This window comes from Dermochelys coriacea, chromosome 2, assembly GCF_009764565.3.
Source record: "Dermochelys coriacea isolate rDerCor1 chromosome 2, rDerCor1.pri.v4, whole genome shotgun sequence".
Taxonomy (NCBI): Eukaryota; Metazoa; Chordata; order Testudines; family Dermochelyidae; genus Dermochelys; species Dermochelys coriacea.
The window spans coordinates 226,112,055-227,265,487 of NC_050069.1; the positions used below are offsets into that span (position 1 = coordinate 226,112,055).

A 1,153,433-nucleotide genomic window follows, 5' to 3' on the forward strand; every position below is an offset into this window, starting at 1 on the left:
GACTCTAGCGCCTTTGCAGGCTGACTGGCAAACCTTTTTCTGTACTTTACACAGAAAATCAACTTTGCAGAATACTGGAGCGACAGGGGACTGTTCTTAGTCTGACTTTGCTGTGGTTTACCATGAGGCTTTAGACACTTGAGGCTAGATAGTCAAAATCTTGCACCTAAAAACTTGCATTTCAGTACATAAGTGTATTTCTGAGATCCCATGAAAATGTTTAGACACAGGGTGAATTTCACTCCTTATTCCATAATACATGTTAAAGGGAAAGAGAGACTGTGCACATGTAAGGGTTTATACATGCACAAAGCACACACAAACTTGGTGTGTGAAGGGAACTAAGCAGAAATTGAAGATTGGAATCTACTGTCATAACTTGTATGTGGGGTCCCCAAGGCTGCAGTATAACCTTTGGGGAAGAAAGCTACCAGAGCTTTCCCTGGGATAATGCTTGGGGATATGCTACAGACCCCAGAATCTAATTTGGATATGGCTAGAAACCTTTTCAATGTTTTTATTGAAATAAACACTACTGGGAATTGTGTGATTATGGGAGACTAACTTCCCAGATACAGATTGGAGGAAAAGTACAATAATAGTGGTAGTAGTGGATGTGATAGCTGACAGATTTCTTCACCAAATAGTTGCTGATCCAATGAGAGATGATGGCATTTTAGATTTGGTATTGGTGAGTAGTGAGGACCTCATAGAAGAACTGGTTGTAGGGGACAATCTTTGTTCAAGAGATCATGAGCTAATTCAGTTTAAACTAAATGGAAGGATAAATAAAAATAGACCTGGAACTAGGGTCCTTGATTTCAAAACGGCAAATGTTAAAAATTAAAGGGAATTAATTACGGAAGTGGAGTGGATTGAAGAACTCAAGAATCTGAATGTGGAGGAGGCTTGGAGTTAGTTTCTGCAACTTTGACAAAGTATCTGAAGCCTGCATCCTGAGCAAGGGGAAAAAGTCATAGGGAAGGATTGCAGACTAAGTATCTCAAAACAGGTAATTAAGAGAAAGCATAACACCTACAAGAAATGGAAGATGGGATGGATCAGCAAGGAAAGCTACTACCTCTTTGAGGTCAGAAAGAGTACAGAGCCAAGCAGAATGGACCTTGCAAAGGAAATTAAAACCAGTAGTAAAATGTTCTATAGCCATATAAATAAAAATAAAACAAGGAAAGAAGATGTGGGACCACTAAGCACTGAGGCTGGGGTGGAGATTAAAGATAATCAAGGCATGACCCAACACTTAAACAAATACATTGCCTCAGTTTTTAATGAGGTTAATAAAGAGTTTAGCTAATGGGAACTAAGATATGGAAGTAGAAATTACCACCTCAGATGTGGTAGTCAAACTCAAACATCTTAATGGGTCTAAATCGGGGGGCCCAGATCATCTCCATCCAAGAATATTAAAGGAACAGGCACATGAAATTGCAAGCCCAATAGCAGGGATTTTTAAGGAATATGTAAACCTGGAGGTTGTACCCAATGATTGGAGAATTGCTATTTTTAGGAAAGGGGAAAAAAGATGACCCGGAAACTACAGGCCTGTTAGTTTGACCTCAATAGTGTGCAAGTCTTTGGAACAAATTTTAAAAGTGAAAGTAGTTAAGGACATAGAGGAAAATGGTAATTGGGATAAAATACAACATAGTTTTACAAAAGGTGGATCATGCCCAACCAAACTCATCTCTTTATTTGAAAAGTTAACTGATCTTTTTAGACAAAGGAGATGCAGTAGATATAATCTACCTGGATTTCAGTAAAGCATTTGATACAGTTCCACATGGAAATTATTAGTTAAATTGGAGAAGATGGGGATTAATATGAGACTTGAAAGGTGGATAAGGAACTGGTTAAAGGGAAGACTGCAACAGATCATACTGAAAGATGATCTATCAGGTTGGAGTGAGGTTACTAGTGGAGTTCCTCAGGGATAGATCTTGGGGCCAATATTATTTAACATTTTTATTACTGACCTTGGCACAAAAAGTGGGAGTGTGCTAATAAAATTTACAGATGACACGAAACTGGCAGATATTGCCAATATGAAGGAGACTGGAATATCATACTGGAATATCTGGGCAACTCTGGAATAATAGAAATGGGATGAAATTTAATAGTGCAAAGTGCAAGATCATGCACGTAGGGACTAACAACTAGAATTTTTGCTATCAGCTGAGGATGTATCAATTGGAAGCGATAGAGGAGAAGAAAGACATGTTTGTATTGGTGGATCACAGGATGACCATGACCTTCAATGTGATGCAGTTGTGAAAAAGGCTAATGTAGTCCTAGGATGCATCAGGTGAGGTATTTCCTGTAGAGAGAGGGATGTGTTAGTAGTGTTATACAAGGGACTGGTGAGACCTCATCTGGAATACTGTGTGCAGTGTTGGTGTCCCATGTTTAAGAAAGATTAATTCAAACTAGAACAGGTGCGGAAAAGGGCCACTAGGATGATCAGAGCAATGGAAAAGCTACCTTATGAGAGGAGCCTCAAAAAGTGTGGCTTGTTTAGCCTAATCAAAAGAAGGTCGAGGAGAGATATGATTGCTCTCTACAAATACATCAGAGGGATAAAAACCAGGGAGGGAGAGGAGTTATTAAGTTAAGTGCCAATGTGGACACAAAGAACAAATGGATATAAACTGGCCATCAACAAATTTAGGCTTGAGAGGAACCATCAGAGGAATGAAGTTCTGGAAAAAGCCTTCCAAGGAGAGTGGGGTGGGGGGGACAAAAAACCGAACTGGCTTCAAGATTGAGTCTGATAAGTTTATGGAGGGGCCGGTATGATGGGACTGTCTACAAGGGCATGTGACCCATCAGCGACTGTCAGTAGCAAAAATCCCCAGTGGTTGGAGATGTGTCACTAGATGAGGAGGGCTCTGAGTTATGACAGAGAATTCTTTCATAGGTGTCTAGCTGGTAGGTCTTTCCCACATCCTCAGGGTTCAACTGATTGCCATATTTGTGATTGGGAAGGAATTTCCCCCCAGGTCAGATTGGCAGAGACACTGGGTTGTTGGTTTTTTTTGCTTTCTCTGCTGCATGGGGCACGGGTCACTTGCAGGTTTAAACTAGTGTAAAGGACAGAGTAGCTGTAACTTGAAGTCTTTAAATCGTGATTTGAGGACTTCAGTAACTCAGCCAGAGTTTAGGGGTCTATTACAGGAGTAGGTGGGGCGAGGTTCTGTGGCAATGTGCAGGAAGTCAGACTAGATAATCATGATCAATGTTCCCTCTAATTTTTGACAGGCTGTGTGCGCAAAAAATTTCTTCTGTGCAAATTGTTGTGCTTCTGTGCAAATTTTTGTGCACGAGGTGTTTTGCCGTGTGTGCGGGGTTTAGGATCTGTGTGTGCATGCACACGCGCACAGCTTAGAGGGAATAGTGATCATGATGGTCCCTTCTGACCTTGGAGCGTATGAGTCTGTTTATGAATCTAGATGGATGCAAATTAATAAAATGCAGCGGGAGGATTTCAGCCATGTAGGTTACTTGCTAAAATGCTACTTGGGGCAGGATTAGCAGAAGGAGAACTCTTACAAGAGTCTAGGAGGAGGTACTCTTCAATTGGGGAAATAGACCCACTGGGATCAAGAATGTGTTTAGGATGAGTTAGCTAAGGGAATCCATTAGCTAATTTATCCTAAATACATTTTTGATCCCAGTAAGCACATTGGAGGGCTCAAACATACAGGAACCACACTTAACTGTTATACAGAAAAAGTCACAACGATATTATAATTCTAAATTTTAGGGTTTTGAGCACAACAGTAATTTTTATTTCACAAAAAACCCTATTGCTATATGACAGGTTTCAGAGTAGCAGCCATGTTAGTCTGTATCCGCAAAAAGAAAAGGAGTACTTATGCTCAAATAAATTTGTTAGTCTCTAAGGTGCCACAAGTACTCCTTTCCTATTGTTATAGCAAATCCAGCACACATTACATTTCATTTTTTGTCTGTACATGAAAAATTAGTTTCCTGTTAAGCAAAACTACAAGAGTAACATAGCCATGTCACATTACTTGCTAGTCACTCATGTTATTGTGGACAATTATAGGGATATTGATTATACATCCAACATATGACATTTTAAAATGACATCTTAAAGAAGGGCCCAATCCTGTGAAATGGTTAGAGTCTCCCACAAATCTTTGGTTAAGGAATAGAGAATGATTATCATAGGGATACTGGTACATTATTATCAGAATAATGCAAGTGATGTATACCATAAGCAACAGTCACAAGTGCAATGTGTGTCTGTATTGCAGTGTTAGTGTATACAGTAGTTGTATTTCGGATAGTGGAGATTAGGGAACTGCATAGTTGTTTCTTATGGTGAGGGTTATAGGGTCCAATTCACCATTAGGTCATTTCCTTCTGGCTGCTCTGGGGATTAGATCTTTCCAGGTTCAACACCCCCTTCTACTGCTTCTTGCATGCCCTGCTGCCTCTCCCTCTCTCTCTTACACATTCACTCCATGGGTGCTCTCCCTTTGTGGCTTGGCCTTCTGGACAGGTGTCAAGGCTGATTCTCCACTCTGGCACTTTGAGTGCAGAAGGTGGGGGCCTGCAAGGATTTTAAAAATTAATACTGGCCACTCCAGGCTTGTATTAAACTCTCAAGGCTACAGCTTCTCTCTGACCTTGGATTGGTAGATGCTGCCACCATGCAAGTACAGAACCCCTTAGAGAGCCCAGGAAGGCGCACTTGGGAATTCCTTCCTGTGGGGTACCCTCACGCCCTTTCACCCCCACACTGGGAAAGAGCTGAGAAAGGAAAACAAAGAAATTAGCTGTTGCCACCAGCTAATTAAAAAAGTGCACAAACCTCTTAAGACACAAACATCCAAATCCTGTTTTTAAAAAAGGGTAAATTTTATTAAAAACAAAAAGAAAGCAAATACATCTGGATCTTAGGCTTTTAATAGATTTAAAAATCCACCTTACAAAAATTAAACATCAAGAATAACCTTCTTGAGGTCCAACTTAAAGGTTACAAGCAAAACAAAAGCTCAGAGGAGTCCACAAGCCAATAAGAAATAAACAGAAAAAAAATTAATTGCATCTTTCTAGACATTTTCTGATTTATGAGTAGGTTTTAGGTATGATCTGATGACTTCCATACCTGCCAAAAAGCTTTTTACAGCATAGTCCCAGCCATGTCTCTGCTCTGTCCCCTCTCTCTGGAGAACAACAGAACAGATAGGGAAGTTTTCACCAACTGTAAAAAGTTCTAGCTGTCCAATTGGCTCTTTTGGTCAGGTGCCCACACCTTTTTTACCTGTGGACTTTTTAACCCTTTACAGATAAAGCAGGTAGAGAACAACTCCTAAGAGGGATTTTATAGCTAATTGGCTCACCCTCTACTCTGAGTTCCATTCAAGGGACCCTATATCTAGCAACTGTGGTCTGCTTTCCCCCAGGCTTTATTGCTATTTCCCTGGATTCCTTCCTACCTCTTCTGGCTCCCCCTCTCTGGCTTTACCAGCCCAAACTCCCTCCTCCCAGGAAGTAACTGCAGACTGCTTAACTTCAAAGCCCCAAACACACCTCCTGTCTCCTATAAAAGTGACTGTAGACTATTTTCCAAGCAGTCCTCTCTGCTGCCAACTTCCTGGCTTTATACCAATCCTCCTCTGATTCCTTTTGAGCTGGGCTCCATCATCAATCAGTCTTTCAAGCCCTGGTTTTCTCCCAGGTGTAGCCTATCAGGTTAATTAACCTAATTTAACATTCTCTGTCTTGTGTGGGGTGGACACTCCCATCAGAGTCAGTATGAGAACATTGATGTCCTACTATTGATATCCATAGATATACATACATCTGGATAACTTCACTTGGGGCCCGATCCTGAATTCTTTATACAGCCAAAAATCTCATTGAGGTCAACAGGCATTTTAGGTACCAAAAGAATTCAGGACTGTGGCACTGCTGAACATTTAGGCCCTAATCCTGCAAGTTATCCCATACAGGCAGACCCTGCACCAGTGTGGAGCCCCATTAACTTTAGTGGGGCTCTGTGTGGCCTCAGGACTCCAACTGCACAGACAACCTACAGGATCAGGGCCTTTGGTTGTTTAGAAAATAATGCAATGCTCATGCACAGTTCACTATTTCCACTACAACTTTTCTCTCTCAACAAATTTCCTCCCCAAAATTAGCAAAGCACACATTCCTTACAGAGGTCTCGCAGAGATGCCAAATCTGAAGTTTTAAAGCCAAACCATTCTGGAGTTATCGCAATGCCAAAAAGCATCTGAACAATTTTCCAGCAGAAAATCCTCATTCTGTTTTATTCCTTGTATAACTAAAAAAAGGACAGCATGTTCTTCAAACATCATAAATAAATAAATAAATGTGGATTGTAAACAAGCACAAAGAAATTCAGGTGAAAGGTAGTTTTTGGGGAAAGATATAAAGCACTGAAAACAGGGCCTTGAGGAGAAAATTCTATCTTAACCATAATTGTAGTCACAACTGCAATACTGATACAACACAGTATTATTCAGCTGAAAATTGGTAGATTGTATTAAAAGTTCAATTAGCACTTACGTTCCTAAGTGATAAGAAGGTTCATTCAAGGATTTCTCTTACTGCTGAAGTCTCTACACAAGGACTATTCAAGCAAAACTCCCATTGACATGAGGAAAGAACTACAGGATACATGACCCATTGAGACTATCTTGTGTATGGAGTATGAATAAGAGAGACATTAATGAACAATTATTTGCCTCTTAAATCATACAAGAAGATTAACATCTTGAAGACTAAAATAAAAATAGAGCAGTCAAGAACATTTTCATGGTCTGTTTTTGAAGTAGAAATTCAGCCTGAACATTGTATGTGAACAAGCTGCATGGAAACTATTTAAAACAACCATAATAGAGGCTCAAACTGAACATATACCACAAATGAAAAAGAAAAACAGTAAGAGGACCAAAAGTACCACCATGGCTAAACAGAGAAAAAGAGCTGGCTAGAGGCAAAAACAAATCCTTTAAAAATTGGAAGTCAAGTCCTATTGAGGAAACTAGAAAGGAGCATAAACTTTGGCAAGCCACATGTAAAAACATAATTAGGCAGGACAAAAAAGAATTTGAAAAACATCTAGCAAAAAGACACAAAAACAAACAGCATTTTTTAAAAAAGTATATCAGAAGCAGGAAGCCTGCTAAATAATCAGTGAGACCATTGGATGATTAAGATGCTAAAGGGGCACTCAAGGAAGACAAGGCCATTGCTAAATGAATTTTTTTCATCAGTCTTCACTGCAGAGAATGTAAAGGAGATTCCCACACCTAAGCCATTCTTTTTAGATGACAAATCTGAGGTGTCAGTAGAGGAGGTTTTGGAGCAAATTGATAAATTAATTCTGTACTAATGTCACCAGGACCAGATGGAGTTCTGAAGGAACTCAAATATAAAATTGCAGAACTACTGCCTGTTGCATGTATCACTTAAATCAGCCTCTATACTAGATGACTGGTGGATAGCTAATGAAATGCTGATTTTTAAAAACTCAGGCGATCCTGGCAATTATAGGCCCGTAAGCCTAACTTCAGTACCAGGCAAATTGGTTGAAACTAAAGTAAAGAACAGAATGATCAGACACATAGATGAACATGATATGCAGGGGAAGAGTTAACATGGCTTTTTAAAAGAGAAATCATGCCTCACCAATCTACTAGAATTATTTGAGGGAGCTCAAATATTTAAACAGAGGTGATCCAGTGGATATAGAGTGTTGGGATTTTCAGAAAGTCTTTGACAAGATCCATCTCTAAAGGCTCTTAAGAAAAGTAAGCAGTCATGGGATAAGAGGGAAGGTCCTCTCATGGACCAGTAACTGGTTAAGAGACAAAGGAATAAGTGGTCAGTTTTCCCAGTGGAGAGAGGTAAACAGTGGGGTCTTCCAAAGATCTGTACTGGGACCAATGCCATTCAACATATTTGTTAATGATCTGGAAAAGGGAATAAACCATGAGGTGGCAAAGTCTGCAGATGATACAAAATTCCTTAGGAAAATTAAGTCCAAAGCTGATGGCAAAGAGTTATAAAGGCATCTAACAAAACGGGGTGATGGGGCAAGAAAATTCCAGTTGAAATTCAGTGTTGATAAATGCAAAGTAATGCACATTGGAAAGCATAATCCCAACTCTATATACAAAATGATGGGTTCTAAGTTAGCTGTTATCACTCAAGAAAGAGATCTTGTAGTCATAGACAGTTCTCTGAAAACGTCTACTCAATGTGCAGCAGCAGTCCAAAAAGCTAACAATGTTAGGAACCATTACAAAAGGGATGGATAGAAAAATATCATAATGCCACTATATAAATCCATGGTACACCCACACCTTGAATATTGCATGCAGTTCTGGTTGCTCCATCTCAGAAAAGATATTAGAATTGGAAAAAGTACAGAGCAGGTCAATAAAAGTGATTGGGGTATAGAACAGCTTCTATATGAGAAGAGATTAAAAAGACTGGGACTGTTCATCTTAGAAAAGAGATGACTGTGGAGGTTATGATAGAAGTCTATACAATCATGAATGGTGTGGAGAAAGTGACTAAGGAAGTGTTATTTATCTCTTCACATTATACAAAAACTAGGGGTCACCTAGTGACGTTACTAGGCAGCAGGTTTAAAACAAACAAAAGAAAGTACTTCTTCACACAATGCACAGTCAATTGGTCGAACTCATTGCCAGGGATTGTTGTGAAGGCCAAAAGTATAACTGGGTTCAAAAAAGAATTAGAAAAAAGTTTATGGAGGATAGGTCCATTGATGGCTATTAGTCAAGATGGTCGGGTATGCAACCCCATGCTCTGGGTGTCCCTAAACCTCCAAATGCCAGAAGCTGGGACGGATCATGCGATAACGGGATGGATCATGCGATAATTGCCCTGTTCTGTTAATTCCTTCTGAAGCATCTGGCACTGGTCACTGTCAGAAGACAGGATAGGGGGCTAGATGGATCTGACCCAGTATGACCATTCTTATTTTCTTAACAGAAAGTTACCTTTTCACTTCTAAAATCATGGTGTTTGCATACCTACTGTATGGAAACAACTTTTTTTCTGTCTGCAAAATGCACATTTTCCAGCTTAATTGATGAATATGTAATTGCTGTAAATTCATAGACTCTTCTTCAGGAATGAGCTTGTCTGCAGATGGTCAGTACATATGTCTAGAAATCTAACCAAAAAATAATCTATTTAAACTAGCTGAAATGGGAATTAACAAACAAACAAACAAAAGTTTCAGCCAGCTTCTGTTAGTGATCTGGAAAGAAAGCTCTGTTAGATCAGTAGGGCTCAGTTCTGCTAACTGAGCATATGCTTCCACTGATATTTTATGTTAATGGTGGTGGTTTTTAATTCTGAATGAGAATAAACAATGGTGTAAACATGCTTTTTCATGCATTTTAATTCTTCATGGATTCACTACTGGTTTACTGTACTTTACTTATTCTTCCGGTAGAATAAATAAGATCTGGTTTGTTCTGTTTGCAAAGCACTAATTACTCCTGGGGGAATTTTGTGCCAAAAAATTAAAAATTCCGCACACATTTTAAAATTCTGCAAAATTCTGTGTATTTTATTTGTCAAAATAATAGAATATAATCACACCAGTTTTAATTATTTGGTAATTTATTTCAAAATACCTATCTGCAAGTATTTCAGTAACAATACAGGCAACAAAAAGATTCAGGAAATGTTTTCTGACAAATAGATTCCCCACTAGACATATTAACACAGAACCATATTTCTTGCACCCCTCAGAAGCACTGCAAAAGCTTGGGACAGTCAGTGATAATGGAGGTGCTGAGGGAGAGGGAAGTAATTGCTGGGAAGGAGTCTGGATATGAACATGAAGGGTTTTGGGGTATGAGCAGGAAAAGTATGACACAGGTTTTTTTGGGGGCAAGGAGGAATTGTTAGGGAGCATCCCCATGCAGACACTGGCTGACCCCTAGCCTCTCCCATTCAGTCAGGTACATCGGCCCTGTCCCTATGTGTCTCTGTGTCCCCACTCAGCCATCCCCCTTTCCCTCGGGCCCTGCACCTCCCTCCCCCTGTGGCTCTGCACCTCCACTCCCATTCTGACACTGCCCCACTCTGCCCTCCCCCATTAGCCCCGTCTGACACTGCAGCAGTCCCATGCTGTCTGTCTCCCCATAGCCCCTGTCTTCTGATCTGGTCGGACAAATGCTGTGAAGAAGACAGGCTCTTTGTCTTCCCTATCCTGATTGGGGCTTGCCAGGAGCAGCTGCTGTGTTCTAGTGCCACAGCACCCTCTGGTGGGAAAAAGGTGGAATTGCAGAAGTTATTTTCTGCAGGGAGCTGCTGCTCTGTTCTAGTGACACAGCACCCTCTGGAGGATAAAAGGTGGAACTGCAGCAACTTTTGCACTGAAGCTATTTTCTGGAAAAAAAATTAAAAATATGCAGGGCCCATGAAATATGCACAAGTGCAGTGGTGCAGAATTCCCCCAGGAATAACTAATGTATGATATCCATAACCTTGGTTGGTTCCACCTAGGGATAGTCACCTGATTTGAGCTATTAAATTTTACACCACTAGTTCTGTGTACATCAAGATAGCTGCCCCATTAAAAGCTGGTATAGGTTTGAAGTCTGAGATGCTACACTGAATTAGAAAAAGGAACTCATTAGTTTCCTTTACTCATCTCAGAAGCATGAGAAGGATAGAATCTCTGTGACAAAATAAAACTCATCCACTGTGCAATGAACCATAGCTACATCCTCATAGATATGCCACGGTTGCCAGAACAGCTCTGATCTTAAAAACCTATTTAAGCTACCAGAGCATTCCTCATGCTAATTTGTTATAGACACTGTGGCCAGGAACTAGAGGTGACATGGTGAAAGACACTGTTAGTATCTGCTTCTGTTTGTTCCACATTTCATGGAAAGAAGCATTGGTTTCTTTGTATTTAAAGTTTGCAATGTTTATTATTATCGGACTAATGTGATCCATATTATGAGACCGAATAGAGACTCAGCAGAAAAAAATTCTTGAAGTTAAAATAAATTCTGCCTCTGTGTATAGAGAACTTTTCCTCAGCATGTGTTTGTGTAGGGATCATCTTCTTATTGGGGATATTTTATAAGGTCACAATTCTCACTTCGGTGTAAAATGGAAAGGTGAATCTGAGGTCAGAATTGGGTCAGAAGGGCTTGATCCTGGACAGGGACTGACCACATTCAACTTCCACTTTGGAGGCATTCAATATTGTGAAGAATTGACATCTAAGCCTTCACTGGGAGAATTATATTTTCTCAAAAAATGTCATCTCAACATCCCTTTGCAATGTAAAGTATTAGGATTTAATATTAAATTAGGATTACTGAAGAGGAGATATTACTTTTATTAGATTTTATATTTAGTATTTCAAGATGCATTTTTCTTTGTGCACAGTGTTTTGGGAGACAGTTTGCATGACAGATAAGATAAAGTGGTATAATATTGTGCTCCTATTCCTTGTGGTAAGATCACTTCTCCCTCCTTTCTTCCATATGCCCCTCAGGAATTAGTGCCGATGGTAGTCAACAGCAAGTGTGCATGTGACGGGGAAAGGAAGAAATAATAAAAACATCATCAATCCAAACCTTTGTAAATCTATTCTGGGAAATGGGCGAGTTCCACTGGTACCAAGGAAAAGTGTACTGCACGCTGAAAAAAAAATTTGTCAGGCTCTGATTAGATAACGTTCACTTAAAAAAAACAATCCAAACCAAAGCCTCCACAGAGCTTGTTAAATCAATGCATGAATCCAGCTAACAACCATTGGAACGTAATGGGGATTAAACCAGTTGGTGTGATAGAAATTAGATAGGTTTCTTATTCAGCTTACTCTGAAACCTACAGATTTTAATACAGAATGCTATTTTTTAAAGTATCCCATAGAAGTTAATCTCTTCTATAGGTTGATTTAAAAGCTCTGTAGAAAGGTTCTCATTCTTTATTAGATTCTGTAGGACTTTTCCATAAGGTTATATTCATGCTTTTTAATGTGGAAAACCAAGCAATATTTTAAACCAAGCTATATTTCAAACCAAAGCATGCATTCTAATAGAGTTAAAACCTGGAGTGCATTAGATGTGAAAATCAATCTTCAGGTCAGTCTAGTGGCCTGGTATATTGCTTTATTTCTAAGGCAGTAAGAAAACTTCAGGCAGTGATTTTGTTGTGGAAGCAGCAACTGTCAGCACTCACTGAAACTTTTTATACTTGCCACAAATGTGAGTGATGTTGCAACCCCATGTAACTCTCTCAAATTTGGCCTGGCCACCCCTTTGTCGTGTTGGAGAATCTGAGTGAGTAGCATTACAACCTGATGCATGGGGATGCAATGCCACTCAGATTTGGCCCAGCCTCCCCTCCATCATGACCCAGTGGGGGACAGTGGTGGAGGCAGACAAGGAAGAGTACAGGGCCGGGGACCCAAGTTGGTTGGGATCAGGTTCCCCAGTAGGCTCATACTGCTCGCTGTTCTGGTCTAAGCACCACACCCTGCACTCAGCCCTGCTGCGACTGGCCTCGCAATTTGCACAGGTGCAGTTGTGCCTCCTCCAAAGCATCAGCAATCCTGAGCAACCGTGAGGACTTTGCCTTCAGCAGCTGCTTGACCGCACGTGGGGTTGGGTTTGGGAGTCCCTGGTAAATGGGGACAGGCAAGGGCTTGGGTTTATGCCTCCTGCGAGGTTCAAGTCTGAGATAGGGGTCCAAGTGGTGCCAGACCCCCACAAGGCCAAGGTGTCTCTGAGCTGGAGCTGGCTGTAGAGTGCAGGGCCCACTCCCCCCTCCCCAAAGGCCTGGAGGGAGGGTATACATCCCCTGTTGGAGAGCAAGGGACACAGCTGCCAATGAGACACCTAGTTAGAAAACTAAGAATTTAGGTTCCTGCACCCCCACATCCATGTCCTGAAGTACCCCTCCCACCCCACTACACCTCTGCATTGAGAGCACCTCTATACATACCTGCCAAGCATGATGGAGGGGCAGTTGAGCCAAGTTTTGAGTGGTATTGTGACCCTATGTGCCAGTATACTGTACCAAAACTTAACAGACTATCTTTCAGAGTAGCAGCCGTGTTAGTCTGTATTCGCAAAAAGAAAAGGAGTGCTTGTGGCACCTTAGAGACTAACAAATTTATTAGAGCATAAGCTTTCGTGAGCTACAGCTCACTTCATCGGATGCATTTGGTGGAAAAATGCACCACCAAATGCATCCGATGAAGTGAGCTGTAGCTCACGAAAGTTTATGCTCTAATAAATTTGTTAGTCTCTAAGGTGCCACAAGTACTCCTTTTCTTTTAACAGACTATAGTTGCAACTTCTTTGTGTGTGCGTGTGTGTGTGTGTGCTGGTGAAATCACAGCTTAATTTTTTTTTTTTAAATCAGCCTTATTTATTTTTGAAATCAGGAATTGCAAATGATGTTGGGGTTTGCTGGGACTGGGAGTATCATAAAGGTGATGGTTTCCAGTCTCTCAGCAGATGCAGGTGGGAGAGAAGGGATTAGTGCAATTCATAATTACATTTTTGTTTAACTGTATAGCTTTACTGTTCGCTTAGCTGGAGAGGGCAATGAAGATATAGTACAAAATTTCTATTACTCCAATATGAGGGAGTGGCTAGAGACCAGGAGCCTCCATTACTCAACAGCTGTCTTGACTCCCTGCTCCCTTGGGTTAAGTTGAGCAACTTTGTACCCGGATAGCTGTGGTTAGAGCCGATACTGAAACACCACTGCACAACATCCAATTCATTGTTAATATGTAATTAACCAGGAAACTCTTATGATCGGATAAAGAAAACTCTATTGTATGTGATTATGGCTTTGTCAGATATAAAGGGCCATATGAAAAAAAAATACTACAGGTTGAACAACAAAGCACAGCTTGTATTTGAACTTGCCTGTGGTGAATTAAAATGAATTCCCCAAGTCCCTTCACTCATGGTAGTTTTACATTTTGTAGCATTTTCTAACCCTCTTGCTCCTTCAGGGTCAAGAGTGATTAATTTTGTTGACTTAATCTCAACCTGACATTTTTACTGCCAATCCTTCCCAAATTTTAATGATATAATTTCACTTTAAATGATTTAAATTTGTAATTCACCTTTTTCATAGACAAAATGCTGAGTTTTTATTTTGCATTTTTAAAAATGCATTTCTTTTCTGTGCATCATTCAAACTGAATCAATAACAACATATGCTCTTCAGAAACTGGGAACATTTGTATGTTTGTGACATTCATATTGACCACTGAAGTCTGCACAGTTGCTTTTTTTGTCCTTAGTTTATGATTGTATAATTAAATAAGTCTGCAAGCAATTTTAGCCTTATCCTTAATAAGGATATGTAGCAAAGAATTAATAAGAGTGGCCAAAATTTAATATTTGAGCAAAATTCTTCTTTGTGAGCTGCACTACAGATAGTTATTGTATATTCTGCACTCATTCTGCATGCTGAGCCCTTACTGATGTTAATGAAAGTTCAGCGCACATGATGGGACTATTCAGTAGAGATCTGCAGTGTAAATAAGGGCTCCACAGCCTGGCCTGGAGAGAAGAACCCTACCCTAAATGTATAGTTTTGGAAGATCAAGTATAATTTTATACTAGACCAACCAAGGAATTTTGCATTATACCTAAACGTTTACAGAAACATAACTGCAATCCAGTGTAGCTAGATAAGAGAATACCATAGCCAAGTTATTGTGGGTCAAATTTCCAAAGTGACCTGAAGCTGACATCTGTTTGCATATGCCTTAAATGTGCAGTTTTTGAAAGCTACCACTTATGCACACAATTGCGTTTACACACACACAACTATTTGTGTTCTATTCATGGTTGGTTTAGTATACACATCAGCTGTTGCTGAGGCTCCTCTGTGTGCTGTGCATTGTGTGTCAGCATGTGTGTCAGACCAGACCCACTCAGACAAACCACGAGAAACAAGGTTTTAGGCTGTAAAGAACAGGATTACAGTCCTGCAGCCTCCTCTCTGCTTGCCTGCTACGTGTTCCCAGCTCAGTCAGTGCTGAGACCTCCTGCTGGGAGGGGCAGAGGGGACTTTATATAACACGACCTCTTACAGACATGTCCTAACTCCCACAATAACTAAACCACAAAACAAACAAGCCCATGTTCTCCATTTGTTTCATTTACACTCCTCTCAGGTTCCTCTCTAGGCCAGGAGCGGCAGAAGCTCCCTAACAGTGTGTGTGGGATCACCGGCTCCCAAACTGGCTATGCCACCCTTATCCCCGAGGCTCAGCCCCCCAAGCTGCTCCTTGCCCCAGAGGCCACCCCCACTCATCTTCACCCTCTCCCCACCATCTCTTGCCCTTATGTCCGGTAAAAAGTGGGAGGCATAACTGTGATTCGGTGTAGCTAGTATAAGAGAATACTATAGTCAGGTTATTGTGGGTCAAATGACCAGAGTGACCTACATCTGACATCTGTTTGCACATGCGGTAGCTTTCAAAAACTGCACATTTAAGGCATGTGCACACAAATAATTGCATTTACACACACAGGACCCTTTAGAGCAGCGTTTCTGAAACTGCGCTCCGCGGACCACTGTGGATCCTCGAGGGGGTCCTTGTACCCTGCTGAGAAACTTCTCCCCCTCCCTTCCAGCAAGCTGCGGAACAGGCTTGCTACCTACCCTTGCTCTGCGCCGCTCCCAGAAGTGGCCAACATGTCCCTGCGGCCCCTGGGGTGGGGGCCGAGAAGTCTCCACACATTACCTTCGCCCCGAGCCCTGACACCGCAGCTCCCATTGTCCAGGAGCTGTGGCCAATGGGAGCTGCAGAGGTGGTTCCTGCAGGCAGGGGCAGCACATGGAGACCCCCTGGCCCATGCACCTAGGAGCTGCTTCCAGAGGGATGTGCTGGTTGCTTCTGGGAGCCGCCCGAGGTAAGGGCTGCCTGGTCAGAGCCTGCACCCCTCACCCCCTTCCTCACCCTAGGGCCCTGCCCCAGCCCAAAGCCTGCACCCTGCACCCAAACTCCCTCCCAGAGCCTGCACCCGCACCCCCTCCCGCACCCAAACTCCCTCCTAGAGCTCACACCCTGCACCCCAACCCCCTGCTCCAGCCTGATGAAAATGAGTGAGAGTGGGGGAGAGCGAGCGACGGAGGGAGTGGGGCTGGAGTGAGAGAGGGAGTGGCCTCAGAGAAGGGGTGGGGACTCAGGGCGGGGAAGGGGGTGAGGCAAGGGGACCTTGGGGGGTCCCCGAAAATTTTTAAATCAAAAGGGGGGTCCTCGAGTTGCTAAAGTTTGAGAATTGCTGCCTTAGAGTATGCAATGAGCTCAACCTACAGAAACAAAGTGTGCAACCCTCTAGTGTATTCATGAACAAAACAAACAGAAGTCATAGCTTTAAATATTAAAACCCTAAGTTGTAAAAGGGGTCTAACTCACTTAATCATTTCCCTGCTACTGCAGGGAACTGGTGCACCACAGTCCATGCTATTCTCTGCCTGAGGCACATAAAAGTCTACTCTTCTGTAGGCTGTAACACTTTGGTCTTTATGACATGATCATCTAGTTATAAAATGATTTTGCAATTATTTGCACCTGGAAAATTGCTGCTGTTACTTACAAGCACTTAAATGGGAGGCTGCTTCTGGGGGAAAAAAAAGTAAATAAAAAAAGACCCAACCTGGGCATAGATTCATAGATACTAAGGTCAAAAGGGACCATTCTGATCATCTAGTCCAACCTCCTGCACAATGCATGCCACAGAATCTCACCCACCCACTCCTACGAAAAACCTCACCTATGTCTGAGCTATTGAAGTCCTCAAATAGTGGTTTAAAGACTTCAAGGAGCAGAAAATCCTCCCTCAAGTGACCCATGCCCCATGCTACAGAGGAAGGCGAAAAACCTCCAGGGCCTCTTCCAATCTGCCCTGGAGGAAAATTCCTTCCCGACCCCAAATATGGCGGTCAGTTAAACCCTGAGCATATGGGCAAGATTCACCAGCCAGATACTACAGAAAATTCTTTCCTGGGTAACTCAGATCCCATCCATCTAATATCCCATCTCAGGGGATTAGGCCTATTTACTCTGAATATTTAAAGGTCAATTAATTACCAAAATCACATTATCCCATCATACCATCTCCTCCATAAACTTATTGAGTAGAATCTTAAAACCAGATAGGTCTTTTGCCCCCACTGCTTCCCTTGGAAGGCTATTCCAAAACTTCACTCCTCTGATGGTTAGAAACCTTCGTCTAATTTCAAGTCTAAACTTCCTGGTGGCCAGTTTATACCCATTTGTTCTTGTGTCCACATTGGTGCTGAGCTGAAATAATTCCTCTCCCTCTCCTGTATTTATCCCTCTGATATATTTATAGAGAGCAATCATATCTCCCCTCAACCTTCTTTTAGTTAGGCTAAACAAGCCAAGCTCCTTGAGTCTCCTTTCATAAGACAAGTTTTCCATTCCTCGGATCATCCTAGTAGCCCTTCTTTGTACCTGCTCCAGTTTGAATTCATCCTTTTTAAACATGGGAGACCAGAACTGCACACAGTATTCCAGGTGAGGTCTCACCAGTGCCTTGTATAATGGTACTAAAACCTCCTTATCCCTACTGGAAATACCTCTCCTGATGCATCCCAAAACATTTTTGTTTGAATTTAGTAAAGTAAGTATCTTTGCTATTAAAAACCTGTCAGTTTAAATATTTTTTATGTATGAAGAACATACATTTGGTACTCTTTGCTTTCTGTAAGTGGCTAATGACTTGCTAATTCTCAAGAAATGCCTACCAATGTGGTTTTTCGGGGTTTTTTTTTTTTTAGAAGAAACAAGGTCATATATAAATGTAAGGAGAAGATAATCTGTTATAGGGACCTAGCATAGAACCAACTACATCTCACAGGTAGTTAGGTAAAAGATTAACTGAAGTATGGTTATGATCAGACAAGAGCCTATTGTCTCAACATAATTTCTGCCTGTGGGGCATATTTTCAAATTAAGTTAAAGTTTTTGTGAGCCCAGTTAGGCACCCAAAATTCTGACGTGCAAGATTATGGCACTGTACCTAGAACCTGGCTTGTTATATTTCTAAATTTCTCAATGTTTGTGTTTGTATGACATCTTGTATCTGCAAAGTTGAGCATCCAAACACTTGAGATTCAGAACTGGAAGATTAGCTGAAGGCCTCTGAAAATGTAACTGTATCTTCAAGTCCTCTCTACTTATAGAGTGCTAACAAAAACCATGTTCACTACTGTCATACTACAGCACCCAAACAGCTACTCCAAAAAGAAAAGGAAGCTGGATTTTATTCGGTTTCAGACATTATCAGAATAGTCAGTGAGGTTTAAACTGTAGAACTTTATTACTTGTGAAGATGTAGGATACAGAAAATACCAGGCTGACTTAGCAAGGCTGCCAAGTTAGAACAAAAATATCTTTTCCCTGCAGTTTTGTGGGCCAGCTAGAATCTGTTGTTATGATACAATCAGGTGCTCTGTTGTTGAGTGTGCATCAGGGCATAATATGGCAAATATTCTCGGCTCCTGTGGAGGGGTGGGGGGGGGGAGGAGGAGTGACACTATATATGAAAGATAATGTAGAATCAAATGAAATAAAAAAATCTTAAATGAATCCACAAGTTGCATAGAATCTCTATGGATAGTAATTCCATGCTCTAATAAGAATATAATAGTAGGATCTATTTATCGACCACCTGAATAGAACAGTGATAGTGACGATGAAATGCTAAGGGAGATTAGAGAGGCTATCAAAATAAAGAACTCAATAATAGTGGGGGATTTCAATTATCCCCATATTGACTGGGTACATGTCACCTCAGAATGAAATGCAGAGACAAAATTTCTTGATACTTTAAATGACTGCTTCTTGCAGCAGCTGGTACAGGAACCCACAAGGGGAGGCAACTCTAGAGTTAGTCCCAAGTGAAGTGCAGGATCTGGTCCAAGACTGCTTGGAAATAGTGACCATAATATAATAACATTTAACGTTCCTGTGGTGGGAAGAACACCTCAACAGCCCAACACTGTGGCATTTAATTTCAGAGAGGGGAACTATGCAAAAATGAAGAGGTTAATTAAACAGAAATTAAAAGGTACAGTGACTAGAGTGAAATCCCTGCAAGCTGCATGGACACTTTTCAAAGACACCATAATAGAGGCTCAACTTAAATGTATACCCCAAATTAAAAAACCCAGTAAAAGAACTAAAAAAGAGCCACCGTGGCTTAACAACTATGTGTAACCCTTCTGCCCGACAGAGTTGGCAGCAACAAGGGCTGGGTTCAGTATCTAGGGGTTCCATTTAAATAATACAATGCAAAACCGGCTCAAGCCCCCACCCAGTGACCTGGGACACTTATATACCACCCCCCTGAGCACTTCTAAGAGGCAATACTTCCCCTCTCGCAAGCACAGAGTCTGAGTGTAGCAAAAGCCTTTTAATAAAGGAAGGAAACAATGCGGCATTATGTTGGGGAAACACCACAAACAGGATTCATAACACCAACCATGAGCAAAAGACCCACCCCCAAGTAAGTTCCTTTTCCTCTCAGGGTCTTAAGTCCAGCAACCCAATAGTCACCCCCCACCCCACAGTTTCTGTCCTTGGTCAGTGCAGCCTCCCCAGAGTTCAGAAGTTAATCTGCAGAGTTTACCTCCCAGCCTGGGTGGAAGTGGAGGGAGGTATGTGGGGCATCTTACATGCTCTGCTTCTTGGGTCGACAGCTGAGCACCACACCTCTCCATGGGGTTCTGCTGCAATCTTCACCGCCAGCCATCCTTCTGGCCGCTCCTTTCTGCCAGCCACCCTGCTATCCGCTCTGCTCCACTCTCCGTGCCTCTCCGCTAGCCATCCTACTGGCCACTCCTCTCTACCAGCCACCTGGCTATCCGCTGTGCTCTGCTCTCTGTGCTAGCCATCCTGCTGTCCACTCACCAACTTGTCTTCAGCACCCTCCCCCACTTAATGCAGCTCTCAGTGATCTCAGCTCTTAGTAACTTCAGTTCTCAGTGATTTTTAGCTGGTAGTAGGGGCCTCGGTGCTGGTGTACCACTAGCCGAAAGTAGATCTAATGCTTAGACCTAGGTATTAGTGATTTCATCTCTGCAGCATGTAACAAGTCTCCTAAAGAAGCTAAAATTAGCTCTGTTATTACAAGTAGAGAGGAGAGGGGTTGGGTTAAAGTAGTGTTTCAGGCCCTCAGAAGAGGCCCACACTACCAGATACACATACCTACCCCCAGCCTCTCACAATTCACTGGCTTTTGGAACCCATGTCCCTTGGCTAGCTAGTGCTACTTAGTGGAGGGCGAGTCCCTCCGTCATAAAATGCCAAGTACAGTTCTACTATCCTTGATTCACATAACCAGGATAACAACCCCTTATTACTCCTGCCCCAATAACAAAGAGACTGGGGATCCCATAGCAGCCAAAGTGACCATTTGGGCAAGCAGTCCATCATGCTAGGCAGGGTGGGTGTGCCCGTGCAAATGAGATCAGCCCCTGCAGTCCTTTTCCACAGCTTACCACCACATGTCAGGATAGAGCTCATTCTGACTCTGCTTACACATGTAAAAGAAGCCATGAGAGATAAAAAGGCATTTTTTTAAAAGTGGAAGTCAAATCCTAGTGTGGTAAATAGAAAGGAGCATAAACACTGCCAAATTTAATGTAAAAATGTAATAAGAAAAGCCAAAAAGGAGTTTGAAGAACAGCTAGCTAAAAACTCAAAATGCAATAGCAAAATGTTTTTTAAGTACATCAGAAGCAAAAAGCCTACTAAACAACTAGTGGGGCCCCTGGACGATTGAGATACAAAAGGAGCACTTAAAGATGATAAAGTCATTGCAGAGAAACTAAATGAATTCTTTGCTTCAGTCTTCATGGCTGAGGATGTTGGGGAGAGTCCCAAACCTGAGCCATCTTTTGTAGGTGACAAATCTGAGGAATTGTCACAGATTGAAGTGTCACTTGAGGAGGTTTTAGAATTAATTGAGGAACTTAACAGTAATTAGTGACTTGTTACTGGGACCAGATGGCATTCACCCAAGAGTTCTGAAAGTTCTCAGATGTGTAATTGCAGAAACTGTGGAACTATTAACTTTTGCAAACCTCTGGCCACTCAGTAAAAGATTTAAGAGTGGCAATTTTGCAACAGAAAAGCTTCAAAAACAGACTCCAACGAGAAACTGCCAAGCTTGAGTTAATATGCAATCTAGATACCATTAACTTGGGTTTGAATAGAGACTGGGAGTGCCTGGGTCATTACACATTGTGACAACGTTCCTGCTCTACCTTGATGGGTCTTGCGCTTATTGGTGGATTTGCTCGCCTTGGAGCTTCACGGCAGCCCTCAACTTGGCCGTTTTTCTGAACCCACAGTCCAGGTCAACTCCTCCTGTGTCTGACCAGGAGTTGGGAGGATTTGGGGGGAACCCGGGCCCGCCCTCTACTCTGGGTTCCAGCCCAGAGCCCTGTGGAATGCAGCTGTCTAGAGTGCCTCCTGGAACAGCTATGTGACAGCTACAACTCCCTTGGCTACTTCCCCATGGCCTCCTCCCAACACCTTCTTTATCCTCACCATAGGACCTTCCTCCTGGTATCTGATAATGCTTGTACACCTCAATCCTCCAACAGTCGGCCTTCTCACACTCAGCTTTTAGTGCCTCTTGCTCCCAGCTCCTCACACGCACACCACAAACTAAAGCGAGCTCCTTTTTAAAACCCAGGTGCCCTGATTAACCTTCCTTAATTGATTCTAGCAGCTTCTTGATTGGCTGCAGGTGTTCTAATCAGCCTGTCTTAATTGTCTCCAGAAGGTTCCTGATTGTTCTGGAACCTTCCCTGTTACCTTACCCAGGGAAAAGGGACCTACTTAGCCTGGGGCTAATATATCTGCCTTCTATTACTCTCCTATAGCCATCTGGCCCGACCCTGTCACATATCCCACCCCCGCTCAACACTACGGGGTTGGGCAACTTGGGACATCAGGCAGTGTACTCATGACAAGCCATCTGCATTTCCATGGTGGCTTCCAGCCTGGTGTTGTATGGTGAATTGAAAAGGTTGTAGGGACAGGAACCATCTGGTCACCCTTGCGTTCTTCTCTTTATTTTGCTGCATCCACTGGAGGGGTGCATGCTTGGTCACAAGGATAAACAGTCATCCCAGAAGGTAATAACGTAGTGTTTCCATGGCCCATTTCACAGCTAGGCACTCTCTTTCAACCACAGCATACTTCTGCTCTCTGGAGGAGTTTCCTGCTGAGGTAGAGGATTGGGTGGTCTTCATCTCCGACCATCTGTGATAGGACAGCTCCCAATCCTACCTTAGATGCATCTGTTTGTAAAATGAATTCCTTGTTGAAGTCTGGGGCTATAAGCACGGGGATACTGCAGAGAGCTGTCCGTAGATCCATGAATGCTTTATCTGTGGCATCTGTCCACTTCACCATGTCTGGACCCCGGGCTTTTATCAGGTCTATCAGGGGACTCGCTCTGGTAGCAAAATGGGGAATAAATCATCGGTAGTACCCCACCACACCCAGGAATGCCCAAACTTGCTTTTTCGATTCGGCCGGGGCCAATTTTGGATAGCCTCTAGTTTGTTTAGTTGGGGCTTGATCATGCCCCTTCCTACAATGTAGCCAAGGTATTTAGCCTCGGCTAGCCCTATAGCACACTTAACTGGGTTGGCTGTGAGGCCAGCCTGTCTTAACGTGTCCAGAACTGCTTCCCCCCTTTCCTAAGTGGGTTTCCCAGTCAGGGCTATGAATAATCACATCATCCAGGTATGCCGCTGCATAACTGGTATGGGGCCGTAGAAGCTTGTCCATAAGATGCTGGAAGGTGGCAGGTGCCCCATTTGGAAGGTGTCCAAAAGGAAGAACGGTGTATTGAAACAGACCCTCTGGTGTAGAGAATGCCGTCTTTTCTTTCGCATCTTTGTCAAGGGGAATCTGCCAGTATCCCTTTGTTAAATCAAGGGTGGTCAAAAATCGGGCATTGCCCAGGCAGTCAACTAACTCATCGATACAGGGTATGGGGTATGCATCGAATTTGGATATCTCATTCAGCCGGTGAAAGTCATTACAAAACCTAGTGGTGCCATCAGGTTTGGGCATCAACACAATCGGGCTTGACCACTGACTGTGGGACTCTTCGATGACTCCCAGCTCCAACATCCTTTTTACCTCTGCCTTGATCTCCTCCCTTTTTGCTGCTGGGACCCGATAGGGCCTTAAAGTTACCTTTGCCCCAGAGTCTGTGATAATGTGGTGATATGCTTCAGTGGTCCAGCCTGGTTTGGTTGAAAACATGTCCTGGTATCGGTTGATCATCTCAGTTACCTCCTTCTTCTGGTTTGGTGTCAGATCAGTGGATATCCTGATCTACTCCTGCATATTATTTCCCTGGATTGGGGTCTCTTGGGCCGCTACACACACCTCTCGTTGGTGCCAAGGTTTAAGAGGTTAATGTGATAAATTTGTTCTTGTTTCTGGCATCCTGGCTGCCGCACCTTCTAGGTTTCTTCCCCACGGGTTCAACCACCTCATAGGGCCCCTGCCATTGAGCCAAAAGCTTGCTTTCTGCTGTGGGTACCAACACCATCACCCGATCCCCTGGTTGGAACTGTCAGACTTTTGCCTGGCAGTTGTAATGGTTTTGCTGGGTCTCCTGTGCCTTTTCCAAATGTTCCCATACAATAGGGTTGACCCGGGCTATCCGTTCTTGCATCTGCAACACATGGTCAATTATATTTCTCCCATCATTGGGTTCCTCTTCCCAGATTTCTTTTGCAATATCTAGTATGCCATGGGGGTGGCGTCCGTATAATAATTCAAAGGGGAAAAACCCAGTTGAGGCCTGAGGTACCTCCCGGATTGCAAACATAAGGTAGGGTATTAGGGTGTCCCAATCCTTCCCGTCTCGACTTACCACTTTCCTCATCATTGCCTTGAGGGTTTGGTTAAACCTTTCTACCAGCCCATCGGTCTGCGGATGATAGACTGAAGTTCTCAGGGTATGTATATGGAGCAGTGTACAGAGGTCCTTCATTAGCTTCAACATAAATGGGGTACCTTGGTCTGTTAATATCTCCTTTGGTAGCCCCATTTGGGCAAAGATCCCCACCAACTCTTTAGCTATCGGTTTAGAGGCCATGTTCTGCAGGGGGACAGCTTCTGGGTAGCAAGTAGCATAATCCAGAATGACAAATATATATTGGTGGCCCCGGGCTGTCTTCTCCAGTGGTCCCACTAGATCCATGGCTATTCGCTCGAAGGGGACCTCTATGATGGGAAGGGGTACTAAAGGTGCCCTCAAGTGGGGACGGAGACTGTGCAGCTGACACTCCGGGCAGGATGCACAGTACTTCCGCACTTCTTCATGTACTCTGGGCCAGAAGAATCATCGTAGGACCCGTGCCAATGTCTTCTCTACACTCAAATGCCCCCCAGAAAGATGACTATGGGCCAGACTTAATACAGCATTCTGGTGTTTTTGAGGTACTAGGATCTGCTGTACCTTCTGCCCCTGTACTGGTGTAACCCGGTATAAGAGATTCTTCTTCATTATGAAGTAGGGTCCTGGTCCCTGGGTTTTCCCTTCCACGGGGACCCCATCTATTTCGGTCACCTTCTTTCTAATGTTGTCGTACTTTGGGTCTTCAGCCTAGTCCCATCCAAAATTTCCTCTCCTGGGGCTAATCTGCCCGAGATCTAGGGGGCCAGTCTCTGTTGCCTCTACTGGTTCAGAGGTGTTAAGGTGTGGGTCAGACTCGGGTGCTTCTCCCTCCTGGGTGGCCTCCTTTTCAGCTGCTCTGGTCCGCCTACCTATGAGAGCGACCCTCTGGCTTTGGGCCAGTATTCGGGTTCCCAAGGCCTTAGCTGCCCTTCTTTCCCTTTTCGTCTTTCTACGCTGTCTGGGAGTGGAGAACAAATCTGGGGATATTTCAGAGAAGGTTGGGGGTTGACAGTCTACTGTGGATGCCTCTCTACTTTCAGGGCTTCTCCCTTTCTCCAATTCCCCTACTGGGAGTAAGTCTCCAAACCCTGGGAAGTCCCTTCCTATGAGCACTGGGTATGGGAGTTTAGGAACTACCCCTGCTGCTACCTCAGTAGTGTTCCCCTGAATCTCAATTTTTACTCGGATGGTGGGGTAATACCCAACTGTCCCTTGGACACATGTTATCCCCGTATGCTTAGCCCACAGCAGCTGACTATGCTTCATGAGCTTCCCCGAGACAAGCGTGATAGCACTCTCCGAATCAACTAGTGCTGTGGTCTCTACCCCATTTAGCTTCACTGATCTAGTCTGCATATGTGGGGTTAGTGAGACCCCCACAAGGTGGATTAGAGAACATGGGTCTGCCCAGTTCCCCAGGTTACACTGCATAGGCTCCTCGGCATTGGGACACTGTGCAGCTATGTGTCCCCACTCCCTGCTGGTGTAACATCTGTATGGATTTATGTAGGCATTCCCCGATCTCTTGGTTTGGGTAGTCTAACATCACAATCCTCTTCCCCCTCAGTGCTCTGACTCTTTGTGGCTTCTGGTGGGCCTTCAGCCCCTCTCTTTTTCCACCTGGGTTCTCCTGGTGGCCCAGTCACCCGAGCCCTAGGGCTTGGTGCTGCTAGTTTAACCCAGGGTGCTTCTTCCTTAACTGGTCAGGTCAGCTCCCTCGCCATCCTTCGCCTTTCTACCAGTACGACAACCTCGTCGTGGGTGGAGGGTTCATTCTGGCTTACCCAGGTGCGAAGGTCTGGTGGTAGTCCTCTCATGTACTGGTCGATAACCAGAACCTCTAGTATCTCCTCCGGACTCCGGGACTCAGTTCATAACCACTTTCGTGCGAGATGGATGAGGTCATATAATTGGGACCGCGGGGTTTTGTTTTCCTGGTACCTCCACTCATGATATCGCTCGGCCCGCACTGCGGTTGTTACCCCAGATCCGGCCAGGATCTCTGCTTTCAGCTGGAGGTAGTCTGCCGCAGCCTCTTCAGGCAAATCATAGTAGGCCTTCTGGGCCTCCACACACAGGGAATGGAGCGAGGATGCCAGACCACTGTTCTTGGGACCAAGCCTCCCACATGACAGGATTTGGAAAGATTACTAATATTCACCAACAGATTAAGTCAGAGGGATTTCTGCATGATTCAGTACTGCACAATTTGGCCCATAAATTTTATTAAGATAAAGAGCAATACAAGATGGAATTTTATCCCTGCTAAGTGTTAGTTGTTACAAAACTAAGGTTTTTCAGCCCTTTATAATGTGCATAGATATCAGTTTGGATCACTTAATCCCTCTCAGTTTATCGCAGCTTCCTCAAAGGCACTAACCTCCATGATCTTTATGTCACCATCTCAGATGACTCCAATTATTCTGCTGTGAGCTCTGATGCTTTCATGCAGTCTATCCTTAGCTTAAAAAAAATTGAGGGGAGTGGATTGAGGTGGAAAATTGAGGTGGAATGAAAGCAATATCACATGTCCTAACCACACTTTATACCCTATGAGATAGGCAACAAAAATCTTAGGGTGATGGAGAGGGAATTTTTCTTCCAAATCTGTAGATATTAAGAGGAACAGAATTCCACAACACTGAGGTCAGCTGTGTGAAAGCACTATATTTTGGCTTAGCCAACTTGAAAACTGAGGGGGAGAGTAGATAAATGAGCCACAGAAAGTAGGTTATGAGAGGAAACAAATGTGGCTGAGGTTATCCAAGTACACAGGGGTTGAGGCTTGAAGGAACTTGAAAGATAACAGTAAAATTCTGAATTTAAACCTGAGTTTCAGAGAGAGACAATACAGTTGCTTGAACCAAGGGGTAATGTGGAGACAGCAGGGATGATTAAAGGTGAGCCGAAATGCTCTTATACAAAACACCCATAAGCTACGCAAGCCCCCAAATAAGTAACCTGTTCATGCTGAGATTGGGGTCTGATCTAGGTTGCACTGACGTTAATTGCAAAGGTTCATTGACTACAACTGGACAAGGATAGGCCCTTAAAAACTAAAAACCAAGTTGTAAATCATTTTTTTCTCCACTCACCCTCCAGTGCTTAGATTCAAGGTTCTCTGTTTCTAAAATGCTAACCCTAACCCATTAAGCAATATAAGGAATGAAAGTATTCACCCCCTCCTCTGATTTAGATGTTGCTTGAATTAGTGATGGCTCCAGTCACAATAGGAAGAAGCCAGACCCCTGAACTAAGGTTTTGGCTAGAGTCGGGTGGGAAATGATTTCCCCATCCCACAAGAATTTGATCTTTCAAAAAATTTTCCCTTCCCACATCAGGGCAAAAAGTAAAAATCTTGGAAGTTTTCTTGAACCACAAATCGTCCCCGCACCCCCAAAAGTTTCAGATCAGGTCAAATGAAATGTTTAATTTTGATAATTTTGAAGTGTTTTGTTTCAATGTTGATCTTATCAGTTTTGAAACTTTTTAAAACTACGATTATCTTAAATTTTGAAACACAGTCATTTGAAAACAAAAATGGAAATTTTCATTTAGAAAGTGTCAAAACAGGATGTTTCAAAAATTTAGAATTGTTCACAAATTTTGAAAATGGGAAATTAATCAAAACTAACCCTTTCCCATAAAAAGTTTCAGTTAAATGAACTGGAATTTTCCGATAAAAAAATGTTTTGCTGACAAATTCCTGACCAGCTCTAGTCTTGGAAGGCAAAAACCTTTCAGCCCATCTTACAATGAGCAGCAGAATTTTGGATCGACTTTAGATTGATATTGAAAGATGGAGGAGTGCATCTTAGAGATGTAAACATTGTACCAAATGGACACTCATTTTTTGGTGTGAATTAAAGGTGAATTGCACTGCATTCTGCCACACATAAACAGTCATTGCCCCCTGCAAGAACATATGTTAATCTTGCCTTTCATAAGCAGCATAATTAATAACCATTATTGCTAAAGAATTTACAAATTCTAAATGTCAGAAGTAATATAAGCAACTGTCACCATCCTATGTGAGTGTATACTGTTCTATTTTCCATTCCTTTGTCTATCAACCTTTACTTCAAATGAATGATACAAAAAATGGTTACATTTTATTTAGGCTAATTAGTGTCTAATCTGTATTATTTTCCCATTTTAATTCAGACTACATTATATAGACATGGATATTTATACAAAATAGTAATAGTAAATAGTAAAATAGTAAAACAAAATATCTGTTGCCAGACAGTGGCTGGCATTGCGCCGATACACGGGGGAAGGGAGAGAAGATACAAGGAACAGCTCACTGCTATATTACTAGCAAAGGCATGTAATGGCACTAACCTCAGAAGAAGCAGATTGAGGATTGGAAGCTCCCCATTTTGTTGGTGAGGGCAGAGAGGAACACATTTGGTATCTTCTCCTAGAATTCCTGGCCAGAATGTCTCCTGGATATTTTCATTGCCGCCTGGTACCTCTTCATAACCTGGGATCTGGGCCATGTTTTTAAGCCACAATTTAGATTATTGCTATTATTTAATAGCACTCTCAGGTATCAGTCTGAATTGGAGACCCATTCTGCTAGGTGATTCCTAATAGAGGTAAAAATGGCCGCTCCTACGAGCTAACACTAAGGATGAAATCCTGACCCCACTGGAGTCAATAGGAGTTTTACCATTGACTTTCGTGAAGGGCAGGATTTCACTTTAAGAAAGGATACATAGTTTATATATACGTACTAATTTTAATTTTGTTTTGTATTACATATGTAAGTATCAAGTTTCCCCAGCTGCCCGTCTGTCTAGCTATCAAACTTCAATACTGGATAAATTGGTTGAAAATAGTTAGACGGAATTAAAAAACTACCAAAAAGGACCTGAGAGAGTCAAACCATCACAGCTTTTGAAAAAGATAATCATACCCCTCTATTAGAATTCTTTGGGATTGTCAACAAAATAGTGGATGAAGGAGAAAGAAGTGATATGATTTATTTGGATTTTCAGATGCCTTTTATGCTCTCTCACACAAGGAGGAAATAAGGAAACTAAATCATAGGGTGAGAGGTAAAGTACTATTATGCTACTGTTATGCAATATAATGATAGTAACTGAAGTGTTATGAACTCAGAAGTCATGTGTGGGGGAGAGAAGGAAGGCAGATCCTTCCTTCTCTCCCACACACATCACTCATGCATGGGCTAAGAGTTACAATAATGGATCTATTCATTATTCTTTTTCACTGGCATTTCCACTGACCAAGAAATCAGTGATTACAAAACACTTAAGTGAAAAGATAAACTCTATGTATTTTCATTCACTGAGACTAACACAAACTTCTCAAACATTTTTCCAATTTCAACCCGCCCTCACACTATTTTGGATCTGAGTCAGACCCAAATTGGAAATGACATTTTCTTGATTCAGAGGTGGCCAATATTTCAAAATAAAAGTTTGCTCTCAAGATATATGTATACACACACCAAAGGCAGTGGAATCCTGCATGAATAATTAATCTCAGTGATATCTGCAATTTGGGACAAGATTTTTAGAAAAATAGTTTGGGAGATTTCAATACAATGGAATCCACACCTGCAACCTAACTTGATTCAGTATAAAACCTAATTTCATAGAATCATAGACTTTAAGATCAGAAGGGACCATTATGATCATTCAGTCTGACCTGCACAACGCAGGCCACAGAATCTCATCCACCCACTCCTGTAACAAACTCCTATGTATGTGCTATTGAAGTCCCCAAATCATGGTTTAAAGACTTGAAGGTGCAGAGAATCCTCCAACAAGTGATCCATGCCCCACGCCGCAGAGGAAGGGGAAACCCCCCCAGGGCCTCTGCCAATCTGCCCTGGAGGAAAATTCCTTCCTGACCCCAAATATGGCGATCAGTTAGACCCTGAGCATGTGGGCAAGACTCACCAGCCAGACACCCAGGAAAGAATTCTCTGTAGTAACTCGGATCCCACCCCATCCAACATCCCAACACAGGCCATTAGGCATATCTACCGTTAATAGTTGTTCTATCCCATCATATCATCCCTTCCATAAATTTATCAAGCTTAGTCTTGAAGCCAGATATGTCTTTTGCCCCCACTGCTTCCCTTGGAAGGCTGCTCCAAAACTTCACTCCTCTGATGGTTAGAAACCTTTGTCTAATTTCAAGTCTAAACTTCCTGATGGCCACTTTATATATTTATATATATATTTATTTAACATAATCCAGATTCAAACACAATGATCACAGTGACTAATTTTTACATGTTCACTTTTAGAAATGAACAAAGTTATGATATTTTGGAAACTTTTCATTAGATTCCTATCCACCCCCAGCAACTGGAGGCACAAGTGAAGTTAGTTTGGTTTGAGGGGTTTATACCCTTTGAGATTTGAACTTCAAAACTCAGAGTGAAACATCTGAAATGGTTGAGTTTCACCTGTGTTCCATAGTTTACAACCAAACAACTTATTCCGGAGTCTCTTGAAAGTTGGCCTAGTTCCATTCACTCTCTTCCCCTCTCCCCATAGACTGCCTAAAACATTCTCAAACTCTGGCCTCAGTTTTGGGTTTGGAACAGAACCCCAAACAAGGTGAGTTTGTCTTGGTTTAGTGATTTATTTTGATAGTTTTACAAAGCATCAGGTGGTATATACTAGAATGAAGGCATGCATCAGCAAATTACAGCTGGATTTTCCAGCATCAGTAAATATTGTTTATCTTTGTTTGCAAATAATGGTGACTGCCCTATGAATAACAATGAGGCAAGATACAAAGGAAAAGTAAATTTGCACATTTATTGCAGCTTCTTGTTTTAAGTGCTTAATGCCTATTAATTCAGATGCCACATTTTCCCTTTATTCTTCATGATCATTTTGACTTCCCCAGCTTAGGAAAAACATTCTGAGGAAATCAGAGTCTTTTTTTGTGTGTGACTTATCTATAGACTCACTAATTCCATTCTCTTTTGAGTCCTTTCATGCTGATAACTTCTTTTCAACAAAAATTGTTTAATGACTTTTTTTGTGTGAAAATTTTCTTTGTTGATTTTACTCTCCTTTCCCCTCCCCAAAAAGAGGCCATATTTTAAACAGAAGAATAATTAACTCTTTGTGTAACCATTTACTTATATGGAAGCTTGCCATACGGACTAAGAGCAAACCAAAAGCTGTCCCTCATTTTACTTGGCCACACAGAGGAATAAGGGGTAGTTACTCCCCCCCCCACCACCCACATTTACTGCCCTTGTTCATTTGAGGAAGGTGGATGAGGCTCCGGCTGCAGGGGAAGATAGTAAGGGCTGCTCATGAAGTATGCTCTCCTGTGTGAGCAAATGAGTAGAGAAAGGAGCAAAGGGGGTGAGGAACAGGAGGAGCTTTGACTCCTCTCCTCGTATTTATTAGCCAGATTAGCTGACAGGAGACAAGCTTGAAGAATCAGCTGATCACTTAGGTGTTAGGACGGAGTTTATTTCCCCCGTAGAGTGTAGTGTAAGTAGATATTATTTATTTATTTACACACACTTTGGCCTGGCAGGCATAGGTCATTGCAGTAGGCAGGATCCTGTACACTGGTATACAAGTGTTATGCTTCTGTTGCTAATTACTATTTGATTGTGAACCACCCAGCACATTTTAAGGCACTAACACATAAGACAACATGATCCCTCCTTGCCTTAAAGAATTTATATTCCAAGACCTCATTCTTGCAAACATGTGCATGCTCAGTTTCTCAAACCATGGGTAGCCCCAAAGATGATGCAAGGTGAACTGTCAGGCTGGAGGGAGGTTACCAGTGGAGTTCCTCAGGGATCAGTTTTGGGACCAATCTTATTTAATCTTTTTATTACTGACCTCGGCACAAAAAGTGGGAGTGTGCTAATAAAGTTTGCAGATGATACAAAGTTGAGAGGTATTGCCAATGTAGAGAAGAACCGGGATATCATACAGGAGGATCTGGATGACCTTGTAAACTGGAGTAATAGTAATAGGATGAAATTTAATAGTGAGAAGTGTAAGGTTATGCATTTAGGGATTAATAACAAGAATTTTAGTTATAAGCTGGGGACGCATCAATTAGAAGTAACGGAGGAGGAGAAGGACCTTGGAGTATTGGTTGATCATAGGATGACTATGAGCTGCCAATGTGATATGGCCGTGAAAAAAGCTAATGCAGTTTTGGGATGCATCAGGTGAGGTATTTCCATTAGAGATCAGGAGGTTTTAATACTGTTATACAAGGCACTGGTGAGACCTCACCTGGAATACTGTGTGCAGTTCTGGTCTCCCATGTTTAAGAAGGATGAATTCAAACTGGAACAGGTACAGAGAAGGGCTACTAGGATTATCCGAGGAATGGAAAACTTGTCTTATGAAAGGAGACTCAAGGAGGTTGCCTTGTTTAGCCTAACTAAAAGACGGGTGAGGGGAGATATGATTGCTCTCTATAAATATATCAGAGGGATAAATACCAGAGAGGGAGAGGAATTATTTAAGCTCAGTACCAATGTGGACACAAAAACAAATGGATATAAACTGGTCATTGGGAAGTTTAGACTTGAAATTAGACGAAGGTTTCTAACCATCAGAGGAGTGAAGTTTTGGGAAGGGAAGCAGTGGGGGCAAAAGACCTATCTGGCTTGAAGATTAAACTCCATACGTTTATGGAGGAGATGGTATGATGGGATAACATGATTTTGGTAATTAATTGATCTTTAAATATTCATGGTAAATAGGCCTAATGCCCTGTGACGGGATGTTAGATGGGGTGGGATCTGAGTTACTACAGAAAATTCTTTCCTGGGTATCTGGCTGGTGAATCTTGCCCATATGCTCAGGGTTTAGCTGATCGCCATATTTGGGGTCAGGAAGGAATTTTCCTCCAGGGCAGATTGGAAGAGGCCCTGGAGGTTTTTCGCCTTCCTCTGTAGCATTGGGCATGGGACACTTGCTGGAGGATTCTCTGCTCCTTGAAGTCTTTAAACCATGATTGAGGACTTCAATAGCTCAGACATATATGAGAGGTTTTTCGCAGGAGTGGATGGGTGAGATTCTGTGGCCTGCGTTGTGTAGGAGGTCGGACTAGATGATCATAATGGTCCCTTCTGACCTTAGTATCTATGAATCTATATTGTGTGAAGTTAAGCACAGCAAGAACATTTCTGTTTACTCTTTTTGCTGTTTACAGTTTTTTTTTAAAATTGTGTCACTTTGCCATTGCCCATTTTATATTTATTAGTCTTTGCTTTTTAGTTGCTTCACCCATGACCATTTCCCTTTGATTTCTGGGTCATTTATAGCCTTTATTTAAAGTTCAATATTTCCCCCATTCTTGTTATGATGTTCCAGAACCTTTTCAATTTTCCACTTTTTAAGAGCATCGGTACAAACGAAAATTAAGAAAAATAAACTTAGGCATGTCTTGCTAACTCTGTGGGGGCCTGATCCTACAAGCCTTATTCCCATGAGTTATCCATACACAGTCATCCTATTTACTTAAGTGGTGCTTCTCCCATGAGAGAGGACTGCTCACATGAGTCTGTGAAATCAAGACCTGCAAGACAAAGTACACTGAAATTTGCAATATGAAAGGCATTTTCTTTTTTGAACATATTTCCAAAGACTAAATGGCTGATAGTCATATGAAGTTATTGGGCCAAATTAATTTCTGGTGTAACTCCATGGAAGACAATAATTACACGAGGGATGAATTTGGATCACAGGTCTGAGATTTCAGTTTCACTCCACCGAGTTGTAAATTGCTGTGGTCTCACATAAGCAAATATGGAAACACTAATAATTTTAAACTAAATGTATATTGTTGTATTCAAGGGGTATTCACTGCTTTACTTACTTTTTTGTGATTATTTATTTTAAAGTGTCTAAGCAGAAGAACGAGGCCATGCCGTATACCTGGAAATGCATAAATAATGAGCAAACCCAGAATGATTTAGTGCAGATCACCTCATAGACATATATGCACATTTGCAGTTTAAACACTGCCATGTTGTCTGCAAGCTTGGGAGAGTAATTCTGTGAGCAATCACAGTGCAGTCAGAATCAAAAGCTTAGTAAAGTAATATTACTTTGGAATAGCAATTAAAGTACCTGACCTTACAACTCTCATTCAGTGGATGACTAGTCCTGTGTCTAAGAATTATTCGTATTATTAATATTACAGTAGGGCCCAGAGGCCCCAGCCAAGATTAGGGCCCCATTGTGTTACACATGATACAAGCACATAGCAAGAAACAATTCATCCTGAAGAAGTTATTTTTAATTTACATAGACAAGGAAGACAAAGAGTGGAAGGGGAAACAGGCAGAGAGAGATGATGTAACTTAAGGTCACAGAGCAGATTACTGGCTGAGCCAAGGCCAGAACCCAGGTTCCTTGACTCACAGTCCAGTGCCACACTATCTTACTTACATTCTGCCTGCCTTACTCATGTCAGTAAAGGTATGGGATCGGGCCTCCAAAGCTTAATTCTTATACATGTGGAACAATAACGTCATATATGGCATATGTTATTTTAAATACATTAGTCTAACTTTGCACCTTTTTGTTTAAAATTTATCATTTTTGGTACCTTAAATCCCACAATAACCATTTAGTTTCTATTATACACAGTATGAATGCCTATTACATGGAGAGCATATAGAGACTTAAGCCTGGAGCGGAAGGATCCACCACAATTATTCTATGATATTACTGGCACTGACAGCTTTGCTGGGTTTAATGTAGCATTGCCAGTTTTGGTTGGACATATTCCTGGAGATTTAATCGCATGTCATGATCTTTAATTAAAGATTAATCTTTAATTCCTGGAGACTCCCGGCCAATCCTGGAGGGTTGGCAACCCCAGTTCAATGGCATACTGATGGATTAAACCTCTGCCTCAAATAATTGAAACCATTCCCAGGACATCTAAAAAAGTGGTCATGCTCTCAGCCTAGTTAAAGTATCTTTCCACTGCAAGTAACAATGCAGCAAAAGCCATGTCACATGACTTTAACAGAAGCTTTTAGTGTTTTTACTGACAGAATCTAAAGCATGTGGTTATAAAGTGTGAAATACTCATTAAAATTCCTTGAGGAAAATCAGTTGAATAAACACCAGTAATTGTTACAGTGCCTCCCTTACTGTAGTTTTATGACATAGTAATTCTTATCACTGCTCTGTTTTACTCTCATAGCAAATAAAAATCTCAGATGCTTGTTCAGAAATTTATTTCCTTCTGGGGTAATTTTAATATTTGTAACTCTAAAGTTTAAAAAGTACATTATACTAACTCTGGGCCAGATCATGTCCCTGTGTTTTGCATGCTGCTTTAGAATCTTGGGGACAGTGTGTGCATGCATGTACCCCCTCCACAGAACCATTCCCCTTTTACCAGACCCCACACAGGATGTTCTAGAAGGCATTTGGGACCTCTATGTGGGAACTGGTGGAAACTGGGCAGGCTGGAGTGTGGAGTTAGCTGGGAGTCGGGACCACTAGGTGATCATTGGTTTCAGAGTGGTAGCCGTGTTAGTCTGTATCAGCAAAAAGAACAAGGAGTCCTTGTGGCACCTTGTTAGTCTCTAAGGTGCTACAAGTACTCCTCGTTCTTTTAGATGGTCATTGAGTTGGGGCACATGTCACCCGAGGCCCCTTTTGTGGTGGGCATCCTCCTCTACAGGAGGAGGAATTCTGGGAGAAGCAACCATAGCCAGGGTTATGGAACTGTGCTGCCAGGGAACAAGTACGGAGGACACTGAGCTGTTGCAGACGCACAAGACCTGTGTGTGACCCTGGCCTCATGGGGAACTCCTGGGGATAGGCAGGTTTTGAAGGCAAGCTCCAAATCTCATTCAGGGAGATAGGCAAACTCTGACCCCAGATAGAACAATATTAGAGAAACTCCATGAGGGGATTTTTGTGGAGTTTTCTATCCCCATTGGCCATTGATTTTAGCATAGGAGTGGGCAATATAGCCCTATCTTTGCCTTGTCTCCCTCACTCATGAGGCAGCAGTGCTGGGGGAATCCTTCAAATGTCCATGACTCAACAGATACACTCTACTTCTCTGGTGCTGCTGTGTCCAATCACCAGGGAGCTCAGGCAGCAGTGCCGGGGGTCTTTTCTGGGGCACATGCCTCTGTGGAAAGTACTATACTCCCCACCACCCCAGACCACCCACACAGTCCCATTTCTCCCCACATTTTCCCCGCACATAAACTTCTTCTTCCACAGGCTTAATCAACTTTTCCAAGCCCCCTGAAGCCCTGGTCACCACCTGTAGTCTCACTCTCCCTGCAACCCATGCCTTCTTCTCCACCCCTTCCCAATCCCAATAGATTGGTGCCTGGTGCACCTTGGAGCTGAGATAGCAGCCAGAATCCCTGTTTCACTTGCCCCCCTTTGCACTTTCCCTTCAGCCCTCATGCCCTCTCAGAGCCCTCTTCCCCCATGCCTCCCTTTAAGCTGCTCAGTCTGCCTAGACTCCAAAGTCTCTGTTTTGAGTAGAGATGGCTAACACAACTGAACAAAGGAAGTAACCAGTGGAACTTGACACATCTATTAACTTTTCTTTGTGGGGAACAAATAGGTTCTATTGAATAAGGGGCATGGCTCTCATTTTTGTTACACTAGAAAATATTTAAAAATCTTTCCTATCCCTGAGCTGTTGTGAAAAGGTCTGTGTACACAACATTTGTAGTTTGTAGGCACTCTGGGTTTTAAGCTAGGAGAAGCCAATCACAACTGAGGCTCTCAGGAAAAAATCACAAAGGTCTAATTTTAAAAAAATTGCCTCTGCTGAAGTTATTACATATTTAAACAAGGAAATATTATAGAACATTCAGCTGGTCTGCAAAAGACACTTAAAACTGGAGAATAATTCCAATAATTAGTATGTGAAATAGAGAAAACTTCAACACAACTTTAACTATGGAGCTACAAAGGCATGTCTATAGTCCAGTCTATAAAACATGAAGCTCAAGTAGTAGAATATTTACTGTAAGCAAACAGATTACCTGAAGAAGTGATTTGAAATGTGAATATTGCCTATATTCCCTTTAGCTGATCTTGGAGGCCAAATGTCATACCAGAGAGCTATTCAGAGCAAAACCATTACTTTTTCTTCACAATTCAACCTCAAGGTGGCATCATATCATATCTTTTGCAGGAGTACCATTATGTTTCCCCCTCTACCAAAAAGATTGATGTCTTACAAAACACTAAGCTAGGCTTTCTTGGTGTGATAGATACAGTGAATCATTATTAATGCACTATGTTCCATCCAGATATTGAGGGGGTGTTTTTCTCTAGCTGCTCTTACTTGCTGACGTGTTGGATACACACAATTCTTTCATTGATCCAGGTCTTTAATCAAAATAATATAAACTTTATCTAGTCTCCTACCAAAATATTTACTATTACAAAATGTCAAGTATCAGAGGGGTAGCTGTGTTAGTCTGGATCTGTAAAAGAGGCAAAGAGGCCTGTGGCATCTTATAGACTAACAGATGTATTGGAGCATAAGCTTTTGTGGGTGAATACCCACTTCATCAGATGCTATTATAAAATGCTATTTCAATTCTCAAATATTAAGCCTTTCAGGGACTATATTTAATAAAGAGGCAAAATTATTTTCTTTTACAATGAATTGGTCGCAGCCAGATGGGGCTGTGCTGGGTAGTGCTCAAACCTCTCTCAGCTGGACACTGAAGTCAAATCCTAGCTTAGGATGTAGACAGAGCTAGATTAAATTCCAGAGGTCAAATTTTTATTTAATTTACCCCTCTGCAGCTCTATTGAAGCCAATAAGGGGGTACATAGAGATTGGAGAAATTTTTCAATTGAAACTTTTTTGACACCCCCCCCACAAATACAGACTTGGTGACACCAAAACATTTTGTGAATTTATGTCAATTTTTCTGAATTGTTTTGTTCTGAAAACAACAATAACTACTAACTCCTTCTACACTTCCAAATCAATAAAATAGACATGATTCATTTTGACATTTTTGATGTGAACTGAATTTTGATTTGAAACACCTTTTCCTTTTCAAATTTCTTTTAATTTTATTTTAAAAAACGGATGTAAAAATGCTCAGAATCAACACATTTCATTTTGGGTTGAACTGAAAGTTTTGTTTGACCCAAAACAGTTTTAACTTTTTGATTTGCTAAAAAGTTTGAAAAAGTTATTTTTGGTTTGAACCAAAACAATCCCCCCCTCAATTTTTTGGAATTGCAAGTGAACCAAAATATTCATTATTGATCCAGTTCTAGTGGTACAGGTGAATGAGAACAGCATTTTTATATTTCATATACCCGGTGAAATTTTGCACAGCTAACTTTTTCGTCCCTCTGACACCTAACAAGAAGACTATTGCAAGACACTTTGTTAACCCAAAGAGCGCAGGGACTTTCATAACAAGCAAGGTAGGAACTCAAGTTGTTTATTTACAAAAATACATTTTTAGTACATATAAAAATGGTGGTTTAGCAGACCTAAATACTGAAATTCTCTAATAATCTACACACCAAGATCATAAACTGTGCAGCAAACTTCCTTGCAGTATACTTAACTCTAATGAAGAGGATTGTATCAAAAAAAGTATCACTTTCTTTGCCCATTCATAATTTGCCTTTACCATGGCTGCTGACCAAGGACTCAATTAGTGCCAGTTACAGTGGTGCTTTATGTGATGTGGACATCTACCTGTCCACTAGGAACTGCACTAGACCATCAAACAGGGTGAGAATTTCCAAACATTACTGATGTGCAGTGCTGCCCAGAGGATTCAGGAGGCCTGGGGCAAAGCAATTTCGGGGGCCCCTTCCATAAAAAAAAGTTAGTTTTGCCGCCTCAAGTGGCGAAGAAAAAAAAAAAAAAGAAAAACCCAAGTCGTGCCTCTGAAGAAAGAAGAGGACAGGAGGACCCACCACCAAATTGCTGCAGAAGACTGAAGCGATTGAGCTGCCGCCCAAGTGCCGCTGCCGAGGAAGAGAGGGACTGAAAGACCTGCTGCCGAATTTGCCCCGCCCTGTCTGTGGGGCCCCACTTGCCCCTCTGGGCGGCCCTGCTAATGTGTGCTGATCTGAACCAGCACCCTGGATGTGAAAGGTCTATTAATAAAGATATGTTCTACTCCAACAGCTCCCAAACTTATTGATTCATGTGCTACCTTCTTAAAAAAATAGTTGTGAAGTGAACTGAGGCTAGGGCCTCACAAAATGTTTTGCTGAGCACACAGGGTTGCTTCCCAGTGGGAAAAGCAGTCTTCATTCCCAAAACACTGATTTTCATTAATTAATTCATTAATACAGACTGTTCAGATCAGAACTTTTTGTGATGCAGTGGAAATGATGAAGACAAAATTTTCTAGCATTGTTTTGAGTAGAAACCTGTTAGAGAATTATAGATGAAAATAAAATAAGTTGAGCAGTTTTATCCTGGTCACACAACTATTGCTACATTTGCATTGCATGAAAAAATGCAGCTTAGTTTAAGTTGATGAGAAAACAAGTGTCCATGTGACATAATGGCTAGTATATACACATAGGGCCAAGTTCTGCTGACAGCAGTCATGCAAACCCATTGAATGTAATGGAGAGCAGAATCCAGCTCATAGGCTGATGTGTAAACCTGTGTTTAAAGGTTTGATTTACTAATAACTTCACTCAACAGAGAATGCTATCAAAGGCACCATTCTCGTGCACAGTCATTTTATACTGCAGAAGTGTGAAGCACAAGTTCTTCAGCAAATAAAGTTTTGTAAGCTAGTGTCAAATAGACTGTTCATGAGTTGATTCCTCAGTACAGATGTGAAATGTGAGTAAAGTTCTGTAAGCTGGTCTTAAAACCTGTTTATATCTGAAGCTTCTGGTCAGGAGAGCTCCTGACATGGGAGGGTGGGAGGTTGTAGGTGAGGACATGGGAGCACTGTAACATAACTGTATAACAGGAGCTTGCAAAACACCTGTCTTCAGCATGACTGATTCTAGCCAGTGCTATTAAACCTTCATAAGGAACAATTTGACCCTTCACGTTTTAAAGGTGAATATCTAGTGCTGCATGATAATTTATTTCCCTAGTCTGTTCTTTTAGACATATGTTAGCTGGTCAACATTGCAATACCACTAACAATAAGTAGCAAAGGGCATATCATACAATGCATAAGCTTTATGATCGTCTTTGGTATACGAGGTTGCAACCTGTGTCAGCAAGAATTTTTGCATCTAAATGGGGATTCATCCTGGGGTGAATAACTTTGATTAGCCAACGAGGCTTCCTGTGATTATGTTGAATCAGCCCACTCCCTGAGAGCCTTAGCCATGTCCTCCTACACCACCAGCATTGCCCACCTTGGGGGCTCCACTGGCTAGCTCTGGGTATGCAGGCACATCAGTTTGTGATCTTTCTGCCACTGATGTATCCCAGGACTGAGACAAACTTTCTATCTATATTCTAGAGGATATTACGAGTAGCTAGCCAAGCCCTTTCAATTTCTAATTATAAATGATACAGAAGGTCAAGAAACAAATGAGAAACCATGTTGAAGCAATACTGAACTGATTTTTCCTCACTGATTTTTTTTGAAGGGTGTTTGCTTGGCTAGTAATATTTTGGGACATACAGACAGAAAACAGTTAACAGAAATGCCTGTAAACATATTTATTTGGCATTTTGTTTCACTGAGCATAGAAGTCATCTGTCCAATCTTAATTTTTTTTTTTCCTAAGGAAGCAACACAAAAAGACCCTGTAAGACAAAGAAAAAAAAAAACAACAATCTGCAAATGCTTCCTTGAAACGTGGTCTTTCCCCTGGTTACAAAGTGACCGATACACAGCTGCAGATTTGTTGACCTATGCATGAGATTGAATTGGTAATATGAAAAATGAAATTCCCTGAAGATAGATTTTTTTCCTCTTAGATGCAGCTAGTGGGAACAATATAATGACTGGAAGGATCTGCAGACCTCTATATAATGTTAGAGAATGTCATGTTGAGAAAGGGCATATGTTCTCTACATCAACACTCCTTAATCTTCTCAGATTTTCACAAAGAAATCATATTAATCAAATCTGCTTTCAGCTATATGAAAAGTATAGTCTGAATGGTTCATAGCTTACAAGGAAATTGAATATAGAAGAAAACCTAGATAGAAAGAAGCCTAGAAGTTTAAATAACCTAGTGTTTTCAGTATCTCAGTTTGTGGTCTTCAATAGCTATGTCAATTATGCATCAGAGAGCTCTCAGACTACCCCATACTGTGGCTATGGAGTGATCCATGAAGGCAACACAGGAGAATAGGAATTGCCACATCAAGTCAGACCAGTGAGCCATCTGCCACTGCCTTATAAAACAAAAATCCAAAGCAAACCTAAACACCCACCACCAGACAGATCAACACAGGGCTAGATTTTCTCTGGCCCTTGAACCGGTACAGCACCTTTCCACCCTATTTGGATAGCCTATGTAGGGGCCAGGTGCAATTACAAGCCCTGTGCTCAGGGTGTACAGGGATTGTTTTAGTCTTACTTCCCTAGTACTTCCTGTTACTCCAGATAGGGAGGAGATAGGTTGGCAGAAGGCAGGACCCTGGCTTTAGTCCCTACACACCAGCCAGTTGAGGGCGACTGGTATACAGTACAGAGCAGGAGGTACACCATAAAGGGGTGTAGTGGATAGGCTCTCCCTGCATTCCAGGAAGCTCTGGGAGCCATTGTACCTTCCTGATACAATAGCTCACTGGGGTGGTGCTGTTCAGCACTGTCCCTTATTATGGGCTGTGCCTTAAAGGCATTGTAACCTATTGAGACCTGTTTTATTATAGGTAACCCCCAGTAAATCATGCAACACTTTAAGCTATTTCCATATTGCTATTAGTGTTTAATATTTGTTCAATACAGATATGGTGTATGGGACTTTATGGAACGTAGAAAGATATGGTCCTTGAATTTGATTTCCTAAGACCCCAGTCTTCCTTCTGGCAACATGCTGGCAGTGTCAAGGGCTTGGTCCTTATTTTATTGGATTCTCTTCAGTTTTGGCTCAAGCCCCTACCTAGTAATCTGGGAACCTATAACCATTCTGGGTGCCTTTATTAGGCAAACCTGTACCCACTCAAGCACAGAGGTTTAAACAAATGAACTTTGGTAGTAGGGGGAGATAAGGGAAAGAACAGGTTGAACTAGGACATATTTACAATTTTACACTTTCCATCATCATTTACCTCAAGCTGCATAAGTCACAGTCCCAAGCAAAGTGAACCCTGAATGGCTGATACAATTTGTTCTGCTTCCCAATCTCAGTTTGTGGGTCCCCAAATTCCTCACTCACAGTTTGTGCTTTCAGGAATCCAAGAAAATCAGGATTGCTATGATTTCTTCTGCTCTAACTCTGCTGCTCACCTGTTGGAAGCTATGGCCTGTGGGTGAATCCAACTGCCACTTTCCTCTTCTCTGCTGTCTCTCTGCTTTGCTCTGCCTTCTGGGTGCTGTGGCTAGGCTCAACTGCTGCTGCCTGCTGCCTTTTTCTGGTACTCAGGTGACCAGAACTGCAGTTGGGCTCTGTTTGCCACTGGCTAGACAACTGGAACCTCTAGTGGCCGCTGCCTACATAAAGCAATTACAGCTCTGTGATGGGGTATACAAACCCCACACTGGGCAACAAGGGTTTAAGGATCAGCTCTGGGCTCAGCCAGCCCTCTCCTCCCTGCCCTGCCCCGCCTGAAAAAGATGCACAGACTGGGGGAGGAGTTAAAGGGAGCAGAACAACTTACTTGGTTGTGGACCAAACACACAGCTCCCAAGGAAAGGCAGGATCTATCCCCACAACAACTAGCTGAAGGTCCCTCTCTGAGGGTAGGGAGGACCTGCTTCAGATACACCCTGAGGCATTTTCTCCTTTCTCATCTGAACTCACTTTGTGTTAATTCCCCTGGTGTTGTTTATGGATTACCCTGGCAGGGGAGAGACTTTGAACTGACCTGGCCAGAAGGTCCAGTCACAGGAAGTGCCAGCGGCTGCCCCAAGAGAGACAGAGAGCTGCCATGCCAAGCATGGCCATGAGGAGGTGCCCAGTGGTAAGCTGACCTCCTTAACATCTCCTTGCCACAGACTGCAAACTTTGGACAATAGTTGGGTGGTAGGAAGTGGCCAAGGGAGGGCAGCCTTAAGGTACTCCTGGGCGTCAGACCTTTGATAGTTCTCATGGGGGCCTTGGGCTAGAGCCTGGTGAAGTGGGAGGGCCCGGCCTCTCCTACCAAATGTCTCCCTTCATGTTGAAAGGCCTAAGCCCTGACCACTACACAATGCTCCCCACAAGTGCAAACCATCACAAGCTCTTAGGTCAGGTCTTTCAGATACAAGGGAATCTGGGGTCTTAGAAACTCGTCAGAGTCCCTGCCACCCAGAGAAATATTCCTGGTAACAAACAACAAATAAGAAGTCCCCCTCCCCTTGCCCTCTAGCTCTGTCCAGGGCCTCTTACCCCACCTAGGCAAACATCAGTTTTAATCAGGATGGTGCCATACCTAGTTGTGGTCCAGCCAGGTTCTTAACAGGGTACTCAAAAATAGGGGCCCCAGGTAGAAACTTTGTTAAATTATACCCCAATGTCCCCACCTACTTGCAGTTAATATGCAAATAAGGTACTGCCTTACTCAGTTGACTCCCCTTGCTCTCCTGCAGATGCTATCAGGGAGTACACTCAATTACCTCCCTTGTTTAATAAGCTTCAGGGTTTAAACTCCCATTGAAGGAAATCAGAGGTGCTGAAACTAGGAGTGCTGGGGGTGAGGCAGCGCCCACAGGCATGAAGTGGTTTCCATTACAGTTTTGTCCAATGGCTTTCAGAACCCCCACTACAAAAATTGTTTCAATGCCATTGAAGGAAATAGGATTTTTGCCATTGTTTTTAAAAAGAGCAGATTGGACTTGAAACAAGAGACCACAGCTCAGACACAAGTTGATCACATCTCAGGATCAGGCCCTATCATTATCTCACCTATTATAGTACAGCAACTGTTGGTAAATGGTGACTACTGTAAATGTCACAAAACATTCCAGATTCTTCAGAAGATAGCCAGTGAATCTGCAGTTCTTTTGTCAGATAAAAATGATGGATTCCAGTACGGGGGAAAATACAATTTTAGGCACTGAACTCAAGTCTGGGGACAAAGTCTTATTTTTCTTTGGATAAACTCCTGATGTGCAGGTAATTGTTTTAGTTAAAGCATTCTTGGCTTTGCAGCAATCATACAGAACTAAGCAATTCACTTTTGGGATATAGAGTGACTCTGACAGAAATAGCTTTTTCTGCCTAACAGCCTCAAATTGAAAAAGTAGTGACAGCTTTCCATTAGAGTAATAAGGCAGTTGAGAGGAACTTCTTGTTTGAGCTTGTTCAATATTAACATGTCTATTTAACAATTCCAGTAAATAGCTGTGATTTTTTTTGTTGATGTAAGAAGTTAAAGAAGTTTGGTTGTATAAAGAGCCAGACTTGTTAGTGAGCTAAAAGAGGTGGCTAGAAGTGAAGAGTGGTAGGATCATGACAAATCAGGAATAGGCTTTTTACCTTCAGCCCTGTCAGGTGGTGGGTAGGGGAATTCAGCCCCACCTTCTCTGCTAGGTACCATGGAGTGCAATGTAACCGTCTTCCTGGATCACTTCCTACCAGCCTCCCTGCACAAGGCATAAAAAAAACAAAAACTAGCAAACAAAATAATTCTGAGAAGAAACCTTCAACCTTGCATATGTCCAGAGTCTTTTTCCCTAGGAAAATCAAGGGTGGCTGAGCCACTCACAGAGTTCCCTTTGCAGCACCTCAGAGTATAAGTAAATCTGATCAACTTCACTAACTATGTGTAAGAGAGCTACTCTCTCCCCCTTTTAACTCCTCCTCCAGCCTGCACATGTACTGCAGGTGTGTTAGAGTGGAGCTGTCTGGGCATCCCATCACATGGAGTTATTGAAATTGAGCACAAAGTCAATGAATTTGGTGCCAATGATTTCTGAGGGTTTTTAGTGTTTGCTTCCCAATTTGCTCTTTGCCCATATATGTGATCTGCAATCAGAGCTGATTCTCTTTGATGTGTCACTGGTCACATTACAGTTTGCTGGCATTAGAAGATGAAGACTTACCTCATCCAGTCCCCAAATCCTTCCAAGCTCCTTGCTCATAAGAAGGGTGGGTACGAGTGGAGTTTGGATGGTTCCAATTCCAAGTGTAACATAGCATATGTATAGTTTCCCCAAATTCTTGGGTGTTTTTTTCTAGGAAAGGATTGGTCAAAGTGATTTCGCTCTCCCCCCAGCTGTCAAGCATTATAAAACTGACATGCATTATAAAATTGAGTTACTACATTGTCTGATTCATTGATCCACACATTGCCTGAGGATTTGGCAAAACAAATAAAGTAGGAGTTTGCTAAGAGAAAATTCTGTACACCAGGTGTTTCAGTCATGTCTGTTAGCTCAGGACAATTTTATGCAGTGATGGATGAATCTCATAATGTTTAGAGGTTCACTTAGAAGAAATACCTAAAAGTTCAGTTGCTTCTTTGAAATCAAACTTTCAACTCTGAGCTCAGCTTGCAACTGTAACATGGTATAGGACACAAGGCTGTGTTGGTCAGAGGACATAGGGCTGTCTAAGGACAGTAGGTGGGACTAACTTAAGTCAGGAGGAGAAGAAGGCAGGATGACTTGACATGTTTCCCCCTCCACCACAGACTAGTGCCAATAACAAAAGGGAGGTTCCCAAGACCCTTCTGCTCAGAGACTTCCCCCTCAACCTTAAAGGCTGAGCAGTGGGAGAGATGGAGGAACTCCAGGGCCTGGACTCCTTCCCACTAAGATGCTCCTTCTGCAGGGTTGGGGGCAGCCTCTTCCCAAAGGTTGCTCCTGTTACTGGAAGTGTGTGCCTGCTCTTTACAGATAAGATGTAGGACACAAGTGAAAGCATCTCAATTTTTGTACTAAAAATGTGACTTTTACAACAGGCTCCTGTTTGATGCTGACATGGTTTTTCCAGCAGCTGAAGTTTGAGAATCACTGAACTAAACCTTTTCAGGTCTCCCTTTTCTAATCCTTTGCCTGCCTAATCTCCTGTCCTCCATATAACCAAGCCAAGAAGATCCTTTTCCCCCTCTCTCCCTAACTCTCTCCTCTAACACCCCTGCTCCCTCTTTGTCTCAAACAGACCTCTGAATTTCAAGTTGGTTTTCTTGCCTCAGCAAGCCTCTCTACTTTGGCTGATACCATATTTGGGTTTTTTACACTCTTTGGCTCAACCAGAACAAGAACCAGAGTCTTTCTGGCTCCTGACCCTTTCATATAACTACTAAACCACATGGTATCCTTAGTACATGTTTTCCCTGCATTCTGTAGCCTATAAAAATGGTAGTATGATATACTACCCTAAACTCTTCAATGTGCTGTAGTTTGAACTACTGGTCATTCTTCCCCATTGACAGATCTGACAACCTGTGACAAAGAGGAAGTAAAAGGAATGTAAACCAGTCACATTATTGACTATTGAAAAGATAAGCTAATGCACTGTTCTGCTCTTTCATAGAATGGTTGAGTGATTAAAAACATAATTTATCTAAGAAATGTTGCACTAGAAACTGAAAATCACAGACAAAAATCATGCAGTTCAGAGGAGGTACTTGTACCAGGTCAGATAATTAAATGTGGGGACTAGAACTTGTTGAGAAATTATTTTTTTTTTCTTGTGGAAAAATTTTGACTTTTAGATGAAAAATTGAAAACCAAAAGTTTTTGGGCCAAACCCCAAAATTGCTGACTGCAATCTTTCATCTGAGAAATGATAAATGTTGATTAGGAAATGCTGGGGAGGTACTTCATAAATGTTTGATAGCATCATGTCTCTGCCTCTATGGGCCGGGCTCCCTGGTTGGACTATATGCACCATAATGCATCACACCACCGTGTATCATGGGAGATGTGATCTGCTGGGGAACCAGACCCATAAAGGAGAATGGGGGCACAAGACACCTGAATTATAACTTCTATAAAGGTATCTTGGTGGCATTTCCAAACCAAAGTTTCAGTTTTTGGCTGACTTTTCTTTTTTTAAATGAAAAGTCAAAATTTTCCATAGGAAGCAGATAGTTTTCATGGAAAAACTTCATTTAGCGGAAAACCCAATTATCAGAGAAAATCCAGCTCAGATGGAAGCTTTTCAATGAGCCCTAATTGGGACCAGTCTTTTACAATTTTAATAATGTATTTTGTGATTTTTTTTAATACCTCTCATACTTGTCCAGGAACGCTGAAGAAAACATAAAAGGGAGTACGGGGGATGGGTAAGAAACACTCTTCATCCATGATGCCATCAGTCCATTGCTAGCTGTTTCCTGTAGCAATAAAACTGGAGAATATAATTAAATTGCTCGAAGCTTCTTAAATCAGACATTAAATTAGCATCAGGACTGGCACTTTTAGAATGATCTGATGTTTCTGATTCTGGGTCCTATTGCCTTCTCTTACTTCATTTATTGTTAGTAACTATTATTATGTTTGCTAATAAGTGTTTAGTGAGTCATGGGAATTCCTGTCTGTAGAAAAGTTTACCAGAATTAAGAATACCAATGGGTGTGGAATATGCTGAAATTTGGTACCCATTTATCAAGTATATGCAAGACACAAGAAACCTCTCTCTTTATAGTTTAATTTATGAACTATTTAGCATAATAATGTTTTCCACATCAGAGAAGCACTAACAATGGGACTCAAGAGATCTGGGGTCTAATCCTACCTCTGCCATAGACTTTGCGTGACCTTAGGCAGGTCACTTATGTCAATCTTTTCAGAAGTCTATGCTATCCAAGTGTCCTGTTGGGCATGCAAACAACAGTGCAATTAATTTTTGGGAACTCAGGTGATTTTAAGAACAGGGGTTTAGTCATGCCCAATTCCTCTGAACAGTCTAGATTCTGAGTGCTTCAACAGTGCAGGTCCCAGGTGTAGTTAAAGAGCTTGCCAATCGGTTAGTATGAAAAGAGTTTAGAGGCCTTCACATACCCAGCTGGATGCTCCCAACTTTGCCATATCAGAGGCACTGGTGAAGCCATTCATTCACCAGCTACTCTTTGGCTGCTCGACACACCTCACACCACTGTACCCACTGCAAACTGATTAAAAAATTCCAGACACACTGGAGAAAGGGAGAGGGGGAGAGAGAGAGAGAGAGATTCTCAGACAGGCATTGTGCAAGTGAGCAATAACTAAGAGGCTCGGGGATTAGGGCAGAGCCAGAAGGGAGGGGATGGGGCGGGGAAAGAAAGGCAGGAAAAGAAAGCTGAAGGGGACAGGCAGGTTCATCAAGGGATAAGCAATTCACGGTGAAGCGCTATAACAGCCAATAGTTACAGCTCAACTCCCAGCCATGCTATGATGGTACTGGTATATTTTGAGGTAACTGATGAAAAGGAGGGGGGCCAGGCTGAGTCTGGCTCAGAGGTAGAGAAGACACCATTATTCTATAAATAGAATGTATGTGTAGTATCTTACAGATGAGCAGTCAAGCTGAATTCTTCATTATAAATAGCAATGAGGTAACAAAACTTTCAGCTACTTGGTGTAGCTGTAGCCTGCAACTGCCTTGTCCTGGGCTGCTTTGTTTCTGCCCAGCAGGGAGTATGGCACTGGAAAGTAAAGAAGGCATAGAGTGTACAGAAGTGTGGCATCTTCACACTTCTGGAGGACTTACTCTATAGCATGCAATGAACCATGAAAGGTCTTCCATGACTTCACATAAATGCATATCATCCAGAGATACAGCCTCATCAGAGCCATCATACCCCTTGATGAAGTGGAATCTTGATAGGTTGACCAACAGGACCCAAGCCCTTTTAGTGCCAGTCTGGTCACCACAGCACTAGGAATATCTTAGGAGACACAATGGGAATTGGTCAGTCAGCTGCCTCCCACTGCCCTGAGGATGTCTTCAACACCACTGAGAAAAGGGCAATTGCATATACCAACTTCCCCATGGAAAAAAAATAAAGGAATTCTAAATCATACAGAACTTCTATGAAATAAATAACTGTCCCTCAGTAAAAGGCAAATGAAATGGGTTATGAATGGTATGATAAAATGGCACGCTACCTCACCCTATGTTATCTCAGTGGGACATGTCTCACAACTTCCTGCATTACCCAGAGGAACAGGCTGCCTGGTGTTCCCTGCCTGTGGTAAGGGGTGGGACACGAATAATTGCAGGACACTTCCTTTCCCCCCAATCTGCTTAGGATGGCGATGCCAGTAGGGCCTTGCCTACTGGGCCCCCAAAACACTCTGGAATTGGATTTAAGGCTGAAACTCAATTACACTCTCTCTTGAGGGACCATCACAGCTGCTCGTGAGAGCCTGGGACTGAGTCTGAACACTGAAGACTATGATGAGGGAGCTTCCAAATTACCTCATCCTCCCAACATAGTACTTCCTCCCCAGATGCACCTCTCACCTGCTCAATGAAGGAGATCAGGTTGGTCTGTCATGATCTACCTTTTGTATCTCCCCCCAGAGGACAGAAGTTACACTTTGTCAGGCATGGCAGATCTCAAATGTGAGCCCACAGGACTGCCAAGAAAGATCCTTACCTTGTGTATCACCATGCTGCATAGTCAAGTGGAGGAACTGCCACTAATGCCCCACCATTAGAGATTGCACCTGCTATCTCAGTAGGGTAAGGTGACTAGCAAAGGGCTTCTGGTTGGGTATAAAGTTTCCTGTTCCTGTCCTTCTCTGAGCAGCTAGTTCAGTGGTTCTCAACTTGTGGCCCATGTGACATCCTCAGGGCTATACAGGCAGTATTGGATGCAGCCCACAATGGTAAATAGGTTAAGAACCACTTAGCTAGTTGCTCAGCATATTGCTGCCTAAATCCCTGAGACTCTGCCATTTTTTTTAGTTCCTTCTCCTTTTTCCTGGATCTTGCTACTTCATCTGGATCCTGTTATCATGCCTTGTCCTTGCTCCTGGTACCACCTCCTGCTCCTTGTTTGTTGTTCCTGGTTCCTCGCCATGACTCCTGACTGCTGACTCCATCCTTGACCCTTGGCATGACTTCTGACTCTGGCTTTGTCCTTGACATGGCTCTGGCTTTGACCCTGACCCTTGATGTGGCTTCTGGCTCTGACTTTGCTTCTGACCACCAGGTTAAACTGCCCTGTTATGGGTCCTGACAGTCTCTCAAAATGTGGCTTCTCACCCAAACTGAGAAAACTGAAGTATAATCCCAGCCCAAGTATAATAGTACTCTCAGGTCAAGAATGGTCAATACTGCAGAGATTTGGCACCTTCAGAATGTCTGCACCAGATTAACAGTACATTCCAGTATGTCATAGATACTAAGGTCAGAAGGGACCATTCTGATCATCTAGTCCGAACTCCTGCACAGCGCAGGCCACAGAACCTCACCCACCCACTCCTTTGAAAAACCTCACCCATGTCTGAGCTATTGAAGTCCTTAAATCGTGGTTCAAAGACTTCAAGGAGCAGAGAAGCCTCCCTCAAGTCAACCATGCCCCATGCTACAGAGGAAGGCGAAAAACCTCCAGGGCCTCTCCAATCTGCCCTGGAGGAAAATTGCTTCCCGACCCCAAATATGGCGATCAGCTAAACCCTGAGCATATGGGCAAGATTCACCAGCCAGATACTACAGAAAATTCTTTCCTGGGTAACTCAGATCCCATCCATCTAATATCCCATCTCAGGGGATTTGGCCTATTTACCCTGAATATTTAAAGATCAATTACTTACCAAAATCCCATCATACCATCTCCTCCATAAACTTATCAAGTAGAATCTTAAAACCAGATAAATCTTTTGCCCCCACTGCTTCCCTTGGAAGGCTATTCCAAAACGTCACTCCTCTGATGGTGAGAAACCTTCATCTGATTTCAAGTCTAAACTTCCTGGTGGCCAGTTTATACCCATTTGTTCTTGTGTCCACATTGGTGCTGAGCTGAAATAATTCCTCTCCCTCTCCTGTATTTATCCCTCTGATATATTTATAGAGAGCAATCATATCTCCCCTCAACCTTCTTTTAGTTAGGCTAAACAAGCCAAGCTCCTTGAGTCTCCTTTCATAAGACAAGTTTTCCATTCCTTGGATCATCCTAGTAGCCCTTCTCTGTACCTGCTCCAGCTTGAATTCATACTTTTTGAACATGGGAGACAGAACTGCACACAGTATTCCAGGTGAGTCTCACCAGTGCCTTGTATAATGGTACTAAAACCTCCTTATCCCTACTGGAAATGCCTCTCCTGATGCATCCCAAAACCACATTAGCTTTTTTCACAGCCATATCACATTGGCAGCTCATAGTCATCCTATGATCAACCAATACTCCAAGGTCCTTCTCCTCTTCTGTTACTTCTAATGATGCGTCCCCAGCTTATAACTAAAATTCTTGTTATTAATCCCTAAATGCATAACCTTACACTTCTCACTATTAAATTTCATCCTATTACTCCAGTTTACAAGGTCATCCAGATCCTCCTGAATAATATCCCAATCCTTCTCCGAATTGGCAATACCTCCCAGCTTTGTATCGTCTGCAAACTTTATTAGCACACTCCTACTTTTTGTGCCAAGATCAGTAATAAAAAGAACAAACAAGATTGGTCCCAAAACCGATCCCTGAGGAACTCCACTGGTAACCTCCCTCCAACCTGACAGTTCGCCTTTCAGTAGGACCCGTTGCAGTCTCCCCTTTAACCAATTCCTTATCCACCTTTTGATGTTCATATTGATCCCCATCTTCTCCAATTTAACTAATAATTCCCCATGTGGCATGGTATCAAATGCCTTACTGAAATCTAGGTAAATTAGATCAACTGCATTTCCTTTATCTAAAATATCTGTTACCTTTTCAAAAAAGAGGAGATTAGGTTGGTTTGGCATGATCTACCTTTTGTAAAACCATGTTGTATTTTGTCCCATTTACCATTGACTTCAATGTCCTTAACTAATTTCTCCTTCAAAATTTTTTCCAGGACCTTGCATACTACAGATGTCAAACTAACTGGCCTGTAGTTACCCGGATCACTTTTTTTTCCTTTCTTAAAAATAGGAACTATATTAGCAATTCTCCAATCATTCGGTACAACTCCTGAGTTTACAGATTCATTAAAAATTCTTGCTAATGGGCTTGCAATTTCCAGTGCCAATTCCTTTAATATTCTTGGATGAAGATTATCTGGGCCCCCCCCGATTTAGTCCCATTAAGCTGTTTCAGTTTCGCTTCTACCTCAGATATGGTAATATCTACCTCCATATCCTCATTCCCATTTGTCATGCTACCATTATCCCCAAGATCCTCTTTAGCCTTATTAAAGACTTGAGGCAAACTGTCTGTTTAGATATTGGGCCATGCCTAGATTATCTTTAACCTCCACTCCATCCTCAGTGTTAAGCGGCCCCACTTCTTCTTTCTTAGTTTTCTTCTTATTTATATGGCTATAGAACCTTTAACTATTGGTTTTAATTCCCTTTGCAAGGTCCAACTTTACTCGACTTTTAGCCTGTCTCACTTTATCCCTACATGTTCTGACCTCAATTAGGTAGCTTTCCTTGCTGATCCCTCCCATCTTCCACTCCCTGTATGCTTTCTGCTTCTTCTTAATCACCTCTCTAAGATGCTTGCTCATCCAGCTTGGTCTACAACTCCTTCCTATGAATTTTCCCCCCTTTCTTGGGATACAGGCTTCTGATAGCTTCTGCAGCTTTGATTTAAAGTAATCCCAGGCCTCCTCTACCTTTAGATCCATAAGTTCTTCAGTCCAATCCACTTCCCTAACTAATTTCCTTAATTTTTGAAAGTCAGCCCTTTTGAAATCAAAAACCCTAGTTGCAGATTTATTTTTGTTAATCCTTCCATTTAGTTTGAACTGAATTAGCTCATGATCACTTGAGCCAAGATAGTCCCCTACAACCATTTGTTCTATGAGGTCCTGCTACTCACCAAAATTAAATCTAAAATGGAATCCCCTCTAGTCGGTCAGCAACTACTTGATGAAGGAATCCATCAGCTATCGCATCTAGGAAAATCTGAGCCCTATTATTACTAGCACTGGTCCTCCAGTCTATATCTGGGAAGTTAAAGTCTCCCATGATCACGCAGTTTCCATTAGTATTTACTTTATTAAAGACATTAAAAAGGGCTCTATCCATATCCAAATTAGATCCCGGAGGTCTATAGCACACCCCAAGCACTATCGTAGGAGAGGCTTTACTAGTTTTCTTCCCCAATGTAATTTTTGCCCAGACGGACTCTGTCTTATCCATTGCATCGCTTCTTATTTCTTTACATTCTACCTCATCATTGATATACAGTGCTACTCCACCACCTTTACCTTTGTTTCTGTCTTTCCTAAAGAGCACATACCCTTCAATACCTGTAGTCCAGTCATGACTACTATTCCACCATGTTTCTGTTATCCCTATAATATCTGGTTTCACTTCTTGCACCAATAGCTCTAGTTCCTCCATTTTGTTACCTAGGCTCCTCGCATTGGTGTACAAACATCTTAATTTTTGCTGTTTGGCCTCGCTCACATTTTGTACCCTATTAGGCACAGTCATTCTACAGCCAGTATAACCTATTAGACTAGTATCCACACCGCCCTCGCTCCTTATATACATTCTCCTACCCACGGCTGTATCCTTTCTTGCTTCGTCTTCTTCCCTCTCAATGCTAAAATCTGGCGTGGAGATTTCCTGGACATCTCCCATCCATCTCCCCTTAATTCCTAGTTTAAAGCTCTCTTTATCAGTTGTGCCAGCCTCGATCCTAGAAGTCTATTTCCTTCCCTACTCAGATGAAGTCCATCCCGAGAGAACTGTCCTCTGTCCGTGAATGCCTCCCAGTGGCCATACATTCCAAAGCCCTCCTTATAGCACCACTGCCTAAGCCATCTGTTGACAGTCATAATCTTGTCACACCTTTGTTGCCCTTCTCTAGGAACAGGAAGGATCCTGCTAAAGATCACCTGAGCCTCAGTTTCCTTAAGTGTCTTCCCCAGCCTAGCATAGTCTCCCTTAATACAGCGAGAATCTAGCTGTATCATTTGTTCCCACATGAAGGATAATTAGGGGATTCTTTCCTGCTCCCTTTAGGATCCTTTTCAACCTCAGGTCTACATCCCGTATCTTAGCACCCGGAAGACAGCACACCCTTCTATTCTCTGGATCAGCTCTAGTTACAGGCCTGTATTCTTCTCAATAAAGAGTCCCCGATCACATAGACCTGCCTTTTCCTGGTGACGGTGCTGTTCTCCAGTCTCTCCCCTGTTCCCTCTGGCTGCAAGTTCTTTCCATTCCTATTTTCCCTTATAATCCTCTTCAACCCATCCTGTATCCTCCTGGGGCTCATATTTGGTGTAGTCTCCCTTGACTCTTCCGCTTTTCCTATAGGACTAGCCTCTCCTCTCTTCTTCCTTACCCTTCCACCTTCAACAAGTACCTGCTGAGCCCCTTCTTCATTTTCCAACTCTGCAAACCTATTCCTAAGCTCTATTTCTCCTTCACTAGCCCATCTTTTCCTCTGCCTGGTTCTTTTAGTCACACATTTCCACTGACCACTTTCCTCACCCAGTCTCCCCTCAAAATTCCCCAGCCCTGCTTCCATCCGTGAGTCTGAGCTTTTCCCTTCAGATACCTCATATCTTTGCTCCATCATCTGCTCAAACCCCTTCCTAAACTCAACAAGACTTTCCACCTGCCTCTCCAAACCTCGGATCTTTCCCCCCCCCATCAGCTCTATCAGATGGCATATCATGCAGAAAAAACTCTTACTGGTTCCCCCCTCCAGGATCATGTACATACCACAGCTTCCACATCCAGTCATCCTCAATGTGTCTTCCACTACAGGAGTCACTCCCACAGCTGCCTCTGTATCTGTCATCGCCTTCCCACCTAAATCCTGTTAATCTGGGAAACACAAGGCACACCAAAAAGACTACCCCGCAAAAGCAAACCACAATACAAACTCCCACTCAAACTCCCCTGTTTAGAGCTCTGTTTGCTAGCTCCTGTGCCACTGCAGCTGTCTGTGCTGCTGCCTGACTGGCTGGCTACCTTTATAGGACCCCTAGTCAGAAGCCCCACCCCCTAAGCAGGGCTCAGCTGCTCTCCCAGCACAAAGCCCCACCCCCTAATCAGGGCTCAACTGCTCTCCCAGCACAAAGCCCCTACACACACACAAATACTAAAAATACAAAACCAAGTACAATTACCTTCTCCTCAAACAGAACTCCCACTCAAACTCCCCTGTTTAGAGCTCTGTTTGCTAGCTCCTGTCCTTGAAAAAGTTAACAGGATATTTCAGGTAAGTTTCATGCTCCACGATATTGTTGAATACCTTTGCTGGAGAGAGCTGACATTCCTGATGTCATTAACGATGCAGATGAGGAGGTTCTATGGAAGAAGAGAAACAAGAAGGATTTGACAGCAGGGGCGGGGGGAGCAACGACAGCAGCCACTTTCACCAGACTCCAGGACTGTCAGGTTGAACGGCTTCCTGCTGAGTACTTGAGGCTCAGATCACGACCAGGGTGCTCTGATATTTAGGAACAAGTGGTCACAGTAATGGGTGGGTACTATAGACTTTTTTGATATTTAGCTTCTAATCCTCCCTGTGGCTGAGTACAAAACTAAGCAGAGCAAGGGACGAATTTTCAAAAATTCAGCAGCAGCATCTTCAGTTTTGAAAATTTCCCAGATTTCCAGCATACCCTGAACTGAGCCCTTAAATCTCTGCTTCATGCCCAGACTGCTGCTTGGAAATTCTACATGTTAGTTTCTCAGTGCCTCAGTTCCTCATCAGTAAAATGGGAATAATAGTCATTCCCACCTCTCAGGTGCGCTGTGTGGGTACATGGAGCACTCTGATGATATGATGTGTGTGCTACAGAAAAGCAAATAAATAAGATACATAAATTTTGGACTAAATTACTTCCTAGCTACTTAAAAACATTGGGATCACATGTTCTACATAAGCAGTGTAGGTCTATTTTTTCAAAGATGTATGGAATGTCTTTGAACAACCAAGGTATTGTACAGATTTTATTTTTTCTCATATTCTCTATTTGCTTCCCTAAAAGCAATTTATTGAAAAAGAGACTTGCAGCTGAGATTTCAAATATGTCGTAGTCAAAAAGCTCTCTGTACTTCCCAGTGACTGAAATGGTTTCATACAAACAAAATCAAGTCACAATTTAAAATTTATTATATCATTCAACTAGTCCATAACTAAATGCTGGCCTCCTGATTTACTAATCTGTAATGTGAAGGAGGCTGTGTCAGGCATAGGGAGCATGAAAAAAAGACATGAAGACAAGGGATGGCAAATAAGAGGAAGGATTCAGGGAGGCGGAAGCCATTAGCAGAGTGTATAGTTCATGAGGAGGGATGCCAGATGGAATAACGGCAGATTGGCAGTACTGTGCAGAACCCAGAAAGTCAGAATGAAGACCTTAAACTTGATGCAAAATAAAAAAGGAAGTCAGAGAAGGGATTTGGGCGGGAGGGGAGTGCAGATGAAGTAATATTAGTGGCAGGGGGATTTTAGATGCAATATGTACGATGTATAGTCCGATTTAGGAGCTGCTTAGTAATTTATGGATGACAGAAAGCTTCCCCTCTCCATGCGGTCAGTCAGACCACCCTAATGCCCTGATATCCTGTGCAAATTATGGGGATTGCTTGTTGGTGAATACTGAATAATTGCCCTTGTCACTGGAGAGAGTAATCACATAAAAATTAAGCCTATGTAAATCCAATCTTGCTTATTAGGCTTTTAGTGTTTTGCTTAACTGTTAGAAAAACAGCACAGTATGTACTGTATTATCAGTATTATAAAAGTTGAGTTTGACATGAATTCCAGCATTAAAAGTAATCCTATATAAAGCACGCTCCAGGAACTAATCTATTGCCAGTTCCTGTTTATATAAATAGAGTGACCATAATGAAATAATAAAAATACAAGGCAATTCTTGATGAGCTATCTAGCTAATGAAACACATACTCCTGATACTTTTGTTAAACTAATACTACTAGCACATAAAACATACTGCCTTTGCATACTGGCTCAAATTTTCAGAAGTGGCCTCTAATTTTGGGTGCCCAATTTTAGTTACAAAGGGCCTGATTTTCAGAGGCCTTGAGCACCCGCAGTTAGTGGGAGCTACAGGTACTCAACAACTCAGAAAACCGGGCTCCATCTGGGTCAAGTTAGGTTCCAACCCATTGAGCTACCCCAAATTAGATGGGGTATCAGTGGATGCCTGATTTGGCAATCTCATTGTGTTTTCATGGCATGTTCTATTAGCTCCCTATGGGTAGTTCAGAGGGGGCACACGCCATCCACATGCCTATCAGGGAATGCTCCGGGTTTAGGTAGCCTCATTGGCAAATGTAGAGCCAGCTTTCCCAGTGCTATGACTCCCTCTCACCAGCAAGAACCCCCAGTGCAGCGAGTCCATGGGGGAAGGGAGGAATATGACTGAGAAGTTCCTATGCTCTGGCTATTTGCCAGCTGTTACAGAGCCCGTAGGGGCCATGATAGCTGCAATGCAAACTAGGGTAGCTCTAAGGGACACCCTAATCTGCTCTGTATGCCCCAGTCAGAGGATGTAAAAGCTGTCTCCCCTTGGTCTCTGTGCTGGGCCCTGCACTAGCGTAGGGATGAATCAGGTTCTAAGAGAGGCTGTCTGTGTTAATAGTAATTCTATTATGTATCATAGAATAATAGAAGATTAGGGTTGGAAGAGATCTCAGGAGGTCATCTAGTCCAATCCCCTGCTCAAAGCAGGACCAACACCAACTAAATCATCCCAGCCAGGGCTTTGTCAAGCTGGGCCTTAAAAACCTCTAAGGATGGAGATTCCACCACCTCCCTAGGTAACCCATTCCAGTGCTTCACCACCTCCTAGTGAAATAGTGTTTCCTAATATCCAACCTAGACCTCCCCCATTGCAACTTGAGACCATTGCTTCTTGTTCTGTCATCTTCCACCACAGAGAACAGCCTAACTCCATCCTCTTTGGAACCTCCCTTCAAGTAGTTGAAGGCTGCTTTCAAATCCCCCCTCACTCTTCTCTTCTGCAGACTAAATAACCCCAGTTCCCTCAGCCTCTCCTTGTAAGTCAAGTGCCCCAGCCCCCTAATAATTTTAATTGCCCTCCGCTGGATTCTCTCCAATTTGTGCACATCCCTTCTGTAGTAGGGGGACTAACACTGGACACAATAATCCAAGTGTGGCCTCACCAGTGCCGAATAGAGGGGAATAATCACTTCCCTTGATCTGCTGGCAATGCTCCTATTAATACAGCCCAATCTGCCATTGGCCTTCTTGGCAACAAGGGCACACTGCTGACTCATATCCAGCTTCTCATCCACTGTAGTCCCCAGGTCCTTTTCTGCAGAACTGCTGCTTAGCCAGTGGGTGCCCAGCCTGTAGCGATGCATGGGATTCTTCCGTCCTAAGTGCAGGACTCTGCACTTGTCCTTGTTGAACCTCATCAGATTTCTTGAGAAGCTCCCCCTGGGCATTTTATAATGAATGGCCTAGTGCTTTTCCTGGGCTTTTTCATTAAAATCCCACAGGATGGCTGTAAAATGGCGCAGTCCCTGTAAGATACCTGTTTAGCACTTGATGTTGGCATTAGTGCCATCTACATTTCACTATTGACAATGTGTTCCTTGGGAATGAAGCAGGAGTTAAGTATTTGTAGAATGGGATAGGAGATTGAATCAGAAGCACAGGAAAAAATTTGCAGAATAATATGAAAGACATTAAATGAGGTGGTGGTTAGGGATTAGGGTTTCCTCCTGTCCTGGGTTGTCCAGGGTCATCGCTTTTTAAGGCAGCTGTCCCAGGAAATCTGTAAATCTTCCTGGCACATTAAAATTTTTTTTGGTCAGTCATACTCCTGTTGGCTCCCCCAGCCCCTAGTAGCAGTAGTGGAGCAGTGATGCTTCCACAGAGGGAACTCTGGCTCTGGAGTATCCAGGAGCCTTAGGGACAGGGTGGCTCAGGAGCAAAGAGCAGGACAGAGAGCTTGGGGCCAGCAGTGCCCAATCACCACTGCACCCTGTACTGACTCTGGGGGTCATTGCCAGGTGGGAGCAGGGTGGATCCAGCTGGCGCTGAATCCTGTTTGACAAGATTGGTGACTGGGGCAGTCCCAGGAGATGGAGCCTGTGGATACAGGTGCCCTTGCCCAAGGTGGAATGGGAAGACAGTGCCCTAGTTGTGGGGGCAGTTGGTACTCAGAGGTGTATGTGGTGGGATATAAGGGGCAGGCAGAATTTTTTGTACCTCAAGAGGGCAGATGTCCTGGGTTTTTTTGTACCTCTGAGGTGGCAACCCTAGTAGAGATGGATATGGGCTATGAGCCAGAGGATGTAGGAGAAAAACAATTGGAGCAGTGGATCCAGCAAATTGCCTAAAAAATGTACTGATGGGCTGTAAGTGTAAAGCATGAAGCAAGCCAGCCTGAGGATCATGGCCAGCTCAAGTTTACTTCAGAACTGAAAGCAGCCCCATCCTTACAGGCCAGCACACTGATGATTATCTTCAGGCAGCACCTGAATGAGATGAGGCTCAGCATGGGAAGAAATTGGACAGTGGTGACTTGGGGACAATCACTTCCAGGGTCTTCTCATTCTTACTTGAGGGAAGGATTGGGTGCAGCCAGCAGGGGCTGTTACTACCACCTGCATTCAATGTATGCTGCATGCAGGAGACCTACACTTGCCTTCCATCCACTTCTCCACTCTCCCTCTCACTGGTTCATTCCCTTTTCCAAGCAACTTTCCCTCCTTTTATCCTAAGTTAGCATTCCTTCCCTTTCCTTCCTTCTCCCTTCTGCTGCTGGCACCTCCCTTCTCTTACCCCTGACCCCATCCACCCCAGGCAGTTACCTTTCCACTCTCTTCCCAGTTAGCTCACATCCTTCCTTTTTATGGATACCCTTTCTTTTTACTGTGCAATTCCCATTCTCTGGTAAACAAGAGGTGAGGGTTATAAATGCAAAGGACAACTGGATAACAGCAAGCCCCTCACCCCCTTTTTCCTAACTATGGCTGTGCACACCTCTCAATGCCACCCAGTATGTTCATTTAGACACACTAATATCTTTGTAAAATCAAAACCAATTGTTTTCAAGCTAAGTAAAGTGCATGCTTCAAAAACGACTATGTTGCAGACAAGTTTCAAGCTTCAGCTCCTTTTGCTGAAGCTTTCTTAAAAATATATATTTGTTTTTGTACAAAGGGAAAAGTGTATATTTTTTCACTCATGTAACCCCAAAATGAATAAAGGGATTTGGCTCAAACTTTAAATAAATATTAGTACGGGAAGGGACTAACCATGGAGAAAGTCAACTCAAACGGTGATTAAATATAAGTCTGTGAAACAGGGTATTTATAAAGAGGATTGTTTTGATATCTTAACCATGGTATGGCACAGGGGCAACTGGAAAAAAGTGGTTCTTTACTTAACATTATTAAAGTTCAGTTGCCAAACACTTACCTAATCTCCAGGAAAAATTTGCCAGGACATAATACGTTCTTGGATTTTAAAGGGCAAGCTTCTAAAGGAAATACGTGATACCAAGAAACTAAACCTAGAGGACCAAATACAACTCTGGTGTAATCCCACTGACTTCAGTGGGCTTTCTCTAAGAATAAGTTTGGCCTAGAAAGTTTTCCAAGAACCAGCTATCCATTTAATTTCTTTCACAAGTGCCACGGTTGATTCATCAGAACTTGCTGTAAAAAGCAGGGGTGTTATAAAAACATTTACATTCCTAATTAATAATGAAAGGGCACCATTACAATGGATTTACTTTTATGCCCCAAATTACAAAACAACTGCTTAGGTTATTAATTACAAGTCAAAAAGGAAAGGCAATTTTTCCATCTTGAAAGTTTTGAACTAGGCCAAGTACCATTTGGCTTTATCATTGAGTGCTATGAAATTGTTACTAAATACAAATGCCAGGAAGAAAAGGGAACTCAGCAAAAGCATTTGAGAATACATGCATTACACAATGGTTTTTCCAGAGACTTATTTTTGCAAAAGCTATTCTTAGTGTTCCAAAATGATAGGTATCTGCCAGTTCAAATGATAAAGGTTAGATTTTTATTTATGGTTTCATTCCAGAAGAGTGGGGATTTTGAGCTCAGTAATGTCCTTGTTTTTGTTTAAGACTAGCCAGAAATGAATGTCACAATAGCTTGTGCATTTTATATGATGAAGGGTAGTCATTTTCAAAGGGCCTCTTAAACTGCACTGGTTAATGTTGCATTCGATGTAAACACATGAACAGGCAATTATGTGCACAAAACAGGTAACAGTAAATACAGGTTTGTGAAAGAAAATACAGATTTTTGAACATGCAAGTGGATGGAACTACTAAAAAATATTTGGGCACAAATTCGGAGGAGGCTACTGGAAAGTTTGAACAAAAATATTCTTGAGTTGGAGTGACAAGAAGGTATAAACGGGGTGTGTACGTACACAGACGCTTTTCTCCAAACTTCAAAAATGAACTTGGTACCGTATAAACAAGCTGTTCACCAGACGGGTCACATTTTAAATTAAAAGTTTCAATGTTGTGACAAAATTGTTGCAAAATGTGGCTTAATTTAATATTAAAAAATATATATATATCGGCAGCGGTGCAGAGCTACAAATTGTAAGGGAGATTGCAGTCATGTCTGCTACAGCACCTCACATTCCTGCTATTCCTGTCTGTCAAAAAATTCTTTTATGTCCATGGGTATTTGGATGTAATGTAGAGCTGCTTTCAGGGTGGAATCAGACCAGTTTCTGGCTGGTCCCAGACTCCAGGATGACAAAAGTGGCAGAGAGTTGCATTTGTCACAACCCTCCTAATCTGTACGGAGTACAATTCAGCTCCAGCTCAGAATCTGGGCCAATATCTTTATTTTCTGAATATAAACAACTGCAGTCTTTCCATAGAATCTATTGACTCTAACCTCTAAAGCCATATCAAGTAACAGTTATAAAATGAAAATTCCTTTATGGCAATTGTGCACTTGCTGCATATGGCATATTGAGCACTCCTACCAGTATCCTTTTTTCCCTTTGAGCAGAACATAAGATTCAACATGTGCCTTTTCAGGAGACATTTAAATGCTGTTGAAAGCAGCAGGCTGTTTATTCTACAGGATGGTTAAAATATGGTAATGGTCATTATAACCCCACCTTTTATTATAAAGCATATGATGTGGTAAGACAAAGATGATGAATTTATTTTATAGGAAGTAAAAAATAAAATGATGGTCTGGGGAGGTTGATTGGACTGTTCCCGTCTTTCCCCTTTACCTCATACATTTAGTTTGAGATTTGAAGGTAAGTTTGAGTTTTGTCCCCAGAGAAGAGTTTCCTGACTCATAGTCACAGCACATAGTTCTTACAGGATACAGGATGGCGATTGCTTTCCCACCCTTCCCAACAGTAGTGTCTTCAGATCAGGAAAGGAAATCTTAGAGATGCAGCAGGGAAAGCTCTTTGCTGCTTAATCATGAGAACTGAAGTTCATGATGAAAGAATTTCTGATCTGGTGGCCTGAAACTCTGGTCACCCAAAATGTGAAAAACATTTCAGAAGCAGAACAGGTAATTTGCTTGAAAGCAATGTCAAAATATTTAGCAATGAAAACATTAAAGGTTGGATTTTTGCCCTAAAAGGGAATTGATGGTACTTTGTTCTGTTTATTCGGTTAGTTCTCTTTCTGTCACTCGGCTCACTTTTCCGTTATTTGTTTTTGGATGACTCTCGCAGTTTGGATGTCATCCCAATGTTTGTTACTATATTCATTAAATAATTTGAATTTGTAGAAAACGATTTACTAGCCCTAGGAAGTTATTTCTACATTCTATGGTGTTTTCTGTTGTACTAATTTTGTTCTGTCTCTCACAGGGGCCGTTTTCACCCCTGTGAGCATTGACAAATTTGTGAGTACTCTAGTAAGTTGACAGGTTTCAGAGTGGTAGCTGTGTTAGTCTGTATCAGCAAAAACAATGAGGAGTACTTGTGGTGCCTTAGAGACTAACAAATTTATCTGGGCATAAGCTTTCATGGGCTAAAAGCCACTTCATCAGATGCATGGAGTGGAAAATACAGTAGGAAGATATATATACAGAGTACATGAAAAGATGTGGGTTGCCTTACCAATTCTAATGGGACAATTCAATTAAAGTGGGCTATCAGCAGGAGGAAAAATCACTTTTGTAGTGGTAATCAGGGTGGCCCATTTCAAACAGTTGACAAGAAGGTGTGAGTAACAGTAGGGGAAAAATTAGCATGGGGAAATAATTTTTAATTTTCGTAATGACCCATCCACTCCCAGTCTTTATTCAGGCCTAATCTCATGGTGTCCAGTTTGCAAATTAATTCCAGTTCTGCAGTTTCTTGTTGGAGTCTGTTTTTGAAGTTTTTTTGTTGAAGAATTGCCACTTTTAAATCTGTAATTTAGTGTCCAGGGAGGTTGAAGTGTTCTCCGACTGGTTTTTGAATGTTATAATTCTTGATGTCTGATTTGTGTCCATTTATTCTTTTGCATAGAGACTGTCTTGTTTGGCCAATGTACATGGCAGAGGGGCATTGTTGGCACATGATGGCACAGATCACATTGGTAGACGTGCAGGTGAACAAGCCCCTGATGGTGTGGCTGATGTGATTAGGTCTTATGATGGTGTCCCTTGAATAGATATGTAGACAGAGTTGGCAATACAGACAGAGTTGGGGTTTGTTGCAAGGATAGATTCCTGGGTTGGTGTTTTTGTTGTGTGGTGTGTAGTTGCTGGTGAGTATTTGCTTCAGGTTGGGGGGCTGTCTGTAAGCAAGGACTGGCCTGTCTCCCAAGATCTGTGAGAGTGAGGGATAATAATAATAGTCCCGGTTTCTGCCACGATTACAAGTCAGTGGGAATTCCAAATTCAGATTGACTGCAGGATTAGTATTAGTGCAAAACACTACTGTTCAACTCCTCATTCATGCAAGGAAACAGGAACACATCAACCAGCATCCTCAGCAATCCTGCTTGACTTCTTATTCTTTTCAAACTATAGGACATAATCTCCATTCGAGGGCCAAAGTCTACTTGCATTAGAGCAACTCCACCAAAGGCAATTTAGTTACACTGGTGTAACAGATAACATGATTACATTCAATGGGCCAATTTCTCATTTACAATTCTTTACACTGCCAGAGTGGTGTAAAGTTGCATTAGTGTAAATGAGAATAATGTCCAAAGTATTCAAGACCTTTTATGAACTTGGTCCCAGATGTCTTTGCAAACTTCTGTTAAACTGCTCTCCAACCCATTCCTTGTACTCCCCAAATGCAGAGTTTGTCCATCACCTCTGTCAGGCACACATACAAAGAAATGAAAAAATATATTGCTCCAACACTTTTTTTATTCTATGTGTGTGAGAGTAATATGAACTACCTTCAATAACTGCTGACAAATCTGAAAAGTATACATCAATAGTTTGACCGGAGCCTTGACCATTTAGTGCCAAGATTTTTTTCCCAAGTAGGCATACAAAAACGATCAATTCTGTATCTTCTCGGGGCTGGCTAGAAGAATGGTGTTTATGACTCCTAATCTACTTAAGTTATTATCTAAGGCAGTCATGAGAGAACACTTAACATATTGAATTGATTCTTGCATGCTTTATTAGCTCGTCATATCTTAACTGTACAAAATAAGACCCAATTTTGTCATAGCTCCATCAATGGAATTCCCATTGAAGTCAATGATAGGGTTCAATGTAGACTGATTGTAAAACAGTAACTGGGACCAATTTTGCCTTCAACTTCATCCTCTGAAACATCATTGGTTTCAGTGACTTGTTTGAGTTGAGGTGTTAGTGAAAGCTGAATTTGGTTTAGTCTTCTGGAATTTATTCAGATAAGTTCCTTGAAGAGCCAGAGGTTTCTCATTTATTTTTATTTTTTTGAGTGAATGTTCTAAATTATAAAATATAGTGCAATTAGGGCCCAATCCAGAGTCTTTTGTTTCCTTTGAAAAGCCATTTCTTTTTGGCTAAACAAAAATCTTTACCAGCTCTAATGAATGCAGCTGTGCTGTGGGCAGGCAATATACAAATTCAGATCTGCATGTGCAGAGCATCAGATGGAGGACTATGTATATATTCTGAGGGCTTAAGTGGGACTTCAGTAGGACTTAGGCCTTGTACTGGACCTCAGCAGAAGAGGTAATTTGCCTTAAATGCATATTAAACATCCCTGTCATTTCAGTCCAAGGCCTTTGCTAAGCACCAACTGCCAATCATGCCAAATTGTTTGGTGGTATCAGATGTTATCTAGTCAGAACCTAAATTCAAACCAAACATTTTTTTACTTGAGATTGAACATAGATTAGAGCTCAGCTCTTCTGAGAGGAAAAACTAATTCATTAACCTTTTGTACCACCCACGCACACAATTAAGACCACTTAATTTTCATATGCAGGATCTAATTGTTTAGACTGTTCGGGTACCTCTTAACTGCACTTAACTCAGGCTTTTAACTGGTGTTGTCCCAACCCCCATCCCATTCACACTTATAACCTTTCACCTCAAGGTTAGTGGTGCTTTCAAACTGGGCTAGCTGGCCTAACTGGGGGTGTAGCTTAGAGTTCAGGTGCCACTTTCCCTGGGCTGGTAACCTGTGTACTTTCCAGTGAGTATGCAGGCTAAATCACTGAAATGCTGATAGTCTTCCAATGCCTTCCAACAATTCCCTCCATGTGCTCAGAAGGACAGACAAGTTGTCCCACAATTCACTGGGAAAGTACCATTGCGGTAGCTCAGTATATTTCAGCATAGAGAACCAGAAGTCCTAGCAACACACACACACACAGGTGAATTCATCACTAGTGAGGACACAGTAACTCAGGTATGACTTTCTGGGATGATCTGGACTAACCCAGGTGCAAATCACCCAAGTTAATTTTGAAGTGAATACATATCATTAATATTAACACATCTCTTACAAAAGTGCTAGTTTAGACCTAGCCTAAGTAATCACATTACACTGACCTGTGAGCTATTGTTATAATGGTGCCCACAGGTCAGTGTAATATGATTACTTAGGCTAGGTCAACATTAGCACTTTTATTGGTATTATGTATGTCACTCAGGGGTGTGAAAAAACCATCATCCTGAGCGACATAAGTTATATCGAAAGAAGTGCCGGTGTGGACGGTACTATGTTGGCAGGAGATGCTGCTTCAGCCAGTTCTACCCACCAGAGATTCCTCCTACACAGAGGGAATTCTCCCCTAGGAGTCTGTGCTTGGTTTAAGAGCTCTTTGCGTTTCTCTGGAGCTGAGAATCCAGGCCTAAACCTTTGTTCATGATCCCGTGGTACAGATTCACTGAGAAGAGCCAATACATATACTCTACTGTAATTAGCCAATATTATTTACACAGATGTGGGCCAGTTATGTTCAGGGTGGACGCAGCTTCTGCTCAAGTCAATGCCAGTTGCACCCAAATATGTAAGGGTAGCCTGAGTTTCACATCCTCATAGTTTATAGCTTGTCTACTTGAAAATTAATTTGATTAAGGTATGATGTGAATTTAAAGTGAAGTAGTACTCCAGAATTGTGTAAACAAGCCCTTTAAGCAGCCTGTGGGCTGCTGTAATTTGTGACACCCAAAGGTCATCCACCAGTGGGTGATAGCTGAAGCATCATGCAATCTGGGCATGCCACCTCCATAGTGCAGAACCTTGGGGCACCCAACTAGCAATCTTTCGCCAAGCTGAAAATGTACCGTTCATTTCTACTCTTTAATTTCTCTTTTAGCCAGATTCTTATGCATGACAATACTTTACCTCTCACACCAGGCCTATTTAGTTTCCTTAATGGACTCTTGGGAGGGACTTTGTCAAAAGCTTTTTGAAATTCCAAATAATTATATAAGACATTTTTCTTTAATCTATTCTTATGTTGACATGCTCAAAGAATTCTCCTAGATTAGAGTGGGAAACTGGTATCATGAACTGAATGTGAGTTAGCAGTATCACAGAACAACACCTTTCAGAGTGTTTATTTTATGCAGTATTTTGTATTTCATTAATCAATAATAAAATAATCGTTTGTACCTTTTCCAGTTTGGTGTCTTGTGGAAAGAAGAATAATGGCAATATTGGGTTGGCATTTTCCTTGAAATGAGTCAGATATGAACGACTTATTGGAATGAAAAAGTGTGAAATATACATTTAAAAAAAAATCAAAGGTCAACAGCAATTTTATTTTCCCCCAGTAAAAATCTTCATCTAATGACATCTTTATTAATTTTCTTTCTTCTAATCCATTCTTTCCTTCCTATTTTTTGGGGGGGGAGAGGGGTAGGGAGCACAGAGCCCAGGCCTCTTGAATATGAAAAAGATAATGGTTTACAATCAATGCTCACAGACCAGACAGCTAATCTGAATTTAACCAAAAAGTCAATATTTAGCTGTTCCTTATCAGTGAAGAAATGTCAAGCACAGAGGAAGACATGGACAAATTTCCAATGGATTTCTCTTTTTTATGCTTCGGTGTTCAAAGCTATATGGAAGAGTTTCAATATCAGATAAGACAAAACTGCCTTTGGAAAAAAACATAACAAATGACAAACTTGCTGCTGCATAGACTAAAGTTTATTTAATGAAAATACACGTCAAAAATTCATTCTAATCTCCTCTCACACATTCCAGCGGTCACCTTCCAGTCTGTGTGATGCTAGCAGTTGATAGTAAATGCTGCAGGCAGGCTTTCAGAGATAGCAACAGGAAATGTTTTCTTGCTGAGTGAAGTCGTAATTTGTTGCCACCAAAAACAATTGACATAAATCATTTGGATTCTAAAATTGCTAAGGGCTTTAATGCACGAGTGAGGCGCTGACTTGGAATAGCATGGTTGTGCAAGGTGGGTTCCCAAAGTAAACTTGACTTTTGGGATTAAACCCTAGTCTTTAAAGCTATGCAAACTTTTCATTTATCAAACCCATCATGAATGCTCCTTCTGCAAAGATTGCAGTTCATTCAGCTTTTGTCTGCTGGGTAGATTTTTTCATTAAAGATCAGTTAATTGCATTTTTCCATTACAGATCAGTTAAAGGGATGAATTTAACCCAGTGGTTGGCAATTAGAACTTCTAGGTTTGTTCCCAACTCTGTCATTTACTTCTTTTTGGATCCTATGGCCTGATTTTCAGAAGAAATAACCCACCGCTCCCCAGCTGCGTCACTGGGCTTTGTACCGGGGTGAAAGTAATATTAATCTCTTACCAGTACGGGGGCCAGCTCCGGGCCCCCGGAAGGGGTGGGGCTTTGGATGGAAGAGGCAGGGCTGGCAGCCTCCTGCAGCCAGCCCATCCGCTCTGCCTGGTCCGTGCCACCCTGGGCTCTGAGTGTGATTTAAAAGGACCCAGGGCTCTGGCTGCTGCTGGTAGTAGCGGCTGCAACTGGCAGCCCCAGGCCCTTTTAAATCGCCGGTCCTGGGGCAGCTGCCCCTTTTGCCCCCCCATCGGCGGCCCTGCCAGTATAGTCTCTAGTCTCCCCTGATCTCCACAGGATGTATGTAATCATGGTTTCAGCATCTCTGCCCCCATGCTTCCTATGTCCTCAAAATCCATTTTGTGCTTGGGACCATGGAACCCCTGTGGAGCTGGTCCCAAGTATGCAGACTCTTGTTCCTCCTTGTTCTGCCCAGCAGGACTACCCCAGTTCCACTGTTGTAAAGGCCCTCTCTGCCTCTGGGAGAGGAAGGGGCATGATTTGCACCTCAGTGGGAATTCTGTGAAGTAAATATAACCCTTCTGCCAGGTGGATCTGGGAGTAACCAGGGCCAGCCTCAATATTTAGGGATTCTTTTTCAACAGCACAACACAGAACTATGTCGAGCCCCCAACAGTAACCTGAGAAAATTACACACCACACCTGGGCACCTCTAAGAGTCAATACTTCCCCATTTGCAAGCACAGCATCTGAATGTAGAAAAGAAACTTTTAATGAAAGGAGGGAAGTCACCTGACATTAATTAGGGAAAATGCGACAAGCAGGATTCATAAACCTAAAACTGTGAGCAGGATACCCACCCCAGAGTGCATGGGACAATGCCTTCCACCTCAATTCCTTGTGTTCTACAACCAACAGTTCCTTTTCTGTGCCCCTCTCTGCTCCCTCACCATACCCCATTCACAGTGGTTGTTCTTGGTCAGTGAGGACCCAGGATTCAGAGGTGCATCTGTGTGAATTCACCTCCTACCTTGCTTGTTCCGCCATCTGAGCACTTGCTCTGGCTGGCTGTCGTGCCAGCTGTGGTTCCTCTCTGCTGGCCGCCCTGCCAGCCGCTCGTTCCACTCCCGCTGGCTGCTTGTTTGCTGCTCCTGCCGGCTGACTGCTCACTACTCCCACTGTCTGCTCCTGCCGGACAACCCCTGGCTGCTCCTGCCAGATGACTGCTGGCTGCTCCCACCGGCCGACTGTCAGTTACCTTCTGCTGACACCTGCCTCTCTGCTGTGACCTCTGCAAGTCAGTCTCTTAGTGATTGTCAGCTCTTAGTGATTTTCAGCTTTTAGCAGTGTGGCAAAATACCTTGTTCGCCTCAGTAGGCTCAGTCCTTTTTAGGCTCAGTCCTTGGAGACTCAGGTTTGGGGCAAGGCGAATCGTTACAGGTGGCACAGGGTTCTGCTACTCCTCTCCTCAGTCAGTCCCTTGTGCTTGTTTTCCTTCCCTTCTGGGGAGTGAGTTCAGCCTCCCTATTGAGAAGGTCTGGTGTCTTGCTGCAAACAGCCTACTGGCAACTTCCCTGCTCCTCACTCTTCCCCTCCTACCACCCAGGGGAGGGTTTAAAAAGGTCCCAAGTAGATGGAGTTAGCTGAACCTAATTGGTTCCATAGAAACCCCTTTTTCAGTTGAACCTTATTGCCCCCTGGTTCTCTCTCCTCAGTGGCTAGGGAGGGGCCTTTTAAACCCCTGGGACTAATTACTACCCCCCCTTTTGTAGTTGTTTGTCCTGGGTTTACCACATATCCCCTCCCCCGCCCTGCTCAACACTACGGGATTGGGCTACTTGGGTCGGCAAACTGTGCACTCTTGACAGGCCATCCGCATTGCCATGTTGGATTCCAGACCTATGTTGTACTCTGAAGTGGAAGGGTTGAAGCGACAGGAACCATCTCATCACTCTGGCATTTTTGTCTTTATTTTGGTGCATCCACTGCAGAGGGGCATGGTCCATGACAAAGGTAAACATCCGTCCCAGTAGATAGTAGCGGAGGCTTTCTACTGCCCATTTTACCGCCAGGCATTCTTTTTCGACAACGGTGTATTTCCGTTCCCTAGGCAGGAGCTTCCTACTGAGGAAGAGTACGGGGTGTTCGTCATTCCCGACCATTTGTGAAAAGTACCTCCCCCAACCCTACATCAGAGGCGTCGGTTTGTAGGATAAACTCCTTCCCCCAGTATGGGGCCATGAGTATGTGGTCAGTGCAGAGGGTCATCTGTAGATCTGAAAAAGTGTCTTCAACCGCGGTCATCCATCTTACTATGTCTGGGCCCCGAGCTATTGTTAGGTCCTTAATGGGCATGCCCTGGTGGCAAAGTGGGGAATGAACCATATATAGTACCCCACTAGTCCCAGGAATGCTCTGACCTGTTTTTTTCAGTGGTCGGGGCCACTTATGTATAGCTTCTAACTTGTTGAGTTGGGGCCTCACCAGTCCCCTTCCCACTATATACCTGAGGTATTTTGCTTCAGCTAGCCCGAGCAAACACTTGGAGGGATTTGCCATCAGCCCCGCCTCCCTCAGGGTATCCAGCACTGCCGCCACCTTCTCCAAGTCTCTCTCCCAGTCAGGGCTATATTTGATAACGTCGTCGAGATAGGCTGCTGCGTACTTGCCATGTGGTCGCAACAGTTTGTCCATGAGCTTTTGGAAAGTAGTGGGCACCCCATGCAACCCAAAGGGGAGGACGGTGTACTGATATAGTCCCTCTGGAGTTGCAAAGGCAGTCTTCTCTTTGTTGGCCTTGGCCAGGAGGATCTGCCAATAGCCCTTGGTCAGGTCAAGGGTAGACATAAACTGTGCTTTTCCCAATCTGTCAATTAGCTCATCTATCCGGGTTCTGGGGTACGCATCAAACTGGGACACCTCATTCAGCTTTCGGAAGTCGTTACAGAACCTCATGCTGCCATTCGGCTTAGGCACTAAAACCACTGGACTTGACCATTGGCTATGAGATTCTTCAATGACTCCTAAGGCCAGCATTTTCCTGACCTCTGTCGTGATCTCCTCTCTTTTGGCCTCCGAGATCCGGTATAGCTTGATGTTCACCTTCACTTCAGGCCCTGTGAGGATGTGAGGGTGAACCACAGTAGTCCTGCCTGGCTTTTCTGAGAACACATCCTGGTTGCATTTAATCAGGCTGATCACTTCAGATCATTGCTCCGGAGTCAACTCCGGATATATTCCCACTTGGTCAGGCTGGTTGCTTTTAGGGGATGGTGCCCCTAGCGCAACCACATGCGCTTCTCTATCCTGCCATGGTTTCAGCAGGTTTATATGGTAGATCTGCTCCAGCTTCCGGCGACCCGGCTGTTGGACCTTATAGTTGACTTTTCCTATGGCTTCTATTATTTCAGATGGCCCCTGCCACCTGGCCAGGAGCTTGCTCTCTGCTGTGGGTCTGAGCACCATTACCCAGTCTCCCACCTGGAACTTCCGGGTCGTTGCTTGGTGATTATAGTATATCCGTTGGGCCCCTTGGGCTTTCTCCAGGTGTTCGCGCACAAGGGGGGCGACTTGGGCTATCCTATCTTTCATTTGCAATACATGTTCAACGATGTTTCTCCCAGTGTTCGGCTGTTCTTCTCAGCCCTCTTTGGCCATGTCCAAAATGCCCCTGGGGTGGTGACCATATAACAGTTCGAATGGGGAGAATCCAGTGGAAGCTTGGGGAACCTCCCGTACAGCAAACAGCAAGTAAGGCAGCAGGGCGTCCCAGTCCTTCCCATCACAACTAACCACTTTCCGTAGCATGTTCTTCAATGTTCTATTGAAGCGTTCAACAAGACCATCAGTCTGGGGATGATAGACTGACGTCCTGAGGGTCCGTATATGGAGCATTGCATAAAGGTCCTTCATTAACTTAGACACAAAGGGGGTCCCTTGGTACGTCAGGATCTCTTTAGGTATCCCTACTCTGGAAAAAATCCAGACTAATTCTTTGGCTATGGTCTTGGACATGGTGTTCCGTAGGGGTACGGCCTCAGGATATCGGGTGGCATAATCTAGTACTATCAGAATGTACTGATGACCCCAGGCTGACTTTTCCAGTGGCCCTACTAGATCCATAGCTATTCGCTCGAATGGGATTTTAATAATTGGTAGAGGTACCAAAGGGGCCCTTAGGTGTGATCGGGGCCCATGTAACTGACATTCTGGACAGGAGGTACAATATCGCCAGACAGCCGCATAAATGCCAGCCCAATAAACCTCTGCAGAATCCGATCAAGGGTCTTATCTACTCCTAGATGGCCCCCAAACAGATGGCTATGGGCCAGGTCCATCACTCCCCTTGATGCTTCTGTGGGACCAAGAGTTGTTCTATCACTTGCTCTTGGACTGGACTACTCTGTATAGCAGATCACCTTTAATTACATAATGTGGCCCTGGGCCATTGACTCTCCCCTCCACGGGGACCCCATTTACCTTGACTACTTCTTTGTGAATATTGCTGTATATTGGATCATTGGCCTGATCCTGACCAAAATTCCCGAGTGAGGTCCCCATTTGTCCAAACTCAGGGGGATCTACTTCTGTCTACCCCTTGAGGGAAAACCCCTGGGAAACAAGGTCCGGCTATTGGGTCATTGATCTCCTGCCCCACCCCACTGTCTGTTGATCCACCTCTTTCCCCTACAAGCTTAGATTTCTGGTACTGAGTCAAGATCCTCGTTCCCCTCCTTTTGTCCGCCCTCCATTTCTTCTGAGTCTTCCGGGGCTTTCCCGGTGCGAAGAACAAATCCTGGCCAAATTCATGGAAGGCCAGATGGGGGTTATCTATCTGGGCCACCCCCTGGGTCCTGGGTTCATTATTTTCTTCCACCTTCTCCCCAGGGAATAGGCTATCAAACCCCAGGAAGTCTCATCCATAAGAACTGGGTAGGGGAGTTTTGGAACTACTCCCATCTTTACCTTACTGGGATTTACGAGAACTTCTATTTTTACGGGGATGGTCGGGTAGTAACTGACATCCCCATGCACACAGGATATTCCTGAGCGTTTGGCCTGGGATAGTTGGTCCTGCCCGACCAGCTTTCCCGAGACCAGCGTGATTGCACTTCCCGAGTCTACTAACATGGTGGTCTCTATACCATTCATCTTAACGGGTCTAGTGTATCTATGAGGGACCATCACAACCCCTACTAGACTTATTAGATCACATGGTCCCTCTATATCTCCCACTTTGCATTGCATGGGCTCTTCTAGATTTGGGCATTGGGCAGCGATATGCCCCAATTCACCACATGCATAACATCGGTACCCTGCTCGGGGCAGCCCCTGATTTTTTGGGCTACTGGGCTTTATCCCCTTTCTCCCCCCAATCTCAAGACTCTCCGGGACCTCTGGCTGCTCTTCGGCCTCCTTAGTTCGGCTTGTGTTAGGGCAAATCGGGGTCTCGACACAGAGACTTGTCTCTGATTCTGGCCACTTCCTTCCCCAGTGGTCCGCAAAAGTTCTTGGGCTGCTAGGTGTCTCTCTATGAGGGCAACCAGTTCATCATAGGAGGAAGGATCATTTTGGCGGACCCACCCCCGAATGTCTGGCGGCAACACCCTCATGTACCTGTCCAACACGAGGTTTCCACTATCTTCTCCGGCCCATGGGTCCTGGGGCAGAGCCACTTCTGGGTGAGGTGGATTAAATCGAATAGCTGGGACTTGGTGTTTTGCTATCCCGGTATTTCCAGTCATGGAAGTGCTGGGCCCGTATGGTTGACGTCACACCTGACCTTGCCAGGATTTCCACCTTCAGCTGGGGGTAATCCATAGCTGTCTCTGTGGTCATGTCAAAATAGGCCTTCTGGGGCTCCCCACACAGAAATGGAGTCAGGATACCTGCCCACTGGTCGAGGCCAGGCCTCCCACAATGCCATCCTCTCGAAGGCGAGGAGATATGTCTCTATATCGTCATCCATAGTCATCTTCTGTAAATAGTTGCTTGCCTGCAGCGGCCGAATCCCCTGGGGCCCGTGCGTCAGCGTGGTCAGGGCTTTTAACTGGTTCACTACTTCATTCAGGGTGGCTCGATCTTGGGCCGCCTGGTTCATCAGTAATTGGTTCGTCTCCTGTTGGACGCATACTGACTCTTGCTGGGCAATCATCTGCACCCTGGCAGCCTCCCTTGTTGGGCCGCAGTGGCCTGTACCAATGCCTTCATTACATCCTCCATTTTTTTTTGTGTGTGTGTGATTTACCCTGCCCTGAGATGGCTTGCCACGGAGCCTTACTCACTCACCACATCCCACTTCTAACACCACGTGTGGCAAAATACCTTGTTCGCTTCAGTAGGCTCAGTCTTTTTTAGCCTTGGAGACTCAGGTTTGGGGCAAGGTGAATCCTTATAGGTGACACTGGGTCCTGCTACTCCTCTCCTCAGTCAGTCCCTTGTCTTCCTTCCCTTCTGGGGAGCGAGTGCAGCCTCCCTACTGGGAAGGTCTGGTGTCTTGCTGCAAAAAGCCTACTGGCAACTTCCCTGCTTCTCTCACTCCCTCACTCTTTTCCTCCTACCACCTAGGGAAGGGTTTAAAAAGATCCCAAGTAGTTGGAGTCAGCTGAACTTAATTGGTTCCCTAGCAACCCCTTTTCCAGCTGAACCTTATTGCCCGGTGGTTCTCTCTCCTCAGTGGATAGGGAGAAGCCTTTTAAATCCCGGGACTAATTACTACCCCCCTTTTGGAGTTGTTTGTCCTGGGTTTACCACAGCAGGATGGGCAGAAATTCTGTCCCGCCAAAGGTGGCCCCACAAAGTCACGGGACCTCCTTGTCAACCTCCTCCTAGCACTGGTCAAAGAAGCAATCTATAAGACCAAGAAGAGGAGGTTGGTTGAAGGGATTTCCTGTGACTGTGGGGCCTATTTCCGATCCCGCCTTCACTCACATATCCGGGCAGAGTTCCTCTGGATGGCGTCTGCTGGCTCCCTTGACAACTCTGAGGAGCAGTGGGCGCTGTCCAGGGTTCTCTGCTCGGTGTCCCCTTCAGGTCTCCTTCATTTGACCCTTTGACCCTGGAGTGGGAAAGTTGCCCCACTCCAAGGTAAAAGGGATTAAGAGCAGCTGGTGAGGTAGTTGGCCCCAGGTGTGGCTGACTTAATAGGCCACAGCTGGCCTGGATAAAAGGGCTGTGGGTTCAGGAGACAGAGAGTCTTACTCCAGCCCTGGAGTGAGAAAGGTCTAGCTGCCTGGGAGCACAAGGGTACCTGAAGCAGAGCAGTGCTGGGGAAGGGCAAAAGGAGCTGGGGAGCTCCAGCCTGGCAACTCCCCAGACTGAGGCCTTGGAAAAGGCCTAAGCCGGCACTAGGAATGCAGAGGTGCAGCCTGGGGATAGGCAAAGGCAGCAGGTCCAACCCCCTTGCCAGTGATGAGTGGCCATTACAGACTGCAGTCTGCCCAAGAGAAAGGGGGCTAGATGATGACTGGCAGTAGCCACTGAGGCAAGGTGGGCATAGCCCTGGTCGACACTAGGCGTTGAGGTCGAATTTAGCAGCGTTAAATCGATGTAACCCTGCACCCGTCCACATGATGAAGCCCTTTTTTGACTTAAAGGGCTCTTAAAATCAGTTTCCTTACTCCACCCCCAACAAGGGGATTAGCGCTGAAATTGGTTTTGCTGGGTTGAATCTGGGGTACCATGGACGCAATTAGATGGTATTGGCCTCCGGGAGCTATCCCAGAGTGCTCCATTGTGACTGCTCTGGACAGCACTCTCAACTCAGATGCACTGACCAGGTAGACAGGAAAAGGCCCGTGAACTTTTGAATTTCAATTTCCTGTTTGGCCAGTGTGGCAAGCTGCAGGTGACCATGCAGAGTCATCATCAGCAGAGGTGACCATGATGGAGTCCCAGAATCGCAAAAGAGCTCCAGCATGGACCGAATGGGAGGTATGGGATCTGATCGCTGTATGGGTAGAGGAATCCGTGCTATCAGAACTACGTTCCAGTTTTCAAAATGCCAAAACATTTGTCAAAATCTCCCAGGGCATGAAGGACAGAGGCCATAACAGGGACCTGAAGTAGTGCCGTGTGAAACTAAAGGAGCTGAGGCAAGCCTACCAGAAAACCAGAGAGGCGAACGGCCGCTCCGGGTCAGAGCGCCCCAAACATGCTGCTTCTATGATGAGCTACATGCCATTTTATGGGGTTCAGCCACCACTACCCCAACCATGTTGTTTGACTCCTTCAATGGAGATGGAGGCAACACAGAAGCAGGTTTTGGGGACGAGGAAGATGATGATGATGAGGTTGTAGATAGCTCACAGCAAACAAGCGGAGAAACTGGTTTTCCCAACAGCCAGGAACTGTTTCTCACCCTGGACCTGGAGCCAGTACTCCCTGAACCCACCCAAGGCTGCCTTCCAGACCCACCAGGCGGAGAAGAGACCTCTGGTGAGTGTACCTTTTAAAATATTATACAAGGTTTAAAAGCCAGCATGTTTAATGATTAATTTGCCCTGACATTCGTGGCTCTCCTGAATATACTCCCAAAGCCTTTGCAAAAGGTTTCTGGGGAGGGCAGCGTTATTCCATCCACCACAGTAGGACACTTTACCACTCCAGGCCAGTAGCACGTACTCGGGAATCATTGTAGAACAAAGCATTGCAGTGTATGTTTGCTGGCATTCAAACAACATCCGTTCTTTATCTTTCTGTATTATCCTCAGGAGAGTGATATCATTCATCACCTGGTTGAAATAGGGTGCTTTTCTTAAGGGGACATTCATAGGTGCCTGTTCCTGCTGGGTTGTTTGCCTATGGCTGAACAGAAATTTTCCCTGCTGTTAGCCATGTGGTGCGGGGGAGGCAAAATGTGACCTTGTAACAAAAGCACATGTGCTATGTATGTAATGTTAACAGCAAGGTTTACCGTGAAAGAGTGTACCTATTGTTCTATAAAATGTATCTTTTCAAATACCACTGTCCCTTTTTTTTCCTCCACCAGCTGAAGGTGTTTCAAGGATCACAGGATCTTCTCCATCTCAGAGGCTAGTGAAGATTAGAAGGCGAAAAAAACACACTCGCGATTAAATGTTCTCTGAGCTCATACGGTCCTCCCACACTGACAGAGCACAGATGAATGCATGGAGGCAGACAATGTCAGAGTGCAGAAAAGCACAAAATAACCGGGAGGAGAGGTGGCAGGCTGAAGAGAGTAAGTGGCAGGCTGAAGAGAGGGCTGAAGCTGAAAGGTGGCGGCAGCGTGATGATAGGAGGCAGGATTCAATGCTGAGGCAGCTGGAGGATCAAACTAATATGCTCCAGCTTATGGTTGAACTGCAGGAAAGGCAGCAGGAGCACAGACCGCCGCTACAGCCCTTGTGTAACCAACTGCCCTCCTCCCCAAGTTCCATAGCCTCATCACCCAGATGCCCAGGAATGTGGTAGGGGGGGCCTCCGGCCACCCAGCCACTTCACCCCAGAGGATTGCCCAATTAACAGAAGGCTGGCATTCAATAAGTTTTAAACTTTTAAAGTGCTGTGTGGCCCTGTCCTTCCCTCCTCCACCACCCCTCCTGGGCTACCTTGGTAATTATCCCTCTATTTGTGTGATGAATTAATAAAGAATGCATGAATGTGAAGCAACAATGACTTTATTGCCTCTGCAAGTGGTGATCAAAGGGAGGTGGGGAGAGTGATTAGCTTACAGGACAGTAGAGTGAACCAAGGGGCAGGGGGTTTCGTCAAGGAGAAACAAACAGAACTTTCACACCGTAGCCTGGCCAGTCATGAAACTGGTTTTCAAAGCTTCTCTGATGCGCACTGCACCCTCCTGTGCTCTTCTAACTGCCCTGGTGTCTGGCTGTGCGTAATCAGCAGCCAGGCGATTTGCCTCAACCTCCCACCCTGCCATAAAAGTCTCCCCCTTACTCTCACAGATATTGTGGAGTGCACAGCAAGCAGTAATAACAGTGGGAATATTGGTTTCGCTGAGGTCTAACCGAGTCAGTAAGCTGCGCCAGCGTGCTTTTAAATGTCCAAATGCACATTCTACCACCATTCTGCACTTGCTCAGCCTGTAGTTGAACAGCTCCTGACTACTCTCCAGGCTGCCTATGTATGGCTTCATGAGCCATGGCATTAAGGGGCAGGCTGGGTCCCCAAGGATAACTATAGACATTTCAACATCCCCAACGGTTATTTTCTGGTCTGGGAAGAAAGCCCCTTCCTGCAGCTTTTGAAACAGACTAGAGTTCCTGAAGATGTGAGTGTCATGTACCTTTCCCGGCCATCCCACGTTGATGTTGGTGAAACGTCCCTTGTGATCCACCAGTGCTTGCAGCACTATTGAAAAGTACCCCTTGCGGTTTATGTACTCGCTGGCTTGGTGCTCCAGTGCCAAGATAGGGATATGGGTTCCGTCTATGGCCCCACCACAGTTAGGAAATCCCATTGCAGCAAAGCCATCCACTATGACCTGCACATTTCCCAGGGTCACTACCCTTGATATCAGCAGATCTTTGATTGCGTTGGCTACTTGCATCACAGCAGCCCCCACAGTAGATTTGCCCACTCCTGACCAGTAGCTATCTGGCGTTGCAAGCTTCCACAGTGCTATTGCCACTCGCTTCTCAACTGTGAGGGCTGCTCTCATCTTGGTATTCTTGTGCCTCAGGGCAGGGGACAGCAAGTCACAAAGTTCCATGAAAGTTGCCCTTACACATGCAAAAGTTTCGCAGCCACTGGGAATTGTCCCAGACCTGCAACACTATGTGGTCCCACCAATCTGTGCTCGTTTCCCGGGCCCAGAATCGGCGTTCCACCGCATGAGTCTGCCCCATTAGCACCATGATGCCCACATTGCCAGGGCACGTGCTTTGAGAGAAGTCTGTGTCCATGTCCTTATCACTCTCGTAACCACGCTGACGTCGCCTACTCACCCAGTTTCACTTTGCCAGGTTCTGGTGCTGCATATACTGCTGGATAATGCGTGTGGTGTTTAATATGCTCTTAATTTCTAAAGTGATCTGAGCGGGCTCCATGCTTGCCATGGTATGGCGTCTGCACAGAAAAAAGGCATGGAACGATTGTCTGCTGTCGCCCTGATGGAGGGAGGGGTGACTGACGACATGGCTTACAGGGTTGGCTTACAGGAAATTAAAATCAACAAAGGGGGTGGCTTTGCGAGAAACTGAATGGCCGCCTCAAGGATAGAACTCAAAACCTCAAGGATAGAACTCAAAACTGGGTTTAGCAGGCCATTGATTTCACAGAGGGAGGAGAAAATGAATACAAAACAAATCTGGTCTATTTCTTGTTTTGAGCCACTTCATCTATCTTTATACATCTTGCTGGCAGCAGACTGTGCAGTACAACCGCTGGCCATCGTCACCTCCTGGGTGCTCGGCAGAAGACGGTGCAGTATGACTACTGGCCATCGTCTTCTGCTAGCTGCAGGTTAAAAGACAGTGCACTGCCGGTAGGACTCAATCGCCATGAGACGAAACAAGGGAAATGACCTGGCTGAGTCACTCCCATGTTTGCCCAGGTGCCAGGTTAAAAGAGCAACCAGGACTACGTCGACGACGGCTACCAGTCATACTGCACTGTCTGTTGCCAAAAGGCAATAAACTGCTGCTGTGTAGCAATGCAGTACCACGTCTGCCAGCACCCAGGAGACATACGGTGATGGTTAGTTAAGCGGGCTCCATGCTTGCCATGGTATGGCGTCTGCCCAGGTAACTCAAGAAAAAAGGAGCAAAACGATTGTCTGCCCTTGCTTTTACGGAGGGAGGGAGGGAACGGGGGCCTGACGATATGTACCCAGAGCCACCCGTGACAATGTTTTAGCCCCATCAGGTACCGGGATTTCTACCCAGAATTCAAATGGGTGGTGGAGACTGCGGGAACTGTGGGATAGCTACTCACAGTGCAAAGCTCTGGAAATCGATGGTTGCCTCGGTATTGTGGACACAGTCCGCCGACTACATGCACTTAGAGCATTTGTGTGGGGACACACACAATCGACTGTATAAAAACGCTTTCTACAAAACCGACTTCTATAAATTTGATCTAATTTCGTCGTGTAGACATACCCATAGAGGGTTGGGGGGGTTCCCCTGGGAGGGGACACTCAGAGTGTGGGGGTTCTGCTGGGGGCAGAACCCCAAGGTAAAGGGCACCAGGGTGTGGGAGAGACACCGGGGCCTGAGGCAGGCAAGACACCGACCAGCAGGGGGTGCTCTGAGGCTGGAACTGAGCTAATTCCCGAGGCAACCAGCAGGAGGCACCACACCAGTGAGTCCACGACCTGCTACAGACCTTCACACCTGTCTCTGTTACATTTTTGGTTGTCCCCTGTAATTATTTGAGTTCCTGAACCTTTTGGATTCTTCCCACAGGCTGGGGGAGGTCCTTTAGCAGTGGGTGGACTTGTGCCCGCCCACTTCCTGGGATCCAATATGACAAGTGATTTCAGTTCTCATTTAAGCACATAAAATGACAAGGCTCCTAATGGAACCTATTTAGCTCTGTCTTTGAACAGTGGGGAGGAACAGGTTAAACCAGACCAGCGACCCTTAGGGAGAGTGCACATCTCCTGGCTGGGCTTTGGCATTCGATCCCCTGGTTTAACAAGGTCCTTTCAGCTGAGGGTGACCCTCTCATTTGGGACAGGTTAGGCATAGTTCTGCTCCCCTTTATTCAAACAATAAAGACAACAACATTGATAAAAGAATTTCACGACCCCTGCATTCAGTACTATAGTGGTTTGTAACCCACACCAACCAAAGTTGATTACTTTGAGCAACACTGTTCTATGTGCTGGATATCTTGGCAGAGTAGGTGTGTTCGTGTAAATACAGTTTGCTCCTGAAGTCTCTCCCACTCCCAGCTAGCTGTCAGGGTAGAACTCATTGACTTCAATAGCTCAGACATAGGTGAGGTTTTTCATAGGAGTGGGTGGGTGAGATTCTGTGGCCTGCGCTGTGCAGGAGGTCAGACTAGATGATCAGAATGGTCCCTTCTGACCTTAGTATCTATGAATCTATGAATCATTCAGACCCTGCTTACATAACCAAACAAACAAGCAAACTCTACAACAGAAAGGCCTTTCTTTTCACCAGCATTTTGACTCCCTAATTTTCTGAAATACTTCACTAGTTAACCCATTTCTCTTGTTACTTGTGAAACCAGATGAGCATTGTGAGTGGTTTAACAAAGAAGCATCTTGGAAGCTCAGTCATATTACTTACCTCTATTCCTTTACCATCTCTCAAAATCTATTTGACCAAGAACTTCCGATCTACACACATAGTGCACATCGCAGAGCCAGAAAATGGGACTGTGTTCATGTTGAACATACGCATAAGTAATAGAAGAATAAACTAACCATGGCATTCTCCCACAGAATGGTTCTCAATGTTAGAATATGCAATAGTAAATGAATTATTAATAAATAATTAATAATCTTTTCATCCCAACCATTTCAAAGTGCTTGACATACACAAATTGTCAACACTCCCCTGTAAATGAATATGCCTTTTTTTGTGTTCTGCACCTTTAAATTTCTACCAATTGCGTGAGGTGCTTGCTGCAGAGAAGATATACCCGTGCTTTTTTATGGGGGCTTTGCTTTTGTTATATTCTTGTCTGGCTATTTGCTTCTTATAAAATAAATGCCCCTCTAACTGACAGTATATAGCTGCTCTTTGCATATGGGAAAATATTACAGTCATCTAAATCACATGGTATGGTTTCTGTCTTCTGATTGGATAACTTAGCTCCTAAAAACAGGAGCAGTGGCCGAAGAACTCATTAGGGCTCTGTCACCGACTCTTGGCATGATCTTTTAAGGGGTCTCTGCAGCTTCTCCTTAGTTTGTCCTCAATCAGGGCAGTTCTTGGACCTTCACCTCTAATTAAGTCTGATGGTCTGCTTTAGTCTCTTGGCTGTGTTCATGGAGGCAGGCTGGTCCAGAGGTGTCACTCCTTTGCTATCCCAGGCCTTTCTGCCTCCCTTTTCTTCTCTATACTCTCTCCTTTATAGCAGGCCTTGTTTCCTCTATTGGCTGCAGCTGTGGATGCCTGCCTCCGTGACTGGCAGCTCTGGCAGCTGCATGGGGGTGTGGTCAAGTCGCTTGCTTGTAAACTGGAAAGGTTCTCCTCCCCATTCTGCCTATGTTCTGTATGGGTTAGTAGACCCCATTAGAGGCTCTGATTCTATCAAGGGAATGGTGGGGAGATTTTGGGGAGAGAGGTTCTGGAAATATGCAGGCCAAAGAAATTTTAAATTTATATATTTATGTGTCCCCCACATTTAAAAATATGTGGATTTCTTCCTGACCCGAAGACAGAAGCTAAGTTTGCTGGCAGCTCAACATATTTGACACAATTTTTTCTTTTTTCACTTTAACATAAAATAATTACTGTGGTTCCTTGCTGTCTCCCTGCATTAAGATAAAGATTGGCGTTTTCCCCACTTCTCCATTTTTCCCTGATGCCAGCAGTGGGGTTCCTCCTCTTCACCTTGCAAATGTTAGTGTGGCTGCTAGAGAATATTTTAGCCCTATGTTGAGTGTAGAGGTAGTTCCACAGAGAAATTATCCCTGGCCACTGTTTCTACCCTTCTTTCTCTACCTATATATCTGGTTACATTGAATTTACTTTGCTACATGTTCAAAAGGTCCAAGAAAGAGGCCAGTCATTATTATTATTTTTATTTGTATTAATAAGGGCCCTGTTGTGCTAGATGCTGTACAAACACAGAACAAAAAGACAAAGAGTTTACAATCTAAGCTGCCCCTGCCCCAAAGAGTTTACAATCTAAGCATAATATAAGAGATAACAGATGAATACAGACAGATAGGCTGGAGAGTACAAGGAAACAATGGGACTGTATTGGTCAGCATGATAGGCAGTGATCTCATCACACCAGCAGCCCAACTGTTGTCAAGTTTTTTGTAGCTATCAAGGCAAAGAAGAGTTTTAAGGTGGGATTTGAAGTTGGGTAATGCATTAATTTTGCAGAGGTTCACAGGGCACAACTCCCAAGCATGAAGGTCAGCCTAGGAGGAAAGCACAAAGGTGATTGTGGCATCATGGAGCAGGAGTCAACCTTTTGATACCAAATGACAGATGATAGGTAAGGTGGGGATAGGTTGTGAAGGGGCTTGAAAGTGAAGACAAACAGCTTATGTTTGATGCCATGGAGAAGGGGGAGCCAATGGAGGGATGCCAAGAGAGGTGTGAAATGGTCAAACCAACTGTCTAGGGAAATGATTTTTGCAGTAGCAATCTGATGGAAATGAGTGGGTGAGATTGCCATGGTCAAAGTCAGAGAAAAGTATGTTGCAGTAATTGACACATGAGATGATGAGATCCTGGACAAGAGTAGATGAGTAGGAAAGGCCATATTTTGGAGATAAAAAGAAAAGGAGTACTTGTGGCACCTTAGAGACTAACAAAGTTATTTGATCATAAGCTTTTGTGAGCTACAGCTCACTTCATCGGATGCATTCAGTGGAAAACTGAATGCATCCGATGAAGTGAACTATAGCTCATGAAAGCTTATGCTCAAATAAATTTGTTAGTCTCTAAGGTGCCACAAGTACTCCTTTTCTTTTTGCGAATACAGACTAACACGGCTGCTACTCTATAACCTGTCATTTTGGAGATAGAATCTCAAAGATTTAGACATAGCTTTGATGTGAGGACCTCGAGAGAGGTCTGAGTCAAAGAGAACACCCAGATTATGGGCCCCAGTGACAGGCAGGATGCTGGTGTTTTCCACAGTGTTTGAGAAAGAAGGTGGGGAAGGGAGAGGGTTTGTGGGGAAAGATTAAGTGCTCTGCTTTTGTCACACTGAACTTGAGCTGATGGCTCCTTGATCTTGAGATGTCAGAGAGAGTTTAATTTGGAAAGAAGGATACAGGTCTGGAGTAGGGAAGTAGATCTGTCAGTCATTGGCATAGAGATGGTAGTTGAATTTGTGTTTGCAGATGAGATTACCCAGAGATTATGTGTAGATTAAATCCGCTGCTTGATCATCTTCCCTCAATTCCGTTTATACTCTCTACACCTCACTAACATTCATTGTCTTCTATTCTTCTCTTGTGTCCTTATAGCCCAAGGTGACATGCAAATTTTAAAAAGTATATATTTCTTTTCATTTTGAAAATACAACTATAGGCACCATCCAGTGCTCTGGGTGCCTGTCCCATACATTGAACATGAACATAAAGAAAGGACTGCCTATATATATACCCATCTCAACCTATCCCCCAACAGTGTTAGAGAAGATTAAACAGATGGGCTTTGCAATATGCTCAGAAAATTAACAGATCTGGGCTCTGGTGGTCAAAGAGGAAGAGTGAGTTCCAAAGCCCAGGGCCCCCTCAGAGGGCGCATTGGCCCAGCAGATCCCTCACGTCTGTACTAAGGGAGCTTCGGCTCAGGTGCCTCTGATGGATTTCAATTGCAGCAATGTGTCGGGGCAAAGCAGCAATCTCTCAGGTAGCCAAGTCCCAAACTATATAGGGCTTTATAGGTTAAAACCAACACATTGAATTCCACCCAGAAGGTAATTGGAAGCCAGTGCAGATCACAGAGCATTTGTTTAATGTGCTCCCAATATGCAGCTCCACTTAATAAGTGATAAAATGATATTTGCACCAATCAAAGCTCCTCAGAAATAATGTGTCCAAGCAAAATCATGCTGCATGAATATGAACAGAAAAGCGAGCAGAAAAATGCAGTATCACCAATCACAAGTGTTCAGCTATTGTGTCAGAAACAAAAACCTCATGAGATTGCCTTAAAAATCATGATATTTTAAAAAAAAATACATTCTGAGTTCTTTTTATTTGTCTTCCGGTTCCTGAGCCTTACATTTAGTTCAAGCTTTTCTCTGCATCCACAAGGGCTAGAAACTTATGTTGTTTTGTTTTTAAATGAAAGCTCAGATTCTTATTCAATCTCTTGAGTCCAGCAATTGGGGATTTAAGAAACCCACAAAAAATCATGATACTTGCAACAAAATCATGAGAGTTTGCAACATTGGAAATGCATGACCCCATGCAGGGGGAAAAAAAATCACAATTTGCAATTGAAAAACATTTGTGAATTATTTTTCCCGCTGTAGCCCAATTCTATTTTTAACTGAAGTTTTGTATGTGCTGTAGGTGTCCCCTTGTTAAATACTTGTTTTAAAAAATGACTAAATGTAGGATTCAAACTAAAGGGGAAGTTTTCGATTTGAACAGATTTTTTCTTATGTGATATGTGCTCTTAACTGCGTGTCTGGATAATAGAAATTGGCATTAAAGAGCTAACTAGTTCACAAAACAAACAAAAGAAAACTGATGTTTCTAGCAGTTCCCTCAGAGAAAAAGCTGGGGAAGAGTGAATGTTTTTTGCCAGATTCTGGATCCAGTCAAACTGTGGATTCACAAGTTTGACTCCAACTAGAAAATTATTTGGTTTGCATTCCACTTAAAAGATCTGGAAAAGAGGCCAGAGAGGAAAAATCCAGTGCAATACAGGGTAAAATATGGAACAGAGAATGGGTAGAGTGAAAAGCAAATACAGAGAGATGGACAATTGAGTTGTAAAGGGGATAAAAGAAAAGTTCTAATTAAAAATATCCATTAATTTATTTTTATGTCTAATATATAATGTTATCGTCTTGGTTCAGCCTCACACTTGGGGCCGAGGGGAGGATATAATAAATCAATATTAAAAGATTCCCTATAGATAGGATTTTTAAAAGTGATTCACTCCAAACCCATGGGTTTTAATTAAAGGAATAAAGGTTCACAAACTTTAACTAGTTTTGTGAACCCTCTGAAACCAAAACAATAGGTTGCATAGGTCACCCATGTCCAGACAAAACATCTCTGCTACAACTGATGGCTCAGATAAAAGGTGAGTAATTGCTGGTTCACTGTAATCAGCACTTCCTGACTGTAATTACAAATGACATTAACATTCTGCTTGCCCTGAAGGAATCATCTGTTAAATTTAACAGTGAATGAACACACTGTTCACCTTGTTATTTGGGGCAAACTTCCACATGAAGTTGGCAGCCATACTGTGTATTGTGTGCATATATTGAAGAAGGAGATAAACTAGCTTCAGGAGCCACCAATTTTCCCTGGCTTCCTGTTCTGGTGAACCTCATGCCTACAGTGAAGGAGTTGTACTGCGGAAAGAGTGAAGGTCATTTGCTACACAAACACCTGAATCCATTGCTGAGCCAGGGCATCTGGTTTTGGACTACTGCTGTTGTTTCCATCAGAATGGACTGGTCCTATGAAGAGGGCAAGATGTCGGTTTGCCTTTTGTCTGGCCTCAGTAAAACTAGGTCAAACATAGCAAGATCAGACCAGGCTTTCTGACGGCAGTGAATTGAAAAGCCCACCTGCTGCGTTTGTAGAGTTGTGATTACTTCTTCCAAGGGCACCATTGAGTGGAGTTCAGATGTATGGAATATTGTAAAGGATATTCATTGGCCAGCAGTTTTGACTGTTAGCTGAAAAGCTGGTAGTCTGAGGCAACCCCAGGATGCTGGCAAACAGCTTTTAGGGCCTAAACGTGATGGTGCTTGAAGTGGCAGAAATGTGTATGTGCAATGGATGCACTTCAAAAGTTGTTTTGGTTCTTTGACTAGCTGTTTCTGTCCCGCTTTTAATTCTGTTAAATGTTGTTTCTGTAATCTGCAGTATGAATAAAAGAAATGAAAGCAATTTTCCTGATATTCCACAAGTGTTTCAAAGATTCAAAGATTTTAAGGCCAAAAGGCATCATAAGATCATCTAGTCTGATGTCCAGTATAACACAGCATGTAGAATTTTACTCACTTACTCCAGTATTGAGACCAGTAACTTGTGTTTGACTAAAGTGTATCTTCCAGAAAAGCACCCAAACTTCAAGAGATGGAGAATCCATCACTTTCCTTGGTAGTTTGTTCGAGTAGCTAATCACCCACTCTGTTAAAAATTTGTGCCTTGTTTCTGATTTAAATTTGTCTGGCTTTAACCTCCAGCCATTAGTTCCTTTTATTCTTTTCTCTGCTGGTTAAAGAGACCTTTATTACTCTAATAACATTAATTTTTTCAGGATAGATGTAAATATAGTAACATAAGCATACAGGTCTAAACAAAATGTTTTAATATATACTCTATGTCACATCCTCTGCTCATTTGAAAAAATAAATGAAAGGCCTTCTGTGAATGTGTTATAAACATGTGACTTGAGATTGTGCAATTTTTGGGGTACAATGTGGTAAAATGAGGAATGGAAGCCTAAACCCCACATGTTCTTGCTATAATCCTTTTTGTTTTAACCTTAACATAAAAGTAATTCATACCATATATATATAATATATATATAGTCTCCATTTTTTGTTTTGCATTATTCAACTGCCTGAATTAATATGCTCTAGGCCAGGTCATGCATATATCATTTCTGTGTAAGAGAAAGTTCAGTTTGGGATGAAATAAAATAACCTCTACTTATCACTAAAAAGAATAATTGTGTGGAACAATTGTCTGGAAGAATAATTGTCTGCTTTTTGGCCCACACTTGTGTGCTGCAAATGAATTATTGTGCTACAGTTACAATAAGCAGAAAAGTTTCTGGGTGACAAAACAAACAATGTAACCTATAGATAGTGTGAAATTCCATGTCAGCTCATCATGCTTATCATTAGTCACTGCAGACGATATGAGATGATCAATCATTGATAAGTGTTTATGCTGGTATAACTGAAAATGGTCTTAAAATGCATTTCTTGAAAGTGTTTCATATTGCATGACACTGGCTCCCAGATTGCTTTATGCATGTTTTGTATTATTTGTTGAATTAGAGCCGGTTATGAAATATAGGAAAAGGCATGACAAATTTGATTTTGACAGATGATGTCTTTTCCCCTGTTCAGACACCATCAATCAGGAAATGCAGGGAGTTTTCATCATTGCCACACTGGACTGAATGAATTAATGCACACAATTCGTGGAAACTGCAGTTGCTTTCTGAAAACTGTCTTGCTTCTTCTCCTATTTTGCACATTTTCAAGGGCTTTTATGAATATTTACACCCAGCAAATGACCTTTTTTCCTCATTTAGTATTATCTGAGAACACATTCTTTCTTCACTGATATGTTTTTTTAAAAAACATAATCTTCAATGCTGTTTTTTTAATGATCTGATGCCAAATGCATGACTAAGTCTAAGGAGGAAATAAAAGATATTTGGCATTAGACTTCTTGTTACAAAAATCCAGCTGTTTCCTATATTTGGTAGAAAAGATGGTTGAAACTTATTTGTGAACTTTGCATGATTCTAAACAAAATTTTGCTTCAACTGTGTTTACAACTCATTTTAATTCATTGTGAATGTTTGTTGAAGTGAAGTTTTATTTATACTGATAGTGGAAAAATATGTTTGAGAAACATCATTATGGAATCTGTAGTTCAAATTAATCTAGTAACAAAACAGAATTTGTTTTGGGATGAAACAAAGCTAATTTTGGCAGAAGCAGAAGTAATTTATAAATTAGGTTAGGTCACCCCAAAATGCAAAAATTATTTGTTCAACAATTGCGACAAGTGAACACATTCAAAAGAGTAATGAACAATCTGTGAGCAGGGGCCAGGTGGGAAAGGCTAAATTCTCAAAATAAATTGTTGAGAATTGTTTTCTTAGCTCTATTTGGATGACTTTGTTGTTTTGAACGGAGATCAATATGAACTAAAACATCAGATGTAAACAACGACAACCACTAAGCCTAACTTGTGATGAATTTTTTTCTCCATAGTGGACCAAACCAAAACCATGGATCCAAATATCCCAGATGTTAGGGGAACTTCAGGCCTGGATCAGAATTTTGTGGCTTGAGCCTGTCTCCATTAGCAAATACATGTTATTTACACTGGTTATGCCTTTCAATACACAAGAACAACCATATAATTATATTAGAGAAAGACAAAACGAAAAAGAATAAAAGTAAGCTATTCATGAGAAAGTGCAGGTTGTATGTGTCTCCTTTGTAGCAGGTTGCATGTGAATAGTATCCGTAGCTCCCTCTGCAGCATGGAGGTGGATTTATCTTCATTTTAAGGTGCAGTACACAGTAAATAGGTCATAATGGAATTTTATGACTCAGATACAAGTTGGTCCCTCTGCAAAAATAGCTGTGTGTGAGGTCTTTCACAAATTGCATGGGGGTAATTAAAATAATGAGGAAACTAGTCAAAAAGGCTCTAATGTCAAAAATAAGGACATTAACCTGCCCAATGGGGGGGGTAGCTTCAATCTGGACACTTTTTAAGCAGACCATCTCAAATGTCACAGAAGACATTTTTACCCCTAAACAAAGAAGGAAGCATGAAGACAAGAAAAAATCAGTACAATGAAATGGCAAGGCCCAAGAGGTTACTCAAGTCAAGCAGCTATCCTTCAGAAAATGAAAATCTAGTCCAGGGAAGACCAATGGAACAGAGTGCAAATTATGGCACATAAAATGTCAACTGGAGATTGGTATAGTTACGTCTCTCAGGGCTGTGAAAAATCAACACCTCTGACAGATATATCTGTACCAACCTAACCCCCTGCATAGAAAGTGCTAGGTCAATGGAAGAATTCTTCTGTTGATCTACCTACTGCCCCTGGGGCAGGTGGATTTTCTGCATCAATGGGAGACCCCTCCCTTTGGTAGGTCATGTCTACACTGAAGCTATGTCTCTGTAGCGTTTTAACTGTAGACAAGCACAAAGTCCTCGTGGAGAGATCATTAAAAACCTCTGCTCAGTATGTGATGGTGGTCAAATAACCCCAAATTGTTAGGTTAGGTCAGTAATTGGAAAGAAAATAACTGTGAAAACATCCCTAATTTCATTATATACATTAATGGTAATCCTCATGTGTTCAGTTCAGGTCATCCTGTCTCAAAAAAAGTTATAGAAGAAATAGAAGGGGGTAAGAAGCAGGTGATGAAAATTATTAGCAGCATGGCAATATCTCCATATAAATAGAGAATGAAAAAAACTGGCCTATTTAGAGAGGAAACAGTTGGACTGTGTAAGGATCTGTAAGACTAGAAGCCAGATCTATAGCACTTAGGGCAGCAGATATTCCTACATTACCACTTAGGAGGCCATGTAGAGCCATCTCCAAGGAATCCTGAAGAGGTCAGCATGAGAGCACCCTGGAGTCCTCTGATTGGCTCGTGCTTACTACTCAACCCAGGAGGCTGCCCCAGAAAGTTGTCTGGGCAACGGTACAGATGTTTGGCTTGCATGTGCTGCAGACCTGGCCTCAGAACCCTACTTGCTGACCACTGACTCATGGCTACCTCTTGACTCTGTGGCACCAGCCCAGAGTAACTACTGGGACTGACTGTCTGGATTGCTTAGCCAGGAAACAGATAGAAGCACACAAAAATTATTAATATAAAGAAGGCAGTCAAAACACAAGGATAATGGGGGATTCAATAAAATTGAAAGCTAGCAAATTTAAAACATTTAAAAGGATGTACTTCCATACCATCGAACAAGACACCTGTGGAACTGTCTGTCACTAGCTATAATTGAAGATAAGAAAGTAGAAGACTTTTAAACGTAAAATACATTTATATGTATAATGTGAATATTCACAATTACATTACATGTGATTAAAAACCATGTAGGTTTATAAAAGCTCATACTTTATGGCAAAGCCAGCCATTAGTTGATGAGGTTTAGGAAGTAACTTCCTCTATGTACAGATGATTCATCATTGTCCATTACAGCTGGGATTGTGAAAGGAATGTAAGGGAATTAGGCATGCAGCTCCTGTGGATTAGCAATAGGAGATGTTATACTTTGAAAATATCCCCCACAAAGATTTTTGCACTTTGCATCTGGTACTGGTAACTGTCAGAGTCAGGATACGGGGCGAGGTGCACCACTGGTCTGATCTGTCATGATAATCCTATTCCTATTATATATTTAGAAAAACGGGATTTGGCAGCTTTAGACCTGTGGTGTGTGTTGTGCATGTTGAACCCTTGAGGTAACATCTGAGAGCGGTATCAATGTGTTAACGCCACGGAGGTTTGGAGCTATACATTCTCCTTTCAAGTTTGGGTCATGCTGACAGACCAATGGGTAAGGAAGGTGGCAAATGCAAAAAGGGAAAGAGAGCCAGCACAGTGGGGTCCCCAAACATGCAGGGGCCCTATGCAGATGAAGTTTGGCACAAACCTAAAACCAGTCCTGTATTAAAAGTAAATCTGAGAGTTCTTTCCTTGAGCCATAAAATCAGCATGGTGTTTATTTCATTATTTTAACTGGTATGGCCCAGGAATATCCCAGCAAGGAGAAACAAAGCCTATCGATGCTGAACTCATACAAGCCTCAAATTAAAAAATGGATCTAACATTTGGAAAACTTGCAGACATCTGAAACCACAAGCAACAATCCTCAGATTCCATTGAGTCTGACATACTGGACAAAGCCCTTGAAAACATAATGTAGGGATAAGGAGACAATCCTGAATTGGCAGCAGGATAGACAAGATGACCTAATATGTCTTTTCCATCTCTAATTTCTATGATCCTATGATCCTATAAACCCCCAACTGCAAGTAAATTTATAGGTAATGCTGAAACACCATCCGCAACTTGCCCTTTGTGTCTTGGCATCGCTACTTACTCATCCTATTCTGAGACCTCTGCAGTACAGACTGAGTTAAGTACATGTGGACATCTTTAACTCTTATTTTAATCTAGACCCCCATGTTATGTGAACACTTTTTTATGGTTTCATTCCCTACAGACCTTTGTATCAGATTAGTGTTAAAAATAAAATAAAAAAGGAAATAAGCCTGTCACACATGTAGATCAGTTTAAAAGAGTTTATCAGAGCCAACCCATTGTTTATGGTATTTTACAATTTGATATACAACAAGATTCATCTATTAAGTAACATAAACTTTTAGAATAACAATTTCTTGGTTAATTAATGGTAATTTATCAGGGAATGTTCAAAATACATGTTATTTGTATTCAGTGGGAACCATGGTCTAATAAATGGGCAGTGGAGTATTTTGTAGAAATGTGCGCGTTTGATTTGATATGAAGTAATTTTGGGGGCATTGTTATGTGGACATGTTTTTTTATCAACCACAGGGGCATTATTTTAGAATACACACACATATAGGTAGATGTTAAAACAGAAAGACTCACAGAATAAGGTACTGCAACTCCTTAGAGTACAGGTATCACACTAATGATGAGATTTGGGCCAAAACCACTGGCAATATTTTCAAGACCCTAGATGTGTAATGTATCCATTTTTAGTGGAAACAGATCTTGGATAATCCTCTTCCTATATTGTACTGGTAGTTCAGTGCTGTGAATATGTCTGAAAACTAAGTCCTTGACCAAAATTACACAAAGTCCCATATCTATCTTTAATTTTTAAGGCCAAATGTTCTGTTTCAGCCATTGTCCAGATTTGTGGACATCATGTCTTCTTCATGCAAAAGAAAAGTTTCTTCCACTTTATTAAAATCACAAATGTATTTGGTACTAGAAGTAAAGCATTAGTCAGATCCAGACAGAAAGAGAGACCAATCCAAGATCTGCTTCTATGTTTTCAAGAATGTATTCTTTACCAAGTTTACTGCATACAACATCCTGAATTTTAGACCAAAAATTACTGATAATTAGGCAGGAACAAATAATATGTTCAAAGTTTCTGATCTGGCCACATCCTCCCTGACCTGTATGGTGGCTCCCACAAAAATGTGGAGTATTTGGTAAGAAATGCCACACAGTTACTATAATTATTTCCTACTGTAAATATAGGGGAAAGCTGGGGTATCTCAGATACCATTCCATGGTGACTGTTGGTAGATGATACTTTTAAATGGGAAACTGTGTATGCAGAATATAATTGTGATTTTGTTAAGTGTACCTTGTGTAGCATATCTTCTGTACAGCTGACCTCTTAATCTTTGACACAATAATTTTTGATAGAAATCCATGGTAAGAGTTCCATATCTGAGTGCATGGACTAAGAAATGCTGGTGTAAATGTGTGTATTACTTTGATAATACATTTTTGTATATTACCATGTATGTGCATTGCATTCATGCAAAAATAAATAAATCAATAAATCTCAGATTGACTAATTTATTTTCTTTTTTTGCACTCCAGTGTAGCCAGATGGATTTGGAAACAATTCCCAATGAAAAATTCTATATACATAGCATCTTATCATACCAAGACATCTTAGCACCATATCATGCCAAGAAGTACAATTAATAGTTCAGTAACACAGGTCAGATGCTCCCATCTACTGTGCTGTGAGGAGGGAACAAAAAATAATTCAGGTGTGCTATGAATACCTAGAAAGATAGAATACTTGCTAAATTTGCTATTAAAACAAATTTATCCTCATAATGCCTCATTATCTTCCCCAATTTAAGGATGTGGAAGCTGAGAGCTTGCTCATTTGCTTTTTTTTAACCAATGTAGCTACACTGACAAAGTTGCCCCACTACAGCTACATCCGTGTAGATAGACCTGAGAAAAAAACAACCTCCTCCTCAACCCACCAAACCCACCTCCAGTATAGACAGACCCTAAGGTGGCGATGTGAAATGACTTGCCCCGAATTGCATAGAAGGGAGTGGCAGGGACATCTTTGGGACTCAGGACTTCCTGCTATGGGCACTCCTCTTGACCACATCATTTCAAGGAGTAAAAAGCTTGTAGTAGTGGAATTGGAGTTGTTCATATTCATTCCCTTTCCCTGAGCCCATAGACACTTTCCCTTGTGATATGCATTTGGGACTCTGCAGGTTTTTAGGGGGAAAATGTGTCTGGAACACTGTTAGAGGGGAGCCACTCTGCATAGCCTCCCCTACTAGCCCTACTGGAATCCAGGAAGACTACCAAAGGATCTCCCTCCCACCCCGAGCCTAAGAAGGGGGTCCACAGGAGCTGGAAACCAAATAAGTATGGGGCACAACTAATGAAATAACAGGGACAGGAGAGCGGTCAGAGGGTCAAATGAAGGGAATCCCCTACTAGCAGCTGGTGGATTAGCATGCCTCTCCAAAGTGTAAGAGGAGGAAAGAATTTGCTGCTCAGATTCAGAGCATTGCTAGTGCGTTGGTGTGCCCTACCTGTGAACAGGACTGTCGCTTGTGCAGCAGACTCAGCAGCCATCAAAGAATCATCGGTGAATACACCATGCTCTGTGAAGAGTGACAGTGCCATTGATCCCAAAGCTTTGAGGTAGTAAGCAGTCATGACAGGAAGCCAATGGTACTTATTGGTCCTACATGAGTTCTGCTACTTAAAGAGATGGGGAATGTGAGGATCAGTGAGGTAAAGCTCACTTCCCTGTAGACCTCTGAGATCAATGAGGATGGAACCAAATTTTCCCAGAGATTCTTGGGCTCCAGGTAGCCACAAGATCAGATCATGCACCTTCTCATTTCTACACTTCTCTATGGTGCCAGTTCATATTTGCAGAGTTTCAGAGAAATTTTTTTCCTTCCATTGTTTTTTCTGTAGGGCTATGAGACTTGGAAGAATTTTGTTCATAAACTGCCTCAAAGCAAAGGGGAAGACAAGGCAAGGCTTCATTCTGTTTTGGTGTAATAAAAAATAAGAGGGCAGTATCATGGTGGTCTCTAGGCTGAGTTCCAGAGAGAATATACTGAATTAAACCATGGCTGCTGGCTGTGCTGTGTTTAACTGCTGTGAGCATTGATGGCTCCGGGCTGAGTCCTTTTATGGTGAGTTTTAGCCAAAGCGAATTTTCACAGTAACTGTTCAATTCACAGTAACAGTGCTGAATAATGTGAAGGAAATTTTGTCAGGCCATTAATGATAGCCAAGCTAGTAGGTCCCACAACGTCACCACTAAGTTTGTGGTAAGAGCAGTTATTTTGTTGTTCGCATTTAAAGTCTTTGCATGTAAATCTGCGTTGGCTCTCCACTTGGTCACAAGCAGCTTAATAAGATGCAGATGGTGCTGCACAAGTGGTCACAGGGATATACAATTCTCTTCAAACATGCAAGAAGAGCTCCCATTTCTGGCACAACATCATAAACCTGAAATCCCAGATCTCTTTTTTGACGTTGGTTTTAATTCACATCTAGATCGTAATTACACAGGAAATCTAAATTAATAGGTATGTAGCAGACAAAGGTACTTTTTCTTGTTCCAAAAAATTTCACAATTCCATGGGTGGTCAGGTAAAACTGAAAATACCCACAAATGGCACAGGGCTGCATCAGTCTGACTCTATACAACCACATAGAATCTTACAATTCTGTGGCACCCTTCAGATAAAAACTCCAGGGTGCCCTGCAATTGCTAGAAGGTAAAACTGGCACAGAAACACACCACATTCCTAAAAGGATCTTATGTGAAACAATATTAAACAGAATAAATAACAGGTAAATCTGGATTATAGTGGTCCCACCAGTCAGTGCCCTAACCCTCATTTCAACTGGCAATGAAATCCAAAGCTGGAAAGTCACAAAGGCCTCTGATGATATTGCTTTAGAGTCATAGTAATTTTATATATTTCTGGGAGGGGAAAAGCAGAAGTTCTCTATAAGTCTCAATGTATGACCAGGAATACAGCTAAACCTGTATTCAGGAGCATATAAACCTCTGTTTGCCGATTGTTAGGCTACCCAAAATTTGTATCTATCTCTTTAGATTGGAAATTCATACAGAAAGGAAATGCTGTTTATCTAAAACTTTGATTATCCAAAGGTTTAGGTTGCCTCTCAGACAGTCAGATATTCAGAATTTACCACTGAAGTGTGGATAGAAATGGATAGAAAATGGATAGAAAAGTGACTAAATAAAAATGACAGCTTCTTATTTAATAGACATGATCTCTGGGCATCTATGGTATATCTGCTTGTTTGACTGACAAAAATGTGTTTTCAGTGTTGAAAGCACAGCAGAGTCAACAAAGCTACAGAACACTAACTGGATTCTAACTTGAACATAACTAATAGAATTGTCAGTCATGTTCTGATCGCAGAATCTTTATTATCCAATCAAAATCTATCTCTGTCAGGGGTTTTTTCTAATGTCTATCACAATATCTCTTAAGTGCTTACTGCTGGTGTGGATTCAAGCTAAAAATTGTGATCAGATTCTCCAAAATTGTAAGTCCGTCTGCTCTCTCTTACCAGCTCATTTTCCTAATGGGTACTTTCTTCCTCTCCCTCCCCACACAATGGATTCTTGTCTTCCTTTCACTCTTGCCTCCTTCGTCTTTCAGCCAAGTGAGACAGCTGAGCCCAGCCCACCAGGTGGCTGGCTGGCTCTGGCACCATTCACCTGCTGCTCTGTCTCACTGCTGCATCTGGACTGCCTCTGATCATAAATCCTGGACCCCAAGAAGGCTTTCCTTAACCACCCTAGTTAATTATGATGCAGGAGGCAGAACTGCAGCTTGCTTTTCTGATGCAAGAGAGAATTTGCAGCACTGGCAGCTATAAAAGTAATCTTTTGCCTAGTAAACTGAATAGATTTGATTCAGAAGTCACTGAAAGAATAAACAGAGAATCTGCATGAAATGGCATTGTTTCAGAGTCACTAATAACTTCACTCAAACCATTAAATAAAGACAAAGCGGTGCAATGATTTGAAATCAGTTCCATGCTGTTATTATATTATGTTGTCATGCTAGCAGCACTATAAATTAAAGTCCTTTATTATCAATAACTTATGGCTATCATCCACACATAAAAGTGGCAAGGACTCTTTGCCGCTTTTAGAGATCCAGTCTAACACGCCTATCCCTCTGATACTTGACATCCACACATAAAATACTCACTGGGATGATGAAATACTCAACCCAAAGATGTTATTTTTCCCATCTCAAATTCTAACTAAATTTGATTTAGCCACTTTTGAGATATCTGAGCATTAACAACTGTGGGTCCAATAATCCCTATGCAAGGTTATTACAGCAGTGAAGATGTGTCACACTGCAAGTTTTCATTCAGTTTCCTGCTTTTGCTTCCCATGGGTGGGATACAGAGTTTATCTGTGGAAGTGGCAATGAGATCAGCTCCTGAAATCCCTGGATTCTCCTAGAAATGTGCAGCTCCTCGAGTCCTCAGCACCTCCACGCTGCCATTAGCCTCCCCCTGCCAATGTCCCTAGCTCCAGGCATCATGGCCAGCAGAACTATACTGCCAAGAACTTTGCCACATGCTAGTATCCCTGCAACTCAAGTCCATTCCTGCTCTGTGTGTGTTTGAGGGTTGGAGAGGAGTGAAGGGGGTGTAGAGGGAGAACATTAACTTATGCCTGTTTTCCTTGTGCTTTTGGGGTTGAAAACTAGCTTGGAAGATCAGCTGTCCCTCCAGACCTGACATTTCCTACCTGCATCAAAACTGCAGATGTCAGTTTCCATGGAGGGGGTGTCAGAGGGGCAGGAAAGAAGTGAAGAGTATGCTGTGCATCTGGCACTCTCCTTCTGTGTCAGATCTTCTGGGTGCTGTTACCCTGTGCTCCTTGAGATAGAAGGTAGCAATGAGCCCTGTGTTTTCTCACTAATTAAGAAGATTTTCAGATGCTTTATTTGTGCCTAGGTAATAAAAATGGCTTCTTATGAAAATGCCATAGTTGCCATGCTTTGGGCCACCCTCAGCTTTTGGAAGCACACTGAAGTAGGTTGATTTACTCCCGGGCTGAATTTGGCCTTTCATTCTTAAAGATGCTTTTGACATGTTTAAAAAATATTTTCATATAATTAAAAGTTATAAGTGTTTGAAATGCAGATGCTTCTCATACACAGTATACAGTATTTTACTAGATTTTTAAAGTATATAGCAAGTTGCAAAGGTCTAGGCAGTAAAACTGGGAAAGATGGAAACTCAGTTCTACCCTCCTGTACTGTTGTGCAATGCTTGATTTTGCTGATGACAGAATTTTAGATTATTACTACCAATGAATAATGTTATTGTGTTTAGTCGTATTTAATTTAGTATGTTTGCCTAAGGTATTGATAGACTGCCAAGCACTGTAATATCTCGGTGCTGAAATACAATAAAAGAGAGGGCAGAATGTGTAGTTAAAGTGGGTCCACTCTTGCCTTCCTAGGCTTGTCCTTTTAAAAAAATTACTTTAGAATTATTTGGGAGCCACCATTTGAGTTACTTGGCAACTATAGAAAGACTCAGGGACTAATGTTCTTTCTAATTGCAGCCAGCCAATAGAAGCCAATGTGCGTGTGCGTATGCAGTCTTGCACAGCTTGATGCAGCTCCCACTGAAGTCAAAGTAAATGGCAGTAGTTCTTTGACTTCAATGGAAGTTTTATCAGGCTTATAGTGGCCAATCATGACCTCACTGATGTCAGTGGCAAAAATGCCCATTGGCAACAACAAAATTGGGGTTGGGCCTAAAATGATCCACAATAAAAACTGTTAATAACTTTGGTTAATTGTCTTGAAAGTAGGCCGTTTTGCAGGCCGAATCAGTAAGCCCTAAGCCAAAGTTATATAGGGATCTGGAATAGGGCTTTAAAAAGGAAACTGTCTTTAACCTTAACTATGGAACAACCAAAGCGTCTCCAGGGAACAATCCTCAATATGCAGGAGATGGTTCCATATGACCTGGTTTATTGTGTCTCTAATTTGTAATAATCTATTCACCATTTAATAAAACCATCAAACAACAAACTTTTGCTAGTTTCACTTTATATGTTAGGTCAAATTTATCATGCAGCTCTAATGCTGATCTCCTGCTGTGTTTTGCACAGCAATCTGAACCACAATGTTAATCTTGGCTTAGAGTTGTGACATGATGCAGGAGGATGGCACACTGAGGCTTTGGGTTCTGAATGTCATGGCACAGGTCAGTCAGCCAACATACAGGTTGGAACATAAAGCTGTTACAAACTGCAATTTGTTAGCTGGTATTTTATTTATCTTGTCAGTCAATGCTGATAATAAAAACTTTGCCAAAATGTCATTCCAGTTTCCATAAAATTATTTCATTTTGAAGCTATGCTTCATTAAAGGCTATTTTGCTATTAGCATTAAGATTCTCTGCATCTATAAATTGACTATGGCTTCAGGTTGGTCACAGACAATTTAATAAGATTCAGATGGCGTACAAGCTATCAGAGGGATATAAAATTCTTCTGACATGCAATAACAGCGCCTGTTCCTGGCACACTATAATATCAGCAAACTCCAGTTCCGCTTTCTGTTTACTGTAGATGGTTTTGATTCACAGCTAAATTGAAATTACACAGGAAATCAAAATATTCCAACTTAAAGGTATGTGACAGAGAGTCTCTTTCACTCTTCCAAGAGCGTTTTATATATCAGTGGAATGAAGGAGTTTTGCAGCTGTGTATAGCACATTAAAAATTCCAGAGAAAGAAAAATATATGGTAGGAAAAGAAGCCAACAAAAAAAAAAAGAAAAAGAGAGAGAGAGAGAGAGACTAATTCCCATTGACAACTCCTATTCAGAAAATAAGTGTATTTAGCATAAAGACCCATAATTGAACATACTCTGATTGCCTATTGTTTAACATGTTCTGAAAATGGAGAAATAAAACAATAGTGGATGGAACTCTTTGCTTTCTTAACCATTTTGTCAATAACTCTATTGAAACTTTTACTGGAATTTCCACATACAAATGCAATTTCTGATCCCTAAAGTTAGGAAATGTAGATTTCCATGTTGGTATGTGTGCGTGATGTGAGTATATATCCATACACATGTACGTAGGTCTGTGTATGTATTTGAAACATGCAAAGTGTAATTAAAAAATTAGGTTCTTGGGAATATACTCATCATACTCTGTTTTGCTGTCTACAGAGGATGTGATTCTTTTGGCTTGAATATCTGGCATGGTGACAATAAATTTGCAGACTGGACATCAGCCAGCTTTACCATCTATTATATTTTCTATTTTCTATTAGTTTGCTCAGCGTTATTGGCAAATGGCTTCAACATACCGCCATCCCTTCATTCTCAAGAGTATTTGAAAACTTAAAATATATGAATATGTTTTGTGTGAAATTTAGATAGCTGTCAGAATGATAAAAGCTCCAACCACACCTAAACAAAACAAATAAATGCTGGCAGAAAGTAAATGTTCTCTCAGCTATGTTTTTTGGATCATCGTGATTGCAAATGAATTATTTGCTGATGAATATATGGATGCTGTAAAAAGATTTTACAAAGACAGGCTACCCTCTAACTAAGCTCACTGTCTCTGCAGTTGGTAAATGCTCCATGTCCTATTTTCTGAGCTGTTCTCAAACTCACTAATTAATTCGACAACTCATATTCAGTAATTACCATTATCATATTTTTTAAACAGCAGAAGGGTTTAAATTCCTCTGAAACCTGTCTCTCTCTCTCTCTCCAAACAGTGAAAAGCTGTTGAATAAGCACAATCTATTTCTTATCTTTCAGGAGCTCCGGCTGGTTCACAATATAAGCAGCTAAGCTGAAAGATTTAATTCATCTTGTTCATTAAAATTCGAATACTTATAAAGCCACAGATGTTAACTTTTCTGTTATTACAATACAGCTGGCAAATAGAGACCATTGCACCAGTTGGGAGAGTTAAAACCTCATCTCTGGCGGTCAGATAATTTTATTTAACAGTTTAGCAGACATTTTAATCAATACTTCTGAGAAATCTCCTTTATAAAATTATTATAATGAATAATTGATTTATATATGCTTTTTGTGAGTCTCAAAATATGTAACAAGATTATATACTACATTCAGATAGGGATCAATTCAAACGTTTGTAGGTCTGGTTCTTACATTCTTTTAAAGTGCTAGGCACAATTCAGCATCGAAAGGAATATGCACTTCAGACATGAATCTGTGATGCTTCTGGTGAGTAGCACTTACTTATGTAAATAGTCCCAATGGCTTCAATGGGAGTGCTTGAATGAGCAATACTCTCAGTGGACCAGCGTTGCAGAACTGGACCTATAACATCTGCTGAGACGTTTTCAGTTTCTTCTCTTACTTTTCACTCTATTTAAACCCCATTGAAACTTCTTTTCTCGCCACTTGCACTTTGTTACATGGCTCAAGATTCAGAGTTTTTCTGGAATAAGCACTGAAAAGGTCAAGTGTATAATTACATGGCTTGTAGCTGTCTACCTTGAAAATGAAATGTTTTCACAAAGGAATTTGCTTAATAGCACCTGCCATGGCTGCCAGTCAGAAACATTCTGACCAGGCAATAATTTCTAGTCACAAAATGAATGTCTGTCCTATGGGAGGTTTCAGAGTAGCAGCCGTGTTAGTCTGTATTCGCAAAAGGAAAAGTACTTGTGGCATCTTAGAGATTAACAAATTTATTTGAGCATAAGCTTTCGTGAGCTACAGCTCACTTCATCGGATTCATTTGGTGGAAAATACAGAGGGGAGATTTATATACACACAGAGAGAACATGAAACAATGGGTTTTATCATACACACTGTAAGGAGAGTGATCACTTAAGATGAGCCATCACCAGCAGCGGGGGGGGGGGAAGGAGGAAAACCTTTCAGGGTGACAAGCAAGGTAGGCTATTTCCAGCAGCTAACAAGAACATCTGAAGAACAGTGGGGGATGGGGTGGGGGGGAGAAATAACATGGGGAAATAGTTTTACTTTGTGTAATGACTCATCCATTCCAAGTCTCTATTCAAGCCTAAGTTAATTGTATCCAGTTTGCAAATTAATTCCAATTCAGCAGTCTCTCATTGGAGTCTGTTTTTGAAGTTTTTTTGTTGAAGATTACACCCTCAGGTCTGTAATCGAGTGACCGGAGAGATTGAAGTATTCTCTGATTGGTTTTTGAATAATATAATTCTTGACGTCTGATTTGTGTCCATTCATTCTTTTACGTAGAGACTGTCCAGTTTGACCAATGTACATGGCAGAGGGGCATTGCTGGCACATGATGGCATATATCACATTGGTAGATGCGCAGGTGAACGAGCCTCTGATAGTGTGGCTGATGTGATTAGGCCCTATGATGGTGTCCCCTGAATAGATATGTGGACAGAGTTGGCAATGGGCTTTGTTGCAAGGATAGGTTCCTGGGTTAGTGGTTCTGTTGCGTGGTGTGTGGTTGCTGGTGAGTATTTGCTTCAGATTGGGGGGCTGTCTGTAAGCAAGGACTGGCCTGTCTCTCAAGATCTGTGAGAGTGATGGGTCGACCTTCAGGATAGGTTGTAGATCCTTGATGATGCATTGGAGAGGTTGTTGTTGGGGGCTGAAAGTGATGGCTAGTGGCGTTCTGTTATTTTCTTTGTTGGGCCTGTCCTGTAGTATGTGACTTCTGGGTACTCCTCTGGCTCTGTCAATCTGTTTCTTCACTTCAGCAGGTGGGTATTGTAGTTGTCCTATGGGAGACTCCCATTAACTTCAATGGGCTTCAAAAAGCCCTATCTGCATTTCAACATACAGGGAATGTAGTCTTGGCTGATTTTTTAAATTAACAAAACACTTTTGCTTTAGGTGTATGCCAGAAAACGGACCCAAGTACTTTGAAGACTTTACAGGCAAGTGTGAAACAGTAGGACAAAGGAAGGCCTTGTGTTTGTAACTCTGTCAGTCTTGTCCCTTTTACAAGCAATACATTCACACTGAAATTATAGTTGAAAAAAAATCTGATTGACCACTACATGTCACCATTGCGCCACACAGACACATCCCATTTCAGAATCATGTGTTGTTTGGTACAGTATTTTGTGTGGTGGTAGGGAATGAATCTTTTAAAAAGGCCTTTTGGACAAAAGAGCTCAGATGGTCTGGCAACCTTAAATGCTTCCCTTTGGTCAGAAATACTAGTAATGCTGCTAGAATGAAATAGTATTGTCTGATTCCACCACCAGGAACCCTGAGAGAAATTCTGCTATGTTAATTAACAGTTGAAGGGGCCTATTCTTATTGCATGGGTGTAACTCCAATGCACAAGAGCATAAGGAAAGCATATGCTGTCAAGAAAATCAGAAATTTCTAGTGTCACCTTTGTGCCACCCTTAAACAAATAGTTCTCCTCTAACGCTTTATATTAACTGATTAGAAAGGGTTAAATAAGCAAGATTGCCATGAAAATTTATTAGTCATTAACGTTTTCTACTTACTTTTTTTCTGCTATATTGAATGCCCTTGCAATAGAAAGAACAAACATCAAAAGTACCTTTTAACTTCACAATTCTTTCTAAATTTCTTTAAAATTATAGGCTATACTGCCGGCTTTCAAACTTCAAAGCATGCAGAGGGATCAGGGTCAGATTGAAATATTATTTCTTACACTTTAATAAAATATGCATGTGAATTGTATGACCTGGCAGATAAATTATTTGTGTTAATGTAACATTGTAACATTAATTACACACTTTAATTTTTTTCTTTGTTGCTTCTTTACTAGTAAGTACTGTACAAGTGCTAAAATTTGCTTTGAAACATATGGTACATTTTACTAAAGCTTAAATTGTTTCCCGATTGAATTGTTGTTTGATGAAAATAACACCACCTTTTTTGTGGAATTTGGAAGGGGGAAGGTAACTGAGTGCTGTTGCCTTTAATTCAGAGGATTAATGACGGATCTCTTTCCAATTTTCAAAATTTTATAAGTCTTGTGTGTGTGGCGTACATGTGTATTGATTATTCCACATATGCCTACTGCAAATGAATCATGAAACATCTGGGTCTAGCTATTGTTGGAGACAAGATACTGGATCAAATGGATTATTCATCGGATCCACTATGGCAATTCCTATGTTCCTATATATATACACACAGTACACATACTAACACACAGAAAAATATTGAAATTTACAGTAGTGTCCTGTAGCCAGATATTATTCATATAAAGATCTAATCCGTTATAGAAATGTTCTATTTTTAGAACAAAAGTTATTTGCTCCAACAAAGGATAGGTTCCTGGGTTAGTGGTTCTATTGTGTGGTGTGTGATTGCTGGTGAGTATTGCTTCAGGTTGGGGGGCTGTCTGTAAGCAAGGACTGGCCTGTCTCCCAAGATCTGTGAGAGTGATGGTCGTCCTTCAGGATAGGTTGTAGATCCTTGATGATGTGTTGGAAAGGTTTTAGTTGGGGGCTGAAAGTGATGGCTAGTGGCGTTCTGTTATTTTCTTTGTTGGGCCTGTCCTAACCCAGGACCCTATCCTTGCAACAAAGCCCGTTGCCAACTATGTCCACATATCTATTCAGAGGACATCATCATAGGGCCTAATCACATCAGCCACAATATCAGAGGCTCGTTGTGCCAGCAATGCCCCTCTGCCATGTACATTGGTCAAACTGGACAGTCTCTACTAAAAGAATAAATGGACACAAAGCAGACGTCAAGAATTATAACATTCAAAAACCAGTCGGAGAACACTTCAATCTCTCTGGTCACTCGATTACAGACCTAAAAGTGGAAATACTTCAACAAAAAAACTTCAAAAATAGACTCCAACAAGAGACTGCTGAATTGGAATTAATTTGCAAACTGGATACAATTAACTTAGGCTTGAATAGAGACTGGGAATGGATGGGTTATTACACAAAGTAAAACTATTTCCCCATGTTTATGCCCCCCCACCCCACTGTTCCTCAGATGTTCTTGTCGACTGCTGGAAATGGCCCACCTTGATTATCACTACAAAAGGTTCCCCTCATCCCCCGCTCTCCTGCTGGTAATAGCTCATCTTAAGTGACCACTCTGGTTACAGTGTGTATGGTAACACCCATTGTTTCATGTTCTCTATGTATATAAATCTCCCCACTTGTATTTTCCACTGAATGCAGCCAATGAAGTGAGCTATAGCTCACGAAAGCTTATGCTCAAATAAATTTGTTAGTCTCTAAGGTGCCACAAGTACTCCTTTTCTGTTTAGTTTTATGTTTTCTTACACTTCAACATTTCTTGCAGTCCTCTGGGACTAGAAGCAGAACTACAAAATTTCCACAGGTGTTTATGCGGTATTAGTACCCTGAAGGAAGTCAGGAAACATTGGAAGTCCTCGGAGAGCCTTTTGTTATGAGATTTCCCACCCAATTTCTAGAAAGTTTTGGAAAAGTTCTATGAGCTTTGGGTAAATGTCCAGATTTTAGGATGCTTGTCTGAAAAGAACTGAACTGCCAAATCTTTTCAGGTTCAGTAATTGCAATAACGACTCCCAGATAAGATAACTCCATTCATTGTCAATTGTACTTTTGTGACATTTCAGCACCTTCACTTACCAAAGGTCTGGATTTGACTGCTTGGTATTATACGCTATTACCTTGTCTTAAATGAGTGTTTAAAACTATCTTCATGTGGTTTCTGGTTCAAGGAGATGTAGTGTGTCCTGGAGCACTAAGCATAGAGTGGGCAGACTGGAAGTCCTGTGTTCTAATCCTAGCTCTGCCACTGACTTTCTGCATGGCCTTGGGTAAGTCACTTTAGCTTCCTGCCTTGGTTTCCCCATCATTAACATACAAAATGATAATGCTTGTGAGGTTTAGTCAATATTTGTACAGTGCTTTGAATGTGCAAAGGGATATACAAATTTTAAATATTATTAATTTTTTTAAGTCTCATTCTCTTCTCCTTCTGGCAGAGAACCCTTAGGGGTGGAAAGTCTGCCAGACTTGGAAGAGAGTTGTGGCATAAGGTACCTACAACCTTAGTTCTACCAGGGCATTTCTAGGTGATGAGGACAATTCAAAAAGTAGTTATTGCTGACTGGTGAGGGGAGTAACCAGGACACACGCTGATTCAGCATATTCCATTGGTGGCCTTCACTAGCAGGGCTCTTGTAAAGCCTTAAGTGTGAACTATAACTGTCTTTAACTGGCAGAACCTGTGGGCTGGGTGGTAGTGAAAACATCACCCATGCTCCCTGGGAGTGAGGCCCCTTGAAGTGCAAGGAGTCAGGCTGGTGCCAAGAGATGCAGCTTGCACCGCCTGAACCATTACGGTGAATTTAACCTATACTGACAGGTTTCAGAGTAGCAGCTGTGTTAGTCTGTATACGCAAAAAGAAAAGGAGTACTTGTGGCACCTTAGAGACTAACAAATTTATTAGAGAATAAGCTTTCGTGAAGTGAGCTGTAGAAAGCTTATGCTCTAATAAATTTGTTAGTCTCTAAGGTGCCACAAGTACTCCTTTTCTTTTAACCCATACTGTTTACTAGATAATTGCTATTTTGATGTTACCTTGGTTTCAGTGTAACAACCAAAAATGTTCTTCTCCTTTTTTGCTTTTCACTCTCAGAATCTCTTAGAAATACAGACTTCACATACTAACAACTGCCAAGCCCAATGAATAATGAAAAAACCCATATTTTATTTACTTAATTTCACTTTTCAAAACCCCTTTATTTTTTAAAAAATATGTTTTGTCAGCAGCAGAATTTGTGACTGATGATCAAAGATTAATAACATTAATAAACTGATAAAACTACATTATTTTTTCTTGCTATAGAAAAGTAGATTATTAGGTCCAAATTCTCAAAGGCATTTAGGCTCCCAACTTTCAATAGATGTTAGGGGAGTCTAAATACCTTTGAGAGTCTGGGCCTTAGTAACTAGGTAACAGCTGTGTTAATTTTCACATCTGGCAAACACTGGCCCACAGTGGATAGGGACTGATCTGATAGTCAGGAGACCTGGGTTCTTCTTCTTGTCAATGGCAGAACTAATAGGTGGGGGTGGAGGGACTGCCATCCCCAGCAGCCTTTTGTGTCTGTGAGGCACCTTTTTAAGCATACTATCCAGTTGACAAAAGGAGGTGTCCAACATGAATTTTCACACAGGGCTAGAGAATGAGTCCACCCTTCACTCACCTAGCAGTGGTCGCTCCTGTTCCATGGGGTTGGGCCCACCTCCCAACTCCAGGCATTATGACCTGGTGCTGCATAATGTTGCAATACCATTAACTCAAATTTGACCCGGTTGCCCCTCTGTCATGAGGGAGGACTGGCTGGGCCAATTGAATGTGCCAGATTGCAATGGGGAGCCAGGCATTTGTCTGATCCATGGAGTAGCATTAGCAGGTGGAATAAGTGAGAACTATGTCAAGCAGTCCTAGCTGTGGGACTGGGGATCCACTTATGACAATAGATGTGTATGGCATAATAATAATGATAACTGACTGGGATGAAGCAGCGAAACTGCTTGCCAGCATGGTAGGGGTTAAAGAGAGCCTTTGGGCCCAGCTAGTCTCACTAGGCTGCTACCAGGGACTAAGTGCTACCTCCATGGCCAAGGGAGACTAGGGAGGAGACCTAGGAGCCTCTTGTAATGAGGTAACAGGATAACTGAAGCCCAGAGACAATGTGGGACTCGGCCTCACCAAACTTGTGACTGCCCCTCAAAAGGAGCCTGGGACCATGGCAGGATGCTGCCCAAAGTCCATGAGGGGGCACTTGCAGGCAAGCCATCCCAGTGGTTTGGATTGTAGGGACCATGCCCCAAACTGAAAGGATAGTGGTAAGAAGTAGCCTGGGAAGTGCATTTAGACTCCCTGCTGGGAGGGTCCCCTGTTCAGGGGTTGGCTTGCACAGGGCCATGGGCCGGGACCTGGTGGAGAGGGAGGGGCTGGATCCCCCTACTCCACCACCTAAGAGATTGTGGCACCTCGACCAGGGAAACAAGAGGCTGGAAGTCAGGTGGGCCAACCACTAGACTGCCCGGCCCTCCAAGCACCCTATCACACTGACTTTTATATACTGCCCCTCCCGGGGTGAACTGCCCAGGAGAGGTGGAGGGTTTGGGATTCCCCACAGTGGCCTGGGCTCTCTGCGTGGCTCTTACCATAGTCCAGCTCCAGCTTCTGGCCTGGCCAGGGGGGGAGGGGGGAGAGGAGAAGCAGGGGGGGTGGGCCCTGTGGTGACTGCAGGGGCTAAGGCCCACCATAGCCACCTCATCAGGAAGAGGTTGATGCTGCTGGCAGTGGCTGTACTTCATGGCACCTTATCAGCTCCCTTGCTGTGAAGTGAAGCCCCTGTCATGCTGGCCTGAGGCTATTATGCCCATGTCATGGTCCTCCCACTTTTAAAAGTGTGTGTGTGGGGGCCCTGGCCTGACTAGCCCCCAGGTTCTGGCATCCCTGCTCCTGCTGTCAGCCCCAGGTGGGTGGAGCTCCAATTGACAGCCCCATGTATGGCAGGGCTCCGACTTTCATCCTTGTGCTTGGCGGGGCTCCCGCTGTCAGGCCTGTCCATGCTGCATGTGGGGCTGAAATCTGTGATTTCCACCAAAAGGAAGCATTTTGGTGGAAATAATAAATTCTGCAGTAAAAGATAGAATTCTGTGGGGAATATTAATTCTGCCCAAATTGTGCAAGTGGTGCAGAATTCCCCCAGGAGTAAATGGCATTGTATACTCACATAATGAAAAAAATGGGCTCTACCCCCCAAAATTATACAGTCAAAGTAATTTATCTTAGAATATCTCTACTCTTTTCACATTTAAATATGAAAATTGCCTATTGATATTCATCCTCAGACTTACATTTAGTAGTTACTGAACAAGAATGCTTAGGAATTAAAATAAGTTGGTCTTATTTCTGTAGCCTGGGGGAAGTGCTTGTGGAAATGAAACTCTTAATTCTATTCAGTTCCTTCTATTTTAAAAGCATGTCACTGGTCAGTGGCAACTCACTGCAATACCATGTGCAGGCTTGAAGATTCGAGTTCACAGTCCCATGCATCCTAATATAAAGGAAGCTGAGAATATTAGTGGAGGTGGCCCTTTGACTCTTCCTCTGGGTGACTGAAGGAGTAACCGTGATGGCTGTTAGAGAGAGCTGCATCCTGCTGTCTTCTCTGGGGAGAAGACTAGTGAGTTAAGACATATTTCAGAGCTCAACCACAGAGGGAAGAAAAAGACAAAACTTGGGTGATCCTAGAGAATGCCCCTTGAAGAAAATGTAAATGTTATTGTTGTTGTCTTATATTATTATTGACACACAATTTTATTTTTTCCCAAATGAGACATCAACTTGCATATTATCTTTCCCTGCACCCTGGTATCTTTGGGTTGGTTGATTAAAAACAATGGAAAACTTTTGATTTCACTCAAGTATATCAAAAAGAAAAGGAGTACTTGTGGCACCTTAGAGACTAACAAATTTATTAGAGCATAAGCTTTCGTGAGCTACAGCTCACTTCATCGGATGCATGTAGCGTAAGCTTATGTCTAATAAATTTGTTAGTCTCTAAGGTGCCACAAGTACTCCTTTTCTTTTTGCGAATACAGACTAACACGGCTGCTACTCTGAAACCTGTCAAGTATATCAAGTTAAGTACAGAAAAAAAAGTTTTAAGTCTTTTAGTTATTTTATTTCCAGTAATAAATTACTTTAGTTTCTGGCCAATAGCCTTGCCATAGAGCCATTTGATCAGCTGACTACTAAGATACGTGGCTGTTTTGCACATATGCTTCTGCACATATACTAGTGCTCAGTGCTTCCCTGGTCCCACATGTGACCTCTGTGTTGTTAAGGCAATTGATTTTTCTCAAAGATGTGTCTAGGAGAAGGGTTGAAAAGACAGAGCTTCAAAATGATGATGGGAGGGAAGGTGATAACTCATATGTTCATGAAATTTCACTGTGAATCATATTTATATAATCTGAACTGATATTCTTTTTAGCTAGAGATATTGATAATAAAATGTTGCACTTTTCCTCTATTAAAATAGCACACATGCACAAGGAACTCTAGAGATGGAAGTTATTTGAGTTTTTGAGCTCACAGACGAGGCCATAAAACAGGAAAAGCAGTCACAGCAGAAATATGGCATATTGAGTAGGAAACAGGAGAAATAAAACTATATCTAAAAAAGTAAAGGCATTTAACATTTCTGACAGGTGTAATTGGCAGCAGCAAGGGCCTGCCTCAGATGATGTCTATGAATTTCATTTAGAATCAATAAAACGTTCGGTTCAAGCCCCCACCTAAAACCTTACCTACTCCCTGATTTAGGAACTTAAAATTTAAAATCTATCTAGTCATCTATATAGGTGTTTCAGAACAAGTACTCAGGAATCCTTGGGAACATGGAACCACAAGTTTTATTTGGGAAAACAAGATAAACATATATTCAAATATTAAAATGAAATTAACAAACCTCTAACAGTGTAGGAGGGATATGGTCAACCCCACAGTCTCAGTTATTTATTGCCTAGCCTGCTGGGAGCCCAGAACTCCTATTGCAACTCAATCACCACCCAGTAAGCTTCACTTATGAATGCAAATTGGTTCAGATGTAGTGAAGTGGGTGTCAGGAGGTCACTTTCCTCAGCCAATCTGCTGCATTCTAGCAAAGTCTGTAGCACCAAGTCCTTCTCTGATCTCTGGCTACAAGGTCTCGTGGTTGTGCAAAGCCAGCTCCAGCAGGTATGATACTGTGAGATCCTGGCTTAGTGAATTTAGTGCTACCAGGCCTTCTACTGCCAGGTCCTGGAAACTGAACTTGACCAGTTTAGGTGCAGCATGGTATGATTCTACAAAGTCAACTCTGCTCCTATTAGGTCTGGTCCCATAAAGTCAGCTCCAGACAGGGATCCTGGATGAGTCTCTCCTACACAGTCCCTGCTTGAATTTGCGTTTATTACCCGCACAATCTACTACATACCTGTCAGATTAGGATGACCCACTTTCCCCAGATTATACCTTTCATAAATACACAACATGTATGAATTAATATAACTTTCAAAATCAACACAAACAAAATGATCAAGAACCGCAATGGGGCAAAATTATAATTTGTATAAATAAAGCTGCCTGCAATAATTAACTTTTCTCCTTTTTCCTACAGGAGAAACAGAGAGATTCTTTTTCTTTTACATCTTTTAGCTCTGGGGCGTACAGGGAGTAAAACAACATGGTTTAAGAAAAATAAAAGTCCGGTGTGTGCAAGCACACACATATGTACATTTCGTAAGTAGTGCTGAATGTTTACAATGGACATGTAACAAAGATGAGATACCAGAGATGAGAACAAATGTCTGTATAAGAAGATAAAAAATTGGTCAGATAAAGAGCATTCAGTGTAAAAGAAAGCTGGCAGTTCAACCTTGCTGAGGAGAGGTGTCAGCCCTGGATAATTTTCCTAATGGAGAAAAGACGGTGTGTAGTAGGGATGGGGGGAAATGATAAAGACCTGAATATATAAAGAAGCAAAACCCCATGCGAACCCTATTGAAGCTGAGGTTTTTGCTAACCCCAAGCCTTACCATTCACAAATTCATAAAAGGTTTCCAGTTTAAGACATATATGGATCAGATTCTCAGCTGGTGTGAAGTGGAATAGCTCCAGTGACTTCATTTTCACACCAATTTACCCCAGTTGAGGATCTGGCCAAAACTCACAATGGTGACTTGTTAGTGGAATCTTGGAAAATGAAAATATATTCTGATTCAGGGCTCATTGCTGTTAGCAAGATTCATGATTTAAGCTTTTGATTAAACAGAAAAAGATGGATAAAAGTGCTTCTTTGTCCACAGCAGCAAAGTGCACTGGCTCCGCTAATTGCATGCAAGCTGGACAGAGTGATATATATTCACTAGACGTTTCTTTTTCTGTGTGAGAGTCTGAGCACTTAAACAAGGAACACATTTTTCTTGTCAAATTCTGAAAATTCAACACCTCTATGTTACTCCCACAAACCCAAGTATTTATGTTTCCCATTAAAAAAATAAGCTGTTCAAGGTCTCAAACATTTTAGACAATCCCCTTCCCTTAGTTACCATTGCCCAGCACATGTAACTCAACCTCTTTCTTGGCCCACTGGGTTTTACTGGCTTTCAGGCAAGCAAGCGTCTAAGCTTCATATGTCAGAGAAGTGAAATCTTACTTCCAATCAGTTCTTGCATATAACCCATTTGTTTGTTTGTTTTATTAGGTTGAAGTGTTCTCACAATGACCTGCCTCACATAATAAGCCAGATTCTGCAAGATGCTGAGTGGCCTAAATTCCCAGTGAAATAAATCTATGGAAAATAGGAACTCTCAGCACTTTGCAGGAGGTATTCAGCATTGGGCATTATGTGACCATGAAGAGGTAATGAAGATGCAACCTTAATTAACAGGCTAGGTGTTAATTTTAAGGCTATTGTTGCGTTGCAAGCATTGCAATCTCTAATACAATTGAAACAGAGCAAAACAATGTAGGACTTTTTCTTCCTTCTCTCTGATAGATCATCTATATTTTCCTTTGGGATCTTTTAAATCCCAATAAATAAAATTTTTATTTAATGAAATTATGAGTAGCCAATAAGGTTGTCAGATTTCATTAGGGACAGCTGAGAAATATCATATTAACATATAAAATAACTTAATTGTTTCCACATTCAATGGGAAAAAAGTATTGTAACCAAAATAGAAACTAGTCACAATCCCCAATACTACATGTATGGGTTAAAAATAGAAAGGAAAATGATATGTTTTAACTTCAAGATAAATATTCCTACTTTATGAATGCTATTAAAGTGTATCCCCATCTGGAAAAATTGTACCAGATCTAAAAAACTGGCGTTTTTGCACTCCCTAAATCTTTTTGTTAAATTGACCCATATGTCATCATTTTTAACCTCCATGCAGTAATTAACCATTCTGCAAGTCACCACAAGTAAGCCAGAAATGAATCACACAGAGAAAAAAATACTGTAGCATCAATAGGATTTAATCCAAGGTAAGCAAACCTATGCTACTACCCTCTTGTGCTTGTCAAGCACAAATGTCATGAAATTTTCAGCAGCTTCCCATGTCCTGCATAACAATTTTGGTTGCAGAAGCTGTAAAACCTGAATCAAAAGGAGAGACTAAAATGAATAGAACTGCCCTTGAATTCACCTTAAATCGTTTATATTTGTTATCCATGCAAAGCAAAGCATACTTGCTGGCTTGAATGTGAAACTTTTTCCAGTGCCTTGCATAAAATGATGAGAAAATATGCAAATAAGATTAAACATCTTGCAATGCATTTGATCATATCTTCTAAGATCTTGGGGGTGGAAGAAATATGAGGAATGGTGTCATTCAGTTTTCCTTCTGTTTTTTGTTAACCGGCAGAATGTCTACATTCAGAAAAACAAGGTGGGTGAGATAATATCTTTTATTGGACCAACTTCTGTGGGTGAGAGAGACAAGTTGGTGCAATAAAAGATATTACATCACCAATCTTGTCTCTCTAATATTGCAGGACAGATGTGGCTACAACTACATTTCATACAGAGCTCCTTTCACTTATGCTGGTGCAAACTGGGTATAAATCTATCTAAGTCAACAGAATTATTCTAATATAAGGCCAATGTAAGTGAGAAAGTCAGTCCTGTACAATTTAAGCTGGTGAATATAGTTGTGTCTAGAACCTGTGTTCTAATCTTTGTCCCTCAGGCACAGTGCTCAGAGAGCTGGAGGGACACACATCTTATCAATGTACAGCTACAAATCTTTCAGTAAATCTATAGTAACCTAATAACTCCTGACTTAATATGTGCTTTGTTTAAAGGAATACACTGCAATATTTTCACCCACATGAGACCTATACCACCATTTAGGTTATTGCTGGGTTTGCCCTTGTGAGTTTCATGTAATTTTACCTCATTGCAATAAGGGAAGAATAAGCTACTCATTACTAAACATTCATTTATAAACAGCGATCTAAAAGAGGTTTGTATGTGTTTGTGTGTACATGTTTCTAAGTCTGGGCATAAATATATTATTGTAATTGGATTTGTTATAATCTTTTAGAAATCACAAGAAAATATATTAATATGAATAAACCTCTCAACCTACTGGAACCTAAATGTGCAACCCAATTTGGGAAGAGGTCACAGGATGTGAGAGACACTAAAACACAGTGCAGCTTTAAACAACCTAGAAATAATTTATTTAGAAAAAAATGTCTCTACTGAATATCTTTGAGTCAGTGATTATGAGGTAACAATTTAGTATGTTGAAAGTGAGATAGTACTAGGTTGGTGTGGGATGGAAATATTTTGGAGTCGGATTCTGAGCTTAATTACAGTAGAAATCAAGAATAATTCTATTGATCTGAATTAAATGAATCCAAAATAAATTATACAATAGTAATTAAAGTCAGATTTTGACCATGGCACTCTAATCTGAGGTGTGTGTCTCCCCTAACAAGGGACAGTTGAGAGGTATTTGAATATGAATTTTAATCAGAACAACCCCATGTAAATGCTATATGCTGATATGTATATAGTTATGGTCCATAAAGTAGTCCTCTACCTTGTGACTATGGAAACTAATTAGGAAACTCTTGTGTATGCATAAGCAGGTCATAAACCTGTGGAGAAAAATAAAAATTAAAGTTATCACAAAAGATTTTCTAAATAGAAGGAATATATCTCCACTCACTCTCTATAGGAGCTGAGTGAAGAGTCAGTGCTGTATTCCAAGATCTGTTGCACAGTTCTTCATAAGACCTTATTGTAGCCTTGGGCAATTAGTACAACATCTTCTTGTCCCAGAAACTGAACACTATACAGTATTTGTCAGCATTCTTTGGAAGAAAGAAAAGTATGTCTTAGCCAGTATGTGTGGGGCAAGTGATGTTAGCCATTGACTGGAGATTACGGAGAGCTAAATTTGCCACTTTTGAAAAGAAAGGGACATAAAACAGGAAAGGAGCACAGGACTAGCTGAAAAGAAAGCACATATGAGAGTCTCCCTCATTTTGACAGGTTTCAGAGTAGCAGCTGTGTTAGTCTGTATTCGCAAAAAGAAAAGGAGTACTTGTGGCACTTTAGAGACTAACAAATTTATCAGAGCATAAGCTTTCGTGAGCTACAGCTCACTTCATCGGATGCATCCGATGAAGTGAGCTGTAGCTCACGAAAGCTTATGCTCTGATAAATTTGTTAGTCTCTAAGGTGCCACAAGTACTCCTTTTCTTCCCTCATTTTGTTTTCTTTTTCCTTCTCCCTTTCCTCTCCCTTTCTTATCCTTGCCATTTTAATCCTTCTTTCTAACTTATTTTCTTCTCCCTCCTTTTACTCTCGCTTACCTTCTTTCCTCTTTCTAAATTTCCTTTCCACCTTCTAGGTTTCCATTATATTTCCTTTTCTATATTACCCTCTTTCTTAAAAAGAAAAGGCTATTGTTGAATCTAAGTATTCCTGTCACCTGTCTTGCTGCTACTGCTTGTCTTTTAGCCAGTTTTCATACTGAACTGGCACTTGCTGGAGGGAATGCTGTCTGCTGGGTACTGACAGGAAGTTCTGCTTCAGTGCACCTGTCCATTCAGTATAGTAGGATTAGGGGCAAAGGAGCAAAGGGGAAATACAGCAGCAAGAACAACCGTAGAAACAAAAAATGAGTTGGTCTCCTGAATTGATCTAGAGACAACGGATGGATGTGCAGCATCTCTAAGAGATGCAGTATAGAACTCACAGTCCAGCAAGCTAGGGCAGCTATAAGTCACCTGTGTGCCCTCCCAATTCTGGATTGCTCTGTGGTCCCCAGCTCTGTCTGTATTATAGCAGCCTGTTCTCAGGCTGCCCTGTGTGCTACTGCACTGTATACTGTGGCTTCACCCCCTGACAGGCCCTTCTTGCTCCCCAGCCTCACCCTGGTCAATCCCTATGCCAGGATGTGGAAAAGGGTATTGGAAGGCAGCCTTATGGCTGTCATCAGAGTTCTTACAGCAGGGGAATCCTTCCCAAGCCAGATCTGGGGCTTTCAGAGCTCCTTTATGCTGATCCAGCCCTTTTATCTGATGTTAAGGGGATGGAGCCGGGGTGAGAATCTCACCAAATGGAAGTGTCATAGTCATAAGGTCAGTTGCACTTTAGATCTTCTTGAGTGCACCCCTCAGGTGACGGACCTGGCTTCCTTCACCTCGCTCAAGGGTGGAAGCACTCCAGTTAACCACTCTGGGTTTTAACCCCGTCAACTCTGCTTCCCAACACAAGAGGCCTAACTGGGTTCTGCAATTGTAACTGTCCTTTTACTCTGGGAACCTGTGCCAATGGGTGAATAAAGGGACTCAAAAACCAGATTCTTCAGAACAAAGCATTATTTATTTCTTCACACACATAGCATGCCAAGCAAGGGGGTAAGATAACAAAAGGCCTGTACACATAATCTTACATTAATCTTTCCTTGCAAGCTTCTGTAAGTTCCCTTCTGCTGAGCTAACCTCTCTCTCTGGCCAGAAGAAGCAGACTGCTGTAGCTTTTTCTTCTCTCTGTGTGCCTCTGACAACCCTCTTACTCTTCTTCTTGCCTAGTCCAGCACCTTTAAGGTTTTAGTCTTCCCTCTGATCCTGAATTTAGGCCTGGGGAAAAGTAAATCTTTCTAGCCTGGTTGGAGCCAAGCCTGACAGCCTCCTTTGACTTATCCTGCCTGACTGCAAGGAGTTAATATCAAACAGATTAACTGAGGGGCATATGATATTTATAAAAATACATATAACTCCTTCATTCTCCACAGAAACCAATAACCTCTCTCATGTCTCAGCAGGGTGGAATGGCCTCTACAGAACTTTATTTTTCAGCATCCCTGGTCTGTCTCTGTTTCAAAGATGGCTTTATGAAACTAGTTGCCACTGCTGCTTTTCTAGCCTTGCTGACCCAATGCCTTCAGTCCTCTTTCAGTTCTGAAAGTCAAGGAAAAGCCAGCAGAAAAACAAGGGAAAGGTTTTTTTTGTCTTACAGCTTAAAATAATTGTTTCACTTAGACCTCAGCAACAACCTCAACCAGCAAATGATTTTGTTGTTATTTCTTTCAATCAAAATTTTTGCACACAAGTTCTGTAGGAAATGGTTCTATTTGTGACTCACCCAGCGACACTGAATGACCTTCTGTTATAGTGAATACTGAGTGTCTAGTGATGCATGGTGAATCATGCTGAGAAGGTCATGTAAACAGTGTTACTTATGGTGATAACAGCACCCAAACTTTCTCATAAACTTCACACATGTCTTTTATAATGGGAGTAGCTTAGAAATATTTTGCAGTATTTTGCAGTATTTTGAAGCTAACATGCTGTATAAGCCAAAACAAAACATGTGTGTGTGTTTGTGTGTGTGTGTGTGTGTGTGTCGGGAGGGGGGAAGGAAAATCACTCAAATGAAGCATGGGGCAGTTCTAACTCCCTTCACCCACCATGGATTTTAATTTTTCCAATCTTTAAATTTCCCTTTATCTTCCAATAAACGATTTCATTACAAATAAATCAGTGGCATAGCTAGGGCAGGTTAGAGTAGGCAACCCTCCCCATCCTCCAGGATCTGCCATACATACATAAGCTATGGAATAAAGAAAAAAAAGTCTATTAGTACAGTTTTTTAAAAAGTTGTGTCACAAATCCACAATGCAGTGAGAAGCTATATTTTCTGTCTTACATAATTATAGCATAGATATTATCCACTTGCTCATCTTGTAACCAATTCAATGTTGCTGGGATTGTCAACAACGTCAGCCAAGAAACAGGAGAAAGACTCTTGGACTCCCAGACGCCTATAGATAGAAAGAGAAAGCAATAGGATAGTTAGAAGCACCATACTGAGAGCTTAATATATAAACATATGCAAAGAATGGCAGCAGCTGAGAAAATGGAAAACCAATTGGTTATATGTGTGTCATCTCTTGGCCCTGATGTACTAGCTTTGTTTTCTGTGAGTCAAGCATATGAGCTGGGCATATATCAAAACCATTCTTTTTTCTGTGAATATTTGCTTCTGTAAAAATAGAATCCATCTGATCTGTATTCTTACTTCTTTTTGTGTTCACTTTTCACAGATATTCTAGCCAATAGCTTATATTTGTATTGTGGCAGTGCCTGAAGGCCACAACCATCTTGGGTCCTGTTGTGCTGTACACTGTATACACATATAATAAATGACAGTGCCTGTCTTAAGAGCTTACTGTCTAAAAAATAACATGTGATGGGTGAATGAGACAAACAAGCAAGCTGGTGTGGGGTGGGCTACGGTGAGGAAGACGGGGTAACAGCTATAATAGGATGTGCACAATTCTTAGCTGGTCTGTAGTAGTGATCACAGCTCTCTACATGCCCCCTCTGTGACATCCTGGCACAACTTTATTCACCACTGTCAAATAGTTAGGATATGTTTTGCACAAAGAAGGCCTTGTGAGTATCATTCTCATTGGATTGTGTGTGGTATCATAGTAGGTGAAGTTATGAAGTTTGGTTCTGTATGTGTTATTGAAACATGTTGTGAGGTTGAAAACACCCACAAGCAGCCTTTCAGGTACAAGAGTAAAAAGGGCAAACAATGTTAATGGCTTATTGAGGAAATGCACACAAGCACAAGGATTACCCCAGGAACTGTGTGTGATAGAAACCTCTCAGACCAGGGCAGGACGGTACTGCTCTGCGGTCCTAGGCTGGGAAGCTGGTGGCCTGCATGTATCTGCAGCTGGGTGTGTTCCTACCTGTGTGAATGCTGGTGAAAGTGCAAGCTTGGAGGGCTTTGCAGCTTGTCACAGCAGCACAGTGTGAGAGGGAGCCCAGGCTGGTGGGTCAAAGGGCTCTGTGGCACCCCAGGGGGAATCCATCACAGATCACCACATTGTACTTTATTCCATGTGCATTGGAAGAGGTGAGTTTTGAGGAGAGACTTGAGGGAAGGCAAGGTTACAGATTTTGACTGACAACTTTCTTCACTTTTAACAGGTGCCATGGGTATCATAAGCAAATATTAGAGAATATTTCTATTGTATACATTGTTAAAACTGGTAAGTGTGAATATATGCTCCAGCAGTGTGAATGGACACACTAAAAATACCATGTGATCTATGTGACCAGTCAAAACCAATGGACACAGCATGAATATCTGATACTTGCAATGAATTGCTTGTAAACAATATGAAAACTAAGAATTATTTGCAGAAATTATTTGGTGAATAATTTTGAATAATTAATATAATTAAGAAAACAGATGATAGAGAACTTCTGCCTTGAAAGAGAGGCTAAGTTCATTAAATAGAGGACTTCTTAGGAAATGTTTGCTCAGATCTAACTTCTTATATATTGGGATGTATCAAAATCACTTTTAAATAAATGACATGTTTGCAATCCAGTAAGAATTGATGGTTATCATGTACACATTACTCAGTGTGCTACTGTTAAGTAGTTAAAGTATTGGCTATGGATCTGTGCCCTGTAGGGAGGCTTGTTATCCTGATGCATTTCAGTAGGTCAGCCATTTAAGATCACAGATAACACCTAACTTTCCCCATAACATACAGTCAGAGTTGACATCCCATCATGTATTTTGAGTGATTTTTTTTCAGCACCCAGAGATAATATATCTTCCCTTTGAAATTTTTAATTACATTCCTGGTACATTCAGCATTTGAAGTGGTGGTTTGCAAGTATTCTCTGTAAATGGATGGACTAGAAGGAAAACATAATGTTGTGGATTTTTACTTTTTTATTACAGAGAAACAAAAGCTAGTGAAAGAGATTAGAGAAAGAGAGTGTCCAGCTTTTTGAACATGAGTCCCATAGACTGTGTTGTGGGTCTCAGAACAGTTCTTGAGCAGAATTGTAAAACTCTAAGGTAATACATTATTTCCAAGAGGTTTTCCATATCTAGATCTTTGATAGCTGCTTTAATTTCTGACTAAAACACTGTCATCTCCAGAGCCTCCTAATCTGCCAATTGCAAAGCAGGCATATCACACTATGACAGAAACGCATTAGCAGCATTTGGGTGAACTTCACACTCTGACGTGTTCAGCCTTTTATAAAATAAAGCTCAGATACCATATTAATATTAACAAGGTGAGTTAGAATTACTCTTAATGGCAGGAATTAACCTAGTCATGGTTTGCAGCTTTCGTCACAATACTAACAGTGTCCAGGCTTATCATTCTGTTCACTGTATTGTATCTTTATTTAGTGCAATGAATAACTGATTTGGTCTCATTCACAGCAGTGAAATCAACTTTCAGCGTTTCAGGAAAGTATGAATTTCTCCAGCAAACCATGGATCTGAGCCTTGAGATACTGTAGCTAATCAATTCTATTAATTTCTTATTGAAGCAGTACAAGAAATTTTATGACCATTTAAAGGAGTAATTGTGGCCCCTTAGAGACTAACAAATTTATTTGAGCATAAGCTTTCCTGAGCTACAGCTCACCGGATCATCGGATGCATTCAGTGGAAAATACAGTGGGGCATCCAGTGAAGTGAGCTGTAGCTCACGAAAGCTTATGTGCAAATAAATTTGTTAGTCTCTAAGGTGCCACAAGTACTCCTTTTCTTTTTGCGAATACAGACTAACACAGCTGCTACTCTGAAACCTATGATCATATAAGTATTTCTACATTCGTGAACCAATTTAGGAAAGCAGTGAGACCATTGATAGACACTTTTCCCCCTTAATTTGGAATTACATTACACATTATGATCTCAGTTGATAGAGATGTCCCAAATGTACGCAACTATAACTGAAAACAGAATCTGGCCCAAAAATTTTTGAGGTGGTGACTTGTTTTGGTAACAAAATTTTATATAAAAGGGCTAGATGCACCAGAGAACACAAAGCTAATCATATGACCATTCTACATAGTATATCCATTCAAGGAGCCCTCATGCCTGCTTGTGATGGGATGTACTAGGCCCTTTGAGGCCCGCTCCTAATACTTGCAGCCCCAGTAAAGGAGCTGTGAAGATGGGTCCTCCAGGCCTGCCTAGAAAGGCTGCAAGGAAGCAGCCAATCAGAGCGCAGAAGGCTCAGTTAAAAGGAACTACTGAAGGGGTCAGAAGGACTGGAAGGCTGTAAAACTCTACAGGTAAAGAGGCCTGGGAAAGATCCTGGTCAAACAGGGAAGAGACAGAGAACCCAAGAATCTGGTGGAACTGAGTGGAAAGCAGCTCAGGGAAAGCAGCAGTACCATTAAAGGAAAGTTGTCTATAGGGTCCTTGGGTTGGGACCTGGAATAGTGGATGGACCCAGATTCCCCCTTTCCCCACTGGAAAAGTGGCCTAAGCCCAAAGAAGAGACTAAGACTCTGTATTAAAAGCCCAAGAAAGGGGCTGGGAATTTCAAAGGCCCAGGGAGTGACCTGGCTGGACAGCTGGGACTCCAGGGAACTTCTAAAGGCAAAGAGTCTTGAGGGAGAGAACCCTGGGGGCACTGCTCTGACCAGGGCAGGCATAGACTTAAAGCTAGCCCAGAAGATGCTGAGAATTGAGCCCAGACACAGGGCTACAGACATTAACAAGGGCACAGGGACAGGCCCTGTTGGGCCTTTCATCCATTCACTTATTAACCAAATGACTTAGCTGGAGGGCTAAGCCACTGAAGACCCACCTGACGCAGGCTACAATCAACAGGGGCTACTGGGAGCAGAGAAAGGAAAGAGTGTGGGATCACACCCAGCCAACAGGAGGCACTTGTGAGAGGTGAGTGTGCACTGTCACACTCCTTCAAACTGTTAACAACATATTGCCATAGAACTTGGGTCACCAAACTTATTGACCCTGTGAGCAGCATACAACAATCTTCAGAAGTTTGAGAACTGGGGCACACCTGCAGGGGCTCAGAGCTTCAGCCCCATGGGAGGCGCCTGCTGGGGCTCGAGGCTTCAGCCCTGCTCCTGCTGAAGCCCTGAGCTCCTGCAGGCCTGCCTCATGGGGCTGAAGCCCTGAGACCCCCCCTCTCTGCTGGGCAGAAGTCCCTACCTCACCACCCTGCTGCAAGGCAGAGGTCCCAAGTTCCCCCCAGTTAGGTAGGTGGAGTATGGGGGTGGTGTAGGGGGCTGCACTTTTTATCTGTAAAAGAGCTCCATTCAGTTTGTGAGCCACGGTTTGGCCACCCCTGCCATAGAATAAGGTTGTAGAAAAAACATTAAGCCATTTTAGAGCATAAACAAGCTCATCTTGGAACTTCCCAGTAAAGTGAGCACATTCTTCCTGTTTTAAAGTGTTTTGTATATTGTAATTTTAGGTTCTTATCCAGAAAATCCTTCATTTCTTACTTAATGTCTAATTCCTGCTCCCACTGGAGTAAATGGTAAATTTCCATGGGAGTTGTGGATGCTCAGGACCTCTTAAAGTCAAAGTTGCTATTTTAAACAAACAATAATTAGAGAGGAAAACCTGTCAAAGAGAGAGATGGATCATAATGACTAATGCACTCTATGTAGAAAGCTAGGACAGCTAACAGTTTAGCACAATGACAACAGACATAGGAAGGTTTCAAGGATGGCTCAGTAGATTCACATCAAAGCCAGACAGAATCTGCATTCTGGGAGGAGTACTGCCCTTGTCTGGAGTCTCCCTGAAATGAACTTTTAAACACATTATTTCTTAACATCTGGGGAAACCACTCAGAGTTGCTGTTTTTGAAGCAAACACGAGCTGATGTATTTCAATGCATCCAGTAAGAACCTGTAAATATAAGTACATAGGAGATCAATACATCTTTCTGTAAAAGTGTGGTGAGAGAGTATATTCACCACATGGTGAATGATGGATGAGTAGCCAACGGAGTGCTGCGATTCCGGGAGATTCTCTGAGACTTCCTACTACAGATACAAACCTATCCATTGCTATGTCTGCTCGCTCTTTATGCTTGGAAGGTAAGTACTTGCATGTTTTCTATAACATAAGTTTTAGTCTATTTACATATTTTTATATTTGTGCTTTTCATATGTATCTTTCTACCTGTCATTTATGAATAATTTGTACATCCTGGGCAATTTTTCAAAAGGGAAGAAACCCAGGTCTGCACACTGGATGAGTCTCCAATTATGTGTCTAATTTGCATGTGTAATTTCTACAATTGTGAATGCAAATCATCTATTTGTGGATGCAGATGGCTAGCTAGACATTTATCTAGTTATTCTTATTCCAGATACCTCATATGTGCTCACATTTATGAGAATTTCACATATAAATTAGCCATACCATTGGACACACATTTTTACAAGGGCCTTGGGCTATTGCTCTTTCAAGAATTAGGATCAGTTAGTATTCTCATGCAGTTGGAGTCTGCACATCCAAATTAAATGTTTGGTCACAGTCAGTCATCTGGTGACAGGTTGGTGTAAATCAGGAGTAACTCCATTAAAGTCAATGCTGGTATACAACTGATGTGTCAGGAGAATCAGGCCCTGCACGTTCCATTTAATGAGCGTTGGTGGTGGCGGCAATCCCACGAGGCTGAGAACGATCTCTTTCACAGGTTTAATTTTTCATGGTCCTTTGGTGACAGAAGAGTCTGATTCTGGAGCCACAGGCTCATTGCCAGACATTGCAGGTGTTGTTGGAAGACAGGGTTGGACCACGATTGCTGCGTGACAAGTCTTCACCAGTTATCCCTATCCTGGGCTGTTGTCTCCCAGTGTGCGGTGTCGATGCCACATCTCTTGATGTTTATCTTGAGGGTGTCTTAAAGTGTTTCTTTTGGCTTCCTCGTTTCCTTTCTCCTTTTGTGAATTGGGCATACAGTAGTTGTTTTGGTAACCGTGCATCAGGAATGCGCACACAGTGCCTGCTCCACTTCAGCTGGTGCTGGATGATCAGGGCCTCAACAGTGAAGATGCTGGCCTTCGTGAGGACACTGACATTAGTGCGATGATCCTCCCACTTCATGTTGAGAATCTTCCAAAGTGCTGGTGCTGACGTTCCAGGTTTTTCAGGTGTTTTCTGAAGGTGACCTAAGTCTCACAGCCGCAGAGGAGAGTTGGGATTACCACCACTTTATAAACTAAAAGTTTAGTATGTGTTCTGATGTTGTGATTGTTGAACACCTGGCGAGACAGTTCGCCAAAGGCAAGGCTTGCACAGCGAATTCTGTGCTGAATCTCAATGTCTGTCTGCCCTCTATGAGAGATGGCTGCCAAGATAGGCAAAGTGTTCTACATTTTCCAGTTCTTCTTTGTTGATATAGCTCTTCGTTGCTGAGTCTGATGATTGTCCAGGGACTGGCTGATGGAGAAATTTTGTTTTGCCAATGATCAGAGTTAGCCCTAGACTTTGGTAAGTGTCAAAGAAGAAATTAAGAGCTGTTGAAGATCCTCCTTTGAGTGTGCAACTACAGGACAATCATCTGCGTACTGGAGTTCCGTTATTGTCGCTGATATTACTTTAGTTCTGGCACAGAGTCTAGAAAGGTTGAAGAGGTTGCCATCAGTCCAATATTGGATGCCAGTGCCTTGTGGGAGACAGTCTTCGGTTAGTGTTTTCATAGCTGCTAAGAAAATGGAGAAAAGGGTGGGTGCCAGTACACAACCTTGTTTTACGCCAGTTCGGATGACAAAGGTCTCAGAGGTAGAGCCACTGCACAGGATGGAGGCAGTCATCTAGTCACGGAGGAGTCTTACAATGGTGATAAATTTGCTTGGGTAGCCAAATTTTGACATGATATTTCACAGAGCCTCATGGTTGACAGAGTCAAAGGCTTTAGTCAGATCGATAAAGGCCATATACAGCTCCTGGTGGTGTTCTTGACATTTTTCCTGAATCTGCCTGGCTGTGAAAATCATGTTGGTGGTGCCTCATGATGGTCTGAAACCACACTGGGACTCAGGAAGTACTTCCTCTGCAAGAGAGAGCAGGCGATTCCGTTTGGTGCTCTTCCCTGTAGGTCTGGAGCAAAGCAAGGAAACCCAGGTCTGCCCCCTCCTCTGGATTGCAACCCAGGGACCCTATTTTAGGTGGATCAGACTCTTTCCATCTCTCTACTGCTCCTACTTTTGCTTTGCTTGGTGACGTCTTCACCAGGTCTCTAGACTCTGGATCTGTGTTTTTTTTCACAGTTTCTCCTTAGCCCCTTCATAGCTGGCTTTCTCAAAGACCACTCAGAGCCTTCTCTACAGCAGTAGGGCTGTATTGTGGGCAGTGTATTTGTCCTTTAAAGCAGTTGATATCTCCTTCCTCCAGACAGGAGTTCTCCTCACCCCAGCCCTCTCCCTGGTGCTAGTAGTTGTATCTTATGCTTCTTGCCTTAGAGAAATCTCTCTTCCCCTTCTTCAAGCAGGAGTTTCCCCCTCATTCCTCTCTCTGCAGCTGGGAGTTGTATCTCAGGCTTCTTGCCTTGGAATAGTCAGCTGCAAGGCTTTTGCTAACTTCCTTCAACTGAACACCATTTCCAGATAACCTTCCAGTCAAGAGTGTTCATCAAGCCAGTCTTCTCCTGTCCATGTCTCCTTGCTGTGAGGGAGGAGGCAGCTGGTCCCCTTCTCCAAACTCCTTCCCAGTTGATGGGGTGAGAGGAGACCCTTGTCCTTACAGGTACAGCATCAGGGTTCCTTCCTTAACCACCATTCATTTCCAGGATCCTTTAGTCTCCCCCTATCTGTTAAACCCTTCTGAACCCTATGACCTCCCATGGACCAAATCCCCCCCCGCCCCCCGCCCAAATCATAGGCCAGAATCCTTCTCCTCCTTCCCCGTTGCTGCCACCTCCTCCCCGCTCTGGGAGCACTAACTACCTGCAACAGCAGCCTCTGCCCTGGCATCTTAATCTGAATCCAGTGCAGAGGGAAGGGGAGGTCCCAGGGTGCGAGGGAGGCTTACCTTGCAATGGCTGCTCCTGACCCGTGGGGCTGGGCCAGGCTTCCCACTCCAGGCATTGTAACCTGGCACATAGGGTCAGGTTTGGCTCTGTGCCCTTCCATCATGATGCCTCTCTCCACCGGGCCAGGATTAGGGTTAGGTGCTGGTGTGGAGAGTGCTGCTGCCGGTTGTCTGAGAATGCAAAGGGGATGGTAAGCTGCAGAGGTACTCTCACCAGGATCTTGGGTCTCCAGGGTTTCTTCCAACAAAATCCACCCCAGTCTCAAGATTTCTTCAAAGGGGTTCTCAGTCTTGGCCTAGGATGACTGGATAAGCAAGCTATGGGGTCAGTCCTACCAGGAGAGACCTGCTGTGCCTCCCTCCTAGCTGGCAGGCTGAGCTGATAGTCTATGGTTTCACATCCCTGTGGATGCATTGTAAAAAAATTGTTTCCCCTGGGACCACCTCTGAGCTGATCGACAGGCTACACCCAGAGTCAACTAATCCAACCACTTCTGCCCCATTCACTTGCACAAGGGAATCAGCTAAGCTGGCAAGTGTGTGGGCCTGCATTTCTGCAGTGCACACCCATATGTACACCCAGTCTGTGGGGGTTGCCATATCACCTGCTCCTTTTTCTTCAGCCTCTACCAGATAAAGACCACTTGCCCCTGCTGGTGCTGCTATGGTATCTGCCGCAACAACCCTTGCCAATCATTGAGCCCTCTTGAAAATGGGTCCAGACATATCTGGCTTCTAGACTCCCCCTTGGACCTGTCAGTGGGGCAGGAATTATTTTTTTTGTCATGACCTTTGTCAGACCTGGAATGTCTTTCTGCGTTCTTCTCCGCTTGTAGCAAAGTAACTTACCAGCTGGTGTGCCACCTTATGGTTAGATGTGGTATCACAGCATATTTTCTCTGTAGTCCTGCCAACCAGGTCTCCCTTTTACCTTACGACTTGGTCCTTCCAGCTGGATCACATTAAATCTCATCCATTTCAGGGTAAACCAGCGTTTTCAGCCAGTATTCCCAGAACCTGACACCAAGTCAACACCACTGGTCCAAGCCCAATAGTCCTTCTGACCCCTTGTGTTTGGGCTCTTCCTGCTAGTCTTCCTGGTGAGATTGTAGGGGAACCCAGACCTTCCCTCTACCCCAAGTTCCAACCCAAGGACCCTGGGAGCAAGTGGTTAAGGTCTGTCTGGTCCGATCTTTCTTCTTCCATGAGGTACTTTCTACATTGCCCACTTTCTCCTCCGGGGACTTGTATTCTCAGAGGGCATGGATGTGGGCATAGGCGTGCGCATGCGTGTGCATGCACCCCGAGTCCAGTCCCTAGTCCTAGTTCTCAAGTCAACAAAGAAAAGGAAACTAAAAGAAATAAAGAGCTGCACCAGCTCCTCTATCCTATCACTCTGTGCTCACAGGCAACTAAAGATAGCTTGGCTCTCTGCTCTGCTCCTTTCTGGCTGCTGAGGACAAGAGGCTTGTCCACTGCCCCAGGCTGGGCCCTTTTGAACTGAGCTTTTCCTTTTTAAAAGCTTCTTCCCCAAGATTGGCATAACTCACAGGTACAGTGGGGCAGGGCTGCCTCAGCCCAAAGCTGCTTTCTAACCCCTTCTTGACTGATGCGGGGTGGCTACACTCTGTCACACCATCCTTATTTAGCAAAGCATATAGTACATGTTTAACATTACACATATGCTTAAGTCCCATTGACTTTAATAGTTAAGCATATGGGATGGACTTTACCATGTACTTAAGTGCTGTGCTGTGCCCTAGAGGTCTGCTTCTGCTTCTACTGAAATCAATGGCAAAGCTCCCATTGATTTTAATAGGGCAGAATCAAACCCCTAATGTAGTGTAAATATAGTTGTACATGAGAAATTATGAACATATGTGCATAAATACATGTATTTGTAGAAATAAAAGTTCTTCAAACACTTGGGCAAAAACTGATTTAATGAATGAATGTTTGTGGAAAAGTGGTGTGTATTATAAGTCAGCAAATATTTTCACAAATAACATTTCCATTCTTTGCCCATCTCTAGAGAACACTTGCTTATTCCAATGGAGAGATGATGCAAATGAATGCAGTGTACTTCAGGTAGCCTGTGAGTTGGTGAGGGGAGAGAACTAATCATAAAACAGATATGCATGTTGCAAAAATATAGATGAGCATTAATCGACGATCCTTTAAAATGCATCTCATTTCCTTGTTTTAAATGAGAGCAAATTATTTTATGTATTGAAAGAGAAAGTGACCAGAAAAATAGAAGGAATAGTAAAGAAAAGGAAAAATTCATGCTCTTTGAGGGCAAACATGCATTCCCACAAATCCTCCTCACAAGCAAACTGAACTAGTTTAGCGGAACTTCATCAAATGTCACATATTTTTCTATTTACATTGGAATGCTAATATTTTTGTGCATTGTAAAACCTTGCACTTTCTTGAAAATGTCATTCAGGAAAAAAAATCCTTATTCCCCTGTTTGGTAGAATCTCTATGACATCTCCTCTCCTCTCCTGTCATGCTTCTGTCTGTTTGAGGATAAATGCACTGCAACTGGAAAAGTGAGATAAATAGCATAAGGAGAAATCATTATAAACCTCAGTGCTTGAGCAGTACATCCTTGGAAATGCACAAGTCATAAAACCTGACCAGGCCTGAAAAATAAAAATCCCTCAAATAATAATATAGGATCCCCATGGACCATTTTTAATACCTCTTCCACAAGCATAGAGCATTAAAAGATTGAACTCTTTTCACTTCGTTTCATGCAGGCTGAAAAACCATATGACATACTCCCCATGCATTTATAACAATATAATGCAGAATAATGGAATTTTCCTTGTTGGGACAGGGCACAGACCAGAACTTGTCTCTGCAAACGGAAATACAATTAAAAGAAATATGGAGAAATCATATTATAATCAAAGCCTAAATATCCTTCCCTCCCCTCCTCTGACAGATAACAAGTAGGCCTGGTGAAAAGGAAACTTCGTCATGTCTTTAACTGCTGCCCTAAAATGGCGAACTCTACTTTATCCTAGACTGTAAGTTCCTTAAATCAGGGTCAATGTCTCCTTTTTTCTCTGAACACGACGAGCACTGTGTCAAAGCTCCCTAAAGCCAATGGCTCATCGAGCTGATGCAGTTAAGGCATTTCAGTTTCATACAGCCAGCATCACATCTGACTGCTTTGAGTGCCCTAATGGATGAGGTACCCATTTTGCAGCTGGGTGAACTGCAGGTGGCCTTTCAGTATGAGATTGAGCAAGACTTGAACTTTCACCCTTGAGGATTGTTATGTGCCTTAACCACTCAGCTAACAAATAAACAATTTGCAACTCTTTGGCCACCTAGGACTTGATAGTTGTTCTGCAGTACCCATGGCCTCTTGGATCTGAGATGTACTGGAACACAGTGAAACAGAGTTCCTCCTAATGATTGCTACAGGGCAAGTTACAGTATGTTCTTGTGTATTGTTCCTTCTTGTTGATAAAGTGAATTCAAGACTGGCTCTCTGTGTATGCCTTGTTACTGCAGTTATCTCCTCAAGAAAACCATTCCATGTAGTGTTTGATATGCTCATCCTGTTTCACACACGTCAGAATGCTATACCACTGACTTAACAAGACTGGTTTTTATATATGAGAAACATTGTTTAAGTTGAGAACCATATTCATCAGGTTACAAAGAAGAGACTATGGTATTCCTATTAAAAATGGGGACCTCTCTAATGGAAAAAACTTGTTTAGCTCACTTAGTGTTCTCTTTGCCAATTTAGTTTTGAATATCCCTAACAGACCACAACAATCTACCATTAATTATAGAAATGTGGGGCTGGAAGGGACCCCCGTGCTGAGGCAGGACCAACTATACCTAAACCATCTCTGACAGTTGTTTATCTAACCTCTTCTTAAGAACCTCAATGACAGGGATTCCACAACCTCCCTTGGATGCCTATTCCAGAGCTTAACTATCCTTACAGTTATAAAGTTTTTCCTAATATTTAACCTAAGTCTTCCTTGCTGCAGATTAAGCTGATTACTTCTTGTCCTATCTTTAGCAGACATGGAGATCACCCTTCTCTTTATACAGCCCTTAATGTATCAGGTCCCCCTTCAGTCTTATTTTCTCATGATTAAACCTGTCTAGTTTTTTTTTAACCTTTCCTCATAAGTCAGGTTTTCTATACCCTTCATCATTTTTCTGGTTTCCTCTGGACTCTTTCCAGTTTGTCCACATCTTTCCTAAAGTGTGGTGCTCAAAACTGGACACAGTATTCTGGCTGAGGCCTCACCTATGGCAAGTAGAGCAGGACAATTACCTCCTGTGTCTTACGTACAACACACCTGTTAATACACCTCAGAATTTTATTAGCTTTTTTGCAACTGCATCACATTCTTCACATATTCAAATCCACTACCACCTCCAAATCCTTTTCAGCAGTACTGCTGCCTAGCCAGTTATAGCCCATTTTGTAGTTGTGCATTTGAGTTTTCCTGCTTAAGTGTAGTACTTTGCACTGGTCTTTATTGAATTTCATCTTGTTGATTTCACACCAATTTTCTGTTTGGAGGACAGGATTAGAATTCAAAACTCCTTTGCCAAAGTGCTTGTAAACCAGCCCCTAACTTCAGCTTGGTGTCATCTGCAAATTTTGTAAGCAAACTCTACATTCCATTATTCAAGTCATTTATGAAAATATTGAACAGTACCACACCTAGGACAAACCCACTGTGGGACACTATGCTCTCCCTTTTTGATAGTCAACCATTGATAACTCTTCATTGATAACACTGAGTATGGTCTTTCAACTAACTTTGCACCCATTTTACAGTAATTTCATCAGACAATATTCTGTTAGTTTGCGTATGAGAATGTCATGTTAGGACTTTGTCAAAAGCCTTACTGGAATCAAGATATTTCATGTCTACAGCTTCCAGCCTATCCAGTAGGCCAATAACTCTGTCAAAGAAGGAAATCAGGTTGGTTTGACATGGTTTGTTCTTGACAAATCTTAGACTATCTTCAAGGTGCTTACAAATATAATATATTAATATAATTTGTTCCAGAATCTTTCCAGGGAATAAAGTTAGGCTGACTGATCTACTATTCCCCAGGTCCTCTTTATTCCTCTTTTAAAGATAGATACTATGTTTGCCATTCTCTAGCCCCCTGGGACCTCACTCATCCTCCATGAATTCTGAATGATAACTGCTAATAGTTCTGAGATTGCTCCAGTAGTTCCTTAAGTTCCCTAAGATGAATTTCATCAGACCCTGCCAAGTTGAATACATTTAACTTATATAAATATTCTTTAATGTGTTCTTTCCCTATATTGCTTGTGTTTCTTCCCCTAGTTGTAACTATTAATTGTGTTAAGTATCTGGTCACTATTTACCTTTTAATGAAGACAGAAGCAGCCTTCTTGATGTCATCCACTTTTAGCTCTCCTACCCTGTTAAGAAGGGGATCTACATATTCCTTCACCTTTCTGTTGCTCCTAATGTATTTATGAAACCTCTTCTTATTGCCTTTTATGCCCCTTGCTCGGTGTAACTCATTCTGTGCCAGAGCCTTTCTGATTTTTGTCCCTACACGCTTGTGCTGTTCTTTTGTACTCCTCCTTCACAGGTTGTCCATGATTCCACTCTTTGTAGGGTTCCTTTTTGATCTTCTGGTCATTAAAAGAACTTTTTCTTGATCCATAGTGGCCTCTCTCTTTTTCTTATCTTTCCTTTGCATTGAGATAGTTTGATGTTGCACTTTAATACTGTCTTTTTGAGAAACTGCTAGGTCTCTGCAGAACCAGGGCCGGCTCTAGGCATCAGCAAAACAAGCAGGTGCTTGGGGCAGCACATTTCTCCGGCTCCCCCCATTCCAACCCCCCACCCTCGCTTGCCGCCGCTCCGCCTGCTCCCCAGAATGCGTGGCCTCTCCCTCGCCGGAGAGGGAGGGGGGAGAAGCGGAGCGGCAGTGTGTTCAGGGGAGCAGTCGGAGCGGAGGTGAGCGAGGGCGGGGAGTTGCGGGGGGGAGCCACAGGAAGCAATGGGGGCGGGGGTGGGAAATGCGGCACGCCCGGGGGAAGAGGCGGGGCCGGGGATTTGGGGAAGGGGTTGTGAAGTGGCAGAGTTGGGGCGGAGCTGGGGGAAGGAAAAAAAGCGGGGGCGGCCAAAACATTTTTTTGCTTGGGGCGGCAAAAATCCTAGAGCCAGCCCTGTCCAGAACTCTTAGATTTTCTTCCCATGGGATCTTATCTACCAGTTCTCTGAGTTTGTTAAAGTCTGCTTTTTTTTTTAAAGTCCATGGTCCTTATTCTGCTGCTCTCACTCCTTCCTTTCCTTAGAATAATTAAATCTATCATTTCATGATCATTTTCATCTAAATTGCCTTCAATTTTCAGATTCATGACCAATGCCTCGCTGTTAGTTTGAATCAAATTGAAAATGGCTCCTCCCCCCCCCCGCCCCCTGGTTATTTTCTCCATCTTCTGAAACAAAAAGTTTATTCTTAATCAATTCCAAAAACGTATTGGGTATCTTGTGTTTTCCTGAATTATTTTTTTTATATTTTATATATAATTATATTTTAATTAAAGTGATCACTCTATATCTGATCTCAGTCCTCATCCTCAGAGGAACCCTGCACAACACATTCAAAAGGTGAGCCTGGGAGCTTAAATTCATAATTTGCTAGACACTAAAAATCATGGGCTGAATAGAGACACTGGATTTATAGTTTATTACAACGATCTATAATCTACTAACAACCCTCCCTCCCCCCGCTTCCTCCTACTCTTCCTTTCCTCCCTATGACTGGAAGGGTGCTATTGGGCCACTTCACCTTGAATGGTCCCTTGAAATATGTTAACTACTTATGCTAAACAATCTGTTCCACTTTGTATTTAGCTGTGACATTCTGCATGAAGTTCCCTGACCTAAAGAAGAGCTCTATGTAAGCTCAAAAGCTTGTCTCTCCTCAACAGAAGTTAGTCCAAGAAAAGTTATTACCTCAACTCAACAAATATGTCTCACTGTCAATCAGCATACAGAGCAGATTCTATGGTCTGGCTGAAATCCACTTAGTATAGGACTTGGGGAGCATGGGGTGGAAAGTAACTTGCACTCAGCTGCAACGCACCCCAATAATGTTCCAATCATGCACTTTTTTCCATCCCCATCCCCAGCCATGCCCTCTCTGTTTTGGCTAGCTCTGCATCACCTGAAGTTTCTTCTACATAGAAGAATTCCCAGCTGGTTGGGTAAGCCAGTTTTTCTACCTCCTGCAGCAAACCTAAGAGGGACTAAGATCTGGACATATGTATTTCTTCTATTAATTTTCAGCTCATAATTCCTAATTATATCTTCAATTGTCCTAAATATTTCTTCTTCTCCTTGCAGTTAATCCCTTGTCAGTTATGACAAATATATGTATGATTTGCGGTTCATGACCACTTTATTACTTTCCAGACTTTCCTCCTTCCCACTGAGTGTATGTTTTATTATTAGTTATTGGTATTGTGGTAGGATCCTAAAGCCCTGTCAGGGCCATTGTGCTAAGCCCTGTGTAAATACATAAGAAAACATGGTCCCTGTATTGGAGAGATTAGATAATCTACCAACTATGTTTTTACTTTAATGTCTCCTCATGCATTAGTGAGGAAATTTTCAAAGCTGAATAATTTATTATTTTCCCCTCATGTTTCTAATCAGTTTCCTTTGCGTTATTTCTCTTTCCTCATTGGTATTTGTAACTCATGTACTAGTCCCTGTGAATTTATTAATATGGTACTTTCACCATCACCAGATCTATAATAAAACATTAAATAATAAGAGAGGCGATATACTGATCCCTCTGGCATGCCACTTGTCATAACCCCAGCAGAAACATTGCTATTGATTTATTAACCTTTCTTTGTGGTCCTTCAGCCGGTTTTCAGTCCACATGACAGTGTTCCTACCCAAACCAATTTGTTTTTATTTTGTAAATAAGATTGTGAGACACTTTATCAAATCCAAATGTATAACAGCTACCACTTTTTATCTATTCATTTTATTTTATTTAAATAAAAAAAGCAGTGAAATTACATTCCAGCGGAGGTCACTAGTACATGTGCACCCACATACATTGTTCATTGCACCATACTTTCTTGATCTTTTTGGTTCTCATCAGTTCCACAAACACCAGTAGGTGGTTAACAATTTTGCTCCATAGTGCTGGAAGCTCAGTTCTTTTCCACCACTCACTCAGCTATCTATGCTGATCATACACTATTGGACTTTCTGAAGTTTCCTTTGAGACACTCAAAGACTTTTTCAAATCAATGTTTCCCAAGTAAAGTATGTTCCCTTTCTAAATACTTGAAGGATAGAGTGTAGCATTGTTTATTTAAAGGCTGTCAAATGTTCCTCTGAAACTGGAGGTGAAGAGGATGGTGTATTGATTTGCTGACTGATCACTAATCTGTCAGCAAATCTCTTTTAGACAGAGCAGGGGAATTATTCTTCCTCAGTTTACAGGAAATGTAAAATTGTGCTCAGGTCTAAGTAGCATTAAACAGTATTTGATATGTTTCTCCTTAAGTAATGTGGTAAAGAATATTAGGGTACTTAACATTTAGCTCTGATTGTGACTCAAATCTGAGACACACAAAGGTCACTCAATAAGTCTCCCCCTGCCCCCCGCCCCCCACAAAAAACCCCGGCCCTGTTTATTCACCCAGGTGAAAAATTGCTTTGTTCCTGAATATTGTAGCCTTTGTAGACCTCAGAGAGCTGGACTAAATTGTTTTAAAAACTTCTGCCAAAAATAGAATCTTGTAAACATTATGGACTGTGATGGGGTGGTTAAACCCCACACTGCATAAACAACTCTGGGCCTGGGAAGCCCTGCCCCAACAAGCCCGCTGGGCATGCTCCAGTTGGAGGAGAGGCTTAAAAGGAAGTCTCTTCAGCACAGCAGGGTGGCAGGCAGAGAGAGACTGACCTGCAGTCACTGCTATGCAGGGGTTATGCCAGGAGACTACTCCCAGGAAGAGGACTGCTTAACAAAGCCAGCATTCCCCAGCCTGCGGAGGACCGTGGGCTGTGTTGCAAGGCAAAACCACAAGCCATGAGGGATAGTGAGGTAGGAAGAGACCCAGAGAAGAGTGTTAGTGGGACCTCAGGTAGTGGATGCCTTCTTTACAGCACCCAAGAGGGCCCTTGGATCAGAACCTGGTGGAACAAGAGAGCCTGGGCTCCCCTACCCCATACTGGTAGGTGGGGCTGCCACCGTGGACTCTTATCCCTAGACAGGGCTGCTGCCACAAACTCTTAACTGCTAACTGGGGACCTGCCCTTGCTCACAATTCATGGAGAATGTGGGCATGACAGCCCAGTCCTTCTGATGGACGTAAGGAAGGCCAGCAGAGAGAGAAACACACAAAGGCAATGTGGATATGGAGAAGTTGCTGAAGTGGGTAGTGGCACGCCAACAACAGGTAACCCAGATGCAGCAGCAAGAGAGTCAATTACTGGCAGCTGGCAGCCCAACACCAGCAGCAAAGCAGCCCAATAGCAAAAGCAATTAATTAGAGAGCTGACCACACAACACCTGGTCCAGCAAATGGTGGCGCTCCGGTAATGCCCAGAAACTTCCATTAAACCAGGGCCAGAGTGCTCTGTGAGGTTGCTGATGCCAGGGATCCGAGTCAAGCTGAGAAATATGGACCTGAAGAATGCATATGAAACTGTCTTGGTGACATTTGAACATGTGGCTATTGTGACAGCATGGATACTGGATCATTGAGTTATGCTCCTGACACCAAACCTAACTGGGCCGGGCCAGGCAATCTATAGGGCACTAGATTCCATGGCTATCCAACACTACCATAAAGTCAAAACTGCCATTTTAGACTATTTTGATATCTCCCTAGAGGCACACTGTGAGCACTTTGGGAGGAAAATACCCTCTGGGGTCTGCCCCCGGGTAGTGGCCCAGTGCCTCAAGGAGTACTGCTGGAGGTGGCTAATCCCAGATAGGCAAACTGGGATGCACATGGCAGAGGATATTGTGGTTGAGCAATTCAGTCACGTTCTCTTGGTTGGGGGATGGGAGTCGGTGCAGAGGCATCAGCCAGGCACATTTTCAGAGGTGGTAGGCTTCATGGAAAAGTACCTGTCAGCTGAAGAGGCATTTCAGAGGCTACACCATCACTGAGCATGGCGGAGCACCGGGACATAAGAGACCACTGGCTGAGGTGAGGCCTGAGTCCTTTCTCCAGCAGAGAATTGGAGGCTGAGCTAGAATGCCCCAGGATGCACAGAGGCTTAGGGAGCCAGGCAGCATTGAAGCTAAGGTTTCTACAGTCATGACATTCCCAATCAAGGGGGGAAGAAGGGTGGAAGATGGTGGGCATTTGCTTTGAGTATGGGCATCGTGGCCATTTTCAACATTTCCAGAGAAAGTTTAATGGACTGGTGGTGGTGAATAAAGTTGCAATGGAAATCAGAGGGAGTTTAAGTTGTTTGTCCAGAGGATGAAAATATCATCAATTTATATCACTGCTTTCCATTACACTCTTTGTGGAACACTCCCACCCCAGCATCAACTTCCTGGACACCAGAACAATGGAACCCTACAGACAACTATATACAAGAAACGCACAGATCACCACACCTACCTTCATAGATCCAGTAACAACCCAAAACACACCAAGAAATCTGTTATCGAGAGTCAGGCATTTGGGCACCACAGAATATGCTCCGTGGAGACATTCCAGGATATATATCTTAAGACGCTCAAAACCACCTTCATCTAAGAGGGAACTCTACCAGAGAAGTAGATTGCATCATGGAACAGGCCACCTAAATACCCTGAAAGAACCTGCTTCAATATAGAAATAAAACCCCCTCTAAGTGCACAAGCCTATTTGTCATGTATCACCCCACACTGGAACCCATACAGAGTATCCTCAAACAACTACAACCCATACTCTATGGGTACCCCATCCCAAAAAATCTTTCCTGAATCCCCTCTCCAGGCCTTCAAACAACCCCCCCAACCTCTCCAAGCTCATCAGCAGAAGCAAGCTCCCATAGACCAGGACACACCAAGTGGCACAAGACCCTACCAGAACAGATGCAAAACCTGCACTCATATCTCCACAGCTACAATGATCAACACTCCCCCCACACCTTTCAAGATCCATGGGTCCTACATGTGCTTGTCACAACATGTAGCATATCTCATCCAGTGCACTAACAGCCCCAACAAACGATTGTGTGTGAAACCAGACAATCATTACGCTCTCAGATTAATTCACACAGAAAAATGATGAAAAAAACAAAAACATCACATCACTTGTGGGTGAACACTTTTTTTTCTATAAAGTGATCACTCTATATCTGATCTCAGTCCTCATCCTCAGAGGAACCCTGCACAACACATTCAAAAGGTGAGCCTGGGAGCTTAAATTCATAATTTGCTAGACACTAAAAATCATGGGCTGAATAGAGACACTGGATTTATAGTTTATTACAACGATCTATAATCTACTAACAACCCTCCCTCCCCCCGCTTCCTCCTACTCTTCCTTTCCTCCCTATGACTGGAAGGGTGCTATTGGGCCACTTCACCTTGAATGGTCCCTTGAAATATGTTAACTACTTATGCTAAACAATCTGTTCCACTTTGTATTTAGCTGTGACATTCTGCATGAAGTTCCCTGACCTAAAGAAGAGCTCTATGTAAGATCAAAAGCTTGTCTCTCCTCAACAGAAGTTAGTCCAAGAAAAGTTATTACCTCAACTCGCCTTGTCTCTCTAAGCAGGCCTGTGGTATGCAATGAGTGGTAAATGTTTACTTGATGTCTACATGGTGTGCTTTAAACTGAGATAAAGGCCTACTCTTTATAATTGACATTGTTCTTCCTGTCCTGTGTAAGACAATCTGGTGGCACAGCCCTTTTAATGCAGCATGTTTTGTTGCTGTAAGCTTTAAGAACTTTCTGGGCCTTGCTTTGCTTTTTCCTGCAAGCAAATGGTAGCTTGCTCTTGTCCAGACACCTATTATTCATCACAATAAACTCATTCCTTGTCTGACCAAAAGCTCTAATCATTTTGGCCATGGAGCACACCTAGTGTATCTGAGTTCTTAGCTATTAGACTTAGAATGAAAATCTCAAGGACTTTTTCTTTACTTATATTCTGTGTCTTGAAGATAAACACTCTGATCTGACAGTGAGTTTAAGAGGATTTATCAGCATTTTGTGCACCTGTAAGGTTACACCTAAAGCTTGTCTTCATTAAAACTAACCATGCTTATGTGAACAATATGAAATGGTGGTAGCTGTAAACAAGAAAGACACTATTAGGCTGAAGATTTAAGCTCATTTTAGAAGGGATGAACTCATTCTATCTGACCTTTCCAGCTGTGCAAACAGCAGTACAGAGTGAGCTGTAGTTAACTTTACTAATACATAGAGACTAGAACAGAGCCTGTGCTACATATAAATGATGTCTCTGTTTATGAAGTACTTGAATGCTAAACAGAGGTAAGAAAGGAACTACAGTGGTGACACAAGCTTTTTTCACCAGCAGTCATGAAATGAGATTGAATTCTCTGCACGTCCCCAGCATTAATTCTTTTGGTTGCCAGTGGCTTCTACCTTCCTGAGACAGCATTACATGGTGTGAAAAACTCCACAAGTTATCAGACTGTTAGGAAAGATAACAACATGGGTCACCACATTCACATTTCTCTCCCTAAATCCTGAACCAGTGAACACCAAAATTCCAGTGATATGTTTTAGTTTAACCAAGAATTACTCAGATTGTACTCTTAATACACAGCAAAGATGACTGAGGGGTAAAGATTACTTAGAGAAGTTAGATGTCTTCAAGTTGCCAGGGCCTGATGGAGTACAACCTAGAATACTCAAGGAGATATCTGAGCTATTAGCGATTGTCTTTGAAAACTCATGGAAGACAGGAGAGATTCCAGAGGACTGGAAGAGGGAAAATACAGTGCCAATCTATAAAAAGGGGAATAAGGACAACCCAGGGAATTACAAACCAGTCAATTTAACTTCAGTACCCATAAAGATAATGGAACAAATAATCAAGCAATCAATTTGCAAACACCTAGAAGACAATATGGTGACAAGTAACAGTCAGCATGGATTTGTCAAGAACAAATCATGTCAAGCCAACCTAAAAGCTTTCTTTAACAGGATAACAAGCCTAGTGGATAGCGGGGGGGGGGGAGCAATAGATGTGGTATATCTTGACTTTAGTAAGGCTTTTCATACTGTCTCACATGACCTTCTCATAAACAAACTAGGGAAATACAACCTAGATGGAGCTACTATAAAATGGGTGCATAACTAGTTGGGTGCATTCTCAGAGAGTAGTTATCATTGGTTCACAGTCAAGCTGGAAGGACATATTGAGTGGGGTCTCGCAGGGATCAGTTCTAGGTCTGGTTTTGTTCAATATCTTCATCAATGATTTAGATAAGGCATAGAGAGTACACTTATAAAATTTGTGGAAGATACCAAGGCGGGAGTAGTTGCAAATGCTTTGGAGAATAGGATTAAAATTCAAAATAATCTGGACAAATTGGAGAAATGGTCTAAAGAGTATAGGATGCAATTCAATAAGGACAAATGCAAGTTCTCCATTTAGGAAGGAACAATCAATTGCACACATACAAAATGGGAAATGACTGCTTAGGAAGGAGTACTGCGGAAAGGGATCTTGGGATTATAGTGAACCACATGCTTAATATGAGTCAACAGTGTAACACTGTTGCAAAACCGCGCCCCCCCCCCCGAACATCATTCTGGGATGCATTAACAGGAGTGTTGTAAGTAAGACACGAGAAGTAATTCTTCCACTCTACTCTATGCTGATAAGTATTGTGTCCAGAGTATTATGTCCAGTTCTGGGCATCACGTTTCAGGACACATGTGGACAAATTGGAGAAAGTCCAGAGGAGAGCAACAAAAATGATTAAAGGTCTAGAAAACATGACCTATGAGGAAAGATTAAAAAAATTGGGTTTGTTTAATCTGGAGAAGAGAAGACTGAGGGAGGACATAACAGTTTTCAAGTACATAAAAGGTTGTTTCAAGGAGGAAGGAGAAAAATTGTTCTTGTTAACCTCTGAGAGTAGGACAAGAAGCAATGGGCTTAAATTGCAGGAAGAGCAGTTTAGGTTGGACATGAGGAAAAACTTCCTAACTGTCAGGGTGGTTAAGCTCTGGAATAATTTGCCTAGGGAGGTTGTGGAATCTCCATCATTTGGAGGTTTTTAAAAGCAGATTAGTTAAACAACTGTCAAGGTTAGTCTAGATAATATTTAGTCCTGCTTTGAGTGCAGGGGACTGTACTAGAAGATCTCCTGAGGTCTCTTCCATTCCAATACCTCTATGCTTCTATCTCTTAATTAGTTTGCAGCAACTTCTAATCAGACTCTTGTGACTCAGGTTACTGCTTCATGAATGTCAAGGGTGATGGGTCTCAAGCCCAAGTCCATAGGGCTCTTTGGAATCAGTATATTCAACCCATTTGTGATGGGGCACTTGCCCCACACTGGGCTCTAAGGGTTAATGCTGACTTAGTTAAGGCTGTGTGGAAGGCAGCCAATCAGGGCTGGGCAGGCCCATATAAAAAGGGCTGCAAAGCAGAACAGCTTCAGTCACTCCCTGGAGCTTGATGAGGGAAGAGCCTGCCTGCCTGCCTTGCAGGCTGAAGGCAGCAAGCACCCTGCACAGAGCATTACTGCAAGCAGAGATCTGGGGAGCTGAAGGCAGCTCCTGGTGGGCTGCAGGGATCTGCAAGCTGAGGCCCTGAAGCAAGGGCAAGAGAGTGCTGGAGCTGCAGGTTAGAGACCCAGGGAGATCTCCTGAGGAGTTAGAGGGGATGCAGCTAGTAGCAGCCATTTACAGGGTCTCTGGGCTGGGACCTGGAGTAGTGGGCAGGCCTGGGTACTCTCCCCTCACTTGCCACTGAGGAAGTTGCCAAACATTGGGTTGCAGTTGCCACTGAAGGAAGTGGCTAGATGGCTGACTGCAGGTTGCCTGGAAGGCAGGGAGCACAGAGTGCGGCACAACCAGAGGGCTGTGTCACCGGAGAGGACACCGCGATCCTTGGACTAACGTGGGTTCTGGAGCAGTAGTGATTGTGGCGAGAGGCTCACCAGAAGAGCGTGCACTGGCTAGCAGAGCTGATACCTAGGACATCCAGCAGGGGGTGCTGCAGTGGTGAGTTGTACCCCAACACACCACTACTCAGTGACCTGTTAACAACTGCCAGAACGCAAAGCTCAACTCTGACAGAGGCTTCCAGTTTTGGGATCTGACTGGTGGAATTCCAGAGGTCCTGACTGGTTCCTTGTGTAGGGATTGGGGTAGGGGCAGTCATGCCTAATGGTTAGTCAGGTGTCTGGAATTGGAGCTGGGGTCAGAGCCGGAGATGGATGCAGGAGTCTAGCCAGGGTTTGAAGCTGGAATCAGTGTCAGGGGTAGGGTGTAGGGGCAGGGATCTGAAGCAAGGCAGGAAAGCAGGAACTGGGAGCAGACAGATGAGGAGGACAAGAACTGGCTGGGAAGCAAAGTTCAGGAGTCAGGCAAGTAGGCAAGGTCTGTAGTCTCAGCTATCCTGAGATTCAGTTAGCTGCTTCACCTCTTTCTAGTTTAAATAGTGCATCCCAGCCACTTGGTGGGACTGGATGTCTCCCCCAGGAGCTTTGTAGGCAGGGTCCTTTGTGAACTAGAGCTTCACTGGCCCATTTCTTCACTGGTTCAGGTGAACTGCTGGGCGGTGACCAAGGTCTGAGCAGTACCTGTGGGCCTAGATTCTAGGCTCACAATTTCTCACACCTTGCTTCTAAGTAAACTATTCAGAGGAACAGGAAATAATCCACGCAACTGGGTTTCCCCTGCTTAGGAGTATGTCCTTTGTGCTACCTGTTCCTTTTCCCTGACTCTGATCTCCTGGTAACCTGACTCTGCCTACCTCCTGACACTGGACTCTTGGTCTGATCTTCTGGGATCCTGACCTGCTTTAGCTTCCTATTCTGACCACTAAGCGTGATTCCTGTTCTGACCACTAGGCATGACTGCTCCCATCCTGGTCAAAATAATGAAATATTGAAGAATCACTGAAACACTATTTTCCACTGTACACATCCGAAGAAGTGAGCTGTAGCTCACAAAAGCTTATGCTCAAATAAATTTGTTAGTCTCTAAGTTGCCACAAGTACTCCTATTCTTCTCCTGTAAACCAGTTGCGAAAACCATAGTCACATTATTTTCAGGTACAGTTTGCTCAACAAATGACTGTAGTTCATATATGTGTATTTGTGCTTAGCCACTATTGTAACAATTCTGATGTGTCACAAAAGGCTTACAACAAAATAGAAATACAGTCTACTTCAGTTGCAGTGACAGACATTACAAACAAATGTCAAAAAGAAATACCAGTGTCTCACTTGAAAACTTTCAGACTAAAGACTGGAATAGTAGACATGAAGCCTGCCATGTCACATAGATTTTCCTTTTTCTACAAAGCTAGCATGCTGTTCAAGACTAGTTAATTCACCCAACTGTGACTATACTGTACCAACATGTATAGCTAACCTTTGTGCTCAGAAAGTATGCTTTATGAAAACATTCTCCTGTCCTCAAATTCAATCTCCTTCTTGCTGCTTATTTCCATCACACAACTTTTTCCCCTCTAGCTAGACATGTGGGAGACTTTTGGAGCTTATACCAATGCTGTGCTGTAGAAGCAGCAGGGGAATGTTACAAATATGGCCAGGCCTTTTCTCTTCATCCTTAGTAGCTGAAAGCTTTGTGTCCATTACAAGCAGTGCTTCCACTAACCTCTGTGACCTTGTCTGGACCCACAGATCTTTCAGTTTTTGGTGGAAGCCCAAAACTTGCTGGCATACCACCAAATCGACTCCTACTACTGAGTCATTATTTTCAGACAAGAGTTAGATAGTAAATTTACTATTGGCTTCCATAGTATCTCCTTTCTTTGCTATTCATTTTGGATTAATTTACTTTAAACAAATAGGAGAAATAATATCTGAATGCAAATCCATGTTCTAGGACTTATTCTAACATTCTTATCCTCTGAGCCACTTCAAGCTTAATTTAAAAAAAATCCTTTTTACTTCTTTGCCCCCCAAATGTAGCAGTCCCTTGTCCCATCCCCAAAAGACACCTAGTCAAGGTGGATAAAGGGGAAGATACACACTTGGGAGCTTTTCTATATCTAAAAACATCACAAATTTAACTCGTATTATTTCACAGCCCTGCTGGAGTAGAAATGGGAGATTTATATGATTGGTCAAGGAAATTTTCTAGCTTCCCAAAGAGACTCAACACTTGGTGTTAATCCTGGAAGGGCTATTCCCAATAAAATTATTAAATTTCTAAAAAAAACCTTTGAAAGTTCTGCTTTTCTTTTCTGTCACTCACATATCATATATAGAATACATGATGGTTTTGGATAAATAGGGCTGAAAGAAAATTTCCCATCAAAACTGTTTTTCAATGGAAAATTGGAATTTTGACTGATTTATTTTCATGAAAAAGTCTTACTGAGAAATTAATTTTTCCATCAAAAAATGAATGTTCAAACCCACAAGTTTTCAGTTTTCTGCTGAAAACCCAAATATTTTGATTTGGATATGCCTCTGGGATGCTTCGTGAGTTTTAGTTCCATTGTCTCATGTCCCCATTTTCCTCTATTGTCTGCGTTCTCTAGCCAGACTTCATATCTCTTGATATACTATTAGATTCCTATGACACATCATAGCCACTCACCAAGACGAGAGTATAGGTTGCATCATGGAAGATGTAGTCTGACAAGAGGTCTCAGCCGATAGAAGAGAATAGGAGCATGAAGTACCCAATATACAATTATCAAAAGACACTGTAGCAGCATTCTGGACTCAATATATTTCAGTTTTCATCTGCAATATTTCAGGAATCAATTTTTCACCAAAAAGTCAAAACTTTTAACAGAAAATTACCCGGTTTTCTGACCAGCTCTAATATAAAGGTTTAATAAACACTCTTCTAGGTTTCAGAGTAGCAGCCGTGTTAGTCTGTATCTGTAAAAAGAAAAGGAGTACTTGTGGCACTTAGAGACTAACAAATTTATTTGAGCATAAGCTTTCGTGAGCTACAGCTCAGTTCATCAGATGCATATCTAGGTTGACCTGCATAACTCATTCTTGGCTGCACACTTGTGAGTAATGTGGCAAACTCAAGTTGATAAAACCTTTATGCCACATCACACATCTATCTATCTGCATATTTGTATACATCACCATTATATCCTCTGAATAATAAATACTGTATTCCTAAATGAATGGATTTTGCGTGTTTCCCTGAGCAATTGATTTGAAAACGTCCTATAATGGCATCTAATGTTTGGGGTAGAAAGTGTCCAAGAGTCCAGGAATCTGGATGCTTTAAAGCAATTTCTGGATGAAAGTCTTTAAAAAGAACATCCCAAGCAGTTGGTTAGTCCAGGGAATTGGAAAACGGATAGGGCTTTTATATCTAGATCAGCAGGTAGGAATGGCTTTTACTATCAATCTGAAGGCTGCTTGGTGGTCTTAATTGACCTAATTGACCCAGGTCCACAGCACTGAAGCTACCATCCTACTGGACCTACTTGTTGGTAATCTTACCAGAAAAGCCAAGGAGTGAGTGGGCCTGGAGATGGAATCAGAACTCTTACCGGGTCAATGCTGAGACATATAGGTTTGAATAGCAGAAAGAAGCACCTTCACGATCTCTGATGTACTGTGCTGGTTCTGTGGATAATTAGAGCACTTCAATCTGCACAGCTGTCTATCTAGCACTTTCCATCAGGAAAACAAGTGTGTATTTATTTTTACATTTTAAAGTACGTAGTGTGACCCACTGGTTTCAATTTTGGCTCCTAATACAATTACCTAGTGAGTGGTTGCAGAATTTACATATCCTCTTGGATCAGCAATGCTAGTAAACAAGCTGAGGATCTGTACATCTTGACATACAAGAATGAGACAAAATTCCTCCCATTATCTACAAATAAGGAATTTTATCACAAAACTTTATTGAAACACATCCATTATGTTGGCACGTGTCCAAAATATAGGCAACGGTAAAGACTGTATATCTAAGAAGTATTTCCCCTGTCTTAGGGAAGAGGAAACAGCTCAACTGTCAGAAAAGGATATTTATTTTAGGATAGATTAATACAAAATAACAGTATGAATTATGTTCCATTAGGTTCCTGTCCTGTCCCACTAAACTCAATAGCAGTTTTGCCATTGATAATGCCCTAAGAACTTATTTGTGGTTGGGAATGGATGCATGTTCTACTAGTTCTAAAATAAGATTAGTTAAGAAGAGTGACATTTCACCAATCACATTTATTGCTTATGAGACAGTATCCTGTATTAGAAGATCATGGGAACATGCAGATTTAGGATCAGGTTCAGCCACTGTTTTTCACGTGGAGTGGTATCTTGCTGCTCAGGTAGCCTTATTGTTTCCATGGGACTACTCATAGAATAAATAACTACTCAGCAAGAGTAAGGGTGGTGGAGTCTGATGCTCAGTGACTTATTTTAGATACTCCACTGCTCTGTAATGATGACAATTGCTTGGTTTATTGAGCCCAGTTGTGCAAACTTAACTTTTTTGTAGTGTGGCTGAGTGGTGAATTGTACTCAACTCTGGAGCATCCCCTTGTCATCCTGTTGAAATGCTGCCATTCTTTTTGGCTACCAGAACCCCCTGTAGGCTCTCTACCTGTCTCTGTGGGTCTTCTATGACTTGGTACTCTAGCCATGTCACAAAGTCCAAAGCCCCTTTCGGAGTATAACAAACTCAAAAGATAGAAACAGATCCTTGCCTTTGAGGGCCAGTTATAAACGAAACAGCTTTCTGGGTTAAATTCCCTCTCCAGGATTGAAACAGAGGTTTCCTTCTCAGCCTGAAGAGTGGGATTGGGGTGTCAGTCTTGTTTGGGGGTAATGTCTCTTCCACATCGGGAGAAAAAGTCTGCATTCCCATATTGGGATCCCGGCTGGTGTCATATCATGAAATCATGGGGCTGTAACGCCAGTTACCATCATGTAATGCAGGGTTTGATATTTTTCATTGCCTTCATCCACTTTAAAGGAGGTGTGGTCCTTAATCAGCTCACCCTAAATTCCTAGCAGGTAATCTCACAGAGCCACTACTGTCACCATATTTCTAGGCTCTCTTCTTGTTGGAACTTATTGCTTAAACAGAACTGGTTGTTCTACTGCTTGGAAGTTTTGTGAAAGTACAACCCCTAAGCCTATTTTAGATGCATCTATGTGTGAGATAAATGGAAATGAAAAGTCTGAGCATCGAAGCACAGGTTGCTGTTCCAAGGTGTCCTTTATTCTTTAAAACGCATTTTGACACTTCAGAATCCACCACACCATTTTTGGTGCTGATATCTTCATGAGGTCCATTAATGGGGTAGCCCCTCTTGTAAAATGGAGTATGAAGCAACTGTAATAATTCATTAGGCCTAGAAAGGCCCACACTTGCTTTTTGGTCTTTGGTATTAGGATTTACCTCAGGGCCTCTGTTTTACCCAGAAGAGGAAGCATTTTCCCATTTCCTATAAGATATTTGGTCTCCTACGTACCAGATTTGCATTTCTCAGAATTTGCCATGAACCCAGCTTCTCCCAGTGACTGCAGTACCCATGCTGCATTGACAAGATGTCATTGCCAATCTGGACTGAAGATCACCACATCATAAAGATGGGCTGCTGCAAACTGTTGATGGTGACAAAGTATGTTGTCCATGAGGTATTGAAAGGTGGCTAGGGTTCCATGCAGACCGGAGGGAATGGTTGTAAACAACCCTAGCAGGCTGTCTTTTCTCTTGAATAAGAGAGTAAGGGGTATTTGCTAATACCCTTTTGTCAAATCTAACATTGTAATGTAGTTAGCTTTCCCAAGTCGGTCTGGGAACTTATTGACTAGGGGCATGGGGTAGGTACTGAGTTGTGAAACCTCATTCAGCCTTGGAAAATCCACACAAAATTGGGTTGTACCATCTGGCTTAGACACCAGCATGACTGGACTACAACAAGGACTTTTGGATATTACTTAATGACCCGACTTCTAACATTGTCCAAACCGCTTAATCCACAGCCCCTGGCAACATCTGTAGAATCCAGTAAGTTGATCCAGCAGTGAGGAAAACATAGTGCTAAAATACTCCAGTAAGTTCCTGGCCTTCCATTGCAGACATGGGGAAAAGTTCACCTTTATAGGTACATACGCAGGGCCTGTGGGAGACTGCAATTCAAGTAATCAGTTGATCTTGAGGGTCTATGAATAGGCCTTCCTGAGCTCTCCACAGCTTCATTAGGTTCACATGATAAATTTGTTTTTCCTTTTTCTTGTTGGGGCAATGGATTTCATAGTCCACTTCCCCAATCCTTTGTAGGACCTCATAAGAGTTCTGTCCCAAAGCTTTCTCTCAGTGCTGAGCAGTAATAATAGGACCTGGTCCCCTGGGTGGAAAATTCTTTCAGAAGCCCCTTTATTATAATATAGGGTCTGAGTTTGTTGGGCCCATTCCAGATTATCTTGAGCAAACCATGACATGCAGTCTAAGTGTTCACATATCTGCATAATGTATTGTAGCATGTTTTGGGAGAAGAAAAGATGTTCTTTGCATGTTTCTTTCAGTAAACTGAGAAATCCCTGTCAGTGCCGGCCATATAATAAAGGGAGAAAATCCCATTGAAACTTGCACTTCTTGTATAGCAAACAACAGGTATGGCAGTAGTTGGTCCCAGTTTCAAGGGTCTCACTCAAGGGTTTCCAAAATGGCTGCTCTTTTCTTCATAGATAACTGTTTCCTGGGAAGGGATGCAGCAGAGCACTGAGGCCTCCAGTAGGGGGCCATGAAGGCCTGATACATCCTATCATAGTCTGGCAAGACAAAGATGTAGCCATAAATCCCCCACCTTTGCACAATCGCTCCATATTTTTAATTGTGTGGCGAATGCAGCTGTCCAGCGGACCATGCACAAGAATGATGCCTCCCTCCGCAGTATAGGAGCTGAAGTCTCTCTCCCGTTTTGCTTTCCTAGGTCTCAGGAAACCTAATTTAGCCCTGGGATGTGTTCAGTGTAAAAGAGGTACTGTGCAAATAGAATACTTGGATGACATTCAAAATCTGCTGGAAATCTTGTTAGAAATAAAAATTGGAGCCCCCTTCTAAGTACAGTGGGTCTGCAGGATCCTTAGTTGCTAAATCGTTGAAAAGATGAAGAAATGAGAGATTCTTTGGAGGATAAACCTGTTTATTAATAAGGATTAAAATATATAAACTGATTCACTCAGTTGGGCATACCTACCAACACTGCATGTGTTCACGCCATGTCTGTTAACTATTTTTAGCTGTAGAAGATATATGTACTATATACAGACAGTGAGAATTTAATAGGTTTTTGTTTTAAAAATTTCATCCTCTGCTCCCACCTAACAGATCTCTTTCCCCTTGACCCTTTCCCCAGGTTTCTTCTCCTTTCCCCTCTTAGCCATCTCCATATAAGTCTTTTTTCTTGTCACCTGGAATCTTCTCCCACAGATCTTTTTTTCTCTGCTCCCACTTAGCTCTTTCCACAGACTTCTTTTCTACTCCACCTAAGCCACCTCTCTCCTGCCACAGTTTTTCTCCACATTCCCACATCATCTGTCTCCACAAGTTTTTCCTCCCCATTTTCCTCCTCTTCCTCAGGTATCATCCCCTTCTTCCCCCCGACAAGACGCTCTCTTCCCTCCCCTTTCCAGGACTGAGATGGGCTTGGGCAGTAAACCTGCTCACTGCCAGGGCATCAAAGATCTGAAGAGCTTCTTCCTGTTGAGACCAAGGTGACTGAAGACTGATAGGCTGGTCTGTCTGTCTAGATTTTATGACCCACTCATCTCCATAGTATCTGGGGGTCTGTTCTTCTCCATCAGCACTGTCATGGCTGCAGCAGTAGCTGCAGATCTGATTTAGTGTGTCTCAGCTGATCACAAATAACAGCCAGAAGGTGCAGGGCACAGAGGGGTGCCTAAAAGCACTGCAGGGTGAGCAGATGCCCCTGGAGTTTTACTGAAACCCAGCTGAAATCTCATTTTCAGTAAAACAAGGTGGGACACACTGTCCCAGTTTAAAGGAAAAGTTCTAATCCAAGTAAATGAGGATGTCTTGGCACCCTTCATGTTCTTGCTTAGAATAGATTTAGGAAAAAGATAAAGAGCCATTCTCTGCCTGGCATTTATGTGGGTGTGCACACGAGGATGAGAATAAGGAGCCTGCCCCTCTAATGGGAGGCTCATGTAAGGGACAATGTGGGGTGATGTGTCAATGCTACTGTGCCCTTCTGGCCAGGCAGAGCATTACACCAGAGTTCACTCCATCTGGTTGGGTGGTCAGTCAGTCCTTCTTGTCCAAGTCTTGCTGGGGTGTGTGGGTTTTCTCCGTAATTCCTGGCAGGGTCAGCTGGTCCTGGTGCCCAGGGTAGTCTGGAAACCCCTCAGTTCTTAAGACTCTCCAGGAGGTTGGCAGTGTTGCCCACACATTCTAGGGCACCCCCACCTTTACTCTTCTGTGGTCTCTAGGTATAATCCAGTTAATTTAGACACCCCCACCCTTTCCCAGTTCCTAAGGCTCCAGGTGAAAGGCACCCACCCGTACCTAGTTCCTAGGGCTCAGGGTGTAATCTTCTGCAGGTTTGTGGGGCCTTTTACCAGTGAAAGAGCCTTAAACAGTAATATTCTTAACCTCTATTTATTAACAATTAGCAAAACAGAATACACTTGCTAAGCATACAATGCTCACCTCTCCCAATAAGGCAGGTAAACTTTTCCTGGTGACCATTCAGGATCAGGTCATCCAGGGCTCCTCAGGCTTTTGCACGATATGGTTGGCAGGGTGTTGAGGTCTAGCAACTCTAATCTTGGGGCTGTGATCTGGGGTTAGGTTCCAAAGAATTTCCTTTTGGACCCCAGTTTAGATAGTTAAACTTGAATCCTGCTTAGCTATACTTTAACCAGTAATTTTAAACTAAAGTGCTAGAAGACAGTATTTTTCATCAATCCTTGCCCATTACGAAACAAATTCTTTAACCAATCAGACCTGACCACCTTAGTTGATTTAAATCTTGCAAAATTAGTTTTGCAACAGACAGAAACAATCAAAGAATCAGTGTGATGGGGCAGGTATGCCCTGCACTGGGACTGTGGGGGTTAACTCCTCATTGTGGGCTGAGGAAGCCACGCCCCCGCATCCCTACTGGGCATGCTCAAAGTGCAACACCATGTGGTGTTTAGATGCTGCTTGTTATTATTAGAACTGGGAGCACTGGCTTGTCATAAATATAAAGGAAAGGGTAACCACCTTTCTGTATACAGTGCTATAAAATCCCTCCTGGCCAGAGGCAAAATCCTTTCACCTGTAAAGGGTTAAGAAGCTAAGGTAACCCCGCTGGCACCTGATCCCAAATGGCCAATCAGGGGACAAGATTCTTTCAAATCTGGAGGGGGGGACAAAGGGTTTGGTCTGCATGTGTGATGCTTTTGCCGGGAACAGATCAGGAATGCAAGTCTTACAACTCCTGTAAAGTTAATAAGTAATCCAGCTAGAAAATGTGTTAGATTTTCTTTTGTTTAATGGCTTGTAAAATAAGCTGTGCTGGAGGGAATGTGTATTCCTGTTTTTGTGTCTTTTTGTAACTTAAGGTTTTGCCTAGAGGGATTCTCTATGTTTTGAATCTGATTACCCTGTAAAGTATTTACCATTCTGATTTTACAGAGGTGATTCTTTTACCTTTTCTTTAATTAAAATTCTTCTTTTAAGAACCTGATTGATTTTTCATTGTTCTTAAGATCCAAGGCTTTGGGTCTGTGCTCACTTGTACCAGCTGTTGAGGATTCTTATCAAGCCTTCCCCAGGAAAGGGGGTGTAGGGCTTTGGGAGGATATTTTTGGGGAAGACGTCTCCAAATGGTCTCTCTCTCTCCCTGTTCTTTGTTTAAAATGCTTGGTGGTGGCAGCATACTGTTTAAAGCCAAGGCAAAACTTATACCTTGGGGAAGTTTTTAACCTAAGCTGGTAAGAATAAGCTTAGGGGGTCTTTCATGTAGGTCCCCACATCTATACCCTAGAGTTCAGAGTGGGGAAGGAACCTTGACATGGCTGTTGGGAGTCTGAAAGGACAGGAAACAGGAAGGAAGGGGGGAAGTTGAGGAGGCGGAGTGAGAGCTACTGAGGGTGCAGCAGCAGCTTGGTAAAGAGGTTTCCACTTTAAAAATAAAGTCCTGTTGAAGTTAGTACCTTGCCTGGTTGCTACAACATTTTGACGATGTTGCTCACTAGTAAAGGACTGGGAAGAGCAGGATATTGTATTGCTAGATGGTCTGCAAGACTATTCTCTTTCAATTATGAACTGGAATCTTAGCCTGGAAACCAAAATGTGGTAGCTGATTGCCTTTCTCACCTGCCTTTGCCTTCACCAGATGGTCCACTGGAGGATGAAGATGTAGTAGTTGCGCTTATTACAAGCATTCTTACTGCAGTTACAAAAGAACAATTTCAAGCTGCTTGTTCAGCGTGTCCAATTCAACAAAAACTATGGGAATTTCTGACAGAGATGGCCCAATAACCCTAAAAACCTTGACCCAGTTTTGCTGCCTTATTTTAGGGTTCGGGTTGAACTTTCTTTGCTTGATGACTGTGTGCTACGAGGTACACACCGGCTACTTGTGCCAGAAGAATTACAATCAAAACTCATACACCTGGCACATGATACTCACTCACCAAGGAATTTTCAGAACCAAACAATGACTACGGGATCTGTATTGGTGGCCAGGGATAGACTCTCAAACTGAAGCACTCATAAAATTCTGCGTCACTTACCAAATGCATGATAAGTCAGCAGTGACATGTACCCCTCCATTACAGCCTGTTCCTCTTCCTGAATCTACATGGGAAAAAGTGGCAATTGACATTGTAGGACCCTTTTGATACTGCTCCAAGTGATTGCCGTTATGCCATCACTTTAATAGACTATTTCAGTAAATGGCCTGAGGTAGCGTTTACATCACAAATCTCTTCTGCTACAGTAATTAAGTTCCTCTCTTCAGTTTTTAGCAAGGAATATAACCCCAAAGAACTGGTTTCAAATAATGGTAGTCAATTTACTTCCCTGGAGTTTGAAACTTTTCTAGCAGAGAGGAACATTTTACACAGATGGTCATCCCTCTATTACTCTCAAGCCAATGGGGAAATTGAATGGTTTAACAGAAGGCTGAAAGAGTTTGCAAATGGCTAAACTGGAAGGTGATTGTGGATAACCTTCACTACTGATTTCTTGCAAGCCTACCGGGCTACACAACATGCCACAACACAAAGATCACCCACAGAGTTACTGCATGGGAAACAGATGAATACTAAACTGAACATTTCTGGATTGTTAAAGGCACGACCTGATGATCCAACTGAGGATGATGTGAGAAAAACAGTCGAACAGAACCAAGCAAAGTATAAGGCTTTCACAGACAAGGCGGGGTGCTAAGGAACCAAAGTCTGAGTGTGGTCCCTTCGTTAGAATATGAAAACCTGGAATTTTACACAAAGGGGACCATAAATTCCCTGCTCCTCTCAAAATCATAGAGAAGGAAGGACCTTACACCTATTGACTTTCTGATGGGTGGGTATGGAATACTTCTTATCTTGCACTTGCCTATGCACCAAGAGGAGATTATGCCAACACCCAGTCTGCATTGGATGACTTCACCATAGTATCAACACAACAAGACATTGCACTGGAACCGGGGCCTGAGAGACAGCCTGTCAGATCCAGATGACCACCTGTCTGGACTAGAGACTGTTATGTAGTATCTACAGTGTTTTCAGTGTGCTATTTCTGCCAACAGTATAGTGTCTTGTTTCATATTTGTTCCTGTAGTTAGAACAACAATGTTTGTTTTAATTGGGAGAGTTTCTTAAGAGAGGAGGGAATGTGGTGTTTAGATGCTGGTTGTAGTTATTAGAACTGGGAGCACTGGCTGCTGGGAGTCTGAAAGGACAGGAAACAGGAAGGAGGGGGGGAAGTTGAGGAGGCGGAGTGAGAGCTACCGAGGGTGCAGCAGCAGCTTGGTAAATAGGTTTCCACTTTAAAAATAAAGTCCTGTTGGAGTTTGTTAGTACCTTGCCTGGTTGCTTCAACACTCCAGTATAAGAGGGAGCAGCCTGGCTCAGTCTGGAGAAGGTGTGCTGCTGGCCCCTGCTGAAGGGCCACGGGCACTTCACGACGCGGAGGCCAGACAGCTGACAGCATCCCTCAACCCCCAGGCGCTGGACGCGACTGAGGGAGGAGGAACCGAGAGAACTAGGAAACCATGAGATTCAGAGAAGCAGGTAGGAAGTAACCCAGGGAGTCTTTGCAGGGAGTTGGTTGAACAAGCGGAGGCTAGCTCAGTGTGCTTTGGACGGATCCCCGCCAAGCTGGTGACAGGCAACCCTGCCACCGACAGGATCCTGGGTTGGGACCCGGTGGAGAGGGAGGGCCCGAGTTCCCCTATCCTGGCTGCCGTCCCCCTGAGTTGGCTGCCCATCCTGACACTGACTGACTCTGGCCGCTAGGTCACACAGCCCTGAGCCTGGGGGCAGCTATTGATTCTGGCCACTGGGCCGCACAGGCCCCAGCTTGAGGGCAACTATTGACTCTGGCCGCTAGGCCGCACAGTCCTGAGCCTGGGGGCAGTTATTGACTCTGACCACTCGACCACGCAGCCCTGCCTGGGGATGCGCAGGCGCGACCATGGGCCTGACCCTTGACAACCAGACAGAAAACATTCAGAAAAACAATAGAGAAGTAGGGCCCGTAAAGGCAAAACGATAAACAAGTATACATTTCACAATCACAACTGTTGATAAGTGGTTCCTTGCCAGACAGAATACTATCAAACAACATTTTCTTTAAACATCTTAAAATCTATTTCTCTATCTGGTGGTGTTGGGTACTATTACCCAAAACTAGACCCAGATGGTGGGTACTATTACTCAGACCTGACACCAGGGGTACCCAGGCCCGCCCACTCCCCTGGGTTCTAACTCAGGGCCCTTCAGCCAGGCAGACAGAATCAGGATTCAATAACTCTGGCTGGGCCCTGAGCTCCTTCCTATCTCCCCTGGCTTCTGTGGCTTTTCAGCCTGTTGGTCTGGTCATCTCAGGGTGTTGTCTCTGAGTAGCTTCTCAGCAGTTTGCTTCTTCAGCCTGCTTGTTTCTCTGACAGTCATCCAGCCTCTCGGCTTCTTGCTCTCTTATTGTCCCAGCTGCTGTGAAGCTGCCAGTCAGCATTGACCAGGGTCTGCATTAACCCTTTTGGTTGTTGGGCCAGCATGGGGTGTACAGTCCATGACAGACAGGTAGAATTTCAGTCCCTGTGCCCAGGGGAGTATAAAGGCACTCCTGTCTTATTCTCCAGGGAAACACAATAACCCAAAGGGGAAGGGAAGGCCAAGAAGGAGGCTGGGCTATGGCTTCACACCCGTCTGCCCAGGCACTGGCTATCATAACTGGCTGGGTATACAAAGGGGAATAAGCAGCACCCACAAAGGAGTGTTGTGGCAGTTTGCAGCCTCTGCACAGCCCGGCATGCCTGGTGAAGCATGGCTCCACACAATATCTTACAATGGGTAATTTGCACAGTCAATCCAATAGTAACTGAAAATATTAAAGCTAGAGGCCTGCTTTTGCTCTCACTTTAGTTTTGCACTGGTGTAACTCTACTGGGCCCTATTCACAGCGGCCCCAACACTCACCTTAGGGACAGGTGATCAGGGTGTTCACAGGTGATCTAGGGTGGAGTGGGTGGGAACGGATCAGGGGGACATACTGTTGCTTGGAAAGCATTGAAAACATTTGTCACCCTGGGTGGCCATGCACCAGGAATAGTCTTTTATGCAAGATTACATGAATGCAAAGTGGGTATAAACTCTGCCATTCCAATCTGATAATGTTTTACACCCATTTTGTTTGGTGTAAAGGTGTACATTACTGTACAAGGAATGGTAAATGGAGATTGTTAACTTCAATGAAGTTACTCCTGATTTACACCAGAATCAGCCCCTATATATTTTTTTAACAGTGATCAGAAAGCAACAGCCCATTTCACTCTGGAGGTGGATCTAAGACCCCGATTCAGGAAAGAATTTAAGCACATGCTTTACTTTCAGCATTGAATTAATGAGACTTAAGCACATGTTTAAAGTTAATCATGTGCTCAAGTACTTTCCTCAGTAGGAATGATTTTCTGAATGAAGGTCTAAGAGAAAATAATTGACTATAATGAACCTGCAAATAGGCCAAAGAGAAGAGGATTGTTAATGCTTTCAGGCTCAAAGATGACTAATGTTTAAATATCATGCTGCTACAATGAGATCTGAAAGCCTCTTACAGAAGTGTTAAATCAAATCAGGTCAATTTAATGTCATTATAGTTAATGAAACTCTATTTGGGCTCTATTCTTTGCTCAAGACAGGAAGTTGAACAGTCAGGTTATTCTGGAAATGAAATAAATTCCTCCTTTTGGACTTTAAGGTCAGAAGGGGCCATCATGATCATCTAGTCTGACCTCCTGAACATTGCAGGCCACAGAACCTCACCCACCCACGCCTGCAGTAGACCGTAACTTCTAGCTGAGTTACTGAAGTCCTCAAATCATGATTTAAAGACTTCAAGTTACAGAGACTTCCCTATTTACACTAGTTTAAACCTGCAAGTGACCCAAGTCCATGTTGCAGAGGAAGGCGAAGAAACCCCAGGGTTTCTGCCAATCTGACCAAAGGGAATATTCTGTCCCAACCCTATACAGTGATCAGTTAAACCGTCAGCATGTGGGCAAGACTCACCAGGCAGACACCTGTGAAAGAATTCTCAGCTCCCACCCACCCCACTCTACTGTCCCATCACCGGTCATTGGAGATATTTACTGTTAGCAGTCACAGATCGGCAGGCAGTCTCATCATACCATCCTCTCCATAAACTTATCAAGCTCAGTCTTGAAGACAATTAGATTTTTTGCCCCACTGCTCCCCTTGGAAGGCTATTCCAGAACAGTTCTCCTGCTAGGAAAATTCCATTTTCTGCTGAACTCTATAATGTAGGTCTCCAATCAACAATGAGCCTCTAAGTGTTGCAATATTTGGGAAAAATTTTGAAATTGTCGAGAGGGTGGCCATGAACTGTAACATAACAGAATTAAAACTGAATAATGAGGTTCTCTGAACCAGAACCATAGAAGTACCTGGAAGAAAAGTTCTTGCACAACTTCTGTTTTGTTGGCAATACTGTCAATAGCTGGGATGAAAACCCACGAAACTAAAAATCAGAACTTAAGCAAGTTTTTCCAACTGGTGCTATAATCAGGGTTTTTAGCAAAAAAGCCCACCCAACAATTTTTAATATTGCTCCTCCTCACACTACAAACCCATTTCTGCTGATGGAAAAAAAATCATTTGCTGGTTGTTTGCAGCCCCAGAGGGCAATTCCAAGATGCTGATTTAATTAGAGCATTTAATTAGACAATTTAATCTTAAACACAGGTGCTGCAAAGATCAGTTGTCAAAACAAGAAGAACATCAGGGAATCCTATCTCCAAATGTCAACAGTATTTAATATAATTACTTTATGATGCCTTAGCAATGATACTTTAATATGGTGCACCCAAGTTCTATGTGAAGGTTATTTGGAGGCAGTAGATGGCAGCTTTTATGCTTGTGAAAATATACAGTAAAATCATTTTTAGAAATGGGCCAAAACCAGAATCTTTTACCCTGAATCCTGTTGTAGTTCAGTAATATGGAGCCAGGATCTGAAACAGCCATAGATTTGGTTTTGAAACTCCAAAATGTAATTGATGAGATATTGCAGAAACTAAAACTTGCTGAGGAAGTATCCGAGCGTGTGTTTGCTGGGAGGGCAGGGAGAGAGCCTGAGTGAGTGTCTGATTGGCTGCTAGCCTGCAGGGGGCGGGCATTAGGGTGTCTGTGTGTTTGCGTCAGGGAAGCCTGGCTGTTTAAAAATAGCCAGAGCCTCGCGAACCAGCTGAGCAGCGGGGACAGCAGAGCAGCTCACAGCAGGAGTTTGCCTGGGAGTTCGCCTGGAGTGAGCCCAGTGAGGCTTACATCTTGCCAACGTCTCTGAGGAAGCTCATAGTAGGTAGGTGATATGGAAGGGGGGGGTTCAGCTGCTGTGACCTGCACTGGATGTGCCATGTTTGTCTTTCTTCCACAGGACAGAAGCGACTTTGTCTGTACAAAGTGCAAGCTGGTCTCCATATTGGAAGAGAAGATTGAAGGTCTGGAGCAACAGGTAACGACCCTGCGTTGTATACGAGAGACTGAGGATTTTCTGGACCAAACTCAGGATAGCCTTCTAGGGGCACAAAGCTCTAAAGATATAGAGCAGGTTGCACAGAGGAGCCAAGAGGCCAGTGAAGAAGCTTGGCAACATGTGACCTCCAGAAGAGGTAAGCGGAATGTCCGGGTTCCAGTAACACAGACACAGGTAACTAACCGCTTTCATGTTCTCTCCACAGGTACCAATGCGGAGAGTGGACCAGATGATATGTCTGGGGGGAGAAAGCGGAAGGAGACTCCGCTGGTTGGGAGGCATGAGATGCGATGTCCTGAGGTTGGGGGTTCCACGACCACCACTTCCAAGAGGAGAAGGCGGGTGGTGGTGGTCGGGGACTCTCTCCTCCGGGGGACTGAGTCATCTATCTGCCGCCCTGACCGGGAAAACCGAGAAGTCTGCTGCTTGCCAGGGGCTAAGATTCGTGATGTGACGGAGAGACTGCCGAGACTCATCAAGCCCTCGGATCGCTACCCCTTCCTGCTTCTCCACGTGGGCACCAATGATACTGCCAAGAATGACCTTGAGCGGATCACTGCGGACTACGTGGCTCTGGGAAGAAGGATAAAGGAGTTGGAGGCGCAAGTGGTGTTCTCGTCCATCCTCCCCGTGGAAGGAAAAGGCCTGGGTAGGGACCGTCGAATCGTGGAGGTCAACGAATGGCTACGCAGGTGGTGTCGGAGAGAAGGCTTTGGATTCTTTGACCATGGGATGGTGTTCCATGAAGGAGGAGTGCTGGGCAGAGACGGGCTCCATCTTACGAAGAGAGGGAAGAACATCTTTGCCAGCAGGCTGGCTAACCTAGTGAGGAGGGCTTTAAACTAGGTTCACCGGGGGAAGGAGACCAAAGCCCTGAGGTAAGTGGGAAAGCGGGATACCGGGAGGAAGCACAGGCAGGAATGTCTGTGAGGGGAGGGCTCCTGCCTCATACTGGGAATGAGGGGCGATCAACAGGTTATCTCAAGTGCTTATATACAAATGCACAAAGCCTTGGAAACAAGCAGGGAGAACTGGAGGTCCTGGTGATGTCAAGGAATTATGACGTGATTGGAATAACAGAGACTTGGTGGGATAACTCACATGACTGGAGTACAGTCATGGATGGTTATAAACTGTTCAGGAAGGACAGGCAGGGCAGAAAAGGTGGGGGAGTAGCACTGTATGTAAGGGAGCAGTATGACTGCTCAGAGCTCCGGTACGAAACTGTGGAAAAAACCTGAGTGTCTCTGGATTAAGTTTAGAAGTGTGTGCAACAAGAGTGATGTCATGGTGGGAGTCTGCTATAGACCACCGGACCAGGGGGATGAGGTGGATGAGGCTTTCTTCCGGCAACTCACGGAAGCTACTAGATCACATGCTCTGATTCTCATGGGTGACTTTAATTTTCCTGATATCTGCTGGGAGAGCAATACAGCGGTGCATAGACAATCCAGGAAGTTTTTGGAAAGCGTAGGGGACAATTTCCTGGTGCAAGTGCTAGGGGAGCCAACTAGGGGGAGCGCTTTTCTTGACCTGCTGCTCACAAACCGGGTAGAATTAGTGGGGGAAGCAAAAGTGGATGGGAATCTGGGAGGCAGTGACCATGAGTTGGTTGAGTTCAGGATCCTGACGCAGGGAAGAAAGGTAAGCAGCAGGATACGGACCCTGGACTTCAGGAAAGCAGACTTTGACTCCCTCAGGGAACAGATGGCCAGGATCCCCTGGGGGACTAACATGAAAGGGAAGGGAGTCCAGGAGAGCTGGCTGTATTTCAAGGAATCCCTGTTGAGGTTACAGGGACAAACCATCCCGATGAGTCGAAAGAATAGTAAATATGGCAGGCGACCAGCTTGGCTTAATGGTGAAATCCTAGCGGATCTTAAACATAAAAAAGAAGCTTACAAGAAGTGGAAGGTTGGACATATGACCAGGGAAGAGTATAAAAATATTGCTCGGGCATGTAGGAAAGATATCAGGAGGGCCAAATCGCACCTGGAGCTGCAGCTAGCAAGAGATGTCAAGAGTAACAAGAAGGGTTTCTTCAGGTATGTTGGCAACAAGAAGAAAGCCAAGGAAAGTGTGGGCCCCTTACTGAATGAGGGAGGCAAGCTAGTGACAGAGGATGTGGAAAAAGCTAATGTACTCAATGCTTTTTTTGCCTCTGTTTTCACTAACAAGGTCAGCTCCCAGACTGCTGTGCTGGGCAACACAAAATGGGGAAGAGATGGCCAGCCCTCTGTAGAGATAGAGGTGGTTAGGGACTATTTAGAAAAGCTGGACGTGCACAAGTCCATGGGGCCGGACGAATTGCATCCGAGAGTGCTGAAGGAATTGGCGGCTGTGATTGCAGAGCCCTTGGCCATTATCTTTGAAAACTCGTGGCGAACGGGGGAAGTCCCGGATGACTGGAAAAAGGCTAATGTAGTGCCCATCTTTAAAAAAGGGAAGAAGGAGGATCCTGGGAACTACAGGCCGGTCAGCCTCACCTCAGTCCCTGGAAAAATCATGGAGCAGGTCCTCAAAGAATCAATCCTGAAGCACTTAGAGGAGAGGAAAGTGATCAGGAACAGTCAGCATGGATTCACCAAGGGAAGGTCATGCCTGACTAATCTAATCGCCTTTTATGATGAGATTACTGGTTCTGTGGATGAAGGGAAAGCAGTGGATGTATTGTTTCTTGACTTTAGCAAAGCTTTTGACACGGTCTCCCACAGCATTCTTGTCAGCAAGTTAAGGAAGTATGGGCTGGATGAATGCACTTTAAGGTGGGTAGAAAGCTGGCTAGATTGTCGGGCTCAACGGGTAGTGATCAATGGCTCCATGTCTAGTTGGCAGCCGGTGTCAAGTGGAGTGCCCCAGGGGTCGGTCCTGGGGCCCGTTTTGTTCAATATCTTCATAAATGATCTGGAGGATGGTGTGGATTGCACTCTCAGCAAATTTGCGGATGATACTAAACTGGGAGGAGTGGTAGATACGCTGGAGGGGAGGGATAGGATACAGAAGGACCTAGACAAATTGGAGGATTGGGCCAAAAGAAATCTAATGAGGTTCAATAAGGATAAGTGCAGGGTCCTGCACTTAGGATGGAAGAATCCAATGCACCGCTACAGACTAGGGACCGAATGGCTCGGCAGCAGTTCTGCGGAAAAGGACCTAGGGGTGACAGTGGACGAGAAGCTGGATATGAGTCAGCAGTGTGCCCTTGTTGCCAAGAAGGCCAATGGCATTTTGGGATGTATAAGTAGGGGCATAGCGAGCAGATCGAGGGACGTGATCGTTCCCCTCTATTCGACACTGGTGAGGCCTCATCTGGAGTACTGTGTCCAGTTTTGGGCCCCACACTACAGGAAGGATGTGGATAAATTGGAAAGAGTACAACGAAGGGCAACAAAAATGATTAGGGGTCTAGAGCACATGACTTATGAGGAGAGGCTGAGGGAGCTGGGATTGTTTAGTCTGCAGAAGAGAAGAATGAGGGGGGATTTGATAGCTGCTTTCAACTACCTGAAAGGGGGTTTCAAAGAGGATGGCTCTAGACTGTTCTCAATGGTAGCAGATGACAGAACGAGGAGTAATGGTCTCAAGTTGCAATGGGGGAGGTTTAGATTGGATATTAGGAAAAACTTTTTCACTAAGAGGGTGGTGAAACACTGGAATGCGTTACCTAGGGAGGTGGTAGAATCTCCTTCCTTAGAGGTTTTTAAGGTCAGGCTTGACAAAGCCCTGGCTGGGATGATTTAACTGGGACTTGGTCCTGCTTTGAGCAGGGGGTTGGACTAGATGACCTTCTGGGGTCCCTTCCAACCCTGATATTCTATGATTCTATGATTCTAAAACACCTTTGCTTACCCCATAAAGAGATGGTGCTATACTGAAATATTTTATGCAACACCCAACCTCTCCTGACCTTTGGTGCGCCAAATCAAATGAAAAGTGGATTTGAATTACCCCAGATTTTAATTCCTGGCCTTTTGGGACATCTATAATTCCTATTGGTTCAATTTAAAGATTTTCTGGTTACCTTGGCTTAACTTACTGCAACAGATAGTGTCAAGACATGTATAATAAAAAGGTTAACTCAGATATATTAATAGCTAGACTGACACATTACAACAAACAAAACAAAACAAATAACTTTGCCACAGTCAAAGAATAGGACTTCAGAAGTTCTTATGTCATGACCATTTCAACATCTCTTACTAGCCTTCTATAAAAAGAAAAGGAGTACTTGTGGCACCTTAGAGACTAACAAATTTATTAGAGCATAAGCTTTCGTGAGCTACAGCTCACTTCATCGGATGCATTTGGTGGAAAAAACAGAGGAGAGATTTATATACACACACACACACACAGAGAACATGAAACAATGGGTTTATCATACCCATTGTTTCATGTTCTCTGTGTGTGTGTATATAAATCTCTCCTCTGTTTTTTCCACCAAATGCATCCGATGAAGTGAGCTGTGGCTCACGAAAGCTTATGCTCTAATAAATTTGTTAGTCTCTAAGGTGCCACAAGTACTCCTTTTCTTTTTGCGAATACAGACTACACGGCTGCTACTCTGAAACCTAGCCTTCTATAATATACCTGACATGATTTTGCAGAAAGGAAAGGTCATTTATTCATTTAGGAGGCATCATATCTGCAGTCAAGGACCAAAGATGGCTAGAATATTCTACTAGGCCATCAGGAGTTTTCCAGTGATTGGGTATCATGTGCCTTTGAGAGCTCTGAAACCAACAGGGCCCATAAAATTGGTACCCTATCCCAAAAAAGGCAGAGGTAAACTTTGTCCTCCATTTGAAAGATGGCTATGACCTGAGAATGATTAGGGAATAAACCTTCCACTCCCCAAACATAAATCTCCAATTCCAGACCCAAAACAGCATACAATATGTGACCATGTTTATTCAATGAGCCAGAAACCACCTGGGACATTTCCATATTTGTCAGGGTAGCCATGTGATCTTGGGCTAATGCTATCATCTACATTGTGCTAAAATCACCCTAGGCAAGAAGCTTTGGTGAGTCCCACATCAGGTTGGCTAAGATCTCAGGCTTGGTCTACACTTAAAAGTGTTGCTAGCAAAGCTATGGTGGTTAGGAGTGTAAATAAATCACACCCCTTGCAGACACAGCTATGCCAGCAAAAGCCATAGTCCAGATGCAGCAACACTGTCAAAATTATTTTGCTGGTATAGCTTATTCCATTCAGGGAACTGATTTAAGCTATAGTAGTAAAATAGCTCTTTTGCAGGTATAATGTACATCCCCACTAGAGATACCTCAACCACTTTTAATTATAGACAAGGCCTCAATTAAAAATTCAAAGAGAAAATCAGGATCTCATGGGCCAGCCTATGCATTACACTAGGACTCTCATGCAAGATGGACAAGCTCAAATGAATTTGCTTTTGGAGTGGAAGGCCTCCTACAGTTCAGGTCAGATACAACCAATACAGATACACCACTTCCCTGAGAATCCCTTTGCTCTTGCTGAAACGAGTACCTGCCATAAAACTATTGGGTTAACAGTTTTCCAGCCAGATCTTGGTGATTTAGCCAAAGATCAGAGGATCCACTGATGTTTCTCTGTTCCTTACTTGGGCAACACTGGCAGGTAATAAAGGGATTTTTAGGCTGGATCTGTACTAGCACTTTTGTCGGTATAACTGATGTCACTCAGGGGTGTGAAAAAACACCCTTCTTAGCGACATAAGTTACACTGACAAGCGTCGGTCTAGACAGCGCTATGTCAGTGGGAGACACTCTCTTGCCAACATAGCTACTGCTGCTCATTGGAACTGGTTTAATTATGTCGATGGGAGAGCTCTCTCCCATTGGCATAGAGTGGATACATGAGCAATCTTACAGCAGCATGGTTTAGCTGCGCCGCTATAAGCTTGATAGTGTAGATATTGCCATGATGATCTTATGAAAGAACAAACCGATACAGTGAAATCTCTCTTAAGTGGCCACTCAAGGGGCCAATACAAAGTTTGTTGAACAGTGATGATCATCTAATAGAGGCAGAGCATAGCTATTCCAAGAACACAGGGTGAGCCTTTGGTGGAAATGTCCTCAGAAAGAGTTTGTTCAAGGCAGATGGTCTGTTGCATAGATTTCACAATATAGCAATACAAACGAATGGAGCTTGAGAAGGAATATTATTGAAATGCAGACCTGCTGTTTTATGCAGACTTCAAGTCTGTTAGATATGCTTTTGACTTTCTTTTCTCTGAAGAACAAATATAACACAATCCTCCTTAAACACAAATGCAAACCAGTGTGGCAATTAACTACAAAGGTAATAACAAATGCTATTTAGAACGTGTAGTGTCTTTCCTGTCTATCTAATATTCTCTGAAGGTTGGGCTAAAGACAAAGGGTTTGCTTAAGGGATGATGTCAAATTAAAAATCACACTTCTTAATGCAAATGTTTCAGCTCTTTGAGGCCAAAATGGTCTTTTTTCTTAATGTGTGAATTAGGTACCTAGCACAAGGGGGCCCTGATTTCCCCTGCCCCACTGAGGGTTCTAGGTGCTCCCATGGTAATATTACAAATCTACTGCTGCTACAAGTGATAGCCAAGGTAACTATAATTGCAAGAAATTAGAGAAAAGTATTTTTCTCTATTTTTTCAGTTGTTTACTTTGTGATTTGGGCAGCAATGCTGTGTGAATATGACCAAGCATTTCAACAGAAGATAGCAGCAAAATTACATCCACTCAATGAGGAAAACCAGGGACTCATAAATGAAACTTTGACTGTATATAATATGCATAATGTTGAAACTGATTTTTTAAAAGTAAGGTATTATCTCAATGTGTTTTAATAATAATATCATGTGTAGTATGTGTGTGGGATAGTTCCTATATAAAGTAAAAGCAGCCTTAAGTGATATGAAGGAAGAAAACTTGCATTCTTATCACCACAGATAAGTTAAAAATTTAGCACAAGAGAGGTGACACTAGTTGGTGCATGGAAAGAAAATTGTCAAGAGTCCAATACCATGAAGTGAAATGTGAAACCAGATAAAAACAATCCCCATTTGTATGTAATGACTCCATGCCACTGTAGGTTGTGGACATAGGGTAAATGATAGGCTCCTCCACTTTTATCGCTCTCCGTTAGAAGAGCCAAAATTATTTTAAAGTAATAAATGAGGCAAATTCCCCAGAAACAGTGCATATTATCACTCAATAAATAGGATTAATTTAGATTTTAATATATTACAGCATCTACAATATTTGCTTTTGATGTAGATTACAGTTTGTTTTGCCCCCACAAGCTTAACTCAGATCAAGCAGGTTTTATTATTATTCATCCATCCTCTGAGAATTATTTAATCTTCTCAGTGTTTTCATCATGAAGTGAATGGTTTTACTTTTTAATTTATTTTATTTCTCTATTCGTGCAAAAAAAAGCATACAACTCTCTCGAATGGACAATATTTTCCCCGCTTTGGGAAATTTGGATTTAGCAATCAATCCATTAAAACGATTCAGATTCTTTAGGACACTTTACAAGCTTCAGCATTCCACATCTCTCAAAGTTAGGTAATAAATTGACTTTCTTCCCTTCCCCCAGACTAGATCAACCTGCCTTTTTCCCTTTTGGAAGAGACTACTGAACCTCTTTCAGAGGCATTGCACTCCTTGGCTTTGATTTCACTTCTTTGATTTTATTAATTCAGTGGGTCTTGCTTTAATCAACAATAATAACTAATTCTCATAAACCACCTTACATCTAGAGAGTTCCAAGTGCTTTACAAATGAGCTAAGTACAATGTAGTCCCATTTTACAAATGTGGAAGCTGTTTCACAGAGGTGAAGTGACCAGAGCCACGCGGTGGGCCAGAGTCTGAACCAGGAATAGAACAGGTCTAGATGTAAGTATAGCCCAAAGTAAAATGGGAGCTGTTAAAGCCGCATTTTCTCAGGAAGCACCAGAGGCACAGTGCATTCCAGTGCTCGCTGGTGTACTAGTGGGAGTAATGTGTGATACCTCATTTCATGGGCAGATTAGGAGTTTGTGGGGTCCTGGTTCAGAGCAAGTGCGCCCTCCCCGTACTCCTGCCGGGAGCTAGGTTGGAGCACGGGGCCATCCCCCGCACATCCAGCACCCCAGCTGGGAAGCGGGGTTGGAGCACGGGGCGCCCATTTTTCCAGGGGGCTTCCCAATTGGCTTGGGCTCCTGGGCACAGACCCTGTCGATCCAGTGGCTAATCCGCCACTGAGTGTAGCAATCTCCCCTTCCCTCCTTTCTTCCCATGCAACTGACCAGCAGATCAGAGCTGGCCGGTGCCTAATGATGTGGAGAGCCGAATCATAGACGATTAGGGTTGGAAGGGACCTCAGGAGATCATCTAGTCCAACCCCCAGCTCAAAGCAGGACCAACCCCAACTAAATCATCTTAGCCAGGGCTTTGTCAGCCAGGGCTTTGATGGAGGTCTCTGCCTATCCACACCTCTCCATTCCCAGTCACTCCCAGAGAGAAGCGTCTGGGGTTTTGACTCTAGGGGGATTTTAAATGGGGATAATCTAGTCCTTTGTGAATACAACTGACTTCAGTGTATGCACTGTTGCTGTAGCTGTGTTGGTCTCAGCATATTAGAGGGATCCAGTGAGTGAGGTAATATCTTTTATTGGACCAACTTCTACTGGTGAGAGAGACAAGTTTGGGGCTTACACAGAATTCTTTTTGAGGTCTGGGAAATGTACTCTGTATGTCTACACAGCAATATAACATGAGGCTCATGTGTGGGCTCAAGCCTACCCCCCCTTGCATCCACACACCATTTGTGTTAACCTAGGTCTCAAACCTAAGGTACCAGCACCCTTGCAGCGCTGGAGGGTCTGAGCCCATGTTAAGCTGTGACTTAGGGTCCAAACCCTATTGCTTTCCTATGTACATGTGGCCCCAGCTTGATTTGGGTCCTGGAAGTCCTCTGGATGTATCCCAGAGTTCCCTGGGGCAACTTCCTTAGTCTTCTCTATGCGGACAATCAGTGGTGCAGTGTATTGCACTCTATTGCAAATGGAAACCACACATTCCTTTGCAAACCCTCAGGTCTGTGTTAACACATTGTCTGCTGAACACTGGTCTGCAAGCACACTCTCAGAGAGCCTGCGGGGTTTTCAATTGAGACCAATCAGACAAAGTGTTTTGCAGAGAGAGCTGCTTCCTCATCACAAGAGCACAGCCAGATTTTGGTGCACGCAGCCCAAGGGCCCCTGCGTACGCAGCCCTGGGAGGGGGAGTGGTGGAGTTCCCAACTCAGCATGGCTGGGGAAGGAAAACTCCCAACATCCTAGATGCTCCCCCTCTCTGCAGGGCAGCTGCTTGGTCCCCGCTTCACTCTCTGACCCTTCACCCCACCTCGCCTCCCCTGGGGCTGATGTGCAGGGGCACCTGCGCAACCTGCACGCTCAGGGTGGTGAGCAGGAGCCAGCCTCAAAACCTCCCTGCAGCCTCCTGCGGTGGTGGCTCCACTGGTTGCACAGAGATTTCCCGGAGCAGGGAGCAAAGCTGACAGGTGGGAGGCGGCTCCCGGCTGCTAGGAAGTTTGGGGTCATCCCTTCTCCAGCTGTGCTGAACCAGGAGCTCTGCTGCTTCCCCTCCCTTCAGGGTAGCACTCGGTCCCCACTATGCTCTCTGGCTCTTGCTCCCAGGCCCCCTGTGTCCTCCCTGGGGCAGCATATGGAGAGGTGCCCAGGCTGCGTGCACAGTGAGGGTGATGAGTGGGAGCCAGCCCCAATGCTTCCCCACAGCCTCCCAGGGATCTCTTATCCTTGGATCCCAAGGTGTGGCAGGGGCAGGGATAAGGATCCCCGGGGGTGTGTGGAAGCACACTGCACCCCAGCCCCTGGGGATGCACTTCACCGCTCCATAGCCGGCAGACTTGGATGTGTGTGTGTGTGTTTTTCCTCTGAAACCTATATTTTATGTCAAATTTCAAAACAAACAACCAAACAAAAACACTTTCATTGAGCATCCCATTTTAAAAATTAAGAATTGCAAAATTTCATTTTAATAGTTTGACAGCCCTGGAGACTGATGTCCTAATTATCCTCAGAACAGGTGCACACGGGCATTTACCTGCGAATGTGACTCTGCCTCGCAGTAGAGAGCCCATTTCTCAGATTAGAAGGTAGTTCAGTGTAAAGCCTTCTCAAACTGCAGACATTCTAATGAGACAGCCACGAAAGGAGCTAATTATGCTGACTCAAGTCCCGCTAACCCTAGGTTTACATGGCTGGGTAGACATACCCAGTGTCACAGCTAAATACAAGGTGAAACAGATTGTTTAGCAGAAGTAGTTAACACAGTTCCGGGACCATTCAACACTTCTCCAGTCACAGGGATAGAAAAAGAAAAGCTGTGGGGAGCGGTTAGTGGGTTACAGATGGTTGTAATAAGCCATAAATCCAGTGTCTCTATTCAGTCCATGATTTTTAGCGTCTAGCAAAGTTATGAATTTAAACTCCCAGGCTTTTGAAGGTGTTGTGCAGGTTTCCTTTGAGGATGAGGATGGAGAGGTCAGATATAGGGTGATTGCTTTGTGAAAAGCAGTCATACTCAGGTGATGTGGTGTTTTTGTCTTTATCATTTTTTTGTGTGAGTTCATTTGAGAGCGTAGTGATTGCCTGGTTTCACCCACATAATTGCTATTGGGGCATTTAGTGCACTGGATGAAGCATATCACATATGTTGTGATAGGCATGTGTAGGACCTATGGATCTTGAAAGGTGTGTTGTGAGTGGTGTTGATCTCCACTGCTATGATAATATGTCGACAGGTTTTGCATCTGTTGTTCTGGCAGGGTCCAGTGCTGCTCTGAGTTGTTGTGTCCTGGTCTGTGGAGAGTTTGTTTCTGCTGATGAGCTTAAAGAGGTTGGGGGGTTGTTTGAAAGCCAGAAGAGTGGGTTCAGGAAAGATTTCTTTCAGGATGGGGTCTCCATCGAGCATGGGTTCTAATTGTTTGATGATACCCATATGGATTCCAGTGTGGGATGGTAGGTGACAACTAGGGGTGTGCGGTCAGAGGGGTTTTATTACTGTGTCAAAGCAGGTTTTCCTGGGGCATTTTAATGGCCTGTTCCATGATGCAATCTACTTCTCTGGTGAAGTGTCCTTGTTTGGTGAAGGCAGTTTTAAGTGTGTTAAGGTGTATGTCTTGGACTTTCTTCTTGGAATATATTCTGTGGTATCTGAGTGCCAGGATGTATATAACAGATTTCTTGGTGTGTTTGGGGTGGTTACTGGATCTGTGGTGGTAGGTGTGGTGATCCATGGGTGTCTTGTTTCACAAAACTATATACAATTTTTGTATTTATTTATAAATTCATATTGGCATCTATTCAATCTCCCCCCACCGTGTTTGAACAAAACATTCAAGCCTCCCAATGCCTGCCAATGACCTACCTGCCCCAAACAAAAGATCCATTCCCTATTTTGAATCAAACCTACAAACGTTCAATATTAAATAAGGTACTAATACTGCAAGCAGTATGGATGTGGATGGAGTCTAAGCTATACAAGTTGTGATATGAAGACAATCCCAGACCCAAAGAGTTTATAATTCAATAGACAAAAAAGATGGGCATTCTGGGAAGCCCAGAGGGAGAAATAATTTAGGCCCCAATTCAGCAAATCACTTACATGTACATTCTGTTTGGGATTTCACTCATAAGGCAATTTTTAACTTCCATTTCTTTGTTAACAATTTCACACAGTGTGTCAGTCTCTGTACCTGCTGTGCTGATCTACAACTGTCTTCTCTTGCTCTTTATAAATCTCTTTCCGTCTCTGCTTTCAAAATGTTATCTTAACTAGGATTAATAAAGATATACTGGGGACTGTCTTATCTCTTATAGGAATTATGTTTATAATAAAAAAGCTTTAATCTTGGAAGAGAGATGAAGGTGAAAAGGGAGCTAGAAAGAAAAATTAAAATGTAGGAGAATGGAGGAAGGAGATGAGGACAGGCCAGTGGTGGACACAGGTGGGCTTGAACCAAAACCCTTAGATCCTAACACCTCTGAACTTTGGGAACATTCAAATTCAGATCAAAACTTTTTCGTCTGGTCCCACCTCTCTTTTGTGAATTAGGGATGGATAAGCTGGTTCTGATAAAAGAACTATCCTGATGCTTTTTTGAAATTCAAAAGAATTCAGTTTTAGCTTTTAAATTAACGTCTGAGCAGCCTTCTCACATCTTGGGTTCAGACAGGAGAGGATGAGGAAATATCAAAATACAACATGAAAGACATGCCTGCCCAACCTGAATGAGGATGTACTGAAAATCTCATGGGGGAAATTGATCATCTGAGATTTCCAGAGCAAAGAGGTCTGGATATGCTTCAGATACATAGGCAATTAGCACCAGATAAATAGTACCAAGGTTCACCCACCCCCATTGTTTAGCTGGAATATTTATTCTAGGGATGTATGTAGGTTCTTGTACTTTGTAACCGAAGACCTCTGATGGTCTCCTCTACCCATGCTCAAGAAACTATCATTTGATGTTTGCGATCACATAAGCAACTGCCTTGACTCTGATCTCGCTGTTCTGGGAAAGGTTAATGAGAGCATGGGAGTGGTCACCTCCTGTGTCATCCGACTTTCTCTTTCGTGTGTGATTTTTCTGCATCCCCTCCAGCAAGGCTTCAGCACAACTGAAAGACAGTGCTTATAGAGGAACTCCTTATGTGCATGGAGAGAAGCTGAATGTCCATGCCAAATCTGTTTGGGCTACTGGTAGCCTTTGATATTGTTCATCATCAGGACCTGGCAAGAATGGATGGGTTATTTTAAACTGGGCTTGTTCCATCCTCTTACAAGGGCTTGTGAAGGGTAGCTATATATTCTTTCCTAAGGGTTCTTACCTGTGAAATCTGTCAGGGTCCCATATTGTTGCCTTTCTTGTTAACATACTGATAACATGTAAACTCATGTAACATGTAAACTCAAGAGTCAGGTCCCCTGTCAGTAATGATCTATACCATTATCACCTAAAATGTGTACTATTGCAATGTGCTATATATAGGACTGGCTCTGAAGGCCACCTGGAAACTAAAGCTGTTTCAACTTGCAGCAGCTCCTCTCTTAAGTAAGGCAGACCAGTGAGAGCATCACACAGCAGTTAGCATGGTAGCCAGTGAAGCTCAAATTCTTGGTCTTTAAAGCCCTACATGACATTGGACCCAGCCATCTCAGTGACCACCTGTCAGTGCAATGGGAATATTTCAGCTGACTGGCCATTGGCCAAAGTCCATGTATGGTAGGACACTCAAACTTGCTCCTGATGGAGGATAAGATGAGCTTTACCATTGCTACCTTCATGGCTCAAGGCAAGACCCATCTCTGTGGGCATGCTTTCCTCAAGAGAGGAATACAATAAAGGTGTATAATATCACAGAAATCATTAGGAGCTGCAAAATGAAATCTCTGCATAGCACTTTGAAAATGTAGAGGTGTAAACCTTTGGCATTTTTTGTCTTCTATTGGCATCTTTTTAAAAAAAGCTTCATTGTATGTCGTTAGGTTTGTCTGGAATTATGACTAGTGATGTTGAGATGCTGTTAAACTGACACTGTCAGGTAGAGTTTAAAAAGAAATTCTTTGCCTGTGTGATATATCAGATTATTATAACAGAAGATTTTAAAGAATGCAATATACTTTGCACAAGTTTAATTAACTACACAAGGTGCAAGGCAGTTAGATTTAGGCCCATTGTTTTAACCTAGGTAGTCTATTTCTCTCTCTCTCTTTCTCTGTCTTGTTATATAGTCTCCATCACTGTCGAATCTGACCACCCCCAAAGTATTTACAAACCAACAATCCCTTTCTTTCTTCTCTGGTTTCTGGAGAAATAACAGTTATTGGTTGGCAGATGTGTGTGAATGGGGGTGTTGTGTGACCATTTAAAGAATTTATTGAGGGAAAGTAAGATGAAGATATGAGTTTTGAATTTAGTTCTGAATTGAGTTCTGTGGTCATCCTTAGCTATTCTAGGGGTGAGTTCCATAGTGTATATCCTGCAGCTGTGAAAATTCTGTCTCCTGTACTCATGAGCATTCCCTTTTGGTCAATTGCTCCAACAGAGCAACTGGGAGGTTACAGCTGAAAATGAAAAGGTCTAATCCTGTGGAGGTCTTGGAATCAGAATGGAGACCTTGATTTGGACTTAGTGTTCATTGAGGACCCAATGCAGAATGCAGAGCACCTGGATGATGAGTTTGTGGTGAACTGTGTTGCTGTGCAGACAGAATGTTGCATTCTGTGACAGCTGAAGATTTTCAGGGTGTATCACTTCATTCTTTGATATAATAAATTGAAATAATCAAGGGCAGAGGTCATGAGTACAGGGGTCACCATTGCCAGATTTGAGCCCTGTAGGATGGAGTGCAATTTCCTAGCCAGCACCCAATGGAAGTGGGTGATTTTTTTCCCACCATATGTGTGCTATGCCTGTGTATGTGTGTAAATATTTGTTTTTGTGTGTAAGAGATGGAGAAATCTAAATTAAAAAAATACTGTTCCTTTATGAAGAAAATAGATTAGTCTTGCTTTGGTTGCATTGCTTGCATAGTTGCTAGTCTAATCTTTGTCATAACATTTTTTTAAAGATGTGTGGCAAACTGGAATGTAGGTAGAAATATTATATTTTGGTTACAGAGAAAAAAACTGGCGTGGCTTTAAAGGCACACATTTCATAACACCACATGTGCAAAGCATTAAAATAATTGTGCTGCGCATATTGGTAACAGACAGAGTGAACAATGAATATTAAAAACACATTCCTAAAGCTGGCCTAGTGGCTTGGCAGCAACATTTTGCATAGGAGACCTGTGCTGGAGTCCAAATGGAGGGGCGTTTGCTTCCAGAGCTGTCAGGGTTTGGCAGTAGTTGAGCTGAAGCTCTTTGGTGAAGGGTGAGAAGGGGTGGGGAAGAAATTAGAAGGGCGTTCCAGCTATTGCTGTTCCATTTGCCCTACTGGCTGAACCACAGATTGGTTTTAGAAGATATTCACTGAGGAAATTCGGCTTCATCCATTAGTGGCTGCAGTTGAAAGCTGTAGCAGTGCCAGAGTAAGGAGGAGGAGGGATGGGTATAGAAGAAAAACAATGCAGAGAACAAATGGCAATGCTGGGAACACCCAGCCTGTGTCTATGGTGAGAATACTAAAATGCTCTGTCAAGTAAGATATCCTGAAATATGTGCTTCTGGCCAAGATGGGGGAAAATAAGCACTCACATGCATGTGCATACAGACAGGATCTTGTGGCTCCCACAAAGTGATGATACATATACTTTCAATAACAGCCTATGCAACATATTAAAGAGTTAGTATGGGGTTGAGCAGTGGTTGACCAAGACATTCTGTGCCAAGCATTAAACCATCTCACAATGAACAATTTCTATTTTCATGAAGACTCTAGCCCAGGATGATTTTGAAGATTCTGATATATTTTCTTCAAGCAAAATAACATGAGTTCAGAAGCTACATGAAAAAGGAGTTGTTTTCATTTTACAGCAGCAGGAAACTTTTCATGAAAGGCCCAGCAGTGAAATGCCTTCCACAAGAGAGTGCGTGCTACACAGGAGATAAAAGCATCCAGCCACACCCTAAAAATGGGATAGAAGTCAAAGTATTCCAACTCTAAATTCAGGGGCTTCTGCCATATGACTACAGCTGTGAAAGCAATGCCCAAGATTTTATTAGGAACCATAGCCCAGTGAATATAGAACACTTGGTCTCAAGGCTCAAGTGGTAATAATTTAACAAGGAAATTCTCTTTCCATTTGGCCCTCCCCTCATGATATTTGACTCCTTCTTTTATTCATCTATTTTAGTCATTAGGACCATTTTCTTCAGTTCTCCCTCAATTTGAACCTTAGTTGCCCTTTGTTAAAATATCATTGTAAACATAAACATGAACTTGATTTAAAAACTGTTTTCTTTTTGATCTTTAGATCCTCATTAGCACCCAGTTACAGATTGATAGGGCACGTCTTCACTAGCAACATTAAAGTCCTGCCACAGCTTGTGTAGTTGTGTCATAGCGCTCGGAGAGAGCTCTCCCAGTGCTATAAAAAAACTACCTCCAGGAGGGGAATAGCTCCCAGCGCTGGGAGCGTGACTCCCAGCACTCGTGCACTGTCTACACTGGCACTTTACAGTGCTGAAACTTGCAGTGCTAGCTAGGGGTGTTTTCACACCCCTGAGCGAGCAAGTTGCAGCGCTGTAAAGAGCCAGTGAAGACAAGACTGTAGACCAAGAATCTTGCTCTTCAATGCTACTGACTATTAAAATGACAATAGGCATATCGAAATAAAGTCAGGCCTCTTGGTAACTATGAGTCCCGGTGTAGTGAAGGGGAGAGAACTCCTCTGAATTTTAAGCTATGTAAGGCCTTGCCTACACTACAACATTTTGTCGAGAAAAGTTATGTTGAGGACCAAAAAGCGCTATAATAATCTTGCTATTGCATGTTCACACTACACTCCCTCTGTCAGCAGAGTATGTCCACACTTGGTGCTCTAGTGTTGACAGTAGGAGCAGTGCACTGTGGGAAACTATCACACAGTGCTACTGTAACCCACACACCTTCTGGCTGTGGTGTTCTGTCCCATCTAGTGGCACCGAGACCACTTAGAGAGAGAGAGAAAGCAATTAATGAGTCTGCTCTACTGCCTTAGCTAACAGCCAATTGGCTTTTACCTCATGCAGTAGAGGCTCATGCGCTAAGCTCCAGAGGTCCCCAGTTCAATACTGCCCACCAATGACCAGGGTCTGTCGGCATTACATTACTCACCACCTTCTGCCACTAGGACTTGTGGGTTGTCATAATGGATCACAATGCATCATGGGTGCAGGATCAATGTCCCATGATGCATTGTTTTCCATCCCAGCATTTTATGCGCTTCTGACTGTAGTATGCAGCATTTTTCATTTACTGTGCACCTGCCACCTGTGTGAAAAGATGGATCCTGCAGTGTTCTCTACTGCTCTGTTAACTATCATGATCACATCATGGATTGCAGTGTAGTTAATCATGAGGTACTTATCTGAACAGGAATTAGAGTTGCCTGACCTGCTGTTTGCCGTGAATAGAAGCAACACCAGATTACTTTTAGTATTCATGGAACAGCTGCACACAGTGGACCATCACTTTTGGGCTTGGGAATCAAGCAGTGAGTGGTGGGATCACATCATTATGCAGCTCTGGGTTGATGAGCAGTGGCTGCAGAACTTTCAGATGCAGAAAACCACCTTCCTGGAACTGTGTGTGGAGCTCATACCCCAGCACTGCGGCACATGGACACCAAAATAAGAGCTGCCCTCTTGGTGGAGAAGCTCCTGATGATCGCTGTGTGAAAGTTGATGACTCCCGACTCCTAACTGTCAGTCGCAAATCAGTTCAGAGTTGAGAAGTTGACTGTTGGGGTTGCATTAATGCAAGTGTGCAGGGCCATTAATCACATCCTGCTGTGAAAGACTGTGACTCTTGGCAATATGCGTGAAATAGTGGATGGCTTTGCGGAAATGGGTTTCCCTAACTGTGGGGGGGCAATAGATGGCACACATATCCCAATGTTGGCACCGGACCACCTTGTCACAGAGTGCATCAGTAGAAAGGAGTACTTCATGGTGTTGCAGGCACTTGTCGATCACTGTTTCACTGACATTAACGCAGGATGGTCCAGGAAGATGCATGATGCACGCATCTTCAGTAACACTGATCTGTACAGAAAGCTGCAAGCTGGGACTTTCTTTTCAGACCAGAAGATTCCAATGGGAGATGTTGAAATGCCCATAGTGATCCTGGAAGACCCAGCATACCCTTTACTCCCATGGCTCATGAAGCCTTATATAGGAAACCTGAATAGGAGCACTTCAACAATAGGCTGAGTAGGTGCAGTACGACTGTAGAATGTGTGTTTGGCAGATTAAAGGCATGCTGATGATGCCTTTATGGCAGGTTAGTCCTCGGTGAGAAAAATATTTCCATGATCATAGCCACCTGTTGTAGGTTGCATAATATTTGTGAATCTAAGGGTGAAAGGTTTGCTCAGCACTCAGTTTGTGGAGCGCTGAGGCAGACCACTTGGCTGCTGATTTTGAGCATCTTGACTCCAGGGCTATTAGAGGGGGACAATGAGGGGTAATTAAAATCAGGGAGGCTTTGAGGCAATATCTTGAGAATGAAAGCCAGTAATATATATTTTTATGCTGCAATCTATCATGCTTCGTCAAATCAAGTTCTGTTAGGAAGCACTTGTGATGATTTGTGGACTAAGTTTTCAGTAAACAAATGATTAAACTGCCTGCATATGTTTTACTGCCAGCTGCTATCACAATTTGTAGGACACAAATAAAGATTAGTGATCTTTCAGATACTTTGTTTTTATTAAACACCAATTAACACACACACAAAGGAAAGCTCCCTTGGTGGGAAAGGAGGTTCCAGTGAAGGACAGACTGTCATAGCTGTGTGTAGGTGCAGCTATCATTTTGAAAGCTGTCCGAAGGTGTGGAGTGAATGGGAAACCAAGAAGTTCTGGAAAGTTGAAAGGAATGTGTGGGAGGATCTTAGGGAGGGCATGGAAAACACTTCTGGATGGGCTCAAGAGGGGCAGGTCAAGCATGATTAGGTACTTCAGCATCTCTGTTTGCTCCTCCATTACTCTTATCATTCACTCAGTGGCCTTTAGAACAATCTCCTGATTTTCTTTTCTGTCCCACCTTTCCATTCTCTCAATTCCCTGGGCTCCCTTTTTTTGGCATCAGAGAATTCCAGCACCTCTTGGAACCTTGCCCCACCTTGGTTGCTTTCTTATCTGGTGAAGGCACTCTGCCAGTGTACAGGAGGTTCCCCTGAAGTCCACATCTGCAGAAGCACAAGAAACAATACACAGAAACATGATTGTTAGTTACATAAGAACATAGGAATGGCCATATTGGGTCAGACCAAAGGTCCATCTAGCCCAGTATCCTGTCTTCCAACAGTGGCCAATGCCAAGTGCTTCAGAGGGAATGAACAGAACAGGCAATCATTCCCAGCTTCTGGCAAACAGAGACTAGGGATCCCATCCCTTTCTATCCTGGCTAATAGTCATTGATGGACCTATCCTCCATGAATTTATCTAGTTCTTTTTAGTTTACACACAGAATAGAATCATTACAGTAAAATATACCTCTTGTAACGCAAGCACTTTCTCACTAACCCCTGGCAAGTACACATCTTGGTGAACACCCTAAGCATAGTGAGATTAGTCAGGGTTTTGGGGGAGGGGTATTCTAGCTGTGGGAGTAAAGAGCAATGGTGGTGATTCAAGGGTCGTCGTGCAGGTAATTGGGAACAATATTGTAAATTCATCCACCATTTTCCACAGGCGGGGGGTCACTGAAGCAGATATCTCACTCCTGAGGGTAAGCAAGGGTGCATCTACTGCATACTTGAGGCTTCAAACCCAGTCCCGATGCTAGTTTCTTAGAGATCTCTCTGGAGGATTCCCGTGAAATCTCAGTGTGCATCAACACACTGTTCCATCACACTGCTTAGCTGCATAAGGGAATATGCAGTACACAGAAACACAACTAACTTTGTACATTTCTATCCCTTCACCCACTTCGCAATACATAAAGCAAAGGAAAGCTGGACATGATATGGCTGAGAAGCATCAATTCAAAAAAAATCACTTACCAAGGGGGTCTCTTCTCTTACTTCTTGCTCACTGGAGAGGGACTGCTGGGATTGGTTAGACATCTCTGGAGTTGAGAAGAGTTCCTGACTCATTACCCCACCTGGAGACCCTGCTGTGGGCTCCACATCGTCCTCTAAGTCCATCTCCTCATCCACAGCCTCGTCCTCTGAGTTAATCGACCACCTCCAGCCCCATCAAAGTATCCATGGGATTTTTGTCAGTAGAGATGGGGCCCCACCAAGGATAGTGTCCAGCTCCTTATAGAACTGGCACCAGAGTGATGGTTTGCCTCCCTTGCCTTCAGGTATGCTTGCCTCAGCTTCTTTATCTTTGCTCTGCACTGCACTGTGTCCTGATCGTAGCTCTTTTCACGCAATCCATGAGAAATCTGCCCATAGGTATTGAAATTCCTATGGCTGGAATACAGCTGGGACTGGACAGCCTCCTGTCCCCATATACAGAGCAGATACAACAGCTCTGCATTTCTCCAAGTGGGAGACCACTTGATACGTGAAGCTGCCATGGTTAGCTGGGAAGATGCGATGTAAGCTCTCTATGCCAAACAAACAGGAAGTGGAATTTCAAAAATTCCCAGGCCTTTAAAGTAGAAGGGGCATATGGTTGTTTATGGGCAGCGGAGTTCGAGAGCAGTCAGGATGGGCATTGTGGGACACCTCCTAGAGGCCATTTTCAGCTGCAAAAAGCCCTATGTCTCTCAGCAAGGTGGTTTTATTTTGTTGCCAAAACAGGACAGATTTATCACCAAAAGTTGCACTGCAGTGTGTACATGTCTACTATTTTGTTGAAAAATCCTGCCTTTTGCCAACAAAACTGTGTAGTGTAGATGAAGCCTAAGGAAAAAAATCAGTATTTCCATACTTGTAATGTTGGTAAAATATTGAAATTGGTTCTTCAAAATCATTGCCACAAAATAGCTTCAGTAATTGACTAGAACAATGGGTGAATATTTGCAAATCAGCAAGGGTTAGTTTAGATTCAACTTTAACAATGATTAGAGCCTCATTATTGTCAACCACAAGTATTCAAAATCATTAAATCAACCTCCTCCTCCCCAAATTATGATTGGCTTAAAAATTAAGAGGTTTTTTTTTAATGTTAAGGATTATTTTTATTTGCCTTCCCGATTTTGAGGTTTTAGGCTAGACACAGGTCACATTTTCAAGCTTCTCTCTGCATCAATGAGAGTGTGAGGGGGTCACTCACTGTCTGATGCCTCCTTGTGGCCAGGTGTGGCGTGGCAGCTCTTTCTTTCTCCTGGGATCTGCAGCCATCAGCAGCTCTACCTTTGCAGTGGCATACTTCGTCCTGTGTCTTGGCCCTCTGGCCAGGTCACTTCCAAGTCTCTCCCCTCCCAGGGTAGTCCATAATCACAAACAAGGGCAACACAAACAAAGTTTAGTGTGAGAGAGGGGGAAATGTGTCCCTCTCAGGGTGTAAGAGAATTAGGCCCTCTCTTCCCTCAGGGAGGCGCTTTCAGGCAGTGGTTGTTGGGAAAGAGTCAGCCTTCCCTTAGCCCCTTCCTCAGGAGCTGCAAGGAAAGGGTCTGTCCTCTCCCCTCTGAACTGTTCTGCTTCCCTTTTAACTCCTTTAAAACCAATTAACAATATTCAGAAAGTCCCCTGATATGAAGTTAAAGAAAAATATACATATTAGAAGAAAAATGAACATTGACTAAGCAACCCAGTAACGTTTCTGTTAACTGGCCATCTGTGGAGGTGGGCTGTGCATACATAACAGTCCTTGGTTTGAAGGAAAGGGATGTGTTGGTTTACACAATACGCATTACCGAATAGGCTCACAAAGGGTCTTTTTGCATTTGGAGTGTGAGTCACTTTCCTAATCCCTTGTATTCTGTTATGCCTGGTGGAGGAAAGAGGCACAGATGCCAGATATCCAACGTATGCGGTGGAAAGCAGCTTCCTGAGATGTTCCCCCCCCCAATATGTCTGGTGGTTTTAATGGGAGAGTGGGTCATTGTGCCATCCTATATAATATCTAGCCACAGAGCTTTCACCTGAAGTCTTCTGCTACTGCCAGGAAGGGAAACCCAGGAGACCACAGAAGTGTGGAATAGTCCTGGTTTGCAAGAGCAGGGCAAAGGTCAGAGGGACTCTGGGAAGGGAATTTAAAGAGGCAGATTTAGTGTTCCTCTTAACCAGGGCATCTGGAATGCTCCACACACAGCCGTATTCTTGTTAGGGGTTTCGCTTCACCTCAAAATGTACTGAGCATAAACCTGAAACAATAAAGCCGATGGGAAACATGCACGCTTGCAATAATAGCTATGTCAGCCCAGACATAATATATTAAGAATGAATAATTGCAATAAATGATACATTTAAATGAACAGTCATATCTCTGGAGACACATATAACAGTGGTTCAACTGTATCAAATACTGTTCCTTTAAGGAAGGAAAGGAAAAACAGGAATGTAGGCTTTGACATCAGTGCATACAATATGGTTATGTCAGAATAATGTGCTAGTGTTCATGGATCAGCAAATCCCAGAATGCCAACAGGTCTGTCTCCATTTTCATTAATATTATTACCAAAAAAAAAAAAGTTGCAACACTGAAGACATTTTCAATTTGAAAAAAATGGTTTAAAATGTCTAAGATGTTGTTAGTAACAGAGCTACGTGAGGAAAAGGCTTTAAAATAGAATTCCAAGGAAGTTTGTGTCTCTCTCAGCATAGCTGATTTCTTTGGAAGGTCAGATAATGAAATCTAGATATCTTCAATTGCTGCATAACCTTGAAACCACTTTTAAGATATGAGAGATGCATGCTAACACTGGCTAATCTCTCTGATTACAATTCTACACAGCAAGTTGTTTTAGTCTTAAAATATGAACATTTCCCTTCTTCAGCTGTAAAATTTAAAGTTATTAAACACTGTTGGGAATAGGTGAATAATACAGTAAATGAATTATTTACATATCTACTTAAAAATCTTCCAGTTCATGAAATCATATTAAAATAGTGTATCCATCATATACATCTTCATTGTTGTGTTTAGAGATGTAGGGTCTGATTCAGATCTCACTTACAGTGGCTTTACATGGTGGTATAATGTCATTGACTTCAGTGGAGTTACTCAATTTATACCAGTGTGGGATCAGAATCAAGCTCACAGAGTAGCTGAGATAAAGGGTAATGTTAGCATTTGGGATTTTAATTATTTGGCTTCTCGGAGCTTTTCAGTTTTAGGACTTCTCACATTTTTCAGATTACCTTCTGTCAAAAGAAACGGGGACTAGTAACAGAATTTCTAACTATAAATAAATAACCTACCATCTGAAAATTCAATTTGTCCATGAGTTGCAGGAAGGAATCCTATCATTAGTCAGTCAGATGGAAAACATGCAAACCACAGCATACAGTACCCAAGAAAAAAGAACCTAGTGCACTCATACAATAGTTGCTTACAGTTCAATGAATGTGCCCTCAGTATAGTATCAACATGACTATTATTTATGACTGTGGAATGTCTGGAAAACAAAACAATGGGATATACCAAAAGTCTGACACTGATGGGAAAAAGCAAACGGGACCAATAATGATTTTAGACTGTGATGTTAACCTTGTTGAGATGCTAATAAAGTATAAATAAATAAAGCTTTGAGCTGCAAAAGCATCTAGAAGAAAATACGTACACAACCACAGAATGCATGGTATTATTTCAAATAGATGGATACAATGCAGGGCACAATTTGACAAGGACCCCACGTTGGCAGACTAAAGGAAAAGCCATCCCGATGGCTGTGGAATGAACACAAGACTAAATTCACTCTCTGAATCCTGCCACCCAGCTAAGCACACAGTCACCAGAACCCCACGAGTGAATTACAGCCTGTGTGCACCTTGGGGCTGTCAATTATCTGATATATACCTCTGCCTGCTTGGCGCTTGGCTAGTGCCTACCTTTCTTTTTTCTTAAGGACTTTTGGATAGATAAGGCCAATTCCTCAGATACTCGGGCAGCAGCTAGTGACTGCCCCAGGAGGTGCATGCACATCCAAGGGTAGAATTTAGCCCAGAGGCATTAACTAATCAGAGCCTGAAACCCTTTTCCTCCAACCAGTCCTGTCCCAATCCACAATCAAGAAGTTTATTATTAAACACTCCATGCAATAATATTTAATGTTTGTTCCTTGAACTGCCCCTACAAACTTAATTATTTAAAAAATTAATACAATAAATTATTCCTTTGAAAACCACTCTTACTTCCTTTTTAAGCTTTCGTTTTAGCACTCACATTGCAGTGTGTGTTTGGGTTGGTTTATTATTTTTTCCCCCTCGGTAAATTTTCTTTCAGACAGCTGTGGAAAACCTCTCTCTGTCTGTACGTTATTCAATAATCATCCTGGCTTTGTCTGTGTTTATGGCGTGGCACGTTCCTATCAGATTATTGTCTAACTTGAAAAATTGTATATCCACCACAAGCACTCCATATGTTGCCCAATAAGGATTTATCATCCACTGATTTGCCCATTGACTTGGAACTATGATTGCAATAAAGAATTCTAACACGTGTTGTATGGTCTGATTCTTTCCAGATCGACCTTGGTTTCTTAGAGATGTCTTGTAAAGAAACTATGTCCTTGTATGGCTAACACCTTTGAGACCCCTCCTCCATCTTCTCTTTAAAATTCTTCTCTAGGCATGTGCGGCCAGAGTTGAAATTAAGAGAGAAGCTTCCTAACAGCTCAGAGAGCTGTCTCCTTTTTTGTTTTTTAAACATGTGATCCTTATTTTAGGCTCTCTGCCTATTTTAAACTTCTTTGATTCTTAGATTGTAAGCACTAAGAGGCAAGGCCCATTTCTTCATCTGTGTTTTTAAAACAGATAGCACAATAAGGCCTTGTAAAACTGCAGCTAGGAAATTAAATGGATTGGGTGAAGTCCCTCGCAAAAAAAGTTGTAATTGCAAGAAGAATAAATGCTTTGGGAGAGGTAAAATTCCCCCTTGTAAATTGCAGTAATTTACTATTGTAAAAGAAATTGCAATTGATTTTTGCTGCTGCCCTCCCTTGCTTTCCTGTCACAGATAATTCTCTTTATAAAGTGGAATTATTGCTTTGTTTCGTGCCTTCACAATGTAACGTTCACCTGTCAGTGAACCTTGGCTTAAGAGAGAAGAGACAGCGGTGACACAGTTATGGAAAAGGCAACTCAAATTTTAACAGCCACGACCTAGGAAATTATTATTATTTAATATTTATATTACAGAGGTGCTCAAAGGCCTTGTTGTGCTATGTGTTGTAAAAACATAGATGAAGAAATGGGCACTGGCGACTGTCAGAAGACAGGATACTGGGTTAGATGGACCATTGGTCTGACCCAGTATGGCCGTTCTTATGTTCTTATGAGATCCTTCTGCACTTCTCCCTTACCCCACACCTCCTGCGTGAAATTACAAGCACAGGTTAAGTTAACTGTGGTGGACATAGAAAAGGTTGATTTCAGGCTAGGTGTAAAGGGGACAAATTGAGCTGATACATGGAAATGGCACTTCTCTTGTGGTCCTGCATTTTTGTGTAGAATTTAAGCTTTCATTTTAAAAAACTTATGTTGGTACTCCTACTGAAATGAAATTTTCCTGAAATAAAGTGTCTAAGAGAGGTGCAAAGTCAATGAAGTGTTAAGTCTGAAATCTAATGATGACAATCTTAGGACTAATTTTTAAAGGTCTGAGGCCCAGCTTCCCTAGTTAGAGATTTGTGATGGCAATTGATTTTCAGGTGCTGTAATGGCTGCTGGTGGTCGTTTTAGCAGCAACATCTAGGTACTCTAGGGTGGTATTTCGGATTGTGGTGGGTGGAATCTGAATAGAGCATCTCTTCCTCCTCCCCAAATGTGGCCCTGGGGTTTGAGTTTTTATTTCAGGTTCAGATCAGTTCCTGTTTGTTTCTGAGCTGGCTCACCCATTTGAAGTAATTATTGCAACTAGCTATAGAAAAAAATACTGAGTAACATGCCAGGGCTGTATTTTACCATTGGACAACAGATTTTCAGTATCACTTACACCTAGAGTACTAAGGTAACTGATTATTTTTTAGAAGTTTAGAACTGCTGAAAAGAATTCACTCATATTGCTTCAGGCGGGTAACCATTTGCCTACAGGTGGGTGATGTTAGTTTAATATTTGGAATACATTTGGACTTGACTTTCTGGTTTTCTTGTTTCCCAGGTGATTGATCCTGGTGTTTTTAGAATCAATTACTGCATCCTGAACATTTTCTGTATATCTATGATAGGGAACATTTCAAGCCTCAGCCAAAGGCACAGGCTGTGTGATAGTTTGAACACATGTAACATTGCTTTATCATTTTAGCTCATGGCCTGTGCAAGCTGCCTGATATTTTGGAGTAGGAGAATAAATTAAAAGTCATTGATCAGCTCTTTCTTTCTAAACAACTTTCATCATTTGCAGAAAATTCATTAAACCCTACAAGAGGAAGACGGATAGAGAGCGCTAAATGGTATTGCCTGATACTGTCCAGTACAACCCTGTGAGTCAGGTATCTTGGAGCAGCAACATAGGAAACCATAAAAAAGGCCACACAGGAGGAATACATACATGAGAACCGCAGTTCCGATCTTCATTCCGATCTAATGAAATACAATGAACTGGGGAGGGAGGATATTTGAAGTAATGTCAGGAAGTAATAAAGCTTCTTTGAATAAGTCTTAAATAAGGGATCATGCCTTGAGATATCTATATGTATATCGATCGATCGATATGAAGTGTGTATGTGTATGATTATACGTAGTCCAAGATTCTTAAAAAAGGGGCTGCCATACAGTGTCTCCACCCTTCTGTGGCCGACCTCAGGGTAATCTGCATCAGTCTCCTCACAGGCTAGGGCTTCTGTACAGGAAATCCACCAGTCTTTAACTGTTCTTATGCCCAACTCAAGCTTCTTTATTAACACAATTTTACCTTCTTACTCCCAGAGTCACAGGAGTTCAACCCCCCAAAGTCCATATACAATAACTGGCTCTTCTTTGTCAGATGATCATTCTGAGCCACCCACTGCTTAGCTCCTCTTCCTTAAAGCCGTCTTAATGCAGTCAACAACTGTACATGCAGCCACCCTACACGAGGCGATGCCTTCCAGGGCTCTCTGGAGGCCAGCTTCTTCCCTAAGCCCAAGATCACTTTTCTTTCCCCAGTCCAAGAATTCTAGGTACCTCTCACCGACTGCCTCCCACCATGCTGAGCCTTCTAGTTTCTGCCTAGCCTCCTTTCTCTCTGTCACCTGGGCCCAATAAAAGGTGACCCCCTTCTAACCTTATTAAAAGGAAATTAGGTGGTTGCAGATGAACTAAGGCCAAAGCATCTTAAAGGCCCAGTGTCCTCTGTGAAGAATGCCTAAAGATTACCTCCTAACTCCTTATTCAGGCTCCTATACAAATGACACGTTCACAAGTGCTGAGCACACAACAGCTCCCATTGAAGTCAAACTTTAGGCATCTAATTTTTTAAAATCTTGGGCAGTACAGACATAGTGGGGAAGCAGTGGGGGCAAAAGATCTATCTGGCTTTAAGATTCTACTCGATAAGTTTATGGAGGAGATGGTATGATGGGATAATGTGATTTTGGTAATTAATTGATCTTTAAATATTCAGGGTAAATAGGATTAATCCCCTGAGATGGGATATTAGATGGGTGGGATTTGAGTTACCCAGGAAAGAATTTTCTGTAGTATCTGGCTGGTGAATCTTGCCCATATGCTCAGGGTTTAGCTGATTGCCATATTTGGGGTCGGGAAGGAATTTTCCTCCAGGGCAGATTGGAAGAGGCCCTGGAGGTTTTTCGCCTTCCTCTGTAGCATGGGGCACGGGTCACTTGAGGGGCGATTCTCTGCTCCTTGAAGTCTTTAAACCATGATTTGAGGACTTCAATAGCTCAGACATAGGTGAGGTTTTTCGTAGGAGTGGGTAGGTGAGATTCTGTGGCCTGCGTTGTGGAGGAGGTCAGACTAGATGATCATAGTGGTCCCTTCTGACTGTGGTGTCTATGAATCTATGACACATGCACGTTAATTACATGGACTGGCCATGTTTTTCTTACTGTAATTTGTTAAGATGTGAACTAAGCTGTGGAGTATCTTGGTGTATCTCCAACAGCATTATTGAAGTCTCTAGGCTGTGGGGTTGCAGGAGAGGAGGAGGAATGCGCTGGCAGGGTGGACATGCACACAAATTGAAATTAAACAAGCAGCATTAACCCAGTTCTTAGTGGCCATAAAGGAAACAAGTCAAGTTGTCTTCTTTCTTCTTACCCTGAACCATCTTTATGGAAATGGGAAGCGGTATAGTATCACCATTTATTCCTGTCCATGGCTTGTTCTTCCATTATACCCAGCCTGGTCATGCGCCCGTGTATGATGCCCCACCATCTAGTTGGTGATCAGCCTCTAGGTCTGACTGACCTTGGTTGAGTTTGCATTATTTTCTTTGTCATGCTATCATCTGTTTGTCCTCCATGGTGTCAACACCATTGTAGTATTTTTGATTGCAGCCTATCAAATTGACAAGCAGACCAGTTTCAAATGGAACTCTTTACTAAGAATGGAAACTATACACAGAAATAAGGGAATGTTATGAGCTGTGTGAAATATGGTTATGAGTTCTGTTAAAACTCCATTGTTATTGGTAAGTGTGAACTCATCCTTTAATTAACTCTACTGTAAGCATAAGCCCCACCTAAGACAAAGTTTTATGTGAACCCACCCAGGAGCTTTTGGCTGAATGTTGTTTTATGTAAGAGGGTTTTTTTTTGCGGGGGGAGAGCGATAACACAGATGGTAAGACAAGAGCAGACTCAGATAGAGGCAGCCTGAAGGAACATCTAAAAGCATGATGGCTGACCCTGAAAGAAACCTGGAAAGAGGTTTTTGGGACAGGGATGCAGGCTAAAAGAGTGCTCTTGGTGCTGTGAGCAAAAGAAGATGTTTCCTGCTATTTGATTCCTTCAGTGTTCAGAGACACAGGACTTAGTACATTCTTTGTAAATAAACAAAACTGAATGAAAGAAAATATCACTCTATCAATTTCTACTTCCAACTGGGACAACCTCCCTGAATCTTTGGCTCACCACTCAGGCCAAGAGGGGTAACTGTAACATAACTAACTTCTATTCTCTAGCTGTACCCTGCAACAATGGCCAATCCCATGCTCCTTTGTTTTGCTCTTACCGAGCATGCAATACCTCACAGGAAGATCAAGCAACTGCATCAAGAGTGTACAGAACGTGTGACATCTCTGCTCTTCCAAGAGGATTCATTGTATAGGACAGGTTTCAGAGTAGCAGCCATGTTAGTCTGTATTCGCAAAAAGAAAAGGAGTACCCATGGCACCTTAGAGACTAACAAATTTATTAGAGCATAAGCTTTCGTGAGCTACAGCTCACTTCATCGGATGCATTTGGTGGAAAAAGCAGAGGAGAGATTTATATACACACACACACACACACAGAGAACATGAAACAATGGGTTTATCATACACACTGTAAGGAGAGTGATCACTTAAGATAAACCATCACCAGCAGCAGGGGGGGGAAAAGGGGAACAAGCAAGGTAGGCTAATTCCAGCAGTTAACAAGAATATCAGAGGAACAGTGGGGGGTGGGGTGGGAGGGAGAAATACCATGGGGAAATAGTTTTACTTTGTGTAATGACTCATCCATTCCCAGTCTCTATTCAAGCCTAAGTTAATTGTATCCAGTTTGCAAATTAATTCCAATTCAGCAGTCTCTCGTTCAAGTCTGTTTTTGAAGCTTTTTTGTTGAAGTATAGCCACTCTTAGGTCTGTGATCGAGTGACCAGAGAGATTGAAGTGTTCTCCAACTGGTTTTTGAATGTTATAATTCTTGACGTCTGATTTGTGTCCATTCATTCTTTTACATAGAGACTGTCCAGTTTGGCCAATGTACATGGCAGAGGGGCATTGCTGGCACATGATGGCATATATCACATTGGTAGATGCGCAGGTGAATGAGCCTCTGATAGTGTGGCTGATGTGATTAGGCCCTATGATGGTATCCCCTGAATAGATATGTGGACAGAGTTGGCAACGGGCTTTGTTGCAAGGATAGATTCCTGGGTTAGTGGTTCTGTTGTGTGGTGTGTGGTTGCTGGTAAGTATTTGCTTCAGATTGGGGGGCTGTCTGTAAGCAAGGACTGGTCTGTCTCCCAAGATCTGTGAGAGTGATGGGTCGTCCTTCAGGATAGGTTGTAGATCCTTGATGATGCGTTGGAGAGGTTTTAGTTGGGGGCTGAAGGTGATGGCTAGTGGCGTTCTGTTGTTTTCTTTGTTGGGCCTGTCCTGTAGTAGGTGACTTCTGGGTACTCTTCTGGCTCTGTTAATCTGTTTCTTCACTTCAGCAGGTGGGTATTGTAGTTGTAGGAATGCATGATAGAGATCTTGTAGGTGTTTGTCTCTGTCTGAGGGGTTGGAGCAAATGCTGTTATATCGTAGAGCTTGGCGATAGACAATGGATCGTGTGGTATGATCTGGATGAAAGCTAGAGGCATGTAGGTAGGAATAGCGGTCAGTAGGTTTCCAATATAGGGTGGTGTTTATGTGACCATCGCTTATTAGCACCGTAGTGTCCAGGAAGTGGATCTCTTGTGTGGACTGGTCCAGGCTGAGGTTGATGGTGGGATGGAAATTGTTGAAATCATGGTGGAATTCCTCAAGAGCTTCTTTTCCATGGGTCCAGATGATGAAGATGTCATCAATGTAGCGCAAATAGAGTAGGGGCATTAGGGGACGAGAGCTGAGGAAGCGTTGTTCTAAGTCAGCCATAAAAATGTTGGCATACTGTGGGGCCATGCGGGTACCCATCGCAGTGCCGCTGATTTGAAGGTACACATTGTCACCAAATGTGAAATAGTTATGGGTCAGGACAAAGTCACAAAGTTCAGCCACCAGGTTAGCCGTGACAGTATCGGGGATACTGTTCCTGACGGCTTGTAGTCCATCTTTGTGTGGAATGTTGGTGTAGAGGGCTTCTACATCCATAGTGGCTAGGATGGTGTTTTTAGGAAGATCACCAATGGACTGTAGTTTCCTCAGGAAGTCAGTGGTGTCTCGAAGATAGCTGGGAGTGCTGGTAACGAAGGGTCTGAGGAGGGAGTCTACATAGCCAGACAATCCTGCTGTCAGGGTGCCAATGCCTGAGATGATGGGGCGTCCAGGATTTCCAGGTTTATGGATCTTGGGTAGCAGATAGAATACCCCAGGTCGGGGCTCCAGGGGTGTGTCTGTGCGGATTTGTTCTTGTGCTTTTTCAGGGAGTTTCTTGAGCAAATGCTGTAGTTTCTTTTGGTAACTCTCAGTGGGATCAGAGGGTAATGGCTTGTAGAAAGTGGTGTTGGAGAGCTTGCAACAAAGCCCGTTGCCAACTCTGTCCACATATCTATTCAGGGGATACCATCATAGGGCCTAATCACATCAGCCACACTATCAGAGGCTCGTTCACCTGCGCATCTACCAATGTGATATATGCCATCATGTGCCAGCAATGCCCCTCTGCCATGTACATTGGCCAAACTGGACAGTCTCTACGTAAAAGAATGAATGGACACAAATCAGACATCAAGAATTATAACATTCAAAAACCAGTTGGAGAACACTTCAATCTCTCTGGTCACTCGATCACAGACCTAAGAGTGGCTATACTTCAACAAAAAAGCTTCAAAAACAGACTCGAATGAGAGACTGCTGAATTGGAATTAATTTGCAAACTGGATACAATTAACTTAGGCTTGAATAGAGACTGGGAATGGATGAGTCATTACACAAAGTAAAACTATTTCCCCATGGTATTTCTCCCTCCCACCCCACCCCCCACTGTTCCTCTGATATTTTTGTTAACTGCTGGAATTAGCCTACCTTGCTTGTCACCATGAAAGGTTTTCCCCTTTTCCCCCCCCTGCTGCTGGTGATGGTTTATCTTAAGTGATCACTCTCCTTACAGTGTGTATTGTTTCATGTTCTGTGTGTGTGTGTGTGTGTGTGTATATAAATCTCTCCTCTGCTTTTTCCACCAAATGCATCCGATGAAGTGAGCTGTAGCTCACGAAAGCTTATGCTCTCATAAATTTGTTAGTCTCTAAGGTGCCACGGGTACTCCTTTTCTTTTATTGTATAGGACAGGTGCTGGAGGAGGCTGAGCTGGGTGTCAGGAATCTCAGGTTGGATCCAGATGAAAGCAAGGAAGCAGTGTCTGTTGTAGCAGTTCTGCCAACTAGTCTCACCTGGGCCAGTCTGAAGCTAACAGGGATTCTTTGGTCTGTCTTTTGGTATATTTTTAATGGCTTTTCCATTAGATGCCTGGAAGATTGCTATACTAAGCAATCATGTAATCAGAAAGGTTACATCCTACATCCATCCTTTGTGGAGCTGGCAATGGCTGCAATACTTGGTCACTTTGGAACAGATGCTGTCTACAAAGAACTCTATTTCTGATCCCCATTTGAAATATGATCCAGGAATCCTGTTTGCAAGTTACCATGTGCCCAGGTGAAGAGTTTCTCTTTTAACTGTCTACTCCTTGGACATGCAGAGCTCTGAATAGACAAGAGTTAATAACTTGCAGCACATGACTTATTTGACAAATTTATCCTCTTGCTCTTTTTCCATACACAGCAGGGTTTCCTTGAATTCAATCATTATTCAAATATATTCTAATAATAAATAGCCACAAACTCTGCATTGTCAGAGTTTGCCCTGGGCAGGCGATACATCTCTCTAAGGGCTTGTCTGACCATTCTGAACTTGAGGACATTTATGTGGAGAAAGTGTTGTGCTGTGGATCACATTTTCTGTGCTGTGACAGTGCTCGCTCCAGTGTGAGTGAGCTCCTCCTCCCTCCAGTTTGAAAGGCTGCACTGTATGGTGACACAGATTATATTTGGTTCTTGGTGTGGGGTGAGTCAAAGAATGTTATGCTAATCCAGAATTACAGGGTCTCCATGAGGACAAATAGTCTCACATTAAAGGTGTTATTCTCCACTCCTGTAGGAATTTTTGAAGAGGCCTGGGCTAGCACTGGGACCAAGGAACAAAGTTGTGGTTATTCCAGGGATACTGATATACCTACTGGTGAGTCTACACTGCCTAACCATCCAAGACTTCCACTCCTTTAGAACTGTCTGTCTGCATCACAGGTAATCTCCTGCCAAGCCATTGGGCCAGACTGAGTAGTAACTCTATGAGCCTTAGGCAAGCTGGTAAGTAGGCAAAACAGAGGTATCATATTGTAAACAGGAAGGATTGATCTGATCAAGGAGGTTACCACCGGTTGCTGGTGCTTTGCAAAGGGCCTCAGCATGCATGCAAACAGGTCAAAAGAAGCCAGCAACAGAAGCTTTTAGTAAGCATGTGGAACACTGACAAACTCTCTTCTTCCTGTCCTTGAAGCCAGCTTGATCTGTGAGCAAATACAAATTAAGGCAAAAGTGGCTCCACAAAAAAAGAATGAGCAGAGTGTTGGACTAAATGAATGAGCAGGGGGTTGAACTAGATGACCTCCTGAGATCTCTTCCACCCCTAATCTTCCATGATTCTATAAATGTAAATAAGACTGGGTAGAAAGATCTGGCAAGGCACATTGGAGGGTAAGATGCCTCCATCTGACTGCTTGCACAAGAAGCAGGAAACAGATTGACAGGTGAAAGGAGTTAGGATGAGAGTTAACATAGATGAGATCTGGAAAATGCTTGATCCCCATTATCTGCTACTGTGCTGTGGAAGCAAAGAAATGGACTATGCCTTAGTCTGCACAGGTGGAAACCAGCCTACAGAATTATACTGGAGTCACAGGTTTCAGAGTAGCAGCCGTGTTAGTCTGTATTCGCTAAAAGAAAAGGAGTACGTGTGGCACCTTAGAGACTAGTTAGTCTAACTAGTCTTAAGGTGCCATAAGTACTCCTTTTCTTACTGGAGTCACACTATCTTGTTTACCACTGTACTTTGTCCTCTACTCTATGATTTTGTTCTCAAACTTTGTACAAAACAAAGAAGTTTAAATAGGTGTGGAAAATTCCATGGTTAGAAGATGGGTGAAGTTCTGGAACGGCCTCTCAAGAGGAGAAGTGGGGGCTGTGACAGGGTGCTAAGCAGAAAACTGCCTAGCCAACCCTCTGTCACTCCAGCTCCAATTAAGGGTGATGAATTGAAGCTGGGTAGATCACCTGGCCCCGATTGGGGAAGCTGGAACAGCTGCTGCCTCATCAGGCTGGAGCTGGATAAGAGCCCCAGGGGAAGGAAGCCAGGGAAGGAGCTGGAAAGAGGGAAGTAGAGTGCAATAGCTTGCCCCCTCCCTCTTGCCAGTGGACTGTAAGAAGGGGACTATGTTTATAGTGGCAGGGTGGTGGGAGCACAGCCTGTAAATAAAAGCACCAGGTGAGCACTGCACCAAGGTCTCTGTGTGACTTTCTCAGCCCAGCTAAGATATTACTTACTCAGCCCAGGAGCCAGGAGGGCCCTGCAGGGACTCTGTTACAGGAGCAAAAACTTAATTAGTTTTAAGAGACAGATGGACAAATTTATGAATGTGATTGTATGACGGGTTGCTTGTGATGATAGAGGGTAGGGAAAGGTAGCTATGGGGGTCCTATCTTGTTCATGTCTGATTTTAAAATTTCATGTTTCAGTTGGTCTCCTGCAGTGGTCAGAAAGGGATTCCCTTCTACTGCAATATATTCTGTTTTTTCCCATCTTCCTCTGAAGCATCAGAAATGGCCATGGCTGGAGATGGGACACTGGGTGGTGGTCCAGGGGTCTGAGATGGCACTGAGCATTCTCTCTCTCAGGTGCCTGACATGCTCAAGGTCCAGCCAATTGCTAAATTTGGGATTGGGAGGGAGCTTTCTTCCAGGTCAGATTGTCAGTGACCTTGGGGGATTTCTTCCTCTGTTGGCTGGGAAGTAGGTCAATTGCTAGGATAATCTGGAATATCTTATTTAATTGTTTCCCTGCCATTCTGGGGGCCTCAGGCTCTGGTGCATCTCAGTCCCCCCTCTTCTGTGCCTATTGCACGTAACACTTTAGTTTCCTGATGTAATACTTTGGTCTAATTTTGATTGCTGAGTGGTGTTGGTGGCCTATGGTGTACAGGTCAGCCTACATGATCTGGTGGTCCCTTCTGGCCTTAAATGCTATAACTCCATTTTAAATGATAAAATCAATAGTTATATGTTTGAACATAAGCTGGGAGTTCTTTACCTTATGCTGTTGTGAAGGGAAATAAAGACACAACATCATGGATTGAATTTTGAAAAAAACTTCACATGCTATACAGAGGAACTATGGAAATTTTCCCTTTTATCAGTATTCTGTAATAAATTGCTCTCTCTCCCTAGCTAATGTAACCATAATCAAGCCCAGCTCTTTCGCTAGTGAAACCAAAAGCTGTGTATGACAGAGGGGAAGCAAATCAAAGCTCAGATTCAACTTGGCGCATCACTTGCTATCATTCAAATCATACCATGATGATAGCTGGTGCTCACTGCAGGCCTGATTCTCAGAACCATTGAGTACTCACAGCTTATATTGGCTATCACCGAGGTAGTTGCAGTTTCTTAGTGCCTCTCAGGATCAGGCATCAGGAAGGGCTGTGTAAATGCCAACAACAGAACAATGCTCTTATCTGAAGTCCAGTCATAAAGGAAAACTCCAGCGTAATATGAACATTTCACTAAATCAACCAGAAAGATGATCAAAATCAAGTAAAAAAAATCCTTCAGTGACATCTTGATCATGGACATCATTCTCCAGTACTGGAACTACTTCTCCTAACTACATTCCATCATTATGGCTTTCAGATGTATGATTGTGAAAATGTTTCCTCTACTGACTGAATCTGCTCTTCATATTCAACATGGAAAATGAGGGCTCCAGTAGAGGATATTTCTATATGGATTCTGCTCTTAGTGACCAGGAGTGGAGACATAAAAAGAACTATTCAATGTCTCTGGTTACAGAGATAAGTAAAAGAGTCATTGGCATTAACTCTGTAGTAATAGAAGCAATAAGTGCTGGGCATGATACTGGGGTGCCAGAATATTTATCAACCCATTAGGAGAGGCTGTGCCGAGCTGATAAGATGACTACAACTGATGAAGTCCACCTGAAGACTCTGATGATGCTGGGACAGATTTGCAGCCATAAACTGCGGATAGCAGGGAGTGCTGCCCATGTGAGCAGCATGTACTGTTCATCAGCAAAATTATACAATCTACCACCTGGGGCAAGCTTATGGAATCTTTAATAAACAGAGTTGGTGAAGATCCTGATATATAAGCTCCCCACTGATTAGGAGCCATACACAGAGTGGCCTGTCAAGCAACAATTTCACTGAGTTGGAGGCAGAGAGGAAGGAGGTGGGGGCAGGTAGGAAAAGGAATCAGTTTCAAGAGTTATTATCCCTGGGCTTCTTTTTAGGCTCTTGCTATATCAAACTGTGCCAGGCTTGTGACGGTTCTGTGCTTGGAAGATGAAATCACCCAATTTATATCACTTAGAGCCTCTTACTGTCATCAAATCAAAAGCAGGTTCAGTCATTTTGATTGGAACTAGAGCAGGAACAGATTTTTGTGCTATAATCAGATGTAAGCAGCATGAATAGGGAAGGATTTTTCTCTCTCTTTTTCATTTATAGTTTGCACCTGTATTGTATCCTGGGTAAGACTTGGTCCTCGTGTTTTATTTTAAATTGAGATGACTGAGTACCTTTCTCTCTTCAACCCTTTAATAGTTGTGAAAAGATTTTATAATCTGCCCTGTCCAGATTGCTTATCAGCTTTACAGTTAAAAAACTGAAGTAAACTTAGAGCACTCTAATAATTTGTTTTGTTTCCTCATATTCATTCTGGAAAAAGATGATTAAATCCCACTGGAACATAGAAACTATCATGGATTGGGGCCAGAATCAGGTAGTGTCCAAAGGCAGGTGGGATGTGTGGGTGGGTGTGTGTTTCTGTAAATGGTTAAAAGTTATAAAAAACTGAATAGGAGTAAATGAGCCAGCTAGATGCTTTAGACAGGAAACAGCAACAACATATTGAAGGCATATGGTGGTTTCATCATGTTATGAATGAGGATGTCAAGTGTCAGACCAATCAGCCTCCAATGTCTTCCCAAGTGATTCAGTGCTGACTCACATGGCTTGGCCATCTGCTCTGTATGCCAATGTCTATGACCATACCAGCTTGCCAGCTTTATTCATTCGATCCAACAAAAGCTGGATGGAGAAGACCTTGTGGACTCTCTCAAACACATTGGAAGGATGTTGTTGCTTTTGACTTTGCCTTCCTTAGCCTTAATATTGAGAAGGCCACAACACTAACAACAGACTGAGTTCTCTGGAAACAGGTGATCTGCAGTGTGCACTCTGTGCTCCCCAAGCAGGAGGATGAATCAATGAGCAGGAATATAAATGTTTTCCTTAAATACATAAAAACATTGTAAAGTATAAATTTACCCTCCCGGAATATTTTCAACACACATTTCCTCACTGACCTACTCCATGAGATCCAGTAAATGGAAAAGAGTAGACACTAACAGAAATGAAAGAGAAACTGAGAGAATTAGCCTGTTCTTATTGCCCAACTTGAAAGAAGTTCAAAAAAGTGAACAAACAGATTGAATAGATAAAAGTAAATTGGATTGTAAACCTCTTCTTGATTTAATCATCTAAAATATTAACACAGATACTTGTTTTTAAATATGATTTTAACTTGTATCCTTTTAACACATAAAATACATAATTCCATTTTTTTGCTTATTTTTATAAACCAATGCTTCAAATTTCCTTTAAACTGGAGAGTGACCGAACAAAAGTACATAACTTGCCACCTGATGACTCTTTCTATAGAGGAGGCACTAAGGAAGGCACCACTCTCTGGGCCTAATGTTTATCTAACATGAGCGCTTGCTGTGCATAGAGTGAAGAATATTAACTCTCTGTGTACTTGGTCTTTGTTTTAGTTACTGCCAAATGTCAAAGCAAGAAAATATTGTTTCTAAATAAATTCCTTTTCATCTTCCTTCCCCAAATGCAAAGTGTTAGGAATTGACAGCGATGTGAGACGTTTCCATTGGAGCTCATATACATATCTGCAGCTGGAGATAAAATATTAAATAGCACATACTCCCTAAAACATTAACACTGAATCCACAGATAATGCATTTTGCTGTAGGCTGTTTTTCAACTGTTGTTTTCACTTCCCACTCACAGAGTACGCTTTTCTGTAATTAAGTATCTCTGTTTAGGATTATAGCACAAATACAGTGGCCCAAAAGGTTTGGAATATACTTAGCTGTGCCAGCAATACAGGCCCTCGAGGCAACAAACCCTCTGTCTCAAGCAGAAAAAAAGACAACCACATAGCTGTCTAGACTCACTGGCTGCTTCAATGAGAAAATCATAATTCTGCAAGATTTATAAACAGAGATACTCACTTACTGCAAGTTACTCGTTAACTGAAAAAATAACTAACAAGAAGTTCTATGTTTTCAAAAATGACTGGGGTGGGTGCTCAGCACCTCTCAAAAATCAGGCCCCTTTATCTATCCATGGGCAAGTCTACACTACAGCGCTACACCGGTGCAGCTGCACTGCTGTAGTGCATCTGATGAAGATGTTCTTTGTCGGCAGGAAAGTGTCTCCTGCCAACATAGCACTGGTGTGGACAGTGTAAAACTTGCATTTCTTGGGGAGGGGGACTTTTTCACACTCCTGGGCAATGTAAATTAACCAGGAGTGCTGACTTGCCCTAGAAAGGGACTTATATAGCCTCATTACCGTAGTATCTGAGTACCTAATACTCTCTAATGCCTTTACCATCAGAACACCCCTGGGAGGTAAGCAGGTACTATTATCCTGTTAGGCAGATGGAGAACTGAGGCTGAGTGATTTGCACAAGGGCACACAGGAAGTCTGTGGGGAGCAGGGACTGGAACAGGGATCTCCCAAATCCAAGGCTGGTGTCCTAACCATAGGCGCCAACTTCTGCTGGCACTGGTGGGTGCTCAGGCTCACGGCCCCTGGGCCCGCCCTGACTCTATCCCTGCCCCTCCCCCATTCCAACCCCTTCCCAAAAGTCCACACTCCAACTCCACCCTCTCCCTTCCCCATTCCAACCCCTTCCCCAAATCCTCTCCCCAGCCCCGCCTCCTCCCCCGAACACGCCGCGTTCCTGCTCCTCTCCCCCTCCTTCCCAGAGCTTGTTATGCTGTGAAATAGCTGTTTTGCAGCAGCAAGCACTGGGAGGTAGGTGGAGAGGTGGGGACGCAGTGCCGTGGGAGGAGGCAGAGGTGAGGTGGGGTGGGAAGGAGGGATGGGGAGGGGATCTTGGCTGACGGTGGGTGCAGAGCACCCACAATTTTTTCCCCTTGGGTGCGCTAGCCCCAGAGCACCACGGAATCAGGGCATATGGCCCTAACCACTGGGACATCCTTTAAGGAGTCTCAGGTTGGGTATTTTCAAGATTTCAACACCTATTTATGCACCAAAAACAAGTGGCCAGGTTTTTAAAAAGAGTACAATATGTGCCACCTTGGGAGCTGATAGGTGCTGAGATTTGTGGATAACTGGGCTCTTGTTTTGATGCCTAAATGGGAAATGACTTTTACACTAATCTGGGCTCAATTGTGGGGGCTGAGCACTTCAAAATCTGAAAGCGTGCTCTTTCAATAACATGACCCATGGGCAAAGTTGACCTTTAAGCCTGGTCCCTGTGCACTGCTTCCTAAACCAGTAGAACGGTAAGCAGTGGGGGGACATACCTTACCTTTCAATAGCTGAGAATCTATTATATTGTGCTATATGAAGCCAATGTCCTTTGTGTTAATGTCCCCTTGTATAAGCAGCCTACTGTTATGCTGTAAATTTACCTTTCACGGCTGTGAAGTCAGAAATAAATGTTACACAATCAAAGAAAACAAAGTAAAGGGACCTGCAGAAAAGGTGATGAAACATTATTGAAACATTCTACCTTCTCAGTGTCAAACGCTGAAAATTCTCTCAAGTATTAGAGTTTTTTAACAATTTGAAATCACATTATAATCCCCTTGTTCAGAATCCTTATAATTTATACAGTTTAATGCCTAGACTCAAGTTACAGTGCTCCAGTCATTTTTTCAATTCTGTCAGACACAGTCTAGGATAATCAGAATATTTTAAATGCTAAAATGTGTTAAACACATTAAAACATTGCAATAGTTTTTATGTATTTTAGTTTGTGTTAGTCACTCAGTATTTTAATCTGACAGATCGATATGTAAAGTAATAACAACTCTAACAATGACTCAGAAAACAGAAATCAAACCAAGACTTTGATAAAAGTAATTGTGCTTTTCTCTCTGCCTGACTATGCCAGTTAATCAACTTTAGGGGTTACAGCAAAATTATATATCACTCTAAATGTAGGGGAAAATTTTCAAAAGCACAAATTACAATCAGTTATGCACCTAATAGCCATTTGTGCCTTTGAAAATTTTCCCCAAATATGGCAGGAACAAACCTGCCAAAGAGCATCTAGTATTCATATATCTCCTGGGATATAGGCTCCTCTTATTATATTAATTATTATTATTATTTATTTATTAGTACCATTATTAATTATTTTTATTGCAATAGTGCCTGGGAGCCCCAGCTATAGACCAGGGCCCCCATTGTGCTAGATGTACAAACACATCTGTACAAACACAGAACAAAAAGTTGGTCCCCTTACCAGGAGTCAGATGAGAAAAGAAAATGGAGTTATTCTTCTAAGCACCACCCATGACGCAAGCTCTGCTGCACTTAAGACACGAAAATGAGATGCTACTTTCAATAGTTTGTGTGTATTTTTGTAATCTTTCTTGCATGCTTTGATCCGGAAGTGAAATATTTCACAAAGTTTAAATTTAAATTGCCATCATTGGGCTTCAGAGTCAACAGTCCATTGAAATGAATCATAATCTCTCCAACCCATGGTCAACTACCTCTGCCCCCAATGTTTTAGAGAAAAGCTGGTCGTGGCAGTGTGTTTGGAAGGTTAACAGAGCTAAGTTCCATTGGACCATGAAGAAAACCTTCAAAGATGATGCCCTACCAGTATCTCTCTCTCTCTTTTATATCAAGGGACCTCCATCTTGAGTGCCTACACCAACCACAAGGAAAAAGGTGGTTACTCAGACAGCCTGGTTCCAAACCATTAAGGGGCTTTAAAGACAAAGCCAAGAGCTTACCTGTAAAAATGATATTATATGCATTTTACAGATGGATAAACTTAGTTCCAATTCAGAGATGGGCAATGAAAATGAGTAGACACCTAGAAGGACCCCTGTACAAAGAGAGATTGAGAAGATTGCAATTTATTGGTTTAAAGAGTCTATAAATGGTATATAGGAATAGAATTGGGTGTTTCTATTTATAATACAAGAACAAGGACACAGCTAATAAAATATAATGGCAATAAATTTAAAAGAGATTAAAGGAAATAATTGTTTGCACATATAATATTAACCTATGGAACTTGCTTCCATTAGATATCACTGAGGCCAAGAGCTAAGGTACATTCAGAAAATGGACTAGGGCCTAAATTTTCAAAAGTCACTAATGATTTTAGTTTTAGATTTTAGCTTCAGTTTTGCGTACCCAATTTGAGACACCTTAAAGAGACTTGATCTTTCCAAAAGTACTGAGCAACTGCTCTTTGAAAATCAGGTGCCTTTAAAGTGTCTCAAATTGGGCACCTGAAATCACTAGTCACTTGGGAAGATTTAGGCCTACACATTTATATGTATAGTGAGAAAGCCCACAGTTACATTAGGAAGACTAAAATATTTTTTCCCAAGAAATATAAATATATATATATATATATATATATATATATATATATATATATATATATCATAATAAATGTAAAACCTCATATTTCAGTGCATTAAGACAGCCACAAATTAACAGAGGTTAGGAATAAATGTCCTCAATAGGCAAATATAAATTGGAGTGAATACTTATGGGAAATTTTTCTCTATATTTGCTTTGTGCTACCATGGTTTCAAGAGGTAACAATGACTGGCTGAATAGTTACCATGAAAATGCTTTAATGAAACCACAGTATGAGATGATGTTTTGAGCTATATTCTCTGCCATGGATTCTTCTTCATGTTGCTTCATCTTCCCAGGAACTTACATCACATTGCATTCTGCCTGCAATTTGTCTTGTGATATTTCATTGCCCTAAAACTGTTGCATGATGATTGGCTGTGGAGATTTAATTGTCCCCTGTTGTATATGTGCAGCCCAGAGCCTCAGTGCATATGTACAGGGCCAGCTCGAGGATTTTTGCTGCCCCAAGCAAAAAAATTTTCAGCTGCCACCACTTTTTTTTCTTGTCCCCCTCGTCCCTGGCTCCGCCCCAACACCACTCCTTCCCAAACCCTTCCCCGGCTCCTCCCCTGAGTGTGCCGCTGCTCGACTTCTCCCTCCCTCCCTCCCTCCCTCCCAAGCTTGCTGCGCCAAACAGCTGTTTCACGCACGGCAAGCCTGGGAGGGAGGGGGAAAAGCCGAGCGGTGGCAGTGTGCTCAGGGGAGCAGGCAGAGGCAGAGCAGAGGCGAGCTGGGGCGGCGGGGCACATTTCTAGCGGCGGCATGGCCGGTATTGGAATGCTGCTTGTAGAAATGTGCCACCCCAAGTACCTGTTTGTTTTGCTGGTGCCTAGAGCCGGCCCTGCATATGTAATATTGGGTATGAAAGATCCATGACCAAACTTCCCTGAATAAACGTCAACACATTTTTGCATTACAAAATATCCCACCGTGAGATCTCACTGGAAGCAGATGTTCACAGTGAAAAGCATGCAGCAAGATGATGTGGATCCATTACTAAAATCCCCTTGAAAAGTCACCATCTTTTAGGCCAAATTCTGCTCAGATATATTCAGGCGACTCCAAAGTCTTTTGCTAGGATTTAAAAAAAAATTGTCAAGTGTCTGTATTTTCATGGCTTACAAGTGATTTATACATTCATTGATTTCCATTAGTTTGCAAGGGAATAGCTGAGAAGAGAATTTGGCGTACAGTAATGGAGCTTAAATGAATGGAACATATGCAATGCAAAGAATTATTGAATTATTCTTTTTTCCTGCAGAAATAAAGATAGCATCCTGATAATGTCAGTCCTCACTGATCGTTCCCATTAATATTTTATCAGCATAGTCTGCAGATCTATATCTTGTTAAGCAATATAAGCAATGTTTATTGAATCATTCCATCCTGTGTTAAGCACGGTCTTGTTGGTGCATGACAGCTACCTAATCTGCTTATGCAGTTAGGCTCCACCAGGTGAGTTAGACATAACAGTTCCTATTGGGCGGATTAGAATGTCTAACATTAGGTCACTCTTTAAATTGAAAGTCCCTGCTAATACAGACAAGAACAGGGCCACAAAAAGCACTGTAATCCCATGCCCCAGGCTGATGAAGGCTGAGCTAGTACCTCAGCTGCTCATTTAACCCCTTCAGGTCTTTAGACTTTAGCAACAAAAGGGCTATTTGCTGTGTTCTGCTGATACAAATGACACTCAGCAAAAAGCTATTGCCTGATCTGTCTGATGACAGAAAATAAATAGTTTTATTCCCCTGCTGCAGATCTCACAGGCATGTGAGTGGTTGACAAAAAGTCAGTAATATTAACTCTGGTGATGAAATAGAAAAATGAAAATTGTGTTGCAATTAGAATAGTTTTCCCTGGCTGTAGGGTATGGGGAGATGGGAGCACTGTGGAAGGGTGCAGTGTGCATTTCTGCTTCTCCTTGGTGCTGGGAAATGTGGATCTACAGCTACAAATTACATTCACTAGTAGCTGCCTTGGTGGGTCACAATGTGATGTCTAAGAAAAAAGCCAGTTATCTTACCTCTAGTTCCCTTTACTATTCCTACCTCATTTGGGAAGTATAGCACCACTGTCAGTGCTAGTCTGAAGTATTGCTCATGGTCAGAGAGTACAGAATTATAGTTGGGAACTCTCTCTCTCAACCAATTTCTAGTCACAATCCAGACCATACTATATTGAATCCTCATTGTTTTCCATCGAAATCTGGCTTTGCTAACTACCTGACAATCACCAAGAAATATTTGAAACATTTCTGCATTAGTTTCCCCACTCACTCTTCTTCCCCTTCCACCTGTTCACTTTGCTTTTAATTTTGGATCTTTGGAACACTTGCCTCCTTTTTTCCTTGGATTCTTTAAATACCTAAATAGGACCTATAATAGGAAATTAAACACTAAAGTAGATAGGTGCTTCATTGCACGTAACTTTAATAATATCAAAATATATGCATCATACAATGGTACAAACATGTTACAATAGGTTGGGCTCAAGAAATAAAAAAGTGGATTTTGTTTGTTTGTTGCATTTTAACGAATATATGGCATTTCTATTTCCAACTTTTGTAATTTTTAATTTTGAATAGCCCTAGTGTTAATTACTGAATTTTTATAGTCATATAAAACCAGCACAAACAATATGTAGATAACTCAACAGAAAAATTCAATATAAATGTAGTGCAGATTTTCCAGAAATAAAGAAATTTGGTAATGAGAAGAGCAATTAGGAATTCCCTTCAGAGTTTTTCAAGCAAGACATATTTGACAGTTATTACATGAATTCGATTTTAGACATAATGAAAACAAATCTTCCTAAAGTACTGGAAAAATGTTACATTTTGTTTCTAATCCAGCACTCTTTTTTTTTTTTGTTGCACATGTCTGTAAAGTCTTTACACCTTTAAAGGGATTACATAATGGTGATGCAGTACTTCACACTGTCTTAGAAATTTTTTTGTGAGGTTCTAAAAGCACTTTACAAACATTGGTGAATTAAGCCTGACAGCACCTCTGTGTAGTAGAGAGATATTATTAGCTCAATTTTACAGCTAGATAACCTGAAAAATACAGAGATAGGTAGAGTGATTTGCCTAGGCCAAACAGCAAGTCAGCAGCAGAGCCAATAATAGAACCCAGGACTTTCAAGAGCCAGGCCCTGCGATGAATACTAGGTAACATTCCCATCATTGCTACAGTATTAATTTCACTATTCAGTAGTATTAAGTTATTCTCTCTTTACTTGCTAGCATGATAAATGAATTCCAATGAAACCTTTCTATGCTCTGCCATAATTCCCTTTTTGAGTACCTCATGTGTATTGGTGGAAATCCATACATTTTTAACCTTAGCTCTTACGAAGATCACTTCTTCTTCTATTCAGACACCTGACTCTAAAGTGGGTGTGAGGAGGCAAATGAAGTCACAGAATTCTATAACATGGCCCACAGCTGGTATAATCATTAATACAGAGGGGTGGCTAGAGCATTCTACATGTTCCAACCTGCAACACTCCAACTGGAACAAAGCCACATATCCATACTGAAGATAAGTTCCATTACATGCATATTTAGCCATGGCTTTTGGACTGACAAGTTGCCAATATGGGTCTCAGTTGGGTGCCCTTCCTCTATATCAATACACCATAAACAGTTCTATTTTCAGTCTTTCTGATTTTAATAACTGCTGTATCAGTTCCTCCATTTCAGAATCAATCTTCTCAGGTCAGCACAAAGCCTAATTTGCAGACTCACACTGATGGCACTTCAGATGCATTGATGCATGTCATCCTGGGAGCTCAGGGCCCTATGTGGAAATCATATTCAGCGGGTGTGGTTTTGCTTAACTCCAAATTATCACTCCTTCCCCCCGTAGGAGCTGATTGTTTGAGGAAGATCTGAACCAAGTGGCACTGTTTTATGGATGGCAATTGTTAATATGTAAAACAAAGCCGCTTCTTTACACTTGAGTATCGGACAGTATCACATGCCAGTTTTTTAGGATTATAAAAGGAATGGTTTAGGTTAAAAATGAATCCAATAGAAACTATTGTAACACTTTAAAGACTATGACAGAGAGCCAGATATTATGCAATCTGTTTGACGCAGCTTCATGAGTTGTGGAATTAAATCTCTGTAACCACAGGCAAAAAACACTGCATGCAACTGGTTTCTCATGCTGCTTTTGCAATTGCCAATATGATTTAGAAATAACTAAAATCAGTGAAACTTTCAAGAACAGACTTAAATTTGTCCAGTTTTAAGTCCTCCCTCCCAAACAGAAGTTTAGGAATCCCTGCTCATTAATTTGCACTCATATGCTTTTCATACTGAAGGGCCAGGGAACACTAGTGCCAAAGTGATTTAACCATCTAACTGAATGCATTCCTTTCCTTAGGATTCACTAAACCCTAAAACCACTGTCTGTGGATTGTGTTGCTCAAGACAAGAATCCTGTCATGCCAAAAAGATAGAAGGAATAGGCTCCCCAAACCAGCACTTTTGCATTCTTTTTTACCTTTAAAGAAACTTTTCAAAATAAAAATGCGAAATGCAGTACTTCTAGGGTAGACATTACATTGAAAATATGCCCCTTAGGGTTTTGAATAGTAATATAATTTCTGAGACAAGGATGAGAGTGTGGGTTAGTAATTGAACCCAGAAGTGAAAACCAGAAATCCTAGGTTCTAGACCAAGTGTTGCCTCTAACTCATTCTATGAACTTGGGAAAGTCTTTTAGGGCAAAATTTTCAAAGATGGGTATTTAAAGTTCAATGTCTACCTTTTGGCACCCACGTTTGAAAAATTGGGCCTTTAATATCTTTGTGTTCCATTTTCTTCATCTGTAAAATGGGGATAATAAACTCACACATATCACAGGAATGTTGGGAAGCTTAATTGATAAATATATAACATTTTATGATCCTTGCAAGAAAGGCGCTATAGAATTGCAGAGTATTATCACTTGCAATTCTTCTAGTCAGTGAGGAATAATTAGCACAGAATTTCATATTAACAACTGATTGCACAATTTTGCTAGGTGTGAGCAAGTAGGCTAGACTGAGCCTTTAGCACCAGCTATGTGGTGTGAGAGCTGTGTGACCCCCCAGAAGAATCCTGGGTAGGATCTGTGACTTGGAGTCACAATTCCTCCCTGCTCCCACCTTGTTTCCAGGAGAAGACACTTAGGTCTACAGTATGTGGTTATTTCAGAATTAGCCAAGTTACCTCGAAATAAAACTGGTTCCGTCCACACGACCAAACCAGTTTTTTCTATTTAAAGGGTTCTTTACTCCAATTTCTGTACTCCACCTCGGCAAGTGGAGTAGCACTAAAATTGAGATCGCAGTTCTGGGTTACAGGTACTGTGGACACAATTCAACGATATTGGCCTCCGGGAGCTATCCCAGAATGCTCCCTTGTGACCGCTCTGGACAACACTCTGAACTCTGTTGCACTAGCCAGGTAGGCAGTACAAGCTCCGGGAACTTTTGAATTACCTGTTTGGTCACCATCAGCTCCGGTGACCATCAGCACAGTCCACCATCACAGGCAACCATGCAGAGTCCACCATTTCAAGAAACCATGCAGTCCTGGATTCGCAGACAAGCTCCAGCATGGGCTGAATGGAAGGTACTGGATCTCATTGCATGTTGGGGAGATGAATCTATTATGGCAGAACTATGTTCCAAAAAAAGGAATGCAAATACATACGCTAAGTCTCCAGGGCCATGACGGAAAGAGGCTACTCCAGGGACACAGAACAGTGTCGTACAAAAATCAAGGAGCTCAGGCAAGCATACCAAAAAGCTAGGGAGGTGAATGGCGCTCTGGGTCACAGCCCCATACATGCCGCTTCTCCCTTGAACTGCATGCAGTTATGGGGGGTGATGACACCACTACCCCACCACTGTCCGTGGACACCTGCAAGGGGGGAGTAGCACGGAGCGAGGAGGATGAGTCTTTGGAGGACGAAGAGGAGGAGGAGGAGGACAGTGCACAGGCAGCAAGTGGGGAATCTGTTTTCTCCCCTAGGCAGGAACTATTCTTAACACTGGAGCCAATAGCCTCCCCCTGCTCCCAAAGCATGCTCCCAGACCATGACCCTGGAGAAGGCACTTCTGGTGAGTGAGAGCTGGATCGGAGCCACGCAGTGGGAGATGGGGGGAAACCTAGCCATGCTGGGCTGTTCACATTTAGTTTAAAGGGCTCATCCCTGCTCAGAGCCACATGTATTGGCTTACTCATACCAAAGTGGCAGGCACTTCAGTATAAGAGGCAAAATGAGACCTTGTACAGAAAGAACATGTGCTGTGTACTATGAATTGCCTGTTTCACTGAGAAACAGTGTCCCCTTTGTTCTCTAAAATGTATCTTTTAAAATACTACCTTCCCTTTTTCTCCTCCTGCAGCAGGTGCAAGTGTTTCAATGCGACCCCTATCTACTCCATCCCAGAGGCTGGTCCAGATTAGAAGATGGAAAAAATGAACTCGGGATGACATGTTTGCCGAGCTCATGCAGTCCTCCCACACTGATAGGGCCCAGTTGAATGCATGGAGGCAAACAATTGCGGAGTCACGTAAAGTGTTTCATGAATATGAAGAGAGGAGGGACGTGCGCAATGAGAGTAGGCAGGATGCTGTGGTCAAGCTCATGCTCCGCTGTATGGTGGATCTAATGCGGGAAAGGCAGCAAGACCACAGACCACTGCAGCCCCTGAATAACCGCCTTCCCTCCTCCCCAAATTCCATAGCCTTCTCGCCCAGACACCCAAGAACACGGGTGCGGGGGGGAGGCTACGGGGACCCACACAGTCAACCCCAGAGGATTGCACAAGCAGTAGAAAGATGGCATATCCTAAATTTTGATTCGGTTTCTGAACTTGTCCTTCCCTCCTCCTCCACTCCACTAACCCAATACCCCCTCTCCCCCATCTAGCTTCTGATTTCTCTCAATTGTTTTGTGCAACAAATAATAAAGAATGGTTTTTAAACAATTGTGACTTTATTTCCTTTCATATATATGTAGGGGGTGGGTAACTTTAAGACAAACAAACACAACTCTCACACCGTACCCAGGCCAGTCATGAAACTGGCTTTCAAAGCTTCTCTGATGTGCAGCATGCACTCTTCTAATTGCCCTGTTCTCTGTCTGTGTGAAACTGGTTGCCAGGTGAGTTGTCTCAACCTCCCACCCTGCCATAAACATTTCCTCCTTACTCTCACAGATATTGTGGAGCACACAACAAGCAGCAATTACAATTGGAATATTGGTTGTGCTGAGATCTAACTGAGTCAGTAAACTGCGCCAGTGTGCTTTCAAATGTCCAAATGCATATTCTACCACCATTCTGCAGTTGCTCAGCCTATAGCTGAACTGCTCCTTACTACTGTCCAGGGGGCCTGTGTACGGCTTCATGAGCCATGGCATTAAGGGGTAGGCTGGATCCCTGAGGATAACTATAGGCATTACAACATCCCCAACAGTAATTTTCTGGTCTGGGAAGTAAGTTCCTTCCTGCAGCTGTTCAAACAGACCGGAGTTCCTGAAGATGTGAGAGTCATGCACCTTTTCCAGCCATCCCATGCTGATGTCAGTGAAACATCCCTTGTGATCCACCAGTGAGGCACCATGGAAGAGTACCCTTTGCGGTTTATGTACTCGCCGCCTCAGTGTTCCAGGGCCAAGATAGGGATATATATGTTCCGTCTATTGCCCCACCGCAGTTAGGAAACTCCAGCGCATTAAAGCCATCCACAATGGTCTGCACATTTCCCAAAGTCACTACCCTTGATATTAGCTGGTCAATGATTGCATTGGCTACTTGCAGCACAGCAGCCCCCACAGTAGATTTCCCCACTCCGAACTGACATTCCTGACTGACTGGTAGCTGTTGGGCATTGCAAGCTTCCACAGGGCTATGGCCACTTGCTTCTCAACTGTGAGGGGTGCTCTCATTTTGGTGTCTTTGCGCTTCAAGGCAGAGGACAGCAAGTCACAAAGTTCCATGAAAGTGGCCCTACGCATATGAAAGTTTCTCAGCCACTGAGAATCATCCCATACCTGCAACACTATGCAGTCCCACCAGTCTGTGCTTGTTTCCCGGGCCCAGAATCAGCATTCCACGGCATGAACCTGGCCCAACAGCACCATGATCTCCCAATTACCACATGCCATCCCATCTGTGTCCATATCTTCATCAGTATAGTAATCGCTCTGTCATCGCTTCCTCGCCCGGTTTTGCAGGTACTGCACATACTGCTGGATAATGCGCGAGATATTTACAATGGTCAAAACTGCAGCGGAGATCTGATCGGGCTCTATGGCTATGGCGCCTGCACAGGTAATTCTGGAAAAAGGGTGCAAAATGTAGGAGAGCAGAGTGGTAGTGGAAGCTGTGCTGTTTGGTTCACGGTAGCAGAACAAAGGCTGAAAATAGTTGTCTTCTGTGGCTTTCACAGAGGTGGGAGCCCAGGACAGATAACATGGAGAAGCTCGGAAGTGTGGCAATGGCGGGAGAGCAGAGTTGGCGGTGGAAGCTGTGCTGCTCGGTTCATGATGGCCAAGCAGAGTTGATTTGGAGAGGTGGATTCATAGTAGCAGGAGAGCAGCGGTGCACCATCTGCTGAAAGCAATATGGTGTCTGCACGCCAAAAAGGTGCAAAATGATTGTCCGCCGTAGCTTTCTGATGACACAAACCCAGAAACACCTGTGAGAATGTTTTTGCCCCATCATGCACTGAGACCTTAACCCAGAATTGCAATCGGAGGCGGGGACTGCGGGAACTGTGCGATAGCTACCCACAGTGCACCACTCTGACATTTGATGCTTGCCTTTGTACTGTGCATGCAATCTGCCAAATTCACTCGCTTTAGTGGGGACACAGAAGACTGAATGTATAAAATAGCTTCTGAAAATTCGAATAGAATAATTTTGAAATAATTTCGTACTTTAGATGTACTCTTACTGTAGCCCTATGCTGGGTGCAGATTACTTCCCTTGCTCATGCTGGGTCAGCTCTGCTGGCTTTCTGGCATGCTGCATGGAGATAGAGTCAGCTACTCCTTGCCCTGCATTTGCCCACCTGCTTGTGGGGATTAGTACTGAACTGCACATGAGGGGAATATTAATATGGTCATGCAGAGAGGTTGGAAGAAATCTTACTCTTCTTTACTCCCCTGATCTGCCACTTAGGGCTGGATCAAAAATCAGCCACATGGGAAGACACTATCTATTCCTGGAAAAGCTTACAATCTAATTATTACTACTATGTATCTTTTGTATTCTGGTAACACCCACAGAATGCTAGGCTCTGTCCATACAACTAGGAAGACAAGTCCCTAGATTGAAGCACTAACAATCCAAGGCTTTGTCTTTCCCGACTCAAATGTGTTTTTTTACAATGAGATAACTAATGCATGATAGTTCTTGTCCTGTGAAATCCTGTGCCAAGATAAAGCAATCCCAGTTTTTAGGTGAGGCAGCTAAACTTGCTCAGCACTACCCCTCATCCCCAAGGTTGGTCTTGCTTAATTTGTCTTGTGTTAAAACTACAGAACCCTGTATTCGCTATGTTTTTACAGTGAGATCGCTATTGCACATTAATTATCCTGCAGTTAAAAGCATACCTGTTCTGTGAGTGAAAACACAGCCTCAGTATCTACTGGTCTAATACATGTTTGCCTTGCTGTCCTAGCAGTTCTTACCACTCTAGCAGGTCCCTGAATAGCAGCAGTATCAGTATTATGAGAGACTGACTGGAAGTGAGGTACTGAAGAGGCGGGATGTGGCTAAGAGTATTGCTAAAAGTAAACAAATATCAGCAGGCTAGTTCATTTCTTTTTCTTTTGGGCTTTAAATAGTTACTGGTTTTGCTATCCAGATAGATAAACTCTATTTTGGTAGCCTTCAAAAAGCCCTTAAATGTCACTGGATATTTATTACAGTGCCATTTAGGTGATAGTGCCCTGTCTTTCTCATCATACTTTGGAATTGGGTTTCATTCTGGAGAGTTTAAAATAAATATGGCTCTGTGATTTTTGGGCTATGGGAGCAGAAACTCAGGGCCCCTATAGAAAATGAATTCCTTGTTATGTAATTAAAAACTGTTTTGCCACATGTGAGCCCCAGTGACACAGCAACCATAACACGTGAGTATTGTAGGGCTCAGTCCCACATTCCTTCTGCACCCAAAACTCTCACTGGGTGCTTTGGGCATGCAGAAAGGCAGGATCAGTCCCATGTGCTCAGGCAGGGGAGTAAAGGGCTGTGAATAACCCATACTTACCTTGTGCTTGCTTCCCATATCATGGGTAACAGTGTGGGGATGGGAGAGTACTTGCCCTCAGGTAGTTACTCTCCCTCCAGTTGAGGTAGCCAGAGAATGGCTGGTCAGAGGTGAAGTCTTGGCCAGCGCAGCTGAGCCAGGCCAGAAAGGAAAGTAAGATGTACCAAGAAAATGACTGGGATAACTTGCATCCCCTCTCTGGGTGAGGACCTTGCTCAGCTCCTATGTCAGTAACAATGTAACTACATACTGCCCCTTATTGGACAGTGAAATATGGGTCTGTACCACAGCTTTTGAAAATTTGGCCCATAAAGCTGTTTAAAGGAGAATTACCAAACTATTTTATCTTCATACAGTTCTGTTGGGTTTGATTTCCAGAAAAGATGCATGATAATCATCGATCTTTGGACTTGATCCTGTTCATAGCAAACCTCCGAATGACGTTAGCAGGAGTAGTAGTGGGAGCTTCATTTGTAAACCTGTTTGAATGATATTTTACAATATAAATTACTGACAATATATTAAATATTGAAAATCCTGAACCCCAGTAACTGCCATCTCAACTCACTGCAATAATATAACCATCAAATATACAGATAACCAAACATGTCAATACTGTTATTTATTATTATTATTTTATCACATTTACTATCATATTTTCTGAAGCAAAGCTGCTTCCTTTTTGTCATATTTAAATTAGATTAATTTCTATGTATTTAAAGAATTCTAGGTCCAGTCTGATTTATCTCTAATTCATAAAATACAAATACAGTAATTACAATATCCTGGAAGTCTGTTTTGCAAATAGAATATGTAACTAGTATGGTAGGAAAACTAGACATAAGGATATTGTGGCAATGAAGTAAAATTATACCTTCCATATTCTTCAGTGATGCAGGAGTAGTTCCAAAATAGGAAAGATCATTGCTTCTGCTAGACCACAAGGGTCTAGACAATTAGGAAGAGGGAAAGAGACATCTTGGGATACATGAGGTATTCTGTAACCATGTCATTTATTTCTATTTAGAGAAACCAAAGTCTACACTAGCACCAAAGGTGGAAGCTGCAAAGAGGGAACAAAGCAGCTTATTCAATTGATAAAAAGTGATCTCTTTTAGATCTAAGATAGCTATATATATTTGTAAGGATATCAGGCAAGGGTCAAGAGGTAATTAAGAAATTAAGAAGGATGGTCCTGTGGTTAAGATACTAGACTGAGAACCAAGAACTGGTTCAGTTACCAGCTCTGACCTTATCTAAGTCTCTTTTAGTGCCAGATTTTTAAAGGAATTTAAGCAGCTAAAGATTCAAGTAGGCACTACTGGGATTTTCAAAAGCATTTCAGTACCTATGTGTATCCTTATGCAGCCAAACAGCCTTAATCTCTCTGTGCCTCAGTTCTCCATAAGTAAAGTTGGGGATAATACTACTCTCTTTTTCTCATCCATTGCCTGTCTTGTCTGTTTAAATTGAAAACTGTGGGGCAGGGATGGTCTCACGCTATGTGGATGTGCAGCATCTCACACCAATCTCATTTGGGGGCAGCAGACATGGCTATACAGCTATTAATAATGTTTCCTGATTATACAATTTATAGAGACTAAGGCCAAACTGCTGCCTTCATTCTGCAACAAGAGTGGCCTCCAGCTCTCTACTTTAAAGTAATGGAATGTGCTCAAATGTGAGTAGCAATATTTTTGCTATATCTGTCCTTCATTTTGCAGGTGGATGCTCCTAGACTTCCATGCTGTTTTCCCTAATTTCTCAGACTGGCCAGTAATTTGTTCTTTGTAAGATGGAGACCCTAACTAACCGCTGACTTCACTTTAATCAGAGACAGCAAAAATAGCCCTATATCTTGTGGGGGTATTCATTCATTTATTTATTTATTTTTGAGGCATGGACACTCTCATTCCCAGAAGCCTGGAGTGAGAAATATCCCTTGTTCACACACCACTGACTCCATATATTTCTGCACTTCAAAGTGAATTCTTTTATTCATCTGAGTGTTTAACTATGTCAATGTGCCCTTGTTATCACATTTAATTGAGTAATTCTCCAAGGTAATATGCCTGTGCACACATCATATAGACAAATTTGTAGATGTATCTTTGGCTTGCAGTAGTTATGGCAACACTCTAATACACTGAGTTATTTAGAGAAAAAATAGTGTGTGTGTGTGTGTGTGAGAGAGAGAGAGAGCAAGAGCAAGAGAGAATATGTGAGTGAGCATATAAACACCTACAATAATATATCAAGACAATACATTGAGTTATACATTTTATCCTCACAGGATAATGGAAGGAAGAAGCTCCTGCGTCTCTGTCAAGAGAGAGGCACAGTACATGGCCTACCCTTTCACAGACACAAGAGGACCTTTTATGAAATATCTCGACTTTAGCTGAGAAATGCAGAGTGCCACTCATTGCTTGCTTCATTTTCCCTTTGCACATCATCTCAAGTTGTGATCCTATATACTCCCATCTGCTAAGGAGGGTCAGGCGAGCACTTGGAGTGGAAAGCTCTAGAGTTGATGTAGATGCTGATGGAAAGAATGTTGACAGCTGTTTCACCTCTGAGTACCCAGTGAACCAACGGCCAGCGTTAGAAGGCACTGTGCTGTCTTTTAAATGAAACATATAAGAGCCAACTTGTAGTCATTAAGGGTCTAATCCAAAGCCCATCAAAGACAATGGAAAAATTCCCATTGACTTCAGCTTTGATTCAGGCTCCAAAACGATGAAAATTTTTATCAGAAAAAGTGATGCTAAACCTGATGTCCAGGTCAAATTCTAATGTACATAATTACATTTTGCCTGCCAACAGTCCTCCTGTATTTTCAGTGAATATGTATTCTGTATGAGAGCTGGGCAAAGAGTACGTTTTTTCTGTATGCATTCTAAATCAAATCTGATTTTACAGTGCCTGCAACCTTCATAATTGACTTTCTATGAATATTTGTATAAGCCAGGTTTTGTTTGCACAAATGTTTGGGAGAATCTCATTTCTCCATGTAATTTATCTAATCTGTGGTGGCATATTTCCGTGATTTCTATCACCTGGGTATCTAGATGCTGAATATTTATTTATTTGAATGCTGTCTCCTATGAAGCTCTGAGCACCCTTGACATACATTTAAAAACACAATAGGCGATAACAGGTAAAAATCAATCAGAGCAGAGCATCCCAGGACACTGCTACTATGTGATCTTCCAAAAGCTGCTTGGGATCCAAAATTGAACATGATTAATAAATGGCAGGTATGCACCCACAATCAAAGGGGAGCATCAACATGTTTTCTGGTTGCTTCCCCCAACCTAACAGCATCACATCAGTCTTAAACAGGTTGAAGTTCATGCCAGTTAGTTCTATCCCATGCCCCACTCTCTCTTAGACACTGGGCTAAGCATTCAAAGGTATTGGCCGTATATGGTGAAATGGAGATCTAAGGCTGAGTGTCATCAGCATATTGAAGCCCTGGGATACAGCTCATGCCTCCTCACCTACTCTCTTAACAGCCTGTATGTGACCATATGCTTGTTTAAATACAAATTCATAAATTTGCATGAATACGTGTTCATGCAAGAGCACTGGTCTGCTGCAGAACTGCTTACAGGGTGAACTGGTGTGACAAACTTTGTTGGAACTGCATATTCCAACTTAATTGAAATGCTTTTGCAAAATCAGGTCAGTTTTGCTGGAATTTCATTTTGCAAAGAACTGGAAAAAAACATCCAACAATGTCAAGGCAGGACAGTTTTGGAATGAAATGTTTCAATTTTTCATGTTGAAAAGACCTTTTGTTTTGAAAGTTTTTGTATTATATTATACATTTTAATAATATATTAATATAATACAAAATAAAAAGTCAAAATAAAAATGAAACATTTCAATTGACAAAAAATAATTTTTAGAAATTTTTCCTTCATGAAGAATTTTGAAAGTTTGGTTTTCTTTCTGTTTCAGAATGAAGCCAGATTTCAAAATCTTGAAATCCTTTGCACAATGGAACTCCCTCCCTCTGCATAGATCTATTCATACCACCATTTTAGATTGAATCTGAGACAATTAGTCAGATAATATGGATAAGGATATGTGACCATATTCTTTGCAAATAGAACTATGCATGTATTTGCAAACACACTGATTGTTTGTGAAGGTGATAAAAGAAAATATTTAACGTAAAGCGTGCTGTAAACATACGACTCTTGTTTCTTGTGGTTTGTCAGCCATTTTCCCTCAATCAGGAAGGAACCCAGTTATTTTAAATCCTAGTGTCTATTTATGTAGCCAGAATATAATGTGCTTGTGGAAAAGGGGAAGGAAAATGTGTAGCTTTTCTTAGAATTCCCTATGCTTGCATATCTCTTGCTAAACTCGAAGGGCTCCCACTTTCTCCCTAGATATTAAAAGCTAAGAAATGTATTCCGTTTTTCCTACTATACATAAAGGGTACAACCATCCATTTTTTCTTTGTGCCGAGGCCCCAAGATCTGTTACAATGGGTACTGCAGCCTGCTTGCAACTTGGGGGCAGAATCAGACCTGTCACTCACTGGCAGTAGGGGAATGACCTACCTTTTGAAGTTCCCTTGCAGCAGCAGGCAGGCATATCCAGACCTCCCTGCTGCAGAGCTTTTCTGAGAATTCCAAACTTTACTTCAAATTTATAGAGTAATATTTTGGTTCAATTATTTGTCTGTCTAATTCCCAGCTATATCCCAGGGCTTCATTTGCTCCTTGTCCCAGCCCTATTCTTGCCTTTATGTAAAGTAGTATGTAATCAAGTAATTAAAGACTATCATAATGCATACACAAAAGTGGGGAGAATTAAAGGTGGACAGACAATCTAAATTCTGGCATTTTCGAACACCTGTGTACTTCACTTCGCAATCTTAATAATGCTCTTTTAACATAGTTTGTTTTGTGTGTGTGTGTGTGTGTGTGTGCATGCACGTACGTGCTATTTCCTAGATATTTAACAAAGCAAACTGAAAGAACAGATATTGCTTTATGTGGCATCATACTGACATCCACATGGGTCAGCAGCAGCTTTGCAACTAGAGTTTGTCAGAAATATTCAGACAGAACATTTTTTTAGTGAGAATTTGCTGATTTGTCAACATTAAAACATTTGGTGGAGTTGGTTAAATTTTGATGAAGATGGAAACCAGGTAGATCTCATGTCTGGTCTCCTGCCAGCTCACCCACATGGTTCCTCAACAATGTGCTAGGCAAGCTGATGTGGAGTCCCTTGCTAGCCTTCCTGGTGGTTTGATGGGGAGTCAAGAGCCTGGTAGCCAAAAGCTGGGGCACCTAGGCTTATGGATTCTTGTCAGTCCAAGCTCTCACAACTTCCACCTGGTGAGCTGCCCTGAAGCTGGGGCTCCACTCACTTTCATGGAGAATTTCAAAATCAAATTTCAAAATATCAAAATCCTCCACAAAATGGAATGACTTTTTTCTGCTCAGCACTAGTAGGAAACTTTAGATCATATAGACCTCTGCCACTTAAGCTAATGAGGTGAATGACTGCAACAGCAGGTTGTCATCCTCTTTGTGGACTAGCACTAGAGAGGAATGGGATGCTTTCCCTGTGGGTTTCACAGATGTTTGCTGACAGCAGAGGAATGGTGAGACTCAGGAATCTTGGGTTTCATTCCTGGCTGTGGAGTGGAGTGTGCTCTACTGGGCACAGACTCTTCTACCCATTCCCCACAAGCTTGACCCCTTCTGCTCCAAACTGTCCCAGTCCTCTCTCTTTCATACCCGTGGCTCCTTGTCCCAGCACTATTCTTCTAACCTAGCTAATCCCAGTCTCCATTCCTCAGTCTTTTCATCCCAGTTCCAGCCTTCTTGTCAAGCAGCTCCTAGTCTCCTGCTCAGGATTCCCTATCCCAGTATCCTACACACTTCAAGTCCCATTTTCCTTGCCCAGCCATTCTCAGTTCCCCCACACTCCCTCAGCTTCTTGTCCACAGTCTCCTTGCTTAGCCAGTCCCAGTTCATCCCCTTCTGGCTCCTCATCCAATATGTCTCTCTCCCTCACCCTGAGCTCCAGTTTCCCCCACATCTCCCATCTTTGTTCCTTATCCCCATTGGCTTCCAGACCCAACCTTACTCCCTGGATTCTTATCTCTCTCCCAACCCTGGCTCCCAAACCTAGTTTCTGCCCTGGCTCCCAGTCCCACTTTCCTTGCCCAGCCAGTCTGAATCTCCTCCACCAAATCCCAGTCCCCGTTTCCTTCTCATTCCCCTGCCAGTCTTCAGTCCCAGTCTCCCTGCCCAGGCTCCTTGTCCTAATCTACTTCCCCATTCCCCTCAGGTCTGGCTCATGTTACCTCTATAGTCAAATCAGTCACCTTTCTTGTCCATGTTGCCTGTGCCAAGCAGGGTGTCACTGAGAGACAGTCTCCCTGCTCTCAGTTCAGGTGCCTAGCCCCGGTCTGCAACAGCTCAGAGCCATGACTGCAAGGAAAGATCTGCTCAACCCTGGGCTAGACTTAGTGTGAACAGAATCTGTGGAAAATTTAGCTGCGAAGTTTTAGCAAATCCCTATTGAGCATGTGCAAACTAAAATTTTTCAAAGGCTTATAAATTAGACAAATCTGAGGGGATATTACTGGGGAGACAAAGGGTAACCCTAATATAAAGAATACTCCCCACCATATTAAGTCCCTGGTCCAAAGCCTCATGGGCTATAGAGCTTCTCAAAAAAAAAGGTCACCAGAATTTTTTAACATGAGCAAAACAATAATTTTTTCCCTAAACTTGTTTCAGAAATGGCTGACCAGTTTTGACAGAAGTTTTCCAAAAGTATTCAGCGTGAGGCAGACACCATGTGTGTATGGTGAAATTGATGTTTTTTGACATTTACTGATACAAATCTAATTCTTCCAAACTTAACTATAATGTTCTCATCATGTTCAGTAAAAGGAAGTTTTGTACAGATCCCAATATTAAATGCTTCCATCGAGCACCAACTTTATTGCAATCCCACAAGGTCACAGAGCACAACCTTGGGATCTCATTCTATTCTTTACAGATTGAAGCCCTACAGGAGCTACCATTATCCATTGGAGGAGGCCTCCTTAGGGCTACTCTCTCCAATCACATGAGTTTCTTATTTGACGTTGGAAGCTTTCTCTAAGGAGACATAGTATTGTACTTTTAATTCAGACATTCAGTCCTCACAACAGTCACTCCCTTAGTAAAATCAAAAAATAGTACTCCTCCTGTTAAGAATTAAAGTCCAGTCCTTAGCAGCACTGCCCATCTGAATGCAGAGCAGTCATTTCTCCTGTATTGAGATTTGTTAGATGGCCACAAGACCATCAATATATAAATTCACCAAGTTCTGGACATTGGTCATTCAGGATATTGGGAGGCAAGGTAGGTGAGGTAATATCTTTTATTGGACCCAGTTGTGATGGGTTTTATGCTTGAACGCTTGCCTCTCTCACCAGTAGAAGTTGGGCCAATAAAATATATTACCTCTCTCCCTTGTCTCCAAATATCCTGAGACCAACATGGCTACAACAACACTGCATTCGGGATATTGGTCATTCAGTTTTAGCCAATCATAATTCCTTTCTTTTTGGCAGAAGTCTTCTCCACACCTTAGTGCCTGGGGAAAATGGAAATTATTTATTTATAATCTATCTCATTTTGGGTGTCCACATTTAAAGATAATTCTGCATCCCACCATGGAGGCACATGGATACGAAACTCCCATTGTAGCAGATCTGTTGTCCTTAGTATGAAGAAGAATAGGAACATTATCTATGCTTAACTGAAAATTACCTTTCTCTCATAATAAGATCCATAGATGTGGTCCACCCTGGAGACAAATGGTTCTCTGCAGTAGGGCAAATTGCTGTGCTTTTCCCCCAAAGGTCTTTTAACTCAGTCTATAATTTAGGAAAGTGGAATTGAATTATCCTGGCTGTAGAAATTATCTCAAATGGAGGGAACTTCCAGAGGCAGGTCATTCCCTTGCTGCCAGTGACTCATAGACTTTAAGCTCAAAAGGGACCATTGTGATTATGTAGTCTGACCTCCTGAACATTGCGGGTCACTGATCTTCACCCACCCACTCCTTTAATAGACCCATAACCTCTGGCTGAGTTACTGAAGTCCTCAAATCATGATTTAAAGACTTCAAGTTGTAGAGAATCCACCATTTACTCTAGTTTAAACCTGCAATTGACCTGTGCCCATGCTGCAGAAGAAGCCAAAAATATCCCAGGGTCTCTGACAATCTGAGCTGGGGAAAAGTCCTTCCCAATTTTGTCTGTCAGTTGGACTCTAAGCATATGAGGGAGAGTCACCTGTAGGAACCTGCAGGACTGGAACCTGGGATCATGGGGGTTCTGTACTGCTGATGTTGCCACATCACCACAGGAAGCTTAGGCAAGGCTCCTACTGGAGGACCCCGGGATGTGGCCTTGGCAGGACATGCTGCCCAGCAGGACCTGAGTGGCAGCCCCTCGCAGCTCACTGATTGGCTGGTACCAGTATTAAACCAGGAAGCCATGATGGGAAGCTGTCTGAGCAACAATGCAGACTGCCTCCCTGTCTCTGCTTTAGACTCAGCTTGTGATAGAGCTTAAATTCCAGCTTCTGACCCTGGTTTGTCCTTGGCTTTGCTCTTCAATTGCTGTCTGTAACCTGGCACCTGACCCTGCCTGACATTTGACTCTCGGTTTGTACTCTGACCTCATGGTACCTGACTTGGCCTGGCTCCTGACTCCCACTCTGACTACTAGGTCTGACTGCCCTCATTCTGGTCATGACACCACCAACCAGACACCTGGGAAAGAATTATCTGTAGTAACTCAGAGCCTACCCCATCTAGTGTCCCATCTCTAGCCATAAGGGATATTTGCTACTAGGAGCTGCAGATGGGCCACAGGCCATTGTAGATAGTCTCATCACACGACCCTCTCCATAAATTTATCAAGCACAGTCTTCAAGCCAGTTAAGGATTTTTGTCCCCTTGGAGGCTATACCAGAATGTCCCTCCTCTGATGGTGAGATACCTTCCTCTAATTTCAAGCTTAAACTTATTGATCCATTTGTTTTTGTGTCCACACTGGTACTTAACTTAAATAAGTCCTCTCCCTCCCTGGTATTTATCCCTCTGATGTATTTATAGAGAGCAACTATATCTCCCCTTAGCCTTCTTTGGTTAGGCTAAACAAGCCAAGTGCTTGAGTCTCTTCTCATAAGGTAGGTTTTCCTTTCCTCTGATCATCCTAGTAGCCCTTCTCTGCACCTGTTTTAGTTTGAATTCATCTTTCTTAAACATGGGAGACCAAAGTTGCAATCACTATTCCAGATGAGGTCTCACCAGTGCCTTGTATAATGATACTAACACTTCACTATCTCTGCTGGAAATACCTTACTTGATGCATCCTAGGATTGTATTAGCCATATCACATTGACAGCTCATAGTCACCCTGTGATCAACAAATACACTAAGGTCTTTCTCCTCCTCTGTCACTTCCAACTGACAGGTCTGGTTTTGGCACCCAGCTGCAAGCAAGCTGAAGTACCCATTGTAAAGGACCTGTGGATCTTATTACTTGAAGAAAGGCAATTTTTAGGTAAGCACAATACATTTTGCTAATCAAGGAATAGAAACAATTCTAGGAGACTGATGTGATAGATTTCAAAACTTGAACATCTAGTATTCTTAGTGAACAGTTTGTGAACATTCCATGGGCTCAAATGTGCTTGTAGAAAATATTTGTTGAATGACAGTGAAAAAATAACAAATTTAAGGAGTGTTTCTAGACAACTTACATGCAGAAAAGGGGTAAATTATTTAATTGTTCACTACAAATAATTTGCCCCCCTCTACTCTGCACTAATTTGTTCTAAGCTGTTCAGTATTGTTGTTGTGCCATTTTCTGTTATCTATTTCCCAACTTTAAGCTTCACAATTTTATAACACTTGCTGTGAAGCTCAAGCTACAATTATATTAGAAGCAGGTCCAATATGCCATGTTCATTCTGCTGGCTGATCTTGTTTGTTAGGGATAAAAAGCATTTTCTCCATGTAGAGATGGACCCAAAGCACAAAATTCAGAACTAGAAATGGATTTCAAATAAGCCCAGTGTTCAGATATGCTTGGACTGTGAATTTCATTTTAACTTATAAAGAGAAGGACTATTTACAAAACTCGAATGTAGATCTGGGTTTGGATTTCAAATTCCCAAAACATTTAGGGGCACTTGGATGCAGAGTTTTGATTTGGGACCATTTCTTCTTTTCTGTGTGACTAATGAAGTGAGCTGTAGCTCACGAAAGCTTATGCTCTAATAAATTTGTTAGTCTCTAAGGTGCCACAAGTACTCCTTTTCTTTTTGCGAATACAGACTAACATGGCTGCTACTCTGAAACCTATAAGCAAAACTGTATTTAATTAACCTGTTTTGTATGCTGCACAAAATTTAAAAGTGGTGATGAATGGATTAATACCCAGAAATAAAACTGATCCCAATATCCATGGCATTAACCCACTTGATCCTCTAATGCAATCAGAGTTTAAAATGGAAGCACAACTAAACATCACCAACTTGTCATGTCTGCTCTACAGGACACACTAAGCACCACTAGTTCCTCAAAGGAGAAAATATTTTCCATCCTCCCAGAGGTTCAGCTTGAAATATTGATGAAATGTTGACAACAAATCCTGTTACCTCTAAAATAATCTGTCACCTGGAACAGGTCTTTTAATGCCTGATTTCAGAGTAGCAGCTGTGTTAGTCTGTATTCACAAAAAGAAAAGGAGTACTTGTGGCACCTTAGAGACTAACAAATTTATTTGAGCATAAGCTTTCATGAGCTACAGCTCACTTCATCAGAAAGCTTATGCTCAAATAAATTTGTTAATCTCTAAGGTGCCACAAGTTCTCCTTTTCTGTTTAATGCCTGAGTATCTTTACTTTCTGTCTAGTAAGCTAGTTTTCCAGGCATATCTATCCACATCAAAGAGACCAAAACAGCAGCATATATTACCAATTAAAGGGTTCACAGAGAGCCTTGATTGCATTACAATTCTCTGAAAATCAGTTTCTATGGTAGCTGTAGTTCAAGTGACTAAACTTCATAGACATTCAGCCAGTGCAAATCAAAATAGCTCCATCTGAAGTCGGTGGAGGTAGGTCAATTTATATCACCTGAGGACCTGGCCCCATGTGCTTTTTCTTAAAACATTAGATATTAGTAATCATAATTAGTTTTCATTTGCTTTATGTGATGTGCACTAAATAACCAATGATTTTAGGGTCAGGTTGGGAAGATAATGAATGGCAATAGGCTCCATGCAAAGTCTCATTGTCTGATCAGTAGAGATATGATAATATCTCTGCTCTTGCCAGTGTCTTAGGATAGTGGCTTTGGAGAGGCAGGCTTATCACCAGGGCATTACCCCTGAACCTCTGTAAGGCCCTCCCCACATTTATGTCTACTTCTGGCTAATAGCCTTAGTGCTCCAGCTAGTAGGTATCTGTTTTTTATTTTCAAAGTCTAGTGCAGCTCATGTGGAGGTAGTTCCTTCGATACCGGGTGCTCCAAGAGAGCCAACTTTAGTCACAAGGGCTTGAGACCTAACAATATTTATCAGCAGAAGTCAAAAACTCACACTTCAGAAATGTTTGTTAACAAAGTAAATAAAGACAAACTTATATTGATTTTAGGGCCAAAATGGACCATTAGGATGATCTCATCTGATCTCCTGCATAGCACAGGAATAGAATTACTACAGAATTTCATGATCAAGCCTATAGCTTCTGTTTGAGCTACAGCATGTATTGTAGAAAGACATTCAATCTTGATTTAAAGACTTCAAGTGACAGAGAATCCATGGCAAGTTGTTCCATTGGTTAATTACACTCACTGTTAAAAACTCACCTTATTTCCAGTCTTGTTTCTGCCTTTTTTCTTGAAAGATAGAGATTAAAAAAGAGAACAGTTCATCTGAGGATCTCACCAGGCTTGTTATATATTGTTCACTAGTATTTTATCCTTTCACCCTTCTTGTTTTCTCACCAGCTCAGAACTGAACTACAGCATTAGACGAGTCTCCCACATAGAGACAAAAACTCTTATCTTCTCCCTTTAAGCTGTAATAAATGAAGGAAAATGTCTTTCTACAGAATGACAAGCACAAGCAGAACCACAGTTATGGGGATAAAAAGAATTTCAAACATATTCAAACATAAGCATATTCTGTTCTATTCAGCACCCATCGTCATGGTATACGAGCACCTTTCAGTGCGGAAACACACAATATGGCTTATAGTGACACAGTAAAGTTAAGTTTCCTCTCCATTTTCCACAACAGTAACCTTTTTAATCCACAGGTAAGTGCTAGGAGGTTGGGAGCTGCTATGTGGGAAAGTAGGGACAAAAAGGTTACTTTTGCATTTGAAGCTGAGAGTGGCGAGATTTGCAGTCTCAGTTCTTTCAGTAAAGAATTCCAGTGTCTCATGTCAACTGCTGAGAAAGTTCTGTCTCCTGCATACGTGAGCATCTCCCCTGAAGAAGATAGTTTCGTTGTTCCAGAGGAGCACAGTATTTAGAGCAGTTGAGGTCCCAGAAGATGAAACAGGCCTCTAGGTATCTTGGGCCCAATCCCATTGAAAACAAGAACGGAGACCTTCAGCATAATTTACTATTCATTAGGGAGCCAGTGGGGCTAGCAGGGATGATATGCTCTCAGTAACCTGCATTGCTGAGGAGATGAGCTATCACATTCTGCCCCAGTTACAGCTCTGTCAGGCATGGTGGTACTTTTAGCCAAGGTATATTGTTTTGTGGTCTAGAGGCAACAGAAGGTGGCATTGACTGAGACCAATCTGTCATCTGAGAGAATGTGGCCCAGTCCCCTACCTAGACACAGATGGTAGAAAACATTTTTGGTGGCCAATGCTATGAAAGAGTTCATTGTCAGTGAGGAATCCAGAAGGGGCCCTAGACTGTGGGTATCATGGTTCATGTGCGGCAAATATCCTTGCCTAAAGGGAATATCAGGAAGGACTCTTGCAGCTAAAATAATGGAAAAAGTCAGACTAAACTGTGTTCTTTAGTGGATCCTTGGCCACTTCATTCTCCTGTTAGCACATCTCACTACTCCTTTGAGTGTTGGTATGGATAGCTAATAAAGATGGCCATGTTGTATTTTACCCCAAGTATAATCTGGGACCCTATTCACAGTTACCCTGCACATATTTAGTCATTCACACCAGTACAAAGTGAGCCCCAAACAAGTGCAAAATCCTATCAAAGCAGAATGAAAACATTTTATGCCTACCTTGCACCAGTTTAAATGACTCCAAAAGGTGTAGAGCAAAGACGAATCAGACCTTTGGTTGGCACTGGAGCCCAGACATCACAACAAAGCATCTAGAAATTCTAGGACTTCTGGAAATGGACTCCAACCCCATTCTCCATCACGAGGAGTCTAAATCAAGACTGGATATCATCTTGAAATGTATACTTTAGTTCAACCATAAGTTGCTGGGCTGGATATAGCAGGCTCTGGAGAAATGCTGTGTCAGGGGATCAGCCTAAATCATTATAGTGATCCCTGGCTTTAAAAACTATGACTCTAAATCTCAGTATTGCTCACTTGTAGGATTCAAAAAAGAGCTGGATAAATTCATGGAGGATAGGTCCATCAATGGCTATCAGCCAGGATGGGCAGGGATGGTGTCCCTAACCTCTGTTTGCCAGAAGCTGAGAATGAGCAACAGGGGATGGATCACTTGATGATTACCTGTTCTGTTCATTCCATCTGGGACACCTGGCATTGGCCACTGTTGGAAAACAGGAGACTGGGCTAGATGGAGTTTTGGTCTGACCCAGTATGGCTGTTCTTATGCATTCAGCAGAGGTTAGCTGCCTAATGCAGTGTAATTATGCAAATTCAGTTGTTCGACCAAAGGCCTATTCATCTGTCATTGGGGTTGCCAGCAATAATAACTAGCCTGACTTAACTGTATATTTTAACAACTGCTTTATATTACCACAGGTATCGTTCATTCATACCATAAGATACCTTTCTGCTAAATGTGTGTTCACAACTTTAAATCATTAAGCTATTGCAAAATGTCTGCTCTGTAAGAGAGGGAATGATGCAGTAAAAGGATCTTTGGGGGCAGGAACTGTCTTTTTCTAACGTGTGTACAGCACGTCGTACAATGGGACTTTGATCTTGACTGGCATAACTAGATGCTACAGTAATAGAAATAATACATTTAACAATAACAGTAATAATATAAGAAGTCTTTAATATGCTGTATTTAAATATGCAAAATGAAGAGACTCTGCTGCTGGTGCTGTAGCTGTATCTATATGCATGGAGGTGATATTTCATGTGATGAACTGTGAAACTCTCTGACAAAAACTGAAGGACCATGTGGTGAATGAATAAATACCCTGCATGTGGATGAGATATCTATGTGATTATGTGCAGAGCTGTGTGATAAACAGAGGACTGAAAGGAGAAAGCCTGTAGCTTTCTTTACACAAGAAAAAGTAAATAGAACAACATTTCTCTTAAATACAGAAAATAATCAAACCATGCTAGTCCCATCCCATTCGGCATAACATGTGGTCCCACCAATATGTGATAGAAGAACAGCCAAATGGATAACCTCATCCAATTTAATATTTATTGATGCGCTCCATTATCTTATAGAAGTTCAGATCCAATCCCTCCTTAAGAAGCCAAAACTCTTACAATGAAGATCATTCCAAAATGCCCCAAACTGGGATAATTCCTCAGTAATGCATTATGTGCACCAACACTTTTCACCAAGAGCAGTTGTCATGTGTCCTAATATGGACTGCACTACAATTACAGTATCTTATACCGTATATATATTTTTAATGGCCAGGAGTTTGGGACTGTACAAACTTTAGGGTTATAGATATTCTGAGTTGTAAGCAGCAGTTTCTTGCTCTTTTATTGTCTTGGAGAGAAATTTATTCAGACAGCCTTTTTACAAAGTCCTCTTCCAATATCCTCCCAATAAATAAATATTTGAGCACAGAATACTGTTGAAGTCCTAGCAATAATCTTTGAATTTGCTGTAAATACACTTCACAATGCATGCACTTTAGCAAGTTTAAACAGCAGTTTCTCATGTGTTTAATGCATTTGCGAATGTAGAGAATGGAGGGATGCATTCACAAATCAGGACTGTCCTGGAAGTTTTGGAGGTGACAATGTCATAGTTCAGGTCAACTGCACCTTTATTTCCCCTCGGGTACCCTTCTTGGGCCACAGTTTTTAGTCTTCTGGCTGATGGGAGCCCAGAGGGTGTGCCGTTGGTGGACCACGGTGGGGGTAATACAGGTGCAGTTGCCCTAAACTGTGACAGGCGAGTCCTAGTATATGCCCCAGAAGATTGTCCAAAGACAAATAGGATTGTGAGTCCTGTATACACTAGCCATAGACACTGAACCTCCCCATGAGAGCTTTCTGCAGACCCTCTTATTCCTCATCTGCAATAGTGCCAAGGTGGGGTTGTTGAATAGCACACCTGCTCCAGAGCTGCTAATTTTCAGGCTAACAGCTATCAATAGCTGACACAATACGAAAGACATCATAGTGAACTTTACGTTGCCCTGCAAACCTCCTGATCCTTCATCCTGTTCCTCATACCCCATGACTTCCACACCTGCTACTTGATTCCCCTCTATCTTACACCAGTTTTACATCAGAGTGATTCTGTTGAAGTCAATGGAGTTATACTGGCATAAAACTGGAGTAACACAGGGAGAATCAGGCCCTTAGTCTTGAGAACAATTTAAAAAATTTAAATGGAGCTATATACTTTCACACTGCATTACAAATGTGTGAACTCACTTTAGTCGTTTTAATGGTTGGCTAATACAGCAAAAAATAGCATAGCTGGAGACTTGCCATAAGTGGCTAAAATTGTATGCTTATCCATATTTCTGAAATAGCTTCCCCAAATAATCCCAGAAAAGTCTTTTCTCATAATGGTCTTCCTTGATTTAAAGACAATAAAGACTATAGGCTCGCAGGATAAGGGGTTGTTCCAGATCATAATCTTTATAGAATTCAATAGGATTTTTATAGGACATTTTTATAAGAGTGAAGGTGAAGCAGTTACTGTGTTAATGATCCTTGCTGAGTTTGATGATGAAAAGAACTGACTGGCAAGCGGATGCAAAAGACTGGGACATCTTGAAAGTCTTCCTTAGCCTCTTCCAAAGTAGCAGCTTGAGTCTCTTCTGTAGGAATTTAATAGCACTGGGGTGTTTCCTCTTCTGTCTTTTATCAGCCCTTTTTACTATTGCTATGAATGTTGGATCAGTGGTGTTCCATTGCTTCCACTTATCTGGAGATGGGTCCATGCTGCAAAATGTAGAGCCAGAATTCAAACCCTACGAAGTCTTGAGAGGAGTCAATCAATTTGAGAGGAGTCAAAGTCTTGAGAGGAGTCAAGTTTGGTCCTGCCCATTATGGATAGGGGCTCTGATGTTTACTGTTTTGAGGTGATTTGCCTCGTAATTTTTATTTTGATCCAGGCTTAGAGTCCAATCCCCTTCTCCTTCTCAAGTCTGTGGGAGCTGGATTCTGGGTTTTGGTTCAGGTACATTTTTGTATTCATCCAATGAAACCTTCAACCCAAGCTCACACCCACTCTTGTTTGTTGCCCCTTTTCAAAGACAAATATGCCTCCTTGCTGACACATGCCCTCTTGAAATTGTGACTCATGAGCAACCAGGAAGAAAAAATAGGGGAGGAGGGTGGAGCCATCAGGCTGCTTAGGAAACGCCCTACAGGAGTTGCACAAAATAGCAAGTCCAAACAGGTAACAGGAGAACTAGTTTTCCCCCCGAAGACCACAATTGTCGTAATTATAGTCATATAAATCAGTATGATGAAAGAAAAAAATCACATATTTCCAGATGCCCATAGTAAATCTTTTTACTGTAAATTAGAGCTGGAGTTAAGTATGTGGAAATCTCCTATAATTTGGGCCACAACTGCAAGAAAAGGTTCTAAACTGTGGCTTTGTTTTCATCACAGTATTTTGTTAGGCCCCTTCTTTTTGCTCTATCGAAAGAAAGTTTGGACGCAGCAACAGTCTCTTTACAATAGCCCTGTTATTCAGTTGGGAAAAAAAAGTACACTAAAAGAGTTGAATGATTACCTTTAATTACCACTTGCTCACTAGGCTATGTCAGATAGAAAGGTTTCTATATTAAAATGAATGCTTTTGAAAAATACATCAAGCACATTTCTGTGACTTGTCCTGCCAGTGGATTCCAATATTAATCCTACCACAGCAGCAATGCTGAGAACTGAGGTCTGTCCAGAATTTCAATAGCTGTCACTCTCTGGATCTAAATTATGAGTCTTTTGTGAAATAGCCTCGTTGTCTCATCTATTGTCTTTTGTTTAATAATAATAATCAAAGTAAAAGTGCATTGATCTTTTCAGAGTTCAGAATCCAGCAAATTATTTTATGATCATTGTCTTTATTCATTCAGATTTTAGAGCTGGGTAACTATTGATAAACATATAAGATTTTCACGAATGTTATTAAAAAATATTCACAGATTTTTTTTCTTCATCATTCACCCAGGGCCACAACCAATTCTTTGCTTTGGCAGTAAATTCTAATAATTCACCATTACAGTCCTCATTACAGTGCTGTCCTTTTTATTCGAAAGTTAGTGTGCAAATGGTTCAAATGTATTCATAAGATCCAAACAGAGGAGATATTCTACTGGGAAAATCCAGGACACTTTTTCCACATGCTTTCTATTTGTAGTCAGTTTTTTTAGTGCTCTTGAAAATCCGCAACTATTAGCTTGTTCCAGGCATACAGCTGTGCTAGAGTCTCCATACATCTCTGCAAATGTACCCAGTCCTGCCTCGCACCACCCTGCTGTTCCAGTCCTGAGCATTTCCTTCAGCACTAATTGTGCTGAACTGTTCCGAATGGAATGGAAGTTTGGCATTGCCCATTATGGCCTAGAATCTGCTTCTCATTGTTGTGGTAACACTTCCAGCTGACAGAAATCCACTAGAACCTGAGCCACAGTCACCTGGCTCAGCAGTGTGTGTGAGCTAATGTAGCTAATTTGCCCACCAGTGGTTTTGGTTTTTTTAATATAATACTTCACTGATTAATTGGTTTCAAACTGATTTTCTGCTCATTTTAAATTGTCGCCCTGGACTGCAGCTTGTGAACTGCACCAAGCAGACGCTATTGAAGAAAATTTGGTGTTAAAATGTAATTATAGAGCTGATTTAAATCCACAAATGGCAAACAAATTCACAGATAAAACTGGAGCAGTCCTTTATCAGTGGCTCTTCAGGCCAGTGTGGGATCTTACTTTCATTCTTTAACCCAGCCCTGGGTCTTGTTAAACAAACAGCAGCATCCCCAGATGCACTCCATGGCACAATCTGAAGCATCCGCTGGTGGAGTGCATGTTGCAATCTGCAGCCCCAGAGGGGAATCCTAAGGGGAGGCCAGATCCCTCAGAGGCACTCTTTGAAGCTGTACACAGCTCCAGGGGGTTTCTGGGAGCCTATCTGCTGTCCTGAAGAATGGGGATGGAGTCTGCAGTTCTGAGGGAGTCTATACTAGGTGACTTCCATGCAACATCCCACAACAGAACTCAGAGTGGGGGGGGGAAGGGTCTGAGCTTTTCACTTCCATGGCCTGTAGCTGTAGAACATTGTGCAAGTTTCTGTCACTTTCCTTGTTGCAGGTTCTGTTGAATAGTACCTTCTAATTCTTTAGAATTTGTGTTGCTGGGTTTTTTGCAAAAAGCGATGAAGAATCAGCTGAAATTATTTAAAATATTACTTTTGTTTTGCTTGTCTTTCACCAAAAAAAATTACATGAAGAATGCACAGCACATCATTTATTTGGAGAAGCAATCTGGTGAGGTTTTGTATCCTAAACTGAAACTGTATTCACAGCCATTGGTTTCAAGGGCACAGCACACAGAACTGTAGTTAATTCTGTTAGCTTTCATTATTTAGCATTCATACCAGATCAGGAGCATTAAAACTTTTGGAGTCAGCTTATGGAAAGCTGAATACTAAGGCCAAAATTTTCAAACTTTGGATACTTAATGAGAGGCATATAATTCTTTGTTCAGTTCTGTAGGATAGCTTTACAAACCTATTGAAAGTTTATCATTTTCCATTAAATTCTACAGGACTTGTCCATAAGGGCATATTTAGGCACCTGGGTAAATGGTGTGAGTTTCCAGAAGTGCTGAGTGAACACATCTCCTATTGATGTTAATGAAAAGGGCCCAATCCTGCTCTGATTGAAGGTTTTTCATTGATTTCTATGAGAGTTAGATTGGGGTCCACATTAGGCCATTACATTGGATGCCTAAATATGGATTATGTACCTACGTTTAGCTGTCCCTGTTAGAAAATGCAGGATCTAGAGAGATTTTAAAAAACAATAAAAAGTGTTAGCTGTTAATGATGTCAAGATTGCTGGGACCTGTATTATATATAGATGTCTATAATCTGCATTAGTATCTGGTTATATCTTGCAGTCTTCATTAGGGATCTGATCCTGCAGCTAGCGTTCAATGGAGATTATTCTCATGAGAAAATGGGGAAGGGGAAGGTCCTACATATTAATATGTATTATTATGTATTAATATGTATTATGGCCTTTATCATATATTATTGCTGTATTGTCTAATAGCTGAACATCAGTTATAGCCTGTATTGTCTTAGTACGTATGTCATAGACTGCACTGTGTCTGTTATACTGTTCTACTCTGTCATTAGAGCTCATATAATTATTCACCCAGAACAATTTGGTAGATTAATCTGGGTATCTTTCTTTGAATAAATGATTCATGAATAATTTTGCTCCAATATTTGACTTGGTTGGTCACATAATATTCAGAAAATAATGTATTGGATGATTTTTACTTCTACCCATTGTCAGATTTTTGCATTTCTGTCAGTCATCAGATAAGCAAATAATTTATCAGTTTTTCTTTATTCAAGGAGCTCTAGCTTTCTTACATTTATTACAGCAAAAGGGGGAAAAAAGAGAAAAAACATGATAAATAGAAGGAAAGGTAATGCCACTGTTTTCTCCTGTATTTATATGATGTACTATTTGTTGTCCTTTCTAACTCAATGGTTCTATAATTCTAAAGAAAAACTATTCCTACCATGGTTAAATCCCTAACTGTGCTTTGTTAGAATGAATATGCTCAGTCTTGAAGCACTGGACCTCATGCAATAATGGCCAAGCCAATTTACTACTGCATCAGATAAGAGTCACAAAAGCAAACTGAAGAGCTTCATATGAAATTTATAATGCATTTTAATATATATTTCTACATATTTTACAGGCTGTAGGAGATTAAAGTGGATTTAAGTTGTGCCACTAAAATAATTCAACTGTAAAGTTTAGAAAAGAGGTGTATGTAAGAACCATGAAACTATTCTGTGTTTTATAGCACCATTTACAAGGAAGATTATATTTACAGCTTTTCCTTTGAATACACATGAAAACGATAGTCAACAGAAGCAGGTAAAATAAAACCTTTAGTCTTTAGCTCTCCTGGTTCCGAGAGAGTTGGAAAAAAATTAGACTTAGCCTTAACAAAGCCTCAAAGGAGACATGGAATCATAGCTAATGATATCCTGTAATCTGATCCCAAGCAGACACTGACAGCTGTTCTCAGAGCCCTAATGAACCGTGCACATTTACAGATCACTGATTAGCAGAACCTGATACTGGTGGGCACAGACAAGTCCTAACACTATTGGAAATAGCTTTGGTGGTATTAAATAACAGATCTGTTATCATGCGATTACCTGTCTGTAAAATTCCCATTTTTTTTCATTATGCTGCTCCTTTCTCAGGAACAAAAAAAGAGGAAGATTTGTCATCCTTGATACTACACTTGCTGCTTTAACTCTTTAAGTTTCTTTGTCAGCCAAATGGATTCTCCTGTGTCAAGCTCTGAGTGGTGTGTCTGTGCTGTGAACAGCTATCTCATAGAATGAATGGTAAGGGAAGTTCTGGTAGTTGCCATGTTACTGTATACAGTAGCAAGAGGCATAGCAAAACATGGCATACTTGCACCCCGATGTCATTGCTTATTGACATACTTATGGCTGCATTTTATGGCTATCTGGTCATAGTAAATTGCACGGGTTCCCACAGAGGAAAAATGTGAGCTCTTAAGAAGTGGAGTCCAGGAAAATAACCATAGTAGGCAGGCAGTGTCAGTTTCAATTGGTCCATGTATTTTATTAAGAACAGGAGTGGCACAACTTCCCCCTGTAAGCACCTCCTAAGCTTTCTTCTGGGTCAACCCACATCTCTCTGAACCCCTTTTTAACAGTTAACATCACAAGAAAGAATGTAATACTTCATATTAGTTTTATTTCTAGAACTCATGCTGCTGAATTCAAATAAATCTGTTATATTTGTATTTGTTCAACTGAACTCCTATCATTCCTGATCTACTGTCCCAGCAGGCTCAGCAACTCAAATGACTTGTATCCGTACCTAAACCTACTGGGGGTAGAAGAGTGGGGAGTGGAATGTTGGGGGGCAGGAAGGGCAGGAACCAGAAGAAAGGCAAGGATCAGGCAAGGTGGGAGCAAGGTGGGATTTAGGAGGGAGGGCAGGGGTGAGGCAAGAGTCCAGGAGCAGGTGAGGAGCAGAGCAGGGATCAGGAATAGGGTTGGATGCAGATTTCAGGAGGCAGGCAAGAGCAGGTTCAGATGTGATGGTAGTGGCAGCAGCAGGGAATCGGCACAGTTGCTCAGATGGCCAACCCAGTTCATTTCCTGGTTCAGGTAGTAGGAGTGAACCAGGTGGCTTCTGGCCTTAGTGCCCCATAAGACTTCCAGGATTGGCGAAATGCTGCTTCACTCATCTCCCTTCGTGGTGGCTAAATATTGTCAGAGATCCAGGGTGCCCAGAGCCTGGGATCCTAACAGACTGTCCCATTGTGGACCCCATTCATCTGATCAGATGGACTGAAGTGAATAGTTCATTTTCAGAAGAGATTTTCCTTCTGTTGCTGAAATGTCTGACCCTTGCAGAGTTTTGGAAAGATTGTACACTGCGTTGGGGACTTTTTGACCTAGTTCTATACCAAAGAGGAAGTTCAGTTTTTTCATTTGAGCTACTTTGCCATCAATTTGAGCTCTCATTTCAGGATCTTTTCTTGCAACCTTCACAGTCTCTGAAGTTGCACATAGTGCAGTCTAGTTCTCAGAAACAGAAGCTAATGCTTCTGCACAAAGAGTCAGTCTTGTTGGACAGAGGACATGGATGCCTGCTGACTTCATATTTTATGTCCTGAAATACAGCATCTCGATTGGGAGACTTAATTTTGTGATTTAATTAACAGCTTCAAGAGTATCTCTTATGATACTTAAGATTTTTAATAACCCAGAGCATGGTTCCTCTTCTTACAGTCTGGTTGCTATATCTGGTATCATGCCTGCCATATTAGTGGCACCATCATAGGAATGTCTGTGATAGTTATTGATCCCCAGATTTAGATGCAATAATTACTGATACAATTACCGTACATGGAACAATCCAATGAACTTTTCATAAACATTCATGTCCTCATCCAGATATCACAGATATAAAACCATTTTCTCTTTGTTGGAGAAGTCTGGTTTCATCAACCATAATTATATATCACTTTCCAGAAATTGTCTCAAAAATATCCCTCAAAATCATAAGAGCCATGATTTCCATTATCTGATTTTGAATTATGGGACTTGTGAATTTTTCTTGAATCCTTGTTTAGCTACTTTGAAATATCATGAAGTGGGGGGATACACCTCCCCCAAGGGAATCCCCTCCATGTGCCCCCCCCCGTTCCTTGACTCCTCCACTGTCTCCTTTAGCCAGGGCCATGGACGTGTGATTGCGACGAGGTGAGGGTGCTGCCAGATCATTTAAAGCTGGGGCGCTGCCAGGAGATTTGAGAACAGTCCATGACATAGCTTGGAGGTCTCTTAAATAAAATAAAAATGTTAACGTGGGTCATGATTTAAAAAAGAGTGAGAAAATATGCTCTAGCTCAAACAGGAATTAATTCCTGGAAATCCTATAACCTGTTTTAGACAGGAGGTCAGACTAGAGGATCTCAGTGATCCCGTCTGTCTGTACAGTCTATGAATCTAAAAAGCACAGCCAAAGAATCATGGGTTCCATGCTATCTGGCCTCTGCTTTTCCTTTGTGAAAAGAACAGAGAACATTGAGGATGGATGTATAGAATATAAAATGTATACTTCATTTTGTATAGAAGTCTCAATCTTTGATATATATAAAATTGTTCCAATGGTTCCAGTTATTTATACACTTTCTGGACATGTCCTTCTGCGACACTGTAACCTGATTGTTAGACGTCAGTGCCTCCAGTGAAAGTCAATTGAAACTAAAAAAATGGTTTATTGTGGCTATAAAAATGATTTAGCTTCTGGTTTTGGAAGAAGAGAACTCTGTTGTAAACCTTCAGAACTGGCTTTATTTTGACTCGAACTTTTATTGATGTTGTAGCAACCATATGATTTCAAATGCAGAAATAAAAGAGCTGCAAAGTATCAAGTTAGGAAGTGATAACAAGAAACTGACATGTTCAGTGTATCCAATCAATAACACATTCTTTCTCACCAGGTCGAAAACAGTCTGCAGTTCCTTAGGCCAAAATTCTACTCTTGCTATAAGCAGGCCCATAGAGAGGGTTCAGCATGGAGCCGGCGTTTCAGATGGTTCCTGAGCTATCCTGCTGGTGCAGGGTTTGGGAAGCCATGCTTTTATCATTCCAAAGGGGAGAAGAATGTACTCATACACACCCTGTATTTGCTGCCAGCTTCAGTCTGTGCACAGGAGAGCCTGGGGCCTGGTCATGTCCCCAGACAAACAAATCCTGTCCCCTTTGAGCCATGGAACCCCAGAGGTCAGAGGAGCTAAGATTTCTTCTTAGTACACAAAGTAGAAGCAGAAGAAGCATGTCCTGCTCTGGTCTGGTGTGGGTGTGCTGAAAGACTGTCTGCAGCCTTCTCTCTCCCTGGTGCACCTGTCCAATATTGGGCTGAATTTAACCTTTGAAAACAAATAGCTCACTTTAGTTTATTGTATATTATGGGTTACATCCAAGGCAATATCTTTAGGTTGTTAGGAGCCTGACCTAAACAAAATATCTAATCTTGATGCCACACTATCAATTGGAAATCCAGTTAGTTCATTTTAAAGGGTGAATTCAAGTAGTTTCAAGTGTTGACCTATAACTCCTGACCAGATCTTAGGGTACAAGATTAAATTATATATCATGCTCGGACATATTAAAATGCTTTAAGATAGTTAAATAGAAGCTTTTAAAGCTGTAATACAAGATGTGTGAGTAGGGAAATATAAGAAATGGTATAATAACTAAGATAGGCTTGGCAATAAGCTGAGGTCTAGTAGGCCTGTTAGTAATTTTGATAATCTAAAGCAAAGAAATTAACATGACTGCTTAATCTCAGGATAGCAATAGATTTAGCAATATTTTACAATATGGAGTATGTAATGAACAACTTAACTCACTGTAAAAGAACAGTTTATGCTTAAAAATGGATTGGGGGGGGGGGATTTTTTAGTATATCTGACCATGGGGTTAACTGTATTAACATATTGGAAACAATGGAAAATGTATTGATGCAAATAGTTTGTCAACAATCTGAAACCCAAATATGGTTCCCCAGATAGCCACATATAGATATGGAATTGGGACTTAATCAGATATGGTCACTGATATATTAATATGTAAACAGAACGATATAAAAACTAATGTGTGTATGTTTTTCAATAGGGCATCAGTAAGATATAGTACGCAGCAGTCAAAACCGTCATCGCTATGTATGATGACCTCCACTTACTCTTCTTTCCATCTTCACATCTAATGGTGTCCTTGAGGTTGTAAGTATGCACAAAGTTGTAAGTATGTCACCACTGGGGGGATCGCTTTATCTTGTGCCATCCTAAGGCTGTAAGTATGCATGATCCAGGGGAGTTGTTTTGCACTCCAGGAGTTCTCAGCCTTTTTCTTTCTGAGGCCCCCAACATGCTATAAAAACTCCACTGCCCACCTGTGCCACAACAACTGTTTTTCTGCATACAAAAGCCAGGGACAGCGGGAGGTGGTAGCAAGCAGGGCAATTATGCCACGGGGGGGGGGGGGGAGGGGAGTCCTGCAAAGCTTAGTTGCTCAGGCTTTGGCGTCAGCCCCAGATGGCAGGGCTTGGGGCCCTGGGCTTCAGATACGTATGGCAGGGCTTCATCTTTCTGCCCTGGGCCCCAGCAAGTGTAATACCAGCCCTGCTTGGCAGACCCCCTGAAAACAGCTCACGGCCCCTCAGTGAACCCTGTACTCCTTGTTGAGAACCACTGTTGTACTCTACCTTATTTTCCTATTACTTCAATTATACTTATTTGTACTGACTCAAGATCATAAAGTCTCTGTGCTTCACCAATCTTAAACTCAATAAAATTTCTTACCCGGCCATCTGAGTAAAAGAACCTGTGACAAGCACACCCAAACTAATCCAAGGCTACACAAGTACTACACCTGCCTTGGGACCCTCACCTTCCTGCCCCCCCTGCCCTGCAAATAACTGAGTTTTTAAAATCACATTTCCCTGTGTTTTAAAAATGTTTCTCTCTCCCCTGTTGTGTGAAAGGCCCATGCCCTGTGTGAAAAGCAGATAGTAAATAGGTCCAATAAGTAATATTTGAATACTAAGGGCCAAATTAAGTCTTCTATAGGGGGCAGATGGGAAAAATGGAGGAGACATAGTGCCAGACCAGTGGCCCTGAAGCACTCAAAGGGTGTGGGATGGGGAAGCAACATTAGCTCTATACATGTATGATCAGATCCTCCGTCTCTGCTCTTGGCCATGGTGCAAAGGGGCCAGAAAGCTGCTTTATCTGAGCAGCTGGGATACCCCTCTCCCAAACACTTTCCCGTCTCCTGTGCAGGAGACATGTTGAAGACAGGAGAGCACATGGCTAGAGTGTGCTGCACTCCAGTGAGCCTTGTGAAGGTAAAAGCCCTAAGGGTCAGTTACAAGCTGGCACAGGTCAAACTGCTCTCATCTCTGATGGGGGCAAAAAAGACCATTTGATGTCCGAAAACCAGGGAATGGCTTTAGACCACCTTTGCAAATACTGCCTCCACAGGTGCACCCTGTGGAGTTCTGTCACAGCTGAGCAACCACACTGTGTATATGCTGCCAGCAAAACTGGCCCACCTTCTCCATGGCAATCCTGGGCACAAGAAGCCAAATTCTGGTTTCCTCCGATGTAGGAGCACAGGTGCAAGGAGAGAGTACCCATGTTGTTTGCTCCCTTTCAGGGAACCCATGCTAGAGTGGCCATAATCTGACTCTAAATTAAAAGCTACATTCTGCTTTTCAATTGATTCTGCTGTGGGTGATGGTTCTGGGGCCTTTGGGAGAATTCAGTCTGTAAATAATATAAATGAATATCTACCGTTCTATTTATTTTGTATGCCAAGATTTCTCTCATAACCTTTAGGACTTTACTATATGTTAACATTTTAAACTCAATGCACCATTGCCCAAGAAAGCTCTTCATTACAAACCCCACCACTCAGCCAATTTCACTATAAGATATATGAATCAACATGCTGGAAATATGTAATAAATAGTGTCTTTTTTTTAGTCACTTATCTATAAAGCCTGCATTACCAACTAGTGCCACTATGGTTTCAATCCACTTCCAACAAAGTTAATGGGAGCAGGAATGGGCCCTAAATACGTCTGCATATCTTAATGAAAACACAAATCACCCTATATTTGGCAACAGTCAGAGTCCTCTTCATCCTCAGACCTCTTGTAAGACCTTTGCAATATATCTGATCATGCTGCTTATGTTTACATAGGGGCACTCTATTGTTTTTCCCAACTGCAGACTTTCCATACTTGCCAGCTGTGTTTCCTGTTTCCCTTTATGGAACTCTGCAAAAGGTTTTGTTTCGCTTACAGTTAGATGGTATGTCATAAAGTAATGTGCAGCACACAGTGCAAGTAACATTTCTTTTCAGTTCTACATGTACAGAATGGAATCTGAAAGCTACCCATGTAATAATTATCTCCAGCTTGTGTACAGTTAATGTTAAACAAATTCTACATCTGGGGTCTCTCTTCTGAAAAACTCTCTTGGATATTTAGCCAGCTATAATGCAATACATCACTATAATAAGCAGAGCTAGATCCAACCTAAACCTCAAATCTTTACACCTGCAAATTTTTGGGAAATACAAAACTTTGAAGTTAACCCCTAAATCTGTAGGTCTCGATTTTGCTTTGCATCTTATGTAGTCTACTTATGGCCTACAAAATGAGAATGAACCACTACCATTATGATGTGGTAGCTTTTTACAACCATTTATACTCACCTTGCACTAGCTTACGTGACTATCCAAGATACAAAGTGAAGGAGAATCAGCTAAACCAAAATTGTGATCCCTCCCAAAAGGCACTGAACTTTGGAAGAACATAGAACCAGTGTCAGAACTAAATCCACATCCTAGTTTTGTGTTTCAGGCCCAAATGCTATCCTGAGTAATACTAATATTTAGCTCTCCACTAAGATGTGTATTCATATCTGAAAACAATTTGTATCCCAACATGACATATGTACTACTGATGAGCATGATTTTCCATGATAATAAAACCAAAATTCTCCAATGAAAGAGCATAAAAATCCATGTTTTTCAGTGATTAAAATAAAATCCTGAATTTTAGTTTCCCTAGCCACAATATATACAGGTATCAGTTGGACACAATGTTTTATTGATATATTTTAAATTTTTAAGCAAGTTTGAAGCCTACCAGTGCCATCAATCATTATAATGAAATACAATCAATAGAAATGTAATTTATATTTCTTACATATACCAAATACTTCTATGTATACTATATTAAGAAATTATTTCTTCATATTAAGAAATTATTTTAAATGCACAAAAATAAAGCAAAAATTGCTTGTATATTAACATTACTCACTTTCTGAATTTGTCCTGGTTTTTAGCATCTTTTCATAACTTTAATTATTCATGACGTGAAATTTGAGATGTATTAAACATGAATACTGATTTGCCATGAGTAACCTCTGTATGCTGGAAGCAGTTTATTGGAGTATGTTAAGCTATTGTGACAGGGTTGGGCCGGATGGCTACAGGAGAGTAATAGAAGGCAGATATATTAGCCACAGGTTAATTGGGTCCCTTTTCCCTGGATAAGGTAACAGGGAAGGTTCCAGAACAATCAGGAACCTTCTGGAGACAATTAAGACAGACAGACTGACTAGAACACCTGCAACCAATCAAGAAGCTGCTAGAATCAATTAAGGCAGGCTAATCAGGGTACCTGGGTTTAAAAAGGTTTGTGTAAGGAGCGGGGAGCAAGAGGTGCTAGGAGCTGAGAGTGAGAATGCATACTGTTGGAGGACTGAGGAGTACAAGAATTATGAGACACCAGGAGGAAGGTCCTATGGTGAGAATAAGGAAGGTATTGGGAGGAGGCCATGGGGAAGTAGCCCAGGGAGTTGTAGCTGTTGAACAGCTGTTCCAGGAGGCACTCTAGACAGCTGCATTCCACAGGGCCCTGGGCTGGAACCTGGAGTAGAGGGCGGGCCCAGGTTCCCCCCAAACCTCCCAACTCCTGGTCAGACACAGGAGGAGTTGACCTGGACTGTGGTTCATGAAAATGGCCAAGCTGAGGGCTGCCCTGAAGCTCCAAGGCGAGCAAATCCGCCAATAAACGCAAGACCCACCAAGACAGAGGAGGAACGTTGTCACACTATGTAAATTTAAAGCTCATTCAAAAATCAACCACAAAATCAACCAGTGGGAGGTGGCATGCATTGAATAAGTAACACTGGTACGTTCAGTAACATTTAGTTAATAGTTAATATATGTTTTTATTTTTTCACAAAATGTAAAAACTAAAGATTCCTTGGAAAAATGCAAATTCTGCGTTTTTCTGTGTCAAACAGATTTCTAGGATCCCTGCTGATGAGTGAATTTAAACAATGGATAAAGCATGATACATGTGTAACCAATACTTTTTTCTGCAAAGAGTATGTTGGCACCATTATTAGATACAATCTATAAAGGGAGATAAGACCGGTGTAGCCACTGCACCAGTGGGTAAATGGCAGCATAGCCTTTTCCAAAGTATTTAACGTACCGTGCCGAGCGTTTCCAGAACACATCTGGACTGGACCTGGGAAGATGTAACAGCATTGCCTCGTGTGCTGTGGATTACACATAACCTACTCTTTAACCACTGATCAACATGCAGTATCTGTGGTGATGTAAATACCATATCATGCCATAAATACTAAATGTCCTTCAATAGTCTTCTTCTGTGAACAATTTCTTTATGATTTGGATTAAGAATCTTTAGGAAAGATTATGCAAGAAGGAATATGGCAGTAGAGATTAGCAGCAGCCATCAATTATATTAATGGCAATATCAGTTCTCATCAATGCTTTTATTTCAAGTGTGTACAGGGAGGTTATTCATTTATTGTGTACCTACCTTTCATGTAGATTCTCACTTGCTTCAGACCAGATATTTGGGCAGAAGAAGACTTGTTTTGCTGTTTTCTATCTCAAAACAACAGCTAAACTCAGAAAATCATTCAGGTCTAGGTTATGCCTGCACCTTCTTGCTCCTTTTTAACTTTTTAGCTTCTGGTGCTCGTTGGATTCCACAAATAGTTTCCATTAGAGATGCTGTCTTCCTACTTAGGCCCTGTTCATAGCACTGCTGATGGGTATGCGTATGTGTCAAGTCCCCCCTGTGAGCCTGATCCACAGAGAATGTGAGTCAGTTAGAACCCCAATCAGAGAGCTTTAGTTCGAGCTGTAAGAAGCTCATGCTTTGAGCATGGGAGTGTGACGGACTGACAATATCCTGTAACATCCTGAACAAACCTTATGGAATTAAGATAAACTTTATCAAATTAGAGTTAATACCATTTTTGGTGCATTGTATTACCTCCTCTAGGAGCAGGGGGATTCTAATATACTTCCTCTGTTATCAGCCCTTTGAAGCCATTCCCCTGGAGAGCTATCCATATACTAGTTCAAACTGGATTAACCAGGGACCAGCAGACAAAGAAAGAGTATTTGGATAAATAACCTGGTTTTAAATTGGCTCAAAGCCTTCTTCATGAGCCAGCAAACAGCACCCCTAGTTCATGAAGGGTCCCAATTCTTAAGGTAGGGTTAGAAAGACTGGTTACTTGTGCTGAGGTGACCTGTAACCACAATTCTTAATCCAACCCCCCCTTAGATGTGGGTTGGAAGGACTGTGCCTGCCAGAATCCATGTGAGGGTTGGGTTTAATTCTGGTAAATTTATTCTCATGCATGTACTTTTATTGATTTTAATATGTTTTCTCTTTAATGTTTTTACCTTAACAATAAAGTAGGCTTGCATGATGTCCTGCGTGGCACCTTAAAACTGTAACAATTACATCTGTTAACCACCTCTGAAGAGAAATCAACCAGTTGTCCTTAGGCAAACTGTCTGTGCTGGGGATAACACAGTGTAGGCAGGGAACAATTTACCCTGTGAAAAAAAACCAATCCTGTATGAAGGATAGAGATGCGGGTCTCCTCCCAGAAAGGCGATGGCTGGGGATCTGGAAGTCTGAGAGTAGGTGTCCTTGCTGGATGCCTAAGGGGAAATACAGCTGCATTTGCCCTGAACAGTGACAGGGAAGCCCTCAGCTCAATCCACAGCCAAGATGGCAACCATCACATATCCATGAGGAAGTTTTGTGGCATTTCACCTCTAACACCCATCACTAGGCATCAGTCCTTCCTTCATTCACTAGTACTTTACATGCCAAATAGTGCAAATGGCCCTACAGATATTTTCTAGGTACACGAGGTGAGAGAGGAGGGAAAGCTTCAATGCTGCTGTCTCCTTTGGTTCCTCTCCTCATGGCACCTGTACTTGGTGAGGGAGTGACATTCCCTGACAATAATTGAGACTGAAATTGAGACACACATTTCAGAGTGACTTGTCAATGTGGGAACGCTACTTTTGTTGACTTATTTATTTTGCTTCTTGGTAGGCTTTGTGTATTGTTAGTGCCCTGACACTGACTACTACTCATCCAGCAAACATTCTTTCAGAATCTTTTCTTTCCTGAATCTATTCTTTTCTCTTTTTTTTCTTCCTTTGTGTAAAGGGTATGTACTGGCTTTGTGGAATCCCTGTAGCAAGTTGTGAATGATGTATGAACTGAAAAATCTTTGCCTGGTACACAGTAGGAATACAGAATGTGCTGTGCAGTCACTGCTGTGCTATGCTTTTTCTATATATACAGAATTCATCTCGTATTCATTTTGACAAGCCCTTCAAGTCCAGAAGTCTTCGGGATGCAATAGCTTGTGTGTAAGTGTACCACTGGCCTGTACTGGAATATATATCAAAGTGATTTCTGTGCATAATTGTTCCCTGTACTGGTGAGGGTAAGAGAGCTGTTTCTTTTAGCTCTAGCTAATATGTCAGCCTTTTTAAAGCTTTTGGTTCTGAATTTAAATTCCATGCAGCAGGTATACATTGGAATAATCTCTGGGGTGTCTGTTTGTTACAAGCTGTTTTTCAGCCAGGGACTTGAACCCTAGACACTGAGTTACTTGTTCTGAACTTGAGGACAAGCTCTTTTTAACTGGGGTGAATACTTCATATTTGCTGTTTACCACCTTTATGCCCTGTGATGGACTCAGTCCTTTCTCAAAAAGAAAAGGAGTACTTGTGGCACCTTAGAGACTAACAAATTTATTAGAGCATAAGCTTTCGTGAGCTACAGCTCACTTCATCGGATGCATTTTGAGCTGTAGCTCACGAAAGCTTATGCTCTAATAAATTTGTTAGTCTCTAAGGTGCCACAAGTACTCCTTTTCTTTTTGCGAATACAGACTAACACGGCTGCTACTCTGAAACCTGTGATTATGCAAGGCACTGAATTTAGCCGTATAGAGTGGAAATCTGTCAACTTCATTTTTGTGTTTTTTCCACCAAATGCATCCGATGAAGTGAGCTGTAGCTCACGAAAGCTTATGCTCTAATAAATTTGTTAGTCTCTAAGGTGCCACAAGTACTCCTTTTCTTTTTGCGAATACAGACTAACACGGCTGCTACTCTGAAATCAGTCCTTTCTGTTCCACTGGGCATAGACCTTTGATTTTGTTTCCAGTGAGTTTGTGTATGGCAGAAACACATGCTGTCTAGGTATGGAAGGAGCATAGGATGTTAAATAGAAATCCAAGAGTAGAATGGAGAGGAGAATTTTAATAACTACAAGATTCATGTTCCTTCTGAGATACCTATTGTTAACTTGCGAGGGCTTTAGACTTTTGATTTCCCATGCGTTGTATCTGAAAGGGACTCCCCTGTGCTCAAATATTTCAAGACAAGTGCCACGAAAGGAACTCTCATTTGATATCCCCCAATTATACTAAGAGGACCTCCTAAAGTGGAATGGAAGACTCCCTTTCTTCCTTCCTGTATGTTTCTGTAGCACATTGTTAATTGATTGGAGTAACTGAAGAGATTGCATACAGTAAGCCCAAAACTGTACATTTCTTCTGATGGTGGATGAGTAATGTTCTTGTCACACGTCCTTTTCTGTTCTTTTGTATTCAGCTCTTGAACCCTGGCATACAGCATGTGATGCTCAATATATCTCTCTACTCATGCTTAGGCAAATGAAGTTGATTCCCGAGACTGTAAATGTATTGTAAACATACCTCCATTTATTGCAACCTCAGTTTCATTAAGCTGGACCAAGGCTATATTTCTGAACATGCTTTAGCATAATTTTTGTTTTAACTGTGGAGCCTTGGCACTGCCTTGCCCCAATATTTCTTTGAGTAGGTGTGATGGGGTCCATAGGGTGCAACCTATAACTGTGGGACCACTGAACCCTCCAAACCCAGCAGCCTGGGCTTTCCCTCACAGTATGATGCTGCCACTGTCAAGCTACAAGCCTCTGGCAGGTACTGCATTTACACAGCCATCCACAGGCAGGGATACACCCAACTGAATTACATGAATGATCGCCCAGCAGCTCATGAACCATCAATTGGGAGGCTGCAGCCAATTTCCCCCAGCTCCCCAGCTTTGCACCCAGAACTGTACCATCTTGCACTGGTCAGAAGCCTGACCAGTGTAAGCTCATTGCTTAATTTGCTACTTCCTCAGAATAGAATGGACATAGACTAGCCTTTCAGAGTAGCAGCCGTGTTAGTCTGTATTCGCAAAACTTTGTAATCTGAGCTGAGATTCCCCAGGCACTTCAATCAAAGACGCATTGTTTTAGGAAAAATATAAAACAGATTTATTAACTGCAGAAAGCTAGACTAAGTGATTATAAGTAGTAGGTATAAAGATAAGAGCTGGTTGCGTAAGAAACAAAAATAAAAGTCTAAGTTCTAACTTAAATAGACTAAGCAGGATTTGACTCAAGCAGTGTCTCACCCTAACAGATGGTACAGTTCCTCAATACACAAACTGGATTCCCTTCCAGCCTGGGACCAATCTTCCCCAGTTCAAAGTATTTATCTTCCAGATGTTCTTCCAGGTGTTGAGATGGGGGGGGGCGGGGAGAGGCCAAGTGATGATGTCACTGCCTCTCTTTTATACTTCCAGCTTCTAGGAAGATCCTTGCTGTGATGTTGGGGTTAGGCAGTCCCCATTGGTCAAGCAGTCTCCATTGCATATATGCCTTCTCTAAGGAGCGTCTGGGATAGTGGATTCTTTTTTGATGGGCCATCAATGCCCATCTGGCCAGTGATGGGTGCTCCTTTCAGTAAGGACAAAATCTGGCTGTGGGCGTCTCCCAACCTCACAACATATTTCAATAGCACAGACAGCAATACTTCATAACTTCACATACCATGATAGTACATTAATATCCCATTGGATTGTATGTTCAAGACTTTTAAAAAATGATACTTCACAAGGTATACTTTGTACAAAACATGTCATAATTATATGACTGGTGAGGTTTCAGGATGCTACTTTGAGGTACAGAGTGTCACAGTCAGTTCTCCTGCTGCAACAGTTTAACATACAAAGAATGTCTCTGCATTTACTTGAGTCCAGAAGAAAATAGACAAAGAGAACTCCTATCTTCTGTTTCAGGAAGGTATATGGACATGAGTCCCCTGGGATGTGCCAGGAATTGGATTATCTGATTCTAGTTACACCAATACCACGATGTCAGAGACAGATCCCAAAATGAGTGACAATAAGGGAAAATAACCTCTGAAACAGGAGGCACAAGGAGGGACAACATTTGCTAGACATTGTCCCCTCCATCGCTCCCAAAATGTTCCCATTCTCTCCAGTGTCTCCCTCAACTGCTGCCAAAATTTTCTTCTTCCTTTCTTGGTGTGTCTCAGTCACCCCCAAACCTTGCATTTGACACATCTGGGTCTCTCCACTGCAACCCAAATGCCTTCTTCCCCTTTCATCTCCCTAGCTTGAAATTCACAGGTTTTCCCTCTCCATTGATCCCATAGATCCCAGGAAATGGGACACTTCCTGGCAGCCCCAGTGGTCACTTTGCAGCTCACAGTTTCTTTCTCAGGACTCTTCTGTGACACTCAGGGTCAAGACACCACAGGGGGAGAAGAGGGACCTGAACCCCAAAGAATAAGCAATTGAAGTAGCTGATTGTATACACTTTTATAGTACAATAAGGTTGTATCGAGTGAGATATATAAAAATTGGTGACACACTGGTTGTGAATCTCATTGTGTGATGTATGTACAGATTGTATATAAAGAGCTAGGTATGTGTTGGTAATAGATCCTTAAAATATGTTGTAGAGGCAGTGCATATATTGAGCCATCCTAGACAGAGGAATGTGGATTCCTCTGACTTGATTGCAACCAGAGGACAATGAAAGTACATTTACATATAAGGAAAACAAAGAAATCATGTTAACAAACAACAGAGGAAATAGCCTAGTGAGCTGAGCCTAGAGATCAGAGTCTGCTCCCCAGGAAGCCTTCCTGGCTCTTGTGGCAGAGATAATGGACTTTGGGTAATATAAGGGGAGCAAAAACCCATTGGAGTTAACCCATCACATAGGAGGCATAGGGTACAGCATCTTCTGAGCCTGTGAAAGTTTGACCTCCTAGTCAGGATGGCTAGAGGTGCTGGTAACTTGACGCAAGTATGAAAACAGCTTAGGTGAAGATTGTGACTTGCTAAAATTAAGTTTTAGTCACTGGAAAGTATGTTTTATTTTGTTTTGTTTGTAACCATACCTGTCTTTTTCCCTGGCTTAGTATCACTTAAATTTCTGTTTTTTATTAATAAAGAACAGAATAATATATTCTTGCTCTATGACAAAACCATCTCAGTGCTCTGACCTACAGTCAGTCAGGCAGAGCCGTAGGGAGTCTGTTCACCTGGGCCCTCAATCAGGGAGGGCCACAATCAGTTCAGGTAAGGGGCTCTGACCTGCTGTCAGGCAGAGCAACAATGCAGTCTAGGGGAGATTAACTCTCTGGTGGATGAGCCATTTGGTGCCCTAGTTCAGGTGGGGGCCAGATCAATGCAGGCGTCCTGACCACAAAGTGGGAAGGCTGCCACCCCTGACAGTGGCATGGCGGGGGTATGGGGACGCAGGCCCTTCTACTCTGCTGTGTCCCAGTCCAGGACCCTAACAGTGGCAGAGCAGTCTGCCACTGGGTCAGCGGGGATATCTGACCGAAACACGCTGGCTGGCTTGCAATCATTCACACAGCCGAACCCTAATCAGATCCCCTGGGCTCCTTTCTACACTCCCAGTCCAGGGGTACCTGGGTTCTGGGGTTGACATTGGTCTCACTCGGGTACACAGCAAGCGGCAGCCCCAACAGCAACACAGGGTCCCCAGTGCCTGACAGTTCTGGCAGTCCTTCCGGGTTTCTGGCACTGTAGCTGCCTCTGTCACGTTTGGGCTCCATTGTGGGAAAGAGACATTCTGCTCCTCTGGCAGCTCTGCCCCAACTGAGCTAGAGGGCTGGCCTTTTATAGTTCCTGTTCCTGATTATTACCTGAAAGATAAGGTTTAGACTGTCAGTCTCTCCAGGAGAGAGACTTGCTGGCAAGTCAGACAGGCTGGTGTGTCAGGGAGCTGACACATAGCTTAGCAACAGCAATACTCTCACTTACTGGGGCAGAGTAGTAACAGAATGGCTTACCATTTTGGGTGTCCTGAACAGAATGTCACACCTTCTCTTAGGTGATGGCCATAGCATGGTGTTGGACTGGCTCCTGCTTGGGAAGGGGGGGGGGGTATAAAGAGATGGGAAAAATGAGTCAGCAGCTGCAGACAGGCGGTCCAGACATTATGGTGGTGGTGGGTGGCAGAGGATAACAGGATGAGCTAAGAATGGAAGAAAAGCAAAGGCAGATAGCAAGGCTTAGAGCTGATGCTGCAAGAGGTTCCCATGCAGCTGCATGGGCTCTATTAATGGTGGCATGTGTACAAGTGGCCAGTAGGCAAAGGAGCCAAATAGAGGTCAGCTTATGAGTGTGGCAGGAGAGTGGTTTATGTTCCCAAACACCTTAAGAAATGTGTGATGATCTGCACACTGTGGGATGCTTTTGAAGTGCTCATGCCTTCACCCCCATATAAAATTTGATCAGCCTCACAGAAGGAGGCTATGCGGGCATTGAGAGAAGTCTGTGCCACCACATGAGAACACCGGGGCCTGCCCCTCAGTGATGTCATTAATGCAGTGATGCCCAAACGTGTTCTGCTGCTTGTGTGGGGAAAGCCCCTGGCGGGCCAGGCTGGTTTGTTTACCTGCTGCGTCCGCAGGTTCGGCCAATCACAGCTCCCAGTGGCCGTGGTTCTCTGCTCCAGGCCAATGGGAGCCGCTGGAAGTGGTGGGGGCCGAGGAACAAACTGGCCACCACTTCCAGCAGCTCCTATTGGCCTGGAGCAGCGAACCGCGGCCAGTGGGAGCCGCGATCGGCCGAACCTGCGGACGCAGCAGGTAAACAAACCGGCCCGGCCCACCTGGGGCTTTCCCTGCACAAGCGGCGGAACAAGTTTGGGAACCACTGCATTAATACATCCCTTAGGAAGCAAAGTGAAGCAAAAGGCTTGCAAAGTGATCATTTGGGAGATTTGATTTGAAAAACCATCAATAGAGCCCAATAATCTTGCTAGCTGCTTCGTGCTCCTTCCTGGGTAAGGTCATTGGGCAGCCCATCTTCATTAGCATCTAACTTCTGCCAGTATCCGGTACCCGTAACAGAGACTTTAAAGCTATCTATGGCACAGAGACAGTTCTGTTCTCACTGGTGTATGATCACAGCAATTTATCTCCTCATAGCCATGGTCCTATCTATTGCATAAGCACAGCCTGCCATGAGATACTACTAATGTCACTTCTGCCCTACTTTGATAGATTAACTCATAGTCCCTTTCTAGTCATCTGATGTCCACTGACCAATGATTAATAGCTAATATTCCAGTTATCAGTGATTATTAGCTGCTTTAAGCCATGAGAGAGAGAGATGGTCATTTCTTTTGGTTCTGCCACAGAATTTTATGTGCCCCAGTTTCCCTTCTGTAAAACAAAAATAATAATATTTAGCTACTTCACAAGGATGTTATGACATTTATTAACATGTGCAAAGTGCTATGTGATCTTTGGATGAGAGGTACTTTATAAATTCAGGTATTATAAAGTAGATACTGAGCTGGGCTACATTTGTAATGAGGTGTGTTTGTTAAAAGGTTTTGCACTGCTCATTCTAAGGCAGGAGTTCCCATACTGTGATCTGCAAAGAGCTAGTGGTCTGCAGAGAGCCTGTTGGCCAGTGTAGCAGGGTGCTGGTGCAAATGCACCTAATTAGCCCCTGCCCAGTCAGCTCCAATCAGGGGAAACAGATTGGGGCTGATGGAAAAGGCCTGATGCTGGCCTGAGGATTGGCAACACCTGCTGGTCTGACAAGCCAAGGGCTATAAAGGCTGGGAGGGAGCCAGAAAGCAGGGGTACAGCCAGGGAGAAGCCAGGCAGGGAACTGGTGATCTACCAGCAGAAATCTGGCTCCACCTGTAAAGTTGTATATAGATAGACACTGGTGGTGAGATAAGCTTTAGTAAATTGTAGCACTCCCTTCCACCCGGTTACCTTCTTTAATGCCAATCGGTTTACAGGTTTTGATGGACAGGTCTGGGTTCTTCTGGATCCTATCACCCAGTCAGCAGGGTGTATCTTCTTTATTTTTTCCTAAGAATTTATTTGGTGGTGCCTCCACCCCCCTCGCTCCTTCCTGGCAGAGTCACCAGGGCAGCTTGGGTGGAAAATTCTAACCTCGGGTAACCCCCCACTTACTTGCCACATAGTTGGAGACTTCCAAGAAATAACACAAACACATACAATATATTCAACACAATAATTGTAGTGAACAGGATGCAAATATAACATAACAGGGCAAAATACAATTCTTAGGGTCACCAATGCTGATAATACCCGTGACTTTCCCCAGTCACGTGACTTGATGTAACAAATGTAAGATTAGTGTCCCGTTGGTACGAGTACTTTGTTAGGGCCCTTGATGACCTATGACCACAAAATTCTTCTCTGCAGTGGTTTAGCAGTGTGGCTGACTGGGTTCAGTACAGCCCAAAGGACTCACAAGTGGGAGAAGCTGGTAAATCCTTCCACAGGTTTAATATGCAGCAGGTTATAAAATCCCCAAACCCTCACTCCCTGGCTTGAGGGCACAGTTCAGGGAATAGGGGGTCTCCAGAACAAATTCCCTGACTAACTAAAAGATGGTGCACTCACAAACTCTATGAATTGTCCTTGGGTTCAGAGATGACTCTGGACTCCTCAGTCACTGCAGAGGGGCTGATCTCTGTTGTCAGGGTTCCTCTTCAGGCAGGAATCAGGCTGTTTCGGTCCCAGGATTTCCCCTCACAAAAAAGGGGTGCACGGCTCAAGGTGCAGATTACACACCTGTACTAAAATCCAAACTGTCATCTCCTAACCCAGCATCCAGACACACTCACAGCAGGCAGCAGACCTGGACTAGCAGCCAGAGCAGAGCTGACCATGGGGTGACTGGTCCCACCGAGGGAGCTGGAGGGCAAACTCAGCCTGGCTGGGGAAGTTTCCCAGCAAAACTCTACAAACTGGGAATCATCAGTGGAGAAGGAAAAGCCCAGCTGAGGGATCTTGCTCTCAGGTCCATAGTGGCTAGTTCTAGGGGGAACCCTGCATGCAGGCCTGAGACTCACCGGCTCCCCGCACAGCCAATCCTGCCCTTGCCCTGGCTGGCTCCAGACTGACTCAAAAATGGCTTCTCCCCTTTCCTGAACTCTTTATTGGGAAGGACTCCCTCTTGGTTGCTGGGCAGGGAGGCCACCACCAGAGTAAAACCCCAGGCCGAGGAAAGAAGGGCCGAGGAAGATCAGGCCCGGCATCTGCTTAAGGGGGGAAGGTATGTAGCAGGGTGCTGTTGCAAAAGCACCTAATCAGCTCAAAGCAGGGGAAACAGATTAGGGTTGATGGAAAAGGCCTGATGCTGGCCTGAGGATTGGCAACACCTGCTGGCCTGACAAGCAAAGGGCTATAAAAGCTGGGAGGGAGCCAGAAGGCAGGAGGGCAGCTAGGGAGAAGTCAGTCATGACTGACTGAGCTTCATCATGTTGTTAGTTTATTTTTTTCTATCTCATATGCTTTCCCCCACCCAAGCCCCATTCCTTCATAACCTCTCTCCCCCCAAAAAATCATCAGTTGAAGGGTAACTGATCCAATGAAGGAAACGAAAACAGCCTATGCTGAAATGATGTGCTAAAGCAGATATGGATATAGATACAAAGCCATTTAGATATTTCAGCATTGGAAATTTACAAGCATACTATCAATGAGGGTTTCAGAGTAGCAGCTGTGTTAGTCTGTATTCGCACAAAGAAAAGGAGGACTTGTGGCACCTTAGAGACTAACAAATTTATTTAAGATAAGCTTTCGTGAGCTACAGCTCACTTCATCGAATGCATCTGATGAAGTGAGCTGTAGCTCACGAAAGTTTATGCTCAAATAAATTTGTTAGTCTCTAAGGTGCCATAAGTACTCCTTTTCTTTTTATCAGTGAGGGTGTCACTACTAATCCTAATCGTGTTCACTTTATTGTCTGAAACAACTCAATTAAACACATTTTAGACCTAAGTCTCCTGACTGTAGGAAAACAAAACATTCTTGCTGCAGAGAGGAAATGATCAAACAGAATTCTTAATAAAGTCATATTAGCAAAATAAATTGGCTTCAACAATAAAAAGCATATAAAAATAGTCCTTTGAGGCCACATTTAGGGTTACTTTATAGTATTTCTGATACAGCTGCAGTCAAGCCTTTCTGGGTGCATTAGGCTTATTAGAACATTCTTGACAGTGGATCATACAACATAGTCTGAGCTTTCTTCTTTCTAAGAATAGCATTACCACACAAAACAGTGTACTTTTACACCCAACAATATGGTGCACTTGGTTACAGTGCTTGGTGTTGTAAAGTACTCCCTAGCATCAGCCTTCAGTGATTACTTTAAGATATTTACTTTAGCACATGGCATATAAAACATTAAAAGCGTTTTGAAAATCCCTCAGTTTTTCTACTTCTGAAGGATTATTAACTTCAAAGTCTGAAGAAATGTCGGCCTTCTATGTGTGGAAATGCCAGCAGCCTTTGCATATCCCCACCACAGTACCCAGCAACCCCCAGCAGAGAGCAATGATTACTGCCTTGGTGGCATGAGGATGGCTTTTGATCTCCTAACGTATTGGAAATTACTTAAAGGTAAGCCATCTGCTAGCTGAGGAACAAAAATAGATTACATCACACCCTGCCAGAAAGATTGTGTTAAATCCTGTGTATCAAGGCTTTTAATAATTCTATATTAACTTAGCTAATAGGATTAGGTACACATTTTCCTTAGGCTTATTTCACCAACTATTAACAAAAAACTTTTTTCTGTGATGATCTGTAAAATTCCAGAGTGTTCCACTGAGAATAAAAAGAGTTCTTTCAAGAATGAAAAATTTCTTCAGATCACAGTTGCTCTCCAAAGGCACTTACAGTAGGAGTGCACTTTCAGGGTGGTGCATGGGGAGTGACAAGCACTAAACTCCTTTATTATTAATATATTAATATTAACCATTAATGGTGGATTGCTCGACTACAATGATGTTACGGTTACTATATACAGTAAAATGTGTCTAAACAGAATGTTCCAGGGATTGACAAAAATTAGCTTTTTCATGGAAGTGGCCTACTAATAAAAGTAGGGCAGAACCATATATATATGCTTGGGGTATACTTTGGTTGCTGTCTCTTAAGACTGGCTATTGTTTAATAATGATGAATTCTTATCTATGCTTCATTGTTTGTTACCATGATAGCAACTGCAGTCATGCACACATTCCTGATAAGCTGGTCATATAATAATGGTAAATAGTTTATTAGATACTCACCCTGCTCGTCAATTGCTGAGTAAATTATTAATGAACAAATTCCCCCCCCCCCCCCCATTCCCCTCTAGCTTTAAGGATGACTGAAAACATTTGTTAAATAAATTATTCATTATTTGTTTCTGTCAATCAACAAATAATTTATTTGTGAATACTTTTTTTTACACAGCTCAACCAGGCCTGTGCTTCATAACTAAAATGTCCTCCATATGGTCTGGCTGACAAATATTCATTCCATTAATTATGGTTCAGAGTTTAGCAAACATAGCTATGGTGAATAATATCTTCCTCCATGAGCAGTTCTATTGATTTCAATGGGACTACTGCAGTGTAAAGTACTACTCAGCATGAATGAGAGAGATATAATCTGCCCCATATTAGCAACACATCAGACTAAGGAGTCAGAGTATGTATTTTCTGAACGATGCAAAATGAAAAATCAAGATAACCATGGTTTCAGTCCAGAAAAAACACTTAAGCATGAGCTTAATTCTAAACACATGAGTAGTTTCACTGACTTGGAGTCTATGGGATTATTTATGTGCTTAAAGTAAAGCATGTGCCTAAGTGTTTTGTTGGATCAGAGTGCAAGGAACCATCACCAGTGTATGAACAGGAGTTGGAGTTTGCTGGGCTGCAGTTCAGTGGCGGCCCCAATTAGATGACAGCAAAACATTTATATTTTGCACAAAAGAAATCATTTCCCTTTCTGGCTTCAAATACACCATTGTGCAGCTGTTGGGAAATACCACAGAGAAGAGAGGTGTTAAGATATATGGGACTATATTACAACAAGAATAAATCCAGAATCATATTTCTAAATGTTGGAAGGCTAGTATTGCAGAGAGGTCAACTTATCAGTACTGAAGACGTCTCCTGGCTAGGGAGGAAGAAAGGCTTTATGTTTAATAAAAGGAGGGTAGGCTGATAGGAATGCGATGGGCTTCACTAACACAGCCCAAACTGGTTGGAAACATGTCAAGCTGCAACTCTAATGAACAAAGCACACTAGACCTGCTTTTCAGGGCAAAGGTTTAATGTGCAAACCCCAAATACTGCACAAATACCAGCTATATTCAGCTTATGGCTGAATATTGTTTCTATTTATATGCAGAACAGGTAAAGCTTAGACAGTTGCAGAACAAGCGTTACCCCAACTCTGCTAATGTGCCTGTACCCTGACTTGGAGGGATCTCACCCTGGGATGAAAAGATAGTTTCTTCTCCATGCCCATTCAGTCCTTGGTTCCTCTCTTGTGAAACTGTCAGTGGGGGCAATTTGCGAAGAGAAAAGAGACTAAGTTCATAATAAATGAATAAATTGTTCACTCTAAACAGTTCCTGTAGATTTGATCGGTCACCTTCTGACTTGGATTTAAAACAGAAAACTAGAGGTGAAAGGATGCTAATTTCTAATTTGAGCCAAATGTCTCCATCATCCTTCATTACTTGCTATGTTACATGAAGGAAAGCACCTTTTCCATTGGGGAAAAAAACCTCAGTGAATGTCCTAAAGCATGTCTGCACATTTACTTAAGTCTGCATGTCTAGAAGTGCATGAAGGGTCCAATTCAACTCTCATTGAAGTCTGCGGGAGTTGGACTGAGTGTCCGTACAGCACACTTATTTAGATATGGATTTAGGGCCTAGCTCTGCAACTCTTACACACTTATGTGAACACTTATTGAAATCAGAGCATGACTCATATGAATAAGTGATCACTAACATGAACAAGTGTTGCATGATCAGGGTAGATCAATAAGATTCAATATTTTATTTAAAGATAACCACTGAAGACTGCTATAAAAGATGATATCAGTGTGCTGTTATAACATGATATGATATTTATATAACCACTGGAAGTATAGATGACCTTCTGACAAGGACAAGCCCAAAGCCATACCACTTACTGAGCCACTGATTCAACAGATGCTATTTTACGCTTGAACGAATGGACCAGAATTGCAGCTAAGACATCAGTACCTCCAGGACTGACATAAGTAATTCTCTGGAACACATGCCAGCTTAACTGGTGAAAATCTGAATGCTAATATTCAGGAAGGTCTTCATTCAAATTTAAATGTCTCAATTTTTTTACATTCAGAAGTTGGTTGCAAGAAATATAGATGCCTTTTTATAATAAATTAGCTTTTCTTTTAGAGTTGTTTGTTGAGGTGGCCTTTTCAAATGGCCCTTACCTTTGTCACTTGACAAGCTTGAACTAGACAATGGTGGGCATTTAGCACCACATAATCTGCAGAATGGAAAATATTCCCACAAGATTTTTGGAAGAGAAAAGGTTGGCATGCTTTATTTATTTGTCCTAATTCTTCACTGAGGGAGGAATTAATACTATTTTTAACATAAATGTTATTGATTGTATGTATTTACAGCTCTCTCTACTGACAAAAAGCTCATAAAAACTGTAGCTAAGAACATTTAGTAGTTGTCTATTATTCTTTAAGTAATACAAATTACTTGTTTCAGAGTAGCAGCCGTGTTAGTCTGTATTCTCAAAAAGAAAAGGAGTACTTGTGGCACCTTAGAGACTAACAAATTTATTTGAGCATGAGCTTTCGTGAGCTACAGCTCACTTCATCGTATGCATCACAAAAGCTCATGCTCAAATAAATTTGTTAGTCTCTAAGGTGCCACAAGTACTCCTTTTCTTTTTACAAATTACTTGCTTTTCTCATTTTAATTTGCTGCTCTTGACAAATCAACATAGCTAGGGTCAAATTCTGCAGTCTGGCACATTGGGCCCTTCCTCATTCAAAACTCCGATTGATTTCAGTGGGCATTATGACGGAGTAAGGACTGCAAGATTTGGCTCCTAGTCAATAAATGTTGCTAAATTTTATTTAAATCAATGGCATGGTTTAGTCTCCTTCAGCAACAGGTACCACCTAGAAACAATCATCCAGTTTAAATTCTCTACAGGCCTGATCCTCCAAGGTTCTGAGCATCACCTGTGATGTGTTGATGAGGGAGTGGAGGGTGTTTCAAACCTCACAAGAAATAATGAACATCTTGCAGCATCATGCCCTAGATGAATATCTGGAGGAGGTACAGGTCTTTGCAAACTTATTAGAATTCTGGAAAATGTGATTCGTTTTGCATGACTGAAAAGTAACATTCTCAGTGGGTGGCATTTGTCAATATTTTGGTTATGGAGAATGCATCCATGTTAAACTTCACTGGGCTGATTGGTTTAGCTTTAATTCTTGATACACAGATAGAAACCTAAATCACAGTAATGTCTCAACCGCTTGCCCTGGATATGCTCCTTTATTAACCCTCATGTTCACCTTCTGTGAGATTTTAGCTTGAGATACCCTAAATCTCTAAACTTCTAAGAAATGGGCAGTGGCGTTAATTTTTTTAACTTTCTTTTCAAACTAAATGTATGTAGATATTTAAATCATATTGATACAAGCCACCACATCTAAGCAATTAGCAAACTGGCTACTACAGACTTTACCCCTCTAGAATATCATACCATACTTCCAGATTTTAATGACTAGCTGCATCTTTGCATCACTAAGTTCTGGATATGGCAAAACTTATAGAAGGATGTGTCAGTGTTTACCACAATCTACATTCTGTTGCTTCAATGTGCTTTGCTGTCCTTCCTGAGACAAAACAGCATGCAAACTGTTGAAGCTCCCATGACTTTTAACCTCAGCAAGCTTTGTTAGAGCATCTTATCTTTACACAATACCCACAAGCATGTATAGGACACTAGAATCAGTGTACCAGAAATTCACTGCAGTTTTGAGTCACAGTGCCATAGGCTAAGAAGATGTGACATATATTTCCATATCAAAACAGTAAAAACCTTTCTTTCCCCTCTTCACCAATGCATAATATCCCAAAAGGCAAGAATGGCCTTCAGCTAACACAGATCAATTTTCTTTCAGCTTCAATCACCATTTAATTACTGTTGGCTTCTTTAACCTTTTTCACTTCCTTTATAGATTAGGTTCCTTTATACTCTATTGCCATTTACTTTTTCTGTGACATAATCAAACTTGAAATGATATGATAAAATTTCACATTTTTCTTCCTTCCTGCTCTTTATGTTCAATTTACTTCAAAAACCAAATTATTTCTTGAAGGAAAATAGTATTTTTTAATGAATTGACTTTTAACTTTATCATCCTACAGTATCTGCACATCATTTGCTTAAACCAAGTAATTGCTCAGATGACTGGATGGTTTGCTGGATAAAAGGACTAGCTTTTCACCTCTTGGCTCTTTGGTTGAAAAAACAACATACCAATATGCTTTGGATGCAGTGAATTTTGTTGACTCAGCTCAGTCTTCAGCACCCAGTACACGTTTCAATGCCTCTACTGAACCTACGCCCAGATAAAATTCAGCACAATTAACATTTGTCATCAGGAGAAAGCTTTGCTCAGTGCACGTGGAAAATGAATCATCTCTGTGCATGACTGTAAAGAAATCAGGAAACTGTTCAGAGCACCCCTTCAATCAAACAGGGTATTGACACATCACAAGCAATCCATTGATATCACTGGGGTTGTGCAGGGTGTAAATTAGGAAAGACTATGGCACATTATAGCTATTAAATCATTCTACTTCCTTTCACTGGAAGTACAGGGCACAGTCTGCTTCTGGGGACACCAAAAGATTGCCTATTAACCCTTAGAATACAGCAGATGGGGTACCTGACATATACATGCAACTAACTATTAATATATGTACACCTAGCTAATATATTTAACATTGTTTTCCCATTTCTGTTACTCTTGTCTTCCTCCTTCCTTTCCCCTCTATTGTATTTCACATTCTCCTATCACATCTGTCTCTATTTGGCCCCCTTCCACCTAAACTCCTGGCACAGTTATCCACTCATACTGAGTAGTTTGTGTGACAGGGGCCTTAGGTTGTAAGTGGGAAAGGGAAGGGAAGGTCTTTTTCTTTGAGGATTATAGAGCAACCAGCACAGTGGGTGCATTGGGATCTTGTGCACAAATAATAATTAGCTGTTTGTGCTCCTCGGACCAAATTTTTCTTGTTCAATGTAAGCATCTATTTTTTCCATATTTGTCTGTGTATGTCACAATTCACCCAGAGTGACTTAGTTACAAGTGTCTTGAAACGGCAGATTCTAAAGAAAAAATGAGAATACTGCAAAATGTTTGAAATGGTAGAATAACATTTGGCAGTTGCTTTGATTCAATGTATTCTTTAGTCAACAAACATTGTTATAAAAACAGCTTTGTTTCAAGGAATCTCAACATTATAATCCAACAAACTATTTCTTTATTTTACCCTCTGTCCCTTGTGTAGTACATATTTACTCCTCTCTCTGTATATATCAGACTTGTTCAATCGGGTCAAGTTGAGGGCTAAACAGGAGACAGAAAAGTGCAAACTCGTATTTATTTTTGCCATACAATACTTACCTGCTTGTATGGGTAGTAATTAAACAATTAAATCTCATCTTACGTTAATTATATATTACAGCACAGAAGTAGGTAGAAATTAATTCACTGGAGAAATATATTTCATTTTTGGCTCAGGTTTCAGAGTAGCAGCCGTGTTAGTCTGTATTCGCAAAAAGAAAAGGAGTACTTGTGGCACCTTAGAGACTAACAAATTTATTTGAGCATAAGCTTAAATGCATCCGATGAAGTGAGCTGTAGCTCACGAAAGCTTATGCTCTAATAAATTTGTTAGTCTCTAAGGTGCCACAAGTACTCCTTTTTTTTTTTTTATTTTTGGCTCAATTACATTGAAGTATCCAAAATGGAGAAAACATTTTTAAATGAGCCATGTGGAAGGGAGAGCTCAGAGTATAAAAACAAATGAAAAAAAGAATACATTTCAACTGCTTTACTATGGTGTGGAGAACCACATCAATTAAAGATGAAAAAGCCCCTGTTGGTCATCTAATCTTTTCTTCCTATCAGTACAGAATTGTTCCTGATGGTATATTTTCTTGTAGTTTTTCCAGTCTAGCTTTAAAATTCTCCGGTGATGTGGCTTCTACTTAATTTATATTCTCCTAGTGGCTGGGACCTGGTCTTCTTTAGTTATTTGTAAAACACCACGCACAGCAATGGCATTCTATAGTTAGGCCATAATTTTCAAATATATATGCCTCAATTCAGGCACCTAGACAAAATGTAGATGCCTAAATATGGTTTTAAGTGCCTAACTTTAAACACCCAGGTTTGAAAGTTCTGACCATAATATATAAAAATAACTCAACCTAATAGTAACTACTGTAGATTTATATTCTATCAATGCTTTTTTTTTAAAAAGTCTTCAGTTTTAACTGAAGCAGTAAGGATATTTCCTATTGAACTACCAATATCATATTGAACTTGGATATAATTGTGGTGAGTCACTCGTTCCATTTATTTTACTCAGCCTTAATTGAGTTGTAGTATGTCACATTCATAACATCCATTGGGCTTGTCTACAACTGTAAACAGAGCAATACATGAAACCAACTGCCAGTTCCCAATCCTACCTGTATTTGTATGAAACTTAAAACCATATGGAAAGGGCATCTATTATCTGGATAATTAAGAAACACTTTTAAAGATTACTGCATTAGCTTAGTACAGGAAAATGTACAGTGCAGTACTATTTAGGCTCAACACCTTTTGTCCCCAATGTGTGTGGATTTAGTTTTAGATGCCTGCTAGGAATAAATATATAATGTATATCAAATATAAAAACCTGAGTATTTCAGATTTTTTTGTATCTAAATTGAGAGACCACTTTGATAGCTCAGGGGAAATGCTTTGACATTCAAAAGAGTTATATTACAATTTCCAACAACTGCATTCTATAAAATATTTTAAGGTCTTCCATGGTGAAAATTTTAACAGTAAATAAGTAAAATACAGTTAATCGAAGCTACAAGTAATGAAACAAAATTCCAAGCATCAGCTAATGCAAATGAATGGATATTTTTTGTGTTAATATAGCTCATAAAGCTAGCAAAAATTCAAAAAACATGACCGATTTCAAGAAGGATTAATACAAAGTCTAAATGTGCCTACTTAATATCTGCATGATGCATTCAATTCTCTGCTATTAGATCAGGCACTTAGTTGAGTGTAATTGGATGTTAAATGTAATTTATATCATAGCTACTAATATTTACAGCATAAATGATGTGAAGGGATTTTGTTTGACATCTGCAATATACACTACTTATTTTAAACTGTTACTGTAACTGAGCAAGGCCCGACGATTCAAATCCATTTACAAATTAAGCTTCTCTAGCCCTCGCACGTGAACAATAAGTATGGCTATGACTATCTGAATAGTATATGGGGGACATTTTCAAAGGCACTCAGGGGAGCTGGGTGCCTAACTGCCAGTGACTTTCCATGGGAGATGGAGGCCTAACTGCCCTTTGTGCCTTTGAATATATCCCCCATATTCATAGCACTATTAAAAAGCATCTGTACATTCTTCAGTGCTGTCATTTTTAAAGGAGGTGTATTCCAAAGGAATTCCAATTAACTACAGGAACTACCATTACATTAACATTACTACCATACAAAATGACAGTGGAATTGTATAGGCAAGATTAATTTAACTGGAGTCTTTGTGACTTCCCTATACCTAAGGCCAGATTATCCCTGTCTCTCAGATGGCTGCACAGGGAAGGGGCAAACTGCCTTTCTCACATTCATGCCCTGCACAAGGATCAGGGACAAGTGCAAGGGCATGAGGGCACACATCACTTCAAAGTAGGCAGAAAGTGACATGACCCTGTCCTCTCCTCTGGCTTCTGCAGGCAAGGTGCACTGGGGAACAGATTGCAACATTCCCCCCAAAGGATAGTGTGGCCTGTGTATCCCCTTAAGCACCAGAGAAGTCCGGAAGGGATCTCCTGATGCATCCCAAGACCGCAATAGCTTTTTTCACAGCCATATCACATTGGCAGCTCATAGTCATCCTATGATCAACCAATATTCCAAGGTCCTTCTCCTCCTCCATTACTTCTAAATGATGTGTCCCCAGCTTATAACTAAAATTCTTGTTATTAATCCCTAAATGCATAACCTTACACTTCTCACTATTAAATTTCATTCTATTACTATTACTCCAGTTACAAGGTCATCCAGATTCTCCTGTATGATATCCCAGTTCTTTTCTAAATTGGCAATACCCAAGATTAAGAACCTGTGTTCTTTGTCTGGTGACCATATGCAAACTTCATATATCTGCAGTGAATCTTGACACACACTACAACCACCAACACCCACCACACCTTCATTTTGAGAGGCAATGTGATCTAGTGCACAAAGTACTTGGTTGAAGGCAATATCCATTTTACTGATGGATAAACCACTGAGGTGATGAGGGCACATTTTCAGTTGGTTTTCAAAAAACATGCCTGCAAAATGTGCAAATGCTGCTTTCTGCTGCTTAATAAACATGAATGGGTCCACGTAATTTGTTTTTACTTGTGCAAATACATATTTTGTATGAAAACAGATACTCCCCAGTGGACACTATTTCTGTAATGGGTCAAATTTTGCATCTCAGATCCATCTCTAACTAAAAGTGGTGTTGTTTTCTGAGAAGGTCACTCCCAGTAGAGATTGTGGTTGTGTTGGATCAAGCAGAAGATCTATTTTATAATGCAGCATTTCTTTGTTCTTTCCTTTGGCACCATTCATACTCTCTTCCCAGACTAATGTCTGATGGTGACTAAAAAAATGTCTTCTTTTTATAAGATTTAATCACTAGTGTTTTAACCAAACACAAGCAGTTGCTAAAACCAAATCAAAAGGATGTGCCAAGTTTCAGTCAATATGGAGAATTTCCTTACACAGAACGGTATGAATCAAGTTTAGTACTTTAATTAGGACTTGGAGTTGAGGCGGGGAAAGGGAGAGGGATGATCTTTATTCTCTTTTCCCCTTTCATATAATGTAGCTTTGCCGTTTGTTGTTCTGGTTTTGTCTCTGTGTTTCTTAAGTAATCCTTAGCTATCACTTGAGGGTGCCATGTAAATATGTACAGTGTAATATAATGTAATATAGCTTCACAAAGCCCTAAATGAGTTTAGTTATTGGGTATTCTGTTTCATAGATAATTGATGTTATCCATGAGATTTGGTCAGTTGGAGTTCTTAAACTACTTACAGTAAGAGAAAGGGATTTAAATAATAAAATCAGAATTTTTATTCATTCAGTGTAAAGAACTCTAAGTCTGAATAGAAAAACAGCTGTACAGCCATTTTCAACTCTCGAAGTCTGGCACAAGGAAACTCTATTCTGCACCCAAATGTCTCTTTCACCATTTCTGTCATTAATTAAAATAAATAAAGCAACAGAAATATTAAAATTGTCCTGCAGTTTTGATCACAAGCAGAGCGTTTCCTCACATAAGTATTAGCTCAGATATTTCTGAAATAGAGTGATTATGTAAATCGGAACAGGAGAAAAACAGGAAAATGAGAGGGATGTTAGGGTTCTCAGTTTCCCCACCTGAAGGCAAAACAAGTGATAGGGCCCTAGGCGATGAAGCTTTGATGGCTTTAATATCTGGCATATCTAGTTTGGGAAGCCAGCAACAGAATAAAAGGAGCTTTGAAAAATTCTCTATACAGAGTGTAGTGGGGTGGTCACCCGCTCTTGCCCTGAAGGGCTGGAAAGCCAACCCTTGGCGATAGCTGGGGTTGTGAGCTAGAAGCTGGGCTGATTGGGGAAGTAGTCGCAGCTGGGCCATGTCCTATTAGGGCCCAGCTGGCCCTTATAAAGGCTGGAAGCCAGAATCTCAGGTAGACTCTCTTTGCTTGGGGGGAGAGAAGAAGATGAAAGGGCTTGGCTGCTGGGGGAAAGGCCAAGGGGGTATGGGTTTTTTTTTGGGCATGCATCACATCAAGGAAGTGTTTTAAGGAGGATGATGGCTTGATCCTGTAGCATTTATGCAGATCCACCTCCCAACTGTCTTGAAGTAAAGCTACCTATAACTACCTTAGACATGATTTATAAGCCCAAAATGGGAGTTTTATTTGCACAAGGACTGCAGGATCCAGCCCAATCTCAGGTGAAGGATGTTTGCATCCATTATTCTTTCCTTAGCTCTTGTAGTATTCCCATATTTTCTCTACTTTAATGCCCCCCCCTTGACTATTAATGTATAATGGATGCTGGCTGCAGAGTTCAGAACATGACAACACCTGAGAAACCCCATTGCAGTATATGTGTTTATAGGATTTCAGGTACCTCTGCATTTCCCGCAATTTCTGAGATTTTATAATTAAGAAAATAGTCTACCAGCACAGATTCAGATGGTGAGAGAAGCTCCAAAGTTCTGTTTGACCTATTTATGCCAGAATGCATTGTTAAACACTAAAAACCTATTTGTGGGGAGGGGAGTGTCAGAGATTTCATGTATTAATGCACAGAGCTATGGGAGGGACCTGAATAATTCATTAATTGTTTTTGTGCACCAGTCTGCACTGCTCTTTTATTTTATTTATTGTAAACTATGTGTAATTTGAGTCATTTAATCTCAGGTTAAGACTGCACAGACAGGTGAGTAATCCCCACAGTGTTTTCAGCTCTTCCTTGTATCTCTTGGTTCTTTTTTTTTTTTTAAATTCCAGCTGAAGCTGTGAATCCTATCTCACCTAGTGCCCAATGCTGGTGCCATACCTCTGATCTCTGAACTATGCTTATGGTCATTAAATGCATGTAGCAGGCAGCATGATCCCAGTGGATAGGAGAACTGGATTTTCTTCCAAGATCTGACCTGGAACAGATCCTGTCACCTCTTGTGTCTCCATGTCCTCGTGTGTAAAGGTAGGGGCATGGGGAGATCATGATATTCTTTGGAAAGTGCTTTGAGAGCTTTGGATGAATAATGCCATTTGAGTGAATTCCAACCCCAGTTTGGAAGGCCAGGCAAGAATCCCACTTAGGGGTCAGACAGCTGAATGACTACCTGGAGCTACTTCTGTATGCCCTGCAGGATGCAGAATCGGCCTTTATAGGTCTCTGGTACAGGTTACTTGGAAGGTGGTCTGGGAGGGCTGGCCATGGAAAGAGTAGAGGATTCATCCATTTATGTGGCCCCAATGCCCTGTACATCCAGCACAGAGGGGCTGGAGCTCCTATTCCATCCCATAGACTAGGATAGAAGCTGTGGGGGAGTTCAGGGCTGCAGCTCAACTCTATAATGGGAGAAGGAGGAACTCTCTGGAGTTCCTCTGGAACTTTACCTCTCTATAGTCCACCCACACAGAGTCCAATTACATTCAAGCTGGTGGACTGAATTTCACCACATAAGAGCCAAGTTTCCATATTCACCAGCTGGTTTATTTCTGTCCTTCATGACACAATATTGGTGGCCCCTTTAAGACTTCCATTTCATGTTTTCTAAGTAAATTAATGAGTTTGACTTTTTTCTACTTCTTAGCCCTCTAGAGTAGCTTGGGAGAGGTACTAATTTCCTTTTCATTTCAGACACTGCCACCAAAAATAGATGGAAGAATGTACAGTGTATGTCCAATGCTGTGGGTTTTGGCTAAGTCATTTAAATGAGGAAAAGTAGACCTTAAATAGCTGTTTTAGGCCTTACTAAGTTAGAATAATAGTAATAAAAGCTATTGCACAACTAAGCACAGTGTGGAAGCAGTAAAATCTAAATTTTTAAAATGTAGTTTGAATAGATTTCAAAATTGTGTTAAAACAGTAACTTTCTACTAGAACTGTAAAGTAAAGCTTCACTCCAGAAAATACTTCTTTCTGATTTGGGGATTATTTAATTATTTGTCAAACAATTTATTCATCAAATACACATCAGTGACAGCTTGTGTCTACAGGGCATTGAGACCCCCCCTCCGTCCCCAAAGTATGCAAAAGCACACATGGGATGGGTGGGTGGGTGTGTGACTAAATACAAATAACAAACACAGCACTCTATAACAGACTGCTGTTGATTTGCTGTGTTTGTGATTTGCATGCCTTAGGGTGTTCTACACTGCCCCTGTGGAGCATGTGCAAACTGCAGTGAGGGTCTGATAGGAGGCAAACAGTGGCAATTTTGAGTGCAGTTTGTCACACTGGTTTCACTGCCTAAGTCACAGGCTATGTATGGTGCTCTAATTGCTTCATGTAGACACAGGTGGCCCATTCTCTATGTACTTTTTAGAGCAGGCCAGCAGGGTCTACATGGAGCAGTTAGTGTTCTGTATAGTCACCACAACCTGTGGCTTAGGCAGTGAATTCAGTGACCCAAACCCAGCTGCAGCTGGCACTGTTGGCTGGGACCAGCAGCAGCACGACCAGCAGCTACAACAGCCTGCAGGAGGAGGAGTTCAGAGAGTTGTTCTTCAATGCTCACGCCTCTCTCTTCAGGAGGCCTGTAGGCAAAGCCAGGGCCAATTCACAGTTAGGTGCAACATCCCCTGTGAAGTTCTGTCCTGCCTTGGGAGCCTGGGCTCCTCTCCTCCCCAGCCCACCTACAGCATATGTTGCCAGGTTGGCGCTGCTGCTGGCTGAGTCTGGAGGAGTCCCAGATACTTGGGCTGAACCCTGACTTGACCTGCTTCCAGAAGTACAACAAGAGGGGAGGTGGGACAAGAGGCCCACCACACCCCTCCTTGGCTGCAGACAAGGAAAGTGGGAGAGATCCTGGATGGTCAGCATCACTCCAATGGGAAGGAGAGGAGGAACCCTATATACATACACCCCACTTTCTACACAGTTCACCAGCTGTCCCTGTACACAGTAGCCCTTTTTTGTGTTCACAAAGTATGCCAATGGGTGACCCTTTTTTTACAAATGTTTCCATTATTCAAAGTTGTTTGATGGTACTTTATGCACATATATTCTAATCATTTGTTGTGCAATTTGTAAACAATTATTTATCTGATTATTTGAAAATTCTTTAGCTTGTTATGTTTCTTTATTGATTGGGGGAAGCAGTCTGTACAACTTATGAATTCTGGTTGATATTATGAAATTGTGACTCTGAAAACTACTATATCATTGAATACCTCTATGTAAATGTGGAATCCATCATGAGCTGGCAGAGCTAGTAGCACATGCACAGCTGACCAGGGACAATGGAGAATAGACCACTTTAACAACTGTACTTTTACGTCACAATGGGTATGCTAAGGAGGTTGGTTGGTCAAAGCTAGGCGAACCAGTTTTCCCCCAACCCCTCAATAAAAGGCTGGGGTTTGGAGGGTGGAAAATTATCAGCAGTAGGATAACAAAACCCAGGTGTTCATGCTAGCCTTAAAAAGCACAATAGCTGTATAGGTTAAGGGAAGATCCAGAGAACCACACAGGGAGTTTTGAGCAGGAGAGGGAAAGATACAGACATGCTTTCCTAGGAGCAAGGCCTGGTTTAGCTGTGGGACCAACCCAGGTCAAAGTAAGCTGACCTAGAGAGAGAGGCTTGGTGGCTGAGAAGATAAGCCATATGCTACAGGAAAAGGACCCTGGATGGCCCCTGAGGACTCTGACCCCAACCCAAAAAAATGCTCTGGAGTGGTGAGGAAACTGACGCAGGGAAACGCATATAGAGGAGTTGTTTTTTGGTATAGTTGCATGTATTTTTCATATGATTAAGTAAAGAGTAATTGTGTTAACACACACAGGCTTTGCTCAGGATACTATGTGTTATGTGTATCATGTGCCATTGAAGAGTTTCACTGTGGACCCAGAGCACCAGCACAGCTGGAATTCTGGGAGAGGATATGTTTAAGCTGTAGGGGTTCTCAGTGGGGTTGGCATTAGTGCCAAGGACTATGGGTAGTTGGCCCATGGGCTCTAAGCTTTCAGGAGGGGGGTGCTAGCTAGACTGTGCCTAGGGACCCCAAGATAGGGGCTGTGCCTGTACTCTGTTCAGTCACCAGAGGCTTAATGCTTGTATGATCTAGTGGTTGTTCGGCTCACAGCAGACTGGTGGGTGACCAAACAGGGACATTCAGTTAGGTTGAGACAATTTCTTTCCCTTTATTGGACAGCCTAGCTTTTATAAATGTAAAAGATCTGTGAAGATATGACATAACACCTAGAATTTAGGTGTCCTTTGAAGTTTGAACTTTAAAACCACTCCAGAAATTTTGTAGCTCAGCCTGATGAGGAAACAGTCTAGCATCTGTTGGGGCTGAGATTGGGAGTGGTGCTTACAGGGTTGTTAGCAGCATTCATAGAAAAGCTGTTTGAAAGCCATAGTTCCTTTTGGGATTTCACCTCAATGGAACTCATCTATTTTACGTTTGCCATCATACACACTGCATTAGCTGTTCTGTCCAGTAGTGTGTGATTTCTAAGCAGGGATACCAACAGAAGTTCAGCATGATTTGGATGCTGTATTCCACCTTCTTTGCACAGCAGCCCAGGACTGGGAACAGGGTCAGCAGTCACACAACAGATGATGATTCTAGGGTATAATCTAAACCTGCTGGTGCAGGCAATGGTAGTTGGTGTGGAATCAAAGTCATTAATTCCACTCCTGCTAGCATTCCCATACAGAGAACCCTAGAGAAGGAGTTGTCTTGTGGCAGATTCATTCTCTCTCTCTCTCTCTTTATGTATATATAAATAAAAATTACAAGCACTTTCTGGGGAAGTCTGTCAGGGTGTGAGTAAACAATATCTCAAGTTAGGCAGAAATGTCTCTCCCTGATTCTTCCTAGGTAATTCAAAACAACCACAGCAAACGAAACAAAGAAAGAAGTGGACTGCTTTAGGTCTCCACACTATCTTTGGTACTTCATGATGATCTGCCTCATCAGAGGCCACTCTTAGAATGATGAAAGCAGGCTTATATTGTGTATAATTCTGCGTCTCCAAACGGGCATAGCTTTTCTCCCTCCCCCTGTCCCCAGCCCTCTCTGGAGCAGCAAGATCAGATAAATGTTGCCAGCTACCAACACCAATGTTTTCTCTGTTGGCTTCTACTAGCACACAAGCTCCCTCCACACTCTCTCCTTTAAAGTCATGCATTGAAGGATTGGGAATGAGGAGCACAAATGGAATGTCAGTTGAAACCAGAGGAGTTGTTACACAGTGATGCAAAAAGCTTCTTTCCCCTTGCTATGCCTGAACAATGTTCCTAGAGCCTGCAGTCCTGGCACCCTCACATATGCAGTAGCAACCACAATAGTGTTGCCATGACCTAGCTTTACAATCTTCTGGAATGTTAATTTGTCTCTTCAATAGAAAAACTAAATAAGTCACAAATAGAGAAGGCAGAAGAGAAATAACATACCTGAACTGAAATGAATTAACAACATTAAATGGGCTTTACAAGACAAAACGCTCTGTCACTCACTGCAGGATTAATGCATGAGCATGCACTAAGTATTCTACTGGAAGACCCAGTCACTATTACACAGTTGTTCAGTCTCAGTGATTATGTTCTTAATAATAAATTGACATTTATATAACACAAAATAATTGTCTACATTAATCTAAGTTAAATGACTGCTTCAGGCATGTAATTTACCATCTCTGGAAAGATAGTGCAAGCCATTCTGAGGACAAACACAAACAAAAAACACCCAAAAGAATTTTTAAAATGACCAAGAACCAGTTTATTATCAATTGCTATAGAGTACATTGATTTCCTGTGTTCCCTTATCTGAAGACAATTCTCAACAATTAAATCATTGTCCTCTTTTGTTGAATTTCCTATAATAATATGAATACATCTTACTATCACAGCTGGATCTTTTATAATATTATTTAGATGTCAAAGAAATCATTCAGATACTATTATGCAAGGCACAATATAAAAACCTAGATAGGTAGAAGTTACAGGTACAAGATGAAGAAACAAGTGTTACAAGGTATGCTTGGCTCAAGGGTTCAGTTTAGTTCAGATAAAAAGCTGTAAGTGTGAGCACTTGTCCAAATCTTATCTGACCTTCATGACAGGGCAATCTGCTCAAAAACTTTGTGAGCTCAGGAGCTTTCCAACATTTTGTTAAAAACTCTTGTGATAATGCCAGAATAGTCAACAGCCTCCCCTGTGCTCTTTCACTAATTCTGCTTCCAATGAAAAGCAGGAAACACAGAGGGGAACAAAAACAAAAGAAAAGAAAAATTAACATAACCATTTAACCTACTAAAATGTCTTTGGCTCCATTATAGCTTTAGAAGAAGGTCCCAGGAATTACTTATCTGAACCAGTTCACCCATTCTCAGTAATGGTGCAGAAAATCACATTTACAGGTGGGCCAGTAATGCGGTACTCCCCTACTCTCCATAATTCCCCTTGTCTCTCCCACCCACTTCCACACATTTCTGAGCTTTGGTTCCTTTAGGGCATAGGAAGTGGGTAGTATACATTTAACTAGTTTGTGGTCCTCACGATCTTCTGTGTTTTAGAAGTCATCTGATCTCTGCCAGCACAGCAGTGTGTATAAGTAGCTATGTCTTGTGTGTTATATGGATCTAGAACATGGTTATTTGGAATCCATGTGGTTCCTTCAATTTATGGTTGTTGTTTAAAGAGGAAAAGATACAATTGTTCTATGTACAGGTGACTGCCTAGGGAAGGTAGTGGAAGAAGATGTGTAACCGAAAGGCATACATGCCATCTGGAGGTATACATATTGGACCCCATCCTGGGCCACATTCTGTCTGCTATATACAAGTCCACTAGCACAAAGAAATCCAAAGTCTAGTAGATACAGGCCTCAAAGCATCTCACCTGTGGAGGGGAATCCTCGGGAGGCATAGAGCTGCAACAGTAGCTCTTACATCATCCCCTTCTCTGCTGCTGATGGAGGGGATATGGCTAAAGGAAGGGGCATTGGCAGGGCTTTCCTGGACCCCAGTGATCTCCAGCTCCCAAACCAGCCCCTTAGACCTGTGCTGGGAGACCAACCTGGGCAGAGTAGACCCCAGAGTTGAGCAGTGCAAAGGGCAACTTTGCACTCTCACTCCTCATCAGTTCCAAGTGCTCATTGGCTGAAGCTGGTAACCTGGTCCCGGGATGATATAACTTGTGACAACAAGGGGCCTTGTGGTACATCAGGAATTTCCCCTGTGGGCAGTGTAAGTAATTTCACTTTCTTATGTACTGGGTTGAGCAGGAAGAGGTCTCTCCCTTTTTCTATAAAGACTGTTGGCTGATTGGACATGGAGAGAGGCCTGGTGTCTGATACACATGGATTAGAATTATATGCTATGTATTTCTCTCTGGCCTTACAAGCCTTAGGACTCAAGATGGGGGAGTTCCAGGTAGAAAACTTAAAACAAATAAAGAAATAAGCTCTGGGAAATTCAGAACTCCATGTCCCCACCTTCCTAAATTTTTTTTTATTAATAATTTACATTCCATAATATGTTTTCAGACTTTATTCTTTTTCTGTTTGTTTATTTGTTATACACTGATCATCCCTATGTAAGCGTTGAATGGAATAATATAGGCAGGCTGTGATGCTCTATGACTGGAACATTTATATCATTGATATTGGCACTGTTAGACAATTGCAACAAATCTTATACGAAGTACGTCATGTATCAATGGAAAAGTTACAATATATCAAATATGATTATCCAGTTTGTATGCATGTATCATCTTTGTATCTCAAGTTATTAATATTGACTAGGTAAAGGTATTTCAAACATGTTTGCTCCTGGGGTAAGGCCCAAAAGAAAATTTACATCCAGTCTGGCCAGCACAGTGTGAATGAACTATTTGAGTTGATGGCCCATTAAAGAATACTTAGCTCTCACAATGGGTTATAGAAGAAGCCTGTCCCTGCCAAAATATGGATAATGGCTGCTCCTATGGGTCAAAGCATGCAAGGGCATGTGACTAGCTCATGTGGTCCTGGCCTCCATCTCGTGCCCATAATGTTCCACAAACTAAGACTGAGAGTAGTCCCTTCACATGAGAGAAGGTATAAAAGACCCTGGAAGCATCTACATTTTACCTCTTTCCTGCTCTGGACTATGGGTTTACACTAAAAGGAGCATCCCAATCAATGGACTGAGGACCTTCCAATCTTTTGGAAGTTATCAGAGACTGTACAAGCCAACAGTCTGTAATAGCACTGCTACAGACCTGATCCAAGAACTTTGCCATGATTATATGTATATGATTTCTTTGTGACCATTTTATCTCTCTCCTCTTTCTTTTCTCTGATAAATAAACCTTTAGATATTAGATACTAAAGGACTGGCAACAGCATGACTATTGGGTGAGATCTGAGTTATATATTGACCTGGCTATATGGCTGATCTCTTGGAATTAGAATGACCCTTTGTTTGATGAAACTGGTTTTCAGTAATCACTCATCATAAAGTCTAGTGTCTGGGTGGTGAAACAAGGGCTGGGATGCCTAAGGAGACTGCAGCTTGGACGTCTTGTTAACCAGTGTGGTGAGACAGAAGTTTACTTTTGTTTCTGGATTGGTATATCTAATAATAGAATAACCACCAGTTTGGAGTGAGTCTGCGCTGTTTCTCAGCAGTTCATCATGAATTTGGCATCTTCATCTGTGATCCACTGAGGCATGGTGACACAGGCTCAGCCAGGATTTTGATTCCCCTATACCAGAAGTATCACCATCTCTTTCCTGTCCTAATATTTGAAGCTCCATCCCCAAGACAATGAAAGGGCCAGAGTCACACTTAGGTAATACAAAATCTGAAATTGTTCATGAGATTTGACATGACACAACATTGTCGGTGAATAGGGCGACATCCACAGCTGGGAAATTAGGCATATCTCCATTGGACTGAATGGAGTTATTCTTATTGCACCAGGTGAGGATCTGGCCTATAGTATTTCAGAAGCATCACTGTGTCATATGGGAAATGTCACAAGATCTCTTACAAGATGTGCTGTAAAATCTTGCAATAACCATTTTCATCAATGGAATGAAATGATGCATTGGCAGAGTCTGTGACACTAGATTACATAGATCATTAGATCTGGCACTGTAATAGCACAACCACTGTGTCTTCTCTATAACCTTACAATAGTGGAGTCGCATTGTCTGCTGGTGAAAATAGTTAAAAGTCTATTGAATCCAATGGAGCTGATCCGCTGCCATTATACATATGTTCTGAAGGGGAGGAGGGACTCTAACATTTTCTCCCCCTCCAACTGAACTAATGTGAGTGAGCAAGATGAGGTAAATGCATTGTGAGATACAAACCGCACTAAGTTGGACTGAGGCTTCCTTTCATATATGGCATTACATGAATCAAAAATGGTGATGGAATATTAAGTTTGTAACATGGCATGTTACAACACTGTGTAGCTGACATACCAGTCAATGAAGCTTCCATTAACTTAAAAGCACAAAAGCATTTGCTGAAGTTGAGAGTAGCTTGCTGTATCAGCAGTCAGTTAGCATTAGTCTAGACAATTTTAAGATCATGAGAACAATTGAACCAGACAAAAGAGACATAACCAATTTGTTTAAATGTCCTGTCCAAATGTATCACATTTATGCTGAAATGTGAACCGTAAAGAAACTTTGGAATAGATCTCTCAGTGGAAAATGAAATCTTTTACTGTTATCCACTGTTACTAATCTGTAAAATCTTGCTAACTGCTATATGTGGCCTTGTTGCTAAGCAATAATGGGCCCTGCTTTTGCTTTTGGGTGATTATAATGATTAATTTGAATAAGACAAGGAAAGTATTTCGTTCATCTTAAAGGAATGAGATAACCAATCAACCCACAAGGAATAGCTGAAGTATATGTAGATACTTGCAAGATGTATGTAAATAAATAGTGACACACCATACAATTCCATCTAAATATCTAATTTTTCTTTGGTTTAAATAAGGATTTAGAATGCAGGAATACCTTGTATCGCATGACTGAGATTATTAAGCTAGATGGGTGTTTGTCTTGCTGACATATAAAATACATGGAGTATTACAATATTTTCGCTGATTTTCTGTCCTAAGGAAGACTTTTTAAATTTCATACTTCATCCACACTATAGCTTGGCACTCATCTTCTACTCCACAACCTGTTCCCTTCCCTGCCCCCACAACCTCCCAACCCCATGCCTCATAAAAGAATCCTTAGAATCTGCCTGCTAAATCCATGGTCTAAAGAGCATGCTCAGAAGAGGTCCAGCCCTTTCTTTGAAGGGGAAGGGGGCTTTCTGTGGCAGCAGGGTCTAAATCACAATGTGCTAAATTCTATTATGTGCCTCAAAGCTGACATTAGTGTGGCTCCATGGGTGTAATTAAGAACAGAATTTGGCCCAATGCCTGAAAAAAGAGAGAGGATAAGATAGTTCAGGTATATACTATTCTTGCTCAAACCAAAAAGAATATCCACCAGGCCAAAATAATTATTTTATAAAGAAGAAAAGAAAAAACATTGTCAGCTAAGACTATAAACAAGGCTGACTGTGAGTGGGAGGTTGGTTTGGGGGAATTGCTCCAGAAATGTTCTAATTTTTAATTATAAAATATCTGTGGGGTTGGATGGTTCAGGGGATATCTGCTCTCTCTCGCTCCCTCTCATACTTTTCGTGGTAGTCAGAGACGGCAATGATCCTTTGGTTGAGGTTGCCAAACACTGTCCATTATACGCCCTATTTTCAGTTACTTACAACTTTGCCAAATTTTACCATTTGGGCAGAGAACGTCTGTGCCAGGTGTTGGCCTCAGGCTCATTCTTTTTTAAAAAATTGTTTATTTTTATGTCAACAAAAAATAGTTCAACTGTTTCTGAGAATGAAGTAAGGGGAAATACATTGTTTTGCCTATGTCAAAAATTTCTTGTAACTTCTATTCAGAAGCTCTAGAAATGCCATGCTGTGGAGCGGGGCTTGAACTTTGGCAAGCGGGTCATCCTGGTGTCATAGAGTTGCCTTTTGGTATTCCCATGAATATTCACTCCAATTTAGTCAAATTATAAACCTCTGAAAAATCACCATTTGCACATGCTAAGTAGAAGTGTGTTTACAAAGTAGCAGTGAAATTCTCCCAACTTTGTTTGTAGTGGGCATGCTCCACCACCCCCACAGAGCTCACTGTGCATATTCCAGCCTGGAAACAGGACTTGTCCTCCACTGTTCCTTCAAATTACCATAGCTGAGAGAGAGGGAGACTGATTCTTCTGTGTTTTCAGTGCTCCCCACTCTAGTGCCCAGGCAGCCTGGAGGAAGAGGGAGCAGCTGGAATTGAATACAGAGCTATGAGGAGCAGGAATTCAGGATGGGTGATATAGGTTGGGATGGATGATATAGATTGGGATGGAAGTAGTGGAAGGGTAAACTGAAACAGGTTAGAAGAGGCAGGACTAGAGAAGGACAGGCTGGACCATAAGGAGATGGGAGAAGAAGGAGAAAGGAACAGCCATGGGGAAATAGGAGAAGAGGGGGACAGTGTAGTATGATAAGTGGGACTGGAGAAAGAGCGTCAGGTTTCAGGAGGGACCTGACTTGGTGTGACAGCAGGAGATTCAGTAATGTAATCTGTGATCAGACTGCTAGTTCTCAAATGTTAGAGCCCCAGCATGTAGCAGTATATTTTATAAAGAATTCCTTCCTAAAACTGGTGTTTAGCAGGGGGCTGCAGGAAGAGAGAGGATGGTCTCATGATTAGGGATGTTGAATGTCACCCTGGAAGACTGGATTCTGTCCTGGCCTCTGACACAGTGCTCCTGTGTGATGCTGGCCAAGTCACTTATGCCAGACTTTTCAGAGATGGCTATTAAATGGGTGTTTTTATTTTTGGGTGCTAAGCTTGAGTAACCTGGGCACAGATTCTCAAGTTTGGTGCCTAAGGATGGAGTTAGGCACCTAAATATCTTGGAGGATATGGTGCCTAATCTGCAAAAGTGATAAGTGCTCATAACTGCATCAAAAGTCAATAGGAGCTGTTCTGAAACATGTGAAGTGCTAAAATAATTCTATTTACTCTGACAAATCAAAATACATGAATGAATTTAACCAGTTTTGGCCTTAGCCTTTTGGTGCCTAAATTCCCCATCTGTAAAATGGGGATAACAACACCACCCATGCCACAGAGGGCTGTTGTGAACCAAATACATTCATGTTTGTGAATCACTCGGCTACTATGGTGATGAGTGTCATAGAAAAGCTTAAGAGGAAATTAACAATTCTGTACTTGGTGTAAGGTTTGAATGGTGTGTGGTAAATAAGGCAACATATCAGCTATTGACTGATGGGGATAAAAGGAAATATTGAATAGCTACCCATTCTATGACCACCATCCATCCTGTGCACTGAATGAGGGAGGCGCCTTCTGGGCAAAACAGTATGATCATGCCATTAAAGGCTGTATCATAATGCATATGCACAAAGGGGCTGAATTAAGATTACATCTTAATACTGGTACTTTTGAGTTCTTGACTTTGCAACCTTAATGCTCTTTTAATGTAGTTGTTTTGCAATGTAACATATATATATAATAAAATACATACACATATACTATTGTGACAGGCATTTTAGAGGTGTGTGTGAAAGGGCCATAATAAGAAACAGAACCCTATACCCTTTTGTTAATCACTCTTTCAAATTCAGCTCAGGACAATGACTGAAAGCCAATACTACCCGAAAGCTATTCAGCAGAAAATATGAAATAAATTGGTGGTCTCCATCCAGTTCTAGCAGACATTACAAAAAACACTGTCAAGATTGATACTAACTGTATCCCCCAGTTCCAGCAGAGGTCCAAAGACTAATTGGGCATAGAGACTGCACTAACCTCTCAACCCTACAGTGGTCCCTCTGATCAGGGCTGAGGGACATTAGTAGGGTAGAGAGGAAAACAAATTCTGCCCATGTTATACCTCTTGTTTGAAGAAATGGAAGGGTAGCTCTGGAAGATGAAGTCTTCTGGCACCTTTCACAAGTTCAATTAAATAAAAAAAAGATAACAGAGGGACTTTGGGAATCAGAAATAAATTACTATGACAGTATGGGGGCTGGGAAGGAGTGTTCATTAGACCTTTTCCTTTTAAGCGTCAACAGAGTTTGGACCTACATAGAAGAAGAAAATACCTTTCTAGGTATTAGTCAACAATGTTGCTGAAATTCAGGTAGTTCTCCCCTGGAGTTCAGTCTTTTACAGCTTCCTTGTATTATTACCATGGAACACAACCCCAACCCAGGCAGGAGCATCCATTGCTTCTACAGCCTGATTAACGATTTCCACAGAGTCACTTCCTCAAGTTAGGAAACATGTCTGTGAGCTACAATCTACTATTAAGGCAGATTGTGAAGTCTCCCAAACTTAAGAATGTGCCATGACATTTTTGTAGAAAACGTTCCCACCTTTCGTTCCTGAATCTGGGGCGGGAGGGCCACAAACACACACTGTAATTTCTTACTCTTTTTATATCTTGTTAACATAAAACAAATAGAATGAATACCCAATAAATACATGGAGTTCCCAATCAAGTAAAGAAAAAGGACAAGGATGACTGACCATGGGTATCTCGGTTATTTTCTTTGCTAGGGCTATACCTGGAGTTATAATAGCTTTCATTTAAGTATTACATTTTTATTATTTTATCACCTCTCTAGAGCTTAAGTAAAAGATCACAAAATCAGAAAGCTGTCAATAATTTTTTCTAATACTTTAACTTCAAGGTGAATTATTCCATTTTTAATTGGAATTTTTTTAGAAGCAATTAATATGCTTTTCTGGAAAAGCATATTGATTCCTATAGTTTTAATTCATCTGCAGCTGATATTCTCTTTAATCATAAATAGTGTACAGAATCAAAGAAAAAATACTGATTTATATTTTATTGGTCATGTTTTATCTTTCTTGCTCATTTTAAAGCTATTTTCTGCACTTGTAACAGCTCTTCATTTGAATATCTTAACACATATATTCATACACCTATGCCACATATACAAATTAAATATAATTACTCATGTAAAATATGCATATATGTATATTTATATACACAGAAATATTTAAGATATTTTTTTAAATACATCAATGGGAATCAAGACTATTATCCAGCAGCTGTGACCAGAACTATCTCTTTAACTTGCTGCATTTAATGCGACATTATGGTAGTGTCTCTCTCTCTCTCTCTCTCTCTCTCAAAAAAAAAAATCTACATTAAGATCAGTAAGGGAATTATGTAAATAAAATAGCCAGCCCTGATGAAACAGCAATTGTATATCTCTGCAGCTGTGTACTTCTGTTCATGATAGATGATTAACTAGAAAATTGTTTGCATATTTGTTTTATGGAGCATTTGGCAATTTAACTAGTTAACTACAGAGGTTTATCCAAAAGTCATTAAAATGTTTAGACTGGCAGAGATCACAGCTGGTGCTTGTAACAGGATGGCTCACCCCTTAAGGGCTGGAGCTAGCCAGCCCTGATTGCAGACTGGGTCACCATAGTGGGGGAGACCATGGTGATTTCCCTATAAAGAGCAGCTGAAGGGTACAAGAGGGGTGTCAGGAAATGATAAGGAGGCAGGATGAAAGATTTCTGTAGGGAAGAGCCAGAAACCAAAGGCGCTGCAGTGAGCAGGAAGCTCCTACTAGAGTCCCTGATTGAGAGATGGGTTTGGGGGCCTAGAAGCCAGAACCAGAGGGCTAGGCTCTAGCCAGGTAAGGCCTGGGAGTCCTAGGCCTAGCTCCTACTACAGATTAACTGGGAGAAGGGTTTGGGGGCCTAGAAGCCAGAGGGCTGAAAAAGACTGAGCTTCAGCCCAGGAAAGCCTGAGGGAGTTTGAACTGGGACCTAGTTCTGGGAAGAGGGGCTGGGGACTCTCTATGTCAGGGGGCCTCGAACTCAATTGACCTTAGGGTCAGCCGCCAGTGCGCAAATCCTCCCAGTGGGCCAGTAATGTCACCGAAGGTGGTGTTCAGAACAGAAAACGTTTCTATTGTATTTTTTTTTTTTATTTCCAATGGCTTAGAAATAATAAAACCGTCATACAACTTTATACCGTTCTTTGCCTGCCAGAGAGTGTTTTAGTGTTTGCCAGGCACCTGGCAACACTTCAGTTCTGTCAGTTTGTTGACGTTTGGCCTCAGCGACTGAGCAGTTGACACCTTCTGGATTGCAGCAAGGAGCGCATTGGATAGTTGTGTTTGGTATTTTGACTTGTTTATCTTCATTGTGGAAGAGCGTGAGGCTGACTCTGCCCGGCAACTAATGATGCTGCTTCCACTGCTGACTCTGCCTGGCGACTAGTGATGATAGCTCGGTGCCTCTCTCCCAGCCAATGGGAGCTGTGGAGGGCGGCGCCTGCAGCCAACATTGCCGGCAGCGTGTCTGCCTGCGTCTGTCCTCTGCGGGCTGCGGCGGGGAGGTGCTCGGGCCGCAGGTGGCCGGGACTTTGAGACGCCTGCGCTTTGTAAAGGGAGAGGGTGTCTGGCCTGGGGCTGAGGCTTGGCGGGCCAGTACGTAAGCACCTGTGGGGTGCTGAAAAGGGGAGGAATTGGTAGTTGGGTACCGCAGCGACCTATGGCTGTGAGGGGTTTCTTAGAGGGTTGCCTTGTTTCTGTGCTTTTTTCAGCAATCTTATAAAACACAACTGGCTTTAGAACCACCTAGCCAAGTGCTGCATTGCTTGTTCTGAGGATGATTTTTACAATGTATTTTTACTGAAGTGAGCCTGGGAGTCCATTTTAGAGCTTATATTATTTTCTGGTTTTGATTTAGATGCAAGGAGAAACTAAAGGAGACATCAATTTTGCTATTAAATTTGGGTGCTTCATTATTTGCATAAGGCAAAGCGATTCCATAAGGAAAGCGAACTTTTACATCCAGCTCTGTAAGAGGCAGCACATAACTGCCTGGCTGCAGAAGGAGTTCCAGGAAGAAATGGCAAATCAAGCATGTGTAGCTCCAGCTAAATCAATGAGAGTATGCCCATGTGTAAAGTTAATTATGCGTTATGTGATTTACTGGAGCAAGGTCAGAAGGCTCAGCACCTTGGCTGATCAACCCTGCTACTTCACCACTTTCAGGGTCCAGTTTACTCTGCTATTGTTCTACCTACTCCTTTCCTTCCTGCCCACTTTCTTGCAGAGAATACACTGTAGCTGAATTTTAAAAATTGTACTACAGTGAGTTACAATCTACACCCTGCTTTTATGCTGTCTAATTGGTTAAATAGACTTTGCAGGGGAGTTGTACCTTCCTTTGAAGTGAGACAGATGGGTTCTTGCCAAAAAGTTAACTCAATAGGCTAGATTGGCCACTAGTCTGACATAATCAGAGGACATATGCACAAGCAGAGGACTTTGAGAAGCCCCATGCTATAGTTTTTATCTTTTTAAAATATAATTATTTCATGTTAAATTGCTCTTTCCTAAAAAGAGGTTGTATAAAAAATTTCTCCTAGTTACTCTAGATCAGAGCTGCTGAGTCTGAGTTTTTAAAAAAAAAAAAAAAAAAAAAAAAAGCCTTGCAAATTCATCCTGGGATCTGAAAGTCAAGAAAAATTCTGTCCTGCTCCTGCATCACCATCAATAACAGACTGCAATCACTTGGGGCATAAGTACACAGTGGGGTAATGTGCTCTAAGGGGTATGATTTCTAAAGTGCACTCATGGGTTGCTCATTAATTGGTCCACATAGATCCTGCTTGTGCACGCTATAGGTTCCCTAGCGTGCTTTAACAGAGTTCTGATTCAAACAGAACTAAGTTGAAGCACACCAGCAGGGTCTGCACCGACCAATTAATGCATAGCAAATTAGTACACTTCTAGAAATCACACCCCCCCCATAGACAAGCCCTTAGTTAACAATTCTTTTGTGATGAGAGCCAGAATAAAATCCAGTTCACCCTCCTACAGCTGTGTTGGCTAATAAAGCTAACAGGAATAGAAACTAGTAAAAGCTTAATTTTGTCACTGAAGTAAACAGGTATGGTTCAGAACATGCAGCGAGAGCAGATCTATTGAGAACGAAGGTGCTATTTTTTTGCATGGTTCCTTTTCTGACTGCACCTGCACTTCTAATTTAGTTAACCAAACAACTATCCTCATTCAAATTTTAGCTCAATATAATTTCTTCCCAGAAACTTTCTGTGAAGATCTAATTGCTTAAACAAAATAGCTTAACTAGGTCCAGTTCCAACCAACAAGATTGGTGAGATGTTGTTGCCCTTTTTGACTTGAGCAGCTAGCCAAAAATCTGGGGTCTAGTAGATTGTTCCAGTTAGGAGGAGAAATTGATGGCAGTCAGATATTCTCTCCAGTTCAGTTTTGTTTATTTACAAAGAATGTGCAAAGTCCTGTGTCTCTGAACACAGAAAGAATCAAATAGCAGGAAACCACTTTTATTGCTTGTAGCACCAAGAACACTTTTTGCCCCCTCTACCCCTGACCAAAAATGACTGCTTCTTGGACCATCTAGTCCTGGAATGCAGAAGGGGAGAGGCAATTCTTGACTTCATCTTAAGTGGAGCACAGGATGTGGTCCAAGAGGCACATAGAGCTGAACCCAGGGCCATCTGTAGGCACCAGCTAAGCAAGCTGGTGCCTGGGGAGGCGCTGCTGAAGGGGCGGCAATCCGGCAGCAGCCCCGGCAGCAATTCGGCGGCAGCACCTCTCCCTTGTTTCCCTTGGTGGCAATTTGGCGGCAACTCTTCTGACTCGACTCTCGCCATCGGCGGCAATTCAGCAGCAGCTCCCTCTGATGTTCCTGTTCTCTCTGGCAGCGACGTATTCGGCAGGTTGTTTTTTTAGTTAGTTTGGTTTTTTTGCTGCTTGAGGTGGCAAAAAACGTAGAGCTGGCCCTGGCTGAACCACTTGTAATAGTGACCATAATATAATAAAATTTAACATCTTTGGTGGAGGGAAATACCAAAAAGTCCACTGCAGCAGCATTTCCCTTTAGGAAGGGGAACTATACAAAATGAGGAAGCTGGTTAAATGGAAATGAAAAGGAACAGTCACAAGTGAAATGCCTGCAAGCTGCATAGAAACTGTTTAAAAACACCATAATAGAGGTTGAAATTGAATGTATACCTTTTTTTTTTTAATTTGGGGATAAGGGGACAAAAAAAGCCACCATGGCTAAACAACAGAGTAAAAGAGGCCGTTAGAGGCAAAAAGGCATCTTTTAAAAATTGGAAGTCAAATTCTACTGAGGAAAATAGCATAAACTCTGGCAAATGAGGTGTAAAAATATAATTAGGCAGGCCAAAAAGGAATTTGAAGAGCATCTAGCAAAAGACTCAAAAACCAGCCGCAAAAATATTTTTTAGTATATCAAAAGCAGGAAACCTACAAAAGGATCAGTAAGGCCACTGGATGCTTGAGGTGCTAAAGGAGCACTCTAGGAAGACAAAGTCATTGCAGAGAAGCTAAATGAATTCTTTGCATTAGTCTTCACTGCAGAGGATTGAGGGAGATTCCCACGCTTGAACCATTCTTTTTAGGTGACAAAGCTGAGGAACTTTTCCAGATTGAGTTCTCAATAGGAAATATAAATCCGTGGTATGTCCATACCTTGAATAGAGCATGGAGTTCTGGCTGCCCAGTCTGAGAAAAAAAATATATTGGAAAAGGTACAGAAAAGGGCAACAAAAATGACTAGGGGTATGGAACAGCCTTCCATATGAGGAGAGATTAATAAGATTGGGACTTTTCAGCTTGGAGAAGAGACAACTAAGGGAGGGATATGATAGAAGTCTATAAAATCATGACTGATGCAGAGATGGTAAATAAGGAGTGTTATTTACTCCTTCTCATAACACGAGAACTAGGGGTCACCAAATGAAATTAATAGATAGCAGTTTTAAAACAAACAAAAGGAAGGTATTTCTTCACACAACCCACAGTCAACCTGTGGAACTCTTTGCCAGAGGATGTTGTGAAGGCCAAGACTATAACATGATTCAAAAAAGAACTAAATAAGTTAATGGAGGATAGGTCCATCAATGGCTATAGCCAGGATGGGAAGCGATGCTGTCCCTAGCCTCTGTTTGCCAAAAGCTGGGAATGGGTTACAGGGGATGGATCACTTGATTACCTGTTTTGTTCATTCCCTCTGGGGCACCAGGCATTGGTCACCTAGCTAGCGGGACCTTTGGTCTGAGCCAGTATCACCATTCTTATGTTCCTTAAATGTTTAAAAAATGTAAAAGCTGTTTACATGGAGGCAATGCAGGTCCCCCCAAATTGAAGTTCCATATGCTGTAAACTGCATTTTTGCCTAGTTATTATATTGATTACCAAAGAGAATGTTCAGACTGGGACACATCACAATGAAGTTAAAATGCCATTATGTAGGGTCTGAAAAATAGATGTTGCAGGTAAGAATGTACAAAGTCCTGTGTCCCTCTGAATGCAGAAGGAGTTAAATAGGAACTCCTATTTAACACAGCTGCTTCTGCTCACGTACCAGGAACTCTCTCTTCAGCCAGCACCCCTTGCCCAAAAACCTCCCCACAGGCTTCTTTCAGGGTCAGTCATCATGCTTTCAGCTGTCCCATCCAGGCTGTCTCTCTCCCTTTCTTCTTCTTCTGTCTTCCCTCACTGTCATCCCCCCCTCCATCCACAAAATCCAGAAACCCCTGAGTGAGCTCTGTTAGGCCTTGTTTTTTAGATGAGGACCCTTATGTGTTTCTTACAACCATCTTACATGAAGGGTGCATTCACACATCACTTTGAATGAGGTTTTAATTCAGCTTGTAACAAGATTTCACCCAGCTCATAATGGTATTGAATACATTCTTTAGCCACTCTGTGTAGGAAAACACACTCTCCAGGGCCAATATCCCCTTCCTTCTGTCCTCCACATACCTCCTGCCGCACCCCCCCCCCGCCAATACTGTACTATAGTCGGTCACTATTTCATTGTGTGTATAATAAATTTAGCTTGTAAACTACTTGAGGCAAGGCCTGTATGCACCTGAATGGCACTATATAAATAATAAACTAGACCAACTCTCATCAAGTGTCATAAGACAGATGATCAATTTGTCAAGACCATAGCTTGCTTCTGAGATAGATGATCCCAGAAGTTTATCCCAATTAGGTTTCTAGGACAAAATTATTGCTGTGGGGAGGGGGAAAGATGCACCTAGCACATACAGTGATGCTATCTTTTTTTATTCTCGACACTAAAAAAAACCCCAAACTCTATTTGAGTCTCCTGTGGGGCCTATCTGAATCTCATCAGGTGAGCTGAGTTGTTTGTCTTTATTGCTGTGGCCACCTAGGGATTGGAAAGCACTGTGGGATACTCTGCTGATATTTCAGAATTCAGAAAGGGCAAGGCAGGATCACACTTCTTTATTTCACTTATTTTTTTCTGATTCAGTGGGGAAAGTGCTGCTAACACCCTTGGGGAGGGTGCAAAAGGCAAGTTTGTTTAAAGAAGTATTTTCCTGGTTGGTAGATCAAAATGTGATTTACCTTGAACATTAAATTAGCCTGTTCTGAATGTTTTGCAACCAACTTGTAATACTTGTAGAGTTTTTTCATAGCTTGTGAGGCCAGAAGGGACTACTGTGACAGTGAGAAGTGCGCTTGTCCTATCTAATCCATCTAAATGAGCTTTGAAAAATTCCACTTGCTTCCTTGTCTTAGTGAGGAGTAAATTGTGACAGTGAATATAAACATTGCCAACAGCTTCTGCAGAACCCAAGCTTTCATTTTTTTTAAAAAAAGCAGGTTTTAGCCTTTTTATGGCAAACAAAACTTTAAAATGAATTAAGAATAAGTGCGGTGCTGCCAGAAGTGGACAGGAAAATGCTTCCCATCCTGTGAAACTTTATGCAAGTTCAAAATGCTTTCCTGTATTGAATCAGGCCAGAAAGTCAATCTCATATTTGCAAACTGAAAAACAGATTTTTTGGAGTGGGTGGGAGGAGAAGGGGTATTGGGTAATTTTGGGTTAATCTTAAAAACATTTTTGTTTTGACAGTTCTGAAATGTTTTGATTTGACTTCGATTTTTAAGGTTTTTTTTTCAGTCCAATTAGCTGAAATGTCAACATGAAAAGTCACTTGAAACAGGAATTTTTATTTTGAAACCATGTTTCTACAATTTTGAAACTCTTATGACATTGTGTTGGAAAAATTGTCTAAGCTTACCCTGTTTCATGAACTGTTTGTTTCAACAAATCAGCATTTTTCAACAACAAAAGTGGTCAAAATCCCTGACCAGCCCTGATTCTACAGCAGCTAGTCAGTGAAAGCTATTGCTTCTGTTACGCAGTTGGGCCTGTAGTATCATTAGCACATGTGTCAAGCAGGGCTGTGTCATTGCTTCAACACTCTTCTCTATTTACGTTGCTGTGATCCTGATTTTCATCCGTGACCACCTTCCTGATAGAATGGGGATGAGTATCGTATGGATGGTCAAGTCCTCAATCTCTGATGTTTCCAAACAAAATCTAAGATCACAAGAACTGGCATCACTAATCAATATGCAGATGACTGCATCATTCTCGCACACACAGAGGCTGACTTGCAAAGTACCCTAAACCTTTTCACAGATGCCTGTCATAGTCAGTCTCTCTCTCTCTCAGCATCGGGGAAAACCAAGGTACTCTACCAACCCTCACCTACACAAACTATTCTTCAGACTCCACAAATCACCATCAGCAGAGAACCCCTGGAAAATGTGGACCATTTTCCATACCTTGGCAGCCACCTCTCCCAAACAGTCAGCACTGACACACAAATTGAATACAGGATCTGCTGTGCCAGCACATCCTTTGGAAGACTACTCAAATGAGTCTTCAATGATGGAGATCTGCTAACGGGTACCAAGATCTTGGTTTACAAGGCAGTTGTCATCCCCATCCTTCTCTATGGGTGTGAGATCTGGGTAACCTATGGACAACATCTCAAGCAGCTGGGGTGGCTCCAACAGCGCTCCTCAGGAGGATTCTCAGGATCAGCTGGGAAGACCGACACACTAACACAAGCATTCTCTCTGCAGCCAACATTAGCAGTATAGAAGCGCAGGTCATGAAACACCAACTCTGCTGGGCTGGTCACTGTGTACATATGCCTGACACTCAGCTCACAAAGCAGGTACTCTTCTCTTAGGTAAGTCAGAGAAGACTTAAGGGCTCGCAGAGGGCAGTGGAAGCATTTCAAAGACATACCGAAAATACACCTTAAAAAGGGAGGCATCAACCTAACAAACTGGGAGGACTCGGCACAGAACAGAACACAGTGGTGCCACATCATACACCAAGCCACAGCTCACTTTGCGGAGAACAGACGTGCTTGTGAGTCAGAGAAGTGACGGAGGAAAGAAAGGGCACAACAGTCCAGCCAATAACTATGTCTCCTCCTAGATTACACCTGTCACTTCTATGGGAAAATCTGCAGGCCAAGAATTGTGCTCCTCAGCCACTTAAAAATCCACCAATGAACCGCCTTGGCAGACATCATCCTGACATCGAGGGATAGCCGAAGATGTAGAGGGAGCTCCTTCTATTCTGCCTATAAGTGACCAGCTATCCTGAAACTATGGTTAGGGCAATTAAGATCAGTAGCCTCTCTGGGCTCCCCTTCTCCTGGGTAAGGGCTACTTCCTGTTCACACCCCCAAGCTGGCAAAATCAGATCCTCCTCCTTGCCTTCCTCTGTCACCTTCTAGCCTCTTCCCATGGTCAACGCCAACCTCTTCTCCTCCCCATCCTGCCCAGTGCTAAGGAGTGGCCCAAAAGTATAATCCTCTCCCAGGGAGAGGCAAAGATCACAGCTGCTCCAGTAGTAGGTGGCTCTAGGCTGGGGAAAGGAAAGAGCAAAATCCTTGGCCTCTCCACATGGATGGTGAAGTGGTGCTCCAATGTGCAGCCAGGAGAGGTGAGGGATCTGCTATCAGATGCTGAGACAGCCCCTACAGCTTTGGGAAAGTTTGACTGGGAGATAGGGATAGAAGGAAGCTGTTGCAGATTTGAAGAGCCGCTGCTTGGGAGCATTGGATGTGGTGAGGTGGAGGAGAATAGTGAGTGATTGGGGGTGTTGTCCTGGTATGTGTGGAAAATAGGTGTGAAGTGTGTGATTCTGAGGGGGAGAGAAGCTAAAAGAGGTGTTCCCAAACTTTTTGTTGGCACAATCCCATTTTAATTAAGTCTTTCCTGTTGGGATCCCGACAGCATGGAGGATGCCATTTTGGAGAGCAAAATTGTGTCCTCTGCACAGTGTGACCTCACACATGCTGTACATTTGAGGTCACACTATGTAGAGTTAAATGGTAGGGATTGCAGCAGTGCCATCTGCTGATAGCATGACCCCATTTAGGGTTCTGACTTACAGTTTGGGAACCACTGATCTAAGGGCTTGTCTAATCATAGAGTTGCCCCTGATTAACTCCATTTGTGGACACTCTCAATAAGGAAAAACTCCATGTGTAGACAAGCCCTAACATGAAGTGTGTGTGTGTGCGCATGCAAGAGTCCAGAGTTGTTCTGAGTGGGGAGTATGTTGGTGTGGGAGTCTGAGGGGTTAGCGATTTCAGATAATGAAGTATTTACAGACCACTCATGAGTTCCCCAAATTTGTTCATGTATTTAAAACTTTTAACCCTTATGCAATGGGTTATTTAAACAATTCGATTATCTGTGAATTGAACTGATCATCTAATGGTCACCTAAGTCACGTGAATTGTTTCTGGTCATTTATTGCAAGACATACATCTTATAAACAGACATGCCTGAACAAATCATTGAGGCTTGGTAATTATTATTGTTTACGATTGTGGGTAGCATTTGGGGGGTGGGGGGAGAATGTCTTGTGTCACATTGACACTTAGTATGTACATTATCTTATTTGAGAAGGTTGTGGTCAGATCTTGGTACTTGGGCAATTAACTGAGACTCCGACCACGGGCTTTTGTGGGAGATGTTGTTTGTGTATGTCCTCATCTTATATACAACATACCATAGAATCATATACATGGCTCTATGAAGAGGTATTTTCATAGTGTAGCTATCCCCAAGTGCTGTTCCCTCCCACTTCATTGTCTGGTCACATTGCAGACACCTTGCTCCATATTGTGGGGCTGGGACAAGTTGAAAGTTCTCTAAGACCTTTCTCCTACCAGATCTTCCCCTCCTCTTCCTGATGCCAATGACTTATCATTCAGATTAGCTAGTTTCAATATTGCCAACCCCAAACATTCAAAAATAATGAGTTGGGCCCCAAAAAATCATGAGATGAATTTAAAAATATTGTTTTAAACAATTTTTTGAATGTTTTTATTTGCCTTCTGGCTTTTGAGCCTTTAGGTTGTTCTCTAGTCATATTTAAAGCTATTCTTTGCAACCATAAGAGCTAGAAACTTTTCTTTTTTTTTTTTTTTTAAAGGGGAGGGGAAAAAACCCTAAGATTTTAATGTCATTAATTGTCACCAGGAGTTGGGGCTTTTAGAAAAATATCAAAGATTGAAAGACTCATAATAAAATTGTGAGAGCTCTCAACACTTTAAATCACCATCTCTATCTCCTCTCTCTACCTAGTTTCTTTCTATCTCCTAACAGCTAATTCCTCGGTCTCAAATAACAAAGCATACGTGATGCCAGCCCAAACTCTGAATACAGAAACGGATTCAAATTTTGCACCTCAGGCCAATCTCTTCTCAAAGCCGGAAGAATTAAAATCCAGAGAATTAAGAGGAAAAAATAAGTTTCTCATTCTGCAAAATTCAATGACTTCTCTAAAGATTCAACTTTTATTTTGAAGGGGATGAGTCTCGATATTTGATGGAATGTGAGCATTCAGAAGTAACCACAATGTAGTATGGGCTATTGAGAGCAAGGGACTGAAGTCACCATTTTGGAATAAACTGAACTACAGCTGGCTGAACACTGCATTTGGGACCTCCAGCTGCTGCTGTATGAAAAATAGATAATTAGAGCTGGTTGGCTTTTTTTGATTAAAAGAGTTTATTGAAAATAAGTTTAAAATGAAAAAAATTGCTTTAGATAAAATATTTTTTTAATTGAAAAATCCACAACCCTAAAACTTCCAGTTTTTCACAACTGGACATTTTAGTTTAAGAAAACCCAAAATAATAAATTATACACAATAAATATAAGGAGTACATTTATTTATTTACTGTACAGTAGTGCCTTGGAACCACTAACCAAGGATCCGATTGTGCTACTCACCATAACAGAGAAGGACTGTCCCCACCCCACTGTGTTTACAGTTTAGGAGTCTGCTGGACAGCAGAAATGAATTATGGATGACGAGATAACAAAACAAGAGTTTAGCAGGAAAATAGAAGTCTCAGCTTGCTGTGACAGGATTGTGTAACTTATATTGCAGATCTGAATGTTTTGGGTGCACCTTGAAATAGATGTGTAATTTTTCAAAGGAAGCCTAGAAGCATACAGAAATTATTACAGTATCCCAAAGATACTGTGCCATGCAATAGTGGATACAGTACTTTTGAAGCTAGGGTTTTGGACATTCAGTCTAGACTTTCTTGGGAAATTACTGTCCTTGAGAAGATAGTCCTCATTATAGAAGTAACTGAATACAGTAAGTACAGTACCATAACACTTTGAAAGGATGGGGATCGACTTATTGTTTGACAAAGCTAAAGCAAGAATGGTAATCAATCCCTTGGCAATAGAAATTTTAAATTTAAAATAAGCTTCAGCAAAGCCTTTGAACCTTCAAACCCTTTATCCTTAAGAAATTAATGGGTCCCTGAAGAAGTCTTATTTTTTTTTCTTTCTGATACACAACACATACTCCAATTTTATTAATTGACAATGCAGCAAAATAATGCTACAGGCCAGCCTCATGGAAAAATCTCTACGTGCCTCTTTCCCTCAGCATCCACCTTTTCAGCATGTGGTTTGAAAAATTCTTTGGATATTGGAGACGACAAACTTTTGTTTTTAAAAAATTTGAATTATACTAGTTTTGGTTTGCACCCTACCCCCAAGTCATCCTCTCTGCAACAATTTCCATTGATTACAGCATCACCTACTAATTAAAGTAACACCATGTGAAAGGGTTCATTCAGCTGAACTTAGAACAGCACTGAGGAGTACTTCAGATGTTTTGCCTCTTTAAAGGCAATGGGAACTTTATGGAACATTCTTTTCCTACTTAGGAACAGTTACCATTGTGGTCCCCATGCCTCTGCCTTTGGGCAAAAAATTTTCAGCTTTCCCTACATCAAAACCTCCTAAAAGTGACCTTCTGTGTATAGATTGTAGCAGCCTTTATTGTGTCTACTCTTAAATCCCATCATAGTTTCAGTCTAGCTTGGCTTTTCCCAGACATAAAAAGAGACTTTGTGTGTGAACTGTTGACACCGTTTTCCTCTCTAGGTTCCTTTACGCTCCTTTGTAAACAGAAAGTCTAAAAATAGATGTCTCCTAGCTTCAGTCTTCTGTCTGGATTCTTCTTGCATTGTTTTGTAACTAGCTCATTTCCACCAGTGCGGCACCATTTTTCATTCTTGTGATGTTTAGCTGATCTTTCCTCTAGTACTACCAGGTAGCACCACTGTATAGAAGCTGAATGTATATTAGCGTTCCTACTATAAACTCCCAGCACTTATATAACTCGGTAGTAAGAATTTGGTTAGGGCTGAAACTTGTCAAGTCTCGGCCTAAAAGTAGATTTTTGTTTAATCTCATGTAAATAAAATTGATCTACTGTGGCAGTTATTTAAATAAAACAAGCACCCAAAGCATAAATAGTGAGCTTTTATAGATGCTGGGCTGAGTTATCTGCGTTGGCGGAAAGTTCACTGTGAAGGGGCTGTAGTGGCTCAGAGTTTCCTCCTCCTCCTGTGTGGCAAGGACTGCCATTAATAGCAGATAATGCGGATTAGGGAGATGAGCATAGCTAGGAGTGTAGGAAGTGAACTGATTCAACCCATCCCTTCAGCTTTTTCTGAGCTAGATCAGATTGTTCATCAACATGACGTGCATCTCTCCAGGTTCTTATAAGAGTGACCACTTCTATGTGTGGGTGTTCAGTGGAGATCCTGGAAGAGTTTAAAATTGGCCTTACTTGCAATCACAGCTTTCCCTCTGATGAATCACCCCTGGGTGCGCAGCAGGTCAAGCTGGCATTGGTAGGCACAACATGCCACTCTCTGAGTCAGCAAAAGTGTGTATGCCCTTTTGAGTCCGTACCCTCAAAATGTGTCTAAAACCAGCTGATGGGATGGAATGTCATTCTAATGGCTGAACACAGCTTTGAAACTGAACTTGTAACACCAACTTCAGCCCTGGCATAAGTGGGTCTGAGTGCTTTGACGGTCAATGCGTGATAGATTCCTCATGTACGCTAGATCTCAGTGTGGCCCAAAAAGCCATGTGCTGAGCATATGCAATATTTGAACATTTTTGAATTAACATTATGAAATAATTACATTCATAAATTCTGCTTTGCAAATACTTTGCATAATTTTACTTTGCAACTATGTTATTGTGTTTACAAACTGTACACGTGACTTACAAATAAGATGAGCAGGTTGAATGAGACAAATATACTCAGTGATGAATATATCTTGATATGTAAATATATTAAATCATGAACAAGACCATTAGAAAACATCACTTAACTAATTTTAAAATTTTTAAAACAACAACCAGCCTGATTTTTTTTTTAAATGAAGTCTCTGATATTTGCTTTCAAAGAAATAGCAGGAACAACTTTGTGGGTGCAGATAACTGAGTGTGTATTTACACAAAATAGATATTAATGGCCTGTAAATCCCAGCGCTCTGAAAGCTATAAAGTGCAGGTATTTGTGCTCATAAACTTTTGCAGATGCAACATTGGAAGACCAGTTGAGGCCTTCTTAAAAATCACAGCCAAAATGTATGACCTACCAGCAAAGGTTGGCAAATTCACAATGCTTCTGAAGTGTGGTCAGAAGGCACACCATATTGCCTGTTGTTCTGTTGGCTTTCCACAGTGTTTTATATATTTAACTGGAAAATTTCTCACGTTATTTCCCCCCCCTCTCTTCCACTATTTTAATGTAGTTCCCTGTCTGCTGTATAAATGTGTCCGCTATTGTCACATAAGCAGAGGGGGTTGTGGTCTGATGCTGAAAATAAATGCTTTCCTTAGCTAAGAGGTAACCACAGTCAACCCCCTAGATTATAAACAATTCAAGATCTTTAAGTGTCAGTTCAGATAATATACAACATTCAATAATACATTCAATAAGAAATGAAATGTTTAGCCCCTCTACAGTGTTATGGCCTGGTTCTGACCAGTGTAACTTGAGTGGAGAAATTTACACTTCTGTAAAAATCAGTTGAGGCAGATTGAGGTTTATTGAGGCCCTGGGCACAAAGAACTCTTAGGCCCCCCACAACCCCCTTGCCATGGGGCCCCACCCTGCTCCTCCTCTCCCCCGCCAAGGCCCAGCAGCCAGGCCAGGTGTTTGAGCCAGGCCGTAGTAAGAGCCATGCCACCCAGGGAGCCCAAGCCCCTCCCCTGCCCTGGGTACTCTGCCCCAGGGCTGGGGACATGGGCCAGGGGCTGCTCTTGGGCCCACTGACCAGGGCAGGTAGTGGGTCCAGGGCTCTCTGCAGTGACCTGAGCCTCCTGGGTGGCTCTTATCATGGGCCAGCTCCAGCTTCTGGCCTGGCCAGGGAACCAGGAAGAGGAAGAGGAGGGTCAGGGCCTCCGGGAAAGAGAAGGAGCAGATGGCAGGGCCAGTTTCAGTGCTGGTGGCCCCCTCACCTTCTACCCAGGTTTTGGCGCTCCCGCGGGGGTGACCAAATTGGCCAGGGCCCCTGGCCATGGTCATCTTTAATCCTTGCCTTAATCTGCCACTGAAAATCAGGAATGAGATCAGAATCAGGCCCTCTGTAAAAAGGTATATTTTCATAGCATGAGCTGATGGGAACAATAATTAGTAACAGGCCAAAATCCCAGTTCAGAACACTTCCCCATGTTTGCAAAATTTAGATTGGGTCTTCACTTCGTGGGCTAAATTCTCAGTCCGGCTGAGCGGTGCTCAATACAAAATCTGAGAGAAGGAAAAAGGTAGTTTTAAGCCACATTCCCAGTTATTCTATCCCTGTAAATAAAGGTGGAGGTTGCAGCTGTTGGGGGTGGGGGTCTCTTATTAGCAGACACAATACTTCACTTTCTTTTGAAGGGACATAATCTTGTTCTGCATTAGGACACCAGCTGCTGCCAAACCAACCAAACAGAAATCAAAACAAAATAAATTGCTGCTTTGCTACCAAACAAGGTAGTTTTAAAGCATATGTCTTGTGGGCTTTTTTGTTTTATTCCAAGCACATCTAGCGTTCTTGAAGTGGGAGAATAGGGTCCACTCATTCTCTTCACTGAGAAATATGTGAATGATATTTTAAAGGGTTTCTATTTAGTTCTGGAGGGGCACAATTTATATGGTATTCCATGCCATTCCAGGTATAAAGTTAAGAGGACTTAAATGGAAATCATTTCAGATAGTCATTTTCAGCTCTGATTAATAATGTTTTTCACAGAAATAATGTCTGGGTTCATAATTACAGGGGCAAGTTCCAGGCATCTGGAAAGTGAGTGTGAAGAGATTGAGCAAGTCATTCAAGCACTCAAGTGATGATGTAATTCTATACTAAGCTAACAAATTTCCCAATTTCTCTGTTAGCATGTGGAAAAGGGAATTTTGTGTCCTTTACTGATTTGGTCAGGAAAAAATCCCCCACACTACTTCATACAAAACACCAAAACAGCCAGAGACAATTTCTGTTAGTGTTGCTTTTTTTTCCTCAAAGCATCTACTCCTCACTAATGTAACTACCCTACATTAGTGTCTCCTTGTCGTGGATATGAATAAATCATTAACCTTATTTTATTAATGAGGCCAAGCTAACAATATTTCCGAACTGGCTCTGCACTCATATCTTTCAGCACTATACGTGCAAATGTCATCCTGTCGTTCCTAAATCAGGAAAGGTTAGACACTTCAGTGATGTGACTTGTGCAGCATCCAGAGTGTCATAATTGTCACCACATGAGACGTGTTATATGCAAGCCAGAGAGAAAGGGGTTAGTTGGTGCTAAAATTTGGCTTATTTTTAAACTGAAAGCTTTTTCCTATTTTTTCATTAATTATTTTTTACATTTACAGTATATAGCATCTCTTATCCTAAAGTACTTCACAAATATTACAGGAAATAACTTTCACAGCATTCCTGGGATTATTCTTCTACCCATTTTACAAAGGGACAAATTTTGGGAGGCAGTGTGATCTAGTTGGTAGAGCACTGGACTGAGACTCGGGTGACCTGTATGCTAATCCTGGCTCTGCCACTAATCTTTGTTGCGTGGAGCAAGTCACTTAACCTCCCTGTGACTCTGTTTCCCCTCTACTCTTCACCTGCCTTGGCTACTTAAGTCCTGTGGGGTAGAGCCAGTTTCATATTTTACCATGCCCATCACACAGTGGCTCTGATCTGTTTTCTCAGTGACTTCTAGATCAAATGTGTTCCGCACACACAAACCTTTTTCTTATGTGGGGCAGTTCCAACTACCAGCCCCATAAAGTCAACCTGCATTTCTACAGTCAAGATGGGCTCTTCTCCTTCTCAGTATCATCACCATTAATAAAGTCTCTGCAGGCTAGATTAGTGTCTCAGTTATACCATGCAATTCCACATTTTTCAAATTTTGCCTTCAGTGATGTGTACGTAACCCCTTTGTGCAACCACATTGCTTTCAGTGGGTTTGCAGAGGTGTCACTGATTAGAACTTTGTTTATCAGCAGAATTATTTACTAAAGGGTATAGAATCCACCTTACCATCTTTTAGCTGTGTTGGCTCTTCAGTGTTAATGGGTAAAAAGCAATAAAATGTTGGGTTTTTGTCACTAAACCTAGCACTACATATACACAGGAAGCCCATCAGCTTAGAAGGAGCTGAAATTGTATGTAGTCAATTGTCACAGTAGAACTGCATTCTAATGTTTTTATCTATTCTTAAATAATTGAGATTTTCATGGATCTCATGAGGGGAGTCTGCAGGAACAAAGAATGAGAGAAATAAAAAGGGAAAGGAGAGTGTGAAGTGGGAGATGGCAAAGAGATGGAAGAGCAAATAGGAAGGGAGACGAGAAGCCTGGGAGAGTTAGACAGGGACAAGAGGCGATCAGAACAAACAGCCAGTCAGCAAAAATAAAGTCTAGTGATTTAAGTTGGATAGTTCTGATGATAGACTGGTTGCAAAGGATGTGGAGTATGTGGTAAGGCTGTACTCCTGCCCTTGGTTCTTGCTTTTGAGGGTTCTTCCTTTGAACTCAGTGCTAAACATATCCTGGGCTATTAAACTTTGTCCTTTAATTTGCTGCAAATATCTGCACCACTTTATTCAGGAGAGAGTTGTTACCTTACAAATCAGGAGCATCATCTAGTCATCATGATGCTGATGAGACTGCCAAACAAACTCTATCAAGTCAGAAGATTCACCCGCTAACTTTGAATTTCCTATCTTTAATTCACAACACTTGGCATATTTTGGGGTTACGTTTTTTTGTTCTTTATTTTGTCTTGGTTTGTGTTATTAAAACTGCTCTACCTGGAGAATTTTTTTCTTTTTTAGTATGTTTTGGAAAATTGCAATCCATGGTGTTTACTGCAGCTATAGTGACTTACCCCAGCTGAGGATCTGGCATTAAATATCCCAACAACATATGTCCTATGCCAATAATCACAAAGGTTTCCTATCATCAGTGCATGTCCCTTTGCATTGTTTTATCTATGCATTAGGATACTACCATGAAAAGACAGAGAAATAAGCATGATATTGCTCTTCTCCATATGATGCTAGGAAAGAATCCAGGAAGTGTGCATTCCTCAGTAGTCTGTCTTTGTTTTTGTAATAAGTATTTTTTCTACCATATAAGCAAGTGAAGACAAGTGTTATCTGGTGCCAATGACCTATTGCACTTGATTAGAATACTTTAAAGTGCTATTGTTTTTAATATTTAAAGCTATAGGGTTGCTATGTAGCTGGGGGGATGGGGACTTTTTTGTGTCTAAATATTTAATGGTTTGTAGGAGTCCAACTAGAGAGAGAATTTCTTCAGTATGTTAACATTTCAGAGGCCCACCCTGGTTTGATAGTTTTTGTTAGCCGTGGAACTGTATTGCTGGAATTTGTTAAGCGTGACATTGTTCATTCTGAGACCATTCAGGACTAGGGAGTAACCTTTTTCTTTTCTCTTTTGCATAGTCCAATTGTAAGTTTTCCCTAAATGTTCTGAGTAAGAAAAAACTTTATTTGATGTGAGAGCTCTAGTCTAGTATTTTGTAATTGCCAAAAAAATATTTATCATCCCATATATGAAGATTTCTATGCTCCTAAAGCATAATAAAGGCTCAGATTTATTGTGCACACCAGCTATTTTGTGTCACTCCCATGATACGTGGCAGCTGAAATGCCAACTTAACTGATCTGAGTTTATGGTGCAAAGCAGCAGGAGCATACAGGTGAGTCTGGCCCCACATGTACAAATTGTATTTTGTTTTTGCATTAGCATGTATTTCTTTGGGAGTCAGTTGGCTGCACAGTATCTCTTTTATATACATGACTGTGGTGTATGTAACTGTGGTGATAAGTTTAAGCTACTGCAATCAGTGTCATGTCTTCAGGATATGATCAACCTGCCAGAGTTGGTCCTGATACAATAGCTTTGTAACTGGACATCCTGCAGGACAATTTTGTCATGTGGTGTTTCTTTGGAACCAGTAACTGAGTAATTTGATCCATGAGAGGACCTTTCCTCTTTCCCATGACTGCTTAGTTCCTAGCATAGTCTGCCACCCTCAACTTCTATCAGTGTGCTGCCTGCTATGGGTGTGAGCAGCTTTACAACCAATCAGCTGCTGCCTAATTACTTCAAATAAGTAGTTTTGGAACTTCAGGCCATACCTTCAGCTATGCCTCTAAATTGCATGTGTGCAAATCTGTATTTGTTTGCTCAAACCAGAGGCTTAGCTCTGCAATTTGTGCTAAAAAATTTGCTCTGCAGATGTGAGTTTATATGTGCTGAAGGATATGCATGAGACAAGTTGGTTGAGGTAACATATATTTTTGGGCCAATGTCTACTGGTGAGAGAAACTTTTGAGCTTGCATAGAGCTCTTCAGGGCACCTCTGTAAGTTTGGAAGCTTGTCTCATTACATTGCTCATCTGGTCTTTCTAATATGCTGGGGCTGACATGACTACAACAACACTGCATACAAAGGGTATATGTAACCCACACACTTCCTGGGTATGGTGTTCTGTACCATGTAGTGGCACTGAGACCACTTAGAGAGAGAGATTAATGAGTCTGCTCTACAGCCTTAGCTAAGAGGCATATGGCTTTTAGCTCATGCAGCAGAGCTTATGCACTAAGCTCCAGAGGTCCCAGGTTTGATTCCACCCACTGGCGACCAGTGTCTGGCATTACATATGCATGGAATTTTAAAGGACTCACAAAAATAAGAAAAGGAGTACTTGTGGCACCTTAGAGACTAAGGTGCCACAAGTACTCCTTTTCTTTTTGCGAATACAGACTAACACGGCTGCTACTCTGAAACCTGTCATCAACAAAAATAAGAGCTTATCTAGAAGTCTAATGTCATTTGTCATACAATTGACATGGCATGCACTTTTAGTATTTAGTTTCATTTCTCAGACCAAATGGCAGACTGCCTAGTGTGTGATTATTTGACTAAGGTGTTAAAATGCTATGGTGTAGCAAAACACACAAACAAAAGCCCAAAGTAAGCAAGAAAAACCAAGGATCTCAATGGTATGACTGCAGCTAGCAGATGTGTACTGCTGATATGTACATGAAAGGATAGTAAAATATGCTAATGTGCCCAAATTATGGCTTGAGCTTACACTAACTGCAAATGCAGTTATTTCTTATTGCACAAACCGCGAAACATGTAATTTGTTTCTTGGGATTCACTGGTAAGTATGAAACCCATACATTTTCCTGTCCCCCCCCCCCCACTTTAATCTCTTTTGAAGGCTCTTGAATTACTATCCAGAAGAAAATGGAATCTGATTGTTACTACTCTTTCAAGGGACAAGTTAGGCCAAACTTTAGGTTTTCTAAAACAAGCTATTACCAAACTTAACATCAGTAGATAGATTTCTGTGAATTTTGCAGGTTTAATTAAGACAGTTTATTTTTAAAGGAGAAAGCGTTCCCTGGCATTGTTTGCAGCTCAAACATAGTATCATCCCAGTAATGTGTGAGAGGCAGACCGGGAACTAGATTAGAAACTAGAGGTCATCAAAATTTTTCAGCTGCACGTTTTCCCAACAAAACTAAAATAAAATTTGAAATACAAAAATATCACAGGAAAATATCAATTTCAGCAAGTTTCCAATTTTTTTTAATAGGAAAATTTGAAGTGAGGCATAGTTTCAAAGCAACACTGACATTTGGAAGTATTGGAAATGGCAACCATTCTCAAAATTGAAATCAACATGTTGTGTTGTGAAACTAGAGATTTTGATCGAAAATGTAGACACTTTTTCAGAATTTTTCATTCCACAAATTTTTCTATATTGATTTTTTTGTCTTTTTCAGGATAAGACAAATGTTGAAATTGCAAAATTTCATGTGCAACAGAAATTAATCTATAAACAAATTGGACTAGTTTGCTTTTCAGTGAGACAGTCCTGACCCATCCTTCCTCTATGGCGCAGTCCAAATAGCTCAAATGGTCATGAGAGAACATGAAATGCTGTGGGAAGGGCCCTCCTTCCCCAGTGAACAACAGTTTTATAACTTTTACAACACCAAATGACCCCACCCCCCACAGGAGGGAGAGACTTCTTTTATTCACCTTTCCTCTACCAGAAATGGCAAGGTGGGGACTGAGGGGTGAGGGCAGGAATGGCAGGCCATAATTTTAGTGAGCTCTCCTTCTAATGATGCACTCCACAGTCAGAATATCTACACAAGGAACATTAGGCAGGGACATATTAGTTGGGATTGATTTTTTTTTTAACCAAAAATCGAGAAACCCAAAACAAGACTGACTCTTTATCACGGCAAAATAAAATATGTTGCTAATTGTGAAGCATGGGTCAGTTTTAAATTCCCTCTTTCCCCAGGATTATGGAGTAAAACAAAATCAGTAACTGCCTGTCATAAAAATAAAGGGAAGGGTAAATACCTTTTAAATCCCTCCTGGCCAGAGGAAAAAACCCTTTCACCTGTAAAGGGTTAAGAAGCTAGGATAACTTCGCTGGCACTTGAACACAATGACCAATGAGGAGACAAGATACTTTCAAAGCTGGAGGGAGAGAGAAACAAAGGGTCTGTCTGTCTGTCTGATGCTTTTGCCAGGGACAGAACAGGAATGGAGTCTTAGAACTTAGTAAGTAATCTAGCTAGATATGCGTTAGATTATGATTTCTTTAAATGGCTGAAAAAATAAACTGTGTTGAATAGAATGGATATTTCTGTCTTTGTGTAACTTAAGGTTTTGCCTAGAGGGATTCTCTATCTTTTGAATCTAATTACCCTGTAAGGTATTTACCATCCTGATTTTACAGAGGTGATTCTTTTTACCTTTTCTTATATTAAAATTCTTCTGGTAAGAAACTGAATGCTTTTTTCATTGTTCTTAAGATCCAAGGGTTTGGGTCTATGGTCACTATGCAAATTGGTGAGGATTTTTATCAAACCTTCCCCAGGAAGGGGGGTGCAAGGTTTTGGTGAGGATTTTGGCGGGAAAGACATTTCCAAACAACACTTTCTCAAAAATAAACCCAGTTAGACGTTTGGTAGTGGCAGTGGAAGTCCAAGGGCAAAAGGTAAAATAGTTTGTACCTTGGGGAAGTTTTAACCTAAGCTGGTAAAAGTAAGCTTAGGAAGTTTCCATGAAGGTCCCCACATCTGTACCCTAGAGTTCAGAGTGGGGGAGGAACCTTGACACTGCCTATCTATGCAAAGACGGATTAAACCAAATAGCATTTGTATGACCAGCAATAGTGATAATACAGAACTTGTCTCTTTTCTCCATTGCTAATAGAGAAAATGGAAACTTGCCTCTTCCAAATCTACTTGTAATTAGCCAACGGTGCTGTTCATTACATTGTGGAAGTGGAATATGTCATTTTGACCTAAGCTTTAGCACTTTATTGCATGTTTGCATCTCTGCAAAACAACTGTAAACTTAATGAAAATACCAGATAAAGAAACCATGTGGCACAGATCACCAAGCAAATACCTAGGGATCCATTTTAGATTTTGGTTTTCTTTCATTTACCTTTGAAATCAGGAAGGGTATGCTGATCCACCCTGGAGATGGGCTAAAGCTGATCCCTCACCATAACACCTATCAATAACAGTAAGCATAAAAACAAACTTCTCTTTCTTTCTCTAGGAAGCAGGCTTCAGGGCTGGGCTGTGTAGGCAGGGGGATCTTGGGTTTGGGACAGAGAGAACCTAGCATGAGTAGCCCTGAACTGGAAATCCTAGAAGGAATCAAGCCTGGGGAGAAGGTGACATCAACAACAGTTCCACACAGGGACCCAGGGTAGCCATTCAGGCAAGATACTATCATGTTAACTATAAAACTGCAGAATTGTACTAAGTGAAAATGAGCTATTTCTGACTTTCCCCCAGGATTTCCACTGGTAGAAACTTTAGGACATGAATATTTCCATGGTATGCAAACTGTCCTCAGTTTCTCTCTTTTGGGGCCTTCTCACACTTAGTCCTATACGGTGAGTCAAACACTTGCAAATAGTCTTACAATAATCAGCAGCATGATGCCAGAAACTGATTTGCCAGACCTCATTTATATGAAAGCTATCTCAATCTGGATACTGCAGCCGTGGCCCAAAACAAAGTAATTTTATATTCATGAATACATGCATTCATCTATTGTACATGTCTGTCTGAGGGCTAGGTACCAATAATTTGGTAAGTGACATGAACAGATGCTACCTCCAGAAGTTCAGCCTGTCTCTATAGTATATTAGCTTCAGTAATATAAAGTACACTGACTCTCTCTCCTGAGTAATATTATTTATGCATGATATGGAATAAAGCCTACCAGGAGCAATAAAAGGAAGAAAAGTGCAGTGAGCTACCATCTATATGATATCACCTTGTTAACATTTCAACACAGTGTAATCTTTTTGTGCGTTCAAGCAAGATAAATTAATGCATGCTGCTCTGAGACCCATCAGATCTGACAGATAGAAATGCATTTTAAAAACCCCGTTCAGTGACAAACACTTTATCATTAAGCAAAACTTATTATGGACCTGAGCAATAAAGATAAGCAATCCTATAGTAGCAATTAAAAAAAACCCTCCATGTATTCCTCTGAATATGTACAAATATCCTACAGCTGAGTTCACCTAGAATATTCCAAATGCAAAACATGCATTGTCACAAAGGATTCAAACTTAATCTGGGAATCATAAATATTAGTATGATAGCCTGTGAGTTGCTTATGAGTAAAAGGTAGCACTATCCACACCGAAAATGCACAAATAGAGCTGTTATAGCTGGTCTTGGACAAGGTTATAGCTAAAGCTTTGTGTATATTTAATGCAGAACCTCTCTTAGGGATAAACCTAAAAAGAATGACTGTGAATAGAGTGCATATTTATAAACACTGTCACAATATAAGCTTGCTGTATTTAGGACTTTGAGGTTTTGAAGACTTTTCTTCTTATGCTACAGTATAGTATATGTAAGTAAATGGGGAATTATTATGGGATGTCAAATGTGTGTTTTCTGACAGACAACCCTGCTAACTGATAGCTTAATCTACAGTATACAGACACCACAGTGCTGAGCACAGTACACATACCTAGAAAGATAAATGGATCAGCTTTTTTTCCAGCATGACTGCTGCACACACTATGGATTATCTTGCTAAGATTGAAGTCAATGGCAAAACTTTCACTGACTTCTATGCTAGCAAGGGCAAGATCAATACGTAACTTATGGGAAAGATAACGCTATTCTTTGGAACAGGAAAGTAGACTGCATTGTAGTTTTATTAGGTACCCTCTACCAAGATGTACTAATTTAATAGGAAATAAACCAAGTATTTGTGTAACATTCAAACTATCTCACAGATTCTCTAGGCCATGGCCAGCTATTGAATTCAATGTAGAACTTCATCAGCAACAATGACCTCTGTCTAGTTTTAGGATGAGCATAGTTTGATAAATCATTGTTCTAAAGTTGTTTATAATCTTCCCTCTTGTTTAGTTTCTTTCCTTTTACTGCCTAATCTAGATTTCCCATGTATTCTGCATCATAAAGAATAATTTGTTCATTCATCGCATCATCTACATTGTTCCTGAAATGATCACATAAAAAACGATATGGGGCCCTAACTAGTGTCCTGTTATGAACAGCTATATTAAGGTTGTTTTTTCTTATTTTTTTTTGTCAGCTAGGAACTGTTCTAAGGAGCTGAAGTGACATTTTGCCTTTTGAAGTCAGCTTTCAGACTCCCGAAGTCTTAAAAAAAAAATCTTATCGAACGAAGAGGTTTTGTGTGGGTATAACTCACCAAAAATAAATGGAAGGAAAACTGCAAAAAAAGTTTGTTCTCATAATAGATTTGTTTCATAGTAAGCGTCCTATCCAACCCCTCCAAGTCTTTCTGAAATAGAGAAAGATGGATGTGGAAGAGGAAAAAAAAGAAAGGGAAGAAAGGCACATGGTGTGCTACAGGCAATGCTTCTGCTATAAAACTACCAATATGCTGCCCTTGTATGTATTATTTTTCCTCTACATCATCAGAAATGGGCCTATGCAACAAAATTCAGATCTGGATATGAACTTTCTCAAATTTTGTGGGGTGCTTGGACCAAGGCTATGGTTTAGTTCCTTCACAGAGATTGGGGCCAGCTGCAGAATTCAGAAGCAGAGCTGAACTTTCCCAGAGTTCCTTGGTGTTTGGATCTGCAGTTTTGGCTCTGATTACTATAGAGTGGGTCAGCTACAAATTTGAATCCACATCTGAACTTTTGAAGAAACTGACAATGTTCTCAAGTTTCAAAGTAGCAGCTGTGTTAGTCTGTATTCGCAAGAAGAAATGGAGTACTTGTGGCACCTTAGAGACTAACAAATTTATTTGAGCATAAGCTTTCGTGAGCTACAGCTCACTTCATCGGATGCCTTTGTAGCTCATGAAAGCTTATGCTCAAATAAATTTGTTAGTCGCTAAGGTGCCACAAGTACTCCTTTTCTTTTTGAGGCTGTTCTGTTCCTAGATTTGTGTTTCTCTACTCTCTAGTTATGTAAAATCCTGACCCCATTGAAGTCAGTGGGAGTTTTCCCATGGACTGTGTTAGGGCCAGGATTTCACATTCTAGCAGAGAGACAAATATCTGAATAGTGCTTTTGGGCCACCATAATCTACATATTTAATAATAATTCTATGAATAAAGTAGGATACTATGAGAGGCTCATTACTGCCTTTTCCCAAAACTCTGAAAAACTTATAAATGAAAGACTAATTTAGCTCATTTATCAAACTCATCCAAAGATCATTACTCGGTCACCAAATCTATTAATGATTAATTCTTTTTTTAAGTGCTGTCCAGTGATAGATTCATGAGCTTAGAGAAAAGAAACACGTACCCCAACTCTCCAAACCCTTCCATGGCTCCTCTATGTCCTTTGTCCTCTTTCCAGAGTTCTTCTGCCTCTACTCCCACACTCCTTCTGCAGGTCTCCTCCTTTGTCTCCATTATCCACCCCCTCTGCCACTTAAGAATTTAAGAGCTCCTCTGCTTTTCCTTTACCAGCTTAACTAGCCCCAGTCATAGAAAACTTCTGCCTTCCCAGCTGTGCTTTTGACATTGAATGATACAAAATTGCAGGGTGTTTGGATCTGGTGTTGGAGTTCTGCCATTTATAGAGATGCCCAAATGATGAACTGTAGCTCTAGATCCAAAATATGAATTTTCCATGTACTTAGTAGCATTGGTCAGGACTCTTTTGACAAAATACTTCTCCACTGGAAAATCCTGATTCATTGATGTTCCTTCATTCCACTCCAAAGTACCCAATATCTGGGGGAGAGCTAGGTTCAAGTCCCTGCTCTTCCTGAATAGGAACTTACACCCACACAGCCCAGTGAGTGTCCCACCTATCAGGCAACACAGTCAGTCAATGGGTACATCTCCATTGCAAAAACAAATGTGGCAGCAAGTCGCTGAGCCCGAGTCAACCGACTCTGTTTGTGGGGCTCATGCTATGCTGCTAAAATAAAAGTTCCTGCACAGGGTGGAGGCTCTGAGACGCACCCCCCTGCCCGGGTTTCAGAGCCCAGGCTCCAGCCCAAGCAGGAATGTCTACACTTCTATGGTTAGCCTTGTAGCAGGAGCCTGAGTCAGCTGATCTACCAAGACTCTCTGCCGTGGGTTGGTTTTTTGTTTTTGTTTTTTTGCAATATAGACATACCCAATCTCTCCTGTTGGGGCTGTTCCACTTTCTATAAATTAATTAAATATCATTGGGCCAGAGAGAGAAAAAGAGAGACTGACTCTATATGCACCAAATCAGGTAGATCAAGATCTTGAACCTGGGTCTCCCACAGGCGAATGCTTTAACCACAAACTATTGGCTAGTCTGAGGTCTCTCTCTCTCTGTTGTTTTTTTTTTTCCTCCATGAAAAATGTTGGAAGATCTCATTTTCTTTCCAATGTAGACCAAAAACAAAGGTCGAAACCTCAATTTTTTTCACAAAACAGATTCCTTGTTTTCGATCCACCCCTACTAGTAGCATTGTTTTTAGTAGAGTTACCATGTCATTTAAATTTGGCAAAGCCCTACATTCTATTTCACAGCAACTCAGGAAATAGCCTGTGTTAGCAAAGCATGTCCTCTGCTTTTACTGGTTTTACTTAAGTAAATAACTGTCTCACAATGTCTTTCCTTGCTTATGGGATGAAATATTGATTCAAACCATCACCGCAGAGAAATATTAATATTCTCCCAGGCAATTCTGGAGTTTGGCTCTCAAAAAGTACTGGAAACAAACACTCAGATACAATTTATATTGAAGTCAGTTTCTAAGCTGCATATTGAGTCAATCATCAGAGTTCTCCTTTCAGAAGTGCCCAGAGATGTTAGTGCCAAGTCTCACCATTAATCAAAAGACATGAGTTTTGGTCTTTAATTTTGATTCTCTTATGAGTTTGCATTTTTTCCAAATCTAGCTTAATTCTTTTGACATCTGTCGTAAGAGATCAAAGTGTTCACATGCCATACAAATGTAAGTTTCCACACCTATTCCTGTTACCAACATGCTACATTTTAAGTTTTAAAAGACACATAACATGTGAAATCATTTTTCCCAGAGCCCCATAGTAACACAGTCACATTTCTACAGAATAATAATTCCCTTTACTGTAGGTCTCATGAATTCTTCCCCTTTCCCACCCCCACTTATTAAAGTCTACACTGTGTGACAAAGCTCTGTCCTTGCCTCCGTGGGTCCCGCGTTTCCTGGCGGATTTCGCTAGCCTCAGAGGCTCACTGTGACCCTCCACGTAACCCTTCTCTCTCTAGAGAGAGAATTGAGCCATTTTTATCATAAGCCAGCGAGGGAAGGTGAGGAGAAGTTATCCTTCCTTGCACAGTCTCTGTAGTCTCCCAGTCTCAGTGATTAATCAGGAGGCATGGAGGGGGAGCCCGGGCCCACCCTCTACTCTGGGCTCCAGCCCAGGGACCCTAATAGTATCAGCTATGGTAGCTGACCTTTTAGAAACATGACATGTACAATTCCCTGGGCTACTTCCCCCACAACATCCCTCACTTCCTCAAGCTCCACTTCACACTTACCTCAGGGCCTCCTTCCTTGTGCCTGATATGATGTGTACTACTCAGCCTCTCCAACAGCACAACTTCCTCCCACAGCTCCTGACATGCACACCCACCTGACTAACTGGGAGGCTTTTAATTAGTTTCAGCCAGCCCCTGATTGGCTTCAGGTGTCCCAATCAACCTAGCCTTCTCCCTGCCTTCTGGAAAGTTCTTAATTAGCCCCAGGTGTCTTAATTGACCTGGCGCAGCTGCCATTTCACTTATCCTGGTACCAGGGATTTGTTTAGCCTGGAGCTAATATATCTATCTCCCATTACCTTTCTATAGCCATCTGGCTTTGCCCTGTCATATATCACCCCCCTCTGCTCAACACCATAGAGTTGGGCAACTTGGGACACAAGGCAGTATGCTCGTGACCGACCATCAGTGTTGCCATGGTGGTATCCAGTCCTGTGCCATATGCAGAACTGGAATGGTTGGAGGGATAAGAACCACCCAGTGACCCTTGCATTATTTTCCTTATTCCGCTGCATCCACTGGAGGGGTGCATGGTCTGTCACAAGAGTAAATTGCTGGCCTAAGAGGTAATAACGCAGTGTCTCCATAGCCCCTTTGACAGCAAGGCATTTTCTCTCGACTACTGCGTATTTCTGTTCTCTTGAGAGAAGATTTCTGCTTATGTAGCGGATCGGGTGTTCCTCTTCTCCCACCATTTGCAACAGAACTGCCCCCAACCCCACCTTGGAAGCATCTGTTTGTAAAATAAATTCCCTGTTAAAGTCCGAGGCTATGAGTACGGGGTCATTACAGAGGGCTGTCCGAAGGTCTGTGAATGCCCCCTCTTCTGCATCAGTCCACTTTACCATGTCTGGACTTCGGACTTTCACCAGGTCCATTAGGGGACTTGCCCTATTGGCGAAGTGGGAAATAAAACGTCATTAGTAGCCTACAATGCCTAGGAACACATGGACTTGCTTCTTTCGGGTTGGCCGGGGCCAGTTTTGAATTGCCTCTAGCTTATTAGTTTGGGGCTTCATTATGCCCCTTCCCACAATATATCCCAGATACCTAGCCTCTGCTAGCCTATGGCGCATTTAGCGGGATTAGCAGTGAGGCCAGCCACCCTTAAGGTGTACAGTACTGCCTCAACTTTCTCCAAGTGGATTCCCAGTCTGGCATATGGATGATGACATCATCTAGGTATGCAGCTGCGTATCCATGAGGTGCTGGAATGTGGCTGGTGCCCCATGTAACCAAAAGGGAGGACGGTGGACTGGAATAACCCATCTGGGGTGGAGAATGCTGTCTTTTCTTTAGCTTCTTTGGTCAGAGGAATCTGCCACTACCCTTTTGTCAGATCCAGTGTAGTCAAGAATCGGGCACTACCCAGTCGGTCAACCAGATGGTCGATGCGTGGTATGGGGTATGCATCAAACTGGGCTATTTCATTCAGCCAGCGAAAGTCATTACAAAATCTCATGGTACCGTCAGGTTTAGGCACTAGAACAATTGGTCTGGACCACTGACTGTAAGACTCTTCAATAACCCCTAATTCTAACATTTTCTTTACTTCGGCCTTGATTTCTTCTCTTTTGGCTGCTGGGATTCGGTAGGGTCTCAATGTTACCGTGGCTCCAGGGATCGTGCAGATATGGTGATAGGTCTCAATCGTCCGCCCTGGTTTTGTAGAGAACACATCTTGGTTGTAATTAATCATGTCGGCTGCCTCGATCTTTTGGATCGCGTCAAGTCAGATGATATCCTCACTTGCTCATGTAATTTATCCTCCTGGGGAAGGGTCTCCTGCATGACTAAACATGCCTCTCAATCGTGCCAAGATTTTAGAAGATTGATGTGGTAAATTTGCTCTGATTTCCAGCGGCCTGGCTGCCGCACCTTATAGTTCACCTCTCCCACAGCTTCAATTACTTCGTAGGGTCCCTGCCACTGGGCCAACAGTTTACTTTCTGCTGTGGGCACCAGTACCATCACCTGATCCCCTGGTTGGAACCATCAAAGCTTCGCTTGGTGTTTATAATGGGTTCGTTGGGTCTCCTGTGCTCTCTCCAAGAGTTCCCATACAATGGGCATAACTCGGGCTATCCGATCTCTCATCTGCAGTACATGCTCAACTATGTTCCTTCCAGGATTTGGCTCCTCTTCCCAGGCTTCTCTGGCTATATCCAATATGCCCCGAGGGTGGCACCCATATAGTAGTTCGAATAGAGAGAAACCCGTGGAGGCTTGCGGAACCTCCCGGATGGTGAACATGAGGTAAGGCAATAGGGTATCCCAATCTTTCCCATCCCGGCTCACCACTTTCCTGATCATGGCTTTGAGGGTCCTATTGAACCTTTCCACAAGGCTATCTGTTTGCGGGTGGTATACAGAGGTCCGTAGGGCTTGTACATGGAGCAATGAACAGAGATCTTTCATCAACTTGGACACGACAGGTGTCCCTTGATCAGTCAATATCTCCTTGGGTAGCCTAACCCAAAGGTGAAAGGTCTGTACTAGCTCTTTAGCTATTGTCTTGAAAGGTGTGTTGCGTAGGGGAACAGCTTCCGGGTACCAGGTTGCATAGTCCAGTACAACAAGCACATGTTGGTGGCCCCGAGCTGTCTTCTCTAGGGGCCCTACCAGATCCATGGCTATCCATTCAAAAGGAACTTCTTTTATTGGAAGAGGTATCAAAGGAGCCCACAAGTGCAGGCGAGGGCTATGTAAGTGACACTCCAGATAAGAGGTGCAGTATCACTGGACATCTTCATGTACTCCTGGCCAGAAGAACCTCCGCAGGATCCGTGCCTGGGTTTTCTCCACCCTGAGGTGTCTCCAAACAGGTGACTGTGGGCAAGACTCAATATGGCTTTTTGATGTTTTCGTGGCACCAGAAGTTGTTGCATCTCTTGCTCCTGCATTTGCACTATGAGGTATAGGAGATCTTTCTTCACTATAAAGTAAGATCCGGGTCCCCAGACCTTCCCATCCACAGGTATCCCATCAATCTCAGCCACCTCTTTCCTGGCATTATCAATCTGGGGTCCTCTGCCTGGTGCCGCCCAAAAGTCTCTCTCCCAGGACTAACCTGCCCAAGGTCCCGGGGGCGGCTTCTGCTTCTTCCAATGGCTCGCTGCCGTCATGGCTGGGGGAAGCCTTTGGCTCACCTTCTGTGGTGGAAGTTTCTCTGTTGGCTGCTCATGTCCATCTGCCTACTAGGGAGATCTTCTGGCCCTGGGTCAGGATCCGAGTTCCCAAGGCCTTCGTGGCCTTCCTCTCTTTTTTTGTCTTCTGGGTCTTTCTGGGGGCTGAGAACAGATCCTGAGAAATCTCAGCGAACATCGGGGGTTGACATTCCCCAGGTGATGAATTGCTGTCCTCAGGGTCCCCACCTCCCTCCAGCCTCTCCAGGGGGAGTAAATTATCAAGCCCTGGATAGTCCCTCCCAATGAGTACAGGATATGGGACTTTAGAAACTACTCCCATGGGCACCTCAATGGGGTTTCTCTGAACCTCTGTCTCCACTGGGATGGTAGGGTAATGGCTCACAGCCCCATGCACGTATGTCACTCCTATGTGTTTGGCTTGTAGCAGCTGACTACTTTTTACCAGCTTACCCGATATAAGGGTGATAGCACTGCCAGAGTCCACAAGTGCTGTAGTCTCTGCTCCATTTATCCTCACTGGCCTGGTGTAATTATGCAGGGCTAATGCGACCCCTGCAAGGTGGATAAGGGAGCATGGGACCTCCCAATCCCCCAAGTTACATTGCATAGGCTCCTCGGTGCTGGGACACTGTGATGCTATGTGTCCCCACTCCCCACATGCATAACATCTATAATTGCTTTAAATCACTCCCCTATCCCAGGGGTTAGGGGGTTTGGTCCCGAGGTTCCCCCCACTCAGGCCAATCCCTTCCTTCTGGGGTCCCTGCTGGTTTTTGGGCCCCCCCTTCTTCCACCTAGGACTCTCCGGGGGTTTGGCTGCCCCACCTTCCAGGGTTGGGGTCGGGTGCTTGCTTCGAAAGGGGCCTTCCTTGTGTAGTTGGGTCAGTTCCCTGACTGTCATTTATCTTTCTACCAGTGTGATCATCTCGTCATACGTGGACGGATCGTTCTGGCCCACCCATTTGCAGAGATCTGGCGGCAGCCCCCACATGTAATGGTCTATGACCAGGGTCTCCAAAATCTCCTCCGGCCTGCACACCTCGGGCTGTAACCATTTCCACGTGAGGTGTATGAGGTCGAATAGCTGGGACCTCGGGGATTTGTTCTCCTGGTATTTCCACTCATGGAACCTCTGGGCCCTTACCACTGCCGTTACCCCTGATCGTGCTAGGATCTCTGCCTTCAGACGGGTATAGTCAATGGCATCCGTGGCAGGCAAGTCAAAGTAGGGATTCTGGGCCTCTCCACACAAAAAAGGGGTGAGAATGCTGGCCCACTGCTCCTGGGGCCACACCTCACGCTGAGCAGTCCTTTTGAATGAGAGCAAATATGCCTCTACATCATCTCCTGATGTCATCTTTGGCAGACAACCAGTGGCCCTCAAGGTTCACGTCCCGTCGGACCCCCGGGCCTGGGTGGTGAGGATCTTCAGCTGGTCCACTACTTCTCTCAAGAGGGCATGATCTTGGGTCACCTGGCTCATCAATAATTGATTGGTTTCCTGCTGTAGCTGCATAGACTCCTGTTGTGCCATTGCCTGAACCCAGGTGGCCTCCTGCTGGGCTGCCGTGGCTTGTACCAGAGCTCTTACCACCTCCTCCATTGTGGTACAAAGCAAACAAACAAACCAAAACAAAAAAAATCCAAAACCCCAGTGCACTTTTTAAAAAAAAAAAAAAAACACCTTCTTTCTTCTGCCACGCTGTGAACAAAGTCCCACTCCTGACACCAGTTGTGACAAAGCTCTGTCCTTGCCTCTGTGGGTCCCGCATTTCCTGGTGGATTTTACTAGCCTTAGAGGCTCACTGTGACCCTCCACGTAACCCTTCTCTCTTTAGAGAAAAGGGTCACAGTCTACTGAACCATTTTCATCATAAGCCAGCGAGAGAGGTGAGGAAAAGTTATCCTTCCTTGCACAGACTCTGTTGTCTCCCAGTCTCAGTGATTAATCAGGGGGCAAAGTGGGGGGAGCCCAGGCCCACCCTCTATTCCGGGCTCCAGCCCAGGGACCCTAATAGTATCAGCTATGGTAGCTGACCTTTTAGAAACATGACATGTACAATTCCCTGGGCTACTTCCCCCACAGCAGCCCTCACTTCCTAAAGCTCCACTTTACCCTTACCTCAGGGCCTCCTTCCTTATGCCTGATATGGTGTGTACTACTCAGTCTCTCCAACAGCACAACTTCCTCCCACAGCTCCTGACATGCACCCTCACCTGACTAACTGGGAGGCTTTTAACTAGTTTCAGCCAGCCCCTGATTGGCTTCAGGTGTCCCAATCAACCTAGCATTCTCCCTACCTTCTGGAAAGTTCTTAATTGGCCCCAGGTGTCTTAATTAACCTGGCGCAGCTGCCATTTCACTTATCCTGGTACAAGGGATTTGTTAGCCTGGAGCGAATCTCTCTCTCTACTACGACTCTCCCATAGCCTTCTAGCTTGGAGGGAGGTGGGAAGCTGCTACTCCTGCTGCTGCTAGGCCCTAAGCTCTCCCTGCTGCTCCAGCTGCTCCCCTGGCTGGGCCAGAAACCCCCACCCCGTTCTCTGCTACCTGCTTGCTGGACCCCCCACTCTTGGGTGCTGCTACTGCTCCAACTGCAGCCCCGGGGGGGCTGCTAGCCCACTCCCCAGAGAGAAGGAGTGAGGGACCCCAGCCACTGCTGTTGTGGATACCACCACCAGCACCACCACCTGAGAGGGGTCCATTCTGCCTGCCTGGACTACAACCTGGAGTTCCTGGAGCTGCTGCTGCTGCAGAGGCCGCTGCCTGGAGCTGCTGAAGCCCGAGAAGGAGAAGAGGATCATCTGCGAGTGGGGCAGCACCTAGAGACTTTGCAGACCACCGTGGAGGGGGCCCTAAGACTGAGTAATTTTCAAACTGTGCTCTTGTGATGGGGGTTTTGACTGTGTTTGTAGGGACACCGGGGGTGTGGCGTGGAGCTGCCCCCTGATCCATCTGTGTGTCCCCCCCAACCCCCACCACTATTACTACCACCGCTGCCCCCTCCACCACCCCCACTGGCTGTATACCATCTGCCTCAGCTCCTGCCTTTGGACTCAGCTGCTTGCTTGGCTTGCCACGCCATATTTCCACCCTTTGGGCCAGAAGCAGCAGCAAGCTAAAAAAGACTTATGCAAGTGCACATGGGCACATGTGCCCCCCCGGACTGCTTACCCCCCAGCTTTGCCCTTTACTACCTGCCCCATTTGCCACTTGCTTTGCCTCCTCTTTTGCTCCAGCCCCCCTTACTAGCTTCAGTTTGTTTGCCTGCCCCGCCCATTTCCTTCTGCAGCCTTGGTTTGTTTGCCCCGCCCCAGCCTCTGAAGCTAGCCTCTTGGTGTCCCTGTTCTACCCCCAGACCGCTTAGCCCCTCGCTCCATGTGCCCATGCCCCCTCCGATGCGCTTGTGCAACTCCCCATTTCAGTTGCAACCCTCTTCACTGCACCTTCAATGTTGTTGAATCCTGCCCCCCATAGTGCACCAAGAGGAGCCGGAATTTCCACCTTGTGTCGGTGACTGACCCCTAACCCCTGATTGCCCCCCGTCCAGCCCACCCCTTTTGGCGCCCTCCTCCCCTGCCTGCAGCCTAGCGGGGAGGAGTGGTCGACCTGCTTCTCCTCTCCCCTCCTCCTTTTGATATCCCCCTTTCCTCCTTGCTCATGATGGCGGGGGATGAGACGGGTGAGACCTCTCCAGTAGCCCGAGCTCCCCCTCCCCCGCCTGCCCCTCTGTCAACCCCCCAAGCTTCTACCTCTGCTGCCAAACCATCTACCATCGCCCCCGTTGGGGCACCAGCAGCGACGGGCACCGGGGTGACCTCCACTGCTGCCACGTCTATCACCCCCTCAGATTTGCGGGGAGTCCTCCCAGCCGGCGGGAAGGGCCAGGGGAAGAAGAAGGGGAAGGGCCCCGCTAAAAAGACCAGGCCCTCCATGGCAGGGGCTGTCCCCGATGCCCCGGCCCCATCTCCAGCTGGGGCGCCCCTCCCCGCTGTTCCCTCCACCAGCTCTGCAGGTGTCCCTCCCCCGGCCCCCAGAGCATACGCCCAGGTGGCGGCAGCCCCCCCGCCTGCCGCTACATCATTTCTCCAGCCCACCGCCTCCGCTACCATCTATAGCGGCCAGGGCCCCTTTCCCACCATGACCAGGAGCACGGCGTCCGTTGCCTCCTGGTGCCCGCCTCACCCCACGTGGAGACCTATGTGCGGGCGTTGGCGAGGGTGTTGGGGCCCACGGCCATTGTGGCGGCCTCCAAAATGTATGGCAAGGTCGTCTTCTTTCTAGCATCGGAGGCCGCCGCCCAGGAGGCGGTGGAGAAGGGCCTGGCGGTGGGGGGCGTGTTCGTCCCTTTAGAGCCGCTAGAGGACCTGGGCGTCCGCCTGGTCCTGACCTCCGTCCCTCCCTTTCTCCCCAATGCCGCCCTGTTACCCGCCCTTTCTACCTTGGGAAAGCCCATCTCTGTCATCAGCCCTCTCCCGTTGGGCTGCAAAGACCCCGCCCTCCGTCACGTCCTCTCCTTCCGCCGGCAAGTGCAGCTTCAACTGCTGCCGGCGGCGCGCGACGGAGAGGCACTCGAGGGGTCCTTCCTAGTCCCCTACCAGGGGGCCCGTTACCGGGTGCATTATTCCACGGGGGAGGCCCGGTGCTACCTCTGCCGGGCGATGGGGCACGTCCGGAGAGACTGCCCCCTGGCCCGGGAAGGAGGGGCATCCAGGACACCCGAGCCCCGGCAGGACACCGGCCCCGTCATCGCCGACGCCCCTGGCTGCCCGGCACCCGAAACTGCCCCTCCTCCTTCCCAGTCCACCATTGCTCCCGCTCGGGCCCAAGGGGTACCTCCCCCACTATACCCAAACCCACTATACCTCCCCCACTATACCCCTCCCCCGCTGTTTGCAATCTGGCGGGGCCTGTGGAGGAGGGTGCGGCAGGGACAGCGCCCTGCATGGGAGAGGACCCGCCCCAAGGGGAATCTTCCCTCCCTTGTGCTGCCCCACCGTTACCCCCTCGAGTCCCTGAGCCATCGCTTCTGCCCCCTGACACAACCCCTGCTAGCCAGCCCCCGGATGATGCCATGGAGGGCTGGGCCCTAGTCCAGGGGAAGCGGGGCAAGCGGAAGGCTCGAGCTCCGCTCCTCCCATCTGACGCGGAGGCCCCTCGGAAAACCAGGAAGGGGGGCACCGATGCCGAGCCTTCCGCTCTACCCACGGGTGTGTTCCACCCACCAGAGCCGGCTGGGGAAGACGTGGCAGCACTGGAAGACGGTATCTCCCCTCCACGGGAGTCCCTCCCCTCCAAGACCCCCGAGGCACCATTTGAAACCCCAGTGTGCCCCGAAGTAACCGTCGCGTCAGGTGCCGGCGGGGAGAATCCCGGGGTAGCGGAAAACAATTTCCCCTCTATATATGAGGAGATCGAGGCCCTGGGTCTGACCCCGGTCACCCAAGGGGAGGACGATCCTATGCCAGCGGGCCTCGATCTGGGCGACTTCTTTCCAGCCCCCTTTTCCCCATACTCCCTCCCCGTAACCGTTGCTTCTGCTCCCACCTCCGAGGAGCCCCTGGACTCCTCCATCAACCCTGCTGCAGAGGGCACCCTGCTGAGAGCCACCGAGCCAGTTGAGGCGACGGCCAGTGCCACGCGGCTGGAACCTGAGCCACCAGGGGCATCCCTTGCTGGTGAGGAGCATTCGACCTCCTTTCCGGGAGAGGACCCTACAGAAGAAAGTCCACCTCCTGATGCCGTGGCTGCCAAATCCACCAGACAGCTTGCGCCCGGCATCAGTGAGAGCCCTCTCCCGACCCAGACTCTCACCTCTACCCCTGCCCCTGCCCTTATCCCGCCCACCTCCCGAGATATTATTGCCACCCCGGAGACAGTCTCCTTCCCCTTTTCAACAGATGACTCCCAGGGAATGGCGTTTGTGTTTGCCCGTCCCGACCCACCAGGGGCTGCTATTCTCCCTTCGCCGCCCCCTATCGCCCCAGCATTCAGGTCAACCCATCAAGAGCCCCGTCGGGGGTCCGCACCCTGTCTGCCCATCTCGCTGGGCCAGGGGGCTATACCAAGGGCCCCATCGGGAAGCAACCAGACCATAACCCCAGCCCCCCATGCGCTGCGAGAGGAGTTGCGGGAGTTCCTAGAAGACGTCCGTGGCTCCCGCAACAAAGTCCAGCTTGCCCTCCAGCGATGGGGGGACTTTAATCAAATCCTCCGGGCCGCAAGGGCCCTCATGGGGGAGAGGAAAAGGACCGGGAGACAGGGCGCCGCGGCCTACCAGCGGGTCCGCCACTTCCGTGACTCCTTACTCACCTACGGGGTGGGTCACGGACTGCTGCGCGGCCCGCCGGGAGCCACGAGCATCCCTGCAGGCGAGGATCCCCCCCAGCCCTCCTCATGGCACCCTTTACCATCGCAACATTGAACACCCGTGGCTGTAAGATGGGTCTCCGCAGGTCCCAGGTGCTCTCCTTCCTTCGAGAGGGGAGGTACTCTGTGGTTTTCCTGCAGGAGACCCATACGGATCCGACCGCCGAAGACAGCTGGCGGCTGGATTGGGGGGACAGGGTCTACTTTAGCCACCTCACAGTTCACACGGGTGGAGTGGCGACCCTGTTCTCCCCCGACCTACGGCCCGAGGTGCTGGGGGTCGCCGAGGCTGTGCCGGGTTGCCTGCTGCACCTCCGGGTCCAAATGGAGGGGCTTGTAGTCAACCTCGTCAACATCTATGCCCCAGCAGCGAGCCCGGAGCGGCTGCAATTCTATCAGCAGGCATCCGCCTTCCTCGGCACCTTGGATCCTCAGGAGTGCCTGGTCCTGGGAGGGGACTTTAACATCACCCTTGAGGAACGGGACCGCTCGGGAACCGAGCAGAGCCCGGCCGCCATCGCCGTCCTCCAGGAGATAGACGAACACCACTCCCTGGTGGACGTCTGGCGCGACCACCACCCGGATGACACTTCCACGTTCACCTTTGTCCGGGTGGAGGCCCATCGGTCGCGCCACTCCCGGTTGGACCGCATTTATTTATCACGCTTTCATCTTACACGAGCCCACTCCTCCAGCATCCAGCCGGCCCCATTTTCTGACCATCACATAGCCACCGTGACAGCCTCCCTCTGCGCGGAGAGGCCGGGGCCGGCCTATTGGCATTTTAACAACAGCTTGCTGGAGGATGCGGGCTTCGTGGCGTCCTTCCGGGAGTTCTGGCTGGCCTGGCGAGGGCAGCGGCGTGCCTTTCCCTTGGCACGGCGGTGGTGGGACGTAGGGAAGGTGCGCGCCCGGCTCTTCTGCCGTGACTACACCCGGGGCACCAGCCGACGGAGGGATGCAGCGATAGAGCAGTTGGAACGGGAGGTCTTAGAGCTGGAGAGGCGTCTGGCCGCCAGCCCCGAGGATCCACCCCTCTGCGGAGCGTGCCGGGAGAAGCGGGAGGAGCTCCGGAGCCTCGAGGACCATCGGTCCCGGGGTGCCTTTGTTCGATCCCGCATCCGTCTCCTTCGGGAGATGGATTGCGGCTCCCGCTTCTTCTACGCCCTGGAAAAAAAGAGGGGGGCTAAGAAACATATCATCTGCCTACTGGCAGAAGATGGCACCCCCCTCACGGATCCGGTGGAGATGTGCGAGAGGGCGAGAGCCTTCTACGCAAGCCTTTTCTCCCTGGAGCCGACCGATCCTAACGCTTGCAGAGTGCTGTGGGAGGAGCTCCCGACGGTCAGCGTGGGCGACCGAGACCGGCTAGAGCTGCCTCTCACTCTGGCTGAGTTCTCGGAAGCCCTCCGTCGCATGCCCACCAATAAATCTCCGGGCATGGACGGGCTGACCGTGGAGTTCTACCGCGTGTTCTGGGACGTCCTGGGCCCAGACCTAGTCACCGTCTGGGCCGAGTCTTTGCAGAGCGGGGTCCTCCCTCTTTCGTGCAGGCGAGCCGTGCTCGCCTTATTGCCGAAGAAGGGGGACCTCCGCGATTTACGAAATTGGCGTCCCGTCTCGCTCCTCAGCACGGACTACAAAATCGTGGCAAAAGCCATCTCCCTGAGGCTAGGGTCCGTGCTGGCGGACGTGGTCCACCCAGACCAGACCTACACCGTCCCGTGCCGCAGCATCTTCGACAACCTATATCTGGTCCGGGACCTTTTGGAACTTGGGTGTAGGGATGGTCTGTCGTTCGCCCTCCTGTCCTTAGATCAGGAGAAGGCGTTCGACAGGATGGATCACGGGTATCTCCTGAGCACTCTGCAGGCATTTGGCTTCGGACCCAGGTTTGTGAACTTTCTCCGGGTGCTGTACGCTTCCGCAGAGTGTCTGGTAAGACTCAACTGGACCCTGACCGAACCGGTCAACTTCGGGCGAGGAGTACGGCAGGGGTGCCCCCTCTCAGGCCAGCTCTACGCTCTGGCGATCGAGCCCTTCCTCTGTCTCCTCCGAAGGAGGTTGACAGGGTTGGTGCTGAGGGAGCCGGAGCTGCGGCTGGTCCTGTCGGCGTACGCTGATGACGTGCTCCTCATGGTCCAGGACCCGGGCGACTTGGTGCGAGTGGAGGCTTGCCAGGCCATCTATTCAGCAGCCTCCTCTGCGCGGGTCAACTGGGTCAAGAGCTCTGGCTTGGTGGTAGGGGACTGGCGGCAGGCGAGCCCCCGCCCACCCGCGCTTCAAGCCATCCGGTGGAGCACGGGTCCGCTGCTCTATCTGGGCGTTTACCTTTCTGCCACGCATCCCTCTCCGCCGGAGAACTGGCAGAATTTAGAGGGCGGGGTGATAGAGCGGCTCCGGAAATGGACAGGACTGCTCCGGTGCCTCTCCCTTCGAGGGAGAGCGTTAGTGCTTAATCAACTAGTCCTGTCCATGCTTTGGTACCGGCTCAACACCCTGGTCCCAGCCCCGGCTTTTCTGACCAACCTGCGGACATCGATTCTGGAGTTCTTTTGGTCAGGACTGCACTGGGTCCCTGCAGGGGTTCTCCATCTACCTGTGGAGGAGGGAGGGCAGGGCCTCAAATGTCTGCTTACTCAGGTCCATGTCTTCCGCCTCCAGACCCTGCAGAGGCTCCTTTATGGTGCAGGTAGTCCGGCGTGGAGCATACTGGCGCACGCCTTCCTGCGCCGCTTCCGAGGGCTCCGATACGACCGGCAGCTCCTTTATCTCCATCCGAGAGGTCTTCCGCGAGACCTCTCCGGGCTGCCGGTCTTCTACCAGGACCTCCTCCGGACCTGGAAACTCTTTTCAACAACCAGGTCCGTGGCGGCCACCGAGGAGGCAGATCTCCTCGCGGAGCCCCTGCTACACAACCCCCAGCTCCGTTTGCAGGTGGCGGAGTCCCGCTCGGTGCGCCAGAGGTTGGTCCTGGCAGAGGTCACAAGAGTCGGAGACCTCCTGGACTATGACCGGGGAGACTGGCTGGATCCCCTAACCTTCGCTCAGCGCATGGGGCTTTCCAGACCTTGTACACCCCGACGCATACTTCAGGAGGTGAAGGCCGCTTTGCCGCCCGCTGCTCGGGTTTATCTCGACCGGGTCCTGCACGAGGGCATGCCCCGCCCACCCACTACCCCAGGCCCGCCGGACCTTTTAATTGGACCCCTCCCCCGTGGACCCAACCGATCCCTTCACCCCTTCACTAGAAGCCGGCTGCACGAGATGCAGCCGGTCTGTTTTCAAACCGCGCCAAGAAAACATCTCTACACGCTCGTGCTCCACACCCTTCACGCCCGCACCCTCGTGTCCCGCCCCGATACAAAATGGCGGGACCTCCTGCCACCTTTGGAGGGTGAGGAGCCCCGGTGGGCCAGCCTATATTCCATCTTAGTCCCAAAGCCCGCCGGGGATGTCAGTTGGCGGCTCCTTCACGGAGCCATGAGCACGGGCGTGTACTTGGCGCGGTTCACCACAATCCCAGACACCTGCCCCTTTTGCGGCGTGAGGGATACCCTGGCACATGTCTACCTGGAGTGTGCCAGGCTGCAGCCCCTATTCCGGCTCCTCACCAATATCTTATTACGTTTTTGGTTGCACTTCTCCCCTCACCTTCTCATTTATGCACTCCCTATCCGTGGCCCCACAAAGTCCCGGGATCTCCTGGTCAACCTCCTCCTGGCCCTAGCTAAAATGGCCATCTACAAAACCAGAGTGAGGAGGTTGGCCGATGGAGTCTCCTGTGACTGTAGGGCCTATTTCCGATCCTCGGTCCGTTCACGTATCCGGGCAGAGTTCCTCTGGGCAGCGTCTTCTGACTCCCTTGACGCCTTTGAGGAGCAGTGGGCGCTGTCCGGGGTTCTCTCCTCGGTGTCCCCGTCCGGTTCCCTTCTTTTGACCCTTTGACCGCACACCTGTCCCTGTTATTTTATTAGTTGTCCCCCAGAATTTTTTGGGCATCTAGGTCCTGTGGATCCCCCTTTTAGGCTGGGGGGGACCCTTTAGCAGTGGACGGGCTTCGCCCGCCCACTACCCGGATCCCAATAAGACTGCTCTCCCACTGCTCTCCCACAGCCTTCTAGCTTGGAGGGAGGTGGGAAGCTGCTACTCCTGCTGCTGCTAGGCCCTAAGCTCTCCCTGCTGCTCCAGCTGCTCCCCTGGCTGGGCCAGACACCCCCCCTTCTCTGCTACTTGGCTGCTGGACCCCCCACTCTCAGGTGCTGCTACTGCTGCAACTGCAGCCCCGGGATGGGGAGGGGGCTGCTAGCCCACTGCCCAGAGAGGAGGAGTGAGGGACCCCAGCAACTGCTGTTGTGGATACCACCACCACCACCACCACCTGAGAGAGGTCCATTCTGCCTGCCTGGACGACCACTTGGAGTTCCTGGAGCTGCTGCTGCTGCAGAGGCCGCTGCCTGGAGCTGCTGAAGCCCGAGGAGGAGAAGAAGAGGATCATCTGCCAGTGGGACAGCACCTAGAGACTTTGCAGACCACCGTGGAGGGGGCCCTAAGACTGAGTAATTTCCAAACTGTGCTCTTGTGGTGGGGGTTTTGACTGTGTTTGTAGGGACACAGAGGGTGTGGTGTGGAGCTGCCCCCCGATCCATCTGTGTGTCCCCCCCAACCCCCACCACTATTACCACCACCGCTGCCCCCTCCACTACCCCCACTGGCTGTATACCATCTGCCTCAGCTCCTGCCTCTGGACTCAGCTGCTTGCTTGGCTTGCCACGCCCTATTTCCACCCTTTGGGCCAGAAGCAGCAGCCAGCTAAAAAAGACTTGTGCAAGTGCACATGGGCACATGTGCCCCCCCGGACTGCCTAATCCCCAGCTTTGCCCTTTACTACCTGCCCCATTTGCCACTTGCTTTGCCTCCTCTTTTGCTCCAGCCCCCCTTACTAGCTTCAGTTTGTTTGCCTGCCCCGCCCATTTCCTTCTGCAGCCTTTGTTTGTTTGCCCCGCCCCAGCCTCTGAAGCTAGCCCCTTGGTTTCCCTGTTCTACCCCCAGACCGCTTAGCCCCTCGCTCCATGTGCCCATGCCCCCTCCCATGCGCTTGTGCAACTCCCCATTTCAGTTGCAACCCTCTTCACTGCACCTTCAATGTTGTTGAATCCTGCCCCCCCTAGTGCACCAAGAGGAGCCGGAATTTCCACCTTGTGTCGGTGACTGACCCCTAACCCCTGATTGCCCCCCGTCCAGCCCACCCCTTTTGGCGCCCTCCTCCCCTGCCTGCAGCCTAGCGGGGAGGAGTGGTCGACCTGCTTCCCCTCTCCCCTCCTCCTTTTGATGTCCTCCCTTTCCTCCTTGCTCATGATGGCGGGGGATGAGACGGGTGAGACCTCTCCAGTCGCCCGAGCTCCCCCTCCCCCGCCTGCCCCTCTGTCACCCCCCCAAGCTTCTACCTCTGCTGCCAAACCATCTACCATCGCCCCCGTTGGGGCACCAGCAGCGACGGGCACCGGGGTGACCTCCACTGCTGCCACGTCTATCACCCCCTCAGATTTGCGGGGAGTCCTCCCAGCCGGCGGGAAGGGCCAGGGGAAGAAGAAGGGGAAGGGCCCCGCTAAAAAGACCAGGCCCTCCATGGCAGGGGCTGTCCCCGATGCCCCGGCCCCATCTCCAGCTGGGGCGCCCCTCCCCGCTGTTCCCTCCACCAGCTCTGCAGGTGTCCCTCCCCCGGCCCCCAGAGCATACGCCCAGGTGGCGGCAGCCCCCCCGCCTGCCGCTACATCATTTCTCCAGCCCACCGCCTCCGCTACCATCTATAGCGGCCGGGGCCCCTTTCCCACCATGACCAGGAAGCACGGCGTCCGTTGCCTCCTGGTGCCCGCCTCACCCCACGTGGAGACCTATGTGCGGGCGTTGGCGAGGGTGTTGGGGCCCACGGCCATTGTGGCGGCCTCCAAAATGTATGGCAAGGTCGTCTTCTTCCTAGCATCGGAGGCTGCCGCCCAGGAGACGGTGGAGAAGGGCCTGGCGGTGGGGGGCGTGTTCGTCCCCTTAGAGCCGCTAGAGGACCTGGGCGTCCGCCTGGTCCTGACCTCCGTCCCTCCCTTTCTCCCCAATGCCGCCCTGTTACCCACCCTTTCTACCTTGGGAAAGCCCATCTCTGTCATCAGCCCTCTCCCGTTGGGCTGCAAAGACCCCGCCCTCCGTCACGTCCTCTCCTTCCGCCGGCAAGTGCAGCTTCAACTGCTGCCGGCGGCGCGCGACGGAGAGGCACTCGAGGGGTCTTCCTAGTCCCCTACCAGGGGGCCCGTTACAGGGTGCATTATTCCACCGGGGAGGCCCGGTGCTACCTCTGCCGGGCGATGGGGCACGTCCGGAGGAACTGCCCCCTGGCCCGGGAAGAAGGGCCATCCAGGATCCCCGAGCCCCGGCAGGGCACCGGCCCCGTCATCGCCAACGCCCCTGGCTGCCCGGCGCCCGAAACCGCCCCTCCTCCTTCCCAGTCCACCATTGCTCCCGCTCGGGCCCAAGGGGCACCTCCCCCACTATGCTCAGACGAGCGGGAGAACCCCGCCCCCGCTGTTTGCAATCTGGCAGGGCCTGTGGAGGAGGGTGCGGCAGGGACACCGCCAAGCATGGGAGAGGGCCCGCCCCCAGGGGAATCTTCCCTCCCTTGTGCTGCCCCACCGTTACCCCCTCGAGTCCCTGAGTCATCGCCTCTGCCCCCTGACACAACCCCTAATAGCCAGCCCCTGGATGATGCCATGGAGGGCTGGGCCCTAGTCCAGGGGAAGCGGGGCAAGCGGAAGGCTCGAGCTCCGCTCCTCCCATCAGACGCGGAGGCCCCCCGGAAGACCAGGAAGGGGGGCACCGATGCCGAGCCTTCCGCTCTACCCAGGGGTGTGTTCCACCCACCAGAGCCGGCTGGGGAAGACGTGGCAGCACTGGAAGGCGGTATCTCCCCTCCATGGGAGTCCCTCCCCTCCAAGACCCCCGAGGCACCATCTGAAACCCCAGTGTGCCCCGAAGTAACCGTCGCGTCAGGTGCCGGCGGGGAGAATCCCGGGGTAGCGGAAAACAATTTCCCCTCTATATATGAGGAGATCGAGGCCCTGGGTCTGACCCCGGTCACCCAGGGGGAGGACGATCCTATGCCAGCGGGCCTCGATCTGGGCGACTTCTTTCCAGCCCCCCTTTCCCCATACTCCCTCCCCCTAACCGTTGCTTCTGCTCCCACCTCCGAGGAGCCCCTGGACTCCTCCATCAACCCGGCTGCAGAGGGCACCCCGCTGAGAGCCGCCGAGCCAGTTGAGGCGACGGCCAGTGCCACGTGGCTGGAACCTGAGCCACCAGGGGCATCCCTCGCTGGTGAGGAGCACTCGACCTCCTTTCCGAGAGAGGACCCTACAGAAGAAAGTCCACCTCCTGATGCCGTGGCTGCCAAATCCACCAGAGAGCTTGCGCCCGGCATCAGTGAGAGCCCTCTCTCGACCCAGACTCTCACCTCTACCCCTGCCCCTGCCCTTATCCCGCCCACCTCCCGAGATATCATTGCCACCCCTGGGACTGTCTCCCTCCCCTTTCTCCGGGGGCTGGCTAGCGGGGGCTGGCTAGCAGGGGTTGTGTCATCCGGGTGGTGGTCGCGCCAGACGTCCACCAGGGAGTGGTGTTCGACTATCTCCTGGTGCCGGGGCTCGGGGGTCCTGGATGCCCCTTCTTCCCGGGCTAGGGGGCAGTCCCTCCACCGGGCCTCCCCCGTGGAATAATGCACCCTGTAATGGGTCCCCTGGTAGGGGACTAAGAAAGACCCCTCGAGTGCCTCTCCGTCGCGCGCCGCCGGCGGCAGTTGAAGCTGCACTTGCCGGCGGAAGGAGAGGACGTGACGGAGGGCGGGGTCTTTGCAGCCCAACGGGAGAGGGCTGATGACAGAGATGGGCTTTCCCAAGGCAGAAAGGGCGGGTAACAGGGCGGCATTGGGGAGAAAGGGAGGGACGGAGGTCAGGACCAGGCGGACGCCCAGGTCCTCTAGCGGCTCTAAGGGGACGAACACGCCCCCCACCGCCAGGCCCTTCTCCACCGCCTCCTGGGCAATGCACCGTCCCGGGCCGCAGCATCTTCGACAACCTCTATCTGGTCCGGGACCTTTTGGAACTTGGGTGTAGGGATGGTCTGTCGTTCGCCCTCCTGTCCTTAGATCAGGAGAAGGCGTTCGACAGGATGGATCACGGGTATCTCCTGAGCACTCTGCAGGCGTTTGGCTTCGGACCCAGGTTTGTGATTTTTCTCCGGGTGCTGTACGCTTCCGCAGAGTGTCTGGTAAGGCTCAACTGGACCCTGACCGAACCGGTCAACTTCGGGCGAGGAGTACGGCAGGGGTGCCCCCTCTCAGGCCAGCTATACGCTCTGGCGATCGAGCCCTTCCTCTGTCTCCTCCGAAGGAGGTTGACAGGGTTGGTGCTGAGGGAGCCGGAGCTGCGGCTGGTCCTGTCGGCGTACGCTGATGACGTGCTCCTCATGGTCCAGGACCCGGGCGACTTGGTGCGAGTGGAGGCTTGCCAGGCCATCTATTCAGCAGCCTCCTCTGCGCGGGTCAACTGGGTCAAGAGCTCTGGCTTGGTGGTAGGGGACTGGCGGCAGGCGAGCCCCCGCCCACCCGCGCTTCAAGCCATCCGGTGGAGCACGGGTCCGCTGCTCTATCTGGGCGTTTACCTTTCTGCCACGCATCCCTCTCCGCCGGAGAACTGGCAGAATTTAGAGGGCGGGGTGATAGAGCGGCTCCGGAAATGGACAGGACTACTCCGGTGCTTCTCCCTTTGAGGGAGAGCGTTAGTGCTTAATCAACTAGTCCTGTCCATGCTCTGGTACCGGCTCAACACCTTGGTCCCGGCCCCGGCTTTCCTGACCAATCTGCGGACATCGATTCTGGAGTTCTTTTGGTCAGGACTGCACTGGGTCCCTGCAGGGGTTCTCCATCTACCTGTGGAGGAGGGAGGGCAGGGCCTCAAATGTCTGCTTACTCAGGTCCATGTCTTCCGCCTCCAGACCCTGCAGAGGCTCCTTTATGGTGCAGGTAGTCCGGCGTGGAGCATACTGGCGCACGCCTTCCTGCGCCGCTTCCGAGGGCTCCGATACGACCGGCAGCTCCTTTATCTCCATCCGAGAGGTCTTCCGCGAGACCTCTCCGGGCTGCCGGTCTTCTACCAGGACCTCCTCCGGACCTGGAAACTCTTTACAACGAGCAGGTCCGTGGCGGCCACCGAGGGGGCAGATCTCCTCGCGGAGCCCCTGCTACACAACCCCCAGCTCCGTTTGCAGGTGGCGGAGTCCCGCTCGGTGCGCCAGAGGTTGGTCCTGGCAGAGGTCACAAGAGTCGGAGACCTCCTGGACTATGACTGGGGAGACTGGCTGGATCCCCTAACCTTCGCTCAGCGCATGGGGCTTTCCAGACCTTGTACTCCCCAACGCATACTTCAGGAGGTGAAGGCCGCTTTGCCGCCCGCTGCTCGGGTTTATCTCGACCGGGTCCTGCACGAGGGCACGCCCCGCCCACCCACTACCCCAGGCCCGCCGGACCTTTTAATTGGACCCCTGCCCCGTGGACCCAACCGATCCCTTCACCCCTTCACTAGAAGCCGGCTGCACGAGATGCAGCCGGTCTGTTTTCAAACCGCACCAAGAAAACATCTCTACACACTCGTGCTTCACACCCTTCACGCCCACACCCTCGTGTCCCGCCCCGATACAAAATGGCGGGACCTCCTGCCACCTTTGGAGGGTGAAGAGCCCCGGTGGGCCAGCCTATATTCCATCTTAGTCCCAAAGCCCGCCGGGGATGTCAGTTGGCGGCTCCTTCACAGAGCCGTGAGCATGGGCGTGTACTTGGCGCGGTTCACCACAATCCCAGACACCTGCCCCTTTTGCGGCGTGAGGGATACCCTGGCACATGTCTACTTGGAGTGTGCCAGGCTGCAGCCCCTATTCCGGCTCCTCACCAATATCTTATTACGTTTTTGGTTGCACTTCTCCCCTCACCTTCTCATTTATGCACTCCCTATCCGTGGCCCCACAAAGTCCCGGGATCTCCTGGTCAACCTCCTCCTGGCCCTAGCTAAAATGGCCATCTACAAAACCAGAGTGAGGAGGTTGGCCGATGGAGTCTCCTGTGACTGTAGGGCCTATTTCCGATCCTCGGTCCGTTCACGTATCCGGGCAGAGTTCCTCTGGGCGGCGTCCTCTGACTCCCTTGACGCCTTTGAGGAGCAGTGGGCTCTGTCCGGGGTTCTCTGCTCAGTGTCCCCGTCCGGTTCCCTTCTTTTGACCCTTTGACCGCACTCCTGTCCCTGTTATTTTATTAGTTGTCCCCCGGAATTTTTTGGGTATCTAGGTCCTGTGGATCCCCCTTTTAGGCTGGGGGGGACCCTTTAGCAGTTCCCGGATCTCAATAAGACTACTTTTCTATAGCCATCTGGCCTTGCCCCGTCACAACTGTGATTTCACTGGTCTGATGAGGTTTGCACAACATTGTATGGTTGTACTGCTTAGAGATTTTTCTTTGGAAAGCAAGAAGAAAACAAAAGGAAATTAGTAACAAACAAGTTTTTACTTTAAAAAAAACAAAACCCTCTGCCAAAACTGGCATTTTTTTCAAGTAACACTTCTGGATTTGCTGAGAAGAGTCTCATATCCTAATTCAACACTCTTCAAAGGGAGCCTACAAAAAGAGAACTGAAAACAATAAAATACACCACCATACATGAGTGAGCACTGTAAAAGGGAATACTTCTTAATATTTGGTAATTTGCTGATGAGGTATAGGCTGTGGCTATGCACTATATAAACATACAGTCCTGCTTTAGAAACACAGCAGTCAGGTGATCAAGTAGAAGAGAGAATCACCCTGTAATGTTTTCCTACACCCAAACCTCAGTTTAATCTAGACTGCTGTGCAACATAAATTGAAAAATAAATAGGATGCATTCGTTTACCCTTGGCAATGCAATAATCAAAGTGCTTTACTACCAAAAGGCCACCACACCCGTACAAAACAGCTAACTGTGAAACCACAAAATAATCATCTTGCAGCAGTGTCCAATTAAAAAAGAAGCAGGAAGACAATCAAAACTCAGAGCAACACATGCACAAAATTATAATTAATTTGAAAAGACCTTGCCAGCATTTTCCTCAATAAACAAAAAGCATCAGATGAGTTAATTAAACATTTCCCTGAACAGGACTTTAAGGACAGAAAGTTACTGAAAATGTCCACAGCACACATTAGATGTCTTAAAGGGTATATCTACACAGCATTTAGGAGCCCACAGGAGCTAGCCTCCAGCTTGGGTCGACAGAATAGGGTTCACACTAGCTCTTAAAAAATAGCTATATAGACAGCACTTTGGAGGTGAGACTTCGGCTGGAGCTGGCTTGCCTAGGGAGGGGAGAGCCAAGGAAGGGCTTCACAGATAAAATGTACCTTAAAATATCACCACCCTTCTGATCCAGTTAAATCTGTCTATTCTCCAAAATGATGGCTGCAATATTAAATATAATTATTTACTTTGCTAGGCAACACTAGAAGTGCCATTGGGTTTCTTTGTGAGCTTGAACAGGGTATGCACATCTGATGGAGCCCCTTCTCTCTGCCTGTTTGCTCCATCCAAGTGAGGTATTGAAGCGCACAACAATCTAATGCTCAAGCTCTGGAGACTAGAGCACAAGCAGAGCTGGTGGGGCAGCGCAACATGCTTACAAAGGAAATGCTCAAGATCACTGAAGGGAAAATATACTCAATGTAGTTCTTTTACAGATCCTTCCCATTTATAAATCTCAGTTGGATTCACTGATTATTCCTATTTCTGCATTCTCAAAACGTACTACAGCTGCATTTCTCTGATGGGTTGGGTCCTGGGATGGGAAGAAATAGATCTTGGCAAAACCACATGAGCACTTCTGAGGTGGAGGTCACCCACAGCCATGTTGGTATAATCAATTTTACGTTGAGGAATGATATAAGTGGGGCCTGGAAATGATACTCAAAATAAATGAAAGAACAAAAGTCTTGAGTCATTCTCATCCTTCTTCAACTCCCAACAGAACAGAAGCAAAGCTCCAAAATCTTCCAGCTAGGAAGTATGCTCTGAAACCATCCCCTAACTGCTCAACAGCCTGTTTTACATGGGGTTTCTGATCCTGTACAAAAGTTCTGCCCATATTTGTCCTTCTCTCAGTATCCCACAGCGCCATGTATTTGTTTTCACAAGATAAGAGGCCATCTTGTGTCACTCCACTGATTTTAATAAATTAGGCCAAAATGTACATAATAGGAAAACACTATTTATTATGTGGACTAAAGCTTTGAAATGAGGCAGAGTGGCAGCAATAGAAGTTTGTCAGCACTAAATATTTAAAGCACATTCAGTAAGATCTTGGGGAAACAACTTGCATATTTCTCAGCCAATGATCTTAAATAGACTTTCAGGACTGCAAAGCATTTCTGTGTGTCAAGGGTTCTGAACAGAAAGAAACTTGATAGGGGGTGGGTCTTGTATGAGGAAAGGGGCTTATGGCAGCGTTTGTTCTGAGCTAACTTTTTGGTTTGGGGCTTGTTAACTTTTACCTGCTGTTTGTCATAATTTTATGTCTAAAGAGCCTCAGGTTTTAAGATCGGTACTACTTTGTTTAACATTTTTATAAATAAAAAAAATAGATACCTGACCTACAATAAGACAAAATTATTAAATATTAAACTATCCTCATTCAAATGTGGATTTCCATTGTCAAAACTACCAGGTTGCTACCAAACCTGTGACAGGACTGTGATGCAGCCAGGCTCAACAAGGAACCGTGCTAATAGCACCATGTGCATTTCATTTAAAAGTCTGGACCAGAGATTTGGAACAATCAGATTTTTGAATTGCTCCGCTCTGGTACCAATAGTATCTGCTCCAACTCTGCTCCGACTCCACTCCGCGCTCTGACTCAAATTAATTTTTAACTAAATAAAAAAGTGTATACTGTAATTTTGAAAAAAAACTTATTTTTATTCAGACTTTTAAAACAATTTAAATGTCATCAACAATGATACAAACTAGAATCATTCATAATTCATTCTGTAAAAAATTACTGCAGCAATCAAGTCGTCTTTCATAGCCTGCCGCCAATCATTTAAAATTAACTTTAAAGCCAAAAACAGTCGCTCTACACTAGCTTGAGTTGTTGTCATGCTCAAAGCAATTCTACAGGCAGCCTGAATGCAGTGTGGGTAGCTGTGAATAGCCTCAAAAACAGACTTAGCGTACCAATAGACTCCATTGCCTCACCATCTTCCCAAAAGTTTCTCTCGAATAATGCTTTATTACAATTATGAATTGCAGAAACTCGCTGGCATCTTTCTTGTTTATCCAATTCCTTTTCGAAGGCGTCATCTTCTGAAAAATTGGTGCTTGAATTATGTCCACTTCCTTGTGATGGCTGAAGACATCTCAGGGATGGACGCTTGAAGAAGTTCAGAGTGGAGATGGAAGTTTGACAGCCTGCTATTTCTGAAGGATGTGAATGTTCCGAAACCTCAAATTCGATTGTTGATGACTCCTTTTGTTGTGTTTCATTTTCTTCAACCTCTTTCGCTGAGTTCAAATGTAGCAATAGATTTTGTGTTTTGAGTCATCGAGCAATATTAAGGAGCCCTTCCTTTGCCTTTGGTATTTTTCTTGAGGTAAGGAGAATCGGATACCATGGGTCAACATAAACTCCAGCAAGAAAATGAATATTGTCAAAAAGCTTCTCTTCACATTTCTGCATGGAAGATAGAATTCCTTCTGCAATTTGTCCACCATTTTCTTGCAAGAATTTTGACAGTTTTCGCCATTCCTTCATTAAAGCATCCAGGGTTACATCGACAGCTTGAAGATTCACGGTTGTTTGGTTTGGCTTTGCCAAGAGGTCTCGCAGGTTCTTCACTTCATCCCATTCAGCTTTTCTTAACTTGAGTTCTCTTGTTCCAGCAGCAGCCACTTGTTCACAGTAAGACTGAAAAACGAGAAGCCAATCAATCATCAAAAATGTTGAATCTCAGCGAGTCACAGTATCCAATGACTGAGTTACCCAATGTAGATCAAGCAGAACACTTCAAATACTTGGGGCTCAAAGTATGACAATGATTTGTTGCATTTTTGCAAGAAATTTCTTCTCATGTTCTTTGTTCAGTCCATCCCAGATTGCCAACTGAAGAATGTGAATACCACACCTCATCAGTTGAACTTTTGAGTTGTCCTCATGAAGCCATGTTGGAAGTATGACCCTAGGGTCATTAACCCATTGCTCAGCAGCATCCATGTTGAGTTCGATTTCATCCATTCCTTTAGTTCCTTCATCTGACAAAATAGCTTAGGTTCTGTCCACATCCCTGTTCTCAGAGGTATAAATGGTTTCATTATCCTCACTGAAATTTTTGACGGCACATGTCATGTTTGCTGCATTGTCAATGCAGATGTTCAGCACTTGCATTTCACTGATCCCAAATTTTTCTAAAATAGCTTTTACTTGACTTTTCACATATGAAGAATTGTGATGCCCTTCAGTGTCGATTATGTCCAAGGTTTTTACCACTTATTATTACCATTTATCTTTTCCTTCTTCGTAGAACTGAGCATTGATTGCAAAGAAATTTCTGTTTCCACGGGTTGCTGCATCCATTTTCAGGTAGCACAATTTTTGCTCCAAAGCTTTCTTGAGCTCTTTGTGACCAGACTCAACTGTGCTGACAACTAAATGATGAACCGCATCATGCCCCATCGAAACGCCAAGCTGCCAACCCATTTCACCTGCAATTTTTTGGAATCCTTTGTTCTTTAGTCTGAAGGTAGTGAGCAGTGTTGAACTCAAGCAAACCATTTCCATCAGCCCTTCACGGAAAGTATTGGCATCCATGGTGACTGTAACCTTTGAGGACTTCAAATATGAGTCAAGTTTTGTTTGCTCAATTTTGGGTTTCTTTTCAGATGAAGCGCCGCAAAAAATCTTTTCTCCAGGAGTTTTCAAAGAGCCAGATGAACATCGTTTAGCCATGTCAGCTTTCTGTTTTGCCTCATCTTCCTGGTCCTTTTTTGTAACCAGAGCCACATAGTTTTCAGGATGGTTACATTTTACATGCCACCAAAGGTTGAAACTTTTCATGGCACTTGTCTTGAAGCTACATGGTTTGAGCTCGCCATTCACTTTCTTTTCCACTTTGCACGTTGCCAATTTCTTCTTTACTTTTCCCAAAAGCCCAAATTTGGGCTTTTCAAATTCAAAAGTAGAGACGTCGTTGACATCCTTTTCCATAAATCGGCTATCAATCATGGGGGGCTGATTTGATTTTTTTGTTCAAACCATGGTCAAATCTTCTTGTGCTGCTACTGCATCCAAATGTTTCTTGTTATGATCTTCGAAAAGCAATGAACAAAAGCATTACATTTTTTATAATGACCTGCTTGTGATATCTTAACCACTTAAGGTACTTCAAATTTATTTTGAATTTTCTGGACAAAAATGATTGCATTTTCTTTTTACACAAAATTATTATTAAAGTATATTTTAATATTTTAACATGGTTCTTGCAGTTTTAGTGAAGTAAGAAGTATTTGTAATATACATAATTAATATAAAGTTTTATTTATAAATTGAAAGTTAGTTTTTTTAATGAAATTTTGTGGTAAAAATATTCAAACTATTTTCCAAGTTTTTAATTAATATCTCAAAAACGCTTTACTATAGATATATCAATGAAATTCGGTATGTGCCGTAGCATTAGTATGTGCTATCACTGTTTTATAACATTAATTGTTGGGAAGTAATGAGGCTACATGTCACAAAGTTGAACACAAACTTTAATGGGAAAGTGAATTCAAATTGCAAACACAGTCCTTTCAGTAAAGAGAGCAAATTTTTGAAAATATGTTTTTGATTCATCACCCTGAATAGATTATACAAGATAGAACCTGTTATTTGCTCTATCTTGTATAATGTTTCCAACCTGATGAAGGAAAAATATATTTCCGAAAATTTGCTCTCTTTACTAAAAGGACTGTGGTTGCAATTTGAACCCACTTTCCCATTAAAGTTTATTTCCAACATTCTATCATACAACATCATTCAAATAAAATTATTTAAACTATAGGCATTGTGAACTGGGGGACTGGGCCAATTTTATTTAATGTTTTTTAAATCTTCAACTATTTAACAGATACAACCCTGGAATATGATTTAATGCTAAAACATGCATTAAAATGGTACTCTTAATTTATTGATATATCCAGAGTGCTTGGAGAATGTCCAACACAACTTTGGGGGTGAATCCTTAGTTCATTTTAAGAAAAAAGTTTCTGTGAACACGTTCCTAAAATTCTTCCTAAGGGAGCTACAGTCCCTTCAAGGAGGTGATGAAAAGTTAATTTCTGATTAATATCTCAAAAACGTTAACCGTTTCCGAGAAAACTGTTTAAAATTTTTAATCTGCTTAGATGCTTAGAATGATACAAACAATTTTACTTATTACTTATTTTTCAACTTTGGAACCATAAATTTTAAACATAATAAATAATAACCAAATGGACGGCTATGGTTTAAATAATTTTGAATAATGTAATATGGTTGCACATACTAATGCTAAGACACAGACATAATTTCATTACTTTATATTAAAGCATTTTTGAGACGCTACCAAAAGACCATTGAACAGTTGACATACAAAATAAGTCCACCAGAGAGATACAGGAGCATGTACAAATGTACCGGGAACAGGAACCCATATGAGAAATGAGCTTAAGTCATTAATATCTCTTGCGATATCTTAATATATCAATAAACAAAAACATTATTTTTTTTGCAATATACCTGTTTGTGATATCTTAAATGTTGCATCTTGAGTCACACTTTTCCATAATTGCAGCACTCAGTACGTTTCACTGATCAACCCTTACAAAAGAAGTATGAACACATACTAATTTAACTATCTAACTAATCTACGCAAGTACATACTCGCCTAACCTTGGCACAAGGGTGGGAGCAGTCTGCAGTGTTGTCGGATGTCTGATAATTATCTGATTCTTTAATAAAACATATCTCCAAAAAACTTTGTAATTTTGTATATGTACATTAAATCTTGATTTCGGCCGAAGTGAAAATAACTGACATATTACGTAAAGTGGTAAAGTAGATGTCAATATCAATTGTTATACAATCTGAAACTTTTTGGCACCTTTAGGACTTTCTTGATAAATATCATTCATTTTGGATTGAAAAGGAAAAAAAAACTGGAGCAGTGGAGCAGTCAAGATTTTCTGTGCTCCGGCTCCACTCCAGCTCCGGGCAAAAACCTGCCACTCCACCGCTCCTCTCCAAAGCCCTGGTCTGGACAGCGATTCAATCAAAATGAATTTTGTCATCCTGGTCAGGACTGGATTCAGTCTGTGTGGGCAGCCATGAAAGGACACTCCACTATACATTTTTATAACAACGACTCATTCTGCTGCTATAATCTTTGATAGGTAGAGCACATTGCCGTTTCTTGCCTGTTTCTCTCCTTTCAACTGTAACTGTTGCTTCACTACTCACAAAACTCAGTGATTATCAGGATGCTGTTCTTGCCACTTGCTCTAGAGAATAGCTGTTTATATTCAAGGTTTTTCACATTCTTTCAGTTTTTCCCTCTAACTGTGACTCCTTTTCTCAAGTATAAAAATGTATCTCATCTTTCCCTTCCAGCTACAAGACAGAAAAGCAGTGACTATATCAGATCTGTCTGATATGGCCCTTCCTGACTGATTTGTCTGATGAAAAATGGATAAACAAGGAAAAAATATTATTATCCCAAAGCAATTCTTATACAAAGCATAACAACCTACTAACCCTAGCAGAAGCAGCAACTAACTGAGCTATGATATTTTCATTTTCAAGGGATTTACCTTCTGTCATTTGTTACATAGACTGGTTCTTATGTTTATTAAATTGAATGGGATCAAAAAGCCTTGGTGAAATCCTAGACTGAATGAAATAGTGAATTTCTTCATAACAAAATAAGGGAATAATAATAATTGGGAACAATATGCATACAAATTAACCTGCAGGTTGGAAACATTATACAAGATAGAACCTGTTATTTGCTCTATCTTGTATAATCTGTTCAGGCTGATGAAACAAAAACATATTTCCAAAAATTTGCTCTCTTTACTAAAAGGACTGTGCTTGCAATTTGAATCTGCTTTCCCGTTAAAGTTTATTTTCAACCTTGTACTGTGTAGCCTCGCTACTTCCCAACAATTAATGTTGTAGAACAGCAATAGCACATACTAACGCTATGGCACATACCAAATTTCATTGATATATCTATATTAAAGCATTTTTGAGATATTAATTAAAAACTTGGAAAATAGTTTGAATATTTTTACCACAAATTTTCATAAGAAAAACTAACTTGCAATTTATAAATAAAACTTTATATTAATTATGTATATTACAAATACTTCTTACTTCACTAAAACTGCAGGAAACATGTTAAAATATACTTTAATAATAATTTTGTTTAAAAAGAAAATGCGATCATTTTTGTCCAGAAAATCCAAAATAAATTTGAAGTACCTTAAGTAGTTAAGATATCACAAGTAGGTCATTATTAAAAAAATGTAATGCTTTTGTTCATTGCTTTTCAAGGGTCATATCAAGAAACATTTGGATGCAGTAGCAGCACAAGAAGATTTGACCATGGCTTGAACAAAAAAATCAAATCAGCCCCCCATGATTGATAGCCGATTTACGGAAAAGGATCTCAATGATATCTCTACTTTTGAATTTGAAAAGCCCAAATTTGGGCTTTTGGGAAAAGCAAGAAGAAATCGGCAACATGCAAGGTGGAAAAGAAAGTGAATGGCGAGCTCAAACCATGTAGCTTCAAGACAAGTGCCATGAAAAGTTTCAGCCTTTGGTGGCATGTAAAACGTAACCATCCTGAAAACTATGTGGCTCTGGTTACAAAAAAGGACCAGGAAGATGAGGCAAAACAGAAAGCTGACATGGCTAAACTACGTTCATCTGGCTCTTTGAAAACTCCTGGAGAAAAGATTTTTTGCGGCTCTTCATCTGAAAAGAAACCCAAAATTGAGCAAACAAAACTTGACTCATATTTGAAGTCCTCAAAGGTTACAGTCACCATGGATGCCAATACTTTCCGTGAAGGGCTGTTGGAAATGGTTTGCTTGAGTTCAACACTGCTCACTACCTTCAGACTAAAGAACAAAGGATTCCAAAAAATTGCAGGTGAAATGGGTTGGCAGCTTGGCGTTTCAATGGGGCATGATGCGGTTCATCATTTAGTTGTCAGCACAGCTGAGTCTGGTCGCCTTGATATTGCTCCATGACTCAAAAAAAAAATCTATTGCTTCATTTGAACTCAGCAAAAGAGGTTGAAGAAAATGAAACACAACAAAAGGAGTCATCAACAATCGAATCTGAGGTTTCGGAATGTTCACATCCTTCAGAAATAGCAGGCTGTTCTCAAACTTCCATCTCCACTCTGAACTTGTTCAAACGTCCATCCCTGAGATGTCTTCAATCATCACAGGGAAATGGAGATAATTCAAGCACCAATTCTTCAGAAGATGATGCCTTCGAAATGGAATTGGATAAACAAGAGAGACGCTGGTGAGTTTCTGCGATTCATAATTGTAATAAAACATTATTCGAGAGAAATTTCAGGAAGATGGTGAGGCGATGGAATCTATTGGTAGGCTAAAAGTTAAGTCTGTTTTTGAGGCTATTCACAGCTACCCACACCGCATTCAGGTTGCCTGGAGAATTGCTTCTAACATGCCAACAACTCAAGCTAGTGTACAGCGACTGTTTTCGGAATTAAAGTTAATTTTAAATGATTTGCGGCAGGCTATGAAAGACGACTTGATTACTGCAATAATTTTTTACAGAATGAATTATGAATGATTCTAGTTTGTATCATTGTTGATGACATTTAAATTGTTTTAAAAATCTGCATAAAAATAAGGTTTTTTTCAAAATTACAGTATGCACTTTTTTATTTAGTTAAAAATTAATTTGAGTTGGAGCGCAGAGTGGAGTCGCAGCAGAATTGGAGCAGTCACTATTGGTGCCAGAGCAGAGCTGGAGCAGAGCTATTCAAAAATTGGATTGCACCAAATCCCTGTATTAAATAACCATAAATGGTGGGATGGGGAGTACATATCAGTGCCAGGTTGGAGTCATTTAACGGTTTGATCCAATGCCTGTTAAAGTTACTGGAAGTAAGGAAGAAGGAAATAAACTTTATGTGGATACCATAATGAAGTAAAAATAATTGTAAAACAATTGTTCTATTTCTTTCACTTTTTTCTACTAAATCCCCACCACATTCTTCTCTCTGCCCCATACACAGGATTGGTGAGGTTGGAGGTTTGGTTCAGATCGCAATATGTAAATGATTATCCAAACCTTGCTAGAAATATCAAAATCTTATCAGGATGCAAATACTGTGTGTTTAATAAAATAACTAGTACCTTTTACTTCTAGCCAGGCCAAAGACCCCCATGCCAACGTGCTTTTCTCTTTTTTTAACAGTATCCCAGCACTGGCCAAAACCTAGAAGTGCAGAGGTGTGTGAAAGTTCAAAATATTTTTAAAGGTATCCAAAGTTGTTTGGGGCTTTTTTGCTTTGTTTGTTTGTTTGTTTTTGTTTTAAAACCTTTTGGGTTCACTTCCGGTTTGGGAGGAATAGACAACTCAGCTATGAAAACTCCATTGTGTGCACATGAGGGGTGGGATGGGGAGTACACATGCACAAGAAAAAAAATTAATTGAAAATCTATTTAAATTTGACAGCTGGCAATCTTAGTGTTACAATGTTACAGATCCAGTGCAATTGCCTATCTTTGTCTGTTAGCTCTTAGTTCTGAGCACTGTGAAATAGATCTGTATTATGTGTTCTGTGCTAGGAGGAGTTTATGACTAGATTATTTGAACTAAACAAACAGACTGAAGTACATGACTAGGTCACAGGCATTTGGAACCAATAATTCAGTGGTGCTGGAACAATTTTTATAGTGGGGATGCTGAAGGCAGAAACCATGCATTTGGGATGTTACTACTACTTCAATCCAGGGGATGCATCAGCACCCCTAGTTCTAGCACCTATGCTTTAATTGTAAACTCAGTGTATGTGCTGAACTAAACTAGCTTTCTAAATGGCCATAAAAACTAGAATCCTTCATCTGTCACTAACAGTTACTGAGGAAATGATCCAAATTAAGTATTGTTTTATGCATCTTGTAAGATCTGACCAAGAAAAGGTTTTTGGACAGAGTGCAGTAACCTTACTAATGACCCAGCAGGCTACAGCAATCGAACCTGACTAAATGGGGCTAATGTGTGTTAAAAATAAGTTTCTGATCTTTTTAAAAAAATTATACAACATTTTATTGAGGAAAACCAAACAGCGAGGCCAGGTTTTTATCTAACTTTTCTGTGTGTTTGCTGTGAACATAATAACATGGTTTGAAAATGCTTTGACTTCTCAAGGTTCCTTCCAGACCTACATTTCTGTGATTTCTATATATTGCACATGAGGATTCTTACTTTGCTGAGGGTAACTTACACATGGGGCAATAAAAATAAAGATTATAAATTACATATTTAGGACCATTGTAAACAAATTGAGAATAGTTTTCTCTTCGTGTAGATAGGAATGATGCATAACCACTGTGAATAAGATGGTCTCTGGTGCATTGTAAGGGTCATAGAGCAGCCTGTGTTGCAGTTTTCCTATCCAAAGAATATAAGATGCACTTTTCTAACATTAAATCCTCAGGCATACAGTATACGTGTGGATAGGAATAATTTCATCATTAGGCATTCATCTTATACAGAGTGTCTCATAAGCGTCTTTGGTATCTCAGAACTGGCTCTGGAGCTACAAGAGAGGCTCTCCTGTGAGAGTGTTGCCACCTTTATACATAAAAGTAGATCATAAAAAATAGGTGATAAAACTGATCACAGTAAACTGTTTGCATTTACAAATTGAGAGAACTAGTCTAAAAATTAGGTAATAAACATAGAAACCCTGATCCTGTTGGCTGCCTATCCCTTGATCAGGCCTACAACACACAAATATTGGCCATATGCAAGCCAGTGCTCAAAGAGGCCTTCTCTCCACTTAAATCACCCTTTTAAAAATTCCTGGGTATGTCTAGACTATGAAATTAGGTCGAATTTATAGAAGTCATTTTTTTAGAAATCGCTTTTATATAGTCGATTGTGTATGTCCACACACAAAATGCTCTAAGTGCATTAACTTGGTGGAGTGCTTCCACAGTACCGAGGCTAGCATCGACTTCCGGAGTGTTGCATTATGGATAGCTATCCCACAGTTCCCGCAGTCTCCGCTGCCCATTGGAATTTTGGGTTGAGATCCCAATGTCTGATGGGGCAAAAAACATTGTCACGGGTGGTTCTGGGTACGTCATCAGGCCCTCCCTCCCGCCGTGAAAGCAATGGCAGGCAATCATTTTGCGCCTTTTTTCCTGCGTTATCTGTGCAAACGCCATACCATGGCAAGCATGGAGCCCAGTCAGATCACTTTGGCAATTAGGAGCACATTAAACACCATGCGCATTATCCAGCAGTATATGCAGCACCAGAACCTGGCAAAGCGAAACCGGGCGAGTAGACGACGTCAGCGCGGTGACAAGAGTGATGAGGACATGGACACAGACTTCTCTCAAAGCACGGGCCCTGGCAATGCGGACATCATGGGGCTAGTGGGGCAGGTTCATGCGGTTCATGCTTGCAGCACTATTGAAAAGTACCCCTTGCGGTTTATGTACTCACCGGCTTGGTGCTCTGGTGCCAAGATGGGGATATGGGTTCTGTCTATGGCTCCACCACAGTTAGAGAATCCCATTGCAGCAAAGTCATCCACTATGACATGCTTATTTCCCAGGATCACTACCCTTGATATCAGCAGATCTTTGATTGCGTTGGCTACTTGCATCACAGCAGCCCCCATAGTAGATTTGCCCACTCCAAATTGATTCCTGACTGACCGTTAGCTGTCTGGCATTGCAAGCTTCCACAGAGCTATTGCCATTCACTTCTCAACTGTGAGGGCTGCTCTCATCTTGGCATTCGTGCGCTTCAGGGCAGGGGAAAGCAAGTCACAAAGTTCCATGAAAGTGCCCTTACACATGCGAAAGTTTCGCAGCCCCGGGGGAATCGTCCCAGACCTGCAACACTATGCGGTCCCACCAGTCTGTGCTTGTTTCCCAGGCCCAGAATCAGCGTTCCACTGCATGAACCTGCCCCATTAGTACCATGATGCCCGCATTGCCATGGCCTGTGCTTTGAGAGAAGTCTGTGTCCATGTACTCATCACTCTCGTCACCGTGCTGACATCGCCTACTCCCTCTACTTTGCCAGGTTCTGGTGCTGCATATACTGCTGGATAATGTGCATGGTGTTTAATGTGCTCCTAATTGCCAAAGTGATCTGACCGGGCTCCATGCTTGCCATGGTATGGCGTCTGCACAGAAAAAAGGCGTGGAACAATTGTCTGCTGTTGCCCTGATGGAGGGAGGGGCGACTGACGACATGGCTTACAGGGTTGGCTTACAGGGAATTAAAATCAACAAAGGGGGTGGCTTTACATCAAGGAGAAATGAAAACAACTGTCACACAGAATGGCCCCCTGAAGGATTGAACTCAAAACCCTGGGTTTAGCAGCCCAATGCTCAACCCACTAAGCTATCCCTCCCTTGGGTATTTCAGGCAGGACTGAATCTCTATTAAAGTTTTCAAGGTGCCCCTGACCAACCTCACCAAAACAATTGTCTGCCATTGATTTCACGAAGGGAGGGAGGGAGGGGGAGCAAATGAATACAAAACAAATCTGGTCTAATTCTTCTTTTGATCGACTCCAACTATCTTTTACATCTTTGGCTGGCAGCAGACGGTACCATAGGACTGCTAGCCATCCTCATCTCCCACCTGCTCACTATAAGATGGTACAATAGGACTGCCTGCAGGACTAAAGAGAATGACCTGGTCGAGTCACTCCTAATTTAGTCCCTGCACCCATGTCTGCCCAGGTGCTCCTGACCGACCTTACCGAGTCAGCTAAGAGCACCTCGGACATGATGAAGATGGTTTTTCAGGCCTAGTGCACCGTCTGCTGCCACAAGGCAATGGGTTGCTACTGCTGTGTAGCAATGCAGTACCAAGTCTGTCAGCACCCAGGAGACACAGAGTGACAGTGAGCTGAGCGGGCTCCATGCTTGCTGTGGTATGGCGTCTGCACAGGTAACTCAGGAAAAAAGGCGCAAAACGATTGTCTGCCGTTCCTTTCACGGAGGGAGGGCCTGATGACATGTACCCAGAACCACCTACAATGTTTTTTGCCCCATCAGACATTGGGATCTCAACCCAGAATTCCAGTGGGCGGCGGTGACTGTGGGAACTGTGGGATAGCTGCCCCAGTACAACGCTCTGGAAGTCAACACTAGCCTCGGTACTGTGGAAGCACTCCGCCGAGTTAATGCACTTAATGCACTTAGAGCATTTTGCATGGGGACACATACAATCGACTATATAAAAATTATTTCTAAAAAACCGACTTCTATAAATTCGACCTAATTTCATAGTGTAGACATACCCTTAATCAGAGAGGCACAACTCACCCTGACAAGGGAGCAGCCTGCTATCTGTTTATCGCTTCTGGAGTATAAGAATAAAAGTAGTGATTTGTTGCAACCTACCAGCAAGAGTAGTTTGTTTTTATGTAACATCTCTGGGTGTATGCTGTGAACATGACAATAACATGCTTTGAAAATTGCATTGTTAAGACCTCTCTGTCACAGTGCTTTTGTTCCCATGTAACTTCACTAGCTTCAGTGGAGTTACTCCCAATTTAAACCAATCTGCAAATCAGGCCCATAGACTAAGGGCTATTATCGATTGATTAATACAGATTTATGTAATAGATTATAAAGTACAGGTGGTCATAATTTTAAGGTTTTTTTTTTAAGGATAAGTATACTGGACTCTTTAAGTGCTTTGAAATGACTGATTAAAAAGTGTTATAAGGGCTATGTATATTTTTTTAAAGATTTTATGTTCTTTTTTTAACAGAAAAATTCAATTTTTTTTACATTGGGAAAAGGATATTTTGTTTGGGAAAAAAAGATTTCAAATTTTTGTCTCGCTTTCTCTCCTTCCCTTCTATTCCCACATTTTCCCATCTCAATAGTAAACAACAAGAGAAAGTGTGTGTGTGTGTGTGGTGGGGAACATTCTCACTTTTTGACTTTTTTCCCCAGTGGAAAAGTAAAGATAAGTTTAAAAAATGAGAGACAGTGTGTCATTTTCTCTCATTTTACATTTTTTTTCATACTTTCCCAAGGAAAAAAATCTTTAGAAGTACAAGAACATGTCTTCTCTCTCTCTGTTCCTTAAAAAAACCAACCAACTGAACAAAAAAAACCCCAAACACTTTTCTCCAATTATTTACAGTGGAAAAAGTAAGTAATTGAATGTTTTTTCCTCACTTTTTAACTTGTATCTTTATTACCAAAAGTATCTTTTCGAGAAATGTCTGCCAATAAGTTTGAAAGCTGAAAAATGAGTATTCAGTGAAAGCGAAATAGATAGGTCTTCCCAGAAAATAGGTGAAGGTGAATGATGTACACTGGAAAATGTACCCCAAGGAATAATCCTGAAATGGCAGGTCTTTTCCATGCTCAACTTCAGTGTTAAGAAAAAGAGTCAAGTGGATTTAACAGGCCTAGTTCTTTTCCACTAAGATCTAAATCTATATGATTAAATAACTGTGCGACACTGACAGCGTAGATCTGCTGACCCACTGGTACCTATTGTTTCTCCTGCAAAGCAGGCTGAAAAACTCAGTACTGGCTTCTTGTCTGATACTCAAAAATTGCTATGCATTTGTTTGTGTCAGTATGTTTTAAATATCTTATTAAAAGATTTACCCTGCAATTATCATATAATCCAATGTGATCATACCATGACACTTGACAGGATACAGCTGAAAATTCGAGCTGCCTTTCTGGATTAGTAGCACAACAAGGCTGATTTTACAGCTGTAAGTAGGAAGATGGTAGGGTCAGTGAAAAGGAGTTTGCACAGTTATGCAGACAGATGAAGCTGCTCCCAAATCATTGTCATTGCCATTCACTTTGTTGGTAGTTTCAGCAAACTGAATGGGTTGAATTATTCTTCTTTCCATGGAAGGGACTCTTCAGATCAGGTCAGTGGTGAGGTATGTGAATAAAGAAATGCAGTGAGTTTAGAAAAAAGAAAAGGAGTACTTGTGGCACCTTAGAGACTAACAAATTTATTAGAGCATAAGCTTTCGTGAGCTACAGCTCACTTCATCGGATGCATTTGGTGGAAAAAACAGAGGAGAGATTTATATACACCTGTATATATAAATGGTGTATATAAATCTCTCCTCTGTTTTTTCCACCAAATGCATCCGATGAAGTGAGCTGTAGCTCACGAAAGCTTATGCTCTAATAAATTTGTTAGTCTCTAAGGTGCCACAAGTACTCCTTTTCTTTTTGCGAATACAGACTAACACGGCTGCTACTCTGAAACCAGTGAGTTTAGAGAAAGGGTTTAGTGTGCTTTGGAGTTTCAAGTATATGTTGCACTCACTGGGGGACACCAACTTCAGGAAAATCAAATCAAAGTGCCATAGTAGAACCATCTTCAGAGAGTACACAAGCCAGTCTCCCTCCCCACAAGGAATTTCTCTTTAGGGATTCAAACAGGGACATAAAGAGAACTGCTCCAGGCTGTACTGTGGTCCTCGAACAACAGAAGAAGATGGCTTCTTTGGATACGGGGAAGACTTATGACACGCACAGTTACCAAGGTAGCAAAATAGGAAGTCAGAGCAGACAAAGACCCACTTTCACCCCCTGTCCCTTACTCCTGAGGTTTCTAGTCATTTAATTAGCCTCCATCCCATAATAAACAAGGGCAGAGAACAGTACTTCCTCAACCAATAATTTCATGGGTAGAAGACAGAGGAAGTAGGTCCCCTGACAATTTAAGAAAAGGAAAGGAGACAAAGTTACAGATCTTAGGATCATGGCAACAATTTGACAACTCTATTATTCAGTATTATTTGTATTTAAGGTGACCAGATAGCAAGTGTGAAAAATCGGGATGGGGGTGGGGGGTAATAGGTGCCTATATAAGAAAAAGCCCCAAAAATCAGGACATCTGGTCACCATATTTGTATTGTGGTAGCACATAGGAGCCTCAGTTCTGGACCAGCATTCCATTATTCTAGGCACTGTACAAACACAGAACAAAAAGATAGATTGTAAGCTTTTTGGGGTACTAAGGCCCAGCTCTTCAAATATTTAGGCATCTAACTCACATTGAAATCAGCAGGAGATAGGCTCAGATCCTGAAAGGTGATTGTTAGGTGGTACCTAAGTAATTAGTAAGACTAGCAAGAATTCGTTACATTTCCATTTGCACCATAGAACATAAATAAGAATAATATAAGAGGCATACAGCTAATTCTGTTTATTTCATTTCCTTTAGGCAAATTTCTTCAAAGAAAATGGAAGAAAGACAATTCAAGAGGCAGTCTTAGGGTACATCACAATCAAAGCTGTTTGAGAAATAGAAAAATGCATCACAGAAATTTTGGCTAATACAATTTCTGTTCCATTATTTTACAAAATAATTTGATTTTTCATTTTCTAAATTCTCCATCAAATTTTAAGACAATATTTTTGATATTTACTATTTAAGATATTTTAGAATTTTGAACAGAAAAATATTCCACCATGTGACTGAGTTGACAAAGCAAAACCAGAAATACAACCTGCCCTCCAAAAAACTGAAACAAAAAAAATCATAATCAGAAATACATTTTTGCCAAACAACCCAAAAGAGCTTAATAAATTATTTTTACATTTACATTTTTTTGAAACAAAAAGGACAAACTTTGACCAGCTATCGTCGTAATGAGTGGCGCTGCTCAAAGTGCAAAAAAAAAGACCAGAGTCGTTGTCATCCTTCCTTGGGCAACACTTTAACTGAAAGCAAAGGGTTTTTTTTGCAGTGGGAGAAAAATAAAACCAGTCATGCAGGCAGGAATACTGAAGAACTAGCAAGTGACATAATTAGGAAATATTAAATTTAAGCCATTAAAAATATACTTTTAACAGAATAGCCTCCCAGAAACAGGAAAGTAACAATCCTGCAAACAAGTTCACAGGTAGTTAGGCATGGAACTTGGTCTGGAATGCAGACTGCAGGGAATCTGACACATTGAGGTGAAAGTTCACAGTTTTGAACAGCAAAATAAACCAAACCACTGAAAGTTTTCTGTTTTCATTCGCTTTCAACTTGTCACTCAACATTTGTAAACATTTTTGTGTGGGTGGATTACTTTTCCTCCCTTTCTGCGTAACAGTCTGCACAGCTGCTTTATCTCTAGGAGGGACTGTTTGTGTTCCATACAGTGACATAATCAGTCTTGTTGTTAAAGGGAGAAAAAGAGAAATTATTTTCATTACAGTAACTCCTGGAGGCCTCAGTCAAGATTGGGGCCTGATGGTGCTTGTCATTGGTGTGAGACACTTTCCTTGCCTCTCTGTGGTGCTCAACTGGACAAGACAGACAAAGTGGGAGAGGAAACAGAGACAGAGAGGCAAAGTGACTTGACCAAGGTTACATGACAGGTCAGTGACAGAGGCAGGAATAAAACTAGTGACAGCACCAGTGCCAGAGCCAGATCCTCATCCCTGCTCTGTCCCCATAATACTGGGTTAAAGGGCTGGCAAGGCAAAAATGGCTCTAGAAATCCTGACAGGTTTCAGAGTAGCAGCCGTGTTAGTCTGTATTCGCAAAAAGAAAAGGAGTACTTGAGGCACCTTAGAGACTAACAAATTTATTAGAGCATAAGCTTTCGTGAGCTACAGCTCACTTCATCGGTTGCATTTGATGAGTGAGCTGTAGCTCACGAAAGCTTATGCTCTAATAAATTTGTTAGTCTCTAAGGTGCCACAAGTACTCCTTTTCTTTTTTCTAGAAATCCTATATCTAGCAGAAGGAGGAATCCTCTGATGCAGGAAAGAGGGAAGATGAATGTAGAGTATGTTCTTTGGAAGACTTGTCAATGTGAGGTGATGGGGTTTCAGTGAACCTCCACCATATCATGAAGGTTACCATTGAAGTGCTACTAAAATAGTCCGTGCTAGCTTTACAATTGTAATGTAGCTACTTGGTGCATTTTTGTTCGTGGAATTTACTCTCTTAGAACTCTTAGAACTCTATTACTACTACTGCTATTATTACTTCATGTAACTAAAGCAATTCATATCTTTGGACCACAGATACAATTATTAAATAAATAATGTTTATACAGAGAAGTCCGGGACTAGAACTCTTCTTCTTCTAGTCCTTGACACTTTAGCCTAAGGAAGAACATTTAGCTGGTAATAATAGCAGTAGTAGTAATAGAATCCATTGACTTCTCTGTGGGATAGCCACTAGAGGGCAACATCAGAAATGCATATATGCAAAAATCAGTACAGTACAATCATAGCGCCATAGGGTGACAAGGTACCCAAAGGGTCATCTAGTCTAACCCCCGTCAGGATTTCTTGTGTCTAAATCATCCAAGACAGATGGCTATCCAGCCTCCTTTTGAAAACCTCCAGTGACGGAGCTTTCACAACTTCCTTAGGCACAATCTCCTTTATGGCTCTCAACAAGCAGAGTAGTTCAAATTAATCCCTAAAGTAAAAGTCACACCAGGAATCAACTGAGCTGCTCTTTTGATTATCAAATTTCATATGTTTTCTTGGCTGTTCACACCCTTCCTTGTAGGGTAATGGTAGCAGCAAGGCAGCAATGTCAGCTACGGACAGTGCCAGACTTTATGCAGGACTGACAAAGAGAGGTTTTGTGACACTATATTCAATGATTTCACAGAAACCACATGACTTTTTAGAAGGCTTATTCTGCATTTGTGTGGCGCCATTGACCCTGACCCCTCTGCTAAAGTGGGGTGTGCTTTTATATCAACAGAACAGGAAACAATATTAATGAAATAAACAAAAATCCCACAAAAGACTCTGACTCACCCTGTTTTGGTGGCAACTTTAGAAAAGTTTCTATTTCAGCTACTGTTTTGGTTCTCCATTCCTCTGTCCCATTCACACCATATTCTTGAATATGCATATGGTCTTGCCTGTTCTTCCTACCTACAATCAAGCCATTTAGTAGTACATCTTAAAATATGGGCATCATGTCAGGTACACAAGCAGACTCCTTGTCCCACACTCTTGAGCTCCACTTTGAGTGTGTAACCCTGAAATGATTTAACTGAAGTAACCAGGAGTGGAAAATTATTCACCAGAATGCCCAATATAATTGTAATTGGACTTCTTTGCACTTTGCTTCAGGAGATGGCAGTGAAAAGATTCAGATCTGACATCACTGATGAATTGAGTAACTGACTTCAGTGGCTCCAATCAGCACTGTGGCACAAAGTAAACAGTTTAGCTGATGACTGACACACTGCAGCAGGCGCTTCAAATGTAAGAATTATAATTTACATTGACATTATTTGGAAAACCCTAGCCTAAGGTCCTCTATGAGAAGTTTGTTCCCGAAGCTAAACAATTAACTATAGCTGCTAATAAATTATATTGTGAAATTCCATATGCAGATTTGTTTCACAGACAGGCAGGTGAGGGTATGCTGAGCTGTGTGTGATGGGAGCAGTGAATTAAACAAACCTAATGACCTTGTTTCTTCCCAAATACTTGTCCAAATTTAGTTAGCTACAAAAAACACACTCGAGAAGTTATAAAATGCACACATAAGTGCAGTACAATTCAGCCTCAATTAGCAAAGGTGTCCACATCAGAATGTTGCCTGTGAAATAACCTCCTTTCCTTAATGCACTTCTAGCAGGCACTCCAATATTACTGTGATAAGTGTAGAACTAGAAGAAACTGAATAGAATAGTCAGATAAACGGAGATTAATATTGCCACCCAATTACGCTTTAGAAACTAGCTGCATCAGTTAGTTGGGCCAAAACTCTGAACCCCTTTGAATTCTGGGGACTGTTTGGAATTGAAACACCATATCTAAACCTGTCCCTTTGGTTTTTGTCTCAGGAAGAAGCCTGTTTTTCTTCTTTTGGTTATGATGTGGTGAAGTTCTCATGAGACCATTTTGTGAGATTTTGACCCAAGTTGGTGGCAATTTCATGAGAACAGCTGATCTGATGATACTGATGTCATCTGATGCTCTTGTGAGATTTCCACTCTTTCAGCAATTTGCAGGATTTCAGCACTATCAAATCTGTATCTGAACACTAACACTGATTCAGATTTGATTCATCCTAGTCCAAATCCAACCACCACTTCTAGAGCCCAAACCCAGTTTAAATGTCTGGGTGAGGTAGTTAGGGCACCTGAATTAGACTCAGGGGATCTGGGGTTAGATTCTGTACTGCAACTCTTCCAAAGGGCATTAAGCTAAAACAAACTGTCACTTTACTGCTGAATGACAGCGTCCATGCAGGAGTATAAAGCACTTTAACTCATGGGTGTTAAATTCATACCTTCAGTTATTTCCTCTTCACTTTCCTGAGTGTCCCCATGAAGCCTGGCCCTTAGAGCTCACAGTCTGGGCAGAGACAGGGAGTTAAAGTGGCTTTATACCACTTCCTGCCATCCTAATCTTGTGCTGCTCCAGGGATTGGCGATTCCCGAGCATAATTTAGACACCCTTCTAGGCCTGACTAACATATGGCAACCTCCCTGGGCTGCCCTATGAGCACCTGTACTGCCTGGAATCGCTGCATGCTACAACCCCAGGAAATTAAAAATATATTTAAGGTATGGTGCTCCTCACATCCCCTTTAATTATTCCCAAGACCGTTTCCTTTTCTTCCAGTCCTCTCTGCCTCCTGTACCAATACATTATAGAGTAACAAGCTGAAGTTTAGAGCTAAGCCCAGCTCCTGACTGAATGATGCTTCTGTCTAACAACTGCTATTAAATCACAAGCGCAACACATTCACCAAAAGCCTTGTAAAACAAAGGGCTGTGAACTCGTTGCAATGTAGTGGTTGATTTATCATGGAAACAACAGAAGGAATGGAATTTCTATTAGGGAGTCTGATCAACCTTTTCTACCAATGAAGATTTTGATGGATTATGTGAAATCGAGTCAAGCAAATGCACATGCCATTACATTAACACAGTAAAATGTTCTTTGGCAGCTTATCTCTAAGTACCTCTGCAGGACTATCGGGGTGTTAGCAGTATTGTCCAACTCTACAAAACTCATACTGCAGTATAATGGAGACATCTAAATCCTTAGGAGAAATAAGGTTTATTCTGAATGGAACACATCACCTAGGATGACCAGATGTCCCAATTTTATAGGGACAGTCCTGATTTTTGGGTCTTTTTCTTATATAGGTTCCTATTACCCCCTCCCACCCCCTCTCCTGATTTTTCACATTTGCTGTCTGGTCACCCTAACATCACCATCCAGGGAGATGGCTGTCCTTTGGTTACCGAAGTGTTTCTGTTGAGTGTAAGTCAGATAATCAGCATTATACTGAAAACTAGAAAAATGTATTCTTTCCAGAGAATTCTGCATTGCTAAGTTCCTTTCTGCAGCTAAAGTATAAAATGGGTGTAAACCTGACTGAGAAGGGTCGAGTTACACCCAAAAAGAGTAAAGATCAAAACAGGAATGATGCAGTCAGAAAGGCACAGGCAGCAGGGAGCGTGAGAAGATAAGCAGTCACATCTTCATTTCACCAGTAATTGCCTTGCATTTACCTTGCACTTCCTGTCTATTTGTTGTATTCACCTGTTGTCTCTTGTGGTGTACTTATTCTGTAAGCTCACAAGGGCAGAAACCATGTTTTTTTGTACAGTGTTTGGGCACAGCCTAGCAAAATGGGGCCTCAATCTTAGTTGGGGGCTATAGATCACCTCCGTTCTGTACATTGTGTGATTGCAAGCAGAGACGTGTTACTCTCTGTGGTAGCAAGGGGAATGCCCACAAAATAACATAGGCATTATCTACTGCTGAGAGGAAAAGAAAAGGCACAGTGTGTCCATCCCTCTAACAGGGTGATCTGCCCTTTTGATAACCAGGTGGCCTAGGACCAGCTGGCAAGGGGTCGACCTATAAGGGGCTGAGAGAGCTCACCTGGAGGAGAGCTACAGGAGCAAGGCAGGCTTTTGTGTGTGGTGCTGGAGCAGACACTGTATGTCTACACTGCAGTCAGACACCCACGCTGGCCCATGCCAGCTGACTCAGGCTCGCCGGGCTGTTTGATTGCAGTGTAGATGTTAAGGATTGGGCTGCAGCCTGAGCTCTCAGCCCCTTCCCCTCACTGGGTCATAGAACCTGGGCTCCAGTCTGAGCCTAACATCTAGGCTACAATTAAACAGCCTTGTGAGCCTGTGTCAGCTGGCAGGGACCAGCCATAGGTGTCTAATTGCAGTATAGACATACCTAGACAGACGCAGCATGAAAGGCCTCTGGCCTCCTGCAGCTCCTGTTGGCCGAGCAGCGTTGCTGTAAGTACTGATAAAAAGGACTTCAAAAGTGCCAAGTACACCATTACAGAAGTACTTATAAGTACACATACAAGTATCCTGTGGAAATAGTGCTTATGTACTTATAAGTAAGAACACAAATACAAGTATTTTCAACTCCCATAAACCCTGCAATTGTCAGGGCAATACATGGACAACTACCTAAATAATACAAGCATGCAGTGGAAGAGAAAGAAAAATAACAACTATGAAATTTTATTCATATACACAAATAAGCACTGAATAACAATAAAAAACAATTGCTTATACATGTAAACAAATTTAAAAATTTCCTTTCTCACATATATAAACATATACACAAAATTATGTACAGACAACATATCATAACATGAAAGGGGCATTTTTCTTCAGCAGCATAATATCAAACATTTCATCCTCAAGACAGTTCCTTTGTGTCGGAATCACTACTCAATAGTATTTTTATGCGAGCAGAGCTTGGCAGTGTGCTGTTACATTTGAGGAATAACCTAACAACTGCTGCCTATCTTTGCAGTTGATTCAGTTCATGCGATGGATCATGGAGGAGTTGCATCCCAACAATTTTTTAAGTTGGCATCATCTGCAGATGCCTTCTGGTTATCAAAGCCATAGAAATTAGTGGCAGCTTTGGATGTTGTAGCTTGATCTATATGCTTCAGTAGGTTGTCACAACAAACCAGATCTTGTTTAAAAAAAAAAAAAAGTTCCTATCCAAATTTTCTCTGATCCTGATTCTGCTGCCAGTGCAACTTAAAAAAATGGGTGTTATGCAGAAGCTGCGACAAATGACTTTGTACTTCTGTTATTCACAGTTGCATCAAAGGTCAAAATATGCATGAACCATCTTCAAAGTCCCTCCTTCAAATTATCTACCAATCAATAAAACACAGAAAAGCCCTGGCAGCCAGAACTCAGGGCCTGGAACTCTGAAGCCAGGACAGTGGGTTCTGGGAGCAAATCATGATCTGGGACAGTTGGGAAGGATGTGATTGTTTCAAAAAACTATTTTGAAAGTACTTGCAGATTTTTAAAAAGTTACTTGTTCTTTAAAAGGTACTTGAGCACAAGTACTGAGTACAGAATATTTAAAGTACTTACGTACAAGTCTGTACTTTAAAATACTTAAGTACATGGCTGTGGCTAAGGGAATAGCTTTGTTGAGAGGTTTGGGTTTTTTTTGTTTTTAATTAAGAAACTGTACCCTGAGGAAAGGGCCTGATTCAGACTCTGGATTCAGTCCTTCCTGATCCAGGGAGACAAGCCCAGCAGCCAGTAATCTATTATTGAACCTTTCAATGGTGGAGAGTCGTTTTTCCTGTTGCTGGGGCAGCTGTGGCCTTGTGTTTCAGTTTAGATGTAGAATGTTAAAGTGAGTCTGGTTGTTAAGTTTCTCTTTATCAGATCAGAAACTTATTTTTCTCTCCGTCTTTTGCTATTTTCCTTAACCTGAAACAAGTCATCTAGCCTGAGAGATACATGTTTACATTTTATATAACACATTCTGGCAAATATAATTAATAAATAAATCCCCCAGAAATCACTGATACATGATAGTACATCACTTGGTACACTGGTGCACCTATTTTTGACTTGTTTGACACTGCTTTATCTTAAAGGATTGTTACATGTTTCATCCACAAGATAGGTGTACACCTCTTTTGCATAAACCATGCCCACTCTCAGCTGGGCACACACCCCTATTGGCTTTATATCTAATTGCCCTCCTCAGAAGCCATGTCTCTCAATTTATATGCATTTTGCATAATTGCATAGATAACAGTAGATGGAGTCAAGGTGTAAGTGGCCTTCCCATCCTTTGGATGCCCTCTTACTCCACCAATGAATTAAGCCCAGGAAGGGATATTTTGGAATTATACCCATTGTATATGAATTTTTTCAGAAGATAAAACTCACTAATCTCTTTTTAAAGGACTGAATACATTTTTTAAATGGGCCTATATTTAACCATGGGCCAATTGAATGGCATCATCCAGTAATTCCACATTGATGTAATACATGATGACAATAAAGAACAAATAGACAGGGCCAAATTCTACCCTCAGTTAAACTTATAAGGTTGAATGGGTGTTCAGTGTAACAGGGCAGAGGTTTGGCCCATCCTTTCATGGGATATTAATAGTTAGGCTGAAATATGTGCATGGGGAATGTGTGTATTTACAGGGTCGGATTTAGGGGCAGGTGTCCCAGGCGACTGTCTAGGGTGCTGGGCTTGGGGGGCACCGCAAACAGGATGCTGTTTTTGTTGTTAGCACCAAAAGGGAAAATAGAATGTTTGAAATAAAATGTTTCAGGTATTCCGTATGTGGATTCATTTTTCACTAACCTCCTAGAATGTTCTGGACCTTTGTAGAATCTCATGGAACCTTCCAGACTTTGAGAACTACATTTTCCTTGAACCTCCTAAAATGTTTTCAGTCATGCCCTCGTGGGTATATAAGGGGTGAGGTGTCGCCATTCAGTCAGTGAGATATAAGAATGAAGTGAAGGAAGTGAAGTGAAGTGAAGTGAGGTCCCAACTGTGATATTGTGAACCTTACTTTATTGTGTAATCATGAAAGTGTCCTTGTATTTTAAGACTTGAAGAGTGTAAGTAGCAACTAATAAAGGATATATTTAATGAGATGCTAGCGATATCTATTAAACCCATATCAATGTAAAATATAAAAGAAATACTATTACTTCTGTTGCCATGCTTAACACATGCTGTCTGATCACTTTCTAAGACTGAGGAACATAGACTTTTGCTCTCCGTAATACTGTTTTCCCCGATAGAAAATAAAAGTCCGAAAAAGCCTTCAGGAGCTGAGTATAGGAAGCAAAAAGCTCAATTGCAATCTAGTTTGCAGCAAGGGGCAAATTTGGTGGGAAAATATCTGAAACAGAACAACAGAGACTGGGCTTTAGGCAGTAGTGATCATCCTAGTGCAGAAGAAATTGAGGAGCGAAGCATAAATGATGGAAGTCCTATTACTAAGGAATTAGCACATTTACCTGAAGATAAGGAATGGAAATGTGAGGAAAGTGATTGAGAATTGTCCAGTTTTCCTGGCTGCATAAAGGAGAGTGATGATAAAGAAGAATGTGTCTCCCAAGAAAAGGAGAGTAATGACAAAGAAAAATATGGTTTACATGAAAAGGAAAGAAACAATAAAGAAGAATCAGCCTGGCATAATGATAGAAACAGCAGTGAGAAAAATTGCACACCACAAATCGATATATCAGATCCTGCTTTATGGCCGGCCATCCTAAACTCTGCCAATATTGATCGGACAATTTTGAATGGGCTGGGCAAAATCGAGGTTAGAAAGTTTCCAGCAAATGAACAGAAGAGCCACTTCTCAAAGTCACACTGCGAAAGAGTGGTTGAGAATGGTGAAAAACTGAATCAACATTGGCTAGTTTACTCAAAATCAACTGACAAAGTGTTCTGTTTTTGTTGCAAAATATTTGTCAAGAATGCCAAATTGTTGCTTGCACTTGCCGGGTACAATTACTGGCATAACTTAGCTGATGCTCTGAAGCAACATGAAAATTCACCTGGCCGTTTTACAGTCTACTCCAAATGAATGGAGGTTGAGTCCAGGCTCAAGATGAATAAATGCACAGATGTAGAAAACCAGCACATTCTTAATGTAGAAACCCAGCATTGGAGGAATGTGCTTGAGTGTCTGATCTCAATTACCCTCTTCCTTGCAAAGAATAATTTGGCTTTCCAGGGCTAGTTGGATAAGTTGTTAACTGAACATAACAGTAATTTCCTCGGTTTGGTAGTTCTCCTTGGGAAATATGATGATGTCATACAAGATCAACCTACGTTGAGTAGTTCATAAAGAAGCTACGGACCATTACTGCAGCAAAACAATTAAAAATGAATTGATTGACCTCATGGTAAGGAAGGTGCTTTCTAACATAATGATGCAGCTGAGCAAAGCGAAGTATTATGCCATAATACTGGACTGCACTCCCGACATTAGTCACAGTGAAAAGATGACATTTACAGTAAAATTTGTTGACGACGAGGATGGCTGTATCCAAGGAACACTTCATGTGTTTCTTGTCTGTGGTCGACTCTACTGGAAAAGACCTAACAGAACTGTTTATGAACATTTTGAATGAGAGTAAAATGAAGCTTCAGGACTGCCGCAGCCAAGGCTATGACAAAGGCGTAAACATGAAGGGAAGAAACCATGGCATCTAGGCAAGGATCCTTGTGCTGAATCCAAGAGCTTTCTTCGTGCCTTGTGGCTGCCATTCCCTCAGCCTGGTTGTGTCAGATGCAGCAACATCTTTAGATTCAGTATCTCTCTTCAGAGTATTACAAAGGATATATGTCCTGTTTTCAGCATTAATTATCAGGAGGAAGATCCTCACATACTGTGTTTCAAATCTGACCAAGAAGTCACTGAGTGACAGTCATTGGGAGTGCCACATTGACAGCGACAGTGAGATAACAAGTGACTGAGGTTTCCGGCGCCCTGATGAAACTGGTGCAGTTGAGTAAAGCCGAGGCCAGAATCTGACACGAGGTGCAAAGCCTCTCAAACCAAATTACTGACTTCAAATTTCTGGTCTCATTTGAGGTTTGGCATAAAATCCTGTTCCAAGTAAACGTTATAAGCAAGGCCTTACAAACTCAGTCGCCTGACATTGCAACCACTACTGCTTTGATGAGAAGATGCCTTGATTTTGTTGTGGCCTACAGAGACAAAGGATTTGAAGATGCCATCACTGCTGCCAAAGAAATGGCAGAAAATTTAGTAGTTGAGCCTGTCTTCAAGGAAACTCGTATTCATTGGAAGAAGTTTGGTTACAAGGGCAGAGATGAGCTGATGGGAAGCTCGGAAGAAAAATTCAAGAGGGAGCTTTTTTACTCACTCATTGACACTGCTCGAATGTCCATTGAAGAAAAGTTTGGACAAATGAAGCATCCTGAAAAGAGCTGGCCTTCTCTAATAAAAACCAAAAACAGCACATCATACATCAATGCCAAGAATACAAACAAAACATTTCCACATGCAATTACCCCCCAAAAGAAGAGGGAGAGAAGAGAAAAACCACATATGACAGATGCTAGTCACATTACTTACTGAGCTATTGAAAGGCATTCAAACGTCACACTGATGCATGTAGCATAAGAACTTAAACAGAATAAAATAGAATACCCATTAGTAAATGACACGAGGATTAAAAGAAAATGCAGTGTCTTTCAACTCTAAATGACGGGTCAAATCCAGCTCAAGTTAGCAGTGACTGAAAGTCATTGTCATCTTAAGGCTTGATGCCCAATACAAAATTAGCTGCTGGGCCATGAGCCATTGCTTCAGAATCACTATCCAAGCTTATTACCAAGAGAATACAACACCATCTATAATAATGACAGCATAGTATAGTTTCTGTTTCTTTCAATAACCGTTTATAGTTTTGGTTACCTCAGTGTTGATTGCAATTTGATATTTTGATGTCTGGACCATACAGTATGGTCCAGATTCTCCATTACCTTGCACCTTGTGCAGTCCTTTATACCTGTACAGTGAGAGTGCCAAATAATGTACAATGGTACCATTTTGGTTCTGCAGCATTTTACACCCACTTTTCACTGGCATAAGTGATGACACAAGGTAGTGAAGAATCAGAGCCTATCTATAAAGTCAGTTCCTCAAATTATTTGTATTGTGAGTATTTCTAGTGAATTGCACTTTCTTTAATGAGCTCTAGAGTAATGTTACATCTTCATTAAAATGGACATGAATAGTTATGGAATTAAGGGTAAAATATTAAAAACAAGTTCTGCTTATACATTTCAGAGGACTAGTCACACAGTCTTCATTTTGAAAACTGGCATTTCACAAGGTGATTTTTTTCTGAATATCTAAAAAAATTGTGAAATTGTTTCCCGCAGTGCCTTGAAAAAGCCATAATACATTTCCAGTTACAAAAGGCTTTGCAGAGATTTCCTAAGAAGACTGGATAAAGATGGGTAGTTCAATTTTTTATGAGATTTTTTTAAAGCCCTCACTTTAAGCATCCAAGCTCTTGCTGGCTAGTACAATATTTGCAACTCTAAAGTTCAGGAAAGGTTACTGAGCTTTTCAAAAAGCAAATAAACTTAGATTTTTCTCTATCAATGTCGGGCATTCCAAGGATGGGCAATAGAGTGATGGCTCCAGAGCTTTTATAATTTCTCAGCAAGTGAAAGATGAACAGTTGAAATAATATTTACACTTTTGACAAGGAACTTGACAACCCATGTATGGTCCAGAAAAAGGCAGAGGCACTTGTTTAAGATTAGTGCACATTGCCAATCAAGCAGTGGTTTGGGGACGGGAAGGTGGATGGCTCAACTAAAAACTCATTTTTAATTGTAACCTGAGTCAGGATTTGAACTTGGGTGGCAAAAGATAAAAGACCAGTTCATTGGCTCATTACACACCTAGCCTCCCACAACCAGCCATCACTATAGTCTAGTGCTTAATTTGTAATGAAAGAGGTGCCAGGGCTCAAGCAATTTTTTTACATTCATAATGAATGCAGCAAGCCCAGAGGTGCTGCAACTAATAACTGTCAAGCCTAGAGGTGCCAGAGCTCAGCCCTGGGAAGCACTGGCACAAATTAAGCACTGCTATATTCTATTCTATTTTAGCTGCTCTGAGGCAATGGTATTGCGTTGCTCATAAACAGTGATTGACTCAATGACATTTTTTAAAAAAGTCTCCCGAGGCCTTACCTCAACTCAACTGTGAAGCCGAGTGTTGGTACCTCTAGAAAACAGTATTAGGTCTTTGCGTCCCATGCACAACTTTTTTACCGCCCCATCCTAAGTGAATAATAAGAACTGGATCATTCTGTTAGGACTAAATTCAGCCCCAGTGTAAGTGGGTGCAACTGCCATTGAATTCAGTAGGAGTTCTACCCATTGAATTCACCCTCAGAATGGGCTCTCCTTGCCTGACAGCATTTGAAGGCAGAGACAAAAACAGGTTAAAAGAGTTGATCACAGACAGAAAACTCCTGAAAAGATGAGGATCCTCTGGGCAGGATGCTAAATATTGGGTTTTTTAGAGATATTTTTATGTAATTTGGATTTAGGCTGCTGATCCCAATCCTCCAGCTACAACTACAGGGAGAAGATATTGAGCACATTATCATGAGCTTCATTGTGCTATCAGTTTTCTTAGCTAGACATTTTCTTTTTGTTCTGTTAAGACTCTCTGGGTTTTCCTCTCTGCACGTGCAAAAAACTGTTGTGACAACAAACAGGCAGGATGGTCAGGTACAGAACTGTGACTTGTCTCTGGGTTCTGTGCACAGCTCTCTCACAGACTTTTGGTGTGACTTCAAGCAAGTCCCTTCTCCTGTCTGTGCCTCCATTTCCATGCCTGTGAAAGGGAGGTAATTTCCCGACTTCTCCGGGGTGTACTGAGGCATAGATAATTAATGTTTGTAACATACCTGAGAATTACAAAAGATTATTATGTTTAATTAAATGGCACCTTTGATACCAAAGCTCCGAATCAAAACGACGTGGAAAATGCTTAAGTGTACAGCTCGCTATGCTGGTCACACCTGCCTACACACCAAATGTGTCAGCCTCTCTACTCTAATCCTGCATTCCATTTCTGCTATTTTAAAGTGACACTTTAAATAATCACTCAATCACTCAATAATCATTTCTGATTAGTCTACAGGCCAAGAGCTTAGCAGAAGTCAAAATAAAGATTTGACATTTTGATGGTTAGTGAAAACAACCATAGTTACATTAATTAGGACAAAAAAATTATAAGCCGAATGGCCCTTCATGCTTCAGGGTATAAGCTATTCCCTAAAGGTATGTCTACATTTTGAGCTCGGGGTGTGATTCCCAGCGTGAGGAGACAAATTCGTGCTAGCTATAATTGAGCTTTCACACTAAAAATAGAGAATAGCTGGGGCAGCATGAGTTGAAGGATGAGGTAGCTACCCTGAGTACATGCCCCAGGATATTTAATTAGGGTGTCTAGCCACTCTACTCCCCGCTTTCCACTCTACTCAGTGCTGATTAGGCCTCAACTGAACTATTGTGTCCAGTTCTGGGCACCACATTTTAAGAAAGATGTGACCAAATTGGAGAAAGGCCAGAGGAGAGCAACAAAAATGACTAAAGGTCTAGAAAACATGACCTATGAGGAAAAGATTCAAAAAAATTGGGTTTTTTTAAGTCTGGAGAAGAGTAGATTGAGGGCGGACATGGTAACAGTTTTCAAGTACATAAAAGGTTGTTACAAAAAAGGAGGTGAAAGGATAGGACAAGAAGCAATGGGCTTAAATTGCAGCAAGAGAGGTTTAGGTTGGACATTTAGTCGTAACTAGCACCAACCAGCCACAGCAGGAAGCAGGACATGGCCCGTTATATTCTCAGATTGCATATATTTGGCCGAATAAAAGATGCAAACTAGCATTATCAATATTCATGACCCCTTCTATCCTCTTCTTCTGAACATTCGTGCAAGAGAAATTTTATTTGTAAGACCAGTTGTTGAATGAGAAAAGTGTTCTGCCTATTAATGCAAACATGTATTTCCCAGTGGCTCTTCAAAAAGCTCTTTGGGGGATTGGGAGTCATCCATTCAGGGAACAGAGACAACATCATGGGCTAGATATTCAAAAGAGCTCAGCTTCCATATAGATTCCTAAATAAGGGGCAGATTTTCAGAAGAGCTCAGTACCTATAGTACACCCAATATGTGTAGTTCTTTTGAAAATACAGGCACATGTTTTGGTGCCTAAAACATGGAAATTGAGCTCTTGAAAAATCTGGTCCTGATTTTGGATAGTGAGCTATTTTGAAAATCTGGTGCCATGTATCTTAGAACAGAGGCCAATCACAAAGTACAAAGAATGAATTATGAATAGTGAATAGTCAGAGAAGTAGTCACAGGGAACTCTTCATGAGTGATGTCTAGCCATAAGCCAGTAAAATAATTTAAAACAAAAAGCAAGATAGCTCTAGATCAGAGAAAGGAGCTAAATTAATCACATTAATTATTCAAATCAAATAGTTTACCCCATCATAGTTCTGATGAAGTCTCAGTCTCATTGCTTTCTGGGTTGGGATAACTTCTAGTAATTTGGTAAGAGGGGAAACAGAACACTCAACATAGTAAACTTAGATAACATTATTATTTTAGGCAGGGCTGGTACCACTGCCTATTAATAAAGTTGTCCAGTACTTCCCATTTCAAGAGCCTCTTTTCAGTTTCTTCTGCTTGTAATGTCAATGCCCTTAGGTGGGTCATCAGCAGCAGGAACTGTATTTAAGACAGCTATATCTTAATACATGAATCTCTACTACATGAGTTAAAAGACCTACCATTCTAACCAAGGCAGTAGCAGACTCAATCTCTAGTTGATCCAGCTACCCCTAGAGGGGGACACTGCAGTATACTGAACAGAAACGGTTTACGCAACTTTGCAAATTTTAATCATCTGGGCTGAAATTTTCCATGTTCATTTGCCCTTGTTACCTTAACTCATCTTCCTTGTGAATATGTGTTATGATACAGGCTTTAATTACGGGATCACATACTATTTTCCCCCAGAACCCTGCTTTATTCAGTGCATAGGATGGACCTATCTGGGGCTCAGTCAGGGTTGTGTAATAAAGGAGACCTTTCTGTAGAACCCCTGTAGGTTGCATAGGCAGCTTTAATTCTGGCATTTTAAGTACTTCACTTTGGAACATTCATAATGTTCTGTTAGTGTAATTTTGAGAGTAATATTATGTATATCTTTATTATATAAATATATGCACTAAAATAATAGTTATCACTTTTGTAGCATCTTTCATTAGAGGCTTGAAAATAGCTTTAGAAACATTAAGCAACAAAACAGCTAATTAAGCATTGCAACTATTATTTTACAGATGGGGAATCTGCAGCATAGAGAGGGTAAGTGATGTGTCAAAGGTCACATAGGAAATCTATATTACAACTAAGAATAGAATTCAGATTACCCAACTGCCATTCCTATGTATTAACTAGCAGTTCCATCCTTTCCTACAAAACCAGAACACATATTCCCTTTCTGAGAGGAATTCCTTTAAAATATTTATCTAACACTGCCTGGTAGTCTGTCCTCCCAAAGGAAGTTCATAGTATGGCATATTTTAACTCTGCTTCTATATATGGCCAGAAGGAGGAAAAAATCCTACTTTTCACACATTGAAAGCCAAAGGAAAAAAGCATTCAGTCTCCAAACACAACTGTCCTCAAGTAGTTGCATGCTCAAAATTAAGACTCTGATGATTCTGGGTTTGATTTATAGATTTCCATCCTCTCTGTAACAGTGATCTGAAATATATGATTTACACTAAATAATTTTAAGCAATATATATTTGACATTCACATTGCCTAACGGGAGTTTCCCTGTCAGAAGATTTCATCATTATAACAACATTTTGAAATGTGTTAATTAGCTTATTCCTAAATCTGTCTACATCAGTGGTTAATTATAGACTTAAACTGGGAATATTATAATAAAGTGTTTCATTAATTATCATCTCTAAATGTGTATAGTGCAGCTACAAGGGTAAATTCAAGAACAGCCAATGACATGTCACAAGATATTTATTATCCTGTTCAAAGGGTTCTAGAGGTAATAACCAAGAATAATGTTAGTTTTTAAATGCTGTTTTAATGAAGTTGATATTTGCAATAGGTAGGATTCATGCAGCTCAAGGGTAAATTTATGTACAAACACAGGGCCAGAGCCTGAGAGCTTTTGCATAGTCATTGAAGAGCCAAATGGAATCTATGGGCCCAATTCTGACCTCCCATCAGTTTTACACTGGGGCAACCACAACGCCTTTAAATGCTCCTGCTTGACATCAGCATGACAGAGATCAGAAACCATTTCTGAGATTTTAATGGGAATTGGGTTTTCAAATTCCCTAGACAACTTTGCAAATCCCACCCTATATGTTTTCTTCCATACTGTGGTATAGAAAGCAGCAAAATATGCTGCTAGGACCCCTCATCTCTCTGCACATTTTGATGTGACAGCCATAGCAACTATCAACAGGGAGGAGGAGAGCAGGTATGTCACCGACAATCAAGGGAGTGGCCAGTGGGTCCACCTGGTCAAAATCCCACATAGGGGAGTAGTGGAGCAGCTCTGGAGCTCACCATCACACTCCCAGCAGTGGGGTGGCTATATGGGTGCCAGAAACCTGAAACATAATTGGGACTGAGGATCCCTTCCCTCAGCCTTCTTGTTTTGGAGCACATTTCCGGCATTGCTCCCCCAGCAATTGGGTATGAAGGCAAGGGCCTGAGAGCATTACTGCATGCAGCCAACTATCAAAGCAGCTTACTTCTCAACGCCATAGCAAAAAACACTTGATAAAGTCAAGATTCCTCTTTTCTGGCATAGTTGAACCTCTGAGACAGTACATCAGACACAACCTTTCTGAGGAACAGTGGCAACGGGTAGTATGGATCTATATTTTGGATTGATGGTACATTTCCTGGCAAATAGACAACTCATATCTGTATCCCCCAGTCTTGCCGGATTACTCCTGCATGCCCCATAGGACTACCATAAGAATCCTGTTACATCAGGTTAAATTATGGTCACGGGCAGTTTAACTTACATCATTACCACTGGGGCTTCTTGAGCGCCACATCCTGCCCCTGTGAAGCTCAAGAACAAACAACCTGCCATCTGGTTATAGACTGCCTTCTTTATTATCTAGATGATGTATGGATGTGTTTGATGTCTCTGGACAATGTTGCTGTGATTGAGTGTCTATATCACTTACCAACATCTAATTCATTGTTTGTGCCATCAGAAGCCATACACCAGAAGACGATTACATCAAACACAGACCTGATATATTTTGATAATGACAAAACTACACATCTGAAATCTGTATTCTGTATCTCCTGGGAAACCTAAAACCTGGGAGGGAGACAATTCAGGTAAATGTGGCTCAGAAGCTTTTCGGTTTTATCACATCTGATCCATATGCCTCAAATCAAAAGAGCACAACATTGCAGAGAATTACAGACTGGCCACCATAAAACTGACCTTATTTTGTTTTACTACAGTTTCTTGGCTCTATAGATTTCTAAATAAATATAAAGTCACTAGCAATCAAACAGGCAAGTAAGAAATGATAAGTGTTTTGACAGTGCTCATAACACTTTGAGGTATTTTTAGCATAGTTCTAAGTTGTATTAGCTTAACCTGTAATAGAATATAAATGAGCCCATATGGCAGAGATGTAATTATGTTCCATGTGAGAAATCCCTGTGGTAGATTTGGAGAAGAGGGGGAAAAAAAACCTCACCACATGTGCCTTCTGGAGGGCACGATTTACACATGATTACTTACTCATTTGCATTGAGAAGAATATGAAGTAACACAATGCTAACAACGCTGTAATGAAAAGGGCAAGCAAAAGACTTGACATCCCTGGGGGTGTTGATCCCTATGACTGACATCCAGCTAGGAACAGAGAATTTTTCCCCTTAGGGAGTACATTTTATGAAGCGATCTTTGATTATGTGGGCACAGTAATCATGAGTCTTAATTATTATTACTGCAAGAGAACGGGCTACAAATCTCTAGGGACCATCTCTGTCACAGATACTTGGCTGTTGAATGCTGAAAATGAATGTTTTCCCAAGGATCATTTTCATTCCAACCTGATATTTAGTTGAAATTTCTTTGACTACTAGTCATGAAACATTAAATATAGATTAGAGGCAGAGAGATGTTGAAAGTTAAAATTCACCGGAGGTGCACACCCGTGTACTTGAGAGACAACCCCAAATGTTGTCCAGATGTTGTAGCATCAAGGCTGACGGTTCCCAAGCTGCAGCACAGCCACAACAGAAGAGAAAGTGGATGTTTAGCATTCCACAGGCCTTCTGTTTAGTTTACTTGCAGTGTATTAATTTAGCAGAAAGTCCTAACAGCCTGTTAGTGGTAGATGTTACAAAGTCAGCACGACCCTGAAAGAATGAAGAAATTCATTTATAGCAGTAAAGGGAGTGTAATTCAAAGCACATAACTGATTTTCCACATTTTTGAACTGTGATAAGACTAAGCATTAGCAGCAGAAACATATGTCTGCAGTTTTGCCAATATTTCTCAATGAATTTAAAAAATTGCAGCCTCTAACTTACTGGTTAGATTGTTACTTGTTTGGGGCATTTCAATGGCTATTAAGACACTTGCCATAATAAAGTGATTTGGGAAATAGACTCAGGGATAAGGTGAAGAATCATTTTATGTAGCAGGATATGCCAAAAAAATGTAATGGCCATTCAAAATAATTCTCTACAAGAAGAAGCATGTTAGAAGAACACCATATCTTTCTCCTTAATTAATTGGTACTGTATTTACATGTTAGACACACGTACTTCTTCACCCCTTTCTATACCATGTGAAGAAACCAAGAGAGGAACATTGATTGCATGAAATGGTTTGTTACAAAGATAAGCAAAGGCTAAGCAAAGTATCTACAGAGTAACACTGTTTTTGACCATAATGTTGGTGCATCCACAAAATTGTTGTATCAGTGCATTCTGGGACTCCTGGTATACTTAGCCCATAATGTCCATCACTACTTCTAGGAGCAGGATCTTTTGGATAATTCACGAATATAAGGCAACACATTGCAGGGTGGAATTAGGAGAGTCAGATGAACAAGTGCAGCTGCAATTCATAGATACTTTTTTAAGGTCGAAGGAACCACTGTGATTGAGTCTGACATTCTATTTAAAATAAACCTTAGTAGTTCACCCAGTAATTCTTGCATCAAACCCAATAACTAACAGGAGAACTACAGCATATATTTTGGCTTGATTTCCAGACTCCAAGTGATGGAGAATTGGAGAATCCACCAAATTCTTGGTATGTTCATTCAATGGCTTACTGTTAAAAATGTGTGCTTATACCCAGCTTCCAGAAATGCCTGTGGCTTCCTGTTGACACTGGGAAGAAACCATTTTTGGTTGCATTGCTTCAGCTAGATCTGAGTGAAAGATCTGTACTCCTGTTGTTGTAACCAAACTTATAACCAATACTTATAAAAAGACCTGGAACATCTGTGGCACTGTACTAATGCTACAAGCTCAAAGTGTTACAAGCAGTGATTTCACCAGTACTTCTCACTTACTATAGATGTGCCCTTATACAGCCTTAGTTTTGCAGTATGTCATACAAGTTTGACAATTTTGGCCAGCTATTGGATTGGAAGTATACTTAGACTAGTAATAGAAGTAAAACCAATCCAGTCTGGTAGAACATTGTGTTGCCACTTTGAGGACCCACATTTATGAACAACCTGTGACTCTCATTCCATGAGTTGGAGGCACTTAAAGAATGATTCAGTAGACTGGAGCCAAGACCAAATATTCTAGCTAGAATTAGAGCCTAGATGCTCATGGAAAAAGAAGAGTAAATTGTGAACCCTCTTTCCCTCTTCCCCCTTTCCTACTCACTGATGACACAGGAAACCAAAAAACCCCCCTCTGAATTGGACTAGCATTCATGACTGATGGACTATTAAATATCAAGGTGAGCAGGCCATCAGGTGGGATCAGAAAGAAAATCCCCAGCATGTGCATCATTGGTATTTTCACAAGGACATTAAATATTTAATATAGAGCAGGCACTGTCAAACACAGGAGAACAAACTAGAGCGGACACTCATAGGAACCGTTACATTAGAACCTATGTTCTGATGCTAATTTTTTTCTATGTAGTTTGCCACACTGCAGCACCAAACAGGGGTGCTGGAACAATTTGTACAGTTGGGGTGCTGAGAGCCATTGAATCATACTGTAAACCCTGTATATGATGGAGACCACTTCAAGCTGGGGGGGGGGGGCAGCATGCCCAGCATCCCTAGTTCCAGCACCTATGTTGGTTACTGACAATCATTTCTCCTCCAGCCAGAAGGGGAGTCCCACATTCAATCAGAAATATCAAAAGAGATGAGGTACAAGCAGATTAAGATGGCAGTTGTTATACCAAAGGGGTGAGTAGGTAGCCTCAGGACCAAGGTCACTAATATCGCAAGACATGCACCTAAGAGAACTAAAATTTTGGCAAGCTTATTTTTTTGTGACTAGAAAGTTTTAATTAAGACTAGTTCTAAAAATTACATCAGAAGCCTATTAGAGTAGGAGGGAGGCACCAGCACCTACACAGCAAGTGGAGGTTTGCTACATTAGGCCTTTCTCAGCTTCCATTGAAGTCATTGCAAAACTGTCTTCAATTTCAATGCAATTGTGACTATAACACTGGTGTATTGCAAACAGGAATGTGGTGCTTCAGTTTGGAAACTCTTAGCATTCTGGTTGGGCCCTAAGGAAACTTAGCATTGCTTTTTTTGTGTGCTGGCTTTGCAAGTGAGCCAAAGGCCCTAGACTGCCTTGAGGAGCAAGATCTCTCTATCAGTCATGATAGCAAGTTAGTTGATTATTCATTAATCATATGTTAGGTAAAACACAATGTTGGATGCCATGTGGACTTCCAAAGCATCCCTCTGTTAAAGTTATTTTACCTGCCATTCATCAAATACTTATAACTACAGGCATATTTCCAATTTTAGTTCATTTCAATAGCTAGCCACTTTTATCAGAGGCAAGGATGAGGGTTATGGTGGAGGGGGCCTCTGTGTTTAGAAAGGGAAAGTAAAAGAGAAGTAGATGAGGTTCCTTCAGGAATGGTCTTGAGGGAAGGGAAAAGAGTTCAGGACTGGAAACAAGTCAGCTCATGTTCAGTCCCTCAGCAGAGCAGTGAGGACACGAATGTTCCCAGTATTTATAGGGTTAATGTAGTTTGCAGTAGGAGACTGAAGTTCAGGAGATTAATAATGGGGTACAGAGCCTCATTCAAATTTGCCCCAGAATGGTAGTGACTCAAAGCTGTCACCCATCCAATTACTATTTGGTGAAATGTGACAGGAGGTGATAGTCTCATACCCATGCCAAATGGACAGCGGCCCATATCACAGAAACCACCATCATAATTGGCTCCAGTCTGAGCAGTCTTATCAAAGAGACTAAGGAGACTGAGTGACACAGTTCAGATTTCATGCCTATCTTTCATTTGTAGAAGTGGTTCCACTAGAATCAGGATTTGAATGCTAAGTAGCACTTGCACTGCCATTGCTTTTGCTTCAACTGCTCTGAGAACAGAAACATTCATTTCTGGACCTCTAGAACATTTCATCAACAATAAGTTCATTTGTTTAAAAAAAAAAGAACAACCTTATGTGAAATGGGTCATAGGCAAACCTAACTTCTTTGGAGAATTAGTACCAGCTGTAGGGTCATATCAATGGAACTTAATGGCAAGTGAATGATCCTTTTTAAAAATAAGATTCAAAGACTTAAACAGAAGTGAATCCTTTCTGTTGTTTAATTTACCAACCTGGGGATATAGCCTGCGATATGAATAGTGAAAATGGCAGCCCAAGAAGTGAAAAAATAATTGATGGCTTGCCCCCTCTGACACCTCGTTTTCCTTCTAGGAAAGGGAATCAAGGTGAAAACAAAAGGGAGATCAGTATTATTTCTATAAGATGCTGAATAACTCCTAATAATGACCATGCTTGTTGGCATAATTATTCATGTTGATTTGTAACTTGTGTTGCCAACTCTCATGATTTGGTTATGAATCTAATTATTGTTTTCCTTAAAGCCCCAGCTCCTGGAGTTCAGTAGATATGTGATGATTTCAGCTTTCCTTCTTAAAGAAAAAGTAAGTTTCTAGCCCTCGTGGCTGTGGAGAAGCTTCCAAATGTGACAAACATCCCAGTGACTCAAAAAGCAGAAGGCAAATGAAAAGAACATCAAATCTATTCATTGTACATAATCTCGTGATTTTCAAGCCAATTGCATGATTTTTGGTGAGCCTGACTCAGGATTTTTGAACATTTGGGGTTGGCTACAGTCATACCCACAAAGCTCCTATGTGTGCTGTTGAAGTCAATGGGGTACTCAGCAACACACAGAACTTGGCCCTTAAGCATCCCAACGACTTTTCCTGGTTTCTGCACCTTGGCTGCTTAAGAACGTCACATAAACCCAGCCAGCATACCGCACCATTATTCAAATGGAAGAGCGATGGTCTTAAGTAATTTTCAGCCATTTTTTGTTTTGCTGTATTTCTAATTATGCTTAATTTAAAAAAGACTTGTGTATGTTTCCAGTCATGCAGTGACTGATTCAGCTCCCCTTGAAGACAGCAGCAAAACTCTTTCTGAGATTAATGAGACTGGGCTCTTCACACTGTATTTACACTAAGGGATGATAGGTTCCAGCACAACATTTGGGCAACACCTGCAGGCTGAATCAATTCCTGTGAATATTTTAAATGGGTGTCACCATGAGGAATTGATCCCACAAGTCATGTTGCCTTTATTACCTCTTGCAGGCTGTTTACACCTAGTTTCCAAACTGGTTTCAGGGAAGCAACATGTCTTGTTACTGACTGCAAAGCAAGGCTATTTGCAGAACTAGGAGGAGGTTGGGGCCTGGTGTGGATGGCATCAGCTTTGAAAGTGTGTACAATATACATTTTTTTAAAACACAGAACTGGAAAAAATATACAATGACAGAAGGACCCCTCTGCACATTCTGGTTATCAGTATGTTGTACAGGAACAAAAGTTGCCTCATTTTAAATATGTTGAACAGCTTTGCTTTAGAAAACTCTAACCCTGAAATAACTACCTTGTTACTACTGCTTGGGATGAACCTTTAACATGTACTACCACAGACAGAATTTCAGAGGAACTAATCTGAACTACATTTTTTGGTGGGGAGTGGGAGGAGAGAGGTACTGGAGATTCCCAGATTCTTAGATAAATTATCTGCCACTGGAAGACAACCATGTACTCTGAATAAATTGGACCTGGGTAACATTAGAGGTGCTTTTAGGGCTTAATGAAATGACCTGCCACTGGGATCTGTCTTCTCAGAAGTTTGTAAATTACCTTTGACTCTACCCATATCTTTTAAACTTAAAAATTCATTTTTGAAGCATTTTAAAAAGTTCTAGGTTGAAATCCTGACCCTATTGAAGTCAATGGGAGCTTTACGATTAACTTCAATAGGGCCTGGATTTCATCTTGATGTAAGAGATACTTACAACACTGGGCCCAATCGCCCACTCCTGTGGAAGAATCAACTGGAAACTCAGCCAAGCTCACCTCAGAGTTTCCTTCCCATTTTCTCTTGAGGGGAGCGGATTTCTAATCTCAGTGTGGAGAATGTGACATGGGGACCTCCGGGCACCGTGCTCTGTCGGAAAGCAGGCTGAAATTCTATATATCCTGGGATTGTAACGCAGCAAGAGCTGGCTTTTCCTAGTTCTCCTCACATTCCCCTCTCCCACCAGCTAAGAGAACTTTCTAGCTGACCATTGGCCTGTCCCCTTCCATGGGAGACCAGGAGGCATGAAGTGGGCATTAGTTATATGTAAGCCAGTATTAGCTACTGAGATATTTCCTCTGCTGTGCTCAGAAACAAAAATATCTCAAACAGGAGCTGCTCCTCGGGCTCTACCTTTTGCTAGACATGGGAACCCCAACACCACAGTTCCTTTGGGAGGCTTCTGCGGAGTGGACAAGCACATCGCTGAGCCCCTCTTCCCAATTCTGGTGAAGTGCTTTTTTTACCAGCGCAAGTGGAGCAGATCAGCTAGGCCTATGTTCTGAAGAAGGAAGGGTAAAGACCAAGGAGTTTTAAACAGGAACTTATTTGCCACTCCACAAATGTAGAGGCCTGAGCCTGCAAGATTGTGAGGACTTCATCCTTTCCTTGAGGGGTTAAGCACCCTTCCTATCTACAGAATTCAATAGACGGAAACAAACTTTGCTTCGACTTTTCAGAATTTAATTAATGTTTTTAACCCAAAACATTTAGAATAATAGAATATCAGGATTGGAAGGGACCTCAGGAGGTCATCTAGTCCAACCCCCTGCTCAAATCAGGACCAATCCCCAATTTTTGCCCCAGATCCCTAAATGGCTCCCTCAGGTATTGAACTCACAACCCTGGGTTTAGCAGGCCAATGCTCAAACCACTGAGTTATCCCTCCCTTAGAAGGTCATTTAGTCCATCTCCCTGCTCAAAGCAGGACCAATTCCCAGTTTTTGGCCCCAATTCCGAAATGGCCCCCTCAAGGATTGAACTCACAACCCTGGGTTTAGCAGGCCAATGCTCAAACCACTGAGCTATCCCTCCCCTCTGGTATTTCTCCCTCCCACCCCACCCCCCACTGTTCCTCTGATATTCTTGTTAACTGCTGGAATTAGCCTACCTGCTTGTCACCATGAAAGGTTTTCCTCCTTCCCCCCCCTGCTGTTGGTGATGGCTTATCTTAAGTGATCACTCTCCTTACAGTGGGTATGATAAACCCATTGTTTCATGTTCTCTGTGTGTGTGTATATAAATCTCTCCTCTGTTTTTTCCACCAAATGCATCCGATGAAGTGAGCTGTAGCTCACGAAAGCTTATGCTCTAATAAATTTGTTAGTCTCTAAGGTGCCACAAGTACTCCTTTTCTTTTTGCGAATACAGACTAACACGGCTGCTACTCTGAAACCCTCCCCTCTGTAAGATTTCAATAGATGGAAACAAACTTTGCTTTGACTTTTCAGAATTTAATTAATGTTTTTAACCCAAAACATTGCTTGAGATCTTAATTGAGTAAGGGCCTTACCTCCAATTGGCCTTTAGGGCCCTCAGCATCTCTCAGAATTGGGCCCAAATAGATGTACAGCTCTAAAATACAGATTAATGTATTTATAAGTAAACTAAGGGCCTGCCACAAAAAAATCTGAGTTTGTGGCTAGCTGTTGCTTATGCAACAGCCTGTGGTGTCATCAACACCAGTAACAGGAGCTGTATTTCTCAAGAGGGCTTATAGACCTGACACCATCTGTTCCTGTGGGAGAAATACAGATCCCTGAACACATATCCTTGCAGGTAAGTCAAAGAGGAATTATTTTCAAATATGTTTTTATATTGTATTTGTTTGAAAATTTACATCTACCAAAGTACATAGGATCTTGGACAATTCACTGTAGTTAGTAGAAATGCAGTTCAGTTTACCTTGAAGGGAAAGCAGGGTAGGATTTTCAAACCACCCTATCAATTTAGGAGCACAAGGCCCAGTGACTTTCAATGGGATTTTGCTCACAAATCACTTAGGCACTTTTGAAAAGCCAACCCATAGTCACTTTGGCCCAGATCCTCAAAGATAGTTAGGAGCCTAATTCCCATTGATTTCAATGGCAGTGCGACAGGCCCATTGATTTTAATGGGAATTAGGCTCCTAAATGTCTTAGAGGATCTGGGCCTTTGTTGCTTTATAGACCAAATACTCCCATGTTTCCCAAGGACACAATTTTATAGGGATACATTGACTTTTCTTCTTAATCTCAAATCAGCTACAGAGAGCTGTTTTATCAGTAATACCTAGTACTATTTGTGTCTGAGCAAGTGGCTAGTCCCTATTTGTTCATACTACACTGATTAGTATTAATGCAAGATCAGCTCTTTCTGGAAGGTATTTGTTTTTTAAAAATCAGATGACACGAGTGACAGGAGCGGTCAAACAATTTAATTTTTAGAGCAAAAGTCACTTATCTTTCATACTGGTTCGACTGGAGGTAGCAAACAGTTTCCCTTCTCCACAACTCACTTTCCCTCTATGGCTTTTCATGAACACTGCCAAATTACTCCACCTCCTGATGGATTACAAGGGCCATATTCTAATATTAGCTTCACTAGTGCGACCTCCAATGTAGTCAAAATGGGGGTTGCCTAGGTATATCTAATAGCAGAATTTAGGCTGCAGGCAGCTGAAAATCTGCCAGGGATGTTGTGGTCGTACAAATTTCCTGCAAATATCCTCTATGGAATGCAGGGCTTGCAAGCAGCCAAAACAGCCCTCCAACCTAGGTGAGAGGAGAAAAAACAGTGTGTCACTAAAGCAGCCAGGAAAATGCGCTAATTCAGTATATCCCCAGTATAGCTTCTACCTGTAGGACACTCATGGAGCTCTCAGAGGAATGTAAATATCACCTCTGGGGAAGGTGTCAGTCCTTCATTCCCCAGAATGCAACAGCACTCAATAAATCAATTATGTGGAAGGTGTCAGGGAGGATAGATCTGGTCTTGTCTGTCTAAACTAGACTGTAAACTCTAGGATATTAAACTGTCTTTTAGGTTTGTACAGCACCATGCACATTAGAGGAGGTAAATAAGTAATAACTTGTAACAAAACAACAATGCTCATTCATATGAACAAACCAACATAAAAAGTCAGTGGGGTGTTGTTACCGCTCAGTTATATTAGCCTCACTACATTAGTCTCACTAAGACGGTATTGTGACTAACATACAACGCATGCAATTTAGCATGTAAATAGTTATAAAGTACAACAGCCTAACTGTATGTGCTATTTTAAAAGCAAGAAATATGTAATAACAAAATATAAAGATCTACCAGGCTTAGGGATTTTGGCTACTTGAGTTCATCTTCTGACTTTGTCATCAGCAAACCCTTCAATAAAATTATATCCTTTTCTAAAATCTGCATTGTATAAGTATGGCTTATTTTAATAAAACTGTACTAAAGCTGGAAAAAACCCACAGACTGTTCTCAGTCACACCAAGAGATACTGACAACATCGTGGCAGCATGAGCAAAGCTCACATGATTTGTGATACTATTAAAATAAGGAGATACAGCCTTATTTGCCATTGCAGTTCATCATCATCAATATCACTATTTACTGGAGACAGTTAATTTTAGTTCCACTGCTTAGGGCTATCAGATTGATTAAATTGCCATAAAAGTTATGTTAGGTCTTCCACCATGAAATATCTTTCTTCCTAGTTGGCAATGGGAGTTTTTCTATATTAATTCTCTTCATATGCAAAGACAATTTTTAAATTATATTGTAATGATTATGACAAACATACACAAAGGGAAATCACAATAGCAGTTACACTATTATGTTGTTCACTTCCTCTTATTGCAACCAAACCTTAAAGTATTTTGGGAAAAAAACATCTGATTAGACGATGGTAACTAAATGCACATATTATGGGTTTTTTGAGTGCAAGTCTCAGTGATGACTGAATCGTCATAAAATGGCATTGCTTCCCTATATGTGATGTTGGTGTGTGTATGTGGGTCCTCAAAAGGGCTGTCTGACCAGAGTACAAGACTACAGTTTATTTACTCATACAGCTGATTTGAATGAAAACAGGAGCAAGCCCTGGTCTGTGGGAGAAGCCTTGCTGTGGTTGCACTGGAAAATTAATTTAAACATATGTCGAGGTCTGAAACAGGGAGATGTTCGTGGATTACAAAACGGCAATGTTTTTCTACTGTAGAATTAAAAATATTGGCTATAATGAAATGATCAAAATGTTGCTTTTTCTTTGTGAATTATTACCTTATTATATTAAAACCTGTTTTTACTAGTTTATTGAGATGTTTACTTGTAACATACAAATCTTGCTTATTAATAACCATACAAGTATTTTGCCACCTAACTTATAACTTGATAGCTTTTAAAGAAGATTTAACATTACCTCACCAACTGACACAGCTCTAAGTAAATGTACAGTGTAAATTTCAGTTTATAGTTGCATGAAATTAAGTGTTGATTTTTTTTCGTTGTTTACTTACAGGACACTCTTGTCAATTTATCCAGCTTGATTTGGTAGTTATTGGGCTAACCCCAAAGCATTTTGTGCACAAGATAAACATCAAGGCCCCAGTCTCTTGAAGTGCTAACCACCCTAAACTCCCACTGACTTCATAAATTGTTAGCGCCATTTTAATAAGATCTTTGATTAACAATGCCTCCACTTATTAAGTCACCAAGCTTTGTTTCCTTTATCTCTTTACTCATTTAAAAAACAACATTAACATGCTAAAACTGCTGAACTTTACAAAATGTGGAGTATTTGTGGCACCTTAGAGACTAACAAATGTATTTGGGCATAAGCTTTGTGGGCTAAAACCCACTTCATTGGATGCATGCAGTGGAAAATACAGTAGGAAGATATATATACACAGAGAAAATGTGTTACTGTCATCACTCTTCTGCACTGTAAACATTTTTAGAGCATCAGATGATTCAATGTTTGAAACAGAAAGAACTCTGTCCTTCCCTCTCTTGTGTGGATTATTGCATATCTTGCAAACTCAGCTGGTGACCTGTATGTCTGATAGATTTAAGATTAGGGGTGCTGCATGCCAGTACCAACATAGCAGAAGACAGAAGTCACAGGATCTAATGTACATAAGTGCTTGCAGGATAGAGGCTTTAAGACTGTGATCTTCTAGTAGCAGAGCCCATGCCTTTCTATGTTTGAAGAGTGCTCACCACAAAAGGGCCTTCCTTGATCTGGACTGAAGTTGCTGGATCTCATTATGGTACAAATAATAAATAGTATGAATCTAACTGGATCTTTAAAAACAGGATATTCATAGTTGAGGCTGAATTATGTTGTTACATGGGCCATAGGTACTGCAGAGATCTTAGCATGCTAGGTGATTGCCATCAAGAATATTGCAATTATATTATCTGGGCACTAGAGGGTGAATGGAGGATGAAATAACAGCCTTACCTCAGTTTCCAAGTCAAAAGGTCACACTATAAACTAAGTTTGTGAGGATTCTCTTCACCATTTACAAGGAAAGAATCTTTAACTGCACTTGTACATGATAACAGCTATTGAGCTAGAGATATACAGAAATGCACCCCCCCCCATGTTAAGGTAGAATTTAGGTCTATTAGAATGCAGTATTTCAGTTTTTAAAAAATAGCCTTTTAAAATATTCTTGTAAATTGGCAGTTTTGTGGATAATTTATGTGAACAAGTTAAAAGCCCTGAAAAAATAGGATTTGTTACAGAAACTACAGTGCAAGTGTGCTACTTTACAAATAGTGCTACTGTTACAGAAGGATGAACTCTGGTTCAGCATCCCCAGTTCTCCAGGCTATCACGATATTGTCCTCTATAGAGAATAGCTAGAGAAACATGTTTATTTATATATGCCTGCTCATTTTAGATCAGTGGCCTTCTAAATGAAAGAGCATAGCATTTGATTAAAGAATGCCTTTTACGAATATTCTTTAGTCTCTCAGTCAGTCAAACTTTGTCATATCAAGGCTTTTGTTATATTATCTTCTTTATGAGACACAAAGTAGAATTTTGCAACATTGTTTCTTTTTATACTACAATACAGTCTACTCATAAATATGGTATACCAATTATACATAGCATTGTCAGAAATCCTATGTCTATCTAAATATCCTTGAGCTATGGAACATTGGATATGTTTGGAGTATTTTACTATGGTGAAGCATAAACTATTTTAATATGCCCAAAAGAAGGCACCTTCATATTTGTTTAATCTACTTAGACTTGACTTTTACAAAAAGTCCTAAAAACCACGATAGGTGCATTTGAAATATGTAGACAAATAAAAGTATGCCAAAGAAAAATGCAAGAAGAAAGTTGTGCACTATGATAACGCTCCCTAATGACTATTGGAAATTACTGAATTTTGCAAATTAGCATGCAAATGAACAAACAACAAAAACAAGAATGATGCACAAATAAGATGTAGCTTGCTGCAACAATTTAATTTTATGATATACTGTAGTCTATTCTGTAAAAATAATGAAGACTGAGCAATGTGAAATTCCCTATATTTAAATCTTGGAAGTCCAAATTATAAAATGTGCAGACCCGAACTGCGTAGACTAGCAAAATGTTACTTTGTATAGAAATGACATTTCAATTATTAAATACAAAAATTGTTATAACCCTAACTCACTTTCTGCAATGCATAAATGAATAAACAAATATTCGGTTTCAAGGTAACTGGTCATAACATCTCTAATGTTGTAATTATTCACCTGATCACAAAGGACCTGCACTTCAAATGAAGCTGAATGGTTTGTGCTTTAGACCATTAGAGCTGAATGCTGAGCAGTACTACTTTAACTGCTAGAACAGAGAATTTTTTAAAAAAAAGACAATATTTAAGAAAATGGACAGTACATTTATGCTAAAATAAAAAGCCCTATGGTTAAATTCTACTCTCATGTCTATGAGGGCATATTTTTGCCTTGAATTTTTAAGTCTTGCTCCCTTCGTATTGCATGTTAATTTTTGCCTGATCTTTTTTATAAACAATTTATATCCCCTACAATTCTGTATAATGAAACACAGTGCTACCTTATAACAGTGGAAAGCATCAGAAACCCAAAAATCTCAATTATTCAAGTATGCCTACCAAAACCGAACCTCTGAAAAGGCACTTTGGAAGATAACAAAAATGTTTTGGAAAAAAGCTTAGAATGTATGTAGTTCTTCAAAAACCGAAATGGATATATTTTCATGTACATATTTTACAGCTCTGGTTTAACTAAACAGTCAAGATTCCAAGAAAACAAAAAAGGCTGCATACTAAAATATTCTTTGTTTATATTTTATAAACACAGCTTGAATGTGATTCTGGCAGTGAGAAACTGGCTAATTTTTTAATAGCAAATTTAGAAGGGCTTTTCCAACTTAACCTCTCCTTTGCCAAAAATAAAGAAATCTGCAAGCTTCTTTCTTCTCCTGCCATATAGCAGATCTCTTTTTGGATTTCACACCATCAACCATATCCTATCAAGGATCTTGAACAGTATACATTAGTTCTTTTGAAGATTAATCTGGACTGTCCTAGACATTAAAAAGAAGCTGCATAATGCATTCCTATGCTGAATTCTAGCTTGTACTGTGAACGCAGTTAAAAAAATCAATACAATACCCACACCTTGTAATATATGAAAATAATGAATACAGTATATATTGAGTTACTGTGAGGCATATGTAAAAGGACAAGATCATTTTGTACAAAACCTCAATTTATTTAAGAGAAATTAAAAATATGGTATTTAATATATATAAATTTCTATTCCTCTATAAATATAGATGATCTTGTGATAATGAAGAAATAAATGAATACCAAATTCAAATACCATTGCATTTCAGGATATGGTAGCCAGAGATAACATTTATGAACCTAAATACAGACGCTTGTTATATAAAAACTTTAAAAAAATACAATCAGGAGGGAGAAGCATTCTGCTGTTTTTCATACAGAGAACTAAATATTAAAATGCATCTGTGAAGAGTTACATTTGATGTGTCTTGTTTAAACCTCTTAAAAAAAAAACAGAAGCATACATTTTTTAAAGATAGCAGATATATTGCACACATGCTTCACAGTATGCAACGTAATTATGATACTAGAAAGGACATCAGAGTTTCCTTAAGGTCTCATATCCCATCAGACTATTTTGTTTCTTGGTGGTTGTTGTTGTTGTTTTTTAATAGTGGAATAAATCATCCCTCCCTCACAATGTGTACATAATCGAGCATTTTAATACAGGGGCATTTTAATGTTTTCCACTATTTCCAGATTGAAGAGTCAATTTTTAGATTTAATAAAAAAGCTGAATACTGCATGTCATTCCAACTAATCTCTTTTTACTGAGCTCATATTTTCTGACCCTGTTTATATTGAGCAGTCTATTAAAATAAGTAAATATCAAGTACCACAACACAACCTTCCAGGTAATTCTCCCTCAACTGTTTCATTGACAGAAGAAACAATGTTATACCACACACAAGCTGACCCATCAAGGAAGCAGATGGCCAAGAAACTGAGCACACAAAAATTAACATATATAACTATCCTCAGTTTTCCTTCCCTCCACACACACTGAAACTTTTGGGACAGCAACAGCCAATAACCCCATTTCTGATGAAAGGTTAGCCAGATCAATCACCTTCTAATCACTTCATTAGAAAAAGAAGTAAGTTTATTATACAGGTTAAAAGGAAAAGTTGCTATCTATGCCCTCTTATCTCTCTTAAGCCATCAAACATACTATAGGTGCAGCTGATATTAGACCTCCACTCCTGACCGCTGACAAAACAAACACATGGTACAGTTACATTTAAAAAAGCAGAAGGCAGTCAGTCCCCCCATCTAATGCTAAGTGTTGACAGGTTTAGTCTGCTGCTCTGCCTGATCAGACACCTCTGCGCAGGGCTCAGGACATTGTTTCCTCAATGGTTGGGTAGCTGGGATAAGATCTCCTTGGGTATATATGGCAAGGACTAGACATGTCTGGTACTGGGCAGCAAGGGTCAGACCATCTTCCCCTCCATCATCTATGGCGGAGCTCACAGAAGTGAGGTAAAGCTGCTTTTAAAAAAGCCCCATCCCCTCAGGATGCAGGCAGCAAGACTCCTCCATTATGCATCAGGTATATGGGGCAGGGATCAAGTCAGGTGTCTGTGCCCCTCCCCATTCCCACCCATCTTGTAGGCTGGCTGGGATCAGGACCCAGCCTGTGTCAGGAGGAACCTTAGGGAGTTACAGCAGCCTTAATCTAGGCCATGCTGTTCATGCAACTGAACTCCAAGCAAAACCATTACAAAACCTGTGCTGGGATGAAAGGAGTGGTTTGTTTTAGTTGCTTTTATTTTTCCATCCTGTACTAAAATGAAAAATAAAATCCAATGCCAGTTAAAAACAGTGGGGAAAATCTGCAAATGAGTTAAAATGTCCTAAAATAAAAAAGGTGAGAGATCTTTGTAATTTACAAATACAAATATACTTACAAAATCTTACACAGGCTATTTACAACCCTCTCCCCCAACCACATATAATGTTCAGTCCCGACAGGAGGCAAAGCCTGTCCCATCTTAGGAGTTTCCCCACCTGCCTCGTTCCTCTCACTTCCCTGCAGGCTGGAGAAATGGCTAGCAGTCTGAAAAGTTTGCCAAGAGTGGATGTGCAGCAGCCTCTCCCCCCTTCCCTGATTGCGATTGTGGGAACACAGTGGAGTTTGGTCCCTCACCTGCCCTCTCTGGTTGGGATGGTGGGTGTCCTTCAGCCTAGCTGGGTTGGGTTTCACACTGTGGTTTCCCCTTGCTTGCTGTTGGTGAGCCTGGTATAGAACTTCCTCCAGGAATTGAGTGTTTTCCCCGACCAGATCCAGAAGCCCGAGGTGATACCCACGATTAAGGTCATGAGATATTTGATCATGAAGACAGTAAAGTCAGGGCTCATGGGTGGATGGTGGTAGCTGCTGTGGTTATTGGGGCAGGGGATGGCATAACTCTTACAGCTCTGGGCGACCCAGCTGCTTTCCCACTGTTCCCTAAAGGCTTGCTCGTAAAAATAGCAGGCGATGACTATGGTGGCAGGCACCGTGTAGAGGACACTGAAGACCCCTATCCTCACCATCAGCTTCTCCAGTTTCTCTGTCTTGGTGCCATCGTGCTTCATGATGGTCCTGATCCTGAAGAGGGAGACGAAGCCGGCCAGCAGGAAGGAGGTGCCGATGAACAGGTAGACGAACAAGGGGGCCAGCACAAAGCCCCGCAGGGCATCCACGTTGTTGATGCCCACGAAGCAGACGCCGCTGAGCACGTCGCCGTCCACCTGCCCCAGGGCCAGGATGGTGATGGTCTTGATGGCGGGCACGGCCCAGGCGGCCAGGTGGAAGTACTGCGAGTTGGCCTCGATGGCCTCGTGGCCCCACTTCATGCCAGCGGCCAAGAACCAGGTGAGGGAGAGGATGACCCACCAGATGGAGCTGGCCATGCCGAAGAAGTAGAGCATCATGAAGAGGATGGTGCAGCCCTCCCGCTTGGTGCCCTGCGCCACCGTGCGGGCGCCGTCCTCGGCGAAGCGCTCGTTGCAGACCACCCGCTCCTCCAGCAGGAAGCCGGCGATGTAGGCCACGGCCACGGCGGTGTAGCAGCCGGACAGGAAGATGATGGGCCGCTCCGGGTAGCTGAAGCGCTTCATGTCCACCAGGTAGGTGAGCACGGTGAAGAGGGTGGAGGCGCAGCACAGCACCGACCAGATGCCGATCCAGGTGCGGGAGAAGCGCAGCTCCTCGGGCCCGAAGTACATGAGCCCGTAGAGGCGGCCGGGCTCGCAGGGGGCGCCGCAGTCCTTCTCCCCGAGGAAGCGGTAGTTGAGGTAGGCGGGCACCTTGAGCGCCCGCGGGCAGGCGAAGCGGCCGCCCCGCTCGCCGCCCGCCGGCCCGGCGCCGCGCGGCTGGGGGTGGCTGGTCCAGAGCTCGGGCAGCAGCGAGGGCGCGGGGGTGCCGCGCTCGGACGTGTTCTGGCCCACGCACAGCTCGCCGGCGCCGTGCACCGGGAACTTCTCGCAGCGCAGCGTGTCGGGCCACTGGAAGCCGAACTTGTTCATGAGCGCCTCGCAGCCCAGGCGCGCCCGCTCGCACAGGGAGCGGCAGGGCGGCAGCGCCTGCTCCAGCACCGTGCACACGGGCGCGTACATGGAGCACAGGAAGAACTTGAGCTCGGCCGAGCACTGCACCTTGACGAGCGGGTAGAACTGGTGCACCTCCAGCCCGGCGTCCTCCTGGTTGGTGTGGCCCAGCAGGTTGGGCATGATGGTCTGGTTGTAGGCGATGTCGGTGCACAGCGGGATGGAGATGGGCTGGCAGTAGCCGTGGTCCGGGATGGAGATGCCCCGCTCGCCGTTGTACTGCTGGGGCTGGCCCCGGGCAGGCAGCAGCGGAGCCTCCGCCCACAGCAGCAGCAGCAGGAGCCCGAGACACCCGCCGGGGCGGCTGCCGCTGCTGCTCCTCTTCCGGCCGCCCGCCGCCGCCGCCGTCTCCCCGCCGCGAACTTCCCGGCCGTGCCCGGACGCCCCCGGGGGCGCCCGCTGCTCAGCCATACTTCGCCGGCCCCTGCCTCGGCGCCGCTGCCGCCTCAGCCGGGCTCCCGCCGCCGCCTGCTGCCTCTGCTGCGCCCGCATCAAACTTGAGACTCATGAAGGGGGGCAGGGCGGCGGGAGGGGGACACCCCGAAACTGCCCCGCTCCCGGCCCCGCCAGCGCTCCTCACTGCCCCGCAGAGCCGAGTGGCGAGAGGCGGCGCGCGGCTCCCCGCGACAGCTCCAGCCTCCGCCGCCGCCGCCGCCTGACCATTTGTGTCAATCCCTCAAGTGCGCTCCCCCTCGCCTCTCTCCCTCGGACCGGTTTCCAGGCGCCCCGCAGTCTGCCGTTCGCCAGAAGGGAGGAGCCTTGAAACCGACGCCCGAGTTGCCAGCGGAAGGGACCGTCTCTCAACATCTCACTCAGCTTCCAGGCGCAGAAGGAGGTTGGGTCGCCCAAGCGCCGCTTTTCAGCCTGTCCAAGGCACAAAGGAAGCAGAGGCGGGGGCTTGCGGGGGCCGGGGCGGGGGGTCACTCTGGAGGAGGCCAGGCTTGATGGGTTTTGCTTTAAAAGAAAAAAGAGGAAGGCTTGGGAGGAGAATAGCCCCATATGCTGTGAGAGGATAATGAATAGAATAGGGCAGACAATCGCTTTTCATTTTTATGGTTAAAAACTCTGCAGTTCACACTAATGAAAGAGGGTGAGTCAAGGCTAGGATCAGAACAGATGTTTCTAAGTTAAAGTTTCGTGTTTGCAACTTAGGAAACACATTTGTTCCATAGTTTACAATAAAAACTTAAAGATTGTAACCTGATGCAAGAGTTTCTTTGGATTCTGGTAAATATAATTGTGCTAAGCTCGCAGTGTCTTAACACACTTCGAAAACTTCAAATTGACACACTATGCCAGTGAAGTACATAAGTAAAACTCTAAATGTCATTTGTAAACCAAATAACCTCTTCCTAGCACACACACCAAACAACCCCCAAACCCTAAAACAGCCATTTTGTGTGGGACCCTCAAAAATATAAAGCCTCAACTTCGTCTCTGGTACAAGTGTGTTCATAGATGTCAGAGATTAATTTGACCACTGTCTTCAGAAAGTGATGAGAAAAACATCAGCCAGCAACACAGAAACTTTGAAATATGCTTTAAAACTATCCATTTGCTGTTTTAACAGATCTATCAAAGGGGAAGGCTGGACCTACCAAGTTTTGTTATAATAGGCATTTGTGTTGTCCCTCTTCTCTGCTTGCCTGTCCCTCTTCCCTGCTTGCCTCTTCTCTCCTTGTGAAGATTTAGTGAGCTGTAGCTCACGAAAGCTTATGCTCAAATAAATTTGTTAGCCTAAGGTGCCACAAGTACTCCTTTTCTTTTTGCGAATACAGACTAACACGGCTGCTACTCTGAAACCTGTGCATACTGTGATACCCTGTGTCTTCAAAGGAATGGAAGAACAGACAAAAAACCAACACCAAAAAAGCAGGATGGAAAGACAGTTTGTGCCAGCAGAGCTAAGAGTAGCTTCCTCCTGAAAAGTTAGGATTTTAGGAATGTTACAGACATTTTTTAGAAAGAATTGATAGATTCCCCATAATCAATACCGCACAAAACATTGAATTGGTTAATATATGTTACATTTTGGGTCCATCAGTCTTGACAGTTTCCCTTTAAAGAAAGGCAGCTCTCTTACTTCCAGTTCCATTCAAAACACAGCAGGGATTTTGGGGAGAGGGAATCAATATTTGACTCAGGGCACAATCATAGGGGTGGGGGAGAAAGGGATTGGGGGGATGACAGTATAATTGTCAGGCTTCCAAAAGGCAATTGCAGAGAATGGAGAGTAAATTAAATTAAAAACTGTGACTTGTAACTGAGCATCTTTGTAAGATTTGTATCGCCATAATTTGTTTAGTGTAACAGGTTTTTTGGCACAAAAATGAGGAACAACCCTTTGAAATTAGGGTCCCTGATAGTTACACTGAGTATATACTGGTGGTGTTCTGAAGGTTACAAAATAAAAATAAGTATCAAAGGGCATTTATCATATCAATGTTGAGTTACTTTTACATTCTAGGGTAAATGAACTATAATAACCTAAAATATAAAAATAATAATTACAACAGTTTTTTCTTGCCTAGCAGACTGTTACTTTAGGTCAGTGTAAGATTAAAGCCACCTTACAAATACCTTGGGACAGGTTTTTCTAAAATATACACTACTTCTGTAGATTGCATTTTGTTGAGTGAATGTGCATACAGTAATTACCAAGGATAGCCATTTCTTCCTATATTTCTAAGCTACATGTGCTTACAGCCAGAGGAAGTCATGTTGGCTCTTTCAAAATGCATACTCAATTTATTAAAAGAAAAAACTGGTAAAAGCTAGATGGAAAATGTACTTTACTCACTGAAATTCAATAATAATAATAATAAACTAGACTCCTATAATCTCAAAGTGTTTTACAAACATGGAGTATCTGGATCCTAAGAATAACTCTACACTGTAGAAATTCAAATTCCCATGTTTGACTGACTGTCCCAAAAATCACACAAAGATACATTTCTTACCATCATTACAGTGTGCCCAAAGTCACACAGTGAATCAGTGGCAGAATCAGGAAAGAGAAGCCAGGTCGTTCTGACTCCCAGTCCAGTGCTCTGACATGTTGGACAGCCCTTTTTCTTTCCCTAAGCCAGTGTTTCTCAAACTTTTGTACTGGTGACTCCTTTCACATAGCAAAACTCTGAGTGCAATCCTTCCCCTTTATAAATTAAAAACACTTTTTTATATATTTAACACCATTATAAATGCTGGAGGCAAAGTGGGGTTTGGGGTGGAGGCTGACAGCTCATGGCCCAACATGTAATAACTTCATGACCCCCCGAGGGGTTCCAATCCCCACTTTGAGAACTCCTGCCCTAAAATTTTGAGGCCTTGCAGTATATTGTGCCATCTTCAATTTGTACACCGAGGCATTGTATATCACACTTTTATTACACGGTGTCAGAAGAAAAAGAATATTTGGCAAAAATGGGGCAAATGAAGCCATCCGAACCCTTTGATCTGGAAGAAAATGTGGTAGAGAACTGGAGGAAGTGATTGCATTGCTTTCAAATTTTTCTGGAAACAAGTGACATTACAGAGAAATAGGAAAGCGTGAAAACCACCATTCTACTGCATATGGCAGGCCCTGGATATTGGAGGGCTATAATACATTCCTGTGGGACCGTGAAAGGGAGTTGGAAACTCCTACGAGGTGAGGAAGGTCTCAGAGCCCAGGCTCTAGCCTGAATGTTTTTAGCCCTGCAGCCCAAGCCTGAGTCAGCTGACCCAAGCTCTGAGACTTGGTGCCATGGGGTTTTATTGCAGTGTAGACATACCTTCGCTGTCTATCTTGTAGTAACAATAGATGTCCTATTTTGGACCAGAGTAAACATGTCCATTGAAGTTAAAATGTCCAAATAGGAAATCTGCATCAAATATCAATTTATAGACTATAAACCTCATTTGGCTCACCATGCGATTCTAAGTAAGCTAATAACTGATTGTGAGCCACAGTTCACAAGTGCCTTATTTTGGCAATTCTCCTTGACATATTTGTTTTAGCACATCAAGTCAAGCCCTTACTATTTATAGTCACATGTGTTAGGATAAAAGTCAGTACAAGTAGCAAAAATGTGATAAAATAAAATGTAGCTGATTCGAGAATTCCACAGCTATCACTGTAGGATCATCACAACACACCTCAGTGTTTTATTAGGGCTAAGATTTCAGAGACTTACAGGTAGAAAAACAAAAACCTTAATCTACATATAACAAACTTCTTGAGCCCAAGACAGTTAACCCCGAGAGAGGTACAAAAAGATTTATGTGCCTGAAAACTGTAAAAGAAAATATACTCTTACAAGAATCCCAGACAGACGCATCCATTGCAAAAGTGTGAGAGATTTCAAACAGAAAGTGTCTAGCCACCTGCACGAAGAACATATATCATGACAATGTCATTCCTATAGGAGAAAAAAAAGACACATAAAAAACCTAAGTTGGACCCTGGCACTCTATTTCTTGGGAGATCCAGAATGTTACTGTCAGTGCTTCTGTGCTGACAGAAATAGCACAAACCCACACAGTCACTGACAATGAAAAATACTAGGAAGAGGGAACATGAGGCCCATGTGATTGCCTACCCAGCAGCCAGTCAGGCCACTGCATAAGGAGTTGTTCTGAGAACATGAAACCATGTGACCAGAAAACCATTTAGGTTCAGAGGTAGTAGTTATCAAAGATGCAGAACAATCCTCTTTTCTGTCAGAGGGTTCAGGTCATCCAGCCCTGAAATCTATCCCCAAATATCTCTATTTATATATTTTGTTATTAGTTTGTGGTTGTCAGTTTTGGTAGAAATTGTGTTTTATCTACACTTAATTTGGGGAGAAAAATCTACCATGTGGTAGCTTTTCTAATCCTGATCCATATCACGCAACTTGGGCCAGGAATAAATATCAGTCTCTTAGGAGCTCTTCTGGAAGTTAGACCCTTTTTACATCTGATACTTAACGGAGGCACAAGAAGAAATGATAAGCACATTCAAAGCACACTATAGAAAGTCTCTTCATCACAGTACCCACAACAATTTTTTTGGTCGATAATGTTTATAGAGCAGTTTAAACTAAACTCAATATATATTGAGCATGCAGGCTTATTATTTGGATTTGTGTTCTTCTAGAAGAAATGTAGATGATCCCTTGTAAATTAAAGCCCTATGTTGTCTGTGCTTCCTGATCTATTCTGTGATTGGATGAGAGAGAAGCTGGGACTGTAATCATTCTAGTGCTGGAACAAGTTTTTTGGAGAACAAGAAAAACTCACCACTCTTAAAAGGGCAATTATAGCTCATGATTCATTTTGTTTTAGGGAAAACATGCACGTTTCTCTCTCTCTCTCTTTCTCTCTCTCCTTTTTATTTTCTCATCTTAAATGAATTCTTCTAAAATTATATACAATGCATCAAAGTTATATATATATACACAACACCACTTTCTACAAGCCATTACCCTCTGATCCCACTGAGCGTTACCAAAAGAAACTACAGCATTTGATCAAGAAATTCCCTGAAAAAGCACAAGAATAACTTCGCACAGACACACCCCTGGAACCCCGACCTGGGGTATTCTATCTGCTATCCAAGATCCATAAACCTGGAAATCCTGGATGCCCCAACATCTCAGGCATTGGCACCCTGACAGCAGGATTGTCTGGCTATGTAAACTCCCTCCTCAGGCCCTACGCTACCAGCACTCCCAGCTATCTTCGAGACACCACTGACTTCCTGAGGAAACTACAATCCATTGGAGATCTTCCTGAAAACACCATCCTGGCCACTATGGATGTAGAAGCCCTCTGCACCAACATTCCACACAAAGATGGACTACAAGCCGTCAGGAACAGTATTCCTGATAATGTCATGGCTAACCTGGTGGCTGAACTTTGTGACTTTGTCCTCACCCATAACTATTTCACATTTGGGGACAATGTATACATTCAAATCAGCGGCACTGCGATGGGTACCTGCATGGCCCCACAGTATGCCAACATTTTCATGGCTGTCTTAGAACAAAACTTCCTCAGCTCTCATCCCCTAATGCCCCTACTCTACTTGCGCTACATTAATGACATCTTCATCATCTGGAGCCATGGAAAAGAAGCCCTTGAGGAATTCCACCATGATTTCAACAATTTCCATCCCACCATCAACCTCAGCCTGGACCAGTCCACACAAGAGATCCACTTCCTGGACACTATGGTGCTAATAAGCGATGGTCACACAAACATCACCTTATACCGGAAACCTACTGACCGCTATTCCTACCTACATGCCTCCAGCTTTCACCCAGATCACACCACACGATCCATTTTCTACAGCCAAGCTCTACAATACAACCGCATTTGCTCACCCCTCAGACAGAGACAAACACCTACAAGATCTCTATCAAGCATTCTTACAACTACAATACCCACCTGCTGAAGTGAAGAAACAGATTGACAGAGTCAGAAGAGTACCCAGAAGTCACCTACTACAGGACAGGCCCACCCCCACTGTTCCTCAGACGTTCTTGTCAACAGCTGGAAATGGCCCACCTTGATTAACACTACAAAAGGTTTTCTTCCTCTTCCTCCCCCTCCTGCAGGTAATAGCTCATCTTAAGTGATCACTCTCCTTACAATGTGTATGATAACACCCATTGTTCCATGTTCTTTGTGTGTATATAAATCATCTCTCCACTGTATTTTCCACTGAATGCATCCAATGAAGTGAACTGTAGCTCATGAAAGCTTATGCTCAAATAAATGTGTTAGTCTCTAAGGTGCCACAAGTACTCCTTTTCTTTTTGCAAAACAATCCAGTTTCTTATTGTTGTCTACCCCTTCCCCATATTTGCTGGATTTAGGGCCAGATCTGCATCCTTATGCTCAAGAGTAGATCTATTGTTTCATTGACACTAAGTAAGTGAGTAAAGCTTTATAAGGTTTTGCCATACACCAAGAAATTCACAGTTAAGGCTGCTCTTGATCTCACACTGTTTTGGGGACTGGTGTAAATCCATTGATCCATTACATCAGTGTAAATGAAATCAGAATCATGTCTGAACTGTTGCTCAGAACATACATGGCAGGAGATGAGAGGTTGTGTGTCTTGTTCTTTTTATGCATGCATTTCCCAATAACTTTAGCGAGCATTATTTATGTAGATTGATAGGAGAGTGTGAGACAAGGTCAGATTCACTGATATCCTGAGGGACACATCAGGGTCTGGCAAATGCCCTTGATAATAGCCTTGTTCCCTACAAAGGAGAATCTCAGTTCTCACTTTAGAAAGAAATCTTTGCTCCTTTTCCTTGCAAAGATAGCCTTGAAAATATTAACCAGTACATGGATGTAAACTGACCAGGGTAACTGAAAGGAATGAGCTACTAGGTTCCACTTCTAACGAGTCCTTTACCCACTGAACTCACAGTTTCTATAAGATGTGTCACTTAAGTTTGGGGTATAGTTCAAAGAACCTCCTTATTAACCCTTTCCAAAATCTTCAGGCTGGCTCCGATAATAGTGGTGTGGTAAAACTGAGCAAGACAAGAACGAGAACAAAAATTTGTTTCATAGGCTTTTCCTAAAATTGGAAGGCAGACTCTATTTTTAAAATGTTCAGCTCCCTCTGAAGCTGGCTACTGACTCAGCTGCTACTGACTCACCTGCACACTCAGGCAGCTGTCATGGCATGGTGTTTCCTCCATTCCCATGGCAGCTGTTTCCAATGGAACTCTCCTTCCTGTGTCCCCATCAAAATCTCTAGGAGGACCTGGGGGATGAAGCACATGGTTCCTACACACACAGCAAGCTGCTCCAGGGGTATGTGAGGAGGAGAAAGGGAAGCACTTTAAACAACTCACCACCCGTGTATCACAATTCTGCACAAGGATGTCTGCCTTCAGATGAAAAAGAAAAGGAGTACCTGTGGCATCTTAGAGACTAACAAATTTATTTGAGCATAAGCTTTCGTGAGCTACAGCTCACTTCATCGGATGCATGCAGTGGAAAATACAGTGGGGAGATTTATATACACAGAGAACATGAAACAATGGGTGTTACCATACACACTATAACGAGAGTGATCAGGTAAGGTGAGCTATTACCAGCAGGAGAGCGGGTGGGGGGGAGGGACCTTCCACTGAATGCATCTGATGAAGTGAGCTGTAGCTCATGAAAGCTTATGCTCAAATAAATTTGTTAGTCTCTAAGGTGCCACAAGTACTCCTTTTCTTTTTGCGAATACAGACTAACACGGCTGCTACTCTGAAACCAGTTTTAATTTGTGTAGTGACATATTCACTCCCAGTCTTTATTCAAGCCTAAATTAATTGTATCCAGTTTACAAATTAATTCCAATTCAGCAGTCTCTCATTGGAGTCTGTTTTTGAAGTTTTTTTGTTGAAGAATTGCCACTTTTAGGTCTGTAATCGAATGACCAAAGAGATTGAAGTGTTCTCTGACCGGTTTTTGAATGTTATAATTCTTGACGTCTGATTTGTGTCCATTTATTCTTTTACATAGAGACTGTCCAGTTTGGCCAATGTACATGGCAGAGGGGCATTTCTGGCACATGATGGCATATATCACATTGGTAGATGTGCAGGTGAACGAGCCTCTGATAGTGTGGCTGATGTGATTAGACCCTATGATGGTGTCCCCTGAATAGATATGTGGACACAGTTGGCAATGGGCTTTGTTGCAAGGATAGGTTCCTGGGTTAGTGGTTCTGTTGTGTGGGGTGCGGTTGCTGGTGAGTATTTGCTTCAGGTTGGGGGCTGTCTGTAAGCAAGGACTGGCCTGTCTCCTAAGATCTGTGAGAGTGATGGGTCATCCTTCAGGATAGGTTGTAGATCCCTGATGATGCATTGGAGAGGTTTTAGTTGGGGGCTGAAGGTGATGGCTAGTGGCGTTCTGTTATTTTCTTTGTTGGGCCTGACCTGGAGTAGGTAACTTCTGGGTATTCTTCTGGCTCTGTCAATCTGTTTCTTCACTTCAGCAGGTGGGTATTGTAGTTGTAAGAACGCTTGATAGAGATCTTGTAGGTGTTTGTCTCTGTCTGAGGGGTGAGCAAATGCGGTTGTATTGTAGAGCTTGGCGGTAGACAATGGATCATGTGGTGTGGTCTGGATGAAAGCTGGAGGCATGTAGTTAGGCATGTAGTAGTAGTGGTGTTTATGTGACCATCGCTTATTAGCACCATAGTGTCCAAGAAGTGGATCTCTTGTGTGGACTGGTCCAGGCTGAGGTTGATGGTGGGATGGAAATTGTTGAAATCATGGTGGAGTTCCTCAAGGGCTTCTTTTATATAGTCATCAATGTAGCGCAAGTAGAGTAGGGGCATTAGGGGACGAGAGCTGAGGGAAGCGTTGTTCTAAGTCAGCCATAAAAATGTTGGCATACTGTGGGGCCATGCGGGAACCCATAGCAGTGCTGCTGATTTGAAGGTATACATTGTCCCCAAATGTGAAATAGTTATGGGTGGGGACAAAGTCACAAAGTTCAGCCACCAGGTTTGCCATGACATCATTGGGGATACTGTTCCTGACGACTTGTAGTCCATCTTTGTGTGGAATGTTGGTGTAGAGGGCTTCTACATCCATAGTAGCTAGGATGGTGTTTTCAGGAAGATCACCAATGGATTGTAGTTTCCTCAGGAAGTCAGTGGTGTCTCGAAGATAGCTGGGAGTGCTGGTAGCGTAGGGCCTGAGGAGGGAGTCTACATAGCCAGACAGTCCGGCTGTCAGGGAGCCAATGCCTGAGATGATGTGGTGTCCAGCATTTCCAGTTATTCCGTAGCCTCAGTGTTCATCTGCTTATGGATATCCCAATAGCCACAAACATGAAAAATTCCCTTTTCCATCTGTGAATGGTAAAGATACTGTACCACCATCTATTGGATTCAGACATAGCGATGGGGACCTACTCATTCATTACCTGCAGACTTGATTATTGTAAGTCTCTGTACTTGGGTATGAAATTATAGACGTTAACCAAGCTGCAGTTTGGTTCACAGCACAGAAGACTATCTGCTCAGCAATGCAGGCCACTGAGATGCCTTTATCCCAGTGATCTGCTCTCTTCACTGGCTTACTGTTGAATATTGGGTCCAATTCAAGATTCTGCTTCTCACCTTCAAAGCCATACATGGGATTGATCCAAGTGAGCTGAGGGACTGCTTCACCCCGAGCGGCTGTGACCTTCTGTGACAGCTGTATTCTATAGGTCAGTGTCAACCTCAAGGTGACTGTACAGGAGGCAACTCTTGTGCAGAAGATGGAGCTATTGCAGCAGCTCGCTCCCAAATCTGCAACTCCCAAGAAGATATATGGGTGACCAGGAACCTCAGCACTTTTAGAGCAAAATACCAAGCCCACTTATTTGACCTACAGTTGTCATCCCTGCTGACTATAGGAAAAAGAGCGAGAGAGAGAAATATCTCTTTGTTCATTCTTTAATTTTTGGGGGCTCTCTGATATCGTGGTGATGGGCACTATATATGAATCTAGATGACAGAAAAATAGAGTGAAAAATATACATGTAGTGCAAACTAATGTAGAATTTTTTTGATGGAACCTTTTGTTAAAATTTGGAAGCACATTTGCTCTCAGGTTGTGTAGAATATTTCATATTGTTCACTGCTCTGAGACTCTTGTACTATTTAGACAGTAGGACAGACAAGTTAAAGATGACATCTTTCTTTGAAGGTCTTAAGGTTAATAAATAAAGTGGAAAAGGAGGCTACCTACAAATCCATTAATCTCTTGTACAGGGATATATTTATGTACTTTTCACAATGCAGCTTATTTAAATACATTTTGTCTTTTCAAAATGTAGATTGTGACAAGCCATTAAAGTATATTGTGTTTTTTAAATCTTTAAACATTAATAAAAAATATTACCTCATCAGCAGTAAAGGCTTGTTAAGAAGCATTATATTCTGTCATGTAACTGTAGGATAGAATGTATTTGAGCACTATCCAGGATCTCCATTGTGCTCTTTTGCCCTTTTATCCTACAGTGAGGATACCTACAGTACAGTGTATATCTTTCTTTCTATGCATTCATTTGCCTGGAGGTGTGATTCAGAGTTAAAAGGTCCCACATTTTCCTTTTGGCAAGGGAGGGTAGCCACAGATCACCCTGAACTTTATTGGTGCTGCCTCCAAGATGGCTATAAGGGTTAGCTGAATTGCTTCATAGGGTTGCCAGGTGTCCAGTTTTCAGCCGAACACCCAGTCAAAAAGGGACCCTCCCCAGCCCGGTGAAAATGAGAGAGTGAGTGAGGGTTGGGGAGAGCAAGCGATGGAAGTCGTGGGGATGAAGTGAGCTGGGCAGGGCCTCGGAGAAGGGGCGGGGCAAGGGTGTTCGGTTTTGTTGGGTTAGAAAGTTGTCAACCCTATAAATGGGGTACTTTTAACCCCTTCCTGCAGGAGGTAACCCCTTTTAACCCCTTCCTGCTGCTTCCATATTGCATAATGTAGAAATTGCACAATTGCACTCAATCCATAATGGAAATTCCTTGGCTTGTCATGAATCCATAGACCTCAAGCTTCTTTCTGATATTATTCCAGTCTTATTTCATTCCTTCAAAATTTGCATGGGACTTGGTTCCCATGCAAACCTCTAGCACCTACACACCGAAAGTAACATATCAGAGCAAGCCTAATGTTGAGACAATGATGCACTTGGAATGCTAAAGATGTGACGTATGTCTGAACGCTAATAGTTTTTGACATTTCCACTTTGCTACTTCCACTGTATCTTTTTCTATTGAAATGTACCCCTGTAGGTTTAAGGGACTTAGGCCTTGTCTATATGAGAACATTGTACCAATATTAAACTAGATATATTTAGACATTTATTTAGTTAGATCAGTGCAACCCTTCTTCTCTTGTGTGGACACTCAGATTTCACTTTCAGAGTGCCTTTTATAGGTTAGGTTTAGTTGATTCCTTGCAGCTTCAAGTTTAATCAATAAAAAGCACTCATGCTTATAAGTGATCACACTAAAGGCATGGCACTGATTTAGCTGAAACAGTACAGTTCTCCCACAGGTAAGGCCTGGTCATGACAACTGGTCATGTATACACTCTGGATGTTTTTACAGACTTTCTACCAAGTAGACGGGTGTATGCTAAGGGGTTCCATTTTGTAACCCAATAGGACTATTCCATCTTACTGGGACAGTAGCTTATCACATACATTACAAATACTGTACAATTTACTATATATTTTCACTCTTTTTAAATCATATGAAGTGAAGTGTTAAGTGCTCTATTGTCTGCACTGGCTGCTGATTAGAGTGGAATTTAAAATGTTTTGACCTATCCAGTCCTAAAAGGCCTACTTACCGAAGAGATGACTTCTCTTCCTGTGCCATAGCTGAGATTGGCAAAGAAACTTGGACTTACCTTCTGCCCAGCTTGGTCCATTATAGTCCAAACCTATTGACTCTTAAAGCATGTTGCAGAGCCCATCTATTTCCCCTGGCTTTGGAAGGAATAGGAGGAGGTGTGATGATAAGACCAGGGAATTTTTCAGCCTTTATTCCTTGACAGCTGTTGTTGATAAAGGGAGATAGGTGGCATTGATAAAGCAATTTGGAGGAAGCTATTATGTTTGTATTTTTTAAAAATTGTCTGGAGTGCCTAGAGCTGTAGATATGCATTCTCATCTTTTCCCTGCATGAATCTAAATAAATAAATGAATATGGAATCATAGACTACAAAATATATAAGATTTTACTATCATGTCCCCTTTATATCAGTTTTGAATCTAATTCCATCTACAGATGTATAGTATTGTAGAGTCAGTGGTTTTGAGATTGGAGAAGCATAGCCAGAAGGCTGCCAACTGGCTGTCCATTCTGAGGATGTTCAAACGCATAAGTTACTCCACATCAAAACTGAGTTGCGACTAGTTCAAAATTGCTTCAAAATCAGCCTGGCAGAGACAGCAGTTTAAGAAGTACTTAAGAATTTTGCTCATACAATTACTGATTCAGGAGCCTAACTTTAGGCACTCAGGTTTGAAAATGTTGGCCTGTGTGCCAAAGTCACCTCAACTTTCTGTGCCTTACTTTTGCCATTTATAAAAGAAAGTTAACAATACATGCCCATCTCACAGAGATGTTGTGAGGCTTAATTCATAAATGATTGTGAAGTATTTTGAGAGTGTTGGTTGAGTAGGTCACTGTATGTGAGTTTCAGAGTAGTAGCCGTGTTAGTCTGTATTCGCAAAAAGAAAAGGAGTACTTGTGGCACCTTAGAGACTAACAAGTTTATTAGAGCATAAGCTTTCGTGAGCTACAGCTCACTTCATCGGATGCATTTGGTGGAAAAAACAGAGGGGAGATTGATATACACAATTCTCTGTGTGTGTATATCAATCTCCCCTCTGTTTTTTCCACCAAATGCATCCGATGAAGTGAGCTGTAGCTCACTAAAGCTTATGCTCTAATAAAATTGTTAGTCTCTAAGGTGCCACAAGTACTCCTTTTCTGTATGTGAGTTGTTATGTATATTACTTCCTGATTAAATTTGATAGTTAGCTTTGAAGGGTTATGAAATGGCTATGTTTCTTCAGTCAAAAAAGTTTGCTGGCTACCTAAATTTAATACAACTAAATCAGTTCAAAAGGTTTCTAAAATATTCATGAGGAGTAAAAAAAAGTGTGTATTTTTTTTAAATTACACTATGAAGAAGTAAATATATCCGCTCTATGTATATATTATGTACACACCATATATATGGATGGAGTGAGGAAGAGAGAGAACTAACTACGCCGGAAACTACAAAGATATTAAGTACTTTTCAAGACCTAACTTCACAGCATTTTCTGTATGTAAACCAGTACACTGGAATAACTGAAATATCTCACAGAAATTAAGGAAGTGTGTGTGTGTGTATGTATGCACCTCTGAGAAAAGTATTAATACAGCAATACAATTATTGAGATCGTCTAAGAAAATATCTTGCCCTAAAAATGTAAAAGCTTTGTGTTCAAAGGGTTTAGAAAATAAACTCTCTTTCTGGAGAGCCTTGCCCCTTGGGATTTGGCATAAAAAAGTAAAGAGAATTTCTAAGAAATATCAGGTTGTCTTTGCTGGCCAATTTTTTCTTTGTTCTGAATGGAAACATCTTGAGCTCAAAAGGTAAATTCCATTGACTGTAGATTTTAATAAGTGTGAGTTTAGAAGAGAAAGTGAAGGGTGTACGAAATGTGACTGCATTTTACAGCCCCTTTTTTCGTCTTTTTTCTTTTGATAAGCACTTAACAGAAGTCTATTCAGTGAAAGCTGCCAATTCTTACATTTACTATATGCACAGATTGGGAATGTCAGAGAAAATATGTGTGGCAAATTAGGGTGACCTCTGTGGCTTGAATTTCAAATGAGAGGGCAAAAATATAAGGGATTTATCTACTATTTCACCGCACTCACTTGTGATTTCTTTCCATGGTACCTTTATAAAACTGTCCTAAAGCCATTATCATAACTGAATACTTTGCATAATGAAAAACATAGTCACCTCAGATCTTCTTTTGCATGACAAACCCTTCATTAGAAATATAATGGGATGGAAATGGAATTGGTATTTACTCTGGCTGGCATACAGGGTTATTCTGGAGAGGAAAAAATCTGGTTTTAAAAGCATCAAAGGCAAAAGAATTGAAGTCATACTCAATACACTAGGGAATCGATACCGGCAGAAGAAGTGTGCATCTATTTACTGTAAACTGTTTATAGTCCATTTTATAAGCTAAAAAACAAGGGGAAAGTGATACAAATATCTCTTCTATGGTGAGACGTTCCTTAATCTCATAAGAAAAGGTCCTCATATTATTCAAAAGAACCACCCATCATGAGAAACCAAAATATTATTCTGTACCAATAATGGACCACCTTACAGTTCTTATTGAACTGTAATGCTCATATAGACTAATGTGAAACCATATACTGCAATATTTCCGAACTGTATAATACTGAAAATATTCAGCACTGGTGAGATACAGTCCTTGGGTCAGTCTGTCCAGGGTTATGGATCTTTCTCACAGAACTGAGAATAAATATATCGAGCTAGATCCTCAGCTGGTGTAAATTATCATAGTCAATTTACATCAGCTAAGGACCAATCTACAATGCCTTAGGATCTAGCCAATTATGCAGGTAAATGGTATATCACTTGCAGAATACATCCATGTTCTTGCACACACTGACAGACACATGCAGCTAGTCCCTTTTGAGTCCATGCACGTGTAAATGTTTTCAAGATCATAGCGTACCAGACAGGTAACAGATACGGCAATTTTGCCTCCCCCCGCCCCAAAGTATCTTTACAATTTTTTTTTAAAATGACATAAATGTGGCTGCAATAATTATAAAATACATAAACAAATGCTGTTGAAATCCAATGATTAAACTTTGTAATGAAGTGGCTGGGGTGTGGATTTAATTTCTGTGATTAGTATTTCAAATCATCCCACCTGGTTTGAAGTGAGTTGTAAGCCTTTTGATCAATGGACTGAAAAGTTGTCTTGATTCAGTGTATTGTACCTTCTGTGAGTACCAGAGTCCCTCTGCTGAAATCCTGTATTGTAACTTCCTTAGAGGAATATTGCCCAGTGAATCAGCAAGAGCCCGCCCCCTTCCTCTTCCACCGCATGAGTATGCCAGACAGGATTTTTGTGTATCTCTCTGTCTCTCTCATAGCAGAAGCAAACCACTGTCAAAAATGCTGCTCAGCATCATGCCTTAAAGATAGCAATAGGTCCTGCACTAACGGAAATGCATCCGATGAAGTGAGCTGTAGCTCACGAAAGCTTATGCTCTAATAAATTTGTTAGTCTCTAAGGTGCCACAAGTACTCCTTTTCTTTTTGCACACACTTAGTGAGTGTATTCCACTCCCTATGGTGCATTCCATTAACAGATTGCTGTATCAGAGTTATGCTCAATCTACTACAACAATGGTTACAGCTGTAAAGGCAAAAAGATTCTAAAACAAAAAAAGAGGTTCTAACAAGAGAACTGTCGTCTAGTCAGATAACACTGAGCAGCAGTAAATATAAGGCAGCAGGTTTTGCTTTGTTTTGTTTTAAGATAGCAAACTCAGTCATGGCACCATATGTAAATGCAACAGACATTTTTCCATTCCCCCGCTTTAAATAAGCTGATACTGGATGCTTTTTAGCTGGTTCCAATTTTGGTGTCTACTCTATCTGACCCAGTGAAAACAAACAACAACAAAAAATCCCATAAGGAAGGGCAGGAAGTTCTGAGAGCTGTTACATGGTTATTGTTACTAAGGAAACCACTTCCTTAGTATTCATGTGTTCAGCAGATCTGTCTGCCTGTGTCTGAGTCTCAGACAACATCATGAAGTGAGTAGCACCAGGAAAAATAAACCCAACCCAGCACAATCTACAGTACAAGTGTCAAAACCCACTAGAAAGAAAAACCATTTTGGTTAATCAACTCTAAACAGCAACATGCTTTGTCTTAGTGTTGTTATTGTACCAGAGCTGAGTATGCTTGTGATGTGAGGGGTGAGGAGCTCTCTTCTTTCAGTCTCATACTCTCTGCCTGTGTCACGGCCATAGCTTAAATGTTGCGGGGGGGGGGGGGAATTAACATTTTTCAGTACTGAGGGGTCAGAACCCTGGGTTCAGGCTCCAGAAATGCAGGTGAGAGTTACCACAAAGCAGCAACCCCCCTTAGCCCCTCCCCGACACCCTCACTAACATAAAAAAGTGGTTACCTTCTCAGCAATTATCGCACTACTGATGCATTTGTTTTCCCTCTACTGCATCTTCTTGAAAAACTCAAATGAAAGCAAGAGCAAGCAAGCAAACAGGGTTGCACACCCTCTAGCTGAGATTTTTTGGCCCCAGGCTGTCAAGTGCTAGCCCAATATGCGAAGAGCGTGCTATTGATGCTTCTATTTTATTGTCCTCCCCATTGGCCTCCAATCACAAAATAAGTTTTTCGGTACATAAAAATTCCTGTGGATGCAGTTAGCAAATTAACCACTCTGAAAATTGTTGTTAAAAGTAAAGTGCTCCCATCAATCTCTCTCTCCTCATAGTCAAACCTGTGTACCTAAATACAAACTACAAGGTTCACGCCTACAGTAAAAATGGGGAAAATTGCAATGTGCAGGCATTGTGCATAGAATGATCCAGGGGTTTTGTTCACTTGCTGTTGGTGAAAGATATTTCTAACCTGACATTTCAGAGAGAAACAGAGGTCTGTGAGAGGCAAAGGGTGAGGCTAAGGGAAAGAGTTACAAAGAATAGGTACAGAAAGAATGTCAGTGTCTGGGTCTCTAATGAAAGGGAGGAAAAAGAAGCAGAGGAGACAGACAGGGACACAGGGAATAAGTTGTTTTTCCAAGAAGTAGCATAATGAGCTTGCAATAAAGGCGAGACGATCAGCAACTAACAGCCTCGCTGAATTTGTAGACTCAAACCTAGCGCAACCTGAAACTCGATACATTAATGATGGGGGGGGGAGCGACCGCACAAACTGCATGGAGAAGCCCTTCACAGAAGCAGAGCCTCCCAAAGAGTTTTTAATTTCTCCCCGTTTTCAAACTATTGAAAAATAATATTTTACACCCTAAATTATAAACTGTTCACGTGGGACTTCACAAACATAGGGCTTGATTCTACTCTTATTTCCAATAGTTTTACACCAGTGTAACTTCATTAACTGCAAGAAGTTTTTTCGGCTTTACACTGGAGCAAATGAGAAGAGAATCAAGCCCATGGAGTTCAGAGATATTCCCTATTCCTAACACAGACAAGAAAAATCAAGACAAGACACAGGATCACAGGTCAAGTACCAGTAAGGAAGGGTGGTACACAATACATCCTTCCAACAGCACATTGGACTCTATAGTAGACAGTCTGATCTGCTGATTGACTAACTTAGAGAATCAGAAAATGCTTAGCATAGACTGTGCAAAGTAGAACTTTCTAGCACAAATCACCAGTGAAGAATTTTGTGAGTTAATTAACATGCACTAGTACACGAAATAAAGGAAAGAAATTGCTGCACTACAGACTGAAAAATTCAGTGAACCAAGAGAGTTCACAAAGTGTGGATGGAAGGCACTCACCAGAGGCAAAAAAGCTAATACACTAAAGAAAGAAACTGAAAGAAACTGCTTATTGATGCCCTGAATTTAGGATGATCTGATAAATATGAATAAAGTTTACTGTATTTCTTTCAAGTGACAGCATAGCACCACAACACAAGTAGGCACTTCCACTTTTCAGGCTTCTGGCTGTAAAGGACAGAGATGAGCTAATTTTGGAGGTCAAGCAATGTAAGAATTTGTACTAAGGATAAGAAAGAGGGTTCCCTGGACCCTTACTCACCCTTACAGGATGAGCCCTGCATAGTCAGTAAAACAGGGGGACCAGATTCCACCAACTGAGAACAGTGCAATCCCTGTTTGAGCTTTGTACATGGCAAAGCTACACCTCATTAGGAAGCTGATACCTGTCTTTCAGGGAATCTGTGGCTATGGCGGAATAGCTAACAAAATTAACAGCAAAAAGAGCAATTAGGACAAAAGACAGCCTTGGGAGCAAGAGACAGACAGCTCCGCTATTTGTTGGATGAGGTGCGCTAGTGGCAGAGAGCTGGAGCTGCAGGAAACACCTCCTGTGGTTCTCTGAAGCAGTTGTCTGAAGAGAGCAGGAGCCAAGTCACCTGCTTCTGCTGTGCTTTGAGATGTGCAGTCAGAAGCAAGTTAGAAAGGGAGACAGACCCCATGAGCTGAGTTTGCACTTCCAGCAGGAGTTGTAACAAGAACTCCAGTCTGCAGGAGATCAGCCGGTCTGTTCTGAGGAATAGACCATGGCACAACCCTAATTTGCATGCAAAAATTCTACTGCAAGAGGCAACAACTCAGTGGGACTAGTGGGTTTTATGGTGTGAGTGATGGGTCAGGTTTCAGTAAGTTATGATCAGGAATGGGCCCAAGACAAACCCCTGTACCTGAACGACACTACTTGTTGAAGAAGGCTGAGAATCCAGATCTGAACTTCGTTGCTCAGGTCCATCTCTATTTACAATATTCTGAACAGGAGGAAGCAGTGCAGAACTAGCTACGGAATCAAATAATAGATATTGACGGCCACCCATTGTGATCTGATCACTGGATAGTTTGTTTGTGAACCATGAGGGAAGTTGATGCTGATGAAAGCTCTCTCAGCCAAAAATCAAAAATCTTCCAGGAACATATTTATACTTCACAGTGAAAACTAAAGCAAAGCCACTGCTGCTTTTAGAAATGCAGGCAAAAGACACATTCTTAACTTTTCCGCAGATTACAGAGTGAATGAAATATTTGATAGAGAAGACTATACGCTGGTAACATTGTTCGATTATCGTTTTGAAAGGGGAAGATTAAAGCCAGGCTTTCATTTCATTTATCACGGAAAATACTTTGCTGCTAAATGCAAGGAGACTATGAAGTCAGCCCCCCCACTCTCTCCATCCAGGAGAGAGCATCATTCAGAATCAGAGCAATATCCTAGGAATGCACAGAAAGAGAAGATGAGGAAACAGTTGCACTGTTAAAAACAAATGTTTATTAGCCCTTCTTTGAGAAAGAAAATAAAATTGCGAACATCTGTAAAGAGCTGGGAGAGGCACATCGATAGCATGGATGTGCAAATTTACAAAACCAAGGGCCATATTAATAACTTGTTAGGTGCCTCATGGATGCACCACATACATTGCACATAGATTTCTAAGTCAGAATGACTGCACATAACAGGATTGGCTTGCTTTTGTAATTTGAAACCATGATGATAAGTGTTGTATGGAAACACAAGTAAAATGATAGATCTTCCATGTAGGAAGAAACAAAATTGCTTCAGATCACCAGCAACAGAAAGCCTGTCATTGATTGTTCAAAAATTATCATGTTACAAACAGAGAAATGCCATTGAGCTGAGTGCAAGGCCTGGCTTTGCTCAGTCAATGATTGTCTTTATGGCTGATTTCTCAAAGATAAGAAGCCGGGTAAGGTTGATGCTGCAAAGGTTCTTAGTTGATAGTAGAAAGTAACTGTGGAGCATCTAGAAAAATGATTCAAATTCTTTGCATAATTTATTGAAATATAAATTATGTGGAGAATATAAAAATATATGAAAATATGTGTGCATATACGTCTCATTCCCCATAGTGCAACCCATGTAATCAAAGGAGAACCATTATGGAATTTCTCTTGTGGCAAACAGGAACACAACTTTTTTTCTTTTTGAATGAACCACCTATGACTGTACCAGCACCATTATCAAGAGTAAAAGAAACAGAGTAATTTTAAGGGAAAAAGAATTAGACAGCAATTGCTCCTTAGTAAAATGAGTGTCCACGTAGAACTTCCTTTGTTTCCTAGGTTATGAGTGCAGCATCATACTTGCATATAATATTGTAATAAATAGAACCTAATTTCATTCCAGTTTATTTAAGGTGAACCCTTCTGTATCTGACATGCTTCCCAAACTTCTTGTTTGGGACAGAACATTTATTTATCCACTTCTGTTTAATGTGCTAACAATCGCACTTACGTTCGTTAGTTTACAGAGAAATGTTCACTGCTACTTAAAATGATATTGGAGCCTCCATGTCAGCAAACTTCAAGTCTCAGAGTGACTATAATCATTTTGCAAATGTTACCCTCACGGAATAAAAGTTGTAGATCTGTTTATGTACTTTTTAAATATCAATTCAGAATTCCAAGGTCCAAGTGTATGCCTTCACAACAATGCACACACTAATAGGAAGCAAAGAAATCAAATTAAAGCAGTGTTCACAACCAACATTCAGATGCAACTTTAACTACCAAACTTACCTTCTGCCCACGCACTATCTCCACGAAGACTACTTCTAAACATTCCAAGCCTCTGAGGAGTTTCAAACAGTTGCAGAAGAAACAAGAAAAATCCCCAGACTGACATAGCTCTCCCTTTCCTTCGTATGTGGAATTTTCCTCGCAAAATTACATAGGGCTGAGGCCTAGGATACACTTTATGTAGTGCTGTCCAATTATAGGCTTTAATGTTCAATGTCTCTACTTTTCAGAACTACAAATGGGATCTTTATGCTGCTGGAAAGTTGAGATTCCCATTGTTCCACTAGGAGGCTATTTCTAGCTTTAAAAAGTCATCAGAAACAAGTTATTATAGGTTATCATTTAGAATTAATTTTTCTTTTTCTGAGAATTATTTCACAGTTGGACTCACAGTATCTTAAGACTGCTGAGGGTTTTACAAGTGAATAGATATGAGAAATGGTACCAATAGCATTTGAAAATACTTTCAAAATATTTCTAAAATAGTTTTTTTTCTGTACAATGTGTCAAAATGTCACCACTTGTGAAAAATGTGAGCAACCCAAACTCATGTCCATAAAACCTCTATACCACACCACACAAAAATGTATATTCTCTATAAAGAAATAAATCTCAAATACAAGTGGGACCATTAAATAGATTAATAGTTTTGAAGGCCTAAAGGGACATTATAATAATCTAGTACGACCTCCTGCATAGAACAGGCCATAGAGTTAACTGAGCGATTCCTGCATCAAATCCATAGCTTCTATGAAATCCTGGCCCCACTGAAGTCAATGGGAATATTTCCATTTATTTCAGAAGAGCCAGGATTTTACCCCCACTCTTCTTCTAAAGACTTCAACTGATAGTGAACTTATTACATCCTTAGGTAAGTTGCTCCATTGGTTAATTATCTTCATTGTAAGAAATTGTACCTTCTTTTTAGTTTGTATGTGTCTGCTTCAGTTTCCAAACACTGGAACTTTTTATGACTTTTTAGATTAAAGATCATCTGTGATCAGATCTCTCTTCCCCCTGTAGTTGTAGGCCATGATCAAGTCATCAGAATAACTATGAGGAAAATAAAGCAGGTAGAGATGGAGGAGAAAATACTAAATAGCACCTCTCTTTTTTTCGTAGTAAATGTCCAAGTTAAGAAAACACCACCTAACACTATTTTTCTAACTCAAGCTCCAGGGACCCCTTAAAGGATAATATTGGAATCTTTTCTTCCTTGTTTGGAAGAAATTAGGAAAAAGATCAGGATCTGGGGCAACTGTGCCTTTACATTTTCTGATTCTGTCTCAGATCATCACGTACCAGTATAACCCCCAGTTACTTTAACAGGAGTTGCATGGAAATATTTGAGGGCAGATGATGGCCTTAGGTTTTGCTATAATTTGCATATCTGGAAGTGTTAGAATATATGGGCATAATACCTGAATAGCAGGGTTATATTCAAGTACTTTTTAGTGTCTATTGAAATCGTGGAAGCCATTGGCTCATATTTTACTGGATGACAGTTGAGTCTATTACTGTATCAACACTGCAAGGAGAATTATTATCTGTCTTTTTTATTCTACTAGCCAGCCATTAGCATTAGCATTTAAACGCGTTGGGCCCAATTCTATCTTCACATATTCATGCACAATTCCCACTGAGTGCAATAGAATTTCCACAGATGTATTTGCATTTGGACCCCCAATACAGATTTGGACCCCAATACAGTAAAAAAGCTGGTTTTATCTGAGTGATTTAAATATAACATTTCCTCTTTTATTTACTATGCAATATATTTAGTTAAAAGCTTGGAGTCATGACTAAGAAGTGAAACTGGGGGAGGTGAATGGTAAACATATGTGCCATTCTATGAAAAAATCCAAATTAATCTCAGTGAAAATTTTTAAAGGGCATTCAATTTTCCATTTTGTTCAAAAAAATTTCTGGAAATGAGATGTTTCAATAATAAAAATCAAAACAATGAAATAAAAATGTTCATTTTGTTTCATTTTTAATTGAATTTTATTCTTTTTTGAAAATCAAACATATTGTTATGTTTTATTTTGTTCTTTCTTCTTATGTGTTCTTCCTTCCTGATCCCCTTTTTCTCTCTCTTCCTCCCCTCACACTGGAAAAAGGGAGAGGGGAAGTAAAAGCTGGTGAGAAAGTGGGGGAAAACATGAAAGAAATGCCCCCTCCTACTATCTTTCACTTTTTCTATTCTTGGGTGGTTTTCAAAATTTCTTTGCAGTACAGATCTCTTGTGCAGTATTTTAATTTTAGATTCTTTCTAGTCATCTTTTGCATGCACCTTGTGAAACAAAATTGTTGCAGCCTTTCCAAAGTAACACTAAACATTGAACCATTGGGGTCTGAGCTGGCAAAGTGTCTGCTAAATCTTCTGAGCCTGGCAAAGATTCTATTAAATGTTTCCTCAAAACATGTTATCTAAAGCAACATTAAGCAAGCCCAATGAACATAAATGTGCCCATTCTCTGTTACTGGCACATTCTAATGAAGTTTCTCGGAGTCAACATATTTTGGTGGGAAGTTAGCTCAGTAGCTAGATTCACAGAGGCAATAGCTAATTGAGCTCAGTATCTGAAGGGCATTTCAGGTTTCTGTTAAGAAAGTTACTTTATATGTGGTACAGGCACATCAGACGACTGGATAAGAAAATATGGAGGCTAATGAATTTGGAGGTTTTATTTAACAAAGGATGTATTTTGATTTATACATAAGAACTGAGACACTGTTAATAACTAGCTGAGTGAACTGATGGCATGTGGCAAAGCCAGATTTAATTCCAACCTGTCATTCATTCTCCAGTAAACTTTTTTTTTTTTTTTTTTTTTTTTTTTTTTAGAAGAGTAAGGAAGAGCGTTTCCAGTTTCCCTACACAGCATGATTCTCCTTCCAACACTCCGCTGCACTGGGGCTTGTTTTAGTCGCACATCTATCTCCATCCCACACAAACTTAATGTGCTTTCATTTTTACTGTAGCTTACCACAGAAATGTTGGCACATGAAACTGAAACTCCAGATAGTGTTACTAATGCTGGAGAAATGAATCGCACATTGCTTAAAGCCCCCTGTGTTGTTATCTCTCTGTTGTTATTCATACTGGGATACTGTCTAATGTGGTCCCTCATATCTGGGGCCTTGGAAGACCTGGTCCAAACACAGTCAGGAAGCCTTGCAGGCCCATCTGCTAAGAAGACCTCACTTACCATTTAATCATTCTGTTTTTCCCCCCACCCATCCTTACAAATGAAAGCGTGCATGTGTGGAGAGGGCATAAAGGGAAGAAGAGAGGAATTTAGAAGTCAGGACAGGAAGTAAGTAGCAGTGGAGCACTATAACAAAAATATTATTTAGGGGTAGTAGCCTGTTGGTTGGTTTCTGAAGCAAGGAGAATAGCCAACAGGTAAGGGTGCCAGACAAGAGAGGAGAATTCTTACCACCTCCTCTCCCAAACCACACAGGCACTCAGCCGTCCAATATCCTCACTTCCCTTTCCCTAGTGTCTCACCCCAGAAGTCTCACAGGGATTGTGGGGCAGACAGCAGGCAGTGCCAAACCAGCCAGCTGGGTCTGAGGGGCGGCCAGAGCATTCATCTATTCAAAAACCAGTGTTTGCTCACTGACTCTGTTTGAGCTAGAGGAAAAGTGAAGTGCATGGGTATAACTGACTGAATGTGGGACTGCTCCCAACCTGGGGCTCCCTACCACCCAGGTTACATGCTCTATGCAAACCACAGCAGTGCCTCTGCCTTGTGCATTTTAAACACTGACATTGATCATGTCTCTGGAAATATTTTTCTCTCGGCAGATTTCTGAAAGGGAGAAAGTTGGGGGCATGTGTACGTACACATGCGAGAGCAATAGACAGAGCTTGCAACCCCTTGACTCACCATATTCTCTTTCCCACAACAAAAGTGCAACTCTGGTGCAACTACTCTGTATGTTGTTTCTTCTTATTAGAACATACTATCTCTTCAAGACCAAGACAGGAAAAATAACAGGAATTCAGAATACTTACCAGCTAGATGTGAGCAAGCCGCAGCTACCTCCAAAATAGCTATTTTAGGACTACATGCATTGGCTGTCAGATTTAAAGGACCAGACCCCAAGAAAGGCATACTGGGAAAAGTACCTATAAAAAGCCAGCCCTCTTATGTGGAGGGTCAACAGAAAGGGGCTGTTTTTATGTACTAATACATTACTACACAGATAAAATTTTTTTTTTATTATGTTATATGAGTTTACTTGGTCTGCATTCCAACTGAGGTTTAGTTAAGGTGACCATACATCCTGTTTTGGCTGGGACAGTCCCCTTTTTTAAGCCCTGTCCCAGCTGTCCTGACTTTTTTTTTTTTTTTTTTTTTTTTTTTTTTGCAAAACTGGGTATCCGTCCCATTTGCTCTTGCCAACTGATCATCCACCCTACCAGGGTGCAAAGGAACATTTGGGGGGGTGACAGTTCAGGTGAGTGGCTCAGGCCAGATGAACCCTGCATATGAGTGGGGGAGAAGTAGCGCGGGATGGCCCCATGTGGGCCAAAGTGGGGGAGCGGCACGGATTGGCCCAGCTGGGGCTGAGCAATGGTGAGCGGTGTGGGCTGGGGCAAGTTGAGTGGGTGGCTTGGTCTGGCCCCATGTGGGGTGGGGGGGGGAGAGAATGGCTTGGGCCAACTCTGCATGGGGGTGTATGTTTCACGCCAGCAGCTGATGCCTAAGGCTAGCCCCAGGTGGTGTCCCATTTTCCTTTTGGGAAATATGGTCACCCTAGCTCAGTGCATGCTAGGGAACTAGAGGGATTTTCACACATGTTTAGGAGTTGTAACCAAGTTCCCTAGTCACTCACAAGGTTGTTTATTAAATTTTGCAACAGAGCTAACATGATGTTAAATGCAATTTATCCTACTCTATGCTGACCTGATACTGACCATGAACTAGCAACTCTTCTCAGTCATGTTGGAATCTATTTGATATTCTAGTACAACCAAACCATTTGAACATTCAGGCAACTTGTTTACAACTAATAAGCTGTTCTGAAAATCCCTAATGCCTAAACATTCTCAGCTGAAATGCTTAACAGACAAGCCTTTGAAAATATTGGAATTAAGCTATTTGTTCCTTAGTTTTTCCATCTGTAAAATGGGGATCTTAAGCCCTATGCAATATGTCTCAGGTGTGTTGTGAAGATCACTTCGTTAATGGTAGCAAACCCATTAGAGCCTCAGCTGGAAGGTGAGTGCAAAGTATTACAATTAGGTAAATGTTAAGATGTGCACTCGCTCTTCAGCATTGCTGTGATACAGTGGCCTATCAATGCTCAGTGGCAAAGGGTTCATGCTTCTTTACAAGCAACTCCTATCTCAGATCTGAGAAACTCACTACATCTAATACCCACCTTTCATGATATTTAGTCATGAAAGGTAGCGTGTGAGAGCTCTGTTGAAAGCTTGTCACTTATCAGTACTCACAATCATTGTGAAATGTGCATACGGATAAGCTGTAAGGAATAATGTGACTGTATTGAAAACTATACCTTAGAGTATAGGTCTTGGCGTAAAAGTTAGTCACCAAGCTGCCATATGTCTTGGTGACTGCCCCTGCAAGCAGGAGGGAGTTATTACTCCTCCCTGGTCAGCCTGTGATGTAATGCAAGGTTCAATTGTCTACCATTGCCCTAGCCCAGAACAGTTAATGGAAAATCATCAAAGACAACTGCAAACAATCAAACCCACTTGCAGGTGAAAAGGAACATTGAACTAGACCAGGGATTGCCCTGTCTGTGGCTAAAGACAAACGACTGAAGGTGTATCTACATTACCACTTACGTCAGTATAACTTATGTCACTCAGGTGTGTGAATAAGCCACCCCCCTCCCCAAGGGACAAGTTACACTGACTTAAGTGTCAGTGTGGACAGCCCTATCTCGGCAGGAGAGCTTCTTGTGCTGCCATAGCTATTGCCTCTCGGGGAGGAGGGGTGGTTTTATTAAGTTGATGGGAGAGCTCTCTTCCATCGGCTTAAAGTGGCTACACTAGAGCATTATAAGTGTAACCATAGCCATAGCCAGAGTCAGTATATCACAGGCTGGAGATAGGTGCTCTGCATCCATTCACTCAGGTGACATCTTATTGAATAGAGGGTTTTTTTCATGCAAGACTGGATCCTGAAGCCAGTTCTGCAACAGACTGACCTGGGGGGGAGGGTGGGGCAAGAACTAACTTTATTAGATAGAAAAGTTAACGGTTAATAAATGTAGGCCCTAGTTCATGATTTATGATTTTGTTTTATATTGTACCCATTTGTTTCCATCACTCTTTCTTGTATATAATGGAAGCTCTATTCTTTCTTACAGTAAAACAAAAGGAGGTTTATTTCAGCGCCCACAAGTGCAGTGTGTTACACAGGAGTGGTGATTTAAATGAAAATTGGGGTACGCTGCCCCTTTGGGGGCAGAGGATCTGGGAATGCTCTGAGTAGCCAGTTTCAGGGGCTCGCTATCACAGGAGAATGGTTCAAGGGGACTTGGGACCTGGAGTGCATCTATTGTTAACCTGCAAGACAAAGACAGGGCTGTCATCACCCAGTGCTTGAATAGCTGCTGGTGATAGGGCACTAGCATCCAGCTATCATAGGCAATACTCCATTTCACTAGGGACAGGCAGTAACAAGGTGACGCACAGTCCTGGATACCCCAAAAACCATCACAATGGCACATTGATTCCACATGATCCTGAGATTCTAGTGTTTCAATGGGGTACTAATATGCCTTTTAGGCTTCATTAGCATGTTATTTTACTGGAATTCCTTCTGTGGCCCTGAATGTTTTTATATATTGCATCGTTTATATGAATTACTGCACTGATCCTTTGAAAATTGATTTAAAAATATATCTCTGCTTGGTCTTAGCCTAGCAACCCAGTCATGCAGCCTGGCCCCAACAATTATTGGTGGTCTCTCTGGGACGGAGGGAAAAAAGAAGACAACTTTAGAATCACATTCTACTAACTCAGTAACTACCATTGGCAGGGATTGACTGTGAGGCTGATCTCAGCTATTATTGTGCTTGGCTCGCTCTCAGCATGACTCACTGCAGACAATATAGAACACCTCTCACAAGAGGAATGAACAGTAAATACTGGGCCCTGGATTTTTTTTTAATCTTGTCGGGTTTTCCCTGATTCGTATCCTTTATCCTAGCCCTCGTGCTGTATAAGCTTCTCAAAGTTAATGTCCATAACACCACCACCCACTGGTAGCAGCAGGCTGTTCTGCCACTGTAGGGTTCTCACTGCAAAGATTTACAATGCCAGCCATTATTCAGAAACGGTATGTGTTAACCTAGTGGCACAAGGTTGCTCAAACACCTTCCCTCTGGTTTTTCTTTTCTCTGGGGGGGGGATGTGGGGGGTGGGAGGGCAACAGCTATTACAGGCACGGCATCTTTTCCTTTGCTTTAGCAGCAGCCTAGTTTGGGAAGAAAATATTATGGCCACAATGGAACTGAGCCAAAGGCGTTCAAAATTAAAAATGCAAACCTTGTACGGAACATATAGTACAATTAACAGCTTAGTCTGAACATGGGCAGTGGTTATGTTAACCTACATTTTAAACTAAAGTAATAAGTCTTGGTTTCCAACTATATTTGCTATTATGGTACAGTACAACTGCCAAGTGAGTAGTAAGCCATGAACACCAAGTAATGAATAACCTGGTAATACCAGGTGCCAGGGGATATTATGGTACTTTACAACAGCAAAGTGAGTAGTAAATCATGAACAACAACTAATGAATAATATGGTGAAGCAAGGGATTAAAATCTTCCCCTTCTTTCCCTGGGCCAATGACTACAGTGGAAACACGTCAACCTTGGGGTCAGTGTGTGTGGTGCCATGGGTTGTTTTTGTGCAGCTCCCTCTGGGTAGAGGATGACGATTCCCTGTTGTGGCAACTTTTGAAATTTGTTTTCATTCTGCATTAGAACAAAATGAAGACCTTTCCACCATTTTCACCAGAATGGAATTGTGTCAAAATGTCCATTTTTGGATCAAAACCTGAGCATTTGTGGTTAGGACACTGGCCTGAGATTTCGGGAGACCCACTCTTCCTGATTCAGAGCTAATTTTTTCCTACCAGCTCATTCTAGAATCAGACAGAGCAGGGACCTTCAATATCCACATCCCATGGCACTGCTCTAACCATGAGGCTATAAAGTAGGAGCTGGTATCTCTTGCAAACACACACATTTGCGAGTGAGGCTGAGTGGAGTTGCTTTTCTGTTCTCTCTTTTGGGGACATGAGGTTTTTGTGTACGTGTGTGTATTTGTTTAGTTTTGTAGCTGTTGTGGTTTAAAGTTCATGATTTCTTTCAGCTCAGAGGGACAGAGGCCTCAGTTTGTTGTGGATTCTGAGGGTTTAACCTGTGGCCATTGGTTGCAGATTTTGCCTCCAAACTCTGCCTCTGTGGAAGAGCATGTTCTAGCTGTGGGGAAGGTGAAAATTGAAAATGTGAGGTATGCCTCCCGTGTGAGCAAGGCTATTTTTATGTTTGTTGCCATGTGTTGGGCAGGTGGCTCTGAGGACAAGGCAGTTATTTTTGGGAATCCTGAATTGCCTCAAAGGATGATTTCCCCTCCTTTAGGCAATGGTGCAAGGTGGGTTAAGTTAATATTAAATGTTTGTCAGCAATTCACACAGCAAACAATCATGAGCCTTTGCTGTAGTATGGAGGAGTTAGTGTTGGGGATTGTGGAACTTGAAAAAATCTTTCATGACACTAATGATGCTGGGTTGTATGAGAGCTTGCAATATAAAAGCCAGCTCTTGTGGGACCTGTTGGATAGCAAAGTTCAGCGTGCACTGGTTAGGGCCTGATTTTAGGGCTTTTCTCAAGTGGATGCACCTACTCAGTTTTAATTCAGCCTGGAAAAGACACGCGCAGAGTGGAAGATGACTGGCCACTTCAAGATGTCATCGGTCCAAGAACATTCAGGTCCTGTGGGGATTAGGAACTTTACTATGATTTTTTTTCTCAGACCTGAATGCCTCAGAGCATTTGTGGCCATCTGAGATTCAGTGGCTCCTTGAGGATCTTGGTAGGATCTCACTCTTGGGTGTGGACAGACTTGAACAAGATCTGACACTCTCAAAATTGACTTCTGCCCTAAATGGTTGTGCTCCATGGAAGGCACCTGGTATCGATGGGTTGCCTGTTGAGTTTTAAAAAGCCCTTTGGACCCTTCTGGGGCCTGACTTGCTCCAGGTTTTTCAGGAGTGTATCAGTGAGAAGATATTGCCACTCAGTTTTTGTCAAGTGGTTATTTTTGCCTAAGAAAGGAGACCTTGGAGAGGTGACAAATTGGTGACTTGTGGTCCTGTTTTGCTCAGACTAAAAACTTTTTTGAAAGGCCTTTGCAAATAGATGAAAACTGTGAGAACTCTCATCAGACCTAGTGCATCCCTAACAGATCCATTTTTGATAACATTTTCCTATCATGGGATGTAATTTCAACCTTAAAATGTTTGAATTGCATTTTGGGTTGATTTCTCTTGATTGTGACAAAGCTTTTGATCGTGTAGATCATGGCTTTATGTTTTGTGCCCTTTAAGGTGAATGGTGTTTTGAGAAGCTCCCTTTCAGCCTTTAGGGGCATCAGACAGGGTTGTTCCCTTTTTGGGTTATTATATGCTTTTTCTATCAAGCCTCAGTTATGCACATTGCGAAAGTGCCTTTCTGGCCTTTCCCTCTTCCTCTTCCAGAAGGTTGTCACATATGCTTACGAGATGACTGTGTTTATTACTCATGCTTGTAATGTCCAAATTTTGACTGCATGTCAGCACTCTTTTGAGAAGGCTTCCTCAGCTTGCATAAACTGGAGGAAGAATGACACCCTCCTGCTATGGCCTTAGGTGATTTCCTGCCTCCCTCAACTTTGCCAAGAGGCTATTGTGGAGCTGAACTGACTTTAAGAGACTGGGCATTATGCTGGGACCAGATGGTATTTTGGATTGGACTTGGGAGGGAGTTACGGAAAAATTGGAGGGGAGGTTGCAAAGGTGGAAGGGATGTTTGCCTCGACACTCATTCCAAGGGCAGATGTTAGTCATTACAAGTGTAATGGCCTCTGTGTTGTGGTATAAGTGCACAGGTTTGGATCCCTCTGCACAGGTTTTTGGAAAATGTTCAGAACGTTCTTTTGGCCATCATTAGCTAAGGCAGTGTGTTCTGTACTTGGCTGTTGTGAAAACGGGGGGTCATGGTCTCATTGATCTTTTGATCAGAGTTGCTACTTTTCAGTTACAGTTTCTTCAGCAGCTGTTTGTGGATGATCCTGTTCCCTGGAAGCAGCTAGCCATTGTTTTTCTTCACCTGGTAGGGGATTTGGGTTTTGATCAGGAACGTTTTTTTTTTTTTGGCTTATAGATGCCTCAACTGTGAGGTGTTACCTGGTTTTTATCAAAGCCTTTTTAACATGTGAGATTTTTTTTAAGTTGAGGCCACAGGATAGGTGCCTGCAGTTCCCATGATTGCATGCTGAACCTCCTGTTTATAGCCCTGCTGTGAGGATTCCTAGTCTTATTTATAGAAGTCTTGTTTCTTCCCTTATTGCAACAGCTGCAAGAAAACTGATTAATTGATTTTTATTAATTTTACCCAGGTTGCAGCAGATATCTTGGTTGCCAGCTTAGTTTCATTCCGTTTGCTGGGTTTCTTGGTTTTTAGCAGCTCATCCTAGAGGCGGTATTGCCAGGGTAGACAGTTGTGTCCTTGAGTGAGCCATTCCCAATTATATTCATGTTTCTATTTTCTTGCCTGTTGCAGATTGGGATGTTGACAAGCCTGGCAACTTGTTTACCTTCAAGGGGTTGTCTGAATTTACTTTTCATAGCTTAGGCCACACGTCACCATTTATGTTTGTGGTACAGCTTCATCATTTTCGAACACTTGGTGATTATCCCGCTATGATATCAAGACGACAGATTCTGGTGATGGACTCGAGCCATCCAGCCTGGAGAACTGTATACAAGCTCCAATTGTGAAGAGGATGGGTGATCTCCAATGTGGAAGTCTCCCCAGGGCTATTGCCATGCATGTGTTTGTGCATCGTTTTACTCTTAAAGTGTCTGTGTTATGTCCTTTTTTTGTCACGTGGAGGGGAGACTTTTTTCATATGTTTTTTACGTGTTCCAGGTTACTACCATAATTTGTTTTAATTCAGGCTATTTTTTGGTTATTGTCCCTTGATTTTTCTCCTACTGAATTTATTTTTACTTTTAAGTATAGGTTCACAAATAGAGCCTTGCAAACTTTATTTTGCAAGCAAAGATGGCCATTTTAAAAAGTTGGTGGTGTAAGGTATTTGGTACTAGGGTTGCCTATATTCTTCAGTTTTTAGATTTGTAATTGTTTTATGCCTTCATCTGGAGTTTAGGTATTATATTCTTATAAATGCTTTGGCTCAATATATTCAGTGGTAGCTATTGGGAATGCACTTTATACTGTTCGGGATGGGCAATTATTTTTGAATTTGTAATTTATTTTCTTGTTTTTACTGTGTTTCTGTACTGATTTTATTAAAAGGGTTTTTAAAAGTTTCTCTCTCCCCCCCCGCTCCCTTCCCTAGATTAAAACTTAATCGAAACAGCATATTTTGGCAACTTTTTATTTTGTCAAAAATGTTCCGACCATCTCTACTTCTGGGCACTGATGTCTGTGATAATATGTTGCATCTGTTTAGCATTCTTTGGCTTGAAGTGGGACCTACCCAAGATGATGGGTGCAGAAAACTGGAAGAACTTTAGTAGACCCCTCTGGAGAATTATTATTATTATTTTAAGGAACGTGTTAAGGCCCATCTGTACAGGGCATAAATGTTTGCAGATTGCATGCTAAAGTGCTCAGAAAACAAATGAACCAATACCCAAAGCTGCAGTTACAACCATTAAGTTAAATCTTACATAGAATCCTCTCAAACCTTGGATGAATTGGTGATGAAATAAAGTATGAACTTGGAGTTCAATTGTTGTAAAATTGGAATAATGCAGTGATAAATTGGGCAAATTGTCTTAATAAAGCTACGAAAAATTCAATGTTTGTTTTGAATAATTTTGCACAAGAATTGTCACTTCCATTTCATGAGAGTTTGCAACACATCAAAGTTTGATGTCTCAGTTTGATGCAACAGTAATTTTCACATTATATGCAAAACTATATTTTGGGCATATTTTTAATATAAATACCATCTCTAAAAATGAGCCCATTTTTGCTCAGAAATGTTTGCTAGGAAACAGCTTAAGAATGGGTCACTTTTAAAAAAAAAAAAAAAAAAAAGTGAAGCATACCATGAATAGGTCTATTACATTCATAACAAAATGATAAAAAACAAAAACCCCCAAACATCCCTCCAACCAAGCAATTAACATCATATTAAGTCTAGATAGGTTGAATTTCAACTGTATTTATTGTGTATTTTTGTTTGCCCTATACAGATAGTATCACCTTTAAAAAAAATAACCTCTTCTGTGCACTATTATCACGCTACAGAATTCAGCAGAGTATTCTGGAACATGAAATTAAAAGCAGAATAAATATATGTTCAAAATTTACTTCACTAATGCCACAATTCAGCAAAGCATTTAAGCATATGCTTCATTTTAAAATGAAGCATGTACTTACATCCTATTGGTTTCAAATGCTTGTCTAAGCATGTGTTTTTAAATGGTTTGATGAACAGGAAACGTGCTTAATTATGTGCTTAAAACTAAGTGTGTGCTTACCTGCTGACTGAATCAGGGTTTAAAGACTCTTCAACTTATCATCTACAGAGTGCTTTTTGCTGTAGTTCCATTCCTTAAAATATAATTGTTTTCAATTTGTATAGCTCATAAAGAAATTTTTTTATAGATGGCGTTTGATTCCAGTTGAGATCCATCATATTTTTGCTACTAGAGAGGGGCTCTGTTGGAAGGGTTCAGAGAAAGGGGAACTTATTTGCACATGTGGTGATTATTAAAAAGATTCATCTTGCGTCAAAATGCCAGCTTCCCAGGGATCTCCTGACCTGCTTACATGATGCTCCAGTAAAGGATCTACATTTTAAACAGAATGACAAATTAATATCTTTTTTATGGTTAGCAGCTAGACTCAGGATTGCACATTATTGGAAATGTGGGACGACTCCTGCTCTGGAATTGTAGTATAGTAAAATATGCACTGTCCTTGAAATGGAAAAGACTCCACAGCAAGTATGTACACAACAGAAGCACCAAAAACAGGATAAGTATTTAGAAATTTGGCCATCCATCCTAGCATACTCCCCAGCCAGAATCTTTAGTCATGTTCTTTAAATATTAACTTGATCCTGAATAGGTAATGTACAGTGAAGAATATTACTGATTTATTGAAATGTTGCCGTAACAAAAAGTTTTTAAAAAATGTTTACAAGCACTGTCCTTCTCATTTATCTGCAAAGAAATTTGTACTGTGTGGTCGTTCTACACAGCAAGCACGAAGGAGAGAAGAGAGATTCTGCTATCCTTTATTCAATATCATGTTACAAGAAAACAGTTACAGCTGACAAACCATTACATCTTTCATAATACAGACAAATTACAAATTGTAACAAATGTCACATTTATTTTACTGTACTGCTTACTATGCTGCTGTTCTGAAGTATGTGTATGTATTTATATACACACACACACACCCACACACACATATATATATAATTACATTAACATTGTTTTCATATACCAAACCCCTGTTAAAAAGAATGCCTCTTACTGCATCATACAAAAAGCCCAACTGAAGTTGGTGAGCAGGGATTTTGTATGCAGCACTGTCAAAATGCAATTTTGGGGTGGGATTTTTTTTAGTGCATCCTCTTCTTTTTTGCTTATGTGAAAAAAATGCAAGGCAGTAACATACAGTTATGTCCACCTATATGTTGGTAGGGGAGATTATTGTTATAGGTGGTGAAACCACATATTTCTATTTATATGGGATGTCAGTAGTTTGCCCCCAAGTATGTACAGCCTAAACATCATTTTATATAAACAAAGGTTACAAAACCAATAATATTCACAGAGGAGTATTTTGTATAGAAGCATAATGTAGAGCACTGAGAACACATTTTGTCATGTGTGCACTTACAAAGAACACACTGAGGTGTATTTCTCCCACCAATCAGTGGGGAATTGATTATTGTAACGTCCTTGAGCATTAGTGGGAGTTCCCGGTGTAAAGTTCTCCCGCACACCAAAGGCAAGAATAGACCCCAATGTCTGTAGCATTGCAGGTAAGAGTCTTCATGTGCTGCATGAACAGATTTGCTATCCTAAACCATGCTTTTCTGAAAACCCCCCAGCACCCAATCCAGGATACTATGCAGTGATGTAATGTTGATACTATCATAGTGCTAAGGGGTCCTGACTAGTGCTGTGCAGCCCCCTGCTGGGTATGGTTCATGTAGGACAGATGAACTGAACCCAGCAGGATTGAAGATCAAAGCCAGCTGGAGATGGTAATGTATATGGTTAAGTTCTATGAACCTGAACTTCCAAGAAATCCTCCCTTCCCACAGATCAGCCCCATCACCACCTCTCCTTCCCCCTCCATCTACTATTAATATCTTTATGGAGCTACGACATGCCTTTGCACTTTTATTGCCCACTGCCACTCCCCTGCATTTTCAGGGATGTCAGGCAGCTGCCCCCCTTCCCTCAGGAAAAGCCACCACCTCCCCTCAACATCAGAAAGAATCTTCAAAGGACCAGCAAGACGGTAGAAGGGAAATTATCCCAATGTTGCTGCCAGCCATGGTATTATTGACTAGGGGCAGGTAGTGTCCCACAGTTTCACAAACTATTGTGCTTGAGGGAGTAATGGCCATTCTTACCAATACTAAGCAGCTAACCCAGTGCTTGGGAGTGTGAAGTGCTACCTAACGTAATGCAGCGGCTGATAGCAGGAGCAGGATTCTTTCCTGGCTCCTGCTTGTCTCTTCAAGAGCCAATTTGCCTCCCCTTGCTTCCCTGAAGACCCTTTTAGATATGGGGGTCAGCAGTGGACCTGTGCGGTGCACCCTGGAAAGTATTTAGAGGGAGAATGGCCAGTCAGTACTTCTTAGGGGAGCAGTGGAGGAAACACCCAGTTTCAGGATGCTGCAGCAGGAGGATTGTTTAGTCTTCCAAAGAGAGATCCAATGTTTAGTTGGGGTTCCTAGTTGATGGTATTGGAGGGTGACAACTTGTTAAGTATGGGCTGCTCTGGAAGGAGCGGGAGGGGGAGCAGAGCTGTACAATCACAACCACCCAGGGCTAGGGAGCTTTTTGACACCCGGCCTGATGTTTGCAGTTGCACTAGAACTCAGAGCCCTATCTGCTGTTGAGTGGCTTTGAGGATCTGTGTGAACCTTTTCTAAGTCTGACTCCCAACCCCATCAGCTGTCTGAATGCAAGCTGTCTGTCCATGAAGACAAACGCTCACATTTCAGAATTTCCTCAAGAGAATAATAAATCTGCTAATGAGCACAGGCCACAGTGTTCAAACTTGGGTGTTTGAAGTTAGGTGTGTAAATAAGTCACCTGGTTTTCAGGAATACCGAGTTCCCAAAATTCCACTGGGAATTCAGAGGTGTGCTCAGCCCCTTTGAAAATTGAGTCACTTTCTATTTAGGCACCTAAATCTAAGTTCACATACCCAGCTTCAGGCCCTCAAATTTGAACATTTTGGCCATACCCATTAACGATTTCAATGGTTGTTTAAAAGGGGGAGAGAAGAGAGTGATATACACTTGATTTAAGCAAATGCTATGCTTGATTTACCATGGATAAGTAAGGTGCTAGACTTGTATCCTTCCAAAGGGAACAGTTTGGGGAATTACTCTCTATATCAAACCACCAGATGTTTCATAATTGCTCACCCTCCCTATTTAAGCTGCCAAAGTAAAAGATATATGACTAAGGAACTACCCTTATTTTCCTAATTGAAAGCTTTATTACGTTTTCAAAAATTCTTCAGGTGTTTGAATTAAAGCCTTTCTTAAAAATAGCTAATTTTAAACATCAAATTGCATATGATTTAAGTAGCAAAGATAATGTACAAAAGATTTTTCTCTAAAAAATAAAATGAAACATGTAACTCAAAGCAAATGACATAAGGCAATTTTAGTTTGTGATGAGTTTGAAAAGTTCAGTGGGCTTGCTGCTTATTTTTTCCACCTCCTGTCCTTGTAAATACCGGAATGAATTTGTAATAATTTTTAAAATAGGATTGTGATTTAAGTAGCTTTCATGTAGTTTTTACAAGTTTCTAAACGACAGAGATGTGACAGGGGACATATGGTTTTAATGACTGTGCAACTATTGGGTATATTTTCACATCTTAACTGTGTTTGAAAGTATAGAACAATGTTCACCGTAGTTCATAAAAGGAAACCTCTACTGGTAGCTTTTGAACAATCCAGGATTTACCTTGTTGGGTGTTCTTTCCTAGTTCCCAACAGAAACACTGCTGAGTTTAATAAAGGGGCAGTAACCCAACTCTTTCCCCCTTCCCTCCAAACAAAACACTAAATGCTAAACCAATGTAGTTTTTTGGCAGTTGATGCATCCAGGAAGCAGAGGAACTTTATGTTTTGAATAAAATAGTCTAACAAGCCCTTCTGTTCAAGCACCATTATAACTCAACAGCAGGATTTGCCCCATTCCCAGTCTCTCTGAATTCAAAGTTTCATACATTAGGGCAATCATATTCCACAAGTTCCCCTCAAGCCCTGCCTCCCCAATCCAGGGGAGCTGGGGGTCTCCTTTTTTAAAAATGACATGACTGCACTGTTTGCCAAGTTTGCATTTGAGTGATTCAATCAAAAAAGAACTTAAATACACAGTAGCTGGTGGCGTCCTCCAATCGGATTAAAATGTCTAAGTAAAGTAAGTGAAAGTGCTTTGGTGTGGAACAGCAAACATTTTAGACCAGGGTGACTTTTCATTTTGCTTTCTCAGAATCAAAACAACAAAGGTAGTTTTAGTGGCTCCTTCAGCAAATATGGTTTCTGCACCCTAGCGGCTGTTCTAAAGTAAACTCAATTCTGTTTCATGCTCTTTTTGTTTTCTTTTTCAGAAAATATTCCAGAAGTAAAATAGGGTGTGGAAAAAGTAAGTAAAGATGGAGCCAAGACCTATAAAACATATTTAAAAATCTATATTAGCAAAGAGTAAGGAATTCATCACTGTATCAGTTAGGACAGTACATCCTGTCATTTCTTCTTCTCTGCAGGCCTATTTTGTAAAGTGGCACGCTATGCAGCCTACGCAGAATATCCAAATGCTGAATTTCTAAATAAACATGCAATTATTTCCAGGTTTAAAAAAAAATGGATGTGAACATTCTGAAGAGCTAAAAATCCACTTTAGGAATAATGGCAAGATACTGTCCTTGTCCATCAATCTGAGGACTTGGGCTTGCTCTAGCTAGAAACAGCCTCCCTACTGGTTGAAAAATATGTCCAACTCTCAAAGAAAACACACACTTTTATGCCACTATTGGGTTTTATGTACAGACATTACTGAACAAGTGTGAACACCAAATGTGTTGTCTTAACGTATTTAAGACCTTGCTGGTGAAAGCATAAAAATCTTTACAAAGAGGCTGTGCTGCAGTGGAAAATCAAACAGAATCAAACACAAAAGGCTGAAAAGAGCACATCCCATGTACCAGTAAACAAAAGCTAAATCTTCACATAGTTCTCTGAAATCACAAGGTATCCAAATGCGTGCAAGGTTTTAAGTAAATTGCAGGGAAAAACTGGGTCTTGCCAGCTTCAGTTTTCTTTTGAATGAAATCTACCAGAGAGGGAAAAAGGAGACAGGGCCACGGTTCCTTCAAATCATTGGTCCTCTCATTAGGTTTTGTTTCCCTCCTAAATAGTGGTGAGAGTAATCCTGTAAGGAAAAAATAGAAATTATAATCAGTTTTATGACTTGCATCATTTTATGATTTCTGAACCTAAAAAATATGTTTGCCCAAAGCCAGCCCTCATTACTCCCACTCTGACCAAAATACCACAAACCCGAAACATATTTAGATGAGGTGTCTCAACAAAGCAGCAAATCTAAAGCAATGATCCCCAAACTTTTTCTGTTGCACCCACCTTACCCGTAATGGAATCAGCCACGCCCCCATGGGAGTCGCGGTCAGGAGCCAGGCCATGGCCTTACTCAAAGTCTGGGAGGCGGTCGGAAGTGGAGTCTTACCTGGGGCCAGTACCCCGGGTTGGGAGCAGAGCTATGGCTGAGGCCGGAGACTGACCAGAGCTGGGAGCAGAACGGTGCTGGGTAGTGCTCCCTCCTTGCCCCCCGTAGCAGCTGGTCCAGGCCCCACTGCACGTGCCCCTCCAAATGTTCCTTTGCTTTCCCCAGGGGGGCGCCCCCCGCAGTTTGGGGACCACTGCCCTAAAGCCAGCATTTTCCAATTGGGTGCCTAAACTGAGGTGACCAAGTCCTTATTAAGGGATCTACATAAAAGTGGCCTACTCTTCAGAGGGGCCATGAGCACCAACACATTCAATGGGAGTGTATACACAGGTATACGTGGTACCAGACAGCTGTCTCTGCAGGAGATGCTCAAGCTCCAGGCAGGTAAAAAGGAACCTGCTGCTTATTGGTGTAGCATTTGGAGTTTATAAGCTATGTCTGCTCCCTTCCCTTGCTGCTTCTCCTGTACTGCACCCAGCAGTTGCCTTAAGGACCATTCTCCTCTCCTAACCAAGGACTGAGTCTGATCTACCTAATAAACAGATTCCCTCAGAGGCTGAGGCTGATCTACCTGATAAACAGATTCCCTCAGACTTTGCCCAAAAAAGGAGTTCACTTAAACGTAGGTATATATAGCAAATAGCTCTGTGAACTCCACCTGGTAATGATAAACACCCAGGATCACAAAAAACTCATTTTTATTCTGGTGTTTTTCTAGCATATGTATGTTGTAATCATTTCCCTAGTTTTATCTTTGAATCATGCCAATGATTTCCATTTCATCAAACTCACTCCCAATTATTGATTCTGAAAAGATGGCTTGTGATCATTCTGCTGTTTACTTGGGGCCAGCCAAACAGATTGAGGACCCGGAGGGCATGATCCTGAAGTATTAAAATAAAAATCCCATTGACTGTAATAGGAGCTATAACTGAGTAAGGGCTGTAAGGATCAGATCCACTGAAAGGATTTAAGTTTTGTCAATAGCACTTTTAACCTTTAAAAATCTCCAAATGGATTTCTGTACAAGCCCTTTGCTGATGAAAATCAGGAATTCTGTAATTACTAAAGACAGGTTTGAAATACAGATATAATTTTTAAAACAACTGGTTCTTCTAAAAGATGAGATTTGAACTATGGGCACTTGTTACACTTTTACGTGCAATTGCAAGGATAGATTGACATATACAAGAAAACAGCACTTAAAAAGGCAGTTACGTAAAAATATTTATCAGACTTAGAGCTGTGTTGGTATTAGCACCTCCTAAAACTACACAAATCAAACGGTAGGCGCCACAGACTCCAGTCTAGAAGGACCTCATTTCAACACCAGGAAAGAAACGATGAAACAAGCGCCTGAAAAACTAATGCAAACTGCAGCTTCAAGCTTTTTTCATCAGAAGTAGCTTAAACAATTTCCACCTTTTGCAATTTCTCTCTCTCCACCCATGCCAGGCTCATTACCACAGTCCCTGAGTGCTCCTCTCCCTCCCCATTAAAACTACACAGCACCTGAGCTAGATCAACAAGAACACATTATGAGTGGTGTGTGGCAGTCAGTGTCTTATGGCCTCTTGGAGTTTGTTCGACCATCTCTGGAGTCCTATGTGGGTTGTTTTCCAAATGCCTTTGTGGTTCATTTTGGACGCCTACCAACACTTTACTCCAGGCATCCACATGAAAATCCCACTCTTTTGTTGGCTGCTGGTTATGTTGATGACTCAGTAACTTGTTTTAAAAAACATATTGAAGATGACCTCTCTAGTTGACACGTACGTAAGTTTAGCCAAAAAAAGAAGCGCAATATTTTGGGGGTGCAAAATTTCACTAGAGTTCAATGGTGACTTTTTGTTGATAATATTCCCCAAATTCCAAGTTTTCATAAACTAACACTGCTTAGTGGAGACCCCCATCATCCTCTAAGGAAACAACTTACAAACAGGAAGATATATAGATCAGTGGGGATAGATGGGTCTCTGGCACCTTGGGTTTATATTCTGCATTCCTCACTTTGGTCTGGTTGCCCTGCTGATCCCTGTGCTGCTTAAAGACTGTCATTGCAGGCAGAGAACAGCTGGCCAGACTATAGAGGTAAGCACATAGCGCTGGAGTCCCAGGACTTGGTATAACAAGCAAAGCAGACATCATCCAATATGAATGGCAAAATGATTGGGACATAAGACAAGACCCTGTCCAGAGGCTGCTTTTAAATGAACCAGATCTGGGATAACAAAGCTCGAGTCCCTGACATTTTGTAACAGAAGAACAGAGAAAGAAGTTTCCACTAAGGGCACAAACTGCTCTTTGCCACAGTGAACAAACAAAAACTTTCCCAGTGACACGAAAAATTTTCAGTTGCAAAACACCTAAATTCTCCAAGCTTTGGCTCTCCATGTAAAACTGAGCAGACACAGACAACTGTCTAATGAAGGGCCAAGATCTGTGAGATCAGGGCCAGCTCCAGATTTTTTGCCGCCCCAAGCTCCGAGAGCGCAACTGCCCAAGAAAAAAAATGCCGCCCATGGAATTGTGCCACCCCAAGCACTTGCTTGCTTTGCTGGTGCCTAGAGTCGGTCCTGAGTGAGATGCTACGTGCCCCCTGTGCCATGCCACGCACTCTCCATTTCCTGGTGACATTAATGGAAGTTGAGGGTGCTCAGTAGCTCACAAACAGATGCTCAGCACTTCACAGAAACAGGCCAGCAGTTGTGGAGAACATAAGAACCAGGGGTCACCCAGTGGAATTAATAGGCGGCAGGTTTAAAACAAACATAAGAAAGTACTTCTTTACACAACGCAGTCACCCCATGCAACTTGTTGCCAGCTGATGTTGTGAAGACCAAAAGTTCAGAAAAGAATTAGATAAGCTCAGGGAGGATAGGTCCATCAATGGCTATTAGTCAAGATGGTCAGGGATGCAGCCCCATGCTCTGGGTGTCCCTAAGTGTTTGAATGCCAGAAGCTGGGATTGGGAGATAGGGAATGGGTCTCTTGCTAATTGCCCGGTTCTGTTCATTCCCTCTGAAGCATCTGGCACCAGCCACTGTTGGAAGACGGGATTCTGAGCTAGATGGACCATTGGTCTGACCCAGTAGGGCCATTCTTATGCTCTTATGATTTATGACACTAAACTGCAGAAGCTGCCATTTTACATGCTGGGAAACACTGACAGCATCATTTTGGTTACAAGATGGAATAAGGACCGACAGTGGTGATTAACATGTGGAGTAATGTTCAAAGCTTTCTATAGAGGCTCCTTTGTTTTTCTGCTGTGGCATTGAATAAGAACCCTCCGAACTGTTATAGTGCAGTTCTCCCATCCCCAGCGCTGACTGCTTCTGAGGCACCTTTCCTTTGGCTTTCAGGTTGGGATGCAGTCATTCCAAAAGGGTTACTGAAGAGCAATGTGGTCCATGCTGCCCCCACCCTTCAAGCACGAAACATCTAAGACCCAAGGCTGTTCCTGAACCAGGATTCTCCAGACGATACCATAGCGCAATTCCCAAGCTCCTTAGCAATTCTGCTTTTGCATGGAAAAAGAGATCAATTTTAGAAAAATCCTCACTACAATTTTTTATTTTTTTTTCTGATCATACAGATCAAAGTTTTGCTTGCTGACTTTGCAGATCGTGTGTATGGCCCCTGGTCACAGCTTTGCTTATAAAAGCATAAGCTGTAAAATGGAATATTTACAACTTATGATTTCCCAAGAGCAAACAAGGGCTCTTTCAGATCTCCTTAAAATACCTTCTGACATGAAACAGATTGCTTTAAAAATGAACTTTTGTTTTTGCACTGCAGGATGAGGCAGTTTAGATTTTCATAACGTCTCTATTAAAAATAATAAAAGATTATAAGCCAGTTAATGATGCATCTGAAATATTTAATGATGCAAATCAAGCAATGTAATTGTAACTGTATGAAATTCTGTGCTGCATACACCCTGTTTTGTCTACAATTTATTAATCCAGCTTAAAAATAAGCAATGGATAACTATAATATTGCAGCTGTTGATGTAATAGCAACACTAGTAAAGGATACAAAAGCTTTGTATTTTAAATATTAATTCTAAGTCTCAAGGCCTGGGGCAAGGGAGGGGTGACGTAAGAGGCCAACACTTCCTGAAGATTTTCTTTTTTTTTTTAAATTTATAAAAGGACAGTTCTTCCCTTTAAAAATATTTATCTCTGGTTCCCTTACAGGCTACTTTTGGCAGTCTCAGCATCCTTCTCAAGGTGCTATTAATTAGGGAGCAAATTATAAAACGGGGTGGAGCTGTGCTCATGCAGAGTGCTTAACATGCAAAGCACACTCTGGGTACAGTTCTATTTACATGGCTGACTGTTAGCACTACTTTAGACAGTTCATTCCTACGAAATACGGTTGTAAACACAAATGCAACCGGATAACCGGGGGAATACTGCATTTCCTGGAAGGTGAAATATACTGGCAATTTAAGACCATCAACAACGGTCCCCCTCCCCATATTAATATAGCCAGCTATTGCTCCATAAAATTGTATAATATTAACAGAAAATACATTTCTTTCTTGCTTATTTTTTATTCATCTCTGTACTAGTGAAGCCATTAAAACAAATATATTATCGATAACATTTGTATTCCGGTAATATCCACATACAGCTCTTTGCTATAAATGTTAATTAATTGGATCACCAGTACCCATAATGCAGCTTTATTATGACCCGCATGCCCTATGAACTAGATTTTTTTTGGATTCAGTTTTCTTAAAACCAACTGTCGGCATCATGTGATGGAAGAGATGAAAAATGAAAATGAGCATTCCTGCTGTGCAGGTGAGTGACCTGCGGGAGGCAGCTCTGCCTGGTAGGATTTTTACACGTACCATCAGACAGAGACCAATTGATGAGATCATCGTATACCCGCCACCAACTAGGCTCAAGAGACTAATTAGAGAGAGTACTGCCTGCGCAGGCACCCCATTGACACCTAATTTGCTCAGCCAAAGCCTTTGGGGAGAATGTATTATCTCTGCAGCTGCACTTCATGCATTTCTGATTTGAAGCATAAGCAAGAAGTACTTCATCACTCTCTTGAGCAAACTGAATGTATAAGCCCTTAAGTGCTGAATACAAGCAAACAGAAATTAAATCAGGACAGCCTCTTATAAATGCTTCACCCCCCTCAAATATAGGTATATATACATACATTATTTTAGCTGTCTATATGCACACACACATATATATACACATAGCATGTATAAGTACACGTTCGCATAAAGGTACGTAAAACATACATATAAACATTTATATAAATACATATTTTAAAAAATACAATTTTTATATATTACAAGGTACTTTGTTTCTCAAATCGATTTGCATTGCGGCAAGTTTTAAAAATAATTATTGTATTTTATGAAAAAAATTATTTGCAGTATTGTTAGCTTACGCCTTCTATTTCTCCACAGGCTAGGATCAGTACAGACAGCTGCCTGTTAGGTTTCTTTACATATCTTCAGTGGCATTAGCTCAGAGGTGAAATAAGTGATTATTTCAGTACTGATTATAGCTCATTTGTAGGCTTCTCTTCCATAGGCTAAACCATACTGCTGGTTTGTTGAGGAATACTATTCACTGAGGCTAAGTATATGGCTACTCAAAACTGATCTCTTCTCGACTTTAGTTTTATCCAGTTACTCCATAATCCTGCAATGCACTGGTGAGCCAAGTCTTAAGGCCAGGATTAAAAATTTATTTTAAAATAGATTTTTTGATTCTAGAAAGAAACTATGATTTTCCAAACTGGCAATGTTTGCAGGAACTATTTTACAGCAGACTTTATTGTGCAATTCTCTAGCTCACACACCCCATAATTCAAACAAAAAATGGCAGTCTCTCACCACCTCTCAGCTAGATATATTAGAACCGTGCAGAAATGAGGTCTCTTATTTCCAAGACCTTGTCCATACACAAACTTGCACCAGTTTAAATCTGTGTCTTGAATTTAATTAAATTGGTGCCAACTCCTGTGTGGACACTCTCAAGCTAGTTTAAGAGTGTCTATGCAGGATTTTGCACCAGTGTAACTAAATTGATTTTAAAAGAGATTTTAGCTAAATTGGTGCAAGTTGTGTGTATAGGCAAGGTGTAAGCCTTAATCTAACCAGATATATTAGGGCAGTGACTCTCAGCCTTTTTCATAAAATGGACCACACCTTAATACAGAGGGTATCTCCTCCCATTCTGCCACATGGGCCACATCCCTTCCAGATCAGTTTATATTTATTTGTAGCTGTATTTAATTGTAGCTTATCAAGCTGCAAACAACTGAGGAGCTAGCTCTATGTGATCAGCCGGTGTTGTACATAAAATTTACTCATATGCTATTAAATATCATCAGAACCATGCTAGTCAAATAAGTAAAATGTTTTCTGAAGCATTTTATTTACTTTTCTATGTGTGTCTTACTTCTTTATTGTGTTCATTTGCTAATTCACAATGAGAGTCTCTGATTTCAGTCCCAAATAGAAAAATATTGCTGCATATTCTAAACCACGTCCAAAAATCCAAAATTAGGAATATTAATAAAAATGTAGGCCCTAGATGTTCTTTAACTTTAGATTGTCAGAAATCTGAATCCAGATGTTGTAGCTTGATGCTGAACAATACCTAGTATAATGGAGGTTTGATACCTAACTGGGACATCTAGGTGCTATAGTAATATAAATAATCTTTTAGAACAACAAATTTAGGGAATTTTTGCACTCAATACTCAATTACAGAATACCTTGTACACAGATCTCTCAAAATATTTTAACTAATTCTTGCACATGTGTTACTGCACAAAACAAAAATGAGTTAGCATTTTATCCACTATTTTTGTTTTCACTAATATTTGGTAACATACTTTGTAGTTTATCTTTTAACCTTTTGGTGGCTGTGGTAACTTCCAAACTAGTTGTTTCTGTGAGTCTTTCAGCAAAAATTCTCTACTACCCCAAACTGGCCACAGCTGTATTTTTTTTTTTCCCTTGAGTAGACAACAAAGCCCACAAAGCCTTTTTCAATTACCATTTGAATAAGGCTTCACATGTAAAATGGCCAGGAAGGAATCTACTATACCTCTTCCAGTCTTTGAGAATAAAATAGAGTTCTCTGCAAGTGAGCTCTGGGAAAGTTAATACTTCAGACAGAAGTACTACAACGACAGTAGTCTTAGTGAGTTCAATATAGTTTGCAAGCAGAGTCATATGAACCTTATTTTAAAAAAGAAAGAAGCTTAATAGCTCAGTCACCAAGGTTTTGGAACACATCAAGATTACAGAAATATTGGTACTTCTTCTTTCACTAAAATGTGCTTTTCAAACCAGACAATGATGGGCCAAATTCTTACAACTTCGTCCATCCTCCTGTTTGTTTTTCCGGTTTCAGCTCTGACTGTCAGCATGACACTTACAATAATTTATTGACTTGTCACCTCCAAGGTTGGGCCCAATAAGATCAGTGGGTAAAAACTCACTCACAGACATTTATCCCCACAGTTGTATAGTAAAACTAAGGAACATAACCTGTGGCTTCCAAAGAGCTTGCCACGCTTTTTCTTGCCATCTGCTTGGTGGCAGTCTCCTCAGTACTGCAAAAATTAAGTCTCTTACCCTTATGTTTGCAAAGAAAACCTGCATAAGGGAACCATCTGCATATAAACTGATGCAATGTTGTCTTCCTGCATTTGTGATCAGACAACCACAACCAGTTGCTCTAGGATGCGTTTGTACATGGTGCCTAACACAGCGGGGCCTGATTTCAGTGGGGACATCTATGTATTACTGTAAAACAAATAAATAATAATAAAAGATGTGAGCTGCCCATATTTATATCAACGTGCTATTAATGCTGATGCTTAATTAGAATGACTTAAAAGCCAAGGTGGATTTAAAAAAAAAAAAAAAGCCTTTTATTGTTGCTCATGCTAATCAGAAGAGGTTTAATAGAACACAAACAGGAAAGACCTATTAGGTCAGTGTTGTACTGCCTAAAGTGCTTTGGCTGCTTCTGGGTTGAACCTCTCTCTGGAGGTGTGGAATATATATGAGCGAGCAGATGGGAGAATTCCTTGGTGCAATCGATAAGCCAAACAGAATGGTGGGAGGGACTGGAAGCTTTAGTAGGAACCACCAGCCGAGGGAGCTTTAACAGACTCATTCTTCAACTAAAATAATTTCTCATAGTTCGCCACTTGCTGCAGGCCTCCACTTTCTGCAAGTCTGACTTCCTGACTCACAAACAACGAATTCTTTTCAGATACGCAGAAATATAGTGAAATCTGTCTTAACTGATTCCTTAGGGGTAAAAATTGGTTGCATAATGGAGAAGGGCTACTAATTAAGGAGGAGCAGAACTGAACTCAAAAGGTTGGAGGATATTTTGGGATGGTCTCTTATGCTAGAACATTGCCTAATAAAGACAACCATTTTGTACATGCTTCAGGAGAGCAAAGAGCAAGATGGGACTGAGGGCTTATGCAGTAGGTAGAAATTTTGTTTTGTTTACAGATGGATTCAGTGGAATGGCTTCTCTCTTTTTCTAACTTAACAATTACTTAAGAAGTAGAGGTATAACAGTTGTGTGCTTAAGGGATCAAGAAGTTTCAAGATTCATTTAATCAACAATTCAGAGACTTTCAAAGGACCACAAAAACGTTTAAGTTCTCTGCAATCTAATTTCCAGCTGCAAATTAACAGTGTAAACCACTGATGGGCAACCTGCAGCCCATCAGGATAATCTGATTGCAGGCCGCGAGACATTTTGTTTACATTGACCGTCCACAAGCATGGCCCTCCCGCAGCTCCCAGTGGCCATGGTTCTCCATTCCCGGCCAATGGGAACTGTGTGAAGTGGTGGGCTGCAGGGATGTGTTGGCCGCCGCTTCCTGCAGCTCCCACTGGCCAGGAACAGCGAACTGCAGCCACTGGGAGCTGCGGGGGGCCATATCTGTGGATGGTCAATGTCAGCAAAAGTCTCTTAGCCCGCAATCAGATTACCCTGATGGGACGCATGCGGCATGTGGGCCACAGGTTGCCCACCACTGGTGTAAACCTTACACTGTAAGGCCAAAGGTCAAGGTGAACAGATTGAGTATTCATTCCTCAATCCAAATTTAATGAATGAAACGTACTGAATTTCTATAAATGCCTGTCAGCTGACTGATATCCAGTGTTACACAACACTGGAACTGTGTAAGCGTCTTTGGAAGTACTTACATTTGTGAACACACTCTTTGTCTGCCTCTGAACTGAAACATCACAACTGGCTAACAGTCTCAAAGCTTCATGCAGTAATGTTTGTGGTCATCACACAGATAAAAGACATCAGTACAGAGAAAAAGTTCTGGTTTTCCTATTGATACTTCCCCCCACTGCCCTCAAGCATATTTTGTCTATGTGTTCTGTGAAATGAAATGTCTATATACAGCACTCTGCTAAAACATGACTGCACATTTATATCTGATTAAAATCCTCTGCAAATTTATATGCAAATTAGTCTGGCCTTTTGGTTCCAGGGAAGTTGCCAGTACAGCCTGCAGTGCTGCCAAGGTTGTACACTGCTAGAGTAAAGGTTTCACAATCTACTGTGTAAAATGAAATATATGTTGACTGAATGCTAGATAAGCTGTTAGCCTCCACCTCCTTTGAAAGGAAGTTTAGGGGCCACATTATATGAAGCTACAGTATCTTACAGGTAGTTAAAATATGGCATTTTGCATACACATGATCAATATATTCAATTTTGCTACATGGTTAATCAATGTTCTTAGAGCACATTTAAGACTTCTGGTGAAAAATAATCAAGGGGACCTTGTGTCTAAATCCAGATGCAATTGGTGAGAAGGAACTGCAGGAGGGTCTAAGGCAGTGATACTCAGATTGAGAACTGGGAGTCGCAAGTGGCTTGTTAATGTGTCTCCTGAGGCTCTTTGCAGCACACATGATGTTAAAACACTGTGTGATTTAATTATTAACCAGTCTAAATTATTAAACAGTCAGGATGCTTTTATTATGTTATTAACCAATTGCAGAATATTTGGTCAGTCATTTTGCTATGAGTATAAATAGTAAATGAAAGAATGAACTCAGACTCCTGTGGCTCTTTTGGGTAATGTTTATTGCTAATTTGGCTTCTGAACCACTGAGGTCTGAATATCACTGGTCTAAGGAATGGTATGGACAATCTTTCTGGCTCATTTAAACAAAATAAACAAGAACTATTCAGGTCTTAAAGATAGCTCCATGAAGTACTGAAAATATTTTAGATAAGCACAATTCAACAGATTCAAATACTATTCATGACAAAAAGTGAGGCAGTACAAGTTTTTCTATTGTTATCAGGATCTTTAAAATACTTTATCAGTCTCTGGAGCCAGTTTTGGTTCTAGCTACCTTTGTAAATATTTTGATATGTATGTGGGTGGAGGAAAGAGAAAGAAATAAGAGACAGGAAAGCGGAAACCTCAGAAAAATTCATTTTTCATCCGTATTTCTGCTTTTGATAAATGTTTTCTCTAGTGTTTCTCTCCAAAAGGGAATACTTTTGAGACCAGGAAGGAATTCTTAATTAATCTGGAATGCTGAGTTATGAGAGCCTTTGTTTTTAGCTGAAGAGAAGGGACATCATTACAGTTGCATCCTGGATAGCAAAAAACTCTTCTGGCTGAAAGCTGCTTATTTTTAAGATCCATCAGGTTATACAACTCTATTTGTTGGTCTGTCTTTTCAGAGACTGAACATCATGCCAAAGTAGTCACATAAATTAAAATAAATCCTATAGAGCAGCATTGCAAATGAATAAGTATATATAAAATTAAATAGAATGGAAATCTCACAAGCTGAATCACAAGGTATACAAGATTAAATTGCGGCTTTAAGTAACAGATATACTTCACATTTTAGAATGTTTCCCAGTACCATTACAGTACATAGGGCTATACTGTGCAGTCCCACAGAGCACACCACAGAAGAGGGACATAGAGATCAGAAAGGCTTGAAGGCTTCTGAAGCTGGGGTTATAGTCTCCCAACCCAGCAGAGACTGAGAATCTACAAGGAAAGGAAGCCCCAGTTCTGCACGGCAGTTTGCCCCCTCCATGCTACCTTTCCCTCCTCACTGTGCTTTCATTAGCTGGGTCCCCACATGGTTGTATAGTTGTAATACCTGAGGGAAGTAATGCTGCTTGAGCATGAAGTAGCATGAATGCCCATTTGGGTTTCTGACTGAAATTCTGTGGGATGCTACAAAGAGCAACTGGTTGCCTGTTCTATCCCTCTTGGCCCTGGTCTTTTGTAGAAAGTCACGCAGAACCCTAACACTGTAGAACCAAGCAGAGGAGCATCTGTAGAGTAGGGAAGGATAATATTGCAGAATGGCAGATCTAATTGGGGACCTCTGATTTGTACTAGTGGAGAGGGAAAAAGCGAGCCTGGAAGTTTCATTTCCTATGAGAAGTAAATGTTCTAAGGTAGGAACTCTTTTCACGCCCATGGTCAGATAAGACAAATGATTTTGGGTGCCCAGCCTGAGACACCTTATAGGGGCCTGACTTTCAGAAAATGTGGAGCAGACACGCTCTGAAAACTAAGACTTGTTTTAAAGGTGTCTCAAGCTAACCACTCAAAACCACTAATTGCTTCTGAAAATCTTGGTCCATATTTGTATCCAGTTCTGTAATACACTTTATATGTTCCTCATGTTGAACAAAAATAATAGATGTTAGATTAGGCATTACCTATACCTATGGTTGGTACATAAGAGTTGGAACTATGGTTCAAATAGGTAACTATAACCTTTTCTTTCAGCGGCATTGCATCAGTTTTTCTTGTAACTGCCAAGAAAAAAATAATCTTTCTTTTGAAGCCCTATTATATATTAAATGTAAGGTTTTGCCTGACTCATTTAAATAGTTTAAATGACACAAGGTTAAGAACAGAAAAGTCTTTCACCAAAGGTGTTTAGTTCTTTTCCGAAGATTTATTATTATTTGAAGCTTACTTTCACTGCGTTCCTTTACCTTGGCTATTTCCCAAGTGGGTACAAGTTAATCAAATAGGATTTTGACCATTTAACCTTCCATATAAACTGTATCTTTACCTAGTCTATTTAAATAAATCAAATAAAAAGCAATCATGTGGCAAAATACGTATTTTTACAGCTGTGGAAAAAACAAACATGTCTAATAAGGCTATTTGTAAGTACTTAGTAGTCAAAGCTACAGATGGGAGTCATGGATGATTTTAATTAAAAAATATGGGTGGGCGTATAAATTCATTTTTAATGGATTTTCTCAATCTGAAACTTTTCTAGCATTATTACAAAATAATGCTGTAGTCTCATAATTACTCATTTATTTATGGCAACTACTGTTCAATCCACTTGATTAACTTGCACTTGTTTTATGATTCATATAAAGTGTAGCTGGTCTCTAAAAAAACACTGAAAGGGATGAGGATAAAAGATGGGGGAGAGGGAAAAGGAAGGAGAGATAATAAAAACAAAAATAAAACCAGGATAATTTGTTGCGATTTCTATAGACATTAGATTTTATGGGGTCAGATTTTTAAAGAATGGGGAAATGAGTGCAGAAATCTAGACTTGTGTTTACGAACACAGGTAATTGTGCATTTGTGTGCCCTTTGACACACAATCACCCATTTTATATCTCCAAGCACAGGCTTGCGACTGGAAATGCAGGCTTTTGTGGGTTTATCTATTGTCCCCCCAAATATTTGGCCTCTTCTTTAACTTCATCAGGAAATCACGTCTATTCTGGGTTTGAAGAATTACAGTAACAGTTTCTGTAGCCAAAAGATAAAAAAAATTAAATGATTAACTAACAATATCTCACCTATGAAGAACACAGAGACAAGTAAAGCCACCTCTTTGTAATTTGTATGTGACAGTGGTTTTTCCCAGTCCTAGAATCTGCAGTGGCAAAGAATTTGCCAGTGAAGCAGGGGAACTGATCCAGTCTTTCTTCCGCTGCAGGAACTTTACAGTTGAAGTATTATAGAAGATGTAATGTTCTGCATATTTTAGAACCAAATCCTGCCAACACCATGGATTGCTGTGTAAATAGTGATACTAACAGATGCACTACAGTAATCCTCAGCTAGAAGGTGAGATCACATCTGTTCTGGGGTGATAAGTCTTTGATAGATGGCACCTTCCTATTCCATGACACTCCTCTTAACCTGACATCGATGAGTTGCAATCCTCCCCGTAAATCACAGGTTGGTGGAAGAAAGCAAGATAAATGTATCATCTGCAACATAACTCCCTTCCCACTTTGCAGACTGATCTGCACAAAAGTAGTGATGTAGCCTTGTGAGCAATGTAGCCTTCTGAGCATGGTCCCTTGAGGACTTACTCACTAGAACCCTGTGCATGGCTATGTTTTTAATCCCGCTCCCACTCCACCCTGCAATATCCACTCCTACAGTGTTTCTTGCATTTTTATCCCACTCCCACCTGCAAAAACCTTAGATCCCACAAATCCTGCAAGATTCCCCCATGCTACTAATCTCCGCCCCCCCGGCCAAAAAACAGTCAGATAATATATGATATGTATTAATGGAATTCAGACACAATTTTTACCACTAAAAGAAAAAAAAATCTTGCTTAAACCATGTAAAAACTTCTTTAACTCCCGCTATAATAGATATCAAATCTCTTTCTATCCCTCACTTAAATTTATGGACTAAAACGTCTTTAAAAAAAAAAAAGAGAAAAACTTGCTGTACATTTCTGAAATTCTATTTATGACAAACTGACAAGAGATTTAGTCTTCTCCCGCAAATTACCGCAGTCTCGTTTTTTTGCCCACCCAATCCCACCCACAACAAAGTACATTTTACCTTTTCCTGCTATTATGGCAGCAGGACCTGCGGGATCCCAGTCCCACTGCAGGGCTCTACTTTTATTCACCTCTTCATACACTATAAGTGCTGGATTTCGTGGTGCCATGCATGATTGCTCCAGGAATGCTGAATTGTCTGTCTTTCCTTGCTACAGTATCTCACGCCTGGTTTGCGGTCTTGTATATAATGTGATAACAGGAATTAACGGGAAGAAATAGCTTCTGTTTTTCACATTTCAGAGGATTGGGGTTATGCTCTGAACAATAAGCAACAACAATTTTCCTGCCCCAGTACATCGCCTCCCCACCAAATCAAAGCCCCAAAGTGAACGGTGCCTGGAAAAAAGACTCTTTCAAAATGAAAGACTGAAAAGTAAAACAAACAATTTAAAGGGATATCAACAGCCTACAAATCCTGCATGAGAGAACATTTTACCTACTATTGATACAAACACTTCCTACAGTAAAGTTACAGTAGTCCATAGAGATTAGAGAAAAGTGTTTTTTCTCATCTGTGCCTTTTGTGTATGTCAGGACTTTGTATATAGTTATTTTCATTGTTTCCCCTGTGGTGTTTTTCATATATCAACAGTAACAGGGGAAGAAAAAAAGACTTAAAATAGGGAATATTATGGTAAAGCCACTAAAAATGGCAGAGGGACAAGGGCAATGTAGTACTCTGAAGAACTTTAACTCATTTTACAAATTGACTAAAACTGTGAGTGTTTCTTTAGCAAAGGTTTTAACCTAGGGCACCAGAGCTCCTGTTTATGCAGAAATAAAACAGTCTCCACTGTCAAGGAGGAGACTGATATTCTACCCTGGGAAATTTCAGAAACATTGACACTCCAGGGACATTTTGGCTAATCTCAAGTAGCTAATTTTTCATTTGACCTTTGTAAAAATCTATCAGTGAGGTTGTTAAACTTGTAATTAAAACACAATGTAGGTTCCACACTATTTATTTTTAAATATAAGCAATTTCTATATGCATTGCTGACCGTGATAAGACAAAGTGAGGGCCTGGTTTCCCTTCTTTGATTTTGCTGATTCTAGAGGCCGCAGGAAGACAAGAGGATTCTGAAGTTCACATAGGTGTTCTGACTGTTGACTCTCAACATGCTTCTGGGTTGGGAGTTACAGGGTAACAGAGTAGCTTAGGGAAAAATGGGTAGTCAACAGGTGGACAAGGCAGCACGAGGGGACCACAACCAAGTGAGCAGGTACGATTGAAAAGGGGCACAATGAGGCAGCAATCAGGTGATCAGGAGCAGGATGAACCAGACAATCTGGGCAGCACAGAAATACTACTGATCACAGCAGAAACTGCTGCAATATGAAAATGAATTCCTACCTTCAAGGCTCATATGTCACCACACTAAACTAGCTGAAGCTGCCTATCAGAGGAGGCAGCCTTGTATCAACTCAGCAGGACAGCTGTAATTAAGGTGCCACCCACTCTGCTAATCCAATTCAGCCCCTCCTGATTTGCTATTAAATATTAATGAGCGAGGAGTCAAGAGGAAGAAATTCCTGGCAGTCAAACCAGCATGCAAGTGAGGCTCTATGCTTTGCATACATCTTGTGCAAACTAGCTCTAAATGCAATGTCAAGTGACTAATAGTGGTTAAACTAGAAGATCTGGAATTTACCATGTTTTGAGTCATCCGATCTTTGATCAGGATATGTGGGAGAATGAAACACAGACATAAAGACACTTTGAAGTGTCAAAAGACATTTTGAAATCGAAAGCTGCAACATTATTAACTTTTTACTTTACTGGGGGTGAGAACCTCCCACAAACACACACACAAACACAGAGAGCAGAAATTTACTTAGATCCACTGCAATGTTAAAAATGGATTACATGCCAAATAGCCAAAATTCAGGATTGGCCCTTTTTTATCTTAGCTCCTAGGATTCAGCCTAGCTCTGAAGGGGATTTGTGGGGGGAGGGGAAGAAATAGCCGGGGAAGGGACAAGGGCAGAAGAATTTAGTCTCTTATGCCCTGGTATTCTCAACCTATCACCACTAGAGCACACCCCTCTCCAGACTCTGGAAGAACCCATTATTCCTGAGTCACTGCCATTAAGTGGATACAGAATTGGTTAAACAACTGCAAACAAAGGGTAATTATTTTGGTTTGGAGGGAGGTCTCAACTGGGGTTCCACAGGGACCTCTTCTGGGTCCAGTGTTGTTTAACATCTTTATTAATGATCTGGAATAGAGAGCATACTGATCAAATTTGCAGATGATACAAAGCTAGGGAGGTTTGCCAACACTTCGGAGGATAGAGCTAAAATTCAGTGGGAGCTTGACAAATTGGAGAACTGGGCTATAGACAACAACAACAACAAAATTCAAAAAAGACAAATGTGAGGTGCTACACTTAGGGAAATAAAACCAAATGCACAAATACAGAATGGGGGATAACTGGTTTGGCAGCAGCACTGCTGAGAAGGATCTGGGAGTTGTGGTGGATCACAATCTCAACATGAGTCAGCAATGCGATGCTGTTGCAAAAAAATAGCAAATGCAATTTTACGTTATATTAGCAGAGGCATAGCATACAAGTCTCGAGATTGACAGTACCTCTCTACTTGGTGCTGGCTAGCCTCAGCTGGAGTACTGTGTCCAATTTTAGTCACCAACGTATAGAAAGGATGTTGAGAAACTGGAAAGGATCGAGAGACGAGCAACAAAGATAATCAAAGGGATGGGATGCAAGCCATACGAGCAAAGGTTGAAGGAACTTGGTATGCTTAGTTTGGAAAAGAGGAGATGGGGGGATGGGGTGGGGACAAATGATAGCGATCTTCTAAAACTTGAAAGGCTGCCATAAAAAAGTTGTTCCCTCTTGCCATAGAGGACAGGCCAAGCGGCAATGGATTCAAACTACAGCATAGCAGATTTAGATTAAACCTCAAGAAAAACTTCCTAACTGTAAGAACAGTAGGACAATGGAACAGACACCTAGGGGTGTTGTGGAAGCTCCTTCACTAGATGTTTTCAAAAGGAGGCTACACAGCCATCTGTCTTGGATGATTTAGACACAACAAATCCCACATCTTAGCAAGGGTTAGACTACATGTGGATCCTTGTGGACCCTTCTAACCCTATGGTTCTATGATTCCTCTGCTGTCTAGCAAATAGCTGTGAAACATTTTCAAAGTGTATCCCCATCTCCCTCAAGTGGCAGGTCCACACAGAATATAATAGCCTCCTACTGCCACCAGTTACTCCATTAACTCAAGTGGTAGACAGCTGTGCTGTAGATTTATAGATCCCAATCCCACTGATGACTAATGTGGTGGTGGTGGTCCATATGGTTCCATACAATTAAATTGTTTTTTCTTCAATTTTTAAGTTTTTAAAAACTTAGGAAATTATATCCAAGAAAACTAAATTAGGAAATGCCACAATAATGGTTGACCATACAACCTTAATTCAGTTCCCATATGTGTATGCATTATGATGTAGTCTGTAATTGCATGATCACATACTATTTTTTTCCACAGGATTGCAGCCTCTTTGGGTCCACAGGATGGATGATGAGGAAATAAATAAGGTTATGAGGTGAATAAGGATGATGTCTAAGATCCCTGCCTTGTTTGTTGCTCAAGTTGGAAGGCGTGTAGTAAATGAAGCAAGGGACTTTAGGAAGAGAAAGGATGGTTTCATGGTTGAGGCAGCTGAATATACCCTGCAGAACTAGATTCTGTCCCTTTAATAGGCGGCAGGTTTAAAACAAACAAAAGGAAGTATTTCTTCACACAATGCACAGTCAATTTGTGGAACTCTTTGCCATGGGATGTTGTGAAGGCCAAGGTTACAACAGGGTTCAAAAAAGAACTAGATAAGTTCATGGAGGATAGGTCCATCGATGGCTATTAGCCAGGATGGGCATGGATGGTGTCCCTAGTCTCTGTTTGCCAGAAGCTGGCAATGGGCGACAGGGGATGGATCACTTTATGATTACCTGTTCTGTTCATTTCTTCTAGGGCACCTGGAATTGGCCATTGTTGGAAGACAGGATACTGGGCTAGATGGACCTTTGGTCTGACCCAGTATGGCAGTTCTTATGTCTTCCATCAAGAGTTCCTATGTGATGCTGTGCAAGTTACATAATCAAAGTTTTCACAGGTGGTCACTGTGTGCCCAACACCCTAGGGGTCTGATTTGAAGAAATGCTGAACACTCACAGCTGTAATTGAGGTCATTGCAAATAAGGTGTACTCTGAATATATATAAGGTGTACTCTGAAGTACCACTAGATGTTAAGTATTCTTGTAAATTAGGCTCTATGCTTCTCAAATCAGGCACCCAAAATTAGCTAACAATTTGTTCTTTAATCTAGGCACCTCAGTTCCCCATGTGTAAAACAGGGATGATAATATCAACTCAACTTGCAGGGGTGTTGTGAAGATTAAATAATTAATGTTTGTTAAGAACTGAGATACAATGATGAGAGCACCACAGAAAAAGACCATGAGGAAATTAATAATCCTGTATTTAGGACAGGGCTTGGATGGTGTACCATAAATAATGCATGGAGCCAGACATTGAATGATGAGGATAAAAATAAATGTTGAACAGTTACTCCTTCAGTGAGCACTGTCCATCCTCTGCACTGAATGATGCAAAGTGCTGCAGAAAAAATAGTAAGTGATCATGCAATTAAAATATTTTATCATAATACATATGCACAAGGGGACCAAACTAAGGTTGCATAGGCAACCTTAATTCTTGCATTGCCTAATTTGTGAGCACTTGACTTTGCAGCTTAATAATGTTCTTTTAATATACTTTTTAAAAATGTAACAACACTAAAAAGAACCAGTTGATTAATTATCTTTCCATTTAGTCACAATCATCATGAATACCATAATAAGAAAAATGGGATACTAGGCTGAAAACTTGTCTTATATAGATTAACAACTTGCAAAATTTCAGGTGAAAGAAACAACTATTTTTATATTACAAGGCTATAGAGAAAACATTCCAGCATTCATGTCATTGTTTATTTTGACAAAGAAAGGTAAGAACTTGTTGTTTATTCAGTATGAAATGTATTTCATTTTGAGAACTTTAAAACTGTATCTAGCACATGCCTTCTAAAACTTAAAGGCATTGTATATAGGCATTGTATACTGGCCTGTTCTTTGCACTAGTTAATTTCCTGTTGAGTAGGTAAAATGCTTGGCAGCCCTGGGGAGACCGCTCAGAGGCTTAAGCACTGAACCATGAACTTTTCTGTTTACCATGATATTAAACAAGTAGACACTCTCTCTGACGTTATGGAAAAAAGACATTCTGTTAAAGTATTTGTTTCACTACTGTTCTTCTGAACTATAGATCTATTAAAAGAGATATTTAGGTAATTTATAATGACAATAATATAATAATGTAATTCAATATAGTAAACTAAGTTAATACAACATTTAGCTTAAACACACAGAGGTCAAAGAATACAAAGTTAAAGTTGAATTTGGACGTCAAACCTATGGGCAAAATTTAAAAGTGATGTGTAGGATGGTCAAAGTTAAACCTCTTTACAATAAACCCCCTTACTCTCCCCTAGGTCTACTTATATCCAACCTAACCATGAGTGACGGAATCTAAGCACATCCAATTCACAACTCAGAATTTAAGCAGACACAATAACCTACAGGGGTTGCTCTACACCTTGCAGAATTAGACTACAAAAAAGACTATGCCTTTTACCCTTACCTTCTTCTCCATTCCTTTTCAAGGAATGTTTGATAGCTATAGATAAGGCACAATGACAATAAAACATATGACATATATAAATAGAAGGCTAAAGTGCCATCATTAATTAACTCAATTTTACTCCCATAGACATTAAATATGCACACATGTATATACATATTCGCTACGTTATGTATATATGTTTCCCTGGGCTGATGCTTCGTATCACAGTATTTAGCTCAGAGCTAATTTCTGAGTAAAAACTTGGCCTGAAAATAGGGGCTTACAAAGGAACACTAATAAACCTTTAATTATAGGGACTCTAGCAGCGACTGCTATAATAGCTTTGCGATACAAAACCTGTGTCAATTTATGGACCGCCCCATAAATAATCTCTTCTCTTCTGGATTTAAGTTTTCAGCCAAAGAAAACCACCTTTTTCATAAAATTAATGAAAACAAGCTGCTCTCTGCCTACTGATAAAGTGTTTTTCTTAACTACATTTTTTTTGAATCATATATCCTGTAGTTTGATTAAATCTCCTCACAAGTCAACTAAAAATTAGAGCTTTGCAGTGTGAACCTCAAAGGTGGTGTTTACTTGGAAAATGTAAACCCATCAGGCCTAGAAAGCTAATATTTAAAGCAAGAATAAGAGCAATATGCAATGGTTTTCTCTTTTTTTTTTTTTTAATTATTTCACTGCATAAAGTAATTTTCAGGAGTTAAAGTTTTGCGAGAAATATGATCTAGGCAATGTCTTTATTAGATATAAATGGACTGGAAAAATGAATATAGATAAACTGAGAATATTAGAATTCTATTTAATTTTATGAGACAGTAAATTGGGATTTCTAAAGAACTTAACGCAATATATCTGCAACGAGGGGTTAAATATATAAGTGTGAAAAGTCAAAGACAAGAGTTAAATTAAAAAGTTGCATGGAGACTGTTGAAAAACTGAAGCCATGCTGCTAAATAGGCATCCAATAGACATTTCTTTAGGCTGAAGCAGCCAATGGCATATAGTATATTCTAAATAAATTCACACACAATATATAAATTTAATTCTAGTGGCAGCTTGGGATCATATTTTCTGTTTGGTATCAAAGCAGCAGATTCTCTTCTATGAGTACCAAGCTACACAGACATGACAGAGCTAATATAATTGCTCATACTGGAAAATAAAAGTGCCAGTCTGTGCCCTAGCTACATTGTCAGGTCACAATCGCTCTGAAGAACCCCCTAATCCCTGCTATTGGGCCCAGACCAATTCCCAATGAAGTAAATGGAGGTTAGAGGAGATACCCATTAACTTCAGTGATAATTGGATCAGTGCCTATACCTCAAAATTCTTCTCCATTCTGAATCACAATTAACCTGAAGAATTAAAGTCTTTGTCATAGCATCATAGAATATCAGGGTTGGAAGGGACCTCAGGAGGTCATCAAGTCCAACCGCCTGCTCAAAGCAGGACCAATCCCCAATCATCCCAGCCAGGGCTTTGTCAAGCCTCACTTTAAAAACCTCTAAGGAAGGAGATTCCACCACCTCCCAAGGTAACGCATTCCAGTGCTTCACCACCCTCCTAGTGAAAAAGTTTTTCCTAATATCCAATCTTTGTCAGGCTTTATCATCCCAATTCCTTTCAGTTCCTTTTTTTTTTTTTGGACAGTGAAATTCAATAACGCAAACTCCTCCATTGACCTCAGCGTCAACTGTGCCTTCCTATGCCAGCATGCGGCCATATAACCTTGCAAAGTCTCTATCTATGCAAAATTTCATCATCATCAGACAACTCACTGTATGTTTTTCTTCTACAAAAATGTGGGCAACAGAACAAGAACTTTCCTGTATTTTGGCAACAAATGTTTCCAGAAACATTGCCTTTAAAATCATTATTTGCATGTGACATAAAAAAATCTGTTCCAAAGAAGGAAACAGAGAATAAATGCCCATTATTTTTTTCAGGGCAATTTCCTAGTTTAATTATATAAGATGGAAATAGCCAATGTCTTTTTCTAATGTGACTCTAATCTCTTCTTCCCTGACTCTGTTGTCAAAAAAAAGTGATATATCTGAAGTGCAGAGATTCATTTCAATCTACATTGTAAGTAGCAGGGCAAAAATCTTGTTATACAGGTTTATATAGCTATCCAAATGCAAGTATGAAAACTTTTTTTTCCTGAAAAACTGCACTTAATTTTATTGACTTCAGTGGGATTTTGGAACATATTTAAAATTAAGTATGTGTTGAAGAGCTATCCTGCATTGGTACCTATATGAACAGGGAATGAACAGATATGATTTTCTTTGAGTGCAAAATTGGAGAATTAATAATATTTGTTGGTATTCTGGAGCCAATCCAATGCCCATTGAAGTCAATGGAAGTCTACATATTAATTTCAATAGATTTTGAACTAGGACCCAAAAATACATTCCGTTGCCTTCGTGTTTATTGCTTTTATTTTTAAAAAACAGAATATGTCAAACTATGGAATCATAATTTGCATCTATGTTAAAAAAATTAGCTGATATAGTTTGATTGGTTATTAAAGCTAGTATTAAGTGTCAGTGTTTTTTCTTTTCTATTTTGTTGCTGCTGTTAAAGATACATAGTTATTTCTTGAAATCTTCTGCACCCTCAAAATGGATTTTAACAGGCTCTTAAATTAGTTGTTTTAATTAATATCATTAATAGTCTGCCTTTGGAATAAACATGTCACCTAGGGCCAGGTTTATAAAGGTATTTAGGCACCTAACACAGTGAAATCAAAGCATGAAATCAATGGGAGTTCGGTGCCTAAACACATAAAAACTTGGCCCTAGAGCTTGTTAGGAAATTGTCAGAATGACTACACAAGGGATACTCAGACCTCAGTGGTTCAGGAGCCAAATTAGCGATCAACGTTGCTCAAGAGAGCCACAGTAGTGTGAAAAACTGGGGAAATATTTAGTTTATATACACACACATTATTCTCACAGCAAATAACTTAGTAAAAGCATCCTGATTCTCAGCTGGGTTAATAATTAAATCACAGTGTTTTGATATCATGTGCTGCAAAGAGCCGCAGGAGACACAGTAAAGAGCTCCTTGCGGTTCGAGAGCCATAGTTTGAGTATCATTGGACTATACTTTAGGTCATCTTCTCATTTGTTACTTTTGTCTCCAAGTAGTACTCATGCCCAAAAAGTATCTAAGATCCAGGAAATGCCTGAAAATCTCAACACATTCCTAAACAATTTAGTTGTCACTTTAAAAGAAGATATCTATAAAGGTAGCTAACACCTTTAAAACATGATGACTCTAAATTACAAAAACAGTGTTAAAATATTATTTGTAGAAGTGGCTACTCTGTAAGTCTACTAGATAGATGTCATATCTCTTTGCAAAGTGCATCTCTTTTAATAAGCCAATTTGTAATGTTCAACAATGATGCATTCTTTTAAAGAAAAAAAGCAAATAGTTGGGGGAAACAATTCTTAAGTTACCCTTTTATCATTATTTTTATTCCTGTTATGAAGTTGAAAACCTTACTCCCTTGGGTATGCATCTGTCTGTGAAAGTACAGGGACCAAGTTATCAGAGCATTGCTAATTCAATTGTATTTGATCTCTGAGGAACAGTTTGTGTCATCTCGGAGCAAAAGTGCTGGTGAAACATTTGTCTAGATAAAAGACTTCACGCAGTTAACCTGCTCAGCAGAGGCAATGCAACCAGGCAACAGGATAATGACCTCTACCCAAATGTGGAAGGTATATCAATTTAATACTATGACAGCTAGACAAAAGATAATGGTAGCTCAGCAGGAAAACATTAGCAAGGATATAACTCTGGTTACTGTATGTGAACAGAATGATTCAGAAGTACAATGCAGCCTGGAATTTTAACTTATAATAGAGATTTTTAAAGGAAATTTATAATTTGGTTTATACTTGCATTTTAAACACTTCATTTTTCTCTTCCAAGAAAAAAAAGTCCGATAAAAGAAATCTACTGTATGGATAAAAAAGTTACTACTACTAGTACTTAGATATAAACACCATCTGTCACTTGATGCAGGAAATGTTGGAAGGCTAAGCTATTTCTTACCTAACTTTATTATGACACTACATTTTAACAAACTAGCAAAACCTGATGAGCCTTGTTTAGCTAGCTGAACCAGTTCTAGGAGACAGATTAATCAAATTTAGTATGCAAGTTTATTTAGGTTTATAACAACTTGAATTGTTTAGCATGACCTTCTTTTAAAGGAAAAAGGAACATTACATTGTGTTTTTGCTGTACAGTACATCTTGTATATATAGGTGCCATTCTTTCACAGACATATAGGAAGTTCGGTTTTTAAAATATTTAATTTTAAAGTAATAGCATGATCAGACCTGCATGTTTATCTAAAGATCTTTACTTTATGACAGAGATTTTAGTCTGTGAGGTTTCCTCTACACATGGCAGGCAGCTGTCAGAACCAGTGTGAAGGGTGAAAGGTCAGTGCAGCTTCTCTGTTAAATCACAGGGTTCCATCAACATCTCAGAATTCCTGCAGAGTGGGAGCTGGGAGACCACAGATTAGAGTACACTGGAGTGTGTATATAAGGTCACTTCATGTCTATCAAAGTGAAATCAAACTGGTAAGCTGTACAATACATTTCACTGTGTTCTGTGTTCAATGAAAGTAGCAAGAAAATGGCCATGTGCGTAGCAGACCACAGTTTAACATAAAATTTCACATTGTCTTTTAAACAGATGGATTTATTGTTTGCAAAGACATGTTGAATGTATACACATCACATAAATGTGTTGACTGAGAACTGTGTTTCATAAATTCTTCATGTCAGACACTGAAAACATCAAGCACTTGTTGTTCAAGCAATTGTTTTCAATTAGACTGCAGAAGTTAAATAAATATTAAGTATAGGAACCAGATGTTTACATTTACTGAATTCTATGGTCGTAAATTTAGACGTATTTGTTCTGATAGATGTAGTTCAATGCTTTCCCATAATATGGTTTAATATCTCCTAGACAAACTTCAAATGTATGAAATCAGTAGCTGTATCATCCTAAGGATCTGTCTCGCCTTAAAACTGCCTCTGTGACTGCTGGCCCACAGATGCCTCTTAAATGTCCGAGGATAGCCTGTTCCTTATCCTAAGAGTGTAAATCCTATTTGGACAAAACCATGTAGTGCTGATTTGCACATTAGCTACTTCCCCAAGCCTTCCCTCTCCCAAGGATGAAGTCAAGGGTTTTTCATGCCTGAATGCTGTATTGGGCTTTTTGGAATGAAGCCCCGTCATCTAGATACATGTATTCCCCCATCATGACAGTATCTGGACACCTATTGTAGAGCCAACTGAGCAAAAATGTGTCCCTTGGCAAAACAAAATATATACTGGGCATCTGATATGAAGAGATTAAACGGACAGTATTTTCGCTTCCCGAGCTCTGGAATGATTGTGACAAAGATCTCCCTAATGGTCAACACAGAAGAGGAAACTCCCACCTCTGGTGATCATGGGCAGGAGTCCTGTTTGGCAAAGGATGCATTGGAAAAGGGTTTTAACCAACTGAATTTGTCTAATTTTAAGATAAAAAATTGTGATATTTGATCAGTTTTATGAAATTTCAGTATTTTCCCACAGCGTTCCCACAGCAACGTATATTCCACGGTCTGGACAGCTGGAAAAAAAAATTGCAAAGCTGAAGGAGCTCTAGACCACATGGTCAACAGGAATCTTGCAAATTCCTCAAGAAAATTTACCAGCTTAGGTGAAAAATAATCTACTAGCCCAGCCTTACCAAAAACACCAACACATGCTACCAGCTCCCATATAACCACATGTACTCACTGCCACCCACATGCTTCTGGTGACATGCACTCTCACATTTGAATGGATGGATGCAATCACATCCCCTATATGTTCTCTTTCGCACACAAACTCTGATATCTTGCACACCCACAGGGTTCATGCCAGATGTCCTCTCTCGCACATAGCTCCCTCACACGTGTTTCTCACACCAGATAATGATCACATCCCACTCCATCAAACTTCACATCTTGGACATACAGTAAAAACTGTTTTATCTGGCATAGTGGCACTTCACCAACCGGAAAGCTCTATGAACTGGCATTTCTGATCTTCATTAAAATGCCAATTTATAGTCTGGTTGGCGCAGGGCCGGCAGGGGTTTGGGGCATGGGAGGAGGTGTGGAGCATGGGCACTTGGAGAGAGTTTGGGTGCAGGAAGAGCCTGGGGCTGCGGGATGCCCGATCTGGGGGATGCTTACCTTGGGCAGCTCCCAGCAAGTGGAGACCTGTCCTAGGCTCTGGCTCTAGGCAGAGACGCAGCAGGGGGAGGCATGGCAGGCGGCTCTGCATGCTACCTGCCCTGAGTGCCAGCTGCACAGCTCCCATTGGCTGGGAACCAATGGGAGCTGCGGAGTTGGTGCTTGCAGGAGGAGGCAGTGTGCAGAGCTGCCTGCTGTGTCACTGCCTAGGAGCGGCTGGAGCCTGGGACATGTTGCCACTTGCAGGGAGCTGCCCGATGTGAGTGGCCCCCGGATCCAGCACCCCGCACCCACTCCCCAACCCCCAGCCTACACCCCCTCCTGCACCCAAACTCCCTCCCTCTTAGTTAACCGGCATTTTTAACTTACTAGCACCCCCCCAATCCCCCAACATGCCAGATAAAACAACTTTTACTGTACATCCCAATTCACCCCCATATTCCAGCTTGGTCACCCTTCCATTCTGATCAGCAGCTGCAAGTGGCTCATGGATAGAGGGTTTTCTTCTGCCATAAGAGCTAGAAAAAGGTAGGTGAGGGGTTCGGTTTATTTTTTTTTCCAGATGAAAGTGTAGATTCTGAATAAAGCTTCCTATTCACCCTGGGCAAGGAGGATATTTTGCAAGGCTGATCTAGAGGAATAAACACAGGCCAACATTACAAGAAGTTCTAAGTTCCATTCCCACTTCTGTCACTGACTGACCTCAATAATCATAGAATCATGGAAATGTAGGGCTGAAAGGGACCTCAAGAAGTTACCTAGTCTAGCCCAGTGAGCTGAGGCAAGACCAAGTGTAGCTAGACCACCAGAGTTTTTTTAATTGTTCTTAAAAACCTCCAAAGATGAGGATTCCACAATCTCCCTTGGAAGCCTATTCCAGTATTTAACTATCCTTATAATTAGAGAGGTTTCCCTAATATTTAACCTAAATCTCCTTTGCTGCAGATTACTTCTTGTCCTACCATCAGTAGATTTGGAGATCAATTGATCACCATCCTTTTTATAACAGCCCTTAATATATTGGAAGATTTATTAGGTCCCCGCACCAATCTTTTCTCAAGACTAAACATACCCAGTTTTTTAACCTCTCTCATTGGTCAGATTTTCTAAACCTTTTATTGTTTTGTTGCTCTCCTCTGGACTCTTTCCAATTTGTCCACATTTTTCCCAAAGAGTAGCATCCATAACTGGACACAGTATTCCAGCTGAGACCTCACCAGTGCTGAACTGAGTGGGATAACTACTTCCCATGTCTTACACACAATACTCCTGTTAATACTCCTCAGAATGATATTAGCTTTTTTCACAACTGCACCACATTGTTGGCTCATGGTAAATTTGTGATCCACTATAACCTCCAGATGTTTTACACTTATCTAGAAACGTAAAATGAGCACAAGTAAATAAGTAAATACAATTGCTCCCATTTTACAGATGGGGAATATTGAGGCTGAGAGATTAGAGCTTTCTGTGAGAGTTGCTTAGGGATCTGCCCTTGATCCCCTTCTCTTCTCCCTCTACACTTTACCTCTGGATAACCTCATCCGCAAACACAAATTCAACTACCAGGCCTATGTGGACAATTCACAGACCTGTCTCTTTCTAGACAAACAAAAGTTTCAGCCTGTAATTCTGATATCTCCTTGTGAATGGCTAGCTATCAGCTCAAACTCAACATGGCTAAAACGGTGCTCCTAATCTTCCCCCCACAAGCCTTTCTTCCTACTTCTTTTCTCGATCATTGTGGATGACACCACCACTCTGCCTTAACCTCGCTGTCATCTTCAACTCAGGCGTTTCTCAAGGTCCTCATGTCAAGGCTATGTTTAAGTCTTGCAGATTTTTTCTGTGCAACACCTCTAAGTTACAGCCTTTCTTATCCATCCACACAGTTACAACTCTGATCATCTCAAGTGGCAAATACTGCAATATCCTATTCTCTGGCCTTGACAAATATGATCTTGCTCTGCTCATATCCATTCAGAATACTGCGGCAAAGATCATTTTTCTAGCTTATCACTTTGAACATGTCACCGTTCTCTTTGCATCTCTCCACTAGCTCCCCTTCTTTATCATATTTTATCCCCCTACCTATCATCTCTCATTCAGTATCAAAAGGTCAACAGTGTACAATAATACAAATAAATAATAAATAATAACATTTCTGAAGTCAGAGAACAAGTCAGTGTAAGTCATGAAACCCCTCTGAATCTCAGTCTACCCCTCTGAAACTTAATAACTGATGTTTGTAAATGTCTGTATAAATGCAAAATATTAAGGCCACGTGGTGGCAGGTGTTGGGAAAAGAATTCAGGATCCCACGGTTCTCACCCTGTGCCATTCCTCCGGCCATGTGGCTTCAGAAGAGAGATGGGGAATACCACAACTGCCTCCACATTTCCATGAGAAACCAGTTTTTCAAAATTTTGCATTCTTCATTTTGAATAATTTTCAATCCCCTGAACTTTAGTGAGAAACTTAAATTCCAAAGTGGAAGTAGGGAGGAAAGGGGTGCAAAATGTCAATTATTTGTCAATAATGTTCTCACCAACCTCACTTTCCAACTTAAAACCATCATGGCCCAAGGGTGCATTGCTTCTATCCAGGAGGACTGCAAATAGGTTTTACTCTAACACTAAGGCTTTAACATTTCTCATGGTTTGTATGGTACCTGCAGGGGATGATAGAAATTATGGTGCATGGAAGGCATGCAATTCATACGCATGAATTCCCCGCTTCCCCAATTATTTCTGTAACTCCACCATGCACAGAACAGTTGGTGATTTCTCTTTTCCTGGGTAATATGCCAATTTTTCCTTTGGGTAGGTCAGCCTGCTACATAACGAAAACATACAGCCCAGAAGGGCCCCTAATGTAGTTCCAGAAGCATTACAATTACATCAGCTATACTGTAAAGGAAAAAAACAATACAACAAAAGAAAGTTCCACAAAGCAAATAGCAAAAATTACAAGAATGAATGAATGGTTCAGTGGATTTGTAAGGATATACAAACGTTCATTTCAGGTGACAATATTTGAATGTGGTAAACATTCAGTAGTTTGTCCAGTTCTAGTGGGCAGGTACCATCAACACAATTTGACACCCTTGGTTGATAATCTCAAAAGAAGCCAAGGATTAAATGGATCATCAAAACTCAACTATTCTTACACTTCTACCTGTAGTCTGTAGACACAGAATGCATTGGTAGGGCAGCATAGGTAAGTTCTAGTGGTCATGCTGTATATAGTTTGTTTTAGAAAACGTCAATGACCCAATGTGATCAAATTTATCTTCCATGAACACTAATGATTCACTAAAAACATTTAAATGACTCAAAAAGAAAAGGAGTACTTGTGGCACCTTAGAGACTAACAAATTTATTAGAGCATAAGCTTTCGTGAGCTACAGCTCACTTCATCGGATGCATTTCGATGAAGTGAGCTGTAGCTCACGAAAGCTTATGCTCTAATAAATTTGTTAGTCTCTAAGGTGCCACAAGTACTCCTTTTCTTTTTGCGAATACAGACTAACACGGCTGCTACTCTGAAACCATTTAAATGACTAATTGCCAAAAAATGTTCTCATTGAAAAGGCTAGTTATCGACACTACTAAAATTAAGAACTTTTCAATAATTATATACTGGAGCAAGCCATGCTTATAATTATTCTATTGGGGTGGTAAACTAATACTATTACAAGTCATTTACATGTTGTTAGAGGCATATGGCAAATCCAGGTCATACCATTTTATAATTTGTGTATTACTCATTTTTAAAATACATACAGAAAAAACCTATAACTTCTCTTCCAAAATTAATAAGGGAATCTCTGATTAAAAACTTCCACATAAGCCTGGTATTTATTTACTCATTTTACTTTAAAAAAAATTAATTTTACCTCAATGTTCAGTGAGATCACGTCCACCAGGATTGTTAGGGTAAAGATATTCAGTCTTTCATCAGAGACATACAACTTTTAACAAGAGTAATCTGTAGCTGTTAAACAATGCCTTCTCTGTATATCATGTGTGGTAATTTAATCATGCAACAAAATATCTGTTCAGCAATCCAGTGATATTAGACAATGCTCATGAATTCAAACAATTTTAGGAAAATGTAGCTTTGATGCTCCTGATAAAGTCTGTTTTCATTATATCTATATAATAAATAAACTAGCCCCTCACTATTCTTCGTGCCTATTTAAATGCAAACAAAAAATTTGCCCAAAAATCCAGTTATATAAGTTAAGAGAGGACAAAAAAGTACGTGAAGGTACCTTTATTAACAACTTTCAAAAGAACATAAAAATAACATTTGTAAATATCAGGAACTTTCCTGGGAAATCCGTAATCATAATTAAAAAGAATCCACTTCAAATTTTCCTTCTGCTTTCACTCCCAGGTATTCCCCTTCTCTCCCCATTTTCTGTCATCTGCTTTGACAGAGACAAAATGTCAGTAAGAAAATTAAAGGCTGCAGGGAGGCCTTGTAGTGACAGTTTCCCTGCAAGCTGCAAAAGTGGGAGATGACTCCCCTTTTAAAAAAAACAAAACAAAAAACAAAACTAGTTCTGGACTAGAAATAGCATTTCTATATGTAAAAACATGATGGCATTAAAACCAGATATATCACATTTCTGAAGGACTAGAAACAGGACCTTCTCGTGCAACTGGTAAGCAGAGATTCCCCACTTCAAAATTGTGCCAACACTTACATCTATTAGACCATAAAACTGTGACATTTTTTAAGTGTAGAAAAATATTTTGGAGGTATTTCACCTTTATTAGATTTAATTTTTCTCTCTCCCTGACACAATTCACATTACCTGGCTTTAAGGTGGAGAGAGACAAGAAAAAGTCAAGAAATTTGTAAAAATCTCTAAAACATTTATAAAATAGTTTTTCATTAAAATATGTATAATATACAGAAAACATGATGGTGGAATGAGATATAAAAGTTTTAGCAACATTAATTTGGAATGGTTGTATTATTCACAAGTGACATAGCCACAAATAAATTATGTAGGTCACCCAAAATGATTGCTGATGAAGCCACACCAATATGCATTCCATATATAGTAGTACGTTTTCATAAGAACACAAACACAAATATGCAAGCCCATTTACACATATACAGTTTAAGCAGGGAAATTCCTGCACATGCTTTGGAGTATCTGTATGCCTAAAACATGCTCTTCTAAAAACTGTACCCTGTCCTCTGTGCACTGATCAACTTCTAAGTAAGTAAATATTATAGAAAATACAAATCTGTACCACAGAACGAATGCGCCATTACTGGGGAGAATACTATATCTCATTATAATTCAACAATGTTGATGATGGTAATAATAAATAATGCTTGCAAAGCAAGGTACTATTCAACATGAGTAAGGATATCAGAATGTGGTCAATAGCTATTAAATGTGTCTTATTTATTGTGCAAGTCCTTTTCAGTTAGATAAAGCATGTTTTCACAAACTAAATGTCATGGATCCGTAAGCAATCAAACAGGTACAACTGTGCATAATACTTGCAACATAAATCTGGCCTTTTGCAATGTTGTTATAACAATCTTGGGTTTTGTTGTGACTGTTGGAACCAAGTCGCATAGGGATCACTGAAGAGCGATCACAAAAATACCCCTTTCCCTAAAGCAGCAGGGATCAAATAACGGTTTCTCAGCTGCCTCTCTTTTAAATAAAAATATCTTCTTCACTGTACACATATGTGGCAAATTGATGTCTATTTCCTCTCTACTGTTTTGTTTTTTAGACCCCCAACCTCAGATCACAAGGGGTACTGAGACTATAAAGGGTCTAATATGATGTTTTACAAACTTGACTCAGTTTGTTTAGGTACGTAAGAACCAGAGGCGGCTCTACCAATTTTGCCACTGAAAGCTGCTGCCAAAAGCCACTGCAACAGGAAGAGCGGTGGAGCTGCCACCGAATTGCTGCTGCGGGACATGGACTGCCGCCCCATTCTAAATGCCTCCCCAAGCACCTGCTTGGAAAGCTGGAAAGCGGCCCTGGTAAGAACGTGGGTTCAGGAGGACGTGTCTTCTTTTGTTTAAGAAACAAAGGCATTGAAGAATGATGCAGATAATGGATCACAAATAGAGGTAATAGGAATGAATCATTATCTAACACCAAATCTAAATACCTTTATTATATAGACTATGACTGTTAGAAATTCTTGCTGAGCTTTGCTATTTTTGTGCTACTGACAGATATTTTTAGTTGAGTACAATGAATCCAAACACTACTAGACCCAAATATATTTTTTCCACTTTTCAACAACCAGTAAAAGTTTAAAAATGTAGCCATTAAACTTATGAATCAGATGCTTCTATGGATTCACAGTTGACTATGTGATTGATAATATCCAACCAATACCTCTGTGAAAGAAACATACTTTAGTGAGTTAGGATTTGATCAATGAACTGATATACTGCAGTTTATGGGCTTGAGTCTGCTCTTATTAACACTCCACTTTGGTTTAAGTGGAGACACTCCTGATTTTTACTAGGTTAAGAAAGAGGAGAATCAGGCTCTCTGATGTTATATAAAGTGTATCAGTGTACATGCACATCTACCTTTACTTGTCTTACTTACTTGTCCATATTTTTAAAAAGTAATTCTGTCTAGCTTTCCACTTGTTTCATCCATTTATCACATGATGATTGCACATAAGCGTACAGGATTATAACAAAGGTACAAGCCAATGGGGGCTATGTAACTGCTATTCTAATGCTTAATGATATGTATACATAAATGCTTGGAATATATATATTGTGGGTAGTTTTATCAGCATAATATATACATATAGTATATTAGTCAACTGTACAGTGGAGAGTTAAGTACTGGCCTAATTCTGCAGGGCCTTGAAAGAGAGAATAAAGAACTTGAATGTGCTGCAGGAGGCAAGGAGAAGCCAGGGTAAGAAATGAAGGAGGGAATGGATGTCGTCTGAAGGGACAGGAAGATGGCTTTGGTGACAGCATTTTGGATGGACTGGAGGGGGTTGAGGTTGAGTGCTGGGGTTGAGAGAGAAGAGAAAGTTGTAGAAACTAAGGGCTTGGAAATAGGGTTTGGTGTTGGGAATATGATATGCTGGAAGAATCACTAAAATGCTTGTTCAATGAATAATGCTATAAATCTTGAGACTCTGAGGGAGTTTATGTAAAAAAGTGGACAGATTACTTCAGCTACAGTGCACAAATGCAGTTAAATGATCAGAAACCACATTTATCAAAAAGGGTATTTTAAACTCCAGACAGAATAGATTAATTTACAAGTTGTTGTGTAGTTATCTGAAGCTAGTTTAGAGTGTACTTGCGTTTACTAAATTTCCTGGGGTTCAGTTGTAATCATTTTGCTACTGATCTTTAATTGTTTTTCTTTATGAACTGCAGCCTGGGTTACTAACATTTATTCCTCAATAATAATGACTAGGAAATGTCTAAGCACAGGATATAATTTGTTCTCACCAAGTTTCCTGTAGGTTTTGTTTTTGGGCAGTAAAACACAACAATCTTTTAATTAAAAGAATGTGTGTTTGCTACTTTGTAGAAACTAGGAAATGTAGTTCATATAGTTAGATAGAGTGTTCTATTCACACCATGCTTTGATTACCTGTGATAGACAGTATAATTAGAAACAACTAAGCATTGTGTGTTTGTGCTCACAAAGTAGGTAGATAGATGTCCAATTATTCCCCCTGCATGTGCAAATAACTGCACGTGCAATTTAGGTCACTTACACATTTATTTAACAGACTGGCTGGCCTAGTCAAGTGCTCAGATATCTAAGGGTATGTCTACTCAGCAGCTAGGATGTGTGATTCTGATTCCCAGCTCAGGTAGACATACACGCACGAGGTTTTCTGGAGGAAGTGCCTAAAACTAGTAGTGTGTTTGAGGTGGCCTAGGCCACGGCTTAGACTAGCCACTAGAGTACTTACGCAGGGGCTTGGGCAGGATTGTTCTTGGGCAGCTAACCTGAGCCACTGCCTATGCTGCTGAGGCCACACTGCTATTTTTAGCATACTCGCATGAGTGTGTATGGAGGAATCCCACCTCCCAGCTTAAATACCTTAAATGACCTGAACTGCATTCACAAATATTTATGGGATATGTGCACTAAGCTGAGCTTGCAAATTGCAGATGCACAAAAGGCGGCCAGTGTTTAAAAGCAAGTCCCTAAAGGATATCCTGCAAAACTGCATCTATATTTATCTTCTTTTGCAAAACTGTAGGAGAAAAAGAGGAGGTAGAGTTGAGACCTTTTAAAAAATTGGGCCCAAAGTGTATTAAGAAGGCAGTCTCCCTATGTGGGGAGAGCGGGGGAAGATAGCTGTCTTCTCAGAAGAACCACCTTTTATTTGTATTACCCTCAAAACCCTCTTCTCCTACTCAGAACTCATTGCTTGTGAAAGCACTATAGTGGGGGTGGTAGTAGTAGTATACCTGGAGGAAAATTTGATTTAAAGATTACTCAAAATGACATTTTCAATTCTCTGCCCTTTTTAGGCAGGCTTATCATGCATAAAGATTAAGATTAAGTGGCAAGGGAGAGATCCCTATCTAACTTTGGTGCCTTGAGACATAAAAATACTTGAGAAAAAAAAGAAATTCCTTAGTTCCCATATGTTCTCCCCCTCCCCAGTGAAATCAACCCTAATGTTAGTCCTTAGTTATAGCTTATAGTTTTCAGCAGGCATGACACTAAACTAGCATTTTCTGTTTTTAGTTAACAGCAATGTGAAGGTGCCAGAAAATATTTGTCAAAACAGTGATGTTTTCCATTTATGAGTGCTGCTTCCATAGCCAAATGACTGCAAGATCAATCTTGCATTACAACCTTAATGCAAAGCACAAACTTACTGACTATACTGTTCCTGCTGCCAACATATGTTTGCTGAATATTAAATAAAATGTTCACAGATATTAAAAATGTCCAGATAAAAGTTTTTTTTATGGGTAAGATTGCTGAAATTCAGCATGACTGCCCATTCTTTATGGCAGCCCTGAAGTGTATAGTTTAAATACTTAATCTTTACAAGATGATTCTAGACAGCACAGATCTCATACATACTTTGTTCTTGTTCTATCTACATTTGAAACAGCAAATATTTCAACCAGGCACCTTTATTCCTATTAGGGTTAAAAAGGTAACCTGCCTTCATAAAGATAATTTATTAGGCCTTACTTTTCTCTTCAGTTCTTTTCTCATTTAATTTAATATAAAGGCATAATTGCCTGTGTCTTGCCATTTTTCCAGGTGGACTGTCAGGAGAAATATACTATAACAGCAAAATGTGTAATATTGAAATACTGTGGCACATGTGAAGAATAACTGTATGCAGATGGAAAAAAGATACATGCACAAATCCTATTCCATGTTTCAAAGCCTGAGGATGTAAAACATGTGCAGGTGAGGTCCACATGGATGTGGGAGGATACAGGCTTCCTCTCGTGTCTGCTGTATGGCTGCTACTCTTTATAGGAAAGGGGTGGAAGAACGGTTGGTAGATCTGTGTAGTTGCAAATCCATCACTGCTTGCTTCTTACCCATCTTCTGATCTGATCCTATGGCTGTGTGGAAGGAGCCTCCATGGAGCACAGTTCACTGGAATGAGGATGAGGACACTTGGAATGGGCCATTACATTTTGGGCTTGCTCTTGCTGTGACTTCAACAGAAGCAAGATCACTTCTTTTATCTGTATATTTCACAAAATATACAGATAAAAGAAGCCTATTTATTTATTTATTGCAGATCTGCATCTATATTCAGAAAAGCAGGCTCTGGAAGAAGTCCTTGACTCTAGAGAAAGTCAGGTCCATTTCAAAAGACGTGGCTCTAGAGAAAGGTATAATACGATCCAATGGCTAGAAGTAGAAACTAGACACATTTCAGAGTGGAAAAAAGGCATACATTTTTAATGGCAAGAATAATTAATCACTGGAAAAATTTACCAAGGGTTATGGTGCATTCTCCATCGACAATTTTATACCAAGATTGGACGTTTTTCTAAAAGATATGCTTTAGAAATTATTTTGGGGACGTTCTATGGCATGTGTTACAGGAAATTGGACAACACGATCACAAGAGTTCCTTCTAGCCTTAGAATATATGAATCCATGAGAGGTGCAAAATTACTCTTTCACCTCAGTAGAAAGTAGGCAGTTATTATGCAGCTGTTTTCTCCCTTGAGTTGTCTGTTTTGAATGATGATTGGAGGAAAGCTTTGAATTCTGGTGGGTACTTCAAAGGTGCTCAGCCATCAGGAGCAGTATGGAAAACCTACTGAATTAGCACACTCAGCAGCTGAGCAGTTCTCAGCAAGTGCAGCAACCTCCCCTGGTGGTCTTATGACACTGGGAACCTATACCTCGATTTGTGTTAACATATTATGGTGAATTAAGCATGAGTCTGCCCCATGGACTATTTTAAGTTATATGCAAGTAGGGATTCACTTAAGCAGCACAATTCAGAGCTAGATTTCAAATACCACAAAGTTAAGAGTTTACCTGGATTTGGGATTTTGGTTTGTTTGGCCAATTATAAAGATAGAAACTATTTGACAGATGGATCTGGGATTCAGACCACCTCTGAAATTCCTGGAGGTTAGTACAAGAGATTTATTTTCAGCACATAGTGTATTATTCAAGTCTACTATAAAATCATGCAGGATAGGGAATGTGGAAGGATAGGCAAAAGGGGGGACAATAAATAAATGAAGAGTATGTCAGGAAAAAGAAAACAACAATCCCAAAGTTTTGCCAAGAATCAAAACAACTGGCAATGTAACTGAATGGCAGGGTCTGATCATTTCCAAATTTTTCCGTATGCAAATAATAACCATAATTTACTGGGAAGCTGTGCACATTGTGCATTGTTTGGTTACAGTCTGTATGTTTCCCAGTCTTCCTTATGGTTGATAGAATAAATTTAGTGTGTGCTAGAAGCTTTTTTTTTGCTGACAGAAACCAACTACATTTTTTTTCTTTTAAACGAACCAGTGTACTTTTCACTCCATAAATCTCGTATTACTTCCTTCCTTTCCAGTTATTCTTCACCAAATTGGGAGGCATTCTTAGCAAAAGTGCACTATGGTAGCAGAAGTAAAACAGCAAATCAGGATGGAAGCTGCATGAGGAAAGTAAATCAAACAAAAGCAACAAGGTCATTGTGATCTAACAAGATTTATGGGAAAAGTAAGGTGCATGTAGATTTAATACAGAGCTGGATAAACATTACATGAAGGAAAATAGTATTAAAAATAGGCTAAACACTAACAGATGATTTGGGAAATTAAGTACTAGTTTATATTCAAGATAGAAAGAGGCTGCCTGATTTGCAAGTTTCAAATGCGACAAGTTGGAATAACAAGTGATAATGAAATACATACACATAACCTTAAAGGTAGAAAATGTGGAACAACTTAATTAAGGAAAAAAACACCATCTCTTCAGCACCGAAACAAAAACGTGCCTTGCAAAATGTCAGCTGTAATGCAAACCTTTTCAAACAAATATTTGAAAAATTCCTTCAGCTGGTTTTGAGTGATAGGAGCACAAAACAAATTCGAATGTCACTGGCTGCAGAAGCATCTGGTGTATGTATAATTTTTAAAAGCAGCTGTAGTTTCAATGAGAAATTTGGCAAACACTTAGTATAATAAAATACTGCCAGTTTTTCAGACTTTTCCGAATGGCTTGAATATGTATTTTAAAAATACTTGCACAGTCATGTAAACATGTAAAAAGATGCAACTACGATATTATTTGGGTCGGATACAAAGCCTGGCCAGTGTATCTTAAAGGATATTATAGAAAAAAGAGGGTGTTGAATTTGCAAGTAAGTTTCACACATTATTTATGAATATAAATGTGAACAGTACGTGATAATGAAAAGCAAGCAAGTAAATGCACATGATAGATCAGGGACCTTTGGGAGATGGAACTGGGGCGGGGGGCTGAAGGGGAGGAGGAATGTCACATTAAATGTACCTCTCGAAAGTTAAAGTTGTACCTAGGTAGACTTAATAATAAAAGAAAATACATGTGAAGAAAGGGATCTTGGGCAACAAAGAATGATACCAGGAAGCTGTGGAGGCAGATGTATATTCATAGTAATGACAGAAAATGATATGCATAAACAGAGGAATGATCTGCAAGACAAGGGGAGATAATGCTTCCATTACACAAAACAACAGTTAGGTCTCATATGAAGTACTGGGGATTATACTGGTCACCAAGTTTAACAAAGATTTCCACGTCTTAGAAAAAGTCCAGAGGATGTCCCACAAGACACACATGACAGGTTTCAGAGTAGCAGCCATGTTAGTCTGTATTCGCAAAAAGAAAAGGAGTACTTGTGGCACCTTAGAGACTAACAAATTTATTAGAGCATAAGCTTTCGTGAGCTACAGCTCACTTCATCGGATGCATTTGGTGGAAAAAAAACTTTTTTTTCCCACCAAATGCATCCGATGAAGTGAGCTGTAGCTCACGAAAGCTTATGCTCTAATAAATTTGTTAGTCTCTTTTTTTCCACCAAATGCATCCGATGAAGTGAGCTGTAGCTCACGAAAGCTTATGCTCTAATAAATTTGTTAGTCTCTAAGGTGCCACAAGTACTCCTTTTCTTTTTGCGAAGACACACATGGTATCTGAATAGAAATCATTCCCTCTGGGGAATGGCTTAAGAAAATGCATATGCTTGGTTTAGAATAATACATGCTTGAAAGATTTGTAAATAGTGGTATTGTACAAATATATAAAGGGGCCACATAGCAAAGAGGGAATTCACTTAGCTTCATTATAGGATCATAGTACAATCTGTGGACATAAATTATAATAAGGAGGAAAATTAGATGAGATATCAGGAAGAGCTTTTTCACTCAAAGGCTTCTTAGAATACACAGCCCAGGCTTCTCTGATTTTACCTTCCAAATGGCAGTGGATGGTTTAGAAGGGCAAATATTTCTCTTCATCTCAGTTATTTTTGCTCCTAACCTGCCTGTCCATTCAATAAATAATATTTAAAATTTCTTTAAAATCAAGTATTACACACATGCTCCCACTCTACGAGAAACTGGGGCACTTTCTTCAGAATAGCTCTAGTTTATTGGAGACAAACTACACAATATGGAAAAAGAGTTGCCATTACATACAAATTTATCTGATAGGATCTATAAATGGCAGGCATCTATCAATTCCAGGATCATGCTGGTGAGGTCTGCTCTCTTCCTTTTCCCATCAGAAGTGGATTTGCGGTGGCAAGCAGAAGCAGAGTTTGATGTCCTATCATGGCCTTCACTGCACTTGAAGGATTTCCATATTGTTTTATTACAAAGTGGGTTTAAAAAAATAAAACACAATAAATATAAAAAGTGTAAATAATTAATATTATGGCAAAAATTGACCAAAGTCAGGCACTTAAGAATTAAGGCTGTTAATGTGACTGCACTTGTAACCTTACATGTTAATTGTTCTTTCGCAACAAGACTGATGCTCCATTTTTGGTTTATCTTCATTCTGAATATTTTGATTCCAAGCCCCAGGGTAGGGGGGCTTGTCTGGGTAAAAAGAGGCCTGGCAGGAGCATTCCTGTGCCCTAGCTAATACCTGGCTTTTGGAATGATTGCTGGAGACCTATGGTAGCTGCCAAAAAAATCAGGGGAGTCTCCAGGCAGCTATAATCTGCAGCAGGAGATCAGCCTGGCTTTGAGTTGGTTGAGAATTTAGGGCCTAATGCCACCTTCACCAAATATATTTTAGGTAGCATGTAATGGAAATATACAGGACTTATGGTACATTAGAAGCTGAACATGAAATATAAGAACAAGGAAGATCAATCTTTAAAAGGTATTTGCAAGATATAATTGGCAATTTTTTTAAAGAGATTCTCAACAGTATCTATACTGCATGTGTATAACATTACAGGGAAGGATTTTAGAAACAGGCATTCTCAAATTTTTTTTTTAAACTGGCTCTCAGGCAGGGTGTGCCGCATACATGACACTCAAAGGGTTAATTACACAGCTGAGTGTCGGCTTCATTTACTGCTGAGAGGAGAACGTTGTAATTTTTTGGATTTATGAATTGCTTAGGTCAGTCAGCATCTTGTGCACAACAGACTCTGTCTAGATCTATTCCTTACCTGCTGGGCAGAGACAATTCCCTTCACACTTGGAACCCTGAAGCCCTTTAAGCTGCTTGCTCTGTAACCTTGACAGCTAGGCCTAACACAATTCTTCATCTTTTCCAACTGGGCCTCACTAAATAAAAACTATGGTGCCTTGTTAGCCAACAACTGAGCGTGAAATCACGACAATGCAATCCCCTACTCCATGAGTCAATCAGTTTTTTTTTCATTACAGATTTGTATGTTAGGGTCAACAAGAAGAAAAAAACGTATGGAACAAAATGCACATAACAGAACAACAAGGGGTAAAAATAAACCCTATGCGCCATGCAGTGTAGTATATACTACACTGAACTGTTTACAACAGATCCTAAATCACCACTGAGAGTACAGTGTTTAGCATCCTAAAGTTTTACTAATACTTTAAAAAGAACATATTTTAACATTAAGTTGTGGGTAAATGTAAGTGACTGACAGGGTTTAAACTGCTAAATTTCCTGGATAATACTTGTATTGTATCAGTAGTTGAGATTAATTAATTAGTTACAAGAAGGATTAGATAAGGGTTTGCTGGCTAAAATGACAGAATTTTAGCTTAAGAGTCTGCTCTACAACTACAACCACATCAGGAAACTTGTTTACAATATAGTTGTCCCCTGGCCGAGTTAAAGCAAGGTTTTAATTTTGAATTGTGTGGTACATGGTATCTTAGCTGTTTCCTGAATCACGTTAAAGCCTTAGCCCAAGCCTTAGATTTGAATAAGCCCCCAAACCTCGTATCTTAACAGGGCTGAACCATAGACTTATGTAAGGCTTTGTCATAGTTCAATAACACAGTTATGGCCCCATCTACATTGTAGATTGGAACTGAGTTTTTACTAGGCATGCTTTAACCCAATATGTTTGTAAAAGTAGTACAGACAGGGGGCAAAGGTCATAATGTGAGATCCACTGATGCATGCTCAATATCACCATCTTAATTTCTAACAAAATTCACAAACCCACTGCACATCCTCTGTGCAGCAAGACACCAGATACACACTACTGGGACAACAGAAAACCCAGTAGGTTTTCCAAAATCTGGACTCCACAATTATGGCAAATTTCAACACTTAAAATAATTTCTGCAAAATCTAAAATTGTTAAAATTAGCCATGTTCTATTGTGAAGAGAGCCTTCTCCATGTGAACGTTCATAAAGCTCTGTTGCTTGATAACCAGTCCTCGCAGAAAATTGTTTTCAGCCAAACAATAGCAGTGTGAAATGAGAACCTAACTCAGTGATATGTTACCTTTAAAGTCCAATTGGAGAACACTTAAATGCTGGCAAACTTTTGGTGGTAAATACATAATAAGTAATATTAAGCAACAGCAATTTATGACCCATAAGACAGCCTTTATCAGAGGCACAACTACCACTTATATCCATGGGGATTTAGGGCAGTACTACATACGGTCCATGGACCACCTGCTCAATTCAAGTCATTTTCAAAAAGCTTTGTGCCAAATTAATAAACCCTCATGAAGCCAAGTGGGATTTAGAACAGGGGATGAATTTGGATCCACATCTTTAGGCTCTTTCTTCCTCTGTTATAAAATCCACTTTTTTCTTCAAAGAAGGATGTTGCTGTCTTACTGCTGAGGCTGGAAGATGCCTATTCATCCCTGGAATTTTACCATTTTATTTCCCGTATATCCTTGTGTAGCAATCACAACTGACAATGGGGCATGTCTCTGTTTTATTTATTTATTTATTTATTTTAAATTACCCCTACAAGCCAGCAAGGTAGTGCTGTGGAGTCGAAAGGCCAACACTTAACCTCTAGTGATTCGCAGATGCCTTTGTATTACCTAGAACTTGATTCTTCTCTTACACACACACACTTTTAAACTGGCATAACTCCACTGGGCTCAGTGGAGTTATTCCTGATTAGACTCATGTAAGCATGAAGAGAATCAGAATCCTTATCTCTCACAGAAATGAAAGTTGAATCTAGGCTGAAGATTGATACGGTCTCCCACTGTGCTACATTAAAAAGAGACAGTATCACAGTGATTTAATTCAGTTTTATACCATTTTACTAAAAATCTGAGATTCTCAAACTGCAAAGGTACAAAAGAAGTCAACAAAAAGTAGGAAAGGTCCTTTCAATTTTCAGCAAATACCAATGGTTTTCTGCTACAAGTTTCCATTTGTTTACCAGAGGTCCAGGTCTAGGCTGAAAAAGAGACCAGCTCATCTCCAGCTCCTGACTATTGTTTACAGCAAAGCAGGAGGAGGAAAAATGTAAGTACTAATACATCTTATTTATATAGGGCTATCTGCCAATGGTACCCAAGGCACTCCACTGAAAGCAGCACAGAAAAATACCATTCCAGGTTAAAATGATTAAAAATCCTTCCAGATTAAAAATAGATTAAATAAATCAGAATGCAGTTGGAAAACAGATTCAGGAGTTGCTAATGGTGACTCTATAGTTGTGGCGGAGTTAGTGAAATAAAGAGGTCTCTATATACTCTTTTAAAGAAGTCAAACCTCTGGCAGGTGTCAAGCCCCACAGTATGGTATTTCCAAGACATGAGGCAGCAGACTCAGATTCTGTACGAGCTATACCTCTTATGCTCTTGCAAGTTTTTGAGATCAATAGCTCCATGTCTATTAGCCTCAAAGGGCAAAAGGATATACAGTAAAGAAAGCCTAAAATTCAGAAACTTGCTTAGAATCCAGGACTCTAAGACTTTTAAAATAATTGACAAATTTTTGAAGTTTATCCATGTGCCAACAAGATGTCAATAGCACATATCGAGCAGCAGATAGGCAAAATGCCTGCTGCCTACTCTGGCAATAAGTGTAATGTTGCACTGCATACTAGCTTCAGACAATAGATCAACCTTTTGGAAAGCCCATTACAGAGTGCCCAGAATTAATCTGATTTGGGTTTTTTCCCCACCAACATTTTATATATACAGAATATTTTCAACTCTCATCTGGGGTTTATTTTTGTATTAATTACCTCAAATTATGAAATTTCCCAAAAGTTCAAGAAAGGAGAAATAAAAGATGTTATGTGATCCTTCTCTCCCAAGCCAAGTCAAAAAGAAATGCTCCATCAAACTGCTTCACCTTTCATCTAATCCAAAGAAAGAAGAAAAAATAACTCAAAGAAAAAATATAGTTCTCACTTGGAAATTTATTTTGTTCAAAACAATACATGTTATGATTTTGTACATAGGGATAGGTGTTTCACTCTCTGTAAATTTGTAGGCATTATGGTTTAGAAGATGATTTCCAGTGTACAACACTAGAATTTACCCACCAACTGCTCTTAAGAACTCAAATGGCTCTTAAGATTTCTTGCTGAAATCTTCCTTGTGATGAATTGGCACATGAGCTTCTATGTCTTTTTTATGTCCCATTTGGATTGGGACGTGAATGCGTTTCCTTCGTGTTAAGGCTGAGACACAGAACTGTGATGATTGGTGAAAGGGTCTCCAAGTACTGAAGGTGTTTAACTGACTTACTTGATTAGTACTTTGAGGTTTGATTCTTCACTCAGATTCACAAAAAGAAAAGGAGTACTTGTGGCACCTTAGAGACTAACAAATTTATTTGAGCATAAGCTTTCGTGAGCTACAGCTCACTTCATCGGATGCATCGAATACAGACTAACGCGGCTGCTACTCTGAAAAAAATTCACTCAGATTGTTCCATTTCTTGGGGATGATGAAAAAGATTGAGTACATCCCAAAGGAACACCACAAGAGACAACAGGCTTAATGACTCCTGTCTCAGGTTGATGTTTGGACAGTGGAATGTCTTCAGATTTCTGGGGATTTCTGGGTCTTGAGAACTGATGGAACCATCTTGACACATTCCAGGCAAGCTCCAGAACATAGCTGCTGGATATTATTTCAAACACCCATTTGTCTGAAAGGTTGAAATTTGTACTCAGGTTTATCAGGCAGTTATTGAATGGCCTTCTGTTGTCCTCTGACTACTCTGATTTCTTTGGAAAGCTAGATTGTGGCTTCCCCCAAAACTCTTCCCTTCTTTCTCATTGAATTGCTTATCACTAAGGAAGCTGGCTATGAGGTTAAGACATCCAGGTTTGGCGGCTGAAGTCACAGATGCCTGCATGATATCACAGAACTAGTGAATTACCTAAGTGAGTATACCATAAGGGAATGACAACTTCATCAGAAAGGGACCTTACTCGTCTTTGCAGGCAGTAGTCTTTCTAAATGCCTTGCAAACCAGCAACAATGAATCTGGAAAATCATACTGAGGATGAAAAGGCCCAACTGTTTCTTCTTGTTTGTGTTATGACTGACGAAAGTGTTCCCCTCCTAGGAAATTGTGGAGTTATTTGTGTCGTCTGCCATCATTGTGTCCACATTGGAGAAAGTGATGTATGGGTTCCTTTGCTCTTTTTCTATTATGATATTTGATTAATCCCATTTCATTTTTAAATCTCCAAAAGAAATATTATGGGTAATTTCTCCTCTTGCTGAATTTGAAAACCAAGTACCCAGATTACAAGCTCTGACAGTCAAGCATATCTGAGGCTCTCTTCTTGGGTTTGAAGGGCTGTTTTGCCTAGTCTTACTGGCTGGCCTTGCCCTATCAACATTAAATTCACACAGATTCAGAGCTCCAGGTTGTGAGGGATCATAGCTGTAAAAATAACACCATTAGAGTCCAAGGGATATAACTTTTACTAACCTTGACCCATATCATGTGCCTGAAGCCAGGAACTTAGCAGCACTCCTGCGTATACCACTTCTATTCAATACTTGTCTATGCCTACCTTTGTTACTGACTGATAGTCTCCATTGGAGGGATTTAGTTAACTCTGGAAATATTTGCTTGTTAGAGACAGAGTCACTCACTCTGCTGATCATGGAGTTCAAGTCCAATACAGCTGAAGTAGCACTCTGGGACATTATTGTCATCTGCAGGTGCAAGGACTTTGCCTGCTTGCCTCTGACAGCATTCCCAAGGAAAGAGAGACCTGGTTTTTCCATCATCCCTCCTCTGCTCACCACAGCCAGTGTTGCCCTAGATGAGAGTGGTGGGACCTTGATTGTCATTGTTCACATGGGCAGGGACACTGCCTGCTTTGTTTGTTCCTCTGTGCAATAGTATCAAGCCCTGGCAGCTATCATTTGTTTGCATAGGTGGGAACCCCACCTGCTTGCTAATGGTGTTCCTCCTTTAGCTTCATCCTTTTGGCTTCCCATTGTCCTCAGATTCACGTGGCGGACAGAGCTCACTGGAAAAGGTTGTGTAACAATGTTGGGGTTCATTAAATAACAAACAGGGAATGAGAAAGGAACAAAACTTTACTAAAATAAACTGGAGAATGTCTTTGGTGAACTGCTTCACACAGCCATGCTATGTTCCCAGCCCCTGACTGCAAAGCACATCTCCAAATTCCCACACTCACAACACAGTCCCTTACAAGGGAGCATCTCCAAATCACAATCTTTCATAAACATCTCTCTACAGGTTGGTTTCAGGAAGAGCAGAGATGATATTTTGCCTTTGGTCAGGTATGCTTAGCTTTTGACTCCATTATGAGTGGCTACCCAACAGGAGAAGTAGAGGATTCAGCACTATGTTAGCAAAGCCAATTAAATTAAGCCTGCAAAAGGCCCCAAAGTGTGTCTCTACCAAGAAAAGAGTTAAATATAGACAAATTCCTGTTTTGTGAGATCTTTCATTTTAACTGACTCCAACACTTCTGAAAGTACAGACCAGAGGAGGAAGGATATTCTGTGCAGGGAAATGAGCGGATACAGTTTCTGAGAGACCTGAAAAACTGATATGTTGAGGCTGGCATCATGGGGTAAATAGAGAAAATGGGGGAACAGCATGTTTCAGATATGAAGTCCTTTATGCAACATATTAAGTTAGCTTCACTTGCTCAACACTGTAAACTCAGCTTTACCCTTTGAACTCACACTAATGAACTTCTGAACTCTTATTCAAATACTACATAAAATAACTGGCATATAAAATGTCTTTTTATTTGAATTTTGGTAATTTGATAAACTAACATTTGCTCTGCCTAGAGATTGCTCGATATCAGGTAAGTGGGAATTAAAACACACAAAGTGCACATGAAAACAGTGTCGCCTTCTCACTTTCTATTACGTAACACTGTAAGAAAAAAACAAGTAGAGATAGATATCTTTACCACATTATGAAATATATAGATTATAACAAAATAAGTTTCTTGAGGGGCGGGGAAAACTACCTCACTAGATTGAGGACTCAAATGCAACACTGTCGTACCATGAAAAAAATGCTTTTTGTCTGCTTATTTCTGTTGAAGTTTTCAAAATAATTACAGCTAAAGGAAGTTCAATAGATTTTTGTTAGTTTTGTCAGTATATGAAAATATTTCCAGTCATCACAATAGAATATTAACATCTTTCCCCCCAGAGCATTATGGTTTTAATATACTTTCTATTTTTAAAATTTTGTATGCTTGAGGTAGCTAGCTATGTCTCCTTACATGATACAGCAATTCAATAATTGCCCAAGACCCATGCCTATAAATGACTATGTGACTGGAACATTTGAATGTCACAGAATCTGTGTGAAAGAATCCCATGACTGATCTGAACAAGGTGGCTGATTCCATGTGTACAAATATTGCAGTCTGCCAAGCTGGAAACAGCATCTGACAGATTGTAAACTCTTTGTGGCAGGGATTGTCGTTTAAGAAGCGACTGTACAGTACATAATGGGACCTAACCTGCTTTGGCCACTAGCGCAATATGAATGTTAAATGAATAATAATTATAATACAGAGGTTGGGTCTGTACATTAAATAGAACACTTTCTAAAGAAAGCAAAACTAATGACAACTCCAAATAAAAAACAAGTGGTAAAGCTGAAGACTGTACATCTATATGACAAATACCTTAAACAAAGCCTTAGAACAGCTTTAAATAATAGAATGACTTACCAGGTATCTCTAGAATTGAAGATGAAGAACTTCACAAGAAGAGTAAATAATTAGGTGACTTATATACAGCAAATACAATGACTGATGGCTAATGGACCAATTACTAGGTAGGAAGGGAAATCCCATCAGATTTAGCTGAAGTGGATTGATTTGTAGCTGACATTATAAAGATGACTACTTACAGCAATGTAAGGATTATGGCTGAAGGCAAGTTAACACTTTCAAATTTACACAGACAAGTAAGATATTTTTGCTATGGCTCTGTAAATTATACATAGGTCAGCTGTTATGGACATGAAATTTAGGTGTTTAAGAATTAAATGGAGAATACAGCTCCTGTAAAGCTATACATGCATGCCAAATCAAGGAGAAGCAAGAATAGTTATACTTTGTTTACACAACCGTTTGAATCAAACAAACATGAAACAGTCCCATCTGTTGAAAATCTTTTGAACTGGTGAAAGGATTTATTATTTTAAACCTGAATTAATATGTGAGAGGCAAAAATGTAGATGGTCAAGTATGTCCATTTGTATCTTAGGGAGATGCTATTCACTTAAGTGAAGAAATGCAGCAACTTAAAAAAATGATAATAAATACAAAAAATGTTTCACTGGGACTATGCATGTTCTTAACTTTAGGCACTTTCTTAAGAATCTTATGGAATTGAGATCCACATAGGAATCATGTGCAGAGTTTTGAGTGCAGGACAGCCTATCATCTAAAACCCCAAAGAGTTTAACTCATTAACTTGCCACAATCTTCTCTTCACTTTTAAAGAGGGTATTTTCAAATCTTTCCATCCACTCAAATTAGATTATGATCTTTTGAGGAAGCAGTTCTTTCAGTATCTCCAGATAGAAACTCAATTAAATTTCCTGGATGCTTGATTTTTCACAATTATCTGATTCAAGATTGTAATCACCATTTAAAAATAAATTACACAATAAAAATAATTTTAACATAACTGAATAGATGAGGATTCTCATTCAAATAAGAAAGCCTCATATGAAAAGGGTTTAGGAGACTATGACAGAAGCTCCATGAATGACTCATTGTTCTAAATGTTGGAAAATTTCTACTTGCAATGAAGACACAGAAATTTAGTAGAGTTGAACTCTCATACAAAAATACTATAAAGCCCTTCAAATAATTAATTGGTATTGCTATTAATTTGTTAGAATAATTAACTTCCAGTGCTTTGAAAGGCAAAATGCAATGGAAAGTTGATCAGATAAAATAATAGCTCTGTTAAATATGTTTTCTTTGTGCCAAATAAACATATATTTAATAAACGAGGAAAGCTCTATTTTGAAGAATCTGGCAGGGAGTTTTTGGTCTCATATATGACCTGACTCAGCATTCTTAGATGGTAGGTGGTTTCTAAAAAATTCTGCTACTCTGTTGGCAAGAAATTAAAATACAATAGACACCATTAAAATACACATGACCATATATGTGCTCTGGGTGCCACACAGCTATCCACCGGAGAATGCACAAGTTAACTAACAGACTCTACTCCCACCTCACCAAGACTGAGCTGCATTAACGCACCTGTGGGAGGAAGCTTGCCAAAGCCATATTCCGAAAAGTCTGATGGGGAATGGCTGCCTTTCCTCCAGTGCACAGAACATATGCACTGCTGTTCTGCAGCTACTACAGTCCATAGTCTATAGCAGTGGCTGAGTACTCCCTTACCCCACATACAGGGGTTTATCCAGTGGATCTGCATAATTGTGGATTCACTGGCCATGTGTCAACCATTCTCCTCCACCCTGTCCCCTAAGCATTTCCCATGTTGCAGAGGAGAAAGCCACCACCTAGCATTACTCTAAAGCTGGCACTTGTGAATAAACTCTGCACAGACTGTCTTCTCCTACATTTAAAACCTTCTCAACAGGATTTGACCCATAGTCTTTAAACAACATCGTGCCTTGCTTTATCTAATGCTCCAGCAATTCTAGTACTTTTCTTTCATAAACTAAATTCACTCTCAAAAAAACAAACTGGGAGGAAAGCCCAACAACAAACAAAGAAAAATGAAAGAAGCCTTCTTCTCTCAATTGTGTTGAAAATATTGATGTCAATTTTGAACATGATCATCATAACATGGATGTAAGACATCACAAAGTCATATGGCTTCTGACCCATCCGAGAGGGAACAATGAATGTTTTCCAAATGAAAAAGGAGGAAACAAATAGGGAAGGACACGTTTCTAAGAAGCTATTACAAAAAGTAAAAAGACTGTCAGGCAAAAATTTAAAATTAGACATGAATGACAGTGCCCCCTTTGAATTAACCGATTTTGGTGTAACAAGTTAATTTAATTGTATGAAATGATAGTGAGAGACAGTTAGAAGGTCTGAATTTGGGTTTGCGTTGTGAGCTACATATTTTAAAAGTTGAAGCCCATTTCCACACCTTATAAAGTATGCACCTAAGTATTCCAATGCCTTCCCAACTTAAAATGCAAATACCGATTGCATCTGTGATTAGCCAATTTGTCTGCTTGCAAACTAATGGGCTTTGAACATTTTATGCTTCTAATTTTCAACAATTGGAATATATTTTTGGTACTCAAAAATTCAAAATTTTATCATGATGGTGTCCTAAACATTTGTTTTAAAAGTTTGGGTACACTAGTATTGCACTGATCCTAAAATCTGCAATTCATTGTCAGAGTCAGGTAGCTGTGGATGACAGAAATACTTTACAAAGTTGGAGAGAAACTGTGTTTCTAACCTTATGAGCTGGCATTGGTTCTTCCAACAATTTTGTCTTTAAAATGAATAACTAGCTGGTATACTAGTGTAATGAGTCATCAAACCAGTCCTACATCTCTCTTATAAATAGATGTGACTATTCCTTTATTAGTATTCTTATTCAACTGTAGCTGGGAATAGGTTTTGCTATGTACTTACATTATACCCAACACTATTAGCTTAAAAGATTGCCGATTTTGTTTAAATTTATAAGAAAGGTTTTTATATTTTGTCATAAATTATTATTACAAAGTACTTTTATTTTAAGTGTGTTTTATAACATCCAACACATTGTTTTCAATATATATCAATGCTTGGAAAACATTAAAACACTGCATCAGAAAATGGATGCTATAGTGTTCTTTCTAAAGAAATTAAAAAGTAAAAAGTAATAAAAAGATAAAGCCTTCATAAAGAATTGCAGCAATTATATCGCCACAGCGACAATATAACCCAAAACTTTGCAAAGGCTTTGATTATTGAACCATGGCTGAAGTGAATAATTTGGCTTTCACTAAGAAAACAAGCACATTCATTCTCACCACAATGGAGAGAGGCAGTTTTAATTAAACCTTATCAAAAGATGAATAAAGAATAAACTCAATACCCATTCCACAGGACTCTATTTTCATCTGTTTAGTTTAAGCTTGCCATGTTCATGCAATAATTAACCACTGTCCAAGGATTGCTGGAGTTGTGTTAATGTTGGTAAAGATTTAATTAGTTCAATTATCTGGAGAGTATCGAAGGCTCAGAACAGCACTAATTTCTTCAGGCTTTATACGCATCTCAGATCAAAATATATTAAACTGAAATATAAGTGAACAAAGGAAACCTACTATTTCACTTCTGTTATTAAAAGAGAGTGTATATTGAATAATAATCTTAGTGCCCAGCTTTTAAATGGATCTTTAGAAGAACATGTTGACAGTGGCTTCCCTCTCTCTCTTTTTGTTTTAAAGAGCAACTTTACTAAAATCAGTTGGTAAATATCTTAGCACAGAATTAGAGTTTACATTTTAAAGAGGAAAATCTATGATTTTTTAAACTTCAATCTAGGAAAAAATGTGGTTCCTTTTACATTTTTTTCCCCATTGCCCACATATTTTATCTCTTTCATGGAAAGTGAGGCATTTAAAAAAGCATTGAAAGCACAGTGACACAGACAACTGTTTCAATCTGTCAGACAGCATGGACAGACAGTCGGGATCATTTCAGAAAATAGAATGGCCCCCCAGCGGTCTGACCTTCCTGGTGGGAAAGAGAACACAGTGCTGTGCTTGACAAGCTCAGCAACAAAGAAGTATATTTAGTTCCTCCAATTCTGACACGCTTCTCACAGGAAAAAATGCAAAAGGGGATGAGGGGGAGTTTACTACTTCTAGCAAAGCACAATTTATAATTTGAGATTTCACATCTCCCTCAAAACAAAAAGAAATGAATGAGAAGTAAAAAACATCCACATCAATGAACATACTGGTCATAAATGTGAGATTTCATCTCTTTTCTATTTTTACAAACTATGCATCTTAACATTAGAGCTAATTTTGGGGCATATGCACCCTTGATCTGTGCATGCAGCTCCCAATGATGTAAAAGGGAATAGTGCCCATTAAACTGCACGGCCCTTTTTATCACTGAAAGACCATATTATTATTATTAAAAATATTTCCACTGCATGATAAAATAAACCTTCTCTGAAGACTAATACATTTCTATATGTTATATTTATTATTACTGCATTTCTTTATTTCCCTAACATTGTATTGAGCATTGTATATGTGTGTGTGTGTGTGTGTGTGTGTATGTATATATATATATTTTTTTTAACCACGTTTATATACAAGATCTCCCGCATATGAAAAATTCATGTTTGTTTCCTTGACTGGGTAAGAATGCAGTGGAGGATGTTTTCATTTCCAACTAAGCAATGAAAAACTATGAGCGAAAAATAGAAAAAAAAAAAAACCACTTGATGCTTAAATTGAGAATTGCACTTTAGACTGGTTGGGTTCAAGTTCATCGATAGGCCTTTATACATTGTCAACAAATATTTTATGGATTGAGTTATTCTGTATTTTCTGGCTGTGAATGTTCTAAGGTAAATAACCAAAGTTGTACTTTAGATACCTAATTTGCACTAGTTACATTGATAAGAAAAATGTAAGCACCTACAGGCATCTATTAGCTACGTTCACCCAAGCTGATGTATGCAGGTATAAATTGCTCCAGTTTGTGTCAGCTGATCCCCCTGAATCACCTCAGAGGAACAGGTGGTTTTGCCAATGTTTGCCCTCCCCTCTGGGTTTCTGCAGGAAGGAGGAGATAGCAATACTAAATTACATTCAGGTTTACTGAGGAGTCCAACTGGCAGAGACTGCTCAGGAAATAACTTTACGCAGAGCATATCCTGGCCTCCAATGTGTGGTCACTGGCCTGCACCACCCTTTTTTTAGGGTTGCTCTGTCATTCCATGGATAGGAAATCTGCTGCTGCTGTACGCTCCATCCCTGTTAGACTTGCTAACACTATAGCATATATAACAGCATAGACCTAGGAGTGAGCTGGGCTAATTTCTAAGTATTTATTGGCTATAGAAAAGCTATGTGCCAGGGTCAAATTCTATCCTTGAATAAGCACAAAACAGCTCCTATTCAAACTAAAGCAGTTGCAACACATATCTGAGGGCAGAATTTGTCCATAAACATATATTTTATATCACATTAAAAAGTTTCAATCTTTTTTCTCCTTAGTCATAACAATAATAATTGAATCACTTAAGACATTTGCACAACAAACGCACACAAAAATACTCATACAGAACAACTGTATATTCTGTTCTACAATGGAAAATGCTGTTAGAGGATGCTCCTACCCTTGGTCCTTGGGATTAGATTAAGCACTCTTTACTCCTATATTATAGAAAATTCCAGGTGTATTTTAATGACATTTTGATTTGGCTTTTATCATCTTAACATCTTCATCTGTCTATCATAGTGGAACATACTATGTTGCTTTATAATGGCCACTTGAAACTTAATTGCATAGAAATTTAGCTAACTGAAGATGCTCACTGATTTCGTATCTGAATACAGTATAAACTGCATCATACTCTGTAAAGTATTTCTGAACTAGCATAGTCTACATTAGGTAATATTGTTTATTACAAAAAATATAATACTGGATAAAAATGTTTCTTTCCAGGCTATAGCCATAGTCTTATAACAAAATCCAGTATATTTTCAGATCCCGTCCTTATTGTATTGCTTCTTCTGTACCTCAGCACTAAGCCCATTCCTGACGTTGTGCAGTTTCTAAAGTTGTTTATATCTAAATTTTAAAATGTATTTTTGAGATGGCACGAAATCGCACATCATGGTAATAATTAACCATATTAGGAGGAAGGGAGGGAGAACACTGACTCACTTAACTTTGTTTCAGAGTAGCAGCCGTGTTAGTCTGTATTCGCAAAAAGAAAAGGAGTACTTGTGGCACCTTAGAGACTAACAAATTTATTTCAGCATAAGCTTTCGTGAGCTACAGTTCACTTCATCAGATGCATCTCACGAAAGCTTATGCTCAAATAAATTTGTTAGTCTCCAAGGTCCACAAGTACTCCTTTTCTTTTCACTTAACTTTGAAGCCTTTCTGTTTCTCTCGCTACCTCAAATTTTGTCAAGTATGGTTCTATCTTGTTTTCTAGCCTGCAAACATTTTGTGGTACATGAGTTTGGTTGAAGAAAATGAGGGAATTTTGCACATAATAAAAGAAATTTTGGGGTATTTTGTGCACATAATAAAAGGAACTTGTTCAGTTTTGCAGAGCAAGTCATTTTTACCACACAAATTCCCTGCTTTTGTGCTAGTAAAGGGGAATACTTTGAGCCCTTTCAATTTAGAAGATCTTCAACAGACAATAGTGTGTAAACAATCCACAAGTACATAACTTTACTAGAACAACCTCAAGGCTGAGACTCAGGCTTTCAGAAAGGCCCCTTCATCAGATTTCCTTCTACTCTTCACCCTGAACAAAGCCTTGGCTGACAATACAGAAATCTCCTTCTTTCTTTGGATTAAACCCCCTTTGCAGAAAAAGTATGCAAATGCTGTACGTGGTTCCCTTGTCTGAGGCTACTCTAAACCAGCTATCTTTTCACTGTCTATTTTACTCAGGCAGACCATCCTACTGGCTGACAGGGAGACCAGCCTTCCAATTCAGTATCTTTCACAACACTGACAGTTGGATCCTGGGGCCTGCCATGGACTCTAAAAGGAGCTTGTTTAGTCATAATTAACTATTCCCTGCATATTTCCTAAGGTATGGTAATTGTGCTAAAAGCCAACAAGTGAAGCATTCATTCAGGTTTTCTTTTAAACTTTTTTTTTCCACAGCAGTTTTATTTTTTTCCTTTTTTTTGTCTCCTCCTTGGTAACATTCAGAGTAAAGAGAAGGAATGAAGGTGGAGATAGGGAGCTGCAGTAAAACTGTGATCTAGACAGTTCAAAAGGCAAAGATTGCCATACAATACTGGACTCCATGGCAGGACTAAGCTCTTCAGTTGGATAAACAAAGAAAAATGATATGAGTAGAATGAAGCTAGCATGATTAATACAGAATAGCTAGACCAATCTATTTGGAGAACAGGAGAGTAATGAATACACATTTCCAATTCCTTAGATATGATGATAATTGGATTTCTGTTTTCATAAACATCTCCCCTTTTCAGTTTATACAACCTACAATCTTCCAAAGTAATGCAGATTCAGTGTATTTTAAATCTGTACAACTTAAATGCCTGTGCTTCCCCTATCTGCACACACACTTTATAATCCCCACCCTGACAACAAAACAAAAAAGCAAAAAACCAACCCACTCCCCTCACTCCTCAAACATACAAACTAAGGAGCAAATCTTGCTTGGTTTACACACACACAACTAGTTCCATTGACTTCAGTGGGACTACTCACATGAGCAAAGGCAAGAAAAAAACTGGTTCTAAATGCAGAATAGATGTGTCACTGCTAAGGTGGAACATTGGGGAGTTGACAGAGATTATTTACCTTAAAAGGCAAAATTTGGCCATCAGGTCTGCACTTATCTGGTTGTTGTTTTAAATTAAGTAAGAAGATCTGACAGCAGCCTCCTCCTCACATGCTTCATGTTCTGCTGGAATTCTGCCATCTTTCAGAAGTATGGAACTTATCAGCTGCCTGTTGGAAGCCTTTGGTAGGCCACCTCCAAAAGGAACAGAATTACCAAAATGCTGAAGTTCCTCATATTCTACTCTTTTCCTCCTTGTATTTGGACCCAGAAATCATCACTGACCTTTGCAGAGCGGCCACCATTCTGAGGCTTACTCACTGTGATTTGAGCAGCTATGCCAAATAAAATGTAAACCACAAACAAACAGAGAAATTAACTCTTGGCAGAACATAGCATTGCATTTACTCATACTGATATTTTTGTGTGTTATTTTTACAGTGCCCAAAAGTGTGCTAGGAACTTAAAGAACAAGAAAAAGATGGGCCAGTGATCTGAAGAATTTACAGTCTAGAGCACGGACACAATGCAACAAGTAAGTTTTATAAACAAACAAAAAAGAGGTAAGGGTGGAATTAGGGCAAGGATTTCAAAAATATATTCACAGAGTCACTCTGTTTGGGTATGTTCATATCTTGATGGGTGATGGTGTTTTTGTTTTTAATAATATTCCCTTATAGTCTTATTCTGAGCATAATGCTCACTTTATAGTGTATTTACAATACTCATGTGATACTTTGCCCCAATTTAATTTCTCTCTCTCTCTCTATTAAAGTACAACTATCCTTTGATGGAATAACATACATATTTGAAGCTTCTCAATGTGAAGACAGGGAATTGGCTAAGTAAATGTGTTTTGAAAGTCCTCTCTCTCAACTTTATACCTACGGTACTGTAAGTTTGTGGGTGGGTGTTTCCTGCAATGCCATGCAAACTCATTTTAAAAAAAATTGACATCTTGTTGCTGGAAATCTTAACAGTAACAGTTTGATTCTGTAGCCAAATAGGCATGATTATCATCAGCTGCTAACCTTTTGTCCTCATCACTCCACATATTGCTGTATTTTGGATAAAGATCAGATTTCCATGATATTTAAACAGGAACAAACAACTGTGGCTCTTCCTAAACATAATCTGATGAAGATAATGTCATTAAAAAAATCTGCTCTTTCACAAATGAGAAGAGGGAATGGATCATAGCTATGTGTGGGTTTCCTGGATTTCACCCCATAAGGAAGTTGGTTATAAAATTCTCCATCAAAACTTTGTTTGGTTGAAAATAATGTCTTCTCCATCAACTTCGCTTGTCTAACTGTCTACACTAAAAACTTAAGTCGACCTATGTTAGGTCGACTTACAGCCACTGCAGTAATTACTGAGGTGGTTCACATCCACACTATCTTCCTTCCGTGAATGGTGCATGTCCTCACCAGGAGTGCTTCCACGACTTAAGAGGGGCAATGTGGGGCTGCCAGGAGCATGGCAGCCCTCTGGGCTCCCAGCGGGGAGCTCTGAGCCTGGAGCCAGGGCACCTGCCGGGCTCCCAGTGAGGAGCAGGGAGCCTCGATGCAGCCGTGCTCCCAGCGTGGAGCTGGGCATGGGGAGCCCGGGTAGCAGCCCAGCTGGGAGCAGGGCTCTGGGAGCCGGGGGCAGCCGGGTTCTAGCTGGAGCCACCCACCCAGTGATCACCAGGGTCACAGCCCGAGCTGTGAGCCTTTCTTGGAAATTTCACAGCTCCAGCTCAGAACTGTGAAATTGACAAGAATGACAGCCAACAGCTAATGTAAGTAACCTGCAGTGTCTACGACACTGTGTCGCCCTAACTACAATGGCATAAGCCCTGCATCTCGCTTGGAGGTGGAGTTATTATGTTGGTGTAGTATTGCACTTACATAGGTGGGAGCAAGGCTGCAGTGTGTACACTGACATAATTGATGTAAGGTGCCTTAGGTAGTGCAGTGTATACACTTGACCTAACTGTAGTGTAGACCAGAACTAAGAGGAATCATGTCTGCTTTTACTTTACATGTGATGGGTTACTTCTGTTGATTGGACAAAGGCTACTAAAATAGTACATCTGAATGAACCTAGAAGGAAAGGAAATCAGCCCTCAACATGCTGTTTGAGTCTGTCAATGGTTTTTGAAGTAGGTCATAATGAAATTCACTAGTGAAAGGACTGAATTTTTATATTACTATGTACACATAGAAATATCCCCAGTCACAAAGGCTGACAGATTAGGATCAACTGACATTTATTATGTGATAGACCACTGAGGAGCCTGAAAGATGTTTTGTTTTCGAAAGCATACAGAATCAAACAGTATTCTTTGCCCAAAAGATCAGCAGGCATGCCTTTTCTTGGAAATGAAAAGGACAGGTATGAGAAAGGAATTTTGTGTTCTTGGGTGGCACGTCTACTGATTTCTTACCATGTAGTAAGTGATCAATGGTGAAGAAGAATAGAGTGACTGGTGGAATGATGAGAAAGAAACATGTCAGATGGGTACCACAGTGGCAAGTGAACTTCTGTTAAAGGCTATTTTAAAAGATGCCTGGAGATCAAGGTTACCATGCTTTGTGAACGTCAGCAAGCACCTATTTTTGGCACTATATAAATTAAATTAAAAAGGAAATAAAATAAGCAACAGTAGCTGTAGCTGCTCTGGAGACTTCATCCGATGGAGCTCATGGTTTCCCTGCCCACACTGTCTTGACTCATCTGGGACAGTATGTCCTCTCACAGCCACATAATTGGAGAGATCTTCTGCACCTTTATGCCTCTCTGATGCACTCCTATATCAAGATGGAATTAGTATCTCCCTTTGTCCTCTGTCTTCCACAGTTACAATTACTTTCCACAGTAATTCACAAACAGGGAATCAGATTTTCCAAATCACTCCGTTCCATTGAGGCATATTTCAAACACCCTTCTGACATCCCAGGTATACTACAGTTTCTCTTTCTTATATTTATGATTCTGAGAGAATAAAGGAGGACTATTGTGACGTTAAAATATGACCATGTATATCATTGTTGCTACCACTGTTCTACAATTGCAACAAATCTTGTACAAAGTGTGTCATGTGAGGTGTCAATGGAAAAGTTATGATTTGCTGAATAGGATTATCCTATCAGTATGCATGTATCATGTTCATATCTGAAGTTATGAATATTGACTTTATATCTGTATTTCAAATGTGTTTGTTCCTGTGGAAACCCCCACAAGGTAGTTTACATCCAGTCTAGCTAGCACATTTTGAATTGACTATTCAAGTTGATGGCCCATTAATGAACATAATGGACCATGGAAGAAGCTTATCCTCACCTGATGGACTTTCCTGTGGATGTTCCAAGCAGAATATGGATAATGGCCCCTGCTATGACTCATTGAAGCATGCAAGGACATGTGACCAGCTCACGTGATACTAAAATCCATCTTATGCCTCTACTTTTCCACTAATTATGCTGGGGGCTTTGTTTGGAACAATGACGTTCCCACCATATGGCAGAAGCTATAAAAGGCTCTGAAAACATCTCCATTTTGCCTCTTTCCTGCTCTAATCTCTAGACTATGGACTTATACTATTGGGCACATTCTAACCAAAGGCCTGAGGACCTTCCAATCATTTGGAAACAAGCAGAGACTTAACAAGCCAGCAATTTATTTCATCACTGCTTCAAACCTGATACAAGAACTTTGCAATTATTGTACGTATTTGATTCCTTTCACCAATTTTAACTCTCATCTCTTTTCTCTTATAAACCTTTAGATATTAGATACTAAAGGATTGGCAACAGCATGATTGTTGATTAAGATCTAAGTCATATATTTACCTGGGTATGTGGCTGGTCCTTTGGGATCAGAAGAACCCTTTGTTTGATGAAATTGGTTTTAAATAACCATTCATCATTAAGTCTAATGTCTGGGTATTGGAACAAGATCTGGGATACCTAAGGAGACTGCATTTCTGACTTCTTGTTTGCCAGTGTGGTGAGACAAAGTTTACTTTTGTTGCTGGTTTAGTATATGTTATGGAAGAACCACCACCAGTTTTGGGGTGTGTCTGCCCTATTTCTCAGCAGTTTGTCCTGAATCTTGTATTCTCAATTGTGTTCCACTGAGGTACAGTGACAACTATGTCCTGCAATCTGTGGGACACTGATCTTCTTTGGTGAGAGACTCTCTAGGGCTCTCAGAACCACTGTGTCCTGGTGAAACAAACAATGCTGTGGCTAAGTGGTAGAAGTTCCTACTTCTGATATCAGATAAGCTGGCATGGTGGCTGCTAGGAAGATGACTGATCATCGAATTACAAAGATGCAGAATTTAGGATTTTAAATGGTTGTGAAGTGAAGACCTGGAAAACTAAGTTGAGAATCCAAGTCCAGCCCTTGAAAGCACAGAAGAGGTCTCAGCTTTCTAGCTGCCCTGAGGAAACATGCCACATTCGGGTGATCTAATGAAAACAAAAAACTTGGAACTAAAGCATGGACTCTTGCATAGCCCAGTATGCCAATGGCCAGGTTGTCCTGAAGTGAATTGCAAGATTGATATGAATCATTATGGTGCCATATTCCTTTCTCTCATATTCTACTTAACTGAGCATGGCCTAGAAGTGAAAAGTGAGAAAGGGCATTTAATGCCACTGCCTTATGAGTTTTCCTCCTTGAATAGCAACATATTTCCACTTTGTGACTATATGTTCTGACCCATATTCTCCATATTGGAATGGTTCTTATATATCCTGGAGAGAACGAGGTGCTGAAAAACCCTCCTGCACTAATGGAACCAGGGTAGCACTTCAGCACAGCACACTCTCTCTTACATTCCCGTCCCACAAAGATTTTTGAATTTGGATATGGTCTGGAGGCAGGCCCTGTTGATTGTAGACTGGTGATTTTCTATCTTGTTTTGTGCCAGAGGCTTAATTCTTTTGGAGATGACTACATCAGAGCGGGAAAATACCTGCACCAATGCCAAGTTACTCTTCTGTTGGTTGATCTGCATTTTGTGAATATCTGTGCTCTGGGGGACTCTATCTGTCAGATAAAGGATGGCATCTAATAAAGCTAACTATGAGCAGAACTTAATAAACACCCAGGGCACCATAAAGAAGTCAATCAGGAGTGCCTAACATAGGTATTTTGAGGTGATATGTATGACCCTCAGGAACCTCCTGAGGGCCAGTCTGTGTGTGTAAACATGAACCTTCAAGACTTAGATCTGGTCTACACTACAGAGCTATGTCAGCATAACTATGTCACTCAGCAGTGTGAAAAATCCACACCCCTGAGCAACATAGTTATACTGACCTAAGCCCCCACCCCACCTTCATGCAGACAGTTCTATGTTGGCGAGAGAGCTTCTTTCACCAGCATGGTTACTGCTCTCGGGAAGGTGGATTAACTACACCAGTGGGAGAGCTTTCCCATTGGCATACAACGTCTTCTTAAAGTATTATAGCTGCACTGATGTAGCATTTTAAGTGTAGACTTATCCTTAGTAAGATAAGGAAACCATCCTACAAGATGCTCATAAGAAAGCGAGCATCTTCAGCCAGCACTTGATGCTCCAGGAGGAAGTGGGGAAGAGTCCCTGAAACGGATCAATAATGGAGTGATACCTACTGGCCACAGACCTCTGGTGAATGACAGCTGTGTGGAAAAGGAAGGACAGAGGATTAAAAAGAAGAAAACAGAAGTTAAGAAAGGAGCTGGAGGGAAAAGTATAGAAATAGTTCATTGCTGGGCTTCTGGTTAATGGAATTTTGTAGCCCTTCAACCAGTCCTATCTTACCACATTGACACTTACGCAGAGTAATCAATTGAGTTATATTTCAAACATGGTTAAATTATTCAGATTAAAACATTTTCCATCAAAAACTGCAAACACTGCTTGAAAACATTCCCCTAGACCAGCGTTTCTCAAATGCGGCCACCATGGCTGCATGCAGCCACCAGGGGCTTTTCTTGAGGCCAAAGCCTCCTGGGTGGTGGTTGAGGGGTGGGGGAGCAAAGCAGCAGCCCCTCTCCCGGGGTCACCAGGAAGGGTTGGTCCCTGTCCCCTTCTGGAGCCACAAACGCTGTAGAGCCAGGTGACCGGTGTGAGTTCCCCAGCTTCCTGGGGGCTTGGGCTTTAGCCCTGGGATGGTGGGTGGGCAGCAGGCTCTGTCCCTCAGCCACAGAGCTTTGGGCTCTGGCCCCAGGCTCCTGCTGCCTCCTCCAGCCCCTACTCATGCAGCAGGACCCCAGACTCCAGGCCTGGACTCACCCCCCAATAGCCCTGACCCCCACTGCCTCCTCTACCCCCCATCCAGTCCCCATTGCCCCTGGCCCTCCTGCCTCCTTACCCACCTCCCCATCCAGGATTTAATTTGTCCCCCAGCTTGCTAGGGATGAGGAAGTCTGCTGTGAAAAGTGATATTAACAAATATACAAATATCACTTTTCACAATAGCAGACTTACTAAGTAGCAAGTCTTAAAAAAAACAAATGAACAACCCAAAAAAGAAAACAGGCAAAGCAGCTTATTTGTGTTTCTATTCTGTTTAGGTCCAGTAAAGAATAGGGACAACTGTACCTTATTTTTATTATCGAGTCTGCATAACAAATAAATTACAGTGATTTGGACATATATATGTGCATATTTATTTGTTTTTCCTAAAGTTAATTAAGTATTTCAGGAAAAATTGTCAGAGCAACCACCACTAAGAGTTGGTGGCTGCATTCTGAGGCCACCAAAAATTTTGTTGTGAGAACCCCTTCCGTAGATCATACTGCATTTATGTGCATGCACTGGCTTTATTTTATACAAAATAGTATGATCCTCTAACACAAATGAAACAAAGTGCAAGTGCTCATGCACACAGACCATGAGTCACTGTACTGGATGCTGGCTGTAATCGCTAAGCACTGAGGGCACTGCTTAATCTCACAACACGTCACACATGCGGCTTTGCATGTGTTGTTCAGTCTTTGTTGGAACTCATTTCTGTCTGAGGGGTGACTCAGAAAGCCGGGTCACTTCATGAAATGAATGGTGTCAATTTCCAAAAACAGCTCAGAAATTTAAAACATGAAGATGTGGAAATATGTGGACAAGTATGTAACACTCTTTGTTTCTGTCTTCACTGGGCTACCAACGAGCCAGTTAGGAATAATTAAGAATAGATAAGTCAGCATTTGTGGGAGCTTCAGACTCAACTTCAGGACTATCTTCCTGTGAACCGGAGGGGCAAAAGAGGTGGATCACCAACCCTTTCATTATTATTACTATTATTTCTTTGTGGTAGTGTCTAGGAAACAAGATGGTGTTGACTTAGGAACATTGGCTGGGCCACTGCAAGACAGGATCTCTTGTAACAAGATCTTGCAATTGACACTCTCAAGCCAGGACCTCAGCAGATTCCAGCCTTCTCTGAAGGAAAAAATTCTGGTAAGATTAAAGGGATTTATGGCTGAATTTTGTGGTGTGGTTCAGGAGATACTGGCTCGTCTATTTTTGCTTACTAGTCCAACCTTCAACTGGTGGGAGACACTAACTGTGAGGGCCCTGGCAAATTCCTTTTTCAGTAGGACAGTAAAGGAATTCTTTGGTCTTTGATCATGGCCCAGGTAAAGACTTTCCCATTTCTAGCTCCCATGTCTTTTGTCCTCCTGCCTGTCCAGCTCTTGCAAGAAGCAAAGAGCGTCATCCTGACACTCATGAATGCGCCTCATAGAGTGCCCTACTCTTGTAGCCCACTTCCACAGGTTTATATGCTTTCTGGGTCTTTAGCCTTAAATCTGTCCTGACAGTCAATGCATCTGCCTATTTCCTAAATGGCTTTTCTCCTTCCCTAACAAAATTCTAGCTCCACTCCCACCCCCAAATCAGTAATGTAATGAATTTTATCCAGATTCCCTAATATTGACATATCTAAGCAAAATAACAAAATAGGTTTTCATACAATGATGATGCATCATGAACTCTTTCAAATGGATTTTAAATTTTTTATTCATTAAAGAAATAGTGTTATTCTGTAGGGCAGCAGATCTTAACTGGGGCTCTGTGGCCCACCGGGGGGGGGGAAGAGTTGCCAAGCAGGGCCACTCAGAATCCCGAGCCCTGGCACCATGCGGGGCCGAAACCCTGAAACCCAGGCAGCCCGCACAGCAGAAGCCCCGGTGCCCTATAGGATGGAAGCCCCGAGCCTGGGTGCCCCATGGGCAGAAGAGCCCCGTTCCCTGAGCCCTGGAAGAAGCCACCCTGCGTGGCTAAACCCTGGATCCCAGATCCCCAAGACCTGGCAGAAGCTGCCAGGCGGAGCTGAAACACTGGCACCCAGGCGGAAGCTGCCCCTTTGGGCAGAAGCCCAAAGCACTCCACCCTGCAGGGTAAAAGCCTTGACCCCCCCTTCATCCCATCCTGCAAGGCAGAAGCCCCGCTGTGGCTCAAGCTGGAGCCCTCCCCCAACAGCTGAAGCCTGAAGGTTCCACCACCCCAGGTCCTGGAGTTTCTATAGCATATCAGAGTTGTGTGTGGGAGTCCTCTGAAAGTAAAAGGTTGAGATCCCCTGCTCTAGATAAGCCCTGAGTTGGTTTCTGATCCATGCCTGCTTAGTTTCCTTACTAGCCACTTGTGAGTGGCATCTTGACAACAGTATTTTCAAATACAAATGATGACAGATTGTTCTTGTTCTGCTGTTTTACTCATGTGCCCAAAGAACTGGATTGGTTTAGTCAGCCCTGGTTTTCCTCTGCTGGTTATTTTCTATCACAGAGACAAGGTGGGTGAGGTAATATCTGTTACTGGACCAACTTCTGTTGGTGAGAGAGACAAACTTTGGAGCTTAAAGAGAGCTCCTCTTCAGCTAAGGGAAACGTACTCAGAGTGTCACAGCTAAATACAAGGTGGATCAAATTGTTTAGCATAAGTAGTTAGCACATATTTCAAGGGATTTTTCAAGTTGAAGTGGCCCGTTAACACCTCTGCAGTCCTAGGGGAGGAGGAGGGGTTAGTAGATTATAGATCAGGAGTGGCCAAACTGTGGTTCACAAGCCACATGCATCCGATGAAGTGAGCTGTAGCTCACGAAAGCTTATGCTCTAATAAATTTGTTAGTCTCTAAGGTGCCACAAGTACTCTTTTTCTTTTTGCGAATACAGACTAACACGGCTGCTACTCTGAAGCCACATGTGACTCTTTTACAGTTAAAGTACAGCTCACAGCACCCCCTACATTCTCTGCCTCCCAGGCCGGGCGGGTGGAGGGGGAAGAGAAACATGGGGCTTCTGCCCACAGCAGGGTGGTGGGGCTCAGGGCTTCTGCCCTGAAAGGAGGGGCATCTCAGGGCTTCAGCCCCAAGGGGTGCCTGCCAGGGCTCGGGACTTCAGCCCTGCTCCTGCTGAAGCCCTGAGCTCCAGAAGAAGCTGTCCCGCAGGGCTGAAGCCTGGAGCTTCCCAGCCCGAAGCTGCTCCCCTGCCACAAGAAGCAGAAGCCCTGAGCCCCCTGCCATACGGGGCAAAAGCTTCAAACCCCACCTCCCCCCCATCCTGCCCCACAGGACAGAAGCCCTCCCACGGGTGAAGCCCAGAGTCAACCCCGAGGCTGAAGCCTGGAGGGCCATGGAGTTTCTATAACATTTGGGGGGTGGGGAGGTGGGCGCTCCAAAAGAAAAAGATTGAGAACTCCTATTATAGGGAATTTACAGAATTACACACCATCGGCAAAATTCTCCCTTCAGGTCTGCACAGTGGATCTTGATTCCAATATTCTGATCTCCTTATTGTACATGCACAGATCTGAGATACATGCATGTATGGGGAGATCTGAGTACTAGAGCTGGTTGCCACAGTGTGGACCAGAGAGGAAAACTTTGCACTGAAGTAGTCATCTGAGAACTAGAAGGTAGCCTGTGTTTACAGTGCTGTATTAACTCATCTGTCTGACAGACAGACAGAGTGGGAACATAGTTTAATGCTAAGCTTTTTATGGAGAACACAAAATAGAAATCATCCATCTGCAGAGTTTTTTGACCAATATTTTTGTTACAACAGTTTTTTAAAGAAAAAAATTCTGATTCACATTAGTTTTAGGAAGGGAAATCCAACAGCTTGTGGTTAGTTGATAAAACAAGCCACGGCTATTTCATTACCGTCTTTGAAAAAACTTTCTCAAGTATATAAATAAAGGAAAGCTGAAGTCAGAGAAATGCTGAAAAGACACACGTGCAGAGTCTGAATACTAAGCAAACATACCTCAGAATTAAAAAAAAATTAAGCAGTGCTGTACATGACTTGCAACAACAATCAAACTTGCTAGATACGTGTTTAAGATAAATGAGATAACATTCCTTGTCAAGAGAAGATACACTTTGCAATAGAAGTTATTCAAAGACAGATTGCTGCTTTTAAACCAAGTTTCCTCAGTCTAAAATGGTATTAGTGTTTCCAAGATGTTTTTGATAAAGGATCCAATTCCATGCCCAGTTAAGTCATAGGTGCAGGATTGAGCAGAAGTGTAGGCAATGGCATGTGCAATATTATTTTCTCCTAGTTCAATGTACCATCATTTTTCAAAAATGTTACCTATGTAATTTAATTTTCCCTGTCATGCAATATATCTTATACACTCAGATACGGAATGATGAAACAATCAATGGCTAGTAGCATTAATAGCCAAGGTTCATTTAACTCCCTGGGACGAAGGTTCTGCCTGCAATTTTCAGTCACAGAATGTCTCAAACAACACTGAGTATTTTGTATGGCTGAGACTCAATATATGCATCCTATAAGTCAAAGGTAGTCAGGAGACCTTGCAGTTTTTCATTTAGATTTAATTTTAAATGAAAAAACATACATTTTTAAACCATATTTTTCAAAAAAATCTTTACTTTCTAAGGGCATATAGTCTTTTTCTGGAAATGAAATTATATTGTGAAACTGGAATTGTATTTCTGATTTTATCCAGTCTGACTAACCAAAGATAAACATGAGCTGTGTTATAATTCAGTCTGCCATTGAGACAGATTTTTCACAACAGTAGCTTAAAAAAGATAAATCTTTGTGTCCAAAACCATACCATACCATGTTTATAATAAATGCATTCTCTATCTACCAGGTTCTGCCGAACTGCTACAATTGCCCAGATAAACCATTTGAGAGTATGTCAGGTTTAATTAATACAACATGACCTGATCATTTCCATAGCAAGGAAGAAAGAAGTTTGCATTCTTTAAATCCAGAGCTCAACCTGGAGATTATGCTAAATTGCTTCATTCATAGTCCACACTCCTCCGCACATGTCAGGAGGACAGCATTTGTCCCCTCTAGTGATAAACAAATTATACATGAAATCAATTCCACTTCACAATAATTTTCCCAATTGGATATTATCTTTCCTCCTCTGCTCCCTCCAGTTAAGCTTGCATCCTGTAACTTGCTAATGAGCTGGGGGCTCTCTGTTCCAGGTGGCACCCCCTGCCTCGAAGTCATGACATTTCCCATTTCGAATGCTGCTGGCATTTTTCGACAGCTCCTGCTAACTAGCCTTTTTGACCTGCACTAAGAGGAACTCATCTGATCGAATCCTCTAACCTGCCAATCATTCCAACAAATGATCTTCACAGTCACTCCCAAGGCAGGGGGAAAAAAAGAAAGAAAGAAAAAGCTAGCAAGAGAATGAGGGAGTAGGCAAGCAAGCTGCCTCTGCAGCTACCTAATGAGAATACTTTAAGTCTCTGAGGCAGCTGAAACACTGAAAAACTGGTGGGAAAATTAGGGCAGAATTGAATGTCTAGCTCTGTAATTACTGATTTCTTTCCATCCCGAGATCATTTTGAGAGCAACACCTCTGAGATGTGCCATTTTCTAAAGAACACAAGTAAATTTTATCATATAAATAGAAAATATATGTATTTCCTCTGCCAGCACCAATATGTGGCCCTCATAATTCTGCTCTGCTAAATGGCATTCTTTATAGAATTAATTAGAAGCTGTAAATTTGTTATATTAACATTTACACCTAGGAATTGTGAATTTTTTGGGTCATGTAAGCCATAATTAGTATTTTAAAACAATTTAAACGCGGGCAATATTTACACCTCTGTTTTTAGGCACAAACATCTGTAAACAACAAATATACTTTGAACATAGTTTATATGAAGTTTTGTGGGTTGAAAACAAGCATAGCAGTTATGACAATGAGTGATTTGTTTTGGTTTAGTTCATTTTACAGTGTGATAGATTAGCTACTGTTGAATTATTCAAATGTATTAGGAGACCTGTTTAATTTTAAGATTTTGTTTTCTGCTCTTCTAGAACTTTTAACATTAAATTTGTTCCAGATCAAGTTCAGTAGGTGGATAGTTCAGACTGAAATAACAGATTTAGAAAAAAATACATAAACTAAGCAGCTACAGTGTTGTACTAAGTAATATTGTATATTTCATGTAATAACGAATGCAAAACTTTTATTAAGAGATTATACAACATTATATGTTGTCTTGATATCATTACAACACATGTAATAATATTCAGCACATTCTAATGATATTGTTCCTCCTGTTTATAGCAATTATGTCAACAGATACATTTGCAACAATTATAGTATATAATTAATACCCCTCTACCATTGCATAAAAATGATAATCCACAATTAAAAAAATCAAGACATGTATGTAGTCAAAATTATATTAAAACATTAGTCATTTATAACACCACCACAAAATTATGGAACTATAAGTCTTAAACTCCAGTTCTGAAGAATCAGATGACACTGCTTCAGTGTTATCCTCCTCTGTTGTGCCAAGGTATTGGCAATTTTAATATTTTATTCTGAATTTGTCTGCTTTCTCCCCTGAGACCTTTAAGATTATTTTAATGACATGCAGCTATGGGATCAAAAGTCAGACTAAACTGTAAAATACGGGGCAGCATAAACTCATGCAATCTGATCAATTGACTCTTAAAAATATTACTGCACTCATGGGCCCAATTCTGCCCACAGCTGAGCACACTCAATTCTCATTAACTTCAGTGGGTGTTGCATGTACTTATCCAAGGACAGAATTTGCCCCTGAGGGGTTTTAGTTTCTTTGTTTCATAGTCTACCATCATAAACTATGCAACTGAAATATTGATACGAAGCTCTTGAAACCACTTATTCATAGAAACCATCCCAGTGCATAATGTTCAGAGGAGTTTACTGAAATAGATTTTTGTTTTCTGATTTTGCTAAAAGTAAAATGTTTTATTAATTCTGAAAACTGCAAATTATGCCTTACAGGCAATGGCTCTCATTAGATTTGCTGTCTCTATAGGTTACAGGCCATGTGTCAGCACTAGAAACTTCTTCTTTGTCTGGGAACCTAAGTTTCTCCCCTTCAGTGGTTCCACTTTCCCCCCCATAGACAAAGCCTAACTGAGGAATCATGTGACATAATAATCCTAAAGGAGAGGTGACCGTCCATGAGAGAATAGGATAGTTTAGAGCTTCTTTTGCTTCTCTTCCAGTCATTGTCATTTAGACATTGTCCTCTCTGCATTCAAATGTCATCCCAGACTATCAGCCCACTTCAACTCAAACAGCCTTTTATGCCTAGACACTTCTTAGAGCATGAGCGGACCACAAAGACTGTCTAGTGGGAATCGGTTGCTATTCTAATATTAATAATACAATACAGTGCACTTGGGGCACACAAGATTCCGTCTTCTGTATCCCAAATTCAAGAACAAACATGAAATGAAAAGATGGATAAACAGTGTTAGCTGAGCATGTGTGTTATTGAAAATACCACCAATATCTTCAGAGATTAACTGCATTATCTGAGATTGCTAAATTAAAATCCTATACACTGAAAATTACTTAAAACTACAGCTAAAAATGCTTAAGGGTAAATTATCAGAAGTGAATTAAACATAAGCATCAGACTATACAAAGGTAGAAAAAAAAAGATATTTTCCCTTGTTGCAAGTTCAACTTTAACATTAATGATACTTCCTTCCTAATCTGGCGACTGTGTAGCTGACCTGACTATGAAACAACGCATCTCAAAAAATACACCTATAAATATGCAACAACAAGTTCCAACAAAGAATAATAAAGAATATACAATCACAATACAGAATTTATAGACCCTATCCTTGGGTATTTCAAAAGCTAGTCATGGCAAGTGCTCTGAGGTAACAAGCCACTTCCTCACTGCCCCTTTTCCTTCATCCTCAACCCCTTCCCCACCCCAGTGGACCTTTTAAAGAAGCATCTTGCACTAGTACTAAGCACTTGTCTCAAAATCCTGCCCACAGTTTGGGAAGCCCTTTTAGAATATACAATCACAATACAGAATTTATAGACCCTATCCTTGGGTATTTCAAAAGCTAGTCATGGCAAGTGCTCTGAGGTAACAAGCCACTTCCTCACTGCCCCTTTTCCTTCATCCTCAACCCCTTCCCCACCCCAGTGGACCTTTTAAAGAAGCATCTTGCACTAGTACTAAGCACTTGTCTCAAAATCCTGCCCACAGTTTTGGAAGCCCTTTTCATGTTACTGTATTTAATCAGAACTTCTCTTCCCCAAAAATCTCTTCCACTCTAGTTCAGGACTAAAAAAACCCAACATTTTTGCCCTCTTTGTGCAACATGTGCCACTTGTCATACAAATACCTATCTAATACCTTTGCTGCTCCTCTGGACCATCTTATTTGAACTGCTGCTTCTGCTCAGGGTCTATTTCTTACACATAGAGGAATACGCGCTTACCTGGCCTTTTATGAATGGACCTGATTGTCCCACTAGGTCCAGTGTTTGAATGGCTCAATGAGACCATGTGAGAGGCTCCCACCAAGTGTGGATTCTTTCATGTCAGTGGATTTCCAACTCCAAATGTGGATTTCATCCCCAAAATCCAAGGGAGTTGTGTACTCCAGTGTTTCTTGTAGTGAATATGACCAGCAGTAACAAAATCCATGTTAGAATAGAATACACTAACTATGGACACAATTCAGAAAGCACTTAAGCATGTGCTTAAGTACCACCGAGTACATAGGGCTGATATGGAAAGCCTTTCTGTGGCATATAGGTCCCCTTGGCCACTGCTCCATCTGCAGTTGGCTAGCACAAATCTTATGTGAGACTGAAAGATAGCCTAGTGCTGACCTGCTACATAATGGATGAGAATTTTATCCTCTGAGCATATGCATGCTAGACATACTGGTCTCATTGGATTCAAGATGTTTGCATGGTGGGGGCTTGAAGGCAGAGTTTGGTCTATAACTTCCATTTTATACAGATTAGAACAAAACTGCTTCAAGATGAGACTATAGTCCAATGCCTGTGGCTTTCTTGGACAGATTGCTATGTGCATATCATTTAGGGTGTTTTCCATCAGCGTGATGGCCTTATCCTTTGATGCTAACTAAAACACAGTAGGAGTAGCCCCATAAAACCATTATGTTACTAACCTTCTAAAATTATGGCACTAAAAATGGTAAAAAGCCACAAAAACCTCTAGGATCCTGCAGTTCTCTTTGCGTACTCACTACTAATTTAACATTTTACAAAATTAATGCCACAATTTCAATTCCAGTTAGTACTATTACTAGACTCAAACCCAAATTGCTTTCAGCTGCCCAACACAACTGCATCTTATTAGCCTCTTCACTAAAGACAATTTATATAAATCCAGTATTTTTAGTTAAATAATTAAAATGACCTCAACATTCATTTATAGACACCATTTGGTAGTGAGAGATGAAAGAAAAATTAGGACTTTAAACACCCCCATCTTTAGTACGTAGGCTTCCATCTTTTCAGTTGATGCAACACGAGTGCTTTATATAACTATTTGAATCCAACTCTAAAAAACCCCCAGTATCTTTAAAATGGTTCCATCTACTGTGGTGATGTTACACTTCAGTGTTATTTTTTCTACAAAGACTTTGTTTTGCATTGAACTTAGAAATTCTGGGAAGGATAAAATTCTGTGTGGGGCTTTCAGCTTTTGATTAAATAAACAACTACAGAATCAAAGTCAAGTTAGCTAGTAAAGTAACTCACTCCAGGAATTCCCTTTACTTCATTATAGACCCTACTTCATTATAATTACTATAGTTTTATCTCCTGATGCTGCTCAGAACAGGAATTAGAACCACAGTATATAGCTTTCCAGAGTGATTTAGCAGTGATGGGACACAGAGGGTAGAGAATAGCAAGGTGATGATGAATTAGAAAGACTTTTCAAAACAGACTGACTCATACACTGCTGGACTATAGCTTCCCCACAGCTTGAGTTAAAGAAAAGCTTTTAAAAATGATGTTCCTATACAGCAGTGCTGAAGAGGGTATCTTACACTATTTGTAAATGCCAAGGAGAAGAAAAAAATTGAAAATGAAAATATTTGGCTTGATCTATAATACACTTATCAGACATAAAAACAAGCTACTAGATTGGAGAGAAGCATTTTTATAAAACATTTTTGTGTTTTTGGATATCACACTTTTTTAGCAATTAGCAGTTTTTGCCATTCTGCTAGGAACTGTTGTCCAGTAAGCTTTATTTTGTTTTACACAGCTGACTTGAATGAGGATATAGCCTTTCTGATTGGCTGGGTATGTGTCACTTGCTGGCTTAAATGGACATAGAAGAAAGAATTCAGCATCCTGCAATTGAAATTCAGGATTGCTTGTATGCATGTGCCTGTGGAGAAGCAATACAAATAAAGACCACTTTTTGTTTTGTTCCAGTGAATAGTCAAGGAGATTTATAAAGCCAGGGGGATCTCATTATGGTAATACAGGTTAAATACTTTAAAAGCATATGGCGTTACCATCCTGAATTAAATTGTCCCTGCTGGCTCTAGGAGGAACACAATAATTGGTCAGAAACACATCTTTGTCTTTGTCCAACCAATTGGAACTCAGGATATGAATTACTATCTGAGAACATATCATATAATTTGATAACAGATAATGTTTTTCCTTTTCAATTACCATTTAATTTACCGTCTATTGGAGGAACAAGTTCTGGCCATAATTTTTACTGACCAAAGGGCAAAAATGGCTCTGGTGTTTTTTTGTGGCCCAGTCTGGTTATTACAGAAGCTAGCAATGGCAGAGCTGTGTGCAACCACCAATTTTTGTTTTATAGGTAGTGACATGTTTACTGCCCATTAAAAAAAAACTGAAGAAAAATATTAGACATGAAAGAAAGATATTTTGCTTTCTCATGAACCCTCCTAAAACATGATTTTTGGTTGTAGTCAAGAGCTTTTATCACAGAGTTCCACTCATGGGCAACAAAGACTTTTCCCTGATATAACTCCTGGTGAAATTCTGTGCCACTGCACATGTGCAGAATTCATGTCCCCTGCAGATTTTTTCTTCCAGCAGAAAATACATTCTGCCGGGAAGGCACTGCAATTACACCTTTTATCTACTAGGGGCTGCTGTGGCACCAGAAAGGAGGGCAGCTGGCTCAGCCAGCCATGGCAAGGGTGGGAAAGAAACCACAGGTCCTTGCCAGTAGGGTCAGATGAGGAGAGATATGGGGGGAATAGACAGAGCGGGCTGCTGAGGGGGGGTCACATAGACTTGGGTTCAAAAGGGCTAGTGTGGGGGACAGACTGGGGCAGTGGCATAGGAGCTAGTGGAGTGACAGCACTGAGCCAGGACTAAATGGGTGGGGGTGCAAGGACACATGGGGATACAGGGCGGAGGGATGCAGGACACATGGGGATGGGGGAGAGAGGGTGAAGGGATTCATGGGGTCAGGGGCAGATGTGTGACTGAATAGGAGAGGCTAGGGGTTAGTCAGGATCTGCATGAGAGAGGCTCCCCAACTCCCTAACAACCTTTCACCCCCCCAAAAAAAACCCCATGCTGTTCCATATTTCTCCCACCGACATCCAACAACCCTCCAAGTTCACTCCCAGGCTCCTGCTCAGTAAATACTTCCCTCTCCCTCAGCTCCTCCAAGCTTTTGCACTCCTTCTGAAAGGTGTGGGAAATACATATCTGTATTGTTCTGCATTAATATACTTAATCTATTTGTCAAAAAAACATTTCCTGAATCTTTTTTGTTGTGTGTATTGTTACACACATACTTAATGACAGATATTTTGAAATAAATTACCAAAATAATTGAAACTGATGTGATTATGTTGTGTTATTCTGACAATTAAAATATGCAGAATTTTGCAAAATTTTAAAATATCATGCACAGAATTTTTAATTTTTTGATGCAGAATTTCTCCAGGAGCACTGATATGGAGCTCATTATTTGATATTTACTATTTTCCCCTCATTAATGAACAATCTTCAAATTGGTCTTTGATGATTTACTGTGCTGGTGTTCCAGGGGATGTACGCTGTCTGTCCAGTACGCCCCAGGAGCAGCGGGACAACGTGCCATTCCCTGCTTGGGGTTCATGGCAATGCCATAATTTAGCCCACAGGGAGATCACATTTGTAGATGTCAGGAATTCATATCTGGGGGAGATAGCCTAGGTTTTCAAAAAAACAGGTAACTGCTTTCTCACCATTGTTTTGGGATTGTTGGCAGCTGTATAGCAGGCAGGCAGCAACAGCACTGTTATACTCCAAGAACAATAGTGCCTCTCTGGGATGCTGCAAATCCCTTCCCAGCCCCTGCTAACAACTCTGTTCCTTGCATTAATTTCTCAGGTGTGGTTAGCAGGAGATTTCTGAGGAAGAGTAACTGGGGAGGAATGGGTACACAGAGGAGCCAAGGGAGGAATCACGGAGGAGAAGGAGAACACATTCTCCCCCTCTCCCCAAAAAGTCAGTCAACCAAACTTCTGAGTATTTGTGCATTCTGGGAAATTTTACATAATTTTTCTTTGCCATTTTCCATCATTCTTCGAAGAAGAAAGCAAGTCAACATTAATCAGTAACACATCAAGCTGAATGACAGAACCAACCCTGCTTAGTTATAATTCAGTAGTTTTAGGGAGACAAACTATTTAAAAATATTTCTTCTTTTTAGATGATTGATGAGCAGAGAAATATTTTATATATTGTACATTTTAGGATCATCTCTAGCTTCTAAGACAATGCCCATAGAAACGAAGAAGATAGTTCAAACCTCTGAGATTGTTTCAGGCTCTCTGCAAACACAGACAGACCTCTGAATAAGCATAAAAGCATCTGTATTCCTGTTTACTTTGCTCTCATTTCCTTTTTATTTTGCTTCGTTAGTGGCAGAAAAATCTCTCAAACATCTCAATCCCTTTCACCCCTTCTCAGTTTATATACCCTGAAAACCTCCAATTCTGCTCCAGGCTCTATGGAAGAAAGTGGATCTGGAGATGAGGAGAGACATTTACTATTCCTTCACAGTGCTGCTTTCTACTCCTCTGTGCGCCTAATAATAATACTTATATAGCTCTTTTATATTTTCAGACATCTGCACAGACCCTAACCTACTCAATTTTCGCAAGAGCTCTATGGGAGAGGTAGGAAGTATCATCTGCATTTTACAGATGGAGAATTGAAGGCACAGACAGGTTAAATGCATTTCCCAGGGTTACAGAGCAGTGTCAGGCTTTTGAAAACCATCATGCACATGCACATGTCAGGGATATTGTCCAAGAGTCATTGGAGCAGAGCCATAAATTTGGGTCTCAGTCCTCCCAACTGAGGGCCCTAATTACCGGTCTATAGAGTTACTCTTTTTTTATACTCATCCAGCCTACCCTATAGCCTAGGGATTAGGGCAATTTTGCCTTTGTTACCATTTGCTCCCCCGTTGGCTGTGTTCACTTAGATTGTAAACTCTTTAGGAAAGGGGCCATTCTTTTGTTCTGTGTTTGCACAGCACCTAGCACAACAGAGGTCTGATCCATGATCAGTAGCAAGTGCTACTGTAACACAAATAAATAATAATAATCAATTTGCAAAGTGCATTGGGATCCTGTGGAATGAAAGATGCTGTTCTGTACATACGCAAGATATTGTTCTGGATCTCTCTCTCTCTCTCTCTCTCGCTCTCACACACACACACACACACACACACACACACCCACCCCCAGAGGGCAGCAGGAGAGTGTTAGAAGGGAGCCTTATTCCCTGTAGAGGGAAGAAAGTTTGCTATAAACTAATTAAAACACCTGAAGCAAATTAGAGCACCTGAAGCCAGTCACATGATAAAAACCCCCTGCTTCAATCAGACAAGAGGAAGAGTTGAAGCAGAGTGGATTAGTGTTGGAGCAGAGAGCAGTTTGGAGGGAAGCAGAGGAGAGTTTGGAGAAGTGCTGTGGTGGGCTAAGAAGTCCAAGACCCTAGGTAAAGGGACACCTGGTTTGTGCAGAGGGAGGGCAGGAAGCCCCACAGGCTGAAGGGCAGGAGAGGGAAGTAGCTCAGGGGAAGGAACTGCTAGTTCTAGTGGTTTACCGCTATCCCTAGGGCCCCTGGGCTGGGACCCGGAGTAGAGGGTGGGCCTGGGTCCTTTCCTCTCCACTCCCCTCCTCTAGGACACTAATGGGGCAGTTAATACCCCAGTTCAGGGGCAACAAATGGTGACTTGAACCCCTCCCCCCAAGAAGAGAGAGCGCGAGACCCACAACACACACACACATACATATATACATACATATACATACACACACACACACACACACACGTATATACATACAATCCCATGCTCTTTCTTTTTCTAGGGCTGTATTTGACCCATTGTATCTGTTTTGGTATGGAAAAAGAAACCATCTAATTCTATTCATATAGGTATTGAAGAATGAGAAAAATTTACTTCCTCCCATTATTTTAACAGCTTATTTTCACATATGAACTTCTATTGCGAATTCTGTGCAAATTCTTGTTTGGAGGCAACAGAAATGAGATTTTGTTCATAAGCTTCCAAACAAAATGTATTCACCACAAATGGGCACATTCTAACTTTATTTTAGATAGATGATATATCATGTTGAAACAGGCAAGGCTGAAGACATGTCTGCAGGGGCACAGCTCCAAGAAAAAAATAGGACTTAGCTTGTCAATAAAGATGTAAACAGACTGCTCTGAGACGGTCTCATTTCTGACATTAGAAAGTCTTAAAAGCTTTGCTGGAGAAGAGCATGTGCAATAACTGGGATAGATTGCCAGAAATGAAATCTGATCACGTCAGTTTTCAACAGTCACTGTTTACCCTGGAAACCACCCCCTTAACAATGCAGGTTTTTAAAAAATGGAATTGAACATAATTTTATAATGGTAGAGACTGCAGTTAGAATTTATTGGGGATGTGTATCTGATAATGTAACATACACATAGCTAACAAGATTTATTTATTTTTCACAAAGAATATTAACAGTATGAATATGAGATTATAATATACATTAGGCTAGTTTTATAGTGGGTGATACAGTAACATTACAGTTTACCTCACGTCCCAGTAGCTCCTTGCTAATTTATTGATGTCAACAATATTAAACAGTAAAATATATTTTAACCAGCAAACAGAAATGGGTAATGCCTCTTTCAAAAGAGGATTCTTTTAAACAATGGACTAAATTCTGAAGTGACATAAGGCCAATATGAGATATGCTTTGGGTGCTCCATAAATTAGTAAGAAAATGAGTGCAATTGTTGCCTAAATTGTGCAGATAATGGAATCACAGAATTGTAGAACTAGAAGGGACCTCAGTCGTTATCTAGTCCAGTCCCCGGCACTCAAGGCAGGACTAAGTATTATGTAGACCATCCCTGACAGGTGTTTGTGTAACCTGTTCTTAAATACCTCCAGACGGAGATTCCACAACCTCCCTAGGCAATTTATTCCAGTGCTTAACCACCCTGACAGTTAGGAAGTTTTTCCTAATATCCACCTAAATCTCCCCTTGCTACAGTTTAAGCCCCATTGCTTCTTGCCCTATCCTCAGAGGTTAAGGGAAACAATTTTTCACCCTCCTCCTCGTAACAATCTTTTAAGTACTTAGAAACTGTTACATGTCTCTTAGTCTTCTCTTCTCCAGACTAAACAAACCCAATTTTTTCAATTTTTCCTCAAAGATCATGTTTTCTACACCTTTAATAATTTTTGTTGCTCTCCTCTGGACTTTTTCTTATGTGTCCACGTCTTTCCTGAAATGTGGCACCCAGAACTGGACATACTACTCCAGTTGAGGCCTTAACAGTGTGGAGTAGAGTGGAAGAATTACTTCTCATGTCTTGCTTACAACACTCCTGCCGATACATCCCAGATGTCGCTATGAAAAAAAGATGTCTAACTCCATTTAGGTATTACAGGCACAAAAGATATCCTAGGAGGTGCAGCTGGAAAAAGGGGATGTTGGTGGTCTAAAAGAGTGTATGTCAAAGGGAGGAAAGCCCTGCTAAGCCTATACTGTGGTAATAATGCAAACAGACAAAACGTAATTAGTAGGTCCGCACAAAATATATAACAGGCATCCACCTATTTTAACCTACTCTTACAACATGAGACATCCCCTACAGCCCAGAAACATATGGGTCTCCACAATGCTGTTAGAAAGTCTGATGCCATAACAAGCAGCATTTCAACACTGAAATATGTTTTAGATCTTATGATTGAAGAGCTGCGGTCTCAAACTGAATCCATGCAAGACCAAAGTGATGATGGAAGAAAATGAGATTTATTTATAGGAGCCAGCCAAGCTCATTCCCTCCATCAACTGCATTGGCCCTCCATTTGTTGTGGTGGTAAACTCCGGATAGGCCTCTTAGTCTTATTGATCTCAACACTAGTTTCTCAACCCGTATCTAATAGAAAAAGCGATGTGAAATGCCTTCTTTCATCAATACCTCCCCAGAAATCAGTTACTCCCTCTAGGTACCAGCTTGTAATGACCACTGTCTGCTATTTCAGTGCGGAGTTTCCTATTGGCTTCTGCAACATTCCCAACATGTCAACCACCTCAACATGTCAATCAGCCTACCTCTTCACTGTGCCTGGGAGTAACAACTATCTTACTCATGCAAACTCCAAGCTCAGATTTACACACATGCACCTAATTCCATTTTTTTTTTAAAGTTCTTTTTTTTTTTGGCACCTCTAAAGCACAATTTAATCCAATGCTGTATTCAAAGAAATTCTTTCTGATGAGCATTCTTACCTGCATTCTCCGTAGTAAGTCTAAGTATTTTCCTCAGTGCTTGCTGTTTGAAAAACCTTTGCCATAACTATGGTTTTTCCCAAAGACTCTCATGCTTTCTCCAACCTCTAGTTGCAATCTTACATTCGGTACCGTAAAAATAGAAGACACTGTGGAAAAAGTGACAATTCAGAATCTTAATTATTTTGTTTTATGATAAATGTATTGCTTTAAAAATATTCAGCTAAATGTTGTGGCAGACATTGAAATAAGGAATAAGTTTTGTGCTACTTCTAAATTTTTAAAAAAATTTTCGGTGGCAAGGAAGTAGGGTTGTTTATGGGGAAAGTTATGTGAGCAGACATTGTCAGACAACTTGTAAAGAATTGTGTTTTGAGATTTTTTTGTTTTTGCTCACTCTGCTCCCATCTATGATTCATTTTTTTTCCTATTACTTTTGAAATTTCTCCTGTGTAACCTTTAGAAATGTACCAGAATTTCTAAAAATAAGACAGGATGTTCAATAATTCGACTTCATGTCTTCCAGCTTCAAAACTCTGCTGCCTGTGGAACTGAGCCTCTGCATTTGCCTTCCCTCCATTGCAAAAGAACAGAACAGAACCACAGTGTTAGAGACCATTAAAGTGGTTTAAAAAATATCCAGTGAATATTTAAAAGCAAACCAAATATATCTACATAATGCAGGTCCAGTCTATCAGATCTGTAGCTGAGCCACTGGAAAAATCTGTATCAAGATTGCAAGTTGATGGCAGGAAAGTGTGTGTATGGAACTAATTATTAATGGCCATGATAATATTAATGATGAATGTCAAAATACAAATGGTGAAGGGTTCACAATAATGATCAAGAAATCTAGTTCCAATTAAAATGCCTCAGACTGGTTGAGAGAAACCAATATTTTCTTTTTTTGCAAGCATTAGCACCTGCATATCAGGCTGTTAGGCATAAAAAAAAATCTATTATGTGTCCCTGTGAGATTGAGAACAAAATTAAAGGTGCACATATAGAGGTTAAACTAAGGCCTTCATAGGGGGTTTTTTTTTTTTTGTCCAAGAGATACTAGTGCAGCTAATAGGTGTTAGGGTCACCACACTATTTGTGTACATTTAAAAGATTCAGCTATTTTTATTTTATGGAGACTGTATTGCACTATTTATTATAATACATAGTCTTGTAATTATTATCTCTGTTGTACTGTACTCATACTAAAATTTATTTGCGGTGTTTCTGTGGCCTTTTTTAAAATCAGAAGGTGTGGTATAAATTATTTACACATATTTATGCATGGAAATGCTTATGAGCTTATTTAAGTAAGAGTGAGGGAAATTACTTTTTTATGGAAAATGAAATCTGGCACAGTTAGTACAAGTATTTTGTTTCTATATTACAGCTCAAGTCTGGGGTTCTTGGAAGACTGTGATCTCAGGTATTGTACTGTATTCCCAGTATTATAAGATTCACTATTCTTATGTCTTTTTTAAATTTTATACACTGAAAGTGAAGACTGCAGTGTAGGTTAGGTAGAGTTAGTTGGAAAATGGAATTCCCCTCCCATGGGCAATTCCAACATTTCAAAACTTTTTTCATTCTGAATCAGAACAAAAAGTCAAAATTTCAGCATTTCTCACGGAATGTCAATTCCGAAAAGTTCAAATTTCAAATCATAATATTTAATTTAAATGTTGAATCATTTAATTTCAAAACATCAAAATGTTTTGTTTCAATTATAGTAAAACATTACAATAAAGTACAAATTATATGTTAAAATTATATCATAAAAGTTAAAATGTTGATATGATTTGTTGACACTTATTTTATAAAAAGTTCATTGAAATCTACACTTTTCCACATAATGTTTTGATTCAGATGAAACTCCAATTTCTGATGGAAAAGTGTTTCTGACAAAATTCCTTCTAACGTTAGGGATTCCTTTCCCCCTCACACAATTGTGATTCTCCACAGACTTTATGTTAAAGATTTCAATTTTGCATGTGGACTTTGCAGTATAATGTATGTTCCATGAAGAGGACCATCTGTATCACGGACTCCGAAAATGGCCTTGTTGTGTTTTGATTGCAAGGCTGTTGACTGTATTGTGTGCTAAATACCATTGCATTTATCCAAAAATTTTACTAAAATAAAGTATAAATAGGAAATCTGTCTAGACACCTGGATAAAGTATTAACTCAGACAAATGAATTCACCAAAACTAGTCATTTCACTACAAAGTAAACATTTTCCAAAGTATATGACTTCTTTGTTTTGAAATATGTTTACAAGTATATCCAAGTTGTACTAAATAGAAATGATTGTGGTATTTGATACTGGGATTGTCCTTTCTTGTATCTGGATTTATGCTTCATAATGATTATCTACTAGACACAGAGAGTATATCTGTAACTAAAAATTTTACTGGAGGCATTTAACAGAACCTTGCTTTAAAATATAATGATTTTTCATCTTTATTCTCCCCCCTTCAAAAGGTTTCGCTGTTCCTGATGTTTAACGTTATGCAAAGACGTGTTTCTGCCAATGAATATCGCCTTATGGTTATGCTTCTGCAAATAACCTGCTGTGAGCTGATAAAAGGATTAATGCAGCCAAAATTCTTAATCTGTGAAATTACAAATTAAATTCTCATATTAAAAATACCACCCTGAGGTATTTTTTGTGGTTTTAATTCCCCTCTGGTGTTCTGCATACATTGTGCTTGTTAATGACTAGGACAAGACTGTCTCTGTTGGCAGCCTGCTGCAAAGTGATAATGTGTAGGCATTTACTTCACTGATAGAACTGGATTTAACCACTGACTGAAACTAAGTGGCAAGTGGGTAATAAGTCCCTATTAACAGAAAAGTACTACTACAGAATTCAGAATTCATAGACTATCAAAATCCTGGCTAGACTAAATTGCACAGTCAGACAAGATTGAGATGTCACCAATGCACATTGATTTTTGTCTTCCATTTAGTGTGGAAGGGATAACTGAACTGGCATGTTTGATTAGCCATGAACTAATGAATCTCTTTGCATCATACTTTCAGCAAAGACAGGCTTCCTTACAGCATCATTATTGCATTGGAAGGTGGGCTGGTGTATGGGTAGGCGGGTGAGCGTCCTGGATCTAGTGTTAACAGAGAAACTGAAAATCTATTAGCACTGCAGGTGACTTGGAGAATATAACCTGTAATTAGTGACAAGGCTTTTTATCTCTGCATTCTTCAAAATGGGGGTTAGTCCCAAAAGCTGGTACTGCTGGGGAGTAGGGTACCTTGAGTGCCAGTTTACAGAGCTGCCTCAACAGGAGATCCAGTGCAGTTAACTGTTAGCGACAGAACAATTAAAAATTTGGAAGAGGGAAAGTTGACTTACTAAAAGTGAAGTAAATAAAAAAAATCTACTCTTGACTAATATTTGCATCCTGGGCCCAGTTTTTCAGACATTAATGTCTCACAAATCTCACATTTTATTGCTCAAATCACCATGCTAAGGCACATAAATGCCATAGTTACATGACCTCATAATGATTTAAGTCTCTGGATATTGGATTTGGATCTCCTATTAAGATACCTGTGTTTGAAAACTGAAAACAACTTCTATGGTTAGAGTGCAAGAATTGATTTAATTAAAAATCACAAATAAGATTCCCATGAGATACCTATTTATGGTAACAAAACAGTCTCTGGATCAAAAATACCCTTATGTATTGTAAGCATGATTTTGCCAGAATTCATAGTGGTGACAGTTAGCATTCTGGAAAAAGATAAGGAAACTTGTGGTATAAATATTTCACAAATATTTAAAAAGCAATTGACAGCATTTGTGCTGGATGGAACATTTTTGCCAAGACAACTGGAAAGCGTTTTGTTTAATAGGAGAAACAAAAGAGCTGTGTGTGAATACTGAAAGCATTCTCAGCTAATAAAATGAAGTTTTCTTCTCAGACATTTCAATCCAGCAAATTAACCAATTGTCTACTTTGTGTTCCTCAGTCTTCTGAATGCCAAGTCTTTTAAAAGGGTTATTGTTATAAGAGATGCAGTGCCTGAGAATCAAACATTGCTGGATTTTTATCCTGTGTGCTGCAGCTAGTTAAAAAGTACTCTATGTTATAATGTGTAAAACACTAATTATGTAAATTGTTTTTTTTTCCTTTTGCTTTATGACAATTCAGATAATTCTCTTGGCTGCACACGTAATCAAATACAAAGATAGCTAGCTGCAGACTGCAGAGTAGAGATAGTAAAAGAGAATCCATTTTTTCCTGTGTCAAGCGAACTATGCAATTTGAACTACAGAATTTTGCTCAAATATATATCTATCTATCTATCCATATACTGATTTCCTTGCTTTTATTCACCTCAGAGGTTGTGTCATACTCACTATCAGTTAGCTCCCATAGCCGTGGGGGCAGATCACTGAAATATTCGTGGCTCAGGGCTGCCTGTGCTGACAATCTGTTCTTTGGGAAACACTGAAGAAGTTTGGAGGCCAGATCCTCTGCATGATTCACATAGCTTAGCCTGAAACACAAGCAAGGAGAAGTAAAACAAATGTACCTACGTATAAGCTGCTTACTCTCTTTACTAATATCAGCTGGATTCAGTACAGTTAAAAAATGTAGAATCTCACATCACTGAAGATTCATGGACTGAAAATTACACTGGCTCCAGGTTTTTCTATACTCAGTGCTAGACCAGTGCCAAAAACATACTCCTTAGAGTAAGAGTGAGATTGCTGTGGTCGATATCTTATGAATCACCAGAATATGTATATCATATCATATAAGCTTTACCCACCATTGGAGGAAAAACCATGCAACTCTGATTTCCACTTTGCTTTCCCCATCCCTATTTCAGTTGAACATGCTGCTAACTTGAGAACTGCTACACGTATAAATGACTTCTACCATCTAAAAATATGAACTCCTAGCTTTCAAATGACAATGAAGGTCTCTGAAGTTTCTGAGACAGCAGTTATGAAAACAAATCATATTTACCTTACTATATAGGCATCCTCCTACTTACATTGCAAACTCTTTGGGGCAGAGTGTGATGCTGGCAGACCAAGTGCCAGCTCATGCCAAGAGCCCAATGTGTTTAGACTTTATGGAATGCTTGTAAGATGCTGCATGTATTAATCCTACTTATAATATCTGTATCCCATGTTATAAAGGTAATGTTTAAATGTTTGCTCTGTGACTATAAAAATGTTTGTTTGCTAAGACTAAGTTTCCCAGCCATGGGGGGAGCATTACCAAGTGTGAAATATTAGTTTACCCTAAGAGGCGTTATCTCCTGCTCATCAGGAAGGACTACTGAATCCAAATGGGTCTTGTGGAACACATACTTTGTCGATTGCTCCATCCATGAAGAGGTTACGTGCAGAGCACTCATCCCATCAGTTTGGATTCTGACAAGGAGAACTGGGTCTCTTTATACCATGTGGACTCAGTGACAAAGATTGCTAGAAATAACAATTATCCCCAACCTGCTTGGCTTGGTTTATCCCCAAAAGGCATAAAAGCATGCTTGTCATAGAAGCCTGAATTTAAGATTGTTCCTCATTTGTGTGTGTATGCTTACCTGCTTTAATCTTGTAAATAACTCTCTTATTTCATTCCTTAGTTAACAAATCTTTACTTAGTTTATTACAAGATTGGTTACAGGCACTGTCCTTGGTTTGAGATCTGAGTACAAATGACCTGGGAGAAGTGACTGGTCCTTTGGAACTGGAAGTAACCTGAATATTGATGTGATTTTTGGTGCAAAGTGACCATCTATCACCTAGTTCAGGTTGCCTGGGTGGCAAGATAGACTGGAATGCCTCAGGGGATTGTCTGACTCTGTAGTAGGAATGATCTAGTGCTTTAGGAGTTCACACTTGTTATTGGGTTAGTGAAATCTAATTATAGATCATACACCAGTTTGGGATTTCTGCCCTGCCTTTTGACAGTCTGCTCAGAGAATTCATTGGTCTTGAGCCACTCCAGACTCAGATATTGTCTTTTTGTTTTGTGTATATATAGTGTTTAACGTAATGAGGCCCTTACTCTTCTCTGAAGCATCTAAGTGCTAATGTAATACAAATATTAAATAATAACAGCAGTTGAGGTTTTAAACATGATGAGTGAATTTAGATACAGGACTCATTCATTTTAATGCAACGTGTGTGGCTAGAACTCCATTATAAATCTCAACCTAGAACAGCAGCATTTGGAGTGCGGAAAAAGCAAAACAATAATCACAGTGATATGACAAAAGGTCTGTTATCTTCTAATCTGCCAGGACCATAAGTTTTTTGGGAGACCTGTAAACTTTTCCAAACTCTGGCTTTGGAAAAAAGGCTGGATCCTGCACACACTGAATATATCTTCATCAACATTTTGTTTTATAAATTCCAGCACACTTTTTTAACTAAAGATCTGTTTTCAGACAACGAAGTCAGAACACCAATAATTTAAAATGCCTCCACTTTGCAGTTCATGAGTTGACAAATAAGGATATTAGATAAGCAGGCCAAACTATCAAAATGTTTGAAATAGATATCATCTGCCTGTCATAGGGCGCAGACTCACCCAGCGGTGCTTCCTGCTGGCTGTCTGGGAATTAGCTCTTTTTACCAGCTCCGGAGCACCCTCTGCCGCCATCTCGCTGTTGCTGGCCCCCGTGTCCCTCCCGGACCCTGGTGCCCTTTTACCTGGCATGCTGCTCCTCCAGGCAATACCCCACAGATCTGGGTCTCCTCTTCCCGCAGAACTCCCCACCCTCTATCCCCACCTTGCCTCAGCCTATAGGCTACTGCCAGTCACCATCTAGCCCCCTTTCACTGGGGCCGACTGCAGTCTGTATAAGCCAGTCATCATAAGCAAGGGAGGTTTTGACCTGCTTTCCCTGCAACCCAGTACCTCCAGTGGCCTTGTACAAGGCCCTGCAGCCTGGGGAGTTGCCAGGCTGGCCCGGAGCTCCCCAGCTCCTCTGGCCTTTCCCCAGCCCTGCTTCACTCCAGTACCCTTTAGCACTCAGACAGCTAGGTCCATCTCCCTCCTCAACTAGAGGGAGACTCTGTGTGCTCCTGGGCCACTGCCCTCTTATAAGGGCCAACTGGGCCCTGATTAAACCAGCCGCATCTGATTGGGGCATGGCCCCCAGCTGAGGCTACTTCTCCCAATCAGCCCCACTTTCCTTCCCTGCCACAGCCCTCTCTCCAGGCTGTTTTAAGCCTTTTAAGGTAGGAGCAGAGTGACCACCCTGCTATACTGTCCATAAAACCCCAAATGCTACAGAGTTTCATCCAAATTTAGTTTAATAGAATTTTGACATGAGGACAGTTAGTCCTTTCCCTTGTTTGTCTCAAGCTGATTTTCTGGAATATCACTCAAGAAGCAAGATGACGTATAAGGGAGTGTCCCTCTTTTTATTTTCAGGCTCTTGTAACGGTGGTTTGAGGTTCAACAGTTTATAACTGTCACACTTACAGGTGACCAGAGAGCTGAAAATCATATGCAGGTTACAATGAATATAGGATACACCAGAGAGAACATCTCTGTTGCAGACTTCATAAAGACTCAACTTCTTCTGCCCACTCTTACCACACTCAGAGTTACAGTACAGTGTTCACTATGCTTATGAGAGCCACAAATATCTCTTAAAGCTACCCTAACCAAAACAACACATTCATTACAAGAGGAGGCACAATGATTCCTCTCTCTCCTTTACACTTTCTCTTTAAGACTTTAGCAGACTAATAAATATCAATAATTAACACAATTAAATTATGGGCTGACATATGTAAGATATGCTGCTATTGATAGTGATCCAAAAATGTGATATTCACTGCATTTTGGATCTATGACATCTGTGTGCATTATAGGGATTTTCCTCTAATGAGCCTATCTGCTCCATTCTTGCAAACAGATAGGTTATTTGTCCAGAGAATTCCTGGGAAACAACAATTGACTGGAAAAAGTTGACAACCTCAGACGATTAATCCCAGCTAGTTATTATTTGAAGAAATTTCCAGGACTTGGTTTTTTATTGCTATTCTAGGGTAAATATATGCAAAATGCACTTTTCAATGTCATTTTGCTATATCTTTTCCTTTTTCAGTTTGTGGTGCAATATGGGCATCAGTGTCAGTCATTCACCATAGCCTAAGCTTTGCCAGAGGATTAATTCCAGGTTCCTTAAACAATTGTTTTATTTGGCTTTTCATGACATTTACAAGAAAGTGCTTTACAAACCAGGACACTGGTAAATGTCAGTAAACATACTGCTAATTAGGGGCAGGCAGATAAAGTCTGGGAAAAATCACATTCATGTGGGCACATCTAAACTTCTAATGAACCAGTGATTACTTGGATTAGCAAGGCCTTACTTAGTGAACGGTATATGGCACTGGAAGCCAGGAAGTGTGTGGCCTCGGGCAATGTTGTTGTAGTCATGTTGGTCCTGGGATATTAATAGAGACAAGGTGGGTGAGGTAATATCTTTTATTGGACCAGCATCTGCTGGAGAGAGACACAAGCTTTTGAGCTTACTGGGAGCTCTGCAGAAGGAAGCTTGCCTCTATCACCAGCAGAAATTGGTCCAATAAAAGATATTACCTCACCCACTTGGCCTCAGGCAAGTCATTTAGGACAAAGTTTTCAAATGCCTCCATATTTAGGAACCAAAATGAAAGAATCCTGATTTTCAGTGAGAACTGTGGGTGTCTAGCACCTTTGAACATTAGGACATGTATTTCACTACCTGTATCATAGAATCATAGAAATATAGGGCTGAAAGGGATCTTGAGAAGTTATCAAGTCCAGCCCCTTGTGCTGTGTCAGAACCAAGTATACAGGTATTGCATCCAACCTATTCTTAAAAACCTCTGATGATGCGGATTCCACAATCTCCATTCGAAGCCTATTCCAGATCTTAACTACCCTGGTAGTTAGAAAGTTTTTCCTAATATCTAACCTAAATCTCCCTTGCTTCAGATTAAGCCAATCACTTCTTGTCCTACTTCAGCGGACATGGAAAACAACTGATCACCATCATCTTTAAAACAGCCCTTAACATATTTGAGACTGTTATCAGGTCCCCTCTCATTCTTCCTGTCTCAGAACTAAACATGCCAGGTTTTATTAATCTTTCCTGATAGGTCATTAATGACAATATTAACTAGTACTGGACCCAGGACTGACCCCTGTGGGATTGCACTAGATACGTCCTCCCAGTTTGACAGAGAACCATGGATAAAAAATGGTTACTTATCTATATTGTAACTGTTGTTCTTCGAGATGTGATGCAGATGTGTATTTCATGTAGGTGTGCGTGCACCCAGTGTACTGAAACCAGATAGCATAGCCTACCAGTACCCATAGGGGCGAGTGCACTGCAGCCCCAGTACCTCCCCTGGCTTTACAAGAGTGGCACCAACCTGACCCCCCTCAGTTCGCTTGCACCAAATGTCATGAGCACAGACTCCAATGTAGAGAGGATGGAGGGTAAGTTGTGGAATACGGATCTGCATCACATCTCGAAGAACAACAATTACAACACAGGTAAGTAAATGCTTTTCTTCTTCGAGTCGGTGTAGTCGTGAATTCCATGTAGTACTTGCAGGAGGTGGGGCTCAGAGTTAGTGTTCCCCCTAATTTTTCCCCACCCATGTGCGGAATGAATTTTGTGCACCAATATGGAGGTGATGTGTGACAGGCTGGTGCACATAACAAAATTCATGTGGTGGTGGTGGGGCTGAGGGGTTTGGAGTGTGGGAGGGGGCTCAGGGCTGGGGCAGAGGGTTGGGATGTGCAGGGGGGTGAGGGCTCTGGCTGGTGATGTGGGCTCTGGGGTGGGGACAAGAATGAGGGGCTCTGGGGTGGGGCAGAAGGTTGAGGTGTGTGGGTGGGTGAGGGCTCAGGTTGGGGGGTGCGGGCTCTGGGGGTGAGGGGTTTCAGGTGCAGGCTGCTCCGAGGTTACATCAGGGAGAGAGAACTCCCCCCAGCTCTCTCTCCCCCCCTGCAGCAGCACCTGGGCTCAGGGGGAGAGGTGCCTCTCTTCACCATTGCAGCTCTGGGGCTGGGGCTGTGGTATAGGTGCCTCTCCCCCAGCTACATCAGGTCCGGGCCGGGCTGGGGCAAGGGTGCCTCTCTCTCGGCTGTGACAGGTCTGGGGCCTCGGGATAGGCACCTCTCCCCTGGCCATGGGAGGTCCGGGGCTGGGCTGGGGCTGGCTGGCGGCAGCCCTGAGCCTGTGCAGCGCTTAATAGGCTGCTGCATGACCATGCAGCTTAGAGGGAACTTAGCTCAGAGTCTATTTGAACAAAGACTGAAGGTTTGCCTTCCCAAAGTTTGAATCTGATCTGGATGCAGTAGTAATGACATAGGGGTTTGTAAATCTATGTGCAGAGGAGCAAGTGACAGCCCTGCAAATATCCAATATAGAAATGTCAATTAGAAATGCCATCGACATTGCCAGGCCCCTTGTGGAATGAGCTCGTACCCTTTGAGGAGGAGCAGTCTGAGCTACTTCATATGCTGTCATGTTACAGGAAGTTATCCACTGGGAGATAGTCTGTGAAGAGATCTCTTGCCCCTTAACTCAGTCCGCATATGAAACAGATGAGGTGAAGAATGGAAAGGTTTAGTCTTATCCAGATAAAAAAAACAAACATAGCCCGATATACAGCGTGAAGACTCTGCTTATTTGGGATTGAATGTGGCTTAGTGATGAACACTGGTAGATATATAACTTGGTGATGAATATTACGGGTACTGCTAGACAAAGTTTTCCAACTTCAGCGTGCTGGCCATGCAAATACTTACATGGAATACATGGCTGCGTCTACTCTAAGAACTACTCTCTGAGTATGGTCTTTCAACCAGTGGTACACCCACCTTATAGTAGTTTCATCTTGTAGTAGTTTGTAGTTGTTTGCTTATGAGAAAGGCAAATGGAACTGTGTCAAAGGCCTTACTAAAATCAAAATATATCACATTTACTGCTTCCTCCCATCCACTAGGCCAGCTACCCTGTCAAAGAAGGAAATTTGGTTGGTTTGGCATGATTTGTTCTTGACAAATCTATGCTAACTATTCCTTAAACATAACTCAAATGTAAAAAAAGTTTTTAACTTCTCTGGCCCTCATTTTCTATATTTGTAAAATGAGGATAAGAACGAGGAAAAATGTGAAAAAAAGCATTTTTGTGAATTCTGAATCACAAGTTTAATTTAAATGTGTTAGCATCCTATTTTTGTTTGCTTTCTTGAATACATTTGAATGTGCAAATTATGATTGCATGAATTTTGGTGGAAAATGGGTATCTGGCCCATAACCAAGATTTGTTTAACTAAGAAACAAATTAAGTTTCCCCAAAAAAATGAAAGATACTTTGAGTGGAAGTAGTTTATAAAGCCAAGACCATCCTGTCAAGGAACAAAAAATAATACTAGCTGACTTAGATAACCAGTCAAGAAGCAAATTCCAAATATCAAATAATCAACACAATACTCAGTACAAATACTATGCAAATCATCTTTATCTCGAATACAGTCTTATCAACTAGCCAACCAATTTTGAACGGGCAAATAAATTAGTAACAATTGGGACCTGTTGATGGAAAATTTGTGAACAGAAAAAAAAGGACTAATTTTACCGAATAAAAAGTTTGCAATGAATAGTTTGACCTACTCTGACTATAATGGTTACTTACCCCTTATAGTGTTTAGAGGGGTGTTGTGAGGATCAGCTGTTTTTGAAGTTTGCTTTGAAGTTTCCAGAAACTAAGTTGTTAGTATTATTATACTCTCATGCATTCATAGATTTTTAAGGCCTGAAGAGACCATTACGATCACCTAGTCTGCCTGCCTGCATAAAACATACCACTGAAGATCACCCATTAATGCCCGCATCAAGCCCCTTACCTCTAACTGAGCTAGAACATACCTTTAAATCTATGTAAAAGTTCTATTTTTGTTTATGTAGGTTGGCTCAGTAGTGCAGAAATTGTTCTCCAGGAAATTTGTCTTTTGCAAAGATCATTTATGGAGATTAGCTGGACTTTGCAAAAGGAAATATGCATGTGAAGTCCTGAGACTTGTTTAAAGCAAGTCATTCTCCAAGTTATTAAAAATATACTGCACGTTCATATACTGTGAACACATCTACTACATAAGAACTTGTTGGTGCGATTCATTTAATACATAATATTAGTACCTTTTTATAAATAACCTCTTTTAAAGTTCCTCTAGAAATTAGTTAAATTTATCTGATATACATTTCAGATCCTATTTCTTAATATGGGGGGAGGAGGGGTTTAGATTTTCTGATTGAGTCCTGTATGTAGGTGCTATATACTGTAGAAAAGTTTTTAAAAAATCAAAAGAAAAAACTTTTGGATTCCTAAATACACCTCTTTCTATATGGTGATAGGGTGGAATTTCATACAATATGGCTTTGTATCTACAACATAATAGCATGTTTTGTCTCACAGCAGTTGGGCCATATAGTAACTTGGCATGCAAGATATGGCAAGTCTCAATATTCATGCTTCACTTACTGTTACACTAATCACTTTGGAATGGTTACTGGTCATGGCAGCATACATAATTTCAATAGAAAATACTGCATACAGCCAAGTACAGTGAAACCCTTAGCATTGACCATTAAATTATATGAAAGTGCTGGTACAAGTAGCAATAAAAAGATTTTTAAAAAGAGCTAAATTGTCAATATTTACAAAAATAGCTGCTCCCTTAAAAATAAAAGCTCTATATCTCCTTAGCATAACAAAACAAATGCCATTTAGTTTATTTCACTTTAAAGTTATGACTAGGACAAGAATTGAATAGTTGTAAATCTCACCGGATTACAAGAAATTTGATTTAATTTCAGAAAAGAGGTTTACATTTCTTTCTGTTCCAAAGGCAAGTCAGTATTTGGTCAAGCAGAACATGACTAGGATCACTGAAGAAAAAAACCCAAAAGATGCAGGCATGTGCAGTGAACTTCTGAACTCAGGGTGCTTTGCTTGTTAAATGAAAAGCGGGGTTTAAATTCACATTAATAATTAAGACATGGGTATTTAAAACAAACAGAGACTAGTCCTGTCTATGCATTTTTGACAGGAAATGAGGTGAATACTTTCCCAAGGTAAACAGATTTTGTTTTGTGTTTACAATTTCCAAATCAAACTAATTTGACAGTAAAACTCTCACGGTATACTTCTAATTTGTTTCTCTTAAGACACCTAACTCCCTTAATCCCCTTTGAAAATTCCAGATCTGCTTCCTTTTGAGTATGCAAGGAAATACTATAATTATTACTTCATTATTCATATTGCACTAATGCCGAGAGGCCTCAACTGTTATCAAGGCCTCTTTGTGTGAGGTCCTGTATAAAGATATAGTAAGAGACAGTCATTGCCCCAAACAGCTTGCAATCTAAACAGAAAATGGAAAGGAGAAAAGATGTATTATCGACATTTTAAGGCTGGAGAATTGAGGTAGAGAGAGATTAAGGGGGATATTTTCAAAGCATGAAGGGCAGGTAAATGCCAATGCCCATTGAAAGTGCCTTTAAACATCTCCTCCTAATTGACTCAGAATCACACAGTAAATATAGGGCAGAGCTGGAATTGAACCAAAAATCTCCTGAATATCTGCCCAGTGCTTTAACAATGAGACCTACACTCTACCACACTTCTCACCTAAAGCATTGGATATGCTTTCCAAAACAAGTTATAAGCAGAAAAACCACATCATTTAGTTGAGTCTAAAGTTTAAATGGAATGAATATGAATGGTAAATGTCTCATAGTGATGAAGCCGGTATTACAATCCAAAATGTTACTAAAGAGTAAACGGCTGTACTATGATTTTTGTCACATCACCCAACTAGTGGTTTTAACTCACAAGACTCCTATACAGTAAATGACAGAGACAAAAATGCATTTCCTTCTTGTCCCAGTTTTAGGCCACTCCTCAGTGCTGATATAAAATAGTGCCAATTTTAGGTGCGATAGTTAATTTTTTCTTTGTCAAGCCATTCAGTTTTCAGTCAAAGATATGCATATTTGTATTTCTGAGAAGTACGGTGCTTTTTTTGCTACATAAAACATTACAATATTCTATAGCAGGTAGATCTCTTTCTTGAAGGGCTTATATTTAACAGATTTGAAGTGTACACAGTCAAAATGACATCTTCATACTCAAGAAAACTATTTAAACCTGTACCAACGGTGCAGATTAAAATATATTTAAGATGGTTATTATTTAAGCCAATTTCTTTCAAATTAATTTGGCTGCGGATCTGAGCAGTCTAATATGGGCAAAGTTAAGCAGTTGCATAAGTCTTTGCAGGACTGGGTCCTTAGTAAAGCTTTGGCTTTCTTTTCCCAGGAATAGAATTTTTTTACTGGGTAAAACATGGCCAAATACATTTGAAGGGAATGGGTTTGAATGAGAGCCAACTGAAACACACATTTTTTCTAGAATCCTGACACAAGTTAAAGTAGTTCTGTATTTCTGAGCATGTGAGAGACTTCACTAGGCGTACGCACATGTATAAAGTTAAGCATGTGTGCCAGTTTTTGCAGGTCAAGGCAAGGCCTAAATTGGGTAACATGCATGCCTAGGGCTCCCATTGACTTCAATGAAACCATTCCTATGATTCAGAGTATAGAATTTTACCATGTAAATATAAAATACTGGGCCATCTTAATCCCTACTGTAACCCCACCAGAGTCAACTGAGTTATATTACAACTGATGAATTTAACCCATTATCATTACTGTGATGAAATCACTATAACGAAGACCAAAATAGTACAGCTCTCCACTTTGGATGCTTTTAACTTTTGATGCAGATAAAATCATAAAACCTAAACACTGTGACAAACATCTACAACTATTGAAGAAAAGATTTTACATTGCCTAGTTGGTCTACCCAGGCCTAGCCTGCTGCCTGTGTAAGATGACATACTCCCCTGCAATAAAGATTTGCAAGGAAAGAAAATAGTATAAATCAAAGACCAAATGAACCCCTAAAGGAGGCATACACTGTAAAAAATTGTTAAGGCAGTGCTACCCTCATTGTCCGTTGATTTGTTTTGCCATATCGCAAAATAAAGAGGCTCTTTACAAGGTTTCCACTATTTCCATAAAGGTGTATGAAAGAAAAGATTATTGGAAATGTACAGGTTAGTTAGCTCAGTACCTTTTAACTATACTTGACTAGTCTACCATCAGTATCCTTGTTTATTAAAGTACTGGAAAGGTGGCTAAATCTTTATCATTAAAATAAAAGCCATGACAGACATCAATGATCATTTTTCCTGTGGTGTTTGTACATTGTTATAAGTGTAAGTATTTGATTTCTTGGTATTGCCACAAATTTAGGTGTTCAAGAAGGCCATAGTCCTATTTAGACAAGCTATGTAGGTGAGTTGATTTAGTGCATTCCAACAAGGTAATAAGTCTGACCTATTTGAACCAATTCTCACTGAACAGCCACACAGCTGCTGCTAACTGGAGAAAAAGCCAAGATGAATACTGTGTCATGATAAAAAAAATGTAAATGTGGCACAAAGGCACCAACAAGTGAGACATAACTACATTACTTATGAAAACATTTGCGCTAATTAGTGTATCTTGTTAAATGTTAATGTTAACAATATTCTTGTAGGAATTTTTAAGGCTAAAATCTACTGGCCAATATATATTTCTAATACCAGTTTCTAAACTTAACGGGAATGTAGAATGACGACCATAATCTTTTTTCTCCAGTAGCCTGGTTTGAAGATTTTTAAAAATAAATATGTGGAACAGGAGACTCAGTGATGCTTTAGTCCAGAAGATTTAGCACTAGGTGCTGCTGAATGCACCAAATAGCAAGAGTATGAACCAGTCTACACACTCAAAACAACTGAGATCAATAGTGGTTATTAAGCTCAGTTGTATAGAACCAGGTTATAAAATGCCTGTGCAGACATGGCCAGATACAATCAGGTTAAAACGCATGCTAGGTTTCCACTGGAGCTAATTTCTCATCCTGTATGGCTCTGTCTGCACTAGGCATGAACTATAGCTTAGCATGATGTACCCTGTATAGGTGCATAATGTTCCTTGTAATGCCTACAATGAAAGATCTGCCTTGCCTCTTGCTGAATCAATGTCATTTACATTGTTTACTTTCCTGTGAGGATGGAAACATTATAGCTCCTACAACTAGCTGTCTACTTAAGCTAAAGCATTTTTTAAAACTTGGCTACAACATAGTTTGGGCCACAGACCAAACTAGTGTGTTATCACCTGGGTCTCCACAGCGTTGTTTAATAATCATTATTGAGAATGAGGAACAAATGGGAGAAAGGACAATCTTCAATACATGGACCATGCATGAGGAGATCTGCATTCCCTTCCCGGCTCTGCTATAGGACCCAATCCAGGAACACAAACAAACACATGCTTAACTTTAAGCACAAGTATTTCCATTGAGTTCAATAGCTTTACATATGCTTAAACTTGAGTATGTTTCTAGGTGCTTTGTTGGACTGGGGCCTTGATCTACCTCTGCATCAATTCCCGCAGCAAAAAAATGAAGATAATATGTCCACCTACAGTGCCCTGAAGGACTAATTCCTTTAAACTTTATACAGCATTGTAAGATCTTCAGATGGACAGCACTACAGATGTGCAGGCCATTTATTATAACCTTGGCTGATTTGAGCTTTGAATACAGAGCTTAAAGAGAGCCATTCTGCATATGATTGATTTAAACTTACCTTATTTTTCTTCTTTCTAGGTCCTGACATTCACACCCATTGGCTCTTGCTCTATTTGATGCCGTAGAATAAACTATGCTGGGGCTATCACACCTTCTATAGAAATCCAATGCAAACTACTGCCATTTTACAGACATAATGCTCTTATTTTACAATATTGCACAGTTTATCTACATTAAAAGTCATCAGATTATATGCCCATTGGGATATGGGAATAAGGCTATGTGAAAGTTAAAAAACCCAGTGCAATATTGTCTGCAGCATACGATTTTACCAGCATAATTCATGCTGAGGCATCACGTGGAGTGAGAGCCATTGAATTTGGTGTTAGGAACTAGGAAGAAATAAAAGGAGGTAGCTTTAAATGCAAGTATAGCATACATCAGATGACCCACTTACTCCCAGGGCTATTTAGGACATTCTGGCACATAATTGTAGAATTGCTGATTTTTAAAAAATTTCAAATCAATGGAATTATTTTGAATGTCTTTTTCTTCTCTTGTTTAAAACTGTGACAAACTGTTTGAACAAAAGTATGCATAGGTAAGCTTTAAGGTTCATTTCAGACTTCCTTGTTTGCAATTTTCATCAATTTATTTAAGTGAAAAATATTTCCTGGGAAAAGTATTCCTCAAGAAATTTTAATCATAGTTTCCTTTACCATTTTTTTCCCAGAAAGATTTTAGCAATTACTTCTTTTCACCATCAATCAGTTATCTTCTTTCAGCATACCAGTTAGTCCAATATTAAAGATATTCATTATGGCAGACATATAATAGATTACTTGCACCATGACAGAAGATTTCAGAATATGTTGGATTTATAGTTTATTGGAAGGTCTTTCCTTGCAGTAAATGTAATTAATAAAAACTACAACTTGGTGGCTACATTTATTCAGAAGCTTTATATTCATTTGAAAATATTTAAAAGGCATGAATTTTCTAATAAAGATAGTGCTTTTAAAAAGTCTTCTTCATACATCTCAGCAAGCTGAACAATGTATTCTTGAAAAATAAATACAGTTAAAAATAATTACTAAAAAAGCCATCATTTTATGGGCTATTATTTCACCAGAAAAGGGGAAAAATATATCTAATCCTGAACAAAAACTCTTCAAGGTTTATGTTCTCTATAAACCTTTCACTGGGAATTGAAAATATAAGTTAGTAATGCAATAAATGCCCTAACAAATATATCAGATTTTTCACTTAATGCTTTTTACAGGCTTAAACCAAACTGAGTGAAAGAAAACCATCTTTTACAGTCTGAGTCTTACAGGAAGAATGCCTTTCTGTTATGCTTTTTAAAAGAAGGCATGGTGAATTTATATCAACTTCACTGAATCTTGGGACTTGATAAAAGGAAGAAAATACGCCAGTGCAGTTAACATTCCATAGCATTCTTTCTTCACATATTTATTTCCTCACTGACTGGACATACGCCAGGGGTAACAAAAAAACAAAAAAAAAAAGAGAGAGAATAAAAAAAAACCAAAGTAACTGCTAGGAAATAAACCTTTGGCACATCATGCAGTCAAGGCTCTGTAGGTTTCTCTCTCTCTTAGCACCCTGCATTGTTACTCTCCAAAGGATTCATAGCAGAGAGAGAGAGAGAGAGACAGAGAGAGAGCCTGAGAGTACGCGAGATGGAGAACTTTGGGTTTTGAGTTTGTCACTGGGTGCAGCTGCTGGGGTTGCAAACAAAGTTCTTCCTTTTAAATGACTATAAAAGAAAATACAGCTGTCATTTTGGACCTACTGTTTTTTGAAATCTAAAAACATCCATGTCCCAGTAAAGAAACATTAGTACTCTCTCAAATTTCAGCCCTCTTGTCTCATATTTTAACATCTTTGGTTTGAAAAGTCTTAATTTCACTACAGTGTAAATAAGAACTGGTTTGTTTGTTCAGTACTCCAACAGAATTTGCTGCAAAGATTTCAGAATATAGGGAGTGACCTGAAAAGGGTGACCTCTCTTTAGTCACTGAAGCCAAAGACCATTTATCACAGTTAACCTACAGATCTGTCCTGCAGGGACTTCACATCTGTCAAACACTTGGAGACAGCTACTTATCCCCTCCTCCTTTCCCTCCCTAAAATGTCAGACTGGTCTGATTTTTTATTATTGTATGTTTTTCAAACTAATGAAAAAAGTTTTATGGGTATGGCAAGATGAAGCGTGTACTTTGTATTATTTATACAGCCCCTTAAATATGGATAAGGATTTGGAGAGAAAGAGAATGCCTTCACTCCAGAAAGCTTACAAAAGCAAGAAACCAAAGCTGTAAGACTTAAGCGTACACCTAACTTTGTGAGTCTGCTGAACTCAATGAGACCACGCACTTGCGTAAGTGAAGCATGCAAAGTCTTTGCTGAACTGGAGTATAAATTAAAACACAACAGTGACGATGATATGCAACAATCAATGTGGGAGAAGGAGGGCAGAGAATTACACCAGTAAGATCATGTTGATAGATCTTAAGGTATTTCAAGATTATATATGCACTCACAAACATTATATATATATATATATATCACACACACACACACACACATATATATACACATATAACAACACACACGCCTCATTCTCCACTATGCCACAAAAAAGCCAGTTGCAGCTCCTAGATTCTCAGCCACTTGGCCCCATTGGAAGTTAGGGCAGCAAGGGGCTCTCTGTCACACACCCTTCTCCCACCACACCATCCCTCCACCTGTCTGACACATTCTTCTTCCCCCTTACATTGGTGAATCCTCCTGTGGCATCTTCTAATAGGTTCAAGCTCATTTTGGCTGCATAAACAGCAAAAAGCAAACTCGGCAGACCGGAGAATCCAGTCCATAATCTTTAATGATGCTGTTAGTTGGAGAAGATGACTAGGGTTTTAATAGGCCTTCTGGAAGTAGTGTGAATCCCACAAGATATTTGAAGGGGGAAAGGATGAGAGCATGGTAGAGTGGATTGAGGGGAGTTTCCCAGATGTAGGCAGCATTGAGGAAGGAGAGAACAATGGTTATAGTTTGGTGCGTGGCTTGAGCAGAGATGAACATGGCTTCCCACTGAACTTGGTGGTGTTATAAAGAAGGGGCAGCACTGCACGCCACATTCAATTCTTTGCATTTCTGAAGATTTTCATTAGTTACATTTACCTTACTGAGATTTATTTCTCTTCTGCTTAAGCCTTGAAAATACGAGCAGTTTGGTAATGAATGACTAAAATAGCAGTTCTGTATATTTATCATCATTTAGGACCAATTAATTATTGGGTGGTTGATGTTTTTACTTGCATCTTATTCATGAGTCTGGGTGAAGACACCAGATGACTCAAAAAACTGTCTATGACAATCTTCAACTACTTTTGCACATCTCTGTCATCATAGTATGAAAGAGGTAGGCAGATCTACATGGGAAATCAAAGCTGAGTATCTAGACATGTCCCAGTTTTGGCTGTTTAAAAAACAAAAAAAAATATGTATGGCGGTTCCCATTTATGGGCCAGATTTTCAAAAGAGCTGAGCCACCTTTGCTGTTGGTTTTCTGGAGAGTCTGGCTCCAAACAAACAAGGAAACACACATCTCAGCTCCTATTTAGATACTAAAATAACTGGACAGATTTTCAAAAGAAATGTTGGATGTGTGATGTAAACTGAGCTCCTTGTAAATCTAGCTGTCAGGATCCCAATGAGAGCTGCTGGGTGTGAAGCACTTTTGAAAATCTAGTTTCCCAGCTGGTAGATGCTTTTCAAACCACCAAGGAAGACATCCCCAGCTGGAAGGACAGACAAGTGGAGAATAAATACTGTGAACAGTATGCAAATTTATATAATTTATATACAAGTCAACTTGATTCACTGAAAGCAGTATGGAAGATGTGGGCGTTCAAAGGGGTTTTGTGGATGAGCTCACAGAAGTAGTCCCATGCACTGGAGGCCACATGGGAGAAGGAACAGAAGTGACTGTGGGAGAAGCTGAAAAGCTTGAGAGCATGGGCAGAACAGAATTGGTGAGAGGCAATTCAAAACTTGACAATGGAAGTTAAGTAGGAAGGGGCAGAGTTATGCAGAACTTTGAATGTGGTGACACAATGCTTAAATGTGATGGGATAGTAAATGAGGAGCACATGTTGGGGCCCAGTGAGGAAAGTTACATGATCAGATCAACAGAGAAGGAAGTGGAGTTCAGTGACTGCATTTTTTGTATGGCTGGAGGTGCAACGTACATGCTTGGGAGGCCAGAAAGGAAAATACTGCAGTAATCAAAGTGAGATCTAATGAGGGCTCGAATGAGAGATTTGATGTGGGGATGGAAAGAAGAGAATGGATGCTGAGAAGGAAGAAGCTTCAGGATTTAAATGGAGCCTGGATGTGTGGGACAAGAAGAGGACAGAGTTTAAAATAACCCAAGACTGGGGGCCTGAGTGATGGATAGTGATGTTAACAATGATAAAAAAGGAGGAAATGTGGGGAATTTCCATGGGAATCCCAAGTAAGTAAAAAAGTGGGAGTAAGGACATAGTGTAAGTGCCCATATCTGTTAGCAATTAGTTATCCACAAGATACTCAACTTGGTGTGTGTGGTGGATGTACTACTCTGTAAATGATGTTTCAGTGTCCATTTCTGCTGCTACCACAGCATTCTCATTCGTATAGCTTGCAGGGTCACTACGGCTAGGGATGATTATTAAAACGATGGCTAGAAGTGGGCCATTACAGTATGCGGTGTGGGCACAGATCCCATGTCCAGCAGCATGGCAGTACTGCTAACTCTGCTCTCCCAACAATCAGTTTTACTGGGAAATCACAATGCTCAGTGCTTTACTTATTTCCCACCAACTTCTTTGTTGTTGTTTTCATACAGAAGTTCTGATCTCTCTATTTTAAACAGTTGTACGGCTACATCACGGTACCAATAAAGGCAGGCTTATGAAAACTAACCTTGCAAACTGGGGAAAAGGTTGACCCAGTGGCACTGTCTGCGCTGCCACCCATAAAGCTAGGCTGTGTGGTCCAGTGGACAGGCCGCTGGACTGGGAGTGAGGAGGCGTGGCTTCTACAACCAGCTCTACTGTGGCTTGCTGTGTGACGTTGAGTAGAGCCTGGCAAATCTGCAGATATCCGCTTTATATCCGAGAGCCATGTCTGCGGGTCGCAGATCTGATGCGGATACAAATTTTGTATCTGCACAGTGATACCAGTCAGCTCTGTGTTCTTGGGGAATCAGGGCGCAGTATCAAGCCTGTCTGACTCATGAAGGACAACCCCCCACCCCAGCTTCTGCTTGAACCAAAACCGATCAGAGAAGAGACTTACAGCAAGCAATAAAAAGGCGGTGGGAGACAAATCTAAACCCCTCCTGACAAGAGTAACAAGCTTAAGGCAACTCCCCTAGCCTCATCTGCATCGAAGATGGGACAGGGAGCATCTCCATTAGCATACAGAATGGAGAACAGAGATTCCAAGGCAAGAACCGCACTGAACTCTGGGACCAGAAAAGCGGGGAAGCACTGCATCATGGGGGATCTCTGCTCCAGATGTTAATGAACCTACTCCTGCACACACCCAGCTCAGGCGTTATCAGACCAATTCTAGTAATAAATCCTTGATTTATATCCAAAATACTGAAGCTGCCTAATTGCATTGTGAGCTCCCTTGAAGGGACACCACCCATACCCAGGAATGATCAGTTCCTATTGTCAAGCCTAAAGAAAATCCTTGACTCATCAGTTTACCCATAAACAAATCTAGTGTTCTCCCTTGAACCACTGTTGTTTCCCTACCCATGCTCAAGTAAGTTTTCTGATGCCTGGATCCACTGGGACTTCATCGTCTCCTGACTGATTGTGCTGGGGGCTCTGCCCGTCTCCAGCACTCAGGACCCAGAGCTACCACCATCACCTGGGAACTCCAATCAGTTCAAGCTTCATGCGGTGGTGAGACCCCAGCTCTCTCTCTCTTCTCTTTTCTATCTCAGGTATAACTTTTTAACCCTGACACATTTGATCAGGTATAGTTTTCTTTATATAACTTTTGTAAACTTTAATAATGTAACTATTATGCTTGTTTAGGCTCTCCTTGTGTGGTTATCACTATTATTCAATAAATAATTTTTATGGTTAAACTGGTTGCTTCTCACTCTCTCTCTCTCTCTCTGAACTTTGCTCTTCCCCATTTACTCTGCAGCAACGCTCCTCTTACCTAAGCTGTAATGCCCAAACATACTGTGGGGTTTGCTCAAGTGGGTTACTACCAGAAATGTGAAAGTGGGGATAGGGACATGCTGAACCTGTGACATACGAGGGTGGCAGCTTGGAAGTGCTGCTCGACCCAGACTATTGAGTCCAGGTGCATATAAGGGTGGCAGCCTGGAAGTGCTGTTTGACCCAGCCTGGTCAGGCTTACTCTATTCCAGTACGGTACCTGTGGCATATAAGGGTGGCAGCTTGGAAGTGCTGCTTGGCCCAGCCTATTGAGCCCAGGGACATATAAGGGGTCAGCTTGAGAGTGGTGATTGACCCGGTCCAATCAGGGGTGGGGGTGTGGGTGTGTGTGTGTTCATCTGATTCTGGGGCTGGAGGAACCTAGGTCCTGCAGGATAGCTCCATTGGGAGGGGACTTGCAGAAGGGAGAAGTAGAGCTCCATATGAAAACACAAGTGACACAAGCAGTATATTGACAGAATTACAGGACCCCCCCCAACCTGAGAAAAGTAACCCTAATAAATAAGCATACCCCAAAATAACGGGAAAATCTGGTAACAGGACTCTAACTCTGGGGATATCTCAGTCTCTCTGGGCCCCTGTTCCTTGGTCAGCCATCTATTTAAACTTGGAACTTTTTGGGGCAGGGTCTCTCTCTCACTATGTGTTTGCTCTGTGCCTAGCACAAAGTGGCCCAATCTCACTACTGTAATATAAGTAATGGTAATACTGGTCTCTCACTCTGCATGCAGGCAGGTTGTGAGAACACTTTGGAAAAAACAGGTGCAAGATAACAGCATGATTTTAAGAAGAGCTGTGCTGCTGTGGAAGATTTTGTGTACTTGCTGGATGGTGAAAGGGCCCCCTTCCCAAAATAGATGTCACTAAGCAGGAAAACCATCTCCGGGTTATTGATAGTACAAATAAAAGCTTGATCCTGCTTTTGGGATCACACTCCCTGCTGCAATTTCCACTGATTTGCATTAAAAACTCTCAGCATTCTGCATCAGTATGCTGACAATGTGGGCCTCCTTTGTGGATCATTTTGAATTTAAACAAGCAAGGTAAGAAGTCCTTATTGGAATTCATAAGTAGGATACTGCAGATTTCTTTGGTCTGAAATTTTCCTATAAAATTCAAAGCTCTTTGAGAGAAGTTTTGGTCTTTTTGCACAGGATTTTACAAATGTATTAAACCACAGTCCTATACAGCACTTATTAAACAGCAGACTAAACCTGAAAATTTGTCTTGATGGACATTTCTGCTCTGACTCTAGTGCTACCGAAACCACATTTTAAATATTTTTAGTTGCATATATTTCTGATAACTCAGAGAGATCCAGGATGTAAGAATCCTATTTCCTTTTCCAGAATATGCTGCAGGAGTTGGCATCTATGTACTACTGTGATTGACATATTAGATAAAACAGATAGATCCCACTAGAACCATGCCCTGTCCCAAGCAGATGAGCATCCTTGGTGAAATCTTAGCCGCACTGAAGACAATGGGAGTTTTGCAATTTAATTCAGTGGGGCCCAGGTTTTCACCTTGGATTTTTTTTTCAAGCCTCAGCTCCCGGAAGCAGGTGATTAGATGAAAATCTCAACTTTCATTTAAAAAAAAAACTCTCTCTCTCATGGTTACAGAATAAAGCTTGAAAATGTGACCTGAGTTGCACCCTAGAGGCTCAAAAATATGACAAATAAAAAGAACCCCCAAATTATTACTTGTTAAATATCTCATGATGTTTAAGTCAACCTTCATGATATTTTGGAGCCTAACTCATGATTTTGGGGTGCTTGGGGCTGGCAATACTGGGGCACTCTCATGAAGTACAATCACTAATAGAGAAAACAGCTTTAAGGCTATAATACAATATGACTAAAGGAGGCAATTCAAAAGGAAAATAGAAGTGACAGACTCTTCTTAATTTATATAATCATGAGAGAGAAGTTTTTATGCTGATTGCCCTAGCTTTTGTCAGCTCAGGCCATGACCTCAACAATAGTTCAAGTCTGATTCTAGGTATCCAAACAAAAGCAAACACTGGATTTGCAAGAATATTTTAAGGATGCATTTGTCTGTTTTCAATTTTTTTCATTTAAAAAGTCTACAGTCGGATTAAGAATTCACATATCTAATCTGAAAATTTAGAAATTTTCTTTATTTTTATTTCAAACCTGCTCACACACAACAGCAACCATTATAAAACAAACACAGCTGGCATCTTTATTGGTTTATTCACTGAAGGATTTAGCTGGACAAACATCACAAAGATGGAAACTGATTTCACTGAATTTATGATCAAATATTCTCCAGTACTGGAACTCTGAAATATCAATTATTATGAAATGTGAATAATTTAAAGGAAAGTTATTTGGCACTGTTTGTAAATCAAGTCTTGTGGGAGTAAACACAGCTGAGGTACTAGCGGACAGTGGATATGCTGTAATATTTATAACTGTTTATAATAATGTAGCAGAACTTTTTGTCAATTAACATTTCTCTTCACTTTTTGATAATGCCATTTATGTATCAATGCTTTCATTGGCAACTCATTAGATAAATATTCTGCTAAAGCATTTTATTCTAAATTTAAATTAGGATTTATAGTGATCAGAGGACAACTTAACTGACCTAGTAACTCCTTTCAAAATTAGACAATTTTTTCCCCTACAAAGACTTAATTTTTAAAATAATTTTATGGGCTTTCCATTAAGAGCCAACGTGAAGTCTATTGTTAAGACCAATACCAGGAGTGATTTAATAATTTTAACACAGAATTTATGCCTTAGGATATGGAATTGACTCAATGCCTAAAAGAAAAAGGTCAATTCCCTTTGGAATCACTTGCCTCTCTGCCCTCCAGCGATAACAGGTGCACCAATGCTACACTTAGTCTCTTTATTCACAGCGTATTGCTGAAGATACATAATCTATCCTCTCCAGTTTTAAGGCAGTGGCAAGAATAATTACCTTATGTCTGCCCATTTTGACAACCAGGTCAAGTGGAAGCTGAACATACACACCTGGGTTTGGAGCAACTAATCTACCTACAGGCAACATCTCTTCTAAGCTTTCAAATTATATCTTGGCACTTTCTAAGAATGATTTGTCTGAAGGCTTCATTTAATCTATTTAGCAAAACTGTTCATCTAATACAAGTTGTCATAAAAATAAAGGGAAGGGTAACCACCTTTCTGTATACAGTGCTATAAAATCCCTCCTGGCCAGAGGCAAAACCGTTTCACCTGTAAAGGGTTAAGAAGCAAAATAACCTCACTGGCACCTGACCAAAATGACCAATGAGGGGACAAGATACTTTCAAATCTGGGGCTGGGGGGAGGGGAACAAAGGGTTTGTCTGTCTGTGTGATGCTTTTGCCGGGAACAGATCAGAAATGCGGCCTTACAACTCCTGTTAAGTTAGTAAGTAATCTAGCTAGAAATGCGTTAGATTTCCATTTGTTTAATGGCTGGTAAAATAAGCTGTGCTGGATGGTATGTATATTCCTGTTTCTGTGTCTTTTTGTAACTTAAGGTTTGGCCTAGAGGGATTCTCTATGTTTTGAATCGGATTACCCTGTAAGGTAATTTATCATCCTGATTTTACAGAGGTGATTCTTCTACCTTTTGTTTAATTAAAATTCTTCTTTTAAGAACCTGATTGATTATTCATTGTTCTTAAGATCCAAGGGTTTGGGTCTGTGTTCACCTGTACAAATTGGTGAGGATTCTTATCAAGCCTTCCCCAAGAAAGGGGGTGTAGGGCTTGGGGGGATATTTTGGGGGAAGACATCTCCAAGTGGGCTCTTTCCCTGTTCTTTGTTTAAAATGCTTGGTGGTGGCAGCATACGGTTCAAGGATAAGGCAAAGTTTGTACCTTGGAGAAGTCTGTAACCTAAACTGGTAAGAATAAGCTTAGGGGGGCTTTCATGCAGGTCCCCAAATCTGTACCGTAGAGTTCAGAGTGGGGAAGGAACCTTGACACATGTGTTTCAAAGTTTGAAATAGATCATAGTTTTTACATTAATTATGTACAATGCCATTTGTTAACATATAACTAATTTTAAATAACTGCATGAGAAAATAAGAACTCTGTTTCCTTGCTTTAAGTGGCATAAATTTATTGCCATAAGTCCTATGCCACAGCAATCAGAGACCTAGGAAGTTGAGGCTTGAAGGAGCAACAGCCAGAAATGTGGAGGCAGAAGAAGAAAGGTACATTTAGTTTTTTCTTTTTTGGCATGAATTACAAAAGATTCTTAGAATATGACCATGAGAGGTTCTGGAATATAGAAATTAAATGAGGAAAAAGTGGCAATTTAAGGGTCATTTCATTTTATGAAAACTAGCAGTCAAAAGAAGACTGAAGAAGACTGATCAAACTACCATAAATATCAGTTATAAATATTTGTCAAAGGCCAAGATGTGCTTTGATGTGGCCTAGCACCATGAAGCCTTTGATCGTTATGGTGCATGACACCACCTCCAAAAGCTAGCAATTGCTCAAAAATCTTTGGCTGACATAACTGCAGAATCATGAGGCTTTTCAGACTGACCTCATGCTAGTTACAGAGGTGGTAATACTTATCTGCACTGACACTACTCCCTTCCAAGTTGATGTCCACTGGTGAGGTGATAAGTAAAGATGAGAAACAAAGAAACGTGGGAGTTGAAGAAAAGTGTTCTAGGATATACTATGATGGGCAAAATAGAAAATATAAATCCCATCCCAATGACATCAATAGGGGCTGCTGGATGCTCAGCACTTCTGAAAATCAGCCTACCCTTTTTCAAGTGGCTAATTTTTGGTAGTCATTTTTGAAAATCTTGGCCTTGTTGTCCACACAAAATTAAATCAGACTCACAATATGACAGCTTTCTAAACCACAGCACAGCCTGTGCTTCTAAGGGGACATGAATTGCTCAGACAAGTGCATCTAAATATGGCTCAAAGAGACAGAATGTTGTAACAAAGTCATGATCTAGAAAGGAGAGACTTTAGAAGCCATCCTGGATTTTACCTTTAAAAGACAGGAATTAATTAAGACTGTGAGAACAGAGTAATAGGAAAGTTTGGTGCTAGTGACAATGAACTACTGGAATTCAAAAGAGGAAACAATTTCTTAGACTACAAAAATATTCAAGTCACACCACAAAAAAGCATCATTTTGGGAAATTAGTATAACATCACCCTATCAGGGGAAGCATAGAAGAAGGTAGGAACAACTGATGTAGCTTTAAAAGAGACATATTAACATATTTGAAAAGTAAAGAAAAGAAGTAGAGTCAATCAGAAAGTAATGAAAAACGTTATTAAAGAACATGTATTGGAAAATTCACAATTGAAAACATTGAATAAATACAAACCAACATATCTGTGTGATATTCACATCAAGGCCTCAAGGAATTACTTAATGAATTCACCAGACTAATGCAAAGTACTTTTCAAAAGTCATGAAGTGATCATAACAGGATTTTGGTAGAAAAGCAAATTCAGAGCCAATTATTTAAAAAAAAAAAGTCAGGGCAATCTTGGCAATTTTTAGCCAGCAATTCTAATTTCAAACCTTAAATAAGGCCCTCTCTGCTGCCGGTAAAAGAGTAAAATAAATGGAATCAACATTAAGAGGAAAAAAAATTGTAAGTGGATAATAAGAAAAAAAAAAGATAAGCAATACATAAAAGACAAACGAAAAAGCAAAACACATTAGACAATTTCATCACTTTTTAAAATGGACTTAAATATTAGTGGATCAGCATAATGCAGTAGATGTAATATATCTGGACTTTTAAGCATTTGATTCAGTGTCTCACAAAACCTTGCTCTAAAGACAAATTCACATGATCTTGGATATAAGCACTGTCACATGGGCTGAAAACTGGCTGACAGACCATAAACAAAGGATAATGATAATTGGCCATGTACAGAGTTGGAGGGGACGCATCCAGCTGTGTGCCACAGGGATTAGTGTTAGCCCCAGTTTTATTTAACATCTTTATTAATGATCTGGACTAAGGGATAAACAGCACATTAATTCAGTTCACAGATACTAAATTAGGAGGTGTTGCAAATACCAATGAAGACAGAATTAATACAAAGGGATTTATAAAAATGAAATTTATGGGCAGAAAAAAATATATCGGAAGGATTCAGGATGGAAAACTGCAGACAAATACATCTATGGGTAAATAATCCCAACACCAGATATTCAGTGGAACAGAGATACTAAGAAAGTACTAATACCCACAGAGTCTTGTCCAATAAGAGAGTGTGAATTGGATATAAGCATGCAAGGCTATAAGGCAGGTGAAAAAAAGCCAGAACGGTTTTGTGTTGTACTTGCAGAGGTATCATAGATGGGACAGGTAGAAGACAGTATGGATAAAATTGCATCTAAGTTATCAGTACTAGAAAGTAGTTTTTAAGAAGTGGAGAAATACTTACAGTTAAATGATGACTAAGGAGGTATTCCATAGTGGTTTTAATTACCTAAAGTATGTGAACATTGTAAGGGGAAGGAATAGTTAAAGGTAGCGTAAGGGGGTATAACTAGGAATAATAAGATATAACAGAGCAAAGTGAAATTGTGGTTGAATATCAGGTTATATATATTCTAAGAGACTTCGCTGTCAGATTGTGGAATAATCTCGCAAAAGAAAAGATAAATGTCTCATCACTTGAGAGGTTTAGAATTAGAATGGAGGAAGCCCTCAAAATAAACTGCAAGCTTTGGCACAAGGGATAGATTATAGAATCTAAGTAAGTCTTATCAATCACTTATTTCTATATAATATAATTCAAACACCACCATTACTAAGCACCTATACACTGCTTTTCAACTGTAGATCTCTGATGCTGCTGAGTTGGGCTGTGGACATAATGGGTCCAGTTCTCATTTTCACTCAGGCCCCTTTACACTGGCAGAATGATATAAAAGTACCCTGACATTGGTGCCTTTTACACTGTCAGAGCAATGTAAACTAAATAGCCCATTGGGGAATATGTTTTTCTAAAAACCATTTTGAACTGTAAACTGTTAACTATTCAAGTCTGAAAATCCCATATATTCAATATTTGGTTTTTGAATCTTTTTCTGGTCCCTCACTCTTGCTTCTTCAGAAGGTTTTCACTGACTAATGGTTTAAAAATGTGAGAATCTGGCCCTTGAGTCCTACCCTTAAACTTTGCCAGATATAAGTATGGAAGGCCTCAGCCCCTACCATTATAAAAGATCTTGTTTGAAGCAGAAATTTCTAGCAGTTGACCTGTGTTGTGAGGCACGTTGGTGAATTAGTTACATTAATTTTAACATGATAGGAAAGAACAGTTGTGCAGGGAACTATCTAAATTCTTACTCATCGCCATAGTGTGTGAGCACCTTACAGATCCTCCTTTGAAATATACACAGAGACAATTAGCTTTCTCTCCCCATTACCCTGTAAGGGTTTACTGTTGTGAGAAAGCTATTGTAATCTGAAACAGTGAGTTTTACATTGTTTTCTTTAAAAATCACGTGCAGACATACCTGAAGTGAACAGTGCAGGACCAAAGATAAAACACAGTTCAGATCCCTCCATATTTAAAAACCAAACCAGGTTTTAAATGAGTTGAGGACCCCCAGTAGAGTAACGTGTGCAGCACAGGTGGAATTTAATATCAGATGGAACTGAAACCAATATGAGTTGGCTGCCAGACTGCCTTAGACTCTTGAAAACCCCAACTGAGGAACTGCAGGGCTTAGAGTAATTTTCTAATGCCCATTTTGCATTTTAAGTACCACGCGTATGATTCCATAAGTACTATGTTCTCTATCTCTGTCACTGGACACCCTTACCCAAAGTACTCATTCACTGTTACTTCTTTGTTTGTCTAAAAGGCTCTCAAAAGTAAAATATTAAGAGCTTAAGAGCTTCAGGGATCTGATTTTTCACATAATAAGCCTATTGGGTTTATCTTCTCTGCCCTTTGAATAGTCCAATAACGTTGATATTCTTGGCTCTGGTATGATTTTCCATTGGTTCTAATCAATATTTTTTAAAAGTTATTACATATTGCTTTATTTTGAGCAGCTGTTTTCCAGCTAAACTGGTTAGGTAGAGAGATATCAAGCTGTGTCAGTCATTGCTCTATCTTTTCTACTCTGGCTTTAAGATTTGTCTCTCTTGTGGTTGGAGTAACTAATCTGTGATTGATTACCATTACTCTCAGTATATTATCTGTAATGTTTTCTCTGTTCTTGCCTCTGTTTTCTGTAGAAGAGCCTGCCTCTCACCTGGGGGTACTGTGCAATTTGTAAGCAGAATGCCATTCTTAGTGGCCCGTCCTCACTTAAATTCATTGACTGTCATTATTAGGGGTCTACTTAAATCTCTGAGAAATCACACATTTTTCAGGGGTTGGGTCACAGCATAAATAGCAAATTTTGTAGATGTGTTCAGGCAGTATATATACACAACAAGTATTGTACTGTACTATAGTTACCTTTGTAGTCGCCTTGGATAAGGGAGTATGCTAAGTAAATAAATAAATACAAATGAAGTATAATACTTAAAGCCCCTAATCATTGTATATTTGGATGCAAGCCTTTTTGAAGACGTCGTATACACTCATGTATACAAACAAGAAAAGGGGTTGCATTATCCTTAGTCCTGCAGTCTGAAAAAGAAAAGTGGAGGGTGAGCAATCGTCTCCTGAGCCATATGCAATCTCAGGCTTTGTGCTCCTGCCACGCACAGACTACGAGGAAGTGGTTGGGATGTTACCTTGAGGCTTGGGAAACATGGGTTCAATTCCCTGCTCTTGGCACAGACTTCCTGTGTGACTTGATAACTCAGCTTAATCTTTCTTTGCCTCATTTCCTCATTGATAAAATGGGAATAGCATCTTTCCCTACCTCACCGGGATGTTGTCAGGCTAACTACGTTAAAGACAATGAGGGGCTCAGATAGTATCGTAATGGGGGTAAAGTAATCGTAATTTATGCTTGATAGACTTGAGTGAATCTGTCTGTGCTTGCAAACCCATGGGGTGAGGAGAAAAGGAGTAAGTATGGGACACCGTGGTCCTATTCTTCCCTGACATTGACCAGCATAAGCAGGAGCACTCACTGCAGCTTGTGAACAGAGACATTTATGTGGTTGCACAAGCTGTAGATCAAGAGCAGAGCATGCTTTTCTATCAGTTTAAAGTAGGTTTAATATTTTTTTAAAAATATAGCTAAGTATTTTAAATAAACCTCCTATTACACATGCTTTAGGAGTTGCCCTAATCCTGTACAGTGGTTCCATAGTGTCAGACCCGAGAGGCTTTCAAAAATATGTCCCAGTTAGGCCCCAATCCTGCAAAGACTTGCAGTCCTAGAATTTAAGGTCCAAAGAGACCACCAGATCATCAAGTCTGACCTCCTGTATATCACAGGCCACCCACACACTACCCCCATTAATTTTAAACAACATGAATAGTTCAATTGAAATTAAAGGGACTACTTACCCTACTTAAAGTTAAGCACATGTGTAAATCTTTGCAGGATCAGGGCCTTAGACACTGATCTTTTGACACTGATCCTCCAGAGCCATTAAGAGGTCCACAGTAACTAACTGTTAACAGTATCAAAACAAATCTGTCTACTCAAACTAACCTAAAAAAACTCCAACAGTATAACCTTATTTTCGTCCACTCAGTTTTTAAACACTAGGAGGATCTAATTCTCATTCTGACTAGCCTGCAAATTTGATTTAAACAAACCAGCCCATTCTGGTATCATGATTGAAAAAAATACTGAAAAAAAGAAATCAGAATTATGTAAAAAATGCTCTTTTAGATTAGAAAACATGTTCTTCAAAATGTATTAATAAATAAAAGCATACTTTCCAGGCTGAGTCACTCTATGAGGTTTTTTTAATGTTTTTTTATAGCTGAATTATAAGTCCCTGAGAATATGATGTCTATAATGGAAATATTGATACATCCTTCACTACAGCAGTACTATCCAGCAACACTCTAATACTGCACACTAATAAAGATTTACACTAGACAAAGAGAAAATCCTTTACATATTTCAAATGTAAATGATACATAATTTTGAGAACAAAATATTTCCTATTATATTAGAGCCTGAGATATGAAGCACTGAATTCTATTCTATTCTATTCATTGCTTTCAGTCTTTCAATCCCGTCATTTATGCTGAAAATTTGTAAATCCTTTATTCATGGAGCATAGAAAACGTGTACATATTTTTGAAGAGCTTCCTTATACATGAGGAAGCTCTGGTTTTATTTGCAGCAGATTGTGATGGAATCATGTTCTGTGTCAATTCTCAGACCAGAGTTTTATTTTAAACAAACCATATATTTTGTAACAAACAAAACCAACACACAAGCAGCTTGGAGAAAATACGTTGCTCACACAGAGTCATGTTTTCAATTCAAATGCAATTATTATTATTTGTATCATGACAGGGTCCAGAGGCCCAAGTATTGATCAGGGCCCCATTGTGTGAGGTACTATTAAAACAGGCAGGAAGACAGAGTCCTGTCCCAAAAAACGTGCAAGCAAGTTTGTTTTATATATACCCATTCATTCATCCCAGAGAGGGGCTACTACTCTGGGAGTACAACAGTGCTATTGCTGCCTGTCTGATATATATCTACCAACAGTCCCAAAACATGAATTGAGACAGCAGTTACTTGGGAAAGCCTAGGTTTGCCCCAGCCAAATCTGAACTCTTGATAGCAGTGGATGTGATCTTTCTGTGGGCTAAATCATGGCATTACCTCAAAGCAAGGGGTGGCACATGTTGTCTTGCATACGGGGGGGGGGGGGGGTAGGAGAGGGAAGGAGACACAAAATCATAGAAATGTAGGAGTGAAAGGGACCGTGATAGGTCATCTAGTCCAGTCCCCTGCATTGAGGCAGGATTAAGGATTATCTACCATTCCTGACAGGTGTTTGTCTAACCTGTTCTTAAAAACCTCTAATGAGGGAGATTCCACAACCTCCCTAGGTAATTTGTTCCAGTGGTTTACCACCCTGACAGTTAGGAACATGAACACACTGGGTCAGACCAAAGGTTCATCTAGCCCGGTACCCTGTCTCTCTGGGGCACCAGCCAATGTCAGGTGTCCCAGAGGGAATGAACAGAACAGGAAATCACTAAGTATCCATCTCCTGCTGCCCACTCCCAGCCTCTGGCAAACTGCAGCTAGGGACACCATCCCTGCCCATCTTGGCTAATAGCCATTGATGGACCTATCCTCCATTCATTTTTCTAATTCTTCTTTGAGCCCTGTAATAGTCCTGGCCTTTACAACATCCTCTGGCAAAGAACTCCAAGGTTGACTGTGCGTTGTGTGAATAAACACTTCCTTTTGTTTGTTTTAAACCTGCTGCCCATTAATTTAATCAGGTGACCCCTAGTTCTTGTGTTATGAGAAGGAGTAAATAACGCTTCCTTATTTACTTTCTCTACACCAGTCATGATTTTATAGACCTTAATCATATCCCACCCCTTAGTCGTCTCTTTTCCAGATTGAAAAGTCCCAGTCTTATTAATCTCCCCTATATTAATATGCCTAGTAAGGAATCTATTTGTAAAAACCATTTCCAGAATCTTTTTTACTGTCTGTATTGCTATAGACACACTCTTTGACAGGTATTTTGAAATAAATTACCAAAATAATTGAAACAGGCATGATTATATTGTGTTATTTTGACAAATAAAATATGCAGAATTTTAAAATATGTAGCAACATTTTTAATTTTTTGGTGCAGAATTCCCCCCAGTAAAATATGGTCCAAAAAGCCACAGCAGTATTTCTGTTATAGAAATGTACATAGCACACTCAAATCACAAAGATGAAGTCAAATTTTAATCTTTCCATTTGATTTCATACAACATTATTTGGATTAAATGGTGTCAAATAGTATTTGAGTTGAAGCAGGGACTTCATTTGAACATTGGTAATGTAAAGAAAGTTCAGAACTGATAAATGCAGGAGTGAGTGATTCTGTGTTGCTATGAATGACAAAGAAGCAAAAGGCATTGTAAATTAGCTATGGTAACTTCAGCATGAGATAGACCATATGAATAGAAAGTCAAAGAATGCAGAGTAAATAAAAAAAAAAAAAACTTACTTATTCCATGCTTGTCTAAGGTTTTTAGAGCTGTACTGTGTAAAGCGTTCTGTAACAAAAAGAAAAGACATTTGATTATCTTGTTTAATTATATTAAAAACATGTAAAAACATTTTAACCAGTGGTGGTGATCATTCCTCCCATATGCCAAATCTGGAAAAAAGAACAAAGTGAGAAGAAGGGAAAAATAACTTTAAATAATGGACATATTCTGGGACTGAGTCTCATCTACACAAAAGCTACTTTACATACACTTTAAAGCCATGTTATATTGCCAGAGTGTTACAGAGAGGTTTTAAGTGTAAATAAGAATCAGACCCTATTTTTAATCATCATAAATAACGTTCTCTGTTACCTTGCTGTCATGACTCCACATTTCCCATGTAAAAAAATTTTAATAGTAAGTGAAATGAGCCCAGATTTATGTTAAAGTTGGGGGCAGCTGAGAGCTATGCTGGTCATATGACAGTCCTCATGCTAAAAGATCCATAAACATAACCAAAACACCGTAAGTATAGTGATTGCATGTTTCTTTACCCTCACACACAAACTAAGTTCTAGCTGTAAATATTGCCCTGACTAGTACAGGGATAAGGAGCAGATCTATTGTCCTATGGTTCCTCTGCAGAAGGCTATCTTCTGGCTAGGGCAGGATTTTAGGAAGAACACTGGGGCTAGGCATTGTGTTGCTCCTCTGAACAGGAGCAAAGTGTGTCCCAGTTAACAACAGTCATGCTAGAAAAATACCTTCAAATCACAAACTACACCACACTGTAAACATGGGATGCTGTAATAGGCCAACTTTCCTACTGCTGTGTCATGTTAAATAGTTTGGATAGATCTGCCCAACACTATGCATTCAATGAGATGCTACCTAGATTTCTGCTAAAACTTTAAAGACCCTTTAAAAGGGGGCTTTATTTTCTGCGAGTGCTATACATAGCACAGGACCATGAAGTTACAGCAATTTTTTGTACTGAATGGATCACACCATCATAAACAAAATGAAAGCAACCTTTGGTTTTCAAGAGCAACTTAAAGTTAGTTGAATTGTTCTTTATTTGTATAGGTAACCTTGTCACATAACTACTGGAAACTCTGAAAACAAGGTACATGGTTACAGATAACACAATAGGAAAATCCTACTGTCAATGACAATATTTTTCTTTAAAGTTGCAACAAAAGAGATGACCAGAATGAATGGCATGTAATCAATAAAAACAGTTGGGTGGAATTAAAATGCAGCTCACCTCAGCAAAGTAACTTGGTAAAAATGGAACCATAGGATTTCAGACTTTTTTCCAGCATAATTAAAGCAGTGAAACACTCCTACTTTAGATGCAGTTATACCAGTAATAAAGGTGCCTTACACTGAAATAGCTTATTCTGGTTTAGGAACCAAAATAAACTATACCAGTATAATGTACTTTTATACCAGCATAACTGTGTCTACACTAAAGATTTTAGTGTCATAGCTACCTTGGCAAAAAAAAAATCACATTCCTAACAAAGATAGTTATGTCAGTAGTGCTTTTTAAAGCCATGTTATTGAAGACCAACACAAGGATTAGAAAGTCAAGATGGCTTCTTCTACTTTGTGCATCACCAACAATAAAGATTCTGCAACTGAATCATAGTTAATAATTCTGTAGATGAAGCATGAGCTAGAACAGCACCTAGTTGACTATACTACTACAGTAGTACAGGAGTAAAATCTAGGAAAAAGGTATTTTAGTTAGCAAAGAAAGGAGACTTCAAGAAAGCAGATCTGTTGAGCAAGGCACCCTTTTTACAGTCTCTCCACAAACTAGAAGAACTCTTATGCTGGATCCATAAGAACCATTCATCTCTCTGTATCTATGTTATTCTGATGTATTATTTTAATATTTTTATCTGAAAATTGGAAAAAAACTCAACTCTGAGACACCCTGTGCAAGATAAAATGTGACAGGATTTGAATACTCTAGTGATAAAAAAGTATGTTTCTCAACAAATGTACCTCACAAAATAGAATTTGTTGACTGGCAAACTATTATGAAACTCATAAAAGAGCAAAAACTTTTGTTGTGATGATTCCCTGATAAAACATACCATAATTACTGATGATATACATGAGTGGTAGTAATATGAAACACTACAATGCTGAATGTCTTTATGCTCCTCTATTCTAATAAAAAGCTTAGTAAACTACCAAGAACTTCAGTAATTACAGAACCTTCCCATTCCAATTATAGTTAAATTAAAGAAAATTCATAGCACATTATCTAAGGCACTCACTAGCTTGTAGCGTAACAGAGAAGAGCAATTAATTTAAACCTGCAGGGTGATTTTTCACCTATTTCTATTCTGCTCTGACACTGCAGTAGAGGCACACCAGCAGGGGTTAAGGAAAGAAAGAAAGAATAGTAGAGAAGTGAAAAATAAGTGAGTACATAATTGTACCAAGTAGCAAGTTACAAGTTTCCACTTCAATTCTCTGTGCATATACTGTGATTAAATAAATAAATTAACACTCTTCTGAGGCATACAGAATAACATCACAGAAAATTCTGAATTCTTCCTTTTATATAAATTTTCATTACATACTGTACTATATGTACTAAAACTAATGTAACTGTAACATTACAAAGAGACAAAAAGAATGCCAGACCTTTCAGTGAAGCACACTATGCAAGTACCCAGAACCATTATTACATGCCAGATAATGGAGGTGTGAAGACAGTAGTGGGAGACAGTGTCCATAATCTGATATGAAAAAAGACATAACAGGTGTAAAAACCCAGGACTTCGTTATATATTATGCATTAAGTGAAGAGATATAATCTCAGCAATGGGAATGTGATGACAAATTAATAGAGAAATGAGCATTATAATTTGTCTTAAACCAAGCCCATCACTTAATGGCTCAACCACTGTTGTTTTGGGATGAGATCTTGGCTCCACTGAAGTCAATGGTAATTTTTCCATTTAGCTTGATGGAGCACCCAAACTGGGTAACATGTAGCCTTCTGGTGAGTGTGGAAAAGGGAGAAAGGGTGACAAAACAGGAAAGCACTCAAAAAAATAGAAAAATATAAGCTGGGTGGAGGGGGAGCAGTAAAGGGAGGAAGGGAAGGAGACAGAGAAAGGTCAGAAAAAAATGAAAGAAAAATGGAGATATAACAACAACATGCTCCAGCATGGCACCTGGGAGGCTGACAAGGCACCCATCCATCACGTGAGGGGGTTCCAACACAAGAGGTTGTGAACAGAGCTGGTCAAAACATTGTAATAAAATTACTCCAAAATATGCTGTTTTGTAAAAGCTGGAAAGTTTAGCAGAGATGTATCTTTTTCAATGACATTTCCATCACAAAGACAGAGACACTGGTCTGGCATGTAGGAAATCCAGGCACAAGAACTTTGCTCTGAATGAAGAATGAAAAAAAGAAAAAAAAAAAGGTAAAACCTTTAAAATTGCTGTGAAATGGGATTGTTGCCCTCTGGTCAGTTCTAGTTGTGAACAACTGCAATGACTGTTCCTATGTTGGTGGACTCAAGCACTTGGGGATGTGTGCTACATCAAAACAGTGGATTTGGAATAGTTTGGCTTGTAACACTAATCAAGTGTAAATTCCATGTAAACAAGTCATATTAAATAATACTGAAGCCTGTGCAAAGCTGTGAACATTTTGAACACCCCACCCCAAATCTTTTTTGAGTTCTTGCACAGATTTATGCAAACTGAACGATGGTAATGAGTACAGCATGAATGACTAGACAGATTAGACCAGACCGACAGGTAGCACAGTGCAGGCTTCCCTGGTACAGAATACAGATGCATATTTTATTGAACCTGCCCTTAAGGGATACTGGTGCATCTTTGTGCACTAGGATTCAATACTTGATTTTACTTACTTAGTATGAGCACACAACTGATACTGCGTAACAAAACAGTTAAAAAAAATCTTCATGCCCTGTAACCAAAAGAATTCAAGTCAATAACACAACCCAACATCAGAACTCCACACCAGCAACATTGTACTGTGTGTCCAGTAATCCCACTCCATACTTCAAAAAAAAATTGTAGGAATCATTAAACCTTTCAGCAAAATTGAACATCATAAAGTTAACAAAACTGCTACCCATAAACTAAGGAGGAAACATATTGTCACTTAACCACCCTCTTACAATTAATTCTGCATCTTTAGACGACCAACAAATTTAAGGTGGGACTTTCAAAATGGCCTATGGAAGCTAGGTGCAAAAATCCAAATGATGATTAGGCACCTAACTCTCTTAAGCTGCTTTGAAAATCCTGGCCTTAATGTCTAGAAGACCTATCTTGGTTGCACTACAAAACTATAAACCATTGTTATACCAAATGAAATGTGACAAAGAAATTGATAAATCTTGCCCTGATGTTGTTAGGAAGGAGAAGTATAACCAAAATGAATATCTTGCTGAAATTCATGCTTCCTTTATAAACAGCCTCCTGCTCTGTTCTAAACCTCTCCTTAAAGAAATCCTGTCTGCACCACATTTATCTGGCAAAACAATCCCTGTAGGAAGAAGGAGAAATACTAACTCTCGCCTTTGAAAAAGAAGGATTTTCAAACTCTATTACTATGCAGCATGATTATGTTTCTGCTTCCCCTAATTGATATTGAAAATTCCCCAGAGTGGATCAGCCTATTAACACTCTCCCTTCCAGTCCAAGCCGCCCTACATATTACTTTATAAAATCTCTAGGTAAACAAGGAAAGATATTAAACACAGAAAGATATTTGTAAACTCTTATATATGCCTACTCTAACCAGAGCCTCATACTAATGTTCACCTCAGCCAGCTTCAAAGAGTAGCTCCAGAAAGGTAGTTTATCTTTCCAATATTTTCTCAAATCCATAAAATCTATAACCCCTGTATCCCCACATAAAAAGAGACCTTTTTAGGTTAAGCCAACTTTTACTTGGTTAGTAAACTAAAAAATAAATATATTAATGATGAATCTGCACTATTAAACAAACAGGCCTGCCAATACTATTTATCTAAACCAGTGGGTGAAATTTAAATTCCCACATAACATTCCAGATATAAATTCCTTTCCTTCAGAAGCTTCCATTGACTCAGTGCCATCAGTCACCAAATTCATGTCAAACCAGGTATTCTCAGCTTTTTCCATACTATTGCCATACTGAAAATCAACAGAACGACAACAATGAAGTTTACATCACTTCAATAGGACAACAATTTCACCCTATGCCAGTACATTACAATATATAAAAGCATTGGCGCCCCCTTTTCAGAAGTTTAACAAACTACCCACATAATCTAGCAATAAAGAAAGAGAGAAAGGTTGCCATCTCCCCAGCCCGGGATGAGTACCCATACTTTAGACCATACATTATTTCAGAACAGCTCCACATAAAAATCCATCCGTGTAAAAACTGAGATGATATTTACTTCCTCAGTAAATCACTTTGAGATCTAAAGGTGCAAAGCGTATGAAGTAGGTATTATTATCTCTTATCTCTGTCTTGTGAGAACCAAATGATTCTGGGGCTGAGCACCATCTACCCTTTTTCCATCACAAAATCCACACATTTTTAGGTTAGCTCAACTTTTTCTAGGTTAATAATTTAATGAAAATATAAATATAAAACAAACATCTCATCCCGACAAAATAACAATTTTAGTCAAGACTCTATGTAGGAATGTTGGAGATGTAACATCCCTTTCTGTATTTATTTGGAGATTGCTCAAAATAAATGTCTAATGGTGAGAGCATGTGAATTGTATAAGGCAAGGGTTCTCAACCTGTGGACCAGGAGGTCACAATTTTCCTTTTCTTGCCATATTGCTAAATGGATGGGAATTCCAGGTAGAAATGGGAGAAAGATCATCATAGGGTGGGGAAGGAACCCCCCGAATGTAAAAGGTTGAAAACCCTTGGTACAGGAAAAATGAATCAGGATGAAACTGAAAATAAATTGACATGAGCAAGCACTTGAAGAAGAACCTGATTTATTGAGGAATGGTATAAGCAAATAGTTCATTGTTACACTATGGAGGAGAAGGGCTAGGATGACAGAAAATATAAATTTGCCACCTGTTATGAAAGAGTCAAAATTTATGGGAGAAACCAAACCTCACTAGCGAAAACCCACCTACATGCTACTTCTCTCATAGAACTATATGACGGACAAGACTAACCACTACTGTGAAGAAATCATACTGGAGCAGTGAAGAGAAGAGAGGCGAACAGAGGGAGTTTGCCTGGGAACAGTCCAAGAGAAGTTACAGTGAGTGCTGCAATACCGAGAGGACTGGGCTGTTTTGTGAGTTGAATATCCGAGTGTTTAATCTGCTGTGACCATTTGTTTGACTGTTGCTAGTTGCAGGGACTGTTTGACCGCGTTTGTTTGAAAAGTGTGACTGTTTGACCATGTGGTTGGTTGTTTGAAAAGTGTGAATTGGGAGTGCTTTGTTCCAGGTGGGCTTTGAGTGGTTGATTGGATGGAAGACTTTGAGTCAGGGCAACTGCTTCAAGCCAGCAGCCTTATTAAAAAAAAAGCAGCCAGTTGCGAATTGAGTGATTGTCGATCAGAGGACAGGCAAACTGAGGGAGTCTGCCTGGGAGTTTGCCGGGGGTGGGTTCCCACAGAGTTTTTGCCTTTCAGGCTTCTGTGAGCAGTAAATACAACATCTGAAGAAGCTCTTAGAAGGAAGACAATAGGGAAAGTGAGCGATCAGCTGTTGTGACCTGCACAGGATGTGACATGTTTGTCTTTTTCCCAGAGGACAGAAGCAACTTTGTCTGTATGAAGTGAAAGCTGGTCTCCATACTAGAAGAGAAGGTTAAAGGACTAGTGACCCAAGTACCAATCCTGCGTTGCATCAGAGGAAATGAAGACTTTCTGGATAGAAGTCAGTGTTTGGTACTGCAGGCACAGCACGCTGAAGAATGTGAGGGCAGTGCAGAATGGAGAAGAAAACTGGCAGCATGTTGTGATGTTGCACTCCATAAGACTTTATGGAAATATGCTTATGAATGTATATATGACGAAACTGAAATAAGTTTTATGCTACATGTGCCATGTAACATATCTCTGTAAAGGTTAAGATGTACTGAATCTATTCCTCCTATTTGTATGCATGTGTCATTTCTGTGTTAGAAGTTATGAATATCGGCTGTGAACTTGCTTGATTTCTAAGTAGCCTTAGTAAAGCATTTGGTCAGCTTCTTGAGAAAGGAATGTGCAAGTTAAGTGCCCAATCAAGAAACACTTAAACAATGGATCTTGGAAGGCTCCAATCCACATAAGAAGTCTACTTGAAGATTTTCAAGGTAGCATGTGAACCATGGCTGCTACCTGCAAGTTCTGAGTCATGCATGGACATGTGACTTGCCCATGTGACTCCAAAACACTATCTTGTAGCTGGGATTCTACACAGAGGGAGGGAGGGGTGTCCACCCACAAGAGAAAGTCTATTTAAACCCCAAGGAGACTCTTCCATTTGGTCTTTAGCTGGCTCAAGAGATAGTCTCTCCATCCCCCAAAGGATACCTGAAAGAAACTGGAACAAAGGACAGTAACCACCGGGGTGCTGAACCCCGAGTGAGTGAGTGCTGGACCCAGACTAGAAGGAGACTGGTCTGCAAAAGGAAGCTTACTGGAACACCTCTGAGGGTGAGGTTTTATCTGTATTCAATTTTCTTACTGTATTAGGCACAGATTTGCATGTTTTATTTTATTTTGCTTGGTAATTCACTTTATTCTGTCTGTTACTACTTGGAACCACTTAAATCCTATTTTCTGTATTTAATAAAATCACTTTTTACTTATTATTTAACCCAGAGTATGTATTAATACCGGGAGGGGGGAGGGGGAGAAGAGCGGCAAACAGCTATGCATCTCTCTCTATCAGTGTTATAGAGGGCAAAAAAATTTATGAGTACCCTGTATAAGCTTTATACAGGATAAAACGGATTTATTTGGGAATTGGACCCCATTGGGAGTTGGGTATCTGAGTGTTAAGGACAGGAACACTTCTTAAGCTGCTTTCAGTTAAGCTTGCAGTTTGTGGGACATGATTAGACCTGGGTCTATGTTTGTGACTGGCAAGGGTGTCTGGTGCAACCGGGCAGGGCTCTGGAGTCCCAAGCTGGCAGGGAAAGCAGGGACAGATGTAGTCTTGGCACATCAGTTGGCAGCCCCAAGGCGGTTTCTGTGATCCAACCCAGCACACATGACCTCCAGAAGATGAAAGAGGCGAACCCATGTACCCCCAATGCAAGAAACCATTTTCAGTCTCTCTGTACAGGTACTAGGGTGGAGAATGGTTTGGAAGAGTCCTCTGAGGGAAGGGAACAGAAGGCGACCCCATTGACCAGAAGGCATGGGATGCCTTATCCTAGGGATGGCAGTCAGACCACCACTTCCAAGAGGAGGAGATGGGTGATGGCTGTCGGAGATTCCCTCCTAAGGGGGATGGAGTCATTCATCTGCTGTCCAGACTGGGAAACTTGAGAAGCGTGCTGCTTGTCTGGAGGAATTCAGGATGTGATTGCCAAGACTGATCAAGTCCTCAGACTGCTACCCCTTCCTACTTCTCCATGTGGGCACCAATGATACTGCCAAGAATGACCTTGAAATGGTCACTGCAGACTATGTGGCTCTGGGAAGAAGGATAAAGAAGTTTGAGGTGTAAGTCGTATTCTGATCCATCCTCCACGTTGAAGGAAAAGACTCAGATAGGGACCATCAAATTGTGGAAGTAAATGTGTGGTTATGCAGGTGATGTCAGAGAGAAGGCTTTCGATTCTTTGACCATGGGATGTTGTTCCAGGAAGGAGGTTTGCTAGGAAGAGATCGGATCCACATGACGAAGAGAAGGAAGAGCATTTTTGCAGGCACGCTTGCTAACCTAGTGAGAGGGCTTTAAACTATGATTGCCAGGGGATGGAGGCCTACGCCCTGAAGTGACTAGGGAAGTGGGAAACCAGGAGGAAACATAAGGAGGAGGATGCAACCGGGGATGCCTCCTGATTCGTACTGAGAAAGTAGGGCAATTGGCTAATTATCTTAGGTGCCTGAACATGATTGCAAGGAGCCTGGGAAACAAGCAGGAAGAATTGGAAGACCTGACACAGTCAAGGAACTATGATGTGATTGGAACAACAAACTTGGTGGGGCAGTTCACATGACTGGAGCACTGTCATGGTTGGGTATAAACTGTTCAGGAAGGACAGGTACGGGAGGAATGGTGGAGGAGTTGCATTGTAAGTAAGAGAGTGGTATGATTGCTCAGAGCACCACTATTAAACTGGAGAAAGGCCTGTTGAGAGTCTTTGGGTTAAGTTTAGAGGCGAGAGCAACAAGGATGATGTTGTGGTGGGCATCTGCTATAGATTACCAGACCAGGAGGATGAGGTAGACAATCCTTTCTTCGGACAACTAACAGAAGTTTCCAGGTCACAGGCCCTGGTTCTCATGGAGGAGTTCAGTCACCCTGACATTTGTTGGGAAAGCAATACAGCAGTGCACAGACAATTCAGGAAGTTTTTGGAGAGTGTTGGGGACAACTTCCTGGTACAAGTGCTGGAGGAACCAACTAGGAGCTGTGCTCTCTTGACCTGCTGCTCACAAACTGGGAGGAATTAGTAGGTGAAGTAGAAGTGGGTGGCAACGTGGGCAGCAGTGACCATGAGATGGTCAAGTTCAGGATCCTGACAAAAGGCAGAAAGGAGAGCAGCAGAATACAGATCCTGGACTTAAAAAAAAGCAGACTTTGACTCCTTCAGAGAACTGATGGGCAGGACCCCTTGGGAAGCTAATATGAGGAGGAAAGGAGTCCAGGAGAGCTGGCTGTATTTTAAAGAATCCTTATTGAGGGCGCAGGAACAAACCATCCCAATGTACAGAAAGAATAGCAAATATGGCAGGTGATCAGCTTGGCTTAACAGAGAAATCTTCAGTGACCTTAAACATAAAAAGGAAGGTTACAAGAAGTGGAAACTTGGACAGATGACTAGGGAGGAGTATAAAAATATTGCTCGAGCATGCTGGGGTGTAATCAGGAAAGCCAAAGCACAATTGGAGTTGCAGCTAGCAAGGGATGTGAAGGGTAACAAGAAGGGTTTCTACAGGTATATTAGCAATGAGAAGGTGTTCAGGGAAAGTGTGGGACCCTTACTGAATGGGGGAGGCAACCTAGTGACAGAGGATGTGGAAAAAGCTCAAGTACGCAATGCTTTTTTGCCTTGGTCTTCACAGACAAGATCAGCTCCCAGACTGCTGCACTGGGCAGCACAATATGGGGAGGAGGTGAGCAGCCCTCAGTAGTGAAAGAACAGGTTAAGGACTATTTAGAAAAGCTGGACATGCACAAGTCCATGGGGAGGGATGCAATGCATCTGAGAGTGATGAGGGAATTGGCTGATGTGATTGCAGAGTCATTGGCCATTATCTTTGAAAACTCATGGTGATTGGGAGAGGTCCCGGATGATTATAAAATGTAGTGCCCACCTTTAAAAAAGGAAAGAAGGAGAATCTGGGGAACTACAGACTGGTCAGCCTCACCTCAGTCCCTGGAAAAATCATGGAGCAGGCCCTCAAGGAATCTATTTTGAAGCACTTGGAGGAGAGGAAGGTGATCAGGAACAGTCAACATAGATTCACCAAAGGCAAGTCATGCCTGACCAACCCGATTGCCTTCTATGATGAGGTAACTGGCTCTGTGGATATGGGGAAAGTGGTGGACGTAATATACCTTGACTTTAGCAAAGCTTTTGATACCGTCTCCCACAGTATTCTTGCCAGCAAGTTAAAGAAGTATGGATTGGATGAATGGACTATAAGGTTGACAGAAAGCTAGCTAGATTGTCAGGCTCAATGGGTAGTGATCAAAGGCTCAATGTCTAGTTGGCAGCCAATATCAAGCAGAATGCCCCAGGGATCTGTCCTGGGGCCAGTTTTTGTTTAGCATCTTCATTAATGATCTGGATGATGGGATGGATTGCACCATCGGCAAGTTCGTGGAGGACGCTAAACTGGGAGGAGAGGTAGATACACTGGAGGGTAGGGATAGGGTCCAGTGTGACCTAGACAGATTGGAGGATTGGGCCAAAAGAAATCTGATGAGCTTCAACAAGGACAAGTGCAGAGTTCTGCACTTAGGATGGAAGAATCCCATGCACTGTTACAGGCTGGGGACTGACTGGCTAAGCAGCAGTTCTGCAGAAAAGGACCTAGGGATTACAGTGGACGAGAAGCTGGATATGAGTCAACAGTGTGCCCTTGTAGTCAAGAAGGCTAATGGCATATTGGGCTGCATTAGTAGGAGCATTGCCACTAAATCAAGGGAACTGATTATTCCCCTCTTTCGACACTGGTGAGGCCACATCTGGAGTATTGCATCCAGAAAGGATGTGGACAAATTGGAGACAGTCCAGTGGAGGGAAACGAAAATTATTAGGGGACTGGGGCACATGACTTATGAGGTGAGTCTGAGGAAACTGGGCTTATTTAGTCTGCAGAAGAGAAGACCGAGGGAGGATTTGATAGCTGCCTTCGACTGCCTGAAGCGGGGTTCCAAAGAGGATGGAGCTAGGTTGTTCTCAGTGGTGGCAGATGACAGAACAAGGAGCAATGGTCTCAAGTTGCAGTGGAGGAGGTCTAGGTTGGATATTAGGAAAATCTATTTCACTAGGAGGGTGGTGAAGCACTGGAATGGGTTACCTAGGGAGGTGGTGGAATCTCCATCCTTAAAGGTTTTTAAGGCCTGGCTTGACAAAGCCCTGGCTGGGATGATTTAGCTGGGGTTGGTCCAGCTTTGAGAAGGGGTTGGACTAGATGACCTCCTGAGGTCTCTTCCAACCCTAATCTTCTATGATAAACCATACTCTAAAGTGTGCAAGCTACTGCCAAGAAGGCTGTATGAGCAGTAGAATGAAGGTACTTGTTTACTTTCATCAACATGTAATTAAAAAGAAATCCTGTTTAAGTAGTAGGACTGAATGTGCATATTTATTATGACTTGATTTGAGTCACTGACTCAAATAGTAACTACAGTTATTAGGGAATCAAATCCTTTTAAATAATTTTAAATTTCTCTACATGCATTTATTTTGTGTAGGAACACAGTGGTAGGCAAGTATATTAAATTTGCCTGGAATTTAAAATTAAAATAGTGCTGTGTTGAATATGAAAATTATTAAGTTTAAAGGGAACCAATGTTATCTGAAAAACCTTTATAATTAAATTGAGCAAAATAAACTTGATTTTCTCTGAATTACTATGCTAAATGTAAATGATCACCATCTTCAGAGGCCTGTCTCATTGTTAAGATGGATTTTCATACAAGCTTTGTATTTCACGAGTTGAAGATGATGTTCTACCACATGAAACAAATGAGTGACTTCAGATTTTCTGTAAATTGCACAGAAATTAAAACGTGTTTAAGATTTGCTTCTGAAAACAGGTTCAAGCTAGTAAAAACTCAACTAATGAAATGGTCTGTTTATAGCTAAGTGCTATGTAAACAGGTCAGAGCTCTGTATAGTTATACTATGTGGCTATCTTACTAGCAAAAGCAGATACATGATATCAATATTTCTCACCAGAAAGAAAAAAAACTATTTTATCCTTCTACAGCCTGTAGATTATTATTAGGATTTAAAAAGCTAACAAACAGGATAAGAGCGAGTAGGTGGCTTTATGTGCCTATATATACACATACACACATGTGCTCACACATATACCTAAATGCTCTTCATTAAAACATTATATGCTTGATAAACAGGCTCTTTCTGACAGCCTTGCATCAAGGACAGGTTCAAACAGAAGAGATTTTCAGCAGAACTCACTAGTGAGCTTATTAGCAGACGGCTGAAGGAACCACTGGTCTGCTATGAGAATTGAAAAAATAAGTACTTGCATTTTAAGTAACATAAAACGAGTTTTGGTTTTTTTTCATCAGTCAGGAAACACATGAGCTATTATACCTATACCATTTATTTGCCTTGAAGAAAATCTAGAACAGGGGAAAAAAAAGCTATGCAAAGAATTAAAGTGGACTGAATTTTGATTTGTTAGCTTTATTTTCAGCAGTTTTGATAATCAGCTTCTCTAAACTATACCACTTAAAATGCAAGGAGTTTGACTTCAAGGCGTTTTTCATGTTATTAATAAAATCATGCTAGTTTAATGTGTATTTCTTGATTACTACTGTTCTCTACTTAAAACCAAATGTGATTTGTTTCAATGCAAATATTTAAACATTATCACAGTAATATTTTGAACAGATTAGTAAACAGGCTTCTTTAAAGTGTGTTTTCTTTACTTTCCAAGTAAATACATTTTTAATCCTGAAAAACAATAACGTATTGTATTTGTGACTGTTCTATAGCATACCACTTTCATACTAGAGATTTTAACATGTATATTGCTATTATGTCATCTAAAGGTAGAAAAGACAAGTGAACCATGCAGTCCATCCAAATCCTCAAGTACTATAGAAAGCAAGAATTACAATTAGTGCTTTTTATTGAACTCCAGCAGAAGTACTCAGAGCTGCATGAAAGTCATGTGATTCAAGCTCTGCCTTCTTGGTCTCAAACTGACAACCATATTGTTAAGAATCAGTCCTGCCCCAGGATGAGATGATTCTCTCACTTAAAATAATGAATTCATCTCTTCAGTGAAGATTTGCTGATGGAGATAAGGAAGACATACTGTCCCTGATTCAGGAAGGCATTTACGTGCTCAAGTCCCATTGAAGTCAATGCTTAAAGTTAAGGACATATACTTAAGTGCTTTTCTGAATTGAAGCCTATGTAAGGAGGGCACTTTTGGACTTAGGGGCAGGTTATGAATAACCCATTTCTATGTTACCCCATACTGTTTTACCAATAATCTGCCTTCTCTGCCAGTCTCTAAATTGCATTGGGGATTGAATCAGGGACATGAGAAAAGAGGAAGTCAGAAAGGTGGGATAAAGCCTCACTTTTGCTCATCACTTCCCTCACGTACACCAGTGACAGCTTGGATCTTTTCCATTTGAATGTGTACAAAATCACTGACAATCACTAAATTTGGGGTGTGCAAATTTTAACTGTCAAGATTGAAAATGTTTGTCACTGGGCTAAGTTAGATAGTGATTCAGTAATTGTGTGGGCTAGTTAGTTATAACTGGCAGCTAGCTCATCAACATTATTAAAGGAAAACTGTCAACATGATAATTATTCAATTTTTTCAAATGCAGTTTAAAATAATTTTAGGTACTATACTGTGCCCTTCAGTTACCTCCAAAGTGGAGATTACTTAGCTGTCACTGGAGGTTCTTTGAGATGTGTGTTCCCTATGCAGATTACACATTTTCACCTTCGAATCAGAGAATTTGAAAGTAGTGTCCATTGGTTCGCACATGCGCCCTGGCTGGTTTGCCTTGTGCTTCTGTCCCAGGTGACAAAGGTCAGGGAAAACAACTGCATCTTCAGTCCTTCACCATGAATCTCACAGATTTGAAGCAGAGAGAAAGAAGGGTGGAAAGTGGAATACAGATACATCTCAAAGAACCTCCAGTTATAGGAAAGTAACCTCCTCCTCTTCTTCAAGTGATGGCCTCTACTGCATTCCTCTGAGGGTGATTAACAAGCAGCATCTAAGCTGGTGGGAACAAGGGTGGAATGGTCACGTGGCAAACTGCTGTGCCAAAGGAGGCATCTGCCACCGAGACTTGCACCATGGCGTAGCGTGTCACGGAAGTGAGTACAGAATTCCAAGTGGATGCTCTACATAGGTCTGAGAGGCACATCATGAAGGGATGCCGTGGTTGTAGCTTGAGCTCTTGTGGAGTGAGCCCATACTCCTGTGTAGGGAGGTAGACTTGACAGCTGGTAGCATAGTTTAATGCAGCAAGAAATCCATTTGGAAATTCTCTGGGGGAGATGGCCTGTCCCCTGCCACACAATATAGGGGACTTCCTAATTGGTTTAATTCTTTGCAGGTAGAAGGCCAGAGCTCAGCGGACGTCAAGGGAATGGAGTAGACATTCTTCCACAGATACATGAGGTTTCAGGAAGAAAACAGGAAAGTGAATGGATTGGTTAATGTGAAACTGGGAAACCACCGTTGGAAGAAATTTAGGGTGTAGACATAAGATTTTATCCGGAATACTGTGAATGGCAGGCCCACCATCATAGTGCCGAGTTTACCGACCCTTCTCGCTGAAGCGATAACAAGGAAGGTGACTTTCATAGAAAGGAGGGACCTGGAGCACAAAGCTAAGAGTTCAAAAGGGGGCTTCCACAGAGAGAACAAGATTCAGGTCCCATTGAGGCACAATCATTTGGAGGGGTGAGAAGGTTCTGAGGAGGCCTTTCCAAAATCTAGTGGTTAATGGGTTTGTAAAGACAGAGTAATTTTCCACTGAATGGTGGAATGAGCTGATAGCTACCGGGTGGGTTCTCAAAGTGCTGAGGGCGAGACCCGATGATTTTAAGGATAGGACACAGACTAGAATGAGAGGAATTGCTGATGTTTCTGGTAAAACTCCTTTTTGTTGTGCCCAGGATGAAAAGCATCTCCACTTGGCCCAGTGCTCGTTGCTTACACAGAAGGAACATGAGCACAAAGCACAGCTTTTGAAGCCAGCCTGCTGGGGCATTGTCCCCGGAAGGGCGGAAGGTGGGGTTGTCACCCCCCAGGGAAAGAAGTCCAATGGGAAAAAAAAACTAGCTAACTAACAATTGTTGGTAACTATATACAACTAGAAGCTACATACAAAAAACAGGAATGGACAAAAGTTCTCTTAGCAAGCCAAGAGCACAGAGGAACAGGCCATACAACGGTAAGAGGGAACTGGAGTGGCATTGACCCACACAGCCTCTTAAAGCCTCAGACACACCATGCGGCCGACACATGATGCGCATGCGGGCCAATGGACGCTACTATAAACAGTTCTGGCTCTGGTGCATGATGCACATGCACACGCACGTCTGGAATCCATATAGGGACCATCACTCAAAGAAGAAGTTAGTGGTGCAGGGGGATGTAGAGTTTACCTCGGCCTCCCAGAAGCTGGTAAGAGCCCCTGGGAATGATCTGCATGCACTCCAGCTGTGTTCACTGTGTTAGCTGTAGCTGCACTGAATGGTGAAGGAATAAACTGGAGCATCTTGGAAGAGCTATGATTTTGATATGGGGTGATCTGGGAGGCTGTGGCTCTCTGGGGGTGTGAGAGCCCCTCTTCCTGACCACTCTGTGTGTGATCAAACGAAAGACGGGCATGCGTATCCTGGGAGATTAAATATACCTCAGTTCATCGCTGCTGTGCAGGCTGTGTCAACAGCAAGGCACGGGGTCTTCTTGCCATGGGTCCTGTCGGCAGGTGCAAGATGAATATAGCGGAGCTGAATGAAGGGCAAGTGAAAGTATAGTGTTTGGTGGTATCCTAACGGTGAAGAGGCTGTAAAAGAGGTTGAAGGAGTTGTAAAGTAGTAGCTGTGGGGTTCTTTCTGTGGAGCAGGCTAAGTGTATAGTATAGGGTATATGAGTATAGGGAGAGCCTGTTCAGTCCAGGGCAAGGGCAGAGTGTGAGTACGTGTGTGCTATCCTCTTATGGGTTGCGTGTGTACAAATGACAACAAGAGCCTTAAACAAAAGCTCTGAGACTTGAAGTGCTCTATTCATGTCAGTGGGTATGCCCATTCCTCCCCATCCCCTCTAATGCTGGTGAGCCTAATATGTATCAAGCATGCTGGTTCTCAACTCTTCACCCCAGTGTCAGCATGGTGTCCTTGGTGCATGCTTCCAGTATGCCTGTTCTCAGCTCTCCACCCAGAGTGGCAGGGGTTCCCCATATCCTGGCCCACACGAGAGGGTAGGAAGGGGAGCTTCAGCACTCCCAGAACAGCAGGCATCCCCAGATCCCAGGGGAGGCAGAGAGAGGGGCTCAGACCCACCCCCAGAGGAACAGAAGGCCCCAGATCCTGGCACGCGCGCACACACACACACACACACACACACACGCTATGATAAGGAAAGGGACTCAGCCCTCCATCCCCCTCCAATCTTGGCCCACACACAGGAGGGGAAAATGTGGTCTGACAGGTGCCTCTTATTCTGCTCCAGTATCCCTGCCACTTACCCCCATGTGCCCTTCTCAGTGTTCCTCCCCCTACCTAATCTGAGTCCTCCACCTCCTCTCCTCTCCCACCCATCCCCATGTTTCCCTCTCCCCCTACTACCATGCCCCCAACGCCCTCCCGTCCCAGCAAGCATTCGCATGTCTAACGTTTTTTCACAAATACTTTGATTACATTCCACCCCCCATTAAAAAGCACTTTACAGAAAGATTTTAGCAACATGCCTTCAAAACTTTTCCAGATTTCTACCCTGGATGGGACTTGAACTTACACTGGCTGGGCTGGTTCAGCTTCAAAAGCATATTACTCATCCCCTCCAGCTGCAGCGGAAGCTTTCCACTGGAAATTCTCTTTCTCTCTCTCTCTGCATGTGCTCAGCGTAATGTGGTTTGTGTTAGAGTCTTAGGTGTGAGTCTAACTGGAGAATAACAACTTCTTTTGCTAATAGCATTCTGAATTTTGTTCCCCCAAGGGTCTAGTGGGTGCCATACATTCTCCGGGGTAACCCTTACACAAGTAAGACCCTTGTGCCAGTATCAGAACCAGGTCTAGACAAAAAAAAGTTGTCAAAATACGTCAACTTTAAGAAAAGCAGGGTTTTTTGGGATGGGCTGGGAAGGGTTGTATCTCAGGAACCGCTCAGTCAAATGACCCCAAATTTGATCACTGACCAAACCCCAAGCCCCCATGAAGCACACCAAATTTCAAGGCAATCCAAGCAACTGAATGGATTGTAGAGCAATTAGAATGGTCTTAACTTTAACTATAGCAGAGCTAGTGCTCCACTGCATGTGAGCACTCCCTAATCATATGAACCCTCATTCTTAGATCTCCTGAGTTCTGAAGTTAGAGTGGAGAATGAATATCTACTTACTACCTGTAATTACCCAGTGATGCTCTCTCTAAATTGCTGACATTTTAGGAGGCCAAAGAAATTTATAAAAGCATTTATACTGTAGCTCAATTCATCAACTAACCTTTCAAAAATAATTTCATATATTTGCTTGTGTGTTACAGTAACTTTGTGAGACTCTAACAGTCTAAACAACATTTAAGAGAAGTCTTTTTTAATTACTGGATGTAGTTGCTTCTTCTCTCTCTATGAAAAACATCTGTGCCTCCATTCATATTAACTGCTAGTGATGAATGGCTATGCATGGAAGGGAAAATTTAATTCCTCTCTTGGATGAGATTTTTTGTAACTAGTCCATACTAGCATGGATAGAAATGCCAGTACAGGAGTTTAGAATACTATGAAAAAAATCATTACCTTGCAATTCTAACATCCCTGTGATAAATGAAGGGAGAGGGTAGCTCCCTTTTATGGGCACCCAGCCAGCCAGTAGCTATAAAAATCCCTCTTAGTAGCTGTTCTCTAATTGCTCTACCAGTAAAGGGTTAAAAAGTTTCACTGCTATGCATAGGTAAAAGGAAGGGAGTGGACATCTGGCCAAAAGAGCCAATGGGAAAGCTAGAACTTTTTAAAATTGAAACAAAACTCCGCTTTTGTCTGTCTGCTGTTGTTCTCAGGGAGGGAGCAGTTATGCTGTGAGAAGCTTGGGCCAGGTATGAAAAATCATCAGGATCATACCTAGAAACTACTCATCTAAAGCCCCAGATATGTAAGTAAATGGAAATGTCTAGGAAATGTCCAGGAAATGTCTAGGAAGATGCAATTAGGTTTATCCCTTTTATTTCTTAATGGCTTGTGGATTCCCCTGTGCTAACCCCAGGTGCTTTTGTTTTGCTTGTAACCTTTAAGCTGGACCTCAAGAGAGCTATTCTTGATGCTTAATCCTTGCAGTAGGTTTTTTTTTTAATTTAGCAAAAGGAAGTTCCTCGATGTATTTTCTTTATTTTATTAATGAAATTTACTTTTTTTTTAAGAACAGAATTGGATTTTTGTGTCTTAAGAGGTTTGTGCACATGTTGTTTAATTAGCTGGTGGCAACAGCTGATTTCCTTTCCTTTGAGGGTGCCCCACAGGAAGGAATTCCCAAGTGCGTCTTCCTGGGCTCTCAAGGGATGGTGGCAACATCTATCCATCCAAGGTTAGAGAAAAGCTGTAACCTTGGGAGTTTAATAAAAGCCTGGAGTGGCCAGTATTAATTTTTGGAATCCTTGAGGGCCCCCATCTTCTGCACTCAAAGTACTAGAGTGGGGGTTTAGCCTTCCCTTCTTCTAAAAATATACAATACGTCTATAAATCAGAAGCCTCGACATCTAATCCAGTTTTCTAAACCATCAATTGTATCTTAAAATACCTCAGGATTCTTTAGTGATGGCTATATCATTTTGTGGCCCAGTATCCTAGAAAGAAATTAATGTAAAGCCGAGCTCCCTGCTTCTCACTGAAAATTGTTTGGTCATATTCAAGATACAGATGTGCAACCTCATTGTCTTATCAAGCAATGTTTAGGATGGTGCAACAGAACACAATTTTCTAGTCCCTCTAGTGAGCATAAATAAGAAATGCAATGTGTGTAAGGAAGTTAGCCAGCACTATATTACAATGTTACATTACATTCTTTTTATAAGATGATGCTGTCCTTCAGTAATGTTCACATGCTTGCTTCCCCCATCAGGAGGCACAAAATCTTCTCCATGGCCGATCCTTTTATACAGGATGTTCTGGTGGATACAAACGTGATCCCACTTCTAGTTCTAATTATATCACCTTTTCTGAACCTTTGATAACCCTGTTTTTTCTCATACTGCAGATATTAGAGATCATCATTTCAATTTTTTTTTTAATTTCAAAATTGTCAAAATTAAAAGGGGAAGAGGAAAAGTATTAAAAGGTTAATTCCCCACTACCACCAATTTTTCAACCAGCTCCGAATACCTTGCCTAGCAATTTGATTACACAGCTATTTGACCCAGTGTTTAACTGAAAGAGTTGACTGGACTTTTTTGAAATTCTATTGTGAACGCAGTTGAAGTTTGAAAAGCAAGCACTCATTTTCACATACATTGTACATTTCCTAATGTTTGTTATTTGCTAAGTGTGGATTCTCCTTTATCTCAATAGCAGTCAAGCATAGATTTAATCACTCACCCTACCAGACAACAATAGGTTCATTAACATGAGGTTCTAGTCTCTACCACTTTGTACCAGGGGTACCACCATTTCTCCTCATAGACCGTAGGATGGTCATCATGTCACTTGTCTTCAACAAAATCTTTATGATGTCTCATCAGTTCCCCTCTTGCCTACTGTAACTGCTTCTGATTATAAATCCCTACTCTTTAAATGTCAAAAGGGTCTTCTGATGATGCGTACAGAGTCCATATTCCATGAAGCAGAGAAAAGGTGAACAGAAATTGAAGGAATGGCAGGAACTGGGCTTAAATGCAGCTGCTGATATAAAAGTTTTAGTTTTTCAGGGGAAAAGGCAGGCTGGGAACAAAGGAAGCTCCTCCTAATAGCTTTTAGGGAAGAGCTCAGGTCTCTGCAAGACAAATATCCAAATGTTTGGTCAAAGGAGGTTGACACGCTCAACAGGAAAAACCTGCCTGTGGCCAATGGCTTGGGTTGTCAGGAAGGGCTGGTTGGAGCTAGGCTATATTTTGGATAGAGCTGCAGTAGTCACAAGATATTCTCCCTTTGGACTATTATGGATAAAGAGAACTAGGGTAAGGTAGATGACCAGGTTAACCAAAAGAATCTTAATGAGACAGGACCACGTGTGCCTTCTTAAAGGGACAAGTCTGGTTAAGAGGACCAGTCAAGACATTCAGATGCAGAACTAGAAGTGGGATCAGGTTTGTATCCACCAAACATCCTTTATAAAAGGATCGGCCAGGGAGACGATAAGCAATTACATTACAGATGCTGTGGGCCCATCTGCACCAGCGACAACTGGCCTCTCAGCAATGCCAGCGGGAAGTATAGTTGGCTGAACAGCAAGAGCATGAGCCAGTGTTGCAAACTCTTATTGTTTTCCCGTGAGTGCTAGGATGTCAGCTGGGACTGGAGCCAGTATCACAATGACATTAGAATCTCCAGTCCTCTCATAAATTTCAGCCCTGGCTGGGAGAATACTCCCTCTGCCTTCCCCACTCTCCTGCCTCCTGGGGAGGGGCAGACAATCAGTCCTGCTGCAGGAGACAGACAGAGCTCTCTCTCCTACTCCTGTCAGGAGCAGCAGGGGCTGCTCCTGCTATAGGCAAACTAGGCAACAGCAGAGAGCAGCAGATCTTGCAGGGGCTACCACAAAAAAACCGCTGTGGCCCTTCCCCCCACCGCTGCCATAACTACTGAGCCGTCAGGTTTGGTTCCCTACCCCTCCCCTAAGGGAGGCACGACACCCCGGTTGAGAACCTCTGTTCTAAGCAGTGGGACGGGGTCACACTGAAGTTTTTCCTAGGGAGGCAGATTGGTGTCCACTCCTTAGAGGCTGCTCAAGACATTCTCCCTCCTCCCACATCCCCTTCTGGGAGCAGCAGGGTATTTTCTCCTCCCTCCCGTCTTCCTCTCTGCAACATCAAGCCTGGGAAGGGGCAGAAGGGGGTAAAGATCCCCCAGAGCAGCAGGAGGAGCAGAGGTGAGACAGTAGGTGGAGCAGAACTGGTGTGGGAGTGAGAGCACAGGCAGATGGCAGGGAAGAGTTGAGTGGGGACAGGATTAATTGGGGGGTGCAGAAAAGTGTGTGTGTGTGTATGGGTGACAGCTCCTGCAGTAGCCAAACCACCTTTCGCTATATATTTGGGAGAACACACACATGGGGGGGAGGGGATTAAGGGGGCAGCAGAAAGGAGAGGGAAGGGGAATTAAAAGAATAAAATCAGACAAAAACCACAATATAATCTTTTAAAAAACCCATAAACCTCATGATTTTCGGGGCAGGGGGACCGGGGGGAGGGGGGTTTTGACTCATGATTTTAGAACTTTTGGGGTTGGCAGCACTGTTGATCTGGTAACTGTCCAGCAACTGCATTTTGAGGCATTAACCCAGACAGCAGGACTGGGGCCATTTCAAAAAGCTGATAAGAAAAAATAATAAAACTAGCTAGGCGAGTCTCCAAGCTAAGTTCTTCGACTCACTAGTTAGATCTGTGAATCCAGTACAGAAGAGAGGCTGAAGTGAAAGAAAGGATTAGAGTTCAGGCAGCCTTGCCCAGTGTCTGGAACCAAAGACATAGGCCCAATTACTGATATTGCATGAGAAGCTGGTAGTCTTCTCTGATCTTCTTTCACTGCATCTGTGAGGATGGGATAAGCTCTGATAGAGCAGGAAATGATAAGACTCTGGATAGTGGCTCAATTTCATATGAGATTTACAATAGTAAATGATTAAAGCAGAGTCCCATAAAGAATTTTATATACCCAATTCCTTGTGCCCCATACATATCTCTAACTGTTTCTGCATTTGGCCCACAAAAAATCATTAGCAGGACATATGGGCAACAAAATAGAATATTAAATTCAATATTGATAAATACAAAGTAATGCAAATTGGAAAATAATCCCACCTATATACACCAAATGATGGATCTAAATTAGCTGTTACTACTCAAGGAGGAGATATTGGAGTCATTGTGGATAGTTCTATGAAAACATTTGCTCAATGTGCAACAGCAGTCAAAAAAGTTAACAGAATATTAGGAACCACTAGGAAAGGGACAGATAAGACAGAAAATATCATAATGGCACTATATAAATTCATAGTACTCCCACATCTTCAATACTGCATGCAGTTCTGGTCACCCCATCTCAAAAAAAGATATCTTAAAATTGGAGAAAGTACAGAGAAAGGCAACAAGAATGATTAGGGGTACAGAGAAGCTTCCATCTGAAGAGAGATTAAAAATACTGAGACTGTTCACCTTAGAAAAGAGATGACTAAGGGGGATATGATAGAGGTCTGTAAAATCCTGAATTGTGTAGAGAAAGTGAATAAGGAAGTGTTATTTACTCCTTCACATAACACAAGAACCAGGGGTCACCCAATGAAATGAATAGGAAGCAAGTTTAAAACTAAAAGAGAAGGTACTTCTTCACACAACACACAGTCCTCCCGTGGAACTCTTTGCCAGGGGATGTTATGAAGGACATAAATTTAACTAGGTTAAAAAAAGAATTATACAAGTTCATGGAGGATAGGTCCATCATTGAGGATTAGACAAGATGGTCAGGGATACAACCCCGTGCCCAGGATGTCCCTAAACCTCTGATGCCAGAAGCTGAGACTGTATGACAGGGGATGGATCGCTCGCTAATTGCCCAGCTCTGATCATTCCCTCTGAAGCATCTGGTACTGGCCACTGTCAAAAGACAGGACACTGGGCTAGATGGACCATTGGTTTGACCCAGTATGGCCATTCTTAAGTTCTTTTATCTGAGGAAGGAAAGACCCTACCCTGATTGCTGACCTACTTCTTTGGGGGCAGTTATAGATCAAAATGCCCAGAACTTTAATGTATTAAACCCCAATTGTCACTGTGTGGCCCCAGAACAAGTTGCCTGAAGCTTGCTAGTTTTTCTTCTACATCAGAAACAATCTGTGCCAGGAAAGAAGTGGTCTTAGTAGGGCCATAGAAAAGCATTCGTCCAGTATCAGCACATTCTCATAATGATAGAATACACCAATTTGTATCAAAAGACAATCCCTCTTCATTCTACACTGGTGAAAAGCCATTGCTTCAGCAATGCTCGACATGTTTTCCTGGATGGGGTCATGCCATGAGATATTAGCAGACCAGATTTGCATTACATGAAAAATACCTTTTAATAAAGTCAAACATGATGAGTGGATATAAAGGAATGTGCAGGAAGTGAGGGATACATCCGTTTACTTAGTAACATTAGGTTTATCTTAAAACAATGAAAGGAATCAGTTCACATTTCACCTTAATATAGCATGGATGTATGTACGTGGTGTACGGGTGCTCTGGGAATAAACTATGCTTAAAGATTATTAAAATGAATATCTGTTAAAAACAGATACTGGACTAGATTACTAGATGTGCCCATACAGGGAAGTAAGGGGAGTTACCTATATCACACATCATAACGTGAATGGGAAAGCAGCTTCCTTGGGACTGCTACTCCCTCTCCCACTCAGTTGTGCAGGCAGAGGCAGACCCATGCCTCCATCCCCCCAAACATATGAGTCAGCATCACTGAGCTGATATGGAGGAGGAAGTAATTGGCCTGTTCCAGGGCAACACACCTACACATTGCCCCTTACTCAGGCCTTGTGGCAAAGCCATAGGCTAGTCCATAGTAAATACTTATGCACCAACCCAGATTTCATTAGGTCACTGTCATCATTTACTCTATGTTTGTACAGTGCTCAGCAACTTGGGGCCCCCAAATGCTCGAGACCTCTAGACTCTACTATAATAATAATAATAATTGTTTTTACTTTAATTTTTGTTTTAACTTCCCTGAACAGCTTGCTCATTTGAGCATGAATCACTTCTTTACAAACAGCGCTCACACATGGCCCATATTGGATTACATAACCAGGCTGGAAGAGATGACACCTGAGCACAGGGAAATACTATAAGAAAATCAGGAATACAAAATTTTGGAACTGAGTTAGGAAGGCAGCTGTCTCCCATTTGGTCTATTTTGTATTTTTAAAATTAAGTATTTAGATCAGAGGTGGGCAAACTACGGCCTCCGGGCCATATCCGGCCCACAAGACCGTCCTGCCTGGCCCTTGAGTTCCCAGCCTTGGAGGCTAGCCCCAGCCCCTCCCCTGCTGTTCCCCCTCTCCCGTAGCCATGCCGCCGCGCGGGCAGCACTCTGGGCGGCAGAGCTGTGCACTCCTGCTGGGCAGAGCAGCACTGTGTCTGGCTCGGCCGGGTGGCGTGGCTGCCAGACATGCTGCTCTGAGCGGCATGGTAAGGGGGCTGGGGCCGGGGGTTTGGATAAAGGGCGGGGGGATCCTGGAGGGGGGGACAGTCAGGAGACAGAGGTTGGATGGGGCAGAGGTTCGCGGGGGGGGGGTGGTCAGGGGACAGGGAGGTTGGATAGGCATGGGGTTCCGGGAGGCCTGTCAGGGGGCGTGGGTGCGGATAGGGGTCGGGGCAGTCTGGGGACAGAGAGCAAGGGGGTTAGATAGGGCGTGAGGTCCCAGGGGGCCTGTCGGGGTGGGGGGGAAGATAGGGGTCAGGTAAATCAGGGGACTGGGAGCAGGGGGGTTGGATAGGAGGTGGGATCCCAGGGGGACAGTCAGGGGACAAGGAGCAGGGGGAGGGTTGGATGAGTCGGGGGGTTCTGAGAGGGGTGGGGGCCAGGCTGTTTGGGGAGGCACAGCCTTCCCTACCTGGCCTGCCATACAGTTTTGCAACCCCAATGTGGATCTCGGGCCAAAAAGTTTGCCCACCCCAATTTAGATGAAAAACAGTGTTAAAAATCAACCCAGTAGGTGATTTACTAGATAGGATAAAAGTATTTGCAAACACAAATGGGATGGTTTTAGTGGAGGGCATGACTAAGGGACAGCAGGAGATGACACAGAAGACAACTTTCAAACTGGTTTCATGATTTGGATGATATGGCGCTATCTCAAAGGGACAAAGGACTAGTGGGTGAAATAAATGATGCAAAATTTTTACATTCCCATTTACTGACAGAGCCCCAGAAACAAAACAGGGGGCTAATTTAGAGCTCTCTATGGTTGGCATAAGAAGTGGACTCATCATTCAGCCTGAGAGAAGTTTATTCACATTTTAGGACCAATCTCAGCAGAATATCCCTGACATCATTGCTTTTGCTAACTGCAGTACATGGCAATTAGGCCTGTGGACACTGGAATGGAGAAGCAGCAACCCAGAACATCGAAAGCAGTGTTTTTCAGATGTTATTTGTCTCTCCCTAGTAAAATGTGATTAGCTCCCTGAGGCAGTGACCGTGTTTTACTGAATTACAGAGTAAAAAATTAGTTACCTACATCTGAATGCAGACAACAAAAAATGAAATTCTGTTTAAACTCTGCTTGTTTTATTTTTCAACTCCACAGATATTTAATTAAGTTGCCAAAAAAATTTTTACTACAGTCACTATTTATTACTGATACCTTCTGCTCAAATTCCATTGTTTTATGCTTTTAAGCAGCTAAGCTTATAACATCAAAAAGTCTGCCTTGAGCGGATGTTAATGTTCTAATCATCAGTGCTCTTCTTGCACTTCTTTCCTTTCAAATTATTTGTTGTCCTTACTGTTTGCAACTGCTACGCTTAAATTATAGTTCATATATTTATGTTTAGATGGGGATGTTACTTTCTTAGGGCTCTGCTCCCCACACACAGAAATTTTGCCTGACTAAGGAGTGCTGAACAAACTGTTGGAAAAAGAAAATATATTCCATGCTTTCTATTTTTAAGTACAATAAACTCATAAGTCTTGGACACAGATGGAATCAATTCAAATTTGGCAAGACCATTTCAGGTTCACTATATTGTACTCTCTGACTAAGGAAACAAAGAGACAAAGCCATTTCAAAATTATAAATCTGAGAAGTGTTAAAATAAAGCATTAATTCTGCTTCTGCTAGTACAAGGTTACTCAGGAAACTTTCAGTCAAGTTCACTCGGAAAATCTCTTATAGGGTGTAATTCATCCAAGTGCAGAGGATCCATCTAAGCACTATAGGAAGGGTAAGGGGCTGGTTGAGCAGCTGCAAAAGAGACTATACAACCCCTGTGCTCTCCAGAGAGGTTTCCCTGATGGCATACACAGGTCAGCATGAGGGGCAGCTTTTTGGATAGTGAAAGGGCCATGTTATACATCCCTAACCAGAGCCAATGTCCCTAGCAGCCCCAAAAAGTGGTATTATTCCAGCCCAGCCCGTAGGATGCAGTTCTTGATATGATGAAGGCTTGCTTCATGCCCAACCCCTATGCTGTAGGTGTTGGATTTTGCTTCCCTAGTCATTCTGCATTTCACTAGCATAAAGCCCAGGCTTTACAGGAGAGGCAAATTTCATCCCTACTGTTGTACAAACCAAAAACTATGCATCTTTGTAACATATTAGAAGGGTTTATTTCACATTTTCATCATTTTGCCAAGAATACATGTGCACTAAGAGGCTGGAGGGGGCAAAGAGAGCTCTGAGCTAAGCGTACAATTGCTGCAAAAAGAGGCCTTTCCCCCATGGGGAGGGGCAGAAGTCTCTCAATCCCAATGTAAGTGGATGGGAATTAAGGGTGCTCAGCACCTTGCAGCAAAGGGCCTCATACAGATGAAAACAGTCATCAACCTGGATAATAATGATTTTTGCTTGAAAATATGCATACTTCACAGGGGTGGAGAAAGGCTGCAAGAACAAAGAACACTCTATGCACTCTTAGGGAAATGGAGAAAGTGTTGAGTGACCATTTACCACGTTGCATTTATCTTTTTTTCCTCATTACTGCATTTTTATGGTTGGTATGTGTTCAGAGCTGGCAAAATCCAAACTCTGTAACAGAGGAAACAAAAACAAATCCAACACAATGGTCATTTTAATAATAACATGCTTCTGTTACATTTCACTAAATGCCAGCTATCAATTTATTTCCCAATGTCCCTTTGCAAAAACTGATAGAACAAACCCTCACTGCTTGATGCATTTCTAAGCCATTCTCTAAAGAGAAAGTTTCTTGACTGCCATCTACCGTTCAAAACATTTTATTCAACTCCATTTTTTTGGTGACAAAAATACAGCACCACCAAAGCCAAAAACATATCCTGTTTTTCCACTTCCAATATCCCAGGGTATTAACACATGTCTTTGGAACTTTTCTGAAAATAGTGTTTTCTTTAATAAGAATTAAATTTACACACAACTGTTTTTGCATTTTAGAGAAAATCTTTTTTTAATTTAGAAAGTGTTAGGATAAAACCCTTCCAGATTTATTAAATAGATGTGTGCTAATATTGAAGGGTTCCTATAGTATTCTACGATAATTCTTTCTTTCCAGGTCTTTTGGATGACATCAGCCCCAATCCTGCAAACTTGTTAACTTAATTATGACCTCACTTGAGTAGAATCTGGATTCCATTTCAGAGCAAAAAGAAAAGGAGTACTTGTGGCACCTTAGAGACTAACACATTTATTTGAGCATAAGCTTTCGTGAGCTACAGCTCACTTCATCGGATGCATCTTGAAAAGTGAGCTGTAGCTCACGAAAGCTTATGCTCAAATAAATGGAGTACTTGTGGCACCTTAGAGACTAATAAATTTATTAGAGCATAAGCTTTCGTGAGCTACAGCTCACTTCATTGGATGCTCAAATAAATGTGTTAGTCTCTAAGGTGCCACAAGTACTCTTTTTCTTTTTGCGAATACAGACTAACATGGCCGCTACTCTGAAACCTGTCATTTCAGAGCAGTAGATCTTGGTATCTACTTCCAGCCTAAATAGTGCAATTTATAGGTTAAATTTAAAATAGAAGTCTACTTGTGGAACAGATAAAACATCATTATTTTGGTTGCATCCTGGCTTGTAAGGGTTACCAACTGGTGTTTGCTTAGTAGCAAGAGAAACTTCCTAATGGTTAAATCTATTTGGCTGTGGCACAGGTTTCCATCAGTAGTAGAAGCAGCACCATCAGTTTGGCCATTTAAAACTGGACTGCAGAAAGTGTTAGATAATACAGCAAACTAAACAGTAGCAGAGGAATAAGATGTTTCCACCTTCAGCTCCCAGGATACCTTTCCCTATCCCTTTGATTCCCCCCTTCAGTACATTATAATTCATAGATATTGCATCTGTTGACTAGTAATACTGGCCTTCGTCACCATACCACTCACAAGATATGCAAGATTGTTGTTCAACATGTCATATTAATGTGCTACAAAGGGAAGTTATGGCTAAAAGTCAAAATCCAACTAACATAGTGACATGTGAAATGCTAAAATGAATGCACTGCGGTATGCTTACAATGCATCCGCTATCCTGCAAAACTATTCCAATTATTTTGGAACAATGTTGCAGAAGTCCTTTAGTAAGTAAATAAATGTGTCAAAAGGTAGGAGCATTGTCTCACAATCCTTCCGTCAGCTAGCAAGTAAGATTTTTAATGTGTTTTCCTGAAATAGTGAAATCTTGATAACTTGTTGTTTAAACCTACCTGGCTTGAAATGGGGTAAAGAATGGACTCCAGGCCATGTATCTTCATTTGGTGTTCCAAGTACCTGTTAGCAAAAGAAAAAAAGACCTCTTATTTTAGCACTGGCAATGCTTGGCTCTGATATAGAGCCATTCTTCCACAGACCTCAAAGCACTTTACAATACAAACTGTAATTAAGCTTAATTAATCAAGAAAAAAGTTAATTGACTTACCCATGGTCACATAGCAAGTCAGTGGCAAAGTCAGAGATCAGACACAGGAGCCCTGACTCCCAGTCCTTTACCCCTTGTCAATAAATTGTCAGTCTATCACAGGGGTTCTCAAACTGTGGGTCACAATCCCATATTAATGGGGTTGCCAAGGCTGGTGTTGGCCCTGGGCCCCAGCAAGCTGGAAGCCCAAGCCGAACCATCAAGGGCTGAAGCCCAAGCCCAAGATTACATGCCACTGCCCAAGGAAGAAGTCCTTAGGCTGCCTGGAGCATCTGCCCGGGGTGGCGGGGCTCGGGCGGCAGGGTTCGGGTGGGCTCGGTCTTCGGTCCTGACTCCTGGGGTCGGGTAGTAATTTTTGTTGTCAGAAGAGGGGCACGATGCAATGAAGTTTGAGAGCCGCTGGTCTATCAGATGATAGATATATTAAAACTGACATTTCACTGACAAATGTCAACCTATCTGTACATCACAGAAATAAGAAATGGCCCAGACTAGGCCTTTGACCTCACTGGAAATGTAGATCTTTGTCCAAACTGAATGGACATAAACAAGTTAAACTATTTTCAACTCCAAGAGCTTGCTAACTGCAATATAGCAGATGTACACAGATGGTGAATCAGACTTCTAAGAATGCAGAAGGAACCAGAACTTAGAAAGATTGCCCTTAATTTTACATGAATGTAGTGCTCATAAAAACTGAAAGACTGTGGAGACAACAATCCTCCATCTATCCAAAGAACAGCTTCTGTTTCTATTCCCTTCTGTGCCAGTTCTTATGCTGCCCTTATCATAATATCTGAGCATCTTCCACCAGTGCATTAAGAGATGTGACTAACATGTATCATATGTGGTTAATTCTCACTTGCATGCTTTACTCAGGGGATTGTGCAGCAGCCCTCACCACTGCTACAGCACATATGTTTCACACACATTTGTCTGTAGAAAATGAAACAATTAAGTTTGGGGAATATCCCAGAGAGCTCCACATCCACAGTTTCAGCACTACATATATCCTGAAATATATGTCTTTTCCACACACACAACCTGTTTCACCATTGCCCTGTGTAGTCATTTATACTAGTGGAAAGTGGGTGAGAGATGCTATCAAATCAGAATGGTAGCAATTTACATCTACTTTACACTGATGTAAATGAATACAAAAGTGCAAGGCAGCAATGAATTAAGACTACTTCTCCCCCACCCCTCCTTGTTAACATGGAGTAAAATCCCTGGCATCTATGACACAACGTAAAGTATTTCACCCTCTTCTTGAGAGCATCTCACTGCCAATGCAGCTTGAAAAAGATTCAGCGTGAGAAAAATCTGAAACACATTTTTCACAAAGTCAAAAACAATATGCAATTTTTCCCTCAACTTCGCTAATTCAGTCACCAAAATCTCTAGAACTTTTCATTTAGTTTTTGTGAAATTTTAACAGTGTCACTCATAAAAATTATACTAAAAATAGTCATCAATTCACAGGGTAAAATCTAACCCCATTTAAGTCAATAGGATTTATGTCATTGATTTCAGTAGGGATTTCACCCTATATCTTTAAGGCCAGAAGGGACCACTGTGTTAAATTAATTAAGTCACAGCACAATTGTCCAGCCATGCCAGAAGAAAGACTGGGGAGGCAATGAATGTGGTTTAATTAGGCTGCAACTTTATTCACTTAATATCTGTGAGTACCCAGGAACAAACTGTACAGAGCAGGAAGGAGAGGGTTCGGTTTTCTGCTGATCCAGATGCAGGAGCCCCAAACCCTCTTCCTCAGCGCCTTGAAAGGGGGCTAAAAGGGGTTAGGAAAAGGACAGCTCCCCACTGTACAAGATATAGGAGCCCCAAACACCCTTACTCTGCTTCCCTTAAGGGATACTTTTCTTCAAATCCTTTTCCAATCCATTTTATCTGATAACTGTATCCTTTCCATACTGAGCACATGCACTGGACATCAACCACTAGTTTTATGTACTAAGTTGCAACATTCTAACTCAACCCCCTACATCACCCCAATGGGTCCCAGACCAGCTGTGGGGAAGGTGAAAAAACCCATTCTGCCTCGGCCAACAAATTCCCTCCCAACGTGAAGGGCAACTGACATAATGCCTACAACAGGTCAAGAGTGAACTTGGTCCTTTTGCCAAGTTCCTAGGTTGGCGCTGCCAGCACAATCCTGGTAAATCAGGATCTCTCTACAGCTGCATGGGGTATTAACCGCCCCCTTCCAGTGAGCAGGAAGAGCCGTGCAGTGATCTTCTGACCTGGCCCCAACTGCTTCCTGCCCTTCTTGTCTACCCCTGTAAACTCCCCCTCCTCATCACCCCTTGTAAGAAGTCCTTAAAGGGGCAACACAATTATCTTCCATCTATCTGGACAAAGACCCCCAGGCATGAAGGTTGTGTTGGGCACAATGGCTGGGGCCTAGTGAAGAATCCAAGGCTAAGCCTTTCTCCTCGATCTGTAAGGAGATGGGTAACAGGTAGGGCTGGGTAGTGGAGTCTGTGTGTGTAGTGGCAGGGAGACAATGTGAGCAGGCTTAAATGAAATGTTAATGCATCTGTTTTAAAAGGGTATTTGAATTTGGTGTAGTGGTGGGTCTGTTTCTTTACTGGAGTGTTTTTAAAAGAGTGCCAAGGATGCCCAATGCCTTGGGATGGATGACATTGTATTGTAGAGTAGTTAAAAATTGAAACAAACAGTTAGGGAGGTAGCTTAAATTTTAATTTGTACAATCTTAAATAATTGGGATTCCTATTTGTTGTTCACAGTAACTACTTTCTACAGTAACATTAATATCATGACCAGTGGCTTTAAAATCTGATTTATAACAAACTGATCATTAAAAAATACCAATTTATATTCTCTCTAGGGGCTATATTTAATAAAAATATTGAAAATTATCACTGGAATTTAAATTCATATTAGAAATCAGGTAAATGCATATGAATGAACATTCTACTTATAGGTTTCAGAGTAGCAGCCGTGTTAGTCTGTATTATGAAAAGTCAGTATCCAAAACTCATTCATAAATCTATCTCTAGCAGTTTTGTTCCCGAGTGTTCTTCTTAACTTCAGTAAAAAGAAGTGCAAGCAGTCATGTCTCAAAGCAAAAGCAAATCTGAGGACGATGAGTTCTAGCGTCCCTCTGTTTTATTGATTATTCAGCGAGGAGGTAGCGATAAAAAAAATCACTGGTAAAAGAGTAAATAAGCAGCAAAGATGATGGTGAGAGCAGGCAGCAAACTTGCAACTCCAGGTGAGCAAAAAAAATGCTATAATGCAAATTAGAGGAAACAAAAAGATCTCCTCTGAGTAACTTAAAAAGGACGCTGGTAGTTTCTTACAGCAGAGATGCTATGCATCACAGGTGGTTTCTTTTAGTATACAAAACTCAGGCGTGTCACTACTGGCAGAACCTGGATTCTTATGACTATGACCAAGAACACTCCTTCCCACCTGCACCTTCTGGGAAGAGCATGACCTTTCCTTCCCAATGTGCACCTTGCAAGAGATATCCATGCCTTATCATCTCCAAACTGGATTACTGTAATGCGCTCTATTTGGGGTCACACACTGAGACCACTTGGAACTCAGCACACAGTTCTCTGTTTACTAAGTGCAATTGCACCCTGAAGGGCATTTCACATCTGTGCCTGAGGAACTGCACTGGCTGCTATTAAGTTTCTGTGTGGAATTGAAGGAGTTGTTTTAACCTACAAAGCCCTTTACAGTGTGTGACCTGGGTGCCTGAGAGACTGCCTCTTTCCCTGTGTCTTTTGGCACAACTGAGATCAGCAGAGGCACTCAAGATGGAGCCCACAAATGTAAAAAAAGAGGGAGCTGTTGGCAATGGGTCCCCATGAAGGGTCCTCAGCTCTAGAATTCACTCCCCTCTCTTGGTGCAGCAGAACCACTTCTGTTAAGATTCAAGGCAGGCTGCAAAGCCTATCTTTTCTCTGAGGCATTTGGGCATGGGCTTGGCTGAGGAGATTTTCTCTCTTTTTTTTCTTTTCTTTTTTTAAAGGACTGCTATGGAGGGGTTTAAAAAATCTCTTTTTATTTGTCTGCCATAATATATCTGTGTATTGTATCTGTGAATGGCCTGAGCAATCTGTGATGTTTATTATGAAAATTAAATTTATGTAAGGTCAACGAGAGCATTGGTAGGGGCCTGTGCATGTTAGCTTAGAGCTGAAGGTTTCAGAGCTCTGGCTCTGCTGCTGATTTGCTTTCTGACATTCAGCAAGTAACTTAGGAAAACTGAGGCACAGAGAGGCTATCTGTGAAATGGATACATAATACTAACCTACAAGCTATGCTGCACTTTAACTCTATGATTAATTATATTTAAAAAATCATCCAAGTTTGCTGAGTGATTTACAGCACAAACACAAAGGCATCATCACCCTTTCACTGAAGTGTTTTCTAACTAAAAGGTGCTCCTTTTAGTTGGATGCATAGTGATCTAAACAAACACACTAAACAAATGCAGCATTTAAAATGTAACACAACTAGTGAAAATAAACAACGGGGAGCAGGGAGTGAAGGGCAAGAGTAATAAGATCATATGACTACTAAGTTATGATACGTACAGACATCCTGGTGATTGCATTAAAGTTTTATTTGTAGTTAATGTTTATAAAACATTTTCAATATTTCAAAAACCGTGTTTAAATCCTGATTGAATAAGAGGTGCTGTGCACTAGAACTGTGGTTCATTTGCAGCCTAACTTCCCCTTTCTTCTTTCTTTTCATTAGTCTTATTGACTGAAGGAGTGTGTGTGTATATAGTGCTAAAGCAAGGGGTGAGAAGCCAGGAAGTGCCCCGATTCACTTGTGTCATGATCAAGTAAAAGTTTTATCAGTTCTTTTGCAAAGCCATTTTCTTCTAGCTCTGTATAAACAGTTCTTCTAACCAGCAACCATGCACTATAATTCTGTCATACCAGCAGAGGGAGCCAGTGGATTAAAAACAAAGATTTTTTTCCAGCTCTTCCAAGTGAAGCAGTAAGTATGCTTGAAAACGTTGTGTATTTTGCGGCACACCTCAGCAATTCAATGAACAACCCCTCTAAGTAACTGTATCAATAAAGAAAAATTATTCACCCCCTCTCAATAAGACTCCTTTACATTATCAGTATTAACTGTCCAATATTTTAGTTGAGATTGATGTGCACTGTATATACACACATACACACTCTCCTTCAGTCAGTAGCAGCAATATAAAGAAAGAAGGGCAAATTTAGGATGTGAATGAGCCACAGTTCTAGTGACTAGCACCTGTTCTGCACTTTACAGGTAGAAATCAAAGCTAGTTCATAAAATCTGAAACCTAAAATCTTAACCTAACATGAAGAAGGTTTGTTGTGTTGAGGTAACATAAAAACCAGAATAAGAGAAACAAGGAATTAACTTTGGTTTCCAAAATGACACAGGAACCAAAACAAAGGGCTTTGCTATGTGATCACTTTTCACACTAAACTGTGATCAATTCCCTCCCGCCCCCCACGACTTCCTATTCATTTTCTGTCTATATATTCTAATACAGTCACAGTGTCTGGGAGCCAGTTACCAAATAAGTTCTGCTCATAGTAGGACCCAAACTCTCTACGTCACTTTTTCTGTTGTCAACAGTGGCTCTTCTGCCAAAGGTATTCCATCACTTGGATTATTATTTATAGGGTGGTAGCACCTATTGGACACAATCAGAGATCAGGACCCCATTGTTCTATGAATGTACAAAGACACAGTGCTTGTCCCAAAGCGCTTACAGTCTAAACATACGAGAAAATACAACAGGTAAAGATAAATGACCAACAAGGAGGACAAAGTAACAGTGAAACAATCCTACTTGGCATAATAAGGAAGAATAAACTTCCTGTCCACTGCCTAGGCATTACCAAGAGCTTTGTAGGCATCATGTCGGGGTGGCTTAAAGAGGGATTTCTGTGGGAAAGCCAGTACAATGCGGTAAGGGATACAGAAGAATTTATCTTAGCCAATTTACTGAAAAAGAGGGTACTTTAAGATGGCCACATATTGTCCCTAGCAATGGCACACTCCACATATCTAATATGATGTTAGCCTGTTGAATGTAGGGGTCAGGCAGGGGAAATTCAGTTTTATCTCTAAGGGTATGTCTTTACTGTAGAGTTGATTCAGGCTTTTACACCAGTATTGGTCCTAATCCTCCTCCATCCACACACCGGGTATACTAGCGCTCTCTTTGCCCAGGCTAGCGGGCACAGCTGGGGATGTGGGTTCCAGCTTGTGTTCCACTTTCCCAAAGGCTCACTTTGCAGCAAGAATCCAGGCTAAAAATCACTTGAGTGGTGATAGTCCTCCAATGCCTTCTCACAATTAACTGTGTGTGTCCAGAAGGATAGACAAGTTCACCCATAATTCACTGGGAAGAATCATAAAATGGCTCATTTTACGGCTGCACAAAGAACCAGGGGATGCACCCCTAGAAGTCTGAGTTGTGCAGGAAATGGTTTTCCTGTCCCAGGAAAATTTTCAAGATTTCAATATTTTTTCCCTTTCTGCATTTGAAATGGACCTTTCAAATATTTTCTCACCCCCACATCCTCCACCCAACAAAAAACAAACAAGCAAAACCAGACTCTCCCCAGGAAAGCCAATAGTCCAGAGATTCAGACACTCACCTGAGGCTTTTGCTGGTTCATACCAAGGACTTGAACTTGGGTCTCCAATAGGCCAAGTACGTACCTTATTTAATGGACTATTGGCCATTTGGGGTGGGGCGGGTAGGAGGTCATAGTGCATGCATCTGTGTCTGTCTGTCTCTCTCTCTCTCTCTCTCTCTCTCTCTCAAAAAGTTCCATCCTGAGAATCCTTCCCAATGAAAATTTTGTCAAAACGGATTCATTTCTGTGAAAGGTTTTGGTTTTGACGGTTCTACATTTTCTGATGAAAAAGGGTTCTGTCAAAAAATTCCTAACCAGTTCTAGGCCTAGTGCCACACAGCACCAGTGAGAACCCAGCAACTTGAGTAGGATTTTCAAGTGTAGATGTTCATACCTTGGAACTGCTAACTGGGGTGCTCCAACCTGGGTGCTGATCACCCAGGCTAACTGCGGTGATGACTTACCTTAGGGGGAGCTGCTCTTTATGCTCATGCTTGATACACCAATTTGAAGGAGTAAACTCCTGGTGCTCATTGTCATATTAAACGACAGGCTCAGTAATAAAACACTTAAAATAGCTAAAGCACCTTAGGAAATAAAGGGATTTTACTGTAACTGGTTTGACTTTTTGAGTTGGAAAAGAAACTGTTGCTTTGCTTTTTAAAATTAGTTTTACAAAGACCTCCCTAATGCACAGCCTGGTATCGAAGCCAACCTTTATTTTGTGGTCATAATAGCTTGTGAACAGCATAACATTGTCAACATAATGAATCATATTGTCCTATATTTTCTTCAGAGAGCAAAAATAATTACATAATGTTGCATAATGGCCACGCTGGTAACATAGTTTGCCTAGCTGATCTGGGCCCCTTGGGGGATGACCCTTGGCTTAATTCCTTCCCTCCAGCTCTTTCTGAAGTGGTGGAGTAGCCAGTAATGGGCCAAGAGATTCACCTCAATTGCGGAATATACAAAGCTTTATCCTATTAAAAACAAAACTCTCAGAGTACAGTGCTTTAATATCTGGTTATGTTTCCTGGTATTATATTTCCTTAATATTTGGTATACGAATTCCTGGTATTCCTCAAGAAAGGTATTATTTTGAGGTTGTCGCCCCCACCACAAAAAGACCATCCAGCCAGAAGCAGATCCAGAAGTTTGCCATGACAAGGCAGGAGTATGAGCAAGACCAGAAGGGCAATGAGTTACACTTTGTTAAAGACAGGCTCTATGAATTCCCAGCTGTTTACTGTATTCTCTTTTAGACTCTTCATGTATTGGGTTAACTCTTCATGGATAAACATTAAAGCAAATCCATTCAAAAAGTCCTCAGAGCAGATCAACATTTTTTGAACTAAGAGGTGTTTGAAAGGTTTTGTTTTTGCCCTCGCCCCCACCCTTCCAAACAAAAAAAACAAAAATCAACCAACCAAACCACGGACCTTTAAAGAAAAAAACTTGTGTGGAAAAATTGTCAAAAATTCATTCAATTTTCACTTAGAAACATTTCATTTCATTTCACTTCACACTTAGTTTTTCTAAAAATCATCAAGAAGATTTCAAATATTGTCTCTCCACTAGCTGATCCACCACACAGTACATTATGAGAATCCTTGGCTGTGGAGCATCATGGTAGATGATGGCTGTCTGGACAACAAAACCAGAGAGGAGAATGGGGGCATGAGGCACCCGAACCCAACTCCCATGAGGCACCACAGTGGCATTTCAAAATCATCTTTTTGTTTTCTTCTCATCTGAAGTTATTTGCTGGTCGTGTTTTGATAAAAAGTCAGTATTTTCTGAAGGAAGCAGACATTTCACAAAATGTTTCATTTAGCTGAAAACTGGACAATTGTCAGCCAGTTCCTGCCTAGTTCCCAGGTGGAAGAGGAAGTCAAGCAGCAGCACTGTGGCATCCAGGAAGGGGAGAGGGATTTAAAAGTGGGAAGAGGAGGGCCAGCAGAGCTGGCTTTTAAAGCTCAGAAGCCTGATGAGCTCCAGGAGCGCTCACCATTTTGTTTTCAGAGAAGGATTTTCCCAGTCAGAAAAGCTACTCTGACTGCCAGTAGATTGGTTGCTAAGGCTATGTCTACACTACCACAGTAAGTCTACCTACACTATGCAACTCCTGCTACCTGAATAACATAGCTGGAGTCGAAGTACCTTAGGTCAAGTTACCGCGGGGTCTACACCACAGCGGGTCGATGGGAGAAAATCTCCCATTGACTTCCCTTACTCTTCTCATCAGGGGTAGAGTACAGAGGTCAACTGGAGAGTGATCTGCAGTTGATTTGGTGGGTCTTTACTACACCCACTAAATCGACCATTGGTGGATCAATCTCAGAGTGTCAATCCCGGCTGCAATGTAGACTTGCTCTAAGCATAAGGCCATCAAATCCAGACTGCCTTACAGCAAAAGCTGCTCATGTGGCCTCTTCTTCTGCTGATGAAATTCCCTTCTAATCTGCTGAAGAGAAGTAGTTTAATTGATATCTTCTTGCCATTCCTTCTGTCCTGAGAGGTCACTTGCCAAAATCTTTTCCACTTACAGGGAAGATGGACAGTCATCAACAAAGGAGGAAAGGACAACCTGACAAGGCAAAAACTGTTCTGTGGATCAAAATACTACGAAGTTCTTCTCGAGAGTGTTTGCCCTGAGTGAAATAATCGCCATCTTCACCATGGTGGGCCAATTTCATTGCAGTGCCTGGCTTCCAATGTCAGTGAGCAGGAAAGGTATATAGCAATAGGGGACATTCAGCAGCTTTCTTCGTCTTCACATTTAGTCTTTCTTTATAGAAAAAATTTAAAAAGACAGATGTAATGACTATCAGTATATTACACATATTGGCTCAAAGTCAGATGATTGACAATTGCATCTATACTTCCTTGTCTTATTCTGCAGGGCATGATGCATGGCAGTTAAGTGTCAGACTTAATATTTAAAAGAGAGAAAGAGAAATGGAATTGTCTTGATACCAGTCATTGTTTTCACACCAGGAGCTCAGCAGTTCAGTTTCCTTGAGGGGCAATAAATCTATCATTTTGGATTACACATTTCCACATCTATCAGCGATGGGCAAACAAATGTTAGCTTTTGGAAGATACTAAATGTTCCAGGATTCCTAGATAGATTGACAAATTGTATCAATTACTTCTCCAAAATGGCAGTGCTCATCAGTTAAGGTTGCACCAACATATCTGAGGATATATACATGTATCCATTTATTTATTTGGATTATACACAAAGAAAGGAGCATCTACCCGTGGTTCTAGCTGCCCATGAGGTAACTTAAAATACAGTTATTGAAGCCTCATTCCATTCTAACTAAACTGCAGCAATTCCATACAATCTCCGACCAAGCTAACTAAATCAAAAGTGAAAATGAGAAAGGATCACTTAGTGGCTGAGATACAGAGCTGGGACTGAGGAGATCTGGGTTCAATTCCCAGCTTTGCCACAAACTCCCTATAAAATCCTGGGCAAGTCACTTATTCTCTCTGTACTTCAGTTCCTCATCTATGAAATTGGGATAATAATACTTCCTTTCTGTCATCCTTAGTCTATCTTTTGTTTACAGTGTATTTATAGCGACTAGCACAGTGAAGTGCTGATCTCCTTTGCAGCCTCTAGATGCTACTGTAATACGTATAATAAAACAACAACATTCCCCTTCTCTTTTCCAACCACTGACCTCTATCAAAATTTTTATCACTTTTAAAAATAGGAAAGGAAAAAAGGTGAGAAGAGGAGATTCCTTATATTAGAAATACACAGACTAGAGACTCATTGCATGGGAATGAGATATGCTCATCCTGCAAATGAAAAATAAAAACAATCTTTTTGAAGAGCTGAGTCAAGATTGGAGACATTAAAATTCAAGTTTTTTATTTTTATTTATAAATCAGACTCCTGTTATTGCTAGATTTATGTTGTTACACTATTCTATCCTGATAATTTAAACACTTACAATTGATATAAAATAACAGAGGAAACAAAAATCCCACAGTCACCATTTCATCACATGGAGTAGGTAAATGTGCAGTAGAATATACATTTCAATGTGAAGTTCAGACATTCAAATCTAAACCACTGGGCACATGTAACTTAGACCCCAGATTTATTAAGAGAAAATAAGAGCTTTCTGCACTTTTTTTTTGGTTTGCTTTTCATGAAAAATAGACTCTTCCATTTAAAAACAATGGAAGTTTGACATTTTTCCACCAGCTCTGTCCAAAACAATAAGAGATAACTTCAAGTGACAGATGAATAATGTCTACAGCATCCACAAGAGCCATGCAGAGACTGTGAAAGAGAGAAAAGCATGTTTACCAACAAATAAAGCGTACTACTAAGCAAGTTCTTTTCTGCTGTGCAGATAAGTGATAGTGTTGCATGAAATATACAAGTTGCTAGAGTACATTTTGTTCTGTGTAGCATGGGGAAATCAATAACAGCAGAATCGAGTGTGTGTAAAATAAAAGAAGAAATCTTTCAGGCACTATGCAGTATTTTTACATTCCATTATGTCAGAGAAAAACGCCTACTTTCATCCATGAAGAGTGTTTTATTATCAAATCTATTTCAAACAACATCAAAGTGACAAGCCAATAAGAATGAGAAAAGCAGGCCAGATAAAGTTAGCATTGATCTTCCCACAAAACTTGAACAAAACACAAACTGAACTTTTTAAAAAATTATATTAGTCTTATATTAGCAGTGCCCAAGAGATGGGAAGTAGGTGAGCCAGAGTGGGGTGGAGCCAAATGGGGGGAAGCAGGTGATTATCTTATTGGAATTCAGGGCTACTTCAGTATCCACTGTGGAATTGCTCCACAGCTGCTTTGTGACCTGGAGGGGACAAATCTGTCTTGGTGCAGTACTTACACGGCCACATTATTCTAATGTCTCAAGATGATTCCTTGCTCATTTCCATGCAGCTGCCCCGTCTGGCTACTCAGTTTATGTGCTGAATATGTCCCTGGGCTAATATTTTATGAAACTCAGTGGAAGAGAAGCAGACTATAGATAGCACCGGAGCAGGATGTGAAATCCTGAGTCACACTGCAGCACTGATAATGCTTGATTCATCTGCATTCCTAACTGCTCAGTTGGGTGAGAGATTTGTGCATGGAGTTGTTACAGAATCAAGCCCTAGGATTTATTTCCTTATGTATTTGCAGTAGTAGATGTCAGTGAGCTGCATTTTTAAAAAATAATATGCCCATAATTCAATCAAAACTGAAAAGAAATCAAAGCCCAGCCTATTTTGTATAATTTTCACCAGAAAAAAGAGCAGCTGTGAAGCAAATGCTCAGAATTAAATGGTATTAATCTTGAAGTCCCTGGTAGGTTTTCCATTCTGCAGAAACATTCTCCCTCTCTAACTCCCCCCCAGAATGATGTCTCTTCATATCTATTCAGATCACTTATGAACAAGATACTCTGTACAATCCGATTGTAATGGGAAATATCTAAGGGGCATCCAGTCAAGTAAGTAGCAAGAGAATTTGTTAGCTTCAGGATGCTCCCTGACATCTATAAACCAATTAAATGTCACACGTGGGATTGGGTAGTAACCTAAAATCCTAGAGCCCTAGCCAGGCCAACATCTCTCTGGCTTTCTGTGCTGCCCAAGCTGCAGGAGGCTCCACAGCAGGGGTGGAACAAAATCATAGGTTGGAACAAAAGTCAGCCTGCTGTTCCCAGTGACAAAAAATAACCCAGAAGCCTCTGCACACTTGGGAGTTGTAGAACTGGCCCAGAATGGAGAGGGAAAACTCACGCCGAAGTGACCTATCCCGTCCTGGACAGATCTATCTTCCCCATCTCCACACCGGGCTGGCTCAGCCTGTTGGAGTTGCCAGTATATTGCTGCCCCACGGCTGTCAAATTAGAGAGACTGACTGGTTTGCATTAAAAACAAAATTAAGCCTTACAGCTAAGTGAGGAAACTCAAACCGCAGCTGCTGGAGAGGAGTGGATGGAGGCCCTTGCTCTTGATTACTACAGCTGGTATGCCTCGGCTGTTGGCCATTTATTGGAGAGTGAGAAGGACTGTTTCTGTCTTTCTTTCAGAGGACAGGGAACTGTCTCATCTTCCACCCAGTGGGTCCCTCCTTGACAGGCATAATTGTTGTCAGACCTTGATGCTCTGGTTTACAATGTAGAGAGGGAGAAGTATGCCTTTGCAATTGGGAGTCTGCCATCCTGTCTGCACAGCCAGTGTGGCGTATGGAATACCCCTGCCAAAGCAGCTACAGGAGGTACCGCTCTCCTTCTAATCGCCTTCTATGATTTGTTACCAATTTTTCCACTGATTTTAATTCAGCTGAACACAAGTTAAAGCCTAAGACTCATATGAGGATTTTGCAAGCCCTGCTGTGCTGGCTCAGGCAGTCAGCTCGTTGGAACTTGGTGCGGCTGAGGGATATACAATGTGGGTCTTTCTAGAAATGCTGGCATATCAAAACAGCAAAGCTGTTTTTATATCAGAGCCATTTTTGAAGACCACAAAGTTGGCACAGATCATATGCACACAAATTCCTACTGAACGTCAGTGTCCAATCTCATTGGCATGGGCCGAAACATACCATTTCATCATGACATTTAAAGGTTTAAAGCTACCATCACTTCTCAAACCCTGTAATAAATTTGACCAAGTTTATATATCTTAATATGATAAAAACAGTACGTAAATATTTTAAGATTAAATAAAAATAAATTTTCTCCATTATAGTATTGCTCTTTAGTCTTTAAAACAAAAAGAAGCATGTTTTCAGCCAGATCCTTGGCTGGTGTAAAATCTGCACAGTATCATTAAAGGCAGTGGACCTATGCCACTTTACACCACACGAGGATCTAGCTCTGTTTTTAGTTTGCATATAAATATATTTCGACACCACATTTTTACCAGAGCAAAATCCCACTCCAAAATAGCAAGATATACTGTACTTTTTGGATGCTGGAAACATTTTGTTTCTGGCCCCCTGCCTAGTTAAAAGACGTATTAGGAATAAGCGTATCCCATTACGATAGTACACTAAAATTTGCCATGCCTTCTGCACAGGGAATAACACATGCACAGCACAACAGAACCTCATTACTTGATAGAGATACATTCGCAATGCAAAGGAGGCATGGTATAGTGGTCTGTTGCCATACTACAAATGGGTTCACTGTACTGCTGAGATCCAGGTGCAAAAAAATGACTGCTATCAAGACTAATTCTTTTCTCACTTTTTAAGAAAATATATAAGCCTGGTACTCAACTTTCATAGTACAGCACAATACTAGAGTCAGATCCATTGTTAGAAGTTGGTTATTTTTCCAAATTGCATTAAGCTTGAACTTGCATTAAGCTTCATGTGAGCAGATCCCTGTGCCTACATGGAGCTCACTGAAGCTTTAGGCCCTTTGTCTGTCCCTCCCCGCTCCCAATAAGAGGTCATTTATTCAATGTACTGTGGGTTCAGGAGGCCAGACATGTTGCCCTTTGCTGTTTAGAGAACGTATGGTCCAAGATATAACAGTGCTACAGTATTTCTAAAATGGCCAATGCATCAATAACAGAGCTCCAATTGTGTGTGTGGGCGGGCAGAGGGTGGATATTTGTGCAGTATTCTTATATGTTCAGATATCCTGCTGATCCCTACAATGGGCTAACCAGAATCCCCAATTCAAACAACTCTTTAGAAGTCCAACTCCTATAACTGTAGTCATCTCAATTTACCCTGCTTCAGATGTGCTTCCTACAGCAGAACCTCAGGGCGCTGCTCACTGTAAAGCTAATTCAGATAGAATAGCTACATTCTGATATTTAGAAAGCAGGACTCTTGTGATATTGAATACCTTTCCTGAATGGAGCAGACCAGCAGAGTGGACAGACTCTTGGTTGTGTTAAGGGCACCTCTTAAAAAATCTGTGGCTCAGCTCATCTGTGTTTGAGGGGCACAGGCTCTTCAAAAAGAAGCTGGGATTTTTGAACATCCTCATGAGATCCTAGGTAGGAAAGTATCAGCATTTTACAGGTAAGAGACCCAGGCACTGGTTGATTCTAAGTCTTACCCAAAGCCTATCACAGCCAATGGAAAGACTCCCAGTGATTATCAGGGGAACTGAACCAGGCCCTGTGTAAACTGCCCAAGGTCAGGCACAGACAAACAGTACCTTGAACTGAACCCATGTGTTGAGCCAGTCCAGTGCATTAAAGCATTTTACTCATCACTTTGGCCGCTGTGCTTTAAGAAAGATTTGTCGAGCACTTTATTGCTTCTTAATTGTATTTTATTATAAGAACAAAAACAACCCTGGGGGTGATTAGAGATTTTCACTTTGCTTTCAAGTAAATCAGGGTAAAAGCTGACAGGACTGCAGATGAAGTTCAACTGGAAGAGCAGCTGCACTGACAGTTGCAGTGGACAAATTTGTTTTCTTTGACATTAGCACAGTCAGTAACTTCACCTGTGACTGCTGAGTTCTCACATGTTCTGGGTCAGAGGAACTAGGGGTAGAGTGTCTTCTTCGTCCCCTAAACGCTAGGGCAATGACTCTCACCCTTTCCAGATGACTGTGCCCCTTTCAGGAGGCTGATTTGTCTTGTGTACCCCAAGTTTCACCACACTTAAAAACTACTTGCTTGCAAAAATTAGACATAAAAATACAAAAAAGTGTCACAGTACACTACTCCTGAAAAAATGCGTACGTTCTCTTTTTTACCTTATAATTATAAAATAAATCAATTGGAACAAATATTGTACGTACTTGTCAGTGTATAGTGTGTAGAGCAGTATACACATGAAATTTTAGTTTGTACTGACTTCACTAGCACTTTTTATGTTGTCTGTTATAAACCTACGCAAATATGTGGATGAGTTGATATACCCCCTGGAAGACCTCTGCGTACCCCCATGGGTACGCGTATCCTGGTTGAGAACCACTGCTCTATGTAACCAATGCATGAGCGAGCCACAACCGCAGCCTTTGATCTTGGTAGAGTGCCAAGACTGCTCCCTCTTTGCTCTCCCAAGGGCACAATCCCTGCTAAAGACAAAACTGGCATGCAGGGGGCAGCAAACTGCATTATAGGAAGAGGTATATTCAGTGGGCGTGCTCCTCCAGCATGCTAAGCATCTCTTTGTTTGACTAGGGAACCTCTGGTGCATCTAAACGACTTCAGGGAGAAAACCTCCCAGCCCAGGTCCACAGACCTGTGTTAGTGGGGCTCACAGTATTGCATTAAACATAGCTGTATAAACAATGACTTGGACTGGAGCTCAGGCTCTGAAGCCTCCCTCCTCATGTCACCAAGCTCAACACAAACTGATCCCAGCTTGAGAGCTCAAGTCCGAGTCACAGTGTTTACACTGCTATTTTTAGCGCGCTAGCAGAGCCCCACTAACACAAATATGTGGATTTGGGTCGGGGGGCTGGCTCACAAGTGCAGTGTAGACATACCCCAGCATGTTAGGGAAGCTCTTTGTAGGGCTATATATGCATTTACACTTAGATCATCAACACAGATTCTGAGCACCTGTTCTTCACATACTGCTCAGCAGGGGAGATTGAGAGAAAACGAGACACTTTCCCTGAAGCTGCTAGTGCCTGCTAAACACTTTCCCCTCATGCTCACTGGTGCTGGAAGGACTGCAAAAGTGGGCGGTCCAGGGAGACACCCATAGGCCAACTGTCCTGGAGCCTATGCCTCCTGCTCCTTACCTAAGCCTCCCTCCTGGTGAGGCCCTTGCTCTCAGGTGATAAATCCATCCCATGACCCAGACCCAGCCAGTTACTGGCACCCAGAGGTGTCTCCGCCATGGGCCCAGCAAGCATCATGACACACAGTGGGACCTGGCCAGCATGCTGCATGTGGCATGAAGCAGAGTGGGACCTGGATGCTGGCTGGGCCACCATGCGCTCCCTCCCAGCTATGAATGTGTTCAGATTGTAAAAAGTGGGGGATATGTCCCCCCTATTTAAAAAGTGTCTCAGAAGCAATGTCCCTTCCCTCCGCACACCCTCTCCAGTGCTTGTGCTCTCGCTTCTTCTCTTCCCAGTTACTTCTCCACACAGTGTAACATAGCAGGGAGCTGGGCACAAAAGGCAGCTGTAAAGAGGAGCAGTGGGGGTCTGGGGACAAAAGGATCCACTGCCTAAAGGGAATTGTGTAGGGGGGCCTGGACTAAGATAATGGTGGGAGGAGTGGGGTAACCAGAATGAAACCAAAACAAAAAATGCGGAACTGCTGAAACAGTAAAGAAGAGTAATATAGTGAGGGGGGAGAAAGGAGAAGCACAAAGATGGGGGGAGGGTAGAGACACAAGAGAAAAAATTGCTGTGGTCTTATAAGGTGTCCTATACAATTTTTCCCACTTAGTGATGCTGAATGCAACAGTAGCTTTACAAGTTTAATTACTACTTAAGAGCCTTCTTTGTACACAGTCTACTGAACTCCCTTCACCATAGTGGAATTTCCAACTGAGGATCAAGGGGGAATTAATACAGCCTTAACTTTACAGGTTGGCATATAGACCTTAATTAAAAATGTTATCTGGAAAAATGTATGACACTCCTCAGCCAGTCACATTGTGAAATGCAATGTCACAAACTTAAACCTATAAATCTCTCTAGAGGGAGAATCTCTCCCTCCAGAAATATTTGATTAAAAAAAACCCCCAGAACTTAATAGCACAAAGAACCAGCTAATAATTACGTTTGTACATAAAAAAGTATGTTTGGGCAAAGTTAAGTTTATTATTTATGAGTAATTTTCTCTTTCTGCTCCCCCTCAGCATGCTTCTTTCCTCTTCAATTTGTAAATCCCACAATTGGTCAATGGCCCACTTCTGGGTGCAAAGAACTCTTTCAAGTTCTCATGAACTCACAGGCAATACCTACAGTTTGACTGTGAGTTTATATTTGTGTAAGGGCAAATCATTTACACATGTATGGCTTGTGATACAGCCCCATGGGAAAGCCCACAGAATGCTGGAAGGCTTGCACAGCTCTGCTTTAGATTTGTGTACTGATTATGTTAATTCCTTCATTACAAACATTGTTGCTATTACAACAGAAGTACTGGAGAGGTGCATTTCAAAGACTTCAGTGAATTAGTAGGATGGGAAATGCTACCCTGTTGAAACAAAGATAACTGTGGCTAAGTTAGATATTAAAGAGAGAAAGCAAACTTTCAGTAAGTAACTTTAGTGTGGTCACAGTTGATCTCTTGGACTGTAGGAGGAAGGAAGAATTAACAGTGGGGGATTATTATTAAGATACCATTATTAATAAAAGGCAGCAATAGCAGGAATACCATGGAAGTGTCAAACAAGTATATTCTGATCAACGAGAAGTGAGAGAAGACTAAGTGGATGAGTACTAACAACAAGAGCAGTTGTGGTATTCTGGTTCCAAAGAAAAGGTTGTCTCCTAATACTTCTGGAAACAAAGCAGAAAGCACATTAAGTAGATACTTGCTGCAGCTGTTTTAGGTTTTTAGCTATTTACTGTTATCCGATGACATGCCATATGGAGTAATACTGCACAGGGACTTTATGAAAACTCTAATACCTCAGGATAGGAGCACTTGACTTATTCTGGCTTTACACCCAGCCTTCTTTGCACTTCTGCATCACTGACCAACCTGCAGCAGCCTGCAAAGAAATGTGTTACGCATGGGTGAGAAGCATCCTACTGGCACCGCTCCTATGAGAAACAAGCTCACAGCAATGCTCCCACACAGTTTGGGACAAGAAAGAAAGAACAGCATCCGATTGAAACTGCAAGGGGTATTTAAGTGAGGAGAGTACTATCCAAGGTGGAATTTGGTCAGGAGACTGAAGTTCACCATCTCCACTCTCATAAAAAGTGTCATGGGCTCCTTAATGACTACACAAGTAGGATGTCTGCTTAATAAGTGCAACTAAATACCCTCATACATGCACACAAAGTAGCAGCTGCAGCAGCAAGCTTTGAATTACAGGCAGTCAAAGGAAGAGACAAAATAAATGACCAGTATTTTAACCCTTCTGGAAGGTGAACACATTCAGTAAGCTTTGCTTTTTTTTTTTTTTTGTGATAATGCTGGCTAATTAATAACAGTTGTAAAACAATTCTATTCTATTCTACAGAAGAATATTTAAAGTTGATTTAAAAATTTTATATTATGCAAATGGCTTAGTGAATTCTACTATGAAGGAGGATACTTCTGAGGGCATTCTGTGCCAAAAAAATTAAAAATTCTGCGGACAATATTTTAAAATTCTTCAAAATTCTGCAAGCTTTATTTGTCAATAAATAAATGCAGAGGCTCCAGCATGGAATGGGGAGCACAGGCCACTGGTTGTATGAAGTTGGGCGATCACCCTGCAGCCTCCCTACCCTCCCACTCCCAGAACACGGACTCAGTGATGAGGCTGCACCTGACCCTGACACAGCACAAGGCCTGGGCCTACCCAGAAACACACTGGGGCCCTGCCCCTCTGCGCCAAGTACACCAGGAACAGGGCAGCCAGGCTCAACCAGGCAGAATCCAAGTTTGGAGGGGCTCAGTGTAGGGTTAGAAGATTCTGTGTGGGACAATCCAGGTGCAGGCAACTCAGTGGGGGGTCTAGGGTGTGGGAGGATCTGGATGCACAGAGGTTTGTTGGGGGGGGGCGGGGTTTCCAGAGGCAAGTGCAATGGGACTCTGCAGGGGCTTCCAGGTGAAAGTGGTTAGGGCTCAGTGGAGGGATCTGAGTGTGGGGATCTCATCAGAAGGGTCTGGGTGTTGGGGGAATGGGACTTGGTGTGGGTCTGGGTGCAGCTAGTTGGGGATCAGTGGTGCAGGGGTGGGCCTCATCAGGGTGGGGGTTTTAATACAGGGAGCTCAGTGAGGGTGCAGGGGGGCTCCAGATGCAGAGGATGAGGTTCAGTGTTGTGGGGTTCAAGTATGGAAGGCTAGGGGGTTCTGGATGTATGGAGTGAGGCTTGGTGGGGGTTTCTGGGTACGGGAGGTCCGAATGCATGGGAGTTGGGCGGATGGGGAACAGCTGCCCATACAGTGACCCCTCCCCCCACAGCTGAGGAGTGATGGAGGCAGGAAGCAGGGGAGGAAGCTGAGCTTCGTGCAGCTGGGGGAGGTTTCTGGGGGTGGGTCTTGACACATCCCTATCCACTCCTTGCAGGGGAAGAGGAAATCCCGTCCTTCCCTGCTTCCACCAGCCAGGACTAGTAGCGATCCCGGCTCAGAGTATGAGCCACTGGCTGGGGTGTCCACAGCTCTGCGATGATTTCTCTCTCTGCTGACTGGTCTGGGTGCCTGAAACGATGTACCTGTCCAGCTAGGGAGGGGTACGTGACTGCTCTTGCAGCTTCCCTGTCAGAAAGTCATTTTTCTACAGGGAAGTAAAGAAATCTGCAGGGGACATGAATTCTGCACATGCAGAGTATACAGCAGGATGACAACAATATCTTTACTGAGGATCTCTTGAATGACTTCCCTTTATAAAGAGGACCCATTAATCCACTTGTGTGGTAATAATTCTATTTCCCTTTACAAAAGTTTCATAAAATAATCCAACTACCAAAAACAGGGTGAGTAGCCATCTTATAATGAGGTTTCTAAGTGGTGGGAAAACCATATGGCTGGGGGAGGTGACTGGAGTTTTCCAGTTGAGCAGATGGTAAGGAGCAGAATCCTAGTATACACTAGAAAAGATTTGCTTGTACAGCCACCACAGCAAACTCTTTAGTGGGGCTGGCAATAAAGTGCTTTTCCCTTTATTGTTTATGCCAGTCGCCTGAGTGAAATAAGCTACATGTGGAAAAAAAGCACTTTTTGGCTGGTATAATGGCACCGACACTAGGGCGTTTGCCAGTGTATAATGTCACAAAAACATTCCTCCCCGCTCCCCCATGGTGGCAAAAGTTTCTATTGTGCACTTGCCAGAGACTCTATTTGGGGGGAGCACAGTGATGTTGGGGGGCAGGGGGTGCCAACTATCATCATTTGTAAACTACACGTGCAGGAGAGGGAGGGCATGAGAGACTCTGCCCAGCCTGAAATGCAGACAAACCTCAGATTCACAGAAGGGGTTGAGATCAGTGTAGGGGAGGGTGCATCTCAGGACTTCATTATTTGCAAAGTTCCAGAACTCCTGCATGCTTTAAGAGTAAAGATTGTTGTGGTGAAGACATTTTTTTGCTAAGCCTGTATTCCTTCTTTTACTGCCACATTGTTCCCGAAGACGTTAAATTACAAGCCCAGAGTGCCCACAGCCACAGCTGAGCTCTGTGGGAACGTGTGCAAGTGACTGGGTGCCTTGGGATGCCCGAGGCACTGGTTTCAGGGTCCAGGGCAGCGGGACTGCAGAGTCCCACATGCCAAAGAAGGGCACTGATAAGGGGTGTGAATCTGACAGTGTGTCCAAGAGACTCAAAGCTAGAAACAGTAACTAAACTCAGTCCAGACCGAGGTGGCTTGGAAGCACATGGGACCTAGTGACTGGGTCCACTCACAACACATTGATGCCCACCATAAGAGCACAGGGCCAACCTGTAACACACATGTAAAGGTTCACACACACACACACACACACACACACACACACACACACACACTAACAGTCAGATCACCTACAAAATATTTTCAAAATATGAGGTTCTTTAAAAATTAAGGAAGTACAGTTGTAAAAACCATTATGGTAATCTTTAGCATACAGTAAGGTGCATTCAAATTGAAAGTGTGTCCCCTTTAAATCTTGGATGCCAACTGGTTTCTCAGTTGACAAAGTTATAAAAATCGAACTGTACTTTTTCAGTACAACAAATGACCACTTAAAAAGAACATTTCCTTTTATTTCTCCTCTGGATATGATCATCATCAATGCCATCCTCATTTATGAGAGTACATGGCCCTTTGTACTACAAGATCATGACACACTATTCTGTAACAATTTGCCTCATGCAGTCATCTGTTTCATCTCTCAGTGACACATTTTGGAGTTTTCTGCAATAGCTATTTGAATTGTGTTTTGAACAGAAAATGCACAGTGAATAATTCTGATCAATCTACTTTCTGGAAAACAGTACATGCCGTAAACTTTCTTGCTTACAAGTATTTGGAAATAGACAGTGACAGCCAAAATATTGTTCCACTGTGGCAGCTGCCCACTGTTAGAGCAAATAATGTAAACAGAGACATTTACTCTCTGCAACTGCCCACCAAGAAACAGTTTTCATAAGGCCAGCCAGTTATTCCAGATAATCAGAGAATACGAGCACTCAAAAAAGTAGGAAAGGAAGAAACCAATGAACAAGAGTTAATCACAACACCCTATATTTTGGCATGCTTGGTTCCAACACCAATCACACTGATATGAACATGAAAGTGACTGTCAGGTACTTTTCTTACCCTCCAAATTTTTGTTTTGTACCCCTTACAAACATGAACATATATCTTTCTTCTACAGATTTTGTCTTTTTCCATTTGGCAAGTGTTGATTTTTCTGAAGTCTTCAATGCAGCTTAAACTTAACATGGCTCTTCTGGTTGTAACTTTTATCTTATTACAGAAAGAAGTTGGTGAAGTTCTGGAGAAAAGATTTGTTTGTTAAAACGTGCTCCTTCTGATTTATTGCTTGGCTCTGCTGTAAAGAGCAAAAGTATCACAATACTGTACTTATTTATTTTTATTATGAATACTTGGTGACTATGTGGTACAATCTTAAAATGTATATTTAAATCTAGAGGAGAATGTTATAAAATTTTCCAAAGGAGGTCAAATTTAACATCCAAGCTATTTAACTATTTTCCTTTAATGAACCAGAAATGCAGATGACCTAATCAAACTGGATTAAATATTGGCTCTTGAATACTAGAATTCTCAAAGCACATCTGATGATTTTGTCTTGAAAGGTGCTGAGATCAATGCCACAGAGTGGGGGGACACTCCGTTTTACAGAAAGTGCTCAGCACCTTGCAGAATAGAGCTCTACATTTTTTAAACTCTGTGGCACTGATTCAGGAAACACTTACACATCTACTTAACTGCATCCCTATTCAAGGCAGCACTTCAGTGATTGCTTAACTCATAGCAAGTACATAGCTCCTATTGATTGTACTGAATAGCAATGCATTCCTGAATTGGGGCCTACGTGATGGTACTGAGACCTTTACGCTGAAAGTGTGAAATGTGGGGAAATTAAGTTATTCATCTTGAAGCCCTTAAGTAATCTTGTGCAAACAGACCTGAAATTTCTCTTATTTTCTTAATTTGTCTCCAAAATCATCGAAAATTGTCTAATGATGAACAACAATTTTGGCATTCACTCTGGTCCTCTGCCTACACTGCTAGCATTATAATTGCAACTGGGATTCAAGCAAAACAGAAGGTGTGGAAAGTTTCCACTGTATTATGCTTTGTTCCTTTTTTTATAAAAGAAAAAAGATGGAAACCAGTTTTTGAAAACGCTATCTGATTTATCAACTTCCTTAACAAATAAAACCACATTTTATTGCTGCATTAAGGAAAAGCACATATAACTTGTATATCACAACACTACTTCACTGTAACACAAGACCATTGTTGACTTTTGCGTAACTACAAACAGATGAATGCTTATGTTCAAATGGACCTCTACTAAGCCTCCATTTCAACACACACAAATCACTTGCTCCTAGATTTTTGTGCAATGTCATCTGTGCACAAAAATGATGGGTTTTACACGTGTAAATTCCATCATCTGTATGAACAGAAAACAGCTCACAAAAAGTGTGCACGCAAAAATATTCATCGAGTGTAAATCAATGGAGCTACACTGATTTTGCCCCTTCCCCATGTTTTAAAATGCAGCCTATAATTATTTCCTTAGATGCAACAGTCAACCCTGGAAGTGAAACAATATTGGTTTATAATTATAGCATAGTTTTCTTTCAACAAGTAAAATATGGCAGATATGAGATAAACAGCACAGTCGCAAACACTGAGAAATCTGTAAAATATGGCAGATACGAGATAAACAGCACATCGCAAACACTTGGAGCCCTGGAAAGAATTCAGCTTCCTGCAGTGTTTGAGGTGCTAGCAATATAACTGCAAAAGTTGCAGAAAAACATATTAAAACATCGAATGGCTGAACTCAAGTCAAGCAAAAACTAGGACAGTACAGCGTATTGGAGCTGAATCTTGCATCCCTACTCTTGCAAGTACCTCACTGAATTCAAAAAGACCCATGAGTGAGGGCTGTAGAGTCAGGTCCTTTCTTTGTGGTGGGTATGTCTACACATGCATCTGCTAATGAACTGGGATTGCAAACAATTTTTGAGCTGCATTTCAGTTCACTTAACACATTATCAGTTCACTTTTAATATGTTATCAGTTCATCTTCATTGTTAAAAAATAGAGGGTCTTTTTTGCATGTCTGTATGGGACTAACATCCATTACAAAACTGGACTTTTTGTAAGATATGCTGCAGCTAGACAATTGGGCAGTGGCTATACATATAACATGCTAAGCACAAGATACTCTACTTCATTGATATTAACTCTCACTGACTAGACTTGCTAAAGATCTTCCTGTTTCACCTGATATAAATACAGCTTAGTATGGTGCTGGCTAATATCACCCACATTGGGTCAGACAATACCTTCTTTTGGGGGCTGCCATAACAAACAGAAACCAACATGCAATTCTCTTTTTGAGATGGAGCACAGGGTAGGGCAGAGGTGGAGGGTGGAACAAGGAGATAGCAAAACAATTTGTTTCCTATTCCTGAAGCTTCATTTGGAGTCAGAGCCATTGTCAGGCAAAAATAAATAAAAGAGCCAAAAGTTTTGGAGTTCCCCAGTGTGGATCTGATGGTATCACATGGCCTTGAATGTGCACAATGCTGTCTATCCTTTTACTACTAAAATTGCATGGCCACATAATTTTATCACTGCCATGGAGATGTGCAAGGAAAACACTGACCACATTTGGCAGAAGTGCTGATCCAGAAACCCTGCATGCAGCCAAGTCAGCAGCAAAGACCACGGAAAAACAATCAAAGGACAAGCCTGGTATAAGATCTGCTGCCACTGTAAGGGTGAAGAAATCGACTGAAATTTTTAAGTTAAGCAAGTGTATCTCCAAAGGTGCAGGGTTTGGCCCAGGATATCACTAACCTGGATCTATAGTAGTGTATTGAACAATGGTGAACACTACAGCTCTATTGATAATTAAAAGCCCAATGACAGTAACCCTCATGCATGCTATTCCTATTGACATCATTAGTTACGCAGTGGTTGGGGTGCCGGTGATTAATTCAATGGCAGTTCTGCAATCAGAGAAAGTAACTGAAAGGGCAGCTATTTACTTTTTTTCATCACTAATTGCAAAAATAAAAATGTGTATTTTATGTACACTCTATGGCTGCATGAAGTCTATAGGTAAATTGGCACAGTATGTTACTTATTTTTTATTCATCCTCCTTACACTTTGTGGGAAGGACAGCTCAACTTTCTGGTTCTTTTTTAATGATGGTTTTGGTTACTCTTGAAAATTGTTTTTTGTTCTCATGAGGAGGAGGGAAGTTGTTGGGGGAAGAAGGGGAAAGGGATCATAGCCCTTCAGGGAAGACTGTACTTTCCCCTGCGAGGGGGGAGCAGGCTGGAGAGCCCCTTTTCATCCATGTTCAGTCTTCTTGTACTCTGTTCTATATAAGATTAAGAGGGAAGCTGCCCATTGAAAAGAATTAGAGGCATTCTCCTTCTAAATATTCAGTAGCATAGAGAGAAAGAGGTGCAAAACCAAAATCCACAAATCAAAAGCAACTTACAAGACATGAAACATATTCAAGGGAAGAGAAATCAATGCCAGCTTTGACTATTTTCTCAGTTCCTGAAATTTTACTATTTAGATCTAAGCATCAAGGAGAAGAATTTCAAAAGACACAGAAAACAACTGCCCATATTACAAACTTTCAAATGCATCTTTTTACCTTCTTTAAAAAAAACCCTATCCTATGATTACAGACATTAGAAAAAGAACACTCTTTTAGATTATCTAGTCCATGTCCTTGCCAGTACATAGTGGTTTTCTATAATATATTCTGTTCTGTTTAGTTTTAAATGATATATTTGTATCCAAAATAAAGAATAAAAGTCTAAAGATTTTACAAGGATGTGTATTGTCAAGGAGTAGAAGCTCAAAGAGGAGAGTAACTTCCTCCTCAGAGTCCCACGCAGAAACACACAAGGTCAAAACCTACATCCAACTTCTGCCTCACAACCAAATGTGTTCCATCTGATCCAAACAAGCTGTATTTGGGAACCAAAGTTTTTAGGAGTAGTAGGAAAGCATGCATTAAAAGTTGTGGGGAAAGAGGAGACTTTGATGAAGTTGGGCAAACAGTGTACATTATATAGGTAAACTTCAAACAAATAATAGATAAAATATTCACCCATTGGATTCAGCATTATTGCTCCAGAAGAGGTGTTCTTAACAGAATGTGCTACAATGACATTTCTGGCCCAGCACTTGACTGAATGAGCGCCAGGTTTGCTGAAAAAAGTTATTCCAGGCTTCAGATGATATAACTGATATGAAGATGTGGAACCACAATGAAATAGCTCAACGGCTTCACAAATGCCTATTAACATTAGAGTTTCAATGCAAATATTAGTATGCAATATTACAGTGGTGACATACTTCTTGCAGTTATCAGAGTAGTAGACGTGTTAGTCTGTATTCGCAAAAAGAAAAGGAGTACTTGTGGCACCTTAGAGACTAACAAATTTATTTGAGCATAAGCTTTCATGAGCTACAGGCTAACGAAAGCTTATGCTCAAATAAATTTTGTTAGTCTCAAAGGTGCCACAAGTATTCCTTTTTTTCTTGCAGTTAGTTATATAAAGAATAAATCTTACCCGCTTCTCACCAAACACACACACATTCCCCCACAGCTACTCAAATTTCATGCTATTTTAAAGGAAAAGACAATTTTTCATATCCAGCACTGAAATTTCAAACACAGGACATGTCTCACATTAAAAATACATGCAGAAATTTATGATTTTTTTTGGCATCATGCTTCTGGGATGAACAAAACGCATATAGTTTCCTTTTCATTATTATTTGTAATATCATGTATGCTAGAACACAGCAAAGTATTGTCATTCAAAATCAGGGAGGGGTTTGCAATACTTTGTGGCATGCATGTCAGTGAAGAGAGGGGATTCTGGCTGTGAACTAGCTTCCCAGCTGTGTCATATTACCTGAACTGTCATGAACAAACCAGCTTATTCATTCCACAGCCACATTTGCCCAGTGAGTCTGCATTTATAGTCAGAGCAGCATTTTGATTTTTGCTACCCCGCTTGTACAGGGAATTTGTACAGTATCAGAAGACCTGTCTTTGTATCATCCCTATGGTGGAAAGTAGTTCTGAGAGTATGTCTACACTGAAATCAGAGGCGTGACTGCAGCTCAGCTAGGCATACCCATGCTAGCTTTAATCCAGCTAGCAGAGCTAAAAACATCAGTGAAGATGCTGTGGCACAGACCCCAGTGTGGTCTAGCAACATGAGTATGTACCCAGGGCTCCAGATGGGCTTGCACATCTTCACTGCTACTTTCAGCCATGCTAGCTGGATTAAAACTAGTACAGGCATGCCTCCCTGAGCTACAATCACACCTATGGCAGCAATGTAGCCACTCTCTGAGGGTAGCACAAAGGCTAAAAAAGTGCAGTTCACATGTTGCTTATTTTCCAAAAAAGAAGATTTAATAACATGGGGCAAATTCCTTCTGCTCTCTAGTAACTCCCAGAATCTTGGTTTAGTGAGATAAAGCCAAAAGCTGCACCCAGCTACTTCTCCCTCTAACAAAAAAAACAAAACTGGCACAGAACAAATAGCACAGGAGTCAAACCTGGTCTAGTTTAGGCACGTGATGCAGATGGTGGAAACATAGATATTAAGCTATCCAGACCTGATCTTTGACCATGGCTAAGATACAGTCAGTGCAGCTTAGGAGAGGGAATGCACAGGTTACCCTTTGTACACCACTGTTCCTGGGCTGTCTAGATGCCATGCCACTTCTCAGTGTAATTTTATGTAGTCTTAAGCTAATTTGTGATGATTCCCAAAAGCCCCAAGGAGTTATTTCTTTGCTGGAGTAAAGGCATAACCAGACCATGACATTTTTTTCTTAATCATACCCCTGGCACAGCCTGACTGAATGCCACTTGAAGCTCCCTCTCTGCTTGGAGAATCCTTCAGTAGTTGACTAAGCTGCATACCTTCTTGTGTATATATAATTACTTGAATATATAGGAATGTTGGATTTGCCATACCAGATCAGACTACTGGTGCAACAAGCCTAGTATCTTGCACTTAGTGTTGGCCAGTATGTAATGCCTCAGAGACAGACAAAATAAAAAAATAATGATGCACCTAGCCAATTGTGCAGTGCTGCACATGGGGTGAAAGGAGGAAATCCTGATGACTGCAGGCATTCAGTTCATGCTCTGAGGTTGAGGACTGGTTGATTATATCTTATAGGATTATAATATTAAAGAGTCAAAAGCACATCTGCACCCTTTTTGGTGAAGTGTTTGCTTTGTGAGAGACAGAGCTTGCACAATGCTTGGCTGGGCTCTGGTTACCCAGAAGGGAATATGCTGTAACCATCATTTCTCTATGCTGATCAAGGACTTCCTATGCTGTGTTCCAATTGACTAATAAACCCTACTGTTTGAAAACGTTAGCTGCGGATGCTTTCAGAGGTGCATTGCTCCCTAAGATTGTATGAGTCTCCCTTAGGGGTCTCTCTCAGTGGGACTAGCTGAACAGAACTCACGGTGTGAAACAGGAGTGCGGAAGGCCCAAAGGTTTAGTCTGAGGTGGTGAAGCCCGCATGGCTTAAACTGGAGGACGAGTGAGATTCCCTAGGAGAGTCTGGCACACTGAAGGGGTCCTCCTTGAAACTCTTCCAAAGCTGGGGCATAGCACTGAATTTGTGGCTCCGTGACAAGTACTCCTCCATTTTACTTAATAAGCACATAGTTCTTTAAGCAAGATTATCCATACGTTCTAGTGTCTGGATGAGTAAAACAAATCCACTACAAACTGACAACCGGGGCACAAATAATGTGTACTTTAAAATGGTAATTTGCAACTTTCAGTTCACAGTATATTGTATATTACTAAATCAGGCCCCAATCTGAAATTAAATCCAAGTGTATGTACAGTGTGCAGCCCTGTTACAGTATTAGACTTGATTTTGGTTCCTGAAGTTATTTAAAATAAGCATATGTAAAAATAGTCCAAATGAAGTGCTCTTGTTAAAAAACAACCAAAAGGAAAATCAATGAACAGAATAATGCATGAAGAGTAATAGGAAGATCAACCTCTTTTCCTAGTCCATTAAACATATCAGTTTCATTAAACCCCCGATAAATGTAAAAAACTAATACATAAGCATAAATGAACAGAAATACAGGTTTTGGGATGTATTCTATTCTTGATAAGGAGGAGAAATGGAAGAGCACTTAGAGAATATGCTCTTTATTGTGCACTTGATAATCTGTGGAAAATTAAGGTACTGCTTATTTTAATTACATTTACATAATAATGGAAAATAGATTTAGAGCCAGCTATTTGAGAAGTACATGGAACTGCTGTTCACAGGCTCACTCTGTTCACATCTCATTACATTTAGTTGTCCTAAATATTAATCAGTGCATTTCCTTCCAAAATACAAGTTTGTAAGAAAAAGAAATTCAATCATATTTCAACTCCTGGTATAGAGTAATGAATCTTACTGATGTATTTTTTTTTATATTGCAAGAGGTATGTTTTAAAATACCTGACCTCAGAACACTGCAGAACTAAAGGCTCAAAGGGAGTGGCACATTGTATTGTATATTTGCTTTCAGAACACCACAATATTGTATGAAACCATCCACTGTTGAAGTGAAAAATGTGAACTAAAATTCTCTCCCACCAACAGACATTGGTCCAATAAAAGATATTGCCTCACCACCTTGTCTCTGCAGAAAAGACTACTTTGGCTGGCTGATCTGTATTTCATAGCTGTTATATGTGGGAGTTAATTGTATTAGTTATCTTAAATAGCAACCTGATTAATTTTGCACTTCAAAGTTATTAACCACCTTAGTGTACACAATTCACTGGAGAATGAATGAATTTAATCCTTCTGTCCAGAAACAAAGGGAACAAGAATAATCCCTTGTTTTATAACTTTTAAATAGATAACTTCTTAAACTCTTAATTATGAAAATGGTATTTTAGAGAGGCACTTTAATTACGGATGGCTAGAAGTTTCCTTTACAAACCCCTATTTTAAAGGGATTTTAATTAGGATTTAAGAATTAACTCTGGTTAACCACATGCCATAAACGGCTAAGTCAAAAAGCTTCTTTTTTATTATTTTAAAGCTTGGACAAGATCAGTCTGACCTAAAGAGACCAGGTCAAAAAATTATCCCCAGTTATTTGAAAGGCTGAACTTGTTATTTGCAGCTACAGTTTAAAACCTTTTTCTTCTAAAGTAAAATTTAGAAGACCATTAATTTAATATGGTATGTGGTATTTTACCAAATAAGCCCCCTCCAGGAAAAAAAACAAACAAAAAAAAAACAACACACAAAAAATCAGCTTGAGAATGACCAAAACGTTTAAAAAATTCTAGATATATACATGCTTGTACTGACCCTGTCAAATGTAGCAATAATTTATTGTTTTAAAAAGTTTTTTAATTTCAACAAAATACATTATTGTGCAATGTCAATAATATTTTCAAAAATCTGAGTATTTGGTTAATATGATCCATGTTTAAAAGTCTCACTTGTTGGTAAAATAGAAGAGAAGAGAAAAAAAGGAGGTGAAATTACATTCCACACTTTAAATGAGTAGTGCACAAATTTAATAAAGCAGAGCTTTTACTCATTACTTACTAGTATATTGAACAGAAGTTGATTGACAATACATTACAATTAATTGTAACCCTTCTGCCAGGTGGAGACAGCAGCAACAAGGGGCAGGCTCAATATTTAGGGGTGCCTCTTAACAATACAAAACAGGACCAGTTTGAGCCCCCTCCCAGTAATCTGGGAAAACGGAGAGGCAATACTTCCCCACTCACAAGCACAGAGTCTATGTATAACAAAAGAGAACTCTTATGAAAAGGGAAAGAGAACTCGGCATTAATTTGGGAAAATACCACAACCACATTCAAAAGCATACAACCATAAGCAAACCAGACCCCACAGTAAATTGGGTAGTGTCCTTTGCCTCAGTTTCCCACCTTGCAGGAACATATTTGTGTTGTGTTGTGACTTTTCCCTGTAACACTTCGCTCCCCTCTCCCGCACCCCATTCACGGTTAGCAAATACCCAGAGTTCTGAGGTGCATTCATGTGGGTTCATCTCCCACCGCTGGGGAAGGAGGTGGAGTTTGAGCAATGCCTCTGTTGCCACTGCTCCTGCAATGCCACGTTCTGAGGTTCCATCACTTAACCCAGAACTCAGCCATTTTAGCGGGGAGCCTCACAGCCAGTGCAATTTCTGTGGTATCTTCTACTGTCCTCACACAAAGTCTAAGGCTTAGCCCCTAAATCTGCTCCACAGTGATCTCAGCTCTAGGAATCACCAACCAGAAAACAAGGACTCTCAACTGAGTCTAATCAGCTCTGCCATAAAACGCTGGAGAGAAACAGATCAAATGGTGTCTAGGACTATTTAGGCAGAGTCCATACCACCAAGTAGGAACATCTATCCCCACCTACTCTTCCCTGGGAGTTGGCATCCCCTATCCCATACTTGGCAAGTGAGGTTCAGTTTAGGGTGTCCAACTCAATCAGGACATGCTAAGCACAGTTCTGCTGTCCTTTACTCATACAATAAGGATAACAGCATTTCATTTCCCCTGCATGCAAATACTAGAGTGATTTGTAACCCAAAAAATCAGCCAAAATCAATCATTTTGACAAAGCAGCTCCATCCGCTGCACACCTAGGCAAAGTAGGTGTGTCTATGTAAACACAGGTTTCAGAGTAGCAGCCGTGTTAGTCTGTATTCGCAAAAAGAAAAGGAGTACTTGTGGCACGTATAAGCTTTCGTGAGCTACAGCTCACTTCATCGGATGCATCCGATGAAGTGAGCTGTAGCTCACGAAAGCTTATGCTCAAATAAATTTGTTAGTCTCTAAGGTGCCACAAGTACTCCTTTTCTTTTTATGTAAACACAGTCTGCTCCTGAAGTCTTTTCTCCAAGCTCATCACTAGATGTCAGGGGAGAGCTCATTCAGACCCTGCTCACATACAGCACAGAAGTAGTTTAGTCCTCTACATTGCAGTGGGTCTAGCTGCACAGGTGTTTCGACAAGGAAGAAAGAACATAATGCGACTTTCACATCCTACGTTGAGTTTGCAGATCTGACATTTAGAAAAAGCATGTTTTGCTCAAAGACTGAGAAACTGTGATGTAGAAATCATTGAGGGACAAACAAATAAGGAGCTCTATGCTGCCATTTTTAGAGCTGCTTTTCAGAGCTGAACCGTACTTCACTACAGCAGGTGTCCAATATTAATTGACCAGGCATCACAGTGACTAGAACACCACACAGATTTGGTTAGAAGGAAGGCCACACCTTTAGTAGCTATGATGTAACAAGGAGAGGAACTGTCAGGCAGCTCTTTCCCACACAAGCTAACCTGGAAGGATAAATCTAGAACAGCTCACAAACAAATGCTCACAAAGCCAGAGCAATCTTTCAGAAGAGACTACCCCTCAACCCCTCCTGCTAAATCCACCCAGGCATCAGGACCAAGCAAGCCCCAGATTCCCCTTTTTTGCGCTAGGGCTGAGGTGAGAGGCCTTTCTTTTGGAGGCCTCTCCTGCTTGCCATATAACAAACAACAATGGTCCAATCAGAAGCCAACCAGGCCAGCATTTGGGACTGTATTGGCCACCTCAGTTAATCTGCACTGGGCACCTGCTAAACAATTGCAAAGCTCCTGAGGCCTCTGAAGAAGCAGAAAAAACTCACATAGCTTACTACTGATCTGTGAAGTAAACAACATTCTTCCTAACCTATTAAAAGGGCACTGGCCAAAACGGGAAATCTAGCAGTAGAAACACAAAAATAACAAAACCACCCGAGAGCGAGGGCCGGTGGGGAAAGAAAACTGGCACGAGTGGTGGCAGATCCTGGGAGGAGCACTATGAACTTGACTTCCCAATTGTGGAGGTGCCATTAAACCAAAGAGCTGTCCATGCAGCCCATGAATGGACCAATCAGGCTGCAGTGGTGGGAATTGGGTACTGCACTTCTCTCTGCTCTGTCAGTTATATTCGTTAAGTACTTTATTGTTGAATAAAGCATCACTCAGAGGGAAACACACTCCAACTTTATCACCACTATTTCTGCCATCCTTATGTTCCTTCTCAGTCTTTGTATTCCCTGTTTTTTTATTCCCTCAGCATTTCCATCCCTGCAGCAAATCTCAATTTTCACCCAACCTTCATGGGTTTCACTCCCACACCATGGTCTATTCCATCACACAAAATAATCATCAATAAAAGAGTTAATGTTAACGTTAAAATAGCTCAATATTAATGGGGGCATCTCTGAGTCATTATTTTAGACTGTTTGCAGATTCAGCATAGCAACATGGCATCTTTTTTTTACTGGACTCGCATTTGGAAGCTTTTCTTTAAGGCCAGGAGAGCTGGAAACATCTTTTTTAAATGAAAGCTTGGATTCTGCAGAATCCGAATAAGTCATGCAAGTCTCAAAAATGTATCAGGGCACGTTGGATCTGGCTTGAGGCTGGGTGTTTGACACCTGTGCTCCAGTAAAGAAAAGTAAACACTACAAATGGTTCCCTGGGGTTTTAATAGCCACATTTTATTACTCACATTTGTAAGGTAGCATTTTATGTCTATACATGTTAATCCAGAAATAAAGAACTTACCAGAAATATTCTTTCGAGTTGGTCTTGAATGTCTTTCATTCCAGGAAAAGCAGCAACTCCTTGAATCATTTCTACAAAGATACAACCCACTCCCCTATTAAAAAAAAAGTATACAATATTAGATTTTCTTGAGATTAAATAATTAATACATTAAACATTTATCTCTAACACCAGCATTACATCATCCCACTCTACTGTACAAGGATGGCAGGATGACAACTGGAATGGATGAATGTGTTGAAAACCAATCCATACCTTTAAATAGTCTCTTTTTCAAACATTTTTTCAAGAAATAGTTTCTGCTTAGTTGTCACACTGATGATATATAAAAAGGATCCATTCACCTAGGGTGAAAACCTTGGACCATCTTAAGTAAGGCTCCACAGCAGCTTTGAAAAAGATGTGGCTTGGTCGCAGGAGGAAGAGGGGCAGCAGCAGAGAAAATATCTCTGAGAGACTGAGACAAGCTTCTGTAGTTCCCCAGGGTCTGGTTTTGTCAGTTGGTTCAGGCATTTGTGCATCCCCAGGGGAAGCTACAGACCCTCATCTGCTTCTTTTCCCTCTGCTCCAAGGGGGATTTGCATCTTCTCCAAGATTTGATGTTCAAGAGCTAATAGTCTATTTAGGTATTAGTGGGATGCATGATTTGATAGAACATTTTAATTGTGTTTATTTCAATTACATTTTTTCTAAATGTATTTATTCTTGTCCATGCACACACATTATATATACGCAATATAGATAAACTCATTTGTGCACATGCACACGAGAGAACATTTTAACAAAATCTGTCAATCCAACAGCTTTATTTAGAGCTATACACATTTTACATATGCGTTAAGCTTTCTCAAAAGCAACTAGAGGATTTAACCATGTTACTACCATTCCTTTCAAATCCAAGTTGTGTCCTATAGTCATCTTTGGAAGTCCCAACCTTAACCTCTAATTTAACTTTGTTCTCAGAAATCGAGTGTTTGGAATATAATCATTAAACATTGTTTTTTCCCTTATTCATGATGATGATGATGATTTATTTAGGGAGCAACATTTAATTTTACATGTCTGTGTATATTGTGAGATGTGTGTCTGGAAGAAAGTCTCCTAATGAAAACAGATTGCATGTTTTCAGTTAAGTGAGGGAATGTCTCACTGAATATTTGTAGACACAACCCGGTAAAGATCACCAGCAGAGACCACATTCTTTACTAAGTTCAGAATGGATAGGCCACTACTGAATAATGCAATAATTTTATTTTAAAGGCAACAGGATATGATTCAAATTTATTCAGAAAGAAAGCTTTTATAATACACCATTATTTTCTGATTCTACTTCTCAAAGATTGAATACCTTATGCAAAGATTTTCCTTTACCTCTAGAGAATAAAGGAAAACAACAGATACAGTTCAGATCCATCCCTAGTTGTATTCAGTCAGTTTGAAAAGAAGGAGATTAAAAAATGATGTTCCATATGCCCTTGTTGGTTACTGAAGGTACTGGATTGATTAAACTGCCACTCATCATTTACTCTGGTTAATGCATCATTAGGCACAGATAGGCACAATATATCTTCATCAAATACTTATAAACAGTATTTAGATCTCAGGCAAGGAGAAATGCAGAATTTTGGACAGGAGTTGTTTACTCAAGATAAAAAAACTGAATTTGGTCTGGAGGACAGAGGAAGTAGAGTTCTATTTTTGCAACCAGACAACAGACATTAGATTAAATTAGTTTAAAATTTGAAGAACATGTACAGATATCTACAGAAAAGCACTTAATGCATATTTGTATTTGAAACACAATAGAAGATGAAGATTTTAGCAAAGAATTTTATATATTGCCTCAAAAACTTACTTGCGTATTTAATGGAAATTGACTCTGGTATCAACTAAAAATTGGATGAAGAGCTGTAAATTTATTATTATTATTATTTATACTGCAATGTCATAAGTGCTACAAGGACTATTTTAGATATTGTTTGACACCATATTTTTTATCATCTGGAATAATTCAACTAATGAGCTTTTTATCCCTTAAAATATGATGCTAAATCAGGAGGTATTGTTAAACATCACTTATGAGAAAAATATAGAGACTTATAGGGCTCAATCTTGAGGCTGCTAAGCAATCTGGCTACAACCTGATAAAGCACTTAAGCTCATGTTTAATTTTAAGCACAAGAGAAGTCCTATTCACCCAGCATATTGCAGGATTGAGCCCTTAGAAAGGACAAATATATGGGCAGGAAATAACAAAATAAGATTCCTCCTAGGAAACAGTAAGAAAACACACCTTAGAAAAAATAAACTAAAATACAGACATACAACAGAAGGAAAATACATGGAAAGCCATAATGACAAATAAGGATCTTGGGGTAATGGAGCTCATGCAAGTCAATAGGAGTTTTCCCATTGACTTCAACAGACTTTAGTTTAGATCATGACCATAATGAACAGCAAACTGAGTATCAGTATATGATAGCCAAAAAAATTTTTTTAAATCAAAAATCAAAACCAAAATGTGTTTGTCTTGTATGAGCACAGACACCAAATCTCTTTGCAGCCATTAAGTCTGTGTACATTTTCAGGCATCCCAAAAAAAGAACATCAACAAACTGGGGGGATTTCTTAGCAGAGCAACAAAAACGATTATTACTGGAAAAATTGACTTGTAAGGAAAAGATAAAAGAACTCCATATATCATTCTGGGTAAAACAATGAATGGGGCGGGGGGGAGGACGGGGCGGAAATAGGATGACTCTGTACAAGTATCTGAAAAGTATGAAAAACAAAGAGGTCAAGGAATTGCTTTGGATTTCACTAGTTTCCAGAACTGAATATATACCAAAGAGGGTAGAAGTAATGAGATGCAACTAAGAAACAGAAAATTTAAGAAAAAAGAAAAGGAGTACTTGTGGCACCTTAAAGACTAAAAAAATATATTTGAGCATAAGCTTTCGTGAGCTACAGCTAAATTTGTTAGTCTCTAAGGTGCCACAAGTACTCCTTTTCTTTTTGTGAATACAGACTAACACGGCTGCTACTCTGAAACCAGAAAATTTAGGGTGAGAGTTAAGGAAAACTGCCTAATACTGAGGTCAATTATACTGTGCAATAGCCTCCCAAAGGAATGGCAGGTCCACTACTCAAGTCACATAAAACTAGTCTGGAACACTTAAGTATATTTTGCAGGGAACTATCTTATCTTGCATTAAGCAGCAGGTGGACAAGATGAGCTAATAGATCTCTCCCATCTCTATCTTCTACGAGTCGAGGTTAATCGGAACATATTTCATACTTCAAGAAGTAACTTTGCTTTTATTGTCTCTCCCCCCCACTCTATACCCTCCCATTATTTATTTATATATTATTTGTACACATACATACATACCCTATAGTGTGTACATGAGTGACATTTTCAGGCAAAGTGTTTGAGAAAGTGTGTGTGTCACATTGAAGAACTTTGGCAATAGTTCAATAATTTGATTTAGCATTTCCTACATCCTTTGGAGGCGGTCTGAATTCTAATTTGCAAACTGAGTTGCTGGGCTTTTGGATACTTGATTCAGGAATCTTCAGGAACAAAATGGGATAACATTGCAAAGCAAACATGACAAACTTAAATGACAGCTATTGAATGTTGAAATGTGTGACTTACCCTCTGACAACAATAAGCATGACTAAGCCTATTGATGTACTGATACCACCATATGTGGCCATCCATCTAATATTGTCCAACCTAATTTCCTTGGGCTATATCCATCACCCTACTATACGGAGTAATATAAAGGAAGAGTTCATGTTGTAGCTCAATGGGTTACTCTGAAATTTGAATATAGATAACAAATGACTATCTAATGAGAAGTTTAGGTGGCTACAGGAATTTCATTTTTATGCAGAGCATTTGTAGGCCAAGAGTCGCAGCTCATAAAAAATAACTTGTTTGGTTGCCATTATACAATATTTTAAGAAATTAATTTTTGTTTTAATTCTGAAGAATTCTGTCTATATAACATTTGACATAATGCACAAATTCAAATTACAATCTATCTGGATATGAATTTATAAAGCCTTTGCAATATCTCTCTTTTACTTGACACTTTACCTAAAAACTTATTAAGATTATTCATATCCATTAAAGTTGCTGGGGTGTGTTTTCTTTTTACTTCTGAAGAGGTCCATATAAGTGACTGCAGAGCCATTTTTGATTAACAAGTTGTTTTCATACTGATTTTTATTGTTTTATTTAAATGCAGATTTTAAAATTTGCGTGGACAATTAGGGAACTTCACTACAACAAACACTGAATATTCTTTGCTGAATGAACAGCTTTTCTATTGCATTCATTTGCTAACAAGAGACAATATTCAGCATCATGTCACTTCAGAATCGACATTCAGATTTTGAAGACCCAGGAGATCTACATCTGGCCATGAAGCCTGACTTCAGATTGCAAGATTTTGCTCTTTGGGAGGAGACATATTTTGAAGGCACTAAATGATCACTTTAATACTTCTGATAAAGTTACTTAACATTTATAAAAAACACAAGAGGAATAATTCATGTAACTCAGATTTTGCGCCAGTTTTCCAAAAGCGATAGTGCTTTTTTATATAATACCTGCTTAGTATTTTCTCCATCACCACCAAGAGGCAATATTGGAATACTGAATACTTTACTAACACCAAAGGTAAAGACTACACAAACTTGAAACAATGGGTTGCACTTCAAAAAAAGTACATGTTCAGGATTAATAGCGAAGTAAGGACAATTAAACAGATTTTGTTTCAGCTACTTTACTAAATTGGAAATTGTATACACCAATTTTTACCCCCAGGAAAGGCCTTGTATCAAGTCAATGTGTGGATGTATAATACATCTCTGAATAAGGTTTGTACAGGATAAACTGTATGTAACCTTGACTAATAAGCCTGCACTTGCAAGGAATTGTTGCTTTTAACTACCCCTGATTCGTGGAATCTGGTTCCCTGACAGAAACCACCGTTGACTTTAATGAGTCCAGGATTTCACCCCTTTTGTCTACAGGCATGATCTCCAAGGAGCTGAGAACACTCAACTCCCACTGAGGGGTCTACTACCTTGCAGAATTATGTCACATGGTTGAACCCTAAAAAAAACTAAATATCACTGGTTTCAGCAGATGGATGTTTATTAAAGGTGAATGAATAATTTGCAGTAAATAATTTAACAGCTGCCAAACTATGGTATGAGCCATGCAGGGCTGCACTGACCCAGATAGAGTTGGCAAGGGACTGTTCTACACACAAAGTTGCACAGTTTTTCCTGAAGTGTGATTGTGCAGGCAGGGACACATTTGTCTTGGAGATGAAATGCATGGCTTCACAGATGGTATCTGCGACGCTGGGAATGTAGGTGTCAGCTCTTGACAAAGCTTTAGAGCTCAGCCAAGCACTGACAAATTCATTACTGGAAACCAGTCTGTTTCACCTGTGTGTTAGTATGGTTAAGATGGGTATTTGACTTATAACAATGTGTTTAGACTTTATGAAATGCTTGTAAGTTGCTACATGAATTAAGCTCACTTATAATATCTGGATCACATACTATAAGGTAATATTTAAGTTTTTGCTTTGTAATTGTAAAAAATGTTTGCTCTAAAATTGTGAACCCAGTCAGGAGAGATTGTTTTCTGCCCATCAAGAAGGCCTATCAAAACTAAATGAGCCACTGTAGAACATCACAATACAAAGATTTTGTTAATTACTTCTTACTACCATGAAGAGGCTACCTGAAAAAGGGCTCACCCATGGGCTTGAAGTCTGGAAGAAGGAAATAAAAATACCTGACAAAATAGCTCTTTTATTGTCTGGACTCTCACAGGATCAGAGCTATAAAACAGAAACAGAGATCCCCAAGGTCAACTTGGGTTAGCCCTAAAAGATATTCAGAGCTGATAGATTACTACAGTTCTCTCACCTTTTGGAACCATAGACTATAGTTCATTTGTGTATATATGCTTGCCTGCTTTAACCTTGTAATAACTCTTTCTTTTCTTAGTTAATAAATCCTTAGATAGTTTACTATCGGATTGGCTTCAAGCATTGTCTTTGGTGAGAGATCTAAGGCACAAAAAGACCTGGTGTAAGTGACTGGTCCTTTGGGACTAGGAGTAACCTGAATATTTTGTGATCTCTGGTGTATAGCAACCATCTATCACTAAGTCCATCTTGCCTCGGTGGCACGATAGACTGGAGTGCCCAAGGAAACTGACTGACTCAGGTGAAAGACTGTTCTAGAGCTTTAGGAATTCACACTTGTTACTAAGACGGTGAAATCTAATTATAGAACACACAACCAGTGTGGGGTCTCTCCCCTACTTCTTGACAGTCTGCCAAGTCTGGCACTCGCAGTCATGAGCCACTCCAGATAGTTTGACAGTGTTTATGGGCGGGCTTTGGGTTCCTCAAAAACGAAATGCTGTTCTGGGAAGGAGGACTGCTAGGAAGACATGGGTCCTCCTGACCATGAAGGGGAAGAGCATTTTCATGCACTGACTGTCCAATCTAGTGGGGAGGACTTTAAATTAGGTTCAAGAGGGCAGGTAACACAAACCCACAAGTAAGTATAAAAAAAGGGAACCTTAACAGAGGACTAAAGGTGGGGGCAGAGGAAGATGAAAAATCTCAATAGGGTGGGAGCAAAAACAGTAACAGTGGGGAAATCTACTCAGCATCTCATATGTCTGCACACAAATGCAAGTAGTATGGGGAATAAACAGAAGGAACTGGAATTATTAATAGATAAGCAAATCATGACTTAATTAGCATCACAGTGACTTGGTGGGATAAATCTTCTGACTGGAATAGAGGGGAATACTTTGCTCAGGAAGGACGGGGGAGGGGTGGGAGGAGGTTTTACATCAAGAAAATATACATTTGTTCTGAGGTCTGGAGGGAAGTGAACAGCAGACCAGTTGAAAGTTTCTGAGAGCAGATAAAAGGGGGAAGAAACAGGAGTGATGCCATGGCTGGGGTCTAGTACAGACCATCGAACCAGCAGGAGAATGTGAATGAGGCATTTTAGAATAAACAATAGAAATTTCAAAAACCAGGCCTATAGTAATTGGGGACTTTAACTAGCTAGACATCTGTTGGAAAACTAATATGGCAAAACACAATGTCCAATAAGTTCTTGAAATGTATCGTGTACAATTTCTTGTTTCAGCAAGTGGAGGGCATAATAGGAGGGGCAGCCATTTTAGACCTGATTCTAACAGAGAGGAATTGGTTGTAAATCTCAAGATTGAAGACAATATGGGTGAAATCATCATAAATGATAGATTTGATTAATTTAAGGAAAGGAAGGAGTGAGAGCAGCAAAATAAGGACAGTGGACTTAAAAAATCTGCTTTTCGGAAAACAGAGAACTGGTAGGTAAGGTCCCATGTGGAAAAAAAAAAATCTGAGGGAAAATGACTTCAGGAGACCTGGTAATTTCTCAGAGACAATAGTATTAAAAGTACCATGCCAAACGATTTCTACATGAAAGAAAGATAGGAAGAATAGTAAGAGGCCAATATGGCTCCACAAGGAGCTCTTTAATTACATGAAAATTGTAAAGGAATCCTACAAAAAGTGGAAACATTAATCAATTGCATGAGTACAAAAGAATAGAGCAAATATGTTGGGACAAAAGCAGAAAGGCTAAAGCACAAAGTGAGTTATATCTAGCAAGGGTCATAAAAGGTAATAAGAAGGGGTCTATAAGTACATTAGGAGCAAGAGAAAGATGAAGGGAAGTGTAGGTGGGGAAGGAGAATAACAACTGCTAACATCAAGGAGATTGAAGTATTTAATGCCTATTTTGCTTCAGTCTTTAATATGAAGGTAAATTGTGACCAGATACTTAATGCAATTAGTATTAAGAAGGGGGGAAAGAACGCGAGCCAAAATAGAAAACGAACAGGTTAAAGAATATTTAGATGTATTAGATGTATTCAAGTTATCCAGGCCTGATGAAATTCATCCTAGCGTACTTAAGGAGCTAGCTAAAGCAATCTTGGAACCATTACAGATTATCTTTGGGAACTCATGGAGGATGGGTGAGAGCACAGAGGAATAAAGAAGGGCAAACACAGAACCTTGCTTTAAAAAGGAGAACAAAGGGGACCTGTGGAATTATAGACTAGTCTGCCTAACTTTGATACCTGGTAAGATACTGGAACAAATATTAAACAAGTTAGATATGTTCAAGTTGGCAGGGCCTGATGAAGTTCACCCCAGGGTTTTTAAAGAACTAACTGAAGAAATCTGGGAAACATCAGCGATTTATCTTTGAGAGCTCATGGAGGATGAGTGACGTCCCAGAGGACTAAGAAAGAGCAAATACAGTACCTATCTTTAAAAATGAGAACAAAGAGGACCTGAAAAAGTATATCCCAGTCAGCCTAACTTTGATACCTGGAAAGATACTTTTCAGAGTAGCAGCCGTGTTAGTCTGTATTCGCAAAAAGAAAAGGAGTACTTGTGGCACCTCAGAGACTAACAAATTTATTAGAGCATAAGCTTTCGTGAGCTACAGCTCACTTCATTGGATGGAAAGATACTGGAAGACATTATTAAACAACCAATTTGTCATCACCTAGAGAATAATAATGTAATAAATAATAGCCAACAGGAACAAATCATACCACACCAACCTAATTTCCTTCTATGACAATGTTTCTGGCCTGGTAGATGGAGGGGAAGCTGTAGATATGATATATCTTGATTTTAGTAAGGCTTTTGACAGTCCCACATGACATTCTCATAAGCAAACTGGGGAAATGTGGTTTAGAAGAAATTAATATGAAGTGGGTGCAAAACTAGTTGAAGGACCTAACTAAAAGAGTAGTTATCAATGGTTCGCTGTTAAATTCGGGGGTTGTATACAGTACTGTCCTGCAAGGGAGTGGTCTGAGTCTGATACTATTCAATGTTTTCATTAATTAGTTGGATAATTGAGAGGAGAGTATTATAAAATTTGTGGATGACACCAAGTTGGAAGGGGTTGCAAGAACTTTGGAGGACAGGATTAGAATTCAAAATGACCTTGACAACTTGGAGAATTGGTCTGAAATCAACAAGATGAAATTCAATAAAGACAAGTGCAAAGTATTACACTTAGAAAGGAATAATGAAATGCATAACTACAAAATAAGGAAAAAGCCAGCAAGGTGATAATACTATTGAAATGGATCTGGGGGTTATAGTGAATCACACATTGAATATGAGTCAACAATGTGAAGCAGTTGCAAAAAAAAAAAAAGGGGAGGGGGCTAATATTCTCGGATGTATTAACAGCAGCATCATACATAAGAGGTAATTGTCCCTCTGTATTCAGCACTGGTGAGGCTTCAGCTAGAGTAATGTGTCCAGTTCTGGGCATAATTCTTTAAGAAAGATGTGAACAAACTGGAGAGAATCCAGAGAAGAGCAACAAAAATTATAAAAGGCTAAGAAAACATGAACTATGAGGAAAGGTTAAAAAAACTGAGCATGTGTAGTCTTGAGAAAAGATGACTGAGGAAGGACCTCATAACAGTCTTCAAATGTATTAATGGCTGTTATAAGGAGGGCGGTGATCAATTGTTCTCTATGTCCACTGAAGGTAGGACAAGAAATCAACTTAATCTGAAGCAAGAAAGATATAAATTAGTTATTAGGAAAAGTTTTTTAACTATAGGTAATTAACCACTGGAATAGGCTTCTCAGGGAGATTGTGGAATCCCCATCATTATCTAACCTGTTCTTAAAAACTTCCAGACACCAGCCAAAAATGGTCTATGTATACTTGGTCCTTAGTCTGCGCAGGGAGCTGAACTCATTTACATCTTGAGGACTCTGATGGGGTGTATTCCCCTCACTTGCCCTGAATGGGGTTAATGCAGGCCAGCGAGACCAATTAACCTATTAGGCTGCAAACTGGCGTATAGTTAGGCTGAGAGGAAAACCCTATTTAGGGGAAGCTCACGTGTGCAGGAACAGGCAGGGCCTCTATAAAGCCAGGCTGCTGGTAGCAGACAGGGGTTGCAGGGAAGTAGTCTGCAGTCATTGCCTGGGGAAAGGGAGGTGTGTTTGGGGCTACAGAATTTATTCTGCAATTACTCCCTGGGAGAAGGCAGTTTAAGCTGGCAAAAACCCCTGGGGGCAGGAGGTGGAAGTGTAGGAAGGGCTCAGGGAAAATACAGGTTTAGGTGAAGGTGAAGACCTTACCTGCTGCTTAGAAGGTCCCCGGCTGCAACCCAGAGTAGAGGCTGGAACCCGGGTGGGCCTGGGTTCCCCTACCAGCCACTAGGAAAGTGGCACCATCAGAGCAGTGAATGAGAAGACTTCCTGAGACAATTTGTAAGGAAAGACTTTGATACCCTGGAAGGGGAGGACTACAGTAACCTGGCCAGAGGGCCAAGCCACAAAGACAGAGCACCCTGAATCACAGACAGAAAGCAAGAGAGAGACAGCAGGACATGCAGCGAGCAGTGGAAGTGGGCACTGGACCTGGAAAAAGCTGATCCCCAGAGTGGCTAGGAGAAGGAGGCCCCTAGCAGTGAGTAGACCCCGTGACAAGGACCCTTCCAGCCATACATTTATTATCCTGATTCTATGCTTATTCAAAACAACTGCATGCTCATACATGATGGTATTTATTAATGGAACTGGTCAGAAAAAGAGGTGGTTTTTTACTGGTGAAAAATTTCTATCAAAATCCGAAACATTTTGATTCAGAAATGTTGCTGCAGTGGCTCACAGCCGTTGTCACTTGGGTGCCTCATGCTTCCATTCTGTTCTATGGGCTGTGCTCCTTGGTCAGACTATATCTCCTGTGATAGCCTCCCCTTTTGGAGACGGGAGACAGTAACATCTGGCTGTTGTGCAACATGGGCAATGTTTTCCAGCCAAGGAGCCTGGCCCTTTGTAGGTGAATGGGGATAGTAGGCAACCAAACAACTCCTCCCACGAGGGAGTACATCCAAATAAAAATATTTGGACTTTTTCCAACAAAATGACATTTTGTTGATGAAAAATTTTAAATTTCATAAAACAAAGTTCATTTAGTCAAAAATTCAATTTTTCATAAGGTAAAATTTTTAATCCATGTTAGTTCTGAAGGGTGTGATCAGATTCTTTTCTGGGTCATTTAACTGCCTAAAAACTAAGGTTCTGAAGAGTGGTTCTGTGGTTCCCCTCCCCCTGTGCAATGTTGCATTCCAAATAAAATATACCCTGTCAAGGTTCCTTCCCCACTCTGAACTCTAGGGTACAGATGTGGGGACCTGCATGAAAGACCCCCTAAGCTTACTCTTACCAGCTTAGATTAAAAGCTGCCAAAATGTTACACAAATAACAGGAAAAGTGACCACTTGAAAAAGTCTTCCCCCAAAAATATTCCCCCAAGCACTACACCTCCTTTCCTGGGAAAGGCTTGATAAAAATCCTCACCAATTTGCCTAGGTGAACACAGACCCAAACCCTTGGATCTTAAGAACAATGAAAAGCAATCAGGTTCTTAGAAGAAGAATTTTAATTAAAGAAAAAGTAAAAGAACCACCTCTGTAAAATCAGGATGGTAAATACCTTATAGGGTAATCAGATTCAAAACATAGAGAATCCCTCTAGGCAAAACCTTAAGTTACAAAAAGACACAAAAACAGGAATATACATTCCATTCAGCACAACTTATTTTATCAGCCATTTAAACAAAACAGAATCTAATGCATATCTAACTAGATTGCTTACTAACTCTTTACAGGAGTTCTCACCTGCTTTCCTGCTCTGGTCCTGGCAAAAGCATCACACAGACAGAGAGAACTCTTGATCTGGAGGATGGTGTGGATTGCACCCTCAGCAAGTTTGCAGATGACACTAAATTGGGAGGAGAGGTAGATATGCTGGAGGGTAGGGATAGGATACAGAAGGACCTAGAAAAATTAGAGGATTGGGCCAAAAGAAATCTGATGAGGTTTAACAAGGACAAATGCAGAGTCCTGCACTTAGGACGGAAGAATCCCATGCACCGCTACAGACTAGGGACCAAATGGCTAGGCAGCAGTTCTGCAGAAAAGGACCTAGGGGTTACAGCGGACAGAAGCTGGATATGAGTCAATAGTGTGCCCTTGTTGCCAAGAAGGCCAATGGCATTTTGGGATGTACAAGTAGGAGCATTGCCAGCAGATCAAGGGACGTGATCGTTCCCCTCTCTTCGACATTGGTGAGGCTTCATCTGGAGTAGTGTGTCCAGTTTTGGGCCCCACACTACAGGAAGGATGTGGAAAAATTGGAAAACGTCCAGCGGAGGACAACACAAATGATTAGGGGACTGGAACACATGACTTATGAGGAGAGGCTGAGGGAACTGGGATTGTTTAGTCTGCGGAAGAGAAGAATTAGGGGGGATTTGATAGCTGCTTTCAACTACCTGAAAGGAGGTTCCAAAGAGGATGGCTCTAGACTGTTCTCAGTGGTAGCAGATGACAGAACAAGGAGTAATGGTCTCAAGTTGCAGTGGGGGAGGTTTAGGTTGGATATTAGAAAAAACTTTTTCACAGAGGGTGGGGAAACACTGGAATGCGTTACCTAGGGAGGTGGTGGAATCTCCTTCCTTAGAGATTTTAAGGTCAGGCTTGACAAAGCCCTGGCTGGGATGATTTAATTGGGGATTGGTCCTGCTTTGAGCAGGGGGTTGGACTAGATGACCTCCTGAGGTCCCTTCCAACCCTGATATTCTATGATTTGTTTCCCCCCCCACCTTTAAAAGTATCTTGTCTCCTCATTGGTCATTTTGGTCAGGTGCCAGCAAGATTATTTTAGCTTCTTAACCCTTTACAGGTGAAGGGTTTTTCCTCAGGCCAGGAGGGATTTAAAGGTGTTTACCCTTCCCTTTATATTTATGACATACTCGGTTTGCAAAATCACTTTGTGTGTGCATCTGTGCAAGTAAATTCGATTGCTCAGATTCTGAGAAACAGAAACACCGAAGGGCTCAAGCACAACTGAAGTGAATGTCATTTTAAATTGAGCAGCATTGCCCAACAAAATTTTCCTGTTGAGTACATATTTCCTATACTTAGGGAGTTTTTGTTTTTCGGTTTCCTTTGTGTAATAAGGAGATTTCAAAATTGAATTCTCTGCTATGTATGAAACATCTCTAAAGTTGACACACTTTTGTTGATAGATCTGGTAAATGTGTAATGCCAAACTAAAGACAATATTCTTCAGGAACAGGAAACTAAATTTAATGTCTTTCCAACAGCTAAGAACAAAAGAGACTTCTCACATGAACCCTGACCCGGGAGAATTTCCAATCACAGATTAATTCATCTGATAAAACTGCTCATTGTCAGTGTCTTCTCTGGAAGTTTAATTAACAATATCTTGATGGTTATCACAGCATTCTGACCTCTTAAGGATTAGCATTTCTCTGGAGTAGAAATTGTTATGGTTGAGAGCATCAAGGGCAAAAGAACCAATTTTCCCTGCTGTTGTCTCTCTCTTTCGCGCCTCAAACAACTAGTGCTTCACAGTGTACTGGGATTACTAGCCCCAGACTCTTTCATTGAAAACTGTTTACAAGGGATGTAGAATAAAGATGCCTCTGTCATGTCCCCTGTGTAAATAGATAATGTAATGCACCTGTGTCCTGGAGAAGACCATTTTTATATACTATCTCAATTGTTGTCATAGGTCTGGATTGGACAAGTATCATGAAAGCAGACACAGGATTATGGTAAATACTCAATTCTGCTTTCCAATAATGGGAGAACAGATTACAACAGAAAAATAGGGATCTTTGTACCTGGGAGAAGAGGGAGGGAACAGATCGTGCACACGTAAAATATAAAGCTCAAGATGAATACTCTTCTTTAAACTGAAATCTGCACTGAGATCATTGTCATCCCAGCTGCTATAAAGTTAAATAAATTAATGTAAATCAAAGGCAGAAATGTAATGGAGATAATGGTGATCTAATATGCAATTGCATTACATTTGACAGGAAAAGTTATAAGTGATTTCTTCCACAGTGATAAGCACAGTTAATGTTAATTAATTAAATGAAATTTTAAAAATTGGCACATTGCTTATTTTACCTGAATTGTGACTAACCGTTCATATCCTGTCAGGCATTCATTGTATCTTTTAAAACAAAGAAATCTGTAGTATGGATAAAATATAATAAGACAGTTGCCAGCTGTTTGGCAAATATAGATTATAGCCAGCTACATGTTCAAATAAAATATGCATAGGGACTTCCAGCTTTTAAAAACAGATGTAGCAGCGCTTAAATTGTGAGAATCAAAAAGCCATTAATAACTTTCTTGAATCAAGTATCTCAGCTACTAAAGCTCAGTTCTTCTTGTAAGAAACAAGCAAAACAGATACGTATAACAGGTTTTTTACATTTTTATATTACCTATATATTGTTTTTAGTGTTTTATAAAACCTCTAGCTATAGAAGCTTAAAGATTATTTCCCTGCACTGACTTTCAGAGGACTGTAAAATCGAAGGATTAAAAAAATTTATACCAGAGGCAGTGCTAAATGGTACTTTTACCTACCAATAAGTCCTCATCAAGAAAAAAAGCATATCCAAGGCTTGATGCAGTCTCAGGTTGCATAATATGTTCACACAATGCCACAGTATCATATGCTGACAGCAGTAAATCACAGCGCACATTGTATTGATTTCCATCACTAGCTGACACTATTGATGTAGGTACGTCTTCATTAATATTCTTTTACTGCCAGTGGCTATTTAAACAGAAAGCTGGAAAATGTAATACTGTATGTGGATCATTAGCTTCTAGTTACTATCCTAATGCCCTACTATGGCAAATGAAGCGTAAAAATAGCCCCCGGTCACTGCCACCTGCTTCCAGCCACTGTCCAGTGGTTAATATTTGCACTCCTATTATACAGCTGCTCTTCTGCTCAACAGCAGATCCATGTTCAATTCCTTGGAAACCCCAATTAAATGTCATTTATCATGGCTAAAGTCAGTGCTCTATGAGCTTTTTTCTAAATGGAAAAAACAGATGTGTATTTTCTCTCAATACTATTTAAATATTTCAGTAAAGTGACTGCCTGCTTTTGTAATGAAGATGTACGTGATGAATCAGGACACAGAAGGCACACACTATTTAACATAAGGACGTAACACTAATAATTGTATATGGATGTTAATGTCACACAAACACACACAGACACACTTGTTGGTAATGAATTATCTTGGCATCTGATACAAGCAAGGATTCTCTCTCTCTCTTCATTCTGGGAAATCATTACTTAGTCTAATTTAATCGTGGCTCAACAATATGCTGCTTCTGTAAAAGAGCTCCCATACGATCTGTTCTCCAACATGCCTTACTGTTAGACGTACCAAGTTAATAAAAATATTTTCCACATGCAAGATCTCCTGCATTTTCTGAATATAAACTGGAGAGGTGGGGTGTGAACCTCACTGTTCAGTCCTTTCATGTGCCATCTGAGTGAACTGTGTGCTCTGAATAACATTCTGATCCTGTGATTGCTCAGTGTCAGAACAAAAAATAGTTGCCAGTACACTGGATTCATAGCTTTGATCAGTACAATCAGTGCTGCCTCATTTTTCATTTGGAACAAAGCTTTCTCCATGGGCACCCGAGATCTCTTCTGGGCCTGTGTTAAAAGTCCTGCCACCAGGGATGTCAACATTTTATGTCCGTTATTTAAGACATTTTCTTTTGTGCCCTCCAGCAAGCACCCTTGCCTCACTGCTGAGATCCAGACATGGAATATGATTACATTGGTTAGGTCCGTCCTGGACTTCGCTTTTATTAGAGCGCTCTCTCTCTATCTCTCTGATATGGGATAGGATGCAGAGATAAAATTTCTAGACACCATTAATGGTTGCTTCTTGGACCAGCTAATCGTGGAACCCACAATGAGAGAGACAATTCTTGATTTAGTTCTAAGTAGAACACAGGATCTTGTCCAAGTGGTGAAGATAGCTGAACTGCTCAGTAACACCAACCATAAGGTAATTAAATTTAACATTCTTGTAGGAGAGGAATACCAGAGATACCCAGGTTGCCTTTATAGTAATCTAAAGTATCTCTGTTGCATATTTATGGTTTAATTTGGTCTCCCAGTTTGGCACAGTAACTCTGCACAGTTCAGATGAACATTCCATGTCTTTTTTCCTCTAAAGTATTTGCTAATAGAACTGGTCAAAAATGCAATTTTTTTTTGGTCAGGAATTTCATAAATATTTTTCTTTAATAAAATCCTGTGAAAATGTTTCAGTTTTCAATGAAAAACTAAGAACCAAAGTAGTTTGGTCTTCAGAAACCTTTTTTTTTGTGGGGGGGGAGTTTTCAAAAACTAAAAAAGGATAATTAAATCAACCCCTCCCCCGAAAGTTTTACTGAATATTTGTTTTTTGTTGAAAAGCTGAAAAATTTCAACCAAAATGAAAATTTTGCACCAAGTTTTTTGTTTTGTTCAAAAAGCCATTTCACATTAAAGAAAATGTTTTGGCCAAATCTATTTATGAATTTTGCAGAGAACATTTGAAAATGCTCCCTTCTTGGAATTTTTCTTGCAGTTCTTTGGGTTCCTCTAGCTAAAGTCAGTAGCCCCACAATTCCATACTTAAACACACACTGAAAGCACACAGAGATAAAATCTGATCATTTAGGACAAATTTGAATAAGTTAAACACATGGATTTTTTCCTTTTTCATGATAACCTAAATGGACAGTGCCAAGTTTAGCTGACAGGAATGCTCAGATCCATCAGCTATTTTCATTCTCGAATGCACCCAGATTCACCAGCTGTGCTCTGAATGTTCCCCTATCAACCCAGGTTGCTCTCTGGGCAAAGATGAGACTCTAGGAGATGTTGAGAGGGCCTGGGGTGGGAGACCTGCCTGAAGGGCTCCTCAGAACACTACTTTGGCTCTCCAAGGCACCACACTGTCCACTGGGTATCATATGCTAGCTAAGAGAGATATTGACCAAATACCAGGGCAGAGCTTTTTGTCACAGAAGACACTGGGTTTTATACCTGCCATTGCTGTGAAATTCTGAGTGGATATGATGATGGCGAGCAGCACAGTGACTAATGTAAGGTCCTTACTGGCCATGGATTTGTAACAATAATTATTGCTGTTATACTGTTGTTATACTGTACTGCATTGTTTGTATCTTGAATTATGGCACTTACCCCTTTCCCTGTTTATTAGGAGATAAAATCTACCTTCTTCAAAACAAAATTTCAAATTAAGACCACAAAAGATTTGCAATACCAATTAAATTGCTTCTTTGTTATTGTTCATGCTAGTCATGTATCATTACTGGACACCCGCTGTAAAGTACTGGATATATAGGCAGGGGGTTGCTCTCAAGATGTACTATCTGGGAGGATCCACAAGGATTAGCACACACCGGCAGTCTATACTACACCATCAATTTTAGTACATATTTGTCTATACTAAGTCAAAGCCAAAGCAACCACATGGATTATCCTGTATAAGGATGCTATTCTTACCACATGTCAAGGCAGGTGGAGTATTCTGTTGAGCCCAAAAGGACATCTGGGGGTCTGTACCACAGAGTAACCACTTCATTAGAGTATGTATGGCTAGGGACTGATTTGGCTCTTGCAAGACCTGTAGAATAAACATAATTAAAAAGCAATAAGCACAAAGAGAACAAAGAAATGTACAGTTAAGATCTTAAAGGCAGTGTGTGTCATATGAACCCAGGTTGTGTGTTGCATGCAAGACTGCTTTTTGTTTCTTCCGGCCTAGGAGTAAGTTAATTAGTGAAGGAACGTAATAAGATCTATCATTTAGTTCATAGCTAAACAAATTTGTTATTTTGAAAGAACAATAAGACAAGTTCTTTGATAACTATAACCACTGAAGTGTCTTAAATTTTTATTTATATTTATAGATAAAAAAATATGGTGTGGGAATAATCTCATCATCTGGAATTTTATCTTTAGCATTTATTTAGCATTCTGAAAATACAGTATTCAAAGTATATCAGATAATCCCTAAAGGTCAATTATTCAAAGTGAGGAAGAACAAACCCAGCATGACAACACAACTCTAGACAACAGGTGGATTCTTACAGGGAATTAATGACTCCTGTGACAGGTTTAGCTTCTATTCACATAAGGAAAAAATACACTGAAAAAAATATTTGAATTTTCAAGCATATATTTTGGTATTCCTGTATGCAAAACAAACAAAAAAAAGGGTTGCCATTTCCTACACCACTCATCTTTCAACTCGTCACTTTTCAGCACTGATAACCTTTCAATTTAATGGAATTATTAATTATTATTATTATAAAAAATAAAAGCAAGGAAAATCTGGTGCAAACAGCACTACAGTAGGAATTTTCCAGAGCTGCCTCACCTCCCAGAGTCAAGTTTTAAAATAGTAGAGGCCCACATCCATTTACAAAGAATACTCAAAAGTGTAGATCCACAGTTGCGTCCATAATTACTAACATTGTGCATATAAATCAGGAAATTGCATGTGTAAAAAGCTTTATTTCCCAACTCCCAGAAGATGAGCATTTTAGAGTAAGGGAACTCAGTTCCTAGAAGGTCTGGGAGCAGGAAAGGCTTTTCTCTCGAATGAAACCTTCCAATCCACAATCTATTGAAAGAGTTGCATTTACTATGGCCATTCTTAAATCTTGCCAATTCCCTGAGATAGCTAAATAATATTACCTTAGCAATTGCTCTATAAAAATATAGGGGCATCCAAGGCATACTGCTAGTACTAAGGTAACTATAATTTATCTAAGGTAAAACTTGCAGTTTTTTAGGAATGATCACTGTATGCTCACAGAGAACTTCTTCTAACCCTTCTCACAAGCAAGGGACTATGATTCAGGGACATGGGCATTTTCAACTCTAGGATAAATGCCTGCACCACAAGGAGGTAGAACTTCCCTGCACAGTCCACTCCTGATTGCTTTTCTACAGTCATGTTCCGGTATTCTAAAAGCTGCTGTCCTCACAACCCCTGAAGTTGGGAGATACTGAGCACATGCAAGTAATGGGAACCAGGAGTGTACACTGTTGGATTTTCACCTGCTGAGAGAAGGGATGTTAACTTCCTTCCACAAGACAATGAAATTACTAAAACAGACGGTCACTATCAGTTCTGCTACCTCACTGAAATCTTTAGAGAGAGCCAAAACACATTCATTTAGTGAAAAATTACAAACTGCAAGAGAAATCTACAATATGAGAGTTCACATGTAATGAAGATCAGAATCTTCTCTGGAGCAGCAATAAATATTTTAAAAACAAAAATGAAAATTAAGGACTGCATGCCTGAAGTTGAAGCACAGCACATTTGCACTTTTTATAATTAATACACTGGAGAAGTGATTTAAGAACAATTATTCCAGTGAATTATTACCATAATGACAGGTTTCAAAGTACCAGCCGTGTTAGTCTATTTTTTTTTCCCCACCAAATGCATCTGATGAAGTGAGCTGTAACTCACAAAAGCTTATGCTCTAATAAATTTGTTAGTCTCTAAGGTGCCACAAGTACTCCTTTTCATATTACCATAGTAACGCTGGCAAATCTGTGCCAAGATTGGGTTATCTACTGATTATACAGATTAGACATCTGTGGGAGGATAGTCTAACTAGCACACCAGAATTTAAAAACAAAAACATTTCAGACTTAATGATCATTCTTTGTTCAGTTTTACATGTTCTGGCATTTTTTTACCTGGTCTCCCTGGCTACAAAACAGCCCAGTGTCTTCTCTTGCACTGAATTGCATATTGGCAAGAGTTTCTTGGGAAACGTACATTGCACACCTTGCAGAAGCTAAGCCACCCACAGAGCCCTTGGTTGTGACTACAGGTTTATACTTGCACAGACAGTGGATACTTGTACAGTAATTAAGACTGATAATTTTGTTCCTAGCATGAATGAGCAGTTAAGAGTCTGAAGTGCTTTGAAGAGCTATTTTTACTTATATCCCACATGACTAAAGGGAGGCAGATTCTATTCAGATTCGTGTGTGAAAGATCTAGATGTAGGGTGACCAGACAGCAAGTGTGAAAAATCAGGAGGGGGGTGAGGGGTAATAGGCACCTATATAAGACAAAGCCCCAAATATCGGGACTGTCCCTATAAAATCGGGACATCTGGTCACCCTAGCTAGATGCCAGTGTGGAAGAGAGGGAAACATATAAAAACCCCGATACTCCTACATTTAAGAGAGTTGAAGAGACATCCAGACAATTTAGAAAGGGAAATAAACAAGGGGTACTATAACAGGGGACTGGGGGTGGGGGGGGGGAATGAAAATCTATCTTGCCAGAATGAGCCCCTCTTCCCAAACAGAAAATGTGCTCCCTGAACTAAGGTAGAGAAAATAAAAGAAACTATTCTCAGTTCAGATTTAAGTAGGTGGTTCTAGATTACATGGATTTAGAAAATACTCATAACATTACTGACTGCCACCTTTTTCAGGCTGGCACATAGAGCTTTACCTGCGCTGGCCAGTCCAGCTGCAGCTTTTCACCTACCACCCTGGATCAGCTCCTCTGGTCTGCCTTTCCTGCTGCCACATCTCCTCCACTGATACCTGAACTGTAACTAAACATACTGCAGATTTTTCTAAGTGCCACTTCTTCAGAATGCCACCTTTGGTCTCTCTCCTAATCCAGTCGCTTGGCAACTCACCCCTTATTCTTAATTCTGCTCCTGACCCCCCAACCACCATGAACAAGGTCCATCACAGATTAGCTACTGTATCTGGTGTCTGAGATAGACAGTGTCTGAGTGGGTTGCTTTCACTGCTGAAAGGAAAATGATGAACGGAGCCTTGGAGTGTAAGAAAACTATGTATCCTAAAATGTGTTGAGGTCGCTTTTGAGTTAGTGTTTAGTAGCTTCAGTGCAGCAAAGTGGCACTGAATGGGCTCAAGGATGTCTTTGTGTTTGAAATGATGGCCTGACTTTTCCTCACCGTGCATGTAGACCAGTTAGGTGACTAACTGCCCAAAATGCAAGTGAAACTGCAGGTGTAATTTATGCACATGAAATTATGCACATTTAGATTCATGTTCAAACTGAGTGCACACACTTTGGATCGTCTCAAGGCATGAAAGAATATCTTCATCCTTTAAAAATATTTACAATTTATTTAAATACAAAATCATCAAAAATATGAGAAACTAACAAGACAGCATTTATTATTTTGATGCACCAGATATGAATAAATGACAGTTACCAGTTTTTCAGATATTCTTCTGAAAAGAAATTGTTACATATTTTATACCATTTGTGCATCCAAATATGCTTACTCATGCAAAATTTATTTAACTGCATCTTTCAGCTGAAGAAAATGTAGGGTAGGATTAATTAGCACAGCATGTTCGATCACTTTCTTAAGGGTTTCTTGTCTGTTTCCATGGTTACGCTACAGGAAGAGACAATCTCTTTTGAAAAAGACAGCTTAAGATTGATCATCAAAACTTCTAATCTTAATGTGAATAAAAAGTCAAAAGGTAAATGGAAGAGATCACCAGGTGAATACCAATATTGCATACTGCTGCTTATACACTTTTGACCTGATGATATACAATGAACTTCATGATAGTTCAGTGAAGTATCTTTCAGCTCCTGTGCTTTTAGACAGATAAAAGGTCACCAGTAAAGATGCCCTGCTGCTATTGTCCTATTCTTAAAGTAACCAGACAACCATAAAAGAAAAGGAGTACTTGTGGGCACCTTAGAGACTACAATTTATTAAAGCATAAGCTTTCGTGAGCTACAGCTCACTTCATCGGATGCATTACGAAAGCTATGCTCTAATGAATTGGTTAGTCCTCTAAGGTGCCACAAGTACTCCTTTTCTTTTTGCGAATACAGACTAACACGGCTGCTACTCTGAAACCAGACAAACATAAGGCACAGTACTAGAAATAGGTCATATCAAACCCACTGTGAAACTTTGTATAATTGTTCAAAGAGTTGTGTTATTAGTTTGTCTACTCTGTGTGTTGAATGTTACTTATATGTACATTTAGTTGAAACTAAATAAAACAATGATGCATTACATTCTAATATTTTACATGACATAATTTACCAGTATCATGAGAAAAGGTACAATTTTCTTTAAACATTGCTAATAAATGACAGATTCAAGAATATTTTACAACCATGGATAAGCATTCAACACAAAGGTCCATGTCGGATCCCAGTATATTTTAGTTTTACCACCCAAAAACTCAGGCTGCCACATGCTCTGTGTAAAAAAATGTCTAAATATATGAAGATATTTCACTGTTTCTTAATATAATTTTCTCCCTTTGGGGGGCCTTATCCTGCACCTCAAGCTCAGGGAAACAGTGTCAAGCTTCCCTAATCTCTTTTATTGGCAAACACACAAATCGCCTTATCACTTAATATTTTGTATTGTATTTACAGTTGAAAGGAGGCAATGACTTATATCCCTTGTGAGCGTACTGCTAGATGTGTGGCACAAATATCTATCAGGTATCTCTCTAGCTATGTGATAGCTATCTAGCCAACTCTGTGTCCAAATCAGGAGAAACTTATGCACATCTACCATGTGTGGATAAAGGAGGGAAAATATGCAGGTGCTCAAATGTGGACTTACCCACAGTCTGGAAAAACAAATCAAACTCTATATAAAAACACATATACTAAACCCCACATAACTATTTGTTTAAATTAATACAGACACGTGCTTCAGTATGTTTTCTCTTCTATTTCAGTGTTAATATGCACCTCATCTTGACTTAGATACAGATGGGTTCTAGCAGCACGAGATGAAAATAGGAAACAAAGGGGATTTTATTGTTGTTCTCCCTCTTCTCAAAGCCCTTTGAGGTCTCCTTGCTTAGCAATCTGTTTAATTCTTTAATAGATACTAGTAGTTTGGTATAATTGGCTTGTAAATACATAATTCTGATTCAAATTATAAAATTATCAAATTGTCAGTTATAACTATCTATTTCAGTTGACCAACCAATGGCACTCACTTCTTGGTCATTCATCTGAAATGGTACACTTACCCAGGAAATGCCTGAAGAGAATAGACACAATACAAATAAAAAATGGCAGAAAAAATTATCACTATTCAGTAAAACATGAACCAAATGTCTATCCCCGTGGGCAGTGATTACAGTTAAAAACTTGACTTCGGTTCCTAGATCCTTCTCCATTTATCTGCTTATTTAGGGCTACCTAGGTCCTTCTAGAATGACTCAAGTCATAGCTGTACCTGTCACTCTATTCTATGTATTACAAGCTACAACCCTCAGCCCTCAAGGAAGATAGCCACCTGCAATGCCTGATATTACAGTTCTAATCTAGCCACAGGGATACAAGCTTGAATGTTTCCCTTCAACCTAACCCCTGTAAATGGAGTTAGGATTTAGTTAGCCAACACCTACTTTTCTGTCCCTTTCCAGACACAAAACTGTTCTATTGCAAGAACTACCCATCACTAGAGACAGCTAACACATTACCAAGCAGGTTCGCCTCATGACTATTCCCAACATACTCAAACTATGACTGGGCATCCAAGTTAGAGTATAAAATAAAAGGAATACTTGTGGCACCTTAGAGACTAAAACAAATTTATTTGAGCATAAGCTTTCCTGAGCTACAGCTCACTTCATCGGATGCATTCGGTGGAAAATACAGAGGGGAGATTTATATACAAACACAGAGAACATGAAACAATGGGTTTTATCATACACACTGTAAGGAGAGTGATCACTTAAGATGAGCTATTACCAGCAGGAAGGAGGAAAACCTTTTGTGGTGATAATCAAGGTGTGCCATTTCCAGCAGTTAACAAGAATGTCTGAGGAACAGTGGGGGGTGGGATGGGGGGAGAAATAACATGGGGAAATAGTTTTACTTTGTGTAATGACTCATCCATTCCAGTCTCTATTCAAGCCTAAGTTAATTGTATCAGTTTGCAAATTAATTCCAATTCAGCAGTCTCTCGTTGGAGTCTGTTTTTGAAGTTTTTTTGTTGAAGGATAGCCACTCTTAGGTCTGTAATCGAGTGACCGGAGAGACTAAAGTGTTCTCTGACTGCTTTTTGAATGTTATAATTCTTGATGTCCGATTTGTGTCCATTTATTCTTTTACGTAGAGACTGTCCAGTTTGACCAATGTACATGGCAGAGGGGCATTGCTGGCACATGATGGCATATATCACATTGGTAGATGCACAGGTGAACGAGCCTCTGATAGTGTGGCTGATGTGATAGGCCTATGATGGTGTCCCCTGAATAGATATGTGGACAGAGTTGGCAACGGGCTTTGTTGCAAGGATAGGTTCCTGGGTTAGTGCTTCTGTTGTGGGGTGTGTGGTTGCTGGTGAGTATTTGCTTCAGGTTGGGGGGCTGTCTGTAAGCAAGGACTGGCCTGTCTCCCAAGATCTGTGAGAGAGTGATGGGTCGTCCTTCAGGATAGGTTGTAGATCCCTGATGATGTGTTGGAGAGGTTTTAGTTGGGGGCTGAAGGTGATGGCTAGTGGCGTTCTGTTGTTTTCTTTGTTTGGTCTGTCCTGTAGTAGGTGACTTCTGGGTACTCTTCTGGCTCTGTCAATCTGTTTCTTCACTTCAGCAGGTGGGTATTGTAGTGTAGGAATGCATGATAGAGATCTTGTAGGTGTTTGTCTCTTTCTGAGGTGTTGGAGCAAATGCGGTCATATCATAGAGCTTGGCTGTAGACAATGGATTGTGTGGTGTGATCTGGATGAAAGCTAGAGGCATGTAGGTAGGAATAGCGGTCAGTAGGTTTTCCGGTATAGGGTGGTGTTTTATGTGACCATCACTTATTAGCACCGTACCGTAGTGTCCAGGAAGTGGATCTCTTGTGTGGACTGGTCCAGGCTGAGGTTGATGGTGGGATGGAAATTGTTGAAATCATGGTGGAATTCCTCAAGGGCTTCTTTTCCATGGGTCCAGATGATGAAGATGTCATCAATGTAGCGCAAGTAGAGTAGGGGCATTAGGGGACGAGAGCTAAGGAAGCGTTGTTCTAAGTCAGCCATGAAAATGTTGGCATACCTTGGGGCCATGCAGGTACCCATGGCAGTGCCGCTGATTTGAAGGTATACATTGTCCCCAAATGTGAAATAGTTATGGGTGAGGACAAAGTCACAAAGTTCAGCCACCAGGTTAGCCGTGACATTATCGGGGATACTGTTCCTGACGGCTTGTAGTCCAATCTTTGTGTGGAATGTTGGTGTAGAGGGCTTCTACATCCATAGTGGCTAGGATGGTGTTTTTAGAAAGATCACCGATGGATTGTAGTTTCCTCAGGAAGTCAGTGGTGTCTCGAAGATAGCTGGGAGTGCTGGTAGCATAGGGCTTGAGGAGGCAGTCTACATAGCCAGACAATCCTGCTGTCAGGGTGCCAATGCCCCTCTGCCATGTACATTGGTCAAACTGGATAGTCTCTACGTAAAAGAATAAATGGACACAATCGGACATCAAGAATTATAACATTCAAAAAGCAGTCGGAGAACACTTTAGTCTCTCCGGTCACTTGATTACAGACCTGAGAGTGGCTATCCTTCAACAAAAAAAACTTCAAAAACAGACTCCAGCAAGAGACTGCTGAATTGGAATTAATTTGCAAACTGGATACAATTAACTTAGGCTTCAATAGAGACTGTGAGTGGATGAGTCATTACATAAAGTAAAACTATTTCCCCATGTTATTTCTCCCCCCATCCCACCCCCACACTGTTCCTCAGACATTCTTGTTAACTGCTGGAAAAAGCCCACCTTGATTATCACCACAAAGGTTTTCCTCCTTCCCCGCTCCTTCCTGCTGGTAATAGCTCATCTTAAGTGATCACTCTCCTTACAGTGTGTATGATAAAACCCATTGTTTCATGTTCTCTGTGTTTGTATATAAATCTCCCCACTGTATTTTCCACCGAATGCATGACGATGAAGTGAGCTGTAGCTCACGAAAGCTTATGCTCTAATAAATTTGTTAGTCTCTAAGGTGCCACCGGTACCCCTTTTCTTTTTATGAAAAGACCAGTTGTTGATGGAATGCTGGGGGTCTCATCAGCGCCTCAGAAGTGCAAAGCCGTCTTAGCTTTGAAGCTATTTTTGCTTCCTCAGTTTAAAATTCTTTTGTCACTTGTAGAAAAAGCCTACTGGGGTTGAACAGAATACCGCAATTACTAGATTCATTCTTTTCTCATTAGTAGAGGGGAGTACAACTAATAATTGCCATTTCAACCGAACATCTGTCACATGAAAGTGAAAGTAATATAAAATGTTGCACTTTCCAAGAAATGAGAAAATAATTCTTCTTATGAACTTCTCAATCAGTCTTAATATGTTCATACTGTCTGTGTTATTCTGAAAACAGGAAAAAATGGTGTAGGCAGCAAAAATAAACATCTGCACCAAGAATGTAAACACAACCTCATAGTACTTAGTGTTTCTAAGCAATTCCACATCAATGATAACATCCTATCATATCTGTATTAATGAAGAAACTGGAATGATGAATACAGTATATGTGCACACAATACTTTAACAGTGGACCGATTTAAATCTTGCTTTCCAGTTTCTGGCTTCTTATTTAATGAACCTCACTTTATTGTCATGCAAATATTCTATATGAAAATAATGACCTCTGTTGCCAACAGCATCACAGCATGAACACACCACTTTGATGGAAAGACGAAAAGGTAAAAATTTATAAGAATTACTCATTTATACTGCTACACTATTAAGGTAAACACAAAGTTAACAATATTCATTGTACAGATGGTTCTACATTGCGAGGAGTTGCAAACAACAGCGAGGAAAATACTACAAAAGGATCTAGAGAACATGGGTAGAAAATAATTCATCTTGGAAAAATGAAAGTTAATGTATCTAGGAAAAATAATCTGAAATATATTCTCAATGAGATGGAGAAACCTGGGAAGCAGCTACACTGAATGAGAATTAGGGGTGATACTGGACACCAACTTAGACATGAGTTTGGAATGTGATAAGACTAACAATGATTAGTGCAATTTTCAGATGCATGCACAAACATATCACTTTGAAGAGAAGAAAGGTAAGTAGAGCATATTGATACAGCTTTGAAGCAACCACACTTGTGCAATATTTCTCTGATTTCCGAGAATCACATTATTGACAAATTCGAGGGAGGTTCAGAACAGAGAAATGAAAATGATCCAGGTGTACCAGAGGAATTGACTTATTTGGACAGACTACAAGAGATACATATGTATAGTTTGACTAAGCAATGTCTATGTTGGAGACATTATAATAGTCCATAAATATCTGAAGAGTTTAAAACACAAAATACTAAGAACAATTTATTATGGTGCACAACAACATAGCTATGAGCAATGTGGGAAAAGGACTAAGAGACAGCTAGTTACAGATCCCCTAGCATCAGAGCAGACTGCTCCACCCTGAATCCTACTATAAATTAACTAATTTCCACCAGATGGTGACAGTCCTTTATGGACCAGCTGAGCATAGCCTGAGTGTATAACCAGACCTACTGCTTGTGCAAGTTCAAGTGGGATGGGTTGTGACAGGGGCAGCTACACAAGCTCTGTGCCAGACACGAGGTCCCCTATCCTGGAAATTCTCAACTGGGCAGATCATCCAAAATTTTTCCAGCTATTTTGTGCTGCTGCAAAGGGGCTAGAACAAAAAACAGAAGCTAGCCCTTTAGACACAGTGAGTTGGTAAACTGGGTTAGTAATAGTTCATATTTTATATCCTCCCATCACAGCTTTTCATTACATCAGTTATGGGCCAATTGTGAAGAAGCTCTCTTTGTAATGCACTCTGATACCATGGTGATGGGAACGATATCAGAAGTGAGACATGTGAGAGAGATAAATTAGGCAGAAGTTTCATTTGTATAATTTTATATCCTTACACCTGTTCTCATTCTTTAATATTTATAATCCTGTTTCTCTTATTAGCCATCCCTAGTCTCCATATGTCCCTGCAAAGCTGCTGTTGACATGGTGTTGACACAGGCCAGAATGTCCATCACATTCATTAGTGATAGTCGGTAATCATGTGAGCGATGACTTCTCTAACAGTAGTGCTCTGAAATACTTACAAATCACCATGTTGGCTGTCTCCATCAATCAAATGCCCTCATTACCCAGAAGAGTAACTCATTCCAGGGGGGTATTAAGATTCTAATATTTAATCATTTCTAAATCAGTGGTAAAATTTGGGGAAATATTTTAAATTATGGTAAGTCAAGAGCATGGTCAAGTGCCTGTAAATTTGCTGAGGAACAGATGTAACCCCAGAAGCAGTGTGATAGATACTTTAGTAATTAAGACTATATGATAGGGCTGTCCAGGAAAGCAGATTCATTGTTAATCGCGGGGGGGGGAAGGGGGGACAACATTAACATCCAAATACAAATATTTATCTATAAATGGATCTGCTTATCTACCATTTGAATATTTTGACAGTGGAGTTTACTCTTCATATGAGACATTGCTATTTACTTGTGTTTCTGTGCAGGACTGGATTATTTTGTGTGTCTGAAACCCATTCTTACACAGAATTCAGCACAGTGTCTCATGTGGAGAACTCATTTTCATAAGCCTTCTATTTCTTAGGCAACCCTGTAACTACCGACCGCAAAGCAAAGTTACTTTCTGGCAAGAAAGATAAAAGAAGGGAGCCTCAGCAACCTCAGTCCAGGATTATTATTATTATTATTATTATTATTTTAAGTATTTTAGTGCTCAAGTGGCCACAGATACATTGTGTTAAATTGGGGTATCTGAAGATTAAAAGTAAAATGTCAAAGAAAATATTACAAACCTCCAGAGAAAAACAGTGACAAACAGTACTTCAGTAGTTAGTGATCATTTCCCTCCCACATGTTGGGTGAGATCTTCACCCTCACTCTCACCCCATTACACCATGTAAATGGGATGGAGTGGCAGAAAGTGACCCTAAAATCCATTGCATAGAGTGAAGTGCCCATCAGGGGAAGGGCACACAGTGCTGCAGAGTTTATGGGCAATGTTGCAGCCCACAGGGCTGCCTGTGCAGGCTGACTTACCTTCAGACATCCCTAGGAGCCTATCTAAGTTATGTCTACACTGCAACAAGAGACGTGACTGCAGCACATGAAGACATAGCTGAGATAGCTTTGATCTAGCTTGCTTGAATAATAATGGCAATGAAGTCATGGCACAGGCTGCACAACCCCACCGGGATATGTACTTGAGTGGCTAACCCATGCTGCCATGGCTTCACTGTTATTGTTATTCAAGCTAGCTAGATCAAAGCTAGCTCAGGTCTGGCTACACCTGCTGCAATCACACCTCTGATTGTAGTGTAGACATACCCTCAGTTATCCCTGGGGCCTTTCCAGCCTTTGGAGCAGCCCAGGATCAAGAAGGCACAATGGTGACTTAAAGTGTCTTGTGACCCTCATCTTCTCTGGGCTATGAGTTGTGCATTAAATCTCTTTGAAGAGTAGCCCGGAATCTCATCCACAGTGCCTAGGCACTCCAGCACAATTTATACATACCACTATACTAGTCTCCAAGTTAATAGCACTCACTCTTTGGAGAACTCCACCAGTCAGTGGGCCTGATTCTGTTCTCACACTAGTTTAAGTCACGGGTAACTGCACTGAAAGACAATGGAACTACATCACTGTACAACCTGCTCAAATTCAGCACTTAATTCTACATGTCCCTGCTTTCTTTTGTAGGCTTGACAAACACATCTAAGAATGACAATTACTGCACATGACAACTTTAATATGTATACCATTAGAGACATTTTACAATTATTTTTGTTTTGTTTTAAAGTGCAAAAATGGCAAATGTACTGATACATTGCTTCTTGAGAATGACACAATGTGAAAGGAACCTCCTGAGTCCTCAGATCCACCTGCTCAAGTGAATTCTTCCTCAAAATCCATTTAACGTATGTCATCCTAAATTAGTTAAATCATACATCTTGAAGGCAAAGTTTTATGTGAAAGTTTACATTCCTGTGTGTCTTTGGCTTTACACCAGTAATCATGTATCCATATTCCTTCAGAGCTATCCAATCAGATCATAATACAGTTCCACAACAGAAACTTCTATTATACAAAATAAATGGAGAGGACTTTTGATATAAAATAATTATACTAGAAGTATCTTAAGATTGTGCCTTACCCCAATAAATACCTGGAAATCCACTGTTAAGACTCAAACCTCCCAATCCAGTACCTTGTGCAATGAAGTGATATGAAAATTGTGAATGGACCACAGTAGAATCTTCTAGGGCAACAAACAGTTAAAGACACAGATCCAAATTTAGCCTTGTTATAAGTAGATGCGGTGCCAATGAACTCTAGGGAGATGCACAGACGTACGTTAGAACTGAATTTGGCGCCCAAGCTAAGTTGAAAATCTATTACCACTGAAAGCAAGTCACCTTTCACCTACTGAACTGGCATTTCTTGAAGTAATAACTCCAGTAGGTCACTGGGAGAAACTACCTCTGACAAATTTAATATAGTAGCAACGAAAACACTCAGAATAGTAAGCTCAACACCCAAAAACAAACAAATACTGAAGGCCAATTCAATATAAAATCTTGAACATTCAAAACTTTATTTAAACTATTGTTCATTTAAGCACCTAAAGCTCTGCACACTTATGGAGTTTTGCAAAACAAACTAACATAACTGTATGTCAAAATTCTATGCCTAAATGGGTTGGTTAAAATAATAACCTAAAAAGGTATGTAGAAGCAGTAGCAGCAAACAGAGTCTCAAGGAAGATTTACATGGCTGAATGCATTTTGAATAGTTCAAACTTAAAAGTCACAATCTGACAATTTATTTATCCTCACGTTATCTAGAGTAGACAACCTATATGGCAAGATTTGTAATGTTCAAGAGTATTACAAGATAGCCTGGGCAGAGAACTGCCATAGTTTCAAAGAGCTGTCATAAAAAGTATAAGCTCATACTTGTGCTAGAGCGGGCAACTGTCTTTTTCTTTGAGGTCTACAGATAGTTTAGCAGCTGCAGCACATTTTCAGCTCCCTTAATAGATGACTTAAGCATCTCTACTACATCAGCATTGTCAGTATAAATAACACCCCAAAGTTGTTCTGTTCTAGTTCCTCTTGTTCAGTATTGGCTTCCACAATCAAACTTACCGCACCAACAAAGTCTAATTGAACATTATTGTAATAAAATTTTGAGACTAAGGAAAAAGTAAGCTATTTATAATTCTAAAATTCTTCACAAAAAGTGAGAGCATCTTCATGATCACAGAAAGAAGTGACTACTGCAGCTGGCAAATGGATAGATGGGGCCAAAGCCCCAGCTGGGGTAAATTGGTGTTGTTACATCAACTTCAGATTAACAACTTTGATTTGTAATAGCTGAGAATCTGGCCCAAGGTGTACACTCCAGAAAGCTTTCAATTTAGCATAAAGGTCCTCTCCACCTGAATAATGTAGTTATACACTTAAACTATACCTGTGCTGTAAATGCTAGTGCTATTGATTATGGATAGTACTGTTTTAAAACTTTATTTTGCCTTGTGGTGCATGATATTGCATTGTTGCTGCAGCTTTCACTCTCAACAGCAATAATTTAAATTTGTTCTACCCTTTTTCCTCATTACATACCATCTAACTCAACAGCTAAATAAATCAGGTTCTTAGAAATACATAGACTTTAGGTGAGGATTAGAAATACAGTAAATGAAAATGTTTATTAACACATCGTCTGGGTATTGTTATAGATTGGGCCAAAGCTATTATAGAAGCTATTAAATCTCTGGAAATGTCCTTAAATATGTAAATCTCTTCAGGAACCTTAAAACCTTTTTTTTTTTTTTTTGTCAGCTCTAAAGCAAGACTCATTCAATTAACATTTTTTCTCAATACAGAAAGTAAGAGAAATAGAGAAAAGTGCTGCTAGTAGAGAAAAGTGCTGTCTAAGAGTCTAAGGGAACAAGAACTGTCAAGTTCTAATTCCAGCTCTTAATATGGATAACCATTCACTTAATCTTTGTATCATAATTTCCCTATTTCTAACATACATTAAAGGTGATGTGGGGTTAATGTTTATGCAACACTGAAAATGCAAATGACTAGGTAAGTGCTAAGTATTACTGTTATAAATGGTTCCCGTCATCTTTTGGGTATTCAGAAGGCCAACTGCTGCAGAGGAAACAGAACAGTCTCATCTTAATGCAGGTAGATCTTCATGAATTACTCGCATTTGCATTAATAGGAGAGTTGTGCATGTACAATAAATCATAGCACATCAAGAGGAGACTATCCTTCAGTAACAATGAAAATTTAAAAAAACTCATTAAAAACTACATATATTAAATAATTAGCTATGTAAAGTTGTGAAAACACTTTTATATTAAATTAAACAAAAGCTTTGTTTTAAATCTTTTAAAGAAAAATATAAGGTTATTGACTACATTTTTAATTCATTCTTTTTTTTTAAATTCAGTCAGAAATATGTAATTATTTCATTTCATATTAAATAGAATATATTTATGTTAGTGGATCCATTTAATCATTTCCTGTTAATAATCTTTCCCTTTGACCCTCACTATCTTTGTTGTCTTTATATTAAACTTTTTTCTTTAATCCATACTATTTTCCCTTTAAAATATTCTTTAATTTCCATTTAGTTTGTGTATTTTTCTATATAACAAATCTGCATAACTATTAATAAAGTGCATTTTATTCACCATATAATGATTTTAAATTGTTCCATAAATTGTCTTAAATAATACAGTGTTTTGTTAAAGGCTCTTTAAATAAAGGCTCATTAAACAAAAACTTAAATCACAGCAGGATGACAAGGAGTTGAGAGCATTATGGAAGTCAAATAAGAGACCTTGATTCAAAAGCTTCATTGCCAGGCCCCTAGGATACTAAGTACATGAGCTCATTGGTGGAACAGGTTTCAGAGTAGCAGCCGTGTTAGTCTGTATTTGCAAAAAGAAAAGGAGTACTTGTGGCACCTTAGAGACTAACAAATTTATTTAAGCATAAGCTTTCATGAGCTACAGCTCACTTCATCGGATGCATTGGTGGAACAGTTTGCCATTTTTCAGGCCAGAGACAAATTATATCACTGAAGAGATTGACTTAATGACCCACTTTTCAAAGGAGCTGAGCAACCACTGCTCTCACTGAAGTTAATGGAACTTGCAAGTGCTCAGTGACTGAAAAAATCAGGCTATAAATTAAATTTTTAAAAACAAGAACATTTCAAGAGGGATGGGAAAAAAGTACATTAAGATATTTCTGTTTTATTTTGATTTTTAAACTGTTTCATTATCTTTGGGGTGTAATTTTATTGACTAATAAAACCTCACTTCTAGCTTCACCAAAATGCCACTGCTTTACTTATAATTCTTCTCCCACTGGTCTGAGCACTTCACTCTTCCTTAAATCCTTTATTGGCTTCTTGTCTTACTAGGTGCATGTGGTATTTTGTCACCATAAACCATACCAGAAGCACCCAATGCCGAATTTTAAGAAACTTAAGAAGGTGCAATATTTTAAATACTCTCACAGTTCAATGCGATGGATAGGCCTATTTTATAACAAGAGATGTTGTACAGTTCACTCTGCAATTTCTTGAGCTCTCAGACTAGGAAGGATCTTGGACCTGATCAACCTCAGGCTCTGAAGGAAGTGGTGTTGGTCATTCTGTAGGTAATTACTGATGACCTGGGGCAAAGGTGCTATAGTTTGGATGAAACCTAAATCCAAGTAATTAAAAGATAATTTTTTTGCAAGTGAAAGGGTATCCTGACCAAATACCAATTAGATAATTATAATACATTTTTCCTACCTAAAGGCTCAATACTAGTCCAACTAAAAATCAATGGGAGTTGATTGGGCCCTACATTTCCCCCATCTACTTTTAATTAGAGACATACTTGGTGAGTCATTCCCATCTCTAGCTACTCATTAGCATAGATAGGCTGTCACAGTGTACCACTGAGGTGGTTGTATTTTACTTGTAAGTGAGTAACCCTGTTCAGTATAAGAAGCATGCTGAGTTTGCCTATGGTAAGAGAAGTACATTATGAAGTTTGCATTACTTATATCAACAGAGTGGAATTTTCTGAAAAATTTAATTTCAACACCTTCAAAAAGCAGTCAGTGCAAACTGTCAAAAAATGTAACACGATTGCTAAATTGCCTAGCAGTTTTGTCTTGTATTCTGTTGAAGGGAAAGGCATTAACAGAGATGACCTCAGCAGAGCAAAATACAGCCTCAGGGTTTCCACAAAGACTTTGTATCCAGTTAGTAAAGTATTTTCCCATTCCAATTTCATGCCATAGAACTAACATGAATCCTCACTTGAGTCTGTCAGATGCTCTTTCAGAATCTAAAGTCACAATGGCAGTTTTTGTAAGCCTGTCTGAAAGAGCAATATTGCTATCAGATCTAAGAAATGATTAAGACTGAGGTTTACTATGGCAATTACATAAGCTAGACCGATTTAGAGTAAGAGGTGTCAGAAAAGATATTGGACCAACAACTCCTCCATCACATCCACTCCCTTTCCATCCGCTGCCCCACTCAGCCTCCAATTACCATGCACATTATGGGCCAGAAAGGCCTCAATGGACAAGGTCTGGCATCACGGCAGGAAATCAGACCCTCCCGTGGCACTGACGATAGTATATGCTCTAGTCATTGGAAATTTTGATACCACCCATACACTCCTCTCTTTTTTCCTTCTCCACTACATATCTCTTGTGGGCAGTATGCAAGAAGATCATGAGAGCAGCATATGCTGCCATTTCTATTGTATCCTACATGCTATTCTATATAGGTTTTTATATTGCGCTTATCACCCTAATATCTGAGAGCCTTCCAATAATGCATTAAGCAACGTGACTACACGTCTGCCACATGTTGTTTGTTCTCTCATCCTCTGCCCAAAGGGAGAAGTGTGTGGAGTAGAATGTCTTGTTTTAGTATGATTTTTTTTATTTTAAATATACATGTTGCTATATGCTTATACTGGAGAAGGAAAGGACAAAGAAATCATCCTTGCATCAGCAGCAGAAAGTAGCGAGATGTGTTTCTGGGAGAGTTCATTCCACAGTGTCTCACCACCCACCGAGAAGGTTCTGTCTCTCAGATGGATGAACTTAACTCTTATTGTTGAGAATTCCATTGTGCCAGGGAGTGCTGTCAACCATAGTCTTCATCTTGGAGCTGTAAACTGTCTTTTAGGTATCCTGGGCCCAGGCCATGGAGCTCTTTGAAGATACGGACCAAGACAAACTTGATTTCTATGGGAAGCCATTGTAGAGACTGGAGGACTGGTGTGATGTGATCATGAAGTCTCTGTCACTGAGGAGATGTGCAGCAATATTTTGTATCAGTTCAAGTTTACTAAGTACTGAGGGTTTCATTCTGAGGTATGCTACATTGCCGTAGTTCAGCAGAGGTGACAAAGGCATGATAAATGAGGCCAAGTCTTCATCCACTAGGATGGGACAGTCTCCAAGCCAACCAGAGATGGTAGAAAGCATTACTCACACTATTGTGATGCGAGAGCTCAGTTCCTGTGAAGAACCCAAAAGTACACTCAGACTATGGACTGAACTGACCAATTGTGGATGTGAACCTTCAGTCAAAGACTGCACTGTGGCTGCAAACTCCTCAAAATACTTTCCTCTGAACACCCATCATTACCTCGGCTTCAGTTCACCTTCAGTCAGCTGTTCTTTATCCATAAGCTGATCTTATCCAAGTGCACAGGGTCATTTTGGCAGACCAGCAAAATGCCTGGACCACTACTGATAATTGGAATATTGATTAGCATGCTTATGGCCAAAAGCAGCTAAATCAGTAGGTCTCAGCAGGCCTCTGCAACAGCCTTAGCACATCTAAGCAAGAAGTCAGGAGGGGAGGGATTGATGGGGGAGCCGACCCTGTGTCCTTCCTGATAAGATCTCTGTTGACATTGCTGAGGTATATGGTTTGGAAAAACAGGAAATTTATCTATATCTGCCCTTTGGGATGTGTTTATCAGGGCCCTCAGGACATAAGGACTCTACAAAAATGCATCTGTCTAATTAATGGTTTGGAGAGACCTTTTGCTTAAACTTTGAAGTTGTTTGGTTAACAAGTTTTTTTTATTGACATATTTTTGTTATTCTAACCTATTAAATAAGCAGAGAAACTTAAGTGTCTCTTTCAGGGACACTTCAGGGACACAAATTAGGGTCCCCAACAGCAGCTAAAAGACGGGCCAATCAGACAGATGTCATTCCACTCAAAGACTGCTCCAGACTTCAGTAATTATTGATTTTGGGGGTATTTTACTAACCTGTTGAAGATATGTGTAAGTGCTTGATACTAAAATAAAGTGTAGCTTTAAGTGAAAGCACTCTTGTATTGTACTGTTTGTGTCAGCCACTTATCAGTCGGATGGCCATGTTTCCACTGATTTATTTCCTGCCATCGCCTCGCCAAGAGCAATAATTACCAAAAGCTTTGGGTTTTAAGAACCACAGTAACACAAGCACTGGAACATCTTGGTTTTAGTGGTGTGGTTATATATCATGAAGGAAAGATAGAACTGTTTGTCATTTCCATATTGCTGTCACTTGAGTCCATGTCATCTGACCAGTTCATCTAATGGTTATATGTAGATTTTGAAAAACACCAGAAAGCATATCCTGGGGAAAGAAGCCACTCCCCATCAGTAATCTCAGCCCAAGGCTACCCAAATCAGAGAATTAAAAAGCAATTTCCTCACTGCTCTGTTGCCCTGGTAAAGTATTCGACCAGCATGTCAACCTGTCCAAGCTTCTCTGGCCCTCTACCTCCACAGCCCTTATTGCCAGCAAGTTCAAGTGCCACCCCACAAGACACTGGGTTTTGGGCTCCTATCAACCAAGTGGGTTCCTCGACTGTGGCCTCCTTATTCCACAGCTGGCTCTAGAGAATGGGGAATTCTCACTAACTTCATGCAGTGCACAAGAGGCCACAGAATCACAAACATAGGGCTGAAGGGGACCTTGAGAAGTCTGCGCTAAGTCCAGCCGCCTACACTAAGGCAGGACCAAATATACATAGACCATCCCTAACGTGTTTCTCCAGCCTGTTCTTAAAAACTCCAAAGATGGCTATTCCACAACCTCTCTTGGAATCCTATTCCAGAGCTTAACTACCCTATAGTTGGAAAGTTTTTCCTAATAGCTAACCAAAATCTCCCTTGATGTACATTAAGCTGAGTACTTCCTGTCCTACCTTCAGTGAACATGGAGAAAAATTGATCACTGTCCTCTTTTTGTAACAACCCTTAACATATCTGAAGACTTACCAGGTCTCCCCTCAGTTTTCTTTTTCTCATGACTCAACATGTCCAGTTTTTTTAAATCTTTCCTTTTCTAAAACTTTCATTTTGTTGTTGTTCTCTGGACTATCTTCAATTTGTCCACATCTTTCTTAAAATGTGACACCCAGAACTGGATACTATACTCCAGCCAAGGCCTCACTGATGCAGAGTAGAGTGGGACAGCTACCCCCGCCAATGCCTTATAAGGCACCTAATAACACACACCAGAACAATAGTAGTCTTTTTCACAACTGCACCACATTGTTGACTCATATTTAATTTGTGATTCACTATAATCCCCATCTCCTTTTCAGCAGTACTCCCACCTAGCCAGTAACTCCCCATTTTGTAGTTTTGCATTTGATTTTTCCTTCCAAAGTGTAGTATTTTGCACTTGTCTTTAGTGAATTTCATCTTGTTGATTTCAGACCAATTCTCCAAGTTATCAAGTTCATTTTGAATTCTAATTCTGTCCTCTAAAGTGCTTACAACCCCTCCCAGTTTGGTGTCGCACACAAATTTTATAACCATACTCTACTCCATTATCCAAGTCACTAATGAGAATGCTGAAAAGTACTGGATCTAGGACTGACCCCTATAGGGCCCCACTTGTATGCTCTCCCAGTTGACAGCGAATCATTGATAACTACTCTGAGTATAGTCTTTCAATCAGTTTTGTACCCACCTTAAAGTAATTTCATCTACACCATATTTCCCCAGTTTTGCTTATAAGAATGTCATGTTGGGACTGTGTCAAAAGCCTTACTAAAATTAAGATACATCACATCTACCACTTCCCCCCTACCCACTAGGCCAGTAACCCTGTCAAAGAAGGAAATTAAGATTGTTTGACATGATCTGACAAATCCATGTTGACTATTACTTATAACCTTATAATGCTTAAGGTGCTTATAAACTGATTGGTTAATAATTTTTTTCCAGTATCTTTCCAGCTATCAAAGTTAGGCTGACTGCACTATAATTTCTCAAGTCGTTTTTGTTCTCCTTTTTAAAGATAAGTACTATGTTTGCTCTCTCTCAGTACTCTGCGACCTCACTCATCCTCCATGAGCTCTCAAAGATAAATTGCTAATGTTTCTGAGATTGCTTCAGTTAGTTCCTTAAGAACTCTAGGGTGAACTGCATGAAGACTTAAATACATCTAACTTATTTAAATATTCCTTACCCTGTTTTTCCTACTTTGGCTCGTGTTTCTTCCCCCTTGTTAATATTAATTGTGTTAAATATCCAGTCACAATTTACCTTTGTAGTGAAGACAGTGTAGTGAAGCAAAACAGACAGACACCTCTGTGAGATGCCAGCTTCCACTCCCTGTCCTGTAATAACCCATAATGGGGAGAAAGAGGCACTATAATTCATGCATATGTTGTTCTTCCTCTCCCACCCAATCATCATAATTTCATAACAAAAATTCAAGACAACACGTAGGTTGTCAATAGAGCCCTGATAATGCTTGTTCTTCCAAAGGAATTATGATAGATGCAAAAAGGAGAAATGAAATATTGTTGAAGAAACAGAAGAGGGGGGGAACCCTCAGAGTTGTCATAATTCTAAACACAGAGATCATAAGCAATCCTTTGGAGACATTAAAGCTCTTTCACACATTCAGAAGAGCTCAGCAAAACAACCTTATTGTCTCTGTATCATCAACACCCCAATGTAACAGGTTCTTGAGCACCAGGATGATCTCTTGTATCAATATCAAAGAACTGATACTCTGTGGGCCATTGACACAGTAAAGCATAATAGTGTATGGTATCTATGCACATTTACAGAATCAATTATCTGGGGATCATATACATTATCCTATAAAGACAATTTCCTTCTGGGAATGTTTATTGAGAAGAAAAAACTATTTTCTTAGCTCTGGTCTACGCTGGAGGGGCAGGGGGGATCGATCTAAGTTACGCAACTTCAGCTATGTGAATAACGTAGCTGAAGTCGATGTATTTAGATCGACTTACCCATGGTGTCTTCACTGTGGTGAGTCAACGCTGCTACTCCCCCGTCGACTCCACCTGCGCCTCTCGCGGCGATGGAGTACAGGAGTCAACAGGAGAGCTCTCGGGGGTCGATTTATCAAGTCTAGACTATACGCGATAAAGCGATCCCCGCTGGCTCGATCGCTGCCCGCCGATCCAGCGGTAGTGAAGACATACCCTTAGGTTAAACAACATAGCTTCTCATTTTAACGGTAAACTAGATGGTACTGCTCTGGTCCCTTGTGACTTTTCCAAGCACACACACTCCACAGTAAAAATCTCCATGAAAATTCACAGAAACTTTCTTGGTCTCTGTACAGCATCCAGTTTTTAAACCGCATCTCCATTGAGTACAACTCCCACAAACCCCAAACCTTTTAGCTCATGCTATCTATTATTAATCAACTTCTATGTCTTTAAGAATGTTCTTAAGGTTTAATCATATTTATTTGAAATTTTTTCTTTTATTGATCATTAATAAACCCCTGAAAATTTAAAACAGGACCTTCTCCATGCAGATGACTTAGGCCTCCTACAGGTTCCCATACATCTTCACAGACCCTGAGGGACCCATGAGTTTCTGACCACCAATACTCATACTCTTTGGAGTAACCACACATAGCTCAGACCTCCCAAGAGGATTGTTCAAGCTGTCATTTCTAACTGTGATCTTTCAAATGTAAGAGAAGAGCATGCAACTTTAAACAAAAACTCCATTTAATATGTAATCTCAAAAATACACAGCATTAGATATTTCTCTATCTTTGACAATTACAATAAAGCCGGCAATATTTTATTGTTCTGGTCTCTGTTTCCTATTTCAATATTGTATTTTATATTTGTATTTTACAGCCCCTCTTCTCAAATATTTAGATGTTCATAGCCACACACTATCTTGGCAACAAAAATAATAAAAATAAAAGTTGTGCTTGCAGCAAGGGCCTAAAATAACTTGTAAAAGTCAGTGTACATACTAAAGAGAATGAAGTGTCAATTACAAGCAGTGACTACACAGCAGGCATCTGTACTCTACAGTAATTGCACAATCCAAAATACAGCCCACGCTCCAGGAGCCTCCAACTTCTCTCATCCGTAGGTCTGTTCATCAGAATCCTATCAGCACAAATAATTGCTGTTCCCTGGTGCTGCACCAGGAAAGCTGGTCCCAGGGAAGCTTCATCAGCAAGAAAACACCGGAAATTGAATTCCTGGTGGCATAGGTATATCAATCTACTGGAATAATAGGACAACAGCCCCACTGATACTTTGGCTAATTTTTCCCACAACCGCACAAGTTGATAAAGTTATACGATTCCAAGCTAAAGCTAAACTTTCACTGTTTTCTACACCCATGCTGGGTGGAATTTTCAGTACACTGACAGCTGAGGGCAGCGTGCCTAATCTCAAAGGCATTGTGCATGCTTTTAATTTTCATTGGGCAGTTTTACATTACTATATTTTTGAGGCATATTGGTATAGATTCTTTCCTCATTTTAACCACTTTTATACTTATAACACCAGACTTCCCAAGTTACTCCTGATTTACACCTACACCTTTAATAAAAATAACATTAGTAAATAATAGCTTTTAAAAATTGAGCGTTCTGTATACTGTAATTTAAGTCAGTATAAAGAAAAGGAGTACTGGTGGCACCTTAGAGACTAACAAATTTATTAGAGCATAAGCTTTCGTGAGCTACAGCTCACTTCATCGGATGCATTTGGTGGAAAAAGCTCACGAAAGCTTATGCTCTAATAAATTTGTTAGTCTCTAAGGTGCCACCAGTACTCCTTTTCTTTTTGCGAATACAGACTAACATGGCTGCTACTCTGAAACCTGTTAAGTCAGTATGTAACTGGCACAGATGTGATTTGGTTTAAGGTTACAGAACACTCATTTCCCCTGTAATACCCCAACCGGATCTTTGCTTTCTAGATGACAGAGTAGGACCAAACATAAAATATGAAACTAGTATGGCTCTAATCAGCTGGTCAGCAGATACTATGGTAATAGGCATGGTAAGAAAACCTTTATAGAACAGATTGGTTGAATTAGTCACTTGAAATCTAGGAATCAGATTTTCAAACGTGCTCAGAATTGCTTAATTCTCCCCCCACTGAAGTCAATTCCGAGGTAGTGTTTGGCCCAATGCTGAGAACTTTTGAAAAACCCACCCTATGTCTTCTATATGAAAACTGAACAAGAAAGTGTCTGCAATACTTCAATCCTTATTTCCCTTCAAAGTCTTTGAAGCACTGTTTTCTTGTGAAAGTCTATGAGGAGACACTTTCCTACATTAAGTTGAAATGTAATGATAACTGAAATATCATTATTGTTATGTTGCTTTAATATAAAGAAAAAGTGAAGTGTCCATATAATAAATAATATAGATCATGCACTTATTGACCTGGAAAAAAAATCTGATCATATCTACTTCTGGAGGGGAAAGTATGCCATTTTTAGGGTTATATCTTTTGGTATGTGCTTCTATCAGATATTGCACAATCATTTGACACTGTCTATAGTTAAGATAAATATGTTTATTCTGAGAAATACTGCAGCTTTCAAAATTTCTGCAGAATGACATCACCAAACAAAACTGATCAGTTTTTCAACACACCAAAAGCAATCCTGTGTAAAGGCTAAACAAACGTATCTGCAAATACAGGAGGATTAATATATACAAATAGCTAAGTGAAGAAATTGTGAACTGAGGCTGAAGGAAATTAGCCAGGAAGTTTGATTTCTTTGTATGGTAGGTAGCTTAAAACGAATGGCTGTATTCTTTTCAATTTGTAATTGAAAATGGCTCTGTTCATTAAAGTAGTTTAGCACCTTGTTTCTACTTAGAGGACAGTTTGAAAAAAAAGCTTTAAATCAAATTCACAAACAAGATCAAAATTAATTCTTGCTCTTATTTAATCATTTCACACGGAGAACTCCTAGCATATTTTAATATTTCTTAGAATTTACATTAGTTTTAGAATAGAAAGAGTTTACTTCTTGTCTACTTTGTGTAGCAACAATTATTCTAGACATATTCTTCCATCTCATACAATGTCATAAAAGCAATTTTTTTTATACTTTATCAATTTTTAATTTGATACCATCTCTGATCTATTTTCCCTTTGCCTTTGATTGCTGGGTCTCATCTCACAAATGCTCTTTCCATAGGCACAATACAAAAGCAAGCCTCCCTTGGTTACTTTTTTGCTTTGAAGAATGACACACACAAGAGTATCAACATCTGGGAACTCTCCACAGTTTAAAAAAAACAAAAACCAAAAAAACGGTTGTGTCTACTGTTACTCCAAGATTCCATCTCAGCTGCAATGTGATGCACTAGCAAGCAGGAGTGCTTTTCCTTCAGCATGTTTATCCAAGAACAATGATCTACCAAAGCCAACTTCTGAGTATTTGATATCTTACACAGAGGGAATAAAAAACCTGAGACTGAATTAAAAACTAGGGCTGCACTGTTGATTCTTGTAAACTTATGAAACCAAATTCTAAAAGGTCTTCTCTTCTGGGACTGAAAAGCCGTTAGACTAAGATTTTATATTTATTACACTGGCAAAGTCAATCCTGTCTCTGACACAAGCTCATTTCTCCTTGGCTTCTCTTCTAATTTAAAAAAAGCCCCCTAATGTATTCTCATTAATCCAAAATATAATTTACACAAATTTCCCTCCAAAGAACTTTCTAGAGAAGAAGTAGCTGGGGGGAGGTAGAGCTTCAACAGCAAAAAGGTTTCATTTTATGTCTTTGGTAGAAGAGTGTCATTTATTTTGTATAATTACATAGTATTATAAAAAGAGAGGGATATTACTCTTCTCATTTCCCATGCCGTCAGTGAAAGGGGTCATGACCCTCCAGCCATTTGCCTCGTAGTTTTTAATTTTTCATCTTGATTTTCTGGAGGGAAATTTAACCCGTCTGGTTTTCCATTTCACAAGGTCATGAGCCATGAGGGAAAAAATAACTTGGAAAAATAGAGACTTATAATCTTCTCTCAATATCAGTTATAGAGGATTACATAGATTTTTTTGGTTAATCAAGACAAACAAAGGATTAAAAATTCTCCCTGACACCATCATAGTGCAATTGAAATATGGGCGCTGAATATTGTAAGGACTTTTTCATTTACATGTATTATCTCTACCTGGTCTTCATTTATGGCTTGTGCGCTTTCAAAGTAAACTGTATGCAAGCCTTACACACGAGCCTTGATTTCTTGTCAACACAAAGAGGTGAAACGCTGGCCCACTGAAGTCAATGGAAGTTTTGCCATGGACTGCACTGGGGCCAGGATCTCACCAGAAATATGCAATTAGAGCATTTCCTTACCTGGGGGGGTGAAAGCTGGTAACAAGTGATATAATCTAGAAGTGCTCAAGTGGTCTGCTAGAAACTGGGAAGTGTCTCTTGTGATTTTGTGTTTCCAGTTCAATGAGATACTTACCAGAGGTGGTGAATTTTCTAAATTTTGATAACCTATTTGCTTGCTCTCAATCCAAGGAGAAGGGTGTAACCTAGACCCAGTTTAGTGTATGCAAGGGTAATTTACAGGCTATTGCAGTTTTCAGCAAATATTGCTGACACTTTCTTTTTTTAAAAATGTCCATAATTTTCTCCTATCCCTGATGTTTAGGAAGGTTTTTGGAGGATTATGTTCTGTGTGTTACAATGAGATATGTATAGTCAGTTCACACCAACTATCCTGGCAGATCTATGCCTGTCAAACTGGACAAGTAGGATGTGCAGTGACTTCATAAACAGGAAAGGATTTCATAAGGCTCAGCTAAAACTTAAGCTGATTCCCACAGGCTGTGAACTGAAGTAATTTTTACATCTCTTATAATTTTTCGTTTTTATTTAATCCCCTCCCCCAACCTAACAAAGGTTCTTTTCAGATGAGCACTATATATTATTTATTTGTGTTACATAATGCCTAAGGGTCATAGTCATAGACCAGGACATTATTGTGCTAGGCACTGTACAAAGATATATGAAAGGCAGTCCTTGCCTCACAGAGCTCATAATCAAAGTAATAACTACAAAGCCAGAAGTTGGAAACTACATCTGGGTTTCCTATGATCATGTCTAAAAAATGTAGTTAATTACTTTTAAAAGTGGGAAAAGCCTGTTTCATTCTTGTTTAACTCAAAATGGCTGAATGGAACTTCTCAGTTTAAAAAACATCTCCACCAGTCACACAGAATCATCAGTACAAAAGGAAAGTTAAGAGGGTCTGAAAAGTGGGATTAAAATGAAAACTGTCTGCAACTTTAACTATACTTTTCACTACCAGCCAAAGCCACAGTGTCATCAGAACCTCACGAGTGGAACTAGGCAAAAAAAATTTGGAAAATGGTAAATTTGCCAAAAAATGTATTGTTCAGGATATGAAAACTATTTATGAATTTAAGTCAAATTCGGTAAATAGTTTTAGCTAAAAAAAACAAAAACAAAAAATACTTTTTAAAAATTCTGAAATGTCAGAATGTTTCATTCAGCCTGAACAATATATTTGTGATTTTTCATTTTGTGAAGAAAAACAAAACCCCATACTTTAGCTCAAAACTAACAAATTTTTTTTTCCTGATTTTCAGTTTGGTTACTGAGCCAAAAAATCAGCTATTTTGTCAACTCTCCCCTTGAACTGTTTAGATTCTTTTAAGACTATAACTCAAGTTACTTTCATATCATCCTTGGATCTCTATATATTTAACAGATATGGCAAAAACAGCAATTTCAACAAAGAAAATAAGTCACCTCAAATGGCATATATTTCATCAGAGCACTACCGTATATTTCACTGCAAGCATAAATATCTAATGATTCCCCTGTGTTTCATGAATTTCTCTAAGAAATGGAATTTTATTCTACAATGCATCATCCCGGAGAGCAGAGGTCTTCAAATTTTCTTTTAAATAAGCATTTCTTGTTCAAATCTTGTGGCACCCTCCAAGTATTAAAAAATAGCAACAGAAAATGGTGAGTAAGGCTATACATGACTCGTTTCTGATATTGTTTCTTTAAGCTGCTTCACAATCTACAGACTAATCAAATTTATATGAACTGTGATCAAATGAAGCTCGATTTCTTCCCCCAGCACATTAAGCACACACACACACAGCTGCTACTCACAGTAACTTTAATTACAGACAAAATCACTACTAAATTACTACTGAAATTGTCAATTAGCATGTAAGGTACCCTCATTACACTTGGTAAATAGAATGGGAAGCCCAGAGTATAGGGCGGGCTTTAAAAAAAAAAAAGGCACCTCAAGAAGCTGATGGGCCACATTCTCATCTGGCATAGGCTGATGTAGTACCACTGAAGTGGACGGAGTTATGCTTATTTTCATTAGCTAAGAACCTGGTCCAGAGTAAGATACTGAACTCCTCAAGCACTTTGTCAGTATTTGGAAGTTTACACTTGATAAGCCAAAGTGTTTTTTTTAAGTCACCTAGACTTGGTCTACACTAGGAACTTGTGTTGGTATAACTTCGTCTCTCAGGGGTATAGAAAATGCGCACCCCAAGCAATGTAGTTATACCAACCTAACAGATGGTATACAGAGCACTATGTCTACATGTGGACTTCTGCCGTCGACATAGCTACCTCCTCTCGTGAAGGTGGAGTACCTACACTCACAGCAGAAACTCTCCCAGTCGAGTAGGTAGCATATTCACTAAATGCAGTTGTGCTGCTGTAAGTGTAGACAAACCCCAAGAAAAGCATTACCATCTTCCACATCCACACTAGAACTATCCTTTAGAGGAAGTGGGACTGCTACAGTAGCTGCTAGAAAAGGAGGGTTTTCAAGGAAGTGTTGAGAAGGGACATCTTTACAAGAAAGGGGTGAACAATGTATCATTCCGAGATGCTTTACAAAGAGTCACCCAATGCCAACAAGGGATCAACAATGGGTATTGAAATCAGTCCATATAATCCTTGTTTCTTCTAATCATCAGGAAGAACGTTACTGATTTCTTATTTCCTCAAGCCTCATTCAATCATTGGTCATTTCATGAAAGTTAAATCCTATTTCCAGATCTTTATGTCCCCAGGACTGCACACAGAAATGATTGTCCCCTAGACATGACCTGTATGTCCTTAGGCCTTTTCAAAGATTCTCTCCTGAAGTCTAAGTCTTAAGTTATGGAGATAATGAGAACTGAACTACTTTCAGTGTTATCATCCCTTTCTAGTAGGATTTGGAGTATTTATTTATTTTCCACTCACTAGTTTTAATCAAATATGTTGACCATAATCAATTTCTTACCTCTGGAGAAAAAATTACAATTATCTGCAATAAAGTAGGTGTGTCTAACGAACAGGAAATATCAATGAAGCCATCTGTCTGACATTCCCACAACATTATAAAATAGACTTTTAATTAACTGCTTTCCTACCAAAGTCTGCCAGCTTTAATTCCCCCGTGTCACTGATCAGAAGGTTCTGTGGTTTCAGGTCCCTGTGCAAAATGTAACGCTGGTGGATGTAAGACAGTCCTCGCAGTAACTGAAATAAAAATAACTGAAAAAGAGGGGGACAAAAAATGACTTCTGTTAATATTTGTACGTAATACACCAGTTTCTACACAATCTGCAGGGCATTTGTATTTTATGGTAACAATTTCTTATGGCTTCATCATCATACAACTGCCCCCTCTCCAATTTTTTCAAACAGTTTTCAAATGTAAAAATAAGGAATATATTTTGCAGAAAACTATCTCCAATCCACAAACCCCACTGCTTCACACATTGAATTTACCTGATTTAAAATAACACAAGAACAATACTACTACAAGCAGAATGCTCAGTTTCTACCAAATTGTAATTATATTCCATTTATCCACATAGCCTTAGTGATTAGGTGATAGCCTGGAAACAGATGTGTATCTGCACTAATTATAGGAAACAATAATGTAGGGTGGTGGTGGGGAAACAGGACCAGGGAATGGGATAGAGGAGCTAAAACAAACAAAATATTAAGGGTATAAACAATTCTCTCTGCTTCTCCAAAATGATTTGTAAAGATGATGCAGGTAGGGTTTCCTCCCAAAAGTTTGATAGGAGTCAGCTGAGTTTTTTATTTAAAAAACAAACAGTAACACAGTTTTCATTGAAATTGAGGCTATTTTCCACACACTAAAAGGTCTTTAAGGTAGGTTGAATTTGACACTCCTGGCCAGTGCCCATTTTAAATGTCCACCAGACTCTACAAATGCTTTAGTGTTTAGCTTTCCTTTTGTGCAACTGTGCAATTTGCTCTTATGAAAAAGAGCTAGATTTTTTTTTTTTTTCAGATTTTCATGCCTCTTCCGATAGGCACTGCCACTAAAGGATGGCAAATCTTACCCCTTCTATTAACAACATCTGTTTTGTTGAATACAGATTTCACAGAAGTTGTCTATGCATGTACCTTTTTTAAAAAGCTATGTCTGCTTGTACACAAGCCCTTCCTGGTATTATAATTATTAGAAGAAATATTCTGGTTCCCACAAGGAAACGGCACTGTCCCCTGTATTTTAGATGTGCGAGGTTCACGCGAGGTCATGGAAGAATTACTTTTTACCTATTAGTCAAGTACCTGGCAAATAAAGATGCCCTCCTGCAAGACTTGGGATCCATACCACTAAACCCAAAGATTTGGAAAAAGACAATGTAGGCACATTAATAGTCACTAATTAGCTAGCAACACAACCCCTACATTTATTTAAAGATTATTCAAATGAAAAAAAAATAAATACAGTTATGAAATCTGATTATAGAAGAGAATAAAGCCTGACATGAAAGGAACAGAAATGTCACATTACTCAAGTTGAAACAGATTTAGTTACATTCCATTCCCCCTCCCCCGCAAGTGCAGAGACAAATACTACTGTATGTTTTGCTATTTAGTCAGGGCACAAAGAGCCATATCAATCAGCTTCTTGCCCAGGTTCAGCTTAACAATGTGCTGAGGAAACGTAAGAGCAGTACACTGTATTAAAAAAAAAAACAGCAGGAAAGTGATAAGTAACATACAGATTCCTTTGTGAATTAGTCTCTTAGCCCTGGTCTACGAGTTTAGGTTGAATTTAGCAGGATTTTTAGGTAGATTTAACCCTGCACCTGTCCACACAACGAAGCCATTTTTGTCGACTTAATGGGCTCTTAAAATCGATTTCTGTACTCCTCCCCGAAGAGGGGATTAGAGCTGAAATCGACATTGCCGGGTCAAATTTGAGTTAATGTGGACACAATTTGACGGTATTGGCCTCCAGGAGATATCCCACTGTGCTCCATTGTGACCACTCTGGACAGCACTCTGAACTCGGATACACTGGCCAGGTAGACAGGAAAAGCAGCACAAACTTTTGAATTTCATTCCTGTTTAGCCAGTGTGGCAAAAGCTGATCAGGACAGGTGATTGTGCAGATCTCATCAGCAGAGGTGACCGTGGAGTCCCAGAATTGCAAAAGAGCTCCAGTATGGACCGAACGGGAGGTACTGGATCTGATTGCTGTATGGGAAGACGAATCCATGCTATCAGAATTCTGTTCCAAAAGTTGCCAAAATATTTGAAAAAATCAGAGGCTATCACAGGGACCCACAGCAGTACCACGTGAAACTTAAGGAGCTTAGGCAAGCCTACCAAAAAACGCAAGAGGCAAACGCCCGCTCGGGGTCAGAGCCCCAGACATGCTGCTTCTATGATGAGCTGCATGCAATTCTAGGGGGTGCCCCTACCACTGCCCCACTCCTGTATGTGGACTCCTGCAAAGGGGGAGTCTCACACAACAGGGATAAGGATTTTGGGGACGAGGAAGATGATGAGGAGTGGCGGGTTGAAGACAGCACATACCAGGCAAGCAGAGAAACCATTCTCCCCGACAGCCAGGAACTGTTTATCACCATGGATCCAATACCCTCCCAACCTGGGCTCCCGGACCTTGAAGGCGGAGAAGGCAGCTCTATTGAGTGTACCTTTGTAAATAGAATACACGGTTTAAAAGCAAGCGTGTTTAATGATTACTTTGCCCTGAAGACTTGGGATGCATTCGCGGCCAGTACAGCTACCAGAAAAGTCTGTTAACATGTCTGGGGATGGGGAAGAAATCTTCCAGGGACATCTCAATGAAGTTGTCCTGGAGGTACTCCCAAAGCCTTTGCAAAACGTTTCTGGGGAGGGCAGGCTTATTGCATCCTCCATGGTAGGACACTTTACCATGGCAGGCCAGTAGCACATAGTCTGGAATCATTGCATATGAAAGCATGGCAGCATGTGGTCCCAGTGTTTGCTGGCATTCAAGCAACATCCGTTCTTTATCTCTCTGTGTTATCCTCAGGAGAGTGATATAATTCGTGGTCACATGGTTGAAATAGGGGAATTTTATTCAGGGTACATTCAGAGGTGGCTGTTCCTGCTGGGCTGTTTGCTGAACAGAAATCATCCCCGCTGTTAGAGACGTGGTGGGGATAGGAGTGAAGCGATCATCCCAGAGAATTGGGTGGGTGGGGGGGTTAGTTGGGTTTGTGCTGAAAGTTAACCCGAAAACATCAGCCCCTCCTTTTAAATGGCCAATGTGTCTTTTTCAAATTTTAAATCTCCCTTTTTTCCTTCCACAGCTGCAAATGTTTCAGTGCTGTGACTAGCATCTCAGTCCCAGAGGCTAGCATAGATAAGAAGGCGAAAAAAACCACACTCGCAATGAAATGTTCTGAGCTCATGCAGTCCACTCAAACTGAAAGAGCCCAGCAGAATGCGTGGAGGCAGACAATGGCAGAGTCCAGAAAAGCACAAAATGAACATGAGGACAAGAGGGACGCAGGAGAGACCAGGGGGTGGGAGCAACAGGAGAGGTGACAGGATCAAGAGGAAAGATGGCAGCAACAGGATGAGAGGAGGCAGGATACAATGCTGAGGCTACTGAAGGATCAAACTGATATGCTCTGGCATATGGTTGAGGTGCAGGAAAGGCACAGACCGCCACTGCAGCCCCTGTGCAATCAACTGTCTTCCTCCCTTCCATAGCCTCCTCACACAGACACCCAACACCACGGGTGGGGGTGTCCAGGCCCCCAACCACTCCACTCCAAAGGACTCCCCAAGCAACAGAAGGCTAGCATTCAATAAGTTTTGAAGTGCAGTGTGGCCTTGTCCTTCCCTCCTCTCCTCTCCCCCACCCCTCATGGGCTACCTTGGCAGTTATCCCCCTATTTGTGTGACAAATTAAAAAAGAATGCATGAATTTGAAACAATGACTTTATTGCCTCTGCAAGCAGGGATAGAAGGGGGGAGGGGAGGGCGGTTGGCTTACAACGAAGTAGAGTGAACCAAGAGGGCGAGTTTTCATCAAGGAGAAACAAACAGAACTGTCACACTGTAGCCTGGTCAGCCAAGAAACTGGTTTTCAAAGCTTCTCTGATGCGCACTGCGCCCTCCTGTGCTCTTCTAACCGACCTGGTATCTGGCTGCATGTAATCAGCGGCCAGGAGATTTGCCTCAACTTCCCACCCCACCATAAATCTCTCCCCCTTATTCTCACAAATATTGTGGAGCGCACAGCAAGCAGTAATAACAATGGGAATATTGGTCTAACCGAGTCAATAAACTGCACCAGCACGCCTTTAAACGTCCAAATGCACATTCTACCACCATTCTGCACTTGCTCAGCCTGTAGTTAAACAGCTCCTGACTTCTGTCCAGGCTGCCTGTGTATGGCTTCATGAGCCATGGCATTAAGGAGTAGGCTGGGTCCCCAAGGATAACTATAGGCATTTCAACATCCCCAGTGGTTATTTTCTGGTCTGGAAAGTAAGTCCCTTGCTGCAGCTGTTCATACAGACCAGAGTTCCTGAAGATGCGAGCATCATGCACCTTTCCTGGCCATCCCACGTTGATGTTGGTGAAACATTCCTTGTGATCCACCAGTGCTTGCAGCACCATTGAAAAGTACCTCTTTCAGTTTATGTACTGGTTGCCTTGGTGGTCCAGTCCCAAGATAGGGATATGGGTTCCGTCTATCACCCCATCACAGTTAGGGAATCCCATTGCAGCAAAGCCATCCACTATGACCTGTACATTTCCTAGAGTCACTACCCTTGATAGCAGCAGCTCAGTGATTGCGTTGGCTACTTGGATCACAGCAGTCCCCTCAGTAGATTTGCCCATTCCAAATTGATTCCCGACTGACCAGTAGCTGTCTGGTGTTGCGAGCTTCGAGAGGGCTATCGCCAGTGGCTTGTGAACTGTGAGGGCTGCTCTGTTCTTGGTATTCTTGAGCTTCAGGGAAGGGTAAAGCAAGTCACAAAGTTCCATGAAAGTGCCCTTACACATGTGAAAGTTTCACAGCCACTGGGAAACATCCCAGATCTGCAACACTATGCGGTTCCACCAGTCTGTGCTTGTTTCACAGGCCCAGAATTGGTGTTCCACAGCGTGAGCCTGCCCCATTGCCACCAGGATGGCCAAATTGCTGGGGCCTGTGCTTTTAGAGGAGTCTGTGTCCATGTCCTCATCATTCTTGTCACTGTGCTGCCATCGCCTCCTCGCCTGCTTTTGCAGGTTCTGGTTCTGCATATACTGCATGATAATGCACAAGGTGTTTACAATGCTCATAACTGCTGCAGTTATCTGAGCAGGCTCCATGCTTGCCGTGGTATGGCGTCTGCAGGAGAGCAGAGGGGCAGCGGAAGCAGTCATTCAATGATGATGGTTTGCAGACCCACTGCACCATCTGCTGCCAGAACACAACAGCTGAACGGGCTGCCTGCTTGCTGTGTTATGGTGAGACAAGTGCAGCCGAGCAGAGTTGCAGCGGAAGCGGCCCTACAAGACCATCAGGAGAGCAATGGAAGCAGTGGCTGACAACCTGCAAGGTGGATTCATGAGAGCAAGAGAGCAGAGTTGCAGCGGAAGAGGGAGCCCCTAAGACATAACATGGAGAAATTCGCTATCGAGACAAGAGCAGGAGGGCAGAGTGGCAGCGGAAGCGGTGGTTCGATGACGACAGTTAGCCATCCTACTGCACCGTCTGCTGAAAGTAGTATGGCGCCCGCACGGAAAAAAGGCGCGAAACGATTGTCTGCCTTTGATTTCATGGAGGGAGGAGCGACTGACAACACGTACCCAAAACAACCCGTGACAATGTTTTTGCCCCATCAGGCATTGGGAGCTCAACCCAGAATTCCAATGGGCAGCGGCGACTGCGGGAAATGTGGGATAGCTACCCACAGTGCAACGCTCCAGAAGTCAATGCTAGCCTCGGTACTGTGGTTGCACTCCGTTGACTTAATGCGCGTAGTGGGGACACACAATCGACTGTATAAAATCACTTTCTAAAAATCGATTTTTATAAGTTCGACCTCATTTCGTAGTGTACACATCCTAAGGTGCTACAAGTACTCCATTTTTTTTTGTGAATTGTAGTGAGCATGGAATTTGTGGTACATAAAACCATTTTTAGGGCAGGAAATAAAACTGGCTTTCATTATGGCCTTACAATTTAGATTATGTATTATCAAATGGCTTCTCAATAATTTTTGAATAGGAAAATATGAAATAGGGCCAGTTTGCTCAATCATCCACAAAGATGGATTTTAAGTGTGCAAAAAAACCACAAGCATTTCAGATTATTAGAACACTATGATACCAAGAATTCATAAATAATACTTTAGTTAAACTGCCTTTAAGGCAACGGATGAAAATGATCTTATGTGCCATGTCCAAATAGGAAACAAAACAATACAACTTCACAATGAATGAAATATAATGAATTACAGGCTCTCTCAGAACGGAGTTGGAAACAAAAACTCTTAGCTTTATTCAGCTCTCAAACATGTAGTTTTCATGATAACTTCCATGATGAAGCCAATTAATTTTCTTGCATAAATTACTATGGTCTTAATTGTCCTGGGGAGCGGAGGGGGGAAAAACAGTGGGAGAAAAAAAGCTCACTGGAAACTTTATAAGGTGAACCACGTTGCATTCTCCCCCTTCCTTCCTGAAGGGAAGAGTTTTGTAATCGTGGCTTGAGGAAAGAGTTCAAAATGGGGCTCTAGAAAAAGAAAACCAGTTGTATCATGGAAAATTGGCAGCAAAGCTTCACCACATGCCTTTATGCCACTGGCCCTTTCCACCTCCTTCTGAACCCATCTGCACAAGACCCCCACCCATGGGGAGCAGAAGCCCTGATGTGGAGTTAGTACCATTAACTCCCACCTAAATTTCTGATCCGATATCAACTAGGTTAAGAGGGTTATATGCCACTTATAGTGGTCATTCCTCTGGCTTTACCCTCTCTCACCTGCTATATGCCCAATTCTAATGGTCACGAAGCCTCAACCTGGTGGTCTGTGGGATGGACTTTGAGGATTATGCAGATGAAACACTGACTGCTCCTAGCTCTGACAGCATCTTTAGCTATCTCCCACCCGTGTAAGCAGAGGGGAACCTACAAATCTATGTGCTTAAGTTCTTCTGTCAATAAAAAGATAAACAAGTCAAGTTCTGTGGACCCTATGGACCTATTCACATACCTGCTGTAGTCAATGGCAAATCTCTTATTGACTTCAATGGGCAGAAGGATCGAGCTGTGTATGGGGATGGAGCAGGGAGTGGAATTAGAGAGAGACAATAAATGGGACTTGTCCTGACATGTTATTAGTAAAACAAAAAGTGGTATCAAATAAACCAGGCTGCAGGACTGTCAAATAGCCTGCAATTATGAGACTATGACATCATGCTGTGCATGTAGCGTATAATTAGTAAGAACTGAGGTTTTGGTCATTTTGAAATATTGTGATAGTGAATGAATAAGTTAGAGGAGTGGCAGAAAGTGGCAAGAGAAGGAGAACAGAAGTAGGCTCAGTTGAAGTTATTTTTATTTTTTATCTGTCAGTCTTTGGAAAGGGCTAATGTTTCATGATGATGATCGATAATCTTTAAAACCATCCAGTTACAAAGTTTGAAAAGTAGCATTTGAGACCCTTCCTTATGTAATATAGCCGTTAAAGAAGTACATTCGTGCGATAACAGTTATACTGTCTGCACTTTCATCAGAGTAGCTGGTTTTCAAGAGTGGGCTGCAGGCAGGCCATATCTATTCAGAGACATTAAAAGGTGTTAGCCATGTTTAAAATATAAGGGAAAGAAGCACAAAATGTTAACATCTACAAGAGACAAAACCAGATATCACTGCTCTCCATGTATCACTGCTCTCCATTCTCCCCAGTATTCATAAGCAAGGCCTGATCCAAAGCTCATTGAAGACAATGGGAAGATTCTCATCAACTTCAATGGACTTGCATCAAGCCATCACACCAGGCTGTCCCTGTGCAGATCTCAGCTGCCTCCACAGCACTGGTCCCTCCCTCCAGACCCCACAGATAAAGTTTATTGGCTCCAGGGTACATGTTCATGGGAGGGGTAGGGGTTGAATAGGTTGATGTGGAAGAAGTTTGTTGTATTGGGGGTGCAGGAATGCACATCATCCCTCTCCCACATAGATTCTCCAGACAAGATAGTACAACATGAGGTTCCATTACCTTTTCCACAGACCATTTCTTGGGCAGGGGAGGAGCCCAAGAAGACTTGGGCCTTGCAATGCCTCAGGAAACTACCAGAGACCAGAGCAGATGCAGATGCACAAAGGATTTGCCAGGTTTACAGGTTAGCCCTGCAGTCCTTTCTATGGGGATAGGAGGACACTCTCTGGATGAGATGACATGGAGGGATCTGTATCAGAGCCCCCTCCAGGGGGGTATGATCTGGCCTTGAATGCGTACACAGAGAGCTGTGTAGAAGCTTTCATTCTACAGAACACACACACACAGAGGTCCAAATCCTAGCCTCACTTTATCCACAGCATGGGAGTTCACATGGAGCTGAGCAGCTGAGATGGACTTTGCACTGAAAGGGACAAAGATTAGAGTATGGCTTGATTAATGTGCAGATCTGTAGCAGAATGTCTTGTCTTGATTCATATTGCAGAATTAGCAGAGTCAACTCTCTCTCTCTCTCTCTCTCTCTCTCTCTCACACACACACACACACACACACACACACCATAAGCTTTATCTTCCTTGATAACTGCTGCTACTCATGTGATGCCTATCAAAAAGTGTACCTGTGAGGTATTACTTAATTATTCAAATTCTACTTTGTGTATTAAATGTGAATTGATACCATATTCAGTCTTAATAGGCAATCAAATCTAAAAATACCAGTAATGAAACACAAGATGCCTCATGTTTGAAACCAGTCTATTTTCCCCATGATCCAGAGGATACTGTAACCTTGGATTAATTTTTGGTTAATTAGGCGGATGAGTGGAAGGGGGCAACACATACAACAGAGTCATAAAGCTAGTAAAATAAACATGACCATTTGTCATACTTGGTTAGTTTTTTTTTTTAATAAAACATTAACATAATGTTAAAAAATTCTATTTGACCGTATGAATTGCTATTAAGCACAGAAGCAATGACAAATGTCTCTGTGCGACCTCTGTTAGCTTGTCCAAAGCTGATCAAGTGCAATCTCTCTTACCACAGGTTTGTTATTCTTTTTTCTCTCCCACCATGATGATAACCATGAGATAAAATATAAGATTTCATTTCTAACAGTATCTTGGAGATGTATTGTGCTTTTTTAAGTCAAAGCTTTGTAGGCTCTTTCATCTCAGTAGTCAGGAGAAGAAACTTCAGGAACAAAATGTTGACTTGACATGGACTTGCATCCCAAAGAACAAAGCATTTTATCTGACTAAAAATATTAGCAAGAGTTAGCATGATCTCCACTTTCATAATAAGCTTTATTTCAGTAAAAGCTGGCCCTGTCTTAATTTCCCAGAACCTATTGGACAGGCTTCTCTAAAAAGCAGGGTTTAAAGATACTCTTATCAAAACCACATTCTTAGAACCTGATCTTGCATTCCTAACACACAGAAAAAGTCCCATTGAAGTCAATTTCACACAGAAATATTCAATAATGTACCCACTGGAATGAAAATCTCATTCAGATTCTAAAAATATACAGAAATTTACACTTGCCTGTAGCAAAACTGTAGTGAAAATAGCTCAGATAGTGTTAACTAGTCAAGTTCTATATTTGATTTTTTTCTCTCATCAGTACATCTCCCCGCTTCGTGCTAAAGTCATTTGTAATGAGGGACAGTGTGCATAATTAACTGAGCTTGATGATACTCCTTTCTGATCAGTTAATATAATGTGGCAACTTAGTAGCTGGTGTTCAATAGGTGAAAGATTCTTTTAATTTCCTTTTCCAGAACTATTGAGATTAAAAATTCTCCCTTCCACCTTTCATCTCACTGATGCACTTGCACGCTGAAATAGTTCAAGAGTGACTTGTATTATAATACATCATCAGTTCTAAGAACACTATTACTGAGGATTTTTTTTCTTTTCATCTTGACTATTTCTTTATTTTAGCTGAAGCATAAATATATCAAAATATATATGTTCAGTGAATGTTTGTGTATATTTCTCTAATCTCAACATATTATAGAAACTCGCATGTTTCTTAATACATTAATAAAGGTTTTGCATTTAATGTTCACATTTGTGCATGGGATTAAATCATTACTGTCTAAGTGGCAAAGCTAATAGAAAGTAGAGTGAAATCCTGATGACATAGTTAATGTCTGATCGCTAGAAAGTCTCATTTAAAAATCAATTCTCAGTGCTATCTGTAAAAGACTACCTTAATTTGGCATGACATTATTCTGTCTGTTGTACACCTGCTTATTCTCTGAATGAGTGAAAAACAGCAACTTCAACCATATTTGGCATATCTATTAAAATATTTTCATATTTACACCAACAGCATCACTAGTTTCAGTGAATATGACAGATATGTCACAAGTAATATACTAGTTTTAATTTGTTCCAAAACCTGATCTTGGAAAATAAGAAGAGCAACCATGACACGTAGATATTTTAATGTAAAAACGTCTTTTCAGCCAAACTATGGTGATGCAATAGAATAAGTAAGACAAGATATATTCTCATCTAGATGCATGAGGCAAACCCATCATCTCCAGACACTTTATCATGGTTTAGTCACCTAAACTCCTGTTCGTCTAGATGATAAAGTACCACAGAAACTTTCTACAAAAGTGCCAAAATTTTGGACTTTCTTATTGCTGCTGCTTGTCAATCATCCTGACAGGATGAAACCCTTCAATTCTGGATTGGTGGAGTCAGAGTAAAGATGGTTTCTTTTTTCTCTCTCACCTGCTGATCATTTTTTCCAGAGTAAATAAATAATATAACACAACAGGATAAAAACATACTATTAGGACACTGCCTAGCTGTTATGTTTTAGAAATGAATACATATTTTAACTTAGTACTATTAACCAATGGCAGTTTCTGTTTAGTAACAGTCACTGGGTAAGACTATTAGCAGCATATTTTCAGAAGTCATATTTCAAAGATAATAAGCCACATTTGGTTAAACATAGAAGAGGTTAACTAACTACTCCTATGTTCTAAATAATTCCCTATGTTTTGTGCTCCATATTATTCTAAAGGAGAAATCAGTTCAGTTATTCCTTTTGCAAATATAAATATTTATAAGTCAAATACCCTAAGGCTTTGACTCGGGTTGTTAATTTCCAGATTGGTCATTAGCTCCTGAAATTATCCATTTGTCAAGAACAGATATTATTTTAAAAACTATAACCATTAGTTAAGGGATAATGTTCATGATGGAGGAGTATGGGAGGCATAAATGAATTCTGCAAGTGACAATTAAGCGACAGTGTGAAGATGAGATTTTTTTTAATAAGAGCACACACCATTTATTGTATGCATATTTCAACATTCTCAGCATTATTCTGTACTTCCTTTTTTGGAGGCCAGTAGTATAAACTTACTTTTAATATAGTCAATCTTATTATTTGGGATTTGTACTCATACAGATTCCACTGCACAGTCCTCTCCACTCAGATTTTTAGCTCATTAGATTCTATGCAATCTTTCAGTTATATTTCTCACCAACTATCTTTATAATCTAATCTGTTCTACACACAAGTATTACAGTATCCCACAGAGTTTTGTCATTCCTCCATGTTTCACTAATACCTATTACTTCAAAGCCCTCCCTCACATTCCAGTTCACTTATTTTTGTTTTTTGTTTTGTTTTTTTTTAAATAAAACCAGATGCAGTTTTCTTGCTGCAACCTGAATCCTGCAGCCTTTTGCAGAGTTTAGGTTGCTGGCCTGGGAAACAGGAAACCTTGATTCAATTCTCCGCTTTGCCACAGACTCAGTTTCCCTCTCCCCGTGCTTCAGTCCCCCCACGAATGTTGTGAAAATAAAATAAATTTGTGGTGCTCATATAATATGGTGATGACAGACGGAGACAGACAGACAGGAATGTAAACCAGGCTAGTTTCAGATACTAGATGAAGTATCTGGGGGAAGATTGATTCTCCCTGTACCTAAAGCTCTACGTTGGGGCACTGATGCTCTGCATTTGTCCAAAATGCTGTGGAGAGAAAAGCTGCACAGAAGAAGGAGGAAGTCAGAGCAGTAGTATTAGATGGTGGAGGGAGTGTGCTGCTCCTTCCATCCCTTTTCAATCAAACGAGGTCCTATCAGCCTGCCTGTTTTGTCACGCTGGATATTTTTTGGATGGGAAGCAGGTTGATTTTATGTTACCCTCTGGCAACTCTTGGGTAACTCACTTTAGGGTTGTATCCCACCAGTTAAGACACCATGTTAGAAGAAAATGTTTACTTAACCTATATTAAAACAATCTTTGTCCAGTCTAAGTTGCCTTATGAACACAAATACACAAGAGCCAAAAATTACCTGTAATGTTAAAAACAAATCTCAGTAGTTTTTCTGTAGCCTCAGCCTACTTCAACACAATATCAACTCAAATAATCTATTGACAATTAGCTTCCGTATTATTTTCCGCTTTAGACAGGAATGCAAAAATACTCCAAGCATAATTACTATGATCTCAAATTCCATCTGTTCTATCAGCTCTAGGACAGGGGTGGGCAAACTTTTTGGCCCGAGGACCACATCTGGGTATGGAAATTGTATGGCGGGCCATGAATGCTCATGAAATTGGGGGTTGGGATGTGGGAGGGGGGTGAGGGCTCTGGCTGAAGGTGTGGGCTCTGAGGTGGGGCTGGGGATGAAGGGTTGGGGGATGCAGGAGGGTGGTCCGGGCTGGGACTGAGGGGTTCAGAGGGCGGGAGGGGGATCAGGGCTGGGACAGGGGTTGGGGCATAGGAGGGGGTCAGGGGTGCAGGCTCCAGGTGGTGCTTACCTCAAACAGCTCCCAGAAGCAATGGCATGTCCCCCTTCCGGTTCCTGCACGAAGGTGTGGCCAGGCAGCTCTGCGCGCTACCCATCCACAGGCACCACCTGTGCAGCTCCCATTGGCCATGGTTCCCAGCCAATGGGAGCTGCAGGGGCAGTGCTTGGGGCAGGGGCAGCATGCGGAGCCCCCAGCTGCCTCTATGCATAGGAGCTGGAGGGGGACATGCTGCTGCTTCCAGGAGCTGTGTGGTTCATGGCAAGCCCCCGACCCCGCTCCCCGGCGGGAGCTGAAAGGCCAGATTTAAACATCTGGAGGGCCAGATGTGGCCCCCAGGCCGTAGTTCACCTATCCCTGCTCTAGGATTTATGGGAAATGGGCTCAACCACAAAATAATCAACATATCAAGATAGGAAGGTAATTTTACTTACAGACCAAAGGAAGATATATTTGGAAATGTGATGCTCTGGAGTAAAAACAAGTATATTTAGGTACTGATTAAGAGTAGGAAAGCTAAGAGAACAATTTTAAAAGTGCCATACACTTCCATTAGAGTTGGGTGTAATAGAGAAAGAAAAAAATTCTTCAAAATGAACTAGATTATAGGGTTTCCACCTTTCTAATTACTGGTAATTGGACCACCGAGACCCAGATCCCTTCTCAGCCTCTTCCCTCAAGGCCCCACCATTGTCACATGCTCCTCTTCTCCCATCACTCAGTGAATCGTCTCAAGGAACCTACCTGCAGATAGGAGGCGGCCCTGGCTGAGCAGGGGCTGGCACAAGTTAACGACCTGGTGACCCTCCCCACCTCGTGGTAACTAGACGTTTGGTTCAGATGCCATTAGGATTGCCATGTCCCCTTTTCAACTGGACTTTCTGATCGAAAACCAGACACCTGGCAACCCTAAATGGCGCCTGGACACAGAAGCCAAAAACTGAACTGTCCAGATAAAATCTGGATAGGTGGCAACCCTACTAGGTTATGAATTTGCAAAATTGGAACAATTTTACAGGTGGCTGCTGCTAGACCTCAGGAGATCTGCGGACAAAAGAATGTCCAAAAAACTAGATGGAATGACCAGGAGATGGCCAGAGAGCAAAAGGGAAGGAGAGTAGATAAGCAGGGAGGCAGCAGCAAAAGTCATATGGGGAGTGGCTGCTGTGGCCATCTGAGTTTACGCTACTGGAAGCAATCATATATAGTTAGAACTGGGGATTAGGAAGTGCAAACAACTTCCACAGGCAGCAACAACTGGGGAAGAGAGATCTGAGCAGGAGTCCCAGTAAGCTGGGCCAGCTGCAGCTGAGAGAAAACAAGGAGAAAGTCTGACAAGGGATAGAAAGTCAGAATTGCTCCAAGAGAGGCCTAGGACAGACACAATTCTCAAGATGCTGTAAAAAGCCCTTAATGTGGGAGGTTCTTAAAAAGCAAAAACTGGGAGTGGTGGATCACTTACAGAGGAGTTAGAACTTCTGCTTTAGAGATTTCATCAGCAGGGGGAACAAGTCTCCACCACAGTGAAGAGCTGAGGGCCACACGGAAGGGAAAGGGTGGGGCTGTAGAAAAAGCTTCAGTAAACAGGTGAATGAGTACAACTTGACTTTCACCACACACAGAAGAACCCAGAAAGTGAAGATGTTGATCACATTTGGACTGAGACAGGAGGGAGATGACATGAATGGACCCCACCTGGAATACCAGTGGAGGTGGTTGAAACATGTTTTGCAATAGAAAATGCCTTTTTGATTGAACTGAAATTTTCATCAAAAAAGTATATGTTCATTAAAAAAAATCAAACTGTATTTTTTGTTTTTGACAATTTTTTTATATTTTTACAAATTTCACATTTTTAGAGGAAAAACATTTGATGAAAGAAAAAAAAGTTTGTCAACATTTCTCACAGGGAAAAATAATCACAACCACCTCTAATTACCAGGCAACATCCACACATCAAAAGCAAAGCCAAGCCCAGACATGTGAGGCCAAGGGTTTAAAACTTATCTCTCGCCAGTGGACTTGAAAGAGCATCTATGTTACCAGGTTGAAGAAACCCTAAGCTTGCCCATTCCTATTAAACTGCTCCCTAGAGTCTCAGTTAATAATTACCTTTCCTCCCACCAGCCATACATCTAGTTAAGAGTTTGTATCTCATATACTTATATTTTCTTTATTGACAGCTTTGGTAGAGGCTTATTTGTTACCATATGTGAACGTGAGTACTTACTGAGAACCCACCAGGTGAAGAGTCTATAAGGCCTAATGTTTGGAGTATCTGAGGTTCAACATTTGGCTCCTAGCTCATCAGGCCACTAAAAGGCATCTAAACGCATTTGGTACATTGACACTCACATTTACACTAATCAGGGAAATGGGGTGTATCACTAGAATATAAAATAACATATCAGTCCCAAACTAAAATCCAACATCCAAGCAACCCTGCATCTCAAAGGGTCTAAAATGCATGTGTCAATTTTGAGATTTGGGCCCAGGAGAGAAAGAGAGAGAGAGAGAGAGAGAGAGAAGCAGAGGGAGAAAAAGATTTTGAAATGTTTACACACACACACCCACACACCTCAATCTAATAGTTTGGGAAGCAATCCTTTTTGTCTTTGTTTAAATATGATGTCCAAAGATTTTTACAATGTAGATTTTGAGATCTTCCTTTTTATGCTTGCATACAAGGAATAAGTAAAACATTACCACTATTTTAAATGTGTTTAAATGACAAATAGTATTAATGGAACCACGAGGAAAGGCAATATGTCAAAGGCAATACTCAAGAAGACACTAGAACACGTGTTGATTTTATTCCACTTGCAATTTTGTTCCTGAGATAAAATCCTAGGCAACTGCATTGTCTTCAGCTGGCAAATAAGGAATAAAGATGATTAATAATTAGGCTGGGATGTCCCATGGACACCAAAACATTAATTAAGGATGCCTTTGTTTCCACATACTCAATGGAGTGACTGATACCAGAAGTCATTCCATTTAGTATAAATGTTGTTTCACAGGAAATATATTGTATAGTATTCTGCAGAAAAAAATGTATATTTACATATTTATAGTGACTTATTGATAATTACACTGGAATGTAGGCTATGGGTACACTCCAAGAACAAAGCTGAAAGTTGAATGTCTTCAGCCCCCTTGGGAAACCATCTATAGTTTACTATCAGAGTGTAGCCCAGACAGTCTAGCGTGGCTTAGTGCTGCTAGAGCATCAATGCTTAATTTGAAATTATATTTTAAAAACTGATCTGGGGAAGGATTTATGCAGTATTTCCTTCCACCATAGAAAGTACTTGACAGTAGAAGGAAGGAATATAAACACCTACTTCAGGCAATTCTGACTAGATTTCTTGTAAAATCATTTGTTGACCTTTTTCTTCTTTCAGGTGTCTGTTTTGCTTGCACAGCCTCCTCTCTTACTTTCAATGAGCATAGTTTTTCTGTCCATTTTCATCTCCCTCTTACTAGAAACACTAAATTGGGAATATTAAATACACAAAAAAATTAGTTTTATGTTTTTTTTTCAATGGAAAAGAAAATTTAAAAAGTGTCCTGTGAGAGGCTGCTGGAATCAGGAGGTCAGCTAGGAGAGAAAGGTGGCCAGTTTTAAATTGCCCCTCCTCCCCACCGGCTTTTCGTTTTCCTCCTGCTCTCCTTTCCCCAACACACTTCCTGAACTTGAGTTCTTACATCAAGACCTTGAACTAAAGAGTCTAACTAGTTTAACTCCCTACTCAAGGACACATTTCAAAGCTGCCCAGCTGTCTTCAGCATTGCTGAATGCTGTGACTAGGCTGGCAGAGTGTCAGGAGTAAGGGTCTGCAGTTAGACTACTTATCTGCTAGCTGGGCCACAACTGAGTTCTCCTGATTGGCCAAATTGCTCAACTGGCTGAGGGGATCAACACAAACCTGTCTTAAAACCAGCAGCGGAATGCTGGCTATTCAAAGCATTTGCCCACGGCTACAATAACCCCTGCGCCTGCTTGTTCCCAGGCATGACCCTGTCTTGCCTCACTCCAGGTAATCCAGTTCTGACCCGTGGCTCCTATTCCTGACCTCTGACCTTAGCTCTGACCCTTGGCTCCGGCATCTGGACCCCCGGGAGCTATTCCAGTCTACCAATCCCTCCTTCAACCACGAGGCACAATCATCCACGCCCTGATCCCTGACACAGGGTAACCAGCAGTTTTCCTTTGAAGTTCTACTGCAAGAGAAGCACTAGCATTAGGGCTTAAAAGAGATGATACTGCTTTCTCTCCCAGTCCAGCCAAAGTATGCAGCAAAACTGGAGAAACAGCTGAGCAGCCTTGAAACATGTCTACAAGTTGGAAGCTCAATTAGGAGCTATATGAATGGGCTAATTCTGATGCTGCATCAGCTATTGTATAGGGTCTCCTTGCAATACAACTGGAGTAGGGGAATTGGAGCAGACATGCAAAGCACAGAAAGGCCATGTACACCCTGTGCACTAGCATAAAGAGAGACAGATGGGGCTTTGTGAATTCTCATGTCCTCCTCACACAATGAGTTATAAATGCATTGACTTTCATCCTTAGACTTCTGATTGCACAGTGCAACCCCTCTGCAGCTTTGGGATATTAAATACAGACACACGTCTAGGTATGCACGTGTGGACATGCCTGTTTCTTTCTCTCTTCCCCCTGCACATCTCCCTATTGCCCAGCTCAACTACTCAGGCAGGACACTGGGCTCAGATTTTCTTCAGTTTCTTCACAAGAACCCAAGATAAGGAATTTAATAGAGGAAGGCTAGAGAGATAGACAGAAGGGAGTTTGGGCTGCAAACTAAAAGAGTATTTCTATAAATGTGCTTTCAGCTACATTTTTCAGCTACTAGATGTGTCTGTTTTAGAGATCTAGGCAGTGTGTCATCCCCCTGGGAAACAAGTGAGGCAAAGCTGGGTCTCAAGCATCTCAATTTGTTTGCTCTGTTATTTCCTTAATAAATAAAAAGAAAGACTGATTCTAAAATTACATACATCAGGACATTGACTGTCTTTGCTGCTGAAGCCTGTAATATTTTGACCATTAGGAAAATGGGTTTAAAAAACATTGTAGGGGAAAGATACTGAAAAATTTCCCCTTATTTCTTTTATTTAATCCATTTACCATTGTGGGCATAAGGATATATACAGGAAAGATACATTGCAGAAAAAAATGGAGAGACTATTCTTTGAAATCAAATAAACCAAATATTTCCTCTGTCCTTCAGATGAGACATTAATGGCCTAATCCAACGCCCATTGATGTCAAGGGGAGTCTCTCTCATGACTTCACAGGACTTTGGAAGTCTTTTCAGCTTATGTCAGATGGTTGTCCAGCTGAAAGTTAAAGAATCTGTAACACTTTGTAAAATAAGCAAGAGTATTTAATTCATTGTTTAATAAAGACTTTGAGATATCTCCAGAACACACTCACAGAATTAGTATTGAGAGTGTAGCAGGGAGAGAGAATCTGCAGGGAATGAAGTTACTGCAGCCCCACTACTTGTAAGAGATGCATTAAATGGATCTAGGAGGGAATGCTTCGTCTTATTTTCTAGCTGAAGAATGTTTCTCTAACAGATTGCAGGACTGGGGGGGGGGGGGGGCGGAATGCCAAATTTTACTCAACATTTACTACTAATGCGTTTCATATTATTTTATGAGTCATCAAAATTGCCTGAAATTTCAAGGGTCCAAAATATTCTCTCAGAGTAATTTGTGAAATCCACTTCTAGCTCAAAATGTCAAGATTCCAAAATGCCACACATTTGAAATTTGCCAAAGAACTACGACAACCAATGCTTTGTCAATTTTGGAGAGAAAACAGAAAGGAGAGAGATACAGACATAGACATACACAATGGCAGGTGCTGACAAAAGAATGTATGACCTTTGGTTCCACCTCCAGAAGTGGTATCGGCATCCGTACTAAATCATACATCCCATTATCTGCCAACCCCATTAGAGAGTATAATGTAAGCCAGGTTCCAGACAGGGAAAGTAAATACAAAAGCATTTTTCAAAGCAATATTAACCATCTTAACAAAAATTACATACAGACCTGGTGATGTGGGAACCTCAAACATTTCAGAATCTGGATACTTACCCAAAGTACCTAAAACTATGGATGGTGGCAGCCCTATGCTACACACAAACCTCCCACATTTACTAAGAGCCGTGGTTCTCAAAGTGTGAAGCACACCCCCTAGGGGGGCACAGGGGAACATCCAGGAGGGGTATAGGGTGAGGCTGAGCCACTACATCCCCAGGCCAGTTCCATCTCCAACCCCATTCAGCCCCCAGTCCTGCTTCGCCTCCAGGTCCAGCTCCACCCTCACTCCCTGTCCGCCCCAGACCAGCTCCACCTCTAACCCCAGCTCCTCCCCCATTCCCACTTCTGCCCCCAGCTCTGCCTTCAACCCAAGCTCCACTGCTGAAGAAGTCTCAGCTGTGCAGTAATGGGGGGGGGGGGGAAGAGGGCGTGGGGGGTAGACAGATTCTGTTACTGTTAAGGGGGGCGTGACAGGAAAAGTTTGAGCCTCACACCCAGTTCTTTGGACGACCACTCTCCTCTCTGGTGTGTTCATAAGGCTACCAGGCAGGATCACTACACCCCTAAAACTCTTAATGATCTTTGGGATGCGAAGTAGGCCCTCCTTTCCCACCCCTCACTTATGCAGCAAGTGTGATAGAGCCAGCAGCACCAACAAAAAATGGTTCCTGGTAGTTGGGTGGTAGCTTGTTTAAATTAAACATAAATCCTTAACATGGTTGCTACACACTTTTTCTCTGTACACACAGGCAACTTATTTGGACCACAACCATGTTTCACAACAATGTTTAAAACATGCGTATTGTTGTAGCATGCACAGAGCTTAGTTTCAATGGCCATCACTTTATATTTGTTATATAAAAATGCCAGCAGCACAATAAAGGAAGATTTCATCCTTTAAAAGCTAATATGATACACATATACATTTATCTACAATTATGTACTGTTGATGGTAATTTTAGTGGGGGACATTTTAGCAAGGGACAATTAATCCAATTACCATTATACTACTATAGAGGTGATCACATTTAAATAATCAGATTCTTTCCTTTTTTGAAAAAAAATCTTATTTTACTTCTTTAAAAACATCTTTTGAATTTTCCATGGGAAAATCTTTACTTTTTTTCATGACCTCTTCTATTTCCCTCTCTCCCTGCCCCCCATTTTAAAAAGCCAATTACTGGAGTAAAATTCTCAGCATAGTAAATGGGGATTTAAACATTTCCACAGCAGCAAAACAATGGGAACAGTGTCAAAGCACAAAACGAGTTCAACAAATATTACCTGAGTGGTCTGTACAAGTAAGAAATACTTTGCATGTCTGATTGGCTTCTGTTTTATGCTAAAATAATTTGGCTAACTTCCTAGAAGGTGAATGAATTGAAATGTCAGAAGATCACTCTTTCTACCACCCCCCTTCATTAAGCCCAAATAATACAAATATCCATCTTTGGATGCATACTGTGTGATACTTAATATCTGACTTTCTATAAACAAACAAAATAAAATCAAGTTATGTCTTAAAACTACTTGATAAAAATGAGAGAGTTGAAAGTTTTTATACTGAATGTAATTTTTAAAAAGCACTAGACAAAATATTCAGCTGCTATAAATCAACATAGTCATTGATTAGTCAATGAATCTGTACTGATTTATACTAGCTGAAACTTTATCCCTGACAGTTCAAAATATTTCAGTCAAGAGGTTTTTTGGTGGGGGGGTGGAGGAGCGGCACTATTTTCTTATCTTCAAAGCAAGTAAACAGTGTGTTCTATCACATAAAACAATATTTATACATTAATTTTGGCTCACCATCTATTTACACTGTTCCCATTGTTCTTCTGTGGGAGTGTTTAAATTACAATTGTATTTTCATTTAAAAAGAGGAAAAAATGCAACATCAATAGAGGAAAATTTGTGGCCGAGTTAATTTTATCTACCAAGGAGAAAAGCTTCAATGAAATATTTCATCCTACCTTCAACACAAGTTTACTGTTACTATATTCTGCTTGAAAGTGTCCTTTTAACTCTTACCTTCACATTGTCGGGATGAAGTCCTCCAGGATGTTTGTCCATGTACTGACATAAATCAGTGTGCTGAAAAAGGCAAAGTGGAATAACTGTATTACTATCCCCATGACCACATTACTATCCCCATGACCAGATTAATATTCTTCCACTTCAAAGTCACTGTTTTCTCTGGACAGAGCAAATGGAAGTAGGACATGTATTTTCTCAGTTATACCCATGATGTCTTTACCTCCAGGCTCCATTCTTATTAAGCACCTCGATACTTGACTCTAAGACTATTTATAAGAACTAAATTGTTTCTAGTTTCCTTCTCATCTCTCTTGTACATGGTTAATTTATTAATTTACATCTCCTTCTAGCATACATAATAGGTCATCTCTTAATTTATAAGACTCCATAATACCATCAATGCCCTACAGGTAACATCCAGGGATGGGGGAAATCATATAACAAAAACATCACAAATCCTGCTCACACTATTTACATAGAACATATTTGGAATTAATGTTTCATGTGAGTAAATCAAGCAGGATTTTGGCCCAGGATTATTTATAAAAATAATTCTTAAAATAGCTGTAGAACAGATTGCTGAATATTGTTCGTACAAAAAAAAAGATATGATGAAACATGGCAACATGAACGTGTGTACATATGCGTGGTCGATTATTAGAGATGTCAGAAGCAGATTCATAGTGAAGATGTGTTGAGGTTTGCACTTACAGCAGGATTAAAATCAGTTTCTCACTTTAATGGTTTAACAGTCTCTGAATTTACCACAATAACTCTCCAGATGACAACTGAATTCTCCATATAAATTCTTAGTAAACATTAACTTTTGCAGAAGAAACATTTGAAAACACTCTTTTTGAAATCCTCTCCTTCCCCCCTACCCCCGTTTTTTTCCCTTCACATTTCTTTTGGCTCTGACCAGTACACCACCTTTATCAAATAAGGTAGTATTTTGATTCTCTGCTCCGTACCCACAATGTAACTTCTGAAATTACAGTCAGGACTGAAAGAAAAAGTATCAATTGGCATAACCGCCAACACACTGGAGCTGATCTTTCCATTCAGGAGCTTGGACACTCTTCACAATTCATTACTACATTGAACACTCAAGGTTCTGTTTCATTGATTTATTATTAAGCTTCCTTGATGTTGATATAAAGTCACTTTTTAGGTGTTGAGTGATTGATACTGCTTGAGCACTAACTCTAGCACAAACATATAATGTCTTTTGGCAAAACATCTCAAACATCATTACTGCAATGGATGTAAATGTTTCTTTTCCAGTTGGTGTGGAATACGTTTCTTCCTCTCAATCTCTCTCTGATTATAGCAGTAGAATGGCAACCCCCATGGAATACAATTTTCTCATTTAACTTCAATGTGAATTTTTGAATAAAGTCAATTTCCATTGTTTTTGATAGAAGTCTTAGTCAATTTTTTTGACAAAAACCTCACTGAAATTTGCTTTTTAAAAACATACAATGAAGCATTGCCTTATATCATGTATATCAGCGACATACATGCATTTGACAACCCTGTCACATCTGCCCACATCCCTGTGGATATTCATACCCAACAGGGCTGCAGTTCAGGCAACCTGGATTTCCCCTGCAGTTCAGCCTTCTAGAACCTAAGGATAGCATGGCACAGGATGAGCAGAGAGCCTTACCGACTCCTCCATCCCTCCCTGATCTCCACATCTGGCTTGCAGTAAGCCAACAGAGGAGAAAGTTAAGAGACCAGGGTATAGGCCATCTAGCCTAATGGTCACAGCGAGGCTGGTGTTATCAAGTAAAGGACGGTCACAAGGCGGTAGTCAGCGCACAGGGATCAGAGTAATTGCTAGAGCCAGGCAGGGGTCAGAGAGAGAGAGAGAGAGAGAGAGAGAGAGAGAGTTACCAGGATGGAATCAGTCAGGGTCCGAGTCTGATATGAGGGTCAGAGACCAGAAAGCATGGAATCAAGCATGGAAGCAAGCCAGAAGTCAGCATGGTTGCTCAGACAACTTCCTGGGGCTCCCTCGAGGGGTAAATAGTGAGCACGAGCCAATCAAAAGCGTGCCGTTACTCTGGACCCTTTAGACGGTATGTCCTGTAGCACCTCTTTTCCACGGTGCTACTTAGATGTGGTTCTGTGTGGCCTCTCACCAGCAACATGGGAATGTCAGCTACCCCAGACTCTACAGACCCATGCTCTAGTCCTACAGATTCTTGCAGGGAGGAGGCACCAACAGTCACTCCAGTTATCCTATCCAAACACCAACAAGCTGCAGATACAGAGATCTCTTAAGGAACTCCACTGTCGCTGATCCACCAGCTGTCCAATACCTACTCCAAGCAACTCTCCTGGCCGCCTAAAAACTTCCACATCAGAACAACATTTTTCTTTCTTTCTTTAAGGAAGATCTCTTGAACAATTTCTCCAAGATACTAAGCTCCAAAGAACCTATAAATATCTGGGATGTAGGTCTTGATACAGTTATTTCCCTTTGTTTGTAGCCAGTTGTGAGGATGGTCACATTCTCCATTTATCTTTCAGTTAGTACTTTGTATAGTTTCTCAGAACATAAATGAGATCTGTTATTGTGATTTTAGTTACAGTTGCTAAGCTTCCTTCCAGATTCTAGGGCCAGAACAACTGGTAGTGTTGTCAAAAGAAAAGGAGTACTTGTGGCACCTTAGAGACTAACATGAATGCATCCGATGAAGTGAGCTGTAGCTCACGAAAGCTTATGCTCAAATAAATTTGTTAGTCTCTAAGGTGCCACAAGTACTCCTTTTCTTTTTGCGAATACAGACTAACACAGCTGCTACTTTGAAACCTGGTAGTGTTGTGTTCTACATCAGTGGTTCTCTCTTTCAGGCATGAAAATGGTTTGGTTGCATTTGTCTGCAGTGAAATTCCATGCTAGCAGTGATGCATGCTGTGGCAGAGAACCCAGAGGTTCGCTTTGCTGTGAGAGCAGCACAGGCCCTCACATGTTCATCTCCTCCTTTCACAATTCCAGACACATGGAAACCTCTAATACCTCTTCACCCAAACAATGGAGAGAAACAAAAACAACCCTCATTTTTGGTCAAATTTCAAAAGTTTGCTCTAATGGGATTCTAACTTGTAGTCTCCAACATCACTAGCCATGGGAAAGCAGCCTGTCCCTCATATAATGCAGAGGGGTAGGATATTGTTCTGTATTAAAAGAAAGATGCAGGCATGTATTACCAGTTACTGTTCTGCTCTCAGTCAGGGGCTCAGTGAATGCGCACACAATTCCATGCTTAACACAGGAGAATTGCCAGCATGCAAATTCTGCAGGATGTAACCTGAGGATATTATTTGAGCACCCAACAGTCTGAGGTCAGCCGAGACCAGGCCGAACAGAAGGGGCAGAGGTGGTCGAGGAAAGAGTGGGAGGGTGGATCCTGGAAAGTGACTGGTGCATTGTCCTCGAGCACACCCTCAAAATGACTACTTCTGGCCTCCTTGGCTTCTGGAAGGCTTGGGCTGAGCAGACGAATAGGAAGACTGGTGTCACCACTTAGACCCCTTGTCTCTATCCTTTCTCCTGTAAGTGCCCAGCCGGGGAGTCCCCCAGGACCTAGCCCATGGAGGCAAAACCTGAGTGTCTCTGGATTAAGTTTAGAAGTGTGTGCAACAAGAGTGATGTCATGGTGGGAGTCTGCTATAGACCACCGGACCAGGGGGATGAGGTGGATGAGGCTTTCTTCCGGCAACTCACGGAAGCTACTAGATCGCAGGCCCTGATTCTCATGGGTGACTTTAATTTTCCTGATATCTGCTGGGAGAGCAATACAGCGGTGCATAGACAATCCAGGAAGTTTTTGGAAAGCGTAGGGGACAATTTCCTGGTGCAAGTGCTAGGGGAGCCAACTAGGGGGAGCGCTTTTCTTGACCTGCTGCTCACAAACCGGGTAGAATTAGTGGGGGAAGCAAAAGTGGATGGGAATCTGGGAGGCAGTGACCATGAGTTGGTTGAGTTCAGGATCCTGACGCAGGGAAGAAAGGTAAGCAGCAGGATACGGACCCTGGACTTCAGGAAAGCAGACTTTGACTCCCTCAGGGAACAGATGGCCAGGATCCCCTGGGGGACTAACATGAAAGGGAAGGGAGTCCAGGAGAGCTGGCTGTATTTCAAGGAATCCCTGTTGAGGTTACAGGGACAAACCATCCCGATGAGTCGAAAGAATAGTAAATATGGCAGGCGACCAGCTTGGCTTAATGGTGAAATCCTAGCGGATCTTAAACATAAAAAAGAAGCTTACAAGAAGTGGAAGGTTGGACATATGACCAGGGAAGAGTATAAAAATATTGCTCGGGCATGTAGGAAAGATATCAGGAGGGCCAAATCGCACCTGGAGCTGCAGCTAGCAAGAGATGTCAAGAGTAACAAGAAGGGTTTCTTCAGGTATGTTGGCAACAAGAAGAAAGCCAAGGAAAGTGTGGGCCCCTTACTGAATGAGGGAGGCAAGCTAGTGACAGAGGATGTGGAAAAAGCTAATGTACTCAATGCTTTTTTTGCCTCTGTTTTCACTAACAAGGTCAGCTCCCAGACTGCTGTGCTGGGCATCACAAAATGGGGAAGAGATGGCCAGCCCTCTGTAGAGATAGAGGTGGTTAGGGACTATTTAGAAAAGCTGGACGTGCACAAGTCCATGGGGCCGGACGAATTGCATCCGAGAGTGCTGAAGGAATTGGCGGCTGTGATTGCAGAGCCCTTGGCCATTATCTTTGAAAACTCGTGGCGAACGGGGGAAGTCCCGGATGACTGGAAAAAGGCTAATGTAGTGCCCATCTTTAAAAAAGGGAAGAAGGAGGATCCTGGGAACTACAGGCCAGTCAGCCTCACCTCAGTCCCTGGAAAAATCATGGAGCAGGTCCTCAAAGAATCAATCCTGAAGCACTTAGAGGAGAGGAAAGTGATCAGGAACAGTCAGCATGGATTCACCAAGGGAAGGTCATGCCTGACTAATCTAATCGCCTTTTATGATGAGATTACTGGTTCTGTGGATGAAGGGAAAGCAGTGGATGTATTGTTTCTTGACTTTAGCAAAGCTTTTGACACGATCTCCCACAGCATTCTTGTCAGCAAGTTAAGGAAGTATGGGCCGGATGAATGCACTATAAGGTGGGTAGAAAGCTGGCTAGATTGTCGGGCTCAACGGGTAGTGATCAATGGCTCCATGTCTAGTTGGCAGCCGGTGTCAAGTGGAGTGCCCCAGGGGTCGGTCCTGGGGCCCGTTTTGTTCAATATCTTCATAAATGATCTGGAGGATGGTGTGGATTGCACTCTCAGCAAATTTGCAGATGATACTAAACTGGGAGGAGTGGTAGATACGCTGGAGGGGAGGGATAGGATACAGAAGGACCTAGACAAATTGGAGGATTGGGCCAAAAGAAATCTAATGAGGTTCAATAAGGATAAGTGCAGGGTCCTGCACTTAGGATGGAAGAATCCAATGCACCGCTACAGACTAGGGACCGAATGGCTCGGCAGCAGTTCTGCGGAAAAGGACCTAGGGGTGACAGTGGACGAGAAGCTGGATATGAGTCAGCAGTGTGCCCTTGTTGCCAAGAAGGCCAATGGCATTTTGGGATGTATAAGTAGGGGCATAGCGAGCAGATCGAGGGACGTGATCGTTCCCCTCTATTCGACACTGGTGAGGCCTCATCTGGAGTACTGTGTCCAGTTTTGGGCCCCACACTACAAGAAGGATGTGGATAAATTGGAAAGAGTACAGCGAAGGGCAACAAAAATGATTAGGGGTCTAGAGCACATGACTTATGAGGAGAGGCTGAGGGAGCTGGGATTGTTTAGTCTGCAGAAGAGAAGAATGAGGGGGGATTTGATAGCTGCTTTCAACTACCTGAAAGGGGGTTTCAAAGAGGATGGCTCTAGACTGTTCTCAATGGTAGCAGATGACAGAACGAGGAGTAATGGTCTCAAGTTGCAATGGGGGAGGTTTAGATTGGATATTAGGAAAAACTTTTTCACTAAGAGAGTGGTGAAACACTGGAATGCGTTACCTAGGGAGGTGGTAGAATCTCCTTCCTTAGAGGTTTTTAAGGTCAGGCTTGACAAAGCCCTGGCTAGGATGATTTAACTGGGACTTGGTCCTGCTTTGAGCAGGGGGTTGGACTAGATGACCTTCTGGGGTCCCTTCCAACCCTGATATTCTATGATTCTATGAAAAGGTAGAATGGCTTCCTGGCCTGCTGAGGTATATGGAAGCCCAAGCAGCAGAGGGTGGAACAGGAGTCTTTAAGGCCATGGAGTCTCGAGTCCGTGAGCTCAGAGAAGAGCCCCATTCCTTCAAATGGGAGGTCCTGTACAGTGGCCTGCATCTCCTGGGATAACCTGGAACACCGCAACCAAGAGCTGCACTTCATGGCCACCATGGAAGCAATCATCCTGGTCACTGAGTCAGTTGCATCCCAGGCCATCTGAAGGTCCCCCCTTGCCACTGCTGTGCCCTCGTCCACCAAAGCAGTGAACTCCTGGGTTCGATCCTGCAGGACTGCCTCCATGAATTTGTGAAGGGACTCCCAGAGGTTAAAATTTCACCTGCCTAACACAGCCTGGTGGTTACACACCTGAAATTTCACGCTTGCTATTGAATAAATCTTTCTACCAAATAAATCTAGTCTCTTGGCATCTTTATTTTTCAGCGTGCCAATGACTTGGCTCTGTTCAGCACCAGCCAGTCCCTTTCATTAACAGTGGACCAGTGACTGCTGAAGGGTGTGTATGGAGGTATATATGACCTTTTTGAAGCAGCATAATACTACTTTTCTGCCTTCTTGGAAGTTGGCAGAATGGAAAAGGGGGTCTCCCACAGAGATTTGGCAATCTTAAGGACCCCTGGGTGGACGGGCAGAATGTCCCTGGTTGGGGTGGAGGATATAATGTTAAAGATGTTGTCAGACTCCTTTGCAACCTCCTCAATTTTTAAAGTTCAAGTTGGTAGCCACCCTCTTAAGAAGGGCCTGGTGCTCCTTGAAGTTGTCAGATGCCCATTTGGGAACCCGCCACCACTTCATCCGGAGACGACAATGATGAGTGCACCGCCGGAGGAGGGGTGGGTTCCCCTTCCTTCTCCTGGGACGTCTCTTTAAGTGCTGGAGTCTGATGTGCTGCCCTCACATTGGATTCGGTACCAAGTTCTGATTCTGGTGCTGGCAGCGGTTTGTCTGAGGCAGCCAGGGAGGACTGGTGAAAATACAGAACCAGCATTATGGGCACACCCCACAGTTCCAGTACGGCCATTGAAATGAGAAGGGAATTGCTCCCTTGCTTGATTCTAGTAGTAAAGGGCAATGGAACTGAATACTGGCACCATTTTCCACAGGCTGTGGTGATTTTAGCTGATACCTCACTCCTGAGGATATCAGAAGCAGAGAGAGCACAGCTGCTGCTGGTGTTCCGATGCCACCTGGGCCCCTATGCTGCTAGCCTGTGTACTGCACTGGTGCCTGTTGAAGTAATTGCTGAGAAAGTTTCCTATCGCAGCAGAAGAAATGAGGCAGCCCTCCCCAGAAACCTTCAGCAGAGGATTGCAGAGTACCTCCGTGAAAGTTTCATTGAAATCTCTATGGAGGATTCACGGGACTTATCGATGCACATAAATGAACTGCTCCACGTCACCCCTACGTTTAGAGGGGAATGAAAAGCAGATAGCAACTCTACCTCTGTCAGGACTGGCTGGACTGCAGAAGAGTCAAAAATAGGTCCTGGCTTGCAGTACAGCTGGATCCCCCAGTTACCAGTCCCCCATATCCCTCCTCCTCCTCCTCATCCATCTCCTCACTGTTTGCAGCAAGGGCCTGTGACTTGGGCTTCTCAGAAGTAACCACCGTGCTCCTGCCTCCCTGCTCAAGGATGGCTTGCAGCTCTTTGTAAAAGCAGCAGGTCTGCAGCTCAGCACTGGATCTATTGTTGGCCTCCCTGGCCTTCTGGTATGCCTGCCGCAGCTCTTTGGCTTTCATGTAGCACTGCTGCTGGTCTCTGTTGCAGCCTTCCCACACTCCCCGAGCAACCTGCTCGTAGAGGTCCACATTTCTACAGCTGAATCAGAGCTATGCCTGCACAATTTCTTTTTCCCACAGGCCCAGGAGATCCAAATATCTCCTGTGTATTCCAGGCAGGTGCGTGTCTGAAGCGTGTAGCCAGCATGGTCAGCTGGGAACTTACACTCAACAATGGAGAGTTAGTAGGTGTGCTTGCCCAGCTAGGCAACCAGAAAAAGGAATTTCAAAGATGTGTGGGGCCTTAAAGGGGAGGGGTGTCTTCCTGTCCACCTGACCCCTGGGCAGCAGAATTCACAACGGTGACCAGAGTGGTCATTGTGGGGCATTGTGAGACAGCTGATGGAGGTCAGTAATGGTCAATGTAAGTAACACTGTGTCTACACTGACTGTGTTGACCTATCTACAATAGAATGTCAGAGTTATGGACACCTCAAGAATGAATGTCAGACCTATCATCTGTTTTGGTGATCAGGAAGGAACTTTTTCCCCTTGGGCCAAACTGGTAGGGACCAGAGGGTTTTCTGCTTTCCTTGATGCATTGTTAGAGGAACACCTGGTGTAAAAGGAGTAGAATAGGAGTTTTATTATTAGGAGGTAATAAGGGAATGCTTAGTTCATCACAGTTTACAGCTGGTATCCAGGGAAGATTACACACAGACAAGCAATACTGAATAATAATTCTTCTATGATGCATTCCCCGCTAAGGTCTCAAAACACTTTTCAAACCTTAATGAAGAGAGGTTAACACCCCCCATTTTATGACTGGAAAGATTAAATGATTTGCCCAAGACAATACCTTGCAGACTTTGAGAATGTCTCAAAGGCAGCAAAATTATATGGGATTAACAAAGAGCAGAATTTGGCACAAGAAATATGGGATTAAAGGATAAGGATATAGGATTAAAAAGCCTTACTTGGACTATCATTGTTTGTTTTGTTACTTTTCTCTGTAAACTGCCTCAACAAATTTAAATTATTTATGCAAATAACCCGTGGGGCAATATTTCATAATGTAATTAATTGGTTTTTGCTTGAAATGTGTTGCAGAATGTGAAAGGTGATTCTTATTCAGTAAAACCACGATGTACATCTGCAGATGTGTGCGCTCAAGCAATTGTAAAGGGAGAACTAATCAGACAGAGAAAAGTTTATGTGAACTAATTTACTTCTGGAGAAGAGGGAATATGTAAATAAATAAAATCAGGAACAAGGGTTAAAGATTTAGGTCCTCCCCCACCTTGCAACAAGGATTCAAATTATGAATAGCTGAGTAAACCACAAAGTACAGATGTTCAAGGACATGCTTTTGTGATTTATTTTAAAATCAAATATTTTGCCTTTTGACTTTAGCCAGTTTAGAGATATTTGAGAATCCACTATCAAACATGCAACAGCTCGCACAGAAAGGCTAGAAAATCTCTCACTAAAGATAAGATAACTCACAGAAAATGAGCTCTCTCACAAGCCTCTCTATAATAATTTTACTGATATAGTATTCTCCTAATTTGATTAGTCATTTCTATTCCCCATGCAGTAAAATCTCTCTCTCTCTCTCTCTCTCCTCTTCCTCCATCATGATAAAGCTACACGTGACTTTGCTGTCCCATAATTCTGCCTAATTGGTTTCAGCTGTCATTTCTGTAACTGAAATGCATGGACAGCCCGGGGCTTCTGAATGGAAAAGGAAGCATTTCCAACCACATTCCCATCATGTAAAACCAGCAATGTGAAAGAGCTCTTCCATTCAAACAAAAACTGTACTATTTGGCTTCTGGCAATGACATCATTGGCAGCAGGCAGATTGTATTGTTTCACTGAGGCAGCAAGACTGTTTCAAGCTATTCTTTCCTGTTAAAAAGAGTGCACACATTATTTATGCCCTAGCAGTTTTACTGACTGAAAGTTTCCCATTTTCACTAACAAATTCTTAAACTGACGATACAGTTTACCAAAAACACTGATAGCTGCAACAACATTTAAAATGGAGGTTACAAAAGATCACAGGAAAGTTAATTTTATTTAAATGAAATCTATAAAGTAATCTGTTGATTGCTATAGTACAGTTTTAGTCACCACATTTAAAATTTCTGAAGCTTCCAAGAATGTCATAGAACTCTTTACAATGGAAAGCAATGGAAATATTTGTATAATGATGATCTCTATTCCCTTATATTGGAAAGGAAGGGGTTCACCACATCACTAAGAAAGAATCCTCCTGCAAGCTATTTCACAAAGTGATACTCATGCAATTTTCAGACAGAGAAGGGATGGCAACAAGAGCAGCAAGGCTGAAGCAGCAAGGGATCAAGGAGAAGAACATATATGAGGGACTTTAAAAAAAGAAAAACCTTTGAAAACAATTTTGCTAACAGATGTCTCTAGTGTCTTGGAATTCCCACAAACTAGCAACAAGAACAAATTTACTCAGAAACACGAGTGATACTGTATAGAAGAAGAAAAAGCACCTAATTTATGCACCAAATCTAACCAAGGTGTTCTGTAAAGCAAACAGATATGCCACTGATATGTGATTTTCTCCTGGTTTTGGTGGTTCTTTGAGGAAAGCATTTTTTGGTTATTAATTAATGCAAAGTTTCCTTTAAGCACATGGAGAACTCCTGGATTTGTGCCGCGGGCATAGACTGCTTTCAGAGAAGGCTGAACTATCTTTGTGGAGGGAGTTCTTGGATGTAAACTCCAAAATACACATTCCATAGAACTGGGGAGGCAACAGGGGAGTCCATGGCTCACTCTTGCACTTTCCTGATGGACAAAAATCACCTCCTCTCCATATCTCTGTACCTCACCCATCCTCCATCTCCTCCAGAGACATTTATGTCCACATACTTTTGCTTGGAAACATGTAGCTAATATGTGGGAACACACACCACATTCAAATTCAAAATAAAACAATTAAGATACATAAACTTATAATAATGAATGTCAAGTGTACTTCAGATGTAAGGAGAGGAAAATGTAAGGTTTTCATAGCAATATTGCACCTCCTAGAATATAAACAATAATAAATAGTATTACATAAAACATTTATAAAGGAAGAGGAATAGAAGACATTGCATATGCCAAATATACTTGAGTTTATATTGGTAAGAGAACTGTAACTTATTCACTTCTTTTGAGTGTTTTAAATAACAAACAGGTTAGAGCAACATATGTTTTAATATTTTAGTTTCCTTGTTTCTTCCCCAACCCTCTACCCCCAGGAACAGTAGACTAAAAGCACCTACCACTTTATACTTTGGTAGCAATTTACACCTGAGGATCACAAAGCATTTTATAAACATTGATTAATTAAACCTCACCACCACTCCTCTTTGAGGTAAGTTAATTTTAATTATTATCCCCATTTCACAGTTGAGGAAAACCACACAAGAAAGGTGCTGTTGATCCAGGAATAGAGCTCAGATCTGGTTCTAAGTTATGTGCTTTAACTACATGATCATCCTTCATCTAAGAGTAAGTCTACACTTGGAGCTGGGAGCGTGGTTTCCAGATCAAGTGGACAGACACTCATGCTAGCAGCTCTCATTTAGCTAGCATGCTAAAAATAGCAGTATAGCCATGGTAGCACAGACATTGGTGTGTGGCACCACAGGTTAGCTGGGTCTCAATGGGTTTGTACTTGAGGCAGCTGGCCCAGGCTGCCGCTTGCCGCTACCCATGCTACTGTGGCTACACTACTATTTTTAGTGTGCTAGCTCCAGCAGAATCATCAAATGGGTATGGGGTTTTTTGACATGGAGAAGGCTTCTGATTGTGTGCTAAAAGAACTAGTTTGGTGGAATTTGTGATGAAGAGGTGTGCCAGAAGGATGCGTCTGTCTTATCTAGAATACATATGATGGAATGACTACTGTAGTCAAAACCAAATGGAGCTGGTGACACAGAAGCCCATTTGCAGTTTACTACTCTGTGTCAGCAACTCTTGTCAGACCTGCCATACTCACTACACCTAACACACCATTGTCATCATCTGAATCTAAAAGGTGCCAGGTAAGATATCATTGGAAAACTAATGACTTACTGGACACTAATATTCTTGCATGACATATATGTAATTTTATCGCCCTCGTGGTCAAGATGGAGTCTGCTCTGCAGGCAGCTCTGGCCAAGAGTCGGCATGCTCAGGAATGCAGCAGGAAAAATTCCCTCCACCCCACGGGCACCTGTTCCAAACCCCCCAGAGTGAACACCCACACCCACCGGAAAAGTAAAATGGATATAATAAAGGGAGCTATTTATTTACAGAGGGATAAGAGGAGAAAAACAACAAGGGGAAATGTAGGGGGAGCAGTAGAACAGGGCTGCATCCAAACCAAGGCCCCACAGGCCCAGTGGTAGCACAGTCTGAAAGGGCAGACACTGAGCAATATGTCTGCACGCAGAGTTCAGGAGTCCTGAGCAAAATTCCAGTTCAATGGCGAGTCTTGGGTGCTCCTGGTCGTCTTCGGCGCCAGTGAACTTTCCTCAACAAACCCCTCCAGTGCCCTCTTCTGCCACTCTCTGCAAAGCCACACAGAGCAACCACCTTCCCATTTAACTAACTAGCAGCCTCCCTCCTTATTCCCAGTGCAGAGTCACAAGCCCCAGTACTCACAGCCCCATGCAGCTCTGGTCAGCAGTGATACTGGGTCTAGCTCTGGCCTGTCCTTCTCAGGGAATTCCTCCTTGGCACAGTGCGCCTCCTGGCTCCTGTACTTGGGTGTCCCTGATTGGCCATCCTGTCCTTCCCAGGCTTCAGGCAGGTAGCCTCTCTCCTTCACTTTTTGTTCAGGGCCTCCTGGCTGCAGCCCTTCTCTTCCCTGGGCTCCAGAGCCACACCCCCAAGTTTCCCTCCTTTCTCTCACTGCTCGCCCTCCCCACTATGAAAAAGATTTAAAGGGGCTATGCTCTCTAAACCCCAAGGGGTTACATATGTATGGAGTGTGTACAAACACTCTAAATATGTGCTAAAAGTATGTACTTAAAATATGTTTAGCAAACAGCCTGGCCGGCAGCCCCCTAACTGGTTGCCCCCAATTAAAGATAAGTTGAAGGAGGCTAGGCCACGTTGGTATGGGCATATCCAGCACAGAACTGGGAGTTATATTGGTAGATGGCCCTTACAATGATCATGGATGGAAGACGATCAAGGGAGAAGTCAAAGACTTGGTTCATCAGCGGATCTTAGGAAGACCAATTTGCATGACAGCCAGGTGTACAATCACAAGTTTTAGAAGAAGGCTATAAGAGTTGCCAGCCCCAAATAGGGAAGTGAGAAGAAAGATGACGACAATGACAAACTCGAGCACATTTAGCATGGTTATGTCTACAGAAGCTTGGAATTGTTTCACCACTTCCATTAATGGCGTGAAGCACCTTTAACCTACATTATATTCAAGGAGGGTCAACACCTCAGTTACAGGGCCTAACCATTTTGGGCCTAATTTTCAGAGGTGCTGAGCATTGACTTCAACTGCAGTTAAAGCTACTCAGCATCTCTAAAACTCAGACCCTTAAAGATTTTAGCTCTGCCACAGGCTTGTTCTGTACCCTCATGCAAACCACTTAATCTCTCTTTGCCTTATTTTCCCCATCTGTAAAATGGGAATACTACTACTATATTATATCTCAGTCTCATCTGTAACACCACTTGAGAGGTGTTGGGAAGGTAAAGTCACTACTCCTCAAGTGTTTTGAGATCCTCAGATAAAGGTCATTGCAGGCCTATTATGAAGAAAGATTAGTTAAAGAAAGTACATAGATACCAACTGTTATTTCAGTTAGACAGTTAGCATCATATTGCAAAATATTAGAAAGACTTTCTACCTGGCAAGCTCAGAAAAAAGCTCAGTTATGAAAATTTTCTTAGGACTATGTTCCTTGAAGTAAGTGGTCCTATAACAATTTACACCTATTGAGAATCTCCCATGTCTTTATTAAATGCTTATCATATAATATTTTGTAAAATAAAAATAAATTTGTAACAAAACAATTAGCCCTCTATGAGGATTAGTCGCTTATAAAAGGTCAAATTTATCCAATTTTGTGTTGTGTGCACTAAAAAGAGTATTAACCATTCAAGTTCAAAATCTATATCTTTATAGCTTCACAAATCTTTAGAAGTTGCAAGGAAGAAATCTGTACCTTTGGGCAGGCAGCAAGCATGAAAAGTTTCAGCCCCAAAGGAGAATTTCTGAGAAAGTTTCAAGAAAAAGATTGTTATAATGAAACTCCTGAAGTAAAGACTATGCACGTCACTATCAGATGGTTCCTATAACAGAACCTTGACCACATTTCACCACGTTCCTCAGATTCTTCTCCATGAGAATTGGATGTATCAACATGAGACACACTTGGATTCTTCAGAGCAGGAAGGGACAGAGTCATGCAAATACTTTCTATAGGTGGGTATTTAAATGGAAAACCAGGTCTTCACATTTCATTGCTAGACTGAACTGGCCAAGCAGACATTTGTCTCTCAGGTAACTTGGTCTCGATAGTCAGTGGATTCCCCCACAAGGTTGATGCAAACTTAGCAAGAACACATGCTTTGAGTCCTAGACTTCAAGGGAGCCAAGAAAACAAATGTGGAATTTGCAGCCTATTTCCTTTCTGCACAAAGTAGAAGAAACGAGAAAACATGAAAAGAGAGAGAACAAAGTTTTCTTTTAATTATTGGCTGCACTAATTGTGACTGAAATTTTAATTTTGTCTGGGCTTCTTAACAACTTTTTAAAACTGCAGAATGGTTACATTCAGAGGCACAAAGCATAGGTAACTGGAATTATTAACCTTTTTTACCAGATATTTATTTTCAAAATATTTCTTATATAAGTTTACTGTCTATTTGATTAAACTGAACGTGAAAGGCTGCATATAGGCTAATCAAGAGAAACTGCCTGTTTTCAGGAAAGATAAAATACAGGCAATAATGTGGGTTTTTTTTTGGTTTTAGGGGATTTGTTTTGTTTTTAAAGAAATATGTAATTAAGGAGATTTAGAAACATGATACGTGTTGTGTTCGGAAATAATTTCTCTTTTCTTTTGCTTCCAAGAAGCCCATTCAATTAAATAAATTAACTCAGACTTCAATTCTGGACCAAATTAGAGACAGCTTCTCATTTTAAGGATCCCCTGAACTAAACAGTAGCAACCCACATTATTAAAAAAGAAATCACTGAAAATTTTAAATGAATAATCTTTACCTTTTATTAACAGTTGAAATATTAGGTCAGTTTTTAGTTTAGACAAAGAGTTAGGCAATACTGGCTTATTACTGAAACTAAAAAGATGAATGCTGTGTGGGACACAGCGAGGATAATATTTATGGCAGATTTACAATTCAAAACAAATTCTTCAGGACTATATTTTAGAAATTTTAAACATACGTTTTAAAAATCTTTGTTTAAATAAGGAGTATTTTAAACTAATTGCTATCCACGGAAAGCACAGATTTCTCATTTAGGCCCTAATCCAGCAAAATACTTATGCACGTGCTTCATTTAGACATAAGAAGAATCCCATTCACTTTAATGGAGCTACTGATGTGCTTAAAGTTAAACATATAATTAATCATTTTGATGGATGGGGACTAAATTATTAAAATTTAGTCCCCATCCATCAAATCGCAGGCCCTGGTTCTCATGGGAGACTTCAATCACCCTGATATCTACTGGGAGAGCAATACAGCAGCGCACAGACCATCCAGGAAGTGTAGGGGACAATTTCCTGGTGCAAGTGCTGGAGGAACCAACTAGGGGCAGAGCTCTTCTTGACCTGCTGCTCACAAACTGGGAAGAATTAGTAGGGGAAGCAAAAGTGGATGGGAACCCGGATGACTGGAAAAAGGCAAATGTAGTGCCCATCTTTGAAAAAGAGAAGGAGGAGGATCCTGGGAACTACAGGCCAGTCAGCCTCACCTCAGTCCCTGGAAAAATCATGGAGCAGGTCCTCAAGGAATCAATTCGGAAGCACTTAGAGGAAAGTGATCAGGAATAGTCAGCATGGATTCACCAAGGGCAAGTCATGCCTGACTAATCTAATTTCCTTCTATGACAAGATAACTGGCTCTGTGGATGAGAGGAAAGCAGTGGACGTTTTGTTCCTTGACTTTAGCAAAGCTTTTGACATGGTCTCCCACAGTATTCTTGGCAGCAAATTAAAGAAGTATGGGCTGGATGAATGGACTATAAGGTGGATAGAAAGCTGGCTAGGTTGTCGGGCTCAACAGGTAGCGATCAATGGCTCCATGTCTAGTTGGCAGCCGGTATCAAACGGAGTGCCCCAAGGGTCGGTCCTTGGGCCGGTTTTGTTCAATATCTTCATGAATGATCTGGAGGATGGTGTGGATTGCACCCTCAGCAAGTTTGCAGAGAACACTAAACTGGGAGGAGAGGTAGATACGCTGCAGGGTAGGGATAGGATACAGAGGGCCCTAGACAAATTAGAGGATTGGGCCAAAAGAAATCTGATGAGGTTCAACAAGGACAAGTGCAGAATCCTGCACTTAGGATGGAAGAATCCCAGCACCGGTACAGACTAAGGACCAAATGGCTAGGCAGCAGTTCTGCAGAAAAGGACCTAGGGGTTACAGTGGACAGAAGCTGGATATGAGTCAACAGTGTGCCCCTGTAGCCAAGAAGGCCAATGCCATTTTGGGATGTATAAGTAGGGGCATTGCCAGGAAATCGAGGGACGTGATCGTTCCCCTCTATTCGACATTGGTGAGGCCTCATCTGGAGTAGTGTGTTCAGTTTTGGGCCCCACACTACAAGAAGGATGTGGAAAAATTGGAAAACGTCCAGCGGAGGGCAACAAAAATGATTAGGGGACTGGAACACATGACTTATGAGGAGAGGCTGAGGGAACTGGGATCGTTTAGTCTGCGGAGAAGAATGAGGGGGGATTTGATAGCTGCTTTCAACTACCTGAAAGGGGGTTCCAAAGAGGATGGATCTAGACTGTTCTCAGTGGTAACAGATGACAGAACAGGAGTAATGGTCTCAAGTTGCAGCGGGAGAGGTTTAGGTTGGATATTAGGAAAAACTTTTTCACTAGGAGGGTGGTGAAACGCTGGAATGCATTACCTAGGGAGGTGGTGGAATCTCCTTCCTTAGAAGTTTTTAAGGTCAGGCTTGACAAAGCCCTGGCTGGGATGATTTAGTTGGGGATTGGTCCTGCTTTCAGCGGGGGTTGGACTAGATGACCTCCTGAGGTCCCTTCCAACCCTGATATTCTATGATTCTATGAGCATGTATCGAGTTTAAGGAAATAAAATATTTCCAGTGAGATCTGTCAGCAGACAGGATAGCTCACTCATTTCAAAGATTTCATTTACCTGTTTGACTCAGAAACTATCTGTCCTTGATTGCTTAGATTTTTTTTGTAAAACTTAACATTTATACGGAATTTATAAAAGGGTTAATAGATGTAAAGCATGATACGGAGATCAGCACTGTGTTATGATTATAGGAATATCAGTGGAAGGTGTTCTAAACGTTACAAGTTACATGTCCATAGTTACAAGCAATTTATTGATCTGTTGCACAATTGATTAACCATTTGTTAAAACATCTATTAATTATTTATTAATGCTTGGGTCAGTCCAACCAATTTCAGTTCTGAGAGAAATGAAAAAATAAAAGCAGAAAAACTCATTGAAATTCCACAAAGTTTGTGTAGAGGGGCCAGGGTTGAATGTGGATTCATTACCCCTCCAATTCTATGGAAACCCTTCAATATGCTCAGCAAATCTTCTCTCCCTCTCAGACACTGTCTATTTTTCACATTCATTTCTTCCTTCGTTCCTTCCGACTCCTATGTCTATAACTCCCTTCTCCTCGTGTGCCAAGCAAACTTCCTTTTTCGCCCTCAGAAATCCCTGCAGAAATCTCACTTCCTCAAGCTAGTGTTGTTTCCATCACCAAACTGCACTCCAACTTTAGCAGGACCTGGTCTCATATCTATTCATTAAAAAAGGTTTGAAAAACAATGCTCTCCCTAGAGCAGTATTTCCTTATCTCCTGTTCTCCATCTATAGGATTTCCTCTCCCTCTACTCCTCCACCCATGTTCTATTGGCTTTTTCACTGAGCGGTACAATGTAAATGTTTCTCCTCCTAGCAGAGACCTGGGGGACCACAGGGTAAAAAATGGGAAAAGCAGCTCTCTCCTTCCCCTACTAAAAGCAAATGGAGAGCTCCTTGCTTCACCCCCTTTCCCAGATTTGGGGGAACCCTGCTTCCTCAGATCTCCCCCTCCTTTCTGGCTGGTGAAGGAAGGACTCACTAAGCCGTGCAATCAGAGGTGGAGCAGCAAGAGAAGCTGGTGTCTGGCTGGAGAATTTCTGGGCTTCTCAAGTCTTTACTGACAGTGAAGCAGGAGCAGCCACTGACAGGAGAGGAAAATGGGTCTAAAGCAGGAATCTCCTATCTACTTTTCACTCCTGTACAAAAAGATCTCTCTTCCCACTAACTTTCCCTCTCCCACAAAGGAGAGAGACCCCCCACTTCTTGTTCCCTCTTCCTTCCAAAGGGAGAAGGGAAGGAGACTCCCTTCACCACCAGCTGCCCTTCCCCTCCTGAGATTTCAGACACGAGAGGCAGATGAGTGACCCCTGTATATAATTTGCATAGTAGTCTGGGACCCTAAGGGGCACAGATAAATGTAAAAGTATTTGACTCACTAATGCAGATTTTATTACATATCAATGTTTTTGATGATCTCTATTTTCAACTAGTATAATTCAGCTCTTCTGGCAAATAAGACAAAAGCATTTTGATCTAAATTATCAAAAATGACTATTTAGGGTGCCTGACTTAAAAAAAAAATCTTAAAGGGGCCTGATTTTCAGATGGAAGTGCTCAATGTTTTCTTAAATCAGGCCCCTTTAAGGTGTCTCAAGATGGGCACCCAGTCACTAATCATTTTTGAAAATTCAGGTCTGTTGCTCTTTTAATTGTAACAAACTATATAGTTGGACAAACTGCGTTTATGTCAAACAAGAAACATTCACCTATTTCTGCCATAGGACAGAGTGCAAAAAATAGGAATGAATGCAATTTATTAAGCCAATTCATTGCTTAAGCAAACTACGTTTTGGGTAATCAACCAGTGAGAATTAACTTACATCTTTAATGGGAAGTAATTTTAAAAAATAAGAGACACACAAAGATTAAAATAGGAAAGGTAAATTGAAAATCCTTGGTTTAAAATTATATAGTCATGTTAGTCTGGGAGCTTTTCCCCCCCATTAATAGCATAGTTGAGGCATAAAGATAATTATTCCTCTCGAAGAATCATGCTTTCAATTGTCACATATCTGTTCTCATTTCAATTCTTGTTCATAAATATTAAAAGCATAATGAAAGTATTACTAGATATATTCATTTTTCATATGCCAAGTACAAAAGGACATAACTAGTTCAGTTAATAATATATCTGCATAATTATGTGTCATACTACAAATCTCATTAATGTTTAGAGATTGCATTGTACTAAGCTTATACCAACATTTACTGTAAATTTTTTAAATTAGTTTAATGTCTATGGATAAATTTGTCTTCCTTCTAAAAAAGACAAATGAAGAACTAATAATTCCAACTAGCGCCAAGTTTAGTAAAAGCAGACATGAAACCTTCTTCAAGGAACTCTGCTTCATCTCTCACCCGCAACCCTCATCGCTTCCTCTGGCTAAATTGGCTCAATGTGAACATGGCTTATGCACCTTTCTGTAGCTGGTAGACCCCACAAGGTCATACCATCCTCTGATAGGGCCTATACAGGAGGGGAGCAAACAGTCATGCTCCTCTAGTGGAGCGTGCTGGTGAATAGGCTTTTGTCTGCAGTCTCACAAGCCACAAAGTGCATTTTCAGGGATAGTGGAGACAAAACTGGAAGATAATTGCACTATTAAAGGTGAGTCAAAATATTTTTCATATGATTTTGGAGAAATTGTATTGATGTTATTTACAAACACTAAAAAACTTGGGAAGTAAACATACATACTATTCTACAGGGAAAAGCAACCAACTCCGGGAGAGAAGGGTATCAGCCACCCAGCACACAACATACTGCACTGCAGGAAGGGGAAATATTTAATCAAGGACCCCAGGAGAAACTCTGAATCTTAAAAAGATTGACATCAACTGCAACATTCACACAGAGCGCATCAGACTTTTATTTTTAGGGACTTGTGTAACAGACCCCAATACAGCTAACTACATCGTTCCAAATTTACCTGCCACAGAAAGATGAAAGACTGAGTCAATCCTACCAAGATTTGAAACAATGGTTTCAGGGAGTCCAAATATTCCTATCTATTCAGGGAATAGCAGGTGCCTTTCAATTAATCAGTTATAAATTTAAATTTTTCTCTTTAGTCTTCTGTTCAGCAGAGCTTGAATAATGCTCAATTATTCATGAATAATTAGTCGATGTAATAATCGCCAAAGCATGCTAAGAATTATGCCTTAATATTAAACTACAGTATATATTATCCAACACTGATATTAGTTCTGTCATTCAGATGGTGCACGTCTCTCCTGGGACTGAAGGATGTGGGGTCACATATCACACCAGGACTTTGCTTTATATGCAAAGCAGACATTTCACTGTGGGACCAGAGGCAGTGTTTCTGTCAGATGAATTGTCAAACAAGGACCCTCCTTCCTGATTCTGGTGGCCATCAGTGGAAGTTAAAAAATTTGGAGGGGTGGGGGGGGACTTTGATTATATGTGTGTGTGTATATATATATATATATATATATATATATATATATATATATATATATATATATAAATAAAATAAAATCAATCAAGTGACTATGTGGACAGACAAAATTCCAATAAAGCAATTTCCAATTTGAGCTAATCCTGAGCAGATAATGGGGGTCACATTTGCCTATCCAGTCACTATACTATCCATTTCTAACTCATTACTGTAAAGCATTTTGCAATACGTTGAGTCTGAAGGGTGCTACATGAAACTAAACTCCATTCTTCTACTGTTTCACGATCAGCTCTGAAATTGGACAGCCCTGATAATCTAAAGTATGCCATCAGTATTAATTTATGTATGGAATCATCACCAAACTGATGATCTCCTGGCTCCATTTGCTGAGCGCTCTTTAAGATCACCAACCACTTATTTAATTATTCCATCTCAAAAGATTTTTATTAAATTTGAAATTGTCATTAGTAAGAATATAATAATAGTTCTAAGATTTCACTTTTAGAGCAGCCAAATATCATTATAAAATCAGCAATAGGTAGGAACTAAAGCAAACATGAACCTCCTGTAAGTTCTTTAGGCCTCAATCCTGCAAATACTTATGCACATGTTTAACTTGACTCAAAAGTAGTCCTACTGCCTTCAGTGAGATCACTCACATGCATCAAGTTAAGCTCAGGTGTAGGTGTTTGAGATGTTGTGCATTTTAGACTTGCAAATGATTAGATTAGATAGTTGGATGATAGATAGAAAATGCATTAAAAATGTCGGTTGCAAAGTCAAACACTCAATTCAGGAAAAAGTCCAATTTAACTAAGTTTACCCATGCAACCTTAATTTCTACCCCTTTCTGAACTCATCTCATGAAATGACTGAGGCAGGGGTACTGTGAAAAGCATGTGAGCATGTAATTGAAGACTATATCATAATGCATATGAAGAGGGAGTCAGAATTAAGGTTGCATGGGTTATCTTAAAATGGACTTTTCCTAACTTACCAGTGCTAAACTTTGCAATCTAAATAGCACAGATAACAGATTTTTGTAAGTAATCTCTTTCACTCTTTCTTATTAAGAGGGTAAAGCAGATTTTGTTATGTACAACTGGAACAACTTCCCCATCAGGCATCATCAGGAGAGTCAGAACCTTGAACTTACTGCACAGACTTCTACTACTTGAGATGTAGGACTAATTGCATTCAATGACAATGGGAGAAGGCTGTCATGAAGGGAAGGGGGATGGACTGCCTGCACCATGTTCTGGGTCCAGGGAATTGTAGAGCGAGTCCTTCTTGGTCTCTCTTCCTGCATGCCACCCTATGTTCAGGGGAGGTCCTTCACCACATTATACCCCAAATATTGTTGAATTTCACTGCTGCAAAAGAATCCATAATGGTTATTGAAGTTATTTCCTCATATCATTACCAATTATTTTTGAGTACGATAACTTGGAAACTGAAATGGCCTCAGTCTTGCAAGGTCCTGAGCACCCTCAACTACCAATGAGTTAATGGGAGTTGAAAGTACTCAGCACCTCATAGGTGTAAGCCTTAAGGCCCCAGTTCAGAAATCATTTATGAGTTCAATGGGACTGCTCGCAGGCACAAAATTAAGCAAGTGTGTCATACAATTTTTTGCAGGAGAAGGGCATATGCATTTTTAACTCAATATGGGGGAGGTGAAATATTAGATATGGTTGGGAAAAGCAAGATGTTTGAAATGACAAAAAAAGGCAACAAATTCCATGAAATTTCTCATGGAAAACATTTTTCATTTCTCAGCCAGCACTACTAAATAGAGCTAAACAGTAGTTGACATAAGCTTGCAAAACTGTATTCATGTAAAATTATACAAATATATCTCCACTGTCTGTTACATAATATTAGATGTCAAGACTTTTTTAATGCTGATTCAGTTTATAAGTTAGGCACACTGGAATAATTGATTAAACAAAAGGAATTAGATTTGTGTTGATGTCTACACCTGATGTAGGAAAACAGTGATGTATGCAGCTGCTCTGCACTAGTCTTCTGTAGCCAAATAACCACATTAAAATATATCATTTATATGCAAACAAATGAGGTGAACGTATTCTCCAGATGATAAACAGTGTACTTCATCTTGTAAAAATTAAGTGATGCTACTGAGAAGACGGGGGGAAACTACTATGCAGTCGTAAGTATTAATCCAGTCCATATTAATTTTATGATAAAATCAGTCAAAGTTTAAAAAAACAAACTAATAATGCAAAAAATACAGAGCCTTATTGACTACAGTACAATGACAGATATTCTATTAAAGTCAAATGTCCTCTAGACTCATTTGTTTCATATAAATTACATGTTCTAGATCCATCTGTGAAAATTGGGAGGTTAATTATGATGGTACATTGCATGATTCCACAGCTAAATGCTGAAGTAGTTCTACACCGGTACCATATATCTGTCTTAGGAAAATGTAGAAAGATTAATTAGGAGTTCAAGCACAAGATTTGAGAAAGTAATACTCTGAACACAATTAGATCGTTACACTGTGTACTATGCAAATTGAAGTTTTAATTAATAGCGGAAACATCAGTCAGGGGGAAAAATAAATCTATGAAGCCTAAATTGTATGCATCAGAGTTTCCTTACTGACACTGCTTACTAAAGAAGGTCCTTTCAGAAACTATGCACAACAAAAGTCATTTTCATTTGTCACAATCATTTGATGTAGATATTACCTGTAGAGCATTTTAATCCTATTTGCTCTCCTTACCTATTTTTTTAATTACCATCCATCCTGACACTAAAGAAAATCTTCTCACAAATAGGCCAGGCCCAAGACACATGTTAAATAAACCAGCTGAAAAGTCATTTTAACATTACAGTGACTTGAAGTGTTCTTACAGCCACTTAACCACCTCAGAGACAGGGCTATTGTAGCAAGCTTTCCAGTTTCAAAATATTCCATTACAAAACAGCTCCTTTTATAATATTCACTCTTACAGAGAGAGCAATGGGTTATCATGTGCCTGTTCCAAATCCCACTGAAGTTAATGAGAGTTTTTCCATTTACTTCAATGGTTCAATGGGCTTTGGATCATTCCCTAAAACTAGGCTTGGCAGACTTCCATTTTTATTTTTTTCGTAATTTCAATGGATAACATTTCTTTTAAAGTATTTTTTTTTATTTTGATCAATTTAAATTTTCACAGTTGCTGGCTATAAGAGGGAGGTCAGACAATTATTTCTCGACAGTACACACTGAGATTCAAAATATTATAACTTATAATCATTAAAACAAATTGTCAAAATCCTATATCAAAATATACAAACTAAATATCCTTAAATCAAACTCTGAAGTTCTCAAGCAACATTTTTCTTATGTTTCTTATCTGTAAACATTTCAATAATCATAGATGGAATCATTTTTGACACTTTGTGTATGTATGGTAAAATCAACATTTACCAATAAAAATTAAAGCTTCCAAGCTTACCTAGCACATTAAATTAATTTTACTTACCACATATTCAAACACAAGTGTCAATGTCTCCTTTGTGTGAATGATGTCATGAAGTAGCACAATGTTAGCATGTTTCAATCCTTTCAAAAGAGAAGCTGCAAAGGAAAACATACACATTATAAAGAACATGTTACTTCCACAAGAAATAAATATTTTATAGTGAAGGATTAGCCCGTTTGTTTTTAAAATGATTAGAATGGTAATCAGTCACTCTACAGATTTCATTCGCTGGCTGACCATTAATGGCTTGGTCCTGAGAGGTACTAAAATGCCCTCAGTTATATCCTTCCACATGTCTCAAGATTAGGGTAAGGCAAAATTTTTGGCCAAAACTTTTCACTCAAAAACAACAGATCTGATCAACCAAAATATTTCACAAATTTGTATCAAATTAACTGAATTGTTTTGGTAAAAAAAAAAATCTAAAAAATAAATCCGGACAAAAACAAAACAGTTCAATTTGAAAACGTTTAAGTGAAATGTTCCAGTTTTTTTCTAGATTTTTAAGGTTGTTTTTTTTATTATTAAATGAAAACAATTCAGTATATTTGACACAAATTTGTGAAATGTCTTCTTTGACCCAAACCTGCATTTTTGGGGGGTTTACATTTTTCAATTTGAATGACTGTTTTGAAATATACTTCAATTTTATTTATTAAAAATGTTCATAAGTAAAGCAAAATGTTTTGTTTAGCTCAAAGTGGGTTTTTTTTTTGTTTTTGTTTTTTACTTTTTGGTTCGCTGAAAAATATGATTTTTTTTTTGTCTCGGGTGTATCCAAAATGACACTCCCCGCTCAGTTTTTCAGTACAGCCAGTGAACTGAAAAATCATTTGTTCTCACAGTTCTAATGAGGATAAAGCTGTCCTTCTCTCAGTGTTGTCTTCTCCATTTTGCCAGTCAAACTCAACCCTGCTCTGAGGCAGAAATAGCAGGGGTTTCAAATGAGTGGTCTCTACTGAGTGAATCAAACCATTACCTTCTGACCTATCAAATGCGTATGTTGATTTTATAATCTAAAATCATAATATCTATCTCGGATAAGATCTGAACATTTTTCAAAATGACATTTCCCTTTCATAGGCAAAACACAAAAGGAGCTTTCTAACTAAAGGCAATCACATATTCTGTACATAGCACTTTGATAACTTCCCTCCATACACGTTTAGATTTGAGGGAATTAACTATTTGTATTAGTCAGTGACAATAGAAAAATAAGTTAAGCAGTGTTTTCATATTTTTTTTATAAAATGTTATCAACTCATATTTACTCATCTTTATCCAAATCGGATCCCGGCGGTCTATAGCACACCCCAAGCACTATCCCAAGGGAAAGTAACTGATGGAAGCAATCCTGGAGCCAAATTCTGCCTATTTGTTTTTGAAAACTATACCAAAATACAACACAACATTTTTTTGACCCATAGACTAAACATGTGATTTAATAAGTGGACTGCATTTCCCCCTTCTTCTGCCGCTCTCCAAAAAAAAAAAATCCTTATTTCAAGCAACACACCCTCAGGTTTTGTACAGTCTCTCCTCCTACACATTCTCCCTTACTTCTCTTTCTCATTTATTATCTGTAATAGCTAATTCTCTCATAGACTTTAAGGTCAGAAGGGACCATTATGATAGTCTAGTCTGACCTCCTGCACAACGCAGGCCACAGAATCTCCTGTAACAAACCCCTGACCTATGTCTGAGCTATTGAATTCCTCAACTTGTGGTTTAAAGACTTCAAGGTGCAGATAATCCTCCAGGAAGCGACCTGTGCCCCACACTGCAGAGGAAGGCAAAAAAATTCCAGGACTTCTGCCAGTCTGCCCTGGAGGAAAATTCTTTCCCGACCCCAAATATGGCGATCAGCTTAACCCTGAGCATGTGGGCAAGACTCACCAGCCAGACACTCAGGAAAGAATTCTCTGTAGTAACTCAGATCCCACCCTATCTAGTGTCCCTCACAGGCCGTTGGGCATATTTACGGCTAAGAGACAAAGATCAATTAATTGCCAAAATTAGGCTATCCCATATACCATCCCGTCCAAAAACTTACCAAACTTAGTCTTGAAGCCAGATATGTCTTTTGCCTCACTGCTCCTCTTGGAAGACTATTCCAGAACTTCATTCCTCGGATGGTTAGAAACCTTCGTTTAATTTCAAGTCTAAACTTCCCGATGGCCAGTTTATATCCATTTGTTCTTGTGTCCACATTGGTACCGAGCTTAAATAATTCCTCTCCCTCCCTGGCATTTATCCCTCCGATACATTTATAGAGAACAATCATACCTCCCCTCAGCCTTCTTTTGGTTAGGCTAAACAAGCTAAGCTCTGAGTCTCCTTTCATAAGACAGGTTTTCCATTCCTCGGATCATCCTAGTAGCCCTTCTCTGTACCTGTTCCTGTTTAAATTCATCCTTCTTAAACATGGGAGACATTATGGGAGACAATATTCCAGATGAAGTCTCACCAGTGCCTCGTATAATGGTACTAACACCTCATTATCTCTACTGGAAATACCTCGCTTGATACATCCCAAGACCGCATTAGCTTTTTTCACAGCCATATCACATTGGCTGCTCATAGTCATCCTGTGATCAACCAATACTCCGAGGTCCTTCACCTCCTCCATTACTTCTAATTGATGTGTCCCCAGTTTATAACAAAAATTCTTGTTATTAATCCCTAAATGCATCACCTTGCACTTTTCACTATTAAATTTCATCCTATTACTATTAATCCAGTTTACAAGGTCATCCAGATCTTCCTGTATGATAACCCAGTCCCCTTCTGTATTGGCAATACCTCCCAGCTTTGTGTCATCCACAAACTTTATTAGCACATTCCCACTTTTTGTGCCAAGGTCAGTAATAAAAAGATTAAATAAAATTTGTCCCAAAACCGATCCCTGAGGAACTCCACTAGTAACCTCCTTCCAGCCTGACAGTTCACCTTTCAGTATGATCCATTGTAATCTCCCCTTTAACCAGTTCCTTATCCACCTTTCAGTTTTCATATTGATCCTCATCTTTTTAAATTTAGCTAATAATTCCCCATGTGGAACCATATCAAATACCTTACTGAAATCAAGGTAAATTAGATCCACTGTGTTTCCTTTGTCTAAAAAATCGGTTACCTTCTCAAGGAAGGAGTTCAGGTTGGTTTGGTATGAGCTATGTTTTGTAAAACCAGGCTGTATTTTGTCCCATTTACCATTGACTTCAATGTCCTTAACTACTTTCTCCTTCAAAATTTTTTCCAAGACCTTGCATACTACCAAATGTCATACTAACAGGCCTGTAGTTACCCGGATCACTTTTTTTTCCTTTCTTAAAAATAAGGACTATGTTAGCAATTCTCCATAATAGAGTACAACCCCTGAGTTTACAGATTCATTAAAAATTCTTGCTAATGGGCTTGCAATTTCATGTGCCAGTTCCTTTAATATTTTTGGATGAAGATTATCTGCCCCCCCCCCCCCCCCCGATTTAGTCCCATTAAGCTGTTCGAGTTTGGCTTCTACCTCGGATGTGGTAATATCTACCTCCATACCCTCATTCCCATTTGTTATCCTACCATTATCCCTAAGCTCCACATTAAAGACTGAGGCAAAGTATTTGTTTCGATATGCCTAAATTATCCTTAACCTCCACTCCATCCTCAGTGTTTAGTGGTCCCACTTCTTTCTTTGTTTTCTTCTTATTTATCTGGCTATAGAACCCTTTACTATTGGTTTTAATTCCCTTTGCAAGGTCCAACTCTACATGGCTTTTGGCCTTTCTCACTTTATCCCTACATGTTCTGACCTCATTAAGGTAGCTTTCCTTGCTGATCCTGCCCATCTTTCACTCCTTGTGGGCTGTTTTTTTTAATCACCTCTCTGAGATGCTTGCTCATCCATCTTGGTCTACAACTCCTGCCTATGATTTTTTTTCCCTTTCTTGGGATGCAGGCTTCTGATAGTTTCTGCAACCTTGACTGGAAGTAATTCCAGGCCTCCTCCGCCTTTAGATCCACAAGTTCTTCAGTCCAATCCACTTCCCTAACCAATTTCCTTAATTTTTTTCAATTAGCCATTTTGAAATCAAAAACCCTAGTCACAAATCTATTTTTGTTTATCCTTCCATTTAGTTTGAACTGAATTAGCTCATGATCGCTTGAACCAAGTTTGTCCCCTACAACCATTTCTTCTATGAGGTCCTCACTGCTCACCAAAACCAAATCTAAAATGGCATCCCCTCTCATTGGTTCACCAACTACTTGTTGAAGGACTCCATCAGCTATTGCACCCAGGAAAATCTGAGCCCTATTATTACTAGCACTTATCCTCCAGTCTATATCTGGGAAGTTAAAGTCTTCCATGATCACACAATTCCCATTAGTATTTACTTCACTGAAAACATTAAAGAGGTCTCTATCTTTATCCAAATCGGATCCCGGCACACCCCAAGCACTATCCCAAGGGAAAGTAACTGATGGAAGCAATCCTGGAGCCAAATTCTGCCTATTTGTTTTTGAAAACTATACCAAAATACAACACAACATTTTTTTGACCCATAGGCTAAACATGTGATTTAATAAGTGGACTGCATTTCCCCCTTCTTCTGCCGCTCTCCAAAAAAAAAAATCCTTATTTTTTTAAGTGACATGCATAACCTAGAGTATGAAGACATTTAGAAACATCTCCTTTCAAAACAATGGTCACAAATAACTGTTGTTGAAATCTCACAAGGCATTTTGCGTAAGCTCTTGTTCAGAAGTGGATAGAACTGCACAAACTCCACTAAATTCAAAGATGGAACCAAACAAGTAGCATCTAAAGGCAGGAAGACTAGAGGATACAGCAGCATAGGTCTCAGTGACAGACCTGAATTCAGTTTTGAAGCTGCCAATACAGTTGCTGTTGGAGCTCAACAAGGAGTCAGGTGCTACTGCTCCTGCTGTTACAGCTAGAACAAAACATTCTCCTACAGATTGTCAACCAAATCCAGTCATCACCACCTACCAATTTCACACTAAACATGGGGGGGGGGGAGAGAAAGACTAAAATATTGTTGAAAGAGCACTTCAAGAAACCACAACAGCAGCAGAAAATATACCAATATGTACAGTATACTTAGCATTTATTCTGAAAAACTAATGATGTAATATTACTTTGATACTAAGTTTTTTATCCTCACATCAAATGTAAGGTAAACAGATGGCAGCATTTTTAATTCATTTCCCCAATGAATACTAGCACATGAGTTTTAAAAAAAAATCAGCATTTGGGATAAATATTACTACATTTGTTTGGATACATTGCTTGTTCTCTATTAAATATTTTTATTCATTCTAATACAGGATAAATTCATGAAATTAAAAGACTCACTTGGGAGTCAGGCAGTGAGATAAAGCAGTAGTTAAAATTATCACAAACCACTACTTTCTGTAATCTACAATGAGTTCAATAATGCTCATGCCTGAGTCACTGTTACTAAGCACCTCTCAGAAAAAGGGTTAAAGTTTCTCCATTTGCATACTTACAATACACAAACTATAAATCTCTATGTTGGATTAGGGTTCCTTGTATATTTTATGCCTCTAATGCAAAATGGGTAATGGAGATCACGGCAATAGTGTTTGGAGAGCTTTGACAAACAATTTTGTGTGTTTCAGAGTAGCAGCTGTGTTAGTCTGTATTCGCAAAAAGAAAAAGGAGTACTTGTGGCACCTTAGAGACTAACATTTATTTGAGCATAAGCTTTTGTGAGCTACAGCTCACTTCATCGGATGTGTGTGTGTGTTGCTTTGTGTATATATCATATCACCTTAACTAAGATGGAAAGACATATAAGCATTTAGTGAATGAAGCCTTAAGACAAGGTAGCTGCATCCGAACTTCAAACTGTGGGGTTTTTTTTTGTTGTGTGTGTGTGTGGTTTTTTTTGTTTGTTTGTTTGGTGTTTTTTTTTTTTTTTTTTTTTAACCAGTGATGGACCAAAACCAAAAACTTTGCTCTGAAACTCCACCCCCACCCCACAGGTGGACTGAGTAGACTGGAACCCACAATGGATTTGGTCTGGAAAACAAAAAACCCAAACAACAAGGTTCTTCAAAAGCAACACACAACTTTGTTGACCCATAGATAACTACTACTCCTGGAAATTAAAATAGTGAGGAAACTTCCTGCTGTGAAATGTTAGGGTTGGTCTGTTCAGAGACAATTCATCCTAGTGACTCCCTCTTTCAAGTATAAATTGGCCCTCATCTTAAATCTTCCTGTAAAGAGTCAGGAGGAGTAACAAGACAGTAAAAGGCCAGAATTGCCTTTGAATAAAGTATTTGCTGGTGCTTCACTGGTGGGTATAAGAAGTTATTTTGCTGAAGGAAAACTGAATCACATTAGATGTGATTAACTGCATGGTAATGTTTAGACTCAATCTGCTTAATGAAGATGTGGTTTAATAATTTTACCAAGCACATCTGTGTGAAGTCCCTATGTGCTGAGTCCACTTGGTAATGCAGTGTATTCTTAAAACAGGCACCATGTATAATAGGAAAGAAAGAGTGTATCAAATGATTAAAGCATTGGAAGAGGAGTCAGGGAATCTTGGATTTTACTCCTGGCTTTACCACTGTTGTACTATGATCTTGGGCATGTCATAACATGTCAATTTATCCATCTGTAACACTGGGATAACGTGTTGACAGCATTACTCAGTTAATGTGTATAAAACAGTAAAATACAACTTCATTACAAGGAAAATGGAAAATAGTTGATATGTTAATTGGAATGAGTTACGTTCAGCCATTAGCTGGATTTCTATATAGCTGTATTCATTATGTATGGTAAATTGCTGTCCTTTCAGATTGTCTACAGGTACAGACTGAAGGTTAAAAAAAGAATGAAGTGTCATTCACATATTAAAGAGTCAAAATGAAACAGAAAGATCTTATGTGCCAGCTCTATCTAGTCGTAACCAGTAATAGCTTGTCTCCATATTCTATTTCAGCATTTAAGAAGAGGTCAGTGATGTAAAGTAAAAATATTCCACTGCAGACAGTAAACAATGACGTAATTTCTTGTCGTACTTTGACACATCAGGTGTTTAGCACCTTTAGTACTTTTCAGTGCTCTGTGTGGGGGAGGTGGTGTGTGTGGGGTGGGGGGTGTGTGTGTATATATTTTATAGGTGGGGCTGGTAGCACCATTTAAGATATTTCAAGCCTTACCATTATAAAGCCCTGTTTTCAGTTGTTTAATAACTTTGTCAAACTAACTGTTTTGGCTAAAGTTTTCCATGCTGGATGTCTGCCTCCTGGTGGAATTTTTTTGGAGAAATTTCAGCCAAAACGGTTCAGCCATTTTAAAGAACGATGCTAGGGAAAAATACATTGTTGTGCCCATGTTACAAAATGCTGGTGACTTTTTCTTTGAATGCCATTAGGACCACCATGATTTGGAGTGGAAAGTCAAAATTTGACCTGTGTGTCATGGTCGTACCTTTTTCCACCCCATGAAAATCTGCCCAAAGTTGGCCAAATTGAAAGCCTTTGAAAAATTGCAGTTTGTACCTGTGCAGTAAAGAGTTCTTAGATTTTAGCAGCTAAATTCCCCCAAAGATTCCATCTGCAATGGACATGCTCCAGCACAGGGCTGAGCAGGGCTTTCCCCTGCAATTGCAGCTCTGAGCTGCTGCCTACTCTACCTCATCCAGACACCTGTCCTTCCTGTAAGATCAGTGATCTCCCTCCTGAGCCCAGGCCTCATTGAGAAGGAAGCTGCTTGATTGAAATGCAGAAGAGAAGGGCCAGATGTTGGGAGAGTGGGGCAACATATGGAGGAGTTGCACAGATCAACTTAATTCTGTCATATTTAAACTTTTGAGTCCTTAACTTTAAAAACATTAGTAAGTTGTAGCAATGTAGTTTTTGTGTAAGATATCTATATGTGTGTATACACACAGACAGAACAAAGTAAAGTAGTAATGGGGTTAAACACTTGTAGAAAAATCTGGCTCCACTGATGTCAAAGGGAATTTTGTTATCAAATTCAGTGAGGTCAGGATTTTGCCCCTGGTGTGTCAAACTGTGACAAGAGATCACTTAGCTACTCTCTCTTTAATGGATTTCTTTTTGTAGATAAGTACATTTTTGTATTTGATGTAGGTATCCAGGGAGGTCTTGGCAGGGAAGGAATGGGCATAACTGAGATTCACAAAAACCCAGTTAACTACAAGCATATTTCACTGTCCTACTTATACATTAAGAATTATATACAAAGATACATTTTCTTAAAAAAAATTACTTCATTATATTTCTTACTGAGGCATCTCCTCAAGCAAAAGTACTGTATGAAAGGCACTGTGATATTATCTGTGTCAGCATGTACTTCAGGCTGCAGGAAAAAAGGCTTGTGGCATACGTTTTGCTATTTTTTAAGAAGGGAGTGAAACAGAAACCTTTCAAGGATCATGTCAATTTCATTTTTATGGGTGGGTGAAGTCCAATATGCCTTTTTTGCTAACAGCTGGAAAATAACGCTGCCACTAACATGACATCATTTTGTCTCCTGTGGAATGATTTAGAGGTCAGAGAAAGGTAGTGGTGATAAAAAACAAACCTGAAAATAAATCCATCAATAATATTTACTAAAATTAAACATTTTTAAAGTTGTGTAGTGAAAATTAGACAAACTATGTTTTAGTTTGCTATTGAAAGAAGTATAATATGAACTAGGAATACAAAAAGATCAGGATTTTTTAGTGTTTTAAATGAAATATAGTTACAGCATTAGTATTACATTTACTAACAAATAGCTTTAAGACAGGTGGAGTTTTAAATAATTAGCAATTAACTTTCAAAGCACTAGAACCTTGATGTAGAAATCTGGTCTTTTGTGCGCTTTTAACCTACACTATACAGAATTCAGGGGGGCTGCGGGAGGAGAGACCAGCATTTCTCAAACTGGAGATCCTGACCTAAAAGGGAATTGCAGGAGGATCGCAAGGTTATTTTAGGGAAGTTGCAGTATTGGGCAGCTGGAGAGTGGCGGTTGCGAGCTGGCATCCCAGCTCTGAAGGCAGAGTGCCGCCAGCAGCAGCGCAGAAGAGCGGCATGGTATGGTATTGCCACCCTTACTTCTGTGCTGCTGCCTGCAGAGCTGGACCCTCAATCAGCAGCTGCCACTCTCCAGCCACCCAGCTCTGAAGGCAGCAGCACAGAAGCAAGGGTGGCATGGTATGCTATTGCCACCCTTACTTCTGCACAGCTGCCTGTGGGGTGCTGCTTCAGAGATGGGTGTCCAGCCAACAGCTGCTGCTCTCTGGCTTCCCAGCTCTGAAGGCAGCGTAGAAGTAAAGGTGGCAATACCATACCATACCACTCTTACTTCTGCGCTGCTGCTGGCGGCGGCTCTGCCTTCAGAGCTGAGATGCCAGCTAGCAACTGCCATTCTCCAGCTGCCCAGCTCTAAAGGCAGATCCGCCTCCAACGACAGTGCAGAAGTAAGGGTAGCAATACCACAACCACCCCTGCAGTAACTGTGCGACCCCCTGCCCCACAACTGCTTTTGAGGCCAGGACCCCTACAGTTACAACGCTGTGAAATTTCAGATTTAAATAGCTGAAATAATGAAATTTATGATTTTTAAAATCCTATGACCATAAAATTGACCAAAATAGACAGTGAATTTGGTAGGGCCCTAGCTATTGGCTCGTACCTGTCACTGTATTCTGGGAGCATTTGGCTGAAGAAAAAGAAATGGCCTCGTAGACCAGCTGGGTAAGCATGTTCCAGGCGCAGGAAATGGCATGGAAGAAAGTATGGAAATGGCATTGATACAAGCACAAAATTGGGCCCTCTGACCATGCAATAAGAGAAGATCAGGTAAGTAGGCAGCATCAGAGTCAGGCAGACAAATTTGCAGCTGATACAAAATTATTTTAATTAGCCAACATTACAGAGGAGCGTAAGGAACTCCAATGGGACCTAACTATGATGAATGGGCAGCATCGCTGCAGGTAAATGCAATGTTACAGGTACAAGGTGATGCACATTGGAAGTGATCATTTCAGCTACTCATACTGAGTTCAAAATTAACTGTATCCACTGCAGAAAGCCCCACTGGTCATTGTAGACAGCCTGATTGTAAACATCTGCTCTGTGTGCAACAATAATAAAAAAAAGCAAACAAAACATTAAGCTATATAAGGAATGGGATAGGAAACAATACTGAAAATGCCATTATAAAACTGATTTCAAATTGTACTGAGTTCTATTCTAATCCACGCCCCCATGAAAAAAGAGGTTATAGCAGAAATAGGATGGGTTGGCTGAACAGCAGAGGGGTGGCAGCACAAAGCTAGCTGCCAGTGACAGGGCAGAGACGAAGCGACTTACAGAAACAGGAACTGCATCACAGCCAAGGAAATGGCTCTGAGGTCTCTCTCCCGCAATTCTAGATATGTTTTTATCAAGATACGTTTTAACTATGAAAACAGAAATATTCCACTGCAAGGCCAAGTGTCTGCATGTACTTAACTTCTGCATCTTGTAATTTCAACATTTAAACTGTGCAGTCTTAATGCTGCATTAATATAGGGCTGTTTGTGTTTAACACATGCTACAATTTAGTAGGATATATTTGTGCTGTGAGTAACCTCTTAATATGATCCACTGTAATCCTTGACATGGTGTAAATTATCATGGTAAACCCTTGTGATACCGCACCATAAACTACTGCCACCTTTCTGCCAGTATTATCCTCCTTCCTCACAAATCCTATTATCTCAATATATTACAAGTATTCCTTTAACATAAAAGGAAACCATTCTATCAGTGGTCAGGCTCATCTGTCATAACACATGGGGGACAGACGTGCCATCCAGCAGCCTTTGTGCTCACTCTGATGCTCTGCGTGATCTCTGGGTCCTCATCCTGTCATTTATTTATCATTAATCATAGCAGTTGATACCATCTATCATCAGCGTTAGTAGAAATGACATGTAAGAAGAAAGAAAAGACAATAGATATGAACCATGTAATATATATTATATATCACCTTTCACTAACATTGCAGAAACTTCTAACCAACAAAATCTGCATTGCTACAAGATTTCCAAGTTCTATTTAAAGAGGACATTAAAGCATTATAAGACTATATCACTGCCTAGATGACCACGTGCATGTTTACGCCTTGTGGGCGATTTGGTTTAATTTTATAGTTTGCTTCTAAAAAGAATTTCCAGCAATTTTCCCCAAAGCAAAGAGATGGCAAAACAATGTTTATGCTTATTTTAAAAGCAGCTAGCCCTCGGAGGAAGATAAGGAGATACTAGAATAGGAAAGATAGGCTGAAGGAACGTCTCAGCTTCACGGTGTTGACATCCACAGCTGACAGTAACAAGGCAATAAAAGTTAAGTGAGGCTTAGAAGAGATTTAGTTCATGTAAGCTAGTAATTTCTCTCTCTTATTTCAACATGTAAAAAACTCTCAACATCTTCAACTCATTCTCTTAATACTGAAGTCTGTGTATTGTCTCATGTTCCCAACCAAAATATTAACATAACTTCATATTAAAAGTCAATTTGAATAATGCAATTAAAACAAGTCCAAACAACGTGCGAAAATACGTCAAACGGATTTGCCCACATACCCCAGTAACATCTGATGTCTTTTTTTAAATAAAATGATCACATGCCAAATATAATAACCAAGGCCTCCTCTGCTGTATGCAGATATTAAAAATCTTTTCCCCTTCAAACTAACTTTATGCTGTCCTTGCAGTGATGCTATGCAACAATCATTCCATTACAATGACGACATTTTAGGGTTTGTGATCCCAGATTATATAAAATTTATTTTTTTACGGATTCATTATTATGGGGACCTCCTTAGGATAGGCGATACACAATCACATAGTAAGAGAGTCCCTGCACCACAGAATTTGCAATCAAAATACACAAATGGAAAGAGGGTCAATGGAAGCATGAAGAGATGAAGGCCCAGATGATCAAAGGTACTGAGATGCCTAAGTAGGATTGCCAGGTGACTGTTTTTGACTGGAACGCCTGGTTGAAAAGGGACCCTGGTGGCTCTGGTCAGCACCACTGACTGGGCCATTAAAAGTCCAGTTGGTGGCACAACAGGGCTAAGGCAGGCTCCCTTCCTGGTATGGTTCCGTGCACCCCGTGGCTCCCGGAAGCAGCAGCATGTCCCCCCTCCAGCTCCTATGTGTAGGGGTTCCGCATACTGCCCCCACCCCAAGCACCAGCTCTGCAGCTCCCATTGGCCAGGAAGCGCAGCCAATGGGAGCTGCCGGGGCAGTGTCTGTGGACAGAGCAGCATGCGTAGTTAGAGGTGGGGGACATGCTGCTGATTCCGGGAGCTACTTGAGATAATCGCTGCCAGGAGCTTGCACCCCTGATCCCCTCCTGCACTCCGAACCCCACAGTCCCAGCCCAGAGCACCCTTCTCCACCCCCTAACCCCTCATCCCCAGCCCCATCCCAGAGTCTGCACCCCCAGTCAGAGCCATCATGCCCCCCCACACTCCAACCCCCTGCCCCAGCCCAGAGCCCCCTCCTGCACTCAAACCCCTCAGCCCCAGGCTGGAGCCCCCTCCTGCACCCCAAATCCCTCTCCCTCCCTGCATCACAAACCCTTGCCCCAGACCGGAGCCCCATCCTGCACCCCAAACCCCTCATCCCTGGCTGCATCCCCAGACGGAACCCTCACCCCCTCCCGCACCCTAACCCCCTGCCCCAGCCAGTTAAAAATGAGCCAGAGAGAGGGGGTGACTATAGCAAGCAAAAGAGGAATGGGGGAATGGAGTGTGCAGGGGAGGGGCCTTGGAAAAGGGGCGGGGAAGGGAGCAGACAGGGGTGTTCAGTTTTGCACGAGTAGAAAGTTGACAAGCCTAGGCCTAAGCCCTGATGCTGCTTCACAGCTACCATGCAACTTCGAGCCCTTGCTGAAGTCCCAGGGGCTTTGAAGTGCAATTCAAACTGGGGACGGGAGGAGAGGGGGGTGACCTCTTTCAGCAATGGGGCCCAATCCTGTATCTGAGCATGCCTAAATCCTGATATCTGTCAGACCCCATGGCAGGAGGACACTGATAGTTGGGGGTATGGCAGGGTGACAGCACAGAACCTGCCCAAAAGACAGCCGGGGCAGAGGGAAAAGTAGGATGAGTGTCAGGTATTGACCACGAGACAATTTCAGCTGTCAGTGCATAGGCTACCTAGGCACCTTAACTCCAGGAGAGGGTTTGCAGCTGAACATCCTGAGAGGAGGGAGGTTCCTATCTATGACTTGCAAGGCAGGCACACCAGGTCAGCTGCTTGGATGACTGAGCATCTTATCTTCCAGCATCTCTTCTCACCCCTCTCTTCAGCATATTGTATAGGGAGCTTGGGTGTCTAGCGTAGGCCGAGGATTCCACTAGGTGGAAGGCTGCTGAGGGGTTAGGCATTGCAATGCTGAAGATCTGGGCTGAAGTGACTTGCTCAAGGCCATGCAGTAACTCAGTGGCAAAGCTGAGAATAGTACTGAGGTCTCCTATCCACTAGATGGCACTATATTAGATATTTTTTCCTTATGGCATCACTAAGACAGTGTTAAGGCACCACAGGATGCCTTAATGATGCATTTCCTTAATATGTTTAGGATTTTTAAAACTTAACTCTGAATTTCATGAGTAATGATTGTTTCAGGACAATTACAACAGCTTGGTAAATTTTGTTATCCTTAATTTGCTGATATGAACTCTCAGCATTAATTCTATCTTAACACTCTTTTCTTTATCTAGAACAGAAAAAAGGCTTTACTTCAAAATCTGGTAATTCAACCATGATTTTAAACTTCCAATTATACAATTTTGATATAATTGCATGTATCAAAAAGTATAACCGCAGAGTAATTACAGTATAACTACCATGTAATTAATTACCAATATTCTAAAACTACAATAAGTAATTCAGGTATTAAGTTAAGCTTCAAGTAGTGGTAATTACAAGTATGAAGAATTAGAACTGTACTGTAGCTCTGATTACTATACCTGTACTATGAATTGCAACACATCTATTATTCATATAATAAATTTATAATTACATACAAAAATGAAGTTAAAAGAACATTACTGATGTAGCAAAGTCAGGTAGTTAATTAAGCAACGCCAGAATTAAGGTTGCCTATGCAACCTTTATTTGATACCTTTGTGTGTATGTATTATGATTAGAGCTGGGTGACATTTTTTGTGCACAGGTTTTTTTTTTTTGCTCAAAAATGGTGATTTGGGCTAACCGAAACAATTTGTGGATGTGGGTCAAATTTAATGAACTGTTCAGTCAAAAAAAAAATCTGAAACATTCCTTTTAGATTTTTTTTTAATGAAACATTTTGATTTTTTTTTTATTAGGCATGCCTTTGTTTTGAATTTTACTGCAATTTTATAATAAAAGATTAAACGTTCTTGAAATGAAACATTGTTTCAGGTTGAACAAAACGTTTCACTCAACCTGAAAGTAAAGAATTTTTTTCAACTGTTCAGTTCAGCCACTGAACAACAACAACAAATCAATTATCCACTCAACTCTAATTACCGTACAGTCTTTAAATTACATGATTACATACTATTTTCCGAATAGGATTCTGCCTCTAAGTATTTTTCCCTCACCTTATTCTCACAAATGGGTGGACAGTTTTAGCTAAAAATTTCCAAAAAGATCCACTTGATGCAGACACCCAGCATAGATAATTTCAGCTTGAACAGTTAAAGCTTTGCAAAGTTATAAGTAATTGAAAAGGTAATCTAATAACGGGAAATACTGTGAACCCTTTATAATAGGCGGCGCTACCAATCCACATATGTTGAGCACTCAAAACTGTATTTGAAGTCAATGAGAACTGTTGATGCTCAGCAAATATGCCTCCCACCTGCCTCAACAAGTGGGGGAACTTGATGGAGCTGGTGGTGAAGAGGGACAGTCAGTGAGGGATCCCAGGTAGTTCCTCCCCACTGGAAATATCTAGCACCAATTGGCCAGCTGGGGGGAGGGAGAGAAGGCTACTGATTGGCCAGTCCACAGTTCACAGGATTTAGCCTGGAGTGAGGGCCATGAGGAGCCTCTTTTGATTCCATTCCAGCAGCTCCACTCGACCCACCATGAACTAGGAACCCGACATGACAGATGCAGGGGATCTCCTCTAGCCAATCACCCATTTGGGCATCAAATTTTTGGAAGGAATTTTTTCTAGCATAGACCAATTGTCAGAGGACCAGGGAGTTGTTTCACCTTTCTTGCAGCACCTTCAAGCCACAGTGGGTAATATAGGAATGCACTTACAACCTATTTAATGTTCTTGGGTTGAGCTATTAATTCATTGCTATTAATTCATTCATTAATTCAACTTGTGGCCGGTTCCAGTGTGTTTAAAAGGATAAAACGGACAGTTCCCAGAGGTAAAACACCTGGGATTTGGTGAGATGTTGTGTGCTGAGGTCCCCAAATTTCTGCTATCTCTGGGTATGCCTACACTGCAATAAAACACCTGCAGCAGGCCCATGGCAGCTGAGTCAGTCTCAGGACTCCGGCTGTGGTGCTATAAAACTGCAGACATTTAGACTTTGGGACCATGTGAGACGGGAGGGTGCTAGGACTCAGAGCTGAGTCCTGGGGGCTAGACTGAGGAGAGATTACCCCGAGTTACAGGTTATATGGTAAGGAGCACTGGAACCAATTAAATACCTGGTATAGGAGAGTATGTGCAGGTACGCTTCTCCTGTGCTAAAGTTTAATAAAAGCTGGGGCCTGCTGCTTAATTACATGCACGTCTATCCTCATTTTGCTGCTGGGTTCACATCAATCGAAAATCAGTCTCAATGGGTTTAATCAAAAGAGAGCCATGAATGCAATGATTATTCAATTCTAGTTCTGTATTTCATAACTTTCTTCTACAAAGAATACAAAATATTCATAAAACATTCACTTTTAAAAAAGATAATCCCTTTGTATGCTAGATCAGGGGGCGGCAACCTATGGCACATGTGCCAAAGACGGCATGCAAGCCCATTTTTAATGGCATGCTGCTGCCTGCTGGGGCAGCAGCAGTGTGCTATTAAAAATCCTGCCCTGCCCTGCCCAGCTCGCTCTTCTCCGCCTCCCGCAGGGGCAGAAGCTTGGTCCTGCCCGCTCCCCTGCCTCTTCCCGCAGTGTGCTGAGTCCCTCCCTGCTGGCGGATCAGCTGATGGCCCTTGCGAGGGGGTGGGGGAGGAGTGGGGTCAGCATGCTCGCTGCTCCAGGCAGAGGCAGAGAAGAAGTGGAGGCAGGGCCTTGGAGAAGGGGGGGGGGGGGAGGTGGAAGCGGGGCATACCCCCTCCAGCCCCCTGCTGTGAGCACTCATGACTGCAGCCCACACCGCCAGCCCTCTGCCCTGACCCCCACACACACACCCATCCCTCTGCCCTGAGCCCTGCACACACACACACACCCCCTGCCCTGAGTCCTGTACCCCCCTCATACACACCCAGCCCTCTGCTTGACTCCTTCACCCCACCCCCACGCCTGTCTCTGGAATCCCCATACATACCCAGGCCCCCCACACCCCAGGCCCTGACACCTGCACCCCCTTCACAGACCGCCAGCCCTCTGCCCTGACTCTTGCACCCCACCTCATGCACCTCCCACATCCTGACTCTTGCACACCCTACATCCCCCCCCCGAGCACCAAACAGGAGCTCCTGCACGCCGCCCCCCCCCACATTCCCACCTGCACCTCTCCCACCAAATGGGAGCTGCCCAGGTAAGCTTTCCACACCCAAACCTTCGGCCCAATCCTGAGTTCTCTCCCTCATTCTAGCTCCTGGCCAGACCCTACACCCCAACCCTCAGCCTGCTCCTTCGCCCCCAGCCCTGTGCTCAGTGTACTCCCACTCTCAGCTCAGTGCAGAGAGAGAGAGGAAGAGAATGGCCACAATCAGGGAGAAGGTAGGTACCCATTCTATGTGGGCAGGGCTAGGACCCCAGACCGGCAGTAGGCTGAGCGGGTCCAGCAGCCGAGATCCCGGCTGGCAGGAGCCAGCAGATGGAACCCCTGAGCGGTAGCGGGCTGAGCTGCTCAGCCCACTGCCAGTCTGGGATCCCGACCGCCAGCCCCACAGAGCCCCCTGCCGGTCTGGGGTTCTGGCTGCCGGCCCCTTGCCAGCCAGGGTCCTGGCCACAGGCCCCGCTCAGCCCGCTGCTGGCCTAGGTGAACAGAACCCCAGGCTGGCAGAGGGCTGAGTGGGCCGGTGGTGTATGATCAGCATTTTAATTGAATTTTAAATGAAGCTTCTTAAACATTTTGAAAACCTTGTTTATTTTACAATACAATAGTTTAGTTATATAATATATAAACTTTTATAGAGAGACACCTTCTAAAAAAACATTAAAATGTATTACCGCCATGTGAAACCTTAAAGTGAATAAAATGAAGAGTCAGCACATCACTTCTGAAAGGTTGCCAACCCCTGTGCTAGATGTTCTATTTATTCAGTTTATCAAAATACTCAGTCAAGAAAATATATCTCACTGAGTGAAAGAGGTATTAAGAATCCCAGTGAAATGCACACCAAAAATTAGAATCCTGGCCACACATGATGTTTTAAAAAGTAAAGCTGGTTAAAAACGTTTCCATTGGAATTAAATGTAAAATGGCTTTTTGACCAAATGGAAGACTACTTCTCCTCCTCCTTCTCCCCCCCCCCCCCCCAAAAAAAAGTTTAGTTTTTTTGGAGGGCGGGGGGACAGAGATTAGATAGTCGGAACATTTTTGAAGAATTTTTTCAATTTAAACTTTGTCAGTTTCATCAAGATTTCCCAACCAGTTCTAGAAGGAGGCATAATTGCTAAAGGAGCATTTGGATTCAACGTTAACGCACCCATTACTCTATATAACAAACACTCTGTATAACAAGCAGACTCCTCAAAGGAGGATATATCCCTGAACCTTTTAGTGTCACAGAACCCTTTTTATTTTTTTTAATGGTCCATCTCTACTTTACATTGCATCTGTGAGGTAAAAAGGCTCATCATGTTTCTCATAAAGGCTTTAGGAAGCCCTAGAAATGAAATGAAATTGCATTTGAACAATATTGATTCCTAAACCAAGGTTTTAGGTTACAAAACACCATGGTTTTATTGGTCTGCTTTAAAGCATCCTATTGCTTGGCTATAAGAAAAGAATGTGTGCGCTTCTATTTATGTTTCTCTAGAATTGCAAACAAATGATTGGATTTTGATCTACAGTGCACTAATGAAGCACCCAAACTGATTTAAGGTTGACAATTTAAGAGTGTAGGCTGTTAATTTTTACTAGTAATCATAGGGCGAGAAAGAGGAGCTATTAAATCTTCCATTTGAGCCCTTAAATCTTTAGGACAGCTAGTTTCTCTTTCATTGCTCACTGTTAATGAGATCGGGGCATTGGCCTACTCAGATTACTGGTAAAATCAGAAATGTACTTTCACAGACTTTCTTATATCAACAAACTTACTAAAATTCTGTTCCTAAAATTTAGGAAATTTTCACTGTCTCTACACCAACTAAAATCCAAATTTTGGATCATTCAGATTGATTTGGATTTATTCTTGGTTTTGGAAGGTACCTTTGTAAAGCTGAAGTTTCCCTAATGGTAACATTTCTTTACCTGGACATTATTTCAAAATAAATTCAGATTGGCACCAATCGCACACATTGCAGATTTGACATGTTAGTAGTTGTAGTGCATGCCACGCCGTGCGCATTGCTACTGCTGACATATGCCATGTCATGTTATGCACTAACATGTCATGAAATATACTGTCTAAAAATATATCTAAAATTTCAAAGTGAAAATTGTTTTGAAACATTTTTTATTTTTTCAAAACATTTTAACTGAATTTTTTTTCTAAAATGAGAAGGGAAAAATCAAAACAAATTTTCGTAGAAATTGCTACCATTTTGAAAGGTTTCATTTTCAGCAAAATCTCATTTTCCAACAGGAAACTTTCATCAATTTTTTTTTCAGCCGGCTCTACTCTAGGGTCCACGTGTCATGTTTTCAAGCTTTACTCTGCAACCATGAGGACTAAAAATTTGGGGGAGAGTGGGATGGAGGTTAAAATGAAAGGTAAGATATTCATGTAAGTATCTGACACCAGGAGCTGGGCCCATGAGAAAGATGCCCAATATCATACTTAAGATACAACTGAAAAAACTGGCAAAACTGCAGCATGCTTCATTTGCCTACTTGCATAGCAGAATTCCTCTGGTGGCTCTCTTTCCTCCTTCCAATCCACCACTAGTTAGCACTTGCCTTTTCTGCTCTTCTCCCTTGTCCCCTCCCTGACTAACGAGTTTCTATCCCTTTCAGTCCCTCTCTTCTGCCCGTTCCACCTCCACTAGCTGCCAGCTGCGTTTCCTTCTCTTTCCCTTGTATGCTCTCAGTCTCTCTCATCTCTGTCCAAGCCGTGTCCCCCTTTTCCCCTTCAGGCTTCTTCCCTACCACTCTAAACTGTTTCCAGGATGCCCCTTCTGCTGCCCAATGTGTTTCAGGCTCCCTCTTGCTGCCAGCTCTGTTCATCCCCCAACCCCTGCCTCTCTGGCTGGCTTTCAGCTGCCCATTTTCTGCCATCTCCATTCTGGCTTGTTTCCTCTCACCTTGAACTCCCTTCTTCCCATCCCCCGTTAGCATCTCAGTTCTGCTCCCTGTTTCCCTACTCACTAATATTTCCCTTCTACTTTTCCTCTCACTTACTATCTGCTGTCAATCATTCCTGCATCATGTCCCACACCTGCAAGTGCCCCCATTCTGTTTAGCTCTTTGTGTAATATTAATTCTTCCTTTTACGAAGTGGTGGTATTCCTTCTGTAGTTAAGGATGAAGGTAGCCGTCCAATGTAAATCCAATGATCAGTCCCTCCCCAACCTTCTCCCAAAAGAAGCTATGCTTGATATTTTGCACATTGTATCTTGTACCAGGGCACATTTTTTCTGGGAATTTGGTAAAAACTTCAGACCAAGGTGTTTATCTCTGAAGGCCTTCGGCATGTTTATTTTGAATGTTATCAGATTGTCAGATGCAGTATCCTCACAAGCTGGTGGAGCGGCATTCTGATGGGTGTACTGAAGTGCCTGAATCACTATCACAATGGGGAATGGAGCCCTACACATCCATAGAAATGGTAGCATTCATAGGCCTGTTCCATAGCTAACATTTCCTTTTCAAGTTGTGAGCATTTTTGTTCCATTGGTATCAGGCTTCTGCTTTCTAAGACACAATCATATGGACCCGGATGCATGTTCAGTGAGCATGAGACCCCATGGTGCTGGGACCACCCACTATTTCAATATACAGATCTGGATTGAAACGTGCCACTGTCACGTGGAATATAATCAGTTCCCATGATTTTTATCCAATGCTCTCTGACATGTATTGGACCAGAATGTGATATTCCTTGTTTAATAAGTTCCTGCAGAGGCACAATTATTGTTGAGAAGTCTCTGATGTAGCATGTACAGTAGTTAGTCATGCCGACAGAGGACAGAACTTCATTAGCATCTGTGAGTACTTGTTGCCGTCTTAATTGCTATGACCTTTTTCACGTCAGGTTCTGTTCCCCTGGCAGAGAGTGAAACCATAAAATTCAGTGGCTTTGTTGAGGTCATACTTTGATTTATGCAGGACGAGTTGATGTGCAGCAAATCACTGGCAACCAGCTTTAAGAGCTGCATCATGTTCTAGTAGGGTTTTCCAATAGATTAAGATGTCCTCACTCTAACTGGAGAGACTGTGAATGTGTTGAGTGACTTCAATGGTATCTTGAAATACTTTTGCAGAACATGCTTTAAAAGTTAGTACAAAAAGGCTGATTAAAGCAAAGGGTGTTGGAAAAGTTTCCAGAAAGTGAGATTCAAGAACCTCAAGATGGTGATAGCTTCTGTTGAGATCAAGCACCAACATTCAGCACATGACTAACATCATTAACCAATCAAGAGATATGGTGCTCATATTGTATCACACAATATTTTGAAGTTCATTACCTTGCAAATTTCTTATTTTGCCAGGTTCTCTAGAAAAGTTAGAGTTTCCAACTTCAAAGGAGTACAACCACATGCTTACACACATATCTTTCCCCTTATTTAACGTTTATAATACAGTAGCAGGGTACACTTGAGGAATCTCATTCTCCCATGTGTGACACGGGCAATTTCTATCAAAGTAACAGGTGTAATTTCACATATCTCAAAATTTAAAAAAATGTAATTGACTTCAACAAGACTACTTGCATGTGCAAAGCTCAATTACTTTGCTGAATCAGGGCCTAAATTGTGACTAAGATTCTCACATTTAAGATGCTCAGAGCCCTTAAATGACTGGTCTTTACATACTTATAAACAAAAGGAATATGATATCAATATTAAAATTTTAAGGCACACGAATGGAAAGGAAATTAAACTTTAATTACATTATATTAATTACATAGTGTGCTTGCACATTTATTGTAAAAATCAGCATTTACTTCTCTTTTCTACCCACTAAAATATCAGTATTATTTGGTTTACAAAATAATTTCTAAAGGAACATACAAATTTCTAAAATATTTCTAAGAACTTGGTATTTGTGTTAATGAAGTGTTAATTTAGTTATTGGATGGGTAATATTAACCAGATCAAACTGCGCAGATGGGCTTTGCTTCTTCGACCATGAGATGTTGTTCCAGGAAGAAGCTCTACTATGAAGAGATGTGAGTGCACCTGACCAAGAAGGGGAAGAGCACTTTTGCGCACCAATTCACCACCCTAGTGAGGAGGACTTTAAACTAGTTTCAAAAGAGGCAGGTGACAAAATCCCATATATATACATAGAAAAGGCAACCTTAACATAGGGCTAGATGGGGAGTAGGGGAGACTCAGAAAATGACAATATAGTCATAGAAGCAGCAAGAGGGAAATCAGTGAAGGAATTAGCTCACCATTTTAAATGTCAATACACAAATGCAAGGCGTATGGAGAATAACGAAGTATTGGAAGAACTGGAATTATTAGTACATAAGCAAATTATGATTTACTTGGTATCATAGGCGCCAACTTCTCCTGGCGCCGGTGGGTGCTCGAACCCCCTGCCAGACTCCACCCCAACTCCGCCCCCTCCCTGCCTCTATTGGACTCCTTTCCCAAATCCCCGCCTCCTCCTGAGGACGCCGCGTTCTTGCTCCTTTCCTCTCCCTCCCACAGCTTGTTTCACCGTGGCAAGGAGAAGCAGGGATGTGGCATGCTCAAGGGAGGAGGTGGAGCGAAGGTGAGGCGGGGGACAGGGCGGGGAGCTTGGCTGCCAGTGGGTGCAGAGCACCCACCGATTTTTACCTGTAGGTGCTCCAGCCCCAGAGCACCCACAGAGTCAGCGCCTATGCTTGGCATCAAAGCAACTTCCCAGGATAAGTCTCATGACTGGAATATTGGAATAGAGGACTACAGCTTACTCAGGAGTGACAGGATAAAAAGAAATGAGGTTACCTTATACATCAAGAATATACATACATGTTCTGAGGTCCAGAAGGAAGTGAGTAGCGGACCAGTAGAAGACAAAGAGGGAGAAATAGGGGCAATATCATGGCAGGGGTATACTACAGACCACCAAACCAGGAGGAGGTAGTGGATGAGGCATTTCTAGAATTAACCATAGAAATATCAAAAACCCAAGATCTGGTAGTAATGGGAGACTACCTACCCAGACAACTATTGAAAAACAAATACAGCAAAACAAAAAACATCCAATAAGTACTTGAAATGTATTGAGGACAACTTCTTGTTTCAGAAAGTGGAAGATGTAAACCGGGGAAGGGGAGCCATTTTAGACTAGATTTTGACTAAGTGGGAGGAATTGGGTGCAAATCTGAAGGTCAAAGGCAATTTGTGTGAAAGTGATCATGAAATGACAGATTTAATGGATCTAAGGAAAGAAAGGAGTGATAGCAAACAAAAAAAATAAGAACAATGGACTTCAAAATTTGCTTTTTTTAAAATCAGAGACCTGGTAGGTAAGATCACATAGGAAGAAAATCTACAGGAAAAGGGAGTTCACAGGGAGCTGGTAGTTTCTCAAGGAGACAATATTAACAGCACAACTGCAAACTAGCCCAAGCCAAAGGAAAAATAGAAAAAATAATAAGAGGCCAATATGGCTGCATCAAGAGTCCTTTAATTACCTAAAAATCAAAATCCTACTAATTCTACAAAAAGTGGAAACATGGATGGATTGCTAAGAAGGAGTATAAAAGAATGGCACAAGTATATAGAGACAAAATCAGAAAGGCTACAGCACAAAATGAGTTACACCTAGCAAGGGACATAAAAGCCAATAAGAAGAATCTCTTTAAATTCATTAGGAGTCAGAGAGAGAGAAAGGAAAGTGTAGCTTTTCTACTTAGCAAGGAAGGAGGGCTAATAATGGATAACATCAAGATGGCTTATATGTTTAATACCTATTTTCTTCGTCTTCTATAAAAGGGTAATAGTGGCCAGATATTTAACACAATATTAACATTAACAAGAGGGGAAGAACTCAAGCCAAAATAGGGAAACAACAGGTTAAAGACTATTTAGATAAGTCAACAGGGGCTGATGAAATTCATCCTAGGGTACCTACGGAGCAAGCTGAAGCAATCTCAGAACAGTTAGCAATTATCTTTGAGAACTCATGAAGGATGGGTGAGATCCCAGAGGACTGGAAAAGGGCAAACATTGCTACCTTTTTTAAAGATAGGTATTAATAGGACCTGAGTAGTTATAGACCAGTTATCCTAACTTCAACACCTGGAAAAATACTGAAACAAATTATTAACGAATGAATTTGTAAACATGTAGAGGGTAACAAAGTTATATGTAATAACCAGCATGAATTTCTCTAGAACAAATCATGGAAAACCAACCTCATTGCCTTATTTGACCAGAAAGAGTAGATATGATACATCTTGATTTTAGCAAGGCTTTTGATACAGAGCAACATCACTGTCTCGTAAGCAAACTACAGAAATGTCATCTAGATATAATTATAAGGTGATAAAAAACTCTGGGAATGTTTAGTCTCGAGAAAAGAGGACTGAAGGGAGACCTGATGATCTTCAAATACGTTAAGGGCTGTTGTAAAGAGAATGGTGATCAATTGTTCTCCATGTCCACTTATGGTAGGAGAACAAATAACTGACTTAATCTGCAGCAAGGGAGATGTAGGTTAGATATTAGGTAAATCTTTCTATCAGGATAGTTAAGCCCCGGAATAGGCTTCAAAGGAAGAATCCCCATCAGACGTTTTTAAGAAAAGGTTGGATAAACACCGGTCAGGGATGGTCTAGATATACTTGATGCTGTCTCAGCTTTATGATTTCTCAAGGTCCCTTCCAGCCCAACATTTCCATCACTCTATATAGGGAAGCTGAAACTAACAATATTTTAAAATATTAAAATTGTTTCTCAATTTTCTTCCTCTTTTCACCACAAGAATTCTCCAAGTCTTCACAAATGCTTTCCAAAATACTCTGTCAACATGCTTAATGTGTCTATGAAGTTAAACTGTAAATACTGTAGCTGTTGAGAGAAAGGTGAATGAGATATAGCACCTGCATTTTCTATATTAAAATCATAATTTCCCTGCCTTGTTACATACCTGCATGAAATTATTTTAAAGTCTGGAAAAAAAGATTTTATTTTAAGATAATTTATAGAGGAGTAATGCAGTGTGCTTATCTCATAGTGCAAATAAAACACTGAAGCACAAATTCTCTCTATCATTTTCAAAGAATCCGGATACGGTAATAGCTGTAGTCCCAATTTTACAATGAGATCTGCATGGATACAGCAATTAATCTGCACAGAGCTCCTTGTGGGACTGGAGCCCATATCATCTCAACCTTGTTATGCATGCTAAAGGAGACACCCTCTTGTTCTTCTTAAGTTCACTGGAAAGCAAAAAACTAAACAAAAAAGTCCAGACTGTCAAGGCTATCAAGCACCTGCATTACCCATGGACTTCTGTGGGATATGTAGTTGTCATAGTCTTTTACCCAGTACTTCTAATTGACCTAGAGCATATCTTTAAGGAAGACGTCCAAACTTCTAGCTACAGCCCAGCTGTGAAGATGCCCCAACCTTACCCACAATTAGGGCAGTGAGGATTCTGCCCCTCCAATCCCTACTATTTTGTCAGACTTTGAAAAGAAAACATGCATTGCCCTCAAATCTTTTCTTCTGTCTTTATATGGATTTATCCTTATTTGTGCTAGCAAGCCAGCACATGAATACTGATAGCTTTAATTTTGTTTGTGAATCAAAACTACAATCTTCGGCCTCTCCATTGCCTGGTGAAATCATGCATTTTTGATTATATAAATAAGCCTCTGTCTTATGAACAGAGCCTCAAGTGATTCAGATGTTAATTCTTTCCAGGAATCTTGCTGTGAAGCCAGTATTCAACCATGTTGGTTTCGCAACCCAAAGTAAACTTTCCTGAGAAACATCTAATTGCTTAATGAAAAAAGTCTTCAGGACCATAAATATAGGAAGCCTAGATTATCTGGAGAAGTGTCAGAAGTTCTTCACGCCACTTTGCCAATGAGTTTTAGTCTTGCTTTAGGGGGACTTTCTCTCAGATTGAGGAGGCATTTCAATCTCCAAGCCCATTCAGTCCTTATAATCTTTCCTGACTGCCAACAAGGGCATAAATTGTAAGCGTTTTTATGACCTATCCAATAAGTACTGAGCTCATACAACCTGCCACCAAATTCAATCATCCAAATATTTTCTTAACAGAACTATGAAATTTTTGAATGAAAGTTTCTCCGTTGAAAAACAGCCTTTTCTAAACAAATTTTATTGTGAAAAAAACTATTGATTTTTTTTCTGGGAAAATGTCATGATTATTATTTATAGGGAAAATTTTATTAAAAAGTCTTTTAATAGAAATATATTGATTTTTGGTCAACAAAAAATGTGATCGCCTATTGATAACAAAATAAGTAATAAAAAGTAAAAAAAAAAATGTAGAATGAGTTCATTTTGAATGCTCCCAAACAAAAACAATTTCAAATTGTATCTATTTTATTGTGAAATTTTTCCCCCTCACATTTTTCAACCAGTGCTCTTTAATTTATTACAGAAACTCGTGGTGTCACGGTTTCTTCTCATGTTAGAAGCTGTGGAAAGTGACTTGGGGAGAAAATCTCTGCAAGAATTTTCCCCATAGAGTTTTTCCCAAATTATATAAATCCAGAGTAGAAGGTAGGATTTGCCTCCCCCAGGAAAGTGCTAAAGGATCTATTCCCAAGCCTGGTGGATCCTAGGGGATCTAAGGGAAGCCAGGGATTTCTGTGCAAAGACCTTGTGCTTCCACACCAATGCTGGGTCCTGGTGGCACTCCTACCCACATCTCTCTGGTGGGGTGGCTCCACTGGAGTTCCACTACCAGGGACTTGACTCTCCCAACTGCAAAAGCCCCAGAGGAGTCTTTGGGGTGAGGGTATACACACAAACTATAATATAACCTGGGGGCTTAGTGTCTTCTCCAGGTAAGAGCCACGGGAGGGTGAGGAGGGAATGATTTATATCCCCTTTTGCCCCTGCCCCCCTCACCTATACAGATCATGGACCAACGCGGAGGATTCCACTGGCTCTGGATAAGGGAGCTCAGCCCACTCCTGCCTGGACAAGGGCAGATCCGTGCATAGATGATCTTCTCTGAGTGTGGATATAGAAGGGGCAGAAGTGGGAGGGGAAGAACTATCTAGACATTTAACTGAGTCAGAACAAGAAACATGAATCCATTTAGCCTAGTGAGTGGGTCCTTATTTACAAGCTACAACTAGCTTCACTCAGTTCTTGGGTTCAGTCTCTAATTCAGCTCCAGCTCCAACTGCTGCCACAAAATATGTTCCAGACCTTAGAAGTGCAGTAACTACACAGTCACCACAGTGTTTAGTGCTGCATACACCACACTAATGACTTTCCATCACTACTGACCTGGGCTGTACTTAAACCAGTGCCTTAAAGTGAAAGGCACTGGTATCCCATTACTAAGCTCTGACTTATCCAGTTCCCTTTAATCTCAAATGTGAAATGTGATCAATTAACTGCTTGTGATTTATGGTGTTTATTTCTATTACAATGATGTGGATATTCATTTTCATTGCTAAAAAGTGACTGGAAAGACCATTATCTAATTTAAAATGAAAAGGAGTACTTGTGGCACCTTAGAGACTAACAAATTTATTAGAGCATAAGCTTTCGTGAGCTACAGCTCACTTCATCGGATGCAAGATGCTGTAGCTCACGAAAGCTTATGCTCTAATAAATTTGTTAGTCTCTAAGGTGCCACAAGTACTCCTTTTCTTTTTGCGAATACAGACTAACACGGCTGCTACTCTGAAACCTCTAATTTAAAATGTAACTCTTCATATTGGTTGTAAAGCGTGAAAGCAACAACTTTCTTGTGCTGTACAAATAGGTACCAATATGAACCACATATTTAACTCTGTGTATCCCTCTCTCTCCGACACCATTCCTAGGGGGCTCCAGGGAAGCAGTTCTGACAATAGTCCAAAAGCAGCAACTGGGAAAGTAAAACTAAAATATTTCCTGGGTAACCCCAAGTCCGTGGGAAAACTCTAGAGAGGGAAAAGGGCCAGCCCTATCTATGGCCCTGAAGAACCACAGTGTTTAACCATGACTTTAAGAGAAGATCTATTTCCTATAGCTTTTTCACTGTTTGAACTATAAATGGCTGCTTCTTCCCGACAGGATGACTTAATGTTGTTGACTTCACTATGGTGTCATCATGTTGCTGTAAATCCCATGATTACAGTGCCAAAGGAGCAGACTACCACAAACACCATCCAAATCATAGAATATCAGAGTTGGAAGGGACCTCAGGAGGTCATCTAGTCCAATCGCCTGCTCAAAGCAGGACCAATCCCTAACTAAAACATCCCAGCCAGGGCTTTGTCAAGTCTGACCTTAAAAACTTCTAAGGAAGGCGATTCCACCACCTCCCTAGGTAATGCATTCCAGCGTTTCACCACCCTCCTAGTGAAAAAGTTTTTCCTAATATCCAACCTAAACCTCCCCTACTGCAACTTGAGACCATTACTCCTCGTTCTGTCATCTGTCAATAAATCATTTTATTTAAACTTGAGAACCAGCACACACTGCAATCTCAAGGATATTGAAATTAAAGAATAGGTCACACAAGGAAACGAACTGATTCTTTACCTCCAAAAGATGGAAAAAAAGGTGGCAAAACCAAAAAGAGAAACAGGAACAGACTTATGTGCTTCTGGGTTTCCTGCCTTCCTAATTATTGAAAGCCTCATTCTGGAAAACATAGCCCTTCTTCTGTGAAGCAGATTTTTTCTCTTTCACGTAAGAGGGATTTATGTAGGTATTAAGATACAACAGTGTCCTGGGTTTGGAACAGGATTATTGACTGCGCTCAATATGTGGTGTTCTTCTTAACTCTAGCCTCTGCTTACATACAAACAAGTAACTAGTTCCTCTTTATGTCAAGTTTTTAAAGAAGAATGTTGTAGTTTGCATGCTCTGTAATGAATGCAAAAGCAAAATGACAATACACCAACGGACAAGGGCTAAAACAAAAGGATACATGCTCTTTTGTGTCATCTAGCAATAACGGATACACACAATTTGCCTTCATTGCTATACCTATGTCTGATGAGCTCAGTCAGTGTGTCATACCACATTGCTGAACTCACATATGAAATTTTCATGAGGGAGACTCATTGGCCTTCTCTTATCAAGAATGCAAAATATGTATGAAAATATTCCCGTTATTTCTTTATGAATAAGGCCTGTAGTTAGGAAGTAAACACACTGAGCATATGAAGTACCTTAGTGTGTGGCTGCCACTTCAGTTTGGCTATAAATTGTTTCTCATATATAGCACAAAAAGTGTCATTTACTTTCCAGCAGCCACATGTGCCAAGTCCCCTTGATATCAGATGTTCTCCATGTTAATAAAGGCTAGTATGTGACCCTTAGAAAAGGATTTAGCCATGTACGTTACCCACTTTTTAATACAAACTAACATGTATATGACGCACAATAGTAGCATATCTCTCTAAATCATTCAGAATACTGTGCCTTATAAATATCTCATTTGCCAGTCTTTCACGCACTGTGCATTGTGGTAATGAAAAAGGAGGCTCCCCGACAATATTTTAAATTTACATACAAATTAGTATTTTCTGCCTTCATTTCAGCAGTTCAGAATTCCAGCTGTGCCTAGTAGTCAGTAGCCACAGATGCCTTTTTTTTTTTTTAAATATGGGGGTTAGAGAGTTTGTACTTGGAAAGCAGACCTCTCTTTTGTGCTCTTATTTTGACATTTGCTGTCTTTAATAAATCGCAAATGAGTTCTGATGGGACACAACTGTTGAATGTTATCTTTTAATGTACAAAAAAGGCCCATGAAAAAGCTAAAAGCTAAGTCAACTGGTGCAAAAGCTGAATTGCCGTATTGTTCAGATATCTTGGAGGCTCAGGGTACAAGACTGGGAGAACAGAAGAAGCATTCAAAGCAATTCTGACAGAGATTAATACTACCTCTGATCCTGGTCAGTGCAGAACCACTGCTCTGAACAGACAGCTAGCTATATTGCTGCTCAGATTATTATTTTCACACATAGGAGACATAGCAAAGGAACACTAACTTGAAAGCCCCCTAGGATTAGGGACACTGCTACACAACACTAGAAGCTTTGCACACCGGGTGATGTCAAGATCTAATTTTTCCACATAGACCATGGATCCAGGAATTCCTGGAGTGGTGATCAGAAGCTCTCTCCCTCAGCATTCCCTTCCAGTCCAAGAAAGAACAGCATATGGCTGGTTGGCTGGCTTTTATCTTTGTTACAATCAGCATCCTGCCAGCACCTGCACCCTCTAGTCCATGAGTTCTCAAACTTCATTACACTGACCCCCCCCAACAAAAAAAACTACTACATGACCCTAGGAGGGGGGACCGAAGCCTGAGCACACCTGCCCAGGGGGAGGGAGGGACAAAGGCCAAGCTTCACTACCCTGGGTGCTGTGGGGGGCAAAGCTGAAGCCCAAGGACTTCAGCCCCAGGAAGAGGGCCTGTAACCTGAGCTGCACCACCCAGGACTGAAGCCCTTGGGCTTTGGCTTCGGTCCCAGGCAAGCTTCGGCCCAAGCCCTAGCAAGTCTAAGCCAGCTCTGGCGACCCCGTTAAAATGTCATTGCAACCCACTTTGGGGTCCCGAGCCACAAATTGAGAACTGCTGCTCTAGTCCCTCAAAAGAAGGATGGGTCACAGAGGGGAAATCTAATGCTGATCTCAGCAGAATGGACATATCCTCTAATTTTACATAGGCTTTAGCCAGTATACAAGAAGACTAAATCTGAATATTGCTTAGAATGCCTGTTCCCTCACACATTCCCATGCCAAGCATGGACCACAAATCTTGAGCAAAGAGGTTTATGGCCAGGTCACCAGGGAGAGACCATCCTGAATAACTGCCCTTCTGGTCAATGGGCTGCAGCTTTTCCACATTTTTTCTCCTTTACATGCTGTGCAGCACTGGGGTGGGGGTGGGGGCAAACTAATGAAAGCCATTTCAACAAAATTAAGGCTGAAGGAATAGTTCAGTTGTCTATATTGAATGAGAATAGAACAAAATGTTACACTTATCCAACACAGATGGCTGCAGTAAGACAACAGAGAACTAAAAAATCAATTAGAAAGCCTTGGGATTCCGATTTGGACCAAAATCATGCGACTATTTAACATTCTAGAGGGAGGAGAGACAGATGACTTAACGGTGTCCAGAGTTAATGCATTTGTAACGTGCTACATTTGGAACAAGCACAAGATTCCTTATACAGCATATTCGAAATGCATGTCAAAGAAACCAGAACATCTCCTCCAAAGGAAACAGGGCTGTCTGCAAAAGGCTTATCATATTTTAAAGTGACCGAGGATGAGGAGAGGATTAAGGCCACTGCAAAGAAGTTCAAGGGCACTTAAAGAGAGACTCAACACATTCTTGTCTCTCGAACTGAGCCCAAGAACACAAGCCAAACGAAGATCACAGCTTTCACTTTAAAATCACTATGTAATTTCTAGCCAAACTGAGTAAGATATTCTGCGTTGGGGGGGAGGGGGGGAGGAAATACATATTCTGGGAAGTAGATTTAGTTATGAGAAACTGGAGAAAATTACAGCTCAGACATTTCTGACATACCTGAGCTTCTCTGATCTGATGACAGTTCATAGTTGAGTTTAAAATTTAGGTTATGATTTCTAATGGGAAATGTCGCTATCATTTTACATCCACATCCCAAAGAATCCAAAACATCATAGATTCTCTTAGAGGGGAGACAAAAGTGAATGCTGAAGTGGGCCTATAAACAGCAAGAAGCCTAGAAAGGAGTGTGAATAGATTCTGTTCATCTCCACTGCTTCTAGCAAACTGAAGAGAGGCTGTACCATTTCATCAGTATATTGGAAACAGAGCACTGCATAATTTGGGAAGGCTGAAACCATGCGACATGGTGATAACTATGGTGTCCTCATGCAATGCATCCAAGCAGAATTGGAAGCATAGTCAGAGAGGAGCCATTTAGCTCTTAGTTGGCCAGCTGATGGCAAGAGAGGCAGTCATTTTCCTCAGTGATGGCCAGACCCACACTGTTAGGCTTATCATCTGCCTGTTTCAGCCAGTCACTTCACAAGCCTCTCTCAGTGACATGGTTCAGAACAAAATTAAGGGAAAATATTGCAAAAACTGTAAGGGGGGGAAGGGAGAGTTGGGCAAAAAATTTTTTTTTACCAAATCTTTCCCCCCCCCCCCCAGGTAAAAATGCAGGCCCTAAATATCTTGAATTTATGTGAATTTTACCAACTTGTTTCAGTCAGAACGAACCCTTAAAAAATGCCAAAACAGTTCAAATGTTTCCTCCTAACATTTTCAAAATCAACCGTTTCGATTTGAAATAAACTTAAGGAAATTTCAAGACAAAGTTACTAAAAGTAATTTTAAAACAAAAAAAGTTTGAAATGAAAATGAAATACTTCATTTTGCATGAAACAAAATGTTTTCTTCAGCCTAAACCTTTTCCCACTTTCTGATTTGCCAAAAACATTGAAAAACATATTTTTGGTTCAATCCAAAAATTTTTTTTGTTCTTTTTCTTTTTCAAAGTTTTTGGAATTTCCAGAGAGCCATAAAATCTTACTATTTACCCAGTTTTGGAAGGGAATTTTCTGCAGGTTCGCCCATGCTCCAAGTAACTGCGATCCAAACAAACTTCTCTCTCTGATTATAAATAGAAGACTAAATTAAACATGAATGAACAGTAAAGAACGATCCTGTTTTGCCAGGGAGATGGGCTGCATTACCAAATTCATTTTCTATTTCTAACTTCTACGATTAATGGTAGCAGTCCAGTGAGCAATAGGCCTAATACCAGGTTTCAGAGTAGCAGCCGTGTTAGTCTGTATTCGCAAAAAGAAAAGGAGTACTTGTGGCACCTTAGAGACTAACAAATTTATTAGAGCATAAGCTTTCGTGAGCTACAGCTCACTTCATCGGATGCCTAATACCGTCACTCTTTCAAACGGTGCCATGAGATCTTTGCTAACTAAAGGCTGTTAAGACTCCGGTTTATTCATCAGCCAGAATCATAGAATCATAGAATATCAGGGTTGGAAGGGACCCCAGAAGGTCATCTAGTCCAACCCCCTGCTCAAAGCAGGACCAAGTCCCAGTTAAATCATCCTAGCCAGGGCTTTGTCAAGCCTGACCTTAAAAATCTCTAAGGAAGGAGATTCTACCACCTCCCTAGGTAACGCATTCCAGTGTTTCACCACCCTCTTAGTGAAAAAGTTTTTCCTAATATCCAATCTAAACCTCCCCCATTGCAACTTGAGACCATTACTCCTCGTTCTGTCATCTGCTACCATTGAGAACAGTCTAGAGCCATCCTCTTTGAAACCCCCTTTCAGGTAGTTGAAAGCAGCTATCAAATCCCCCCTCATTCTTCTCTTCTGCAGACTAAACAATCCCAGCTCCCTCAGCCTCTCCTCATAAGTCATGTGCTCTAGACCCCTAATCATTTTTGTTGCGCTTCGCTGTACTCTTTCCAATTTATCCACATCCTTCTTGTAGTGTGGGGCCCAAAACTGGACACAGTACTCCAGATGAGGCCTCACCAGTGTCGAATAGAGGGGAACGATCACGTCCCTCGATCTGCTCGCTATGCCCCTACTTATACATCCCAAAATGCCATTGGCCTTCTTGGCAACAAGGGCACACTGCTGACTCATATCCAGCTTCTCGTCCACTGTCACCCCTAGGTCCTTTTCCGCAGAACTGCTGCCGAGCCATTCGGTCCCTAGTCTGTAGTGGTGCATTGGATTCTTCCATCCTAAGTGCAGGACCCTGCACTTATCCTTATTGAACCTCATTAGATTTCTTTTGGCCCAATCCTCCAATTTGTCTAGGTCCTTCTGTATCCTATCCCTCCCCTCCAGCGTATCTACCACTCCTCCCAGTTTAGTATCATCCGCAAATTTGCTGAGAGTGCAATCCACACCATCCTCCAGATCATTTATGAAGATATTGAACAAAACGGGCCCCAGGACCGACCCCTGGGGCACTCCACTTGACACCGGCTGCCAACTAGACATGGAGCCATTGATCACTACCCGTTGAGCCCGACAATCTAGCCAGCTTTCTACCCACCTTATAGTGCATTCATCCGGCCCATACTTCCTTAACTTGCTGACAAGAATGCTGTGGGAGACCGTGTCAAAAGCTTTGCTAAAGTCAAGAAACAATACATCCACTGCTTTCCCTTCATCCACAGAACCAGTAATCTCATCATAAAAGGCGATTAGATTAGTCAGGCATGACCTTCCCTTGGTGAATCCATGCTGACTGTTCCTGATCACTTTCCTCTCCTCTAAGTGCTTCAGGATTGATTCAAAAAGTCAAAAAGTCAAAAAGAAGTCAAAAGCTGTAACAGCACAGTACTTCCTATACTATGTGGGACCATTGTTTCAGCATGGTCTCATGAGAAAGACAACTTCTGAATCCCCAATACCATTGCCTGAGGTTCTCTTCAAGATGGCATGGATAAAGAGTGTGTGTGTGTATTTGGTAATGAACATGTCTGGCTGCTTTATAGAATCATAGAAGTGTAAGGCTGGAAGGGATCTCGAGGGGTGATCTAGTCCAGCCCCCTTCGCTGAGGCAGGACGAAATACACTTAAGACATCCTAGTTTGGCATTTGTTCAACCTGTTTTTAAAAACCTCCAATGATGGGGAATCCACAACCTTCCTTGGAAGCATATTCCAGAGCTTAACTATCCTTATAGTTAGAAAGTTTTTCCTAATATCTAAGCTAAATCTCCCTTGCTGAAGATTACACCAATTATTTTTTGTTCTACCTTCAGTAGATATGGAGAGCAATTGATCATCACCCTCTTTATACCAGCCCTTAAAAAAAAAAATTAAAGGTTTACCAGGTTCTCCCCCCCCCCCAAAAAAAAGTCTTCTTTGCTCAAGGCTACACATGCCCAGTTTTGTTTTGTTTAACCTTTTCTCATGATCAGGTTTTCAAAAGCTTACATCATTTTAGTTTCTCTCCCATGGAATCTCTCCAATTTGTTCACCCTTTAAGGAAGATGTGGTGCACAAAACCGGACACAATATTCCAGCTGAGGCTTCATTAGCGCCGAGTAGTGCAGAACAATTACCTCTTATGTCTTACGTACGACACTCCTGTTAACGTACAACAGAATGATATTGACCTTTTTCATAACTGAATCCCAATGTTGACTCAGATTCAATTTGTGTTCTATTACAGCCCTCAGCTCCTCTTCAGCAGTGTACTACCACCTCCATAGTTATTCCCCCTTTTGTAGTTGTGCATTTGATTTTTCTGTCCTAGATGCAGTACTTTGCACTTGTCTTTAGTGAATTTCATCTTATTGATTTCAGACAATACTCCAATTTATCAAGGTTATTTTGAATTCCAATCCTGTTCTTTCAAGTGCACACAACGCCTCCCATTTTATAAGCACATTTTTCACTTCATTATCCAAGTCACAAATGAAAACATTGAATAGTACTAGATACAGAACAGACCCCTGTAGGACCTCACTAGATACATCCTCCCAGTTTGACAGCGAACTATTAACAACTACTCTTTCAACCAGTTTTGCACTCATCTTATAGGAATTTCATCTAGACCACATTACCTTCATTTGCTTATGAGAATGTATTATAAGATATAAAAATTGGACTACTACAAAGAAAGAAAAATGAGCAACCAAAGCTAGGAAAAATTAGATAAATGCATCTTTCAGGATTAAAAAGAAGTGATTTAATTGTAAAAACTGATAACATTTAAGCAATTCTTTGCTTAAATATATTTGCTTTCTTAATGTTTGGAAAGGCATATCTCAGGAACAGTTAGTGACTTGATATAAAATACCAGGATTGTGTTTAATTAAGAATAATCAATTAAGTTATACACAGCTAAGTTGATAGATATATGGATATAGATATGGGAGGATAACATATGAAAACAAAGGACAAGCAATGTCATATTCTATGAGAGATGGCCAGCCTGGAGATGCAATAATTTTAAGAACCTGCCAAAGAAAGGAACTTCAGAGTAAATGAGTTAAGTTCACAAAGCAAGTCAGTCATTCGGCTTCGGAATGTTTGTCTACACACGTACATGGGAACAGAGACCTACAAAAATGCCTTCATATTGATCATGAAGAATTTCAATTACCCAGATATCAAGTAAGGTAAATTTGTGGTATGATCAAGAAAAAGTTTGTTTCTAGAAGTAGTTTCCATTACACAATTCAACAGCCAATCTAGGAGATCGAAGTTTCTGCTAAGCATATTACAGGAAATTAAGTGCGTATTATACATGAGATAAAGGTTGAGCTGGTGAACTATTGCATTGTTTGTAGTGATTCTAGTATGATTTTTTGACACACCTACTGATATTAATACTTCAACGCAGCAACAGTGATTGCTATATTGAATAAACTTGAGCCATATTTAACACAGGGAAATATACATTGGCTAATGCAGCTTTTATAAAAGTGACTTTATATGAAAATACACTAAGTAAATCATTCCCAGATCAACTGATGTTTGAAATAGGACAGTGTAGGCCAAAATCAGAGGGGATGAGGGAGGTGATAAAATCTTGGTATGACTGGTACGCTAGTAGAAGAAAATCTGAGTTTATGTAATTCACATGCCATGTAGTCAAGAACGTGATGTAGATTAAAGGAATGGCCTATTTGAACTCGCACCTACTTACACCCTCTTGCTAGCTGCTTTTCTTACTACTGTACATCATATCTCTTCTGGCTCCTTGGAAGCAAATTAATTTAGCTTTAAGAAAAGGAGGACTTCTGGCACCTTAGAGACTAACATTTATTTGAGCATAAGCTTTCGTGAGCTACAGCTGTAGCTCACGAAAGTTTATGCTCAAATAAATGTGTTAGTCTCTAAGGTGCCACAAGTCCTCCTTTTCTTTTTGCGGATACAGACTAACATGGCTGCTACTCTGAAACCTGTCATTATGCAAGGCACTAAATTAGCTTTGACTCAGTGAGCTAACTTCAGAGGTGACAGGGACCCAGCAACTTGCATGTCAGTAAGCAAGTCTGCAATGCTAAGGCAGCGTAAGACAGGGCAGAGAGAACATGCAAGATAGAGTCAATTCTGAATTTGGCACTATGACTTCAAGAGGCAACCAGACAGCAAGAACAGATGAGCTCTTGTAGACATGATCCTATTTTCATGCAAATGTACCTCTGAGTCAGAAATGGGAAAAAGATGTATAGAAAATGTATGCTGTCGACAAAATTACTCTCAGTCTCAGCGAAGTGTTTCCTCTGAAGTTTTCAGGGACATGACAAAATTTATAATTACTATTCTCTGCTTTTGTGATATTCTGCTTATTTTTTTTTTTGTTCCTCAGTTACATTTACTGTTCTTTACTTTGCCCTCTTCCCTTTTTGCCTAACCTCACTTATTTTTCTTCCCCCCATCACATTGTTTTCAAATGCCTTATTTTGCTGCATTTCTTAATCTTTTTCCCAATTGCTTTGTCTTCCTTTGAGTCCCATTCTATTGCTGTCACAATGGCAACAATATGCTTCTCTACACTCTTTGCCAATTACAAAATTCCCTCAGCATGGGTACCACTCAAGATTTCAGTCTGTGACTTCCCCTTAATTAGCATCACACAACATCTCCAACAGGAGGAACACAATGCAGGAATTATATTCCCCCCCCACCACAGCTGCCTGATGAGTCATGAGCGATGTTAAACAATTAATTTACACCAATTTTAATTTATAAATTGCTGGATTTTTGCCTGAATTTGATACACTGATGGAAAATTAGAAAATAGGGCACGAGTCAGCAAGAATAAAAACTGTCTGGCTTCCACATTATGAAAAGCTCTGGAAAGAAGTGTGTGTATAACTTGCATGCCTGCATGCAGTCCTCTGGCTCATGAAACACATTTTTGGCTTGATTAGAACAACACTACAATGCAAATAAACACTGAAATTAGAATTTGACCTCATTTATAAATTGTAGCTTTCTAGCTCCTGCTATTCCAGTCCAATGTAGGGCTGCATCCTTTAATCAGGGGATGGAAAAAAAGGAAAAAAAACTCTTAAAGCAGGTTTAAGTAGCTCAGAGTCTCCCAGCCTCTTCACTTTTTAGTCTAAAGTATATTGGACCTCTCCAAGAGTTCAATATAAAGTATTTATTCTACCTTCCCTTTTTATGTCTATACCTAGAACTATATATGCCTAGTACAGTTCTGCCTCAATACTGAAAAGATTATCTTCAGTTACATTTTTCAGTTTATTTTTCTATCCTTTTCTGGTTCTCAACTAAAGTTTGCGTTCACCAAAAAATAAAAAAAACAAAAAAACACTTTTCCCCTTCTTCTCTCCAACCCCAAACCACTCATAGCTTCCATGTCTCACAAAAGCTACAGAAATAGATTTCCATGTGGCATCCACAACCCTATATGGAGGTTCCCCAGCATAGAAGACAGGAATATTCCTAAGAAAAATCTGTTGGGCATTGAGCCAAAGCCTGCTGAAGTCAAGGGAAAGATTCCTATCAACTTAAATGGGCTTTGGATCAGGTCCCAGTAAAGAACATCATACATAATTTGAAGCATGTAGGAAGTCTCATTGAAATCAGGCGAGTGCTCATGCTTCAAGTCTTATACATGACTAAGTGCTTTTGGATAGGGACCTTGGAGCATTAGCATTTCAAGCCAGGCTGTTTGGGGGCTTCTCTATGCTAGAAAGTTTTCCTGCTTTAAACTATATGAATATCAGCTGGGCTGACCGGAGCTGCCAAGGTCCCTTTTCAACCAGGCATTCTGGTCAAAAACCAGACACCTGACAACCCTGCGGGGCCACGAGCAGGTTTCAGGCGGTCCACCAAAATAAACCAAAGAGCAGGGCCGGCGTTAGACTCCCTGGAGCTCAGGACAAAAACCCAACGCCCGAGTCCCGCTGCCTTGGGCTGAAAGCTGAAGCCTGAACAACTTAACTTCGCAGGGCCCCCAGTTGCCTTTCTTGCTACCCTCTAACACTGGGTCTGGCTTTTAATCTACTAGATAGGCAGAAAAATAGTTGTTGTGGCACAGGCTGGCTGTGGAATTTTTAGAGCATGTTGGGAGGGGGGAGTATGATGATCATGTCTATTCACTCTTTTAAAAAATCAGCACTAAATTCACTAAAAAATTGGGGGCAAAATGATTTTAAATATCCGCAGCTAAGTCTCTCAAAACAGACAGACACCGGATGATATAAACATTGGAAATGGGAGTTGTTACCTGCTCCTAAATATCAACATGGTCTCAAGAGCAAACTGTTTAAAAGTAAATAATATCTATTCAAATGATATTTGTTCAAAAATGTTACATATGTCAAACGAATCAATGAATATTATTCTGGCAGCACTACAAATACAGACAATGCAAGTTTCCTCACACTAGCCCATCAATTGGCACCTCACCCATCCTGGGAGGACTGGTTAGGACAGCGTTAAATGCTTATGCAATGATGTTATGGTCTGTTCTGCTGAGACTGATAAGAGTGTCAATTGGGCTGGTGTTCTGATATGCCATTAAGCTTTCTCCCCACCATAGGAACTGCACTGGGACTGTCAAGATATTTCATACAGACCACTGAATAGCTGTATCAGAGCTTGCTACCAACCTGAAGCTTTGTCTACATTGGCTCTTCGTCAACAAAACTTTTGTCGTTCAGGGGTGTTAAAAAAAACAACAAAAACAGATACATACACCCCCCCGAATGACAAAAATTTTACTGAGGAAAAGTACCAGTGTGAACAGTGCCACTGGGGGGGGGGGGAGTGTTTTGTCAGCAAGAGAGCTTTCTCCTCATAGCGTAGCCATGCGTACCCTGAGATAAATCTGAATCAATGACCGGAAGGTAAAAGGTTTCTTCTTTCACCACCAGTCCCTATCTTTGGCACTCACCAACAGAGTAGGCCCATTTAAACAAGGCATGTGCAGCAACTTCTGCAAAGGAGCTTGCGGCAGCCAAGCACAGATACAGAAGCTGTCACCAGGGAGCAGCCAGGGTGGCTGATAAGAAAGAATAGAGGGAGTGGAGCAGAAAGCATCACAGACCTCTGACACGCAGCTAGAAAAGAGTCATCCCTAAGCCCGACAGTCCAGAGGTGGCAGAGAGGGAGGGGGACAAAAACCCAAAGCATACACAGTCAGTTCTTTTAAAAGGTAATTTTTTTTTTTTAATCCACCCTGTTTTTAAGGAGCTTGCTATATTTATCCCTGAACCTACCTCGGCTCTCGCAGTCAAAAAATGCAGAGATGTGTTCTATATGACTATCTTTCAGGGAACATGGTCTCACATAAACAAAAAAAATTAAATCTCTCCTCATCTTAGGTGCTGCTTCACAACAAGCAAAACTTCCCCAACATATTATACCAGTGACAGTCCTCCCGCCCCCTCCCAAACATACATTCTACTTAGTATGTCACTTGTACCCAATAGCAGTTCTCAGACAAGCCAAACCACAGAGACACAGATTTGTTTTATTTAATATGAACTCCACCATTGTAGGGAGGTTTTGATTTTTGAAGTACCAAAGCCACTTCCTACAGGGAACATAACCATATAATTTAAAATCTCAAGCTATTCAGTATAGCATGCTATTGGAAAGAGTGAATGCAATGCAATTAAAAAACAAACCATGAATAATCATTAAACATGAGTGCATACCTTCCCTGATAGCTGTAAATGGAGTTCCTTCCTCCTCTTGTAATCTAATCACCTTCAGCGCCACCAGCTTCCCATTTACCCTGGGGGGCAGGGGCGGGAGAGGGGAAGAAGGAGAGGAAGGAAAAAAAGAGAAACATACACAAAATTAATTAAAAAATGAATATTCCAATAATAGGGCTTATTTCCCATCAGGTCTTATTTAGTTTCTCCCTGTCAATGTCAGTGATTCACTTATGGCACAGTAAGAAACACTTCATAGCCTCCATAATGTCAGCTTTAAATATTCACATTCATGTAATCCAAGAAGTGATCTCAGCTTTCTATGAGTCAGCCTCTGTTTCCTTTCTATCATAGCATTAAACTGGAGGCTTTGTTTAAAGAAAGCATAGCATTGTAAAAATATGGTTTATTTCTTTGATCATTTAATCCAAACAGAACTTCAATCAATAATTCCACATATGGTATACCCATTTTTATATTTATTTTTCTCTTCTCCCTGAATTATGCCCCACAATAATTGCCTTCCAATAGTCATGGAAATTTGAGGTGGAAAATATCTGTTAGGTCATTCTATCCATTTCCCATTAAAGCACGATTATTCCCTAAAGTACATTCTTGAGTGCACTGCCCAGACTAGTTTTTTATTAGGACGACATCCATTTATAAGGTTTTAAATAATGTTCCCCCATGGATCAAGCCTCACAACAGATGTCTGTCTCTTTTCAGTTCTATTCAACTGAAGTAGTTTCCAGTATTTAACATTTAAATGCAATTTCTGCCTAATCTGCCCAGTCTGCTCAGACAGTTTATCCAAGAGAAGGACTCAGATGACCAACACCATCTTCAACAATTTCCTCCTCAAAAGTGTACTCCTGAATTAGGACTTTAAGAGACTCCCTGAACATGAAAAGGATAGTTGGGGGTAGCATTCCTAAAATGGTATGATACAGCTGGCAACAAGGATTATTATTATTATAATTTCTTTATAAAAATATTTAAAAAATTAGAGTTTGCAGCTGAAGAGCCCGGGAGACTGACAGAGCTTTCGTACTCCAGTGGTTGAGGAGGCAACTTATTGCATTGAGCCTTAAAATATGTTGTTCTAAATCTTGCAGCAAGATGATATGGATATTAATCTAGTGATCAATTCAGTTGCTCCCTCAAGCTTTATTTAATATTTAATTACAGGGTTGCTACTGTATTTTTATTCTCCTATTTATTAGTAGAGTATTTAACATTTACATTATAATAGTGCCTAAAAGTGTCAACTAAGCTGGGCCTAGGTGCTAGGTACTGTACAAACATACAAAACTCGACACCTTAAAAAGGCCTAATTTTTCAAAGGGTGAGGTGCTCAGGCCCCTTTAAAGTATCCCAAGTACCCCAGTCACTAGTCACCATTGGAAACTTCATCTGAGAATAAATTAGGGGGTTCCACTTATTAATGTTTGACATTTATTTGCATTTAGATTGTGGTAACAAAATACGCCAAGTGTCTTTTAGAAAGAGAAGACAACAATTAATTATTCAATTGCTAAGAGCTCTTTTACTTTAGTTCATTCTCTTCCTTAAGTGCATATTTTGGGGCAAAAGAAGGTGAATTGTCATCAGTTAACAGTGATAACTGGATGTATTTTCCTCTTCCAGCTGTTCCCACTGAGGCAGTCTTTGCCCTTAGAGTTTAAAATCTGAATACACAAAGGAAAGGTGCAGGAAAAATGTTTCTTCAGGAGGGATTTAAATGAGGAAAGGAAAGTTTTGCAGACCCAGGCCAGGAAAGGTGTTCCATGTCTAGATGGCAATGTGGAGGTCAGCAGGAGAAGCAGACAAATAAGATATTGAGGCTGGCATCACTGGTAGCGTGGAGGAGATGGGGCGGTGGGGGAAATGTAACAAGAGACAAAGACTGGGGTAAATAAGGAGAGGAAGCGTTAGGAAAGCGTTGTGTTATATAGGTTATGCTCTTTTTTAGTCTGAGGTTATTGGTCTTTCTTCTACTTAGTCAATTAATTTTACCACAGACTGGCAATGGAAGTAGAAAAACTATAACATTAATATCGATAGGTTTCAGAGTAGCAGCCGTGTTAGTCGTATTCGCAAAAAGAAAAGGAGTACCCGTGGCACTTTAGAGACTAAAATTTATTAGAGCATAAGCTTTCGTGAGCTACAGCTCACTTCATCGGATGCATTATCATTATCAAAATGCATCCAATGAAGTGAGCAGTAGCTCACGAAAGCTTATGCTCTAATAAATTTGTTAGTCTCTAAACTGCCACAAGTACTCCTTTTCTTTTTATTAATATCGATGACTCTTAGTGTTCTTAATTTGCAATGGATGAGGCAGTTGAGGGGAGAAACGTGGTTATCATTAGCATTTTGTATGATATTTGTCATTTGCTTTGGTAGAGCTCTGGGCAACTATTAATGCTATTGAAATGATTCAACTCATCTTGAATTCTTGGTTGCTCAGGGACTGAAATATCCTGTTTTTGTCCCGAAGATACCAGTCTCTTACCTTTCAAAAAACAATTTTCATCTGATCTGGTTCCAATTAATTATTCAATTGCTAAGAGCTCTTTTACTTTAGTTCATTCTCTTCCTTAAGTGCATATTTTGGGGCAAAAGAAGGTGAATTGTCATCAGTTAACAGTGATAACTGGATGTATTTTCCTCTTCCAGCTGTTCCCACTGAGGCAATCTCAACTTTGTCATGCCTTGTCAGAAGTGCAGATGCGGCTATCACAGAATCCTTACAATCAATACTGAAGAAAACTGTCGTGCTGAAAATTAGCTCCCCAAACTATTAAAATCTGCCCATGCATTTATTTGGAAGATAATCAGATCATACTTTACAATAATACCAGGATGAATGGCTTAATCTTTGTCTTCTACGACTGTGTCTATCATTTATATTATATTCAATATTGGATTAATTATTTATTATTATTATTATGAAAGATAAGTAGGAAATACTGCTAGGTACAGAACCTTTAGGCAACCTGACAATATGACAGTTTTGCTGTATCTTTGGACATCTAGGATTATTTATAAGGCAACTTATGCTCACACTTCTCCCCAATCAAGATAAGGGTATTTCACTTATCTCAGCATCTGCCATCCACATTGCTAATTGCTTCCTGGGTTCCTATTAAGGACAATATTGATTATAAAATATCAATAAAATCAATGGTCTTATTCCTTTCTAAACTAATAGGCTTGCTCTCTCTCCCTCCTCTCCCCCAGCTCCAAAAATTCCTTGAGATAAGCTGCAGAGCTTCTTACCATCTCTAAACATTATTTGAATTAATTCTCATCTACGGTCTTTGTTCACTCTGGCCCTCCTTTTATCTCTAGGAGCTGATGGATAGAATATTTAGACTCGGGAGAATTTTAAAAAGTCTCAATTCAATTCATTTTTGTTTACTGTTTTAAAATTACTAGTTTGGAATTTTATTGTAAACTGTTTCTAGCATGCTTTGCATGAAAGGTGCTAAAGAGCTATGGGTTTATGTAAATGTATATGGCACACAATAAATTGTGCATATTTTAAAACATAAGTGAGCTTCAGACCATTTGAACCAAATGTTTAAAAAATATCCTAATAAAATGTATACGTTACACAACATTTTCCAAAATAGACTGTAATGCCAGCAAGACCCAAATGAATTACATGGAGAAAACATGACTGTTTATGGGAAAATGTCAGATATTAGAAACAATGTAATGCTCTAATCATGCATCATTAACAAAATCTAATACTAATGAATATAAAGCAATTGAAGGCCAATTGGTTTTTCTAGCATAATATGGATAATGCATATCTAGGGAACAAAAGGTAAGAATGGAATACTATATTTTCACAAGTTCTTCAGTTATATTTAAATGTAATACATGTTTTAAATAAAATACCCTTAATGGGTTCAATTTACATAAAATTCACCACTAGGATTTCAATCTGTTTATTTTGTGAGGAATTTTATTGCTGGCTAGAGTTGAAACTTAGTTCAAAGCTCTAGTAAGCACAGACTTTGAAAGACAAATCAGCAGATGGCATCTGTACTGTTCTCTAATTCCTGATATTACTCTCTATCTCGGAAAAAAATAATTATTAAAATTTAACTCACAGATATAGTTATTCATTTACATAGATATAAACTTTTATAAGACCACTAAATCCCTCATATTCAACAAAACATATTCTGTAGTTATAACAGCTTCACAAACAGATGTCCAAAGCCCCACAGAGCTAATAGTCTTAATAAAGCCATGCTCTGCTAGCATTCTGATTTGAAAGGAAACCTGCTATAAAAGGTTTCAGAGTAGCAGCCGTGTTAGTCTGTATTCGCAAAAAGAAAAGGAGTACTTGTGGCACCTTAGAGACTAACAAATTTATTAGGCATAAGCTTTCGTGAGCTACAGCTCACTTCATCGGATGCATTTGGTGGAAAAAACAGAGGAGAGATTTATATACACACACACAGAGAACATGAAACAATGGGTTTATCATACACACTGTAAGGAGAGTGATCACTTAAGATAAGCCATCACCAACAGCAGGGGGGGGAAGGAGGAAAACCTTTCATGGTGACAAGCAGGTGACCCCCCACTGTTCCTCTGATATTCTTGTTAACTGCTGGAATTAGCCTACCTTGCTTGTCACCATGAAAGGTTTTCCTCCTTCCCCCCCCTTCCCCCCCCCCCCCCCCGCTACTGGTGATGGCTTATCTTAAGTGATCACTCTCATTACAGTGTGTATGATAAACCCATTGTTTCATGTTCTCTGTGTGTGTGTGTATATAAATCTCTCCTCTGTTTTTTCCACCAAATGCATCCGATGAAGTGAGCTGTAGCTCACGAAAGCTTATGCTCTAATAAATTTGTTAGTCTCTAAGGTGCCACAAGTACTCCTTTTCTTTCTGCTATAAAAGTAAATCTGTAATCATTTTAGTCACTTCATTTTACTCCACAGAAGAAAATTTGATCTTACATTCAATGAAATATTTCTTTTAATCAAACATTTGAGAAATGTAAATTTCTCAGTGTAAATATGGATTATATATTTCTTCTGCAGAAAAGAGTTACTCATAACTTTACCAGTTCTGCTAACAATGTATTTTTTCCTGTAAGTATTCAATAGCATAAAGTGAACCTGCCAATATATCTTTCCAGCTTCTATGATACTTTTTTTTAATTATTAAAGTGTTGAAGGTAAAACTATGTAGTTATTTTATTTTAAAAAGCAGAAATCAATTAAGTAATAAATTAGGGACTATTTTCTAGAGTGGCTGTTTAGTATGATATGCTTGATAAAAGATTTAAGGCTTCCAAGAGACATGGTAGATTTAGAATATTCATTTTTGCACAACTAAAATATTACAACTGGGACTCTGGAAACAAATCCATCAATTCTTCAAAGAATTCACAGTTTAGGTTCATAGGCAAGAATGCAAAATTTTATAGACCTTGTTTTTGAATAAGAAGCATGAACAGAGTGAAAGAATATTTACCTCCAGATCAACATCCTCCAGCCAAGACAAACTACATTAAGCATAACTAATCATATTTTATAAAAACATATATATGTGCACACATTGTGTGTGTGTGTGTACACACACCTACGTACTCAACCACTCTCTTTTTAACACATGACTATTGAAAGAATATGAATTACTAACAGTTTCTAAGGTTAAGAAAACAGCTCTGTCTGTAGTTTGCTCTGTGCCATACCAGTGAAATGTACCTTATATGTATAGGTCACAATGGTAACTAGGTACTAAGTATTATGTTTAAAGTAAAGATGTCCAATAGACATTAATAGATTTGAAATAGATGTACTATTTGTACAAGTAAAGATTAAATAAAAATCCTCTTCAAAACAGGTACAAAAGTCACTGGTCATAGGGACACCTATGGTTCTAGAAATGGCAAATATTCTATTAATATATTTTTAATGGAGCATGCACAGAGATAAAGAACAAATTTGTTCCTGAAAGTAAAGTCCATGGGTTAGGTACTCTCTTCCCATTGTCTGAGCAGAGGGAAGGAAAGCAGCATGAAACTGGGACAGATAGCATAGGAAAGAACAGAAGGCGCGTTCCTTGCCATGCTTTTATCTCCCTTGGGAGCCTGCAGAAACCACTCTGTAGGTCTGAAGGGTCTCAGAGCACATCTGGTAGTGTGGCTGTAGAAGGGTGACATCTTTTATAATTTTGTAGTTTGAAATCTCATTTGATCTCCTATTGGAAGGTATTGTGTCATTCTCAAAAGAAAAACACACTGGTGCACAATGACATCTAATTTGGGAACTCTATAAGGCATGTCTACACTTACGGCGGCGTGTCATTAAACACACAGCTAGCACAGGTATAAACAGCAGTGTAGATGGTGAGACACCGCTTAGGCGAGTAGACTGGAATGCCCTACATGTCTGAACCTTACGGTATGTACCCTACATGGCTCTGTCCACCTTGCCGCAGCCTTTCACTGCTGCACACCACAGTGTCAAGAGTGGATGCAACCGGCTTTCACCGTTTTTTGCCCATACTCTACAATCTGCTGCCAGTGTAGACAAGGCTTTAGTGTTTATTCTGTCCCACAAACATGCACATATTTCCTATTACCATTAGATCATCATTATTATTTTTATTACTATGATACAATACACCTGGTTTCTGTCCCAGCTCTACCACTGACTCACAGCGTGACTTTGGGCAAGTCAATCATTCGGTGCCTCGGTTTCCTCACCTGTACAATGGGGATAATAATGCTTATCCACTTTTGTCAAGTGCTGCGCGAGTTACAGATGAAAAGTGCTCATTATTATCAATACATAGAAATACAGTATACACAGTATGCCAGTTGCCATTGTATCTAGATGCTTATACACACAGATACACACACGCACTATCTAGCTACATATACATAAACACACACTCTTACTATTTGTTTCAGCAATGCATTTGGATTTTGAGAAATTGATTATAGGAATGAAGACTAATGTATACATTCACTGCGATTCTTTTATCCTTCACTTAGAATCCTTAATTCTGGACAATTCTTAAAGCTTTTAAACAGTATGTGTAACTTCTGTCAATGCTTAGCACTTCGTTAAGTGTCAAACTCTCCATCGCTTGGCATTTTAAATTAAAATATTTTAAAAAAATTTGCTCTAGTTCAGCTAAAAGTCATTGTGATTTGATAAAGTATTTATTTATATTGGTACACAGGCTTAAAAAAGGGCATCTATCCATATGTTCTAGGAACCCTTGATATAACTTAAAAACATGTCACAGATAATATCCTATGGGTAGCAGTACAATTTAATATAACCCCCACCACCACCAGTTCGCACTATGCAGGAAGTCAGACTAGATTACTGTAATGGTAACATCTGGCCTTAAAATCCATAAATCTATATTAATTTCACAACTACCTGGTTGGGTAAATAGAAAGGTCCCTGCTTCATTTACAGCAGGTTACTAGTTTTGTGTAAGCTACAGGAAAAAGTGGCTCGGAATATATTTAAATCACAGAGGGAAAGGTTCAAAACTAATTAGTTCCATGGAACCAAAACAGTGAGAGTTTTACAAAAGCATGAACCACAGAAGATCTTCTTAACCCTGTTAAGAAGTTAGTTATCAAGAGAGTTATCAAAGAGTTATCAAAGTGTGAGCAGGGTCTGAAGGAGCTCTCCCCTGACATCGAGAGATGAACTGGAGGGAAAAGACTTCAGGATCAGACAGTATTGGCATAAACACACCTACTCTACCTAGGTATTCAGACGACAGGTTGTGTTGCCAAAGTGATACATTTTGACTATGTTGGGTAACAATACGGTTTGGTATTGACTGCAGGGGCAATGAAATGTATGAGTAAAAGGGGAGCAGAACCATGCTCAGCATGTCCTGATTGAGGGGTTAGTACTCAACTGAACTGTACTCGCTAAGCAGAGGTTAGGGATGCCAAAGCCCAGTAAAAAGAGAGAAAGACAGTGAACACGTGTTCATACCTGAGGTGTGGGCTCTGCTTAAGAGTCCTAGACAACATTTGACCTGCAACAAAGACAACTGAGTCATTGTTTTGCTAAGTGATCACTAGAGCTGAAATCTCTGATAATCAGGTCTCACTGTTGAGCCTTGGATCTGCTGCAGGTAAGTGTTGCTGTAAAGAAGGCAGCCCAGCCTGCACCAACAGTGAGACCCCCACAGAAAGCACCGAAAACTGGGTTAAGTGGCGGAATCTCAGCATGTGGCATTGCATAGAATTGCTGGTGGCAGCAGAGAAGCAACAGCAGCACCACCACCACCAGAGTGAACGATGGTGGCAGACTGAATGGTGGCAGCGGCAGCCAGTGACTATCTAATCAGGTGGTGACAGCAGAGTGAACGACAACAACTCTGAGTCAGCTGAAGAAGCGTCAGCAGCAGCTGAGTCATTGCTGGATACTTCCCCCTTCTCTCCCCAACCCCCCACCCCAAAGAGTGGGAGGTGACCCCAAATGAACACACCTGTAAACTCTGGGTCTTTGCTGACCAAGGACAGCCAACTGTCAGTAGGGTGCAGTGGAGGGATAGGAGAGTGATGTGATTTGTTAAAGGGACATTTATTTGTTGGACTTTCCCATCACAAGATGGGAAACTGAGGCAAAGGACACTGCCTACCACATTATGGGGTCGGGTTGGCTTATGAACGCCTGTTTTTTGATTGGTTGTGGTGTTTTCCCAAACTAAGGCTTGGTTCCCTTTCCCTTTTAATAAAAGTTCTCAAACTCTCAGATTTGAGAGTGGGGAAGGATTGCCTTTTGGAGGCACGCAGGGATGGTGTTAAGTTTTCCAGATTACTGGTTGGGCACTCAAGTTGGTTCTGTGTTGTAATGTTCAAAGGAACCCCTAGATGTTGAACCTGGCCTTTGCTTCTGCCAACTTCACCTGGCAGAAGGGATACCTGATCAACATGGTGAACACTCCAAATACAAAAAGGAAGCTAAAAGGAACAAGCCATGAAAAGTGAGTTGAAGATGTGTAAATTAAGCTGCTGCAAGTAAAAGACACACTGGGGAGCATGTCATAATGATACAGAATACTGCATTGGTACAGTGAAAATTATACCTTGTGTAGCTGCGGATCAAACCTGTGGTTAGCTGAGAAGAATGACAGGAAAGACACGGCATGCCCAGCAGGCTGCCAAAGCCCACAGGAATTGCAACACCACACACATAAGAGAGCCAGCAAAAACCTACAAGAGCCACAGCTAAGAAAGCAGCCTGGGAGGAAAAAGGATGATGTGAATTCAGCAGATGCACAAGGAAAAATATGAGCTCAAAAATAAGAGCAAGTAACCCCAACAATCACCTGTAAGGGACTATGACACCACAAAATTGAAAAGCAGACTATGAATATCCATGTGCATAGGGAAGATGTACTATTTGAGTGCCACAGTCCCCCAGAACATATGAAAAAATAATCATAGCCAGCTAGTTGTTCATAAAGGGTATTGGGATATAGTGAGACACAAACAAATATAGAAAATGGTTAAGCCATGTGTTGACTGTATAAGCCGGGGTGGCCAAACCATGGCTCGCAAGCTGCATGCAGCTCTTTTACAGTTAAGGTACAGCTTGCTGAGCCCCCCATGCTGCCCCATTCTCCACCTACCAGAGTGCGGGGGGGGAGGGACTTTCAGGGCTTCTGCCCTGCAGCAGAGTGGTGGGGCTAGGGGCTTCTGCCAGAGATGACTGGTGCCTGGGGGGGGGGGGCACAATTTAAAGGTTCAGCCCTCCCCAAAGCTTGAGTCACACCCTCCTCTTACCCTCAGCGGCCCCTCCCTGCAGCTCCCAGGTGTTTGCTGCTACTTCTCCCCAGAGCCACAGCTCCTAGATTGCTGGCTCCAGCAGTTGCGGTGCAGGGAGAGGGCCCGGCAACACCAAGTGGCAAAAATCAGGGGGCGGATGTGACCCCACTTGCCCCCCTTACACATTGCCTCTGGTTTCTGCCCAGTGGTGGTGGGGGGGGTCTTGGGGTTTTATCCCAGTGGGGCACGCCTGCCTGGGCACGGCTCTTGAATTTCTGAAGATCATCATGTGCGGCTTGCAGGGTCAATAAGCTTGACCGCCCCTGATACAAGCGTCCCTCATTGTCATACGGCCTTAAAATCACTTGGAAATTGCAGCTACTGCAGAATAAGATGGCTGGCCTATTTGAGTGGTATTTCACACAGATGCATGCTTCAAATTCGCCACTTGCTCCCAGCTGATTCCCAGGTGAAGATTAGAAGGTATTGGCTTTGACCTATTAAGACCAAAAATGGCCTGGCTACCCAAGAGACTGCCCCTCTCCTCATATTAGATACTGAAGCTGTTGTGATCAGCTGTGGAACTCAAGCTCTCAGTCCCCAGTTCAAATAAGGAACAGCAAGGGTCCTTGACTCTAGAACTTACTCCCCTTATCCTGACTCAGATCTATTAACTTTAATGACACTCTACAAGGCCTATTTATTCCCCAAGGTTTTCCCCTCACACAGTTAACGGTGTTGTGCACCACAACTGGATTTAGGATAGATTTGCCCCATCTTGGTTTAGGAGGAGGAATTTTATGGTGAGCGTGTTGGGGAGGATTTTGTGGATTGAACTGTTAAGAGTTCTATGTTTTTATAACATTTTACGTGTACATGGAGGTATAGACAGATGTCCTTTTAGTAAAGTGAATTAAATAGTAGCAACAAGCAACAGCAAGCGTAGAGGATAGAGATACAGAAGCCACAGGCATGCCAGTGGGATTCTTCACAAAGCACATCCAGGGATGTGCGGCAAGACAGCAAACTGCAGATGCAGATCATGTTGCTCTGAGACTTGTTTTTGAATCCCCCACTGAGTACATGAAGGGTGACTGCACAGCAGAGAAGGAAAACCCACAGCAGTCACAAGTATGCCAATAGAGAGAGCAAAGTAAGGCTACTCCTACCCAAATCCTCTAAGTATTTTCTGCAGAACGGGCAACATACCTAACCATCTACCTTTCAAGAAGCTTGATTGGGGCACTTTTCAATCCACTGCTCCTAGGTCATTTATAGCTCTGGAGTGTTGCACCAGAATGCCTGTCACTGGTTTAGTACGATCCCATTTACCCACCCCAACAAATTGTGTATCTACCCCAGAGTGGAGAAGAGTCAATAGTAGAAAGAACAGAGCCACATTTTCAAAAGTAAGATGGCCTCTTCTAAAATTTCCATGTATGTAGATTACAAAGGAAGATATCGGAGAAAGCATTTGTTGTGCTAATCTATTTTCAGTCAAATACAATCAAACAGTAATATTTTCAAAAAGTACCTATGCTTCTTCAGTGGCTTAAGTCAAACTGACAGTCAATGGGCCTTAAGCACTTGTGGCTGATTAGAAGCAAAACTGACAAATGATCACAAAATTAGTCACACAGAAACAAGATGACACCTGCATCATTCTTCTATGGTATTATCAGATCTATTAGCCTTATATCACAGGCTGTTTTTAGCAACATTTAACTCAGAGTGGGATGCTAGATTCCAGCCAACATGTGGGTTAAGCAGGCTTCCAGACAGGACTTTATACAGCAAATAATAAGTAAATCATCAGTAGAGACAAAAAGTAAGTGGTGAACGTGCAGGACAGGAATCTCCAGCTCTGAGTGTGAAGACTAACATATGAACTCAGCGAAATATATTGACCTATTTCTACAAAAGCCAGTGGCGCAACAAATGGCTGTTCTGCTATTTCTACAGAAAATAATTACCCTCCCAAGCAGGTAGGTATGTCAACCAGTTTAATAGCAAGCTAGCTTGTGCGTCTGTCTCCTCTATTCCTAAAACAATACCTTACAGCTGCTTCACAATCCTTTGAGGCCTTGGATCAACAGTATCTAGTTTAAGGAAGGAGATATCAGTCATCCAACTAGCCCTTAACCTAATTTTGCTGAGTTACTGCCCTATCTCTGTGAAGTAATGTGTTTTAGCAGGAAGGTAAGGTTGGGCCTCACTGAGCCTCCTGTAAATTCCATGTTACAAATATGGGCACAGCTTTCCCTAGTTGCCGATTTAGTATGCATGCTACCACAAATTTTAGTGAAGGGATGGTATTAGCGCTCTTATACAGTATGTATATTTGCAGATTGTGAGCTTGGCCTTTGCTTTTTTATTATTAAATTCCCCTCACCATTTTAGAATCAGGACAAGAATTTAAAGGGGGAAAAGGAGGTAATTTTAACAAGCAATATAGGGAAACCTGGAAAGTGTAAAATACTCTAGAGGCAAAAGTTGGGGAAAAAATTAATGCCTAAAACTAGGCTCAAGCCCATATTTAATTAAATAACTGACCTAATTTTCAGCTATGCTGTGCTTCCAGCAACTCCCATTGAAGTTTACAGATGAGGGTCAGGGAGCTGCTGAGTGCCCTGCACTTTGTGAATCCAAAACTTATACTAAAGATCAAAATTAGTGAAGGGCTTTACCTCTGAAAAGGCAAAACACGACAATTAAGGAACTTGATAAGCCAAACAAACCACACTGCTTCAGCCAATCTCTTAACACAGGGTCAGAGGCTACTAAATTCACTACAATCTGAGCAAATTTTCTCCATATAAGAAGGAATTTGTCCCAGAAAGTTGAGTTTTTTAAAAAAATTCTAAGGTTGACTTAAATCAGAGCTGCAGGAGGCTGGAAACAAAGTTGTCTCAGGAATCTTATGTTGGGCTCCTCTTTTGTCAGTTTTCAGAGTAGCAGCCGTGTTAGTCTGTATTCGCAAAAAGAAAAGGAGTACTTGTGGCACCTTAGAGACTAACAAATTTATTAGAGCATAAGCTTTTGTGAGCTACAGCTCACTTCATCGGATGCATTTGGTGGAAAAAACAGAGGGGAGATTGAAATACACACACAGAGAACATGAAACAATGGCTTTTATCATACACACTCTAAGGAGAGTGATCACTTAAGATAAGCCATCACCAGCAGCAGGGGGGGGGGGGGAAGGGAGGAAAACCTTTCATGGTGACAAGCAAGGTAGGCTATTTCCAGCAGTTAACAAGAATATCTGAGGAACAGCGGGGGGTGCGGTGGTGGGAGAAATAACAGGGGGAAATAGTTTTACTTTGTGTAATGACTCATCCATTCCCAGTCTCTATTCAAGCCTAAGTTAATTGTATCCAGTTTGCAAATTAATTCCAATTCAGCAGTCTCTCGTTGGAGTCTGTTTTTGAAGCTTTTTTGCTGAAGGATAGCCACCCTCAGCTCTGTAATCGAGTGACCAGAGAGATTGAAGTGTTCTCCAACTGGTTTTTGAACATTATAATTCTTGACGTCTGATTTGTGTCCATTCATTCTTTTACGTAGAGACTGTCCAGTTTGACCAATGTACATGGCAGAGGGGCATTGCTGGCACATGATGGCATATATCACATTGGTAGATGTGCAGGTGAACAAACCCCTGATAGTGTGGCTGATGTGATTAGGCCCTATGATGGTGTCCCCTGAATAGATATGTGGACAGAGTTGGCAACGGGCTTTGTTGCAAGGATAGGTTCCTGGGTTAGTGCTTCTGTTGTGTGGTGTGTAGTTGCTGGTGAGTATTTGCTTCAGATTGGGGGGCTGTCTGTAAGCAAAGACTGGCCTGTCTCCTAAGATCTGTGAGAGTGATGGGTCGTCCTTCAGGATAGGTTGTAGATCCTTGATGATGCGTTGGAGAGGTTTTAGTTGGGGGCTGAAGGTGATGGCTAGTGGCGTTCTGTTATTTTCTTTGTTGGGTCTGTCCTGTAGTAGGTGACTTCTGGGTACTCTTCTGGCTCTGTCAATCTGTTTCTTCACTTCAGCAGGTGGGTATTGTAGTTGTAGGAATGCATGAGAGAGATCTTGTAGGTGTTTGTCTCTGTCTGAGGGGTTGGAGCAAATGCGGTTATATCGTAGAGCTTGGCTGTAGACAATGGATCCTGTGGTATGATCTGGATGAAAGCTAGAGGCATGTAGGTAGGAATAGCGGTCAGTAGGTTTCCGATATAGGGTGGTGTTTATGTGACCATCGCTTATTAGCACCATAGTGTCCAGGAAGTGGATCTCTTGTGTGAATTGATCCAGGCTGAGGTTGATGGTGGGATGGAAATTGTTGAAATCATGGTGGAATTCCTCAAGGGCTTCTTTTCCATGGGTCTAGATGATGAAGATGTCATCAATGTAGTGCAAGTAGAGTAGGGGCATTAGGAGACGAGAGCTGAGGAAGCGTTGTTCTAAGTCAGCCATAAAAATGTTGGCATACTGTGGGGCCATGCGGGTACCCATCGCAGTGCCGCTGACTTGAAGGTATACATTGTCCCCAAATGTGAAATAGTTATGGGTGAGGACAAAGTCACAAAGTTCAGCCACCAGGTTAGCCGTGACAGTATCGGGGATACTGTTCCTGACGGCTTGTAGTCCATCTTTGTGTGGAATGTTGGTGTAGAGGGCTTCTACATCCATAGTGGCTAGGATGGTGTTTTTAGGAAGATCACCAATGGACTGTAATTTCCTCAGGAAGTCAGTGGTGTCTCGAAGATAGCTGGGAGTGCTGGTAACGAAGGGCCTGAGGAGGGAGTCTACATAGCCAGACAATCCTGCTGTCAGGGTGCCAATGCCTGAGATGATGGGGCATCCAGGATTTCCAGGTTTATGGATCTTGGGTAGCAGATAGAATACCCCAGGTCGTGGTTCTAGGGGTGTGTCTGTGAAGATTTGTTCTTGTGCTTTTTCAGGGAGTTTCTTGAGCAAATGCTGTAGTTTCTTTTGGTAACTCTCAGTGGGATCAGAGGGTAATGGAATGTAGAAAGTGGTGTTGGAGAGCTGCCTAGTAGCCTCTTGTTCATATTCCGACCTATTCATGATGAAGACAGCACCTCCTTTGTCAGCCTTTTTGATTATGATGTCAGAGTTCTTTCTGAGGCTGTGGATGGCATTGTGTTCTGCATGGCTGAGGTTATGGGGCAAGCAATGCTGCTTTTCCACAATTTCAGCTCGTGCACGTCGGCGGAAGCACTCTACGTAGAAGTTCAGGCTGCTGTTTCGACCTTCAGGAGGAGTCCACCCAGAATCCTTCTTTAACTGGATACTCTCATAAAGAACCAACCTTCCACACAAAATTCCTCGTGGCTGGACTTTACAAAAACTAGACAAGCCATTTACAACACACACTTTGCTTCTCTACAAAAGAAAAAGGACACAGCTATCTAAACTACTACAGGCCACAAGGGGCCACAACAGTGGTTCCCGTAACCCACCCAGCAATATTGTTAATCTATCCAGCTATACTCTTAGCTTAACATCACTCGATTACAGACCTAAGAGTGGCTATCCTTCAACAAAAAAGCTTCAAAAACAGACTCCAATGAGAGACTGCTGAATTGGAATTAATTTGCAAACTGGATACAATTAACTTAGGCTTGAATAGAGACTGGGAATGGATCAGTCATTACACAAAGTAAAACTATTTCCCCATGGTATTTCTCCCCCCCACCGCACCCCCCACTGTTCCTCAGATATTCTTGTTAACTGCTGGAAATAGCCTACCTTGCTTGTCACCATGAAAGGTTTTCCTCCTTCCCTCCCCTCCCCCCCCCCCCCCCCCCGCTGCTGGTGATGGCTTATCTTAAGTGATCACTCTCCTTACAGTTTTCAGTATATGTCATAAATATAAAGGGAAGGGTAAACACCTTTAAAATCCCTCCTGGCCAGAGGAAAAATCCTTTCACCTGTAAAGGGTTAAGAAGCTAGGATAACCTCGCTGGCACCTGACCACAATGACCAATGAGGAGACAAGATACTTTCAAAGCTGGAGGGAGGGAAAAACAAAGGGTCTGTCTGTGTGATGCTTTTGCCAGGGACAGATCAGGAATGGAGTCTTAGAATTTAGTAAGTAATCTAGCTAGATATGCGTTAGATTATGATTTCTTTAAATGGCTGAGAAATTAGACTGTGCTCAATAGAATGAATATTTTTGTCTTTGTGTCTTTCTTGTAACTTAAGGTTTTGCCTAGAGAGTTCTCTGTGTTTTGAATCTAATTACCCTGTAAGGTATTTACCCTCCTGATTTTACAGAGGTGATTCTTTTTACCTTTTCTTATATTAAAATTCTTCTTGTAAGAAACAATGCTTTTTTCATTGTTCTTAAGATCCAAGGGTTTGGGTCTGTGGTCACCTATGCAAATTGGTGAGGATTTTTATCAAGCCTTCCCCAGGCAGGGGGGTGCAAGGTTTTGGTGAGGATTTTGGGGGGGGGGAAAGAGGTTTCCAAAGAACTCTCTTTAAAAAAAAAAACCCGGACGTTTGGTGGTGACAGTGGAAGTCCAAGGGCAAAGGGTAAAATAGCTTGTACCTTGGGGAAGTTTTAATCTAAGCTGGTAAAAGTAAGCTTAGGAGGTTTTCACGCAGGTCCCCACATCTGTACTCTAGAGTAACAAACCCAATTTTTCTAGGTCATGTTTTCTAGACCTTTAATCAGTTTTGTTTCCCTTCTCTGGGCTTTCTTCAATTTGTCCGTATCTTTCCTGAAATGTGGCACCCAGAACTGGACACAATAGTCCAGTTGAGGCCTAATCGGCACAGAATAGAGTGAAAGAATTAATTTGTGTATCTTGCTTACAACATGTCCGCTAATACATCCCAGAATGATGTTTGTTTTTTTGCAACAGTGTTACACTGTTGACTCCTATTTAGCTTGTGATCCACTATGATTCCCCACATCCCTTTTTGCAATCCTCCTGCCTAGGCAGTCATTTCCCATTTTGTATGTGTGTAACTGATTATTCCTTCCTAAGTGGAGTACCTTGCATTTATACTTATTGAAGTTCATCCTATTTACTTCAGCCTATTTCTCCAGAGTATCCAGATCATTTTGAATTTTAATCCTATCTTCCAAAGCACTTGCAATCCCTCCCAGTTTGATATTGTCCACAAACTGTATAAGTGTACCCTTATGCCATTATTTAAGTCACTAATGAAAATACAGTATTGTTGGGATTATGTTTACCAATGTGCATTACTTTGCATTTATCAACATTGAATTTCACTGCCATTTTATTTCTCGGTCACCCAGTTTTGTGAGATCTCTTTGTAACTCTGCAGTCTACTTTGAATTTAACTATTTTGAGTAATTTTGTATTGTCTACAGACTTTGCCACCTCACTGTTTACCCCTTTTTCCAGATCATTTATGAATATCTTAAACAGCACTGGTCCCAGTACAGATTCTTGGGAGATCCTGTTATTTATCTCTTTCCATTGTGAAAGCTAATCATTTATACCTATTTTTGTTTCCTGACTTTTGAACAGTTATTGATCCATGTGAGGACCTTCCCTCTTATTCCATGAGAGCTTACTTTGCTTAAGAACCTATGATGAGCGAACTTGTCAAAGGCCTTCTGAAAGTCCAAGTATACTATATCTACTGGATCACCCTTGCCTACATGTGTGTTGATGCCCTCAGTGAATGCTAATAGATTGATGAAGCATGATTTCCCATTACAAAAGCCATGTTGCCTCTTCCCCAACATACCGTGTCATCTATGCATCTGATAATTCTATTCTTTACTGTAGTTTCAACCAGTTTGTCTTGTACTGAAGTTAGGCTTACTGGCCTGTTATGCCAGGATTGCCTCTGAAGCCCTTTTTAAAAATCAGCATCACATTGGCTATCCGCCAGTCATTTGGCACAGAAGCTTATTTAAGCCGAAGGTTACGTACTACAATTAGCGTTCTGCAATTTCATATGCGAGTTCCTTCAGAATTCTTATGTGAATACCATCCGGTCCTCGTGATTGATCACTGCTTAATTTATCAATTTGTTCCAAAACCTCCCCTACTGACGCCTCAGTCTGGGACAGTTCCTCAGATATGTCACATGGAAAGAATGGCTTAGATGTGGGAATTGCCTTCACATCCTTTGCAGTGAAGACCAATGCATAGAATTCATTTAGCTTCTCCACAATGACCTCGTCTTCCTTGGATGCTCCTTTAGCACCTTGATCATGGTCCCACTGATTGTTTAGCAGTCTTCCCACTTCTGATGGACTTACAAAAAAAATTTTTTTTCCCTATTAATTTTTAAGTCTCTTGCTAGTTGCTCTTGAAATTCTTTTTTGGCCTTCCTGTTACACTTGACTTGCCAGAGTTTATGCTCCTTTCTATTTTCCTCATTAGGATTTGACTTCCAATTTTTAAAAGAGGTCTTTTTGCCCCTAATTGCCTCTTTTACTAGGTTTAGCCATGGTGCTGGTGGTGGGCTTTGGGTCCTTTTATTGTTTTTTTAATAGTGTTTATTAATTATTAATTATTATTATTATGGTGTTTTTAAAAAGTTGCCATGTAGCTTGCAGACATTTCACTCTTGTGATAGTTTCTTTTAATTTCTGTTTAACTAGACTCCTCATTTTTTGTGCAATTCCCTTTGTTGAAGTTAAATGCTAGTGTAGTGGGTTTCTTTGGTATTTTCCTCCCTTACAAGGATTTTACATTTAATCACACTATGGTCACTGTTACTTAGTGGTTCAGCTATATTCACCTCGTGAACTTGATCTTGTGCTCCACGTATGACTAAATCAAAAATTTCTTCTCCCCTTGTGGATTTCATGACTAGCTGCTTCAAGAAGCAGTCAATGTGTCTAGAAATTTTATCTCTGCCTCTCAGCCTGAGGTGACATGTTCTCAAGCAATCTGGGTATAACCAAAATCCCCATTATTGTTGGGTTTTCTGGGTTTGTACCCTCTCTAATCTCCCTGAGTATTTCACAGTCATGGTCACCATCCTGGTCAGGTAGTCAGTACTATATTCCTATTATACTTTTATGATTCAACCACAGAGATTCTACGGTACAGTTTGATTCATTTAAGGTTTTTACTATATTTGACTGTATGCTTTCTTTCACATATAGTGGCACTCCCCCTACAGCACAATATACTCTGTCATTCCTATAGATTTCGTACCCTGGTATTATTGTGTCCCATTGATCATCATCTTTCAACCATGTTTCTGTCATGCCTATTATATTAATAACCTCCTTTTATACCAGCCACTCAAGTTTCAGTATCTTGAACCAGATGTGCTCCATTGTCAGTTTTTTGGATTACCCAAAGACCAAACTGGGTCAGACCAATGTCCCATCTACCCCAGTATCCTGCCTCAAACAGTAACCAGTAGCAGAGCTTCAGGGGAAGTGTACAGAACACAGCAGCTGAAATGATCCACCCATCTTCCCCTCCAGATTTCTGGCAGTTGGAGGTATAGGGTTGCCACAAACTTCGGGTTGTATCCTTGACCATCTTGACTAATAGTTAGGGCCCTACAAAATTCATGGCTCACTTTGATCAATTTCACGGCCACAAGGTCTTAAAATTAGTCAATTTCACGATTTCAGATGTTTATATCTGAAATGTCATGGTGTAGTAACCATGGGGACCCTGATCCAAAAGGGGATCATGGGGGGGTCCTAAAGCTCTTGTAAGTGGGTTGCAGGATTGCCATACTCACTTCTATGCTGCTTCAGAGCCCAGCTGCGGAGTTTCCTGCAGCTGGAAGTAGGTCCGATCTCCCCAGTGCTGCTTGGAGTGCCACAGCCAGGGGTTCTTAGCTGCTAATCAGGGCCAAGGGCCTCGGACAATTTGAAAAATGGGTGCCCCAGCCATGGCAGGAGTTACAGGGTGGAAGCCCCGATCCCTGGCTGGAGCCATGGGGTGGAGGGGAAGGGCCAGCAGCCCCAAGCCAGGCCCCGAGACTGAGCAGGAGCTCCAGGGGCTGGAGCTGCAGCGGGTGGCAGCCCCAGCCCAGGTCTCTGAGCCCAGGCAGGAGCCGCAGAGGGGTGGAAGCTGGAGTCCAGGTCCCCGCAACCCCAGCAGGAGCCACCGGGGGGGGGGGGGGGGGGGGGGGGGGGGGAAAAGGGAGGCAGCAGCCCCAAGCTCGAATGCCCAGAGTCCAGGCAGGAGCTGCAGGGGGTGGAAGACCCAAGCCTTGGCAGGAGCATGGGCACCTCCCAGCCCTGGCAGGAGCCATGGGGGGCGAAGCAGCAGCCCGGGCATAAGCCAGGTGGGAGAGAGAACGGTAGCCCCAGAGCTCAGGCACCTGGCAGGAGTTGTGTGTGGGCAGGGGTGGAAGCCCTGGAACTAGAGTGCCCCAAGCTCTGGCAAGAGCAACTGGGGAAGCAGTCCGGAGCCCAGTTCTGGGGCTGCTGAAGCATAGGGTGGTACACACTCACTTCTGTGCTGCCTGTGGGGGAAGGTCTGATCTCTCCCCGTAACAGCTGCACAGGGAAAGGATAAGTCCTGTCTCTTCCCAGCCCAGCTGATATTGTGGAGATCAGATTTCACAGAGAAGGTCTTATTTCACGGGCCATGACATGTTTTTCATGACTGTGAAATTGGTATGGCCCTACTGACCTATCCTCCATGAACTTATCTAGTCCTTTTTCTTGAACTGGAGCTTTAAAAAGTTCATCTCTCTAATAGGCATAAACAGATTCACTTTACACCCCATACAGAAATTTAAAATTGGCACTGGGACAGGATCCCCAACACCTTTTATGTGAATATGTGAAACAGTGCGACGTGATACACAGATGAAAAAGTAAGCAGGCTTCATTTCTAATGGAACAACACTGGATTTTGAAATGAAACAACAGATGGGAAGCTGATTCTTCACAGATTTTAAAAGGTCCATGAGCTACTGCACTGCTTTTTTTAAACCATGGAATGGAACAAACTTGAATTAGGGGTGTATAAGTGGGATGTGAATATATCACTAAGTCAATTTGTTGTTCAATCCATAGAGCACCAAGTTACTGGAGCAGGAATCATTATGGATTGTCCTCTAGCAAGAGACTAGAACTGGAACATAAAGAAAAGCACAAATAAGTTTGTTTACACTTGCAGGAGATAATGCTGCCTGCTTCTTGTTTACAATGTCACCTGAAAGTGAGAACAGGCGTTCGCATGGCACTGTTGTAACCAGCGTCACAAGCTATTTACATGCCAGATGCGCTAAAGATTCATATGTCCTTTCATGCTTCAACCACCATTCCAAGGTACATGCGCCCATGCTGATAACGGATAGTGCTCAATAACAACCCAAAGCAGTTCAGACCAATGCATGTTCACTTTCATCATCCGAGTCAGATGCCACCAGCAGAAGGTTGATTCTTTTTTTCTTTTTTTTTTTTGGTGGTTTTCACATCGAAGTGTTGCTCTTTTAAGACTTCTGAAAACATGCTCCATACCTTGTCTCTCTCAGATTTTGGAACATACTTCAGATTCTTAAATCTTGGATCGAGTGCTGTAGCTATCTTTAGAAATCTCACACTGGTACCTTCTTTGCGTTTTGCCAAATCTGCAGTGAAAGTATTCTTAAAACGAACATGTGCTGGGTCATCATCCGAGACTGATATAACATGATATATATGGCAGAATGCGGATAAAGCACAGCAGGAGACGTACAATTCTCCCCCAAGGAGTTCAGTCAAAAATGTAATTAACACATTTTTTTAACAAGCGTTATCAGCATGGAAACATGTCCTCTGGAATGATGGCCGAAGCATGAAGGGACATACAAATGTTTAGCATATCTGCATTACAGTGTTTATCATTTTAACAGTGCGGATATCTATAGTAAAAATAATATAAAGTGAGTACTGTACACTTTGTATTCTATATTGTAACTGAAATATATTTGAAAATGTAGAAAAATATGCAAAATATTTCTTTTCAATTGGTATTCTATTGTTTAAACTGATTAATTTTTTTTTAATCGCAATGAATTTTTTTAATCATGATTAATTTTTTTGAGTTAATCATGTGATTTAACTGCAATTAATCAACAGCCCTATTATTAACAAGTTCAGTTTAAAATTCATGATGCTGATTCTGGAATTCAAATCTATTACTAATTTGCTGTTGATTACAATGGAGAAGCCATGAAGATTTGTTAAAAGTCCAATACAGCCCCTATTAAAATCAGTGAAGTATTTCTAACAAATCTACAGGTCCACTCCATTACAACAAACAGAATATTTCTAACCAATCTGAGTTTATAAACACATTCACAGCTTATCACTGAATGAATAAGATTTTTGAAATGAATGAATTTAAGGGAGCAAATCCAGCAAATATGTTTCTTTAGTTCAGAATAACTGGAAATCAATTTGTAGGATATAATTATAGCCAGACACTCATTTTAAGGCTATGATTTTACTGGGTATTTTGGGTGATAAGCCATAAGGTTGAAACTTATGTGATTTCCTATATTACTAGAACCCCAAGAGAAAAGTAAGTTTTTTCTATTTACTGATAATATGTCTGGTATTTATTAAGACATGTAATTAAACAGTAATATACAGTAACTACACTTCCTTGAATGAAATTTAGATCTTTTGTTATTTTTTTAGACTGTGACAGGATTCTAATACTTAATGGATAAACAGCTAAATTTCTACTGCCTGATAGGGAAGAAAAAGCTGGATCTCCGCTTAGCAATTATGTCACAAGGAATATACTTAGTAAGTGCATACTTATTTTATGTTTAGAAATAATTCTCTGAACTTGGCTACTCAAGCAGTCAAAAGTTTTTGTTCCTGTTAGTCTAAAAGCTATTGAGAGAGGACATCAGCCTCATTTTGATTCTCTACAAAAAAAGTATCTATTCACTGCAAGATTAATTTTGCACTATTTGCAGTACTACATATTCCATTAAATTAGGCATACAATGTTAACATATCTGCTATCTTCTTCCTTTCAGTAGTCATTCTGCCATCTGAACTAAATGAAACTGAGGCTCTCTGATGGGAAACAGTGGGGCTTGGTTGCATGGAGTAGCAATGCTCACTAGCGAGGTGTGATTTCTGAAGCACACCAGCCTGTTGCATGCTACACTGATCCATGTAGACCCTGTTGAAGTGATCTAAAAGTTCCCTAGCATGCATTAATGTAGCTGTTTTAGTTGGTACACTTTAGAAATCACACCTTCAGGGCGCATTGCTGCTTTATATAGACAAGCCCAAAGTGTCCTCTCTCTCTGACACATTGGAATAAGGTTCCTCCCAGAGCTACATAAGTGTACCAGGCCCCTTCAAGGAGCTGCTTTATTAGTAGTATTATTAAAATTCATGTATACATACTATAATAAATTAATGCACTACTTCAGGGTAAGATACGATCCCTGACAAAAAGTGAACTGGAACAAATGATGAATGTGGTTGTAGTTGTTGAATTCAAAGGCTTTTAGCATTATTCACAATCAAAGCAAATTTACTGTCCCAAGAGGATTCTTTTCCTCAGCTATTGCTTCAAATACCATGCACTGGTTTATATTTAAATAAATGGGTAAATATTACCTGGGTAAATATTACCTGTGCAAATATTACCTTGATTTTTTGAGGGTGGGTTTCTATATTGTACTATATCTGCTTTTGTGAATGAACTGACAACAGTGCAAAATTATGTTAGGTCACTATACTATCTCAGCCCCAAAAAACTATAGAAGAACAAAAAATAAAACTGCAATATTTGTTTACCATTGTTCTAAGCAACTTAGAAGACATCACATTCGACGGAAGGTTTTCTAAATGCTCTTAACTAACAAGCTGAAATACTTGGAAGGATTGATTTTTCATGTGTAAATTGAGAAAATACTGAAGGAGTAACTCATTGACTGATATAACAAAGTGTACAAGATTCTGAGATCCTATTTAAGAAAATAACAATGCAGAGCTATATTAAAATGTCCTAGCAGAGATACTATAATATCTTATGTTACAATCCTTCACTCAGATCAGTGCAAGAGAACCTGTAGACTAGCACTGAAGACAATGGCATTGCACATGAATGCATCGATTCTGCATCCAATTGCAGGATCATGGCCTGTGTATATAAACTGTTTGCCAACCCTTTCCCCATATTTAATAATAATAAACTCACTTACTTGCTTTTCCCTTTGTACACTGTAGCATATGATCCTTCCCCTAATTTTTCCAGTTTTTCGTAAGAGTCTGCTTTTCCAAACTTGGGGCTTGTAGGCTAAATAAAAATAAAGGATGGAACTTTCAGCATTAACACCAAAATTAACTGCTTTGATTCAACCATGAAAGACTAAACAAGATTACTAAAACGGATGGGATTAGGTCTGAATTTTTTTAATATTGGCTGCAAGAATCCAGCAGAACTAATGTAGAATGTTTAATAGGCTGCTCAAATAAACGTCATTCAACACTCCAGATGGTGGTTACCTATTTCAACTGTATTCTTGCATCAGTGGAGCCTTGAAAAAGAGGCTTGTGTTTCATTTTTGGCATACAAAACTTTATATGCAGAGGTGGATCATTTCCAACTAAACCAGCCAATCTATTTTAATAAATGTAATTCAAGATTCTAATCTGCTCTATAAAATGGGCAAGGTAATCACATAGGCCTGCTTAGATGAAAACATGTAAAAAATACTGTCAGGGGCACTTAGGGCACTGAGCACCTCCCAGAAGATATCTAAATATCTTATGGAATGGGCCCTCTAAGAGTGAATTTCACTTCTGAATTGATCCTAAAATTCTTTGGTTTGCATGCACAATCAAAGCATGCCTTTTAATGGCGTGTGTATGCAGTATGGCTTTTTATCATCTTTATTCTTAATGACTGCTGCCTCGGTTTCTATAACCAAATCAAGTTAACTACTGTACTTTGTTCAGTGAAAAAGCAAAAGGTCAGATTTTCAGCTAGTGCATTCAGACATAGCCCCCATTGGCTTTAGCAACAGCCCTAAGGAATCTGCCCTAAGTTTTTACACAAACCTAATAAAACTGACAATAACTAGAGCTGTGAAGAGTAGAGGTTCATATTGCACCTTTAAAAATATACTCAAATGATTAATTTGGAAGTTCTGAAAATAAAGGAAAATTATGCAGACAGCTCTGTCTTGTAAAATTTCACCGTTTATCTTCATTTTGTTAAACAGAGCCTACTCAGCAACAGAATACCAAACAATGTTTCTTGCAATCTTCATTATTTCAGTACAATAGTCTATGAAAACAATTACGTACATAACCTTTGTGTCACTTTGTAGACATGAATCTGATATATGTATGAAAATATACATGCATATATGGAGAGAGAGAGAGAGAGAGAGAGAGAGAGAGAAAGTTATGGCATACATGAGGGAGCAATGTGGTATAAATATTTCTGGTCAAAGAAAACCACTTTGTTTTTGCAGAAATTTTTAATGTGTTTTTGATTTTCAGTCCCAGATTCATTCTGTGTTCCTCCCTCTCCCTTCCTCTTATAATTTTCCAGTGCAAAAGGAGAAGAAGAAAAACAAAGAGAGAAAGTGAGATTATGTTTAAACTATTCTCTCCCCCACCTCATTTTCCACTGGGAAAGAGGAGAACAGGGAGGGGGAAAAACTAAAAAAAACAAAAATTAAGGACCAAAAACCTAAATTAAAGGAAAATGGAATCACTGGAAGAAGAAGGATCCATCAGACACGGTTCGTCTGCTATCAGCTTGCTTCCAAGTGAGCCATTACCAACAGGTATGGATGTGTATTTGTTTGAGGGCAGAGAGAAAGTAGTCCACAATATAGTAGGTTTGTAAAACTCAAAAAACCCAACAATCCACCTTTGAGGCTCCTCCATCACTAGATTTCCATGTTAACCGGATATGATGAAGCCGGTTTACTGTGTTTTACTTTTCTTATATGTAGTTTGCCTATTTTCATGTTGAGATTTACTTGTTCTATTGTTTTGGGATTTTTATTTTTTGTTTTTATTTGCTTTATAATACCGCCAGTTGCCATAATGTAGAGGTCTTAAGAATCGCTATTGCTTTAGGATTCTGATAGGTAATCCATTACCATAAAAATCAAATAATTATTCCCTCAACCACAGACTCACTTCCCCCTATTCCAGCTGTCAAAAATATTGGTTTATAATCATATCTATTTGATTCACTCCCAGCTTGGAAGCCTGCTGCATCTCCACTGAGAGTAGGCAGAGGATGAGAAGAACTTGCATTGGGCAGGACCAGTAAGATGGCCATAGGAAGAGCTCACTACTGACTATGCAGGAGAGGTGCCTGTGTTGACTACCTCTGCCTGATGGGTACCTCAGGTTGGCCTTCTGATCTAGCAAAAAGGGTGTCCTTTTAGTCCTCCTGAAGTGGAACAAGGCTCTGCATTGGATTCTGGATCCACAAGTTATCCCACCGAGTGGTCCAGCTTGGCTCTCTGATCTAGCTGGACCACTGGGTGGGATAACTTGTTGATCCAGAACCCAATGAGATCCTTGCCACTTCCAAAGGTGGAACCAAAGTGTACGCAGTCCAGGCAGTGTCAGACCCTACTGGTGTGTCTGTCCACAATACAGCGTAGGATGTTGTAGGCCATGTGTTCAGGCACCTAAAGATGCATATTGTTGCTTAATGGTATTTTCAATAGCTGCTATCTGCATCTTTAGATACCTATACATCTTTAAACCTTTTAAGTTGTTCTGTTACTCCCTGTATTATCTTTCACAAGCACAAATTGACAGAGGCTGCTGCTATGATACTTTAGCATGAAACTTGCAAACTAATCTGCAAGATATTTCAAAGACCACAAAAAACTTTTAAAAGTGATATTGAGAATGCACACCACACGACAATCTTTGAAAAAATTCACCAATTGCTGATGCTAGCAGTTAACAATAATTTTGATTATTAAACATGAAAATAAAATGGACATTAATTTACATTTCACAATTTCACATGGTACCTTTCTACATTTCACTCATCTTAGAAAATACAGTATACTAGTCAATTTAATTTTCTGGTTCTCATTCAATAGCCTTGTATTGCAATATCTGGGTTGAAAAGGCTGCAGAGGTTGATCTTCTAAAGAATTAAAACAATCTCTATTAATATTACATTTTGTAAAATTTTGTTATAAATTATAAATTTGGAGTCTAAATCATCTGAAATGTCATGTAAACTCTGAAATCCCAAATGTTTATATTTAAATACATTACTGCATACACAAAATTGCATTGGGTTTTTTTCCTCCTTTCAGTACATCCAGTTTCATGTGTCTAATTCTGAAATACTTTAAAGAGCAAAATCCATAGCAATAGATCTTTCTATAAAATACAGGAAAGGCCACTCATTCCCATCTATTTAAAATTAGCCTTTGATTGTTACAGCAAACACCACCACTTTTAAAGTTAATAGTAAAAAAAACTGAAGACCTTAAAACAGTTTATTCAACCCACAGCTTTCAAATGTTTAAAAATGATTTTTTTTTGTTCAAAACCGTGTTTCTTTTGATAAATCAGCTGCCACAAAACGGAGAACATGCAGATAAGAAACTGCAAGCCTTTTGGATGACAGAATATAAGTGATTTTGAACATATGTGTGGAGGCTGATTTCAATCCCTCCCAAGCATAAATTACAGTAGTACAAAAAACACATGATGTTAATATGAGGGCTGAATTTAGCCTGAAGTCACTTCCCTGTTCACATTTAAAACTAATTTAAAAAATTATTAACAGGACCTATGACTTAGGTATGTGATAATAAAAGCAGAGGTTTTAAAAGAGATCTTTCATTATCTGGAAGTAAGTTTATCCAGATGGCAGCTACTCAAGCCCCTGAATGACACTTGCTTTCTCTTTGCTCAGGAGGAAGCAAGAGATCTGGTCATTGATGTGCAGATGCCTTGTGGATATAGATTTTTTGAGAAGCGATGAGCTTCCTTTTAAATATAAGCTTAACCCATACGGAAAAAACAGTTACTAACTTTCCTGCTGTTCAAGGTATGTTGCTCGGGTCCATTCCATGCTAGGTATGTGTGTGCCGCATGCACAGTTGCTGGAGTTTTTTCCCTCAGTGGTATCCATAGAACTGGCTCTACGACCAGCATAAGGGGTGCCACCAGCTCCACGCTCTCTCAGTTCCTTCTTGCTGGCAACTCCAACAGAGGGGTAAGGAGGGTGGGACATGTAATGGACAGGAGCAACATATCTCAAAAATGACAGGTTTCAGAGTAGCAGCTGTGTTAGTCTGTAATCGCAAAAAGAAAAGGAGTACTTGTGGCACCTTAGAGACTAACAAATTTATTTGAGCATAAGCTGTCGTGAGCTACAGCTCACTTCATCGGATGCATTTGGTGGAAAATACAGAGGGGAGATTGATATACATGCACAGAGAACATGAAACAATGGGTTTTTATCATACACATTGTAAGGCGAGTGATCACTTAAGACGAGCTATTACCAGCGGGGGGGGGGGGAAGGGGGAGGAGGAAGAAAACCTTTTGTGGTGATAATCAAGGTGGGCCATTTCCAGCAGTTAACAAGAATGTCTGAGGAACAGTGGGGGGTGGGGTGGGGGGGAGAAACAACATGGGGAAATAGTTTTACTTTGTGTAATGACCCATCCACTCCCAGTCTCTATTCAAGCCTAAGTTAATTGTATCCAGTTTGCAAATTAATTCCAATTCAGCAGTCTCTCGTTGGAGTCTGTTTTTGAAGTTTTTTTTTGTTGAAGGATAGCCACTCTTAGGTCTGTAATCGAGTGACCGGAGAGATTGAAGTGTTCTCTGACTGGTTTTTGAATGTTATAATTCTAGACGTCTGATTTGCGTCCATTTATTCTTTTACATAGAGACTATCCAGTTTGACCAATGTATATGGCAGAGGGGCATTGCTGGCACATGATGGCATATATCATTGGTAGATGCGCAGGTGAACGAGCCTCTGATAGCGTGGCTGATGTGATTAGGCCCTATGACGGTGTCCCCTGAATAGATATGTGGACAGAGTTGGCAACGGGCTTTGTTGCAAGGATAGGTTCTTGGGTTAGTGCTTCTGTTGTGTGGTGTGTGATTGCTGGTGAGTATTTGCTTCAGGTTCACCTGCGCATCTACCAATGTGATATATGCCATCATGTGCAATGCCCCTCTGCCATTTACACTGGTCAAACTGGACAGTCTCTACATAAAAGAATAAATGGACACAAATCAGAAGTTAAGAAGTATAACATTCAAATACCAGTCGGAAAACACTTCAGTCTCTCCGGTCACTCGAGTACAGACCTGAGAGTGGCTATACTTCAACAAAAAAACTTCAAAAACAGACTCCAATGAGAGATTGCTGAATTGGAATTAATTTGCAAACTGGATACAATTAACTTAGGCTTGAATAGAGACTGGGAGTGGATGGATCATTACACAAAGTAAAACTATTTCCCAATGTTATTTCTCCCCCCCACCCCACCCCCCACTGTTCCACAGACATTCTTGTTAACTGCTGGAAATGGCCCACCTTGATCATCACTACAAAAGGTTTTCTTCCTCCCCACCCCCTTCCTCCTGGTAATAGCTCATCTTAAGTGATCACTCTCCTTACAGTGTATGATAAAACCCATTGTTTCATGTTCTTTGTGTGAGTATATATAAATCTCCCCACTGTATTTTCCACTGAATGCATCCGATGAAGTGAGCTGTAGCTCATGAAAACTTATGCTCAAATAAATTTGTTAGTCTCTAAGGTGCCTTTTCTTTTCAAGTACTCCTTTTCTTTTTGCGAATACAGACTAACACGGCTGATATTCTGAATCCAAAACTAAGGTTACCAGCAGATGCAGGGCAGTAAAGGGTACTCCTTTCATTAAGGAACCTGGGTCTCTCCACCAAGTCAGCAAAGCAAGGACTGCCAGCGGAATCGTGAGTATCTAGTTTAAGTTGCATCTGCTCAGGGAATAGACTGATGCTAGCCACATTTGTAGGGGTCTGAGGTATAGCCTTGCGTACTGCATCACATAGTTACATACTGCCATCTGACCCAACACTTTGAGGCAAACCCGAGTGGTTGTTAATGGGTGGGTCGTGACCTTGGAGATCAGGTCCAACATAGCTCAGAATCTGGCCTCTGGTAAGTAGGCCTTGGTCTGGGTCAAGTCAAGCACTGCCCCAAAGAACTCTATTCTCTGAGCCGGGACCAAAGTTGACTTATGCTCATTTATCAACAGTCCCAGCACCTGAAAGGTGGCCTGTACTGTCCTAATGCAGTGGTGGACCTGAGCCTGCCAGTGGCCTTTGATCAGCCAGCCGTCGAGCTACAGGTAGATATGGACACCTCAACGTCTGAAGAAGGCTGCTACCACCACCATACACTTAATGAGGAGCCATGGGCTGCCGACAGGCCAAAGGGAAGTGCTGTGCATTGGTAATGGTGTTCATCTACAAACCTCTCTTCTGGAGGGAGCCGCTACAGCCAGGATGTCAACTAGGCTGGGTGAAGACTCCTTTAGTTCCCCGACTTCCAGCCCCAAGTTTGCAGTGACCCTTTTCAGGAGCTCTTGATGGGCCCTGAAGTCATCTGGCAGGAGCAGGTTACTAGCGTCTGCGACCACCTCATCCAGGGATGACGAGGAAGAAGCCTGCACTGGAGGAGGGGCTGCCTCCTCTTCCTCAACCTGAACCACATCCACTGAGGCCATTTCTCAGATATTGGTACCAGAGTCAGGGTCCAGCACCAGATGGGAAGAAACAGTGACTCACCTCTCGGACACCACTGAGTGTGAGCGGTGAGAAGAGGCATCCTGTACCGGGAGAAACCCCCATGGGTTCCAACACTGCCACTGCATTAGCCAGTGGCCTATTGGCCATGCGCCAGCCAAGAGGTCAGTACCGAAGTCCAGTGCATGGGCTGGGCACCAATATGACTTTGGTGGAAAGGAGGATTCCCCTTCAGACTCCAAATAGCATTCTTCCCTCGAAGACTATGGCAGTATCCGCTTCCACGTCCAGGCAGTGCTGGGGAAATGGTAAATCACTGATGGGCCGGCAATCACTGCATCGGGACCATGGAGGCCTTTCCCCTGAACAGTGCCACGGTGCTGCAATAGAACTCACCGCCCCATGATCCCTTCTATCCCGTCACTTTGGTTAGCAGGGGGCCTTGAAGGGTTGGTGGGATCAGGAGGGACATCAGGTCCTTTGCAGCCGGAGTTTAAAGGACCCACAGGCACGAGGTCCCACGACCGCTCCCAGGAGTCGGAGGTGGGTCCTGGACTGGACGTGGCGCTCTAGGCAGAGCCACCAGAGCTAACAGTGACCTTCGTGGCCAAACTGAATCTCTCTCCATCCTGGTCTTCCCTGCAGTCTATCTTCATAGAATCACAGACAGATGCAGCAGCACAGGAGCCAGCAAACAGAGCTGTAAATGGGGAGTTTGCAAAGGGAGTTTATGGGGGAGGGGGGGAAGAGACTAAAAGAGCCAGGCAGAGGAACAGATAGGCTAGTGAAGGGAGCGTGTGGTGTTTTGGTGCTCATTAGGGGGTGTGTTTTGCTTTTGTTTGTTATTCCCGGACTAACAGGATTTAGGTGGGAAGGCTATGACAGACAGAGGCAGCAGTGGGAGTGACCGAAGTAGTGGAAGACACAATGAAGATGACTGGATGTGGAAGCTGCGGCATGTACATGATCCTGGAGGGGGTACCTGAAAAGAGTTTCGTCTGCATGAAGTGCCACCTAATAGAGCTGATGGAAGAAAAGATCAGAGGATTGGAGATGCAGGTGGAAACTCTGGTTGAGTTTAGAAGGGGGTCCAAACAGATGATGATGGAGCAAAGACATAAGGAGGCTGAAGGGAGAAGCTCAGACTTGCAGATGGAAGCATGATCAAAGAACTCTGAGGGGGGACTGCTGGGTGAGGAAAGTGAACAATGGAAACATGTGACTAAGAGAACCAGGTAGAGGAAAAGATGGGCTAGTGAAGGAGAAATAGAGCTCAGGAACAGGTTTGCGGAGTTGGAAAATGAAAAAGGGTCACAGCAGGTAGTCACTGAAGGTGGAAGGGCAAAGAAGAAGAGAAGAGCAGCTAGTCCTATAGGAAGAGGGGAAGATAACACTCAATGGAGATAACACTACCAAATATGAGCCCCAGAAGGATATGGGACAGGTTGCAAGGAATTGCAAGGGACAATAGGAACCGAGAGGTCTTGCAGCCAGAGGGAAAAGGGGATACACTGGAGAATCGCACCATCACCAGCAAAAGGCAGGTCTACATGATTGAGAACAGGCAGGCCTGTAACCAGAGCTGATTCAGAGAACAGAAGGGTATGTTGTCTGCCTGATGCTAAGATATCAGATGTAGACCTGAAGCTGAAGAGGATCCTAACAGGAGCGGGAAAGAATCCATTGGATTATCCTTCATGTGGGAACAAATGATATGGCTAGAGTCTCGCTGGAACCTATCGGGGAGGTTATGCCAGGCTGGGGAAGACACTTAAGAAAATCGAGGCTCAGGTGATCTTGAGCAGGATTCTGCCTGTTCCTAGAGAAGGGCGACAAAGGTATGACAAGATTATGACAATCAACAGATGGCTCAGGCAGTGGTGCTACAAGGAGGGCTTTGGGATGTATGGCCACTGGGAGGCATTCACGGACAGACGACAGTTCTCTCGGGATGGACTTCATCTGCATAGGGAGGGAAATAGACTTCTAGGATGGAGGCTGGCACAATTAAGAGCTTTAAAACTAGGAATTTGGGGGAGATGGTTGGGAGATGTCCAGGTAATTTCCACGCCGGATTTTAGCACTGAGAGGGAAGAAAATGAAGAAAGAAAGAATACAGCCGTAGGTAGGAGAATAGACATAAGGAGGAAGGGCAGTGTGGATACCAGTTTAAGAGGCAGTAGAATGTCCATGCCTAATTGGGTAAAGAACGTGAGTGAAGCAAAACAGCAAAAATTAAGATGTTTGTATACCAATGCGAGGAGCCTAGGTAACAAAATGGAGGAACTAGAGCTACTGGTGCAGGAAGTGAAACCAGATATTATAGGAATAACAGAAACTTGGTGGAATAGTAGTCATGATTGGAGTACAGGTATTGAAGGGTATGTGCTGTTTAGGAAAGACAGAAATAAAGGCAAAGGTGGTGGAATAGCATTGTATATCAATGATGAGGTAGACTCTAAAGAAATAAGAAGTGATGGAATGGATAAGACAGTCAGTCTGGGAAAAAATCACATTGGGAAAGAGAGCTACCAGAGCCTCCCCTGGGATAGTGCTTGGGGTGTGCTATAGACCGCGGGGATCCAATTTGCATATGGATAGAGACCTCTTTAATGTGTTTAACGAAGTAAATACTAATGGGAATTGTATGGTCATGGCAGACTAACTTCCCAGATATAGACTGGAGGACAAATAATAATAGGGCTCAAATATTCCTGGATGTGATAGCTGATGGATTCCTTCACCAAGTAGTTCCTTCACCAAGAAGAGGGGATGCAATTTTTGATTTGGTTTTGATGAGTAGTGAAGACCTTATAGAAGAAATGGTTGTAGAGGACAACCTTGGTTCAAGCGATCATGAGCCTATTCAGTTCAAACTAAATGGAAGGATAAACAAAACAGATCTGTGACTAGGGTTTTTGATTTCAAAAGGGCTAACTTTAAAAAATTAAGGAAATTAGTTAGGGAAGTGGATTGGACTGAAGAACTTGTGGCTCTAAAGGCAGAGAAGGCCTGGAATTACTTCAATTCAACGTTACAGAAACTATCAGAAGCCTTCATCCTAAGAAAGGGGAAACAATTCACAGGCAGGAGTTGTAGACCAAGCTGGATGAGCAAGCATCTTAGAGAGGTGATTAAGAAAAAGTAGAAAGCCTACAAGGAGTGGAAGATGGGAGGGATTAGCAAAGAAAGCTACCTTATTGAGGTCAGAACGTGTAGGGATAAAGTCAGAAAGGCTAAAAGCCAGGTAGGTTTGGACCTTGCAAAGGGAATTAAAATCAATAGTAAAACGTTCTGTAGCCAGATAAATAAGATACTTTGCCTCAGTCTTTAATGAGGAGCTTAGGGATAATCGTAGGATGACAAATGGGAGTGAGGATATGGAGGTAGATATTACCATATCTGAGGTAGAAGCGAAACTCAAACAGTTTAATGGGACTAAATCGGGGGGCCCAGATAATCTTCATCCAAGAATATTAAAGGAATTGGCACAAGAAATTGAGAGCCCATTAGCAAGAATTTTTAATTAATCTGTAAACTCAGGGGTTGTACCGTATGATTGGAGAATTGCTAACATAGTTCCTATTTTTAAGAAAGGAAAAAAAAAGTGATCCGGGTAACTACAGGCCTGTTAATTTGACATCGGTAGTATGCAAGGTCTTGGAAAAAAAATTTGAAGGAGAAAGTAGTTAAGGACATTGAGATCAGTGGTAATTGGGACAAAATACAACATGGTTTTACAAAAGGTAGCTCGTGCCAAACCAACCTGATCTCCTTCTTTGAGAAGGTAATTGATTTTTTAGACAAAGGAAACACAGTGGATCTAATTTACCTTGATATCAGTAAGGCATTTGATACTGTTCCACATGGGGAATTATTAGCTAAATTGGAAAAGACTGGAATCAACATGAAAATTGAAAGGTGGATAAGGAACTGGTTAAAGGGGAGACTACAACCCGTCACACAGTGAAAGATGAACTCAGGCTGAAGGGTCAGGAAGGAGGTTATTAGTAGTGTTCCTCAGGGATCGGTTTTGGGACCAATCTTTTTAATACTTACCTTGACAAAAAAAAGTGGGAATGTGGTAATAAAGTTTGTGGATGATACAAAGCTGGGAGGTATTGCCAATATAGAGAAGGATCGTATATCATACAGGAAGTTCTGGATGACCTTGTAAACTGGAGTAATAGTAATAGGATGAAATTTAATAGTGAAAAGTGCAAGGTCATGCATTTAGGGATTAATAACAAGAATTTTTGTTATAAGCTGGGGACTTGAAAGAAACAGAGGAGGAGAAGGACCTTGGAGTATTGGTTGATCACAGGATGACTATGAACCACCAATGTGATATGGCTGTGAAAAAAGCTAATGCAGTCTTGGGATGCATCAGTGAGGTATTTCCAGTAGCAATAAGGAGGTGTTAGTACTGTTATACAAGGCACCGGTGAGACTTCATCTGGAATATTGTGTCTCCCATATTATGTCTCCCATGTTTAAGAAAGATGAATTCAAACTGAAGCAGGTACAGAGAAGGGCTACTAGGATGATCCAAGGAATGAAACACCTGTCTTCTGAAAGGAGACTCAAAGAGCTTAGCTTGTTTAGCCTAACCAAAAGAAGGCTGAGGGGAGGTATGATTGCTCTCTATAAATATATCAGAGGGATAAATGCCAGGAAGGGAGAGGAATTATTTAAGCTCGGTACCAATGTGGACACAAGAACAAATGGATATAAACTGGCCATCAGGAAGTTTAGACTTGAAATTAGATGAAGGTTTCTAACCATCAGAGGAATGAAGTTCTGGAACAGCCTTTCAAAGGGAGCAGTGGGGCAAAAGACATATCTGGCTTCAAGACTAAGCTTGATGAGTTTATGGAAGGGATGATATGATGGGATAGCCTAATTTTGGCAATTAATTGATCTTTGACAATTAGCAGTAAATAGGCCCAATAGTCTGTGATGGAATGTTAGATATGGTGGGATTTGAGTTACTACAGAGAGTTCTTTCCTGGGTGTCTGGCTGGCGAGCCTTGCCCACATGCTCAGGGTTTAGCTGATCACCATATTCAGGGTCGGGAAGGAATTTTCCTCCAGGGCAGATTGGCAGAGGCCCTGGGGGTTTTTTGCCTTCCTCTGCAGCGTGGGGCACAGGTCACCTGTTGGAGGATTCTCTGCATCTTCAAGTCTTTAAACCACGATTTGAGGACTTCAGTAGCTCAGACATAGTTAGTGGTTTGTTACAGGAGTGCGTGGGTGAGATTCTGTGGCCTGCGTTGTGCAGTAGGTCAGGCTAGATGATCATAATGGTCCCTTCTGACCTTAAAGTCTATGATTCTATGAGTGGCCCAGCCTGGGTCTCAATGCCACTCCCCGCTTGTCCCTCTTCAGCACCGGAGAGTTCCCCCTCTCAGTGTGCTGTATCCTACACCTTTTCCTGGGTACTGGGGATGAAGAACGGTGCCAGAAAGAGCATGGTGCCTGTGGAGCGCTTCACAGAAAAACCTAAATCCTTGGGGCCAATTCAGAGTGGCTCAGCTGAGAGACCGGTCTGAGGGCTGCCTTCATCACTAAGGCCTTCAGATGAATGTCTCTATCTTTTTGAGTGCGTGGTCTCAAGCCTCTGCAGATCTGGCACTTCTCTAACATGAGTTTCCTCAAGGCGCTTTAGACAGCCAGAATATGGGTCACTTACTAGCGTCAGCTTGCCACGGCTTAAAGCCTGGGAACCCAGCCCCTGGGGCGAAAGTCCCTCGACAACAGGGACAACTATTCATGCTATTATATACAGTAACTTAGAACTATATACACTAACTACAATAACTATTCAATGTAAAATAAAAAAGAGTCCAAACCACTGGGAAAGAAGCCTTATAAAAGCAAAACAGGATCATTCCAGGAAACTGTCATGGGTGATAAGAAGGAACTGAAAGGGTGCAGAGCTGGCAGCGCCCCTTATGCCGGCGCACATGCATGGGGCTCCAGAAGGCCTAGAACCAGTCCTACCGATACCACTGAGGGAAAAATCTCCAGCAACTGTACACATGGCACGCACACACCTAGCATGGAAGGACATGAGCAAGCATTCAACAAAGTAGTATTGACTTTAAGGAGGCCAAAAAGGGAAATAAAGCATTCAGACAATAGAGAAGAGCATCTAACTTCCAAGAAGAGACTGTTCTGTGTAAAAAGTCATTTTTGGTTCTTTCAAGTCATAGTTGTGGAGGAGGAGCTCCTTGCTAATCACAGGTTTTTGAACAAAAGAAGAGTAAGGAGAGGAACTGAGAGAAGACAAAAAGGAAAATGAACCACTTATCAAGATAAAATTGGAGGGCAAGTTTCTTGTATTGAAAGGGCTCCAAATCAGTTACTATACAGGCACTAATAGTAATGGAACAGGCAAATTTGACCCTCCAGAACGGGGTGGCCAACCTGAGCCTGAGAAGGAGCCAGAATTTATCTATGTACATTGCCAAAGAGCCACAGTAATACGTCAGCAGCCCCCCATCAGCTCCCCCACCCCGCACCTCCCGATCAGCTGTTTCATGGCATACAGGAGGCTCTGGGGGGGGAAGGGGGAGGAGCGAGGGCACTGCAGGCTCCGGGGCGGGGGGACAGGAAGGGGTGAAGTAGGGGCAGAGCCAAGGGTTAAGCAGTGAGCACCCCCCGGCACATTGGAAAGTTCGTGCCTATAGCTCCAGCCCCAGAGTCGGTGCCTATACAAGGAGCCGCATATTAACTTCTGAAGAGCTGCATGTGGCTCCAGAGTCACAGGTTGGCCACATCTGCTCCAGAAAGTTCAAAGATATGTACTGAAAAGGTTCAAAAGCAAAACAACAGATTCTACAAAGGGAGGGTGCTCTAAACTAAGGAATTCTGACTTTTGAGGCAGCTAGAAGGAAACAGGAGATGCAAGGAAGAGATGACAAGATGAACTGTTTCCCAATGACATTGAGGGCTCACAGAGCAGCCACCTAAATTTTGGGATCGCTTAATTTGAGAAATTAATTGAGGCCATCAAATAGGAATTCAGACAGCTTTCCTTCAAGTGTCAGGATCAATGTTCCAAGCATTACACTAGCTAAAAAAATTTTCCATATTTTTCTGTTATTTCTAGCTATGGAATCATTTCTATATTTAACAAGCATCTAGTGCAGTGAGTCAGCATGTCCCTGTGTTTGCAGATTCAATCTTTCTGGTACCAAGTGGTCAGAAAACTCTTCGTACTGTTGGGATGAACTGGCCACTGGAAAATGAATTCTCATTCAAGGAGGACTGCTCATTGTTTCAAACGGGTGAGAGGACTACAGTCTCAGACTAATATGGAGCAGATGGAGACAGAAGAATCCTCACCATCTCAAACCTGCATTTGGACCTCTTTCTCTCCCTCCACTGGCAAATGATGGGACTTCAGTCTTCTTGTATTCTAAGAGAAGGATTAGTGTTTGGGTGCAAAAGCAATGACTTAATTCAGGGGACAAGGGACAACAGAGATTCTTCCTGGAGCTATATGGCTTGACAAAAATTTGACTTGTATGGGCTGTGCAGACCAAGTCTTTCTCCCATTACTCGAAGAGACTAATCTAAAGAGTCACCTTATAAATCAACCAAATAGTGAAAAACATGGGTCTTCTTCCTGTTCAAAGCATACTAGTACACTCACCCTATGCTTGGAGATGGCAGAAGGTACAAATGTGAGGCCAAAGGGTAAAGCCACTCAGTGACAATGGCCCTTAATATGAAAAAAAAAATAGTTTGATTAGATGGATTTATGACAACATGAAGTAAGTCCCCTTCAGATCAATGGAGCACAGGAATCCTATCAACAATGGAAGAGGAAAAAGTATGCCAAATGGCTGGGAAATGACAGTGGAAGAAATTGGCATTTCAGGCTCATGGGAGGGAATCAGAAAACAAAATTCAAAAAAAATGTGTGTGGGAGGTGGGAGAATCTGTTTTAAAGGAGTGTTGGCAGGGTCACTGTAACTAATTTCAAATGACCACTTCATTTACATACATTGTAGGGTATTTAGCAGGTTTAATCTGGGATCCTGTAGTGTGACTGGGCATTATACTCACTTGTGAACACCACCTTTTAGAAATTCTCAAGAATCAGTGGATTTGGTAAAGACAGCTTTAATGGAAAATTACATCTAGAGCCACCTGACTATTCTTATGCAAGCTGTGTGGGTTACGTTCTCATGCATTTTTCATAACTGGGGAACAGCTTGTGAATGTCACACTTTACCATCACACTCCTGAGCCTAAAGTTTTAAATAGATTTTTTTTAACAATATTAAACTTCAAAATGAAATTATCCTCAAGGGAAAAATATTATGTTCACAGTTCCATTGTAAATTATTTAAAATCCAAAATAAAGTTCCATCCTATATTTTTTATAATTTTGCTATATACTAAATTCATTGTAAGGAAAATCTGAAAGTAAAGGATAAGTCAATAGATAGTCCTTTACAACAACTCAGGGTCTATTCCCTATTGTAGGAGAGAATATCTTCCAATGAGATGCTGGTAAAGTTTTCATTACCAAACCACACACAAACTCTTGAGAGCTACACGTTCGTGGAGAGCACAGATCCTATTACATGATAGAGTTAAATAGCTTAGGATCAAACCTGAAGCAAAGCTGGCTATGAGGCAGTAAGTGACATGTAAATCTGGCCAAATCTATAAACCTCCTGTGCTCTGAGCTGACCAGTCTTGAGGACAGTTGGGCTCAGTGCATGAGGGGTACAAAGAGAATCCTGTGCCCAAACTGCAGTTGCCAATGAGCTCTCCAAACCCCCCACCCCCAAGTTCTCCTAGGCCTATCCCCATCCATGTTCCAATATATGTGTACAAAATCATGGCTGTTAAGGTCAAGGAATACTCGCTACTCAGCTCCTGCTAGGGAGTCGGGCAGTCTTTGTAGGATTTTCTTTTCCTCTCCTTTCCCAAATACTGAAAGGTATGTAGGAATATCTTTGGATCAAAAACCATACCATCTCACCATGTCTCATTTCAGAACTACCATCCAGGCCAAGTCTCACATTCAGTCAGGAAGGGACATCTCCCACACAAAACTCTGAAGCTCCCCTACCACCACAGTTGGATACCAGGAAGGATGGAGAGACCACAAAGGATGCTCCACACCCACCTGAATGGGAGAAGTAGGAAAGGGTTCAAGTTGCATTTAGGATCAGCCGCCAAGAAACAGCTGAAGGTTCCTTGCCCCAAACAGCTTGAGTCAAGCCATTGGCCCTTACTAACCACAGCTCTACATTCATGAGTTTTACATGTATTTATTTTTATAACAAAAATAATACAATCAGACTTAAATATTAAATGGAAAACTGCCCACGCAGAAGAGATTTCCAAATTCAGAAAAAGTCTTAAACATTTTAAATACAGTACATTCTGCTTATTAGCAGCCCCTCGGTTGCCAGCAAAAAGTTGCTATTATCCAGCAATTGCTAACAAGCGGAAGGTAGGTTTGTGAGGCAGCAGTCAGGGAAAAGTGCTGGGACGTGCCTTCCCTGGCTGCAGCCCCACAAGCCTGCCTGCGGGGAGGGCAGAAGCAGTAAGGGGGGGACTGCAACTCTTATGCCAGGGCTGCCCAGAGGGAGCGAGGCTGCTGAGGGCCAATGGAGCTGCACGCTACCACTCCCTACACTCTCTAGGGGGGGTCATAACACACTGTTATCCAACCTAATTTCATATGAATAAATAAACTACTACAATTAAAATCCTTTCCATTAACAACAAGGTGACAGAAAATTTGTATTTTTTTAATACCAAATGTATCAAAATAAGTGTTGTTTCATCTGTGAACTAGGTATGCAGAGACAAGGTGATGAGGTAATATCTTTTACTGGACCAACTTCTGTTGGTGAGAGAGACAAGCTTTCAAGTTTATACAGAACTCAAGCTCTTACACATTACCTCACTCACCTTGTCTCTAATATTTTGGGATTAAGATGGCTACTACACCACTGCACACAAATAGATACACCTACATTTTGGAAATGCATTATAATTAATAGATCAATGACACAGACATTACAGGTTGCCCTGGTAAAGAAAAAGTGATTAGGTAAACCTAAAAATGTCACCAGCTAGTGCAACATGAATAACACTTAAATATCTATTACTGTTGTCGATTAATCACAGTTAACTCACGCGATTAATTCAAAAAAATTAATCCCAATTAATCTCAGATTTAATCACACTGTTAAACAATAGAATACCAATTGCAATTTATTAAATATTTTGGATGTTTTTCTACATTTTCAAATATATTTATTTCAATTACAACACAGAATACAAAGTGTATACTACTTATTATTTTTATTACAAATATTTGCACTCTAAAAATGATAAAAAATAGTATTTCTCAATTCACCTCATGCAAGTATCGTAGTGCAATCTCTTTATCGTGAAAAACGCAACTTACAAATGTAGATTTTTTTTTTGTTACATAACCGCACTCAAAAACAAAACTATGTAAAACTTTAGAGCCTACAAGTCTACTAAGTTCTACTTCTTGTTCAGCCAATCGCTAAGACTAACAAATTTATTTACATTTTTGGGAGATAATGCTGCCTGCTTTTTATTTACTTCAACTGAAAATGAGAACAGACATTCGCACGGCACTTTTGTAGCTGGCATTGCAAGGTACTTGCATGCTAAACATTCGTATGCCCCTTCATGCTTTGGCTACCATTCCAGAGGACATGCTTCCATGCTGATGACGCTCAGAAAAAAAAAAAAAGTGTGTTAATTAAATTTGTGTCTGAACTCCTTGGGGGAGAATTCTATGTCTCCTGCTCTGTTTTACCTGCATTCTGTCCTATATTTCATGTTATAGCAGTATTGGATGATGTCCCAGCATGCTGTTCATTTTAAGAACACTTTCACTGCAGATTTGACAAAACATGAAGAAGGTACCAATGTGAGATTTCTAATGATAGCTACAGCAATCAGCCCAAGATTTAAGAATCTGAAGTGCCTTCCAAAATCTGAGAGGGACAAGGTATGGAGCATGCTTTCAGAAGTCTTAAAAGAGCAATACTCCTATGCAGAAACTATAGAACCCGAACCACCGAAAAGAAAATCAACCTTCTGCTGGTGGCATCTGACTCAGATGATGAAAATGAACATGTTTTGGTCTGCACTGCTTTGGATCTTATTGAGCAGAACCTAGCATCGGCATGGACACATGTTCTCTGAGATGGTGGATAAAGCACGAAGGGACATATGAATCTTTAGTACATCTGGCATGTAAACGTCTTGCAACGCCGGCTACAACAGTGCCATACGAGCAACTGTTCACACTTTAAGGTAACATTGTAAACAAGACGCAAGCAGCATTATCGTGTGCAAATGTAAACAAACTTGTTTGTCTGAGCAATTGCGTGAACAAGAAGTAGAACTGAGTGGACTTGCAGACTCTAAAATGTTACATTGTTTTAGTTTTTGCATGTAATTCTACATTTGTAAGTTCAACTTTCATGATAAATAGATTGCACTACAGTACTTGTATTAAGTGAACTGAAAAATACTATTTCTTTTATTTTTACAGTGCAAATATTTATAATAAAAATAAATATAAAGAAAGCACTGTACACTTTGTATTCTGTGTTGTAACTGAAATCAATATATTTGAAAATGTGGAAAACATCCAAAAATATTTATATAGTGTTCTATTATTAACAGCACGATTAATCGCACGATTAATTTTTTTAATCACTTGAGATCCCTAATATCTATCAAGTAAATAATACCTTCATTATTTTTTTCCTATCCTACCATAAAGTCATTTGTCCAAAAATAGCCTGGAACCCAAATTTGGCTGTCAAACAATAAAATAGGACTCAAATTTTCTTTTTAAAGCAAGATTATATAAATTAAACATTGCACTATATTGTATGTCCCCGAGACTGCTGATCTGAACTTCATTTTACAATCCTGGATGCTTCAACTGACCAGCGTGAACAATCTGAAATTGTGCCTCAGGTCCTAATAAAGTATCAGTGAATGGCAGTTGTATTCCATACTCCGATTTGGACAGGGTGTACACTGAGAATCAGCTATGTGCCTGTGCTCCAAAATACAGTACGTGAACATGACAGTCTGAATGGAGACAGCAAAGAAACTTAGCAGAATACCACAACTTGCCTGACAGGTCTGCTTTCTTCTGCTATTCAGTGGTGGTTATATGAAACCTGAGGCAGGAGAACTCTTATTTTCAGCATCAGGTCAGATACACCGGTCACTCACTGCAGCCAAGATTTGTATGTGCACCTCAGCAGCTTGTCTAGGTTACTGGAATAATTAAAGGGACAGCACCAACTTGAAATATCACACCCCTCTCTATGAAAATGTTGTCTATAGTTCCAATTAGCACCTAATATTACTATAACTGAACAATTAGAGAAAAAATAAAACCCTTCTTTTCCCTCCAATTTGTTCTTTGTGCTTAATGGTTTTCATTGTTTCTCCCATATAGTTTTATACATTATTTGTACGACCCTTACACCCAGTTGTTACTGGGGAAAGAATACCATATTTTAAAAAGCATTTGACTGTAAAACCAAAGAAATTAGCAATAGCACTCTGAGAAAGTTGGACTATCGGACTACTTTGAATTCATTTTCCGAAACAGACTACCTTCATTTCAAGTTGATAGTGTCTCAATGTTTTGTCTGTATTAATGTTTTGGGTTGTCCTAAGCTGTTGGGCAATGAAGTTACCTAGCTGGCTACGTGCATAATTTTAACACTGTCATGTCCAAAGGAGTAGCAGAAAATTAGAATTCCTGATGCCTGCCTGGTTTATCAAAAAGAAAAGGAGTACCGGTGGCACCTTAGAGACTAACAAATTTATTAGAGTGAGCTGTAGCTCACGAAAGCTTATGCTCTAATAAATTTGTTAGTCTCTAAGGTGCCACCGGTACTCCTTTTCTTTTTGTGAATACAGACTAACACGGCTGCTACTCTGAAACCTGTGGTTTATCAAAGAGCATCAATCTCTTCCGCTAGGAATTTTATTCAACAACAAGATTCAGTTTCTTTCCCAATAAATAATTCTGTAATTACATGCAGGGACCTCTAATCGAGGTAACAGTATGTCTACACAGGAGCTGCAGTGTGCTTCCCAGAACGCAAAAGCAAGCTCCCAGCTATTATGTATAAATACTCAACGTTTGAAGAATTAACCAAAATACAAGGTCAGTTTTACATAATGAGTTTGCATCTGTCAGATGACTTTAAAGTCTAAACATGTAAGCAAACAATTCATGCAACAACTTCTCATTTTATGCTACAGAACTAATTAACAACCTAGAACTTCTATACAGCTATGGAGAGGTGCAACATTAATTTAAATGATGTAAGCTGCTTCACAGCAAATCATTTCATTTCTGAATGGCAGAAACTGTGCCCAGGAACATACAATCCCAGATTTCACAAAATCCTCTGTGTACTATCTCCCAACAACAGTAGCAGAAGATGCAGTGTGTACATTGAGAATATCCCACCTGCTGAGCAATTATTCTCCATTTGCTCTTCACCCAGCAACACAAAACTGCCCTATAGCTGTTTCAGCTATTGCGACTGATTGAACTAGAGGCTAAAGTCTTAGAATATTCTAATGATGTCCTCTAAAGAAGTGGTGTAGTTAAACCTTGAGAATGTTTGTTTTCTTTTGAGTTACCTCTATATTCTAGAATGTGAACTGATAGGAGACTGGAATTAAATGATCAGAGAATGATACACCGTTGTTTTGATGAGTGCTACAGAAGTGAAGGCATAGACAGGCTTTAAGCTATGGTAGGAAAGAGGCAAAATGACAATTTTGCCTAATGCAAATGATTTGACATACATTTTAAAAATTCTAACCAGGGCAGAAAGTGGAAATTTTATTAAACAAAAGATGAAGATACTACTCATCTATTAAAGAATCTGTACATAAATGGAGGCTTACCAAGAAAGAAAGAAAGAGAGAGAGAGAACTAGAACTGAAACAAAATTATAGTGATTATGACCTAGAGGACACAACAAACTTGGCAGTGTGCTTCCCATAAATGAAATGTCAACTCAGATGGGTGTAATCTATACGCCAGAAGTATTTACAGTCCCAGCAAGGTATAATTTGACAATGAGGAATCTGGTAGTGATTCTTTGACTAAAAATACAAGGAATAAGTAGTAGAGAAAATGATAATGGGTATCTGTGACAGAACACAAAGACTAGAAGAAAACAAGACCAAAAAACCTGTATCAACTCATGTTACTCAAAACCACAGCCTGTCATCTTCTAGGGAATCTAACCATGCAGACATGCATTGGGCAACAAGACAGCCAAACACGCATCAGAGTTTTCCCAAATTACATACAAGGTGAGTGGACACAAGCCAGAGGAGAAACTACCTTGGATCTGCTGAGAGGTGTGAAATATTTGAGAATTCAGCTCAGCCTCCCTTTTTACCACCTCCCACCACCACCACCATTCTCGCCCCAGAGAGACAGTCGGATACACTCCCAAGGCGGCATAGCAGCGTCTGGCTAGCTGGGTTGGAGTTTGCTGGGGATTTCCCTGTATGGATGCCAGTGGCTCCTTTCCCCCTTTCAATCAAGGCTGTTCCTCCAGCTCAAGGAATCCTCTTACTGGCCAGGAGGGAGGGAAGCGTGCATACCCTCTCCGCTTGGGCTGAAATGGGGTGGAGCAAAGGGGCCATTCAGTTTCTCTTGCTACTGCAACAAAATTTTCCTTTCATCCTACCTGAGCAGTGGAGGGGGGGGCAGAGCTTAGGGAAAGCAATCAGTCCATAACCTTAGGATGTTTTGTTGGCATTTAATTACTGAATGTATGATTTACCATTGCACTCTCCCTCTGAGGGTGCGAGATGCCCTTTCTGGGGGTGCGAGACGTACCAGATTTTTTTAGAAGGTAAATCATCAAAAACACAAATTAAGCACAGGCAGGTAAGTACAACTACTTTGTTCAATCAAGCCTATGTATTTATTAACATTATACATTTAACGATTACTGTAATATACAAACAAAAAATATATCTAGGTTTAAAGAACTGACCTATTTCAACGATTTTTTTTAATAAGGGGCGCGAGAACATATTTTGATTTTGATAAGGGATGCAAGAACATATTTTGAGAACCAAAGGGGTACAGGCTGCCGTAAATGTTAAGAACCACTGGGCTAGACAGTATATCCAGTTTGGTAGCCATTTTGACCTTGGGGTTTGCCAGTCAGGACCAAACATGGCTCAAGTCTAAGCAGAGTACTACATTTACCCATTCCACAAAGATTATGTACACTCCCCTCCGTTCACATTCTTGTTTATTAAAGTTGCGGCCATTGTTATAAACTATTTTTATCTTGTGAGGTCGCTTTTTCGGAATTCCATAGGCAAGAACAAGAGAAGTGACCAAAAGCTATATGGAAGCAGTACAATAAGAAATTGGTTCATAGATGCAGCATGTAAGGGTATTTGAATTAAGAAAAGGGGATTGTGGAAATGAAGAAGTCAAGTATCTGATCCTAAAAATCCTTACACACATACTTAACTTTATTCTAGAGCTGTCAAGGGATTAAAAAAATTAATCGCAATTCATTGAGATTAATTGCACTCTTAAATAATAATAGAATACCATTTATTTATATATTTTGGCTAAAGATAGTTAAAGATAGTTCCTTTTAAAATATAACCTTTCCTACAAAGTACAGTCCCCTAAGGGCATGACATCTTATCTCTTAAATTCACATGGGTCAAACAAAGCTCAGCTCTAGAAAAGAGAATTTTGACATTTCTTCATAGAAACAGAATTCTCAAAATTCTGCCTGATCCAGAAAAGACAGCAGAAAAGACTCAATCTTTTAAATCACTTTCATGCCACCTAACTTTTGAAGTGTTCTTTGCATTCTCCTTGAATCTGTAATCTTTATCTCGAAGGTCACACTATTATGGATTTATCCTACTACAGTAAAAAAGATACAATTTTTCAATAATTTGTTAAGGTCTCTTATGGAACATCTGTCTGGGCACTATTCATAAGATACATCACATTTTATTTATCAACCTACTTTCAAAATATTACATCACATAAGGAAAACAAACATGATATTGCATTGATCAAAATCCTTTCATTTTTCTCCACATGTAGCATGGTTCTGTCAGAAAACAGTAACTTTATTTTAATTTATATATTCCATTTAAAATACGAAGATTTTAAATGGTACACAAAAAAGTCAAAATTGGCCCAAGATTCAGATTTAATAGAAATATATTTTTATAAAACCTAAGACCAAAATAAATGTGACTACATTGTGGGGGGTTTTGTGTGTGTTTGTTTGACCTTCCAGGAAAAACAACTTTTCTTTGGAAATAAACATTCCCCTGCAAAGTTAGCAATCCAAATACTTCAGCATTGTACTGGAGGATGAAATCCTAAAAGCGAAATTGATTAGGCACTGTCCATAAACAGTCCATAAACAAGTGAAACTAACTGCCCAAGAGCTGAGAGAATTGTCAGATTAAATACAACATTACAGTGAAATGTAATTTAGATTTTTAGTAGCAACAGTAAAGGGATTTTTTTTAAATGCATTAGTTTTAATCTGAGAGGAATGCTTTAAGAAGTGTTGAATTTCATTTACAAAGGTAAGAAACATATACCGTATTTATGCATTTGGTGTAGAAACTGGTAATATAGACAGATGCACTTACAGAGCTGGGACTAGAATGTCGTCTGACTTTAGGAGATTCTTTCCCTGCTGACGTAGTTTTGAAGTTAATGCAAGCATTGTTCTCTGAATGGACCCTCTTCACTTGACTAGTTGGTTTCTCAAATGGATCAAAACTGCTCTGTGTCCTCTGAACTCTGACTTTTTTGTCCTCAGGAATTGTGTCCAGGGGTTTGATCACTGAGTCCATTCCCTGGCAGTTCCGTGTAGACATCTTTGTGACACATATCTGAAACAAAACAAATTACATGCACTGAATACAATTTATACACCTGAAGTTAAAAGAGATGAAATTTCAAGTGTAACAAGAACATTTTTTAAAGACTGAAATTTTATAAAACGTATTTTTATACACACACCAAACACACACATATTCAAACACACAGATATGTACACAAATAGTTATATCAGATGTACTACTTAAAGGGTAGAGGAAAAAAAGATACAAAGGATAAGAAAGGAGGAAGCAACATACAGTTTGTATAATCACGTAAAATGACAAATTCAAAATAAATGTCTCAATAGAGGTCTATTTTATTTAAACTTTTACAGGCTATTCTTTGTAATGGTGCCAGTCCACTTCATCCCACAATCCAGTCACTGGTATCTGCAACCAGTATCGATTTCCATTTATTTAAAATTGGATGAGAGCAAACTTAAATAAATGATAGTAGTTTAGTTACATACTTTTGTGCTGCACTGCAAAGATTCAGTACTAGTTTATAACTATTGTATTCTTTTAAAATAATACTTATGCAGTATTATCACCACCATATTCCCCAGAAAATCAAATTAGTAAATCAATACCCAAGTACTGAAACATGAGAAACCTCAGCCTGATGACACACTAAAGCACAAAGATCAGAGTTCTCATTTGTTCTTGCCACAGGGTTGAACTATATTACCTATGTTTGTGACGGGGGCTCTGATCCTGCAAACATTTAGGCACATACGTATCTTTTACACACTCAGGTAGCATCATTGTGATTACAGGTTGCCAGCTCTAGTGATTTTATTAGGAGTCTTGCAAAATTTGTGATTTTGCTTGAAGCCCAGTTCCTGTACTCATGTAATTATATGACACAGTTTTGGGGGGTTTTTTTGAAAGGTTAATTTTCTAACCCTTGTGGTTGCAAATAAAAGCTTGAAAATGGGATCCAAGTACACTTTAAAAGCTCAAAAACCTAAAGGCACAGAAAAAGAAACCGAACATATTTTTGAAATATCTTGTGATTTTTAAATGTTTGGGGTTGGCAATACTGGTTTAGTATCAATGGGACTATAGATGTGTACAGTTAAGCAAGTGTGTAAGTATCTGCAGGGCCCTTACTGATATTTTGAAAACTTGCTGAAGCATTACAAATTGGGTGTCACATCAGGGATCAGTTTTAGAGATGTGTTTGTGCAGGGCGCCTCCCTCATAGCTATAACTGTTACCAATGCAAACAAACATTTTCCAATAGCAAATCATTCTTCACAGTTCCCTTTATGGTTTGGTTGCTTGAAATCCAATTTACTTCGATTGTTCACTGACAGTAATGCCTTCATGCAGAAATAAAGGGTACAATACAGAACAAACCAATCATACTCTTGAATATAATTATACTCCTCCATAAACACCAAGAAAACACAATGGTCCAAAGACTGCCTTCATCATTAAATATTATGTCACTGTACAGCACTATCTGAACTACCAGAGACAGGTTTAACTCTAAAGGTGCATGACTGATATTCCAATACAGGGATTACAAGTTTCATTTCTTATTTAAAAAGACAATCAACTAAAACTTCATCACTTTGAAAACTTGTTGCTGGTACCAAAGCTTAGTAGCAGTGCCTGTTCATCCTAAGCCACACACACATTTTTGGTTTCAGAGTAGCAGCCGTGTTAGTCTGTATTCGCAAAAAGAAAAGGAGTACTTGTGGCACCTTAGAGACTAACAAATTTATTAGAGCATAAGCTTTCGTGAGCTACAGCTCACTTCATCGGATGCATTTGGTGGAAAAAACAGAGGAGAGATTTATATACACACACACAGAGAACATGAAACAATGGGTTTATCGTACACACTGTAAGGAGAGTGATCGCTTAAGATAAGCCATCACCCACAGCAGGGGGGGGAAAGGAGGAAAACCTTCCATGGTGACAAGCAGGTAGGCTAATTCCAGCAGTTAACAAGAATATCAGAGGAACAGTGGGGGGTGGGGTGGGGGGGAGAAATACCATGGGGAAATAGTTTTACTTTGTGTAATGATTCATCCATTCCCAGTCTCTATTCAAGCCTAAGTTAATTGTATCCAGTTTGCAAATTAATTCCAATTCAGCAGTCTCTCGTTGGAGTCTGTTTTTGAAGCTTTTTTGTTGAAGTATAGCCACTCTTAGGTCTGTGATCGAGTGACCAGAGAGATTGAAGTGTTCTCCAACTGGTTTTTGAATGTTATAATTCTTGACGTCTGATTTGTGTCCATTCATTCTTTTACGTAGAGACTGTCCAGTTTGGCCAATGTACATGGCAGAGGGGCATTGCTGGCACATGATGGCATATATCACATTGGTAGATGCGCAGGTGAACGAGCCTCTGATAGTGTGGCTGATGTGATTAGGCCCTATGATGGTATCCCCCGAATAGATATGTGGACAGAGTTGGCAACGGGCTTTGTTGCAAGGATAGGTTCCTGGGTTAGTGGTTCTGTTGTGTGGTGTGTGGTTGCTGGTGAGTATTTGCTTCAGATTGGGGGGCTGTCTGTAAGCAAGGACTGGTCTATCTCCCAAGATCTGAGAGAGCGATGGCTCGTCCTTCAGGATAGGTTGTAGATCCTTGATGATGCGTTGGAGAGGTTTTAGTTGGGGGCTGAAGGTGATGGCTAGTGGCGTTCTGTTGTTTTCTTTGTTGGGCCTGTCCTGTAGTAGGTGACTTCTGGGTACTCTTCTGGCTCTGTCAATCTGTTTCTTCACTTCAGCAGGTGGGTATTGTAGTTGTAGGAATGCATGATAGAGATCTTGTAGGTGTTTGTCTCTGGCTGAGGGGTTGGAGCAAATGCGGTTATATCGTAGCGCTTGGCTGTAGACAATGGATCGAGTGGTATGATCTGGATGAAAGCTAGAGGCATGTAGGTAGGAATAGCGGTCAGTAGGTTTCCGATATAGGGTGGTGTTTATGTGACCATCGCTTATTAGCACCGTAGTGTCCAGGAAGTGGATCTCTTGTGTGGACTGGTCCAGGCTGAGGTTGATGGTGGGATGGAAATTGTTGAAATCATGGTGGAATTCCTCAAGAGCTTCTTTTCCATGGGTCCAGATGATGAAGATGTCATCAATGTAGCGCAAGTAGAGTAGGGGCATTAGGGGACGAGAGCTGAGGAAGCGTTGTTCTAAGTCAGCCATAAAAATGTTGGCATACTGTGGGGCCATGCGGGTACCCATCGCAGTGCCGCTGATTTGAAGGTATACATTGTCACCAAATGTGAAATAGTTATGGGTCAGGACAAAGTCACAAAGTTCTGCCACCAGGTTAGCCGTGACAGTATCGGGGATACTGTTCCTGACGGCTTGTAGTCCATCTTTGTGTGGAATGTTGGTGTAGAGGGCTTCTACATCCATAGTGGCTAGGATGGTGTTTTTAGGAAGATCACCAATGGACTGTAGTTTCCTCAGGAAATCGGTGGTGTCTCGAAGATAGCTGGGAGTGCTGGTAACGAAGGGCCTGAGGAGGGAGTCTACATAGCCAGACAATCCTGCTGTCAGGGTGCCAATGCCTGAGATGATGGGGCGTCCAGGATTTCCAGGTTTATGGATCTTGGGTAGCAGATAGAATACCCCAGGTCGGGGCTCCAGGGGTGTGTCTGTGCGGATTTGTTCTTGTGCTTTTTCAGGGAGTTTCTTGAGCAAATGCTGTAGTTTCTTTTGGTAACTCTCAGTGGGATCAGAGGGTAATGGCTTGTAGAAAGTGGTGTTGGAGAGCTGCCTAGTAGCCTCTTGTTCATACTCCGACCTATTCATGATGACGACAGCACCTCCTGGTGGCAGAACTTTGTGACTTTGTCCTGACCCATAACTATTTCACATTTGGTGACAATGTATACCTTCAAATCAGCGGCACTGCGATGGGTACCCGCATGGCCCCACAGTATGCCAACATTTTTATGGCTGACTTAGAACAACGCTTCCTCAGCTCTCGTCCCCTAATGCCCCTACTCTACTTGCGCTACATTGATGACATCTTCATCATCTGGACCCATGGAAAAGAAGCTCTTGAGGAATTCCACCATGATTTCAACAATTTCCATTCCACCATCAACCTCAGCCTGGACCAGTCCACACAAGAGATCCACTTCCTGGACACTACGGTGCTAATAAGCGATGGTCACATAAACACCACCCTATATCGGAAACCTACTGACCGCTATTCCTACCTACATGCCTCTAGCTTTCATCCAGATCATACCACTCGATCCATTGTCTACAGCCAAGCGCTACGATATAACCGCATTTGCTCCAACCCCTCAGACAGAGACAAACACCTACAAGATCTCTATCATGCATTCCTACAACTACAATACCCACCTGCTGAAGTGAAGAAACAGATTGACAGAGCCAGAAGAGTACCCAGAAGTCACCTACTACAGGACAGGCCCAACAAAGAAAACAACAGAACGCCACTAGCCATCACCTTCAGCCCCCAACTAAAACCTCTCCAACGCATCATCAAGGATCTACAACCTATCCTGAAGGACGAGCCATCGCTCTCTCAGATCTTGGGAGACAGACCAGTCCTTGCTTACAGACAGCCCCCCAATCTGAAGCAAATACTCACCAGCAACCACACACCACACAACAGAACCACTAACCCAGGAACCTATCCTTGCAACAAAGCCCGTTGCCAACTCTGTCCACATATCTATTCAGGGGATACCATCATAGGGCCTAATCACATCAGCCACACTATCAGAGGCTCGTTCACCTGCGCATCTACCAATGTGATATATGCCATCATGTGCCAGCAATGCCCCTCTGCCATGTACATTGGCCAAACTGGACAGTCTCTACGTAAAAGAATGAATGGACACAAATCAGACGTCAAGAATTATAACATTCAAAAACCAGTTGGAGAACACTTCAATCTCTCTGGTCACTCGATCACAGACCTAAGAGTGGCTATACTTCAACAAAAAAGCTTCAAAAACAGACTCCAACGAGAGACTGCTGAATTGGAATTAATTTGCAAACTGGATACAATTAACTTAGGCTTGAATAGAGACTGGGAATGGATGAGTCATTACACAAAGTAAAACTATTTCCCCATGGTATTTCTCCCCCCCACCCCACCCCCCACTGTTCCTCTGATATTCTTGTTAACTGCTGGAATTAGCCTACCTGCTTGTCACCATGGAAGGTTTTCCTCCTTTCCCCCCCCTGCTGTGGGTGATGGCTTATCTTAAGTGATCACTCTCCTTACAGTGTGTATGATAAACCCATTGTTTCATGTTCTCTGTGTGTGTGTATATAAATCTCTCCTCTGTTTTTTCCACCAAATGCATCCGATGAAGTGAGCTGTAGCTCACGAAAGCTTATGCTCTAATAAATTTGTTAGTCTCTAAGGTGCCACAAGTACTCCTTTTCTTTTTACACATTTTTGGGCAGATTTTGTCTTAATGGCTAAACTTTGGTATATCGTTACTACCACAAAGACCAAATAAACTGGTTGGTTTAGGAGTTAAGTGGGCTTCCCTTTTAAAATGCATTTCCGTTCCCCCTACCACTATGCCAGCCACAAATACACACACCACTTTATACACTTAATATTGCTCTTTCTAGACATACACTGAAATCATGATGCTGGTGCAGAACCCAAGATGTTTCTGACACAATAAATGCACAAGCTAAAGCTGAGGTTAAACAGCAATGTTAAATTTTGGTGCCATTAATGTTTCCCCAGTAAAATAAAATCAGTGAAGGAAAAAAAATCTCAGCTTCCGAGATATTATAAACTAATGAATGAAAAACAAAAAACAAAATAAAAAGGATTCTAAAACATACGTGTCTTAATGAAATTGTTAAAGATCAGCAGTCAGCCATTAAACTTAAATATTTACAATTCAATGTAATGATGCTGTGATTACTGCATCTCCCTTACATGGAGTTTTGTTTACATGTTACGCTGAAGAACCTACTGCCCAGTGGCAGGCTCTAATATGGGTTAAGCACACAATACCTACAGAAAATACACAGGCAGCAGATGTGCTGCCATCTATTGTGTGTAAAGCAGTAATGGTAATAGTTTCAAATTGAATGTCTTAGAGGACACTCCTTCACCTCTAGGTCACTAGTTTGAATCTAGACTATGTTAAAATCCACCCAAAGAGATTACCATCTGGTGGTCTAGGTAAAATGCCCACGTCACAAAATCCACTGTCAGTATTTGCTCCAAGTGGTCACCTTCTTGGAGGTTCTGCAGCTCAGGAAACGAATGGAAATGCAGATTGAACACCACTCATAGAAATGTCCCTTTCCAGGAGTAGAAGCTGTGGGAAGATGGACAAGCGTGGACTGCTACTGCCTCTGCTCTATCTGTACTGTGAACAAAGTACAACACTTGCTAGTTCTGTCAAAAATCCATTCACAGACTCTTTAAATCTATTTCCTTAGCAAATTTAATGGCAATAGATATATTTTCTCCTTCCTGGGCACATATAAAAGTGTTATACATGCACAACAAGTGAGTATGAGCTATGGGATACTGAAATCCTCTGGAATCTGAATTAACTAAGCATTTGAGGGACCCACAGAACTTTCTATTCATAACTTTTCATATGCCAGAATTCTGCCATTTTCAAATGGGTGCGTTTCATCTGTTTGACCTGTTTTCCTCATGAAACTCTAAAAAGGGATGCTTTTTGACCAAACAGGTGGATTGAACACCACTCTTACATTCTTCCCCATTGTCAGAAAAGGCCAATTTAGGACTAAAATCTATCCTTTGCTAAAGTTTGAAATGTCAGCACTGAGCCATTGCCTATAAGGTATCAGTATGGCTTAGTGTACTATTTTGGGGGTCTTTTTTCTGTGCACGGAAAGAGCCTTCATTTTATCTAAGAAGTCAGCAGAGGATGCCTGGCACTGTACCACACAGTACAGCGTGAGACAAACTAAAACAAAATTCAGATTTGAAAATAGCTGTCTTTTCCTTACATAGCATAAGAAATACTTTTTCATTTCTTCATATATATTCTTATATTTTGGCCACTCAAATGGCTGGCAGAAATACACGCATGGCTATATAAACCTGATTTTGGACCAAGTAATCTAACTGAGAGGTTCTGAAACTTAGGTCAGTAGACCTTCAGTAGTTTGAGACATACTTGCTGGTTGTCTGGAGCTGGCTGGCCTCTGCCTTACTTCCAGCAGTTTATTTGCATTACAGAGGAAGGATGATTTTACTGTTAAGACACTGGACTGGGTCTTAGAAGATGAGGACTCGATTTCAGGACTGTCACAGATTTCCTGTGTGATCTTGGGAGCAGGTCACATGATCTTTGTGCATCCATTTCCCATCTGTAAAACAGGAACCATAATCCTAATCACTGCTGATGCTAAGATTGGTGGAATGGTAGATAATGGTAAGGGACAGGACAGTCGCATGGATCACTTTGTAAACTGGGCCCATTCAAACAAAATGTGTTTTAATACAACCAAAATGAAAAGTTGTACATCTGGGAACAAAGAATGGAGGCCAGACCTGAAAAATGGGGGACTGTATCTGGGAAAATAGGTGACTGAAAAAGATTTAGGGTCACAGTGGATTAACAACTGACCATGAGCTCCCAGAGTGACCCTCGGGTAAAAACAGCCAATGTGATTCTTGGATGTATAAACAGGGAAATAATGAGTAGGAGTAGAGAGGTAATTTTACCTTTGTATATGGCATTGGTGAGATCAATTGTAGAATATAATGTCCAGTTCTGATGTCCGTATTTTAAGAAGGATGTTGAAAAACTGGAGAAAGTGTAGAAGAAAGCTATAGAAATTATTCAAGGGCTGGAGAAAAGTCCTTACAATGAGTGACTTAAAGGGCTCAATTTGTTTAATTTATCAAACAGAAGATTGAGAATTAACTTGATTAGTGTATGAATACCTTCACAGGGAGAAAATACTGGGTATTAGAGCGCTCTTTAAACTAGTGGAGAAAGGCATAACAAGGACCAATGGCTGGAGGCTTAAGCCAAGCAAATTCAAATCGGAAAGAAGGCACAAATGTTTAACAGAGCGAGTAAGTAACCACTGGAAAAACTACCAAGGGAAGTGGTGCATTCTCCAGTGCTTGATGTGTTCAGAACAGGATTGGATGCCTTTTCGGAAGAAATGCTTTAGTCAGCCACAAGTTATTGGACTGAATACTGGGTAACTGGGTGAAATGTAATGGCTTGTGTTATGCAGCTAGTCAGACTAGATGATCTAGTAGTCCCTTCTGGTCTTCAGCTCTATGAATATATGAATACAGTGCAATGGGGCCTTAATCTCAGTTGGGAATTCTAGGTGCTACCATAATACAAAACGACCACCACATTAAAAACAACTTAAAATCCACACACTTCTCTATTACTGCTTTTTCATATAAGCATTTGCTATAGTTCACACTCAAAAATAGCTCCAATTATTTGGTGTAGCAGCATCGGTGCTGATTCTTCAGTATAGGCAAAAGGTGTTTTAAGCCCCAATTTGCCCTTCTATGCCTTAGAAGTTAGCTCTGGTGCAGCTGTCTACCAATTGATGGCTACCAATTGCTAAGTTAGGGCTTTTCCTAAGTGTACACAAGACCACAGAAACATTTCGTAAGTGCAAATGGGAGAAAGTTGTTCACAAGATAGTCTTCAGAGTAGCAGCCATGTTAGTCTGTATTCGCAAAAAGAAAAGGAGTACTTGTGGCACCTTAAAGACTAACAAATTTATTAGAGCATAAGCTTTCGTGAGCTACAGCTCACTTCATCGGATGCATTTCCGATGAAGTGAGCTGTAGCTCACGAAAGCTTATGCTCTAATAAATTTGTTAGTCTCTAAGGTGCCACAAGTACTCCTTTTCTTTTTACAAGATAGTCTGTGTATTAAGTGTGGCCCTCACTATGAAAATGTTTCAGAAACTTTGATCTAACAAACAATATCATGGTTAAGGCATTAAACTATTGAAACAATCAGCATTCAGGCTAATGTAGTAGCAGAATGGTCATTTTTCTTCATTTTACTTGTTGTTTCTATTTAAATGGTAATGTCCACTTTTAAAAGAGATTTTTCTATTCAGTAGCCTTTACCAAGGCTTGGACAAGTGCTCACCCTAGGTGACGGGCTTGGCTTCCTTCACCTCTCTCGCTTTCTCAACCCTTCAACCACACTTATACTGAATCTTTGTGTGGCAGTGTCCCTGTCTGCTAACTGAAAAGGAGTACTTGTGGCACCTTAGAGACTAACAAATTTATTAGAGCATAAGCTTTCGTGAGCTACAGCTCACTTCATCGGATGCATTTGGTGGAAAAAACAGAGGGGAGATTCCACAAGTACTGCTTTTCTTTTTGCGAATACAGACTAACACGGCTGCTACTCTGAAACCTGTCTGCTAACTATGGCTCCTCTAGCAAGTCCCATTGGGCATGGCCCCTGCTGGAGACTTCCTTTCAGGAGATGTAACTAGTAGCTGATTAAACTGATTCAAAACAACTCTCTCAAAGCCTTCTTATTGCTTATTCATCCAAAAGGTAAATAAGTAGAGAAAAGGGTCGACATGCCTCAGCCTAGGACTTCCCCCTGCTTTCAAATCTCTGTGAGAGATTTGTGTTGAAGAGAACAAAAAGAAGAGGAGAGAAAAGAGGCGGATTAAATGAACATGTCTGCCACCTGAAATCCTTAGCAAAGGAATCAATCTTGCTCCAGCACGTGTCTGCATGGTGTACTTTTCTTTACTTCTGGAGACAAGTGGAGGTGAGTAGATTTCTGTACTGAATTGAAATCGTCAACAAACTAATCTCAACATTAATTTAGCTACTGCACACTTCATTTTAAATCTATGAACTAAAAAGGTAACCCCCATGATACTTTTTATCCATGATACTTTTATACTATACTATCCTGAATGTGTTATTTTTCCTATAAAATGTAAAGAATGATTACACTCAAAGCCATACAGTAAAAAAAAAGGGCTTAAAATTGAACAATTTCATTGAATGCCTGCCAGATTTTAGAGTTATAGAAACTAACAGATTATTCCCTAGGATTTTCACACCTGCTGATCCACATTTCAGAAACATATAGTATTGAATACTCAGGTGTAACAAAGCAATACCCAGCAGACTGGGGGTGGGAACAGGGGACCCCAAAAGTGGCTTTCCAGCCCTCTTTTGTCCCACTCCTCAAATCCCAGAAACAGCTGGGTGATGGCCCAAGCACAAATTATAACTGTCTCAGAACTGTTCAGGTTTCAGAGTAGCAGCCGTGTTAGTCTGTATTCGCAAAAAGAAAAGGAGTACTTGTGGCACCTTAGAGACTAAAATTTATTAGAGCATAAGCTTTCGTGAGCTACAGCTCACTTCATCGGATGCATTTGGTGGAAAAAACAGAGGAGAGATTTATATACACACACACACAGAGAACATGAAACAATGGGTTTATCATACGCACTGTAAGGAGAGTGATCACTTAAGATAAGCCATCACCAGCAGCGGGGGGGGGGGGGGGGGAAGGGGGGGAAGGAGGAAAACCTTTCATGGTGACAAGCAAGGTAGGCTAATTCCAGCAGTTAACAAGAATATCAGAGGAACAGTGGGGGGTGGGGTGGGAGGAAGAAATACCATGGGGAAATATCTATTCAGGGGATATCATCATAGGGCCTAATCACATCAGCCACACTATCAGAGGCTCGTTCTCCTGCGCATCTACCAATGTGATATATGCCATCATGTGCCAGCAATGCCCCTCTGCCATGTACATTGGCCAAACTGGACAGTCTCTACGTAAAAGAATGAATGGACACAAATCAGACGTCAAGAATTATAACATTCAAAAACCAGTTGGAGAACACTTCAATCTCTCTGGTCACTCGATCACAGACCTAAGAGTGGCTATCCTTCAACAAAAAAGCTTCAAAAACAGACTCCAACGAGAGACTGCTGAATTGGAATTAATTTGCAAACTGGATACAATTAACTTAGGCTTGAATAGAGACTGGGAATGGATGAGTCATTACACAAAGTAAAACTATTTCCCCATGGTATTTCTTCCTCCCACCCCACCCCCCACTGTTCCTCTGATATTCTTGTTAACTGCTGGAATTAGCCTACCTTGCTTGTCACCATGAAAGGTTTTCCTCCTTTCCCCCCACTGCTGCTGGTGATGGCTTATCTTAAGTGATCACTCTCCTTACAGTGTGTATGATAAACCCATTGTTTAATGCTCTGTGTGTGTGTGTATATAAATCTCTCCTCTGTTTTTTCCACCAAATGCATCCGATGAAGTGAGCTGTAGCTCACGAAAGCTTATGCTCTAATAAATTTGTTAGTCTCTAAGGTGCCGGTACTCCTTTTCTTTTTTCAGAACTGTTCGAATTGGAATTAGGCAGCTGTTACAGATCTGCAAGTTTGCTGTTACATCCACAAAGATCTCTGGAGCACAATCCACTCTGTCCACAATTCCTCACATCCCAGTGCATGGGACACACCAGAACTATGATATTGGTGTGGAGCCAGCTTTCCACCCTTTTGAGATTACCTCATGCTGAAATACTGCAAATGGCAGTCAGGGCTCAATTCTTCAACGTGCTGAGCCCTCTGGATGCACTTCAGCAAAGCGCTTAGGCATGTGCTTAATTTTAACCATGTGAAAAATCCAATTAAAGTCAATGGAACCATGTATGAGCTTAAAAATAAGCTTGTGCTTAAGTGCTCAGCACCTTACAGGATGAGTGCTTCGTAGGAATGAAGATTCAGCCTATAATGTTCAGTCAACAACTAGCTCCATATCTGGGACTACTTTTTTTTTTTATAAAGTATTCTATTACCATTGAAATCATGCATTCAATTAATACCATTATGGTCCTGAATGTCCCCTTGATACTTTGCCTGTCTATCTAGGTACTTGGTAAAGGAGATAGGTTTCAGAGTAGCAACCGTGTTAGTCTGTATTCGCAAAAAGAAAAGGAGTACCCGTGGCACCTTAGAGACTAACAAATTTATTAGAGCATAAGCTTTGGTGAGCTACAGCTCACTTCATCGCATGCATGCGATGAAGTGAGCTGTAGCTCACGAAACCTTATGCTCTAATAAATTTGTTAGTCTCTAAGGTGCCACGGGTACTCCTTTTCTTTTTGGTAAAGGAGATAAACTCCATTGTTACAAGACAGGTTTCAGAGCGATAGCCGTGTTAGTCTGTATCTGTAAAAACAAGGAGTCCATGTGGCATCTTAGAGACTAACAAATTTATTTGGGCATAAGCTTTCACGGGCTAAAACCCACTTCATCAGATTCATGGAGTGAAAAATACAGTAAGCAGCATATATATGGGTATTAGAGCACTCTTTAAACTAGTGGAGAAAGGCATAACAAGGACCAATGGCTGGAGGCTCCAGTGCTTGATGTGTTCAGAACAGGATTGGATGCCTTTTAGGAAGAAATGCACGCTCACATATACACACAGCACATGAAAAGACACAGCACATGAAAAGATGGGAGTTGCCTTACCAAGTGGGGGGTCAGTGTTAACGAGGCCAATTCAATTAAGGTGGAAGTATCCTATTCTCAACAGTTGACAAGAAGGGGTGAATACCAAGAGAGGGAAAATTACTTTTGTAGTGCTAAAGAGGCCAATGCAATCAAGGTGGACATAGGCTATTTCCAACAGTTGACAAGAAGGTGCGAGTATCAGCAGAGGGAAAATTACTACAAAAAGTAATCAAGACAATCTACTTGTATGTGAATTTCAAAGAGATGTACAAGACTAGCAATCATTAACCCATTTATTTGTAGTAATAGATCAAGGGAGATGCTGAGTGTATTTGTCTGTGTTTACCTATATCCTGTTAGAAGTTTAACATGTAACCAGATTAGCTTGTAGATGCTAATGTCCTTTCATGTCTTAATTGTTTTCTATTATGCATGCAGATGGTTCATTTAACCTTAAGATCAAAGATGTAAGCTACTGTGGGAAACAAATGCATCCGATGAAGTGAGCTGTAGCTCACGAAAGCTTATGCTCTAATAAATTTGTTAGTCTCTAAGGTGCCACAAGTACTCCTAATATTATCTATATTGTCTTCCATTTAATTATCTATGCTAAAATAATTACTGGCTAATTACCTTATGTGAATAAATGACTTCTCAGGTCTGCTTAAATTTCTACAGGGAAGGGCTAAACAATAAGAGTGAATTCTCATGGAAGAATTTTAACAGATTCTATACCTGGACTGCTTATTGGTTCTTCTTCCACAGGACAGAAGCGACTTTGTCTGTACAAAGTGCAAGCTGGTCTCCATATTGGAAGAGAAGATTGAAGGTCTGGAGCAACAGGTAACGACCCTGCGTTGTATACGAGAGACTGAGGATTTTCTGGACCAAACTCAGGATAGCCTTCTAGGGGCACAAAGCTCTAAAGATGTAGAGCAGGTTGCACAGAGGAGCCAAGAGGCCAGTGAAGAAGCTTGGCAACATGTGACCTCCAGAAGAGGTAAGCGGAATGTCCGGGTTCCAGTAACACAGACACAGGTAACTAACCGCTTTCATGTTCTCTCCACAGGTACCAATGCGGAGAGTGGACCAGATGATATGTCTGGGGGGAGAAAGTGGAAGGAGACTCCGCTGGTTGGGAGGCATGAGATGCGATGTCCTGAGGTTGGGGGTTCCACGACCACCACTCCCAAGAGGAGAAGGCGGGTGGTGGTGGTCGGGGACTCTCTCCTCCGGGGGACTGAGTCATCTATCTGCCGCCCTGACCGGGAAAACCGAGAAGTCTGCTGCTTGCCAGGGGCTAAGATTCGTGATGTGACGGAGAGACTGCCGAGACTCATCAAGCCCTCGGATCGCTACCCCTTCCTGCTTCTCCACGTGGGCACCAATGATACTGCCAAGAATGACCTTGAGCGGATCACTGCGGACTACGTGGCTCTGGGAAGAAGGATAAAGGAGTTGGAGGCGCAAGTGGTGTTCTCGTCCATCCTCCCCGTGGAAGGAAAAGGCCTGGGTAGGGACCGTCGAATCGTGGAGGTCAACGAATGGCTACGCAGGTGGTGTCGGAGAGAAGGCTTTGGATTCTTTGACCATGGGATGGTGTTCCATGAAGGAGGAGTGCTGGGCAGAGACGGGCTCCATCTTACGAAGAGAGGGAAGAACATCTTTGCCAGCAGGCTGGCTAACCTAGTGAGGAGGGCTTTAAACTAGGTTCACCGGGGGAAGGAGACCAAAGCCCTGAGGTAAGTGGGAAAGCGGGATACCGGGAGGAAGCACAGGCAGGAATGTCTGTGAGGGGAGGGCTCCTGCCTCATACTGGGAATGAGGGGCGATCAACAGGTTATCTCAAGTGCTTATATACAAATGCACAAAGCCTTGGAAACAAGCAGGGAGAACTGGAGGTCCTGGTGATGTCAAGGAATTATGACGTGATTGGAATAACAGAGACTTGGTGGGATAACTCACATGACTGGAGTACAGTCATGGATGGTTATAAACTGTTCAGGAAGGACAGGCAGGGCAGAAAAGGTGGGGGAGTAGCACTGTATGTAAGGGAGCAGTATGACTGCTCAGAGCTCCGGTACGAAACTGTGGAAAAACCTGAGTGTCTCTGGATTAAGTTTAGAAGTGTGTGCAACAAGAGTGATGTCATGGTGGGAGTCTGCTATAGACCACCGGACCAGGGGGATGAGGTGGATGAGGCTTTCTTCCGGCAACTCACGGAAGCTACTAGATCGCATGCCCTGATTCTCATGGGTGACTTTAATTTTCCTGATATCTGCTGGGAGAGCAATACAGCGGTGCATAGACAATCCAGGAAGTTTTTGGAAAGCGTAGGGGACAATTTCCTGGTGCAAGTGCTAGGGGAGCCAACTAGGGGGAGCGCTTTTCTTGACCTGCTGCTCACAAACCGGGTAGAATTAGTGGGGGAAGCAAAAGTGGATGGGAATCTGGGAGGCAGTGACCATGAGTTGGTTGAGTTCAGGATCCTGACGCAGGGAAGAAAGGTAAGCAGCAGGATACGGACCCTGGACTTCAGGAAAGCAGACTGACTCCCTCAGGGAACAGATGGCCAGGATCCCCTGGGGGACTAACATGAAAGGGAAGGGAGTCCAGGAGAGCTGGCTGTATTTCAAGGAATCCCTGTTGAGGTTACAGGGACAAACCATCCCGATGAGTCGAAAGAATAGTAAATATGGCAGGCGACCAGCTTGGCTTAATGGTGAAATCCTAGCGGATCTTAAACATAAAAAAGAAGCTTACAAGAAGTGGAAGGTTGGACATATGACCAGGGAAGAGTATAAAAATATTGCTCGGGCATGTAGGAAAGATATCAGGAGGGCCAAATCGCACCTGGAGCTGCAGCTAGCAAGAGATGTCAAGAGTAACAAGAAGGGTTTCTTCAGGTATGTTGGCAACAAGAAGAAAGCCAAGGAAAGTGTGGGCCCCTTACTGAATGAGGGAGGCAAGCTAGTGACAGAGGATGTGGAAAAAGCTAATGTACTCAATGCTTTTTTTGCCTCTGTTTTCACTAACAAGGTCAGCTCCCAGACTGCTGTGCTGGGCATCACAAAATGGGGAAGAGATGGCCAGCCCTCTGTAGAGATAGAGGTGGTTAGGGACTATTTAGAAAAGCTGGACGTGCACAAGTCCATGGGGCCGGACGAATTGCATCCGAGAGTGCTGAAGGAATTGGCAGCTGTGATTGCAGAGCCCTTGGCCATTATCTTTGAAAACTCGTGGCGAACGGGGGAAGTCCCGGATGACTGGAAAAAGGCTAATGTAGTGCCCATCTTTAAAAAAGGGAAGAAGGAGGATCCTGGGAACTACAGGCCAGTCAGCCTCACCTCAGTCCCTGGAAAAATCATGGAGCAGGTCCTCAAAGAATCAATCCTGAAGCACTTAGAGGAGAGGAAAGTGATCAGGAACAGTCAGCATGGATTCACCAAGGGAAGGTCATGCCTGACTAATCTAATCGCCTTTTATGATGAGATTACTGGTTCTGTGGATGAAGGGAAAGCAGTGGATGTATTGTTTCTTGACTTTAGCAAAGCTTTTGACACGGTCTCCCACAGCATTCTTGTCAGCAAGTTAAGGAAGTATGGGCTGGATGAATGCACTATAAGGTGGGTAGAAAGCTGGCTAGATTGTCGGGCTCAACGGGTAGTGATCAATGGCTCCATGTCTAGTTGGCAGCCGGTGTCAAGTGGAGTGCCCCAGGGGTCGGTCCTGGGGCCCGTTTTGTTCAATATCTTCATAAATGATCTGGAGGATGGTGTGGATTGCACTCTCAGCAAATTTGCGGATGATACTAAACTGGGAGGAGTGGTAGATACGCTGGAGGGGAGGGATAGGATACAAAAGGACCTAGACAAATTGGAGGATTGGGCCAAAAGAAATCTAATGAGGTTCAATAAGGATAAATGCAGGGTCCTGCACTTAGGATGGAAGAATCCAATGCACCGCTACAGACTAGGGACCGAATGGCTCGGCAGCAGTTCTGCGGAAAAGGACCTAGGGGTGACAGTGGACGAGAAGCTGGATATGAGTCAGCAGTGTGCCCTTGTTGCCAAGAAGGCCAATGGCATTTTGGGATGTATAAGTAGGGGCATAGCGAGCAGATCGAGGGACGTGATCGTTCCCCTCTATTCGACACTGGTGAGGCCTCATCTGGAGTACTGTGTCCAGTTTTGGGCCCCACACTACAGGAAGGATGTGGATAAATTGGAAAGAGTACAGCGAAGGGCAACAAAAATGATTAGGGGTCTAGAGCACATGACTTATGAGGAGAGGCTGAGGGAGCTGGGATTGTTTAGTCTGCAGAAGAGAAGAATGAGGGGGGATTTGATAGCTGCTTTCAACTACCTGAAAGGGGGTTTCAAAGAGGATGGCTCTAGACTGTTCTCAATGGTAGCAGATGACAGAACGAGGAGTAATGGTCTCAAGTTGCAATGGGGGAGGTTTAGATTGGATATTAGGAAAAACTTTTTCACTAAGAGGGTGGTGAAACACTGGAATGCGTTACCTAGGGAGGTGGTAGAATCTCCTTCCTTAGAGGTTTTTAAGGTCAGGCTTGACAAAGCCCTGGCTGGGATGATTTAACTGGGACTTGGTCCTGCTTTGAGCAGGGGGTTGGACTAGATGACCTTCTGGGGTCCCTTCCAACCCTGATATTCTATGATTCTATGATTCTATGGTAGCAGAGCCTGATACAGCTTGAGGCTTATTTGAAGAATCTTTGAGCTGAACTTGCTGTATCGTTTGATCTGCAATAAAAAGGAAGCGTCTCGGAGATTTTCTGAAAGCTCTTGTTCTGTCCAAATAGAAGGCCAAGGCTCTCCTGATGTCCAGCGTATGGAGAATGGCTTCCCTATTATCCTGATGAGGTTTAGGATAAAAGGTTGGAAGTTGAATAAGCTCATTTATATGAAAAGCGGAATTCACGTTGGGAGTGAACTTCGGACGTGGTCTAAGAGTGACTTTGCCAGGGAAGAACACAGTGAAGCAGAGGGTCCGCCATCATATCTCCCCATCCTTCTTGCTGACGTAATGGTTATCAGGAACACAGTTTTCATTGAAAGGTGAGTTAACAAACAAGTGGCCATGGGGTTCAAATGGTGGTCAAGTCAGTCTTTTTAACACCAGGTTGAGATCCCATTGAAGAATAGGAAGTCTGGGTTGGGGAAGGAGGTTTGCTATGCCTTTGAGAAACTTCTTCATGGTCTGATGAGAAAAAATGGAATATCTTTCTACCTGCTGGTGGAAGGTTGCAATTGCTGCTATGTGAACTTTTAGCGAGCTGATATAGACACCCAGTTTCTTGAGAGTTAACAGGTAGTCCAGGATTACCAGCAGTGTGGTTGCATTCAGGGTGATGCCTTTGGGCTGACACCAGATTTGACATCTCTTCCATTTTTGTAGGTTAGTACGACAAGTAGCTCCTTTCCTACTGTGTAATAACACCCCCTGTACCTCCTCAGAGCAAGATGTCTCTGTGTGCTGGAACAACAAAGCAGCCAGGTTTTGAGTGGCAAAATCCACAGGTTGGGATGGAGAGTCCATCCCTCGTTCTGCGATAGCAGGTATGGAGTGACTGGAAGAGTCATCAGTGGACACAGTATCAGCTGTGACAGGTAAGGGTACCACATCTGCCTGGGCCAGGTGGGAGCAATCAATGTTTGCTTTCTCTCTTTTCACTTTCAACAGGACTTTCAGAATTAGAGGAAATGAGGGGAAAGCATAAAGAAGACCTTGTCCCATTGGAAGAGGAGAATTTCCCCCATGGAGTATCATCCAATCCCCACTCTAGAGCAGTACTGAGAACATTTCTTGTTCCAGTAAGTAGCAAACAGGTCTGTCAGTTTCCCACATTTCTGGAATATGTCGTGTAGGATCATCAAATCTATTTCCCAACTGCGGTCAAGTGGGAATTTGTGGCTGAGGTTGTCTGTTGTTGTGTGGTGGTACTCCTGACAAATAGGCCACTTATATTAAGACATTGTGGGAAATGCACCAGTTCCATAGCTTTAGTGCTTCCAGGCACAGGGAGTATGATCTGGTACCACCTTGATGGTTTATGTAATACATGCAGGCCACATTGTCTCATGACTTGTGTGCATGTCCTTGATCAACGGGAGGAAGTGAACACACGCATTTCTGACCACTCTGAGTTCGAGCCGTTGATGTGAAGGCACGTCTTGGATAGTGACCATTTCCCCTGCACCATGAGCCCATTGAGATGCACATCCCATCCTAGGAGGGATGCATTGGTAATCAGGCGTAATGATGGGGAAGGCCAAACAAATGGGATTTCCTTACATACGTTCACTGGGTCTTTTCACTAGTCCAAGGATTACTTGACCTTGGTGGGTATCAATAATAATTTGTTAATGCTGTCTCTGTTTGGCCTGTAAATTGAACTGAACCAGGCTTGGAAGCATCTTCTGTGTAGTCTGGCATGATCTATGACGCATGTGCCCTTGGCTATATGCCTCAGGAGTTCGAGGCAGTGTCCGGCTGAAATTTGGGGGCTGGATTGTACTGTCTCTAACAGAGTGGAGAGGCTGAGGAATCTGTGATGAAGGAGGAGAGCCTTCACCTGAATGGAGTCAAGGTCGGCTCCTACGAATTCTAGTCTTTGTATGGGTGTTAATGTCGAATTTTGCACATTGATTTGTAGGCCCAGATTCTGGAACAGGTTCAGTGTAGTCTGGGTGACTCACTGGGCTTCAGCGAAAGAGTGTGCCCTGAGAAAGCAATCATCAAGGTAAGGATTAATCATGATGCCCTGAAAGAGTAAGTGGTCCATCGCTACCAAGAGGACCTTGGAGAACACCCTGGGGACTGACAAGAGGCCGAAAGGGAGTACTTTGGATTGGTAGTTGTGTTGGCCTAGCATGAATCTCAGGTAATGTCTGTGACTTGGTATGATGGAAATGTAGATATACGCATCTTGGAGGTTGCAGGCTGAGAACCAAAATTCCTTTCTCTAATGATGGAATAATAATCAATAGGGTGACCATCTTGGAACTTCTGCACCTTGATAGAGCTACTGAGCACTCTGAGGTCCAATATGGGTCTCCAACCTCCCTTTTTCTTTGGTATTAGGAAGTAGCAAGAGTAGAAGCCTTTGTCTCTTAAATGCCCACACATAGGCTCTATGGCTTCTACACCAAAGAGATGGTTTACCTCCTGGCCTAACCGACTCTTGTGAGAAGCATCCTTTAAGAGGGATGGGAAAGGATTTTTGGGAGGAGGAGGAAGGAAACATCGATGGCGTATCTATCCTGGATGATCACCAACACCCATTTGTCGAGGGTTATCTGTTCCTGGGTGCTGCAGAACAGTTGACTGTCTCTGAAGGGATGGGTGGGGTTTTCCAGCATGAGATGACAAGGAGAATGTTCTACGGTACCTTGACCAACCTGTCAAAACTGCCACTTCAAGGTGGAGGACTGAGAGGAAGTTGGTTGAGATCCCAACTGCTTTTGCCTGGGGAATCTAGGCTTCTTCCTGCGGCTTGTAAGATCTTTGTGACAAGTACTGAGATGTGTATTGTGATGAGAGGGACTTCAGTGGTGGCTGAGGACTGTACTTTCTTCTATAGGCAGGAGTATAAATCCTGAGGGATCAAAGAGTTGCCCTAGAATCCTTCAACGTGTGAAGGGATGAGACGGTCTTCTCAGCACACAACTTCATCCCTTCAAAAGGAAGATCTTCCACTGTAGTTTGGAACTCTTTAGCGAAGCCAGATAAGTGAAGTCACAAAGCCTGTCTTACCACAATGGTCATGGAAATTAAGCATGCCACCATGTCAGCTGCATCTAGCACAGACTGGACATTTTAGGGACATTTTGGCCACCACTTAGCCCTTGTTGACTATGGCCTTGAATTAACCCTTGTGAGAATCAGGAAGTTGCTCAATAAATAAACCAAGTTTTGTATAGTCATGTTTTACCAACAAGGCTTGATAGTTTGCTACGTGGAACTGGAGGGTAGCTAAGGAATATGCCTCCCTGCCGAACAGATCCAAATGTTTCCAGTTCCAGTCAAAAGGGACTGATTGTGCACGCAGTTAACTCTAGGGGCCGCCAGCACCAATGATCAAATTGGAGGCAGGTGGGAAAAGAGAAATTCCATGTCCTTTGCTGGCACGTAATATGGCCAAATAAAAATACAAACCAAGTAACAAAGAAAAACCTTCAAGGGAAGCTAAAATTAGCAATTCTAAAAAGAGTTAATGATCCGCGAATGGACACCTCTGTCTCTAGCCAGGGGTGGTTGAGAAGGAACTGAAGAGGGTCACTCATGTGCGCTAACTAGCCTCATGGCAGACAGGGAGCAGAACATGCGGGACTGACTACTACCAGAGTTTTCCGATCAGCAACTCACTGACATAGACACACCTACAGTGGAGCACCCATAGGGATATTACTCAAAGAAGAATCACATTATTTCTTGAAATATCAAAAATATCCCTGAATACAAGATTCTGCATTCAAATTGCAGATTTCCAGGATGTATTTATCCCTGATATAATCAGAGCTATCACTGACTAGTGTCTATACAGCTGCAAGAGCAGAAGGCATTAATTCGTACCGTTTCCCATCCGGACCTGAATTGTTCTTACTTCTAGAAAAGGTATTTTATTTTCCAATGTGCTTTAGCACAAAAAAGAAAATTTAGGATTAACAGTCATCCCGATACTAAACACATCACTCTGAAATGGAGCAACTGGCCTTGCAACGCAGCAGCCATGTCTGAGACCAAACAATGGATCACATTTAGTTATATGGCATTGCAGTGGTCCCTCACTACTGGCAGACCGCAAGTGACAGACTTACGAGGGACAGCTCCAGCCCCTTGGGCGGGATGAAGCACAACAGTCTCTAGCCCCCAGCCACATGGCTGGGGCAGACAGCTACAAATAATCTGTAGAGGGGCTTTGGCTCCCTCTGGGTGGGGCAGAACCACAAATAGTTAGGGCTCTGGCCTGTGTTCAAGGCAGTCTTATATAAGCCCAGGCCCTCAAGCAGGGTAGAGCAGCAAACAAGTAGGGCTCAGGCATGGGTAAGCACCCAACATAGTCTACAGACTAACAGGCCTCCTGGCCGAAGGTGGGGAGGCTACCACCCCAGGAGTGGAGTGTCAGGGAGTAGGGGGACACAGGCCCACCCAACTCCATCGCATCCCAGCCCAGAGCCCTAACAGTGATCTGCCACTGGGTCAGCTGGGATTCCAGGCGCAACACCCTGACTCACTGTCTGGCTGCAGAACCAGACGAGTCTAGTCCCCCTGGGCTACTTCCTACCACAGTCTGGGTGTAGGGTCCTCTGGTCCAAAGATCCTCTATCTCCTTGGGGTATTCAGTCACTGGTAGCTCCGGCACCTTCTCGGTGTCCTCATCTGCCTCCCCTGACAGCAAGGCGTCTGTCCACTCCGGAGCTAGGCCAGGTTCTTGCAGAGGCATCTGCTCCCTAGGAGAGGCGTCTCTCCTCTCCTGTGGCTCAACAGCAACTGAGCTCCTGGGCTCTCCTTTTCTACTTCCTGTCTTGCCCTGGTACTTCCGGTGAGTGGGTGGGTCTGGCTCCACCCACCCAGGGGAGTGTAGTGTTCCCTCACACTCCAGTTTGGAGGGAGGCCACACTGCCTCACTGTAGGCATTTTTACAGCTAGATAGAAGGATAGCACCAGCAAATATCAAAACGACACAGGCACATTCTTAAAGGCAAAATAAAATAAGAGAAAATAAATTAATACACTTTTGTATAAATATTGGATTTTGACCTTTTCTGATGATTGAACGCAGTTTAGGATAGTTTTTGGAGGATTATTCAGTTTTGTTCAAAGGGATCTTGAGATTCACTCTTTTTGCGGGACAAGACACCAGCAAAACTCCTTCTGCCTGTGACCATATGTGGCTATTAGTAACTCCTGGGGGCACCTCACACAATTCTCCAACTCCCCTGGAAGGCAGCAAAAGAGGACACATTCACTGGTCCAGGAGTCTCTGTGATGGAACCAGCACCAGCCGCAGCAGATTGTTTAATGTGGAGAAGAGGGCCTAACTGTTGGGACGAAGGCATGGAGGCAAGTTGGAGTCACCTTGTGGAGTGACAGGGGAGGAACAATTACTAGGGTGTTCAACAGAAGCCGATGACAATTGTGAAGGGTAAGCAGATAGTACACTATTAGTGCTAGAATAAGAAAGTCAAAGAAACAATTGATGGGTATGGGTGGGACTGGAAGTAGCAGTAGTGTTGATAATATATATGGGGAAACATGGGATGGAATGAGGTTGGGTTAAAAATGTCAAGAGAAAAAATACCATTAAGGAAAAACCAAAGAGAACAAAATATAAATTTCCAACAGAAAAGCGTTAAGTAACTACTAGGCAGCAAATTGAGGTTATTATAAGGTCGGGGGGAAAGGAGAATTTTGATTCTGAAAGTAATAAACAATTTTGTGCTGCTTCCTTTCTCCACTCCCTTGTCTGTATGTTGTGCATTCGAACGGTAAGCTGCTCATTACAGGGATAAATCTTATTCTAGGTGCTATTTAAATAAAAACGATAGTAATCGGGTACAGAGCCTCCCATCAGCCAGTTAAATGCACAAGGAAAGACAAATTTTGGAGTCTTGTGGTGAGGATCTGATAGAATCATATAATCCTTATTGTACATATCCCTTCACAGATGTAACGGAACAAACCTAAAGCAGTTTCTTTGTCAATCTTCCTGTCATATCCCCATATCAAAAGCTTACTCCAGTAAGGAAGATTCTCTTTTTGAAGTCAAGGGTGCTGTTAAAACCCAATGTCTTTGTCATCAGGAAGATTACAAATATAAGAACTGAAGTGCTGTTCTGAAGAAATTGAGCTGGAAGCTCTTACATTAATACTCCATTTTCACCTGAAATACTCCATCCAGCAGGTGTTGATTCTACTGAGAAAAAATTAAGAGGGCTCTACTGCATCACTGAGACAGGTGGCTCATTATCCCACCTATATGTAAGAGAGGTGGGATGGGTCCTCTGTGGGAGAGAGAGGATGCAGTGTGTAAACTGAGCAGTCCTGAAGTAGAAATACCGGGATCAGCCAAACTGAGCAACAGGTTTTGTGCTGATCTTTGTTCTCTTATTTTTTTAGTTGTTAATAAAACCAGCCTTCTAGAAAGGGGATCAGTTTTACATTCGTACATGAATTGTAGTTGTAGAATAGGTTGGGAAATGAATCTGTTCATAATCACTACGTTGCTACTGACATGGTAGATTTGTTAGGCTCTTCTTTGTGTTTCAGTGATTACCTCCCACAGATTTTGTTTGATAATTACTTCATTAAATCTGTTATGAAACAGTCATATTTTTTGGAATTTTCTAAGCAATATTAATGCAGTGCTAAGTTATATTGGATTTCAACAGCTTTTCATATACAAGTTTATAACATTAAGAGAATTTACTTGTACATGTATAACTAACTATTAACAGCACGTGTTCAGCACTTGATTCAGGGGAATGAAGGGCCCACTCGTGCCAAGCAAATCAACTGCTGAAACCTTTTGATACACAGTATTATATTCACAAAAAGAAAAGGAGTACTTGTGGCACCTTAGAGACTAACAAATTTATTAGAGTATAAGCTTTCGTGAGCTACAGCTCACGAAAAAAAGTACTCCTTTTCTTTTTGCGAATACAGACCAACACGGCTGCTACTCTGAGTACTATATTCAGTTTGCTTTGGGGTTTTTTTTTTTGGGGGGGGGGGAGTTGGCTGAGCTTTCAACGTAAATTATATGCATACATTTATTCTGCTAACGTAGTCTCTGAACATTAGTGCAGTCTATTGAATCTAAGCACAGGACAGAGTCAGGAATTATTGAATTTTTCTCTCTATGCCAATTATTTGCCTTGTGATCTTGGACAAATTGTGAATCCTCATTTATAAAATTAGAATATATTTATCTTCAGAACGGGTGCGAGGTTTAAATAATGTTTGTAAAGCACTTTGAAAATGCACAGAACTATGCAAGTGCTAAGTATTATTAAAATTATGTAGATCTCAGTACCTCAACTTCATTTCAAAGTATGTATAGTTTCAATAGATGGAATTAAGCTGCTTCAGCAGTGTGCATACTGCATAAATAAATTATATATATATATATAAATTATACACACACACACACACACACACAATAGCATTGCAAACGTTAACAGAAAAATATAAGAGATAGCTTCTATACCCCATTGCTGAGTGACCCATAAAGATCTCTGCGGTCTGTATTCTCCTCTGTAACCATGAACAGCATTTAAAAATAAAGGATTAAAAAAATGTATTTTCAAATCACTTTCCCAACCAAAAAAAAGTGTTTTCTACTCAGCCTCCTGCTCCAACAGATGGCTACATGTGCAAATATGATTCAAATTCCTACACAGTTTTCCTTCCATTAATGCATTATTAATCGTTTTATATTAGTTAAATTATTATTTTCATATAAATCTTTCAGAGTTTAAAGGTTTAGATTATCTCCTCCAAGCCTCTTATGATCATGAAGTGGTTAAAGGAACAGACAAAAATACAGTAGCTCCTCCAATACCCAGATATGCTCTCATTTAAGGGTGTTAACAGGGGAGTGCTTATTTTTGCTGGGATTCTGAAAATAACCACAATGGAGGGAGATTTTAAAAGGCATAAATGGCGATTAGGTAAACAATTATTTTCAATGGGATTGGAGTGCCAAACTCCTTTAGGCTCCTTCGACAACCCCAGCCACTGTGCATACATCTCCATTCCTTTACATTCACCACCATAAGGTACCTCTGGTCCAGAGTAGCAAGAAGATCAAAACGTATTCAACTTGATTAGTTTAATGCCTGTTCCTGAAGCATTGGCTCTTGAAAAACTCCCACTGAACCGGGCCCTTTATTCATAAGATCCTGTATCCCTAATTTTTATGGCCAATGGCAAATCACAATTGAAAATGTGGATAAAAGTATGGCCACAGGTCAGAGCCCTCCTATGGCTTATTAGTTACCCAACACCAAAACCTAGTGTTGACTTCAAAGCATTTCCTCAGCAAATAGTATAACTGGTGATTCAGTAAGCAAATCTCCTAAACAAAGAATTATGTTCTCCTACATGTGTCCTTTGCAGTAAATACCTAAGAGACTGTATATGATCAAAACTGTTCACACATTAACTGCAATGACAATCGATGGGATAGAATGGGGCCCCCCAAAATATCAACCAATCACTTGGTAAAGACTCTGCTCAACACAGGTTCTTGAGCCAGTGAAAACTATGATTAAAGCTCAATTTGTGATTTAATAAAAGAAAATAAAAAATCCTCACTGTCAGATACAAATCTGAATTAAAAAGGGATATTTTAATTAATAAGAATTATGTGCAGCAAAAAGAATTATATGCATCACAGGTCTGAGAGCCTGACACGATCTGCTAAAATCAAAGTGGGTCCTTCCATTCTCTTCAGCGGACTTTGGATCAGGGCATGAGTGCCTCCCAAGGAAAAAAAAAAACAGATTCCTATAGTCTAATGGTCTGATTTTTCTTTCTACTTCCTCCAGAATAGTTGACGGTATGCTGCTTATTTATTTCCTCCTCCTCCCCCCGCAACTTCCTTTCCTACTACTCTCTCGTCCTTTTTGCCTTCCTTTTATTCTTCTTCTCTTCCACTCTCTCTCTTTTTTGAAGTTTTTAGTTGCCACTATGGAAAAACTAAGAAGATGTAATGAATTTTATATCTTGATCTGATAATGTTTTCCAAAGCGTTAGCTCTACTGCCAAGAAAGCCATCTCTCCTGTTCTCGCCACTGAGGTCAGCAGCTTCACATTTCCTCAAGAGCATAGCTTTGAAGGGAGATCAATGCCACAATGAAAGTTGTTCTAAGCTACGTTGGAGGAGTTCCATGGAGGACCCTTTAATATTAAACTCTGAGACCTTGGATTTGACCAGATATTCTGTGGGGACCCAATGTAGAGAGCTGAGCATCAGGGCTGTCAGCAACTGTTGCTGAGGCAACATGCTGTGTTATTCTGCATTAACTGATCTCTTTTAATGCTGGAGTGCTCATTCATTGCTGCAGTGAACTGCAGTAGTCCAGCCTGACTATTGTGGCCAGGTCTTTAATAGATGGGACCCAATCTTCCAGCTTCGCAAACAGAAGAAAGCATTCTTAGGGTTGTCACTATCTGCATGTCCAGCAGGAATGAAGAGTAAAGGTCCCATGGGTGTGCACTGACTTCACAAGCTAGAGGCAGACTCCCTCACAGGAAGATGAGAAAATAGCATTTGTTATATCTTTCATGTGTTTCCGTACTCCCGCAGACATCACCTCCATTTTGCCAAGGTTCAGCTTTAGTCACTGGCCTTTCATCCTTGATCTTGGCAAGCGGAAAGATACCCAGGAAATGTTGCTAACTGGGTCACAGGTAAGATGATGAGAGCTGGAGATCATATACACATGACTGGCAAGTGCATCTGTGGCTTCTCAACAATTTTCTCCCAAATGACTTCAAGCAGATGTCTAAGACGACAGGGGAGAAGACGGATCCTTGAGAAAGGTTACAACTATCCCAGTAGTAGTAGAGTCATTACAAAACTTAAGCCTAATTTCCCCTATACTTATTTCCCCCTACTCCCCCTTTTTTAGTCACACCTTGTCAAGTGACTGAAATGAGTCACCTCATTACCACTTTAAAAGTTATTTTTCCTCCCTTGTATCCTGCTGTTAAGTGAATTGTCTTGTTATATTGACCTCACACTTGGTAAGGCAACTCCCATCCTTTCATGTATTTATACCTGCTCTTGCATTTTCCACTCCATGCATCTGATAAAGTGGGTTCTAGCCCACAAAAGCTTATGCCCAAATAAATTTGTTAGTCTCTAAGGTGCCACAAGGACTCCTCATTGTTTTATCCCAGTAGAGGAGACTATGACTATTTTAGTCAGAACATTCAAATCAGGAAACCTTGAATGTTCTGGTAGAAAAAGGACAGTGCCTGAATTCTGAAAATAAAAAGAGAGAAAAGGCATTGAAGTGGACTCTTAAAGAACTAGGAAAAGATATGATTGAACTTTGAGCGTTTCTGAAATAGCTAAAAGAGACTGCATAAAGGCTAGGATGGAAAAAGGACTAAAAAAGTCATTTCTTCTCAGGTTTGAACACAATTCAGAATTCTGAGACTTTTCTACCCCAACTTAGCTCCTTTGAAACAGCATCTACCACTGCCTTTTTGGTCGGTTATCATACCAGGACATTCATCTTCTGATCATAAAGTGGCCACAAAGTTTGAGAGTTCAGCTGCAGCTGCACAAATAAGTAAAAAGAAAGCTATCCATGTTTGTGTTTGAGTCTCACACATCTTTTTTTTTAAATAAGTGATTGTTCTCTACAATTTGGGATGCAAAATGAATGACCTGAATACAATATGCTTCAGATTTGGAATGAAAAAAATCTTTAGAGAATTTTCCAGAAGCTTCTGCATATTTCTCTTGGCCTTGCAGTAACTTTCAAAGCAAAAAGGTGTCTAAAAAAACAATACGATTGGTTTATCGGTATCTAATGTACTGCACTAAAAAAAAAAAAAAAAAGCAAAATTCCCCACAACCACATTACACCCCTACCCAAAACTAAGGATTCTGCTAGATGTTGTAATGAAACCATAGTATTGAGATTATGCTGAATATCATGAACTCTGCAGTTTATCTTTTTTCTTTAACATAAAAAATGTAAAAAGGAAAGATTTTAAACTGATGGTGGCTGCAATATGAGAGCTCATCATGAATGAGCATAGCTGTAATCGCATAAAATTACTTCTGTTAAAGGTTTAAAAACGGTATATTTGCAGTTTGATTTCCTATAAAATTATATATTTCAAAAGAAGAGTAGGAGACGGTGCTGCCTCAGATTGTTTCTTTGGAAATACTTATTATGGTGGATTTATTACTGTGCTAAAAAAGCCACTCTAGAAAAATCTAGAATTACAGCAATTTGGAAAATTTATAAACTTGTCCCAAAGGCAATAATATATATACACAGTACAAGAAAATGGGAATGAAAAGCTAGATATTTACCGCCAGGTAAAGAAAGGGAAGAGAAACCATATATTTGAAGGAATCCTTTCACAATATACAAAGGACTAAGCTGATGTTTCAAGGGGGGAAACTATTCGGATATAAATCGGGGGAAAGGTAGCAGGGTATAATCAATAAAACAGCCCTCAGGAGTCTATCAGTGAAATTGACCGCCTTTCTAATAGAGAACCTTCCTCTTATTGCACTAAAGGAAAAGAAATGCTGGCTTCCAGCATTTTTCTAATACAATATAGACTTCAGCTAAAGGAATTCTAGTTCAGAAAGCAAAATACATTGGACTTTAGAATTTAAATCAGGTGCTAAATCTTTCCCAAATCCAGTAATAGACTTTGGGGGCAGTTCCTAAGCATCACAGACTTTAGTGCATACCTGTATTTTCATTAGATAAATCTAATGCTCTCATTTTCCTTTCCAGAAGTCTTGTGAGATATTGATCAATCTGGATGAAATACCAACCATTATGGTATGAGCTGCACTCAATGGAATTTTGAGGAAAACAACTGTTAATCAAACCAAGTTCATAAAATAGGCATGGCATAGCCTCGAACCCAACCTCAATCTCTTCTTGTCTTGCAAGAACTTTGCTGAATGGAGAGGGGGTCTGACAAATAGTCTGAGAAGTACTCAAGGACGACTTCTTTTATTTTGGATTACCAGGGGCTTTAGGGTACATTCCGAGGCATTCCAGAAAGTCTACATTTTTAGATAGGGATTGTTAGCATTTTATATTCTGCAACATTAACTTAAGATAATGTTGTCACAGGGACTGCTTGACAAATTGCAACTGATCACACCTGATGACTAAAGGCAAAATGTGCTGCAAGCTACACCATGCAGGAGGCTTTCTGATTGAGCAAGGATTTTCCTTGATGATATCTGTAATAGTGGATTGCACTAAAGCTTTGTGACTCTTTCTATCAGTGTCTGAGCCAAATAAGGTTGTGAGTGGTTATGAATATTTGTTCTGCAGAGTAATCAAAAGCTTTTTTAGAGTACTATCAATTCTCTTCTCCATAGGCGTCTCAGGGAAACAAGAATTGTCTTCTAATGGCAGAGAACCCTTACTTGCATGGGAAGCAACTTGTAGGTCCACTTTCAAAGAAGCTTCAAGCAGATTTTGCTTTTATCTGGGGAGTCCTCAGTTTAGAAACATTGTTAGAAAAAAACATTTAGAATCCCGAGTTTATCAGAGTTTACCCAGCAAGGTGAATTGGAACTATGCTTGTCTGAGTATTTTCCTTGTTGACTTTCAGGCCTTCTGAATGCTTCCTGGGGTGTTCTAGGGAGATTTTAGATCATCTAAGATCTAACTTTTTCAAGTTCTTTCTATATGAATTCTGAGGAATCAAGGAAGAATCTGAAAAAATCCCTACTTTTTCCACAAATAATGATATTATGGAAACAGTTCTCTTTACCATCCTTACCTCAGCTAAATAGAAGATTAACATTATCCTCTGATCATCTAGATCAGTGGTTTTCAAACTGCAAGTCGCAACACAGTACTGGGTCACAGAACATAAGGCACTGGGTCGCAGCGGCTCTGGTCAGCAGTGCTGATGGGACTTTCAATGGCCCGGTTAGCAGTGCTGCCAACTTAAGGCAGGCTAGGGTCCTACCCTTTCTGACACCGCACTGCACCCTGGAAGTGGCCAGCAGCAGATCTGACTCCCGGGGGGAGGGCGCTGCTCCCGCCCAAAGCATCGGCTCAGCTCTCCCATTGGCCGGGAAACGAGTAGGGGGCGGTGCCTGCGGGCAAGAGCTGGGTGTAGCCACTTCCGCCTAGGAGACAGACCTGCTGCTGACTGTTTCTGGGGCACAGCGTGGTCCGCAGTGCCAAGACAGGCAGGAAGCCTGCCTTAGCACCCCCGCTGTGCTGCTGACTGGGAGCCGCCTGAGGTAAGCCCAGGCCCCAACCCTGAGCCCCCACCCAAACCTGGAGCCCGCTCTCACCCCCAAACCCCTCATCCCTAGCTCCGTTGGGTCACGGGCATCAACCATTTTCTTCAACTGGGTGGCCAGAAAAAAAAACTTTGAAAACCACTTATCTAGATGGTCTTGGCTTTTCCAAGAAGCTTACAAGTGATTATTTGGGGGTGATGGGAAGTGGCCTGGAGAGGGAATGCCTTGGCATGACGAAGTGACTCATGTCAGGAATCCCCTTAGTTTTATCTACTTGGGGAAGGACCTCATCTTTTCACTTGTTTAGAAGGTGCCTAACACCCGTTGGGCCATATAGCAATAAACTAAAATTAATAATTACAAAACCAGAGTGACTAAGGAGCCTGAAGAGGTACCCTCTAATAGATATAGGCTTATCTCACATGGTTACAAATGGGTTGTAGCTATGTAATGGAACCACACACTGAACAGCTAGATAATCTTTATGAAGCATTCAGCAGTGTCTCTCCCTTAAACCATGCTTGTCAGACATATTCACGTTTACCAAGTTATGTTTTTAACTTTTCTGCAGATTTCTCCTGTGTCTGTGTTAATTTGGAATCTATGTTAACTAACCAACAGTTTAAGAAAACCACCACCAAGATTTTCATAAAAGAAGTTCTAAAATGTCCTTGGTTTAATTCTTAATCTCAAGAGTAAGAGCTTGAAAGTTCAAGAAGAGGAAAACGTACAGATAGGTAACATACATTGAACGGAATTGCTGGTTTTATTTTCATATATGAAAAGATAAAGAAAAAGCTTTTTTTAAGGAAATCTGAAAAACACTGAGTCTGCAATGTTGTTGTAGCCATGTCGGCCCCGGATATTAGAGAGACAAGGTGGGTGAGGTAAGCTTGAAAACCTGTATTCTCTTACAAACAGAAGTTGATCCAATAAAAGGTATTACCTCACCCACCTTGTGTCTCTAAACATTGAGTCTGACAGAAAAGTTTAGGAGATGTAAAAACAGCGCTGTTATTCAGCGAATTGTTACACCACCTTTACCCTGCTTTACCGTTTGCTCAAAGAAAAAAAAAATCCAACTCCTTCTTTAAAGTTTCTAGACTTTGCTTTCAGTTCGTTGAAGGAGTGAAACACAAACAGTCAGAACATTTGATCTATTACAGGGTGAAGAAAACTTGTGGTGCATTTCTTATGCTGAGAATGGTGAATAGCAGTTTAAGCCCGGGAAAATATATCAGTCAAAATCAGCTTGTAGCTGAAGTAATTCTTTAAACAGAAATGCCTGAGATTATCCTAGCTGACCAAAGAGAAGACTCTTTCTGATACCCTTAAGAATGTAAATTGGGGTTTGAATACAGTGTGTAACAGGTAGTTTATATCACTCACATTTAATTCACATGTAATAATATAGTACATTGAGGAGAGAATCTTAAAGAATATATATTTAAGAAAAAGACACACCTAGAAAATAACTCTGAACAATTAAGATTTTATAGAATAACCTAGATATATGCCTAACTTGCCCCCCCCCACTAAGAACATCCACACCCAAAATAATCTGCTACAAACCTAGAGGTTTCAGAGTAGCAGCTGTGTTAGTCTGTATTCGCAAAAAGAAAAGGAGTACTTGTGGCACCTTAGAGACTAACAAATTTATTAGAGCATAAGCTTTCGTGAGCTACAGCTCACTTCATCGGATGCAGCTCACGAAAGCTTATGCTCTAGTAAATTTGTTAGTCTCTAAGGTGCCACAAGTACTCCTTTTCTTTAAACCTAAACAGTGAGTAGATATTAATACTATGCTTCACCATCAAATTACTACTGTACTAGTTTTGCCACCATCTACTGTATTTCTACAAGTAATTTTTACCTGCATTGCTTTATACAACATGCGAATGTTAGACATGCATTTCTGCTAAGATGAAATTCTGTTTTTGACATTATCTCAGTGTAAAAAATATATTTCTTTACTGTATCATTGCTTTCCCAGCTGTTCTTATTTACTGATTAAAATATACTATAGAACAGAAAAATGTTTTAGTTTAATTAAATTTTAGTTTAAAGTCAGTCTCTGGCTTGATGCAGAACTCAAAATATTACCTGTCAATTAATATCACCAACAATATTTCAAATTGCTATGCCATGTTATGGTTATGTTATCCTTACTGCTTGTACTGCTCATAACTGAGTAAGGTTTTGGGGGGGGGGGTTTATGAGCATGCTGCTGCTCCAAGCTTTCATACTTGCTGAAATATTCTACTGGATCTAAAATGCTGCCAATACACTTCTACATCAGTTATTCAAGAACGACCACTGACAATGACTACATTACTTTATAAACATGAAAACAAAACAACCAAATGGCTAACCAATCAAGAAGATGCATTCCATATGACAGAGGTCAGCGTATTTCAAGATGGTTCATGGTATATTTTCCCATATTAAGCAAATCTCTAATTTACTAAAGACATATATTCCAGTCAGATCTATCAGGATACAGAGACTTGTTTGCAGAAATGAAAAAGTGGCTGGTCACGTCCTTCACTCACTTGTCCCAGAGGGCAGTCAGCCAAGCATACACCAGCAAAATTCTCTATATTGTCCTCTTTATACTATAATAAATAAAGCTGTTTAGGAGATCAATAGAGCAGTAGCAAAAAAAAAAAAAGCATACCTTTTCCCTACCTTTTTACTGATATTTATAAACCAAAAGCAATATTTAGGGAGTCTCACAAGGCTATATGCTGAATAGCCTCATGTGGCATTCCGTGCTAACCACCACATTCATCTGTCTAGGCTTTCAGTGTTCAAAAAAACCCACCACTGACATGCACAGAATGAATCCTGCTCAAGTTGGAAGCATGTGATAACTCGGGCTCTGGTTTAACAGGAGATCCCAGTACTCAATTAATCTTGTATTTTAAACAAACACCATCTTACCGTTTTGCTGTTGTCAGATTCAGGTCAGATTCACCTGCAACTCTTAAACATATCTCTAGCAATGTTAGTGTTTGCAGTCAGTCTCGGCTCATTCAGCAACTGAATTCACATCTTTCTGCATTAACAAGCTGAAATGGTACGGCTGTACTACAGCTAAGAAAGGGGGAAATCTAAAGCAGAAAACAAAGCAATCCCTAAAGGCAGGATAATCCCAGTAGAGCGTAATATAAAAAGTTACAGGTGAACACGGAAAGCAGAAGTATTGCTGATGAAATTTAGACAGAGAATTATGTTCATTCTGAAAAGGTATTTTAAAAAATAGGATGGACTTGCCTGTGGAGTTCCCAGGAAGGCAGACTACCCAGTCTCTGCAGCAGCATTGCAGCCAAAGTAACCATGCATATGCTGTCTAGGCAATTTACAGCAGTGTCTTTTTGAAAAGATATTGATTTACAATGCGGTGCTGTTTCAATGGAACATAGAACTGGAGCCAAAATAGCTAACGATGATTTTATAGAAATACAGAAAAAACATTTAATCAAAAGAGTGCAACTTGTCGTGCCCAATTCAATTATTTCCCTAGTACAGAAGGAAATCAGTAGTGTCCTAGTGACAAATGATATTAAAACAATAATGAAAAGCATCTGGAAATGAATGCTAGGGATACTATGGCTCAATTTAATGCATTTATATATAGCTGATGTGCCTTGCCTATGCCGACCTCCTTTCCCATGGACCATAATAAAATTAAATATCAAATTAAGCATCTCTAAAGTATGTAACTACCCAAAAATGAACAAGTAATTACAGCTTTATAATGATCAACCTTAGCATATAATAAAGAATATATAAAAATACTTTCAAAGAATAACTAAGCAGCAGTGCATCTATGCTGAACTCACTGCTGAGCCTTACTGAGCCTGGGCATGGTACGTGGGAAAAGAGATCTGCATGGGCAAGGCACACTGACTATGATATCTCAAAAAGGATGTTCTCTGTGTGTGTATAAATCTCCCAATTGTATTTTCCACCAAAGGCATCCAATGAAGTGAGCTGTAGCTCACGAAAGCTTATGCTCAAATAAATTTGTTAGTTTCTAAGGTGCCACAAGTCCTTTTCTTTTTTACCAATTTTTCTGTATCCACTGCTCTCATAGCAACCCCTACTGGTCACTGGGTCTGTGTTTGGTACTGACTTCAAGGAAATCTCCCCTGCCAGAGATGAGGAACTGCATCCTGGATTGACTGACAGAGGAAAGGGATTAGCAATAGGTGAAAGCCAAAACAGAAGAAGAGGCTAAAATGCAGTTCACCCTACATGGCTTAATGCACTTACAAAATAACTTCTCTGCTTCACTCTGAGTATGGGAAAATCTTAACCCAGAACAACAAAATATGCAGGACAACTAATGATCTGAATGCAGGCCCAATTTACACTCCATGCAGTCCCACTGAATTCAGCAAAGCACTTAGCACACAGTCTCAAGTCTATTCCCATTCTGAAGAAAAGTCTTAAGAACATGTTTGAACTCCTACATATGCCCACATCCCACTGAAGTCAATGAGACTTAAGCATATGTTTAAGTGCTTACTAAATAAAGGCCTAGATGTGTTAATGAACTGATTAATCTTGTCTGGCACTAGCAGCTGCAATGACTGTCAGAAAGCTTGAATAATGTCATGCCATCTCCATAAGATGCTCAAAGCATGAAATATGATCTTCAAAAGTTTTTCTTTCCATCATCTACTTCCTAATCCCAGTTACCAATTCCATGTTACAGATCACTTTGAGTTAGTTAATTTAGTCTTCTTCGCAGCAGATCATCTTTCAGGACCATTTTATGTGAAGAAAGAAAAGCTTCAGCTCCTGGTAGAAGACACAGAAAATGTTTCTCCTAGACTAGACTAGACTAGACATGAAGGAAATGAGAGACTGGCAACTAGAGTAGTTATGTTATGAGAGAAGAAGGTTAAAAAAAAAGCTAGGTCAGTATCGCAGTTGGAAATCAGACATCTATGGAAGAAAAAGTATTTATCTGTGCCCTGCAAGTCTATTTAAGATTGAAGGTTTTGATGCAGTAGACTATAAATAATTTGCCTCATAGGATACTGGACTGAGGAAGTGGCCAGAGATAAGAAGGTGGGGGAAGCACTGATAGTGAACACCTACCACGCTATCAGTGCACGCCTTCAGTTATATCTGGTAAAACACTTGGCAAAAACACTAATGAAAAACCTCTAATGAAGATCTGAGACCTCAGTGCCCCAAAAGCATGGGCAAGCGGAAGAAGATCAGGACAGCTCAGAACAACACCTCTACATTCTGAGGATCCATACCTAGAAAACAGACAGTTAAAGAGGTCCAGCACTGGTCAAACAGGCATTTATACACCTGACATTCTGAGCATAGAAACAAAGCTCAGGCTGAAAAGCTCGTCAACCCAACTGTCTGAAAAACAGCTTCAGAAACCACGTTTGACACCACCCATTTACTGTTCCAGATACCAGAAAAGAGACTGATGCCACACAAAAAAATGGGATGTAGGAAGAAAGAGATGAGGAGCAATGAGAAGGAGATTGCAAAAATTCTGGTCTGGTGAAGGGAAAGAGATGGAGGAGGCCAAGAGCAAACAGATCAGGAGTAATATTAGGGAGAAAATGGTTGGTCTGAGGAAGTAAAGAAGGTGTGATGAAAAGAGAGCATGGTAGTAGGAAAAAAAGAGCATACTATTGGGACTAGCATAGAAGAAATGAACCAGAGAGAGTGCAAAAAGAACTCAAGAATTAAAGAGAGACAAAAAGAAAGATGAGAGAAATGAGAGATTGAAAATGAAATTTGAGCAAAAAGGAACAAGCAAGAGGACTGTATTTTGAAAACCACTGATTTTTATAATTTTTATTCATACTTTTACATGTATTGTACTTCTCTGGCACAAATGGAAAGGAAAAGGCAGGGAAGGGAATTGAAAAGCAAATTTTGTTGAAATGGTACCATTATATTGTCTGCCAGTGGCAGACCCAGCACTTATTTCAGGCAGCTATATGACTTCAGTGTAAATAACTTATAAATTAATAAATAAATAATAAATGATTAAAAACAAACAGTAATAAGTCACCAGGACCAGATGGTTTTCACCCAAGAGTTCTGAAGGAACTCAAATATGGAATTGCCAGAACTACTATCTGTGGTATGCATCTTATCATTCAAATCAGCTTCTGTACCAAGTGACTGGACATAGATTATGTTGTATCAATTTTTTTAAAAGGCTCCAGAGGCAATCCTGGCAATTACAGACTGGTAAACATATCTTCAGTACCAGGCAAATTGGTTGAAACTACAGTAAAGAACAAAATAATCAGACTCGTAGATGAACACAATTTGTTGGGGGAAGAGTCCACATGGATTTTTTAAAAGGGAAATCATGCCTCACCAATCTCTTAGAATTATTTGAGGGGGACAACAAATACACGGACAAGGGTGGTCCAGTAGATAATAGTATATTTGAAGTTTCAGAAAGCTTTTGACAAGCTCTCTCACCAAAGGGTCTTAAGCAAAGTAAGCAGTCATGGGATAAAAGGAAAGATCCCCTAATGGATCAGTAACTGGTTAAAAGACAGGAAGCAAAGGGTAGCAATGAATGGTCCATTTTCAGAATGGAGAGATGTAAATAGCGGTGTCCCCCAGGCGTCTGTACTGGGACCATTGCTGTTCAACATATTAATAAATGATCTGGAAAAAGGGGTAAACAGTGATGTGGCAAAATTTGCAGACAATATAAATTTACTCAAGATAGTAAAGTCCAAAGCAGACTGCTAAGAATTACAAAGGGATCTCTCCAAACTGGGTGACTGGGCAACAGAATGCCAGATGAAATTCAATGCTGATAGATGTAAAGTAATTTAGTTATCACTCAAGACAGATCTTGGCGTCATTGTGGATAGTTCTCTGAAAACATCTGCTCAAAATGCAGCGGCAAAAAAAAAGTTAACGGAATGTTAGGAATCATTAGAAAAGGGATCAATGAGAAGACAGAAAATATCATAATACCAATATATGAATCCATGGGACGCCCACACCTTGATTACTGCATGCAGTGCTGGTCACCCCATCTCAAAAATGCTGTTAGAATTGGAAAAGATACAGAGAATGGCAACAAAAATTATTAGAGGGATGGAACTGCTTCCATACAAGGAGAAATTTAAAATAACTGGGCCTTTTCAGCTTGGAAAAGAGATGACTAAGGTGGGGGCGGGGGGTATGATACAGGTCTATAAAATTGTGAACAGTGTAGAGAAAGTGAATAAGGAAGTATTATTTACACAAGAACTAGGTCACCCAATGAAATTAAAAGGCAGCAGATTTAAAACAAACACAAGGAAGTACTTCTTCGCACAACACACAGTCAACCTGTGGAACTCACTGCTAGGGGAAGTTGTGAAGGCCAAAAATATAACTGGGTTCAAAAAAGAACTAGATGAATTCATGGAGGCTGTTAGCCAAGATGGTCAGGGAAGTAACCCCCATGCTCTGGGTGTCCCTAGCCTCTGACTGTCAGAAGCTGTGAGAAGCTAGGGATGGGGCTCATTCAGTAATTCCCTCTGAAGCACCTGGCACTGGCCACTGTCGGAAGCCCGAATACTAGGCTAGATGGACCATTGGTCTGACCCAGTATGGCCGTTCTTATGTTGTATTTACACTAACAAAGGGAGCTGTGCTGCAAGAGGGCTAACTCCCATGGTCCATTCCTCAGCTGTGACTGAACACAGTTTGGTTACTAGCACAGAACATATTTTGATGCTGTCTGTGGTAACAAACTATTTTAGCCCATAGATGAAAGATGGAACTGGAAAGCCAAATAAAGGTGGTGCTGACAGCAAATGAAGCATTCAGTCACAACTGAATTTTATCAGCCTACATAACTGGTGTTTCTGGCAGTTTGTGAGCTCTGTGCAGAATTGTTTTAAGAAACTTTTTCTGATCTACTGCTACTTTATCATCAAACAATCTTCATTATACCTTAATAAATTGCTTAGGTTTCCAAAAACAATTTGGAAATTTATTAAAAATATTGTGCAACAGCCTTTACGCTCTCATCATCATAAATGATGCTACCTTTTGGATAGATAATCATACCAGCAGGAGATTCCATAATGCTAACTGTAAGTTGAGAATATCCTTCAAGTGCACTTCAGAGTTAGTTCATAGTGGGGCTAACAACTTCTGAGCTTTCTGGGCTAAGCAAAAGTAGTTATTTACAAAATGCTGTAATGATAAGTGGATGCCTACATAATGCGACAGCTCTAATGCTCAATCAGCTAACTATAAAATCCACGATTTATTAATACAGTGAAAAGAATGGCAGTAAGTTGCTTCTGTTAGTTCATACAATATACAACTGATTAACTTTATAGTGAATTTTCTGTATCTCATGGGCTGAGTTGGTCTTTATTCTTCCTACTCTATCTTCCATGATTTGGAAGCTTGCTGAGTACCATTTCTTTTTTTCTTCAATCTAATAAAAAGAAATCTGGATCAGTTATTGTCCCTCTGCATCCATATGGGTAAGAGCCAGCTTTCTACTGGCTTCTAACGATACATTGTCAGGACAGCTGTATTGAATCAGAGTCTCCAATTTCTTGTTTTACTTTGACTACTGCAGATGGAATTTTACAAGCAGAATAAAGAATTATGTACTTAACAATTTAAAAAGTTTACCGACATCTGAAACTGTACCAGATGTCCAGCCAGGCACCTAATACACCAAATAGCAAGCAGAGCAACTGGACTGACCTAATCTCGGAACCACTGAAAAATTTTATTTCCTTGATTCTTTTTCCAATTGTAACATTACATAAATTAAGACACTGACCTATAAGAATAAAAGGGGACAAAGTTATGCAGATGCATGCATAGAAAGGCAGGGAAGTTATCAAATGGAGAGATAAACAGAATATTGGTCATTTGATTGTGTGGAAAGTTATTCTGAATACACCATGCTGTAAAATTTACTTCACTTTCACAAATATTTGCACACAACCATTCCACCTGCATTATCTCTCAGTGTGACACTTTACTTAAAAGTGAAGTACAACTCACTGTAGTATTCACTTTACCAAATAACTTTGAAATGACTTAACTACAAATTTTAAAAAAATGTATTACACAGTTTATGAAGCAATTTTGTTTTGTAAGAATAAAAATTTTTTTGAAATTATGCTCGGATACAGTACCAGAGAACTCTAGGTACTGCTTTTATAGCTCTCCATAAAGTACTTTAACGTTTGACTTTAGCCCTTAGAAATTTTCATTTCTATATAATGTAACAATCTTATTCAGTTATCTTTCAAAAATTTTCAGGTTAAATAAGATCATGCTGTGACAAAAACCAGGATGCTCTTTGGTGATTGTTAATACACCTGTATGACACTACCATGCTGTATTGTCTCATTAATGGGATTAGATAGTTCACCATAGGGTCTGTCTGGGTAGTAGAGTTAGCCTACCCACCTAGGAAAGGCAAAAGGAGGACCGTTTTAATAGTCACCTAACAGCTTTCCCTTCAAGATCATAAACAGAATGCCAGAATGAAGCGCCTTAACGGTTCTAGCCTATTCTCCTTGAGGAGAGCCAAAACCAGTTTCAACAGGTAAGGGTCAGAGTAACAGAACTGGAATGAGGACAGTTATTAATTAGAGTTCAGTGGAAACCACTGCAGTCTAAAATCCTTGGGTAAAAGGTATTTAAGCATCATGTCTTGGTCAACAAAAACTATTTTCTGAAATGCTGCAAAGACATCTAACAGCAGTAAAACTAAATGTATGTTCTCTTCATGGAAAGACAGCAAGAGGTATAAGATCATGTAGCCAATTAATTTTTAATCAAAAGCACTCAATCTCAAACCTACAGCTCCTAAAACTATGTAATTTTTATATTTGCCAGATAGAATTTTGAGTAATCAACAAAAAAATACAAAGATTAGCTTATTTTCTTATTGACAAGAATTGTTATGAAATAATGTTAGAAATACAGATTACAAACCCCAGCTTCTTTAGGATGAGCAATATCTCAATATTGACCAATATACTTCCTAATGACAAGAGGTCACCTCACTGAACATTTTTTATTTTCAAATTACATCAAGTCTTACAGCCAATCTCACGCCGGGACTAATCCCAGTTACATCTTATTTCAAAGATATCCCTACCATTTGAGCGGCTGAGAGAAGAAAGTCCAGCTCTCAATTAACTGAAACTTGGTACAGTAAGAAGGGTTCATGTTCAGCACCATAGCAAGTTTAAATATGATGTACATTGAAATTCTAGTATCTTTTAATGGACATTTTCTGGATTTCACTTCCCCTTGTTTCTCATTTTGAAGGAATCCACATGAAAGCTCTGATTTTCACATGAGCTGCGTTCTTTCCATATTTCAGTGGAATAGAGAGAGACTCTTAGAACTGTGATTTTAAAACTAAAAAGATTCTACGCACCAATGGAAGCTATTGTGGTTACAAAATTAAAGTCACATTATCTTCACACATCTGTGAGGTAGATGTCAGAAATTAGGAATAGGCTGTATGTTTTAGAGCTAACAGCATCCACATTGCAAAACCATTTGATCTGCCTCTGTTCTAACTTCAAACAAGTGTTCATCTTTTGAATCACTTCTTCCATATTGGCCATCATAAATCTCCAGAAGAGGATTAATGTGTGTAATCAAAAACATTTTCACAGACCAAATCAATTATCTTTCTTTCACTGTCCAAGAAGATCAGCTTTGGAAAAAATTTACTGAGTTATGGTTAGCATAAACTAACAATTTTGAGTCCTTCAATATGTAGCTAAATAGTAAATGTTCAAGTTAAACAGTTTTAGCACAAGCATTTAGAGAACTGTATGAATATTTTATCTGATACTCCATGGACAGCTGTGTGTTATAAAGCAATTAAGAGATCACACTCATTCCATACTCTTTGTAGCATTTTTTAAAAATGGTGAATTTGTGATTAGAAGCTGGAAAATGAGTCATTAAACTCATCCCATACAGGAGCCACCAAACATCTATTAGATGGGAACAACCATTATTCTTGCTGGGCACAATTCAAACTCAAGACCTCCAGGTGACAGGCTCTACCGCTCATTAGCGGTAGCAAGCAGTATCAGCCTTCCCTAAGTGCTATTACATCTTCGAGAATGAGGCTTGCTTTCTGGAAAGATAAGTTTTACATTAAGTGCTTGCCTTTTTGGAGATTACCCAGGCAGAGCTTTCCCATTTGAAAACGCCAGCAAAATCGCCCTTACACAGCTCTCAGTCCGATTCATACACACATTACAAAGGAATGGGGCAGGTCCCATTAGCCAAAATAAAAACACTAAATATACAATAAAACAATTTCTAAATACGATGTTGTGCAATATAAAATCATTTCAACAATTATTCTAAACTCCTCACTCTTATCCCCCTTCCCCCCCGGTCAAACAGCAGGTTTGAATCCACAATCTTCAGATCCATAGCTCTGACCTTTTCTACTTCAGCTAAAGTAGGTGGTGGGGAAAACATATTGACATCCCCCTGTGCAGACTAGTCCATAGAAGGGAATATAACATACTTTGCTAATGGGTTAGACAACTATTTGTTGAATAGCACTCGGCTGTTGGGTATCAGGATTTCTGGATCCTGTCCATGGCTGTAGAAACAGTGTGTAGTGTAATGGTTAGAGATAATATAGCCAAATGTAAAGATATCCCTGTTGGGTCATTTTTAAGGCCTGAACCCAGGACTTCTGCCTGTAAAAATAAGACAATACCACTTGATCAAAAAGACCAACTCCGTTCGCTCCGAGCAGTAGCAGACCCAAGACTTGACACATGGTCAAAACATTAGGAGGAGGAAAGAGCCACAATGTGTTAGTGTAGGTTACATAAGCATACAACTTGGCACAATACTTCTGAAAGGCAGTGTGGCAAAGAGGAATTACACTTTGATCTGTCATGTTAGAAACAGGGGTTCTATTGCCAGCTTTACTTATAGTGACTTGTGTACATTCTAAATTACCTTATTTGTAAGACAGGTGAATGAAATACCCCTACCTTAGGGAGGCAATTAAGACCTTGGTTAATAATAAGGGTTGTGAAGTGCATAGGAATATTAACAGCACGCAGTGAAAGAGATGGGACTAAAACTCATGGTCTTTTAGTTTGCAGCTCAGTTCCCATTTGCCCCAGATTAGAAGGCGTTTGTGCGGGAAGGACAAACTCTCTCAAAAATGTGTAATATTTTGTCAGTTCTGTAGAAATTCATGATGCATCTGTCAAACGCATATGCCTCAAGATGTGTCACATTTGATAAATCTGATGCAAGCAAGATGGCAGCTAAAACAGGTTTTATACTAGAGTGGAAAGGGAAGAAAAGGAGGAATTAATATCTACTTCTTGAGTTGAGAAAGCCTGCCTTTTTAAAAAAACAAAAAACAAAAACAAAAAAACACCTCCCAGTTTTGGAGCATGATTGGTTCCTTGGTGGTTCTGGTATGGTCATATACCAGCAATAGCCAAAAGTGCTTTTTCCCCCCACCTATGCTTGGTTAGAAGGTTGCCCTCTTTCAGATAAGGACCTTATGATAGTTATCCATGCTTTGGTCACCTTCAGATTAGATTATTGCAGGGGTCCTCAAACTTCATTGCACGTGACCCCCTTCTGACAACAAAAATTACTACACAGCCCCAGGAGAGGGGACCGAAGCCTGAGCTCGCCTGAGGCCCCCTACCCTGAGAGGGAGCATAGGCACTGACCTTTGCTCGCACGGTGGGTGCTCGATCCCCTCTGCCTCTGGCCCCACCCCAACTCCACCTCGGCCCCACCCTCTCTCGCCCCACTTCCATTCCAACACCTTCCCCAAAGTACCTGCCCCAACTACGCCCCTTCCCTGTCCCTATTCCGACTCCTTCCCCAATTCCCCTCCCTGGCCCCACCACTTCCCCATCTCCTCCCCTGAGCACGCCACGTTTCCACTCCATTCACCTCCCTCCTGGAGCTTGCTAGGCCGCCAAACAGCTAGCGGTGGCAAGCGCTGGGAGGGAGGCGGAGGAGCAGGGACACCGCGTGCTCAGGGGAGGAGGAGGAGGAAGAGGTGGGGCGGGAGGGAAGCTTGGCTGCCGGTGGACGCAGAGCACCACTAATTTTTCCCCGTGGGTGCTCCAGCCCCGGAGCACCTTCAGAGTCAGCGCCTTGAGTAGAGGACCCAAAGCTCAAGCCCCACTGCCCCAGTCGGGGGGATCAAAGCCAAAGCCCAAGGGCTTCAGCCCAAAGTAGGGGACCTGTAACCTGAAGCCCTCGGACTTCGGCTTTGGCCCTGGACAGTGCGGCTTGGGCTTTGGCCCAGCCCTGGGCCCCAGCAAGTCTAACACCAGCCATAGCGACCCCATTAAAATGAGATCATGACCCATTTTGGGGTCCCAACCCACAGTTTGAGAACTGCTGGTTTACTGTAATGTGCTCTACTTGGTCTACATCAGAAAGCCACTTAAACTTCATCTGGTGAAATACACAGCCCTGATTATTTAGCAGTGCCTCCCTCAGGGCATATATCACAGCTGTAATCCAGAGATCATGCCTCACCAGTCTACTGGAATTCTTTGAGGGGATCAACAAGCATGTGGACAAGGGCAATCCAGTGGATATAGTGTACTTAGATTTTTAGAAAGTCTTTGACAAGGTCCTTTCCAAAGGCTCTTAAGCAAAGTAAGCTGTAGTGGGATAAGAAGAAAGTCCTTTCATGGATTGGTTAATGGTCATCTCATGATAACTGGTCAAAAGAGGTATAAATGGTTAGTTTTCAGAATGGAGAGAGGTTAATAGTGCTTTCCCCCAGGGGTCTGTACTGGGACCAGTCCTATTCAACATATTCATAAATCTGGAAAAAGGGGTAAAGTGAAGTGGCAAAATTTGCAGATGATACAAAACTGCTCAAGATAGTTAAGTCCCAGGCTGACTGCGAAGAGCTACAAAAGGCTCTTAAAACTGGGTGACTGGGTAACAAAACGGCAGATGAAATTTCCTGTTGATAAATGCAAAGTAATGCACATTGGAAAACAATCCCATCTATACATATAAAATGATGGAGTCTAAATTAGCTGTAATCACTCAAGAAAGATCTTTGAGTCACTGTGGATAGTTCTCTGAAAACATCCACTCAATGTGCAGCAGCAGTCAAAAAAAGCAAACAATGTTGGAAATCATTAAGAAAGGGATAGATAATAAGACAGAAAATATCATATTGCCTCTATATAAATCCATGGTATGCCCACATCTTGAATACTGTGTGTAGATGTGGTCACCCCATCTCAAAAAAAAAATACTGGAATTGGAAAGGGCTCAGAAAAGGGCAACAAAAATTATTAGGGGTATAGAATGGCTTCCATATGAGGACAGAACAACAAGACTGGGACTTTTCAGCTTGGAAAAGAGACAACTAAGGGGGGATATGATTGAGGTCTATAAAATCATGACTGGTGTAGAAAAAGTAAATAAGGAAGTGCTAGTTACTCGTTCTCATAACACAAAAACTAGGGGTCACCAAATGAAATTAATAGGCAGCAGGTTTAAAACCAACAAAAGGAGGTATTTCTTCACACAATGCACAGTCAATCTGTGGAACTCTTTGCCAGAGGATGTTGAGAAAGTCAAGACTATAACAGCATTCAAAAAAGAACTATATAAATTCATGGAGGATAGGTCCATCAATGGCTATTAGCCAGATGGGCAGGGATGGTGTCTCGAGCCTTTCTTTGCCAGAAGCTGGGAATGAGCAACAGGGAATGCATCACTTGATGATTACCTGTTCTGTTCATTCCCTCTGGGACACCTGGCATTGGTCACTGTTGGAAGACAGGATACTGGGCTAGATGGACCTTTGGTCTGACCCGGTAGGGCCGCTCTTATGTTCTTATATGTTGGAGATGGCACTGGCTTCTAATCAATTCCTGGGTTCAATTCAAAGTATCAGTTTTGATCTAGGGTAGAAGAGCATTCTCAATAAAAAGCACTGGACTCTGGAATTTGCTCCATCTTGCGTGTGCACTAAATCCCTATCTTCCCAAGCTGTCTTGGAGGAAGGGGTGTGATTGAGATAGAGATAGAGTGATCTGACGAAAAAAGGGGTCTTACAGTAGAACCTCATAGTTAAGAGCACTTTGGGCATGGAGGTTGTTCATAACTCTGAAATGTTCGGAACTCTGAACAAGACGTTATGGTTGTTCTTTCAAAGTTTACAACTGAACATTGACTTAATACACCTTTGAAACTTTTTATGCAGAACAAAAATGCTGCTTTTCACCATCTTAATTTAAATGAAACAAGCACAAGAACCAGCTTCCTTACTTTGTCACATTTTTTTTTAAACTTTCCCTTTATTTTTAATAGTTTATGTTTAACACAGTACCGTAGTCTCTGCTATTGCCTGATTGGTACTTCCAGTTCCAAATGACGTGTGTGATTGACCAGTCAATTTGTAACTCTGGTGTTTGTAACTCTGAGGCTCTACTGTACTTTGGCAGGATGGGAGGAATTTAAGACCTTATTTTTACTCTTAGGACCAATTTTACCCCCCCATTCAAAAGCCCCACAGAAAGCCGTTGGAGAAACCTATCGCCTCCACTAGCATAGTGCCTCAGTGCAGGGGAACTCCATAGGGAATGAAAAGGAGATATTCTTCTTCCTCAAACCATATAACTATCCTGGCTGCTGCTACAATAGTCTTCAGACTGCAGTGACTTCTACCTTACTTGTTCCCCGATACATGGATAGATACACTAGCTCTGTCTGCACTGATTCTTCCACCCCCCCAACTCTTCCCTTTCACACTAGTGTACGTGGAGCAGGGCTCTGTGAAACCCAGGGAGTAGGCACCTTCCATATGGACCCCTTGCATTCAGCCCTAACTCTCCCCATGCCATTGAACTACATGGATTCTCACTAGAGAGCCATCTATAGCTGCAGATATTAGGGCAGGATTTAACCCTTAATGAGCTAGCTCTTTACACCTTAAGAATGTTTGCTTATCTGTCCTTCTGGCACTTAAACCCCATAAACTGTACGCCTTATCAGAGCTTCCTATATGACTTACCTAAATACTATATACAGTGGGCGATGAAAAATATACTCAAGAACAGCAGTTCTCAACCTGCAGGCCATATGTGGTCCAGCTGTGTGCTAAAGGCCACCAGGCTGCGCAGCGGGCTCTGCATAGCGGGGTTCCGGAGCTATCAACCAGTCCTGCAGGGTCCGGGGTCTGACCCACAGGATCACGGTCCGGGGTCAGCGTCGGGGCTGCCAGCTGGCCCCACAGGGTTGGGGTCCAGGCTTCCCTGCCGCCCCCCCGCACAGTGGGGTCCAGGGTCCCTGCCGCCCTGCCCACACCCAGGGCTTCATTCCTGATCCCACTCTGTGGTGGGATCTGTGGGCGGGAGGCGCTGGACATACGGGTCTGGAGGCGGCATGCTCTGGTCCTCAACCTGTGATCCAGGTAACACAATGTGGGTTGCATATGCGGCCCAAAACGATAAATAGGTTGAGAACCATTGTTCAAGAATATTCCGTTAGTGTGGTTTTAATCATTAAAATAAGCATCTAGTTGTGTAGCATAATATTAATTCAACAGGGAAAACCAGTCAATAAAGCAGTCTTTTTTAAGAGATATTCAATCTTTTTAAGAAATCCCTAAAAAGACAAACTATACACTGTAGATCTAATCATAACATTTAATTTAAAAAGTATAACCTGTGCTCCCAGTATAACAAAATCAGCTCTCCAGTGGAATGATCTATTTGTGCAATTTGTTCATATCTAGGAATGACAATACCTGAATAACCTGGCAAACAATCTCAATCTCTCTTCCACCCAGGTAAGCATCCTCTAGCATATAAGAATTGACAAGAAATGAAGGTTCTACAAATCTTGGAAAAATTACTCAATAGTTTCCATAGAGCAGACAGATAAAAGATTGCTGGTGAAATCCTGGCTCCACTTACATTAACAGCTAAATTCCCATTAACTTCAACAGGGCCAGGATTTCACCATGAATAGTCGGGATTTTGCTACTATGTAGAATGACAACAATTGCGGTCGATTTTTTGTTGCTATTTTATTTGTTTTTAATTTCCAAACATCTAAGCTGGAAAAAAAAAGTTCCCAGGTTAATACTTAGACCAATGTTTTTAGTTTATTGGTCATTTATTGTGTGATGTTATAATTAACTAACATGTCATATATAATCATTATATGCTAAATAGAGTTAATTTATAGGATTATAGAAGTAGAAGACTGATCAGTAGTTAAAAGGGATAATTATTTATTAGATATCTAAGTAAGAAAGCAAGGCCTATAGGCTGAGCCCTGCAAGATTTTAGCTTAGCTATTTTAGGCCTTGGAGGTAAGAAATGCTGATATAAGTAAGTGACCAAAGAATAACCAGAGGCCCTGATTGCCTCACAGACACCCATCAAAAGCTTTGTGCAGGACTACATACTTCAACTTGCATCACAAAACAGGAAATACATGCTTATCTACCCCTAATATCTTTCAGGAACACATTTCAGAATTCGCAAGCTCAAAATAAAAATCTAAAAATATGCATTATACCAAATTGCTATGCAACTAAAATATGATACAGCAATACATCACTACACTGATGTGAAGTTGCTTTTGTGTTTACGTGCTAACTTTGATTATTACAATCCACATACTAGTAATCCCTTTTGTAAATTCTTTCAAAAGAATGTACCCCATCTCATTTTAGACTGGTTTTATACAAGATTATCTTCTCACACCACAAAAGACCTTAAGCTACACAAACAACAACATAGCCCCATAGGTTCACCCTTGCTATAAAAATGAACAATATTAATCTGTATATTTCCTTAGGTTGATCCTGCGCTGTATACTACTCTTGATTTGTCTTAGAAAAATTGAGAGGAAAAGCCACTTTATCTCACTTCCCACAATAGGGCAATGACTTCACAGCTAGTAGAGAACAAGAACTGAAGGTTTTATTCTCTGTGAACAGGAAGGCAGTGCAACATTGGGACCCAATGCTAAATTATTTCACGTTTTTGAAAAAGGAACTTATTCTTTATGCATACAACAATTGCATCTTAAGAATCTAGAATTTATCAGTTGCTAAAATGTCTACTTATTTAATACAGGGTTACTAGTAGTGGCACACACAGCACCCAGGAGCACTCATCATGGTGTTAGGTCCTGTACAAACAGAACACAATGACTTTCCCGGCCCCAAAGAGCTTACAATTAAGTACAAGACAAGAGACAATAGATGGATACAGACAGGTGGGGAACCGCAGAGAAACAGTTTGACAGCATTGGAAGCATGATAGACAGTAGTCTCAACCAGGGCTTAAATTCTCAAAGATTATTTCCCGGAGTCCCCCATACCGCCCACTCCCCCAACATGCTCTAAAAATTCCAGGGCCCAGCGCAGGGCAGGAGTGAGGGGAAGGCCCTCAGGGTTCTAGCCGCTAGGTGCGGTGCAGTTCTGCCCTACAGCAGGGCGGTGGGGCTAGGGGCTTCTGCCCTCCAGGTCAGCGGGGCTCTGGGATTCAGCCACATGGTGTGGGGAAAGTGCTGGGACTTCAGCCCCATGAGATGCTGGGGCTCCCCCTGGGTTTGAAAATATTTACCGGAGCTCTGCTCCGGACAGCTCCAGCAAGAGGTGGCTCAGCTTCCTCAAATCTTTCTCTGCCACATGAGCATAGTGCTGCTGGAGCACTCCAAGGCATTGCTCCAGCACTTCAAAAATAGACTCAGCATGCTCTCTGTTTGCCAGCTCCAATCCCGGCTGCCCCATGCACATACACACTGCCGACCCTGCATGGGACTTGCAGTCTGCTAGGGGGCTGGGCTCCCTGCCGCCATGCATTACAACTCCCACCAGGACTGGCAGGAGGCTGGGGCTACACACTGGGGAAGCAGTGGCATGTGCAAACCAGTCTGGTGGCATCTGCCAGAGCTTCAAGGAATTAGCTCAGCTCAATTGGAATTAATACCTCGTCTCTCCCTCTTCCAAATAGGCTCCTTCAGGGCACCAAGGATTATCCCCCACCCCGCCCCTCCCTCTAGCTGTGCTAGGCCACAGGGCCATCCCCTGCCTCACCCCCACCCCTCCACACAAAAATTGCCCCATTCCTACTCCTTTGGTATGCCACATTTTACTTTGTGTGCTTTGGCATTACATTAAAAACAGTGACAAATAAATTACCAGGACCCTGCTGCCAAGTTGCTCTGACTTGCGTTTGACCTCAGCTTCATGGCATTAAGAACAGCCTCACGAATGAAGCACGTAGTGTTAAGAAATATTTCAGGTTTGTTTGGTTTTTTTTTGTTTATTTTTTTGTTTTTTAGCAGGGATGAAAAAAGTGTTCCAGACCTCATGGTATTATCCCAAACATTAGATGTTAGAACTGATAAGCCAGATGCTTAAAGTAAGAACTAGATATGTATCTTCAAGGGTTTTTAAACTAACATCACATTTGACCCCTATTCTCCTAACAGCGCCCTTTGAAGACAATGGGATTCTTGCCTTCATGAGGAGTTTTAGGTCAAGCCTTTCACTGGGTCAACCTTCAAGCTGTGAGAGCCAACGGCTGGAGTGAGGAGTTGGACCTAGCCTCGCTCAACAGGAGTCACCATTGTGGGGTGAGCTCATTCTTCAGAGATATCTCTTTGCATCAACCAGGGTAAAGACAGCAACCCACCCCTCAACACACAGACACGCACATAAGTGCAGGACCTGACACCAAACCCAGAGCCTGGACTCCTCTTGTATGGGCCTGGGAACCTGCCCCTGCACACCCAGCCTCCTCCAAGAATATTTTCACCAACTGCCTGTGCTCAGCACACCACACCAAAGGCCAAACCTTTGTCAAACCAGAGCTGTCTGCAGAATTATCACAGAATGGGTGTGTTTCTTGGGCGGGGGGGTGGAAGGTCCTAAAGGATCAGTTCTTGTTCCTTTGTTAAGCAACATTTTTTTCCATGACCTAGAAGAAAACAAAATCACCACTAAGACAGTTTGCAGATGAGACAAAACTGGAGGAGAAGTAAATAATGAAGAGGACCGGTCATTGATACAAAGTGATCTGGATTGCTTGGTAAGCTGGGTGCAAGCAAACAATGTGCGTTTAAATATGGTCAAATGTAAATATATTTCTAGAAACCAAGAATGTAGGCCACACTTACACAAGAGGGGCCTCTATCCTGGGAAGCACTGACTCAGATTTGAGGGTTATGGGTGATAATTAGCTGCACATGAGCTCCCAGTGTGACACTGTGGCCAAAAGGGCTAATGAGATCCTTGGATGCCTTAAGCAGGGGAATCTCGGGTAGAGAGTAGAGCGGTTACGTTAGCTCTGTTTTTGTCATGGGTGTGATCACTGCTGAAATACTGTGTCCAATTCTTGATGTGCACAATTCAAGACTGATTTGGATGCACTGGACAGGGTTCAAAGAAGAGCCACGAGACCGATTAAACTACTTGAAAACATGCCATATAGTAATAAACTCAAGGAGCTCAGTCTACTTAGCTTAACAAAACAGAGGGTTAAGGGATGATTTGATTACAGTCTATAAGTACTTACAAAGGAAACAAACATTTGATAATGGGCTCTTCAGTCTAGCAGAGAAAGGTATAACATGATCCAAAGACGAAGTTTAATCTAGACAAATTCAGACTAGAAATAAGGTATACATTTGTTAATGGTGAAAGTATTTAACCATTGGAACAACTTACCAAGGGTTGAGGTGGATTCTCCATCACTGACCATTTTTAAAATCTAGATTGGATTCTAAAATATATGCTCTAGGAATTATTTTGGGGAAGTTCAATGGCCTGTGTTATACAGGAGGCCAGACTAAATGACCATGGTCTCTTCCGGCCTTCAAATCTATTAAATTTGAAATGAAATGAAAGCTTTTTTGTAGGCAACACAACAAAAAAAAGAGTTTCAAAGAGGAATTATTTATTTATTTTATGAGAACTGCTTTTCTCCTTTCCCTTTGCATAAATGAGGACACTGGAACGGGAACTGAAAAATGATATGGGAAAGGCAAGTGGACTGAACAGTGAAAAGAAAATGAAAGAAGGGATATTTGGTGCGTTATCTCTAAAAAACAATGAAATTGTATGTAAAACTTCATTGTTATTATAATGTATTATTTGTATTACCATAGCACCTAGGCGCCGTAGTCACTGTACATGCATCATTAGCTTGAAGTACAATATCATTCCCAAAACTATTGTTTCTCATACTAAGTATATAATCCAACGTTAAATTACAGTATCCTGTCTTCAACCACCAGTTTAGCAACAAGCCACTTATCCTGCCAAAGAGCAGAGAAAGTGACTCCCACACAACACTGAGTAGGCTTTACTTGAGCATTTCTCTTCCAAATTCAAAGATGGCCTTAATACAAGTATTGGGCCCAGTCTTGCAAAGGGATCCACACTGAAGGACCCTTACTTTTTGGGAGGAGCAAGAGACAACACTTAAGGATCCCTTTTCAGGATCAGAACCAAAAAAAAAAAAACCTCTCATCAAAACATATAAACTTCAGTTTGCCCTTGAAATGCTACAGGGAAAATGCAACTGAAAAGTTCTGCTGAAGAAAGGGTTTGATAACTTCAGAAATGCAAATGCTGTTGGATAGCTCTTGAGATGTGATCCCCACATAACCTTGGCTTTCTTTGAGGGAAAATTTATGCACGAGTTGTTCTGGCATATGCATGGGGCCAACCATTATTTTGACAAATGATGACTGTGACATATAATTTTGTAATCCTTTTACAGCTTTTTACTTTGAGGGTGTGTGCGTATAATATGAAGAAAGATGTGGGAATATTTTAAAAGAATGAAGGGAAGCAAGCTGGTTACTAAACAGATAAAATTAGAGGCACAAACTCAGGCTAGCAAGAACAAAAATCCATCTAAATACTCCACTGAGGCCACACACAAAACACACACCACGACTTACAAATGTCTTAAATTAACTTTTAAACCTCCCATGTCTATCTTAGGTACTTATATGGCCCCCTTTACTAACGTATCTGAGTGCCTCATCCCAACCCTGTGAGGTCAGGAAGTACTATGATCCCCATTATACAGATGGGGACCTGAGGAAGGGACAGGCCTATGGTCACACAGGATCCATGGCAGGGCAGGGAACCTCTCAAGTCCTAGACTAGCTGACTAACCACAGCCTCCTCCCCCACGCCGGCCCAAAAAAAAAAAACCCACAACAGTGATTGGCTTTAAAATCATGATTCTAAAAAATACACTGTCATGTTTTCAGCCTTTTCTCTGCAATCATGAGGGCGAGACACTGCTTCTCTCATGAGCACTTCATTACAGGAGCTGGGGCTTTAAGAAAAACACCAAATAAAGTGAGACTCACAATAAAATCATGAGTTGGCAACACTGGATGCCCATTGGAAGAATGGGGGTTAGACAGAAGGTAAACCAGCTGAAGAGGAATTTAGTAGATGCAAGGGACACCGTTTTCGCAGCTAAAAGCTTATAATTTTTTTATTTTAACATTTTATTTAATATTCTAATAGAAGGAGGAGGATCTTTTTCAGTTCTTACCAGCTACTCCCATAACCCCAGCCTGCCATCCCCAATTGAACATAATGGGTAGAAGGTTATTTTTAGTCACATCCACTGAGCACCACTGGAATGCTATAACCAGCTGGGACTTAACCAGGAAGGTTCAGCCAGCCAATAAAATTGTAATTCAGACATACCCTGTCCAAAACCAGTGTTTGCAACCTTAATGTTTTATTCAATGTAGTGGTTTTGGATGTAGTTTCTTACTTTTAAAAAAATGAAGAAAACCCATTCTATCATGTGGAAACCTAATGACACCAACTTGGTTCATCAGCAGGGTTTGGACCTTTAGATCCATAGCACCGCCCTTCTATCACTGGAATAAGTGGTAGCAGTAGTGGGTTGTCATCCTTTATGTGGACTAGCATTAGAAGGGGATGACACACACTCTGCTAGTGGGTTTCATAGCTTTTTGCTGACAGCAGAGGAAGGTAGAGACTCAGAATGCCTGGGCTCAATTCCTGTTTCTGGAGGAAAGTGAGCACTAGTGACTAGACTCTTCTCTGCCCAGTGACCCAGCTCCTCCCCCTCTGCTTCAGCCTTTTTTTTTATTATTATTTTACTAAACAAACAGTTGTCCTCTACACCTGGATCCTGCCCACCTTCTTCTATCCAACCTCCCTGGATCCTGCTTCCCTTCCTACCCCTGTGGTGCTCTCTGACCCTCCCAGCCCCCTCCCCGCCCAACTCTGCCTCCTGCAACCCCTTTTCCTACCTGCTCCTATTCTCCCCATGCTCCCCATCACCATCTCTTTGCATTACTGTCAGATGCTTCCTTCTCCATGCACAGGGAACTTTGAGAGCACTGGATACTCTCTGATTCTGTGACAAGCACCCCCAGCACCTCCTGGCCCCGAGAGGAGCAATTGCAGGAACAGTTCTCTTCGGCTGCTGCAATTGTGGATGGAGCATGCTCAGTCACTTTGTAGGGCTGGAGCATGCACACGCTGTTTGACCTGTAGGGACTGAGTGGCTGGAGCATGCTCAGTGAACATGGAATCTGACATTTTAGCTGCCAAACTAACAAGTCTGTACTGAGCAGTCTTTTTCAGAGACTCAACTTTTAGAAAAAATTTATGGGGATAGCAAAAGGCATATCCCTGGCACTAGGGCAATTGCCTTGCTAAATTTCAAACCCTGAGTCTGGGGCTGCTAAAATTTCTCAGTAAAACAATAAGAATTTTTTAACATGGGAAAAGCAACATTTCTCCCTAATTTTGTTTTCAGAAACAGCTTAATCATTTTAACTGAAGCTTTAATAAAAAATATTAGCCCAACTCAGACACTCACCATAGATGATTTCAGCATAAACGATTTAAGTTCAATACAGGAAAAAGACAAGTGAGAACAGCTTCTTAACATAAGGGGGCAGGCATCCTGAACTACAGGGTGACTACTAGTTCCACTCATAATGAATAAGCAAATTTCACTCTTAAAAAAGATTGTGCACCTGCTTCTGCCACAGTACGAGTAGTAACGACAGGCTGTGACACCTGAGCAATTCATAGATCCATGGGTCAGCCTCCATTTCCCTCTACCCAGGGAACGGCCCTCTAGCAAGAGCTTGCCTTTACAGCCCACACAGGCTAACAAGCCTCACTACATGGCCCCTCTGCTTCCTAATGAGTCCTCCTGCTGTGCAGCGGAACTACAGCAGCTCTGTCAAATTTTTGACCCTCCATGAACTTGAGGAGGAAAGGGGTGGGGGGGAGAGACCAGAATATAGAACACAGGGAGGAAGGGGGAGTCCAGGATTTCACTCACTATATAGGAAAGGATGCCCTTTGAATAATACCAGCCCTGAAAAAGGGCCATATCCATTTTCCTGTTGATATATTTCTGCTTTAAACAAGTGCAAAAACTTAAATAACCCATATCATGATTTTTTGACAGGCCTATTTACTGGCTGTATATTTAAACATCCAGCAAATGAAGGTCAACTAATTCAAATTCATCTTTGAAAAGTGAAATGTAGCTTAACGTGGCTTCACTAAGGACCATTTTTAACATGATTACTAGCAAAGCTGTCAGAAGTGTATACAACCATCTGAAATAAATTCTTGGCCTACACCAGTGTAGTCAGACTATCATTATCCTATTTTTCCTAGTCCATTTTACTAGCAGGCGTCTATCATACAATGAATGAAGCAGCCTTCCAACCCCATAATGCAGAATATGATGCAAGCGCTGTACACTGCCATTTCCTACCCTAGCTCAATGGAAATTCTAAAAGTTACATGAGCTTTGAGGTTTTGTGAGGTGTGTGGAAGGGGAATACTAGGAAAGAGCATTGATTAAGTCTTTGTATAATTCCCAGGATGAGAATATAGGTGTCAGAGTTGGCGCATTATGTTTGATATGATCACATACTTCAAGCTTGTGCTAAATCAATATTAAAACATCTGCCTTTATTCCGCTGACTCAAGCTCAACTTTTGGAGGTGAAAGGGCAAACTACCATTAGGTATTGAATTATGTAACATGCCTCCATCGCACATAGTCTAGGAACAACATCCATCAAATGCATCCCTGGGGTAGTTTTCCAGAAATATCCATTTACATTTTTAATTGCTGCTTTTCATTCCACACCCAGGTAATATAAACAAACAACATTAGAATGCCCTTTATCAAACAGCTATTCTTCTACCAGAGCCTCAAAATGTGGCTATTCAGTGCATCAAAACAATATAAAAAGAATTAAAGGAATTAATATTTCTACATTTCCATAACATACTCTAATACGCTGTATAGACAATACGAGACAGGGAAACCCAATATTAGGTTAAATATTCTATTAGCAAATATCTTATACACAATGTATTTTAACCATTAAGTTGCAATAAAATATACATTAAGCAGAACATTTCAGAGGTGCATATAGATATAAACAAAGCAAATAAACTAGAGTTTCTTCTAGCTGAAGCCATACCTGGAGGTGTGCATTGATAAACCGAATCATGAAAACACATGCAGAGGTACAGAAAACCTAAGGAATAAAAGGTACTGTACAATGCTGATCAGTAAAACCAAATTCTTATTTCTAAAACTGTAAGCATCTTGCAAATGTAGAATTTTCAGTTCATTATCAAATAACATAGAAGCAATAAGGGCCTGATCCAATACCCACCGAAGTCAATGGAAAGACTGCAATCAATGTCAGTGGATTTGGATCAAGCCCTAAATACAGAAGTTTCCTCTTTGGCAAACCATTTAACTTTTGCAGCTAACATGATCATATGTGGAGATACTATCCATTTGTATTAATGCAATAAAGAAAAAAGAATTAAGCTTTTATTAATAAAAAGTAGAAACATGTTGCACCCTTAACAAATGAGCATACTTTTATTCCACTGAGAAAAGTAGTAAAATATTAATAGTACATCAAATCTGTTAATTTCACATGTTTACTTACAATGATACAATACTGAGCTGCTCTATAACAGGCAGCCAAAACGTGGCTGAATTCAGTGAATTTGTTAGGTTTTTGGTTACTCAGACAAACAATTTTTAATATAACAACTTTATATTGTTAAACAGGAACCAAAAAAAATCCCATTTCTGCAATCAAGAGGACGCTGGAAATTGAAAGAGTATTTTTCCCATCCGTACTGCACCCATGCAATGACCTGTCAATGCGAGAACTTTCATTCCTCATGGCATAATATAATAGCATTCTAACAACATTACATAAGCATTTTGTCATTATTAATGAATTTAGTATTCATTGTAACAAGAGAGGTCATAATGTCATTTGTTGATAATATGGATGTCATATGTAGTGTCCTGCCATAGTAATTTCCATTGGATTTCAACAAGAGTTTAAAATGCTACGGGCATTCACTGAACCACAAATTACATACAATTAGCATATTCAAATGTGGACAAGAATGCTTTCTGGGCAAAAAAAGATTTGAATGTAAGCTTAGCACCATTTTCATAAGTGTGCGGACACTAAAAATCCTTAAAGAACAAGAAAACTACATGTTAAAGCAAAAGACTAGGACCCAATATTCTTTTTCTCTCTCTCCCACCCCATCCCTAGGAATGAAGGTATGGGGGGTGCATAAGTGCACGTGTTAGCAATGTTCACTGTGGAAAAATGGCTTTGCCAGATAATTATGAAATGGTATTCTGAGTAGAGCTTGTAGCAAAGTAACTCAGATTCTAACAACAGATTCTCTGTAGTATGAAAAGTAAGGGCCGACGCTTTTAGAGCAGGAGAATCCTATCCCAATGTTTCTGTAGCAAAGGGACAATCATAAAGCCTATTGTAACAAGGAAGTTTGTTACAATATATTCTGATCCTCAAGAGGCTTCTGACAGCTCTACTTCCAGAAACCACAAGTTTAAGAAAGTAAATTTACTTTGGGCTCATCAGAAAAAACCCTATAAAATCAACATTGGTATCAATATACCCAATATTTCTCCGGCCTCTATCACCATAGTGTCTGAGCACCTCGCTAACATTAATGAATTTACCCTCACAATGCATCTGTGAGATAGGGAAGCATGATCCCTCTCTCTCTCTCTCTCTCTCACACACACACACACACACACACGGGAAACTGAGGCCAGCTATTTACTTTTTTCCAAGATCTCACAGTACAGGAACTGTGTAGCAGAGCTGGAACAAAAGCCGGATCTCCCGAGTTCCAGTCCAGTGCTTTCAACACAAAACCAAAGATTTGATGTTTCTATTGAGCCCTGGTCTTCTACACAAATTATATTAAACTGTTTGATTTGATGAGCTCCAGTAATAGCAATTCCTTCTCTTACTCTATAATGTGTTTCACTAAATGGAGTGAATGTCCTTAGGGTTTTAAAAGTTTTCTACTAAACAGTCTGAATTTTCCTTGGTTTAACATTAGCTTCATACCATTATTACTAAAAGTTTTCTAGTAAATACACATTTCAGGCCATGTTTACACCTCCATACGCTTAGCATTTCTTCCCCCCACATTTTCTTTCACTCACTGCTTATTATTTAATTCGTTTGTAAAAAGGGAGCATAGGAGACAGTTGCATTAAAATACTTTAATTATTTTATCTTACTAAATGCTGAATTGCTAATGATCAAGAAGTCGTCATTGCTATAGAAACATTTACAATACATTCAATCCTAAGAATTCATTTATGCTACAAAATTTTAGAACACTTAAGAGCAAATGTATCACGATACTTTCAGATAGCTCTCAAAGAAATGTAATCATCTTATTTTTCAATAGCTACTATACGGTCGTCTGCCTGTGTTTCGGTTATAACTGTCTTTTTAAGAGGTTTATAATTTAGCTGTAAAAAAATTAGTGAAATTTTACATGATAATTCTCAGCCAGGAAATTTGTTTTTCATATGGGTGTAGAAGAGGAGCATTATGGTTAATTGAAATTAGGTCTGTCTGCTTAGATCAGTAGGTGGGTACATGCATGCACACACACTATACCACTTGTTTTTTCAGAGATTTCTCTATTTGCTCAGGCAAAAAAGTGACCAAACCCTACAGGCATCTAAAATTATATTTTAAAAAAACTGAAAATGGCAAGATGTAATGGCCATCTGCCTTTCAACTGATACATAAGTCTATGGAACTATATTACAATTAACACAATACATGCTATATGCTCTTAATTAACTATTAACTTCTCTATAGTAAAATAGATTACAATACATAACACTTTCTGTGTTGCCATTGTATCATCTGAATGGTTCTGTAGCAGCATATAATGCAGTTTTAAGTAACACATCTCTGACGTGGCATCAAGCGTGTTTAAGTATTGCAAACCTGCACCTAATCACAGAGCATGATTCAAGTTGGAAATGTCTGACTTTTCTTCCTTTTTTCAATTTAAATTAGATGTCAAAGATACTTTTATCATTATTTGTATTTATTTCTATTTGTGCTTTGAATCTCCGAGGAAAGCACCAAGCACTCCTCATCCTCCTAAAATGCTCAACACTGGATCAAAACAACAGTGAAATGTTGTCAGATATCTAGCTTAACCCTGATGAACTGCAAAAGGCAGATGAAAGACCTCAACTGTATAGTGACTGATTTGAACATAGGTATTGTGTCTTCATGATTAGTAATGATGATCAGAACAGAAACTTTTAATATATTGTCTTCAGTCACAAAGAACTTGCAACAGGGGAAATGATTAATACACCCAATTGATTTACGAAGTGTAATGGTATCCGAGAGGAAGACAAATAGAAGCTCATTCCATTTGACTCCAGGGTCTCATCTGACTCGTAATTGAGATCATCACTTCTATTCTTATTGGAGCACTTTATAACACCAACACACTAGTCCCATTACATATATTTTATGCATGTAAAAAGAAGTGTAAGAAAGATATATTGATTTGAGGGGTGGGGTGCTACTAGCACAAAATTTTAAGCAAGGTGACAGTAGCCCAACCTTGGTGAGAAAGTTTACCAGAGAGAGAGAGCATATGAATAGCAATAACTAAGCCAAACGCACAATGAATATTCTAGTCATCTTCAGTAAAAGATACATCAAACATTAGCCTCTTTACTGCATTTTGACCCATTATCTATACTTTCATGTGCAGCATGGTGTTAATTTTAAACCAGTAAGAATTTAAACCTGTACACGGGTCCACTACGTGCAGCAAATGACTGGCATCTTCAAGAGTAAGCACCATCAGTGGGGAGATTATAAAAGAATGCTCTATTCTTTTTAGCACCCACTTCCACACTACTTTATATGTAGCTACAGCTAAAGCATTCCAAGAACAAAAGTATAAATATACATGTTTCCCAGATCCTCAAAATACTTTCCACGACACTTTATGTGTATTGTATAACACACTACTCCCTTTCCATTGATAAAAGTAAAAAAAAAAAAAATCCCTGATATTCCCATAAAGTCATAGTTTAATACAACTCACAGCCTATCACATTTTTCTGAAGGCTTCTAATTGATTTTGCTATTGGCCAAAGCCCACACGCTTGGGAGGTATTCTCAGCCTTTTGAGCACACTTACATACACTTTAGGGACAATAACCACCATGTAGCATCCGTAAGAATCTATGAAAAGGATTAACTACCAATAAATCTACTGAGGAGCAACATTTAAGAGTGCATTTACATTTTGATTGCTTGGTTTCTGTTGTTGAATGCATTAAACTGAATCCCATCCCCTCTTCCCCCCCCCCCCCTTTTGAAGGGTAAAAGAAAAGGAAGTAACCTCCTAAATATCGTAATCAGAATACTGCCATCAGAATAGACGTGGAGTATGGTCTTTCATCAGTTTCAAAGGAACAACTCAGAATGGGGTGTGCTGGGGTGGGGGGTCCTCCAGAAATACTAACTTCCTTCAGATGCTTCTTTCAAAGATTTCCTAGAGTGAGCAAAGACTATCAAAGGACTTGTGCAGTAACTGGAGTTCAAGATCTGTGTCACTACGTGTGCTCCACTTCAGGTGTGCATGCGCTCCATGCGGCTTCCATTGAAGATTTTTGATTTGCACCATCCTCAGTTCCTTCTCCACCGCAAAGTCCCACAGAAGAAACTGAGAAGCAGAGGGAAAGGAGGAGGGCAGGTAATGAAGAACCCATAAGGACACATCTCAAAGAACTCTACAAGGTAAATACCTTACTACACAAGGTAAATAACCTCTCCATCATCTTCAAGTAGTGTCTCTATGGGTGCTCCCACTTCAGAGCTGTGTGCAAGACTGAAGACAAGACTGCATTTCCAAGCATAGCATCCAATCTAAAAGAATGGACTACATAATGTTGGAGACGGTACTGAAGTCCAATTTGCAGCCTTGCAAATCTCCACAACCTCACTGTGTTTGAGTAATGCCATACAGGTTGAGAAAGCCATTGTGGAATGAGCTAACACCCTAGGAGGTGGTTATAATATTGGCAGTTAATAACAGAAAATAATACATCCAGAAATCCACCTGGAGAGTTCCTGAGTAGAGTTTATGGACCTTCTGGGTGTATCAACAATTGACATGGACAGTGTGGGAGACTTCCTAAATGGCTTGGTTCTTTCTAGCTAGAAAGCTAATGCCATCCTGATGTCTAAGGTATATAAGGCAGCCTCCTCCCTGGTCTGATGTGGTTTCAGGGAAAAGATTAGGAGATGGATGACTTGACTGATGTGAAATTAAGGCGACACATCAGGCAAGAATTTAGAATGTGGATAAAACAAAATCTTGTCCCTGAAGAATACTATAAAGAGAGAGTCTGCCATTAAAGCCCCTATTTTCCGAACTCTACTGGCAGAGGCGATGGCTACCAAGGCGGCCGTTTTCATGGATAGGTCAAGGAAGGAACAGGGTAGACGTTGGTTTGAAAGGAGTCTCATAAGACACTTAAAATACTACATTTAGATCCCATACAAGAATGGGTTTTTTAGCATGAGGGAAAACGTTTCTCAACCCTTTGATATCTCACTGTCAAAGGATAAGTGTACACTGAGAATCCCTCAACTGAGAAATGAAAGTCTGTTATAGCTGCCAAGAGAACTCTAAAAACTCTCAAATAATCCTGACTTTTTCCAATTCCAGAAGGTAGCCATGAACATCTTAGAAGCAAGAATGAAAGGAGGAGAGACACGGGCTGGTCACACCAATGGGTGGATCTCTTCCATTTCTGGTGATAAGTATTCCCTGTGGATCCTTTGCTACTGTGCAACAGGAAGTCTATTCCCGCAAAACATCAGGGAGCCAAGTCTTGAGGCGAAGAATTCCCAGTTTGGGATGAAGAGTCTGACTGACATCTAGAAGATGGGGAATGGACAGAAGACTGGTGGCCTGACAAACAGCAAGGCAAATCAGATAAGGGTACCAAGTCTGTCTGGAGCACACTAGAACTATTAGCATGACCTTGGCTGTTTCTTTTTTTGATATTGTTCACCACTTTTAATACTAAAGACAGAGAGAACGCATACAGAGGGTCCCTCAGCCACAGAAAGAGGAAGGCAAATCCCAGTGAGTAAGGGTTCCCCATCACCACTCAGACAAAACTGTCTACATTTCCTATTGGTGATAGTGGTAAAAATAACTACCTCTGGAAATGCCCAGGTCAGAAAAATGTGATTGAGAATCTGGAAATGCAACTCCCACTCCGAATCTTGGCAGAAGCATTGGCTGTGGTGTCTTGTATGCCTGGAAGGTAACTGCTGAAATGAGGATGCGATTGGCTAGACAGCAGTCCATAGCTTTATCACTTCGACACAAAGAAAAAGGGCTCTTTGTTCCCCCTTTGTCAATTCATGTAAAACATACAAGCTATGCTGTCAGACATTATATTGATAGATTTGTCTGATTACTGGGAGAAAGTGAACATAGACTTTCCTGGCTGCCCTCTGCTCCAAAAGTTTGATGTGCAAACTAGCTTGTTGGATACACCATCTGCCTTGAATAATAAATGTCTCTAGATGCTCCCAACTCAACAAAAGCGCATGTTATTATAGCGATAGCTGGAGCAGGCTGGATAACTAGGACACCTGTACAGATAACATAAGGGTCCTTCCATCAACTGAGGGAGTCTTGCACTTGTCGAGGGAGTGACAATCTGTCCAGACTGTGTTAGTTCCGAGAAAACTTCCTGAGCCTTCCCTCGAAGCAGGAAGGGCATAACTTTGCATGATGCGTTACAAAAGTATGCACTGCCATATGTCCCAAGAGTTGAAGACAATTCCTTGCCGAAGTCTGCAGGCTTTTTTGAATTTTTGCAATGAGGTTTGATAGAGTCGTAAGTCTATTCATGGGGAGGTAAGCTCTGGCTGTTGCTTCATCTAAGGATGCCCCTATTCATTTTATTCTTTGTAAAGGGGTTAGGGTGAACTTAACATGAACTTCTCAATGTTGATCTGGAAACCTAACCTGAGGAAGAGGGTCTTCATGGTGAAAAAAACCTTGTCCTTGATTTGCCAATCATCCAAGTATGATAAAACTATCATCAACTTTTGATGAAGATACACAGAAACCACTGCCAAAACCTACTCGGAGCAGAAGAAAGACTGAACAGCATTACCCATTACTAGAAGTGGTCTTAGCCAACCAGAAATCAAATGAATCTGGTGAGATGATTGAATCACAATATGGAAATAGACCTCCTGAAGGCAGAGGGCTGAAAAAAAATCCCCTGGATCCAACAGTGGTCCTACAGCTGCAAGAATCACCATCTTGAAATTTTGCACTTTCACAATGTTGTTTAGGAGTCAGAGCTAGAATAGGTCTCCATCCTCCATTCTTTTTTGGGACCAGGACATACTCTGAGTAAAAACCTTTCCCTCTGTGCCAAACAGAAACTGGTTCTATGGCTCCTAAGTGTAGAAGGGAGTCAATTTCCTTTCTCAGCAAGTGTTTGTGAGAGGAGGAGTGGGGGAGCAGGGTAGAGTGGGGCAAAGGAGATAAAATGATGGAATAACCCCATGTTATAACTTCCAACATCAATTTGTCATATGTAGTATGCTCCCACACCTCTTGAAGGAGGGAGGGAGGAAGGCAGGTAAGCTGTTGCAGCTGTAGATATGAAACAGGCTTGTTCCAGGGTCCCTCAACCTATCTGTCAAAATTGATGTTTTGATGAGGATAGTTGAGTAATTGATTGAGATGTATTGGATAGTCTCTTCCATTGAAACCTTGTTGTTGTTTTTTCCCTAGACTGCTCAATAGGTCATTGGAAACCAGAAAACTGAATGGGATGGGATCTATTATAGCTTTCTTTGCATGTGTATACATCCCAAGAGATTGTAAGGTGGCCCTGAAGTCTTTCAAAATGTGCAATAATTCATCGGTAGTCTCAATAAAGAGTTTCAAACCATCGAAGATATTTTGGACTTCCCTAAGGAACCCACAGAGCCTGAGCCAAGATGCCCAAGGCATGACAAGTGCTGTGGAAATGGAGCAACCTCCAGTGTCAGCAGTATCTAGGGAAGCTCATAAAGGAATTCTAGCTAGCAGCTTACCTTTGGCTAGGATATTCAGCTGGAAGGTGTTCAATAAACCAGCTGAATTTGGAATAACTGGTGTGATTGTATTTCGCCACAAGAACTTGATAATTTGTAAGATGAACATATTTCTCTGTGATGAATACGGGACAGCGGATAAAATTACTCGTATTCAAACAGTAATCAATCAGAACTAAGCAGTACAAACATTCAAATTAACATCAAGTTGACTGAGGCCCTGTTAAAAAGAATACTGCATAGTTGGATTATTTTTATTTACCTTCTTATCTTTAAGGCTTTAGGGTTCACATGGGGAGAGGTGACATACACAAACTCCCATACCTCTCTCTCACGCAGGGGGGCGGGTGACCGACCGACCCTCTGCCCATCATGCCTGGCTGGGCCCCTGGGACAGATCTACCTCTCCTGGTACCTGGCGCCATGTTTTCCCAAGGCAACAGGGCGGGGGGGGCTAAAAAGGGTCACATGCCCCACCCCAAATTTCCCCTCCAGGGTTCACACCAGAACGTGGCCAGCAGCAGCCTTTCGGCCCTATGCGGGAGGGAAGGGATGGGAGCTGCTTCCAGCCTCAGGGGAGGAGGATGGGGAAAAGGGATGACCTGGTCTGTGCCTTTGCAGAGCTCATCTCTCCACTTCACCCCACCCCACCCCCCCTCAACTCCCGTGTGGCTGGAAGCAATTTGTCCCTTCCTGCCCACACAGTGTCAAAAGACAGCTAACACCTTTAGGCTGCTGATGACCACCACCAATACCCAGCCATCTCCTGTCGCCTGGTTACAGCGTGGGCAGGAAGAGGTTAAGCCTCAAGGATGCATTGCGCACCAGGGCCCAAGGAACCTGACTGCAGGGGCTTCAGCAAACCTGACCAGAGAGATGACTCAGCAGGGGAGGACGCCTAAAGGATGGAGCAGCCCCATACACCTTAGGGGCAAGACCCAGGGCAGGGCGGGTGAAGAGGGTGCTAAGCCCCTTCTCTGGTGGCTGCTGTGGAGCCTGCAGGTTCAGAGTGTGAACAGGCTGGAAATCGCTTTCCCCCGCCACTCCAGAGCTTAGCTGAGAGGTGAAGAGGCTTCCCCATGCCAGCGCTGTGCGGGGCTTTGGCACATGCAGGGCTCAGCTCCTCCTAGCGAGCGCCCCAGGCCAGAGAGTCTTGGGCTTTCCCAGGGCAGCAGCCCAACCAGAGACAGTGGAGGAAGGAAGAAGCCTGCCTGCCAAGCTGCTGGTGAGCTGAGCGCTCTGACCAGTGGCTGGTTCTCCGCACAGCACTGGGAGCGGGACGTGCTCCACTGGGGGGCGGGGGGAGCACATAAAGGGCAGATGGGTGGGTAGCAGAGGCAACATATAACCGGCTTTCCTTTCCACAGATTTAATTAAGTGGATACGACAGTGGGTTTAGATTGCATTATATGGTCTGCACTTCAAATCACTGATCCAGAAGAACCCAACCAGAGGAGCTGAGGTTTGCCTGCGAAAATCCTTCAAAGTTCCCTTACCTGTTTTATAGAATATTCTTTAAAATCGTGTTTTCTATTTAACCTTGTAGAAAATGAAAGCTCAGATATAAATTCATGAACATATTTTGATCACTTTCTTTGATCTGATTGACTACGAACATGAAACAGAGCAACGTCAGGAGAATAAAGAAAAATGCAGCACCTTCCCTATGCCTTGCACTTTCCAGTCATTTCCTTTGTGCCTGTTTTGTTTCCACAGTTTACTATGTGCAGGGATTGAAATTATGCAGTCATCTCCCTCTAGAAATACAATGAATGGAAGGCAAGTTATATAAATAAAGTTTTTCTTCCCTAAGACACCTCTGTATGCCTTGACTTCTCTATCTTCTTCCCCTCCCCCCCCCTTTTTTTTTTTTAATATTCTCCCCATTTTCCCTCTCTCCATTTTTTCCTTTTATTTCCAACTCTGTGACCAAAAGCATCCATATGCACACCCTATACATTATCATGATAATCACTGTGCAAAATATACCTTGTGAAGTATCATTTAAAAACACACTGACACATTACAAGACTATTATATACAAAATGCATATTAAGAGTTATGAACATAAGCTGAAATTATGACAGTGTGTTTATCAGACAAGTCTGACGAGGGGGTAAACTGATTTCTCAAAGACAAGTGACAAGATGACTCCTCTAGCCAGATGTCAAAGTTGATTTTGTTGACCTGTCAAGTGGCCATACTTTGGCAACGAAGTGGGGGGCAAAAGCAGATCCATCTGCATTTTAGCCAACAACAACATGGAAACACTCACCACGAGACTCCATGTCTCCTTCCTCACATCTGGCATCAACTTTATCTATGAGTAACCCTCCAAAAAATGCATTTCAAATGGTGACTGGACTATAGAAGTGAGGGGGAGATCCTGACCTGAGAATTTGGTCAGCCATGTTGCTCAGAACTTGTGGTAAGGATTTTAACTTGAATTAAGTCTAGCTTGTTAAGTTTCAACTGCTAGAAAGTGTTTTATTTTTATTTCTCATTACCATTTCCGAGTTTAATAACTTATACTTGTACTCACTTAAAATCTCTGTTAAACTTGTTTTATTTTTAATCTAAATTAATCCAGTGTTGTGTTTAAATTGAACTGTTTGCTAACTCCAGATAAACTGGTAGACTGACAGACAGACACACAGGGCGTGACCTGCATGCTGGCAGGCTGTTTCTGAGCTGCCCTGGTTGAGAACTACAACAGCAAAGCACTATGAGGCACCCAAGGCTGTGGTGCAGGCAGTGACATAATCCCTCACTGGTCTGGATTGCACTCCCGAGTGGGATGATCTCCCATCAAGTCACAGCACCACTACCTCCTTGTATTGTTCTCTCTCCTCCCCTTTGGTTGTCTCCTCTGCTTTCTTTTTCCCCTTCATTCCCCACAGCTTTATTATATGACCTAGCTGGATATTACTTGGGACAGATGCTTTTCAAAACGAGGCTCTTAAAATGTAAAATGTTATTCTGAACCTTCAAGTAACTAAGAGGAATTTCAAGAGCTCCTATGCAGAGTTTTTCTCTGAATATAGTATCAGTGTTAAGAGAAAACTTGACTCTGTTTCAGTGATTTCACTGAATAAGAAACCCCCTTGAAAGAACAGGTGCCAGCTCACGCCAACAGCCCCATGTCTCAAGTGCACACTGATGAATACATAGCTAGAATCAGTCTGGCTCCTCTATGCATTAATATTGTTAAAATAGGTATTAGAGTAGTAAGAATATATTTAGCGTTTAGAATTTATTGCATGCTTGTGAGTTGCTGCATGCATTAACCTCACTTATAACATCCGTATACAATATTGTAAGGTAATATTTGAGTATCATCATAAGCCTGTGTAACTACGTAAATCACCAGACAGGAGAGGCATTAACTAATACGCAGTGCCGATGTGCAACCAAAGGGGTTAAGTCCTGCCCAACAGAAAAAGTCTGATGTCAAGAGATGGACTATTGTGGAACACTAAAGAGGACAAAAGACTTTGTCGTTCTGCTCTTTTCTCCCATGAAGATGACTTATGCAAATGAATTCTTGCCATCAGCTGAGTTTGCAGCTCAGAACACATAGGAAGAGGAGAATGAAAACCCCCTAAACCAAAAGAAAGTGTCTCTATACTGCTTGGACTCCAGTGTGCAAGGTTTATAGGCATAAAGCAAGAGATCTCCAGCTGCTGAGCTTTGGTTAGCCCTAAAGGACCTATAGAGCTTGCTTATTACAGAAGTTTCCATTACCTTTTGAAATTTAAGATTGTAACTCATTTGTGCATCTATATTTACCTGCTTTAACCTTGTAAATAACTCATTTCTCCTTATCCTATTTAATAAATCTGTACATTGTTTATTAAAGGATTGGCTACAAGCAGGGTCGGCTCTAGGCACCAGCAAAACAAGCAGGTGCTTGGGGAGGCACATTGCTTGGGGCGGCATTCCGGCGCCAGCCATGCCACCCCCAGAAATGTGCCCCCGCCGCCTCAGCTCGCATCCTCTCCGCATCTGCCTGCTCCCGAGCACGCCACTACTGCTCCGCTTCTCCCTCCCCCTGCCAGGCTTGCCACGCGTGAAACAGCTGTTTCGCGCGGCGAGAAAGGGAGGAGAAGCCGAGTGGTGGTGCATTTGGAGGAGGCGACGGTGGGGCGGTGACGAGCTGGGGCAGGGAGCAGTTCCTCTACCCCCCCATTACTTCCTGAGCTCCCCCCACCTCGCTCACCTCTGCTCCACCTGCTCCCCTGAACGCACTGCCTCTCCCTCACCTGAGAGGTAGGGGGGAGAAGCACAGCGGCAGCGTGTTCAGGAGAGCAGGTGGAGCAGAGGTGAACTAGGGCGGGAGGTTGCAAGGGGGGAGCTGCAGGAAGGATGGGGGGGTGGAAATGCAGCATGCCCGTGGGAAGAGGTGGGGCCGGGGATTTGGGGAAGGGGTTGCAAAGGGGCGGAGCTGAGGGGGCACACAAAAAAAGCAGGGGCAGCCAAAAATTTTTTTTGCTTGGGGCAGCAAAAATCCTAGAGCCGGCCCTAGCTACAAGTGTTCTCCTGGTGTGAGATCTAACGTGCAAGTGACTTGCGGTAAGTGACTGGTCCTTTGGGGCTGAGGGTAAATCTGAATAATGCTGTGATTCTTGATGTAAATGACCATCTGTCACAAAGATAAGTTCACCAGAGTGGCAAGACAGACTGGAGTACCCAAGGGGACCGTCTCTGACCCCATGTTAAGGCTGTTATAGTGCCTGAGGAGTTTACACTTGGCAGTTGGTTGGTGAAGTATAGATCTGGGAGTTTGTGCCCTGCTTCCGAATGGCCTGCCCGAAGGTTGGTACTCATGCTTTTGAGTCACTGAAGACAGTGAGACAGAAGGTATCAATGTGGTGATTCTTGCCATATTGAAAATGAGGGTTAAAAAGCTAGTGTCAGTCTCTTTTAATCAGTTAATAAGCAAGCTACAGAATTACTGCTCTTAATCATTTAAACTAGGCAAATGTTTACATTCATGGGCAACTCACAGGCCACTTTGCCAAATGTTTTCCTCTAGTGCTCCAGCTGCTTTTCAGTTTCACAGCTGGCACAGTTAGAATTCTCCATTTACATTTTACCCAGTGAAATGGCCGGTATCCCAGTGGATTAATCTGTTCTCGTGCACAAAGCAGATATCAATTTCAGAGACTTGACACTTACCTAACCTATTGCTATGGCCCAGAAACACAAAACGGATGTTTTAATTATATTTCTTATTTATACAGTTCCCCACAAGTCAATACAAAGGTAGTACAACAGGAAAACCATAAGGGCACAAACATGATCTGGGGCAGCACCCAATAATACAACATAAAAAGAGTGACAGATAATTTTGGCTGGAATGAAATAGGCAACATGTAGGTATGGAGGTTTGGGGAGAGAAAAGAGGAGATTGTGGCGTATATTAATACGGACAATAATCCAATAAAAGGGGGCAGCAGAAAGGAAAGCACAAAGTTGAGAACAGAAAAGGGAGACAGAAGAAGCTGATCGAAATGATGCTCATGCAATGAAAGGAAGGAGGGGAGTTATAGTTGGCAATTAAGTTCTGCAGAGTTCTGAAGGTGAAGGGAGAAGTTTTGAATTTTATGCGAAAGAAGAGGGACAGAAATGTAGTCCCTCTAACATCTCGACTTGTCAATTTAGCAGTTACAGCTAGAAATTAAAGAACAATGAACCAGATTACAGTTATATACATTAGAAGGGTGAAAAAATGGACACCGAAAAAACAAAACTGTCACGCTTGTACACCAACTATAACAGTCACTTCAGAAAAGGATTTACTCAGACAATTCATAGACAATATTAACGGTTACCGTCTAGAACTTAGCTTAGCTGGCTGGGGATACAGGGTCACCTGGTCTAAACAACTTGCCCACAATGAGTTTGAGCTTCAGGTTAGGTTTTGTGCACACACCCGGTTTTCCATGTCTTTTCTTGGCAAAAACATAAAACCTGCAGCTCTGTAACAAAGGCCTCATTCCTTATTAATACTAACTATCAAAAATTTGATAAAAGAAAGGAGTCTTACACCATGCTCAGTAGCTCACCAAGATTGGATTCTGATGGACAACTGGACAGACCAAGTTCAACAGGCATGAGACCTCTGTTGAGGATGCCATCCTTCCACTCAGAGAGAGCTTACCCCCAGGAACAGAGCATGAGAATAACCCAGAGGATCATAATCCCTGCAACAGAATGTAGGAAGCGGTGACCCCTCAGACAGCAGAGTTCTAGCCCAGTCAGAGCTTTACCCATTGAAACCAACACTTTGAACTACCCACCAGAAGTTAACAGTGGCTAATGAAAAATAGGAGAATGGAGGTAACGTGCTTAAAACAGTGTCCTTGGCCAAAAGGGATTTCAGATCCCATAAAAAACTCGACCGTAAAACACAAAACATGAAATATTGATTTGGGGGAGGGCTTTTTCTAATCGTTTTTGAAGTGATATGATCTAAAGTGCAGGAGATGGGAGACAAACATTAAATAACCACCAGATAAAAATACTTAATGACTACATAAAACATTACAGCAAAGAATATTTCTCCTTGAAGTACTTGTGGCACCTTAGAGACAAACAAATTTATTTGAGCATAAGCTTTCGTGAGCTACAGCTCACTTCATCGGATGCATCTCCGATGAAGTGAACTGTAGCTCACGAAAGCTTATGCTCTAATAAATTTGTTAGTCTCTAAGGTGCCACAAGTACTCCTTTTCTTTTTGCGAATACAGACTAACACGGCTCCTACTCTGAAACCTCTCCTTGAAGTGTTATACTACATTTTAAACAGCTCTGTGTTTTTCCTGCTCCAAAGGATCACCATAGCATCTTTCCCGAAACAATTTAACTCTGATTTTTTGTATAATTCATTAAGCACAGAACACCATTTTTCTCTTTTGTATCAACAATATTGTGGACAATATACTTTAAGCAGATTGTCCAACAGACAGCTTACTTAAGTGGCCTAATTTCAAACTGTGCTTGCATAATGCAGCATTTATCTCAGTGCAAATCATTGCCATTGAAAACTCTAGAAAAGCCGGTGAGTTGCCTATTGTCTGAATGTGAGCAGGAAAACAAGATATTAATTCAGTTTATTAGGTCTGATTTCTGTGTACAAGACCCTGTTATACATTCATTGCACACTAGAATCCCCATCAACATTTAAATAATATCACTCCATAATTTTCATTAGAGTAATTGTTGGTAGCTATAAGGGTACAGTATGCCTGTGTTCCACAGTAAGATGCAATACTAAATAGCCTATATGAACAAATATGATTTATGGTTGAACATTTGTTCTCAGTGTACTCAGAATAAGAATGCCAAAATGGCAGGACGCTTTATAATAATCGAATAAACTGTAACTAGTGCAGTATACTTACAAACAGTAAAAATACATCATACAAATAAGAAAAGGAGGACTTAGAGACTAACAAATTTGAGCATAAGCTTTCGTGAGCTACAGCTTACTTCATCGGATGCATTCAGTGGAAAATACAGTGGGGAGATTTATATACATAGAGAACATGAAACATTGGGTATTACCATACACACTGTAACCAGAGCGATCACTTAAGGTGAGCTATTACCAGCAGGAGAGCAAGGGGGGGGGGGGGGGGGATCTTTTGTAGTGATAATCAAGGTGGGCCATTTCCAGCAGTTGACAAGAACGTCTGAGGAACAGTGGGGTGTTGGAGGGGGATAAACATGGGGAAATAATTTTACTTTGTGTAATGACCCATCCACTCCCAGTCTCTATTCAAGCCTAAGTTAATTGTATCCAGTTTGCAAATTAATTCCAATTCATCAGTCTCTCGTTGGAGTCTGTTTTTGAAGTTTTTTTGTTGAAGGATAGCCACTCTCAGGTCTGTAATCGAGTGACCAGAGAGATTGAAGTGTTCTCCAACTGGGTCTCCAACTTTGAATGTTATAATTCTTGACGTCTGATTTGTGTCCATTTATTCTTTTACATTGAGAGTGTCCAGTTTGACCAATGTACATGGCAGAGGGGCATTGCTGGCACATGATGGCATATATCACATTGGTAGATGTGCAGGTGAACAAGCCTCTGATAGTGTGGCTGATGTGATTAGGCCCTATGATGGTGTCCCTGAATAGATATGTGGACACAGTTGGCAACGGGCTTTGTTGCAAGGATAGGTTCCTGGGTTAGTGCTTCTGTTGTGTGGTTGCTGGTGAGTATTTGCTTCAGATTGGGGGGCTGTCTGTAAGCAAGGACTGGCCTGTCTCCCAAGATCTGTGAGAGTGATGGGTCGTGCTTCAGGATAGGTTGTAGATCTTTGATGATACGTTGGAGAGGTTTTAGTTGGGGGCAGAAGGTGATGGCTAGTGGCGTTCTGTTATTTTCTTTGTTGGGTCTGTCCTGTAGTAGGTGACTTCTGGGTACTCTTCTGGCTCTGTCAATCTGTTTCTTCACTTCAGCAGGTGGGTATTGTAGTTGTAGGAATGCATGATAGAGATCTTGTAGGTGTTTGTCTCTGTCTGAGGGGTTGGAGCAAATGCGGTTGTATTGTAGAGCTTGGCTGTAGACAATGGACCGTGTGGTGTGGTCTGGATGTAAGCTGGAGGAATGTAGGTAGGCATAGCGGTCAGTAGGTTTCCGGTATAAGGTGATGTTTATGTGACCATCGCTTATTGGCACCATAGTGTCAGGAAGTGGATCTCGTGTGGACTGATCCAGGCTGAGGTTGATGGTGGGATGGAAATTGTTGAAATCATGGTGGAATTCCTCAAGGGCTTCTTTTCCATGGGTCCAGATGAAGATATCATCAGTGTAGCACAAGTAGAGTAGGGGCATTAGGGGACGACATCTGAGGAAGCGTTGTTCCAAGTCAGCCATAAAAACGTTGGCATACTGTGGGTATGTGGGTACCCATAGCAGTGCCGCTGATTTGAAGGTATACATTGTCACCAAATGTGAAATAGTTATGGGTCAGGACAAAGTCACAAAGTTCAGCCACCAGGTTTGCCGTGACATTATCGGGGATACAGTTCCTGATGGCTTATAGTCCATCTTTGTGTGGAATGTTGGTGTAGAGGGCTTCTACATCCAGGATGGTGTTTTCAGGAAGATCACCGATGAATTGTAGTTTCCTCAGGAAGTCAGTGGTGTCTCGAAGATAGCTGGGAGTGCTGGTAACGAAGGGCCTGAGGAGGGAGTCTACATAGCCAGACAATCCTGCTGTCAGGGTGCCAATGCCTGAGACGATGGGGCGTCCAGGATTTCCAGGTTTATGGATCTTGGGTAGCAGATAGAATACCCCAGGTCGGGGTACCAGGGGTATGTCTGTGCAGATTTTTTCTTGTGTTTTTTCAGGGAGTTTCTTGAGCAAATGGTGTAGTTTCTTTTGGTAACTCTCAGTGAGATCAGAGGGTAACGGCTTGTAGAAAGTGGTGTTGGAGAGCTGCCTAGCAGCCTCTTGTTCATATTCCGACCTATTCATGATGACAACAGCACCTCCTTTGTCAGCCTTTTTGATTATGATGTCAGAGTTGTTTCTGAGGCTGTGGATGGCATTGTGTTCTGCATGGCTGAGGTTATGGGGCAAGTGATGCTACTTTTCCAAAATTTCAGCCCGGGGACGTCGGCGGAAGCACTCTATGTAGAAGTAGTCCAGGCTGTTGTTTCGACCTTCAGGAGGAGTCCACCCAGAATACATCAAGAATTATAACCTTCAAAAACCAGTTGGAGAACACTTCAATCTCTCTGGTCACTCAATTACAGACCTAAAAGTGGCAATACTTCAACAAAAAAACTTCAAAAACAGATTCCAACGAGAGACTGATGAATTGGAATTAATTTGCAAACTGGATATAATTAACTTAGGCTTGAATAGAGACTGGGAGTGGATGGGTCATTACACAAAGTAAAACTATTTCCCCATGTTTATTCCCCACTCCCACCGTTCCTCAGATGTTCTTGTCAACTGCTGGAAATGGCCCACCTTGATTATCACTAGAAAAGGTTCCCCGCTCTCCTGCTGGTAATATCTCACCTTAAGTGATTACTCTGGTTACAGTGTGTATGGTAACACCCATTGTTTCATGTTCTCTATGTACATAAATCTCCCACTGTATTTTCCACTGAATGCATCCGATGAAGTAAGCTGTAGCTCACGAAAGCTTATGCTCAAATGAATTTGTTAGTCTCTAAGGTGCCACAAGTCCTCCTTTTCTTTTTGCGAATACAGACTAACACGGCTGCTATCATACAAATAAGAGATTTGAGTCATGTCTTTTTACTCCACATGTAAAACATTTAACTTATGTTTTTGTGCCTACAGCACCAAAATTCTACTCTATGCATGAACCACCCATGCATAATGGCTTAGCTCAGAGGAAGGGGGGAAGAGAATCGTTTCCACTGATCAAGCTACAAATGGACAGCAGAGCCATTCTGCAGCCACATGGTTCCAGAGGTTCCTGAGACTGTAGTACTCCCCTTCCACAAGAAATGGAATGATCAGTGGATTCGTGTGGTGCAGACTCTTTAGTTATGGTATGGGCAGGACTGAAACAGTCATAAATCAGTTTTCCATACAATATCATCCGAACTCCTTTGGGACACCTGAAGTGTCCTAGCTTTTATTTTATTAGTCAAAACATTTGTTTTATAACTGTAAAATATTTGTTCAACGGATATAGTCCTGCTGAGTAGCATTTACTCTATTTACTAGGAACAAAAAGTCCAGTGGAACAAGCCTTCAATGTGACGAACGTGTTGGTTTGGAGTGAAGAGAAAAGCTGAATGAATGTTAGACACTATCAAAGCTGCTCTTTTAGTCAAAGTGAACGGTAACAACCCTTATTCATCTTAAACTAATTGAGAACATTGGCTCTTGGGAAGAATCTTCCACTCTAACAAATATGCATATGATCACGGTTGAGTCACAAGCTGGCAGTAGTGACACAAGCACACACAGGTGAGGGAGTTACATGTACATTTAGCTGAGTATTTTATGACTCACCCCCAAAAAACAACAAGTTGACACAAAACTGCCTTGGTTTTGAAAATATGGTCCTCTAATCATAAACTAAGTCTTTCTCTGACCAGGAACATGGAAGGGGCCCTCACAAAGCACAACCAGACAGTGCACCTGGCATGTATATATGCTTCATGAGCACCTAGCATCCCTGACTTCACTACTCGAAAATGATCCATAGCAGTCTAGATGACTTCAAGCATCGCCATGCCTGTGACACAAGGGGCATAATTTGCCCCACAATATTTTTGAGTTAGAGCTTGCAAGTCGTAGAATACTTGTTATCTCAAAATCCACTCTGAACTAAAACCTAATATCCATTTCATTCTATTTATAGTCTTCTGTATTACCAACCCTTAGCAATCCTCATTGCCTATAAGGAGAAAATCAAAGAGACAGACAGACATGACAAATTAGAAAAGAGTAGTATAAATAATGGATGGGTGGATTTCCTTTTATGACAGTTTTTTAAATAGTGCTGAATTAACAGTTTAGGTTAGATACATTTACAGAAAGTAACAAAGGACATGTCTGCTTGAAGCAGAATTTTGGAACATATGATCCTGAGATGTTCTATCCATTATTGCATTAAAACGTTCAGAAGATAGTCTCCACATTGAAATGCCTTCAGGTAACTTATTGGTTGAAGGGCTGAAAGTGCTTTATACTGAGGAGAATGTTGACTAAGAGTAAGGAGAAAGTATTATCTCCGTACATGACTGTAGTGAGACAACTACTGGAATACCAAATACAATTCTGTTATCGAGACTTGGAAAAGGATGTTGAAACTGGAGCAGGCTGAAAGAATACCTGCAAGAATGATCTGAAGGTATCTGATCTGTATGTAGCTTTTGTTGAACTCTGGTCTGCCAACATTGAATATATGTTGAGATCTGAAGCCTGGAATACATGCCTTGCCATGAGAGATTTAAGGAGCTTAGCTTACAAAAACAGAGTGATCAAAGTGATGCTTCGTTAAGTCAAGTCATGGTAGTATCAGCCTACTGTGCACCATATCCAAAATGAAATATAATTTATTCCCAAGTACTTACCTCCTTTGTAAAGCACTTTGAGGTCTACAGATCACAAGTGTTATATAACAGATAAGTTGAGGAGTACCACCTATCTGTAGGTTTCAGAGTAGCAGCCGTGTTATTCTGTATTCACAAAAAGAAAAGGAGTACTTGTGGCACCTTAGAGACTAACAAATTTGAGCATAAGCTTTCATGAGCTACAGCTCACTTCATTGGATGCATCTATCTGTAGAACTTGGTCATTTTCCCCTCTAAGCAACACAACAGAGTAAGTCTTCAGGAGGAATGAATATGGGAGCTCAAAGAGTATTCCCCTTGCATATGGGCCTATAGATTTAGAGGCTATGGTCTTTCAGACATTTCAGATCAGAGGACTTGCAGTTAGGTTTTGCCTCTTTAACCTGCTCCAGCTTGTAAAGCATCTTCCAAGAGCTTCATGCAGTTTGGGGATAAAGACTCCCAGACCTTATTTGTCACATACTGAAGAATTTTGTTTAGTGTTACCAGAAGGTTCATGATGCATTGTTTTCATTTTATGACATATCTGGTTAAATACACAAAAGTGTTCACTGAAGAAACAGATCTATCTGCAGAAAAGTTTTAAGTTTGACCTAGTTGCTGTTCTCTGTGCAAAGCAGCCTTCCATTCTCAGAAAAGGGTGACATTTTGTTGAAAATGTCCCTGAGAAAAAATTGACAAAAAAAAAATTTAGCAATTTAGCAGCTGAGCATTTGCATTTATTCAGTATATGGTACTACAGCACATAGTATGTGGCCCATCCAACCTCCCTAGCTCTTTCAGCTTTACTACTTCTCAATTCAATTCATTAAATAATTGAATATATGTGATACAGACACAACTATTTGCTCAGGTTAATCTTGTTTTGTTTCTGTTATCTATGCTGCTAAAGACTGTAGCTTCCTTTACATTATTTCCTCTGTCCCCTGAATCATTACTGTTTTTGTAATAATCTACTTGTATGCCCTAGAATGGATTTAACTAATGCATGGTGGTGACTTGAGAGAAGGTTCATATGTGCTTTTCCTTTTTTATAATATCATCAAGCTCAAAACCTAAGATGAGCACAGTTGTGGGGTTTTTTTTTTTAAATAATTCAGTGAAAAAAATATATTTCTTTGAGATGTAAATATATCCCCTCCAGTGCTAAGAACAAAAACACCACATACATTGTTAAAGGCATGGGTGAAAGTGATTCCAAACAAAATGAACCACATGAGAACAGAGGGAAGAAACAACTCCCATCACCATTACTGGATGAAAAAAAGAAGAGCCATTTCAATAAAGCTTGAGATTATTCCAGTGGCAGTGGGAGCTGTTAAGTAATGGGAGAAATAAAAATCAGATATTTTTCTGAGTTCAGAGGCTAGTGCAAAATTGGGGGATGGGCAAAAACAAGAGGGAGATGTGAATCTCTTCAGAACAATTCTGGGGCAAACTGGTAAGAGCCTCTTAAAACTGAAAGGTGCTCTAATATACAATCGATTGGGGGGAGGACAAATTAACCTTGTGAACTTAGAAGCTGAAGTACATACAGACATTCAGGAGTAACAGACCGATAAATATACCGAGAAGCTAGCAAAGGAGTATAAAACAGTCTAAGTTAGACAGTACATTCAGAACTGGCAAATGAACTTTAACAGTAGGAAATTATTGGAGAAGTCAAACTAGAGCCTGTGTGTGTTCTGAAGCGAGGAAGAGGTTTTTGCTATTTTGGTCTTTTGGGGGAGAGAGAAAAAAAGTTACCTGAAGTGGTAGGAGTGAATATCTAATTCTTTGACTTGAAGGTGTTTTTCCATAGATCTTCTGTCATCTTACAAACAGTAATGAATGAAGTCTGATCTTGCCCCCTAAGATAACTGTATTTTCCACTTTGTACAGGTGTAAATGGCGTGGTTAAGTTTTTATTTCTTCTCTTATTTAAGTACACAGTGGATGTGTGATTTGCTTAGGGTGACAGTGGCAGAGGCAGGACTGGTATCCAGGAACTCAGACTTACTATCCACCACTCTAGCCACTAGACCAGAGTTTACAATGGTAACTAATGAAGACTGGATATTAAAGGAAGAAAACTTTTGATTCACCATTGTGAAAACCATAGCTTTCACAATCGTATTGACTTATCTAGATGCACATTGCTGTAATGTGGATTTACAGTGGGGTTCATGTACCAGCATTTGCATTCTGAGTCGGAACACTGGGTAAACATGCTTTGCTACTTCTGTATGTGGAAGAAAAGTTCATGTCATGTTACAACTCATGTTACCCAACCACCACCAGTCATAAATATGATGCTACATGCATGAGTTTGGGGGAGGAGCACTTCTGTAACAGTCTGAATTTAAGTCACTTTGATGCCAATGAAGAGGGAAGAAACTGAAGGAAAAATAGACCATTTTTAAAAGAAGCATTCTACTCAAAACCTGGGTAGAACAGGTGCTATACAAAGAAAAGAAGTCAAGGGTTTTTTTATTATTTATTATTAACGCTTGTTTATTACACAGGTTCCAAAGAGAAGATTATAATGCTATTGAAGAAATACAATTCCACTTTAGTCCTAACTGAAAGGATGATTCAGCAAATTTTCATTATTTATTTATTCATCTTTATAAAGAAATCTCTCTCAAGGTCTATGCCAACCCTCTTTAAGATGATTTAGTGCAATATGCAGAGCAAGTTGAAAATGGTTGCAGTGCATTTATGAAAACATATCCAAGTTCTGCCCACACATATCCAGCTGCAATTCTCATAGACTTCGACAGGAGCTGCACACACGTATCTGAGGACAGAATTTTACTTATTCTCTTTTATTAATCTGAAAGGTGAGCAGGACTTAGCCCAAGAAGAGAAACCCATGCTGAAGCCAATGCGCCACTCCTGACATAAGACACTGTTGTGAAAGGTGTACGTAATGCCTTACCCATTAAGTTGAGTTTCTCTCTAAACTACACTAATGCATATTTACTCTAAGCCACTTATTTCTCATCCAAAAGAAATCACCTGCAAAGACCAGATTTGGCTATATGTTGGCCAAAGAGACAACAGTAAAGTATTAATTGAATATATAAATATATATATAAAACATACATCTATGTACAAGTTTGCTAGGTATTAATTCAAGTAATTGTAATACCCAACACTTAGGATGAATTAATCAGTCTTCCTTAATATTTCTAATTCTTTACAATTGTTTTTGCATGTCAATATAGAAAGGTGGCTGGAAGGAAACAATGTTGATCACTGACCTATTCATTTCTATGCCTTCTCCCAAACTTCGGTAAGTTTTACATCACCCAGATATAGGAGTCAAAACAGCATGTTGACCTTGACGTGACTTATACCTTGAGTATGAAGCAATTATTGTACTTCTTATTTCATTTCATAGATACTAAGGTCAGAAGGGACCATTCTGATCATCTAGTCCAACCTCCTGCACAACGCAGGCCACAGAATCTCACCCACCCACTCCTACGAAAAACCTCACCTATGTCTGAGCTATTGAAGTCCTCAAATCATGGTTTAAAGACTTCAAGGAGCAGAGAATCCTCCAGGAAGTGACCTGTGCCCCATGCTACAGAGGAAGGCAAAAAACCTCCAGGGCCTCTTCCAATCTCCCCTGGAGGAAAATTCCTTCCCAACCCCAAATATGGTGATCAGCTAAACCCTGAACATATGGGCAAGATTCACCAGCCAGATACTACAGAAAATTCTTTCCTGGGTAACTCAGATCCCATCCATCTAATATCCCATCTCAGAGGATTAGGCCTATTTATCCTGAATATTTAAAGATCAATTAATTACCAAAATCACATTACCCCATCATACCATCTCCTCCATAAACTTATCAAGTAGAATCATATCTCCCCTCAACCTTCTTTTAAGTTAGGCTAAACAAGCCAAGCTCCTTAAGTCTCCTTTCATAAGGCAAGTTTTCCATTCCTCGGATCATCCTAGTAGCCCTTCTCTGTACCTGCTCCAGTTTGAATTCATCCTTTTTAAACATGGGAGACCAGAACTGCACACAGTATTCCAGGTGAGGTCTCACTAGTGCCATTTATAACGGTACTAAAACCTCCTTATCTGACTGGAAATGCCTCTCCTGATGCATCCCAAAACCGCATTAGCTTTTTTCTTAGCCATATCACATTGGCAGCTCATAGTCATCCTATGATCAACCAATATTCCAAGGTTGTTCTCCTCTTCCGTTACTTCTAATTGATGCGTCCCCAACTTATAACTAAAATTCTTGTTATTAATCCCTAAATGCATAACCTTATGCTTCTCGCTATTAAAGTTCATCCTATTGTTATTACTCAAGTTTACAAGGTCATCCAGATCCTCCTGTATAATATCCCGATCCTTCTCCGAATTGGCAATACCTCCCAGCTTTGTATCATCTGCAAACTTTATTAGCACACTCCCACTTTTTGTGCCAAGGTCAGTAATAAAAAAGATTAAATAAGATTGGTCCCAAAACTGATCCCTGAGGAACTCCACTGGTAACCTCCCTCCAGCCTGACAGTTGGCCTTTCAGTAGGACCCATTGTAGTCTCCCCTTTAACCAATTCTTTATCCACCTTTTGAAGTTCATATTGATTCCCATCTTTTCCAATTTAACTAATAATTCCCCATGTGGCACGGTATCAAATGCCTTACTGAAATCTAGGCAAATTAGATCCACTGCATTTCCTTTGTCTAAAAAAATCTATTACTTTCTCAAAGAAGGAGATTAGGTTGGCTTGGCACAATCTACCTTTTGTAAAACCATGTTGTATTTTGTCCCATTTACCATTGACTTCAATGTCCTTAACTAATTTCTCCTTCAAAAAATTTTTTCCAAGACCTTGCATACTACAGATGCTAAACTAACTGGCCTGTAGTTACCCGGATCAGTTTTTTTTTCCTTTCTTAAAAATAGGAACTATATTAGCAATTTTCCAATCATTTGGTACAACTCCTGAGTTTACAGATTCATTAAAAATTCTTGCTAATGGGCTTACAATTTCAGGTGCCAATTCCTTAAATATTCTTGGATGAAGATTATCTGGGCCCTCCGATTTAGTCCCATTAAGCTGTTTCAGTTTTGCTTCTACCTCAGGTATGGTAATATCTACCTCCATATCCTCATTCCCATTTGTCATGCTACCATTACCCCTAAGATCCTCTTTAACCTTATTAAAGACTGAGGCAAAGTATTTGTTTAGATATTGGGCCATGCCTAGATTATCTTTAACCTCCACTCCATCCTCAGTGTTTAGCGGCCCCACTTCTTCTTTCTTAGTTTTCTTCTTATTTATATGGCTATAGAACCTTTTACTATTGGTTTTATTTCCCTTTGCAAGGTCCAACTCGACTTTTAGCCTGTCTCACTTTATCCCTACGTGTTCTGACCTCAATAAGGTAGCTTTCCTTGCTGATCCCTCCCATCTTCCACTGCCTGTATGCTTTCTGCTTCTTCTTAAATCACTTCTCTAAGATGCTTGCTCATCCAGCTTGGTCTACAACTCCTGCCTATGAATTTTTTCCCCTTTCTTGGGATACAGGCTTCTGATAGCTTCTGCAGCTTTGATTTAAAGTAATCCCAGGCCTCCACCACCTTTAGATCCATAAATTTTTCAGTCCAATCCACTTCCCTAACTAATGTCCTTAATTTTTGAAAGTCAGCCCTTTTCAAATCAAAAACCCTAGTTGCAGATTTATTTTTGTTAATCCTTTCGTTCAGTTTGTACTGAATTAGCTCATAATCACTTGAACCAAGATTATCCCCTACAACCATTTCTTCTACGAGGTCCTCGCTACTCACCAAAACCAAATCTAAAATGGCATCCCCTCTAGTCGGTGCAGCAACTACTGAAGGAATCCATCAGCTATCGCATCTAGGAAAATCTGAGCCCTATTACTAGCACTGGTCCTCCAGTCTATATCTGGGAAGTTAAAGTCTCCCATGATCACGCAGTTTCCATTAGTATTTATTTTATTAAAAACATTAAAAAGGGCTCTATCCATATCCAAATTAGATCCCAGCGGTCTATAGCACACCCCAAGCACTATCCCAGGGGAGGCTCTACTAGTTTTCTTCCCCAATATAATTTTTGCCCAGACGGACTCTGTCTTATCCATTCCATCGCTTCTTATTTCTTTACATTCTACCTCATCATTGATATACAACGCTACTCCACCACCTTTACTTCTGTCTTTCCTAAACAGCACATACCCTTCAATACCTGTACTCAAATCATGACTACTATTCCACCATGTTTCTGTTATCCCTATAATATCTGGTTTCACTTCCTGCACCAGTAGCTCTAGTTCCTCCATTTTGTTACCTAGGCTCCTCGCATCGGTGTACAAACATCTTCATTTTTGCTGTTTGGCCTCGCTCACATTTTGTACCCTATTAGGCACAGTCATTCTACAGTCAATATAACCTATTAGACTGGTATCCACACTGCCCTCGCTCCTTATATACATTCTCCTACCCACGGCTGAATCCTTTCTTACTTCGTCGTCTTCCCTCTCAATGCTAAAATCTGGCGTGGAGATTTCCTGGACATCTCCCAACCACCTCCCCCAAATTCCGAGTTTAAAGCTCTCTATCAGTTGTGCCAGCCTCCATTCTTGAATTCTATTTCCTTCCCTACTCAGATGAAGTCCATCCCGAGAGAACTGTCGTCTGTCCGTGAATGCCTCCCAGTGGCCATACATCCCAAAGCCCTCCTTATAGCACCACTGCCTAAGCCATCTGTTGATAGTCATAATCTTGTCACACCTTTGTTGCCCTTCTCTAGGAACAGGCAGAATCCCACTAAAGACCACCTGAGCCTCGATTTCCTTTAGCGTCTTCCCCAGTCTAGCCTAGTCTCCCTTAATACTTTCCAGTGAGAATCTAGCCGTATCATTTGTTCCCACATGAAGGATAATTAGGGGATTCTTTCCCGCTCCCTTTAGGATCCTTTTCAACCTCAGGTCTACATCCCGTATCTTAGCACCTGGAAGACAGCACACCCTTCTATTCTCTGGATCAGTTCTGGTTATAGGCCTGTCTATTCTTCTCAGTAAAGAGTCTCCGATCACATAGACGTGCCTTTTCCTGGTGACTGTGCTATTCTCCGGTCTCTCCCCCGTTCCCTCTGGCTGAAAGTTCTTTCCATTCCTATTTTCCCTTATAATCCTCTTCAACCCATCCTGTATCCTCCTGGGGCTCATATTTGGTGTCATCTCCCTTGACTCTTCCCCTTTTCCTATAGGACTAGCCTCTCTTCTCTTCTCCCTTGCCCTTCCACCTTCAGCAACTACCTGCTAAGCCCTTTCTTCATTTTCCAACTCTGCAAACCTGTTCCTAAGCTCTGTTTCTCCTTCACTTTGCCTGGTTCTTTTAGTCACATGCTTCCACTGACCACTTTCCTCACCCAGTCTCCCCTCAGAATTCCCCAGCCCTGCTTCCATCTGTAAGTCTGAGCTTTTCCCTTCAGATACCTCATGTCTTTGCTCCATCATCTGCTCAAACCCCTTCCTAAACTCAACGAGACTTTCCACCTGCATCTCCAGACCTCGGATCTTTTCGTCCATCAGCTCTATCAGACGGCATTTCATGCAGAAAAAACTCTTACCGGGTCCCCCCTCCAGGATCATGTACATACCACAGCTTCCACATCCAGTCATCCTCATTGTGTCTTCCACTACATGAGTCACTCCCACAGCTGCCTCCATATCTGTCACAGCCTTCCCACCTAAATCCTGTTAATCTGGGAAACACAAGCCACACCAAAAGACCACCCCCCACAGCAAAAACAAACCCGAAACAAGCACCACAATACAAACTCCTCCAACGGAGCTCCACTGAACACCCCTGTTTACAGCTCTGTTTGCTGGCTCCTGTGCTGCTGCAGCTGTCTGTGCTGCTGCCTGACTGGCTGGCTACCTTTATAGGACCCTAGTCAGAGAAGCCCCGCCCCCTAATCAGGGCTCAGCTTCTCTACCAGCACAAAACCCCTACAAGCCTCTACGCGCACACATACTACAAATACAAAACCAAGTACAAATACCTTCTCCTCCAACAGAGCTCACACTCAAACCCCCGTTTACAGCTCTGTTTGCTAGCTCCTGTGCCGCTGCAGCTGTCAGTTAGTTATGACCAACGTAAGGGCGTTTTCTGAAAGTTAGTGACAAGCCACAAGGGATGAGAGCCTGAGATGAGGCAACATTCTGCCATGATTATTCCTCCATTTGTATATGTTCACAGCTTCTAACAGAAATAAAGTAATATTTTTGAACACAAAAGGAAATGTTAAACTAAATGTTTCTATGAAAACATATTCCATACAAGTTTTATCACTTCAGAAATATTTGTAGTTATGGTTTATAAATCAAAATGGAGCACTTCATTGTCAATTATGTTCTAAAACCTAAAGCAGCACTGGCCTACATAGGAGTTCTGAACACAGTAATTCAGAATTTTATAGTATTTTCAATTATACAGCCCATTTACACAAAAGAGTTATAGTTTTGCTGCCTCTCCTGTTAAAAGAGTGCTCTACAGCTGAATATATGTAAATAGTTACTAGATAAAGCACCAGTAGATGGCATTCAATAACAGGAAGCCTAGTTCATGGGCTCAATAGGAGCAGTAGAACTTGTTACACACTCTGGCAGCTCTTAACATTTGCTCTGAACACCTACTCACACTGCTCCCCTCCTGTTCTTTTACAAAAGGAAAAATATATATTTGCCCACTTCCTTCTTTTACCAAAATTCAATTTTATTTTATAGGATTTTTATTAAAGGGAAGCAGAGACTTTTAAAGTTGTATAATCTTTGCGAAACCATCACTGGTTAGGAAGTACTTCCTCTGCTTGCTTTCGATTGTATTCAGTATCCACCATTGGCATTTGCTACCACTCAGTCAGCTGCTATGGTCTCTTTGGGTTGCAACAGAATTGTATTATTGACATAGTTTTCATCAGCAGATCAGCTGTATATCTGTAAGCACCTCGCAATACACCTTCCCTTGAAGTGAACATTACCTCTGTACAGCAATCAATACATCTGTAGTGTAAGAGCTAGTCTGGTGGCAACAGGATAGTATCACTGTCCAGAACAGTGAAGAGCAGCAGCAACAATGCTGCCCAGTTCTAAATAAAAATAGAGAGATCTAAGTGGCAACCTCCAATTGTAGCACTGGTTTTGCCATTTTAAATTGTAAAATTCCACCCCATGAATTAGCTTCCCTTTAAATGAATTGCAAATTATACACCTATCGAGTGCCCGCTGGTATTTTCTCACTGTAGTTTTCCTTTGGTTTTTCTCATTCTGTCAATTAACATGATACTATTCATGTCATTGTGTCTTATTGCTTAATTATGTACTTTGTGGAAAACAGCTTTAAAAAATGAAACTATCAAGCTGAGGGAAAAAACAGGATGACCAGATGCGTGGAGATCAGAAGGGACGACAAAAGGCATTTTGAGAGGGAAGTGAGAGATTGTGTGAGCACTTGTAGGGTGGGAGGCATGGAGGGAAATGAAAATACAGAACAAGAAGACTATGTGAGATACTAGGGCAGTCAACTTTAAAAAAAAAAATAACCACCATGTGTGATAGTAAATATTGCATCCCACAGTTATCTAATGTATGATTTTAAAGCCTTCAAGCTGTTTGCTATGGGCTCTCAGCCTGGTTTCATTCCATTATGCAAAGTAGACACATGCTTTATAGCAGGGGTGGCCAACCTGAGCCTGAGAAGGAGCCAGAATTTACCAATGTACATTGCCAAAGAGCTACAGTAATACGTCAGCAGCCTCCCCATCAGCTCCCCACCCCCCAGCGCCTCCCACCCACTGGCAGTCCACCAATCAGCCCCTCCAACCCCCAGCACCTCCTGATCAGCTGTTTTGTGGCATGCAAGAGGTTCTGCAGGGCAGGGAGAGGAGCGAGGGCACAGCAGGCTCGGGAGGGGTCAGGAAGGGGTGGAGTGGGGGCAGGGCCTGGGGCAGAGCCAGGGGTTGAGCAGTGAGCACCCCCCCAGCACATTGGAAAGTTGGCGCCTGTAGCTCCAGCCCCGGAGTTGGTGCCTATACAAGAAGCCACATATTAACTTCTGAAGAGCCGCATGTGACTCTGGAGCCACAGGTTGGCCACCCCTGCTTTATAGAAACAGTGAAACAATGTCTCATTACCTGGGCAGATATGAAAAAGAGGAGCTGACAATATAGCGACAAATCTTCCTTTATATACACAACACATTTGTAGCTGGATTTTCAACTATTTTCACATATTAGCTATTTTTAAAAAAACGAACTGTGAAGAACAGCTATATAAAATAAATAGGTTATTCAATACATACTTTAAAGAAGATGGGCAATTACAGAGAACATGACCCCCAACCTAGAAGAGGGTCCTTGCATCAGCATAGAGCCCCACTGAGGTCAATATCGGTCTAAATCCAATTTGGGGATGGGGGTCTCAGGATGAGATCTTCAAAAATGCTTACACGTGTCAGGGTACATCTATGCTTAAAAAAAGACCGGGGGGGGAGAAAGACCCAGGGCAGAGAGTCTCAGAGCCTAGGTCAACTCACCCGGGCTTGTGGGACTCATACCATGGGGCTAAAAACAACAGTATAGGCATTTGGGCTTGGGCTGGAAACTGGGCTTTGAGACACTCCCTCATCACCAGGTTTCTGAGTTTGAGCGCCAGCCCAAGCATTTTTGCTGCTATTTTTTAGCCCCCATAGCACAAGCCCAAGTCAATTGACCTGGGCTCTGAGACTCGCGGAGGATGTGGTGGAAGGGGTGAGGGGAGATTTTGCAGTACAGACATACCCCTTAGGAACATAAGTGCCATTGGAGACAGTAGGATATGTTTCTAACCCACTTAGACACACTTAAAAATCCCACCCTTAAGACAAAGCTAGATCAAAAGCAGGGTCACAGTGGGACTATTTCCCAAGTGAGCTCCATCTTCTGAGAGGATAGGAGGATTGTGTCTTCTACTGGGTGTGCCATTTTTGTTTTGCCAAAAAAAAGGAAATATGTAAGTTCAGTTTGAACAGACCATTATCTGCAAAAACATTAATATTCTGGCACACCCAAGGTGGTATCATGAAACCGCACTGAATCCCTTTTAATGTCACTTGCAGGTTTCATTGGAGGTAGTTGGTAATTTTGATCAAATTTTGTCAAATCAAATTATGTTAAACCTTCCTGCAAATCAAGAGCCAGTTTTTTCTTAAAACGAGATTTTAAATCAAGTCTTACGAGTATAGCATTGCATTATTTCCATTCAAAGAAGTCTGAAAGCAACACCCTCTTAGCTAATGGGATAGAATGCTTTCAGCTAATTGCACTTAAATGAAAATTCTCCACTGGAACCAAGTACGGTTCTCTTGGCTATATCTTCTGAAACTCCCACTGCTTCTCACAACAGTCATTTTTGCATATTCTGTCCTCCACCCTTGTACAGTATTATACAGCACAAGGACATGGAAATCAGAAAAACTGTTTACAAACTGTTGCAACTTCAGAAGTTTCACAGTTTGCCATGTATGAAGAACCTTTCCTAAAATTTAGGATCCTTGGCGCTCTCTCTCCACACACACACACACACATGCAGTGATGAGCTGCCAAAAGCTGAAGAACAGGTTCCTTCAGTCGCTTCGGGTCTTCGGCGGCACTGAAGGACCCGCCGCCAAAGACCCGGAGCACCGCCGCCGGGTGAGTAAAAATTAAAAAGGGATTCTCAGGGGAACCTCCGCAGCCAGAAGCTCAGGCGAGCCAGACAGAACAGTCCCGCGGGCCGGAGTTTGCCCACCTCTTTAACAACCGGTTCTAAACCAGCTTCAAAATTTAACAACCGGTTTGCACGAACCAGCTCCAGCTCGCACGCGCGTGCGTGTGTGTACATACACCCACACCCACACCCCATTCCATTCATTGTACTCCCTCCCTATAGGCCCATCTCACAGTGGGATTCACTAAAAGAATGGATCTACTATGCAAAGTTCCACTGCAAGATCAAGACATGTTCATAAGATCAAAGTCATAGTAAACTATTATTCTAAATAAATAAGCAATGAAAACAAAACAATGAAAATGCTGTACTTCTTGGCTTTCCTAACCTAGGACCCAATCTTACAAACACTTATTCATGTGAAAAAAAATTTCTTGATTTCAGTGGGATTACTCATGTAGGTAAAGCTATTCACATGCATAACTGTTGCACAATTGGACTTTTGAATTACCTACTAAGTGGGCAGAGAGTTACTGGAAACTTGTTAAGCGCATGCTACAGCTTATAAATATATGACAATATTCCGGTAGAAGCAGCCTGCTCAGTTTTGATTAGCCCTTTCTTGTTTTACACTCACTTTTTAAAACTTTCAAATATCCACTGCTGAACTGGATTGAACCTCCACTCAAATTCATCATAAAAAAAGTACTCTGCTTGAGCCTATTGCCATTATAGAACACAAATGCAACAGTCCTTATTTAGCAATGTAACCTAAAGAACTGAAATGCTGTCCACCTTTTGGGTAAAAGATTAAAACAAACACTAACTTTTAGCAAAAAGAAAAGGAGTACTTGTGGCACCTTAAAGTGCCACAAGTACTCCTTTTCTTTTTGCGAATACAGACTAACACGGCTGCTACTCTGAAACTAACTTTTAGCCAAGTGTTCATTCTTACAGAAGTAAAGTAAATGAGGGCCTCTTTCTTTACTTTACCATAAAATATTGGCCAGAAGCCAGAAGCCTTAATACCAAAAGCAAAAATACCAAAAGTAAAATTTCACAGATCTCTGCCGATTACCTATATACAAGTATTCAATGCTCTTCAAGTTGACGAAATTTAACTTTCCATATACTACTTATTCCTTATGGCTTACTATGTCACTACTTTTTAAAAGACAGAAGACACAATTTAATAGACTGCTTCAATTCGTTTAAGATTAGATTAACTATCAGAAAGCCTTATCAGTACCCAAAAAGCATAAGCAAATTCATTTCTGGCTGACTTCCTCTTGTAAATACTATTGCACTTTTTTATTGCGTAGTTACCTTTGCTAAAGTATAATATTTCAACTAAGTGGAAAACTATTACAACAAAACAGAACTAGAAGAAAAAGCAATCATTTTAACAGAGAATTATCTATTTGAAAAAATAGATGGATTAGTCTGTCCAATAATGAAACTGGACAAGACTGGCTAAATCCTTGGCACAGCACAAATGTACTGTATTTCACTGTGCAGCATAAAAGACCCATGCATAACCCGAGATAGTATGACTGCAATGCAGTTTACAGGAAATAAATTCCATAGCCACACGATGCTGGCTTCTTCCTCAAATAGGCTTTGATGATTCCCTTTCCATCTCAGCAGACCAATGAATGGGAAAATATAATCTGATCATCGAATGGCATAAAATCACTAATCTTAACAAAATCAACTTAATCAAACAGGATGTCAAGTGCTTTAAATCAGCTCCATCCTATGTTTTACAAATTCATACATTATGTGGGGCCAGGCTCTCTATCCACTGAGTGTCATCTCATGAATAGGCAAGGGGACATTGGGGACAAGAGAACCACTCAGCTGAACTGCCATCATGACCACATTTTAATAGAAACCAGAGAGGGTTGGGGACTAGCCTCTGAGAAAACAAATATTTTATGAAGCACAAAGAGAGTGGCTCCTTTTCACCAGGGAATTTTATTGCGAATTCTTCTGCTTTTAAATAAATATAACTGCCATAGGATATTATGATCATTTGCACATCAGGCTTCCACAAAATAAGGCAACATCTTGATTACAAAAATGTGGACTGGAATATGATTTAACTAAGAGTATTACAATGTTGTATTGTACCATATATTTACGGGGAAATAATCCACACCTTAATGTTTTAATTCTTAAAGTCACTAACATACTGTGTCACCAAATATATGTATTGTAGATGAAATATAAACCTACAGTAAACTTGTTAACAAGGAAAGAAATGTACATTCACCCGTCATTATATCCCTTTAATACCATATAAAAACCTATTATACTACCTGGTGATAAAGCTACACATTAAATGGCAAATCATTACTTCCCTGAGGTAGACAATATTCCTCAAATGCTGCCCTTGATCAGTGGGCATAGTTTCCACTGACAACACATTCAGAGCAGTACAGGGCCCTAAATATATTTTTTTCTTTCATGATAAGAGTTTTATAAGCTATTATAGCCAACTCCAAACTTCTTAAAAATTCATTTTTTACTCCCTTTAATCCTTTTTACACATATTTGAGAAGAGGCGAAATCTTTTGTTTTTACAGTCCTCTTTGAAAGGGATGCCTAAATAGGAAAGACATTTCCACAGAGAATTATTGAATACAGTCAGATACATATTCAAGTGCTCGCACAAAAAATAATTCCAACTACAATGCTAAAAAAAGTTAACACTCCAGTTAATGGCCATTACAAGTAGAAAAATAGGTTATGATAAGTAATTTAAGGATTTTTCCCACTAGGGAAACAAAATATATGAACATCTTATGCATATTGCTATACACTAACAGAATTAAATAGTAATTCCAGCACACAGTTCAGTTCTAATTTTGTACCCATTAGCACCATCGATCTGTACACAAAAATACACAGATGTACTCAGTAAATATACTGACCAGATTTCAAAGGTACTTTCAATCCAGCCTCCACATGGCATTACACTGGTATATTACACATTTACCCTCCCAAAACCCATTGTCCAAGTCTGGGTCCATAATGCTTTCAGATAATGGGATGTGGCCGGAGCTGTGTGAAAGTTGCATTGAGTTCAAAGACAGCCCAAAATTACTTGGCCTCGGGGTCTATCAGCAACCTGAAAACTCAGTGCCAATTCACCAAGAAATCTGTGAACCTTTAAGAAAAATTGGATCAAAAACTTCAGAGTAAAGCCTGCATGAATTTTTTGTTTTAGGTGGCAAGCATCCAAACTCTGTTGTTTCACGTTTTGTAGCTTGGACCTAAATTATGCTCTGAATTATTTCTAATCCCAGAGTAAAAGCAAACCTCAGGAAATGCAAAATCAACATGACATGAAACTTGAAAAAAGCATGGATGAACACATACAAACTGACTAACTGCACACTTCCTACACAAGATCCCTATAAAATTCCCCTTAAGTCACCAACTCTCCAGCATTCTTCAATCCTTCATCATAGATCTCTTACAGCTGGTAGGATAAGTAGTTTCCTTTAGTTATAAACAGAAAGCAACTTGAGTCCCATTTCCACACCTGTGTACATTCCTCCGTTTTTATTTACATTCCCTTCCATAGTTTTTATGAAAGTGGTGCTTCACTATGCTCTTGAAATCACTACTTTTTTTACACCTTAGGTACTGCTCTTGTTCTATGTACATCTCTTCTAACAAAACTGTATGCTAATCTTTTGTGCTTTGATTACATACCTTTAAATTGTAAATTCCTGAGGAGGTGATAGATCAATCATCTTTTGATCTATGTACGATCCTCAAAATTTCCAGTTTGAAATAGTTGACCAAAAACTGCCTGAATTCCTGCTTTGTCCCGCGCCTGACTGCACCACTATTCCTTTTCAAAAACTCCACATTCTGAGTTCAAGTCTTCGTTATCTATTATGGACACCGGAGCAGAGTATCCTCCCCAGATGCAGAATCACACATTTACATTTTCTGCCAACTACAGCATGCACACGACTATGTATAAGAATTTGCAGAACCGGGCACTGAGCTGGGAGAATTTCATTTTTAAGGTTGTTTGGTTTTGTCACCAAATACTTCTTTACCTTTAATTCAAATATATGCAGCCATTATTTGTCTACGTCACCGTGGATAACACTATTCTTTCACAACTTTCATATTCTGTCTTGGAAATATGGTGCACACTGGGGGTTGATGAGTCCAATATCTTTGTACAGCTTCACTGCCATCTGCATCTAAAATGGATTTTTCTCCCCTCCACTCCCAGGTGTTTGATAATTTTGTGGAACAAGAATGTCTAGTACAATTCTACATTTTAAATATGTAAGGATCAGAAAGTTGGGCAGAACATGCACTTTGATGGATGCTCTATGGAAGATGAACGAGAAACTATGGGATGAGTAAATGAAGGGAGGAGGTCAGAATTGCAGCCTTAATCTTTTGATGAGCAAACGTATTTTCAAACGTTTTAACAGCTGTAGACTCTTCTTAGCAATAGGAACATAGTAATAGTTACATCAAAGGACAGACTGTATAAATTTAAAATAAACCTTTAACAATAATGTAATTTTAGTACATTTGAAATTGTAATTATACATGATACCCAAGAAGCTTATCGTGCTTGAAAAAGCAATTAAACTGATCTATTGAAAGCATATTGTTTTGTACTTCTAGAGTTTGTCTTCACTGCAGTTAGACACCCATGGCTGGTCCATGCCAGCTGACTCGGACTCATGGGGCTCAGGCTAACGGGCTGTTTAATTACAGGATAGACATTTGGACACAGACTGGAGCCTAGGCTATAGGACCTTCCCATTTCACAGGATCCTAGAGCCTGTGCTCCAACCAAAGCCCAAATGTCTAAACCACAATTAAACAGCCCATTGGCCCACACCTGAGTTATCTGGCACAGGCCAACCACAGGTGTCTAATTATAGTGTCAACATATCAGAGTAGTATTAATTAAGTAGTCAACAGAATAGTATTAATCTTTATCTGAACAAAATAGATTTGATATTCTTTCAGGTATGTATACCCCCGCCCCATTACCATAGCATCGAAGCACCTTACAATCTTTAATGCATGTATCCTCACATGACATGGGAGGTAGTGAAATACTGTTATCCCATTTTACAGATGTGGAACTGAGAAAAAAAACTAAGGATTCACAGAGGGGCATAGGTCTACCTAAATTTTAGGTACCAAGAAAATCACTGGGATTCTTAAAGCCTGTGTTAGGTGCCAGGGCTCTCTATACAATGAATGGGGAGAGAGAGGCACCTAAGAATGGGATCCACAAAAAACAGCATGGTAAGCAAGGAGATGCTTAAGCTAGAAAATAGGAGATGGCAATGAGAGGTGTATGTCCCAAGTCCGGCCCCTCTCACAGTTAGATGCCTTAAACTGGGCTGCAGGGAGGCACTTCTCCTTGCTTGAGACCTATAGCTGAGAACACGCTCCTACAGTCAAGTGCCCAAGTCTCTTTTTTTTTTTTTTTTTTTTTTTGGCAAGACCCATATTCAAATCCTCATCAGGCAGAGGGGGGAATTGAACCGTGGTCTCCCACATCCCAGGTAAGTACTCTAACCATGGGACCATAAGTTATAAAGGAGGCAGCACCACCGCCTCCTTCTCCAGCCAGCATTTGAATGGGCCATGATAGAGTAAGAGTGCTTTCTCTGAGCATACCAACCAGATTGGACCCTGCCAGTGAGATAGGGGGGGGGGGGGGGGAGGTCTCTCTTCCCTGTTTTGAGGATTGTGCTGGGGCTTAGGCAGCCAGATGCCTAGAGTGAGGCTGCAGCATGCATGCATGCCCAGAGGCAGGTCCCTAGGAAACTTTTACAGAGAAAATTTAGGTGTGGAGTATATAGCCAAGCAAGGGTTTTGTGAATACTGGTGCCTTTAGACTCAGGCACCTAAATCCTTTCGTAAATCTGGCCCTAAGTGACTTGCCCAAGCTCACACAAGAAGTCTGGAATAAAACAAGGAATCAAACCTAATTCTCCCGTGTGCCAAACTAGCACCCTTATCACTGCACCATCCTCTCTATATTGCTAATTAATACCATTTTAAAAAAATTGTTTATTTGCACTTGACAATGTGTTCAGCCTTTGTAGAAATACTCAGCAATACATTGCATAATTCATTAGTTTGGAATGAGCAGTACAAACTAACATCAATCAGAAGAAAACTATACACAATGAATGCAACACTGTTCCCTTGAATACCTAAATGAATTGCTTTGTTAGTGTACAATTTTTTGTAAAATTACTCAATAGTAGTGTCCACTGATAAATCTGAGACTGGAAGATTACACCAGGTTTCTTCATTCTTCTCCCTCACCATTTATGTAACTGCACCCGATGTTTGTGCTTTGATTTTACTGATTTATATAAACTAAAATGGGATGAATCAAGACAATTTATTTTTAAAAAGTTAAATCCAGAACATACTATTTCCATGAAATTCAACTGTTGGGCAAAGCCTGATCATGCAGACCCAAAGTCCCGACTCTGTCTAAGGAAATTTAGTAGATAATTTCTAGAAGGAAAATGTTACGTCTTACTACTACCCTCAAACCAATACCTTTTTCCATTTATATGAAGTGCTCAGGAGTAAGTAATGCATCCTTAACTTCTTAACTTTGTTAAAGTAACTTGTATCAAAGGCAACCCTGACAGACAGCTTCCATGACTTCAGTTTGTTGTGCCTTTTATTACGAACAGCAGACAAAAGGTGAGAGAAGTTTTAGAAGTCAACTTTATTTTTAGTTGTAGCATATAGGATTCTACAGGTTTAGTATGCAAACAGATGCAGACACACACAGATAGTACAAATGGAACACACACATTTCTAATACCACTAGATAGTTTCAACAAAATTGCTGCCTTTCGCCATGAAACACAACAGCAAGTTAATCCAAGATTACCAAGTAGCGCACACCCCACCTTCAATATCATTGGGATGGCAAGAGGGGCCTGAAGGTGAAAAGCCTCCATAGCATGTCATTTATTTATTGCAACCTACTGGTCCTACTGAAAAGATAGTTTGCCAAGCTTCTACCCGTCATTAAATACAATAATTAGGCAAATTTTAGCACATTGGGCAGAACAGAACAAAAAAAATAAAATAGTAATAATAAATATTATTATTATTATTGTGGCCATTAGTGGGCCTAAATTCTATATGTAATTTAGACAACTGTGAATTAACTGAGCAAAGCTAATCCAAAAAAAGTCAAAATAGTTTTCCCATCAGAAAATACCATTTTGACAAAATCAAAATGTCACAAAATCAAGTTGATTTTGACAAATGTAATTTAGAAAATAATGGAAAAACATTGTCATTCAGAACAGAAAGCTTGACTTTTCATTTTGAAACAAAAATATGCTTCAGAATTTACTTTTTATATATACACACTAAATATTTTAAATGGTTGAAAATGAGATGAAGTGTTTTGAATTTATCAAAACAGAACATTTCAACTAACCCAAAGCAAAAAGTCTTATGGAATTTCTTTTCATAAAAAATGTCAAAGTTTTGACTATCCCACAAATTGGGATGAAAAATAAATTTTGAAATTTCATCCTGCAGAAAAATTGAGAAATTTGTTTTCTGACTGGCCATAGAATTGAATGACTGCCACCATGGCTAAGCACTGGGAATGGAACCCAAGACCTCCAGAATAAGAAATATTGGAGGATGAAGGGGTAATCACTATTAGCCAGCATGGATTTACCAAGAACAAATCATGCCAAACCAACTTGATTTCCTTCTTTGACACAGTAAATGATTGGGTGAATTGTGGGAATGTGATGGACATAATATACCTGGACTTCAGCAAGGCTTTTGACACAGCCCCACATAACGTTCTGATAAGTATGCTGCAGAAATGCTGGCTCAACAGAACTATGTTAAGTGGATACATAACTGGTTAAACAACCGCAAAGAGTAACTATTAATGGAATGATGTCCGACTTAAGAGAGCTGTCAAATGGGGTTCCACAGGGATCTGTTCTGGGTCCAGTGTTTAGCATCTATTAATGGATGTAGGTATAGAGAGCATACCAATCAAGTTTGCAGATGACACAAAGCTAGGGAGGGTTGCCAATACTTTGGAGGATAAAGCTAAAGTTCAGAGGGATCTTGATACTCTGGAGAACTAGGTTATAGGCAACAAAATGAAATTCAACAAAGACAAATATAAAGTACTACACTTAGTACTGGATAGCCATCTGTTGGATGGTTTAGACACAAATGCACAAATACAGAAAGGGGGGATAACTGGCTTGGCAGCAGCACTACTGAGAAGGATCGGGGCGTTGTAGTGGATCACAGCCCCAAAATTAGTCAGCAATGCAATGCTGTTGCAAAAATAGCTAATGCAGTTTTAGATTGCATTAATAGAGGCATAGCATGCAAGTCACAGAGGGTGATAGTAATGCTCTACTCAACACTGGATAGGCCTCAGCTGGAGTACTGTGTCCAGTTTTGTACTTCAATGTATAGAAAGAATGTATATAAACTGGAAAGGATCCAAAGGCAAGCAACAAAGATGATCAACAGGATGGAATGCAAGCCATACAAGCAACAGCAGAAGGAACCGAGTATGTTTAGTTTGGAAAAGTTGAGATTAGGTGGGGGACATGACAGTGGTCTTCAGATACTTGAAAGGCTGCCATAAAAAAGATGAAGAAAAGTTGTTCTCTTTTCCACAGAAGCAGGACAAGAGGCAATGGGTTCTTCAAACTACAGTATGGCAGATTTAGATTAAATCTAAAAAAAAAATGTCCTAACTGTAAGAACAGTAGGACAATGGAACAGATGCCTCAGGAGGTTGTGGAAGCTTCTTCACTGGAGGTTTTCAAAAGGAGGCTGGATAGCCATCTGTTGGATGGTTTAGACACAACCAGGGGTGAAAGTAAGATAAAAGACTTACCGGTATGGGGGCCCAGCTCTGGGGCCCCCCGAAGGGGCAGGACCTCGAGCAGAAGGGGCGGGGTCAGAGGCCAGCCTCCCCCAGCCAGCCCTTCCATGCTGCCTGGCATGCACCTGCTGGGGCTCTGGAGGCAATTTAAAGGTCCCAGGGCTTTGGCTGCTGCCACGGTAGCGGCAGCCAGGAGCCCCGGGCACTTTTAAATCACTGGGCCCTGGGGTAGCTATCCCTTTTGCCGCCCCCCCACCTTCGTCAACAGCCCTGCCAGTAGGGTCTCTACTGGCAGGGCTGCTGATGGGGGGGGGGGGGAGGAGGTGAAAAGAGGCAGCGATATCAAAGCGCTGCCACAGCAGCGCTTTAACGTCAGCTGCGTACTGGTGGGTACCAGCAGCCACTTCTTACCAGTACGCCAGCCCACTTTCACCTCTGGATACAACTAATCACCTACCAAAATGCAGGATTTGATTAGATGATCCTTGCGGTCCCTTCTAACCCTATGATTCTAAGAGTTATGCGCCTCTCCACTTGAGCTAAAGAAGTAGTTTATTTAGATAGTTTTAACGGACTCACATCATCTGGAGAGGACATAACACAGTAAGTTGTGGGTTACACAATTTTAGCATTTGCATAAGCAAATGGTTAGATTTATAATTTGTCATATACTTGTGAAATTAAAGCAACTACACATGCAATTGCAATAGCTGTTTACATAAATTAGGATTGCAAGGGCACATGTATACATCTATAGTTGTGGGAAAAAAAATGGCCCATAAATTTCAGTATTGAAATTTAGTCATCAGTTCAACAAAGCCACATTAATATAGCAAAACAGTAGTCACCCTACCCCCGAATTAAGGTTTTTGTATCATCTTCCTATAAATGTGACCAGTCTGCCCTTTTATTAGCAAAAGGATGTCTCCTGTAATCTCATTTGGAACATATCCCATTCAACTCAACTCTGCTCATATCAGACGCTAGCATGCAGCTGTGTACATTTGTAATTTATTTCTATCAGTTGTTCAATACATATTCCAACCTCAATGCTAAAACCATGTTATCATCCAATCAATCAAGCATAAACGTCTCTAAGGTCAAAGCTAGCAGCTGCTAGGGATTGACACCGCTCCAGCAAAGAGCAGCTCATTCAGGATTACTTACTGGGATTCACCTCAACATCTAAAACGCACACCTGTGCTCTATGTCACGGTTTTCTTCTTTTTTGTCTCATTGCACCATTTGCCTGCTCTGCCTAGCTGTCTAATCAGCACACAGGGCCACAGACCGGGAATTTATCATCAACATTAACTACTTTTCCCCAGCATTGACTGTTCAAGACCTCAGAAGGTCCTTTCAAAACACTGTAAGCATCTTATCTTAGGATGCTACCTGAATATATTATGCTTTGAATCTAAGACAGACAGATAGATCAGTTGATCAGCTTGATTTGAAAGACTACAATGAGTTTCAGGAAGTTTCTTTTTAATATAGACAGAAAGCAGTTATGGGACTGAACTGTCTTCAAAACAACCTATGTGTAAAATGATTTTGGCATTTCAAATATTTTCAGATTAGGAAAGTACAAACTGCATGAGGATAAACGGGATTCCAAATTCTACTTATTTCTGAGGAAAAACAAAAATATCCAGTTTTCCCAATTTTTTTCTTTATTCTTCTGAAAGGCAATGAGCTTGATACAGTAAAAGCTTTGTTATCAGGCATGTTGGGAGTCTCAGGGGGCCGGTTAATCAAATATTCTGGTTAATTAAGAGTTATACTTACCAATGGAATACTGTAGTGGTGCAGGTGGCCCACTCCAGCAGGGGGTGGGGCAGAAGCAACCAGGGAGGCTATGGAAACCTCAGCTAATTAGGGCGAGGCTTGTTAGGAGCCAGACAGGAGGCAGCTGCTGGGGCAGCCCAGATATAAGTAGCTGTCCAGCAGAGCAAAGGGGAGTCTCTCCCTGATAAGCAAGGGAGGAAGACTGGCTCCCAGGGATAGCACCTGAGACAGAGCGGTGCTGGACAGTCTTAGAAGGGCGGAGGGTGAGCTCTGGCCTGTTACCTGCTAGGCTGCAGGACCCTGCCAGAAAGGGACAAGAAGGTGCAGGGGCCAAGGGGAAATGGCCCAGGGACAACAGGCAGACAAGGGGAGAGAAGGAGGGCAGAGAGGCTGCTGCTAGAGGGTCCCTGCATCGGGACCCAGAGTAGCGGGTAGGCCTGGGTGCCCCCCTTTGCACTGCACCTGGCCATGGAGGAGCACGGGCAATACAGACTGCAACTTGCTCCTGAAGTGAGGGGCTAGACTTTGGGTTGAGGTTGGCCCCTGCAGCAGGTACAAGTGAAAGGACAGCCATGACCCCCAGAAGGAGAGTGAGAAAGAAGTGGTGGATACTGCCCTCCTGAAGAGGATACCACCGAGTGGGGCAGCAACGCGGATCCAAAACAGCAGAGTAGAGCAGACAAGAGGCAAGACACCACCAGCATGAGGCGCCGCAGTGGTGAGCCTGAACCCGTTACAAATACCAATTTTCAAAGAATTGGAATACAATAAAATGAATAAAGTATAAAATATAGTATGTAAGGAGTTTGGGGTGCAAGAGGGGGCTCCAGGCTGGGGCTAAGGGGTTCGGCGTGTGGGATGGGATGTAGGGTTTGGGCTCTGGAAGGGAGTTTGGGTGCAGGAGGCAGCTCAGGGAGGAGGCTGGGACACGGGGTGCTGAATCTGGGCTGCATTCACCTCAGGCGGCTCCCCACAAGCAGCAACATGTCCCTGCTGCTCCTCGGTTGAGGTGCGGCTAGGCAGCTCTGTGTGCTGCCTCCGCCTGCAGGTTCCGTCCCAGCCAATGGGAGCTGTGGAGCCAGCACTTGGAGCAGGGCAGGGACAGCGCACGGAGCCCCCATGGCCATTCCTCCACCTAGGAGCAGCAGGGACATGTCGCTGCTTCCGGGGAGCCACGCGGAGCCAGGTAGTGACCCTGTTGGCCCCGCACCAACTGCACTATAAACCGGACTTTCTATGAGGATTAGAAATGCTGGTTTATAGAGCTTTCCCATTGGTACAGGCCCAGATAACACAGCTTTTACTGTATATGGTTTATTAGGAATCCCAGCTTACATAAAAGGAATAAAATAATAATTAACCAATCACCTTCCTCACAGCAATTTTTGGGTCCACAAAACAATATCAGGATCTCTGTGCCTGACCACAGGGCTGGCCCTAAATCAAACGGCGCCCCAAGCAAGGCGCATCTTTGGCGCCATCACCCCCCTCCACTTGTTAAACTTTTGAATACTTCATTGTTTATTGCATTTGTAGCCCATTGCACAACTTTGATGCATGATTTATCTGTCATATTACAGAGTATACAGAGGTCCAGAACATTCTAGGAGGTTAGTGAAAAAATGAATCCACATATGGAATACCTGAGACATTTTGCTTCAAGCATTCTATTCTCTCTTTTGTTGCTAACAACAAAAACAGCACCCCGGGCCCGGCACCCCCCCAAGCCCAGCACCTTAGGAGGTCACCTGCCCCTAAATCTAGCCCTGCCTGACCATGCCTATGGGAACCCATTCATGACAACCACCTCTGGCCTGGATCCTGCAAGTCCGTCCACTGATATGGAATAAACTTGCAGGCTGAAAGTACCTTTCTTTGCAAAACCCACACTAGGTAAGACTGTGCCACTCATCATGACTTTCGGGGGTGGGGGGGAAGGGGAGAGAGAAAGAGAAAAGCACTGCCCCATAGCTTCCTCTTTAAGGAGCTCACATTCAAAAATGTCACAACTCCACCACAGCCTACATCATATATCCCTTTCCACTGGCCCCTCCACTCTGACAATGCTGCCAGGCTACACACACTATTTGTTTCTTACTCCAATCTCTGCATTTTTCCACACTGTCCCCTCCATTTGTGCAAAATGTTCTTTCTAATGTGTTTTTCCTGCATGCTGAATGAGCAGCTGTGAGAGCATCAGTTCAATCCCTACCACTGCTGTTGCACACTAAAGAGAAAAAAAACATGATCGAGAGCAAGTAAAGTGAAACTTAGCTTGTACACATGTATACACAGACTTTACATACTGAAATGTGAAGCATCAAGTCACATACTTGAGGGGACTTGAGAGCCCCGTATTAACATTCTGCTACAAAACGATGGGATGATTCCCAACTCCAAAAGCGCTGTCCACTCCCAGAATGGAATTCAGCTAATCTTCTCCTTTTGGAATAGATAAGACTACCCCAAATGGCTAACAGTCTCAAAAATGAGGGAGGGAAGAGAGCTCTGACCATCCCCTCTCTGCACCTCTTCCCACACCCATTTCAAAATTACACAAGAACCCGTGTACTGTCTTATATATAATATACTCTGTATATTTTACAGGACTAAAAACCATATGGTTTTGCCAACTGCTATAACTTCTCTCCTTGGTTTGAAGAAAATATCTGTACTTAAAACAGGGTGGAAAGAGTAATGAGTAGACCCCTTCAATCCTGTCCCTCTCCTCTTCATAAGCACATATTGAAAGTCTAAAACGCTAGTGTATTCTCCTCGATTTTCAAAACTGCTTTGAAAATACCCACAGTATTGCTCACTAAAGTATGTACGTGGATCCAATGACCTAGACAATGCAAACAAAGGAGGCTTGTCCATGTACAAATTGTCAAATATCCAAGTGGCTTTCGGGTCTGAAATTTGATTTTTATGGATGCACTTGCTCCAAAAATTGACACAATCTGCTTTGAATACAGTCAGAAAAAAAAAAACTATAGATTCCATTTATATGAAGCTATAGGAGGACACGACACTTCTCAAAGGATTGTTCCCAAGAGAGGTCAAGAGAGAGACAAAAGATGGTGAGATGTATCAAGATGAAATCATCAGTTTAAACAAGTTAGTTTTCTTTCTTCACATTTTATTTTCGGCCCATAGGAAATCATTGTAAAGCAGAAAATCATATCCTTCTGCTTGAATCACTTCAAACTAGGGAGGGCTCAGACTTGAGTCTAAATTTACCAAATTTACTAAATTTACTTCTCTCAGATTCTACTGCTTCTACCGCCAGAAATAGCTCTTAAACCTGCCACTGGTATCAGATGGGAAAGGGGATGTGGACATGAGTCTTGCAAAACAAAACATTAAAGCTACCAGTACTGATGGCAGGAACCCTACCTCCATTTATCTGTGGGGGGTGAGGGAAAGGGGTGGTATTGACACCAAGACCCTGTGCTAGGCTTCATTTCTGGTCTAGGCTTATATATTGGTCTTCGATGAGGTGGGAAAACCAGGTGGCTCTCCCCAACAAGTTATGTCCATCCCCTTTTACCACATTTTCACAGCTGGTAGAATTTGGTAACAGGTTTTGTTATAGTGCTTATGTTGCTGAAGTTGTGACCTTCCATATCTTTTAGAATAACCAAGGAATAGTAGTCATATGAACATCCACTTGTTTTCCTATTGATTTTAAAATGGAAGCCAGCTCTTGTTTTTGTTTAGATTTTAGGCAGCATGAAAATAAAGTTTCTATCGGCCAACGGGTCTTTTCTTCCCCTGATATTTGTAACTCCCATTGACACTAAATGAAAGTTAGCCACATGTCTAATCACCTCTGTGATACATAACTGTTTAATAGTGAATACAGGCAACATAAAATACCAATGACTGTGTTAAGACAGTCCAGGTAAAGGTCCTCAAACATAATCAATGCCTCTTTCTCATTAATTTTTGAAAGAAAATTCTCTTCTCTATTTTAATATTAAGTCATGCACATGAAATAAGGAGCGATCTAGAGTTACAGGAGAATACCTGCTCTTCACCCCTCAAGTTCCATTGTGATTCTTAAAAAGAGAATTACCTCTCTTTGGGAATCCAGACTTTGGTTGATAGACAAGGTTAAAATAATTCAAGGAGTCATTCCTCCTACCAGTTTGCGACTGTGCCATAACGACATTAATGTTGTCAGAGAATTTGATGTCACAGTCCCCGATTCCTTGAACAACCTGTCGTCATTTCTGATGTTTTAAATCATATTATATGCCACAATTTTGCTATTTCTTTGAAATGTTGCACAGTTCTCCCCCATCTCCTCCCCATCCTAGGTACTAAAGTCTGTTTAATCTGAGACTTCTTTTCAACATTTCAACAAAGGGAGAAAGAAAGGCTGGTCGTGTGATTAAGGCACTAGCCAGAGACTCAGGAGATCCGGATTCACCTCCCAGCTCTGCCACAAACTGACTTTATGCAAGTCTCAATCACACTGTGCCACAGCCCCCATCTGCAAAAGGAGAATACCTCCCTATCTCCAAGATCTGTTGCAACAATGATTATGAAGCATCCAGATACTTTACAACTGAGATCACATGGAGTACCTTGACAGAAGTGAAATTCATGATTAACATACTTTAGAAACAGCGTCTCTGAATTTCATTTTGCAACAGGAAGCAGGTAATCCAGATACTTATCAAGAACACTCTCTGGCTCCAGTCAACCCTGACCAAGTAATTTACCAACAGAGCTTTCTATCAGTACCTCTTTGGACAAGAGAAAGGAGCCTCCTGGCTTGCAAGCCACATAAGCTCCTTGAGGCTTCTCCTTTGTTTCCACTTCATGAGATAGGACAACTCTATAGACGTTAGTTATCACCACTTCCCAGGAAACTATTTAAAAAGTATGATGGAGGATGCTCTGAGCAAGTTCACCACTCTTTGAACAGCTCAGTACCTGAAGAAAGCAGTAACCCCCAACTGGGCGACATTCCTACACAATTTTGACAGGTATTCTACAGACGAAAAAGCACTAGGTAAATGCAAAGCATTATTATCCACATTTCCTTACGTAACTAAGGCACAGAGAAATGTTCAAGAATTTGCCTGGAATTCACTATGGCTTACTGATCTTCGGCTGTGAAACCTAGACACCCAAGTTGTAATCTCAAATGCATATAACCTCAGAGTTACGAACACCTCAGATATGGTGGTTGTTCATAACTGAATAAAACATTATGGCTGTTCTTTCAGAAGTTTACAACTCAACATCGACTTAACAGATTTGAAACTTTACTATTCAGAAGAAAAATGCTGATTTTAATATCCTAATTTAAATTAAACAAGCACAGAAAGTTTCCTTACCTTGTCAATTTTTTTAAAACGTTCTCTATTTTTTTAGTAGTTTACCTTTAACACAGTACTGTTCTGTACAGTATTTGCTTCTTTTTTGGGAGGGGTTTGGGGGGTGTCTGTGCTGCTGCCTGATAGTGTACTTCTGGTTCCAAATGAGGTATATGGTTGACTGGTCAGTTTGTAACTCTGGTATTCATAACTCTGAGGTTCTACTGTAATTTACTATGATGTAACAAGAAAAGGAGTACTTGTGGCACCTTAGAGACCAACAAATTTATTTGAGCATAAGCTTTCATGAGCTACAGCATGAAAGCTTATGCTCAAATAAATTTGCTAGTCTCTAAGGTGCCACAAGTACTCCTTTTCTTTTTGCGAATACAGACTAACACGGCTGCTATTCTGAAACCTGTTATGATGTACCAGTTTTTCCAAAATTTAGTAAGTTAGCACTCTGGCTACTGCCCTGGACTACTGTTCTAAATTACAAGAGAAAATCCTAGTTCATCACAATACAACAACCTTAATTCTAACTCAAATATATATTATTTTACCAGTAAATCTCAAAATATAAAACACAACACAAAACCTTTTTGAAAAACATGATATATGAATACAATGGTCATCTCCAAATGCAAATTCATGTGTCTATATTTGTTAGAGTTATAGTTTGCCATGAATCAGTAAAATTATATGCTGTTCCTGTTAAAATGCATATACATTATTAAAGAACAATTATACATAGTTTACCAAAACAATTCTGCTAGTCAGTTAACAAACATATTATTTGGTACTATTTCCCATTTGACATTAATAGCAAAATATATTTTCCTTCATAAAAGCTATGTTAGTCAGCTAATTCTGGAAATCTACTTTAATACCTACAAAACAGCACAAGCAGAGGTTTATCACTAAATGTAAGCATTCTATATTCTGAAGGTTTAATCCTGATATTTTAATGTAGTGCTTTCAAAACCTGAATTTCCTGCTGTTGGTGTTTTCTGACGCAAGGTGTGAAAACAAGAAGAGAAATCCATGGAAGGATAGCATGGTACATGATGTAAATCACCATAGTTCGGTTGAAGCATACTATAATTTACACCAGCTGAGGATGCGGCTCATGAATTTTAGGACAACATCATCATCTTTAAAAAAAAAAAAAAAAAAAAGGAGTACTTGTGGCACCTTAGAGACTAACAAATTTATTAGAGCATAAGCTTTCGTGAGCTACAGCTCACTTCATCGGATGCATTTGGTGGAAAAAACAGAGGAGAGATTTATATACACACACACAGAGAACATGAAACAATGGGTTTATCATACACACTGTAAGGAGAGTGATCGCTTAAGATAAGCCATCACCAACAGCAGGGGGGGGAAAGGAGGAAAACCTTCCATGGTGACAAGCAGGTAGGCTAATTCCAGCAGTTAACAAGAATATCAGAGGAACAGTGGTGGGTGGGGGGGGGGGGAGAAATACCATGGGGAAATAGTTTTACTTTGTGTAATGACTCATCCATTCCCAGTCTCTATTCAAGCCTAAGTTAATTGTATCCAGTTTGCAAATTAATTCCAATTCAGCAGTCTCTCGTTGGAGTCTGTTTTTGAAGCTTTTTTGTTGAAGTATAGCCACTCTTAGGTCTGTGATCGAGTGACCAGAGAGATTGAAGTGTTCTCCAACTGGTTTTTGAATGTTATAATTCTTGACGTCTGATTTGTGTCCATTCATTCTTTTACGTAGAGACTGTCCAGTTTGGCCAATGTACATGGCAGAGGGGCATTGCTGGCACATGATGGCATATATCACATTGGTAGATGCGCAGGTGAACGAGCCTCTGATAGTGTGGCTGATGTGATTAGGCCCTATGATGGTATCCCCTGAATAGATATGTGGACAGAGTTGGCAACGGGCTTTGTTGCAAGGATAGGTTCCTGGGTTAGTGGTTCTGTTGTGTGGTGTGTGGTTGCTGGTGAGTATTTGCTTCAGATTGGGGGGCTGTCTGTAAGCAAGGACTGGCCTATCTCCCAAGATCTGTGAGAGTGATGGGTCATCCTTCAGGATAGGTTGTAGATCCTTGATGATGCGTTGGAGAGGTTTTAGTTGGGGGCTGAAGGTGATGGCTAGTGGCGTTCTGTTGTTTTCTTTGTTGGGCTTGTCCTGTAGTAGGTAACTTCTGGGTACTCTTCTGGCTCTGTCAATCTGTTTCTTCACTTCAGCAGGTGGGTACTGTAGTTGTAGGAATGCACGATAGAGATCTTGTAGGTGTTTGTCTCTGTCTGAGGGGTTGGAGCAAATGCGGTTATATCGTAGCGCTTGGCTGTAGACAATGGATCGAGTGGTATGATCTGGATGAAAGCTAGAGGCATGTAGGTAGGAATAGCGGTCAGTAGGTTTCCGATATAGGGTGGTGTTTATGTGACCATCGCTTATTAGCACCATCTTTATACATCATCTAAATCCCCTCACTTAGATTCCCACCCTGTCATTGGCCAATCCTCCAAGGTGCCGAGTTCCCTCAACTCCGAAGGGCTGATTTCAATGACAGAAGTTGAGGTGGCTTGGCACTTCAGAAAATGTGCTTAGCACTTTGTAAGACGCACTGTTTAAGTACGTTGCTATGCAAGGACTTTTAAAATCCCTATTAATAATTACACCATAAGTAACAATGGCTCTTTAGTAGCCATTCTAGTCTCTCTTGGCAATAAGACTAACTCCACTTACTGCAGAGGTCTCCAGCACTGGGTACCGCATGTGCAATGAAGTCACATGCTGAAAACGATCACATTTTTTGTGAAAGGAAATTGCGCATATTCTATATAAGTGTGCATATTGTTCTTATCACAAACAAACTATTAAAAGAAAAATACATTACCCAAGTGCACTAGTTTCATACCTTTAGCTTCAATATTGTCAGGCCTTTAGTCAAAACAATTTTTTTTAAACTCAAAGCAAATATTCATTTAATATTGTCTTTTCTGGGTGGGGGCTGCATAATACAAATTAAAAACAGCAAAACTAAATACCTCCTTGTTTTCCATATTTTCTAAGTGAATATAAAATTTCCTCTCAGACTGAATCCTTTGGTGACACATTTCTAGTCAAAGCTAATTTGTATAGCTGAGTTATTAACTCAGGCAAATGCTGATTTATAATGGAAATGCTGACATACTTAACAATAGCCGTGCAAATAGCACCAATATATTAAAAAGCCTTCTCTGCAGTACGTGATTCTAATGCAGCCCCCATCAATATTTTAAATGGCACATGGAAAGCAATAATACTCCCATCTAGAAATGGTTTTCCATAATAAAGTCTGATAAATATAACAATACACTCAAACCACAGCCACAGACATATACAGAAAATAGGAAATGAAACTGAACTTCACTGCATCAAGCGTACATGCCACATAGAAAGTTAATTTTTTGTTTCAAACACACAATTGCCTGTAATAAATTACTAGAATACAGTACATATATGACATTAACTCACCATTCATAAGAGATTAGCAGTGAAAAAATGAATCATGATAAATACTAAACTGAGGGCACCAAATATATGTTAAAAAAATTACAACTTAACTACAATGTAGCAATTTCTGATTATAAGAGCCTACTCCCCAAAACAGTGGCGATGTACAGTAATGTAACTGCTTGCTCCATTTTTCTACTATGTATTAATTTTGTCTAAAGCGAGCTGTACTATTCCAACAAACATAGCAAGACAGTCTCTTCTCCAAAAAACTTATCTGCTAAGAAACAGAATTTTATTTATTTAGACAAAAAAAAGTTGCCTCTAGAACCACCAAAAAAAAAAAAAACCACACACACACACCCCAAACCAAACCCAGCTTATAGCAATTGTCCCTACAGTCTCATTTTCAAGCAATACCCAAAACACAACTTGGTAAATAGGCGTTATTCTTATAATAAATGGATAATTAGAGGGTTAAATAAAACCTGAACAAAAGGTTAAGAGAAATTGGATGAATCAACAAAAGTTGCAGGGGAAGTGTCGTCATAAAATAATAGTATTTAATTTAAGGATTGTAAAAAGGAGAAAAGGAAGATTATACATGTGATTTAAAAAACAACCATCTCTTCTACTCCTTTATTGGTGTGTTTTCTTTTAAGTTCTTTGGGGAAAGGAGCATTTATGCATCTTGGGTCCTATATAAATAGTTAGGTATCCTCATCCACTTTTCCCTTCTCTACACTCCATCTTTCTCTTCCCCTCTTCATTCTTTTCTCTACTTCTACTCTTATTTAGGCCCACTTTGCACTAGAAGAGATTTGCTGGTTCACTGAGAGCCAGATTGTGCCTTTTGCTGCACACCCATGTGGGGACATAAGGGTGCACTGAAACCCTTACAGCCTCCTACTTGCTACCTGCATCATGGACAGCATCAGTGGGAGAGAGAGAAGCCGTTGTGGGGCCACTACTTCCCCTCCTCTGCATGTGGGCAGGGAGTGGGCCAGCAGGAAGTGGGAAGAGCCCTCTCCAAACATGCTAGCCTGCATGCAAGAGAAGGAATTTGCACCAAGTATGGGGTTGGCATAAGTTACATCCCAAAGTGACCAAGTGGGCGAACCAGAGAACAGACTAGGACCAAATCACAATACAGTCCCAGTTGTCCAGCTATAGAGAAAGGACAGGAGACACTTGATACGGTTTTAATCAAGCTGCAACTTAATTATTAGATGTCTGGGACTACCCAGCAGATAAAAAAAAGTGTAGAGTGTAGGCAACTCCATGTTCATTCAATATCTACCCAGGGGGCTTCCGCCAGCCCCCCAGTTTTTCCATTCAGGTCCTTCCTGAGCCAACCCATGGCTGGCACCTTACCATCTCCCCCCAGCCATGAGGGTTAAAGTGGGCTATATGAAAGGGGGGTTGGCTCCCTGCCATACCAGTCATAACAGCCCCCAAATCCACCTCCCTATCCCCATTCCAGTTCTGTAACAAACATCTCTTTTTTTAAGTCCTTTACCAAGCCATTTATCCGGTCACTGTGTCCCTTCCCTCTGGAGTACCTGCACTGGACAGCCACCCCACACTCACGTAATGAGTTACATCATCATAGCCTAACTCCCATCCTCCACTCACCATACAAAGCCTCCCTGGAACCTGCTGTGGGGAAGGTGAAAAAACTCCCACTCCACCTAGGTCAATCCCTCCCAGCCCGAAAGGAGCGGCTAGCATGATGCCCAAGCAGGTCCTGACCAGACCTGGTATTTTGCCACTAAAGGAGAGGGAGAGTGGGTGCTGCTCTGCCTGCTCTGGGAAAAAGGAGATTCTCCTGCCAGTCTTGCCCCTTTTCAACTCCCCAGCCCTTCGGGTCCCTTCAGATGCGTCAGCATTGCCACGGTCACACACTCCCCTTTCTGCAGCAGCTTCTGAGCCTCACTTCCCCCTCCTGGCCATAAGGCACTATTCCCTCTCCTCTGGCAAGCCAGACAACATCCCCTTCCCTTCCCCCAATTAAAGGTGGGGTGTGATCAGTCTGCTTCTAGAGCAACACATGTACACACTGCCCCATGCCCAGGGCCTAAGGAAAAGCCACAATACAGAGCAAAGTCAATAGCATGGTACGTAACTCCGTGTGTGTGTATGTCAGGGCATCGCTGATGATGTTCTAGGTATGTAGATGGGATGAAGGATGCAAGGGGACATTAGAGTGGTTTGTTGAGGAGTTGTCGGCATACTTGATTATCCCTCCAGTGTATTGAAAGTGAATTGTTTGCAATTAACTTATCACTGCACTTATATTCATTTCTTAAAATAAGAGATATTGGTTAAAATAAGCTAAAAGCTCATATCTAATTTTCATTTACCATTTGAAAAACAACTAGATATGAAAGCATTTATACAGATTTCTTTCACAGCCAATGCTTTTAACAGTATTTCAAATATTTACAGCACAATTTAAGTACTTTTTAAAACTTCTGTACACAGCCATTTATAAAAATCTTCATAAATCTCTATAAATAGAAAATAAATTTTCCATTTAATCTGTAGTCTGAAAAATTAGTATTAGCAAAAGTTAGTTTATATTCCACCTACGCATCAGAAACAACATGGGGAAAAAGTACACCTGTACTCCTCTACTTTCCTCCTCCAGAAGTCTGTAATACTTTCTCTTGAATGGTACAATATCCGTTTGACAGGAAAGCAACATCTAAAACAGAGCAACTCAAAATATGTGAACTTTATTTAAGATAAAGCAGGACAGAATGCTATCCAGAAAAATATGTTTCCTCCCAAAAGTAAATAATTGACTATTTAAAAGAAAATTATGTAATGGATAAGGATTTCTTATTATGACACAAATATTTACACCATCAGTATCAGATCATTAGCCAGCTTTTCCAGCTGGACTGTAATTGACTTTGCAAAAATTCTTTTTAGCAACCAACACATTTTGTGTTAAATTAGACAACAGTGAATGATTGGATTCATAGTGAGAAGATAAAAAATAAGCACTAAGCATCATTTTACAAATCCCTAATCCTATAGAGATTTACGGTCATGCTTAACTTTCTGTACTGAGTAGTCAGTCCTATTGATGCTTAACTTTACATACTCAGAGTAGTTCTTCTGAAGTCAATGGTGCAACTCAGAGCAGGGAAAGCTAAGCATGTACGCTAGTCTTCACAAGGTCAAAAACTAAGGCATCAACATCGCAGTTTCTTCTGGACCCCATGCAGATCCAAGTGCAGGATTGAAGCCTTTATGTTATGAAAGCAACATGACAAGTGGATGCTACTGCCTAGATAAATACATTACATCATAATATATAAGATATGTTTAACAGTACAGTCAATATATTGCTTTGCATCATGTTTGTTCTTGTCAGTGAATTCAAGTGACACCTAAAACTCTTTCTGGAGAAGGTGAAAAAGGGACAGGTATAGTGGAAAAAAAAGAAAAAAGAGGGTTGATAGCACAGGTAAGGGCAGCGATGTTGGGTGTGATTTTTTTCCTCTTCTTAGGTCATCTTTTTCTTTAAAGAACATAAAGTCACCATGTGTCCATAGCACAACAGAAATGCCAGCAACAGTTTTGTGATAGACTTCAGTGGTGCAAAACAAAGTTCATCAGTTTAGAAATGCCAGAATGCATTTAAGGAGTGCTTTTTGATTACTGAACTCAGTTGCTAACTTCTGTCATAGAGACAGAAAAGTCTTACAAAAAAATCAAGCCAACATATGAAAGGTGATCATTCACTACCCTTTAGCTGCTTTTGCATACTCTGCTTTGGGATTAAACTTTTAGTATTTTACTCCATAATGAGCTAGCTCAGCAGCAAAATTTTTACACCATAATTAGCTAATTCAGCAGCAAAGCTATCTCCAGAGATTTATTTATTAGAGTTGCTCGTACACATTCTTTTCCAAAACAAAGTTGAAAGCAACTGAGTGCCTGTTCTTAAACCATACAAGATGCTGTTAATCATGAGAGTTACAGAACATTCATAATTATGCCTCAATTTTAAAAAATCCTCAAGTCTGACTCATCAAGTAGCAGCCAAAATGGCTCATTTTCAACATTATGAGCACAATTTTTTGAACTTTTAAAGTAGCAAGTTTCTAGTCACAAAGATTACCACCGAACGTGGAAACAGTGGACAAATTATGTCCCACTTCCAAAATAGGTTATGCTTTGGTTATGCACACAGCTTCAATGGACCTCAACGGAGCCAGGCTGAGTATGTCAGGTAATCCTCCACAGAGGACAACAGTATTATTGACAACAACTAAAGGAGTTGCTTCAAAAGCTCAAGTGGTAGAGCCTGTACTTAGGTGCTGAAGTTGAGGTTCGGTCCTTGATGACAATCCACAGTGTTCGAGAATAACGTGCACTGTAGGCAATTACAGTCTCATCCTGCAAGTGTTGTTCACATGAACTCCCATTGATTTAAATGAGAACTTTAAGCATGGAACAATTTCAGGATCAGGTGCTTATAAGGAAAGAAAGATAGCAAGGTAACCGACACTGTTTTCTCCCTGATCTTTCAGGGATTTTTGCCAATTTAGTTTGTTTCCTCCTCTACATCTTTGATTTCCTTTTATGCCTTTCACATTTATTTCTTAAAGTGGCACACTTTATTTGTAAAGTTTTAGCCAGGACCAATAATCCTTGTGAAACAGCTGCCTTGATTTGGGCTCTTTGCTTTAGGATTAAAAAAACAAAAACAAAAAAAAATTTTTATAGTAGCCAATGGGTCTATTTTTTAATCTTTTATTGGATTTAACAAACCTTTGCTGTGCTCTTCCAAGCATTTTTAATACCATTCTTTGAAGTTCCCTTTTGTACTCTCAGTCTCCCCTTAATACTTCTTTGGGGAGTCCATAAGGTCTGCCCTTAGAGTTAACCCAGCATGGTACTCACTTCCTTATAGTTAAACCCTTAAATTCTTCCAATACTTTTTTATTTTTATTTTTTTAATGCTAGGTTGTGACTCTTATGTGTATACGTCACCTGCTCCAAGTGTGCAGATCTGAGTCACGGCACCAGTGTGTTGGGGTTCCCCCAAGACCGCTTCCATTCAGTTCCCCAAGAACTCAGTTTGATTCCAGTCTCATAACTAGGGTTCCTTTATTGTCATACAATCAAACTACACTTGAGTTGCTCAAGCTCAAGTGTAAGGAGTGGGTACAGGGTATACCACACATCCAAAAGTACAGAGGAAACCTCTTCCTTTACACATCACACTGCATGTACTATACATTACATCACACATTTTGGAACTGGCTTGGTTACTCTGTAGAACCAATCCCTATACAACTGGCACTGTCCATGCACAACTTACTCTTTACCTTACCTTTACATGCACAACTTATCTTATCCATAGTTATCTATTGTAGATGGTTCCGTGGGCGTTCCCCTGATTTTAGCTAGTACAGACATTTTGTTTCCAGCCTGCTGACCAATTTACCTCCCTAACACTGTCTCCCAAGAAATGAGGCCTCATTCATGTCCAATTACACACGTCCATATTAGGTATCTGGATTGACTAAGATGGAATAAATCAATATAAATCCCTACATCCAGCTAAACTCCTACTTGTGCTTACACACACACACACACACACACACACACACACACACTTTCATAATCACAACCAAAAAGGGACTGTGTATTAGAAAATCTAAGAAAATAAATCTAAAAGATAGCTTAGTAAATGTGATGGCAGATCCACCAAACACCTCAGAAAGAACGGGAAGAGAGACATAATGAAGCAGGAGATTTAAGGGGATTTAATATCTCTTACAGCCAGGACTGATGAATGGTAGATGCAAGATGGAAAGAATCGAGTACTTCCCTCTCTAATATTGGAGCAACTCTCTTGAGCGGGTCTTTTTAAAAACAAAATATTGAGGCTTGAAGTTCTCCAGTTAGCAAAATCCAGAGGTCAGTTTTACTCTGCAGCTTCTGGCAGAAAACATTTCCCGTCTGGATAAATCATCAGGAGTCCCCAAAACCCTGCAAGACAAGTTTAAGGAAATATAATCTCAATGGGAAGGAAAACTGCTAAGTCTTTTCTCTGGAGGAAGGCAGCACAGAGTCCTCTTGAAGGTTCATAAACAGAGTACTCCGTTTGCAGGCTTCTCCAACAGGGTTTCACTTTGACTAAGGAAAAGGAACACACACACACACACACACACACACACACGGAAGACAGAGAAAGGGAAGGGAGAATGATTGAGTCTCTTCTTACATTTTCTTCCTGTAACAGGAGTTTGGAGGGAAAGTTACAATGTGGGATAAAAGTAGGCTGGGGAGGGAGAAGAAAAAAAACTTTTTTTTAAAAGGGGCAGTGTGTGTGGGTGTGTGTTTCCTTTTCTGTAAAGGAAGCTGGAAGTATGAGAAAGCACTTCTCCACAGGGACTCAGGGAGCTGGAACTGTGTGCTGGTCAAGAAAGGATTTCCAGGGTTGAAATTGTATTTCAAGCATCCTGGTTTAACCCAGAGCCACAAACAGTTTTAATGCTTTGTACAGAAACGCACGCAAAGCAAGTGACACATCCACAAAGAGAGATTTTATCATCATATGACCAAGAAGCAAAACAAAAAAAATCCATGATTGATAACATGCTAAGTGATACTGGCTTGTCTTCAAGAAGTCAGAGAACAAGAAACAAGTAAGGAGACTGACAGGCATAGGAAGGTTAGGAAGCAACTACAGAGTAGTTAGTGAACATTCTCCTTAAATATTTCTGAACGGCAACCTTTGGAAAATTTGCCTGTTCTTGTTTTCAACCTGTCTGCATCTTTGGATTTGATCAAGTTTCTTCTCTCATTTGCCACCAAGGAAAAATTGGAGGAAAATTCCAAGCTCCGCTGGCAAAATAAGCTCCACCCTTGCAACTGGCCAAAATGAGACACCACTCTCAGTATATCATACAGATATTAAAACAATATGATTGGGCATACTCTCGGAGTACCAATGGGCACCTTGAGCTTGACTCCTCCTCACTGGGGCTGGAATATGCACAGCTCTGCTAGCTCCTTGTCTCCTTCTTGACTAGGGGAGAAAAGTCCCAAATACTACTCACCTACAGCATCAAGAAGAGATATCCCTGCCAGTAAACTGTGCAGAACCGTGATCCTCCCTCGCTTTTTTTTACATGAGCAATGAAAGTTAACAATACTGACTACTACATTATCACAGAATAACTGAGTTAATACCTCACTGAGATGAATGGGGAAGTTCAGACCTCTCAGAAATATTGGTCCAGGCTCACGTAGACATCCCTGCATTAGTTACAGATCACTTAATTAAAAAAGGCAAACTCAGTGTAACAGGAGGATCTAGACAGAAAGCAGTTCTTACATCCTCTGTATTACTCAAAATTAAGGTGATTGAAGATGTACAAGTAAATCAACAATTAACATCTCCATAGTACATAAGAGGCAATATAGGTTTGCAATGAAGACAAATAGAAAAAAAATACTATATAATCATTAATTTCAGCAGAAGAATGTGGGAAAAATTGGATGAATTCTATTGAGATTAAGTCAGAGGAAAAGGACACAAAGATTATGTGAAAAATATTCAGAGAACTTGAACTGCATGGACATAATTTGACTGACAACAGCCGAGACCATATTTGGAATATAGCCGTTCCGGGCATCTTACTGGGAAAAATGGGTATGGTAGAGCAAAACAGAGCTATAATAAGGAGATTACAGATTTCAAAGATACAGAAAAGGTTGGAGAAACTAGACCAATATAATTTAGAAAAAGTGCATGTCAAGAAAGGACTTTGCTAAGGTACTTGCATATGTGCAGGAAAGAGATGCTACATTTTACAAAGATATGACAGCAAATGTCAGTTATTCTTCATGCCTCCCTGATAATGTGTAGAGGACAGGACACTGATAGAATTTAGGTGGAATTCCTGCACAGAAGTCAGTAACAGCAAAGTAAATGCTATAAACTTTTGAAGAAATACTATGTGCGTCAGTTGTTAACTCTAGAGATAATATGCAACAAAAATAAACCTCCTAGCCTCAAAATATTTCCTGCACCATATTTTGGATGAAAGAAAATCCTCTCTATTTCAAACGATGAAGGATACATTTGACCTAACTAATCACAGCTAAGTGACTTCAAGCAAGTTTCCTCAAATTGCTGAATTTCCAGGATGGGCTTTACTTTCCAATTACAAGAATGGTGTCAAGTAAAGTTCAGGTGCAATTTCAAGATCAGTGTGTCCAAAATCCTTTCCTTAATCTGAATGTGGCATTTCAATAGGTGAGAGAGAAAGTAGGGAGCAAAGAATTGCTGAAGTAGAACCACAGCTTTGTGCAATTCTGCATAATGAAGAATGCAGCAGTAAGGAGACAAATACTGGTTTCAGAGTAGCAGTCTGAATTTGTGTTAGTCTGTATCCGCAAAAAGAAAAGGAGGACTCGTGGCACCTTAGAGACTAACAAACAGATAAATACCGTTTCTGATGGTGAGAGAAAAATATCTTCAACCCAATGTGAATAGAAAAGGATAAATGTAAATCTGTCTCCAGGTTTTTAAGCATATGCTCATATAGACACGCTCTATATACATAAATATACAGATTTTAAGTACGAGTAACAGATTAGAGTAAGAAGAGTTACTTTTATGTACTTTTATTTTTTTAAAAACTGATCATTTTCTGGACCTGGGAGTAATGAACAGATAGCGAAGTTAGGCCGGTTTCCTTTTCTTTTATTCCCTGGAACTTCAGATTACCTTTTTAAACATCTGTATCCGATAGAGAAATTTATCTCTTTGGTTAGGTAGCTGGTATTTGGGGAGCCATATTAATTATTGGCAATAGACAGCACATACGCTTACTGGGCACACCATATTAACCACTTACTAAGCATTTTTGAAAGGGTTGTTACATCATAAATCTCATCTCCAGTCACTTTTTTTCATATTAAAAACATAATGCCCATAGTAGGTCAGACCAATGCTCCATCTAACCCATTACCCTGTCTTCTGACAGCGGCCGATGCTAGATGCTTCAGAGGAAATCAACAGAATAGAGCAATTATCGAGAGAGATCCATCCCATCATCCACTCCTAGTTTCTGGCTGAGGATTAGGGGGGTGCCTGACCATCTTGGCTAATAGCCAATGACTCCAAGATCTCTTTCTTGAGAGGTAACTGCTAAATTTGTATGTACATTTGGGATTATTTTTCCCAATATGCATTACTTTGCAATTAACGTTTAATTTCATCTGCCATTTTGTTGCCCAGTTTTGTGAGATAACTAACTCTTTGCAGTCAGCTTTGGACTTACCTTGAGTAATTTTGTATCATCTGCAAATTTTGCCACCTCCCGGTTCACCTCCTTTTCCACATCATTAATGAATGTGTTGACCAGCACATGTCCCAACACAGATCCTTGAGGGACCCCACTATTTACTTCCCTCCATTCTGAAAACTGATCATTTGTTGCTACCCTTTGTTTCCTCTCTTAATTAGATACTGATTTATGAAAGGACCCTCCCTCTTATCCTGTGATTGCTTAGTTTGCTTAAGAGCCTTTGGTCTGGGACCTTGTCAAAGGCTTTCTAAAAGTCCACGTACACTATATCAACTGGATCAACCTTGTTGACAGGCTTGTTGACATCCCCAAAAAATTTTAACAGATTGAGGAGACTGATTTCCCTTTACAAAAAGTCAGGATGATTCTTCCCCAACGTATCATCTATACGTCTGATAATTCTGTTCTTTACTTTAGCTTCAACCAATTTGCCTGGTACTGAAGTTAGGCTTACTGGCCTGTAGTTGCCAGGATTGCCTCTGGAGCATTTTTTTTTTCTTCAAATTGGTGTTACATTAACGAACCTCCAGTCATTTGGTACAGAAGCTGATTTAAGCAATAGATTACATACCACACTTATTAGTTCCACAATTTCATTTTGAGTTCTTTTACAGCTCTTGGGTGAATACCATCTGGTCCTGATGACTTACTACTTTTTAATTTATGAATTAGTTCCAAAACCTCCTTAATTGACACCTCAGTCTGGGGCAGTTCCTCAGATTTCACACCTAAAAAGAATGGCTCAGGTGAGGGAATCTCTCTCACATCCTCGCAGTGGTTCTCAAACTTTAGCAACCTGAGGACCCCCATTTTGATTTAAAATTTTTCACAGATCCCAAGCCCCCCGCTCAGCCCCAGGCCTTGCCCCCACTCCACTCTTTCCTCCAAGGCCTCACCCCATCTCTTTCCACCCCCTGCTCCACCTCTGCCCCTCCCCTAAGCGTGCTCCATCCCTGGCTCCTCCCTCTCACTCCCAGCACCTCCTGCACATCGATGAACAGCTGTTCTGTGGTGGAACCCCCTGGAGTACCCTCACGCACCCCCAGGGGGTCCACAGACCGCAGTTTGAGAAACCCTGCTATACAGTGAAGGCTGATGCAAAGAATTAATTTAGCTTCTCTGTAACAGCCTTGTCTTCCTTGAGTGCTCCTTTAGCACCTTTATAGTCCAGTGGCCACACTGATTGTTTGGCAGGCTTCCTGCTTCTGATATACTAAAAAAAGCCTGCTATTACTTTGTGTCTTTTGCTATCTGCTCTTCAAATTCTTTTTTGGCTTGCCTAATTATACTTTTAGACTTGACTTGCCAGAATTTATGCTCCTTCCTATTTTCCTCACTAGAATTTGACTGCCAGTTTTTAAAGGATGCCTTTTTAATATTTTCCCCCTTACAAGAAGGTTGCATTTGATTACATTATGGTTGCTATTACAGAGCAATTCAGCTATATTTACCTTTTGGACCAGAGCCTATCCTCCATTTAGAACTAAAATCAGGAATTGCCTCTTCCCTGGGTTCCAGGACTAGCTGGTCCAAGAAGCAATCACTAATGGTGTCTAGAAATTTAATCTCTGCATCCCATCTTGAGGAGAGACATACCTAGTCAATATGGGGATAGTTGAAATCCCCCTTATTATTGGATTTTCTGTTTTTGTAGCCTCTCTAATCTCCCTAAGCATTTCACAATCACCATCACCATCCTGGTCAGGTGTTCGGTAATATATTCCTATTGTCATACTCCTATTATGCAAGCATGGAATTTCTATCCATACAGATTCTATGGTACAGTTTGAATCACTTAAGATTTTTTTTACTATATTTGACTCTGCATTCTTTCACATATAGTGCAACTCCCCAACCAGTGTGAGCTACTCTGTCAGTCATATATTTTGTACCTTGGTATTACAATGTCCCATTGATTATTGTCATTTCACCAAGTTTCTGAGATGCCTATTACATTAATATCTTCATTTAATACCTGGCACTCAAGTTACACCATCTTAATATTTAGACTTCTTGCATTTGTATACAATATACAGTTGTCTGCCTTCCTGTGATGTAATTAAATGGGACTCTATTTGGTTTGACTATTTCTCTTCAGCCTCTATCTATATTTTATCAACTTACTCTGTATCCTAGTAAAAAGGATAGGATGCATCTCTTTTAACAAGTCCACCCCTAAAGATGAGGTCCAGACGGTGTGTTCCTCCACATCTCTCAACTTTCTTCCAGTCCTTAGTTTAAAAACTCCTCTACGACGTTTTTAATTTTTACAAACCAGCAATCTGGTTCCATTTTGGACTAGGTGAAGCCCATCCTTCCTGTATAGGCATCTTCTTTCCCCAAAAGTTCTCCAGTTCCTACTAAACCTAAATCCCTCCTCTGAATACTACTGCCTCAAATCACATATTAATACCCTGCAGTTCTGCCTGTCTAACTGGCCGTGTGTGTGGAACTGGAAACATTTCAAAGAATGCTACCATGGAGGTCCTGGACTTTAATCTCTTACCTAGCAGCCCAAATTTGGCCTCCTACCTTTCACCATGTCATGGGTATCTACATGTACCACGACTACCAGCTCCTTCCCAGCACTGCACAGAAGTGTATCTAGATGTCTCCCGAGGTCCACAACCATCAGGCAGGCAATTCACCAGGCAGCTCTCCTCCCGGTCATCACAAACCCAACCACCTATTACTATTACCTGGCTCTTCCTAATAACTGAGGTCCCGTCCCTCAGATGGGTAACCTCAGTGAGAGAGGATACCATGACATCAGTGTCCCAAGTATGAGATAAGCCGGACTGGAGAGAAATTAACGTTCTCCTTCCCCAAAACCTTCATCCGCCTCAACAGAACAGAGGTCGACCGACTCGGGTAGGACTGCACTTCTGTGTCCCTGCAAGTCTCCTCTAAGGACCTCTTTGTCTCCCTTAATTCCTCCAGTTCAGCCACTCTGGTCTCAAGAGTCTGTACTCAGGCTGTGAGAACCATGAGTTGCTTGCAGCAAATGCATACATAAGCTACCTGCCCATATGGCAGGTAATCATACATGCTGCATTCAGAGCAATAAACTGGATAGTCCCTACTGTGTTGCTGGTCTTCTGCCTGCATTTTTTTTTTTTTTACTCTTGCGTAGTGGGGGGGGGGAGTTTGAGGAGGAGACAAGGGGTTGGCCTATGTTTAGATTACGTTTGTTAGCCTAACCATGTTAGGTGTATCTGCCTCTCACGCTACTTCTCTGAACTCCCTCGCAAAATTCTCCTGTTTGTTTGCTTCTCTTGTTGCTTAGGAGCTAGCTTTTTAAATCCCAGCTCTCCCTGACCTAGCCCTGCCCCCTTGTCAAGGGATTCTAACAGAGTTAGGAATCAAACAACAGCAGACCAGAGCCTTGTTAATAAGCTCTCAGCCTAGCCTATCATGGGCATTTAAATTAAGCAACAATAACTTGGAACGTGAAATGTATGAATCAGCTCATTGAATAGAGTAAGTTACAATACCTTAAACAACTGAAATGGGTTCTGACAAGACGGATGGGTTAAAATGGTGACCTAGCATCTAAACATTTCACTTTCTTACCATCGAATTTCACAGACATGGAACTGAATTTTGAAGACACAGAAAGAACTAGAGGATGGAAGGGAAGGACAGTGAGACAACACAACCAGGATGTTTACATAAGCGTACACCACCACAACAACAGAGCCAACAGTCAACATTCAGAGTCCACATCTGTGGAGTGCACATGCTCTTGTTTGACCTGCAGTAACAGGCGCATTGATAACATAATTAAGGCACACACACAAATGAGGAAAGTGGGCTTAGAAATACATTCTATTTGGAAGTGTTCCTTTGAGATCCATATTCATAAGCCTTTTCAGAATGAAGGCTACAGGATTAATATCCCATCTACTTGGACAGATCCCCAGAAGAGCTCTCCCCCAGAGAAGGAAGGATTCAGACTGATTTCCACTGCTCAGCACCTAATCAAATAAATGCATAAAAATCAGAAAGAAATCGACAACAGTTGAGTGTTTCTTTTATTTTTAGTGGCGTATACTACTTGGTCAGAAGAGATCTCTTCCTACAGAAGATGTCAAAATAACTTAGAAATGTATTTCTTAGAATGGCCAGTGAAGTATTAAATATTTACTAATACTATTTTATAAAAATCAAAAAGCTTTCTTTTTTAATTGCCCTCTTCCATAATTTGTTAATTTTGAAATAAGCTAGGGTGAATTATACTGTTTCAAGTGCAGACTCTCAACAAAGGATTCAAACAATTGAGCTAAGGCGATTTATGTACAATTTGTAATACAAATCCATCTGGCATCCTATATTCAACAAGTTTAAAGAAAGAAAATAAGAACAATTTCATATTATTGACTTAACTATTTTGCTCTGTAGTGTGAAAATAATTTATGATTGAAAAGTGATATGACAGTTACAGAACATGCCAATTAAAACATGTAACAACTCCATTATTACAATGCATCTGCCACCATGCTCCAATCCCACACAACAATGATGCACTTATGTTACAATTTAAGACTACTTCCTAAAAAACACCTGAATGCATACTCATCAGCTGCCTTTTACTTAAGTCAAATGGACAAATTTGAAGGTTGAGATCTAATTGATCTCACTGTCAAAAACTTTTCTTGACAGTCAACCTCAATTTAAACTTTTTTTAATTTTATCCCAATAATTCAGTTATTAGTAGAGCTGGTTAGCACATTTTCAATTAAATAAAATGTTGTCAAAACAAAAACGTTTCCAGGGATGTATCACTTTTTACAAAGTTTTCACTGAGAAGGTTTTTTGGGAGAGAGAGACAGACAGACATACTCTTGAACCTGAATCTCTCACATCCCAGACCAGTGCCCAAACCACCAGGTTACACCCATACACCTCTTCCCAAAAAGTTTCAGACTTTGGTCTGAAAAGACCAACATTCACCCAAATCCATATTCACAAAAATGTTCAAAAGGTTTTGGTTTCAATACAATGCAGAATAAAACCAAATTTTGAAACCTTGAAAACTGCCATGAAATGGAATGTGTCCTCTGGTCACTTCTGGTTATTAGCCCTTGTATCACCAGTCCAAGACATGTATTATGAGGACTCCACTTATTCCCTTAGCCTGAAAAGACAAATCTTTCAGAGGCCTGCTTCTTTCACATACAATACATTTCTCTAGGGAAAGGAAAAGGAATCCCCCAGTTATCCACACAACAGACAGAATATTGGCAGATCAGTACGAGACTGCATTACAAGACAGAGTAAGAATGTGAAAACTCTTTTTCAGGCCTTATAACTTTCACAAATAGAAGTCAATTTTCACCAGAATACTAAAATGGCACATCTAGACCATTTCAAGTTTCTGCCTTAAACCACAACAGCTGATCAAACAAAAGGTTGCAAGATTTGTTCTAGTGGGGAGAGGATTCCCTACCCCACCTTCACTTTCAATGAAACCTGAACCATTCTTGATAAACTTTGCAAACCCCCACCCAAGACACCACACACTCTTGGCATAGAAGGGAACCTGCCAAGTTTAAGCCCCTAAAAATGACCTTTTAGAATGGATATGACTTATGCAACATTATTTGTAGGTGTTGTTACACCAATCATGTAAGTACCTATTCCCATAGCTAATCACAACAGCTCCAGGAACAGTGATAGCAAGAGGCAGAATCCCAGGTTCAGACCCCACCAGAATGATTCCAGATCCTGGCACATGCCACCATTGTCAATAAGTCTGGCAGCACAAGTTGCTGCCAAACTCTCCTCCACTGGGGAGCCAGTGCAGACCTAAAGGTAAGTACTGGTGGCTGGGGAGGAGAGGGAATAACTACCAGAATTATTTGGGGCGGTGGGGGGGGGGGGGAAGAAGAGGGAGGGAAGTGGGGAGGAAGAAAGTCCCCTTCAGCCTATTTCCCATAGAACCCCTGGCAGAAATTGAAGAGGTTACTTGAGAAAATGAGGACTCCCTGTCCCTTCCCACCCACCCACACCAGAAGGGAGCACCCTAAGGTGACTCTAATGGAATGCACAAGTTGCACATCCCTTCTGATTTCTGCTAGTTTAACCCAGAGACTACTGTCTCCTTGCTAAAAGAAGAGGAGTACTTGTGGCACCTTAGAGACTAACAAATTTATTTGAGCATAAGCTTTCGTGAGCTACAGCTCACTTCATCGGCTGCATTCATCCGATGAAGTGAGCTGTAGTTCACAAAAGCTTATGCTCAAATAAATTTGTTAGTCTCTAAGGTGCCACAAGTACTCCTTTTTGCAAATACAGACTAACACGGCTGCTACTCTGAAACCTGTCTCCTTGCTGTGTGATACAAGGACTTCACATGGGCCTCTTTAACTGCTGTATTGTATGTTGCTATTCAATATTACCAGGCTTCTCATTCCTAAAGCAAGTGCGTATAATGTTTTCCCACAGATGCATTATTTTGCATTATTCCAAGCTGCTTGTTTCCTGCTTGTGTTTTAACCTGTCTAAGACCTTTTTCTCCTCTCATTTTCTCTGTCGGACCAGTCTGGGACAGATCTCGTCTCTTATGATCTATCATCATATGGGCCCAGATTCAGCAACCTCAGCTGAGACAACATAAAATCAGGCTTTCAGAATGAGATTTTTTATCTACGTTAAGAAAGGTAGGTTTGATACAGATCTAACTGCAACCCTATCTTGTGTGTATGGTCATTTACCAAGTTGTCAGGCCACATACATATTATGCTTACAATGCTTATTCTAACCACCTTATTGGGCATTGTTCAAGTATGTAGGCTGAACAGAACCACCACCACATGTCACCATAGTTAATACCTCTGTGAACATGCATGAAATAATCAGGCAATGGATAACCCAGCCAAATCTTGTATAAATTTCAGTCTTCTAAATCTGCCCAGCCTACCTAAGAGGGAAGATGGCAAAAGATGACCTAAATTTTTCATAACACAGGTTCTTCCCAAGACACACAAATCCCACTCTTTCCTAGGTCTTAGGAGCAAAGGGCTCGTTGGCAATTAATCACATTTAAGCAGGTGTTCCCTATTCCTGGAGTCTACAAACAGATACTCTCCAATCCTGGGAGTGAAGAAACAAAAAACCTGTATAGTTAGTATAACCCTCCCCCCACCTCTCCTTAAGAGTGAGAGCATGGGATGCTTCTGCTTCCATAAGCCAGCCATTGCCCTCCAGAAGGACAAAGATATCCCATGCAATCAGAACACTTCTCTTCCAGGGAACCTTGGCAACTCCTTATGCCAAAAGTCACCTAAAAAAAAAATCTCATTTCATTATATTTTGGTTTCCCTCATTACCATTCTACCATTACTTTTTCCACATACTGCACTCAAATTCACCTTACTCTCCATTGACTGCAGATCTGCTCTTACACTACATCCCTTTTCACTCTTCAAATAATCTCTAGACACTCATTCTGGTGCACAAGGTCACGAGACTAACCTCCTTTATACCAATGAAACATTGCTCATGTGTAAAAATCAATATTCCACTATATAAAGCAAAAAAACCAACAGTGAAGTAAAGTAGACTGCTGTCTATATTTTCTTCCATTGGTGGGATTATTTCAAGATCAAGAAGCTTGGACAACTATACCTAATAAAAGAGCTCCGATACTCGCGTATGCCATTCACAATCTCAAAAATATAGCAAAATACCCAAACATAATTGAAATGCAGAAATACAATTCACTATTGCCCACTACCAGCAAACCAAGCAACTCAAATGAGTTTCCCTCCCAAAAAGATGTGTAACGTGTGTACTAACCCACCTTCAAAAAGTTACTTGTATTTTATTTGCCTAATGGGCTTTAGGAAAAGGAACCTTCCTACAAGTTTGGCCGCTAACAAAGATAATTAACATCTCTAGTCTCTTTAACAGGTTCCCTCTATTAAGTTATTTAGGCCTCTGGACTTCCTTAGCTGCTTCAGTTGATACAGTTATATAGTAAGCATTTTGATTTATTCCCTCAACACAACTGAAGTGCCATAGAAACAGTTTTTCAAGTAATGTTTTGCGTGAATATATCTGTAGATATTAAAATATGTTTCTTAAAAGAATATAGACTTAAGTTTTTTTTAATTTACTCTCATTATGTAGTATATGATATCTATTTAGCTTGTCAAAGACTACTAAGAACTCTCCAGGTTACACACTGTACACAAATTGTATTAAGTGGTTCTAATCTAGGGGACGAACAACAATATCCAATGACTGGAAGTTTAAGTTAAAAAAACTCAAACTGGAATAAGGTGCTTCCTCGAAGGTAATTAACCATTGGAACAGGTTACCAAGGGATGGGATGAATTCATCACCATCATTTGAGGCTTTAAATCAAGATGGGATATCTTTCTAAAACACATGCTGTAGTTCAGCCACAGGTTACTGGGCTGGATAGCATTCACTTTTCTGGTGGGGAAGAAAATTCCCATTACTGCAGAATGAGTGTGAAATTCTACAGCCTGTGCTACACAGGAAGTCAAACTGGATCATCACAGTGGTCTGTTCTGCCTAGAAATTTATGACTAAAAACCTATGAATCTAAACAGAGTTATGTAGAAGACTTCTTTGCTTGTCAATGGAACACCACTAAGGCTCACAAGCTAAAAATGGCCATGACTACCCCTTTGCATATGACATTTTCTCAAATGGGCTTATCAGCTTTGAAATAGCAATATAAAACATGAAGCAATATATTGAAGTTTGTGAGCAAGAAGAATGGAACAGACAAACAGCAGGATAATAATGAAGTCTCCATATCAGAACCTATGATAAAAGAGAAAAGCAATTCCCTCGCTTTACTTCAGGTGGATTTCAAACAGAGGGCAACTGTACCTTCAACTACATTGGAACCCTCTTTCTGGGGGAGGTAGGGCACGGGCAAGAAGAAATAGTATGTTGGGAATCAAGAAGATGACATGACATAAAAGCGAACGTCCAACTCCTAGTCCACCAACAAAACCATAAATATTCAAATGAAATTTTAGAAGATTTAAGTACCTGATCCAAAGCCCACTTGAGCCAATGGGAGTCTTTCATGGACTTCAACAGTCTTTGGATCAGGCTTCTAAAAGAAAGGATTTATAAATCCACAGCTACAGTGATCCTGATGCAGCTTCTGAGAAGTCTGAGATTTGCATATCAAAAGGAACTGGCAGAAGAGAAAAAACACAGGAATGTGTAGCTTATAGCTGTCAATGGTACTTATTGTTGGGGGAGGGGAAAAAAAAGATACAGGGCAACATGAAAATAAATTACAGTATTTTCATTGCAAAACACTATGAGGTCAATCTTCAGTACTTTTAAGATCTGGATGTATTATGAACATTACTGAGCCGTGACAAATATAGGGCCAATACCAACTCAGTTACATACACAAATAAGCCAGAAGAAGGGCTTACAAGAAGTCCATGGGACTACTTACACATTTAAAGTTACATCGGAGTTTAAGTGCTTTGATGGATTGGTGCCAACAAGATCTTCCCTATGCTGGTCAGAAAACTTTAAATTTAAAAAGTAAAAACGGTTTCATCATAGCAACAGTAACAAGAAGAGTTCAGGTACAAAACAAGAGTGACAAATACTGCAGAATTTTTTTGCAACTTTATTTCAGACATACATTATAACATATTTGCCCATGTTGAGACCTACCTGCACCAGAAACAGTACTAAACACTTCCAGAAAAAATTAAACACATTTCTGTTTCTGAGATATGAAATTTAACCGATGAACCAAGAAAGACCCACAAAATGTATTCATATGCTTTGTTGTCCTTGACTTTTCTTGGTCTTAATTCACTAGAGAAATTAATTTCATATCCCAGAGAAAGCAATTATGTTTTATACAAGTTTAGCAGTTTTTTCTTCAAAGGGGAGAAGTTTCCCACAGTAGTCTATATAGCTGAGCTACTGTATCCAAATGTAGAACAAGCAGTGAATTTATTGAGTATCTTATTTTTTCTCCCATCATTCTCAAAAGACAAAGAACAAGCAAGCTCCGAGGGTACGTACAACATGTAGCCACTGACTTAGCTGTATGCCTGCAGCAAACAGTTTTAAAAGTGAGCTGCAAAAGAAACACTCCATTAAGATGTGTAAAGATTGATTCAAATGGATGCTTTTATCTTGAAATTTCAGGTCTCAGCTACCCTGCTTTTGCTAGGACGACATTATGGACAGCTAGAAAGGAATACAGATTCCACAGAAGGCTAAAACCTAGATAAACCTTTCCGTACTGAGCTAAGGGCTAAATTGGAAGTGCAGTACATTTTTAGGCCCCACCCTCAAACCTTTCGGTGGCTATGGTATGATCCCTACTTCATAGGCTGGTTCTCTTCCATGCAGGGATAATCTATGCTGTGGACGAAAATACCCTTTAGTTCCATGCTGGGAACAGGAGAGGGAGTGTTTCAGTTGCTCGGGGAGAGGATGGTTCATACTAACTAGATTTACTGTTTCAGTGCTCTCTCCCCCACATTCTAGAGCATGGACTGAAGGGTGCTTGAATAACTGGCCCCTTCTCTCTTTTCCCCACATCCTTGTATTTATGCTTCTTGCCCCCACAATTTTCAGTAAGGCTATATCCCTTCAGGAGTGTCAGTACTATGCCCATTAGCCAGAAGATTCTGGTGGTGATAAAAATCACAAAGACCCATTTCAGAAACTGTCTTGAGATTTTCTTGGGACAGCTTTTTAAGATTGTCAATTGCTCTGCTGCTCTTCTTTGAAGTATTAGTTCTCACAGGAAAATATGTCATTGTTAAAGGGTATACAGTTATTGCTAAAGATTGTTTTATACTCCTTAGTGAAAATTGTTAGAAAAAGGAGAAATTACATTAGGCTATACCACATACCTTATTTTTATTTATATTTTAGGATAGGTAATTGATAGAAGCTGTTGTGTTGAGTCTGAAGGGGATTACTTATACTTTTTGCTGTTGTCATTCTACATTAACAGTTAATAACTGATAAGTTTTCAAATACATAAAAAGTTGTTACAAAGAGGAGGGAGAAAAATTGTTCTCATAAACCTCTGAGGATAGAACAAGAAGCAATGGGCTTAAACTGCAGCAAGGGCGGTTTGGGTTGGCCATTAGGAAAAACTTCCTGTCAGGGTGGTTAAGCACTGCAATAAATTGCCTAGGGAGGTTGTGGAATCTCCATCATTGGGGATTTTTAAAAGCAGGTTAGATAAATATCTGTCAGGGTGGTCTAGATAACACATAATCCTGCCATGAGTGCACGAGACTGAACTAGATGACCTCTCGAGGTACCTTCCAATCCTATGATTACCTACCTACACACACTTTTCTTCTGCAAAATGTCACCCAAAAATAAGGAGGGGACAGGTATTGACTATTATGTCACACCTACCTCTTCTGTATGCATATTGGCGACAAAAGAAAAGATTCTCATTTATTTTCCTCTCCATGAGCCTTCTCTCGCTAACACTGTAGAAATCCATATACTGATCAGCCATACTCCCTTAAAGACTTAAAAAAAATATATTACTCTTGCCACATACACACTGAATTCAACTGGAGCATGTGCAGAAACAGTCATTTGTACAAATGGAAACCCAAACACATAAGAAACACTGTCAAGCTGTATACGAGGGCTCCTCCACAGGTGGTATGTGCAATTTGCTTTCCTTTAAGATTTGAAAGTGCTTCATACTTAACAGGTGGATTTTGTTCCTTCCAAAATCAAGTTCTTGTTTAAGACAAGTTATTGATAAAGCATTTTCTTCTTGGTTATGTGGATTGCATTTAAAAACAACAAGAACATCCAGTCAATTTTATTACAAACAATTCAGCCTCCTACAGAGACCAGAAGCAAAGCAGCAAAACATGCCAGATTTCTAATACAACCAAAGGACTCAGGCTACATCCTTACTACAAGCTAAGGAAGGGATTCCCAACTTGCACAGACATTCTTACGCTTGCTCTCATCTGAGCTAGCACACTAAGAACGGTACTGGAGAGGCAGTAGCATGGGCAGCAGTGACGTGTGCTAGCAGCCCCAGTGATACCCAGGGGTTCAGGTAGGTTTGTGCACAGGGCAGTTAGCACATCTCTGCTGCCCACACTATCTCAGCTATGCTACTATTTTTAGCTTTGCTAGGTCAGATGAAAGCTAGACAGAGTATGTCTACACAAGCTGGGAATCACACCCCTAGCACGTAGTGTAGATACAGCCCAAGCTTAACCACCATACTTACCAGCAAACAGCTGCAATTCGCTTACAGGTGATCCACATTCTAACACTATGTGGACAGCTGTTGTGGATGGGACCCACCTGTGCCAGAACCATGTTCTAAGGACTATCGTATCTTAGCCTTGGCTCTGAACTAGGGATTCCTTTAGTGTTCTAACAAAGCTTGACCTGGCTACACTGCTTCTACTTCAGAGCCATTTAAGACACTTATTCATGGGTACAAAGCCTGAGCGAACTGGACAAAACATATCTTGCCCCAGGGGTGCTGGAACAATTTGTACAGTGCTGAGATCTATTGAACCAAACTGTAAACCCTATATATGACAGAAATCACTTCCAGGCAGCATATCCACCCCACTCCCTACCTCCCGCACTCCTATTTCCAGCACCTATGTTTGGTCCTATCTGATCTAGAAGGAGATAAAGTCTGAACCAATGAAGTGAAAAGCACCTACTGCTTCCTCACTCATTTATTTCAGGATCAGGCCATTAAACAGTGTGGTACCTTCAGTTCAAACCAAAAACATAACCACTGCCTATGCAGTATCTAAGTAATTATTATTCAAGTCCTTACTCTCTGAATATAATACAGAAGAAAATACAAATAGCCAGAAACTAAGATTATTTCATGGAAAGTAAGAAATGCTGCTATTCATTTCCATCTATGTGGTTAGAAGGAAATGTAAAGCAATGACTTGTGATTGATTACATTACCGGCAATTCCTCACACTAATAAATCCTGTGGTCCAGGATAACAATCTGAACCCCATTTCCACCAGAAACAAGCATCACGAATCACCAACTATCTGCACTTGTCTTGCAAATTAAGAGAGTCTTAAATCATATTATATGTTTTGTGCCCTACACAATTTAACTTTGGCTCTACTGTGTTGGTGCCGCCATTTGTATTAAAACTGATTTGTGAATAACTTCCTAAAGGAGGATTAATCATAGCTTCAGGTCTAACCAGAGCATACTATTAATTCAACCAATACCAAGGACCCAACAGGGCAACGTCCTGCATGACGTGTTCCCTCAAAAGATATTCAGTTTATATCTTTTATATAAATATGTATATACTGTTTATTACAAAAACCACTAATGGCTCAGTACTGTAAAGCATTTTCTCACTATGTAACATAATGCAGTACTTCGCAAAAAATATGTTTATAGAAACGAGCATTCAGCTCCAGGCCTTCCGTAAAAACAAAAAACAAAAAACACTCATCTGATAGTCATTAGGGAAGTAAAAAGATACTCAGATTATACGCATGTACACATACGCACTCTAATATGATAAAGCAAAAGTTATTTTTAACATTAGCAAGAAATCTGTAGCAATTAAACATATCTGGATTAAGTAAGGTACAAAGATATTTAAACTTACCTCATCAAGGCTGCTATCTTCTTTCTTCAAGGCTTTAAAATTAAAAAAAAAAAAAAGAAAGAAATCATTATGTCATGCATTTCAATGAATATAAAATAACTAACTCCGGGAATAAAAAGAGAAAAATAGAGTAACCTTTTTCTGTAGTAACAGAAAAGAACAGACTGGCCTGAATAACAATTTTATAATCAAAGTATCAAATTGTAAATTGAATGTAGAACTGCTCAGCATGTATCCGAGAAATATTTTTCATAAATATGTAAATCAAGTTGTCCTCTCAGGTTAAGGAAAACAGGAGTCTACAAATTTTTACTTTAATTCCTATTGAACACGAAAACACTTCACGGAGAGTCTGACTGAACTGCAGAAAGCCATGTGTAAAGCAGACCTATCACATACACCATAATAAATTCATTTCATACAGAACTCAACATTTCCAATACAACAGAGCATGCATTGTGACCAGTATTCATTATACTCTTCTATGGCTTACATTAAGATGACAGCACAGATCTCATATGATGATAGTGTATTTGCATGTAATAAACATCATCAGCCAAAGGTGAAGTCAAGATAGAAGAGGGATTTGGCGTGTGAAGCAGCGAGCCAAGGCAGAAAAAAATGGTGCGAGCAGTTTTGCGGCTCTGACAGAGGCTAATCCATTTGAAGCGTTTCATTGAAGCCTACTAGACACCTGCACTGAAATGTAAATGAAGTTAATTTCTTCAATTCGCTACTGGAACTGCATCAGCCTGCAGGCTAATGGATATATTTAATTTATGCACATATTGTGGTCACATCATCCAGAAACTGCATTCTGAAACTAATGAAAAACCACTACCTCCATGAGTTTGCTCTTTGATGACTACCTTGAACAGTTAAAACGAACCAAGTCATAGTACTGCTGGATTGGAGTATTTTTCACTGGTTTATATGTTTACAGTTAGCAGTTGAATGGTGAGAATTGTAGAGGTTTATGCTGCCCTAACATCTGGAACAATCTTCCTCTCCTCCTCCACTTAGTGCTCAGTTTCCTCCTTAAAATCACTCCCTCCAATCATCTCTCTTGGGTCTTGTCTACACTGGTGAAAATGAAATAAGGACTGAAGTAAAGACAAAAAGTTTATACATTGCAGCATTGCCAACCCCACATGTTCAAATATGAACCAGGCCCCAAAAAGTCATGAGATTCGGAGAATATATACACGTTTTCCATTCTTTTAATTTGATTTTGAGCCTGCAGGAGCACTTTAGTCATATTTTGAAAAAAAATCAGTGGAGAAAAACTTGACAAAATGAATCAGAATTCTTATGTAATCACAGGATTACAGGTGCTAGGGCTTCAACAAAAACACCAAATGTTACAAGTCTCATAATTGAATCATGGGCTGGCAAGCAACACGAATAACGTTGCTTGTGTTATGCTGAGAGTTGCCAACTTTCTAATAGTACAAACACCCTTGCCCTGCCCCTTCCCCGAGGCTCCGCCCCATCCTGTCCCTTCCCCGGGGCCCCACTCCCGCTCACTCCATCCTACCCCCTCTGTCACTCACTCTCCCTACCCTCACTCACTCGCTCATTTTCACCAGGCTGGGGCAGGGGAGCAGAAGGGGTGGAAAGGCTCCAGCTGGGGTTGCGGGCTCCAGGATAGGGCCAGAAATTAGGAATTCAGGGTGTGGGAAGGGGCTCTGGGTTGGGGTGTGGGGTCTGTGGTGGTGCCGAAGATGAGGGGTTTGGGGTGTAGTAGGGGGCTCCAGGCTGTGACAGGGGGTTGGGGCACAGGAGAGGGTGGGGGCTTTGGAAAGGAAGATTGGGTGTGGGGGGGGCTCAGGGCTGGGACTCAGGGTTGGGGTGCAGGCTCTGGGAGGGAGTTTGCAGATGGGGGCTCTGGTGTGGGGGTTGGGGATTGGGAGAGGGTGAGGGTGCAGGCTACGGGCAGTGCTCACCTCAGGCAGCTCCCCAGAAGGGGCGACATGTCCCTGGGCTCCAAGACAGACGCACGGCCAGGCAGCTCTGCGCGGTGCATGCTGCCCCCACAGCTCCCATTGGCTAGGAACTGCAATTGGCTGGGAACTGCAGAGCCAGCACTTGGGGCAGGAGCAGTACACTGAGCCCCCTGGCTGCACCTCCACCTAGGAGGCAAGGGACATATTGCTGCTTCCAAGGAGCCGCACGGAGGTAGGTAGGGAGCCTGCCTTACTCTGCTGCGCTGCCAACCAGACTTTTAACAGCCTGGTCAGCAGTGCTGACTGAAGCCCTTTTCAACCAGGTGTTCCAGTTGAAAACCAGACACCTGGCAACCCTAGTTATGCTGTATTCTGGATATTTTTCTATCTTGTCTTTAACTTTAATTCTATTTTAACTTTGACTGAAATGGATATTTAAGAATTGTTATATAGAGAAATCAAAATATGAGGATTTTCTTAGCCAGTAAAACTAAAACCCTTGACAATTCTCAGTTTGAGAGTGAAATTTTAATTAACAAATAGCTATCTGACCTAGGGTTGCCAGGCATCCAGTTTTCTACCGGAACACCTGGTCGAAAAGGAATCCTAGCTAAAAGCCCAGTTGGCAACAGAGCGGTGTAAGGCAGGCTCCTTGCCTACCTTGGCTCTGCACAGCTCCCAGAAGTGGCGACCACGTCCAGCTTCTAGGTGCAGGTGCAGCCACAGGGGCTCCGCACTCTGCCCCTGCCCCAAGCGCCAGATTCACAGCTCCCATTGGCCAGGAACTGTGGCCAATAGGAGCCGCGGGGGCGGCGCCTGCAGGCAGAGCACCTGGCCCCTCTGCAAAGGAGCAGGACACGGCTGCTTCCAAGAGGTGCCTGAAGCAAGCGCTACCCAGCTGGAGCCCCTACCTTGAACCCCTACACCAGCCCAGAGCCCTCTCAAGCACCCTCAACCCCTCATTTCTAGCCCCACACCAGAGCCCGCACCCCAAGCTGGAACCCGCACCCCTTCCCACATCCCAGCCCCCTGCCCCAGCCTAATGAAAGTGAGTGAGGGTGGGGGAGAGCGAGCGAGCGAGCAACAGAGGGGGGGATGAAGTGAGCGGGAGTGGGGCCTTGGAGAAGAGGCAGGGCAGTGGCCTGTTTGATGAAGTGAGCAGCCTCGGGGAAGCAGCGGGCCAAGGGTGTTTAGGTTTGTGCGCTTAGAAAGGTGGCAACCCTATTATAAAATGGCCACTCCAAAGGTGAATCACTAAAATGCAGATTTCATATAACTATATATGTTACATACAAATTATATGTTATTGCCTCATCATAATGGTAATTTTTTAAATAAAATGGCTCTGAAAATAAAAATGTTAATAGCTCACATACCTAAAAGTGAATTTGTAAACTATGTGAATTCTTATCAGCTGAAGTCATAAGCTTTATATTGACTATTAAATTCCCATTAAGCAGATATACTAAATGCTCAGAACTACAACATCGAAATTTTTATTTTAGTTCATTTTTTTCCAGCTGGAAATCAAAATAAGAACATAAAAAAACAAATAAAATACCATCGATTGAACAAGCTCCTTAACATACATTTTTGGTGCTAGACTACATACACTAGCATTAGCAGATGTCTTAAGTTATTTGTTTTAAAAGAACTTGATCATAAATATCTTCAAAATATGCTTTTAATCAATGCTTAAAGTAGCCTGAAAACTGTGTGCACAGGGGGTCTATCAATCTGGGAATAGCAGCTTTGGTAAGAGTGCTTTAGACTAGAGCATGCCCCCTTATGCAAACTGGCTCAATGCCTTGGGATCCACCCCCCCTACTTTAAGCACTGCCTTTAATTAATAATTTATGCATCTTACAGTTATTTCATTTTGATACATATTTAATCATCAATCCTCATACACTGTTAAAATACTAATGACAATGATTTGACTTGATTCTTTTAAACAACTGATTAGCATACTATATAGTCTATTAATTTAAGTGGATTCCATATTTTTCCTTATCAAACCAAGGAAATACGACTTTGTTCATAGAGGGTCAAATTAGTTTGCCAAGCCAGAGACAGCTACAAAACTGTCAATAGAAATCTATATCTTTAAAGAAACTAAGCATTACTTAACTATTTACATTTCTTAGAATATCATGAAAATTACAATCTTTTGGTAAGTGTATTGGTAATAAATTTTACAACCAAGATGTCCTTTCTACCGGTAGAAGGTTTCTGATATTTCAGACTGAGCAGACAGCGAATTCTGAACTTTTGCACTGAACAACTATTAGTTGTGCAACTGATTTAAGAATACTGAGTTCAGCACAGAAACAGTATGCATTTCTTTCAGTACACCACAGATCTCCACTGACCATCAGTAGACTACAAATGACAGTTCTTGTAGGATGAAAGTTGAGGGAAGGGCAATTTGGCATTAGACATTCACAACAATGAAATAGTTACTCAAGAGCGGGTACGCTAGAGAGTATGGGCCAGATCACAGCTACAGAGGGTGGGAAAAGCCAGCATAGCCAGATCTATGCCACGTTAGTCCCCAGAGGCAGTGGCTGAAGTGCACTGTGTTGCAATGATTCCAACTCACATAATGGCTCCTGAAACTGCTCTGATTTGTGCAGGGTCTGAAGCTGTCCCTGGATGCGTCCTGAGGATCAGGGGAGCATAAAGATGGTTTTAAGGCTCCATCCCTCACCAGGCGTACCAAGCAGAGCTCTGACACACCCAAGGATCAGGATCTCTAGGAAACTACTATCACCACTAAAAATGAAATAATTTGCATTAATATACTTACATTTTTTCTTTTGGGCGACAACTGATCACTGTTTAACATATTTTGCACACTGCAAACCACCACAAAGTCATAGTACTACATCTACAACAATATAATCAAAAAACTGAAGAGATCTTGAAGACATCCCCTCCTTCCCCCTGAGATTCAAGGGGCTCTGCTAACAGTGTTAACAGTTATGCATACTAACAAAAAAAATCAGTGAATGAGAACGTCAGATTTATATACACAGTTCTTAACAACTAGGGCTGTTTGATATGACAAACTCTCTCTGATAACTCTGAATTAGGGCTTTATAGTATGAAAACTATTCTGTTTGGTGACTAATTTCTGGAGAGTAGTTAGCCCTATACCACTAATATCTATTACAGAAAAAAAACTTTCAGTATTATACTGATTTCCTAAAAATAACTATACATTATGCTTTTACTGCTTTAGTGGGTTATGGTATGTGTCTAACTCCTGGGTTCAAACACAGTTTAAACATTTTATAATTTTTCACACAGTTACACTCACTGTGCTACTATACATTAACCCTATTATCCAATAATACCATCCAGAGCCCATGAAGAAGCTACAGTGAAAAACAAGAAAGTGAAGACTGTTCTTTTCACCTATCAAAAGTGTTCTTTAGAATATACATGCCATATCAGGAATTCAGCCTACGTTAGGGGAGCTGAAGGGTTCCAGAATGAAAAAGAACCCAAATTAGACCAGCATGAATATGATATTAACAATTTGATCTCACCAGGAAATTGCCAGAAAAAGGTGTAAGGCCATAAACAACAAAAGCCATTAAACTAACTGTTAAGACTCCTTCTAGAGCTGTTTTGCTTTCCTCTCGCGAGACTCAATGTATGAGTTAAGAATGTCAGTCTTAAACTTTGAATTTCCTGGTACGTCGGTTAAAGTTATTTAAATATAGAGGGGGTTTTTTTGTGTATGGCCATGAGTCGTACGGGAGTGACTAAGTCCAGACCCCATGCTGGTATATTAGAATGTTTTTCCTATAAATGGTATGGATTAGCAAGAAGGCCAAAATATCACTTACTTAGGATGGAAGAATCCAATGCACCGCTACAGACTAGGGACCGAATGGCTCGGCAGCAGTTCTGCGGAAAAGGACCTAGGGGTGACAGTGGACGAGAAGCTGGATATGAGTCAGCAGTGTGCCCTTGTTGCCAAGAAGGCCAATGGCATTTTGGGATGTATAAGTAGGGGCATAGCGAGCAGATCGAGGGACGTGATCGTTCCCCTCTATTCGACACTGGTGAGGCCTCATCTGGAGTACTGTGTCCAGTTTTGGGCCCCACACTACAAGAAGGATGTGGATAAATTGGAAAGAGTACAGCGAAGGGCAACAAAAATGATTAGGGGTCTAGAGCACATGACTTATGAGGAGAGGCTGAGGGAGCTGGGATTGTTTAGTCTGCAGAAGAGAAGAATGAGGGGGGATTTGATAGCTGCTTTCAACTACCTGAAAGGGGGTTTCAAAGAGGATGGCTCTAGACTGTTCTCAATGGTAGCAGATGACAGAACGAGGAGTAATGGTCTCAAGTTGCAATGGGGGAGGTTTAGATTGGATATTAGGAAAAACTTTTTCACTAAGAGGGTGGTGAAACACTGGAATGCGTTACCTAGGGAGGTGGTAGAATCTCCTTCCTTAGAGGTTTTTAAGGTCAGGCTTGACAAAGCCCTGGCTAGGATGATTTAACTGGGACTTGGTCCTGCTTTGAGCAGGGGGTTGGACTAGATGACCTTCTGGGGTCCCTTCCAACCCTGATATTCTATGATTCTATGATCAGACCAGCTGTATGTGGAACAATTTCAAGAGTAAGGATTATTTTAACAACAAAATTACCTAAATGCACATCTACCCTGTGGAGCACACTGGACTACTGTAAACAAAACATAACTTTTGCATCAAAAACCAAGTCAAAGAGCCCAAGGGAACCAAAAGGTCCTTTTATTTATTACTGAAAGAGAAATGGAGAGATAAAGTTGCAATACATCTTGTACTCAGAAACACGGAAAAGCAGTAGGTGTAAACTCCAAAACAGATGTAATTCAACATAAAATGTATGGCAGTTCAAGCCACCATTACATGAAGACTTGTAATGGTGCAGCGGCAGTCAAAAAAGCGAACAGAATATTGGGAATCATCAAGAAAGGGATAGATAATAGGACAGAAAATATCATATTGCCTCTATATAAATCCATCGTACGCCCACCCTTGAATACTGCATGCAGATGTGGTCGCCTCATCTCAAAAAAGATATATTGGAATTGGAAAAGGTTCAGAAAAGGGCAACAAAAATGATTAGGGGTATGGAACAGCTTCCTTATGATGAGAGATTAATAAGAATGGGACTTTTCAGCTTGCAAAAGATGCAACTAAGGGCGGATACGAAAGAGGTCTACAAAATCATGAGTGGTATAGAGAAAATGTTATTTACTCCTTCTCATAATACAAGAACAAGGGGCCACCAAATTAAATTAATAGGTAACAGGTTTAAAATAAACAAGAAAGTATTTTTTCACGCAACGCACTGTCAACCTCTGGAATTCCTTGCCAGAGGGTGTTGTGAAGGCCAATACTACAATGGGGTTCAAAAGGGAGCTAGATAGGTCCATCAATGGCTATTAGCCAGGATGGGCAGGAATTGTGTCCCTAGCTTCTGTTTGCCAGAGGCTGGGATTGGGTGACAGGGCATGGATCACTTGATTACCTGTCCGTTCATTCATAGATATTAAGGTCAGAAGGGACCATTATGATCATCTAGTCTGACCTCTTGCACAATATAGGCCACCGAATCTCACCCACCCACTCCTGCAATAAACCTCTCACCTATGTCTGAGCTACTGAAGACCTCAAATCATGGTTTAAAGACTTCAAGGTGCATAGAATCCTCCAGCAAGTGACTTGTGCCCCACACTGCGGAGGAAGGCGAAAACCCCCCAGGGCCTCTTCCAATCTGCCCTGGAGGAAAATTCCTTCCTGACACCAAATATGGCGATCAGCTGAACCCTGAGCATGTGAGCAAGATTCACCAGCCAGATACCCAGGAAAGAATTTTCTGTAGTAACTCAGATCCCACCCCATCTAACATCCCATCACAGGCCATTGGGCCTATTTACCATGAATAGTTACAGATCAATTAGTTACCAAAATCATGTTATCCCATCATACCTTCTCCTCCATAAATTTATCGAGTTTAATCTTGAAGCCAGATAGGTCTTTTTCCCCCACTGCTTCCCTTGGAAGGCTGATCCAGAACTTCACTCCTCTGATGGTTAGAATCTTCATCTAATTTCAAGTCTACACTTCCCAAAGGCCAGTTTATATCCATTTATTCTTGTGTCCACAATGGTACTGAGCTTAAATAATTCCTCTCCCTCTCTGGTATTTATCCCTCCGATATATTTATAGAGACCAATCATATCTCCCCTCAGCCTTCTTTTGGTTAGGCTAAACAAGCCAAGCTCCTTAAGTCTCCTTTCATAAGACAAGTTTTCCATTTCTCGGATCACCCTAGTACCCCTTCTCTGTACCTGTTCCAGTTTGAATTCGTCCTTCTTAAACACGGGAGACCAGAACTGCACACAATATTCCAGGTGAAGTCTCACCAGTGCCTTGTATAACGGTACTAACACATCCTTATCTCTACTGGAAATACCTCGCCTGATGCATTTCAAGACCGCATTAGCTTTTTTTCACAGCCATATCACACTGGCAGCTTGTAGTCATCCTATGATCAACCAATACTCCAAGGTCCTTCTCCTCTTCCGTTACTTCTATTTGATGCGTCCCCAGCTTATAACTAAAATTCTTGTTATTAATCCCTAAATGCATGACCTTACACTTCTCACTATTAAATTTCATCCTATTACTATTACTCCAGTTTACAAGGTCATCCAGATCCTCCTGTATAATATCCCGGTTCTTCTCTAAATTGGCAATACCTCCCAGCTTTGTATCGTCCGCAAACTTTATTAGCACACTCCCACTTTTTGTGCTGAGGTCAGTAATAAAAAGATTAAATAAGATTGGTCCCAAAACCGATCCCTGAGGAACTCCACTGGTAACCTCCCTCCAGCTTAACAGTTCACCTTTCAGTATGACCCCCTGTAGTCTCCCCTTTAACCAATTCCTTATCCACCTTTCAATTTTCAAATTGAACCCCATCTTTTCCAATTTAACTAATAATTCCTCATGTGGCTCCGTATCAAACGCCTTACTGAAATCTAGGTAAATTAGATCCACTGCATTTCCTTTGTCTAAAAAAAAAAAAAATCTTACTTTCTCAAAGAAGGAGATCAGGTTGGTTTGGCACGATCTACCTTTTGTAAAACCATGTTGTACTTTGTCCCATTTACCATTGACCTCCTTAACTACTTTCTCCTTCAAAATTTTTTCCAAAACCTTGCATACTACAAATGTCAAACTAATAGGCCTGTAGTTACCCGGATCACTTTTTTTTTTTCCTTTCTTAAAAATAGGAACTATGTTAGCAATTCTCCAGTCATACAGTACAACCCCTGAGTTTACAGATTCATTAAAAATTCTTGCTAATGGGCTTGAAATTTCATGTGCCAATTCCTTTAATATTCTTGGATGAAGATTATCTAGGCCCCCCGATTTACGCCCCCCATTAAGCTGTTCGAGTTTGGCTTCTACCTCAGGTATGGCAATATCTACCTCCATATCCTCATTCCCATTTGTCATGTTACCATTATCCCTAAGATCCTCATTAGTCTCATTAAAGAATGAGGCAAAGTATTTGTTTAGATATTGGGCCATGCCTAGAGGATCCTTAACCTCCATTCTATCCTCAGTATTTAGCGTTCCCACTTCTTTCTTTGTTTTCTTCTTATTTATATGGCTATAGAACCTTTTGCCTTTGGTTTTAATTCCCTTTGCAAGGTCCAACTCTACATGACTTTTAGCCTCTCACTTTATCCCTACATGTTCTGACCTCAATTAGGTAGCTTTCCTTGCTGATCCCTCCCATCTTCCACTCCCTGTATGCTTTCTGCTGCTTCTTAATCATCTCTCCGAGATGCCTGGTCTACAACTCCTGCCTATGAATTTTTTCCCTTTCTGATAGCTTCTGCAGCTTTGACTTGAAGTAATCCCAGACCTCCTCCGCCTTTAGATCCATAAATTCTTCAGTCCAATCCGCTTCCCTAACTAATTTCCTTAATTTTTAAAAAAGTCAGCCCTTTTGAAATCAAAAACCCTAGTCGCAGATTTATTTTTGTTTATCCTTCCATTCAGTTTGAACTGAATTAGCTCAATCACTTGAGCCAAGGTTGTCCTCTAAAACCATTTCTTCTATGAGGTCCTCACTACTCACCAAAATTAAATCTAAAATGGCATCCCCTCTAGTCAGTTCAGCAACTACTTGATGAAGGAATCCATCAGCTATCGCATCTAGGAAAATCTGAGCCCTATTATTATTACTAGCACTGGTCCTCCAGTCTATATCTGGGAAGTTAAAGTCTCCCATGATCACGCAGTTTCCATTAGTATTTACTTTATTAAAAACATTAAAAAGGGCTCTATCCATATCCAAATTAGATCCTGGAGATCTATAGCACACCCCAAGCGCTATCGTAGGAGAGGCTTTACTAGTTATCTTCCCCAATGTGATTTTTGCCCAGACAGACTCTGTCTTATCCATTCCATCGCTTCTTATTTCTTTACATTCTACCTCATCATTGATATACAATGTTACTCCACCACCTTTACCTTTATTTCTGTCTTTCCTAAAGAGCACATACCCTTCAATACCTGTACTCAAATCATGACTACTATTCCACCATGTTTCTATTATCCCTATAATATCTGGTTTCACTTCCTGCACCAGTAGCTCTAGTTCTTCCATTTTGTTACCTAGGCTCCTCCGCATTGGTATACAAACATCTTCATTTTTGCTGTTTCGCTTCACTCACGTTCTTTACCCGATTAGGCACGGACATTCTACAGCCAGCATGACCTATTAGACTGGTATCCACACTGCCCTTCCTCCTTATGTCCATTCTCCTACCCACAGCTGTATCCTTTCTTACTTTGTTTTCTTCCCTCTCAATGCTAAAATCCGGCGTGGAGATTACCTGGACGTCTCCCAACCATCTCCCTCAAATTCCTAGTTTAAAGCTCTCTATCAGTTGTGTCAGCCTCCATCCTAGAAGGTTATTTCCCTCCCTTCGCAGATGAAGTCCATCCCAAGAGACCTGTCCTCTGTCCATGAATGCCTCCCAGTGGCCATACATCCCAAAGCCCTCCTTATAGCACCACTACCTGAGCCATCTATTGATCGTCATAATCTTGTCACACCTTTGTTGCCCTTCTCTAGGAACAGGCAGAATCCCACTAAAGATCACCTGAGCCTCAATTTCCTTAAACGTCTTCCCCAGTCTGGCATTGTCTCCCTTGATACGTTCCAGTGAGAGTCTAGCCGTATCATTTGTTCCCACATGAAGGCCGATCAGTGGATTCTTTCCCACTCCCTTTAGGATCCTCTTCAACCTCAGGTCCCTTATCTTAGCACCAGGTAGAAGCACACACTTCTGTTCTCTGGATCAGCTCTGGTTACAGACCTGTCTATTCTTCTCAGCAAGAAGTCCCCGATCACACTGACCTGCCTTTTCCTGGTGACGGTGCGATTCTCTGGTCTATCCCCTATTCCCTCTGGCTGCAAGTTCTTTCCATTCCTATTCTCCCTTGTAATCCTCTTCAACCCATCCTGTACCCTCCTGTGGCTCATATTTGGTGTAGTCTCCATTGATTCTTCCCCTTTTCCTATAGGACAAGCCACTCTTCTCTTCTTCCTTGCCCTTCCACCTTCAGTGACCACCTGCTGAGCCCCTTCTTCACTTTTCAACTCTGCAAACCTTTTCTTGAGCTCTGTTTCTCCTTCACTAGCCCGTCTTTTCCTCTACCTGGTTCTCTTAGTCACATGCTTCCACTGTCCATTTTCTTCACCGAGCGGTCTCCCCTCAGAGTTCTTTGATCCTGCTTCCATTTGCAAGTCTGAGCTTTTCCCTTCATCCGCCTCATGTCTTTGCTCCATCATCTGCTCGAAACCCCTTCTAAACTCAACCAGACTTTCCACCTGCGTCTCCAATCCTCAGATCTTTTCTTCCATCAGTTCCATCAGGTGGCACTTCATGCAGATGAAACTCTTTTCAGGTACCCCCTCCAGGATCATGTACATACTGCAGCTTCCACAACCAGTCATCTTCATTGTGTCTTCCACTACATGGGTCACCCCCACTGCTGCCTCTGTATCTATCATAGCCTTCCCACCTAAATCCTGTTAATCTGGAAAACACAAACCACACCAAAACCCCCACTACCTACAAATACCTTCTCCTCTAACAGAGCTGCCACTCAAACTCCCGTTTACAGCTCTGTTTGCTGGCTTCTGTGCCGCTGCAGCTGTCTGTGCCGCTGCCTGACTGGCTGGCTACCTTTATAGGACCCCTAGTCAGAGAAGCCCCGCCCCCTAATCAGGGCTCAGCTTCTCTCCCAGCACAAATACAAGCCTCTACACACACACACACACACACACACTACAAATACAAAACCAAGTACCAATACCTTCTCCTCCAACAGAGCTCCCACTCAAACCCCGCTGTTTACAGCTCTGTTTGCTGTCTCCTGTGCCGCTGCAGCTGTCTGATTCCCTTTGGGGCACCTGCCACTGGCCACTGTCAGAGGACAGGATACTGGGCTTTATGGACCTTTGGTCTGACCCAGTATGGCTGTTCTTATGTTCTTAAGAGAAGACCTGGGTATTAGAGTAAGCTCAGGCAACTGCCCCACATGCTGATGCCAACCCAAAGAATCAATGTACGATAATGCACATACAGTCACTGTTCTTGTAATAGCCATTACCATTGCCAAAACATTTTATTAGTAGACTTGGGTCTTTGTATATTTAATTTACTTGGACCAAGTTTTTGAAAAAAGGTTCTAAATTTAAGCTCCTCAGTAAGGCCTGATCCAAAGCCCAATAAACTCAACTGGAGTCTTTCTACTGAATTCAGCGAACTCTGGATCAGGCTCAATGGGTTTGTCTGCACTGCATTGTTAACCTGGGCTTACAACTGCTGGACCCGGTTTCTAGCAACTGTGCTAAGATGTCCATACTTCACCAAATAGACTGACAGGGGTCTACAGCCTGAGCTGCGTCACACTATAAAATGACGGGGCTTGGACTCAAGTCACAGCACTTCTGCCCGATGTTCAGAAGACTCAAGTGGGAAATAAAATTTTTTTGGAAGTTAGCCCCCTTGGGCCCTGATCTTGCAAAAGACTTAGAGTCAATGGGACTTCTCACAATACATTAAGTTAATCTTGTGCTTAAGTCTTTGCAGGATTAGGGTTTTATTTAAGAAACTAACTTTAGACACCCATTTTAAAAAAAAACAAAACTTAGTCTTGGTTTCTTAAAAAGCAAAACTTCCATGGTTATATATTTTAACTATTATCTACTTGATCAATCAGGTCCACCAAATACATAATTATGCTTTTTATTTTTTAAAAAGCATATTACTAGCTCTGGACATGTGTGATTATACAAACACTATTTTCATATGGGGATACAAGGATTTATGACAGGGATGTAAATATTTGCTCCAAACTTGGAACTTAGCATTCCTCCTGGTATCATTTTCTCCTTTATAAATATGAATGTCACAGGAAGACAAAGGAAAGGTGTTGTCTGGATTCAGATGCTTTCTTCCACTTAAAAGCCTGCAGTTCTTAAATATTAGGGTTTGTAAGGAGTTGATTTGCAATACACAGACCAAAAATTACGGCACCAGTATACTGTCTATCATCCTCTTGATGTAACTGTAGTAGATTCACATCACACGGACACTATATGCCACATTCTCTCCTACATTCAGGCCACTTCACATTGCACTACTGGCACAAAGCAACTTTAAAACTAGCATAGCCAGTCACAATGGGATCAGACCACTGTGTGGGAATTGTCTGGTGAATCAAAAAGAAAAGGAGTACTTGTGGCACCTTAGAGACTAACAAATTTATTAGAGCGTAAGCTTTCATGAGCTACAGCTCACTTCATCAGATGCATTTGGTGGAAAATACAGTGGGGAGATTGATATACACACACAGAGAACATGAAACAATGGGTTTTATCATACACACTGTAAGGAGAGTGATCACTTAAGATGAGCCATCACCAGCAGCGGGGGGGGGGGGGGGGGGGGAAGGAGGAAAACCTTTCATGGTGACAAGCAAGATAGGCCATTTCCAGCAGTTAACAAGAACATCTGAGGAACAGTGGGGGGTGTGGGGTGGCGGGGAGAAATAACATGGGGAAATAGTTTTACTTTGTGTAATGACTCATCCATTCCCAGTCTCTATTCAAGCCTAAGTTAATTGTATCCCGTTTGCAAATTAATTCCAATTCAGCAGTCTCTCGATGGAGTCTGTTTTTCAAGTTTTTTTTGTTGAAGGATAGCCACCCTCAGGTCTGTAATCGAGTGACCGGAGAGACTGAAGTGTTCTCCTACTGCTTTTTGAATATTATAATTCTTGATGTCCGATGTGTGTCCATTTATTCTTTTACATAGAGACTGTCCAGTTTGACTAATGTACATGGAAGAGGGGCATTGCTGGCACATGATGGTATATATCACATTGGTAGATGTGCAGGTGAACGAACCTCTGATAGTGTGGCTGATGTGATTAGGCCCTATGATGGTGTCCCCTGAATAGATATGTGGACACAGTTGGCAACGGGCTTTGTTGCAAGGATAGGTTCCTGGGTTAGTGGTTCTGTTGTGTGGTGTGTGGTTGCTGGTGAATATTTGCTTCAGATTGGGGGGCTGTCTGTAAGCAAGGACTGGCCTGGGAATGGATGAGTCATTACACAAAGTAAAACTATTTCCCCATGTTATTTCTCCCCCCCACCCCACCCCACCCCCCACTGTTCCTCAGATGTTCTTGTTAACTGCTGGAAATGACCTACCTTGCTTGTCACCATGAAAGGTTTTCCTCCTTTCCCCCCGCCCTGCTGCTAGTGATGGCTCATCTTAAGTGATCACTCTCCTTACAGTGTGTATGATAAAACCCATTGTTTCATGTTCTCTGTGTGTGTGTGTGTATATAAATCTCACCACTGTATTTTCCACCAAATGCATCTGATGAAGTGAGCTGTAGCTCACGAAAGCTTATGCTCTAATAAATTTGTTAGTCTCTAAGGTGCCACAAGTACTCCTTTTCTTTTTGCGAATACAGACTAACACGGATGCTACTCTGAAATCTGGTGAGACAGTGCATAATGGCTGTGACCTTACCCCCATCTCCACTGTCAGGGTAAGAGGCATGACAAGGGGAATTCGGTATGTCTGCACCCAGTGATCCGAGATTGCCACTCAGGGCCATTGGCAAACAGCGTGATTTAGAGCAGCCAGGGGCCCACTCTAGTGCTCAGCAGCTCTGAATTATGGGAGAACAAAGACAGCTTAAATTAAGACACTTTTGCATGCCTCCCAAACTGCTCTGCTCCCCCTTTTGGCTGCAGTCAACGACTATTTTTATGCTATTTGTGTGAACTAAAAATGAGATACTCGATGTAGACACCACACCAAAAATAATCACAGAAATGTAGGACTGAAAGAGACCTTGATAGGTCATCCAGTCCAGTTCCCTGCACTGAGGCAAGACTAAATATTATCTAAACCAGTGGTTCTCAAACTTATTTGATCAGGCCCCCTTTCTTTGTACTGTAGTTGTTTACACCCCCTCCACCCACCCACAAGTACATATACCACCACCCAGCTCTCAAGACAGAGCAGAGAGAAGCAGCTGCTGGCCAGGTGCCCAGCTCTGAAGGCAGGGATGTGCCAGCAGCAGCACATAAGTAAGGGAAGCAATGTGAAAAGTGATATTTGTCAATATCAATTTTCATAGCGGACTTAGCGCCCCATTGCCACCCTTGCTTTTGAGCTGCTGCTGCCACCCTGGAGGTGACAGCGAGAGCCCTGCCACCTCCAGGTGAGGGATCAGGAGGGGGCAGGGTGAGAGGAGAGCCCGAGCCTGGGTGCCGGGCTCCAGCAGTCAGCCCCTGGGCGGCAGGGCTCTGGCTAGCCTCTTCATCCCCACCTCCTGGTTACGCATGACCCTTCTGCATAAGCCCCTGCCACCCAGCGCTGATAGCCAGAGCTCTTTAAAAAAATAAATAAATAAAAAACAGAGCTCGCACCTCCCTTGGAAGGCCTGTCCCATAGTTTGAGAACCACTCATCTAGACCAGGGGTGGGCAAACTTTTTGGCCTACGGGCCACATCTAGGTATTGTATGGCGGGCCATGAATGCTCACAAAATTGGGGGTTGGGGTGTCTGAGAGGGTAAGGACTCTGGGGTGGGGCCAGAAATGAGGAGTTCAGGATGTGGGAGGGGGCTCCAGACTGGGGCAGGGGGTGAGGGATCCGGCTAGGGTTGGGATGCAGGAATGTGCTCTGGACTGGGACTGAGGGGTTTGGAGGGCAGGAGGGGAATCAGGGCTAGAGCAGGGGCGCTGGATGGGGTCAGGGGTGCAGGCTCAGGGTGGCGCTTACCTCAAACAGCTCCCGGAAGCAGCAGCATGTCCCCTCTCTGGCTCTTCTGCAGAGGCGCAGCCAAGCAGCTCTGCATGCTGTCCAGTCCACAGGAGCCACCTCTGCATCTCCCACTGGCTGCAGTTCCTGGCCAATGGGAGCTGCAGAGCCGGCGCTTGGGGCAACATACGGAGCCCCCTGACTGCCCCTATGCGTCGGAGCCAGAGGACACGCCGCTGCTTCCGGGAGCCACGTGGAGCCATGGCACACATGGTGCAGGACGAGCCCCGGACCCTGCTCCCCGGCAGGAGCTCAAGGGCTGAATTAAAACGTCTGAAGGGCCAGATGTGGTCCCCAGGACATAGTTTGCCCACCCCTGATCTAGACCATCCTTGATAGTTTTTTAAGAACAGGTTAGATAAACACCTAACAGAGATTCCACAACTTCCCGAGGTAATTTGTTCCAGTGCTTAACTACCCTTACAGTTAGGAAGTTTTTCCTACTATCTAACCTGAAACTGCCTTGCTGCAATTTAAGCCCACTGCTTCTTGTCCTACCCTCAGTGGTTAAGGAGAACAATTTAACACCCTCTTCTTAAAAGCAACCTTTTACGTCATCATGCCCCCCTCAGTCTTCTCTTCTCCAGAAAAAACAAACCCATTTTTTCCCCAGCTTCCTTCAGAGGTCATGTTTTCTAGACCTTTAACAATTTTTGTTGCTCTCCTTTGGACTTTCTCCAATTTGTCTACACCTTTCCTGAAGTGTGGTGTCCAGAACTAAACACAGTACTCCAGCTGAGGCCTCACTGGGGCTGAGTAGAGCAGAATTACTACTTCTCGTGTCTTGCTTACAACACTCCTGCTAACACATCCCAGAATGATATTTGCTTTTTTAGCAACAGTATTACACTGTTGACTCTCATTTAGTTTGTGATCCATTTTAACCCCCAGATCCTTTTCTGCAGTACTCCTTCCTAGGCAGTCATTTTCCATTTTGTATTTGTGCATTCGTCCTTATTGAATTTCATCCCATTTATTTCAGACTATTTCTCCAGTTTGTCAAGATCATTTTGAATTCTAATTCTGTCCTCGAAAGCGCTTGCAATCGCTCCCGATTTGGTGGTATCTGCACATTTTCTAAGAGTATTTTCTATGCCATTATGAATCATTTATGAAGATATTGAATAGAACCAGACCCAGACAGATCCCTACAGCAATGGTTCTCAAACAGGGGTACGTGTACCCCTGGGGATACTCAGAGGTCTTCTCAACTCATCTAGCTATTTGTCTAATTTTACAACAGGCCACATAAAAGCGCTAGCAAAGTCAGTTCAAACTAAAGTCATTGTCTCTCTTAAATTTAATTTATACTGCTCTTTATATACATTGAAATGTAAGTACAATATTTATATTCCAATTGATTTATTTTATAATTATATGGTCAAAATGAGAAAGTAAGCAATTTTGCAGTACTAGTGTGCTGTGACACTTCTGTATTTTTATGTCTGATTCTGTAAGCAAGTAGTTTTTAAAATGAGGTGAAACTTGGGGATACGCAAGACTAATCAGATTCTTGAAAGGAGCTACAGTAGTCTGGAAAGGTTGAGAGCCACTGCTCTACGGGACCCCCACTTGATATGCCCTTCCAGCTTGACTATGAACTATTGATAACTACTCTCGGAGTATAGTTTTCCAACCATTTATGCATCCATCTTATAATAGGTTCATCTAGTCTATATTTCCCTAGTTTATGAGAAGATCATACGAGACAGTATCAAAAACCTTACTAAAGTTGAGATATCTCACATCTACTGCTTCCTCCCCATGCACAAGGCTTACTATCCTGTCAAGGAAAGCTATTACGTTGATTTGACATGATTTGTTCTTGACGAATTCATGTTGACTGTTAGTTGTTATCTTCCAGGTTTTTACAAACTGATTATTTACTCCACTGTCTTTCTGAGTACCAAAGTTAAGCTGACAGGACTACAATTCCCTGGGTTGTCCTTATTCCCCTTTTTATAAAAGGGAAAATATAGTACTCTTTCCCAGTCCTCTGGGATCTCTCCTGTCCTCCATAAGCTCTCAAAGATAATCGCTAATGGCTTAGAGATCTCTTCAGCCAGTTCCTTAAGAATTCTAGGATGTATTTTATCAGGCCCCACTTACTTAAAGACATCCAATTTGCTTAATTCTTAATTTGTTCTTTCCCTATTGTAGCCTCAGATCCTACTACATTTACACTGATGTTCGTTATGTCAGTTGTTCAATCACTGCTAACCTTTTTGGTGAAAACAAAAAAGGCATTCAACCCTTAGTCATTGCTGCATTTTCTGTTATTGTCTTTCCCTCCTTATGATTAATGGACCTACCCTGTCTTTAGTCTTCTTCTTACCTCTAGTGTATTTGTAAAATGTTTTCGGCATTTATGCCCCAAGCTAGTTTAATCTCATTGTGCATCTTGGCTTTTCTAGTTTTGTCCCAACGTGCTCGTGTTTTTATGTATTATGCCAAAGATATAAAATGTCAATCTGAATGAAAAATATTGAAGTGCAGAGAACAATGACAAAGAATTCCAAGAAGATCAGTAAATAATTTTTAAGACTAAACAACCTGATGCCAAAAAGAAAATTGGATAGTAATACCAGGAGATAAGGTCAGCAATACAAGGTATAACATGCTATCTCAACACGTTTTACATCAGCAAAAGAATGACAGGATTTAGCAGCAAGAGATAGACAGACTTCTTTTGTTTAGTCTCCTTAACTATCGCTCACTTCATCAGATGCATCCGATGAAGTGAGCTGTAGCTCATGAAAGCTTATGCACAAATAAATTTGTTAGTCTCTAAGGTGCCACAAGTACTCCTTTTCTTTTTGCGAATACAGACTAAACACGGCTGCTACTCTGAAACCTGCTTAACTATCATCATCTGCTTTCCGACCTCATGCCTCAGCCTTAAGGGAATGTTGTCTGGTGGTGTATTTTTTAACAAACATTTTACCTGTTGGACAAACATTAAAAGTAATTTACTTTTCTACTAGATGTGCTTTTTTTTTTGGTCTAGATCTCTCAGTGTGGCATTGAAAGCAGACTAGTCAATTTTAATTTTATTTCTTTTCAGTCAATTCAATTGCAGGCTCATGCTGTAGCATCTGAGTTTCAGAAGGTACTGAGAAATCTTTGTTAGTTTTCAAACATCTATAGAAACACTCATTATCTATAGGAACACTATCTACAGAACACTGCTAGAGTTTTTCAATTTTGTAAAACACAATGCATAGCAGCTTTGTAAAACACAATGGTACTTGATAAGGAGTTAGACAGGCAGAAAGAATCTTTACTTATAGAGCACAATTTCAGTTTAGTGTCTATCAGGCAAACTGCATCCCAAATTACTTTGCAGAGCTAAATAATATATTTACAGAGATAACAAAATTAAAGCAGAGGGAGAGAAAAATTAGGAGATAGAGGCCTGAGAAAAAAGATGGCATGAGGTAGGCTGAGGCCAGGAAGTATAAGAAAGCTAACACATAACTAAATCTGATCCTCTAGGTGTAAGAAAGTAATTCTACCAGTTCCATACCACTTCCTTTTGTCACCTATGTTACAAGACATCCTTGTAATGAAAAATGCATCCAATGAAGTGAGCTGTAGCTCACGAAAGCTTATGCTCAAATAAATTTGTTCGTCTCTAAGGTGTCACAAGTACTCCTTTTCTTTTTGCGAATACAGACTAACACGGCTGCTACTCTGAAAAAAAGACATCCTCAGTGTACTGTAGGGAAACAGACAAGCGATGCCAATGGCCTGGACTGACCCCACAAGCCCCTTCCAGCTCTGCTCACTTATTAGTCAGATCTCTCTCTCCTTGTAGGCAGTGTTATTGTAGCCCTGTTGGTCCCAGGATGTTAGAAAAACAAGGTGGGCAATATATTTTCTTGGACCAACAGAAGAACTCTGTGTGGCTCCAAAGCTTGTCTCTTCCACCAGCAGAAGTTGATCCTATTAAAGAGATTAGCTCAACCATCTTGTCCCTCTCTCCATCCCTCCAGTTCGTTTCATTACAAAAGGAGGGGCTGGAGTTTACAGCCGTGACTCTTTAGGGATGAAGGGCCAAGTCCTGTAGCCCCCAAGTAGGCTAAGCTCCCTGGGATGTGATCGCCCCCCCCCCCCCACGAGGTCTCCTGCCAAGGGGAGGGTTCCCCGTGGGCGTGGGCCGCACGCGTGGATGCCAGGATGCCCCCACAGGCGCCGGGGCCAGAGGCGGCGGCGGCGGCCGGGGACCCGACTCACCTATTCGGCTGAAACTCTCCGACAAAGTTCTCCGCAACTTTTTCATCCTGCTGCTTTTCTCGGCGGACTGCGCGTCCAGCATGGCACAGCTCGGCGGCGCCGGCCCAGCGCGGGCGGGCGGGAGGGAGGGAGGAGCCCGGTCGCCCGCCGCCCCCCGGCTCCCCTCGCCGCGGGACCCCCGCCGCCGCTCACACCGCCGGGGAGGGAGCGCGACGCGGTGCCCGGGGCAGGCTCATCGCCTCCCGTCGGGGCTCCGGAGCCGGCCCGGGCGGGGCGGGGCGCAGCCGGGGGGGGGGGGCAGCTCGGAGCGGCGGGGGTGCCCCGAGGCGCGCGGGAGAAGGAGGCAGCGCTGGCCGGGTGCCGCCGGCTGCTCGGACCCGCCCCGGTGAGCGCAGCAGCAGCGGCGGCCGCGTCCCCGCCAGCTCCGAGCCGGGCGGCAACTCCGGCGGCCTCCGCTGCGCCGCCCCCGGCTCCGCGCTCCCGCCCCCGCTCGCCTCGCTGATTGGCCGCGGGAGCCCGGCCGGGAGAGCGCGGGGGCGGGGGCGGGGGCGCGGGCTGGCCGGCAGGGGCGGGGCTGGGGACCAGGCTGCTGGGTGCGGGGGGGGAGGGGGGGATCCAGGGTGCGTTGGTGGGACCAGGCTGATGGATGCGGGGCCCGGGGTGGAGGCTGCGGGGTCCGGAGAGGGGGGGGGTTGGTGGGTCCAGGGGGTGGGGGTCGGTGGGTCCAGGCTGCTGGAGTCACTGTGGATCCTTCTCTGAACTCATCCCCGCGACGTGCAGCGCAGTCGAAAGAGCGAAGGGAATCATAGAATCATAGAATATCAGGGTTGGAAGGGACCTCAGGAGATCATCTAGTCCAACCCCCTGCTCAAAGCAGGACCAATCCCCAATTTTTGCCCCAAATGGCCCCCTCAGGGATTGAGCTCACAACCCTGGGTTTAGCAAGCTAATGCTCAAACCACTGTTGGGAATCATCAAGAAAGGGCAAGATAATAGGACAGAAAATATCATATTGCCTCTGTCTAAATCCACGGTAGGCCCCCAGCCTGAATACTGCCTGCAGATGCGGTGGCCCCAGCTCCGAAAAGATATGTTGGAATTGGAAAAGGTTCAGAAAAGGGCAACAAAAATGATTAGGGGTATGGAACGGCTTCCGTATGAGGCAAGGTTAATAAGACGGGGACTTTTCAGCTTGGAAAAGAGGCGACTAAGGGGGGATATGATAGAGGACTATAAAATCGTGAGTGGTGTAGAGCAGTGGTTCCCAAAGCCGGTCCTCCGCTTGTGCAGGGAAAGCCCCTGCTGGGCCGGACCGGTTTGTTTACCTGCCACGTCCGCAGTTTCAGCCAATTGCGGCTCCCACTGGCCGCGGTTCGCCGCTCCAGGCCAATGGGGGCTGCAGGAAGCGGCGCGGGCCAAGGGTCGTGCTGGCTGCCGCTTCCCGCAGCCCCCATTGGCCTGGAGCCACGATCGGCTGAACCTGCGGACACGGCAGGTAAACAAATCGGCCCAGCCCGGCAGGGGCTTTCCCTGCACAAGCCGTGGACCGGCTTTGAGAACCACTGGTGTAGAGAAAGAAAATAAGGAAGCGTTCTTTACTCCTTCTCGTAATACAAGAACAAGGGGCCACCAAATGAAATGAATAGGTAGCAGGTTTAAAACAAACACAAGAAAATATTTTTTCACGCAACACACTGTGAACCTCTGGAACTCCTTGGCAGAGGATGTTGTGAAGGCCAAAACTATAACTGGGTTCAAAAGGGAGCTAGATAGATTCATGGGGGATAGGTCCATCAATGGCTATTAGCCAGGATGGGCAGGAATGGGGTCCCTGGACTCTCTTTGCCAGAAGCTGGCATTGGGTAACAGGGCATGGATCACTTGATGATAACCTGTCTGTCATTCCCTTTGAGGCACCTGCCATTGGCCACTGTCAGAGGACAGGATACTGTGCTTGATGGACCTTTGGTCTGACCCAGTATGGCTGTTCTTATGTTCTTACACAAGTTGGGGGAGAGCTGGTGGTTCCAGGCTACTGGGTGTGAGGGAGAGTTGGGGGGTTCAGGCTGATGGGTGTGGGGCGGGGGGAGGTGGTTGGTGGGACCAGACCGATGAGAGCGGGGAAAGTGGGACCAGGCTGCTGGATGCAGGGGCGGTGGTTTGTTGGTGGGACTAGGCTGATGGGTGGGGGGGTTGGTGGGACCAGACTGATGGGTGCAAGGGGTGGGGTTGGTGGGTCCAGGAGGGTGGTTGCATCAAGTAGCTGGTGCTGAGGAGAGGGGCTAGTGGATTTAAGAGACCTCACAAAGGACTGTGGCTCATCTCACCCCAAAGGCTGCAGACAGAGGATGGAAGGGGCCCTCTGGTTTTCCAGCTGTTTGTGTTGATCTTCCTTTCAGTAGCTTTTAACAGGGCAGACCATAAGGGAGATCCCACTTTTACCATAGCTCATGCCATCAAAGATTAAGAGCATCACTGAATTGTACATTAAAGCCAAGGCAAAACAATTTGTAGATCTCCAGCTACTAATTATTATTGTGGGGTGCCTGTCACTGTGGCATGAATGCATTCTGTAGGGATTGAGTTGGCAACAAATACCGATTACTCATTAGGACTATTATACGCTGCACCACCCTACTGCACTATGATCTAGAGCACATACACAAAGCGGAATTAAGCCAGGGGAGGGTGAATGCCAAGCAAGCAAGAGCTCACTTCAAACAGCAGTGGTTTGCAATGCTTACACAAGAGAGGAGGCTAAGGCTTAGATGAAGTAAATTCTAGAGTGAGATCTCACCACCCAATTCTAACTTGTCTCCAACTCCTACCAGCTGCACTCTTGGGACAGTTAACTTAGGCATTCTGGAGAAATGCAATTGGTGTAGGCATCAAAAGATGGAGAAGAGTCTTGTAGACCTTGTCTAGAGTAGGTTTAAAGGGGTAATATTACCTAACACCTATGAACTAATGGTTTAAAAGGATAGTATGGACAAGGCACACTGACTCTTCAAGTCCAAACACAGCCCACCCACTCACCAAGATTTTAAAACACAGCCAGATAACACAGCTTCATATGTGTTAGTCTGATGAGTGTTGAGGGCTTCTTGATTATGTTAAGTTAACTCAGCTGAGTTAATATGATGATCTCTTGGCCAATCAAGACTGGACAGTAGAGTATGTCTAGGCCAGAATAAGAGGTGAGTATTTAAAAAAACACACACAAAACATGTTAGCTAACACAGGTTAACTAACACTTTTTTAAACCCTGGTGTAGACTGGGCAAGTTGTATTTTAACACACTTTGTCTGGTTGAGGTGAACCACCTGGGTTACAACAGAGCTAACGAGCATAATTTTACAGGTATTAAATTGTGTCCACTCCATCTGTGAAGAAATGTTTCAAATCATGTTAGCTAACTCAATTTAAAAAGCACTAGAAAGGCACTTGGGCCTAGATCATCTGCAACTGTCCAGTCTTTGGGGTAGGAACTATCTTTTGCAACGTGCACATACACTGTGTCGAACATATGGCCTATGAGTCAGAGCTGCTCCACATGATGTATTTGTGTGGCCTTTATGACATATACAGATTGTGAAGAATATTAACTTTCCTTTTAAAAAGTACATTTCTTTAGCTCTCATGATTGTGAAGAAAACCTTCCAAATGTGAACCAAAAGTAAACAACTTATGCCGTGTTGCGTTTCTGAGGGCTTATATATGCGGGGAAATGTACTACTCCAATAATAATTATACCAGTAATTATAAAAGCAGCTTTTTTTTCAGTTTAGCTTATTGAAGCAACATAAACTAACAAAAAAAAATGCCCACTGTTATTCCAAAACAGACTCATCACATGGGGAGTTGTACAGGAATAACTACAGCACCATAAGTATACTAGTAATGTTGATCAATTTCTCCCAGTAGACAAGCCTGAGTCTGCAGAAAGCCTGAAACAATAGCTCTCAAATGCATGAATTCTGTTGTCCCCCTTAATTTCACTGGAGTGCTAACTAAAATAGCATTTCAATGTCAGTGATTTAATTGCTGGTCATATTAGCAGATGGAAACTGGGAAATGTTGCAGAGAATAAAATGCAAGGAGAGGAAGAGAGATGCAAAGACAAGGAAAAGGGACAGAAACAAAGATGAGCATGGGGTAGGAAGAGGGAGAAAGGGTGCAAATAGGAGTGAGCCAAGTGGACCATACTTCCCATTGAGTGATACTGAGTGTGACAGTGAAGTACTTAATAAATAATAGTAACTAGAAGTTTAGTTACTAGGTAAAGGCCAGATTTTGCCCTTGATCTCTATTCATTGATATCAATGAGTATTCTTGCTCTGGGAGGCAAATACAGAAATGTATACTGTTATCCATAGTCTATATCCAAAAGTAGAATTTGACCCTTTCTATATAATGAGTTTGACACCTCTGGTGCACTCAGCTCCTAGCACAATTTGAAAAGGAGGACTTGTGGCACCTTAGCGACTAACAAATTTATTTGAGCATAAGCTTTCATGAGCTACAGCTCACTTCATCAGATGCATTCAGAATGGTTCATCGGATGCATTCAGAATGCATTCTGAATGCATCTGATAAAGTGACCTGCAGCTCACGAAAGCTTATGCTCAAATAAATTTGTTAGTCTCTAAGGTGACACAAGTCCTCCTTTTCTTTTTGTGAATACAGACTAACATGGCTACTACTCTGAAACAGGTAAGGTGAGCTATTACCAACGGGGGGGGGGAGGAGACCTTTTGTAGTGATAATGAAGGTGGGCCATTTCCAGCAGTTGACAAGAATGTGTGAGGAACAGTAGGGGGAAAAAATAAACATGGGGAAATAGTTTTACTTTGTGTAATGAACCATCCACTCCCAGTCTCTATTCAAGCCTAAATGAATGGTGTCCAGTGTGCAAATTAATTCCAATTCAGCAGTCTCTGCTTTGTTTACCTGAAACTTGAGGGCTCGTGTGTGATTTATTGTCTTGTGCTTAAAGACTTCGTTTGGGACAAAAGAATTGACGCAAGAGACTAGCTGCGTCTCACAAAGCACTGAACTGCGTCAGGGAAGGGAAAGGGACAGAAAACTGAAAAGTTCCAGGAACAGAAGAAGAAAAGACAGCGCGATGTTAGCTTATAGTTCTGTTTCTCGTGCATCGGCTGCTCCGGGCTTTACATCCTGCAGCCCCTCGTCAGGTAACCCCCCCTTGTTCTAGATCAGTGGGAGTCGTGCCTGCCTACTAGGGCCGGTAGCGTGGGGCCAATGAAAGTAGACAGCTCTTAGGCTCGGACACCCTGAAGAAGCCACCGGCAGCGTTGCACAGGCGCCGATGAAAGAGCAGCTGGAGGCTGTGCAGCAATCTGCAAAACACGCAGGGCAATGTTGGTTCTTCCTCACTGCCATGGTGGTTTTTGCTGGAAGGAAAGAAAAGTGGAAGTGTTTAGCGCCTTGGTCTGTGTGCCTCCCCGCTCTCCCCCGTTGCTGTTTCCGAGAGCACCGGAGCTGAAGAAAACTCACTGAAACCTGCAAGCACCTTCTTGACTTTGATGATGGCAATACTCCCCCTCCCCCCCCCTCCATGTCTATGGCCCAGCTCGGGAAACCCGTAAAGCGGAAGTGTGAAATTAACAAACCGCACAGCTGCAGCTATTACAATGGAGACTAACACATTTATTAGAGCATAAGCTTTCGTGAGCTACAGCTCCACATGCATCCGATGAAGTGAGCTGTAGCTCACGAAAGCTTATGCTCTAATAAATGTGTTAGTCTCTAAGGTGCCACAAGTACTGCTTTTCTTTTTGCGAATACAGACTAACACGGCTGCTACTCTGAAACCAGCTATTACAATGGTGACCGTTCATTTTCTTGTAGCGTCTGGGCTCTCTGCTCAGCTTTGCATATTTGAACATCGGACTTTACAGCCCCGAAGAAGTTACCGGTGTGCTCTCAATGCTAAAGAGCCTCAGCATTGTTACACGTACAGTAAATCCCAGCCTCTGTCTTTGCGCCCGTTAGCCAAAAGCGTCTACACCGTTTTAACTTGTTGACAAAATGGACTCTGCTCAATGAGAATTTCTGCCAGGCGATTTGTTTAAAGCACAACGCCCGGAGTCAATCCCCTAAAGACAGAACAGGAGGAAAAAGCAGGTAGAAAAATAGTCCTTATCCCAAGCCGCTTCTTGGCCAGCTTTGGGGGAAGAATTCACCTGAACTCAGCCCCTCCAGTTGCCTGACTCTGAATCATTCTGCAAACTGAGGGGTTATCCAGCGTGGTGAGCAATCAGTCCTTTGGCCAAACCATCCCGGGATTTGTATTGCAGGGCTGGAGCCTGGGGAATGCCAGCCTACCTGCTGTTCTCTGAAGTAAGAAGTCAGTTGTGTTATTTATGAGGGGAAATAACTGGGGGTCTTCAGTCGGTTTATTTTAGTATGACCTATTTGATGGGGATTGTGGAATTGATATAACCCATCTCCAGACCAGTACTGGGCATGGCGGGGTCAGTATCCCATATCTCACATCTGCAGGACAGTGCAGACACTGTTCCTTACTAGAAGGGAAAGAGGGAGATGATGAACACCTAATCTCCAATCTGGGGTGCAGAGAGTGGCTGACAATGCTGTGGGGAGACAGACGCTTGCCAGACATCCAAGTACATAGGGACATAGTTTTATGTGCTCTGGAGTCTCAGTGCTGTACCATCTTCTCCCCTTCCCCATGTAAGAGCCCCAGTGGTTTTGCTTTGGGATCTCTGAAAGGAGATGGACTTAACTTATTTGAATTTGCACTGGAGCAAGAGGCACTGGAGCAAGAATTTCAAAACTTGAACTGTGCATAAACAAGCAAAAAATATGTCATGCGAAAAGAACTCATTGATCCAGTGCCTGTCAATGCTGTGTGCACGGATCATTGTGATGTGGGAAGAAGTGTAAAGCCTGACAAACCACATCCTTCACAGGTAGGATTGAACCTAGAACCTCTGGAACTAAATGCATGAGCCTCTACTGCATGATCTGAAAGCCATATGGCTGTTAGTTTAAGTCTGTAGAGCAGATTCATTAATCTCTCTAAGTGGTCTCGATGCCACTAGATGGGACAGAATACCACACCCAGGAGGTGTGTGCTTACACAGGCACACTCAGACCGGCTGATTATTCAAGATTAGCAGGAGGGCGGTTGGGATGGGGATGGGGATGCGGGTGGGGAGAGAGAGTAGGAAATAGCTCTCCAGCAGGACAGCTTACCGATGCAGAAGGCATAGGCTTTTGCGCCTCCATCTGACAGTCCAGAGTAATGTCACAAATCTTCTTTCTCCTTTGCCGAGGAAATTCTCCTTTAGGCCAGTTGACTTACCTTGAAAAGATCGCATGGCTGGGAGAGCGGGGCTGGATGCCAGGAGATGGTATTTGACAATGCTGCCAGTCTTGACTGACCCTCCCAGGATTAGGATCCATGTGAAAGTGCTACTAGCCCCTATTAAGAGTCTCACTTTCCCTGTGTCCTCTAGTCGGACTTAATTCAAGATGACTGCTCATTTTGTGAAGAGAAGGATGGGCTCTGACAGCACAAACTGAGCTGTAGCCTCAGGGATATGACCTTTAAGCTCTGCTAGCAAAATACATTAGAGACAAAAAATAAACTTTGGCAGTAGTGGAAGGGGAGTGTGTCTGGTCCTGGCAAAGTGCTCTTAAAGCAGAGGTGAGGTGTCAGACTTCGCCTTTTTTGGCCCTGGCTATGAAGTAGTGATATTTATTAACCCAGGAGGATGAATCTTGTTTGTGCATTGTGCATCCCTGCTGATAATCAGAACACAAACAAGGAAGCTAACTAGGAAGTTAATTTCAGATCCTCTCAAGCCTGATCACAGCTTCATTTAGATCCTGTGCTGTTGCTTAGTAGGTGATGTCTTATGTTCCCACATGGATTAGACAAGGCTACAATGTCGAGAAGAGAGTTTGGCTTTCCCGGCTAGCAGAAACCACACTTTAGTAAAAAGAAAAGGAGTACTTGTGGCACCTTAGAGACTAACACATTTATTAGAGCATAAGCTTTCGTGAGCTACAGCTCACTTCATCTCACAAAAGCTTATGCTCTAATAAATTTGTTAGTCTCTAAGGTGCCACAAGTACTCCTTTTCTTTTTGCGAATACAGACTAACACGGCTACTACTCTGAAACCTGTCACACTTTAGTAGTGACCTCTCAGTCTGAGCAATCTATGAACGTTTGTCTCTCTGCAGTACCCCCTAGTGGTCAGTCCTTTTGAAAACTAATGTATATGAGTCCCTTATATCTGACTTTGTGTTTACCATATACTTGAGCATTGGAACTTAATATCCTCAGACTCTTATTATCTCTGTTATAATTTGTATTCCCTTTTAGGTTGTTTTCCTGGAATATGCAGCTGTCCCTTTCATACCTAGGCACATGTAGCTTAGGGACAAGGCAAAGGCAAAGAGAGCCCAGCCTGGAGAAACGGTATAACAAGAAACAAAACTGTAGCCAGTAAAGGAAAATAAATGACTATCATAAATTTACCCACTTCAGACTACTGAGTTAACAGAAGGACTTTAACTGTAATCCCAAAGCATTAAACATCACATGTTACAGTGAAAGTTATGTAATCTCAGTGGCACTGCTGAGCAAATATAAGTATATTAGGTTTGCAGGAATTTGTGTGCTAAGATACTTTCCAATTTAAGGTTACTTGGCTACCTAGCAACATCACATTAAAGCTGAATGTTCCTGTGAAATAAGAGAAAAATCTTTTTACCAGCTAATTTTCTTGTGCTGTCCTGATAAAAAGTAAAAGAGAAAATGGTATTTCTAGTGAAATGACCTCAACCATTGTGGTATAATGTGCTGAGGGCATCGAAATGCTCAATAAATACTCCGATAATGAAGATGATAAATAAAATTGGAAGCAGATGGGAGATGATCCATTTCAATGCATTCAAAAAGCATGTGTAAATCATATTATCTTATTATAAAGATTGAATGATGGGTGCTTACTGTATGATCATTGCTATTTATCTACAGTTGACTACTTGGCCATCAGCAGTGTACTCAATTTGTGTATTCTACGTACTTATGCACATGCACGTGCTCACACATACACACACACACACAAAGCCCAACTGATTCTGGATGTGAAAATACAATGATAATTTTAAAATGACAGCTATTCACTGATGTCTCAAAAAAACAAGGGTGATTTGGAGAATAACCTGACTATATCTCAAGGGCTCTTGAGTTTTTGTTTGTTTAATAAAGCTTATTAAACCACAGGTACCATAAATATTCTTGAAAGGATGTTAGAAGACCAGCATGTAATGCTGGATTCTGTGAGCAGCTCTGCACCCTCAGTTCCCAGTGGGGTGCTCAGAACCTTGCAGGACTGGGCCCATAGCGTGAAGCTAACCTGACAGGACTTAAGTGTGATGCCAGGGGTGCATAAGTCTTATGCTAGCAGCCCCCTACAGAGTGATGAATTTCACACACAAAATGGGTAATACAAAATGTGCTATAGTCATGAAAACCACAACTTATAGGGCAGAGTGGACAAGTGCACGACTCACCTTTCACACCTAAAAGTCTGGTCTTCGTTCTTTAGGACAGACATTTTGTGGTCTGCTCAAATTACTGCAGTTCACATTCAGTACTTAAACTATTTTAAAATCATTCAGCCCACATGCCAATCTCTGCTCAGGGGAAGGCTTGGATAAGATGTCTTAAGGTTTTTATAGCTCCGATCACTGTGGTAACAAAGCACCGCACAAAATTAAGCAGCACAAAAATCACAAATGAGGCATTAAAGATCGAATGAGTCTCTGTACTTGTCTGTAACGTATCTGGCACAAACCGGTGTTGAAAAATCCCCCTGTAACAGGATTCACTAAGGTTATTTGTTATTTGCATTGTGGTCACACCTAAAGGCTCCACTTAGCGTTCAGGGCCTCACTATGCTAAATGGTGTACACACAGATAACAAAGAGATGATCCCTGTCCCCCAGAGCTTACATTAGAAGTATGTGCTGAGACAATAGGTAGATAAAACAGACAAGGTAGCACACATGAGCAGTGAGACAGTCATAAGCAGCAGGCACAGCAAACCAGCTACCTACCCGTTGTTGAGTGTTCTGTAGGCATCATAGCAGAGGTGAGTTTTAAGGCGGATAATACAGTGGTTTTGTGTATTTTTATGGAGAGCTCCTTCCAGGCAACATTAACATCAGGGGAGAAAGTGGAGAGGCATTTTAAGGAAAATTGAACTGATAGGCAGTAAAGGATGACATCACTTTTGGCAGACCATAAGTAGGGGCTGATGGCTCAACAGAGTATAAGAGATGGTAGACAGAGCTAACCTGTGAAAGGTCTTAAAAATGAAAAGAAGTAGTTTTGTGTTTGAGGTGATGGAGAATGGGGAGCTAGTGGAGGGAGGCAAAGAGGAGGGTGAAATGGTCAGCATGGCAAGCTGGGAAGGTGATTTTTACAGCAGCATTTTGAAAGATATAAAGGGCATTTTTGTCAAGGCCAGAGTGGAGGAAGTTGCAGCTGTCAAGATGTGAGATGAAGAGGGCCTGAGACTTCAGTTTTAGCTGTGTGGACAGAGAGCAAAAGTTGTATCTTAGAGAAATTGAGCAGGAAGAAGCTGCATGACATAGACATCACCTGAACATGTATAAAAATAGGCACTAACCAAATTCCCCACATTTATTAAAATAATAAATTCTATACATGATTCAAGAAGGGGCTCTTTGTAAAACTCAGAAGAAAAACCAAAGTCTTTTTTTTCTAAATCTGTGACTGAATCTAGACACACCTGTTAATTAAAGGACTTGTGAAAAGTCAATTCAGCACAATGCTGTGAAAATTTAGCCCAAAGTGGTGCTATCAAAATACAGGCCACAATGCAAGTTATCTTCGTAGAGTGTCATTCATACAAAATCTCATGAAACTAGTCAGGGCAGATTGCACTCACATTAGAATTAATGATATCAAGTACCATATTCCATCAGTCTAAAATCAAATCTGCAAGGGAAAAGTAGAATTATGCATCTTATGTTCCTGATTGTTGAGATTCCCCATTATATTTAAACCAATACATATATGTATATTGATATTATGAAATGTTACTTCATACATTCAAAAACAGCTAACAAGACATTATAACTTCACTCTGAAATTCCCTGTATAATCTGCCTATATGATGTACTAATTGTCAGACAAGGGCATCTAGAATCAGGACCTAATTCCCATTAACTTCAATGGGAGCACACTCAGCATCTCTCAGGTCCAGCCTCGCATAGTCCAAACATTCTTACCAAATGTAATTACCAAAAAGGCTTAGTTTGATTAATATTGGATCAGATTTATTATGGTCCTGAAGATGCACATAGCCATTGATTACTAGGGAGATATGCCTGCTTCCATCAGCTGTGTATTTGGCCTAAAAAATACACAGTTGGTTCAGTTTCCTTATTTAAAACTTAAAACATGTATTTAAACAGTATCTTCCTAAAAATTTTGACTAATTTACCTGTGTTCCAAAGGTTTTATTAATTAAATTTCAAGCAATTATTACATGACTAAGACTAAAAATATAACTGTAAAAAATACTAAACTTTTATTTATATTTAGTAGAGATAATTAGCTAAGAAATAAGTTTATTGGATTTAAATGTTTATTTAGTGTAAACATAGACTAAAATGCTTCAGCTAGATCAGCATTTTATTATTCCCATCACGTGAGGCCCAGCATTAAGCACTTTAATATAGGCCAACGGTAAAGTGCTTAGATAAATTGATCTAGCTAAAGTGCTTCAATATAGGCACAAGCCAGATACTTCCAGCTCAAGGAACTTACAAGCTCACCTAGCAAAGGCTGAAGAATCTGTATGGTCCCCAAGCTGAATAGCTCCCAGATTTCCTTTTGCTTTTTATTTTCCCACTCTAAAAAGACCCTCCAAAACAGGGAAAGTAAATGAAAACAAAAATAGCTTTAATGGAATGTTAAGGCTGACAAATCAAGCACTCAAAAGACAGGAAATTCCAAAATTTAAGCCTGTGTTAAAATTGGGAAGAAAACAATCACGTATGAATAGCCTAGCAAACTCCATTGAAGTCATGTAGCGTTTTCTATTCTAGGTTCCCTTAATGCTTTATGTTTTTTTCTTTATGTATATGATAACAGCTAGAATGTACAATATGGCCAACTTAATATAGTGGGAGCATAGTAAGAGGGTGATTTAGGCAGTCCCAAGGGAAAGACTGTTATGTGCTAAAGTGCTTATTTTGTGCAAATCCCCCCGCACTCCCAATCAGCCAAACCCAGAATATATATTTAAGACTCATCAAAAATAGTATACCATCAATAAGTTCCTCTACTAGAGAAAAAAAGTGCAGAGGAATGGTTCCTTATATGAAATGTTTTTCAGAAAAGTGCTTCTGAGAAATATGGTTCTAAACAAAGTCACTGCTAACACTGCATCTCCCTGAGCTCACAACAAGAGGCTTTTCTAATTGCATGTAGAGCTCAAGATCTCATAGAAAGAAAACTAAGCCCACCTGTTACTCCATTCCAATTAGACTTAGCAAGATCCCTTATGTTGTTGGACCCACCTGCTCTATTAGTTCCTCTGGCTCACAGGTGCTACTCTGTCCCAGGGAGCAACCTCACATTTTAGGAACTTTTCATGCTTGATTTTTCAACTGTTAAAAAGAACATGGAGGAGGCCCATGGGAAGCTGATTTCTATCACATGTACCCATAAATGGCCCCATCCCTCCTATGGCAACAGCTGAGTAAAAAGAGGGGTCTCAAACAGAGGAAAAGGGTGGGTACACACTGGGATAAGACAGATGATAAAGGGGTGAAAAAAGAAGCTGCTTACCACAAGAAACAGTTGGGGGCTTTCTAACCTTGAGTTAGGGCTGGTTGAAATTTTTTTCAGTAAAAATGAATTTTTGATTATATGGTAATGTTCACACATTTTTGATGAAATTTTATGTTTTTTTTCTCAAAAAAGGGAAACTAAAAAACCCAAACAATTCAGCACATTTTCACTAGCAGCATCCGGTAGGGGTCAGCATGCACTCTTCATGTCCACGCTCTCCCATCCCCGGCCCCCCAAGGTCATAAAAAGTGCAGTGACCCTAACCACCACTTAGTTCCTTCACTGCCCAGAATCCATATTATAAGAATCTGAGTGGTGGGAAAGGAGGGCAGGTCATGGGATCTCCGTGTGCAGACATCTCGAAGAACCACAGTTACTATAAAATAAGCAACTGTTCTTTCTTCAAGAACTGAACATGTAGATCCCACTCATGGTGATTAACCAGAAGTTATTTTTGATGCAGATGGGAGCTAGGAATTATTTGAAAAGAGATTGTAGAACCAAAGGCTGCAGAAACATGCTTTGAATGGGGGTGAGGCGGGGGAAAGAGAAGGAGGACTAAGGTGCACGCTGAAGTCTAAACGTACAAAGCACCATATTAAGATATGAAGCCTGTAAACCCCCCGAGACCTGTTTCTTTCCTAAAACCTATACTCAGACAGACACATAAAATAATTGCTTCAACCATAGAGAGCTTCCCGCTACTAAAATGGATTTTACCCTTAAAGTCACAGTGGGCTTTTCGTTCTTTCAAGGCTCAATTGAACTTTAAAAAAAGAACAGAAATGAGAAATTGTCAGCCTTGGTTTGAGTGGTGGTATCCTTCCCGTGGTGCTCTGCATATTTAATGGTGCAGGGTGTTACTTCCCTGGTCCTTCTTGCATGAACAGAGAGCAACAATACCCGAAGTCCAAAGGTGCAAACAATTTGATGTTTATTGGGGTGAACTTCCATGATTCCAGTTTCCTTCTTTAGTGTCCCCCTTCCCAGCTCTGACACCACAGAGCCTTACACCTGTGTCCCTGTTCCCATTCCTGCCCTTAGCCAAACATGATTCCAATTTCCCCACCCCCATTCCCTGTTCCCATTTCCCTCCACACACCCACCCACTTCCTGATTGACTGCAGACTATATAGTAAAACTTGAGTTCTGCTTAGCTATACCTTAACCAATCATTTTCTTGAAATTTAACTAACCGATCCTAACATATTGTAACATGATTATTTAACCAATTATATCCCACCATCTTAATTAGTTTACACCCAGCAAAATTAATTATACAGCAGACAGAAACAACCACAGAACCAGACAGAGATTATACAGACAAACAATAGGGAAATGGGGACTACAGTGATAGAACAAACACAAAAATGAGGATTTCACATCCCAGCTATTTATAAGTGAGTTCTTGCCGGACAGAATGCTATCAAACTAAGTTTCCTTTTACTTTTTCTAGGCCCTTCCCTTTCTCTGGAGGTGATAGGCATTATCAGGACAGGATTGTATTCCTAATGGCCCAATAGCACCTTATTTCAATGTGATTAGTTTGGAATGTGAGGATGTGACCGGGTCGCTTCCCAGCTTATGGCTGCCCCTGCTGCTTAGCCAAAGGCCTTAGCCTAAGAATAGGGCCTCAGACTGTCACAGTAAGAGAAGGCCCTTACACCGGCAGAGAGTGATTTTGATTCTTTTGTACCTCTGTAACTAGCCAAGTGATAAGAATACACCTACATTCTTAGAGTATAGGCCTTTACAGACATGCCTGAATATCTATATCCTAACACAGGGTTTTATTTCTCTGCACTTGTGGTAGTGTTGGGAGGGAATGAGTAATTGCAACAACCCAGTGTAAATGCTAGCCAGACACACCCCAGGTGCCAATGCCCAATCCCCACACTGCATCCCTGTGGCTGGTGCATGTGTCCCAGGCTGCATGTCTCTGCTGCGTCCTACAATGGCTAGAAGGTGAGACTGGCTGGTCCGGCCATTCGAGCGTCACATGAACAGCCACTTCTCCCAGGCAGCTGGGGTCATACACTCTGTCACTCCCGTGCAGCAGCCCTGGCTAGTACAGTCAAGATGGCGAGCTGAGTGAAAGAAAACATGGAGAGGAGACTAGAGCTGCTCCTACCTGCTCCCCAGTGGCTGGTCTAATCCCAGGGGCCGGGGCAGTTGCTCCCAAGTCCCACTCTTGCCTCTGCCACGCCACGCATGCATATGCAAGCAGAAACAGACATGTCCCACTCTTGCCTCTGCAAGATATTGTGGGGGAGGAAAACATTGGGGGCTGATGTATGTTTCCTCCCCTCCAATATTTCCATTGAGGGGGTTGTGGTCCCCACTGCCCTCCCACTGTTCCATCACCCCACGTAGAACTACCCTTCCAAAACAGGAATCTGACCTAGAAGCAAACACTAATGAATAATGTTTCATAAAAATATGAGCTGAAGTCTGAGGAGCCTCTAAATTGGTACCCAGGTCAGACACCCTGTTGATGTCACTTGTGCCTTGCTGGAGTGAGTCCAAATGTTTGAAGGAAGGCTTATCTTATTAACACATGCAGTCTTTGTGATGAAATAGACATCACTTGAGATTTAAAAGGAATAAAAAGTCCTGAAGTCTTATGAAAAGATTCAGTTCAATCTAGATAGTAATAACAAAGATATCTTTACATCTAAGGTATGCAGTTTACCTTCAGCTAAAGACAAATGAGGTTTTTGGGGGGAAAACTGGGAAGGACTGGTCTACGCTCCACAGTTAGGTCAACATAAGGCAGCTTACATCGACCTAATGCAGTAAGCGTCTAAAGCGTCACACCCACCAATGTAAGTCACCCCCTACACTGACTTAATAACGCCATGAGAGGCATAGTGCTGAAGTCGATGTAGTTAGGTCGACGCTGTGACACTGCACTAATTTAAATCCCAAATTGGAGCAATCTTCCTTACATGATGCAAAACTTGAATTAGACACCTCAGAAATCTACTCACTGATTTATCAGAGAAAACTGAACCTCCTTCTGTTGGTGGATGACATGCTGAAATTGCTGCTAAGTGCACCTTGGTAGAAGGAATAGGTAGTCCCAAATATTTTAACTACAACAAGTAATCCAAGATAATCAGAACAGAACACTGGGAAGGAATATTACAGTTAGATAATGCCCAAAATGAAAAATATTTCCATTTTGCAGAATATGTAATCCTAGTAGATAATTTCATGCTCTAAAGTAAGATATTCTATATCTCTGAGGAACATGCCTTATATAACAAGGGTATCCAGATGCTGTCCATGTCGTGAGATGTAGAGAGGCTGGAACTGAGTATACAACTAGATCGTGAGTCTGTGTTATCATGTCATTCTGAATTGGAGGCATAATAAACTGGTGACTGGACAACACCAGCAGATCCAAAAACCTGGCAAAGATCTGGCAAAGCCAAGTAGGAGCTATCAGTATGACCTGGCTGCTGCTTTTCTTACCTTCCTTAACACCCTGGGAATCAATGGGAGAGGATGTAACACATACATCAAGATAATATGACCAACATATCATGGAACTGTGCACTATGGATCCTAGACTCTTTCCTGCTCAATGTTGGATCATATTAAAGAAGTTCTGTATTAAAATCACAAATGAGTTTGATTCCCCATAGTTTAAATTCCAGGGTATTACTAATTAAGAGGTTTCTTGGTTTTTGGTACTGTTTCTCTCCCTCTATGTGTGAAACTTGCAAGCTGCTAGTACATTCCAAGACAAAGTCTGTTCTCAAAGCAATTCTTTGTAACAATAACTACTCACACAGAGAGAGACTCAAAGCAATAGTCTGTAACAACAGAAACAGCACCCAGAGACTCCCCGCCCTTGTGTTGTATTCATCTCGCTTTGTTAACAATTGTGATTAAAATAGAGATAGAGGATGTATGTGGATGGATGCTTGGTGTGGATAATAACTGAACGATCAGGGAGATGCCAGCCTAAGAATCTAGTGTCCATCGGCTGAAGAAGGCATCAAGTGGAAACAACCAGAGGACCCTCGGAGGGCTGACTGGAATCCACCCAACAGCCTCAAGAATGGGAGAACCAAAGAACAAGATAACATCTGGCAGCACGGAGCCATCAGGAATGTGCCATCTGCTGATTGATTCAGCAACAGCATGATGAAGCAATTCCCATAGACTGGCATAGGAAGAAATTCCTATAAAAATGGACTCTAGAAAGTGAGAACTTTGGGGTCTGATTCTGCAAACCAACTTCCAGGAGCATCAGATGAGCATCTGACAAGGCCCTGCTCCCTCCTCACGTCCAGGCCACCTGGCAAGTGGCTTGGCATGAGCAACTCTAAGGCTGGTAACTATGATAACAACCTTGCAGAACCTGTGTGTGTTTGTATATGAATGAATGTGTGAATAAATATGAAATTGAATGGAACGTTATAGCAATAATTAACTACTTACTATTATTCTTTCTGTATTCACAATAAATGTGGCATTTTATTTTATTGGTATAACATCAAGAGCAGACTATTGGACACTTCTTGTTATTTTAAGTGAACAAGTCTATTCGGTGAAACCCCGTGACATACCATGGTACAATCCAGACTAATGAGCAGCTATGTCATCTTGGTCTGTAATCCCAGAAATGTATGTCCTGTACTGTCCAGAACCTTCCCGAACAATAGAAGTCCATTATTCCTTTAAAAGAGTAATATGCAACAACCTGTCACCCCAAATGGAGTTACCCAGATACTTCAGTTTAAACATACTGGATTAGATAAAACAATAAAACAAGTTCACTAACTATAAAGGGAGTTTAAATGAGTACAAGGAATGAAGCATAAAAGTCAGAAATGGTTACAAGAAAAATAAATATAAGACATTTACTAATGTATAAGTTAAACTATATCAAATTTAAGCTCAGTTTCTTACCACATGGTTTCAGCCGTCTTACTGACCAATCCCTGTAGGTCAGGACCCCACTCCCAGAGTCCAACAAATGCTTCCTCTGTCATTTCAGGTGCAGTAAATGCAATTGGCAGGGACAGAGAGAGGGGTGCCTTGGGGTGTTTGTCCCTCATTTTTATAAATTCAGTCCCTCTCTTGAAAAACATTTCCAGCTGGGCACTAGCAGACAGAATCTATGTGGAAGGATGTTCTCTGCTGTTTTTTTCACCTGGAAGTTTGAACTTCCTTTGTCTTTCCTTCCCGCTTGATGACTCTATTTACTTCTTAAATGCAAATTAAGGCGAAAAGCACACATTCCTTTGTTTAAGACAGACCTGTTTACCAGCTTCTGTTTGGGCAGGGCTGTGGGCTTTGGAACATGTGTTAACACCATACAGGGAAATCTTATAACTTTACATACAGTGTTGCTTCACATTTTATCAGGACAATACCAACCAGAAAATTATAAGTTTTCAAATGACACCTTACAAGGCATACTTTGTACAAAGTTTATTACAATAGTGTGTAAAATGTGAATACTTGGTTATATTCTGTCTCACCTCTATGCTTGGAAGATTTGGTCCAGTAAGGAGTTATTTAATTCCCATTTGTGGGTCAAGGTCACTTTTCTGCTTAAAGTCAGCCAGACCATTGTTCTCCCCTGGAAGATTGAGGACATACATTTCTGGGGGAAAATCTAACACTGGGAGTGTGTTGGGGTCACCCTGCAGTATAACCAGGCTGGTGAGAGCCAGAGGGTAACCCAAACATGGTTGGCAGGCTGCAGTTACACACAAACACTCAGGGTGTGACTTGCATGCTGGAACGCTGCTTGTGAGCGTCCCAGGTGGGAGCTACTTCAGCAAAGCATTGTGAGGCACCTTAGGTCACAGGGCAGGGGTGATGGAGCTGCTCGTGAGTCTAGACTGGACCCTAGTATATCACAAAGGCCTTTTCTATCAATTCTTGAGGAACAAGTTCTATCAATCCTAGATTGATTATTCATAGATTCATAGATACTAAGGTCAGAAGGGACCATTCTGATCATCTAGTCCGACCTCCTGCACAGCGCAGGCCACAGAATCTCACCCACCCACTCCTACGAAAAACCTCACCTATGTCTGAGCTATTGAAGTCCTCAAATCATGGTTTAAAGACTTCAAGGAGCAGAGAAGCCTCCCTCAAGTCAACCATGCCCCATGCTACAGAGGAAGGCGAAAAACCTCCAGGGCCTCTCCAATCTGCCCTGGAGGAAAATTCCTTCCTGATCCCAAATATGGCAATCAGCTAAACCCTGAGCATATGGGCAAGATTCACCAGCCAGATACTACAGAAAATTCTTTCCTGGGTAACTCAGATCCCATCCATCTAATATCCCATCTCAGGGGATTAGTCCTATTTACCCTGAATATTTAAAGATCAATTACTTACCAAAATCCCATTATCCCATCATACCATCTCCTCCATAAACTTATCGAGTAGAATCTTAAAACCAGATAGATCTTTTGCCCCCACTGCTTCCCTTGGAAGGCTATTCCAAAACTTCACTCCTCTGATGGTTAGAAACCTTCGTCTAATTTCAAGTCTAAACTTCCTGGTGGCCAGTTTATAGCCATTTGTTCTTGTGTCCACATTGGTGCTGAGCTTAAATAATTCCTTTCCCTCTCCTGTATTTATCCCTCTGATACATTTATAGAGAGCAATCATATCTCCCCTCAACCTTCTTTTAGTTAGGCTAAACAAGCTAAGCTCCTTAAGTCTTCTTTCATAAGACAAGTTTTCCATTCCTCGGATCATCCTAGTAGCCCTTCTCTGTACCTGCTCCTGTTTGAATTCATCCTTTTTAAACATGGGAGACCCGAACTGCACACAGTATTCTAGGTGAGGTCTCACCAGTGCCTTGTATAATGGTACTAAAACCTCCTTATCCCTACTGGAAATGCCTCTCCTGATGCATCCCAAAACCGCATTAGCTTTTTTCACAGCCATATCACATTGGCAGCTCATAGTCATCCTATGATCAACCAATACTCCAAGGTCCTTCTCCTCTTCTGTTACTTCTAATTGATGCGTCCCCAACTTATAACTAAAATTCTTGTTATTAATCCCTAAATGCATAACCTTACACTTCTCATTATTAAATTTCATCCTATTACTATTACTCCAGTTTACAAGGTCATCCAGATCCTCCTGTATAATATCCCGATCCTTCTCCGAATTGGCAATACCTCCCAGCTTTGTATCATCTGCAAACTTTATTAGCACACTCCCACTTTTTATGCCAAGGTCAGTAATAAAAAGATTAAATAAGATTGGTCCCAAAACCGATCCCTGAGGAACTCCACTGGTAACCTCCCTCCAACCTGACAGTTCGCCTTTCAGTAGGATCTGTTGCAGTCTCCCCTTTAACCAATTCCTTATTCATCTTTTGATATTCATACTGATCCCTATCTTCTCCAATTTAACTAATAATTCCCCATGTGGCACGGTATCAAATGCCTTACTGAAATCTAGGTAAATTAGATCCACTGCATTTCCTTTATCTAAAAAATCTGTTACTTTTTCAAAAAAGGAGATTAGGTTGGTTTGGCGCAATCTACCTTTTGTAAAACCATGTTGTATTTTGTCCCATTTACCATTGACTTCAATGTCCATAACTAATTTCTCCTTCAAAATTTCTTCCAGGACCTTGCATACTACAGATGTCAAACTAACTGGCCTGTAGTTACCTGGAAAAAAGTTACACTTTTTTTTCCTTTCTTAAAAATAGGAACTATATTAGCAATTTTCCAATCATTTGGTACAACTCCTGAGTTTACAGATTCATTAAAAGTTCTTGCTAATGGGCTTGCAATTTCAGGTGCCAATTCCTTTAATATTCTTGGATGAAGATTATCTGGGCCCCCCGATTTAGTCCCATTAAGCTGTTTCAGTTTCGCTTCTACCTCAGGTATGGTAATATCTACCTCCATATCCTCATTCCCATTTGTCATGCTACCATTATCCCTAAGATCCTCTTTAGCCTTATTAAAGACTGAGGCAAAGTATTTGTTTAGATGTTGGGCCATGCCTAGATTATCTTTAACTTCCACTCCATCCTCAGTGTTTAGCGGCCCCACTTCTTCTTTCTTAGTTTTCTTCTTATTTATATGGCTATAGAACCTTTTACTATTGGTTTTAATTCCCTTTGCAAGGTCCAACTCTACTTGACTTTTAGCCTGTCTCACTTTATCCCTATATGTTCTGACCTCAATTAGGTAGCTTTCCTTGCTGATCCATCCCATCTTCCACTGCCTTTATGCTTTCTGCTTCTTCTTAATCACCTCTCTACGATGCTTGCTCATCCAGCTTGGTCTACAACTCCTTCCTATGAATTTTTTCCCCTTTCTTGGGATACAGGCTTCCGATAGCTTCTGCAGCTTTGATTTAAAGTAATCCCAGGCCTCCGCTACCTTTAGATCCATAAATTCTTCAGTCCAATCCACTTCCCTAACTAATTTCCTTAATTTTTGAAAGTCAGCCCTTTTGAAATCAAAAACTCTAGTTGCAGATTTATTTTTGTTAATCCTTCCATTTAGTTTGAACTGAATTAGCTCATGATCACTTGAGCCAAGATTGTCCCCTACAACCATTTCTTCTATGAGGTCCTCGCTACTCACTAAAATTAAATCTAAAATGGCATCCCCTCTAGTCGGTTCAGCAACTACTTGATGAAGGAATCCCTCAGCTATCGCATCTAGGAAAATCTGAGCCCTATTATTATTATTAGCACTGGTCCTCCAGTCTATATCTGGGAAGTTAAAGTCTCCCATGATCACGCAGTTTCCATTAGTATTTACTTTATTAAAAACATTAAAAAGGGCTCTATCCATATCCAAATTAGATCCTGGAGGTCTATAGCACACCCCAAGCGCTATCGTAGGAGAGGCTTTACTAGTTATCTTTCCCAATGTAATTTTTGCCCAGACGGACTCTGTCTTATCCATTGCATTGCTTCTTATTTCTTTACATTCTACCTCATCATTGATATACAATGCTACTCCACCACCTTTACCTTTGTTTCTATCTTTCCTAAACAGCACATACCCTTCAATACCTGTAGTCCAGTCATGATTACTATTCCACCATGTTTCTGTTATCCCTATAATATCTGGTTTCACTTCCTGCACCAGTAGCTCTAGTTCCTCCATTTTGTTACCTAGGCTCCTCGCATTGGTGTAAAAACATCTTCATTTTTTGCTGCTTGGCCTCGCTCACATTTTGTACCCTATTAGGCACAGTCATTCTACAGCCAGTATAACCTATTAGACTGGTATCCACACTGCCCTCGCTCCTTAAATACATTCTCCTACCCACGGCTGTATCCTTTTTTACTTCGTCTTCTTCCCTCTCTATGCTAAAATCTGGCGTGGAGATTACCTGGACATCTCCCAACCATCTCCCCCTAATTCCTAGTTTAAAGCTCTCTTTATCAGTTGTGCCAGCCTCCATCCTAGAAGTCTATTTCCTTCCCTACTCAGATGAAGTCCATCCCGAGAGAACTGTCCTCTGTCTGTGAATGCCTCCCAGTGGCCATACATCCCAAAGCCCTCCTTATAGCACCACTGCCTAAGCCATCCGTTGACAGTCATAATCTTGTCACACCTTTGTTGCCCTTCTCTAGGAACAGGAAGGATCCCACTAAAGATCACCTGAGCCTCAATTTCCTTAAGCGTCTTCCCCAACCTAGCATAGTCTCCCTTAATACTTTCCAGCGAGAATCTAATGGCTAGATAGATGGATAGATTAGATCATCTATCTCTTGAAGCATAGCACTCTTGTGAAAATGGTCCCTGAAAGGTGACTGGAAGGGGTATGGGTGGATGGAAACAGAATGGCATAGCCATCCTTGTGACTTAAAGGTACCACTGATCCACAGTGATCACCATCCATGGCTCCTGGAGAAAGGACAGACTGAAACCAGAGAGAGGGAGGAAAGGGTACACATTCTTGTATATTACTCCAAGATCCTTGAGTGTCGCATCAAATCTGATGCCTCTGTGTCTGTCCCAATTGCAAGGTTACTGAGAGGATGATGGAGCTGACCTCTTATTTTGATACCTCAATCTCTTCTTGGATTGGTTAGAAGTTCACTGCTGATAAAAATGAGCATGGTGTAGTGTTCCTATATCTGGAGGAAGAAGAATGAGGATGAAATTGCTTCCTTTTAAAAGCATAAAGCTTGTGATTTGGGAGTGAATCTTGAGTCTTTCAGTGAATGAAGAGACTTTTCCATTTTAGCACTGAACCAGATTGACTCTGTGAACTGGCTCCACTGTCTCACCCCCTTACTTGGTCTAAAAGCTAGAGAGGCATATTACCGAATGGATGGAGATGCTGGAGACTATATACAGTTCAGAAAGGCTCTACTGCTTAAGTTTGATTTGAGACCCAAGGCTTACAGGAAAAGGTTTTGAGGTGTGCAAAAAGCCCCAGGCGTGACCTACATGGAAGTCACCACTCTGATGAGAGAATATCTCCACAAATGAGGTATGGGGTCACGTGTCACTAAGCTGGAGGATTTGTATAAACTGATTGGGTTGGAATAACTCTATGAGATCTCTCCTTGAATTTAAAATGTGGTTAGTGGATAGAAAGCCTAAGGATCTGCAACGTGCAGGGCAGTTGGCAGGTGAGTTTGTGGACAGTAGATCTGAGAATGAAAAGAGACCCAAAGAGGAGTGGCCTAAGCATAGGTCCAGAGAAAGGGAACTCATGGAGGCACCCTAGAAGTGGGACTTGGGAGTAACTTCCCTGAAGCCTGATGCTGTGAAAACAGAAAAAGCTCCGTCTACCCTCACTGGGAAGGCAGGGGCAGATCTGAGCCTTGTGCTAGGTGAAACCCTCACCTGACAGTGCGGGGAGACAGGCAGGGAAGGAGGACTGCCAACATGTTTTCCCTGTCCAGGCGTGAAAGAAGCCCTATAGAGGGGTAAAACAGCTGGGAGGCCACTGCTGGTAACAGACACATCTGGTCTGAGTGTGGTCATGACCACAGTAGGTTCTCTTAACCAAGAGAGCCCAAATCACAGCCCATCAGAAAGGTGGGGGTGGGGGACTCAGACATGACTCTGCCCTGGGGGTGAGGGCAACAGGTTTACCTGTCAATGTGCAGGAGCACCTTGCATCCCTATCTCACCCGACTCAGGGAAACCAGAGATATGGCTAAGTTAAGACCAAAAGCTCATGGGATTTACTCCAAACTAGGGGTAAGGACACCACTGGCTACAACCAAGATTGCTGACATGGAGAAATGTGGGTGTGACATGTCATTCCATATTCTTTATGAAAATATGCTTATGATATGAATATGACCTAACTAACTGAGATATACTTCATGCAAGATGGCTCATGTAAAATATCATTGGAAAGGTTATGATTTACTGAATGCAATTATCCAGTTTGTATGCCTGTACCATTTCTTTATCTGAAATTAGGAACATTGACTATGTATCTGTGTTTCAACTAAGCTACTTTGGATGATGCCCACTGCTAACATTTCAGGTTCAACAATGGAAAAGCCAGACAGAGCGGATGGCCCCTCAGTGAGGACAATAGACTGAAAAGCTTGGCTTTCCTGTGGATGCTCCATCCTGCCACTGACTCATGGATGCTGTGATCCTATAGAGTCAGGTGGTCTTGTCACCTCAGGGCCGGCTCTAGGTTTTTTGCTGCCCCAAGCAAAAAATGTGCCGCCCCCCTCAAGTTCCAAGAGTGCAAGTGCCCAAGCAAAAAAAAAAACCAAAAAAAAGGGTGACCAGAATGCTGCCCCTGGAATTGTGCTGCCCCAAGCACATGCTTCCTTTGCTGGTGCCTAGAGATGGTCCTGTGTCACCTGATACTAAAACATTACCTGGGACTTCTTGTAACTTTTCACAGTAAGTGGGGGGGGGGTGTCAAATTTGGGAAAAAAAGGATTCCTGCCTTATGTAAATCCTATTTCAGGGTTGGGAGGTAGGCAAATGGGACTCCTCCTCTCCATGGCCTGTCTACCCAAGAAGAAAGGCTGCATAAGGGAAGGCAAGGGGGGAGTCCAGACTGAGACAGGGGTCCTGTCTGAAAAGGAATGTAATTGGAACTCTGAACCACAGAAACTTTGCAAACTGCCTGCAACAATATCTAGGGTGAAAAATACTATTTGTAACCAGTTTCTTTAGTGAAACTAGCTTAGTTTGTGTGTTTGATTTCATTTGTTTAGTAATCTGCTTTGTTGTTACCCCTTTTACCACTTAAAATCTGCCTTTTATAGTTAATAAAATTGGTTTTATTATTAAACCCAGCTTCTGTAATTTCTAACTGGGCGGCAGGGGGAAGAAGCATGCACACCTCTCTCCACATTGAGGGAGGCGGCAAATTTCATAATCTATCTTTGGGTCTGCACTCCAAGGAAGGTAGACATCTGAGTGCTGGAGCAAGTACCTTAAGTTGAGTCTTCCCAGAGCTGATCTGCAATTGGGTGTGGCCCTGCCTATGTGTGTGTTAGAGGAGGTTTTAAGAGCCTGACTCAGCGAGACAGGTTAAAGGGGGCCCATGATAGCAGAACAGCTAGACCCAGTGGTATCTCAGCACATCAGGTGGCTTCCCAAGGGGTCCAACCCGTCAAAGTGGGTTCACTGCCTTCCTCACTCCCTGGAGGGTGAGCGGGGAAAAGGTAGTCACAGGACCCCCATCTGTTTAAAATCCAAAGGTCTTGGGATAGCAAAAGGGCGTGGGGCAGCATGAAAATTCCTTAGGTCCAGCCTGCTAGTGACATTTAACAGAACAAACCTAAGGGAGAATGTGAAACTGTTCTGAACTGTGGATTGAAAACTAAGGTTGAGTCACTAGCAACTGAGCTATAAGAATCTTGAAAGGGCCTGGCATAACAGCTACAAAGAGGATGGGAAAGATCTATAGATATTTGTGGGGTCTAACTTTCCCCAGTTACTGGTTAAAGTGACCCTGACCAGTTCAGTCTCAATGGGAGAAAAGATGTGATGAAGTGGGAATTTTCTGTAATTCTTTTTAGGAAACCTGTGTGCCTCAGTTTCCCCTATGTACTGCAGTGTTATCTAGGGGTAGAAAAGGTTGTTTGCTCTCTGCATTGGCTCGGAGAATCAGGTGTGCCTGCCTGACAACGGCAAACCCAATCACCTGGACTTTGATACCTAGCAACCAACAACCATGGATAGCTCACCGCTCTCCAGGAAGCCAAGCAGCACTTGCCTAGCTGAAGAACAAAGAACTGGGTAGGTGTCAGAGGGGTGGTTAAGGGTTGGCTGCTGAGGGCTTCTGGGGCACACACCTGAACTGAGGCAAAGAGAGGTCAGAAGGACAGGGCTTTGGGTTTGTGCTGACCAGTATGGACTATGCTGTACTTTATTTTCTCTGTGCTAACCAAGGACTCCCTGTACTGTGTTCCAGTCAATTAATAAACTCTTCTGTTTTACAGTGCCGGCTGAGTGTCACTGCAAATGCTGATGGAGGAGGTGCATTGCTCCCTAACATTGTACAAGTCTCTCTCAGAGGTTTGCCTTGCTGATCAGAGCTCATGGTATGAAGCAGGAATGCTGAAAGACCAGTGATCCAGCCAAAGGAGGTGGTGAAGCCAAGTGGCTTTCCCTGGAAGAAGAGTGAGACCTCCAGGGGGATCTGGCACACTGAATGGGTCCTCTCAGAGACTGTTCCAAAGCTGAGGGCATAGCACCAGTCCATGGCAGGTGGATTTAAAAATTCCCTCATTTATAGGAAGTACAATTCTACTTTGAGATGCTGATTGGGAAATTTCAAAGTTTAAGCACCTTCTTCTGTATCACTTCCAATGGGATTTCAAGCATTTGTGCCCTATGTTTCAAGAATTCTTGGAAGGTGTTAAAATCATCCATTGTCACAGATACAGCAGATAAAACAGTCTCATCAAGTGAGGAACGTGAGCAATGTGGGAGTTCAAATTAATCTTCCTGATGAACCAGTGCTTCCTCATTCCTAGGAGTTCTCAGGTTCTCCTGTCCAGGTTATGGAAACAGAATAATGAGGGGACCCATGAGAACCTGGAGTATGTGATTTACAAGGATTCCACATATATTGTACTGCCAGATGTTATGACCTATATGACTCACTTAGCTGAAGTGATCTGCCTCCAAGCATGTTGGAAATAGGCAAAGTGGTCTCCAAATTGGGGGAGGTGGGCCAACGGGCAAAGGTGTAAATCCAGTGGTGTGGGAGGATTTAAACCTTTGACCAACTCATCAAAATTGTAGCTTCAAAGATGGCCGAGTGGTTTGGTGGGTGGTCAGATGGCCCTTTTTCTCTAAAATCTCTCTCTCTTCTTGGGGGGTTTGGTGGATCTATGGAACCTGGAAAACTGAGCAGGACACCATCTCTGGGCAGTCTGTGACCTACTAAACCTTTTCTTATTTGTAGGGTGTGTGTATGCCGGATGCCAGAGGGATCATAAAGTAGTCCTAGAGTCTTTTAGAGAGTTCAAGAACTCACCTGTGGTTTCTGGGAACAGTTTACGACTGTTGAAGGGGAGGTCCTCCACAGTGTTCTGTACTTCTCTTGCAAACCTTGTGAGATGGAGCCATGATGCCCTGTGGATAACCACTGCCCTGGAGACAGACCGGGCAGCAAGGTCTGCAGCATCTAAGGATGCTTGAAGAGCAGTTCTGGCCACCAACTGGCCCTCTGAGTTGATGGACTGGAATTGCTCCCTATGTTCTTGTGGCAGATGTTCAATAAAAGCCATAAGTCTGTTATAATTTTACATGACTGCCTGATAATTCGTGATCCTGAATTGCAGGGCTGCTGATGAACAGGCCTTATCCCAAAGACATCCAGACTTTTCTGGTCCTTGTTATATGGGATAGACTTAGAGAAGTGGTGCCTGTCCCACTCACTTATTGCACACACCAACAGGGAGTTAGGTGGAGTGGGAGTGGGGAGCGAATAAAGAGTCAGAATCCTTAGGAGAACCCTACTGCTACTTATCTGCCCATTTACATGTGGGTGGAATAGTGGAGGTGTCTGCCACACTGTCTTTGTTAGATATAGGAGTGCCTCAGATGGGTAATGCCACCCTGGAGGATGTTGGTGACTGCAAAATATCCTTGAACCCTTGACCTCTTTGAGAGGAATCTGAAGACTATTTAGCTACCCTCTTTATGAGGTCTTGAAATTGCTGAAACTCCATCAGCCATGGATGGGATACCATACAGAAGTGGGGGCAGCATGCAGAGTTGGTTCCACCATCACTGATAATGAGTCCAATCTTCTCTCTGACTTTCAGAGAATGGATTCCTGAAGGGATATGATGGAGGACCCTGGAAGGAAACAGAGGAGGCAGACTACAAGTCTCCTTCGTTTTCCTCCATCTAATGCAAAGGAGGAGCACCCATAGAAAACAGGGGACAGTCCAGCGGTACTGGAGATTGGTAGTCTGAGACCTGGGTCTCGGTACTGAGACATGCTCAGTACCCACAAGGAGCAGGGACTCCGGTTCATACATAACCAAGAGAACCTTAACATAGCTGAACTCCTGTGGTACCAAATAGGGGTTTGGTACTGACACAGTAGCTGAGGCCATGGTCACCGAAGCTGATGGTACCACCAATGGGGAGAGCTCACCGAAGTAGACACCAATAGTGTCTGGTGCAGTTGCTTGCTTTGTACAAAGGATGCCACATACATAGGTACCAACAGCTGGGCTGAACTTGACAGTAACAGTCCAGAGCATCTCTGCTTGCCCTCTTTGCTAGTAGATGGTTCCAAGGCCCTATCAGAGCCATGTGTCTCCTTCATGCTCCAGGGCTTTATGACCCCACCAGTACCAGAGAAGGAGTCCTTCAATGGTACCAAGTTGAGAAGTAAAGGGTTTGGAGACCATAGATGTCACCGGGGGCCTGGAATTTTTCGGCTCAAGGTGAGAATCCATGCTCCTCTTTTTGGAAGCCTTCCACTTCTTCCCTTTCTTAAGGGAAGCTTGTGCTGAGGTAGAAGGGGCACTAGATCTGTCTGCAGACAGATGTATGTGGGGCAGGGGTCTCCTGATCGGATTCAGAAGCTGGCCAAAGGGAGCTGCCTGTTTTTCCTTGACTTGAACTTGGGGGGTGAGGCAGAAGTTGCACTTCTGGAAGATGTGGGACTCTGCCAAGCAATGGACACACTTAGAGTGACTTTGGTTCACGGGAACTTCTCGGCAGGAGAGGCAACATTTGAAACTGGCAAGGCAGGCATACCTTGCTAGGAAAATATAAGTCTCCCTGAGGGGAAAGAGGAGTAAAGCAGTCCCCTCACTACTTATCTAACTACAACTATACTAATAAGTTACAGCTACCTATAAAAACTATCTTAACCATTATAGAAATATTAGAAAAGCCAAGGAATGCTCCAAGTGGACAAGCTGGGGCTCCATCTCAGGATGAGGAGGTTGAAAAGGAACTGAGGGTGGTTCACCCATGCATATCTTTATAGCTTAAATATCCAGCATGAAGAGATAGGGCACGTGCGTGGGCCAAAGGAAAACTGCTAATTGAAAATCTCTGATCCAGGGCTTGAGAGGCACATGAGAAATTCAAGTGGAGCATCCATAGGAACACTACTCAAAGAGGAAACATACAAAACCAAATAACCTGGCATCTTAAAGGGGGGGGGGGAAGTGTGCCTGATCATGGGAGGGGAGAGAAACTAAAGGATGCTATACATGCTAAACAGGGAACTAAAAAGATGAGGCAAAGTAGAACGTAGTGGACTGAGAAAAGAACATGGTCACCAAGTCCCCCACATTTTGAAAAAAAAAAAATTCCTATATTTCGGCACTGCCTTCTACACTGTTGCACTGGGGAGTGCCACATCTACATTTTCCACCTGCAGGCGTCTATACATACTTATCCGCACCGTAGTCATCTATGTGGCGAATGTGGCTCTCTATCATGACTGTGGTAATGTCTTCCTGCCAATGGGGGTAGGAAACACTACTTATAGACACACAGGACAGGCTAGCAAGGAAAGTACATGAGGTGCGGAGAGAGTTCACTCTCTGAAGGCTGAAAATGTCAGCCAGGAGATGGAAGTGGTAAAGACTGGGTGGAAGTGAAGGAAGATGAGGAGAGGCAAAGTTTTCCAATGGAATAGGAACTTTTAAGATTGTAGAAAGGTACTCTACTCTCTGCTAAACTCTCAGGCTCCAGGGCTTCTCCAGGTCAACCTGGGGTTGATTTCGACCCAAGAACATCCCTACATGTGAGAAATTTGAATATAGCAGCCAGCCCACTTCTAAACCTACTGCGACTCGAGAATAGATTTGAAATATCAGAGAGGTGGAGTCTGAGGGAAGAACACAGGGATCAGCTTGGAGATGGAAAGAACAATTGAGGGGTGGAGGAGTGATGGAGTCTAGACTAGGTAAATACAGGCAGAGAGCCAACTGTACATTAAAGGAAAAAATAGGAAAGGGTAAAACGATGGTTTTTGGCAGGTGGTCAAGAGTGAGGGGGATGTACAATAAACAGCTGGAGATGGAAGAAAACAATTTATTCAAAGCTTAGCTACAGGTTAGTATTTTGGCTGAGGTTTAGATCTGTAATTTATTATGACCCAGTCCTGCAAGGCACACCCTTAACTCTCACTGTCTCAAATAGATGGAGTGGGCACTGAGTACTTTGCAAGATCAAGGCCTTTTTTTTTTCCCTTTTTTTTTGGGCCTATCCTTTCAAGGGCACATTGTCATCCACTCTTATACTTATGTGTAGTTTGTCATATTAGATGCCATATTAGATGTAGGTTGAACAGCTAACGTTTTGGATAGATCTCTATAAACAGGAGATCTGATTACTGTGGTATAAAAAAGAGCTACAATTGAAAACTCCACTTCTTCTCACTGTAAAATTTAAAAAAGGACTTCTAATGGTGGTGGTTTCCAGTTGAGTGTATAAGGGAATAAGGACAAAGATTGAAGGTAAGCCTAGATCTGATGAATTACACCAGTTAAACAAGTTTATCATTCTCATGATTGAATGTCAGAACCATCAGCATATATTGTTGCACTGACTTTTCTCTTGCTGATATTGAAATTACCTCTCAACAGAAAAGGCAACAGAGGACAGAGCTTTTGTTCTGTCACTTGGAGTCAGGTACTTGGTTGGCAGATAAATAGGCATTAGAACAAGCAAAGTCACTTTGAGAACCAAGCACTGCATCTGTGTATGTTTTAACACAATAAAGTAAGATACAGTAATCACAGAATCATAGGACTGGAAGGGACTTTGAGAGGTCATCTAGTCCAGTCCCCTCCACTCATGGCAGGACTAAGTATTATCTAGACCGTTCCTGACAGGTGTTTGACTAACCTGCTCTTAAAACTCTCCAGTGATGGAGATTCCACAACTTCCCTAGGCAATTTATTCCAATGCTTAACCACCCTGACAATTAGGAAGTTTTCCCTAATGTCCAACCTAAGCCTCCCTGCTGCAATTTAAGCCCATTACTTCTTGTCCTATCCTCAGAGGTTAAGAAAAACAAATTTTCTCCCTCCTCCTTCTAACAACCTTTTACATAACAATTTTCAAGTATGTCCCCCCTGTGTCTTCTCTTTTCCAAACTAAACAAACCCAGTTTTTCAATCTTCCCCCATAGGTCATGTTTTCTAGACCTTTAATCATTTTTGTCACCCTTCTCTGAACTCACTCAAATTTGTTCACATCCCTCCTGAAATATGATGCCCAGAACGGGACACAATACTCCAGCTGAGGCCTAATCAGTGCAGAGTAGAATGGAAGAATTACTTCTTTGTCTTGCTTACAACATTCCTGCTAATACATCCCAGAATGATGTTTGCTTTTTTAGCAACAGCATTACACTGTGGACTCATATTTAGCTTGTAGTCTACTATGACCCACAGATGCCTTTCCACAATACTCTTTCCTAGGCAGTCATTTCCTATTTTGTATGTGTGCAACTGATTGTTCCTTCCTAAATGGAGTACTTTGCATTTGTCCTTTTAAAGCTGCTTAGTCTTCTGGATCAACCCCCTTCTCTTTGAGACCAACTCACGTTAACCGGTTGTAGCCCTGTGATGTTAGTTTTCAGCTTTGTCAGACCATGGCTTGCAATTTATTGGAGACAGCGTGCAAGGTTCTCAAAGCTGACAGGTTTGCCATTTGTCTTCCAAGTGTGTGCTAGGGTACCCTTATCTAGAGCCATTGTCTTCTCCCTGTTTGTTCATTCCACAGTCCCCAGTAAGCTAAACCAATGCATTCATACAGGAAATGTTATAACCCAACATACTATAACTTCACCTCATCCACCAGGTCAAATTGTTCATTAATTATTACATTTCAGTAGGTTTAGATTACATAGTCATAGGCTTGCTATCAGTTTTACTTCACTGACTACAAGAAACATTTATTGTGTAAATGAGATATGGAACATGAGAAAACACATCGAGATGGGAAGGGAAGTGATTGGTATTTTTACCAATTAATGCTAAGGCCAAGTGCGCTTGAAACATATGTATGTACACTGGCACGCACGTGCACACACACACACACACAGCACTGAAGGCATAATACAGATTCTCAAATGGGGAGGCTGGGCTTCATGGGGGAGACGCAAGCAAAATCTATGCAAAGAGAAAGAAGAAAAAGGCTCTTTTTGCTTAGAACTCAGGATTTGATATTCAATATGGAATACTATTTAATGGATGATGCCTCTCAGTCTAAGTCCAAAGTGAAAATGACAAGAAATAAATAAAAAATGAACCGGCTTCCTTAGCCACAGAATTAACATAGGCTTTCAAAATGAACTACATCTTATGGTAATATTTTTTAAGAGTGTCCTTTAGGGGAGGCCCAAATTTTTTCTAATCTTGGGTAAGGCAACATTGGGAAAACCTGTCAGAGTGGATATTGCTATGTGATGTCATAACAGAAAACCTGGTTTTGGGAGCAATCCTGAGACTTTTGCTCACATGGACCATCTTAGAAAAGCGCCATTGCACAAGGTGATATTGAGCCTGTAGCAAGAGAGTGGATACAGCATGTAGCATTCTTCAATGCCCTAACGGCCGATTTCCTTCTTCCTATCCTTTTACTTAGGAGTCACTCTTCTTTTCCTGGTGGTGAAACACTTGTAAGGTCATAAAAGCTATAATCAAAACATGAAAGCAGGGTTCCAGGCTTCAAGGATAGGAAGAAAAGAACAGCAAAGAAGGGGGTCGAGTCAGCCTTTAGATAACCTCTGTAGCCTCGCTTTGTGGTGGATTTTACAATAATGCTTTCTGTACTGAATGTTTCCAGCTGGGAGAAGAGAATGCTAATCACATTTTGTCCAAAAACCACAAAAGTTTAAAGAGATGGTTTTGTAACCTGCCCCTTCCTGGACATACCCTTTATTCAACACCGGTATCTGAGTGGCTGGAACCGCCTTTTTTAACCCTCTAATCTTCCTCTCAGGGCACTTCACTGTAAATATCAAGTGATCTTGGCTGCTTTACTTAACTTTATTTTGAAGGCCATGCAGATCTCTTCAAAAGCTACTGATTGACTATGCCTCTGATTTCGGGGTTTGAAAATTCATGAAACTTTTATTTAACCCAAGAAAACAAACAAGACCATAGTATTTAGTAACCTTTTTACTCCATTAAGGACAGCCGTGCCTTAGAAGAGCCTGGAAGCGCTTCCCCTCACAACTACAGTTTAGCTTTCCAACTTGCTGAGATCCTGTTCCTTCTCCCCAGAAGTCAACTGAGGAGTCTTCAAAATTCAACCCCCCAAATTTCTGTATGGGCAGTCTGGCTGAAACTTCCATCCAGAAGTCCAAGCCTGTCTCTAAATATACCCAGCAGCATATGTTTTTAGGTTTTTGTCCCCAAAAATACCCCATGATGCACTTTTGTTTAGCATTTACTCTATCACAACATCTCATAAAAACATTTTCAAATCAGCCTGGTTTTTTATCCACAGATGGTGCACAGAAAAGTAACTGGCTAGCGTAGGTTCTTATTTTAAACGTTCAGTTTCAATTACGTGAAATTTAAGGTGCTGTTTTTAAACTTATAAAGCTCCTACTTGGGAGCCAGTTCTCTTCTCCCCCATCCCAACCCCAGCCAATTTTGAAACAGGTGCAGTTCCTTTCTTTAAATAAGGTGGCCAGAGGCAAGGTAACATGTTCACAAGGGGCCTGCCTCTCTGGCTTTTGTCCCTTTCCTCCCCAGCTAGGATTTCTTAACTTTCAGAGCAGGCTGCAAAATCCATTTTTTTTCTCCCCCTCTGCAGGCATTTGGAGGAGAGGGAGATGGAAAGGAGTTGGAGGCTAGGTGAAGGGATGGAGAGTGTGGTTTTATGATTACATTTTGTTTCTGCTGGTCTAGTGTTATAGTGCTTTATTAATTTTATTCTGTATTCTTAAATCTGTGAAAGTCACTGTGCAGGGGAGAAGCACATCTGCCATATGTATTATTCTAAAGACTCAGATTTTCATATATATCTCAATTAAATTATGCTAAATATTCTCTCTCCTTGAAGTCCACAATCATTTCAGAAAAGCTTACATAGTCTAAAAAGCAGAACTTGTCTAAATAAGCAAAATTCCTCATTTTAATTTTTTTTTTCCAATATCACTCTGACCTCAAGCAATTTCTGCTTACATAACTAGCTAGCACTTACACCAATCACTTTAGAGCCTAGCGTTAGAGGGTTATATTTTTCCCCCCACACAGATGAACTGTTCTTGAACAAGCAATTACCCATTAGAAATACAGGTCTCTTTTCACATTTTCCTCCCCTCCCCCAATATGTTTCTTATTGCTATTTCACACAAGCTACTTTTCCCTGCAACATTTGTCTCTTTTCTAAGACTGACAATATTCCATGGGAGTGATGGAAAATAGATTGACAGTGGAAAAAACGTAGAGCAATGAGTAGTATTTATTATTTCTAACTAATTTTCCCTCATAGCTCTGCCTCCTCTACTGGAAATATATACCACTACCGTTATAATTTTTATTTTCTAGTCTACAACTATTAGGTATAATTATCCACAATGAGACCAGCTGGAAGACAGACAATTGTGTTAAATTACAATGTTTAGCAGAATACTTTGGTTTATGACAAAGTGCTAGACAGTTACAGTAGCAGCTGTAGAATAAGAGGTGAGGTAAAATAGACCCAATAGTTCAGAATACATGCTTAGAGGAAGGATATAGTCACCCACTACCTTCTTATCTAGGGAGGTTAACTTGCTGCTATTGATCTTTGCCAAAAAAGCAATTTGATGGTCACTTAATGCTGAAGTGCAGTAAGTTGCACTTTTTTGATAATGGGAACGTACACAGATGCAATATATGCTACTCCATTTGATTCTGTAAGGCAGTCGTTTTGTGAAGAGGAAAGCTTCAGTGTTCACCTGGAGTAACAAGTCAAAGATTCAGACAGTTTGCTTGAGTGACTGAATTGGGCAAGGGGTGCTGAAAGAGAGTAACTGAGTACAGAGATCACTGATGCAAGACAGCTTCTGTGCATGCCTAAAATGAGCAAGGAGATTCATCCATCCAGATATACAAAGACATACATGTACACTGCAGTGCGAGGTTTTAAACTTTTAAAAATCAGTGTCACACCCCTAGTCATAGATTTGTTTTCTAAAGAGTAAGCAGAACCTTGCACATAACTAGCTATTTAAGTATCCCTTACTCTCCTTATTGTGAGGGTTGATTTAAAAAGAATCTGGCAGGATAAGACAAGAAATTATTTTAAAAAAATGTAAGTTAAAACCATACATAAGTTCAAGATGGTTTACTTTTCTTCATTGAGGCTGTTTATTATTTTCACTTTGCTTGGGAAATGAAATTAGCCCAGTCCCTATTATTCCTAATATGGTTATTTTAGAAGTTTAACTCAAACTTTTTTTTTAATAGTACCTCCTTTTTTTAGTTTTAGTCCTAAAACTGACAATGTCTGCTGAAGTAAGAGGGAAAACAGATGGAATGAAGGAAACCAGTTTAAGTGAAGGGGAGGATATTTATTGTGCAAATCTGTAGTAAGAATTAACAATATGCACTGGGTTAGTCAGACATTACAGTGTGGTTACTCTTTTCCCTTTAGATTTGTTTATTTATACTATCATTCTGTTTGCTTTGTCCACAGAATGTGGGGGAAGGGAATCTCATTACTGAAAAGGAACAAAGGAGTCTAGCACACACCTGAGCACTGACAAAGAAAGATGTTATGTTACATCTGTCTAATGCTATTTCACTCAATTACTTGGAGCTAAATTAAAATTCAAGGACTGTCAACCTTCAGCCTAAGACAAAACCAGCATGTTTTATGTAAGTAATTGTAACTGTGCCTCGGTGGGTCACAACTGAACACCAAATTCAGGACAAACTTCTGAGAAATAGGGCAGATATACTCCCAAACTGGAAGTATTTTGAGAAGTTCGTCAAGAATTACTTAACATTTTCTAGTAGATTTTTGAGGTACTGAGGTCCAATACTGAATTCAGTAGAAGTTTATCTTTGGTTTCAATAGAAGCAGGATGACATAATGCTAAACTTTCAGTTTGAAGTGTTACGATAACTTGTTTACACTTTACATATTCCTATGCCTCATTTACTGTTTCACATTGAAAAAGGTACACACACAATATGTGCTAAGAGACTGATTATATAGTTTCCAATATATACTTTCTTAGTGTCTGCGATTTTGGCAAAAGAGCTACAAAACCAGTATGTTTAATGGAAAGATAACAGCTCTATCTACCTTATATTTAAAACCATAACATTAGCAAAAAATACTAATTCTATGTGCTCAAAATATTTTGCTTCTTCACCCAATACAAATTCCTTAAAAGTCATACTGACAGCTTTTCCCCTTTTGTTAGAGTACATGACCGCTTTTCATATATCGTAGCGGGTGCAAAAAAAGATTTTCTATTAAGTCACGAATGTCACTACTTGGGTTGAGAGATGTCGGGTAGACCTCCATCATTTTTACCAAGGCATCTCCTAGGAAAACCACTATGCTTTATTTCTACGCTATCAAATCATTCTTATCACACATTCTTCTTCAGACAGACATATGAATAGTACTTTAGACTTGAGAACAGTAGACAGTTGAAGAAACTTAGCAAACAATGCTCAGTTTCATGAGTTCCAAGCAAATAAAAAAAACCTTCTACTCCAGAATTACATTATGTCTTCAATTATACTGGCAGTTGCTTGTTTTTATAAAAACTTCGGTTGAGGAAAAATATTCTCAGGAGATGAGTGATAGAATCTAAATTACTAATAGCTTAAGTATATGCAAGCATTCTGATACTGCAAAGAATGGCAATTCACCTGACCACACTAAGGCAATATCCACTTTATATTGTATGTACATGGTGTTAGATTTTATTTTTGTCAGAGGACCAGAGAAAGCCAAATTGCATTTGTTTTACCTGCTCAAACCCTATATTTGATCATTTCCTTAAATATGCTTTTTATTCACAGAAGCCCTCTTTAGGAAGAAGAGCAATGGATAGCTGAATTCAAGATATCTAGTTAAGAGTTCTCCTCCACAAGGTTGATAAAACCAACATACAAAGGTCTTCAGTACTGCAAATTTATTCAGCAGAAGATAATACACAGTGAAGTCCAACTATATAGAATTGGAAATTCACATTAAATAATTTGCTGACATGATGCAGCATGCAGAGGTTCATTCTTTTTTCCTCCTTCATATTTAAAATGCTCAATGAAGGCATTTGTGTATGAAGAGAAAAAAATGAAAATCCACCAATCCAGAAAGATGACAGAACTCAATGCATTATGAAAATTTCCCCCAAAAAACTCAAAGGTAACAAATATGAAATCATTAGACTGTTAAACTGATGATATTTTGGCATCATGAGGTGTTTTTAATTTAGAGAACTGTTCATGGAAGAAAGTTGGGGTTTTTTTGGTTTGGGTTTTTTTTTTTTGTTTGTTTTGTTTTTAAAAAACAGCCTGATATTACCTCTCAAGCTTATACACAAATGTATACACAGATTTTGCATGCATTTCAAAAAGATTTTGTGCCAATTTTACTAACTCAAAACTTTTGCTCCACATCAAGGACATAGAAACGTTTGTATATTACCAGGCTATTACATCGGATTATGCTATGCAAAATCACATTTTGCATCTTTAAAAAAAACTCTTCACATACTATTTTGATACTAAAGAATTTGTAAGCTGTAATTTCTTGTCAATACCAATACCACATGTCTGCAGTGCCAAACACTTCCATTACTCTTGCCATCACTTATATGCATACAACAGATTTAGAAAGAAAATCTTTATTTAGGAACATGGGAACAGAGTGTTTTTTTTTTTTTTTTTTTTTTTTTTTTTTTTTTTTTTTTTTTAAGAGAAAGGTGAGCTAAGGTATTAGCTTCCTAATCATGTATTTGAACTAACTATTTAAATCAGATTCCAAAGAAAAGCTTTATTAAAAGTGGAAAAATGACATTTTACATTTAATGAGAGCACAATTGGCAAATATTTCAAAAATCAAAAGTGTTTATAAAAGTTTATAGTTCTAAAAGATAAACATGCCAGATTAAAAAATGCATATTTTAGTAAATATTTGTGCATTTATTTTTACTGTCTGAAAACCTGCAAGAAAGGAAGCCTGAAGACCACTGAAAAGCAAAATAAAAGTGCTCATTTATCCTGGAATCTTAGCTTTCGATGAGGAGATTCAACAGTGTCCGTTTTCATTCATTCTCAAATCTACTGTAAGGATGATCAGAATCCTGAAGGAGACCTGGAGAAAAGAGGACAGCATTTATTAATTATTTGTATTACCCTAGCATATAGGAACCCTAGTCACAGACCAAAAACTCTGCTAGGTTTTGTACAAATACAAAATTTTAAAAAATGGATCCTAGTCTTAAAGTATAAAGATACAACTACTCATCTATAGTAGATTAGAAATAAACTCTTAAGTCATTTTATTTCTCAACCAAAAGTCATGAACTTTATATGAAGAGTAAAACATAAAAGCGAGAAAGATTTCTTCATGAAAAGTCATTAAGGAGAAACAGTATTTCTCACTTGTGAAGGATACTGTAGCTATTTGCCAATTCTTTACTTTATCGAAGACTAAGTGTGGAGATGGCTAAGCAGAATCAGTTTCAAACTGCTCTGCCAATAAATTCAGCTTTGCGGTAAGAGGACCATCCCTTCAAAAAAAGTGGGAGGTCATCATGCTGGCTTAATTCTGTTTCACTCTTGAGCAAAAACCTGTCAAATTCCATCAGTGATATGCAGTAGTTCTGTGACACCAGCCAATGTCCTCTAAGGACAAACACAGATCACCTACAACTCACAAACTATTGGGGACAAGAATAAAGGCATCACCTAATCCAGGTCACAGTGTGTGCTTTTATCAAAGATTTTTAATGTAACCAGAATATTGCCATAGAAAGCACTGCAAAGACATTGTATCTGTGAACATCTTCTGTAAAGCTTAGTTCAGCAATAATCATTGTTCCATATAGTGGTAATTTTCAACAAGACCTTGAGAAACTTACCAGACATTCACTAGCCGGAAGTGCATACTGAGGATAAAGGGGCCCAGAGGAGTCTAGTGGCAGACCCATGCTGTGAAGGAGCAGAAGGACTTTTGCAATCCTTCAAACTGGTTTTGGCAAGTGATGCCTGGAAAACCTGGAGCACCACCTTTCCTAGCTGCTTTGTCTTGGGCAGGTGGCAGGAAAATAGGTTGATGAAGTAAAGCTCTTGACCAAATTCCCCTCTTCACAACAGTCAGTAACAAGAAAGGGGAAGAGGAAAGAAGACTGTACCATTCATTTCCAACCTCCACATTGTGTCCCAGCATATCTTTATTCACTAGGTGGAGAGGGTGTGTTTCAATGTCTAGGTGCCTACCATTCACTGCTCTGTTTAATGAATACAAGCAAACAGTGGCATGGAGCGCTGGTCACAGGTACAGTTTAGGCAGAGCGCAGCGAGTAACATAACCAACTGCCAGGCAAGACAATATTAGCCAGTTTTACTGGCTAACAACCAATACATTTTCAAGCCCAGTAGAAAGCTTGGTATTTACAGTAGGCTGAAATGTGATGAAAACAACCATTCCTTTAGGGGTACGTGTTCCCTAACTCCCAATGTAACTCATTTATATTAATGAGGCAACATCTGTACATAGAGAGGAGTGTTTACCTCCTTTATTTTCAGGACCACAAAAACTCTCAGATATACAAATATTTACACTGTACAGATGTTTACATTGTAATATGATTTATAGGGGTTAGTAAAATAAAATAAATATTACAATTACTTGAATCTTTGATATGATTCAAAGCTATATGATATTACTTGAATCATTGATAATTCAAAGCTTTTTTTTTTTTTTTTTTTTTTTTTTACACAAAACAGTCTCTTATAAATGGTAGGAATGTATTAGATCTAGTGAATTTGATGGACGTCCCTATTATTTATGATTTAAAACTAAATGTTTTTCAATTTTCTGATTAAATCCTATACAAAGCCAAGATCAAGCTTGTATACTTGTTGTGTATAACTTATTTTATAGCCTTCTATCCTTAAACCAGTATCAGAAAATATATCAATCTTTTAGGTCTATTTTATTGACAGATGTTTTCCATGAACAAATATGACAGATTTATCTTACTACACAATGTATATTCAGAAACTGGATTCAGGAGGAACAGAATTTTCATTAATTCAACAGGGTTAATCATCAATTTTGGCAGATTGACAAAGAATCAGTAAAACGTAACTCCCATATATGCACACTCAAAGTAACATGCATGTCTTTATAAAAAGGAGTACACCGATTTTTTTTTTTTACACACATCAGCAATCCCTAGGGTGACCAGATGACAAGAACAAAATATTGGGACACATGGTGGGGCAGCCACAGGCTCATCCCCCCACCAGGGCTGGCTCTAGGTTTTTTTCCGCCATAAGCAAAAACCTCGCCTGCCCCAACACAAAACAAAAAGCAAGCAAAGCTGGAGTGCTGCTGAAGCAAAATATCGAGACAAATGGCGTCGGGACGCGGGACAAACAACTAAATATCAGGACATCTGGTCACCTTAGTAATCCCTCTGGAAGTTTCTATACTCCAGTAAACAACTTACTTTATTATATGTAACATCTATCAATAGAATAATGTGCAATGCTATAGTAGATCCTTGGTAATTCAAGCAGGGGAGTAAATAATGGATATTATCAATCTTATGCAAAGATGAAAAAACTTAAATCAATGACATGTTGAATGTAGAGAGGTTTTTTTAACACATTCTGGATATAAACCTCTCGACAGTAGTTATTTAAGAAGAAATAAATTAGATAGCTTTACAAAATATTTAGCTATATAAAATTAAAGTAGCAATACTAGATATGAACATTTATTTTACTACACTGGTCACCAAGTAGACTATAAATTCTCCACACTGATTAGATTCCACACAGAATTCCAAGAACCTAACTTCTAAAAAATCAGTGACAAAATGAACTTTGGGATGAAAGGGTCTTCCTGATAAAATAAAATTCTTTGAAGCCTTCATAAAAAAAAGAATCTTATGCTAATCAAAAAGGTTCCCATCTTGACTAGTTGCCCTAACCAGCGGGAATCTAGATGTGAATTGCTGCAACTAAAAATGAACACTGTGAAAACTTATTTTTCTCCTGAAAGGAATTCACACATTTTCTTTATTTTATTTCTCTGTGTTAAACCTCGCCTGGTGAAGTTCTAATTAACACCTGCCTTTCATAAGATTGGTTTAAAATACATACTTTACATGATCATTCTAAAAGCAGCACAGAATAGCTCCAGTCACCACTGCCATCAAGAATGAATAGAGGTGGTATTCTGTCTCCAAGAGTGCCAAATCCAAATTCTTCAAAGGAAGGTATGAAACTCCTATAATGCACTTAACCATACAACACTGCACAGGGGAAGTATCCTTCTTACCCCAGCCACTGATCGTTTAGACTGTTAATCCTCATACTTTACAGCATACGTAATTTTGTCCTACCTAGCATTACTGCAGATGCTTTTCATAGTGATATTTGTTTTAGTTTTACTAAACTATTAGGCTTAATATCCTTTAGTGCAATTTCCACAAATTATTAATATTTTTAACTAGTTTTCACTTGTTTTAATTTCAAGGAGTTTCCTTTTATCCTAAAAGGGATACTACATATTAGGGTATCTAAATTTTCAGACCTAAACCTATAGGTCAGTCCAGTGTGGGTATTACCGGTCACAAACCTGCCTGATTACAGGGAGAAATTTTAATTTCACAGCATCAAGAACAAAGGCTCCTGAAATGAGCGAAGGAATTTTCATTCCTATCCTATCCTCCAGGAGACTAGGAATGCATAGGGGAAATGGTATGCCTGCCTGCCTTCCTTCCTTGCTGCCTTCAGAGCTGAGTGGCTGGAGAGCAGCAGCTTTTGGCCACGAACCAGCTCTGAAAGTAGTGCCACCAGCAGCAGCAGCACAGAAGTGAGGGTGGCATGTCATGGGGGGGGGGGGGGCGCAAAGCCATTTTTGGGTGGGTGATTGCCCAGGATGCTATGGTCATGGGATGCTGTGCAACTCTCTGCACTGCTCCACAAGCGCTGAGCCCGGAGCTGGGGAGGGGCAGGGCTGGGATGCTCCAGTCAGGGGCTCCTACCATGTGCCGGACTCCAGACGCTAGTCCTGGCCAGGCTGGGGAGGGATCAACTTCGTCCCCTGCAAGGGCACCCCGGGGCTGGATAAGACTTACCTCCAGGAACCTTCTGAGCTGCAGGAAGCTCTGCAGCTGTTGGCCAGGAGCCCAGCTCTGAAGGCAGCGTTGTCAGTAGCAGCAGTGCAGAAGTAAGGGTGGTATGATATGGCCATGCTTACTTATGCACTGCTACTGGTGCTGGCGCAAAGTAAGGGTGCCATACCGTGCCACCCTCACTTCTGCACTGCTGCAAGTGGCGCCGCTGCCTTCAAAGCAATGAGGGTGGCAATACCGCAACTCCCTACCCCACGAGCTGTTTTTGTGTCGGGACCCCGCACTGCGAAACACTGACATTTCAGATTTAAATATCTGAAACTGTAAAATTTAAGATTTTTTAAATCCTATGACCATGAAATAAGGTCTGTGAATTTGGTAGGGCCCTACTTATATGCCTTGCTCCCAACCTCCCCTTTGTTTTTATTCATCCCACCCATACCTGCTACATCTCATACACCAACATTTTTAGTTTTTTTCCCTTTTCTTATCTGAGAATGCAGATTGAGATCATCACTAGAAATAGAGATCAGAAGACAGCAGTGAGTTGCTTGTATTGTCTCTTAGTGGCAAAGGAGACTTGACATATGTGATGGTGGGCAAAAAGGATCTGGGGAACCACCAATAAGAGGATGGGCAAAATTGTAGGTGTGGTGACAGGCTGGAGCCAGCTGCTACATCTTGGATGTTATGGTTCAAAAGTGGAAGGATCTGCAGCTGAAAGTCAGATAGTTGAATTCAGGTAGAGCTCACCCACCGTGTTGAGCTAGGCACAAGGAGCTTCTCTCCTTGTGGTGGTTTTCCTTTTGATGTAGGTGTGAAAACCCAACCTTTGGTTTGGGCTTTGAAGTTCAGAGGACAAACTTGTTAGATACGTCTCCTGAAGCCCAGTATAAGGGCTGACTCAGGTCACTTCTGAGCTTGGTCATGAGGAAACGGGCTTGTAAAAACCACAAGCAGATTGCTCCATCTCCCCCATTAAACACAGGTTTTCTTCCTTAAATTTCATATTATATTTCAACTTCAAAATAGTCAACTTGTTCTCAACTCTTAAGTTTCAAGCTAATAAAAATAAGTATTACAAAAATTTAAAAATAATGACTTAGAAGAGATTCAACTGTTTTGCATTTAGAACACTACAGAAAGTCAAAGTAAAATATACCCATCTAGGCCAGTATAACTATTTCTTGTGATAAACTTTTAAACAAATGTTTTATGTAAAATCAAAGTACAGAAATAGGATTATGCACCATTAGAATGACTATCAAGTGTCTTTACAGAATTTAAGAGGAAACAAGGAGTGTGGAATGCCCAAATCATGAAGGCGAATCATCATGTGTAACTGACGACAAAGGACATTCTTTATCATCTTGGAGAGGTAGGCCTCTTCCACTACCACCAAGCAAAAATCCAGAAGTACAGACAGTAAAGCAGCATCTTACTGATGCTATATCAAATGTACAATAGCAGCAAATATGGGGGCAATTAAATCATCGTTTCTCTGTACTTTACGCAAGCTGGAAAATACTCTAAATTCAATTTTAAAGGTTGTTAAACCATCAACGTATAATTTGAATAATCATAGTGCATTCATATATGCGAGCAAATGAAAAATAGTGACAAATTTTGCAACAAAAACAATTCAAAATGAATATTCCCCATTACTAAAGCTCTATTGCTTCCAGTGCTCCCAAAGGATTATGGCTGAAGTGAGCAACACCTGCAATGCATTATAAATGTGTAATTACCATTTAAATGGGATAAGAAAAGCTGGTGGGTGAAATGGGAAAAAGGCATTCCCTTAAAGCCAACCAAGGGCTGACATTTCAGGCATGATCATCTTAATTTACAGAGTCAGGTTAACAAAGCCATTGTCATTCTGCCACTCGTCTTTGCCTACTTAACAGTGAATCCCCTCTGCAATGTGTAAGAGGCAGTGTAAAATAATCTAGTGCCTCCATAATTTTCTGCAGCAATTTTTATCAGACTATATTTACTAGACAGCTAAAAATGAAGACAGATCAAGGAGATTCAAGGCTGTGCTGAGGACCTGTATTATGTCTCATTTAATTATTTTTATAATCATATTTAAAGATGAGAATTAGTAATTCAAAGATGAAAATTAGCATTTGTACTTTATTCAGTGTACTAACTTTTGGATTAATTTCAGAATAGAGTTTCATCTATTCGGAGTCATTTGATGTTGCTTGAGGATTTAAAAAAAAGGTACAACACATCTCTTCTTTCAACCATTTCCTATTCAACCACACACACATCTTTATAACCCAGTTTGGTGCCTCTATTGAAAAATCTATTAATTAAGAGAAATTGCATTTGGATTGATAATGTAAATAAGTGTCATCTGAAGATGCAACAGACGAAACTTACCTTGCAAATAAATCCATTTTATAAAAAAGTTAACTTTTGAAGTTTCCGAGTCTAATTGTTAAACTACTATATGACAACTTCTCTGTAAACAAGTTGTGTGCAAAAATGGGTACATCAAATGATTTTATTAGAAGTCAAGACTAATACTTGCACACTGGGGGCTGGAATGTGCTTCCACTGAAGTCAGTGACAGAACTATTGACTTCAGTGGGAGCAGGGTGACACATTGACATGCATGTGATCGAAGAATGCATCTGCGAGTTTGGTAGATTTATAGCCTGAATGCAAATGATTATAGGGCTCAATCCTGCAAAGCACTAAGCATTCTGACAAGATCCAGCATGCTCAACTTCAAGCACTTGAGTAGTCCCACTGACTTCAGTAGTGAGTGCTTTACTGGATATTACAGGAAGTTCAGTACCCCTCAGGACTGAACCCATCAAGTCTGCAGAAACACAAGCCGGGGGAGGGGAAGGGAAGGGGGGAATATTAATCTTAAAACAAAATACCCTGATTATTTTTTTTTAATTTACCTCCATATAATTCAATCAAACATTTTAAAATGGAACAGAACTTTGAAGGCCAAGATCAGTGATGTTATACACTGCTACAGAATCAAAATTTGTGAATTATATGCACACTTAAAAATTAGAGTTTCTGTAACAATTTCCCCTTCTCCTACTCTTAAGGTTCACTAAGGAGCTCATGTTATTGCAAGCTTCCTTTATCCATGAAAATCCCTTTAGTGCTCATCTAAAACACTCCTGCATATGACAGTGGACTAGGTGCAGAATGATGAAGACATTCCCAGCTCCTGCCAATCAGTTTAACAAGAGACTGGAAACTAAAATGGTTTTGAGTGGCTAGTCAGAGCTCTAAATACAGAATCACTATCTTTTTAATTTACATGATAAAAAACACAGTATATCTTTTTATCATGCATATTTGAATACATGGCATCAGTAGCCTCACGAACAAACCAAATAAAAAAAAGAGCCAAGATTGACAGCTCTGAATAATGAAGACCTCCAGTAAGAGGCACAACACAGGCAATGGTAGTGCAAAGCTCCCTCATACTTCCCTATTCTCACTACTGTGCCACAAATCTATTTTGGAACAACTAATAGCAGGAATGAAAGTACTTCAGGCTCCAAAATCTCCATTTAATCCTTGTTTTCCTGCTGTGAATGCTAATAATGTTTCTAATTATCACCCACATGAAACTGGACTAAGGCTAGCCAGTCTACTTTACTTAGGCCACTGAACGGTCAAATAGTAGTGACTTTTCATCACTATTAACCTGGACTCAAAATCCTAATGTGAAAGGGTCCATATTTATTACCAATATGATAGGAATATGTCTATTTAAATAGTGTGAACAGGGAAGAAAGACTTTATTCAGATATTACAGTAAGATTAGCATACATACCATATTTCTTGCGTATCTCATCCTGTTTCATTTTTCTTTCATGTTTCCTGAAAAATAAATATCAAGAAAATATTTATATTTTAGATTGTTTCAAGACATTTTATAAGCAAGGTATAACAACTACAATTGAGTCCATTTGGACCAGGTTTTTTTTTTTTTGTTGTTGTTTTTTTAAAAATAATTCTGCATTAGAACTTTTAAAAATCTAAATCTAAAATTCTAAAGCTTACAGCTTTACAGTTCTAAAACGCAGTACAACTCCCCATTAACAAATCAAGCCATCAATTAGGATCATATTAACAAGCAAGGAAACTGAAAATACACTGCCTTAATTACATCCAGGGAACTATCTCATAAATGTCACTATGCTGCCAAGCAGGGAATATAGTTGTAAAATTATATCAGATTGCATGCTGCAGAATGCTAATTCAATATCACAAATCTACAACGAGAAGAAATTTTATATTAGCATTATTATTTGGTTACACATTACAAGGAGTAAATTAAAATACAGCTGTCTAAACTATACCATCAACTTTGCAAAAGGAATAACTTTGGCAACTAATTTTTTTTATATACTAGTGGAAGAATGCTTTTCTAATTTGTTTGAAATAAATGCTTTGATAACTTTTTTAAACAAAATAAAAACATACTAGAGTACAGTAATATTTTTGTTTACTGCACTTTAGTTTATGTTAAAAAAGGAAACAGAAATGTAACATTTCAGAAGTAATCACAAAAAAAGTCTTGCAATTCTGATGCTGGTACCATCATGCTATTGCTAATCTCCTTCAACAAAATTCGTATGGGAGGAGCAGGAAGATGCTGGTTTGTTAACCGCTAGTACACATGGGCTTGATGAAACAGTGTGCCGACAGAACTCTGATTTTTGTACTCAGTATCATGACTGAGCTGAGCACTGGAACCTGCAATTAGTGGTATGCTGACTTTAAGGCAAAGGTCAGACTTTTACACAGAGGAAAGTATAGCTAAGAGACGAGGCAGGCCGGCCTGTAGCGAACAAATGAACTGGGAGTCAGCTGATCAGGGTTCTTTTCCTGGCTCTACCTATGACTTCCTATGTGATAAGTCAAACCTCCGTCAATTTCCCCAACCATAAGACAGAACATATCAGCTCTTCTATCCTCCACCCCTTGCGTCCCAGCAATGTTTTGAGGCTACCTGTGTTAATGTTTGTTAGGCATTAAATGAAGACATCTTCATGTGCAGCAGTCAAAAAAAACATTAGAATGTAAAAAAAAAATGGAGACATACTAAAAATATTATGATATCATAGGTAGCACTGGTAGTCACTAGTTAACACTGCCTAACAGCTTCAGTGGTAAGACCCTGTTTTCAGCTGCCAGTAACATTACCAATCTAACCATTCAAGCTGAGATTCTGCGTGCTAGCAGTCTGTCTCTGGCTGATTTTTCTAGGGTGGAGTGTGGAAGACGACTGGGAGGAGTTTTGGTAGAAATGATTTTGCCATATCTGAGAACAAATTTAGGGGAAAATACATTTTGCCATTCTTAAAAGATTCTTACAACTTTTTCACTAAAAAGGTCAGAGCCTCCATACTTTGGAACTGAGACTAGAAATTTGGCAAAGGGGAGTTGTCCTAATTCCAGGTGTGCCCTTTTTCACAATCCACCCAAGCAGCTCACACATGCTCAGAGGCTTGTGGCAGCTTGACAGCTAAATTCACCAAAGATTCCATCTGCACTGAGCACACTCCACTGCCATAAAGTTCCTGTGTGTCAACCAGATTGCATGTGTACAATCCCCAAGAGCAACAGAGTATGCTCTCTCCCAGGGCCACAGGGCTGAGCTAGACTTTTCCCTGGAATTGCTCCTCCCAGAAGCTTGGTATTGCTGAGGTGTCAAGCACACAGAACTGAAAGCAGGGAGACTGACTGATCTGACTGCTGAGGCCCCAACAGCATGAAAAAGAAGTTAGTTTAACTCAAATGCAGAACTGGAAGCTTGGAGGAGGGGAAAAAGGAGGAAGACAAGGGAGATTACTGGGGAGATTGACGCTGCTGCAATCAATGGCAGAGCATTCTCTGGTCAACTCTGGTACTCCAGATCCGTGAAAAGAGTAAGGTAAGTTGACCGGAGGGTGTCTCCTGTCGACGCAGTGCAGTGAAGACAACATGTTAAATCCACCTAAGCTACATCGACTTCAGTTAAGTTCTTCACGTTGCTGGAATAACGTAATTTAGGTCAACTTATCCTGATAGTGAAGACAAGCCCTAAGACAAGCTGAAGAGGACAGGGATAGAAGGGATGAAGTTTCAGGTGGGGGACGGCCTGTGGCGAACAAATGAATTGGGAATCAGCTGGTGACAGGATTCCATAACCCCTAGAATATACACTGCTCCAAAACCTGGAAGTGAAACCAGGAACCCGGAGTCTCCACATTCCTCTACTGTCACCAAATATCTGTAAAACCACTGGCAAAATGTTTTATCATTCTCTAGTGAGTAGGCCACATAGATGATAAACAGCCACTTTCTGCTACCAGCTACTACCTTAGTTCAAGTGGTAGAAGGCTATGCTGTGGTTCTAAACAGCCAAACCCTGGTGATGACTTATGTGGGGCATCAATATAATTCCATGTGATGTAAATTTTTTTCCAGTTTGTTTGAAGAAAAAAAATAGAAAAATTACATTAAAAGCCACATTAAAAAAAATGGTTGCCTGGGCAACCTTAATTCCTTTTTATATTGCTCCTGGGAGAATTCTGCACCACTGCATGTGCACAGAATTCATGTCCCTTGCAAAAAAATGACTGACAGGGAAGCGAAGGGAAACTGCAAGAGCAGTCAAGCATCAGTCCCTAGCTGTGCAGGTACATTGTTTCAGGCACCCGGAGCAGCCAGCGGAGAGGTAAATCACTGCAGGACTGGGCTGGAGCAGGAGAGGACAGGACTTCCCCTGCAAGGAGCGTCTGGGGCTGTCAGACCCACCCCCAGAAATCTCCCCCAGCTGCAGAAAGCTCAGCATCTTCCCTGGCTTCCTGCCCCCATCATTCCTCAGTTGCAGGGAGAGGAGTCACTGTATAGGGAGCTGCTCCCCATTGGCCCAACCCCAGTGCATCTGGACCTCCCATACCAGGACACCCCCATCAAGCCTCTCCCCATACACTCAGAACCCCCCTAGCGCTCCATACCCGAACCGCACCCCATTGAACCTCAATTGCTGCATCTAGAGCCCCTCTGCACCCAGACCATCTCCCATTGAGCTCCCTACAATCAAACCCCCCACCCTGATGAGCTCCACCCCCCCACCACCCTGAGCCCCCACATCTAGACCCCAACACCATGGACACCCAACTAGGTGCACCCAGACCCCCACCCCACCCCCCCAGCACCCAGACCCCTCTGCTGAGCCCCAACCACTTTCATCTGGAAGCCCCTGCAGAGTCCTATTGCCTCTGCACCTGCAACCCCCTCCCACAACGAGCTTTGTGCATCCAGATCCCCCCACACCTAGACCCCGCACTGAACTGCCTGCACCCAGATTGTGCCACACAGAATCCTCACCCCACAACTGGATCCCCCCACCTTGTGCCCCTCCACACTTGGATCCTGCCTTGTTAAGCCTGCCTGCCCCACACCTGGTGTGCCTGGCGCAGGCCCCCAGGGTGTTTCTGGGGCAGTCACAGGCCTCATGCTGTGTCAGGGTTGGGTGCAGCCTCACCACTGAGTCCGTGTCCCAGGGGTGGGGAGGTTGCAGGGTGATCTCCCACTTTTGTACAGCCAGTGGCCTGTCCTCCCCACTGCCATGCTGAAGCCTCTGCATTTATTTATTGAGAAAACTTGCAGAATTTTAAAATATTGTGCGCAGAATTTTAAATTTCCCTCAGGACTAATACTATGTGTATTCATTATGCTATAGGCTTTAATTACATAATCACAAACTATTTTTTTCCCCACGGGACTCCTGACTCATTCAGTGCAAAGGATAGCCAGTGCCCAGGGAATGGATCAGTGCTGTATAGTGAATGACACTGTTGTCTGTTGAACCCCTACCTCATGTGCATACTAAAAGGTGTGCAGTAAATGAAGCAAGGGACTGCAGGAAGAAGAAAGGCTGATCACCTGGTTAAAACAACTGAATGTTACCCAGGAAATCTGGATTCTATCCATGTCTCTTCCAGAGTTCCTATGTGATGCTGGGCAAGTCACAAATTAAACTTTTCACCAGTGGTCACGAATTGTATGTTCTTCATTTTCTGAGTGATCACCTCTAGACACCTGGGACATAATGTGCAGAATGCTGAGCACTCAGCTTCAACTGAAATCCATCGGAGCTCTGCTCTGAACATATAAAGCATTATGAAATGCTGTATACTCTGGAAAATATCAGGCCCGTGGCATCTCAAATTGGGCATCCAACTTACTGGACACTTGACTTTAATCTCTCTATGCCTAAGATCTCCATCCGTAAAATAGGGATATCACCTTACCTCATAGGGGTGTTAGGAAGATTAATATTTGTGAAGCACTGCCATTAAAAAACCCACAAATAAATTACTATATTCAGAGCAGGGTTTTAATGGTCATGGAACTATACACTAAACGATGGAGCAAATGAAATACTGAATAGCTACCCATTCAAAGATCACTATCCATTCAGCAGAAGCAGGTATAGGCCTACAGTTAAATGTACTTTGTAACTCTAATTTAAGCACATGTTTAGGAATCTTAACTCATAACCAATGATTACTGTGACTGTTCATAACCAGTGTTTAAAGTTGTCTAGCTTTTAAAGTTAAGCTCACTAAAAGGAGCTTAATTTTAAACTTTAAACCTTTTGAATCATCTGTTTTTAACCTGCTTAATGGTCTTTTAGCTCATTCCTTTCTGAGTTCAGAACTTGCTTTTATGATAAGTCTATGACTTAGAATACATAAATGCATTCTGTACCATTATGACAAAACAGTTGCCTTTGTTTTTAAACAAACATTTGAGCTGTAAATAACTATACATGCCTCCAGAAAGACAGTAACACTGCTAGCCATCTGCGCTATTTAACAACTACTATTCCCCTCACAAACATTAAACCTGCAATAAACACGCAATCTAAACATCTCCAAGTAGGAAACACACTTATATTCCTGGCTATTTTAGTAGCTTGTAAGCCATTGCTACACAAACAGTTATAGTGTGTCCTGGTTTATGTTCAGGTTGTGTTCCTGAAAAGGGCAATGGATACCAGGGAATTTTTCCCCGTAACAAATAATGGCCCGCCCCGCCTCTTGCCACCACACCCACCTCCACCCTGCCTCTTCCTGCCCAGTTCCACCCCCTCCTTTGAGCATGTCCTGTCCCCCGACTCCTCCTCCTCCCTCCCAGTGCCTCCTGAATGCCGGGGAAAGCACCCAAAGAAAAGCCTTGCAAAACGAGAAGCGATGGATATGCTTATCGGGACCGAGAGGAATTGGAACACATTCTCCTACTGATGAACAATGGATATGCAAAATGATCGATAAAGGGGAGAGGTATACCGGGGACCCCCTGTATGATACAGCCAACAAACAATATTAACATGTAGGGTTGCCAACCCTCCTGGTTTGGCCAAGAGTCTCCCAGAATTGGCCTTGATCTCCCAGAGGCTACTGAAGCCAATCTGGGAAATTTTAGGCCACAAAAAGTCCGGTGGCACAGTGGGGCTAAGGCAGGTTCCCTACCTGCCCTGGCTCCATGCCACTCCCAGAAGCAGTGACATGTCTGGCAGTGGCTCATAGGAGGCAACTCATTCAGGAGGTCTCTGTGCTCTGCTCCCTCCCTGAGTGCCGACTCCGCAGCTTCCATTGGCTGCAGTTCCCCATTCCTAGCCAACAGGAACTGCAGGGACGCTGCTGGCAGGCAGGGGCGGCCTGCAGAGCCACCTGGATGCCCGTGAGCCTACAGTTGCTGCCAGACATGCCGCCACTTCTGGGAGCCAAATGAGGTGGGAGCCATCCAGCTGCAGCCTGCACCCCCTCCTTTACCCTGAACCAGCCCCCTTCCACACCAAACTCCCTCCCAGATCCTACATCCCACAACCTCTTCCACACACCAACCTCCTGCCCCAGCCCTGAGCCCCCTCCTGCACCCAGACTCCCTCCCTGAGCCCACCCCCCACTCCCTCTCCCACACCCCAACCCCAAGCCCCCTCCGCACCCCAACTCCCTCCCAGAGCCCGCATCCCAAACCCTCTGCTTCAGGTCAGAACCCCTTCCCACACCCAAACCCTTTCCCAGATCCTGCACCCCAAGCCCCGTCCCGCATCCCAACCCCCTACCCCAGGATCAATCCAGAGCCCCCTTGCATACTCCGAATCACTTGGCCCCAACCCACAGCCCAGAACACATACCCCAACCTTGTGCTCCAGCCCAGTTAGAGTGAGTGAGGGTGGGGGAGAGTGAGAAACAGAGGGAGGTGGCCCTCAGAGAAGGGACAGGGCAGGGGCGTGGCCTTAGGGAAAAGGGGCTGGAGATCGGGCAAGGATGTTTGGGTTTTTGTGATTAGACAGTTGGCAACCCTATTAACATGGTATCTTATAGTGGATTTCTGTAAATTGCATGTAGAAAAACCAAATTTGTCAATACACCAAGAGTCACCATATTAAAAACTAGATACTACTGCTTAGCACCTACGCTATTTACATCTTCAAAGCCCTATACTTGTTTTATAACCTCCCATGAAGAAAGCAAGCACATAATATGTGAAAAAAGAGACAAGACCACACAGAAACAGAAGACAGAACTCGGGCAGACACCATATAACATCCATTTATTATTACTATTTATAATTAAGAACTCTGAAGTCCTGTCTGCCTTTCTACTGCTCTAACCACAAACTATTTACGCCTGCATTATTCTTCAATTTGTCAGAACTCTTTGGAACTCTTCAGGATTCAGTGATAAAGTTTCTTGCCTGTGATAAAAAGAGGTAACTAGAACCATTAGCCTTGCCGCTTTATTCTAACAGACACCTACCTTTTCAAACCACCACTTCCTGAATATATTATTGAAAGACCTTTATGAATGGGTGGTGGACTTGGTTTAATAGGCTTTTTTTTTAATCTTGCTAACTTTTGTGACTTATGATTGAGTTGTTCTATGAATACTTAAGTCAATCAAGTCAAAACTGCTTGAAAGTGCAGCGTACAATACCCCGAGAAACTTCACTAGTACTATACATCTTAGTCAAGCTGCTCTGGGCACTGAGAATGCTGGGAACACACAATAGCTGGTACTGAATACAAGAGCATTTTTTCTTTAAACAGTAAGCTTCAGAAACAACATTTCTTCCACACAATAAGTTATTAGAACCAGAAAAGCTGTTTAGAAACTCTACAGGAGAAGTTTAAGACTGGTGGATGTAGTTCCGAAGATATTTTTGGATACTTGAAAAGACTTCAAAACACTAATCTCCCCTTTTGCAAAGCCATCTCCAAACCCTCCCTAGCAGCAGCAGCACCAGCAACCACCACCACAAGGAAAAGGTGGTAAAACGAAGGTAGACTACATCAAACTAATTAAGACGACAATCACTCTAGGGGATGCTGCATTTCCAACTGCCTCTGCTGATCTAAACAGCCATTTATGAAAAAAACCGTATCTAAGGGGACAGCTATAGAAAGAACAACAGTGCTGCTCCTAACTTACTCTGGGGGAATTTGCCTCCCCAAAATTAAAAATTATGGGCAAAATATTTTAAAATTCTGCATATTTTATTTGTCAAAAACACCACAATATAATCACTCCAGTTTCAATTATTTTGGTCATTTCAAAATACCCGTCAGCAAAGTATGTCAACAATAAAGACAACAAAAAGATTCCCCCAAGAGTAGAGAGTTAAAGAAATCCTATGACAACCTAGTTCTAGTTGGGAGGTGGAGGGGGCTGCATAGATCCCCCCTTGCCCAGATAGCTGCCCAGAGCTCCCCAGAGCTCACCCGTGCCCCATCCCCTCAGAGCTCAGTCACAGGCTCTGCTCCATGCAGCTTAGTTACTGTCCCTCTGGGGGTCGCGGTATAGCCCTGCCCTTCCTCACCCTTTGCCAAAGTTGAGTGTCCCGGGCCTGCTCACATCCCCAGGTGCGTGAGGATCAAGCACAGCAGTGCAGAGCCTCCATCTCGCCCAGGATGGGCGCACGACTCACTACGAGCTGGGCACTGTAGAGTCCAACAGCCCCTACTGGCAGCCAGCAGCCCCAGTTCTGTGGGGAAAATGAAATTCTGCACAAATTCTGCATTGTGCAGTGGCATCGAATTCCTTCAGGAGTACATTTTTCACTTGTAACTTAACCTAGACTGAGAAATTAGCAGCTTCTTAAGAAACAAGAACTCTCCCCCTCCCCCCAGTCTTTCAGGTGTATTTCTGCAGAATTCCCCCAACCCCTGTCAAGCAGCTAAGCACGGCAGACAAGTTGTCAATTGAAAGTTATCTACGTAACTAAACTTTTATTTTGAATTAGCTTTGGGAAAGGGGTGCCTAGATGTTTTTACACGACTGGTGAGATTCAGGCTGGGTGCCGCAGAAGTGACGTCTAAGGAAAGAAAAGGATCCAGATAGGGTGGTAGGAAGCAGGCTAGGCAGTGGGACAGAGCCAATCATCTCTTTGTCTCTTTGACAACCACTATGCATTCGCAGCCATTTTAAGTATCTTAACTAGGGCTGTCAAGTGATTAATTGCGACTAATTGCAGGGATTAAAAAAATTGTGATTCATCGCACTGTTAAACAATAATAGAATACCATTTATTTAAATATTTTGAGATTTTTCTACATTTTCAAATATATTGATTTCAATTACAACACAGAATACAAAGTGTACAGTGTTCTTTATATTTATTTTTGATTACAAGTGTTTGCACTGTAAAAAGACAAAAAATAATATTTTTCAATTCAACAAATACAAGTACTGTAATGCAAACTATCATGAAAGTTGAACTTACAAATGTAGAATTACATACAAAAATACTGCATTCAAAAATAAAATAATGCAAAATTTGAGAACTTGCAAGTCCACTCAGTCCTACTTCTTCTTCAGCCAATTGCTAAAACAAACAAGTTTGTTTACATTTGCAGGAGATAATGCTGCCCACTTCTTGTTTACATCACCACCAGAAAGTGAGAACAAATGTTCTCATGGCAGTGATGTAGCCAGCACCGCAAGATGCACATGCTTCAACCACCATTCCAGAGGACGTGTCCATGTTGATGACGGGTTCTGCTCGAAAACCATCCAAAGTAGTGCGGACTGACACATATGTATTTTCATTATTTGAGTCAGATGCCACCAACAGAAGGTTGATTTTTTTGGTGGTTCGGGTTCTGTAGTTTCTGCATTGGAATGCTGCTCTTTTAAGACTTCTGAAAGCATTCTCCATACCTCATCCCTCTCATATTTTTGAAGGCACTTCAGATTAAATCTTGGGTCAAGTGCTGTAGCTATCTTTAGAAATCTCACATTGGTACCTTGTGTTTTATGAAATCTGAAGTGAAAGTGTTCTTAAAATGAACATGTGCTGGGTCATCATCCGAGACTGCTATAACATGAACTATATGGCAGAATGTGGGTAAACAAAGCAGGGGATATCCAATTCTCCCCCAAGGAGTTCAGTCACAAATTTAATTAATGCATTATTTTTTTTTTAACAAGCATCAGCATGGAACAATGTCCTCTGGAATGGTGGCCGAAGCATGAAGGGGCATACGAACGTTTAGCATACCTAGCATGTAAATATCTTGCAATGCTGGCTACAAAAGTGCCATGCAAATGCCTGTTCTCACTTTCTGGTGACATTTTAAATAAGAAGAGGGAAGCATTATCTCCTGTAAATGTAAACAAACTTGTTTGTCTTAGCGATTGGCTAAACAAGAAGTAGGACCGAGTGGACTTGTAGCTTCTGAAGTTTTACATTGTTTTGTTTTTGAGTGCAGTTATGTAAGAAAAAATTCTACATTTGTAAGTTACTCTTTCAGGACAAAGATTGCACTACAGTACTTGTATGAGGTGAATTGAAACATACTATTACTTGTTTATCATTTTTACAGTGCAAATATTTTTAATAAAAATGTACACTGATTTCAGCTACAAGATATATATGAAAATGTAGAAAAACATCCGAAATATTTAATAAATTTCAATGGGTAGTCGCTTGTTTAACACTGCAATTAAAACTGCAATTAATCACAATTAGTTTTTTTAATCTCAATTTTTTTTAATCAATCATGTGAGTTAACTGCGATCAATCAACAGCCTTAATCTTAACTATAACTTTTTTCAGGGGTCAGATCTAAAATGATGTGCATCTGGTAAAATTACAGAATTTGTATACCAGTTAGAAGAACCATTTTACACAGTCAAATTTGGAAGCTTATGTACTGTATTAAAAGACAGCAAGGTTGACATCCCTGTCAGTTTTAAGTCTTCCAATAATTACTATTAATAGTGTCAGATCTGTATCTCCCTCTTCCACTAACAATTTACCCAGTTATACTACTCAAAGATGCCCTTAATAAAAGCTAGTCCATTGCTTGCTATCCCTTTGGCAAAACACAGAGCATACTTGTAAGTAAATGTCCTTCACATTCTCAAACTTTCTCCGCTTGATATAAAATCGTGTTGACTAAATATTCCTCCCACCCTCTGGCTATGCACGTTATTACCAGCCAAAAAAACCCAACACAAAAAAAACCCAACAACTAAGCAGTTGCATCCAGAGTCAATGACAATGCTTTTCCATGGTTCTATGCCATCTGTTATGGCAGCATAATGTATTATATCTGATCCTTCCAAGATGAGGTCACTTGAAAAAAGAGTCACAATAATACCCTACCCCTTCCTTTTTCGAGTATGTAATATCACATCAATATCATATTAAACCTATATTTATGGACATGATTAACTATGGAAGACCATGCAATGTATAAACCTAAAGGTATTCTGGGTAGGCAAGTCCTGAAGTATTTCCATGATGCCAGAACTAAAATTAAGCCTGTCAGTTATGTTTTGGTTCATGGACATAAGACTGCATACTGTTCCTCTGCTGTTCTCAAATTGGAATGCACTCATTCCTCCTAGAACTGTTCAGAATAAGCAAGTGGAAATATACTGCAACATACACCTACTTCACAGAGGAGAACCCTAGATTCCTAAATATATTATTGCAGTATTGCCCAGCAGAATTACATTTTAGGTAAATTTTCAGAGATCAGGTACGCAAGAAACACATTTTGGCCCATCAAGCTGAAGTTAGTGTACAATTTCCTATAAGCAAGGGACAAGGAGTCTATTTATTTGAGAATACAGAAAATCTTCCCAAAATGATCCTCCCACTGCAACGTGTAGCGGTGAATAACTTAATTTTAGAAGGTTTCAGAGTAGCAGCTGATACAGTTAGTCTGTATCCACAAAAAGAAAAGGAGAGTACCTGTGGCACCTTAGAGACTAAAATTTATTTGAGCACAAGCTTTCATGAGCTACAGCTCACTTCATCGGATGCATTCAGTGGAAAATACAGTGGGGAGATTTATATACCCAGAACATGAAACAATGGGTGTTACCATACACACTGTAAGGAGAGTGATCAGGTAAGGTAAGCTATTACCAGCAGGAGAGCGCGGGGGAGACGGACCTTTTGTAGTGATAATCAAGGTGGGCCATTTCCAGCAGTTGACAAGAACATCTGAGGAACAGTGGAGGGGAGGGGGGGAATAAACATGGGGAAATAGTTTTACTTTGTGTAATGACCCATCCACTCCCAGTCTTTATTCAAGCCTAAATTAATTGTATCCAGTTTGCAAATTAATTCCAATCCAGGGAGGACTGCTGAACCATTTCCCCATGTTTATTTCCCCCCCCCCCGCCCGTTCCTCAGATGTTCTTGTCAACTGCTGGAAATGGCCCACCTTGATCACCACCACAAAAGGTTCCCCCTCCTCCTCTGCCCCCCACCCCCCGCTCTCCTGCTGGTAATAGCTCACCTTGCCTGATCACTTTCCTTACAGTGTGTATGGCAACACCCATTGTTTCATGTTTCATGTTTCAAAGCTGGGAGGTATTGCCAATTCGGAGAAGGATCGGGATATTATACAGGAGGATCTGGATGACCTTGTAAACTGGAGTAATAGTAATAGGATGAAATTTAATAGTGAGAAGTGTAAGGTTATGCATTTAGGGATTAATAACAAGAATTTTAGTTATAAATTGGGGACGCATCAATTAGAAGTAACGGAAGAGGAGAAGGACCTTGGAGTATTGGTTGATCATAGGATGACTATGAGCTGCCAATGTGATATGGCTGTGAAAAAAGCTAATGCGGTTTTGGGATGCATCAGGAGAGGCATTTCCAGTAGGGATAAGGAGGTTTTAGTACCGTTATACAAGGCACTGGTGAGACCTCACCTAGAATACTGTGTGCAGTTCTGGTCTCCCATGTTTAAAAAGGATGAATTCAAACTGGAGCAGGTACAGAGAAGGGCTACTAGGATGATCCGAGGAATGGAAAACTTGTCTTATGAAAGGAGACTAAGGAGCTTGGCTTGTTTAGCCTAACTAAAAGAAGGTTGAGGGGAGATATGATTGCTCTCTATAAATATATCAGAGGGATAAATATAGGAGAGGGAGAGGAATTATTTAAGCTCAGCACCAATGTGGACACAAGAACAAATGGGTATAAACTGGCCAGCAGGAAGTTTAGACTTGAAATCAGACGAAGGTTTTTAACCATCAGAGGAGTGAAGTTTTGGAATAACCTTCCAAGGGAAGCAGTGGGGGCAAAAGATCTATCTGGTTTTAAGATTCTACTCGATAAGTTTATTGAGGAGATGGTATGATGGGATAATGGGATTTTGGTAAGTAATTGATCTTTAAATATTCAGGGTAAATAGGCCAAATCCCCTGAGATGGGATATTAGATGGATGGGATCTGATTTACTATAGAAAACTCTTCCTGGGTATCTGGCTGGTGAATCTTGCCCATGTGCTCAGGGTTTGGCTGATTGCCATGTTTGGGGTCGGGAGGGAGTTTTCCTCCAGGGCAGATTGGAGAGGCCCTGGAGGTTTTTTTGCCTTCCTCTGTAGCATGGGGCATGGTTGACTGGAGGGAGGCTTCTCTGCTCCTTGAAGTTTTGAACCATGATTTGAGGACTTCAATAGCTCAGACATGGGTGAGGTTTTTCGTAGGAGTGGTGGGTGACATTCTGTGGCCTGCGCTGTGCAGGAGGTCGGACTGGATGATCAGGGTGGTCCCTTCTGACCTTGGTATCTATGAATCTATGTTCTCTGTGTATATAAATCTCCCCACTGTATTTTCCACTGAATGCATCCGATGAAGTGAGCTGTAGCTCACGAAAGCTTATGCTCAAATAAATTTGTTAGTCTCTAAGGTGCCACAAGTACTCCTTTAATTTTAGGAGATGTTGTCAAAAGTAAAATGGAGCACAAAGTAAGGCAGATTTAAGCAAAGCTGCACAGAAGCTGCCCAGGGAAAGATCAGTAGAAACATTACAGTATGATCAGATTAAAAAAAGCTTTTACACTTTTTTTCTGAATTATGGAAGTTAGTCTAAAAAGTACTGTATGATCAGCTTAGTTTGTTAACTGTTTACACTATGGCAATCACAGAAGCATGCCATTTTAGTTTGGGGCATTTACAGAAACAATACTAGAAGTACATTTTTAAAATGCCTTTTTGCGAAGATAGCGGACAGCTTATATAAATCCTCCTGTTTGGATTTGTCCAATAGTTGATTTTCACTCTACATCTTTTCCCTCAGCCACTGCTCTCCTCTTCCTTCCAACTGCTGGCAGTCATCTTGCTATCAATTTACTACCAGATCAGGCAAATTGCTCTCTCAAGAACTGGAGCAAAAACTATCTGTGTAGGATTTTAGGGGACCCTGCACCAAGTAGAAGATCTTACAAAGACTATAGCAGCTTAGCATCTCTACCGCACAAAAACTAGGGGTCTTATCTGACCTTATTATCACAATAAAAAAACTTCACCAGTGCTTCTCTCTCAGCCTGGTTTCTATCAACCAATAGCTCCAGAAGTGCTATATGCACAGTATCTAAGCACTGCATGCGGATTATAAAAGCACAGTGGGGAAAAAAATCCAGAAGGCTAGTTAATACTCAATCCTACCCTAGGTTCAACAATGGAATGATAATTATGAAAACATCAGATTTTCAAATTCTGTGGGAATTCTGTTGAAGTGAGAATCTATATCTTGAGTCACCAGAGGATAGTACAGGTACTTTCTGACCTCCCTTGGGAAAGGCACGAGTGCCTTGGGTCTCCTCTTGAAGACATTAGCTCCCTGCTTCCTCAAATCGACATCTGGTCTAAATGGTTTGCTGCCTAACTGCAGTTGCTGTTGTGCAGCACTTCTCAAACTGTGGGTAAGGACCACAAAGAGGGTTCCGAACACATTTTAATGGGGTCACCAGAATTGGCTCAGACTTGCTGAGCCCCACCTCCTAGGGCCAAAGCCGAAGCCCAAGGAATTTAGCCCTGGGCAGTGGGGCTCAGGTTACAGGCCTGCTGCCTGGGGCTGAAGCCCTTGGATTCTGTTTTGGTCCCCCTTGCCCAGAGTGGCAGGGCTCAGGGTTCGGTGCCCCTCTCCTGAGGTCGTGTAGTAATTTTTGTTGTCAGAAGGGGGCCACCGTGCAATGAAGTTTGAGAACCCCTGCTGTACTGGGTTCCAGAAGTGGTGGTCTGTAAGATAAGAAGGATTTTAAAGTCTACAGCAGATCCACTTCCAGGATCTGGGAGTGTATAAAGAACAAGTACAGGTTGTAAAGCACGGACTTGATATGCTTTAAGTTAACTGCAGCATTAGTGTACCACCTGTAGCTACTTCGAAATTTCTCATCTGGATCCAGGTAGAGAGAGTAGCAATATTCTAAAACTGCAGAGTACAAATACATAAGTTCCTATGGTTAGGACATTATCCAGGAGGAAAGGATGGATTCACCTTGATAGCTGGAGTGGGAAGACAACACTTTAGGTAACTGCTGCTACTTGAACGTCCAGGGTCAGTAAGTCCAGTATGATACTTAAGGTGTGCATACACTTAACTTCAAGAAAGCACATGCCTTTAAAGGGTAAGATGTTAGTGCTCCATTGCTTCTCACAGGATTTCCCCCGCTGATCTTCAACCAGGCTCCAATCTTCCATACGTACTGAGATATATAGGACACAGTGCTGTCTGGGTGAATGGCACAAACAGACCTGCCTGTCTTCTGCATATTGCAGACATCATAGTCAACTCACTATACTTCCTAAAGATTACAGACTGATGTTAAATAGCAGCAGTGACAGAACTGAGTCCTGAGGAACTCTTCTTGTCAAAGCTCCTAAGGAGCAGCAGCAGTTGTCCATCATGGACTCTCTACAGATATTTTTGACAGGAAAGTCAAACCAGTTTAATCCAATTATATCAATTAATTCCAGGACAGGTGGTCAGGTGAGTGGTATTTCCATCAGGGTAGCAGGTAAACAACAAGTCACAGAATTGTTGCAAGATATGTTTTGCTCTCTCTTCATTAAAGGTTCCACATACAATAATCTGAATACCTACAAGATAACTACCAAAAAACTTTAAGACTGAGGTTTTTCCTTACGAATTCATAACAATTAAATAATAATGCACGTGTAAGTACATAAAAAGGCAGAATTTAGATCCAAAGAAAACAAAAATACCTACAAAGTGCTCTAGACACAATTGGATAGAACAGTGAAGCGAAAATGTGCAAAGGATTTTATTTTGCTTGGTTTTCAAACGCAATTTGAAGATACCTCCGTTTAGCTCACTGAAAAGTAAAAGGTTTCAGAATAGCAGCTGTGTTAGTCTGTATTCGCAAAAAGAAAAGGAGTACTTGTGGCACCTTAGAGACTAACAAATTTATTTGAGCATAAGCTTTCGTGAGATACAGAAGTGAGCTGTAGCTCACGAAAGCTTATGCTCTAATAAATTTGTTAGTCTCTAAGGTGCTACAAGTACTCTTCTTTTTTTGAAAAGTAACAGAATCACACAATGCCTTTTCATAATGATCAAGCATTTGATATTTTAACACAACTGTATCATACCAGTGCTTTGTAGATTAGTATATTTATTTCACTTTCATAGTAGAATGTTTGTGTTTATCAACCCTGAAAGTTCTTGCAGAGAAATCATGTGAGCAGATATACTCCGTAGTACATGTCACTTCCTATCATTTCCCTCTTCTCCCGCCCTCATTTTCAAAATCAATTAGTGAACTGTGATCCGGCACTGACCAATTCTGGGGTTTAGCACAATATTTCTTGCTTTCCATTAAGAACTAAATCTCACTTTTTAAGAAAAGAAAGTTGCATATCATTTGAATAACAGGAAGCACTAGGATACATTATGGAGCGACAGCAATCACTCCATAGCTAAGATTGCATCTGTATTTATGTTCTAAAACAAGTTTCCCTCCATCCTCCCATAAAATCAGTCTCAAAATTGAAAATTTAACCTCACACCGAGGTAGATTTGTCCTAAAAGTGTAAAGCAAATTAGACAAGAGTTTCTAACTATGATACCCTAAATAGAGTTACTTATAGTTCAAATAGTCTAACATTTTCCCCACTTCACAGCAAAAATACAGAAGAAAAGAAAAACTTAGTGTACTAGACACCCCTAGCTCAGAGCTAGTGCACAGCACCAATGTTCAGTTGAAAAACATTTAATTTCAGAAGCTACCTCTTCAAATTTCAAACATTGCTATGGATTATCTGGTCATGCAGTCTTAGTACAATATGCCATGTGACTGCTGGATGCCCAAGTTTTCTTTATTTTTAATTTTAATTTCTCCAGCCTTTTTCCTTGCAGAGACAGATCTCAGTGTAAGCCAATCACCAGCTTGGCTTCTCAATAGGAAGATTTTCCACCAAAAGATCTTTTGAAGGGCAGCTCTCAGGAGGCTAGAATGCATCCCAAACCTTTGGCCCACCACCAAGGTCCCAATTTTCAAACACCGCTCTCCACGCCCCACCTTCTGAGGCCCACAGGAAGTCAGCCCTGCTCCTGACGACCTTAGGAAATTCAGAGTAGATTTTCCACAGGATGGGGAAAGATCAAGAACCCAGAAGGGAAGAATCAACAACAAAACTGCTGGTTTTAAGAAGCTTTTTGATCTTTCACATCTTAGTAGGTTTACTGGGTACCACCACTGAACCTCCACAAGCCTTAGCAGGCTTGTTAATTCCCAAAATGTGTCTGCTACATGCAGGTGGGCAGGGAGAACCCATTAGTGCTTTTTTTTGTAGGGGTGAATGGGAGGAAAGCGAGACCCAGGGAACCCGATGAATATCTTAAGACTTACAAATGGTTCCTAAGAAGCTTTCTGAGAATTGCAGCAGGTGGGGCTTGCCCTCCCCATAAGTGTTACAGGGGATGGATGTTAAAGACTACCAGGGGGCTGAAAATCCTACTGAGAGCTTGATTACACAGGGAAATTTACCTCCCAATTATACCACTAGAGCTATGCAAATATAAAACTCCTCATGCAGACATTCTTATTCCAGAACAAGAACATCCACACAGGGACCTGTACTGGTATAGCTACAGTGGTATAATTACAACAGTATAATTTTGCCACTCAGTTCTCCCATGTAGAAAGAGCCCTAAAGCTCATGTAGGGGGGCACCAGGGAGGAGATCACAGGGAGCCAGGAAGAAGTCTTCACCTCCAAGGAAACCCCTACACAGTGGGCCAAGAGCACAAGTCACATAGGCCAGTTTTTCCCCAGGTCTGCTGAATCTCAAGTCTCCTGACAGTATTTTCCACCTACCCATCTTCCAATGCCTCTACCATCAGCTATTAGAAGCTGAAAGAAAGGGAGGCACACTTCTATAGAACCTAAAAGGTGTATAGAAGAAGATGCTAAGGGCCTACAGAGATATAGAGAAGAGGGACTCCCTTTTTGAGGACCTTAAATGATCTGCAGCATCAGTCTCCTCAACAGGAGAGCGGATAGGTACTGCAACTAACAGGGAACTTTGTTGCCAGCCGATCAAGTGCAATACTGATTCCCTTCCCTGCCTGCACCTCCAGACTTCCTAAGGTCTGCTAGATAAAGATGTCGTTACCGTGAGCCTCCTACAGTTTGCAAGAATAATTCCTCTCCAACCAAACCTAGGAGCATTAAAAAATACTGAAGTAAATCCTTCCCTCCAAGACCGTGTAGATAAGTCTGCAGGGACACACTGATTTAACTGCATATCAACTTTTTTTTTTTTTAAAGTGTTATTTAAAAAAAAAATTGAAATCCAGTGAATTCAAGGTTAAGGTTGCATTCTTTAAACAGGCACTTAAATTACCTTAACTTTGCCTCGCTAGCTATGCCATAAAATCATCAGAAAGTTTTCATTTTATTCATCCTTAGTAGTTTCATTTACATGGAGAAAACCTTAAATCTTAACTGGAGAATGACTGAGTCTCACAGTGACGTCAATGTAAAAGGATTCAGCATATACTATAGGTGAACATATATGTTAGATGGGGTGGGATCTGAGTTACCAGGAAAGAATTTTCTGTAGCATCTGGCTGGTGAATCTTGCCCATATGCTCAGGGTTTAGCTAACTGCCTTATTTGGGGTCAGGAAGGAACTTTCCTCCAGGGCAGATTGGAAGATGCCCTGGAGGTTTTTCACCTTCCTCTGTAGCATGGGGCACAGGTCACTTGCTGGAGGATTCCCTGCTCCTCAAAGTCTTTAAACGACGATTTGAGGACTTCAATAGCTCAGACATAGGTGAGAGGTTTTTTTGCAGGAGTGGGTGGGTGAGATTCTGTGGCCTGCGTTGTGCAGGAGGTTGGACTAGATGATCATAATGGTCCCTTCTGACCTTAGTATCTATGAATCTATGTAAGCTCAGACCAATGTGAGAACTGCTAAAATGGTTACAAGTGGGACAGACAAGATTGCCCATGACCACTGCAAATAGTTGTATCTTTGGCACTGTTTTTGTTTTTCACAAGGTGTTAAGAACTTTGGGTAGGCAAAAACCTTATTAGGCAAAAGGGCATCTTGTTAGTTAAATATAGTCTCTACACTACGTGTTATGATTTTATTGTACGAGTCACTCTTGATTTCCAATATTTCTGTTTACTATAATTTGATCTGTTCTTTGTTAAATAAACATATTTGTGTTCTATATAAACAAACCTAAGCACTGTGTGTTAAGCAAAGCTGTCTTCTAAGATGTAACTAGTTAAGCTATAATCTGTAATAAGAAGTGGATCTGCTAATTTTGGGAGTGTCCAGTGGTTAAGGGGCTTGACGACCAGAGGGATGCAGAAAGGACTCAGGTTTGCACTGTGCCTATTGCTAGCCTGCAGGAGGGACCTGGGTAGACTGCATGTGGACGGGGTGCGTCAGGGACCCAGGCAGGCACAAACAAGGCTTCTTCATGCTAAGAGCAGGTGGTAATGAGGTGCTCCACAGCCCTGGAAAGTGTCATAGAACCTCATTAATTGTGACATTCTGTAACAGCACACTCCATAGACAGCACAACTTCTCCATGGACTTGAGAAGAGCGTCACACATCTTAACAACTGTTAGACATGCGCATCACTCAACACAGGTTGGTATAGTATTTCAGTTTTCTTTAGTTTTCTGATTATGAAACCGAAACAATTGACTGTATGAGCTAAGTGATCAGTTATAAATTGAATGGCATGAATCAATGCTGACAAATACACTTTTTCTACAATAATTTTTTGTCTACTTTCAAAACAGATCAGGCCAACTGACACCTGACATATAAACAATGCTCATTTTGGATTAAGTCCACAAGCAAATTTGAATTTAAAAAAAAAAAAAAAAAAGATTATAAAGCTCTTTTTAAGCACAACCTAGCCATCATCTTCCTGTGACATCATTGAATATTTTCCCAGCCCGATATGAAAGATCCAGAAGTTGGGATCAATTTTGCTAAAGCACTTACACTGAAAGGGTGCACACTCCCTGTCAATGAATCGGAGAGGGAAGCATTGGCTCTAGCAGTGCTGCTGTATCCCAGCGTTTTCCGCCTTAGCCACGAGTTAAAAATGAAGGACTAACTGAAAAATAAATGGCTTACGTTTACTTACTGAAAAAAACCTTTAAAATAGGGGCTAGAATTGCCCTGGTCAGTTACATGAACACTCCCCAAACATCAGTGGCTACCTGTGTAAAGTGCTCAAATATGACTGTATGTGAATTTTTTTCGTAGCTGACCAGTCATTCTTTTTTGCATGGATGAGTCGAAGAAACTCCATTCCTGAGATGCTAAGTTAGCATCTTAGCTAACATTTTATTAAATACAAGTTTGCACCCAATGTATACCATGACCAGCCAATACATTTTAAAAATGTTAAAATGTGTCTACACTTGTTGCAAAGTTACGCTTAAAAATACATCAACCAACACATTTTCAAACCATCTACGTGACCCTATCTTGACAAGGAAGTGTCTTACCTCTGTCCCTATTCCCCTCAATGGAGTGTGATCTTCAAAGTCCTACAGAAACATGCTTCGTCCCCTCAAGCCCCAAAAGAAGGGCATGAATGCAAAAAGAAACTTGCTGTGTAAGTCTGCACAGTTAAAATAAAGCCAGAAATTCAGCTTAGGTTGCTACTGCAATGTTAAGTCGGCCATATATTTTATGGTAATGTTTTAACATCCACTATATTAAACTATTCATTTAACCAGAAAAACCAAAATTCACATGTGCTACATGGCAGAGTTAACATATGCGGGAACATTAAATTCCATTTCTTGATCTTGATTTTAACTGTGCAAAACTTAGCCCTAAATGCAAAGCACTAAACTGGTAAGCAATTTCCAGATCACAAGTATGAGGTTTTGTTTGAACTCTGTCTTTTCCTAAGTAGTACAACCTTCAATCCCCAAAGTAAAGAGCACACCAGTTAAACCAATGGAAAGGAACGTATGCTGGCTCTATCCAGTATTTGAAGTTGAACTGTCTTAGTCAGAATCATAAATATTGTTACAATGTCTGTGCTTATACTTTCCTGTTAATGTTTTCGCTTTATTGCCTGCTTAGATGGCTCCGGGTTTTGGACTGTTTAATATATACTGTATTCCCTAGGACCCAAGGTTACTACTTGTGTAAAAAAAATTCTACCAAAAAGTATATGGTTATACATTATATTTCCAAAACTCACCGCTGAAGAGATTGCATTCGTCTCTCTTCTCGATCTCTGGCAAGTCTTTCCTCCTCTTCATCTGGTATACTAGAAAGATGGGGTGGGGGAAAGAAGAGAGAAATAGAGAGTTTTTCTGTGCTTGAAAAAAGCCTGTTGGTCATTTCTCAGAAAATGTTTTAATCGGCCCTTATTTACAGCCTTTACAGCTGTACTTGACTCCATGACATGGTTTAATTCACAACTGACAAATTGGTAGCATTTTCTCTTTACACTAGAAGTATTTTTAGTTTTGCACTACTTGCACACTTTACCAACTAAACCTGTGTATACCATATAAGAACTAAAAAACATTTGAAGCCAATGCCTGTCAAAGGATATTTTATTTTTCTTTTAGTTATTCAGCACTGACTTAATTTATCCCAACTCCTTTAAACATAAAAAATTAGTAAATGTATACTCTTGTCACATTTCTCCAGGTAATTATCTCCCAAAACTGAATGCATGATCTGGAAATGTGTTAATCAGAAATATTCATAAGTCTCAACTTGTGTTGGTTGAGATGTGAAGACTAACCATACCATATATGTGCACTTACATCAGCACTTACGCAGAGCAACAGTAAAAAGAAAAGGAGTACTTGTGGCACCTTAGAGACTAACAAATTTATTAGAGCATAAGCTTTCGTGAGCTACAGAGCAACAGTGACATCCAGTGGCTAGAACAGGATAATCACAGCAAGTCACAATATAGATGTGCCATACATACGTATGTTGTATGTATGCCACACATACATAGATCAGAACGGGCAGTCTGAATTCAGCAGTTCATTAAAGGACACAATCAACTGTCACGTCACATTTCCATATAGTTGTTTTAAAAACTTACTATTGTTACAAGTATCATCCAAGAATACTAAAAGCAATTACAGTGGAAATGTTTTTAAATGTGTATGTTTTGGGTACACCTTACATAGCCAAAAAACCCCCCACAGCAGCAAGCCTCAGAGCATGGGTCAATTGACTTGGGCTCACAGGTCTTGTGCTACAGCTTGGGCTCGAAGTGTGAACACCTACACAGCTATTTTTCGCCATGTAGCGCAAGCCCATGTCAGTTGACCAAGACTCTGAGACTTGCTGCCTCCGATTTTTTTTTTTTGGGGGGCGGTGGGGGGGGGAGGCACACTTTGTAGCTGGATCCTTTTCCATGCAGTCAATTACTGTTTCCTCTGTTTGTGTGGGACTCTCTCATAGAAAGGGGAGAGGGAAAAAAAACCCAAAAACAAAAAACAAGTATTTTTTAATTGCGGAAGATTAATTTGGGGATAAATCAATAAACTGTCCTTTTGGGAACCTGACCAGATTTCAAAGTGACAGCATCTGTTTAAATATCCTTTGTCTGGTATAACTTCAGAATGAACCCACTGTGGCTGAAATATGTAATACAACAGAAGCCTCTAACTCTTGCACAGCCTTTTGTAAAACTGGATTATCAGAGGGGCTAGAAGGGACTACATAATAGTCCCAACTCACATTTCTGTTCCAAAATATATAGACCCCCCAAACAGTTATGACATCACACAGACAGCTGCAGCGGCACAGGAGCTAGCAAACAGAGCTCTAAACAGGGGAGTTTGAGTGGGAGTTTGCAAGGGGAGTTTGTATTGTGGTGCTTGTTTGGGGTTTGCTTTTGCTGGTGGGGGGTGGTCTTTTTGGTGTGGCTTGTGTTTCCCAGATTAACAGGATTTAGGTGGGGACGATGACAGATACAGAGGCAGCTGTGGGAGTGACTCCTGTAGTGGAAGACATATTGAGGATGACTGGATGTGGAAGCTGTGGTATGTACATGATCCTGGAGGGGGGACCTGGTAAGAGTTTTTTCTGCATGAAATGCCATCTGATAGAGCTGATGGAGGAAAAGATCCGAGGTTTGGAGATGCAGGTGGAAAGTCTCGTTGAGTTTAGGAAGGGGTTTGAGCAGATGATGGAGCAAAGATATGAGGTATCTGAAGGGAAAAGCTCAGACTCACAGATGGAAGCAGGGCTGGGGAATTTTGAGGGGAGACTGGGTGAGTAAAGTGGTCAGTGGAAGCATGTGACTAAAAGAACCAGGCAGAGGAAAAGACGGGCTAGTGAAGGAGAAATAGAGCTTAGGAATAGGTTTGCAGAATTGGAAAATGAAGAAGGGGCTCAGCAGGTACTTGTTGAAGGTGGAAGAGTAAGGAAGAAGAGAAGAGAGGCTATTCCTATAGAAAAAGCGGAAGAGTCAAGGGAGACGACACCAAATATGAGCCCCAGGAGGATACAGGATGGGTTGAAGAGGATTATAAGGGAGAATAGGAATGGAAAGAACTTGCAGCCAGAGGAAACAGGGGAGAGACTGGAGAATAGCACCGTCACCAGGAAAAGGCAGGTCTATGTGATAGGGGACTCTTTATTGAGAAGAATAGACAGGCCTGTAACTAGAGCTGATCCACAGAATAGAAGGGTGTGCAGTCCTCCAGGTGCTAAGATACGGGATGTAGACCTGAGGTTGAAAAGGATCCTAAAGGGAGCGGGAAAGAATCCCCTAATTATCCTTCATGTGGGAACAAATGATACGGCTAGATTCTTGCTGGAAAGTATTAACGGAGACTATGCTAGGTTGGGGAAGACGCTTAAGGAAATTGAGGCTCAGGTGATCTTTAGCGGGATCCTTCCTGTTCCTAGAGAAGGGCAACAAAGGTGTGACAAGATTATGACTGTCAACAGATGGCTTAGACAGTGGTGCTATAAGGAGGGCTTTGGGATGTATGGCCACTGGGAGGCATTCACGGACAGACGACAGTTCTCTCGGGATGGACTTCATCTGAGTAGGGAAGGAAATAGACTTCTAGGATGGAGGCTGGCACAACTGATAAAGAGAGCTTTAAACTAGGAATTAGGGGGAGATGGTTGGGAGATGTCCAGGAAATCTCCACGCCAGATTTTAGCATTGAGAGGGAAGACGACGAAGTAAGAAAGGATACAGCCGTGGGTAGGAGAATGTATATAAGGAGCGAGGGCGGTGTGGATACTAGTCTAATAGGTTATACTGGCTGTAGAATGACTGTGCCTAATAGGTTTCAGAGTAGCAGCCGTGTTAGTCTGTATTCGCAAAAAGAAAAGGAGTACTTGTGGCACCTTAAAGACCTTAAAGGAGGGAGAAATACCATGGGGAAATAGTTTTACTTTGTGTAATGACTCATCCATTCCCAGTCTCTATTCAAGCCTAAGTTAATTGTATCCAGTTTGCAAATTAATTCCAATTCAGCAGTCTCTCGTTGGAGTCTGTTTTTGAAGCTTTTTTGTTGAAGTATAGCCACTCTTAGGTCTGTGATCGAGTGACCAGAGAGATTGAAGTGTTCTCCAACTGGTTTTTGAATGTTATAATTCTTGACGTCTGATTTGTGTCCATTCATTCTTTTACGTAGAGACTGTCCAGTTTGGCCAATGTACATGGCAGAGGGGCATTGCTGGCACATGATGGCATATATCACATTGGTAGATGCGCAGGTGAACGAGCCTCTGATAGTGTGGCTGATGTGATTAGGCCCTATGATGGTATCCCCTGAATAGATATGTGGACAGAGTTGGCAACGGGCTTTGTTGCAAGGATAGGTTCCTGGGTTAGTGGTTCTGTTGTGTGGTGTGTGGTTGCTGGTGAGTATTTGCTTCAGATTGGGGGGCTGTCTGTAAGCAAGGACTGGTCTGTCTCCCAAGATCTGAGAGAGCGATGGCTCGTCCTTCAGGATAGGTTGTAGATCCTTGATGATGCGTTGGAGGGGTTTTAGTTGGGGGCTGAAGGTGATGGCTAGTGGCGTTCTGTTTTCTTTGTTGGGCCTGTCCTGTAGTAGGTGACTTCTGGGTACTCTTCTGGCTCTGTCAATCTGTTTCTTCACTTCAGCAGGTGGGTACTGTAGTTGTAGGAATGCATGATAGAGATCTTGTAGGTGTTTGTCTCTGTCTGAGGGGTTGGAGCAAATGCGGTTATATCGTAGCGCTTGGCTGTAGACAATGGATCGAGTGGTATGATCTGGATGAAAGCTAGAGGCATGTAGGTAGGAATAGCGGTCAGTAGGTTTCCGATATAGGGTGGTGTTTATGTGACCATCGCTTATTAGCACCGTAGTGTCCAGGAAGTGGATCTCTTGTGTGGACTGGTCAACCAGTTGGAGAACACTTCAATCTCTCTGGTCACTCGATCACAGACCTAAGAGTGGCTATACTTCAACAAAAAAGCTTCAAAAACAGACTCCAACGAGAGACTGCTGAATTGGAATTAATTTGCAAACTGGATACAATTAACTTAGGCTTGAATAGAGACTGGGAATGGATGAGTCATTACACAAAGTAAAACTATTTCCCCATGGTATTTCTCCCTCCCACCCCACCCCCCACTGTTCCTCTGATATTCTTGTTAACTGCTGGAATTAGCCTACCTGCTTGTCACCATGAAAGGTTTTCCTCCTTTCCCCCCCCCTGCTGTTGGTGATGGCTTATCTTAAGTGATCACTCTCCTTACAGTGTGTATGATAAACCCATTGTTTCATGTTCTCTGTGTGTGTGTGTATGTAAATCTCTCCTCTGTTTTTTCCACCAAATGCATCCGATGAAGTGAGCTGTAGCTCACGAAAGCTTATGCTCTAATAAATTTGTTAGTCTTTAAGGTGCCACAAGTACTCCTTTTCTTTTTGTGCCTAATAGGGTACAAAATGTGAGCGAGACCAAACAGCAAAATTAAGATGTTTGTACACCAATTCGAGGAGCCTAGGTAACAAAATGGAGGAACTAGAGCTACTGGTGCAGGAAGTGAAACCAGATATTATAGGGATAACAGAAACATGGTGGAATAGTAATCATGACTGGACTACAGGTATTGAAGGGTATGTGCTGTTTAGGAAAGACAGAAACAAAGGTAAAGGTGGTGGAGTAGCATTGTATATCAATGATGAGATAGAATGTAAAGAAATAAGAAGCGATGCAATGGATAAGACAGAGTCCGTCTGGGCAAAAATTACATTGGGAAAGATAACTAGTAAAGCCTCTCCTACGATAGTGCTTAGGGTGTGCTATAGACCTCCTGGATCTAATTTGGATATGGATAGAGCCCTTTTTAATGTTTTTAATAAAATAAATACTAATGGAAACTGCGTGATCATGGGAGACTTTAACTTCCCAGATATAGACTGGAGGACCAGTGCTAGTAATAATAATAGGGCTCAGATTTTCCTAGATGCAATAGCTGATGGATTCCTTCATCAAGTAGTTGCTGAACCGACTAGAGGGGATGCCATTTTAGATTTAATTTTGGTGAGTAGTGAGGACCTCATAGAAGAAATGGTTGTAGGGGACAATCTTGGCTCAAGTGATCATGAGCTAATTCAGTTCAAACTAAATGGAAGGATTAAAAAAATAAATCTGCAACTAGGGTTTCTGATTTCAAAAGGGCTGACTTTCAAAAATTAAGGAAATTAGTTAGGGAAGTGGATTGGACTGAAGAACTTATGGATCTAAAGGTAGAGGAGGCCTGGGATTACTTTAAATCAAAGCTGCAGAAGCTATCGGAAGCCTGTATCCCAAGAAAGGGGAAAAAATTCATAGGAAGGAGTTGTAGACCAAGCATCTTAGAGAGGTGATTAAGAAGAAGCAGAAAGCATACAGGGAGTGGAAGATGGGAGGGATCAGCAAGGAAAGCTACCTAATTGAGGTCAGAACATGTAGGGATAAAGTGAGACAGGCTAAAAGTCGAGTAGAGTTGGACCTTGCAAAGGGAATTAAAACCAATAGTAAAAGGTTCTATAGCCATATAAATAAGAAGAAAACTAAGAAAGAAGACGTGGGGCCGCTTAACACTAAGGATGGAGTGGAGGTTAAAGATAATCTAGGCATGGCCCAATATCTAAACAAATACTTTGCCTCAGGCTTTAATAAGGCTAAAGAGGATCTTAGGGATAATGGCAGCATGACAAATGGAAATGAGGATATGGAGGTAGATATTACCATACCTGAGGTAGAAGCGAAACTGAAACAGCTTAATGGGACTAAATCGGGGGGCCCAGATAATCTTCATCCAAGAATATTAAAGGAATTGTCACCTGAAATTGCAAGCCTATTAGCAAGAATTTTTAATGAATCTGTAAACTCAGGAGTTGTACCGATTGGAAAATTGCTAATATAGTTCCTATTTTTAAGAAAGGAAAAAAAAGTGATCCGGGTAACTACAGGCCAGTTAGTTTGACATCTGTAGTATGCAAGGTCCTGGAAAAAATTTTGAAGGAGAAATTAGTTAAGGACATTGAAGTCAATGGTAAATGGGACAAAATACAACATGGTTTTACAAAAGGTAGATCGTGCCAAACCAACCTAATCTCCTCTTTTGAAAAGGTAACAGATTTTTTAGACAAAGGAAATGCAGTGGATCTAATTTACCTAGATTTCAGTAAGGTATTTGATACCGTGCCACATGGGGAATTATTAGTTAAATTGGAGAAGATGGGGATCAATATGAACATCAAAGGCTGGATAAGGAATTGGTTAAAGGGGAGACTGCAACGGGTCCTATTGAAAGGCGAATTGTCAGGTTGGAGGGAGGTTACCAGGAGTTCCTCAGGGATCGGTTTTGGGACCAATCTTTTTATTACTGACTTTGGCACAAGAAGTGGGAGTGTGCTAATAAAGTTTGCAATTGATACAAAGCTGGGAGGTATTGCCAATTCGGAGAAGGATCGGGATATTATACAGTAGAATCTGGATGACCTTGTAAACTGGAGTAATAGTAATAGGATGAAATTTAATAGTGAGAAGTGTAACGTTATGCATTTAGGCATTAATAACAAGAATTTTAGTTATAAGTTGGGGACGCATCAATTAGAAGTAACTGAAGAGGAGAAGGACCTTGGAGTATTGGTTGATCATAGGATGACTATGACCATTGTGATATGCCTGTGAAAAAAGCTAATGCGGTTTTGGGATGCATCAGGAGAGGCATTTCCAGTAGGGATAAGGAGGTTTTAGTACCATTATACAAGGCACTGGTGAGACCTCACCTAGAATACTGTGTGCAGTTCTGGTCTCCCATGTTTAAAAAGGATGAATTCAAACTGGAGCAGGTACAGAGAAGGGCTACTAGGATGATCCGAGGAATGGAAAACTTGTCTTATGAAAGGAGACTTAAGGAGCTTGGCTTGTTTAGCCTAACTAAAAGAAGCTTGAGGGGAGATATGATTGCTCTCTATAAATATATCAGAGGGATAAATACAGGAGAGGGAGAGGAATTATTTAAGCTCAGCACCAATGTGGACACAAGAACAAATGGCTATAAACTGGCCACCAGGAAGTTTAGACTTGAAATTAGACAAAGGTTTCTAACCATCAGAGGAGTGAAGTTTTGAAATAGCCTTCCAAGGGAAGCAGTGGGGGCAAAAGATCTATCTGGTTTTAAGATTCTACTTGATAAGTTTATGGAGGAGATGGTATGATGGGATAATGGGATTTTGGTAAGTAATTGATCTTTAAATATTCAGGGTAAATAGGCCAAATCCCCTGAGATGGGATATTAGATGGATGGGATCTGAGTTACCCAGGAAAGAATTTTCTGGAGTATCTGGCTGGTGAATCTTGCCCATATGCTCAGGGTTTAGCCGATTGCCATATTTGGGGTCGGGAAGGAATTTTCCTCCAGAGCAGATTGGAGAGGCCCTGGAGGTTTTTCGCCTTCCTCTGTAGCATGGGGCATGGTTGACTTGAGGGAGGCTTCTCTGCTCCTTGAAGTCTTTGAACCATGATTTAAGGACTTCAATAGCTCAGACATAGGTGAGGTTTTTCATAGGAGTGGGTGGGTGAGATTCTGTGGCCTGCGCTGTGCAGGAGGTCGGACTAGATGATCAGAATGTTCCCTTCTGACCTCAGTATCTATGAATCTCTGAATCCCTCTATAGCAGGAGTTCTCAAACTGGGGGTCAGGACCTCTCAGGGGGTCACGAGGTTATTACATGGTGGGTGGGGGTCATAAGCTGCCAGCCTCCACCTCAAACCCTGTTTCGCCTCCAGCATTTATAATTGTGTTAAATACATCAAAAAGTGTTTTTAATTTATAAGGGGGGAGTCGCACTCAGAGGCTTGCTATGTGAAAGAGGTCACCAGTACCAAAGTTTGAGAACCACAGCTCTATAGGACTTGGAATGTACAGTATTTATTATTGGACAGCATTGGAATTGAAAAGTATTTTCCTGCTTCGAACCACTCTCAAGGGAAGTTCTCAGTTAAGCTCATCATAGAAGTCAACTAAGCTAAAAGTAACCATCATACTTTAGTATTTCAGCAGACTGACGAGTTCAGAAAGGAGCAATAGATTGGCATATTCCATTAGTTTCATGAACCTTTAGCTCTGAAGAACATGGAAGCAGCAAAACTTCCGGTGCAAGATGCTAACAATGATAACCAACTGAAAAATATACTAGGAGAAGCCCTGGGAGTCTTAGAACCTGTAGCATGAACAGAGTCAGAGGAGCCATTGGCACCAACGTTGCAGGGATTCATATTCCTGAATGCTCGTTGGCTGAAGGTGATGGTGGTTGCTTCTCTCTTCTGGGGTAGTCAAGCTCCAAACACGAGATGTCTATGCTGCAGCCAGAAGTAAGGTTCCCAGGCTGGGCAGACAGACTTGCTCTCTCAGGGCTTGCATTACCATGCTAAAGATAGCTGCGCGACAATGCTGCACTGGTGGAGGCTCAGGCTAGCTTAGACCCAGCAGGTAGAGTGAACTTGAACTCAGATTACTATTCTAAGCCTCCACTGATTCCACAACATCCACAGTTATTTTTAGCCTGTTAGCGAGAGTCTATCTGGGCTGGGAGGCTTGCTCCCACCTGTAGTGTAGACATACCCATGGAAACCGCCTCAACATGCTTTTCTTGCCCTTGTTTTGGATCACAGCTGAGTGGTACTGATGCCTCCTCAAAACAAAGTGCCACCTGAAATTGGTCCCGCTCTGATAGCTTCATGTGCTAATGCAGGCTTCTTTGGTGCCAAGGGAGGCCCCAGAAATAGAGGGGATTCCTGATCCGGACCAAGACTCTTCAGAACCGAAAAGATTCCATGTACTTGAGTAACGGTAGCTGCCTGTTTACGAAGAGATGCATTCTTTAGCAAAGAAGCCCCCAGAACCAAGAAAATCTCACACTGACAGGAACTTTATGAGAAATGGGACACAAATACTAAAGATTTTAGCACAAATGGAGTCCTGGCACTGTTAGACTCACAACTTGGCACCAATGTACAGTCTTCAGTGCTAGAGGCAATATGCCAGCTGAAGACATTAGATTTAAAAATTTTAGTAAAGCTAATGTTAAAAAAATTATATAATACATAGGTTGAGAAAAGAGTGTCTGTACATCTGGGTATAGTGCTTAGATTATCCACAAATACAAAGTTTGTTTTTAAAAGTCATGATACATAGAGTACATAATCAGCAATAGCCTAAATTTAGGTGAATAGATTTAACAGTACAGTTTAGATATTAGAATCTGAATACTCAGGTACACCACTCATGAAAAGTTGTACAGAGATTTGGTTGTGAAAAGCAAAAAAAAAAAAAAATATCTATGAGTGGAGATTGTCCCTCAGTAATTAAGAATTAGGTAGGTTGTCCATTTAGAAAATACAATCCATGAGGAAAGTATGTCAGTTACTTTCTTGACTGTGCTTCTGATGATTGGCACTCCAGCTCATCCCTCCTGGTATTGCAGATATCTGGTGATGTGTTCTATGTAGATATCCCTCGATCACCTGATGGTGTCCGACACCATGAGTTGCTGCATCAGCCGAGCGTAGTGTTGACCGACTCCACATTCTGTCAGCACTTGCTCGTTACTGGGGTCCCATGCACCTAGGGCTCAGACAATCAGCATGTGAGTTTGGACTTCATAGCCCCTAGCTCTCAGGGTGTCTGCCATAGGGGCATATTTCTCCAACTTTCGAGACCGGGCGCCGTGGAAAGCTGGAGTCCTGTTTTCAAAGGGCACTGTGACTTCCACCATGATGATGATCTTCTGATCCTCGTTGGTGACGATGTCTGGTCGCAGTTGGCTGACCATTCCGGGGATGGCGGAGTTCACAGCTACCTTCCCCACAGGTGGCGGAATGGCTCTGACCAGGCGATCTTGGATGGCGTTGTGTCGCAGCTGCCAGGCTCTGGAATGGGGCTTGCAGCTATACAAGATGTGGGATAGTGTCTGGTTGGCATAGCCTCACTTCCTGTATTGCTTGTCCCGATTCCTGTGGCGGACAGCTCCGTTTAGCAGGACGCAGTTGAGCCAGGCCCGGTGGATGAGCTTCCAGTGGGCAAATCTGGTGAAGCTGCTCCCGGGGAGGAAGTGGTTGCTGGCATCCCACTTGCATGTCACCTCGAAGGCCTTGCCCTGGTCTGGCTTCCGTTTCAGGTTTTCCATGTATTGGCAGAAGACAGCATCCTTCAGGGTACTCTTCAGATTGCTTCTGGCTCTTGAAGTGATGCTGGTGTGCCCTGTGTTCTTCACCTGTGGTAGCAGGACTACCATCTCCTGGCAATCCTCGCACCACCCCCAGTGGCAGCCGATATGCTTCTCCAGTCATCACATAGCGTTGCAGGCATGAGTCCAGAGCGAAGCAGTCTCCGCCATCTTCCAAATTCGCTTTTCAGCGAGCCACTCAGGTAGGTGGTGATATCTTGAATGGAGGTGGTCATGGCGATTCACTTCTTGATGGCATCCTGCAGAGCACACTCTGCGATGTTCCTCACCGTGGCGTCTGAGCACGTCAGAAGGCGGAAGGCATGAGTGATCACAGCAAAGTCGCACAGATCACCCATTTAAGGGACGTTGGCACCCCCTGCCTGTGTGAGATGTATACCAGTTCATTGCTGGCCCTCTGGGGAAGAAATATCCACTTCTTCACCAGCTGCCAGATAGTGTTGTCTGCTTTGTTAAGAGGTACCATTACTACAGCAGATCCCCTCAGGACGAATGAAATACGGGGGATTAGGAAGGTGTTCAGGGCATTGATCTTCTGCCATGATGCCAGTAGGGAGGAGTCAGTCCTGGCCACCTCTTGTAGGATCTCCACAATGGTATCTGCTGGATGCAGAAACCAATCGGCATGCCGAGATGTTGGTATGCTTGCCTTGAGGAAGATCATGGGTTTGCCCTGGATGTAAAATGGCATCGCGTGGACCAAATCCCTTCTACTGCCATCAATATGCAGGGATGCACACTTCCTGGCACTGAAGCGGAGTCCCATCCAGTTGGCAGCCTGGGCTGGTGATGTCAAGCATTTGTTGGAGAGTCTCGGGGTTGTCTGCAACCAGGACCAGATAGTCTGCGTAGGCCAGGATATTCACTCTGTTGTCATATAAATCGAAACTGTCTAGATCACTCGAATGAGTGGCTCCATGGCCAAGTTGAAAACTATGAGGCTCAGGGGGCAGCCTTACTCCGGATAGGAATTTCAGGCATCTCTCCGTCCATGGAGCGGATGGTGGCGGTGCAGCCTTCAGACAGCTCCTGGATTAGTTGGAGAAAGTTTTCAGGTATCCCAAACTCTCATAGCATATCAAAAATATGCTGATGGGACATCAATCCAAAAGCACTAGCCAGGCCAGGCCATGCTATGGCACATTGCCTCCGTGCCCTCCTGGCCATGCGGATGGCAGTCTGAAGGACAAAGTTGTTTGCGTAGCAGCCTTCGCATGACATGAAACCTTTCTGGATGGAGTTGATGGCTCCTTCGTTCACCGACCAGTCTGTGATCCTAGCCAAGAGGCAGCTGGCATACAGTTTGTACATGGTGGAACAGAGAGAGATGGGTCTTCAGTTATTGGGGTCGTCTCGTTCACCCTTCTTGTAGACGAGCACCGTCAGATTTCTTCCAGGAGCTGGGAGTACAGTGGAACTGTTTGCATTTGTTGAAAATGGCTGCTAGTACCAGGCGTCTCGTTTTTTCAGGAAGCTGTAACGAATGCCATCATCTTTTCCTGGGGCTGTGTTTTTGGTCTTTGTAAGTCTGGTCTCTACTTCCTGTGATGTAAAGTCTTGTTCCAGGTCCGCTGTATAGTCAGCCCGGGTACAGGATGAAGGCACTCTGGATGCTGCGCGTCGTTCTGAGCTACATGGTAAAACACTCCCTTGAAGTACAAGAATAGTCTTTGGGACAGGATTGTGCAGTAAGATGAAGGCCCGTCGAGGATTTCTCTTATAGCCTTAGGGCTGTCTGACCGGTAGAGCTTCTGGATCCTGGATGCTGCTGCTGGGTCATAGCAGTAACTGATGTTCCTTCTCCGGCTTCCCTCATGATGTTGTGGTGGTGTCTGGATGCAGAAGCTCTGTGCGCAGTCTGAGTTCTCCTGAGTTCCCTTCCACCCAGATATGATTTCTGCAGACAGATCTTTAGAGAGTCTGTCTACAAGGAGGTCAAAGTCCTCAAAGAAGGCTGTCCTTGCCAACTCCTCCATCCAAGTGGCTTGCCATGGTGTGGCAGCCCTCACCGTAGGCTGCTACTCTACTGGCTGCTCAATCTCTGCAGGCTCAGGCTGGAAAACTGCTGTGGGATTGGTCTGTTGCCTTTTTCCCCTTCTGGTGTTGAGAACTCCATTCAGCTGGATCTTCCGGAATGAGAGCAGCATCTTCCCTTATGGATTTTAGGGCAGCATGGTCCTTTTAGGAAGGACAGTTTTAGAGGCAGCGGTACTGGCCCTTTTAGGGATGCGATCTTGCTTTGGAGTTTCTGGAGCAATGCTAGTCTTTCTGTGGATAAGTTCTGTCTGGGGGGTCTTTGATGCAGTGAGAGACCTTCTGGGGTCAAGGTCACATTGGGTGGTCTTGGAGGCCGTTGTGGTCCGCCTAGGGGTGAGGTGCTGTTGCATGGTCCAAGCAGTGGAAATAATCCTCCATTGGCTGGTCTTGCTGAGTGGCCTGTGAGGTAGTGCTAGCTCTTCTGATGACAGGGTGCCGTGAAGTTACCTGCAGGAGGGGCTGACCCTTCTGACAACGGCGTTCTGCTGGACATACTGCTAGGAAGCACTAAGCCGTCTGGAGATGGAGTTGCCTTGCATAAGCTGCAAGGTAACGCCAATCCTCCCCTTGGCAGGGTCCAGCTTAGGGATTTTTGAGGCAGCACTTACTCTTTCAATGGTAATATCCAGTAGGGTGGTTCCAGGGGCAGGGATAGTCCGTCCCTCAGTAGATGGTTGGACCACCTTTTCATGCTGTAGCTCTGGAGGAGTTGGTTGGAATGCAGTAGCCAGAGTGTTTGGGGAGTAAGAAGTCAGAGCTGGCGCACGTGGTGTTCCTGCTTTCGGAGCAGAGATGGGGTGGTGGCAACATAGACTGATAGAGTTGGACTCTTCCAATTTGCAGGTGCCTTGATGAGACTTACATTTCTTCTGCCTCTTGAAAGGCAGGTTTGCAGAGGGCACATCGAAAGGCAATCCGCTTGCTATGGATTCTCTTGGGGTGTCTGCTGAACTGCCAATGCCCTGGAATCCTCAGACTGGATAGCAGAAGGGGCAGAGGAGTGTGTCTGTAGGGAGGGGATACTGGAGATAGATGCAATCATTCTCCTTTTCTTCTCCCTCTGTTAGATCGGTTTCAGTCTCATCAGTGGATTCGCTAGATGGTTCTCATTGCTCTGGGAGAGTAGTGTGATATTATAACCTATCTGGCAGAGATTTATTTTTCAAAGGAGCCATCCTTGATGTGCTTGGCACTGAAATCAAGAGGTCTACTCCACTCCTTAGGTGGAGGTGGTGGATGAAAGCTGACTCTGTGAGAAAGGCTCAGAGCCTCAACTACCCATCAGCATAGGCCTGAAGCGTTGAAGACTTGCACAGTGCAGCACTTTGGGAAAATCCATTTCCATCAAACAGAACAAACTGGTACGTGTAACCTTCTCTGGGAACACAGATGGGAATGACACACAATTTAAATCCATGGGTTGTTTTTTTTTAAATCTTCCTTCTTGGTAGCTACAGATCAGTTCTATTTCATTGGCATAGGGACCAAAACTGAGAAAAGAACAGTGCAATGACACAAATCGGGTAATATCTAAAAAAAATTCTAAAGCACCTAACAAAAAACAACAAACAAGAGGATAGGTTATTTGGTGTACAGAACCTTAGAAATTCCTCCAGATATGGAGAGAAAGTCCTTATCCCTATGGCAGTTGAGGAAAGAAAGGACTACAGCTAGTTGAGACTGCACTGCCCTTATAAGCTCGCTCCAAATATGCAGTGCCACAAGAGGACACTTGTGCTGCCACAATGAACCCTATTTTCCAGAAGGTGTCTCAATTAGGATTATGCACCATTTAAAAAAAAAAAAAACACTATTGCTGTCATCCCATATACAAATCAAACAAGACACTGCTTGCTTATTAGATCCCTTTGAAGTATGTTAAACAATTAAAGAATTAAACCTGTGCAACAAGTGAACTTCAGAAACCCTCTAAGATCTTAGGAATGTTTGATTTTTGTAAAGCTTGAAACTTGTTTGAAATTAACTTAGGCATCCTCAAAGCCTCTGAGCAAAATGGTCTATCTCTAGTATGATCATAACATTTGTGTAAATTAAAGGAAAATAGCAAGCATCTCTGACAACTGATTCCTGAGACAGTCTACTGACTGCTAGCTGAAATACCCTGAAGCAGACTCAGGTGCCTGGACACTAAACTATATTGAAATGTTGCTTGGTTTATACAGGATAAATATTAATTTTATTCCTCTTCTTGGCCCACCTTTGTTCAGGCACAAACTAGCCTCAAAAGATTATCATCTGTACATTTTAATATGTTAGAAAATGATGAGTGATATATTGCTTATTTACTAGATAACTTTTTGCTTATGATCTGTGTCAAGCTGCATTAGAATAGTAACTGAATTTTAATTAAACACAAAACAGCATTTAAATTTTATTAAAACAAAACAGCCTTAAATGTTTTGGATATATAAACGTCTCTTATCAAAGCATGTTTCACATTTACAACTAAATTATAGTAAGTTTAGGCCTTAAAATAGCCTGTCTTAAATTCAGATTTCATTTTAAACAGATTTTTAAAAAGAAAAAAAAAATCTTATAATTTAAACAAAATCAGATTTTTTAAAAATCATTGATTTTTATCTACCCTGGTAGGCAGCAGATTCAGGATGTAGTATTTGTTTATTTTAAAAAAAATTTTGCCGCCCCAAGCAGTTGCCGAATTGCGGCCACAACAGTGGCAAAGCTGCCACCAAATTGCCACCGGGCCTGCCGCCAAATTGCCGCCGTGGGATACAGACTGCCGCCCCATTCTCAATGCCGCCCCAGGCATTGCTGCTTGGAAAGCTGGTGCCTGGAGCCCGCCCGGTTTGTGCAGAAGACATCTAATTTCAGAAGACAGGCAATCATTTAAAACAAGTGAAATGAAGAAAACTAATGGATCTTAACACCGCAGCCTGTCCTCAATGGATACTGTAGCTGCTATACCATAAATCTGTTTCAGTGCAGAATGAATATTAACTCAAAGTGTAAATGCAGAGCTAATTTAATTTGCTATCTAATGTGCTTTGATTCGACTACCTACTCTAATAGTCACATGACATTTTGTAGGATTAAATATTAAAGCTTTTTTAAAAAAATTTAAAATTTTACATCGATCTTTGGAAAAAAATCCTGTTAAGATGATTGCTAAAAGTTTTAAACACACCATACATACTCTGAGATTTTTTTTTTATGAATATGAATGAATATTTATGAATAAGTGTGTACACAATCTTTATTCATTTTACTTTCTTTCCAGGAAGATGTGATTAAAGAATACCAGAGTGGGGTGAATAAATATGTTTACATCTCTTTTAATCAAAAAAATACCAAATCTGTTTTACTTCCAAATTAAATTTCTAGGAGAGCTATTGGAGATTATGCATTGTAGGACCAACAAAGCTAATAAAAGAAAAATATATTTACCGCCTAGAACGCCTTCTGCAGTAGCAGCAGTAACAGCAACAGACACCAATGGACAGCAGGATGAGTCCTGCAATTACAGCTATGGCAATGATGAAGGCCTCAAAGTTCACTGTAAAATAAATATATATATGTGTGTATATATAAAATTAAACAACTTGTAAGACTTGAGCAGTGGTCATCTGAATTTGTTTTCTCCCTGCTTCCTCTGATGAACGTTTGGTCTTTCTAAGTTTCATCTTTGGTTTCTTTATGCAATACTCTTAGAGGAGTTTTAGTAAAATAGCTGCTAAAACACCACCTTGTACAGTTTCACATAAGAACACTGCCACTGTTACTCACTGAAAAATCATCATTCACCAGATTGAGATTAGGTTGCTCTTTAATCCCTTTGGTAGCCCTCTCCTTTTAAACTGTCCATTCTACTCTTGTACATAAAAAAAACACATCCTCATCTCAGATTTTGACATGGCAATGAAAGTTCCCTCCCAGTTTTTCTACATACACTATGATTTCTCAGTTACAGAGCTACAGGGTGTTTTTTTGCATAGTTGGGCAATTTACAACCACTATACAGATCTTCCAGATATTTTCAGAGCACAGATTTTTTTTTTTATTATTATTATTAAAGATATGAACCATTAGAGTCAACAACTTGCGTGGTTAAATCCTGGCCCCAAGCATCTGTTTTGAGTTCTGGCCAGGGAAGAGGTCATTAGAAGCTTTGATGAAAGCTGCTCCAGTGGAGTGCAAAAGACAAAATGGATTGGAGAGGATTAGGAACGGAATTGGAGGAGAGGAACTCTAGACTGTAGTTGTGGACTGTGCATTCAATGAGTTTAGAGATGAAAGGGAGAATGGGTGTTAGAGAAGTAAGGGTTTTTTTAAAAAGTATTCTCAACTCTCCCAGATCTCATCCCTTATTTTATCTCCTTTCCTCACCACAATTGCTTGCTGCAACAGATCTCCAATGCAGCTCATAGATGTGTTCACTCTTTTCCTTCACACCAAAGGCCAGAAGTTTACAACTGTGGATTTGTGCTTATGCATTAAAATGACAGAGCTCCCTAACGTAATTAAGTAGAACCATGATAATTTTTTCAAGACATTGCATTCTCAAATGTATTCCTTAGTGTGACACTTCATCGCAACATTTAATCTGTGTTGTGTGGCATCTGTGAAAGGGATCTTAAAAAGGAAAGACTCCTGCTACAGACCCTGTCTAATCCAGCACCAGATGCTTCAGAAGAAGTTTAAGACCTCTGCAGTGGTAGATGTGGGGTAATATGACCCCCCATTAGATCTTATTCTGGTCTCTAACAATTAGATATTTGCTTGCCTTAAGCATGAGATTCAGTATCCCTTCAAAAAAATGTTATAATTAATTAATGACAACTCTGGATATACATATAAACATTCAATCCTCTCTGAATTTGCTAAATTCTTAGCCTCAGGTTACTTTCTGTGGCAATGAGTTCCACAGTCTAATTACAGGTTGAGTGTAATTTATTTCTTTTAGTTGGTTTTGAATTTCTCATTCTTCAATTTCATTAAATATCCTCTTTTTGAATTATGGACAGGAGAAGTAAAGTTCCTAATCTACCTACTTTATGCCATTCATTATTTTAGATTTTTTCTCCCCATAGTCCCTCTTATTTGTCTTACAAACCCATTCTTTTTCCATGGCCTTGATCATTTTTGTTGCTCTTCTCTGTTGCCCTGCCCCCACCCCAAAGCCCGCAATATCCTTCTTGATGACATATCTCCCCTCACTATGACTAGTTTTCACCTGATTCTTTTCAATAATTCACTAACACTTTGTGTTCTTGTTGGTTTGGTTTTTTTAAATCTAAAATTGATGTTTTTACTGAGTTCTAGGGAAAAGGCCCATCAAAGCAGAAATCAAGATGCAACCTTAACAATGCTTCTGACTGGCATACTTCAATAATTATGGAGATATTGGTCCATCTCAATGGTTAAGCATGACCTCCATTTTGCACTGAGAGCAGGGAGTCAACCTCTGTTTTGTATGAAAATACATATCCTCCCCAAACTTACAGCAAATACTCACTGAGTACAGAATGAGTTTTCTGAGAACTGACTAACAAAGAAATTCAAGTTTAAATTAATTTTTAAAATGGACTCTAAACAATTTAGCATCCGTGTCAGAATTTGTCTTGTCCAGATGATCTGAATATTGCAACAATACAGACTCTTAATTCTTCTCTATAGTTAAAATTCATAAAAATCTTATGAATAGATTTAACAAATTAGACTGTAATTAAGCTTATGAACAATTGTATCCAACTGTTGTGATTAGATAGGCTATAAATAGGGTCAGTTTAACACCTCAGGTAATTTAAGAGGGGCCACTGTAACTTCAGACAAACACTGACTCAAGCAACCACCATCTTTACCCTATAACTAATCTTTGTGAAACAACTTTAGTGGGGTTGTAAGTAAATCAGCGGCATGAGGGAGACCAGCCACATTCCAAAAGTTCTTAATGGTAGATTTGCCCAATTGTCTCTGCTCTCTTAGGTTATGTCTATACAGGGATAAAAACCAAAAGTGTGGTCAAGCAATTGACTATATAATTTATCAACAAAGTGGAACAAATATCAATGTCATTCTGTGTTCCTGCATCCACCAGCTACTTTATTTGCTTATTTATCCATAAAAATACAATAAATTCAACTGATGTTGCTTTTACACTCATCTTCCTCCTTTAGCTTTGACCAACCATTTGTCAGCATGTCACGTTCCAGATATCACTGGTATCTGGGACCTATATGTTCCCCAGCTTTCCATTTTTCCACCAATACACAGCTGTACCACAGCTGAACATGAAAATGCATTTCACGAGCTGCACTGTTCATTTTCAGCAACACCGAGTCAAAAATAAGTAGCTTTGCTTCATTTCATTTGCGAAAAAGAAACAATAGCACCATCTTCAAGGTGGGATTAGTTCCCTTCTGTGTCTGGGACAAACTCCATGAGACCATATATTCATATGGCATGCTGCAGTGCAGAACTTGTAATAACTCGGGGGCGGAAGCAGGGGAAGTCTTTTGGCAACTGTTCACTCATTGTGCTGAAGGTGTGCTACTATGAAGTTTTCATCTTATGGTTAAGCTACAGTCAGTCAATCTACAAATTGAAAACCTGCCTAAAATAATTGCAAGTACTTCCCATACTAATGATATGCAGGAAAGAATTTGTCTTCTCAGAGCACCATGTGGCATCAGAAGTTGAACAGTGAACAGTAGTTTTCAGGAATAGTAGTTTGAGTTTCTCTTTTAAAAGTAATTTAAACAGTTCAAGGAACAATTTTTATGAATTGTAAATCTCTCTAAAATCTCTATCACTACTGCTGTAAGACTAAGGCTTCCTTCATGTCTCCCGTGGCAGATAAAATTTATTTTTAAAAAATCCAATTTTTTATTAATTTAAATTAAATCGATATTTTTTTTAAAAATATACCTAGTTAAAATTCAAATTGAAATTGACAACCTATGTTAAGGCTTAAAATTACAATATATTAAAATAATTTAAATACAAAAAATAATATTAAGCAGTATGCTTGCTCCAATTTTTAAAGAAAATCAAACGTCTGAAATGGAAGTCACTGGCTAAGCTAAGCACGTGGAACCACAATTTGTTGAATTGCTAAACCAGCTTTTAACAGCAATAGCTTCTTCTGCAGAGAAAATATTTTCTTCATTTCAGTTTATTCAACTAGTTAAGTTGAATGACTAGTTAATTCAAAGTTAAGAAACTAATTCAGTGTTGAAAAAAGCAGGAAGACTTGTTCTCCTCTTCCAGTCTATGACTAAAATATAAGTGTGAGAGGATAAGATCTACTAGTCCTAAAATCTTGAAGGACATGGTAACCAAAAAAATAACCAGTCAACTAACTACAGATAATACCTCATTTCTTTAGTAAATCAATTAGTTTTAAAAGGGAAAACATGTATTGATGAACTGTTTTTTTAATGTATCCATCACATTTAAAGGTATTTTTAATACCAAAATTTTAAACTGTAGTTTTTGTGCATTAATTAAATTTGAATTTCCATCCAAATAGAACTTGGCACAAATTGTAAGTAAAAAATTAGTTATCTAGTAAATAAGGAACACATCATCATTCACCATTTTCTAACAAAACATAAAATTAAAAAATTAAGAATCTGAATAAATGTAAATTAAGCTATAGAACAGCTTAAATAAATGCGTATATAGTGTATCCTCAGAGGGAAAGAAAGCACCAACTCTGGTGTGCAGGCTATATTTACTTGCAAAGCAACATGTTTTAATGGCTACCAATCAATGAGAATCAGCTATTCCTTAGGAAAATAACTTAGAAAGTACAAATGCAAAACATGATTAAACTATGTCTTAAATCAAGGTTTCCTGCTTGCTGATTTAAATCATGATTAAAATGTGACCCAAAAATCAGCCACCATGATGTCTCTTAGTGAACACAAGTGTGATTCTTGTTGGTCCATTTTGGTTGTGAATTCACAGCAGGGATCATCACTTCCTTTCTATTTTGTATAGCACCAATAAAACTTCTCACAGTGACAAGCCATGTGGGTTACACAGACCATAGGAGTCACGATCCTTACATTAAGAAAAGGAGTACTTGTGGCACCTTAGCGAATAACAAGGTGCCACAAGTACTCCTTTATTTTTTTGCGGATACAGACTAACACGGCTGCTGCTCTGAAACCAATCCTTACATTATTCATGCACAAAACTAATTTGTGAATTAAAGTTGCTAGGCTGCATAATTTGTCAACACAAACTGTAAAAAGTAAGGAAATAAGCAGTGAAGCCATTCTACTCAGCAGCCCCTCCCCCACTTTTTTTTTTTTTTTAAATCTCAACTGCATCTCTTCAGCACCCACAGCCAACACACCTCCGTCCTTAGCCTGTACCACTCTCATACGCTCTTGAACTTTCCGTTTCCATTCATTCTAGTGGAAGTACTGGTATAGTTCCAGTTCTCTGCCGCCATCATAGCTGTCTGTGCATGCTGAGGAGGCAGCCATGAGAGCAGCAACATGCTTCTATCATGCTGACTCCCTTTACCCAAGGAGAAGAAGGGCCCATACATCATCCTATCTCCTGTAGAGTTCGAAGAACCACCCCTCTAAGTGTCAAGGTGCTGATGTGCTTACTAAGGCAGAGCACCCAGACTATGTACCTCAAAAGGCTGTTCCTAAGGATCTCAGGCAGTGTACATTAGTGAATCCCACCCAAGATGCTCCTTGGGTGAAACATTCTAAATCATAAATACATGGTAGTCAACTAATTCTGGAATAAAAATCAATATTATCTTACTATAGCTTGAATTACAAGTAATTACATCTGTTTATTAAAATTACTATTAGTACCTACTCCAGCAAACACCCCATCGAGCATCAGAGAGCAGACACAGTGAAGATGATGGAAGAATACTTCTCACAGGATAGTCCATACAAGTGTTTTTTTTATTACACCAAAGGCACTGCATAGGAGAGAAACAAAGACATATTATAATTACTGACCATCAAACAGCTATTTAAAAAACTAAACCAAGCAACTAAGTCAAGCTATATTGGGTGAATCACATCCACTGCAGTAATTACTAAAGTGATGCACGTCCACACTACACTCCATGGATCGGTGCTGAGCATCCTCACCAGGAGCGCTTCCACTGACCTAACAGGGGCAGTGTGGGGAGCCTAGGGCCTGGTCTCTCAGCTCCCTGCCAAGAGCCTGGTCGCCCCACAGGATCCTGGCCGGCTGGACTCCTCCCCTGCTCGACTTCACGTTCCCTGCCAGCGGAAGCCACTCAAGGCTTCTTGCCCTCCCATTCCTTGCCAGGAGAAGCCACCCATTCTTACTCCAGGAGAGCAGGGTTCAGCTGCCTTGGTTTCTTGGCCCTCCCCTAACCTGCTCCCTGCCAGGCTACTGGCTGGGAGCGGGTGTGGGACCCCCCCCCCCCCGAGGCTTCTCACCCCAGCTCAAAGCCAGGAGCAGAGTCCAGCCACCCAGCTCTCCAGAGAAGCAGAAGGCAGCTGCCAGGCTTTCTTGTCAATTTCCCAGCTCCTGTTGTGAAATTGACAAGACAGACAATATACCAGATGAAGTGTCTACACAGACACTGCATCACCCTAACTACACCAACATAAGCCTTATTCCTCTTGTGGAGACGGAATTACGTCGGCATAGTAGGGCACTTCAATCGGTGGGAGGAAGCCTGTAGTGTAGACACTGGTAGTGTAGACCAGCCCTAAGATTTAGTAGAAATTATCATCTATTCCACAAATGCATATTTTCATTTTCTGCAGCCATCTATTTTACTACCAAAATAAGCAGCTGGATATTTTTCTACTTTGACAATTAAAAAAAAACACATTTCCAGTGATCTAATGCTTTTACATTACATACACAAATGCTAATGGTTTAGTTCTTTCTGCCTTTTATATTTTTCTGTGAATCGGCTCAGTCAAGTCTAAACTCATCTCTCCAAGGTCAGTCCTGATGATATTAAGGCAGTCTCTCTGCATCATCCATCATTCTGTCATCAAAGGAAGTATATACACTGTCGATAGTTTGATAGATTTTGAAGATGTAACATATTTACATTTCTCCTGGTGTCTTCAGCACACACACCTGTGAATTTATTTTCTTCTCAATGCACCCGAGTAGTTCTCACTTGTGTTGATGGAAAGCGTGTTTGGGGTGTGTGGGTCAGGAATACACCTATTAACATGCCAACATTTTGGTACTTACAAGCAGCATCTATTCAAAGAGAAAACACTAAAAAAGCTTCCTATACATAGCCAAGAAAGCGATAAGTGAATTCATCAATAGTTATAAGCTCATCCTAGATGACTCACATTTACCTTCTCCTGTCTTCCACTTCAAAGATGATGAGCACCTTTATTTATTGCTTTGCTAGTCTCAGGTTGAGTTAGTGGAGGACTAACAGCATACACAGTGAGCAATTATGCCAGCTCAGAGAGAATCAGCATATTTTATCTTATTGTTTTAAAATTTGCTGTCACAAGGCTAATCGGGACTAAATGAAATGATCCATTACAACAAAGTAACATGTGGGAGAACACAAGACTGTTTATCTTTTTTTAGTGAAAAGATGTTTTACAATAATTTCTACAATTTCTACTTTTTCATTAGCTGGATGAAAAAATAATGCTTTCTATGATGCTGGCAAATCAAGTGCCAATTCTGGCTAAAGCTGAAGCCTTTAGCTAAGAACTGACAAACTCATAGCTGGAAACCAGATCAGCTCACACGTATGTTAGTAGTGTTCAAAATAAGTATCAGTCTTATAATAATGTATTTAGAGCTCTACAAAATGCCTGTAAGTTACTGCATGCAGTAATCTCACTTGTAATGTCTGTTTTCCCTGACAGAAGGAAATATGTAAACTTTGCTTTATAACTTTGAAAATGTTTGCTCTGAGCTTGTGAACTCAGGCATGGGAATCATTCCCCCGCCCATTCAAGAGGCTTATCAAGATTAAACAGGCCATTAAGGAACATTGCAACACAAAAAATAGGTGAATGGCCTTATTGAATCTTGGAAATGCAACATGTAAGAGAGCTCATGTCATGAACTGGAAGACTAAATGTAAAAGATAAAAGAGGGTCACAAGAGACTTTTCATGTCTTTGCTGTTTGCATCTCACAGGGCCAGAGACTCTAAACTGAACCAATGAATCCGATGAACTGAGCTGTAGCTCACGAAAGCTTATGTTCAAATAAATTTGTTAGTCTCTAAAGTGACACAAGTACTCCTTTTTGTGAATACAGACTAACACAGCTGCTACTCTGACACCTAAACTGAACCAAGAGATCCCTCCAGGGTTATCCCTGGATTTGCCAAAACACATTGTGAATTGACAGATCACAACAACTCTCACTTTTAGGATTTAGATTGCAACCCATTTGTGTGTGTATGTTTGCTTGCTTGAACCTGTAAATAACTTTCTTTTTCCTAGTTAATAAATATTTAGATAGTTTATTACAGGATTGGCTGCAGGCGGTGTCTTTGGTGTAAGATCTAGGGTACCAATTGATCTGGATGTAAGTAACTGGTCTCTTGGGACTGGAAGCAACCTGAATATTTTGTGATTTTTGGTCTAAGTGACCATTTATCACTAAGTCCAGCTCGCCCGTGTGGCAAGATAGACTGGAGAGCCTAAGGGGACTGTCTGTGACTCTACAAAAAGACTGATACAGTGATCAAGGAGTTCACATTTGTTACTGTGTTGGTGAAATCTAATTATAAAACGTATCTCTAGTTTTGGGTGTCTGCACCTCACGAAAGCTTATGCTCAAATAAATTTGTTAGTGTTTAAGGTGCCACAAGTACTCCTTTTCTTTTTTGCACGGATTTTGACAGTCTGCTCCAAGGTAGGCACACAGCCATGAGCCACTCCAGACAGCATGACACTATGATCTAATGACATACTGTTTTGCTATCTCCTTCCACACCCCCACACCCCTCTGAGCCTGTATGGCACAGCTACAGAATTAGTTAGCTGTGGTAAGACATTTCATCATCATCTCATTAAACGTAAGCATCACCAGATTCTCTGACCCCAAAATAGTAAAAAGATGACAAAACTTACTGAAACATTTTTTAGACATTCTTCACAGGACTTGAAGGAAAAATTAGAGCATGCTAGAAAAAAAGAATTATATCAAAGTTATGAACTTTTTACATTCAATAGTATCAAATAATATAACTTTTTAATCACAGCACGTATACACAAAAATATAATCTCATCTATCAAATACATGCAAAGAAGGAATTGTGAGTTTGCTTCTATATTTTAAATAAAAGCTTTCATTTCCACTAGTATTTTAACAAGTAAAACGACACTGAACACTCAATTTCACCTCCACACTGTTCAGGAAAGAAACTTATGCCCATGCCTGGCTCTAATTCACAAAAGGAAGATCAGTGAAAGAGGACTGTTCTCTCCAAGATGAGAATGGAAGACCTAATCCGTAACCCGTGAGTTTTGAGCTTGCCTACACGTTTGCTGAAATTCTGTACCTCCTGCAGTTAAATTTGAAGGAAACTCTGAGCTCTGAAGCTTTGGAAGCAGAAGCCAAGCAATGCCTAACCTGGATTTAGTGTCAAAATTTTCCTCCTTTCCATAAAAAGTCTCAAGAACTTTTAAAAAAGGTTTAAAAAATAAAACCTCATGACAGGCATTCTCTCATTCTAAGAGGAAAAAACTTTCTGAAGACAGGAGACCACATTACTTAGCAAAAAGCTCAACAAAACCTGTTACGGGATGTTTTAAAAGCCAAGTGATATAGGAAAAGTTAATCTATATTTTAGTTACAAAAAAAAAGTTTAGTTTTTAGTTATATTTAGTTTTACAAAAAAAAAAAAAGTATCTTCAAGCACAGAAAACCCATTGTTGTTCATATTGCCTAAGGATGACTACAGTCATAACTAACAGCTATTTTTCCAGTTGCAGGTAACAGAATGCAACTTGTTTTAATCATTACAGAAAAAGTTTAGAGGTTAATGTTTGTGAAAAGCCATCCTGACAGCCCTGAAGTCTGGTCCTTCATCCACAGCACAGATAGAATAGCTTCTTCTGACTGGCCCAACGAGGTGCCTCAGTCCTGACCTAAATGGGCCACTTCTAGAGACTAAAAGATAGTTCAATCTACTTGCCCAACCAATCCTTGATTTTCTAGCTACTCTGCCAAAAGGAGTTCCAATTGGAATTTTTTGTGTGCAAATACCTATCCACTAGAAACTGGCACGACACCATCAATTCATTTCACACAGGCAACATATAGCAAGTCATCAGATGGTAATGACTGCTAGTCAGTAATATAGTTCTACTTTTACACAGCCATCCAATAATCATAAATAGATAAGAAATGTTTTAAGTCTACAAAAATTGTCAAAGAGCTTAGTGTTTCTTTTTCCAAAACATCAAGATATTTAAACTCCTACATTTTATAATTTATTGTCCTGCTGCTTTGACATTAATTCTTAGTATATAACAAATCTGTGCTTTATTTACTAGTATATTCAGATTAATAAATTTTAAAACCCCCCACTGATTAATTCACATTGTATCAAGAAATAGCCAATGCAATAAAGAAACTCAAATTCTAAAGGTATGGCCAGTACACCAACCTCAAGCAAAAAATAGAAATCAAAAATAAGATTAATTCATAAAGCCTATAGCAAACATTCCTTAACTCTCCAAATGTAAGTTTTCAGTAATGTTATGCCACCTGGGCAAAAAACATTCACAATGATCAGAGCTACAAAACTGAAGTTTCTAAATGAAGTTCAGGAAATTGGTTCATTCAGTGCACTGGTATTGTTGGAAAGGTATGAGAATACCAGAGATTTTTAAATTTTCTTTTAAACAGATGAGCTTTTATAACTGAAGTCATTCAAAGTAAAAATGAAGTGAAAACCCGCAAGAACTACGTTAAGAAAGTAAATGGGGTACAGGACTAGTTCCACTCAGTGAAATTTCACAGGCTCTCAAGAAGATTTGGCAGATAACCTAAAACATTGCGTGCTCTTTGAAGGACTGGGGCCTGAACAACATAACCAACGCTTTCTTTAGATTTATAAAAAGAAACAGCACCCATATAAAAGCTCTAAATGCCAAATATTCTGATTGTGGAATTAATACACACTTCAGTCAGCCTCACTCCTCTTACAAAGCAGCAGTTCACAATTTAATAAAACACACCACTACACCAGACACCCTATTCTGTACTATCAAAATGACCGGGGGGGGGGGGGGGGAAGATATTTTAAAATCTTTTATTTGTTGTTGTTACAACACCTAAAATTACTATAAGTGAAAGATAAATTAGAAAATATATTTTCTAATTTTCATTTTGTTTTACTCTGTGCACTTTACAGCACACCTTACAGCTGTTTTCACTATTTGCTTTGCAGTCAGGTACAGCTTTCCCTTCCCTGTTTGTGTTGGTCTTTCAAACAGCAACAGGGGAGAGAGAATAAAACATTTTTAAATATAGGAAAATGCAATCAAAAGCAAATATTGGTAAGCAGATTCAGAAGCTAGTCCAGTACTTGGAAACTACTTTCAAGTCTTTTTAACATAACTGGATTTCAAGTTGATAATGTATCCATAAAATTTCAAGATTCCAAGGCCTTGTCTTGACTAGGAAAAAGAGGTGTATTTTTAACACACACCAAAAATCAAAACTTGCCTTTTCTACACAGTTTTTGTATTTGGTTGGCTATTTAAGGTAGGCATGTGATTTTTTTTTTAACCCCAATAGTTATAACAGTTGTATCAGTATAAAGATGCCTGATAACTAGTGGTAAATAATGAAGATATCAAGTCCTTGATTCAGAATGATCTGGATCGTTTGATAAATTGGGTGCAAGCGAACAATATGCATTTTAATACGGCTAAATGTAGATGTATACATGCAGAAAGAATGTAGTCCACACTCACAGGGAGGGGGACTCTATCCTGGGAAGAAGTGACTGAAAAAGATTCAGAGGTTGTGGTGGATAATCAGCTGAACACGCGCTCCCATTGTGATGCTGTGGCCAAGTGAGTTAATGCGATCCTGGGATGCATAAACAGGAGACTCTTGAGTAGTAGAGATGATATTTGGTACCGTGTGATCGCTGCTGGAATACCGTGTCTAGTTATGATGTGCACAGTTCAGGAAGGACGTTGATAAATTGGAGAAGGTTTAGAGAAGAGCCATGACAATGACTGAGGGATTAGAAAAAATGCCTTGTAGTCAAAGACTCAAAGAGCTCAATCTATTTATTTTAGATAAGAGAAGTGACTTGATTACAATCTACAAATATCTACATGGGGAACAAATTAATACTGTGCTGTTCAACCTAGAAGAGAAAGGAACAACAAAGGAAGTAGAAACTAGACAAATTCAGACAGGAAACAAGATGTAAATTTTTAACAGTGTGAGTAATTAACCACTGGGACAATTTACCATGGATCATGGTGGATTCTCCATCACTGACAATTTTCAAAACAGGCTGTTTTTCCTAAAAGATATGCTCTAGGAATTATTTTGGAGAAGTTCTACAGCCTGTTATGCCAGAGGTCAGCCTAGATGATAATCATGAACCCTTCTGGCCTTGGAATCTATGAATCTCACACAAAATTAAGCTACCATGACATTAAACATCCTTATACCACTGTAACTGCATCCACACTAGTGAGTTTACCACTTTAACTATACCAACACAGTTAAAGCTGTATAATTTTTGTACGTAGAAAAACTAAGATTTTAACATGTGTTAAAATACACCTTTCCCCCTCACCTAGATATGGCCTAAAAGGAGATGAAGAGCTGAACATAGCAAGTACACAATTTGCACAGTGCAAGTAATCAATGTTTAGAGTCAGATTTGCATTCTCAGAGCCCACTATTTGACAGAGGTATTAGCTGCTCTGGCTCATTGGTTCATCCCATATTTTAGTAGCAGAATAAAAAAAAGTTCACTTTTGTCACAATACATTGATCAGCTGGTACGGGGGGAGAAAGAGAAGAAATTTAATATTCCTTTCATGGAGAAATCTTTGTGGAAGACAGCTGATCTGCTCAAACTGAATCCTGAGTATTCATTACTATGTACGTCTCACAATCTACTTTAATGAAAACCAACCATATTAAAACATTTTCTTGTAACAGCTGTCAGTAACTACTAAAGTTGAAGATATTTTTACCAAGAGCCTTCAATGGCCTGGCACAGTTCTGGTGCCCAGAGGATAACTAGTATGGCAGCAGTCCATCAATTTAGAACGCCTCAACCATCCCTCATTACAAAACCCATCCCTCATGTATAGAGACAACACACAGATGATGTATTCTCTCCTCTTCAAACCTTTTGAAAACCCTGCTGTTCTACCAAGCTGACCAGTACTAAACCAAGAATGAACGGCATGAGGATTTTAGCTAAAAGGTAGACATTTGTAACTCTACCACTAATCTCTTGGAGGCAGTCATTTTATTTGTCTAGCATACTTTCTCTGGAGCATCCCACAATAATAGTGCTGTACAAAGAGCTTGAGTCCTGCAGGCTGAGGCTTGCTCTAAGCGACAGGGTTAGATTGACGCAAGACCTACAAAATTAAGTTGACTGGAGTTAGGTCAACCTACAGCGACCACAGTAATTACTGCGGTGGTTCATGTTCACGCTACACGCCCTTGGTCAGTGGTGCCAAGTATCAGAGGGGTAGCTGTGTTAGTCTGTATCCACAAAAAACAACAAGGAGTCTGGTGGCACCTTAAAGACTAACAGATTTATTTGGGCATAAGCTTTTGTGGGTAAAAAAAACCCCACTTCTTCAGATGCATCTGCATTCAGTGGTGCGCACCCTAACCAGGAGTGCTTCCACCAACTTAACTGTGACAAGTACTGAGAGGTGGAGTTCTCCCCACTCTGGGCCTGTCAGCCCTGCCATGAGCTCACAGCTGGAGGTCCCGTCCCCCCCCCCCACTCCAAGGGGCTGACAGTCCAAGCCAGGGCCATTTGCACCCATGTAAATTTCTAGAGCAGAGCTCCTCAGCCCTGGGGGGAGTGGAGGGAGCGCCAGCTGTCAGCTAATTTAGGTCAATTTAAATTTTGTACTGTAGACAAGGTGTGAAGCTATCCGATCCGAAGCCCTGGCCTCGCACTTACTGCGGAGAGAATTGAAGAACCCCCTAGGTCAACCCAGGTCCTGTTTCTCCGTTAGGCTTCTGTCGGGTGCCTCACCCTGGGTGAGTCGCAGCTGGCCCGCCTTGGGGAAAAGCTCTGCCCCTAGGGTGTTTTAGGGCAGGTCTACACATCCACTCGAAATTTACACGGGGGCAGGGGGGTCTCGTTTTTTCGCCCTGTTCCCATGACCCTGCCTATGCAGCACCCCAGGCGGGCTGGAGACCGGCCCGGCTACTGAGGGCGGGGAAACCGGCCTGCCCTACACGCACCAAGGCACGTGGTACCGGGGGGGGGGGGGAAGCCAACCTCTGTGCCCCCCCCGGAGCCCCCCCGCACTACACCGGCGCCCCCCCCGGAGCCCCCCCGCACTACACCGGCGGCCCCCAGAATCTAACTGGGGGCGCCCCCCGGGCCAGGGCCCCCCCACATCCCTAAAGCCGGGGCGGCGCCCCCCCGAGCCCAGCCACGGGCTCCGCTCCGCGCAGCTCCCTTGCTGTGCTGTGCGGCCGCGCCCCGCCTCGCCTCACCCGGTGCAGTCGGGTCTCCCGGGCCCCTTCCCGACCCCGGGCGGATGAAGACCAGGCCCGGCAGCCAGAGCGCGCAGAGCCGCATAGCGTCCATCCCCGCCGGGCCGAGCGCTCCGCTGACCGCGGGGCCGCGGCTCACAAGCCGCCTTCTTTCGGGGCGTGCCCGGAACCGCAGCCCCCAGCGCCGCCTCCGGCGCAGGCGCACTGCCAGCCGCGGAGCCGGGCGGTGCCGGGTCCAGCGGCCTCTAGCGGCGGCCCGCGGCTCTGCTGCTTTCGCCACCCGGCCGTTCCTGCTAGACAAGAGGCCGTGGCTTGCCCGGCTGCTCCGAACGCGGGGCAGGCTGGCTCCCGTGGGGCTGAGTGGGAAGCAGCGGAGCTCCAGCGCCGTCCTCTTTTCCCTCCCCTTCTGCCCTGTGGTGTGTCTCCCCCTGATGTCATTCCCTGCCCTAGGAGACTCCGTCTGTCTTTCCCCCCTCTTTGCCCTTTGTAGTCCCCTCTTCTCCTCCTCCTTGCCTTCATGGCGTGTCCTCTGCTGGCCCCTTTGGGCTTCTTTTTGCTTCAACAGTCCGCTGGAGCTAGTGCACTCCAGTGACTGCACTGGCCCTCGCCTAGCCCCGGTGAGAGTGAACACACACTTCAGAACAGCCCTGGAGTGACACAGCGTGACTGGCTTGGCAGAAAGAAAAGGAGGACTTGTGGCACCTTAGCGCCTAACAAATTTATCTGAGCGCAAGCTTTCGTGAGCCACAGCTCGCTCATCGCTTAGCAGAGTGATGGGTTCAGCAGAGCGATCACATGAGCTGGTGATTTGTTGTAACTGGAACTATTGCATCCCCTCTACATTACGAACTCTAGCGTCAGCCTCACTCGAACTTCAACCCCATGCCCCGTGAAGGGCCAACTAGCTTGAGTTTAAAGCACCACTTTACTTGAGCTAGACATTTTTGTGTGTGGTCTGTGGACCGAAGTCGAGTTGAGGTAACACTAAGGCCATGTCTACACTGCCACTTTGCAGCGCTGAAACCTTCTCGCTCAGGGGTGTGAAAAAACACCCCCCTGAGCAATGCATGTTTCAGCACTGTAAAGTGGCAGTGTAGACAGTGCTATAGCGCCGGGAACCACACTCGCAGTGCTGGGAGCTACTCCCCTCGTGGGGGTGGGTTTTTTTACAGCACTGGTGACGCGATGACACAGCCACTTTAAAGCACTGCCACAGCAGCAGCACTTTAAGATTGATAGTGAAAACATACCCTAATTGGGCTGGAAAGACACATCCTTTGTTGGACTGGAGAAAGAGTCTGAGGGTGCTCCCACTGCAAAAGGCTGGTTTGTGTGGCTACTTACTTAGCTGTCCCTCTCATCCATTTCTCTGCAGGGAGGCACTCCCAGTTTGCAGGCCATCAGAGTACTGAAGGCAACAGAGATTGGCAGCAGCTGCCTGTAACGCACACCAGCTTTTACTAATCCAAAATCCCAGCTACCCTAGGACACATGACCAGAAACCAATGATTGTGCTGGGAATTTTGTGGGGTTTTTTTGGCAAATATGACTTGACTTGTGTGCAACTAAGGACAGGTTCATCAGAACATACAGAATGTTACAAAGTTTTGTCATCAGAGCCAGTTTTGGGGATTGTATGGAACCTGTAGCTAATTGGGTCCCACGTTTTAGAAGACAGTCCTAAAAATAACATGACACAGTTGCCTGAGTGCATTAGCTCGCACTCTGACTATTCTTAGGCAGAATTAAAGAGCAAAGATTAGGCTTTGTCTACATTGGCCCTTTGTCGGCAAAACTTTTGTCATTCAGGGGTGTTAAAAAACACTTCCGAACGACAAAAGTTTTACCGACAAAAAGCACCGGTGTGAACAGTGCTTTGTCAGCAGGAGTGCTCTCCTGCCGAAGAAGCTGCTGCCACTCATGGGGGATGGAAGTTTTTCGTAGGCAGAAGAGCTCTCTACTACTCAACTCTGGTAAAACACCCAGCAGCTAGGCCTTCTGGCTTTTCAGATTAACACTTAGGCAGAGCAGTAGGAAAGAGAAGGCAAGGGAAGGAGTGTTGCCAATTTTTGTAATTTTTTATTGAGTCTTGTAATATTTGGTAGTTTTAAAGCACCAACTGCTGAAATCAAGTGATTACATGAGAATCCCAGCTTTCATTTAAATAAAAAAAATTCTAGTTGTCATGGTTGTGGAGAAAAGCTTGAAAACATGAAGTGAGTGCACCCCAAAAGCTCAAAAACCAGAAGACAAATAAAAAGGAGCCAAGACTTAAAAAAAAAAACACTTGTCTTTTTTTGCGGCCTAACTCATGAATTCTGAATGCTCAAGTTGGCAAAATATTATTTTATAGACCCCGTTGTGGTAGGCACTGTACAAACACAGAACAAAGAGAGATTTGCTGTCACCACTGCCACGCTTCCCAGCTACATGGAAGGGGGGTGAGGAGAAGGAGAAGATGTACAGTTCACCTTCCTTATCGTGAGGAATTAAATGGAAGAAATAGGATGTGAGAAAGGTGGGGAAAGACGTAGGCCCAGATCCTCAAAGGTGTTTAGGCCACAGAGTCCAAGATTGGAAATGAGCAGGAATAACTTCACTAGGCTTTAAAAAAACTGAAGTCCACTATATGTCACATATTGCTTGAGTTAGAAGTAAAGCACAAGGTTTTATAAATTCTGTACAAATGGATCTTAACTCTTGAATCACTTGGAACATGTTCTTGGAAATTTCTCAAAGCTTGCATCCAGTAGCTAGAGTTTCCATTACATATATTGAATTATGTCTGAAGCAGAACAGGAGCCATCTAGCTAATTCTTACATGTTGCGTTTCAAATTACAACTTGATTACAATTCTTTCTCCTGAATTGCTTCTAGGACATTAGTCCTCAAGAAAATGGCTTTCAAATGGGGCAACAAGTTATAACAGAGGCAGAAGACTTGAAATAAGAGAATTGCTTGAAAGTTATATGGAAATATTGTAATAATTTGGCTCTTCTAATCCATCATTTATTCAACTGAGAGACAAAATGTAAATATAATTTATGAACAGCTACTGTAATTCTGTTACAATAGCCATAGCTATAGTAATGAATCATCTTTTTTTTTTCTGATTGGGTAACCACTACCTCAACTGTTATAAATCCTGGGTAAAATGGAATGAAGAGATATGATCCCTTCCAAAGAAACATGATTTGGAATCAGCAAAAGGTTGAAGAAGAGGATAAGCTGAATACCAAACAACCCTCTCCTACCAAAAAAAATTCATCAGAAAATATTCAGGTTTTTAACCAGATCTAGTTTAGTATCTCTCATAATTTCTTGTTAAATACAAGTAATATGATTTTTATAATGGTCAGCCCTGTAAACTCAGCTTGTGCTCTGAGAGTTAAGGGGAAATTTTTCCATTTTTCTGCATTACCACCAGTAATAAGGTTCTAAAGGTCAAGTTATGCAGCCTTGTTATTGTCAAATTGATGCCTTTAGTGATAGTGTATAACCTCATCACCTTCAGTGGGTTTCCTCTGGTGTAACTGATTGGACCTTTAGTAAACAATTCAGTTAATAACACACTAAATTGATTAGAATCCAGGTTACTCTTCTTTGTCTCTTTGTTGTTGTTACTATACTGGTTCTGCAGGGCTCACAGGACTGTGTTTGGGTTTTTTGAACCCAAACAGCCTTTTCTGGTACCTTCAGCAAGGTACTTAAGTTTGTGCCTAGCTTAAGCCTATGAGTAGCCTCACTGAAATCAATAGGTCTACTCACATGCTTAAGTATCTTGCTGATTTGGGGCCTTTCATCAGCAGATCTGATTGCATACGCACAAGGAGCAGATCTGCTGAGTAAGAAGGTGCACTTTTAATGTAATTTTTAACAGTGGATCTTAAAACATCCCAGTGCGGCTGAGAAGTACTAATAACCTCATTTTACAAACAGGGAAACTGTAGCATGGAGTTTATGTGATTCCCCAGGGTCACTCAGAAGGTCTCTGGCAGAACAGAGATTAGAACCCAAAGCTCCTGATTCCCATTCTGCTGCCTTACCATAACAACCAGCTTTCCACAAGGACTCTTGATTTTAACACATTTATTGGGGATCCAAATAATCTGAGGTGGGCCTGACATTCCAGGGTGCAATCCAGATCAGTGAGGGGCATGTAACCCCTGCTGTACAAGCTGGGGTGCCTCACAATGCTTTGTTGCTGTAGCTTCCAACTTGGGCTCCTCACAAACAGCCAAAGGGCATGCAGATCACACCCTGAGTGTCTGTGTATAGCTACAGCCCTGGTCCAGCAACTCTGACCCCAGCATCCTGTCAGCAACACACCGGCCACACTCTGGCTTCCAGCAGCCTTGGTTACTACCTGCAGGTTAACTCCAACACAGTCCTAGTCCTGGATTTCCCCCCCAAAATGTGTGTTCTGCACTATCCAGCCCTCTTCTGGACAGTCAAGATATATAGGCACATTGTCCTTCTAAAGGGCTCAACATACAACATTCCGATAACTTAAATAGAGTTGCCCAGACAATTCACAGCACTAGATTAGTTTTAATTAAAGAATAAAACCAGTTTATTTAACTACAAGGAGATAGGTTTTAAGTGAGTACGAGTATAGGACATTAAGGTCAGAAGTGTTTACAAGAGAAATAAAGACAAAACACATCCTAGTACTAAAAATCAACAAACTAGACTTGGTTCAAGGTGAAATCCCTTACTGCATGTTTCAAGTAACATTGCTGACCAAGCTCTCAGGCCAGGATCTGGTGCCAAAGTCCAACAACTGTTTCTTTTGTCTTCTTGGGTGAAAAGATGAGAGATGGATGGGGAGAGATACCTTGGGTGTTTTTGCCCCTCACTTTTATAGTTAGGTCACCCTTTATAAATGCATTTTCCTGAGGGTAACCCCTCAGTTAATTACTGCTGTGAGGACAGAGACAAAGAGTCTGGCGGTGAAAAAGGTTCCATGCTGTTGTTTCCTAGATGTAGATCTGTTTTTTCCTGCCCCCCTTCTGTGCCAAAGAATGGCCACTTGATGAGTGATTGCCCATCAACTTTGAGAAACAAGTTTACTCACTCCCCAGACTTGTCTGATAAGCACACTTCTGTCATGATTTCATCTTAAATTCATAACTTTACATATAAAGTTGCTACATACATTTCATCATGATATTATTGACCAGTGAGTTATTCAGATTATACCTCACAAGGCATGTTTTGTACAAAGATTAATACAATAGTGTGTAGGGAGTGTATACAGAGGTGCATTCCATCACAGTGGTCATCTGGATATTCTGAACAATATGCTAATCCCCAGTCTTGCAAAGGTTTACGTCTGGGAGCAGTCCAATTCAGCATGTGTTTGCAGGATCACAATACTGGAGTGTAATGAGGAGTTAATATAATTATCTTATTAAAGTATTTACAATTTTCCCATGAACTGATTGGGACAAATTCATCCCTGCTATAATCACTGAAGTTAAACAAGAGATGAATTTGCCCCATTGTATTCACAATAGGTTAGTTAGAATCTGTTGAGTAAATATGATTTTTAAAATGTACCTAGATGAATATTTATACAGTGATTCTGGAGCCATATAGGCAGATAAAAATAATGCATTTTTTTGCCTCATCAGCAAGAGGGTGTGCTCCACCTGCTTGGGAACACTTTTGACCGCTAGCTGTTACAATTCCTGTCACACGTACAAGGCATGGTAAGAACTTTCTACAGGATCTAAAGAAAGTGCTTAGTAGTGAAATAAAAGGAACAGGTCAGTTACAACTGCCAAGTGCATTGTTCAACAGAATGGTTCATTGTATTGAATTTCACCTCTCAATTACATTACGGTATACTGTGGTGAGATTTATAGTTATAATAACATAACTTAAAATGACAAGCCAAGTGCTTTAAAACTCATGTTTCGGTTAAAATTGGCAGCATATAAATAGCTGCTACTATTTAGTCCTCTCTAATATTTCAAATACAGGATGATAATGGATTTTCTGATATGGTATATGCTGAGTGGATAAATGCTAGACAGGGCTCAGTGATTCTTGCTGAAATTTTTTTGACTTGCCCGGACAGGGTGTCTAATTATTAAATGCCAATTTTAAGGCTTCCAGCTCCCTGGATGAAAGGTTGGGTTTGTTCTTTCGCTGAACAGTTTTGTTGAACAGGATGTTGGATCATATTAAAGAAGTTTGTATTAAAATCACAAATGAGTTTGATTCCCCACAGTTTAAATTTCAGGATATCACTAATTAAGAGGTCTCTTGGTCTCTTATTTTTACTGTTTCTCTCCCTCTCTGTGTGAAACTTGCAAGCTGCTAATTGTGTTAGTACATCCTAAAACAGAGCCTGTTCTCAAAGCAATACTTTGTAACAACTACTCACACAGAGAGAGACTCACAGCGATACTTTGTAACAACAGAAACAGGACACAGAGACTCCGTGCCCTTTTGTTGTATTTATCTTGCTTTGTTAACGATTGTGATTAAAATAGAGATAGAGGATGTATGTGGATGGATGCTTGGTATGGATAATAATTGAATGATCAGAGAGGTGCCAGCCTAAGAATCCAGTGTCCATCGGCTGAAGAAGGCAGCAAGTGGAAACAACCAGAGGACCCCTGGAGGGCTGACTGGAATCTGCCCAACAGCCTCAAGGATGGGAGAACCAAAGAACAAGATAACATCTGGCAGCATGGAGCCGTCAGGAATGTGCCATCTGCTGATTGATTCTGCAACAGCATGATGAAGCAATTCCCATAGACTGGCATAGGAAGAAATTCCTATAAAAATGGACTCTAGAAAGTGAGAACTTTGGGGTCTGATTCTGCAAACCAACTTCCAGGAGCATCAGATGAGCATCTGACAAGGCCCTGCTCCCTCCTCACATCCAGGCCACCTGGTCAGTGGCTTGGCATGAGCAACTCTAAGGCTGGTAACTATGATGATAACCTTGCAGAACCTGTGTGTGTGTGTGTGAATAAATATGAAATTGAATGGAATGTTATAGCTATAACTAACTGCTTACTATGATTCTTTCTGTATTCACAATAAATGTGGCATTTTGCCTTTTCCCCTTTAATAAGATCCTGCTGGTTTTTATTTTATTGGTATAACAAGGAAACCTGGCTGCATTACTTTTATCCAGCCAAGAAACAGTATTTGTGTTAGTTATCTGCCATTTTGTACAGCATAGTTCCATACATGTACACAGATCATGGCAGAAAAATCATTAGCATTATTTCTCTTGTGTACAAAACAAAATTAATTATTTTATATAGGAACATGGGATTCATCATCATAGAGCACAATACTAGACTATTTAATCTAGAGTCCTCACCATGGCAATAGCCTATATCACACATTTCTGCAGAAGTTTAAAAAAGAAAGAAACATTTTTGTCTATTATTGTGATACTACCTCTCAGCTTTAGCAGTGCAATCCTACCAGACTTGCCTGAAACAGAAAGCTACTGTCCTGAGAAGGAACAGCATTACAACTGCTCCTGTGGCATTCCACACCTCCATTCAGTATTTGGGGAATGATTCTGCAATGATAGGATTTTAGGAATTTAGAAATGGCCATTTGGATACCTGTGCCAGGCAGACAATATCAGTAAAATTTAGCTATGTAACTTATATTTGTAAGAGTCATAGACTTTAAGGTCAGAAGGTGCCATCATGATCATCTAAGTCTGACCTCCTGCACATTGCAGGTCACCGAACCTCATCCACCCCCTCCTGCAATAGACACATAACCTCTGGCTGAGTTATTGAACTCCTCAAATTATGATTTAAAGACTTCAAGTTAGAGAATCAACCATTTACACTAGTTTAAACCTGCAAGTGACCAGTGCCCTATGCTGCAGAGGAAGGTGACCCCTCCCCCCAAGTGTCTCTGCCAATCTGATCCCAGAGAAAATTCTTTCTTGACTTCAAATATGGTGATCAGTTAGACCATGAGCATATGGTGAGCAGTTAGACCAAGACCCACCAGCCGGACACCTGGGAAAGAATTCTCCGTAATAACTCAGAACCCTCCACATCTAGTGTCCCATCACAAGCCATTGAGATATTTGCTACTAGCAGTCGCAGATCAGCTACATGCCATTGTAGGCAGTCTCATCATAACATCCCCTCCATAAACTTATCAAGCTCAGTCTTGAAGCCAGTTAGGTAATTTTGCACCCATTGCAAAAGGGCGGCAAGGAAGCCAACTGATTCTCTAGATTCCCCTTCTTCTCGGACCACCCTCAGGAGCACATAGTACTAATGAATACAATAATGGACACACTGTGGAACACACATTTGCAGGAGCTGCGATTACAGGGACCAACAAGAGCCATTGCCATCTTGTGCAAGTTAAGAAAGCTGACCCTGGCTTCTTCCAGAGAGGTACAAGTTGAAGAGAATGGGGAGGACAAACCTCTCCCCCTGGTGAAAGTATTCAAAGGGAACGCCATGAGTTGAAACTTGCAGTTTAATCCTAGATGGAGAAAATGAGACATTACTCCTCTGATAAGAAGTCACTTATTACATTGGAATGGGAATGAGGGTGAGGGAAGAATATCAGTATGAAAGAAAATGGAAAAGTAGGTGAGAATACATTCATGTCTCCCTTCAGTAGGATAAAGTGACATTGAAATTAAATCTGTTAAAGAGCTTTAAGGGTCATATGGTAGGATAGAAGATGGAGGCCAGGGAGGAAAATATGGAGGGTGAACTGAAAATGGTAACAACAAAAGGTTCAATGGGCCCAAGCAAAGACTAGTGGACAAAGAAACAACAGCAGCAATCTTGTCTTATTACAAATGCCAAGTGATAACTCAAAATTAGGCAATCTGGGGGGGGGGGGGGCTCAGGTCAAATACTGACTCCTCGAATAAGAGACAGAAAAGAGCTAGAGTGGTTTGGACACAGATAAGACTAGTAGCAAGTAAAACAACTACCTGAAACCTTACATGGAAGTTTAATTGCTCAAGAAGAAATACAGAGTCTTTCCATACCATTTACTTTTATATTGTGAACAGAAAAATATAAACTCAGTTATAAACAAACGCTCTCTGTTGCTACAGCAGAGGGTTACAAAGAGTAAAACCAAATACAAGGAACTAGAACACGTAGCTCTGGAAGTAGTTTGCACTACCAGCACAGAAGCAGTGAAAAGTGCCTTTGGCACACCCTGCAAACATGAAACATCTCACACCCGCTTATGATAATATCAAAGCAGACCTACTAATACTTGGTGGTATCTGTGACAGGCAGCACACAAACTTCTAGGGATCCTCATGCCTCTGATGCACCCCAAATACCAGTTTCCCTAATAAAATAAGGAAGCATCAGCTGAGATATTGTTAATATCTGGTAACAAATCCAGGCATTGGAGAGATGTGCGGAAGTTAAGACCCAGGAGAATTCCTTGCATAGCATAGAAAATTTGTGAGAGAAGCTTAGAATTCTGTTGGGAATGTGAGTCACTATATAACAAAGGTAGCTATGCCGCAGTATTGCTAACACAGGCCCTTAAAATGAGAAGGCAGTCTCTAGGGAAACAAGCTGTCAAAAGGAAGCTCAGGGAATCTACATGGGTGGCCTGTGAACTAATCCTGGGGCTTCAGGTTTTACATAGTAGGTTATAGATGGTTTGATCTGTTTGTCCAGCTAGCTCAGAGGCAATTTGCATCAGACTATCTTTGTTCTGATGTTATCTACAGCCTAATAAATTAAACCTCTCGGAGTTGTTTTCCTTTTGATTAAGGCAAAAAGGCCCTGGTGGTTAGTGGTAGGAACTGGGGCCCAGCTACACCTGGCACTAGAAATGGGATTTTGACTTCATTTGTGTGAAAACCATGAAGTCTAGTCCCTGGCAGATATTATTTTGACAAATGCTCAGACTAGCAGCTCTTAGGGGAGCCATCAGATGATGCAGCGCCAAGTCCTCAATACAATCATAGTCCTTAGACTTGTCTTGTAGGACGTGATAGGCAGATTATGCTTCAGCCATCAGGATTATTGGTTCTCCTGTGTCCCACATCTCCTTAGCCCAGTAGGATACTATGGTGTCTTGTTATACTGCAGGGGCCATGTTAGTCATCAGGTAACTGGGACTAATGTGCCAGAAGGAATTACAAAATTGATGGCCCAACAGTAACTCATGCAAGAGTAGCTACCAGCCCAGCTAGCTGCTCAACTGCAGCTACCAACCTAACTGGCAGGCATAACAGCAATCCCAGAAGCTCTGGGTGTGCAAGCTTGCTATGTCCTGCTCAACTTCCAGCACCATCCATTAATTCCAGTTTCCCAGTCACCACAATGGGCCCTGGGCCACAAGCGAGATGCCACAGGCTCAACAATTGGCCCTGTTCGCACTGGAAGCTGTGAAAAATCAGAGATAGCTGCTAGAAGATAGGGAGCTACCAGAAAGACATAGGAAGAGGTCAGGTAGATCTGGTGACAGCCCCCCACAAGCTCTAGGCAGGACAGAAAGGTGGGGCATTAATTTGATGACTGGGCCTTTTTTCTTTAACTGATCTCTGTCTATTACACATCTAAATCAATCAGAACAAGCAACCCCAGAAAGCACCATGATTGTGTAGAGTCGCATTTATCTCCAATAAAGCTGTGGCAAAAATTCCTGCTACTGAGGACATTCCAATGAGGAAATATTCCTGGTATCCCAAGTCAGTTGTCTCCTGCCTATTATTTCTTTTAGTCTAATTTTCTGTTTAAAATCATGGGGAAATATTAATAAATATCAAGCTTTTGGTGGTGATAGAGCCAACAATAGTCAGAAGGAATTTATAAAAGGCAGGATATTTTTTTTGGACAGAATTACAAAATTAGTGGATCTGAGGAATGCATTAGATGTAATGCATTTGGAGTTGATTAAAGACGTTCAAAGATTTTCTGGCAAAGTCAATGACCAATGGAAGATCACGTAAATAGGTTTTGTATTTTAAGGTGCATGGTGCAATTTTAATTTTTTTCTATACAAAAAAAATCTAAAAAGAAACCACATCTGTATGTAAACACATTTTATTACAAATACATATTTTCTGTTTTACATAAAAAGAACCCCCACCATAATTAAACATTACTCAAAGTCAGACTGGAATTCTACTTGGAAAAAGACAAGATTTTCATAAACAAAGAGAGATACAGCACAGCAGTCAAAATCATTTTCACTTGGGACATATTTTGCAACTCACATTAACACTCCTTAGTAGATATAACCGTGCAGTGCGTTTATGAACTATATATGATGAAATATAATATCTTTAACAGAGATGGCCTGAATTGAAACCCAGAAACTTTGAGATTCACAAACATCAGAGCTAAGGCCCATCTCAGAGTTTGAGAGAGGTACAATTTTCAGAGCAAGGTTTTATCAATTTATGCTAATAGGACCTTTAGGGCAGAAAAATCAAAGTCAAAAAGCAAAACAGCTGCCAAAAAACCAGAAAATCCACCAATTAAAAAATATACCTATATGGAACACAACACCAGATGCATTTGCTTTCAATTGAAAATCCTCTTTACAGAAGAAGAGCCCAGAGTCTTATAAGGTGCTGAGCATGTAGACAAGCTGGGCACCCTCATTTCCTTGTCAAGTCAATGGGAGTTGCAGGCACTGAGCATCGCTCCAGAGCGTTCGGCACCTTGCAGGTTCAGGCTCTAGAAGCAGACGAGACACTGGCCATGGCTGAGGAATGTTTACTGGCAACCTCAGATCATTCAGAATAAGGCCTGGGGATGGACCTCCATCCAGTGTTTCCTTTGCTTTAGTGACCCAGACTAAGCAGGTAGCAGCATGCATAGTAGAAACAAATATTACAATTATCTGTACCAGGACAATGAAAATGACCATAAAGCATAGTTCCACTCTAAAAATAACTGTGAAGGAATGGCCCATAGAGTTCATGTGTTTTATGATGCCATATAAAACGTGCTCTGGTTGAATGTAAGACCATATATTTTCTAACTCCCTGCTCTGCAAACTTAGTCTTGCGTCTAAACACACTAACAACAGAAATAAAGATCTTGGGAGGGCATCATTTGCCCTGTGGAATATTTATTACTAGTGCTAATACATGGAGAAGGAAAGATCCCAGCTTGACTCTCACAGATCCCAGCTTGTGTTTACAGGGCAAGGAATTAGAAATAATATTTTTTTCATTTTTAAACTGCGAACGGAACAAATTTGCTATGGAGTTAATGAGACACAAAAACACAATAAACTCCACAGTGCCGCAAACACAGCCACTTTTCAGACTGGAACCACATTTCAAACATGAAAGGATTTGAACCGATCAGAAACACAGTGAGTCAGAAATATCTGTACTGAGAATATTACACTTCAGTGTAAGGCTAGGATTTTCAGATGTGACTAGAAATTTTCAGTGTGCAACCTGAGAAGCTTTGATTTTTCAGAGGGTGTGTGCTAGCACTTTATGAAATATCAGGGTCCTTTAATGTGTCTCAAATTACGGACTTATAATCACTTAAACTTTGAAAAATCTTAGCTTATATATCTACTTATGAAGCTTACAGATGACTAGGGACTTCATTTTAGGGGGATGGAAACTTCTCTTCAAAGGGAGCTAGAAACCAACCTGGGTCTAAAAAACAATTAAATAGGGGAGAGATTTTGAAGTCAAGGGCTGGAAAGGAGAAATCCTTATCTGTAAATAAATAAGATACAGCCTGAAAAGCCCAACAACCACTTCTTAAAAAAAATTCCCATTAACATCATCTTTGAAAATACACAAGTTTGTTTTCATTAATATATACATAAGACATCCAGAATGATGACTCTTTCTCCATGTGGTTACAATCTGCTTCCCAGAGAGGCATGTTGACAGCCTGTTTATAATACAGCAAACAGTGTTTAATATTCTGTAAAATTGTTCAAGGCTTATGCAATACATTTGAAATCTGGAGGACAATTCACTCCAGAACAGAATAATGCTAAAGCAGTTTTCACTTTAGGCTTGTTCTACTTGATGACAACGCCCCTTAAAATACAATATTCAAGTTTTAAACCAAAATGTTTAAATTACAAGTGGTATTTTTAAATAAATCATAAAATGGAAAAATCTGATGAGATTCATAATTTATCAAAATCCACTGAATGGAATGAAAATGCACTGAAGATGATCAGGGAAAAAATCCCAACCTCTGAGATTTAGCCTAGGCCATTGCAATAGGACTGAGAACTATTAGTTGGACGGTTTTTGTTATTAAATCTCTGATTTTTACTTTGAGATTAAAGGGCAATTTGACACTAATGCTGCATTTGAAGTTCATAAGCAGATGGGTTTTGTTTATGCACAGTGGAAAACAAAGAACATTGTAACAAGACTTAATTAGTTTGAACTTCTAAGAGATCACATCCCAAAATACATGCAAAGCTTTGTAGCCTATTTCCAACTCATCTTCCTGCTTCAACTAGTGCATCATATTCTTCAGAGTGTGCCATCCTGTAATGGGAACTGCACCCCACAAAAAGCCCCATTGTCTTTAATAGGGGAATGCATGGTGGAATGGGTCTACCTATATGGTTCTTATTGCAGGATCAGGACATAGGAATAGCTCATCAAATCAGTAAAGAAGTTCAAAACACCTTTGGTCTGAATAAGCAGGAGGAGGAGTGGATATGCAAGAAGGTCTCTGTAAAAATTATTTTTGATCAATAGCATGTCATTACAGCATTAGCAGCAGTCAATATTTTCCAGGAGTAAATTCAAAGAACAGATTGGTCAGAAATACATTAAAAAGCAAGACTTAAAAATATTATGGACCCAATTCTCTATGGTCTTCAACCTTATACAGTCTGATTTGGGACTATATTACACCCACTTTGCTCAGGTGTTAATAATTAAACATGGGGCAAAGCAGCAGAGAATCAGGCCTTCAATTTCCAAGGTTTGAGCCAGAATAAACGTTTGGCTTTTGAAACACGTTTTGTTTTCTTTAAGAAGTGTGTGTTACAACAGGAATGTCAATTTCAATGGCAGAGAGCCGAGATCGTGCAGAATAGGGCTGGGAGGCATAGCTGTGCATGCTCGAGGCATGGGAATAGAGGGGCTGCCAGAATGGGGACGGTAAGGTTTTGCATGCACAATACCAGATAAATAACAGAACTGAAGTGAAAAACAGGCCTCCTGCACTGGCAATGGTAATATACACTGAAATATCAAAGGTAAAAACTGGCTCATATTTTTTGTTCAGGTAGTTGTTATAAAAAATTACCCAGATTGATGGTGTGAGACAAATGGCACATGCAAGTAGAAACAACAGACCAGCCACAAGGTGGCAGCCTGGACTATTTACAAGACATTTAGCAAGTTTGATGTTTGGTACATTTGACACAAAGGCCGTGTTACACATGCCGATCAAACAGAGCAGCAGAGCGGAGACAGCAGTTAGCATACTACAGGGGAGCGCAAATTGGAGAACCCGTAAATCCAGCTGATCAACTGCTGTGTACCACTCTGTGTCATATATCACACAGTCTCTGCTTCCATCAAAGCGCGCACACTTAATCCAGAGTCCAGTATAAACTGTCAGATTCTTTTCATTTTTGTTGAATGTATGCAGTCTCATCAGTCTCCAGTTAGGAAGTAAAACTGCAGCAAAAAGTCCTGCTACCGAGGCTGTTCCACTGAGGAAGGCCAGTACTGTCGCTGCATGAACATCCCGGCAGCCCATGTTGGCCTACAGAAAACACTCCCTGTGATGAAAAGAGAGAGGTTCAGAAGGGAAGAGTCTTAAAAGAAACATTTTAACATAGCAGAAAAGCAAACCTCAGGACAATAACAATATTGCTGGGTGGGTTACGGGAACCATTGTTGTGGCCCCTTGTGGCATATAGTAGTTTAGATAGCTTAGTGTCCTTTTTCTTTTGTAGAGAAGCAAAGTGTGTTTTGTAAATGGCTTGTCTAGTTTTTGTAAAGTCCAGCCACGAGGAAGTTTGTGTGGAAGGTTGCGCTACATTGATGACATCTTCATCATCTGGACCCATGGAAAAGAAGCTCTTGAGGAATTCCACCATGATTTCAACAATTTCCATCCCACCATCAACCTCAGCCTGGACCAGTCCACACAAGAGATCCGCTTCCTGGACACTATGGTGCTAATAAGCGATGGTCACATAAACACCACCCTATATCGGAAACCTACTGACCGCTATTCCTACCTACATGCCTCTAGCTTTCATCCAGATCATACCACTCGATCCATTGTCTACAGCCAAGCGCTACGATATAACTGCATTTGCTCCAACCCCTCAGACAGAGACAAACACCTACAAGATCTCTATCATGCATTCCTACAACTACAATACCCACCTGCTGAAGTGAAGAAACAGATTGACAGAGCCAGAAGAGTTCCCAGAAGTCACCTACTACAGGACAGGCCCAACACAGAAAACAACAGAACGCCACTAGCCATCACCTTCAGCCCCCAACTAAAACCTCTCCAACGCATCATCAAGGATCTACAACCTATCCTGAAGGATGACCCATCACTCTCACAGATCTTGGGAGACAGACCAGTCCTTGCTTACAGACAGCCCCCCAATCTGAAGCAAATACTCACCAGCAACCACACACCACACAACAGAACCACTAACCCAGGAACCTATCCTTGCAACAAAGCCCGTTGCCAACTCTGTCCACATATCTATTCAGGGGATACCATCATAGGGCCTAATCACATCAGCCACACTATCAGAGGCTCATTCACCTGTGCATCTACCAATGTGATATATGCCATCATGTGCCAGCAATGCCCCTCTGCCATGTACACTGGCCAAACTGGACAGTCTCTACGTAAAAGAATGAATGGACACAAATCAGACGTCAAGAATTATAACATTCAAAAACCAGTTGGAGAACACTTCAATCTCTCTGGTCACTCGATCACAGACCTAAGAGTGGCTATACTTCAACAAAAAAGCTTCAAAAACAGACTCCAACGAGAGACTGCTGAATTGGAATTAATTTGCAAACTGGATACAATTAATTTAGGCTTGAATAGAGACTGGGAATGGATGAGTCATTACACAAAGTAAAACTATTTCCCCATGGTATTTCTCCCTCCCCCTCCCCCCCACTGTTCCTCTGATATTCTTGTTAACTGCTGGAATTAGCCTACCTTGCTTGTCACCATGAAAGATTTTCCTCCTTTCCCCCCCCTGCTGCTGGTGATGGCTTATCTTAAGTGATCACTCTCCTTACAGTGTGTATGATAAACCCATTGTTTCATGTTCTCTGTGTGTGTGTGTGTGTGTGTGTGTGTGTGTGTGTAAATCTCTCCTCTGCTTTTTCCACCAAATGCATCCGATGAAGTGAGCTGTAGCTCACGAAAGCTTATGCTCTAATAAATTTGTTAGTCTCTAAGGTGCCACGGGTACTCTTTTTCTTTTTGCGAATACAGACTAACACGGCTGCTACTCTGAATAGTGCTTTAGAATCACTTTTGCAAAAAAATGACCAGGCAATTTGGGGTCCTCAGTTTTTGGGTGCTTAATCTGAGATACCTTAAGGATACCTGATATCCAGAAAGTGCTAAGCATCTACCTTTTAAGGTGTTTCAAGTTGGGCACCCAAAAAACAGTAGACACTTAAAAATGTAGGCCTGCCTCACTGAAAATCAATAGGACATAGACTCCTAAGTCACTTACGCACTTTTGAAAATGTTGCACTATGCACACTTATACAGTGCCACATAACTATAAATACCTTACATACCAAGATGATATATGAAATAATAATAAACTGCTCTTCACTACTCAAAGTGTTAAAATTCTATAAAATGTTCATTAACTAACCAACCCCTCAACTATAATCTAAACTTACCTTTTTTAAAAAGTCAGGTTTTGAACACCACACACACACATGATACAATTACTTGTTACCTTCCTACCAAATATTTGAGGCAGATACAAACACATTAACCAGATGCAAAAAAAGTGAGTCTTTTGTCTGTGGTATTTTTGTTTTATAGTAAAGTACAAAAAAAGCAATTAGAGTTGCTTGTTAAAAAGTTATAAATGTCAATTCTCTCTGTACTGAACTCCCAGCACACAGGGTCCTAGAGCCTGGGACTGAGCCCAGAAGTTTACACAGCACTGAAACAGTCCTGCAGCAAGAAGAAAAGGAGCCCGAGTCAGCTGGCACAGGCCAGTCGCGGGTGTCTAGTTGCTGTGTAAACATACCCTCACTTACCATAAAGGCAACATTTATACACTGCACACCTTGCTGAGGGTAGGCCACATCCTCCTCGTCTTACTCAGAGGAGCACTCTGATGGGAGTTAACGGGACTATCCCATGAGTAAAACAGCCCAAAGGTGCCCCTTTCTCTGTACCACCGTTTACTTAACATATGCCTCAATCTAAATGTTTAGAGCCACATCAATGCATATAAGACGCCAAGAAATAATAGATAAATTTACACCTCTAAATTTGGGAGGTAATTTTAGTTTTAATATGAGATCAAATGTTGTGTCTTGCGGCTTAAACACTAATGCAAAAACAGACACAAGCTCGAGAATGGCATATCTGTCAGGCAGCTGTGATAAGACACAAGTCCCCTCGTGGGAGGGCATTCTCAGCAGTGGGACCATTGGCTACGGATCTCCCTGCCAGAAGAGATCAGAACAAGCTCAAGATTTATCACTTTCAGAGGTCAACTGCTAACCCACTTTGTCCACAGATCCCTTTGCGATAACAGAAACTGTAAAAGCAGTTAAAGGTCTTGGGAAGCAGGGAAAGAAAACATATGAGGATAGAGAGGTCAGGTCACCTCTCAGCATCCTCAGAGACCCTTGGATTCTCAGGTATCTAGTTTTTCCCATAGAATACTGGTAGATGTAATTATGCCAGTGACTATGTGCCCAGTTCTAGTGTGGGTTGGGACAGCATGAGTAACTCTGTCTGCTGTACCTGATACGTGGACAGAGGACATCAGTCTCCAGTCTGTTTTTGGCTGCCTTTAGGGCGTACTAATCACACGGACAGTGGCAGTTTGCCTTAAGTAGCAAATATTGCTAGGCAGGATGTGGCTTCAATTGCTAATACTGCTCAGAGGTGAGCTGCATGCATAAGAACAGATAATACATACTCACCAAAAAATGTATTCAAATAAGGAGAAACCCTGGCAACTCTTGGGAGCAGAAAATACGTACTCTTGAATCTAGGAAAGAGAACATTATGAGGAAAATGTCAATTGCATGTTTTCTTTCATGTAATTCCAGGTGCAGCATTAATACAGAAATTCTGAAATGGCTGCAAGCAGGGAAGAGCCAACCATTCTCCAACACATGGCTTAGAATGCAAACCACTTTTTTGGGATTTGCCTTTATTGTTAACTTAAATAAAACAATGGAACATAAACATTCAGCCTAAGCTTTCTCCAGTCCTAGAGTTTTTCCCTACAGGACCACCTATGCCTCTGCCCCTCTCTCTCTTTGTGCCAAGGCTATTTCATCCCCTCCCTGACGTCAGGGTGTCTCAGCAGAACAGGCCTGTGTTGCTGGGAAAGTTCCTAGACGCTGTCACAGAGATATTCAGATCCCTGAGTCTACATTCCTAGTGATAAACACCATTTAAAGTTGTTATTTCAGCTTTTGGTTACCAATTTGAATTTAACCAGTCAGGGTGAGAGTCATTGAGGACAACAGAAATCTTAAAGAAGACACACAACTTTGTCATACTTGGGGGGATTTCTCCCTCCTCCAAACCAATGGAATTTCTCTGGTGAAAGGGCATAAACAAGGTGGGAAGAGGAAAGAGAACTGATTTTTTATGAGAGCAGGTAGAGTGTATTGGCTAGTGTGTAAGTGCTACCATTGTCCTCAACTCTAGAGGTTCTCCAACTTTTTCATTCCACAGACTACAATGGAAGAGCCTCTCACGGACTTTTCTTACCCCCCATCCTCAGTGCCCTGCTCCCCCCAATTTCTTGGTTCTCAAAAGAGCTCTGCTGATCAGTGCTTAGGAACCACTACTCTACTAGATAGAATGTCAGATCTGCAAGTACAACGAGGAGTACTTGTGCCACCGTAGAGACTAACAAATTTATTTGAGCATAAGCTTTCAAGGGCTAAATAAATTTGTTAGTCTCTACGGTGCCACAAGTACACCTCATTCTTTTTGCTGATACAGACTAACACAGCTACCACTCTGAGACCTGCAAGTGTTTGTGACTATGTCACCTTAATAGCTCTGTCTAAAGGGGATGTTTATTTATTTATTTTTTTGCAGATATAAACTGTGCCTATTAAGCAGCCCCTAGGCAGATGCACAACAGCTTTCTGTAAGAACATGGGCAATCTCCTTCAACAAAACCAAAAAAACCCCTTCCTTGCCACCCATGCAGAATCCAACAGACCTCACTCACATACAGGAAAATAAAGATTCTCTCTATTAAAACGTCTGGGTAAGCCGAGAGACCTGGCAGTGTTCTGTTATGGTCCCCAAAGTTAAGTATTGTTGAACTAAAAGAGAAAGTGAATTTCAGAGTCTAAGGCCCTCTACTATGAACTTGCTTTCATCATGCTCCAAGAGACTCAGAAATTCAGCGACTATCAGCTCCAGTTTCCCATTTGATTTCAAGTGCCAGGTTAAAAACACATACACAACCCCCCCGCCCCACCAACAAACACGCACACACGAGGAGAGAGACAAATACTAAGGGTACGTATGACCCAAACTATAAAGGGACACATAGATCAAAATCACCATGTTCCAGAGAAAAGTACCAGAAGCCAGTGCAACCTATAGAAACCATCTATTAAACCCCAGGAAAGAAAAAAAACCTCTGAGCAGGTGGGTAGTTGCATCAGTACTTGCTCAAGTTTCTAAGTAATCTTCAAGCATCACTCTAAGTAGAGCAGTGATCCAATCTGGAGGTGATAAAAGCATGTATAGGTAGCTATAATGGAGTCCGGAGCTCATAATAGTGACACTTATATAGTGCTTTGAAAGTGTACATGATTCGCTGTCAGTGGATGAACTACGTCAAACACACAACAGTCCCTTATTCCAATATAGGCTTAGCCTGTGGGCGCAAGTGGGTACAATACTACTAACAGTTACAGAACATTCTGCTTTACCCTAAATGGTAGAGACTTCTCTTCCTGGAGTTTAAGATCTTGAGTTCTAGCCTCACTAGTCAATATGTGAGCTAGGCAGCACCTGTGCTCAACAATGGGGCACAATTGTTGGACTTGAACAGCTATGCACCCCAGCTGCTCAAGAACTAGTTTTAAATTGTGAGGAAGAGGAACATGAAATGTACTAGCTAGTGTGTATGCATGGTGCTGCATCCTATCAGATAGAATGTCAGACTTGCTATAAGAAAAGGAGTACTACTAATTAGTGGGTTTCAGGAATGTTCTACAACAACATTTTCGAAAGATTGTATCAAGTGTAATTATTATGCTAATTGATCCAAAAAGTGCATTGAGTTATAGTTAAAAATACAGCAAGCACACTAATTCACTAACCCAGAGACCTTTCCATGAATGCTAGAATATATTACAGTGGTGATATTTAACAATCACAGATATAATCTCAGGTTTCAGAGTAGCAGCTGTGTTAGTCTATATTTGCAAAAAGAAAAGGAGTACTTGTGGCACCTTAGAGGCTAACAAATTTATTTGAGCATAAGCTTTCGTGAGCTACAGCTCACTTCATCGGATGCATTCAGTGGCTATTTGAGCATAACCTTTTGTGAGCTACAGCTCACTGAATGCATCCGATGAAGTGAGCTGTAGCTCACGAAAGCTTATGCTCAAATAAATTTGTTAGTCTCTAAGGTGCCACAAGTCCTCCTTTTCTTTTTGAGATATAATCTCATTTACCAAACAATTTATGCTACAAACTAAAAGTCAACAAGAGTAGGAAACCTAGAATCTTGCAATATGGCAGTACCGAGAGCCCAGGCTAAAGTCGAGCATATTTCAGAGCATACACACAGCAAAAGCAAGTGCCTCTTGTGACTAATGAAAAGATGAAGGAACTGTTGTTGAACAGCCTACGACCAACCCCTACAAATGGCAGCACCGGGTGGGTTAGAATGTGAATCAGGACATAATTATCATCAAAACAACTTCAGTCTGATTATTAACCCCTTCCCCCCCCCCCCCCACCGCATGTTTATTACGTTTGAACATGAACACCCAGTAATACGGAAAGAGCCCAGTTCTGTCAGGAAATCTAGGCAACTAAGCTCTCATTTCATGCTATAGAGGTAAAATAAAAAGGGATCATCACTACAAGTCTGCTTCTCTACCACCTGCAGATATGCAATCCTGGTTTTTCATTAGCTATAAACAGTGAAATCCACCCGATCCTGAATAGAAAAGGCTTAAAGACATTATAGGTAAATGCCTGTAAAGCAACAACATTGCTAATCACACATACCCGCTTACTACGCACGCAACTCGTTATTTGCAAACACTAAGGAGCGGCTGCTGTTGCTGTTTTCCCTTTTTCTCAGCCTTTCAGGAAGTTGTGGCCTTCCCCAGAAATGCTCAAAGTCTTCTGGGATTGTAGTCCTACTTCTCCCCGATGTATAAATTATCCCAGTTTCCAAGACTACAACTCCCAGGATTCCCTCTTGGAACTATTTCCTATCCACCATCCTTCAAAATCTGCTCCGACAGCCTATTCCGGCTATGCCACTGTGGTGTAACGTGATCAAGCCCTGCAGTCAATCACCATCTTTTGCTCATAGGTAAAGACAATATCAGACAGACACACACACGCACACAAAATACACTGAGATAAAATGGAACACATTTGTAAGCAAAAGTTGTACAAATAACTGTAAATGCTTCTCAGAGTTCTTTTTCAGTATCACCAACCCCCAACATAAAAAATTACGAGTTAGGACTCCCAAAATTATGAGATTGCCTTAAAAATCATTAAATGTAAAAAATAATAAATTTTGGGTTTTTTTAAATTTTCCTTGAGCCTGAGGTCCAAAAGGCCCAGTTTTCGAGCATTCCACCAGAACTACAAGTTGGCTAGATTTTTTTTTTAAGTAAAAGAAAGAAAAGATGAGATTCTCATATAATCCCATAACTCCAGAAACTGGTGCTTAAAAAAAACAAAACAAAAACAGAAAACACCATACCCACAACAAATATCACAAAACTCACAGAAAAATCATGGGTTTCAGAGTAGCAGCCGTGTTAGTCTGTTTTTGCAAAAAGAAAAGGAGTACTTGTGGCACCTTAGAGACTAACAAATTTATTTGAGCATAAGCTTTCATGAGCTACAGCTCACTTCCACCAAATGCATCCAATGAAGTGAGCTGTAGCTCACGAAAGCTTATGCTCAAATAAATTTGTTAGTCTCTAAGGTGCCACAAGTACTCCTTTTCTTTTTAGTGAAATCATGGGAATTGTCAGCACTGCTTTTCCTCAATATGTTTACAGTAGTTTGTCTTCTTGAAATTATATAATAATAAATAATACCTAGCTCTTTTCATCACTAGATTTCAAAGCATTTTATAAAGTAGAGAGTATCATTGTGCTGATTTTATAAATGGAGAAACTGAGGCATAGCAAACTGAAGGTCATTCAGGAGGCAAATGGCTTTTTATGGAATAGGTCCAATAAGGGCTTCGTGGGTCATTTGTAGTCTACCTAAATTTGCATGGGGCAGATTCAGTAAGTCTAAACGATCACTACATGCTGGAAATCTGATGGGAGAAGAAATGCAGGAGGAAGTGAGCAAGGTGGTACCTTGGTCTCATTGAGCTTGCCTTGTGTAGGCTGAAAATCCCTTTCTCCCTCCATGTTTCAGAGAGAAGGGAAGTTTATTTTTTCAGGTGAATACAAACACCAAGACTTTCTTGTATCTGTATTTAGCATTAGGGAATAAAAGAAAAAACAAACTGTTTCCAAATTCCTCTGAAACATGAGACAAGAATTGCATTAGGGGTGGATTAAGGCGGCCTGGATCCTCTAATACATGGGCCTGCTATGTCTCAGGTTGATCTACACTTAAAATTCAGATCAACACAGTTATGTTGCTCAGGGACGTGAAAGATACATTGAGCAATGTAGCTATGCCAAATTAACTTCCAGTGTAGATGCAAATAGATCAATGGAAGAATGCTTCCATCAACTTGGCTGCCATTGCTTGGAAAGGTGGCATTCCTACACTGACAGAAAACTCCTTCAGTCACCCTTGGCTGCCTTTACACCACAGGTTATGTCAGTAGAGCTACAGCACTGTAGCTCTGCCAGGGTAGCCCCTGTAGCATAGACATACCTTCAGCATCCCCCCTCCTGAACATGCTATCCCAAGGTCTCTTCCCTTCTTTGGTTTCCCCCTTCTTCATGCTGAAAGGAAAAATGATGGGATGACCACTCTTCTGGGGGAAACCACCACTTCCCATGCCACCTGGCTGAAGAGACTGCTAAGAGTCTTTAGACACCTGAACTGAGAAATGATTTACAGCTTCTGCTTAAACTTTTTATGTAGCACTTAAACTGTAAAGGAATCCAGTTGCCTGTAAAAGTAACACCAAAACTAGCATCAAGATGAAGGGATACCAAAAATGCCGTAAGATCTTTATTTGAAAATGTCAAAACCCAGAGAAGATGAATTCTTTTACTCTTCCTTAGTGGGTTCAATAAAACAATGGATGTTCTTGTATTAACCTTCACTTACAATGAGAGATTTCCATAAATGCTGCCATTAGTTGAATTACAGGGGTGGTTAAATGTCCAATTTTTAATTATGCTCCTTGCAGCGCCTTCCTCCTCAGTGATCAAACAATGAGCAGTTGGATTTGTGTGTGTGTTAAAGGTCTCAGTCACATCCCACCATACATCACACATAAGGTCCAAATGGCTAACCAGAATATGGCTTTGAGCAGTCATCATTCACACCCTTGTGTCCAGCCCAGTCAGTGATGTCTGAACAAGCTACCAGGTCTCCTTGTAAAACAATATTCTGCACCCTGCAGTGAAGTAAGTGCAACAGCGAGTCTGTCCTGCATAGGGTTCAGCTCCCATTGAAAACATTGATTTAGCCAAGTAATGAGGAAATGCTATTAGTGTCATGTATTAAAAGTTCATCAGTATAAAAGATAAAAGAATTGGCTAACAATGAGCAAATTATGGCTTCCTTCCTAGTAACTGCTTTTAAATTTACAGAGGATTTTACTAGTATATAAAAATATTAAGTCTGATAAATCCAGTATTAAATTTGCCTTTGGAAACATACTGGATCTTTGAAGTGGATGACATATTGTACAATGAAGGAGTACTAGTTGCTTTTTAGTAACATTTAATGTTCATTCATTATACAAAACCTGGAAATCAACTCCCCCTCCGACAGGCAGTTCTTTCCCAAGAGAGGACACTCACTCTGCTTAGATTCATGACCTACCCACTTTTAAAGTAAAAGGAGGAAGTGTGTTTCAAATTAAGATGGGGATGTGGAGTTGAGACTTTTGTGATCTTGATCATTTTTACTTAATCTTCTACCCCTCTGTAATACAAAGATAGTCTTAGCCCCATGCTTTCCTCTACTTCTGTGAGGAGAGAATAGCAGAACCCAGCAGGTGAGAGTAGAAATGAAGAATGACAGTTCTGCAGTATGCTATGCTCTTCCATGCCTCCACATCAGCCTCTCTCCTATGCCTCATTCTGATTTCCACCAATTCATAAGTGGGGCCCAACCAATGTCACAGCCATGAAAAACATGTCAGACCATGAAATAAGCCCTTCCCCATGAAATTTGATCCCCCCTTGCTGCTGGGAGCACCCCAACAAGGGGGCTCCTAGCTGCAAGTCCCTGCTGGGCTGGGGAGGAACAGGACTTATCTCTTCCCCAAGTGCAAAAGCAGCCAGGTAGGGGAAGGACAAGACTCACCTCAGAGTGCCTCCCCCTGCTGCAAGAAGCTCCAGACCCAGAGGTTCCTGCAGCTGGAGAAGCCTTGTGGAGGTGGGTCCCATATCCCCCTGCTGCTGGGAGCATCCCAGCGAGGGTGCTCCTAGCTGCAAGTCCCTGCTGGGCTGGGAAGGGACAGGACTTTTCCTTGCCTTGCCTGGCAGCTCAGGCAATAAGGGGAAGGGGCGGGGGCAGGAGAGAGAGAAAGTCAGACCCACTTTTGGGTTGGGAGCCCCAGTTACACCGCCCTGAAATTTCAGGCATAAACAGCTGAAAATGTGAAACTGGCCAATTTAAAAACCCTGCAGCTGTGAAATTGATCAAAATGGACCATGAATTTGATAGGGCACTATTCGTAATTTAACCAGATACAAAGTGATGTTTGAGTGCAGGCCAAATTCTCGGCTCCACTCATCTGCAGCCCACTAGAGAATGCCCACATCCCTGTTGGAAGTTTCCTCTGGTGCAAAGAATGCCCGACAGAAATACAGCCAGCCTACCCAACTCCTACAGAAGAACAACAGGCAGCCCCTGGGGGATTTTTACCCACTGGCTGGGTTTAGAGCAGTCCCCAGGTTGCTCTTCACTCTAGTAGGGCTGTAGCCGGTATAGAACCAAAGCATAACAAGCTCCCCATCTCTCCTACATGAAGGGGCCAGAGAGAATTTATTCAGTGGGGGAGAAATGGAAACCTAGAGCAAGCACACAAGATCCCCACATTTGTGGTTATATTTTTAAAAATGTTTCTCAACATATATGAAAGATATTAGAGCCATTTAGCACTTGATGTTCTGTGAGTACTTTTGTTTGGCCAATCTGTACTTCCAAAACAGATGGTCAAAGTGACTAAAAATAGGAAACTGTTTGGGCGGTTTGTTGATGGCCACATAAGTGTAGTCATTATATTAACACTTGTCTTTTAAAGCTAAAAGTTTAGGAAAAAAATCAAAATCTCTTCTACAATGTACCATGTTCTTCATGACAATACACTATTTTACATGCTCAGTCCATCATCAAGCAAAATCCCAATTTCAAGCACTCTCCTTTAAGGCTTTGGTGTGTGTGTAGGTAAGTAATAAATACCACCTATAAGCTTAAGAACAAAAAAATTCCACTCATATAAAAGACTATGTATTTGTTTTAGAAAATTCACTGTACATCTGCACGATTATTCATTTTACATTCTTAGACAGTTTTCTTAAATTGCCCTGTTCTTACAATGTGTGTCAGGTAAGATTCTCAGATTTGCTTTCAAAACAAGAAGGTTCAATTGATAGTGGCATAGAGTAGAACTATGAAGTAGAGTTCAATATCACAAGGACTGTATTCTTGGCAAAAACACAAATTTAGCATCCACTGAGATGTTCATAAAGATTGATCCAATATTCAAGAACTGATTCCCTCCTTTAATTATGTTATGCTTCTGAAGTCTGTAAAATACGAAGTTTCTCTTTCCGATATTCTTCATTCTCCTTCTCTGCTTCTTCATCTAGTGAGTTCCGTATAGAGGTTTTTAGTTCCTCTATTCCTTCTCCAGTATTTGCAGATACAGGGATAATATCTTTAAAGTCTACGGTGCACGTTGGAATCAGCTCTTTCTCCACTAAATGTAAAGAGTCTGAAACAAAGCATATTTATACTTATTACACAGTATTTCTTTATACCATAAATCATCCATAAAACTTTACCAAATTGGGACTTTAGTAGAATTTTAGAAGATAGACAAATGACTGGAATAATTAAAAACAAATTTTGAAAGATTCCAAATTTAAAAGGGTTTCAGAACAGAAATACTAGCAATAGCAGTTTTATTTTTGCATTCTAGTGCACTTGCACTCCTAGGTTGAGATTATAGCCTGCAGCCCTCAGAGGCAACCACAGAACTCTTGGCCCAGAGGTGGTAGGTGTGTGAACCTTCTTGAATTCCGATCTGCTCCAGGATGCTAGAACCCCTCCTCTGTAACTCGGACAGCCATGGGAATCCATCTCTGCAGCACTGTGGCTCTGCTCCTGACAATGACCCCCGTGCCACAGGGCTTGGAAAGAGGTCCTCAGAAGACAATCTTATTGTCTTCTGCTGTGCCTGTGCTGGAGGAATTCTCCCCTACCTGGGGACCAGGCTTTAAGGCATTTTCCAGGCTGTTCCTCTAGTCTTATACCCTGACTAAAGGGACAAGGCACAGATGAGGATCTCAGCTTCAGTCTTGCTGTCCTGGGATTTTTGCCTACTCTAACAGCAAAACCAGCAGACACTATTATTCACTACCAGGATATGGCTCCTAAATATAGGAACACACTAGTTTTAAGTTTCACTTTTCAATAATTGATTAACTAGATCTAATAAGCTTCAATCAATTTCCAACATCTCCTTGCCAACCCAGAATTATCACAACTGTGTATTTACTAGTACTTTTGTCCAATTCTACATATGTTCCAACTAACAGGGCTAATACTCTTATAGTAGGGTTTATAGTATTGAGAGAACAGCTGACTGGACAAAGTTATGACTGCATCCTGAACAGATTTAGGATGAAATCGTGACCTCACTGAAGTCAATGGGAGTTTCACCATTGACATCAGTGGACCCAGGATGTTACCCTGAAGAGATTTAGAAGAACATGTTTCTTTCCTCATTGAATACTGAGCCAGAAAGGGTTAAACAACCAGCAGGCTAAATGACCCAAATTCCACCTCTAAAAGCATTTTAGAAAATTATATATATGCTAATTAGGGCCATTCCTTATAAACAGCTAACAAAACCATTTTATATAGACTAGATCTTTGAAATGTAAACTTATATCGTTAGAGAATTAGAAGATACTGATTGTATGCGTCTGTGTTTACCTATATTTTACCAGATTAGCTTGCAGATGATAAATTTCTCTTCCTGTCTATTACTACTTTCTACTGATTCAAAGATCAAAATGGAATATTAACATGTAGATGAAACTTGGGTGTAAATAATATCATTGTCTATATTTCTCTTTGAAGTTTGTAGTAAACTACTAATGAACCTTTGGGCAGTTAATGGCCTTATGCTAATCAATGCAACTAAATTACCTGTGTATACATAGGAAATAGGAATGGACTTCAAAGCAACCATGTATATTACCTATTCTTCACCCAAGGAATGCGCACTGTGTTATCTGTGTCAAGAGGCTAGAGTAGCCTGCCAGAGATCTATAAAAGAATTCTAGGGCCTGATCCTGTCATCTCATATCTACTTAAGCTTGGTCAGGGAAGCTTGAGTTGCAAGACTGAGATCTCCTGTGCCAGTCTGGATTACCCTGCTATTTCTCATGGAAGAATTTATAGTCTCTGTACATGGACTATCTATTGCATTATAAATCCAGGGAACTGATTATGAAAGAACTTTCTGCAACTCAGCAGCTCACCCTCTCTACTATGAAACTGACCTAAGATGTTTACTCATATCTGTATAATCTTTTAACCATAATATCACTCTTTTCTTTTTAAAAAAAAGAATCTTAGTTTAGTTAATAAGAATTGGCTGTAAGTATGTATTTGGGTAAGATCTGAAATATTCATTGACTTTGTGGGTAATGTGTCTGATCTCTTGGAATTGGCAGAACTTTAGATATGGTGAAAAAGATTTTAAGTAATCCTCACCATATTTTATTAGACTGTTTGGGTGAGTGCCCAGGGCTGGACTGCTTTAAGGGAGCTTTGTTTTGGGCTTTTACGACGCCAATAAGGTATTGTAAAAGTTGTTTTGTTGCTGGCTTTGTGAATCTAATTATTAGAATAACCACCAGTTTTGAGGCTTGTCTGCTTCATTCTTTGCAGTTTGCCCTATTGAGCAATCTCAGTGTGGCTCCTCTAGCAACCACAACTGCTGACCCTTTTATAATTGAAGTTTTCATACATAATCTTTTCGTAATACTTGAGATCTCCTGGCTAAAGTCAGGAACCTAGAGTTTAAAAATATATAGAGCAAGCAGCCAAAAAGAGGGACATGGAAGAAGGCCTCAAACTTTCCAAATAAATTTTAGGTAAAAATGAAGACTCTCTCTGCTTATTCTATTGTTTAACATTTATCATCAGCCAACAGATACTTCCACAAATATTTATAAAGGTAAATTATAATCTGCTTATTATAAACAAGAAACTACTGTGCATTAGGTTAGTTTACCTTGAGGATTCTGTAGTTGTTTCATAAGTTCTTTCAAGCTATCTTGTGCATTAGGCAAATCCATTTTATTAATGGCAAGAAGTGCGGGCTTCCTCCGAAGCTCTTCTTTGTATAATTCTAGCTCCTTAAAACAAAGTTAATTTGCCTTTGTAAAATTTTTTTAAAACTAGAAAAATGTTTTGAATTACGTTTTCCTCTTTCATTTAACCATCTGAAGAATCAGCGTTCACTGCAGCACTGAAATCTACTGATGTGCTCAATTTTGATGTATTCACACACAGTTTGAGAATGTCAACTCATTTAAATGCATTTACTGTTTGAATCACAATGGTACAGGCTGTGTACCATCTGTTGTAAGGTGGCATGACAGATTTGTTCTTTTTAGTCACATTGTATTAACATACACAAGCATCTACTAATTTCTTGACATTACTGGTTAGAAATCTCTCAGGGCTTATCTTCACAGTTTGATTTGATACACTTGAGTTACTGCACTCATGGGCTTGTCTACATGGTACAGCAGTGCACACTAGAGCAGTGTGAATTCTAATGCACACCAATTTGTTGCATGCTTACTGACCCATGTAAACCCTGCTTGTGTGCACAAGCAGGGTCTACACAGGTCAGTAAGTGTGCAACATGTTGGTGCATATTAGAATTCACACCCTTCTAGTGTCCAGTACTGCACCATGTAGACAAGCCCACTGGAGTTACAGAATGATAGGATGAGTTGCTGTAATTCAGCTGTTGCATTCCTATTGCATTATTAGCTTGAGCATCACTCAAACTTCAACCTACTCCCCCCCATTAACCAGCTAGCTTGAGTTTAAAGCACCTCTTAACTTGAGCTAGATTTGTGTGAGAGAAAAGGAGTGGAGTTAGGAGTAACACTTGAGGTATAACTCAAGCTAACTGTGCTATGAAGACAATCTCTGAGACAAGGCTTAGGGCAACAACATTTTTAGGGTGTGGAATTGTTGTACAATTTATTCTTAAGTTTTATGTGCCATAGGAGAGATCTTGTCATTATATCAAAAGGTATCATCCCTAACTGTGAATCACACAGCACAGGAATGTACATTGGCATAAGCTGCAACAGGAAAAAAATATATATTGGAAGTCACAGAACAGGGGAGGGGGAAGCGATTGAAAAATAGGTTTTTAAAAGATGGAGTTGAGTTTAGTCAGTGGGGATAATTGCAGAATGCAGGATAGGCCATGAGACTCTGCACATGGCCCCTAAAAGGCGATGGGGTTTTGCAAAGTTGAAGACTGGTATCTCATCAAGCTCTTAAGACTCAGGCCTAGTCTACTCTTAAAAATTAGATCAACCTAGCTAGGTGTTCAAGGCTGTGAAATAAGTTTCACACCCTGAGCACCATAGTTAGGTTGATCTACCGTGGTGTAATGCAGCTTAGGTCAACCAAAGAATTGTTCTGTTGTCCTAGCTACCACCTCTTACAAAGGTGGACTAACTACATCAATGGAAAAAACCCTTCCTGTTGATGTAAGAAGCATCTACGCTATGGCACTACATCAGCAGAGCTGTAATGCCATAGCTGTGCTGCTGTAGCATACACAGAACTTCAGTTACCTCATGGTTTGGACAGAGCTCAAGCCAGGGAGTTAGCAGATGACCTGTTTTCCATTTCCTAAAAGGCAGCCAAATATAGGGACTGAAGAGCTCTGGCTCTTCACTCAGCTTGGCCTTCAGGCGCATCTCCTTACAGATGCAGCAGAAATTAATGAGGACACAGCTATGTTTAAAGTTTTGTCATCTGCCTTAAGTACATCTAGAAAGTTCCCAGCCTTTTAAGATTGCTAGCAAAAATGATTAACCACACTGGATCCTCAGCAGCTCCATCTACTAATCTAGCAGTCAGCTTACACACACTTTTAGCTATTGTTTCTTCACATCTACACAGTATTAGAGTCAATATTTAAAGGGATGGGAAGTTACCTGTATTAGAAGCAGTACAGTTTCAAAAGCTGTTCTGAATCGAGATTTTGAAGATAGCCGAAACCCAGAAATATCAACCTAAAATGAATTATAAAGTTAAACACACACACACACACACACACAAAAGAAAGACGACCCCCCCCCCCAAATACTCCCATTTTTCAAGATATCCAGGCCCAAGAATGGCTTTTTGGTCTGTTTTAAGAGGCTCTTGTTGCACAATGACTACCTAATGTCTGAGCTGTGCTAGGAACCTTTTCATGCTGTTGAGTAACAGGCAATCTTTATAAAACCCTCTGATTATTTAGGCATCTCTATGGCCTTCATCAGCGTAATATCCATCATTTTATTAGATTTCTAGTCTAGATACTATATTATAATTGTATTATTTTACTCTAGCTGTGGTTGTAAATAAATATATGACAATTATGAAGGAAATGTTTTCTCAAAGCCAGCGGCAATAAAATCTCAAGAATTTAGGTTTACAGGATAGTAAATTCTAAGCTAAATAGAATAAAAAACTAAAGTTAACAGGTTATTTAAATTATAATATTTATTTACTACGAAGAGAAGCTGTTTGGTTCTTTCTACGTGCTTGAGGAATTTGTGGCCCATTCCTTTGTTTGCATGTGCACCTTCAATCAATCCTGGAAGATCTGCTACTGAGACCTAGAAAGAAATGAAAATTTGTCAGGAAAAAAAAAATGGTAAAGTAATTATAACATCAACAGCTCAAATGACTACACACAAGAACAGAAAAGTATTTTGGAGATGCTTATTTTATGAGGATCTTATTTTGTAGCTACTTATTTCTGAGAATTGTTATCGGCACAAAAAATGGGAGTGTGCTAATAAAGTTTGCGGATGATACAAAGCTGGGAGGTATTGCCAGTTTAGAGAAGGACCGGGTTATCATACAGGAAAATTTGGATGACCTTGTAAACTGGAGTAATAGTAATAGGATGAAATTTAATAGGGAGAAGTGTAAGGTTATGCATTTAGGGATTAACAACAAGAATTTTAGTTATAAGATGGAAACGCATCAATTAGAAGTAACGGAGGAGGAGGAGAAGGATCTTGGAGTATTGGTTGATCATAGGATGACTATGGCTGTGAAAAAAGCTAATGCGGTCTTGGGATACATCAGGCGAGGTATTTCCAGTAGAGATAAGGAGGTTTTAGTATCATTATACAAGGCACTGGTGAGACCTCACCTGGAATACTGTGTGTAGTTCTGGTCTCCCATGCTTAAGAAGGATGAATTCAAATTGGAACAGGTACAGAGAAGGGCTACCAGGATGATCCGAGGAATGGAAAACCTGCCTTATGAAAGGAGACTCAAGCTTGGCTTGGTTAGCCTAACTAAAAGAAGGTTGAGGGGAGATATGATTGCTCTCTCTAAGTATACCAGAGGGATAAATACCGGAGAGCGAGAGGAATTATTTAAGCTCAGTACCAATGTGGACACAAGAACAAATGGATATAAACTGGTCATTGGGAAGTTTAGACTTGAAATTAGACTTTCTAACCATCAGAGAAGTGAAGTTTTGGAATAGCCTTCCAAGGGAAGCAGTGGGGGCAAAAGATCTATCTGGCTTTAAGATTAAACTTGGTAAGTTTATGGAGGAGATGGTATGACATGATTTTGGTAATTAATTGATCTTTAAATATTCATGGTAAATAGGCTCAATGGCCTGTGATGGGATGTTAGATGGGGTGGGATCTGAGTTGCTACAGAAAATTCTTTCCTGGGTATCTGGCTGGTGAATCTTGCCCATATGCTTAGGGTTTAGCCGATCGCCATATTTGGCGTCGGGAAGGAATTTTCATCCAGGGCAGATTGGAAGAGGCCCTGGAGGTTTTTTGCCTTCCTCTGTAGCATGGGTCACTTGCTGGAGGATTCTCTGCTCCTTGAAGTCTTTAAACCACGATTTGAGGACTTCAATAGCTCAGACATAGGTGAGAGGTTTTTTGCACGAGTGGGTGCGTGAGATTCGGTGGGCTGTGTTGTGCAGAAGGTCGGACTACATGATCATAATGGTCCCTTCTGACCTTAGTATCTATGAGTGGTGAGAACCACCAGTGGCAATATTTACAAGCAACTGCAAAACATTTAAAGCCTGTCATCAGAAGTCTGCTTTAGCAGACAAATAAAGGGCTATAAGTTTCTGCTGTTCTCCTCAAGCAGCATTTCTGGTGCAGTAGGGTGACCAGACAACACATGTGAAAAATCGGGACAAGGGATTCGGAGGTGTGTGTGTGTAAAATAGGAGGCTGTATAAGAAAAAGACCCCAAAATCGGAACTGTCCCTATAAAATCAGGACATCTGGTCATCCTAGTGCTCAGCCACCTACAGTAGAACCCTTTTTATCTGACCCTCCATTATCCAGCTGTCCATGTTAGCTGGACAATCAGCATACACAGGTACAAAAAGGAGTGATCTCCTGTGGCCACTAGATGGCAATGCAGCACTCCACTTTCCCATTCTCCAGTTTTCCCTGCTTTTTGATCATCAGATCTGGCCCAGTCCCAATTAGTTCAGATAAATGGGGTTCTGCTGTATATATTTACTAGTTCTCAGAAATCTAGAAAAATAGAAGTGCTAAGGGCTTCAAGTCTATCCAACACCTACAAACCAGAGGCTGATATAAAGGACGAAAACCTGACAAGAGCCCAGGGCCAGTACTTGGTAGGAATCCCTGCACCCTTGCCTTTTCCCAGCAACTGATGACTCTGTTTTCTACCAAGTTGTTGCTTCAATATCTTGCTGGTGAATGGCACCCCCACTCACCTTTATACTGGCCTCTGGCTAGTAGGTGTTTGCTAAATATGAGAATCCCGAAGCAGGGTTTGACCATCTAAAAAGACATGGAAATACATTAAAAGGCTATACAGTTTCAACTACATTTACTAAACAATCCATGGAAGTTGAATGTACAAGGAAAAATCTATTTTCTAGTATGATGGAGTTTGGTGGAGCTAGCATAAAAGTAGAGTGTAGTAGTGATATATTTCCTCCTTATCAAATAAAAAAATTACTTATACAAGCAAATGAGAAACTGTTGCTGGTATCCGATAATTGACAGATTGTAGGAAAAAAAAATGTCATCCCTAGGGATGTGTAATTATCCACTTGGTAGAGGATGTGCCACTGATTCCTAGCAGATCAGTTCCTTTTCAGGATTAAAAACATAGCCCTTTGCTGCAGATAACAGGGTATCTTGTTTTGATTTCTTCTTGAAATTATTAAAGTTGCCAATTTAATCTCCCAATTTAGGGACACATTTTGCCTTTAGATGTGTGCACAATTCCTACGGAGGCTTGTATGTGTCCATGAAAGGGTAGACTTTTGTTCTTATCTATTCATAATACTGGGAGAGTTACAGAGATGTACAGATATTTTATGGAATTTTCAGTTAGGGTAGGTTAGTCCAAATTTGTGCAGGTAAAATTCATGTCTGTATACCCTGAGAATCTGAGCCTGACAGATTTATTTACCTGATAACGCCCATTTTATAAACAATTTTAACCAATATGCTAGGGACTAAAAATCAACTGTAGTTAATTACCTGGTTAAAATTGCCATCTCCCAGTAATTAGGTGTTTGTTCATGGAAATTGTTATTTTATAAACATGAAGTATTAGGACTAATTAGAAAGAAGATTATCCTTTAAAAACAAATAGCAAACAAAACAAAGAATATAGCCAGACAAACTTAGTTTTAATTTTTGCTCCATGGTTGTTTCAGTTTTGTGTTTTCTGTAACCCAATCGTTTGATCTGAAAAATCAAAATTCTCTGCTTTTCCTGCATTTCTAACAAAAAACAAGAACAACAACATACGCAGGAGATGAAAGGGACAGTTTATATAAAAACTGTTTTTGTAGATAACGCTTGGGTACTTACTCTACTATTAAAAAAAAAATCAAGAAATTTATTTATACCTCTTGTGTGGCATTTAGGGCTTGATCCTGCAAGGTGCTCATCCCCCTTATGAAGTCAGTGGGAGTTGGGGGGTGCACAGGAATTCTTAGCTCCTTGCAGGATTCAGTACTCGTGAACCTCAAAGCACCGACATACTATATCAGTTAATTCTATTTGTATATAAGCTACGTTGAAAGTAGGCAACAAGAAAATAGACACAGTAGATATTTGCTCATATTAAATTAACCAAGATAATTTTTTGAGCAGGCATGAAGTGATCAATTACTAAAATACGTATTTTAGTTTTTCCAATCGTTTAACAGTGACCTATTGATATCAGCTGCCAGGGAAACAGTTGATACAGGAAGTACAGTATTTAAATTCTCAGTCATTTCATGGCAGTAAAATTCAGTTTAAATAAAAAGATTGAAGTGCCACTGTTGAGTCCTCTAAGATAGTTACTTTGTTCCTGTTTTTGAAAGGAAAAAAAAGCACTTTTCCTCTTTTCACATCTGAGAACTACTCTTGTGGTTAAGTCATCAGAAATCTTTGATGAGCATCTTTAATCTTGGAATGACAAGCACCATACTGCGTATGCGTCATATTTTTACACATCAAAGATACAAGCTTGAAAAAGCAAAATGCGTGAATGTCCTACATCGGGGTTCTCAGACTTCTGCACTGGTGACCCCTCTCATACAGCAAGCCTCTGAGTGCGACCCCCCCATACATAAAAAACCCACTTTTTTAGATATTTAACACCATTATAAATGCTGGAGGCAAAGTGGGATTTAGGGTGCAGGCTGACAGCTTGCGACCCGCCATATAATAATCTAGCGACCCCCTAAGGGGTCCCAACCCACAGTTTGAGAACCCCTGTGCTACATGAACATGGTGCCTGATCCTGCATTAGAATCCAGAGGTAGGGAACCTTGTGCAATCCCAATTACTTCAACAGGACCTTCACGGCAAACTTGAGTTGACAAGGTTGAGATCAGAGTGCAGAATTAAGGTCCAGAAAAGGAGACTGGAGAGATGGAGAAAATGAAGTAGGCACATACAGTACATTTTTTTGCCTGCTCTTTGATTTCATGTCCTATGTACTTCAAAGTATTAGTTTCTTGTAATATACAAAAAAAACTAAAATACAAGGGTGTTTTGTTACTCAGATGATGAACTGGCTCTGAAAGCTCTTAGTCTACTAGTTTGTAAAGATTATTTTTCCTAATTTGCTGATTAAATCATAAAAATCTACACATTAAAAAAGTGTCTCCCTTGCATTTTGAAGCTGTGGCTCTTCATATTTCCAGGACAGTTATTCATAAGAATACACCCTGAGTAACATGAAATTCAAAGAGTTTTTTTTAAATCTAGGTGAATTCTGTGCAGAGTGTGTGTCACATCACATGTTTACATGCACCCATTCCCAGACAAAAATGTTATTGAAATAGTTAATTTGGCATTAAAAAACAAATGAAACCCACATATTTCTACTGTTTCCTAAGCAATGCCATTTAAACTCAGAATAATTTTCATTCAAAATGTGCGTCCAATTTTCTGCCTCCCCTAATCACAAAAATGAGCCTATTATATGCCAAGTTACCGCATAGCCAACTCAAGTTTGGAGATAAAAGATGACAACTCTCAAACCAGAATTTTCTTAGTTTTAGAAGGCATTGACCATTTGGGATTTCTCTTGAAGACAAAAAAATTTGCAGTTTTGTTTCATGCAAAATTCTGGTTACTTCTGTATTTTTTATTACCACCATATTCAATAACTTAGGGAAACTCATTTGTTAGATGTGAAACAAAAAGGTGGAGAAGAAAGCTAACCACATTTAGGTGCAGAACTGTTAGTCTGTTACTACAGAATCCTAGTTCCTTCTGTTAAGGGAAACAGAAGTGGGAACCATTTTTACTTTCACCATTTTTGCGCCATTAACTATTAGCATAGAAAATAAAGCAGTAACATCCTTAAGCAAAGAAAATATGTATTTGAAAGTATGATTTGGGATTAAGCTCCACTGCAGAAGATGAAAGGCTGTAATGACATTAATCTAACTAGCCATTATATCCAAAATGTATAACAAATTTAATTGCTTTTCAATACCAACCTGCTTGTAATCTGGATACATGATCTTTCCCAGTTCAGGTTTTACCGTTGTGACTGGACGGGCAGGATGAGAGAGAAAGAAAAGAAAAGAAAAAGCACTAACATTATAAAACCTTCATGCCTCTCCTTATCTATTGGATCTAATTACTCATGCCTTCGTTTGGAACACTTCCATTATAATGTATTTATATGAATGACATTATGGAGTTACATCAGAAAGTACTACGATATAATGTAACAGATATGAATCCTAGTAAATATCAACCAAACACCTTTTGAAAATTAAGACCACATTGAAAAGTTGCCACCACCACTAACTTTTCCCTCATTGCTTTTATCTCCCCTAACCACGTTGATCATACAGTGGCTACTGCTTCCATTTTTGCTTTTCGTCTCCCCCAGGAGACTGAGCTTACAAAAAACTAACTAAAAACAAATCTCTGTAGTTGTGGCCTCTTCAGTGCTTCTATCATGCTTTAGACTTAGTGCCACAGAACTTACAAAAGATTCATGTGAAAACAGAAGTAACAGGAACAGAGAGCCACAGTAATGGTGCTCAAGGGAAGCCACTTCTCTTTCTTGCCGTCTTATGAGTTGTGGAAGAACTGAGATAAAGGCGGAAAGAGTAATATTTAGTAGGTAATAACATCTGTAGCAACTGTAGGCAGCTCCTACTCTCCAGTTCTTTTTAACAGTTGTTCAGTCAAGCCATAGGAAAGGCCTATGTTCTCAAGTAATGTTACAGCAATGAAAAATAATGCAGTTTGTACTTACAAGGATAATCTGCAATCTGAGGTTTGGCATGAGAAATCTTGCTTAGCAAAGAGGATTTTCCTGCATTTGGAAATCTAGAAGGAAAGTTAGGATTTACACAATGAATAATTATTTATGTCACACTTGCATATGCGTTACTATTGAGTTAAATACAAATACTGGCAAAGATATAATTCTATTTATTTTTGCGTTTCTGACAACTCTCCCCCGCCTCAGAATCAATACTATTTAGACTGTTAAACCCTTTGGGGGCAGGAACTGTCTGTTAGTATGTACTTGCACAGCACCTACTGCACTGGGGCCCTGATCTTAGAAATCACAGAGATGTAGTGCTCCAAATGGCCTCTAGATGTGATACAGTCTATTCCCCTTTGCTGAGGCAGCATTAAGTATTTCTAGACCATCCCTGATGGGTGTCTGTCTAACCCAGAGGTGGGCAAACTACGGCCTGCGGGACCATCCTGCACAGTCCTTGAGCACCTGGCCCCTCCCTTGCTGTCTCCCCTCCCCCACAGCCTCAGCTCGCTGTGCCGCCAGCACTCTGGATAGCGGGGCTGTGAGCTCCTGCCGGGCAGCGCGTCTGCGAGAGCTGCCGGCCTGGCCCGGTGCTCTAGACTGCATGGCAGCGTGGCTGCCAGTCCTGGTGCTCCGACATGGTAAGGGCGCTGGAGGGGTTGGATAAGGGACAGGGGATTCCAAGGGGCAGTCAGAGGACAGGAAGCAGGGGAGCTGGATGGGGGTGGGGTCTGAGAGGCAGTCAGGGGACCAGGAACAGGGGGGTTGGGAAGTGGGAGGGGGCTGAGGCCAGCTGTTTGGGAAGGCACAGCCTTCCTTACCCGGCTCTCCATACACAGTTTTGGAACCCCGATGTGGCCCTCAGGCCAAAAAGTTTGCTCATGTCTGGTCTAACCTGTTCTTAAAAACCCGCCAGTGATGGGGATTCCCTAAGCAACCTGTTCCAGTGCTTCTGTGTCTTATTATAATACTCCTGCTAATATATCTCATTGCCTTTTTTTTGGCAATAGCATCGTTGACTCATTCACTTTGAGATTTACTGCCTAGCCAGTTAGTCTCAGTTTTGAATCTGAACATTTAGTTTTTCCCCTTCCTAAGCATAGTACTTTGATCTTGTCTCTTTCAAGTTGTTTCATCTTGTTGCATTTCAGACCAGTTCTCCAGTGTATCAAGGTCATTTTGAATTCTAATCCTTTCTAAAGTGCTTGCAACCCACCCCCCAGCACTGTCATCTACAAATTTTGTAACTGTAGTCTTGGCTGGGATCTCTAGGTTTCTGTAATACAGACAAAATGTTTTATACAACTTGCTTTTTTCCACAATTTTGAAAACATTACAACTGTTTATAAGAATGCAGACAAACAAAGACTTTCTGAAAGTTTCAGGGATGAACTCACAGCGAAACTTAGTTTACTGGACAGTGTCATAATATTCTTTTAACCAAACTGTTATCTTTCCTGTAAATTCAGTGCTCCAGAGGTCTGAGCATAAAATATGAAATCGCACTTTCAGATGTGTAACAGCTTTAAGTGACATTCTGCTCTCCAAAGGGGCTTAGTTAAAAAGGCATTATGACGTTCCAGGTTTATTGTGTCCGACTTCTATACCAGACTGCTGATTTGAAAAGTAAAGTGATTTTTCTAACTGATAGCCCTGCAAACTCAAATTCAGCCTGGTTTCTGGTACATGCATCATTCTAGTAATAGAAGATTCTACAAGCCAAATGCCACCCTTCATTTGCACTTCTGCTATACCCAAGTACACAATCTGAAGATAAAACAGTTCTACAGGTGGTCATGAAATTGGAACTAAGTTAACAATTCTGTTAATTTTTACACACTTCCAGTGTGATCTTGGGCAAATCACAGATTCTGCGCATCTTACCCCTCCCTCCCCCTGAAAAAGGCAGGTAATAATACTTCCCTACATCCCAGGGGTGTAGTGAGGCTGCATCCATTAAAGACTGTGAAATGCTTTGAGATCTACTGATGAAAGGCACTGTATAAGGTATTATTGGATAGGTATTACTGGATAGGTATTATTATTGATGAGTGTACCAGAAAAAAAAAAACAAACTTAGCTCATGCCCCAAGATCCGAGCGGATTATGCACGGTGCTGACTATAGCAAGGCCTCCCATGCTCCCCAAACCTTTTTCACATAAGAAAGCAGCAACAACTGAACATGCAGAGCAAACAGAGTCAGGCAGTGTCATTCTGAGTCAGGCAGTGCCATTTTTACTTACATACTTTACAGAACAGACCACACTTAAGGGGTTAGAAATAACCCTTTTCAAAATAACCATTTTGAATGTATATTGTCCCATTTTACCCATGATTAAAGGGAGTTAAAACACACAGTTAGGTGTCTTACTCAAAAAAACAAAAAACAAACAAACAAAAAAACCCACCAACCTCAAGCATGGTCACAGGAACAGACCACAGTTCCCAGTCACTCAATAGAAGGAGGAATTCATAAGGGACCTTGGTTTAAGTCAAATTTGCAGATCATCACACAGCACTATATTTCACTACAATACTAAATCTAGGATAAACGAGTTCCTAAATAGATATTAAAAGTCACCTGATCAAAAATGTGTGAAGGTTAGGAATCTATGGTGTGGTAGTATGGATCTGCGATTAAAAATAAGAGACTATGGTCTTGCAGTCTGCTAGCCCATAGATGGAGGCATTTCTCTTTATTGCCTGTAATGCATTATTGTTTGAGGAATTCACCATGTTGTGAATTTAAGCGTAAATTAATAAAATCAAACTGTTAAACAGCAAGAGGGACGCCAAGAACGAGGAGTAATGGTCTCAAGTTGCAATGGGGGAGGTTTAGATTGGATATTAGGAAAAACTTTTTCACTAAGAGGGTGGTGAAACACTGGAATGCGTTACCTAGGGAGGTGGTAGAATCTCCTTCCTTAGAGGTTTTTAAGGTCAGGCTTGACAAAGCCCTGGCTGGGATGATTTAACTGGGACTTGGTCCTGCTTTGAGCAGGGGGTTGGACTAGATGACCTTCTGGGGTCCCTTCCAACCCTGATATTCTAAGACTTAATTCCTTATAATGGAAGAAAATTACTTTTATAATAGGAAAGTTATTGGAGGAATTTAATGCTCTCTGATGATAGAAGAAGCCATATAGACAATTCAGAATGTTACTCCTTCCATTTCTTCAAGGAAGTATTTTATTTCCATCAAGGCTCAACGTATTCTCTTTGAAGCTCAATTGCAACCTCTCTTGTATCTCACAATCTGTACCCACACCTGATGATCCTCTCTCAAGATCATAAGATTTCTTGATCTGATCTAATAGCAAAGCACTTGTGTATATGCTGAAGTAAAAGCAACATACTCAAAGAAAAGATCAAAGTACAGGCACTAACAGGATATCAGAGGTTGACACACAATTTTGGCTAGGAAACATTTTAATGAAAGCCTGTCAGCTCAAATATGAACCAAAATTTAGGATTTGTAAAAACAAAAAACCCAACACCAGCTTTTACAAAACCTAAGACCAAGAGATCTAGGACTATTTTTTAAAATTCTTATGCCAGTTTAAACAAATGTATTCCACTACAATACACTGTAGCACTGTCTTAATACATGACAGCCTGAAACTGAAATTGACCTCAGATTAGAAACTAAAGTGAAACTAACTAGTGCATTTTCATTGTTCAAACTAGGAAAAAAACCCAAAAAGTTAAAATGGGAAAAAAGCTTTTAAAAATGCTTTCAGTTGTACTCTCAAATGTCTAATAGTTCAGGAATTTTGTTTTCATTTTTATACATATTATACACCCTCCCCCCCCACAAATCCATTTAATAGAATTCACATTAAAAAAGTGAGACATCTCTTCAGATCTTAATAAAAAGCCTACAAGGAGTCATGAGTTATTCCCTCAGATCTTGTGCTTGAATGCCACACATCCGAAATAAATACATTTGTAAGTTACTGTGCCACCTGATATTTTGCAGTATAAAGAGACATGGCCTCTGAATACTAAGAGGCACAGATGCAGACTACCCAACGTATATTCTTCTTCCTGTTATTCACAATACATAATTTGTCAGGGAATTTTTATGTCCCAAATATTAAAACAAAGACCAGCTTCTTATATCTTCACAAAAGTAATGAGAACAATATTTTAAAATGTTTGTGGCATTAGTAACAGTATTAGATTCATGAGGTGGCCCAAACCATCTAATATTTACATTTTTCACATATAAAACTCTGCAAAGAATTATGCACATAGGGAATCTTATGAAGCTCAGTAGGACTCCTTGCCTGGGTAAAATTAATCACATGCATAGTATTTGCAGGACTGGAGCCAAGTGATCATATTTTGTAACATCACATAACCCCTGAAAATGGCTAGCAAAATATCAACCTCACTCAAGTTGTTGAATATCCAATGTAAACATATGTGCACATTTCCATCTAGAAGCACTTTGCTCATTATGTACCCATAAAAAAACCTCTAAGAGTACCTTATGGACAGTGAGTTATAGGGAAAAAAACCTAGTGAGTTCTTAATAAAGTGTTTGCATGGTTTTAGTGCATTAGACGCTTTTCTTCAGATTTCCTAAAGAAACCAATTCAAAATTTGTATTCCTTTTATCGGTGCCAGTGAAAATGCAGACTAAATGCAAATGAAACAGAAGCACCATAGTTCAAGGTTTTCCATACTCTCCTAAAAATATGCCAGGATGCTTTTCTGAGGCCACGTCTACACTACTCGCCAGATAGTGATCGATCTATTGGGGATCGATTTATCGTGTCTAGTGTAGATGTGATAAATCGATCCCTGATCACTCTGCTGTTGACTCTGGAATTCCACCAGGGTGAGAGGCGGAAGCAGAGTCGACGGGGGAGTGGTGGCCGTCGATCCCGCGCTGCGAGGATGAAAATTAAGTGGTTGATCTAAGATATACAACTTCAGCTACGAGAATAGCGTAGCTGAAGTCGACGCATCTTAGATCAATTCCCCTCCCCCCCGCCTGAGTGTAGACCAGGCCTGAGAGAGCAGATTCCATATCTAGTTTTAATAGCAATGCCAAAGAATAAATACTAAGATCCACTTGTGCCAGTACTTGGTTGGTAATGGCAGTTTTTGCAATACAGCTACCAGTCCACTAGGCCTTGGCTTGAGATTCCCAATTCATTTCACATATATTACTGAACAGCCATCTGATATCATTATCAACCTCACCTGGATTCAGACCAATGGCCCTGTATTCATCCAACCATGAGTAACCCATTCTGATACTTGATTTTTGATGTTTTGATGTTAGAATGAGTTAACAGGTTGAGACTCAGTCATAAGTCTTTTTAAAAGAGGCAGAATTCAATTCACGTGTATTCCCCTTCCCACCTCACTTGAAGTGCATTACTTTAAATTATACTCCTAAAATGTTCAACTCACAGATAACAGACTCCAGTACTCACCCAACTAAGCCAACATCTGCTAGAAGTTTCAAATCAAGATGAACTGTTTGTATCTGGCCTTTCAAAGGCAAGAAATTTGTAACCAAACAGCCACCAATACCTCCACGAGCTACCAGTATTCTGTCTCCTGCTTTATTAAGTTCTCCTGAAAAATAAAATTACTAGTCAGAAAATATAGCTGTTGTGCAACAGTTAAGATTCTCAATTATCAGGTAGATCTGCTGTCAATGAAAGAAGAGGAGACTTTCCACTAGTTTCTATATAAACCCCTTGGACTGATGGGCTTGGTGCAGGTCTCTGTTAAGAGTCAGACATTTCAAGTCCTAACTCTTAATAACCACATGAAGTAGAGTTTCTCTTTGGAGTTATTACCCCTAGAAAATGAATACACAGTATGGTCAAAATGGTAGTTGATACTAACAAGCACATGATTCCAAAAAGAAAAGTAACACTAATCACATGTAAGCTCAATATACCATATCTCCACTATTACTTTTAAGTGGTCAACATCACCACAACGTATCACGTAACTGGATGTGGGTTAAACCAAGAAAAGCTGCATGTATCAGTAGTTTTGAGATTTTTAGCCATGACTATAATAGCTTGTTAATCAAAATACTTGAAACTTGAGAATTACACAGTGTGTTTTAACCACCAAACTGATTAGATATTACAGGCTCTTCCATTAAGATTCCTGCTGTGATGTCACCACTTATCATTACCATATTTTAGAACTGCAGTTAAAAAACACTAGCATAATATATATAATTTACAAAAATACCTACGGATACCACCTTACCTACATCATACTTTAATCCTGCTCAACACTTAACCAAAGGAAGTATCCAATAGATAAAAATCATTTTTATTACTAAAAAAAAAAACAAAAAACACAACAACTCTGAAAACTACAAAAAGAAGAGTGCTCTCTAACTTCAAGGTTATAGTTTGAGAAAGGGCCATTTCAGGAGCCTTGCACCGATAATCTGAAATTCTTTCCACTGTTCTAGACACAGTAGTTACTTTCAATACTTTTTTTTTTTAAAATAGAAAACAATCATCATCGTGGGTAATCCATGAGATGCTGAAACTCGGCCAGTTTTATAGTTCAAATAACTGAGTTACAAAGTGGACAAGTAACCTTTCCAAGGTCACGGAGTAATTCAATGGCTCACTATAAAACCAACCTGGCTTCCAGCCTTTAAATCTTGTCGTGGGAACATGTTGCTGGTACTGTATCTGGAGATACAAATTAATTATAAATTATGCTTTTGGAAGGAGCCTCCAACATCAGAAGTCTCCTGCATGTGATTCTATCTCCCCACATTTGTCTCAACGAATAAATCCTTTTGTCTTAAAGATGAAACAACTCACAAGAGCTTTTGGCGCGAAGAGAGTACACCCAGCAAACGATGTGTCAAACTACTTTATTTTCTGCTATCTCAAAATAAAGAAAGAGCAAAGGTTCTTACCAATCTGTTTCCCATCACAGGAAGTAACTGAAATTCCCAAAGGCACATCGACTTCACAATCTGTTCCCTTTTCACCTTTCAGTGCACGGACACTATAAAAAAAGTTAGACAATAAAAGGTCTTAAGGGATATTTTTCTGTCAGGTTAAAGATGTTCAACAATATAAATCAGGTCACACTATGTCCTTACCTACTGTTGACTCCTGCTCCAGCTACAAAGCGTTTCTGGGGAAATCTATCTTTGATTCTCTTTAAGGTAGTTTTTTCTTTGGCTACAAGCCAGACATCACCACCTCTCCCTCCTTCTCCACCCAAGCGAGGATGCCCCATTCCACCAGTTCCTCCTTTCACATAGATTCTTAGATCATCTATAAAGTTGCCATACTAACAACATAAGAAATGTTAAATTGGTGTTTCATATTTATCCCACCTGCCTTTCACACATAGACTGTTAGTAAGCTCCTAAGCACCAGCCCTGGCAAGATGGCATTATCCTTCTAAGTGTCAGTGAAAAAATATTTCAGGAAACTGATGCTTGAGGTGCCTCCCCTGCTCCAGGGCACGTTGTGAGAAGGAGTTGGCGGGGGCCTGCTATCTAGTCCTAGCACCGGGAACATCTGTAAATGCAACGCCGAGCCCATCGAAGCCCGGCCGCGGGCTCTGGCTGCTCCCCAGCAAACCAGGCCCTGGGCTGGACCACGGGAGCCGGCTGGGCGCTATTGGGGAGGGGGGGAGCAAAGCGTGGGACGCCCCAACGTGGCCTGTCGGGCCAGACCCTTTCCCACGCCGGAGGCTGCTCATCTTCGCCACCCCCAGCCCCGCTCACACGCGGAGCTGCCGCCCCCAGAGTCCGGCCGCGGACTGTCCCCTCCCCGCGGCCGCCACGGGGCTCGCGGCGCGCTGACCTTCCGGAACAGCGCGCGGCTGCCCCGCGCCATGCTGGCCTGGGCCCCTCAGCCCGGGCCTAGAAGCAGGGACGCGACGCGCGAGCGCAGCCGCTGACGTCGCGGCGCTTCCTTTTCGTAGAGAGGCGCGCGCGGCGGCTCAGCCCGCCCAGCGGGAGGGGCGTTGTGTGCGCAGGGGCGGGCGGGGTAGCGCGAGGGACAAACCCCGAGCGACGAGAGGGTGTTACCGGAGGGGGGCAGCTGAGGAGGGCTGGGGCCGGGGGGTTTGAATTGGGGCAAGGAGGGATGGTGTGGAGGGGAGCTGTGGGGCAGGAACAGTGAGGTACGAGGGGGATAAGTGTTTAGCGCTCTGCATGTTGTGGGTTCGCCCCAGCCGCTCGGGAAAGGGACTTGGGGATTACAGCGGAGGAGAAGCTGCATACGAGTCAGCAGTGTGCCCTTGGTGCCAAGAAGGCCAAGGGCATATTGGGCTGTATTAGTGGGAGCGTTGCCAGTAGATTGGGGGAAGTGGTTATTCCCTTCTGTTCGGCACTGGCGAGGCCACACCTGGAGTATCGTGTCCAGTTTTGGTCCCCCCACTACAGACGGGATGTGGACAAATTGGAGAGAGTCCGGCCAAGGGCAATGAGAATGATTAGGGGGCTGGGGCACATGACTTACGAGGAGAGGCTGAGGGAACAGAGGTTATTTAGTCTGCAGAAAAGCGAGGGGGGATTTGATAGCAGCCTTCAACTACCTGAAGGGGAGTTTCTAAGAGGATGGAGCTCAGTGGTGGCAGCTGACAGAACAAGGAGCAATGGTCTCAAGTTGCAGTGGGGGAGGTCTAGGTTAGATATCAGGAAACACTATTTCACTAGGAGGGTGGTGGAATGGGTTACCTAGGGAGGTGGAGGAATCTCCATCCTTAGAGGTTTTTAAGGCCCAGCTTGACAAAGTCCTGGCTGGGATGATTTAGTTGGTGTTGGTCCTGCTTTGAGCAGGGGGTTGGACTAGATGACCTCCGCAGGTCTCTTCCAACCCTAATATTCTATAAGGGGCCCCCTTGAATTATTGGAGGCCCTAAGCAATTGCTTATTCTGCTTATGTCTAGTGCAGACACTGAGGCCCATTAAAAGAAAAGGAGTACTTGTGGCACCTTAGAGACTATAGTCTCTAAGGTGCCACAAGTACTCCTTTTCTTTTTGCGAATACAGACTAACACGGCTGCTACTCTGAAACCTGAGGCCCATTATGAATTCTTGATCCATTCTATCTTCCTCCCACAGAATTAACAACAACATTTTAAACATTATGTTTTTCCTGTCTCTTTTCTTGGCATAGGACTCTTCAGAATTGGGAACTGTGTGTACAAAGTGGTTAATACTTAATTTAATTCCTGCTTGTGTCATTGTGTTTTCCCTATAATTTTCATTTTTCTCCTCATCACAGAAAAAATTTAAGATGATATCTTTATGTAAAAATCTAACTATAAATATTTTCTACATTAAGATAAATTAGGGTGATACAACTTTTTACTAAACTACCCTTTTCCATAATTTATATTTAATATATTTTTTAAACAAGTTTAAGGGAGAATGCAGACTAGAATCCAGACTTCCAGGCTTGTGCTTTTCAACTGCTCATACTTCCTCTGTCAGTCATAAATAAAACTAGGCTGTACTTATTCTGCAGCTGGATTGTTGTGCTGATGAGGATACATGAGAAATCTTGACCACCTCTCCCCGCTCTGTTGATGGATAGGATGAATGAATAAATAAGATAACTGAATGAGATTCCATAGTACTCACAATATACAATGCTTTTCATCCTTAAGTAGGTACATACTTAATGGTATTTTTAGAAGGCTTGAAAGTTAATTGAGCCATTTTTCTGGACCAATGTCTTCCACCTATATATATGGAAAAATATGAAGAGCATTTGATTGCGGTGATAATTTGCTAATTTTACTGCAGTTTTGTTAGACATCAACTGTACAGCTGGGTTTGGCCAATAGTAGCGGTAATGCCTGCAAATACTGCATGTGTTTTACTTTATTATAATGGAGTTTTCTGTAGGACTTGCAAATGTTCTTTTGCAAATACAACAGCAAGGCAACATTGTTAGACCACATTGCCAAGGTACATAATATTGGAAGTAACTTCATTAATGATTATTGTAACAGGGCCATGACTCACCACCGCTGGTGCCTCCAGGAATTAGCTCTTGTCAGCTGTGGAGCACCCTCTGCACATCATGTCTCAGCTGTTATCTGCTCTGCTGGTTTGGGACCCTCATCGCTTCCCGCTTGGTGGCATCCTCTTCAGGACACTGCCCACCAGCAGTGCCCACTACTCCAGTCTCATCCCCTTCCAGGGCAGGGGGGTTAACAACAGTTCTTCATCTTGCACCTGCCTCAGTGGCCAACCACAACCCCAAAGTCTAGCCCTCACCTCAGGGCAGTCTGTCTCAGCCACACTCCTCTGTGACCAGGTGCAGTATAAGAGGGGGACCCAGGCCCACCCACTACTCTGGGTCCCAACCCAGGTCCCCTCTGGTGGCAGCCTCTCTCTGCCCTCCTTCGCTCCCCTTTTGTCTTCCTATCTTCCCTGGGCCACTTCCCCTTTGGCCCCATGCACCTTCTCAACCCTTTTTAGCAGGGGCCACAGCCTGGCAGGTAATTGGGCCGGAGCCCTCCTCTGTTCCCCCAAGCCTGCCCAGCACTGCTCTATCCAAGGTGCCACCTCCTTACCTCAGAAACCAGTCCTCCTCCCTTGCTAGTCAGGGAGAGACTGCCCCCCTCCCTCTTTTCTAGGCAGTCTTTATGTAGGGCCCAGCCCGGCCCCAATTGGCTGCCTCTCTGTTTGTCCCAATTGGCTCTCCACAGGCCCTTGCTGATTGGCTGCTGGTCTGCGCAGCCTCTCTGGCCTGTTCTAGCCCTTTTCCTTATGGAGTGGGGCAGGCGCCCCACTACAGTTATGAATAATCTAGTGTCATAGTCCGTGTTCTTTACTTGTACGTCAATACACCCTAATAAGTATTCTCATTACTTCTTTCAAGTTTAGTACAGCTTGGTTTTCAGGGTCTTGAGTCAGCATGACAACTGATAATACCAATGGCATAATCTATAGATACATTTGTTCTTGAAGACACTCACTCTGAGGTTACCAACAGGCCTTGTATCATAAAATGCTGGTGACCCTCAACTCCCATTGACTTCCAACAGGAAGATAAATATGTCTACAGCCTCATCCAGAGATATTACCAATGGTTACATTAATTCATCTGCATAACATCAACATCACTGAAGGTGAAAGAAGGGAAACACAGGAAAATGAGAATCTTCAATGCAGCTTAAGTCAGTGACTGTTGATGGTACTCATTAGAATCAACACCATTGGTTCTAGCACTAGTTCTGCTCCAGCACTGAGCAAGTTCATAGGAAGAACAAGAATTAGATTACTTATTATACCATTGCCTTTTAAATGAGCCATTGTTTAGGGGTCTTCACTGCCAAAGTCTTTATAATACAGAAGAAAAATAGAAGAGATGCTAAGATTGCTGGTATGCGTCTCAAAGCATCTAAGGTGTTTAAGTGGTTTCTTTATCAATTGCATTGCTTTTTAAAATATATATATCGTTATATCGTTACCCTAAAAAACCCAGACAATTTAACAAGTGGCCTGAATGTGCATTGCAATATGGTAAAGATCCACTAGATGGAGCAACTTCAACTAATATGGCAATTAAAAACAATCAGTGGAGCCGTTCAAAATTAATGTAATAGAAAATTATTCATATTGGAAGAATTTGAGAGAAAAATGTTTTATTTTGCCTTAATTTAGATCAGTTATAAAAAGTTCCGATAGTCGTGTATAAGTGCTATGATTTCCTTTCTTTCGGCCCAGTCCGGAAAACCATACTCATATGAGTAGTCCATTTAGGCCTTTGGAGCTCTTCCTGGCTGATCTACAGAATAGAAATATCATAATGGGAGAGCAGAATACTATCAAGTTAAAACTGTTTTAAGCCTCCTTGCTGACTGAAAGAATCTCAGGAGGAATATATCCCCTAAGGTCAGGGCAGACTCCATAAACAGAGCAGTGTGGAACACCCAGTTCCTATCTTGACTCCAGATGGCATGGAATTTGAGAGTCCATGTGGGAGGAGGGGGCATGATCAACCTTTTGTATTTCCCAAAAGGAGTTCACTTTTAAATGCTCCCTAAAAACACTGGAATAAAAATTGGGTTGATAATACTACCTTAGAGACGAGATAGTCTTACTTAATAAGTCTTTGTTAAATTCTTAGATGCAAGCTTTGAGATCCTTGAATAGAATGCTATAGAATTCTATCCTTCCATAGATGCTATGCAATTAGGTCCCAATCCTGAATTGAACTCCACGCAGGCAGATCCCTGTGCATGCGCAGAGATCCACTTAAGTTAATGGTGAGTTCCACCTGAGTGCAGCCCATTGCAGGAAGGGGCCTGAGTTTTCATAGTTCATAAATCCTTAGGGGCTTGACTGTCAAATGCAGAAAATAGTGTGAAGGGGAATTAGAGTTCAAAATTAACCTTTCAAATCCTTTCTTATTTTGGGGGCATCCTAAGCTACCAGGTGTGTCCCTTGGGTGGTGGATGAGGGAACCCCATACATAATATGAGCCACTCTGAATATATTGAATGAGCAGCTGTGGATCTATGGTTGTGAGTCAGACCAACTACCTGTCCTTGTAAAAAAGTAAGTTATAAAAACAACCCTGATAAAACAGTCTATCTCAATTATCCAGCCTCTCTGTCAGTTAGGCTTTTGGAATCGAGTCGACAATGAGTTCAAATGGAGGTATGAAGGGGGTGCACCAAGCTCGTGAGGGAGTTCCTTGCCTGTAACTGGAGCTCCTGAGAGCTAAAACTAAAACTAGTGTTGGGTGCTGCTGGAGCATGATGAACCATGTGGGACTCTGGGAAACTGAGTCAAGTAATTAGATAAATGACTGTTCAATATTAGTATTCTTGGAGTATGCAAAATGTGATGGACTGAATGTGGAAGACTCCATTCAGACCCAATCAATCAAGACCACCCCCCCGATAAAAAGTAAACAAACAAATTTGGCAAATGCTATCCCTCACCCCCCAAACAGGAAATGTAATGCATTCCTTCAGTGAAGAAGAATAACTTGGTGTCTGCTGGCAGGATAAAGTAACCAATGTTGAGGTGTTTCAAAGGATTGGCCACTGGACTGTAGAAACAATGATTAAAAAAAAAAGACTGAACTGTTTTGGACATTTTGTACAGGTATCAACAATCTGTACTTCTAGACAAGCACTTGACAGGATATCACCTGGTGGAAGACAGAAAAGAGGAGGACAACAGATGACATGTGAGAAAACTAGTGAGAAAAATGTCACTGTTATGGAAACAGACTATAATGGAGCAAGAAATATGGCACTTGACCAACAGTGGAGGAAAGACTGGGTAGTCTCCTATCATAAGGCGCAAGAGTCTCTAATATAAAAAATAATTAAAATATTTTTGAAGGGGGTCATTTTCTTATCAAAGAATTTTTATAGAAATAATTTCCTAAGGGAGTTAGATAGGATATTGGGGAAACAGGGTCTTAGAAATAGCTAAGGCTTATGCTTCTCTATTTGGGAGGGTTAGCTTACATAAGAAAAACCCTCTCCCTACCATTCTAATTTCCATAGATGCTGTTCTGGAAAGGTCTGATTTTAGGGTTAAAAAAGAGCATATAATACTATGCTAAGAAATCATATAGAAAGAGAAAAGTTGAGAGTAGGTAATAAAATTAATGAATGTATTAAATGTAAAATGAAAAATTGATTTAGGGCCTAAGTCAACGCCCATTGAAGTAAATAGAAGCCTTTCTGTTAACTTCAATGGCCATTGGATTGGGCCTATTAAATCAGATTTTCAAAGGTATTTAGGCACCTGAAGATGAGATGGGCACCTAGTGGATTTTGCTTTTTTTAATTCTTCAAAAAGCTCACTGATTCTTCAAAAAACTCAGTGATAGGTTCACATCAAGTCACTCTATACTCATCCTCTGGCTGTTTTTCTTCATATATCTATTTTGGCCCAATTAGGTTCTTTTTACCTTTTAGATGCAAAGGAAATAATTGTCACTCTACTAATGCTTTAAAGGCTGTCAGTAAACAGCTAGAGTTTTTTTGAATATCATCAGTTTCAAAGCACATTTGAATTTGTGTCTCTAGTATTGTATACCTAGTTTTGATTACAGTGGTTTGATCACATTTTCACATAAAAACAGACCATGGCTCCTATCATATTTCACCAGTGCATATTCTGAAATTCTAAGAACAAGTCTTACTATATACTTGTATTGTATTCTTTTTCAGATCTTGCCTTTAGAGACAGAAAGTTCTCTGGCACAGAGACTCTTCATTATCCAGCTCATTTTATAGCCTACCAGGGTTGTATATGCTATGGTGCTCTATAAATTATTATTAATATCTAAAAGCCTATGGTGATGGGTTTGGTCACAGAGATCCCCTTGGGACTGTCACCTGACATGCTGAGATTACCTCTGAGCCCATTTTCCCTGCCAAAGGTTGGGACTCCAGAACCCTGCCTTGTTGGTCCAGACACGCTAGCCTGCTACAACACAGACCCAAGTCTGGGCACGCCCCCAAAGCTGCAGATTTTAACCAAAAACTACTCATCAGGTCTTCTATCTCAAGCACCCAGACACCCAGTTCCCAGTGGGATCCAAATACCAAATAAATCAGTTTTACTCTGTATAAAGCTTCTACAGGGTAAACTCATAAATTGTCTGCCCTCTATAACACTGATAGAGAGATAAGCATAGCTGTTTGCTCCCCCAGGTATTAATCACTTACTCTGGGTTAATTAATGAACAAAAGTGATTTTATTAAGTATAAAAAGTAGGATTTAAGTGGTTTCGAGTAATAACAGACAGAACAAAATAAGTCACCAAGAAAAATAAAGCAAAAACACGCAAGTCTAAGCCTCATACATTAAGAAACTGTTTACAGGTAAAATCTCATCCTCAGAGATGTTCCAATAAGCTTCTTTCACAGACTAGACTCCTTCCTAGTCTGGCCCAATCCTTTCCCCTGGTACAGTCCTTGTTAGTTCCAGCAAACATCTTAGGTGGAAAGCAGGGGTGGTCTCATAACTGGCCACCTCCTTTGTTCTGTTCCATCCCCTTTTACAGCTTTGGCACCTGGCGGGAATCTTTTGTCTCCCTGGATCCCCATCCCTCCTTCTAAATGAAAAAGTACCAGATTTAAGATGGATTCCAGTATCATGTGACTTAGTCACATGTCCTGTGAGACCCCAGCCTCCATTCCTCCTGGGCTGGCCTACACTACACAGGAAGGCTTGCAGGTGAATAAACCATTTACAACTAATTGTCCTAGTCAATGGGAGCCATCAAGATTTTAAGCCACCATTAATGGCCCACACTTTGCATAATTACATTAGGACCTCAGAGTTATACTTCATATTTATAGCTTCAGATACAAGAATGATACATGCATACAAATAGGATGAACACACTCAATAGATTATAAGCTTTGTAATGATACCTTATAAGAGACCTTTTGCATAATGCATATTCCAGTTACATCATATTCACACTCATAAGCATATTTCCATAAAACATATGGAGTGCAACATCACACCTATATAAAGTAGCATTTGTAAAAATGGAATGACTTGAATTATGGTCTTAATCTATTGGGTGACAGCTGTGCCAGAGACTCAGATTCAAGAAGAGAACAGATATAGTTTAGAAAGTTAGATTTACCTGACATCATCCAAGATTGAGCAGGGCATGTATCTTGCACCAATAGAATCTTATGCCATGATTTTGCCAGATCTTACAAACTATGCAGAGTTTGATTGGCATATTACCTGGATGAAAGACTTCAAGGAAAAGCAGATGCTGCAAGAAGAAGTTTTGGTGTTTCAGTAAGTGGACCTTTTTTCTAATTCTTTAGTGAGCCACTCTGCCAGCATGGTGTTGGAGGCAACTGTGCTGGAAGAGCTATCTTTCAGATGGCAGATGTCTTTCACCAGTAATCATTTAAAATTCTATGGCATTTTTCTCAAGTGCAGGGCTGTGGCTGTGAGGCAGCATGGACCTTGCCAGTTTAGAGCCTTGAACAACTTCCTTCTACTAGACTCCCTAGAACAGCTTCTTTAATAATTTGCAAAAAGAAAAGGAGTAGCAGAGTAGCAGCCGTGTTAGTCTGTATTCGCAAAAAGAAAAGGAGTACTTGTGGCACCTTAGAGTCTAACAAATTTATTAGAGCATAAGCTTTCGATGCATCTGATGAAGTGAGCTGTAGCTCACGAAAGCTTATGCTCTAATAAATTTGTTAGTCTCTAAGGTGCCACAAGTACTCCTTTTCTTTTTGCGAATACAGACTAACACGGCTGCTACTCTGAAACCTTTAATAATTTGCTAATCTCTGAATAGCCAGCAAGCAGGTGAAATCCAGAATACTTTTGTTTTGGTTAGTTAATAGAGCTGAATAGTACCTATGGTATAAAATGCTTTATAATAACTGGGCTCAAAAGAGGAAGCTGTTATTGATTGTTTTACTATTAAAAACTTGTGGGTGAACTTAGTGCCTATGAAAGTGAAGGACTAATACTTTGGCTTGAAGTATCATTCCCTCAGAGAACTCAGACAATACACGTGCAACAATACTTCAGGAACTCTCTTAAGAAACTGTTTGTGATGGAACTGTTTTAAAAGATGTATGCAATTGGAAATTGCCATCTCCAAATTCATTTTCACCAGTGACCAAAGGCAGGATTTGAACATGGGACTCCAGAAGCCAGCATACTGAGGGTTTTCCATTGGACTGGGATTTGGCCCTCACTCAGTGCAGCCCATAGCCCATAGGGAAGAAGCTTTTAATATCACATATATTGTGCTTCATAAAAACCACAGACGCTCTACCTGTTATACAGATTGACTCAATTATGACTCCCCCTTCTCTCCTCCACCATTCTTCTGTCCTCCTTCTCTACATGCTCATTTTGTCTTTTTTCTTAGCTCCTCTCTCTTCTCTCTGTCCTGTCTTTCACACATCTGCTGCTGCAAGTGTCCTCACCCGCATCTTCTTAAGGTGTTCCCATGGTGTGGAAGAACAGCATGTTCAACTCCTCTGCCAACTCCTGCAGCTGAGGCTTCTCTGCTTGTGGTTCTGTTGACAGTTCTCCCAGTTGTCCAGCTCATTCTGCCTGGCTCTGTCCAAGAATAGATAGCCAATGCTCTTGTCCTACTGCTCCATCTTTAAGTGCACAAACATAATGTAATACTTGCAGACTAAAAATGCCTCAGCAATGTTAAGCGTTGTGGGGAGGAAGAGGGTCACAAGCTTGTAAAAAGTAATGTGACTGCAGGAATGGACTTAGGGACACCTGAAACAACAACGCTTTGCATTAACAACGTGTCTTCCATTCAAGGAGCTCAAAGCACTTTATAGACATTAATGAGTTGAACCTCACAACCCTCCTGTGAGTTAAGATAATGTTACCCTCACAGTACTAATGTGGAGACTAGGGCGTCATTATGTGACTTATAGGAAGGCCACAACAGAGCTGGAAACAGAATCTGTATATCCTTTAATAAGGTTATCTGCTGGGAACACACACCACACAACAGAACCACTAACCCAGGAACCTATCCTTGCAACAAAGCCCGTTGCCAACTCTGTCCACATATCTATTCAGGGGATACCATCATAGGGCCTAATCACATCAGCCACACTATCAGAGGCTCGTTCACCTGCGCATCTACCAATGTGATATATGCCATCATGTGCCAGCAATGCCCCTCTGCCATGTACATTGGCCAAACTGGACAGTCTCTACGTAAAAGAATGAATGGACACAAATCAGACGTCAAGAATTATAACATTCAAAAACCAGTTGGAGAACACTTCAATCTCTCTGGTCACTCGATTACAGACCTAAGAGTGGCTATCCTTCAACAAAAAAGCTTCAAAAACAGACTCCAATGAGGACTGCTGAATTGGAATTAATTTGCAAACTGGATACAATTAACTTAGGCTTGAATAGAGACTGGGAATGGATGAGTCATTACACAAAGTAAAACTATTTCCCCATGTTATTTCTCCCCCCACCCCACCCCACCCCTCACTGTTCCTCTGATATTCTTGTTAACTGCTGGAATTAGCCTACCTTGCTTGTCACCATGAAAGGTTTTCCTCCTCCTCCCCCCGCACCCCCCGCTGCTGGTGATGGCTTATCTTAAGTGATCACTCTCCTTACAGTGTGTATGATAAACCCATTGTTTCATGTTCTCTGTGTGTGTATATAAATCTCTCCTCTGTTTTTTCCACCAAATGCATCCGATGAAGTGAGCTGTAGCTCACGAAAGCTTATGCTCAAATAAATTTGTTAGTCTCTAAGGTGCCACAAGTACTCCTTTTCTTTTTGCGAATACAGACTAACACGGCTGCTACTCTGAAACTTGCTGGGAACAAAAAGACAAAAAGAATCCAGTAGAATCCTTCCTGCCGCAAGGGACATGGAAGTACTCAAAGTTTTAAGTATGGTGGGATGGGGGATGGGAAGAGCATTTGCCTTCCTAAAAGATTACTATGTGTGTAGTCCCCTTTGTTGGCTGTACAGTGACACTGCCTGTTTTGAGTGATGCAGAAGCTGATTTCCTGCCCCGGCCTCCTCTGCTTTTATGACAATTACTATAATGTCTTTATGAACACTACGTGGCCTGTGTTATGCATGCTGCAGTGGTCGTTTGAGCTAAGAGCCTTGACTCATGTCAGAAGATCCAATACAAAGTTTAAGCTTCAGAAGTCTCTCCTCCCACTAAGGATATGGAATACTTGCAAATGCACGTGAGTCAAACCTTTTCTCTACTCTTACTATTCTGAGTGGGCATAGCAACAGAAGGGAATATAGAAGACACTAAAACAACCACTGCAGCAAATCCTCACCACCCTACAAAATATTTAATGTGAAAAATGTTTATTAGTTATTATAAAGTAAATCAACCAACTTTTCCTTGGGGCAAAAAGTTATTACTAGTAAAGAAACAAAAGCAAGAGCAAAAAGGATTAATTAAAAACTGGGGTAGATGGTTTGCTTCCCCCTGCTACATGTGCAATATAAACTTGTGCATTTGTTCTGTGCCCGCAGCACTAGTTTCTGCTCCAATTTTCTGGAGTGGATTCAGGGGCTGTGGTAAAGTACCAATGAAAATGAGGTTGTAAATATCCCTTTGAATGATACACAGAAAAGAATTTAAATTACTAGAGGAAGACACTAGAGACTTTTAAAAGTGCTGTAAAATTACCCCCAAATCAGGGAATCTCTCTAAAAATTAATCTCAAATCAGGGAATTTCCTACTGGAACCTGATATGGCATCTATGTCCCAGGTAAAAAGCCCATTTTCCATACATTTGAAGGCCCTCCTTGTTTTGTGTGTATGTGCATGTGTTTGTGTGCATGCATGCATACAGGATAGTCGAGGGTGCATTAAAGAGGTGTGTTTCCATGAAAACTTAGATTTATACAATGATTGGGGCTAAATTACGGGTAGGATAAGAAGTTAACACCCTAACGTGGAAGATGAGTAGGGAAAGCAGTAACTTTTCTGATGATCTCAGATAACAGGGAAGTGTGACACTTTAAAATGTCTTGTCCTCACACTGGGAACACAGGACAGGACAGAATCTATCTAGGGGATTGGGGGACAGCAGTACTGAAACTATCTTGGCAGGTTGAAGTTTGTGTTGAGGTGGGAGCCTTTGTGCACATTAATGATTTTGAGAGATGTGACTTCTTACATTTTTAGTTTGCACCTCTGTCCATCTCCACCCCCACCTTATACACACATTCTGAATGGGACAAGGGGACAGGGATGTGGGTAAGATTGACTCAGAGAAGGTGATGTCGATAGGGGTGGGACTTTCAGATCAATAGCTCCCTGTCCTCTCCTTTTCCACTGGCTCGAGTTAATGCTGCTACTGTTGCTGCTTTGTCAGTGTCAGTATCTTCCTAGGCTCTGCGCAGTGCAATTACAACTTCCCTAGAGCAGCAGCCTCTTCAGTGTACTGGACTCCAGCAGCCAGTTCAGGACTTTATTTCCTTTTCTACAAGAGGCTGATCCCTAGTGTTTCACAGGGTAGAGTATTTGCTTTCACCACAGTATCCCTGTAAGTATTTCATTTTGTTGCTTACATTATTGCCTTTGTGAAACTAATCTGTCCTGCGCTGAATAGTGGCAGTTGTTAGCTCATGACTTGTCAAGTCCCAGTCAGGAGCTGTTCTAGGGTTTGCTTCTGGTTCAGGGATTCAGATGGCAATTGACTTTTGTAATTTTTGTTTTCTGCTTTTGGCAGCTGATAAAAGTCAGTGGTGACTTCAAAGCTCCTGTTTTACTGCTTCATAACCAAGGCACTTACATATCCTTACTGTACCAGGGAATTGAAATTAAGGAAGATACATAATTTCATCCCTGTTTTACTGAATAATTCTTTCTAATAATACAGGCAAGAACAAACATTCAGAGAAACTTGAACACATGTTTACAAAATGTTACTCTGCAGAAGAAGGTATAACCAACTGACCTTTAACCATAGATAAAAAGGAAAGGTTTAGAACAGAATTAGATTCAATATATTAGTTGTTATCTAGCTCATATACATGTAGTGAGGGTGAATAAAGGACTGGTTGCCAGCACTTTGAAAAACCTTGTGTTACTATTATTATTATTGGCTCACAAAATTATTCTGGTTGGAAACCCAGTTGGGAGACACAACGAATTCCCGGGACCCAGTGTAAAACTTTCTTTGGCCCAAATCACTATTTTGTATTTACATGACACCTCTGAAAGTTGGTAGCTCACATACTTCTTTGCTGTTTTCATTTTGAGAATTGGTAAGGGACTATCTGACTGCGGTGAAAAGTGTGGTTATAAATGCTGTGACAGATAAATCTGCAGGGTGGCATTTAGGTGAGATACCAAATAAGGGGGAATGTTTTTGAATCTTTACTGTCATCTCTCTTTTTCCTCAGTCTTGTTTATGCATCTCTACTTCCCCCAGCCTGTTGACACAGTGAGAGGAGGGGCTAAAAAAAAACAGCTAAAGGACAGTGAGCCAGAACAGGGATAGCGTAGATGATCCCTGCCTCAGAGCTAAAAGTTGGGTAATGGTTTTGGGACTGAAGTGACTAAAGGGTGCTTTGCCAGTCCTATTGCTGTTGCTGGGTTTGAGACAGTTCTCACAGACTTTTGCTTCTTTTTAAACTTTTCTTTTTGGTGCCACAGCTGAAGCCATCCTGGGCTGCTGTGTTCTAAGTGTTAACAAGCTGGTGCTTAACGCTGGTGCCTGGGACTTGGAAATCAGTGACAAAGTTGCATTCTGGGCCAAAACACTCTCCAAGAGAAGAAGCTGGTGTTGCCTTCCGACCCTAAACCGATCAATCTAATCACTGGATATAATCACAATACTGAGCATGTAATGCCTTTCTGCAAGGCTTGCAAATTGCTTTAAAAACATTAATTCTTCTCACAATCATGTAAAGTAGCTTCATATTATTATACCCATATTATATAGAGATAGTAAAAAAAACAGGCTCAGCTAGGTTATGACTTACCCAAGGTCACATAGCAAGTCTGTGACAGCGCTGGAAATAGAAAACAGATCTGCTGTCTCCCCACTGGTGTTTGAAAACTACAATGAAGGGCTCTTCCAAGACACTGCTCTTACGGATATGTTTAATTACCGGGTCATTCAAATCATGACAGTGTAAGTTTATTCTGCAGAGACATAATGAACAGCTCAACCTTAACTCCAGCCTGCAGATCTGCCTGTTTTGTGAGAGTAGGCTAGCAGCATTTGAGAGAGTGACCTCTTCAGACAGTCAGTAGACGAATAATAAGGTTCTCTTGACTGAATGCTAATTGTTTCCCAAGTGGTTGGACAGTTAGCAGTTTGTATATCCCTGAAACAACAATAGCCATTTAATACACTTCATTGCACATTGGTGTTTTCCTATACTTCGTGTTAAGGTTCTGAGGCATGTCACTCTTGGGTTCAAATAGAGGAGATGGCGCTAAACCTTGGGGAGAGATGACCTATTCTGTCAAAAAAGTTGAAAGGCTCTCATTGATTTCAATGAGATTTGGATTAGGCCAATAAGACATAATTAACCTGGTCTGTGCAAATCATTTTATTCCACCTGTGTTCATGCACTGGGAATATGTGGACGCTGAGGAGTTGAATTAAAATAAAAGTTGCATCACAGTGGACTAGATTTCTTTTTAAAGTGTGCTTCATTTGGATTTGAATAATAATTAAAAATTAAAGACACAGAAACAAATATTATGTATTGAAACAAATCAACAGTGTTCTTCCTATTTACAAGGTACATCATGGCTCAGCTCTTTCATCTCCCAGCTTTCATCTCAGCTGCTTTCTTAGGTATGTCTTCAGTGAGAAAATCCAGACCTGTAATTTTCCATCAGTGTAGTTCAGTCAATGGTAACAATAGTGGAAGCTATAGGGCAGGGAGGGCTCAGGTGTTTTAACCATTGTGCTAGCTAACCCTGTTCTGAGAGACAAGGTAAGTGAGGTAATCTCTTTTATTGGACCAACTTTTGTTGGTGAGAGAGACAAGCTTTTGAGCTACACGGAGCTGTTCTGCAGGTTTGGGAAATGTACTCAGTGTCACAGCTAAATACAAGATGGAACAGATGGTTTATCATAAGTAGTTATTCTGAGCAGATAGAGCTGCACCCATGGAGAATTTCAGGTCAGAATTTTCCTAGTGTAGATCAGCTCACAATGGCTGTATACTCTGTAGTGTCTGACTTTTCATTATGACTGTAGGATTGCCACTCTTTGCCTCTCCCATTCTGCTCTCTCTAGATATCTAATATTTCATGCATACACATGTTAGAAAAGCTATAATAAATGTTTGCTTAATTTCAATGCAATACTGAAAGAAGACAGCCTTGGATTTACTCTTTCCTCTGTTATGGCTGGAAAGGCTCATTCTGTGCATACACTTACTCACTCATGTGCAACAGTCTACTCTTTGCCCTGGTACTGCCAGTCTGAATCAGAATGGTTAGTGACTGACTGAACTGCCAGTAGTGCAGATAGTTTATAATCCTGATACTTGATTGCAATAATTTTAAACACGAATGTTATAATTCTTTAAATCTCTACTAATAATTGAATAACTAGCAGAGAGGCAGGGTGGTCTAAACACAGGAGTGGTAGATGGGAGCTCCTGAGTTCTAAGATCAGCTCTGAGGTCAATCTAGTCTGTGACTATTGGCAAGTCGCTGAACGTTTTTATCTCAATTTTTCCATCTGTGAAATGGAGTTTATAATACTTAGCTGCTTTGCAAGCATATTGTAAAGCATATTCTAATGGTTAATGTTTATTCTAGTGCTTTGGAAATCAAAAGTGCTATATAAAAGTTAAGTGTTATGCATGACCACAATTAATAAATCATCTCAGGGATATCTTTTAAAGTTATGTGAGAAAGGTTTATAGAAGGGCAAAGTCACTATTGTTTTTATGTCCTTTCTTTTAGGTACCAGTGTGAAGCATGGACTCTGTGTGTAGAAGAAGGTGGTACCTTCAATTGGGCTGTATATTGATAGTGAATTTGGTTTATGCCAATCCAGAATATCAGAAAGAACCTCCTGGAAGCCTGAGTGAGATTGACCATCACTGCTGGGAGATCTCCTCTCATAGGCTGGTGGAAATGAAGAAACTCAGGGTAGCAGACGCTATCATTGCTCTCTGGGATTTCATGATGTTCCTAAAAGAATCACCTAAGGCCAAGCATAATGAACTCTTCAATGACTTAGCCCAGAACTTCTGGGGTATGTATGTCGACTGTGTGCTTTCAAGGTCCCATGGAATGGGCAGAAGACAGTTACTATCTCCCAACTATTTTTCCACATACCCATAGAGAACCTCACAAGGTAACTTTAATGTACAATACTAACCAACTAAATACAAGCCGTTAAAGCCATAATATTGTTCCATCCTTCAATGGTCTGTTTTTCAGACAACTCAACACAATAATTTCTAGTTTTCTGCTCATCTTTCTTTATCAAATGCTTTGCAAAGCCATTTTAATAATAATTTACATCTTTCTCTCCTTTTACATCTCCAGTGCATCAAATTTTGAAGAATTGTGTATGTTGTTCAGAATGTGCTAGATCATATATGTCCATATAACCCTACTATGTGCTCTGTTCAAGGCAAATTGGGCTATAAGCTATTATATTTTTACCAAGGTTTTTCTTAAAAGCGCCTGTGTGAATTTAGTGCTCATAAAAGCTCATAGTGCCAAACTAACAAGGTTGGAGACTGAATTCCTCTGTTTATTCACAGAACAGATGTAAAAGAAATAGCAACAGTGAAATCTTCATAGCAATTATTCTTTACCTCTGATCTGGAGAAATTATCTTTCGGAGAGGTTCAGATTCCCTGTCCATTCAAGTCATATTCTTCCCACTGACACATACTAATAGTGCTCATTTTTGTAACATGGACACTCGGCCACTGAGAACCGCCAAATGGTAACAAATTCACTGGTCACTGTTGCTTTTGGAGGAGATTTGAACTGCAGCCTCTGGATGACCAGCTCTATATCTTATTAACCAATCCCTAGAGATAGCTTTGCCCCAAAGTAAAAAACCCCAGTAGATTTTTTTTTACAGTGACAAAGAATTTAGATTGAACATGACACACAAAATGAATAGACCAAAATAAAAGATATCACATAACCCTAGCATTCCTAAACAGATTGCTAGGATAATAACTAGCCCTCTTTTCTAATCTTGCAGGGTCAGACTTCTCAAAACATCAGTTTTAGGCCAAAATGGGAGAAAAATGAAGATACCTTAGCAAGATGACATCAAACTGAAGGAAAAGAGCCTGCTTGTCAAAAGCACAGCCTGTACTGTAGCTGCTTATTGAGCATTGTTCCTTTGATGGGTTTTGAGATTTTGTTTTATGCTGTACATGCACTCGATAATTGATAAGTTCTTCAGATGTGTGTTACCAACATGTTTCCCTTTATTTAAATGTATCATGGTTGCCTTTCCTGCCCCACTGTACGTGTGAATGCTTTATGTATTTTGACTCAATATCTGTGTTCTCTCAGGTAAACCTATCTGTTTAAACTAGTGTTATATTTTTGTAGACATTCATCTTGCAAATAATTCTTTTTTAAAATGTTAACTGCAATGGAAACCCAATATATTTTTATACATTAAACAGAGTGCAATGGTAACAAGGATATTTTATAAAGTATCTTGCACATGAAATGGATTTCAGTTTTAAGGTCTGCAAAAAAGTGCCAATATCAACCCAAAGGGAGAGATTATGCTTGATGTAGTGTCTTGCGCAGCCTCTAAGTTTGTATTTGATCACTGCTTGGTCTTGGTTATAGTTTAATTAAAATATTTTTCTATGCAACAAAGACTGAATAATAGTCACTGTCTCATACTTGTCCATTTGTGTAGCTGACTTGTTACAAATACAGTATATGTATAATATAAAAAGGGACAGTTATGTATTTTGCATAAGATTAGCATGTTACCAGTGCACCCAGGTGGGAGTAAAAGGGGTGCAATGTATCCCACCCATGGGCTACTTGGGTTGCAGCACAGTGGGAGAGCAGCCTCAGGCAGATGGGCATGGAGTAGAGAATGGATGGAGTCTTGTCTCCACTACAAAAAAGCAACCAGCACAGTACAGCTGGCAAAGAGGGGGCAATAACTGGCTACTGGTCTCTTCCCAAGCAAGGGGAACTTAGTTATGAACTGTGATTCTCCAAGTCAACATTTGTTTTCTGGTTTGCTCCTGGAGCTGTGCAACTTATGGCAGAATGTTAAATCAAGGTCTAACTCTTTACAGGGGTGGCACTGGTAGAGCCTTGTCGGGGCTATAGCCACCCCAAAATTTGCCTTACCCCCCTGTAGCCATTCCTCCCAGTGCAAAAGTCAAATGTTACCCTGAAGTAAGGGTGGCATGGTATGGTATTGAGGGTGGCAGCTGTTGGCCAAGTGCCCAGCTCTGAAGGCAGCACTGCCACCAGTAGCAGCAGAGAGGTAAGGGTGGCATTGCCTTACGTCTGCAGTTCTGAGCTGCTACTGGCTCTGACTTCTATCAGCACTGCCCCAAAAATCCTACTGGGCAGAAACAAAACAAGTGTGATTTCACTGGACTAGGAATTTGACAGGATTCTCCTGCTTCAAGGGAAAAATATCCAGAAGGCTTCCTCAAATCCCCAATCACTGCCTTAAAATTCACAACCTTCTTACAAGGACTGGATGGGCCTTCTTGTGCAGGGAGCGGATAACACTCCAGATGCTGGGTGCAAAGGAGGATGTGTTTTTGTGAGGTCTTAAAACTCCAGACTGCTTGAAGTCAACCTCTACTCACCTGAAAAGGACAAACTCTTATTATGGCTGTAATATTTTTGTTATGTATCCCAAGCCCTGGGACTTAAGTCTCAAAAGAACTAGCATACATGTGACACAGTTACCAGTTGAATAACCTGCAGGATGGGTGGAGTGATTCTTAGGGCATATTTGTAAAGGGTCTTTACAATGGGTAAGTGATGAGACTCACTAGAGACTCTCGCAAATGTGCCATACTGCAGTCTGGATTTCAGTGTGCACCAGTCCTGAATTTGCTTCAGTTTGAACTGATTCCAAACTACGAGAGATATGACCCAAGCCATTTGCCTTAATACATGTGGTTTTATTTGCTTTGTGCACTTGTGCTGGAGCCCAGGGTCTAGGACCCTGCAGGGTGGGAGGGTCCCAGAGATCAGCCTGCAGTCCATCCCTGGAAGTCTACACAGTAATGAAACAGCCCTGCAGTTTGAGTCCTGCGAGCCTGGGTCAATTGGCAGGGGCCAGCCGCGGGTTTTTCTTTGCTGTGTAGACATACCCTTGGAAAGCCAGTGAAAGATGGTTAACTTAAAATAATTAGCTGAGGATGCTGCAAGGCATCAGATCAGCAAGACCTTTCAAAATAAATTTGTTTATTTATAAAACAAAAGTTGAATTTTTACTACAATCCTCATTTTGACTTAATGGCTATAGATGGAGTATGCTTCATTAGAGACCCAATATATAAAGCTGGATCAATTGTTTGCCTTAGAGAGCTCAGTTTAGCTGAGCTTTCTAACTTGGCCATATAAACAGTGCAGTAATGATACAGGGTTTTTCAGTGAATTAAAAAAAGTTACTTTAACTATAGTTCATTTACACAGATGTAAAATGCATTCACACTCATAAGGTCACCTTTTACGCTCATTTATATCAGCACTATTTTTGAACTGAACAACAGTTTTGCACCATACTTTTAAAGGACTCCATCCTGCAAGGTACAGGGAGTCCTCAACTCTCATTGATTTCTACTGGAGATGAAGGGTCTCAACACCTTGCAGGATCAAATCTAATATGTTTTTATACTCTGATGCCCTTGCCCCAATGCAAAGTGGTCTCTGATATCTTAAGAAACTATAGAATATTGACCTCACATATGCAAAAATCAAGTCCAAGGTACAATAATAATAAGTTCAACAATGTCAAGACATGTATTATTATTTGTACATGGAGTACTTCACAAACAAGTCCTTGACCCAAGTGATTTACAATATAGTGTAAACAATTAGTTCAAGTGGGACTTTATTGGCATGACAAGCTATCCAATGAACATTGACAAAGAGAAGGATGAGGTTGATTGGAGGAGGCAGCTCTAAGCATAAGCGGAAGCCTGATGGAAGACATTGAGTGAAGTGTGTGAGAGAACGAAGGCTAAAAGATTAGACAACATGTAGCACACAAGTGGATGGAGGAGGTGAGAGAGAATATCGGTTAATTATCTTGGAAAATTCAGACCTCGTCTACCAAAGCAGTATTTTATTCCTAGAGAATAAAAAATGAATGGTGCTGAGGTGCAGAACATGAGGAATCATGGGAAGTTTTAAAACAACAACCAATGCAAGAGCCAGTGTTGAAGGTCTGTGCACCAGGAAGGCCTATTAAAACTTCAGCAGATGCTTCACAGTCTGGGTTAGGTGCAGTGATTTTACAGAAGCATGAGGCTTGTTGGCAACCAGTGATATATGCATGCAAAATCACTGACTGAGAAAGAAACCATATATGCACAGATTGAGAAGGAGCTTTTAGGAATATTGTTTGCCTGTGAGAGATTCAATCAGATAACGGAAGTTGATTTGGACACAAGCCCTTGATAGCATTATTTAGCAAACTGCTAAATGACTGTATCTTAAGGCTTCAAAGAATGATAAAGCTGAAAAAGTATGATTTGGTTGTGACCTACACACCTGCTAAATTCATGTTCACTGCAGATGCACTTTCCAGAGCAGTGACTTCCACTACAAAGCCAGAGAAGACTTTAGAGATAGAGATTCAAGCCTATGTGGATCTGATTGTAAAATCAATTCCCACAGCTAACAGGAAACTGCAACAAATAGCAGGGGAAATAGAGAAAGATGGGGCTCCTTAAAGAAGTGATAATTAAAGGGTGGTCTGAAAAATAAGTACCTGCCGTGCAAGTATAAGACTATTGGAACTGCAGACATGAATCTACTGTTATAGATGGGGTGATTTTCAAGGACAGTAAGGTTGTAATTCCAGTGTGCCTCCAAAAAGAAATGCTACAGAAGATCCATGATGGTCATTTGGGAATTGAGAAGTGCAAATAAGCGAGCACAAGAGGTGGTGTATTGGCCATGGATCAATCACGACATTACTAACGTGGTAGGAAATTGCTTTTCATGCTTGAAATACAAGCCATGGCAACAGGCAGAGCCACCGAGACCACATCCAGTTCTACAAGGATTTACAAGAAGGTAGGCACTGATTTATTTACTTGGCAATCAAAGGATTATTTAATAGTCACAGATTATTATTCTCTGTATCCAGAAATTTGCACACTGCACAGTGCTAATAGTAAGTCAGTGATAAGTGGCATGAAGGGAATCTTCTTCAGACATGGAATTCCAGATGAAGTCTTTAGTGATAATAGGTTGGAATTTTCCAGTGCAGATTTTAGGCAATTTGCCATAGGTTGGGATTTTCATCACAAAACGTCAAGTCCAAATGACCTCCAATCACATGGACTTGTGGAAAAGTCTATTCGGTCAGTACAGAACTGTATGAAAAATATTTTGATAGTGGGGGCAACTTGTATAAAGCTTTATTGGTTTACTGAAGAACACCCCTTGGAGAATGGCTTTTCTACAGCTCAGCTGTTAATGGAAAGAAGGATCAGATCTAATTTACCAATTACTGATTACTTGCTGAAATCTCATAACCATGAAACCATATGGAAAATGAAAGAAAATCAGAAGTGGAAGCAGAAATATTATTTTGACAAAAGGGCCCATGATCTCCCATCTCTTAACTCAGGAGATAGGGTGAGCCTGAGCAATGACACCTCTGGTAATTGGGGCCAAAGGGGTACCATATAAGAACAGCTGCATCCAAGGTCTTATGTAGTCCAGACAGACCAGGGGGACACATTTCAACATAATCAAAGGGATCTAAGAGTAATCCCAGAAAGTTCCAAAACATTGACAGAATATGTGGACTTTGTCATTTCCCAACTGACTGATCATTTATCATCAAAGAAGAAAGTGTCAAGGAACAAGAGAACAACTCAGATTCTAGTGAAAAGCTGATACTGAAAAGATCAGAGCAGGAGACTAAATGTCCTGAAAGACTCAGAAACATGCTAACCTGCCTGAAGAAGGGGTATTTGAGGAAAGTGAGTGGTAAAGACTCCAGAGTGATGTGCTGGTAATCTCTCCTCTCTAGGTAGTTGACACAGTGGGTTTATAGCAATGTTTATAGATGGGCTGAGAATTTAATGTATGTGTTATTAGCAGGGCCGGCTCTAGGCACCAGCAAAACAGGCAGGTGCTTGGGGCGGCACATTTCTAGGGGTGGCATTCTGGCACCGGCCCCGCTGCCCCAGCTCACCTCTGCCTGCTCCCCTGAGCGTACCACCGCTGCTCCGCATCTCCCCCCTCCCTCCCAGGCTTGCCATGCGTGAAACAGCTGTTTCATGCGGCAAGCCTGGGAGGGAGGGAGGGAGGAGAAGCCGAGTGGCGGTGCCCTCGGGGGAGGCGGCGGCGGCAGTGGAGTAGAGGTGAGCTGGGGCGGGGAGCGGTTCCTCTACCCCTCCTGTTACTTCCTGTGCTCCCCCCCACTCGGCCTGCTCCTCTGAACTTGCTGCCTCTCCCTCGCCTGAGAGGGAGGGGGGAGAAGGAGAGCGGTGATGTGTTCAGGGGAGCAGGGATGAGTGAGGGTGGGAAGTTGCGGGAGGGGGAGCCACAGGAAACAATGGGGGGGAAATGAGGCAAGCCCAGGGAGGAAGGGCTGGGGATTTGTGGAAGGGATTGGAAAGGGGCTGAATTGGGGTGGAGTTGCGGGCAGGGGGCCCCCCCAAAAAAGCAGGGGCATCAAAAATCCTAGAGTCAGCCCTGGTTATTAGATAGTTGATAACTGTTTATGTATGTATATGTGTATATATATATATATATATATATACACACATACATACACACAGAGTGTAGGATCAGCAAGGAGCTCAAATGTGCTGGATCAGCCTAGCACAATGACTCTGGTGCTGGAACCAGTCCCCAAGGAGGCTTTTCCCCCACAGCAGCTGCAGCAGATGCTGGGTGTTTACCTGAAGGAGCTCCCCACACCAGGTACAGCGTTCCATAGAGCCAGCTGCAAAAATAGAAGAGGCAGAACTTACCCCGGAGCCGTGTAAGTTTTTGGCTCCATGTTTATTTTTATTAATATAGAAATGGGAGGGATTTCCAAGTTATGAACCGATACAGAAGTTATTACAAGCTGCAAGCAGCAGTGCATATCCATTAATGATGGATTGCACACTGGCAAGTTGGTGTCCCACCCACCCACTACCTGGAATTCAATGGAGACTAGAAAATGTAAACTGGTAAATAATTGTTTAAAATGAAGTTTTACTAGAAACCTGCACATTTGTGCTAAGATGTGCTGGTGTGTTAAAAATAAGAAGCTTATATTGCCTTCCCTGTTAGTATGCTGCTCTGTACTAACACAAGAGTATAAGAGGGCCACCTAGAAACAGTTAACTGTCTGGGGGCAGGTTGAAATGTAGTCCATGTACAAATGTAGACCATTTAAGTTAGAGTGTAGTCCATGGGCAATGAAATAATTTGTCCAAAATATGGCTGGGAGTTTGTCTGCAGTCCAGAAGTGTGTCTGAGGTGGGGGAGAGGTGGGGTAAGTGGTTGTGGAGTTCTTTGTGTCTGTATAAATGTGTGGGTTTGTATGCAATCATCAAAGGCTGTACTGGAAGTTGTGGCAAAGCGGTAATCCATGCTAACACAGCAGCCTGTTGATTCTCCCATGCATTTTGCCCCAATCCTGAGTGCTAATAGCTTCAAACTTTACCCAGAGCAGAACTCCAGTGAGGTAGTCACATTTCAGGGAAGGGTGTATTTTCCAGGGCCACCTCGATAGCTGATGAGCCCACCCCACTTGTAGATGTGCTGTTCAGTCACGATAAGTTTGAATACTTTGGTGGCATACATTGCTGGCTTGCCACTGGCAACCTGGAAAAACCCTCTCTCTTTGCCTTTCAGGAACCCCAATAATTGTTATGTCCTCCGAAACGTGGAATGCCTGGAATGACAGAGAAGGCTTGTGTAGCACACCGTGGCCACCTCTCCTCCCCAAAGCCCAAGGCAGTCTGCATTTTACATTTACCATTCTCTGTTCACCTTTCCCCCCCTGCAGTTATCCTGGTTGTGAACACAGAGCTTCTAGGATCTGAAGAGTTCCTCTCACAATATACTGAAGCGCAGTTTTACAAAGTATCCGTTTTTGTCCTTGAGCATCCATAAGTTGGGAAAGCATGATTATCAGCATCTCGTGGAAAGTTACTTGGAATTTCAAAACAACTAATTTGAAGAAAAGATTGCATTTGGGCAGCATTGCTCGTCAATAATTCCAATGTCAGTCAGTCAAACCTGTAGTACAAAAGCCTTTTTCCTACCCTCCAGATTTGAAAGTATCTTGTCCCCTCATTGGTCATTTTGGGTCAGGTGCCAGCGAGGTTACCTTAGCTTCTTAATTCTTTACAGGTGAAAGGATTTTGCCTCTGGCCAGGAGGGATTTTATAGCACTGTATACAGAAAGGTGGTTACCCTTCCCTTTATATTTATGACAGTAGAGCACAAGGGTCTTATGTTTTTTGTTTTTTAAACAGATAAGTGAAATGGCTGTGTGCACTAACATAACTTTTGCCCAGCTAACTAGTAGGGGTTGAGAATGGTACATGCATCTTAAACATATATTTTGAAAAATTGGCAGTTGCTCAGCAGCTAGCAGTAATGAGTGCCATAGGCAAATAATAAATTTCAAATGCAACCTTTATTCTTCTGTACAAGTATTTATTTAAAAATGGAGCATGCTTTTCTGTTAACCCAGCATTTGGATTTCTATTCACACATCATGCCAATCTGTGAGTCAGCATTGTGCATGAAGAGTCATGAAATTACAGTAATATGAATTGATTGAACAGGGCATTTACTGACATGCAAGATGTTAAGTAGATAGTCTACTGAAAGGGTAACCTTTTTGCTAAATTAATATCATATACACCAGAGGTAGTCAATTATGTTTTGTTAAGGTCCAAATTTCTTGATTGAGGTATAGTCAAGGTCCAGACGCCAGAGAAACACTTTTGACACTGCAGTAATAATTATAATAAGTAAATAGCTTTCACAGTTTGTTCAAAAGCATTTGGCGATCTGGATTTGGCCTGTGGTATGCCTGTACCCCTTATGTACATATCCTCTCTTAACTCCTCAGTGACAGTATGTCAGAGCTACTTACATTTAGTTCATTTATAAATTCCACAAACAAAGATTAAAATACTTGTCACTCTTGCATACAGAAATGCTTCTTTAATAAAGCATGGCTAAATTATCTCCAGGGGGAATTAGGAAAAAAAAAAAATCTTATAAACAAACTAAACAAGCCAGATGTAGGTTAAACACCAGCAAGGAGCCAGACCCTCAGGTTCTGTAAATTGACATGGTTCAACTGAAATAATCTTCACTAAAATTATAGATAGCATGGGCCCAAAATGTTACTTTGTAAGGCATGACAGCTTACTGCCCCTCCATATGAGAAACCAATGACTGACTTCAATGGCAGGTGGAGAGGTCTTAGAGGGTTAATTACAATTAACCGTGTTGGTACATGATTTTGTCATTTTTTCCTTTGCAGTTTTCTTTATATAGAATTAAAGTAGGATATTTCAACAAATGTCTGCCTTCGTTTTTGCCTACAGCACCCTATAAATTCTTTCCATTCAAAACACAACTACTGGACTGTGAAGAAAAGCACACAGAAAAACCTCTCTTTCTAGGAATTACAAAAGGGACTAATTTGTGGCTAAATTCTAGAGAATTAAAACACAAGTTTTTTCTAATTCCTTTACCCCTTTACACAGTGAATGTTTGTATTTCCCCGCTGAGTGGGAAAGACAGACACTATACACAGTTAAAGCAATTTATGCTGCAGTGTTGTGAAAGCTACAAATTGCAAGGTCAATCAGTGGCACAGTAGACCTGGACATGTAAGGGGTTAGGGCCCCAAAACACTGGCTTTTGCTCAGGTCACCTCATATGCTGCCTCTGAGCTGTTTCCACTTCATATAAAAAGGACTGTTGCTCATGCAGAGGACCAGTGGGACTAGGGAGGTCTCTCCACAGAGGCTTGGGTGGGATTGGCACAGTTCTCTGCCAAGAGGGAATTTGGGCAATTGTCTGGGAAGGAACAAGACCAGAGGAGGCCCGTGAGATATAAGGAGAGCAGGATATTCTAAAGTATCTTCACTTGCATTAGAAAGTTAATGGGTGACTGCACCTGGAAGCTGACAAACTAGTTTCTGAAGTTTATGTACTTCATGGTGCCAACAGGGGAAACTGAGGCACAGACATCCAGCTATTGAATCAGGGTAAACTGAGCCTAGCACAGATGGCCTCAATTATCAGAATCAATGGACCTCTGGAACACGTACTGCATGGAATTCTTTATTCATGAACATGTTTTTTTAAAAGAAAAAATATACTTTCATCTATCATTAATCGCAAGCTCTTCTATATATTTAACCAAAGAAAAAAAACATAGATTATATCTTACAAATAATGTTTGGACATATATTAACAAAAAAATACAAAGCACTGTCTGAAACAGTACAGGACAATGTTTACTTTACAGATACTGACTCTTTCTTGAGTGGGTCCAACACTTTAACTCCTTTGATCTTTTTTAAGGCTCCTCCACGAACAGAGAGCTTTCTAAGAGCAAGGTCTGTGTCAGCCAGAGGCCCTCCAGTTAATTCAGAAGGTGTACTTTCTACAGTTACCAAGCAACCAGATGCAATCTAGAAAACAAAACAAATGGCTTGACATTCATATTAGTCTTTGAAATGAAATGAAACAAAATGAAACGAGAGTTAACTCACAGGCCCTGACTTTTCAAAATGCTACTCAGAAGCTGGAGATGCATTTTGAAGGTTTCCTAGCTCCTCAAAATACCCTTTAAACAATATACATAATTACTCCATCAATAATGTAGACTGAACAGCTTCTTGGCTGGTATCTTGATGCACTGTGCTGCTCAGTCTTCGTCTGATCTTTAGCATGTAAGAAAAGAGAATCAAGTCCTCATTAGAAGAATAAAATGTTATGCATTATCCTGCTATTTGGATTTGCAGTGTTGCAAGTATTTTAGCAAAGAAGTAAACTTGTGGATTGTAATGTACTGGTCAACTGGCTACCTTAGCCCTGGTCTACACTAGGCGTTGAGGTCGAATTTAGCAGCGTTAAATCGATGCAACCCTGCACCTGTCCACGTGACGAAGCCCTTTTTTCCCCCCGATTTAAAGGGCTCTTAAAACCGATTTCCTTACTCCACTCCCGACAAGGGGATTAGCGCTGAAATCGGTTTTCCTGGGTCAAATTTGGGGTACTGTGGACGCAATTAGATGGTATTGGCTTCCGGGAGCTATCCCAGAGTGCTCCATTGTGACCGCTCTGGACAGCATTCTCAACTCAGATGCACTGACCAGGTAGACAGGAAAAGGCCTGCAAACTTTTGAATTTCAATTTCCTGTTTGGCCAGTGTGGCAAGCTGCAGGTGATCATGCAGAGCTCATCAGCAAAGGTTACCATCCAGAGCTCATCAGCAGAGGTGACCATGATGGAGTCCCAGAATCGCAAAAGAGCTCCAGCATGGACCGAATGGGAGGTACGGGATCTGATCGCTGTATGGGGAGAGGAATCCGTGCTATCAGAACTACGTTCCAGTTTTCGAAATGCCAAAACATTTGTGAAAATCTCCCAGGGCATGAAGGACAGAAGCCATAACAGGGACCCGAAGCAGTGCCGCATGAAACTTAAGGAGCTGAGGCAAGCCTACCAGAAAACCAGAGAGGCCAACAGCCGCTCCGGGTCAGAGCCCCAAACATGCCGCTTCTATGATGAGTTGCATGCCATTTTAGGGAGTTCAGCCACCACTACCCCAGCCGTGTTGTTTGACTCCTTCAATGGAGATGGAGGCAACACGGAAGCAGGTTTTGGGGACGAGGAAGACGATGATGATGAGGTTGTAGATAGCTCACAGCAAACAAGAGGAGAAACGAGTTTCCTCGACAGCCAGGAACTGTTTCTCACCCTGGACCTGGAGCCAGTACCCCTCAAACCCACACAAGGCTGCCTCCTGGACCCACCAGGCGGAGAAGGGACCTCTGGTGAGTACCTTTTAAAATATTATACAAGGTTTAAAAGCCAGCATGTTTAATGATTAATTTGTCCTGGCATTCGTGGCTCTCCTGGATATACTCCCAAAGCCTTTGCAAAAGGTTTCTGGGGAGGGCAGCCTTATTCCATCCACTATGGTAGGACACTTTACCACTCCAGGCCAGTAGCACATACTCGGGAATCATTGAAGAACAAAGCATTGCAGTGTATGTTTGCTGGCGTTCAAACAACATCCGTTCTTTATCTCTCTTTATTATCCTCAGGAGTGATATCAGACAGCTGCAGCGGCACAGGAGCTAGCAAACAGAGCTGTAAACAGGGGAGTTTGAGTGGGAGTTCTGTTGGAGGAGAAGATTAACAGGATTTAAGTGGGAAGGCGATGACAGACACGAAGCAGCTGTGGGAGTGACTCCTGTAGTGAAAGACATATTGAGGATGACTGGATGTGGAAGCTGTGTTATGTACATGATCCTGGAGGGGGGACCTGGTAAGAGTTTTTTCTGCATGAAATGCCATCTGATAGAGCTGATGGAGGAAAAGATCTGAGGTTTGGAGATGCAGGTGGAAAGTCTCGTTGAGTTTAGGAAGGGGTTTGAGCAGATGATGGAGCAAAGATATGAGGTATCTGAAGGGAAAAGCTCAGACTCACGGATGGAAGCAGGGCTGGGGAATTTTGAGGGGAGACTGGGTGAGGAAAGTGGTCAGTGGAAGCATGTGACTAAAAGAACCAGGCAGAGGAAAAGACGGGCTAGTGAAGGAGAAATAGAGCTTAGGAACAGGTTTGCAGAGTTGGAAAATGAAGAAGGGGCTCAGCAGGTACTTGTTGAAGGTGGAAGAGTAAGGAAGAAGAGAAGAGAGGCTAGTCCTATAGGAAAAGCGGAAGAGTCAAGGGAGACTACACCAAAATGAGCGCCAGGAGAATACAGGATGGGTTGAAGAGGATTATAAGGGAAAATGGGAATGGGAAGAACTTGCAGCCAGAGGGAACAGGGGAGAGACTGGAGAATAGCACCGTCACCAGGAAAAGGCAGGTCTATGTGATAGGGGACTCTTTATTGAGAAGAATAGACAGGCCTGTAACTAGAGCTGATCCAGAAAACAGGAGGGTGTGCTGTCTTCCGGGTGCTAAGATACGGGATGTAGACCTGAGGTTGAAAAGGATCCTAAAAGGGAGCGGGAAAGAATCCCCTAATTATCCTTCATGTGGGAACAAATGATACGGCTAGATTCTTGCTGGAAAGTATTAAGGGAGACTATGCTAGGCTGGGGAAGACGCTTAAGGAAATTGAGGCTCAGGTGATCTTTAGCGGGTTCCTTCCTGTTCCTAGAGAAGGGCAACAAAAGGTGTGACAAGATTATGACTGTCAACAGATGGCTTAGACAGTGGTGCTATAAGGAGGGCTTTGGGATGTATGGCCACTGGGAGGCATTCACGGACAGAGGACAGTTCTCTCGGGATGGACTTCATCTGAGTAGGGAAGGAAATAGACTTCTAGGATGGAGGCTGGCACAACTGATAAAGAGAGCTTTAAACTAGGAATTAGGGGGAGATGGTTGGGAGATGTCCAGGTAATCTCCACGCCAGATTTTAGCATTGAGAGGGAAGAAGACGAAGTAAGAAAGGATACAGCCGTGGGTAGGAGAATGTATATAAGGAGCGAGGGCGGTGTGGATACTAGTCTAATAGGTTATACTGGCTGTAGAATGACTGTGCCTAATAGGGTACAAAATGTGAGCGAGGCCAAACAGCAAAAATGAAGATGTTTGTACACCAATGCGAGGAGCCTAGGTAACAAAATGGAGGAACTAGAGCTACTGGTGCAGGAAGTGAAATCAGATATTCTAGGGATAACAGAAACATGGTGGAATAGTAGTCATGACTGGACTACAGGTATTGAAGGGTATGTGCTGTTTAGGAAAGACAGAAACAAAGGTAAAGGTGGTGTAGCAGCATTGTATATCAATGATGAGGTAGAATGTAAAGAAATAAGAAGCGATGCAATGGATAAGACAGAGTCCGTCTGGGCAAAAACTACATTGGGGAAGATAACTAGTGAAGCCTCTCCTATGATAGTGCTTGGGGTGTGCTATAGACCTCCGGGATCTAATTTGGATATGGATAGAGCCCTTTTTAATGTCTTTAATAAAATAAATACTAATGGAAACTGCGTGATCATGGGAGACTTTAACTTCCCAGATATAGACTGGAGGATCAGTGCTAGTAATAATAATAGGGCTCAGATTTTCCTAGATGCGATAGCTGATGAATTCCTTCATCAAGTAGTTGGTGAACCGACTAGAGGGGATGCCATTTTAGGTTTAATTTTGGTGAGTAGCGAGGACCTCATAGAAGAAATGGTTGTAGGGGACAATCTTGGCTCAAGTGATCATGAGCTAATTCAGTTCAAACTAAATGGAAGGATTAACAAAAATAAATCTGCAACTAGAGATTTTGATTTCAAAAGGGCTGACTTTCAAAAATTAAGGAAATTAGTTAGGGAAGTGGATTGGACTGAAGAACTTATGGATCTAAAGGTAGAGGAGGCCTGGGATTACTTTAAATCAAAGCTGCAGAAGCTATTGGAAGCCTGTATCCCAAGAAAGGGGAAAAAATTCATAGGAAGGAATTGTAGACCAAGCTGGATGAGCAAGCATCTTAGAGAGGTGATTAAGAAGAAGCAGAAAGCATACAGGGAGTGGAAGATGGGAGGGATCAGCAAGGAAAGCTACCTAATTGAGGTCAGAACATGTAGGGATAAAGTGAGACAGGCTAAAAGTCGAGCCCAGTTGGATCTTGCAAAGGGAATTAAAACCAATAGTAAAAGGTTCTATAGCCATATAAATAAGAAGAAAACTAAGAAAGAAGTGGGGCTGCTTAACACTGAGGATGGAGTGGAGGTTAAAGATAATCTAGGCATGGCCCAATATCTAAACAAATACTTTGCCTCAGTCTTTAATAAGGCTAAAGAGGATCTTAGGGATAATGGTAGCATTACAAATGGGAATGAGGATATGGAGGTAGATATTACCATACCTGAGGTAGAAGCGAAACTGAAACAGCTTAATGGGACTAAATCGGGGGGCCCAGATAATCTTCATCCAAGAATATTAAAGGAATTGGCACCGGAAATTGCAAGCCCATTAGCAAGAACTTTTAATGAATCTGTAAACTCAGGAGTAGTACCGAATGATTGGAGAATTGCTAATATAGTTCCTATTTTTAAGAAAGGGGAAAAAAGTGATCCGGGTAACTACAGGCCAGTTAGTTTGACATCTGTAGTATGCAAGGTCCTGGAAAAAATTTTGAAGGAGAAATTAGTTAAGGACATTGAAGTCAATGGTAAATGGGACAAAATACAACATGGTTTTACAAAAGGTAGATCATGCCAAACCAACCTAATCTCCTTTTTTGAAAAAGTAACAGATTTTTTAGATAAAGGAAATGCAGTGGATCTAATTAACCTAGATTTCAGTAAGGCATTTGATACCGTGCCACAAGGGGAATTATTAGTTAAATTGGAGAAGATGGGGACCAATATGAACATCAAAAGCTGGATAAGGAATTGGTTAAAGGGGAGACTGCAACGGATCCTACTGAAAAGGAGAACTGTCAGGTTGGAGGGAGGTTACCAGTGGAGTTCCTCAGGGATCGGTTTTGGGACCAATCTTATTTAATCTTTTTATTACTGACCTTGGCACAAAAAGTGGGAGTGTGCTAATAAAGTTTGCGGATGATACAAAGCTGGGAGGTATTGCCAATTCGGAGAAGGATCGGGATATTATACAGGAGGATCTGGATGACCTTGTAAACTGGAGTAATAGTAATAGGATGAAATTTAATAGTGAGAAGTGTAAGGTCATGCATTTAGGGATTAACAACAAGAATTTTAGTTATAAGTTGGGGACGCATCAATTAGAAGTAACGGAAGAGGAGAAGGACCTTGGAGTATTGGTTGATCATACGATGACTATGAGCTGCCAATGTGATATGGCTGTGAAAAAAGCTAATGCGGTTTTGGGATGCATCAGGAGAGGCATTTCCAGTAGGGATAAGGAGGTTTTAGTACCGTTATACAAGGCACTGGTGAGACCTCACCTAGAATACTGTGTGCAGTTCTGGTCTCCCATGTTTAAAAAGGATGAATTCAAACTGGAGCAGGTACAGAGAAGGGCTACTAGGATGATCCAAGGAATGGAAAACTTGTCTTATGAAAGGAGACTAAGGAGCTTGGCTTCTTTAGCCTAACTAAAAGAAGGTTGAGGGGAGATATGATTGCTCTCTATAAATATATCAGAGGAATAAATACAGGAGAGGGAGAGGAATTATTTCAGCTCAGCACCAGGGTGGACACAAGAACAAATGGGTATAAACTGGCCACCAGGAAGTTTAGACTTGAAATCAGACGAAGGTTTCTAACGATCAGAGGAGTGAAGTTTTGGAATAGCCTTCCAAGGGAAGCAGTGGGGGCAAAAGATCTATCTGGGTTTAAGATTCTACTCGATTAGTTTATGGAGGAGATGGTATGATGGGATAATGGGATTTTGGTAAGTAATTGATCTTTAAATTTTCAGGGTAAAATAGGACTAATCCCCTGAGATGGGATATTAGATGGATGGGATCCGAGTTACTACAGAAAATTCTTTCCTGGGTATCTGGCTGGTGAATCTTGCCCATATGCTCAGGGTTTAGCTGATCGCCATATTTGGGGTCGGGAAGGAATTTTCCTCCAGGGCAGATTGGAGAGGCCCTGGAGGTTTTTCGCCTTCCTCTGTAGCATGGGGCACGGGTCACTTGAGGGAGGCTTCTCTGCTCCTTGCAGTCTTTAAACCATGAATTAAGGACTTCAATAGCTCAGACATAGGTGAGGTTTTTCGTAGGAGTGGGTGGGTGAGATTCTGTGGCCTGCGCTGTGCAGGAGGTCGGACTAGATGATCAGAATGGTCCCTTCTGACCTTAGTATCTATGAATCTATATCATTCATCTGGTCATCTGGTTGAAATAGGGTGCTTTTCTTAAGGGGACATTCAGAGGTGCCTGTTTCTGCTGGGCTGTTTGCCTATGGCTGAACAGAAATGTTCCCCGCTGTTAGCCATGCGGTGGGGGGGGGGGGAGGCAAAATGCGACCTTTTAACGAAAGCACGTGCTATGTATGTAATGTTAACAGTAAGGTTTACTGTGAAAGAGTGTACCCATTGTTCTATAAAACGTGTCTTCAAATATCACTGTCCCTTTTTTTTCCCCTCCACCAGCTGCATGTGTTTCAAGGATCACAGGATCTTCTCCTTCCCAGAGGCTAGTGAAGATTAGAAGGCGAAAAAAAAACCGCACTCACGATGAAATGTTCTCTGAGCTCATGCTGTCGTCCCACACTGACAGAGCACAGATGAATGCATGGAGGCAGACAATGTCAGAGTGCAGGAAAGCACAAAATGACTGGGAGAAGTGGCAGGCTGAAGAGAGGGCTGAAGCTGAAAGGTGACGGCAGCGTGATGAGAGGAGGCAGGATTCAATGCTGAGGCTGCTGGTGGATCAAACTAATATGCTCCACCGTATGGTTGAGGAGCAGGAGCACAGACCGCCACTACAGCCCCTGTGTAACCAATTGCCCTCCTCCCCAAGTTCCATAGCCTCCTCACCCAGATGCTTAAGAACGGGGTGGGGGGCCTCCGGCCCCCCAGCCACTCCACCCCAGAGGATTGCCCAAGTAACAGAAGGCTGGCATTCAATATGTTTTCAACTTTTAAAGTGCTGTGTGGCCTTGTCCTTCCTTCCTCCACCACCCCTCCTGGTCTACCTTGGTAATTATCCCCCTATTTGTGTGATAAATTAATAAAGAATGCATGAATGTGAAGCAACAATGACTTTACTGCCTCTGCAAGTGGTGATCAAAGGGAGGTGGGGAGGGTGGTTAGCTTACAGGGAAGTAGAGTGAACCAAGGGGCGGGGGGGTTTCCATCAAGGAGAAACAAACAGAACTTTCACACCGTAGCCTGGCTAGTCATGAAACTGGTTTTCAAAGCTTCTCTGATGTGCACCGCACCCTCCTGTGCTCTTCTAACCGCCCTGGTGTCTGGCTGTGCGTAACCAGCAGCGAGGCGATTTGCCTTAACCTCCCACCCTGCCATAAATGTCTCCCCCTTACTCTCAGATATTGTGGAGTGCACAGCAAGCAGTAATAACAGTGGGAATATTGGTTTTGCTGAGGTCTAACCGAGTCAGTAATCTGCTCCAGCGCGCTTTTAAACATCCAAATGTACATTCTACCACCATTCTGCACTTGCTCAGCCTGTAGTTGAACAGGTCCTGACTACTCTCCAGGCTGCCTGTGTATGGCTTCATGAGCCCTGGCATTAAGGTGTAGGCTGGGTCCCCAAGGATAACTATAGGCATTTCAACATCCCCAACGGTTATTTTCTGGTCTGGGAAGAAAGTCCCTTCCTGCAGCTTTTGAAACAGACCAGAGTTCGTGAAGATGTGAGGGTCATGTACCCTTCCTGGCCATCCCACGTTGATGTTGGTGAAACGTCCCTTGTGATCCACCAGTGCTTGCAGCACTATTGAAAAGTACCCCTTGCGGTTTATGTACGCGCTGGCTTGGTGCTCCGGTGCCAAGATAGGGATATGGGTTCCGTCTATGGCCCCACCACAGTTAGGGAATCCCATTGCAGCAAAGCCATCCACTATGACCTGCACATTTCCCAGGGTCACTACCCTCGATATCAGCAGACCTTTGATTGCTTTGGCAACTTGCATCACAGCAGCCCCCACAGTAGATTTGCCCACTCCAAATCAATTCCCGACTGACTGGTAGCCGTCTGGTGTTGCAAGCTTCCACAGGGCTATTGCCACTTGCTTCTCAACTGTGAGGGCTGCTCTCATCTTGGTATTCTTGTGCTTCAGGGCAGGGGAAAGCAAGTCACAAAGTTCCATGAAAGTGCCCTTACGCATGCATAGAAAGTTTCGCAGCCACTGGGAATCTTCCCAGACCTGCAACACTATGCGGTCCCACTAGTCTGTGCTTGTTTCCCGGGCCCAGAATCGGCGTTCCACTGCATGAGCCTGCCCCATTAGCACCATGATGCCCACACTGTCAGGGCACGTACTTTGAGAAAAGTCTGTGTCCATGTCCTCATCACTCTCGTAACCACGCTGATGTCGCCTACTCGACTTGCCAGGTTCTGGTGCTGCATATACTGCTGGATAATGCGTGTGGTGTTTAATGTGCTCCTAATTGCCAAAGTGATCTGAGCGGGCTCCATGCTTGCCGTGGTATGGCGTCTGCACAGAAAAATGGCGCGGAATGATAGTCTGCTGTTGCCCTGACGGAGGGAGGGGCGACTGACAACATGGCTTACAGAGTTGGCTTACAGGGAATTAAAATCAACAAAGGGGGTGGCTTTGCGAGAAACTGAATGGCCGCCTCAAGGATAGAACTCAAAACTGGGTTTAGCAGGCTGTTGATTTCACAGAGGGAGGGAGGGAGGTAGGAGAAAATGAATACAAAACAAATCTGATCTATTTCTTGTTTTGAGCCACTTCATCTATCTTTATACATCTTGCTGGCAGCAGACTGTAGTATGACCGCTAGCCATCGTCACCTCCTGGGTGCTTGGCAGAAGACTGTGCAGTTGACTACTGGCCATTGTCTTCTGCTAGCTGCAGATTAAAAGACAGTGTACTGCTGGTAGGACTCAATTGCCATGAGACGAAAAGGGAAATGACCTGGCTGAGTCACTCCCATGTTTGCCCAGGTGCCCGGTTAAAAGAGCACCCAGGACTACATCGACGACGGCTACCAGTCATACTGCACTGTCTGTTACCAAAAGGCAATAAACTGCTGCTGTGTAGCAATGCAGTATCACGTCCGCCAGCACCCAGGAGACATATGGTGACTGTTAGCTGAGCGGGCTCCATGCTTGCCGTGGTATGGCGTCTGCACAGGTAACTCAAGAAAAAAGGCGCAAAACGATTGTCTGCCCTTGCTTTTACGGAGGGAGGGAGGGAGGGAACGATGGCCTGAAGATATGTACCCAGAACCACTGGCGACAATGTTTTAGCACCATCAGGCACTGGGATTTCTACACAGAATTCAAATGGGTGGAGGAGACTGCAGGAACTGTGGGATAGCTACCCACAGTGCAAAGCTCTGGAAGTCGACGGTTGCCTCGGTACTGTGGACAGAGTCCGCCGACTACATGCACTTAAGTGTGTGTGTCCCCACACAAATGCTCTGACTGTATAAAAACGCTTTCTACAAAACCGACTTCTATAAATTCGACCTAATTTCGTAGTGTAGACATACCCTTAGGCTGATTTGTAAAAGATGGGGAGAGCACTATTTCCATTGTTTATAGTCTAAGATCATTCTGTAACTAATTCCCAGAATCCCTAGTTATCTATGTTAGTGCATCATACCACCCCACAAACTCTCTCCACCAGGCTTGAGAATGAGGAAATAAGGAGACTAGAACCTCTTTCTCTGATACTCTTCTACCGCTCTCCTCTATTGCCTTCAGAAACACTAGACACACGTTTTGTAAGGGATCCCTGGGGGCGGGGGAAAGAGGAGAGGATGGGACAAGAATTTGATGTGGAGTGGATTCTAGACGAGATTTGTTTTGATCATTAGGTCTTCTACAGACCCACAGTTTTTCCATTATACTATCCATCTTTAAACTGAATAGGTTAAAGCTGTGGAATGGCAAATCCTCTATCCTGGACTGGAGACCTCAGGAGAAAGCTCAGAATTCTCAGGTATGAATGGCAGATATTAACTGTAGCCTCCACAAAACAAAACCAACCCAACAACATATGGAACTCCTTTAGACCATATCTGGTCACACACTGGCCTTCTGCAACAATAATCGTAGATTCCTCTTTCCTCACATACAGAGAATATTCTAGTGGAGGGATCTGGGTGCAGGGAGAGACTCTTGTTCCACAAATACGAACTGTAGATTGCCAGCAATGTTTGCAATTTGTAATTCCCATGTGCAGCGTTGCTGATGAATATGATGTTCTACTGATAAATTTTCTTAATTTATAGTTCTTTTGTAGCATGGACTCATCTCTCTTTGATTTTCTGCAGATGCTGGAACAATTATTCAGGCAACGTGTCCAAGAAATTTAATCAGATCCACATTAAAAAGAATTTGCTACATCTTGTCTGCTCAACAGGACCCCCCAGGCACAGAAGCAGAAGTAAGTCAGAAGCCCTGAGCTGCCTTCATAAGGCACTCTGACTGGAATGGTGATTTTTTCTTTTCATCTCAACTTCAAAATGTTAGATAGCAAGTCTTCTCCTGGACTGTCAAGAGTTCAAGATACAGAGACTTGTCATGCTCCCAAGAAGATCTTGAAAACATCTGAAATCTTCTGAGGAAGAGGTAGTTGTACACACACTCATATCAGGTAATAAAGAAAAGGGAAAAAAGACGTGGATTAAACTTGAACCTTCTTTTTCCAAAGACTTTGTCTTCAGCCACATAAGATGGGATATCTGTGAAGGAATGGATAACTGGAAAGGAAGTCTTTACTGAAGTCATTAAGAGCTGCACAGGTCTTCCCAGTGAAAGTCACAAAGTCCTGGTCTCTCCTAATTTTTCATAGAAGTCCTCCTGTGATACCAAGTTACAGACACCATAAGGGGAGAACAGGGGATCTGAACTCCAAAGACCAAGCAAGTGAATCAACTGGTTGTATACAATATTATGGATTCTGTCACCACCTGACCTCTTATCTTGGGTGCCTTAATGATATGCTGCTAGAGCTCAGAGCCCTAGAACCAGTAGCCAACCTACAAAACACAAAGGTCTCGCTTTGGATTTCAAACAGCATAGTTACTCTTTGCAGGGTGATCCCAAAAATCCTCCCCATTCCAAGTCTCCCCAAAACAGTCTATCACGCATTTTTAATCTTCCAGTTGCTCAGACTTGTCCCCTCTGGTTCCTTACCCCTGAAGTAAGGAAACTTGCCCCCAGTTATCAGTTCACTTTGGCACATACACTCCATGCAGTTCACACAACAGATACCTGCTTGGGGTAAAAGTAACGCCCCCCAGATCAGAGGAGGGCAAACTTTTTTTGGCCTGAGGGCCGTATTGGGTTTAGAAAATTGTATGGAGGGCCGGTTAGGGGAGGGGGGTTTGGCCCCCCTTTCTTGCCCCTGACAATCCCCCCCCCGGGACTCCTGCCCCATCCAACCACCCATCTCTGTCCCCTGACTGCCCCATCCAACACCCCCTTTCCTTCCTCACTGCCCCCCCAGGACCCCTGCCCCCCCTTCTCCCTGTTCCCTAACTGCCCCAGAACCCCTGTCCCTGACTGCCCCCTGCCGCCCCATCCAACCCCCCTCCCCCCACTTCCTGACTGCTCCCCTGGAACCCTGCCCCAATTCAACCACTCTGTTCCCTGCCCTCTGACCGCTTCGACCCCTATGCACCCCCTGACTACCATCCTGAACTCCCCTGCCCTCTATCCAACCTGCCCTGCTCTTTGCCCCCTTACCGCGCAGCACAGAGCACCGGGTCAGGCCGGGCTCTGCAGCTGTGTTGCCCCAGGAGCTCGCAGCCCTGCTGCGCCGCCTGGAGCATTGCGCGGGTGGTGCAGTGAGCTGAGGCTGCGAGGGAAGGGCCGGGGTGAGCCTCCCGGGCCAGGGGCTCAGGGGCCGGGCAGGAGGGTCCCGTGGGCCGGATGTGGCCCGTGGGCTGTAGTTTGCCCACCTCTGCCCCAGATATTTTTTTTCCTATCAGAGATTCAAAGCTGAAATAGGAAGGAAAAGCAACACAGTTACACAGAAAACAAAGACGCAACTTCAGGCTTTACATTTCCATATTAGCAAAATTCCATTTTCTAATATAAGTTACCTATTGCCTTTGAACAGTTTCTCAGCATACCCTCTGTCACAGAGAGAATCTAGCCTTTCACAGACCACATTCTGCCTATAGGTAGGCCCTGAGTTTTTGGATGTCCTTCACTTCAAATCCCTTCCTTCATAAGGGTTTGCAGTTTTTTCCCCCCCATCTCTCAGGTTATGAGGATTCATGGCAGGGAAAGTGACCCACCAATGAAGGTGCACTGCTGCAGAGCGTCTGGCAAAGACACTATGCCAACCAGAGAGAGATCTCCTGTCAGCATAAGAAAACCACTTCCGCAAGAGGCAGTAGCTATGTTGGTGGGAGAAGCTCTCCTGACAACATACCACCGCCCACACCGGCACTTAGGTCAGTGTAACTTACGTCGCTTATTCACACCACTGATGTAAGTTATCCTGACATAGAAGGTGTGTGGATTACATACACACTAGCACTTGAGTGTGGTGTTCTGTCCCATCTAGTAGGATCAAGACCATTTAAAGAGATAAAATGAGTCTGCTCTTCAGCCTTAGCTACCAGCCAGTTGGTTTTGAGCTCATGCAGTAGAAGCTCATGAACTAAGCTCCAGAGATCCCTGGTTCTATTCTGCTTGCCAACGACTGGGGTCTGTCGGCGTTACATGTACAAGCCCTTTGTTTTCCAAGCCTGGGGAGTTCTTTTCAGTTTCAAGTTGTTTCAGTGTTTTCCCATTTCCCAATGTCTTTTTTCTAACTGGACAATGGATGGGTAGTTGAAGTTAGTTTTGTGTAAAATAACTGGCTTGACAGGAGCTGCCATCCCCTCCCCCTTGCTACAAGTACTTGAAATTGTAGTACGGGACATGAACATACTATTGTATATACATCAATACAAAGATTCATAATCACAGTTTGCATACATATCTCAATGACCATCAAGTTCAGAACATTGCAAGCATTCATAAGAGATTTTACTTGGCAGATTTTTATGCACAATAACATTGTATACAATCAGTTGATTCAAGTACTTATTCTTTGGAGTTCAAAACCCTTGTTCTCCCCTGGGGGTGTCTGGACCCTGACTGACTGTCACACTCTTTTTAGGAGATTGACCCCTAAATGGTCTTACATGCCTAAATTTCTTTACAGTAGCTTCAGATTAGAGCCTCTCTGACCAATTTCAATTCCTTGATGCCCGTGGATCTGTTACAGTGGTTGAAGTGGTGCTTACTAACTATGCTGTGCAGACATCTACCTAAAAAGACAAGACTAACATCCATCAAGAGTGCTTTCAGTACTCTTTCGTGGTCTTTGCAGGCTCAAGGAGTAAAAGCCACACTGCTGGAAAAAGGCCTTTGTGATAAAAACCCTTTTCTGAAGCATCAAAGGCATCAAAACATGTACATTCATAATAGACATCTTTCTGCTAAAAAAGGCACAGTGCTTTAACCTCATATGCTTGGGTCTGGTCATCAAGGACATTTCTTAAAGCAACTTGGGAAAAAGAGGGGATTGAACAAAAGATAGAATAGACTGAGATCAACTCATTTCTGGAATGGACAGGGAGCCTAACATTAAAACAAACAAAAAAAAAAAACAATCAATAACTAACTCTGGAGCCTAAACGACACTATTTTATTTCCTTTAGCTTGTTATTGTGAGTTAAGCTGAATGCCTGGAAACTTTACTTACTGTCGTATTCAGGCCTTTAATTTCAGTTGAGTGGAGTGTTGCGTTTTGTGGTCTTGACTTTGATCTAGACGCTTCTATAGATTTTTCCTGAAGTCTTTTTGCTTTCTAAATATATTTAACAAAGAAAGAGTTATTTTTATGAGAATCAGCACTGCACTACGTGCAACCAGACAGAGAATGGTGTAATTAGTACTATAAAATAAAACATGAAGGGTCATTTCCATTTACTTTTAACAAAAGTATGAATAATGGGAATATAAAGTTTGTAATATGAATTGATTCATCAAAATGTGTTGGAAAACAAAACAATTTGGTATTGCAGCCAGAAGATAAGGGGAAAAAAAAAAAAAAAAAAAAAAAAGACAGAACAGAGTAAGGTGTAGCCATTAGTACTCTGTTTTGGGTGTGTGATCTAGTAGTCAAAATAGGGAGTGGGAGTCAAGAATCTGGGCCTTTATTTATAGCTCAGGCACTCAACCTCTGCTCTTGGACAAGTCCTTTATCTCTCTATACCTCAGTTTCCACATCTTTGAAAGGGAATTGATACTACAGACTATCTCAGAGGTAGGGTATTGTAAAAAAGTTAAGCATTAATAGAGGCTGAGAAAAGGGTCAGACGGGATATGACAGACCTATAATTAGTAGCTGAGGGGCAGAAGAGGCAGGAAGCTCATGAGAGCTGTGGTGTCCCAGGCTGCTCAATATCTTCCCAACATGCACGTTTTTCTTTTGTGTTTTGGATTTGCATGGTGGGCTGACGTTCCCCAGAACAGGGTGGCTTGCTGCAGAGCCAATATCTGACTGAACTAGATAATGAGCCTGGAGGTTTTTTTTTAAAAAAAGGAAGAAATCTCTCTATAGTCAACTTTTATTCTTCACTTAGTTTCAGTTCATGACTGCAGGTTACACCTTGCCACACAGATCACAGCCTAGATCTCTGCTACATGCCTGTACTCCGTACTCTTATACCAAGACCAGTTTTTTCCTCAGGTGTCTCTTTTCAAGAATGAACAGTTTTGGCTACAGACACATTTCATTGTCAATAATTTCCTTCAGTCCCCAAATTAGTCTGGTTATCTTACTCTGGATTCTACCCTGGATGTCCTTTTTGAAATGTACATGCAAATATTGTACACAATAATCAGATATCAGAACAGATTAGCAAGCCTCAGGTTATCTTCAGATATTTGCTGTGGGAAAAACCAAGGGAGGGATTAAGAAAAAAAGAAAAAAAAGAAAACGATTGCCAAATTTGCAGTTTCAGCCTCTCTTTTTGGTATCTGCTTTTGCATAAGAGCATGATTGTATTTGCAGAGAGAGAGTGCTCATCCCCACATTGTGACTGGAAATTGAGGAGCAGCCGGGTTACTAGTTGCCAAGAAGCCTTTATCTTCAGTAAAGAACAGCATTTCTGTTATGTTTTATGAATAAAAATAATACCCCCCAGCTCTTATATACTTATTAGATCGCAAAAAGTTCATAATCTTTAAATGTATTCATCTTCACTACACCCATAGGGATGTATTATCCTCATTTTACAGGTGGGGAATTCAGGCACAGACAGAATAAGTGACTTGCCCATGGCCACACAATAAATCTGTGGTGGAGCAGAAAACCAAACCTGAGTCTCTCAAGTACTAGGGAAGTGTACTAACCACCGAGCCTTACTTACTATCAGAGCATTACTGAGTCAGGTTTCAGTCCAGCTGTAATTTCTATAGTAATATCCTTGTACTCAATACTGAATAAAACTGCTTGGAATTGTTCAATGATACAACATTGCTAATACAAATTTCCCCAAACACTTCTTACCTTTAAAGCCTCATAATTTGATGTCCGAGTTAAGAAATCTTCCCAGGATTTATTTACCATTTCTCTCTGTTTATGGATAGCTTGAATCTACAAGGTGTCAAGAGATTTGAGGAGATGTAATACACACTATTTCCATTAACTGTATTGAATTCCTTGCTCCTGACGCTTGTACAATGCTTCCATCTATTTACCCTGATTTTGTGGCCTCCTCTCTGGCTTTTCTTAATGTAGCACTTTTCCTTTGCCTAGAAGGATGACCGGGATCAGTGCTTCTCTAGTACTGACTAGAGGAGACTGCTAGAGAACGTTGTGCTTTTCTCACTCCCTAATAAAGACAAGGCACATCATCTCTGTTGCAAACCAAATCTTCACTGACCCTTAAGATGAAGGGTCCACAGCAAACAGTACTGACAACTCTGTGATTGAGAAAGGAGAAATCCTTCAACCCTACCAACTTTAAAGTTGCATGGAAGAGAGAACCGAGATGCAATCAGTTGTGGTGGGAAGAAACAGATAAGAAAGAGGGGGAATTACAATTATGAGACAAATAGAAAGACCTGGAGAGGGGAAAAAAGAAAGATGCCGTATGCCTTCCTAGTGGAAAGGAAGGCCTCAACTGGAGTATTGTGTCCAGTTCTGGACGCCACAATTCAGGAAAGATGTGGACAAATTGGAGAAAGCCCAGAGAAAAGAGCGACAAAAACGATTCAAGGTCTAGAAAACATGACCTATGAGGAAAGATTGAAAAAACTGGGTTTGTTTAGTCTGGAGAAGAGAAGACTGAGGCAGGACATAACAGTTTTCAAGTACATAAAAGGTTGTTACAAGGAGGAGGGAGAAAAATTTCTCTTAACCTCTGAGGATAGGACAAGAAGCAATGGGCTTATATTGCAGCAAGGGCGGTTTAGGTTGGACATTAGGAAAAACTTCCTGTCAGGGTGGTTAAGCACTGGAATAAATTGCCTAGGGAGGTTGTGGAAATCTCCATCATTGGGGATTTTTAAGAGCAGGTTAGACAAACACCTGTCAGGGATGGTCTAGATAATACTTAGTCCTGCCTTGAGTGCAGGGGACTGGACTAGATGACCTCTCGAGGTCCTTTCCAGTTCTATGATCTGAAAAAATTCATTTTCATTTTCAGGCCTTTTGACAGAAGCAAGCAAAAGATTCTCAAAATAGGAAGAGGTAAGGTAGTACTGGTGCCTCTTATAAGCTTTAGCCCAGTGAGTAGCACATTCACCTGGGGGGTGGGAGACCTGGGTTCAGTTCCCACCTATGCCTGATGGGAGAAAGGCTCTGAACCCAGGTCTCCCATATCTCAAATGAGTGCCCTAGCCACAATGCTAAAGCTGATAAAGAGAAGCACAACCTCCATCTTTAGCTCCTCCAGCCATTTTGTGAATCCTTTGCTTGCTTTTGTGAAAATGCATGAAAGTCTAAACTAAATTTTTTAGGTTGAACTGAAATGTTTTGTTTTGACATTACTGAAACATTTTGACTTGAAGTTTTTTGTTTCAGTAATGTCAAACCATTTCAATTCATTTTGGTGTGAAATGTTTTTGGACTTTTCAATGCACTGAAAATTTTCAAAAATGTTATTTTTATAGTTTGCCCCAAGAAGAATTCTCTTCCCTCTCCCCCATGTTTCCAAAACTGACAGTGAATCAAAAAAAAAATCCATTATTCATCCCGCTCTACGTTAAACCGTATTGGAACCAGTTTTACCACTAATCACGTTTCAACTCAATTTTGGAAAACTGTACCCCTTCAATTGTAAATACAGCCCTTAGAGTTTCATTATGAGAAAGATCTATTTGTAATGATTGCTTTACAGTTATTATAACCTTGCCCTTCCCTCTTTTGCAAAAGACGAGAGAGACAGACCTAACAAATATAGTAGTATGATTACTATTTTGATTCTACCAGTGGTGATACATTGCACAGTTGTTTCTTTCATATTGAAGAGTTCATATTGCTAATTAAAGATTGACAAAATTATAATACTTGAGAAATAAAATTAAGTTTTTAAAAATTTCACTTTAACTGCTTATGAAATCTGAAGAGAATACCTTAATACAAATATGGTACGACTTTGAACTCTGTTAAACAAGATAATCTTGCTAATATAAGTAGTCAGCAAAATACTTTATACTGAAGTAAATGGGCTTTTCTTGAATAAATAGTTCAAGTCTTACCTTGGAGTAAACCTTTTTTTCCTCCTGGAATTCTTGGTGCTGTTGACTTTCAAGCATTTCAGTCTGGAGGGTGACAACCATCTTTCCAACATTTTCTGATGCCTCTGAAATAACTTTCAAGGCTTCCACATCAGGAGTGACTGGTCTGAACGTTTCTTCTTTTAGTTCTGCACATATTTCACTCCAGACTTCTCCAACCTTTGTGTTAAACAGACAGACTATTTTTTAAAAAGGCTGATGTTTATTTCTGAACGTTCCAGTGATTCAAAATACAAAATCGACATATCCTCTCCCGCTCTCCTTTTTGTTAAGTTTTATTCTCCAGAATGCTTACAGAGTGCTTGTCTTCAGAGAGTTAAGAGTTGAACCAGGGTGTGAATCTGCAGTCACACCATCTTTTGTGGTACAAAACTGCCTTATTAGGGGGCCATAACAAGTTGCATAATGTGTGTGTGCACAGGCATGCACGGGTGCTCAAGAAGAATAAGACAGAAAAAACTTTTGAGGGTTGTGTGTTAAATCTGATTTTTAACTTGCATATATATTGCAATAATCAAGGGGTTCTTTAGCTGTAATACATTTTTATTTTTCTTGTATTTTGTTTGTGCGCGCAAAAGTAGTAACGTTTAAAAAAAAATACTCACTTTAAAGTCAAGATATCGACGTATGACAGCGAGTGTGACAAAATCCTTAGCAGACAAACCAGGCAAATTTTCAAAACCTAAAAAAGTATTGTTAATTATTATTTAGATATGAATGACATCATATATTTGTCTTAAATTATAAGACAATACACCTCGGCACGCAGTAAGTGTGACAAAATGTTATCAAATGCAGAAGTGTTGTCACAAATGTGTATAGTATCTTCACCAAACACTCTTCAATCCTGTCAGTTACTTGTGCTGGCTTCTGGTGATAAGATAGCCACTTCCCTATAACTAAATTGTTCCGTTTTAATGCTTTACTTCTGGGTGTCCACACAAAGTTCGTATCACCTGTATTGCCATGGCTGTGTTATGTCTCTGCTATTCTTGTGTTGCAAGGAAATGTTCCTCTATTTAAGTCAGATTCCGTAAGGGACAGACTTAGCTAACTCCTTCCTTATTGAGAAGCATGATACTGTGGCTCCAGTAAAAAGTGATGAATCATGAAGGAGCAGAGCTGTTCAGCAGAAGAGTCATACTACAGGGATTTTGGTGCTTTCTTTCAGGGATTTATACTGAGAGCCTCTTCTAACTCCTGAACTCAGCCTTGCAAACAGAAAGACTCCAGTATTTTATAAAATGTTACTAAGAAGAAATGTAAACAGAGAGGTGGAGGCAAGGTCCAACTACTAAGACTTTGAATTCTCACTTTTGTGCATGTTGAAATTTCAATAATAGTATCCAATTTACATAATTTTGAATTGTTCAGCTATTATATTTGCCCAAATCTCATTATAAATTTCACATTCACAAAATACTGATAGCCCAACATTGTAGTATATATTTATTAGAGTATGTTTTACATCATTTTACAGGTTTAAAGTATTTTGTGACATGTAGCATGGCATGAAAGGAAAAGCCTTAACAGATTTTTGGATCTGCCATATCACAGACCACAAAACAGTATATAACATGGCTTCACTGAGTGGTATGCCACACACAGTTTTAAATGCTGTAAAAGCTTTCCAATTTTGTATAATCCATTTCCATGCTATTTGTTTCTCACATCTGGTATTCTGAACTACATAAGCAATATGGAGTTATGTGTGAATCATAGATACGTAGAGATGGAAGGGACCTTGAGAAGTCATCAAGTCCAACCCCCTGCATTGTGGCAGTACCAAGTAAAGCTAGACCATCCCTGACATGTGTTTGTCCAACTTGTTTTTAAAAGCTTCCAACGATGGGGATTCCACAATGTACCTTAGAAGTCTATTCCAGAACTTATCTACCCTTACAGTTAGAAAGTTTTTCCTGATATCTAACCTGAATGTAGGTCAAACATGTATAGCAATGGCTATGTTGTGCTGCTGGTGAAGAAATACAGATTAATGATAAATTTGAAAATTGGGATGCAATGTGTACTCCTTACCTAGCTTGCATAATACAGAATAAATTTTTGCCCTCATGTTTTCAGACACTTCCATGATAGCAATGCTGGGGCAGTTGGCACACATTGGGATCACTCCTTGTTGTTCTTGGAAGCTGCCAATTAAAGGTTTCTTTGCATCTAATAATTTCGTAACACACACACACACACACACACACACACACACACACACACACACACACACACACACACACACACACACAAAGTTAACAAGTGTCAGGTTACACATGATTAAACTTCTATTTTTTTTAAAAATAGGTTATATGGTTTAGGTTATATGTTAGTCAACCACTATATACTGATATATTTCACTATTTATCCTTGGTCACCTCCAAAACTGGGGTAGTCATCTCATTTAGTGTATACCCACACAAACCTGGAATAGCTCCATTGATTTGGTGTGAGATAGGGCAGAATTTGGGCCAGGAAATGCTGATTAATACTGATAACTTCTTGTGACAATAAAAAACAAAACAAAACAAAAAAACAAAACAAAACAAAAAAAAACTTTCCCTTTCTTGCTATTTCACATATTGTATCCATACAAGTTATATGCAGGAAGCTCTCAGCATTAGAGTAAAACCACTTTCACGTAAACTTTGAAATATGACATAGAACTCTCCTTAAGGACACGGCTGATATACAACTGCAGAATGAAGCTGTTCAGCTGTCAATCATTAAAAAGGAATGGACAGTTGAGGATATTAGGGATAGTTCTCTTGCCAGGTAATGAAGCAAATGCCACCTAGTGGCAAACCTGTATAACAAAATTAAAAAACCTCCACCTTTATATGTAGGCATTTTGAGGTTGGTCAGATGAAGACACGCTGACATAGGAATGAGATTCACTATAATTTATTTACATTTGAAGGACTCTTATTAGAAGAATAATTTATTTTCTACTTTATTCAGTGAAACTGCATATAGATGGTTTAAAGTCTGCTAACCCTTACCAACAATTCTTCCATGTTGATCATGTTCGACTCCCAGCTCCAACTCCTCTTGTTTCCACAAATGTATTAAAAGGCTAGCTGCAGTCTGATCTTTTTTCCCTCGCCAGGTGTTGATGTGAGAAGCAGTTTTAGAATTGTCACAAAATTCAATCAATATTCCAAGAATTAGGTTGCATATGTTCTTTTGTTTTAACTTTGTAAAGGACCAGGGAAAAGAGTGGAAAGTAGTTTAGAACACAAATTCCATCTTCATAGCCAAAACAGAGAAATCCTATGGACCAAACTGTTCAAAACTGGTCACCAAAATTACTTTCAAAAAACTTCCATACGAACTTGTATGTGGAAGGCCCACAAGCTTTGTGTGAGTACCTTAGGTTGCCAGTAGTAAAATGCTGGCCATGTGTCTATAAAGTACCTTTTAAGTCCATAATTCATCAAGGCACTTAAAGACATGCTTAAGTTTATCCCTATTGATTTCAATGAGACTTAAGCATGTGCTTAAATGCTCTCCTGAATCAGTGAATAGCCTATAAATAGAAGAATCCATTAAAATATAAATTTGAGTGAAATTAACACCAACAAATAATTTTTAAAAAACAAAGATAAAATGAGAAACGTGTATGATATATGCATGTGCCCTGGAGTGTAGGTACTTACATTGAGTGAATTAATTGCTCTGGGTTTCACATTATATTGTATACCGATATGATACTCTCAGCAGGAGCAATAACAAAAAAGGAAAACTTGCTATTTTTCTATGCTTTAGTACTAGTGTTATTCTCTAATAAATAATATAATAATAATAATAATAATAATAATAATACCTACTGCCAACAAATCCAGAAGGAGAAAAATGCCCTCTTTTCTGAGAAAATAATCCTCTGTGATGTAACATCCCATGACACAGCACCTTAAATAGAAATAATTTCCATGTTAGAAATAAACACCTTTCACACTATACAACATCCTAGCAAACATGCAGATAATTTACTTTAATGTGTTGCATAAAAATATTATTAGATATAACATAGGATGTTTACTGGGAAACAGAAAGGTGGTACAGTATCCATCACTTTATCACTGCATTTAAATATATTAACTCTGCATTGCTTGTAACAGAAGAAAATAAATATACTTGCTAAAAATTGATTGAAGAAGCCACTAGTTTTAAGTATGTTACAAAAAAAAAAAATTCTGAAAAGGTTTGTTTCAGCCGTTGTAGGTTAGAGCAACCTCATTTGGGCCCCAGCCACCTCAGGACCTGGGGAGACTAAAGGCTTGTCTACATTGGCAAGTTTCTGCGTGGTAAAGCAGCTTTCTGCATTCAAACTACAGACGTGCACACACTGCCAAGCCACATTGTATGCAGAAATGCCTCAGTTGCAGTGCTGCAGAAAAAACACCTCAACGAGAATCGTAAGCTATTTGCGCAGAGGCTCCAGCGCGCTATTGCCAATGTAGACTAATGATTGCTTTCTGTGCTGTAATTGGCCTCCAGAGCTTTCCCATAATGCCTCAAGTGACCACTCTGCTCATTGTTTTGAACTCAGCTGCCCTGGAGACATGCGCCCCTCCCCTTTCAAAGCACTGTTTCTGACAGCCGTTGCGTGCTGTGCTGATCTGCTCCGTGACATAAAGCAAACCATTAATGTGGAATGCTTGTGCTGTTAAACACAGAGGCAGAGGTGTGTGTGTGTGTGTGTGTGTTGTGTGACTGAGACAGAGATTACTGTGCAGAGAGCCCAGGGAGGGGGGCGGGGGCTGATGTCGGGGTTTCTCCCTCCCCCTGCCTCAGGACTGGTAAATTCAGACAGCAGCAGAAAGCAACAAGACTGCATGCTGACACACTCTGTTCCCAAAACACACTGTCTCTCTCTCTCCTCCTCCATACACACTCACACACACACACACACACACACACACACACACACACACACACTTACACTTCCATCCCCCTACTTCAGTTGAAAAGCAGCTGGCGATGTAGTAGGATGCCCATGGGATTGGGAAACTTGTATCATGTGACACTGTGCCTGCCCCATGAGGCACTGCAAACCTTCCTAAAGCACCCTGCGGCCAGTTGCACAGTGGAATAGCTACCACAATGCACTGTTGTCTTTGCCATTGTAAGACTGCTAATGTGGATGCGCTCCAGCATCACAAAGAGCATAGTGTGGACATGCAGCAGCGGTTTAATTCCAGCCTTTTAATAAAAGTGGTACAAGTTGTGCAGAAATTTGCCAGTGTAGACATACCCTTAGAGCCACTTCTACTTCCTCAAGTTCATGGTCAGCATCATCTGAAGATCGAAACCAGTGCCTAAAGGACTTCTTTGCATATCATTGATGCAATCTTCATTCAGTACAGCTCAAAGCTACCTTTCTACTACCTCAATCCTGGTTGCCTAGGAGCAGAAACAGCTCACAGTACAAGATATTCTACTCGTACCCAGTAGGTGTGGCAACTGAGGATGAGTTCACAAGGTGCTCCACTTCCCACCTTTGGCATGGCCCTTCCTTACTCCCAACAGGATACCTGTGTCAAGAGTGGGAGGAGGAAGTGGGTGGCCTAAAGCCAAGCATTGCTTGTGCAATTCAAGAATTTTCCTGGCACAGGAGAAATCTTCAGCTGCTCTTTTAGGGCATCTTTCTGTCTGCTATGGGTGAAATTAGGACCAAGGATTGAGCCTCAGATCTAGTACGAATTGTGTACAAAAATATTTTTATGATGATTTAGTCAAATAGCATAATGAACACTTAAGCACCTTAAATTAGAGAAAGGTCTTCATGTCTAGAGAAGAGTAACAACTGTACAAACATAAAATACAAGACTTCCTTTTAACAATTACTGTTATTAAAATAGTTCCACACTTACCACAAACTGTCTAATGTGCTAAAAAGGAGTCGATTATGACCTAATCCACTATATAACTTATTTGGATCCATCTTCATGAATGGAATAAGTATATCCACTCCTTCACAGCCAAACAGTTCCTGTTAAACATTAATCAAAGCTGTATTTTTCCTAAATACACACAAAATCTCAAACAAACAAAAACTAAATCATGTCCTTGTATCTGTATTAGTCCTTCTGCATGAACTAGAGGAGAATTTTTTCCTTATACTGACAGTGCTAAAATAGATTTTCAGTTTTTGATTCTAAAAGTCCTTCTTATCTCATTATTTCTTCACCCCAACAAACATATTTTCATCCCTTTATTTAGATGATGCAAAATGGTAATGACAGGGTTCTGTCAACTGCTCAAAAGGACTATGAGTAAGATGATGGAAGTAAAATGCAACATCACTGAAACTAGTTGTCAGAGAGCCTTTTATTCATGAGTGGTGAACTACAAATGAGTTATCTTTGAAGAAAATGGTAGTGTAATTTAAATAAAAATGTATTTCAACTTCTCACAGAATAATGCAGTAGGATTACCTTTCTATGAAGATCATTTTCACAGAGAGTAGACAAGATAAGTAATATATCAGTTTGAATTTCCAGTACAATGGCATCTTCTTTTTCTTTAGATTTGTTTGCTATGTGCTTTAATATATCTGGAATGACAGACAAATTAAAAACACGAGTGTCCTGTTTTACACAGAAAAGCTCATTATATCCAGTTACTACCTTTGCTGATATTTTTAAAATAAAATTTTCCAATGCAAGTACTCTATTGTCTAACACAATCTACCTGTGCTATACAATATTTATCTACTGAGCTTCACAAAATCTCACAACCTGTAGTATACCTGAATGAAAATTAGTTGCTAACAATGAAAATTAAGGATTAGATTGTGTAACCTTTACCCCCCTGGACTAAAGCCAGTGGAACTATAGGCTTGTCCACACAGCAAACTACTAAGCTGAAAACCAGGTGTGACTCTACAGTACACCAGCTTGCTGTGCACTAACTTGCCATGTGGATACAGAGTAGTGAAAGTCCCCAGAGTACGGCTTAGTGTACAGAGAGCAGAATACTAAGCAGCACTCCAGGACTATCACGGTGCTGTAGTAATATCCATATAACCAGTTAGCGAGCAGCAAGCTGGTGTGCTTTAGATTCACATCCTGGCTTGCCACAAGATAACTCACCAAGTAGAGAAGCCCACTTAAGTACCCTCCCAGGATAAATTAAAGCTCCACAATTTGATATCCAAAATAAGGGGTGAAATCCTGGCTCCACTGCAATCAATGGTGTTTTTCCATTGACTTCAGTGGGACCAGATTTTCGTCCAAGGACATTAAACCCTTTATTTCTCTCCAAAAATAGAATTTCTATTATAAGTCATTCTCTATCTTCCACATCATGCCATCATTAGATTCCTCCAATTTTGGTTCTGTTGCACTCCTGGAAGTTTTATTTAAAAAGCAAAACAAAATAAAAATAACTTTGTAAACAATTCCTGACTTCACAATTGACACAAATTAAAATAAATAGTACATTATAGTAGGTATGCTATATTGGACTAAGAAGTGGTCTGAGGTGCAGAGTGAGACAGAACCAGAGAAGCTTTACTCTGCATTTCTCTCCCTTATTCTCAGGGCACAACATTTAACAGATAAAAGACTTATGTGTAGGCACTGATTCTGCGTTTATACAAAGGCCCCTTTACACCACTCTGGCAGCAAAAGTGAGCGCCAGTTACATTTCTGCTCATTTTAAGGTCCCTTTTCTCTGTCAGAGTGCTTTAAAATGGTCTTAGTGTAAATGAGTATTAGGGTCACAGTTTCTGACCCTGCTCCTATCCAAGTCAACAGGAGTTCTGCCATTGATTTCAGCAGGCAAGGATCAGGGCCATAATTATGCATGTAAATTATATGGGAGTTCAGAGAATACAAAACAGTAATGGGATCCACAACCTTTCACTCCTAAACTCTGAAGTGCTTTGAGATTTACTGACAAACAGTGCTCTATGACAACAAGATATTATTATTAAGTCATGGATTCAGATCAGTTCAGTCAATTCTGGTAAAAAGTTATCATAGGATACTTTTTCAGTGACCAATGAGTCTGCTACCCTTGTGAGTACTCTTAGCAAAAAAAAGGATAAAGAATGAATTAAGATGGATGCTAAACTATTCTCTCATTGCAATTCAGTGTAGATTCTCTCCACTCTTCAGAACATCTTTGTGTTATGTGTTTGTACAGTACCAAGCACAATGGGGCCCTGATTAATAATTGGGGTCCCTAGGTGCTACCATAATAATAATAATAATAATAATAAATAATAAGACAGCTTGCACTTTTCAAATTATATCCCTTGGCTTTACAGAAGTATTCTATTTTGTGGGTGTGTGTTGTAGTGTCACAACATTAAAATGAATTTTTACATTGTTTTCACTTTTGCCCCTATTAGTGCCCTCACATATTGAAATTTTTCAGCAGTCAGGGACATGTATTAAAAAGTAAAGCACAATAACATGGATGGATCTGGATATGTTTTACTGATCAAGAGACCATGCTTTGACAGAAATGTTTCATGAAAGAGATTACTGGTAATTCCTTTTTTAAGTGAAGAAAGGCAAGTATCTCAGATAAGAGTCAAAGCTGTTAATTGATGATGACCCTCAAGTGTTAATATCTATGAACTAATACCTGTACCACGTGGCACAATGTTGATTGTACATCAATATTAGAAATGTACAAAAAAGGAGCACATCTAATTTTATGTGATAGAAGGTAAAAATAGGAAATTAGAGAACATAACATTTCCAGTTTGTACACTTATGTGCAACATTTGAAACACACTATATTCAACAGAAGAATGCACTATATATTGGATAAATATCACAACATAAATTGTGCTTTACCCAACAGTTGGTTAATTGCTCCCTGATCACAAAGATCAAGGTTCACAGCTTCGTCACAAAGGGACACCACAGATCTCAGGACTCTCAGACTGTAGCGCATCTGTGCAAGTTTGTTGCCACGACCACCTGCACCATGGAAACAGTTACCTTGACTGAAGAAGGGATCTGTGGATAAATCAAAATAAACATCTGCTTTTGCAATTCAGTGTAGATTCAAAATAAAATTGTGCTTTCAGCTGCTATTTTGCAGATTTCAAATAAACCAAAACCAAAGTAACTAATCCCTTATTACAAAGGCTTTTTGTTTAAAAATAATTTTCTAATAAATCTTAAAATACTTAACTATACTTTTTATCATCATTACAAATGTGTTTTAAGGAGTATTTTTAATTATTTCAACAATTTAGTTAGCTCAGTAAGTTACTAACTAGTTTTTTTCAGTGGAATCCGTGTTCCAATAAGACAAGTAAAAGAACATAAGAACGGCCATACTGGGTCAAACCAAAGGTCCAGCTAGCCCAATATCCTGTCTTCTGATAGTAGCCAGAGCCAGGTTCCCAACAGGGAATGAACAGAACAGGTAATCAAGTGATCCATTCCCTGTCTCCCATTCCCAGCTTCTGGCAAACAGAGGTTAGGGACACCATCCCTGCCCATCCTGGCTAATAGCATTGATGGACCTATCCTCCATGAATTTATCTAGTTCTTTTTTGAACCCTGTTACAGTCTTGGCCTTCACAACATCCTCTGGCAAAGAGTTCCACAGGTTGACTGTGGGTTGTGTGAAGAAATACCTTCCTTTTGTTTGTTTTAAACCTGCTGCCCATTAATTTCGTCAGGTGGCCCCTAGTTCTTATGTTATGAAAAGGAGTAAATAACACTTCCTTATTTACTTTCTCCACACCAGTCATGATTTTATAGATCTCAATCAAACCCCCCCCTTAATAGTCTCTTTTCCAAGCTGAAAAATCCCAGTCTTATTAATTTCTCCTCATATGGAAGACGTTCCATACCCCTAATAATTTTTGTTGCCCTTTTCTGAACCTTTTCCAATTCCAATGTGTCTTTTTTGAAATGAGACCACCACATTTGCATGTGGTATCCAAGATGTGAGCGTACCATGGATTTATATAGAGACAATATGTAAGAGACTGCGGAAGACTGTGTTACGGGCTAGCCAGGGAACTTCCGCTTTCTCGAGCTGAGAGGTTCCTGTGAGACATAGATAGCTGCTTCGTTATTGTGGGATAGAGATAGTTCTTGAAGGACATAGCTGCTTTGCATGGCCCTTCACCAGACAGTAGAAAGCCCCCCTTTAAGAAGCACCTAACTTTATATTCATGAGCTGTTTTTGTGTAATGCTTATTAACGCGGACCGTCTGCCCCTCCGTCGGCCTCTGTCCCAGGCAGAGCTCCGGTGTGCTGGGTTCCCCGCCTCCGTGACTGCAATGCTTGGAGTCCCCGTTGTGGGTGGGTCACTAACCTTCAATAAAGCCAATAACTCATAGCTGCGTGTAAGCCTGGTTTTTCTCAGAGTACTCCTGACAGGCCTGTGGTGCTTCGAGCACTTTGGCCCAGAACACAATATTATATTTTCTGTCTTATTATCTATCCCTTCCTTAATGATTCCCAACATTGTTTGCTTTTTTTGCCTCCCACTGCTTTTACTTTGATGTTTAGCCACAGTGGCAGTTTTTTGGTTCTCTTACTGTGTTTTTTAATCTGGGGTATACATTTAAGTAGAGCCTCTATTATGGTATCTTTAAAAAGAGGGAAAATTGAGATTACCAGATTAAAGTGAATATTTATCTATACCATAAAATACTCAGATTAAGTTTACTCATTTCTGTGCAGGAAACACTCAAAACTGGAATAAAAAAGAGTAACGTGGGCCAGCTATGAGGTGCATTGGATGAGCTGTTGTGTAGAAAACTGTAGAGCATCTTTCTTCAGTACGAGAGTTTATTCCTATTTATTTAAGTTTTTCAAAAACTGATGAGAAAACTGATATAGTTGCTGTAGGAACTATATTTGAAAGTTGTATTCCATGTTCATCAGTTTTTCTGTTTAATAGTTGTGTTGTATTTTCAGGGCCATGATATATAATTAAGATGGATGTCTCAAGTCAACTCACCTTGGCCCACGCACCATTCTAGAAACATAAGGAGACGAGTATTCCCTTGACAGGTCATATAGTCATCCACTAACAATGGAGCCACTGAAGCTAATGTAGCAATTGCATGAAGCTGTAATTCTTCATATTGGGCTGCAGACCAGTCATGTACACCAGGCTTTTCATTTGGTTTTACATAATGAAACAAAGCCAGCACCACTTTACCCTCATTTAGCAGCTGCAGATTCAAAAGATAAATAGGATACAGATATAGCTTAATGATGTCACATGAAAATATGAAAAAAAAAATCTAAGACTCAGTCAACTAATTTTTAAAATAGTTTTTAACTCAACTGTTTACAATTTCCTCCTTAAGGCTTTTAAAATGTATCCTTCAGTGTTTAGGCAACGCACAGACTCTCTCTGTGCATGATAAATGGTCACTTTATCACTGGAATCAATGGTCAGTGTGGATCAAGGCCTCAACGAGTTGGTTCTAATTCAGTGATTAACATCACACTGTTTTTTGTTTTGTTTTTTAAATTAGCCTCTCGGATAAAGCTGTTGGGCCGCATCCTCATCTGGTATAAATCATCATGGGGCAGGGACCTCTTTTTGGTCTTTGTTTGTATAGCCCCTATAGCAAAAAGGAATCCCACTTATGGACCAGGACCTAAAGCTGCTACAATAATATAACCAATAATAATAATTATAAAATTGAAGTCATTATGGAGGGGAGGAGGATCTGCATCACAGGAGGCAAGTTTGATGGGGGTGTCAAGGATGTTTTGACTGTTGCGGGTGATGTTTGTGGTATGGTGTAATGCTGATATAAAAGGCTCAAAGACTGGTGTGTGGTGGGAGGACAGTCGCAACTAATGACAAGCTTGATGGATGGTAATTCTTAGCTACCATATGCACTCAGCTAGCCTCTCATCAGTTTCACTGACTCATTGCCCAGTGGCTCATTCAGGTTGTCAGAATCTGCAGAAATAGGGAGAAAATGCCCAGGACAGGACAGGTCTGTACTACGAAAATTACCCGTGGTTGGCAATGGGAGCAGGTACAGTGAAACTAGTGCTGAATATAGTTCAGTGAAGACAAATACTGTTCATATTCTGCACCAATTCAGTAAAACATGGTTTCTGAAACAGTGATGAACTTGGCTTGTCCTCGTCTACATCTGCATTTGAGTCATGTCCAGCTTTCGCTTTTCAGAATAGCGAATTTTTTTTTTTTTTTTAGTGTTGGACTAGATTTGCAAAACCTCTAAAAATAGACACCTTATATTGCAGTACAGCATCAGCACGAGGTCTGAAGCTAAGTACTGGTGTAAGATTATGAATTATTAACCTACAGATGAGCATATGGACATGGATAGTAAAGGATATTGCTATGATCAATATAACCCTCATTTATTTACACAACCAATTTGGGTACAACTTACCTGTACTGCACACAGATCTTTCGCTAAGACTGCAACCATGTTAAACAGCAATTTTTTCAGCTCAAAATCTTCATAATTGTAGGTAAGCTTAAGACCTCTTACCAAAGGATTGTGACTTTTAACTGGGAAGGAAATTATAGCCAAATTACAACTAAAGCTACACAAAAAATTCAAAATATGATAATTAGGAAAAAAGCACTTATATTTCACGTGCAATAAGACGACATCTTACCTTCATTAAACGTTGCTAATAGTATTAACTGCTTAGTAAATCCACTTTCCTAACAGACATACAAAATAAGATGTTTTAATTAAATCATACCTCATAAGTTTTACTATTTTCTTGACAACATTTCAAAATATCAGCTCTCATTTGTCAGTATATTCAGCATTTTACCAAATTAGTTGACAAGGTATTTGGTAATCTAAGGGTTCAATTAATCAAAATGTATACTTCATTCTGCACAAATGTATGCATATCTCTGGAACCCCCAAAAGATTGGCATTCATTGGTCCAATCTGGCACAGATGAAGACAACAGTCTCACAGTGTAGTTAGGGCTAAAATTTCAAAGCGGCTCACTTCATTTGTGAGCATATGATTTTGCCAATTTGAGTAATGTTTGTGCAATTCATTTGTACACACATACGTGCCTTTGTGCATGCAATTTGTGCATGTAAATATGCTTTTTACATTCAAATGATAAAATCTATAACTGATCACATGAAAATTGTATGCACGAGTGATGTGTGCTCAAATGGATGCCACATATTGAAAATTTGGCTGTTATGGTCCATGACAAAAAATGGATGTGAGCAAACTATAGCTGCCAGACAGCCAGTTGAGCAACAATACCTCCAGGACTGGACATAGTACAAAGAACTGACTAGACAAGCTAGGAGATACAACAGCTCTTCTCTTTCTTGATATATCTAGCAATTACTGGGCTCATATTGTGCTCAGTCCAATAGTCTCAAACTGCAAAAAGCACTTTTTGTCATCAGAAAAATACTGCAATGATGATTTATGGACCTCCTTACAAAAGAAAAAAAAAAAAAAAAAAAAAAAAAAGGACATGTGTCATACCATAGAGGGATGAAATATTTAACAGATTTCCAACTTGCTTCAATATTCATTGAACAACCACAAAACAGCGTTTTAATGAAAATAATTTGTTGGAATATTAACGTGCATATTTTTCCTCTAAATGTTAATTTGATAATAAACTAAGATGGAAATTGGTTAATAATTACCATGCTACCCTTTAAAAAAAAAAAAAAAAAAAAAAAAAAAAAAAAAGAGAGTTGCTGCTACTGGTAAACTCAGAAATGCTAACTTTAATTTTATTATGAGCCTTATTTTTACAGGAAGTTTGCAATTCATGTGTGGTAAGACATTCTTTTCAACTTTTGAAGTTTCAAATCGCTGGTCTGAGCAAAATGGCCATTTTTTGTTTAAATGACTGTTTCATGAAGTATTAGAGGCATTACTATTAGAAGTATTACTATTATTGCATTATGTTAAATGACAAACCAATCTACTGCTCATATAAGGTAATGTACTTGACAGCCCATCCCTTGAACTTTATGGATAATCTCCAAACACAAAGCGAAATAAATACACAGTGTCCAGTCTAAACTGAAAATTTTTCTTCCACCATGGAATATTAGGGTTGTCAACCCTCCTGGACTGGCCAGGAGTCTCCCAGAATTGGCCTTGATCTCCCAGTGGCTATTAAAAGCAATCTAGGAGATTTTAATATGCCGCTAAAAGTCCAGTCGGCAATGCAGTGGGGCTAAGGCAGGCTCCCTATCTGCCCTGGTTCTGTATTGCTCCTGGAAGTGACTGACATGACTGGCTCCTAGGTGCAGGGATGGCCGTGGGGTCTCTGCATGCTGCCCCGACCCCGAGTGCTGACTCTGCAGCTCCCATTGGCCGGGAACCATGGCCTATGGGAGCTGTGGGGGCAGTGCCTGCAGGCAGGGGCAGTGCACAGAACCGGCTGGCTGCCCCTGAGCTTAGGAGCCAGACACGCCAGTCACTTCCAGGAGCTTCCTGAGGTAAGCCGCCCAACCGGAGCCTGTGCCCCTCACCCCCTCATGCACCCCAACCCTCTGCCCCAGGCTCAGCCTGGAGACCCTTCCCACACTTCAAACCCCTCAGCCCAGCCCCCAAATCCCCCCTCCCACACCTCAACCCCCTGCCTCAGCCCGGTGAAAGTGAGTGAGGGTGGGGGAGAGCATGTGACGGAGGGAGGGGGGATGGAGTGAGCAGGGAGTGGAGCCTCAGAGAAGGGGCAGGGCTGGAGCATGGCCTCGGGGAAGGGGCTGAGCAAAGGTGTTTGGGTTTGTGTGATTAGACAGTTAGCAACCCTATAGAATGTACTTGTTTTCCAGAAGTAATTTACAGTTCTCATTTCCTTTTTCTTTCTCCGGAGACTTAATTTTGAGCTGATTTGTAGGTTGTCATAAAGTGCATGGTTTCTCAATTTTTGCACTTTTATGTGATGGAGAAAAAAGTTTGCTAAATATCTACTGTAGCTGTGATCACAAAGATTAATGCCTGGGCCCAGATCCTCAAAAATATTTATGCACCTAATTCCCATTCACATCAATGGCAGTTAGACACAAATACTTTTGAGGATCTGGGCTCTGAAAAATTCAGTCATAAAATAAGCTACTGTAAAAGTGTGATGGACATTCTAAAATGGTTACTGGGAAAACAGGAAGCGTCAATTAAATTCTATGATTCCATATTCCAAATTATAAGGGCGATCCAGCAAGTGTGTACTCAAGTGTGAAACTTAATGTGAAACTCTTATTCAAGCAAAGATGAATTCCATAAAAGGAGAACATGCCCGACCAGTCCCCTAACAACATCTAGCTGATTCATGTAATCAGAAATTTGTTTGACAAATTCTTAGAATTCTAAATAGTCATGACATAACTAAATCTAAATCTGTGAAACAGAGTCAAAGAATATTAGCTTATTTAAAACAAGGAACCATACAGCTCTCTCGTAAAAGCTATGAAATATTCCAGAAGATGTGGGTAATTAAGTAAACACACACTTTAGGCAACTTACTGTAATAATCTTATTCCTTAGATTTTTCAAACAATGAGTACAGTTTTAAACATAAGGCTTCCTGTAACAGGACCCTTCTGTTAAGGCTTGCAGTTATTTTTGTTTTGTTTTCTCACTATCAAATCATCTTTATGTTATTGGGCAGGAGCAAACAGCATTAAGAGTTTGAGTGTCTCTGAAGCAGAGAGAATTACAGAAAGAAACAGTCTTCCTAGAAGAAAAGTCCTAAATAGACAAGCATGAGAGAAAATAGAATTTAACAATACAGTAAATCCCAAGAAAGTGGTAATTTTGGACTATATCCAGTGCATTCAGAACAGGGTAGTTAATATGTTATCAGCCTTTAAGGCTCAAAAGTATGAATACTCACAATCATTGGTGCTCCAGGGTTTTCAGCTATGAGTGTGGCTATTACTAAGAGGTCGTTTCTCAGCTGGCGATCATAGTGACGGAAACCATGCATGAGTAAGTTCACAAACACTTCCTTCAAAGCACTTGGAAGAAAATGAAAGTCAGAGTTTTATATTCCTTTTCATATTCTATTTATGTGCAGCCCCAGAGTACATGAATCCCATTGCAAGTCAGACTTTTCAAAGTCTAGATTAGTGTGCAGTTGCAAGCACCACAACTTCCCAAGGTTTTTTCAAAATTGATATTTTATATGTACCACGGTGTATCTAATTTAAGCATCAACTGCTAAAATGGGCATAATTGGACACAAATCTTTGTTTTACAGGTGTTAAATTGAGTTTAAGGAAATGTCTATTTACTCAAGCATCTTACTGTCTGATTAAAATATTTCCTTTAAAAACAGAAGGGCAAATCCTCAGTGAAAGTCAACACAACTCCATTGACTAATGGAGTAATGTAGCTGAGGATCTGGTTCTCAGCCTTGTATTTTATAACATATCATTTACTACTAATTTTATAAAAGCGGCAGAGTCCGGTGGCACCTTATAGACAGACTAACAGACGTATTGGAGCATAAGCTTTCATGGGTGAATACCCACTTCGTCGGATGCATATAGTGGAAATTTCCAGAGGCAGGTATAAATATGCAAGCAAGAATCAGGCTAGGAATAACGAGGTTAGCTCAATTAGGTAGGATGAGGCCCTCTTCCAGCAGTTAAGGTGTGAACACCAAGGGAGGAGAAAATGCTCAGGATTAAACAAAGACTGTGAATGGCTAGCCAACTACTAAAGCAGTTTCTCCTCCCTTGGTGTTCACACCTTAACTGCTAGAAGAGGGCCTCATCCTCCCTGATTGAGCTAACCTTGTTATTCCTAGCCTGATTCTTGCTTGCATATTTATACCCGACTCTGGAAATTTTCACTACTTGCATCCAACGAAGTGGTTCTTCACCCTGGAAAGCTTATGCTCCAATACGTCTGTTAGTCTATAAGGTGCCACAGGACTCTTTGCCGCTTTTACAGATCCAGACTAACACGACTACCCCTCTGATACTGCAATGTTAAAAAAATAAAAAAATAAAAAATAAAGTAATGCATTGCATTGTATTGATTTAAGGGCCGATTCAGCAGTCCTTTCCTTCTGTAGGATCAGGCCCACAATAATTACTGATAAACTGCATAACCTGCATTCCTCGTCTCGTCTCTCAGCATGTATCAAACAAAATGCAAAAATCCAGTAACATTATTTTAGTACTATACAGATTGCTCCAAAATTGTAATACATAGTTTACATAATGTTTGATTGTACTTACTATATACATTCCAAATTACTGAGCTGATTAACAATTTCTTCTTTTGACATGTTTTCTAATAAGTTCCATAGGATTTCTGATGAACGGAACAGTAGCTGTCCAGAGGGATCAGCATCATTTAGATGAGAACAGATTCTGCTGGCTGCTTGGGCTTTCATCATAAGTTTACAATTTACTCCTATAATTAAGAAAGTCTGAATAATCAACTCCCTGCAGGTTAGTAATTATATATATATATATATATATATATATATATATATATATATATATATATATATATATATATAAATAAAGAAAAGCATATCTGAGATAATGAGATTGTTAAAAAAATATCCTATACTAACCAGATGTGGAGAGATGCTGTAGGGCTTTAAGTACCCATAACTTCTCAGGAAGTTGATTTTCAACCAATGCTAGAGACAAAACTAGGGTTTCTGCTAAACCTCCTAATTCAGCCATTTGTATCTTATAGTTTTCACTTGTAGAGTGGAAACCTGTATGTACAATAGTTGAGAGTTATAACTATTTAGACATGCATAATCACATACAATATCTAGCTTTCTTTAAAAAAATGGATGAAATGTGAATTTCAGTAATTTTAGTGAAAATTATCCAAAGTGAAACTTTTAACCAAGATCAAGACCTCATTGTGTTAGGTGCTATACAAACATATAGTAAGAGTTGGTTCCTAGCTTGTAGAGTTAACTGTCTAACAGACAAACGGTGGGAGAGGAAACAGAGGCACAGAACAGTGAAGTGACTTGCTCTAGGTCACACAACAAGTCAGTGGCAGACATGGAACAGAACCCAAGTCTCCTGAGTCCCAGTCCAGTGCCTTAATTCTCTGGACCGGGCTGCCACTCATGATTACCATATCTGTCTATCAGTCAGCATGACTAAATCCCATTGCTTAACATGACTCCTCAAGGTCACGTTGACTAAATTTGAATTGCCAACATTTGTTTTTTTTCTTTGCCCATGCATACAGAAACCACTAATGTGGTTCTTTTTGTAGTGTAGATGGGGACAGAAGTATTGAGATGAGCAATTCACATTCTTACGTTCCACCTTATCAAGTAACAGAAAGTTTAGTTTGAGCAATTTTTAAAAGACAAAGTGACATTTTAGAGAAAAGGCCCGTTTGTTGTTTTTAAAAGACGAGATTCTTGTAAAAATCTCCCTTATTTAGTACTAGTCAAACACATCTCTTCATTTCCTCATTGCAAGTGGCTCCTCTGCCCAATGATGACCTCTTCCATTTGCAGATCTGCCTGCAATGTCAATCCTGTTAAGTGTTGAGCACTCTGCCCCTAATCCAGCCAAGCGTCAACACTCTTGTGAGTAGCTCCATTTACTTCAGCAAGGTTAAGCATGTGCTTTGACGCTTTTGCTGCTTTGCCAGAGTACTCAGCACCTTACAGGATCATACCTCAATTTAAACCCCAGGCTGCAAAGATGTTAAGCACATTAATAGTCCCATTGAAAAATCATTTTAGAGAACAGTGTCTACCAAGCGTAAAATACAGTTCCTTAGTTTTGACATAACACCTCTTACTTTCTGTATCTAAAGGAAAGGCAAAATCTCCAAGAATTTCAGCGCTTATTGAAGTTAAGTGGAACTACTTAATTATGTAAAGTTAAGTATGTGTATATATGTATTTACAGTATTTGGAGTAATACTTTTAAAAACTAAAACAGATTGCTTTGACATTTCCAGATTCCTGCAATTGGAGTGAGAGCACCAACCTGAGCTTTGCAGGTCACAGAAGCCAGGTAGGCCTATGACCAAAGTTACAGAGTCAAAGGCCATGTGGAACCACCAGATAATCCAGTGCAACCTCCTGTATATACAGGCCACTTGTACCATCCAGCACCCATGCACCAAACTCAACAACCATAATTAGACCTAAATATTAAAGCCCACAGGAGACTAGACTATTATGCGTCACTGGTAGAGAATAGGACGGATTAAGGGACATCAGCGTCTGAGGTCCCCACATGGCAGAGATATGTCCAGTTGCTGTAAGCTTCCTAAATCAATAAACCCAGGAAGAGGAGACAATGCTGCCTCTCTAGAGGTCATATGGCCAAACCAAGAATTCTATATTTTCCCCCCCCACTTCCAGCCCCAAAGCCATCCACTCCTTTCTCCTATATCCTCCCTGCTTCAGAATCATTGTGGCCCTCCCCACAATCATTTGAACTGTTTCACCCTAGCCCCCCAAAAATGTTATAATGAACAATGTCTAACTAAATTAATCTTGCATATATTGTCAGATTAGACAGATACATTCAAAGCATACACATGGATAATTAATTTTTAATAAACTATTTTAAAATGACAATGCATACATTCCTATTGAATATATTAATTGCACATTCTCCAATGCGGTCTATTTAATTAAGGTAATTATGGCACTTATTTATCTGCACAAATAAAAATTCTTAACTGGAGTCAGAGCTGAGTGCAAATAGCTATTTCAGAGTAGATGACAGATCATATACATTTCATTGTTTCATTCTTGAAAGATTTTTAAATTGTGTATTTTACCTGCAAGCTTTTTGTTTGGTGGCTCTGTGTAGTAAAAGCTAATGATACACTTACAGATTTGTATCCTCACTTGAGAGCTTGGCACCCTCATCAAGTAACCTGTGAGAAACAGACAAATTCTGATTTGCAATTTTTACAAGATAGAATACTTTAAAAAAAAGGTCATCTGATTCTTCCTACTTATATCCCCCTGTACTACATTGAGTAATGTATGTTCCTTCTTACTGTTTACACCCTGTATATATTTATGTTCACTCCTTATGAGGGTAACCATCCTGGGCCGGTATTAACTTATCCCAGGTTTGAATATAAATACCTGAAAGACAGGATTCACTGCCACAGACGGGGAGGAAGTGGTTTGGGAAAACGGCCTGGGGTTTATAAAGAAGCCTATTCTGCTGCTCTTTGTTTTACAGCCTGAGCAAGGTGGGCTGGAACTCCACCCTTTCCAGAGTGGTGAGGGAATAGGCCAACTCAGTTGTTCCAGACAGTTTCTCTCAGAACAAAAAAAACAGGATTACTAATACGGCAGCTGACACCATGGTTGCCATATTAGTAATCCTAGCTTCTGATGAGGTACAATGGGATATAAGGGGAACATATAAAAAAAAAAATATATCTTTTCAACAGAATAGGGAGAGAACTGGAGAGAGCCATGTTGTGGAGATAATTTAATTGGGCATGCTCCCCAAGAGAGACTGACTTGTTTTCTTTTTTAATTTTGTAATCCTCCACTTTGTAATAAGTTTTGGGCCATGCATCACCAAAGAGGGTCCTAAACAGAGACTGTGGGTCTATTTTGATATCTCTTTGGACTGATGAAAATAAAGACCTCCAGGCAGGAGAACTTTCTGTTCCCAGGTTCCAAGGATATTCCTTTTTGTTTGACCTGTCACACAGCCTTTTGCTCCACCTCTCTATTGCTCAAATCTTCCCACTTGCTGACCTGCTATTTCTCTTCTCATTCCCATCTCTATTGGATAGTCAAGACCCCAAGCTCTCTTGACCCACAGAGCTTGTGGTGGTGGTGTTCTTTGAAAAACTCAAGTGTAATAGTTAAGATTCTCAAAGCAAAATGAAATCAGCCAGTGGACCAGGCTACAGGAGTAATGCTTGTTTTTTTCATAAGCTCTCCTGGGCTAACTCTGGTGAGCAGCTTCTTTCTCTAGGAAGAAAGAAACCTCATTGGCTAATCAAACAATTAGCATTCTCCAATATTCTGAAAGCTGCACAGATGAAGTAGAAATGCTTCTGAATGCTGGGAAATTCAGAATGTTGACTGACTCAGGAGATAGCAAGAACTTGTAATTATAAGTGCAGTAACAAAAATCATAAATTCTAAGCTACAACTGAGAAGATAATTGTGGTTATTTTTATTATGTTGGAGGGTATTACAGCACAGCAATCTAACTTACCCAATTGTGCAATTAATTCTAAAGTAATTGGGGTGTAGTTTACTTCATCAGATAATTTCTTCTTTAAAAATGGTAACCTACAAAAATTAAACAAGCAAATTATTATAACTATCCTTAGAACACAGCAGAAAAAGCAGATTAATCAAAACCTGTTTATGTTGATGCCAACATTAGATAGAACATAAGATATTGATTTTCTATCCCATGAAATTCATTGAAGATGTCTTGGAAAAAACTGTCCTCAAGTATATTCTTTGCAGACACTGATCCCAGAACAAAAATGTTTACTTTCATGATCTAGCAACTAATTTTTTGGCTGATAGAAGTAAATGCCTACAGGTACCATTGTAGTAATTCATATTTGGTAAACCAGGAAATAATCCCAGCAAACAAATCTCATTTAAGTATGGAAGATTAAACTCAGTAACTGGGATGAGATCAGTCATATGCCAGAGACAGGCTATGAATAGACATGCTCACCACAGATGGGGAAAACTGAACCTATCCCTAGACAGGACAGCTAGGAATATGGAAAAATAGAACTATTAGTTGTATTGAGGCTATTTGGAGTCACATTATCTCTTTAAACTGGGGTATTGTTCAGATAAATCACTCAGATACTATGAGCACAAAGTTTATGTAATAAATAAACACTATAAAATTGCCCTCATTCAAATATTGAGATGTTATGCTCCGTTCACGACATATTGTTGTGCATGCACAGCTTTGCTGTAGGTTTTCTGGAGAGGGGTTAGGTAGCAGCAGCAGAGCCAGAGGAAAAGAAGGGAGAGAGAAAATAATGGGGCAAATGGGGAGAAAGACGGAAAAGGTGAGAAAGAAAGAAGTGTGAGCAAGATAGGCTAAGAAATAAAGGTAGTGGTGGAAGAGTGGAAAATTGTAGGAGAGACAGGACCAGCTACTAAAAGGAACTTCCAAGTAATACCTACTCTAATTATTGGCTTCTCCTCTTCACCTATAAAAGCACTGAAGTGTGGAAACATCCCTAACGGACAAAAATTAAAGTAAAGAACTGGTGTCCAATGCCATATCCATACATTCACTGCAGAAACTAGTATTATTTCTGAACTCTACAATAGGTGAAAATTTACTTCTCACTTGAACGGATACTGTGTTGTATGGACCTTACACCTTCACTGCAAAGTTTTGTCATGTTGCTGCCATACACAGAAGAAACTGAAAACTTCATGATGTACTCTCATTAATCACTGTGGGGCAGCAAAGCAGCACAATTAATTATGCTTAGAAAAGTAAAAAATTCAGTTGCAATGTTGTATATTTATCAGCTGAAAATGAGTGATCAAACAAGTTAAGGGGAAGTCTTCTGTATAATATTATTATGGATGCAATTTCCAAACCAAAAGGAAAGTACTGACAAACATGAAATGAATGACACTTCAATTCTGATTTGCAAATAATGTAGAATAGTATGGCAATGAAGATGTTAAAAAGCCCTCACAATTAAATGTTACATTCTAAAGTAGATTTAAAAAAAAAAAAACAAAAAAAAAAAAAAAAAAAAAGATAAAACCAAAACAAAACCCTCGAATTGTTTTTGTATTCCACCCCCCATATATTAACCTAAGGTTCATCACTTCATAAAGTTTATCTAAAGCTATTAAGGTCCCTTTGTTTCACCTCAGGTTTTTTTACTCACTGGGAGAACATTTTGAAACAACAAAATACACCTTAACAAGACTCAGAGTAGCAGCCGTATTAGTCTGTATTTGCAAAAAGAAAAGGAGTACTTGTGGTACCTTGGAGACTAACAAATTTATTTGAGCATAAGCTTTCGTGAGCTACAGCTCACTTCATCGGATGAGCTGTAGCTCACAAAAGCTTATGCTCAAATAAATTTGTTGTCTCTAAGGTGCCACAAGTACTCCTTTTCTTTTTACCTTAAGAAGACTTTATTGTTTAATCTCCTGGGGGCCAATACTCCCAGAACACCCCACTGCAGGCAATGAGACACCTCTGGAAATTCTGCTTTCTGGCATCCCAGGGTTAATTATAATACAGTTCTAAGTGCAGCAATAGGTAGTTCCATAGTCACTGAACTACTAAAAATGATCTTTGTGTGTCTACAGCAATCATACACAAAGAAAATCAATTTATAAAAGGGAAAGAAGGGGAACCAGTGTGTGCCTACTCATCTCACAGAGGTGTTGAGAAAAATCATTTAATATTTGCATAGCATTTATACAAGTCCTCAGTGCTATTTATTATTAAAGACCGATGTACTTACCCGCATAATTTAAGAATTTCACATGTAGGCTCTATGAAAGCCTCTTGGTCCTGAATTTTTTCTGCACATAGGTTAAGAATTTTAAATATTTGTGCTAAATCCTTAAGAGGCTTTTAATGTTCACTAGTTAAGGAAATTAGACTGTGAGAACTCCTGAGAATGAGGAAAAAAATATATTTTATTTTCGGAAAGAAATGCCCTACTCCAACACTGTCAGATTTGGATAACTAAAATTAGGCACATAAATCCCTATTTAGGTACAGTAACTACAAGTGGCTGGATTTTCAGATGTGTGAAGCACCAGAGCTTTCTTACCCGTTGATCTCACTGGGAGTTGTGGGCAATAAACACCACAGAAAAGTATGCCTAAATATGGATTTATATGTCTAACTTTAGGAACTCAAGTTTGAAAATGTGAGCCAAACACATATTTGTGAGGTAATCTTTATACACAGTCTCACCTGTCATTTCTAGACATTTGTTATATGACTGGTACTGTTATATATAAGAAAAGCACCAGCTAATTAATCTGGTTTGGTTTGGTTTTATTTAAATGTCACCTTATGCCCACGAGTCATTATTATTCTTATCTGCATTTCTTAAGTATTAATCAATATAGCACTTAGAAACCACATCTGTGCCAAGTTGTAAAAGCTGAAATTACATTTACGTTTGCATAGCCTTTTATCTATATTTTTCTACGTTATTGCATACTGAGATTTTTCAATTCTATTTTGAAGCACATAGCCCCAAGCATCCAAAGAATATTTCTTATCCAAGCAACCCTAGCAATGATAAGGTGCATAGAAAGCCTTCTCTAAGTCAGTGGTTTTCAAACTTTTTTTTGGTGACTCAGTTGAAGAAAATTGTTGATGCCCATGACACAATGGAGCTGGGGATGAGGGGTTTGGGAGGGGCTCAGGGCTGAGGCAGAGGGTTGGGGTACAGGAGGGGGGTCAGGGCTTTGGGGTGGGGGTTGCAGGAAGGGGTTCCGGGTTTGGGGGCGCTGAGGCAGGGGATTGGGGCATGGGGTTTGTGCATCGGGCAGCTCCTGGTCAGCAGTGCAGTGGAGTTGCTAAGGCAGATTTCCTGCCTTTCCTGGCACCGCGGACTGTGCTGTGTCCTGGAAGCAGCCAGCAGCATGTCCGGCTCCTAGGTGGAGGCGTGCAAACGGCTCTGCATTGCTCTCGCCTGCAGGCACCACCCCCCCAGCTCCCATTGGTCAGGAACTGGTCAAATGGGAGTGCAGAGCCATTGCTTAGGACGGGGGCAGCGCGTGCCACCCCGTGGCCCTCCCGCCTAGGAGCTGGACCTGCTGCTGGCCACTTCTGTGGCACAGCGCGGTGTCAGAACAGATAAGAACTAGTCAGCCTTAGCTGGGCAGCACTGCTGACGGGACTTTTAATGGCCTGGTCAGCGGTGCTGACCAGAGCCCCGCAACCCAGTGCCTTACATTCCATGACCCAGTACTGGATCGTGATCCGCAGTTTGAAATCCACTGCTCTAAGCCAGTGATTAACTTATGAGTGAACCACTGCTGCTATCAGGGAAAGCGATACATCTCTGTGAAACGTAGCTGATAAGCCACTTTGCTGAAAAGTCAAAAATATTAAAAAAATATAAAATACCACATCTTATTTGAACTGTAGTTTCCATAGAGGAGAAAAAAATAAAAGAAAGGATACAAGCCCAGTTTCATACCGCTTCACCACTTTCCTGAGAGTTTCTAGCTGTCCTTCTTCCTCATTATTCTTAAAAAGAAAAAAAGACCCTTAACTTTAAATTGCAGTGTGCCTTTAAAACCTTAAATGATCTTGTTCTATTCCCTTTTGAGCACAAGTGCAAGTGGAAAAATAGATTAAAAAGTCACAAGATACTAAGAAATTCTGAAAGCGTTCAGCAGCAAATCTTGATCTAACCATATTTTTTTAAATGCACAAAACACATTCTTATAATCTTGCAGAGTCTTTTAGAAATGGATTTTTTGGTTGAATGTGTGGGTTTACTGGCTTAAATCATCTGACAGCACTATAAGCTTGCCTGATAAGTGAAGTAGCATGCCATCACTATTGGTATAGTGCCTGTATGAAAGTATGGTATGCCATTTTGATTTTAAAATTAGACATATTAATGTATTTAAAGATGCATTGACATAGGATAGATTTATTCAGAAATGTTGTATTACATCTATTGCATCACAAATTGTTGCTAAGAAAATGTCTAATGTCACTCTAAGTAGTGTATGCACCAGCCTGTTGCTGGTCTTTGTCTGCCTTCACTGGCAACTTCTCAGTTTCTGACTCTGAATATATTCTCACTCCTTACATGTGAAGCCCCAGAAACGTATTCTCTCTTTTCCCACTGAGGCCATTCCATCCCTTTTAAACAATTATTCTTCATTATTTGTACTGTGATAGTACCTAGGAGCCCCAGTCATGGACCAGGGCCCCCAGTGTGCTAAATGCTGTACACAAACAGAACAAAAAGTTGATCCTTGCACCAAAGAGCTTACAATCTAAAACAAGAGACAACTGGTGGAAACACACAGTCAGATGGAAGAATATAAAGAAATAAGACAATATTGGTCAGTACAATAGACAGTGGTCACAACACACCAACTGTCAAGTTTTTGACAGGCATCATACAAAGGAGAATTTTAAGGAGGGATCTGAAAGAGAATAATGAGGTAGCTTTGTGAATGTTTAGGGAGAGTGCCTCCAAAGCATAAGGGGCAGCATGGGAGAAAGCTGGTTAGAAAATTTAACACGTGGCGATGGAGACTGGTGTCACCGGCTAATTGGAGGTGAGCGTCAACAACTTGATAGCATATGAGAAGCACTAAGTTGGTTAGGCATAAGTCCTGATGGGCCTTAGAAATGAAAACAAGCATTTTAAGTTTGATGCAATAAAGAAAAGAGAGCCAGTGGATGGATGCAAAAAGGAATTATATGGTCAAGGTGAGGAGCTAGAAAAGTGATCTTTGCAGGAGCACTCTGAATGGACATGAGCCAGGCAAGATTGTACTTGTCCTCTCCATCTATTTAACCACTGCCCACTACTATTGGAAAGATAGTGGATTAAATGGACAAGAATTCCAATCTGGAGTTGCAGTTCCCATTATCTGTACTCCTATTAAGGCGATCCTGCCTGCATACAAACCCCTAATTTTTCCATTTTTCTGAAGCACCATTTTTTATATTGACCAGTTTTTTAATAAAGCTCAGATTCCAGAACTGTCCAAATTCTCTCCTTTGCTACAGTTCCCATATCTTGCATAAAATCCCCCTTTGCAGCCAAGAATCTCTCAATGCCAGCACTGTATAGGCCTGGCAAAGGGGCAGTGCTGGAAAAGGGACTAAGGGTACCTCAGGACATGTCAATAGTGGCACTGTAGAACACTCCACTGTGGCTATTCTGGGCTCCTTTGCCACTAGGCAAGACTACTGTCAGGGACAGCTCCAGGCACCAGCGTTCCAAGCAGGCGCTTGGGGCGGCAGTTAGAAAGGGGCGGCAGTTCCTCCGGCCGCGGCGGCAATTCGGCGGCAGCTTCCCTGTTCCGCCCGCTGCGGGGGCAATTCGGGGGCAGCTTCTTCCTTTGCTGTTTGCGGCGGCAGTTTTTTTCCACTGCTTGTGGCAGCAAAAACTGTAGAGCTGGCCCTGGCTACTGTAATTTAGAGTAGCCAAGGAGTTGCTCTAAATTAGACCAGCAGTTGTTTCAGCCCACTCACCAGCCCAGAATCTAAAGGCCTCCTTCCCCATTGCACCTATGTGTGCTTTGCCTTCTGGTGGTGCAGCACACAATCTCACAACAAATATTTTTATGAAGATCATGCACAGCTTACTCTTTCAGCTGTAGATCATAAAGAAAAGAGAGAAAGACTGGCTCTTAGATTTTTTAAATCAACAATTTGATATGTTCAATGAAGCTGTTGCTTAAATACAATAAATGATTATGTTTTTACAGTCACAGGGAACTTTTATAATTCTTGTGTATTTGATTTGTCAAATCTTCCTACAGAGACCAAAATAATCTTTTGAGGTCTAGGCTATAATTGAAACTGTTTTTCTGTGTGTCTATTTAGTCCCATTTGTTCTTGACTCCTGAGCTTTAGAAATGTTCTCCCTCCTCCAATTCAAGCCCCTAGAGAAATGTTAGCAGCTAATATGGGCAATCACATACATGCTGACAAGCTTTAAACAATTCTAGATGTTGTAACTGCTTTCTTAGTGGTGGGTTTCAAAATCTAAAGCTGCCATCTTGGACAGTCAATTGCACACCAATACTGTGTCATTTGCTGACGTGGATTCTATAATCTACACATTTGCAACAATTTTTTGTGAAAGTCCATATTTAGGCACATGAATGAATATTTAACATAAATGTTCATGGGTACCATTGTTCCTTGACACTGAATATCTTCAAAGACATACTTGCATTGTAATTCTACCAATATAATTCTTCCATTTTGAGGATTTGCAGTCCTGACCACTGGGGCTTAATATCTGGCTATTTAATTGTAACATGTATTTTATTATTACCCTTATAAAATGTATCATAAGCCTTTTTCCTCATGTTGTACTTACCGAGTTGGAATCTTCAAGTAGTTTGACGACACAATTAAGGTCCACAGACTTCAACTGAATACACTACAAACAAATACAGTTCTTAATTTTTTCAATGTTTAGAAATGCTAAAATTGAACAATGTTAAATATGAGCAAAAAAGGACCTAAACTTTGAAGCTATAATTCTAGTGAGGGGTGCGAGGGATATCACAGATAATGAGACTCAGGCCTTGTCTACACTGCAGGATAAATTGATGTAAATTACGCAACTTTAGTTACAGAATTTACATAACTGAAGTCAATGTAGTTTACATCGACTTACTGTGGTGTCTACACTCTTGCATCAAGTATTAGTGGATAGCCGTGTTAGCCTGTATCCACAAAAACAACAAGGAGTCTGGTGGAACCTTAAAGACTTAACAGATTTGCATCTGAAGAAGTGGTGTTTTACCCATGAAAGCTTATGCCCAAATAAATCTGTTGGTCTTTAACGTGCCACTAGACTCTTGCATCAACACTCTTGCATTGACATAGCTTCCGCCTCTTGTTGAGGTGGAGTACTGAAGTTGACAGAAGAGTGCTCTCCCATCGACTTATCGCATCTTCACCAGACCCGATAAATTGACACTGCTGCAATCGATGCAGCAGTGCTGATTTTGCCCACAGTGAAGGCAAGCCCTGAGTCTGTAGTGGTTTTGAAGTTACAATAATAATGAATTATAGCCTATTAATTCAAAATATAGAGCTTTCTTCTGATTTTATATAAATGCCTGAATAGGAGTCCCAGATTTCCATTTGCATTCCCTCTACCCATACCACGTCCTCAATCTATCCCTTTCTGCAGTATTACTTCCTAGGCAGTCATTTCCCATTTTGTATTCATTGAGTTTGACGCCAGAAGACACCATCAGAAAAAAATAGTCTAGTCTGACCAGTTGCATATCAGAGGCCACTAGATCCCACGCAGTTCCCCTAGATTAAATTGAAGGGTAACAGCCCTTATGAGACTAAACTAGCATGTGCCACAGGCCCTTACGATAGCAGGGACTTGATTTGGTGAGACACACCCACATGCAGCACGGAACCAATTTACTTGTGCTTCAATCTTCATCACAACCATACAAACTAGATTTTTTTTAAAATTGAAAAGTCCACTTAGGACGAGCAGGAACCTTCCGTGGGTAAATGCCACCCCCCAAAACAAAACAAAAAAAAACACCCCCCAACCTTTCATTCGGTAAAGACAAGCAACAACCCCCAAACACGAACCGACTGTAAACGGGTGCAATACTGTCCGTCTCCTCCACCACCGAGAGCCCCCTTCCTCCGCAGCAGCGGCCAGCAGGTGGCAGTGGGGTCACACGGCTGCTGCTCAGAGCCAGCGAGGCTGGCAGGGCCGGGGCAGGTGCCTGCTGCGGCGGGGAGGGGGAGCAGCAGAGGCGCGAGGACTCACACGTGAGGGACGGGAGAGGCCCAGAGACCGGCGGGCTCGCCGCTGCCCGAGTGCCACGAGCCTCCTAAGGGCAGCTGCAAAAGGCGCCTCCCCACCCCGTAGGGCGCACGGACCAGCCCCCCGGAGACGAGGTAGGGACGGGACGGCGGGCGGCGGGGGCTGAGCGGATCGTTCCTCCCTCCCGCCGTGACCGTGCTTGGCCCCCTGCCCGGGGCCGGGCTGTCGGTGCTGCTCACCCTGGGTCGCGCTCACCTGGCTGGTCCGCAGGTCATTGTCCGTGGCCGGCTGCGGCCTGCGCTTCTCCCTGCCGGCCAGATGGGCCGGGGCCGGGGCGGCGTCGGGCCCGGGCGGCGAGGACATAGATGCGGCGAGCGTCGGGACCGGGACAGCAGCCGCCGCCGCCGCCTCCCTGCTCCCGCGCCGGCAGCGGCACCAACACAAGCCGGGTCCGTTCCCATGGCAACGGGGGAAACCGCCTACGGCAGCCCCAGGGAGTCAGAAGAGCTGCCAGGGCGCGTTGGAACGCGGGGAAGTCAGAGCAGAAGCTCCCCCCTAGTGGCCAGCCCCGGGGGAGACCTGGGGGTCGGAGGGAGTGGAGCGCGGCCACATCCCACCCCCACCTCAACCCCAGCAATTCCCTCGCTCACAGCACTTCCCTCCCCCCACCTCAACCCCCTCCCTCACAGCTCATCCCGCCACCTCAATCCCCCTCACAGCATGTCCCTCTGCCTCCCTAGCCCGCAACTCCTCCCGGGCACCCTGCTCCTAGCCTGTCCCTCTGCCTCCCATACACACCAAAAGCCCCACACAACAACTCCCTCACCGCACAACGGTAACATTCTCTAGGATACAATTTGGATGCTGAACAGCTGGGTTCCCCAATTCTCCAATCTGGGGTGCCTTTTACAGTGCTTCGCTGTGAGAGCAGCCACTCCTGGCCTTTCTCATAAACAGCCTCTAGCATGTAAATTACTCCCAGCTGAGTTATAGGAGTGCTTCTAGCTAGCCACTCCTGAATTATATTGCAGAGTGGTGCCAGCAAATTCCTAGTGTAACCCACACACCTCCTGGGTGTGGTGTTCTGTCCCATCTAGTGGCACAGCAACCACCGAGAGAGAGAGAGAGAGAGATTGTCTGCTCTACAGCCTTAGCTAAGAGCCATATGGCTTTTAGCTCATGCAGTAGAGGCTCATGCACTGAGATCCTGGGTTCGATCCCACCTGCAAGAACAAATGGGTATAAACTGGCCACCAGGAAGTTTAGACTTGAAATTAGACGAAGGTTTCTAACCATCAGAGGAGTGAAGTTTTGAAATAGCCTTCCAAGGGAAGCAGTGGGGGCAAAAGATCTATCTGGTTTTAAGATTCTACTCGATAAGTTTATGGAGGAGATGGTATGATGGGATAATGGGATTTTGGTAAGTAATTGATCTTTAAATATTCAGGGTAAATAGGACTAATCCCCTGAGATGGGATATTAGATGGATGGGATCTGAGTTACCCAGGAAAGAATTTTCTGTAGTATCTGGCTGGTGAATCTTGCCCATATGCTCAGGGTTTAGCTGATTGCCATATTTGGGGTCGGGAAGGAATTTTCCTCCAGAGCAGATTGGAGAGGCCCTGGAGGTTTTTCGCCTTCCTCTGTAGCATGGGGCACGGGTCACTTGAGGGAGGCTTCTCTGCTCCTTGAAGTCTTTAAACCACGATTTGAGGACTTCAATAGCTCAGACATAGGTGAGGTTTTTCGTAGGAGTGGGTGGGTGAGATTCTGTGGCCTGCGCTGTGCAGGAGGTCGGACTAGATGATCAGAATGATCCCTTCTGACCTTAGTATCTATAGCTATATCTGCTGATGACCGGGGTCTGTCAGTGTTACACCAGTTCCAAACTTGTCCCCTGAAATGTCCACCTGGACAACGTAAGCTCATAGAAAGTCTATCATTTCATTAATTGAAAATTCTATGCACAAACTCTGTTATCTCAACTGGAGGTTCTAAACACTTCAATCCAAACACACTGGCTTAGATAAAACAAGTTTATTAACTACAGAAATATAGATTTAAAGCAATTACAAGTAATGAGGCATGAAAGTCAGAATTGGTTACAAAGAACAAAAGGTAAAACACAAAGTAATACCTAACTTAAAAAGCTAAGTGAATTTAAAGCAAAAGGTTTCTCTCACTGTATGTTTACAGCACTCCGGCTAGATTCCGTCAGCCAGGATCACTCCCCCAGTTCATTTATGCTTCCTTTGTTTTTCAAACACTGTTAATGCAGTGAGTAGAAATGAGGAAAGAGAGGTGATTTGGGGTCTCTGTTCCTCATTTTTACATCTTTTCCTTCTCACTGAGACTCATGCAAGTGGTGTCGGAGAGAAGGCTTTGGATTCTTTGACCATGGGATGGTGTTCTAAGAAGGAGGAGTGCTAGGCAGAGAATGACTCCACCTAACGAAGAGAGGGAAGAGCATCTTCGTAAGCAGGCTGGCTAACCTAGTGAGGAGGGCTTTAAACTAGGTTCACCGAGGGAAGGAGACCAAATCCCTGAGGTAAGTGGGGAAGTAGGATACCGGGAGGAAAAACGAGCAGGAGCATATGAGGGGAGGGCTCCTGCCTCATACTGAGACAGAGGAATGATCAGCAAGTTATCTCAAGTGCCTATACACAAACGCAAGAAACCTGGGAAACAAGCAGGGAGAATTGGAAGTCTTGGCATAGTCAAGGAATTATCATGTGATTGGAATAACAGAGACTTGGTGGGATAACTCACATGACTGGAGTACTGTCATGGATGGATATAAACTGTTCAGGAAGGACAGGCAGGGCAGAAAAGGTGGGGGAGTTGCATTGTATGTAAGGGAGCAGTATGACTGCTCAGAGCTCAAGTATGAAACTGCGGAAAAACCTGAGAGTCTCTGGATTAAGTTTAGAAGTGTGAGCAACAAGGGTGATGTCGTTGTGGGAGTCTGCTATAGAGCACTGGACCAGGGGAATGAGGTGGACGAGGCTGTCTTCCGGCAACTCACGGAAGTTACTAGATCGCATGCCCTGGTTCTCATGGGAGACTTCAATCACCTTGATATCTGCTGGGAGAGCAATACAGTGGTGCACAGACAATCCAGGAAGTTTTTGGAAAGTGTAGAGGACAATTTCCTGGTGCAAGTGCTGGAGGAACCAACTAGGGGCAGAGTTCTTCTTGACCTGCTGCTCACAAACCGGGAAGAATTAGTAGGGGAAGCAAAAGTGGATGGGAACCTGGGAAGCAGTGACCATGAGATGGTCGAGTTCAGGATCCTGACACAGGGAAGAAAGGAGAGCAGCAGAATACGGACCCTGGACTTCAGAAAAGCAGACTTTGACTCCCTCAGGGAACTGATGGGCAGGATCCCCTGGGAGAATAATATGAGGGGGAAAGGAGTCCAGGAGAACTGGCTGTATTTTAAAGAATCCTTATTGCAGTTACAGGGACAAACCATCCCGATGTGTAGAAAGAATAGTAAATATGGCAGACGACCAGCTTGGCTTAACAGTGAAATCCTTGCTGATCTTAAACACAAAAAAGAAGCTTACAAGAAGTGGAAGATTGGACAAATGACCAGAGAAGAGTATAAAAATATTGCTCGGGCACGCAGGAGTGAAATCAGGAAGGCCAAATCACACTTGGAGTTGCAGCTACCAAGAGATGTTAAGAGTAACCAGAAGGGCTTCTTCAGGTATGTTAGCAACAAGAAGAAGGGCAAGGAAAGTGTGGGCCCCTTACTGAACGAGGGAGGCAACCTAGTGACAGAGGATGTGGAAAAAGCTAATGTACTCAATGCTTTTTTTGCCTCTGTCTTCACGAACAAGGTCAGCTCCCAGACTACTGCACTGGGCAGCACAGCATGGGGAGGAGGTGACCAGTCCTCTGTGGAGAAAGAAGTGGTTCGGGACTGTTTAGAAAAGCTGGATGAGCACAAGTTCATGGAGCCAGATGCGCTGCATCCAAGAGTGCTAAAGGAGTTGGCGGATGTGATTGCAGAGCCATTGACCATTATCTTTGAAAACTCATGTGATCGGGGGAAGTCCCGGACGACTGGAAAAAGGCTAATGTAGTGCCCATCTTTAAAAAAGGGAAGAAGGAGGATGCTGGGAACTACAGGCCAGTCAGCCTCACCTCAGTCCCTGAAAAAATCATGTTTCAGAGTAGCAGCTGTGTTAGTCTGTATTCGCAAAAAAGAAAAGGAGTACTTGTGGCACCTTAGAGACTAACAAATTTATTTGAGCATAAGCTTTCGTGAGCTACAGCTCACTTCATCAGATGCATTCGGTGGAAAATACAGTGGGGAGATTTATATACACACACAGAGAACATGAAACAATGGGTTTTATCATACACACTGTAAGAAGAGTGATCACTTAAGATGAGCTATTACCAGCAGGAAGGAGGAGGGGAAGGAGGAAAACCTTTTGTGATGATAATCAAGGTGGGCCATTTCCAGCAGTTAACAAGAACGTCTGAGGAACAGTGTGGGGTGGGGTGGGGGGAGAAATAACATGGGGAAATAGTTTTACTTTATGTAATGACTCATCCACTCCCAGTCTCTATTCAAGCCAACAAGATCTCTATCATGCATTCTTACAACTACAATACCCACCTGCTGAAGTGAAGAAACAGATTGACAGAGTCAGAACAGTACCCAGAAGTCACCTACTACAGGACAGGCCCAACAAAGAAAATAACAGAACGCCACTAGCCATCACCTTCAGCCCCCAACTAAAACTTCTCCAACGCATCATCAAGGATCTACAACCTATCCTGAAGGACGACCCATCACTCTCACAGATCTTGGGAGACAGGCCAGTCCTTGCTTACACACAGCCCCCCAACCTGAAGCAAATACTCACCAGCAACCACACAACTAACCCAGGAACCTATCCTTGCAACAAAGCCCGTTGCCAACTCTGTCCACATATCTATTCAGGGGACACCATCATAGGGCCTGATCACATCAGCCACACTATCAGAGGCTTGTTCACCTGCGCATCTACCAATGTGATATGTGCCAGCAATGCCCCTCTGCCATGTACATTGGTCAAACTGGACAATCTCTACGTAAAAGAATAAATGGACACAAATCAGACGTCAAGAATTATAACATTCAAAAACCAGTCGGAGAACACTTCAGTCTCTCCGGTCACACGATTACACACCTGAGAGTGGCTATCCTTCAACAAAAAAACTTCAAAAACAGACTCCAACAAGAGACTGCTGAATTGGAATTAATTTGCAAACTGGATACAATTAACTTAGGCTTGAATAGAGACTAGGAATGGATGAGTCATTACATAAAGTAAAACTATTTCTCCATGTTACTTCTCCCCCCACCCTACCCGCCACAGTTCCTCAGACGTTCTTGTTAACTGCTGGAAATGGCCCACCTTGATTATAACTACAAAAGGTTTTCCTCCTTCCCCCCCTCCTTCCTGCTGGTAATAGTTCATCTTAAGTGATCACTCTCCTTACCGTGTGTATGATAAAACCCATTGTTTCATGTTCTCTGTGTTTGTATATAAATCTCCCCACTGTATTTTCCACCGAATGCATCCAATGAAGTGAGCTGTAGTTCACGAAAGCTTATGCTCAAATAAATTTGTTAATCTCTAAGGTACCACAAGTACTCCTTTTCTTTTTTGAAAAAATCATGGAGCAGGTCCTCAAGGAATCAATTCTGAAGCACTTAAAGGACAGGAAAGTGATCAGGAGCAGTCAGCATGGGTTCACCAAGGGCAAGTCATGCCTGACTAATCTAATTTCCTTCTATGATGAGATAACTGGCTCTGTGGATGAGAGGAAAGCAGTGGACATTTTGTTCCTTGACTTTAGCAAAGCTTTTGACATGGTCTCCCACAGTATTCTTGGCAGCAAGTTAAAGAAGTATGGGCTGGATGAATGGACTATAAGATGGATAGAAAGTTGGCTAGATTTTCGGGCTCAGTGGGTAGTGATCAATGGCTCCATGTCTAGTTGGCAGCCGGTATCAAGTGGAGTCCCCCAAGGGTCGGTCCTCGGGCCGGTTTTGTTCAATATCTTCATAAATGATCTGGAGGATGGTGTGGATTGCACCCTCAGCAAGCTTGCAGATGACACTAAACTGGGAGGAGAGGTAGATACTCTGGAGGGTAGGGATAGGATACAGACGGCCCTAGACAAATTAGAGGATTGGGCCAAAAGAGATCTGATGAGGTTCAACAAGGACAAGTGCAGAGTCCTGCACTTAGGACGGAAGAATCCCAAGAATCCCACCAGTACAGACTAGGGACTGAATGGCTAGGCAGCAGTTCTGCAGAAAAGGACCTAGGGGTTACAGTGGACAGAAGCTGGATATGAGTCAACAGTGTGCCCTTGTAGCCAAGAAGGCCAGTGGCATTTTGGGCTGTATAAGTAGGGGCATTGCCAGCAGATCGAGGGACGTGATCATTCCCCTCTATTCGACATTGGTGAGGCCTCATCTGGAGTTCTGTGTCCAGTTTTGGGCCCCACACTACAAGAAGGATGTGGAAAAATTGGAAAACGTCCAGCGGAGGGCAACAAAATTGATTAGGGGACTGGAACACATGACTTATGAGGAGAGGCTGAGGGAACTGGGATTATTTAGTCTGCGGAAGAGAAGAATGAGGGGAGATTTGATAGCTGCTTTCAACTACCTGAAAGAGGGTTCCAAAGAGGATGGATCTAGACTGTTCTCAGTGGTAGCAGATGACAGAACAAGGAGTAATGGTCTCAAGTTTTAGTGGGGGAGGTTTAGGTTGGATATTAGGAAAAACTTTTTCACTGCGAGGGTGGTGAAACACTGGAATGCGTTACCTAGGGAGGTGGTGGAATCTCCTTCCTTAGAAGTTTTTAAGGTCAGGCTTGACAAAGCCCTGGCTGGGATGATTTAATTGGGGATTGGTCCTGCTTTGAGCAGGGGGTTGGACTAGATGATCTCCTGAAGTCCCTTCCAACCCTGATATTCTATGATTCTATGAATCCTCGTCATCTGGGGTTCAGATAACAGCAAGTCTGTTTCTTTGCAAAGATATAAATTTTTTGCTCACACCATTCTTTCCACCAAAGGATGGTAACTTAACTAGGTGAGTTATAAAAAGGGTGAACATAAGTGCACAGACTGTCACAGCAACCCTCAACCTCTGCTACACATCACCCCCATGGCATCTTTCTCACAGTGCATCCTTCCACCTCCCTTACACATCGGTCCCCTTACACACTAAAGCTCTAAAAGCATGTTCCTTCGCCTTCCTTACACATCAACCCCTCTCCCTCGAACCTTCTCAGACTGTGTCCCTCCACATCATACCCATAGCAACCCCTTTACAGTACATCCCTCTGCCTCCCTTACATATCAACCCCCTTACCCCCCATCAACCTCTTCACACTGTATTCCTGGGGAAATTTTGCACCACTGCACACGCGCAGAATTCATGGACATTGCATATTTCTTCGCTTCCCCACAGAAAAATAACTTTCTGACAGGGAAGCAAAAGGAAGCTGCAAAAGCAATCATGCAGTACTACTTAACTGTGCAGGTACATTATTTCAGGCACCCAGAGCAGCCAGCGGAAAGGTAAATCCCGTAGAGCTGGAGAAACCCCAGCCAGTGGCTCCTACCCTGAGCTGGGATCAACTTCTAGTCCCAGCTGGGCTGGAGGCAGGAGAGAATGGGACTTCCTCTTCCCCTGCAAGGAGTGGCTGGGGCTGTGTCAGACCCACTCCCAGAAACCTCCCCCAGCTGCAGGAAGCACAGCATCCTCCCCTGCTTCCTTCCCCCACTGCTCCTCAGCTGGTGGGGAGGGGTCACTTTACAGGGAGCTGCTCCCCCATCCACCCAATCCCCGTGCAACTGAACCTCCCATACCCAGACATCCCTGCCAAGCCTCACCCCATATGCCCAGAATCCCCCTTGCCCTCCATACCCAAACCCCACCTCACTGAACCTCAACTCCTGCATCTGGAGCCCCCTGCACCCAGATCCCCTGCCTCTAGACCCCCACTCCTGCATCCAGACCACCCCCACTGAGCTCCCTGCTCTCTGCTCCCTGCTCTCAAATCACGACTCTGATGAGCCCCACCCCCCTGAGCCCCCACATCCAGACCCCCATACCACTGACCCCCAACTAACTGCACCCCGACCCCACCAAGCTCCACTCCCCCAGCACCCAGACCCCCCTGCTGAGACCCTCACACCTAGACCCCTTTGTTGAGCCTCAACTACCTTCACCTGGAAGCCCCTGCAGAGTCCCATTGTATCTATAACCTCCCTGCCCCATGAGCCTCTGTGCATCCAGATCCCTGCACACCTAGAATCCCCACTGAGTTGCACCCAGATTGTCCCACACAGAATCCTGTCACCCCACACCTGGATTCCCCACACTTGGATACTACCTGGTTGAGCCTGCCTTCCCCACACCTGGTGCACCTGGCGCAGAGGGGCAGGGTCCCAGATGTTTCTGGGTACACCCAGGCCTTGTGCTGTGTCAGGATCAAGTGTAACCTCACCACCAAGTCCGTGTCCCGGGGGAGGGGAGATGGAAAGGCTGCAGGGTGATCTCCCACCTTTGTTCAGCCAGTGGCCTGTGCTCCCCACTGCCATGCTGCAGCCTGTGCATTTATTTATTGAAAAATAAAACTTGCAGAATTTTAAAATATTGTGTGCAAAATTTTAAATTTTTTGGCACAGAATGCCATCAGGAGTAACGCTGTGTCCCTCCACTCCCCTACATATCACTACCATGGCAACCCCCTCACAGTGTGTCTCTCAACCTCCTCTACACGTCATCCCTCCTAGCAATCCCCTCACAGTGTGTCCCTCTGCCTCCCCTACACATCACCCCCCCTCACGGTCCCCCTCACACAGTGTCCCTCCGCCTCCTCCACACATCAGCTCCTCCCCCCACACTCTCAGGGGCCTTGTCTGCAGTTGACAGTTATTACTGATTAAGTTAATATATGAATTTAAAGGACAGTAGCTATTCCGGAATAGGAGGGTCAACATGGGGAGCTGTTCCTGTGTAACAATAATACCTAGCTCTTATATAATATTTTTCATCAGTAGATCTCAATGCTCTATGCAAAGGAGGTCAGTATCATTATCTCTGTTTTGCAGATGGGGAAACTGAGGCACAGAGGTGACGGGACTTCTATAAGGTCACCAGTTGGCCAGTGGCAGTGACAGGAATAGAATGCAGGTCAGTAGGCCACACTGTGTAGACAAGCTCTGATAGATTCTGAAACTACAACCCTCCCCCCACCAACACACACCTCTTCTGTTGTATATATTTCCTTCACTACACACACCTCTACCAAAACCTTTAGACCACACACACTAATAGAACTGGACATGGCTGTACCAAATTTCCCCTCTCCCCCACACTAACATCCCCCTACTTTCCCTGACACCTTCTGGAATCCAGGAGTCTAGTCCCTGCACACAATAATGGAGCTGGGGCCCTGACTCTTGCCAAACCTCCCACTATACTATGTCATGCACCCTCCACTACACAATCCTTCCCACTACCTGCACTAACAGGACTGCTTGCCTTATTTATTGTTCATTAACCATCCAATTAATAAGTTCTTTTTCCAGTCTGTGAATTTTTTCATGCCATTATCCAGATTTCTGCTCATTTTCCTTATTTTTAACTATTTGGCAAATAATTTGGACAAATAATATTCAGTCTGTTAGGTGTCTGCCATCTGCTCACTTCTGTTGCTCGGGGTATATGGTTATTCACTTCAGTTACTTGATACTGTCCCTCACTGGATGACTGCAGCAGAATTCCTCATTGTGCATCATGAACACCCTTATGTCAATGCAAATATGGTTATTTGTATGGAGAAAAGGTATTCTCCAAACATTAGTAAACACATCCATTTGGGTGTATGCATTAAAATAGTCCAAACATAGTTAAACTGAACAATGTTTTTGTAGTATTCAGCCTGCTGTACAGCTGTGTTCCTGCACACTGTACCACTCCATCACCACAAGCACCATATTCACACCTCTATGGTACATATACTTCCCCACCAGATAAATTACAATCCATCCCTTGCATTCCTTCACTTCATACAATGCACAGACTGCACTCTGCCCAACAAATCTCCTTTAAAGAGACAAATGCACAGCAGCTTGTTGCTTTAACTGGAGTTAATAATCACTTCAAATCAAACACAGTTCTGGGTTGATTTAGAATAAAGATAAAACCAGTTTATTGAACAAAAGAGATAGGTTTTAAGTGAGTTTAAGTACAAGGGACAAAGACAAAACTGTTACAAGCAAATAAAAGTAAAATATGCTTTCTAGTGGCTAAGACTTAATTCAACAAGGTATAGGCTTGGTTCAAAGTAGATTTCTTATGTTTTCTTTCCAGCCAAGACTGACTTTCTCTCAGTTAGAACCTTTCACAGAAGTACTAGTTGCTGGCTTCCCTTGTCTTCCTAGGTGAAAGATCTTTTCCTAAGCAGGTTTGACACACATATTCAGTTCCCAGTGACTCTAACCCCCTTGGTTGACCTATCTTTCCCCGCTTGCAAGAGCTCTGGCTCCTTGTGTCTGTCCAGTGATGGATGCCAGGATGGCTGCTTCTCTCTCTCCGTATATCTTCCTAAACTCACTGATTTCTCCCCAAGACTCAGGATAACCTTATGTTCTTCTTCCCTTCCTGTGGACTTCCCATCTCCGTGCTGATTTGTATGTAAATGGGGCTTCCATTGTGTTGTTTCCATAGTGCTACCTTCCCTCCTGCCTGAGAAAAAACCCGTTTCTCCCTGTGTTTGGTCACAAAATTTAAAGCATAGTATCAGTGAGTATTCATATTTTCACATAGATCATTAGTACATACATTTCACAACGGTATTAATCACCAGTGCATCATTAGCTTTCAGAAAAGACTTTAGCTGGTACACTTTTATAATACAGCAATATTGTACTGTCAGTTGATTCAATTACTTATCATTTGAAGTTCAGACCCCTGCAAGAGGCTTTCCCCCCCCCCCACTGGCTTCATTGACAGCGTTGTTTACCTTTTATGTAAATATACCTTTACTGTCTCTGCCTGATGACCAGGTTCATCAGACAAACAAATAAACATCCCTTTGTCTAAGGCAGACTAGGATTATTCATTGCTTGCCAAACACATTTTAAGAACAATTCTAGCACATATTCATAACTCTTTGTATATAGCTCTTTGTACAACTCTTTTGTACACATAAAATATTAAGGATCAATGAGTTATTAGTTTTTCAATGATATCTTACATGACACCTTTTAGATACAGATTATGACACTAGTCATAGTGAGCATTTCAGGCCTGGCAAGAGAGGCTGATAAGGCTAATGAACCACAAATGGGTCTCTGTGCCACAGCTTATTATGATAAATTTATTAATGCATGGTTTAATAACTGGATGGTGAGCCCAGCTGTTTGAGAATTTTTGAAGACTGAATTCTGGTGTCATCAATCAGTCTGCAAATTATGTTTGGTTAGAGTGAACCTCTAAGGTTTATAAACATTATACAGTAAGACAGAAGTTTTAAAATAATAGAAGGATGTACACTTGTCACTCAGTATTGAAAACTCTTTGTGTGTGTCCCTTACTGGTATGAATCATGCCCAGTTATGTAGTTCTTAAAAGATGTTACCATCTCATTGGTTGTGTGGTGAAGTTGGTCCAGTTTAAACATTGGTGTCACAAATCAAAAAAATCAACATCAAAATGAGTTCCCCAAGTTAGAGATGGGGTTAGACAGGATAGGGCTTCCAGCTTAGAGTTAGAGATGCAGAAAGTAGAGCTTCCCAGGCTAGGATTAGGATAACAGAGGACAGGGCTTCCTGAGCTAGGGTTTGGCTGTCCAGGTTAAGAGTGGGACCACCTAGGCTAGGGTTAAGGACAGGAGGGCTTCCTGGGCTAGGGTTAAGGCTACACAGATTACTGCTTGGGTAATAGAGGGTAGGGCTCCCTGAGCTAGGTTTAAGGTTACAAGGGGAAGGGCTTTCCCAGCCTAGGTTAGGATTACAGATGGAAGGGCTCAGGTTCAAAGGGTAGGGATTCCAGGGCCAGAATTACGGTTGGGACTGATAAGGCTCCCCTGGCTAGGGATTTCAGAGGACAGGGTTCACGGGCATAGGTTAGGGTTGGGGTCAATAAAGCACTCAAGGTTAGGTTACAGATGGCAGGCTCTCCAGGCCAGCATGAGGGTTGGGGATGGTAGGGCTACCCAGGTCAAAGTTAGAGCTGCAGGGATGGGTCTTCCTGGCCTAAGGTTAGTGTCACAAAAGGCTTGGGTTAGGGTTGGGGCCAGTAGATCTACCTGGGCCAGGGTTACAACAGTTGGATTTCCCTGGCCTTGGGTTAGGGTTACAAATTGTGCTTTTCACTGGGTAAGGATTAGATTTGGGGCCAATAGATCTTGCTGGGCCGGGGTTAGAGTTGGTGCTGGTAGGTCTCTCTAAGATAGGCTTAGGGTTACAATGGATAGAGTTCCCTGGGCTGGAATTAGGGTTCCAGAGGGTGGGTTCTGTGGGTTAGGGATGGGCCAGTAAAATTCCCCAGGCTCGAGTAAGTGTTACTAAGTGTAAGGCTCCCCATGCCAGAGTAAGTGTTACTATCACTGAACAAACAATAAAACATAGCCTGTCCCCAAAAATTTTAGAGTCCAAATCCTCATTTCTTCCTCCAGCAGCAGTCTGTCTTCCAGTCTGCAGATCCTTTATCTCTCCTTTCAGTTGGCCAATCTCTCAGTGTAACTGGTCTTTCTTCTGGAGTACTCCCAGCACATAAAAAATTTGGAGAGCAAGAATTCAAGGTTTTGCTTTTCTTTCAGGAACTCTTTTTCTTTTTGAGTCTGCTGCTGCTCTATGGCCAGCAAAGCCCCTTCTGCCTCTAACACAGGATGTTCTGTGTCTTTATAGTAAATTGTTCTGGCCTGACTTTAGGCCCTTGATTCCCAGAATTCATTGCTGCTGGAGAGTAGCCTGTTCTGGGTTGACCAGCTGGCAGCATTGCCTCTCATGATCCATTTCCAGCTTCGACTGGATCAGATTCTGTTCCATTGCCTCAGTATTAATCCTTTGTCAGGAGACATTTCTCCAATTCTCACCTCACCTCTGGTAGTTGTGCTTCTAGGGTTTGAAGACAGTTTCCATGCAGGCTGTCAGGTCCCTCCACTTGCTTTCTGTTTGTCCATATCAACCAATTGTCATTGAATGTTGCTTCTGAGTCAGGGTCAATTTTTCCCCTACTGGTTTGGGCACCCTTATTTCTTGCATGAGGGTTGGAAAACCCCACCAGTCTCTATCCACAATTATGGGCCATGGAAGGCTCCTCATCACCCTGCTCCTCAACCTCCAATTCTGTCTCAGCCTGGATATGGGCTGGTCTAGCTGTCTATATTAATCAACTGGCGTCCATATCCCTGGACAAGGATGTCTTCGCAGCTGGAGTCCACCAGATGCTCTGCTACGTGTTTCCCCAGTTTGAACATGTATGGCAGAGTTTGACCCTGGTTGAGGAAACCACAAACCTGGTTGTAACAGCACCCGAAATAGTCACACTCCATTAGGGGGCAGGATCTTCTCACATGCTGAAAAGACATAATTTGGTTTCCCTGGCTATCCCTTGGCGAACCTGCATTCATTTGGGGAAATGTCTGGGTGGGGGAGCTGATAGATCATCTGAGCCCCCCAACTTGGAACTACCCAGGGGTTTATCTCCTGGCATGTCTGTCCTCCCCCGCCCCATTTCCGAAAGTCAGGGTTCCTTGTCCTCCTGCCTTCCTTAGGGTGATGTTTTCAATTGGGTCCACTGCTCAAGTCCCTCAGGACCATCAGCCTCTGCCCTCTTTACTGCATCACTGGTGGTAACTAACTGAACCTGCCAAACCCAGCTTCAGAGGTTCAGTTGGCAGGACCTGCAGAAACTGTTTTATGACTATTTGGCCAATAATTTTACCCAAGGACATAGTCTTTGGAACTAACCAGCATATCAACAGGTCTTGTAATTGCTGGTCATCACCCTGGGATGCCCCCCCTGAGGAAATGGGTCCACTGAAGTAACGTCAGTAAGCTTCTGGCATCACCTCCAACCTGGCTAGAATAACCTCTTTTATGATGGTATAGGACCTCACCTGCTTATTGAATAGAGCCATGTATGGTCCTTGGGCCTCTCCAAGGAGAACTGGGGTCACCTTGTCCACCTAAGATGGTACTGCCAACCCTGCTGCACTACCTACTTGAAAACGTACAGGAAAGCTTCTGGATCATCCTCCAGTCCTAGCTTAAACAAGCCTGATAATGGCCTGCTGGCCCCAGCTCTCCAGGAGCCACCTGACTGCCTGGGGTCCATTTGTCAGCACACTGCAGGAACCATTCCTGATGCAGCTGCTGGGCTTCCTGCTGCTTCTGCTGCCCTTGTAAGAGTTGTAGATGGAGAGTATGTATCTGTTCCTGCTGTGCAATCAGCAGGTTGATCACATCCTCCATTTTGGCCATCACCCCAACAAAGAAAAGTGTAATTTTTCGCTTTGTAAACAGGACCTATCAGAGTAGGTTATTGCATTATAATTTGAAATACATCTGAGGGCCACCCTATCCCAGAACCAATGACCAAGATTTGTAACAGTCAGTTACAGTGGAGGTATAATATACCCTGCTGGTGAGAGCAGGGGGGTAAAGAGGTGTTACACTGTGATAAAAGGCTATTTAACAGTCCCCTAGATAATACA

At 41.5% G+C, this 1,153,433-nt stretch overlaps 6 protein-coding genes and 2 long non-coding RNA genes across 17 annotated transcripts; 1 reads left to right on the forward strand and 7 right to left on the reverse strand.

Moving 5' to 3' along the window:
• The first annotated feature begins 42,845 nt into the window (after positions 1–42,845).
• Positions 42,846–95,121, forward strand: LOC122458539. Its single transcript, XR_006278582.1, has 3 exons — positions 42,846–43,124; positions 93,530–93,705; positions 94,898–95,121. It is a non-coding gene; the product is annotated as an uncharacterized LOC122458539 (long non-coding RNA).
• Positions 95,122–370,392: 275,271 nt separating this feature from the next.
• On the reverse strand, positions 370,393–375,852 carry FZD1 (frizzled class receptor 1). The gene has a single exon (XM_038392870.2). The coding sequence runs from the start codon at positions 375,627–375,629 to the stop codon at positions 373,746–373,748; it is 1,884 nt and encodes a 627-aa protein (XP_038248798.1). The 5' UTR covers positions 375,630–375,852; the 3' UTR covers positions 370,393–373,745.
• Positions 375,853–409,504: 33,652 nt separating this feature from the next.
• On the reverse strand, positions 409,505–921,673 carry CDK14 (cyclin dependent kinase 14). 6 transcript variants are annotated; one of them, XM_038392686.2, is made up of 15 exons: positions 921,219–921,669; positions 900,592–900,623; positions 769,995–770,240; positions 746,702–746,796; positions 722,762–722,841; positions 682,391–682,485; positions 658,111–658,173; positions 637,132–637,255; positions 607,818–607,938; positions 590,275–590,368; positions 556,455–556,518; positions 527,257–527,305; positions 496,534–496,673; positions 492,151–492,299; positions 409,505–413,930 (listed from the first exon to the last, which is right to left on the reverse strand). In XM_038392686.2, the coding sequence occupies exons 1-14, from the start codon at positions 921,298–921,300 to the stop codon at positions 492,184–492,186; spliced, it is 1,401 nt and encodes a 466-aa protein (XP_038248614.1). In that variant the 5' UTR covers positions 921,301–921,669; the 3' UTR covers positions 409,505–413,930; positions 492,151–492,183. The 6 variants fall into 6 exon arrangements, with proteins under 6 accessions (XP_038248614.1, XP_043365280.1, XP_038248615.1 ...); XM_043509345.1 differs by lacking the exons at positions 900,592–900,623; positions 921,219–921,669 and adding an exon at positions 803,994–804,106; XM_038392687.2 differs by lacking the exons at positions 900,592–900,623; positions 921,219–921,669 and adding an exon at positions 803,661–803,796.
• A 37,834-nt stretch (positions 921,674–959,507) lies between these two features.
• Positions 959,508–1,019,290, reverse strand: LOC119851679 (pituitary tumor-transforming gene 1 protein-interacting protein-like). 2 transcript variants are annotated; one of them, XM_043509349.1, is made up of 8 exons: positions 1,019,090–1,019,290; positions 1,013,482–1,013,534; positions 1,010,238–1,010,346; positions 1,004,838–1,004,946; positions 988,868–988,936; positions 967,646–967,712; positions 962,214–962,309; positions 959,508–959,848 (listed from the first exon to the last, which is right to left on the reverse strand). In XM_043509349.1, exons 1-8 carry the CDS (start codon positions 1,019,181–1,019,183, stop codon positions 959,783–959,785), a joined length of 663 nt encoding a protein of 220 aa, XP_043365284.1. In that variant the 5' UTR covers positions 1,019,184–1,019,290; the 3' UTR covers positions 959,508–959,782. The 2 variants fall into 2 exon arrangements, with proteins under 2 accessions (XP_043365284.1, XP_038247825.1); XM_038391897.2 differs by lacking the exon at positions 962,214–962,309 and having other exon boundaries at positions 967,666–967,712.
• Positions 1,019,291–1,030,115: 10,825 nt separating this feature from the next.
• CLDN12 (claudin 12) lies at positions 1,030,116–1,044,981 on the reverse strand. Its single transcript, XM_043509350.1, is given in 4 exon segments — positions 1,030,116–1,033,828; positions 1,037,226–1,037,244; positions 1,037,247–1,037,293; positions 1,042,789–1,044,981. Coding segments are annotated over 4 exon segments (1,041 nt in total). The 5' UTR covers positions 1,043,004–1,044,981; the 3' UTR covers positions 1,030,116–1,033,068.
• A 152-nt stretch (positions 1,044,982–1,045,133) lies between these two features.
• On the reverse strand, positions 1,045,134–1,064,927 carry GTPBP10 (GTP binding protein 10). The gene is made up of 10 exons (XM_038390073.2): positions 1,064,782–1,064,927; positions 1,064,067–1,064,260; positions 1,063,878–1,063,969; positions 1,062,406–1,062,550; positions 1,056,940–1,057,013; positions 1,056,167–1,056,219; positions 1,050,690–1,050,797; positions 1,050,129–1,050,206; positions 1,048,169–1,048,292; positions 1,045,134–1,045,633 (listed from the first exon to the last, which is right to left on the reverse strand). The coding sequence occupies exons 1-10, from the start codon at positions 1,064,812–1,064,814 to the stop codon at positions 1,045,431–1,045,433; spliced, it is 1,104 nt and encodes a 367-aa protein (XP_038246001.1). The 5' UTR covers positions 1,064,815–1,064,927; the 3' UTR covers positions 1,045,134–1,045,430.
• A 1,641-nt stretch (positions 1,064,928–1,066,568) lies between these two features.
• On the reverse strand, positions 1,066,569–1,067,550 carry LOC122459006. The gene is made up of 3 exons (XR_006279414.1): positions 1,067,510–1,067,550; positions 1,066,956–1,067,126; positions 1,066,569–1,066,669 (listed from the first exon to the last, which is right to left on the reverse strand). It is a non-coding gene; the product is annotated as an uncharacterized LOC122459006 (long non-coding RNA).
• A 23,379-nt stretch (positions 1,067,551–1,090,929) lies between these two features.
• CFAP69 (cilia and flagella associated protein 69) lies at positions 1,090,930–1,139,614 on the reverse strand. Of its 4 annotated transcripts, XM_038393520.1 has the most exons (24): positions 1,139,503–1,139,614; positions 1,138,932–1,139,155; positions 1,137,246–1,137,308; positions 1,134,347–1,134,412; positions 1,132,662–1,132,771; positions 1,130,399–1,130,475; positions 1,128,984–1,129,082; positions 1,126,777–1,126,926; positions 1,126,433–1,126,610; positions 1,125,079–1,125,202; positions 1,121,857–1,121,905; positions 1,121,625–1,121,746; positions 1,120,199–1,120,415; positions 1,118,065–1,118,229; positions 1,115,689–1,115,807; positions 1,115,125–1,115,243; positions 1,113,079–1,113,160; positions 1,112,251–1,112,443; positions 1,111,280–1,111,417; positions 1,109,848–1,109,924; positions 1,109,204–1,109,401; positions 1,107,009–1,107,095; positions 1,105,197–1,105,301; positions 1,090,930–1,091,295 (listed from the first exon to the last, which is right to left on the reverse strand). In XM_038393520.1, exons 1-24 carry the CDS (start codon positions 1,139,516–1,139,518, stop codon positions 1,091,119–1,091,121), a joined length of 2,955 nt encoding a protein of 984 aa, XP_038249448.1. In that variant the 5' UTR covers positions 1,139,519–1,139,614; the 3' UTR covers positions 1,090,930–1,091,118. The 4 variants fall into 4 exon arrangements, with proteins under 4 accessions (XP_038249448.1, XP_038249450.1, XP_043365287.1 ...); XM_038393522.2 differs by lacking the exon at positions 1,139,503–1,139,614 and having other exon boundaries at positions 1,132,662–1,132,722; positions 1,138,916–1,139,162; XM_043509352.1 differs by lacking the exons at positions 1,132,662–1,132,771; positions 1,134,347–1,134,412; positions 1,139,503–1,139,614 and having other exon boundaries at positions 1,138,916–1,139,162.
• Positions 1,139,615–1,153,433: the final 13,819 nt, after the last annotated feature.

What these genes read in the sequence shown, in the direction of transcription:
- FZD1 (XM_038392870.2), bottom strand. Translation starts at nt 375,629, where the DNA reads ATGCGGGCGCAGCAGAGGCAGCAGGCGGCGGCGGGAGCCCGGCTGAGG.
- CDK14 (XM_038392686.2), bottom strand. Translation starts at nt 921,300, where the DNA reads ATGCTGGACGCGCAGTCCGCCGAGAAAAGCAGCAGGATGAAAAAGTTG. An exon ending in TCCACCTGCCTTGACATGTG is followed by an intron (nt 590,369 to 607,817) that starts GTAAGAATAGCA and finishes TTTTTTTAATAG; the next exon opens with GGGAGTGGGTTGTATCTTTG. An exon ending in CTTAGACAAGCATGGAATAA is followed by an intron (nt 496,674 to 527,256) that starts GTAAGTTTTTTT and finishes CTTGTGTTTCAG; the next exon opens with GCTAAGCTATGTGAATCATG.
- LOC119851679 (XM_043509349.1), bottom strand. Translation starts at nt 1,019,183, where the DNA reads ATGGACGCTATGCGGCTCTGCGCGCTCTGGCTGCCGGGCCTGGTCTTC. An exon ending in AATGTCTAAAAAATGTTTCA is followed by an intron (nt 1,010,347 to 1,013,481) that starts GTAAGTTTTGTC and finishes TCTCCTATGCAG; the next exon opens with TGCCTTTGGTGTAATAAAAA. An exon ending in TGCAGAAGGCGTTCTAGGCG is followed by an intron (nt 988,937 to 1,004,837) that starts GTAAATATATTT and finishes CCATCTTTCTAG; the next exon opens with TATACCAGATGAAGAGGAGG.
- GTPBP10 (XM_038390073.2), bottom strand. Translation starts at nt 1,064,814, where the DNA reads ATGGCGCGGGGCAGCCGCGCGCTGTTCCGGAAG. An exon ending in CTGTGATGGGAAACAGATTG is followed by an intron (nt 1,062,551 to 1,063,877) that starts GTAAGAACCTTT and finishes TTTATTTTTCAG; the next exon opens with GAGAACTTAATAAAGCAGGA. An exon ending in CCAAACAGCTTCTCTTCGTA is followed by an intron (nt 1,050,207 to 1,050,689) that starts GTAAATAAATAT and finishes AATTCATTTTAG; the next exon opens with GTTGATATTTCTGGGTTTCG.
- CFAP69 (XM_038393520.1), bottom strand. An exon ending in AGAATGGTGCGTGGGCCAAG is followed by an intron (nt 1,118,230 to 1,120,198) that starts GTGAGTTGACTT and finishes ATTTATCCACAG; the next exon opens with ATCCCTTCTTCAGTCAAGGT. An exon ending in TTCTGTATTATGCAAGCTAG is followed by an intron (nt 1,109,925 to 1,111,279) that starts GTAAGGAGTACA and finishes ATACTTTTTTAG; the next exon opens with GTTTTGAAAATTTGCCTGGT.